Below are 1,153,433 nucleotides of genomic sequence, written 5' to 3'. Positions count from 1 at the left end.
AGCCACCACATCCAGGTCAGTGCTGGCAACTGCTGCAGGAGTCCTTGTCACGCTGTTGCTTACACAAATACCTGGTCCCAACTCAGGCCTGCAGCCCATCTGCTTAGCACTACAGACTTGCATTCTTGAAAGAAAGTCTTAAAGCTGTTTCTGTAGCTTGACATTAAACCTTACTCAGTTTTAATAAGGAGTATTAATTGGGATATATTTTCACCGATTCTAGGGTAATTTATTCTCATAAATGAGAGGATGATAGTTCACTAGTTAGCATGCAGAAAAACTCTTTTATTCATTTAGATTAATTAATATAATATGATAAAAGTGCAAGTCTGCCACTGTAAGAAATAATTTTATATGAATTTGGAAGAAGATTCTGGTTGTTCAGAGGAAGCAGACGCTTTAGCTGAAATGCTGAGATTCTGATCCCATGACACTTAAGAATAATTGCTAACTATACATGTAGCAGAAGCAGTAGCAATTTTGGTACATTTAAACCCCCATTTTACCTGCAAACTTACTGGTCTTTAAGCTGAGGCAGGTGGGATAATCAGGTGAATAGAAGCCCTTCAGATAGTGTATGTTGTTCAACACACACCTGTGTGTGCATTTGGAAAAGGAATTCTGTCTTGTTTTGCTGCTGAAGCAGCCACAAAATGTCAAGATAATCTTAATTTATCCATTAAAAATGTAGGCCCATATTTAAGAGTCATCAGCAATAAAGGAAAATATACTGAATCATTTCAAGTGCATGCTAATCATTTAATGTAATAAATGGAGCAACTCTAATTATCTCCCGAGGAAATGATTTCACACTAAAACAATGGAAATGAAGAGGTTACTTTGGGAGCATTATACACAGCTGAAAATTACTCATCTGAATCTAGAGGATATTTCAAATAAATAGAAAGGATTGCTTATGCCTTTTCAGTAGTCACTTAGTGCTATGAGAGAAAGAGTAAACGATGGCAGAGATATTTGGTAATTTGCACTCGGAGAGTGAGGCTTTCACAGGTACCGTTATACAACCAAGCACTGTTCCTTTTCACTGAGACACTGGTTAACATGAGAGCAGTGTCATAACTACAGGTTCAGAATGTAGTTGAAGGGTGAACAAGAAAAGTAGTATATTTGTCTTTTTGAATTGTTAAGTAGAGTCTGCATTAGAATTTGTAGATTTGCAATTGATAATATCCACGAGCCTTTCCCTTGGAGTCTCTGTGACTTTAATTTTAAAGGGATAAATAAAAATATTTATGATTTTTATCCCCAAACAAAATCCCATGAAAGCTTAATTTGGAAATTCAGCACATTTGTAGACAACAAAAGAAATAAAAAGCAAACTTTTAAATAAGATGTAAGAATTTCTCAGGGAGTGGGGTTAAAATTGAGTTTAATGATTCAGTCCATTCCCTCCAAGGGAACTGATTTCACTGCAAGCTAAAATGTTTTGTTAAATTATGTACTTCTGTTGCTTGGGTGTTATGTCTCTCTTGGAGAAGCACATGAAATGAGCACTATCCTCCTAGGCATTTTAAAAACACATCCACATTAAATAGAATATATATACAGTGGTTGAGCATACAGTCTTTTTAAACTAGATAACAAAATGAATTTGACTTGTTTTAAAATCTTTTTTCCTTAAATGGCTCTAAAGCTAAGACTAAAAGATAGATAATGTGGACTGAAAATTTTTCCCCTTGCTTTCAGTTTCGTGGAGAATAGCACATTATAGGTACTTCCCTTTGTGCAAGAATCACATCAAACGCCAGGAAAAATACATCTGTTTTGGCTACATATTTAACAGCCTGCTTTCCAAAACCATCAATTTGTCTTTATTAGTACATCAAGTACAGTTTGTTTAAAATGTTTGTCCATTCCACTCCTGTGCTACTACAGATATTATTACCTTATACTTGTTACTAAAATTGGATAAGGTAGAAGGGAATACAGCTCTCCTCCACAGTGAGGGATATGACCTAGTTCAAGACAAATTAGTGCACAGTGATTCTAGAAACATAAATAGGCTACTGCAACTTTTTGAAGGTCTGCATTTATTCTGAAGCTGACAAGAGTATTGCAGAAGAGACTAGACAATTGTTTTTTTATCGTAAGATTACTGTTCATCATGTACAAGAAAACAATTGTTATCAGGTATGAACTTAATTGGAATCAACTGTAGCAGTCTTTACAGGAATTTACCGAAATATCTGCCATTCAGAGCTGGCTTACCATAATATTCTCTATGGAATAGCTGACCACAGGATTCTCATTCACAAACAGCCAGGTTAAACAGTTAAATGCTAGCAAATCCTGCATAGCCCTGTGGGAAATTTCACTTTAATCCCGAACTTATAGGAGGACAATCAAAGCCCAAAGCCTGGGTAACAAATTTGATCCTCTGTTGCAATCTGCGTCCTCATGGGAAGGAGAGAGATGCTCCCTGTACAAGCCTGAGATGGATAAATACCTAAATGATGAGATAGATGGGGAATGCAGAAGAAGCGTCTGGCTTCAGCCATTCGCTTCCAATTTCACATTACATTGTGAAAGGCAATTCTTGTGCAGCTTGGGAACAGCCAGTCCTGATTACTATAAGTTGAAGTGTGGCTTAAGGAATGATTAATGACAGTGTCAGGAGAAAACAAAGCACAATGAGAGTTATCTCTAATCCACCTGCTTGCAGATGCTATAGTAAGGGAATGAAAATGGCCCCGGCGAGCCCTGATAATAAAAAAATCAAAATAGAAAGGTGCAAAGCTGTAGATATGTATTAATCTGATATATAAAAACTAGGTCTTAGCTTGAATAAAGCATTAGGCATGAATGGAGCCCCATAGGTGATAGATATTAGAGCATAGTGGACTTCACATTGTCTGTATTTTTTAAATCAAACAGAACTGTTCCCTTCAGTATTGCCTTTGACATTAATAGGTTGGTATTTGAAAAGTCACAGTTCACTAGATGAGCAGGCTTGTGAGTTCAAGCTCATTAAACAAAACCTCTTTTTGTTTCCTAAAAAAAAGTGACACCATACCACCACCTTGTGGCTCTGTGATGCAGAGTCCCACGGAGGGGAGAGCTGCATTCCCAGTTCCACACACGCTGCTGTCAGATGAAGCACAGCTAAAATACCTCCTTTCTTTTTGAAAGGCAAAAAGCTCACAAGCTCCTTTAGCAAGCACAATACCTCTGAAAGGCGGCCTGGCCATTTCAAAGGCTTCTCGGCCTGTTTTCCAGGTGAGTTTGCTCCGATTCAGGACTGGGGCTCCTGCAAAAGGAAGCGTAGTCACTTATCGCAGCTATGACTGAATATGCACATTGTGGTGTTTTCCTTCAGACTGATTGCAACTACTCAGCTTCTCTCCCTTCCTGACCTATCCATCTTCCTAAACTTCAGATCCGCTGGGAAATCTTGCAGAAGGTGCTAGGGAGCTGGGAGCCGGGAAGATTGCCATCACAGAGCGGTGAGACAGCGCTGCTCAGCAGGCAGGGCAGGGCAGGGCGCGTCCCTCCAGCTGCGCACCGCTGGCAGGAATTCCAGCGCTCACCTGTGAACTGCTCACTCGCTTTGCAGGCTTCATCTCCTGAAAAGTAGGGTCTGCATCATTCTAGGGAGAACACTACCGCGTCTTTTTTTGAGGTAGAATTGTTAAAATTCTAGGCACACCATAAGGTTTCCTAAAACGCTGAAGCTACCCAGGAATCTAAACATTTTTACTCTTGTTTGGGCACATGTTCTCCCTATGTCGCCAAGGATACTTTGAAAATTTTAACCATCATCATCTTAGTCAGGAATATAAACTGAAACAGAATACTTCCTGAGGCCTGCTTCTCTGCCAGATTTAAAGGTATTGCTTCTTGTCAACAGGGAGGGAATTATTTGGCCCCACTGAGTTCAGAAACAAAAGTCGCATTGATTTAACTGAGTCAGGATTTCAATCCCAATGGGTTTTGCCTCCTCTTTTTCCTTAATACGACCAGCAACAAGTTAAATGTTAATTTATATTTCATGGAAGTATTTTAATATTGAAAAATCTAATGAAGATTTAGCACTTGGCTTCTAATGAGGCTGACATAACTGTTGAAAGAAAGCAAATACATTATTTTAATTGATATTAATTCATAAGTGTTCCTGATTTATATATTAAGCAAAAAAGAAAGCATCTTGTCATACACTACAATTTATTGTGTATTCAACCATCATTTACTCAGAATCTTCTCTTATTTTTTTCCCTCATGTGAAGGGTATGATGGAAGCTGCCATGTAGAATGGTACAGCTGCTGCATATGCTATAAGTACTGTGATCACATCACCCTTATTTTCTGATGACGTGCCTCAAGTCAATTCTCTCCATGTGTCTTTGTCTCCACCTGACATCTCCTGCTATCATAATAATCATGCTGTATGGTTTGAAGCTTAAAGCTTTTGTATACTGTATTTTCTTAATAATGCCAGGGAGCCAGGCAGCTTCTGTTCTATAAAGATACATTGCTATAGGCAGCAAAGGGTCTCAGTTGAAAATTCTTGATCAAAAATTGACACCAACAAAAATCAGGGGTGTTCAGCTAAAGTTTTGATTACTCCATTTTATAATTGGGGGGGGGGGGGGGGGGAGCTGGGCAGGGAATAGATTTGGATGTAAGTTTGTGTCCTGATCTCCTTTTCAGGCATTGGGGTCTCAAGGTGTTTATTCAAGCTAAGGTTTGGAGTGGAACAAAGCAGAGGTTATGAATGAATTAGAAGTGGGTTTACCTGTATAACAGCACAGATCAGGGGAATAATTTAGCCAAGAGAAATTTGTGTTACAACTACAAGGCTTTATATAATTCTGAAAGATGTTTAGTAAAAATTTTAAAAGTAGACTGTCAGTGTCATTAGGCAGACTTCTTATGAAGATGTGATAGGTTGAAGCTAAACATAAAATCATTTAAGGGTTAATTTGTGTGCTCACATCCCAGTATTGAAAAAAATGAAGTTACCACTGTCAAATGCTTGTCTGAGATGCTTTTATACCAGTCTTAGTCTCTGTTTTCCTCTTCTTTGCAATCAAATGTTTCATTCCCTTCAACCTCATCCTCCCTTCCCATGACGTTAGTTTCTCTCTTGATCCTGAGAAGCCTTTGGGAACCTGAAAGGTTTCCTTTAAAAGATTGCACTGAGCTTTCAAATGTCTCCTCAGAAGCATTCTACCTTTGGATGAAATTCTGGTCTTGATGCATACTCTATTTTAGGTCTGTCTTCCTGCTTTCTTTACAATGTGTGCACCCAGGGATTTTCAAGCAGGATTCTGTTCTGAATGTAGAGTTCCTGAAAAACATTGAATCCTCGCATCACACCCTCTAAGATCTGAAAGCAGCCACAATCTCAGCAGAGATTTACAGACTATCACAAAATGTATTTTAACAGAAGCTGAGAATCCTGTTACATAGTGTTAAAGTCAAGGGGTGAGAAAAGGTAGAGGATTAGAAGATCAAACTCCTTAAAAGAGGGTTCAGATTGGTTTTGAACACCTGACAGAGATTTAAACTCGCTCTTTCCAAGCTGTTTTTGTGCAAACAGATTCATCTCTGAGTTGCTAGGAATGACATCTTCTTTTATTCAGAAAGCTCCCTAACCAGTTATTTCAAAAGATTTTACGGGAGTGTTCTTTCCTGGACAAAACTCATTCCACTCTCCAAAGTCAGAAACAAGCCAAAAGCAAGAATGAATAATTTACAAAGGGCAGCTGGTCTGGTCCTTGCAAAATCAAACTAGTCTTGGCTCCAACTCTCCTCTAGATCCAAAACTAAGCCCTGCTGGTCATAACTACTTCTACATGGGGTCTGCATATCTCCCTAAATTCCCCATCTTCTACTGTATGTGTACCTTGGGTAATATGTTCTTTTCCCCTCACATGTCCTATCCTTAAATTACATAGTGCTATTGATTCAGTTATAGTTATTTGTGATAATATGCTTGATGAGTGGGTGAATACTGAGTGTACCCTGCAGAGGAGACTCAAATTAGCACCCAGTGGGGAATTTAAAACTAAGTATCTTAAAATAGAGTGACACTCACATCTTGTAAAGCAAAGTAGCATCCAAATTACTTTCTTGTGTATAATTATGGAGAGTGCACACAGGTTCTGTAGTTTAGTACTAAGTCATGTGCTCATTGATGTCACCATCACAGGGAGCATTCTGAGGCAGGACATGATATGGTACCTCACCTTTGGTTAAACATCCTGGCAGCTGTTTTGAGGTAATGTCAAGATGTTTATTTAAATCACATGCTAGGATTGTTTTAAAAAAGGCTTGAATATATTTCCACTTTGTCACGTAGTGACTTTTAAGCCACCTCCTTTGACATATGCTAACCGGCAGCAAAATAAAGATTCCTTCTTAGAATTAGGCTGGACAATGTAATATCAAGTTCAGTTGTATTTACCTTAATTAACAATAATTTTAGTCATTTATGTGGACACTGATCCTGCTGTGATCACATAAAACAACAATAAGGGATCCATACAAACATTTGGAAACAGAACCACTCCTCTGTGATCAGTAGGTGTTGAAACTCATTATATTTCAATTCTAATTGGAGTCCTGATTCTTTGTAGTTCAAGGTTGCATGTGTGAGTGTTCTTGACAAAGTATATGTTACTGCAGTACAGCCTTTAGAATTCTTTTGCAAGAATCCCAACACCAACAGCTGGCCCATATGCAGTTGACAATAGACTGAATGTCTTGGCTAAATATGTGACTTTCTTTAGCAGTGCATCTACAACATGGACAGCAATCATCAACGAATTGTCAGTATAAGGGCTAGTATATTCCTCAAGAGAATCACCTACACCAGTGTAAACACATTTATGCTGATAACTTAGTCCATGTTGTAGCCTTTTGTTTGTTCAGAGCATTTAAAAGAAGCTATGTTTTTAAGGAATGAATTGAGGTGTGCAGTCTGGAAAAGAAAAGAAATAGAGCATAAAATGAGGGTAGCTCAGATGCATTTAGCATCTGCAAACAAAAATCAGTATTCACTCAGATAAATAGATTTCCATGTGATGTTCCTTCCTTCTCTCTTTGTTAATCATGAAGCTTTTTCCCTTCTTTTTTTTTTTTTTTTTTTCTAAAGCTAGTGGTAGATCTGCTCCTGGCAGTATGTTATGTTCAACCATTAGTTTATTTTTTAAGACTAAGAAGAGATATTTCTACATTATAAATTATTTATAAACATAAGAACAAAGGGAGGCTGTCAGGGCTGCTGGTACTTTGAGAAAACAGGGGAAAAAAAAGACGATGAATTTATGAAGAATACAATTTTACGAAGAAAGGAGGAGGGAGAAAGCAACTACTAATTATTAACATTCATCTGCAGACAAATCCTGAAAGAATAGGATTAGAGGGATACATTTACATCTGTCTGTCACAAAAAGAATTCTCATTAAAGGTTTACTAGACTGTCACAAAACTTCTTCTAATGTTAAACTTGAGGGTCTCATGGGGGAGAGAAATATCTCACTTTTGGCCCATCCAATGAAGTGATATTAAAACAAACAAACAAAAAAAAAAAAGAGTATAAAAACACTTGCATTTTTAGTAAGAGCTCCAGCTGAATCTGCTTAGGTGACACAAAAGTCGATATGCCATGGAAAAAGTTTTACATGTCAGAACAAGTTTCAGTAGTTTCTATTTACACAGCCATGTGTACTTTGAGACATGATATGACTGCCACAGCAATCACTTTGTGAATAGCATTCATCATCTGGACGCTTCTTTTCATCTATAAAAAGAAATCTGCAATAGGTTGCTTTGACAATTCAAGATGCTGAGCCACAGTTTCTTTGCTTTAAAGAAACAGACATTAAGGTTAAATACATTAAAAGTGCACAAAAATAAACACACTGTGTACGTACAATATGTTGACAATAGCAAACTTCAATCTACTGTAGTTTTTGATCAAAGAACTGAATCTGTGGAAAAGAAATCCTGAATCTAGCTAAAGCTGTCATTTTATTTTTCATAGCAAACTAATTTATATTGAGCACACATCAGTGAGGAAAAATCTAGAACAGTTTTCTACTACTTGAGCCACTGTATGTGGCTGTATTTGTAGCGTGTTCAGCTATTAATTAGTAGGGTATGCAGCTACTCTTGGGTTCGTACATACATATTTCACTGGAACAGTATTCTAGTTAATTTGATTGTGGTTTATGAGCTGGTTTAATTAACATATGCAATGGCTTACAAGGGAGAAAGTTTTCAAGTGAGCATTTTGTTAGAAATAATCAAAATTAGCAAAGAAAAACATTAAAAATTCCTCTAGATCTGTCTCTTACCATGAAAGCACTCTTCAGAGTATCAAACCAAAGCCAGGTTAGACCTTTGAGATACAGGCATTCCAGTTAGTAAGTATTTCTTTTCAGCTTTTGGGTCAAATTCAAAGGAAACTTAGAACTCTAGTCTCTGATATTCTACACATTTGTTTTTCTAAGTGCAGAGTGGAGAATATTCCCCAATATGTATTTTCAAACATGATTGGTGATTATTAGTGACAACTTTTTACAGGAAAGCATTGAGAGAGCATAAAAAGGCCTGATTTTCAGAGGCTAGTTCCCAAGGTCTGCTGAAGTTTCAGCTCTCTAGGTCTCTCAGCTTGGGCGCCCAAAACAGATGCATCCAAATGTAGGCCCATATGTTTGAGCATGTTGCACCACTATATATGCACTCCCTGGCACTGTTGAAAAGCATACATTCCCTGCAGCCCTCCTACGCTCCTCCCTCTGTTCTGCTCCATTTAGGTCTGTGCACACAATCTAGATTTCAGGTAACCCAAATGAAAAAGTTCTTTTTATTCCTGTAGCTGAAAAATTAGACGGTCAAGTCTGGAGACGACAGGGTAGCCAACCCTTCAGCACATGAATCCCCTGAGCATTCCATAGTTGCTCACCTGCAAAGGGTACTGGCAATGAAAGGAAATGCAAAAAACCTTGTAAAGCAGGAGTTGTAGAAGCAGTAATCATAAGATATTTTATTCTGAATTTATCTAGAAAAACTAATAACAAGATATTTTATGGTAAAATTACCTATTTCTAATTTTTCCTATACTCAAAGCTTTCTTCACTGACTGTGACAGTGTAATAAATCTGACCTGAAAAGGTAACAAATCAAAACTATCACTACAACTTTAGGAAATTCCTTTATACATTCTCAAATGACTTTTTAAAATAAACTGAAAAACATACAGTGGTGCCCAGCAGACAAACACTTAAGCTACAGAAAAAAAACCAAAAAACCCAGTAAAAATGTCCAAAAAATATGAAATTAGAAGTGTCAAAACCTATTTGATTTTATTCCCCTTTCCTACTCCCATATCTTCCAGTCTGCTCTTCTTTATGTTCTTTTTGGAGTTCTTGCTTGATATTTCAGGGAAAACTCTGGTTTGATTAAATATATAAACAAACAAACAAACAAACAAACATTAATATTTATTGAATATTTATAAATAAATAAATAAATAAATAAATAAATATTTAAGGAGCACTACTATTTTCTTTCTTGTCTTCCCTGTCATGAAGTCAATTATCACTAATCACATTCCAAAGAACAGAAAATATGTACAATTATTAACAGCAGACTAAATTTCCCATTTTTACAGTTGGATATCTCCTTTCCCTTATTCATAATTGCAATTGGAAAGCAATTAAATAAGTAAATGTTGACACCTACACTAAAGCAGCAGTTGAATATTTATTGTGCACGTGTTTTCTCAGATATATGCACACATACTAATGGCAAGTGGAAAATAAAATCCTTGGGGTTTTCATTTTAATTTTTGGCCTTAGAATTAAGTGGTTTTTATTTTTGTATCTGAAATAAACATCTCTGCAAATGATAACTATGTGTGACACCTTTAAAATTTCCTGACAGACCGGAGTTGGTGAAAAGCTGCCTATAACTGAGGATTTCTGTTAAATTCAAATTCTTCTAATTAATGTACATATAATTTTAAAAACACACTCTTGTACCTTGGTAATATTTGCTATTATACGTTGTTGCAAATAAAACTGTTGCAGTTCAAACATTTTTGTTGTGACTTAAAGATGTTTATTATTCAAGTGTTCTTAATTTTAGAAAATAGGAAAACGTGTATCATACACAGGTAAAAATATAATTGCTAAAACTCATCAAACACACAACTCTCAGAGGACAATTACTGAATCATATCAAAGTTTGGAATCTGACCCAAGAAAGATTTGTGTGCAAGTGCCTGTGCCTAATTCCTCCTCCGAAATGAGCTCTTCGCTATCTCAGTGCAAGGGTAGGATATGCACCTCTAGAATTTCCTTTCTGTTTGCCAACTCAAACTTGTGGGCACATCACACAGCCTTTCATGTTTAAGCCTGACTCCACAGCCGCTCTAACTGCAATTACATGGGGATCTGCTGCCTCCAGACAGTCCACTCTTCTCTGCTAGGAAGAATTCTGCACAGCTGCGATGCTTGGTCATCTTTTCTGTATCCTGGCACCAATTACTTCTAGTAAATTTTATTGCAATTTTCATAAACTGCAGGTTTGCTCTTCTTGTTCTATGATTTACATTATTTTTTGTGGATATGTGAATATATCGAAATGTTTTTCCTTAACAGTAGCTGTATAAATTTTGCCTGTTATATTTCATTGTATAGCGACAGACTTTATATTTCTGCTTAGTATGCTGTAAAGTGGGAGAAGATTTCTAAAATATTGTTGGAAAGTAATCCAAATTCCAGCAGATTTCCTGGGCTTTATACTGAAAGCCTTAGGTGCCCTCTTTTGGTATACTGCAGGAATTTCAGGCAGGCTTTTTAAAAAATAACCTTTTGGGGAAGCACAAATCTTCACTTACAGGACTCCTGTGTTGAATGTTATACAAATGGAACTCACTCACAAAAAAAAATAAAATTATTTCGTATGAGGTCCTATTGTATGGTTTCCTTCAGTATTCATATTGAATACTGAAAGCAACCATGCTTTGACATTAAATTCTCAAAACACTGGGCTTTGATTGTGATGCCTCAAGAAGTATTTATACTTAAAGACAATATACCTGGGATACATATGCACAGGGAAAGAAGAACTCCAGTTTCACAGAATATTTTCTGCTAACTGAACATTGTAGTTATATCATTCTGTCTCTATGGCTTTCAGTGGCACGGAGACTCACGTAACACTAGCTAAGTTCTAGTTCCATCTACAATGCAGTAAAAGGTCAAATTAATTTCTTTTATATGTTATATACAGTTACAAATGTGGAGATGGTACAAGTTTAGCTGATATGTCTGTGTTGGTCTATCTTGCTTTATGTAATATTCTATCCAGGTGACAGTCTAGACTAGTGATACTTTAATCTGTGCAAATTTCCTTTGTACTGGTTCTCTTTGGGTGCAGTTTGGGTCCTTAATCTGTTAAAATAATTCTTAAAACAAAAAGAATATATCTTCTCAACTCGTCTTCCTCCATAGCACTTCCTATTATGATAATTTGAAATAAATTCAGAGTAATTCCTAGTAGTTAACTCCAAATTTGTGCTGAGAGTGAATCTCAGACATAGTTAACTAAGTTAATTTCAGTTCTTATTAATGTTTAAGTAATGTTTTCTATCAAGTTCAATAAGAAAATCAGTACAAATTGTTGATTTAAATGACATCACTAGGGAAATTGTCTTTTCTTTAAATTCTACCTTTCAGCTAAAGGAACACTACCACTGCAGGAAAGAACAGTTGCACCAAAAACACATGCTCAACAAAAATAACTAGAAACATGAATTTTGTACTGGGCCTTAGACATTCTTCACAGATATTCTTATGTTCTTCTACAGAAGTCAACCTCTGTTTCTTTGACCACATCAGCACTGATGCAGAGATGGATAATTCAACCTTAGTAGATGATCCTATGGAGGAGCAGTTTCTGTTCCTGTGAGGGAATTCTATTAGGAAGTGAATATGGCTCACAACATCTGTTTGCAGCCCATCCTCATAAAATAAATTGTCTTTGTATCTGCTTATTGCTGTTGGTATTATCTCTAAAGCATGAGCTGCAATTTTACCTAAAACTAGCCGAACAGCAGTTGAATATGAATGGCTATAACTTTGCAGATGTACATCAGTACTAGCTTTATGTGCAGACTGAGGGCAATAGGCCACATTGTCACATCAATTTTTAATCAGGATTCTCCAATTAAATCAATGGACTGTACTGTTTAAAAGTCAATAATACAGTAAAACTTGATACTTGTCTCAAATCTACAGATTTAGAGGATAGCCAAATTCAGGATGACTGTAACACAAATAATGGAAGTTGCTTTCAAGTGCTCTCGATCATTTAGCTCATTCTAAAATGCAGAGTTACAAACTGCACATCTGATGATGCAGTTAGGCTCCATTTGTAAATACATTTCCTATAACATGGGATGTGATGTATTATTCATAATATAATGAAGAGCCAGGTAGTATGGACCAACAAAAAGGCAGAACATCATAAGCAGGTAGGAGACAGAGGAGTCACTTGTCATTTTTAGCTAAGCCAAAAGCACGATATTATATTCTGTATTCTCAACAGGGTTCAGCCTTTAAAGATTACAAAAACAGAAATATTTGCCTGCAAAACAAGAGCAGCACATTCCAACCACAAACCGGGAAGACAGAAAAAATGAAAAAAAAGTGGTCCTGAGTTTTAGTGTGACTAACATCAACTGAAAAATTATTAAGCATACATGCTTTTATTGTGAGTTTCATTTAATCAGCCAGGATTATAACCCCATTCTCATTATGTTTTTTCAAAGGACAAAGGACTCATTATGTTTTTTCCTGTGAGGAAGAGCATGAAGTTGTTCAGAAGAATCTGTATTTATCTTTAAATTGTTGCCCTGAAATGAGGAATAATCTAGAACTGACAACTTAAAGCTAGGTGGACTAGATATGTTTCCTTCTGTATTTCAGAAAATGCAAAATTCTTCACAGTTACCAATTCAGCCTCAGAGACCTGACTCATTTGATCACACAGATAGAAGTACATTGCAAATTTTCCTGCATGTCTGCAAAACAACAAGGATTTGGGGTCAAATCTTCTGATTTTGTGAAGACTAGCAAAACTTATATTCACGCTTTTGGAAGCAGTACTAGTTTTATCTACACTGGTTGATAGTCTCAAAAGACCAAGTCATGATTAGTTCAGAGTGTTTAGCTGCAACATCCTTACCATCCTTACCCTTTGTAATTAATTTAGCAGTGCTGACTACTCCAAAAATTCAAAAGTCTCAATGAGTCACTCATAAAATTGGGCATTACATTTACACTACATTTGGAGGGTTATTTATCTTCTTGTTCAAAGTTTTAAGACTTCATATTCTCAATCTATTTTGGCAACTGTGAAGCCTAAAAAAATTTTATTGGAGTGAATGAAAGCCAAACAGATCTTTTAAAAAACAATAAAATGAAATTTTGATTTTGGTTCAGTCCAGGAGGATTTTGACACTAATATCTCACTGTACAAGATCACCCATCAGATTTGTGAGGAATTTACAAAACTGGGAAAACTGACTGAAGATAAAAGTTTGGGGTTAAAGACAGGAATTAGTTGCTGTTCTCTGGCTTCTATGACTCAGTTGTCTGCATTGAAGCATGGGGTCCTTGGGATCCTATAATGTGTTCCTGTGAATTACTAATGAAGACCAAAATTCTCATCTGGTGTAAATTCTAAAGAGAGCAATAGTTTTACCTAAAAATGAGTGTGTTTTTGACAGTGAATATGTATTTGCTATATAGCATTAGGATGGAAAAATAATTTGCCTTGTACTGAAAAATTTGTAGGTAGGCAAGAGAATGATGCACTGAAATACCTGACTTCAGGGTCCATCCAAGGGGGACTACAGGTTTTACAGATCCTAACAAAGGATACTGCAGTTGTCTGCAACAGGGATTATAAAGAATATGATGACAAGAAGGAAGGGGGGACATTTAAGAGGAGACAGAAGGACTCAATACTCTGGGTTTGTTCTTTTTAATCTCATAATGATAAGACAGCAAGAGAAAGTTGTACTTTGTATTTTATGAAGTCAAGAAAGGGAGCAGTGCAATACAAGCTAAGAAGGAAAATGATGGAAGTGAGAAGGCCTCAGTCACATTTACATCCCACTGTCTCTATCAGTGTTGATGGTATTATAATGCAACAGCATTCCTTTGTGACTCTATCATGGATCAGAGCTTCAGAGATCCTCAGTATTTAGAAATACCGTCTCAATATTCCCAGTTTGGATTTTACATTTTCAACAGAAACCATGCATCCGAAGTTTTTCTGATGTCATAGTTCCCCTGCACCTTTACCAGCCTATCTTACATACTTTACATTATTTGATACATCCTATATCTTTCTTAGTCCCTGATCTTGCCACATTTGACTTCTAGTCTTTCCTGTCCATGGATTTCTGAGCCTCCAATTTGTCTCGTAGGCCTTCCCCATTCTTCCAACTCCAAATCTCTATCTATTCTAGCCGAAATTCATCTGCAATGAGATGCACGGTCATTCTGTGGAATCAGAATGTTTTTTGCAAGGGTTTCATGAAGACATGAGGTGTAAATAACAGATGTCCATCTCTAGAAAACTATATTGTGGCTAGGAATGAACAATTCCTAAAAAATACAGATGTGTGGAAGTTATAGATTAGAAATTATGGCTTTGTTACAAACCCTTCTCTTCAGCAAAGATTTAATAATTTTAATCCCTTCACATATCTTTATAGTAAATTAGTACAGTGATTAGAATACTCTTGCTCAATAATTAGTATTGCTTCACCATCAAACATCAATATCAATTCTGCTTCCCAGATCCCACAGCAGTGATGATTCATTCCCATCGCCATGATGCCATTTCAGATCAAAACCAGCAGAGTCATAGCCAGCCTCCTGGTGGTTTGGCTTTTGATAAGATGTGAGAAACCCACAGTCTTTGATTTGAATTAAGGGTAGAAGAGTTTTGAACTCTCATATAGTAGATTGGAGATTCCAACCACTGGGAAGGTTGTTAGAGGTTTCCTTGATATGAGGAAAATTTTTGAAATCTCAAACATTTTAACAGGCTGAGAAAATTGTTTTCCACTCAGTTCTAATTAGATCATAGGCTCAATGGAAATTGTAATAATTTCTGACTTTGAAAAATGTGATGTCTCATTGGCTTGAACAGTTAATCAATGATTGAATTCACTCAATAGAAGTTTACTTAAGAAACCAGAAAACAGATGTTATGTCTCATTCATTTTGCTATATGGGCTCAGAAAGGTAATTACTACCATGACTTGGAAATCCTGATCTTTGACAACTGAATTAAGTTCCTGTGAGTATATACTGTGTGTGATGAAAAGTCCAGGAGTTGTGAGTTACACATTCAGGAGCTGACCTAAGGGAGCATTTCAAGATTTTTGAGATTCCTACGGGGGTCAAAGTTTATTCACAGTTCTAGCCAATTAAGTACTTCCTGTGAAAATAAAATTTTAAATAAAGATAAAAAGATCTTTTGCATAGAATCAAAGTGGAGATGTTGCAAAAATTAAGAGAAAAACACCCATGTGGTGTTAAAATAAATTACCAATGATATTTCTGGATCTTTAACTGTGTTTACAATAACTTTCTGCTTGCATAGTCAGTAATTTTACTTTCAAAATATGAGATTGGAGTTCATAGTAGGCATTCATGTGTGAACACAAAAGAGTATAAAAATACTGAAACTAATTATTTCTATATAAGAACTCTTTTCCTCAGCACAACTTATGACAAACAGTGCAAATGCAATATAATTCAAGAAAGGTCTTCCAGGAAAAAGGAAAAGGAACTCTTGTTTCGAAGGGAATATCCTTTGTTACATATCCGAATTCAACAAAAAAAGTGACTAATTTGATGTCTTTAAAAAAAAAAATAAATCAATGTTTATGAATGTTGATGTGAAAGAAATCTTTTTTCAGTCTACAAACTGGTCTTTGCTTTATTTGCATCTTCAAAAGTTATTGAAAGGTTATTATTAGTAGGCGATTTTTTAATATACCAGTTAAATTCAGGTCCTGCTTGACAATTCCAGTGATGTATGAGACATGATAGCTGCTATGATTCTTTTCCTTTCCTGAGCACTTTTGAAAGAGGCTTGAAAAGAGGGGGAAACTGTATTTTTAGCACTCCAGTGAGTAGATCAATTGAGTAAGAAATTGCTTTTACACAGTTGGTTTTTAAGCCTAAATGTGATCTAAGCCATACTATTAGTTAAAGACTTTCATTTGTATTGGAAGGAATTCAGAATCTAGGTAATCCTCAGTAACTTAGAATGACTTCCTGATTAAGCACTAAGTTTTCATTAAGTCAGCTACCACTTAATCTTGTTTATAGAGACAGTTTTCTGATCCTTTTGGAATGTCAAGTAAAAGGACATTGTCCAGAGCCTTAAGTTATTCTGAGATGAGTAGACTCAAAGAATTACATCATGATATTTGGCAAATCCTTCTTAACTCTTTCATTGCTTTGGGAAATTTTATTTTCTTCCAGAAAAGTACATGTAGCTCACTCATTCAGTGAAATACCACTTCATTTACGAATATGGCACAGACAGAATTATAGCACGAGATAAGTAATCTTTGTCAGCCCTCCAAGGAAGAATTTGCCTTTAGAGAGGAAGTTGATGTAGACCTTATCATGTGGTAAAACATCTCTACGTGAGGATAGTATGCCAAGAAAGGCTGTCGTGCATCAAATGGTCTGAAACTGCTCTTCAGTTCCTCTGCTGGCACTTCATTGTTTTATTTTGTTCCCTTGATGAAGATACAAAGGATTAAATGCTTACAATATCTCGCTAAAAATATTCAGTCCAGAGTCTAGGCAAAAAGTTGTCCAAAATGTTAATGTTGGCTTATATCACCATTACATTGAAGTTGTGCAGTTAGAGAAAGTAAAAAGGAGATGTGTTTTTTGTCATGTGCCTGATATCTTATATGTCACTAAAACATACAGAGCTTTGCAACAGAATGGAACAAAAACTATATTATCTATCTGAGGAACAGTCTTTTTCCTTATTAGTGCATTGATCTTTACTATATAAGGTGACACCAAAATTTAGGTGATATCCAGTAATTTCACAGATTTTATCTTCAATTTCTTTAGTATCTCAACATTTGAATCACAGATTTCTGTAAATATACAGTGTTTTCTATCCATACCATTTTACTTAGGAGTTAGTGATCAAAGTGATACATAACAGGGTGGCTGTGCTCAAACACAAGTACTTGATTGAGGCTGTTCCAGTCGGGTCCTGCAAAGATGGTCTTGCAGATTCTTAAGAAAAATCTTGCAATTATGAGTTAATGGTACTGAGGTTGTAAGGGAAGTGTCTGCAAAGCAAATGCTATTTTTTAAAAAAGAATGCCTTTCTACTGCTAGAGAAACCACACTGCAGGGATGGTGATTTCTGCAGTGATCTATCTGTGCTACCTCTCTTCACAAAAGCTCAGATTTGGAATGTTAAAGAGGTTCAGGTGGTAATTTTTGTGTTTTGACCAAAAATTGTTTCAAATAAAGTGACTGGAGAAACCTGAGGGAGACAAAAAGATTTCCCACCTAATTCCTTCCAGCCCAGGGACCATTCAATACATTGAAACAATAAATCAATAAATATATAACAGGAACTGTTATCCTAGTGCTTTATAAAAACTTTTGTTAATGATTTGATACATTTGATACCTACCTCTGTGCCATACAATGCTGAAAGTTTTTGCACAACTGAGGTAATCTCATTCCCTTTGCCATCACAGTAAATGCACTCTTCCTGCAACCCACACGGTACAATCAATCTTTTCCAAGTGTCAGCAGAAGAGTGATAGTCTCTTCATTATTATCTCACATTGCATGTTGCCTGTCCCTCAGATCTCTCCATTAAATTACTCGTATGAGGATTCCCTCCTATGCCAAGATAGTTCCATTAGGTGACTTTTTCTAAGAGGAACAAAAGGTGCTCCAGCACAAGAGTGGCCATGGCAGATCTAAGGACAGGGATAACCAGGGGAGGGCTGTGATAATCAGTGGGAATAGCCACTTCTTTTTCTAGCAGAGAACGTTATACGCTTCTGTCATTCTCATAAAGTCTAGGCTACACAAGAAGTGTAACTGCTATCAATTCTACAACAAAAATCTGTCTCTTTAACATCAGGCACTTTCATTTAGCAATGCCTAGCTCAGGCACCACGTGTGAACCAAACATGAGTGCTGTGACACTTAGCTGTGCTGTCTGTGTAGCCACTAAATTTCAACTGGCATGAGCAGAAACCAAAACACTGAACTGTTATCCACTGCTGTCATCCATGGAGCGATTGGCAGAGCATGGACTTGGTTTTCTGCAGGCTTGCTACTCCTGCCATCCTCCTCAGCATACCTCAGATTTGCAGACAAAGTAGAAGAGGTTGACAACATAAATTTGAGGGGTTTGGACTAATATATAAAAATTAAGTGAGGGTCTTTAAGTTATCAGAATAACTAGGGTTTAGGTGATATTTTTTGCTTCAGTAATATTATTCAGTACTTTTCAATGCAATGACTCAAAGAGACACAGACCTGATGGACAAGGTATAACAAGGCAGTACCAAAGACAGAATAGTGACAGTCCAGTCACTAATTGATGGGCTCATAAGCATCTGCCAGGTATCACATTAGAAAGAGACAACCTGTATTTTGCAGCTGAGGAGGAGGAAGGAGGGAAACAAGATGACCATGAGGATTTGGGAGGTTTTTTAAGACTATGCAAAATTCAGGCAAGAAAGTTTAAGGGAAGAGGTCTAGGGAAAAACAAAGAGTAGAGTAGACCAAATGGATTATAAAAGGGGACTGCCACATGAAAAATCTTGCTGCTCTGTTAATCTATCCTTTAAAAAGTATTCATGACTTTTTGAACTATCTCTCTGCTTAGTAACACTGTGTCCTGTGAGTGTGTGTGCTGTAAGAGCTAGGTGGTGAAACAGTGGATTTGGTGACAGCAACTGGAGTCAGAGGAATCTCTGCTGCTGGCTGCTGCTGGCTGCCAGAGCCAGTGAAGTGCAAGTGTTCAAGAAAGGTTTGCACAGTGGTCTCAGGCACATGGGGTGATTCCTGAGGTGTTTTGTGCAGAACCTTGTGGGTCCCTTCCAGCTCAGGATATTCTGTGATTCTAACTTCTGAGATGGGAACTTTTTGCGTCCCAAGCACCAGCTACTGAAGGAAAAAGCATGAGTGAAGTGGCTTAGCACCTGGCCTGAAGAAGATATCTCATCTGCAGAAACTATAATCAAAAATTTGAGGCTTACAGATGGATAGTCTCAAGCATATCTATAGATATTCAGAAATTGACATGATTTCCTTGACTTTAAGATCAGAACACAGGACACAAGAAAACTAGAAATCCGCAAGAAAAAAAAATATTGTAATTTGCAATTGCCTCTACAAGATGGAAAACGGAGATTCTTGAAAGGATTCATCATTTAAGTGAAGTAGTATTTTTGTCACATAAAATATTTGTCACATTTAAAAAGTGACATTCTAAACTTAGTAATTTTAAAATTATTAGATTTTAATGCAGAAAAAAAAAACAACATTGCATACATATAGGTGCCATCTATATATATATATATAGGGAAAAAGCACCTTGCTTTCAGTTACATCTTTTCTGCAATAATTTAAATAAAAGTTTAGAGATTATGTTTTTAGAAACATAAATATTATTTAAATATTGTATCTCTATTTAATACTTCTAAATATTGACTAATGAAATATTAAACTCAGGAAAATGCAGCTGTTTATATCATCACTGTTCATTTGAATGAGATCACAATATATGTATCTAGAAGGGCATTAATTAGGCAGCATGTAATAGTTTACAAGACTTGCTAATATATGGGACTTCTGGGAGCTTTTTCAGACTGCAGCAATTGATTTTGTCACAGAGCCAAAAAGTGAAGAGGAGCTGTAATAATTTTTTCCTCTTCCCAAATTACACCTGATAAATCTAGTGGTGGGATTTCTTTTCTTACCCCCTGATCAAATCAAACCTTAATTGCTCTGGCATCAAGGTCAGGCAACTTGGCTAGCTCTGAAAAATATCAGCTGTTTTTCTCATCCTTGCTGAACCTCTTTTAGACAAATTTTGCATTGTTTTTTGTGTCAGTTTTATCGTGGAACATCGTGCTGCCATCTGGAAAGAAAAACACCATGATACAGGAGCAGCTGGTGAATGAGAATGGCCAAATAAACATTGGCACTCACTCTGCCATTAGGTGAGATAAGAGGATTGAGGCCATGCCAAAAGAGACAGCCCAAACTGCTGCCATTATCCTTCACTGTCCCTTTTCCCCTTATCTCTGTTTCAAAACACAGCTATCATTCATTTTAGAGAAGGAAACCAAACCTATCAGGTGCTGGAAATACCCTTTTGAAGCCTGAAAAACAGAGATATCCACGGTGAAAAGCATCTGAAACATCTTGCAAATTGGCTGAGTGACTGGATACTTTTATTCCCCTGGAAAAATAACAAGAACATTTCATATTTCTATAATGATTCCTGTCATAGGAGCTCAAAACTTTACTTTAGATGTAAATTAGTTCTGTAGGTACTTCGAGAATCGCTAAGGAGATATTAGCTTTATTTTCATAGGCAGGGAAGTTAAGGCACAAAGAAACAAATACTTGATTTTTTAGATATCAATTACGTATGGAGTTTGTGTTACTGCCAGGAATAAACTTTGATTTTAAACAGCCTTGCATTTTTACATAGCAACAGAGCAATTTACTTTCCAGAAACTCAAGGCTAGAGCAGAAATTCAGAGATACTATGGACATACCCAACCTTAACCTCCAGAAATGCAAAACATAATCACAGAATCGTAGAATACCACATTGGAAGGAACCTCAAGAATCATGTGGTCCAACCTTTCTTGGTAAAAGACCTGTCTAGGCAAGGTAGCCAAATGTCTTGTCTAGCCAAATCTTAAAATGTTGAGGAATCCACCCCTTTTCCTGGGAGATTATTCCAATGGCTTTCTGTTCTCATTGTGAAAAGTTTTTTTCTTGGGCCCACCAGAATCTGCTCAGGAGTAACTTGTACCCATTATTCCTTGTCTTTTCTGTGTGATTCCTTGTATGAAAGAGAGTCTCCATCTTCTACGTAGTCACCCTTCTTATACTGGAGCACAGTGATGACGTCTCCCCTAAAGTTTCTTTTCTCAAGTTTGAACAAACCTGGCTCTCTCAGTCATTCCTCATATGGCAGGCTTCCCAGTCCTTGGATCATCTTTGTGGCCCTTCTCTGAACCTTCTCAAGCCTGTCCACAGCATTTTTGCATAGTGGGGACCAAAGCAGCCTGCAACATTTCAGGTGTGGAGGAGAATGGGATAGTGGCTTCTTTTTCTCTGCTGGTGATGCCCTTATTGATGCAAGCCAGCATCCAGTTGTCTTTCTCTGCTGCAGCAGCACCCTGTTCACTCACAGTGATCTTGCTGCCCACTAGGACCTCCAGGTGCCTTTCCACAGAGCTGATCCCTAGCCCATTAGATCCCAGCCTGTACTAAACTCCTGTATCACATGTGCAAGAACTTACATTTGTCCTTGTTAAAGTTCTTAAGGTTCTTGCTAGCCCACTCTTTCAGCCTGCCCTGGTCTTCCCACAGAGTGACTCTGTCAGTTCCCCACCCACCACACAGAGCACTTGTCCCAAAACATAACACATCAGTTTCTCTAGAAGGAGGCTGTGAGAGACTGTACCAAAAGCCTTGGAGAAATCCAGGTAATCTGTGTCCAGTGCTCGCCACACATCAGCCAAGTAGGTTACTTTGTTGCAGAACACAATCAGGTTTGGCAGGCAGAATTTGCCCTTGAAGAACTCATTCTGGTTTTTCCTAATCTTATAGGACCCAGAAAGATTTGTTCCATAAACTTTCCCGAGAACTAAAGGGTGATAGGTATATGACTTCCTGGATCTGTCTTTAGTCTCTAATGTAGGGATGTATTCTTATTTACTTGCTGGAGGGCTGATTTAGCATTTCAGGATTCCCTTATTTTTGGAGGGTAGTGGACAGAGGAGCTATATTCAGATATTCATGACACAAACTTTCTGTAAGGTAGAAAAGATGATCCAAGTCTGATTATTAACTCGTAGACAATCAGTGTCAATAAGTTTCTCATTTGAAATCAGAGTATGTTAGCTCAAATTTGCAGCTTAGATCAGCTGAGAATCTATTTACATTTGGTACAGACTGGACACATACAGATTTGCAGTCATTAAGAGGGCCTAAAATTGCCTATAAGATAATAGTTCTAGGAAGTTTTACTTAAAATGCCACTTCTTTTTTAATAATTAACGTGATTGGTTGTGAGACAAAAGGCTGGACATTTGAAAGTGAGAAATTAAGGATGAATTATTCTTTATCATTATGTCTGTCTTGCTGTATCCAATAAAAATCCAGTTGTCCATGCAAATTTGACTGTCAATAATCTTTGATTACTCACTGATGGTTGTTTGGAGGAGAGTTGAGTAATCTCAATGCACTTCCCAGTGATAACAGCTGCCTTCCTCACAAAATCCCATATGGTGCTAACTGGCAAGCCTGTCAGTTCTAGTAAGGCTAACATCATGGTGTTAGCATTGCCTTTCCTTTGCAAAGAACACCATCGCCGAGGTACACTGGTGAAGCCTTCTAGAGCAAGTGAAAACAAAAACATTTGCTCTGACATAACATCTTTCACTAGTATAGAAGTATAAGCAAAGACTAGTCCAATCAAAAATCATGTTTTGCTTTCTTATGTCTTCTACACAACAGCAAAAGACCAAATAGACACAATTCATGAGCTTTTAACAGCAGGGAAAGCCCTCATCACCTCTGATCACCTCTGATCTCAGCAGAAGTACAGGCCACAAAACTTCACATAATTTGTATGGACTGGAAGCAAAACCAGTCAGTTATTCAGTCAGGGAAACAAAAGAAACCTTGCTTCCTTCCCAGTCTGTACCACTCATATGTAACCTGCCCCCTTCACAGCTCCTTCCAATTCCCATGGTATTTATTCATCCCCTGCCCTACTGAGCTCCTTCTGAGGGGTTCTACTGGCCATTAATGTTGTTTCAGAGCTCCCTGTAAGTGTGCATTGTTTAGCTGTTGATACACTCTTCAATGGGCTGGGTTTGCCTGCCTTTCTCTCAGCAGATGAACTGGTTTTGCTCTCTTTCTTCTACTACTCTTTTGAGATACATGACCTTGTGCCATTATGCCTTTACAAAGTTGTTGGAAGAAGAAAACCTTGCAGAAGGGTGCAGTGCGTTGTCACATTGGCCTCATTTTTTTAGAAAGCTCAACTACTTAGCAAACATCAACAGCTTTGGGGAAAGTCAGTGTCATGGAGAGGGCACACCCAGCCTCACAAGATATGAACATCAGGCAGTGTTTCTAAAGTGACCAACTGTCCTGTTGTACCATCCTTACCCCAAAGGACTTGTCCTACATTTGAATTAATCCCAGGACAGCTTCTGTACTCCATGGATGTTGCCAGCTCTTAGCTTTTCCACCAGAAGATTAAAAATAAAAATAAAGAAAATTGGCCAGTGAAAGATGCAAAATACAATGAAAGATGATTTCAGCTGATTTGTTCAAATTTTAAAAAATGCTTTAAATAACTTTACTCTCTCTTTAACATAATTTGTTAATGCAAATTAATATTATACGTGTTTTACAATTCTCCTACCAAAAACTTCAAATCCAACCTGAAAAACACTTAAAACCTTTACAAACAAACAAACATACAATTCAAAAACATGCTGGCAACTGAGGCAGTGCCATGTTCCAAGAGTAAACTCAGAATTATAGTGGGCTGATTTTTGGGGGAAATTACTCAGATAGTTGCTAGTTACTATAATATCTTAAAAACATGTTCATTGCCCACCACATAAACCACTTCAGTGGCATGCTTTGCCATATGGTATGCTCTAGCACCATAAATGATACAATTTCAGATCCTAAAAGTAATTTATCAGTTTAGTATTACACCTAGAGTAATTAGCCTTAATAATGTTAATAATAAGTGTAGTAACTTTGTAATTGATCTTGTCCTAATATAGTTAAATTCAGCCTATTTGGTATAACATTAACTTCAATCTCTTTAAGTAAATATTTTGGTTTTAGTCATACAGACAATGTGATGGAAACTAGCAGTGATCAAGAAAGATGATTTCTATTTTTAACCCTTAAAAGCTAGTTTATTTGAGGGTTAGTTTCCTTTTTTCCCCAGGTTTATTTTCCTTTTCTCCCCAGGTTTTCTACTACAGAGTTGGAAATCTGAAATTTCACTTTGCAGAAAGACTATGTAACTTACATGACTGAACAGGCCTTTGAAACTTCCACACTTTACTGTGTTAGCTTTCCCTTGATTTTAGTGTCTGATTGAACTTAGTAACTCAATGAAAACAGCTCCAAAAATGGTTACTCAGCAAAACTCACATAATGTTAATGAAAACATGAACATTTCAGAACACAACATATTTCTGTTGTGATGACAGATGTTGTATGGTGTGACAGCACCAGATCACAGAACAGAGGGAAGGTTATAAGGATGCAGAGCTCTTGGATAAATATGGCTCTAGACTTTCAGATTACTCAAGACAAAAACTTGATTAAGATGCTAGCAAATGACATTTATCATGTTCCCCAGCTACAACACCAGTCTTCTACTCAGAATCTTAGACCTGATGATTATTTGTGCTTGGCCTGCCAGAACTGACTAACAGTGAGATACACTGCAAATATGTAAATCACAGTTGCAATGGTTGCTTATTATCATGTGGGGGGCAAAGGAAGAATTGATATTTCACATGCAAGACATGGCATTGAACAGATATAAAAGAGCACTTGGAAAGCATGAGGAGCTGTGTAAGTTATTTATCTTTGACACTAATGTTCTGGATGGTTCTAGGCAAATTGTCATATGTCATACAGTTTGGTGCAGCTTATGATAGAATTGTTCTTACAATCATTCTCTGCTGAGTCTGCAATCTGTCTTTCCCACCAATTGTTTATCACGGCTCCAGCAATTAATCTTATGGGTAGGTTTTATTAAGAAAGCACTAAATTTAGCTTTAGGTATTTTTAATCAAAAGATGCAATAAGAAACAAAAATAAAGAGCCATCACTGGGTAACAGTCTCTCCCAGGCCATATCTTGTCAACCAGTCATCTAGAAAAAATAAAAATTTTAAAAATTCTTAGTCTTACTTCTGTCACTACAGAAGATTCAGAAGCTCCACTATCTCCACACAGTAGCTCAAGGCTGCCTTGCTAATCATGAGATCAGATAAGTCATTCCAGTGCAAAAAAAGCCCTTTAAAAATTATTCTTTAAAGTGAAGACCTGAGTATGCAGCCAGCGTGGTGACACTGGAATTTTCTTTGCACTGTTCCCTTTTATTTCCTGGAGATATCCTTCACAGAGAGGGAAGGAATGGATGCATCAGAGAAAAGAGATAATAATGATGGAGAAACAAACTAATTTCTGTAAGTAAAATGACTTATTTGTAAAGAACAATAGTAATCTACCCTTCCACAGGGGTTTGAACTGAAGTTTTTGCCTCATCTGGTCATTTCATATGAAGATGCCACAGCTGTGTTTTCTTGGATTCCTGCACATTTTATACGATATATTGCACCTACATACTGCCCCTGCTTCTGGAACCAACTTGTGAAATAGTGTCCAGCTTAGCTTACCCACATTACCTTGGGTACCAGCATCAGTGTAGCTGCAGCAGCACAGAAATCTTTGCAGACTGCAAAAGTCCCCAGACAAACCAGAAGATAGATATATACACACACAGAAGTTTTCCTTCAGAAGATGTGCGTGCTACATAGTTTTCTCAGTATCAAAACAGGTAGCTTGAGCTTATATATGCTCTCAAATACATGGTTTAAATGGCCATGTGTCCTGCCAGTAGGAGTTGATGTGTTATATTCTTTTTGTCCACGAGATGTCGATGTACCCTAAGAATTCTAGGGCACGTAGCTTTGTTTCTTCGTAACATAAAGCCTGCCTACGCCACGATCTCACTGCAGAATTAACAATAATAATAACAACTACGACGGACATCGTTCTGTCCAACAGAAAGAATAATTGGTAAAGGTGCATAACTTCATTAATTTATTGTGTCACACAATCTCCTTCTGGTTCTGGATAGACACCTGAGGGGGGTGGGCAAAATACATCAGGATGTGGTGGTGAGGAGAGCATACATGCCAGAAGGAGCAGCAAAGTCTGTTAACTCAGGCATTGTGCCTATTAGTTTCAGCTCCCAAATGGGAGCTGCTCAACATCTGACTTGCTCAGTGTGGGTGGAATGAGTCTATATGTATCAACAGCTGTATGTGTTTACTGATACATTAAAGAACTAAAAAGGATTAGAACTAAGTTTATGGAAATTTACATTATTGTCTGTCTTTACGAAAGCTTTAAATTTGCTGTAATTTACATGAGCATATGATTGGAATAACATGAATGCGTTGAAGTAAAATTAACTAGCTAAGGAACAGATACTGTTCCTCCTAATTATAAAGAAATACTGAGATCTTCAGATGATAGATATTTGACATATGCTAGTTTTTACTGTGTTTTACTGCCTTCCACTTTTCTAATATGTGCTGCAAACATAGCTGAAGAACAAAATATACCTGCCTGATACCTGAAGCCACAGATACAACCCACATGGGCTGATGTGGTCCTTACTTGCCCTGTTTGAGAGTTAGTTGGGGTGGCACAAAAGGCCTTCTTTAGAACAAATTTTGATGTATGTCAGCAAGACCTAAGAGTGGGGATTGATGTATCTGGAAAGGGAGACGCCAGGGTGGGTACTTCCCTGGCATTCCTCCAGGGAAGAAGCAGCCAGCATTTATGAATGGGTTTCAGTAATGCAACAACTGCTGCCAGTTTGTTAGAAGCCAGGTTTTGCCAAATGCCTGTTCATTTTTTCCATAGACCTTTAATATTTTCTTTCAAAAGAGTAGGATGGAAAATTAATTGACTGTCTTTTTTTTTTACAACAGAGAAGCTAAACTTGTTCTGTCTTGCATATTTTAGAAAAGGATATAGCTGTTTATGGTAAATTTTAGATAGTGCAAATTACAATTCATGCATAGTATTTTCTCACATTTTAAGAAGACTGATCCCTTCTACCTGCATAGATATTTTTTGAAATAAAAAATATTGAACCAACACAAAATAAGTTCATATCTGTTTTAAGTAATCTTTTTTGGTTTTTAGGAGTCTAATACATGATGTCTTGATTCTGCTTTCACTGGCATAAATCTGGGGCAAAATCCATTACTATTTAATTTTCTGTTAACCAGCAAAGAAAGATGGGGGACCTTTTTTTAGCCTGAGGTAAATTTAACCAAATGAACAGAGATACCAACAGAAGCTTAAATTTTTCTGTATTTTACTAAATCATTAAAAAGGAAGAGTTGATATCCTTTCCTACAAACATAAATAGGAGAACTACAGCTGGATGTGATATGTAGTAAAATGTACCTTTTTTTCCTAATTTTAAAACATCAGCATCTTCTAGGAATTCAGCAAAATGGATTCTCATGGGATCTGGCGTTAATGCCAGGCTCCCAACTGTTGGGCCTGAGACCCCTTCAGGTGTTTGAGTCAAACATTTAACTGTTCTCTACAAGCTTCAATCTGTGACAGTTAATCTAAATGTTACGAAGAACAAAAGCCCAGTTTTTACGAAGAATGGTAATATTATCTTCCAAACCTGCAAAGTGTTGCTAATGGTTTTTTGTTTTTTTCCTTTTACCTTTTACCTTTCCTTTTAACTTTACCCTTTTTTTTTTTTTTTGGCCCTTTTACCCATATGCATAATAGATACAGTGCTACCTATGAACTCATACCCAGCTGCACCTTCCTGGCACTTCGAGGTTGTGCCAGAGATTGAGCCAAAGATTGTGCCAAAGCCAAAAGGGCCTAAAAATCCAGATGAAGTTCTTTTCTTTTGAGCCGAACTGTTGAAGATCTGTCTAATAGAACACTTCAGGAAATGAGCTGAATAAGAATTAGAAACTATAAAATAGGATTCAAACTGATTTTCTTTTGACTGTTTCATAGCATTTAAATCAGCAGTATATTGGTCTCTCGTAAGTAGGCACACGTTCAGATTCAGCTCTGGCAGTCTGTACTTGGTCTCAGTCTCTCTTCCTCTTTCCCATTCTTGGTGTCCAGGAATATCTCAGAGCTGGGGTTCCAGGCTTTAAGCAAATTCAAGCATTTCTGCATCTCTAATATTCCCTTCACATTTTGATGATCTTCATCAAGGTCACAACTTTTGGATGATTATTTTCTTCTTTAAGTGAAAACTGAGTGTCTAAATAGCAGTTTCAAAAATGGCCTTTTTCCCATACCTCATAAAATTATTTTGTTCCTTGTTTCTCAGGTATGCCTTCCTCAGAACTTTGCAAATAAAAAGGGAGGTGAGGTAGTTTATGAGCTTCAAGTGGAAAAATTCTATGTTCAATGGGAAACACATCTGAGAAGTCACAAAGCAGCCCAATGAAATCCCCATTTCAAACAAAGTATAATACACCCAAAATGAGAAGCAAAGTAAAACCTACATTTGTACACCCACTAGCCTACATATGGCTGCCTCTCAGCAGGAGAAGGAAGTTTTAAAGATGTTGTTTTTATAGGACAGTGAAAGACATGGATATCTTCAACCTCTTTTTAGATTGCTCCATAGGGTAGAGGTATGCATGATTTCACTTCCTTCCTGCAATTAATCATTAAGACATTTTTTATTTAACAAAAAGACCTTCTGTATGCAACTTCTGAATTTGTGGCAATTATAATGGTTATTCATTTCCACCGGACTGGTAAGACAGATCAATAGACAACATTTTGACCTGAGGCTTGTGAGATGCAGACTTTGTGTCTGTAGTCTATAAGACCTCAAACAAATCACTTTGACATAGATATCTTCAAAAATATCTAGGCATACCTACTGACCATTGTTTATTTCAGAGGACTGACAACGTCAGTGGATCTTGCAATGGCAGTTTTTATGACCAGATTAGAGCATGAGAATATCTAAATAAATGTAGGGTTCTCTATCCCAATAATTGCCTGGATTTTCTATGCCAAATGAAGAGAAATGGGCACTGAAGAGTGTGATTCATCTGTTCTTCAAGCAGATGATTCATGCCCTAAAATTGTCTATTACTCTCCATTGACTAGTAAGGAACTTCAGTCGTCAGTATAGTCACCTGTACTTGGATAAGAGGCTGTGGGCAGCCGGTCTGAAAGTGTGGCTCCTGAAACACCTGGATAGTCACCTGAAAAATACACAGTGTGTCACCTAACTGCTTTAATTCTGTGGCTCCTTACAGTCAGCAGGGCTGTCAGCAGCTGCCTGAAGATTTATAGCTTTACAAGTTAGTTCTGAAGATGTGAGAAAAGGGTGATAGTCATGTTCATAGCCACGCTTGGGAGCATTCTTACAGAACATGCAGAGCATAACACTTCTGTATTTCATTAAAGCATTGAGAAGAAATACCCAAAAGATTGTGAGGAGCTTAGCTACTATAGTGTGGCAGGCCATATAAGGGCCAGCTGAGATAGATAGATAGATAGATAGATAGATAGATAGATAGATAGATAGATAGATAGATAGATAGATAGATAAAGCCTGCTGTTTGGAATTAATGTGGTTTTGTACATCATGATCTTCTCATAGTATTGCCTGCCAAGTGTACTACAAAAACATTTCAAGTACTAGGGCATTAAAAAAGTCACTCTGGAAGCAGCTAAATTGTTGTTGATCAGATATACATTCTGATAATCAAAATATTTTTTATATTTTGGGGGTTTCTCTTGTTTGTTTTTTTGTTGGTTTTTTTTCCAACAACCTCCCCAACATAGTCTTTTTTCACTAAAAATTTTTCAGATTAACAGAAAACTGTTCAGCATGTAAATAGTATCAAGAACCATTATTAAACATCTGTTAAATCGGGCAAGAGCCAGGAAAAACTTCAGCTGGATTACAATTGTTCTTGAGAGAGTTTGCAAGGGAGTGAGAAAGCACACAGAGCACAGAAGCTAGCCAGAGTCTGTTCACATTCGGTTTCCTTCTCCTCCCCCACCCCTGGAACAGTACTGATAGAAGGAAGCAAATGGCTGAGGCTCTCATATCCCAAAGGATGTAATGCCCTACGGGTTGGGTAAGACGACTAACTTGTGTTCCACCCCTCCCATACTTTGCTGCTTTGTGTAGTGCACAGATATGAAAAGTGTTATGGAGAACATAGTATATGATGCTTCTGCATGTTTTGACGAAGTGCCCCATTAACATATTTCCCACTCCAAAGTGGCAGCACTACATTGGCTGTCCACTGACCTAGAAACTGTTCTTATCTCTGTAGAAGGAAGCTATTGACATTCAGAATTTTGAGAAGCAAGTTCTGGCAAATTCTTCCTCTAAAATTAAAGATGTTTCTGCCTTCAGCTGTCCATCCCATTTCTCTGCCAGGAGTTACCACATGGTCAGCAGAGGGGAACATGTGTAGCACTTCTGCTGAAAATGCCCAGTGTCCTAGGATAAACCATTGTGGAAGATAGATGTCAGCTGGCACCATCTAGATGGAGTAGTTAGTTAAGATTTAGATATGTTATTTCTTCTAACTTTGATCCAGGAAATGTAACCTTTGTCTGGGGGTAGACAGATACCAGTAATATCTTAACTCTAATGCAGCACAACTATTAAAGGTCCAACCAACTTGAAATTTCAGTAATGGAAACTACCATGAAATCTCCATACACTCATGCACAGAGCCTTAAATGGTATTTGCTTTCATAATGGCACAGTGTCTATCCAAGTGTGAAATCTGAATGAAGCTATTGCAATATAAACTGGAAGTGCATAGCTGTTCATTCAGAGGAGCTGGGGCAGAATGCTATCAGTCTGGCTGAATCTGTTCACATGGAGTTGCCATCTGTTATCACAATGCCATGTTGCCCAATTAAAACAATATGACTGGATTACAGTATTTTGAGTAGTATTATTTGCTAGATTGTCTCCGATTCTAAAAAATCTATCATTCCATCTGACTGCCTCTGCACCTGCTAATTCAGACAGTGTAAAGAAATTGCAAGCTTCTCATTTATTAACTGCATGACTGTAAGCTACTTCTGAGCCTGAAAATATTTCTGCATCTTAAACTTTTTCTGACTTCGTCCAGTAGTCATTTCTCCATTTTTTGAGGAAGTGTGTATATTTGGTGTGGGAAAAATTATTGCAGAGCTTCTGTATACAAGTGGACAGTGGGTACTAAGGATGTAAGTTAATCAGGGTAGATGAAAATCTGTTTTTAAAAAATAATTATTTTTTCTTTTAAATAAGAGTTTTAGATGTAATGTTCTTCAGTTCTTTCCTGGTTTGGACTCCTAAACTGTAATTACAAATGTCTTTTCTTAATACCTCTAAGCGGTTATGGCAGAACTTCTGACTTTACAGAGTTCTGCGTATAAAATCTTTTCTGTAGCATGCAGACAAACATGCATTTTGGGATTAGTTGAGCTTCCATATTTATGTTTTATTCTGGTAAAGGCAAGTACTATCAAACACAAAACTGATACTATTAACTGAAATCCCTGCTTTTAGGAATAAAGACAACTATTAACAGGAGAATTCACATGATGAGTAAGAGAGTCAGGGAAGCTTATTAATCAAATAGGCTATAACTTTAGATCTCTGAAGCACATTTGTTTTATTAAAAAAAAATATTCAGTTTGATAACTTCAAAACTTAAGCCAGTGCTGGACAAAAAGCCTTTCAAAATGTGCTTTATGACTTTACATTTTTCTTACAAAACTTTTATTTCAAGGAAGTTAGAACACTTATCAAGTTGGATTTCTAAGTTGCTATCTATTCCTGAATGGCACCATGAACAACATAAACCAACTTGAATTCTTGCCCAGTTTAAGCACACTTGCTCATTGTAGTGTAGTCTATGTAGTCCCTAAAGTACTGCAATAGTGACTCTTGGGCCAAGCACAAGGATGGATTGCATACCCATAAAACAGCCTCTTCTGTGATTCTGAAGGTATATACCATATCAAACACAATGTGTCAATACTGCTGTTGTAATTAATGGAGTTAGCCATGGCATTCACCTTCACAAAGTATCACTGAATATCCTGAGTTGGAAGGGACCCTCAAGGATCATCGAGTTCAACTCCTAGCCCTGCACAGCATCACCCACAAGAGTCACACCATGTGTTCAAGATAAGTGTCCAAAAGCTTCTTGAACTCTCTCGAGCTTGGGGCTGTGACCACCTCCCTGGGGAACCTGTTCCAGTGACAAAACACCCTCTTGGGTGAAGAACGCTTTTCTAATACCTTAACAAAACCTCCCTTGACACAACTTCAGACCATTCCCTCAGTCCTGACACTGGTCACCACAGTGAAGAGACCACTGCCTGCCCCTCCTCTTCCCCTCGCAGGAAGTTGTAGATTGCAATGAGGTCTCCCTTCAGTCTCATCTTCTGCAGGCTGGCCTCAGCTTCTCCTCATACAGCTGCCCCTCAAGGCCCTTCACCATCTTTGTTGCTCTCCTCTGGGCACTGTCTAATAGTTTAATGTCTTTCTAATACTGTGGCACCCAAAACTGTCCCCAGCACTTGAGGTGAGGCCACCCCAGTGCAGAGTAGAGGGGACAATTCCCTCCCTTGCCTGGCTGTGCCTGATGCCTCCCAGGACACGCTTGGCCCTCCTGGCTGCCAGGGCATTGTTGGCTCAAATTCAGCTTTCTGTCAACCAGGACCCCCTGGTTCCTTTACATGTCACTGCTTCCCACCCTCTCATTGCCCAGTCTGTCCGTACATCCAAAGTAGCCCATTCCAAGTGCAGAATCCAGTGCCTTCCCTTGTTGAATTTCATACCATTGGTGATTTCTGAGTTGCCTAATTTTTTGAGGTCTTTCTGTATAGCATCCAGGCCTTTGAGGGAGTCAAAACAGTTCCTCTCAATTTTGTGTCATCCATGGATTTGCTTAGTATCACTTCAAGTCCTGCATCCAGGTCATTAATGAAGATGTTGAAGAGCACAGGGCCTAGGATAGAGCCCTGCAGAGCCCCACTAGTGACCTGTCACCTGTCTGATGTCACCCCATTCACTACAACCCTTTGCACCTGACCCATGAACCAGTTGCTCACACATCACATGATGTGTTTATCCAGCTGTGTGCTGGACATTTTATCCAATAGATGATAATGCTGTGAGAGACAGCATCAACAGCTTTACTGAAATCCAAAAAGATTACATCAACTGGTTTCCCTTGATCAGCTAGGTGGGTTACCTTGTCATAAAAGGAAATCAGATTTGATAAACAGGACTTTCTTCTCATGAAGCTGTACTGGCTGTGACTGATGACTCTCTTCAGGTGTTTTTCAATATCTCCCAGAATAACCTTCTTCATAACCTTTTCGGGCACTGAAGTGAGACTGACAAGTCTGTAGTTTCTGGGCTTCTCATTTTTGCCCTTCTTGAAAATCAGGATGTTTGCCAGCTTCCAGTTAGCTGGGACCTCTCTGGATTCCTAAGGCTGCTGAAAAATCATCAAGAAAGGTTTTGCAATGACATCAGCTATCTCTTTGAGGACTCTTGGATGAACCCCATTAGCCCCCATTGATTTGTAGGGATCTAGCTGGAGCAGCAGATCCCACACAATTTCAGGGTTGATTGGGAGCATATTCTTGCAGTCATGGTCTGCCAGCTCTGCCAGCCCCTTGGTCCATTGTTCAGGTTGAAGACAAAGGCAAAGAATGTATTAAACACCTCTGCCTTGTCCAAATCTTTGTTTGTGACCATCCTCATCCTGGAATGGACAATGGCATTAAAATACTTGAATAAAAACTCTTTTTATTGATCCTTCAACTTCAGTTGAGCTTTGCCCATATAAATTTTCTCCCCACAGTCACAAGCCATGAACCTACTCTGCACCCCGCTATACTTCTGCTTTCATTCTCTATGTCATCCAGAGATCCCCAGTGTTACTCATGTGGTTTTATTATTATAACACTGTGAGGAATGGAACCAAAGGTTGTTCATGCATTATTTCCCTTCCTCTGTCAATTAGCACTCCTTTAGAGCTGCCTCATATATTGGATATGTGAGTCTCAGATAAGTACTAAATGAGGAAGAAGACCTGGATAAAGTATTCCTCTGATTCCAGTGCCATGTATCACCCACTTTGCTCTGAAATCATCTCCAGATAGTTTTGACCTCCAACGAACTGCTAATATTCTCAGATTAGTAAGGTATGAGAAAGATTCCCATTCATAGTTTTTTTTCTAAACCCCACTGACCTTTTATTCAAAACATTTAGGATTAAAATACTCAGTGGCAACACAAACTTTGTATTCTGAAAGGATTCACATGGTGTCACCAACCACTAGTCTATGACAGTATTTTAGCTTTGTTTACCTATGCTTTATTTTTAGGATGCAACCTTTTTGTGGTTTCTTTCCACTAGTATTTTCTCCATATCCCAACAACACAGACCTGCAATTTGGTTTTGAGGATTCTAAACAAAAAAATAAGTAATGAGTCTCTGACAAGTCTGAAGTGAAACCTGAGTCCTGGACTTCATGCCCACTTACAGAGGCTTTAGCTAAGTTTTGCCTCAAGATTTTTTTAAATTTGTGTTTTGTATACTAGCTTACAACTAGGCCAGTGCATCCTAGTGAAAACAAAAGGCTCACAAGGGCTTTTAAACTTGTGTGGGAAATTATTTAATATTTGGTAATTACATTTCCCCTTTGCAGAAAAAGCACCTTGTATTTGCTCGACCTTTATAAAATCACTTCTAGTTCCAGGAAAGGTTTGACAAAAAGTTAATCTCTAGATTCAGAAACAAGTACAAAAAACAATAATGTGCTTCAGTATGCAGCTTTGTTTTAATTTTGGATCTTGATAGTGTTTCATTCAGCCAAAAGATATCAGGCATGAAAAGCAGGCCTGGCAACACATTTTCATGACCAACAGATCACTGCCATCCTGGACACTTCTTTTAAGCACACTGTCTCTAAGCAAAAATCCCTATTTAAGATAAAGCTTTTCATCTGGTATCTCGTCTGTGGGTCTTATTTCATTCACCGGTACTCCTAAATATTTTCTGAGACTCTCAGTCTTATTAACTTGAAGTGACATGGTTGATGATGTTGATTTTCACATTAATCTTTGAAACATACCAGTGTTTTTGAAGAGTCCATGGTGGGCCATCTAGACAAAATTATCACCTGACTTGTCAATAAACATGGATTCAGAAGGTATAGTCCTTTTTGTCAAAATGGTGAGGCTTTGTATATTTCTTAAGGGCAAATTCAAGTTTGATTTCAGAACATACTTTCCATAACATATGAATAGCTGCTCATAAAGCTGCTAATAAGGGTAATTTCTTTAAATAGTGAAAAAAAGTGCAGCTTTCAATGACTTTCAGTACAATAAACATGACATAGTAAGTCAGAGTTGAAGGACAGTAAACTTGGTCAGTTTTGGGTTCTGGTCAGACTCTCCTACCCACACATGAGGTAATTTGCCCTGTCACCTACATAAGCTTCCTGGACATCCTGGCATGCTGTGAAACACATAGTGATTCACTTCCAACCACTTCTGCTCCACACAGATCATTTACCTTTTATATATCCCATTTGCACTTTTTGAATTCTTATCTCAAATCTACTTTCTTCCATCTAAGCAAAAAATACTATGTACTTGAATTTTCTTCAGAAAATTACCTAAGTTCTCAGTCATTTTGTGTCCATCATTTTGCTTCTTCATTAAAAGAATATTTATATTAACTGAAAATTCAAAAACACTAAAGAAAACTAGCAGTTTTATGATGAAGTAAATGTGAACTGCTTCATATACTTCCAAATTGTCTACTTGACACCAGTTATGGTTTACAGCATTTTAGAGGTCTACCTTTTCTATTTTCATCATCAGAAATGAAAAATGTTTTAATTTCAGTGCTATACATACATCTGAAATGCATTTGACCTCTTTCCTTATTGTCCCCACTAACCATGAGGAGATAGAATTGCTTATAATCCATACATGGATATATCAAATGCCATCTCTCTTGTAGTAAGCCAAGACAGCACAAGCCGCAAAGAAATAGGTTTTCAATAACATACAAAAATGGCAAGAATTTGAAAAGTGATTAAAGACTTCAGTAGCTCACTTTCTATGAATTAGACGCTATTTTTAAAACTTGCAAATGATGTCACTGACTCATCACTTTACTGTAAAGTTACATAATATCTGGCAGTTATGCAAAATCCATACCTTCTGGATATAAATGTCATCAGTGAGAATCTCAGTTTCCTGTTGAAAATAAGGAGCTCTGAGCCTGCATGGCTACACAGAAAACTTTAAAACTAAATTACCATAGCAGCCAAATGACAAAACTCTATTTATTCATCTGCTTTGGAGTGCCATAATAATTAAGCTAATGTCAAGGTGTCTGTGAATTTCCATCTTGATTTTTCACTGATCTGTGACTTTTAAAGGTTCTTCTAGAGAAGGAATCTATATTTCTATGGTGGCAACAATGGACTTAATGTTCCTCCCTTACTCCCATGTTCACCAGTGACATGGGAATTAAACATACTCTTTAGGCCTATCAGCAAAATCCAAAATTTGGTGTTAGCAAATGATTGGAAAAAAACAGAAGTCATAAACTCCTATCTTAAACCCATAGATTACAATCAAATGTACTGCATATATAGGAAGAAAAAAAGGTTTTCTTCTTATTTCAATTTTCTTCAAAATTTATAATTCTCTCCCAATGTATGATGAGATTTTCTCAGTGAAAAACAATGTGGTTGGCTAAAAAATCTATCTTAAATCCTCTAAGAAAATTGATGCATTGCTACTGTAAATGGAAAACAATAATAACAGTTTTAAACTGTTTTAAACTACTCAAGTACCAAATTTTGAAAGTATACCAACAAGAGCATCATGTTCTTGAGAATTTTAGGGAAAATCATATACTTAAGAAAAAGAAATTAAAATTGGTTTTATTTAAGCAACTTTAAAGCTTCTGTGAAAAATGTTTAGCTTCTTGTTTTCTGTCAGGCAGTAGCACAACTTTTTTTCCCAGGGCAAAAGCAAGCAGCAGTAAAAAAGTTGTCTTGTCTCTGCTATTTTGAAGTCTAAGGTTAGGGCGAGAGCTGTATAAGGGTAACATACAATAAGGAACAACAACAAAATCTCTTTTTATTTTAAGAATAGCTTAATGACAGACACGGGCTTCTACAGTGGCTCTCTGGCAGAGCAGTCACTGCTGCCAGTCACTGAGCACAGTGTCAGCAGCACAGGATGACTCATTAGGGGGCTGGAGGAGTGGAGGGAATACACCTAGTGGTGCAGGTCCCTACAAGGATTTTGACTGACCCTTGTGAAAGAAGAGCTTTCTAGATGTGTTAATTCCATGTTGGGCAGTCTGGAGTAGGTTTGTGAGGGGGAAGGAGGAAGGGAAGCTATAACTGAAACACTAAGACAAATATAATTTAACAGTACTAGTAAACAGGGCACTCACAGCTCCTCTCATCATTCTTCCTCAGTGTAGGAGGGAAAAGTAATCCTTTTAGGTATTTATTTGTATCCCTCTGCAGACTGTCCTGAGTTGTCCTCTACCCTCCCTTACTGAAACAGCATCACAGGTCACTCCTAAACATAATTGCTCTATAATGGATGAAATTAAGACCCCAAGACTAAACTGTAATCCAGTTTTGGGAGAGATAGAGAAAAGCACAGACAAGGAGACACAGAAACCAAGACTAAAACTACACTTTCTCATGTAGGTACAGACTGACCTGAGCTTAGAGAAAATCATCAATGAGCTAGCTGCTTGTCTCATGAGAAAGTTTGCTCATTAATTAAAGCAGTATCTCCATCTGTGACTGGACAAAATCAAAACAGAGCTGTCCAGCTCAGCAGGTAGGGAGAACTGATCAGTATCAGCCTACTTCTGTACAGAATAAGGACAGAAGAGAAAGGAAGGATGTGCTAAGTTGCAAAATGGGACTGAAAATGCACTTTTGACCAACAGCACATTCTTCAAAATAGTAGTAACATCTTCTCAATATTGAAACTTTATCCACAACTGACCATTGCCACATTGTAGTCATTTTTCTCATGATAAATTAACAGCAACAGGAAGCACAGCTTCAGAATTTTTTTTTTAAAACTTTAAGCATCTGTGAAACTAGGTTGGCATTGAATTAGTCATGAATACAAAATTCAGCTGCCATTAGTAAAACCTTAAGGAAAGTCATTGTGTAAGTTTTGAGCAAGCCTGGCCCTGTTTGGAGAGTTTTATCAAAACCACATGAAACCATGTGATACTCAATGTCTTTCTTGGTATTTTGCTTGAATATTGAGTTCATTTAAACCCTGAGTTAAAAAGGGATCACAAGACTTGGAGTCTGCACAAAGTGACATTTACTGTAGTGGGCCTTGGAGTCAAAATGGGTGAGTCCCATGCTCAACCAAGTTCAGTAATTATGCTGATTCAGTTTGCACCCTATCAAAATCGCCCATGCTATTTCACTGTCAGGAATTGAAGACATATTCATGTGACATATGTGTTTTTCTAGGTACAGCCAGACTTCTGGCACAAGAAACTAGAAAGAAACTTGAAATACAAGGCATGAGCTAGCCCAACCTAGCTAGAGGCTGCTTGCCTCTGCCTGGTGCCCCACCTAAGCTGGCAAACCTTGACCAGACCCAGCTGGTTTGTACAAAATAAATGTGTCTACTACCCTCAGGCATTTCTTCATCTTTTCTTACCACATTTTCCCCTAGCAAAAGGAAATGAGCTTTTGTGTTTTCCTAGATACAAAGTCACAAAGTCACAAAGACTCTCTTGTCCTAAATTATCTCTATGGAATTAAAATAATTGTCTTTATCAAAGTGCTTTGAGATTTGTGAGTGAGCAGTGTTATATCACTGAAGTGCATCATTGATGATAAGATTATAAAATAAATCTGCAGTGCTGCTAATTGAAACATTGTGTATAATTAGAAGGGCTTTTAAAAATCTGTTTACTCTTCAAATGAATATACAGCTTCTGTAGGTTATGGATAGTTCATAGCTAATAAAAATTTTGCTGTTTTATGTCTTGATGATGCTCTAAATCTACACTTTGACAAAAACCAATACTCTCATAACTGCTCAGATTTTGCCCTTTACAGATTTTATTAACTGTTGTATGTAAGGTTTGTTGCTTTTCCTTTACGCTTTAAGTGTCTCACAGAAACTTTACAGCAATTGTAGCAGTTGCAGTTTCACTAAAACTCAGCACATAGCCATTTCCAGTGTCAGAAACTGACTCTGATGGAAGACTTTGGGCAAGGCTTTGGCCCAAAGTGCCCGCCCATCGGGTACCAGGACACTGCAATGTCCCTTCATAGAGCAATGCCACCATTTCACCTGAGGACAGCCTGCGGCCAGTGCTCCCCAGCTGGTCAGGACACAGCTCCCAGGGAAGGCCTTGCTTCCTCCCCTTCCTCCCTGTGGCCGCCCGGCCTGGCTGCCCAGCGCCAGGGCTGTGGAGGCCTCACAGTGCGGAGCCTCCGCTGCCCACGGAGCCTCGGCTGCGCAGGCCGGGCCTCAGGCCCTCCGCTCTGCACCACGGCACGTCAGCTCAGTGCTGAATGGCAGGAGCACCTTTGGCCTCGCTCTGTTATTCTCAGCAGAAAAAAACCCACAAACCAATGTTATTACTTTAGACTTGTCCTGCTTGCCCTTGGGCTAACACCAGTTATAGGGCCAGTGCATCACCGGTGTGAGTGCACACCAACATTGTGAGATGCCATTTCTGGCCCGGATCCGGGGAAACACTTGGGCACACGCGTCCCTTTGCCACTGGCTGTGTGCAAGGCCTGGATTATACGACTGCTGCCCCAGGAACACAGCAAGCGAAGCAGTAAAAGGAAAAATGTACATAAAAGTCAGGGCTCCGCAGTTCCCAGCACCGAGCTGTGGAGGCTGGGCTCTGTGGTTGCGTTTTTCAAAAGCTAAAAAGAATAAATCTTCCAGAACATAAAGGACTCGGCACAGTGTGAGCCCCTGGGGGCTCTGAGGCAGCAGTGGGCCTTCATGAGAGGAAATCCAGCTCACTAAGGGGACTGGCATGGATATCAGTGTGGGTCTAGGGAGAATACATTGAAATTCAGCACATCCCTCTGCAGCCCGGCTGGGTGACGCACTGGGGATATTTGGCAGATCCTCCCATGTTAGCCCCTTTCTCTTCCTGTTGTGGTCTGAATGAATAGCCATTCTGCTTAATTTAACCTATTTTTTCTTAAGTTCATACTCTGACTATTTACTCTAAAGCTAGATCTGAGTAGTATTTGTATAACTACGATTTTTCGGTATGTTCCAGCAATGTTGATTCATTTGTGAATTCTTGGCAAGACTTTTATTGAAGAAAAACCCCCAGTGTAATTATAGTTGTACAACATTAATGTGTTTTTTGCCATCATCATAACTTATTTTGCTCTGCCTGGCAATATGAATGTGAAAAGTTATGTTTTGCTGTTATAAATTATATCTGCACCAAGATGAATTATTGCAATAGCTTCATTCATATAGATACAGGCAAGTATTAAGGAGTAGACAAATCGCTAAAAGACTCCTAACATAATATAACCTCTTCTATATACAAAATCAGTCTAGTAAACAGTTTAGGCTAGCATATCAGCAGAAATCTGTTACTGAAAACCTGTATTGCATATTTTTCCAGCACAGTAACAGATCAGTTCCCAATTACCCATGCTTTACATTGCAATCCTAAACACAGTACATTCCATAATGAACAGCATAAGTGCAGTAGCTCAATGCCAGATTCCACTAGCAGGCGCCACCCTAAACAGAGTTAAAATACCACAAATTAAAAGAAACCTTGGAAGAATTTAGCAGTAAATACTATTCCAGTAAGTGCTTCTCTTTTCTGTCATGTAAATATGTTACTTTTACAGTCTTTTCTTTAATTGAAACACAGGAATGTGACAACATTCAGTATGACAAATGGCTTCAAGATATCACATATATAGGAAATTTTGTCAGCATTTCTTTTGAATTGCAGGCTTTTGAAACATAGTTTAATATTGTGTTTCTCAATACAGGTGTGTCTCAAGCTCCACATGTCATTTTATTGTCATCTAGTACTTTTGAACTCTGGTCAGGACAGTCTGAATAAAACAAAATTAATGCCTTTCCCTATCTAAATCTGAACCAGTTTTTCTGTGGATAAGCCTTATTTACTTAAGTGTTTCCATTTACACTAGATTTTCTGATTATGATCAAAACCAAAAGTGGAACTTCCTGAAGAAATACTATATTTCAGAGAAATGTCACTATCTCAAGGCACTTTATGAATTAAATAACTCTTATTAATTTTTTTAGATATCAAAGTATTACTATTCTTATAGTAGAACCTTAGATAGACCTTAGATGACAAGATTTCAAGAAAACTTTTGCTGCTTTTGAAGCCTGTGTAAATTCAGATACTCAACAGAAAATAAAGATCAATATATTATGTGCTAATTAAATAATATATTTGGAGAGATATTATGTATGTTTTTATTTTTGTATAAAAATTAATTGATGAAACATTGGATCATTGATATTGACAGAAAATATATTGCATTTATAATTATCAGTGTGGTCTAGTGTAATTTTTATTTTCTGATCTCCTAGACAACCTGGAACGCTATACTCCACATATGAAGAATACACCAAGATGCAGTTTTCTTTTCTAAAGCTAGCGGTAATTTCTCTGAAAAATGTGCTTGTTCTACACAGTCTTATGTCTAGCTGGTCAGTTCAAATATCTTCAAAACTTTATTTTCTTTGCTGTGAGGGAAAACTTTTATTGACATATTTATAAAATAAAATTAATATAAATACAATAAGCATTTCACTAGATTTCTTGCTGAACGATATTGGACTTCTTGCTGTAGCTGGTGAACTACAAAAGCTCACTGCTATCCCACCAGGAATCTGATGATGTAAAGTGAAAAATACTCTTGTTATGAATAAAAATATTAATAATTACTAGAGTTCTGTCTCCTTCATGAATGCAAAAATCTTCTTCCTAAGGAGTGATTTCATGAATTATTGTCACTATGTTGTCGCTATGTCACAATTGTTGCCCTATGCAGAGACATATTTTTCAGCATGAGGTGGTGTGGTGTTACTTTTATTGAGCATTTTATTGCCAGTTAGTGTCTCTTGAGCTGTTTTTTTAAGTAATATTTCTACTTTTAAAAAACTATAACAACCAGCCAAACCCACAAACAAACAAACAAAAATCCCGTCTGGGCTCCTTTTGGCTCTGATTGTCATTTCCTGCCAATACTACAGCAGTTTTAGAACTTCTCATGGCACCCTGTGCTCTCTCCGGGGTTATCTATGGAGGCAGCGGTAAGGTTTTGTCACTAGGTGGAGCTTGAAGCTTCAGTCCTCAAGTGCTCATCTGCCTCATTTCCTGCCTTCAGCAGGGAGTTCCTCAACCTTTCCAATCCCGTAGCTAGGCAACTTCAAAACCTTTGGAGGTAAATTTGGTTGTATAATCTGTTGTATGTTATAAGTATTCCTATTAGAAGCACTTTTTTTACATATTGAGTCATGTTTTCTGGGACTGAAGTTGGTTAATAATCAAAGGGAAAAGAATAAAGACTTTCCACATGTGGGCCTGCAGTGTAACTTCTGCAGCAAATTGTTCCGTGTTTGCCTTTTCTAATGCTCTACCAGAAAAAGCAGACTGATTGCAAAGTAAATATGACAGTGCTGCTAAAAGAATGCTATTTTATATTATTGTTGGGCTCTGGATGTTAATCACCAAAATCAGTACTTTCACATGCTGGTAGACTGATAGATAAAATAGCTGTGCGTCAACACCCAGCAGCCCACAGCTGGGGATTCATCAAATCAACACCAACAGTCCTTATGTCTTAATATATTTCATGTGCAGAAAAAAAATACTTCCCTCATGCTACAAGCTGTGCCAGTTCAGAAAGCTCTTGGAAATATGCAGCCTTACATATGGTGGAGTGACATTTACTCTTCTGGTACCACATGGAGTGGAGGAGGAGCTGCCTCATGCTAGCGGAGTGCTCTGGTGTGGGAATAACTTGACCTCACTAGGGAATCAGGAAATCTCCCCTGATTAGACCCTGAGATTATCTCCACTGGTTAGAACATGGTGTTAGTGGTGCCAAGGCCACAGGTTTGATCTGGGTATGGGACATTCACTTAAGAGCTGGACTCAATGATCCTCTGGGTCCCTTCCAACTCTGAATATTCTGTGATTACTGCTCTTAATTTGTGCTTCTTAGGGGTAAACTGATTTTTATGATATCTTAGTATTACTGGAAAGATAACAAAATCTTTCAAAAAGAACAAATTATATTTATGTCAGTGGTAAGATTAGGATTTTAACCAAGAATGTCCTGGCTGGACACTATTGCCAGGGAAGGCTTCTCCAGGCAGGCTCCAGAAGGAACACATTCAATGCAAAGGGCAGAAGGCTGATTGGAACAGAGCAGAAAGCATCCCATGAACACAGAGATGGTCAGAAAACATTCTCAGATAAAAGCATGAATGTTTAACTACTTGTGTCAAAGTTGATACTTTAGCCTAACAAATAGATTGAACTATTCAGAAAATCTTGACAATAAGTAGGTGTAGAGATAGAAGTGAGAAAAGCAGTGCCAGGAATTACACATGGTTTATGTAAGCATTTGGGGTCATATTTTTGTAAAACAAAAATATTGCAGCAGTCACGCTTGTAATGAAAAGGTTTTTATCTAATAAAAACTGACCTGAAAGGGAAGCAGCCCAAGTTACCAGGCAACAATTTGCAATGGATCAAGGCAAAACTAACTAGTGCCTATCTCTAGGGAGGAAGCTTCGCTGATCTGGCAACAGATAAATTTTTCTCAGTGCTCTTTTATAAACTTTGACCACTCCCTGTGTCCTGTCAACCATTATTTCACTTAAAGTAAGAAGTGCTTCTTGCAGTCAGAGTAAGGTGTATGTTCTCCAGAACTTTTAGTCTATTCTTGAAACATCAGCTTTCACATGCTCTTTTTTGCACATGCATTTTTGAAACTTTAGACAGGTTGTTGTGATTGCAGAGCAAAATTTCATCATGATAAACCTCTCTAATTTAGTTAAAATAATATAAGTTTTGCATAACAAATGAGGCCTGTACCAGATGAGTTTGTTCCTTTGGCATATGGTGTTGGTTTTCCTTTGACATCAAAGGCCCGTGGATGACAGCGCTCTCAAGATTGTGCTTATGATTTGGACTTTTATCTTTCCGTACTCCACTCTCAAATGATATCAATGACAGCCCTGGCCATAACAGGGCTGCTATTAATTGTGAAAAGGACAGCACATATAGAATCATTAAGCAGTTAATTAAGATGGTCTCAAATTTTAAGGAATAAATATCCTGTATTTTAGAAAACATTTTGATTGTAAAAATCCAAAGGCATTGGTATATTTGAGTGACTAGAACTCTTCCTCTTTGAGAAAGGACAATTACTTTTGAAGTTAGTTTGAAGACTATTAATGTAGTTGGTCCCTTAAGAAGTCAAGCATAGTACCTACAGCAAAATTCAGGCATATTAAATTATGTTTAGAGAGGGTGGATTTTCCTAAGGCTAGTTCTGACTTACAAATAAAGTCAAAATCTTTTCAGACATTTCTTTATTACTCCATGGGTTTATACACTTCCCATTTTTCCCATCTCCCTCAAAGATTAGATCATCTTTGTATTTGACCACAGAAGGTACGTACATGCGCTTAACATAAACTTAATACCTCCTCTTCCTTTATCACTTGACACTTGGCAGCTGAGGTTCTGCTGTTTCTTGAATCTGTTGAAAGAATCTTAATGCCATTTATTGGTCAGTGCCTGAATTGCTTGAATATGTAGTACACTGATTTGAACCAGGTATGAATATAGCTGTACCAGAATGCTGGTCACAAATTTGGGAACACAACTCTCAGCGCTTCACAGTTAAGTATGAAAGCATTTATTGTTCAGAGAGTAAATGGAAGTTGATACATTTTATTCATGCTGCTAATAAGGTCACTTATTAAATACATTGAAGATGTGTCTTAGCAAGTATGAAAATACCTCTTTGAGAGAGACAAAATTTGGTAACATAGCAGTGCATGTGTTTCCCAGATCCTGCTGGGTGTAGGCACCTCTTCCCTCTAGTCTTGGTCCTCAGATTTTGATTGAGTTGTTCTTGTATAAACTTTGTACACTTCATACAGAAACCAAGGTGAGACCTTCCTTTCTTTTGTCCTTTGTAGTCTTTTCCCTATTCTGAGACTTTCTGTCAACTAACACTTTACTGTGGAGTTTTAGGAGTGGCAAGTCTTTAAGATTAGGAAAGGAGTTTCAGTAGCTCGAGTCTGAATCCCTAAGATCTCTGCTTACTACCCAGACATCCTCTTATTTCATAGTTATTTCATCTTTGGTCATTTTCCTTTGGAAAGTCTGACTACTTCTCCAGTTTAATTAATTGACAAATCTACAAGTTTAGCTCTAGTTCTTACATTTCTACTTATTGTTTTAATTTTCTCCCTGTTGCCTTTACAACCCCTCACATAAAAAAAAGAGGACCAGAACAAAATGCAAAATTACCTCTCTATTTCTTTGGACTAGCTTCTCACCATAGTCTTTGTACATTTTCATCTTTTTCTCTTTTGTGAAGAAATGTAAGTCTGATACCTGATTGTCTTCTAGTTTCTCCATGTAGCCCACTGCATACATCCCATCTCCTTCCCATCCTATCTTATTTCTCCATTTCTCAGTCTCATTTAGTTCCTCATACACAATATAGTTATATGTATGTTTTCCATTAAAAAAATGTTTTATTTCTAGTTGCCTCTACAACTGCTTGCTGTCTTTCATCCCCTACTCCTAAGATCAACAAATATTCATGTACTGTATCTAAACAATTGAGGCCTTGTACTTTTTCTTCCACTTCTGTGCTAGATGTTTTCCAATTTCTCGCCATGTTCTGGTATAAGTGCCTGCTTGTGAACCAACAGCCTTTTAAGAGTTCCATTTCTTTTCTCACTTTGGATATTGACTAATGGCAGTCTGATGCATAAGCACAAATTCAGTTCATTTGTTTCACTGATGTTTCCTACTGATTATCTGCATTTAGTTTACTACAAATTTATTTCATATGCAAACTAAAATTTCTGTCTCTGTACTGGGTCAGCTCAAGCTCAACATGATCAAACCAGAGTTTATTAGTCCTTCCCCAAATCTTTCCTCACTTCATAATTCATCCTGAGCAATGTCACATCCTGCCTGTTCAAGCTGTTAGTCCAAGTATTTTTGGCAATTCTGACCTCTTATAAGTTTTCATATTAGTTCAGTGCTTAGGTTTTGTTCATTATTTCTGCATAATTAAAATAATTCTCTCCATTTACACAAAGAAGGAGGAAAGGCTCCTATTCCCATCTTGTTGTATTCTTTTTTTGGTATAAGCCAACGCCTCCTATGATGTTTTTTTTCAGATGAGCACCTACACAGAATGCTTCTGCAAAATTATTTCTCTAGTTCAGTACTCGTACGTGTCTAAGTTTCTGTACTAACTCAAATAATTTGCACAGTTTTCAAGCTCTTTATAAGTTCTCCCTCACTACCTGAGAATATGGAATCCCTTAACTGGTCCACATTAGCTTCCATTTGACTGAGAACCATTCATAACATTTTTGCATCTTTTACCTCCTGCTGTGTCTTATACTTGAGAGGAAGTCCCCATGGCCATCCAAATATGGTCATATATGCTAATATATCATCCTCTTTCAAAACTAGAAAATGTGGGATGTGTTTCAGGGGCTGAAACTACCATCTGTCTTGCTGAAGAATATTGTCTCCTTATTTCACTTATGTTATCTTTTTTTCATCTTTTCATTTTAAGCTGGAGAAAGATATTGTTTTGAATTTGTGTTTAAATGGCATCAAGCACAACTGTGATATTGAACCAGGATTCTTACAGATGACACCAATATAAATAAATAGTTGTGGTATTATATTTTTATGCCAGAAAGTAGTCTCAAGCCTAATTCCTTGTCCTTGTGGGGAACCATGTGCCATAAATAGACATGTGAAAACTGGAGAGTTTTAAAAAGAAATGTCTTAGGAAATAGATTTTGTCCTGAGAAATCAAAGGGAGAAGCATCGATTTTGGGGTTTTTTTTTTATATCTGCATTCTGCATATTTGAAATTGCAAGGCTGCAGAGGAAGTCTAGCTTCCTTTATATTTCCTGTTATGCTGATATCTCAAAGTGCATAGAGTAGCAGACCTGACCAAGCAAAATACAGTGAGACAAACCCCTTTCTGGTGATAAACATTACAAGCTTTATCCCTTCCAAGAGAAAAAAGAATACTTAGTTTGATGTATTGAATATTATTTATTGAATTTATTGATATGCTGAAGGTTTTTTGTATATATCATATAATTCATACTACTATTATTATTAAATCATACTGTTAAAAGTTATGTCATACACCAAATTTTGTATTTATATTGACAAATGTTAGTTACATAGATCTGATTCTAAAATGAATGAAAAACTTACTAGCTCATATATACTGACTCCCCTATAATCAGTAGAATCAATAATTATGAATAAATCATACTCAATGGCCTATGTACAAATTACAGATCACCACCTATTCATAAAAATCCACAGTAAAATTTCAACTGATGAACACTATCTAAAGTTTCAACTTATCTACAAACTAAGAAAATCTAAGACTGAATGTGTGCTTATCTGCATATGTTTTTATGGTTTACATAAATCCTTGCTAATGAGATTGTATTTATGAATAATAAGAATTACCTCAACACTACTCTCCAGGTGTATTTAAGCATGTCATCTTACGTATGTCATGTTAAAGACTTCTATTTTAATGGTTCTAAATATAGAAAATTAATATTTGATTCTTTTGTATGTATATATTTATCTGAGATTTTGTCTAAGTCTAAATTAATTTTATTTTTTCCAGAAAGGGGCAACAATACAAAGCGCTCATATCATTCCCTTGACAAGTTTCTGTGTCAGAGCTGCCCAAAATACATATCACATTCTCCATAATTTACATGGTTAGCATATTTACTTTGGGAAAACTTTACACTTATTAGACAAATCTTGCACCAACAAGACAACCCTGGGTAAAGACATTTCTTACAGATAGTGTGGAACTCTCAAGCATCATGACAGAGAGGCAGAGGTTATTATTGCTTTTGAATTGCTCCTCCATCTTCTTTACTCACTGTTTTCCCTAGAACTGAGTGGAGGAGTTAATGGGAAAGAATACTGTAGCTTCCTTTTTTCTGTGACTCAGAAGTGCTGCTAGTGTTTAGCTGTTGAATTTACCTCATATTCCCTGCTTTCTTATAAAATATTTTCAAATGGTAAATTTTGAAAATGCATAAACAAATGAAATCATGCCCAGAAATTACCAAGCTCCACAATTTTAAGCATAGAAACCTTTAATGACTCCTGGATAGACAACTTGGAAGTAAATAATAGCTGGTTTGGATGTTTCAGAAATAGAATGAGTTTGTAGGTCATTACTCAATCAAAAAAGTCCAAAGCAGGACAGGCGCTGTGAAAATAAAGGATACAATTATTTATCATTTTAATGTTTTTATTATGGTGAAAGAAGTTGGTGTTGTCATTTTTCCTGTATGAAAAGAGAGTTTAGTTAACATTTTAGTGGAAACCTTTTAAAACCACAAGAATTAATGTAAAGATTATGTGGGATATTTCTAACAAGATTTTCAGTAATTTAGGTGTGTTATAGCTAAAAAAAAGAAAAAAAAAATAATTGAACAATTGTGCATCTTTCTTCATATAGAAATCTGAAAAAAAATTTTCATCTTCCTACCACTTGGCATTCAAATTTATAAGATTCTTGAAAACGTGAACAAAGTTAAATTTTTCTTTTCTGTCAATGAAAAACAAAATGCTTACTCATTAATCAGTATAAGAAATTCTTCCAAGATTGTCTCAAGTGCTTATCAAAACACTAAGGTTTGACAATGTTAACTAATTCTCAAATGTTTTGTCTCAAGTCAGATAATTTCTAGAAAGCAGAATATATTTATCAGAATTTTTTTCAGTTCTCCCAATCAGCCAATTTCCACTACCATTGGCTAAAAGCACAAGAAGGTCACATGTCCTAGTGTACAAATGAATTGTTAACTTGGTTGTTGTTTCAACCAGAGAAGCTTCTGTCTGCTAGACCTTTGCTTTTACCAGGAGATCAGATGGTGCATATGGTGCATATACTGTCTATTCAACAAGGACACTACAGGAATCTTCCCATCTGAGGAGCAATTGTAAAAATAAATAGAGATTCTTTAGCCTAGATGCCATCTGAAAAACCATCTACATTTTTGGTTATCCCAGCAAATTAATTCAAGTTCCTTGTATACATTATGATGCCCTCCCTGTGATTTACAAGTATCCTAACAGGTTTGGAAAGAGATTAAAAAGGGATAAAAATGATAATAAATATTAGATTAAGTAAATAAAAATGAATCTTGTGGTGAAGTGAAATATGTCTGAAGTATAATAGAGTAGCTGCATTTGTTTTTGCCATTATATGAATTTATTGTATAAATACAGTGATGATGGCAGACGTGTACCATATTCCCCATACAGTGACATTAGACCAGCCTACGATTATACTTTTTACTACATTAGCCTTGTAATACTTTCATGTTATTTCCTGCAAATATATCAGTGGACTAGCCCCCTCTTTCAGTATTACAAGTACTCTAATCAAAGGGCAAACATAATAATACAGTATTTAAAGTATGACTGGCACACTTAACCTTCATTCAGTCTATAACCAGTACAGTTGTTAGAGGTGGAGGGGAGGGATTAGAATGAGGATCACTAATGTATGTGTCCTTGACACTAAGTATGGAAAATGGCTCCCTATTCAGGAGTGTTAGCAGGCACTAAGGATCTTGAATGAAAGTTAATCTTTTCTTAAGTCAAATTGAAAGCTTGTTTTAAGCAGGCAATGGAGGATAGAAAGACTTACTACCACATGATGAGAAGAGTCAAGGTGAAAGAGTTGGTTTCTTTTTCTGTTCAGTTCATCCTGCATAACTGTCTTCTGTTGGAGATTGATCATCTTGTCACTTATCTGACCACTGGTGGATTAATTTCTTCCAAGATGGTGATTATTTTATATATGTGCCCACCTTTACAGTGAAATTTAATAACTCTACTAGTGTCACCAGTAAGTGGTTCCTCTGCAGACTGCTTTAAACTAAAATGAAGAGTTTATCCAAGATTTTTCAGTCTCACTGGCACCTTCAATGTTTGACATATGTAAAAATTGCTTTTGATGGATGATCTAAAATAGTTCTGTTGGTAACAATTGAGAAGAAAAATATTTTACTGGAATCTGAAAGATTTTGCTTACTGTGTGTTCAGTGCTCGTGAAAGCAAGGACAAATTGACAAAGAAGGGTATCTCAGAGTCTATCAAGATATCAAAGTCTTATTGGTACAAAGATGGCTTTACAGTTTTCATATGTGTGACTGCATAAACTGGACCCTCCAAGCAAAAGAAGAGAAACAGATGGTCTATTCTGAAATGTGAAATTGCTACCACATTGTGAGAATATTTGGAACAAACACATAAGAAACAATATTTTATTCGACTACAAAATTTTATACATTAAGATGTCAGTAATGTTGAAAAAAAAAACCCACATACTTAAGCTAATTCAAGGCTAAAAGATATAGAGAGAAGATCTTACATCTCCATGTTTGACTTGAACAAGAAACATCACAGCATCTTTGAGAGTACAGATGTTTGTTCTATTTTATTTTGAGTACAAAGATCATGGGGCTAGAAAAATGCACAGAATATTTGTGGCATCTCTGTTAGAAAACCAGCTGTGTGTGGTAATAAAGATGCAGCAAAAAAAAGCTGAAAAAAGAACAAAGCAATGAGAGACAATATCTCTAGCTAGATTGCCTATATAGCAGAGTAAAGAATAAATGCCAAGTTAGGATAAGGACCACTAGCATAACCAGGCACAAACAGAGGCCTATTACGATTACAACCATCTATCACTGTAATTAATGTGTTCTAACCAGTTTTTGAGTAATGGTAGGCCTTCTTGACCAAGCTGATTGTTATCAGATGGTCTTCAAGATAGTGCTTTTAGTAGCATGTAATAGATTTGCCAAAAGATTGTCTGTGGTTCCTTTGTAAGTATGTTTTAATGCCACTCTTCAAAAGATTCAGTAGTTTACACAAGCTGTCAGCCAAACAACTGCTTTGCAACTCTTCTTTCTACCTTATACATTCTGAGTATATGGATATTCACAGGCAATCCAAAGAAAAGATCCAGACTGGAAACATGCACCATGCCATTGTCATGTTGCTACTCTTAAGCAAATTGTTTGACATACTGGTAGAAAAGGGTCTGGATATTAAAGATGAAAAAATAATGTGGATTTTTGCAGAGAAATTCACCCCATAAGGTATTTCTAACATTACACCAACCAACAGAGAACTGTTACCATATATTATAATGCAGCCCCCATAAAAATCTCTGACCATCACCATTTGCTCTTAAAATCAGGCATTAATGTACTCTTTCCATATGATGGTATTTTCATAATCCCTGCAAATTATGCTTACTGTGAACAATTCAAGGATTAAAATTAAGCAGGTTGTAAATTTGCATGTTTGAGGAGGAAAAAATTTCATTTTTATGACTTTTCACATGCATCAACCTCGTTAATATGGTGTGCAGCAGACCAAATTAAAGATGACAATGAGTAAGGCTAAAAGGTCTCACACATATTATTTACCTTTATGAAGCTGAATATTCCACAAATGTTCCAAAATATGTTCTACATATAATAACAGGAAGCTGTCTGGCACTCTTCTGTCCTCTCCTGAAAGGAATCAAACTCTTCTCTGCTTAGAGTAGTTACTAATTGAGCTAGGAATTGGCATCTGCACTTGGCATGAAGCTCATGCATTTATGTACATGTGTATGTACACTTAAGTACAAACTTATGTGCATACACACATGAAAAAATGGAAGAATGGGACAGGTATCATAAATTATAATAAGTCTGGAGTGAGTCTGTGGCAGTGCAGTACTTCTATGATTTGTCAAAAATCTCCATTTGACCCAAAAGGCCTTACTTCATTTGATAACAAAATCTTGATTTAATTTGTTGCCTTAACATTGTTCTGTATTAATAACTGGAACAGTGATCCTTAAAAGTACAAAATGCTTATCAAAATGGGGTAATTTGGACTATTTCTAAATGTATTTCAACAAACATTATTGCTTTAATAGCTATAGTCTTGTTCTATAGGGCTTTATTATGTTATGAATTTACCAGACCTGTTCTCAAGGGGTAATGAATAAGATTCAGGAGAGCATTTTCTCAGTATTAAATTGCTCTGGTTAATAACATCTATCCATTGCCAAAGGTAAAATGTAGTAAAAACATAGTAAGTTTAATATTAAAACATAGTAAGATAACTCTTTTCTTTCAAATCTGAAATCATAATACCATGTTTTCCAAAACCATGAAAATGTACAAGGTTGTTCTGATTTTTTGGAGTCTTTTTGCCACAGGCAGCTTTAGAATAATAACAGACTAGTCTGTAGCAATTTTTGGTTCTGGAAATGCAACATGGTGTCATCAGACTTCTAGCATTCTGGAGGGGGATCAAGATCTTTGGCTGACTGTAGCTGTTTCAATGAATGCTGAGAGATTATTTATCATTTAGATAGCTTTGGTCCAAGCTACTGCAAGTATATTTATAACAGAACAGAACTTATACCTTGTGTATTATATCTATTTGTGAACTGAAATACAAGGGCTCTCTTGAAGAACTGACTAATGTTTTTTTGTGCTGCCTAACAGGCTATCACTGTCTTTTTACTCTGACACAAGGTTTAAGTGCAAGTTAGAGTGATTCACAGTGTCTTTCTGCATCCTGAATTACCTCTATGTAAAATGGTGATGATACTTCATTTCACCCACACATTACTTGAACTCCAGACTGTTCTAGGCAGGACAGTACTATCACAGTTTTCAACGAAATTGCACCACTTCTATTTTCCAGTATAACTAATAGGTCATTCTTTTAAATAGATTAATTAAATAAATGAATGAAAGTAGAATGCATCGTATCTAATTTTAGAAATCTAAATTTAGGCATTTAGTCTAAGCAAGTCATCTTCTTCTCTGTCATAGGTGAAGAGAGGTATAGACTCCCAAAGGGTGATTCATCCTATCCTAAGACAAGTGTCTAGCATAGGTGGAATGAATTGCCATCTCTCCCTTTCCCTGTCCCATCAGCAGAGGCAGCTTGTTGACTACATTTGTACCTCTTCACAGTTTAATGTAGTTGAAAGAACTGCAATTTTTGAGTATAATCTTTTTTTAAATAGCATGATTAATCTTTTTAAGAGTCATTTGTAGTAAATATAAACCCAAAGAAGAGATTCACCAGCTTCAAGTTTCAGATAACACATGGTTAACATTTTTGTGTATCAAGTAGTGACATGAAAAACATGTACTGCTTTGTGGAAATGGGATTTGAGGGACAATGTTAACTATGATGGATATCTTAGTTTAGACCAACTTTATTTTCACTGGTGTTTTTGAAGAACAGAGTTCAATACAGTCAAGTACATTTTAGACTTTTATTTATTTTTAGATTCATTTAAAACTCATCCTAGTTGTAAAAAATGAAACTACTAGCATTACTGAAAATCTTCACTTACTATAACCACTGTGTTAGTCAATAAATTAAGGTTATAAAAATTAGTTGATGCATCCACCTGAGGTACAAAATTTGGAGCTGCATTTTCAAGATATTTGCTGGAAGGATTTAGTTGTAATAATTTTGGCTGAGTTGTTGCTCAGTGGTAATTTTGACATTAACAACAAGCATCATGCTAAAAATGTTTTGCATTATGAGAAATAAAGATCTAAAATTTTTTTACTGTTTAACTGCATCAAAAACTATAAATACATAATCCCATATTATCCCATCATAAAAGCATATTCAATACACTAGAGGACTAGTTTACAACAATTGGTATGCTAAGTGTATGAGATTCTCACCACTGGTGGGTTTTTGATCTACTGCTACATTCCTGAAGCAAATCTGATGTGGGGTCTTGCATCTCTTCTTCCAGTAAATATCAAACATAGCCCAAGTTTCATGGCTTTCTGTACCTTTAAACAGTACTCAACGCCAAGCAAATGCTTCATATTATCCAGATGTGTCATGAACACTCTTCCCTCTCTGATCCAGACTCATTCCATCAAGAACACAAAAAAGCATGGGAGACTTTTAATGAAGCTGCTCTATTCTTTCTCTATTTATGCTTGCTTTGGTTACTCTTTTTTATTAATTCATATATTTCTATATGACATATTAATTCATATATTTCTATAAACACAGAAGAACCTCTACCCTTTATTGGGTAGAGGATTGTCAGTGGATACCAGTAATTCCCTATTGTCAAAGTCTGAGCTTTGAAGAGCAGTTTTCATGTTTTCAAGTGAATTGCTGTCTGCTTTGAATATGCTGTTTCCTTTCTTCACGTGAGATTGTTTGGCCATCTGTTGCTTTTGATTTATCTTTTTTCAACTCTGTCTTTAATGCTGTGAGAACATATTTATGGAAAGCTTATTCATCAACATGTTTTTCAGTATATGTTTCAGTATGTGTTTCAGTATATGTTTCAGTATGTGTTTCCCTTGCACCATCAACACTAAGCACTCCTCCAAATTCAGATTTCAGCTTGCAGCAAATAATTTTAGTTCATAAATTTTATCTATTGAGTTTTATGGGGTACTTTACGTGCAGCTTGTTTTTCTAAGAGTTAAATTGATACCATCACAGATTATCAAAAAGGGTGATGGGTGGAAAAGGGAGGAGGGATGTTCTTCCTGCAAACAGTTAATGGTATACAGTACTGTCAGCCTGTTGAGAATATTCACTGTCTTCTCCCATGTTATTTTTGTTCTCTTCCTCTTGATGAACAAAACCATAATAAGGATCTAGCCATCAGCTTCTTTGGTGTGGTTTTTGTTCTTGTGCATTTCCACAGTTTACTATGCTTAACTATGTCCCCATGAGTCCATCTTCCCTTCCTCCCAGAAAAAAACATTTAATCTCAATTGCTGTTGAACTGGTTGGAGCCTTTCTTTGTCTGTGTCTAGCCTGAAGTATGCTCCAAAGCTTACCCAACAATTCTTATCCTGCAGCTATTCAAATCAAAGGCTGGAATGTGCTGAGGTCTCTAGCATATACACCTGTATTTCTTTCCTAAGGAAACCAAAGTATGGACAAAATGGAAAGAGGAAGGAAGGGTTACTGTTGTTGAACTCATATTTGTGAACCGAGTCATGAATTTTACATGTCTTTTGTGATCATGTATCTACTAACCACACCTTTGCAGTTCAGCTTAATAATCATGACACAAATTACATGTATTTTATGCTATTCAAAAAATAATGAGATTACCATTAAGAGAATGAATACTAGGAAATTTATATTATGGGATCAAGTTACCATTTTGCACTTTGGAAAACCTATATACAGGCTTTGCATATAAGAAGCCTTCCCTAAACTATGCTATTAACTCTATCACTTTCAATATTATTAATTGCATGACCAATTCCTGAACCATGTCAGATTTATAAATTCAGTGCTCTGGTGTATTTCCTCACATTTTACTCCATCCAAATCTCACTTTCCAATGGATGTTTGCTGATCAATGGAACAAAGGTAATGTTTCCTGTTATGACAAAAGTGAATAGGAGGGTATTTATCAATTTTGAGTCACCATTACATATTTCTAGAAATAATTAAATGGCATAAATTTGTCTTCTAAATTTAAGATTTGCATCCTTGTGAATTCTCCTTTACCAGCTATTCAATAAATATATATATTCTTAATCTGTGAGGAGCAGCACCTGTATAAAACTCCGGCATAAGCCATTGGGAATGGATTGTTATACTGTGCAGAGATTCAAATTATACAATGTATACTAGTAAAAACTGAATCAGTTAATAAAGCAAATATCCTTCAGTTCCTTGGTTCTTAGTAATTTCTGAATAGCATGTCGTAAAAAAATGTGTTCTGAATGCAAAAGTAGGCCAGTTAAAAGACCTAACATAACAAGGAATACAGATTTCTTGGGATGATGAAATGTAAGTAGTAAGTTGTGCCTAATCAAAGTCACCAAATGATCAACCTGGGAGTATTAGAATACAAAAATGTTCACTAGACATGACGAGTTAGTCGTAACAAAAATACTGCCTTGAAGCACTCAAAGAGGCAATAAGGTAATGCTAATGTACTGGTTTGTACAAAATTAAATTGTCCATTATTAACTTCAAATTCAGGCCATATAATCTTCCTTTCATCAAGTGGGGCCAGTACTTTATGCATGCAGGCATTCATAGTAATTAATTGTCAGTGTAGGTACAAAAGAAAACAATGACTTTGGCCTTAATCCCTGACAGTGGAAACTTTCTCTATTTATTATAACTATTCCTCTTTAATTTATAGAAGGAGGATGTATTTATAGAAGAATACTAACTCAACTACCAAACTGTAAACTGTGTCCAAAAAAGTACCCTTATTTTTAATAAAAACAAAAACAAAACAATCAAAAAAATAATCTGATTTTAAATAAGCCTGTAAGGTTTGATGAAGCATGGACTGTGACCACTGGAAAGGCTATTGAGAAAAGGTTTCTGTTGTCAGTAGTTAAGATTATTCATACCTGGTAGTTGTGCAGTATATTTCTATCCCCTTCAGACAGTTTAAAAATAATCTGAATACTGTGAGCTGTTCTTTAAATGTATCAGATTATGGTTTCTTGAAACAATCAAACAAAAAAATACCGAAATGCAGAAACTACATAAATCCAGATTCTGCCTGGACAGAAAATGGTATCTTGTTCACCATGACTATGGACACATATAAAACAAAAAAAATCTAATGATTTCTTGTGATCCCAAGGGCTGACCCTACGGGAGGATGCGTTATGTGTATTGGTTGGATGCTATAATTACAAACTGCAGCAGCATCCCAAGAGGCAATGACAGGCTTCCACATGACTGTTGCTTCAATGTAACATCTTTTAAGATCTTAAAACAGGAGACAGTGAAGGGAAGAAGCTCATAGTTGCTTAAGTAGTATTTTAAGCAAGCAGCCTCCAAACCAGGCTGCGATAGCTGTAGATCAGGACATCCTACTGTTAAAATTAATGTCCTTACCAACATCTTGAAAATTATTCTTGCATGTGTAGCACCCTTAAGATGTGTTCTGTATTGCAACCCTCTGTGTTATTGTAGATTTGACTATACAGGATATTTCTCATGGTGAGGGAAGGGAGGAGCAAAAGAGAATTGTTTACTGTAGCCACTTTATACCAGGTTTGCCAAAACATTCCTTCTAAAATCATTTCAAACATCCCACCTGTCTGCTAGGAAAGAGAGCAGAGATTCCTTTTTTTTCCCCTTCACAATGAATAAGCACAATGGGAATTTAAAAATAATAAATTATGATGTGATTTCTTGCTTTAGATTATGACTATTAAAAACAAATTTTCCTTTTTTCTTGGAAGCATCATAATTCCTTTGGAACAGACCAGCTATGCAACGAAACTATTTTAGCTGAAGGACACAATACATTCAGAGCTGTAATAACTTACTTAGACTCAGGCCTTATGATCATAGCTAATACTTGCGGTACTTCAAATTGTTCATTATGCCTCAAAGTATTTGAGAATTCTTGTCATTGTAAACAATATGACAACTTTCCTTGGTTAAAGTTCACAGCAGCTAAACTATTCAATCAAATTTTCCCTTAAGTTATTAAGCTGCAATTTTAAACATACATTGCAGCAAGAACTGCATTACATAATGTCTCTTTCAGTCTTACAAGTGTAATTATGAGACAACACCTATTCAAAACATGAAACAGGAAATTTTGAGGGTTTTTTCTCTGACAATATAGCAGACTGGAGAGGAGAGAGGTCTTAAAGCTTGTCTGTTTAAGGGTGTGATCTGCATCCCTAGTTACTACTTTAGCATCAAGCAAGATGATGGTTTAATTAGAAGCAGCACATTGCTTTGATAAATAGATGTTCCCTTTTTTTAACCACTCCCTGCAAAGTTAGCCCAAATAGATTTTTTCTTTCTTTTTTTTTTTGGTTTTTTTTTTTTTTTTTGTTTTTTTTTTTTTTTTGTCTTTGTTCCAGGATGTTAATTTCCAGCCCTTGGTCATTGTGTTACTATAATCAAAACGTTCCCAATTAATATATATTGTCGCAAATTTATTATTTCATCCCTATGTGTCTCTTTAAAGCACTGCAGCTAAGATGCTGAGCTTCTCTGTCAAAGCTGTATGAGTAACAGTCCAATAAAGCCACACCTAGTTGTCAGTGGACCAGGATTTGGGTAAATATGGGCCAACCCAGCACTCATGTGTCTGGTGACTTGGTAAACAATGAAGCATTCAGAATTTTAGGGTCCTACCTATGGAGTGAATATGACCCCACCTTGCTATTATTGCTGTAACAGCAAGGTAAACAAAAACTCAACACGCAATTCAAAAGAGCTGCCATTGGACCTACTTGAAAATAATTCTGTGCAATTGCTCGATAGGTTGCTAAGCAAATAAAGGCTCGGCTTTGTTCTACTTTTCTAGCCTCTAGGTAAATAGCAAGTGTGGAAAAGCCCCCACAAGTTAATAAGCAAATAAAGCTTTTAACTTTTCAAAAATTATCTCTGTTAGATACTGTAGCAGATGTTATCTTGAATGTGTTACTGATTGCACCACTTTATGAAGAATGCTTTGTTTCATTCTATCAGGTTATATTTTATCTTTATGTATCTTTGAGAGCTACAAATGTTTAACTTTGAACTTAAGTTGAAAGAATGACTAGATGTACTCTTAAAAATTTATATTTATCATTTCTTTATTTTTTCGTATCCATTCAACTGCTATCCACGTATAGCCACAATATTTATGTAGCTCCGGATGGTAATACTTCCTAGGAGTGGGTATGAACAAATGTCCTGAAACTGTAGTTGGTTGATCACTACCTCAGAGGATTTATTTCAACATACTTTTGCGATTGCTGTGTTCCAGATTTTCAAGGCTCAGCATCTAGCACAGCAGTTATGCTTGAATAAGCTCTCTTTTCAATTACAGCTTTAAGGCTTCACAAAACCTCATTGGAAATGCTGCCATCCCAGGTTCAATTCTTCATTCACATTCACTGACAATGCTGATATGTAGTGACCAGAAAGATTTCCTCTCAAGCACTCCGCCCACCCCTAACTAAGAGCATTCATTTTAAAAGTATTTCCTGAAGGTACATAATAGTATAGTTTTGGTTATTTTGTGCTCATGAACAGTTAAATATTTATGACCTGATCTTTTCAGCAGCTGAGCACCTCCTTCAAGGTGATGAATGCCACTGCTTTGATCAACATGCCACTTAAAGGTTGCAAAGATGAACTGCTCCTGTGGTCGTGCTTACCCTCATGAAAAACTTAGGCCATGCCAGGGAATATAAGAGGTTCTTACTTAGCCTTTATTTCCCTGAAAAAAATCACTGCTGGAGCCTATGAGTGAGCTGCTACAAACGAAGAGTTCTATCTATCCTACATCCTGTATTTATTTACACCAATGGGACTTCTCGTTTGCAGAAGGGCTGGTAACAGAAGCATTTCCAAAATTAAATTGTAAGATTTTCCATATGACTGCAAGGGTTTTTCTTTCATGAGTTCCCTTAACTAAAAGTATTAGAAAAGAAATCATACGGGCTGTAGGAACAACTGGGAGTCAAAAAAACTACTGGGAGTCTTAGAACTATATCACACACAATAGAATCAAGCAAATCACAGCCATATGGTAAGCAAACCAATGATCACAATAGTAATCTATTATAGTAATAATAATATAATAGTAATAGTAATCTAATAGTAACCTCTCCTACAGCAAACAAACTGCCCTTTCGTTATGTAAAATTGGATAGATAAGCAAATTAGGCCACAAGTAGTAACATACTTCCGTTGTAATAAATGATACAGTTCTTGCTTCACATTTGCTATGCAGCTCTAGTTTCTCTGAGAAGATTATACCAAAACCTTATTTTAAAGAAATGTTGATATTTTACATATATATATATATATATATATATAGAGATATAGATATATAGGTATTTTATACCTTTATATAAGCTTTGAATATAAGTAAAGTCTGTATGGAAGCAGGCAATTAAGGAAAAAACTTTCAATGTTGCTTTTCTGAACTTAATTAAGAAAACAGTGTAGAGAGCTCTCTATAAATAGGCTGATTCCCACTAGACAGTAGCCAAAGAAGGAGACTCTTCCTCTAGTTAGAAAAGATAATACAACATCCCATAACTTGCTGGCAGTTTACTCCTACAAGGAAGAGCTCCATCTATGGTCATTTTAAAATGGCCTTCTGTTTTAACAGACAGGGATTTTGGCCCAGAAAAAGACTGAAAAAGGTCAAGGGCTGAACTATCTACCTTTCCAACTAGTCCATACTAAAGAACTTGTTTAGCAAACAGATCAGTCCTGGGTGCATTGCAGTTCTACTGCTTTTTAGGGCTTAGGTGATTGTAAGGATTTACAGGTGGTGTGCAGCCACTGTATGATTTTTGTCTTTAACTTACCAGCATGCCTTGGTTCTGTCTTGGAAGGAAACCAACTTATAAAATGTTCAACCTATAATATGCCCATCTAGGCTGTATTTTAGCTTCACTTTATGCTTTTGGCTTCTTTGGCTTTCAGAGGCAGGAAAATATTGCTCGATAGGAAGGGTTATTTTTCGGTTGCCAGAATTCCTTTGCAGTTTTAATGGAAAGAAGCAGAACTTTTTTTGGGGGAGCCAACATCTCATTTCCATTCCGCTCTCATACAGCCACTGTTGTATCTGCAGGGCCTGCAGAATGTAACTGCTGCGGCAGGGCGAACAAAGGCGCCATTCAGCATGGAGAGCAGCTTCCCTTCCGCACCGCTCTCTGGCCGCGGCGAGCTTGGCTGGAGCACGCTATCTGACCGACACAGGATTCGCTGCCTGAACAAAACTCCCCAAGGACACCCGTTTGGCATCCTGAATTAGTCCAGTGGGATGAAGACTTCCTTTTTAGCACTGGCGTGAGTGCTGAAAGACAGCTGTGACTCGCTTTTGTTTCCCCACTCTTTACATACAGACGTATTCTTTGGGACCGCACTTCACGAAACTATTGCTCATTGGAGCTCAGGTGGCTGGTTCCCCTACCCCAACTGTGTTCTGGGATGGTGTGTTCCAAAGTTACAGAAGCTGTGAGAGGACATTGTTTCTGATCTGCCGCCTCTGGAATCCCATCGCAGGGGTCATTTCCTGACTTTTATGTCATTTCAATCCAGTCCCTTGAAAGTTCCCACCCCCTGTAACTTTGTAAACTAAGTAAGTGATGTATTTTCTCATATTCCTAGGTTATGCACACAAAAGAAATCAGTTTACCATTTTGTTTAAGAAAATTAATATAGAGGCAGTTGCTGAATTAAATAAACTAGGATTAAGTTATAAACTAAGTATCTAAAGAGAAAGAGAAAGAAACCCCTTATTCACAGTGCTGGTTCATTTTCAGACGTCAAGCTGATGAAAAGTACAAAAAAAATTGTTAAAACTCATAAAAAGCTTAACACTTTTTATCAAGAGTGCGTACCAATCTTCAGCACATCTGTTTTTTAAAGAGAAAAACCAGGTCACAGATTTCATTTTCAAACCTTAAATTACATAATACCCATACTAGATCTGCAAGGGAGGCTTTTCTTCATAGATAAACAACAGATATGGTTGAGAGAGGCTAAGCCACCATGACTCTAAGCACCATTTCAACACAGAGTCACCATTATGAACTGTGTCAGTGCAACATCAAAAACCAGTGATTAAATGGAAAGATAACCAAGCTAGGATTAGTTGATCAACTTTATTCCTAATGAAATATCATTGAAGCAATGGAAATTTATATCCTGGCTGAATAAGGCCCAGTATGTCTGCAGTTTACTTCTGCAGGTCATGAACAGATATGGCAGAAATCTTCTCTCAGATAAACCAGTTTATCTCCAGTGACTTCAGGGAGGTACCCTTTATTTAAATCACTATGGTCAGTAAAACTGAATGTACAGTAGAGTTCTAATTTGAGGGATAATGGAGGTAAACCTCTGATTTGTGTAGTATGTTGTGTTTCCTCCTTTCTTTCTCAAAATAAAACTATTTTGTTTATAGTCATCTCCACAAACTGTGGACTTCAGCAACAGATGAGACACAAAGAATTGGTGGTTCAGCTCAGATATACAACCAGTATATCCAGTTTCCAGCGTTTACCTGATCTTATCCAAACTTCTCAAGTTGGGAAATGAGATGGCAATTTCCTAAAAACAGTCTGTCTTGTGACTTTGGAGTGCTTCCTTATTTCATTCAGGTCAGCTGTAGTTCAAGAATAGTATTTTGGCATTTCCGATTTCAGTTCTGGCTGAAACAGAGAAGTTCCAAGACATAACTTTGCAATAGCTTACAAAAACTCTTTAAGATATTAGATAAAATCCCTCTAGGTCTGAATTCCATGTTAATTTTATTCTAGATAGGCTGATCTAGCCCTTTCCACACAAAAATGTCCCTAGTTTTTTTACCGACCAAATATATTTTGTCCAGCAGCATTTTTCAAAAACAAAATAATTTGAATTGAGTGTGAAAACTAATTGGCACATAATTGCACAGAAAGATTCCAGGACCATTGGCAAGTATTTTTCCCAGCACTTTTTAACCTAGCTCTAAGTTGTTGCATACTTATCCTTAAGCTAAGTGACATGGATAGATTTATTTAAAGTGCTGTTACTAAAGGAGTCATTTGCAGTGTAGCAAACAAGGCAGAATGCTGCTACATCTTATCTGGCAATACTCCCTTATATTAGGAAGTCTTATAGTTGTGTGAATAAGGATTTTTGGAACAATTGCATCAGGATTACAGTCAAAAATTGGAGATTAATCTTGAGCAGTGACATTGCCTAAAATTCTGACTTTTGATTTATTTTTACTATATTTCTTGTATTCACTATAGGGAAATAAATGGTCTTCATCTGCAATTGAAATGGGTTGGTCATTTGCATAAACTTATTTGACTAATCAGTTTTTAAACCTTAAGAACCAGCTTCCAGAAAAATGAAGAGTAATTGCAGAGAAAGCAGCTGAAGAAAACAACCAAAAATGTGTGATATATTTTGCATTATTTCATTGTAATACTCCCATTTCCTGTATTTTGACATAACACGTACACAAATGTATTTGGACTTTGATTCCTGAAATACAATTTTTGCCATCTGCACTTTTAAGTCACACACCTACACTGCTCTTAGGCAGCGGTCTCTCACAAAAGTGTCCAAACAAAATGCATATATAAAGCTTTCTGCTAAAAACACCCTGATTATATGGCAGCCTTACACTTGTAGGATGTCAGTGAATTCCAGTGGCATTTAATCAAGGCAGTGTTTTCCAGCTATACAAGCGCCTGCAAATTTTGTTGCCTGCAAAGCTGGCTGATTATTCTGACTTTTTTCCCTTCTTCCCTCATACATTTGAATGATGAGCACAATTTGGTTTAGGTGTTTGTACTGAAAAGGTCTAGGAAGGAGAATGGAGTTTGAATGAGAAAAAAAGAACTAAAATATAGATTAAATTTAAGAAACCAAATGATGCAACCAATATGATGCTATTGTAGCAAAGAATTCTTAAATGGCCTTAGCAGCTTCAAGTGGCAAGGAATTGTTCTTCCATATTACACCAAGAAAAAGAGCATAACCTAATGAAAAGCCCATCTAAAGTTTTATTCACTTCAGACCTTTCAGATTATCTATAAATACATTTCATGCCAGTGTTTTGCAATCTTTGGGAAAAAAAAATCTTTTGTTAGACATTTAATAAATGAAACAAAACAGCAATCATGGAAATGTAAGATTTTGCTTTGTTGTCCACTAATTACTTTAAAAAAATGACTCTAGGAACTTGTACCATTGAAAGGTCTCCAAGTTAGTGACTGATCATATAACATTTCTTTTAAAAGTGCTAATTTGTTTCAGCTTTTCTATTTTTTTATTTTATCAAAGTTCTTGGCCATCAAAAGAAAGTCATCTTGGTCACACTAAAGCAAAAAGCCATGAAATAAAACCAACCTTGCATCTTTGTTAGCGTAGTGAAAACATTTAAAGAGCTGTCAAGAAGCAACTTCTTTTGTGTTTTATTAATGATAGGCCTGGCCTGCAGAACTATCAGATACCTCAGAGCTAGCTGAAGACTTGATATAAAAATGTTTTGGGCATTTTTCTAACCTCATAGAAAACACAGTGTTGTCATATCCTTTTATTTTTCTCACAGGAGAAAAGCTTTTGTGTAGAATCCCTTCCCTTTCCCATTAGGAAAATCAAGAAAAATATTCTTTCCTGTTGACTGAATATGAAACCAAATATACTGATTTGCTGAGCTAATCTGAAATGTTTCATTTGAAGTCAGCACATACTGAAATCAATATCCCTCTGCATCTGTTTTGCTATATGTTTCATATGCATATTCCCTTTTGCAGGCTAGTGTTTCTTGGTCAAACTCTCTTTTCCAATGAGATGGACAATACTTCATCAAAGACACATGACCTGTTTATTAAGTGAAAGCCTTCTGCTTGGCCATATGAAAATATTTCATTGTAAAAATGCCAAAATTAAGTATTTCCTTATTTCTACACTGGAATTTTTCAAAATAACACAACACAATAAATAAGAATTTCAGCTCTTGTTTCACTCTGAGAAGAAAGGACATGTAGCTATACTATTAGTCTCAAACATATGACAGTCCAATTTTCATTCAGATCAAGCATGATTAGAAAGAATTTCCTGGCCCTACTAGTATAAACTAAATTATTTCATATACTTTGGCCCCAAGTTTACTCAAGAATCTCATAGGTTTCCATGAGGTTTCCAGAACCAGAAGAAGACAGAATTTTATGTGTTTTCTTGCATTTAGGCCTGAGTCTGGTCCCACTGAATGGAGTGCATGTTTTGTCACCAACTTCAATGAGAGAGGATCCTCTTAAATGAATATTTGTGAATATAAAAGCAAAGCTACTGGGCATGTGGTTATCTCTCAATAAGCCACATCCTGCTGTGATTTTTTGCTTATACAAGTTATAAATGGCCACTTTGTAATGGAATTGAATAATCCAGAGTCATAGCAAAAGTGCTTTTACTCACTTGCATTTGAAGTTGCTTGCTAACGTGGGATAGGGATGGGGAGAAGGAGTAGATCACTAAAAACCTGTCTTGTTTTAGGGTCTAGTCCATTTTCTGATCAGAGAAACAGCATCCACAAGGCTATTTAGCTATCTTGCATGAGGTGCTTAAATGCTTAAAAACAAAATATAGAATGTCCATCGATCACAAGCAGTATCTACATGAACTCTTGTTGAGTTGATTTTGGTTTTTTCATTCAAAATAGTTTCTTTGTAGAAACCCAGTAACATCCTTAGCTTTGAATATTTGGGACTTAGTACCTCTCACATACAGCTTTTCCCTTCCCTTCCCTTCCCTTCCCTTCCCTTCCCTTCCCTTCCCTTCCCTTCCCTTCCCTTCCCTTCCCTTCCCTTCCCTTCCCTTCCCTTCCCTTCCCTTCCCTTCCCTTCCCTTCCCTTCCCTTCCCTTCCCTTCCCTTCCCTTCCCTTCCCTTCCCTTCCCTTCCCTTCCCTTCCCTTCCCTTCCCTTCCCTTCCCTTCCCTTCCCTTCCCTTCCCTTCCCTTCCCTTCCCTTCCCTTCCCTTCCCTTCCCTTCCCTTCCCTTCCCTTCCCTTCCCTTCCCTTCCCTTCCCTTCCCTTCCCTTCCCTTCCCTTCCCTTCCCTTCCCTTCCCTTCCCTTCCCTTCCCTCTCCTTTCCATTCCTGAAAAGTTCTGCAATGATTATCAGAAAAATGGTCATGGATTTTGTGAAGACTATCAACATAAGTAGTACCAGCACTATGTTGCTAGTATTGAAAACTGCTCTGAGTGAACTTCAGGGTATAGGATTGAAATTATTTCACATGTGCCCCTACTTTCATGTATCAAAAGAAGATTTCTTTCAAAGCACTGCCAACTTCACTGAAAAGCACTTCATGTTTACCATTATTTGTTCTTGTCAGGTAATTTTCAAGTTCTCCTGAGGTAGAACTTATTCAAGAAGTGAGATTCCATTGTGCATATCATTACCATTCCTCAGAAGCAAAATGCCATCTTTTCATTCTTCTTTAAAACCAAAGAGCTGCATTTCTATAAAGCTGAATTCCCGTGGCCAGTGTTGTGATTGACTACACCAAGAACAGCAGCCTTATTTTATTCATGTTTGGCAGGATGCTTTTGCATAGTTTACATGGCTTAAAACAGATATTCTGTGATAAAGTGGTAACCATATATAAGAAGGGTACTCACCCACATTAAAAACGAGATCAATGCAATAATAACCTATATTCATTTTCTTGTAACATATTGTGGTAATTATGTCAGACCAAAACATCTCTTACCAAAGTCAGTTTAAATCCTCACACACACAGACACAAAACCCTTTGAATTTTCCTTTTAAAGGAGCAAGATATTCTAAATTTTGAGCCCTGGTTGACTTCAGCATTATGAGTGCCCCTTGAAAATTTTGGATAATTGGTAAAGAAAGCTACCTATCAGTTTGTGACTGGTGGAACCCCTTTGAAATCCTTTCTACACTATCCTTTTTTTTTTTATTACTCCAGCTTTTTTAGACTACATAACACTGCTTGATTTCATCTCCATGGAGCATCAAATAAAACCTGGACAATATTTTTACCAGTTCTCTTTCTTTTATACTTGTTCTCTGTCTCTTTTCCCCATAAGGAAAACAACCAAAACAACCAATAAGATAATTCCAAATCTGTTAAGTTGCTCATTTTGTGTTTTTTGGAGTCTGCAGAGATTTACACACACACATCTATGAGTATTTATTATGATGGGAGACATTTTTCTGGGTTTCAAAGTTACACATTTCAGTCGAAAACATCTTGTGCTAATTCATGAAAAGACAGAAATCCAAATTTAATGAAATCAATTTCATGTTACCTAAAGCTCCTCAGTACAAGCCTGCAGAGTCCCCAGTTTCAGGGCAGAAACTATGGTTCCACAGTTGGCAAAATCATTCCCACAGAAGCTGCAGTTGTTTCTAGCAGAAGCCAATCCTTGCACCACTAAAATAAAGACTTGAGGAGACAAAAGAATAAACATCACAGATGGTCATTTTGATTCTTGTTCCCACTTGATGAAGCAGAGCACAGCTGCACTCATCCAGTGACAATTTCAGCACAGACATGTTATGGTCCCACAGCATCAATGGGAGAGCACCTTCCCTGGTTGTGTCTGTTGGTTGGTACTCAGTATGTGCTGATAGAAACCTTGGCTGGTTGGAAAGGCTCATGGCAGACTGTGGCAAGCAAGGAGGCAACACACAAGCAGAAACCACAAAAGGAGAACTCAGCTGGAGCCCTGGTTTTCAGTTCTGCATTCTTAATACCACGTTGTTTGTCCTTAACTCTAAAGTTGCCATGTCGATTGCTTTTGTCTTCTGGTCTTTGTTGTTAGTAATTACTGCATTATACAGGCTGAATTATAGAAGCATCTGAAATCTAGTTAAAGATACACTTACTGAAGGGGAAAACGCTGGTGTGATCACAGATCCTGTAGAATACTGTTAAGAAGAATATCGTTAGCATTCATTTTGATAACAACAAGGGCTTCACTTGTCCAGTGCAAGTACCTATATTTATTCCTTGCTATAAAAATATCAAGTCAAAATTTCCTTTATCTTAGTGTTTTTCTACAGTTTCCAAATTGACTTAGACTGTGAAATTCAGACTTCACAAGGAATTTAAGTCTTATGCATTTCAGTAGCTGCTTTTGGCAGCCACGTTCAGAGTTTACCATAACCTCTGTGCAGAAAAAGTATTTAGCAGTTGTAGTGTCATGCAAAACTAAAATATCTGTGTCAGATACCCTAACACAGTCAGAATTACTAGAATCAACATTTAATTAAAGATCAAATTTATGAGGCTCTTTTAACTGGACAACTAATTTAATAAGTTACTGTCACAAGTTGAAGTAATTTACACTTCCTTTATTTGACAGGATTAGGCAGATTTTTTCAGAAAATACTTACTACCTGCTCAATTTCTTTTTTATTTTAAATATTTCCAGTTGTTGTAATTGTAATTTGCATATCTATGGTATGTAAAGTTCACAATTATTTTTTATGCTGGTGCATCAATGTAGCAGATGTTTTCTCATTTCATAAAACTTACATGTGTGGCTAGATTTAGTTCAGCAGTTCTTTAAAGCCAATTCCATTGAGTTCATTACTTATCTAAACGAAGCATGGTTTTAAAATAATCATAATCATGTGCTCTGTGGTATCTTAGTGAAAAAGATGGGCATTATTTTCACCTAATGGGGTTCAGAGTGTTTCTGTCACTTTTTTGACTAGCTTTGGCTTTTATCTTTTACCCATGAATGACAGCTTAGTTTGTAGAGTCTAATGACCAGTCAAGGAAATAATGCCTACAACATTTTCTCCCCATATTCTCTTTAGGGGCAGTTTTAAAAGACACCTGGAAAAAGAAATGTAACTTAACAGGTAACTTAAAGCAATGCAATATATTTATATGGCTGTGGCATTTGTAAAGTTGAGACTACATGGGGAATGCTGTATCTTCTATCTAACAAAGACAAAAAAGTATGGTTTTTTTCTGTCGGTTTAACATTAATTGCAGCGGCAAATGCTAGGCATGGACTTAGATTCATCTGGCAAGTGATCTTCAGGTCTCTCAGATTCCATAAGGAGCTTCAGGAAAAGGTGAAACTTGATGGTTTTGCTACGCAGAGATTTGTGAATATTTGTTTCTTGCCACATGCAGAAGAGCTAAAATGAACTACAAGTATCAGTGTTCAGACTGCCACATTCTCAGTGCTTTCCCATGACAATGTCTCTGGTTCTCCTCAAACTTCCAGAAACCTTGTCTCTCTTTAAAAAAAATATGCAGTGAGACTGTATGTTAAAATTCAGTCTCTGCCCATTAGTGCTCCAGAAACATGAGCCTTCTATAAAAGAGATTACCCCATACTTGTTCTTACACAGAAAACAGAAGTTGACTTGCTGTCAGCTGTGTTTGGGATAATGGTTAGTGACATTATTTAGGACATGGGAGACAGAGAGAACTAATGTCATTCTCAGCCTGAGGGTTTTTTAATCTACCTCTCTCCTCTTTGTGGCAATTCTGTAATCATCCACTGACAAAGCAGGGTGGGTGAGATGTGGTGATACTGAATTACCACAGAACAATCAGACAGAAAAAAAAGGTTACTCTACTCTGACTGTGTAAAACTCAACAAAGTTATTTTACAGCACTGAATTAGCTGAATGAATAAGTAAACAGAGACATAAATAAAATGCTGTGGCAGTGTAATAAAACCAGCTTACAATAATTACCTCTTCATATAATTCCCAGAAAATATTGATATTATTTAGACATTGTATTTTGAGCCTTCATCATGATAATATGACATGTTTAAACATGGTAATTTTTTATGTATTTTATTGCATTAAGACCTGTGTAGCATCTGTTTCCCATAAGACATGGTAGTTAGATAAAGAAAGTATTTTATAAAAACTTAAAATTTGTTGTCTCTTTATGCTTGTGAAATTAGAAAAGAATTGTTATCCTCAGCTGTAAATAGAAAAGCTTAACAAATTATTTTTTCAAGCAGTTTATCCAGCTACAGTTATGGCTATGGCTGTTTGAAGTTAGGCTCTCCTGACTGCAGCATCAGTGTGTCTTCCTTAGCAGCACAGAATGGTCCTGTAAGTTTTTTCATCTGCAGAGGGTTCTTGTATTCAAAATCTCAGCCATTATTTATTATTTCACATTCTAGAATATACTTCTGCCCAAGCACCTTTTTCAGTAATACCCTCTAGTTCTGCCTGTGCCATATGTGCAGGAGTATGAAAGGATGGCAATACTCCAAACTTTAATATCTGAAGTGTATTACAATTCCTGCCATAAATTGGAGTATACATAGTCAGTTAACTAAATTTTGTACTGTAGTAGCCTGTGAAATTTGATGCAGTGCCGCAAAGTTGTCTTATTCTTCTTGCACTCATGGAGCCCAGCAAATGGGGCACCCAAAGGACTTTTTATCTTTTAAAGTAGTTATACCGTCCTTAATTTTAGAGGATTACTAAATTTGTCTACTTTGGTCCGAGCAAGAAAGCAATGTGACTGCCTATGGAGTGCTCTGGATTTCATAATAAAGTGAAAATACGAGTGAAAAACTGTAACAGATACATGCATATAGACAACACTGGTCCCTTCCAACTCAGATTTGCAAACAAACTGGATATCAGCCACAGGCATTATGGTTTTACTGAGTTTTGGACAGCTTCTGTACACATCATCATAAGAAATGCCATCTTCATCTGTGCAAGATCCTGATTATATTCCACTCCCATGTCTTCGAAACTTACAAAGAGACAAGCACAATAATAAATAACTCAAAATCTCACAACCAAAGCAAGCCATCCAAAAAGTCACTGACAGCTATATTTTATCAACCTTATCTGAATCTTTGTGACACCTTCAGGCATCAGTTACAGATCCATGCTCCTTTCCCCTCAGTATTGCATACACATTAACTTAAGACTGTACAAAGTTTCTTCCTGTTTTTCTGATATTAATAATTTGAAGGGGATTTTTTCTTTTTGTTAGATTCATGTAAACAGATGATTCTGTGAAAGTGAGTGAATTTCTCTACAGTAAAAAGAATTAGATTAAAAGTTCAAGGCTTATAAGGGCATCACAACCAATCTGTGGCACAGAGCACTGCTGCTGTATACAGTAAAATTATTCTGCTTGAGACAGAGAAATCCTAAGAACTCTTTTCTTTCCTCTCTAGTTTCAGCTTCTGTCATCTGATCACACACGTATTAGGTTTGGGGGGATTTATGTTGGTTGCTTTCTTTTCCTTTGGGCTAATTATTGTGTCAGAAAAGCCTGCCCCAGGCAAGATTTAGTCCATGTCCTACCTGTTACATCCAGGTAATTACTTCGAGAACGAAACTTCAAATTCTACTTTTTTTCCAGGTAACAGGTAGGTCAATTTAATTGGTATTTAATTGCTTCTCTGTAGTTAAAAGCATTCCTGATGGAAACTGGCATTTAAAATAAACCTGGTCTCTGTAGTAGGCTGCATCCTAGTCAAGTTGTTATTGGGAGGGGGGAATGGAAGAATATCTAAAATCTCCAGGGCATTTAAATGAGGGAAAAAAAAATAATGGTAAGAAGTTCAATATTGTATTACACTTGTAGGCCAAAAATCAAGAGAATTTTCCTAAGTCTGAGAATTTAATTAAATCTGTTGTAGGCTTGAATAAGATAATAAGATTTCTTGACCCTTATTTTCCTATGGTGGGAAAAAAAAAGAGCAATATTGACTGATCTCACAGGTAAGCATTCAAGATGAATAAATACATGTTTATATTGTATTACATGTTTAGGCTTTGAATATGTAAATTGATTTATTAGAATGACAGTAAGCAAAAGCCATGCACAATGTGTAATTCTAGTAGTGTATGTGCACATACAGTTACTATTTGTTACATAAAGTATCAGAGTTATTGAAATCTCAGATCTTTGAAAAGAAAATTAGGATATTTCAAGCTGGAGTATGACTCAGAACCCTGTCCTTAAGATCCTTTGTGCTGTCTGAAAGATCCACAAAGCAACAGGGGGGACAGACTTTATATGAGAAGCAGCAAAAATGCTGTCAAAAGCTAACATAAACAAATATAAAATATAGAGAAAAATAAATGTGTTTTGCCATTCTGTATGACTCAGTGATGCATTATGTTTAGGAGTGTCAACCATATGTGTTTAAGGCAAAAATGTATTTCAGCTGATGCTTTTTCTTTGATTTTACAATGTACCTGAATCCTGCACAGCTCTGTATTATTCACTGAGACAAAGGATGACAGAAAATGAATTCAATACATCAATAAATTACAATTCAATAAAATTCTTTCAATATATTTACTGCTAAAGACAGTAAGAACAAGATCATCAAGGTCCCTTCTGCATTCCCTGTTTGTCTCTTTGGCCCTGTTCTAAACACTTCAGGTTTTTTTCTAACGGGGTTAAAGAAGAGCTAGCAGGCAGTGTAGTACCATTTTTACTGTATTTCTCTGAGTCACTAATGGTATCCAAATTCATCAGATTTGTTCCCCTCCTTGCATCTGACATAGTTTCAGTGTCAGAAACAGGAACAAAGATTTGTTTAAAACAAAAAGAAGCAAGCAGCAGGACTGAAAATTATATATGCATATTAAGAATGTGCACAGCTTGGGAAAATAGTCTCTTCTCCCCTACATATTCCAGTTCATCTATTTCTTAGAAAATCACAGCTATTCAAGTTTGCAGTGATCTCTTTATAAGTTTTACATTCAGAGATTTATGGAAAGATGACAAATTTGACAAATAGCATTTATAGCAAGATGAGACCAGCTACTTTTACAGATTTTGACTTACTAAAAAATAGTGCTCGCAGATGTTTCTCAGTATACAATCATCAAAATAACTAATATTATTAGGGCAGAAGTAATAAAAGAGGAATTATTATTTAATCCATTAGTGAATATTTTTGCTAGTACAATGGTTTCTGTATTGTTCCTCAGAGATGACTGTACTGAGGTGATAGAAATGTGATACATATGAAGTGTCTAAGGCCTTCCAAAAGAGGATATAAACATTATTGCAACAAATAAAAGAAATTCTACAGAATTAATGTCATTTAGAAAAGTGGCTTTCAAATATTTCTTTAGAAAATAGAATAAAAGCAAACTAATAAACAAACAAAAGAAGATGACTATAAGCAAGCAACAAATAGTCAATAGATTTCTTTTTCTTCAAAAGTAGAATATTGTGCCCTACAATGATTCTTACAAATTTTTTGTTTTCCTGGTATTCTTAAAACTTTCTGTGATAGTTGAAAAGTGAGTTCATATGCTATCACTTCCTACTGATTACAAAGTATATATATAAAAAAAAGGTATTTTCTGAAACATCTTTACAGAAGGTTGCATACAAGATAATTTATTTACTGATTTAAATTCTATAAAGGAAAGAATTCCAAATTTTATTATTTTATTCCAAATAAGGCATAGGGAGGTTTTATAATAAAGCCTGATGACATAGTCAAAATCCTAAAATGAATATACAGACAAAGAGGTCAAGGGGATAAAAATTAACTATAAAGGCTTCAAATCTGAACTTTGTGATTCAGTGTTTCTCATGCAGTAATTTGCTATAACTGAAATGAGGACACAGTGTCCTTACACAACTGATGGGTCTAAAACATAGGACATCCCTCATAATGAAGTATGGGTTTGGGTGTGTCAGATATGTGTGTGGCTTCATTTGGAATTAGCTCCACAGCTGAACATTGCAAGAAAAGAATATGCTGAAGTTTCTTGCCATACCATGGCAGAGAATGTCACAAATGAGTGACTCATTGCCTGAGCTATATTTTCAGCTTCTGTTGTGTTTGGTGATCTTTCTCCTGTGTGGGAAGATGGCATGTCTGGTCTCCTAAGCCCCACTTTATGTGCAGTAGCTGAGACATGGCCAGCTGCACAGATGAAACAATCGTAAAATATATCTCTTCCCCTTATTTTTCCAGTGGACTCCTGTCAGACAGCTGGAAAACCCACAGTGGCATTTCATTGACTGTGTGCTCTTTCACACATGGTCTGCAACACACAGAGTGGGTTCAACTCTACAATACTGTACCACTGTGCTTCCTCTGTGGCTCTCAAGGCCCCTAATGTGGCATTTTGGGGTATGGTTTAGTGGTGAACAAGGCAGTGCTGGTTACCAGTTGGACTTGACAATCTTAGAAGTCTTTTCCAACCTTAATTTATGATTCTAGAGGTTGTAATGAGGCAAAGGCCAGTCTGTTCTCCCAGATAACCAGCAACAGGACAAGAGGAAATGGAAGTTATGGAAGTTATCCCAGGGAAGGTTTAGATCAGTTATTAGCAAAAACTTCTGCACTGAAAATGTGGCCAAGCATTGGAACAGGCAGCCCAGGGGAGTGGTGGGAGCACCATCCCTGGAAGTGCTCAAAAGGCATGTAGATGTGGCACTGGGGATATGGTTTAATGCACTGTCAGGTTAAGTTGGACTTGATCTTAGAGGTCTTGTCCAACCCTAACAATTCTATGATTCTAAGGAGAAGACCTCCATTATTCATGCACATGAGTGACAATCAGTATTTCATCTGTTCTTTTTTGTTTTTGAAGATGGCCTATTTATGTAATTTCAAACAGAAGCATCCTTGATTTAATATAAATAATTATACTCTCACATACAGAGAGGACAGCTGGTGATGTTTCTGGGGGGAGAAAAAGAAAAGAAGATTAATATTTAGGACTTTTTCAGGACCCTTCACAGTAAATGGAAAACATCAAAATTGACGTGATTGCATTGTGAATTTTCCAGGATACATTCTCTCTAGTATTTACTTTCATCAGAGTACAAAAGTCACTGAATTGAATGGAATACAACCTGATGCAGAATTTCTGTCAGAATTTTAACAGACTTTATTTAGCCAGCTTCAGTTCCTGACCAGAGCCCTCACTGTACGGAAGCTACATATGGCTCTTGTATATCTGTGAGTCTTTCTTTTCTGATGCTTATGTTTTATTATTTCAATAGCAGCTCATCCAAGACAGTTTCAAGCAAGCCTGCCAAGCCAGAAGATGCAAAGGTTGTCATGTCAAAACGACACCACGGACTCTCGTGTAACTGCACTACCCACAGTGTAGTATGCCAGGCTGTGGAGGACAAGCTCATTTATGTAGATAGTACTTGTTGGTGATAAAATATTCCTCCTAAAATAAGAAAAAAAAAATAAGTGAACACACTGCAGCAATAGAAAGAAATCTGCAGATGATTTGCTACTAGATGATGGGCAGCTAGCTCACTCCTTTTATTCCTCCCTTTTTTCTCTTCAAGTTGTTGTACAAGTTGGCTGAGTGTTTGCCCATACTAAATTCTGATATTTATGCAAGTGGACTGAGTACCTGCTATACATCTTTGTGCACTAGAAGCCGAACTTCAATTCCCCTTTTGACTGCTGAAAAGCTATATCATGTGTATATATCAAGAAGGAATAATTATGGGTCTTCCTTGCTATTTATACTTTTTTACTCTTCCTTTTTTCAGTTTTATGCATCCAGTGATTGTTGTCACAATCATATTTCTTCTGTGTGATAAAAAATATAACAGCACAATGAGACATATTTCATATCTCCTTCAGCACCTCATCTTACAGCCTTACATCTCTCAAATACTTAAAACAAAGTACACAGTTCTCATATCCTGTCCTCCCCACTGAGATTTGGTTGATCTCGTATATACACCCATTTCCACTGGAATTCACAAACATCATGATAGAGAGGAGGACAATCTGGAATATGAAGATCTTTCTGGCTTATTCCATTACTTCCTTTTCATTGATGAACATTTTAAGAGAGATGCATTTCTTCCTCTGTGCTCACAAAACTCATAATTTCTTTGTACAGAGAAGTTGCCTTGTGTGCTCAATCACTTCCTCTCTATGAGAAATTCATTAGACATAAATACAGTCACTCATGGTATTTCTTAAATTCTGTTGAACATGTATTTCTGACAAATGCTACGTGTTCACTCCAAGGCATGATGCAGCGTTAGTCATCTTTATGTATTCATACTAAAAATAGTCAACCCCACAGCCAACTACCTCTGTGTTAGTGGAAGCCAGCTCTGTGACTGTGGAAGGGTGACTAACTCCTAGAGCAAACATTCTCCAGAATGCCTCCGCTTACTCAGTTTAGCTAGGACATTTCCTCCACTCTCTACATGATTAATGTTCTAACCATTGTCTTCAACATTAGCTTTGTATTGACAATGGTAATGAGAAACATTTAGTGTGAAACTTTGTTCCAATTTTAAAAGATGCTCTTTAGCAAGTTAAAGGGGATATCTTTATTGTTTTTACTGCCTCATGTTCCATTTTTTGCTAAAGCACATGAGATCAAAGTATGCCCTAAGGCATCTTACATCACTGCTACAGTTTAAAAACTGTGTGTTGGCCAATAACTAACAATAGTTGATTGCTGTCAGTTTTCACTAGGCACCACAGGAGGGGTCAAACTGATAGAAAATTTTAGTATCTCACAAGAGAATGTGAGAATCTTCCTGGTAGCAGAGAATAAAACTGTTAGACTTTTGTCCAGACTCTGTTCTGGACTAAGCCAGATCTTTGCAATGCCAAATAATGGTTACAGTTAGCAACAAAGTGTACATTGTCATGCTTCTTATGTATATGCATGTTGCATACAGCCACAGATATGTTTGTTTGTGTGTAAAATATTTCAGTGTCAATATATACATATTATTGATAAATAAAAGGATGTATGGACAAAAACTGACACATCATTTCCAGCTCTTATTTTGGCAGACTACATTCCAAGTTCTAGTTCTGAACTTAGCACTGTAGGTCACTCTTTGACTGAAACATATTTTCAGAAACCAGGCAAACATATGTCAAGCCAAACTACTAACACCAGTTAGAAAGAAAACACCAGTTTGAACTTTCATCTGGAACTTGCTATGTCCTTTTCTGGGCCTCTTGCTTCAAGAAAGACATTGAGGTGATGGAGCATGTCCAGAGAAAGTAATTAAGCTGGTGAAGGTTCTAGAGAATAAGTCCTGTGAGGAGCAATTGGGAGAGCTGAGATTGTTTAGCCTGGAGAAAAAAGAGGCTCAGGGGAGACCTTATTGCTCTCTACAACACCCTGAAATTAGGTGGTAGTGAAGTGGGAGTCAGCCTCCTCTGCCAGGCGACAAGTGACAGGACAAGATGACATAGTCTCAAACTATGCCAGGGGAGGTTCAGGATGGACATCAGGCAGGAAGAAATCCTTCATAAAAAGGGTTGTCACACATTGGAACAGACTCCCCAGGGAGGTGGTGGAGCCAACATCCCTGGAAGTGTTCAAGAAACAACTGGACATGGCACTTAGCACTGTGGTTTAGTTGACAAGCTGCTGGACTGGATGATCTTGGTCTTTTCCATCAAAAATAATTCTGTGATTCTGTCATACATAAAAATAATAAGTTCACAGGAAGCATATCACAAGTTATTGTACAAAGTTGTTTTGATGTGTATTAAAAAGTTTGAAGTGTGGTTAAAAAGATGAAAGGACTGAGATTTCAAACCTCATGTTTAAAGCTAAGTATTTGTTTTGCTATTATATTATTGTTTGATGAAAAGTTGGGCATGAGCCAACAGTGAGTGCTCACAGCCCAGAAGGCCAGCCACACCCCAAAAACAGGATATCCAGCTGTCCAGGGCAAGGGAGAGAATTCTGTACCTCTGCTCTGCCCTTGTGGGAGTGCAGAATGTCCTACTGGAGTGCTGCCTCCAGCTCTGGGGTCCTCAGCATAAGAGTGATGTGGACCTCTTGGAGACAGTCCAGATGAGGGCCACAAAGATGGCCAAGGGTCTGGAGCACCTCTCCAGGCTGAGGGAGTTGGGGTTGCTCAGCCTGGAGAAGAGAAGGCTTCAAGGAGACTTTACAGCACCTTTCAGTACCTAAATCAAGATTATAAAAAATGGAGAGACTTTTTATGTAGGTAAATAGTGACAGGACGAGGGTTTTAAACTGAAAGAGGGCAAACTTAGATTAAATGTTAGGAAGAAATTTTTTACTCAGAGGATGGTGAAGCACTGGAACTGGAACAGGTTTCCTTCAAGGGATTGTGGGTGCCCCATCCCTGGAAATATTTTGTGGCAGGTTGGATGGGGGTCTAAGTAACCAGATATAGTGGGTGACATCCCTGCCTATGGCAGGGGTCTTGGAAAGAGATGATCTTTAAGGGCTCTTCCAACCCAAAGCATTGTTTTGTTCAATGATTCTATGATTCTGTTTGAAGTGAAGGCTTGTCCGCTCCCTCAATCTTGGACATTTTCCTTCCAGAATTTAAACAGAGGTGACAAGAAACTGTGGTTAGTTAATTTTGTTTCAATGCTAGTCATTCTAAAAACAGCTATCTCCACAAGGACCTCAGGAGTTAACAATTAATGCTCTTGCTGAATGCTCAAAGCAATTATTTTTTATTGTTTCTAAATGTACTTTTTGTCAAGGACACACCACTCTTGACTAGTTTCCTGTCTGCACTTGACACAGGAGAGATCTAGAACTATATTAGCATGACAAACAGAAATAACATCAAGGGGCATTATATACAAAACAAATAACTTGCTTTTACCTCACTGACTTCCCAGACTGTCCTAATAAATAACACTCTGGCTCCCATTCAACTCCCTGCTTGCAGTCCTAAAAATTATGGCAGAGAATGTGTTCCAATATGTGTATTGAAAAAGAGAGATACATGCCTTAAAAAAACCAAAATAAACAAACAAACAACAAACAAGAGAAAAACAACAATAGCAACCAAAAACACCCCACCAAAAAGGATCAGTCTTTAGCTATCTAAACATAATAATAATAATTTCATTTCTAATCTGGCCTTGGAAAAGAGGTGCATAAATATCTCTCATCTGGTGTGTGCAACAGTTTTAAAGTAGTATACTCCAGAGGATCAAATTATTCAGGCAGCAGAATGAGAGGCAAAACAAGAGCCAAGGATTTTGAATAAATACTACAGCTGTGAGAAATGAGTTGCAGAAATAAAAGGAGGAGGGACCAGCTAGTTTTGAGGGTAATAAGCATATGAAATCTAAAGGAAACAGCAAAACTGAGTCTGATTTATACCCTAAATAACTTCATTGAGTTCATTAGAGTTCCATAGGATACTGAATACATCATCTCAGAAATGGGTTGGTATATGATGTCTGTGAATAAGAGAGAGGGAATTCTGCAGAAACACCAGTCCTTTTGTCTTAAGGTTTTTATATTTTACTATTTCAGAGAACTTGGAAAGTGACAGACTCAGTGGTAGCTAGCGCCAACAGTATTGCAAGCAGGTGTTACACAACTCCCCAGATCCCCCAGCTCCAGTGCTCTGCCTTCATCCACAATTCCTCTGCTGTTTGGATCCCTCTATGCTGCTAATTTTCTGATGAGCTGGGTAGTGCTTTTGTTACGCATACAGATGTGCAGCACTGACTAGAAACAGATCTTAAGATTGTTTCCATTCTAGGTATCTTGGCCTTTTGTCAGAGCTTTTCTGTTTTTCCATGCTTTTCAGTCCTTTGTGTTTGTAAGGTTAAAAAACTAAATGGGCTGAGCCACCCAAAAGTGATTCTCCACTAGGGACTGCTTCTGCTTCTGCAGTTCTGTTCTGTGCACCCTTCCTTCCTGTTGACTCTGCTGCTTTGGATCTCCCAAGCTAAATCTCTTCTTGCCAGGGAAAAGACTTTGTTGGTCTCCGTCAGCCTTTCCTCCCCACCATCCCCATACAACTTTGGGTATGACAGGAGGTGAGTATTGCTCCATACAGAATCTTGCCTCAGTCTGTCAGAAAAAGAATGCATTTCTGCCCTCAGCCAAAAGGCAGAGAAACAAATAGTATTCCTTATTCACAAGTAAACTGTGTCTTATTTAAGATACACTGTGTCTGAAAATATACGCGCAGCAGCAACTGTGAATTCCTGTGTCAGACCTGAGTTTCCCTATGCCTGAGCCATCGTCTGAAGAGACCCTTTAAAGTTTCACCCATTTTAATTATTTCCTATGACCTTCTACAATTTTTTGTTTGTCATAAAGGGTGGGAAAAAACATGAGGGAAGAAAACCAGTATTTGGTGGAGTATACTCCCAAAGCATATCATTACAGTTACCTATTCTCATGAAATCGAGATTAAACCCATTGGAACAACGAATATACAGAACCTTTATGTCCTTACATGCTTAAATGCAGAAATACAGTCTTGAAAACTTCATGGTTTTTTACTATGGTTAATTGAAAAAAATTGTGGATATACTTGGAAAGCCAACAGATGGCTCCAAGCCACTGGATTCTTCCACACATCCTGTGACCCTGACCATCTTTAACTACAGGTGTCTTTATAAAGCTTTCTATTGTGACTTTGGGAGAAGGCCAAATTATCAATTGTATCTTTTCTTCCTTCCAGGGGCTTCTGTCCTGAAGCTGGAGGTGGTCAGTATTTTGGCAGACATTATCAGTTCCTGCCTGGCAGGAAGGAAGGAGAAGCCTTTATCACATGTATGAAAGATAATTATAAAAGCTGTATTTTTTTTTATTTTATAACAATAAATGTAGGGCTTCTTTTGTTCTTTCTTATGTTGTCATTTCAAATATTTTCTACAGAATTATTCTTAGAGTACATACACATATATACACTGAGGAAGTTCACAGTCCACACATGAGAATTTGTTCATGGATCTCAAAAAAAAGGGGAAAATACTACTCTCACATCTGGCAGTCATTTGTTCATCACAGAACTGTGCATCTGAAAGCATTGCATAATAGATATGCAGGGCCAAAATCATTCTGGGTGTAACAGTACTGACGTCAATTCCCTTACACCACGAAAGAATTTTTTTGTGTAGAATGCAAACTGTTTTCATGAAAGACAGAGAAACACTTCAGTATGGATGCTTCTTTACTTTATTTTCTTTAAACAGCTGGCAGCTGGTAGATACTGGCTTGCTAGCCAATTGCAGTAAATGAGACAGACCATGAAAAGGCAAAGAGGAAAACGGGTCCGGAGACTAAAACAATTGGTATTGAGGATTGTATGTAAGGGATGCTATTTCAGACTGTCTCTAGAAGGGTCACTAGAATTGTGTACCTACTATAGCTAGAAAACACAGGGTATGCTCCTGAAATGCCTAGGATTTTTTCATAACTAGCATACTTGGATCTCTAGAAACATGAATCATTTCTTACTAACAAAGAGTAAAATTTTTAGGTGTACCTATGTGGCTTAAAAAGCAGAACAATTCTTTTGAAGAAATGAAGGAGCAATTTAAAATTTGCAATTCTTGTGCTGTCACATTTTAAATGTCCAAGTACATTTCCTTTCTTGTTTTCAAGGTGTCTGGTCCTTGGAGCACTCCCTAACTCTCAGTGTTAAAAACAGGCAGACTCCTTTGGCTGACACTTGAATTTACCTCCTGGTTTCATCTGTTGAACAGATTCTACCTTGCTGAGGAAGCATTCTACTAGCAGAGAAGCAGGAAGGGAAATTTATTGCAGAAAGGTCACAAAAACTGGGAAAATTAATATCTGAAAGCACTGACTGATGGCTGTCAAATTAATATATCTCTAAGTTTTGTGATGTTGAATTTTGGTTTTGAAATCCATAGGATTTTTTGGGTGATCCTTTGCATCCTAAGAAATGCACATGTTGTACACCTTCCTGAAAGCAGCAATGCAGATTATAAAAAATATTACCCTTGAACCATAAGACATTTAAAAGTTTAGGCTCTGCATATTAAGACATTATAAAGATTTAGAGTCTGTTTATTATATACAATAAACTTATATAAACATTTATTAATCACACATCTCTGTAAACCTTAGCCACAAAATTTCAGGGTAGCTTTGTGGCTTCAGTGCAATAAATAGAAACTTTGCTATAAACAGAACTTTACCCTTAGCCCAAAATCAATTGAAATTGTTTCACAGATCACCTATGCTTTTTGCAAGTAATGTCTGTGATTTACTAGCTGCATTTGTCTGTAATTTGCTAACTGTATTGTCCAGCACAGAGGAAACAGCATGACACAGCTTCCTCCCTTATTCCTCCGTGTCTTTGGGCTCCTGACCCTGCTCAAAAGGAACTCCTGAACTTCTCTGAACAAAGTCTGTATTTGCTGCTGATACTTACAGTAGGCACAAAACTAAGCAGAGATCATGCCAGTCACGGCTTAACCTAAAGTGCTAAATCGGGTCTTTTCAGCTAGGAATGCTACCACTTCAAAAGAGTTGTTTCTTTGGTTTTTTTTAAGTTGTACAGCTCTTTTTTAGAGAATTATAATATTAAAAGTACCTGCTGAATAACTTCTGTGTGGTTTTTTTTAAACTTCTGCTTCTTTACAGTGTTCTCTCTTTGATTCTATTTACAAGAACAGATCAGGATACAGGATCTGGACACATACACATTTAAACACACACAGACAAACATTTAAAAAATATATTATGGATATATCCCTTATAAATTTTATGTTGGAGTTGGGTGTGAATTTATATTTTTTATATTGTTTGGTGAGTTTACTTCAAGAGAAACTTAACTGAATTAAATTGAAGTACAGCAATATAAACTAGCTGCTAGAAAGCAAAAGGGAAAATCTGTGTGTGTGCATACGCACAGCTTTGAATTAAAACTAATATTATTTCTTTAATTCAGCAATTTCAGACTTAAAAAAATCAACTTTTTCCACTTCAAACACAAAACATAAAATAACATCCTTAGTCTAGTCACAGTTAACCACATAGTGACTAAATATAGCATCAGCTAGTCTTCAGGATGTGTCCACAATAACAGATTACTCAAAATGTTCTGCTGCTATTCCTTACTTAATATTATGTCTACAACAAAATGTGGAAGTTTAAAATACCTCTGTAATTATGGTAAACAGACAACAATCACTAAAATTGCAGAGTACTGTCCACTGTTCCTAACCTATAGGTTGTATAAAGAAAACTAAATTAAACAATTCTGCCTTACCACTAGTAGTCAAACACATATTGAATTCCAGGTGCTGGTGAAGCACAGGGAAATCATATTTGGAGTGAGATATAAATTCCAATCCTGATTTTTGTTAAGATTTTTACACTATTTATAATTCCGAACAATTAGTGTCTGTTTCCTTACTAACTGTGTTGAGAATTTTCCCAGACATTTTAAAATGTAGAAGTCATTAGAAAAATGACACTATTTCCTCTTTCTTCCTTACTTTGAAATGGGGAAATGGCTCAATGTCCAAAAACCTTCATTCAGGTTAACTCAATAACACAAGCCAAATTCCTCTTGGGACTGAATGCAAAAAGCAGCAGTTATCTTTAAGGTATCTTTAAGGTATCTTTAAGGTATCTTTAAGTGTCTCCCCACCCGTGTTTTGAGGAAAGCAGTCCTTATTTCCGGGCATGGCTCCCACCCCTCCCTGCTGGCGACCCCGCTGGTGCCCTTCTGCTTACGTACAGCAGCCTTTGAGTGAGAACAGGAAGAGGCAAATCAAAGAAGCAGCTGTTCTCTGAATCACAATCCTCTCTGGATTTCTCTATAAAAAAACTAATAGAAGGATAACACTGAGAAGAAGCTTAATATTCCTTGAAGCCACCTCTGCAGCTGCTACCAAGAAGCTCAGCAGCACGGTGATAAAGATGGATGCAAATGCACACAAAGTTTAATCTTTATAGATTGAGGGTTTCTTTTGGCTTGTACAATCTACAGGGTTGGATAGCTACAAATTCAGACTCCTTTGTACAAATAGTCTGTTAGAAGCTGCCTTAGTTTGGCTCCAGAAGCTTCCCTTCTATCACACCCTGAGTAAATGTTTCCCAAGCCCGCTTTTAATGTTTTCAAAGTTTGTATTTAAGAATCAGCTCTGTCTTTGCTATTCAAATATATATCAGTTTTCAGTCTACTTGCTTCCTAGCCTAAATGAGCATGTAGAGGCCAAAATTTAATATCAACAGCCTGAAAGCAGATTTCTATCAAGACACCTATGAAAAATGCATAGATTTGAATAATGGTTGTTTTGCAAATTCAAGAAAATCTTTCCCTTTTTCATTTTAGAAAGAACAACTTGTATTCTTCTGAATGTAGATTATCTGCTTCTCAATTACTTTAGATGCTTTTTCAATGAATAGAGCTGTAAGATGTCCCAAATTTCAAACTAAACTTTCTTTTGTCTTTCATATAACAGATGAGTCAGACAGTTTCTGTACAAGATACTCTCAAGATACTTGCAAAATAACCAAAAATCAGAGCCATTTGTTTTGAAATGCTTAGAAACATGACTGAAACCATAATCTATAAATATAGTTCAAGTTTCTTGGCCAGAGACCTGACCTTCTGTTCAGGTTTTACTTGGAATTCAATCAACAATTAGAGGTTACTAGCAAGAGTTAAGATCATAAAATCACAGAATATCCTAAGCTGGAAGTGACCCACAAGGGTCATTGAGTCCAACTCCTGGCACTGCACTGGACACCCCAAGAGTCACACCCTGTGCCTGAGAATGCTGTACAGACACTTCTTAAACTCTGTCAGGCTGCTGCTGTGTGCCCTGGGGAGCCTGTTCAGTGCCCAGCCACCCTCTGGGTAAGGAACTTTTTTCATGATATCCAACCTAAATCTCTCCTGACACACCTTCATGTCATCCCTTGGGTCCTGTCACTGGTCACCAGAGAGATGAAATCAGTGTCTGACCCCCCCACTTCTCCTCATGAGGAAGTTGTAGACAGCCACGAAGTCTCTCCAGAGCCTCTTTTTTTCCAGGCTGAACATGCCAAGTTGTTCAGATGTTCCACGTATGTCTTCCTCTCTCAACCCTTCAGCAGCTTCACAGCCCTCCTTTAGAAACTCTAATAGCTCTATATCCTTCTTATATTGTGGTGCCCAAAGATGCATACAGCAAAATGAATTTAAACATTCCTATGCTATTGGAGACATAAATGATTGTGCTTTTACCTCTTCCTCCATTAAACTGTACCCAAGACTGAGAAGTACATTCATTCACAACTGATCAATTTCCATGCCAATTCCTGAAAGCTTCTTAGACTTAATTCCTTCTCTCGCTGCTATTTCCCTTGTGCTATTTAGAGAAACAAACAAAAAAAAAGAAAGCCCAAAAAAAACCCATTAATGACTCTCCTTCCTGAGAACACTCATAGTTCCTTCCTTTCTTTCTGCCTTTACTGAGAAATTGTATTCTGTGTGATCATCTTGAAAAGACTCAGTCATTCCATAATTTATGTATCAAATCAGATGCAGACTTACTTAGATTAATAGATATTAATGTTCCCTAGACTGCCACTTGTTATGATCTTCCACAGTACAGCCACATTGTTCTGAAGTTTTACCTACACTCTTCCATTTTCCCATTCAAATCTAGATTTTTTTGCATAGTCTAATACCTTTTTGTTAAAGGAATCCACAAACTCCTTTCAGTGGGTCAGTATGGAAAGAATTTCTGGAAAGTATGTACTCAAACTACAGGAGCAAGCTAGTGAGCATTATACATTTAGTATAATAAACCCCTGCCACTTGATTTAGCAGCTCCTTTGGTAAAATTACATAACCCACCCCTGAAGGTGTACAAGGCCAGGTTGGATGCTGCTTTGAGCAACCTGGTCTAGTGAAAGGTGTTCCTGGTCAGGGCAGGGGGGTTGGAAGTGGATGCTCTTTAAGGTCCTTTTCAACCCAAACCATTTTATGATTTTATGATTGTGCCTCCTTGCAAAACCTTTACATTCTTTCAATGAAATAAAACATGCATATGACCATTGGAAGTGGCTACATCGCAGGATACTTGCAATTTTGAGGATGAAGAGGTTTTTATGTGTTGAGGACAAAGTTTGTCACTCACATTTTAGATTTCCAGTGTCTGACATGAAACCAGAAGAATGTGGCCACAACTTATTTGCAACATGTTTGAGAACAACATGAAAAATGCGCAGACCTCATTGGATACGGGAACTGCCACATTCCACCATGACTCAGTTAGAATGAAGGCATGATATGCAGAGAGTGCTGAAATTGGACCTTTGCTACCTAGTTGCTTTATAGTCATTAAAAGTCACCATGGACCTTCAGAAACGTTTTCTCCCATTCACTGTGTTTTTAAGCATAGATGTTAATAAATTCCATAATGTAGAAGACGGTGAAAAAAACAAGTCTCTCTGTTCTGACATTATTAAAAGTGTGTTTTAAATTCCCATTCTGGTAATTTCTGTAGACCTTTCCCCATATATTTTGCATGTGGTACTAATATAGGCAAAAAAAAGAACTTCCTAACAAGATGAGTTGGTGACCTTGGATGACACTTCACATTTCATAAAGTGTGAAAACAGACCTCAGTAATTACTTAAAAGATTTGTTTTCTTGATTCAACATTTCATGAATATATGACTTTAATTTTCATTGTACCTTGGGCTTCTGAATGGAAAAGTCACTATTGAAAAAGAGCTTAGATGCCTGACTTGGATATTTTTTGATCATCCTTTGTTAGCTTTAGCTTAAAAAAAAAAAAAAAAGAAGCACACATTCCTGTAATATTTCATCAAGTTCTGACTAACAGAGAATCAGAAATGTTCTAAAATGTACAATTACAAACAGGCATAAACTCGGAGACATTTTTGTGGTTTCAGAGAAAACTGACTTAAGTACATACGTCTGGAAAGTCCCACCAAGAAGCCACTTCTGTATTTTCAGGAAATTAAGCAAAAAGGCCCACTGCAATTTTTCTATTGTCGTTTGTTTATTTATTTTAAGCCACATAATAAGCAGAAATTTGTGATCATAGGTGCAGTATTTAGACCAAAAAGAAATTTTTGTAAGATAAAAGAATATAAACAACTGTTTTCAAAAATTTTGAGACCAATTCTAATGGTCTTATATTCTGTGAGACTGTGAATAGTGGGAGGTTCAAAGCTTTGCAGCTGTGGAACCAAGTCACGATCACAGTCATTCTCTTAAGTACTTTGTTTTTACTTCCTTTTTTCTGGAATGACCCACAGAGACTACTGGACAGATGAAAAGTAATAGCATATGCCAGAAGATGTCTCTGAAAAGCCTTGATATAAAGGGTGACTGGAAGAGTAGTGTCCTGAATGATATCCTGAATACTCTTGAGCATAAGAACAGCTGTACTAGATCTGAAGGAGCCCGTAGCCCCACATCCTGTCCCCAGCACGGCTCAAGAGCAGGGACCTGCAGAAGAGTATAAGAACAGGAAGACTATATTGTAAACATTCCCTGGTATTTGGAGGATCCTGATGACCAGCAGTTTGGAATTCAGAAATTTCTTTATATAAGTGTCTTGGGTTTGTCTAGCCCCAAAATATCCATAATTTAATGCATGAAAAAGTGGGTTAAACATACACTTTCCCACTCTCTTGATTCTTTCGGATTTGAAGACTTCCTAATCCTAATACCATTTGTGCAGTAATCCACCAACAGGTCTCTCTCCCATCTCATTCCCTGAAATGCTGCAAATTTCCAAAATCCACAATGTCATTTGGTAACAAGTTTCACAAGCCTCCTACCCCTTCTGCTTTGAATTTTACTGCCAGTAGCTTAATTTGATGGTCACCACTTGCAGTTGATAGCGACTGCAAGAAGTTGGTCCAGGTTAATGTTAGAAGGATCAAAATTACAGTCAGTGGGATTCTGATGTAGCTCAGATTCACATTTCCCCTTTTCAAAAAGCAAATGTCTTCATTCTCTGCATTGACAAAAAGGAAAGTATTTTTTCTTTTTTTAGGAAAGCTTACCAGATCAAAGGCTTTTCCAGTTCTCTGAGTTACTGGATTTCAGCAGTACTTTCTGTCTAAACCCCTGGCAATCCAGAACCCAGGCAGAAAGCACTTGAAAAGTTTCAAGCATGAGTAAAGAATTCTCTTCCAATCCTGAGAAAACAGATAAGGAAACCTGGAAACCAGACTTTTTGTAATAATACAGATATCAGACAATTAGGGACTCACAGCTGCCAAACTGAAGCCTGATTATTCAGGATACTTTGACTCTGTCTCAGATGACCTCTAGACAATATTACAAAGCTGTGAGACTCTGAGTGAGCCCTAAGCTGCACTATTAGTGATCGTGATGGGGGGATCACAAGTTGAAGCTTAAGTAGAAAGTGTCTGTTTCACATCATTTCTGTGCAGTCTTTGCACCTTTGTGCTGAGGTAAAAAGGTAAGTTGTGTAGGACTAACAGAAAATGGAAGGAAACAAGAACGTTTTTCATACTGGCATAGTAAGTACTGTAGTTCTGTCATATTTGTGCCACTGAAAGAGCAATGGGCTCACATAGCTCATGCACTCACAGCACACGCACATTGTGCAGTGTCCAGCAGCAGTTAAAGACACCGTTCCTTTGTTCAGCTGCCTCTTTGGTGTTGTGAAAGCATCTGTCTTCTGATAATGCAGGGTGCCTTTTCATATTACTACCTTACACTTTGTTTTTGTTTTCTATTTTTAGGACAAAGTCCCCAAATGTCTTACCTTACTAAAAGTAGAATGTCGTGTGGAGAAGGCATTTTTGTAAGGGTTTAGTTCTGAAAAATGTAAGCAGCGATGTGAATTTTCAGAAGAACCATCCTGTCATCCTGTATCCTGCTACTCCCACACACAGCACAGTGCTGTGTGCAGTGTCACGGCCTTACCTCGATAAGCCTCCCATCTGACAAGACATGACAGCTGAGCTTGCACACGCCACCATGCTTTAGTGAAATACTAGGGCTTCTTATGCATAGTGACATGCTGATAAACTCTTAATTAGCTGCTGTTTATGAGTGTCTGCTTCTACTGTAGATCCTGATTCATTTGCCTCTGCCTATACTATGTCTCTAAGTGCCAAATATGGATTATATTGCAACTGGTATCCTCTTGTGTGTGCCTATACAAAGGATGATTAGCTGTAAAGCCTTCTGTGAGATATTTTATATGGAAAACTACTTACAAAATATATCGGGTTGCAGCAGACAGCTGTCTAAATTCTGGAATGAGTATCTGCTAACCATTTACATGCCAAGATTGCCATTCAAAGTTACTTGTAACTGTATCCACTAAAGCAAAAGAATTATTTGGCAAGTAACATTTTTCTGACTCCCAGTTGCCCTGGTACTCAGAATTATACCAGCCCAGCACAAGGGGGCCATTATGCTTTTTCTCATGTTACCAATCTCTGTGGTCTACTGTGCTGTCACTTGAAATTTCAGATGTCTGTTTCTAATAGAATGCTTCCTGCTGTGATAATAAAGGTGATTCATATAGTGATATAATGTCCTAAATATTATATGAGTTTTTCCAGAACACACTAGACACTTTAGCTTTAATGCCACTCAGTACTATTCTTTAATTATACACGTTTTTCTTAAAAGGGGGTTAAAAAGGACAATGAGGACTGCAAATAATATGATCTCTAAAGAGATCTATGTGAAAAAGATATAAAGATATAAATGTAAACTTTTTTTCTTTGCATTGGAATTGGTGAAAGTATTTCTGACACAACTCCTTTTGTGAAAGTATACATATTCTACGGTGTCCTCCCTCTTTCAAAGATACATGGCATTTTTTTAGAACATGTTCTTCAGTAAAGATCCAGAATAAAATTAGGCTCTACTTAGAAGCAGATACCTGTTATGTGCTATCTTTGAGCAGCAATGAGCACAGCTGAAATCTGTGCTTCTGTTGGAGTCCCTTGTCACTCCCACAATATAAACAACATGACTGTGCTAAGTAGATGTGACCTTGACTTTTATTTATTATTATTATTATTATTATTATTATTATTATTATTATTTAGATTTCACTCTATTTTAAACTGCTCAGTCATAGGTCATAATTTATGTTTCCCCACCCTGTCTTTTCATTTGTATCCCAGTTATAGTAAATCTTGCAAAAAAGAGAACCTTGTAAAGTGAAATAGGGAGAAACAGTGCAGGCTGTTTCACCAGAACAAAAGACTTTTTTCCTCTTCAGATACCAAGAGGCTTTATCCGTGAACCTAAGGGTAAGGATGGGTAAATATAATATTCACCCCACCTTGCCACACACCTACATTGCCTTTTTTCACCTCTCTGAGCTTTTCCTTTTCTGATGCACATGGGATTGACAGCAGAACTTCCTTAGTTTGGCTGCCAACTCCTCTCTTCTTGTGGGAGTTGGGAGACCTGTTAGTAAAGGTATCTTCTGCATATTCAAACGTGAAGGTCATTGTCTGGCTTTGTGCTACTACTTATAAATAATATAAGTGTTTATATAATCTCAGTGCTGATAATAGAGGATCCCTTCTTTAAAGCTTTAACCCTAAAAAAGACATCATTTCCACTTGGCAGTAGTTTCTGATTCACATGTTCACTGAAGACAGGCTTCCTCTTTAGAGAACTGGAGGAAACTAGATTTGTCATTTGAAAGGTCAGCAGCTTTTACATAGCAAAAAAAGTAAAAAAAAAAAAAAACAAACAAAACCCCAAAAAGCCGGATGGGAAGTAAAGCCAGTGATTTGTATTTCTATCATAACACTGGCAAGACCTCTGAAAACAGGAACAAGAACAGGTCTTGGAATATTTTAAGTGTAGTGTCAAATTAGTTCCAACCTGTATCTATTCAAAAGTAGAAGTAAGCAGGAACATAAAACACTGTTGATTTATGTTCCTTAACCTCTTCCCAATGTCATATTATTCTCATTGTACAGTTGGCTTTACAAGCTCCAGCAAAGGACTGGCATCACCAAGAGGCATGGAAAGCCCTGTGTACACATGTACAGAAAAGGAATGTCTTCTCCTTAAATAGCAATATTACTTACTTCTTTCAGTGTGAGATTGGAAATGGTAACATACTCAGCATTGTCAAAATGCACTAAAAATGAAAAAAAAAAAATCCACACAGAACTGTCTTTTATAAACTATTTTACAAACAATGGGCATTTTTATCACATGGACAGAAAATCAGTTTTTGTCAGAATAAAGGTAACTACAAAATCTAAAGCAATATTTACATATTCAAAAGTACAACAATATAACAGCAATGCAAAGAGCCTCTGTGCAGGACAGTTTCTGATCTATTGTCCATTAAAAAGCGATCATCTGGCCTATTTTCAGAAAATCTACCTTGAATCAGGTCAGCAGTCTGGTGACTTCACCCATTACAATCACATTTTAGTGCATTCACCACAAGACTGAACACAAGACAGACAGACATGAAACTGAAGGATCAATAAAAATAAAATCTGTGCAAAATGTAGTCTGAGAGCATCAGTCAAAAACCCAAGGTGAATGAAATATTTGTAGGTACCAGAGTGCCACATTTTTGACACAAGATGACAGATGGGTAAAGGTATGATTCACAAGCATTTACTGAAGAGAGAATTAATCTCAATATTACAGGCAAATTTGTGCTGCAGAGGAAAGTCTGAGAGAGACCATATGGCTTTAAGTCAGGAAAATAACAGGTTTGCTGACTGTAAAAAAAAACAAAACTCTCTTACTGAGGTATGTGGTTTTGATGGCAGATTTAGCAAATGATTGGCACAATATAATAGAGTGTATTTTTAAGAACCACAGGATTATCCCACATTTGTGGTACCTACCTTTATTGTATGGTCTGAAGTCTCAGCCTGGCTCTAAATGTTTGTGTCTATCTCTTTTTTAATATTCATTATTAAGTTTTTTTTCACAAAAGATACTTTGCTTGAAGCAAAGTGTAATATATATTATTCAAGCTATCTACTGAACTTAGCTTTACTTATCTGGGGGAGAGACTCTAAAAGCAATTTATTTCCATTTGGAAATGTGAACAGTTAACAGGAAAATTCTGTTAGTTTTGCAATTAATTTCTTTTTATGGATGCATAAGTCAAATTTGAAAAAAAATCATGTTCGACAAATTTTGTCCCGTTTTGAAGATGAGATTACATTCCTCCACAACACTTAAAATAAAAAAGAAAAAAAAGGCTGAGGGAAATCACTTACGTGTTTATTCTAAATATGTTTGATGTATACAGAGGAAAAAATATCCTGTTAAGTATTCCTGGAAACTGGTGGTGACCTGTTACAAACAGGAAACACATGGCAGGGGACAGAACATGATGCAGCAGCTTCCCCAGGTCGCCGCTCAGCTGCAGAAATGAATTGATGCTGTGTTTTGACTAGAGAATTAGTAGACAGCAAGTGCACCTAGTCCTTTCCATGGAGAACATCCACATTGCTCCCTTCTCCAGTAAGGGTACCCAAAAGCCCATGGAGCCCAGTGGCAGAGGTGGTCCTGTGTCAGGGGCTACAAGAACAACCCCTTGGAGCAGTGTGAGGGGCAGAGGGGAGGAAGGATGCGGCCAGCGCGCAGAGCTCCCCTCCAGCAGCACTGCTGGCCCCGGGCTGCCATGCTCCCTGCCCAGCCAGGGGCTACCCCTCCCTCCCAACCAACCCTACTCTGGCAGCAGACCTGAGCAAATTGCATGTGTGAAGTCCACTTAATCACAGCCCTTGCAGCCACAGAGATATAACTTGTGATGCATCTGCTCAGTAACTCACCCGAAGGCAGACCAACCAGCTGAGGAAACGAACAACAGTAATTCCCCTCAGGACGTTTGCATCCTCTTCCCAGGTCTTCCTCATGTTCCTCATTGCCTCTTTTCTTTCTCAGTGTAGGACTTCAAATATATGCATGCATAATTCAATTCTGTATTACACAGCTTCTTCTGTGATTTTTCCTGTCCTGTTTCAGTTTTAGCATGATTCTTCCCATATTTCTCAAATGTGGGACCAGAAAACAATAGCAACAAAAAAAAAAAACAAATGTGAAGTGCTTCCTAGCAATTTTTGCATTTCCATGATGACCTTCAGTCTTCTGCGTAGCTGTAAAGAACTTCTATCTAGCTTCTCAAAATCTCTTTTGACCACTTCTATAAATCTAGTCAGGGTACCAACTCAAGCGCATAACAGCAGTCCTAAGTGCCCCTAAATTACCTTCAGAAAATACCTGAGATGCCTCTCTTCCATTTACATGCCTGATTAAGTGCTTATTTGCTATGCAGAGCAAAGCTCTTGCTTTGAAAGTTCTGTTTACTTAACAATTATCTTTTTGAACTAGAGCAATGCTAGAGGTTTCTACTCTGGTATTTCCAAATCCCTTCTTGGCATGGTTAATCAATCCAAAAGCCTTTTTCTTGTTTAAACAGAAGACTGGATTTATGAAGGCCACAAATCAAGTTTCTTTACTTGATGTTATAGTTTGAGTAGTCTCTGAATTTCTCATCTGTAATATGAAGACACTGACCTACAGGCCAGCTTAGCAGCTCTGCACTACTGCAGTGAGACAAAGCAGTTTTAACTGCTGATAGGCTTCATAGAAAGATAACTCTTTTCACTTTCCTTCTGCAGCTTCAGTGGCTACAGAATGTTTGGCTTTCCCTTTCCCAAAGACTTGGCATGAACAGCTCTCTGGGAGAAAGCGAGTGTGTTCCTGTCAGATTCATCTCTGCCTGAAATGTGGAGTTTAAACAGTGGTCCTTTAACTTCTCTGAATGAAAAGTTTTTAGTTTGCTCACTCTGTTCTTTTTCAGAATCAGCTCACTTAAAGGAGAACATGATCTGTCACCTTCTGGTGGGACTGGATGTTATTTTAGCCCCCAAATTCAGTAAACACAAAGAATTTTTTTAGCTATACTCACATCCCTCTTAAGATAGACTCTCTTCTTTGTGATTTCAAGCATGCTTCAGTATTAGCCAATATGTAAGGGAAAATATGTATATTTTCATTCTTCCAAGAATAGCCTAGTATTAAATAACCATAAATCAGCTGGAGACTGATCCCAGCTGAGATCACAACTCAAAATTCCAAAACTCAGAGCAGAGCCCAATGTTTGAATCTCTTCTATCCAAAATTATATAAATCCTTCATGAATGTGGCTAATGTACTACAACATAGACAGCTTCAATTGTTTTCTGTCTCTGCTTAGCTGTTTTCATGGCCTCAGTCTTGTCACTTTATGTCTTTCTCACAGTCAATTTCTCCAGCTATAAAATGGTGTTAAACTGTACTTCTTTGTAAAGTATTATAAGATAAGCTGGGGAAATGTTTCTGTAGACCTGGAGTTTTATTATAGCGACTGTGATCAGAACCCTAAACGTTGCACTGAATATAAGCAAAAGATTTCTGTGCCATTCATCACAGGCACAAAACCAAAACATTTTTCTGTATAGCAAAAGTGACTGGGCTGCAGCTGTTGCCCTCCAAGTAATTATCCATTTGTGAGTGACAGACATACTTACTAGGTGATGTATAGCACAGAGTATCTACCTGAGGACTTCCAGTACAATGGATACCTTTGTTCACCTTTAGTCTGTGATCTGGCATATAAATGGAAAGTCAGAGGATTTAAAAGGTTTCCACATTTGGTATGCATGCTGGTAATATTAAGGCTGGAATTTGTTAAGGAAAGCATTATTTAATCCACTTTTAAAAGACAACATGCATTTCTGGCAGTGATTCTCAATACAGGACAGCAATGAATCTTTTACAGCTTCGCACATGCAGGTCATTGCCAATTATGTAAATAGGGTAGATAAGAAACTAAAGAATCTTAGATTGAGCAGTGCTCTTTACTAGGATAAATAATTCAACAAATATAGAAGTAAACAACCTTGGGAACTCAGGTTTACTTAAAAAAAAAATATCAATTTTGCAGTAAACTCAGTTACCCAGTCCTTGCATCATCTTGCCTTACAAATTGGCCACATATTCGTGCTGACCTAAATTACTGGTTTGTAATTGGACACAACCTTTGAAAAGTTTCTCATTTGGGACTGAACTTTTTATGACCTGCATAGAAAACTGCTACTTGAGGGAAAAAAAAAACAAAAACCACCATAATTTGAGCTGAGCTGATGAGTTTTGCTCATAGGGAGACAACAACTGATTTGGGAATTTAATTTATATAGAGATCATTCCAAAAGGCAGTTTTGTACAAATACAACAACCATAGAACACTTTTTTGCAACTAAAGAGTTAAATCTGGCCCTTAAAAATCATTTATAGCAATTTCTGAATGTTTCCTTTGGGCTTTCCTGTCCTTTCATGCTTTCATGCATAAGACGTGAAACAAGTCCTTCACCTGGGATTTCTATGCAAAGATTAGGTCACCAGCCTAACTGCTGAAATTGGGTGGTTGTCCCAGTGCCAAATTAGTGATTTTCTAAATAAAGTCATTCTGTGCTGCAGATTTATTTGCCAGTGCTGGGCTTATGTATGTGGACAACCAATCTGAAAGTAAGGTTTTTGTTGTAGCTGAACAAATCTGAATTTGAACATGTCCCATTTATAAAACTGCCAGCTAGATCCTGACAAGCTGACTACAGATAACATGTAGTTTTTGCCTACAAAGCAGGGGTGCAATGGGTCAGAGTTACTTCACTTACAACTTTCCTTCAGAATGCTTTCTCAGGATGCTGTAGACAGTCGTTAAAATCAAAAATCTGCTCAGCAAAGTAAGTGTGACTCATATAAGCAACAGTTTGCTGAATCATGCATTTTTACAGTTGAAGGGCTTCACTCATTTTTCTTGCATAACAATTGCAAAAATGAAGCCTAAACTGGGTATAAAATGCTCCCAAATGTGGAGATGTTACTTTATACTCTCTGCACTCTGTTAGTTCCAGTACAAATATTACTCACCATAAAGAGCAATGGCAAACAAAACTTAAAGAGAATCCAGGGCACAAAATATTCTGGTTATATGGCATGCTCTATGGAATAAAACATACAAATTGACACACAAAAAAAAGGCTTATACTGTTGTTGATTTTGCAGATTTTTTTTTTTTTCATGTTGCTTTGGGTCAAATATTCTATTACTAGGGTTTAGAAATAATCTTATGTTAAAAAAAAAAAAAGAGAGAAGGTACTTATTTCAAACCAGTTACCAGTTCCTAGTGCTAACTTTGCTTTAGAAAGACACTCTTTTGAAAAAAAATTTTAACATGTTCACTTTATTAATTTTGTGTTAGTAGCATAATATCTATTTGTAAGTGATTCTGGTAGTCATTGCATAAGTCAGAACTTAGTTCCTTATTTTTAATTGACTTATAAAATAGGAAGAATTAAATCATGTTTTGCAGTATCAAAGGATCTTCATAAAAGTTTCATTATTGAAAGTAACTTCTGTCTCCACTATGTCTTTTGCATAAAACCTCCAAGGGATTTTACAAATATCCTAAGCTAAATCTTACAACCCTAGCATGAAATAATGATAATAATGTGGGCTCAGGGGTACAGAAAGAGCACTATAAGATATTAGGTTCACTGCTCATCATCACCATCAAAACAGTCAGGACTGAGAAGAAAATAATTTGAAAAGTACCTTGCATCTGAAAGTCAGCAAAAAAAAACACCAAGGCGGTGCTGAGACCATATTGGCTGGATTCAAACTTCCAGTCTTTCCAGAGTTGCAACTCTATTCATCTCTGGAACAATTTTCAGTGCTGGAAGTCTTTTGCCATAAATGCATAAATGTATGTTTTTACATTTGCTATTTAGTGATATATATATATATATTAGTGATGATGCAATAGTAGCAATAGTGGTATGTATTATGCAAAATACTGGTTTCTGAGCACCAAGGATACCCAAATGTCTGTGATCTGAGAACTGAAAAAAGTTGTGTTACTGGACAAAAACTAACCATGTACTGAGTTACAGCAGCATAGATATCCATAGGTTACTGTGATTAAAGCACTACCAAAACTTAACTTGGTTCTCTGTTTTTTGTTGGAGAAAATGACTGTTTCGACTTTTCATTAAGAACTAAGCCTGTTACTAGCAGCAGCTTCTGTAGGATGTATTTCTTGAATGCTTTAAAATAATGTTAAGAGAAGTGCTAACACATAAGCAACTCAATGCTGGTTTTTAGGAAAGAAGTATGACTACGGTGGAGACTGACACACATCAGAGTAAGAAAAAACTTTTCCTCTGCATGTCTTTTCTCGAGGTCCAATGTGATTGTAAAGCTCCATTTTAGAAATGCAGAACTGGTCAGGGACTAGTTCATAATATATTCATGTGAGTTATAAAATATGATCATTTGTATTACGAAACTATGAAATGCATTTTGGAGTTTTTTGGATATATTACCAGCCCAAAATTGTTTTCATTCATCAATGCAACTAGTTAATCAATTTTCCATCCTTTAACCAAAACCAAGCCCTTCCTGAAACCCTTACTAACTGTGTTACAGCACACATTAAACTCCTTTAATGAGCTTGCCCAAATCTGCCTTAAGGGGGCTTATTTGAACATTGCTATCCTCATTGTAAAAACCACAGTCACAGTCACCACAGCCTCCTCCATCATGGCAAAGCTGTAAAAAGATCCACCTATAGATACTTACAGTGACAGCTTTTGCCTCACACTTAAGGAAGGTAACATTCTCTTTGTATGCAGGTGCCATATCAAGTTACTCATTTACAAGTTACTTTACAACATTCTTCATCTTCTATGCTATATGTGCACATGTGTGTACAGAAAGACACACATAGCCTAGGATGAAAACTGGAAAGTGTACATAAATATCCAATCCACAAAGGGCTTTTTGAATTTGTAACTCTTCAGTCTTAGCAGTACAACCAATCTTACTGATCTTTGCTGGGAAGCCGAAGTGCCAGGATAATAATATTACACATAGGGTTGTTTCCTGCCTGCTGAATGAAATGTGATTTTAAAATTAAGGAAATATTTACTGTATATTTTAATATACTCAAATATATTTGAAATCTTTTATACAGCAAGATAATTGTTAATGAAATGATCGTGTTTCAGTTAATTTATATGTGTAATATTTGCATAAGGTGTTGTGTTATGTGTTTTGCTGACATTCTTATACTCTGCCAGAGAATATGCTGTGCAGAGTTAATGAAAGAAATTATATGATTTTGCTTGTAATGTTTATTTACTGTATTATCACCATACGATTTAATTATTCTGATCAGTTGAGACCTGATTGTCATTACACTCATGCAGAGATAGGGCAAACATTTGGAACTATAATGGTAGTACTTTAACCACTTTGCATGAAATTATAGGCAATATTTAAATTTCTCTCTAAACTTAGAATAATTTCTGGGAACATACTTTTTACTTCAAGTTTGGGGAGCTTGTTTATTTTCCTTGCTAATAGCCAGGCTTATTGCTAAGTCATTTGAGTTTCTTTAAAGATCAGGCTTCTGCATGCATATAGATTTGCTCTTGAATGTCTAATAAACAGTTTTGATTTGGAAATTAAAATTGGCAATTGATTAGACTGCTCTAGAGCACAGTATAGCTCCACACTGATAAGAGCTACTCGTATGGATTTTACTGAAGTAAGGCAGAGCAAATTGCAGCTTATATACAAGCACCTTTCTTAAATGACAGATACTTGTTCTTTCATTGACTTGAACTTATTTTCAACTAATAACACAGTTATTAGTTATAAAAATTATTAGTGATTAAAATCTGGGCAGTAAAAATGCATTTTCTTAAGATTTTAAATCCTTTGTTTGAGACACAATCTTTATCTTGTTAAATTTGCTGGTAAAATTCATGTAAATATCAATTGGAGATTGAATTCTTTTGCAGACTAAAATGTTCTTGCCCACAAGGGGAGGTGTTAGCTATTGGTCCACCTGAAAAAAACCCTGTGTAACAATCATATCAGCCTGAGTCTGAATCAGATGGCTCCTTCAATATTCATACTTGTGGTTCAGCAGAGGGGGAAGTTATCTTTCACAAGACACAGCAGCCAATTACTGCTTTAGACTTACTGAATAATTCACTAAAAATTGAATACTGGAAGAAGTGTACTTAATGCTTTACTCAGTTCTGAAATTTGGATCAAAATGTGGGACTGGATCAAGCAGAAGCTTGGCACAATATCTGATATGCCTTTTCTAAGGGGAAGAAGCTCAAAAGATCTGGAGTATTTTGATTGGTAAATTGGCAATTGTGATTGCCTGGGGGAGTGGACAGGGGTAGAAACTGTTTTATTGAATGGATGAGAATTCTGAACACAGCAGGAAACACAGTCTACAATGCTTTTCCAAAAATGCCGGCACTGATATTAAACATGTATGCCTCATCCCACTTGAGTAATAAGAGTACTGTGACTTCAATTTATTCCCCATGCAGGGAAAAAACCACATCCCACTGTGATAAAGCACTAGAATAACAATGAGACAACCTGGAGGACAAGCTCTGTGCTGTTCACTGTACACCTGTGCTGTAGTACCTGCCAGCCAGCTCCCATGGCCCCTCCATCCTATGTCCCGCAGTCCTGTGCCAAATTGAATCCCAACAAAAAGACCACTGCTAATGTTGCTGTGTTGCATGATTCCCAAGCTGAAGTTCTAGCTCATGAGAACTAAAGGCAATGGTATTAACTATTTAAGTACTGTTTGAATGCTAAAATATGAATTCTAGGTTGTTTTGTACTTTCTGCTCATTTTTCCTTCCCGATCCCAGAGGAAATGCAACAAAGGGTCTATCCCTGTCTTCTAATATCCTTACTTTATAATCCAAGAGAGTCTGGGATATAGAAAACACTTCTGCTCAGGGGGAAAATATCTCCTCTGCATAACTGCAAGGTCCACTTCCTAGAACTTGCCTGGCCCAGTTCCCTAAACACGGCAACTCCTACTGCTTTCCCTGGACAAGCTCAGCAGTCTCGTGCATGTGTCCCATCAGCAGGAAGCTTACCCTGATCCAAGGACACTTGCACCAACAATGTGGTTTTACTACTGACATTTTTTCAGGATCAAAAGGAAAATAATGTTGCTTAAAGCCTTCCCCTGGGTGCCACAGGCCACCAGCCAATCTTACTGCACAGTAAGAAACACCCCACACTTTCTTGTCCTTCTCTCTAGGGACTCTGTATCAAGCTGCATTTGGAGGTGATGGGAAGTACAGCCTCTACTTGAATAATAAGGAAATGCTGTTATGCAGTAGCCCTTGGCAATTTATTGTTCTTTAAAGAAAAATATGGGGGAAGAAGCCATCAAACAGCTCAGCTAGGACAACATACTTCAAGTTGCATCTCCCTGTGTTTAGCAGATGACAAAGACACTGAACATAAATAATGAAACCATATGGACTAAATTTTTTTACCCACTCCATTCCCAGATCTACTTTTTCTTGTGGCAAAGTCTGGTTTTGGCATTTGATCTCTTCTAGTTACCCCTCCAATTCCTTTGATTAAATTAGTTGCATATGTAGATCTGCGTTTGTGTGTTTTCTAATGTCAGATAGCATCTAATACTGCATCTCTTTCAAATGAGAGTAAGAAGAATACATTTTATCAGTGTGCTTCCCTACCATCTTCTCAAAGAATGTAACATTTTTCTCCTCAGACTTCTCTCTTTTTTACCTTATCTTTGTATATCTTGAAGATTTCTTTCTGTATTATTTTCTGGTAGCTCGTTCTCCTCTACTGAAAATACAAGTATTAAAAAAATAGAAATAAATAGATTAAAAAAAAAAAGTTTTTAAAAATCTGAAAAAAATCAAATACATTAAGAAAATAGCAACAGGCAAATGTGATCCCACACCATTTCCTAACTTGTGGTGTATGAGGAGGCAGTGATGGATTTCATGCTGTGACTGTTTTATAACTATACTGGAAAAATAGCATTTTATTGCAGGGTTGTTTCAGACCTCAAAAGCCTAATAATGGTCATGCCAAAATAGCACAACATGGAAGTGGCAAAACAAACCCCAAGCTTATGCCTTTTAGGAATATTTGGTGCTGTATGATTGCATGGTTACCAGGGAAGGCTTTCTCATTCAGATAGTCCCATGGATCATTAGAGAACCTGCCAGTCATAGTGGACATTTCTGTTGTCTGTGAAGATAAAATTCCTTTTCCTGATCCTTAAGACTTGTTTACTCATGTATTTTTACATTACAAAACCTGAGAGATTCATATACCATGCCAATTATACTAGATCACTAATGTATTGCAGAGGAAGTCTATTGAAATTAGAAAATAAAATTTTCAGTGATATCATTGTGAAAATCTTAATATTTTGTAGCTTTTCCAGGTGCATTACTGCAATTTTCACCAATTCTAGTTTCCATGTAAGGGTTACCAGACACATGCATTTGGGGAAAAAGGATGTGTAGTATTCATAGAAGAATGACTCACAGAAGAAAAGGGCAGAAAAAGAAGGGAGAGGAATATCTAAAACTGGGAAATGGAAGGCAAAAGAGAAGACTAAATCAGAAAAGTGTGAAGCCAAATCAGGGACAGTTTTAAAATCTAAAAATAAAGCTTTCAAATAGATACAAATAGGAGTAGAATTAGTCTGATCCTGTATAGGGCATCTCTCCTTAAAATATTATTTGTAGTCAGACTGAAATGGATTTTATTTAAATGCTGATCACATTTTGTGAGGTGTAGCCTGAGAACCATGATTTATGTAAAGAGACTCCTATTTAATATTAAAGATAAAGAGAATTATTTGAAGCTAGAGAAAATATATTCCAGCTCAGTTCTTCATCACATTGGCTGATTAATATTGACTTTCTAGCCTTTTGTGTATCACTTGATACCTGCTACTGGTTTTTCCAGCTGGTTATTATTCGCTCAACAGTAAGAGAAAGAACTGTTTCTTTTACCTGGGTGGTAGCTATGTGTTAGTAACAATCTTGCTTGGAAAGATCCAGTGATTCATCCAAAATGATGGAATGGGGTATCCTGATCCACCCGAAGGTGGCACAGAAAGGGCTTCTGAGTCTCTGTGGGTTTTGAGATGAAGTAGGATTTTTTCGTGATGTTGCAGCGAAATAAATGTTCTCAGAGCAGTTTCTAAGAATAGCAGGATGACTTCTATAGCAATCCTGTGAGTAATTTGAGAGCAGCATCTATTCTGTATTTCTGAATCCCATGAGAACATTTAAAACATAAATATATATAATTGTACAACAGTTTTTGGGGTTTTTTTGTTGCATCTGACTTTTTTTCATTTAAAATAGCTTGACTTGCATAATAAATTTTCTGTGATCTACAGTGTTTGAAGAATCTTTGTGTTATTTGGAATGCAAGAGCACATGCCAAATCTTGGGCTTCGTATTTCTTTACCTTATCTGTGAGCTAATGACAAAAGTCTAAGGAAATGTAAGTGGTAGATTTGAAAATGAAAGATCTGGGAGCTTCAGCAAGGCAGCTGAACCACAAGAGAATCATTCTCAGAAGATTCATTAAGATGCTGGAAAAGTTTCTTCCATGTGTCTCTTTTAATAGCAGTAACCACTACACAGTAGCTAGCATATATGATCAGTGAAATACACTCATGGCCAACACAGGAGATAGTAACAGTCTCACAGTTTGAGGTAATCCCAAAGCAAATGTCAGCCACTCACCAATCTTGAAAGCCATTGATTACAACTCTATTTCTAATGGAAAATCAAATAAAAGCATTGACACTGTTGAAGAAAGGAATATGTGATGTGGAAAGATTAAAGGACAGACACCCTGATCTAGCTGAACCCAGCTGAATGCAGCTGAAGTGTTCAGAAGATTAGTAGTGGCAAGAGGCAGCTTCTTTTCCATTCTCAGTCTTCAGGTTGTTGGTCCCAAGGTCAGACTGCTTCAGGGCTGCCTTGTACCTAAATCATGAGATCTAGAGAGTGTTTCTTAGCAAATTATTGCAAAACCACATATTCCCAGTAGCAGTGTCTTTCCTTTGGAGTCATCTCTTGCACTGCTGGGTTGGCAGATATCATAGGCCATTTCATGTAATCTAAAAGAAAATTATTTCTTTACATTTCATATATATTTATGGCTGTCATAAGCTTATGTTTCTCAATAATATGATTTTATACTCTCACACCAGGCAGAAATTTGATCCCAAACCTTCTATAAGCCATACAAAGCACAGCAGCATTTCTAAAAATGAAACTGAAAATGGATATGCGAACATATGCATATTTGGAAGTTTGTAATATTTGTTAGATCAGTAATACAGTGGAGCACAGAAAATTCCTAACTATAAGACTCATATGGCATAGAACTTGAAAATATATACAGGAACAATAGTCCATTAGCAAAGATTGCCTGAAAGTCCAAGTTAACTGCTACAGTCAATGTCATCTACATAAATGCTAAAGTAATAAAAGCCAGCAAAATCTTATTGCTATGTATTGTAATCAAGTTCCCCACCTCAAAATTCAGTGGCTGATTTTGAAAGTTAATAATTACTAAGAAGTTTAGCACCAGATCAAGAAAAATTACCTCCTTGATTCTTTTTATTATGTCTTTGTCCCATTTGGCCTGTACCTGCACTTTTAAAAACTTTTAAAAAAATTATTTATCCTATCAGATCATTAATCCTGTGAAGCAAAATTTTTCTAATGGTTTCAGGAGGTTGAGGAGAAAAAATAGACAAATGTGCTGAATGACTGTTTTGCTTGTCTCCTTCTCATTCCTGCAGATAAACTTTTTTTATCTGTTTTGAACAGTGGTTATGGAAGTGCTTCTCAGATGGTATTTTTATTTTAACAGAGGTAATTACTGTTGATTCAGGAAAGCATATTAGCAAAGAGATGATATCTCAAGACTTCATTGATGGTAATCTAAAAGACAAGAGTCCAAAGAACATGCTCAAAGTGTGTTTTTCACTGGATGGCCTCTTGCAATCTGTGTCCTGAGCACAGCACATTTCAAGTCAAATCACAGAAAAAAAGTTATTTGTTTTTACATTAACACTTTCTTCTGCACACTAGGTAGATTTCTGTATAAAATATATGTCAGTCAGCTGCTTTCTCCATTTACTTCCAAGAAAGTTTCATTCTTTGATGTCTCTTGAGGTTTAATTTTTTAATTTCCCAGAATGCTTTATCAATCCACTTTTAGCCTGCCCACTCTTACTGTTCTAAATTGATGCATAGCCAGTCAAGCTAAATAACAGTTCCCAGCAATCTCAGATACGCAGCATTTTCAGGTACACATTTCCTAGTAACAGCAGGAGAATAATGTGTGGTTAACATATTAGAGTGAAATCAAGGGATCTAGAATCAATTCGTGCTCTTAGCACAGGGACTCAGTACAACCTGAAATGGGCTACTCGTAGCAGAAAAACTATACAACACATGTCCTTGGGCCTCTGATGATCTAGGTGCCTCACTCACAGTCTAGTCTCCTGAGCCAATTCTAGGCAATGGACAGATAATAGTTGTAGGTGTCTCCCATTTCTGTCTGCAAACAGGATTGGACTTCCACTTTTCATTGGATTGTTTTCTGAGTGCTCATTAATGGCCAGTGCAATGAAGCTCAGATGCTGAGAACCGTAGACACACTGACACCAGCAGCATCAGAGCCTACCAAGCAGAAACAATGTCATGGAAGAAAAATAGCTGAAAATGTTTATTAATTTCAAAATGCTTAATTTTTCAAGAACAACTGAGATATAAATTTACAGAAACAATTGGAGCATCCTCGTCTGGGGATAGGCTGAGGAAACTCAGCCAGTTCAGCCTCAAGAAGAGACAACTGAGAAGGGACCTTGTCTGAAGGGAAGTGGTCAAGAGGATGGATCCAGGCTCTTCTTGGTGGTGCCAAGCAATAGGACAAGAGCCAATGGGCAGAACCTGATGCAATGGTGATTCCATTTGAATACGAGGAAGAACTTCATTACAGTGTGAGTGACAGAGCACTGGAACAGGAGTCTCTCTCACCAGAGATTTTCAATAACAGTCTGGACACAATCCTAAACCACGTGCTCCAGGATGACATGGAGGCTGGACCAGATGACCCTCTGTGGTCCCTTCCAACCTGACCCATTGTGATTCATGAACGAGAAAAGCTCATATATATGTATGTGCATGTATATATATGTATGTGTATTCATATACATGCATGTGTGTCTGTGAATGAGTGTGTGTATGTGTGTGTGTGTGTGTGTGTGTATGAAAGACATTTTAAAAAGAAGGGTACTTCACAAGCATTTAGAAGATTGATTTAGCAATGGAAGAATTCAACCAAAAACCCAGAGCACATTTCCAGCCATGTGTTCTTCATTGTACTTGTCTGCATTTCCATCTAGAATGAATAACTGGAAACACTCTGTCAGTACACCAGATCACAAGAGGAGCAGGATGCTTCTTAACTACCACACATTTTGTAAAGGAGAAAAGGCTGTTTGCTGTAGTGTAAGTCAGATCAGGCTGAAGAGAAGCAATTCTGTCTCTTCCTCCCACACACAGACAATTTACACCTGCACAATTCAGCTGTGCTGAAGCATTTTAATCAATCTCAGAAAATCAAGAATAGGGTTTAAAATTCCCTTCTCAGGGAAGATCAGAGATGTAGGAATGTTGTATCATATATGTTGCAGCTGGTGTGTACAATGGAAAGAATTAAAAATAGTTTCTAAAACCTTACTAATTTGTTTTTTCATATATTTGTGAATTGGATTTAGTCATTAAATTAACTGAACACTGTTCTTTGTACAGCAAATACATGTACTTTGTTATTTACAGTGGGAGATTTTTTTTTTTAATCCTTACAGAATGTGGAGGCTAAGAGGAAATATGTAAAGCATTACTATTATCCATGATTCATTGACAACAGGGCAGTTTTTGTCCATACTTCTTCAGAAATGGTGTTTCTTACAATAGTGCCAACTAAGAAAAAGAGCCTATTTTTCTAAGCACTATGGAAACAGAATAATCTTAAAACAAGCCCTACCTCAAACAGTTTACAACCTAAGGAATGAGAGAAAGCAGATAGGAGTTGTTACTCTTTATGTCTTCCCTTGTATAATGAAACTGTAAAGAATTATATAAATTGTTGCTAGTTCTGATGTAGCTTTGTGATTTGCAGATTAAAGTGAAACTAAGTATGGTTTCTGCCTTACTGTTCCAAGACACATTTGAATTTCTGGATCTGAATGAACCTGACGACCTTCTTCCTCACAAAGGCTTTTAGTCTTACTTCCACAGTTTTTTAATCAAACTTGGATGAAAGGGGAGACACACTGAAGGTTTTCTGATGCCTTCTAATCAGAATTCTAAGTCAGATGAGGCACCAAAATCAGATCATACTTAATCTGAATATTAATACTGTTTATTTGCCCTTAATTGTTTTGAAGCTGTTAAAATGCTCTCATGTAAACTAGTGAACTGCCTGCAAATGTTAGCAGACATTAGCAGGGGGAAAATTGATAGATAAAAATAGCTTTAAGGCCTTGAATGATAATTGTAATATCTTTGGGGGGGAAAAAAACCACAGTTATCCTGTCTCTTCTGTTTACAAAATGCCTCTTCAAATCTCATTGAAAAATGTATTCAGGAGCAGTGGTCTCCATGCCACCTTACAAAGTGCAGATGTTTCTCATCAATTGTTGAAAGGAAATCATCAAGCTGCAAAAAGGCAGCGAGTTCCTAAAGCACTGCTCTTGGATTAGTCCCATTTGCATCTGGATGGATGTAGATGTCACTGAAAACAGCTGTGGTTATGAGATGGGCTGACAAAGGAAAATAATGGCAACAAAGGGAGATAGTGCACCAGAAGAACCGGGTAACTTTGAGGACTGGAGTAGCAGAAATGAAATTCAAATGCTAAAATCAAGCATTTTGAAACTAAGAACAGAAGTTTTATTGTAAAATCCAAGCTTTTTAGCTAGAGGAGACCCAGGAGGAGAAGGACGTGAAAACATCAACTGGATACAAAACTATTTGAGCTACCAATCTGCTACAAACAAAGAAAAAAGAGAAATACCTTCACAGGCTATATCAGGGATAGGGATGGATTAATACCCTTAGCATAGACCCCTGGCAATAACTGACATGAACTGTTCTGCACAATTACTGTTTCATGTTCAAGAAAAATGGATTCAAGCTAACGTGGTTGCAGAGATAGGCTGTTCAACTGGTCTTGGGAATAGAGAGCCAGGCATATGAGAAAATGGAAGACTGTTTCACCTAGAGTATAGGGAACGATGACTGATGTCATCATGGACTAAATATATCAAGGAGGGGAATAAGCATTTAAGGTAGCAGACAGTGCTGTCATAGGAACACAGGGGTATAATCTGAGTAGATGGAACCAACAGATTTAGGCTGCACATTAAGAGGTTTTCTCTTAATTAAGGAATTAAGAGAGAGACCAGCTTCCTACTAAGTATGGAGGAGAAACACATTGAGTTGCTGTAACACAGAGTTTGTTCTAACACTAACAGGTCAGTACAACAGAGAAATTATCTAACATAGGTGCTCATATAAGAGGAGCCACGTAAGTTTACTTAATGGTTTCTTGCCCTTATTACTTTATAGAATTCTTGTAGCTATCTATGCAAAACTTCATTTTTTAATTGAAGTATAAGTGTAAAGCTGAACCCTTTAATCCTTTATCTATATACCCAACCCCACTGAAATAATCAAATAAAATACAAGGGTTAAAATACAGGAAGTCAACTATTTTTGCCCAAATGGTTTATGTGTGCCATGCTGTGTTGTGTAACATGAGGACTCAGCCATCCAAAAACAGTTGTGATATTATTTTAATTACAGTGTTTTCCAGGGGTTCCCAAAAGCCAACAGTTTAATTCCTTCCTACTTGGTATGTTTACCATCCATCATGTAAAATGTTACTATAAAAAGAACTTCGTTAATTTTATTGTTTAAACCCTGGAGATATAAAATATTCCTAGAGAGTTGGTGAGCAGGCATTTTACTGACATGCCCATGTAACACTGATATACACTGAAAAGAACTAATACATTTTTTGGCACATTTGTCCCTAAACTTGTGTGTCTGTGATCTGTCTACTAACAGGTACTGCTTTAACATCTGACAGACTACAGACAGCTTCAACATCTTTTCCATTTGTAGCTGACTGTGATGCCTCAAAAGAATTAATTTCACCACTGATAACTAAATTATTCTTGAAAAAGTAGAGAGAACAATGCAAAAGTATTTATTGAGTCCAGTCTTTTTTTTCAGAAGGATTAAGTGTGTCCTTTTTCTTTATAATTCAACTCTCTCTGAGATCCAAGACTACCTTTTTATGGTTCACAAGCTGTTGTTGTAATCAACTTGGCTGCAGGCCCAAAGCAAGCTGTGTGACTCAGTGACAGTTGCAATCAGTGCAACCAGGAAAAAGACAAAGAGCCAATACATTTGGAATACACAGCAATGGACGAAAATGTTTGGAGAGCTTTTCAAGAAGTCTATTGGTTGGAGAGTTTCAGATTAAACTGATGTTTAAAATATTAAATATCATTACCAACGAACATGTGTACAGCATCTAATGCTGCCATGTTGGTTTTTTTAAAGAGTATTATGTTTCAATTAGATACAGTTTTGTTAATGCCCCACAATAAAATATTACACTGTTGCTGCTGTTTCTGTGCACTACAAGACTATTGTTTGGGAAATGCTTAGACATGTTTTAGTACAGGCAGCAAGTTACACTATCCTATAGCTGCAAAGAGGTCAAGAATGAAATTAACTGTATGCATGGCCTTATCTCTTAGAAACATTTAAATGTAAGATTTAAATATGGCCTAGACAGAAAATGAGTTGATTTTATTATGACCATGTACTATCACAGAGCCCAATATATCTTCTTGAAAAATAACACATCTACTTGCAATTTGCAGTTTGCTTTGAAACCAAAAATGTTACTTCAATAGAATGTATCTAAAATTTTTCTTCTTATAAATAATAAAGTCCCTTGGTACAAATTTATTGTGTAAATTCTTTCACAAGCATTTTGGTAACATTTGTGTGAAGTGCTTGTGAGAGCAATCAGGAATCCATGCTAACACTGTAGGGAGGAGTTGAATCTAGGGTGAGATACAGACGATGTTAAATAGTTACACCTGTTCTGCACTTTCTGCAAGGAGAGGAAAAATGCACAAGCATATGAGAACGAGATAAAGATATCCTGAATAGCTCCAACTTATGTAATAGTACTCCCACTTTCTCTGCTAGCAATTCATTGCTTCTTCATGAACAGAAATGTACTTAAAAGTCACCCACAATCACACATATGAATACAGTCCCACTCGCACATTTGTACAGCGATTCCTATAATATTACCTCGTATCAAGCAGCCTAAAAATTAACTTTTAAGGAAGAACATACAATACACATTTTAAATAGCCCTGGGAACTCAGCAAATACATCAGTGAGAACTATGACATGTCCCCCTGTCACAGAGAGCCTTTGGTTACATAAAAATTGCCAGATTGGCTCAGATTAGTTGTCCATCGAGTCTTGAATCCTGTTTTTGAAGGTGACAAGTACCAGATGCTTCAGAGGCAGGTGCAAGAAACCCCCATACTGAACACTTATGTAATAGAGAGGGTTCTTCCTAAAATCAGGCAGTTGGTGGGTGGCTTGTGCTTCACAGCAGGAGAGTTTATAATGCCGTGAAATGTTTATCTTCATTATGTAACCGTCGATGTGATTACCCATCTATAGTCATCTTGGGCAAAAAGTGCCACAGGGCTTTTAATAAACACTGCTAATCAAGACCTTGTTTTATTTCTCAGCTGAGAGACATCAGAGCAATTGAGGATCTGAGTGACCCTAGAGTATTATACCAATTTGCCAGACTGATCATCCTTTACAATACTGAAAGTACTCTTAAGTAGGGTTTGTTTGGCCATCTGAAAGGTGAGTGTCTGGTTTGACCTAGTCACTAAACCAGAAATAAATCCCAGTGCTGGTAACTAGAAGCAGTGAATTTTTATGGTTACACATGATGAGCTTGAATTGGGGAAGTAAGCAACAAGACTTTTTCCTTCAAGTCCCTCTTGGGGAGAAAAAAAAAAAAAAAAAATCTCTTAGGCAAGTTCAATTAAAAATAGTCCAGATCTGAAGCAGACTACAATTCTAAAATAATATTCATAATCTTCACTACTCTAGATGAAATACAGAGGTTTTTTTCTAAAATAAAATGATTCATTTGCTCCATGGTAAAGAAATAAGAATGGAAACTTGAACTAATAAAGTAGGAATGGAGACATGCAGTATAAGCACAAAAAAACTCATCTATACTTGATTTTTAAATAAGTTTATATTGGTGTTTTAGATTTTTGTTATACTTCTCCAAGTTAAAGCTTTTCTCCAAGAGCAGCATGCATGTATAATGATTAAATTGAATTTGTTTGATGGTACAATCATGTCATTAGTTAATTTAGCACAACTCTGTAGGGCATATACAGAGTAGTCACCACATTGGTTCGCAACACAAGACCATTTGTAAGAAAATAAACAACTAAGTGCAGAAAGTCCCTGGGTTTAATATTCTTTTAAAACTTGATGAAATGGCAAAAATAAGCATGGTGGAAGAAGATATTGGAGTAACTGGGCACCTGAAGTGGTAAAAGGCAAGTTCTTTCTTTGCTATTCTGTTACTGTGCAGTCTGTTTTCTAAAGCAAAGACTATATGCAACATCCACTTGCACTTGAGTTAACACTCCATTCAGACCTTGCTTATCCATTCGTGATTTCCTTCTGCTTCCATCAGACCAGAAAAGCTTGACAGAATTATGTATCTGTTTGCATATCTGAAGGACCCTTCAAAATAGAGTGGCTATTTCCATTCTTATTTCTAGAAGTGAGAGAAATCAGGGTGGAATAAGAATTATCCTCCCATGGAAGTCAAGTGATGTAGGAAGTTACTTCCTCATGACTGAACATATTAAATGGTTGTGTAAATGCTCCTTGTTCATTTTACTGAAAAAGAAACAGGTCTGCTTGAACTCCCGCCAGTGGTAAGTTGAAACTTACCCAAGTGTGCCCTGAAATGAATTAAAAGTCTGCATAAAACTGACCACAGCATCTCAGCTGAAATCTCTTCAACTACATTGCAAGCTCTTGTTCCATCACACCATACCCTGGAAATATTTTAAGTGAATTCCCAAAGACTGCACAAAACAGGGTTGCAGGGCTGGGAGGAGAAGCAGGACTGCTGATGGGTCATTCTGTGCTCAGCACACTAGGCCACAGCTTCCCCTAGACAGTGCATTTCTGCATATGGTAGAGAAATGTGCCTCCTGTTCCCATTTCATATGGGCTGAAATGACTGCAATGAACCTGCCCTCGGTTGCTGGCCAGCAGGTACCATTGCAATTTCTGAATATATTTGGGGCTTTCCCTTTGGTGGATCCTAAGAACTGATTTTCTAGGTGACTAATGTTCATAACAAGTCAAAAAGTAAAAGAAGAAAATAAACTGAGATTGCAGCCTTTTTCAGTGTACTCAAATAGTCTGTTTTCTTCCTTGGATTTACCCAAATTTTGTACCAAGCCACACTTGGCTGGCACAACTCAACACTGCCTCCATAAAAAAGCAGTTTTGTACTGTCACCATCTTCTTGGTCACCACTCCATGTTATCCATTCTTGGGTGAGTGTGTGTTTATCTAGTCACATGGTTAGCTGGAAATACCGAAAGACTAATCAGGGTGCTTTTCCCACGCTAGTTTTAATCAAAGTGAACATTCCAGTGCAGTACATTGCCCAACACACAGATATTTGGGCCACCTAAGGTGCCAGATAGGGAAGGGAACAGAGTAGGAGGAAGGTGAGGCTGATTGTCTCAGTAGCAATGCTGTCCCAACTGGCCTTAGCTCCAAGCATGTAAGATATCACCAAAATCAAGCATATACTAATCCCAAGGTCCCCTGTGAGCATGGTCAAAAAGGATAGAATAAACTTCCTGAACAACTGATAGCACAGATCACCACTGCCACTACCGTGCACATCAACCACATCTGCCACATCAACATCACAAGATGTGTTCTCCATCCTCCCACCTGGGTCTACATCTTTCCAACACGTAGCAAGAATTTTTATCCAGATAATTCTAGGTTATTACAAATCATTATCTGGAATAATTTATGAAACTTTGATATTCTGAGTTAGATCCATCATAAATACATTAGAATTGATAAGGATTTCACCCTAACATTGTTTTGTATCCTGCTGGAAAACACTTTTTGAGTCAGCAGCATCAAGTAGAACAAACAATTTTTTATCCCATATGCAGTAATAGGATTTCTGCTTAGAACTTAACAAAATCTGACTTGCTGATATACTAATATAGATTTAATCAGCTTGGTTTAGCTAAATCCTTATTAAGATGTGTGTAGTGACCACTCTGTGTTTTAACTCACACTAGGATTGTGAATGAAAGCTACTGCAGAAGAGATTCCCAAATGACCTCTAATAATTTTCCACAAAATGACAGAATATCCATCTGACCTTCATTTTTCTTGAAAATGTATCATTAGCATCTGGATACAAACATAAGCATCAAAGTGTTTTGTAGAGTCAGAGTTCAAAACTTTCATATTTAGGACTTAGAACCATGAATTGGTCACTTAAGTTCTCCAATGACTGGCTAATCTGGATTGCATTACTTAACTTCCACTGATCCTATTATGGATTTTAAGATGTGAATGCCATGCAGATCAGAATTATGCAACCTAACCTCCATAATACATCTATATATAATTCTTCTGCCACAGACTCAGAGTCCTGAGTCTACACTCATGGCCACTCCTGACCACCTCTTTCATAAGAGGTGACCCAGACACATGTGGAACCGTTTCAAGGAATGGCAAATAAGAAGACTAGGCCAAATGTTTATGTTTTGTCCATGTTTCGTCCATGATGGTATTTGGTAAATGATCTCTCTGCTGGACCTTATCTGAATCTACAAACCTTTCATTATGTTTTTTCTCCCCAGTCCAGTTGCAGAGGGGAGTGACAGGGATGCTCTGGGGGGTGCCTGGTGTCCAGCCAGGGTCAGCCCACTAAACTTACTCAGATTTTTTCTTGTATGTTATATAGCTTCCTATATATAACATATATTACCTTCGTTTTGCTTTAGCAGTAACGGCTGCCTCCCCAGCTCTCATTTCAAAAGTTCCACAGCTACCAAAATGTTACAGCAGAGCAATGGATTGACATATAAATTAGCTTTTGTGCAGTGCAACTTAAGAGGCATTTGATATAGCAAAACATCAAATGCACTGTAGAAAGTAATGATTTTTAACCTTACTTGCCCTATTCCATACTGAGCATATATTGTCCTTAGCTAAGGAGTCACCTCTGTACCCACACCAAAAAGTGAGTACATTTCAGTAGCTCTAGTGAATAGAGTAACAGAAGCTTTCCTTTTTAGAGGCAACTTGTTGGCACAATCAGGTCTCACACATACTACCAAAATAAACCATTTGCATTGGAAACACTCTTCACTTAATTCTTAATTCACTTAATTCTGCTCAAAAGAATCAGACCTGGAAAGCCCTGATACCAACTGCTGCTCAGGAAATAACAGCAGTACTCCAGGACCTGCTGTTCTTCAACCTTTCTACCCTGGACAGAGGAACATGAACAAACAGGATTTCAGGATCAAGAAATCAGAGAAGATTTTCTGTCCTCTTTAGGATATTCAGATAAAGGGAGAGAAACTGCCTGTAAGACCTCTGATTCACATACTGCTTCATGAGACTACTTACAGAAGTCCAAGGGCCTACCACAGGTGAAGAAGCAGTGGGTCCTTCTCCCCTTACTACCTCTATTTTACTACAGAAAAATAGAAGCTCAGGATAAGTCTCACATTTTTCAGTTGACAACTTTCTTAATAAACTCATGAAAACCTTAAGGAGATGGAAATGATTTGAAATTATCTGTGGTACATTAAAAAACAGTTCATTTTATTGAATTGCCACTATGAAAGTATTTTTTACATTAAATATATTTAAGGAATTAGAATAAAAAACACACCTAGATTAATGACCTAGTCAGCAGTGTCTCATTCTTCAGATGCAGTGAATAGAGGTATATCACCATCTGACAAACTGAACTATCCTTGAGTATTCTTGTACAGAATCATGTTAACTGACTTAATCAAAACAACATCTTACAGAATGTTAAGTATTTCAACTTTAAAGCCAAAAGAAAATGGGAAATAAATTTGCAGGAAGTCACATTATCTTGCCAGTCACAAGACAGGAAGTTCTCTGAAAAGATTCTTACTGCTAAGTAGAATATTATATTGTGCCCACAGTTGAGTTTTAAACACTTTTCATGTGAATTTTAAAATCATATAAAGTTTGGTTTGTAATGTATTTTTAGTATCTGGATGAGGTTGTGCCATGAATAACTGTTTCATTTTTGAATGTACTCTTCTGAAAAAAAAAAAAAAAACAACACAAAGAATTGGGAATTTTTTCCCCAAAGCCTCCTAGATAAAGAAGCAAATTTTAATACTGCAGGTTTGAGATGTGTGCTTCTTGAAACACGTTAGTGCCTTTATCAGAGAAAGCATGATAGCAGTTTACCGTAATCGTACCATTAAGTTTATGGTAGAACCCTTTTATAGAAACATGGAATTTCAATCCATAGGAATAATGCAACATAAGCTATCTAGAAATAAAACATGCCTTTCCTTCCCTTCTAGGAAAGATAAAAATATGTTTTGTTTAAAATGTTCTAAGTAAACACTCCACAAAATAAAAATCTGACTAAAACTGTATATGCTTAGTGAGAAGGAACAATTTCCTTAACAAATATGCTTCACAAATGCCCTGCTTCTGGGCATTCAAACAAATGATGCAAGATGTGAGGCACTCCAGATTCCCTTGAAATGGTGAAAACTCCTTCTCCTGATTTCCCATGTTCCTGTCTCTCCCCTCCTTGGGAAAAAGTCAATCAACAGTAGTGTGGGAATCAGACACATTATTATTGCCAGGGGAGCTTGCCCATCTTTTTCAAACGGAAAGAAAATCTTACAGGAAAAAATGAAATGAGGTTACAATTGACAGAAAAGGTTCTTAGAGAGCAGCTGTGAAAAAGCGAGGAAGAACACAGGAAGCCTGGGATAATGGAATGTACATTGGGAAAGTGATGTCTTACAGCAGCACCACCACCACCGCTATGTTTTGGGTTCTCCATGAAGTTTGGACAATGAAATGTATCAGCTGGCAAGCGTGCATCCAAAGACTAAGAAGGAAGAAATAAAAATCCAACCGACAGACAAAACCACAGTATAATCTTTTATTATAACCTAATTTACTTGATGGTCTGACTCATGATTTTCGAGTCCTCCGGGTTTGCAGCTCTGCTCCACTTTTTCATCAGATCAAGCAGCACATTTACCATGCAAGTTCCTGAAAAGGGATTTGGCTGCTGCTGCTTCTCGATTTCACTGCTTTACCCAAATCAACTGCAAATGCTTCCATTTCAGCGTTCAGTTATAAAAAGGGACAACTCGAGCTTACCCAAGCCCTCCCGTGCCGTCACTCCCTTAGACCCGCAGTTAGTGAGCTAGGGAAATAACTACAAAACCGGCCCCGCTTTCCCACGTCTCCGGAGAGCACAGCCCCGCACGGTCCCGCCGCAAGCAGCGCAGCCCGGGCTGCCGGGCCGCTTTCCCCGGCTCGCCAGCGCAGCCGCTCCGCGGCCCAGCGGGACCCGGGGGCTGAGGGCGGGCGCTCCGGGAGGAGCCGCCCGGAGCAAGTATCGGGCTGGAGGTCCCGCTTCACCGGGCCCCCCGCGCTCCCCGGACAGAGCCGCACTTTCGCGGCCGCGCTCACTCCGGCTTAAAAAAGTAGCAAAAGAGTGGGAGCCCAGCCCGCAGGCGGAGACTCCGGGGCTCAGCCGCTTGGCCACCGGCGGCCCGTTTCCTCCCACCGCTCCCGGGACGCCCTCCCCTGCCCGCGGCTGCCCCGCTCGGAGCAGAGACCGCCCGCCGCGGCGGAGCCGGCGGGGCCCGGGAGCGGCGGCCCCGCGCCCTCGGAGCAGGAAGGAGCGCGGCAGCGGGCAGCCCGCGTATCCCTCCGCGGCGCCGTGCGTGCGTGTGCGGCGGCGGCTCCCCGGGAAGCGCATGAGGCAGCGCCAGGGGGAGGGAACTACTTTCAGGAAACTCGAGCGTCGGGCAGCGCCGGGCGCCGCGGGCAGGGCGGCGGCGCGAGCCCGTCCGGTGGCGGGCGTGGGTCAAGGGGATTACTTTTCCCCTCGCTCTTCCCTCCTCTCCCGCCTCCCTTTCCCCCGTGGTTATTTTGGATCAAGCTGTGGCGGCGGAAGGAGCCTGAAGTCAACGCTTCCGCCCAGTTTTCCTGTGAGGAGGAGGCGGGGGCGGCCGCGAGGAGCCGAGGCGGCGGCAGCGGCCGCTAATGGAGTTGCTGCCGGGGAGGAAGCGCCGCCGCTGAACTTCCCCGCGGGCTTTCTCCCTCCTCTCCCCCTCATCCTACAGCCGAGGGCTCCTCTCTCGCCCTGGCAGCTCCGCTCCCCCCTCCCTCCCTCCCCGCGCCTCTCCTCACACAAACAGCCGTGACGCATCCTCGCTCTCCGCCGTCCCCCCCCTTCCCACCCCCAGGCTGGTTTAAAACGCCTCCCTCCCCCCGTCGCCAGCCTTCTCCTTGGGGCCGGCGCGTCCTCCCTCCGCAGTGCTCGGCGTCGCTTTGGAGGGGGTGGGAGATCCTCGCCGAGCCTCTCTGCCCGCCTTTTCCCCTTCCCTCCCCGCCTGCCCCGGCCTGTGGCGGCTCCGGTGTCTGGAGGAATTTCTGCCGCCGCCTGCCCCGGCTGTGCGCGGGAGGCGGGCGGGCAGGGAGGGAGGCGGCCGAGCAACAGCAGCGGGAGGAGGAGAAGGAGGAGGAGGAGGAGGAGGAGGAGGAGGAGGGCAGCAGCGAAGGCGGCTGCAGCGGGAGATGAGCTGCAGCGGGAGGACGGTGCGGTGCAGCTTTTTGCGACGGGGAGCCCTCCCTTGTCTCCACAACTCTGTTCCCCTCTAACCGGGAGCAGCTCAGTAGCAGAAGATCCGTGGTTTTTGCTTCTGTTTGCACCACTACCTTCACCATCACCACCATCATCATCGTCTCCAAAGACAGGGGAAATACGCTGCACCGCCGGACAACAGGATTTCGGGTTTCCAGGATAAAGACCGCTCTCCTACTCCTTCCTCCCCCCCCTTCCCCCCCCCCTTACTCACCGCACGGCCCGAGCCCTGGCCGGGGGCGGCAGACCGGGGGGGGTAACAATGGTGAAGTTTCTGGTGAGTTCTGGCTGCGCCCTGGCTACGTCGGTGCTGCTCCGTGTGCCTGTCGGATCGTGGTGAGGAGAAAATGAGCGAAGAGACGGCGACTTCTAACGAGTAAGTGGCGGTGCTCCCCCTTCCCTCCGCCCCGGGATCGGAATGGGGATGGGGCTCGACGCGTCCCTTCGGCTCCGCGCCCCGCGGGGCCTTTGCCCGCGCACGTACGTGTGCTGTCCTCCCCCTGCGCGGAATGCGCATTTCTGCTCGCGTACATGGAAGCCCAGAAGCTCCCTCTTTGTGAAGGGAGCTTGCTTTGGAAGGGCTACGAGCTGCCGGCCAGAAAAGCTTGGTTTAGTTAAAGCCCGGTAGAAAACGGTGCAGGTAACGATGGTGTCTTGGAGGGGGAGAATGGGTCTGAAATGCCCAGAGAGGTGTCGGCACGTACTACCTCTGATAATATCCTATTACTTGTAGATATTTCACATGGAAACTAGTGTGTGGGAGCTTCATCCTGCAGGAAACTGCTCCTGAATTTTAATTGGATGAGTCAGTCAGTGTAAATACAGCTTAAACCTACCCTAAAGCCCTTTTTTCCCTTTCTTTCTTTTTTTTTCTTTTTTTTTTTTTTTTTTTCTTTTAATGAGCACTTGGGACTTTTTCCCCTTTCCCTTCCCCCTCCCCACCTCCCAGAGAGGAAAGGGATAGTTCAAAGATCTCTTAATATTTTTACTGTGACTGGTTTGGAGGAAATCCAGAGGAGATCGTGTGTGTTGTGCGGCTGTATTCCCCTGCATGTAATCAGTCTTTGAAATACATTTGGGTCGGAGGCGATAAATGCTTGTCAGAAAACATCCGAGTTCTTTATGGCGTTGAAACAGGAATATAAAGTATTTTGAAACTTTTGTTGTGATCGGGAAGTTTAAAGTTGATTGCTGCGGTCTCGGAGCCGTAGCGTTGCGATTTGCGATGTCGGTGTTTGCTCGGGCTGATTTTTATGAATGATGCGGTGACGGCCGCGGCCATGGCGGTGGGGAGGGAGCGCTGCGCCCATTGTATCTGTAGGTAGCGGTGAGCGGCCGGGGAGCAGCCGAGCTGACAGGCAGGGTGCGGATGGGGCTCCTCCGGCAGGAAAGATGGATTTCCCATTTCGCTGCCTTGTTCCGAGCAAAGCCTGCGCACCTTCCCGTGCGCTTCCCAAACGCGGCGTTCGGGTCCCCGGGGAGCGGTGCGGGCCGGGCCCCGTGGGACGCGGAGCCCAGCGGGGCTCGGGCGCTGCCGCCCGCGGCGCTGAGCGGGCCGGGGGGAGCCGAACCGGGGGGGGCCGGGCCGGGGGGAGCCGCCGCGGCGCCCGCGGGGCTGTGAGCCGGGGCCGCCGCCGCCATGTTTCCTTTTTTTGTGAATCGCTCTCATTTGCATACCACAATCTCCATTCATAAAAAAAAAAAAAAAAAAATTACGAAAGAAGAATTGCTGTCACCACCGCTGACCTGCGGCGGAACCTGCCCTGCGGAGCGCCCGAAGCGGCTGCTCCCGGGCCGAGGGCCGGCCTGCGGCCCGCGGCCGGCGGGGGAAGGTCTCCAGGACCTGCTGTATTAATATGTGCTGTTCGCTGCTTGTTGACACAGTTATGTGGGAAATATCAGCTCGGGGAGGTGCTGGGAGCACGTGATCCGCTCCATTCATAAAATACCTGGCTGTCCATTCACAGTGCAGTACAGTGTCTGCATTCAGCAGCCTCGCAGATCAGACCTGCATGGGAAGGGAGAGGCAGCCAGGCCGGCAGGTTTATCGGAGAGGACAGCAGAAAGAGGGCTTATGGCTGCGAGCATGGGAAGTCACTGTAAAGGGAGATCTGGAGGAACGAGAAAGGCTTATTTTTATGGTTTATGTTTATCTTTTTCCTATAAAGGAGTACTAATTCAGAAGTACCTTCTCGCTGTACTATCTTACATTTAAACTAGGAAGAGTTTTATTCAGAAAATGTTGAAATATTTTCCCCTTCAGGAATACGTCAAAATAAGTAAAAAATAGAATACTGAAAATCAAATTCATTATTATGAACGTGTTTTCAAGACAGTGTATTAATCCATTTGGAGTAATTTACATTTTATTGAACAGTGCAGTCTTACATCTGCAAGAGATTAACATGGTGCAGAAGGAAATCAGTTACATCTAATGAGGTATCTGAAAATGTTGCCTATTATAAAATACAGGTGACGGTAAAGACAACTAAATTGAAAGAAATCAACATTGTGATTCATTTTTTCATTTCAAAAGTCTGTTTACTTTGAGAATTTTACAGCAGATTAGCAATTGTAGCTTCTCCTTAACCTATGCCATGGCTAAAGAGACCTCTGAAATATCAGAATACCAGAAATATTTTTGATATGACATAAATTGTATAGAGGGCAATGTATTATCTTTGATTTTAAATTTATTAAAAATTTTAAAAACTCACAGTGAAATTTACAGACGAAGGATCCCCAGAGCAGACAATGTATTTGTTTGATGTAACTGTTTTGTGGTTGCCAGTGTTAAAATGGTGATGTTCATTGCTCATGAGTATGCTTTTCCATTTTCTTAACAAAACAAATTACACTGAGGTGATCCTTAGTTATACATTCATGGAGAAGAGGAGGCTTGTTGTTAGTACAGCCTAAGAGAATACCTGAAATATTGCTAATCTTTACTTAATACAAGAAAGGAAAGCTCATATACAGTATTTGCTTTGAGTTTATTCAGTGATGCTATGGAAATAAATGCATTTTTATATAAATACTGTTAAAAAGTACTATAAATTATGCTTTCTCTTAAAGAATAGATTGTCTTTTTTGTTGGCTTTTTTTCCTTCACTTATTAAAATATCAGAAGGAAAATAAGAAAAATGTTTCTCGGTTGCTTTGCTTTTTTTGACAGCATTTTTGGCGTGGCCAGAGTCATCATTTCTCTGTGGTTGCTTTTGCACATAGCACAAGCGTGTCACTTTAAATAGCTGGGAAATATGATTGAAATGCCAGATAAACTGTTTGTGAAAATAGGACAGATCTGCAAACTGAAATTCATCATATATTACAAGTTCACCGTGTTAAATTTTATCAATAGAATTGATGACATCAATGGCCTTGAGTTCATTAACAGTCTTTTCGGCATATAAGAGTGAATACGGGTACTTTGCAATGTATTTTGTGTCACTGTAGCTACCAAGAATATTCTGGTAATTGAGCGTTATTCTTTGTTTTTAAAACCTCATTTTACAAAGTCAGATATAAATATTTGTGGTGTCTAGAGTTTGACCTCAGTTGTTAATAAATTCTCAGTGGTGGTGGGAAAGATTAATTAAGAAGCTACATTAAAGACTAGTAGGTTTCTTCTTGATCATGAACATATGGAAGGCAGCCTTACAAAATTCAGATTACTACAGATAAGTCTTCATTGGTGATTTTTACATTGTTCCCGTGATGATGTTATTGTATTTGTCAGGTAGGTATTAGTTAAGTGAAAGTATTTCTATACCTCCAGATAATTTTATTCTTTTTCTTCCTCAGTGATGTTTTGCAGTCAGGGTGGTCAGCATCAACACAAAATACTCCCAAAAGCAATCAGGTTTTAAAGGAAAGAATTAGTAGAATTTTTGGACTCACGGGTCAATTTGCTGCTCATGCAATGTAACTTAATAATGTTAAAGGAGTCATGTCAGTGAGCTCTGTACGAAAGGCAGGTTTTAATTGCTGTGTGGAAATCTGACTGAATTTCAGTGTTAGGGAAAACAGAATAGTTGTTGCGCTGTGTAGCCCTCATTCAGTAGGGATGAATGATGACAGGCTTAAGATGGAGTCGTAGTTGCTGCAATCGAAAAGTAGGAGCACTGCTTTCCTGGCTTGTTTATTTTCCTCTGTATTGCAGGTGGCCGCTTTTTATTTCAGGGAATGCTACTCATATTCAGAATTGCTTTTACATACTGTATTTTCACAGATTCAAAATGTCACATGCTGATTGTTTTACCACATAAATATACTCATTTTCCAAGATAATTTAATTAAAGAGGTTGTAAATTAAGCACAGTATATTCTAATGCCTCAGGTTATGCTGCTATAAACATCAAGCGTTGATTTGGAAAAGTAAAGGTGAACTAAATTTTTAAATAAGGTATTTATTCATGTCTTCCTTCAATATATATGAAAATACTGTTTGTAGTTCATTTGTGCTACCGAATTGTATTGAATTTGTCTTACAAGCCCAGAAACTGAAAGATGAATGTGAAATTGTATCCCGGAAAGTAATGCCTATTACTTTGGGCTTATTAGTTCTGAGAGGATTTTAACACTTTTCAGCAGGCTAATTTTCTTTCTGCTGTTTAGGGCACATATAGACTGAAATTCTTCATCCCTTAATGAAAGGAATTTGTAAATAGAACTATTTTTTTTTTTTTTAAAAAAAAGGAAAACATCTTCTAACCCTTTTGATTATATTAAATCATTGCAATTTTGATATACTTTCATTTGAGGAAGGCTGCTTAGAGAGACCTTGGGAGGCTTTTCCTTATGAACTGATTCTTGCTGTCTGTTTGGCTTTATGTTGTATGACACTATTTTGAAGGTGAAACTGAATTTGCATGTTACATAATCTGAAAGTCAGTTGGGGGGGTGGTTATTTTTACTTTTTTCTTTTAAAAAAGGTTCACCTTAGCAACAGTTCTTGATTACTGTGATATTGCAGAAAAATGCTTTTGGATGCTTCAGCATAACTGGAGCCTGCAATAATATTTGAATTCAAGAATGCCGAGTGTTTCTCTTGTTTGTTCATTTAAAATGTAATGCTCTTGATGTGTTAAAGTGACTGTGTGGACATCACTGTGACTTTTAAAAGTAAAGATATTTCTTAAAAAGAATATATCCTGACATGATCAGGAGTCACAGAATTAAAGCTGAGGGCAATCCTGGTGCATTTGGGGGTAAATGCTGGCAGTTTTGTTTGTTATTTACCCATTCTTGTGTAGATCTGGAGAAATTGTGTCTATAGGTGATGACTTAACGGGATTATGACAAACACCAAAAATAATAAATACTCTTCAGAGTATTAACACAAATTTTAAAAGGAGATGAAGGAAATAATTTTGTCTTTTTTGTTGGGTTTTTTTTTCAAAAAAAGTGACTATGATACGACATAGAGTGTATGTTGTCTTAAATGCTGTTGTTCAAACGCTTAAATGTTTGCTCTCTCCCTTCTACAATGTTTCCTCAGAACATTCATAATCTACTTAAAGAAATTTGAAAGCTATCTGGAAGTTGCCATATTGTTCAGGATCCCAGTTTCTTTATGGCTGTTTTATGAAGGAAATAGCTCTCTTTCCTTTCTGTTCTATTGTGCAACAGTACTTTAGCAAGTAAATTTTAACTAGCAGAGTTTGCACGGTTATAGAATAGCTGGAATTGATTGCAAACAAAAATTTAATATTCCCTAAAAATACAAGATTTGGTGCTCCCTTATCCCTTGAAAATATTCATACCTCTTCTGAAAGCACTTTATGTTATTACATATCTATTTAATTATGGGCAACTAATGTGCTACAAAGTTTTGATATTAAAATTCAATAAGATGAAACACATTTGCAGCATTTTTTTATAGTTTCTAATACTTTGCTAGGTGTGTCTCACATCTTCAGCAATGCTTATTTTTTGGCAAAGAGAAGAGGACTGAATGCTCTTGTTAATTGTCATGTATAACTAGACTTAAGACAATAGCCATACATAATTCTGTTGTGCTTGGTTTTTTGTACTCCAAGTAAAGTTGTTTTTTTTGTTGGGGTTTTTTGTTTTCATGGTCTAGTAAAATGTGTTGGCTGTCACTATTCCCTGTGGTTTTTCTCATTCATAAAGTTATAATATTTTGCGTATGATAAATTATTTTATGGTATGTCATACTAGCATAAGCACAGTATCCCTCCTACCTGAAAGGTGTCATAGGAATCAATCTATAAGACTGCGGTGGTATTGAACAGCACTTGAACTTGTATAAAGTAAACAGACATTTTAAGTGCATGCATTTTCTAATCCTTTCAAGCTTATGTTTACAGTTATATTCATTCTTGTATCTGTGATATCAATTTGTTAAAAAATATATATTAGTTTATTAATTATATATTGCTTTATTTTAATTTTCTCCTACATATGAACAAGAAAAAGAAGAAAATCCAAGCAACATACAAGTCTTTACATATGTTAAGGGACAAAAAATTTGCATTTAAGTGCCGAGTGCTAGAATTTGTTTATAAGTGTGATTCTGATTAAGTAACAATTCACTTGCTACATACAGGCCCTAACTCCCAATGCTCCAATTAAGATGGGGAAAACAGATTATGATGAATGATACTATTATTGCTATTACTATTACTATTGTTATTACTATTATTAATTTTGTCCCAATATAATGACAGTAAATTAATCTCTCTGTGAAAGGAAATCACTCACAAGCATGTTTCTCTGTAAGAACTGACTGTCATATAACAGTAAATAATTCAAACAAGGAAAACAGACCATAGAAACTTCATCAGTTACTGTGTTTCATTCTGCACTGCTGTCTGATACCAAGCTTCCATTCAGAAGGAAGTATTTTTCATGTGTACACTATGCAAAAATTCACCAAATAAATATCATTGAAACATCTAAAAATTGGGTGGTATAGCCGCTGTTTCTTCTTCCCCCACCCCCCAGTGTATTCATTCCTGTGTCTTGACTGCTGCTGTTCATGATGTTTTCATTAGGTAAGGAAGTCTAATTCTCTTATAGCGAGTTTAACTAACATTCACCTATTCAGAATGCCAGAAGGAATTCTGTGGCCCAAATGTTTGGCTTGACTGGTTCTGTGAGCCAGTTTTTGACTGGAATGGTTTGTGAGAGCAGGTGTCATTAAAGTCTATGGAAGAGTTGGGTTTTTTTGAGTTTTTTTTTAAAAAAAACTCCAGAAAAACAGTTATAAATGAATAGGCCTTCCCCAAGGTGATCTGACAGCTGTTGACAAACACCCTTTTCCTGCTGCTTAGATGAGACACTAAACTGAAGTTTGTCAAAGCAAAAATGAAACTGGTTTATTTGTTTTAAGTCAAATGCTGTTAGCAAACAAGTGTACCAACAAGAAGCATCAAGAATTTCATTAATGAAACAAGTAATTACTGAAATAGAATGCCAGGTTTATTTAAAAAATGTTACTGAGACTGTCTTCCCTAAATAACCCCAGAACTGGTAAGCTGTCAGTGAGGATTCCTGCCAGGTGTTTTTATTCCTTCAGAAATTGTGCAGAACTGTTTTGGTGAAGTGGTATAAACCTTGAGGGCAGAAGTGATTTCTCTCTCCTTAGCCTTTTGAAAGGATTAAGTAGGGGTAGTGAAAGGTGGGAGTACAGCACCTGCTCTGATTTAAGAATTTTTATGCAGCTTCTTAGAAACTTTTTAGCCACTCAGATGTGGTAAAGTATTCTGAGCCCTGGGTATTCCTTTCTGTGCATGGTGTGCTTATTCTGGATCCCAATACAGCATGTTTTAATATGTGGCCTCTGATTGAGGCTGCTGTATGTTGAACCTTGAACAGGAATACATTTTTAAAAGGTGTAAAGAAGCTAATTCAGGATTTAGGGCTGAGATTTGTACATTTAAAACGGAAAATCCTGAGGGTTTTCTTAATCTGTATATGGAGCTGACCTTATGTAACAAAGCTATACGTTTGTAAGCGCTAGTCATTGTTGATAATTACTGGTTTTTGTTCGCTTTAGGACCAACAACAATTTGGAAGCTTCATAGTAGGATAGGCTTTGGATAGGTATGTTTGTGCCCTCTTCAGGGGATAGTTAACTATCTCATTACAAGTTCTGCTTGTGATTCAGATTACAGTGATCTGTGCTACTGATGTATGACTATGCTGCTGATGATGCAAAAAAAATTTTGGCATTGCTGTCTCTAATTTTGGAAGATTTTTAGGAAGAATTGGTTGCTGGTACCAGTTGGACATAATGAGCATGCCAAGGGAATGCAAAGTTATAAAATTCAATGCTTGAGAATTTTTGGGTTTGAGAACTGAGATTTTTTTGTGCAAATATAATCCATGTGGCCCAGGTGTATGAATTTTGATGATTTTGGTAGTAAGACAGATACAGGGTTGTAACCAGCTTTCCCGGGTTCTGCTCTCAAACCGTCAATATCAGGAAATGGCCAATTTTCATTTTTTTCAACTCCTTGCCTCATTTACTTCTCCTCCTGTGCCAGAGAGGAGGATTGTGTCTTCTGGTCATGCACAGGTGGTTCTATGTGATGGAAGACTGCATCTTGGTAAGCGTTAAAATTCCATAAATACTAATAATGAAAAGTAAAGCAATATTCTGACAGATTTGTTAGGGGATTTTTGTTTGATTTGTTTCTTGAATTTAGTCTGATTTTAGTCTTTAATCTTCAGATTTCAACGATGAGAGTATTTCAAATGTTGGTAATGTTGCTGTTATTGCATCCAGACTTGTAGCATGCTGTTTCTTATATCCTTTCTGCTAATGGGATTTTCTTAATCATTATCTGAAGTTGGGGGTTTGCTGTTGGTGGTTTTTCCCCCACCAGTTTGGAATCTCTCTCCAGTTTTTTGAGTTTATTTGAGGGAATAATATGTTTGCGATGTTGAACTTTATTTTGGTTTGGTTCTTTTAAGGCAGTAATGGCATCTGTTATGAGAAGTCGTGCACGCTAGACACATGCATCACAATGTGGCAAGTCACTGAGTGCCAGTGAGACTGTTAACAATGTATGTATGGGTTTATTTGTGGTGGAGACATGGCATGTAAGGGTTGCCATTAAGCCTGGGTTTTCTGTGGTGTCCCTCGTGTGTCCTGTAGGAATGGTGTCATAGTTCAGGCCTGTAAGTGCAAGGTATTTGCCGCTCTCATTGATATGAAAGTACCAGTTGCTTGTCATTTCTTCATGAGTAAATATGTTTTCTATCTAGATCTTTTTTCCCTTTTTTTTCCTTTTTGGGAAACCCTTTGCAGGGGTGGGGAAACTTGTAGGTATACTGTGTTCATAAAATCTTTTACTAAGTTGTGCTCTGTTGTTCCCAAAGAAGTTTGTGTAAATCAGGCCATTGTTAATTACACAGTTGTTTCAATGCATTAAGACCCATAAGTGTCTTGACAGAATTTTGCTTCACCTTCTACTTCTTTCAGCCTCCAGAAAACTTTTTAATGGATGTGTAACCACTGCTTGAGCAGTCTTGTGATGATCTCTAGCACAGTACTTTCATGCTTTCTGAATTTGTACTGAAAGGGGCTAGCTTAAAATATCTTGTATTGTCTTAGGTGTATTCAACTTGACGCATCCTCTAGAAGAGCCCCCATATGCACCTTAAAATGTACGTGCTTTGTTACTATGGTGATGCAGAAGAATCGTGCATGTTAACAAGCCATGTTAGGTAATGGAGGATTTGCAGAAGTCAGATAAGCATCTGCCTGGAGCACGGAAAACTGAGTCTCTGACCATACCTGCACCCCAGCCTCTTGGCTGCTAGAAGGCTGAGGGAATCTTGTCATGGGATTACATGCTTCCCTCTTCTCAGGTCATATGAGGGGCGAAGATGGCTTCTTGGTAATGGTTTCAGAAGGTGAAGTAGTCTTGCCTTATCATCTACTTTAAAGTATCTTCCATCATATATTTAGGGTGTTCTGCATAGTGTAAAGGAGATGCTTGGGCAAACATGTTTGTCACTGGCACAGACCTCATTCTTTGAACTACCTGGGCTGACAATACATAAATTCACAAGCTTTCATTTCTCAGTTACAGCTGCCTGAAAATCCTGCACAAGGAGAACATGTCCACATTCATTCCCTGAAGCAAGGTAGAAAACATGAGCTCTTCTTCAGCTGTTAGTTGAATTCCAGATGAAGAACAGGTCTATTCAAGGAAGCTATTCCAGAACAACACATGAATTTAGAGTTGCTATATAGTGTAATTTCCTGTTGAGGCCTTTTATTTTCCTTGTTTTGGAGTAAATTGTGGTTAACTAGGAGAAAACTGATAAGCTTAGCTCTCTAATTAGAGGAGCTTTTTCAGGTTCTCCCTTCTTCCCTTCTCTGCTTTACATTTTAAAACCAGTAGGTTTTTGCATTAATTATTTTGTTTTGTTTCTTTGTGGTTTTTGGTTTGTTTTTCATTTCATTGTTTTGCTACTGCTGAAAGTGACTTACCTTTTCCATGTTTTGAAGTGTGTGGGTTTCTAGCCATCCTCAGGTTTTGGTTTGTTTTTAGTATTTTTAGGAAGCATTTTTTCTGAGTGTTTCTCTATTAGTGTTCTCACACAGGTTATCCTGAAAAGCTTCTGTGAAAAGTGAGCCACTGGTTAGTGTCTCTTGGAGACATTTCACTGGCCAATTGAGCATCCTTACAGGTCCTAATACCAGGGTTTTACCCTTGAGCCATGCTAGCAAGAAGCTTATCTTTTACCACTTTGGAACACTAAAAATATAACCTAAATAAAAATACGTGTTTCCTTTGCTGTGGAAGGAGAGAATGCTTCTCACAGGCTACAAATTCATCCTCTTTTCTTCAGTGAAAGAAGAAGACATTACAGAAATGTTGAAAATCAATGTTGATTCACTTTTCTGATACAGAAAATTCAGATTTTTTGATACTTGCAAACAAATCTTTCTGAAGTAGAACTGCCGTTAAATGTATAGCTTCTTTTCAGAACAAAACCAAAATGTATGGATTAGACTTGAGGAATAACTGGCAATAAGTTTATCAAGTCTGTTATTTCAACTGTTTTTTTAGGCCTGAGTAGCTCTTGGCAGATACAGAATTGGCTTTTCTACTATTTGGCAAATCTTTGCTTCTTGAGTTTGAGCCCCACAACTGAAGCTCAGTGGATGAAGTAAGAGCTTTTAGCTCGTTTTAAGATCCTCATGCTCCTTTCAGTATGAGCTTGGATCAACTTACCATCCCAAATAAGACATGATGATCCAAATCTCTGCCGTGTACTTCAGTGAAAGATCGTTTCAGTAGAGAAGTTGCAAGGGAGATCCTAATTGTATTTTGCATGGCAAAGGAGGAAGGATCAAGTGACATTTCTCAAGGGCAAGAGTGATTTTGATCAGCTTTTCTGTGATTGCTTCATGGTTTGTTTTAAAGGCAATTGCAATCAGGTAGTGCAGAAATTGTAGTGTCCCTACAGTAGAAATTGTTTTCTACATTTCTTATTTCTTCACTTTTACCCCTATGTATTTTACAGTGATGAAAACATAACTCTCATTTCCCAGTTACAGCATTAATGTCCATGATCTGTGGTGTATTTGGTGACAGGCAGTTTTTTTCAGCGTTGTTAATACTTGGATTCCCCTATTTTGTCTAAAGAATAAAACAGTATATATCATTCCTGTGGAATTCAGTCTTAACAGTTGAAATGAAAGATGCCGTTCAATATGTTATCATTAACCAAAAACTAATTGGGTGTATCATGTTTTCAGTAGGATATAACTTCAGTTAGCTTTGTTTACACTCGGAAATGGTGTTCTCCAAAGGAGTGATCTTGCTTTCCTCTGCAATGAGTTCTTACTATAACTCAGCAAATAATTTTGTCAGGATGTGTTCCTGTTTGTCTTCGGAATTTGTTCTTTTTCAATAACAATGCTGGACAAAAAGTAGGAAAGTCTTTTGGTCTAACCCTTTCTTCATGCAGTATTCCAGTAGATCACAAGAAGCTCAGATAAATAGTTCTCAGACTTTAAATAGCCAGCTACTATTTGCATGCCTTGAACTTCCATGACAGTATGATCAGAATTTGTTCTAGCATCTTGCAGTACAAGTAGTGAGGTTTTTGTATTCCTTCTGTCTATCTTTTTTTTAAGGTTTGATTTTTCCTAATGATAAAATTAGGTTCATTAATCTTCAGTCTCTTGAGCTCCATTATGTACCATTTTCTTCACAAAGGAAAATGTTGTATGTGTGCTTTATTCATTCCAGTACTATCCTTGTGCTGCAGTTGCTCAGTCTTGGCTGCTACCAAGTCAGGTTCTAAGATCCACAGGAGTTAAGTTGAATTCAGTATTAATCCTATTCCTTGTGATTACACAAAATAATTTATCTGTGACTCTGAAGGGTCTCAAAGTTGTTGCTCGTTTGTGAAAGTACATAGAAAAGGGTACTCACAAGCAGATCTTCATAATTCTGTGGGTGTTTTTAAGAGATGTAAGTAAATGCCCCTGCCCCCAAGCAGTATGAAGATTTGTAATGATATGATACCTGATATGTCAGTGAGTTTGTTGTAAAGGTTTCTGATAGCCTACATAATTAGAAATACTTAACTCTTCAGGCTAGGTTTGAGGGTTTGGTTTGAGGTTTTTTTCAGACACTTTCTGTTAACCTGTGAAGTATTTCAGAATAAGCTACTGTTGTATAAGTACACAAGCCATTTAAACTCTAAATAAAAGAATTCCATTAATGCACAGTGTTTAATCAACACTGACAAATGCAGTTTCGTTAAATATAAGAGTACTGATGCTGTCATTTTGACACACAAAATAATTTTGTCTCTATATAGTTAATAGTCCCTTCTTAAAGCAACTGAAGCAGATTTACAGTTGAAATCAGTTAATGAGAGAGAGTGGGAGTAGATTTATTTAAAATCTACTGAACTTAAATGCTCACTTGTTTGCTTTTTAATGGTAAAACAGATCTGTGGTTTGAAATGGTTTGGGGAAGTTTTGACAAGACAGATGATGATTCAGAACTGTTGTAAGACTACAGAGGGGTCAGATAAGTTTCTCCTTTCTGGGAGACTGGAAATGCCCCTTTGAAAATGTCTGAGAAACTCAGTAGATGTTTAGAGATCTGCTTTTGGACAGTGTTCCAAGAGCATCACAAATGAATAATGATTTAGTGCTGTATTTTATTATTTTAACTTCTTAATGCTGCTGTTACCTGAAGATTATCATGCTTTACATATAAACATGAATTGCTATGAAGAATCTGGCAAAAATTTTTGTTGACATCCTTTCTCTGACTTTTCCACTTGCTATGGAACTTGGTTAAATTCCTTATGCATCTATTTCCTCATTAGTAGGTTTGAGCTGAAATATATTATTTCGTTCTGGATTCTTTGGTGGGGAACTATATCATGTGGTTGTTTGGTAGGGCTTCATTGACATTAGCAGAAAGTTAGGTTTGGGTGGTTTATCTGTTCTTCATTCAAGTGTTGTGTTTTCAGGCACTTTTTAAGTTCAAGTGAACTAAAATTGTTATGCCAGTTTATGCAGTTTTAATCTTTCGATGTAACTCGCTGTTCATGCTTGATGGTAGAACTTGAAATTAGTTTTATCTAAATGAAGTATTTCAGTATCTGTGTACTGCATGGGTATTTCTTTTCTTTATGAAACCATGTGTCTCATAAGAACCATATGAATAAGGTGATGAGGGAAAATGGTAAGCATGATGTTCTAGGGAAGAACTTAGCAATTCAATTTTGTTACGAAATGCATTGAATTCATGGTCATATCAGTGTCAACTGCTTTCTTTCTGATGTTAAGGTGGTGTTTTAGCAGATAAAGGCATTGGGGGTGCTGGTGCTCTTGGATTTTGGCCTTGAACAAAAACCCCATGAAGTAGGGGGAAGATTGCCTGTGTCTCTTTCCTTCAAACTCCGTTCAGTCAAAGGTCATTCATTCATACCTGGAAACTGGGTGGGTTTCTTGTTTGCTTGTTTTGAGTTTCTGCTGGTTTTTTTTGTGTGCTTTGTTGTATTTTTTTTAAGATGCTGCTTTACAGTAGATGCAATTGAGGCACTAACAAAGGATTTATTGATTAAAAGTTAGGTATTTCAAAATTTACCTGTGTGTTCCACTTAACTGTAGGTCTGTCATTTTTGTACAGAAAACAAATTATGCACAATGTAAATCAGTTGAGTTCAAGGAAATTCTAACTGGTTATTTGGGCCAAGGCAATACTTAATACAAATGTGAATTCATATGGGTTTGAGAGAGCTGCTGAGTGTTTTAAATTACATTTTTTGTGTTGTTGGACTAGAGTTAAATTATACCAGGGCTGGTTTTGTTGCATGCAACAATTCCTTAGCTGTAAGGTCTTTCTTCAAGGTGGTATTAGAGAGATGAAGGTATCAAATGCAAATAAGGGCAGGAGCGTGGAAGAGCAAAAGTAAAGCTGCTGTAAGGGCAGCAAAAGTTTTGTAATGTCTACCAAATATAGTAATTCTTTTCCCCTGATTAGAGCTGGACCTTCTGCCAAGACAGGTCTGCTGTTCCGGCTGGGGCTTGCAGTAGGTGATATATACCATTCTTTTAATTCTCAATGGCACTGATGGAACCTGAAGCTACTTTTCTTTCCTCCTGTCTATCCTTGTTAGAAGTTGAAATGAAAGGCAATAGAGACAGTAAGACAATGCTGAAAGAAAAAAAATTAAAAAGACTGACAAGGAGAGAAATCTGGGGCCTAGTTTTAGGTATGCATTTAAAAATCAATTAGGCAAACTGCTGGCATTATATTTCTAAAATTATTTCAGATGCTTGTCTTGCAATTTGAAAGCTCTTCTTGTAGCAGATTTTTAAGATTTTCCATTGAAGTATATAGTACAGTGAACATTAGAGTCCTTTATTAAGACTGCTTCTCATATTAAATTATTGCCCTGTTGCCCAGTGCATTGAGTTCTGGAAAAATACCTAGTAAACTCTACAGCCTAATTGATGTTCTGTTTGGCAGAGTTGGAAGCTATAGATAGTTTGTCTAAGAATTGCTTCCAGTCCTACCAGTGGTATCCATGGCACTAGTAAGAAAGCATTTTCAGGCAATTTTTATCGGCTTCACTTGTTAGCTTTCTTGCTACTTTAAAAGAATGCCCAAACACTATTCTGAAACTTTAAAGAAAATGCAAAGAGAAGTTTAAATGTCTCTGTGGGCTATACAGCTGCCACTCTTTATATGAAGAATGACAGGCTTCACCAGAATGTCTGGCTCTTAAAGCAGGAGACCATGATGCTGAAACACATTAGAGCAATGTTATTTATATTCTGCCAAAAGCAATTATCCTGCAAGACTTATAAATATGTGTTAGCTTTTATGTGTGTGATACAGACTTCCACAGAGATCTGTAGGTCTACTCAGAGTGATATATTTAAATTTTTGCAGGACTGAAGCCCAAGTGTTTGCATAAAAAGATGTTTCTAGTTGCAAGCATATGCTGATTATTCAGTAGCATGGCAGGAGTGTTTCTTTGGGATTGGTCTGTTATGATTAGGATTGTTAGTATGCCAAGCTAAAGAGTTTTATATTTAATAGTATTTGATAAGAGTTGTTTAAAGAAACCTGTCTGGATCCACCAGTATTTCTTTTCAGCACCAACTTCTAAGCTCCCAAGGGCACTTATCTCTCCAAGTACCCTACTTTTAATTTCTCTGTATCTTTTACTTTTTTTTTTCCCATGAAGATGTATTATTCCTTAAAAGTTCCTTCAGCTAGCTACTTCAGGCCCTAAAAGTGGCTTTGTTCTATGCTGTGTTTTTTTGTCACCCTGTGACAGAAAATGAGCTTCCACTGTTGGAGAGGAAAGGCCTGTACTTTGGGTCTTGGCTACCAAATAGAGCAGCTTTTCTGTTCACCCCACAGCTGTTGTTAATGTTTCATTCTGCAACTGCTAGAGGATGGGCAAGTAACCATCCTCATATGAGACAAAAATATAACTCCATTAGTCAGCTGGCGTGGGTTGTTGAAGCAAAAATGCAGGCAGTATTTTCTCCTGGTGGAGAAAAATCCATCACATCCTATTAAAGTTGCCATTAGCTGACTATGGGGCAATGTACATTTCCTGAATTCATGATTGCCTGTTCTCCTTACTTTGATGGCTGTCTACTTTAAAACTTGTAATTTAGTCAAACTATTATAAGATCATGTTACATCTCTGGGGTTAATTTTATTTGACATATAATCTGTCTGGGAAAAACCCTTTAGAAATAATGATGTTTGATGCTAACTGAACCTCAAATTTCTCAAATTATTGTTGTGTGAATTAGAGAACCTCATTCCTAAAGAGGTTCTATGAGGTTTCTCAAACCTATATTGCCCTATAGGACTTCTAAGTTTTAGTATTTAAACTCATTACTGTTAAACAGATTTTTAAGTTTCTATCAAAGGTGGCACTAGGGGGGTAGGAGAGGGTTGTGAGTTTTTTGTTTGGGTTGTTTGGGTATTTATTTTTTACAACTGTCTTATGAAGGTTGAAAATGTGATAGGCTAGTGGCATCTTTGGTATTCTCTTGCCAGTCAGTATTCATTATAATGTTTAAGTGAGGAAAAGTTATAACCCTTCCTTCAACTTTTTTACACTAACATTTGAGCCCTTAAGGTTTTTGGATGTTTAATCTTCATAACATGAAGTTATGACCTAAAGCAGAACCAAGAAAGTAAAAAGGTGCCATCTTTTCCTAGCTGCTTATCAATGAAAAGAAAGTTATTTTTCTTTGTTATTCTGGGAATGTGACTCTAACATCATATCTAGAGCAGTGTTTCAGCAGATGATGACATTTTCTCTCTAAGGGAAATACATATGTGGTCAGGCTTCTTTTTAGTTTAGTGCTTAGGGATTTTGTTAAAATCACTTACTTCTTTAATTGTTTATGTACTTTTTTTAGTGTAATGTGGACAGAGTGAAATGTAGTGTAAATATATCTCTCTTAAATTGAGAGGGATGATTATTTAACCTTGAGGATTGAATGGTTTGCAATAACACTTCCAGTATTAGTGTATCAAATGTCATGGATCATTGGTTGCAGGTTACAGGTGCATTAACACCTAAAAATTAAAGGCCGACTATAATGCAATTCTTATGCTATGCAACCTGTGTCTATTTCCATGTTGTATAGGGTGTTGATGAAGAAATGATACAATGGAAAACTGCGCTCTAGTTTTGGTCTTCATGGCAGTAATGTTTTAATACAGGCAGATCCTGGATGTATCTCCAGCTACTCGAGAGTTGTTTCTCTGGTGGTTTTCGTGTTTCTTTAGGGCAAGTAATAGCCAACGCCTTCTGCTGCTTCAGTTTTGCCCTCTATTCCCTCTAGTAAAGCCGATTCTTGTTGTTCTCAGTAAGTCGTCTAAGTAGTAGTAAGGGATTTAAGAACATAGCAGTGAGCAGAAAAGTTAAATAGGAAAATTAGATTACTGTATTGTTATGCAGATATAATGTCTCTACTAGTTGAATTAAACTAAAAAGTAAAAATTACATAGCTCCAGCTGAGGGAACTATTTTCTGTCAAGTCACTTCTTGCATGCTTATGTATGTTGTATACCCTAAAACCTAGTATAAAAATGATGACAAAATTTAGTACTGTTTTACACAAGAACTTACTTGCTGGGCTAAAAGCTGTTATAAAATGCAATTATTAATTTATTAGATTGAAAATAAAATCTCTAAAAATAATTTTTAACTTCCTAGAAAAGAACATGAGCTAGATCCTATTTCAATGTATTTAATCAGACAGCTCTGGTTTTACCAGAGTTAAACACAGGTTTCACGGATCTAAAGGCTGGGCTCTTTTGGGAATCTTATCAGCTCTTCATTGAGAGTGAGTAGTGGACTATCTCCTCAGGTGCTGTGTCTTGGAATGGTTTTCCTACTGGATTTTTGCAATTTGGTGTTCAATAAAACTAATGCTTTCCCATCATGAAAGGAAAATCCATCTTCACTGTTCCTGATCGGCCTGGTTTTGTCTGGCAGCTTCCAGGCAGCCATAGGGGTTTGTTTTCAGATTCTAACCTTTCTCTTTAGACTCATTCTCCAGCAGTGGGCTTATCCTCTGCATGCATTGCTCATCAAACAGGCCCTGTTATTTCTTCAGGGCAGAATTTTTCTTTATGTCAAAGCTTTCCTGCATGCTAAACAATACATCCAAGTCTTTGGTTTTTCTCCAGACCACGTGAAGTTGCATGTAGGCAGCTAGATAGAAGCTGGAGCAGGCTTCTGTGGGTACGGACAGGGCTGCTCTTACCCTTAAAGTACCATTTTTTGTACTTCCTACTTGTTACACAGGGCACAGATACAGTAACTGGTCTCTGTGAGCATAGGCATGTGGACACTGCTGTCTGTGGGCTCTTGCTCTTACCTGCTTCTCTTCAGATTGGCTTGGTAGGAAGCTTGTTTTGCCTCTTACAAATTGCGATAGATTGCCATATGGTCTGGTATAGTTCATGTACACAACTGTGATCTGGTAGAGGAAAGGCAAACTCCCAACCCCCCTACTTCTGTTTCAGAAAGGAACAGACAGGAGGAAGTAGGAGTGAGAACAGATTTCTGGATAGATTGGTAGGCAGTGGGGTGAATTCTTAGCACTTCCCACCAGAAGTCTATTCTAATAAGCGTCGTGTTTTAACTGTGTGTATGCTGCTCAGGAAGCTGGAATATGAGTATGAAGAGTAAATGCATAAATAGACTTAAAGGGATAGTTTCAATTTAAAATTATAAAAGTGTTTATTTCATATCTGAAACAATGCTGTGGTGCTCTCAGCCTCTAGCTATGTGAAGTTAATCATGGCCTGATTTTCTTTTTGTTTTTAACTTCCATTTTTTTCAAACTCTACATTTGACTGAATGTATGCGCTATTGGCTTTATCTGGAAAGCACTGCTGTGGCAGTATCCTGACTGAATGAGACTTTCCTAGGGTTCACACCTAGGAAGTAAGCGTATAAATAGATCTACAGTGACTGAAATATGCCAAATGCAACAGAATTTTTTTCTCTGTTTCTGGGTCCCTTAAAGCAAAGGGGTAATGTTATTGGATACCAGAATGTACATGAGGAACAAACTGATTGTTTTGTCAGACAAATGGCTAGGATACTGGTCATCAGTTTCAGTCTCTTTTAAATCTTTACTGCTTTACTGAATTAAAGTAATAGACAATGAAAAGGTGGCCTGTTTAGGATTAAAAGATTTGTGTAGACTATAGAGCAACTTCTATGTCTTTCCTGTGGATGAAAAAAAATATTTTATACATATATGTGTCCCCCAAAATGAATTTTTCAGATAAGTCTTTAAAAACCTATGTAAACCTGCATTTCTGATGGTGAAATATAGTTCTGAGCTGACAATGACCTACACAGCCTTGGCCCTAGACATTAAGGGGCGCATGACTGAAAGTAAGTTGGGACACTGATCTATCAGAACAATCTTTTTGGGAGGATGGGTTTTCTGCTTTGGTTGCACAACCAGTTCTTTTTACAGTTGTATACTGATTTAAGTTAACACAAAGGAGGTAGGAGAATGGTACCCCAAGACTGGAGAAGAAAGGGATAGGAATTCAGGCTGGATTTAGGTGTAGAGGTTTAGCTGCTTTCCCATTATCCCATAAAAGCAAATAATTTTTGCTGCAGACCTACAGGTGCTGAATCACAGATAGAGCTCTGTGGCTGCTCAGACATCTCCTATGAATAACATCTTGCAATTAATAAGGAATTCAAAAAATGAGAGCTCTACGTAGCATTTATGTGCTATGCATAGTACAGTGTACTCCTATCACATAACTGTTCAATGGAGCATCACCCTTTAATTTGTCTCCTGGAGATGCATCGTCTGTCTGTGTCAAAATGCTTACATAAGTACAATCTTTTTTCTTTTGAGTGCCAGTTTACTGGAACCCAATGTTTAAAGTTTGGAATACATGGATTTTGTATTTGTATTATTTCCTTGAATTCTCAACAAATGCTGAATAACTTCTTGTAAATAATGATCCTTACTAAAGGATGAATAGCAGCAAAACTTGTAGGGTTTTCATGTTTGGGGCTTTTTTTCCTTCTTCCTCTTTTGTAGAGAGGAGATCTGTATTTCCTCTCCCTTATGTGCTTGGCATAATAATGCAGGAGCACAAACTGGGGGAGAAAAAAAAAAAAGAGTGGTTACAAGCAACAGTCGTTCATGATGCCAGTAGTACTGTAGTTTGGAAAATGTGTTTTACCAATAAATTGACTAATATCAATTTAAAGCATCTCCTTTACAAGTAGTTAGTTAGCAGTATAATCACTTAATCAGTTATTGTTTTTCTTTGTTGTGAATAAGTGTTTTGTAGTAGAAAAGGTTCAGTTGCCGAGTGAATTTTTCTAGGTTGTTTTTAAAGGCTACCTTTCTATTTTAAAACCGCTTTTGAGTAATATTTCTTTGACTATTGATGACTATGCATCAATGAAGATGAGGTGATGAATCACTTCAGGCAAATCACATTTGTTTGGTATATATTAAACTTCTTCCAAACAGAGGCTGCTATAATTTCTTTCCAGTGAAAAGAATTCCTAACCCTTCCTGAAATTTAGAGTAGTTTGCATTCAGACTTATAAATTCATACAGTAGGACTACTATTTTTAGTGCTAATTTATTGTAAAATTATTGCTTCATTAGTATAAAAGTTTGGCCATATATGCTATATCAATGTTTTAATGTGCAGAACGGTAGTACTCATTTCTTTTATATCTGCACTGAAAATATTAGGTTTTGCATGTATCAGTGATGCACAGATTTAAAGCTACATGCAGGTCATATGTGCTTATAATTCTCTTCTTGTGATGTATTTTCAACTGTATTTCTTAAAAATTGTGGTTTCTCTCACTGCATTAAGGGATGAACTTTTTAGTGTTCAGAATATCTATTTTCTGTGCTACCAGAGTTAATGCATTTGCACCTTCTGGAATCAAGAGTGCTTTCCTTTTGTGTACTCAGTCATTACATAAACAAAATTGTTTCCTTTCTTAGCATGTAAACTGGGCTTTACTAATACAAGGAGGGCCAAAACCTCTCACAGTAAGAATTCAGAGAAAGAAAATACATGTTTCTTGGGAAGAAGTATATTTTTTTCCTTCTTTGCATGTTTGGTCCTCATAATTCCTCACATATGAAGCCAGAAAACTTCATCATTAGATTTTCTCTTCATGTTTATACTGCAGAAAAAGGTCAAATGTGCCAAACTTTGTTACTTGAATCCTGGGTGTTCATTTGTTAGTTTGTCCTAATATTAAAATACATATGTAATGTGGATAAACAGGCAATCTCCAGCTGGGCTGCAATTTACTGATCAAGGTTGGATAATTGTTCTGGATTGAAGTTGTTCTTTCTTCTGGATTATTCTTGATTCACATTAGCTTTCCCAGTGTTGACCACTGCAAAGCTACAGAAGCAGTGGAGAAAGTGCACGGTAGAAATGAATGATCAGGGCAAGAGAAGGATGGAGAGTGCTTCTGGCAACAGTGCCAGATCATATTAAAGTACTTATAACAATAATTGTAGTATAGGTATGCAAGTTCCCTTGGATTTATTAGCAGGAGATAGCGTAGAAGTTTACTTCTACTTTAAAACTACTGCCAGTAGATTTGTGTCCTCTCACAAGTCTGTTAAAGTACCTCCTGAGATCATGCTGCAGAGAGTAGTTTTAGAAAAGATTAAAAGAAATCTGATGGCTCTGCATTTTCAGCTGTCTCTGCTTACCCATTGGAAATGCTTCTTAAAACCATTCTTTCCTCTTCTTCATGATGCTTACCAGTTTTCCACCTGTTAAAACTATTAATATGGTATAGATTTTGATACAATAACTTGTATTTGCTGAATATTATTTAATCAATGTACAGTTAAAAATTAAAAATTTCTATCTTACTATTTTAATTGGAACCAATCTAACCAGTTTTTTCCTGACTTAAGTTTGGCTACAAGATACAGTCCTTTTGATCCAGAAAAAAATCAGTGTATTATAGAAAGCCATAGCATAACAATTGAATATTAAACAGTGATGTGTATTATGATTATGCTTATCATTGATAAAGGGCACCTAGTTTTTCTTCATGATTCTTGTTTGGGTAAAGGAGATACTCTTTCCTTTCTCTTTCCTACTTCTGCATCCATTATTTTCCTTTTCCTTCTCCTCTTTTCCTCCTTTTTTTTTTTTTTCTCTCCACTACTGCTATTTACTTGGCAGCAGACAATTTATACCAACAGTATTTCCCCCACTCCCCAGTCTTTGAAACAGCTGTTACTTTACTTTGGTGTCTTGAGTTCTAGCGTTTTTAGCTCCCTCTTCTTCCCCCTTAAATAACTCTTAGGCAATCTTTTTTTTTTTTTTTTTTTTTTTTTTTGTGCTTCCTAAAGAAACAACTATGTCAGCTGTTTTATTGTTTGGTATTTTTTATCATCTTTTAATGTAGAATAGGCAACATTAGGATTTTTCTCAGTCTACTGAAAATGCCTCATATATATGGTTGCATTGAGTATTGGACACACAACACTTCCCAGTCAACGCAGGGATGAAGAGAACAAGGATGACCTACAAGGATTTACCTACCTAATGGTATCTGAAATTTCAGTGACAGTTCTAAAATTCTACTCAAATAATCACTTCTCTCTATCAATATTATTATTTTTAAGAACTTACTGACTAAAAAATTTTTTATCCATTCCTCCCAGTATCATTGAGCTTACAGACAAATTAATCTGTCTAGGAGCTGCTGTACGACTAGAGAAGGTTCTTTCTTCTCTTCCAACTCAATTTACATTCTTGATATTTGAGCAACCAAATTTAAGAAGCAGAACCCTCAAAAACTTCTGGTTTACATCCCTTATGGAAAGCTTATTTATAATAAATGCATTCTCAATGTTGGGTTTTAAGCAAAATGTACAAAATTTTGTCAGATGAACCTGTGTGATGCAGCCAATACTTGAGGCTTAAATTCCTGAATAGTGAACATTTTAGCTCAAAATTCAGAGATTGTTAGCACCACTAAAGCAGTTACTTGTAATATGCTGTTGGTCTTTTGACTTTGCTTTTCAGCATGCATAGTAAAATAGTGATTGCTTTTCTTCAGCTAATGAAACAGTTAATGATTTCTCCTGGCTTATTTTAATTACTTAGACGGTATCCTTGCAGGTAAAAGTACTCTGAATTCATTGTTATTTATAATAAGGGTAAATTATTTGTAATCCTCACTGTTTTGATAGTGGATCCTGTCCTTGGAGTATAAATATTGAAGATCCTTCTGTTGCTGCAGAAAGCGCAAATGTCTGTAACTAACAAAAGAGCCAAATTGAAATCCTTGAGTTTGATCTTCTCCATCTATTTGTCTGTTCTACCAGTTTAATTTTTCCTTATGTTTATTGAACATATAATGTCTTCTGTATTTCTAAGCGGAGATATTTAATTTTCTGGTTGTATTTCTTCAATTATGCAATTATGATTAACTTCCAATACTGTTAAATACAAGAACACAAATATTTTTAGAATGGCTTAATGTAAATTTCATTAATTTAGTAAGATTTTTTAGTTTTGTACTTTAGCCTATATTTTATAAGCTAATACACTTTATTTTGTGTCATAAAAGGGGCAAATAGCCACTTAAAACATTTTTACAGTGGATAGCAATCAGCCTTGTCTAGTAAAGCTGTGCAACACTGATGTGAGAGCTGCACCAAAAAAAAAAAAAAAAATCTGCTTAGTTGTTCCTACGTGATATTTTTGTCTCATAGATTGACTGCAGCTGAAAGGCTGTTGTTTTACTCCTGGCTTGGATTCTACTGTCTAAAACATGTTTTGAGCTTGCATTGTGTAATGTTTCATTTGCTTTCTTGGTACTCTAATGTATTTTGTGCAGTTGGACTTGGCTGTTTCCATCACCATTTTCAGAATTTCCTCCTTAGGGTGAAATTGCACCCTAAGCCATAATTTATCATAGAATGATTTGCATTCAGAGGGACCCCAGGGGTCATCTAGTTCCAACCCCTTGCAATGGGCAGGGGCATCTTCCACTAGACCAGGTTGCTCAAAGCCCCATCCAAGACACCCTCACAATAAAAACTTCTCCCTACTATCTTAACCTATCCTTCATCAGTTTAAGGCTGTTACCCTTTTAATGGTATGAATGGTTTTAAAAGTCTAAAGAGGAAACAAGGAGATGTGATTATAATACTAAATTATCTCATTATTGTATCATCTCTGTTGTAACCCTTTGTTTAGGATTGTGTTGCTGCCAAAACAAAGAAAATGTATCTACTGGATACCTTTTAAGCTGCCGAATAGAGATTCAGTGATTATTGTAGGAGTTCTCATGAGTATCATTTATAAAGTGTGAATTTGTTCTTATTTTGGTTTATTACATATTTGGTAAGGAGGAGGAATGCATGTGTACTCCGTATTCTTTTTCTGTGCAGTTGCTTTCAAGTTTCTAAACTTTGCTCCTGGAAAAGCAGCAAATAATGGAACTTACATAATCTTCATTTTGAGCTCAGAGGCCTTGCAGTGCCTTATTATTGCTTGGCTCTGTTACGTTCATACATGACCTATGTATTCATTGCATGCAACTTTTTGTAGAAACTTGTGAAGAATAATGCTTTAGCAGTAGTTGGAATGGGGAATGTAGTAAACCAAGGCTTAGTTGCACTTTTTTTGGGATGTGCTGTTGTAATTCCTATGTTCTGACCTTAGTGCTCGTGAGTGACCTATTTCTATGCTTAGACTGCTGGTTAGACTGCTAATTATTACTGAGATTATCAAACATAATCATAAAATTATATAGTGTCTATGTAAGTTACATTATTCATGCTGATATATGGCAAATAAAAAGGGTATACCATTGAAACATTTTGTATAATCTTATTAATATTTTGTTTTTTCTGGTTTGATGGATTATTGTAATAGAAGTTTTTGCAAATTCAGACAGAGTAAATACAAAAAATCTATGATGATGTTTTCTGACCTGTTTGAGAAAGTATAACGGCTTTGTCCGTTTTTTTTGCTATGTAAGTTCTTAGGTGGAGGAAAATAATAGCTACCTGAGCATTTGTGGAGTACTATTCCTAAATAAAATGAGCAGTGGAATAATATGTACACAGGTACTTGTTTGAAAATAACATATTTAGAACAGTCTGTTGTACCTTAGGGTAGCTAAAATTGTTTATAGAAAGTGTGTTAGTTACCTTCATCTTATTTTAGCGGTCAGAAACTTTATTACACAGTGGCTTGTTGATGAATGTATTCGCATCTGTTAACAGGGTTTCCAGTCCTGCCATCCATAACCTCAGTGGCTAGATGACCAGCTTTGACAATGAGTGTGATCTAATTGCACTTGCATACTTCATACTTGGCCTTTGTGAGCATATAAGACTGGAGGAAAATGGCTGTGCAAGAAGAGAGAATTCTGCCCTTTTCAGATACGAATATTACCTAAAATCTTTCCATAAATTTTTGTCCTAAACTGCAGTAATCATTGTCATTCCCAGTAAAATGAAAAGCGCAACTGAATCTATGAACTTCATTTAAAAAAATAAAAATAAAAATCTAGACTGAATGGTGTTGTCTGAGAAAATTTACTGGAAGTGTCAAGTTGTCTTAGTTTCAGTGGAACCTGCCCTAGGCTGCAGACTTGTGTTTGTCCTAAGTTTGCTGAAGAGCTCAAGAAACTGAAAAGCTTGTGTTCCATCATTTCTTTAGATGTTTCTTTGTTTTTGCAAGGTTGGAAAGAACCTTGAAAAGTAACTTTTTCTCACTTAAAAAAACCCAAATGAAACCTCTTTCTCTTGTTTCATTTGTGGCTCTTCCATCTTTCTCTACACGTTTCCATCTTAAGCAAATCAGAATTAATACATGGTATCAGTGTCCAACAGCTTGGTCAGAAACAAGTAATTATTTCACAGACTTAAGAGGGTACAAACAGTTCTATGAATGGAATGGAGAGATTCCTTTGGATCTTCAGCTGTTCAGAGGTAAAGAAGAAGCAAAATCTTTAAGAATATATGCAGAGAAGGGAAGAGAGGCTAAAACAGAAGGTGAATATTTCTGGAGTTATGGCTGTCAGCTCTTAAAAATGAGGCAAATTTAGGGTTGTTGGAAGAAACCTGTTAAACTTGGAGGGTACATGAGTACTAGGATCTGACCACTTAATACCAAGTTTTACCCATCAGCCTTTACTGGATGGAATTTAGTCTGGAAGTCCTTGGTACCAGCACTTCTCTGTTGTGAACAGGCAGCTGTGGAAGTGGTCAAAAAGCATCTTCCATGTCCAGCCTATCTCATAAACTACTACAAAGTGGAATTACATCCAGTGTGCTATTTATTTAGTTCTGCTACATGTGACCAAAACCTGTAGAGCCAGTTTTAAATGTTACTTTGATTATTTTTAATTTTTGTGGGGAAGGATTGAAAGGAAAATAAGTTTGTTTGGATTTTTTATTTGATTGTGTATTTTATATTAGATGCCATATTCTAAATAATATGCCTTGACCAGATGGTGTTACAGAGCTCTTTCTATTATGAAAATTTAGGCCTTCAGAAGGCAGTTTCTTTAAAAGGAGTAGAATCCAAGTGTGTGTTGTGATCTCCTTTAGTGTGATAAAATATTACTTCATTTAACCAGCCCTCATGGATGACATACAGAAGTAATAGAAACTAGCTACAATTACCAAACAAAAGATGCTGGGGAACAGGGCTGAAGTGTTTTTTATACAAATGTCACTGCATACTTTGTGTAATTTTGATGGTTTTCAAATCTTAACAGCTTCTCCATTCTACATATGCTTTTGTGCTTTGCAAAGGAGCTTACAGCAGCAGCCATTCTTCCTTGCAGCACTGGTTACTTTACATGGGCATAAATCTTAAGTTGTCTGTATTCAAATAGGAACACTAGAAACCCATCCCTACTTTTTAATTTTTTTATAATTATTCTTACGTTGTGCCCAGGAGAACACTTCATGAGAGCAATACAGTATTTTGACTTTTGTTCCTTTGTGTCTCATTTTCCCTTTTGAATTGTAGGTGTGCTGTTAAACAACTTCTCAACTTCTTAGGTTTTATGAGCCTCTTCTACTAAATAATAATGGTAATCATGTATTTTTGGCTCTTTCAGGATACCAGTTATCCCTTCATTACATGATACTGTTTACCATGTAGCTTTTTCCTTTTGCCATTTTGTGTTCAAGCCATTTTGCTTGGTAGCTCAGGTTTCTATAAATAGATTTTCTTCTTATTGTTTTATTTTGTATTGTTGGTTTTTTGGTGTTCGTTATTAGAGCAGAAATGTTCCATTCAGGTTTTTTGACAAAATCCAAAGCTCTTGTTTAAATCAGTATGGTTACCAATATCCCAAATATATCAGCATTTGTCTGTAGTTCCTCCTGGAAATCCAGGTCTTTTCTTGCTAAACTCCTCACAGAAATAAACTTCCTAGGCATAGTACCTAGTTCCTAGGCCATGTACATTTGCTGTTTATTGTGAGGAATACCTCTTGACTCTTTTTAAAGGAAAAAATCTGACAAATCTTGCATTCTCCCAGTGTAAGAGTTTGGTGTATATTCTGATTCGTTGATATAAATTCGAGAGGAGACAGGTAGCAGTCATGTTAAGCAGAGCCTCATTTAGTAGCTGTTATTATGGCAATATCCTCTTCATTAAAAAATAGTAAGATATGCTGTCATACATTTTCTTGATGGAAATTATGTCTTCTTTAGCACTTGTGCTACATTTGCATTTCCTTCTGTTTTAGGTAAGTCATTAGTATTTTGTGCCAGTAGCACTCATTCTCTAAACCTTTACTAACAAAGGATTTATAATATCAGCAGTGTACCAATAAGGTCATGTGGTTGGTGACATTATTTTTCTTTCTACATTGAGTCAATACTCAAAAATGCTGTCTGCAAATAAAACAGACTTTAGCTTAGTGGTCTGACAGTACCTTTTGGTACGTGACATGTATGTACTCATGAGGACTTCTCTAGCAGGGAATCATAAAGTCTTCTGCTAAGCTGTTTGGATAATAAGAGCCTTTAAAAGCCAAGTGTGGTTCATGTATGCTCTTTTGGTAAGGCTACAAACACAAAAGTATATCGCACCAAAATTGGAGGGAGCAAAGTATGTGTGTAAAGTACCAGTCAAAGGTAAAGATCCTTGATCCATGACCATTTCACATTTGGAGACCAGCCTGGAGCTGTTACTTGGGTGCCAGCAAAGGTAGTTTAATTTCATGGCAGAGTGTGTCACGATTTTTCAGAACGCCTTTTTTTTCCCCTTAGCCTTGTCAGAAGTGTTTAAATAGCAGTTTTCACAGTGATAACTCTTGCTTCAAAGTATCATGAATTCTTACAAATTAACCCATGTATTTATGGATTATATTTACAAAGTTGTATTTCATTGAAATTGCTGTGCTTTGAAATATGCTATTAAGGAGAAGAAAGAGTAATTGAGATTGGAAGGCATTTCTGAATGTCATCTTCCCTGCTGCTCAAGGATGGATCACCTAAATCAGCTCACTGAGGACTGTGTCTAGATGGCTTTTGAAACTCTCCAAGGATGGAGACTCCACAACTTCTTTGGATAATCTGTGTCAGTACCCTCACAGTGAAAAAGTGGTTGCTGATGTTCAGTTGGAAGTTCCTGTGTTTCAGCTTGTGTCCGATGTCTCTGGTGCTCTCACTGGACACCACTGAAAAGAGCCTCTGTCTATCCTCTTTGCACCCTTGAGCTATTTGTATACACCAAGAAAACACCCATGAGTCTTTTCTTCTCCTGGCCAAGCAGTCCCAGATCCCTCAGCCTTCCCTCATATGATGAATGCTTCAATCTCTTAATGATTTTTCTTGCACTCTGCTGGACCCACTCCTGGAGCTCCGCGTCTCTTGTGTACTGGGAAGCCCAACACTGGACAAACTCTCCAGATGTGGCCTCAGTAGGGCTGAGTAGAGACAGAGGATCAGCTTTTGTGACCTGCTGGCAACGCTGTTAGCCTCCTTTGTCCCAAGGGCATGTTTGTGTCCATATGAAACTCGAGGTCCTGCAGATCCTCTTTGACAGAAGTTATAATTCTAAATATTTTTACCAAAGTTGAAAGAGTCAGTTTCTCCTATGGTTCAGTTTATAATTCCACTTGCAGATTCAGGTTTATTGATGGTAATCGTAGTAGCAGTATAGTATTCAAAAAACCAATTAGCAATTACAGTACAATTGTTTTAAGCAACATTCCTGAAATCACTTTTGTTTTTCAGTCCTATATTAAAATAGAAATGTGCAAAATGCAGTACAAGAATGGTAATGTTTAATGTGAAGTAGGAGAGGGAAAATTTGCATACTCTTGCAACTAGGTTAAAATACATGTATAGCAACAAGATAGCTGCCTCGCCTCTATCCCAAACGTCTCTTCCCCTTTTTCTGTGGGAAAAGTATTTTTGCAGAAAATTCCAAATATTTGTTCTCTTTTGCTTGGCTAATGTAATTAAAGGACAAATGTAAGAACATTTGTTATCTTTATTGTCTTGATATTAAATGTAAGAAACACCCCAAATTATCAAAGTAATTTATTTTTCATAAAAAAAAGGAAAATAATCATGGTGATGAAGTTGTGTTCCTTCCCCAGTGACCAGAAGCAGGCTTGTTCCTTAGTTTTCAAGCTGAAGGTCCCAGCCTGTCTTGGCCAGTGGCATGCTTCCTGAGCTTGCGTAACAGTTTGGTGATCCAGCTCATAAGTCAGCTTGGGCCCAAGAGCATTACAGTGATATAAACACACAGCTTTTGGAGGGAGGAGAGAGCCTTTAAAACTTCTTGTCAGATTTTAATGCTTCATACTCTTATAATGCCTGCTGCTGGCAGGCAGGGACTGTAGGTCATATCTTTCCAGTCCACTTATGGTTTATAACCCTGTCATTTTGCCCCAGATGCTTTCTTAGGCTGCTTAATGCACCCCACTTCAGATTTTGATTTTGGTGTAAGAATAATCTTCATTTGATTGTAATTTTAGAATTAAACTTCACATAGCATATTTATTATGCTATCTTAAAATGGTTTGGTTTCAGGTTTACTAGGTATATCACTCAGATACACGCTGTACTCCTCAGTAAGTCTTCACTGCTAGAGGGGAAAAAACAGTGTAGATAGCTTTTTTTTTTCTCTCATTCTCCTTTATTCCAATTTATAATTCCCTTTAATCACATAAGAATACCATATTCTTAGCTCCCACCTGAGGCACTCAGATGTTAGAGAGATCCGTTTCTTTAGTTGTTAAGAACTGATCTTGGATTCCAGTGTTCGTTGTCCCCAGTCTCACTGGTCCTCAGCAGTGACTTTAAGAAAGCAGCACGTTCCTTTGGCCAGAATACCATTTCCTTTAAACCTTGCTCTGCCTCAAGAGTTTCCAGTGGCCACAACCAAAACCAGGGAGTACAGCTACTCAGTACAGTAGCTTTGGACCTGTTGTTGCAATGCTGCTCTTCATGCTCCATTTCACATGCTTGTGGTAGCTCTGGGAAAAGGCTCTGTAAGAGCAATGCTCAGCTGATCACCCTGTTTGGTTGGTTTTTCTTTTGTTAAGGTATTCCAGATAGAGCTGCTAATCATGCAAGAGTAGGTAAAAGCCTTAGGTTGTGTAAGGAAGACACTTGGAGCCTTGTCTGCCTTTTTTCCTGCTGCTAAGGCACACCAGCAGTTTTAACAATTTGTTCTAAGGTTCCCAATAGAAAATGGGGCTATAATGCTTACAGATACAAGACTTCCAAGTGCTTTCATAGTGCCAGTGGTGTGACAGGCAGATCCTGTTTTGTTTATACAGGATTTTGGAAATGGGAACCATCCATAGGTCCTGCCACTGCATTTTGGTTAGTTGCAAACCAGCTTGTATTGCTAAAAATAGCTATTGTTACCAATTACGAGTCCCATTCAGATATTAAAAAAAATTTTTAAACAGCCACCAACAGAAACAAAAAACTGATAATCTCTTTGTAGACTTGGGCATTGTTACATTTACAGAATTTGTCTAGTTAATCTACAGGGTGGTTTTATGGAAAAACGGGCTTGTTTCAGTTTAAGAGATGGTCCATTAAATATTACCTTTTGAGGAATTTTATTTTGCACTAATATAGTGGATTTGATAATAGTTTCTAAAATATTTGAAAGGATAAATGTTTAAAACACTCATTTAGAATATATGGAAAGCAAATCACAAGATTGTTAACTAGACCAGAGTAGGCATCTCAGTATAGGATAGGGAAAAAAACCCCAACATTGACAGAGAATTCTATTGCATGGAAGAGCTTAAGCCTCTGTCTTTGTTTCTTCTTAGCAGTTCTTGGAAAGAAAATGGATGTGAAGTGTGAACTTTCATTTTCATAAAAAATTAGTGTTGTAGTTGGTTTCTCATGTAGCCGAAGGGAAGTTCTCTTTAACTGAACTCTTGCTGCAATCGATTGATATACGAATAAAAGCTCTAATGTTCAGATTTATGACCAGATTTATAGAGTGAATAACTTAAAAGCTTAATTTGTGGTTCACTTAAATCAAGAATAGCAAAGACAGTTTTTTAGGCTTAATCAGTTGTTGCATCTTATTTCTTACTGGTTTAGAGGAGAGTCCTAGTGTCCTTAGTTTCTGTCAGAAGAGGTTCTTCTGAAAGTAATGAGATGGAAGACTACTTGTGCATGAAGTGTACGACTGCAGTCTGACCTTAGCTCCGAGTGAAACACAGTGATGGAGACCACTGATCAGTAATATTATGAAGCATCAAGATGTAGCCAGTTTTATTTGCAGATATTAGAATTACAATAGATGTGTACAATGAAGGACTGGAATTTTCTTTATTGTATTTGTCTGCTGTGTTTGAGTACTTAACTAAAAAATGTTGGTAAAGAAACGGTGAGCAACACTGAACCATCATTTTAACTGTGAGATTTAGAGAGAGGAGGGGCCTTTGCTCAGAGGTAGCAAACAAAATTCAGTTACCTATAAGCTAAAAATTTATAGTCTTGTAGAATTTTCTATTTTACAAACTGTTATCTATTTGAGCTTTAGATGCTTGCAGCAAAATTCTTTATATATGTGTGTATCTATGTATATCTATATATATCTATATATATATATACACACACAAGTGAATCATATTTGTGAATCATACGTGTGTGTGAGAATGTAATATATTAATTACGCAAAAAAGCCTACCTTTCTTATTTTTGGGATTTTGGGGGGAGGGGTGTTGTAAGTAAAGAAGTGATTTTTTAAAAGTGCAACAGCTTGGTGAATAGTTTTATCTCAAATACATAAGGAACACTTTGATCTCTTCTAATATTTCCTCTTCAGCCCTTAAATTTGACATCACTGGTGCTAAGTGGCGTAAGTACGTAAACCCTCAATCAAGAATATGTTACAAAAAGATAACACCTTATTTTAAGGTGTTGAAATGTTCAATCGTCAACTGCTACATTCATCCAGTAAACTGTACTTCAAATGTAGCATCTTATAACATCTTGGCAATCACTGGGGTTTTCCAAGTGGTGTAGTGGCAAATTCATAACCAAAACTAGAAATTTTCATTTAATTTCGAAGAAAAAACTAAGCAGAGAGAGGGAAATGACGAAAACCTCTTTTTCCAATACTCTGGAATTTGGCTTTTAAGTAATGACATGATAATAATTTGTTTATTTTATAAAAGTACTAAATTATGGAGAAAGATGTTAGATTGTAAAATGCAAGTAGTACTACATGCAATGCAAATACAGGAGAGAAGAGGCAAGTAGACACTGCAATTACGGATTTTAAGTAGTTGTAACTGGTTCTGTTTTCAAGCCCCACAGTGTGTATCCTGACCTACCCTTGAGAAGGACGGGCTATGTGCATGGGGAGGAGGGATGGATGAAGGGAAGCAGGGTTTCTGGCTAGAAGCCTGTTCTTGTTTATATTTCAGTGACAGAAGGCCTGACCTCTTTCTGTTTTCTTGTTCTCTTTTCTGTGCAATTTCATGGTGGCTGACTAGCTTCACGATTAGTCTAAAATAAATCAGGAGTTGATTCTTACTCTCTTTCCAGCCCTCTAGCTAGATCATGGAGTGTAAAGATTTTAGAAGAATATGAATTTTGATTTGGCAACTGTATTATCTGATTAAGCCCCTTTACAAAAAATCACGAGCTCTGAGAAGGCCTAATGAAGGCATAAAAATACAGAGGAACATTTTTTAGAGGGTGGTCTTAAATTCTTTTCTTCTAGGTGATATTTGTGGAAAGACTGTTAATTATTGTGATCTTAGTTGTGGGTTTGTTGGTTTTGTTTTGTTTTTTACTAAAAACAAAAAGTTGTTTATGGAAAACTAATTTCTTCTTTTGCTTCTCTTTCAGTAATAGTTATGCACGAGTGCGAGCTGTGGTGATGACCCGGGATGACTCAAGTGGTGGATGGTTACCACTTGGAGGGGGTGGACTAAGCTGTGTCACAGTCTTCAAAGTCATTCCCCAGGAAGAGAATAGCTGTGCTGATTTTCTTATCCATGGAGAACGACTCAGGGATAAAACGGTAACAATTTGTATCTATTTAATGATAATATTAAAACTGTATGTGACATGCTTATGTAGACAAAGTAAATTTAAAGTCTCAGTCTAATGCTGTTGCTGAACTTTTCTGTATCAATGATTGTGGACCAGAAGAACCAGTTACTTGTTTGAAATGTAATACCCTGCTTTTATAGAATCAAGCACATGGATTTTTTAGAAACTCTATGCATTTTGGGAAAAATTTTGCTATTAATTTTTCTTCCAATGAAAGATTAGAGTTTCTATACCAGTGATAATGCATTTAGGAGTAGTGTTGGAAATGAGAACTTTATTAAGAACATGAAATCAGGTGGAATTCCTCAGTAGTGATTTGGTTAGCTGTGGAATATGGCTATGGCAAGAAGCAGCCATTTTCCATGAGAGCTACTTCATATTGAAAGACGGACTGAAGCTGACAGGTCCAAGAATTGACCTGGCTTGATGAACACATAACCACTATTCATTCATCAGCTACCTTACATAAAACGCTGGTAATAAACATCTCTTAAGAAGCATCATGAAAATCAGCCTCAGAAAAGGAATGGTGCAGGATCTCAGCCATTTCTACATGCAGACCTAAGGAAGACAGAATGGGCTTACTAAGGATTGCTTGGTTACTTGTGCGGCAAACAGATTTCTGGGTGGGTGTGTCTCACTGTGGAAAGAGAAGTGGAGGAGGCACAAAAGCTCCATCTTAATGACTTTTATTAAGAATATATTCTTTTCTGCAAATAAACTTTGACTCCTCTGTAAGCTTAAAAGATAGAATTTCTTCTTACACTGTACTGCTGACCCTTCTTCAAGCACAACAGTTTGTCCCCTGAGGCAGGACTGCGGAGTTCTCTGCCTTGACTGTGACTACTGTAGGAAGAAAGCATATAAATAGAAATTCTGCTGACTCAGTTGTTTCTGAGGGGCGTAGCGCTATTAGCAGAGAACCCTGTGTTCCCGCACAGCTACGTGCACCTGCAGTTCCTTCCTCACTTTGCAGTAGTTCCCTCTAGAACTTTTTTTAGCCTTGCTGAGGCTCTTTTTGAGAAGCTTAATTGCATTTAGAGATACTTGATATTTTTTTCTTAACTCTTAATACTTGGAATATTCACAGCTTGCCTTAAAAATAAGAAAATGCTCCAAACTAGAGACTGGTTTAATAGTGTGTCTGCATGCATATAAAGATGTCCAGCCATCAGTGTCCTGATCTGTTTGCAGTGTCCTCTCTCCCGTTTCCTCTAGGCAAGACTTGTTTTGGTTCCACTTCTGGTAGAAGGTTTTATATATATGTTTCTCCTCCTCTTCCTGTCTAAAATCAAGCTCATGTCAGCATGAATATGTTTTCCAAACCTTTATTGTCTTGAACAGTTTGTTTTATTTTAGGGTTTTTTTTGTGTGTGTCCCATCCTGTGTCCATCTGTCTTCCTTGTACTTGCCCTCAAAAGGTGACCTAACTAGTCTGTCAGTAATTGTAATGATTGTCTGATTGTAATCTTGATGAAGTTATGGGAAGTTGCTGTTAGAAGTCAGCCCCTCAAAAACACAGTATAAAAGGTGGAATAAGTGCAGCTAGGACAAACATCTCTCCTGTGTATATTAAATAAATCTCAGGGAACTAAGAAATATAGATTTAGGGTGTGGAGAAGAACACTGGAGAATCAGTAATTCTTTGATAACTGAATGAAAGATCACTGCGTATTCATATATTTCTACAGACTTCAGATAATGCAATTATAAGCAACAGCTAATGTGTAATGAATTAACAACCAAGTTGTATGATATGCAACAAGACCCCACTTGGCACAGAAGCAACAAAATCCTGCACCAAGATGTGCAATGACAAAATTAGGTCATAACACTTACTTAGAAGGGCAGAAGATAGCAGACACTGAAAGAGAAATCTGTTGGACACGTCACTGATTCTAAAACTGTTCTGATCATTATGCTTTCAGTATGGTTAATGGTTTTACATTCATTCTTAGGATATTCTTGTGGATTCACAGTTCAAGCACAAATTTTAACCCTTTTTTTTATGAAGCCAAACTTTTGGTGTTTTAGTCCAAATAGAAGTGACAGGTGACTATTATATTTCACAATAATTCGAATTTCATAATAATTATATATTTTATTTTTTATTAAAAAGTAAAGTAAAAGTGGAAGCCAATGTATTTGCTATTGAGTGGATACCAAATACTTTGATCATCTTCGGATTTTTCAGAAGTGTTATGCTGAATCTACTGTTTCTGTGCACCAACTTCCCTCTAGTCTCGTTTTAGAATGCCCTCAGTAAATCTCAATGCCTGAATAATCTTCGAAGTTAGTAGTATGCTGTTTAGTTGGCTGCTCTTCCATCGTATTTGAAAAGAGAGTGTAACAGAATTTTTTTAAAAAACTTCCCAAACAGTTTCTAACATTTCAGTTACTCAGACTTTGAGTACGTGTATCTTCAGAAATATTTAATTAATAATCTACTGTAATATCTAAAAGTCACTTGGACCACAGTTTCCAGTTTACTAACTTTTTTGCAAAGTACACACAGCTGTTTCTGAAAATACTTCTGTGGATTGAGAGAGAAAGTCATCTTTACAAATGAATTTCCCCACATTCTTTAAAGTCACATTACACATTGCTAAAATACCTTCCTAATCAAGATTATATCTCGATTTTCTCTGGCCAGTAAGTCTCTTCTTTTGTGAACTGGCTTAGCTTCCAGAAAATGTACCGAAATTCCATAATCCTGGAAACTTAAAGTGTGGAACTTGGAACGCTTTTCTGTGATGTGGGGAAGCATTGGTTTTGAAAAAGTTTAGAAAGTAAATGGAGTTCAGATCTATAGCTTTTCTGTAAGATAAATGGGAATCATAATCCAAATATAACTGGTTAACCAATGTGTCAGTAGAAAGGTGGAATTCTCTCCAAAGCAGCTGGAAATCCATAGGTGAGGTATTTGATGGAGGTATCTTCAGGTGCTTCTTAAATGGTTATACTGAAGAGGAATTAATCAGCTTTAATTGCTACTTCTGACACTACATGCAGTTCTATTCCAGTGTTCCAGATCTTTCCATGTATTTTATAGGCTATGGAGGCATTTAAATACAACTACAGACTTCAATCTGTAAGTCAGCTGTAGAAATAAATACTCCAGAAAGAAAATCAAAATACTGAAGATCCTTGTTGGAGAGGGCTTGTGTTGTTTTTACACCTGAGAGGCAGGTTGCTGTCAGCCCTTTTGTGAACCAGCTTCAGACTACACGTAGAACTTCCAAAATGTTTGTGTGGTGCAGAGGTGTTTAAAACATCCTTTGGCATTCACAAAAAGCATCCTAATTATCTGAGAAGAAAATCAAAGTGGTGGCACCATTGAATTAATTTGAGAGAGAATGCTCCCTGCTAATTTGCTCAGGTTATTTAGATTTGTCTTGGAATTTAAGGGTATTTCATGAAGACTTTTCACATAATTACACTTTTCCCCCTTTATTATAATCACCTTCCTAGATCAGGCTCCAGCTGGTCTGCTTGGAACAATTGTACTCCCGTGTAACCTGGTCAGGTCTGCTGTTCTCTCTGTGTTCACAGCAGCTGTCTTCTATCTTGATAGAGCTAGTGCTAAACACCTATTAGGCTCAAACTTACTGGTTTTAGGCTTTGGTGAATTTTACCTTCTTGAATGAAAAGTCTGATAGACTACTCTGGTTTATTTTCTTCTCCAGACTTTTGCCATGCAAGTTTTTATCAAAGGAGAAAAAAAAATATTACTAGTATCTTTTAGATACTAATTGTGTAACGGGAGAGACACAAAGCTAAAACTGAATATAAACACCATTCTCTTCTAAAAAATCTGCTGTTTACAAACTTAAATATTTATTTTTATAATTGTCTTTAAAGTTTGAGGAAAGATTGATTCTGATGGCCTATAGTACAGCCCTTACATCATCTTCTCTTTTGAACTGAATCAAAAGTGCGCATAAAATAATTATATCATATGGTTACTGTGGCACTGGTTTCATATACTCTGTAGCATGAATTTACTCAGGCTGTGCTGCCTGTTCCCAAGAGTAATGCAGAAAAGGCATTCTAAAACTATGTGCTTATTTATGTTTGTAGATTTGGGTTGGGAATGAGAAACAGTGAAGCTATCTATCCTACATGCGCTCTTGTATGTTTTGAAAGTACAGCTAGAAACCAGTAAAATAGTATCCAGTATCTCAAAATGTTCAATTATTAGGTCTGTTAAGATAGAATTTTATATCAAATGCAAAAGGTTGTTTTTTTTCTTTTTTTTCTGAAATAAGCTCTAAATAATGATGTAATGTCTTAAATGCTCATTTTATTTCTGCTTAAAAATATTAGGGTTTTAAGTGCTGAAGTAGAAAATTTCTGACTCTGAAGATTGAGCTTGTCTACATAAGCCAGATAGATTTTTATTGTTTTTAAAGCATTTAGTTTTTAAAGGTGAGAAAAGAAACATAAAGCAAACAAGTATTTTTGAGTAGCAATTAATTCATTAGTGTTATGCTCAATGACATCTAGATATTAAAAGGATTCTTTTCATTAAATAATAGGAGACATAAAGCCCTACTTATGCTCTGAGAATTTAAATTTTGGTCATGTGCATCTGGTTTTCTTCTGTCTTGAGCCTGATGATTCTGCAACATTTTCCATTATGTGCCAAGGTAGATGTTTCATACTTGCATGGAAGTCTTATATAAAGTCTCCAAATGAAGAAAACCTTCACAACAGTAACCTATGGGGTGTTTTTTGAAATGAAAGTTAAGCTATAGGCACTTTATTTACAATTTTTCAGATCTTTTCTGTGCATATCACTGGAGATCTTGGGGAAGGTCTACTTGAAAAGGTTTGTGAGTGCATATTTTGGGTAACCATGTGGGAGAGTATATGATCTTCACCTATGATATGGAGAGTTCTGAACCATAGCAAAGTGCACTAAAAAATAAATGGAATTTCAAAATATATCTGCATTGAAAAAGCTTGGTTTCCATTTCCAGGCCTTGGAGAATACGTGTATGAGGATACTTCCTCCCCAGCCCCCATGATAGTTCGCATGCTTGAGCATCAGGAAGCCTTTGGCACAATTAGGTTTTACAATTTAAAAATTCACTATTGCTGCAAAGCATAGAAGTGTTTCAGCGAGAGAAAAGAGAGAAAAATTCTTCTGGGGATGGTTGGTATGTTTTTTTATTTGATTTAGATTTTTTGTATTTCTGGATATAACAAATACTATTGAAGGGCTGGATGTTTATAAATTTCTGTTCCACTGCTAATTGAGATCTACAGCGTTTCAGTTTTCTCTCAGGTGGGGCAGACAAGTCTTTATAGCAAGTCTTGCTTGTACAGATTCTTATATCTGATAACATACACAGTTTTGATGCAACATACTTTTCCCTTTTCAATGCCCTTTCACTTATATCTTCTGTGTTGTGGTCTGTTTTCATACAGGTTTAGATGGCAAAAAATCAGTGTCACCCCCTCAAATGTTGTTTCCTTGAATCAAGTTGAAAACAATTAGTGTTGGATGGGATGTTTACCTGTTTTGTTAATCATAGCTTGTTATAAGAAATGTGAGGGTTGGAAGTGGGGGTAAGTGCTTCTTGGGCCGGAGGGAGTTGGTTTGTGGATTTTCTAGTTCGTTTTGTGTGTCTGAAAACCATAGCTTCTACTAAGAGAAGTTTTAATCCAGTTTTTATCTCTAGTGGTAAAATTGTTATTGGGTATGAATTTGCAGTATGAAGTAATCTGGATTAATCCCTTCAGCACCAGAAATTCATTGTGATGCTATAAAATCAAGCTTGCAGTCCTTTTTGTTGACGTTTTGGATGACACTGCACGCAAACTATACTGTGAAAATAGTTGGTGTTAATGTATTAGAGATCCCTCTAAAGAGCTTTCAGACCTAGAAAAGACAGTGGTGTGAGAAGCCTTCATTTTTAACTGGTCTTTGAAAGAGGAAGCAAGTTTAAAATCATCCAGAGGAACAATTATTTGATGCACCTTAGAACTGCAGAATAATCCTTTTTTTTCTGCCTCCAACAGCTTTTCCTAGAGACCTACAGAAACAGATTCCTTGTTACGTTTTCTTTTAGGCAGTTTTACCTATACATTTTTGACTATTAAGGGAGATCTGAGTGGAGAAACAGAAAATTATTTTAATGCTGAAGGAGTTTATATGTGCAGAAAGAATATTATCCTTCTAGAGACAGAGGTAAAAGGCAGTAACATTTGAGAGGAGATGATTACTGGTGGGTTGTAGGGGGAATAAATAATGAAGAGCAAGAGAGAAAAAACCTATTTGCCTATGTAATAGTTAGACAATGAAAGGAGAAGAGGAACACAAAGTATATGTAACAATAACCTAAGTACACATATAGATTATTTTTTTTTTGAGGGGTTTTCTCAGTTGTGTATACTTAAACTAATTTTACCATATCCTATGAGGAATTTTGTATTTGCTCTTTTAAAAAGCCACATATGTAACAAAACAAAAAATTAAAATTCTAAAAGTGCATCAGTGAAATGATAGCATATTATTGAAATGATAGTGAGATTCCTTCATCATCAAATACCAATACACAGAGACGTGTTGTCTTGCTGGCGGCTTTATTATACTGCTATGGGAGCAGATCAATGCGTCTCCCTCCATACTTTCTTGTTCACATTCGACTTTTTTTAATCAATAAACACTCAGTGCAACAATGTTGCTTAAAATGATTTTTGCCAGTAAAGTAAAAGTGCAAATATATTTTTAAAATCAGACTATTCAAAGGGGCAATAATAAGACTTTTCAGTATCTGAAGGGAGCCTGCAAAAAAATCTGGAGAGGGATTATTTAACAGAGATATATTGACAGGACAAGGCAGAATGGCTTCAAATTTAAGGAGGGTGGATTTAGATTAGATACTAAGAAAAAAAATCTTTATTTTGAGGGTTGTAAGGCACTGGCCCACAAAAGTGGTGAATGCTCCATTCCTGGAAGTGTTCCAGGCCATTTTGGATGGAACTGTGAGCAACCTGGTCTAGTGGAAGGTGTCCCTGCCCATGGCAATGGGATGGGCTTTGAGGTTTCTTTCAACCTTAACCCATTTATGATTCTGTGTGAAGACCGTGACTTTGCTTTATAACTGAATGTGCTTGTATACCTGTAATGATTTTGTAGCCAAATAATTCTGATAATCATACACAGTTACTGTTTTTTTAATAGTTGAACATGAGCCACAAATGTATTTTTGTTTAGGTGCAGGCAGTAGTACATTCATAAAGATTTTAGGTTTTATTAATTTATTTTTTTAAAAACAATTCTCTTGTATTACTTTTACTTGTCTAGTAGACTTTCTGGGAGAAATCTGAAAATCTGCCTGAAAGCAGCATGGAGTTAGTCTAGCACTAAAATATTTTGTAGATCCCAGTGCTACACTAAAATTTGGTATCAGCACACAAAATGCTTTTTGGGGACATGTGACCTGTTTCATTTGCTGAACATCTACCAAGTCTGTACTGGTTTTTGCAGGTATGAGATACTTCTGTGGATATGACATTTTTGAATAGGAAGATTAACTCAGTAAACAAATAGTGTCTTCAACCAATACTACTTATCAGCAATTGATAGTGAATAATTTGGCTGTAATGGAAATGAAGTTAAAATTACATCCTCATAGCAGGAAGAATTTTTAAAAAAGACCTCTATGATGTATGTTTTTAGGTAGTTCACAAAGACTACCTTTTGTTCTCAAATTTTATAGATTGGTCATTGTTATATTTTCCTTCTGTTTTCTTTCTGAAAGGTGGTCTTGGAATGCACATTAAAGAAAGACCTCGTTTACAACAAAGTTACTCCTACTTTTTACCACTGGAAGATTGATGACAAAAAGTTTGGCCTCACATTTCAGAGTCCTGCTGATGCAAGAGCATTTGATAGAGGTATTCGGAGAGCAGTGGAGGATATTTCCCAAGGTACATATTTCAGGTGAAAAACGTGGTGGGATGAAGGAATACTGAGTGTTAACTAAAAAAGATGTCAAAGCACTTTGTGTAACATTTACATTGACATTTAAGGATGCGGATTAAACCATAATATATTGGAATTTCAATAGTTTTTGAAATAGTACTTTTGGCATTTCTAAAGTGCCATTCATCCAAGTGTCTTAAATTGTTTCACAAAACTTAATAATGTAATTTCCTGAAACATCCCTCCCTACATAATAAAGCACTCCCTCTTTCTTTTAGACATGAAGAAATGGAGGAAGCTGGAGTGTTATATTCTCTCACTTGGATCTTAGAAGCATTTTGCAACTCCTGTGTTGTAGGATAAGCTGGGAAGTTGAATGATTTGTGACCTGTTGAGTTCTCTCATTATCTGCACATACTTTTAGTTGATAGTTTTATTTTTCACTAACAGATGACAATGTAGTTCTGAGGGCGGGGTTTTTTTAGGAACAGAAGAATTTACTTGGATAGCAATATGGCCAACTGGTTCCAGAGCTTTACTCAATTAGTGGAAACCAGTGGGCAAACTGAAGGATATCATCAAGCCTAGATTCTGAGCTGAAAATATATTAATGTGTGTATATATGTACGCACACACATATATATGCACACATATATGTACGTATATACACACACACATATATATACATGTATGTGTATATATATATGTTTTGCTGGATTGAGACAGGGAGGGAAGAGAATAGGTGTCTATTGAATTAAATGAATATCTCTTTCCAATTTGTAAAAAATAACTTTAGGGATTTTGTGTGTGTTATCCTACTAATGAAGGGAGGAGCATGTTCCTGAAGGAAAATGCTTTTTGACATACTCTAATGACTGCTTTGGAATTTTATTGGTATAATCAATATCCTTTCAAGACAAATAATTAGAGAACATGAGAGTAATTCTTTTCTTTTAGGGTCTCACAGTTTCAATTTCTGCTGATTTATAGCAAAATACAGCACAGTGTGCATTCATGCCAACTAAATGTGTATGCCTTTAATTTTCAAAATTCTACATTAAAAGGAATGTACTCCCTTGCTTCTGAATACTGATGACGCTTTGAAAATGCATTTATAAGGAAGGTGGGAGCAACAGAGAGGAGTGTGGCTAGGAATACTCAGTACAGAAAATGCAGAGTGTAAAAATGAATGATGCTTACTAAATCAACTTGAAATGCAGTGATCTATGGGTTAAAAAGGTAAACAAGAATATTTATATCATCATCACTGGATATTGAGAGATGGTATGGGTTACTGGAAGCAGTAAGTGGTAAATATGAAGAAAATAACCTTGTCTACTTTTTTTCTTTATATGAAGGTTATCCACCCTCCCAAAATGATGTTGAAGTGGCAGAAGACTGCTTTCAAGTAAGTAAATTTTTAAATTAATTGTGAATTTTTTCTTTTATAAATGTACTGAACAGGTTTTGCTGTCATTAGTGAGAATAAGCGAAATAAGAACAATACTAAAATTCAGTTGAATTAAATAAGTTCCAGAACAATTATCTAGAATACTCCTAAACAAAGTAGTTATTATTTAATCCATAGGATCATTAAGTATCCTGATTTTAATTTTTGGGTTCAAAGTATCTGTTCAAGTTTTATGTCCTCTTTGATCTTACTGAAATATGAAATATTCTTCTGGGAAACAGAAAATAGAGGGATGAAAAATCTTTTTACTTGTATGTCCTGTTTGTTTTCTTAAATTCCACTCTGACATCAAATGGTTAGAGTTGAGAAGATGCTGAGACAATGGTTGAGAATCTATACCAGACAAAGACAGGAGTTTAGACAGTTTTTAAAAACACACTGAAGATAAAGTAATCGCTTGTTGAGATTTAAGGTTTTATTGATCTTTTTTTGCACTGTTCTATTTCTGTAGGTCATAATCGCTTAAGAGATAAAAATTTATGTCCAACCATGCTTCAGAGTTCCAGTGTTTTACATGTATACCATATCATATACCATAAATACTGTAAAACTGATGCATAGCACTGCTTGATAATATCCAAGAATCTATGTAATTAAAAAGCCAGTATAAAAAAATATTATGGAGACAAATATATATACACACACGAGATAAATAACTATAATATATCTGAATAAATTCTATTTGTGTTTATGTATGCTTGTAATTTTTTCCTTCTTATTTATAATTTTAGGGAAAGCTGTGTCTTCATTCACACATATATTCAGTTTTCAGAGTGCAGAAATTTAAATTATTATGAAGATGCTAAAGAAACAAGTTGGCTCAGAGGTCTTAGTGACTATTCAGAAAACTGATACTGTTGCTAACTGATTTCTTCTGGGAAAAAGTGTTGTCACTTATGCAGTAATAAATCCTGTATCAGTGTAAGTAGAACCTCTAGAACACAAATTCAAGAAAACTAGCAGCTGACTTTGAAGACATTCAAAGAGACATTCAGCTGAGAGTCAGGTATTTAGAAAGGATACTGCAATGCAGTGGCAATTCAGAAGTCTCCTGATATCTTTTCATTTTATGGTAGAAGAAATGTATTTCTTTGTTTAAGTGTTGGCTATGTAACCACCTGTTGTTCTTTATGTGCAGTGCTTTTTTTTAAGGCACTTGAAAGTAAAATTGCTAAAATATTTGATATTTCAGATTTTAAAAAGAAATGAGATTTTGTCAGGGTGAAGGAAATGTGTGCCAAAGTTAATGCAGTCCTTAATCAGCTTTTAAAGGACTTGCTTAAATATGCTTTGTTGCAAGGATTAATAATTGAACAGTTTCTACAGGACTAATGAGATTAGAACCAATTACTTCTTGATTTTGCTGCCTAGTTATTACGTTTCCATATAGGGATGCCAAAATTGAGGAAAATACCTGAGATTCATTATAGTTACAAATTTGTTATTGGGAAAGTGGAGAAAAGTGTATTTGCTACATCTGCTCTATATATTTGAATATCAATATACCACCTATTTATATTTGTAAATACAGGTTTATGTTATGTTCTATTTTAAAAAATAAATGTATGCATTTTTTAAAATGTCTGTAAACCAAATTTTATATATAAAAACACACACTATATATATATATTACAGGTACAAATAATCTTGTGTGGTACAAACTGCTGGCAGAACTATCTTTTACATTCTAGACAGGAAAACATACTTAATGACTTCATCACAATAGACATTATTTAACTGTGGGTAGATATCCTGTTTTCTAAAAGCAAAAAAGCTAGCCAATATCTCTCACCATATCTCTGCACAATAAAGTAAAATAAATGATGGTAGCATTGCCCATCAGTAACAATACCAGAAGAGAGAAAAAAACCCAGAAATGCAGAGAAAACTAAATCCACCCTGGTTTAGCTATGCTTCATCTAAACCAGGTTTATGAATCAATAGTGAAGCTGTAATTGCAGGATTATGAACATGAGTGTAGAAAAGCTACACCATTTTAGTTATAGGCATCAGGTCTAGCCTCCAAAAATACCTTTGAAATGCCAAATAGTCCACATTCTCTTAAATTATTCCTTCCACTTCCAAGATTGATACTATGATAAGTGAAAATGGATACCCCAGGGTCTTTTGAACTTGATGCCATTGTTCTTAAAAGATAATGTGTTGAGTATTTGAAGAGTCCTGTTGACTTGTCCCCTACTTCTTGCCACCTCTGTGTAATTTAAAAGGCTTAGTGATTTTTTGTTTCCTTGTTTATTTTATAAGCTGTTTTCCAAAGTCTCTATCAGTTTTTTTGAGTATGTTTTGGAGTATGTTTATGCAAGGGCATTTTGGAGTGTGGATAGAATATTAAAGAGTAGTTTTTCCTATACTCTTCTAGTCATTTTACACAGCAGAGATCCTTTATTTAGTATACATTTGAAGTGTAAATATAGTATTTAGTTTGTACATAAATTTGATTAACAATGGCTTGTTTTTGTTGTTTGGTTTTTTAATGAAGATGACTAGATGATGAAGAAAGCTAAACATGCTTCATAACTTTTTTTACTGGCTGGTTAAATTTTGTGCTATAGAGAGCAAAAAAAATGATCCAAAGAAGATCAAAAATTATCATCTCAGTGTGAAATCTCATTGCTTCCTTGTAATAAGTATCACATTTTATAGAAGCAGTTAGCAGAAACAGTGATTATCCAAAAATTGTATGTGCATATCTTAAATGTAAATCCAAAAACTGAACTCTTGTCTTTTGCCTTCTAGGCTAGCAATTGGTTTGCTATGTTATACCTTGGTTCACTAAATTTTTTGGTTTTTAATTTACATTTTGTAAATAAAATCTCCCAGAGAAACTATTCTTTTTGCTGAAGATCAAATTTATCATTTTAAGAAGACATAGTTTCATTATAGTTTCTTTAGCCTCTCTGTTGTTTAGAAATAATGTTAAAATCCTAGCATTAAAATAATATGATCCCTTAAGGGTTTTCATGGTTGCTTAAATTATTGCAATTATTTTTAGTTGTTTAATTAACTTATTAGATGCAAATTGTTCATATCATCAAATAAGCCCTAGTCTTACCAGATTAATTTCAAGCAGAAGTACACAAATGAGTTAAGGCAGAGCTATCTGACTTCCTAAAATGTTGGTAAATGGAACCTGGAAAAGTATATGTACCTACATGGAAATACACATTGGGAATTTGTTTTGTTAGGAAGTTTAGATATTTTTGGTATAAAACCTTGCATTTTTAATGGAGTAAATAATCAGCTTGTGTAAGGCAGTTTCCTTGTTTGTTAACAGATTTGCTCAGGTTCTTTTCCTCTTCCAAATATAAACTTCTTGCTCTCAAACTTACCTAGCTTAACTGAAAAAAAAAAATAATTTTTTTTTTCCTTAAAAGTAAATCTAAATCTAGAGCTCATACTTCTAAAATTATTTTTGTGGAGGTTTTGGAGCCTGTAATGCATAAGTCTTGCTTTTGTGAACTGAAAAACAGAGTAGCTGAGCTTTAATTTCTTTCAGTTTTTGTTGATTCAGCCATACTGGTGTTATAGGCTACCATCACTTTTTAACTGTTTTGAGGTAATTAGATTTGGATCACTTATGCTTTTGAGTTTCTTACTGCTGGCAGAAGAAAACTATAGACTGATAAATTATAAGCAGAAAATAAAAAGTTTGTCTTGTTCTCTCAGAAGTTAGTACATTGGACTTCTTGTTAATAGGAATGGGAAAATGCCTGCAGCTTCCATGCATCTTCAGGTGTCTTGGTGCAGGCAGGGAAGACATTAATTCTTCATGTGCCATTCTGTAAATACACTATTTAGTGACCTCTTCATAAGGGCCTTTAATGACTACTCAATTTATTTTGTCTCTAATAGAATGTTTGCAGAAGTTCTATTTTACTAAAATAACATTATGACTTTTAAGAAAATGTGAAATAATTTACCCTTGACATACTCTATCGTTTTATGGATAAGACAATACTACATGGTAAAGCACTAAAGATTAGAAATATTTAGTGCAGTTAATAAATTGCTTAGGTCCAGTTCTTAGAACTAAAAGTAATACTAATTCATATTATCAGTTTCAAATAAATATATTCATACATTGTGCTAAATCATTTTGGTTTATTAAGCTCTTTTTGTTGGAGTTGTATGTAAAAAAGAGGATAAATAATATTTTTTTTCCTCACCAGTATTCCTAGCAGCCTCTTTACATATAGTGTTCTCTACATTTTCGGGTGGAAAAGCCTTTGAAAAAAGAGGCATGTCAAATGTCTTATTTTTTAGTTTAAACTGTATGAAATACTCAGAGTAATCTAGGTAATATTTCAGTCTATGTCAGAAACACATACCTGAAAATAATAGAGTTTCTTTGCCAAATATATTGCTCCATCAGTCTGAGAAATAGCCAAAGCAGAAGGAAGTAATTCAGATGTTTTTGAGACCTGTATCATTTATTCAGAATTGAAAAATTAAGGAAAAAGCATTTAAATGTTTCTTGTGTTGTTAGCATCAAACAGCAGATTTTGGAGCCTCATGGGAAGTAAATGCAAGAACTGGGATGCAGCGGAAATGTGGTCTCTCATCCATCCTTCTGTGTAATCATTAAACTTACTTAGAGGAGAACATTTTTAACAATGTTTGCAGAACAATGTTGAATTCTCTCCCAGACTTAACTCTGGCAAACTGGGAGAAGTAAGGAGAGAAAATTTGAAGAACAAGAGAAGCTCAGTCTGGTTTTCATTTTCTCTACAGCTGTCATCTGGCTTTGAATTCTGCTGGAGAGCTACAGCTGGAGTCATTTTATTGCTTTACCCAGCATCCTTTTGCTTGAGCGCACAGAAATGTTTTAGTAGTCTTGGAAAAAAATTCAGAGTATCTCTTAGCAACCATAGGACAGTAATTATTATACCAGCAGCTGGGAGCAAACCAGATTTCCGTTGTGCATTAAAAACTGGCGTAGGTTACTTTACAGATGATACTGAATAACCTATGCCAGTACTGTACTTTGCAGGCTGTGGTTAAAGAATATTGAATGTGGGCGGTGTAATTGCTTTGGACAGTAGAAAAGGAGAATGTGTGCATCTGTGCTAGTGTGTGATACTCTGTATATTTGTTCTGTACATGTTCTTGTGGAAAACTTTATATGTTTGCTTCTTACTTAAATGTATTTTCAACACAGTACCATTTTTGTTTCTAGGGCTTCCTACTTCAGATTGTCAGTATAATGGAAACATTATAAATGTGGGTTTTCAGGTGTTTATGACCTTGTAATAAAACATCACCTTGGAGCAAGAAGTGTTGTCCAAGGAAAAGGTTTTTGGATACTAATAAATGTGGTTTGAATTTATCTAACTACAGTTTAATTTAAAAGCAGAGTTCAGCGTGTTCATCTGGTATTTCTGTAATTTGGCATAATGAATATTTATGGGCTAAAGAACTGAAATGATTGCTTTTCATTTTAATACCAGAAGTTAGTCTGTGTCCACTTACCTGTAGTGTATAGGTTGGTAAGCTGAGCGTTGTGCTTTCAGAAATGCTGTCTGTCAAGTTCTTGCCTTACAAAAGGTCACGTTTTTCTCTGTCTGCTGCCACCCCGAAATTTGTCCTTGAAGTCAATTAGTTTGAATTGTGGTATCTGTGTTGGAATTTTCTAAAAGCATTCTTTGATAATTGCTGTGTATAGGGCACAAAGGTTTGCTTTAAGATTAAGGTTTGGGTTTCGTACATCATCTGGCACTGCTAGTTAGCACAGTAAGAGATGATCTGTGCCTGTGTCCTTCATTAGAGGGAGCCCTCCTTGACTGCCAAGGGGAGTACTTGTATCTGGCTGTGTGAGCATGTGTGTGTGTCCTTTTTTGCTCTGTAGTGCAGATAGTTTATTTTTAAAGAAGAAAGCTGTGAATCACCTGCAGGGACAGGAAATAATGCAGGCAGCTGCAAATCTCACCCAGGGATGAAGACTAGCTTGTGGGTAGTATGTGTTTTTACCCTGGGAAGGAAGGAGTAGAAGTTTTTGCAGCCTTCTCCCTAGACCACTCAGATTTATAATAGCCAGGGGAAGGGGAAAGGGGATGCTTATCACTGTGGTTTCTGTAAAATGGCTTCTAGCTGTTAGCTTAAATGCTTGTAGTCATTTTAAACATTGCTCAGACCAAAAATGGTTGTAGGCATTTCTTCCTCATTTTGAATACAGCTCTTCTGTGGTTTGAGCCACTGTTTTGGAAGCTTTTATGTCATTGGGCAATGTATCTGCCAGGAGTACCTCCTGCTATGAAGATGTCTGCTATTGCACTAATATTTGATGGGTTTTGCTCTTAAAATAAGTATACATGTATGAAGTCTAGTTGTTGTCAGTCATTCCAGTATTTCTTTTATATTTCTTTCCCAACAGTGTTTGACCAGAAAATTTAATTTTGACAATAACAGGATTAATTACTTTGTGTTGGTGTCATGCTCAAGGATCTACAAATAGTACTTCTTTTTGGCATTTTGCCTGTCTTCAAAGTTTTTCAGGGGAACTTTAACCTGCTTGAGTGAGCTTTTGTCTTTCTTGGGGTGTATGCTCTCTAGTATTAATTACGCTGATCATGAATTAATCACTAAATTTAATGTTTTCCCACATGATGTTTGTGAAACAATATATAAATTCTTAGTGATGTGATGATTTTCTTTCCCCTAAAAAATCAGCTACAGACCAGCTACTTCATATTATCTAGATGTCTTAAAACTTGATACATTAGGCTTTTATTTATGTGAGGTACTAATGTAATCCTGGAATAAATTCCTTAAGTATTTTGATAAGTGAAAACTAATGATTCCAAGTTAATACTTAATTTGCCAAAACTTTTAGGTTTGCCTCTGCCTCAGTTTTTTTCTGTAGTATTTTTATTCTTTTCCTCTAAATGTTTTCTTGTTACATACAAATCCCCATAATAAAGGTGAAACAACCTCATTGCTGTAAGCTGGATGATGCCTGAATTTTCTGAGTGCTATCCATGATGACAGCCAGTTAACTTTACAGCATCCCTCTATGCAAACATACAGTTCATTTTTGGCAACCCAATTGAATTTTTATCAAAATGCTCTGCTGTATCCTAAGTATCCCAGCCAATCAAGATTAAAGAATGAGACCTGTTTGTATTTCAATTCATTTCAGAAATTGGATCATCTTACAAGCCAGTATTCTACCCAAACATACTTCCTCTTCCTTCTACAGCTATCTCATCATATATTGCTTCATGGTCCCACTTTTGTATCAAATTGCCCAATACAACTGTAATTGCAAAAAGACAGTCATTACCTGTTTAATGCACACTTGCTGCAATTACATCTTTCAATTGAGCCAGTATAGGTTACATACTTTCTCTTCCTTTCTAGCTGATTTTGCTTTTAATTTATTAAAAGATCTGACTAGCTTTTGCCCTATTAGTCTCAGAATTTTTTTTCTCCAATTGTGTTTTTGTAAGTACTGGCAGCCTCGTGGGTAGTTAGAGAAAACATCCATCTCAGAGACAGGTTAATCTCTACTTCCATAAAGAAGTCTGATTTGGCAACTGTATTTCAAAGGCATGTATCTCTAGTGCCCAAGTTGTTTACTGTCTGCAGAAAAATTCTGTACTTACCAAGTCTGACTCAAAGTAAAGAAAATACTTGCCTACTTTGAAATGCTTTAAAAAATGTGCATTTAAGAATACTTGTGTTTTAGATACCTCTAATACATTATGTAGAGTATTAACACATTTATGTATGAACTTGTTTGGTTTGGTGGTGTTTTTATATAAATGCAAGAATCATTTCAAGGGAGTTCTTATGTGTTCTAGACTGCTCAAGAAAACACATCAGGTTCACTAATGAAAGATCACCTTTTTCAACATGAAACTGTAGTAACCAGTGAAACTTACAACAGTGCAAATTTAAGGCCTTCAACATTCGAGGATTTCAACACCAGGAGAGTCTGTTTCCCTAGCCAGCCGAACCAGGTAAGAATAACAATAAAAGAAGCAGTCCTTACTTTGCTTGCTGTATTAATGGCACAGTATGTAGTTTCTGACAAGAAATCACTGCATTCTAAGTCTGTGTGCTCTCAACTTCTTAAAATGTTCAATATGAACTTTGCAGCTGAAATATTCTAGCATTATTATGGCATAGGGAAGGCGTTTTGAAGGTATTTACCTATCTTTGTCATGCACCAGACTACATGAATAAATCTTTAATTTCTCTGAAGTCAGTTTTGTATTGCAGATTTCAGTATCTGCAGCCTTAAAAATCTGTTTAAAATTTTTCAGAAAATGTTAATTGGACATTAGCTCAATCTTGATTGCATATATACTAATACTGTTCTGCTTAGAAATATTGGAAAGTTTCTTTACAATTGATGTCTTGGATGCATTGTACAGTAGGGTACTGCTAAATATTTTTATTGAAACATTGTTTATGCTTTCTAAATGCCTGTTTAAACAAAAGTACTCTGTTTTGGTGCAGAAAGGAAAACATTTCTATTTATGTATATATATCAATTATGTATGACAAGTATTCAGCCATTGATACAGCTTTTCCTTTAGCACTATACATTTTTCTTCTTTTCTGCAGCTAAAAGAACTGACAGTTTTTGTGGACTGTAGAAGTAGTCTTAGTGAGTTGGATTTTAATTAATTTGATGGTCTTATGTCTAGAACCAAAGACATGGGAAGCTTTTAAGAATGTGCTGACTAACAGAAGTCAAAGCAGAATGCAAGTTCAACTAGTCCTGAAGAACCAAAAAAATATTGCTGCTGCTTGAAATAAAGCTTTTTAGTACCCTCAGTTATTTTTGCAGAGAAAAATAGGATTGTACTTAAGTCTCATATCAGCTACTCTTAAGCTGCTTTATTAGGCAAAAGAAGCAAGCAGTGTTACCTGGAGAACTAAGAAGCTTGAAATTACTAATTTTTGATCTTTAATCATTGATCTACTCCAGTTATCTCTTCGTATAAGTCACATCATATATTTGTTTCCGTTAAGGTACATATTTTTCCCTCTTCCCATTTACTTGCAAAGGGAATAGTAGATACTTTTTAGGCTAGAGTAGAATGGAAGGGAGATAATATTAACAGCTAATATTTAATGGCTTGATCTAAATCCTGTTAGTCTTCCTTGCATTGTAAAGAAAAATGCAATAGCTTGAAATACTTGTATGTTTTAAAAGCATGTATAAAATCAGCTACTGAGAAAGTGATAATTTACATTGTGTTAAAGTGATTAGCCTGTGTCTGATAGAAATTAAATAGAAATTTCTTTCAAATTACAGTGTTAGAATTCAGTTCTTGAAAAGGGAAGTTATGGGAGATTCCATGAAAATTTAAGTAGATATTCTTTAAAATATTCTTCTCATATTGTAGCACCATCTGCAAGCAACAGACACTCTGCTTTTTGCATGGTCTTGTGGTACACACATTTAGAACACAGGCAGGTCACCAAAACCTCACATTCTGTGTGTGTACACACTGCACTGGGTCTGCTAAACTCCATGCATGGGACCAGGTGGCACAGCAGATCTTGAGCTAGTTACTAGGTTTGTTTCAATTTGTGTAAATAAGTTTAAACACTCTTAAGTAAGAGTGTACTCATAAGTTGAATAGCTCAAGAAGTACATGCTCCAACTAAAGAAGTGATTAATGACAATTCAGATTTTACCTGTAATATTTTTACTGTTAGTAAAACAAAACACTCAAGTCCTTCAACATTCCAGCTTCTGATACACGGATGTTTGTTGAACTTAGTGCTTTGTGATGATGTAGGCAGCTGCTGGTGTCTTCATATTGAGAAGTTGCAAGGTGAGCAAAATTAGGAATATCTCTTAGAGGAGAAGCAGCAAAGGTTACAGTGCCAAGGAATTGACTGTGCCTTGTTTAAAGGTGCACTCCTTCAAGTGAGGTGTGATACTTGTGGGTTCAGTTGCTTCAGCAAAAATTTTCTGCCTAATTTCTGGTTGGCTAATCATGTTCAGAATCAGATTCTCTGTGGAATTTCAGTTTGCTGTAACATTCTACCTCCCTTCCTGCTTCAGCTTCACATAGATGACATTTGTACTGAGTTTTAATTTTGACTATTTAGAGGACTGGGTACATGATTTTCATTAAATTTTGCTGCTATTTGTACCTATCTCAATTTGGGTTGTAAATTTGGGTTGTGAATTGTTCATAAGTTTTCATGTACTTGATGCATTCATAGAGGTCCCAGTTAATACTCTAGGAGTAAGCTCTTTCCAGTGTTTCTCCAGTTTGCTTATTCTTCAGAATTTTCTGCTCAAAAAATACTTCTTCATATGAGTGACATAAAGAATGTAGTGATGTCTTATTTGTAACATGCTAGTTAAGCATTTTCAGGTGTTGGGCTCAGGACTTGAAAAGAATAAACGAGTTCAATGTATGTGGTGGGTTCTGTTCAAACAAATAAAAGGCCTTCAAAGGCTAAAGAGAGGTCAGATTCTACAGCTGTTAGTATTTGTAGTGACCTTTAATGGCTCATAGCTGTCTGGACAATGGGAGGTTGAGGGTGGGTTTCTTATACTGAGGTTTTAGGGATCTTTTTCTTTTAAACAATGGGTTTTATTTACTGTCTTAAGTGCATGCATAATATTCTGTGTGGACAGTGGGATAAGGATCCTTTATGCCTGTAACACAGGAAATTCTAATTTTGCAGCTATTTTCTTAAATAAATTTATACCATAAAATGTTCAAATAAGGCAATTAGCCATAGTTACTTATTTTTGCTAAACAATACATTCTTCCTCTTGTTTGAAAACAGAATAGGGCTGAGAAGCAGTCTGATTTTATATGCAAAGGGGAATCCTGGCTGTCTGCATAGGACCCCGGGAAAGTATGGAAGAGAAGCAATGTTAGCTGAATAGGATATAACCTTTCTTCTCCCTGTATCCTTGAAACCTTGTGGAAGTTCAACTATGTGGCTTGGAGCCAAGAAAAAAAAATTGTTCTTGTTAGTGTACTCCAGTTGAAAGTCCCAGGGCAAAGCATCTCTAATTACAGTTCTGTACTCATCACACAAGGACTGTTGAGCTGGGAAGTGGTGGTTAGAGCAGGCTACAGATATTCTTACATAATCAGAAGACAGCATATTTTAAGAAGCTCTTCCTTCCTCTTTTCCAGCTGCCTTCCCTTTCCCCTTCTCTGTCTCCTACCCCAAAACCAGGACATGCAGACTTCAGCACAGGAGGAGCATAGACACAAACAAAGTGACATAGAAATTTTTTAACCTAATCATCTTCAGTTTCACACACTGCAACAGATTAGGAACATGCAGTTCAGTTGTTGTACTTGACTATGGAATGGTGACACATTAATTCTCATTAATTTGAGTACTAATAACGTAAACCCTCTCAAAGCAACAGTACTGATGCCAAAGATTATTCCCAAGTAATTCATGATTCTGGAAGAATCTGTAAGACAAATAGGTTAGGGATTGCAAGGGTTTTTTGTCTTTTCTGAGAGATGGTTTACAGGCTGTGCACTTGACAGAGAAAATGCCAGAATTTGACTTGAAGCCCACTCATAATCTGGCTCTGATTATAATAGCCCTACAGTGTAGGAAAATAATTGCCTGCCTGTAAGGTAGAAATGCTGGGGCATACTGAGACCCTTGCTTTTTGGCTGCACTGTCTGCTGTTTTCAGGAGCTACTTTTATACACATGTGCTAAATTTTTATCCTGTCTTTATCTGCACATTTGCTTGCAAGTCATTTATAATGTGAGTTCAGTGACATTTAGTGGCAATCCACTATCTTACACTTAGATATCTAAAGCCTGAAGTATTTCAGTTTGGATGATTAACTGAATTTTGTCATCTTTGATAACTTTTTCATGCCTCCATCCCCTTTAATTATAAGGTGGAATGGACAACTATTAATGTCTCTTCTGGTTTTGTATGTGTTTAACACATTCCTTATTACATGCTGTTTTGAAGTAAAAGGTCTTAAATTATGGTCAGCTCATTATAAACTGAGAATTTAAGAAGTACTTGGGTCTTCACCTGCTGGTGTCCTAAACTAATCAATTTAAGCAGTGTATATTAGCTAAGGGGAAACACATTCAGAAGATGCTGTTACTGATGGATCATCATACTGAATCTTATTCTTCATACTGCAAAATCCTTATCTAGAACCCAGCTTTGATAATAACTTACCAGTATTCAATACTCTCGTTATAAATTGGAGAGAATTTGAAAAATTACAGCAGGAATTAAGGAAAGCCTCTCCTGGATAACACAATAGTGAATGTATCAGGGCGTTGGTCCTAAAGCAGCAGATCATCACATGTAATCAGCACATTAGGCAAAATTAATCTGTGGAATTAATTTTCACTTTAAGATATTAACACTCTAAACATAATTCACAGAGCAGCATCAAATTTTATGTAGACACCAAAATACCCAAAGCTCTTATGAGACACTAAAAAGTCAGGAAAGAATACTAAAGCTCACAGACCTAATACCCTGCAGAAGACTCTGTACTGTGGGGATGTTTGTAGCAGTGAGAAAATAATCTGAATTTTTTATCCTCAGGCAACAAGAGAAAAAAGACTTGGTTTTTTAGTTTTCTAATCTAAGTTTTACATTGTAGGTTGACATTAATTTGGGACTTCACCATAGTGAACTTCTCTTACTTTGCCATTTCAGGTCCCACTGAAGTCAATCAGACACGTTAGTTTTCAGGACGAAGATGAAATTGTCAGAATAAACCCTCGTGACATTTTGATACGTCGTTATGCAGACTACAGGCATCCTGACATGTGGAAGAATGACCTGGAGAGGGATGATGCAGACTCAAATATACCATTTTCTAAATCAGACAGTAAAAAATCTGACTATTTATACCCATGTGGGGATGGAACTAAGTTGAATTCCCTAAAAGACTCAAAGAGTTCTGTGGTATTTAAAACTCAGCCTTCCTCATCAAAATTTAAAAACTCAAAAAGAAGGAAAGAGGATGGTGAGCGTTCCCGCTGTATATACTGCCAGGAAAGGTTTAATCATGAAGATAATGGCAGAGGAAAATGTCAAGATGCGCCCGATCCTATTAAAAGATGTATCTACCAAGTTAGTTGCATGCTTTGCGCAGAGAGCATGCTGTATCACTGCATGTCAGACTCTGAAGGCGATTTCTCTGATCCTTGCTCGTGTGACACTAGTGATGACAAGTTCTGCTTACGCTGGTTAGCACTGGTGGCACTCTCGTTCATAGCTCCGTGTATGTGCTGCTACCTCCCCTTGAGAGCATGCCATCACTGTGGTGAGGTGTGTGGGTGCTGTGGAGGAAAGCATAAAGCTGCGGGATGAATCAGTCTTGTGCCAAACAGAGCTGAAAAATCTTTGTTTCCAGGAAGCATCTAACTTGGATTTGTGGAAGCTTTTTGGCAAGCTGAAGGGAATCTTCTTTCACGTAAGAGATGCTTGATGTGGAGGAAGCCACAAGACTTGTCAGACCTTGGCATTTTACAAGTGCTAGCCACGCCTAACTACTATTTCCTTTGAGTGCGTGGCATTTGTTGCGAGTTGTGAAGGAGATTTTGCAAAGGAAAGCCTGTTCTTATTATTGGCTATAAAATGAGTATATAAACTATGATTATACTAAAAGGGATTAACTTTTGCCACTTTGTACATTCATGGTTTAGGTGAGGGGGCTCTTTTAAAAGGATTAAAACTTATCTGAGGGGAAATTTTAACTAAAAGTGCACTAGTGACAGTTGATTTAAGATTAAGAAAAGTTAATACTCAGCAAATGAGAAATGAAACTGATTTTAAGTGCAACTAAATCACTTATTAATAGTTTTTTGGAAGCAACTTTATGTATAAATAACAAATGTTTATATTTAACTAAATGTGTAAGGTACGAATTATTACATGTTAAACTTTCCTTCCCTCTGATATAGTAGGTATGGACCATATCTACTGTCACATTCCATGGTAGTATTTTAAATAGTTAATTTAGTTGCATTTTTATTCCAGATGGACAAATTGATATTTTCAGTCCTGGTTCCCTTCAGCTACAGTTTGTGTTGAGTTGTATCCATGCATTCTGATAATCTAAAAACCTTTAAAATATTAATTATTCTAGTCTTGAGTGACCAATATTTTTTTGTTAAGCACAGATGTAATTGTCTAAAATGTTCTTGTTAGAACATAACATTTATTTTTATATATAAATTACTTTGATTTCAACATAATAGCAAAAAGGATGTTGTTTCTGTTGTTCAACCAGCAAGTTGTTTTCTTTTGGGGTGTCCTCCAAAAATACTTTCTTGCATATTCAAATGTTCATTAAGCAAAAGGTACATTAAGGCAGTTGTAACAAATTGTCATCAGTGTTCTTGTTTATCCTTCTGTTAAACTAGGATCCTGTTCAGCTGTTTATCAAGTACTATGATTAAAACAAAAGATTAATAACAAAAGTGAAATTGTTTTCATTATTTTGAACCACAACTTTTTCTAATTCGAACGGGCAAGAACAAAAGTACTGTGTATTTTGTTCAAAAAGAACAACAAAAGACTTAGCTTGAGAAATAAATTACAGCCCAGGCAAAACTGAGTGAACTTCTTAATTGGGGAAATTTGAAGGCGGGGCTGGGGAGGGAGGCTGGAGAGTGTGTGTGTGTGTGCATGTGTATGAGGTATACTGTGTATGGTAATTCTTATGGTTTTGTACTTGGCAAGCCTAACTTTCAGGTAAGAATTAATCAATTAACCCACAGAGAATTTTTAAAAGCATTACATGTTGTGCTGTGTTATGAAGAAAAAATCATATACTACTTGTTAAAAACATGTAAAACACTAAATCCAGTTATAATTCATTAGCAAAGGTGCCTGTTTGACATCTTGGCTGGAGTGGGACAGATTGTCTTTAGTATACCCTTGTTACTAAACACAGAACCAAATCGTTTTATTTAAAAAATGCATTACTTACTTTTCTCACTTACATGCATTACTTCAGTATATTTTGTGTAATTATTTTTCTGCATGTATCAAGCCCCTGAATTTTCCCATGTAGCCCAGAAGTGAGCAAATGTATATAACTGTCTGTAAAATACTTTTTAAAAGAAAACATTTATATTTATATTACAGCTTGAATTGACCGCCTTGTGTACATAGATCATCTCAAATTATTATTTCACATTGAAAAAGACAACAGATATCTTGATAACTACAGAAGTTATGGAAGAGCTTCTAGTTTTGTATTAAGAGTTGATTGGATGGCTGAAGTCCAAGAATATGACCTGGTAGCAGCAGTCTTGGTTTTTACTGTTTAATGTTTTTGAGTGCTGCTACTCTGGTTGGTTTTCATGCTTCACACATTTTCAGCTAAACTTGGTTGCCTAGAATAGACTGTTAACTTTAAAAACAACTTTCATTAAAAAATGGTGATGTTTTTCTAGTGAATGAGAAGAATTTAATATTTGTAAGTGCTAGGTTCCTAATTCAAGGTGGAGAGGTATGAACAACCTAAGAAAAGAACTTGCTGGCTGTATAAGAAAATGTGTATATATACTTCAGAAAGCAATTAGTTTTAGCAGTTTCCTCTGAGCACTATACAACATAGTGGAACTCCTGGTCCTGTACTGTATTTTATATGACACATATCCTTTAATATTTTTATTAAATGTGTGCATTAATATTTTCACCTTGCATTTAACCACTTTGCTGCTAAAATGTTTTCACCTTTTGCTCTTCTCTTTGAAGACTTGTATCATCTAAAAACGGTTACTGATGGGCCCGTGCTTGCTTGTTCCTGTTGTGCTGCAAGTGTCAGCCAGCTTGCCTGCTTTGAGAGACCAAAGGAGTGAGTGCGAGGATCCGAGGTTGCGTAAGGATTGGTTTTAGCAGCATGCACGTGTACTTTTCCTCTGGTGCTAGGGATCTTACCCACTGTTACATTTAGGAAATGAGCAGTGGAAGGTAGACATAGAGCATACCCATTCCAGAACAGCTTGTTGCATTCATGCATCTTCTGGTTCTGGCGGCACGTAACATTCATTCTGTCTCTTCTGAAATACTTTCTTGAGCACTTGGAAATGGAGAAATTTCTTCCTCGATCTGTAATCCTTGCCCTTAACATCGGTGCTGTAGTTTGTCAGAGCCGAGCCTTTGGAAGCCATCAGTGAATATGAAGTTCCCTCGCTCGTTGAAAGCCGCGGTTACGGTGCAGACTGTTTCCCGTGGCAGTGGGGAAGCTGGGGGACAGCGTTGCTCGGGCACCATCTGCTGGAGGAAGGCTCGGCGGCCTCGGGCCCAGCTCGGTGCCATCGCAGTGCCCGCCTGTCCGTGCACAGCTTGAGGCACACGGTTAGGTTATGCTTCAGCCGTGAATTTACACAACAGTCATTGCAATCTGGCCAGAATGCTTTAGCTCATCACGCCTCTTAAGATTTATTGTTAATATGGAAGTAAAAATCCTTTAACCATATATTTTGTTAGGTTTAAAATTGTTGTGATGGCCTGTCACAGGAGCATAAGGACAAAGAATGAAATGAAAATTCTTTTGATTGTGTCACTGGGCTTATAAGAAAGGGGTTTTATTATTTTTTTTATGACGACTATTTTGTTTATTTCCCCTCTCAAAGGTCTTCCCACAGCAAAGTGATGGAGTTTTGATGCTCATGCAGAGGGAATTTGGCCTTTCGGTTTGTGATACGAATCAAGTTGTGAGTATGCACAGGTGGATGTGTGCTCTCACACATAAAATTCAGTAGCTGTGAAGGATACACAGTACAGCTGTGTGCATGGTTAAAGCAATATCTAATAATAATTACAATTATTATGATAAACGTTTAGTAAAGAGCAAGATGTCATAAAACTCTTTGAGAGCTGATAGAAGAGATGTTTCTAACAGTCTTAACCAATGCAGTTTCCTCTAGAGAAACAAAGGTATTTTGAAGAATGCCTTAATTGTGCATGTTAGAATATAACATTCCCATTTTGGATGAGTTCTCTTCAGAATGATCTGTTTGTGTGTACCTGGAGGATACTGTCAAACACTTGTGTAAACAATGCCCAGGTTTAAATTAGACTTTAAATCTTTTCCAAGCTTACGGCACAATGTACAGCCAGTACAGCTATATATTCATATTAGTAAAATGAAGATCAGGATTACTGGCTGGCAACAAAAACAAGAACTTTAAAAAGATGCCTTATGGTACTATTAGTCCAGCAGCTGGCTGGATAAAACTTGTTAACTTTGGTGCATTTACAAATATAAACAGGGGTTGAGGGGGCTGTTGGGTTTTCATTTTGGGTTTGGTTTTTTTTTCTGAAAATTTCTCTTAATTGCAAAAGTTGTGGTTCGTTAAAGAAATCAAAGCATTTGGTGAAAAAGCAGCCTTCATGTTTAAAGCTGCAGTATAAGCTGTACATGGTTTTCCTTCTTTTGCTTGGTGCCATTTGCTTTTCACCCTAATGACCTCAAAGTGCCTCATGTGTATATTGTTTCCATTAAACCTCAACTGCTATTTGTGTCTACTAAATGATGTATAATTTAATTAATTCATCCCATAGGTGTTTGCTTAAAGAATATGAATATAGCTTGTTACTTTGAGTATATAATGTAAATATGTCTTTAAGTTTGTAACTGGTTTATTACATCATATCCTTGTAAGATGACATAGTAGATAACACCATAAAAACTGTTTCAATGTTTTACCTGTAATTGCCTAATTAAAACTATCTTGAAATGAAAAAAATAACATGTTTTTCCAATCTTTGTTGGGATCGCTCGGAACAGTGCACATGAAGTGAAAAGTTGCAGCTCAAGAACAGAATAAAAATAAGTAAATACAGGTATTACCTGCAAACTCCAGTATCTTTCATTGTAGGAACCATTTTTAAGAGTTGCTATAATGCTTTAAAGAAAAATGGGCTTATACCAGCTTGCTTTGTATGCACAGCAGTACTTGTCGTTGACATTATGCTGAGGAGGTCAAGATTCCTTTACATAAAATGTATATATCTGAGTTCCCACTTGACCCCACCACAAAAATGCGTATCTCTGAATATAATTCTAAGCTTTGTGTAATTTACAGAATAAGATCTAAATCAGAAAAGGAAGGAAAACTAATCAGTCCATGAAGAAAATGAACAAGTAGAAACCTGTGAAACTGTAATTTGAAAGTTCAGTGGTCAGGGTTTAGGTTTAGATGATTTTAAATTGAGTTGTATTTGCCTCTAGGTTTTATAAATGCTTTCTTATTGGTTACAGCCAATAAAGTAATTCTCCCCGTTCATTTGATCAGTTGCTAACTTAAAGAATTTTTATTGCCAGGTGTAAATGTTATATGGACTATTAAGTGTAGATACTTGAGCTTTTAATTGATGATGTGAGAATGCACCTCTACCAGAGAATTTAAACAGACAAATTAATTGAGTGATGAATAAGGAGAGGAGTTAGTAGAGAAGACTACAGAACTATGTGACAAACACATATGAGAAAGTAGTTCAGCATTAAGCATGCTTTCATACAATTTAGAAAACCTAGTGTTACATCTCAGACAAATCAACCTTAATGCCACGGTTAATGCACAAGCTTCGGGGTTTGAACAAGAAAAAAGAATAGGTAAGGGTTCTTGTTTCCTTTTTCTTGTTGATTTTTTTTTTCTTGTTCTTTTTTCTCATTCCTTTTTTTTCTTTTTTTTGGGGGGGGTGGGGAATTTGATGGTGGTGGTGGGTTTTGTGTGGGGGTTTTTGTTTCTTTCTCTTTTTTCTTTTTCTTTTTTTCTTTACAGCCGAGACAAACTCAGTTGCTGGAGTTCACAGAGTTGGTGGCCAGTTTCTAAAGAGAATTCACAAAAATATCCAAGTCATTTAGCAATTAATACTCAGCCTTTTGTATCACTGTTTCCTGAACCTTTTGGCTTATTGTCATGGATCACTATGGGATCCTGTGCCAGAAGAGAAAGACTTCAATCTGTAGGATTGTATCATCACTTCCATAATTTGAGAACACTGAGGTGTAATTTAACAGTCTGGAAACAGACATAACAACTAAATGTATGACAACAAAAAAGAATGCACATTTTATGCCTTTTATTTGAGATTGGACAGTGTGTGTACACACACAGTGGGATCTGACTTAATTGTGCTTTGACTAACGCATACTGCAAATCACTGGCAATTCATGGTTTTACCTAGAAGGAAAAGGAAAAAAGGAGATCTTCAAGAAACTTGTATCTCTAGATATCCATGCCCTGACTTGATGGGTTTGGGAATATTGGTGAAAATAATGTCTTTGACAGAATAAGCTTCTCAAATTAGTTGTGATTTCAGCTAAGTGGTAGTTTGGCAGACTCCAGGCACATCTCAGTAGCCACCAAATTATATCCAATGTTTTTAGCAATATGCAATTATCTATTTCAGTTCAAGGTAATGCACATGAACAATTATTTCATGTTTGGCATTTGCTGCTTTTTTATTTTTTAAACCACCAACAAAAACCTCTTCTGCATTCTGATTTTGAGTAATATGGATCAGGGTAAGTAAGCTGACCAAATAATAACTGTTTGGAAGAAGAGGAGACACTCTTCTAAATGTGGACCCAGAACTGATCAAATCTGTTTCCGTGGTCAGTGCTAAAAGTAGCTATAAGAAAGCCTGTTAAGATGATTAAACTTACTGTGGCATGTTAAACTGGCTTTGAGTTATGGGCTAATCTTCCTTACTCCAACATTGCAACCTGCCAAACCATTCCTGTATGAGCTCTCCTTCCAGTACTACATTTGTAGGATACAAATCTATTTACACCTGCCACCTCCTAGTCCTCTGTGTAAGTAACTTGCCGTTTTGTATCCCACGTAAACAGCAAGTGGTGTAGTGAACTACTTCTTTGAAACTGAAAATATGTGAATATTGTTTCTGGAGTAGAAAGGGGTTGTGCAAACATATTGCTGCTGTCAGCAGTTACCAGTGCCCTTTGCTGGAGCTGGCTGTCTCTGTACATGACAATGTGCTTGGGTACTTTTCTGTTGTTGCTTATATTGCCTATGAGGGAAGTGTTACAGTGACTTGATCTTCCATGTCTTTTCTCCATAACTTCTTTTCTTTCTGTGTGTTCTGAAGTCGTCTTCTGCTTTCTCTGCCATCTTATAGAGTTTTTATAGTCTGTGTGTGCATCTGATGATGATGGCTGCTGATTACTAAATGACCATCATAAATAGTATTTAAAAGTTGTATTGCAAGCCACAAAAGTTAGAAATACTGCATCACTCTTGAGTATGGTAATGCTGAGAAGCTGTCTCCATTAGGTGGGCATTCAGCCGCAGACTGACCAATCCAAAGAACTGTTTTCCAAGTCTCTTATGGTTTTACCTAAGTTTTCTTTTGTCTCTTGCCTATTTGCATTTAACTGTTTATAAGATGGATAATAGGCTGGATCCTGCAAAAAATTATTGGGTGACTCTTTTCAAGGGGAGCAGGAAAACTAAAACACTGAAGCTCTAAACAGCCCTTGTTTTGCTCTCTTGCCCTAGCAATCACATTGGTAATAGAGTTAAATAATTTTAGCAGTTGTTGGAACTATTTTGAAACCAACAAGGTGGAAAAAATTAGTTTGGAAAGGTTGTCACTGTTGGCCTTCAACAGTACTAGAGACACTTGAGTCACCAGCTGTGCAGGATCCACTGTTCTTGTTTTCCATGACTACAGCTAAGTGTTAAAAATGCTGCTTATGGGGGAGAGAACTCTTTCTTTCAGGGCTGCTTCTCATGAGAATGCTGAATGACTCTTCCTGCTTCCTTGGGCATAGTGGCCTTCTGTTTGTTCTTGGAAGCCTAGAAATTGGTGGAGATGTGAGAAGTGAGAATGGTGATCCCTGCAAGGCAAGGAGGTACACTGTGGGACAGAGGTTAAATTACCTCTGTGGAATCATGGGAATAGAGAGGAGTAGAAGAGGAAGAGAAGCATCATCTCAGTCCTGCTCACAAAATTAAACTCTTCAAGATATGTTGACAAGTGGTACAGCATTCACAAGGAATTTCAAACATTCTGAATACAGCTATGTAGTTTCTTCCTCAGTGCCTTTGAGCCTTTTTGTGTACCTGAATTAAAAAGTAAAGTCTGATACAGTCAAGGTCCTGGCTCTTCCATAATTGGCAGTGTCTCAGAAATCTGCCAAGTCATAGTACAGACCACTCTCCTTTGCCCATGGGGCATGTCTGGGATTTACACAGATGAATTGCTAATTGATTGGTATTGAAGATTGACTGCTGTCCAGACATTTGAATTAACAACACTGTTATAAAATAGTGGTGCTATCCAGACTTCTGATTAATTCTAGTTTGTGGCAGACTTGCACAGATTTCTGTGTTAGCTACGTTGCTGAAGTTGTATTTCTAAAGTCATAGTTCTGAAGGCTGTAGTGCATTTGGAGCTTATTGGCCGGAGAAGTGATGAGTCTCCATCCTCAGAGACATTCAGAACTCACTGAGGCAGGTCCCTGAGTAATCTGCTCAAGCTGGCCCTGCTTTGCACATTTGAGGTTGGGCTAGGTGATCTCCAGAATTCTCTTCCTGCATCAGCAATTCTGTGGTTTTTCAAGAAAATTACGGATTTTGAAGAAGCAAGATAGTTTCAGAATAACTGATGTGATTTTGTGCCTCATCTCTAATTTTGAGGCAAATCCTACTGTTAATGCTTGAATATTTCAAGTTACGATCGAAGGATTGTCATTTTAGTCATGTCATCATTATAACTCAATGTTTTTCACTGTCAGAATTATTAAAATATGAATGTATTTCATGAACAAAGGCTTTTCAATATAAGTAATAGGTATTAGCATGGTATTGAGGTGAGGGGGAAAGCTAAGTGTTAGCTCAAAAATATTCACAGGTGTTTGCATAAGTACTGAACAGCTGTTTTACATGCATTTTTGGCACAAAAATGTTTTCACAGAGTTGCTAACTTCAAGATAGTTTAGTTAAAAAAAAAATAAAAATTCAGGACCTCGAAACCTTTTCCAGATTACCAATCTATTTTAAAAGAACTTCTAAAACCTGGCTGTAATCTGGGGCCTGAGCCAAGCTAGGTAAAAATGTCTGGGCACAGTATATTTGGAAGGCACACACATCTGCTCAGGCTGAAGCATCAGCAGCAGGGTGAGACTGGATGTGGGTGAGTACAGGCAGAGCTGGCAGCTAGTCAGTGAATCTGGGACCCTGTACCTACTACAAAATTTAAACTGTTCTTAGTAGCCAGAGCCAGAGGATGGGTGGGGACTTAAGACTGAGTCATTCCCCTTCATGCCACTACTAAAAAATCAAAGTGATGTTACTGCACACAAATACTCATCCTGTTTTTAGACAGACATTTTTCTCAAGTGGTTGCTGGAATAGATTTTAACTATGTAATTGCCAGTTCACATTTCTTAGTCCTGTCTCTCTTATGAAGTTTAGGAAAATGAAATATTCTAAAAACTTTGACCCTTTTTGTGTTTCTGGAAAATTCAAAAGCACCTGAACTGCATCGTTTGCTTGTTGGGTGTCTTGCTGCCAGCAGATTCCTGCTAGTTTACCTCCAGCCAGCAGTGAGGTGGTAAATCTGGCTCTTCAGCTTACTCAAAAAACATGCTAATCATGACTCAAGTCCTTCTTGCAGTATCCTTGATGACTTCATGCTCTCTGTACCTTTTCTCTCCATTAATCCATCAGTGTCTCCAAAAAATGCTTAATTATTCCCTAAAGTTTCTCTTCCTTTTAGACCAGTCACATCTTTGCTTAACCCCTCTGTCCTCATTTGTTCAGCCTGATACCTCTGAACTGGCTAACATTCATGAATGTGGTGGCAGTTCTCACTACTGATAGTATTTTCCTCCAATGTTTATTAATCGTAAATATAATTTCTTGGTAAATGCTGCTGTGAGGTTTTACAGTAGTGCAAGGAAAGTAAGTAGAAGGATTTTGCCTCAAGATCAACCAAAAATCCCCTCCTCCTCCAATAAAGTGGGAAGTGAGCTAAGGGAGGGTGGGAGTGGTTATGTTGGTTGTATTTTCCATGCTGTTACTGCAGTAATCTACCTTTGGCACCAGGATTGTAAGGCACTGGAGCTGTAAGACTCACTTTGACTTCACACCCTGAATGTGTGGCCCAGATGTATCTACTGAAACTCCTTCACTGCAGCAGTTATCTCCATTCCCTCTGTCTTTCTTTAACGTGAACATTTACATGTAGAGGGAAAAGTAGGGTGACAATATTAGAAGATCTGTATTGTAACAGCTTGCTATTACTTGGAATAATTTAGAAAATGCTCAACCAGTTGTTTTTTTTATTTCTAGATGACATAGAATGGTTTCTTCCAAACTAACCTTTACAGTGAGCTTTGCCCAGTGCAGGTACTCCCAATTGTCTACCTATCTGCTGAAGAATGAGATGGAAGTTACCTTTAAATATACCCCTGGGGATAGGCTTCAGTTACATCTTGAGTGCAAAGCTGCCTGCACTGGGCAACAGCTTATTTCAAGTCCTTTCTCCCTTGATTTGTGTATTTTTTCACTCTTTTCCTAAATGCTTGCATTTGAGAATCTACTTTTAATCTTCTGAGGAAGATACAGAAGCCTTTCCCTTCATAAAGCAGGCAATCACAAGGTAATACAGTGGAGTCTACATGTAGACTTGGACAGAACACCACCTGGGCTTTCTCTTTAATTCCTAAGCAGCATGTATTAAATCAGTGATGGGTTGTGTTACTATGATTTATCCACAAATGACCTTTAAAAAATGTAGGCTTCCTTATCAGGTTGTTGGCTAAAGAACTGTCTTTTGCAAGACATCAAAGTGGTACAGACTTGTAAATGGACAAACTAGGTCCTGCTACATGTATGGACCTCTTCTGGGATTGTTTGCCTTCTAAAAATTTTGCATATGTGAAAGATCTCACCTTGTGTAATCAATGACTGTACTGTAGAAAAGATCTTCAAGCATGCCCAGTTTAAAACCATGTGTGTGGCAACTGGACGTAAGAATATTGAAATGGAACTGCTCCCACGTGTTGCAAAGGTCATTTAGGAAAGGCTGACATCATTAATGATTCATGTCTGCAAAAACACAGCAACTGACATAGTATCACAACATCGCTCGAGATGAAAGTCTTGGCTGCCAGAGCATTTGGTGAACACACTGCTGGGACTTGGTGAAACATTGGCATCTGTGATGTAGCCCAAGAAGAATTTCAGATCACATGTTTACATGGATGATTGGATGGCACCTCATCAGCTGCAGTTGCCTTGCAATGATCTTTTCTTCCTTATTTCCACTACATGGTGCAATAAATGCTTAACTATATCTCTGACTTTGAAGATCAACTGTACTTTCAGTAATCTCACCAGCTGCTGACATGCTTGGAGAGTCACTTACTAGACTTTAAACAATGCCTGAAATGTGGCTGGTAGCAACACACTGATAGAATTTTCAGTGAGTTCTTCCTGTTTTGGACAGTAAGTCACTAGTCAGTAACACATGCACAGCAAGAGTTTTAAAGATCTCGAAAGATTGTCAGTTCACTCTTCGATTTCTTACAGAAGTGGAGAATGCTAGTAAAGAGTAGGTATCAACAGGTGCTGCTTAGTGTCAGTAGGCATAGTCTAACCATGTTATTTATAGATATAGATATAGATACAGCTATGTTATGCAGAGTTATTCAAAAGCCTGACATGTCATCGTGTAGATCAGTACAATACCTGAAAACTTACCTTTGTCTTCTTTTGACAATCACAGCTGATAGTAATTTGGGATGTCAAATCAGGACTGAAGCAAAGACTTTTCCCAAATTTTTTTTTTTTCTTTTGTAGTATCCCCCAAGTCAATTATATGTTTGAATATAGGAACTTACAGTGGTCGTAGATCTCAGGCATTCAGAATGTAAAATTGCTTAAAATCTTAACTGGGCTCATACACAGTGTGGTGAATGCCAAGGATTGAAGACTTTTATGCCCATCCAGTATGTATGTCAGTGAGCAAGCAGCAGTTCATCAGTCAGCTAGATAACATGTAAAAAATGTCTTACAGTGGTTTATTGACAGTCTTTTTCAGGTCTCCAGATGAGTTATTGATGGCTGATGCTACACATAATCTGTATAAGTTCATTTCAATGTTTTCAAGCCATTAACTGACCAGAATGAGACGGCTGAGCTGGGTTTTACCTTGGCAGCTTGTTATACAGCCTTGCTCAACCCCTACATTAGTTCTGCTCATCTGTTTAACTCAAACACAGTCATTTCAACTCTTCTACCAACATAAATATTGCGTGCAGCACTCTGTAGAGGCATGGCATGAAAAGTTTCTTTTCAGCTGAGCAGAGCTCAGTGAACCACAGCATGTCCCGAGGAATGGCAAACACACCCAGCCCAATGTTGAAGCAAATTGTGGTATCTTAGGCAAAATCTCCATAGCCAGGTAAACAAATTGTGGTGTCTCAAGCAAAATCTCAACAGCCAGGAGATTCTGCTTCTCTCCCAGCACCAAGTACATCCTAGAAAAGGGGTTTGGGTTGTTTTGTGGTTTTTTCTCTCTTGTTCTCAGTCATTTGTTTTCTTACATGCATTGATCTCCGAGCAGCAAGTTTAGGCTTTTATGCTACTTGCCGCCTGTAGCTTTAGAAGATCATCAGCTTTGGAAGAAAGTGCCCCATCTGTATGCACACTGCTCTAGAGTTCTTTTGACATTTTCATGGACAGCTCTTTTAGGAGATCTGTCATAAGCCTGAATCAACAGCAAACAGCAGGCAAGAACGTGATCAGTATCACTTGTAGTCTTACAGGTTACTGTGCTGTGACTTGAAGCCTCCTGATGTTTTTGTGAATCTGGCAGTGATGGAGTTATACCTCATCTCATCACCATTCACCTCAATGATGAGATTGAAAATCTAATGCCACAGTGTACAAACCATGACAGTTTTCTTCCAGTCATCCTCTAGGAATAAACAGAAAAAAACTTGCCAAAAAAAACTACTCCTAAACAATATTTCAGGAAAGAAAAAGCATATAACAAGGTTTTTATCAATAATATCATACATAATATCTTCATTTGTCAAGTTAGAGGGCAATGTACCTTCAGTTTGAGGTCCTAGCAGAAAAATCGATCTGTTCCTCTGCAATGTGATTAGTTTGGCTTCCTGATCTTACATTCTTTTTACACCACCTTTTCTTCTTATCTCAGAGCATCCATTGTGACCCCACTCACCATTTAGTATTTTCATTATTAATTACATTAATAAGCACTACCTGCACAGCTTCAAATGCTGCAAGGCTAATCTAGCATTCTACCACTCCCCTTACACAGGGAACCCCATACCTGCTTCCTATGCCACCAAACATCCCCAACACCTAATCTTTTGAAGTTGGATTACAAACTGGAGAACAGCCCTGTAAATGTGCAACCCTCCTGTGCATTGGGTTCCAATGACCTTGTGCTCTGTTTTCAGCTCACTTTCAGGCTGTGGTTGTCCCAGTTCCACTTTCCCTCTTTGTTTGGTCTGGTACATCTATTCCAGCTGGTTACAGGCTTCTGAGTTTGTCACTGTTCAATGAATGAGTTACATTGATAATGTTTTTGTAAATTGCATGGAGAAACCCCGTTGTGCTTTTCCTCCCTTACTCCCTCTGCTGTAAGAACCTTGCATAAATTTTAGTGTCACTTAGTCACACATGAATAAGACTCTTTCAGTGCCATGGAAAAAAAAGTCATTGAAAGGACAGTCATAAAAAAACTTTGAATATCCCTTAAACCTAGTAGAAGCTGTATACATTAATTTTTAAACTAGATCAGCGCTTTTGCTAGTAGAACTTCTTATTTAGGTCCTGTTATTGTGCCTTACATTTTGAATAAAGCAAAACTGCATGGATTAAGATTTATGGAATGAGGAATATCAACAGAGAAACACACTGAATATTTCAAAAATTGCTTTAACCTGTAAGTGGTTAACGTTAACATTTGTTTAGTGCCAATGAAGTTAAATTTATGTGGCACGTAATTTAGGAAATTGAGTAGGCAGAGAGCTGGTGGATGCCTTTTTAGTTAAAAAAAATTGTTCATTTTCCGTTAAACGCTCACACATTTGTCATAGCAACCTTGAAGGTGGCCATAATGCTAAGCAAAATAAACAGTCCTAGCATAATGTTCACTGTAATAACATGTCTCATGAGCTAGTTCAGTACTCCTTTTTATTACCTTATTTTCATTGCTCATTCACTGTGTTGGAGTTCTGTTTTGTGGTTTAATCATTATTACATCATTTTCCTTTCTTAATTTAAAGGTGCTGCCCTTTTCCTGTCATTCCATGACACCTCTTTACTACATGCACGTATCCCTCTTAATTTGTCGTATTTCTTAACAGTGAGTTCTTTACTCTGTTAGTTCTCCATAAAGACTAATATTTGGATAATTTTTTTTTTACAAATCTAATTAGACTTTGCTTTGTCATTAGGAGAAATAATGCAACAAGAAGGGCAAAAGGGAAAGGGCAATACAGTTAACACAGTATGACAACACAAAACACATAGAAAGGTTCTTCAAAATCTATCACAGTGACATCTGTGTGAAACAAAAAATTCTAATGTTTATAGCTAATGCTCATCGAATTTCATGAATCATGGACAAAGCATCCAATATTTTGTACGAATTCTGAGTTTAAACTAGAAAAGCTGTTCTTTATTCCAGTAGTCTTTTTTTTCCTCCTCTTCCTTTTGGAGGTGAAGATACATAGATAAAATTGAGCAGAACCACATAATAGAGATTTGCAGCAAATGGACAATTGCTCTTCTACATGTCTTCCATGTCACTCATAATATACACAGGAAAATGCCCACTGACTCTCCCTGGCAATGGCCACCTGCCAGGTCAGGACTGAATAGGGACAAGGATTCAGGGCTGGCACCCAATTTTACCATTTTACCCTTTAACAGCTGACATAATGAAATAACTGTCTTATACATATATGTACTACATGAACAGAAAAAAAACCAAAACAAAAGAAAATACTGTGTTACCCTTTTCCCTAGGTAAAACATGCTAGTTCATCATACAGGTGGATGTGTTAAATTGGTAATCGTCCTTATCTGAGAGCTGAAATTTAGTTTATTTCAGAGAGCTCAGGTAGATAAAGAAGTACTTACTTTTCAAAAATCCTTTTGAGATTTACTCAATTCTAAGTTAATTTATGAAAAATAAGTCGTTTTTTAAAAAGTCTCACATTGTCCATCCTCTAATATTCTGTTCAGATCTGTGTATAAAGGTATGAAGAAATGGCCTTTGAGACTTCCAAAATACATCTTGTAATGTTTAGCCACAGTGCCATATTCATGGAAAAACTATCTAAAAATGATGTAGAGTCCTCCAGAAGTAATGAAGAGCAGAAGGAAACAACAAAATGACTAGAAATTAAATTTGCTGATACATTATGGGTATTTGCTTTACAAAACCCCAAAGAAAATGCCACAAATTCTTCTTCCAAACCAAAAATATAATCCAAAGAAAATGTACTTATTCCCAGGAGCTTTTCCCAGGTGCTACTGCTTCAGCAAGGTTCCTTTCACTTAACTGTCTGCCCTGAAGTTTGATATCATAATTATTGCAACAGTTTTATGGGTTTTTTTTTTCTCTTTTCTCTCTAATCCCCTTCTCTCTGTGCAGTGCTCAGGTACCAGAATATGGAGGAAATGCCATTAGACAAACCTTGTTTCCAAAGGTCCTTCTATGTAAGATCTGCTTGCAGGAGTGTAAATTTGGTCAATTTTGGCTAAAGCATGACAAATTATTTATGGAATTAGATTTAATTGAATATATAAGCCCTAACCTTTTCATGCAATGATATTCTGAAGAAAATAAGAGATTAAGCCCTTAGATTAAGGGCTAATGCTGTTTGTATTTGTTTTAGGATGTTAATTAGGTTTGCATGATTGTCTGCCATTTACCTCAGACCACAGGATTAACTAAATGTCTTCCTATTGACTCCCTCATCAGATTATTATCGCTGCTTTTTCCATGCAGTATTATTACATACAACATTTACTTTAATTTCCCCCAAATATTGAATAAAAAGTGTATTCATTATATAATGCATTTACTCTTAGAGTCATGAAGTCATGAACTCATTTTAAGGACTGAGGAAAAGAAGCAAATACAAAATTATTATGGGCAAGACATTCTGTCTGCCTCAGCAGTCAGTTTAATGTCTATCATGGAGAAATGTATTTTCAAGGCCAATTGTGGCACAAGTATTTTTAACTTGCCCTTGCTTACACTGGTTTAAATCTGGAATAACTCACTAAAGTTCGAGAGTAGAAGCCTGGATGAATTGCACAAAGTGAGAAATGAATTTGGCTGCTAGCATATAAAACTAAAGCTGTTAATCTTCCTTTTGATTCTCAAACTGGTCATTTTTTCATAAATGTTTACTACAGCCGTAGAATCTAGGAAGAAACTTACTTAACATTTTGGTTTGAAAATGTATTTTCTCCAGCTGAAATTTATATTTCAAGAGAGTGTCTTATTCTATCAAGTTAACCTGCCCTCCTTTCTGTACAGCTGTACTGCCTCTACACTTCTCACTGCTACCAAGTGGTTTCCTTTACAATACTTCCAGGAGGTGTTCCCTTTTCATGGACAGCCAACTGTGTCTCATAGGGATTGTGAGCTAAATTCAGAGCAATGTTTTTTTTTTCCTCAGGTGTTTCTGTAGGCACTTAGAGACACATTCAGTTGCCTTTATCTACTCCACACTAACAAGCACCTGCAATCACTCAGTGCCTACTATTTAATGTGTGAATTTATATTATATATTGGCTGGACATACAGGTGCATCAGGTTGTCATCATATCAAACAGCAAGTTGCTGGGCAGCTCCAGGGATCTGCCAGGATTCACAAAACAGACCTTCCTCATAGTTTATCTATGATTCTTGATTTACTAACTAAAATTTTCAAGTAAGAAGGGTGTATGAATTAGTCCCAATAGTTCAGCCTGTGTGAGTGACCCTTTGGGCTAAGAGTGCCAGGCTTGGATCCCACCAGTGCTGGTGTCAGTGCTCCTAAGTGCGATCATTCCATCTACCAGGCTCTCTGAAAAATGTCTTTAGTGCAGTGTGCTTTCTACAGAACACACATTTGCTGTGCCAAAAAGGCACATTTCCAAGGCATGCAGCTAGGTAGGGGCAGACTTAATTCTAGAAATTTCTCAGTGAAACCAATTTATTCATGACTGACAATCTTCAAGAAGGCTTGCCTGAGAAAGCCTCAGCCAGCAGCCTGATGGGATGGGGACAGGGACGTGATGGGGGCTGTGGCTGGGGACACGATGCAGGGAAAGCAGGTAGGGGGAGGTGACACATGATGGGCAGTGGGGGTGGCAGACGGGCCTGGGGCTGTTGGAGGGGTGTGACCAAAGGCTGCACAGTAGAGGTTCAAATCTGGATCTCCCACAATATAGAAAATGTAGAAATAGTGAGTTAACTATACAACATCCATCCCTCTTTTCTTATTGATTAAGAAACAGAATTTGACTGTTGCTTAGAACAACAACAACCCTTGGGCCCTTGCCTGTCCCTTGGTATTTCCCAGTGGATAACAAAGCTATCTCTTGCTCAGATCAATCTGTTTTATGATATTTTACCCTTCCACATCTAAGACTTTTCATGCTTTATGCAAAGTAGGGTGGTCTTTCATACCACGGCATTGCAGCTGGTAGCATGTAAAACCTAGGGGAAGACTTGGGCACCTGCATTAACTTGTCTTCAAGAAAACTGATGGAGCTGAAAACTGGCCTAGAAACTGCTCCAGCATGTTATCCCAACTCCTTCCTTCTGTCCACTGTATTTTTCTTCTTGAAACACAGCAGCATCTCAGTGGAATCACTAACTAAACCAACCTCTTCCATCTAAAAATACTTTTTCACAACCTTTATGTTCTAATAGAGAGCAAGGAGCACCAGTCCTGTGCTAAAAAGGAGTGGTGAAAAGATCCCCAGATGCCTACAAAGTGTAGTTAAATTGTTTTAAAGGAGCTTTTCCTTTGCCACAGCTGGGCCACTGACAACTTAGACGCATGTACTGTGATTTGTCCTGTCTTGCAAGATGTTGAGCTCTTCATTTAGTAAAAGAAATAGGAATGCCATACCTCAAAGTTTGGTCATGTCTCAGCTACTACTTACTTTTCATTCCTATTTATGATTGGAGATTTTCTAGGTAGCTTGGTGTCTGAATGGGTGCCTGTATTGTAAAAAAATAAGGATAAGCCAAAGCTCCTACAAGAAAAGTCCTAAATAATGTGTTAGAAGTGGCCCCTATTTTCATAACAAATAAGGAGAATTATAAATTGGGACAGTCAACATCAAGAGCTAACATTAAATGTATTAAAAGTAAGTTTATTGTTAAAATTGGGGTTTTAAAAGACTATTAAGGAATATTATTCTCAGATAAGTACCTAAATGGATCTAAATGCAACATGCAGCTCTGTGTATGGGGCTTACAATGAAATTCAGTTAAGCTGTGAAGCAAACTTATTTACTAGTTTGTTTTTACTTGCTACATGATATTCTGCTGCAGAAGCCAGATCTACTGAAGCAAAACCCCTCTATGAACATACCTGAACTCAAAGATGAGTTAAGAAAACAAGGGGCAAAATGTATATTTTCAAGTAAATGTAACTACAGTTGTGAATAGTTTGAATTTAATATATAGGTTTTTTTCACAGAAGTTCTTTCCATTGCACAAAGGGAAGGCTACATGACAATCACCATCTATAAAACCATTCTGTGCATTTACATTGTGTGTGTAGATAATATATAGAGCACCATCTACTGACATATAAAGAGCATGAAATACTCTTCTTTCCTAAATTATCTTCATTGCAGCTCATAACTGTTTTGAGATTTCAGTTTTGCTACAACCCACAACCTGTCTTTGATTTAGATATGTCTTCCAACTCTAATTCACACTATAAAATGCAAAAGGGTTATGAGGCAAGTAAAAATATGTTAGGAAGTAATCAGGCTAAGGACTGATTCCTGTGTCTCCAGCCAGAACACCCTGAATATGATGATTTCTGTGAATAATCCCATCATGTATATTGTAATCAAAAAAAATGAATTAAAAAAATAAACCTTGTATTGGCAGAGAATAAAAAATGCATTTGTGGAGACCATAATCTTTCACTGATTTTTCTCAGTCTGCATAATTTATATCAAATCCCAACTTGAATTAATTCATCTTTCATTACAGTAATCTTAATTTTGCTTGCTTGCAGGCAGAAAATGTAGTAAGTAATACATTACATGTAACACTTTATCTGCCTCTCCTGTTAAACCGAGTTTAAGGGGTTTAGTAGACTGAGAGCTATTGATTAGGTACCTCTGTCTTCACTTCCCTCAATAAGAGGAAGCAGTGTATTTTGTTTATTCTGGCTTTCACCAGACACAGTGAAGTTGGAATTTCAAGACTGCTTGTAGCAATTTGATTGCTGTCACCCTCCAGACATGAGCCACTGTGCCTGAAGTGGCTCAGATAGCAAAAGTTTGCAGATGTGAGATACTGCAGCTATGTGAGAGCATCAGAGAGTTCTGGGGCATAAGTGTTTCTGTCAGAGGGTCTTTTCCCCCCCAGTCTTACAGAATGGTGGAAATTCAGATCCACAGAAAGAATGTATGAATGACAAAGATGTCTTGGAAATAGGAAGTACAGTCTTCTGTTCTGTTCTGTAGTATAATTATTTTTTTTTATATATCAAATGAAAAACCCAAAACAATGAAGGGAGCAAGAAAACCAGACATTTTTCCCTATCTGTGTTGTTCAGCCATTACTTACTTGGTGTAGGAATTACCAATGCAAATAGTGAGAGGGAGAGGAGTATTTACAGAGTAGCTGGAGGATTTGTGGAAGCGGTCACGCACACACGATGACAGTGTCTTGGTTTCACCCACATTACTCCCTCTTCTCATTTACAGAGCCCCCAGCTTTCTGAGGAGCAGCCATATGGTTAGGGAGAAGGGAGCTGATGCTGCTCAGACAGGATTTGGGGCTGGTTTTTCTTCTGTGCTCTCAGACAGAGAACTCCTTCAGGACAAGCTGGGCTTAGGTGGTTGCATAATTTCACTGTATTTCCTAGGCAATTTTTTGCAAGATCCTTTTCAAAGGCTTGCACAGTTCTACTTTGCATAGTTTATTATCTTCTGGTTTCCATCCTAATACTCACGTGAAGGTAAGCTGAAACTTGCAAAAACTTGTCATTTAACAGAGACAGTCCTTCACACCAAAGCGAATATTTTAAATGATTATACTAATACTAAGAGGATACTACAAATCCCACCATATTCTTTCTGAAAGAATTGATAAATCTCTGAGCATCCTGAGCATTCCCCAAAGGCATTTAAAAATTAAAAAAATCATTTGTAGATGACCCTTCTTATTTCATCTCACCAACAGTATGTTGAGAGCATCTGAGACTTATGGAATGGAGGCATTTAGGAATAGGGAGAAGAGACTATTCTTCAAGAGCTTCAATGGTGCTAGCTATTACTGTCAGTACATGTTACCAGTAAGCTTAGAAAAAAGTTAGAAGCATCCTAATAGCATCAGCCATGATATAAGCATGTGAAATTGGACCCCCAGAAAGGAAAGCATAAGTAATGAATACACTGAAAGTCCAATGAAGAATTCAGCACTGTTAAAATGGAATGGGTCTAAACATTTTTTCTGATGGGGAAAAATAGCCATTAGAAAAATGATTGTTGCTATTTATGAACCTCAGGTTGCTAAGTGACATCATGTGATGTTCACCGCTTCATTGGCCACCCACAGTTCTCAAGGAACCCCCACATAGGGGCTGAAAGGGGTGAAAGAAAACCAAAAGGCTGAGTTACTATAAAAAAAAAAAAAAAGACTTACAGTTCAAGGGAAAGGAAAATAAGGTTTCAAGAAATACCTTAGTTCTCTCCCTAGGAGAATCCAATAGAATTATGCTAAGAACTTCCCTCAAAAGCAGTACTTAGGTGAATCATTTGAAAAAGAGAGACCAAGAACCAAAACCTCCCTTAACCTGAAATATAAGTTAAGGACCTGCTTTAATATATACATATGTATATGTATGGATGTGAGCACATATGTGAGTTTGTACTGAATTTTCCACGAGAGGAAGACTCCATTTGTTAAAGACCAGATCATACTTTTCTTATTTGGTTCTAATGCTGTCAGATTTCAGTATTTTGGGCTCAAATGCTTGACACTCCTTTAATTTATTATTTTTTTTATTAATTCAGCTATTTCACCTCAATTGCTTCACACAAATTAGACTAAGCAACCATTTCTTTGAACCTTTGTCACTTCCTGTGCTTTGCAGTCTCTTGAAGTTTATGAAGGGAACTGGAACAAAAAGATTGAGATGGAGAGGAGAAAAACTTTGGATCAAACACCCCACAAAAGCATGGGTGAGAAACTGGTGAGGATGGATGTAGAAATAGGGAAGATGGAGAAGAAACAACAAACTGCACAATTCATTTATTTCTGTTGTCGCATAAGAAAAACTCTTGACTGTATAGATTGGTGGTCAGCATCCAAATCCTCATCACTTCCTGTTTTGGATACTCCCATCACTCAGGACTTGAGAAGCAGATTGCATAACACAAGCATGTTCAGCCTTTCATGCTAGTGTATATTTTTAGCTGTTAATAGTCATGTTTTTCATCCCCCTTTTTTTTAATCACCTCTCCCATTATGACTTATTTTCAATGACTTTTTGACTGCTTTACTGTGGACTATAAACATTCATTTTAGCTTTACTGATGCTTTGCTTTAACCTTTAATATTAATATATAAAATGATTGAAAAATATAGACACACCCTAAATGCTTTGTTGTAGAGAGGGAATAGCAAGAATTTAATTCCATGCACACTTCTTTGATGACATTTTCATTTGTGCTGCTGAAAAAGAAAAACCCAGCAAAAAGACAAATATGCCCTCAGTTCATTTTCCCATGCTAACAGAGTAGCTTTTTTTCGCTGTGGCAAACACACCTTCCAGACAGGGAGTTGCTTTCGGACTTTAGCGGTTCACTCCCTTCCTGTTTGAGACCAATTATGTCTCATTTGCAATACCATTAGTCAAGGAAGTGGCTATCCTGAGGTCACTTCTCAGCCCACCCTTCCTAAATGGCACTGCTATGCCTTTCTTCCAAGCCACCAGGATGGGAGGCTGGGCCCTCTGTGTGGTGTAGGCTCCTCCAAATGTACAAGCAACGTCAATCTTTCAGGACTGGCCACAACTAGTGTGAGCTGAAATGCTCCAAACTAATTTGAAAGCTGTGGTTTGAAAAATGATGCTGGCTATTTATTAAAACAGCAAGCATGATCAGACCAAGCCAATTCGCTGGTTTAACAGATGGAAGCTTGTTAAAAAATCTTTATTCCAATATGTTAAGAATCCAGTTTTGCTATAAATTGTGAAGTATGACTTGTGAGTCAAGCCCCAGTGGAATGGATGCCTCATACTCTGAAAGTCTCAGCTTTACATTTAAGACTCAACATTTGCCACTTATGTTTTGATTCAGGGATTTTTTTTGGAACTAAACTATCCCCATCATTTAATAATATGCCATGTTTCCTGTCTTTTATTTTAACTAGGATAGATAGTCTGATACTTCACATTTTATCAATCAAGGACAGTATTATGATTAGTATTATTATTATTTATTCTATTTATTCAATTCTGGTCTACCATCTTTACTACCCAGATAACACTCTTATTTTACACCTGAAGTACAGAGTTTTAAGTGATTTCCCAAGGTCACACTGTGTATGTAACTAGCAGAGAAATAATTTTGTCTTACTATATGCAGAAGTTCTCCCTTTCTCTGTTCTACCAACAGGGGGTTAATAGAGGAAAAAAACACAGAAAATTCACTTAATTGTGGGAAATCCATGGAAAAAAATACAGGTAGTGATAAAAGAGAGTTAAGAGCTGAAAGAGGGAGCTGCTGCAAATCTACATACTTGGTTTCCCTATGGATGCAGCACAGTGTCTGTGCCCTTGTTCACAGGCTTTCCTGGACAGCCCTGCAGCCTTACAGTGCTACCGACACAGGCTTCCAGGACTCGGTAGCAGGTTTCTGTCCTCAAGGAATCCCTCTCAGGTAACTCACACTCCTGGTCACATACCTTCCTTGCAATTTAAATATTCAGCATTTCCTAATTAAATTTGTGTTTGCTATAACTATTGTAAGACTTTGTTGTACTTTCTTGCAATGAAAACAGGGTAAGTAGCAATCAGGCACCTATGACTACATCATACACAAGTATAAAAGCTTAAAATAAAAAGCTTGTGTACATTTAAGAGTGAATTAACTTTCAACCAGAAAACCTAAAAGCAGGAACACTGTGCTTGGGTTTCATTCCCATAACTCCAGTTTTGAGCTGAGATTAATGAAATTACCTTTCAGTGAAACAAGCAAAAGAGATGAGAATGGCTGTAATACACGAAGCTGCTCCCAGTGAAGCCCCACCACTTAACTTCTAAGAAATAATGTCAGTGTAAATCATGATGTGATGAATGCTTCACTGAAATGATTCATGCCATATGGTCTGAAGAGCAAAATGGGAACAGTTTATTTTTAAAAGAATAAGAAATATGAACTTGGAATATTCATTGCTTTGTCCTGCCAGGCTGAACATTTGCTGTAACAGGGGCCAGACTTACTGCAGGTCTGTCTTTTTTTTGCTCACTTAATATGTTGCACTAGTTTGTGGCTTCAATCTCATTCATAATGGAATAATGGCTACAAAATTACAACCAGCACTCTGCAGCCTCTTCTGGAAACAAATGTTCACTGGACACCTACCAGCTAAATCATCTTCTCACTTTCCCTTTAAAAAGCTAAAAAAAACAACAGAAATTTCAGATGTAATCAGTCCTCACAGTATAATTACTATCTTGGTAGCAAGAAGACAATTAAACTGAGTCCCCTGACAGAGGTGAAAGGTGCTGGCAATTCCATGTGTCACTCAGCTTTCCCTTTTGTAAAGCTGCTTATGTTCAATGCCTTTCTTTCAGTATTATTGTGTATTAATATATTCCCTGTGTGACTGCACTTAAGCAAAAGGAAATCTAGGTTCTTTAATAGTCATACTGCTTCTCTTGTAATGTACCACTAGCAAAAAAAGAGAAGCAATTATTCATATTTATTTTGTGATGCTGAAAGGTGTGAGCACATCTCACTGAAATATTTAGGCCCCACATCTACTGCATCAAAGGTAAATGACAAAACTCAGTAACTTCAACTATGTGCAATTAAGTCTATAACCTGTCAAAGCTAGAGTGCTTTATTCATTTTATTCCAACTCAAGGACAGTGAAAAGCCACCATCTTCTTAGGCAAGTACTGGGAAAAGGGTATTAGTGGGTATGTTGCAGACATTGTACAAGGTGTCAATGGCTGCCTGGTTCTGCCCTCTCCCACCCTTGTGCAGAAAGATGTGCCACAAGAAAGTCATTTGAGAGCAGTCCGTTTTCAAGGAACTGAACTTTGTATTCTGCTGAATTTATTACTGTGCATAGTTTCTTGAAAGAATTCATTCTGGACTGCAAGGTCTGATGTCACTGCTTCAGGTGGCTTGATTTGGTCTGGAAGATGTTAGAAGGGATTTCTAAATCAAATATTTATGAAGGGATGTCAAGTTCAATTTCAGCAAGATAGTAAATGGATGGGCAGGATTGTTGTAGCTAGTGGAAATTTGTTCGGGTTCGGTGACATTGATATCACATCATTCACATTGCAAATACTTCATTTGCGAGACTGATGTAATTAAAATATATAGATCAATGTCAACTTGCTGTCTGATTCCACAATGATGTAATGAGGTTCATACTGCCTGGGGTGGCTACTCCTAAATCATCCTTAAAGATAAGAACAAGCTTATGAAAGGATTAAAAGCAATTTAACATTAGCTTTTAAACAAGCAAGCTATACTTGTTTAAACGACAGCAAGTCCGATGAACAGAACCTATTTTTTTAAATAGGGTAAAAGAATCATAAGCACGTTTTTACAGAAGGAGGCTGAACAGACTTATTCTGGACTAAGTTAAACTGATTAAAAAATATCTGTGTAAAGAAGCTATTTCATTGTAACGAGTAAACCTGTTATTGATGTATTTTAAACATTATATAAGCTTCTTATATCAAGCTAAGTACGCACAGAGTGCTGTCTTTTCTCAGTCATTTTCAAACTGTGCACACACAGTACAACATTGCACGTAGGCGAGCTTGGATTAGAGGAAAGCATTTATCATGTAGTACGTTCAACTCCTTCTCCACTCCTATGATCCCCTCTAGTGGTCAATTAATTGTCTGCTAAATGTTTCTTGGTACTACAAATTACTTGTACCTCTCCTGCACCTGCACTAAAACGGTGTCTGTTTGAATTCAAGAGACCTCGTTTTTTTATTCCTGTGCTGCATATGAGAAGGACAAAGCAATGAATATTTTGAAATGTGCAGCTGGTGCATCTGTGGGCAATTTTATTTTCCCTTGTAGAAGCAGACAGATTGTGCCCACCACATAGAAGCCAAAGCTGTCTCTGTTGGCAGTGCAGAGCAGGAGGTGATGGCCCTGCTGCAGCAGTAAGCAGGACCCTTCCACCCCATTCTTGCCATTAGGCTGTCTGAGAATGCCCAGTGCAAGCCTGGCAGCAGGAACGCTTCTCGAGCGGTTTCGCACAGCGTAACAATCTGTGACTTGTCATATTCATACAAGTAAATGCTCGAGGTTTACCTACCTCAAGAGAAAACTGAGTCATGTAATTTGTTTTTAGTAAGATTACAGGCAACTTGTAATTGTAGATTTCATATTAATTGGCAGAAGACCTTTCCCCAAAATTCCCATCTTCACCTTGCTGTGCCAACAGACACAGCTGCCATTTTGTGTCAGTTCAAGCTGATTCAGGTCAGTACTGGTCCAGTGCTATCTTCATTTTCTAGCCTTAGCTGTGCACCTCTATTTCTCCCTTGTGCTAGCACCAAGAATTCTCTCACTGCTGAGGGAGATGGCTAACTGGCACTCCAGTGAAAGAGAAACTCTGACAAAAGCTGCAAAGCTCTAGGGCACTGGTGACCAGGCTAGAGTGACACAGACCTTCTGTTGGAAACTAATGGCAGTGGAGTGCTGGGACCTCTTCTTTTGGTGTTCTCACTTGTGTGCTTGTGGTTTTATGTTTGTGTTTGTATGTTGCAAAGGGCATGGGGCAAAGCCCACACCCATGGGCTTAGATGGTTACAAAACATGTTTTAGCCAGCGTTCTCATGATTCCTTTTCCCTTTCTCAGAGATGGGAAACTCAGGTTATGAACACGGAGAAAGCTGTGGACTGCATGGAGGGTAACACTATGAGATAAGCATAAGTATATAATCACAGCCAAAATCATCTTTCAATTGTGGGTATCAAGAGACAGTTTGGGAAACTCGAACTTGTTCTCCCTCATACACAGAACATCTCTAATGTACAGAAAAGTTAAAATTTTTCAAGAATGCCCTGTGGAATTAAAACAGGAACTGATACACACGCTTGGCTACGCTTGCTTATATATGTATATAAGAAATGCTATCAAAAAGCAGTGGGAGAAATTACTAATTTAGAAATTACTAATTTCCTGTAACATAAATTAGCAAAATACTTTTATTAGGAATATTTACAGAGAGACCCACTGCTGCCACCTACTTGTACCACACAGTATCTCTTAAACTGCCAAGTTTCTTTTTAGTTTTTACAATATTATGCTAGTTTCACTTCCAGTTGTTCCCAGTTCTTTGTCTTAGCCTGTATTGTTGACTGATATGAAAACTTCCCAGTTTTGGAGAACAGCTGTACAGTGATGAATCACTCTGGGTGGCATAGAGATACAGCTTTAAAAAATAAAAGAGAACTGGCTACTTCTGTCCAGTTCTGCATATCTTGTCTTGTCAAAGAGAACTTGAAGCCAGTTCTCTTTTGGCATCCAGATTCTACTACCTGGATGCCAATGTTTAAAAAGGAGCAAAAGTTTATGTTCTGAATCTTTGCTCTCAGAATTATGAATTTATGTTAGCCCATTTAAAACAAAAGTCTATTCAAAGTTCAGTCATGTGGTACATGAGTTGAGAGCTGTGAAAGAGATCACTGAGGTACTGGCACTGATGTACACATGTGGTCAACATAAGTGTGTCAGCCTTCAGGATGCTCTTCCTTCTCCTGACTGCCATAAACAATGTTTTTAATTTCTAGATTTCTGTCTGTGGGTGTGGGAGGATGTCATAGCTGTCCTGATTCCCACCTTTTAAAGCTTAGCACTCAATAAAGCCACGTCTTCTGTTAAATAGAAATAATTCAAAATAGTTGCCTCAAAAATTGTGGAAATTTCACACATTAAGGACACCTATGCTGTAATTACTTTCATCTGATTGTATGCCTTTCTGGTCTTCATCAGTCACTGGATTTTCTGAAGGTCCATATAAGAAAACACTGGTTTAAAAAGGTCCAAAGGGCTGTTGTGGTTTTACACCACCTGTCAGCTACACAACATGCAACCATTCACTTGCTCCCGCACCTGTGGCTGGGGAGAGAATCCAAAAAATGGTCTTACACACTTAGGTTAAGAAGTCAAGAGCAAAGGCTAGAAAACTTGTGGGTTGAGGTAAAAAACAGTTTAATACATAAAAGCAGAAGTCGTGCATGCAAGCAATGCAAAACAAAGAATTAATTCACTGCTTCCCATGAGCTGCCTGGGAGTGTTCAGCCATCCCCAGGACAAGAGTTACTTGGGAAGATAAATGCCATCACTCCAAGATGTTGCTCTCTGTGCCTCCTTACTCCTATTTCCCCCAACTTTATGTACTGATCATGATGCCACATGGCCTGGAATATCCCTTTGGTAGCTGGGCTCAGCTGTCCTGGCTGTGCCCCTTCCCGGCTTCCTTCAGAGGGTGGGGTACTATGAGAGTACGAGAATCAGAAAAAGCCTTGGCTCTGTGCAAGCACTGCTCAGCAGTAACAAAAACATCTCTGTATTATCAACTCTGCTTCCAGCACTACCCCAAAATACAGTCCCATACCAGTCACAATGAACAGAGTTCACCTCAGCCAAAATCAGCACAGCAGGGCTGAAGCACCCCACAGTGGAAAACCAGGACTACAGGTGCCCCGGAGGTACGGCCTGCACCATCTCAGGCAGTATTTCTCAATTTGAGAGGTCCCAGAAATAACGCAGAAGTACAGGCCTCAAAACCTGCTTTTTTGAACCACTTTTTTGAACCCAGAGGCGGCTTCCCTGGCACGAGCCCTGTCCGGAGCCCAGAAGGGAGGCTGTGGCCGCTCCTGATCCTGTATTTCTCCGGGCGGCGGGTACGAGGTGGAGCGGGGTACGCCACTGCAGCGGGCAGGGCTTTGGCCCAAAGCGGAGCACAGCCGCAGGGCCAGGCGACGAGCCTCGCCGGGGAGGGCTTGAGGGTGCCCGGGCGCTCCCCAGCACGGGCGGAAAGGCAGAGCCGGGATATATGGAAGAGTCATCCGCAGACACAGGCGTCCCGCGGTCCCTCGGATCGGGGACGGCCGCCGAGGGAGGGGCGGGGGCAGCCCGGGGCCTCCTCCCGGCCGGGGCTGCCGTGCGGCGGCAGCGGAACGCGGCGGCGGGCGCGGGTTGCCGAGGGCCGCTTTGAGGCGCGCACCGCGCGGCGCGGCGCCGGCATGAGGGAGCTGCCGCCGGGCCCGGGGATGGAGAGCGACATCTTGGACGCGCTGGAGGCCTTGGGGTAACCGGGGAGCAGCGGCGGCTCCCCCTGCGAGGGGCGAGGGGCCGCGGGCAGCCTCAGCCGCGGGCGAGAGGCCGGGCCGGAGGCGGGAGCGCAGGGGAGCGCGGGATCGGTGGAGGAGCGGGCCCCGCGTTGCGCCGGGGGCTCGGCGGGGCCGGGCCTCTGCCGGAGCGGGGGCCGGGGGGCTCGCCCCGGTTTAGTGAGGGAGGGCAGAGGAGCGGGGCGCTCCGGGGAGTGCAGCAGCCGTGGTCGGCACTGGGGCCGAATTACACGCCTCGGTGTGTGGTGCCTGCCCGCCTCCCGCGATGTGCTTCGGGTGGGACGGGACCGCAACTGTGCGGAATTCACTTTTCGGTTATGTTATTCCCACTAGTCCAGGGCAGTCAGTTGTTACTGTTAGGAGGAAATTTGACTAAACACTTGAGTTAATACTTGAGTTCTTTGCCAGGCGTATTCTGAGAGATCAAAGTGTGTTTTCACATACACATGTGAAAATGCAAGTCTGCTATTTTCTGACAAACCGTTTTGTTTATAAATGACCAATAATTTTTTGGTGTTTTTAAAAAAAAAAGGCTGAATTATTCCTTGACGAAAGGGATGTAGAAAGATTAATTCGTTTAAGTGTAGTTACTAAGCAGCTTAGAGTAAAATAATTTGAAAACATGTATATTATGTGTGTGTTAATAAAAATGCAATAAATAAATAATAATAAAATAGCTGTTAATAATATTTTTTATTACTAATGTTCATCTGTCTGTGCAGGTACACGGGTGCCCTGTTGGAGGAGGAGGCCCTGAAAAAAGCAGCAGAAAATGGGTTGTCTTCACCAGAATTTTTTGAGCTTTGCATTTGGTTAGGTTCCCAGATAAAATCACTTTGTAATATGGAAGAAAGCATCACTGCAACAGATGGTATATGAATGTTAATTTCTTATTTTCTCAGTGGATTTAGGCCCATATTGTTCAGCTAATAGTGAAATTACAGTGTTGAAGTTTGCAAGAAAGCTGAAAGGTAGCCAAACTCAGGCTGATATTTCTGTTTATGTGGCTCTTAGATTAAGGCCTTGTATTGTGAAGACTGTTTCAAGAGGGAGAAAGAAAGTGATTTGGGGTGGTTTTAGATACACATAAATGTTAAAAGTACATTCACACATGTGATGGTGTTTTGATGGCATAAATTGCAGTGATGGGTATTTCTGGCTGTTGGTCCAATGCAGTGTTCCAGTCAGCACCGTGTGTGGATACGCAAAGTGCTCGGTAGTGCTGCCTGATTATTTCTGTCAAGTGCTGCAGTTTGGATGAGATTTTATATTACTTATGTGTTCACCAAAAAGTAGTGGAACTAAAACCAGTCACTGAAAATAATGGGCTCATGACTCCTGTCACTTCTTCATCAGAAAATTAGTTACACTGACACACTGTTTAGTGACATAAACTGTTCACTTCCTTGTGATGTTCATTTGTGTTCGTGTCTTCATAGACTGCTGTAGCATTACCTCATTAAAAGCATGAGTACAAGATACTATTAGAAGGCATGTCTGCTTGTATGTAGGACTTTCCTAAGAAAAATGCTGGGGTAGTAGGTGGTTAATCTTTGGGCTGTTGAAATCTGCAATGTAAGTGTATGTTAAAAAAATTAGATTGCAGTTTGATGTTTCTGTAAAACCCATTAATTGTGTATTTTTTTCCGTAGGTGTGAAAGATATAGAGAGCTTCCAGCTTGAAATTAGTGGCTTTCTGAGAGAAATGTCTTGTCCATATTCGTCACTGGTGTCTGGAGACATCAAAGACAGATTAAAAGAGAAAGAAGATTGTCTTAAACTCCTGTGTGAGTAATGATAATTTTCCCATTTATAATACAGTATTTTATGTGCATGCTTTATCATAACTGTACAATTTACACAGAAGAGTTCTTTATGTTTTTCTAAGTTGATGTCTACAGTCATTACATACTAGCTCAGCATGCATCAACTCACTTGTGCAAAGTGAAAAAAAGAGCAACATTAGAAAGCTGTTTTAGCAGAAACTAAAATTTATTTTTATGTAAGTATGGTGCAATCTACTGAGGCCTCTTGATCTCTCTCTTGATACATTTGTTACAGCTCACTGGAACTGAGACCTTGCTTCTTGTCTTTGTGAGAGGTTTCAGGGCAGCTTGAACAGAAATGCTGTACAATTTGAGGGTGCTGAAAGCAGAATAGAGACAAACAAGGTCTAAGTTTAGGTTGGACTTGGACAAAGGAATGGCAGCAGGAACCACCATATGTGGTAATATGAAACTAGCCAAAGAACTTGAGGTCTGGTCACAGAAGGGAGTTGAACAGTTAAATGCAATGTGTAGACTGAAGATAGGAAGTCAGGTGAGAGGAAATTGAAGTAAAAAATAGGAAACATACTTACCTGTTCAGGAGAGAACTGAGAAAGTCTCCCTTCTATCATGATTATCTTATATAATGTATATATTGTAGCTGTACTGAGAATGTAGATGCATAAATACTTAAGTGTATCTAAATCTGCCATTATGATGTTTTTCTCTCTAGTATTTCTAAGTACAGAACTTCAGGCTTTAAAGATACTGCAGAGCAAGAAAATTAAAGGCTCTCGTTTGGAAAAGCACAGTGATGTTATTCAGGAAGTGCAAGCTATTTGTGATGCACTGGGTCTGCCAAACTCCTCATCTTCTGGTATTCCTCCCTTGTTAACCAGTGTGGAACAAAAGGTATGGCCTTTTGCATCTTCTCTCTATTGCTAAACTGTAAGCACTATCTCTGTAAGCATTCATAGTTGAGTTAAGGCCCCAGCAGTCTCACCCACAAAAGCCCTATCTGACAAGTGCAAAAGCATTTTAATTCTGAAAGTCAGCTTAGTGTTTTAAGTTGAACTGTTTTATGAGGTGAAGTATTTCATCATTTCCCTGAGGTTGCAATGTACCTGATCAGACATACTTTACCTTGCAAATTTAAGGTATAAGTTTTCCTCTTGCCCATTTAAAATGTACTGTAGCAAGCAGAAAACTTTGGGTAATAACTGATTGTGCATTTATATACCTGAAGTAATTTCTAAGATGTATTTGAAAGTAATATCTAAAACTTAAATTAGTTCTTTTTAGTTTATTAATTTCTTAATTGCAAGTGTGGATTTGTTGGTAGTATTGCCTTAGTTGCAGAAGAGGATGAAAATGCCTGAATTGCCAGTATTCTGTGAATAAGCCAACTTAAACCTTAAGGTAGTTCTTTCTGTTGTGTCCCTCAAGGTTCTGACTCATTTCACTGTGATCCTTAATCTGATTTCCTTACTGCAGAATGTAAATAGGTTTTTGAGGTGCAGTTTATCTTCTCTGTCACACACCTAAAAGTTTTGGTCTTCATCTGTCTCTGGTGTTAGGGGAGAGGGTGACTTGATCGCCCCTTAAGAGTAGAATAAAAACTCCTTCTGCTGCTGAGTCTTTGAATTTAATAATTTTACATGATTGTGCTTGGTTTTTTTTCTTTCTTCCTCATCAACCAGTGGGCAGTTGAACATTCAGAGATTTTGGGGAGAGGGCCTGTTACTTGCATGATTTTCTTACATCTGTCTTCAGTGTGACAAAACAAAACCTTTAATACATTAATTTATAAAAGACATCACCCAGGTGCAAATGGAACTGCCTGTTCCCGCACTATAACTGTGCTTGATCTATTTAGTTCTAAGGAAATCTTTACATTCAGTAAATATTTTTGAAGGCATGAAGAAACAATTCTAGCACTGTTCTGGGAAGGAAAATGTCAGAGCTGGTAACTAATGGCCTGATTCTGCTGATCTCCCTCTGTGAGTGTTAGCTGTGTTTACATCCATGAGTGTTTATAGGCTGCAGCCATGGCCCAGGGCCTCCCCTGTTCAATTCCTTGCTTCACTGCTCAGGTACAGATTTAGTTTCACCCCATTATAGCGAGGGGACTCCAGTTCTGCAGTTGTGGGACAGCAAGACCAGACCTGGAGCACATATCACATATAGGGATACTAGAACATTTTCTCTGAATTGTTAGATACCTTCTGCAAAGTCCAGCATTTCCTATCACACAGCATCACAAGCTTAAATTGTGCATAGTGTTGCCATCCCAATTTGTATAAACTGTCGCACTTTCAGAAATGCAAAAATGAGCAGGATCTTCAAAGCATTTTATCTTTGGTTTTGGTTAGGGTTTGGTTTTTTTAATAGTGCTGCATGGACTATTTTCCAATAGTTTTCAAGTCTGTCAGTTCCACAGTGGTTATACTACTTGTACTCACTTCAGTGTGTAGAAAGATGGCAAAACTACTTTGTTCATCTTCTGTGACTCCAGATTAACAGTGTAATTTGTTCTCTGTGTGTTTCATCCCTTATAAACAAAGGATTTTTTCTTACCTCGCAGGAGATTTTGTAGAATTTCTGTTATGTGTTTACTTGTCCTTCATCCATTACTTTAATATAGGACAAATTTGGAGTTATTTTGATAGATGACAGATTTAGAGACCTACACTTGTAGGTATAGCTGCTTTAGAAAGGTGGTGCCACCAATTAAAGTTCATTGTCTTTGTAAACGTTTTTTTTAAGAGCACCATTTTGTTACCTTTTTTTATATGCTCACAGAAATTCACTTGAAATGATCCATTTACTTTTCCAAATATTTTTTTTCTTTTGATTTAATTAGATTCTGCGTAAAATTGCACTGTTGATGTTTAGTATTATATCATTCATAATACAGACTTACATGCTGATCTAGTATTTTTACTTAGTGTATCTGTGAATATATCTGCACCATTTCAACATGTCTACTCTTTGTCTCTGTCTAGCATCTTCAGCATTGTCAGTAGCTGTGGGAGTAGTTCTGAGAATAGTTTGGCTGTGCAGCAGCAACCTACCAAAGGCCAGATCACACACTGTATTTTGGTATGGAATATTAGAACATTTATTGTTTCAAGTGATTTTCCAATTTATTTAAGAGACTAGTATAAAATCAGGATTGCTTTCTTCATTCAAAATGAGTTTTATAGTAGCTCAAACTTTGAATGTACAATCATAACAAGTATTTTTTGTATCTCCTGTAATTACCTAGGATAGTGGTTGTCAATATACCTAAGAAAATGAGAGAAAAATAGACAGTATTACAGCTTTCTACCACTAAATATATCTTACTATATACTACTGAAAAACTAATAGTAATTTTTCAGTTAAGATGCTGTTCCCTTGTATATTTACAAAGGGGGAATCTATAAGGCAATCTGAAACATAGTTCCAAAACCTCCATAAATTCTAAATGATCATTCTGAGAGATTCAGAAGAGTTCACACAGTGTTGTGCTTTGTAACTAGTTACATCTGGCTGTTTTCTAATCAAGACAGTGTGAATTTCACCCCTAATTAAAAAGTGCCATTCTAATGCTGTTTATTTGAAAAAAACTTTTAATGGTTTATTATTCAGAAAACTTCTGAACATTTTTTGCCCACATTATTAAAAGTTCTCCACTACTTTTCACACATCAGTTGAATGAATAGAAATTACAAAGGGCTTCTGAACAAACTAAGTCAAAATTAAGCTAACATAACACTTAAGCGAAATATGAGTAGAATTATTTTTTTTTAATTATTTGGGTATGTATACTAGAATTTATTAATATTTAAATTAATGTGTTTCATTTAACTGTTCATCTGTAGTAATTTTACAGATGTAATGGTGCCTGGACAGTAAGTAACTGCAGGGAACAAGACTGAAGAGTTGTCCTGTTCACCAGACATGAGGGCCAAACTGAAATGTATTTAAGGCTAGATAAACACTGAATTTATCTGCAGGTATATGAAAGAGAGGCTTACAAATATTTTGTGCTTAATATTTTAGGTGATTTCTCTGCGAATGTACAGTACACCTTATGACTAATTAAGGCAACATTCTTTCCTCAAAGTGTTGCTATTTTGAATTAATAATTGCTATTTTCAATTAATTGAATTAATAACCTTTCTGCAGGTCAGGTTTTTTCAAAATCCAGAAAAACCCTGGAGGTGCATACATATATATGATGTTTTTCTGTGCAAAAGGTGTCAAATGTAAAAATGACTGCTCTATTTTGACAGAAGATGAGGATATTTAATAAATACATTGAAGATGGTAAAGAAATGTGAGCTAATTTTTTTTTTCATTAGTACAAAATAACAAAACAAATGAGAAATATCGTGTTCAATAAAGATACACTTTATTTGGTAACAGAGTAGCTATTTATTTTTATGTTGCATATTTGAATTTGGTATTTCTGTCTCAAGCAGATCCAACAGCTTATTTAATTTTCATTTTCTATTTAGAGAGTGTGTGAGCTCCCAAAGCAATCCCATAAATTTTTAGTGTTACCAGGGTCATTGATTACACAGTATGTCAAATATACTTGTCCACATCTATTTTTAATTATTTGGTTTGCTTTTTACACCTGAATGTGTAAAAACGTTAGGATGATTTGGCTATTACAATTTGGTTTATGTTTCTTTGAGTATTTTTTCACTGCTCTTTTATCTGGGCACTGCATTTGGTTTTGTTCCCACTTACATGTGCAGACTTCTTTCTGGATAGTGGTGGGATTTTTAAACTTCTGCATACCCTTCTCAGTCCAGGGCAGCTATCATTTGTGGGAATATAGATTATAGCACAGATTCTCACATCAGTTGTGTTCTTGTCCTGTGGCGGACTATTGTGTATCAGAGCTCCTCTGCTCATACCTCTGTCATCAGTCATGGCTGGACAATGCATTCTGCAGCTGTAAGGCAGCTCAGTTTATTCCACCATTATAGCTGTAGGATTTCCCCATGAGCCCTGCTGATGGGAGTAAGTGGAGATTCACTAATCTGAATATGACTTTACAGTGTGTCAAAAACATAGACCAGTTCATCAGTGAAGAGATTCTATCTTAACTGTTACTGATTAGTAAAGCTGTGCTGGATAAAAATTACATAGGTATTCTCTTTAACTTGGAATGAAGACATTGCAGAAATTTGGGGGCAGTTTCTAAGTCAGTAAAGGATTGTTTCATTTAGCTGTTTTTGTTTTTTCTAGTTTGGATTTGCATTGATTGTCTTCCTTAATTGTTCTCTCTGAACTTCCTTTCACTTTTCAGTTCATGGAAATCTGGAGTATGCAGCAGTGACTGACTTGTGATGGCAGAATGTGTGGGTTGTATGTGGAGCTCAGTGTTGTGTTTACCTCTTAGTCGTCCTTGCAGCTGCAAACTTAAAATAATTCTAATCTCTAGGTAGTATCCAGCATCACTGGTTTTCAGATCTTCTTTCACGCTCTAACTGTAAATTACGTTGAGGACTTTTAATTTTATTGTATTGGTTTTTGTTTCAGCATCTGGTCTCATTTTGATAGACTCTCTTCCTTTCAACCTTTGAGGTACTATTTCTGACCTCAATTGTATGAGTAGACACCTCTTACCCAATAGCATTTTAATTCTTCTGCTGTTCATTCCTTCTTCTATACTAATTACTGATCTCTTCATCTCTTGCTGTCATACTGATCTTATTCTATTGCTGGTTATAAACTTTATATTCTGATTCTTCAAACATAGTTTGTGCTTAGGTACGTTTGCATTTTGGAGTGGAATATGGCACTGTGTAAAAGCTTCAGTAAAAAAACTGGCTACATTCAGAAGACAGACAGCCTTGGAGTGTTTTTTGTAAAGAAAAATATTATAGAGAAGGAAGAATTATCAGAGAAAGAGGAGTGTTGGGATCAATGTGGTACATGGAACTGAACTTTACCCTTTGCTCTAACCTCTTTTGATACAAATGGAATATAAGGAGTATGACAGTAATTAGATTGCCACTTTTCAGGTGCTACTGGGCTGTCTTTTCTGATAGAGTCAAAACAGTGTTTTTCCTTAATTTGTTTACTGTACAATATATTTACCTCAGACTTTTTCTGGGATAATACGTTATTAACCTGCCAGTGTGCTGTCCAGCAGTGATGTAAAAAGAAAGAACAAGATCCATACACCTTGGTTTTCACACAAAATTTGAAATCAGAACTTTTCTTCGTATATGCCAAAAAAAATTGAGATAATTTTAAAAATCCTGACATATGAGAGTTCATTTTCTAAGTATTTCTTATAACAGTTAACTAGGTTCTCTAGAATTTTATTTTTGACTTGTGGGATTTTTTTCATAGCAGTCAGTAGAGTTGATATTTCTGTAACATGTGAATCTCAAAACTGAGCCTTTATGACAAACGTAATGTAAATGCCTGTTGCCCACCTGAAGTCTTACAATACTTGCAAATGGATCTAATGGCTGTCTCCAGTTACAGGTTTTACTGTAGATCATGGACTAATTTAATCCTTCCTTTGATATATAAAAGAAAACTATCTCTAGTTTTACTCATTTTGCGTGATTCCCCATGGTTATTTACTAAACCAAATGAAGATGTAGTTCTCTCCATCAGACTGTACAAAACTTGGAGGAACATTAATATGCATGCTGTCAACTCCAGCTGAAAAATCAGTTGAATTGTGTTCAAGTTATGTACAAGAGTTGTGGGCATTCATGGTAGAGATTTTAGATGAGCTTTGCTAAAGGAAGTTCACTCAAGAAGAGGAGGTAGAGGTTTCTTGTAATGAGAAGGGAGAACACAGTGGTTTGGAAGGTAGAGCATATTTCTTTTCTAATTACTTAGAACTAGTGGAAGAAGGATAAGCAGATTTGATTTGGATTGAATGCAAAAGTTTTAAACATAATATTAGCTGGAACCAATTACAGGATTAGAATAAAACTCATGAGAATGAATGACTGCATACCTATCATATCTCCTACCTTTCTTAATAGCACCCATCACCAGATTTTTTGTAGCCCAGTGTAACATTTGGCAACAGAACTCCAAACTTCCAATTGTTGTAGTTACAACACTTAGTAGTTTCTGAAATGAGTAATTTAGCTAGTCCTACTTTCTGTATGCACTTGATAAATTTGCTATATAACTGTTGTTCTGTTAATGGGAGCAGAAGTGACCCTTTTTATAGAGGGTGGTCATCTTATAAAAGTATTCAGGAAATCTTTTTATAGTGGATCATAAGAAGATGTGTATGTGTTTTCATGGGTCTGCTAAAATGAATGTGCTGTGTTTGATCCTCTGAGTAGCAAAATGAGATTGTAACAATTTTTGCTGAAATAAATCTAAATATCATTTGTATTCTGAGATGTGGTTTTTTTTTTTCAGATAAAGGACATTCTCTCAAAAGTTAAAAATAACCATGTGGGGAAATCACTGCTAACAAAACCTCTGAACTCTGACCAAGTGGTAAAGAAAAGTTTCTCCATTTCTTTTCAGTTTTTAATAAGATGGTCAAAATAAGTGCATTTCATGGCTTCATTTAACTTTGCCTTTTTACTGACACTGTTCTATTGCTGAATATTACTTCTAAAATTCAATTGCTAAATACTAACAGTGATAATCAGATACTTCCAGAATTGACATTATAAAACAGACCTTGTGTTAATTCATCCATTGTTCACTTTCAAATCATTTTTACACACATCCTACTGTAGCATTACATAGATGCTATGTGGTTTATAGTGATCACCTTCGAATAGACATTGTAGTTGATGGATGGGGCTAACTTTCAATTGAGTTTTATAACTTTATGTATTTGACTGTTTGAATTTCTGATTGTAACACTGCAGGAAAGATTGGAAAAAATCAATGATGCTCTTTGCAGTGAGTACGAGTGTCGACGGCGGATGTTGATGAAGAGGCTTGATGTGACTGTGCAGTCTTTTGGCTGGTCTGATAGAGCAAAGGTAAACTTGATGTATTTTTTGCTTCCTGTAGGTGGGAGTCTGCTACTGTTCCTACAGAATATGCACACCATGTAAATACATAAATGTGCTTCCATCACTTATCTTTTTTCCAGCCTATTTCTCATGTCAGGTTGTAATCTCCAAATCCTAGACATTGAGGAAGGGGATGGAATTAACCAGGTGGCACAGTCCATCCTTTGTGACTGTTTATAGCTTCACAATTAGAAATTATAGCATCCTTTGTTGGGGTTTCTCACTTTAATTAAAATTCCCATATCCCTGTTTTCTTTTTTATATCTAACACCCTCCTGTGAAGTAAACTAGGAGGGAGCTCAGGACTTCTCATGCGGATGGAAAAGTAAGACAAACACTGGGCCTTAATATAGGTTGGGTGTAAAAAGTGACTGTTCATAAAGTCGGAGAGGTTACAGTGACTGCCCCCTATCTTGGATACTGTGCTACTAGATGAACAGCTTTTCAGTTGAACAGGTTGTTTCAATAGTATCTTGTGTGAAAAAAATCACACAATTGCTTGTAATCCTTCAGGTCACTAAAAATTCCAAAGCAATCCTCTGTATTTGTTCTGCTGGTGTTGCTTTAATTGTGATAATTTAATTTGTATTATTTCCTAGAACTCTGTATATTAAAAAATACTCATTATATTTCTGAGCTGCAAATATATCTTGTTTGTATCTAAAAGATACAAACTAAAAGCGTAGGGATACATAAAGTTTGTAATTTGATGAAGACACATGTGAGAAGCTGGAGGCAGATGTTTTTGTTCATGAGCAGCAAGATCAGCTTTCCTTCCAAAGGTTTCTGTAGAAAGCTCAAGCTTTTAAAATCTTAAAACTTGGAAAGCTTACCAAATGTATGGATTGTTACAAGTCTTTGTGACATCACGATTTGTCATTGACACATGTCAATGAGTCAGCTTCATGAAGTTCACTAAGTCTCACTGGAAGACATGAGTCTAGGTGCTGCTGTTCTGCACTGGAATAGCTCACTGTTTAATTTCTCAAGGGGTTGTGAATGCTTTTATGCCTCAGGAAAGGAAATGGGGGGCATTTAGCTCAGAGAAGCCAAGAGATGTCCTTACTTGTGTAACTTCCTTACAGCTGTACCAATACAATCATGTATCTTCAAATTTAAAGTATACTTGCACTTGATGTGACTGATGACTAACTTAAGCAGACTAAAACTTTGTCACTTGCTATTGTTCCATTCAAACAATGTGAAAAACAATGAATGCCCTTTTGAAATAGAACAATAGTTTAAAAAGATTTTTGATGATAAAGTAGTCAGATGATTCATTTTCCTGTCTTACAAAGACTGTTGATGTGAAATATATGCAGTTACAGAAATAACCAGGTTACATACTATTTCAAAATTATATACTGTTTTCAATCTTTTTTTCCCCCGTTTTTCTTGAAGGATGTTCATAACTTCTTTGAGAAGGTTTTAGGGATTGAAAATGTTCTGGCATTGATGTAATTTAGAGTTTTGGGGTTTTTTTAAACAAAGAGACAAATTGTTGTCTTTTTAAAATTTGTTAGCTTGCATTTTTCCTCACCATTAAATAGATATTGATACATTTCTTTACTTTTGATGGTTTGTCATTTTGGGGATTTTGTTTTTTTGTAACTTGTTCAGTCTCCAAGAGGGGTAAATTTGCAGACTGAAATGGGTTCACAAATTATAAAGTAATTACCTAGCAAAACAGTCTTGTAAAGGTTCAGCATGTATTGTCTGGTCTAGCCAATATCAAATGTTTTATTTCACTCTAAAAGTCATTCTAGATCTTCCCAGAAAGTGTATTTATTTTTCTTTTCTGCAAAATAAATGAAACATCAAAGCATGCTTGGAAAAAATCTAATGTTGTCCCCTTCTCAGTCTCACTTTTTCATGGCTTGCATAAGTGTTTTGCTGCATTGATAGGTTTCCAGGTTTTTTTCCACAAATTTATCTTACTTTGAAGCTGCTCTGTTTTTATCACATTTAGAAGTGATCTGTTGAATATGATTATGTAAAGCTCTTGAGACAGCAGAATGGACTCCTTAAGTTTTACTCTGTAGACATGTTGGAAGGCATTAAAGAATCTGTTTGATGCCAGTGGATAGAGGAGTTTCTTTTGTACTGGTGTGAAGCTTCAGCATCAATTAAACATAATCAACAGCACTTTCTGTGAAATAGCTCCACCAACAGGAAGAGAACTGGTGATAACTGGCACTATGTTTTGCAATATAGTTTGTATTTTCAGAAGCTACACCTTGTGTTCGAAGTGAAACTGACTGAGACCAGCACGTGGTTTATAGTAAGTCTGTTGGCATGTTTGATACCTGGCAAGTAAGTTGTGTTTGATGTTATCCTTTAGGTAAAAACAGATGAAATAGCACGGATCTATCAGCCTAAGCGCTATGCGTTGTCTCCAAAGTCGACCATTTCATTAGCTCACCTTCTTGCTGCTCGTGAGGATTTGTCCAAGATCATAAGAACAAGTAGTGGATCAACACGGGAGAAGACTGCCTGTGCTATCAACAAGGTATGCTTTTCTGGCACGTGATAAATGGACATGGGGGTTTACAGACCTGTCAAAAGGAATTCTAGAATTACTTTGGTTTTGCTTGGTAGTTTATTTTTTTCTATTTAAGAAAGGAAGGCTTGCAGTATTCCAGTAAACATTGCAGAAAGTCCTTTTTTTATCTTCCTAGGCAGTCAGTCGTGCAACAGGATGAAACACAGTCATGTAGATGAGGGTGATACGTGTGTGTGTGTGTGTGTGTGAGTTACACACACACACACACACACACAGACAGACCTCTTGAGTTCAGTGGAACTGCGTACCTCATTGCTAGGATATTATTGTTTGGTTTGTAAACCCACATCTCTAGTTCATCACTGTGTTATAAATCATGAAAGTTTCTGTAGAAATGTCATTTTGCTGCAAAATAAAATTTTGGCTGCAGTAATGAATCAACATTGTGCTGCTTTCTTGAGTGTGATAAAAGCTGAAGCTTGCAAGTAGTGACATGAGTTTTACCATTCAAATGGTGACTAAACCTACTTTTATTAATCCTGGATTTAAAGATTTTTCTAATGTTTTTGCCTCATTGAGATACCCTTTAATATGATTTGATTCTTAACACTGAAATTTCTTAATTATTGTAGGATCTCAGAGAAAGGTGAGGTTTTTGTCTTGAGAGGACTTTAGTTGGAGTACCTGGGACTGATCAGTAAATGTTAATATTGATCACACAAAGTTTAGGAAATATGAAAGCAGCAGCAAAAAGACCTACTTGGATACATCTTTGTTCTTCAAAGATGTTTGTTTTGTTTAACTTTGTCCAGTGCAGTTTCTCTTTTCATACACTGAGTGATACCTGCCATAGTCAAGATGCCTTTTTTGCCTTTTCTTGGAAGTGTTACTGCAGCCTGTTGTAGGTTTTGTTTGTTCTGGGTCTTAACTGAGTGTCAGTAGTTTCTAATGTTATGCAAACTGGTGTTCCTTTGAGAATTGCACATGAATTTGCCAGTTTGTTTTGTGCCAGCTGATTAGGTTTGAACTTGAACTTTGAAATTTAAGTAGAAGAGCCACATCATAAGGAGTCTTTTCTATATGAATATATATGTGTATATATACGTGTGTATATGTATGTGTATATATGAATATATGTGAATTTGTATATATTATATATGAAGTATGTATATTACTTATTGCAATACTAATACTTCAGGTGTGCAGCGTTCTTCATAAAAATTTCACAAGAGTGATGTGAGCCAGCTAGCTGCAGTTATTTCTGTTTTAGAGGTGAAAAATGAGAACACTTTCAGAGTTCTGCTGTGGTGTTACAAGGACATGAGGTAGTGATTCTGCTGTCAAGCACTGCACTGAGGAGCCAAATTTCCTGAAAACAGCAGGCAGCATTTCTGTGTCCACAGGAGAAAATCATATGTCTCTTCAAGTTATTACTACTATTTTTCAACTCTGAAAATGACCTATTTTTCCATACAGGTTCTGATGGGGAGAGTCCCTGACCGTGGAGGCAGACCAACAGAGATTGAACCACCTCCTCCCGAAATGCCTCCATGGCAGAAAAGACAAGAAGGTGGAGGAAGAGGTGGCTGGGGGGGTGGTGGTGGTGGTGGAAGGGGTAACTGGGGGGGTGGAGGGGGTAGAGGAGGAGGAGGTGGAGGTTTCAGAGGTGGTGGAAGAGGTGGGGGTGGCTTCCAGGGTGGGGGTGGCTTCCAGGGTGGGGGTGGCTTCCAAGGTGGCGGTGGCTTCCAAGGTGGAGGTGGCTTCCAAGGTGGCAGGGGAGGTTATGGTGGCAGGGGAGGCTATGGTGATCCATATGGTGGGAGAGGAGGGGGAGGATACCGAAGATACTAAAGTACTGTTAATCTTAACAGAGTAACTGGCAGAATATAGTGGTGGTGTTTACTGGTACTAGGAATTTAGGTATGTCGACTTGGGTTAGGTTAGAATTAAATATGACCATATGAGTAATTTCATTAGTCCAACTGATGTTTTCACTGAATTCTTTTAGTTAACAGAAGTTTTATACCAAAATCTGATTACTAAAGTCCTTGTTTTTCGTACTGCTTATATGGTGTTTTTTATTATGTTATTTTATTTAAAATAAGTCTCAGAAAACTGAATAAAACCCTTTCTAAACAAACAAAAATATATTAATGGTCAGACCTTCCTAATTATTGCATGTTGCATGTCTACTCTCCTGCTCCAAAATGTTGTCTAGAAAAAACAAAGTAGGCCTAAGAACTGGATGAAACCACTTTTAAAAGACTCAAGAATGCTGCTTTCAGGCTTGTTCTCTTCATCTCATTGTTCTTCATTCCCAGTTTTCATGTGGGACATGTAAACAAATTTTAATTTCAAATGTTAAAATCCTTAATGCTTTGGTCAGTTATTCAATTAGATTTGATTATTCTTGCAGAACTTCACATTATAGTAAAATTGTGAATTAATACTCTGCACTAATTAATTGAATCAGGGGGTTTTTCTGTTCATAATGTATCAGACACTCTTTAATGGTCAGAGCATGTACTGTAAACTCATAGTTTTGATAATGTCTTATTTTCCTTTTACTTGTTCATTGTTGGTGTTTCATAAAAAAAAATTATAAATCATATAGGGCAGAAAACCTGCAGCCATCATGTCTGGTATGAATTCATGTGTATATCCTTTTGGATCAGCTTTGAGACACAACATTTGAATAAGCTGAGCTTCGTAAGAATGTGACATTTCTTCTCACCTTTCTTTCTTTACCCTTGTTTAAGTTATCCTCTTCTCCCCTGCCTGCTCTCTGTTTGCAAGTCACCAACTGCCTGGCTAGTAAGTTAACAAGACACCTCATGCAGCAGTTGCCTTTTCTCAGTGATTTCTTTCTCTGCCAACCTAAAAGAAGCCCTGTCTTGACATGGTATGGGTGCCTTCTCCCTCATATACACTGTTAGTCTAGAAGGAGTTAGCTGTCATCCCATCATGGCTGTAAATATATGTAGACAGGAATTAAATTTAGAGCTGTCACCTAAAGAAGTCAGTTTCAGTTTTTGGCTCTCCCATGTTGTGAGGCCGCTCCTGAGAACAGAGGTGGAAAGGGGATGATGCCTGAGTATGTTCTCATGACAGCATTTATCAGGGTCAGGTCACCCCAGAGAATTCAGGAAGACATCTGATTAACCTGGTGTGTCCAATGATTAAATAGCACAGCAAATTCGAGCCCTTGTAATTGTAGGTGTAACTGCAGGTTGAACTTCAGGATTTGATTCTGGATTTATGTTTCTTAGTTACAAGTTCTTTCTGCACAAATGTCCTATTGGTGTCCATTGGTATGCTTTAAAGACGTTTTTTACCTTCATAAACATATGTATCATGTCTTGTTTGATTGACAACTTCATGCATGAATTTAAAGTTCTGTTCCAAATCAAATGATTATCTTTCGAAAGTTTTTCTCCTGTTATTTCTTCTCTCATCAGTTTGCTTGAGAATGCTGCTTCTAATGTGATAAATATGGCTTTAGCCAGGCTTTAGGGTCGCAGCAGGTGCCTGACAAAAAGAAGCAGAAGTTTTGCTTGCTAGAACATGTTAGCTGGGATGTGAAATTTGCAATAATGGCATCATGTCACCCAACTGCTAGCACTGTAGTTCCTTTGCCAAATTTTTTCTATGCTTCTTACTGACCTAAGCCTTGGCAGCTTCTGCAGTCTTTTTGGAGAGACCCCTGACGGGTCACATGGGAGCACAGGACTGGGTCTCTCGATTCTGAGCTTGGTTTTTGCCTAATGCTCTGGAATAGCTCCCAAATTGATGGCACAGCAAATGAGACTGCTGGCCTTGGAGTGAAGTGTTGGTCAGCAAAGGAATAGAGAGCAGTTTTTTAACAACCCAAGACTTGAGATTAAATTCTGTTTGCTCATCCCAGTGTTAGTTTTTGCTGCAAGTAATCAGCAGTTATCATGTGGCTTCATCAAGGAAATACACTCAGAAAAACAAAGAACATACCTATGCTTAAGGGTTTTATTAGTCTTAGGATGCAAGCTTGCAACAGTTTAGTTGGATTGTTGTAACTGCAGATGTGGATGTGCCTCGGCGTTTCTACACTCATCAGTCCATCCTGTTTGTAGTGGGCAGGAGAGTTTTGAATGAAGTAAATCATCAAGTGAAGCAGGTACATGCCCACTTCAATTCTAACAGTTAAATTATTTCAGTGTCATATTTCAGTTATATGTATGTAGACCATGTAAAATATGAAAATACAAATAGGCTGGAGATTTTCTTTTTTTAATCTGGCCATTTCTGTTTTTCTTAAGTAACTTCAAAATGTGAACCCAGTAGTAGAAAACTAAAGTAAATAGTTTTTAGTAAATAGTTAAAGTAAGCACCACCATATTTCATGGAGGTATCCTTTGCTGTCCTCTTGTCAGAATGTATGCTTTTAATTTCTCAAACAATGCAATAACACCATGGAAGTAATTGATTTAAACCTCAAGTTTTGTCTTGAAAAAAGTATTTTCAAAAATTCTGTTGTAAGCAAAAGATTTTCATCTATATGTTTGTGAACATTTTTGTGTTTATTCACACTTAATGAATACCTAAATTAATATTGTTTTGTTTGTTGAAGAACTGAAAAAAAAAGGCTGGGGATTTTTTTCAGGAATTGAGAGAGACACTTTTGTCAACAGCTGTAAACACTGAGGAATAAAGTACTGTATTTGAAATTATTTGCATCATCTGTGTGTATTGTGATTTGGATCCACTATCATATGTTCCTCCTTTGTTTGTAAGAAAGAATTCCTGCTGGTGATTTACAATAGTGATGAAACTTACTTTTTTATGGTAATGGAAATAACATGTATTTTGACCAAAAGGAGAAGGCATTAGATAACTTTATAGAAAAATTTCAACAGGCAAGGTGTGTCACAAGTCTGGGATTTTGTCCGGGATTACTAAGGAATCTCAGTTACATTTTATCTTACTGAAAGAAATTTTAAAGTGTAGTGATCTGTATGATCGTTGCTTTTGTCTTTATGTAAACTAAGGAAATACCCTCCAATTACTTCTCAAGTTTTATTTTACTACTTTCTATAATCATGAATAAAACCACAACTTGTTTTGTGTAAGACTGTAGAGCAGATTTGCCATACAAATAGGAGTTTCACCTCTTGTTGTCTTCCCTAACATGACTGAAGAATGTGATGTCCATTTCCCCATATAAAAACCAATGTAGGATGTGGTATTTGGAGATTTACTCCAAGGTAAATAGCAAGTCTTTAGGGTGCTACAGTTCTGCCTGTGCAATAAGCAGCATTAGCAGGCACAACAGAAGCCTTGCTTAAACTTGGCTATTGTGCTGTGAAATCATTTCAAAATTAGCACTCCTGACAAAAGTGAGAGACTACAATAATAAAGGCTGGTGCTTTGTAATACTTGAAATAGTGAGTAGCAACACAGTGCTACTAAAATACCAAACAAATAATCTGCAAATACCTAGCTTCCTGACTTTCCCCAGGCACCATTCCAAGGCTCAGAGAAGGTGAAGCTGGTCTAGAGACTGGTACTAGGTTAAGGCTGCAGACTGGTCTCAGATGACTGTCAAGGATGATGAATATAGGTTGTATAGATTTCTCTGAGATACAAAATCAGATGCATGAAATGCAATTTTAATTTTTTTTTCTATTATAAATATTAAACCAAAATCTTACAATTTATATAAAATCTTTACAATCTGTACACTTTTTCAATCTTCTCAGACAGCATGAAGCTTTTTCAAATTGCCATAGAGATCCATCACAACAAAATAACAGATGCTGCTAGAACAAAAACATATTTCCAAAACATACACAAGCTAACATTAAAGCAATTGTATTTAACCTGAATATGAAGAATAGCCCTGCCTTGTTAATTATATTATTCCATCTATTTACTTTTATCTTTTAAACAATCAGAATTCACGCTTAAAAAATAAACGGGATGGTGCTTGTTCATTCTGCCTTCTTGTAAGTACAGCTAGACCTAGAGAAGGAAGAGGTATTTCCATTTAACTTAGCCATGACAAGATAAATTCCAGTATCACTGTTTGATAACATGACTTCTAAACAGCACTTTTAATTGTGTCTTTTTTTCCTAACATAAGGCAGCTTAAAGATTAACACAGAGGCAAGTGGTTCTGGGTAGCATTGTCAGTTTTAACAGTTTCCTTGTTATGGTTACGCTGTTAAGTCTTTCATGCAGGAAAAAGAAAAATCCCAAAAGAAAAGAATGGACTAACAGCACTTTAGGGAAGGGAAGAAAAGAAAAAAATGGAGGGTGGAGAGGAAATAACTGTTTGGGGCTTTGGGCAAACAGAGAACCTGAAAGTACTTAGAGAGCTCTGAAGTTATCCAGGTATCAACTGACTTCTTTGAAGCAGGAAGTTTTCAGCACACTTGAAGCACTGCACACTTGTGCTGTAAGACACAGAGCCCTTCTAAATCTTTCAGACTGAACGACCAAACTTCACAGAAAAAATTAAGTTAGCACTTAGGACTGTACAATTCTGTGGTCATAACTCCCTTTGGGTATTAGTTACCTATTTATACAGTAGCCTTTGGGCCAGGCGCTGATGTTAGGGAATTTTCCTTTTAACTAAGAGGTTTTGTTCATGATCACACTCCATCATGGTATATGTATACACACAAATTCTATTCAATTCCAGAGTTTAGACCACCAGTGAGCAGTTACCTTGGCTGTACAAGATTTATCAGTCTTAGCTGCTCCTCTGGGGTATTTTTTGAATAAGTGAAAATATATTCAACTTTTATCTTGTTTAATAGCTGTAGAAACACTTTTATTTGCTAAATGCCTATTAGAGATACACCTTGCCGTAGTTCCCTGAATAGAGGACAGAATCAAGAAGCACACAGAAAATGGGTGAACCGAGTTTGCAGATATGACGAGACAGCCATTCTGATTGCTTCACTGATCAAAGTGCAATTCCATGTTACTTGTTAATAATTCAGGTTTAGTGTATGAGTTAAAAAAGCTGCACAGTCTTCAGAGCTGTTTTCCTACACATTTCAGTTATTTACAGTAATGTTACAGAAAATCTACTACTACTTCTACTGTTTCCCTCCATTTATTTTTACTTATATGTGAAGTTGCAAGCACAATCCAATTTCAAAACAAGAATTTTGACTCACTAAACTGGCAAATAGTTTTAAATTAACTTTATAAATAAAGCATTCGTATACTTGATAATGACTGTAAATTGTGGATGGAATGTATATTTATATACACTTTGAACACAAAGCACAAATGCTATTGTCATTGACTAAATTTCAGTCTACAATGGACCTAGTAACTTAGAAGTGTTGAGCATTAAGTGAACTTTGTTTCTGATGTTTGTATGTGTGATGAGAAATACCTGATAAACACAAGGAAGTTTTATACAACTCTAAGTGTACAGATTCTCTTGGAATGCAAATGCAATTTTCAAATTGGCTATTTTGACAAGTAGATTTATCAGTAACTTGAAAGACTTTTATTTTCTCCTAACAATATGTACACTTTGTATCTTTAAGTTACTTCTCTCACATCTTTTACTGTACAAAATTTACAGACATAGAAGCACACTCACCTTGACTCTTTATGTAAAGTGCATGTGAAATCTAGGAGAGAGAAAATGGAGAAATCTTGTGAGGAGCTCTGAAATTCAGTAGCTATTGCACAGGGATTGCTGTACAGTGTCCCTCATAACATGGCTCTGCTCAACAATGGCATCTACTTTGATGTGAGACAAATATAATCAACCTTGTCCCTTATCTACTGTATGGGGACAAAAAGTTACCCTTTAAGCCAAATAAGTGGAATTAAATGTTCCAAGTCATGGCATAGAACACAAAAATGGAAGCAGTATTCAATGTCAAGTCTCTATGTTACCTCTGTTACCTTGATAAAGGTATTGGAGCAGCAGAACTTCTAAAGCTCTGAAAGATGTTTAAAAAAATTGTCAGTTTATCTTAAAGTGTAAGGATCAATCAAATATTATTAGCTTAGCTACTTATTTTAACGTTCTTGTTAATTTTTTTAATTAAATGTGACCATTCACTTCATATTTTTAATTGGTTTCAGCTCCAAGAAGGATTTTTTTTTTTTCTTAATATAGTACTTCTACAGTTTTACTTACTCAGCTTTATCAAACATCTGTTTCTACAAAACTGAGTTTGGGCCAAATGTGAGGTGACACAGTCTTACGAATAGCTACTTTGTCAGAACATTTGTACAGGAAGGTGTGCTGCTGGCAGCCAAGTAAGTCACAGGGAAATCAATATGGTCTTCAACATGAACGGAGACTTCAGCCACGCTCTCACTCCTTTTAAAAGCAAACCCAGAAGATACTACTTTCATTGCACAGATAATGCTAAATTACCCTACAAGGTCAAAGGAATGATTTTATACATTTGGGAGTGCATGTTTAAAAGGGAAATGTGTTGAGTAAAGAGAGCATGTCTGCTTAACATCCTTCAGATTCTCTCTCCAGTTCACTTCAGATTCTTTCTCCAGTTGGTAAGCAGCTTTATCACAGCCCCTCTTTCAGTCTTATATTCTTCCATTCCATAGGAGATGTTCCAGTCATCTGCTAGGAGCAGTCTCTGTGTAGTAGACTGTCAACTACATGGTTTCTTTTCTGGATTGTGAGAGATTCAATTGTTTTATGTGCCTGTTCCAGCTGGATCTTTAAACCTTCGTTGTCTGCCTTTAGAATATTTCTTTCCTAAACAAACAAAAAAAAAAGAGAATGTTACAGTGCAACTGTTTGAGGACTGTCTGGTTGTATATTTAGGTTGACTGCTACAAACATAATAAGATGGTGTAGCTCTCATCAGAACCAGTAACTTATCTGAATATTTCCACAGTCCCTGCTCTATGCTTTGTGTATACTCTCAAAACTTTCCAGCAGCTGGCATCTGAGTCATGTCCACAACCTGCACTTATCTACCCTCCACTGTACCTCTCATAACAACAGTAGTCTGGGGAAACAACAATACAGGTCACACTTCACCACTCTACTGCTGCAGAAATTGATGCACCACAAGTGAAGCCATTAATTTATAACATCATCTGCTGTTTAGTAATTGAGGTCAGAATCTGATGTGGGAGCAAGGGCAAGTGTAAATTACGGCACCCACATGAACAGGACATTTTAAAGACTGCATTTTTACAAGTTACATTCATGCTTCACATCCTTGCTGTATTGGATACATATAATATACTGCCGACTGAAAGGGAGGTGGTTTGTACTGGAAGATTGTCTTAATAAACGGTTCATCTTTCATAAAACATGAGTTCACTTTATCAGCAGCAAGGGATAATTTGAAAGTTATAGTCATCATTCAAAGATTAGATTGTGGTCCTGTTGGACTGTTTCCATGTTGTTTCATCACAGAACAGTGATAAATACTGAGTAAAAAGTATGAAAATAAATCTTTGTTCCTCATAATTATAGCTGGATCCATCCATTAGTTGCACTGTTGGAATTGTGGTAGTCTCTTTAATCTATCTGGAAAGGTGTTTCTGCAAACCTGAATTTGGGCCATGCTTGAGGTGGCAGTCTTCTGAGCAGCTGTTTTGTCAGAACACTTCAGAGTAAGCTGAGACACAACTGGGCTGATGCAGGTGAAATCTACCAACAAGCATCACATCTCTTCTGATGTGAAGCATCATGTTTTGAAATCAAAATTTCTTGGTGGTGCTTACTTCTTGGTCAGTTGAATAAAAGCAGAGCTCCCTACCCTCTCAGCCCCATATATTCTGTCACTTAGGGGAGCAGAAGCCACCAATATCAGGAGAAGATTCAGAACTATATTCCTCATTTTATGGAGTAACATTCTGTCCTGAGTGATTGGATTATGTTCACATTCTAGAACTGGCAGGGATCAGTGTGATCATAACAACAGCTTCAAAGCCTAAAACTGATCATTTAAGTGAAGCATTGCTGGAAGTTAAAGTGGCTAAGACTTTATGATACCATTCATGGATTGTTTAATTGCAATTAAATTGGCAGTTAATTACACTGGATAAAGTGACACCTTCCCACCCAGCCACTGCCCCACACATCAACCACTTGACCCTACTGTTTTGTAAAACAGAATTTGTTCCATCACATATGTACCTGTTCAAGTTCCTGGTATGAAGGTTTACAGCTGTGATGCTCCTCCTTCATTTTCTGGCTGGAGTCCTTGTTTTCCCATTTAACAAATGCCTTTCTGCGGCCTAGAATTGGGCTTGGAAATGTGGGTGCTGGAGCTGCCTGGAGATAAGGATTTTCTGGCATCCTGTGTTCTTTCTTCTCTCTCCGCTTACGAGATACATCACCAGCCAGCAGTACAGGATCAGTCTGTGTACTTTTATGAATCACAGCTGGTTTCAGTCTCACTGAGATTTTCTGAGCTGAGGAACCCATGAGCATAATGGTTCGATCCTTGCTGTCTTCACTGTGCTCTACTACTTCTCCATTAGGAAAGGTGAATGACCCTTCTTCTTGTCCTTTAAAATACATACAGTAAATTGAGGCAAGATCTTCTCCCAGAAAAGGAGAAACATGAAGCATTGTAATTAAACATGGTTTTAATAAATAAAACATTTGTTCCTTACTAACTTTTACATTCATTGCTCTCCAAAACAGGCGTCATTAGAAGTTTCTCAATGTTGTGTCTCTTGAAACAACTCTTAGCCCTGACTCAGTAACACAAATATGGATCAGTAAGAAGAAAACAGGTGTGGCATCAAGGTCAGCTTAAGAAAATTTTGATATGTGTAAGAGGTAGTTATTGTGTAGTGCTGCAGGCATTTCAAACACAATCACAGAGATGCACATCAGGAGAAATGGGCTGCATTGAGCTCTACATATGTGCTCATAGGAAGCCTAAGAAGGAGTCCATCAGTATGAGTCTTAAATACAGCACAAAAGATTGACAAAGTGGCAGGAAGCAGATTTGAAAAACATTAAATACAGGCAAAGAGCAGGAAAGAAATTCAAAGAAAATGAATGTGCTGAGAGTTGGAACATCAAAATAAAAAAAAAAAACCATAAGTATCCCAGTGTTTTTTAAGGACAACATTCTTTTTTGGAAGCCTACACAGTAATACACAGGAAGAAAATTTTATACAGCTTGTTTGATATAAGGAGAAAAGAACAGAGAGGTGTAGATTTTTCATTTCCAATTCTGTAAAAGACAGATCTGTATTCCTACAGATTCAGCTACTGTAGTGGAAAAAATAGACAATTAGCTATTGGTTTTCCTAGCACAAAAATATGTAGGAAAACTGACTTTTTTAACTCCACACTAAAATTTGAGTCAGAATTGTAACAGTGCAGTAGTTAATGTTACAACTTGCTAAAAAGCAAGACTTGCTTGTCGAAGTGAGAGAGTTAAGGAAACCTGTCAGGTCTTCATGTCATGGCATCTAGTCCTCATGAGATTATGGAAGATGATTTACTTATTTTTTGCTGGCATTTGTGCACCATACATTGTGTAGTGTGACAAGAAATCTCACAAAAAGTATAATCTAGAGCAGAAATGGTGTTACTTGACATCTGGTTCTAGTTTCTATGTTGATAAAACAGTGCAGTTAACTAAAACCTAAAAGGATGATGCATAACTCAGATTTAAAAGAAAAGGGAGCAAAGGAAATTTTATCTACATATTTTCATCTTTTCAATGTGATCTTTTCTCACCATGGAATTGTTCTTTGACTCCTACTGGGCAGAGGCTTGAAGCAAGAGCAGATGTTGGGCTGCTGTCTGCAACTGAGGTTTTGGGTCTTCTCTTGCATTCTATCACAACCAGGTCTTTGCATTGCTTGTGACAGTTCATTCCACAGTCTGTAAACAAAACATTTACATGGTTCAGTGGCTCTGGTGTAGCATCTAAGCTAGCTCTCACACTACTGCCTTCCTGGGAAGCAAGAAACCTTCTTAGGTGTTCTCTACGTGCATTACCTGCAACAACACACATCTGTAAATTGACATCTCTTTGCTATATATGTCTAAAACTCCTTTTCATTATGCAAGTACAAAATGGCACCATTCAGTCACAACAGTGCTCCAACTGCAGGAGCTGCAGAGAAAGCTGATATCTGTATGAGGAGGAAAACTGCAAAACAGACTTTGGCAATGTCCTGCACAATGTTCACAGAGTGGTGATGTTTGCATCCAAGGGTCTATTTCCAAACCCTCTAAATTCAGTCATGTCTTGCAAAACATTAGAGCTGTCAGTTACAAGTTCTCCATCTCTGCATTTCTTCTCTGCTACACTATTCTTGAATCAGTATTGTCCTCCCTGGGAGGTCAGATTAAATGGAGCCATAGATATAGCCATGGATCTCAGGATGATCATCAGTTTTTGTCATTCACTATCAATTATGGATTAAAATTAATGAAGTATAAAGTACTTTACCTTTGCATCTGTATCCTTGTTTAATGACTCCCCATAGCTGAAATTCAAACAAACAGAAAGCCTACATATTAATATCTTTCTCTGCATGTTTGATACATCCAGATGAAAAATACAGTAAAAGCTCCACTCTTTTCTAAGATCTGAGCTCTTGCAGAATATCTTGTTTTCCTACACCTCTAATCATAAAGTCAAAATAGAACTATTTACCCCTTTAACATAAGGTAAATAGAATATTTTATGTGTGTCAATGACAAACAAAATATCTTGAGTTAGTCTAGTCTACTGAATACACCAGGAGATCTGGCAGTTCCTCAAGACCCTGTGGAGCTGGAGTAGATGGAGAATTCTGTCTCAGCACCCTTGTCTGATCTCAGCTGAACAGAAGATTGGTAGGACAGTCAGTTTTATTAAACCTCCTGTGCCACAGGCAGGGGCATAACATGTTTGTATCAGGACATGAGCTCTAGCAGCCCTGTGGAGTAGAAGTCTCTGCATTAGGAAGTCTTGCCTGAGAGTGTTTTTGGCGACACAACCAAACCCCACAAGGTATGAACCATGTTTAGACATACTGGCACTGCCAAGAGGGGAGTAAAGGGTACCTTAAACATCTACAGAGGCAGAAGTCTGGTGTTCTATATAACTTCACTGATGTTTTATATAGATCCATTTCTGTATATGACACAAGGCAATCATGAGATAAAAAAGGCATAATTCCAAAGAATGTAAACATAATTTATTAAAAAGTAAGCTTACAAATCCAGCGCAGTTGTCACAGAAAGTGGGCCTTAAGTAAGTGGTCTCTTGGAAGTTGTGAGCAAAGCCAAGTCCTAATTTGGAATAGATTGAGCTAGCCCTCATAAAGTAAGCAGTTATTTCATCCCTGCTAATCAGACCTTCCCTGGAAATAAATAAGGAAAGTTGTTTGTGAGACATACATCACTGCACAGGGAGAGTTAATCATCTTTTTCTTCACATTTTAAAATAGCAAGAGTTTAATGTGCAAAAAACTAAAGCAATCTCAATAATCTTGCCAATTGCTTCCAAAATATACAGAAGCTTATCTACACATTTAAACTGCAGACTGACAGGATAAATGAAATACCTGTCTATGTGATGCAACCTCAAAACTACTTCATAGTAAACCTATGAATAATCACTACTGTATTTTTCCATGCTGTAATATGTTAAGAAAAAAGTCCCTGATTTTATCAAAATGCATGTTTGCCAATTCTCTATTTTTAAGGGACAGCTTTATCATAGGAAAATTCTTTAGTAGTATATACTGAATATAATTTGAAATACTCTGGTTTTCCTTCTAAATCAGCTTGGATACCAATGCTGTAAACCCAATGAAGATGTCATTCACAACACATTTAGAAGATGCTTTTGTCAGTTATGCTTTCACTTCTGTCTGTGCCTGAAGAGGATGCTTTTAACACCCTAATGATAAAATACAATTTAAACACAAAACCCCCTAAATCTCTCCCAAAACAGATGCTACAAAGTTGATAGACAAGTACTCACCAGTCCTTAGCCATTACACAAAATGAGAATGGGAAACTGGCGGCAATCTTTTCAAATTCTTCCTGGGAAATGTATCCATCCTGATCATGGTCATAATTTTTGAAGACAGACTGTGCGAGGTAATAGCATAATAGTTTATAATGCAGATGGTCTGAATTATCACTTTAGAAAGCCTCCCATTATTATTTATGGATTTCCTCTTCCATCTTCTCCCAGAGTCTATTAAACAGTGCACCAGTCTAATTGCTTTTTTTTTTTTTTTTTGCTTGAGACTAAAAAAGCATTCTGATTTCTTGATTTGCACCAAAACATAGGTAAATCAACACAGGCTGGACTAAAAGGTTCACAGCACAATGACAGCTGTTTTTTACTTCTGCTTTAAGACCATTCTGTCCAGGCCCACATATACAACTGGTACTAATGCTCTCAATTAGTGCTCTCAATAGTGGTTTCTGTAGCCAAATCAGTGTAGCTGCCTAGCTTATTTTATCAGCTCAGTGTTATGAGGAAATCAGTTATACACCAGAATTGTCAGGCAGACACCTGTTTCCACTTGTGGAATGAATTACTGTTTGTCACTGGCTGCAAGGCAAGGAGCACACTTAGAACAAATTTAGAAATTTATTCCAAAACAGCATGTATCAAAGGATGCCTCACAATATTAGAAGTGTGTAGAAAGAAAAGCAATGAAGCAGGCAAGCAAAGACATCTCTACTTCCACCAGTTTTTGAATCAATCACCTTACTTAGTAGCTTCCCATAAAGCAGGGGACACAAAAGAAAGAGAAAAAGCAATTTCTGCTTGTAACAAAGCCTCTGAGAGGCCTCCTGTGAGACTCTATCAGAAACATGATGTTGGAGGCCCTGGTAGAAATGGACTCCCTGGCTCCCTGAAAGAGTGACTGAAAGTACACAAACCAGCATTCACACCTCCTGCTGGCTCTTTACCCACTGAAGGAGCTTCCATCCGTGCCTCACGGCCACTGCTGCTATTTACAGGTAGGCAAAAGTATCTGTTTGTGAGGTCAGAAGTCCCATCCCTGTATTTTCTCATACCTTGAGATTAAGACTACAAAGATTTACAATAATATGAAGTACACTGTAACCTTACTTACATCTACCATCCTCTGAACATGTTTGCTGATGGTTTTTGGGTCAGGTTTTGGGGCCACTCCTGAGGCCCAGTCTGCAACTACTGGTGGTTTGGAAGGTGTCATAGGCTGAAAAAAATTGGAAGGAACTTCATTAGTACCACATGGAAGGATTTTCAGTATTATGCTTCTTCCCTTTGTGACAGTGGACTGTGTGACACAGGACTGCAGAAATGACCTGTTGGACCCAACATCGTTCTTTTGATAATTACATGGTGCTTAAGCTCTTCCTTGAACTATTCAAAAGAGCAGTCATATCTTAAATTGTCACAGTTCACTGACAGACCTGTAAAATCACCATCTTTTCCATATTTATAAAACAGGAACAAAACTACCACATAACACTCATGGGTTTCATCATTTGAGTCATATAAGAATTCCCCATTTGAAAAAAACAGTATCAACTGCCAAGATTAAGACTGATGTCATGTCTGTACACAGCAACTTCATTTTTGACTTCGTGTTCATATTATAAAACCTGATATGGTGTCAACTCTGGCATATATTTATTCTATCTTAGGTTTCATCATCAGCCTAACAATTTGTGCTTTAATAGATGTCACTCAGTCTAGAAAGCTAAAATGTTTTCAATTTAGCATATAATAAAATAAAATAATAAACTGAATGCAAGAGATAAAATTTTCTTTTAAAAAAAAAAACTGTTTTCAAATTAAAATCACTCAAAAAAGCCCTCCTTTTGTTAAGAATCTGTAAAGGCCCTTACAGCAGCTCGGTGACTCCGTGGCTCTCGTGCGTACGAAAGTTCATAAATTTCATCTTCTGTGTAGTAAAGATCAAGGGACAGCTGAAAGCAAACACATTAGTTTAATCCCATAACAGTCACTTCTCCTTTATTAACTTGCTGCTAGAGTGCATTCCTATTTTTGGTGCCTAATTTAGATACACCTAGAAACAAATGAACTTGAGCTGCACAGGTGTTCACTCTGATTTGAAATGTGTCCAATTCTACATTCCAGACTGTTATTGCCATTATCTGGAAATCTGTAACATGGGTTGTTGAGAGTTCAGAAGTTCCTGCATTGAAATTAAGTATTCCTTCACATTATATGCCATATATTCCTTCACATATATGTCCTGTCATATATATCTGCATGAAATTATGACCAAAGTTCTACATATTTGTAATAGCCACTTCTGTAAAACATTATTTAGAAGAAAAAAATACTTAGAATAATTTCAAACAGCAGTAGGGACAAGTAAGAAGTTCACCACTTCACATAGCTGTATTTCAGGTCCTGGACATGTGCTTAATTTCACAAAAGAGTGCTCCCAGAGAGAACAAATAACCTCAGCATTTTTAATACATAAGCATTTTTATCTATTAGCTTTTTCCTGAAACAGGACTTGTAACCAGAAAGTGGAAGCAGACTATCTAGTTTTTCCAAGACAAGATAGTTGTTAAGGCCAAACAAAACTGAGAAACAAGAAAGGAAGATTTACTATTTTAATAGAAGGTAGTATTTCAGCTTACTAGGAGAAATCCAAACTATTGTTTTAACAATGTCCTAGGTAGTATCAGTTTTTTAGTAGCATGACACAGACCAGATATGACTGGGAGTGAAATATATCAACAATATTTGACTAATGTTTATGTCAGACAGTTTCTTAAGCACCAGAAGAAACTTGGCTAGAAATGCGGTGTCTTGAGAGACTGAACTTTCGTGTGATTTTGTTTTCAACACAAGGAACCTTCCCTATTGAAAATACAGAGAGTGCATACTACTATAGTGAAGCAGAAATCAGCATTTCCTTCCCTTATAGAAATAATTGGAAGCATACAGCTGAACTGGCACCTCCACCTTGCTGCCAAATAAATCAGTATCACCATTTTTTTCTCTTCTATTCCTGTACATTTACACTTCAGGGGGGAAAAAAAAAATCTTACAATCTTATGTGTTCATGATTATTAATTAATTAATTAATCATTAATTGATTCATTAATTAATGGCATTCTCTATTTATCTGTTTGATAGGTATATGACATTTTTAGCTGGATGTATTTATCTTTTCTAAGGAACTTACTGTAAGCAAGTGAACAAGGTCCATATTAGCCTCCAGGGGGAGTGGCATTTCCTGGAGTTGTATCAGCTCATCTATGTGGTTATACAGAGAATATAGTTTGTATACATTAATTTTTTTGTCCTCCAAGTAGTCTGGCATGCCCTCATACAGGGATATCAAGTCTTTCAGGTGGACCCCAAGGATTGGGATCTTAAAGTTACTGCACTCGTTATAGGCACGTCGGTAACTATCATAATTTCTGTAAGACGAAAGCAATTCTGTCATTTCATTAAACACCTAAAAATAAAAACAAAACCAAAAAATCAGCACTGGTTATTGTTTCTGTTTTTGTCACACAGCACAAGAACTTCCCATGCTACTGTTAAGGAATTTACTCACAATGACTCTTGGAAAATTTTAAAACTTAAAAAGGTATTCTAGATTTCCTATACCAATAAATTAGGTGCTAACATGTAATTATAGATAGTTCATATATAGCCTAGTCTGTAATGCTGGTGTCCTTACCCTCCCCATTTAGTCAAATGAAAAGAAATACAATTCTCTTGAATCAGGGGGATCTACATGCAGTCAATGTATAAGCACAGCACAAGCTCTCTGACATTCATAAAAGCAGCCATCTTCACATTAAAATGTGGAATGCAATCTCTGGTTTTCAGGTCACCAGCTGGAACTGCTGGAGAGGTCCTGGCAGAGAAGCCCTATGCTGTGCCATGATCCCATCATGGTGTGATGAGAAGTTATACTATGGTTCAAGGTGACATGATTCTTTGTCTTTCTAAGAAAACTTTTTCTGTGGAAATTAATTAGAAACAGTATCTTGGGGTTTTTTATAAAGGGCAAATTAATCTTCAGCCTAGCAGTATAAATATTTCCTTTGTTTAAAATTATACAGGTACAAAGTTGACTCACTAAAACAATAAAATCACTGGACCAATGTTTTTTCCAGGAAGCTCTCAATTTGTAACATTTACAAATTGTTTGACGTAGTTAAACCTCAAAGTGTGTTTTCAAGTCATTTTTATCTGCTTTCTATTACCACCTGTATACAATTTCTTGATACAAAAAAGTTACTCAAATGATGTGCACACATGCAGTCCTTAAAATGACAAAATTTGAAAAATATGTTTCTAAAATAAGCTTCCTAACTGATTTCATAGATTCTGTAACCATTTCCTGTGGGGAGGTCACACTTCAGGTCTTCATTCCAGGTATGCGCTGTTCATTTAGGTTAATCACAATGTCATCAAAACAGGCTCATTAGATACCTTTATGGACACTTTCAGACCTCCAAAAGAATAAAGTATCTTATTCTCTTAAGAAGTCTCTTAGGAAGCTACATGAAGGCTTCTTAAAAAGCATTGCTAAAAAATACATCTTCCTTCCCTTTTTAATAGCTTTCATCGGTATTTCACAAGACTTAAACTGGAAATTAAAATAGATTCCTAACATTCCAGCATACTATGTGTGCAAATTTGTTCAAGTCTAAATTAAATAAAACCTGCCAAATGGAAAGATCAGATGAACCAGTCCTTTCACTCAACATCCAGAGCTCTGTGCTAGCATTTGATGGACTAAGGATGGTCAGTGTTACTACAGAAGACAATAGATTGGTTTTCAAATGTTCTAGGATCCAATTCTCTGTTTTCATGTTTGAATGTTATTCTCTACTACTGCATGTAAATGAAAGTGCAGTTCATCACATCTGAGATTAAAGGAGAAACATTAGAGAATCTGTACAAGTCTTGAAGAAAGGTGGGGTCGCAAGAAGTGTGGGAGTAACTGATGATGTAGAGATGAAATACTATTAAAAACTCTTCAAAACCGAAGAAATTATTGTTCTGTCTTTCCATCTTATCCAATGAAGTAAGGTTGCTTTTAGTGTGTGCAGTGACAAAAATGTTAAGGGTTCTCTTATTTGTAAAAACTTTGAGAGGCAATACTAACCTTAATTACATCATGAGGAACACATGAGCTTGTTTCCTTGAGCCTGGAAATGGAGCTGTGACAGAGACCTCCTATCACGGCCATTAATGTATTGAAATTCTGCAGCTGGTGGAGCTTCTGTGTTGACATAAAAAAATCAGTATAATTTAAAGGCTCAGGTTATTCAATGTGCACACCCAAATCTTCATTTCCTCTGTTGTCATGCTCTGTAGTCTTATAAGTGTGTGCCATTTGACTTCATGTAAGTCATTACTTTTGGTAATGAGTTGTGATTTTACTGGATGTAACATGAACTTATTCTGTTATTAAATCAAATGTTAAATTTTCAAATACAGTAAGTCTTCAAAGTTCCTCCTCAGTACCTCCCCCTCTTCCCACAGTCTAGCACAACTAGGAAACACTGCCTATTATCTTGCTTATGACTGCAGTTGAATTAGTATGCAAAGAACAGGAATAGGACCATAGCTCTCCTTTTACCCAGAAAGGTGTTTCTGGTGGAATGCTCCTAATTACAGCCAAAGCCATGCTTTGGAAAGCTTCACAGCCACAGCTGGGAATATCACACTCTGATTCAAAAGCAAGTCTAGTTTTACAGTGAAAATAATTTCTTCAGAATGAACATGAGAAAGTCCTGGTGCCATGACACCGTAGTGTCTGAGCACCTGGTAAGAGCACACAAACACACACGGGTGTGTATGAACCAGGAGAGCAGTGCCAACACTCCCAGCTCGCCCTACAGCAGTAGCATGGGAAGAGCAGAAAAAAGGGCTGTATCAGACAAAGACAAAATAAACACCATACATGCCAGATTTTAACTGACCTGTGCAACATGAATAAACTTGATGAACACTTCAGCCCGAAGCTGCGGTGTTGGTCTGCTGAGAACCATTAGCTGCACCCACTGAGAGATACCATTGCAAAGAGAAATTGATCTTTCCATTGTTGGATTCTCTTTCACACAACTATTCACAATGTAGTTCTGATAATCTGAGAACTTAAACAAAAGAAGTGTAGATGAAAATTTATGTAGTTACATACGCCTCATGACCTGTGTGTGGACAGAGGTCTGCTTATTAAATGGAATATGAAAGTATTCATATTTTACATTTAAATATCCATAAAACTGAAATCTTTCCTTTGTAAAAGCTTTGTTAAATTCAAAGCAGGGGCTCTGACTAATTGAATTAACTGAAAATATCTTTTTGCCCTATCTCAGGAGCCTTGGCTCTTATAAACCCCAAGATGAGTAGAACTGGGGCTTTCCTCCCAGTCTCAGTGGCTTCAGAGATTCATTGAGTCCAGACTTCTATAGGGAAGGTTAAACTGAATTTAAATTGCAATCTAATAACTCAGAAATAGTTTAAGGGAGTTCAGTGTTCAGTTTATGTATTCTGTAGCTGGGGCACACTTCTGAATTAACTACATGAATAGAAAAAGCAAGTTCACTGGGATTAATATGAAACAAAGATAAGACCATTAAGAATGAGGGCACAGATTCCTTAATACTTTTAATACAGCTTGTGAAATTCTCTTACTTAATCAAGGAAATCTGAAATTATTCAGTAGATAATAGCTGTTACACACTTCTTTTTTTAAAAGCCATTCTTACATTAAGATTAAATAAAAGAAATTGTTTGCTTTTGTTGATGCAATTTTTATCCACTCTGTTCATTTATCCATTAACAAAAATACACATGAATTTGAACCATCAGAAAATGTGACGTGGGATTTTTACACCCATTCTTTACTATGACCACTAATAAAATCATACCAAAAACACTCGTAGCTGTAAGAGAGATACATTTCTTTCCACAGGAATATGTGGAATAGCATTGATCTTCAAGCTAACGTCATAAATTATCAGGCTGTTTTTTGTTTCTTACTGTCCCTCTCTCACCTTCTCACAGCTTTATAATTTTTTTCCATTGTTTAGTAAGAATTATTAGCACTTTAAAAGCAGATATGACAGCAGGCACCTCTAGATTTGTCCTTGGTAAATTAAAAATGGAAGAAATATTAGTAATTAGCAGAGCTGTCTCTGAGATTACATTGTACTTACATTACAATTACTCTTTGAATTTTGAACCCCAGACAGGTTTGGCTGGATCTTGGAATTTAAGAAAGTATTCTGTATGGATAGGTAATTTTTCAATATCTGACTACATAATTATGGACTTGATAGCAGTTTCAGTAAAACTACAAATCAGTTTATATTTTTTTCTCAGCAGTCATCCCCTTTGGAATTTTCTTTTTGAATGCTGAAGAAATTAATCTCTAAAATGCAACTTGAAAGTCTTTGACTAATTGTGGTGCACACATTTATTAATGAGGTCAGCTATAACAAGCTTGTTAGTGGCAGATACAGTAAAGAAGTTTTGGTACTTAAATATTGCAAGAGTCTGTTCTTGTGATGGCTAACTTAAGAGCCTCAATAGGAAGCCAGAATCCAGATTCTTACAAAGGACTGTGGCCACCCTGTACTTGATGACTATAGATTAAAATACTTCCCAAGCACCAGCATGCCTCCAGTCATTACTCTGTGGACACCATTCCTTGCATTTTAATTTGCTGCAAGATGGATAGTATCTCATGGAAGATTTTTCTGTATGCTGTGTATGTGATCAAATATTCCCTTCTGACTTTCAAATGCCCAAACCTTTAAATAGTTATTTCAGTGACTAGTAACACAGCTGTTCATTTTCAGTCTTTCTCCCAGTATTTGATGCCATATTAAAATAATGAAAGGATTTTTTGGCTTAGGGCATCATGAACATAGTCTTCAAATATTTAATTAATATAGTTAATTATAAATCACATATTATTTTCTTGACTGAAGTCTTGGTAAGCTCAGTTTATACAAAGACATATGCAGGTACCCTGCATATAAAATGTATTCATGTGTGTAACTGTTGGAACCCCATGACACATCTGACACTGACTAAAACCATACTTGTTACACTCATTAATTACCTTACCTCTGCACAGAGGTTTTGAAAATGGTAAGTTATATAAGCTTTGCATATTATTACTGCCTACAGGCAGCAATCTGTGCATGACTTCGGTTCTACAGCTTTTTGAGTTTAACACAAATCACAGTCACGTACTGTCAGCTTAAAATAAAGTACATTAAAACATGACTGAAATCTTCCACCATCTAGTGAGAGCCCCTTTTCTTGCACAGGTTCAGCTTCATATTGTAGTGTTACAAAAATCACACCAAAAACATCTAAATAACAGCAACAGCAGAAAAAAAACACTGAAAAAAACACTTTGCTTTCAGTCTTATTATCACACAGACTCTGCAAGCCTCCTAGATGTTGGGGAGATCTCTAACATTCACTTTTCCATGTGTAAACGGTATCAGGTCTGAAAAGAGGCAATGTTGTAGCATACAATGATGCAAATGAAGCCAAGGTGCATAGGGAAGTTTGCATCTTACCAGCTACAAACATTACTGAGAAAACAAAATAAATGAAAGAAAAAATTAATTCGATAAATCCCTGAGAATTGTTTGTGGATATGAAAGCTTGTATAATAAAATATGCTTATCCCCCCCTTACATTAAAAATGGCATTTTCTAAAGTGCTTTCTTATCTCTAGTTTTTATTTTATTATGCACAACCAAAAAAGGTGAGCAGAGTCCAGTGGCCATCTTCAATGCAGCCCAGTAAACACTTCACAGTCTTGCTGCACTGCTCACTACAGCCACAGAGGGTTAGCATTCTAGGAGAATATTCCAAGCTTCTTCCTTCATCCCACTCCAGCCCAATTACTGATTTGAGTCAAAGGACCATGACATCCCTTGTTCTAACAAAACTAGCTTCTTTGGAAGATGATCTTGGATTTGGAAGAAGGTTTACTCCTCTTCCTTCCAACTGATCTTGCCCCAACTCTTCCACAGCTGAGGTTCATTCTCATTCTCATTCTCATATGGTTGTAGCAGAAGGGTATTGACTCAGAATCTACGTTCCACTTAGATTCTCTTAGATTCTCTGCCATATTTTCTATGTCTTTCTCATATTTGCTTAATAGAAATAAATAGATAAATAGATGAAAATAACTTACTGATATTCTCCTGAAGGACTTAAACTCGAGATAGGTAAGGTGGTCTGACAGCTCCTCTGGCTCAAGATGATCAAAAAGAAGTGAGACTTTCCGTTTCTTACTGGTGTTGGCCTTTACACGCTGTGTCAGCTTCCTAGACCAATCCCTAGAATTTCTTTTAAAACACAATTACTCCAAGTTATTTATTGAAGAGCAGAATTTTCCTCTTTCCCTAAGTCAGAGGTAACATTGTTCTCATGCCTTACTGCAGTAAAAAGTGAACCATTGAATTTCTAAACAGCAAACTCCTTTCAAACATTACAGACTATATGACAAAATATTATTGTTAGTCATTATTGTATTGCTGTAGCATCTTCAGTACAATACTACTGTCTTACTCCCAGCATGAGAGTCTATATAAATTTCTGCAACCAGTTCTACATTTTCAGAATAACTGTCTGTAACTTTGTCTTCACTGACCACATCCAGCACTCCTCCATCTAATAATTCTTAGACTTCCTTGAGAAATCTCTGAGTATGAACTGTCCCCCCCTTTGCTACTGACCCATGGAGTAATAAAATTTATTTCAGTTTGAAAAGGTAAATATCCTCTTTCATAACCAGACACAAAATGTATGCCAAATTCCTCTCTGCTTTAGCCTGTGCATTTCCAAAGCACAAACTGACACTTGTTTAGTCAGTTGTACTGTTCCACAGAACTATCCCACTCTCATGTAACCGTGAAAGATGTCTTCCCAAGAAAGAACTATGTGATGTACAGCTATAGGATTTATTCTTGTCATGACAAGTATTTTATAACCAAAATTATCTAAACGATATCAAGAGTCTGACAATGTAATAAACTATATTCTCACTTACCTTGTTGCTAAAATATAAACACACTTTTTTTACTTCATCTGTAACCCAATCAAATTGTATTCTCCTTTTTCATTGATTTCAAGTGATCTTGCAAAACCATTAAGCATCTACAAATTTTCTAAGTTCCCTGAACAGGGTAAAAACCTAGCTGTCATAGAGAATCAGCATAAAGTCTACGCTGCAGATAAATTTAACCTAAGCCATTCCTGAAAGGCATTCTGTTCCTCTATATAATGTATATTTCATCTGCAAAGAAGTACAAATTCTTCTAGGGATAGCTAACATACGTCTTATGAGAGACATGATATTCCAGTAAAGGAAATTGAGAGCAGAAGTTTGTTTTCTGAATATATTGAGACGTAGACACTCACATTTGAGATGTGTCAATTAGACGACAATGTAACTCCTCACCATTAGCTCGAACCACCTCTTGAAATTCCTCCATAGCTGTGGATAGTTTAGAGTCCATTTTGAACATAATCCAGAATTCTGTAATCCAATACCTATCAAAATTAAAGCACATACAAAAAAAAAAAAAAAAAAAAGTTTTGATCAAGTTAGGCTGAAATTTAGTATGACCCTGCTTGGCTTGGAACGTTGCTTTGGTCAGTTCAGGTCAGCTGTTCCAGCCTCGAGCTCACGCCCATCCCACACTCCGGCAGGGGCAGAGTGTGAAGCAGAAGGCATCGATACTGTGCAATCACTGCTCAGCAACAGGTAAAATAATGCTGACTTTTACTCACAGATTCAACACACAGCATTAGAGAGGCTGCTGTGAAGAAAGTGAACTCCATCCCAGACAGACACAGTACCCAACACTGTACATGTAAAAACCTGTGCTTGCTGGAAAAATGGAAATGCACATTCTTATGGATACACGAATTTGCCTGGAAGCAAAAATGTTACCAGATCTCACACAATACTAAAGCATTCTGACATAACCAGTAATAATCTGCTCTGAGATAATAAAATCATCACAATTTAAAACAAATTCTACTTTCCTGTTTCTAATAATTTTCCCCTTTGTGTAAAAAAGAGGCATAATCAATCTATTAGAGCTGAGTATTTTCCCTCTCATCTGTTTTCTCTAAACTGAGATATCAAACTTTATTACACTTAACAGGTAAAAATAAAAGTGTTCCAGAACTATTTCAAGTGATGAAGTAGAATTACTAAGATGAATTACCTACCAAATGCAATTGAGCTTTGCTTAGTATAAAAATATCTCCAATATCCCACTTAATTATTAATAGACCTATATAATACTAGATGCACTTCTATCATTTCCTGAGCACTGTCAGTTTTCACAGATGTTTAAGATACAGATTCATATAGACTCAGTTGAAAATTGATGACATGACATGACAACTCATGCACTGACTTAAACAGATCTGCTAAAAGCCAATTGGACCTTTTTGTCTAAAGCTGCTAAAGTGAACATTGAAAAGCTGAAGCAGAATACCTGTTTCTCATTTTAATGTCAACTTCAGATATGCAAAAATGTATCTATATTTCTCACATGGATGACTGCAGACTAACAACTAACAGCTACCAACCGAGGATATACTTACCTCACAAAATAGCATATCTTCACACACAGCATGGAAGAGTTATTTTCTAAAGCATTAAGATAGGTAGAAAACTGTTAAGGAAAACCACGTTAATTCACATATGACATAAAGTGTAACATGCTTGATACTTCCCAACCTGTAAGCAGTAAGAACCATCCTGCTGATGGCAAATATTATATCACATTAGGGTTTTACCTAAGTGTATACAAAGTATATCCCAAGGTTGTTACTGAAGTTTATTGCAGCTATGACTACCGTGAGTAATATTGATGCAGTTGGCAGAGTACTGAGTAGTGTTAACCAGTGAAGGCATTCTGTTTCCTACATTTTTCTTTGCAACATGCCTCATAATCTCTCATAAAACTTGTGCTTTAATGACACGAGTCATTAAAATTTAAAATATTCATACCAAATTTATCAATCTATGTATTTATGAAGCAATCCTTTTCAGCTAATTCATTGGAGATTAAAAAAAGTTAAAATTTAAAAAGCTATTTTCTTTTAAACATAACCAGTTGTAGACAATGGTAGGGCAAAATGTAACATGCCTCTCCATAGTAACCTCACCTTTCTAGCTACACAACAGTTTTCATTTGACTTGCTCTGGCAACTGAAAGAAACAACAATATTTTTAGTCTATTAGCTCTTTAAAACATGTTTTGATATTGTAGCCAATGCCTGTTGAAGTCATGGAAAATCCATTTTCAAAATGTATTATGCATGTTTTGATTCTTCTGGTGGAGATGACACACATATTTTCAGGGTCTGAAAAACATAATTTAATGACAAATACCTTGTGGATGCTCTCACAATCTGATTGCAATTAACTGCAGCCTAAATCTACCACATCTGAGGGCACAGCCATCTGCCCTTTAAGTGTGTTTACATTAGCCTGACTATAGAACTGCTGAAGTCTGAGTAAGTTCCCAAATATTTTTAAGGGCTCCTCTCTGAATGTCTGAAATTAGATGACGTACAAAGAACTTGTAACCACCTAAAATCACTCCCATAATTTAGGGGGTGGGAAATCATGGAGCTGGAACACTTGCAAAGTTTTGCAAAATCCAGGGTCCCAGACTACCTGATCCATTCAAAACTGCCTTTAACTTTCAATATCTTTACAGGGAGCTATATACAGAGTTACAAACCAAGCTTGCAAAATATGCTAGTCTAATAAAAGCTCAAATTGCTTTTCTGGTTGTAGAAAATGTTCCATCTCAGAAAGAAGATGCAAGCACTGACTTTCTTCCATGTTCCAAGAGCCCATGAGCCTAAGTGGAATGCAGCACCACACCACGCTAAACTGTAGCTTTGCACTGACCCAACTGATCCAATTGATCCAACACCTGGGATTAGAGAAGCAGCAGGATGTTCCTGCTACAGACAGACAGTTAATGCTTCATTAAAGCTCTGCTGCTTGTAAATGCCTGGAAGACACAGAGTTTAAGGAAAGAAAGGATTTTTCAATTGAATTGTATCAAAATTGGATGGAGATTCTTAGCATGACAGGTCTCTGTCCTGCACTGTGCTCATCTAATTAGAAGTAAACATTTGGTAAAGCTAAGAAGACAGGTAGCATATTCCACAATTAAAAATTCCAAAGAAAGGCCAGTATTGTGAATATGATCTAGTAGCTACATTGTGAAAAACCTAATGAGCCAGAAACGCACATATATGAGTCCAGGCTGTCAACTCAAAATGGGAACAAATAGAAAGGAAAATCTTATGATTTATTTCAGCATTTTTGAGTGTGTGTGAGACAAATAATTTTTGTTGAAAATCTTCATATCCCGATTATACAGTTTTGTTCTTTGCTCTTTGACTTGATAGTGGACAGAGAGAGAAACAGATCTGAAACTTAGGCCCAGGTTCACAGTACCTGACTGAGGTGCCTGTATCCATCTAACACCTGCTAGATATTCCCTCCACAGCCAACAGAGGGTGATTTATCCTACTTAAAACCTGGCTTGGAGTTTCATCTTTTCCTCTGTGCATAACAAGTTAAACCAGACAAACATCAACCCTAAACCAAACAAAAGCACACCATACTACCAAAAACCGTAAAGAACAAGTATGCAATTTAATTAGTGGAATACTAATACACCCATAGATTAAATATCCTCTACTTACCCATTTCAAACTTGTCAGGCTATCAGGTTACCTTAAAAGCAGGTGGAGATTACAAAGGATATAGATCAACGAGTTTCTGAAGCATGTCTGCAGAGGAGATGAAAAACTGATGCATAGCCAGAATTATTTTTAGCAGCTGGTTGTTTTGACATGCATTTCCTTCTAAATCTAAAACACAAAAAGGATTATTCATATTGAAATCTTCCTTAACCTTCATAAACAATTCACAACAGAATTTTCCTTTTCCAGAATCCTAATTCTTATCAGATCTATTCATGTATGCTGTTTCGAAGATAGCAGTAACTTACTAACTTAGGGAGTGCATCATTTTTCTGGTGAGAGCCATATAGCAACTATTATATTTCACTACTGTGTTTGGAAGATGCTTAAATAAATAAGAAAAGAAAAAAGACAAGCAAAAAAGCAGCTGTGTCTCAAAAGCAGTCAGAATACCCAGATAATAATGCATAATTATCTAAGCCCAGCACAGCAATGCACTTAAATGCTTAGCTTTAGGCATATGAATATAAACTTGGAAACAAATCATTGAACTGATAGAGCAAAATAGTTCAGTTACTGATCCAGATCAGCCAGTCATTGGTATGACTACGCTTACCAAACAGAACAGCAACACTTCCAACTGTTTGTGAGGCTTTTTGTACACATAACACCAAAGTGCACACAAGGGATTGGATCACAGATGTGCACAGATGCACATGGAATGAGATACAGCATATGCTAGAAACCCAGAGGTTAAACTGTGCATACTCCCTGTGGTGGACCTGAAAGTACTGCACATCAACTTGAGCTTATGCACTACAAGGATTACAGTGAAAGAGGAGGTTTAGACTAAATCTGCCTACTGGGTCTTGTGGGTTGTTGTTTTTTTTTTTTTCCCCATATTCCAAAAAGATCAAGGACATGAAATGTAGCAGAACACTTTAAAAAGTTTCCATTTCTGCAACAAACAGTAGGGAGAGTGTGTGTAAATATTAACTGACAATGTTTTCCCACAGCCAGTTGTAAGAGAACCTAAGTAGCTTGAACTGGAATTCGACACCCTTTCAAATACAAAACAAAATGTATATTTTTGAATAATTTAAAATAGATTAACCTCTATGGGAACAAATGTAGCTATCTCTTTAAAAAGCAGTAGCAGGAACAAGATAGAGAAGCAAAGCACAATACAGCAAAATGGAACAGGGATGTGAAACAGCAGATTTCCAGTAAATGGAATGACATCTATTGCTAGGGAAGGCAGGGAGAAGGCACTGGAACTTGCACATCACCAAAATGGAACATTAAACTTAGCCCATTTGCAAAACAATATAATCCACATTAGTTACTGGGGGAGAATTTCCATGCCCTTCTACCAGGAAGGTACCAAATGTATCCACCTTCAGTGACAGGGGCAAGGGGAAAGTCTGCCTGTCCTACAGCCCCAGGAATGAGAGCAGTATAGACCCCCAGTAACAGGAAGTTCTTCAGTCTTACAGCATGAATCAAAGTTTATGTGCTCCTTGTTTGTGTGCACACATAATTTCATTCCTTACTGAAACAATCCTTCTGAGATACAAACTACCTAGGTATTACAGCATGAGCACTGAGGGCAAACCAGCAAGTTATTCTGCTAGAGAAGTGGGAAATTTGCAGAGGAAGGCTGGGGCATCAAGAATAAATACTTATTCAGGCCTTCAGTATTTGACATTTTGTACTCTGAGTGTCTTTACAAAGAGTAACATTATTTTATGCCTCACACACAGGGCCCCTATCAGTTTTCATCCTTTGACAAAACTTGGTGTTCTGCCAGAAGCTTCATTCACTAGCTCCTGTTTAATCAGGAAAACAGTTCAATATATGCTTAACTTGGAAGCCAAATAAATATGTGCACACATACTATTAAGAATATACAGCTTCTCATAAATGCTCAATATAGATCATTTCCAGACAACAAAGACAAAAAATAACACTCTCTCCCTTAGCACTTTCATTGTGTGCATTCCTAAATCCTCTGCTATGACATAGCACAGGTATCACTTGTCCACAGGCTCCCATTTGAATTTCTGTTTTCTAGATGGATTCTCTTCCATGTAGCTTTTTCATGTCACAAAGGTGCAGAGAAAAACAGTATGTTCTGCCTACTATTAGCAATTAGGTCAACATATTTATGGTGTTCTCCTGCATAACAAACGTGTATTTATGCTTCACCGCATCTAGACCTGATTACCTTGTAACAGAGATACACTTCATTACAATGACATGCAATTATTTTGCACACATTAAAGCAATGCTAGGTTTGGGGCTATCTGTTCTCTCATCCAACTAAAAGACTCACCTTCACAAAAAAAAAAAATAAAATGAAACAACATTGTGTTTGTGATGGCTTAAAAACAAAATAATCACTCTGAAAAAACAAATGTAAGTGTTCCCAGTACAACACCGAAGAGCAAGCCTGCATGGAGCTGTAGCAGCACACAATTTACAATGGCAAAGCATCTTTGTGCAAACACTGGAGCCAGTAGGAGTTGTGTCCTGACTGTGCTGCAAGCGTGCCTGAGTGCCTCTCATGCAGCATTCTCCTGAGCCCCCAGCAGCTTGTTTTAAAACTCCTTTCCATTTCCGTTTGTATACCTGCTTCTAACCACACAGCCTACTGAGCAAAACCACTGGGTGAGTACTAACTCAAGTGCGATGGGTGTGTTTCAGTTAGTCAATTTACATTAAAGAAAGCTGCAAATTACTGTGTAAGCCTTGGCTTAGTCTCACCGCAGCAAAATACAAATAACCAACTGGTTGCATGTTTTTCTCCCGTAAATTTCCTTACTGTACTATGATTTTTAATAAACATACTCTGAAACAAAAAAAGAAAGCAGAAGTTGAATCTACTTTTCCAGCATTTAACTCCATGAGGGAAAGCACAATGACAGTGATAAGTATTTTATGACCTTTGTAGTAGCACAAGGCCACTAAAAACTACAGTTACAGAATTCCCATTTCTGATGTGAGACTCAGAACACACAAGGGTAAGAACATTCTAATCCAGGCCCATCAGCCACTCTATTGCATGATCTAGTGAGTGACTCCTCAAAATCTGAGATTTGGAAATAGCTTAAGTACCGCTTGTTCCTTGAATGCTTTAGAGAAACAAATTAGTTAGAAGTCAGTAAATAAGGCTTTAAGAGCAAACTACCTGCTTTCCACCAGGTCCTGATGGCCACGAGCCTGTGGTAAATACACTTGAGAGAAAGCATGTGTTCAGTAGAGAACATCGCTGTACTGAGACCTTCCCTCTGATGCATGAATCCAATGATAAGGCAGTAATGAGAATGCCAAGGAGGTCTTAACCAAACTGAATTTTGCAGGAAAGAGAAGTTAGCTTTTCTAGGTCTAAGAGGCCTTTATTTCATAAGCACCATCTTTATTTCATAAGCAGGTTCCAACTGTATCACCTAGAGTACAATTTGAAATGAATCAGAAGTGAATCACAGAGCGCTGACATCACATGATAAGTGACTAAGCTGCTAAGAACACGAATATCTTCTTGTAAACTCCCTTAAGTCTTCCAGTGGTTATCAAAATGTAGCACCAAAAACAATGCAGTTGCCAGAAGTTAAGTGCAAAGCTGAGAGCCCTGGGTTGCTGTTCTGATGTGCTACATGCAATTCTTCAAGACTTCTGCAAAATTTTTTTTCTAGTAGTTTAAAGAAGATGGTGTGGGGATGGTGCTATAAATGACTGCAGAGATTATTAAATCAACATGTGATCTGAAAACTGAGGGAACTCATGTTCTTAAGATCTCAAGGTTTCAAAGACCTTGATGAAACACACGGACAGGTATGAAATATGCAGATATGTGTAGGAGTACCTGGTAGGGTTTAGTGACTGAAATGAAACAGCCAAAAGTCAGTGCATCTGCCCCACATGTGAGGTGCACTACTGCAAGATAACTTTAAAATGGCTAGAAGCAACCAAAACTAAATAAAATGTTTCAAGAGTACTTTACAGATTCTCCCTGGAAATTCCCTTTACAAACAGGAAACAGTCTGTTCCCCTTCAGCTTAAAACTTATGCAATCCATAGTAACCTTCTTACTCCAGACTTACTTCTTCTGTGCTGGGATTCGATACCCTGTAACAGAACTAGTCATTTAACTCTCTTCATTAAACTGAATACATTTGGTCAGAATCAGATTCATAAGAAGCCACCATTCTCCTTATCAGTTGTGACACCATTATTGAGAGTCAGCATCAGATTTAACTTACACTGGTTTTAATCATAGCCAAACGCTTACTTGATGGCAGATACCAGGACTATATTCTATTCTGCTGCTCCACTATAGGAACAGCTTTCTCAAAATAATGCTTCAGTTTAATTTGTTCTTAAAATTCTACAGTGATGAGGACTTCACAGCTTTTGTAGGTGACGTATTCCAGTGCTTGAGTTTCTATATTATTTAAGAGTTCTCCTTTCTGTCTAATCAAACATTTCAGGCAACTTGAGCTGCTTAAGCCCAGACTCAAACAGACAGAAATAAATTGTCTTTACCTTATCAATATATTTTCTCTGTTTAAGGGTTGCATCCCTCACCTATTTTCTGAGCTAAAGAACACCAAATCTGTCATTTTTTTTTACTCCTCAGACTCAAGGTTTTCTAATCCTCTGGTCAACTTGGACGTTGTTTTCTGAACCCTTTGTAGCCCATACCATTATGAAGAAAACCTGAAAACCTAGTACTATACAGAGGAGATCTTAGCACCAGAGCTAGAATATTATTCTTAATATCCTTTACATAATACTTTTGTATACACCTACATTTTAGTGTAAGTAAATGTGCATGTATAATGTATATGCAGAAGATATGACAGTACACACATCCCTCTATGCACACAGAGTTTCTGCAGGGATACAATATCATTAATTGTAATTAATACCATATTCAGTTTTAATCTCCCTCTTCACAATGAGATCCTTTTCTGCAGAAATGTTGTATATGAAGAACTTTACCATACTGTTTTTACAACTGATTGCTCTAAGAAGAAATTTGTGATTTTTGTGAATTGGTAAATGATCCTTAGTGAATTTTTCTTTATTTCAAATCATTATCTTAAGTGGTTGATATCTTTCAGAAATAATATAACTTAATAAGAATGTCTTTACAAAGATGACACAGGAATTAGGTAATAGAATGTGTTTTTTAGTTTTAGCTGCAGCAGAAAACGGGTGAAACATTGAGCTCTCCAGCTCTCATTTAATTCTGTACAGGATGATGGTATTCCCCATCTTGCCGAAAGAATGACATGATGTTCAGCAGATGGCACCAAAAAACTCAGGGAATTGCACCAAAGTTTTGGGTTTGTTTCTTTGTATCATTTTAAATTGGTTTATTGTCCATACATGCTTGCAACTATTGAGCTTTACATAAATTTATTTACATAAGTAATTGAACTTAGGAAGAAAAACTCCAAAACTAAACTTAGAAGAAATCAGTATTTTCCTGAGAGGAAAGAACTGCACCACTTTGTGATCCATCCTGCACCAACAGCTCTCTAAGCAAGCCAAGTAAACACACATGTTAGAAGAAACCCCATAACCTTGGTGTTTCTTCAAGTCTACTCCCTTTAAACTCCCTACAGAATAGAGGAGGGGGAACCCACTCCTGTTCCTCCAAACACTCATAAACAATGCAGATATATCCAAGACAAAAGTGAGGATAATATGCATCCAAAAAGAATAAGACTGTTTTGTGTGAGGGTAGGGAACATTAGGGGAGAAAAAATCTCTAGGGAAAATCATCACCCTCAGAAAGCTACATCTTGCAGAAAGAGCTCTAGGTGGATAATTCTTTGAAATGAAAACAAGGAGATAAAAGCTCTTGTCAAAGGGAAATGGGATAATTTTCAGAAATTAAAATGTACTTTGAGAGAAACCAAATGCAATGTGGGTGTAAAGCATTCCATTAGTCTTGGAAATTCAGATGAGGTACATAGAAGAAGACAAAAAGTTTGCACACATGGACACACACCACACATCATTCTACAGTATGTTTAAAATATTGATTTTAGCAAATTTAGATGCGAACATTTTAATCAAATAGTCTTTTTCTCCAAAGCCTACAAAACATAATTCAAGCATTCAAGACTTTTTCCCAAAGCTTTAACTCATGATACTGGAGCCCTGTGAATTTTTTGAGCTGCCGGCAACTCTTGAATAATTCAAATGCAATCCTTGGCAACAGAGCTGTGCTAGCATAGACACTGATGGGTAGGAAAAAACAGACTACCAGAACAGAACCAGAAACTTCTGAGGCCAGTGTCACTGTCTGACCACTGAACCCAGATGTGTGCTTAACCCTTACACTGCAGTGTTTTACTACAAGTTTCCCTCTAACTGCATGATTGATCCTGGGGCACCTAGTCATCACATCCAAGGAAGCATGAAGCCTGTCCCACCCAAAGGTTCAAACTGTAAGAGCCTAGAAGACTCCAAGCTGCTTGCCTCCCAAGGGCTTGAAGAAGTTGCAGATGGCTTGGGTGCCACTTCCTGACCTCGATTTCCATTACTGCTGCATGCTCCAGCTCTTATCCCGCTCTAGCATTCCTCACTTCCCCTTTCACTTCCTAGTCTTTGCTTTAGCCTTTAGGTATGCATCTGGAACTGGTGTTTACCTGGCAAACCAGCTTGTAACCCAGCAGCTGGGGATGCCTTCTCACAGTGCCCCAGCAGCGAGGAGCCTGGCAGGACACAGCCAGAACAGCTGACCCCAGCTGACCACTGGGATATTTCAGGTCATATCATGTAATGCTCAGCATTTAAAAACAGGCTGCAAGTTTGACAGGGCTGCTGCTGCTTGGGAACTGTCTGGGTATCAGCTGGCTGGTGATGGGCAATTAGAATATTCCGCATTGCTAAATAAAAGTTATCCTGATTTTTCCTGAAGTTACATTTAGAGGCATGAAGAAAAAATTTGCAGTCATATCCCTATAGCAAATAGAATAAGAGACTGCTTTATAAAGAAAAAAATCTAAGTTTTCTTCATTTTGTTTTATTACTTACTTACTGGCTTTGGAAAATTATATTGCAAAAAAGTGAAGTCAAATTTGCAAAATAGAACTTTATAAGATATATATAAAGATATCTAAAGTTCCTTTTCTTTGGGAAATTTTTTTCACAGATATCAGGTTAAAAAAAAAATCATTTTCATTTTGGTACAACCACGATTAACAGTTAGCTAAACAGCACTTAGAATTCTCCAGAGCAGTAACTACTTTTCTGTTCCCACAATGACATGCATTCTACAGAGCAATAATGACTCTACTGCTCCCACAATGTCATTAATTGATCATTAACATAGTTTATGTTGCCAAGCAATACTAAGGTTTCTGCACTGTGTTTGACCAAATAGCACTCAGATTACTTAACACACAATGATCAACAGCATTTTCACACAGAACAGCATCATGAACAAAATTTAACTACCTGGGAAGGGGTGAGGAGGGTGGATTGGAGACCTCAACATTCAGCCCAGGCTTCAAGGACAAGGAATAGAACACTGCAAGTTTGTGCAGCATGAGACAAAAACAAATGATTGTTCAAGCAAACATGAGAGATAAAAAACAAATAGCCATAGTTGCATTCTGTGGGTGTGCATATGCCTTGAAAGAATTTATGGCCTTTGAATCAGAATTCTATATCAGAATTTGTTCTATAGTAAATTTGATAAAAGAATAATCTCATAATTGAACTGTGATTGTTTTAGTAGGTAATTGAGTGTTTGAAAAGACTGAAGGAAGTATGTTAAAAGTAGAGCGGGTTTTTCCAGATAACTGATATGGGAGAAACTGGATAGCTTTCATTTTTTTCTGTATTTTAGAGGAGAAAATACCTACAGCTCTAAAGAATTAACTCTAAATTGCCTGGTTTTTTGTTTGTAAGATGGATGCAATACATACCTGACTCTCTTCCTAAGTCTCAATATGTTTTTGCATGATATTGGTATGAGCAATATAAAAATATTATCTGTTCACGTAACTACACAGCTCAATAATGTAGGTTTTTTTTTGATTCCCAAAAATGTCAACTATGATTAACTTCTCCCATTTTAGGTAGCTTACCTTTGTGAGATTTTTGATTTCTATCAAAAGAATTCTGTGGCATCTTTCATCCAGACTAGTCTGGATGTGGTTCCCAGTGTTATTAAGGTTTACAAACATGTCACTTTACCACACATTGAGGCAACAAGCTAGTTTAGCACAGATCAAACATTGCAGAACAACTTATCACAACCTACTCCTAGACCTAGCTGTCTATGACTATTATGACCATTAGAAGTTGAAATTTGCGTTCGTTTCACACAAATTCTATTAAGAACATTGTTAATCTTTCAAGTTGTAATTTTTCACTTCCTTTAAGTCCTCCAAGGGTTAAAAGTGACATATATATGTAGCTCCACTGCAAACAGTTTATCATGTATGAGATTTCACATGGAATTAAGCTATATGGTCTCAGAAACATTTTTGTTGCTTTCCTTAAGCCCTTAACTTACATCTCTTTAAAGAAACCAAACACAGGGACTCTGTACTGTGATGTACATTTGGAGATGATACTTCTTGATTTCTTTTTAACTGAAGTGTCTGAATTGTAGGATAAGCATGGGCTATCCCTATGCTACAATGAACATACTTCCAGCACTCAAATGTAAGAGGCAACGAGTAAGATCTTGTACTCAGAGGTTAAGGACAAAAAACACCTTCATAACAATGAACATGTTCCATAAGAACATGAGTTCTTATGGAATTCTCAGCTTTTAAATGATCCTCCGATTTTTTAGGAAAATGTAAGTGTTTGAATAAATGATGGTTTTCAAGTGCACTCTTGGAATTGTTTGTCAGGTAATTCTAGGTAGCATTTCAGGACATTACTACAGACAAAACAAGCAGATATCAAACTGGCACTATGCTGAAGACACACGTTGCCCTGACTGCAATGGAATCTTTAAATGCTTGTAAAAACAATTTAAACAAACATTTTGTGTGGGCAAGGAAAAGGCCCTCTGACCCTACATGGTTTATAAGCTTGAAGGCATGCTAAAATAGCTCATTGAATCTTTGAAAGGTATGTTTGTTAAAAAAATAAGCACTCTTAAACTTTAGATAAAAAAGTAGATTTATAAGATAAAAATAGATACAGTTGAAGGAAAGAAACAGAGACCTCTTACCATGCGCTAACATATCGTGAAGTTACAAAAAAAAAAAAAAGAAAATTTCCTAGATTAGAAATTGACTTCACAACACTTATTGAGAACTTCAAGTTCACAGTAGCGTGAGGATACCCTCAGGTCATAAATGTCATGAACATTTAGCAGGTAAGTTAAATAAAGTTAATAAAGTTGGTTTAAAGTTAATAAATTAGGTATCCAGTGAAGTGAACACTGCTAATACATTTTTCATCGCTGATCTGTAACACTTTCTGAACTAAATATATGTTATGCATTTACATAGTCTCACAAAGATTACTATAAGAACTGTGACATAAACACACATAAAATGTGCTATTAAGTATATGCTTCCTGTGTTCTACTGACCTGCCAGCAAACTAGACCCTACTGTGCTGGTTCCAACAACAAAGCTGACAGGTTAAGTGCCTTTACAACTAGCAACAAAACAGGAGACAAAGCCATATTGACTTTCAGAGAACTCTCTGCTAGTCAAAAGTACATTTTATGTACTACATAATGAAAAGAAAAAATGGATGCAGGGGGTTAAAGTTACTGTTCTATGTAAAATTCCACTCCAGAACCACAGTCACTAATGACAATTTCCTCCAGAATAAATTATCTCCCTCCTGAGGCTGTCATATCCCAGACCAAGACTTATTAACTACTTCTTTGCTTCCCTGAGCTTACAACTTCAGTCATTTTGTTGCCAATGAAAAATCTACTTTCAATTATGTCTTTATGAGCTTTTTGTTCAGGATTAACATCTCTGATGTAGAGGTTGCACTGAATCTAACCTTTCTTTAGCTACTGCCTTTTCTAGTTTTTTTAATCATTTTACCCCACCTTCTGCTCTTCCTCTCTATGCACTCTCCTCCCTTCTTCCTTTCTCTTTTCCTCCCCTTCTTTTCTAAGGCAAATACATGTGATGCATTTATTTGTGCTCTACAATTCTTCTTGTCAATCCAGATCACAGCAGTAACACCATCCTGTAGCTACTTATAATGTTGGGAGGTTTTCTGAGACACGTCTTGGAATGTGTTTTGAATCACTCTCCTGTGTAACCTGCATAATCCTGTAGAACCAAATCTCTTCTCTTAAAACTGGTGAGAGTGGTTTCAAGTCTCTACAGATCTCCTAAGAAAGGAACAATATTCCTTTCTAAGACACTTCCTACCTTCAATCTCTCATCATGCTATTTTTTCCCCAAACTCTTGCCTTCACTTACATCCTTGCCTTTACTTTTGGCAACTCATTTGCAGGATGATTCATCTTCGTCATCCTGATTCAAACTTCCATGGGACTTGAAGAAACCTCTACTTTTAGCATCTCCTCATGATGCTATTGAACAAACACTGGTATGATGCTACTCTTCAGGTGTAGTGACCACCTACATGACTTCAAACTACCTCTTAAGACCTTCACTGTTTTTCTGTCTCTAAGGCACATGCCTGTCATTCGTTGGTCCAAGCAAAAGAAGAGCAAGTTTGAGAGGTGAAAGAGTACACACACTAATCACCCCAAAGCAGGAATTTAAGTTAACTGCACTGAATAAGGTTTTGGATTAACTTGGTTCTCTGGACAAAGTCGACAAAACGTCATTTACAATACTGCAGCAAAGTTTAGTCATTACACTTTTTAATTTCAATTTAGCATGTCCCCTTCCTCCTTTCTTCTCCTAATCCATGTTGTAAGATAAACTACTTATGCTTGTGTTCTTCACACCTGTGTGTGTTGATTCTTAATACCTTCTTGGCTAGACCTTCTTGTGATATTCTCTGCATATTCAGCAAAAGGCTGCCAGCTTCTTCCTTACATACCATTGTGCACAGCAGCCTCTCTTACACACTGCTTGCTTTTTCCAAAGTCATATCATTGAGCCAAGGAATATAAACTCAGCTGCATCCATTACAGAGGAACTGTACTTGTACATGTAACATCAGCAGGTGCTAATTGTACTGTGAAGTACTATGCTAAGGAGATGCAGTATATATTCTGAAATGTGACACATCACCATCTCCATCTACTGCCTCTCATTCTCCTTAAGACTAGACAGCAAATGAATCAATGGATTTTTCCAGAAAGTAAACTTCAAATGTACAGTTTCTTAGGGGGTTCTGTACTTTAAACATTTAAATAAAACTTGCTCAAATCACAATAATGACTTCATAGAATAATATACAAAAATATTATAGGTCAGCATATCCAAGACTGAAGATATAATCTCAGCCTAAACAGAAATATTAGCATAGAGGTTAAAATATTTCAGTACTACGCATGAGAAGAAACTTGCTCAATCCTTCAGATTTCTGTAATCATTCTGCAGCTATGCTTTTTTCCCACCATTTTGCTCCCTCCCCCCAACCCTTTTCAAAATCTCAGATTAAAGTGTTTTCATCTCCTCCTTCATTGGCATAATAATGTGAATGAATTTTGCACTGGTTTTGGTGATAGATATAAGAGCCTTCTTTAATGCACTTCATTGTTCTGGTTATCTAGTGTTGTAACAGTTGTATTTTTATTTAAATACCTTAAAGGGAAGTTCCAACAAAGCATAAGAACATGTATAATTTCATAGAAGATGTATAAATACAGACACTACTATTGTCCAACTAAGGGTCTAAACCTCTGCAGCACACAAAATGATTTTAGCAGTCCTTAGTGAGTTATAATGATGTTTGCTGATGCACTACAATTCACCTTGCTCAACTCATGTACAGCTTGTCCAGGGACAAGGAAACCCTCTCTAGTGGACTACAGCAATTTCCTAGCTGAAGTGGGAAACCCTTAAGAAAGACTCACGTGTGTGTGTAGCTGAACTGCATGGGTACGCTTGCTTTTCTTCATTACCTTAGTCCTTTTAACATACTGACTCTCAGGAATAGGAGAACACCTAAGCATATCTATATTGCTATACAGAGTATTAGCCCCAAATAATCTCCTACTCAGGGTTTCACCTGCAGTACTTTAAATTAATCACTTTAATAATGATACTAAACTGTCATAATGCTACATTTATATTACTGTTTTTTCATAAAAATGTGGAGACATTAATATTGGTCAAGTAGTTGCAATATTACAACCACCTCAAGGTCTTATGTTTTAGATATTTTATCCCACTCCTACTGAACTGAAACTTACAAAAATATCAATCAACATTTGTTGAAGAATTAGGGCTTTAGAGCAGTTCAGTGTCTTCACAATAATGAATTGGGGGAGAAAAGAAGAAAAAAGAAACAAGACATTACTGACAAATACATGTTTTACCAGCTTTTCTCAGACATGCATTTCTCTGTTCAAGCTGATTAGAAGGCTTTAAAGTTAAAAAAAAACCAAACCCGTTTTAAACAAATGCAAAAGATTAGTCATTGTTTACACAGTATTTATGCACTGTACCAGTTGATCAGCACGATGTGTTACTATTTAACTATATAGATAATTATTTTAGAGCTGAGTGGGTGTTCAAGTACATTTATCTTCTAAGGACTACTTCTGAAGGCTTTGCCACATATGCTCTGGGAGTAGCTGAAAACACTGAAAGACTCAGCATTAACAAACAGATGTGCTGCTTATAAGCAAATTATTCAGAATCACTTCAAGTGTCTTCAGTAATAACATATTTTAATAATATTGAATATAAACACATTTACTAATGAAAAAGTTGGAAGCTAGGGATACAAAGCTTAGGCAATGGTTCCATTTATCCATATTTCAATTCTTATTGTAAAAGGATAAATAGATAACTGATAAGTTAAAAAAATAAGTTATCATTTCTGTTTGGATTCTTTCCCTTTTCTAATGAAATATCTTTAAATCTATACTGATAACACAGTAAGTGTTATGTCACCTAACTTAAAAATAGTCCTTGTTTAAAAATGTTTAATACGAACATGTTGCTTACACACATTGTGAGAACATTACTGCAATATGCAAAAATATAACGATTACTTGCCAAAGTTTACAAAATTGGTCCATGAAGGAACAATGAAACTACTCTTAGAAGTGCAGATGATTGGAATTTTTCCAGTTCCCTCAAGAAGAAGCAGTAGTTAATCTAATTTCTCAGCATACGTTACACACATCTGCATAAACACATCCATCAACCAAAACTACAATCACCTGTAGCACAGACAATTCTCAGTTAACACCTTTCTATTCCACCAATGAATCATTTTAATTCCCTTCTAAGGGATTTAAACATAGCCAGGACAGAAACAAATTAATGACTCTAAAACACTCCAGGCACTCACCAAAAGACTGAATGCAGGTTTCAAGAAGGTCTTCCAAAGTGGCCCCTTTGGCTAGGGGTCCCAGCGGCACCATCATGACCTGAGTGTGATTTGAGAGGCTGGGACAGTGCTGCTGCAGCTCCAGCGCTGACTCAGGGGCACTGCTGCATGCTTGGGCAGGTTGCCTAGAAGAAAGCACAATAGTGAGGTAAATACAAGACAGAGTGGCAGATTTTACGCTGTATGGGAAAGGAGAGATGTAAAGGACAATTAACTCCTTCTGGTTAGGGTGCTGAAAGACATAACCCTCCCACTTAATGTGTACACCAAAGGGACTGCTCAATAAGTGACTTCTTTTCTGCTAAATGTCAGCTGCAGAGCACATCGTTATAGAGCTCTCTGAATGAGCTGTCAGGATTATCAGAGGTCTTGTCTCTTTGCTGGAGAGTACGCAATAACCTACTGCCAGATGTTTGTATGCCCACCAAATGTAAAGGAGAAATAAATAAATAAATATTATGCATATTGGAAAACACCAGACTAGCTTTATTAATTTCATTTGAAAAGTCACTGTTAAGTAAACAAAATATAAGCAAAACTTAAGAGTGGAGTATTTCACAATCGAAACAAATATATTAATTTGCATTATTCTATACTATTATTTCCTTTTGTTTTTAAATAGTATACATGAACAAATAAATTTATTTAATAACAATCGTAAATGAAACAAAAATAAAACACGTATCTAATTTTAGTCTTGTGTTTTGACTATATAATACCTCTACTTCAAGAATTTGTATATTTATGGATAATATTAAAGGCTATTTGTTGCTTGCATACATGTTCATATTTCTGTATAAAATAGTAAATTGGAACAATATTGTATTGATGAAAAGTGATGAAATAGATTCACCTGCAAATATCGGGAACCACTGCAAAATCTGACTTGAGAGTATAGCCATACAGTTCACAAAAGAACAAGCACCGCCATTTCAATAAAACTTGGGTTTATTTCAGGGACTCCTGAAATTTCAGGGATTCTTTGGGTTTATTTCAGATACTCCACAGCCTTCCTAAACAAGTGACTCCAGCATCTTTAAGCTGCTATCTTAAGCTTTCATGTAACTTTTCTTGCAAGACTCTTTTAACCAGCTGACAGTCCCAGGAAGAAAAGGCATAGAAATTTCTCCAGTGTGCATATTCAATAGAGACAGTATAAGTAAATTCACAGTCATTGCCGAATAGGCACTCCTGCACGGAGTTAAAAATACGCATTCCTTAAGAAGACATGCATATGGACCCTTCCTCATCCCCGTGAAAGTCCAGCCTTATCCTTACCTTTCCATCTCATTAGAATGCTGGGAAAGCCAGGAAACTGACCACGGTGTCATTTACAACCCAACACTGATCCCAGGCCTCCATAGTTTCAAATTCAGGACAATACACGCCTGACCCTTCAGAGGCAGTAACCATCACTGAGCTCCTCCGTAGTTAGGCTGACAGTAGCTGACATGCAAATGCTCTCTTCCCTTCCCCCTTTTTCTCAATTTCCCTCTTAGCTTTGTGATCTGACTTCCTGTTCTCATATAAAAAGAACAAGGGCCTGGTCTGCTTTCAGCGTTTTCTTTTTACAAGCCCCTTTCCTAGCTTTATTCCAGTGCCTCTTCAACACAGGGCAGAGGATCCCAGCAAGCAATAACAAAGCAGGAGTTAAGGCAGAAGATATTTCAGGCTTTGGCAACACCCGGGAAAAAAACCTGAAGTTTCCACACCTGAAAAAGTTTACAGTAATACTGTGGCCGACTTGGCCCCGCTGGACAGGCAAAGCTCAGCCGGCGGCACCTCTGGTTATTCCTTAGAGCAGCTCCTCTCGCAGCAGTGAGGACTGAGGGGCAGCGGGGGTGCCCGCCCTGCATTTCCACTGTACGCCCTTGGCGGTGGGGAGGATATCACAAGTAAGTGACAGTCCTCTGGGGACTGACCCCGGAGCAGGTGTCGCCTCCCCGGCGGGGCGGTGACAGCGGCGCTGCCGGAGCCTCTCCCGGCGGCCCCGGCCGTGCGGCAGGAGCCGAGCCCGGGCGGGCGCCGCGCCTCCTCCCGCTCCGCTGTAACGTGAGGCTGCTCCAGCCCGCTGACCCTCCTGCCCGGCGAGAACTGCCATCCCAAGGGCCAAACGAAATCCTACCCCGCTCACCCCCTCCCGCTCTCCTCCCCCCTCCCTGTCCCGCTCGGGAGGCCCGGCAGTACCGCCGTGCCCCACAGAAACCCCGCGGGCACCGCTCGCTCTCAGGCTCGGCGGCGACACCGACCCCGGCACCCCCGCCGCGGGCAGAAAGCAGCACGGCAAACTCACTGGTTTTCTCTCCTCTTGCCCAAGGTCCCCATGGCGCTTCCAGCCGCAGCTCCGCCGCCGGCCGGCCGTGCCAGCAGCAGCGCAGGGCGCGGGGCTGCGCGGGGCGGAGGAGGCCGGGCGGAGCGGCGCGGCCCCGCGCATCGCCTCCTCGCTCCCGCGCCCGTCTCGCCTCGGGACGAGGCTGAAACCGACTCAAGTAGGGCAGCGACAGCGGCGGAGATCTTATCGGCAGGAGGAAGTACTGAGCTGGGGCTCCTCTTCTCTGAAGCCGCCGGCTTTACCAGGTACCCGCAGGCGCTCCCGGCTCTCGCCGCCCGGCTCTGAAGCCGCCTCAACTTTTTTCCAGAGCACCACCTCGGCTCGGTAGGGCAGGGCAAGGCAGGGCAGGACCTGCCCTCCCCTCCTCTGCCCTCCCCTCCCCTCCCCTCCTCTCTGAGCAAGCTGCTTCCGAGCCGCCGGGGCTCGCTCACGCGTGGCTGAGCCGCGCCCGCGGAGCTCGCCCGGCGGGGGCCGGGGCTGGGGGCGAGCGGCCGGAGCGGGGGGCGAGCGGCCGGAGCGGGGGGCGAGCGGCCAGCAGGGCCCCCCCACCCAGCCCCAGAGGGTGGGCGGCGGGCCTGGCCGGGGTGCCCGGGTCGTGCCTCTGTGCCATGCTGAGCTGGAGGCACAAAACTGAGGTGCCCGCCTTGATGATTGCCATCTTAAAGGTTTATCCGGCACCTTACGCTGTCCCTCCAGTTTAACTGCACAGCAAGAAAAGGGGGACCGGTGCTTTTCATGGTTCTTGTATCACGGTTAGGAGTTTCTGAGAGCTCTTCCGACTCAACGTTGTCAACTTTTCCACTTCTGAGAATAGGGAAGAAATCTGAAAGGGCAAAGTCACCCTCTATCTTCTAACAGAAATTTGCCCAAATAGTTGGATTTTTTTTTTGAGAAATACACTCAACAGAGCAGTGCAAAATACAGGGTCCTGGAGATGCTGCATTATCAAGATCTTGTTTTAGAGCTCATGTTATGTTTTTAAACATTACTTAGTCATCATAATGCCAACATGCCTCACACCAAGATCCAGACAGATTTCATAAACTAATTCTTTAATTTTAAGACTGACTGACAAGGTTCAAACATTCAAAATAATCTTCTGCCAGCAATCAGGGCACATTCAGGTTTCCAAAATGGTCGATTTTGCTCCCTGGCTTTTCTCAGACGCAGTGATAAATACCATTATCACAGCAGAGACTGGGGCAACCTGACTTTTGCTTTGCTGAAGAATTCCAGGTAAAAGGAAAAACCTTACATATTCCTGGAAATCACATTCAGCAGGTGACATTCTTTTTAGTAAGTTGTAAGGTCATTCCTAGCATAGAGCTAGTGGTTTAAGAAACGCAATTAATATATATCCAAGTCACATATCATGTGCTCTGTGGCAGTTGTGTTGTTAAGCCAATCTCCTGGCTGAATTGTACTTCAGAGAAGTACAGCCCAGCCATCTTTGCTTTTTCTTTAGCACATTTTCCTTGGGAAGTTCACGTGCATGCATACATACACAAAGAGATGTAAGTTTGACAGAAAGAATGCTTTCTGGCTTTGTGGCCTGGAGGTAATCCATAAGTAAATTTTACAGTAGACAAACCTCATACAAACATTCAGTTTTAATTTATATGCCCAGACAGCAGTCTGACATACTGATCCTTGAATGTGACATTCTTCAGATGAAATGGTCTCCTAGTGCAAAGGAGATTCATGCTTGGTTTGTGTTCTCAGAGGATCAGAAATATGCTCTATGGAAAAGCAAAATATTTCTCCCATTCTCAGAGCTCCAATCAGTAGTTAATTGCTTTAAAGTATAACTTATGATACAAAGTTACCACACTAAAAGAGTTGCAAGATGCTAATGGCTAGGATGAGCCATATTGCTCCCAAGGGAACATAACCAGCTAGGTATTTTTGTACTCATGTGCTCAGATTCCTGGAAGATTTTGCAGCAATAGTAACTTATAAATTGGATTTTACCATCAGAACCAAGGTAAAGAACCGTCTTACTGCCACAGCTCAAGCTGGATCTTTGGAGTTCAGTTGTTCTTCAAGATACACCTTTTTACCTCCAAATTACTGCAAGTCCACAAGCATAGCTTGGCCTTGAATCAGAGTAAAAGTAATTTTCTGGAAGCTGTGCTTTCAGATCTATTTTAAGCTTATTCAGTTTGCTATTTTTCCTGGGTCTGTACCTGCCCTTTACAGTGGGCCAGCTAGTAGAGCAGGTACTACCATACATGGGACTGAACACAAAAACTAATCCAGGCAAGAAAATAAACTCAGACAACCTAAATAAAAATTATACATGTTCTGCCATACAGAACTAATAATTTAATTCATTTCACCACCCACTCATATTAGTGCAAAGCCTCCACCTCCTTTCCAGCAGTGCTGCTTCCCTGCTTGCTGGTACCCAGCCTGTGTTGGTGCAAGGGTCTCTTCCTTCCTTGGTGCAGAACTGTACATTTGTCCTTGGTCAGTCCATCCCTCCTCCAGCCTGTCTACATCTCTCTGGATGGTAGCCCTGGCCTCATGTACTGAATCATCATCCCAATCCTTGATGCTGCCTGCATCAGCTTGAGGCAAGAGCACTGCACCAGCTCCCCCAGCACTGCGCACTGCTGGACTCCAGTTACAGTAAAACACCTACTCCTTGAACCTGGCCATTCAAAAAGCTTTTGAAATGCTTTTTGATAGATAGATAGATAGATAGATAGATAGATAGATAGATACACACATACTAGGTGTGTATCTAGCTGCCCATCCATCCAGACTTCCCAAATTGAATGCAGTAGCCTTATATGAAATCATGTTGGAAGCTAAAATTTACCAGACTTACAAAACAGCAACATCTGGAAATCTGTGTACTTTTATCTATATGATACTTTCTGCTCCAATAAAAGACATTATCTACACCTAAAAATCTTGTCTTGACTGTGTCATTACGCCATTGCAGTTGACAGTGTAATCATGTAGAGAGGCCCCTTGAAGACTCAAAAGACAAGAACTTCAAAATTCATGTCTCATGTGTATGGGTGTTGATACTGCCTTTAACTATGAAACAAGGTGTAATTTCTCTCATAGCACCTCTGCTTCAATTTAAATCATAGAATGGATATGTAGTAGGGGCAAATAAAGAGTCATACTGGTGGGAATTGCCATTTTCAGCTGCTTTGATTCCAGAAGTTAGATGGCTTGTAGTCGCTAGGGAATGAGGATTGGAGAAATAAAATTATTGTTTGATGACTGAGATAAGTGTAAGCTACTTGTGCATCTTCTATGAGCTCTATAGAGCTCCTTGTCCATTAAGCAATGATGCCAAAAAGAGCTTTCTACACATTTGTTTACTCTATTCCTTAGGTGCTGTCTGGTCATTATTTTACCTGCAGAAATTGCAGAACTCTGAGCATTCAGTAGTGGAAATTAATTAAAAAACATCTTCTTCTGTCATGCAAAGGACCAAGTAATGCTAATTAGTTTCTTAAAAAAAAAAAAAAGTCCTCATAGTCCCATTTTGAATACTACAACTTCTGTGGCCCTTCCTTTGTGTGTCTGCTCCCCCCTTTTAAACAGGAAAAAAAACTCTCACTGTCCTTCACAACAACGAGCAATAAAGTCCTTTTTTATATGCAGTTGGTTTGGTAAATATTTATCCAATTGCTTAGTAATATACTCTGAAAAGAATTGTGTATGTGATTGTGAAATTGTTCATATATTCCAGGGATGCACATGAGCACATGGTTTTGCAACTCAAATTAGAGGTTTTCTCATTCAGTCCAGGAAATCTGAGACTGATCGATGAATAAATGCATCAGGCAGTGCATACAGAACTCCAGTTTCATCAGTACTCTGATTTGGACTCTGGGCAAAGACAAATCCCCCCAAAACAGCCAAATTTCTCTTCCCTTTTTCTTCTGTTCAGATAAATCTTAAAATATGGTGTTAGCCAGCACAGTAAAATTTAGATATTTCTGATTTTTAATAACTTGGCTCCCTCACAGATTCATCAAGGTAAGTAAAGGCAAAAGTCATCAGGGCATCTAAAATTTACTTTAAGATCTATGCCTAAGTTTATCACTAGGGATATGTACAGATAATTTGCAAGCCAATGACTGACAGCAGTCTTGCACTATCAGCTATGTATAACTGAAACTTAGATTTTGTTGTTGCTTTTAATCAAGAAAATTTTAAACTGCAGTGGACTAAAATTAATTCTTCTAGTAAAATTTAGAAAAAGCAATGAACATATATCTTGATAAAATCGTCAAGAGGTCAGGTGAGTTAGGAGATGTTACTAGCTGGTAGCATACTTCTGAGTCGATTCACTGATTTGTGTGGCTTTTAGGCTCAGTTCCCCAGCCTTTCTATTGATTCAGGATTTTGATATTTTGCTATTTAGGAGAAATACTGAAATACAGTAAATAATGATCATCTGCCTATAAGGGTCGTCTGTCTACCTTGCATGAATTTCAGAAGCAGCACACAGTGGGACAATATGCAGTGAAAAGTCATGATTTTGCAAACTGAAATCTGTATCCTGTATCAATAAAATCACATTTAATTCTGGCATCAGAGAAAGACAAAAGTTTTTATTTACTATAACTGAGTCCAACAACATTCTTATCATAACTTTTATCTCCTTCCAGTAGTCCACAGCAAAGTAACTTTCTTTCCTTTTTGATCTGTCAGAATAAACATATTTGGTCAGTCTTGATTTGGTTGCTTACCCATACATAAAATTTACCTACTGATTTTGATAAGAATAGCACAAAACACTTTATTAAAACACATGTATACAAAGTATGGATGGATAAGGTAGAAAACAGCTGGTACCCTTGAAATAACTGTCCAGAAACTCGAGATACAGAAAGGAAAAGCATAACAATACTACTAAGAATGCTTCTTTTTGGTTTACCATCTGATTTAAGAGAACAAAATAACTACTTCAACAGGATGTAGATAACATCATCCCAAACTCCCTTTGTAAACATTTTCCAAGGAGACAGTGATTAGCTACTTCCTTTACAGGATATCTCTCGGTCAGCAGTAAGAGGCCAGACATCACTCTCTAGAAATATACTACGTGTATTGTTTAAACATTTTAAAAGTGGTTTCACAGTTAAATTGCTGTGGATATAACAGTCCCTTTGAAAGTATAACAGGATGAAAGTTGGGCTCACAGAAGTGTTGGGGTTTGGTTTTTTTAATGTAATGTTTACTTAATTTTTTTCTGAAATTACACTGGTCCTTCAAATTGGAAAGAAATGTAGACATGGTTTCCATGTACTTTGTTTCTGGCAGAGCTGCTTCAAAATTTCCAAACTGAGTGGACAAAATTTTATTTTTCTGCTGCAGTGGTCAAGGTCAGTGATAATAATTTTGCCCTTGTTATTTGCAGTGACAAAGTCAGTGGCAGGGATTGTGTGAACAAGTAGGAGTGACAGCTCCTGGTGACTGTGAGGTGACAAGAAATGAGTAGTCATAGGGGTTTCACAGGACGTGGGTGTGGTAAGTGGTGTTTCTCTGCCCTTTCTGATTCCATCTGCAGGGCAGGAACCTTTTCCAAGGGGAGTTCACCCTGAAATGTGAGGTTGTGCTAATTTGAACTGAGCACTGAATTGAATGCTGAAAATATAAGTGGACATGATGTGCCACATAGACAAGCCCCATTCTTCCCTCCTGAGGGACTCTCCTGTTCCATCACTTTAAACAGAAGGTTCTCTGCTCTGCTCACCACATTTTGCTTGCCCCTCTCTCTGTTTCTCTGGTATTGTCATTATGTGAGTCAAATGGAGAAGAAGGGGAGAGGATAGGGAAGGAAGAGCATCTTCCCTCAAACCCATTTCAGCAATCCTGGAGGATCAGAAGGAAGCAGAACCAGGCTAAGAACATGTGGTTAACAGGTAACAGTGGCTGCCAAAGGTGGCTCTCTCCTGCTGTTATTGGTACAAGAACTAACATTGAGTTGACTGTTATTTAAAAGGAAAAATAATCTTAGTGTGGGCTGCAAATGGTAAATTTACCAGCCATGTGTGTGCATGAAAGGGAAGCTCTCTAAGCTCTCTAAGCTCTCTAAGCTCTCTAAGACTCCATTTTTTGCCCATGTGTTCTCTTGTTCTCAGTTAGCCTGTATACTTATGGCTAGACCTGGAGGCTCTTTGCTCCACCGGCCCAGAAGGAAGGGTGGTAGACTGTGTAATTTAATTGATGCTGTTTAAGTTGAAGAGAGCTGATATTTCATAATATATTTGGAGCTATTTAGAAAAAAATCCTGTGTTTTTTTCAAAACTGTTTACAAAACTTGTTACCCATCACAGTACTTTGTTGAACTCCTCTGTTGTCCCTGAAGAATATCATCAGGATAAGGCAACACCCTGGTCAGGCTCTACAGGTCTTACATTTATGGTGAAAATACCTGGAAGAGGAGGAGGAGCAAAACTGTTCTCAGACCCTTTACAGGAAAATACTTAAAAACACTCTTTTGTTGACACCATCAAACTTATAGTTACAGGAAGAGAATATAAAACCTGCTCCTGAGTTTTCTAGATTTAATAGACGCTTTGAAATAAATGCTGTTTGGAACAGGATCAGGAAAATTAATGCAATTAAGAAGATTTTAAGTCAGCAGAGAGAAAATGGATACTGGTGGTCCACTGGTGAAATGAATAGAGGGTAATGTCAATTACTTAGACCTAAAATTATGTAAATTTTCCTGAACTTCTCAGATCCTTTCCTTTTCCCACTTTTATACCTCATTACCTTTTCAACTTTAAATTGATGTGCATTGTTTCCTGTTTTAAAAGACTGCTCAGAATAGCAATATTGTTAAGTATTACTGTCACTTTTCTGGATTAGAAACCCTATCTATTGTTGGCCTCAGTTTTAATCAGGGAGAGTAGCTGTAGTGAACAAAATGAAATGGTGAATAAATACCATTATCAGTGTTCAGTAGCATATAAATAATTGAATCATTTGAAGGTATTCAATCATCTGATTGAATCATATCATTTGAAGACAGCAATTCAGCAAACTCAGTGTATTCACATTTAAATGCACTCTTATTACAAAATGCCAAACAGGGAGCTGAAAATTCATATGCTGGAAACTAATCTTGTTTAAAATACATCCTTATTTATTAAGAGCTCCTCTAGGGACAATATTAAAGGGTCCTTGTAAAGCCCTAGCCCAAGTATAATTAGGTTCCAGAGCTTAGTCTCTAATTATAGGTGTCTCTGAGTATCTAACTTAGAAAACAATGCACAATTGTCAAGATATGACCAAAACTTTTGCTGCTAATATTTCTGCTTGTCAGTCTACAAGAGGGTTAGGCAAAGTATTCAAAGCTTTTCATAGCCTCAGGTAGAAGGTCTTTCAAAATGGCTTTTTATTTTGCTTCTTCAATCATCTGTGATAAAGGTGACAGTACCTTTCTCTATCCCAGCTGAAACCAGGACAAACACTTCTGAAAGCTTCTTAAATCCTGTGGTATAAACAAGACCAGTGAAGTCTTATAACAACCTGAAAATAATACAGTAGTGGAAGTTAGAGTTTCTGTTTCTGTCTGAAGAGTGATTGTACGTGTGTGTTCTCTCTACCTATCTACCTGTTCTATTTTATCACTTCTTTGGAATTTTGAAAGGAAGATCTGTTAATGTTTGCTCAGGATGACTCACAGGTTAAAAAAAGTGTGCTATTTCTTTGTCAAATACAAGCACATTTTAAAATTTGTATTTAAACTTAGCATTATCTTTAAAAGTTCAGAAAACAAAGAGGAGGGAAAAACATTGTCAGTAAACTGTGTGACTAATGAGCCAGAGTAACTGAACTAGGGTTTGTAATGCAGATGTAGACGAAAAAGAATTTAATTTGTAGTTCCCTAGTAGAACAATGACAATAAAGAAATTGTGCTTAGATGGACGTGTCAGACTCTATCAATATTCAAATCACTGTTTTAAATGGTGCAAAATATTTGTGTTCAGGTTGGAAAGTTGTTTAAGTGCTTTTGTCTCAGTCTGTGGTTGTGACAATGAAAAAATAGTGGAAACTTTTAAACAGAATATGTCTGTATACCTACCATGGGAAGCATGCATGTGCCATACTGACTTCCCAACATTGTTCATCACCACTAGAAGTCAGGCAGCTATGTAGCTGTGCTACACCATCTCATTTTCATGCAAATTTTCAAGATTGTGCTACACTAATCATTGTGGTGATGTTCAGAGAAGCAGACATAGTTTTAATATTTGACATGCTTCTATAGGAAGTCGTTCCTTTGGAGCAGAACATGCTTAGGTATACCATGAAGAGTCATTTAATTTATTATTTTCTTTTGTTTTTATGTTTTATTTGAATTGCCTGTATTTATTTAAATACAATATGAATGACTTTGCAGCCACCTTTGCAGGCATTGTTTGTATGTCTCAACTACTTTCTTCATTTACCTTATTTTCCGGTTCCTTGGACTCTAATCTCAGTGGTTTTGGAAACATTAGGGATAAAAGGAAATTCAGGAAGTCAAGCTATTTAACAAGCTTATCTCAATCATCAGCCTTTTCTTTCTCATTTTTGTGCCATTTATCTATAAATCCAAATGTGTTGTTTTGAGTTTTTTTAAAAAATTTTGTTTATCTGTTGTGCAAATACCTCCTTTTCCTTTTTTTATTTCTTTGTATCTAATCTGCCTCTGGCTCTCACAAGACAAATTATTTTAAAAAGCAATAACTTAAAGCTCTTTACAGTCAGTTTATGGAATATGTTTTGAAAAACAGCTAAACATTCACAGTATACAGAGTCCTTGTGCTACCTTTTGAGTGATCAAACACTATGATTTTTGCAAGCTTAATTCTTTCAATATTTTTCATACTTTGACAATTTGCTTAAAGGAACCTTGAACTTGAAGCTATTTAACTTTTCAAAATCTTTATCAGTTTATTTTATTATCCATGGCCACGTGGTGGTAATTTCTGATATTCTGACAATTTTAGTGTAGTTAATCACACAGAACCTGGGGTAATTAAGGAACTACCAACATGGTGATTTTACAAACAAACAAGTGTTCAGCATGATTGATATCTTATTTCACGGAGTATTTTGTCTTTCACAATCTTTAGGTCTGAGTTAAAATTCTTAATATCCTGACATAGCTGCTTTCTCAGTCAGGTGGCATCTAAGCTCTGTTTCTGGTCAGGCTAGTAAGCCCCCAGCAATCAAAATCCATTGGCTATTTGTTCCTCTGGATATGTGGCTTGAATCTCCCCTTCCCAAGGAAGTATTCTGGTAGTTGGCAGTGTTCATGTTTCTTGTGTGCATTTCCTGTGCACACACACAGCTTTTTAGTTACTGAATAGGAGAATGAGGGTGTCCTACCCAATAGCCCGGCATTTCAGATATTAATATAAGATTTGAATTTTTACAAACAGTGGAAGGAATTGAACTTAGGTGTCTCATAGAATGACATAATGAGTGTCAGAACATTCTCTATGAGTGAGAGCATCTCTATTAGGGCTCCCAATATCTGAGCCCTTGAATTTAAATAAATTACAAAACCAAACTGTTAACTTCCTTTCCCTTTGAAGGGAATCTGTCTTCAGAACAAATTCCATAACCTCAAATTAAAGGAAATGTCTCCTTCCAACAAAGACTTCTTCTGCACCTCAAATGATGTTTTGGGATATAATCTATCACAAAGAATGACCATGAACTGTGTTCATTTGCTCCCAGCTCAGAGTGCAGTCTGTGGTCAATCTGAGTAACTTTAGGTTCTGGATTCTGTTCCATGGCTAAGCACCTAAAGTGGCTTGTTACTGCTCATAACTGTTAGTCAGCTCTGTTTCATGGTCAAGGTCACAAAAGAAAGCTGTGGAAGAGCAAAATGCTGATTTTAATGTAAGAAGCTGATGCAAGTATCTTAACTAAGCCAGACTTCCTCTTTAAAATATCTCATCATAATCCAATAAACATGTCTTAAGCATTTTGTTGACTTATGCTTCCATCTTTCCTTGGTTACATCACTTTTTCACATTGCAGTTGTATTGGTACTGTTTGAAAGTACCACCCTTTTAAAACGTGTAATCACAGTGATTGCACAATTAGCTGCATTCATTACTATAGCAACAAGAATAAAAACGTTCCCTAGCCCATCCCATGTAGAAAGGTCTCTCACTGCATTTTATTCTTATGCTGAATGAATGTGTGTGACACAATGGAAATTGTGTGCTTTGGGTTGGTTGAAAGCTGCTCACAGTGAAGCAGGTGCAACTGAATTATACTGGAACTCTTGTTTTAAAAGGGGAAATAAAATTTCTGACCTGCTCCAGAGAACTCAAAGGAAGCAAATGAAATGAAATCAAATGTACCTGCTCTCCAGCTTCCATCCTACCCTCCTGGCAGGGTATCTCACCAGCAGGACAGGGAGCAGTGCTTGTAAAGAAGCAAGTTCCAGCATGAGACACGTGCTCAAACCAAATATTCTGATGTTAGAACTTGAACTGTTGCCTTCCTTGAGCCACAGTGAGGCCTTGTACGTGCTGATATTTTTGATTAGATCTTGCCTCATTATGGCAAGATCACTAACATAAATATTCTCCATCATGAACATAGCTTCATCCCCATTTTCATGTTTCCTCCTTTTTCCTTTAAGCACAGCAGTGAAGCTTTCTGCTGCCACCAGTTCTACCCTCTGAAGGAAAATCTGGAAACCTGGTACCATCCATCCATGAACATCTAGTCCATAATTTTATTATGGATAACACTGGATCTGGCTTTCTTCCTTTAAGCCTCAGTTAATAATATTGCATTGTTTTATGAGGTTTCATTTTGCTGTTGGGTTTTTAATTAGTGAATTTTTTAATACAGAGGAAACCTCTAAAACATAACTGAAGAAAGTGCATGGCTCCATTAATATCAAAACTAAAGCAGTATGATTTCTGTCATGTGAATTTTCATGCTATCCAGCTGCGGCCTGGAACCTACAGCTGTCCCCCTATTTTCACAACCTTTGTATAACTCTACCTTTGAGACCAAGATTTTTGAATTACGTTACTGTGAGACCAATACTTTGTGTTTAGTTTGCTACAGTTTGCCAACAGGTTCAGAAGTTACTACCAGGACATGTGTGCAGCCACCCATACACACCCACCGTGGTTGCACAAGTTTCATTTCCTTAGGAAACCAGACTGAAAACAAGACACAAAACCAGAGAATTCAGAACTGTTTATCCTAGTCCAGTGTAATATCCACATTCTAGCAAGTGAAAAAAATGGAGTATTTTGTTTTCCCTGCAAGCCATACATGTAAAAAGCAGCTTTGTTCCCTGCTTATCAGGCTTAAATGCAGGAAATCCTTTGTTTGCTATTAGTCAGTTGTGTAACTTTGGTCAAATTCTCATCTTATTCTCCCTCATCTTATTTCCCTTTTTGCCTGTTTAGAAACAGTATGGCCAAGGAGGAACAAGCACTTTGTCCATGTCTTTACAGTGCTTAGCACACCAATGTCCATGAAAGACTCCAAAAATTAATTCATGGAGAAGTATTACTTTTGTTCATTACTGTATAATTAACCTAAACAGAAACAACATTCAGTCACCAAAACAGAAAAAAATAAAGCTGTTCAGAAATAACTTTTTGAAATATTCCTGCCGATTAGAGGGGATTTGTTTATTGACTGGCTAAATTTAAGCTGGTAAAACTTTTTCTGGATAATTTAAAAGAAAAAGCAATCAAATTAGCTTTTCCTTTTAAAGAATTAATCTAAATTACTACTTTCTTCTGCTCTTAAGCACCCTTCTTAAGGATTCTTTTCTTAAACAATTATTTATTCGACTATTTAGAAAATGCCAGGATCCTAGGAAAGAATTACTGTTTTGGTTTGGTTTTTTTTCTCTAAATTGAGATTAAAAACTACATTGAGAAGTTCTGTCTAGTTTTGATGTTACTGGTGGTGCAAGTGCTGATAACTGAAGTAAAATTTTTTGAGTTCAAAAGAACTACACAAGCCCAGCTTACTCAGTACCTTACTTAAACAGGTAAAGGAATGGGTTCTGTGATAAAGCAGTAAGGGCACACTGCACCCTACACCCAGTTATATCAGAAAAGGCACAGATTTTCATTCACTCTGCTTCTCTAAGGTGCTGTTTACCTCTGCTTTTCTTTCAGCTCAGACTAAAGCTATGGATTTGTGCCTTAGGCTTAACATCTGTAAGTAAGGGCTCTGAACTGTGAAAAAGCTGTTCTTGGTTTCACCATAAGTGTTGTAGTTTCATTTTACATGAGAAAGTGCACTGTGCTTTGGACTAATACAGCAGTGATCCCACAAAGCCTGTGCAAGTTATGAGGGACAGTCAGTGAAACTTTAGCTTACTTTGGATTAGATGTCCATCATTCTCAGCTTGTGTTAAATCAGCAACAAGTTTTATATTGACAGAGTCATCTTCTTCCTCCAATTACTTTAAGGTCCTTTTCTTCCATACAGTGTTTGCAAAGGCCTATTTCTCTTTCATACAGTATTTTTAGGAATTTTCAATGTTCGAAAACTTCTGATAATTTTTCCTATCTGACTGATAACTAATCAAAATTTGCTCCTGATTCATAGTTGGAATTAAAGAAAAGAGCTTTGACAATGAGATACAACTAGCATACACAACATCAATTAACAGCCAGTTAATAAACACTTCTTCTAAGCTGGCATTAACTGATGCTGCATGCCAATTAGCACGGAATAGAGGAGCAATGAGTACTGTTAAACTGAGGAGTAAGGCCTGGAATAATGAAAAGCAAATATGTTGTCTGTGCTAGGAATGTGAGAACTGTCATTCCAGAGTGCATCAATGCACTTTCCTTTCAACCTTGAATCTTTCATTTTCATCATGAGTACTTGTAGACTTTATTATAGGCTATTTTGTATTTAGGCTGCTACTTAGGCAAGATTCCCAAGGAGCTGGAGTCCAAGCTTGTGATGAATGCAACAGTACAACCATGAAACAGGACCTCTTCAGATCCCCTAAACGGAAAAAAAATCACTTTGGGTATCAATTCTATTTCCTTTTTTTTTTTTTCTTTTCAGTTGTCATGTGATCTTTGAAGCAGCACATTGTGCAAGTTTTGTGCACTAACTATAGAACAGTATGTTCTTAGAAAATGGGTAATGCCTCACCAAGAGCTGAAGTATGAGGAAACTGAGTATGAGGAAAGGCATATAAAATAGACAGATGTTTTCTGTCAGTTAGATGCATGACACTGGTACCCACAAATCTGTACATGAAGCAGAGAAGACTCTTTTTCAGGTCTTGGGCAGGATAAGAGAGATATGATGTATGTTTTCAGGAAAAAGTTCTTACACCTGAGATAAGCAAAGCTGATGTGTAAAAATCTTCAGAAGATAAATATGGGAAATAACCTGAAAACAGAGAAAATATTATTTAACATTCTTATGGGGGGAAAAAAAGGCATAGATATTTATTCTTTTGTATTTTTATAGTACATTTATGTATCTTTTAGTATATTTATGAAAAAATGTAATTTAATAAGATTTGCACATTTATAAAATCTAGCTCACGTCTTACTGATTCTGCCATTAGACATTCATCATTTCACTAACTTCGTATCTAAAAATGACTCATGCAATTGTATGTAGAATTTCAATAACATCCTGGTTGCTAGGCTACATGTGATCACTCTGACATATAAAGCATCTCTTAGAAATGGATTTTTAAAGTATATAATGATCAAATTTGTAGAATTTGTTTATTCAAGAAGTATTTCTGCCAGTAATTACGCAAAACAGCATGACATTTTCTGCCTTTAAATAAATACTTAGTTGTATTGCACACAATGCTTTATCTCAAGGTGACTGTTAAGGGTTGAAACTGAAATGATGCTGAGATACACTTTGTTGTGCAAAGGACAGAACTAGGCTGAATTAGTGGAATTTGGTTGCTGCTCTGATCAGTCACTGTAATTTTCTGCCTGAGCCTCAGTTAGAGGATGAGCCCCCACGGGCTCTATTTCCACTCTGCAGGGCTTCAGTGCCAGTCTAAGGCACTGTTGTCTTTGCCATGCCTGGACATCCATTACTCCAGTGCTGGATTCCACATGCCCTGCCTCACAGCTGCCTGCGGGACTGCGCTGTGAACGCCGTCAGATCACTGATACGCCTTGTTTGTTCTCTTCCTTTGTGACATCCATCATTCAGATCACTTCCAGTTCACAGAATGACTCACACTGATGCTCTGGGTGAACCTAAAGTTGGGACATGCACCACCACAGGAGTCCAGGAACAATCAACTTGAATAATTCCTCATAGAACAATGACTCAAAGAGCATGTCTGTGTTGGACACTAGATGTCTGACCACTACTTGGGGAGACAAAAGAGATTAACTGTGAAGTGCAGTTTGGTAAAAGTGGCTGTAATCATTACAAAATTACCAGATGAAACAAGTTTTAATCAGGGTAAGAAAATCTACACTATCACCTTGGAGAATGTAACAATGTCTGACAAGATTGACAATAGGCTGATCCTATTACTTAATCTTTTCAGTCTACACAGGTCTAGAACGTACACCACATGATGTATTTTTGCTCAATTTTACTCTCAGAGATGGTTCTGTCTTGGTAACTGAAATTTACAGAAATATCCAGCTAGTAGCAAACAGTAGCATGAAGAATTTTGGCCCAAATATTTGTAGTTTGCTAAGTAAAAGCCAGAAAAAAATTATTTCTTATTATGGAAAATCATAAGGATTAGAACACTTACAAAATTCTAACCCTATCAGCACTGTACTTAGTGTCCTATTAAAGAAAAAAAAGAAAAGGCAGGAATATTGGTTTTATACTGTGGTTTTACTTTGCCCTTACATGCTCTGCTTTGATTTTAACACTGCGTGGATAAGCGCTTCTAAAGGCTGTGATCCAGTAGGTGCTTTTAAAATGGCTTCTGAGAAATCTTTGTGTCTGACAGGCAGTGATTTTGTCAAATCTAACAAAATGAGAGCATTAACCTCATCACCAGATGCCAATTTCTTCTTCAGCTTTCTTTCTCAGTCATGTGCAAGTAGTTTCTGTTTAGTCAGAATTCCTGAACTTTTCTCACACTAAGGTGCTGCAGGCTGCATTTGAGTTTTTCCCTCAGATGTTCATTGAAGTCTTGGATTTGAGACAGAATTCACATGTTCATGCACTTCTTGTTACATTACCAAACTCACCTGCCTTATGCTTTAACCAAAAGGGTCATTTTAAAATACCATTCCTTTCAAAGGGAAGGTAAAAATTGGTCATTTTAGCAGATGAATTAATTAGAGTAAAAGCATATCTTTTTTTTTGACATGCTTCTTTTAGGTATGAAAGGCAAGTGAAAATTTATGTTTCTTCAATAGATAGACTCTACCTTTCTGTTTGTATGGCATGTAACACCTCACAAATCAGAGTAGGTATCTTTAAAATAAAGCCTACAACTGGGAGTTATATTTGACTCATGGAACAAATTAATTGAGGGGGAGAAAGGAGTAAATTTCTGTGCAGAGAAGACAATACTGCATGTTATTGAAAAAGCTGCCAGGATTTGTTTACCTAATGCAAAATTTATCCTATTAGATATATTGCTTTGGTTTCACTTCTTTCTCTTCCATTCTCTCACTCTCAGAGTAGTAATTAATTTGTTGTATTGTAAGAATTTAACTCTGTACCTTGTAATCTCCATGATTCACTGATTACTTTAACTTAGCCACCTAAGAACACAAGTAACCCTTATAATTCTAAAATTCAGTTAAAAAATCTGCCTTAAATTCTAGCCTATTGTCAAGAGTAATCACCTGCATTCTGATTACCACACCTCTGTATACACAAGCATTCAGATGAAATTGAATATATATACATGTAACAGGAAAAAAGCCCTTTTAGTGAGAGCTTAAGTTGCCCTGCATTCAATATTTAATTGAATCTCCACTATACTTGGAAGAAGTAATTTTCAGAGATTACTACAGATAAGTACATAAAATTTCAGATGTTATAGGCAGTGTTTCTGAAATCTATAATTCTTGATTAAAGAAGAAGCTATGTCACTCAGCATTGACCCAAAGAAAAATATATATCCTTAGGCTCTTAGGAGATCTTAAATAGATGTTCCCTTTACAGCCTGAGTATGTGTTGGAACTAAAATGAAAAGAGAGAAAAAGAACAAGAAGTTCTGTAAAGAAACATTAAAAGCCATTAGAGAGAGAGCTTTTAAAAAGAAGACAGTAGCATATGGAAGATAATCAGGCACTGCTATATGGAGAATAATAATTTTGAAAGAAATAGAACACTCAAAAATGGGTAAAACTTGTCAGTGAGGTGCCTTCTCCTTAGTTAAAATCTATTTTAAAAGGTTTACCAAAGGAAAACCTCTCTAAATATTATTTTCAATGGAAAATAACATTTATTATTAATACATTGCACATATAGTTGATGTCTGGTTGTTGTTGGCTGAAAAAAAATATAGAGAGATAAAAATAGTTCAGTGGGTCAACCATTTTAATACATTTGAATAAAACTACCAGAAACTCTGTGTGGCTTTGAAAATAAGAGAACATTTTAATTAAATGGAAACATCGGTTGGCAAAAGAATGGCACTTAGTTGTGTCTCTTTAATGAATTATTTTTACATTTAATAACTTAGACTATTTACCACTGAGATTGATGATTTTTAAGTTGTTGTTAAACAGTGTTTTTCTCCATTTATCCTTGTTAAATCTTTAAATAGATACTCTGGTATTTCTCCTTGATGCTAAAAACGGCTTCCCTGACAACATAGCATTTAGTTAATTTTTAAGTATTGAAAGTTTAAAGTAGTCTGAAATGCACTGTGTCATTCTGAACCTAAATCCTGTTACAAAGGTAACACAGCTGTTACAAATTGTAATTCTGTCTGAAATCTGGACTCATTTTATGATGCACATCTTTCCTTTTAGGAATGCCCTCCCTGGTAAGTGATCAGGAGCACAGCTTCATCCAGTCAGCCAGCACTGCAGTGTAGCATAAGGATGCTGCAAAGCACAAACAGCAGGGCACATTTGAAATTAAAGGGCCCATTAGGCTCTTCCTTCTTGTAGGCTCTTTGGAAAAGTCATTTAAAAGGGATATCGAATCAGGCATACAGTACTTTATATATAGCATACCACTGTTTGTTTGGTTTGGTCTAGTTCCTAATCTCCTATACCATCAGCTTTATGTGTAACAAGTAGGCTAATGTATAGCTATAATTAATTTCATCAGTCATTGAGAAATAAATTAAAACACTAAGCTTGGGAAGTGTGTAACCCAGAGTTAGTATGATTGTAAATCTGGGCATTATAAATTCAAATGTTAATAGATAAATTATATTCCATTGTTGTCTTATAATATAATTTTATTTTATATATATATAAAATTATAATTATATTATCAATTATAACTCAAATGTTAATAGATAAATAATCAATTAACTGCTAGAATAAAAAATGTTTTTAAATTGAGGCAGTTTTTTGAAAGCATTTCCAGACATTACCACATTTTAATTTTGTACCTTTCTTTCATTATGAACATTTGAGAATATTTTAATCTGTAAAAAAAATATTAATAAAATATGCCAAAGCATGCAGAGATACAAATATAAGAGTAATTTATTTTTCTCAGTTCTGATTTTTATTTTGAACTGCTGTTTTTAAGGCTGCTCAGAATATTTGCCAGGGGATCAACAACTCTTATTTTACTGAAAGAAGCAAGTTATTTACAAAAATAACTAGAAAGCAGGTCATACTGGAGACCATATGCACCTCATTGGATTGATTAGAATCGATATTTTACAAGTACCCGGCCTGCACAAAGGAAAGAATCTCATTTGTTTTTTTAAAAATTGGCATGTTTTTTGTCCAGGTGACATGTGACTGGTGAAATGAAAGACTGCTTTGTTCCTCACAAGGCTTGTCCAAGTCACTGAATAGAATTAATATCATGTCCTTTTGGATCATGTCTACATCTCATCTTCACCTTGATGAGAAAGCATGGAACAAATTTGGACAAATGATATGGGAACCAGAAGCCACAACTGCGCTGGCCATAGAGCAAACCCAGCAAAATCTTGTTTGATTGGAAGCAAACACTAGAAATTAGGGAGCAACCAGTGGCCACAAGATCAGAAGGCCGTATCAGTTAGGAATGAGTTGAACTCCACCCAGGACTCAGAGACATTTGGTGCTTTTTGTTGGTTGCTTTTTTCTCTCTGAAAACAGGTTTGGGGGGAAACCAACTGTGTGGATTCTGAACAGTTTTCCTTTATATTTCACAATAAATTTCTGTTTATATTGTCTTATGCCAAGTTTATGGTACATCTCCCTGGAACAATATGCCAGCACTATGTTTTCAGAACCTGGCTAATTGAAAACTTCCCAAGCTCTTGCACAGGACTGACACACACACAGCAGAAGGATCCCTTGACTAGAACAGGGATTGAACTGTGTTGCCACAAATTGATTCGCTTCTCAAAACACAGGTACGTTTTCATCTTGGCTAAGAGTCTGCAGAATGAGAACTCTCAAATTGTAAACTTCTCAGATGTTGCCTGAAATTATTACATTTCTGAGAGTGGGCTCTTTTACTTTGACAACACTGAGTGGCATTGTACAATATGGGACATTATAAAGTAATAGAATATGAACACAGAATTTTACAAGTTTGTCATCTGCTGCTCTTCCAGCCCTCAGGTTGTAAAAATACTGTGAGGAACTCACAGCTAGCTTAGGTACACACACTTATGCAACAGTTTTGAGCGCACAGACGGACCTGATGACTTTATGTTTCCTCTCAAAGGAAATGTTCATGTCTTGGTATATAATTAGCTCCACTATGAAGAAGACTTTAGAACAGAAGGACTTGGTTCTCTTGTTAGACTTGTGGTTCACGGGGGGGATGGGGCTGGTAGTGAGGTAGAAGAGAGGATTTTGCACTTAGTCATAAGCAGTGCTAGAAGCAGCTAAAACCATTAGTATAGACTGGCTCTGTGTGGGATTCCATTACCAGCAGAGATATTCACAAACGGAGAGTGGTTTCAGAGAAATGTCACAGGGTGGAAATTTTATTCCTTTCCAAGCTCTGAACCTAGGAGCTCATTTTCCATTAGGGAACAAGAAAGAAGAAGAATAAATTTCCATGCAGAGAAACACCCCCTGTGCATCAAATAACACAATTAGACAAAGATGTGAATTACATTCCTGATGATGAGTGAAATTTGTTTTCCTGACAGTTATGTGATATTTTATAATATCTATCAAGAACTTCGGAATTAAATTCTACCGAAGAGTCACGTAGGCAAGTTCAGTAAAAACACCTATATTTGAGGAAATTAATTGCTTTTTAAGGAAATAAATTGAGTTATTATCTAGATAATCTGAAAAACAAGCTCAAACTAAAACCAGGTATCTCATTTCCCTGTCTTTTATTGTTATCTCTGTGGTTTTACCTCATGTAATTTTAATGCTTGTTTCTCTTGTTGTATAAAGTACAGCATAATCAGAAGGACCCACTTGACTGAAGTGTATCTGACAAGTCTTGATATATCTGATTTTTCAGAAAATTATACACAGCAAAACAAAGAAAACCAATGTCTTTTCATTGAAAACCAATTTTCAGTGGTAGTTAGCTAAAAATAGACACAAGCAGCTATTCAAGCTGCAAGCTGCTCTAATAGGATGCTATTTCTTAGGACACTACAAAGCCAGAATGATTTTAATGGGGTTGCTGATGATTTACAAATTAATTAGGCTCATAATCAGTAAAAATAAGGAAATAGAGAGTCATGATAATAATGGATGAGAAACATTTTGATATCCAGAGAGGAGTTTTGAAAATCTTTAAATGAGTGAAATCAGAGCATTTAAAACCTTAAATCTACAACTGGACTTTGTTAAAAGTAGCAGTCACTGTGGTAATTGCAATTTTGCCCTCACTTGATTGGAAAATCCAGGCCTTTGGGGTGCTTATTAGTGGCTACACCAGTTATTCTTGATTCTGACTATTGCTGTGCTTCAAGTCCCACATATTTTGAGACTACCAGTCAAAATGGCATTTAAATTCAAACAGCTCCTAAAACACTATGGCCCTTCTTTTAAATATTAAATACTATTCCAGCCAACTTTATGGAATCCATTTCACTTAAGGGCACAGGTCTCAGTAGCAGAAGTTAAACTGCAACAGTCTGACTGTGCTGACACATGAGCCTGCAAGCAATGTGTCCCTGTGGCCATGAAGGCCAATGGGATCCTGGGCTGCCCTAGGAGGAGCATTGGCAGCAGGTCAAGGGAGGGGATCCTGCCCCTCTGCTCAGCCCTGGTGAGGCCTGACCTGGAGTGCTGTGTCCAGTTCTGGGCTCCTCAGGACAAGAGAGACAGGAGCTGCTGGAGCTGGTCCAATGGAGAGCAACAAACATGATGAGGGGATTGGAACTGGCCACTTACGAGGAAAGGCTGAGGGAGCTGGGGCTGCTTATCCTGGAGAAGACTGAGAGGGGATGTTATCAATATATACTGAAGAGTGAATGTCAAGAGGATGGAGCCAGGCTCCTCTGGATGTTGCCAATAGGACAAGAGGCACTGGAAGTTCTACCTGATCATGTACAGGTGACGGAGCACTGGAACAGTGCCAAGGAGATATTCAACACCTACCTGGATACAAGCCTGAATAACATGCTCTAAGGGACCCTGCTTGAGCAGGGAGGTTGGAATAGATTATCTCCAGTGGTCCCTTCCAGCCTCAGCTATTCTGTGATTATATGATTCTGCGAGAGCTGCCAGTGGGACCATTTCCAGCCCTTAAGCCCTGTAACTCCTGTTCTTCTCTCCTGTGTGCACCTTGTCCTTGTACCCTGTCCCTCAGCTGGCCGTGTAAAGCCAACAGAGTTACCCTTTCCCATGCAGAAGCCATGTCCCTCCAGCATGGGACTGTATTTCACAGGTGCAGAAAGTACAGACGTGTGCAAAGTCAGGACCAGCAGTCCATGGAGATAATTCTGCTTGGCTTCCCGTGCTCAAACCTTTCACACACAGACAGGTTTCAAGCACATGGTGACGAGGAGAGGGAGGCAACTTGGCAACACGGCTGCCTTATGGCCCTGGCATGATGCAAAATTCCTGGGCATTGGATTTGGAGTCCTTTTGTGTGGACAGTTAGAAGATCTGGGTTCAAGGACATCCTATCATCCTATCGTATGTCACACAGGCCTAGAAGCACTGAACACAGTATTGCCTACATAATTTTAGAAACTAACATAAAGTCATTTTCTGAGTGTGTATTTTAAAGGTTTTAAAGTCTAAAATACTTTCATTAATTAATTTTAATTATGGAAAATTTGAGTTTAAATTGGACATTAAATACACTGAAAATATATCTTGGAAAAATTAGTAGAAAACTAGGAGTCACCATCAATGGAAAATTAAAAAAAAATCAAACAATTAAGCTATTTTTAGTTTAAGAAAAACCCAAACCACATGAACCAATCTGTTAAGGACCACAAGTTACCTGTTGCTTTCTTCATGTTGTTCTTTTCCAAATCAGTCATGTAACAGACATTAGCCTGGCATCATGGGTTTGAATCTCAGTAACTGACTTGAAGTGAGTGGGAAGGATTTTATTTTTTCAAAAAACAGCAGGTGGAAAGTGACTTGGTAAAGATGACAGCTGAAAAAAAAATAAAAATAAAAAGGAGCTGCCTACTCTTTACCCAAATGCCTGCTCTTTGGAGCAGCTGAAACTGAACAGTTTGGCTGTAAAGGATGCAGCTTGTTTGCCTTCATGCTCTATCATCTCACCCAGCAGTATTAGCAACATCCATCAACCAGACTGTCTTCAACAAAGAACATGCTAAACATTTACAAGTTGTTCTGCACCAGATACACTGTAATGCACTAACTGCTGAAAGTCGAGGACCTCTCCAAACGTGCCTTTTGTTTTGCAATTAGCTTATGGTTTCTCAAGCAGGAAGTCAGCTTCAGGGGTGGTGGTTTTTCTGCAGCAAAGATAATCAACATAGGAATTGTCTGATCTTTGTAGGTTCTACATGAAAAATTCTCATAAAGCTATAAATAAATGAATGTAGAAACTACTAACAATAATTTCTTCACATTCCAACATTGATGAGTTTTTTTCAATCTGTATGTTTTAATTTTGTCTTGAGTATTTGTATATTTATGAATGAAACCAAACAGAAGAAATAGTATGCTTATGCAGTAATATGCTAACAACTTTTCTGTCTCTTGTCCTGATTTCAACTGGGGCAGAGCTCATTTTCTTCTCAGTAGCTGATGCATTGCTGTGTTTCAGATTCAGCAGAAGAATAATGTGAATAAAACACTGGTATTTTTGTTGTTGCTAAGTCATACTTACCCTAAGTCAAGGACTTCCCACTCTGCTCTGCACTGGTGCAGCCTCACCTTGAGTCCTATCTGCAGATTTGGCCACCGCAATATAAGAAAGACATTAAGCTATTAGAGGGCATCCAGGAGACTTCAACAAAGATGGTGCAGGACCTTGAGGGACAACCATATGGCTCAGGTCACTTGGCTTGTTTAGTCTGGAGAGGATCCCTGAGAGGGGACCTCATCAAAGTCTGCAACTTCCTCATGAGGGGAAGAGGAGGGGCAGGCACTGATCTCTGCTCTGTGGTGACAGTGACAGAACTGAGGGAATGCCCTGAAGTTGTGTCAGGGGAGGTTTAGGCTGGATATTAGGGAAAGGTTCTTCACCCAGAGGGTGGCTGGGCAGTGGAATAGGCTCCCCAGGGAAGTGGTCACAGCACTGAGCCTGACAGAGTTTAAGAAACTTTTGGACAATACTGTCCAGGCACACAGTGTGACTCTTGAGGATGCTACTGTGCAGGGACAGGAGTTGGACTTGATGTTCCCTGTGGGTCTCTTCCAATTCAGCTTGTCTATATCCATATCTCATATCCAACTCAGTGATTCTGGACTTTTCCGTGTCTCATCCTCTGCCACTGAGGAGGCACTCAGTGGAAAGGAGCTGGGAAGGAACTGGGAGGAAGCATAGCTAGCATAGCTGACCAAACCAAAGATATACTCCATAACATAAAAAGCTGTGCCAAATATATAAACTGGAGGGAGCTACCTGGAAGGGGGCCAGTTGTGGTTCAGGAATGGGCTGGGCATTGGTCAACATGTGGTGAGAGATTTGTATTGTCAGGACTTGTCTTTCTTGTGTTTTATCTCACTCTCTCCCTTTAATTATTATTATTATTATTATTATTATTTCAATTAACTGTTGAAACAGTTTAACTGTTCTTATCTCAACCCATGAGTTCTATTACCTTTTCTTTTCTGATTCTTCTCCCCATCCCATCAGTGAGGGGAAGGGGAAGTGAGCGAGTGGCTGTGTGGTACTTGGTTGCCAAATGGGGCTAAACCATGAACATGAACAGGGGAAGTTATAATTGTTTGAGGATTACACAATGTTGGTTATCTAAATAAGTATCTGACTGGTTAAAGAAAAATTCCTACAGCTGTCCTGCAGCTGTGACACTGGAGCTGGTGAATGCCAGTCTTCCATTCCTGGCAAAATTTCTTCCAAGAGCATCTGCAATTTGTAGCCTGTTTCTGTTGGAAATGTCTCACTCTCCTTTTCTCTACTTCCTTCTCCCAAAAACAAATACCACAATCTGAAAAGTATGGCTTTTCATTATTTTGTTGTATTCCTTTTTTTTATTTCTTATTTATTTTTGAAGGAAATATGGTTTATAAGCATTTAGTTGATAGAATACAGGACTCACAAGATAGTCTGGCAACTTAAGAGTAAATTAAAATTGGATGGAGCGTGGGAAGCTAGGATGACACGTAGTGTTTTCACCTTGACAGCCTCTCACTGGAGGTGGCACAGCGAAAGATCTTGACACATCTTGACATCAGCATGAATGCCTTCAAGTGGAAGGCAGGTAATTGTTTTCAACGCAGTAAGAACCTAAACTGAACAGTAGTCATGAGACAAAAAAAAACAACAAAAGAAAAGTATCTGTATTTCCTAGATGAGTGCTGATCTTACGTGTATTTTTAGAGGGAAAGTAAGTAGCTAAAAATAAAATAAATTTTAAAATAACATATATAAAAATAGCCATATATGTATATAATTAGAACTGTTTTTCCTAGTAAAGATGTGGAAAAAGTCCAGCATGTTAATTTGAAAATCTAAAATATTTGGAAAAGTCATAATAAAAACAGTGCAATATTCCAGAGATCACAAAGAATGGAAGAAATTTAAGTATACAGCAGTAGGTTCTATTTGCATGTTTCATTAGCTGTCTCATGAAGCTTTTCTGTTCTTTTTTCTTCTGAGTTGTTGCCTTCTGATTCTTAATGTATTTAGCCTTTTTCAGTTTTCCACAATAATTGAAACTAACAGATGAGCAGACAAGTCTAATATTTTAAAAGAAACAGTTTTCATACATGAAACTTCAAGTTTATTTTGGGGAGATTGCTGACAATGTTACATTAAACCATTCAATTATCAAAGAGAGAGATAACACAGTTAAAATAAACATAATGTAATATTTAGGTAATAAAGCTAGAGGAATAGATGATGGATGTAATAAAGAAAAGATTAACTACTGAACACCACTTAGCTGGGAAGTGCAGACAGTTTCCAAAACTGGCAGGTTCCCACAGCGAAGCCACATCCATGTGTGTCAGCATGGGAGGCTGCAGAGCCATTGCAAAATGATCCAGTGATCATTCTACCGAGCGATACATTACATTTGTAATTTGTTAAAATTCTGAGGCTATTGTGACAGTACTTTGATACTGCTGATGTGTAGTGATGAACAATACTCCTGTAACATTTAAATCCTTTAGCACCCTTCAAACATTCAAAAAACCAAAGGACATTAATTGTGTAGGCATTGCTTTAAGCTTAAAAACCTTTTTATGCAAGAAATTAAGTCTTCATCGAGAAAATAACTGTTGAAATCTTAATACCTCTCAATGACAGCCACATTTGAAGAGCAATTTTATAGCATAATGATCCTTGTTGCATAATTTGGACAGACTTTTGTTCTCATTTTAATTTCCCATACACTGCTTGCTTTACCATCTTTCCTTCCCACACTGATTAAAAGGGAGAGATCAAAAGTCAGAAGAGAGAAAACATGAAGTTTGGGCCTGGAGTGAAACTTCTAAAGGCTTCAGCTCCTACTTCAGACATGCTATGGTGTATCTGGCTAAAGCATTGGGTGCTTCATAGAAGACCTGGGCAGCTGCGTTCCACCTGAGATCCCACTGCAGACACAAGTCCAAAAGAGCAACTTTAAACCCCCACTCACCTTCCACCCAGGACTAGAATATCTAAACTTACTGTTCATTGATTTTTATGTTCTTGAGGCACCTAAAATATGAACCTAGCCAAATGATATGCCAGAAGGAGAGGCGTTTTTCTATTTTACCTTATATCAAAGGTTGTCTGAAATCAGAAAAGAAACTAGAAAGACTAGAAATTAATTCCTTATTCTAAACCTTGCTCCAGTAATGATCTGACAAGTTTCCTCAAAGTAAGTCTATAGGATTGGATAGACTATCAAATGGAGTGTCAGATTCTTGCTTTATTATCAGCTGGAGGAGAGGTTTAAATCCATCTTTTATACAATTTTGTAACAGTTACAGACTTTTCCAAGGAATGCAATGTTCACTTTTTTGTGATTTGAAAGAATCAAACACACATACTTCTCCCATTAGAAAAAATGTCTAACAATCAGTTGTTATGCTTAGTAAATAAATTGCTCGATCGTGATATGCAACAGGGTCACACTAGAGAGTGTAAGTTATTTATTTAAACTCTTTGGCAATCTGTGAAAATTTACATGTTGCCATCAAAATAAATAAATAAGGCATCATATCCTTCTGGAAAACTTGTGACAAGTTTGTGACACAAGACATGTTTAATGTCCCATCTAACTTTTGCTTTGGTGTCTGCCCAAGTCAATGCCTTTGTACTTGCAACTGACAGGATTTCAGTAGGTGAGCTTAGCCCTATATATAGTTTTTGAAGCACTTCTGATCTCAAGTATTCTATAAATGTGGAGTAATATAAGAATAATTTTAATTTCCTTTCTACATGCAGAATTATACCAGTCTGAAGCTTTTATTTCCTCCCAAGGAAGTTTTATTAACCATTAAACTCTAGAACCAAAGTTGTAAGGGGTAAAGGGGTGTTGTAAAAGGGTACTTTGGAGTAAGTACTTTGGAATCTGTTTTTCATACTCCTCGTGTTACCCTGTTCCTTGGAGTAGCTTGGTTTTGCTTCCTCTGTCTGATTTTCTGGTTGATTTGACCACTAACTGTTCTGAGTGGTTACTGAAATGAGATTATTAGTATGCATTTGACTTCTCTTTATAAGCTGTCATTACTGTAGTAGCTTCCAAAATTCACAAAATACCATGTTAAATGTAGGTGCTCATGTTTTGTTTTTTTCTTCCAAAATGTAAACATATACCTATATATAAATAATGGAAAAAGTGTCTGTGTGTGGACGCAAACACTTTTGTATAGCAAGCAAAAAGGAGTGTAAGCCTGGCCCACTCAGGACGTGATCTCACCCATAGCTGCATAAAATTAGAACTATTTAAAATTCCAGGAGCTTGGCATGTCAATTGTAAGACAATATGGGGCAGGGGGAGGCCGAGGGGAAGATACCTGTCCTGGTTTAGGGCAAATATTTGGGAGGAAACTGCTGAAGTGGTCTCCTCTAGAAAGCAAATTCAAGTGGCCCCTTCCCCAACTGGTTCTAGAAAGATTTCCTTGGGGAAAAGTGGAAAAAACTGATCATTCAACAAGCAAAGTACTCACAAACATGAAACATGAATAATATTAATTAAATGGACAACAGAATTGACTCGTTGTTCAAAGATAGCAAATTCAGAAAGCCCTTGTCATGGGGTGTAGCTCAGCTCGCTCAGTTTCTTATCAGTCCCTCCTGTGCTGGAAAATGCTGCATGAGCTCCCGGTGTTTTTCTAGGGTTTCAGTCCAGGTTTGAACAGTTTCAGGAAAGAAGATGCAGTCTTAGGAAAACTTTCCTTGCTGTAACTAATGAGGAAAACCAGCGAAAAACCAGAGGAAACCTCCCTGTTTCTCTCTCACTGTCTGTGCTGCACACAGCACAGTGTATGAGAAAGAGCTGAAGCTCTTTGTTTCTGAATACAGCTGCTTTGGACATTCCACCTCTTCTCCTTCTCCCCACCTTTGCTCTCAGATCTAGTTTTAAAAGCACACAACTGAATATCCAGCATAAGCAGAACTGAAAACCAGGGATACAAGCATCATAAAGTTACCCCACGACAATGCCAAATAGCTGTTTATTTTTCCTAACTCAATTTCAAATGGGTGTAATAGATTTGAGTTGAGATGCTACAACTGGTTGCAAAACTATAGTTCTTATTTGCAAAGTAATTATTTCTGCACCTGTCTCTACCTGCAAATAAAACTGAAACATGCTAAAATAGTCACTAAAGAATATTAAAATATTTGACAAATGGTGCGGACAAAATTTGGATAATACTGTCACTTTAAATATCTCCTGCAAAAGGTAAAAAAATTACCCATACCACGTTTCTTTAGGGGAAAAAAAGTACATACTATCATAACGTGTTTCTTCTTAACTGAATACTGAACAGAAGATACTCAATATAAAAAGTTCTGATATATTTATCCAGTCACAGCTCCCTCTTGTGAAATTCGTCATTACTACAAAAAACTAAGTCGGAATAGAGGTTGCTTAAATTAAATTTTATGGTAGCTATTTACTTGATTCCTTTATTTTTATTTTTCTCATATTTAGAGAAAATTAGTGATATTTTAGGATTGAAATTTTGTATTTTCATGCCATTTCAGTGCTAGAACAGATGATAATTCTTACAGTAAGCTTACACTAAAACCACACTTAGAGGAATATTACTTTTGTACAATGACATGGTTTTGACATCCATTATCAAATCATGGGGGTTTATTTCAGAAAATTTGTATCTAATCTGTTTTTTATTACTCCTGCTAAATCTTTCTTCTATATAATTTGTTAGAGGGTTTTTTTCCATTTACATTTTGCTGACATTCGGAAAAATTCTAGGAATTCTCTTTTTGTTCTCCAGCTTTTGTGTCCCTAAGAGTTCGGGGCACTGGGATAAGCTTGTTATCACTCTGTGTCTAAGCTTTGTAGGAATCTTAGTCTTTCTCTCAGTGAAGACTTCCTTTAGAACTAGTTATATATAGTTATTATAGTTCCTTTAGAACTGTAACAGAATAGTTTTAAAGAAAAAGCTAGAAGGCTTTTCGGAATAGGAAAAAAAACCCCAACAAACAAACAAACCCAAAAAACCACAAACAAACAAACAAACAAAAACCACCACGGAGAAAAGGAAGCTGTTCTTCCTATAATGACAGAGTGCAAAGCCCACTGCAGGAGGTGTCTGAGTTCACTGTATGGAACACAAATTTAGAAAGCTCAAGCCAAAAGTGCTAATGGTTCAAATGCCACTTAAATTGCGGAGTGTGGCTTTGTGAGCAGAACATGATGGAAATAATGGATCACCACCTGCCCAGTGCCCAGGTAAGGCAGGGGAAAGCAACCGCAATGGGAAAACCTCGACCTTTTTTCTATGCTGATACCCGACATTCTCTGGCCATCAGGTACGGTGGAAGAGTCCAGTTTTCCCACAGAACAGCGGTGGACAGCTGTTTGAAACTTAATTTCGGAGAAAGAGACACTTGTTTCCAACTGACCACCCAACTGAGCCATCCCCAAACTCGGCACCGCTGGCCCAACACTTGTGGGAGCGAGGGGCGGGCACGTGTTTGGGATGAGGAGATATGGGATGGAGGGATGAGGGAGATATGAGGACTGAAGGATGAAGGAGACGTGAGGATGGAAGGAAACGTGCGGACTGAAGGACGGAGGAAGATCCACGGACTGAGGGATGAGGCCGCTCCCACGGTCGCACCCCTCCTGGTCCTTTGGCACCTCTCGCGATCGCCCGCGGGGGCCTCGGCTGGGAAGGCCCCGAGGCGGCGCACGGAGCAGGCGCGGCGGGGCAGCCCCGCGTGGCCGTTGGGCGGCCGGGGCCTGATTTCGAACGGCGAACGGCCCAATCAGAGGCGCGGGCGGGGCCGCGCGCTGGGTTTGAGCCGCGCGGTGAGCGGGGCCGCTATGGCTTCCGGCAGGGTCTGAGGGGCGGCGGGGCCGGGCTGGGCCTGGGGAGAGAGGGTGGGGGGTGATGGCGGAGCAGAGGCGGAGGTTGATACGGCTGGCGGTGCTAGAGGAGCTCCGGGCTTCGTACGGGATCAAGGTGAAAAGCGGGAGCTGCCTGACGGCTGCCAAGGCACCGGGAGCAGCAGCGGCGACGGAGGTGAGTGGGGCGGGGGGGGCTCAGAGGGCTCCGCTTCATGGGCCGGGCAGAGCTAAAGCTCACGCGGGTCCAGGGGCTGGTTCTGTCGTCGGGATCCTGGTTCCGGCAGCAGTGCCGTTCCCGTAATGCAGCGGCTCCTACCAGCCCCTAACAGGGCATCACCTCCTGTAATGGGGAAAAGGGCTTTTCCCCCTTCCCTTCAGCGTGCAGGCACTCCGGGGCCGTTGCACATCTATGTGATTGGAAGGAATGATTCAGGAAGGTAATGGCTCGGTGGCGCTGGGTGCCCCCGCCCCCGGCAGTTTGGGACTCGAATGTTGCCGGGCAGGCCAGATGGCGAAGGAGATGTGTTCCTCTTTGTTCGTGGGCTTGCTGGCCACTGAAACACGCACGTTCGCCTCTGATCTGTGCTAGAGCCTTTTATGCTGCACTGTGATTGATGTCATTCACCACGGAATTAAAATTTTAGAAATTGTTTTATTTTTTGGAATATAGCTACAGTGTTGTTTCTAAAAACTGTGTCTTTTACTTGATTTTTTAGATTTCTGATTTTTTTTGAAGGGCTTTATTTGCATGGTTTCTTAGTATAAAGCATGACTTAACCTAAGTACAAGTGTTTCGGCACAGACAGTTATTGCCTTGATTTGCCAGTGGTCCAGGAATGAAATCTGTCCCATTACCTTAAATACCTATTTTGAATTTGATGATACCTGATCAGAGCATTGATCTTCTGGTAGACTCTTGAATTTATAAAGTGTGGACCACAGTCAAGTCATAAATAAGATTTCTGTGCAACTGGTGTGGCACAGAGCTGAACATCCCCAGACTGAGCTTTCTGTTAGGCTGAGAAGACATCACACAATGCTGCACTAATCTTTGGTCAGTATAAACTAAGGAACTTGAGAAGATGTGCTTGAGTTGGGTTGTTTGGAAAGGGAGAAAGCAAGAGTAAAGTTAGAATTTGTTTTCTTCCCTTTGTCAATATCAAACATCTGGTTCTAGACTTTTCCATTTGAAAGGAAGTTTATAAGAACTGTGAACAATATATGTATGTCTTGATAAAAGATGTCTCCGTTTCTGTCTGTAGTGCTTACGTTGTATGCAAGGAAGAAAATGTGTTCTTAGCTACTGAGCAGGGTAGATAAAGCTACCGAGTGACATTTGTTTTGCCAAGGGATGTCTTATTTCTGCTATGAGGGAACAGACATAATTTTATTAGCTTTATTATTTTAATTAAAAAATTAAATCACGATTTCTGATACTTCAAAACCTAGTGAAGTGAGCATATCAGCTAGTAATTTTAAATGTTCAATTCCAAACCACTGGAATTTTCTACTATGTGACCATGTACACAGAAAAAAAGTTTTTCTCTTTCTTAAGAGTTAATTTTCTGTTTGTAGTTTTAGTAGCAACCTGGAACACAATGACAGATGTGTTTCTTCTCTTTCCCGACTCTGTTGTATTTGTTTTCTGTAGGACAGATTAGATTTGGTCTCATAGAGTAGTTACTGATTAACAGTTTTCCTAACGTGGACAGCACATTGAATTCCAGCTACGAATGACTAAGAGTTTGCATTCAGCTCTAAGCACGAGTTGGGCACGATTCTAGTCCTCTTCTGCTTGGGAGAGGGACTGGCTTGCATGTTCTGTAAACATGAATATAAAAAATAAAGTAGAAGTTGTTGATGCCGTAGATGATCATCAGTAGTAATGACTGATGAGATTTACTTATTTTCTAATCTGTAACATATTCTAATGTCTTGCTCAGATCAGTTTAAGAACAAATGCTAAATATGAAGTTGAAAACAGCTGTCTAGATTATTCTATTGACTTTAATACTTCCCAAAACAGCAATCTTGAGTATCTGAGATGAAGAAAAATTTATTAAAAAAAAATTGTTTCAAATATCTTGTGCTGATTTTTAAGAAAAATAGGATATAATCAATTTGAAAAACTAAGGTGAGATTCCAAAACAATCTGGTTAATATCCTTACTGATTCGTGAGTCCTATAAGAAAACTAACTTCTTGTAAAATAAGAAATGTAAAACTTACTGCCGAAAAGCTTTCTACTCTTTCACAATCATCTAGGGTGTTACCTGTAACTAGAATCAGCTGAGTTTTAGATCTCTGGTGATGACAGCGTGATTCCAGACAATACCTCTTATCTGTCTTATCTGAAAGACTTTTTTTTTTGTCTTAACTACCCTATGTCTACTTGTGGAATGTGTGCTTCTTTGTAACATGTAGTTAATTTTATCAACTTTTGAATGACATGATTTGAATTTTGTATTTCAGGGTAAAATCTTTGGAATATCTTTTCATGCATTGCCACAATCACTTGTGCCAGAATATGGTTATATTCCAAGGTAAAGTAACAATATATTTTTAGATTTTGTGCTTTGCTTTCTTTATGGTGTTGAACCCTTGTCAGCAGAAGGAATGTGATATTTGTTCCACACCTGCTAGAGCTTCTGGGAGATACAAGTATAGTTCCAGGTAGAAAAGGAGGGATGCAGAAGTTAGAGAATTCAGAGCTCTTACTCAGTTGTATTTCTTTATACTCTTGTCATTGGGGAAAATTATTCTATAGATTAGGTTTTACAAAAAAAATGGTGAAATAGTTTTTGTGGAAAAAACCCAAGCCTTATTCTGAGCATCAGAACTATGTTACTGTTCTTTTCTCAGCTTTCTTGTTGATTCATGTGAATATTTGGAAGAACATGTTCATACTGAAGGACTCTTCAGAAAGTCTGGATCTCTTGTTCGCTTAAAAGCTTTAAAGGTATTCTCTAAAGCCGCTCCTGCTTTTTTCTTAATAAGCTGCTTTTCACTTGAGCATGTTTTAATTTTTGGACTCTACACGATCATATTTGAGTTTTAATACTAGAAGTAGATTCATAGATGCCTGCTTTAGAAATAATAGATCTAGTGCAGAAGCTGATAGGCTTCCACCTTTTTTTGTTTTCTTTTAAATATTTTGCCTTCTGGATGATGAGAATAGTTTGGGACTGAACAAATTCATTACCAGTTGTGCACACAGGATGCTATCAGGATACTTGTTTAGCAATATTCTCCTGGTGGAAAGGAGATGGGGAACCTCTAAATTAAAACACATGGCCTGCCAACCTTGTGTCTCATTGTAGATAATGTAGCTGGGTAAAACAGGACAAGGCTGAAACTAACAATGTGGAAAATATGACTGTTGTGACATGGGCTAGAGCATTACTGCCAAAATTTAGAAATCTGACGATATGTTGAAGACTTTAAATTGTGCTTCTTATGAAAAATTTCAGAGTAAACTGGATCAAGGTGAAAACTGCCTCTCAGCTGCACTGCCATGTGATGTTGCAGGGCTTCTCAAACAGTTCTTTAGAGAGCTGCCAGAACCCATCCTTCCACCTCACCTGCAGGAAGGCCTATTCAAAGCTCAGCAGCTTGGAAATGAGACGAAAACTGCCACTGTGTTGCTGTCATGTTTGATGGCTGACAGAACAATTGCAGCCTTGAGATACTTTTTCAACTTTCTGAGAACTGTGTCCTTAAGGTCAGTGTAAAGGATGTGCTTGTGAACAGCTTTGAATTCCCTTAACCACTTCTCTGTCCAGGCAAGTGCTGTAACCTTTCTGTGAGTGGTTTGCCATTTTGAACTTTCATATCTGCAGATATTCACTTGTTTCAGTCATAGTCTTCTATTTCATAAATCCAAGGGTTTTTTTATAAAAACTTAATTAACCAGAGCCTTGACTTTGTTCAAGCTTTGTTCAGCAGAATTGCCATAATTTGATACCTTTTGTACCCTAAAACTGAGGGAGATCTATAACTTCTTGATTTCAGTAACATAGTTGCTCAATTATCTGGTCTAAATCCATACATCTGTACATCAATCTTATTATGTAAGCACTCTGGGGAACGAGTCCATTTTTTTTAACTGCATTTGTCTTTCTTAGTCTTTTCTTTCTTGACTGCTTATATTCTGATAATTTGAATTTAAAAAGCCTTCTCTTGTTTAGATCCAATGAAAACAGAATGGATAGCAGTAATCTGGCAGTGATTTTTGCTCCCAACCTCTTGCACTCGAATGAAAATGAAAAGATATCCACTAGTACAGAAAAAAAACTTCGCTTGCAAGCTGCTGTTGTGGAAACACTTATTGACCATGCGGCAGAAATCGGTAAGATAAATGCTTATGAACATGTCTCCATTCACCAACCCATGTACAGCTTTTCTTTTCAACTTTTAAGAATAATTTAAAAAAAATACTTCTTGATTATTCCAGGACAAGTACCAGAATTTATCTTGGAAAAAATTCCTTCAATGTTTGGTGTTGATATCTTTCAATCTACTCCCTCACTGTGGGGCCACGAAGACAGTGAAAATGAATCTCCCAGTGAATGTAAGAGGAGGAGGCACCGAAGTGTTGGGGGTAGGTATGTTTTGTGAAACTTTCAAAACCAAAAACAGAATTGAGACTTCAGGTAGTCTGATCCTAAGCACTTGCTGCTTCCAGAGGCAGAGCAGATGTCTTCAAAACTGGTTTGGTGTGATTTGCAGAATTGATATAAGATTTCAGTAATCACATTATTGTGCATTTACTCAGAGTTTTCTAGTCTGTTGTCTACTAAAGAAGCTATTTTGAATTTGTGTAGCCAAATTAATATTGTGGCTTTTTGTTGAGTCAGCTTCAGATCCTGTTGCAGAAGGCTAAAGGGTTTGTTTGTTTTTGTTGCTAATTTTGAAATGGTGCTTTAATATATACTATGAGAAAGCAGGGATGGCAAGTGTGTTTTGAATTAGAGTAGCTATTTTGTGTTTTGAAGTGTAAATTATTGGGTACTGTGTGCTCTGGTATCATGGATCTGAGATTTTGGGTGAGGTTTTTTCAGTTTTCAACAGGGTTGAGTTGGGTTTTTTATGCCAGATATGGACAATCAAATGGTACATTCTCAGTTCTGCACTCTCTTAAAGGAAATACTATGGAACATGTATGCTTGACTTCATTCATATTCCCTGCAAAGGGATCTTTTATGTATTGCCATGAAAACATAGGTGTTTATTTAGCTCATGTACTTAGAGTATTAAACCTGACAGTAGTTGAAATTAAGGCTGTATGATTGTATGTTTTGCCATGGCATGATTTTTTTGTGTATTGTACTTATCTGCTCTGTTTGTTGGGGTTTTTGGGGTTTTTTTTAAAACAATTTTTATTTTAAGGAAAACAGATTTTGCAGCTGCTGTGAAAGCCATAAAAACTATTTTGGTGGGAAGATCTGGGTTATGATATTCTGTACATAAAACCATTTAAACTGGTTTGCTTTCTTTCTCCGTGAAAAAAAAATGCAAGTTAAACTTGAATTAAAAACAGAGCAAGACAAGCTTCACATTTAACTTTGATTGCTCGGTGTGTCTTGCATTTCAGATATTGTTAGTGGAGCATTGAATAAATTTAAATCTAACAGAACACCCTCCACTACACCTCAACAAGACAGAAGCGGTAGGTATTGGGATATTTGTATTGAGTAAAGCCCATGCAGTATCTTCTGGATTTGTTAACTATATTCAACAATTTTTTTTAACTAAAGAATTAGAACTTGGTTGAAGGTAAGTGATTAAATTTAAATTGTTTAAAATTAAATATAGATACATATTTATTGAGGATACTGCATTTACTGTAATCCTTGGAGCAGCTACAATCACTGCAATAGTGGGCTGTGTTGTTTAGCTCTGTGGGATTGCCCAACCAAACTTGTGCTTTTTAGCTAATGAACCACTAAGGCTTCAGTGCAGTAGTGCAGCATTTTATCATCTTTGGAATGAATCTGCGAGGACTAAAATTCTTTCAAACTTACCATCTCTAAAACTTACAGAAGATGATTGTACATTTACTTTCTCCTAATACCTATATTGTTTTATTTATGTGTGGGTTTGGATTTTCCTTTCTGGTACTCTAAACTTGCAAAAAACCCAGCAAAATAATAAACCAAACCCTAAGCTATACTGATTGCTTTGCCTGTTCAAAATGCATGCACTTTGGATAAGCTTTTGCAGCAAGTTTTTTTCAGAGTTAAAATAAAAATCCAAACCAAACATTTACTTTACTAAACTATCCAGTTTTTAATCTATTACTGCAAATTTGATTTTCTTAATTGCAGTCCTTTCATCAGTGACACCAGTGGTTCTTACTCCGAGTACCAAGCGGAAACTTCCAGCTGATTGCTCTCAGGGCTTGTCCAGCAAGAAGAGACGATCTTTTAAGCACAGTTTTGCCTTTGAGTTTTTACCAAGTAGCATTTTTAACAGCAGCTCAACACCAGCATCAGGTACAGTGCCATCACTTTTTCCTTGCTGCTTGAAGTGGTTGTTGGTGGCTTTAAATTTGAGAGTGGAGCTGTTTGTTCTTGTTAGTGAGTCATTGATACTTGTTGCTGAAGTGTTCCTCACACTACTTCCCCATCTTGGTAAATAGTGTATGTTTATGTTCATTGGTGACTCATGTTACATAGAATTTGGCTTTCACTCAATCTTTCTTGTTTTTTTTTTTCCTTTAATCTCTCATGCTTGCAGTCCTGACATCATTTTACCTTTTTTACTCCATATGTATCACTCAAGTTATGTTCCTGTTTCTTTCTTGGCACGCAAATCCATGAAGACTGCCTATGCTTTCAACCTTTTGAAAGTTGTAGCCTTCTGTCTCCTAAATGCTTAGATAGCTGATCTTAGCTCTGTGTGAAATGTAATTGTTGCTTTTATAAAGCTTCTTTCTTGTTTCCTGTCACCTCTTGATGCTCTTGCTTTTCCTCTAGATGCTACATCTCAAAACTCTAGAGCAAATTTTACTTTTGTTTGACAATGTTTTAGTACCACTTCACTAGAGTGCTTCCAACCATCAGGCTCCTATGAAAATCCTGTTTTATTTTTTAGTTCTTTAATGTGCTGCCAACAGAAGTTAGAGTGGACAGATATTTCTAGATTGGCTGTTTTGCTTGATTTTTTTTTTATTTTTCCCCCATCAAATGAGTGTTCTAAAACTTAATGCTTTTCTTAAATCATTTCATGTTCTCCATGAAATTCTTGCTTCTATGGATAAGCAAACCAAAGCAATGATATTTTATAAAGACAGCAGTGATGCATGTGTTTCATAAAATGTCCAGTTTTAAAAAAAGTAACTCTTTTCTGCATTGTTGCTTTAGATGTTCTGGCTAGGTATGTAAAAAAAGCACACTGCAAATAAAAATGAGACTCTAATTTTTCTTCTTGAGCTCTTAAATTTGAGAAACTGATCTGATGATAATAGTGTGGAAACTTATTTGAGGTCGTGATACCTGTAGCATGTAATTAATTGCATTCCAGACACTTCTATGGATGCTACAAGCAACAGCTTTGTTTCATTTTAAAGTGGAAGTCAAAGTAATTTCATGCCAGCACTCTACAAAATCAGCAAAAAAAATTCTGCTGTTTTAAAAATCTGTTCTTTGTATTAACTCGCAAGTCTTTATCTGAAAAAAATGTGACTATTTTAAGTTCATATAAATGTAATTTTGTCTCTGTAGTTCATTTTGAAGCAAGTCCTTGTGTGTGTCTTGAGTCATCACAAACCTCACTATCTCCTTCAACCGTGGGTGAAAATCATGTGTCCAGTACAGGGAATAGAAGAAGTAAAAGACTGGCAGGCAAAAAACTATACAGGTAATTAACTCTCAAAACCTAAAGATAAATTGGAAAGATGTGTCTAGACCCCTTGAATAATGACTCAATCTGTCTCTAAAATTATTTGGCTTGGTAGATTTTTACAGTGGTCTTTAAAACCACCAGATCTTCAGATGCTGCAGAATTGAGCTCAAACAAAATAAGATCTGGTATAGTAGCTTTCTTTGCCTATTAAAAATGGAGGGCAATAAGGCAATAAAATAAGTAAAACTGGAGGAAATAACTCTAAATAAATGTCAGGATGTTTTCATTGCTGTCCTAAAGAGTTTGTCCTTTTTTCCGTTGTGTCCTTCCAGGGCTGAATCAGGGAAGACAGGTTGTTTTTCTCCAAAGATAAGCCGGAAAGAAATGGTTCGTAGGTCTTTACGCTTGAAATTTGGTTTGGGGAAAAGCAACAGAGACATGGTAAGTACCCAGTCCTCTTGCTAGACTGCATATTTTAATCCAAAGTTTGGGACACTGCTTTTCAGAAGTAGGAAGGATGTATTTTGCAGTGGAGGGATCCCAGTGTTAATTGAACCTGCTTGCTGTCAAGTACGAGAAGTTTGAGGTTTATTTGCATAGCAGTAACTGATCAGCTTGTACTGTGTTAGGCTGGCATGGGGCAAGACTCTGAGGGAGGGAGCAGCTGACCTGAATTGACCAGGGAGTAATTCCATTCCATGTAATGTTAGGCTCACCAGTAAAACTGGGATGGGGATAATTTATGGGAAGTAGCCACTGCTCAGAGGCTTGCTGAGAATTGACCTGATTGTTCTAAGTGATGACCTTTGCATCATGGGTGGATTTGGGTTTTTCTGTCTGTGGTGTGCATGTGTCCCTTTTCCTTTTCTTCTTTCCAATTCTCTCCCTCATCCTGTTGGGGAATGGGAAAAGCAAGCATGTGGCTGGATGGGAGTTTGCCTGCTTGTTGGGATCACCATGCTTGCGATCAGTGGGTCTCGCAGTTCCTGACCTGGTAAAGCCTGGGCACAGTCACTTTGTTCACAGTGTGATTAAGTCTGCCTGACTGCAGGGAGGCTGTTTCCCACCTAGGTCTGCAGAGAGTCAAGGCAAGAGGAAGTATGCCCAAGAAAAAGCTGCTGTGGCTGATTTGTATAGAGTTTTCCTGAAGCTTCCTCTGCAAATGAGATTCCAAATTACAAGTTTATATAAAAACAATCAATGTTTTTTCTTTGTTCAAGAATATTGTATCAGGATGTGCAGCTGGCAATAGATCAGAAAATATTGGAAGGCGTCTTGCAAGTCAGCAAGGTTTGGAAAGCAGAACTGAATGTGCAAAAAGGGATGTACTCTTCAGCCCATATGTCAATGAAAAATTCCCTAAGAAAGGTAATTGCCTAACCAAATATATTAGATGGGAAAACTTTTTTTTTTCTTTTACTTTACAAAAGCAACTTTATGCATAAAAGTATAAAAGCAATTGGATTAACTTGTAGCTAGGTCAAAAGCCACTTGTATGTTAATAGCTTCTTGGGAAAAAGAATAGGTTTTTAGAGCAAGCTTATTGTGTTTCTAGTGTATTTTAGTAGCTCTCTTAGTTAAACGAGAGGAGATGCATGATTTCACTTGTATTTTAACCTTACATTTCTGAAATTTAAGGGCATAATGGCATCTTAAAATTCAGTGTTGCTTTGATAATTACTTTTAGTAAGATTTTTTATCTATAGTTATTAAATTCACAAATTATTCTTAAACACTGTGGTATTTATTTTAAGGTTCAAGGAATGTAAGCAAGTCAGAAGAAAACTTGCTAACTCCAAAATGTCACAATAAAGACGTTCATCGGATGTCATGGAATACTCCTGCTGTTATGGAGTCTCAGGTGATCAACAAGAATGAGCAAATTCTGACTGGACACTCTGAAATGGGAGTCAGCTCTTCAGAATCTGTTTTGATATTTGAAAAGCCACCAGTTATTCCAAATGAATTCAAATGTGCAACTGTAAGCAAACAGGACAACAATGTGGAACTTGTGCTTTGTGAAGATGAAAATAATTCAACTACAGAAACATTACTGAAAGTTAAGCAAGCCTTCTCTGCATCTGGTAATATTCTTCACAATTTGATAGGTGATAAAAAGTCATCCCTCTCAGTTGTAGCAAGTGAAATATTAAATGAAACTCCATGTTCCTCAGGGCTCAGTTCAGCAAAAGAAGTGTTAGTGGAAGAAGTTTGTGAAAATCTAGTAAATGTAAAATCCAGAGGGCTGTTGCACCAATTTGATCAATCTTCTGCTGCTGATGAACAGCAATCAAAAAAAGAAGAAACTGACATTTTGGAGAAGAGAAACTTCAAAACTTCTATTGAGATTGAACTTCAGGTCCCAAAACCAGATATAAAAAAAGTAAAAGAACTTCCTATGCCTCAAGTACTAGCCAAGGAAGATAAGTGTACTGTTGAGAACAGTTCAGCAAAAGATAACTTAGACAAACCAGATTTCTCTGGAAGAAGAGAGGCAGTAGAATTAATACACTCACAAACCGCTGAAAACTCTACGGTGAAGTGCTGTAACTTGGAAGAGAGTACTGCTAAACCTTCTTTGGCAGGACAACTGCCTACTTCGCAGTTGCCTAAATCACAAAATGAAAATGGCAACCAGTACTTGAAAGCTGAAAATTCAGATAAAGTTTTAGTTAAAACATCAACTGTTTCTGACCATGGGAAGGTTTCTGACCACATACAGTGGTTCAACCAGCTTTCATTAAATGATTCAAATTCCACAAGCATAACTAAACCACCTCTGAAGTTTCAGCGTACTCCAGTTAGACAGTCTGTAAGGAGAATGAATTCCCTTTTGGAGGCTAACAGACAATCTGTAAGCTCTCAGACGGTTAAATCGAGTGGTGTTGGTTCACCACTTGTTAAATCTTTGAGCTATGATTCTGCCCTATTCCCCTGCACAGAAAAACCCTCAAAGAATTCCATGCTTTTGCCACGCAGGAGTGAAAGCACCCGTGACCAAGTTTCTGTAGCTCATAAGCAGCTAGACTTAACATCCAAATCATGTTGCAGACCATTAAATCCGTCAGACAGGCCTGATGTTTCTGTCAGAGCTGTTGGAATCCATGAACAAAAAACAACTGTTCGTCCATCAAAGTCTGTTCTAGAAGATCTAACCAATCATGAAATGGTTAAATCCAGTTTGAAAGTTAATGCAAATATAAATATTCCAGGTGCTGCCCAAGAAAAATCTATAATCACAAGAAGTGCTTCAGGAAAAGAAAGAGTTCGTTACAGAGGCTCTCCAAAGAATCCAATATCTGAAGTAAAACTGCTACCAACTGCAAAGCCTGTAGATTTATAAGAACAAATGTAATGGCTAAATGGGTTCTTTGTAACTTGGTTAACTTTTGGAAAAATTTAAATTTGTATGATATTTTTCTAGCTCTTTATAGTTGTAATTTTTCATTTGTTTTAAATGAATGAGTTGTGAAGATGTACAAATAGCAGTTTGTTTCATGCTGAGGTTTTCTTCATTTACTGAAACTTCTGTAAATGCTAGTCAGTTCAAGTAAATGAACTTGACTTATAAAACAATCTGTTAATCTGTAAATAATCTAACACAAATGTTTGTGTTAGATCTCAAGTTTTGATCATCTCGGCTTCTAAACGTGCTGCATCTCCCAAAACTGTTCTTGCAGTATTTAGATTAAGTTCAGAAACAATTTCTCAAATATTTAAAACAAATATAACAAACATGTGAAGGGAAGTGTTTTGATGCTGAGCATTTAGCAGTTAAATTAATTTACTTTTTAGTTTTAAGTGTACTGTAGCACCCCTTGATACTACTAAGTTGGACCTCATATGAGCTCTGTTTCTTTTGAGACGATGTTTTTTATTTTTGTTGGAGTAAATTGGGAGCATATTTTACTAGTTGAGTAGGTAAATGTCAAAACATAATCCATGTGTGCACACACTGGAGAATTATTAGAACAAAATGTGCAGTTTATTCAAGAACTGAAAAGTCTTAAAACTTCATCCAGTGTTGTGTACTACAGTAGGTACCAAGTATTTTCAGTTATGAGTAAGAAAATATTTTATCTTAATATGAGAGGGGAGTTTTAACTTATTTTTAGAGCTGTAGAATTATGTCAACTGTGGTGCGGAAGCTGGGTATAGATGCTGAAAGTGTTGCAAGAGACGAATGTGAGAAGCCATAGGATGTTAAAGGTTGATTTGCACAAGCAAATGTTTACGTCTTTTGGAATGAAAACTGTTTGTCTGTCATCAGTTGTAAAATTATTTAAGAGTAAACACTTGAAACCGTTCATTAGCTTTTTATGTGTGTGAATTGCTTATTGGCAAAATGTTAGAGCTGAAGCACTGGGTACTTTTGGTTTTAATAAAACCATTGTTTTATCCCTTTTCTGAGCTTTGTTCTTATAATGACTTGGAAAGTTAGATTATGCTGTTATATGCAGACTGTAGACACCAAAATTAGTAAGTCTGAAAATACTGAAGCCAGAAGTAAATCTGTTCTGGCTGTCCTTTTTCTTCATCTTAGCTACATGTTTGTAATTCTCACAACTAGCAAAAGGCATGATGCAGTATAGTTTATCACCAGTAGTCTTCTGAATCTCTTAAAAGGGTATGTTAATCAAGAATAAAGAATAGTTATTTTCTGTTCCCTATCTCCTTCCCCGTCTATCCACCAATTTGCAAGCTGAATTGGTTCAGCTACTTGATCTGTGGAAACCTCCTGCCTCACTCTTGCTACATTTCTGTAATACCTAATACCTGTGAGCCAGCCATGAGGGGATCTTAACCAGATTGCTTGGTGCTAGGGTTAAGAATGGGAAGCTTCAGCTTCATGAAGTTAAGGAGTGAATATTGCAGTTCACCACCAGCCAAAGAGGAAGCTGCTTCTCTTGGCAACGTGTTCCTACTCCCTGCCTTAAACTGGTGCTGGCAGATCCCTCAGTAAGGCTGAGCAGGCACCAGAGCACCATGTTTTGGATCATCTCAGGTAAGGATCAGCAAAACATCTCCCAGCTGTGATCGCTGATGTAAGGAGGTAGGACCTGGAAACAGGACAGGAGGAAATAAAGGCAGGGTCAGGAAGAAAAATGAGGTCTGACTCCTGTAATAGTGAGGTGTCACACTGATTCTTGTTTAGAAGATTAAGACTTGAGATTGTCAAAGCTGCATTAGCATGCAAAATATTTGGTATATATTAACAGTGTGTGGAGCAGTAAGCTACTTTTGATCATCCATTCAAGCTAGTCTTGAACTATCTAAATTTAGATTCTTAGGGGGAATTTGGTAGGGCCCTGACAAAGAAACCTGTATCAGAAAAAAAATGGTTTAAGGAAGTTCTGGTTTTAGAAGTTTTGCAGAACAGTTTGGACAAACATCCCTTTATGTAAAGTTGATTATGTTTTGCTGAAAGAAACACTAGATACCAAGTGGAAGTCCCTTCTGCTTAATCCTGCAAGTTACAACTTCCATAATGTACCAGAGACCAGTACAAAGAGAATAATCCACATGTACAAGTGCAGTTCATGGGACTGTTGTGGTTTATGGGGCATAATCTTAATTTTTTTTGTGGACAGCTGTACCAAACTGCGATGTGATGCATTCCCATCAGTAGCAGTGAAGGTGTGACACATAAAATAACCTTTAGAAGCTACTGTTTTGCCACATGTGTTAGGTGAGCAACTCCATTAACAGGACTTTTGTAGTTATCTTTTTGGTAACATTCACACTGCATGATGTGTCTAGATTTGCTTAATTGAAGCCATTTACCTTCAAGGCCTTGGAGATGGTTGCCGTGTTGCTGCCCTGTAAACCTGCAGTTAGGTAACACTAAACCATGGATCGTAGTATTGTAGAGACAGAAATCACAGCAGCGAGATGGATACTCTCCCAGGAGTATGTAATTATTTCTGTCACCGTTAAGGCATCAAAACCCTTCCGTTTTATTTTCAGACTGTTAAGTTAAGAAGGGAGGTTTTTACATCCCCCGAGCTGTGTGTGCGCGGGCCAAAGCCCGCAGGAGCTCCCTGTCCGTGCGGGCAGCCCCCGGCCCGGCTGCGCACGGAGGATGCGCGGCCGCGGAGCCGCCGCCCCGCAGAGCCGCGCTGGAGCGGAGGTGAGCGGGGCGCTCGGGCCCGGCGGCTCCGGGCTGCTGCCGAGGGGAAGGGAGGGGATGGCGGCCCGCTGGCGGCAGGAAGGCTCTGTGGAAAGCAGATGTTTGCCCTCGGGCGGGGGCTGCAGAGGCCGATGGAGCGGGAGGGCTGCGGGAGGAGCGCGGTGCGCTGGCGGAGCCGCGCACAGGCCGAGCGGGGAACATCCCCAGCTTCGAGGGTTTCAGCCATTTTTGCCTCAAAGGCGTTTTCAGGTGCCTTGAGCCGGAGGCTGGAGCATTGGAGCATCTTTGGACATCTGGCGAGAAGAAATCAGGTAGCTGCGCTTGTGTTAAGGAAGACAAGGGGAACTCGAGGGGGTTTTGTTTATCCGGGAGACTGGAAGTGATGCATTTCAATTAGTGTCTGATATGAGGGGGAGAGGAGCTTTAAGAAGACAAGCATTCTGCTTAAAATTCAGCCTAACAGAGGACAGTAAGTGGTACTTACTTGTGTTTTTTTTTTGTTGTTGGCGGCTTTGGGGTTTTTTTCCCCCAATTAAACCACACCGTGCAGCCATTTAATGAAACGGATTCAAGGGAAGAAACAAAATCGGGTTGCTTCAGGTGGGAAACACGGTGCACAGTGAGTTGGAAGCCTTTTGTCTTACGGTGCAAACAAAACACATCCAGGTTGTTCGGCAGGCTCTTATTGTTGATTTTTTAGGCAACGAAATAATAGAGCCTGGAAAACACGGGTCCTGGATGAAGAGTTCTTGGCTTTTAGACCAGAGCTTTATAAATAGCATAATAAACATGGAGGGGGTGGATGGTGTAGTGGATGACGTATTCTCATCAAATGAAAAAGTGGATTAATTTTGTTTGCGGCGACTGTTAATTAATGTTACAGAAAAATGCAGATCAGCAAATTGATTTCTGCAGTTTGCTGCTTAATATTTCTTTAAGAAGAGAAGAACGTATTCACCCTATTCCCTCCCTGGCTCCCCCCACCCAGTCTGCAGCTGGCTAGACTTCCAGCTGCCCCTAGAAGCTGTGGTAGTAAACTGTATGAAGTCCAATGGTAGGATCAGATGTTGTTTCCACCATGTGTGTAGGACTTCTTTCCCCCCAGTGTAATTTATAATCAAATTCCTTTCATTTTGACAGGATGAGAGTGGCTGCCACTATGATAACTACCTTGCTTTGCAACATGATATTTCTGCTGGCATTTGGATTGGCTTCAGCTTTTAGCCACAGCCCGAGGACACCTGACAGGGTTACTGAAGCAGATATTCAGAGGCTCCTCCATGGGGTTATGGAGCAATTGGGCATTGCCAGACCCCGGGTGGAATATCCAGCACATCAGGCTACGAATCTTGTTGGTCCACAGAGCATTGAAGGTAGCTAATTTCTATTTTGAGTTATGATTAACTTATTAGTATACTTTGGTAACAGTGTTTTGTTTTTAAATGCAGAAAGAATATCTTGAGCATAAAGTCATAGACTGCTTCACCATGTTGTTGTTTGATTTTTGTTTTAAAATCACCATCCACCTTCCACCTTCCTTAATGTAATGGCTTTGTCAGAAGTATTGGGCTTTTTTAAGGTACAGGCTTTGCAGAAAAAGTTATGTTGTCTTGGCATTGTCTAATCTCTAGTGCCTCAAAACAATGGGTTTGCTAAATTTTTCCTGAATACTATGTATAAATATATTGCACATGTATTTCACATGAAACAAATGTTATCTGTAGAGCCCAAATTCTATGGATATTTAGAAACATTTGCAAACCAGAAGAGGTCAATTGGTTGTGGTGCCATGTGAAATAAAGGGATAAACCTTACACTGGGGGTGCTTCTCTCCCTGTGTCCACAAGTAGCACTTCAAAACCATGTTGCAGGGGTGAATGCTCTGGGCTCAACTTCATTGTTTTTTTGGCCAGTACCTCTGATCTCACACTGTGTAACTTTTCCTTGGAGTCAGTCTTCTATAGTTATGTAAATAATTTTAAATATCTGGCTCAAATGTTAGGATATTTGGATAATGTTTCAGAGTGTTGCTATTTTAACTGAACAAACCAGCTTTTATTTTGTCATGACAGCTAAAGGTTGAAGGTATGAAACTCCAAATATTACTGTTTATGTGTGAACATCAAAACAGGGCAGAATCCCTCAACCTCCCTCTCAGAATTAAGTCAGTCTGACACAGTGCAGTAAGGCCTCCCAGTTCATAAGTCTATGTTTTCTGTTTTATCAACATTCTGATTTGCAGACTGTCCTACCCAAACAGATACAATTGCTTTAATTGAGACCAAGGAGAGGACTAAAGCTGAATAGGCATTTTTTCCAGATAAATGCAGACCTAAGTTTATATATTTTCCAAAGAAACTTTGATGGACACACATTTTTCTGCAAACTTAAATAACAGATACTAGTTTAAAGAGCATTATTTGGTGTGTACCCTTTTCTCCTTTAAGAATGTTCATGCATAGAGAAATTGGGATAGATGGTAGAAGTGAGTGATTTTACTCTCTTTTCCTAGACATTTTTTTTTTAAAAAAAGGGAAACCTTAGAAAATATAAGCAAATATAAATCTATGTAAAATATTTAATCTTGGCTGTTTGATATTAGTTTCTAATTACGGTGTTAGCAAAACCGGTCTGTGCATCTCTTCATATAAGGATCAAAAGTTTTCTAGTGTTTGTGAGGTTGAAGTAATTGCTAGTTTTCCAGTCATCCCTACAGTCTTCCACAAGCAGCAGGTTGGACAAACATTTTTTTGTTTATCCTTTTATTTTTTTTTTCAAATTAAAAAAAATCCATCTATGTATGTAACAGAGTAAAACTGAAATCCAGTTGATCTATCATATTTAACTCTCCGTCTTGCTTAGATGAGGATGACTCTCTTTCTGGATTTTTGGGGTTTTTTTTCAAGCCCACAATGGATATTTAACAGTCTATTGAGAAATTTCTGCAAAAGTAATATGGTCTTGTGGGGTGAATGTTGTCATTCAGAAATAGGCAAGCAAAACAGAATGATTTTGAATGAAATGTTGCTTTTTATTGAGTATTCTGTGGTGAGTTTTTCAGATAGTAACTACTTACTCTTCCTTTGGTTTCTTGGGTGATGTGTGTTTGTCTCTAGGTATGTATGTCTAAAAGCATCTGATTAGAAACTTCAACCTAAGAAAGTGTTGTTTCCAGTTTCAAGGTTAATGTGGTCTTACATCATTGAACAAAATATTTTCTCATACTGCTGTTTTAAACAAGTACATATAATTCAGTGAATTTCCACCGTGAGTCTATTTTTAAATATAGACCATGAATTATAGGATAGCTAATCCATCAAAACTTGCATTTCATTCTGGAAAAAATAAGTCCATATGTTTTTAGATAATATCAGTACAAGGTTTCACATTCTGAAGAATTCACCTATGGACTTTCCATAATATAGTCACACTGTTTTCACTGGCTAATAATTTCATATGCAAGTGCTTTAAAAATTCTACATGATAATAGAAAGGAAATCTAAGGGGGAAGGAAAGAAAGGGGGTTCTAAGTTATTAGAATATATGTTAGCAAAACAGGGTTTTCATCATAAATACCATCATGGCAAAGTGGTAATTCACCAACTACTCTTCTGAACTACTCTTCTGTCTTCATTGGGATTTACTGAAAGTAAAAGTTGGACAGTTAAGTTTGGTATAAAATGCTTATTATTTATCAGAAATTCTGAGCTGCCAGAAGCGTTGACTTCCAACCACTTTTCAGACTGCAGGTTCCAGTGACCAATGTAAAAATTTTAAAACTGGGTTCATTCCATGCCTGCATTCTCATCGTTAAGGCCCTGACTTCTCTGGAGTGCATTTGTTTCTCATTTTGACTAGATATTGCATCTCAGCATAAAAACAACCCCCTATCAATTAGACCTGAATACATTTAGTAAGTTCCTGCAGAAGATGGTTTTACTTAAAAGGTTTTTGTCAGAAATAGCCCCAGCAGCACAGACCTGCAGCACTGTTGACAGCTGTCACTGCCATCAGCTTCAGCTGAGCCACAGTTCCAGAGGTCCCACTCACTTTGAGAAGGCCAAGAATTCACCCACTGTATGTGTAGACTTGCAAGCAGCATACTGTCAGGAATTTGGGAGCAAATTTAGGCTGCTGTAATATAAACAGGTTTACTCTAGCAACCTGGTTATAATGAAATGTTTTTTAATTTGAATTATTGTTATAATAACATTTCCCATGTTATTATTATTTCCATGAATACACAACAGAAATATTATTGCTGTTAGTTCACAAGAAGATTTCCTGATCATGCTTATTTTCTATCTCAGTTTTTTTTCTGGTGATAATCATTGTATTTTGACTTTAAAATGCTAAAAAACAGAGGGTGGATGTGTTGTAAGAAACTGTACATGATCATTCCCTCCTTATCTTCACACCCACCCTATCCCTTCCCCCCTCCAAAAGAAGTTTAGTGCTGACTTGGCTGTAGAAAGTTCAGTCAAAAACATATTTAATACCGAAGAAAACTAAAAAAGAACACTTTTCAGAAAATACATTTAGTAGCATATGCTCTCTTTTTGAAGTGACCAGATAGTTTTCTTGTTGATGGGTAAAAAAAACCCCAGCTCGTTAATTGAAAGAAATTTCTGCCTTTTCTTGTGCTGAAATCTTTAAACACATGACTTTTTTTTTTTATTATTTTTTAATCTTCTCCTTTGTGTTTGTCAATTTACTGTTACTTCAGGTCAGGCTGCTAAAATAGGAGTAGTGTCTAGAAAATGCCTGATAGAAAGTTTAATGTACCAGGAAATTCCTGTGAAGTTCAGGGAGGTGCAGAGGCAGTGTGAGCTCTCTTCCTTTGCTAGGGCTCTTCTAGTTAAATATAAATAGGACAAATATATCCCAGAAGTGGGAATTTTCTGGCTGATTCCCTGTGCTGGTGTACTGCAGCCAGCACAGGGTGCATGGCATAGCAGCATGGCAGGAGCCAAACAGAGCCTGCCTGATGAGTGTCAAGTGAAAGCATTTTAGTGGCTGAAAGGGGTGTCTTGGGAGCAGGTGTTGTTTTGTTGGCCACTTAATAGATTTCTCTTTCTGTACATCCCCTAATTCCAAAAAGTAATAAACTTGTATTATCTAGTCTAATTTCTCTAATAATATTCACTCTCCTCCTTAATTCATCTTATCAGAAAGCTATATTGGAGTCCCTTAGCAGCATCTATAAAAAGACTGGAAAACATAGAAAAGCAAATTAGGAATTTTTAATGAGTAGCTGTGTTTCTGTGCTTACTGCACAGCTTATCACTAAAATACTATGCAAGCCTTACTGGGATATAATCAAGCTTTCTGCAAATATGAGGGGGTCTGCATCTATGTTAAAAGAGGAAAAAAAAGAGTAAAATAAAGAAATGCATTCAACATTTCAAAAAACATAACGTTATTTTTTCTGTCTGGCAGTGCATTTATGAAGTAACAGACAACATTTCTTTTTCTTTCCTTGCATGCTTACAATTTTGTGCCAATATTTAAGGGTGGGGTTTTTTTGTTTGTTTGTTATTGTTTGGTTTTCAGTTGTTTTCCTTTTTCTGAGGAGTGGAAGAGAATAAGCATATAATGTAAATTTCAGGCCTTTTATACCCTGCATAGGACAACAGTAAAAATCTCACTAAAACGCACGGGGGCACCAGTAGCTCGTCTTGAACAGTTTATAGCACCTCATAATTGGAAATGTGAAGTCCCATTTTCCTTCTGCAAATATTGCCTACCATAAATTCAGTACAACAGGAAGCCTCTTGTGTGGTTTGTTTGTTTGTGTTTGATTCAGTTTGATTTTTATTTCTTAAAACCACTTCAAACAAAAGGATTGCTGCTAAAGGTATTGGCATGACAGCTCAGAGTCTGAAGTCTTCAGTCTGCAGAAGAGGAATAATGCTGTCAACCTCAGTGACAGCTTTAAATGATGTCTCTAAAATTGTGATTGTTTGTAGGTATAAGGAAATTTTAAAAATACAGTGTCTCTTAGGGAGGCTTTTTATTCTCCTGCAGAGACTCCTCGTAGCTACTGGGAACAGGCTGGGGTTTATTTGATTATTTTGAAAGGAAATAAGTATGTTTATTGCTTTAGAAAAATTGTAGTTACTGTTTCTCAGATTGAGATGATAAAATTCAAGAAAGTCTGGAACATTATGCAAATATGTCTACTAACAACTAGTAATTAATGACTTGTCAGCACAGTGACTCTGTAACACTCTACATCACACCTACTGTCCATAAAATTATGTAGATTCTTATGCATGGTAATAGTGTCTATTTTGTTTGCATTTTACTAATAGGAAAAGTCAGGGTTTTCTTATTAGTAAATAACTGTATTACTTTGCTGTCTGTCCTGTTTCATACCTGCAAGCAGATACTTGTTTCCTACAAGAACAGTAAAATGTTTGTGTTAGAAAGTTGCAGAAACTTTTGCTGATGAATTCCCTCAGTGTGACCAGTGCAAAAATGACCTTTGCACTCATTCCCTTTCGGGCTTAGGCGTGCTGTGCTTATACCCCAATAGATTTGGACTTCCTTGGCTGACTACAGGCAATAATGTACAATATCTGGGGGTCAGCAAACAGAGCAGTGTGATGGCTGCAGCCTCTCTGCTCCAGTTTGGGTGCTCTGTGCCAGAGCCTGTGCCAGCATCTGGGGGGAGCCGTGTCGGAGTGCGGGGCTGGCTGCACGGGGCTCAGCTGGGGCACACCTCCCACAGCCAGGGAGGCTGATTTGTTTCTTGCTGTGGTTCTTGGTTTTGGTTTGTTGTTTGATTTTTTTTTTATTCAAGTTATCTTAATAGCCCAGAAAATGTCATTTCAAAATTTGGTATCTCAATTTTTTAAGATAAAATGGAAGTGGCAAACCTACAGTTTTTTTATACAATATGTAACTATCTAGATTTGTATAGATGTGACTAAAAATACCTATTTTCTTTGCATTTTATTCAACAAATTGTAGTGTTAAGTATAAGCAGTATGAGGCAGTGATGCATGTCATAAGAGAGGTGCCTTAGAATGCTAATTTCTGAATTTAAATCTAGTACAAAATGACAGCAGCAGCATGCAGTGGATTTTCTTTATCTGAGTGATATGGCACAAGTCTGTGCACATAAAATGTTTATACTTCTAACACCACAAACAGGAAAATGATGAGGTGGCGTGACTTTATTTTTATGAAGGTAAAATCTTTGAAACTTTGGCCTGTAATATCCTTGATTCCATATGAATTGAGAAGCCATGACCAGCAGTGAATTATAAGAAAGCCAAGCCAAAATCTAGTGTGCTTGTCAGAGAAGTCAGTGCATGGAGAACATGAGAAGAAAAGAGTATTAATCCCTGTTTCTCTCTAGATCTCAATTATTTGCAGGTGGATCTGACTGAAGAACCTTTTCAGATCTGAGGCTTTGAAACCTTTTCTTGAAACATCCTCCTCTTGTGATTGCAGGAGGGTGTGCAGGCATCACATATCTCTGGAACCAAGGAGATAAAGTGACTCCAGCTCTTAAAAGCTCCTACTAACCACACTGTTATGTGGTACAGACTACTGCTGCTATTCATAAAGTCATCTTTAAAAGATGCCACCAAAGGAGAAAAAGTCACATCTCAAGCAGCTTTTAGGAAAGAGAGATAGCAGGTCTGCAGGGATTTAGAATTAAGTAAATTGTTGTGTACCTAAAGATAATTAATCAATTAGAATGGGATTTGTAGCCTCAGTTATTTTTTTGTACGTGTTAGTAGAGGGAAAAATCCAGTAGGAGAGGTAAGAAACCTGGAGAGGGAATATGATAGCTTCTGTATTGTCTGATGCTTTATAGTAACTGTATTTTCTAATATTAGCAGATGGTATCGAGAAATTTGATATGAATCTCTGAAATTCCATCTACCATGGGAATATGGTCCCAAAGTATTTTAAAAAATCTATCAGTGAAGACAGTTGAATTATGATGATCTCTTGTTTTCAAAGATTTTTTTTTCCTTTCTTGTCTGTCGTGAGAAGACTGAGGGGAGACTTCATTGGAGTTACAAATTCCTCAGGAGAGGAAGAGGATGGACAGGTACTGATTTTTCCTCTGTGCTGAGCAGTGACCGGGCCCAAGGGAATTTCCTGTGGTTGTCAATAGGTTGGATATTAGGGAAAAGTTCTTCACTCAGAGAGTGTTTGGGCACTGGAACAGTCTCTCCAGGGCAGTGGTCACAGCACCAGCCTGACACAGTCCAAGAAGCTTCTAGACAATGCCCTCAGGCACATGGTGTGACTTGGGGATGGTGCTGTGCAGAGCAAGGGGTTGGACTTGTTGATCCCTGTGTGTACCTTCCAGCAATGCATATTCTGTGGTTCTCTGAGCATGCTAGGATTTATGCCTTGCTGCATTTCCCACCTGAATTTTAAAATAACTTGCAGTAAGAGAGTACTTTTAATTTTACTTGGTTCTTTGAAGAGATATTTCAGAAGTCTAGAGAAAGAAGAGACTCTTACTGTTCTTGATTTTGGTGCTGTGCCAGGAGATAGGATCTCTGGCACTCTCCAGAGGTTTCCAGAGCTTTTCTCCTTGTGCTTGCCATGGTGCGTGCGCTCAGCCATGCTCTCAGCTGCTGGGATGAATGAGAAGAATAATGTTGTCAGCTGAAGAAGCTGTTCCTCCCCTTGGGGTGCTTTAGCACATCAGGTTAGCTGATCTGAGTTCCTTTTGCAGCACCGGAGAGCAACACTGGGCCTGGTTGTACCCACCAGGGCTCTTCATCTCCCCACTCCCTTGTGTCTGCATTGTGTGCCAGTGCTTTTATCCGGATGCAAAAGAAGCCTCTTCTTGACTGGGGTGGTTTTGCATGGCAAAGCCTCTGCTTTTGGAGTTCTGAGGTAATTCCGGCTCACCAGGGCAGGGGCTGGAGCCCTCTAGCTCCGCACTGGGAATGCTCACCAGGGGGCTGTTTGGGTGGGAAATCTGCCTTGTAGCAGCCGTCAGACATGGGAAGGTTTTAAACCTGCTGGAGAACCAGCTGGGACTTTGAGCCACCTGCATGGAAAATGGAATTGAATTAATATCAGTGGGGAAATGAACATGAAAATTTTCTGAAGTTCGGTGGAGCAGTAGAGACAAAACATGTACGTTCTGAATGTTCTTGGTGCATCCAGGTTTCACAGTACAGGAGTGAAAGAAGAATTTTCTTCTGAATGTGTTGACACTGATGGAGCATTTGGACTTCTCATGCAGCTGGTGTCAAGTGAATAAAGTGTTCCAGTCTTCCCTTGGCACATTTACATTTATAGGATTGAAATAGTGTCCCATCCCTCATGGGATGAAGGAGGTCAGTTTTCCTTTTGTTGCCCTGTATCGCAGAACCGTGTGCTGCACACGTGGTCAGTAGTGAGGCTGTGCTGGGGCAGTGACAGGAGGGTGCAATTTGCTGCCTGTGTTGGATTTTGTTCTCTGCTGCTTTGTGGTGGCTGCAAGGCAGAGGGGCCCGTGGCTGTGTATTGCACAATGCACTGAGTGGGTAAAAAGGGTCAGCTTATCCACATGGTCAAGTGCAAAAGCCACTGTTCAGCTGAAGAACAAGTTAATACAGTCCATTAGAGAACTGTTCAACCAAGGCAGGCATAGGAGTTTGATTTTTTTTGCTTTGTCAGCAAGTGGGCTGCTGGATTTTTTTTATTGTGTATACAATTTGAATAATAATGACATATAAGCTACTGTTATAGATTTATTGTGAGAGGCGTGGGCATTACTTTGGTCCTAACCATTTCACAATAAGAGCCTTTAATATCTTAAATATTTTTACTGTTTGTAATTAAAATATTGGATAAAACAGAATTATTTGCTGAAAGCAAGGTCAGTAATTGTGAGATGTGTGTGCTTAAGGCTTTAGAAGAAATTGCCCCTCTGCAGAGAAATAGAAAATTAGTCTTTATAGTTTTAAGAAACTTTGTGTCATTAAGAAGACAAGCTGACTCTGGAATCTGGGATGCCTGAGCATGTATAGCTGTAGTGTTTTTGTGTTTCTCGAGGCATGCTCTTGAATGGTTAAGGAAGTTGGCTAGGTTTGCATTTTTCCATTCTTTGTTCTCCTGTGCCTTTTCTTCTTCCCTATTCTCTTACTTAGCAGCTTCTGTGGAATAGACAAAATGTGATCATTTATATATTTTTTCAGTTCTTCTTACTTCCTGCGCTTAATCGATTTGAGCAAACAGGATAGGACTCTCTAAGATGAAGTTAGCAGAATAATAATTACAGCATTGGGGAAGTAAAGCCTTTAGAAGTGTTAGATAGGGTAAGGAAAATGTAAATTCATTTCCTGCATTCAGGATTTTTTGAGAGTTCACATGATGTGTGGTCCTGCAGATAACAGAAGAAAAAGTAAGTTAGTCGATTTTAACATATAAGAGCACTGGGAAACATTCTGTCAAACCTGCCTTTGGGGAGATGTTCCTTTTGAATGTGACAATAACACAACAAATGTAGATACAGCAAGATGACTGGGGATGAAAGTGCAGGGTAATATGGAAAGCTGACAGTGTAAAACGAAAAAGATGTATCTCTGATTTGTTGAGGAGACACTGTAAACAATCTTGAAGATTTTTCCCAGTGATAAGAGCAAATAGTCCAGATTAACAAAAGATTTTGCAAAGTAGGAAGTATGGTATTACATCTCATTAATCTATGTTTGCTCCCTTGGGAACCTTGGGCGAATGGGATAAGCTATAACAGGCTTCCCTTGCAGCTCTTGTTTGTGTGGAGTTTGTACAGGTCAAGAGAAGAGATGTGATTTCTGCTCAGGGAAAAGATTCCCCTGTGAATCTGTGAAGGGCTTGGACACTCTGAGGTACCTGGTATGACTCACTAAGTAAAGGGATTTAATTTGGGATTTGGGATTTATTTACTCACAACACATATTCATGATCCATCCTATTTTGTTTCTCCCTGCTAAGATTGGCCAAACTACCTCTGTTCTGAATTTTTAATTGGGGTAACACTATCTTCACTCTGACATGTGAAATGGTTTAAATGAGACTGAAAGGCAAATTTGTCCTCTTGTTTCTCTTTAAATGTTCTGCAATAATTTTTCACTCTTGAAAATCCATTCTCATTGACTTTCTTAAACTGACTCTTTTGGGGGACAGAGCACTGCCAGTTTGTATTTGACATGGAAGATTGCTCTCCAGAGATTTGTTCCCACTGTGCTTTGCACTACTAATAGATGGGTAGCAGCAGCTAAAACTTCAGTGGACTAACAGCATTTCAATTGGATGTGTATGATCAGGGAAATATTCATTACCTGCAAGAAAGTAGTTGCTCTTTTTTTTTTTGTCCCTCAAGAATGGAGTGGATGTGTTGCCTGCATGGGTGGGAAACCCATAAAGACAGCATTGCTCTCACGAAGAAATGAGCTGAAATGTCTACACTTTAAACTTAATCATTCCAAGGATCTCTAACTAAAATCACCTGATAAAATACTTTTCCAGAATTATAATGGTGAGTGGCATTGTTCTTTTTTTGTTTTCCACCCTGCAACAATTCAAGACTAGTGCTAGAAGACTACATATATGCATATATTTTAAATTAAATTCAAAACTTAGGACAATGGAGATCCTAGCCCCAGAGAACTAAACCTCTATCCTGTAGGAATGTGAAATACCTAATAATAAATGCTCACAGAAATCCTGCATGTGAAAGAGAGCTGATTGTTTTGAAGTGTTTTCTTTGCTAGTAGGTGGCACAGAAAAGCCTGTTCATATAAGTAAGGAGACATGAAAAAAACATAGTTTTATCTAACTTTCTCAGTACAAGGGTGTTGTCTGTACTTCTCTGGATTTTTGGTAGTCCAAGTTCAAATACTTTAATGATGTCTCTCGTGATTCCTTTGGATAGGAAACTGAAAAGTTTCTTGGTATTTAGTTGCCTTGTCTTTTTCTTTTCTTGAGGCTCTGCCTCAAAGTTCAAGAAACTGATCTTCTGCTATTTTTGTAGCTGACTGTATATGTTTGTATTCCAATATTTTGATTTGGTAGCTGCAGTGTATTTAATCCTAATATGTTTCTTTAAATCAGTAATGTTATAATACCAAAACTAATGCAACTTATGAGAGTTACTGTACATAATACCCCTACTTTGTATATTCATAGCACTTCATTTTTATTATTGTAGTCTTTGCTGAGTGCACTATTTATCAGAGTTTATAAGGAATGAGCTTTGCTGATGCTATTAAATCACTCAAGCGTGCTAAATTATGGCACCAGAGCAGGTGCTATTGTCTGCAGTTCTTTTGGAAAGAAAGGAGAAACCCTCAAATGATCCTGGACATTTATACCTAAAGGAAACAATCCTTTATATTAATATAAAAAGATTGGTTTGTACTCAGTCAAGGGAATTCTTGGCAGTCGGTTTAAACTTACATGTATATATAGCACACTGGAGCCTGCTAAGTACCTCTGTTTTCTTTATGGATGGAGCTTTGGTGCCAAGAGGTCTGCACCACATGCAAGCACAGATAGGCTTCTATCTGATGGATTGTCCCATAGTGAACCACATTGTATACAGGATGTTCAAACACGTATTGATTATGTGGTTCTGTAGTTTACAGCAGAATCATAACCTGATGCTTTTAAGTTCATATATGTAATCAATCTTCATGTGAAGGAACTCGGGACAAAAGAAGTATTTGATGCTATATATTAGACATTATATTAAATTACTTTAGATTAAATGTGTGTTGTATTTCTTTTTAACCTCATCACCATAACATTATTGTGTTATGAGTGTCATCTTTGTGTGGACTATGGACTAAAAGTATAATAAAGTTCAGAGTAGGTATAATGCTATTCTGGTTTTAGTACCAGGTCTTGTGGTCAGCTATAAGCAAAACCCTCAGAAAACAGAGATGTAATTTTTTTACAGGAGGTAGTTTTACATTTGTTATGTATCTGCAAAACTTTTCTGCAACACTGCATTAAAGAATAAGAGACTTGTACTTGAGGGGGAAAATTACCACATTGATTGGATTTTAGTCCATTGTGCAAATAAAATGGAAATACATGTGCTTATAGACTGACTTGCTTCTAGTACCATAATGCCAACATCCAATGATCATTTGCAAAATTAATTTGCAAAATTTGCCTCAACTGCAACTTCTAAATGTAGAAATGAATACAAAATTTACATTTGGTATTTGAGTGCCTTCTGTTAGCAATTTTTGCAAGTGATTATGTTAGCTTACAATGTTTGGCTGTATAAAAGATGATTTAGGCTGGTAATGTTTATTTGTAATTTGGGACAGGAGTACTTGAATGATTCTTTTGGAGCAACTTTCATGTTCAGAGGCTTTATTCACGTCTTGTGGATCTATGAAAAATATATAAATTTAAAATAAGACTATTTAATGATAATATGGTGATTTTGCTATTTACCCAAGCAGTTGTGTCTGCGTTCACTCTTTAACTCATATTTTCCAATTGTTCAAATTCCTTTTCCTCTCAATTCATTGTTAGTAGAATTTATATGTTGACTGTATGTTGTTATCCCTCATTATATAGAGTTTAAAAAAAATATTGCTTTGCTGTCACTCAACCATCTCCATTGCTGCAGTGTGTGTGGTGGCTTCTTTCTCAGAGAAAAAGAACGTGCTTGAAACTAACATTTTATTTGTCTGAAATTCAAAAGAATAGTGTACAATAGTATTTAAAAAACTCCACAAGCAGCTGGGGTTTAGCCTGTGGATGCATTTGGCCAGTAAGGCATGCAGAGAAGATCTGGGACAGATAATTATTTGTAGAGAGGCATACAGAGAGAGAGTGGCCTGAGCTTGGTTCCCAGATCTTTAGTGGAAGACCCTTCTTGTGAAAGGCAAGCTGAGGTGGGTGGGAGGTGGCCACAGCACACCAGTTTTGGGTGCAGTTGCCCGAGCACAGCAGGCCCATCGTTGTGTCCTCTGCCACTGGGTTACACAGCCTGCTTCAGACTGCTGCTGTAACCCTGCAGTGATGGTGCTCTGGGGCCCACGGGAAAAGGTAGTCTCATATGGAAAGGTGTGAAGTCACTGGCTGGGATGCTTGGTTGACTACTGTGGAGGTGGTATATGTAAACAAGAATTCCCATCAACAGCAGGGACTCTTCACCACTTTCCATCATTACAACAGGAAGTGCAAATTTACATTTAAGAACTAGTTTCATTTAAAAATAATTTTTCTAGGTGTACACAAGCTAATTTGCTGGAATACCCTGGGTCCCCAAGGACATTAATATCTTAAGCCCCCTTGGGACTTAACTTATTAATGTATTTCTGGGCTGTGCAGGTAGCATTTATTTTTAAAGTATCATTAACATTGTGTTCCTGCCATGATGCTTGCCATATCTTCTGTTGTTAGTTGCTATAATGAACAGTAATAGTATCAGTGACTGAAGATGATTGTGCTTTTAAAGGTATCAGGTTTCATTTTTTCTTTTTCTTCGCATTTACTTGCCTAAAACTTTCACAGTTAAGGAAAAAACAGCCATAAGACTAACAATATGTGGCCAATTTTGTTTCCTAGTTTCATTTTTAATATCTAAGTTACTGGATTTAGGTCACATGATTATGTTTCTAAAAGAAATGCTTGCAATCTAAACTTGGATTTGCCTCTAAAACAATTATACATATATATATAGAGAGATTGTATTTTAAATTGAAGTCTAGATTACTTGCACCAGCTTAAGTGCTTACACTTTTAATCTTGTAAAAAGACTGAGCATAAATTGTCTTTGCTAGGTGGTGCACATGAGGGTCTCCAGCACTTGGGTCCTTATGGCAATATCCCAAACATCGTGGCTGAGCTGACAGGAGATAACGTACCAAAGGATTTCAGTGAAGATCAAGGATATCCTGACCCTCCAAATCCCTGCCCTATTGGAAAAACAGGTAATTCAGCTGTAGCCTTTGTACCTCTGTCTTCACTGTACATTTTCCTGTCTTTCAGCACTGTACAGCCCATGATCAGAAATGAGGGATTTTTCATTCTCTACCCTTGGAGAGGAACTGTTGAGAAACTGGGTGTTTCAATGTTTCAACTGAGCTTTTTGAATTTTTTTTTAATTAATATGTGCACCTCCTCTATTGTTGTATGATGCTGGAGAAAGTCATGTGGAAGAAATCATCTTGACCTCAGAGGAGAAGATAGCGAGATTTATGAGAGCATCACGTTCCCGAGGGAGTTCATTTTTAAGATGGCCCCTGAAAAAAGTTATTCTGTACAGATGAGATTTACCCTTATTTTAGAGACTTTCACTGTGCCAAGAGGAATGAAACTGTCTGCCCTGATCTCCAACCCAGACCATGAGTCAATATTTAAGATACCTTGGCTCCAATCCATGTGTCTTTATAGCTCGCTGAGGGCACATCTGTGCCAAGAAGCAGAGAGCTCTGTGGATGTGCCCCGAGGCACTGTGTGCAGGCTGGCCCTGGCAGAGGGGCAGCATGGCCAGGGGTGCCAGGGACACAGAGAGTGTCCCCAGGCTGCAGCCACACAGAGCCCAGCCCTGCGGGGCCGCGGCTCAGGGTCGCTAACGCAGCCCTGCGTGCGCGCGATAGACACGCAGCCTGAGAGAACGGATCTCCTTCCTGCTCTTTGAGCCAAGGAATGACTTCCAGTACTGAGAGCAGTAGTAAAACACCCATTGGCTGCCTTGGGAGCTGGACTCTATTTTTCTCTCATTTTTTATTTGTGAGCTAAGAGATCCTTTCAAAATGTTTTCTGTTTAGTCTTCTTTTATGTTATTTGGATAATGCAGAACAGTTGTCTGTATTCTTATTTAAAAATATTCTGACTACCTTAGAATTAATCAAAAAATAATATTTGTTATAAAAAGGTTTGTGGAGTCTTTTTGCATTTCATTCAAAAATTTGACAAAATTTCAGGTAGTCCTCCCTTACTGTTTTCTATTGCAGCCCATTTGGTGATGATGCTTTCATCTTTTCTGAAATAATACCTCATCTTCCAATTTGCTCACTATAGCTGTTGTCTGATAAGCTGCAAATGATGGGTTTAGATTTTCTCACAAACACAAGCACACACACAGATTTTCTATCTTCCTTGCTTGCACATTAGACTTCTGGTCATGATCAGATAAATAAATTGAAAACATGGCATCCAGGGAAATGCCTTTGAAAATCCCTTCAATTTTTCTTTCTTAGGTGAAATAAAAGTTGTTAGCTAGGCTAATACAGTCAGATCTGAACATGGGAAATTTGCAGGGAAGTTCTGCCTGCTCAGATAAATGGCTCTGTCAGAGGTATGCTGTGAGTGAAGATAGTATCAGCTAGGATTAGGGTAAAATGTTTTTCGGAGCCTTAAATGGAAATTCAAGTGGTGACTGTATTATGCATACAAATTACCAGAGGCCTTCCTCAATCAGGTCTGTGGATTTGCTTAATGGAAAACAATTTTTCCAGTCACTGTCTACATATGCACATTCCACAGCAGGAATACATAAGCCTGGAGCACTTGAGCTGAAGACTTCTGGATTAGCAGTCATAGAGGACACCCATGTGTCCAGCTGCCCTTTGTGTTTTCTACCAAAAGACACAAATGCTCTGAGGTCTACCACACTTCTGTTGTCACCTGTTTCTCTCTTGATACAACCTTGTCCCTGCTGAGACTGAAATGATTTCTAAATGTTTTAATAGTTTCTGAGTTACTTAGATATGAAGAGTTTTCCCGTTTTCTATTGGCATTTTTATTTTTTCCCGGTCCCAATGAGAAGAGAGAAAGCTGGTTCTGTTGAACTCAGAATAACCTCCTCAGGTCATTGAATCAACTCAGTTTTAAGTTTTTACTGTTTCCCACATCTGAGGGAAGAAGATAATCCATCTGCAAATCTTTTTACATGATGACACACAAGGACAGAGGGGAAGTCTACAGGTGTGTGCTCTGGAGTGCCTGTGCTCTGGCAGATGCAGCTGTTTGAGTGCCCAGCATCATGCCCTGGCTGGTAGGATCTCCTCGGGTATGTCTGCAAGGAACTTGGACTGCAAGCTCCCCATGCTGGCAAAGCAGTGGGAGCTCCAGGAGCAGACTCTATCCAAAAAGCTACTCTGACCTCAAGTTGCTGAAACTTCGTTTAAGCTAAAGATGACTTATTTTGGTAAAAAGACTTTTAAGTTGATTTTAAAAAGGATATCTTGATGTCACACTGTCTACAAAACCATCCCTTGTGGTTAAAGGAGGTTTCTGGACCAATTGGATTAGTTACCAACCTACAGAAATGCTTTCATCATAGAACTTCTGCTACATAGCATTTTTGAGATCTTATGATGCAGAAATGGTTTTCAGCCATTTTGAATAAAGTGCAAACCAGAAGTGGAGCTCCAGGAGGAGCTACTCAGTGAAAGAAATTCTGTCTTTGCTCACAGCACTGCTAAACCATGACCTCCAAAAGTACTGCCTTGACCATTTCTAAAACTACTTGTGAGCATTTAAAAAAGAAAATAATATCCCTTTTGAATCAGAACAGGATTCAGTTCTAGGTAAAATCAAGTGCAATAATTTAAAGAAAAACATAAAGGAGGGAAAGAGCATGGAAAAGAAATTCCTTCAGTTGTCATTAAGTTGTGAGGATTTGGGGTTTTTTAAAAATAAATACATTCTGAAAAATTTGTTTCAAGAGAAAAAAGAACCTGGTATTTTCTAGTCTTCGAGATCTTTATGTTTTTTTAAATTGCATTTAAGAAGTTTGCTGATTAATGTGGCATATACTGTGTGTTTCAAAGCTACTAAGCACTCAGTGCTTTCTTTTGCAGTTGATGATGGGTGTCTAGAAAACACCCCAGACACAGCAGAGTTCAGCAGGGAATACCAACTGCACCAGCACCTTTTTGATCCAGAGCATGACTATCCCAACAGGGGCAAGTGGGTGAGTACATGCTTCTTGCTTATTTTTGTTGCATGTGGAACTGGATATTGTCTGCTGTGTGGGGCACTATGAAACCATGAGGACAGTATTGTTCCTAATGCTGGAAAAACTATCACCCTAAGGGAGACTTGTCGAAAAAGGTGGACTTGCCCTGTAAAACAGAAATAGTGCTTGTGATTGATGGACACCTGAGAAAAACAGAAAGTAGAAATCCTTGTTCTGTTACCTGTCCCAAAACATGTCAGCTTGATAAATGCAAAAAAAACCACATTTCAAACTACAGTGAGCATGTAGCCAGAATTAGTGCAGATATTAATATCTCAAAACATAAGATGTCCCTGATTGTGAAAGAATTTCCAGGTTCAGTGACTATTCGCTGTTCAGCTACATATATAAAAAATAGGAAGAAAATACAGATAAACAGAGTTCAGCAGCTCAAATCACCTTAAAAAATCTAGGCTCAGACCCCTTGCTTTAAGGAATCCTCCCCACCTTAAGGATTTTGGAGGACTTGGTGCTGCTTCTTCCTCTAGTCAGGTTATGAGCTGCATTATATTGAAAAACCTATTTGACACATCACATATAATGAACACAGTGAGCTACACTAAGGGCAAAAATCTTGCTCTGAGCATACAAGGACTTTAATAACTGCAGCTAGGCTATTTCTGCAGGCTAGAGTCTCCAAAGAAAGCTCTGCCACTTAATCTTGGATTACATCAGTTAAAATGTCCAATCCCAAATCCATTTTCAGGCGCCAGGAAAACAATAACAATGATCATAATTTATGCTTGTAGAGCAAATAATGAAATCTCATTTTACATTGTTATAACACTTCACTTAAGATTGCACTAAACCAGTGCTCTGCAAGCATATATCGATAAATGGACATGCTTGGCAGTCTCTTCTCCTGACGTAATTTTGAGACAATGATTTGTCTTCGTAATCAAACCAGTGTAAGATTTATAGTCTTAATTACTTATGCAAGTGCTAAATTTCTGGAGAGAATCATGCCAAAAATCCAGATTCTGGAAACTTGTTGAATTCTAAGTAATTACCATCAAAAATTTTCATTTAAAAAACACCAGATGGTGAACTTTCTTTTTTATGCCAGATAAGGCTGTTAGTTTTCTTACTATTCATGAGTACTTCGCTTTCATAATACCATTCTGAATACTACAAAAGCACTTCTGTAAATCTTTGGCCTATAGCAATATTTCAGAATAAAACAATACGTACTGTGTTGTCATCAGCAACATGTATCCTTAATAAATGATAGTAAATCATTAGTGAATCCTGAGCCTTTTTGTAGCTCCATCCATCACTGCTAACTCAGGAGAAAAAGCTGCTCATGTATGGATTAAAACACTCTCCAGTACTAAACAGTAATCAGATCTAGTTGCTAGATCTTAGCCAACTCCAGGTCCTTTTAATTAGAGATGAAACAGCTGGTCATGTGCATGAGCAAATGTTCTGCCCAGATCCAGGAGAATAGCCCTGATCATCTCCTACTTGCATATTACTACATGATAAAAAGATAAATACAGTGGTATCTTTTAGTGGCTGGGTTGGTTACTTTTAATTCTCAGGGAAAATCAGGTAAGTTCTCTGAAAAATAGCTGTTTGAGACCTTATGAAGCAGAGCTGAAGGAGATCAGATCTTTTAGGGCATTCACTGTTGTCTGCATTAAGTTGTAAATGACCAACACAGATGGCTGTGGGCTGCCCATGGGTAACTGTGTGCATCCTCATCCTCCAGCTGTCCCCAGCATCTAAAATTCCCCAGCCTTTTCTCACCACTGTGTGGGTGAGGAAGCGTTACAGATCCCAGTGACTTGTCCGTTCCAGGAGCCAACATGCATTCCTCAGTGTAACCACAGAAAAACCCAAATTACATTAGCAGGTCAGAAAAAAAAAGGACCTGCTCATCCTGCTGGGACAGAAACAGGTTGGTTGGCTTGTTTTGGTGACAGACATCATCACAGCAAAGCTGTGGGGCCTCTGCAGTATCCTGTGAATAAGAGACACGTTTTGTAAGGGTCAAGCAAGTCTAGAAGCTGGCTCATGCAGCAAAGTGTAGAGTTATGTAGATGCTAAATATTAAGTGTAAATGTTGCTAATACATCTGCAGGTACAAACATATAAATCATAATAAAGATATACTGGGTTAGGAGTGGGAAGAAGGGTGAAGAATTTTTCTGTCTTTGGGACAACTTCCCATATATCAATATGCTGACCAGTCAGAAGTCTCAGGAACAGACTCTGTTTATAAAGTGAAGTCCACAGCTTATGCTCTCCTCCCCTCTCATGTGTGGAAAACATAGAGGGGACAGTGGAAACAGTAGGATGAGTGACTTTTGGAGTTTTCTATCCCTGTGTACAGCTATAGTTTCTAAGATGTCAGAGTTTTTTCCCCGGTTCAGACTTTTTCCTTATAGGACACAGACACTTTCTGAGTGTGCCTTTCTTGCATCTTGCAGATTGGCTCTTTAGATGGCTTGAAGAAGTGTTGGCATCCAGAAACACTTGCACTAAAATAATTTACAGTGTACAATTTACAATCAAATCTAAAATCCACTTACATATTTTCTTGGTTGAAAGCACTTTAACTTCTGATTTTTTTCCTCCCAGATTCCAACCTGTAGTAGTCTAATCCAAGTGGCCAAGAGGATGCAAAGGAAACTCCAGGAGGGAGGGAAAAGTAGAAAATCACATGCAGAAATGTCTCTACATGAGGTGTACCTTTAACTGAGGAGACTCTGTGCCTTCATTCCTAAGAACCTCTCAGTGAAGGATGAACACTTCCCGGGCAGATTTTGGTGGCTAATGAGGTCAGGCCATTACGCAGTGGAACATACTTTCAGGATTGCTATTATCATACAAATATGTGGAGCTCATGCTCCACAACCATATTTGCTTTGTACTCCACATAATGCTACAGTAGTACTTAGGGCCTTAAAACATTCTCAGACAGACTAAACAAAATATGGTTTCCTTGAGAAGGAACAGTTCAATTGTAAGGAAGTTTTCAGAATGACAGAAATGCTAGCTCCAGTAGTCCATGAAATTCTTTTTATTTCAGGAACACCCTTTCTCCTCTCGTGGAAGTATAAGGTCAAATGCTTTACAAAGAGAAGCTTTGATGGTACTTTGTTTCCTAAGGAGAATAATTCATGCATACTTGAGTTTCTTTAAGATGTTAAATTTAAGTTTTCCTGAAGTGAGTTCACATAAATGACTAGCAAAGAATGTCCCTCTTGGCCAGCTTCATCTCTGTTCCCTTTTGGAGCAGCTCAGACAAAATAACTGGGGTTGGACGAGAGATAGGCCTTGTGAATTCGAGGTTTAATGAACACAAGAAGTACAAAACAGACAATTTTGGCAGATTTCATTGTAACACTTGAAAATGTTTGTTTTTTCTCATATCAAGGCTGCAGAGAGAGCTAGAAGTGTTTGGTGAATTTGTCTCGTGCTAGAGTTACACTTTCTATTTATATAATCAATGTTAGGTCAGTTGTTTATAGCAGAATTAATGGGCTTGTTTATACAGTCTTCTGCTTTTATACATGTGATTCTTCTCTCCTTCCATTTTCAGGTTAGGGCTTGGTTTTGATTTTCTTCATAACACAGGATTGAAACAAAATGTGTTGAACATGTGTGTGTTATTCCAGACTTTATTAGAATTCACTACTTATAAGAAATACAACAATATGTGGATGCACTTATGTAAACTATGGTCAGAGGGGGTTTTTTGTGTTGGTTTGTTTTTCTTTTTTCTTTTGTCATCATCATAACTTTCTCTTCTGCCAAGATGTTTCTGGCAGTTTTTAAAAGGTTTGCCATTAAAAATGTTATAGACCAAATGGTTTTTAGAAACTTCATTGAGGGCACTACTTAAACAAAGGAAGAGTTGGCGCTGAACTCCTTTCAGCAGAGCTTTGCACTGGGAAGTGTTGATATCTGGAAGGGAATAAGCAAAGACAACAAAACAGTAGGAATGATGCCTATTTCTGTTTTTAAAAGGAATTAGAAAATCCCTTGTAAAGCAAGTATTTTTTGCTCCTGTTCTTGTGTCACCTCAAATGTATAAAAGACACACCCGAGGCAGCACTCCTGCTTCCTCTCTCTCACATTCTTATTTTAATTTTTGCTTCTGCTTTTCCTTAAAAAATCAAAAAGTATATATCTATTTATACCACGTATCACATGATGGGGAACATCCAGACTATACAGCACGTACTTGAAGCACTTATTTCCTGAACACGGGGGATAAAATAGTGGAAAAATACTGGCTTTAAAATTGTTGATAAGGCTGTGACTGCTCCTGAAGAACTGCAAATATTAGTAGGAATACACAAATACTTACTTGTGGCTTATTTCTCCCATAAAACTACACACTCCTCTAGACTTGATAATATTTGATTGCAGAAATAGTATTTTAAAAGAAGAGTGTAATGGATTTGATGGCTGTGTTGTTTTTTTTTTTCCCCTTCCAGAGCAAGAGTTTACTCTTTGAGAAAATCAATGGTGGTCCAAAAAGAAGAAAGAGGGTAACTATCGGAATATTTCATAGTCCCTATATAATCTAGAGACCTAATGAAAATTAAAACCATGTTGTTGAAATTAGGAGATAGTCTAATGCATTTGTATTATACTTCAGATTATGTATAAAGTCAGGTACTCTCTGTGATAAACTACTATAGCCAGCTTCAGGACTGAGTACTGGGTACAAGATTTATTTCTCAAAATAGCCTCTTTCAGAAGATACACTTAAGTGTAGAACATTATCAAACTTACATTATCTGTCTTTTAAAATTGATTTTATTTGCTTACAACCATTTAAAATTATTTAAATATCTCTAAAACAGAATTTGAAAATTCCTACTAAAAATATTAGTAAATTTAATTACCACTACCCACCCATGTGTGTGAATATGTTTTTGTGTGTAAGTAACACTAAAAGTTTACCTCAGATGAAACTCCTATCCCTGTGTCCCACTTGTTTAAAAGACAAAGATGAAAGGGTTCTTAATATTCTTCTCCTGTAATAAGAAAGGCAACACACAGAGAGATTCTGCACAGTCTGCCTCATTACTCTCTCTTTTTTGGTAGTGTCAGCCTTTCTTTTATTAAAATTAAAAAAAAATCACTTTCAGGAAGAGTCAACATCTTTAGCTGTGCTGATGATGTATTATTTTTACAAAAAGGAAAAGTCTAACTCTCTGCCAGAAAGTAGCTTTTCAAAATATGATAGCACAGTTGATATTGTAAATGAAGTAAATATAATTTAAAATAACAAGCATAAATGAAGATGATTTATTTATTAACTCTCAAACTTTAAGTCTTTGCTAGAAAGGGAGAAGATGAGTTGATTTCTTCCCGATTCAGACATCAATGGCAATTGACACTTCAACCATAAGTTGAAGATCTGACCTGAGCTTAGTATCTGCTTCATGCTTACATTTGATTTTTGAGTTTCTTAGTTGAAAAGTAAAAACGGGTAGGCACCCCTTTTTTTTAAGGTAGTTTTTAAGTAAGTAGAATTTACTCTGGAAATAGTTTAGCAGAATATTTACTAATAGCTAGAACAGCATGTTAAAGTGGAATTCATGCAACATATACATGAGGGGACAAAAGAAAAAAAGGACATTTTCTTTCTGTGAGCTGACTGACATAACTGGATACAAAAGAAGTACTGGCTGGAGACACTTGACAGTCCTGTGGCCAGGGGTAGCCCAGAATTTTGAAGGTGAATTGCTTTACAGCAGACTTATTTTCCTAGCATCAACATGCCACTTAATGCTAAATTCATTGGAATTTAAATTATTTTAGGGTAATACTGTAATGATTACTAATGCTTTAATGAACAACAAAAATTTCTACTTTATCAGCAGAAGAGTAAACTAGAACTCTGTCAGTGGCAGAGTGTGTTTTCCTAGAAATCAAAAAAGCCCACTGCATTCCCCTCCTGCCTTTTGTGCTCCCTGCCACTTCTCCATGCCTTTCTGCCCAGACACAGTTTTGGGATCTGGCAACGGATTGATTTTTTTACATCTTTGCATCCCCATCTGAGGTAAAACAAGTGCTGTGTAACAGTGTAGGTGGTAACCCTGCTGTGTCTGTCCAGGGACACAGTGACCCAGTCACAGAGGTGCTGCTGGTGTCTAGAAAAGTGCATGTGAGCAAGTGTGCATATTCGTGTGTCTGTATCGCATTTGTGTCTCTGTGTGTGCCTCTGGAAGCACACCTGAGCGTGCACACACAGCCAGCGTGCAGAGCAGAGGGCTGTGCCCACCACCTGCTGCTGTGCTGCCTCCTCTGCAGCACTTGCACTGCAAGGAGGTGTACAGTGACATCTCATTTTAATTCTCCCCTTTTTTACAATTCTGTGCTTGCAGGCAGCCCTGTCCAGAAGTGTCAGGACCACTTCTGTGATCACTAAGTTGCCACGGGCTCAGAGCTGTGTGCAGAGGTGCTTGGGAACTTGCATTACTTTGAATTCTGCACAGCTGCATGGGATTGAACATATTTTAGTCAAATCAGCTAAAGTATTTTGCATTATATTTTGTGTTTTCTGTTGTCGGTTAAGATGGATTCAAAATTTTATGTAGTCTCATTCTCTTCTACTTTATTTCAAAAAGTAGCAAGCAAGTAGCATTCCAAAAAAGGACCAATTAATCTTCCCAGGAATCTTCAAATAATTCCTGGAATTTTATGCAACAGTTGAATTTCACTAAATTAACATTAAACAGAACTTCTTTAAACAAACACAAACAAGCAATTTACATACATCTTATTTCTAACAATTTAAACCATTGGAGTTAGTTTATTTTCAAAGATTTTTCCACATTCATTTCTGGTTCTTAATATTTCTATGTTTTCACTTGCAGCAGGCAAAACACCCAAAACCCAACAGAAGGAAGCAAAAGGGCTGCTCTGTGCTATGACTAAGTATTAATGATAGCTTCCACAAATCTGGAGAAACCCAAGGGCTTAAACTTGAAGATAGATAAACCCCAAATGTTTTCCAGAGATTTGACAAATGCTTGGGATAGCTGAAAATAAATATTTCATGCCCATTTTGAATGCCTTTTTTTTTCTTCTTTTTTTTTTTTTTTTTTTACTCTGAAGTTTTGGTGAAAGAAGCACAGAAATATTTCAAGAAAAGTAATTTCTGTGACACAGTCAGCCTGACAAGAATCAGGAGATACTGGAAAATTTGCATTCCTCTGAAGTTTGTCCTTAGGCAAAGAGTTTTTATTAGCATCAAAAACCTTCATGCTAGAATTTTTGATTTTAGCTGTGTGAAGGAGACAATATACACTTGAATTTTGCTTACACTGACACTGTGATAGGCCAGAAAGCAGGTGTAAATGATACTTAATACTGAATGCTTGCCACTTGCAAATACGTTTTATTCCATTGGTACAGATAAAATTCAAGCCCAGGCTGTCTACATTACTCCATCTATGTTCTCCAAGCAGTTTTGAGACAGGATCTGTTCATCTTCAGCCTCACATTGTGCTGCTTGCATGGTGCAAAGTGAAGTTAAACCCTCTCCAGGAATCTTCTTTCCAGCATTCCCTTTTTCTGGCAGTGCTGTGAGAGCCATTTTCTATGCCAAACCCTTGTTTGGCTCTGCTTCTTTGCCAGCAGATTTTTATCTCAGCATCAAGAGAGGAAGCAAGGAGGGGTTTCCTGGAGAGGAGACAGGCTGAACAAGAGGCTTTGGTCAAAATGGTATTGTGGTCTCTAGTTTGTACCCCAGCACAATGTCCATCAGGGGATAGTGATTTGAGCCAAAGCTTGCCTGTACTTCTCTAACAAGTTCTGTCCTGCCTCAAGAATTAGGGAGATAGCCCAGCAGAGAAGCAGCAGCAATTCTGAAGAAAGGAGGAGTGGAGCAAAAAGACAGTGTTTAATTCAGATCGTTCTATATTCCTGATAGTCCTCCTTCACATGTGTTTGTTTCAGTGGATTGAATTAAATTCTTGCACAAAAAATAATTATTAGATACAAAACACTGATTGACTTTTAGATTTAATCCCTGGAAGCAGTTTTTTCCCAAGGCTGTAAATATCTGACAGATAAGAAATACATAAACGTGTTTACTAATCCTAGTTATCTTTTATCTGTTTCCCTGTTTCTAATAAGTTTAAATAATTTTAAACTTTTTCAGAGTGTGAACCCGTATCTGCAAGGACAGCGACTGGATAATGTTGTAGCAAAGAAGTCTGTTCCACAATTTTCAGATGAAGACAAAGGTCCTAAATAAGTACAATAAAAATGAAAGATAAAAACTCATGCCATCCTCTTCGAGACCATGATATTGCTTATATATAATCATCTATTAAAATCCTTGTGAATGGCAGCATGCTTGTTATTTATATAATTGTAGATGAAAACCAGCTGTATTTATAACAGCATGTTCTCCTAGATGATAAAAGTATGGTTCTGCTTTTTGTTAAGTTATGGTAAAAGGACATTTCTGTTGTTTTCATTTTAGTCATGGAGCAAACTTTAAAAATGTTAGTCATTTTGATAGCTAATGTGAAGTAAATGGTCTTAATGAGAAGCTTGTAAATAGGAAGATGAAAAAAAAATGCCAAGTCTGACTCCAACATTTAATCTTAAATGTTACTATGTTTGACACATGAAAATTACAGTTTTATGTTTTGTTCGCAAATATTGTTACTTAGCAAAGACAAAGTATTTATTTTACACAGAGAATTTTGGCTTTTGGTCCATTTTAATAAACATTTAAGCAATCTACAAGATTTGCAAAGTGACATTTTCCAAAATATTTCAGAGGCTCATTTGTCTCTGTTATTGCTGTGCAAATGTAAAAATTAAAGAACTGCTTTTTGACTGTATTCACTGGAATATTTTTTCTGTTAGTTTTAATCATTCCATGCCCAGAGCTTTCCTGAACACTTGTGAACATCTTCCCTTGTCAATGGAACTGTTATGTGAAAATTAATCAGTCCTGCTGTTCTTTGTCTCAGTAACTGCAGCATTTGTGCATTATAGTGTTGTTAAATTAAAAGTAAAGATGGAGACATTTGTCTGTGTTAATAAGGTTGTGTCAGCAACCTCCAAATCTAAATCCAGGATATGAAGGTTATTACAGTTGATCTTCTGAAAAAATATGTTCCTCTAATAACACTGGTAGCTGTCATTGCTCTTGAAGTTTTTCTGGGAAGCTTAAATTGCCTTCTTGCCCCTAGGATATCAAAGGACTTTATATTCCAGGCTTCTCCCTTTCTTAAAGATGAGAATACACCTGAATATTTCAAGCCATGTGAATGGACCACTGGAATTATGGAAAACAGCATTAGCTTATAGCTAATATTACAAATCTGTAGGGGAAAAAAAAAGTAGTTTCCCATCCTGTAGAAAGACACAATAAAATAATGATGGTCTCTTAGAAAAAAAGTAAAAAACAGATAAGAAATTAAGGTTCCTAGCTACATAAAATTGAATTTAACAGGATGGCACAGATGTGACTGTTAATGGCATTTGCTTTTTCAGTCTCACCACTTAGTAATTTGTAGTAAATTATTTATGTAGAGAACTGGCTCTCTCATGCCATTTATGAGTGGATTGCAAAATTCTAATATTTTGGAATGGACTATCATGTCCTTCATCATATTTCCCTTTCCAAAAAAAATCTTGAAGAGAAAACTGAATAGTATGTTATGAAGTGGGATTTATACTCACACATGACACAAAAATGAGGAATTTCTATGAATCACAGAGTGCCCTTGGCTTCCAGAGGCTGGAACAGGATGGGAGCAGTCTAGCTGTTCATGTGACAGAACTTGCATTCTCTGTGTCTTGAGCTAACTCTTTTTATCTGCACTCCTGCTTAGTCTTCACACAGGTGTTGACAACTGCAAAGCTACAAAGATTGCTCTAAAACCGACAAAGAGTCTTTATATATCGTGGCATAAATCTGGCATTAAAACCTGCTGATGCCCAGTGGCCCAGAGTGTGAGCAATGGTCATTCCTCCCATCTAACCCTGCTGCCAGCCACTGCTCTAGCTACAAGGCTTCCAGGCAGCTGGAGGCTAGACTGCCATTCCTAAGAGACTGGTGATTCTTTAGATCCTTGACTGTTCCACCAATACTTCTAGAGTAATCTGAGATACATTCTGTCCTTATAGCTCCAGTAAAATCCATTTGAATCACAAAAATGAAACAACCATGCTGGCGATTTATTTCATTTTTTAAGCCCTTACTAAGGACAAGTGCTTAGTTAAAGGGGTGTACAGTAAATAGTGGGCTTGGGATGGAAAAAGAGACATTGCTTGCCTAATAGTATCAGTAATCCCACATGTAATTTTGTGAAGCTCTCCAGGTCACTCCAGCCTGTGTGGGGATGTGAAATCCAACACTGCAAACTGGCCAGAACAGGGATACCTGTCAGACTGCATGCGGCCAGGGAAGCTGCCCTCCTGTGTATGATAGATCTGCACAGTGCAGGCAAAGGAAAAATAGCACAGTTCAGACCTGCTTTTTTCCTTAAATGCAAGCAAATTTTTTTTTTTTTTTTAAAATCTTTACACTGCACAAAACAATGATGTGTCTTACAGGAACTGTCTGCTGGAACAAGTCAAGTGTGTGGTGGTGAGCAGCTGTCTGCTGAGTTCATCAGGCAGCTTGAGTGTTTCACCAGGAAGACTCAGCAGTACTATTGTGAAATGTTAATAAAATATAGCTATTGCACCATGATAATGAGATTCATTATTCTAATTTCTGTTTCATGGTAGAGCTGTCTTTCATACTGGGATTAGCTAGACCGTATTGATTAAAATAAAAAAAAAGTAAAAGCAAGGAAAAATCCTTGTCCCTCCTACTGTACCAACAACAGTCCAAACATGTACACATAGTTTTTTAAACAGAATAATCACAGTGCTGGTCTCAAAATCAATGAACAAAGGTACCAACTATCCCTCCTCACTCAGAGTTCACCAAACCAATATTTACAAGAATGTAGAAATTCAAGAAACTATATAGTAGCTGCACAGGCATAATTGTCCTTTTACCTTTATGATGCATGTGAATTAAGGAGCATGTATATCGATAGTGTTGTTTAGAATTTCCATCAAATTAAAACCTTTTAGAGTATTTTAAAATTTGCAAGTGTGTTAATTATCTCTAACACATTAGAGACACAATGTGCTTGAAGGAAGCTATACAAAATAAAGTGTATTGCCCTGAAACATTGGTTTTGTCTGGTAAAGAAATATTTATGACTCTAGTTTAAAAAAAGCAATGTGTAACTGAGGGGAGTATCTGATTTGTGACACAAAACTTACTCTGGGGGTGCATGTGCATACACACACACTAATACACTTTTTAAAACACAGTACAGTCTAATAATAAACTCATTAGTAAAGACTATAAAGATGTTAACCCACAGAATAAAATAATATACAAATTATTGTTGAATTGCTAAGGAGGGGAAATAGTGATATGCTTCTAATTGCTGTCACATTTGCATTCACCAAATGCAATAAAACCATGCAGCTATCTATGCAGCAACTCAGGAGCCACCCGGAGAAGCTGGGTGCCAGTTCACAGTTCCCAGAGTCCCGAGAGTCACTTAGAGGATTGCAAGTAAAGTTGACCTGAAGCTTATTTTATCAAAATGTGACAAAGCCTATCTTATCTGTTAGACAGGGGAAGGGCACAGGCAGAAAGATGACAACCAAGTCAATTGGGTTTTTGGCTTTGTTGCCAGCAAAGTAACACTCAAGCTCCTTTGTTTCCAAATGTCAGTACTTGGGGAAGAAGACAAGTAGCTTTTTCACCATTAAGAGGAGACTTCAAATCAGGCCTCTAAACAGTAGCTCTATGGAAGTGTTGAAAAGGCTTTGTTTTAATTTTCATGGTGTTCAAGAAACCAATTTTTGAACATTTAAATTTTTTTTGAAAAAGCCCATAACAACATCAACCCAAAACAAACTTGGAATCTTCTGGCCTGTTTGGTGGTAAGCTCACTAAACCAGTTCTCACCTCACCTCATCTGTAATGCTCTGTCACTTGTAATATGATAGAATTTTTATGCAATTACTTTTTTTTTTTTATGCAAATAGACAATGCCTGGATCTGTAGGACGAAGACATTAAAGACAACTTTTCAGTTTTTTGAAGTCAGACACTCAGATTTATGGAAGGAGAAGGGCAAGGTGGGGAGATTCAGAGAATGCTACCACTATCCCATGAACATTTAAGATGTCCAAGGAAAGGACAAAGGACAAATGATCCACAAAGGAGATGAATATGTTCACTATTTTATTAGCCAAGTGTCACTATCTGTAGGATTTAACATAGCTCTCCATCCAGGCCAGAAGCTATCAAGGCTGTCAGGGAGAGGACATTATCTGCAATTTTGAGACACCTGAATCCAGCATTTCAGGCTAATGGAACTGACAGTAAGATAGAATTCTATTTCTGTCATGTTTGATGCAAATAGGATGGCAATGTGACATGCTCTAAAGAAAAGACAGCCACAACAAAAACCCAACAGAACATGTTGACTCCAGTGCCATATGGATACATACACTTAAAAATTCAGTTTTGTTTGAAGGCATTCAATTACCTTCAATACTCTTTAAAAAGAATCATATTCAGGAATAATTTCAAAGAATAAGTACACTTTTTAAATAAAGAATTACTGTGTCCCTTAAAAGGTCTGCCAGTTTGTCATACCTAGGGTCAACAGCACATTCCAACCATGAGCAAAGAACAAGTTCCCTTGAAGGGCTCAACCACTGACAGTGACCTGCTTAAGTGCAAACTAAATAAAAACTAAAAACAATTGTAAGCAAAGGATGTGGAATTGTCATCATGAAGGTTCCTATCACTCATGAATGTGGCTGACTACCACAGGATTGAGAACTAAGCCAATACAAGAATACAAGAGAATGAAAAGGCCAAATAAACCATTTTCCAAGTCACGGTCTAGGTCTACCCTGCTCAAGCCTTTTGCTGTTAGGTGAAGAATGGCATTGAGCTCCAGTTCATCATCCCAGTTTACTATGAGAAGGAAATACGTAGTTTCAGTTGTCATGTTTGCTTTATTTATGATGATGACTGCTTTGCTGTGATTACATGAATCCTGATGGTTGGGAGAGCTGCTAAGCATGTGTTCAACACATGGGAGCATAACAAACATTAAAGACGAGTGTCATGGCAGTAGAATTATCAACTGGAACTAAAAGAGCTTTCAAAAGTCCCATTTTATTAATGAGATCTGTATTTGTATGTGGAGCAGAGGTAGAGATGGTGATAATTGAGAATGATTTCGGACTTTAAAGAATAGGTAGACCTGAATCACCTCTTTTTAATTTTGTTCCAAAGCACACGGAATGCAGTTCCAAATGTAATGCATGGCTGTCTTTCACAATTAATCACCATTTCTTCATCCTACTGTTTTCTCCAAGAAGAAGAGTGGTGGGAGTCAGTGGCTAAATTTCATGGTAAACTGAGTGAGGCAAAGGAGGAAGCACAGAAAAAAATAATACGCTACTTGTTACTAGTCTCAAACTTTCCCTCCTTCCCTAACCAGTGTTGTTTAGCTTAAACAACAGTGTTCAGCTTTTAGTGTTTAGCTTTTTGTACATTAAATGTATGAAAACTGACTCCTTTTACTCCAGATCTTTGCTCTGAACCTGAACCACCATACAACAATGTTACTTTCCTGGGAACCACTAAAGATCTCCATTACAGATGACAGGGATTTTTGGGTCTGGGAATATTTGCTGGATGAGAGAAGGTGCCTATGGCTTTGATGCTGAATTCAGACATCTTTTAACTAATTCTTTATTTTGAGAAACAAAACAAAACAAAACAAAAAAACAAAAACCAAAACCCAAACCCTAGAAGTTCTTTCAGTGCAATATCCATATTCTAATGCCCCAAAGTTCTCTAAAAGTGTCTGAAATTCAAGTGGGATAGCCTGTATAGGGAAATGAGGTTCTGATTCCTCAGCTCAACAGAGAACACCTTTCTACACTGGAAATATAAAATATCACACTGTGACATTTTATATTTCTAAATGGACAAAACAGACTGATGAAAGAGCAGGTTAGATCATCCAGAGAAGCACTCATAATTCACCATTGGTTATTTTTTCCCTTTCTTAAACAATGCTGCAAACAGTGACTAAGAGAATTGCAAAATTTTGATTCCAACGAGTAGTGCAATGGCTGTAAGATTTATGGGCCTGAAAGCTGTTACAGCAATCAAAGAAACCAATTTTAATGCTGCATAAACCATTGACTAAATTAAGAAAAAAAAAAAAAAAAAAGTAAATTCTTTAGAAGTCATTGATAAAACAGATAAGCATGGCTGTCACAGCTCATGTGTAGACCCTGGCTATTGGTTGAGTTCCCAAACCCTAAGACTGAGCTGCCACAGGACCCTGTGCAGCCATGGGTAATGTAGGTGTGCACAGTTAAAAAAAGCAGAAAAGTATGTCCTGCTTCTGATTCTTCATAGCTTCATCCTGCTAATCCCACAGTGTCTCCAGCTTTGCTGCAGCCTCTATGGTGGTTACTGCTCTGAAGTTATGGTGTCCTGGAAGATTTCTTTTCAGGGACTCTCCTGAGTGCAAAGTTATCCAGCAGGCAAGCAATATGTGCCATAATGACATACATTTCTTTCAGTTAAAAATACAACAATTAGTAGTTGAGGCTATTTTCTGCTGTGTTTTTACATTCTCAGCAGCAAACTATAATCCTTTAAAAGAACAAGAACTATCCAGAAAGCTGAAAATAAGGCCTTCATTAACCTATCCTAAATTATCAGCTGCTTGTAAAAACCACTTTGTGTCTATTTTGTTGTGCATCTGGAGATTCTTGATCTGGAGGTTTAAAAAACTGTGAATAATTTCCAATTAAAAGATAGGTTAACAGTTGCAAAGAAGTTAAGTGGTGACTCCAGCAAAGGCCTAAGTACCCACAGTTGGATTTTTGGACATAATTGGACCCACACTGTGTCCGATGCAAATACCAAAGCCCAAGCACATGCTCCTCAAACCTTGCCTCTCTTTCCTGATTCCTCAGGCAGCTAAAGGCTATACACAGCTATGTTTTCCTGTAATCAGGTACCTCAGGTGCCTGGACTCCTACTTCTGTACATGCCTAGGACTGTTTGAGACTCGGTGAATCTGCACAGTTCTACATCTATCTCAGTCCTAAACCCAGCCTGAATCCACAAACTTGGCAATTCTTCCCCTATATTCCCTGAGGGAGCAAGCCTGGCAGCTGCTCATCTCACACATGTCTACAGGACCAGGCATTGCACGAAATACCACAGCAGACATAGACAACTTAATTAAAAAACCAAAAAATGTCCGTAAGAGTTGGCAAAAGAATCAAAGCTCTTCCAGAAAAGGCAATCATGAATGAACACAAATTTGTCACCTAGTGGTTCTCATGGCAGGCTGAACACATGGAAGGGCAGAGTAAGTGGGCTCTAACTAGTCCTCAAGGAGTGTTTGGGCAGCTAGGCAGACACCTGATAAAAATACTTGAGTAGTCTGAGAGAGGGTGAAACCAAGCCAACCACCTGCCCCATCCTCCTGAGTAGATGGCTGATTTTGGCTCCTTGTCTTGATTTAATTGTTTTCTGAATTGTTGAACAGCTTCAGCAGGGGAGGTGCAGGTCTCACACAAACAGGCTGCAGCCTCATGGCTAAGAGGCTGCACCTCTGGAGGTGCTGGTTTGAATGCCTCCAGGGAGTAGACAGACCATCACCTTTTCTTTTCTGATTCCTGAAACACCACCAGCCTCCTTTCACTCACTTTTTATGTATTGGGGTTTTTTTCAGGAAAGTTAGATGTATTTAGCTGCTACCCGAATTCTTGGAAGAGTGTTATATTTAGCAAGACTTGGAAACTAGCAAGAGTTCATTTGCTGGCCTGTGCATTCTTTATTCTAGTAACTTTAAAAATATCTTTAGATCATTTTGCATCTGTTGAAAAGGAAACATTTAAAAACTCTGCTTTCTTACTCACTACTAGCATTCCAGTGACAAATTTAATCTTGCAGTCATTGTAATGTATGGGATTAGCTGACCAAGAGCTCCAGTGAGTCTGCAGGACCCTGTTAGTGTTGCTAACGTGACATCTCTTTTAGCAGGGCATGTCACCTCATAAGCATTTTCAGCAATGAAGTTAAGGCACAATATTTTTATCCACACCAGCATGAACAATTCTCTCCAAGGTGGTTTCAGGTGGAATTTGCCCTATTAAAACATGCACATCCAAGTACTGAAGGGGTTTTCAGAGCTTTTACATAAGCTGGTGGCAGTGTACTCAAAGCAAGAGGGATCTGGAATCCAGATCGAACAAATAATTTGATTGGAAAGACTAAACTGTAAAAGTACTTGGTTTTACAAAGTACTGCTCTAAATTAGAAACAAACAAATCAAAAAAGGTGATTTTTTTTTTTGACACCTGATTACAGCAGTCACCTCCCTTCCTAATGCACAGAGGTTTTCTAAACAAGCTGTCCTATATCTCCCTACAGGATAAAAAAATGCTTTCTGCCTCCAGATAGCCTGTGCCCTCATCTGGATTTATCTCAATTACTAATTGCATCAAGATAAAAACCACAGTACTTTGTCTCTTGTATGTTTTTACATCATAGCCTTCTTAATGTAAAAACTTCAACCTATAAGAAAGGCACATCCAAAAGAACCCATAAACTCTGAATCCAAGAATTTACTATATTAAAAAGGGGGGTTTCTTCTTTGCCTTGTAGCACAGGAGAATATCCTGTTCATTTATGTTCTCTCTTTTGTCAGATCAGAAGAATAAGAAATGGTTAAGATGATTTTTTTTTAGTGTGTCTGATAAGTTTTGGTGGCATCAGCTCCCAAGGAGCCTTTCCTTTAAGTGTTCTAGTATATTTAAAAAAAAAAAAAGAAGTCATTCTTTTACTATGAATTCCTGTGTTCATTTTGAAACTCTGACAAGAAATAATAATACCTCCTTCACAAGTAGTCTAGTTCCATCTGGTTGAGAACCAAAAAGCCTTGCCACAGTCTGATCTGAAGTGTAATTGATTTGATCACTGGCAATTTAACTTCTTCGCTTACGTCTTTAGTGCATTAAGACTTCCTGAGGAGGGGAAAGAGAACTGTTTACATTTTTAGACTTTTTACAAGTGCATCCAAAAGCTCCAAGTGTTTGGAGCCTGATTAATTACAAACACCTAGAGGACTGTTCCCAGTCCTATTTACAGAATCTCTCCTAACATCAAGTGACTTAACACTTTTTCAGGACTTTGAATCACATGTTATTTGTGAGGAGGGAAAAAAATCATTCAATCAAACTGCCAATGAAAGCAGCTAGTGGAGAATGGCTGGGCAGTGTGGTTAGTCCCAAAATGTAAGATGACAGCTCTTTCTTTCATGGTTCTGAACAGCTCTACAGAAACGGAGGAGTGCTGTCTGTTGTAGCTAAGTTTGGAGAGTAAAGCAATAGGACCTGAAAAACTCTAATTAGTATTCAAGATAATGGAAGAAAGGAGACATCAATGAATAAATACCCAACTGCCCTTAGCCAAAGAAGCTAAATAGGATCCTTTTGACAAGGAAACAGAAGAAGCAAAACAGAACAGTTGTTGGAAATATCAAGAAAAAAGATTTGGCCCTAGGCTCGTGTGTGCAGTTTCCCAGAAGTGGGGTTTTTGTTGCTTTTTTTTTTTTGGCAATTTTTGAAAGAGTAAATTTTTGGGAACCATACAGATTTAAAAAATAGACTATTTTTGTATTTTATTATTATTGTATTTCTAATCCTGAAGTCCATAAAGTTTAGCGTTTTAAAATGCACACTAACTAGAAAGTCCTTCAGCAGGGTAAAGAGGTATATGTAAATTATTTCTGGGTCTTTTAGCAAGGCTCACCTGACCCAAGCCTCTTGGATTATTGTGTGTGCTTCACATAATACACTCTGGATAGTTCCACTGGAAACAAAGTCAAGTATCTGGCAAGCCCCTGCAGGATTCAGGTCTGAATCGAAGTTCAGCAAAAAAATTAAGTACATGCACAAATCCATCTTTCTTACCAAAGCACTTAACTATCAGTTTGCATTTATGTATATAGCAAAAGTATTATTTAAGTCAACCAGCAGTTCTTTTAGGAAAAGACAACTGGTTAAACAGTTATTCATCTGCCTTTGAAGTTTTTATTTTTGTCCACGACAGTTTAAACTTGGCTTATTCACTGGAAATATCCTCTTTTGTTTTTTATTGGGGAGAATTACAGAAGTTAAAAGGCCTTTTTCCCTATTAGAAGAATTTAGAAATTTCAAAATGGATGCACATGGACACAAAGTACATGAAAGTTAAAAAAGGTACATTTTATCTTTCCAGATTAATCTGAACTCTCAGCTCCTCTTATAACTTTCCACAAGAAGTTTGGTACCCAGTCAGTCTTAAGGATTTAGGCCAAAATTATTCCTTTGAAAACTCAGTTCCCTACTGCAGCTTTATAGGGGGGGAAATGGAGTCAAGAAAAAATTGGTGTAATTGAAACAAAGTAAAGGGTGATGGTGGCAGAGGGGTGTGAACTTGTCCCTCTTATGCCTCTTCTTCTTGACAGAGAGACCATCTACATAAAAATGGCACTAAGGAAGAGTTTTGTTTCTTCCCACCTCCACTAGTATTCTCTCTGAGAAGTGGAGCAACTGATGCTGCAGCAATACAGCTGTTTAACAGAGTTCTTTCCTCCCTGTAATATAGCAGCCACTTTTTGTGACACTGGATTTCAAATATAAAATGCAGAAATTCTGAGTTTTTGTCTCAGACAAAAAAAAAAAGAGCTTCAGCTCTTTCATTCCTGCAAAGCTGCATTTTTTTTATCTGGTATTCTGTTTTTACATGGCTATTGCCAGGAAAAGCAAAAATAACAGATAAGATTTCAATTTTGAAAGGAGAGCAATGGAATAAAAAACCCAAACCAACCCAGAACAAAACAAACCAAAATAAATGCCTTGAAAATCTCCTTACATAATAGAATAGCTCTCCTGCTTCTCTTACTCTTTTTTTGTTTGTTTGTTTCACTACAGACATAAGTGGCAGAGCTAGGAAAAAAGCCCAGATAGATCTCTTGACTTCCCACGACCTACCTTACCTGCCAGACTGGCACAGTGTGCTCCACAGGTGTAGCACAGATTTCCCCACAGGTAACACCCTGAAACACAGGTGCTCACACAACAAGCTGCCTTTCATCACAGCAAGGGAAAAGTAAAAGGGACTATTTTACCAGGACTGTGCATGAGATACCTGTTCATGTCTTAAAAGTGTATGAAATCTGTATGAGAAGCTGGGATGCAGTAAGGTTTGGGAAGGGAGCTTTTCAGTTTTGCGGCATAAATGGAAATTATATTTCATAGCTGTCATATAGTGAAATATGCATGTAAATAACACGTTGAGCTCCTTAGATGCCCCTTTTCATAATTCCCAGTTACAGCTTCTTACTGTAAGGGCTTCTGTTGTTCACACAAACTCAGTTTGCTTAGCTGAGTCACTTCTCGTATCACGTTGCTCCAGAAGTGCCCTGAAAGCAAAGCATGTCAGCAAACACCTCCTACAGCTTCAGGAGACAAAAGAAAAAGAAAAGCAAATGCACGAGGGCAGAGGAATTTTACGACTTTCATTTTCTTGGCAAATTCTTTTACTGTCATCAAATACATAAGATGCATCCAAAAATTGTGAAAAAGAGTTTTAAAAGTTTAGCTTGACAAATGGTATTTCTTTATTTGGCATGAAAGTTTATATTTATTCGGCAATCAAACTTCATCCTAATAAAATAAGCGTTTCTAAAGAGCTTTTGAAAAATAGTCACATATGGATTGCATTATGTATGTAGGTGTTTTGAGGCCAGAAAACATATTTTTTGTTCTCTGTCTGCAGCACACAGCTGAGTGGAATGCTGGTGAGTGACCATGGCTCCTAGGTGTGGACATCATTACAAGCCCACAGCCTGACTCTACATGCAGTATACACTGAAAAAGAAAGCTTTTCAAGCATACCAGGACCCCATTCTTTTCAGAGCAGAACCCAAGTTTTTAAAATTATTTAGACACTTAAGTTTTTCTCTTGAACTCATTTATTCTTTTGATTTTTAATGTCTGATTTCTGAGGATTTTCAAATTATTCCTAGATCAAGCAAGCAATATTTTCAAAGTAAAACAACTTAAAAATACTTTATTAAAACAAACAAACAAACAAACAAACAAACAAAAAACATAAAACCTGGCCCCAAAATAAGCACTTTTCCCTAATTTTCTCTCATTCAGATGATGGAAATCTATATGTTAAAAAGCTGATGTTCTGTCAACATAAATCTGAAATACTGCTTTTTCAATAAGTACAATATTTTCCAACCTCCATCATGTAAACATTAATTCCAAGACTCAAATAAGAGAAAGATTAAAATTCCTTATTTAAACAAAATTTTGCCAATGTGAAGCACACTCACTTAATTTTCTAGTACATTTTAAGAGAAATTAATTCAGAATAACCTCAGCTTTTTCTGGTACTACTTTATAAGGCTTGATATGAAGCACTATGCTACTTAAATTAGAAGTAGCATTATATATATAAAAATTATATTTTTCATATATCATCAGCATTTTCCTTGCTGGTTGATGATGAATTTTATCCATTACTTTTGGGTATATCTAAAATGCAGAGGAAACTGGATTCTTTGAGTATCAGTTCTTTTCTATGACAAAACAAGATGTTCTTCCCAGGTAAACAAAGAAGCTCACATGCCTCAGCAGGGATGTAACGATGGCCCACACCACACACACTGCCTAGTGTCTTGCTTTGGCCCCAGGTCATGAATCACTTCTGAGACACTGCTGATCTTACCCATCAAGTCAAGAAGACAGCAGTGTACACCACCAGAAACTCAGCAGTAGTTGAGTCAGTGCTTGGTTCTAGATTTCTTAGAGCTCAGCTAGAAAAGTTGCTGCTGGGTTGGTGAAGCTCCTTTCTCTCCTTTACAGGAGAGTTCATAACAGCAGGCAAAGCAGTTCAGATGTGCCCTGTCTCTGTTGGACAGCTTGCCTTCTGACCTGGAGGAACATGTCCAGGAGTGAGAGTTACTGGCCTTCTAGGTGTATTAGGACCAGGTTCTCAGCTGTCATAGATCACTTGCATCTCCCTGAGTCATTAAAAACTATTCCAATTTACTCAAGAAGAGGCTTTGGCCCCTGTGAGTTTTGGTTTCCCTGCAAAAGCTTTTAACAAGCTGTCAACTGTCCTGGCAGTGAGGATACTTTGAGTAGTACCCAAAGTTAGCAGTAATAGACAGGAGCTAAGCCAAATAACATCTTTCTCTGCAAGAATAAGTACAGCATTTCTCTTAGGCTTACACAATTCTTACTGTTCCATTAAAACAAAGAACAACTCACACAGTGAATACCAGCAAGAAATGAGAGAGAGAAAAAAAAATAAAAAAGGCAAAACAACAGCAAGCAGGGAGTTGCAATCAGTCAGGTTCACAGTACACACCACTACCATGCAATGACATTAAAGCTCTTCGTCTTAAACCTATACTTGTACCACAAAAACATGCAGATTTCCATAGGTCTCTCTAATACTAAATAATTAAATAACATTTCCCCATGAGTATTCCAGCTCCAATTAGAAGTCCCGATGAGAATCGACAGAATTTCAAGTCTGGGTACAGTAGGAGGAAGAAGTATTTCCCTTTCAGCACTGGGTGCTTTTTTAACAGTCTTTGGTTGGGATCTAACCAGCACAGCTGAAACTTTGGAGCAAACCCAGGGAATGTTTTGTTAAAGATTCCAGCAGAAATAAAGGGATCTTCCAAGCTGGAAATTATTCTAGATACCTGAAAGAATGATGAGGGGAAAAGACATCTTTTCTCCTGCCTCCCTCAATCTCAAACAAATAAAAAGAGACATAGCATTTTTTAATGTCCTTTTAAAATTATTTTTTTAAAAAAATTCTACTTTTATTCAGTCCAGATGCAGCTGCAATTATTTATCTTGTTGGTACCCAAATTCATTTGTGTATTTTTGTGAATGAGCAAGCAAATACTTGCAGGAATAATTCTACTTTCCAGCTGTCAAAGAAATCTGAACACTTGTCTTGCTTGACCCAAGGTGCATACTTGGAACGCTGTGGATTAAGCTAAGAACAAGAAACCAGATGAGGAGATATGGTATGAGATATTCTGCTGCAAGGAAAGGAAGATGGATCTTGAGGAGGGAACACAACTTCTATACCAGGAGTTGTTTCCTGCAGTGTTTCCTAGTGTGCTTTGAGGCAGTGTGAGAGCTACTCCAGGTCACCAGCTCTGGCTAGATGCCTGAATGCAGTAAGGCATTATTAGGTGGACATACCTGCTCTGCAATTGTTGCCCAGAAATATCATCTAGGAAAGGCAATGCCAGAGTGTAAATGACATCCCAGGAAGATACAGCGGAGGCAGCTTGCCGGCAGCAGTGCCTGGAAGCGCCTGCAGGGCAGTGCCATCGTGGGCACCAAGAGGAGCTGGGCTCAGCCGCAGAAACACTTCCTCCAGCACCGCTCGAGTGCTTGGAATGTGCCCTGGGGAGCGGGCAGCACAGCACCCCAGTCTCTCTGGGGCTGGAAATCAGAGTGAGGGACAGAGAGCAGAAGAAACCTGAATAGACCCTTTCAATTCAGTACAGCTCCTTCAGAGAAGAAAATGGGAAAGAGCACAGTCTGTCAGTATACTGAGAGGTGGGAATTGTGATGTTTTATTTGGAATCACGAAGGAAGGACATCAATAAGTTAAAAATAAATAAAATAAAATAAAAATAATAGCATTTTTATGAATAAAAAAAAAAAAATCCTACAAATTCCCTAGGCCTCTCCTTCTATTAATCTAGATGTCATTTGCTGTAATTCTTTGCCAGTTATCCTTCCCCCATTAATTGTGTTTGAATTTCAGTGGCTCCCGCACACCAACTCATTTTGTCTCTCAGGCTGCCACCTACCACTGCACTACGGCCACTTACCCTTTGACTGAAGGGATTGGTTTTTTTAACAAGTTGTCGCTAAATGTATGTGAATTATTGTAAGGAGGCCTAATTTACGACCTTGCTAAGCACTCGAGCACTAAGGGAAGGCAAGCATCGGTCTTAGCAAAGAGCTAGCTACCGCTAAGTACTGCGAAGGGCAGAAACTTGGCATTTTGCCTAGCTCCGACATCCCTAATGTAGCAAATCCTTTCACTTCAATTCGCCTTCCCCACCTGTAAATAAAGCTATCTCTCAGCGAGATGAGATCCGGGCCTGTCTGAGGTCCCAGGTGGGTGCTGACTGCTGGTGACCGAGGAGCAGGGCTGGTTTGATGCACTTGTGCCCGGCAGGAAGGAGGGCACGGACCTACGCGCACCGCCTGCAGCGCTCGTGTCGCTGGCAAGGCTTTCCTCGCCTTTGCTGTCTGCTGCGTGATGCCCGCAGCTGGAAGCGGCAGCTGACAAACTTTTAATGAGCCAGCCCAAAAGTCAGCCCTCGGGTCAGAGGCCGCTCCTGCCCTCAGCTCCTGCTCTCGGCTCCGTGTGCCGCCCCGGGCCGCAAGGGAAGGGCGCCGGCACCGGAGCGCTCGGAGGACGGGCCCGGCCCGGGAAGTGCGGGCTGCTCTGCCGAGCTCTGGGGTCCCTGCAGGGCTCTGCCCCTCCATGCCCCCACCCCGACGCTCTCTGCACATTCGGGCAGCCGCAGCGCAGAGAGATGTTCCCGGCTACCGCTGGGTCCACCAAACGCTCGGTCCCTGCCGGTTTCTGCCTCTGCTTTCGAGCTGCCCTGGGACTCCGAGGGGGCTGGCTTGGAGCGGTCCCGCTCCGCTCCGCGCTGCCCCCGACGGTCGGGCGGCTCGGGCCGGCTCAGCCCCGGCGGGACGCGCCGCTCCTCCGCCGGCCCTGCCCCTTGCGGCCGGCTTGAGGAGCCCCCGGCCCCCCGAGAGACACAGGGACGGGTCACCCGAGGGGTCTCACCTCTTGCTGGACAAAAAAAGAAAAAAAGACAACCTCCCCCAGAACAAACCCTCAGTGAGACAGAGCCGTGAGCGCGGGGCTGCAGACCGGGAGCCGCGGTTTAACACCCTCTGCATACAGACATTACCACAGGGGTTTTTTGTTTCTTTTTGCCCTCCAATGCTGCGAAGTTCCCGGCATTCTGCCGAACCTCAGAAAGCCAGTTTCCGAGCGGGAGGGCCGCAAAGGTGGCTGTCTCCCTCAGGCTCGTGGGCAGAGGAGCGCCCGGCGTGCGCGGAAGGGCGGCGGAGGCGGTGGGAGGGGGGTAGGATTTAATTCTTCTTAACTGTCATACTTTAATGGGGATGGAAAATGTGAATTTTCTGTGCATTCCAGGAACAATTCCTTGGGGTGGTGACCTTTAGCACCGATTCTCTGAAGACAGGAAAGTAGTCGAGTGTTTATCTGGATGACTGAAAGCTTTCCCTGGTGGAAGTTTATGGAAGTGTTAAAAGGGGCGGATAACACGGGCTTTGGAGGCGCTTGTCCAATGATCTGGAGGGGCTTGGAGAGCAGATCTCAGCTGGCAGACATTTAAATGGGAGACAGCTCGGCGCTGCTGCAATTTGTAGGCAGGATCCGACACACTCTCTCTCTATGGACTCCCGGGCAGCTCCGGGCTCCCACGCCACCCGCTCCGCCGAGTGACCCACCGGGAAGAGCCCCGCAGAGCCCCGGGCCGCGCCGAGGAGCCGCCGAGCCGAGCCGAGCCGAGCCGAGCCGAGCCGAGCCGAGCCGAGCCGAGCCGAGCCGAGCCGAGGAGCCGCCTCCGCGCAGGTGAGCCGGGACGCGCGCGGTTACGGCTCCGGCAGCTGCGGAGCTCAACCAGTCTCTGTGGGAGGCAAAGTTTTAAGCTCTCTGTCCTACCTTCAGAGAGGGGCAAGGGAAGGAGCCGTTCATCGGTGTCTAGCAAAATTCCAGGGAGTCTCGGTTTTGCAGGGGGCGACGCCCGTCCCTCCCGTCAGCGGGAGTGAGGCGCGCCGACCTTTCAGCCTCAGTGCTGGGGATTAGGGCGCCGTTACATCGCTTTCCCCTCGAAAGCACGGGGACTGCAAAAGCCCCGTTAGCTCTGCCTCTCATCTCCGCCTACAGCATCACTCCCGACAAATTGGATTCGGCGCCCACCCGAGACACGGAAAAATCCCGGCCCGGCCTCTGCACGGAGCGGGGCGGGGGCAGATCCCCAGGTGCCAGCCCCATCCCATCTCGTCCCGTCCCGCAGAGCTGCCCTCTCCGTGGCCGCTCAGCCCCCGTCTCTGTCCTGGCCCGTCTTTGCAAACCTCCGCTCCTCGGAGGAGCGTGTTCCTCGTACCTCAGGAGCTCCCGGGGCGGGCTGCGTGCCGCCGGGGAGACTCGCTGTGTGCCAGGGGTCGGGTTCCCCGGAGCGGGGGCTCCGCACCGGCAGAGCGCCCGTGGCCGGGACCGGGCCGGCCGGGACCGGGCCGCTGCTCTTGGCGACCTCCGCCGCCTCTCCGCCCAGCCCTCCCACCTGGCCCGGAGCCGCGGGAGTTTTGTAGAGCCCACGGCTCCGTGCGTCCGTCGGCCACCGCTGCCCGCAGCGCTGCCAGCCCCCGGCCCGCCCGCGGGGACCTGCCCGCAGCGCTCCGGCCGTGCGCTCCCGGCCGGCGGCGCAGCCTCCCGCAGGGCTTTTCCCTCCTGGAGGACGCCTGCTTGCTTGCCCCGTCCGTTTCAATACGATCCCCCGGGGGCTCGGCAGTCCCTTCAGGGAGTTCGTCCTTCTTTGGGTTAACCTAGACGGCGGCCGTGCCTCGTGGGAAGAGCCGGTCCGTGTCGCCAGCCGCCGCCGGGAGCGTCCAAGCCCTCGGGGAGCCGGACCGAGTCTCTCCCGGCCACGCCGAGCCAAACCAAACCTGCGGTCTCTCCGCTCTGGCGAGCCCCGCGGAGCTGCGCCCAGCGATGAGCCCGCCTTACCTGGGCGGCTTAGGCGGGACCCTCCTGCCCGGGGCCGGGCGGGGCTGGCAAGGTGCGCGGTCCCTGCCCCCTGCGCCGAGCCGCTCTCCATCAGCTGCGGCCTCGCTCCTGGTGTCCCACTCGTGGCTCCTCTGGGCGAAAGAACGGCAAGCGAAGCCCGTTTCGGTCACCAGGGCTGAGACACAGCGCTGGGGAAACCTCCTTGTGCAGAGGCGGGGGCTCTGAGGCACCAGCGCGCCTTCGGCTCGCCCTGCCGCTGACAGGGCGCCGGGTTCAGTCAGGCGCTCGGTGAGCGGAGACTTTTGGCTGCAGTGCCAATGTTCCCCCCGCCAACCTCAGCTGCCTCTGAGCCCGGCCCGGCGACCCGAGAGCTGCAGAAGCGCTCTGCTCCTGCCCCGCTCCTCTCTGAGCCCAGCCAGCCCGAGAATAACCAAGCAGCGTGAGCTGGGTCTGCGCCTAAGTGGTAAAAAACACCGATGACCGTAGCTCTGCTCTTCTTGAGCATTCAATGCCGAGCTGTGCTAAAGCATATTTTCTTTTTCTCTCGGCAATGCTACCCAGAAATGCGGAGCTTCTGCTGAAGACTCCCCTTTTCAGCACGCACGGCAGTGCAGAGAGAGGAGCAAAGCTATCCCGGTTTTTAGGGCTCCATGGGGAAATGTGTCTGAAGGGAGTCTGGCGCTAGGAAGCTGGGAGCTGTCAGGCTGCGTGGGCGTCTTCAGGCAAGGCAAACTCGGGTTTGGTACCAGCCATGCCCACCAAGATGTTCGGCTTCCCTGGAGTCCCATCGGATGTCCTGTGGAAAAATCGTTCCTTAAATGGGGAATTCTCAAGGTTTCAAGGGTTGGTTGGTTTGTTTGTTTTAAAGTTGCTGCCTACACTCCGTACATGTCTCAAAACCCCCTCATCTCTATGACTCTCAAGAAGAAATTTTCTGAAATGTAAATGTATCCAAATTCTATGAAACACAGATGTTAGCTTTACTGTCTTGATTTCAGGAAAAAACCTACAGTTCTCTGGGAACTGCCATTACCATGTTTTTTTTATATTTAAAAATACAGATCTATGAACTATGAAAACATTACATAAGAGTGTTTCTGTAATTCAGATGTAATGTGTGAGGCATAAAATTATTCTGATCCTTTGGGACATAAACCGCTTCTATTTTTGCAGTAGTCAAAGGGATTGTGTTTTGTGTCTTTGGCTTGTATTTGGAGTCCACCAAATAATTTGTTTTGGGCTTTTTTAGTTCTTCATCAGATTATTTTTCACGTTTTCTGTAAAGCCCAGGAGTCCATGGCTCATCATAATACTTTCCTAGCAAAAGGGGTTTGCAGATGAAGTTACAGACCTGCTAATATCTGTGACAATTTTCCTGTATATTTCAACCAGGTTTCCATCCAGATCTTTTAAACAAGCTGTGTTGAGCTAAAAATGGCAGTAGTAACTTTCTGACTCTGCCTATGAGTTCATAGGGAAATTCTGTCTATGAACTGACATGTGGAGATCCTTAATTCACAGCAGAAAATGTATAAATGAAAAAAATTACAGCTTAATTGTATGAAATAGTAAGCCTGAAAGCATTTACATTTCTCTATCAATAGTTGCTAGTATTAATCCACACATTTCTTAATTTGTTTTAGATGATGAGCTCTCAGGCTCTAGATAAACCACATATGAAGTGATATGAATGTTAGGGCCCAATTCTGCTCCTGTTTGAAGTCAGCAATAAAACTTCTTTTGGCTTTAGGACTAAGAGCTTACAGATGATGAAAAGTGGAACTCCGCAGTGAAATATGGAAAGAATAGAGTTTTGGACTATTGTGTTACTTTTAAAAAATAAATTCTGTCATATCTCTCTGGATCTGAATGAAATGAGGGAATTGATTATTTTGGTTATGGTCATCTGTTTGTTCAAAGGATTCTCAAATGAATTCTCAAAATGATTTCTGGTTATGCCAGTGAAACAGCCAGTTAGTACCAAGTAATGAAATTTTTGCAGAAACGTGGAATATAAGCTTTTACGGCCTGATTCTCACAGCTGCAGAGCTATTGCTTCTGCAGAATTATGACTGTAATGAGGAGAAAAAGCATTTATTTCAGGAGAGATTTCTCTTCACTAAAACTTTGGATATGATAACACTGATTTCAGTTATTTCTACTGTCCTCTTCTGCTTCTTTCAGTAATAAAAAATCCTGTTAAGGAAATATTCACAACTGCTAACCCATAGATAGATGAACCACTTCACTTCCTAATGTAAGCAAAGGTGACATCTTCTCTCATAAGAAAAAGCATTGATTGCCCTGGGACCAGAGGCAATACTGCATTTTGGCTGCTTTCCTTCCTGAGGCATACCACCTCATTTTCCTTTGTGTTTTGCATTTTAAAACTTAAAATGTTAATTTTAAATTTTTTTTTAAATCAGTTGTTAAAAAAAGATCTTGCTTAGCTGTTGTGGGGAATCTTGAAGTTCACACAGCCCCTTCTGTATTTAACCTGTATTTATCCCTAAATTCCTGGATTACTTTTAGATGTGTGTTTTGGAAGTGACCATAACAAATGTGTCTGCTGAGTGGCTAATTTTCATTTGAGTTACAATTTCTTTTATGAATATGTAATGGAGCTTCCACCTTTAAGGCTGGAAACCAACTCAGTGAAAAATTACCTTCCTCCCAGTTTAGGATTACATTGAAACACATGCTTGCATTTCCTTAGGGATAAGCATGTGCTTAATAAAGTTGCATGAATCTGGGACACAGACCTTACAATAGTATATATTACTATGAAATTTCCCCCAAATTCCCATCCCAGAGCACACCTCATTTTTGTAGGACTTCTAGTCCATTACATCTCTATGGGGGAAAAAAAGAATGAGAACAATGTGGAGGTAATCAGTTTTGAAAACAAAAGTAGTCCAGGAATATGCATGTTGGTGGAACCTCATCCAAGGTGTGGGACACTAAATAAAATAAACACCTGAAATTTTCTGGCACTGCTTACAACCTAGACATTTATTTTCAACTTCATGTAATAATTTTTTTTTCTTTTCTTTTAAGACTCTGGCACCATGTCGAGTAAATAAAGTGCATATTAAAATACTAGTGACTAGACAGTCACCAGAGAAATAAAAATAGTTTTGGAAGAAATCATTCTGATCTCTTCAGGGAATAAGCAATAGTTGATAATTCTTTGAAAACATATTTTTAAGACAAAATTAAAAGGATACTTGTTAAATAACATTCCGGTTTTCATAGAGATGAGGGAAAAACAGCAAATGTGAAGTCCAGGCTGACACTTGAAATCATGCTGCATTATTCCTTAACTGGAATTCCCAACTTATTTTTGTCTCCCTCAAAGCCTTAAGGTTATTAAAATTGTGTGTTCCATGCCATGTTTCATTTAGATACTAACAGCAGCCCTTCCAAATTGCCTGCTGGAGTCAGCAATTGTGTCATTCTTACACGCCTTCCTTGACGCATGAAGCTTCTGCCAAAAGTAGTACATGCTGGTACTTAGATTACTGAAATGAATGCATACATCTATGATTTATCTAGGTGCTCTAGAGTTCTGCTAGAGTTGATCTGATGACAAACACTAAAAATGAGACCCACAAGCATTCCTTGAATGTAGTGGAACCCCCTATGACGTTTTTCTGCTTCAGGAATTCCTCTCCCAATCCATCTGATGAGAAAGGCTGAACACCGTAGCATTTATTTTCTCCATGTGACTGGGAAGACCTAGTAACTGAGAAATTAGCAGTTATCTTTTACAGCAAATAGTACTTACCCTGAGCCTCTGCTGGGTCTCTAGGTGGCCCTCACAGCACTGGCATTTGGCTGCTTTCCTGCCGAGTTGTGTGGTCTCTGGCAGAGCGGATGAAGCTGTCCAGCCCAGCGCCATGGTTTCACGTGTTTCTCGGGTAGGAACAGGACTCTTCAATTCAAATGCTGTTTTTTTCCATACTGATAAAGCTACTCAAATAAGGGATACAACTGCAGCACCCCAAGCAGGTAGAAAACAATGACTTCCTCAGCATTTTTTTTCACAGTCCTTTCCCTTTTTAATGCCTGTGCCTCTTCACAATTTTAGTGTTTTACAGCATTTTTTTGCAATTAGTTGCTCATTTCTGGTGCCTTCTTCCATGCTCCTATGGGGAGGGTCCCTCAGAGACTTATTCCCTCGTCTGTTTGTCTTGCTACCACATAGCTCCTTTCAGAAAAACTTTGAGGCCATGGTGTTTCTGGAAGGGGGAAGCTGATGGGTTTCTTCCCTGCTGGTTGGTGTTTTCAGCTGACTGAAGAACTCAGAGATTTGGGAAGCAGCAGAAATGGTGAAATAAGTGAGGAAAGAAAGACTGTTCCTACTCAATAATTAGGTTTGGAGCAGCCATACAGTTTTGAAAGACCTGATCATGTCCTCTTAACTGCACTTCCTGAAGTGGTCTTTTGTTGTGTGCACAAACTCTATGATATTTAATGTAATTTACAAAATTCTGCTGTCCTCCAACAACATCATTCTGTGTAAAATGAAAAAAAATTCAGGGATCTGAAAAATTCTTAGCACCGTGATTGCATCTGTATTACTTCTAACAAGGATTCAGAGTAATGTGCGAGAAGACGTAGTTTGGAATGGTAAGACACATCTCTATTTAACCTGTACCCAAATATGGTTTTATGTTAGTTGCCTGACTTGCACATCTCTCAGCTTAAGCATCATCACACTCAGATATGTTGGACCTCTTTAGAGGTGCAGTGTGACAGAGGTTGGGAAGCTGTAAAACTACAGGTGTATACAGCATATGCATTATACACTGGATGTACATTATACAAGGAGCTGTATAAAGTTTCTGAGTCTGATTAAGGGACACGAATCTAGACTACGTCTGCTGAGACAAGGACTTTAGCCCTCTGGTATTGTGTATAGGTGTGTCATGTAAATGAATCCTTGTGTAATGTAAAATTAATTCTTCCACTGTTGTAAGGCAGGAGCAATCTTCCTATATGTCAGTAAGGTATAAAAAGGGAAGGAGAACTAGGGTGATGCACATGGAGAAAAGAGCTGGAAAAAGATGGAGGACACACAAAAAAAATTCAGTTTGGGCTTATTTTGATCACTCTATTTGAAAGCTTTTTTCTCTTGGTAGTTTGGGAACAGCTTTCTAGCTGTTCAGGGTACAGGCTTGAATGCTTATAAGTGTGTGTGCACTCATTTCTTTCATGGAACTGAAAATTTACTGCACGTCTGGCTTCTGTTGATATCTGAAATCCACAGCTGTGCTTTATTTCCTCAACTTCCTTCATGCAGGATGGTCCGCACACTGTATGCCATCGGTGCCTTGCTTCTTCTGATGGGATTTCTGCTACCAGCAGCCGAAGGGAGAAAGAGGAACCGTGGATCTCAAGGTGCTATCCCTCCTCCTGTCAAGGATCAGCCCAATGATTCAGAGCAAATGCAGACACAGCAGCAGTCAGGCTCCAGGCACCGGGAGCGAGGGAAAGGCACCTCGATGCCTGCTGAGGAGGTGCTGGAGTCTAGTCAGGAGGCATTGCACATCACTGAGCGCAAGTACCTAAAGCGGGACTGGTGTAAAACCCAACCCCTCAAACAAACCATCCACGAAGAAGGCTGCAACAGTCGTACCATTATCAACAGGTTCTGCTACGGCCAGTGCAATTCTTTCTATATCCCCAGGCATGTCCGCAAAGAAGAAGGCTCCTTCCAGTCTTGTTCCTTCTGCAAGCCCAAGAAATTCACCACCATGACTGTTACACTCAATTGTCCCGAGCTTCAGCCCCCAAGAAAGAAGAAAAGAATCACCCGAGTTAAGGAGTGCCGGTGTATATCTATTGACTTGGACTAAACCGAGAAAAAGTAGCAATTGCACTCTTGACTGTACGCAATCACTGCCAGCATGAGAGTGAGTGGCAAGATCTAGCCCACCTTCAAGGCTGGGCACAACTGAAAGGGACCTAATGAATTACCTAAAACCAGCAAAACCCCCCAAAAAGAGAGAAAAAATTCACGTAAGGAAAGGGCATGCATGTGTGTGTGTGTGTATGTGTAAGGGAAAAAATGGATATGGATGAGCAAATGCATGAATGTTTGCGACAAAAAAAAAAAAAGGAACAGGGGTATGAGACGTTAAAAAAAACCCTTAATTACCCATAGTCATGAATTAGGTTTCCTAATTCATGTGTATATTCACATTTTTGCCGCTTGCTGGGGAAGTGGAGCCGTGGCTTTTGCGAATGTTCACCTTTGTGCTATTTGCTTTTACTGTATTACGTGAAACATCAAAGTGAGAGGACAATATATTTCAAAGCATGACTCTGTTCTTATATAAGAAATAGACAAAGAGCAATAACAAAGTGTAGCACAGCCATCACTGAAAACAGAAGCTCTGTCAAGAGTTTGTAACACACTTCTTCAAAAAAAAATCACTGTAATCCAAAAGCCATGTCTGGAGAACAATGGGGGGATGTGGGAGTGCTGAAAAGTCAGTATAGGTGGATGGGAAACATCTACAGCAACTTAGAAAGCAAAAGGCCAAAGCAAGTTGACAGGGAGAGTACAAAAGGGAGTAGGGAAAGGGAAGATACATAAATAGGAAAACATAGAGGAAGAGATATTGTCTTCTGTTTACGTTTTGCTTTAATTTATATACCTAGTCATATATTACATAAATTAAAAAGAAACTATATACAAGGCTATAAATATACTTCTGAATTCTGATGGCTCTCTAAACCAAACAAAACCCATTCATACGCCACTAGATCCATTTGATGTCTTGTGTTTCTGATATCAGTTATTCTTCATATCTACATATTTATGTATATGCAGTATCTTTTAGGCAGTGGTATCTGTACACACATGCAATGAGTGTGCCTACTTCATTGTGTGTGTCCAAACTCCTCTTTTTCACACACATACATAACCACAGCACAAAAATCTTGCTAACCAAGATCAAGTACAGAATGGCAGTAATTTAGTACATAAAGAGCAGAGCAAAAATTAAAACAAGCATCATGTGACTGCAAATGCAATAACCACACAAGAGACAAAAGACATGACATTCATGACTAGTAAACATCGCATTGTTATTGTTATTTTAGCTTTGCCACAGGCATGCAGTTTGTTGAAACGGAGATGCAGAACTTTGCCAGCAATGATCCTCTTTTTATATCTTTTACCACAGACTTGCATTTAAACTGGATTTGGAGCAAGTAAAGAGAATTTCCTGAAAACTTAGGGCTGACTGCCCCTCTCATTTGGGGGGAAAAAACATAGAAGGGGACACACTTCTTCCCACAGCTTGATGGCTCTCACCTGTGAGGTTATCATGTCTTTTCTTTCCTTCAGGCTTAGGAGTTCAAAAGTGATCAGGGCTGTAAAGTTTGGCAAAAGCAAAGAAGGTCCTACAAGAAAGTTTAATGAGGTGTGTCCTGGGGATTGGAGCAGAGAGGCAGCCCATCCATGCACGTTGCCCTGGCTATCCTGAGCACTCAATGGTCCACACTTACTGCATGATGAGCCTTTGAGAGGCCAGGACCCAGTTTCCCTGCTCAGCAGCAATATTCTCTAGCATCCACTATCAGTATAACTGTTCTCTCTCACACCAGGTGCCTCTCTCAGCCACAAGGTGATTATTTTGATATCATTTCTTGCCATAGAATGTTAAGGAAGACAATCGTGCCCTTAGTAACATGCCCAAAGCAACAGTGTATCATGAGTGGCATGTCACAGATGTGTCCTATGTGGCCCCATTTTATCAGCTGTCCCACCTGTCATATAGTGCATCACACATTTATTGGTGATATCCTGTATCTCTCCAACTCATACATTTTTGCTCTAAAATCCACTGCTGTGAGGTTTCTGTTTGCAAAATTAAGTGATTACAACTCATTTATTGGTATTATTAAAATGCATTTCATTCGGTGTACTCTCACTCAGCAGTCTGACACATGTCTTCATGGATTTTAAAATCCAGTTTTAAAATCTGGAATTATAGGAGGTAGGTTTCCACTGTGTGGAATGTGAATAGTTAAACAGAAAGATATGGATATTTAATGTTATTTTAAATACAAATTCTCTTTCACTGATAATAGGCAGGGAATGTTCTCCTTTAAATAACTTTTTTGATTTTTTTTCCCAGGGGAAAGGGCCAACCTCAGCCATTGCTGGAAATTTTGTACTAGCTTGGGTTTCTGTTCAAGAAACCTTATGTTTTTTCTTTAATGGGAACACCTTATGAATTATATTTTTCTTCATGTAAAGTTGACAGCAAAATTCACATTTTCTTTGACAGAGACTGCTATGTCCCTAACCCCTCAGCTGTTAAGCAAAACTTCAAACAGTAGTGACTCCTTTAAGTTTTGTTTAGAATTCTCAAGGAAAATTGATAGAAGTATTCCAAATCTTTACGTTCTAAAACTGCCTGTGCATAGATCACAATGGAACTCTCCTTGAGGCAGATCCCCCTCACCCATGTAAATCTTTTACAAAGAACTTCAATGAATTGCTAGTTATTGCCTGAGAGTAAGAAAGTTCTGCTAACTTACAGTTATATGAGATATTTAATATCAACCACAATATGTATTTAAATGTCTGCTTTTTTCTAAAAACAATGGACTATATAACCTAAGGCTGCAGTATTTTCATGCTCAGTCTCACAAAGCAAAACTTGGTTTAAAATGAAGTTTTAATTATTTTGTAACTGAATAGAATTGGAGTTTTTTCTTCCCAGAATTTTGTACGTCATTTTAACTACTAGTAACAAATAAATAAAATATCTTCTCCAGCCTGTGTCTATTGTTGCTTGTTTTTTGGTTTTTTCTGAGTTTTTTGGTTTGGTTTTTTTTCCCCCTTCATTAAGTTTCCAGCTCTTTCTGAATCTGTTGTACTTTATCCTGACTTCTGTGGTTTCTTCTAATTATAAAAGGCTTTACATTATGACAATAAGCCATAGAGACAAGCAATGGCACCATCATTCAACACACTACTTCAATAAGGTTTTTAAATGAGATCTGTCACTTCCCCCCCACCCTTCCAATTTATAGAAGGAAAATCTCAGTCTTTGCTCACACTTTTCCCCTTGTAAACCATATAGTGACAGTTCAAAATATAAATCAGCCTTGAACTGTAGAGCTGAAGTTGGAGTTGGCCCGACTGCCTTACGCCTTATCTCAGTTTAATGTCTGGCTAGCAGTTTAGTCCCACTTCAAGGAAAACAGAGTAAGGAACACCTTTACAATACAGCATATTAAAAGCTGCAAATAGGGACCGAGGAGACGAAAAATAATTATTAAAAAAGAACTGGAAGATTTGTCACTGCTGACAGCACATGTGCAAGGACAGGGTTGGGGAAGGACTGCACCAGAGAGAACAGATTTCTTCAAACTTTCCACCCCTTTTGGTTTAGTCTTCCTTCATGTCTAGCTTGGTCATGCTTCTAGAACTTACTGAAAAGACAATAAAGTTAGCTAAGAATCATTATTTTTGGAAGGTAATTGACTATTTCTGGTCTGAGATATGGGCACAGTTGAGCAGAATAAGTTTCCTTGAGGAGTTGTGCATATGTATCTTTATTTGAATATTTAAACCAGAGAGGAACCTCCTGGGTTTAGCTTTCTAGTGTCCCATGGTACCACGGTCTAACTATTTACATAGTAACATATAATTTCATTATAATTTATATTTGTCCTACACACCAGCTTTGAATTGAAGATACCTCCCATGTGCTTTATAGTTACACTGATCAAAAGAAGGTAAGAGAGAGAATTCACACACCTTGATCTGCTGTCAGGGATGCAGATAGAAATAAGAGCATCCTTTTCCTTGTCCCCAGCGAGACAGGCTGGATCTCTGCATGTGCTCTGCTGTCCATGTGCTGTGCTGATAATTCACACCCGCCTTGTGAGACTGAGGCACCAAGAGACGCTGGGTTTGCGGAGCGTGCGCTCCCATCTGAGCAGCAGATGTGCACAGTAGGGACAGTTGGGTCAGCCGGACAGACAGCACCATGGCTCTGCTCCAGCTGCCTGGCACCAGCAATGCCTGGCTGGGAACAGGGATCTTGCCTTTGCAAAAATGATGGGGTAACTCCACCTTGTAATTTACCTTCTCCTGAGTGAAAAAAAACCAACAAGCCAAACAAAAAAACCCAAACCCAAAATCAACAAAAAACCCACCACCAAAGCAAAACAAAAAACACCACCCAAACAAAAAAAACAGAAAGGAGAATTAGAACTGTACCCTGGGAGTTGATGTTCATTTTCCACTGTAGATGTAAACCTACAGGTTTTAGTTCCAATAGGTTTCCTGAAGGAGAGCAACCAAGTGAAAAAAAACTAGATCTTATTGGCTCCAAATCACTCAAACATGCCTTAGAAACCACTTCACTAGTTACTGAAATACAACAGTCAATTTTGGCAGAAGAACATCCAGAATTTTTTTTGAGTTATCCTGCTTACCTGGATGCTTGCAATGCACTAACCAAAGGGGAGAGCTGCATAATTTAAATTTTAAGGGAGTGAATATATCTGTAGTTAGCCAAAACAATGGAACTATCACTAATGCTCCAACAATAGAGGTGGTTCATCTTTTTAATAACCATCATATTTATTTTTTTTAATCAGCTGAGACTGAAACCAGAAATTCCCAGCAAGGCACAAGTATCACAAAGAATCCCAGTGCAGATTTTTGATGCTACCTTGTAATGCATCTACATAAAAACGTCTGAAGCCTCTCTGCACTGCCTGCCTGGGAATGTAGCTGGTGACTTTAAGGTGCTTTTTCCCAATGTGTGGCTTCTGGCTCCTGAATTCTTCCTCTGGTTTCATGGGTCTGGGTGGAGGAGTACAGCTTTAACTGAGAAGACTGTTTTAACTGTCACTTGCTCTCTGTACTATTAATTTCTAAAAGTTTTGAAAATAAAATTCAGAATCAATTTTTGTTTTTTTTAATAATCAAGGAGCAAGATATGAGTAAGTCTATACTGATGTAAAAAAAGATTATTTGGGATTGCATTAAAACCCCCCAAACTTCTAGGGTGTGATAAGCAATAACTCCTCTTTGCTGTGGTACAGATGTAGATCACATAGCTTGGGGACGGATCAAATGGAAAAATTACACTGACTCACAATAAAAGTTCTGCAAAGAAAATCTGAACATGCTACATTTGCATTTCTTTTTTTAAAGAATGCCTCGTGGAAAAAAGTAATATTCCAGTTCATATTACAAGAGCAAAAAAGAATAAAGGTTAAGAAAATCTCTTTCTCTCTCCAGAATATTTGAGAGCTATGTCTTACCTTTCTGCCTAGTAATATCAGTAAGGTTTCTGGCAATAAAGCAATTGGAAATAATTAATTAACAGCTCATATAGGATAGAGTACTCAAATTTATTAATCATAATTTTATTGTATGGCATCACTGCTGAGCACTGTTGAGATTTTTGATTCATATAATGATGAATTTGCAAACAATATTGTTTTTCTTTTAATTCAATTTTTGTAATTCATTTTTTGAGGGGAAAGGACACATTATATTCTTTATTTAAGAGACATACTCTCAATCTTAGTTTTGTATTAGTGCACTGTCCTATACTGAGAATTAAAAAATCATGCTATACAGATGTAACATGAATGTATTTATCTCTCTGAACAAAGGTGTAAAAGACAAGGTGTGCATTAGATATATTTAACAGTCTGAAAAATGTGTATTGGATAAGGTTATACATAAAACCATGGGTCACTGTGCCAAGCTTCTTAATAATGCACATTAGGAGTGATTGGTATGGAATAAAGTCAGCAATGACTCTAGTTACAAGAGTAGTCACAAAGGATTTCTTTTCTAAGGATGAGGATAGGGTTTCGTGTATTTAGTTAAGTTTATTTCTAGACAATTACACTTAATGGATGAAGCCTTGCTGAACTTCTCTCTTTAGGATGTGGAGGACCTTGAATGTTCCTTTGAAAACAGATGTTCATGAGGAACATGATTTCCATTTTTGTTGTTAATTTGTTTCAACTTCAAATGAATGAAGAGGCTAGAATTTGGGTGTTAAGCTAGATTTAGCAAATAAAAAGGAGAAAGAAAACTACGTGGACAATGGAAAGAACTTATTGAATGGATCTAAATCCTATGGTAGGTAATTTGATCTAATTTTTGCAGAAAGGCAAATGCCAGATGTTTGCTCCACTTTGATCTTAATAACACTTTAGGCTGCAGACAATAAGATTGGTTTAAAATTTATTGTCTCTTTGATTTCTCCATTCTAATGCTTTTTAAATTCTTTACACAAGACAGATCTATATATAGGCAACTGGGGTGGCATCAGAAGCATTGTGTACTTAAGACATTCTTGAAAACCTCAGTATGGAACAGTGTTTGCTTTTTTATGCATCAAAACAAAGCCAGATTTTATACAAGCAACATTCAATTTTCATTTTATTATAATGTCTCTTTTTATTTTGCGTATGAAGTTCTGACTGTCGCATCTGTGGCACAGCTCCTTATATGCTTTTATCTTTCAATAACCTTATTGAAAGTTAAGACAATATATTAAATCAACATTAAGCAGCAGGAGTTGAAAGTTAAGCTAATCCATTCCTTTGCATTGGGAATGTAATCTATGTAGATCTCTAATTTCACCACTGAGTTGCTTTTAGTGTTCTTTTTGTACAGAATATGCTTTCTAAAAGGAGAGCTGCTGCTGCTGAATGAACACCAGTGAAAGCTTCTGAGGAACCATAATGTCCAAGAGGTGTCCAACTTGCCTTCTGTCCAGATCTCCAAGAACATTGCTCTGTGAATGTGAGTTGAACTCATCTTAGAGCTGCTTTTAAGTGGTCTTAGGTTTCTCACAGGATATCTTGCATATTCACTATGCTGAGAAATGGTAAAAAGCAAGTGAAACTCAGAACAAACAGTACAGCAAGAACAATGGTTAAAAGGAAGTAGAAAAAAAGGACAGGCTGAATGTCTTATCGTGATTCTCTGGCATAGTTCGTAGCCATCTGTCCCTTAGATCCATGCATGATGTCCCAACAATTGGTTTCACTCTGCTCAGCTCAGTAGTCCGAAAGTTCAAAAAGTCAGTCAGTTTTTCTCTCAAAGAAATTCTGAACTTTGGTGATGAAAATGCCATCGCTCAGCCAGCTGAGAGAGCAGCTACCCTGGCAGGTTTTCTTAAGCTGTCAGCCTTGATGGACTATCAGAAGTCAGCAGGCTCCCTACTCCTGTACAACTAAGTTTAGTTCTTGCAACGAACTCCTTTGTAAGCCAAAAGAAAAATTCCTTCCTTCAAAACCAAATATTTTAGTTCATTACCAAGGAAAAAACATGATACACAAAAAAAAAGTTCATCTCCTTCTATCACATAAGCATAAGTGAGAAGACTTGCAATTAACTCACCTCAAGAGAGAAGCTGGGCAAAACAAAAGACACTTCCAATGAAAATTGTTCAAATGCATCTTTACACCTTTTCTTCCTTACCATTGCTATAAATACAGAGGAGAAAACTTCTTTTTTTTTCACTATTACATTGAAGTACTGTTTGCATAATTTCAAGGCACATTTTGCCAGTCCTCTCCACGACATGATATACAACCTGTGCCGTTTGAAAAGGCGCCATTTGAAATAACTGGACAACTGAGTCACAAAACACAGGGAGGTTTTAATGGTATTTGATTTCAATGCAGAAGCACTGATTCCCTAAAAGGAGACTGGTTTTCTATAAAGGCATGATGTTTTGAGGCTCTGAAAATCTTTTGCAACACTGGCTTTTGTGAATCATATCTGAAAAGTGTAAAAATTTTCCACAGTGAAATTTAATGGAAGACACACAAGGGAAGATTTTAGCCTCAACATTTATCTTTACCAACACATGGAACCACCTTGATCTGTTTTACTGTTGATGAAAAACGAAGGTAGTGTCTATTTCACAGGAGAGGATAGGAAGTAAGAGTCAGTGTGATGGATGGTGAAAAGAAACAGAGGGCAAGAGTGAAGAAATATGAGCGTCAGGTACTGATCTCAAAGATGAGGTCTAGTTTGCTGTCAGAATGTGTCTAAATAGCTTATTAATAACAGGAGAGATGTATTGGCATTAGTGTGAAAGGAGAAGTGTACTCAGTTTGTACTGTGTTGTCAGAAGTGAGCCATCTGCATAGAGTACAGTTTATATTTGTTAACTATAAGTAGACTATGCAAGTACAAATCAAGCACAGATCAATTCCTGTGAAAATATTCACTTACTTCAAGGCATTTAGTCAGCAGATAACACAGGAGCAATCTCTACCATCTCTACTGAATCTGTCAAATTCACACACAGGGGGGCATAGCCGTACTATAAAAATAAAATAGAAAAAAACCCATAAAAATCCCAGAGAAGTTTAAACTTCATGAACTTGTTACAAGTAATAATTTAATTGCAAAAACTTGGAATTTATTCTTTGATCAGTATTAGTCAATGGGTGAAACAAACCCCACTTTCTCCCACAGGGAAAATGAGGGTTACCAGGGAAATCTTTTAATCTTCTGTAACGATTGTAAGTGCACCAATTTAGGATGATGCCATTTTGTCTCACCAGTTCTCTTCCCATTTAGCCTGTCAATCCCAACAGCAGCTCGATTTCTGAGGCTGACATGCTGGGAAAGGAAGACCAAAATAGTGAGGTGTCACTGAAGAGTTTATGCTAAGGGGAGCCCCTGGAAAGTGGGGTACTTACATCTTATTCTTGCTGGCAAGGGACTGAATTAAAGGAGGTCTGAAGTATCAGAAATACATCTCCACGGCACCCTTGACAAGTTCAACAGCTTGCTGCTGAAATCTCTCCCAATCAACATCAGCACAACCAGCATCTCCTGGGAAGTAACCTGATTTATTATTACATGCCAGCTATTTTAATGATATTTAGGGAATGTTTCATTCAGTGTTCGAAGTCTTGCTTTATTTAGGCATTTACATTTCATCTCCAGTAAGTTGCAATAAATAAGTTTTTCTTTGATTTATTATTTATTTTCCAAATAATTCAGTAATTCAATTTGCTGATGAACAGCATACCACCTGATCGCTATGGAAATAGGTTCTCCCATAACCTCTGGATTGTGCCTCTAGGAATAAACTAATCATAAGGAGGGTCTATTCAAGTGAAATGCCACAAAGGAGTTACAGACTGTAACCTTCCCTCAGGGCTCATTTTTGGTGCAATGATGCAAAGTGTGTACCTACAGTATTCATTCAGGTCTAAACAGCCTGGAAACTGGGTTGGCAGCTTTAAATTTTCCAGCTTCAGCCTTAGTCTATTTGTCTTTGCATAAAACCCTAACCTTACAGCACAACCTCAGACAGGACTGGTTTCATGCAGAGGACACAAGTGCCAAAGCCTATAAGTAGGGCTTAAGTTAAGTTTGACTTCCATCAGGTAAGGGCTGGAGTGCACATTACCCTCTGTGCTGAGATCGGATGTTACAGCCTGAGGCACAGGTCAGCCTGTCCGTCATGCACAGATGAGATCGTCTGCACCTTTCGCATGGAGAGGGATGTTATTTTCTTAAGGAGCAGGATGTTATTCCTAGAGGTCTGCCCCTTGGTAGGGTCAAGAGTAATATTTTATGGTTAATGTTTATGATTAATTTTGGCTGTGGCCTTTCCTTTCAGAATTTGTATGGTGTCAGTTCAGGTTGGTAAGGGGAAAGCTTGACAAGGTTAAGGCGTGAACCATATACTCACTTTTCCTTCCAAAGTAAACACTACAACAACAATGCACATGGGAACCAAGCAGCACATTCCTAAATCAAACCAGAAGATTCACACAGGGAACTAAAACAGTAGGGTCCAAGAGAGTGGGTTTTGCCTTTTTGTTTTTTTTAGTCCAAAGGATACATTTTCAGAAAGATGCCTTGGGAATCAGCTCAAAACAATCCCAGGAGCAAAAAGGGTAGTTTGGCATCAGATTTCTTGTGCTTACATTACTTAAAAATGAATATTGTCTTCACGCCCATTCTCTCAAAAACTCTGCTGAAGTAAGGAGACCGATTCTCAGCCGTTTAATGAAGTTTCAAGGAAAGAACACGCACCTCAATGTGACCCAAGTTTACACAGATTCTTACTTTTGGAAAATATCCCAATCAACTTCCCAACTTTGAACAGGATCTTTAGATTCATATGCAACTTGTTATCTTTTTAAGTATGTGAACTCGGAAACTGCTTTCCCTTCTTCTTTTTTATTAATGTAATAGTTTCTCAACGGGCCTGCAAGTTGACTTGGTTTGATATTTTAGAAGACACTTAGGACCAGATGAGATAGGAAACTTTTAAAATCTCAAGGTGTTTTTGTTGCAGGAACATAGCATATGGTCCCATACATAGCTTGCTTTCTCTGGCAGAGTCAGCAAACAGAGAGCAGTGAGGAAAAATAAGTACTCTTGGGATATTGTGAAAACCTCCAGAAAGATACTACTGTATCAGTAATAAAGACAACTTTGGATGTGTGTGTGTGTGTGTGTGAAGCAGTCTCAAAAACCCATCTTGGATCTGCATCACCATTTTGGAGTGTTGGAATGTATCATCCAGGCAGTGTGGTAGGGAAGACCATTATATGAGAGTTTCTGATGATGACTTTAAATCTGGAAGAGAGGACAAAATTCTGGCCTTGGCCTTGCCTCTTATTCTTAGGAAGTAATTTTTGTAATCAGAGAATACATCTCACATTTTTGCTTTCCTTTAAAATTCCGAGCAATTTAAATTTTTTTCAAATCTTTAGTATCACTGAACTTCAGAGCCTAAGGGTAGCAATGTGATCTATAATTAAAACCCTCTCATGAATGCATAGCCATTTCAGATCATTTGCATTGCACCACTGCACTTCTCAGACAGGATTGCTATGGCTGCTGTGAATCACGTATAAAATGAGCACTGTCAGCTTTCATAAACACTTCAGTGGAAATCAAAGATTCTCAAAGTAAAAAAAAAAGGAGGCATAAGACACTTGCCTGATTCACAGTCAATCAACAGCCAAAAATACTGCTACAGATGCTGCAAGGGAGACTGGCATAGAAAACTTCAAAAAATGTTTCCATTTTTGAGGTTAATAAGAGAAGCAAAAGATAAAAAATATTAACCTCAGAATTTAAAAACACTTCCCTTGACTCACACACATGCTCCTTTGGAGCTCAATTGTGTATGGCCACTTGTGGGTTAAGCTTTTTGTAACAAGCTGATTTCAAGTTTACTGCTCAGCTACTTATATACTTGTAGAATTCTCAATGGTTCATTTACACTATGTTGATTAGTTATGAATCATACAGTGAAGTTTTGTGCCTGACTGACTAATTGAATCTGAAATGAAAACTTGTAAGTACTAACATAAATACTTAAAAGTATGACCAAAAATATGGTTGAGAAATTTAGAGATCAGTTATTGGAGCAATTTCAAATGGCTTAATCATTTCAGTCTTGGAATTTGCAGTTATGAATAAATCTTAGTAATGAACAAATATTGGAGCTGGATAAATGCACATGGATCTAGCAATGGTTTCTTAGGGAGGGAGAAAGGGGAAGAAAAATTTACAAAGAGGAAACAATGCAAAAGGGAAAAAAGAAAGAAGTCTTAGAAGTCTTATAACACACTGTGACTGAAAATATTATTCCTCCCTCACATTCTTTTAAGAAGCTGCAGAGGGTTTTCATGAAGGCCCAGCATGCCTAAACAAGTTTCACTCAGAAAGAATAAGTTGTAAAAGTTAAATCACCACTCATTTCTTTTGAGGCTGTCTTCAGCTGTGATCTGTGGGGCTTTAGTTTCTCTTTTCAAGGGTAGATAAAACAGTACTGTAAGACCAAACTGTAAAACCCCTAACTTTTCCCAAGTGTCTGGGAATTTCCTATATAAGAACAGCATTTCTTCAAGCACCAGTCTGTACAGTAAATGACCTATATGCAACCCAGGAACTGAAGCCCATACACCTGCTCATCCACTGTCTTACAGGAAAGATTTGGCACATCAAAGATTGTCCCTAAGAAGCAAAATGCCCTAGAGCAAATAGACACAATGAAATGTAACAATTATATAGAAAGCAGAACCAAGACTTGCAAACTGTTTTCAACACTTTTTTTGATCCTTACCAAAAACCTAGAATGCCTTTAAAGCCAGGTCTTCCATTTGGCTGGCTTTGAGGCTTGCTCTTTTTTTGCATCTGGAACCCCTTGGTTTGTTGGTTTACAGTAGTGGCACTCTCAAGAGCAAGGACGGCTTTGTTTGACCTACCATATTCATCAATATTTGCATTGCTAATTTCATTATTTTGTAAAGGACCTTGGGATTAGTCTCATGAAAGAGGTTACACATAGAAATCCCCAGTCTGCTTTGATTAAGGCTTTCTTATCAACACATCTCAAATGCTCATTTACTTTTAAATTATTCCAGTAACTACAGTTATCCAGCTTTAACAGTTAATTTTGTACTAGCTGTCCTTTCTTGAACAATGCATGTATGAAAATTTTGCTTATAGATTCCTGAAACACAGATATTAGATCTACAACTGGATCAATTTCTTCTGCCATATCAATAGCATAGCTTCCCTTGTATATGTACACATATTTTTAAAAAATATACATATGCATATGTATGTGTCTGTGTATTTATTTATTCCCAGCTTTTATTTACAGATTTAACCCTTGGATAAATGGCTGTGATATTTACAGACATGAAACAATGCATGTCTGAAATAATTTAACTGCATAGATCCAATTTGCCTTTTAATTAGAGGCAGAAATTTGCTTTATAGTATTTTAAATCAATGTATCACAAAGTAATTCTGTATTTATGAAGTAACATTTTCAGTAGCCTCAGAGCTGAAATACATTAAAAATAATAAATAATTCTGCATCACAGAAAATAAGATGTCTGATGAGAGCTTTGTGTGTTCAGAAGAGTAGCATTTATTTTAGACCTCCAGGATTGGTCTTGCAAATCTTGACTTCTGTTCAACATGTATGTTATTATTCTTGGAAATAAATTCACTTTATCTGATATATTTTCTTCCCTGTATGTGGTATATTTCTCTCAGAATAACATAGGCACAACTCTATGACAAATACTGCTCTCATACACACATGTTGTGTGATGCTAAAAACATCCTGCATTCAAAGAAGCATAATTAAAGTTCAAGAACTTCAGGCTCAACCACTTCTTTTGGACCCAAGGATCAGGTTCAGGTTCTTAATGAACTAAATTGTTAATGTGACTAAACCATCTGTCATCTGACATCCTGCATATCAGGATTCCAAGCGAAAAAGCCCATCTTTTCAGCAACACACCATTTTTTCATCTTAGAGGATCATGAAACTAGTCAGTAAATAATATGAGAAGGAACAGAGAGTCTATAAGCTGGGTTGCTTTGCTCAGCTACTTTTAATTAAGATGATGTAACTAATTAAATACTTGCTTAACTGTTCAGTGCTTATCCCAGTATTTCTAACATGCTCCTTGTGGCATCTAGTATGTCTTTATGGAGTCACAGAATGGTTTGGGTTGGAAGGGACCTTAAAGATGATCTCACTCCAGCCCCCCCGCCATGGGCAGGGACACCTAGACCAGGTTGGTTGCAATTCCCACCTGTCCCCTTCTACAGAAAATTGATTGCAAACAGTTCTTTGTATTTGGATAATGTCTACACCTTGGTGATTGGGTGTTTTTGGCAATATATCTTCAGCTCATCTATGTAGCTGAAATCCTTGTGCTTAGATTCTTGTCTTCTCCAGTCTTTTCCATGATTGGAAATGCAGCTTTTCAACCCAAAATCATGCTGCTGTCCATTTGCTGAGTTTCTCCATTCCCTCTTTTAACCTGTTGTGATTTTCAAGGTCCTTCACAGAATATATTTACTCTTAATCTCTCTTGACATGATCACTTCCAACCTCTGCATGGTTAAGGATTTTCAAACAAATACACTAATAATGTTTCCAGAAACATCTAAAACCGAATCACAGTCTTCTGATTTTAAGTTTATGTGATGTGTGATGCTAAAATCCCGCTCAAAACTGCCTAAAATATATCTGTCTTTGGAGAGCTGCTGAGCAACCTGCTGAAGATGCTTCCAGTTTCTGTACTCCCCAAATGGTCAGTTGCTGAATGAAATTACAGCACAATTTTCTACTGAAACTGTAATAATTTTCTATTATGGCTATAGGAAAACTGGAAAAAATAAACACTTATGATAGCAAGGTTTCCTACACTATCAATATAGTTACATAAGTAACAGTAAAATCTAGACAAAATTATCATTCAATTCATAGTTTTTTTCTTCCTCTAGAAAACAGAATACAAATATTAATGCCTGCAGACATGGATGATAGAAACTGTTGAGATACTATTTTATTATGATTTTGTGGGTAGTCTGGCCTGAGTTACTGAAAAAATTTTCAATATTATGTATCTGGAAATGTGACAAGTTGCCAAAAGTGGGATGAGAACTGAAGGAAACCATCTTCAGACATGTCCAAATTGTTTCAGATGCACCCCACCCCCCCAAAAATACCTTCAAGAAACTGACATCAGTAAGGTAGATACTCAAATTCCTTCAGATCTGAGAAATACTGTCTTTTTTAACAAGCACACTGAACCTGGGATATTAACAGTATCAGTAAAGCAGCGTAAATAAAAAGTTATTTAGACAGAATTTTTCACACAGAGAAACCTATAGTATCCCAATAACATATTTTGCACAAAAAAAAGACAATTGAAAAAATTATCAAAAATACTGAGGAGGAAAATATAGTCTTTTATTTATAGTCAATGTTTCCTTAAGAATTTAGTTTAAAAATAAATACTCCATCCCACTACAATAACTTTTACAAAGTCAATCATAGCACATCTTGGTTTTTGAGAAAATTATACTTTCAGATACACAGTAGAAATACACACACACACACACTCACACACATACATAATTACAACGTGGATGGGGGAAAAAGCACCTGAATCTATTTAATTTATTCTTTTAAGACATTTATAATATATTTAATCAAGAACTATTCAAACAATTTTAATTCTGAAAACCAAAAGAAGCTAAACCATATTAATATTCCATTATTTTTGCTTTACATATTGTAGGATGATAAATGCAAAGTTGATTTCAATTCAAAGGACAGCAAATATATAATTGCTGAGTGTATTTGAAACATTCAAGCAAAGCTATGATTTTATTAAAGCTGATCCAATTAGAGACCTAAATGCTGTTATGTCTGTGAAACTTGCTAGGTACACATAGAACATTAATAGCATTGCAAGAGAATTTACCATTTTGCTACATCTTCAAAGAGAAGTTAAGCAGCCAAACATCTCTTTTGATGATTTTGCTTCATATGAAGAAAAGAGAGGGAAGTGTCCCAACAATAATAATGTTCAACGTTGTAAATATTTAACTCAAAATGATTGGAAAGGGAAAAAAAAACCCCAAAATAGCTAAATGAAGGTTGAAAATCCTACTATAATCCTACTAAAAACACTTTCCAGTTGTCAGGTCTTGATTTTTCATGTAATATTATTTCTCCATTTTTGCTTCCTTTAACTTCCAAGTGTGGCAAAGCTTTTAGTACAGAGAGCAATAGCTAAGTACAATGGCAGGGGCAGCTTTTGTTCTTGAGGCTGATATAACCCCCACCAAAAATAGTGTCATTATACATATATATTTCTTAAAATATATAGTTCTGTTATTCCTGGGGAACATCCAGTCAGTCACCATCTGGGCATTCACAGCTTTGCTGAAAGCACCTACAAGAAACTGCTTTTATCAACTCTCTGCAAAGTCCTTATCCAGTCCCATCTGACACAGAACATGAGTCTTCCCTTTCAACAGGTAACACTGGTTTCAAAACTGATGCAATATGACAAGGACATTTAATTTGACATAGCTTTTCTGAACTTGACTCCTAAAAATCTGTTAAATTTCCCCCTCAAGTAGTTTCCTTTTCTGAGCTATATGGAGATGAAAGTGTGTTGTTCAGGCTACATGCCTGATGAGCGTACACAGATTATTTCACTTGACTACCGTAGCACTCAGGCTCCCTCAGAAACTTGTCCAAGAAAAGCTAGCTTGATTGTGTGATAAAATAAAATCTTTTAATTACATGAAACCCAAACAAACCCAACAAAACACTTGACTTCAAAAGAAAATCCACAAGGAAGATATACTGATGTTCATATAGTTGTTTCAATGGCATTGCAACATTTTCATTCTTTACAGACTTTACAGTTCTTCTAAAGCACACTGGACTGTAACACAAAGTTCATTTTTGTAAAAAAATTAATAGAATGAGAAAAAAGTATTATTTTTATGTGGAATGAAATCACTTTTATTTATTCATCTTCCTGTCAGGTATGAAAGAAATCTAGAACAGAACTGTGAGCTTGTTCTGTTTCAATTAATTACAAAATGGTATCCTCCCAAGTAAAATCTAGAAGATACCCACCATAAAAAATAATCCTAATAGATAGAAAAAAAGAATTCTAGGAAGAAGAATATGGCTTTTATCCAGTTTTTAGTGATTAGCTGCTAATGGCAATACATCTCTACAACTACTTTACAACTAAGAAGTATCAGGTGCTATACAGTATCTATGTTAATATGCTGACTATTGATGCTCCGAGCTGTAGGAAATAGTGCTATAATCTTAGATTTCTACCCAGTTTCTGCAGTTCCTATAACATACATTTGTGGATAATTGCTCAGGGTGAGCATTTGTTCAACGACAATGGAATGTATTTACAGCATGCCAAATGAGACAGTAAAAGTACTGAACTACAAGCTTGGCTCCTGTGGGAGAAGTCAGAGAGAAAATGTACTATTTAAAGTACTCAAATGCATAGTTCAGAGATTGAAAAATCATCTTGTGGAAGATTAAAAAAAAATAAAAGAAACATTATCAACCAGTGAACAGATATAACAGGTCCTCTTTCTACAGTCACTTGAACTTCTATAAGGATGCCATTTGTCAGTACCAATATAGTACATAAATCTCAGCCTGTCAGTACTCTTCAGGTCTTTGAGCTTACCAAATACACTACAGTTCAATGTCTATCACAAATACATTCTCAGTATTATTTTGTGCCACAGTTAACTTCTCATTGCAGTGAAGACTATAGTTACCAGTGATGACAGAATTTGGCCCCATCATTTGGTCCTATGATACAATTACAAGTTATGATTAAGAGAGGCTGAGAAAGCAGATGTCATGGCAGCTAATCTCATCTTATCTCTAGAAAACATGAATGTTCCTGCCAGGACAACACTGGGAAACCTGAAACACAGCTGTCGGTCAGGATTCTGATCGCTCTTTCAACAGTTTTAGTAGCCAGTATTCTACTGGTCAGAGCACAATAAAAAAGTAAGATAAGTGATTCTGTTCATACCATAATCAGAAACAGGCACAGAATGATGTTCATATACATGAATGCAGCATTTCTGAAATCTATAGAACCTAATGAGTGGATACATACAACTCTACAAATCTTTTGCTATTTTGGAAGAGTCTTCTAGCTTTTACCTTAATCTGGAAATATAGATATGATCTCTTTTCCTTCTGAAAATCAACCACTGACATTATTTTCCAGGTTCCTTTCCAGGAGTTCCCGGGGCATTCTATGCTCAGGGAATTCTGAAGTGTAACTCCTGAGAAACATACTGTTAGAAACTGAAGGCTAAAGCAAAGATGCCATGCTGACAGCTTTCTCCATCTTCCAAGAGCTCCCAGGACTCCAAAACCTTTGCAGGCAGATCCTACTACAGAAAAGAAATCATGTCCCTCGTTGGGACAGTTCAGAACAGTTTTCCTAACAGGATTCTAAAAGATTTATCCAGTCCCATGACCCCATAGTGTTCTCTATGGATATTTTTTACTGTGTAGGCCAGAGGAATACATACGTAAGTAAAACTGCATGCATATACAAGCACTATCAGCCTGTATAAAAAGGCTTCTTATTAACTCAACATCAGCTTACTGAAGGTAAAATTGAAGTGAAAAAGTATGAAATGAAATTCACCAGAAATAGCTAATGAAAACAAAAGTGCAACCCTTAATTTAGTCTGAGATGACACCTGGCTGAAGGAAATCACAAGAAATGCAATGCTGATGCATGTCAGGGAAAAGCTTATGTCACTTGATAATGTCCTCCCAGGAAGGTGGAACACTCTGTCTTTAAGCTGTCTTTAATCAGTTCAACATTTTTACTTCATTGCATCTTAAAATATATACTCTTATATCCAGTGCTTAAATTTTACTAACAGATCCTAATTTAAAGCTTGAATTCCATGAGGTATCAAATCAAAATTTAAATCCAGTTGAATCTTGCAAAATTTCCAAAGATAATACCGTTCAGGTGTACCACATTTTCAACAAGTGGAAAAAAATCAGTTTTAGTAATGTTGTTAGGAATATTTTTAAACTGAGAGAATTGTTTTTTAAAACACACAAGGAAAGGTCTCGCAGGCATTTTGAAAAAAGTACTTGCAAAAAATATTTTTCAAGACTTTTACCAATTTTGCTCATGCAACTTCTGAACTTTAGATCTCTAAAATGGTTGCATAAAATTCTAATGGTTTAAACCCTATTGAGCAGTGGAAATGTTTGGTAATGATATTAGCAGGCCGTATTTTAATTCAGTAAAAGAAGGGAGAGTTGTTTAAATCTGGCACCATGCTAACTGTACCCAAGGTAAAGTAATCTCTTGCATATGCTCAAACCCTTGACTACTAAGGAACAAGGGTTTCTATGATTCTGGGATTTCTTACTGTGCAATCCAAAATGCCAGTTTTCTCAGACCTAGCTTGGGAATCTTCAAAACAGTGTTGTATTTCAGAGCACATAAATTTGCTACCTTAATACTGTAAGGTGCATCCAACAAATGTTAATTACTAATCATTTGAAATACAAATATTTATAATTTGACAGTGGTTTCCTGCATTATGTTGTTCTACACCACACTGTTTGCAGTATTTTAATTTCAAAATCGCAACAAAGAGCTCTTCCATCTTAGGTAGGAATACTTCATTACTGATAAGAAAAATATTTTATTAAGTCTTTTACATATTTATGATTATATTTATCTGTCTAGAGGAACTATTGGAACAGGTAAATCAGTGGATAGGGGATGCCACTTAGCTATATTTGAACTGAGCCAAATAAGCTCTATTCAACTACATAGATGTTTCAGAAAAATGTTTCATCCTTATTTGGAAACACCAGAAAATGGAGAAACCACAACTGTCTTTGCTAACTTCTTCCAGTGGTTATCAGCCTCATTATTAATAAATAGTTCATTGCTAATTTTATCTGATTTTTATACTGTTTTGTTGTATTTTCCTTGGTGGTGCAAGGAAACACACAGCTCCTGGTATTTTTCTCTCTTTGAAGCAACTTACTGATTTTATAATCAAGTTACATACATAGGCTTACCTTCAAATGAAGAATGCCAAAGAGAACTCTCCAGACTGGAATTCTGAAATTCTCTAACTGGCTTTAATAAATTCCAAAAGTGTTAAAAAAAAAAAAGAAAAAAAAAAGAAAAAAAAAAAAGAAAAAAGTGAGGTCCATAACAATACTGAACTAACAAGACTGAGGCAAGGCCAAGAATGGGCAAAAACTAGGTGAACATGATTTTCTGAAATTGCACGCTCAGATGGGTGCCTAAACAGATGTTAAGGGAATTAATATTTATACATTGTATAATGCTTCTGAAATTCCATAAGATACTGACTTGAAACAAGGAAGAAATAGTATTACTAAGTAAGTATTACAAAGTCTTCCACTGCCCCATGTTCAGCAGGGAAAAATGTTTAGATCTGAGAGAGGAATTGTTATCAATTTAGTGGAAATAAGGGCAATAAGAACTCTCTACACCACATGGAAAACAAAATATTTTATTCATGTTTCATGCAGAGGAAAAATAGATGGCTCTGAGATACCTTGGCTGTTTATATCTTGTTGGAGGAGATGTCCTCAGCAATTCAGAAACATTGAAATCTTACCAAAAAATGCATCCTTCCTACAAGTGTTTAATACTCAATTATTTTTTCTCTCTGTTCACTGAATATTTCACCCATTGTACTTTAATTTTCTATGTATACAGAAACTGAAGAGCATAGTTTCTGTTTTGATGCAAAAAATTCTAAGTTAAATATAAAAGTCCAATATTCAATCTATACATTTTCAACCCTATGATAAAACACAAGGCAAAACAATTGCATGGGTTAGTGATGGCAAAACATCTGGGTAGTTTTCAGTTTAGTAAAACATAATGAAAAAATAATTTATATTGTCAGATCTCGAAGACAATAAAAGGTCTTCCATTTTAAAATCAACAAGTGGTAATGTTGTAAATAATGTAAAGAGCACTTGACAGATTATTATCTACTCATCTACACTGAATTCTTCCTAATAATTAAATTTATAAATCAGTACTGTATATTATCATCATGGGTAATAAGCACCTAATGAGCAGCGTGGGTTTTAACAGTGCTTTGCTTTACAGTCTTTGAGAAGCTTGGCAGTAACAGAAGAAATGAAAACAAAACACAATGGAGAATTCCTCCTCTTAAGCCACATCTACTTCACAGTCAGAAGTGACTTCTGTGAAGTGTTGAGGTATTTTAAGCTAAATAGACCAGAAAATTGTAACTGTCTAGCTATTGCTGCTTGGCTTAATTGAGGCCACTCTTTTACTTCCTTGACAGCAATGTAGACGTGTACCAGAGACTTCTGCTTCATTCCATCCTCATAGTTTCTTTCTTTTCTCCTTCTGTCTTTTATTCTCCCCAAACTGGGAAGCTCAAGGTAAAGTGAGGCATCAAACTAAAGCTTAAAGCTTAAAACCTAATGTTTGGTGACACTTGGTGACCCCAAAGATGAATGCTGGTTGATGCATATTTGTTATGCCTGAAGTGTCCAAGTATTTCATAAACAGCTTATGTAGACATATCTGTAAATATCTCCTCTCCAGTACACAATTTTAGTTAAAGCCAGCAGGTGTACTGTTGTGGCTTCAATCACTGTCTGAAGACACTTGTGGGTATCATGAGGGGGGCAAAGTGTGATATTTAGCTGATGAATTCTATCCAGGAGTCTTAAAGTATTGATTAAGAGAATGAATCAAATAATCTAGGTGAATCCTTCTTTTCACTTAAAAATAGTTTAATTACTAGTAGAGGATTTAAGTCATGGGTGAAGCTGGAATCAGAAACTCTGACATGAGAGGAAAATAAATACAACTGAAAATTAGAAAGAAACAAGGTCCCTGTGCTATATAAGTTTTTGAATCTTCTAAAAAGTAGCCTTAATTCTCAAAACCTTGGCAAATTGCTAATCTGATAAAAGAATTATAAATCTGATCAAGGAATGCTTTAAATGAATAATTTTAATCCCTTTTTATATACATTTTTCAACATTTCAGAATGAAGTCAATTTGAACTGAAAAATGAAAATTCACATTTAGAAATTTTGAAACAGGATATTTCAATAAGTTAAAACCTTTTTTCCACAATATACTTCTAATGGGAATTTTCAAGAACATTCCTTTTTTCAAGCAGTGCTGCTCTTGTTGAATAGTACTTCAAGTAATGCATTTCATTGAAAAATTCTCAATCAGGTCAAATGGCAATATATACTATTTTCATGATACATAGAAAACAATATAAAAAATAAACACTGTTTGCTTAAACACTCATCAAAATTACCTTACTTGCTATTGTTCTTTGGCTTTTATAGGCACTATTACTCCTCTTATTTATCACTAATAGTATTGGAAAGAAATGTACTTCACCTAATTAGTGGAAGACAGGAAACTTCAATCTTTGGAATTTTTTTCTCTGCAATGGGACTAGTCAAACTACAAATCAATTATTTTTGCTGGCATATTGTTGACTGCTTTCATAAGATTTATGCTAACAGATCTTGAGTATATCTGTAGCAGGTAGAACCTCCCAAAACACAAGAGACTCTTGAATCCTTTGTTTTTATTTATGCAGGAATGAGAGAGAAACTAATTTAAGAAACCTGCACTTAACTTAATCCTAAATTAATTTCTGAATGGGTCTCCACAACTGCTATTGTCCTTAATATAAATGTACACTGCTAGCGATGATTTTGCCTCTCTATAAAATTTGCTGTACGATAACTGATGTCTGTCTCATCAGTTAAACTGTTTCCAGTTTAAAAGCAAAGGACTAATACTTTTCCCCTACTAGCTTTTTGCAACTTTTTGCTTCACCTAATTTCTCTTTGCAACCAACTTCATTCCCCATTATCATAAAGTCAGTTTCTCTCTTGTGGACAGCAAGCAGAATCACTTTTCTGTTTTACCTTAAATTAACTTCTGCTTCAAGATTTCCCCTCCTAAGACTCCAAAACCTTAAAATGCAGAAAAAATCTTCAAGAAAGAGTGGATTCCATAGGGTTACTTCCAGGCTCTGCCATTTTACGGCAATGGTTATAATGTTACAGGAGGACAGCAAGACCCTGTATTTCTTTCTGAAGTTTTACTTATTACATTATGTATATATATATATATATAAAAATATATATATTTAAGTATATATATATATATATACACATATATAAAAAAATATATGGGTATGCTGGACACATTCTTCATACAAAATATAGGGGGACAAGAGCTGGCTACATAATTTATTTTAGAGTGAGATATTTGCTGTTAAAAAGAAAGCTTTCAATGGAATTAAAAGTCAAATATTTAATGGTAAATGGGTAACTTCATAGAGAGATATTGTATTTTAATGAATAATGACCTATAAACTCATCACTTTCTGGAACTGGTATTTGCAATATATACTGAAATAAAAATATACATTTTATAATTTTTGTTTTGCAGTTCAAAATTTAGGAAATGTTAGATTAAAACCATAAAAATAATAAATCAGTTATGCCATCAATCATAAAACTAAATAATTTCAATATTCCTTTTTATGTGCAAAATATTACTCCCATTTCAATGAATAGCATAAGCTGAAGCTTCTATAAAAATATTTATAGCAAAATACAGCATGAATTTATAATTACATTTAATCAGTTTTAGAAAGATGCATCCAATGCTTAGACACTGTAAAATTATTTAGAATTAGTCAATTTTACCTCAGTTACTGCTGAAGTAATGAAAAGCATGATGCAATAGACCTTTGTGACCTGAATGGCATATTTGCTCTCATCTACATAAAGCCCTGTAAATAACCTACAGGTTGTTAGTCATTACTTAACTCAGCATCCAAAATGCTCATTTAGCTCTTCCATATTAATACAATATGCACAGAATACTTGAATTAACCATTAACAACAAGATGCATTTTAAGCTATGTAAGGAAGAATTACAGAAAAAAATTTTGACTTCCCATGTAAGAACCTTCTTAGAATTCCCTCCACGGAACATACAAACCCCTCTGAAGGAACTCAAAAGTCTTTAATGGATTGTCTTGGGACAGATCAGCAAAGCAGAATTCAGTATCTAACATAAGGTGCTTCCTGGGCCATTGATGTAGTAAAGCATGAGGCAAGATATGAAATTACTCCATTGTTATCATTCATCTTCTTTCAGTTGGCAGTCACACTGGCTTCCTTCTGACGTAGTCTTTCTTTCTGTTAAAGAAAAAAAGAGTTTTATTATAATTATTGTCTATAATTTTCCATCTCCTCTCACGTTCCCATGATCATTTGGTCTAGAAGACAGAGAAATAAGTCACAGCTCCAGTTTTTTTAATTAAAAAATGCTTGGAATGCTCAAAGAAGGTTTAAAACTTCAAAACACATTACTTACTGTAGAAAAGCCAAGTTTGTTTTCATTACACACTTGTCAAATACTGTGTACCTTTAAAAACACACATCTGTGAAGACCAGTGCAGCTAGAGAAAACCAGATACATTTCAAACCCACGCATCTCTAATACCTTCTCATGTCTGGAATGGTTTCTGCTGACATAAAGGCTCTAATTTAGCATTAGCTAGATGATTTTCCTTAATTACCTCTTCTCAGGTGAGGGTAGTCATTATCTCTACTGCCTGATCCACAACTGATATGCTCTGCTGGGAATGGAAATAATACCCTGATTCCTTCATGTACATTTCCTTCCCTTGGTCTCTTACCTTCTAGAGTTTGAGAAATGCTTGTCTAACCTATGTGTCTTGCACACAGACAAAGAAAGGATTTATATACAATGCAAATTATTAGATTTCTTACTCTGTTGTATTGAAAACACTGGTGTACAACAAGGAATAAAATGGGGATTTAATCACTTTTACCAGTATTCCACAGAGAAAACAAGATTTTTAAGGTTTTGAGAAAACCAGATACTCCAACCATTGGACAAATATATGCAGTGAAGCATGGAAAAAAATACAAGAGACTACAGTGGAAGGGAAGAAAAAACCACAAAAGCAGCTCTTTTTGTTATCTAAAATAGCAGAGCCATGCCTAGGTACAATTGAACTAAATGTTAAACATAACTGTTGACTACCGCAGGACATAAGCTTTAACATTTCTCCTTGGGAAGAAAATCACTCGCTGCATTCAAATTAAAAATACTACACTCTCCAACAACAGTAGAAACCAGTCATCATTCTGAATGACAAGAATGGTGTCATAAAGCCCCTTTGGAATGCCATACTGAAAACCAGATCTTACCAGGCTAGCTGTAGGATTGATTTTCTTCGTTTCAACTTTCTTCTCTGCAGTTAACTTGCTCACTGATTGCTGAGCCACTTTAATTCTGAAACACAGAAAAGGCGTCATTAGATTCGATGAAATGAAAGAGTTCTAGCTCTGCTTGGTATATACTTTGTAAGAAGCCTCAACAGTAACTTTTGTTTTAGGCACATTAGCCTGAAAAATCTGCTTACTATTCAAAGGCACTTAATAAACTACCAAAAGTAGATCAAAGTACATTTTCAAATAGAGAAAATCAAAAGCAAAAGGACAGCTTGTCTGTATTGCTCCCTGAAAATGTCATCAGGAAAATAATTTCTCTGTTCTTGCAGAGTCTGGATTTTATGGAGTATCTTTCCTACCAAAAAAGCTGTGCTATCAAGGCAAAAAGATCCTTCTCTTAAAAAAAGAACTCTATCTGGCTTAATTTGTCATACACATAGGATATGCTATTTTAGCAGGCCATTTGCCAAGCTACACATTATATTTCCTCTGAAAACCTTGAAATGAAAGCATCTGCCAGTTTTATATTGATGTTTTCTGTGTTGCTTTAGATGGAAATTGACTAACCAGCCTCACTGATGTGACAATAGGAGGTACAAGAACTTCTTGTCTCAGGGCAGTTAAAGCTGTCTTATGTACAGCTACAGACTAGGCTGCCAAAAGTACTGTAGAGACAAGGGGAAAGAAGAACACATCTGATTCCTCTGCTTTTTGCCTTCTGCTCTCAGGGTCTTGCATACAGAACCCTTCCTTTTGTGGGGATTTAACAGGAAAAACTCAATGAGGAGTTTAATCAGGAGGAAAAGAAGAAACAGAGAATTAAAGGAACAGGGACTTGACTCTTGTATGGACAGGAAAGTGCATAGGAAATTACATGCTGAACAGTGATAAAAAGGAAAGACAATTCTAGGTTCCTAATAGAGGATCTGCTAAGTGCCTCTGTAATACTGACGGTACCTACAGCTACTTTATAATTCCATATGCAAAATGCAAAAGGAAGGAGGTTGGGAGTGAATTTTTGCAAGCAAGGAGAAATCAGCAAATCAATTTTCAGTAATGTACACCAAGTCAGTCCTTTACTAGAAGCAACACATTTCTTGGCACTCTTGAACTGAAAAATTCTACTTTCTTCTCCTATTTAACTTCTTCCACTGGCAGAAATGATTGCTATGGCCAGTGAAAGAGTATTTAAAATACCATGTCCAGTTCAAACCACTTTTGACACACTCAATTTTTGAGGAATTTTGGAAGAAAAGCAAAAAGGAAAGTGGATTATAGCTGCAATTACTGATGTGTACTTCCTTGCTGTAACAATAGCAGCAAGCTGGATTCTTTCTAAAATACCGAACACATTCCTAAGTTCATTACTGTCTTTATCTATGTTGGAAATGTTATCAGTGTTGGAAACAAAAAATTTCTTCTCTACATATTTTAGAAGCATCTACTGGATAATTCATGGTGTTTTCTTACTTTCCAGTGCTGAAGAATAGGAGGAAACAGTTACACTACTTTCAACTAAACTTATTTTCAGCACTGTTTAGCTTCAGCATTGATTCAAGCTGTAACTACACCCTCAAATACACAGTATGAGATTATTATTCTGTACATTTTTTAAATACAACTGGTGTATTTTTAGACCTTAATTAGTGTTCCCTGTTTCCACATGTAAACAACTACGTGACTACACACCATTCCATCTTTTTATTTTTGTTAATCTGCACAGTTTACTTCTTAATGCTGGATGACTGCACCCACTGGACAGCAGGCTGTTCCTCACAGCTACAGTGTTTATGCAAAGATGATGATGGATTTCAAGACAGTCTTCAGGCTCAGCAGAATCACACCAAGTGATCAGCTCTTCCTTATTTTAAGCACACTTTCTATTTGATCATATTCTCTTTGGTCCTAGAAGTGTTCTCAAATGTCTGGGGTCCACACTTTCATCCAAAGGGAGAATTACAGGGATTACAAACTTTTAGACTTAAAAAGAAAATTATGCCTGTCACTATTATAGGCTTAGTTCTGTGTATTTTATGGCATATTTTCACTACTTCTAGGAAACCTGAATTTTTAAAAATAGAATGAAAGATGGGGACAAATTTTAAGCAGGGCCTATTACATATTCCTATGTAAAAGGAAAAAGGGTAATGGTTTTAAATTTAAAGGTCAATTTAGATTAGTTATAAGGAAGAAGGTTTTTACAATGAGGGTGTTGAAACAGAATCAAGCCCTGAAATGGAGGGCCACAATCTACAGTTCACAGTGACAAGGACAGTTTTGGACAGAGAGGACTGGAAACCAGAAGGGATGACAGAGTAACTGAACCACAACACAAGAGACAGGGGTGACTGCACACTTGAGCAGCTTGTCCAGAGAGGCTGTGGAGTCTCTCTCACTGGAAATATCCATGGACTGTCTGGACACAATCCTGTGCCATGTGCTCCTGGATGACCCTGCTTGAGCAGGGAGGTTGGACCAGGTGAGCCACTGTGCTCCCTTCCAACCTGACCCATGGGATAACTTAGCAAGCAATCATGAAGCCAAAACATTATGGAATGCAGGGCATTTAAGCCTTCAAATCTGATGAGCTGCAACATGGATGTGTTCAAGAGAAAGTTGTTCTCCTTCAACTGTGATCAGAAGTCAGTACACCTTAATGAATGAACATTAACACACAATATGGAAAAACACTGGATTAAATTAACAAACCTATGTATTTTTAAATATGAGAACCACGACTCCAATACTGCATATGTATCCTTACTATAATCAATGGGAATGTAATTGGCTTTTTCCTGCCTCTATGTGACAGGTGGTGTCTTCCTCTTTAAATTGGAAAAACCCAAGCCTCTTAAATTATAAGTAATTAGTGAAAAATAGAGACATTATTTTTATTAAAAATTATTTTTATTTTGTACCTAGGGATACAGAAACCTAATCTAAATATAAGCCTGTGTTTATTATAAAAAAGTTTCCTTTGTAAGCTCAGGAAAATAAATTTTTCCCTTACAGGAAAAGATATTACCAAACCAAGGACTAACTAGATAAACTGAGTATCATTTTCACCTCTGCTTTCCACTCAAGTCAGACAGAAGGCAGTATGAACTGGCACACTCCACCCTCTGAAGTTCCCCAGTTTAGAAAACCAAAATTGTAAACGAATCAATTACTATTCACATACTTATGTTCTGGCCCTGTTATTGTGCAACAACAGAGACCAAATTATCTGGTTCTCAATAATCTGGAAAATCCATTCCTTTCGCTTCTACAGCTCTTTTCATGCAGCTGGTGGGTTATGTGGATAGCTGTGGGTTAGGAAATAGCTTGGCATGACAAGTTCTGTGCCACCTGAGCTTCCCATGACTAGAACTTTAAACTTCTCCCACAAGTCTGTTTTGGCATAAGGAAATGTTGTGCAAACAAAATTTCAGATATGGATGGAAATGAATAAGTGGAGGTAGCTAGAGTCAACATCAACTGTTCAGTCTAGAGCCAAGCTGCATACCCAGTCCAGATTCTTAACACAGCTGAACAGTGACTTCCCTCGGGACTAAATCTGGGAAAAATCCCCAGAGCTCAAATTCCTTTCATGCGTTAAATACCTTTCTACTCTCAGCCCTATTTCTCTATGCAGCTTATGGATGCTAACTGTGAAACAGGGAGCAAGGTGCCTGTAGAAATTGCAGGCCACATAGCTTTCTCGGTCTTGCCTGAGAAAGTGGCCTGGAAAATCTTAAGGAGGAATTAAAACAATCTTCAGAGATAGAAAACAGCCTTGCAGGTGCTGTTTGTCTGTTCCGTGTTTTCTTGCAAGAGAAGGTCGAGGGGTGATATACCCCACTGACCAATGATGGTGATGTGTTAGTTTGCTAACCAATAAGAGTTTCTTTTCTGTACTTTTCATGTATTGGTCTATAAAAATTACCTGAAGCAATATACTGAGAGAAAATTCTCCTGATGGACTCCCTAGAGAGTCTGTGTCGTTCTTCTCACCGTTCCTAATAGAGCGAGAGCAGCTCATAAACTAAACCTCAAGTCACAGCTCGATTTCCTGAAAACTGTTAGCCCATGAAATAGAACAGGTAAGATTTCAGTATCAAAATTTTCAGAAGATAGATGTTTGTCTATTACCTGACCTGGCAGATGATTTTACAGAGTACTTGGCTAGCTTGAAAATTAGGAGCCTTATACAAGACTGTGAAGTTTGAATGTTGCCACTTCCATGTGTTGTACAATACAATTGTCTATCAAGCCTTCAGGCCTAAATCTTCTGAAAATAACTTGGTTATTACTGATCAAATATTTAGATTTAATTTAGAATAAATTTCTCTAACTAAATCACTAAAATACATTAAAATGTATGTTGTCAGTGGATTTTGTAATCAAACCACAAATTGCCAATATGTTTAATATGTTTCTTTTTATTCTGGAGGTATTAGACAGTGGTTTATCTACAGAGATATCTACAAAGCAAGTGATATATTTTATCTCTGTAGTCACAAGGAATAAAAATTGTTCATTTTTGATTTTAGGAAAGTTGGTGCATAAGAAGAACCAATTAGAAGAGAAGGGCTACAGAACAAAAATATATTTCAGTCCATCTGAGATGGCCACTGGCAGATATTTAGGAGAATATAAAGACAGCCAAAGCCAGAATGCTTTTGCAGCTAGAAACTCTCTTCATGTGTAAGCCCTTGTTAGATTTTTCTAATATAATATTGCACTGTCACCATTTAGAAGCAATGCAAGCTTTTGCTGCCCGTGATATCTTCAGACAAAGTGTTTTCCGTTTTCAAGATGAAATATATAATTCTGTTCATTAAATAATGATCATGTCTTCTCCAGTTATTGAGACAAATTTTGGTTCTGTTTCTGATTTCTGAATTCTAACCTCTTTGTATGCATATTCGATCTGAAAGAGATTACTTTGTCCAGTACTGTAACAATTATAGCAATCTTATCTTTGCAAGAGTCAGCAGTGAGTTAAATTAAGAGCAATGATTTCTTTCCCATTTTAATTATTTCATATTTAAAGGGACACAGGCATAAGCACATTTTTATTAAAATATAATTTAACACATCTTGACTTGATTTATGGATGGGCATTCATACATATATGTATAATTGATGAAGTTGTTATAAATACATACTTGTTTTGGTTCTGAATTCATAGACATGCAAATAAAATTAGTAGTTAGAAAAGGAAGTGACAGTGGAAATATATGCAATCTACCTTGCTGTAAATGCTTTACTGCCAAAAACACCAACTTTTTAGTCTTAAATTCAGTTACCATCTCAAAATTTCGAAAACAGAAAAAAACATAAAAGCAGTTGATGTACCTGAATGCATACACATTGCAAATTATAAAACAAAAAAAACTGGATTTTGTTCCAAAACAGTGCCAAAAAAAGTTTACAACAGTTTTGTCACCAATTATGTGATTGTCAATGCAAATTTTATTCCACTGCACTTAAATTCTGGGATTGAAGGGAAAGTAAACTGTCATCATATGGTTTGGAAAATTGTTTTCATTTTATGCCTATAGTCATTTATATATTGTGTTGTATCATATCATATATCATATAAATCATATCATATCATAGCTTCTTATTTATCTGTAAGTCTGTCTTGCATTCCTAAATAATGTGCAAATTTGGTCCAGGAAAGAGACAATGACTCAACTATATTTTGCAGGCAGCTAATCTATTTTCATGGTTAAGTTAAATACAGGGCAGCTCAGTTGAAGTGTTTCCTTCACCTTAAGGAAAAATCTCATTGAAATCTCATTAGATTTCTACAGTTGTGTTACATTTGGGAGCCAAGTAGCTTTAAATGAAACAGCCTCTTTGCAGCTGAGACTGTCATTTAGTTAAAGACAGAACTCTTTTTTCCTAAAATTCAGAGACTTTAAAGTTGTCTGTTATACAAGGCAGTGTAGTTAGTTTGGGATATAAAATTTTATTTTTGGAATCATAGATATTTTGATCTATATTTACTACTATTAAATTTAATCTAATAAATTTTTAAAGATTCATTTTATTAATGTTAATTCTGTATATTGTAACTAAATTTTTAATTTTATGTGTCATATTCTTGAGAGACAAATTACAATCCACTATTAAAATTTCTATATAAATGTAAATAATTAGCTAATTTCTACACATTTTACAGTGGGTTTCTTTAGCTCCTGAAATTTGAAATGTATTCCAATTTGAAACATGTTCACATAATGATATCAATGTCCCAGCTTCAGAACCTAAGTTTGCAATTACTGACTTACATTGGTGCTTTTTCCTCTTTAAAACTTCCTTCAAAACAAAATAAGGGTTCACAATAAAAAAAGTCCTTTTTCCTTTTTTTTCTAAATTAAATTGCAATCTTTAAAAATGCACAACAAATACTGCATCCAATTAATTAGCCAGTTAAGGAAAACAGCTGTCCATTCCTGTCATTCTAAGGTTTTTAGTTACCAATGTGCACAATGACTCTTAACTTGCTTTCAAACTTTTTTGGACAGCAGCTCATCAACTGTTAGTTTCATACTTTGTTTCACAGGACCATTAAACGATCAAGACTTTACAAGATATTTTCAGGTAACGAAAAAAGCTTTTCCACCATTCTAATCTATTGATTTCATTAGTTCTTCTTTCCAGTAGCATAATACAGAACAATTTAGAATGATGAAAACATCTCTTCTGTCATTCTAATTTACTGTTTACTCAAGGCTCCTCATTTTAACAGCTCATCATCTTGATGAATCACCCGAATTTTGAATGTAAAGGACAATGAGCTGTCCTTTGAGACTAAGAAACTTTGTAAAAATAATTTGAAGTGAGCTCTGAAAAACAGTCTATATGACCCAGAAAGTCCCAGCACTTGGATGTGTTACAGTAACTGCTGCTCTGCATTTTACTGGTATTGCTTTACATTGAACAAAAATAAAGGCATCTGTTAGAAGAAGTGATGATGTATTTTTCTGTGTTTTTATCTGTGGATTTGACTGATACAGCTATTAAACTGCAAGAAATTCTCACCTCACCTGAACATGAAAGCACAGAATATAGCAGTCTATTTACAAAGATTTCTGAGTTATTGTATTTACATAGTTAAGAAGCTATGTACTGTTAAGGCATTTCAAATCGATTTACTTGAAGGGATCATTGTGTACCATTAGGAAGGTGCTAATTACATAAAAAGGAAAGGATGTATAATCTGGGTGTTATTTTGTCCTTGGGTAGTTAATTTCTATTCCTCCTAACTGCTTTTGGAATAAAAATAAGTCATGATCCAGCAGAAAATATATCCCTGGGACGATCTCTATCATGACCACAGCAATGTGCCTGGGACTTTTTATTTTATACGGTTTTTACCATGTAAACCAAATTTGTGTATTGATTTAGATAAGGGAGGAAATAAAAGATTCTTCGCAAATGTTTGCAGTTGTCAGCTTACAAAATCAATCAATAAATGACACAAAAATCTACAACTTTCAAGTGTTTTAAAACTCTGAGATCTATAAAACAATGAGGGTAAGGCTGATAATTAAGAATTTGTAACTTCTACATCTAGTCCTTCAAAAAAATCTACTTTATATGAATCTATGAGTGTACTACTTTTGCTTGTTCTTTTAAAGACATTTTAATCTAACTCTGTTAGCTTGGAATAAACACCTGGATTTAAATTTCATGCTGAAAATAAGTGCTCCATTCTTTTCCAAAGAATGACTACATTACCACTCCAGGTCTTTTCAAATTAATTGTAATATACTGAGCATGATGAGCTTGTAGTAGAATTGCTGCTTTTGGGTAAAAGTTTCTTTAAGAAAATCAAGAAAATAATTGAAGGTTTTAGGTTTTTTGGTTCTTTTACTCTAACTAATAAAATCAGGAGACTGTTGTGAGATCTAGCGGCAAGTAGTTTGATGTCCTCAGCAGGACACCAAAAGTCAGAAGTAGTGCTGTAAATTCAGTGTGGGGCTTCGACACTATGCTAAGTGTGGCCTGAATCTCTGGGGCTTCCCTTTGATGCAAGTGCAGTATATTAACTGGAAAAGCATTCACTTTTATTTGTCTGTACTGTCTGCGACAGCAATATCGCCTCATTTAGGCTAGTTCAACATGAAAATGCACAGAGAAGCAATCTGTTATAAATTAGCACAGCTCTCCTTTCATTTTACTAGCTAGTAATTGGAAGGGGTTACAAAAGTGTAATTTATCAGATTATATGTGTTTATCTTTTTGTGGGGACAGCATGCCTTTGGTGAATTTTCCTACGCACCCTGAGGGAATAATCTTTCCTTGATGTCCATTAGATCTGAAAGAAAACAATGACGCCTGTGAAATATAGGAGTATAATTTGTTGGGTTTGAGAAGCAGCAGTTTCCCAGACATCTAAAATGGTATTAATGACTTTATTAGAACCTTACCGTTCCTTGGAAATGCTTTTGCTCTCTCGTTTCCAAATTGTCTTGAAGTCACTGCAGAATTCGTACCACACCGTGAAAACGTAGTTTGGTGTGATCTCCTTCTCGCCGGGCTTTGGCTTTATCCCAAAGTATCCCACTGTTTCTTCAAAGCTGCAATGGAGGGGAGAAGAAAAAAAACCAGTCAACACACAAGCCCACTGGGGAAACAGTTTCTCTAATTCAGTAGTCGAAGCTGGTAATTACCGTAATTTCTCCTTAGACTTGTAAGTTACAGCAGCAATTCGTGCTAAGTATAACTAACCTTCCAACACCCACCTCTTTTCCAGGAGGATAACTTACAGATGCAGGAGCCATCACAGAGACCTGTCATGCTGGCAAATCATGGGCATTCAATTATAACAAGAAAAACTTAACTTCTGGAATTACAGGAAATACTGCAATATAGTTATTTATTTCATTCTGCTGCACTCCCATAAAGATCTTATTCTACCATTTATCTTTACTGAAGGACTATGGAAGAATAAGGAAAAAATCTCTAGGTCTGGTTGAAAGTAATCTTCTAGTATTTAGGGAGAATTGGGAGTAGCAACAACCACGTCATAGACAGTGCCAATAGTAATTTTGCTAAACTTCTACCGAAAATAATCTCCTCCCACATGTGCCAATAAACAATTAATTTTACAAAAATACACTGCCAGTATTTTAATGCTTTTAAAAAGATTTTATAATGTGTCTGTTACTGAACTGCTATACAGCTGGATATTTCCAAAGTATTCTTTTATTCCAGACAATACTTCCAAGAGCATTTTAACTGATTGTGCATTTTTAACCTTTATGACTTTGTATAGATAAAATGGAACAAGCCACATGACGGTACAGGTACTTATAAAAACAAAAGTGTGTTCACTTTGTTAAAGTTGAATCACTTTTCTCTGCAAAGCAGATGCAACAATTCTGAAACATTTGGTGATATTTATTAAAAATAATCCTATAATTTAAAAGCAAAAGTAACAACATATTTAAAAATAAGTAGTATTTCTTTCTTCTTTAGAGTTGTGAATAGGTTCTAAATCTAAACACAGGAGATGTAAATCTTGAAAATAAAATAAATAATCTTGAAGACCTATAAGGACTTCTTCCAACCATTCTACACTTGTTACGTGAGCCATGGATGCAGCTTCAGCATCTTTCTTCATTTATATTTGCATTTGCATAGTCCACATTACATGTTTTCATATGGAAATACCAAGGTTAGGCTCAAGGTTTCTTGACTTAGTTTGGAATTAAAGCTCTTTAGCTAGGCTTGAAGAATATAAAGCATCCTTTGAAAACTAAAGAAGCTATCCCTCCAAAATAAAGCCATATATATTCCAGCTACTTCATAAAGAAGCTTGGATTTTAGCTACATGAGCCAATATGCTCTGGGTTTTTCTTTTTCATACTTTAAGGAAACCATGCTGTACAATATCCCATATTGCTCAATGCAAGCTATTATAATAAAAGTTTTTTTTAATCCTCATATATGATAACCGTAACCTTTTACATTTCTTATTAAGTTTTGGATGAAACATTAAACTAAATTTCAACCTAACTGATGTTCCATATTTAAAGAATCAGAATGAAATACGTGTGTATAAGTCCATAACACCCAGAGTTAATGCGTAATTATAGTGACACTATGAAGAGAAAAATAAATAAATAAATAAATCTAAATAAATAAATGCAATATAGCTTTAAATATCCATGTAAAACATTTTGGTTTTCAAACTCTAAAAATATAAAACACCTTAGACATTATTACATGGTTAAAACCATTTATGTCTAGTGGGCAATGTAATTTGCATTACATTCACTTAGGCCAAACACTCCTCAGCTGTTCATAGCACTTTGACTGGGATAGCTGAGCCAAGAGCAGCAAGAACAGAGACTCTTCTCATGTTTGCTTCGTGTAACAGCAGCTCCAGGAACGTTGTGCACTCTTTTACCTAACAGAACCCTTCACCATCCCAGCTGCAGTGTACAGAGGTGGGATCCTGAAATCCTGCACAGTCTGTCTCTGCCTTCATTCCGACACTTCACATTTTCTCTTCCTTTCTTCATCAGCCTGTCTGCCACTAGTACTGCTTTGCTTTCACCCACCTTAGTTCAGCATCCTGAGTTACTTTCTACCTTTTAAAAGTTGCAATTTAAAATACTGAATATTTAGTTAGCAACTAAAAAAACCAAACTCTGTGTCGGACAGCTAATTCCCTAAGTCAACCGCAAATTGGATGCAGCTTAATACCCTGGAGAGTCTATTCTACTCTTGAAAGGCGGCAAAGCAGGTAGAATATGAAGGAGCCTTATGCCAAGGAAGTTAGGTTTGTAGCTAAGTAGAGTCAGTCAGACACTTGAAATGACGAGGTAAAGTCCCAACTGACATCAGCCAGTTGTTCAGTCAATATTTAGGCATCTTCTGCAAGGAGACGGGAACAGTTCACCTAAACTTGAACTGCATTTGGGAAGTGCCCCTTATCTGCCTCTTCCTGACTGCCTAGGAAAACTAACTGAGGTGTCTCAAGAGTGAGTATGGTCTGAAAAAAGTACAATAAAAATCCAAATTACCACAGATCTGCCTGCAGTGACCAGGAAGAAAAAATGTTAATAGGAAATTAAAAATAACTTTACCCCTGTTCATTTATAGCAAGTCCATAGCTAAGATGGATGTTTTACTCTCAAAAAACTATAAATTGGCAAACAAAATGTATTAGTGTTGTGAGGTGCCTCAGGCAGGCAAAGATTTAGTTTCAGATAAGCATTGTTAACGTGAGAGGCACGGTTGTAAGCAAAGCTAGTATGAATTTTGACCTCCTGCTTTGGAGGATGAGCAGTGTGAACCCTGGATGAAGTTATCCCACACCAGATCTCTTGGGAGGAGTGGCCCAGGAGTTCTGATTGCATTTGAGTCCCTGGGGGTTTCTCCCTTGTGTTTCTAGTGGTCCCTCACCTTAAAGTCCACCCTCAAAGGTGGAGACCCTCAAGGGTTCTGTCCCTCAAAACCCCTCACCCTGACTTTTCTCAGAGCTTTCTGTCTCTGGATCTGAGTTTCTTCCCAAGCTGAATAAATGGTTTCATGAACAGGGGCCCGTCTCGTTGGTATTACATGCCGGCTCCCAGAAACTCTAGCTTCCTTGTACGTGATCCTGCAGTTGTGGACTGCAACATATTAGTAATATTAACTTACTGAATATTTTACTATCCATCTATAAATCAATTAATCTCACTATTTCCATACTTTGACTCCTCTGGCCTAAGTGAGGCACACAAATTCAGGCATTAAAAACATTGGGATTTCAATGGCTTCTTACTGCTGTATACTAAGTGCTGAAAATGTTCAGTGATGATGAAATACATTTTTACATCATAAAGTAGTTAACCAGTTATTTATATAGTCTGTAAAACCCCCATTCAGTTCAATGCTGACAATAATTAAAACCTCAAAAAACCAGTACACTGTTTGGATAAAAACACAAATGAAGTTTTTCCTGGAAGATTACATTAGGGTTTTTCAGAAAAATATATTACTTCTTTGAAATATAGATACTTTTTGCCATTTAATGTAATTCCTAAGTAAAATAATACCCTTGGTCAAAATAAACTGTTAAAAAACACTAGCAAAACCTTACCATTTTTGAGCATTTTCCAAACTGTTCTCCTCTTTTTTCCGTTCTTCTTTAGCTGGCAATGAGAAACATTTTAAAGGTATAAATTACTGTCTTACTGTTTTAGAGATCCCACAGATTAAACATCTCTTATTTTCAAAACTGCAAAGTTTTTATACTAAGTGTAATAAAAGTGATAAACACTTGCTAATTTTGCATTTTTATTTTATTTACAATGTATAGTGTTAAGAATTAATTGAATAAAATGTAAATAATTAAACTGTGCTTTCAGATTTCTTAAAAAGAAAGTAATTTGTGTTTGTTTCTTTATTGTTGCAGGTCAGAACTTACAAATTTAAACATGTCTCTGTAGCATAAATGATTGGAAGTTCAAGTGGAATTGAACAGGTACCAAAGACAGCTAACATCAACTGTTCTATAGAGCTATCACGTTTTGTTCTGGAAGCCAGAAAGTGAAAACACGTGTAGTAGGTTTTAAATGTATGGCATGTACATGGCTTTTTGGGTTTTTTTTGAAAAATAAGCCAAGAGTTTGAAATATGCTTAGTGAATCTGAGCCCTCCTATTACAGAATGCTCACATGAACTCCTTAAAAGGATTTGATTTGCAGAAGGCAGGCACTCTCTGCTATTGAGAATGTTACCTGGATACTCAAAGCAAAACCACTAGTTTTTTGTTGATCAAGTCTTCTTAATACAGAGGAGCAACTTCAGCTCCAGCAGATTACCACATATATAAAATAATACTATAGTGGAAAAGTTATTCCTGCTCCACATTAAAATACTCCTGTATGTGGTAATGTTAATATAAACAGAATTCAGATACTTTTTTAATACAAAGATAAAGAACATCTTTTTGCATCTCAGTCTACATGAGTGCCTTGTTTAAATACAGTTACAAACTTGAGTTCACAGACAAGGCCATTGAGAAACTGGTCCTGAATGACTCCATTTCCTTGTAAGGCTACTGACAAAGAGGTTTGAACTATGACAGTTTAAAATGAAAATAAAAATTGATTGCTTCAGCACGTTTGCTGTTAACAAAACCAGTTAATTTCAACTTTTACGTTTCCCTGCATTGGGTAAATGTGTTGGAGATATTTATTCCTATTATTTCAATATGGCAAATAGCCAGAAACAATCCTGTGTGCTCTTTGCAAGGAAAGCAATTAATTCTACATGATTAGGTTCTCCACCTCAAATCTTAGTGGCAAGACAGCTGCAAGTGAAATATATAGGGCAGCTCTGATTTTCTTTCTCTGCATTCATTTCAAGGTCCCAAAAACTTGCATACAGTTAACCCAATATACTTATTTTCATTTTATACCATTAAAAGTAGAAAACATAGGTTGAAATGCTAATGATTCATAATGATAGAAAATTACCTACATAAGCTAGACTGTGTAAAAATTGTACAATTCACTATTATATCAATAATCTATTCCTAGTTTTCAAGGAGATGGAAAATTAAGCAAGGCAAATTTCCCAACATAGCTACATTTCCAGGTACAACAGAAACAGTATCTTCAGGTTCCTACACGTGAAACACAATAACTAACAAGGACAACATGCTTATACATTTATAGTTAGGTGGCAAGAACTGATTTACTGTTTTTAATCTTGTGAGTACAGGGTAAGGAAAGGCAGTGGAAAGAAATTTTAACTTTTTTATACAAAGAAAAAAGGTGTGACTTTTAGGAAGAAACACACAGGAATTTAATTAATATATCAGTGTTTGTATTTGTATACCAATAAAAGGGAAAACAGAAAGGAAGAAAATAGCTGTATTATATGGCAAACAGTATTTTCTGTATTTTTAACTGGAAACATGTCTACCCAGGAATTGTTTAAAAGCATTTATCTGAAATTCAGATGTTGAGACTTGTTAAGAAAATAAATTAACAACTCCACATAACAAATCCTATAATGTGTAAGACAAGAAACCAGAGCAATTATCTTCCATAAATTTTCTAATTTTCCATTCAAAATTTGCAATATCCCGCTCTTTTTCTCCCCTTCTACAATCTGCAATGACTTGTATAATCAATGTTGTCAGTATAGGTTTCCATGAAACAATGTATTTTCCTCCGCAGTCTTCAAAGCCCCATAGTCAAGATATGAATCCTTATTTTAATTTGTGGAGTTACTGAAGGCAATTCAAATGAAGTACAAAAAAACTTATTTATTTTTATTTCTCTAGCAACCCCATATCTGCGTGCAGAGGATTTGCTTTTTGCAGAAGTGGAATGATATAGTCCTCTCACCCTTAGACCACACATTTAAGTACCATCAAGTTGGGAATACATTAACAGCCATATGAGACTGGCACAGGGATTCATCCAGCCTAATATCCTGCCCCTGGCAGGCACTGAAACAGATGCTCAGTTAGAATTATGAACCAGGACAAACATACTTCCCCCAAGTGTACTCTCTGCCTCTGAGATTCTGTAGCTCATGCGAATGTTTCCTGCGTTTAATGTCATTGTAATGTAATTCTCAGTGGACTCTCCTTCAAGAACTTTCTCATTCTTTGCTCAAGCTTTTATAAGCTTTTCATCTTCTATAACCTGCTGTGGCAAGTGTTCTATAGCCCAACTATATGCAGCACATTTTGTTTTGAAATGGACACCTGGTATCACTCTTGTATCAGAGAAAACCTGACAGCAGTGAGCATTGAAATATGGTGTCTGTTGGCATAAGCTTTTTGATTAGGATGCTCTTGAAGCAAACTTGCCCACTGTCCCCATTTACTGATCATTGATTTGTTTTACAGGTAGGGTTTGGTTGTGAATCGATCTCCATTAGGAGGAAATAAACCAGGAAACTCCATAGCAAATGCACTCCAATATCTAATAAAGACAAAAGGACCAAAGTAACATTTGGGCCTTCAGATATCTATAAACACATGAGGTAGATGATCTTACGAATTTGCCTTATGAATTAGATATTTGTTTTGACTTCCTTTTACTGAAATGCAGAAGTCAGCAGGAAGATTAACATTAGATTAAGATTAGATTATGACAGTTTAAAAAGTGAAGTAGTATTAGAGTGAAATGGTAAAAAAATCCTCTGATTTATTCTTTGTACATATTCTACTTGTTGAGGATGAGAGAGTACATGAAAGACTATACTGAGAATGAGAAATTACCAGAAAATATTTATTTTTAACAGGTCTAATAGCTTCCAGTTACAACAGAACCAATACCTCTTCATGCATCAGGCTAGTATGAAATAGATCTCTAAAGAACAAAGGAAAGAAAATGCAGGATACCAGCACAGAGTGAAAATTGAGAAGGTCAGTAAGTAACAAAGACAAGCACAGAATGATGATGCACTAAGAAAAGTGCAGAGAAATGCAAAGAAAAACAAAGAAAGAAAAATAGGTAGCTACAACAACACAAAAATGTCTCTGTTACTTCTGCCCCTCTAGTGAAAATTTTAACACTCATTGAGTCTGACTGGACAAATTTTCTGGTATTTCTCTCTGACCTTAAATATATGAACACACATAAGGAGGATAATTCACTGAAGTGTATTGATTTAGTCGGACACATTACAGATTTTCTTTTATTTTTCAGTATTTTACTACTTTCAGAATTGAAAGATCTGATGCATAAAGTTTGTACAAATTTTCTAAGCACTTTGGAACAGTGGCAATCTCCAAAATTACAAGGAAACTGTAACAACTGGCCATTAGGATGGAGATATCAGAACTATTAATTTTATATTCTAAGGCTGAGTTCCTGTGATTCAAAAATATATGCTTCAAGAACTTTAAGAGACTGCTTTTTAGATTATAGTGTTTTCTGTATAGGAAAAACACTACCCTAAAACAAGGTATTTGCTTTTTCTTTTTTTTGGCCTTGAGGAGGGAGTTATGTCTTTTCTGACTCATGCCTTCCAGTCAGTAACAGTTAAGATTAAGACAGAATCTATGATAAGACATAGACAAAAAAAAACCCCAACCAAAAGTCAACCTTTAAAGCAAACAAAACCAACCAACCAACCAAAACAAAAGCCCTACTACCATTCCTCTTGGAACTTTATAAAGCCTGGACAGAGACTGTTAGAACAGTGACAAAAGGTTATTATGACATTTCTAGTCTCACAGGAACCCACCTTCCTCATTAGTCAAAACTAAAACCTCTTAGGCAGGCATGTTGAAATGTAGCCAAAACATGAACCCCATTCTAGAAACGTACTAACCCATGATTTAATGGCTGAGGAAGAAAAGTATACCCCCCAAGAGGTTCAGCTGGGTTATCTTTTCCCAAAGTGAGAAAAGTCACATTCTATGACATTATCAAATTAGGAGAACAAGAGACAATTGACCTTATTTTCTTGGTCTTTGTAAAGCATGAACCATGCTTTGAGCACATGATCAACATTTGAAAACAGAGATCTAAATCTCTTAGATATTATCACTGCTGACATACTTGGGTATCAGAAGTTGAACCCAGAAGGCTCCCAGGCCAGAAGTGCAGTAGATCTATTTCCACCCTCAAGCACAATTGACATACAAGAGAAATTGTTTAACAACCCTGTTTAATCAGGGACTTCGGAGAGTGGAAGAAAACCTCAAAGGTGTCATAGGTGGGCAAAATGACTACAGAGGATCATCAAAAGCTCTACAGTTACACACTTTTTCTGTTTCTGAACAAAATTCTTGACATGTTCAAACTACTAGCATACTACACTATAGTAGTACAATGACCACCAGGATTACAGTGGGATGAAATAAGCCTTCTTTGGTTTTGATTTCTATAGATCTGTTAATACTGAAAGTTTTTGAAGAGATTTAATTTTTAGGAAATCCTTGACTCAAGCCGTATTGGCCTAAAAATAGTGGCATGGAAAACAAAATTTTCATAGGGATGCACCTGCTAGCACATGGCATTTCTTTGAGCCGCAAAGAATTACCATGAGCAATCTAAACCCCTTCCCAAGGGCTGCCATTTTAGAATCATTCTGGGTTAACTGTGGGCAGTAGCCATGCACCCCACAAACACTCACTCACTTTCCCCCCTTCCCCCTCAGTCAGACAGAAGAGAAAACGGGAAGAGCAAAAGTGAGAAAAACTTACGGGTCAAGATAAACACAGCTCAATGCATGAAGAAAAGAGGAAGAAATAACTGAAGTGATGCAAGGGCAGAGTGATGCCCAGCCATTTTTGGAGCAACACTACCTCTCCCAAAATCCTTTCCTCTCCTTTTTCAGTGCTGAGCATGACGTTACATGCATGGAATGCTGAGCTTGGGTCAGCTATCCAGGTTGTGCCCCTTCCAATTCTTGCCCAGCCTGGCCTATCACTGAGGGGACAGAGTGAGACAAAGAGAAAGCCCTGACAATGTGCAAGCGCTGCTCAACAACAGCCAAAACACTCCTGCACTATCAACACTGTTTTAGCCACAAATCCAAACCACATCCCATAGAAGCTGATATGAAGAATATTAACTCCATCCCAGCTGGACCCAGTACCACAGCACACAGCCACACAGAGAAATCATACAGCCATAGAGATGAATCCTAAGATTTAGACAAATTGGATAATTTGGCTGTTTACATACATAATAATCAAGACTACAGCTATTTCTTTTTATTAAAGTAAAGGTGTCCAACTGCTTGATCCAGCATGTCATACAATCTGTAGTTTTCTAGGCAGTATGAAGCTTTATTATTTTTGCTGATGATAGCAAAGCCAACAGCATGTAACTAACAATTCTTACAAGTGTTCCTAAGTATCATCAACACCCATTTAATCTTTCTGTTCTTAGTGTAATCTCACTGTCTAGGAAAACACTGGGCTCTATATAAAAGGCCATGAATAGAATACATTACAGATGTTATAAAATAATTTATATAACATGTGAAATTGTGTTTCAATACCTGACACTGCCAGAGTCTGCTTTCTGGAAATGTCAATTTTAAAGGAATGGAAATAAAATTAATAGCATCTTTTAAACAAATCAAAAATGTCAAGTGCAAATAAACAAGTATTAATAAAAATCCACATATGAATGAAAAATAATATAGAGTCAGAAAATGGATTGTCTTAATTTTCTTTATTTTTTTCATCATCACACTGGAATATATTGTTTTTTAAAAACACAGTTTGACTAACAAGAGTGAGTCTGGTGCTCAGTATGAAAATTGGGTCCCTGAAATTATTAAAGACACAGAAAATAATTTTCTAATTTAGTGTCATATGCTACTCGGATGAAGCTTTTAATTTCATACAGACTGAATCTAATTTCAGAACTGTTTTACTTTTTGAAAACATACTGCATAATAAAGAATTTAGAAGCAGAGAATATGAAAGAACTCAGAAATTAGGTACTCACAGTAGAAATGAATTTTGCAGTTTTAGGTATTTATACTTTTAATTCTAATTATTGAGAAAGTTTTCTCAACAATATTAAATGTTTCACAAATTAGGATGTTTCAAAAATTCTAGAAGAGTTGCGTATCCCAATCTAAGAAGTGATTCTCATGAAACATCTGTCTAGAGCTACACATAAAATCTGAATTATCTCCTACTTCTACATTACTATACTGATTTACTTCTAATATAAGCCTGTATTTTGAGAAATAGTATTACTTTTAATTTAGTTCTAACTAAAAATTCTTATTACTTAATTAATTTCATATATAAACATAGCAAACATGAGAGAACATATTCAGTGTAAAACATTTTCTGTATTTTTTTTGCTGTTGTGCTGTATTAAATTTTAAATTTGAATATGAGTGCAAATTATTTCACATGGCTATCATCCATCATCATTTTCATGCTGGAGTTTTTTTGTCATATAAAAATATTGAATTTCAGAAATAGTTAAAAAAACTTGTATGTTCTTTACACAATGTCCTAGCAAATGATTTTCTAATATGTATTACTTGATAAACTGTCTTTAGCCAGTTACTAACTTCTAATTGGTAGGCTTTATGAGCCCAGGGAATTCAACAGACAGATGGAAATTCTATGTAAGTATTTGATTGTACAACTAATACAGTTTTCTATTACAATGCAAGAAATCCCCAGATAAAACAGTCCCATGCCCATGAAGAGATTTTTCTTCTATGCTGTCAGTTAAACAAGAAGGTCTGGAAGAATGGAATCAATGAAATTTGGGTCTACTGTGGGTCTGTACTTAGTTCCCAGATGGATTCATTAATGTTTAATTAAGGGGTGAGTTCATGATACAGCCTTGCTCTCCCTGGAAGGCTAATAGGGTCACTCTTGTCTATTTAGCCACGTATTTTTATTGAGATTTTAAGAGCTTAATATCTCAGGATCTCTAACCTTGTCACATTTGGTCAAAATTGGACAAAGCATTAAAAATTATTGGCAGGGGAATAACCAACAAGCAGTGTGATCACATGAGCCCTTTTTCTTTTATCTTTTCTTTAAATTAAAATATATCACATTTTTAGAATTTGGCTATGCCTTTTTTTTTTTTTTTTAGACAGTTTAAATACTGGTATAGACATCTTAAATCCTTTCAAAACAATCTTCAGAACACTTGTTGCCATGAGGTCTTAATCACCCGTCCCTGAAACACTTCTCACAAGTTTATTTTCCTCTGCAGTGTTACGAAAGTTTTTTTAAACTAAGAAACCCAAATCCCATGATGTGAATGTATAGAAGTTCCTACAGCACAAAGAGTCTCTGTGCAGCCTTGGAAAGCTTCTTAACAAACAAGTATCCTGCGCTGGAACATAAGTTGTCAACCTGTATCTCAGGTATGTGTCAAGAAGTAATTAATGTTTACCATATAGAAATTGTTAAATATTAGATTCAATATTTTTAATGTTATCAAAACATAACAAATTACAGACATGTGCACACACAGAAACACACAATAGCAGTAGAACATGCTCAAGCAACACATTCAAGAAAATGTTTATTATCATAAGTAATAAAATACCTAGGAAATTATGTTTTCTTTTAAAAGTGATAATGCTGTCTATAAATGTGCCAGAACAAAGTGATGAAGGTCATTTTACCAGAACACTTAATCATGAAGAAAAAAAGCTATATTCAATTTTATAAATTCTTTTATTTTTTTAAAATGTATGTTTCTTAGTACGATGCTTCTACTGTATTTAGTGAAATAAGATTTTTAAACTAAAAGAAAATTAGCTTCCATACAAAAGAGTAGTTTTTTAATTAAAACTAGAACTAACATTGGTCTTATTTTCCTGTGTTCTGGAGTCATTAATTAAAAAGCAAGAGTTAGCATTAAAATTTTCAATTTTATTTATTCAATTAAATTATTTGAAACTCCATTCTGTTAAAATGTAACCAAAACATTATTCTCACATTCTTCCACACTTGGTGCTCGAGATAATAACTATTTTTTAAAGTACTATTTTTAGCACTTAAACACTAGAGAGATACATATTCTAATTCTACTTTCCTTCTAATAAACTCCTATAATGTTGTGTTTTAATTTCAAGATTAATCTCTGACTAAATGTATCTAAACAGTTTACAGAACTGAAAAATTTGTTCTAATTCTTTCAAACAGAATAAGGTTAAATCCAATCTGTTCAGTGTCTGGGAAAACTAACTATCCATATTACCTAAACTACAATCTCTTTTTGTAAGCACAAGTAAAAAGTCTGAAGACTGGCCCATTCTTATACCAAGGACAATATCTTCAAATAGTTGAATGATTATTGAAAGTCAATAAGAAGGAGGTCGTCTCAAAAAAAAAAAGAGTATTACTGAAGAGAAAATTAATTTGATGGTGAACCAACTGCTAATCTCTTGGGTAAAGAATGAATAATTATACAAATGTAATTAAACTAATTTCAGAAAAGCTTTGTGAAATTTGCAGCCTGAAAAGTTTGATGAGAGAAAACCCACAGTAATACATCCTCCTGTGGAATGATAACAATGATTTATGAAGCTCAAGTTATTTCTGCTGATTGAGCTCAGTCAAGATTGGTTTCACATGATCAGCTAAAGTACAGAAATCCATGATGTGTAGTGGCCCCACATGTTTGAACACACTGGGACACGCTCTTCTAGGTGATCCAAACGTTGGGGGTGGGGGGTTAAAAGCCACTGCTTTGTTTTCTCTGCATTTTCCCCTCATTAGGATACACTCCTCCTGCAAAGTTAGCCACTTCTGGTGGTCAGGAGCAAAGTCTCATTGTAAATGCACAGCAGGATAGTGGCAAAGCTGAGATTAATTCTCCATAGATTTATATAGACCTTTCTCACTGTTGATTGCTTGTACTGTTTCAAAGGTGCGTGTGTTGCCTTTTTTTATTGCTGGTTACTGACTTTATTCCAGCATATGGTGGTTGGCGCCATGACACAAAGTGAACATTTTATACTAGAATTAAAGTGGATATTTGACAGTTTCTGTCAGAAAGTCCAGAGCAAAGAATTTGTGAGACAAGATTTATTGCATATTTTATATGGGACACATCTGTTTCTTTGCTATGTTTCTCTTTAAACAGAAAAATAGCAATGAGGTTTCTTTAAGAAACAAAGGCTGTCAATAAAAAGCATGAACAGAAAAACTACATTATTGAGAATGAATTTAATCATTCTGACCTTCTAAAAATGTGTTGCTTGGAAGTATGACAATCACTTTTCCCTTTTTTTTCAGCCTGTATAGATTTTCAAATACACAGCTACCCATATTCAAGGGTAAATAAAATAAAAATGAAAGTCAGATTAAGTATTGATATTGGATATTCACATTAAAAAGAAAGGTGAAATATTAAGGTAGATTTTGCCTACTTTTTTAGCATCTGTAACTACATTTTAATGATGCAAAATGTGTCAAATAAACACCCTTTTTTCTGAAAATGTCTTATGAAACTATAGATCAATTATAAGAAGATATACAGCAAACTTCCCCACATTTATCTATTACTATCACTAAATCTGATATAGTTTGGCCTCTGAAGTTCAATTTAGTCTTCTTAACTAAATCAAAACTGATTTTGAAGAACACCTAGCAGGATCTTGTTTAAGAAAAAAAATTGTATGCATTAAACAAGAAAGTAAAAATCATTCAATAAAATTCTAAATTTTTAACCAACAGTAGTACTGCTTATAAAGATTCGTATTTAGTGTAAAATCCTAAGATTGAGAAACATGAAGTTTAAATAGGTAGAATCAAACAAGAACAAAAATAAAGAAAATATATTGCTCAAAAATCACATATGCTTTTATGAAAAGGTGTGGGTGTCTTATTACATCTAATTAAAGACAAGAACAATAGAAAAATACCTTCTGTTGAAATACACAAAATCTAAACAAATACTTATGACAAATAGCTGAAAATACTTATAGGCTCAATACTTCGTCAAACAAAAATATTGCAATCTCCTCTATAAAACAACAAGTACTTGTCAAATTATTTCATACTTCCAATACATTAGTTCTTGTTTTTAACTCAAAGATTTTCTAGAAATTCTATTTATATAGGAAAATTTATCTAGCTGCTAGTTTGAAAAGCCCATAATTTGAAATAAATTCTAAAAAAATGAGACAAACTTTGACCTGGAGTATTTCTCCTCCTTACTGCAAATAAAATACAGGATACTAACATTAAAAAGTATTTTGTTAGGATTCTTTTTAATGACGTTTCTAAGAAACACCCAACTGCATTTAAATACAAGGCACTGATATTTTCCTGAGCTTGTCATCTTTGTGATAAACACAAAGAAGAATACATTTGAAAACAGGATTTCTCAATTTCTAAATAAAAACCTGCAAACCTACTATTATTCTCCTTATGGGGAGATCTTGGGAAAAGTAAAGCATGTGTGACATATTAGTCAGGATATTTAATTCATTCCTTGAAAGCACTCAGATACAATCATGATGGGAAAAAAAAAAAATCTCATGTTAGCCTAATTTAAGACTAGAAATAAAAAAATAAGAAGAGTTATTACTGTATCTACCTGATGTATTTGGTGTTTTACAACTTATTTTCTGTTGAACTCTATCTATGGGAGCATCTGGAATTTTTTCCCTGCAGTGTATGTAAACATTTTTAAATGTTTATCCTCATATAAAAGGAAAGAAGAGGATATAAGTATTAGGTAACAAACCAGGGAATGTGAGTGCACCAGCTCAGCACACCGCTGCAGACTTTCTGCTTGCTGTATCTCTAGGCCTTTGTTACCTTCATGTTTAGGAGATACTTCCTATCTCTTGCTTTTACTCAATAACAGTAGATCTGTGCAAAAGACAATCCCAACTTTCCCATTAGTAGAAGAGTTAAATGTAATTGTGGTCACAGTTAAAGTTTTATTTGACTACCGTTTTGATTTCATATTGTCTATTGAACCACACAAAAACTATTTCTGAAGAAGATAATTAACACAAATAATTTGCATCTAAATTCACTATACTGTGATAAAACAGTCATGATGAGCTTAATTCCTCTTAGTTTTTTTTTTCTCTATTAGAACAAGAAAGTCTTGAATCTTAGCTTAAAAAACTAAAAAGAAAAAAGTTCATAAATCATACGCAGGTGAAAGTAATAGCACACTTTGGAATTCGGTTCATCTCCATCTATGACCACAGAATATTCTTTATATCAAATATTCAAAAGGACAGCTTACTTAAAAAAGAACCCAACAGAAATATCTTGCCAATAAATATATTGCCAATAAATAAATATTTAAATTTGGAAAGAAATTTTAAATCCTGAGAAAATTCTCTTCATTCACCACAAAACCAAACCAGTATCAAATTACATTACAATGAAGAATGTCTGGAATTTAAAAGGAAGAAGAGTCAAGGAAGAACAGTCAAACTTCCCCTACCATTATTTCAGATAGACATCATAGAATTAGCTCTCCTAATTAAAACCTGGGGATTCTCTGTTCTAGGAACTGCCCAATTACACATAAGGAAAGAATTCCTGATGCATAAAGTTTAATAATCTTTAACATATGCCCTATCCAATTCCACTTCCAGTCAATGGTGGGTCAAGCCCTTGTGCAAAATTGAAGCTAAGGAAACACACTCCAAACATTTACTGATAAACTGTACTGATAACTCCATAGATAATCAAACCAAATGTATTTTCTAGAGCAGTTTTTCCTTTTAGCATTATACTCTTTAATGTTTGAAGATTTCTGCTTGGCCAGAGAAGATACACTGTTGTGTCTAGTCAGGTATCCCTGCCTGTCCTAGGGCACCAGGAACCTCTGTAATATCTTATTCTGTTCCAGAATTGGCGACACTTTGTGGAGGGAACTTTCAGGCTGAGACATTCCCAAGATGAAAGAATTCGCACACATGCTTTGTACAAACAGTAATATCCTGAAGTCAGTGCAGAAGCTGAAGTCCTTAAAAAATATTTTTTGACACTTTCAAAATGGTTGACTTGGGACAACATTTAGATAGCTGAAAAAATTCTGATGCTAATAAGTTTGAATTTATTTACCTGTCATGAAAGAAGTACTGTTCCAATAAATTTCATACATACATCTCTTAAAAGAAATAAAACTTCTAATTTTTCCACCTCACTCAAAGTGTTCAAAAGCATGGTAAAGGCTCTGGACAAGGGTATATTTCTAAATATTTTGCCCTGGAATCTGAAGTATTTAGGCACAAAAATATCAGGGAAGCTAAAGGAAAGGCCGAATGATGACCTGAAATCAGACTCTTTTTTTACATTTTGGAGAAGTCTGTCTTTAATCACAGCTGTAATCTCACAATACTGTATTATCCATATGGTTTTACTCTGTCGTTCCTCAGTTCTGAGAGCTTAGTAGCAACCTGGTGCTTTGTCCTTTAACTAGCTTGATATTTCTGGTAACTGCACTATGAACATTGTGATTATTATTTTCGTTCTCAAAACAACAGTCCATCCTGTCCAACAAGACTGTAGGTTTTACCTGTTCTTATAGCTTAAAAAGGAAATCAGAGTTCACACTGTAAAAGAATCTAATCCAGAGAGCTTCAATTTCTTGAAAATTTTCAGCATGTAGTATTTTTATCAATCATGCCCAAAAACATTAAAACAGGATATTCGCGTGTTTGTACACGTCCAAAGAATAATTGAGAAAAAGTATTAACATACCAAAATTACAAAAGTCTACAGAGAAATTCCACATAACTGCATACCAGGTTAAGCATGTTATTGCCATAATCAGTTTGTATTATATGGTGCACTGAAGAGTATTTTCAGGCTTAATGGTGTAAAATTACAGTGCACAGGGGACAAACACAAGGTGAGAGTGACCAGGGTGAGGTTAGGTACTGAGGTCTCTTGAGACCAAGTGTGTTTGGGCCCTTCATTATTTAAGTGCATGAATCTCTTCTATCCAATCCTTTCCAATTCTTGACTCTGCTCTTTCCTTGCAGTAGTATCTTCCATATATGTAAACAACTGCTCATAGGTTATATAATCTAAAGTAATGAATAAGTGAGCACCTTTACTTCCTGCAATGAAGCTTTGACACAGATTTTAATCCTATTAGTTCACTGGAATATCAGAACATGAAGACACAAAAAGAAAAAAAAGATAAATAGGAGATCATGCAGGAAATTCTTAAGAGCATAGTGCAAAAAAGCAGCTGGACTGAAAGGAAAGCCTAATAGGATCCCTGTGAAAAGCCAACACATACAACCTACAGTTCTATTTACCTCTAAGTCTATGATAAAGAAAATGGAAGAGATCTAGTGGAATTTAACAGAAAGTAGACATTACAATGAGAATTTAAAGAGGATGTTGAACTCCAGATAGCTTGTAGTGGTTATAGTAAAGGCATCAGTAATTCTAGGAATAGATTTTATAACTATCATATACATCACAATTTTGTACTAAATCAAGGGTATTAACACTAACATTCCTTATGTCACTTAGCTGCTATTAATTAGGAAATCCTTCTCTATATCATGACATGCCAGTGACTTTGTAATAGCCATGTTAATTCAGTATACCACAATGAGAAGGAAGTTGGAACTGTTTTCTATAGGAGAACTTGTTTTCTAAGAGGAGATGACAATGCATTTTCAATTACCACTTCCTCTAAATTACATTCACAATACGCATTATAATAGAGTGTAACCTTCCAATTTCTATAGTAAGTCATGATATAGTGAAACTGGTTTTAGTAATTTGATGTAATCTGTTTCAAAAATAATAAATTGTGAGTTTCCTGAAAAGTCATAGCTGTTATTAACACGAATTTTCAGGACTTTGATGTTGATAATTCTTCTGGTAGTGTGGGAGAAAATACTCTTTTCAGAGCAAATTCTTGTTCTTTGAATCAGTTCACTGTCAATATTGCATTACTTAGGAGGCATATGGATGCAATCGCATTCCAAGACAACTTATTTGGTGTCTTATGGACTGAGGCTATTGTCTAACTATACAATCTCAGAGTACCACAGCAATAAGGTTGTGTGCTTTGCAGACTCGTGCCAATTTATGTAAATCACTCTTTCATCTGTTTAAATATGATGATCTTTTGAGTGATGAAAACAATTATGTCTGTCACAAAGTTTGAAAGATTAAAGTAATTCTGCTCCTGGCATATAAAACAGTGTTCCAAATCTAAACACAAACTTTGCCTGGTCTGTAATGTCATTGCTGGGAAGCATAAAAAGTTTTAAGCAAACATTATCACTGCAAGGAAGTATGACATATTTTTCATGTTTGACACTGGACATAAATATCCTCCCACACTGTTTAATGTGAGAACTGCATATGTGTGGCAGAGATAATAAAACATCTCAGTGAAAACAAATGAAATGAAAAAGAAGTTATGGTAAGTAGAACAGAAATAAAGCTTTGAAGTTGAAAGTCATATCTGAACATTCTATTCACAAGAGGAAGAATCAGTATTTGATATGCAGAGTGGGTAGTCACACAATCCGGAAGCATTTCATGCTTTGTAGGAATGGTTATCTGTTCAGAGATATATTTTTTAGCTGATAGAAGCAACTCCATAAAATGCAGGTAAGAAAAATCTGGCCAATTGTAAGATCCTCTTAAGTGCTGTTGCTCTTCTGCTGTTACTTATATGGTATTTTAATGGACAGCTAAAATTTTACAGTGCTCTTAAAAATTATTCTTGATTTTCTTACTTCACTTGTTCAGCATTAAAATATTCAAGAGCTTTACAAATAAAATGCAACACAAGTACCATAATCTGATATGTGTTTTAAAGCAGAGGAATACAACACAAGTGGGAAGACAAGTACGTGACTTAACTTCATATACAATTTTAGAGTATTTCTCTTTCTTACTGTTAATGTTCTACTTCAGGAAAAAAGGTGTAATTTTATTGCAGAAAGCAAGGATTTTAAATAGTTCCCAGAGGTTTCTGATATTTTGGGATGTCATTACAGACAAGCTCTACCAGGTAATTGCTTTGAGTAACAAAATATAATCTCTTTGTCTTAAAAAAAAAACATAATATTGTCACACTATGAAAGGAAATTAGTTCCAATGTAATTTTCTTCCTAATCTTTGATTGTATTAAGATGTATAAAGGTATGTCCTGTTGACAGTAAGAGAGAAGAAAGTATTATTGTATCTTGAAAAAATGGTGCCTTGCGTGTTCTTGACTTCCGATTCACTAGTACTCAATGGCACTAACATCTTCCTTTATACTTCATAGACTGCTATGAGAGAAAAGCAGCAATTTTGAGTGGAAATACTTTTTTATGTAATATAACAAACTATGCAATCATCCTCCTACACTCAAAATATGTATGGGGCTCTAAACTAATAAAAGGTTGCTTTTCCAGGGTTAATGCTACTAGATGAGAAGCATAAATCACCGTGTATGAGCACGGATAGCACAAGAAAAACATCTTGGAGAGAATATTTACATACTGAGGAGCAAGTAGGAAATGATGAACAAGAAATTCAAAGCTGGCCAGCTGCGAGCTTTTATCATAGAATCACAGAATGGTTTGGGTTGGATGGGACACTAAAGATCATCTGACCCTGCTGACATGGGCTGGTTCGAACAAGTAAACCAATTGGTTCAGAGCCTCATCCAACCTGGTCTTGAACACTTCCAGGGATGGGGCAAACCAGTTTCTCTAGGCAAATTGCTCCTGTGCCTCACCAACCTTATTGTAAAGGATTTGTTGTTACTATCTAATCTAAACCAACATTTTCTCAATTTAAAGCCATACCCCCATGTCCTATCACTACATATCCTCATTAGAAGTCCCTCTCCAGGTCTTAGTAGCCTTCTTTAGATACTGGACAGCTGCTGTAAGGTCTACCCAGAGTTTTCTCCAGAGTGAACAGCCCCAACCTTCCTGGCCTTCCTAATATAATTTATTTCTTATTCTCTTTCCTAATGGACTACCTCAACAATCCTCTGTGGTGCACTTCAACAGGCAGATGAGGAAATGCAGATCAAAACTTCTGTTCTATACCAGAGATCCATTCGAAAGTGCACTGGACTAAGCCCAGGTACCTACTGCAGCCTGGCTAAAATTATTAACAAGAAATCACTCAGCAGTTAGAATCGGATTTGCGGACTGTTTCCCAGTTAAAAGCGGGTTTGTGGACTGTTTCCATATGGTTGCTAAGCTTGTCAGAAATATTCACTAACTCCTGACATAATGCTGTGGTGACTAGCTTGGTCTATGACTCTGTTTTCCTATTGCATAGTTCCATAGATATCACAGTGTTGACCTTTTATTTAGTTTACAACACACAACAGTTCTAGCAAAGCAATTAATCTAACCAATGTTTCCCAAATGTTAGGCTAGAATTCTAAGCATACGACTATTTCTCTTTTTTTGGGATTAATCTCAATAGATCACTCTGTTTGACAAATCCCTCCATCTCCACCTTGTTTGTTACCTTGGTCACTTTCAGTGTCTTGTACATTTTTCCCAAATAACTTTGCTTTCCACTACTAATGAATTTCAAAAACTGCTCTGTCTTAACATCTGACTACTCGCTTCCCAGACTCTGTTCTAAATTAAATGAATTATTGTAATAGCAGAGTCTTCATCACCAAGATGCTTTATTTTTAGAGAAATTAAGAGAAGCAGCCATCTTCCTAAGCTTTTCCTATGCTAACTGCTATGACGTGTAAGACCTCTTCATTTTCACATTCCTGTTCATGAGGTAGGAACCCAAGTGCAGATTAAAGTTTTTACATGCTTTCTGACCTGGATCCAATGAAAAAGAGTTTGGAAACAGATTTTCCAAGATCCTTCATGAATCTGCTATTTGTTTTTGCATTTACTAAAATGGATAAACAATAGGAAATAGTCAGGTGGCAAAATAAGATATAAATTTAATTAACATTAGTCATCTACTCCTGTGTGTCATTTATTTTCTGGTTTGTATTACTCTTCAGGGAATGCACAAGGAGACTAAGAAACACTATGAAAAACACCAATGTTTATGGGTCCTTCTAGTGAGCTGTGCAGTTGCAGTAACCAAAATATTTTTTTTCATTTTCAAAATAGAGTATTTTGCATCTTCCTCATAGTCATCTAACTATTCTGATTTTTTTTGTGGGCGGTAGTTTCATATCAAAAGAGTAGTTTTCTTCTAAGAAATTCTGAGCAAGAACTTAATGAATTAAAGAGCATTCCAGACCACATATTAATTTCATATTTTCAAAGGCCTTCTTGCAGATAATGGCAATTTAAATGGAAAAAAAATTATGAACATATTTTTAACAACCCCATGCAGTAATTTCAATGGAAAAACAGTAAGTGAATACCAATTTATAATAATTAGTAGGTCTCCATACTATACAACAACTAATATAATTTGTTGCACATGATATAATTAGATTTACTAAAGATTATTTCAACTTTGATAATAATCTAAGCCTTTTCCAAAAAGCAAAGGCATATCAAATACAACTAGTGAAGCATTAAGACAGTTTACACAAGGTGTCTTTCATGTGGGGTTCATGATGTACTTGACAAAAATTATCTTTCACTACAAAACCAAGCAAGAATCATTATTTAACACTCTGTACCAGAAAAGAGGGGCACTCTCTGAGAAGGATATTAACCAACTGCTAGCACCACATATAAAGTAGCCAAACTGGGAATAGAACCCAAAGCTTCTGGCACCTAATTCCCTGCTGAAGGCACTGGGCTACATTACATCCAGTTATACAAACCAGCACTGACATCAGCAGAAGTACAGTTTATCCCCTCCAGCATTTTAGAATGTCAGTCGCCATAACACTCTCAGTGTTTTTTATTTCAACACAGCCAAGTATTAGATTTAATTGGTATTAATTATAATTAGGAAATGTAAACACTTCAGTATAAGCAAATGAGGATTTTTTTTCTAACAGTACTTCCAACTTCACATTGACTAGAAATTATGGGAATTGTGTGTGTGGGAAAAACCTCCATATCTATGAGTTCCAGCCTATTTTCAAGCCAGAAGTTTCAGAAAAGCATCTGAGTTTTGGATACTTGCTGTGAGCTGGCAGAAATATAACAATTTTTTCTTACATTTGCTTAAACCAGCCACAAGTCTTTTTTAAACAAACAAAACTGAAAACAGATGCTTATTGGATGCTCAGTATTATCAGCAAGCTCCTAATTTCAGAGAAGCTGCTGAGTTTGCAGACACCTCTGACCTTGACATTTGTCCAACGCCTATTCTAGTGCCATAAATCAAGATGTGTTTGTCTGTTATTTTTCCCTATATTCAGTGTGGAATTTTTTAGGACTTCCATTCTAGTGCCACAGAAAGTACCATCCACCATTATAAGGATTCAAATCATTCAGGTGATTAACAGAAAAATAGAGTCAATCATTATAGAATCTGACAACCTACTGAAAAATCACCTCAGAATAAGGTAGAATAAGATGTCAAAAGATGAGAAATTAAATTACCCAAAATTAAGTGTGTCTGATTAGCTACCATAAAGCATAACATTATAAAGCAAAAGAAGAACAAGGGAACATAAAAAGTAGACAAGTGAGTAATCCAGGTGGTTTTGCTCTTTCTAGTATACAAAAGACCTCACTAAAAAGCGTCCAATAAATATAATATATAGTACTTACTGTCCCAGGACAGCATGCAGGAATGTATCCTCTCTCTCTCTTTTTTTAAAAAATATATACATTATTCAAACATGTAAGGATAAAATTTTCTGTCACACTGACAAAGATAAATATACCTCAATTTTCACATCAAAAGGCATAAACAGGGAAAATATTTAGAAGAATATGTTTTTCTCTTTGAAATGGTAATGCACAATCAAATTGGAATTTTATCTAAAGCAGAACTAGTCTTCTTCCAAGATCAACTGGGTATTTTTATAATATTCCACATATAAGAAAGTGGAGTACAATAGAAAGGGTAGCTCAGCATTGCAGGAGAAACCAGTTACTGGGTTGTCTTCATTTTTTAAGACTGTGTTGATATTATTTGTTATTCCTTCTGCTAGTTTTAGCTGGGGTGGAGCTAACTTTCTTCATGCACTCCTGTGGTGCAGTAGGTTGGATTTGTGATGAAAACAGGGTTGATAACACATCCATGTTTTAGCTATTGCTGAACAGTCCTGCACAGTATTCAGGCCTTCTCTATTTCTAACAGTGATGTTTAGAAAGTAGGTTGAGAATAAACAAGAAGCTGGGAGGGGCCAAGCCGAATCAATCAAAGAGATAACTCATACCACATGACAACATGCTCAGAAATAAATCTAGAAAAAGAAGGAGGAAGCAGGGGAGAAGTTCAGAGTTTTGATGCTTGTCTTCCCAAATAGTGGTTATGCATGATGAAATCCTGCTTTCCTGGTAATATGCAATCTAGAAATGTCAGCTCTAAATGGAGCTTAGAAATACTGTGGCCCACAGGACTAGGGAAGTGACAAAACCGGCTGTACCTGGCACTGGCAAGGCCACACCTTGAATCCCGTGTTCAGTTTTAGGCCCCTCACACATGAAAGCATTGAGGTGATAGAGCATGTCCAAAGAAGGGCAATGGAGTTGGGGAAGGCTCTGTAGCACAAGTCCAACAAGCAGTGTCTGAGGGAGCTGGGGGTGTTTAGCCTGGGGAAAGGGAGGCTCAGGAGAGGCTTTATCACTCTCTACAGCTCCCAGAGAGCACAGTGACATGGGGGTCAGTCTCTTCTCTCAGGTAGCAAGTGATAGGACAAATGTGTCAGAGGAGGTGCAGATTTGATGTTAGGAAAAATTTCTTCACTGAAAGGGTTATCAGGTATTGAAACAGGCTACCCAGGAAAGTAGTGGGATAACTATCACTGGAAGAGTTTAAAAAGAGTGTAGGTGCTGTGCTTAGAGACATAGTTTAGTGATAGAACTGGCAATGTCAGGTTAATGGCTGGACTTAGTAATTTTTAAGAAGTCTTTTCCAGCCTTAAGGATTCTAAGAAATGGCTGAACACCTGCTCACTGATGTGAGGAGTTGATCAAATTCCATATTTTGCATTGCTTATTCACACAGCTTTTGCTTTCCCTATTAAATTGCCTGTATTTTGATTCATTAGTTTTCTTTCATTCACCCTTCTACCCCCTCTTAGCCTCCCCATGGAGAGGCAGCTAGCAAACAGCTCTGTGGTGCTAAGCTACCAGAACAGCCCTCAAGAGATTCAGAGTGCAGTAAGAATTACAGTCTGTGGTACGATTGTGGAAGACACCATTTGGTTAGGGTCCTGGAAAGACCTGGGCAAAATTGAATTATTACAATCCTTTGGCAAGCGAGATCAAGAAACATGCTGGAGATCATAATGGTTGTGTAGAAATACAAATATATATTTATATATAAATTATATATATGCATATATATATATGTAGTACTAATTCAGTCTCGATATTATTGTTAAACTGTAAGTGAAAATTTCCAATTAAATACATTAGAAAGACAATGGAACCATTCTGCAGTGACATCAAGATTTCCATTACATTTCTTTGTTTTAAAAGTTAGTTCTGTGGCAAGGAATTTGCTGCTTAAATACTGTCCAAATACACTTGCACCTAAAAAAATGTTATCAAATATGTATAACCATTGAACTCCATGGCCTGGGAGAAGGGTAAAGGAGAATATCAGCTTACTTATCAGTACAGTTTAACGGCTACTTTTGAAATAGCCTGTTTTCATTTTTTAAAGTATTTACACAAGATGGCCTCATGAAACAGAGTTATTAAAAAGACATTAGGACAATCTTTATAAAAAGGATTAGGCTAGTTAAAAAAATAATTACAATAATCTGAATGATCACTAATATTCTGTCTGGATGAGCAGATTCAGATAGTTCAACTGACTTCTCAAATAGTAAATTGTTAAACTGTTCACCATTTCTATGAGAAATACAATTAAATTCTTAACAATTCTAGTACCTCTGTCAAAAATACAGAATTTGTTTATCCAAAAAGACTGTACCCCTAACAAGGAGAGGAGGGAAAGTCTCCCCCTGCATATATTCCCACAGCTCCAGAAGCAATAGTGCTGGCAGAAGCAGGTGATGGGGAGCACAGTATGGGAAACAGGAAGAAGCAGGACTGTTCTTTTCAACAGCAACCTGCAATTACATTGTCTTCTGTTAATTACCAAACTGTACCCTGGTTTTCACCCACTGTCTCCAGACTCTAACTTGGTAAATCACTTTTTTGATGCTTATTACTGTCTCACACAAGACAAAAATCTTTAAATATGGAAAAGACAGTTTACAAGCTCACACTAGGGGGAAAAGATGACATGTGGACTTTTTTTAAAAAAGTGTCTTTCACTTGTCTTTTTTGTCTTTGAAGGTTTATATTCCCTCTGATAAAGTTGGTCTGTGATGAATATATTTTTCATTTTGCCTACAAATAATAATAAAGAACAAAGCACAAAATAACCAATGGGAAATGGGTGAGGTCAAGGGAGTGATTATTTTTGACAAGTGATGTCTAAGATCTGTATAACATATATCAACATATATGAACATATATTAGGACCATTAGGAACATAATCCCCAGGAATTTTCAGAGGAAACAGATACTTAATGCAGCTTACATTATACATAACTTTTTGGCAGTAAGTTTTTTTTTTTTTCAGATGTGGTTACCTTTCTTGAAGAATTCCTCTAATTTCTCCTTGAAAGGCTGGAGATGTTCTTCGGAAGACTCTTTGCAAACTAACTTCATCTGCTTTTCAGAGGCTATAAAAAGATGAGACACATTTATGACAGAAGTAATGTACCAGAAATAGATTTCAGCACCATAGGAGCCTACATCTAAATTAGTCACCTGAATTTACTTTAGTGGTAATAAACAAGCACTAAGGAATCCAGCAATTACATTAAAATAAAAAATACAACTAGTCTAGCTAGTATTACTAGCTATATATATATATACTAGTATGATAAAAAAAATAAAATAATTCTGCATGTGTTTAGAGTGGAATTTGTCTTCAGTAAGGAATTTGTTCCAAAACTCCTGCAGAGTGCTAAGGCTTGCAACTAACACAGCCTGCCTCACACACTAATTCTGGACGATATACATAAAGCTTTAAAGTCTGTTTCTGTGGTGAGTGAAGGACGCCTCATATCTGGATTGATTTTAATCAACCAGTGCCAGGCATCTCATACTCAACCATTTTTCCTGAAACAGATGCAGAAATTCAGCATTACTTAAGTATTCCATCCCCAGACCATGACATGAAACAGTTGAAGTATGTAAGAAAGTTAACTTACATATAAGCGCAATTTTTTTACTATTTAATCTATCTGCTATTTTAAGAACCAATGCCATGCCAATTTCTGAAAATCTTCGGGGTTTTTTTGCCAATTTTAACAGGCCTAGAACTTCTAGTAAACTTAGTGCATTCCAGTGTTCCACATTAAAGATGACAGGAGGCAGAAATCAAAATGAAATTACTTTCCAACTGAAAGCATCTTTTTAGCAACTGAGTTTATGAACCACTACAAGATTTTTCTTCCACAACTTTTCACTCCCAAGAAGCAAAACTTAGATGGAAATTTATTCTAGAGTTAAACCTAAGACTTACAGTTTGGCTGCATGAACTGTATTCACACCATATTGCTACCATGATTAAATAAAAAAGAATGTAAAATTGTGGAAATAGAAGTTGAGCCTGTGTAATTAAAATGTCACATTATTTAAATTTGCAATGCAGTGTAAAAAGTCAACAGAAGGTTGAAAATAGATGCATACATTTTGCTGTTCAAGTAGTATTGTGCTTATAATACCCTTGGACCATCAGGACATACTGAAAAGAACCAGTTTTTCAATTAATTGATAACAGAAACAAATTTGGACAATTCTTATAGAAAAATACTGAAAAATGCCCATTCCCACCTAAGAGCTTATTTTAATTTTGCAACCCTCCACACAGGTTGTGTAAAATGGCCTGGGCTAGAGTCTAAGTTTATCTTTAATATACAGTCTTGTCACTGGTAGCATATGAAAAACCTTTCAAATTATTCAGAGTAAACTTAATGGATATTTGTTTGAATACCAAATAGTAGGCAGAATGGAGTGGTGCCTTAAACATACTAGACTGGGAAAGAAAGTCCTTTATTAGCTGCTCAGTTATGTGTCTTTAATATTTTAAAATAAGCAAAAAAAAAAAAATCCTCAAATCAGGGAAGTTTAGATGACATCTTAAGATTTATTTTCTTATGATACATGCTGTTTACCATTAACAATTTGAACTTTCTCTGACTGTCACAATACATTTATTGAAACGTGTGTATGCTTACTATTTATGTTTGCAGAATTAGAGATTTCAATTGAGCAAATTCTAACACTGCTTTGGAAGACAGCAGATACTAGAAATTTATCAGTGGAAAAGATCTAGCAAAATAACTGAGACTGTATTGTAAGTTTCTGACTGGAAGCTTGAACAGTTAACACACAGGTTTGTGTTCTTTTTTTCATTTAGACAAATATACAGAAAAACAAGGCAATATTTAGAAATTATTTTGGATAAACATGAAATGATGAAACCGTACAAGTAATATAGTCCACACAGTATGTTCAGACATTTGAAATACAGTAAATGGCCATGATTCTCACAGTCATGTGAGGTTGCAACAACTGCAAAGCAGTGTTTCTTTTATAATACTCTCACATAAATTTATATAAATCTATACAGAATTAAATTTCTATGAATATATTAGACTAATAAGCTTGTAGCTATGGTAGTATCTGAACACACTCTAATATACTCTAGAAAGGGATTTTCCCAAACATATGCTATTGTTAATGCATCATCTGAAGCACTGAAAGCTTCCTGGATGCTTCCTACAAGCTTAAATGACACAAGACTTTGAAAGGTTACTCAGGTAGATCCCATGCATTCAAGTGACCAAGACTAGGATGAGCTCTTCCTAAAGTAAAAAGAAAGCACATAGAAACCACCCTCAGTAATTTATTTTTTTTTAAATTGAGAATACTAACATTAACCTTAATCAGATGACAAAAACTCCAGGAAAATCTGGATAAGAAGTACAAATACACAGAGCATATGGAAAAAAAACCTGATTAGGATAGTGAATTCTTAAGAAGAATCCTAACACTCCTAACAAGGAGATCAATATTTGGAATGAAGGTAGAGGAACAGTAAGAAGAAAGTCACAGAAATGAAGAAAAATGGGACCGGTGACACAGAGTAACTGAATAAGGATGCTGATTAAAACCCTAAAAATTTGATATAAAGTGAAAAGAGATACCAGTTTCAAATGCTTAAAATTATCTTGAAATAATGAAATTGAAAGAGGCAGAAGTCAAGTAAATGCTAGTAAATTCTAAAAATTTACACTATTGTGAAGCCTGAAAAAGAGATCTTTTAGGCTGAAAAAACCTTAGAACATGACCAAGTTTGCTTGGGGATAGACATGGCAAGGAATAATGGAAGTGTGTTCAAAGGAATCACAAATCAGATACATGTAAAAACATAATTTGAAGAGGAAAAAGCATTTAATGATACAATTAATGTGAAGGTTTTGATTAAAATGGCAGTTGCAATGATACATATTGAAGTCAGGTGGTCTTTGTCAAGGTGCTTTTGTAATGGCAGAAGTCTACCATACAACTGTATAACCTACCTTAGCTCAACACAACATAATAAAAAGGTTTCTCGTAACTAGTATTCACTGAGTCTCCTGTTATACAAGGTTTTTTGTCCAGTTGGGTTTTTATTTACTTGAAACATAACGTTAAAAATGTCATGCCCAACATTACATAAAAAACCCCTAAAACTGCAAAGTCTAGTTCCATAAGTTGCTTTGCTTTACCTTGCTAAAAATACTCTAACATGAGGAATCTTACATCTATACTTTATACTTTGTTCGTGTATTCACTACAGTACAAAACTTTTCATCTTTGAAAGAAAATTACTTCAGCAAGTTTTTATTAGAATGATTTCGAGGTAAAAATCCTTCATTTAAATATACACTGAAAAGCTACTTTCTGAAAAAATGTCTTTCCAAAATTCTGATGAATCTGAGGGAATTCTGAGGAAGCTGACAGCTGTCACACCATACATACATGTCTCCTCTCACTGTCTTATTCCAAAATAATAATTTTGGAAAATAAAAAACCTGCTTCAGCATTAGTGAGTTCAAACAGATCTAAATTCTCCACTAATGTAATAAACTTTTGGTTCTTTTCCTTGGTATGAGCTGTATGTTAGTGAAATTGAATGTAGTATGCCATTTTGAAAATTGTTTATTTCTAAATGAGCTATTGCAAAAAAAAAAAAAAGGAAAATACAAGTGTGCAAAAGTATTTGAAAGCCATTACAAATTGTTGGATGTACATCATGCTTCACCCACTACAAATCTTGGCCACAGAAATGGAAAGCATTAGCAAAACATTAAAACAAAGCTGGAAACTGCTGATTATCAGTTTGCCACTGTCTTCAGATTTAATGCAGTACTTGGCTCAAAAAGTTCCTTAAAAATCCCCAATATAAGTGAAAATATTTACAAAATAGAATGTCTCTCGCTTAATGCCTATTGGGCAATAGTCTTAAAACTCCACAGACACTTGTAAATCTGTCAAAAGAATCATGGACCATAAACAAACTTTCATGTAAAAAGCATTTTTGTGTCAATCAGACACAATTTGGAATTTTTTAAGCACCATTTTTAAAGTAAATGCAAAACAAGAAATAGTTTGAAGTTGATAACAGTAAATTACTAACTATTTACTCACCAGAACCCACCAATAGCGTTTACAGGAATCAGCCTGACAGCAAAACCAAGTATCAACACCATGAATTCCTATAAACCTGTCACTGACACTATCCCCCGTGAGTTATGCCTTTGGGAAAGCTGCTAAAGCTCCCCCGCTCCTGTCTGTTCAGAGTATGGCAGGTTATACTGCCAGGCTTACTCTTTTATTTTGTTACAATGGAGGCATACCTTTGACAGAGGGATTACTGTTTGATAATTCTTTCTTAGAGCTCTTACCTTTTATGTTTCAAAGAGAATTTGAAATCATACCACAAATGAATTCAGTATAACGCCAAATAACCCCATATTTCTGTATGAGAGAACCCATGATTTTTTACAGTGCAGAAACCTGTTATGCTACTTGGATCTATATGCCCAAATAAAAACTTGATAAACCTGTGATAAAATTAGTAAATTTATATTATTCAACAAGCGCGCTACATAATTTTCTCCTGATTTAGTTCCTTTGGTTTTGCTTTATTAATTTTCTTGCTTGGAAACAACTTTGCAAGCTAAATAAATCATTACTGGTATGTTTACCCATTGCACACTGCAGCAGGATCTGGTTATGGTCTCCTGTTACTACGTGCACTTAGGTACCTACTTACTCGAACCGTTCACATGATATTCATTCAATGCATTTTATGTATAAACTTGCACGTAAATTTTCTTTTCAGATAGAATTTTAAATAATGTACAGAAGGGAAGAGATTCATCTTGATTCTGTGGGAGCATGGTAAGAATATTAACAACTTCCAAATGCAAGAGGCTATGCTGCTACTGACTCAGGAAAGGTTCAGGAACAGTATTTTATTTGCCCTTTTGGACACACATTGATAATCAGTACACGTCAAAAATAGAACGCACAAATGTTCAAGCACTATCACCGAAGCCAGAGTGGGGCTAACTAATACAGAAGCCTTTGAACAAAGCAGAGATGGAAATGCTGTGAAGTGGGGTGGAAGTTTTCTGAGACAAAGCTATCTGAGAAAAATGTAAAAGGGCATCAGACTTTGGTAGCACGGTTCTCAAGCTCGGTTTTTATTGCCTTAAATAAAGGTCAACAATTTCATGCAAAAACGTGTTAACACACATAAAATCAAATACATCATTCTAACCTATTAATTGGTTGTATAACTACTGTGCTGTGAAGATATTTTCAGCTAATTTAAAAGAAGAAATGTGCTTTTATATAGTTATTTTCTTCACATATAGTAATTCCTTCTTAAAAAAAATATTTCAGAGGATAAATAAAAAGTCTAGTCTTTTTTGTAAAACACATTTTCTCGTGACACACAAAAACAAATACCTGTTCAGGTGCTCTAGCTGTCATGTATAAATGAGATAGAAAAAAACATGTCAGTGGTACGTCCTAAGATGAGGAAAGTGAAATAACTGAATTAATGGCACACAAAACACTGTGTAAAACTGACCTTTTTCTGAAGGAGTCAGACATCTTGACAATTCTCACACGTTTGATCAGGTATTCTACCTTTGCCTTTTGAGGGGGTTTTGTTTGTTTATTATAAGTTCAACAACATTTTTTAACTTTTAGTTAGTGATGGCATAGAGAGGAACTTTCAGGCCTATATTAGTTTCAACTAACCAAAACCATAATCTTTTAGCTCCTTGTTTAGTGAAAGGACATCAACATTTTATACAAATCATTTAAAAACCTTTCTGCTAAAATTGTTTTCCAAGAATACATTTAGCAAAATGAACGAAGACTGCTAGAAAAACTAAATATTTTTCACACCATAGCAACATATCTGAGTCTCTGCTTAATATTCTCCTTCTGAAATGGTAGTTTATATCCAGGGCACCCTTCAGCAGAGAAGCACACTGCAAGGGACTGAACACTACATATAAATGATTATAATGACTAAAGCCTCATAATTTTCCAGTCAAGTCTTTGAAAGATTCCTTTAAGTGATTCCAACACACATTATTAGTAGAAAATTTTTGTTAAGTGTCAAGATCCAGATATACAGAACTCCACACATCATTAAGATCTGTCAAGAGTGTAGAACTGTGCGCTAGCAGAATCTGCTGGGAAACTGGAACATTTCCCTTTGCTTTGAACAGTACAAAAAAAAGAGTATTTTGAAACTAAAGAGTCTTGTCTGGGTAATTGAGAGGGAGACAACGTTTTTAAGAAGCAAGAATAATATTTTCATCAGATGAGCTAAGATTTTTACTGTGCTAAGAACAAAAAGGACCTTCCAAACATTCAAACATTTTATCACTTATTGTACTGAATAAGGGATCAGACATAACAGAATTGGGCAATGGCTGAAACTTTAAGAAACCAGAGAAGCGATCTCTTCCTTTCCTCTCTTTTGCTGGATCTCAGATTTTTTGTGCAAGACAGATCATAAAGTTGGAACTAATTAATTCTTCTACCAAGCTGGTAGAAGTTTGATTCAGCTGGAGCATTCAGCTTAGATTTAAATCATGTAAAATCATAAACAACCTATAATATTAGCAGGAACACTTCCCAAAGTGCTAATTATCTCCACTATTACTAATTTGTACCCCATGGTCTTAACTAATGCACTTTCAATCTTTGATACATGACTGTCTCAATTCTAGCAGAGATCTGTCCTGTCTTTTACTGCATATTTCCACCAGAGGAAAAGCTGATGAGGTCCATAAATATGAAGTCATCATTCCTCACAACACCAGTATTTAACACTCTTCGAACTACATAATTGATTATCCATCACACATTGATAGGGACAGTATTCCTCTTGTTCCCAGATGTACACTACCTGCTCCCAGATGTATCCTTCATAGCTACATAACTAATGCTTAACATACACACATGTATTTATTTATTTAAAAGGGCCCACAAAAAAGTGCACAGAAAATCCTAAGTGCGGCATTTCCCAAATTAATTTTAGAATCTTAACATTTGCAGAATGATTTTTAACAAGAAATTTCTGAGAATTCTTTAGCCAAAGGAAAAAATACATAAAAAAAATTAACAGCATGCCATTGTTTAACCAACTGAAAGCTTTCTCTCTGTGCCTTTGTGCACGCATGCAGACATCTGCTTTCAGGGAATAAACTCTTCAAAAACATGATTGCTTTTCTCTTCTATTATATATCTGAATATTTAAACCATTCCATACTATCCTTTTTTTATCAAAACCTAAAAAATATAATGAAATTTTAAGAAATGATCCACTTAGAAAAATCTATACCAAATGTATTCACACATGAACACTACCAGTGGAAAAATGCAAAAAAGTTAGTTTTATTGTAAAATAAAATCCAATGCACATACAGAAAATGCATTTTAAATGCCTGTCCTGGATCTTTCTAAATCAAAACAAACTGAAACATCTCATCCTACTGAGGCAAGAGATTATTCAAAAAGTGGTCAGAAAACTCACAGAATGAAAAAAGTTGCCAAGTCTTGCAAAAAAAACCCCTTTTCCTGTACAAAGCCATCTTTTGCTCTTTTCCTTACATCATTTTGCATTGCCTCAAAATAGATTTGGCTCCTCACATTCCACCACCCAGTTTGAATTTCTACTTGCTTGCACCTCCAAAATTTTAAAGAACATATAACTAACATAAAGAAAATTGAAGTGTCCTCTAAATTATCATGCAACTTCTCTGCTCCTGCTGGGAAGATTTTTTGACATGTGTATTAGTCAAACTTTTAAGCCCCTCTTTTAAATTGACTTAAAACCTTTAGTTTAAATTAAACTACAGCTTCAGTTGGCTGAAAATATTTTAGAAGAGCGTGTTTGATACTTTTTGGAATACTATTCTCCTGTAATGAATAAGCAATCATCTTCTATCAAGACATATCTATTGACCCTACAAATTATTTAGAAAGCTAATACTCAAAACAGATATAATAATTAGAATTTTCTTGATGTGAGCCAGTAAGCTTACTGTCTATCAAGCAAATCAAACATCAGTCAAAACTTCTCAACACTGTAATCCTCACACTATTGATTATTACTGTATCATGATTATATTAAAACTCCAGTCTACAGAACAGCCTTTACCAAAGCAATGTATGAACTAAATATATAATTCCACCTGAATAAATGATAACCCATCAAATTAATTTCTCCATCTATGCATATATAGAAATCCAACAAATGTGGAAATTACATCCATCTATTAATTGAAATCATCAATTCATCTCTACAACAAAACCAGGCTATAGTTAATTAGGGGACATTTTGTTGCAAAACTCTTTCACTCAGTTTGAGGATTCTGATGGGAAAAGACATTTAGGAATTTTAAATTAACTTTTTGGAGTAATACCAATTAAACTTTTCTGCTTTTGTAAGTTTACCTATTGATAAATATATTCCCTTCTATTCCTTGATAAAGCCAGATGTTTTTCAGTACTTTAAATTTGGAAAATCAGAGTTTTAGTCTGCATGAACTGACTATTTTTTCTTTTTGCAGTTTTCTCCTGAGTCTATTTAGAGTAACAGTTGCTGAAAGCATAGAGAATGAGTGACCCTTTTCAACTTCCATCCATTTCTTACTTCTAAATTCTCTTTTGTGCTTTGCAATAGAATGTGGCACATAGCTACCTGAAGTAGCACTGAATGAGAGCCGTGTAGATGCAACGGTTTAGTCTGGTCTAATCACCCATGCTGAGAGACAGCATTAAGAGAGTGACATGACTGGCATGGTGTTTGCTAGTCACATCCACTGGACCTGTTTCTATGAACAAGAACATATTTTATTATATATGAATATCTATAATATATATATATATATATTCATATCTGAAGAAAACTGTATCATCATGTATGGTGGTTTTTAGCACTAGCTAAAAATCACCAGTGCACTTACTCATTTCTTGCTATGAGATATGGATTAGGAGAAGGGCAAAGCAGGCTTAAAACTTAAAAGGAATACAGAAAGTTTATTAACAGAACTACAAGAATAATAAACCAAAATAAAACTTCCAGAAACAGTTTCTCTCTCCCCCACCCAAACCTTTTTCCTTTCCCAATTGACAACATAGAGACAAACCTGGGATGTTAAAGCAGTACCAACTATACAATAGTATTTTCATCAGTCTCTGTGGGAAAGGAGTTTTCTCTTGTCATTCTATGGAGAGCTCTCCACAAGAAAATAGTTTTCTTGTGGCTTTTCCTTTCCATGACTGACAGCCACCTGGAAAAAAAATCTGCTATCATGCTCTCCTCCCATTTTCACACCACTCAGAGGTGTGTTCATGGGCCATGAACTCAAGGGGTATTATTTTAAGGATGAGTTATTCAAAGGCAAAGGTTCTCTTAATCTGCTTCTATGATCATCTCTGGGAACAGAGGTTTTCTTCTTTTTCTCCCTTGGGGCAAAGGGTTTTCATCAACTCTCACTTCTCTCTCTCTGTTCCAGCATCTCATGGGATCACTGCTACTCTACCATCTGCTTAGCTTCATCAATGGATACCTTTGCTCAGATTTACATTTTGAATAGTTCATTTCCCCCAATACTCTTTCATTAATTAAAGGAGTTTTTCAGAACATTATTGTCCATCTCCATGGCTCTACTAAAAGAATATTTCAGCTTATGAAAGCATCTCCTCATTCTCCTTCCATCTGAGGCTTGACTCTTCTCTCTTACTGACCTTGATGTTTAATGTTGTCTCTTTACATGTTGACCACACTCACTTTCCTTCTGGAGAGGGGATTAAGTCTGCAGGTCTCATCTGGGTAGTGAAAGGATTAAAATCTGGCCCAAGTTGAGTCCAGGTATTCATGGTGTTGGATTTCAGCTCAGCAGCTGCTGGAAGGCAGCGGACAGTTTTGAGCCTGGAGCCATCTGTACGAGCCACAGGGGCAACATGTCAGCAGCCATGGCCTGCCCCAGCCCAGGGCCGGGAGCCACGGCAGAGCCCAGCCTGGGCTGGGGCTGGGGAAAGCCCCTCAGGCTCCATTCCCCACCCAGGAGCTGCTGGAGTCCAGCTCAGCCCCCTCCTCCCACCCCAGGCTGCACAGGTTGGGCAGGGGAACGGGCCAGTCACACCACAGCTCAAATACCTTTCAAAGCTGGAAACAAAGAGATGAGCAATTCCCGGGTTTGGGTTTAAAACATGGTATTCACAAAGGTGATCATAATTTTCAGTGGTCCAAAATGCTGTCAAGTCTCAAAACTGGCTAGCTATTGGTCTGATCTCAAGCAGAGAAAAAACTCCCAGCAGCCTCTCAGAGGAGTCACTTCCATGGATATTTCTCACTTTTTTCCTAACCACCAAACTACTACATCATGACATTTGAGAATGAAAATTAAATGAAGCATCTGAAGAAGATGTTCCTGCATGCCAGAAGAAGCCAGGTATGTTCAGTTCCATTTAGAGAAAGTGGGCTGGGGAATCTAAATTTTCATGTCAACTGTCTAATGAATAACTAGAGAGAAGACAGAACCAGACTTTTTCAGGATGCACATCTAAAGAAAATGGAGCAATAGTCACAAAGTTGCAGCACAGGAAATTCTCACATAGGATAAATAAAAATATTCAAGACAGCAATTAAGCACTGGAACAGGTACCCATAGAGGTGTTGGGATTTCCATCCTCATATTCAAAACTATGCCAATGGCCCTGCTCAACATGATTGAAATATGAAGTTACTCTTGCTCAAAGGCTCTGGATCACAGCACCTCCAGATGTACATTCCACCTACCAAATTGCACTTCTCTATCATTTTAAATATTTGTAACACTTCTTTATAAAAAGCAGTGTGGAAATAGCCATCACAACACTGTAATTTCTCAATGTCTTATGCATCAATTTACTTACTTCCCTTTTCATCTTTTCATAAGGATTATGCAACTTTACAAAATGGAGTTCACATAAACATAAGTTTTGGTGAAGTTCTCCTATTCAAATGGGGAAAAATTGGGGGTTACATACTTATGCAAGATACAAGATCTGTCAATAAATAGGTTAAGAGGTGCCCAGTGTGAAACAATGCTTTCTGTCTCCAGCAATTATATAGCAGATCCCTAAAGTCTTCTTTTTATTTCAGATGATTTCTTTTCTGTCATGCATGTGTTTGCAAACACCCACATATATACTCACACACACACAGTTAAGTTCATAAAAATTTGAAATTTATATACAGTACTGAAAAAATATTGGTATGAAATTTGTAACCAATATTTCTACAGATGGCCATGAAAGGAGAAGAAAGTAAAGGGTATGTGGATTTTCAGTGGAATCAGAATGTTACAATCTCTCTCAGAGTAAAATTAATTAATTATGAGAAATAGAAGTGACTCTTGAAAATACTTAGAATGGACCTACCCTGGTTTCCCTTTTTAACAATTAAATAAACACCTTTCTTCTTTCATTTGTTAAGGTCAAGAATATAAAAAAGTTGTAATGAGCATCACATATTACATGAGGCATTTAATATTGCTTTCTTTTGAGGAACAGAGCAGCACAAAATTTAATATTTTATGCACTATATTGCAAAGAAGAGGAATGAGTATGACACATGAAAACAATCTTCGGGGATTAATTAAATTTTAACTAATTTAATTAAAATTGTTCAACTTTGGACATAGATAATAAAAGGATTCATGGTAAAACTCATTCTAGTCTATCAAACTTCAGTAATGTGGCTTTCTTTCTGAAAATTTTATGATTACATATTTAAAACATTCTGTGCTTATTCCAGAAGAATACTAATTCTAATACCAAGTGGCATTGTCCAAATTAGAAGGTAAATCATGTTTGGTCATAGGGAAAGAAAAACGTGGGAATCATTCACTGCCCTAGACAAGGATGTCTTACAATCTTAAACAAAGCAAGATCTTTTATTTCCATAACTCTACAGATTAACTGGAAAGCTAGCAGGTGTTCAGTGAATAAATGTATCTGCTTATGATACTGTGTGATATATGAAAACCCTGGAAATACACCAACAGGTCTGGAGTGAAAACCTGAGTTTACAGAAAATTCTTTGTAGTTGGCTGTTAGAGTGGAACCAGATTTCACACTAAAATTTTCATCTTACCATCTAAAATTCACTTCTTTCCCCTTAAAAGCCTATATTAAATGCATATTTTTGTTTCTCATTCTTCCTAACCTAAAACACTCACAATTAAAAAGTTTGTTTTGGAATACATTTTAAAAATCCATTGGATTAAGGTTCACCAAAAACCTTTTTCAATTCCTGAGTCTAACTTCAGTCTAATCCCTTCAGAGTAAATTTAGCCTGTACATTTAAAGTCTAATCTGAAAGATTTAAACACAGCAAATTGTATGGAACTCAATATGTTTATCTGAAAAGGATGAAAGGGCTTGTACTCCATCTTGATTTGAACTTTTGGTTCCACAGTGTCTAGGTATTTCAAACCAGAAGTTTATACCATGAGGTTTATAAGACATGACACTAATGATAGCTCCATCTTTCCTATGTTAATATGCATGTTAGAAATATAAATTAATGCTTTGATAAACTAGTTAAATATGGGATGTTAAAGCAGTCATTAGTCAAACATTTTTAAATACTAAATGACAACTAATACGAAAATAACTATAAAAATTGCCATTTCAGTTGCAAGAAGTGATATGCCTCTTTTTTTTAATTATTCCTTACAATTCTCAGAAAAAAAGGGAAGTCACTAACAGGAACATTAGTTCATTCCCTAATGACACAATGAAAACATCTCTTCCATTTATTACCTTTGTCTCATCCCACTTCCAAGGTAATCTGCTCAAGACTACCTAAGCCAACAAATTGTGAAACAAATCCAATGTACCCTATAACACAGGCAGCCCCAGTTAATATTGTTCAAATTATTCACATCTGAAGGGCCGCGCCTGTCTGGATAGCTGGGCCCGACGCTTCTCTGGACTTGGTTTCTGCTACTCACATCTGTTTCAGCTTTAGACTTTCACTGGTATTCTGCCAGCAGCCACAACTTTTTAATGGCTACAATAAACTACAGAGACTCATCAAATCTTTGTTGTACGTGTTAAAATTATAACCTCTTCAATTAAAATTCTGATTTAAAAATTAACTTAGAGCATTAACTGAAGAAAAATTTTGAAAGGGAAACTTTGAAAAAAGAGAAGTTCTTATATAAGAGAACTTTTTTTGTTTAAATATAAGAGAAATAATCACAGGAATGCTTGTTAGAATCTGTTGTATATTTCTAAGTGATAAAATACTGACATCTGAAAACATTTCCACCTTTTTTGTTTCACATCTTTGTTATCATTAACTTTGTATGTTAATTGCTTTGTCTGGCTTTAACATACACCTTTACAAAGAACTGCGAAAACAACCTCAAGATAACAATTATTCTAGATTTGCTATAAATACCTACAAAAATCTGGTTTAGTAAACAGAAATCAGTGATTACAAGAAATCTGAAGTTTTTATTTTAAAAGAGTTTAGCTTTTCCTACTCGCTGTTTGTGCCTTTACAATGTAGAACAAATATGATGTGCATGTCCCAGCCTCAATGCAGATCCTGTGCGACTAAGATGTATGACAGCAGGACTACATGCTGAAAAAAGTACAAGATCAAACACAGATCATGTTTCTGCAAAAACTAGCCCAAAAGAGGGCAGGCCAAGGGGCTTACAGGGCCAGGCGATGAGAGGAGATAGAGCACTCCCTTATGCCCGGGTCGAACAAACAACAACTGATACTTTCCTACCACTATTAACCTTTGAAATTATCCTAAGGATGGCAGTGACCTAATCTAGCAATTCCTAGCTGTAAGGATTAACTATTTTGTAACGGTTTTCAGCGCCTTACACTGAAAAAAGTTGAAAAAAATTATCTTGTTCAACTCTTCCATTCTGGTGTAAACATGTAAATCTAATTTTTTTTTAAAATCTAATAAAGTTTTTACATATTTTTATGCAGATTCTCTTCCTAAACTCCACCTTCTACATATAACTCCCTTGGTAAAGTACAAACTTTTCTATAACAAGAAAAAGGCTTAAAATATTCAGTCATCATTTGCTGAACTTATTTTAGAAAATTGCATGTAGCACAAAATAAAAAAGAAACTGCTTGGAATACTTAAGAGAACAACCCTTCCTACTTTATTTCCACTCAGTACCTTGATTGATAGATGAGTTGGGTTTCTGAGCCCCTCTTTATAATAAACATTTTAAAATGTTTATTTTATGTCCCAGGGTGAAAATATTTTGAACTGGAGCTTTCAATTTCCCTTTGCTCTGCCTTGGCAAGCTGTGTTTTATTTCTACATTAATAGTATTCAACTCTTTTTTGTAGCTTTTAAATTGTTGTTGTACAAGTACTGAAGAAAGTATTTATGTTATGGAGCTAACAGATATCTACAGTTAAACACATAGTTCTGGAGAAGCCAGAGAAAAATTCACACATAACTGAAGAAATATTCAGAAAGATTTCTTTAGGGGCCTTTTGACTGTAAAAGGGAAAATTACTTTTCAGGATCTCTACTTTCATTTTTATTAAGTCATGAGTTAAATTTTTTTCCTTTCTAATTTATGTGAGTAATTTGTGCCACAGTGTAAAAACTCTAAATGAATCAACACTATAAACCTAATTAGCAATAAGAAAACCTCATAAAGATCACATTTTAAATGGCACTTTGTTGTTAGCAGAACAAATGTGAAAGTTCCCAGTTACCTTCTAGATCTCTCTTCAGTTTCCTTAAATCTTTTATTAGGTCTTCAAATTTAACTTGGGAGGCCTGGAAAAAATCCTGTGGTTCTGGTAAAGGAAAAATGCTCTTGTCTGTTCCCGCTTCCTAAACAAACAAACAAACAAACGGGCCACTATGAAAATTGAATGCATTTCCAGTAAAATAAAGAGTTTTTTTAAAAAAATTCTCATCTATGAAACAGTGTTAAAATTACAAAAATAGCATATTTTAAATCATTCTTGCTAAAACAACATCTCATTCAAGATTAAATACTGTCCATTCTGAGTATTGAAACTTCCTTCTAGATGTTGTAAAGCAAACTGTGCTCAATTTAAACTTTGAAACAACATTAAACACACAACATTTCAGATAATTTTATGTCAATAAAGGTTTAGATAAGGGATTAGAAGTTTCTTAAGAAAGATAACAGGAATGCCTGTTTTAATGCAAGAAGGGATCTTACGCCAGAAGTTTGTGGTTTCACTCTCTCACAATTCATTAAAAACACACACGCTTTATAAGCATAAATTGAAAACCCTATTCATACATTTCCTGAAGCAGTTTACACAGATAAAAATACACAGTTGAATGTTCAAGTGACTTAATAAATAACAGGGATTAAAGTCTGCATGGAACCCCTAAGTATATACCTTATTTTTAGCACAGTAAGAAAAAAGAATCAGAAGTAAAACAAATAAACAAACAAAACCAACAGAAATCCCCCACAAACAGAACGAAACAAACCAAAAAAATAAACCCTGGCAACCAAACAAGAAAAAACTTTTACGCAGTTCAAAGCAATACCTCCAGTGGAATTTTAAGAAGTAAAGTATGTATAAATGGTATTAATATGACATTGCTGTGTATAAGCATATATTACTGAGTTTAAAATATGCATATACATGCATGGATTTCAGTCTGCAATAAAGGAGAACTAATTGTTTGGTTAGGGGGAAGAATAATTTTATTATTATGAATGATATGAACATTCTTGTGGAGAAAATGCAATGGATGATAATTTCACTGTGTTTATTTCCTCCCAAGGAAGATATAATGTTTTGTTTCACAAAATTCCCTGAAGTAAAATTGCAGTAGACTAGGAAGTTTATAGAAATACTTAAATAAATTAGTTAATTATTTTAATAAATTAATTAGAAAGCATAAAAATCCAAATCTCCTCAAAACCCCCAAATCAACAAAACCACCAACAACAGAAAACATAAGAAAAAAGAAAGAGAAACAAACCAACTCAAAAACCTTAAAGAAAGAATACTGATACAGATCTACACATCTCAGGACTACTAATGCATCAATTCAACAACCTTAGGTAAGAATTTAAAAAAAAAAAAAAAAAAAGCAGAAAAGAAAATCAATTAAAATTGTGGAAAGTCATTGTTAAAATCAATTTATAGAAACAATTTCATTTAAAATACAGTAGTTCAAATTTTCCACTTGGTAAGTTTGGCTATTGCCAATACCAAATATATACATATTTAATATATGAATGTATATAATATATATAAATGCATATACAGGGGAGTATCACACACAATAGAACGTAATTCAGCAGCATTTCAACCCCTAACTTCATCCCATCTTGACTCACCTATCTTAAAATGCCAACATGTCCTTGCATTTTTTGTCCTAAGAGAGAAATCATCATTCTGCCTTCCAATATCATGACATCAGAAGAAATTTTACAATGTTACAGCCACAATGTAATAAGGCAGGGGTGGAGTGACCACCTGTCCAGTTTGCAACAGTCACAGCTAACTGCCTACAGTGGTTCCCTCAACAACCAAAGCAAAATTTTCAATCTTGAAAGTTATAGCAAATTTCATGCCTATTGAGTACACAACTATTATAAGAAAGCAAAAGAAATAGAATTTATTTTCCCACCAGAGATACTATGTTCAGATTTCTATAAAGCTGTAACAAACTCTTTTATCATCTCTTAAAGAAACACAGTTTTGGAGAGGTTGATGGAGAAAATCCTTTACCTTATCACAGTGGCGTAGGTAATATATGACGACATAATCCACAAGATTAATACCATTATCCTAGGAAAAATTAAAGAAGTGTGATTAACATTGATTCAATGTGTGAAAATGTACCACATTCAAAATTAAATGAATTCTTTTTTTATACTGCTGTGAGAAATAGGACTCACAGTATTTTTTAGTCTTAGCATTACTGAACAAAAAAAAATTCATTTTTTACAAAATTGATTTCATCATACCACTACCAGATCCAGGGTTTATTTTGGTTTTAAATACCAGGCAAAAATACATGCAGAGAAGAATACATGGGAGAAGCTGTCCCCACATTTTATGTAATAATAGAAGGCATTACAGAATAATAATATTAACTCAAATAACATTATTATTCAATAATATTATTCTTAAACAGAATATCAACTAAATATTACAGTCACCTCAGATACATTAATGTGAACAAAAATTCTTGATTACTATAGTCTCAATCATCTGTAAGGAAAATCAAAAAAAGGCATAGATACCTTTACATATTTTATTCTAAATATGAAATCAGATGGCATTCAACTAAGAAGTATATTTCATACCCTGTTACCATATAAATATGTATTTTAATTGTAACTTTATGGAATCACCATTTCCATGTTCCTGCACGCAACTGTAAACAGTATTTTATTTTGTTACATGTCATTGGGTCAGCATGGGCCAGATGAACTAAGGAAAAGTTATACATTACATTCAGCAATATAAAAGAACCATGATATAGGGAATTATATCTGGAATGCCTTTGAAGTTTTTTGTATGTGTTTTCATATTTTATATTGACAGGTATCAGAACAAACATTTGTATGTGAACGATGTCTGACTTCCTGTACAGAGCTGCCTCGTCTATATGAGAGTCTGCAGCACATTATATTTTATTAGTATCATACAGCAGCAAAATTCTTAACTAAGTAAGTCACTGCTGTCATGCAGAAAAAGCCACCCTGCATGTTTAAGAGGTTTAGAAGCCATTACTGGCAGGTCAAAAAATCTCTATAAAAAGTAACTTTCTAAGCTCATATGACAATAAATGAGTTTTATGTGAAATAAGTATTTAGCATTGGCTCTTTACCTTAGCTCATGGAATTCAGCTCAGTTAAGATGTATTTGCTGACAGTTCACAAAAAAGGAGTAATAGGACAAAGGAAGAATAACTTAATGTTCAAATGGACAAGACCCTGCATTCTTCTCCTTTGCAAATACAGACTACAATTATCTCCAAGGTTTAATGTCTGCCTGTAGCAACTGGACCCTTTGAGCTTTTATACATTTTGAAGACTAATCTAAACTAACAACACATTTATTCTGGCTACCAGGAAACCGTAAATAATGTAATTTTTTAGCTTGTTTTGTTAAGGAAATATAGTAATATTCTATATATATATATTATTTATAAAGAAATAACAGTTATATTTCATATCAATTACTCCTTTTCATAATGCATAGTGTTGGAACATGCTTGCTAAATTAAGCCACATTGGAAAGTCCCAGAGATTATAAAATTCTATAAAGTTTATAGGTAGATAAAAGAGTGACACTAAACCTAGTAGTCCTACTCAGAAAAGTCAGGCAAAGCTGAACTTTACATTTTTCTTCAAGGCAGCTAGCCAGCCAACAAACGCCTGAGTAATGGGAAACTTGGCCTGGTTCTAGTTAAGCTGCTGTTTGTACTGTGTCTTGTCCATGCTGTAGGACTGGGAAAAAGTGGTTATATGGAACAGCTGAACCATCACAGTGAAGACAAAAGAATTAGAATTACAGAATCATTTCAGTTGGAAAATACCTTTAAGATCATTGAGTCCAACTGAAAATCCAGCACTGCCAAGTCCATCACTAAACTATATTTCTAAGTGCCACCTCCAGGATTCCACCACCTCTCTGGGGAGTCTGTTCCAATGCTTTTATAATCCTTTCAGTTAAGAAGATTTTCCTAATATCCAAGCTAAACCTCCCTTGAAAGAACTTGAGGCTGCTTCCTCTCACCCGATTGTTTGTTACTTGGGAGAACACACCAATCCCCTCCCTGGTCCTTTCAGGGAGTTGTACAGAGTGATTAGGTTTCACCTGAGCCTCCTTTTCTCTGTGCTAAACTACCCCAGCTTCCTCAGCTGCTCCTTTTAAGACTCATACTCCAGATTCTTTACCAGTTTTGTTGATCTTTGGACATACTCCAGCACCTCAATGTCTTTAGGAGACAAAGTACTCAAATACTTTGGAAAAAGCTTTCATTTAAACAGTTGCTCACTGAACACTTCATTAAATGTGTTTCTACATTTTGTTAATGATGATACACACAAGTAAAACAAAATGCTCCATAGATACACTGTTTTGCTGACATTGCCTGTCTCACAAATGCATTCCTGTGTATATGAAGCATAATGGGGAACAAAAGCTTAAAATCTACATCTCTTGTAGTCAAGAAAGCACCTCACATAAGAAACATAGAAGAGCATGAAAGATTTTTTTTTTTCCTCACACTCCAAGTCTATACCAACATCAGCAGAAAATTATCTCCTATTCTTTGCCTCTTCCTATATCCATGTGGTGTCTAGGTATGTTTTGGCAAAGAATGACTTTGAGCAGTGTTTCCACTGCTTACATTACCTAACACCTCCTCCTCTGCCTTACTGAAATAAGAAACAAAGTAATCTCATCTCAAAAGGTGTCTAGCCTTTGAGCCTGACTTTGATCCTAGCATGACTAATCAAAAACCAGCTAGTGCTTCTCAATTTTTGACAAAATAATTTACTGCCATTTATGAGCATTTTCTTGTGCACGCCACTCAAACTTCATGTCTTCCATCCATTTAACTGACAACTAAAAAAAGAGACAAAGTATCTTGTTGGGTGTGACATCTCTTTGATCCCTTACACATAATTTGTTAGTGTATATACTACAATGAACAATTACTCATATTTTGTTTTTAAACCTGATTTTTAAAGAGTTTTTAATCACAGAGTGCCCTTCATTTAAGAGCATGAAAAAATAATGGGCACATTTACTGGAGAAGACATGAACACTCTGTGCTCTCACTTCTCTCTGCCCTACTGTTATTAAATCCCTCCTAATAAAACAGACACACAGAAGCTCTCACATAAGGCAATTATCCTAGTAGTACAGAACAGGAGAAATTATATATTAAAGAAACATACACATGCAGGAGAAGGAGGTGAAAAACTAGGAGAAAAAAAGAATGAAAACTGAACAAAACACCTTGCTTTTTCAAGCAAGATAAGTAAGATATAAAAGATTAACTTCTGACAGATGAAGGAACAATAAAAAAAAAAATCACTTCAGAAAAATTATCTTTAACCAAACATTATTAAAGTACTTACTCTGCTTTTGACATCCTTTAGTTTGGGGAGTATTTCCAAACCAAACCCATCAGCTTGACCTCGGGTCCTATTCCCTCCGTTCATGTGATTTCCAAAAGCCAGAATCAAACCCAAAATTTCCTTTACACTTTTCATGCTCAGCAAAGCCTGGAAAATGGATACTGGTCTGTAAATTTGGTTGGCACAACAATTCTAATTGCTAATATAAAATATTATTTTATTTTTACTAAAGTTTTTTTCTTGTCTGTTTTTACATTTGTAGTTAAGGGAAGCTGAAGCTGGAACAATAATCAACTTTAAGGGAAACTTTTATTAGATTGTATCTCCCTAGGATAATATGTTTAATGTAATCCATACAAAGCAAATTATATGGCATCAAATGCTATGTCAATGACAAAAAGATTAATGGAAGATTTCTAAAAATTCTCAAAGGACTTCAAAAATCTTACAGACAAGGAGGTGGTTTATCATGAGTTTGCATAATGCACAATCAAATGGAGATGTGCTATTTTCGCTGCCACCAGGATAGACTCAGCCTGTCACTTGGTCTGCTTCTCATGGGTCTGAAAATTCACATTCCTGGATCCATACTTACTCCAGATAAAAGAGGGCTAATGACTAATTACATGTCTCAGGACAGAAAACAGTTCTAGAAACTGAGTGTAGAACTAGTGAACTACTTTCCGTTACATATAAAGACATCTGACAGTTGACAATCTGAGGCCACAGGCATAATTCTCCAGTATGTAGCCTTACAGACTGGATAAATCAGTTTCAGTGTCAACTCCTCATAGGTGAACTGAAGGCAGTACAGTTTTCCCTATCTCATACAATACTGACTCTTCATTTATGCCTCCTTTGGAAAGGAAAAACAAGTAACTATTTTTATTGCAAAGAAATCCAAAGGGGTGGAGCATCAATACCCTGTGAAAGCAAAGCTAATCAAAAACTAACCTTCAAATTAGAAAAAAAAAATAAAATTAACTATTTTTCTGGTTAAGACTTTAAGACCTTTAGGCCACATTTAATTTCTCTCCTAATTTTCACGTTGTTCTACTTTTCATAATTTATTTGTTGTACCTTAAAAACCTTGTCCTTAGTCTTTCATGGTATTGAAATATTAGGTAGAGCTTTGTCCCATACTAAAAATTTTGCTGTATCAGGATAACCAGAAATTTACAAATGCCAGGGGAAAGTAATAAAAGCTAATGACGATGACAAGCATCTATTGGCATCAACAGTGGTATGCAAATAAAAGGCAGTTTCTAAGGCCCTGTACTAAGCTTACCTTATATATAATTTCTGGTTTATAGAGATTATCTATTACACTACTTAGTATGCAAAATAATAAAAATCTACCATTTAAATACAAATAAATTTCTATGTACTCCGTGGGCATCACACGCAATTCACTTTCCCACTTCCCTCTTCCTTTTCTTCTCTTAAGCAGCTATGAATTTACTACAGTTTTATTTCCTAAAAAGCCAGTAAGTAGGATTAAGGTTCCTCAGTTATGGTAAAAAAGAAGCATCAATACTCTAAATATATGTAAGTTTTAGTTTAGCTTTCATTAGGACTTACCTTGGAAGCACGAGTCACGATATCTACTTTCCGGTGAACTGATGTTATCCCTTCAGAGAAAACCGACTGGAAGATAATACACTGAGCTCGTTCTGCAAAGTTGGGGATTTGAGATAGCTCATAGAGAAATCTGTGGGGAAAAAATGACTCTTAATGAATCTTTATAATTCTTCTCAGTGGGATACATAATGGATCAAAGCCTGCAGTATCATGAAATATACATGTACTCTTTCCTATTTATCTGACATTATCTATGTCAGAATCTAATCTGACAGAATTTATAATTGTTGTATTCTTCATGCTAAGAATGCATTAAGAAATCCTATTAATGTCAAGAAAAAAACAAGACATAAATCATTATCATATCAGTCCATTAACTATCATAGCTGCACAGTAATAAACAGAAGATTTTCAAACTTAAATCATTAACTGGAAAAAAAAAATCTGCAAAGCACTACCTATGTACTAATTTACACAGATCTGTTTCCCCTAAAAATGTGCTCAGAAAAACAGAACTCAATATATTCCTACAAATTTATTTCATAGCATAAAATGTCTGCTGACAGCTTTCTTCTGATTCTCAGAATCAATTTTCTTTTTCTAATTTGTACCACACTTTCAATCATTTCAAACATTCAGCACGTTTTATGGGAATACACCTAGCTGTGTATTTAGCTCTAAAATACTGCCTTCAGCCACTGTTCAGCAAAATTAGGAAGTCTTCATCTGCTCTATATCTGTCCTTACAGGTAGATATTCCTCATGACACTATTGTAGCTTTTTATCTTCTAACTAACTCTATGGTAAATAAAAATAGAAGCATATTCAACCACTGTAGTTCAGACCTCACAAAATGAAAGCATCCCAAAGGCATGAGTAATTTCTCCCTTTTCATTAGTTTAAAATATAAGAGCTTGGCTAGTAATACAAGAAGCTTTAACATTTCTTATAATAACAATAATTTGCTCTTCGGTTTTGAATCCAAAACTGCAGATATATACAAGCTTTCTTGAAGTCCAGCACCAAGCTTGTCTTCTGCTCCAGTATCACTTAAGTATCATTCTTCACATCTCCTGTCTACAGATGTCCTTAGATTCCGCTTAACGCAATGCCATAAAGATTCTTTCCACCTCTCTGAATTGTGGGAAATTCAGTATTCAATTTATTCATTTGAGTTCTTCTTAACTTTACTGTAATTAATTAAGCCAATGCACCAATTTTTTCCAAATTATTTCTTTTTTATAATAAATAGTATCAGTATGTTTAAATCTGCTTTATACATTTCTCATGCATGCCAGGTTTTGCTGAGTACATAGTGACTGTTTAAAAAATCATCAGAATTCACCTGTGGCTGGTGTGAAATGTTACGTTTTAACTGGAATACCATTTTTTTGTTTCTTTTTCTTTCTTTTCTTTCTCGCCTGGTGAAAAAACCTATTGTGAGAGAAGGATCAGGGAGGCCCAGCTTGGCTCTTAGACTTAAGAAGTGGGGAAAAAAGAAATGCCAAGCTGGTAATAATAAAAATGCTTCCTATTGGGAATGAATGGTATTGCCAGGAAAAAAAAAAGAGGGTATTTTGCACTTTGTGTGAGAGAAACAAAGGAAAGAAAAACCAAAGTGCTTAATTAAAGTTCTAACATACATACAATTAAAAAGTTTAAATTTAAAAAGTCAACTGACACATATTCTTGCCTTCCTGTGAAAATAGAACTATTTCCCACACGGCTGACTATCGAATACAATGTTATTGTGCTGAGAGTTAAAAGGGCATCAGCATAAAAAGAAGATGCTGCCAGATTCTGGATTTTAGAATACTCAAAGTAAATATCCAGACAGAACACTTTTAACTGAAATCTGTCACAAAAAGGAATCTTAGTGACTACAAACATAGCTACTAAACAAAAAGTCATAGCATGAAACTTCGACTGTCACAGATATACCACCAATTTAGATGGACAAAATTTTAGAAGAGAAAGACACATTCTTATTTCAATTTTATGATTTTGACATAAAATAATGATGACATGGCTGTGACATAGCTTTTGGATGGGTTTCTCATTACTACAATTCCGACAGCCTAAAATAAGCATAGAAAATATGCTGTTCATCTCCATGAGGTACACTGTACTCCTCCCCTTCAGAAACCGTAAATAAAAAATGCATTTACTTGAAAACTCCTTTAGCCTACCAGATCCTTGCAGTTAAGGACTTGAGAAAACTTTCAAGTCAGGCATATTCTTATGGTGTTAGTGTCAGAGAGTGTTCTTGGAAGAAGACGGAAAAGGAAGGCTGACTCTAAGAAGATAAACCAATTTTCCAATCACATTTATCTGCATGTTAAGAATATAAAATTTAGAAACATTTTTTTGGGAAAAAGCTGTATCTAACCCTGCAAGCTTCTAAGTATGATGGCAGGATTTAAACTGAAGTCCAAGCAGAGCTGTCTTCAAAGAGAAGCCAAGTGGCATTACTGGGACAGAGATTATAAATCGTGCCCTACTTCCTGAATTGAACTACATTCAAACCAGTACCATATTTTGTTATTATTTCCTTTATTGGTACTTATTTCACAGTGGAGAAGCCTACACAGACAATATACTACAACTTAATGGGGTCTCTTGGAAACTAGCTATAGCATCTGTACCCTGCCAGCAAAGCCCCAAACTGTGGCAAATTTTGCATATAAATCTTTATCATGGAAATTAATCTTAGCATTTTAACAGCTATTATCATGAAGCATAATTTAGGAGGGTATTGTTATGTTGCTGTCATGCTTACAGTTTGTGCCAAATTTAACATACATGCAATACAAATAAAAATCACATGTGCAGAAGAACATCAGTGATACCACTGAAGTTTTTTATTTGTCTGGTAATCCAAGCACATAAGGGTTTCCTTCAGACTTCAGTGAACTCAAGTCTAAGGTTTCACTACATGAATGACTACTATTAGTGCAACCATTTGACACATTATTTCATTTACACTTTTGTTCTGATCCTCATTAAAAACAATACATGAGGCTTATGCCCCACAGTAAATATTTTTAATTACACATACAAATTTAGCACTTTTCTGTCTTTAACCTTTTATGGAGCTAATAAGTAAAGCAAAGCTCCAACAAATCTCCAGTTCTGAAGCTGGATTGGCTTAAGAGGCTGACTGAGACAACAAAGCCAGGGGCACATGATCTACTGAGTTTTCAGAAATCACATTATTTTGAAGGTCCAACAAAATTTACAGAAGTGCATAAAGCAAATTGTTTTCCCCTTAAGCTACCTTTTAAAAAGCTAGTTTTCTTAACCTATGTAGTTTAATTATAGGGTAAAAATGGGTTACTTATGACTTGCAGAAAGAACACTGAGTAATAATTGATACAAAAATAGCTTTTGTCTTTGATACTACTATTTAACTCTGTACCACCAGGCATAGCTACTTTATTTACAGTTCTTAATTATGGAACAATGATACTATAAATCCAACCTTGTATTTAATTAAGATTAACCTCTCTCCACTATAAGCTACAAAAGAGATAACCTCCTATAACCCTAGAGCTCTACAAGATTCATATTCTCCAGAAGACAAAATACATTTATATTTATTTAACTTGGACATACAGCAAACAGACTGCCAAAGATTCAAGCTCTGGAAAACATCAGCTAGCCACACAATGTATCCTTCTGCCCCAAGCCAAGGCAATGAAAGCCATGGATATGGGATGCAAAAGAAAGATAGTATATGAACTTCACAGATATTTGTCTTCTTGAGACTTCCTAAAAAACAACAGCCTCTCTTCATCAAGAGTAAGATAATAGACTTATCTCCTAATATTAGCCTATTCCTTAGCATGCCGTCACAAATTAGTATTTAGCTGCCTCATGTAAGGAGAAGAAGAAAAAATAATCCGTTCTTCAGCACTAATATTTTAATGAGAAAAAAGGTACCAAAATGCAGTAATTCTGACATTAACCAATCATATACTATCTTTATTTAAGTTCTTCCTCCCCCTACCCTTTCTTACCCCAGAGAGAGCAGAAAAGACAAGAACAGAGCAGATGGAAAAGGAAAGAAGATAACAGAGAGACCTCTGGGAAGGAAGAATTGAAGAGGGTAAGAGTACAAAAGAAAAAAGCAGTGAAACAGCAGAAGACAAAAAACACTGGTAGGCCAACATTTGAAATCAAATGTATACACAAAAATAAAATTCAGGATTACCATTCATAAATTCTTGATGATTCCTTCACATTGGTCTAAGGTGTATTACAACATAAGGAGCAACATTTAAGTTTTCTGTCCTAACAGGTGTCACTGGCAACAACACTTGCAGGACAGAAACTGTGGCACCCATCTTTTAGGTCTTCAGTGAACTTGACCATAGTGTACAAAGTGTCTTTGGCCATAGGATCAACCCATACCCTCTGTTTATGCAGCTCTTTCAAATAATTAACAACCAAAATCAGTCTGGCCCTGCTTTATGTAATATGAATTTTGCCATAAATGCTCTAAGGGAAAGATAAACCTTTTACAAATGTGAGAATAGGAACAAAAATTCTTATTGATTCAAGGCTATGTATTTTATCAGTTCTGGTGATCAAAGTTCATGTAGTAAGCTCTGGTAAGTCTGAAAAAAGTTTTGTGATAAGAGCAAATTTTTCACCATGACTTGAAATACACGAAGTTTGTAAGTTTATAAAAGCTTGTAATTACCAAGAATTATGTATCAAAACTGTTTTCAACATATAATCAAAGGACTACATTATATAATGACAAACTATTAAAAAAAAATAAAATCTTACTGTTCTGGTTTATCCAGAAGCTTCAGTTCCTCCTCTTTTGAAGTCTGATAATATTGCTTGATTTTCTCCAGTTCATCCTTTTGTGCTCTCTGAGTGAATTATATAAACTAATTAGTTACTAATTAGAAAAAAATTAATAAATTACTAATTTACTTGTTTGCCTGCAAGCAGCAATTATGTTTTTCTCACTGAGAAACATTTAGACTACGCAAAAGAGCGATGCTTAAAGATCTGTGATAAATTCCTTCAGTGCCATTCACTACACAGGACCATCCCTAAGAGTCACACCATGTGCCCAACAGTATTGTCCAAACACTTCTTGAATTGTCAGGCTGATTCTGTGACCACTTCTCCAGGATGCCTGTTCCAGTCTTCCCCTTGTGAAGAAGCTGCAGCTATGAGGTCTTCCCTCAGTCTCCTCCTGGATGAACAGACCAAGTGACCTCAGCCATTCCCCATCAGGATGTCCCTCCAGATCTTTCCCCATCTTTGTTGCCCTCCTTTGGATGCTCTCTAACACTTTATATCTTTGCTGTCCTGTGGCTCTCAGAACTGTCCCCAGCACTGGAGGTGAGGCTGTCCCAGCTCAGAGCAGAGGGGACAATCCCCTCCCTTGCCTGGCTGGTGATGCTGGGCCTGATGCCCCCCAGGACAGGGCTGGCCCTCCTGGCTGCCAGGGCACTGCTGGCTCATGTTCAACTTGCCACTGACCAGGAACCCCAGGTCCCTTTCTACAGAGCTTCTCTCCAGAGTTTCACTCCCCAGAGTCTCCCTGTCCCAGGTGCAGAATCTGTCACTTGTCTTTTTTAAACTTCATGTGGTTAGTAATTGCACAACCCTCTAATTTGTCAAGGCCTTTCTGCCTTCAAGGAAGTCAATGGCTCCTCCCAATTTAGGATCATCATCAAACTTACCTAATACACATTCCAGTCCTGTGTCTCAGTTGGTAATGAAGATGTTGAAGAGCACAGGGCCTAGGATAGAACCCCACTAGTGACAGGTCACCAGTCTGATGTCACCCCATTCACTACAACCCTTTGCACCTGACCCATGAACCAGTTGCTCACACATCACATGATGTGTTTATCCAGCTGTGTGCTGGACATTTTGTCCACTGGGATACTGTGAGAGACAGCATCAACAGCTTTACTGAAATCCAAAAAGATTACAAGAACTGGCTTCCTTTGGTCACAGAATTAACAAATATGTTGAGTTGAAAGGGACCCATCAGGATCGTTGAGTACAGCTCCTGGCCCTGCACAGGATGCCCCAAGAATCACACCATGTGCCTTGAGAGCATTGCCCAAACACTTCCAGTTGACTGGGACCTCTCCAGATTCCTAAGAGCATTCAAAAATCATCAGGGCCTCATAATGACATCACCTAGCTCTTTGAATATTCTTAGATGAATTCCATCTTGCCCCATAGACATATAGAGATGCAGCTGGAATAGCACATCCCACTCAGTTCAGAATTGACTGGGAGCTGATTTATCTCACAGGAATGGTCATCCAGCTCAGGGCACTGGGAGCCCTTCAGGCCACCATCAGTGCTGAAGACAGAGGCAAAGAAATCATTACACATCTCTGTCTATGTCCCTGTTTGTGAAGTGGCCATCTTCATCCTGTAACCAGGATGTTATTTTTATACTGCCTTTTTCCATTAGCATATTTAGAAAACTTCTTTTTATTGTCCCCCACCGTTCTATCCAGCTTCAACTCACACTGAGCTTTGGCTGCACAAATTTTCTCCCTAGAGTGGCACGCAGCATCTCTCTATTCCTGCCACATCACCTGATCTTGCTTCCACTGGGCATACACGTTTTTTTGCCCTGGCTCCAAAAGAAGATCCCAGCTCATCCAAGCCAACCTTCTGCTTTATCTGCTTGAATTTTTACAGGTAGGAATTGCCTGCTCCTGTGCCCTTCATGAGGTGGTTTTGAAAAATAATCTGCACTAATGGATGCCAGAACCATCATAACCATTTTCTCAGGGGACCTTACTCACTAGTTACCTAAGCAGCTTAATGTCTGTATCCAAAATACTTTGGTGATGAACCACATTTTTACGCCCACCTTTACTTACATTTTCATATAGGGCTTCCAGTGTCTCCAAATCTACTACGGAGTCATCAACACACAATATAGCTGTATAGAACACAAACACAAATTAGACACTGGAAAACATAAATTAAGACTTCAATTCTTTTTCCTGTGAAATGTACCAAAGGGTTCTAACCTAGATGTAGGACATATATGTATCCAGTTAATATTTTTTATTTTCAGCATTTAATTTTTGTTCTGATGTCAAATCACAGCGTTCCTGCACAAATGTTCTATAAACTCTGTCACTCTGGTGAATAGAGTTCTACTTCTTCTCTCCAATATAATCAGCAGTCAAAGATGTGGCCAGTCAGGAAGCCAGTTGCTTGTGTAGCTGGCCAGGCAGGAGAACATGAGAACAACTGATACCAGACAATGAAGAGCCCAGATTTCATGTTAGCTTGGAAAGTTCCATAGGAAGGAATTGAAAGTGAGGGTATTTAAGTGTCCCTGTGTGAATGGGAAGTCAGTGAGATATGCTTGTCTAGGAGCTAGTAATCTTGGTAAGTAGACAAGTAAACAAACTTTCAAAGTTTGCAAGTTATAAATTTGCAAGCAGAAAAGACTGTGCTACAGTTTTTAATTTATCATCAACAAGTTCACATTTAAGTTAGCTTTATCTAGTAGAAAACTATCCACATGACAATTTACAGATACTTTTCAATACCACACAGCCCCACATAAAGTATACTTTTCACTGATTAATTATGCCTCATTTCTAAAAATGAGATGTCTCAAAATGTTTCCTATCTTAGTTCCAAATACTACGATGTTTGGAATATATTCCATAGGTGCTTCCAACATTTGAAAATCCCATTACAATTGAGGCAATGTTCTGGAACTCTTCTGAAAACTAAATGGGATTGCTTCATGGTGCTTTTAAATACACTCTAATACTAAACTGCAGTAAGCTGAGAGATGCACCATAGAATGGAAGTAACAGGATATTTACATTTTCTGAAACCAGCTTTTCCTCAAGGAAAAACAAGTGGACTAGGCACAATTTTTGAACTTATGCTTATATATTACTCAGAACATTAATTCCAAAAGAATCAAGCACATAACCAGTGAGATGTCATTAGCTACTATCAGGTAATTTTTAATTCAACTGTATTATATTTCCTCAAATGATCCTTGACTGCTTATGAATTTAGAGGATTTGAAAAGTTCTTGCTGCATTTGCAATCCATGTTTGAAAGGGGCAAGGCAAACATCTTTAAATAATTATTTAAAAGTAATAAGCTTTCGCCTGCTCTACCACCTACCCCATGATTTTACATTGTGAAATTAACCAGCAGGCTAGTAAATTTTCTCTGTGGCAGGCTAATTAATTTTATTAAAAGGTCCAGTGACATTTAGAATCCTTTAAAATTCTGCCTGTCATTTATGATTCCATCTGTTGACATTACACCTAGGTTAGAAGTAAAGAATTACACTGAAGACAGTATCAATGAAAAAGCAGTATTTCCAACCATTTTTGTCTTACTGGAAAGATTCAAAACCCTCAACACTGTAACCAAATGTAAAGACTGAACCACTGAGATTAACAAAAAAATTTGTTTAAAGAAAAATCATTAGGGTTTGAATTTATGAGATTATTTCTTATCTCCTGCAAGAGTTGCACCATTTTCTGTATCATCCAATAATATTTCCACATGACAATTTACAGATTGATGGATGAGATGGAAAATCTCTTGGAAAATCATTTTCACAGTCCAATATACTTAATTGTTAAGATTAACAATATGCAGATTGAGTTCAGAAACCTCCCCTTGTGGTTTAACTTTTATCCTGTTTTAGCATGTTCTGAAATCTGCTTACAAGGAAAAATTTACTTTTCCAGAGCTATCTAGAAAAAGCATTATTAATGGAGGCAATTTAAACTTGTACTAGAAATACAAGACAATTGATAGTCAAATTTTTATGTACAGATATATTATGATGACAGGAAGCAGTTTGATAAAAACCCACCTTAATAAGAATATCAAGAGTTACATACTAAATATTTTAGCCAGATACTTGTCATCAAAATAGCCCCAGAATCACAAAGTGGTTTTAATGCTCCATTATGTTATCCATTATTTCTGTACTCAACATCAGCTAACAAATCAGCATTGTTTGGAAGTGACATGATAAAACCAGAAGTGTTTGTGATAAAACTAATGAAATACAATCTGTTAAACCACATTTTTAATAGAATTAATAATAATCATTAAGAGATATTGACATGAGTTATTTTCTCTCTTGGAGAGAGTGTGTGATTGTATAAAAGTCAGAAAATATTTTCTGATTTGCTTGCTAAATGAACTGTACTGGTATTATTGGCAGTGTATAGACAGACAACTGCAGCTAAAAATCAAGCCATACAGCTGGACATCTTAGGATGTTAATGTATGTAGAGACACATCCCCAGTTAAGTCAGAAGTACTGCCAAAATCCACATGACCTCCTTCATTTAATTTTTATACATTTTAATGTCTTAGCCTCTTTTTTTTTTTTCATTTGAACTGATTGAACTGAATGACATGCACATTTGGAGCAGATGAAAAAAAAAACAAATTTATGAAGATTGGCCCATTTATTTGAAAAAAAAGCATTAATTCTGAAAAGCTGGAAGAAATCCCCAAATTCACAGGTGTCTTCATAGTCTCCTTATTCTTAATATATGGCATGCAGAATACATTCACAGTATTTTGTGTAGATTAGCTTGAATTGAGGGAGCTAAAAAAACCCCATTGCAATAGATCAAAGAAAGCAATTATTTCATTTATAGTAACAAAAGCTTTTTAATTTTTCTGTGAAAAACAAAATCCACTTTTAATCACATGTACATTAACTTCATCAAAATTAATACAAACTTGGTATGTTTTTCAAAATGCTCTTCCTGATACAGTGAATTTAATCATGATACTTTACTGCATTAAATCTCATTATATCCAGCTTATGTAAGTAATATAGACGAAGTATCATAAATCTACAAAAGAGGCTCCAAAACAATTAATAGCTATTACAATATCAATCATCATTGGTGGTTTTTACTTTCATCTTGCTTTCTAGTTAGCTGTCTTCCTTACACTGTCAGTTCAGTTAGAATATTTCACCTACACCTCACAATATGTCAAAAGGAAGTAGACTCATGCTGTGAAAAGCTGGTAATTTTATTGGGTTCCTCTACCTTTAAAAAATCTGTTACTTGGCCAAGTCTGGTTTCTGAGATCCTTTTTTGCAGGGAAATTGAGGCAAACATTTTTATGTTGCCTATGGTGTCTGCTCACAAGAAGAAGAATTTATATATACAAGGATCATTAGTGCAGGGTTGCACCCATTAGGATATAATAACCGTCAGCTAGGACAAAAAACAGAGCAGCATCACGCATTCAAACTAACAGGCACACATAAAAATACTTGCCAGCTACATTTCACACACGAAGATCATTGCTTCAAGTACAAACTTACAACCAAAGGTTTTTAACTTCTAAAAAATGATTCTAACACCCTACTGCACAGATTTTTCATATATTCTGATCAATTAAAAATGTAAATTCTTAATTTAAATTAAAAAATAATTTAAAGCATACCATGTACAGTCTACATACAACTTTAGAACTTAGAGGTTTAATATGAAAAATATACTTACCTCCTCTAAATCAGCTTAAATACCAACAGTCTTAAGGCTGAATCTGACATATAGCCTCACTCCTACTAAACATATTTTGGTTAAATCAGGATTTAAGTCCTGCTGACAGAGCTTACATATCCTCACCAATATCAAACATTTAATGTCACAATTAGACTATGAAATATGAAGAAATTAACTGCTCCCAAATGATAAAACAAGTAAAAGGAGCTTTCCAAAGCTACATTTATTTGACCTGGAAGTACTTGGTTGTTTTATGTACTGCGTTCTGTTGAGTAAGGCTTGATTTCATGGGAACATGCAAGCCTGTCAATGGGAAATTTAAATAAAATTGTGACTGACCTAGTCAATTAGACAGTAACTGTTAAATACTTGGCAAAACTGCCTGTAATATTCAAATCCCTCTGGTCTACTACTGAAAAATTGGTATCTTATCAACTTACTGAAATGTTTTCTCTAGTATTAACTACGATGCAACAAAACAAGATTTATGTAATAAAGAAGCACCATGGGCACAAATGGAGGTTTAGAAGACTAAGAAAGCTCAAATCCTGCAAGAAGTCATGAACAAAAGATTCTGGCACTAATGTTAACCTACCCACACACAATGGATGTCCAAAACAGATTCATAAAAATGTATGTTGTGAATTTTCCCAAAAAATAGAAAAACATTTAATTTTAAATAAAATTGTTCCCAACTTCTGAGATGGCTATTCATGCATAGTATACAGAATATATAGAATATATACATGTTATATTTTGGGTAGGTGGGAAAGTCACACAACTTTGGAACAACAGTTTAGATGTGCCATAAGGCATAGCTTGTACTAAGACAATGCAGACCTTTTTATATACCTTCTACAGGCTCCTATTAAAGCAATCACAGGATGATTAGAAATATAATACTTAATTAGAATGGTTATTAGACTGATCATCAGTCTGATTGGGTTAATATACAGTTCACATTCTTCCAATTTTTTACTGCTGTATGCTGACAATGAAGGGAAAATCATGAAGGTGAAGGAACCCAGTCAGGCACTTCACTTTTAGCCTTACAAATGATCTCTATTCCAAGATGAATGTTAAGTTCTCCCGTTTTTTAATACAGGCTATATTCTGTCAGCATTGTAGTGCTACAGCACAGCTACTATGGCTTTGGTAAATGGAGCAGCGTCTGCAGCTGTTCTGCAGGGAGTCATACTGCACTTTACTGCCACAAAGAATACAGTAAGCTATTAACTATGCATCTGATGTGATCTACCATATCTGAAAGATTCAGTCCTGTGGAAAAGATACGCATACCAGCATGTATACCAGCAGACCTTTTAGTTAATGTGCTCTGACAGTAGTCAGGGACATTTGACAATTAAATACTTCCCCAATGGACAGAAGCAGACCTTCTGGTACCCTACAGTTTTAGTGGTAAAATGCAGGTACTATGAAGGTAGGGAAGGATTTGGGAGAATCACTCTTTTGAACATAAACATCTACACTTTATCTACATCCTGTTTTTCGTACCTAAAGGTTTTTCATCTGGGCTGCCCCACAATTGTACCAGTTAACTCTTGAACAAGGATCTCAGCAGCTCATGGAAAGCCAGCATAGATGACATACACTGCAGAAAGGAGTATTATTATGTGTTTTCCAGTGCACTGCTATTGCCAGCTACTATTTTGGAGCCGTCTCAGTGAGTGGAATTGCCCTGTAAAAAGTTGGGACAAGGACCCATACTATTTTCACATACAGCTATAATCAGCATCTCCTATTACAAACAAAACTGAAAGACATCACTGTGGAGCAAGTTGTAGTATTTCAACATCAAAGCCACACAAATAGTGTTGATCCACATGTTTGTCTTTGAAGTTGTTGTATTTCAGCTGAACAATGATAGGAAAAGACAGAAATGGATTGATATGAAATGAAGATTACTTCTCTAAGTGTGGACACTTAAAGCTTACCTAACAAGTGATCACTGCTAGTCCTCACCTCTTTTTATAAAGGTTTTTAAAAAATGTAGAGAAGCAGCCTTAAAATTAATCTCTAATCTATGCACAATTTGATTATTGCTATTTGTCTTTTCAGTATACAGATCCTATATAGCATACAGAGTTGGACAGATTTTCTGCCTGCTTCTTCTGCTCAGGAAATGAGTAATATTAATAGTGGTCTAACAAAGTATTTTACTGCCCTCATCAGTACCACATTCACCAGTGTTCTCAGAACACTGAGGTACCTAAGATTTGTTCTCTCCCACTGAACAAAAAGCTGAGTATTAGGACAGGTGCAGCATGACAATGTCAACTTTCCCTATGCATCATATACCACCAACGCTACCCAAAATAATGATTTAGTTTTATACTGTCTTCTCCTTAGACTGTACTCAGAAGCAATATGGATATAAACTTATCTGCAAAGGATGAACTTAATTCTCTGAAACAAACATGTGTGGGAGATCACCCTCCTGAAGTGTGGTGGCTGGCGCATTATCAAATGCAAACTCAAACATCTGGATGCCAGATATGGTGTTTTGCTTGTTTTGCACTGCTGAGTTATCTACAGAATATGCTGTGAAGCTATGTACTTTGATTTGAGAGGATAATCCTATGGATGCAGTAATCTCACACTATTTTAAAGGAGGATGTAATTTTTCTTGTGGTTACTCTAGTTTTGTCTTCTCTACAATTTTACAATACAAAATCTGTATGCACAGGGCAGCTCATTTGAGAATTTTTCTACCTGTATTCTGTAACTGCTACCTAAGGTAGACTAACCAGGACATGACTTTACAACAAACATGGTCATAAAAACTTGAAATAAAAATTTGATTTTTTTTCACTTTTGACTATATTTTGCTTCAGGTTTCTACATTCTCTGTTCCAAGTGATCAAAGGCTTTTAATTTTTCCCTATTTTTCATGTACTGAATTATGCTATGGAAATTGACCTGAAAAAATAAATCAGTGCTTAATTTGTATGTTCTTAGAGGTAGCTCTTAGCAACTTTGCCTTTTTTAAAAAAAAAAAAAAAGTTGACATTCATGACCCAATGATTACATGCTTTTTTTCGTTAGGTGTTGTCATGTGCCATTTAGCCTATTATGAATTTTTTCATCCAGTGCATTGATTACAGCAGTCTCCAAATAATTTGTCTGCCAACAGGCAGGACTGCCCACAGGTTTAAATTACACAAAATACTATGAAATAAACAGACATTAAAAGAGAAACAAGCATAACTCTACTGCTGTCTTCAGAGTAATATACATTTCTAAAGATCCTCTCTACAGAACTGTTTTCCCTGAGTCTTGTGAACTGGTTTTTCACCCTAGATAGTCTCTGAGCACAGATTTTGATTAGAATCAGACAGACTGCTTAGTTAGTATGTTTTTTAAAAAGTTCCACTAATGTTATTTCCAAATCCCGATGGTAGCTGCTAGCTGTTTCCATAAGCAAGAGGCAGCATATCCTATTGCTGCCTTGAGCAACACATGTGGTGACAGGCCAGTCATTTGCTACCTCAGACAAGAAAGGGCGATGAGTTCTAAACTTTTCTACAGTGACAGTACTTGTTTTGGTGTCTTTCTTCTACCAACACTCTCATTTTCATTACACTTGTAAGACTACATTAGCTATGTCTACAACTGCAAGTACTCTAGACTTTAGAAATGGATTTGTAGACAGCAACAGTTCAGTTCACACTATACATGTTTTAGGGAGTTTTAGCTATCTCTGATCTGATCCTGGGGAATTTAGAGACTGCTATACATTGGAGACTGATGGCATGATCCTAAAGAGTATCTTCTCATTTTATTTGATTCTGAAGGATGTTTGTGCACTCCGAGACTGCTCTGCATTGCTCTGCAATGCAACACAGCAAAGGGGACAACTGGTACATGGGATTCAAAAGTGTACTGCTGACTCAAGCTAAAAATACTTTTGTATATATACCCAAATATTTGGGTCATTATATTCTCTTAGATTGGGTATAAATTGGCCAGAAGATTTCAGAAGCTGCATAAGTACAGCGAACAACTGAGAGAGATAGAGATGCTCTAGCAGAACAGCATGGCATGGAAAATAAAAAGAAAACCCATCTCTGGAGATCCTTAAGAATATTACCCAGTTTTTATAATAAATCTTCTATCCAATCCCTAGGCTGCTGACACTTCTGCCAGCAAATTATTCAAACCTTTAGTAATAGCAGTTTTTTTCCATCTCATTCTGATACCTTTCACACAATACTGGCAAAACAAAGTTATTCCTTCTTTTCCTTATTCCTCTGTATCCCAAGAGACATCTGTAAGCCCTTGTGCTTTTAAAGTGCAAGATGCTCAAAGGCTCTTTTGAAATTAATAATAATCAATGCCAGCAGCATCTCAACACCCTGCCCAGTATTTGCATGTGATGGAAGGAAAACAATAGCAAAAAAGGAGACATCAACTTGAGTTGTTCCAGCAGTTGTTTTAAATGGTGAATATTTTCCTTTTCTTAATGTGAAAAAGAAATAAACAATATCCTTAAACAATATCTTTTTAAATCCAGAACATAAGCAGACTCTCAATTACCCCAGTGTTCTGAAAAATCTGTATTTCTCTACAGTTGTATTGGCAAACTGAAACAATTTCTACCAGTAATGGAATTTACAACTGACTAGCCCCTTTCTTTGAAAAATGCCATCCAGTAATTCTCTTTCTGATTCTTATGTGGTAACATTGGTTTGGATGTACTTCTTATACGGTTAATGAAGCAAAATGTAAATATTAAAAAATACCGACTGCATGTTTGAAGCACAAAAGAGTTATATGCAAGCCCTCTATTTAATTCCTGTTGGTGGAAGACTTCCTCTAGAAAAAGCAGGGAACTGCAGGGGAGGAATATGGAAATTCATAACCTAAATTCAATTCTAGTTTTTAGGTGAAACTTTTACATATATTGGAATATACTGGAAGAATGAGTCTTCTGGTAGTTTAGGAGACTATTCTGCACTGTCAGAAATTATCTGAGGGCTATGATAAAATATCCATGCAAGTACAATGCAAGTACTACATTGAGCATAGGAAATACCTACCTTGTTGAATATCTTTCATCTCCAAGTGCAGACTCGATATTAAAATTCCTACAGTTTGAGACCGTTTTCCATCCAGCAGTTTGATAATCTGCAAAGACAATGCAAAATGATCTGAGATCAAGAGAACACTGTACAAAGGATTCAGTAACTTCTATAATAGAAAAAAGATTGTGAACTGAATCCAGTATTTCTCCGAACATAAAACCCTTTCACTAACTACATGTAGTAGTAAGACCACCATCTTATCTTTGTGCTCTGCACCTTAACAAATGAATATTAAGCCTGAATTCTCCTCAGGTCTACTAAAGAACACCACCTCTTACTTGCAGTATGCTATTACACAGGAAAAGAAAAAGGCACATCAGATATTTATTCTGGAATATGGTTCCCCCCCTTTTTTCTTTAAATGATATTTAAGAACTATTAAAGACACTGAGTACATTAGAAGTTCCTTAGTGTGTGTGCTAGTTTACATTTCAGTGTCAACAGGCTTATGTCTATTTTTCAGCAAAGAATCAATTCCTGACCAAGAAGAATTGAAGAATTTTCTTTTTATGTCCTCTCAACACTACTTACACTGGACACTACTCTAAGTATTTCTTTTTCTTATGTCTGAATGTGCTTATTCCACACTGTTGACACTCCACAGGGATTTCAGGATTTTTTTCACATTTGGGTACAGGTATTTGATATAATATACTGACATTCAGACTGTAATACTTTCTGATGTCAGTTTAGGGGGAGAAGAAGAAAGAGGAGGAAGGGAAACCTGAATGTTATTTTGACGGATTGAAGTTAGTTATAAAGAAGGGGATCAGTGTAGTTCAGATGTTAGAAATGTAAAAACAAATTTCCAACTGTGTCTGGGCTACTGGTATTTGTGATTTTGATTTATTTCATTAGGAACCATGAGCACATCACAAAATGCAATACAGACACAAGTTCTTCAAAAATACAAAATCTTCAGATCCAAGCAGATGGCTTACTTCATAGTGTTGATGTACAAAAAGATTATTATTTAGTATTAAAAATAGTAACTTCTATGCAAAATTAAAACTGATAGCTATGTTTTCCCATAATTTATACTCTTAGTATTTGAACAAGATTTGATTCCTCCAAAATTAATGTTAATATTTAAATTAAAAGTGGCACTTATATTTGGATATTTAATAATAGTAAAAATTTAAAGCAATTGTTATCCCTTATTGCTGGAATACTTTTATTGATGCTAACATTAGAGGCAGTTAACTGACAAAATTTGTACTAACTAATAGAAATGTTTCCTGTGTTTTATGTGATTTACAAATATTTAACTATGAAAATAGTTAGGTGCTCATCTATACAAGATTAAATTTTTTGATGAATAGAGAAAAAAGAGAAATGATACTGATATTGAGGTATCATTGTGAAGTAAAAATGCAAAGTTAGTTCTTACTTAGAGTACTAAGTTAGTTCTTAGTTAGAGTACTAATTGGTAGATACAAGCACAAGTTGAAACACATGCTCTCTTCAACAAAGATCTGACAGATATTTTAGGTCCCTCTTGTAGGAGTCAATAATAAACTTATGTTAAAGTAGATACTGCATACTTTCTGCCAAAATTTGAAAAAAATCTATCCTGAGAGTTTTTTCTGCCTATATGTACAGCACATATGATGGATATTAAAAAATTAATACTGTGGAAAGTGTTTTGTTCAAATGACAAATTCAGGCTCTTTATCTCCTGAATATATAAGCAGACAAGATGGTTTTGCTCTGATTTACCTTAAATGAATGCTGTGGAAGCACCGCATCCTGCTGACTGATTGCTCTGAGCAAATGTAAGTAACTGCTCCGTTCAATGGTCATTTCTGAAGCTTTACATGAATTTGCTGAACTCCGTAGCACATTAACTTCTTACAGGGATAATTACAGGTTTGAACAGCACGCAATTTGTATAGCATTCACTGACCTCCAAGTTGACCTTGTTCAGGGCAAATTCAGAGGTTGTCATAAACCCCATTAGACATGCCTAGTTTGAGGCAAAACCCTTCCAGACTATAGCTGTTGTAGACAATATGACATTTGAAATCATTCCACTGAAGTCTTTGTAAGTGCTAATATATTCTCCAGGTATGATCAAACTAACTCACATCACTAAGCAAGACCTCCTCCTTAAACGATTTATGAAAAAACCCCTTAAAGATACTCCTATATAGAAGTTAAACCAGAGATTAATGATTTAAAACGGCAACTGACTGTATGTTCACATGCATTTTAGACAAATGTACACATGGTCACAATTACCAGGCATCAAACTAGATGCAGACTACCTGAAACAGCTTCAACCAAGTCACTGAAGGCTAAGACTTTAGTAATTAGAGAGCAAAAATGGAGGACCATGACAACAGAGTATTTTAAATTGAGCATAAAACTGCTTCAAACCCATAGTTATAATGCAAAGTACTATACAGGAATTTTTAGAATCAATGTGAAACTTGAAAGACTTTGCAGTTAAAATATATAATCAGTAGTAAACCAGAGAATTAATTTTCAAATACAGTAATTTTGTCCCAAATGATGGTTTTTCTGGCAGTCACTAAGGGGAAATTACATACGTGTGTGAGTTCCAAATAGAAAGGAGATACAAAAAAATTCAGCACTTTTTCAGTTCAGTAAAAACATAAGGCAAATAAAACAAAAGTTTTTAAAGACTGTGTTGAACTATTTAGTCTATGCTTTTAAAAGACAAATCACTGATCACCTCTCAGCATGTTGGGACTTGCTTATAGCTGGCAGTGACAGGTATGCAGCTTCAACCCAGCTGACACCAGCTGATGCTGCTATGCCAGCTGGTGGGGTTTGCCAGCTGCCTGTTGCTTCTCCAGACTATGAATGTATTGGTGTAATGAATACAGTATCTTCTAGCTTAGTGACAAAATTGTAACTGCTGATAATAATTCCTTTACTTCACTCATCCGTAGCATTTACTGCTTTTTGTGGTTTTTTCCCCTGTTTTTTAATGTTAAGTTGGCTGATGTGCTGTACACAAGTGTCTCATCTAAATCTTTCAAACCTTTTTACCAAAGCTTGAATACACTAATAAATTATTCTGTCATTCCCATTAGAAGGTGTTTCTCTAAGGTAGCCAGAAATGTATTTAATTAATTACTATACCACAGACTTTACTGTTTTGTCTAACTGCAATGTCTACATTCTGTCCAGGACACACACTGGTGCTGAAATCTGAAGAGATTCAGTTTACTTTAGTGATTAAAAGCTAAATCCTTCCTCCTGGTGGTGCATGGACTCCTTCCACAATATTTAAATTTACTGAGAAAAGCCATAAGCTAAAAAGCTCTCCTGCAGATTACAGCATTTCTTTCCATTCCCACTCACCAACTTTTCCAGCAAATCAACAGTCTGGACCCACGAGTAGGTTCCCGAAACCCTGTTCAAACACAGGAAGAATATCCTGCACAAGAAGCCAAAGCCTCAAGCCATTCTGCATATACACTCCCCAAGAGTTGCCAATGCAATTTCAGAAGCTTAAGACTAGACACTATCTCATATTCCTACTCAAGGGAGAACCAAATTTGACTGTTTTCCTTAACATGGATGAGCCATAGATTTATATTTTCTTAAGTCTATTTACAATTTTATTAGCTTGAAAACACCACTACTTTTAACCTTTTTCTAAAGTATACACAAATAGCAATTTATCAGGTTCAAATAGGAGGCATGAAATGAGCTATTACTTATCCCAGTGCCTATCATAACTGCAAAAATAAGACAAACCACAAAATAGATAGTCACCCTGTGGATAATTTTTATAGTCTACATGATTTCACAGCTTTGTGATAAACAAGGAATGCTGGTTATTTTTCTCAGCGCAGCATAAAATATAAAAAGTGAGAGTGCCTCAGAAGAGCACGCACTAGCATTTTACTACTTCTGCTTAAGCTTGAACACTGTTTATTATCTTATGCAGACAGCTGAAGACAGTCATTGTGTTTCAACCCTGCAAAGCTTCCAACATTTTCTGCAATATCTGCCCTTCTTGCAGAAACACAAAATTTATTAATTGCAATTCCTCATTTAGCTAGATGGACAAAAAACTTGCTGACAGGCATATCCCTTTCAGTTAAAAAAAATGCAATTCACTCAAAATATTGACACTCTTGGTAAATGAGAACACATGTTAATAATTATGTGAAGTCTGTTAGAGATAATAGACAACAGAAAAGCCATTATCTTTAATGTCCTCCTGCGTCTTTGAAATTATAATCATTGCACTAACGGGCCAAAAATGATTGATGGACTTTCATTTGGAGCATACACCTGACACAAATTACTTGACATTTACTCTTTTTTTTTGGTAAGATGAAGACAGAGTGGCATCACAAATATCCAACTATCCTGGTTTCTTGAAAAAGTATAGAAAATACTTGAGTTATTGAGAATAAATTACTAACAAGTGCTCAAATATATTGGAAAAACGAATACAACTTCAAAATAAGCATTAAATCTAGGAATGGAGCTACAAAATGCACATGGAAAAAATTGCAGCTAAGGAATCTTGTTTTTTAAATATCTCTTTTTTAAAATTACAGAGTATCATAGCTTAATACAGAACAAATAATGTCTTTTATTTATTTTATTCATAGTCAGATGCTAAGGGACTTTTGTTTTCTTCCAGTAATTTGAACTTTTCCTGCTGCAAATTCAACCATTTCAGAACTATAAAATAACTATAAATTAATCCCACTTCTTCTATATATATTAATCCACCTAGAGTCTCTGGGAAAGTCAGCAATCATCTCCATTTCATGGACATCAACTCCAAACCTTTACTGCATTACATATACTTCATATATATTACTTAATAATATAAATAAATATATAAATACATTTATTTATATTAATATAAATAAGTACATTACTTCATTAGAATTCATATAGAATTCTAATGCATCTAGTCTTAATTTAAAAACATTTTTATGAGAGAAGAATTATATTTTTAATACTTAAATGTGTTGCATAGTATTTTGCTGTAATATTGGGACATGCATAATATATTCATCTAGCCAGTAAATTCTCTCAACCAGAAAAAACAAATTCTATTCTCAAGACATAATACCAAAATCTCAGAATACCAATTTTTATTATTATCTAAATAATACAGCAGAACTTTAAATAAAAGACTGCACACATGCAGAGAAGACAAATGCACAAGAGCAAGAGTTTCCTGAATTATTTCAGAGGTGTACAGTTGGAAAAAAATTTCAAGTTCTTCCAAAGGTGCTACATTTTCCAAAGAGCTGCATGATCAAAGAAGCATGAGCACCCAGAGTTTGCAGAGCTTCTAAACCCAGATAAGTATTACCATAACAAACTTCAAGTCTTCAAGTATATATATATATATATATATACACACATATACATATATATATGTGTGTGTGTGTGTGTACTAGGAAAGTACACCTGACCTTTGTTTAACCTATATAATTTTTACATTGTATCACTATCAAATAGTTATTATAAATAAGTTTATGATGTTGAAGTTACTACAAAATAAGTTATAATATTTCTAAAAATAATTAATATCACCTTCTATGCAGTCCTTTAAGTATTACCATTGCTGCTTAGATTCTGAATTTCCCTCCCTTTCTCCCCCGACATACTTACCAGAAGTCTCTAGAAATCAGTGTAACCCAATAAGCTATTTCTGTCTGGCACAAATGCAACAAATTTGGGAATCATGAAAGTGTTTCCATTCTTGAAAATGTATAGACAGCTGTTTCAATCCATAGGACAATGGACAGAAAGTGGACTTTGTGTCTTTTATTGACAGTGTCAAGATGTAGAAAAGGCACTAAAAATGTCATTCACAGCATTTCTGTACTTCAAGACCATTATCAGTTATATGTGTACCATTCTAAACAAACTTTCCTAAATATCTCCAAATACAGAAACACAATTTCCCTAGCCAAAATTTTTCTGCATTCCTTTGGTATCCTTGCTCTTAGAAAGCTTTTCATAATTTTGCTTTGCAGCAGCTGCATGCACTTGATTACACTTATACTGTGTGTCCCAATCAACCTTCTCCTTTCTAGACTAAACAATCATAATAATTTGATTCTTTCCTTAGAGACTACTTCACTTTTCATCATTCTCCCTCTTCTTGACTCTTTACAGTTAGCAAATTTTTAATGAAGGGTTGTAGTGCCTAAATCTAGATGCAGCTCTTGACTGAGACATGGCTGAGAAGTCTGTCTTGCAAGCAATATTTCTTGATCTATCAGAGTTTTGCTTTTCATTTTTAGCAGTACCATCATTTGACAATTCATGGTCCTCCTGTGAGCTACTATAATGCCAAGACTCTTTCTGCTGAATTACCAGTCAGTTAGCCAGCTGTACCCCATCTTATTTTTTAGGCAGCTAAATATCCTTAATCATATTAACCTTGTGGTTAATTGCATTAGCTTTGTGCTTATCTCTGTCTGTCAGACCAGATCTCAGATATATGAAAGCCTTCTGAAGGACCTATTTCTGTACACTGGAAGCCTCTCGCAAATAGGTGGTGGCTGCAGAGTTAGTATTCTGCTATCCAAGAAATAAGTGAAAATACCAAGGTGACTACAACCAGCAGAAAGGTCCACAGAGTCCTTAGTGTACTCTCCTATTTTGACAGTGAGTGTACAGTTATATGTATGCAGAGAAATATTATTGATTATATATTGAAATATTATTGATATACTATAAATATTCATTTTATAAAATACATATTATATTGTAATTATATATATATATATAAAAAATTATGAATACATACTCGAAAGTTTCCTGAGTGTAACTTCCCAAATGGTACTGGGAAATAGACCAGACATTCTATTTATCTTAGTCACAAAATCAATTGGGTTGAAAAAGATTTCTGACACCAAGTTCAGCCTGTGACTGAACGCAACCATGTCAACCAGACCCTGGCACTGAGTGCCACAGCCAGTCTTTCCTTAAACACCTCTAGGGACAGTGACTGCCACCTCCATGGAGAGTCCATTCCAATGGCTAATCATGCTTTCTGTGAAGAAATTATTCCTAACTCCCCACCTAAACTTCCCCTGGTGCAGCTCATGCAGGACATTTAGACATTTCTGGCTGAAATTGGTGTCTATCAGCTGCAAGTGAAAAAAAAAAAAAAAAAAAAAAGCACAGTATAGCAATAAATTTTTAATCTGTGTTGTCATACAGTGTCTACTATCTGGAAAAATGCATAAGAACAGAACAAACTGAAATTCCTACAGGCCTTCCACAAAAGCATTCATTTCACAGCCTAAGCATACAGATTATTCCAACTGGTTTCACAAAACTAATAATTCTGAGAATAAACTGAGTAATATTGTTTTATTTGGAACTGCAAGGAGTTAAATGATAAACAATTACCCTCTAATTCAAAAGATAAAATCTTACATCCAACTGAAAAAGGAATTTGACTGTGAGGCACTGATTAACTCTCATTCAAGGAGTAAAGTACTGAATAATCATGCTTTAATAAGCAGACCTGCACCATCTATTGGTCTGTCATTTCCCCAAATACCAAAGAGACTGAACTTAGTTTGTATAAGATGCTATGAAATAAGGCGTGGTTTGTGCAGAGAAGAGGTTTAATGCAGTGAGTGGGTCAGCCTTACTGGTATCATTAAATAAAACAGCTTAACTCTTTCAAACACGAATTACAACTTCATCACTGTACCTATATCTTGCTCTGAAAGGTTCCTTTAGAGAACATGAAAAAGGAATTTATAAATAAGTATATAATAACACAGCATCAGCTATATCTGTACTATATGATGAGCCTTACAAGATTTGTGATTTTTAATGTCTGTGGAAGCATCTTTAACCAGACTGTACAATCCCCTATAATGTGACACTGGTACCATTTTACCATTTTTAAGACCAGACAAACATAAATTTATGTACCAAAGCCAAGAAAAAGATTCTTGCTAAAACCGTAGTAGGTAGTTATAATTGTTAAAAAAAAGGCAAGGAACTTTGGGAGCCAAAAAAAGCATGAAAATCCAGAAATGGAACCAGCCAAACGGACAGCTTTATACTGATCTAGAGGAGATCTCTGTTGTTATCTACTAATAAACCCTCCTGTAAGTAAATAAAATGCCTCTCTACTACTGTATCATTTGCAGCCCACCAAGACTGATCCACTGGAGGCAGCCTGCAGGTATCTGGGCTTTCAGAGAGATAAAGAAAAACAAAGGACCATCTAAGAGGGTCAACTGTCTGTAAAAACATTCAGTTGCTTCTATGAGTCATTTAAGTGAGCAAGGTGAAAAGACAGGATATACTAAAATGAAGTAGTTCTGTACTCAATTAAAATTTTCTTTGAATTCTGCAAGTGGATTTATTTTTCATTTTTAAATTAACCAAATGATGGAATATTTCACACTACTGACCACAAGTTTTGTAAATTCTCAAATTCCCTACAGTTCCCATGGTTTGTAATGCCATGATCACAATCCCATTGGTTTTCCAAACTAAAGTCATGGCAATAGATAAAATTCTGAATTTATTTGTTAGGGAATTTATTTTTGTATTTTCCCACAGTACTTTAAAGGAATTTCTTTTATTTCATTAATTTCAGTAAAATATCCATTGTCTTTAAATAATAAGTTTACCTTTAATAACAAAGCAGAATAATTAAAACATTGATAGAAATAAAAAAAGATGTCTTTATATGAAAATACACTGGTTGCTTACAAGAAATAATGCATGTTCTTATACCAATATGTTCTGTAAGTATTATCCAATTCAATTTTGGGTAAGCCAGGAGAGATCACTGAAAAATCATGCTGCTCAAACAAATAAGTTAGTTTACAAATCAGCAAGGAAAAAGAAAAACATAATTTCATCTTTCAGTATACAGACCTAATTCTGTACATGGTTTGCTGTCTCCCCCTTGGAGAAGTAGGTATACTCCCTTAATTACTGAGATTTTGAAATGAAAAGGCAGCTATTTGTGCAATTTCCCATTAAAGTTACAGTGATTAAATTCTTCAAAGTTCTTTAGAAATCTGTATTTCCTATTAAATAATTCTTTCTGAAAAAGGTAAATTAGTGAAAAGTAACAATAAATATTACAAAGAAGGCATAAGATATCTGAACTAATGGAATTTATAGATACAGCTGCTGCTACATATCACATTCACTTCAAGCATTTGTCAAGTACAATATCTCAAAATATTTTTCACAGAGATGTTCATGCCCAACTTCAGACTAATATTTGAAGGACTGTACCAATCATTTATTTGGTGCATATTTAAAAATACCAGCATGTCCCCATCCAGGCCCCATTTTTAATTATTTACTTTTTGCATCGCATGAATTTGAGTTCTATAAATTCTGCAGCCTTATTGATACTTCACATTAGCTGCTGCATTAAGACACAATACAGGGAATTTATGATCAAAGATGTTCTGAAAGATCTGAGAGAACCAACCTGTATACATGTTTCACATTGTGTGTGTTATAAAACTAAAGGTAGCAAACACAGCTCACATGCGAAGTGCCCTCTTGTGGTTCCAAGCAGGTAAATTCAAAAAGATTTAGAAATGTTTCAGTAGTTTCTGATGTGTAATCACACTGTTTTAGGAGAGCAGTATTGATTATTTTTCAGTCTAGAATTTTTCTGGCAGCAAATACTGCTAATAGCATTTCCTTTTCCTGTCTGCACATCCCAATTGGTAAGTGCCAGCTGTCTCTGTAATGGATCATGTCTGAAGCGGACAATATTTGTGCGATGGCAATAACACAGCTACTGCATGTAGCTTTGGCCATTAAACACATGACTGTCCTGTCCCCTCCTGACACAACTTCTTAGCTATACTGGGGGGAAAAAATAGGTATTCCTTATTCAAAATGTTCCTTTAAATTTTAGTTTTCCAATGAAATTAATCTCAGTGGAAGACAGGTTTGCTGGAGTAGCTAATGACTAATTTTAATTATAAATCAGCTCAAGGGTAAATAATGGCCTGAAATACTGGCACTTTCAGGTATGAATTACAACTTTAATTCTGCTTTTATATACAATATTTTTATCTATCACACTGGGAAGTGGAACTTTCATTATCAAAGGCAAAAAATCTTTCAAGGTAAACAATAGCCCAGCATTCTCAAGCAAGAGAATAGAGATTGAAACAGCACTCCATAGTTTTCTTTCTTGCTCATTCACAAAAAATCCAAAAATTAAAAGGGAGTTTTCTCAAAATGAAATAAACAGTAACACACAAACAAAATATAAACAAATAAACAATAAATAAATACCTTTTTGGCCTTGGTTTTTTTTTCATATGTCTCTGATAATGGTTTTCTTTTTTCCTGAGTGGTGTCTTTGGAGAATAAATATTCAAACTCAGTAGTGTCAAGTATATCAGGTTCTTCCAGTGATTCCCATAACGTTGGCATAGCAGTTTTCCTATAAAGGGCAAGGTAATAATAAAATTTCTAAACATTATGATAAACTGTAATAGATCTAACCATAATAGATGAAAATCCATGATAGATTTAAACTCAAAGCAACACAAAGAGCATTTCTTTCCAATACCTTGTTCTTGTAAGGAGTCAGAAAGCTTTTCTATTCATATTAATTATTAGTTTCAGCTATTCAGTGCACGCCTGCCAGACTACTGGAATGCATCATTTATACTGTACTGTTCTTTATGCAACAACAGCAGCTTGTGCAAATACATGTCAAGAGATTTCTGCCACTTCAACCAGGATTAGAAGTACTTCAATGTCAGCTTTTTTGAGAAACTCCCAGTAATCTATTTAGACCTATAAAAATAAACAATATAAACAAATAGCAGACAAACTCTATTCAAGCATATTTTAAGAGCATTTGGTGAAATTTGTATAGGAGTTGATTTACTTCATGTTATCCTCAGATGTTGTATGCTCATATTTATCCTAGCTGCAGTTCTGAGAAACTAGAGTAATTATGTGGATTATATTTTGGGAGACTAGCCAGTATTCTTCTCCATTCAACCAACTGCAAATTTTAAATGTGGATTATCTTTCCTTCTTTTTTTGCCTTCCAAGACCAGATTTAGTTTTGGATCAGTTAGGAGCTTGTTTACACAATTCTCTAGTTTTATCTGGATTAGAGGAAAATAATATGGACTGCTACAAACGTTGTGCATCAATTCTGAAAGGGCTCTGCTTCAAAATTTAAATGCTTCAGGAAAATGTGTAGGACAAAACTTCTGAGTGCTCTTGTCTCTTTATCAGTAGAAGGTGGGACCACTTCTTCCAGCAGATGTCACTAAAAGGCTGTGAAATTATTTGCAATTAAAAACAAGAGCTGAAAACTACTGTAAAATACAAATGGATGATGTCACTAAACATAGATGTAATATGCAATGAAATGGACTACCTACCAATTCAAAAGGAACCAATTTGTTTTTTTCAAATTGTTTCAAAACAAATAAAATTTTTTTTCAAAAGAAAAAAATAATTTCTACTTAAAACTCTACTGTCTACTATCACAAATGTTTAAGGGACTTTTCATTTTTTTCTATTGGCATCTGCTGATGCAGTATATTCTGTGTCACAGGACATGCTTAGAGCTCCACAGCTTCACTCTTCCTGATAACAATTGTTGGGTTAGCAATACTGAAGAATGAAGGATTCTTTCTAGCTCTGCAAGAAGTAGTTCTGGACAGCTTCTGATCTGAGCAGCATACCCTTGAAGAAATCTTCAGTTCTAATATACACCATGAAAATGCTGGACCATTACATCTGGTGACCAGTAGTTCATCAGAATGCTATGGATTATATCTTACCTTGCAAAAGCTTGCTGAACCAGCACTATTTTAGAAAGAAAACTTTTATTTCGTTGATTCAACAGGAAGAATTACAGTAGTTTATTTATGGACCAACTATTTATTCACTATGAAGCAATTATACCGAATAAATACTGGGAAAGTAGAGCCAAAATGTTCAAACCTCCTGCTCCAAAATATTTCAATTCTGAAAAATTTTAATTTTCAGAAAATTTTAATTATTTTTAATTCTAAAAAAATAAGGATATACAACTGAGATTTCACTAGTTTCTTTGCTCCTGTCAAATATTTTACATAAAATACTAACACCTGACAATGTTTTATTATACCAGAATAGAGGTACTTTCTCATCAAAATAAATTCAGAGAATCAAAGTAAAATAAAACTCATATTTAAATCCACTTAACTGAAGATATTTACTTCAAAAATGTTTAAATAAAATACAGAAATCTGAAAATAAAATATTGTTATAATATTAAATAATTTAAATAAATACATAATTTATAAAAAATCATTATTACAGGATAAATAAACTACAATAAATAATTTCTAAAATATCAAAGTATATTATAATATGTAATAGAATCAGACTATATAATACCATATGTAATATACATATATATTACATATTCTAATATACTACATACACATACAGTGTGCACATAATATACTGCATGTATATATTGTATAGCAAATATAATATTATGATAAGTTATGACTAAGCCATATATAGTAATATAATTTAACTTACTAAAATGTTTAAATTTAGCATCTTGGTAACTGCTGCTAGCCTAACATCATTTTGAACACAGATAATAATGAATTGAACTTTAAGATCCAAATAATAATGTAATTTCATCACTTGCATTAATGCAGTACATGAATTAATGAACAACTCTTCATTAAAATAAAATAAAATAGACTGTGTCAGTTAAGAATCCTTTTTGATCCATCCCTTCTAATGAGCTCTATATTACAGCAATAAACACAAGAAGGAAAGTCAGAACGGACAAATCCAAAAGAACAGCCGAATAGCTGTGGCAGTAAGGTATTAATGCAGGTTCAGAAAGTGGAATTGGGAGAACTGCTTTTCTCCTGTCAGCTAAATAATCTGGTACCATAAACAAAGATTGTAGGATCATTTCAAAAAACCTGGCCAAAAATTATTTATTTATGCCTGTTCACCAAATGACCACTTACAAACTAATCAGTAAAACAGTAGATCTCGTAGTAACTCTGGATTTGGTACAACAGAATACACTACTACAATACTGTTACAGAACCACAGAATGACCTGGGTTGAAAGAACCTTGAAGATCACCTCATTCCAACTGCTTGCCATGGGCAGGGACAACCTCCACTAGACCAGGCTGCACAGGACCCCATGAAATCTGGCCTTGAACACTTCCAGGAAAGAGGCATCTGCAGCTCCTCTTGGAAACCTTTCAGTGCCTCACCACTCTCACAGTGAAGAATTTCTCCTTACACTCCATCTAAATCTACCTCCTCTATTGCACAGATCCTACTGATATTGGGAGCTGCACCAACTCAGATGAGGACCTTGCACTTGGCCTTGTTTGCAGTCCCTCTGCTTAAGCATATCAAGGTCCCTCTGGATGGGATTCCTCTCTCAAGCACATCTAGGATTCTATCCCTGCACTAACTCACAGTAAGGTGGGTACTTTTTAAAAATTTTGTATCTATTTTTTTTAAAGCTGTAGAGGTCTCCATCAGTACTGAGACTTGTCCATAGTGGGCACTTCATGCTACAGGTTGCTGAGCTGCACATGTTTATACATAAGCTTTACTCTTCCTGCTCTGACAGAATTATATGGAAATTTAATTGTTTCCAATTTCTAGAACTGGAATCATAGAGGATGACACAACATATTTCCCTGGAGACAGGATCACATTAAGTGACTGGAAAGCAAAAATGAAACTAAACCTGACCAAACTTTAACATTTCAATTCTAATTCTAACACAGACTTAATTTTAAGAAAAAAAAATCTTTCTAATCTCTTGCCTATCTTTTCACCTTTTAGTGCTGAATCTAGGAAGCACCCTGTCACTATGGTTGTCCATGCAGTGCTTGAATTATTGGGAAAAAAGCCCAAATAAAACCTTTTTTTTTTTTTCATGATGCAGAAAGTTCTCATTTATAATACATATAAATTTAATTTAAATATATTTTAAAACAACTTATTTTATCAGACTTCTAGAACTGATTCAGATTTTATTTCAAGAATTATGTAAATTCCATGTCTCTACATTGACTTGTTAATAGCAAATCTAAGTCCAAGTAAATATGTTTTACCTGTTATCTTGCAATTGTATTCGTGTCCAGTACAAAGGCTTCATAGGACGGCCAGGTTCAATGGCAGGTTTCCGAGGACCTTGGTTTGAAGATAAAGTGCTATTAAAAAAGAACCCAGGCCCAGGAGGTGGAGGGGGTGGAGGTAACCCAGATCCAGGCAGTGGAGGAGGAACAGGAGGTCCCAGCCCTGGAAGTGGTGGTGGTGGCGGTGGTGGTGGTGCTTGAAAATTCCTACAGCCTTGAGAAAGTGGAGGCGGCAGTAGTGGATCAGATCCAAACTGAGATGTCAGTGAAGTTGGACCCATTGGCAAAGGTGGTGGTGGAGGAACTACAGTGGACAGTGAAGAATCAGGAAGGGGAGGAGGTGGTGGTGGCAGTGGAGCAGGCAGCATTTGTTTTGGCTGACAAGACAAGACACCTTCTGATGACTGTACATTGTAATTGTCCTTATTTTCACTTTGGGCAGATATACTATGTGTCAAAGAAGAAATATTAAGCTTTTTGGGTACTATTTGGTTATTCTTCACAGCTCTGTTTTCTTCTTCAGTAGGCTTTATGAAAGTTTCTCTATCAGTCTGTATACATACATTTCGGTATGCCTTTGGTGGGTTATCATCTTCAGTAGAAACACCAATATCCTTTGCTTTTTCATTTCTTCTGTTTAATTTATTATCAAGTTCATTCTTCAGATGTGCAATGGTTTCCTCAAGCTGAGCAGTTGAGACAGCATGTTCTCCACGAATACGAAATACCCTGAGTTCAAACTGAGACTGCAGAGCAACAAGAAAAAAAACCCCTTAGTGCAAGTATTTTTCTGAAGTGTTTATTCTGTAGTGGATTAAAAATGTTCACATTTAAACTACGTTCTTACATTAAGTAATGTGGGAAACACTTCCCTTTCCCAGTTCTAAATGATTCTATTGCAAGTTATTACATAATTGGACAATTACTATTTTTTAAAGAAATGTAAGTGGGTTGTGTTTCAACAAAATGTATTTTGTAAGTAAAAATCCAGAACATCAATTTGGGCAAATTCTAATGCTGGACATTATCTTTAAGCAGACTTACCGGTTTTTAATTGAATGTAGTAATTAATGGTATATTATGGGAAAAAAGGTACCTTTTTCAAATGTTATTCTATTTAACATGAGTTTATTGCTTATTTCATTTCATAAATATGCCACATATACATATATAGAGAGAGATAGCATGTTAGGAAGTGAAAAATAGATTAAACACAACAGAGGTTGAAATTCATTCAAGATAAAACATTATATAAAGTAATACCTCAATCTATTATGTGCTATCATCAATAAAATTCATAGACATACTCATAAATTCTTCCAGTTTATCGCTACTATTAGATTAAAAATTTATTTCTTCCAGATATATTTTAATCTGCTAAGGAAAATAAACTTTAGAACCAAGAGAATAAAGAGGATTTCACTGGAAAAGTAAGTAAGGAAAAAACCTCGCTTTTCTTACCATATGTCAGAAAGATACAAAACATTCGGAACAGAAATATCTCCTTTAAAAAATCCAATACAGTCCTGCTATTCCAGGTTACTAGGTCCCTACAAGTTATTTTCTGTTACACCAATATAGTATCAGGAAGCTGGCTGATCTTACCATGATTCTTTGCATGGCAATGACTCCTAAAAGAGAGTTTTTCATGGTTCTTTCAGGGTTCCTCTAAAAAAGGGAAGCCAGCCTTTTAAGAGAAACAGCTAATGAGCTGTGATTTTCCAAAATTTATACAGGCACAGGAATTTACACTTAAAATTCCCACACAGTGCTTGTCAGAACAGAAGTGGCAACACAGCACTCCCTACTTACCATTTCAATTTGAGTATTAGGTCAGAACTACTACTTTACAGCACTAATTAATATGCATCCAAGTCATACATGTGTAGCTCAGCGTGGCAAATACAATGTAATAGCTGTGATTTTATACTGTAAAATGAAGCTTGACTAGATATGCAAACAAGATACTCATACTTACAGGAGTATAATCAGCTTGAATTCTAATCAATTTCATAAGATAAAATCCAAAGTAAACAATCTGAAAACACTGGGTACAAAATGCTCTTTTACACTGGCAAGTGTAAAGGTGGGAAATCAAGTTTAAAGTCTTACAGAGAGAATCAAATAGATCTGCATTGGAAACAACCAAATTTCTATTAGTTTTATGGTTAACTCAGAAAAATACGTATAACAGAGTACATTTACTTAGTTTTTTTCCCCTTTCCTACTATTATTCTATTGGCACTCATCTTTATTATTAGCTTAATTCAACTATCACAAGATTTTCTGCCATTTGAATTGCTCCAAAGAAATTGTCTTTCTTTTTAAACTTGGCATACTGATCCATAAATGAGGTAATGAAGTAAGTTTGCCTTAAGGAATTCAACTGTTTTTTTTTTTAACATAGTACTTTGCTCCTATTGGACATCAAAAACTCCCTCACAGAACAATTTACTTTTGAACATTAAAGATTTTGCCAGCAGTAAATTTGAAGCCACCTTAAAAACACACTGTAAAACAAGCACAGTATCTAGCAAAACTATTTATTACATTTAAATGGGCATAAAAGAAACTCTGTTAGTATTATAAGCTTTTCCAAATACAGATCTTCAGTTTTAATTTACAATATAAATTTGGTAAATTTTAGTTTAAAGTCAAAATTATATTTGAGGTGAAAGGATGAAAAGCAAGAAAAAGTATAAAACTTATAATGCTCTAAAGTCATATGATGACTCAAAGGGAGAGCCAACATCATCAAAATGTAAGTGGTCTTACCTTATTTTAGGTAAGATGAAATGGAAAAATATTTCAGCAGGAAACAAGATATTAGATGGAGGGAAGGTATAAGAAGAAGGCTGGAGGAGCAGAAGATATTGGAAGATACTAGAAGATATTATTCTAAGCTTTCTAACTGAAGCTTAGAAATCTACCCTATGCATGAATTAACATGATTTATTTCTGAAGAAGGACAGAAAATTTTGAAACCTATCAAAGAAAATTCCTGTAAAAATTGCTGTATAAAATGAAAGCAAGACATTAGAAAGAACAATGTGGAAGATGTTTATCAGCAAGCTTTTGATATAAAGGATACCAGTATTTTTTTCCTTTGAAAACTGCATTTGCCACTTTGCTGACTGGTATAGAAGCCTAGTTGCTTTCTTCCCAGCAGCACTCATTTAAGGAATCTGTATTGTATAGCTACATTCAATACCAAATAAACTTTTGCAAGGCACATATTTCTATTCCCCTGATAATTTCATTTTCTTGCAGCAATAATCTGCTTTTTCAGAGTATAAAATTAAGCCCTCAAGCCTTGGTCTGTTGAGGTTCTCTGGCTTTTCATTGTATCAGTGACTTTTGCCAATCAGCCACTGACATATTATTCCCTCTCCTGTACACACATACACAAAATTGATACAGCTGCCTAAATTTCCATGAGTAGAGATACATTTTTCCCAGGTCACTACTACAAATAACATATTTGAGGCATGAATGTTTCAATAGAGCCTTATTATAATTTTCTCTTCATACTGCTAAGCTTAAAAGAAAAAAACCCTAATGTGCTGAAACCAGATTTCACTCAATTTGAAAATACCTCATGAGTATCTGAAGCCTAATCCATACAGCAACGTGCTACTGAAAAAAGTTGCCTTACTTTGGTGCAATCTTTCTTGCATTAGTTGTCAATATTAAATAGGCGAACAAAACTATGCTATTAGGGGTAAGTACACTGTTAAAATTCAGAATTCACGGTAATTTTATCAGATAAGGAAACGGTGTAACATGCTACAATTCAAGAAAGAGTGTTGCAGTGCACACAGCCACAGAAGGGATTGATCAGTAGTATGGCAATTCTACAGGAAAAGGATCTGTGAGGGACAGCACATGACAGACTGAGTCAGCCCTGTATTAGGATAAAAAGAATTGTCATATGCAAAAAAGTAATCTTCATGCTTTATTCAGTACTAAAAGCTGTGTGTTTTTTCAGTTTAAGAGAAATTCTATCCCTGTGTTCATGATCACTGCTATTGAAATTCAGGGCAGCTCATTTGGTCTTAATTTTCTAGGTTCAATCAACAATGCCTTTTGTCTCCACCTCACCCTTACTGGATAATGCTCCCCTTGTTTCTTTCTGTTTCCATTGCTGAAAAATACTTTCAGTGAACCCTTAAATTTCCTTTGCAAGATGTGACTCAGTTTGAGTGTTGTCAAATGCCCTTTTCTATTCTGAATTCTAAAACTAGCCTTTCTGGCTAATGTAGTTACCTCTTCCAATACCTATTTTGAAGAGGTTGAATAAACAGATAGTTCTGTCTATGCTTCTGGATAAAATGTATTTTGCTTCCAAATCTGCTCCTGCTTGGAATGCAGGCTTTTTTGTACCTCTGATTCTGACTAAAGAAGGTTCTTGCCTATTTTGCTTTTCAAGCCTCACTGGTGCAGTTGTACTTACAAATCAGTTTCTTTAATTTGTCGAGATTTGTCTGGTATCTGCCATTGAACTGGACATGATCCATTTTGTAAAATCAATTCAACAAGCAAGTGAAACCAGCTGACTCTCAGATCCCTTGAACACAGACATTTATATTTAAGCTTAGAAGGCCTGTGCTACCCTCTTCCTAAACAAATTACTTCTGTTTATGGGCAAAATAAAAGCCACCCCTAAAAGAAACCAAAGACCCCTCTTTACTAAAATACATAATAAAAGAAGATTATGCAAGTATCCTGTATACACTGTAATACACTGTAACCTGGAGTTGTTTTGGATTGGCTTTCCAGCATCTTCCTGCTTCCCCTTCTTACATTCATCCCCCTTGTATATGTCTCCAGTGACCTCCTTTTCGAACCTGCTGAGTGACTTGATACAATGCAGAAAAAAGGCAAAATATATTTTCTGACAATGTCAAAAACTCAGCCTTGGTCCCATAGGACCCAGGAAATGATGAAACATACGCTCAAGGAAGAAAAATTCCAAATATTGAATCAATGTACAATACTGCAATTAACCAATACAGTATGAGATGATAAATCATAAATTCATCACAAAAGCAAAAACTTAAATCCTCTCATTTATGTAACCAGGTTGTCTAAATGATAATGTGGATTGACATAGACAAATCTCAATACCAATGTGACAGTTTTCCTCTGTGCTCTGATATGTGAAAGATTACAGTCTCATTCAATATAGCCAATATAGTCAATAAGAGTCAATTAAATGCAATGAAGTATATTTGTTGTTGTTTCACTGCTTTATACAGTGTGCTTTTATGTGAACAAAAACTTTTTAACCATGACACAGAACTGCTCCTATAGGATAAGCTGTAAAAAATTTGTATGTATGAATATAAGGAAAGTATAAATTTCTACAGCAATCTACATTCAAAAATAGTTGCTAACTTATTAGTCAAGACTTATTTGCACCGTAAATGTTTAAAAAGCCTGAGAATTTTAACAGTAAAACATAAAAAAAAAAGCTCTCTAAAACACTGTTCAGAGTAAGCAATATGCAGAACTTTTGCTTTGAAACTAGTAAGTTCATGCTGCACTGTCAATGCTTAATACTTTTTCACTAGCGTTTACAGTGTAATTCTACCCTGAAAAGTGACTGTGTAAAAATGACACATATTTAATGAACAAAGCTGCTCTAGGTATATCAGAGACAGACCTCTTCTTTAACTGAGAAACACACACTTTTACAAGTTTTTACTCTAATTAGAGTGGAAAAATAACATATTAGGGAGAAAGTGAGCTCAATTTTATTCCCTTCTCTGACTTTTATACTGTGATTGTTACCTCTAATTAGTTACTTATGCCAAACCATGAAAATAATAAAAAGTGGGAACAAAGAAGACACAAAGTATGCAGGGATATAGTTAGTAGATGTGGATAAGATGTGGATATGTTCCAGCAAAGAGGATACTAAAAAAAAAAAAAAAAAAAAAAAAAAAAAAAAAAAAAAAAAAAAATTACTGAGTTGCCAACGAAAAGATTTTTTTATGTATTTTACAGCTTTTTTTCTTAATAGTATTTTGGCCATCAAAGTAGTGTGCACAGAAAAGAGAGAAAAAACAAATTTTTCAGAGAGCGCCTCTAACTTGGTTTTGTTCATTCTAAGTAATTTAATCTTCAGTTTTTGGAAGAGCTCACACTTTTTTATTCTTCTATTATGTTGACAAAAGAAAAGAAGCTCTTTTTTGTTGAATCCCTGTCCTTGAGAAAACATACATTTGTTTTAAATTTTAACAACAATCAGAGATGTAGCAAAGGATTTCTCCACAGGGGAAAAAAAGTTAAACCCACGCCAGTTTACATAAAAATCAAAATTCCTCTCTAACAAATACCTCAACAAACACAACAGTTATATACGGTCTATCACTGCTGAAGGCACATAGTAAGGATTGTCCCTAGACCTCACAGTAAAAAAGTAATGACTGACCATTCTCAAACATTCCCAGATCTCTAAACATTCATGTAGCCAATGCATACAGAGTCCAATTCCCTTTCCAATTTAAAAATAAATAAATAGATTTATAGAGGAAATGTAGCAAAAGTAGTTGGGACAAAAGACAAACAAACAAAACCCCCGGCTATTTCCTCTTTATTGTCCTTATAGATCCACTAGATTCAATATGTACAAATAAACTGGCCAAAGGCTGACAGTAGAACACAGTGGGAACAGAAATTGAATCAGGCACATGGAGTGTCCTTGGGTGTCCTATCAGGCACCTTGGGTGTCCTACACAGGGCCAGGAGTTGGATTTGATGACACTCATGGGTGTCTTAGGTTGCAATGCAAGATGTAACCAAAATTATGTATTCTATTATCATCTGTTAAAACCAGATGGGGTAGTGTTCTTCATCTATACCAGGACCTACCCTCCCTCCAGGAGGATATCTTCTGTTAATGGGCCATTGAGTCTCACTGCATGCCTGATAAAATTACATCATACCACTGTGAGACGCTCCACCCAGGGGGAGGAGCCAAGCATTACTTCCTGGATATAGTCAGAGACTTAAAACACCCCAGTCAGCCTTTTTCCACCAGATTCCTAGAGAAAGACCAGACCATTCTACATCACCACTAAACCTTCAAAAGAAAACTACACCCTTCTACAAAGTCACTGCTTCAGCAGAACGTCTGTCACTCCAAGAGGACTGCAGCCATCACTTAATCACACTGTTAAAACACCCTGACCAACAGGGTGTCAGGTTGTATTCTGACTCTGCCAGTGCTTTTCGTACCACTGCATTTTATTTTAATTTTCCTGTTAAGTTGTAGTTTGCTTTTTTTTATACTTACTAGAAAAAAACTGTTATTCCTACTCCCATATCTTCGCCTGAAAACCCCTTAATTTCAGTATTATAATAATTTCAAAAAGGGAGTTTAAATTTTCCATTTCAAGAAAAGCTCCTGCCTTCCGTAACAAATACCTGTCTTTTCAAACCAAGACAATGGGTCCCTACAACTCAGAATATTCTATGACTCTGGGATTCTGATTCTTTCTCATTAGTGACAAGCTTCCAGTGACCTCCTAAGTATAAGATAACAAACACACTTCCATTTTTATCACTATCAGAAGAGTACAAACAGCCATGCAAAACAGATCTATGAGACAAGGACACTAGATGTTTTCTGACCAGCACCATGTATTTTAAAAGACTATTCTGTGCAAGATACAAACTTCTCCTTGCATCATGGGCTGCACACAGTCCTATATTCTTTTAAGCTCCAGCATCTTCTCTTGCTGCTCTTTATGGACCTTCCATTATCTCTTAATGTTCTAGGTTTTTTTCCATGCTCTTCAGAGTGATCTCCAAGTTGCCTTAAGTTCGCTTTCCTCGTCCTGCCTGCCTTTTGTCTGCTCTGTAAATATTTCTGTCAAATAACACGAATCTAGGTATTGTTTCCTGCACATATAAACATCATTCCTTCAGTCCTTTCACAGTTAAGAACTACCATCCAATTATTTTAGATTACACAAATTAACTCACTTGGAGAACTTTGTTATACAATACATTGGTCGCAACATCTCATCTCTAGTTCATTTTCTACAGCCGTCCTACCTACATGTCACTTCAAGCAGATCAATCCACTTAAAAATCCACTTCTTCATAACTTCTAATGAAATAATCAGATAGAATCCTTGATGTGCCCTTGAAATTTCCTAGCAATCTTGCAAGATCCTGCAAGCATTATGAATCCAAATATATGAAAAAATATCTCTAATAATGTCCATTATACTCCACAACACACTCCACATTTATGGATCCTATTATGTCCACTTCATCACCAGTAAGTGATGTACTCTACTGTGGAATCTCTGTGCCCAGAAATCCCACTGGAATCTAAATTCTTCTTGTATCTGATTTATATCAAACAGAAAATTATTAATGCCTTGGATTCACTAACTTCTTGCCACAGGCATGTTTGCTAAACAATGTCATTCCTTGAGACAAATGATAAAAAAAACTCTAGACTAGATAATCTAGACTACATAATACTAAATGAAGCCAATTGTTAACAAGATGTGCTTAAAAGGGTAAATTTCATATTATTAATAAATAAACATTAACAATAGATAATTTAACATTTTATGTAGATTTTAAATGTTTGGTAGGTAACTTATTCCCACTATTTATTCCCACTATAAATACTAAAGTTTCTCATATGAATGAATGTTTTTAAAAATAATAAACCCATGAAAATATTCACCTAACAAAAAACAGTTTAAGCCTGCATGTATCTCAGGCAGCACAAAATTCCCAGAAAATGCAATACCACACCCACTAGAATTTGCCAAAAAGCAGTGTACAGCAGCTACCTGTCATGCAATGCAAAAGGGAACAATCCTTGTAGAAAGTGACATATGCTGCAAGATAGCTTATGATGTAAGATAATGTAAGATAGCGTATGCTAGGAAAAATAAATCCTACATAGTATGTAAAAAATGGGTATCCAGCTAAATTAAAACCAACCTATAAATTTCTAGGAAAATGTAATTTTGTGGACAATTTCATTGGCAAAATCTCTAAATACTGTTAAACTTTACTAAACATTTAAATTCTGCAGAATGAAATGAGGTGACTCAGCATGCAACACACCAATGAATGTAAATAACATATTGCACGTAATTTCTCTGACGCTAAGCTAATGAAAGAATGAAATTACATCATAAGCTAAAAATCGATTTCAAATTTCTGTTGAACTAGGACCATGAACAGTTAACGTGCAAAATGCAAACTTTCCTTTAACAAACTTTGTAATTACTATCTTACTCTGTTTCTCACTACCTCAGGACAGCCTCAGTTAAGATATGTGTATAGATACAAAAATAATACCTACTCTCTGTGGCATTCAGGAGATTATATGCAAGGAGGAAAACACTCCTGAATAATGCCAATAAAATACTTTAAAATACATTATGTAGAAATATAGACTTATAATTAAAATTCTATATGAACAATTTTTTTAGATTATATACTTGAAATAAGTTACAGTATTTCTCAATTGCCAGGGAAATTACATGAATCATTATGTACCATGTTTTACATTTGGCATGTAAAATGTGAAAACAATGCAACAAAATGGCTGAAAACAAGTTGAAGATGAAGTTTCAGTGACAAAAACTAGAAAGGCAGTATGGATCCAATAAGAAAACTCATTGTAGTAGAGAGCAAGTTGTCTCTGATCTTGGGAGAATGTTTTTGGACACCTAACAGCTTTTTTATTACTGTGGCTGATTAAAATGAAAAGCCCTACTACTAAAATGTTCTTTTTGATGAGGTTTCTTGCCATGAACTATAGACCTTGCAGTCCAGTGGGATACAAATCCTTTGATCCCGTGCAGTCACATAAATTCAAAGTCGTAAACCAACATTGAATTTGATTTTATTAGTGTGGCTGATGTTGCCAGAATTGTAATGCAACCTTGTTTTTCTTCTCTTTTCTTCCTTTTCTTTCATGGAGGGTATGGAAAGGAGAGTTTACTGTCAACATTGCTTCACCATATAAAGAACTAATTTCTTTGGCAACCAGGCTACAAGATCAGGCATTATAACAAAGCTTTGTTACTATATAGGTAAGCAATGATATATGTTGCTAAGTTGAAACAAATTATTTGGATTAAGTAAAGGCTGAAGCAAAAAGCATTATTAGAAAAGCACATAGAAAACAGTAACCAAAGATAAAGTTACATATCTACAGAAGGATAATGAGCAGCAATGCATATTTCTCAACAGGAATTATTCAGCCAAATAGTGCCATGACAATAAAAAAAAGTAACCCTACACGTTTAGAAACTGACAATTTTTATTCTTCATAATGAACACAATTTTTGCCTAAAAATTCAAAGACTTTATAGGGATGATTACTCTCTCCACCAAAATAGTGTTCTCATGTGCAATCAAAACAATAAAAAGAGATTCTGCACGGATAAACAGAAGTATAACATCAATTATGGAAATGGCTCTGTATTTATGTAAAAGATACACCTACTTTAAACTAACATATACTATACTCTAATTATGCATCACCACACTACTCTAGACATTCCCATTAAAGAATTTGAAAAATATGCTGCACATGAAAATATCTTAGAAAAACCAGCCTCAATGAACTACTCAAAAGGGAGCAATCAGGACAATCATAATTTTATCCCTTTCCATCAAACCTTCCGTGTAGTGCAGCTATGCAGAAACTTTCTGTTCTACAGAACTAGTTATTGCATTCAGTGAACATGATGGGAGATATTCCTGACAAAAGTTAAAAACTGAATAATGAAAAAGCATCAAGCTTTTAAGACTTCTGCATTATGTGTGCTGAAGTTGAAAGATACGGAAGAACAAAGCATGGACCCTCACAGAGACACAACATCACTACAGAGGCATGATAATGCTGATCTAGAAAAACAGATTCTATACTTGCTCAAGCGACAAAATTCCTGCAAGAGGAGTCACAAGACATTTTAGTCAGTTTCCCTCAAGTAGTCACCAATGATACACCTTCTTTTACAAAAAATGATCTAGATATTCTGGGATCCAATGCATAGTTATAAAGTAAGTTAAAAATGAACTGTGATTGAACATATAGGCAAATGTAAGCATCCCAATAAGTCCATTATACCTCAAGTCTGTGTATAACAAGATTACATGCCTATCCTAATACATATTGTAAAGTCCAGTTTATACTTAAAACATCCTGACAAATTAAAACTTACAACAGTAGCAAAAAACGTAATGAAACTACTTATATTCAGATCAAATCTTGATTAATAAAGCAAGGGAGGGCATCACTCAGTGACCAACCAAAATAAAATCAAATACTGAATGGACTGTATTCATTCCAGGATACATATTCTGGAGAAAATTGCCCACATAGAAGTAAAAGTTGTATTGTGATGCCCAGACCCAAGTCTTTGCAATCTATCTCCCACCGTTTTCTGTCCTAATTTCCAGACTACCTCTTTTGCCTTTCATCTTGCCAGTGTAGTGTCTCAAGACTGTATGCCACAAGGACTGCCAGTCCTAGTATCTCTAGTCACTATTTTTTACCTGAAATTGTACCTTTCTCCATACATACATCCAGCTCTTGATGTCTGCTTTGCTTTACAGTGGGTTTTCTTTCACATTGTCTAATCATCAATAAGGGAGGGGGTCAGGAGACGTTCGTTCTGAAAGCATTCTCTGAAGGGTGATCCCCACCTAATCAGGAGTAACTTGTGTCAACCATTAATCAGTGAAACTTAGTTTTGACCCAGTATTACTTTATAACAACTTTGGTGGCTTTATGGAAATGGCAGTTAAAAGTTTGTTCAACACCAGAAGATGTAATCAATGATCACTAGATTTGTAAAGTCAAAAGCTGCTAAAATCTGATCTTTACTGAACCTGAGGAAAATAGTTTTATTCCAATTTCAGTCCAATTTCAGACAGGTTTTCCCTTTATCAGCAAAATGTTCATCATTGACAAATTTGTCCCTGCTCTAAAACCAGGAATATTAGAGCCAGAATTTTCAAACACAATATTATGCATTTAATTCAGAAAAAATGCCTTACAACTACTAGATTTAAACAAATATCTGGTGTAGTAAATATCGAAGTGCAGATAATTTTGGCAAGAAAGTGTATTTTCAAAATCAAAATGGTAACTTTGATACTATGTATTTTTTAATGGCTCTTATAATTCCATGATGACACTTCAATTAATTTGTCTTGTATACAATTGTTTCCTGTGTTACAGAGGTCTCCAGTATCTGTAAAACTAAAGTTTCATCTTGTTCAGAGTATGCACCCTATAATCCTGACTGCATAACACATTAACCTGAGGCAAGGTGATGGGATAAATTAACTTTCATAAACTATGTTAAATGCAGCAGGTTATAATGAATTTTAAGTGTTTTGTTTTAGCCCTAATTAAGCAGAATGTTTTGTAATGTGTCTAAATTTGAGCAGGAATTCAGTCTTGCTGAAGTTTTAATGCGATAAATTGCTCTGCTCTATGCACATTTTAACTATGTACTACCATGAACATGTGCTGAAATAGAGTTAAAGAGATTTTCACTGTTTTCAGTGTAGGGAATATGGTCTGTGGTAACTTCTTAAATAAACAGGAGAATCCTTGGATCAACATGTGGAATTAACAGCATTCTGCAGCTGACATGAAGTTTAAACAATCCAGGTCTCACAGCAAAATTGCATTGAAAAGAATGGAATGGCAATATGGCAAGCAGCCATATTGAAAAAAACCCACAACACAATGAAAGAAGACTTCTGGGATATTCACACTATCTGATAAGAAACTATTAACCATGTAAACATATTGTTAAAGGAAAATAAGGATGAAAAGCATAAACTGCATCAAAAATAAGATAAATAGGAAGTCAATGGAGGAGACAAAGGGGGAGGATTTTGCTTATTGTAAATATCAGAACACAGCAGCGATGCTTAAAACGTCATCAAGAATTTGATTACAGAGTAGGATTTGAATATAGAAATTGTAATGTGCAAATTTTTAAAACTACCAATTTTTTATTAACTAAGCACTGAACTGAGGAATATCTTCACACAACACGAAGAATCATTCCAAAGTTCCTTTCTGAATGAACATGAAATTGTCAAGTGGTTCCAAAGATATAAAATGCTGCTTGCTGTAGAAAGTTACTGTTTTACTGCTCCTGTCCTTTGTTGCCTAGTCTGCTACTTTACCTTCTCTAGCACTGGCTACGCAAATTTTTCAGTAAAGGAAGATCTTTCTTTCCTGCTGAGATTTTACTATTTTGGGAAACGCAAACTTTAAAGATAACGTTGCTGCCATTTTCTGGGAGCCTTAAGAGTTCTAAAATCAGTATTTTAATACAATTTCATAGGAGTTCAGTCTCTTTTTTCTCATAACTTTTATGGTTTTTTTCAGTCTCTACATTTTTTTCCTCTCTTGCACTGCAGAGAGACTCTGCAGTGAACATGGAGAATTCCTTCAACAGGACAAAGTAACCAAGAAGAAGATTCATAAAGGCATAAAGTACACACACCGTGGTGTAACCATACATTTAGCAGCTGAAAGACTGAAACATTTCAAGTTAGGCAAGATTAGTATCAATAATTAACCACAAGCTGGGAGACCTTCATCAGTTCACCACATGGAAATGCTGAAAAGCCTGAACAGCTCATTAGGAAGAACTGACTAATAAACCTTTGCTGACCTTGGCGCTCCTTTGAGCTGCAACTCCACCAGAGAGAGAAGCATACATGATACAGATTTTCTTCTATATGTGCATGCCAGAATACAAAAATACAACAGAGAACACTCAAACCAGCCAGCCACCTTATGGATGCATTTCATCTTGTAAAAGTTAAAACAATCATTTCAGCCTCCCGAAGCAAAATCTTATTACCAAAAGTCAGCATATATCCACATATATTCAAAAGTTTGGGGTTTTATAACTACTGTGGCATATCAAAGCTTTCAACACTGTTCATCATTGGACCCCATATCTTAACAGTAGATTTCAAAACACAGTGACTTCTGACAATCATGACGTCCCTATCCCATGCAAGAATTCCCATATGCACACACAAAACTAAGGGGAAAAAAATTAAATCTTTTTCTCTAGAAAGGAATAATAAAAATCCTCGTGAGCATCCAGGTCAGATGTCTTTCAATTTAATCTGCTCAAAAAGATTCCAGTTTGTTGTAAGTCTACCTATAAAAAAAAGATGATTTATGCAAATTAAATACTGCAAGATGTTTTGATTTGGTGTTAAAACATCCAATTTGTGATGTATGCTCTGAAGCTGAAATGAAATTTCACTTCTAACTTACTTTATCTAAGACATTTTAAACTGCCAAAATAAAACTGAAATCACCCACTTCTATAAAGAAGTATTTTGATATTCTGGAGTACAAAAGCTTTCAACACTATTCACCATTGCCTGCCACAGTTGAATTAAAAATTCCAAAATGTTGCAAAGCGAAGCAGCACCTTTTGCTATGCCCATGTTATAATTAAAGAACAATAGAAGCATTCATAAATGGAAGCATACTGACCATGGGGGAAAACAAGTGGGAAGGTGAAAAGACAAAGAAACAAGTAAGGACATAGGAAGTATGAGACATGAAAAAACAGCTTTGTAAAATAATGAAATGGTCATCATAGAGCTAGGGCTTTACTACTTAATAAAACCTTAAGTGTTTTTATGCCTTTGTGGTCTCAGTACAAAATAAAAATTAATGATCTTTAAATTATCAGATAATGTTAACTGGTGCTCTGACTTTTCCTTTCACATTCCTTTTTCCTTCCACGTGTTTCTTCAATGTTTTCTGGGCACTTTGAGGCATTGGTCTTTAATCTCAATTTATGATATGAAATAGTTTTCAAAGTTAAGGAAGTTCTTCTGTGAAAAGGAAATTACTTTCTAGCCACTTCTACATTTCAGCTCTTGGAACCTTCACAAAAAAGCAAAAATGCAAACATTACCAAGGAGGGCAAAAAGGTCACTATGAACACCTCGTGATACATTCTTCTCTAAATGAGGCCAGCTTGCTCTTTCGTAATGTCACTGACAGCTTTATACCAAATGCATTACAATTCACTATTTCTTAAGTTTCAATAATATATTTATAACTGTGATAGATGCAACTGCACAGGTAGTTCTTTCTAAAATTTGCCATGAGATATTTTAAGAGATATAAAACCAGGATTTTATTATATAATGTTTACTGAATAACTTATAAGCTAGCATTAATTTTTATCAAATAGTTATTAGTATTTCTCACACTATATTATATGACATGCATTATGTAATACTATTATGTAATATAAAAACCGGAATATACTAATATTCTCAGTTTGGAAATATATAAAAGACCTAGTGAGGTGGAGGAAGCCTAATAACCTGTACCCATGCATAGGGTAGAACAGCTAAGGACTTTCCTTCCATATTGAAAAAGCAGTATTAAACTCACACATAACTAAAGATGATGGGATATTTGGTACCTTTGTTCTAAAGGGAACAAGTAGATATTAAGGAAAAACTTAAGTTTTTACTCATTTTATCAATGTAACTTGCAGGAAAAAAAAGTATGGTGCACCCTTGTGCAGCTATGTATCGGGTTAAAAATTAAGCACTGCAGACAAAATACTGACTTCAAGTAAATTCCTTTCTTTCAGAAGTCAGGAGTCCATTTACATTATTTTGATTTATGTTGTTGTCATCTACTTAGTTGGTTATTAGATACTCAAGATTTGGTTCTGCTGGGCAAACACTAGGGGAAGGTGTTGACAGCTACGACTTATTGATTGAGCAACTTCAATTCCAGTTTCACAACGTGCAAGATAATTTCTGACCTAAAACTAAAACAGAAACACAAAGAGTGGGTGGGATGTCACTATACTCAGTTTAGAAGGAAGTATGAAACATGAACACGTTTTTGGGAACTTTTTCTGAGACTCATCTGACATCTAGTGGCAAGAGCAGGGAAAGCAATACACTTAACTACAGAACAGTTCCATGTCTTTAAAACATATTATTCAGTATTTTGCAAATATTAAATGAAAAATTCAAGAAATTCTTTGAATGAAGCAACAGCATTACCCTTTTTAGACATTAATTTCATGTGGATGATTCAGTTTAATTATATACATTAATTAACCCTTCAAGAGTTATGTATTATGCAGATTGTTATGCAATAAGAGAAGGTACAGATTCATCAATAATTGACTTGGTGTAATACATGTTGCAATCTTAGTAAGTATACATACTGCATGACAAAAACCAATTTCAAGTAACATCAAAAAAAGGAACAAAGCTTCAAGTTTTGGTGACAGCAAAGATGACAAAGTAAAATATAGTGCCCTTCCTACCCAGTGATTTTTGTGCATCTTTCAAGACTGCTGCATTCACTTCAACTTCAGTCTCACCGATTTAGCACCAACCCTTTCAAACTAGTGGTATAGGTAAAACCCTGGCGGCACTCTGGGTATTCTGTATGAAGTTTATAGGGAATTAACACAGTGATAACTAATATTGAAGAATTAAAACCAATCTGGAATTCCTGTTCACACACTCAAGAAATCAAAAACCCTACAAAAATAAGGAGTACAAAAGTATAGGGCACTTTGTAATGCTAAAAATAAACATACTACTCATCTATAAGCCACTATATACAGGTTTCAAGGGACAGAGTCTAGATTATGTTGCTTATTTTCACCTTCTGCAGACAGTTTAATAGTATTTTGAGAACAATATTTTGAGAACTTTCCCATACATATACCTTCCAGAACTTCTTAACATTTTTTCTAGGCCTTTTAGGAATAACAAAGATGAAGGGTTTCACTCCTAACCTTTTGCAGAGAAACTATGATAGTCAAACCCTCTTCAAAGACACCAGATACCAGGATTTGGATCACCCTGCAAAAGAGCAGGGTCAAAGAAATTCCTGTCTGTACGTTCCTTCAGTGCATACCACAAAATCAGATTTAACTCAAAAATTTCCAATAGTTGGGATATCTACCATAATATTTTCCTGTATTCCCTTACTAAATAAAATGCAACATATTATTACATGAAACCATGACACAATTTTACTCCACCATTATATGTTCCCACTGAAATTTTTTAATGTAAATTTCAATGCTTCGCATTACACAATGTGATCTGCCTAATGCAGATACAGTTAATGTATCAATGTACTGGATTACCAGAATTCCTGTGTTAGTAAATCTGTTTATTTTCCATTATACTTGCCTTAATGATGACAAAGGAAATACTGAATGTTTTGTAATTGATGACCTGTATACTAATGATTTAGCATATGAATCTGCCTTAGAACACAGTGCATTTTAAGAACATATCACAACTGGTGAGAAAAGCAAGATGCTGTTAATTTTAACTAAGGATGATTACCAAATTCAGATTTACTGACATTTAAGTTCCTGCTTTTATGACAAAAACACTTCCTTGTAATATTCCACTTTATTTACCACAGCAAAGGGAAAGTGAATTCTAATATTAAACTGTGTTATTTCTGATTTTGATAACTAGTTAGCCAAGTTTACACTCCAAGAGGAGACCAATATAGAGTGCTCAGTACTAAACTTCAGAAAGTCTCACACATGCTTATTTTCCTATTAAAATTACAGAAAACTGCTTCTACAGAAGTATGTTCCACTGAGAAAGAGTACATAGTGCCAATGCAAAAATACTGCACTGCTGTGTTAGTGGGAAGAATTTAATAGAACAACAATAAGGAGAACTACAAAGAGGAAACAAATAAAACTAATTTTGGACATCATTTATGAGTGCAGGTATAGATCTTAACCAAATTAACTTTAGCTGAGCTGGCAGTCAACTGAAAACAGCTTCTAGAAATAAAGAATTAAATTCTTAATATTTGATAGAAAGTGTATGTTTACACCACTCAAATCTGTAAAATGCACTAGTCAGGGAAAGAAAGTAAATAATTACAAAAGTATACCTTTAATGTTTCAATTTCTTCTTTGTGTTCCCTCTTTAAGTGCAGAATAGCAGCTTGGTACTCTGTAGAAATAAAAAAAGTACATTCCCTTAGAGTCAGAAAACAATGTGCCATCTTCAGCATAGAAAATTTCACACAACACCACTGGGTCCAGAATGCAGGTGTAGGGTCACAAATAAATGAGTATTTACAGTGGTGATGGAAAAGAAAATCTGAACACAGTAATTAGCATTTTTTTCTAACACCACATGATCTGATTTTCCATGGTGTTTCTGAGAGAAGAGGATAAAGCACAAGTCTTCCATGCTGAGAAGGGAAAATACGGGAAAAGATACGACAGTCTGAAATAACAAAAGGAAACCATTTTTGCTTAATTTTGCAGATACATGTGGAACTGATAGGATATTATATGGCATGCACATGGCATGCACAAACACCCCCTCACCTGAATTCTAAAACAACATGCATCAAATATAGTGATATAAAGAGAACTTCAAACATACAATCACTGCACACAGTCTAATTGGTTAAAATAGCAACCACAAATACAAATTAAGATCTCAGAAAGTACCAAACAGCAAGATAGAAAGAATTCTCTCTCTTCATTCTATCATACAAAGATTAATTACAGAGTTTAAGTACAGAATACTGTGAATGAGATACAGGATAGCTCTGCCAATTAATGAGAATGTAACAAAATCCAAAGGCTGAGAGCATGAAACTGAAAGCCAGAGAAATTTAAATTGGCAGTGAAAAAAATGAGGTCAGGCATTGATCACACAGGTGTAGTGATGGCATAGATTTACCAAACACAACTCTAGGACCACTAATGCTATGATTCCCTTCAATCTGTACCACGACTGTACTTGGCCAGATGAAGAAAGAGAAACACCTTCAAAACACTCATGTAAGGCTTTAAGAGACCTTAAGAGGTCTATTGTTAGGCTGAAGTTACAGCCCTCCTAAACAAGTGACTGGAGCTTGTTCTTAGATGATCAAAGTCCCACTTCTATCTGCTTTCAAATCAAAATTCATCCAAAAGTGTGTTTCCAGTTTCCTGGTTTGGCTTCTGCCTCCTCAATTAAATCCTAATTTAAACAAGCTTTGAAAATAGCCTGAAGAATTTAAATTTTACTGTCAATGGTCTCTAAGACTAAGGAGTTTGTATGATCCATTCAACAGAAGAACTAACAAAATAGTGTCAAAGTATCAAGGAATGGACCAAAGTTCCAGATCAGTAAAATACTCCAGTGCTTAGCTGCTCTTTTTAAATTTGTTTTTCTCTTCAGAGTGCATGACAGAAAGAGGAAGGACAAGGTAACTTGATCAGCACCATGAAATCCACATGGCATGGAAGCTTTTAATATAAAGCTGTTTTTCTCAAACACAGGTGAAGTTCTATTCAATTGGCTGAATTGACATATAAAATCAAAAGGAAAAGGGATCAGTATTTTACAAAGCATAAAATATAAACCTTGGTGATTCCAGTTAGTTATAGTATCTATCTAAACTTCTTGCCCTCTACTTAGAGCTTTCTGGCATGGGAAAATTGCCTGACTTCTCTGCTGGAATCACAGCTGGTTAGGTCTACAAACTTTTAGATTTTCTGCTGTTAATTCCTTTGACTGGACTCGTTGATATTCCATCTAGATACAGATTTTGCATATCCATTCACTGAAATAGGACTTAAAACAGTTGCCTCAGGTCCCCAGAAAAAGCTGTGACCCTTCTTGCAACTCAGCCCCTTAAGCAGTCAGCTTGCAGGGCATGAACCTTATGAACATCCCGACTTAAAGGTTAGCTCTTTAAGTCACATGATAGCTGAAGCAAATAACAGGCTTTGAAAATGCTCCTAACAATCAGTTCTTAGTTTGGCTAACAGAAGGATACAAATCTATCTTAACAAAAGATCTACTTTCTATGTGGGATTACCCAATGATTAAAATTCTTTCAGATTTGGGTGAGAGACATAATTCACCTATGCTGACATAGACCTGCACTAGCACCGGAAGCAGATTTTTCACTGTGTCTACCCCTTCCCAGCCCTCTGCTGCTTATTTTTTGATCTTGGCACAAATGTTTGTGCAATTAGAGAATGATGGAAGAATCCCCATTAATGAAATCTAACACAGAATATGAATCTTAAAAAAATTTTAACAATTAAATATATGTCATTGTTGGCACATGTTTTGCATTGCTTCTAGCTGAAAGCTCTGAAACAAGTACTAGAGATTGTTTTTAGCTTTGTCCTAAAGCAGAAGTAAGATAGAGGGTAGCAATTATTTTGCTGTTTACTTATACCTTAAAAATATGCTTAGAAAGTACTAAGTTATAAGAATTAATAATCAAAATTTCTTAAAACACTGGTACTGCATAAAAGCAAGTGCATCATAAACTGATATGTTGTAACAGATTTAATAGATTGTCTATGATGACATAAACTGTCATTCAACAGAATAAGATTCTTTTGGTTTTTTTCTACCATTATATTTTTTTTAACTAGAAGAAACTATCTATTGGCTAGAAGCTGACATCCAGAAAAGTACTTAAATTCTCAAGCAGATGTTTATTCTTTCTGGCCAAGATGATATAATGAAAATCACATCACAATTATATTGTCTTGCATGATATAAAGTAACTCATGTCCATTCCTTTTCTGTTCTGTGAGGTCACCTTAATTTAGTATAATTGTACACAGATAGTTAACATTTTAAGAAAATAACCCCTATACAGAGATGGCAATCAGAATCATTAAAATGCTGAAGAATTTGACTAGAAAAAGTAATTGCACTCATGTAATTCCAAAAATCAGTTCCTTAACATATTGGCAACAGAATAATGAAGTTTAATTATGCAGTGGTGTTGGGAAGGTGCTTAGAACGGTAAAAATCAAACTAGCAAAGTAAATAATACGAATAATGACATTTAATAATATATATATATTTAATAATGACATTTTAACAGAAGGAACTATACCGGGAACAAAATATAACTTGGGCTTCATAAACTACTGAATTCTTCAATTCCATTTAACTCCAAAAAAAAAAATTCACTTAGACTACACATAAAATCCAGAAATACCAACATATGACTGACTGATGACTGACTGATTTGTCTAGGTTAAAAATTAACAATGCCAGAGTTTAAGAAATCTGAAACGGCTCTGTGTAGCTAGCCTGATTCCCACATCACTGTAATCACTGTAACTCATTCAGCCTTGTTAGCTAAGACAGAGGAACACCTGAGGGCAGCTCTCAGACCCAGCCCAGACTCAAAGCTGCAGATGAACTGCAGGACCCCCACTCCCTGGTGCTGCCATACCTTAAGCACCTTCCAGACTAACACGGAAAAAAGCTTCTAATCACAAACCACAGAATGGCTGAGGCTGGAAGGGACCTCTGGAGGCCATCTGCTGCATACTCTCACCTCTCCCAGAGCTGGTTGCCCAGGACCATGACCATGTCCAAAGGGCTTTCAAATTCTTCCAGGAATTTCCATCCTCCTCATCCTCTCTGGGCAACCTGTGCAAGTTTCTCAGTCACCTTCACAGTGAGAAATCCTTTCCTGATGTTTAGCCAAGCCTTTCTGTGTTTCAGTGTGTGCTCACATTGATCCTGATACCATGTACCACCTGGCTCCCTAATTTTTACACCCTACATTAGAGGTCCAAGCTGATCCTTGTGTCATAAGGTGACTCTACCTAGTTTGTGCAATGTCACGGGGGTTGCATTTTCATAAAATCAAGAATCATTAAGTTTGGAAAAGATCTCCAAGATCAAGTCCAATCTTTAACCAAGTATCTCCATGACCATTAAGCCATATCAAGAAGTGCCACATCTACTTATTTTTTGATTACTTCCATGGATGGTGAGCCGCTTCAATGCTTAATCACTCTTTCTTAATACCCAAATTGAACCTCCCCTAGTGCAACTTGAGGCCATTTTACATCATCCTATCACTAGCTTACTGGACAAGAAACCAATCCCCAGCCACTACCTTCTTTCAGGTAATGAGCAATAAGATCACTCCTGAGCCTTCTTTTCCCCCAGACTAAACAACCCCAGCTTCATTGGCTGCTTCTCATAGGATTTACATTCCAGATCCTTCATCAGCCTGGTTGCCCTGGACACGCTCAAACAACTCAATGTTAATTTTCTGAAGCTTTATATTCTTTTATTAAGATGGCTAACAGAAGGCCGATTGTACAAATATCCTGTTAAACTTGTCTGGTCTCCAATCTGCCTGCAAGAAGACAGTGGCTGTAGGGCATAAATTCAGCTTCCCCTTAAGCAGATATTACTGTTAAGGACTTTTGAGACAAATTAGATAAAACTCAGATTGCTAGTGCTAAGTGCTCCTATCCTGAAAAATGACCACATGCAAATTAGGACTTTGTCGCTGAGAAAATAATTTAAAATGTCACTCCTTTACAAAGGGCATTTAAGCAAAAAAGTAAACAACCACATTGCACAGATTCCACTCCAAACAGCTTGGAGTCTGAGTTTTCATTTTATTACTTCTAATTTACTACTTTTTCCTTTGTTTGGAGAGTATGCCATCCCAAGAAAAAATTAATAGATCATGTAAGGTGTTGTCCACTTGGGGATATTCTTTACTTTTGCAACCTGATGCTACCTGCAATGAATAATCATAACCCACTGAAGCTAAAGCAAGCTTTCATGAAAGTGAGTATTTTTTCTAAGATAGTGAGATAAAGCAGAAATACATTAAGAAGCCTTAAACAAGTATTTGTTACATTTGTTGGTAGTTCGCAACACAATACCATGTCATTGCAAAATGTTTCACTAAAACATTTTTTGAAAGTAATCTGAAAGTTGGCAAACTACACAGGAAGATGTATAGAGGCCTCGGTGAAGACTAAAGATACACAGTGGCATGACAACACAGAATTTCCTTTTTCTATGCTGTTGTTCGAAAAATAAATCAAATATTCAATGTTAAAAAAAAAATCTACTTACTGTGACACTTAAATTTTCATTTACTGTCATGTTTTGCCATAGCCAGCAGATAATATTCTGATGAGAGAATGCTAACTTGCATTCAGGTCTTCCCCACTTTATACTAACTTTGTATCAGCTGCAAATTCTCAAGTCTTACTTTTCCAGTTCATTGCTATTGTTTTATTCTATGTATGAATATTGTTATCTTATTAGTTTCTATGGATGCTAGCTTTGGAACAAGCTGCAAGGAGCTGCAGAAACTGCAGGCCCATGGCCTCTCTGCCTGAGAAGCTAGCCTGAGAACTTCATAGGAGGATTTCAAAACAATCCTCAGAGACAGAAAACAACTGCCAGGTGCTGTTTGTCTGTCCTCTTGTTCTCCTTGCAGGAGAGAGTCAGGGGGGTGTTGTGCCCCTGACCAATGATGGTGATGTAGCACTTTGCTAACCAGTAAGAGTTTCTTTTCTGTACTTTCCACGTATCTGTCTATAAGACAAGCCTAGAGCAATAAACTAGAGATTCTCTTGTTGTGACTCCCTTGAGAGTCCGTGTGGTTCTTTATCGCCGTTCCCAATCGGAACAACATGTTTCTAATGTAAATTTTTATTTTAATACAGTTTTTTGTCTTAACTTTTTCCTAATGAATAGCTGCTGAATGTTTTTTGATAGTAACATATATATTTCACATCTCCTTGTTTCTTATAAGGTGCTTGGGAAAAAACAAAACAATTTTGGAAGTGATGAGCTACTTAATTGTTATGATCCTGTTTTGCCACCCATTGATACAGTCAATATTAGAAAGCATCATAATTTTTAGTCATGCTATACTTGGGTCTGCCTTCATGCAACTGCAGGAAAAAATAATTCTAATTAGTACTTTATTGGATTTTTAAAAATTACTTTATCATGAACATTGCAAAGACAGAACTAGTGCAAACAGGATAACCTTCTTTCCCTAACTGTCATGTTTGGTATCAGTCTGCTTCATGATTTTAAAGTATGTTGTCAGTATGGATCATATAAAGGTAACATTGACTAAAACAATAGCAGTCCATCAGGAAAATATATTATTTTCTTTATCATTAGGTACTACAACATTTGAAATACTCCAGTAAAAGAAGCCTGGAATGAATATCTACCCAAGTAATGGGCTGCAAGAAGGAAATAAAACTGTTTTAACTAACTACCAAATGCAAGGAGGAAGTAACTCTGTGTCCTGTAATTTCATCAAACATAGTATGCAAACAGATAAAAGAATTATTGTTGAAGCACAATGGAAAAGCTGAAGCAGCAACCCCAAACAATTAAAAATGGGTGAATAAGGAAGATGGACACGATGTGAACAAAGAGCTTAAAATGCTGTATGGCATCAGACATGGAATTTATTATAGAATTACAAACATCTACTGTGTGAAACAACAGAGTATCACACATCATGAAACAGTGGACAAATGTCTGCAACCTTTTGGACATCAACATCTGCTAGAGCAAAAACTGCATAAACACATAGGGAACACTAGGGGTATATAGGTATGACATCAGAAAGTTTTATTCCTTTTCTCTTGAATAGCAATTTTTATACTAAAAAGTACCTGAAACTGAGAAAGTTGACAGATACAAAAACTTACATATGGGTAAAAAAGTAATGCAGTGCAGAAAAGCTCCTTATCCTGATTAGGTTATACAAAACGTACAATCTTCTCAATAGTCACTGTACTTCAGGAGTTTTAAATTTAAACACAAAATAAATTGAAAAAAGGAAGAGATATTCAATATATCGGGCTAATTTTTAAAGCAGTGTGTTTTCTAAAATTTTGGACCTGAAAGCAAATCTTACAAAAAATGTACAACACAGGACTGCTTGAACATAGCTTTAATAATCATAAAAACCAAATATCTAAAACAGCAGAATATTCCAGTATTCATAGGCTTTTGTTATCTGAATATGAACAAATCCATCAATATTTACTGCCACGACTGCTCAGCTTTATTATTTTTCCTAACCTTTTAGGACAAACATGGTCTCCAGGCAGCACAATCATAATTTCTGTGAACACATTTGGGACTATGGTTTCTACAGAGAAAGCTGAGTTGCAATACTGAAGTGCTAAGTGTATTGAATGGGTGCTTTAGTTTCAGCTGGTTTCTTTAAACCACACTGAATTCCCATACAAGTACACCTCTAATCCTTTTAGTTACAAATCCAGATGATCTTCAATATCTGAACCACCTATCTGTATGATCAGTATTGTTAACTGTGTTCATGAAGTTGCATAGGAAGAGATGAGTGGTAGGATTTCCTTTTCTCTTCCATGAACAAGTCTACGATGTTGTTTACCTGTTTGTTTCATTAGGATGAAGGGAAAAAACATGAGATTTTTATGAGACAGGCAAATAAAATTTTCCAACTTGCCTGGCTTCCCAGCAGGCAGGAAATAACACGAGCGACCTCTAACTGTAAGTACCTACACATTTCTAAAAACTCTGCACCTCCACCTGAGTCCTGTGAGGAAGAGCTCACTTTGAGTGAGATTTAGGAATGGTATTCCCCAGTTTGGTACCCCTCACCAAGACTCTCCCAAATGACACATTGCTGTCTTGTTCCTCCTTTCCCTCTCACTTCCCGCTGATGGAGTTGAGAATCTCAGACGTCAAAAATGAAGACAACAGGTTGAGATATGAACAGTTTACTGGAAACAGCAATGAGATAAGAAAATGAACAGAAATGGCAACAATATTAATAACAAAAGTATACAAGACAGAGGGTGATTCACATGCAAAAATGTTCACCCTGGACGCTGTGATGATGACCTCTCCTGCCATGCTTTTTTGACTGGAAGCCAGAGCCCCTTTCTCTCCACCCCTAACAATGATGTAAGGTGGTACCAAATAACATTAGGGTCCTGGATGAAACTAGGACATGAGGGAAATAGGAAAGGCTTGCAATTGAATTGTGAGGGAAAAAGGTATCTCAGATCAGACTGCCCAGAAGTCCACTTAATGGCAGTCGATACAGACAATGTAACTTTCCTAATCTCAAATCACTAATGGCATGTGCAGGGAAATTCTAACAAGCTCCGATACAAACTGCTTAAATTAATGCAAAATTGTCTTAACACCATCTTATTTCCTAAGAAGTATCCATGCAACTGTGACAAACATGACTGGACTGTCATAAAACTTCAAAGGGAACAGGATTTTGTACTTTGTCAAAGTCAAAGTACTTTGGATTTATTTCTTTTAATATGATGTCTACTCACATCATCATCTAAATGGTGTTTTGTGGTAAAATTAAGGAGTAGTTATTCAGTGACATAATATAAGAAGAGTTTATCCTGGTCATAAGTCTTGATTTTAAATCTTATCACACTGAATCCTCACGAATGTCTAGTATTCCTAACTTAATTACAAAAAAGGATCAAGGAAAAAAAAATCTTAATCCTTACAAAGTTTTAAGTCTGCAGTTTTCTACTCCTTAATTCTATGAAAGCATGACAACAGATTACCTAATGAATAAACATACACAGAAAAATATAAATGCTTTGAAACATGCCTTAGTTTTGTCAGTTACTTCAGCAAACAACTGCAGAAGTGAAAAATTATTGTAGAAAAAAGAGGAATACTATCAGTATTAACTGAGTTCAAATTCTGCTTCATTTAATTATTACACATTTTGACAATAACTGCCCACCCTTGGCAGTGTTCAAGGCCAGACTGAATGAGACATCGAGCTACCTGGTCAAGTGGGAAGCCCTTGGCCCTGACAGAGAAGCTGGGACTAGATGATCTTTTAAGGTCTCTTCCAACCCAAACTATTCTATGATTCTAGAATTTGCTAATTTAAAAGAACTGCTTTAAAGGAGCTCCTGAGTCATGAGCATTTTTTCAAAACATCTATTTTAAGCTTTACTGAAAATCCAAAAACGGCCAACACTCTGCATGTCCTGCTCTTGGTGGGTACAAAACTGATCAAGAAAACAGACAGACACAGCAGGGGCTATAAGTGAAATAAACTTCAAAAAATCAGGTTAACATAGTTAATTCCTTTTCTTAAAGGACAATTAAACCTCCTTTTCCTTCAAAAGACATCTCTACTGACTCATTACTGGGAGGCATCCCTGCCCATGGCAGGGATGTTGGTACTAGATGATCTTTAAGGTCCATTCCAATCCCTTAATATTCTATGATTCTATGGTTACCAATGACATTATCAGTTAGTATTTAATTAACCCTCATATAGTTGTTAATGGGGTTTTACGGAATTTCTTTGTCAGCCTTACATGTGCTCTTGTTTTGAATAAGGATCAGTGTGTCCAGATAGTTTTCCATAATTCTAGTGTTAAGAACTATCATCACTTTAATTTTCACTATTGTCTTTGCTCCAAAGACTTTAGAAAAAAAACCTACTGCCAGATTATAACATGACTAATGTGAGACTAAGAAGAAATTCTCCTAAATTCCACTAATTTCCTCATTTAGTGGGATGGCAGCCATTGAAACTGAAGTACTGTAAGCTAGAATTCTGAAAACAGTTCCAGATCTATCATAGAACTTCTGTAGTCTTACCAAATTTTTAGTTCTAAACAGTGGTTGATGGAGCAGACTCAGCCTTTACCCCTACTATTCCATCAAGGAAAGATAAATACTACCTTTATGGTAACAAGAGAGACCAAAGACTAGACACAGACAGACAACATTACAATGTTCCACCCACCTGGTGGCCCCTCCTTGTAAAGCTTTAGGTGAGCTAGAGACAAAAGCATAAGTGAGATCGTATTTAAGCTTCACTCAGGGAATTTGCATTTTACACTCATTAGCTACATATTCTAGCAGGGATTCTTGCACATCCCCTGCTTTTCATTCATTACTAAAAATATGTAACTCAGTATTTTCAGCTCACCCTTATATTTTTCTGTCCTGCAAAAAATTATCAACTGCTTGTGAACTGCCTAATTTCTGAAGTGTTGCTAAACACTAGCACTGCCTATCAAATCAGACGGCAAGTACTTAAATAAATTTCTATCATGTAAAAATATCCCTTGGATGTTCCTTGGATTACCATGGGCCACATGCACTAACACTATGAAAACAAAGCTACCTCTGTAGTAACGTCCACTACCAAAAACAGGCCATGCAAACCCAATACACTTGGAAGTACTTGTATAAAGCTCTCTCTGCTTGATACATACACAGAATATCATATGCTTATATTATTCATTCCTCAAGACTTGCAACTGGAAATAACAATCATTCTCACTCATTACTGTATTTTCATATTGTGTGGTAAGGAAAAGGGACCAAAGCAGATCAGAAAGCTTAGACTTTTCTGAGAGATTAATTCCATACAATCTGATTTGAAATCAGAAGTTTGAGGTGGGAACACTTTCAAGAATTCCTCATTTTGCTTTTCATTTCCAAAACATGCATTTAAAAAAGAAAGTTTTAGACTGTGCAATAGCAGTGACTGATACTGCTGACATATGTGACAGACAAAATATGCCACCAGGTGGCAGAAATAAAACATCAAACCAAAAAAATATTCCTGATGATTAGTAAAGTATAAAGCATCCTTTACTATTTTCCAAAGAAAATACACAGTAACGCATGCATGCTTTTCCCAATGCATAAAAAACTGAACATGAAATAAAATCTGGTTATTTTGGACAACCTACATAACCGAAATGTCTAATTTATGGTCAGTTTTATCATCACACAGGACTTGTCTGAACACAAAGCAACAACAATGTTTACAAATATACTCAATAAATACATGCTCATGAAAATCTTATAATACTGAGCATGCTGCACTCCTCAAGATTTCTAAAAGAAAAGATGCAAGCAGTCACTGGTCAATCTGGTGACCTGAAAATTCAACCCAGAAAAACTAGATAGGGTAGGTCATGGTATTTCAAAGGGAAAATTTCATTCTTCAAAACTGTTACAAAAAGCAATTATACACATTCAAATATTATTCAGTATTATTCTATTGTGTTCACAACTGTGCTATGCGAGAATTACCTTTTCTTCTTTCGTAATAAAACAACTTACCTACTTAAATAACTTTAAATAAAATGTTACATGAAAACTTTTCCCACGGAAATCTCCATAACTCACATTTCAAGTGGATGGGTTACTCCTCAAACTTTACACATCAACCTAGGAAACTTCTCTGCCATAATCTCAAAACTTCATGTAGAAAGCAGAAGCTTTGAAGTTAAATGACCTATATAGCCACTTCTGGTCAGTACACTCATTTTTGTAAAAAGCCATACATATTAAACTTGGTGTGTGGAAACATGCAAAATAATGTTAACACAATTTAAAAGTAATTAGAGAAGAAAAGCTGGAAAACTTGAGTGCAATCTACCTTTCTTGAGATGTACCACACCCTGTAGTATAAAGAAAATCATTAACTTATAATTATGCTGATTCATTAAATTTCAGAATAGTGAGGGTTTCTTAATGTTTTCTCCCTGCATGGTAACCCTTGGTCTCATTTTCAATATTCCTCTTTATTACAGCATTTGTTTCCTTCATTTCCTCATGCAGTTCTCATCTTTAACCACCGGGTGTCAGAAGGGAACCTATTCACCAAAGCTACACCTTTATAATTACTTTTTATTTATTTTTCCAGATGTACTGATGCAACCATAAAACAGCAGCAAATTCATACTTTTCTTTCAACAAATATACACACAAGCAACTTTCAAAATTTAATTTGTACAGTCTTGGATTGTTTTTTATAAAGCATAACTGCATTTGAGCATCCTTTTATAACTAGGAAATTACATTTTTTTTTTGCTCAAAGAAATTCACAAAATCACCTAATTTTTAGGGATAGAGGACTGGATAAAATAACACTGCATGTTTTTTTAAAACACGATTCTCATCCTCCTTCCGTCAACCCCCATCCATCTATTCCTATCTGTCCTCTCTTCTTTACTTCCCACTGAACTTGAATTCTTTTACAGACCCGTAATTCATTACATATAAGGATGCTGAATCCACAGACTGGGAAACGAGTGGACATCCTTCACTTTCAGCTTAATTTTTTTTTTGTTTATTTTGTTTTGTTTTTTTTCATTTTTAAGACAAGGAAGAGCCTTCCAAACCTAAATTTTCAAACATTCTAAGAACCTTAAAGATTCTGGTACAGTGAAAATATGACAGATGTGAGAAAAGGAGACAAATGAAGAGGGACTTGTGGAAAATAAACAGCCCAAAACAAGCCAATAGTCCAGTATCCTAATACTGTCCAGGTATTGAAATACAGAGGACACCAGGTACAGGACATGAAGTATCTTCACAATAGCCACTGAATTCCCCAAGAATAGTAGAACTGTATCCACAAAAAATCAGCTTCTTATGGAAAAATGAGCACCCCCTTGATGGTCTTTTATGGAAATGAGGAAAATAGTTACTCCTCTTTCTGATTGCAAAGCAGTATAAAGCACTATTCAAAAGCAGTAACCTGAGTAACTTATCTGCCTGACCATTCCTCAGCTGTGAGGGGTTACAGTTACAGTTCATTTACCTGATAGCAGAAATGAATAGTTTCACTTGTCATTTCACCCTCCCACAAAGGCAACAGCAGAGGTACTGCTGCTGGGGACATTCAACACTAATTCTTTTTCAATAAATGTCTGACTTTGTATTTACAAAACCAATCTATTACAGGATCACGTTCACCATGCAATATGGTAAACAAGTAACTCTTTAACAGCAAACACGTGAAACAGATTTATTACAGAGTACATGTCTGTGCCATAGCAGAGGGAGCAAACTTGGAAGGGCTGATACTTAATTTAGTCTAAAAAGAAATCCAAAAAACATCTCTTAATGCAGGTGCAAATTTTAAGAAAGCATTATACCAAGTCATCAGTGAGACTGAAGAACAGGAAAGGGAATTCAGTAAAACTCAGAGGCATTTCTGCTACACAAAGGGGCTTCATATATTTTGAAATAGAACCATGGAAATAAAATACAAAGTCATTCTTCTTGTGTACACAACTGCTCTTTCACTGTGTTTCAATTTTATAACAAGAATCATCTCCTAAAACCCTGTGACTGTTTTGGGTCTTTGCAAAATTGGATTGCTCAGGTCCATAGTGCAGAATGTATTTCAAAATTTAAACTACAGTAAAGGAAACAATTCACCCAATTTGCCTTCATTATATTCAGGCAATAGATTAATCTTCTCACTAGGAAAATATTATCCTTAAAAATCAGCTTTCTAGTTTGAGTGGACTAAAACTGCTCTGTATGTGAATCCTAAGGATGCAGGTATCCATGGCTACACGTATGTGTGTATCCAGACATGGCTTTGGATACTATAAATCCTGTCCTTGTCAGGCAACTGCTGCAAAACATGCACCCAGACTCAACAACAACAGGTCTCCTAAAATTACTAGATTTCGACAGATAAAATAAATATAAAGCAATGTTTTTTATTGAAAAACTGGAGCTATAAATTATTAGGTAAGTATAATGAATACTTACCTAATAATTCATCCTCTTATTATTGTTTTTATATACATTCCTATTTGTAAAATCATAATCCTCCATGTATGGGAAGGCATGGACATTTCACCCCATGGCCTTAGGTACAGTTATCATTCCGTAACTGCAGGGTTGGGCTGGGTTTTGTGTTTAAAGATTTAAGTTTAAAAAGTCAACATTCTTCCCTATTTTGCATCTCTAGCGCTAAGAGCCTGTAAACAGAAAGGGAATTTAATTTGACTTGAAAAATAGGTCAGAATTCTTATCCTAATTTTACGGATGGATAAACTGAAACTTGGAAAGGTTCCCAGAACTTTCCTGAAGCCATTCCAGAAAGTAGCAAAAGGACTGAAAATGGAACACAAACATCTTAACAACAAATACTAATCATCCACAGGTACCTATCTTTTTGTTCCTGTCTCAAGAGGCACAGTATGAATGACAGTGACAGCTGAGGTGGGGAGGGAAAAGCAAAGATATTTTTGTTGCTTGATTGTTTTTGAGCAAGGTTTTTGTTAATAATTTCAAAGTAATCTTACACATAGTGCTACAAGGTATCTGGAAAAGTGACTCCTGTAGTGATCAGTACATACACAACCCTTCTGTGGCTGTAGAGATTTCTGAGCAGCACTATACCCAATACCTTCTAAATCCATAAAATCACAGCTCTAGCTATCATAAGTAAGGGGAAAAAATGAAAAAATGTCATTGTTAATCTAGAATATAGGATGGCTACCAAAATCTGGCTTGTAATAAAACCCTCAGCTTGTCAAAAACACACTAGTGTATCTGTCTGGTTATGAAATACTGAATTACATGCACTTGTGTCATGCTATACAACAAATGCAGTAAAATGTAGTAAAATAATTTACAAAAACTTTATGCACTCCGAGGTCACATCAAATTGATCAGTGATTCAATCACAAAAGCACTACCTTGAAGCAATGCAAAATATCCTGTTTGCTATACTGGTGCTTGATCTAATTCACTACAGTAAAATTTATACCAGAATCCCAGAACTAAACCCCAAACACCACAATGAAATGAACGAAACCTAAAATTGATTTTTATTTTTTTTTAAATTTATTTTTTCCCTTCTTAGGATTAAACCAACTGTTGGTAGCCACTGTTATAAAAACTTTCTTCAGGACACTTAACATCAAGCACTGTCTTTCTTTTAAAGACAAACATAAACTGTTCAAGGCCACAAAGGAAGCTTATGTTAAAGAAAGATAAGAAATCAAGCTCTTATCTCTCATCCTTTTGTTCCAACCATTATGCTTCTCTTTCTCTCACATAAACTGGTTATTCTCTGCATTTACATCATGGCCATAAAGTGATTTTCTTGCTGGGAACTAAGAGTATAGGGGATCAAGGATTTGACATATTTGAGACTCAGCAATAAACCATTGCCACTATTCTCTATTTCATTCACCATTTATCCAGATATCTCTTGTCTAATAAGACCTTTATCAGACACCTCCTGATTTTCCTATTTACCCTGAGAATCGTGCTTACATCATCACAGACCTTTATAGAAATTGTGGCATCATAGGGACAGTATTACCTCACTGCAGATTTAAAGATGATGAACAGACAGACTGTGAGAAAATTAGGTTTTTAAATGTTAAATACAGACATTTGAATTAAAAAGAAAACACTGAATGAATAAATGAAAAAACCTCACTAAATGAATTAATTTTGCAAGTGGCTTTTTTTAATATTTTCTCCCACAGGAATGCCAAACACTGCTTTCTCTCATTACTTTTTACATTTCTGTTTTGCTAAGCAAAAGACTAAACTCTTTCTGCTGTATGTAAGAGAACTAGTTTGATCCTGAAGACTAAAATGGTCTTGTTAACAGGAATTAACAGAACCTATATATCTCTACCACCTTAATGTGGAGACTGTTCTTCATCCATAAGTAGCTTTATGAACTGCAGAACCCACGTCTAAACTCCTTTTCCTGGAGATCTGGCTGCAAGTGCTGACCTAGTCATACACAGTAGTTGGGATATTCATTATATACGGATTAAATGCGATGTAGTATCACAGATTAATTTCTTCAGTATAGACATGAATTTGTCTCCTCTATCTGGCTATGCATTTCCATCACACATAACAGCTGGCACATCTACCCTTCTGTCAGAGTTAATGCTTAAAATCGCAAGAAGTCTCTCCAAGAATTATGGAGGAAAAAAAAAAAACAAAAAAAAAAACCTTAAAATGAAAGAAGAGGAACAGAGATTTAGGACCAAAAATATATGCACAGAAATGTCTTTGATTCCATGGAAATTATTTCCATGGAATAACTATAAATTAAAGTACCCTTTTTCTAGTCTTCCAGGACATAAATGTATTACAGGCTTTCTGGACTTCAGCTATTTTAGACACACTTCAAAGAAGTTCCAGTTTCTCTAGAGAATCATGCAAGCAGCTTGTGCTAATTACAGAAAGCCAGTTGACAACACAGTCACTTGCTCTATGGAAACATGCATTAAAGAATTGAGAAAACAGAAGTAAAACCAAAATACTGCAACATCATCCATTCAATTAAAAACTAAAACCTCAAGATTCAGATACTGCAGGAGACAATATTATGACTGCACAAGCAGTTATCAAAAGCATGAAAAAAACCCGGGGCTCAGTTGTATCCCTAACTTCTTTCACTACTAATATTTCTAACAGACCTAGTCAGCCTCACACACGTGTTCCTTGTTATGTCCATTTGCTTTTCAGCTGGTTTCCCACCCATCAAGCCAGACTGTGAGCCTCAGGAGGGAGTTAGCTACTCCTCCAAGCTGCTATGAGTCATTGTAATGTCTGCTGCGTAGGCCAAATTAAGCCTGAATTTCTTGCTTCCACTAGGCAACAAGTACAATGAGGAAAAACATGACAAGGTGGTGAGAAAAGATCAAAAACACAGGAATACTCTCTCTCAACATCCCTACCTTCCTGTCATAGTTGTCATAATGCATGGTGACAAAGAAAATAAATCAGTGTAGAAGACAGTGTAGAATTGCAAAAAAGATTACTGTATTCCAACTTTCAAGTTTTCAGTCTTACTTAAATCCTGTTTTATCATGACAAATGAAAAAAAAAACCATGCTACCTCCTAGAATACATACATATCTGTGTACCCTGTTAGAAGTACAAAGATGAGTATTGGCAAATTTATCCTTGGATGTGAACATATATTTTGTCTAAGCCTAAAATAAAGCTGTGCTAAATGAATACTTACCTAATAATTCATCCTCTTATTTTTTTATATAAATTCCTATTGTTTTGGTACATGAAACCCATAATCACAGAAACTAAAACACTAACATAAATTATTGACTGGAAGTTAATAAAACAAACCACTTTAGCATTTTTTATGATACAGATATTTATCTTTTCAGGAACATCAGTGGAGGAAGACTGCAATCGTAAACATCCTTGTCACACACAATTTTTGAACTCTGAGACCAAGAATTTTTCGTTTGATCTTAGTATTCAGGACAAGACATTGAGGTAAGAAACAGGGTTTTTGGTTTAGACCAGTCAATTCAAATAATGCAGATGATAAACCTGCATTATAGCTTATTTTTAAGAAGCCAGCTTTTTAAAAGGCAGTCAACAAGCTTCTAAAGTATTACTGACTTGAAGGGAATTTTGGATGTAAAGGGGCACGTGGGGAAATGCCAGTAATACACACGCACTTTGAAGGTCCTACTGTCAGAGAGAAGACTGTGAATTTAGAAGTTTTGCTGTATTGCCACGTCCATATTCATAAAAAAACCCACAAACCGCAGCAGTAAGACCAACACTGAATACAAACCCTGTTCTTTTAACTGTATCATCACAGCTCATGAACAGTACCTTGCTTCACTTATAGCACTCTATAAATTCATTCCCACACATAATGATTTAAAATAGTCACAGAAGTCCTCAGAACAGCCAGTGTAAGCAACCCATCATGGGCAATTTCCAACTGCTTCCTGGGCATCTCTGAGTAGCTGAAACAAACCTGCCAATCTCTGAGGCACACCTATAACTTCACTGCAGTTGCAAATTTCCTTTGCCTATTTCCTTTAAAAGCACTGCTTACATCTCATCCCAGCTGAATCACCAGTGGTTTGTTTTCATTCAAATCCCTCTGCCAGACGCTGGAGCAACTAATGAACTACAGAATCTCGTCTATAAAAATTTGATTTAGCAAACAAACAATCAACATGTTGATGACACTGCCACCCAAAATATCACAGTAACAAGAGTAACAATTTACACAGGCTCTAAGCCAGTCTGTCTTTCCTATTCAAATTTCAAGAAAGCATGACCTAATTTCTCTACGAGTAGTAGAATCTGGAGCTTTTCTTAATTCAGTTTTCTTTCTTTATTGAAGCATATATTTTGCCACAGATTACAGTCATTAGAAAGAAAAATATTTGTTTGGGTAAAATTAAATATAGCAAGCATATAGCCTATAATAAAAATCTAAGAGTAACATCAACTTGCCAACAGCTGAATATCTGTCCTGATCATCTAAGTGATAGATTCCCAAATTCAGAGCAATCAGATGCATCATAAATTCAATTCTATATATTAAGTTCAGTTCTATATATTAGAACCATTTGTTTCTGTCAAAACCAAGTTTTCTCAATCTTCCAGAAACTTTTACACTTCCACTATTATTCCAACTTTACAAAAAAAAAAGACAGATTAAAGAGAAAACAGAAAAAAGAGGGAGAAAGACTAAACAACAAAAAACAGTAGACAGAACAAATAGGAGTACTATTTCTCAAATACAAGGTCAGATGGATATGCACTGGAATTGAAAGAACCACACAGCATCACCCTGAACAATTTCTCACAGCAAAGTAGTATAAAAGCTTTTTTTTTGTTCCACTTCATACCTTCTAGGTGGTATTTTCTATAATCTCCAGGTATCAGTAGAAAAGATGGCCTACTGTCTTTCACTTTAATATTTCAGACTATTCCTCAGTTTAAGGCTAACTTTGGAATATCAGTGACTTCTTGTTTTACATTCAAGAATATAAATTTGAACTAGAGTTGTGGTGGCTAAAATAATCACTTTCTCCCTTACAGATATGTTATGGAAATATCTAAATAACAAAAAATCACAATAAATATTTTTTTTCTGTGGAAAGCTTAACTGATACTTAGCATTTGGACATACCCTTTAGAGCACTTGCACAGGACAATATATGTGGCTAGCTATAGAAGTGGCCTGACTGGATACCAGCATTCCTCTCTTCATACACATGTTGCAATACTGCTGCTGTTTTCATTCTGAACAGTGCCTGAAGAAAATCTGCAGCCAGACCAGAGTTCAGCAGAGAGCTGCCCCCAGCACCAAGGCATCATAAAAGGCAGTCACACTGCCTTGTATTCACCAATCTGTCACTCATTTGAACAAAATCCCACTGGAAATGGATAACCTAATTTATCAAAAAAACCCACTTCTTTCCTCATGAATTTGTACAGGCAAGTTTGTAGATTTTAACACATATTTGGCCATTTACATTTAAAAATAAGATGCATGATTAACAAGTAGCAGTAAACCACAGATTCAAAACATAAAGTCTGTTAATCTAGATTAGAAAATACTGTGACTTATCACCATCTCTGTATTAAACAAGATTAAAAATGTCAGAAACTAATTTCTGCAAATGCTTCACCTCTTTGTTTTACCTGCTTCTGTGTACTTTAATCCTACTTTTACTTCTTCATGATTTGCTTTTGGTGGTGGCCAGACAGTCTGGAGTCTCCCTGGAGTCTTGTCATCTTGCTCTGAGGGACTCAGGTCAGGCTGTTGAAATTACGCAAGAAAAAAATTAAAGTCTGCAGTATCAATTCATTCCAAACAGCAGCTGCCATGCTCAGCTCTACACATGTGCTCCAGAAAGATTATCTGTCTCATTCTACTGATTAAAACAGAATTCAGTGGGTTGGAAGGGACACAAATAAATCAGAGTAGAAAAATATTTTTGAGGAGGAAAGTAGCATAATGCATGTGACATGCAGTGATTTGTTGAAACTTCACATCACTGTGGAGAGCTGTCTATCCTTTGGTGAGACACAGAGGTGGTCATCAATGCCAGGGTTTTTTCCTGTATCTTTCTTCCAGAGTGAAATATTCCAGTGTGTTCCTCTTAGAAGTAAACATTAGAGCAATTCACCTAAGACATCATTTGACAATGTAATTTTCTGGAAGCAGAGCTAGTTTATGAAATTCCTGCCCCACCCCCAGCAGATTGCTCAGTTCACATACCAGGTAATACTGCCACATCAAAGTAATGCTGCAGCTGTTAATGGGACTGCATTGTCAACTGGAATGCTAAAATAACTCTTTATATGGGGAAGGGGTGGAGGGGGAATAACCCACTAAACAAGCATTCTTTTAGAGGGATTTTTTGTGTGCTTTTTTATATCTCCAATATAAAGCTGTAATCTGTACATCTGATTTACAACATGTCACTACAAGCAATTGATTAGACACAACTAAAACAGTGAAACCCTGTAAGAAAATGGCCCCATAAATGGCCCATAGAAGCAAGGGAAAGGAAAAGGCTAGAGCCTTGAACTCTGGCTTCGCCCTGAGAAAATACAGATTTGCACTAGACCGGACATTAAGCAGACATTTATAAGAGCCACTCCTGCTGACTCCTGTGCCTCCTCCCTCACTGTGTGTGATGACAGCTTCCCAAATAGGTTCGCTGTGAGCCACACGAACGCTGACGCCAGCACAGTGACTGGTGGAAGCAGGAAGGAGCAAGCCAGGAATGGGAAGGGCACACACAGACTGCACTTGCTGTACATTCCACAGCCAATGAATACCTGTTTTCTCCTCCCCATAGGTAATTTACTACAAACTGGTATTATCAGTCTACCCAAGTGTTGACCAGGATTATTTTTTTTTAAATATTATTTAAGAATAAAAATTTTATAGAGAGTACAACCAACACAGAACGTTAACTTAAGTAGCTTCAGGTTTAAGGTCCAATCCTGCAAATGGAATCCTTCAGGTAATTCCCCCTTCAGCCAACTATAGTCTCTCGGGCTGATTACATCTGCCAAAGATGTGGTTGTAAGAATTTTGGGTTGGGGGAATGCCAACCCAAAGATTACTAATTTAATTAAGGAGTAACTATTACATTCAAAGTCGCTTATGACTCTGCACTGATAATTTTTTTTTAATATACTGACTACATCTCCATATGCCTAAGAGTATTAACCTTGCAAACACTTATACTAATCAAAAACTTGAGTTGTCTAATTGAAATCACTAAGTTACACCTGGATAAGGTTAAATGCTTATCAATATTTAAAAAGCCAGATATATCCATGTAAACAAGAAAAAAAAAATACTTCCTGTTCTGTCTTGAACAAACTGAGCTGAAAATCACACAAAATTTTTTTGTATCAACTCTTACCATAAAATTATTCCTACAGGTAAAATGAAATATTATTGTTAAAAACAAAATAATCAGTGAAAGAAAGCAGAGTGAGATTGAGAAACTATTACATAATATTACAGTAAATATCTGCAGCATCAAACTGATTTAAAGCCATAATTAACATATGGAGAACTGTTATGTAGAGCTCTTTTAAAATCAGAAACCGATTTTTAAGTTCTCACTTCTAATTGAGAGGCTTTTACTGCTGGTTGTGGCTGAATTCTGCTTCAACTGCAGACGATCAAAACTTAGCAGATGACAAATTAGCCCCAAGATTTCCTCAGCTGGCAATCCAAAATTTGAGATGGCCAAAAGAAGAGCAGTCCTGACATTCTGATCTTAAGCCCCCACCAATAATATTTAAACAAGAAAATATTTTTTTTTCATCCTTCTACTTCCAGATCCTAGGAAGAAAAAATAATTCAACCTACAGATTTGTCTGATGGTCCATCCCCAGGTTTTGATTTTGACCTTTCAAATACAGCTTTCAAGGACTCTTTTTCATTTCTCATTTTGCGTTTTAGGGCTTCCAGCTCTGAAGTATCTGCAGTTGTTTCCTTCTTGGGAGGTCGTGTGAATAAGGCTTTAAAGGCATCTAGTGCAGATTCAGCAGGGCTTGATTTTATCTCCTCAGAGGGAAATCGTGGTTCTCTTTTGCTGGAGGCTTTGTTCTCTTGAGCTTCATCACTGTCCTCGGTCTCCCCAGATCCCTCAGCAGAGTTCTCAGTTCTATCTTCATTCTTGGAGACATCTATGTTTAACAAGTGAGAGAGTTGTTCTAGGAAAGTGGGATTTGCTTTAGGTTCAGATGATTTTTTTTTTATGGTCAAACCTGATGTAATACTGGATTTCTTAACCGGTTGTCGTAATTTAAGCAGAGCTAAATCATTCTCCCTTGGTTTAATTTCTGTAACAGTTTCCCCATCTTCTGTGGTCAGTCCCTTTTTCCTCACACGTAGTCCACTGAAGAAAGCAGGCAGCTGGAAAGTCTTTTCAGCCAGTGCTGTTTTTTGGAGTGATATATTATCAACGGAAGGTCTTTGTTCTTCATCTGAAATTTCTTGAGGGCATTCCCCTGCAGCAAGCAAATGAGTGAATTGCTCCTCCATTAACATTTTGTCTTTTCCATTGGAGTCATACTGTAGAATACCATCCAGCTCTTTTGGGAATTGCTTAGAGAATGGTGGGTGTAACTCAATGTCATCTGTATCCACAGTGTCATCGCTGTTGCCGTACCCTTCTGACTCTGACTCTTCTTTATTTTGATTGCTGTTGTCCAAGGCCTCAGCAGACAAAGCATCATTTTTTAGCCCATATTTGCTTGCATTGTTCTCATCGGTGTCTAGGTCCTTATTCTCTGCGTCCGATTCTGTGTCACTTGTTGTATGAACCAAAGTACCTTGGACAAGAATAGAATCCTTGTCCTCATTGTCCGATTCAGACAAAGAAGTCTGAACAAACCTCAGATGCTGAAGAAGTAATTCATTTTGGTCAGCTAACTCCAGCTCCAGGCCTGCTTGCGTGCGAGACATCGGGTCAGCTCGGCCACTGGTACTGTGCGGGCTGTGCTGCTCTTCTGAGTCCTCATTACATCCATTATCATTCCTCTCATGCCAGGTGTTAGCGTGAGTATTTATATTGCCGTGCAAAGGCTGAAATGCTTTAAGCACTGTTTCTTCTTCGGGAGCTGTAGATTCGAACTTAGTTGCAAATCCAAACAGCGTTTTCACAGAAAATGTAGTGAGTGGGTCAGGGTCGCTTTCTGCTGTGTTCTTCAGATCTAAAAGCTCACTACAGTCAGGCATCCCATTATGTTCTTCCATGTTGCGTGAGGCAGAGAAGAGGTTCGCTTCCAGCAGTGCTGCTGACTGCTCAGCAAACACTGCGCGCATTCAGGGGCAACGAGCGGCCCGGCCCGGCCCGGCCCGGCCCGGCTCGGCTCGGCCCGCGCAGGCCGCCGGCCTCCCGCGCTCCCGGCCGGGCCGCCCCTTCCGCCCCGGCCGTCGGGGCTCCCCGCTCCACCAAGGGAGCCGCGAAACGAACCGCCGTCAAAAGTTCTCGGCAGCGTCTGGAACTTGCTCCCTCGCACAAGAGGGGTTTGTCACAGCACTAACCTCAGCTGAAGCCTCGGCCAGCGGTCCCCCCGGGGCTCCGCACCCCGACGGGCTGCGCGGCCCCAGCTCCCGGCAGTTCCAGCAGCCACAGCAGCTACAGCAGCCGCCCCGCCGGGCCGAGCGCGCCGCGGCTGCTCCCTACTTCCTTGTCCCGGTGCGCCAGCGCTGGGTGGTTTTCAGCAGAAAATTCCTGACGGATTCCTTTGCATAGTCTTTCCACTTGGATAAAGAACTTCTTTTGTAAATCCATAATCACCAAAAAATGTCAAATGGAAACCCGAGCTAACGACTCCGAAGCTTCCTGTGCCCCCTCCTGAAGCCCCTGCAGAGCCCCCAGTGCCCGGCCGGGCAAAGCCAACTCGGGTGAGCGTCCTTGAAGCAGAGGAAAGTAGGAAAAAAAGAGACTCTCTTCCGATTTGCTGGAGGTTTCATCTGGAATGCAGATTTCAGCCTCCAGGGCCATGAACACAAACCAACGAGACTGGTTTCATATTACCACTGTCCTTGCCGTGCACAGCTCCTGCTGAGGTGCACGCAGGTACTTATCAGAGACTGCGGCCGCGCCCAGGGACCGGGAGCGCCGGGTGGCGGGAGAGCGGCCAGCGCCCAGGAGGGCCAAATTAACTGTTTAGAAATCGGACAGCCTTGTCCATCGGCACGGCACCAGCCTTGGAGGGTTCCGAACCAGAACAATCTCTGCTGACATACTCTGTGATGATTTCCACAGACTGTACTACTATGGGTGAAGTTTGTTTAGCTGAAACGAGCAAGAACACTTGAAATCTACAAAACAGTCGAACTCAACAGAAACTACCAGGGATATTATATACATATAATCAATACAGATGGAGAAAGTACAAAATAATCTTAAGCAATATTGGTATTCAGAAAGTCAGTAACATTTGGGGCAGGTTTCTATCACAAGTCTCCACTTTTGCTACTTTTTAAAATTATACCCAAGTTAAAGGGTCATTCTACAGTCAGCCATTTAGCTGTGATGAGTAATCTTAAGCAAGCACCATGGGGAAAGCTGTCCTTCACAGGGAAATCAGCTGCAGATCACACTGCTGTATGCGATTACAGAAAAAACATTTACCAAAGAGCTGAGTAAGCAACAACAAAGTATCCCAACACATTTAGCTTTTGGTTTAATGTTTAAAAATGCAGACTACAAAAACCATTTGCTTGTCAACAGCAAAAGCCATTGGTATCTCCTGCAGGAACAAAGTTTCCTGAAAATCAGATTGTAATACTAAGGGTTTAGATGAAGCTTACAGACACCTTTTCAATTACAGGGTAGCGTGCATACCTATAGACAAAGGGCATTGGAATCATTCCCATCTTTATCTGTGATTTAACATAGAGCAATGTCTTCTGCCCTGCTGCCTGGCTTTTCCTTAGCAAGCTCTGGACTTGCTTCTCCGCTATGCTTAATCATCAGGTGCCATGGTCAGAAACAAGTGACAGATCATGGCTCTCCAGGTTTCCAGGCTTAGTATCGATTAATATCACAAAAGGAAGCTCTACATAAAGAAAGAGACACAGAGTCCTTATCACTCTCTTATGTCAACCTATTCTTAAAATACCAAGACTTATACCAACAGGTATAAAATACCAACAGGTGGAAGGAAGCTACCACAGTACCAGTGACTTCCCCCAAGACAAAATTTCTTGAAGACAAATCTAAAGCATTTCTAAATTCCATTTTATGGCAAAATAAATGGGGTGAAGTGACAATACCGAACTGAAGTTTTCAACATTTAAATGCACATCTGTTTTCATGTTCAATTACATGATTAATTGTTCATTGTTCTGATAAACTGTATCATTATGTCTTCCTTATTTATTTATGTGCCTATTTATTTGGGGTTTGATTAACTTCTGTTGGATAAACATTAAATCATATTTTCAAGAATAGTTTTGTTAGTCACTAAAAAAAATATACCTCTGTGAACAACTGAATGATATCTTTTAAACTAAACATACTGATTCAGATTATGCCAAAATCTTTATTCATCTGTGTATAATAACAATAACAATAACAATAACAATAACCCACACTTAGAGTAAAACTTCCCTGTAAAAAAATAGGGTCACCAATCTGTAACAATCCTACTAATAGAAGCTTAGTGATTACAGCCAATATTTAACTATTTAAGATTTTAAAGGAATTATGAATACTTTAGTATAGAAGTGGACTTAAAACAGGAATCTCATACTGTATGTCTAAACAACATCCCAACAAAATATAGGAGACCGGGATCAAATTAGAAGTGAAAAGGATGGTGCTTTTAGTGTAAAGCTAAAGTTATACAATATATCGAGGTGGTAGAAATCCCAGAGTTGAACAGTGAATAATTAAAACTACAGAAGCAGAAATTTAACCTATAAAACTAGAGGTAATCTCACAAGCCTGCAGAAAATACTGCTTTATAGGTATCTCTTTTTGTAGTAAACTCTAGGAAGTGTGGAGAAACTTTCAAGTTTTTTGAGCTCTAGGATGAACAAGGAAACTCATCTCTACATATATGCCTGGAGAAATGATCAAAAACTGAAAGTCATTGTCATGAATGAGTCAGCCATTGCCTGAAATTCACCACACAGTCCATAAACTCCCAGCCTAAAATATGGCTTCTGTAGAGACCTGCTTCCCACATTCTGATGATCAGCCCAGTGGAGAGTCCTTTGAGGGACTGAATAGCTGATAATTAAGTACATATTGGTTACTACTCAGTAGAGTGTTTCTGGGTAAAATACATACATCAGTATGTGCCCTTAATATTTTGATATAAAAGAGAGGTCATCATTGTGATGTAAAATGAGATGGAGTCAATTTGTTGGCAGAAGTGTTTTAGTGCTGGGTGGATCTATCTTATAAAGAAAGTCTCTGAACTGTCTGTAACACTGCATCTAAAGGAACAACTTAAAAATCTTTAGAAAAAGATCAGTTATGATTATGTTACAAGCCTGTTTACTTAATAAAGCTGACAACTCTCTGGTGCCTCAGAAAAGCCCTTAAAACCTGTCACAGCAACTTTCAAGGCAGTCAATGCACTAATTATACAAAAGGACAACCATTCCTTACAGTTTAAAGCACATTTAACAATCCACACCCTTTTTGACCTACATTTCATCACAGACAGAGGTCACACCCACAACTCCCTCTAGTTCTGTTCTTGAAGTGTCTAAAGGCTCACCTGAAGTAGGTTTTAAAACTGGCTTTGAAGAAAACACACATGAAGCCAGAATAAGGTCATCTAATTTCTACCACTATCAAATGGCAGGGCTGAATGCTTCCTGACCCCCTATCTGTTCAGTTTGCCTTTTCAGATTACTGTACTAACAATGATGAACAATGTAATGAACAGGACAAAAAGACATTCTACAAAACAGTGAGGTTGCTAAACTTAAAACAAATATTTACTGTTTTTTCAAAATAAAGAACTCCAAATCTAGAAAATTTGCATAACTTCTTGAAAATAATCATGGAATCAAATATGTACCAATTGTGTCAGGCTTCAGAAGAGCCAGGAGAAGCAGCAGGCTCTGTTTGTAGCTCAGGTGACTTGAACTGGTTTGAAGTTCAGCTGACACAGTCTGCCCTCTGACCTATCCTCAGCCTAACCTTTACTTCGTGGATTGATAATGGTTCTAACATTCTCCTGCTCTCCTGTTTGTCTCTTCTGCTGATTACCTCTTTTTGAACTTAGTATTTTAACCCATTAAATGCTCTGAAATAGGAGAGGCACAGAAGATAAAAGAAAACCTGTAAGGCCTTGTTTTTCATCATTGCCAGCTGTGTTACCTCTCTTAGACGATTATGTGAGCAGTTTTTCTGAGTTTTGAGCGAATTTGGTATCACCAACATAACTGCTTTAAATTTAAGTAATTAATTTTAGATTTAGCAACAGAAACATAGACATCATAATTCTTATGAGAATTCGGCAATACATGATGTTAAGAGAGTGTGAGCACCAGACACATTTGGTATAGGGGTCTGTAAAAATCCATGTAAATGCAGTGTTTTTTAACATTTTCACCTAAATTCTGATTGACATTGAGATATGGACTACTTTAGAGAATTTGAAAAAGCACTGTAATAGCTACACAGTTACAAAATGAGAACATTAAGAAACTCAGTTTACTATTTAGCAGGAGTGCATACTGTATACTGTATCAAAAAATGTATGGAATATTAACCTGTTTAACCTCTCATATGAAAAAGCAATGGTAGATCTGAGACAGAAATTCTAGAAAGATGTATTTATTGACTGATCTGGTTAATATGAGCAGACATACAAGTAACAAAGACAGGGAACAGAAGATCACTATAAACAGTGTAAGTAAGCTAAGTAAGATCTTTGTACATGAAGGCACAAAGGCTGGCACTTAATGTTACAAAGAATGGAGATGAATTTTTAATCCTTTTCCTTTTCTAGGTTACTCTCTTTTCATCATCTTTTCATTTCAACAAGCTTTTTGCTCCCCATCTACAATATTATATAGTCTAAAGCTTAAACAAAAAGCTTTATAAGATAAAATCCACATAGCTACATTCATTTACCAGAATTTCTTAAGTAATTACTTACTATTAACTGAAATTTTAGTTGCATTTTCACATCTCACTTATGTGCTTTTTTTATCTGAGATTAAATGCTGTATTAAAAAATAGGGTGGAGCTTCATTTCTATTTTGTTTCATGACCTTCCATATCTGTATCTTCTCCCTGCCTGAGGTTTAAGATTTAATGCAGGATGTTTTTTCATGCTTCTGGTGTAGATTGTGCATTTAAAAGTCCTGTCAGAGTAGAAATCATTCACTCTCTCTCTCATCTATGTTATCTACCATCTTCCAACTAATAGAAACGTCTTTCAGTAACATAATGGACAAGCTGGAGAAGTGGCCAATGGGGATATTATGAGGTTAAATAGGACCAAGTGCTGGTGCTGCATCTGGTTCAGGGCAACCTGCAGTACCAACACAGGCTGGGGGATGAACAGATCAGAGCAGCCCTGCCCAGCAGGACTTTGGGGTGCTGCTGGGTGAGAGGATGGACATGACCCAGCCATGGGCACTGCCAGCCCAGAGAGCCAAACGTGTCCTGGGCTGCATCCAGAGCAGCGTGGGCAGCAGGGCAGGGAGGGGATTCTGCCCCTCTGCTCTGCTCTGCTGAGACCCCACCTGCAGCGCCGCATCCAGCACAGGAAGGACTTGCTGGAGTGAGTCCAGATGAGAGCATGAAGATGATTGAAGAGGGCTGGATCACCTCTCCTGTGAAGACAGGCTGAGAGAGTTGGAGTTGCTCGGCCTGGAAAAGATAATGGTCTGGGGAGACCTTACAGCACCTTTCAGTACTTGAAGAGAGCTACAAGAAAGCTGGAGAGAGACTTTTACAAGGACCTGTATTGCTAGGACAAGGGATGATGGCTTCAACCTGAGAGAGTGTAGGTTTAGATTAGACATCAGGGAGAAATTCTTTGCTTGTATAGTGGTGAGGCACTGGAACAGGCTGCACAGAGAAGATCTGGATGCCACATCCCTGGAAGTGTTCAAGGTCAAGTTGGATGGGGCCCTGCTTAACCTGCTCTAGTGACAGGTGTCTCTGCCCATGGCAGGGGAGTTGTAATTAGATGATTTATAATGTCCGTTCCAACCCAAACCATTCTATTCCATAAGCAAACACTAGTGTATCTATATATGCACATACACAACTATACTTTACATTAATGTTAGGGTGCTCCTAATCCAGAGCTAGCAGAGGTTTTCAATAAATAGCATTTTCACATTGTTATTATTATGAACCTAAGTGCATTTTAAAACAATAGTGCCAAACTTTTGATCAGTCAGGCTAAAGGTTTTCTTCTAAAAGCAGAAAAGGCCCATAGATAACATGACTGGGTGTAGTGCAACTGTGAATAAATAAATTGCTCTATTTTAGATGCTATTTCCTGGGAACAAGATATTAGCTTCAGAATTGCTCTCCAGACACTGGCTCCTTTTTTACCACAATCGTCTTGCTGTCCAGTCTGATGACTGCACAGGGAAGACAATATCAGGGTGCAACACCCCTCCCTGAAGAGGAAGGGAACACCCATGGGTTGTTGTCACCAGAGCAACTCATGCAGCCTGGTTTTGGCCACTATCTTTCTTACAGGCTACTTCTAGCCAGACTGCAGTCCAAACAGATTGTGATGGCAGCAACTGCTGCAGCAGCCTTCTCACTACTGTTCTTTTGGCAACTCCTCCTTCAATGCCATGGACTCATCTTGAAGAAGAAAAATAGTCTTGGAGATACAAGGGTTCTGTAATTCAACCCAGAATTTTGTCCTGAGAGTCATAGGGAGTGATCTGCAGGATAAAGTGTCTTGGTGGGTTCCCTAACAGTCCATCAGCTCATGCTGAGCACCCTTTTTTTTAATAGAAATTAAGACTTTTGTTCTGAGGATTTTAAAAATAATGGAATAAATATTTTTCCTTTTTAACTACAAGAAACTAAAATGACTCAATTTTCTAATGCAATTAGAGTTTTAGACATCCAGTATTTCTTTAAAAAAATAGTAAGAAAGATGGAAAAAACCCCTGTTTACTAATCTCAGATACTTCTTATTTTACTCAAAATGTTGTTCTTAAATGGCCTTCATTTATAACTCCTCCTGCTCTATACAATGACTTTTAAATTCAGACCAAGAATCCTCATGGACCATATACTTCCTGTTGTGGCATATATTTCTAGCAGTGATAACAGCTATGTCACAGTTCCTCTCAGTTCTGTTATTTGTTTTCATCTCAACAATTTATTACAAGGATAAACCCATACCTTCATGAAGGTACAAGACTATTTTAAATAATTATTTTAAGAAAAGAAAGTTAGGGCAAGAAATCAATTTCACAACAACGTCAAGACAGTAACAACGGTGATTGTAAGCATTAAAAAGCATTTTAAATGTACTTCTAAGTCAATTCTTGTATTTCCACCAATAGATGTCACACTTACACAAATTTGTCTTACTTTTCTTTGCACAAACTGTATTATGCAATCTAATCTTTAAAGCAATTTCTTTCAACCATTCAATCCTACCCACGTTTCTTTCATCTTCTTCTACATTCTGTTTCCTTTCCTTCCAATTTGAAAACTACTGCCAAAACATGTCTCTGTAGGCAGCTTACTGCTCACCCTGGGAGCATGTAAGTATTTCCAGCTACATGAAGCTGGCCTGACATTATGATGAACTCAGGTTGCCCTCTGAAGCATCATTGTTTCATACCCCATGAAGTTTAGAAACTTTTCCCATCAAAATCATGGCCAGTCTGACTCCACTGCCAGTTCAGCTTCTCCAAAAGTCTGAGAAGCAGCAGCATGGCTGGGCTGTGAGCGCACACACACACGTGCACAGATGCACACAAACAGCTTGCTCCTGCGATGCATTTCCAGGAAGCAGCTAATTTAAACTAAACACCCGTCAAGATTTTTAGAAATGGCACATCATGTGTCTTAATCCATTTATATAATTTCAAAAATTTTCCATCTGTGTTGCTCTCAGCTGCACAAAGACATATGGGCTCACACACCATCTGGAAAAATGTATCCCATCCAAAACTTCACAGTTTGTCAGATATTTTGGAACATGTTTTTAGAGTGACCTGAAATAAATGCATACCAAAAATGTAATTGTATATAATAAATGCTTGTTGAAATCCAATATGGGGTGAATACAGTCCTACTCACATTCAGTTCCAGGCTCAGATGCAGCACATTTCTGCTGATTTTCTCTTTCTCACTTGAATAAGGAAATGAGTTTGGATGCCCCAGTCTGCAATCCAGAACCCACGTATCTTCATCTCTGTTTGCCACATCCAAACTAGTCAGCCGTTCAGTGAAGTCATCCTTTAAAGCAGACTCTGCTGGGAGGCCCAAATGAAATGAAATTAAATTAAATAATTCTATGCATCTGCACATAATCCCTGCATACAGAAAGTTCTGTATCTTTTTGAAACTCTGGTACACACTACCAACATGTGCACTTTCAGTTCTCCTGTTTGTTTAAATAATAACAGAATGGTATAAAGGGGATAGAAACTTTGTTTTGACTCAGAAAAAAAATATTTTTGTCCTTAAATTTTGGGTCAGATCTAGCATTAAAAAAAAAAAAAAAAAAAAGAAAAGGGCTGCTTGTCTTTCCCCCATATACAGACACATACTGTGTGTAAAATTTTTGAGTTTTCACCTCTGCCAAGGCACTCTTACTGGTCATCCTAAATGTGCTCATTACACACACATATTTCAGAGGTGGGTATGAAGTATAAAACTACACTAAGGAAGCTCCATGAACTGGTTTAACAAACTTTTTGACATTGGCTAAACACAGCCTTAGTGGGGACTGTGCCAATCCACCTTAGTCTCTTATACCCAGTCCATGAAAAGCGGAGTCTTTCAATCAGAAATGATACTTAAGATTTTACCTTTCTCCAGTAACCTTAAAATATAGTATCAGCCTGGTTTTGGAATGGTTTAGGTACAAACAGCCATGGATTTAATGGGAGAGGTAAGAACAAAACGTGTCAGCCACTGGTGTGCTCCTGTATGTCATGTATTGCAACCACTCAGCGATCTTCCTTCTGGTCACAGCATTGCTGGTTTATTAGACCCACCAAAAACGTTGGTTTCTGCACGATAGCCTCCACTTTAGCAATGAGAAAACCAATTAATTTCATGAAGGTAGTGTGTTCTCTGAGGTGTAATGTCTGATGTAAGATACATAACAGCTCCTTTTATATTCTATGGGATATATACATATATCCTCTTTCATATACAGAGACACATCCATTTTGGAACATTTTACTGGAAGCTTCAGATATTATCACAATTCCTAGCTGCTGCTATAATATGCAGCACTATAAAAGCAATCCTGGAAGAGTTTAAGACCAGACTTGGTAAAGCTCTGAGAACCTGGTCTAGTGAAAGATATCCCTGTCCATGTTATGGGGGTTTGAACTAGATGATCTTTATGGTCCTGTTCAATCCAGGTCCTTCTCTGATTCTATTAATGGCACATATAATTTTGTCATTTTTAAAAGTTTTTTTCTTCTCTTTTTCCCTAACTTTAAAAGATACTAAAAAAAGAGGCACTATGATCAGAGTCTGTAAGAATGTTTGCTTAAATATAGGCTGATTTAAAAACTTTCTGATAGCTTACAGTTCCAAATAATTTAGGTGCTGGACTGTATCAATAAGCATGGTAAAGTATAATACTTGATAAAACAGCCAATAATCCAAAGTACATGTCAGTCATTATTGTGTGAATAAATTCATCTTTCATCTTATTCAGATAAAATCTGAGTGAGATCCTATCAAAATACAGCATTTCTGCAAAAGAGTATTACACATACCTTTACACATTTTGAAATTATTCACTGCATATAATATTAAACTGTATCAAGATACTCAAACACAAGACAGCACATTTTAAGACATACTCAAGTCCAGATTTCCTATCTTTTAGGTCAGGGATCTAAAGAGAGAACTGCCTTCTGACTTCCTGAGTCATTTGGTTTCTGTGTATTTTTACACACTTGATACAATATTTCTTTTGTTGGCCCTTATGCCATTATGTAAGTGGTGTGGTTTGACCACAGCCAGCAACTAAATACCATGCAGCAGCCACATATCAAAAACCCTGTACCAGCCACTGTGAAGAAAATTAAGCCTACCCCAGTTAAAACCTACTCATTAAGTCATTTTGATATTTAGAAAGCATTAAGATCAGAAATACAAACATCATGTTTTTAATATTGAATACAAATATTCCACCTATAATAAACTGAATAAAATGTATTGGTGGAATTTTGACCTTGTTTTTGTTGTACCATACAATTAGCCCAGTTACCTCTAGCCACCCCCCTTTACGTGATTATGATCATGGGAAATACATAGGAAATTCCAGGTGAGTGGAGAGGAAAAAGTAAAAATCACCATTTTTAAGGTAATTGGACATTATTTGTATCATGCTAACAAACCTATGACAGGTTTTGGTGATTCTCCTGATTTCTGTCACAGATCAGTGCTACAGTTTTTGTGGGTATCTACTGATTTTTCGTCATGAAAAAAATTGGAATCCTGTTCATATAACTTACAAAAACCATATATGCTTTCATAAAAAAATGTAAACAGCATTAAAATGCAAATATACATAGTAAAGCCCAGTAAATACTATCATTTTTAATTCAATTCTCTTTGGGAATTCATTTTATCCTTGTAATTACCAATTCATTGGCTGCCCACCCTTCTCAGCATTACCTCTAATACTTCAAAGTTTGCAGTCATTTTGGATCAATTATTTTTAGCTGTGTTGATCAAGGTGTCTGTTCTATGTCAGCTACTGCTAAAGAGCAAATTCCTTTTCAGCAGTGATTTTTACCCGTAATATGCTTACTCTGATCATTTCCATTGATTCATTAAGTGATACAGAGCTGTAGCAAGAGGCCACAATCAGAATTCCTCCTTGCAGCAGCTGGTATTTCCCATAATTAACTGTAGCTCAGCTAAGAATAGTCATCCTGCCAAATGCTTTTTGGTCCTCTAAAAAATGAATACCTCCATCAGCTGCAGAGATTCAGTTTTTGTCCAAATTTAATTTTATGCACCATTATATTAATTTATGGTATTTTTTGCTGCTGGCAGACTCCTCCCAAGTCTGTTACGAAGCCTGTATTCTCCACCCTCTATGTAATTACTACTTAATGTTCTGTTATCTGTGCATTTATCCCAGTAGCTGATGATGATTGCATTGTTCCCTGAACCAGCACACACCTGCACACACCATTAGCATACAGCCTATGGTAAGGGACCCATCCAACCCATCAGGCAGTGGAATATGAAAGGAGAGCTTTAACCACCTCTCTAAGTATTCTATTTTAAGCAAATTCTTAAATGTTTGGCCATATTTTTTCCCTAAGTTCTCCATTCTGTCAGCTCTGACAGATTTTACTGCTACTTTTACTTATCCAGGAAACATTTTTTTTTTTAACTGGCAACCAACTGTATTCTGATTGTGCATTTAAAGAAAAGGTCATATATATTTTATGCATGCATATGCAAACACATGTATATATCACTGAATCATAAGCTAAATTTAGGAAGTTTTAAAATGCTTATGTTTATATCCTTTAGCCAACTTAAATGAATCAAGGTCATTTTTTTTTTACTGCTGAAAAAATGAAGGCTTTCAAGGAAGTTCAATTGCTATTCAAACTGTCTTCCAGGTTTTACAGTTAATACCACTCAGGAGTGCCTCCTGTGTGCACTGTGTGTACAAAGAAGACTGCCCAAATACAGATCTGCTGCCATCTATTGTCCCAAGGGAAAGGAAGACAGAGCCATGTAAATAAGGGAAGACCGAATACTTAATGCTTCTTTGGCAATTTTTACCTTGCAGACTTTGCGAGTGAAAGAAAACAACTTTTTAATGTTGTCACAGGTAAGACAGATGAAGCACTCAAACCTCAGGGGTACAGACAGGGTCCCATCATCAGACCATGACAATAAATATCCAGGATTTCCTAAACCCTCTAGTCCTATGCTGAACGTATGTAATTATACGGTAATTGCATCTGACGTTTTTTGTACAAATTGCCATTCTTGTCATACAAAGTCTTTTAAACAGAAATTCTTAAATTAGCAAACAGGAGTGTTAGATACCATGTAATACATTTCTGTTAAGTTCCCTTTGTGGAATACACAATTCTATGGAACAGTTTCTATGGGCAGTCTTTCTCGCTAGAAAAAGACTTTCTCTGTCTTTTTCTCTAGAAAAAGACAGCTTTCTCAGCTGTCTAGGAAAAAGAACTTGGGGGAAAAAAATCAGCTTCTTAAACATTTTTTTTCCCCCCCAATGTCAAGGAATTAGGATGTCATGATATCCATTTCCTTCAGTACATGGTTTGCTTAACCACAACTCACTAAACTCTGAGGCCAATGTTTAAACTGAATGGTTTTAGCTATGTTTCCTGACCACTATATATTAATATTTCAATCACGCTCCATTCTTTGCTTTGCTATACCACATAGGATAAAAATATAATGCTTACTCCTTTAGTACATTGATTCCTGTGTAATGTAATTCTGCTGCTTAGTTGACTAAATGGATTTTATACGCATTAATAAAGGAAACCTTGTGCTAATTAAATACTTGTATTCACTGCTTGCTTCTTGGAAGAGGTGCAAAGAACTTTGCATTTGGTAATGACTCTCAGAATGCCAGGTTTTGTGGAACTTTAAAATTTTGGGGGTCTTAAATTTTTTAGGGAAAAAAACCACTAAGAAACAAAATGAATAACCAAGTAGGTTTTTCAGCAAGTGAGCCACAAAACTGAAACAGTCTAACTCAGAAGTTGCCTATTTAAAGGCACCATTTTGACAGTAGAAATGAACACTCAGAACTACATTTAGAGGATTTACAGCATTACTGACTTAAGAGAATGCTATTACTGTAGGGATTTAGCTCTTGCAAGATCTTAAGTCAGCAAATCACAGCATGTTACAGAGTCTTTGGAACACTTCCTTGTTCAAATAGATGAGGCTTGATCATTGTTATTGAAAGCATTGGTGGAAGATGAAGATAAACTGAGTCAACATATTCTTTTAAAATTATGGAAATCCAAAATATGCATATCCTATCAAATTTTTTTGTTTTGCAGTAGGAACCTCAAATTTCATGATCCATCCCTCTGGTCTGACCTTCTCCTTTCTAAGCAGCGAAAGCTTTCTCATTTTTCCTCCTTAAAATGCCTCTCTTGTTTTTGTTATTACGGATACCAATGTATTAAATCTCAAAAGTATTGGAAATAGTCTCAGCAGTTCCAGATTCTGTGGTTAGATGATATTGCATAGTTCCATCCACATGCCATCTGTGGTATCTCATATCTGTTAGTATATAAAGACATTAATTGTGCATAAACATATAAGTTATGCACTCAGTGTTCTGTGTATGTAGCTGAAACAGAGGACAATAGAGTTTGATTTTCTAAAGTCTACTGTGAAGTTGAAGAAATATGAATAAGTAGGGAGAAAGACAAGAGAAGTAGAAAGGGGATTTAAAAACCTAGAGGAAGCCATTCTCCCTCCCTTTTAATTTTACGTATTTCCTTAATGGGAAAGAAGCAAATATAAAAAACTGTTTGCTCTGGTAGAGACTCAAGAGAAGACTGAAATCTCATCATCAAGACAGTTCTTTCTGTTTTATTGGATAGAATGTAAGAAGTATGTAGTTGCCTGTGCAGAAAAGTAAACATTGTGCACTAGGTAGATGATTAAATCCTTTTCACATGAAGAAAAGTCACAGTGCAAGGCTAGAGAAACTGGAAAATTATACTAAATGCTGTCTTTGGGATTGAAGACGTATGTCATCTTCCCCCCTAATTCATATAGTTTTATTAAATCTGTATTGTAGCATGGGCAATTCATAGTATAAGCAGTTTAGCAAAATCCTTGCTGAAGATTGCCTGTTTCCACAGTACATTTAGAAATTCCTTTTGCATGATGACAAATTGTCATCATGGATTTTAAAAAGCAAATTTTAAGCCTGCTACTTGCTATATTGCTCTAACAAAGAAGCCTGAATGGCACTGTCCTTAAATCAAATCTCTCAAAGTGGTGAGAGTGGGAACAAAGCCCTGGAGCAGCAGCACCCTGCAGTGGCAGTTAATGTCCTGTAACGCTCAGAAAGCTAGAAACTCCCAAAGTACCAACATCCAAAACAATCAACCATTTATTGTGTTTTGTCTGTTCCTCTTTCTCCTTGCAAAGAGTAAATACAACTTAGTACAGCTAATAATTGAGAAAAAAATGTGTAAGTGGCTTCAAATACATCCAATTACTAACAGAAAAATCTTTTGCAAATTAAAATTAACACCTCCCTCTCTTGCTAGCAAATAAAAATCAGTAAGTTATTCTGAAGTATGAACCTGAAGAAGGATATCTTCCTGCAGGTTGTGAAAAACTGTACATAGCTTGACATGAATGCCTATCATTAAAAGAAAAGAACAGTAAAAAAGGGTGAAAATAAAGCTCTCTGGCCTAGAAAGTTTGACTGAGCAACAATCAAATATATTGATATGAAGGAAATGCAAAATATTTATTTTCTTGTAAAAAACCTTTGTGCAACTTCTCAATGCAGATTATATCAACTGCAACAGCATGTGATACAACTCAAAGCTTTTAAAAATACTTCAGTATCATTATAAACTTAATAAAAAATTAGCAACTTCTATCAAATCCTAAGAATTGCTGATATAAATTTAAATGGTTTGTATTAAAGTAACTTTTCATTTGGTCTGACACTGAATGTGATTTATATTTTTTTTTTATTTGTTAAGGTTTTACATTTACAGTAATTCATATACTTTATACTTACACTTTATTTTTCTTCACCTCAATCTATTCTATATTCTAGAATACAGAAAAATCTCAAATCTGTAAGAGAGCAAACCTTAATAGAAAAAATAAGAATATTTATCACTAACTTAGTGTAAAAGAACTAGTACAATTTAGATTAGGGAAAAAACCTAACCCAAACAAAACCAAAACAAAATAAAGAAAAAGGCAAGCTCATTAGCAGAAATAAATGAGAACCATATTCAAGATTCAATGCTGTATCATCTGCATGTGCTGGAGAAACCTGAGGAACAGGAACTCTAGTAACAAGTACAGAATGTATTTTCTGAATTAGGATACAGACCTGAAAGGTACTGAGCCAGTTTGGCCCCATCCAAGCCTACTGCTTTAGCACATACTCAAATTTAACGAGTTTAGTTACACTGAGAAAATAACAAGGAAGACCTGCCTTGTCATTTGCCAGCCCACTCTTGCTTTCAGATGCAAGCAAGATGCCCTCCAAGTGTTCACTATAAACAAAGAGTCAAAAACGCTGAAACTCCAAGAGGATATAACACAGGAAGCAATTGGCACCTCAGTGCAAATTCTTCATCTTTTACTATTCCCAAAGAAACTTCGCATGTCCATGCTCAAATGCCACAATCAATGTTCAGGCCAAGGTTCTGAGCTGCAATGCCAGGAACTTTTAGTGAAAAGCACATTTTTAATGCCAAAGAACTTCAGAGTTCACAGTAATTTCCAGATGGAGGTAAAATCCAACGTAATCCAGTTAAATTTCCAATCAGCATGTATTAATTATACAATATTTCCCAAGTGAGCCTTTTATGGACATACAAAAATTAAATACTACAGAAAACTTTAAATTACCTGAAAATTCACGTATGCTTTTCTTAGTAAGCATATGCTAAGTGTCTTGTGGAGCTATAAAATAGATAATAATTTTCCAAAACCAGTTTACAACTGTTTATAACTTCATTATACCTGAAGTAATTTCTATGCAAACAGAGCACATACCATATTTGTTATAGGTTACACTCAAAGCAACTACCAAAAATGGAAGCATTCCTAATCCTGTAATTGCTATTATGGTAAGTGTTTCACTGTGACTTTTTACAACTAGTTCTCTCATTTGTGGTGTTAGCCAGTTAGCTAAAAGAATGTGGAGGAGGAGACTGATGTTTAAATTTTTTATTTCTTATTTTGTTTAGCAAGATTTGACCTTGCAAGCAACAGTTTTTAAAAATATTAGAACTCTGTAGCTAGTGCAATAAGGAAAATTAAGAACTATGTGGAAAAACATTACTTTTCTTATGTGCTTTTTATAATATTTCTCCGTATATACTGGTTCTCACTCTTAACCATGAGAAAGGTAAAGTCACCACCAAAAGGATTTGGCTTGGGCATTAGGTAAGTAAAAAATGAGTAACAGTAGGATTGATTTTAAATAATCTATGTCTTTTACCCTACATTTCAAAATTATAGAAGTTGCCTAAAATATGCTTTAACATTAATGCATCTATTTGTAGAGGTCACTTAGGCCAGCCACCTCTACGTTGCATTCATGTCATTACATAAATATTTTAATGCCAATGTTAAGATTTGATATAATAAAATATGGATAGAAATATGCAAAAGTACCAGAAGCAACAATCAAAGAACAGCTTGTATAGATAACCAGGGACATTACTGACAGCAACAAAATTAATTAACACTGACCATGTTATTTATAACTAGACCATGATTCATCAGTGAAAGACTGCACTGCAATAATAGGAGAACGCACATGGCCTGCATGGCTGTCTCAGAACAACACTGCATTGCATGTGACAGTCTTCTGCCTTTTATCCAACAGACACACAACAGCCCAAAATATACTGAAAATCAGGAAACCAGGAAAATGGGCAGCAACCTTGCTTAACTCATGAAAGACAAAATACACAAGATTTTGCAGCAAAAACAGGATCACCTGTTTTATGACCAATCTAGCAGAACCTCAGGGATGGAGTCAGGATTTGACAGCTAGCGTCTCCTTTTCTCTCTAACCCCATTCCCAATGCTGTCCAGACTGCTTTAACATGTGCATTATCTTGAGTGAGAATGGTAACATCTGTAAATGTGCAGAATCAACCATGACTTTACTAAAGCCTTTGGCACTGTATCCTACAGCAATCTTCTGGAAAAACTGGCAGCCCATGGCTTGGCTGGGTGCCCTCATCACTGGGTAAGTAGCAGGCTGTATGACCAGGCCCAGAGCAGTCATAAAGGAAGCTAAATCCAGCTGGTGGCCAGTGATGAGTGGTATTCTCCAGGGCTCAGTGTTGGGGCCAGTCTTGTTAAATGCATTTATCAACACCCTGCATGAGGGGATCAAGTGCACTCTCAGGCAGATTATAGGTAACACCAAGTTGGGCAGGAGTGTTGATCAGTTGAAGGGTCACAGGGCCCTGCAGAGGGATCTGGACAGGCTGGATCACTGGGCTGAGACCAGTGGTATGAGGTTCAACAGGGCCAAGTGCCAGGTCCTGCACTTGGGTCACAGCAACCCCAGGCAGTGCCACAGGCTGGGGGAAGAGTGCCTGGAAAGCTGCCCAGCAGAAAAGGGTTTTGGCCTACTGGTTGTACTAGCAGCCAGCTGAACATGAGCCAGTGCGTGCCCAGACAGCCAAGAAGGCCAATGGTCTGTGCCAGCAATGGTGTGGCCACCAGGACCAGGGCAGTGGCTGTCCCCCTGTACTGCACATATTTGATGCCACACCTCAAGTCCTGTGCTCAGTGTTGGGCCCGAAGAAGGACATTGAGGTCCTGGAGGGAGTCCAGAGAAGGGCAAAAGAGCTGGTGAAGGGTCTGGGGTAGAAGTCCTGTCAGGAGCAGCTGAGATAATCTGGGTTGTTTAGCCTGCAAAAAAAAGGAGTTTCAGGGGAGACTTTATTGCTCTCTATAGCTCCCTGAAAGGTGGTACTAGCAGGGTGGAGCTTGTTCTCTTTTCACAAGTAACAAGCAGTAGGACAAGAGGAAATGACTACAAGCTGCACCAGGGAAGATTTAGATTGGTTATTAGGGAAAAGTTCTTCACTGAAAGAATTTCTTAAGCATCGGAACAGGCTGTCCAAGAAAGTGGTTGAGTCGTCATCCCTGGAGGTATAAAAAAATGTGTAGATGTGGCACTTACAGACATGGTTTAGTGGTGGACTTGGCAGCGCTGGGATAATGGCTGGACTCAATGACCTCAGTGGTTTTTTTCAGCCTAACTCATTCTGTGATTCTAAATTAATAAGTGAAAAATTTCATCCAGGACAAATAAAATGCATTTCTGCAACTGTAGGATCCCTCAGTTCTGAGTCATTAAGGAATTTCCATTATCTTCTGAAAAAGCAGCCACATTAATACATGCATCCAATCATAAAAGATATAAACAAGTCTGTCTGACACTCAAGATTATTTGATAATTCATGTCCGAAAGATCTACAGCTATGTTCTTTCACGTGTGCTGTAGCAACTGATACCGAAGTCTTTACTAAGACAGGAACAGAAAACAAGCAGTGATGACCTTTCTGCAATGGTCAGACTCTGAGTGGTAATATCTCAGCATGAGGGCAGTAGCAAACAGAAGATTACCTTAGTTCACACTCTCATTAGGTCTGGTATCAGTACACTCCATGTCACTATTGACAGGGTCCTGTTGAACCTAAGTTGGTCAACATCACATAAATTTCCAAAAGATTCAGCTGACTTTTTTCTAATGCAAGTATCTCTGAATGCCTTTTAGTGCATCATGAGCTTACAGAAACTCCAAAGCCCTTCTAGGCTTCTGTTAATGAAACATTTGAAGCACTATCAAGTAATCTTATAGGTATAAACAGACCTATACTGACTTTTACAGTCTTAGGAAAACTGGATGACTGAGCAAAGGGAATTGATCACCAATCCAGCAAATTTTCTGAGTTTTCACGAATATTTAGCTCCTGTTGCCAAGGAAAAGTATTCTGGATAGGATACAATTTTTGTATATGCTCACAGTGAACTCTCAGTTAAATAGGTTTTATCTTTATTGTAGCATACTGTGACTCACAAATGGGCTTCAATTCATCCAAAACCTCAGAAAACCAGTATAACCATATTCATGGAGCCCTGAGATGTGCTCTTCACATTTCCAGTCAGCACTTGTATAAGAATTTGAGACGAGTCACTGACATTGCCTTGTATTCTTTTTACCTCTAAACTTAAATAGTAATACAGAATAGCCTATTTTACTTCTATTTTTTTAATATATATTATCCACTCTTTTATTTATGGTAGTCCAAAGCTTCACTTGCCTCAGCTAATCACAAGCTCACTGTACTAGACATTGGAAAAGAAATCAGTTAAAAATCCATCAGCTTTTTAATTAGTTAAAAAAAATTTCTTTATTCCTTTTTCTTGGTACTTAGGAAATCTTAAGTCAGATTTAGTCCACAACCACTAGACAATTTTTCCCATTTTCAATGCTGTTGAATATTCCTTACTTTCACAGATTTCACGAGAAGTGAGAGGCGAACAGTACTTCTGAAAATAAATTATGCCACCTATATTGATACTGTTACTTGTGAAAACACGAAGGTGTGGAAGTGCTAATGGATTGCTTAAACCATTTTAAACTTTCTTTGAATAAATTAAAGGTTCGAGCTATTTATCTTTTACATTTATGCTTTTCCTGGCATCTTGATTTTTTTGTAAACAAGTATTGAGATGTACTCTACATGAATAGTATATGAATTCAAGATTAAATTACAGTGGCACCCATGAATGACTTCTCTTCAACTGTTGCCAACTGAAAATTCTGCATTCAAAGAAGATGGTGTACATTTACCATATTCATTCCACCATCAACATTTTGGTGCACTTCTGTTGGTATACAGGAAAGAGAGAGAGAAAAATCCAGCCCTATCCAATCTCTTTATCCACTCAGTTTTACAATCTCTATCATACATTTTGTCAGTTATCTTTAGGGTTTTTCTCCCAGGCTAAAGACAATTTTTTGTACTAAAAAATAGCCTGTTGTCCTTTCCTGAATATGACGCAGTTTTACCATATACTTTTTGAGACAGATATTTGAACTGTGAGAGCACTAGGTCTCATAAAGTGGAATAATGTTTTTGGGGGTTACTTCTTCTCTAAAAATTCCCAATTTGCTTCTTCTGAAATTTATTGAGTTTTCAACAAACATTTACATTGGAACTATCTGTTCAGATTCAAAGCTCTCATTGGTGGGAGGAAATGGCCAGCTTAATTTTATGTATGAAGTGAAATTTTAGTTGTTTTTTTTTCATGGCTTCCTATTTACTTCCTTTAAGTTCACCTGCTTTTCTACTTCGTAAATGTTTCCTACAGTTCTTCACACCACTTCTCCCCAATATCATGATATGATATTCATTGGCTAGAGCAATATTCCTGACCCTCAGAGAGGCCAGGCTGGATATTAGGATATGCATCCCCAGGCACAGGAACATTGATATTAAGCTAGTGATGAAGATTGACTAGGACTTGGTTAACTGTAGGGATAAAGAGGAGAATGAAAGGAGAACCACACAACGGAGGAGGTTTCAGAAGTCAGGAGGATATGTGCTACTTCAGAACAACCACCTCTCAACATTGCTTATTTCCTTTATTTTACACTGTGATTCAGTACAGGACTGGCTAATTATAGCAATCTTAAAATTGCAGAGGAAAAATGATGCAAAGAAAAAAAAAAAGCTAGCACTTTACTAGTCACCACCTACATTTCCTTTTAATACAGTCTGTATTTATTCATACTTTAACAAGTATCTGCCAAAATGACAAGCAACATTTCACAGTCTCAACTCTGACACATCTACATGTTAAAACCAGTCAAATTAGGAGACAGCTTTTTATTTTCTTTAAAGTACTTTTTTGGGGAAGACATTTTTTCAGTGTATGGCTGTTTGCATAGTGTCTTCAAGATAGTACATGTATGTTCAATAGCACTTGTGTGTCAAAATAACTGTACAAACAACCAGAAGAAGCCACAAGCATCTCAGCTTTATCAAGGCTTTCTTGAACTCAAAGTGTTCTATTACAAAACAAAAGAAAACACTCTTCATTATGTAACCTAGCCCTTTTTATTGGCCTCTATTTGGTCTGGCAAAACAAAGCCTTAGATGTCTAAGTACCTAACAAGTGGTCTGCTTAATCCACTATAACATATTTCTGTCATTCAATTCACTTTGGCAAGTGTTTTATGCAGTTATATTACACTACTGAGGAAAACAATAAGCTATATTCTTTTGGAAGTTCAGACCCTAATTAAAAGGTGGCTCATTAGCCAAATGGATTTTTGTCACATTAAATTTTTCACTAGCTTGCTAATGAGCCAGCTATAAATACCAGTCACTACGCAATCCTGCAACCTCAAGGTTGCCAGTATTATTACGTTTACTTTAAATATGAAATGACAACTTCGCAAGTGTTGGCCATCTAGCATATAATTTTGTTTTGGAAAACATTCCTATTTAAATCAATCATAAGCATATGCTCTATGTCTTGCTTTGAGTTAAGCCTGCATTCAGTGTTGTTCTTGAAAAGGGTGGCTCTTTCTTTCAAGGTACACTGATAACATACGCCATTCTGAAGCACACCACTACAGGAATGTGACAGCAAAATGCCATTGCTCATATTTCTGATTCATACGGAAGATATATTTCCCATTTTAAAATTCTTTCATCTTCAACATGTAGATGCCAAAGGAACCAAATGAAAAGCATAACTTCCTTTTATTTCTGTGCTTGTAGTTCTGTTGTAACAGTAAACCTGTTATGCAAATTCTGCACACTGGCCGAAGACCTCTAAGGTTTGTCCTCCTGAACCCTATACTTTTGGTGTCACCAAAAAGTACAATTAGTTTCTCTTCATCAATTTTCCTGCTAGGATTAAAAAAAAAGGGGGATGCTGCAACTGTGGACTGAGGACCATAAAATCATTTTCCAGAAAATCCCAACATAGTCTGTAAAGTTTTATGGTTAAAAATCAAATGAAGTGCCTTACTGCATTGACACAGAGTATGACACAGAGACAATGACTGGATTATACTTAAGTAGAAATGTAATACAGAAATACAGGTAGTTCCCAGGAGAAAGAATACGGAGTTAAATAGAGTTCAATTTTTAGAACAATGAACAAAGACTATAAAGCACCAAAATGTATGATGAGAGTCTAGACCCAAATTCAAATGCATTTAATTTTTTTTTTTTCTCTGAAGGAATAAATCCATTTTTTAATAGTTTGGCTAGATGAAGTTAACAACATTGCTGCAATAAAAAGCTGAAACATCATTTACAATATGATTATTTGGACTCAGTTGCCTAAATGAGTGTTAGATGCCAGAATTAATTTACTCCAGTCCACAGAGGTGTGGATCATTCCAGGTCAGATTTGCCAGCTCTGTGTCTGTGCCTCAGACACCCCCTAGGGCACCTAAAAACTGTGCTTCTTCCATTCTGCACAATTTTGCATCCATACCAGAGATCTTGTGCAATAAGAAGGTAACATTCAGCATTCCTTCCTTTCATTTGTGAAATTATCATACAGGTAATTTCCCAGCATACTGAAAGGGGTGGCAGAGATCATTTTGTGTGAACAAGTAAAGTATGAGCTTGTTTCAAAAGGTGCAGATAGGAGAGTGCAAGTCAGACGATGGAGAAAAGTAATGGAAATGAAGGAGACATGATGAAGGGGTTGTGGGAGTGTTTTAAGGATGACTGCTGAGCCAGAAAGCAAAGCAGCATGCTACTATACAAGAGGATGGGTGGAAATATTTCCATGACTATTCAAAGTAATGACTATTTAAATATTAGTATCATTAGATGTTGTTTTTAGCAGCCAAAGCTGCTAAAGCAGACCTGAATTCCAAGAAACCTTTCATTTGTTCCGCTGGAACACCCAGCTGTCATCTCCATTTGCACATTTAACATCAATTTCAATGAATTACACATAAGAGAATTCAACCCTCTGATGACAGAGCTGCAACTTACTTTACAAAGTTAATTGAACCTCCTTTTATGCTCTCACTGACCATCCACATTATTAATGCCTCTAGCCCAGGCTATGTCACAACCTTGCTTGTAGCCTGGAATCCCCTTTGAGCCTACAGTCACACCTAACCCACTTGAGTAAAGCTTCAGGTCCTTGCTCTGCACCACAAGAGTGGAGTGACTGCAACTCACTGCTTTGAGAGAAGCTGTGTAACACCAGCCATGCCATAGGGTTCCTGACAGATGTGTGTAGTCTGTGCAGACATATCTGAACAACTGCAACTCCGCAAGAATTGCTTGGGCTCAGGCTCCTCTTTGAACCACCTGAGCACCCATCCAGTGAGTCCCTTGGACCAAACTGGGAGAGCAGTGGGTGGCTGGCGTGGACCAGACATGCCATGCAAACACACCCTTATGTGACTCCTCTCATAAAAAGCATCTACATTATTATAAGTGAAATACAATTACACAGAGGGGGAAAAAATAGGACTAGAGAGTCAATTCGTATGGTTAGAAATAGGATGGAAGATGGGGGGAAAAATTTTCACTTACTTAATTTACTTAAAAAACCCCAGACTTCTGCCTGTTTTCGATAAAAAACATTTCACTTTGGAGGAGTTATAAGTCTTCTCACTGTACTTAGCTATCTCAAAGGTATCTCTTTAATAAAAGAGAGATCTTTTGCAAAGTGTCACCCTAGAAATCTGAAATAGTTTCTAAATACAGCTCATTTTCTGCTAGTCTTCAAATAAAGCCTTTAAATTCAAAGTTCTTACAGGAAACCAAAATCTGAATAGAAACAAACTTTTTGTTTTGGTTGCAAGGTGAAATAGTTTAAATGTTATCCGACCACTTTGATGGAAAGGACTTGACAAATATTCAATGCCTGATGAGACGAAAAATAGGGCTCTTTGGACTAATTAGGTACGGCCTCTTTTACTAATCCACAGATTGGAGAAAAACTCTCCATGTGGATTAATACTAACAAACTAAGCAACAAAATTAGGATTTTTTTTTCTCATGATATAAGAAGAACATTCAAATGGAACACTGCTATTCATACTAAACATAAGATGACAGGATAGAAACCTGAAGGCTAAAATTTTTTTAAAAAAAGTGAAAACCTAAAAAAGTATGTCCTAACATTTTTCTTCTCATCTTTGGATGACAAAGATCTTTCATTTTTGCCTAACAAAGTATAACTTGCATAAGTAAGTATAAAAGTGGAACGCAAATTTATCACAAGAAAAAAATCATGTAAACAACTCCTGGGAATTTATATAGTGCTATTTATCTTACTTATACTTAAAACTATAGTTTCACTACGTGTCAGATTTAAAGAATGATCTGTTGTAATAAAGTAGTACAAAAATTACTAGGTCCATATCCCATGAAAGAAGAATATGAAAGGAAATTAGGGTACAAAAGAATGATAAGTACTCAGATTTTGTACAAGACTTTTCTTTTTGCCTATGCAAAAAGATGTATTGCCATCTTCTGTTCTTGGTATATTAGCTGGAGTTTATTATTCACCTGGAAAACAATTTTTAGAAGGCAGCTACTTCTGGAAAAAAAAAAATTTGTTTGGGGTTTTCTTTTTTTAAAATTTTATTTCTATGAAAGCAGGCATTTTCCAAAAAGAAGAAAAAATCTGGCTGGCCTGACTTTGCAAAACTATTAAATACATGCTCAAGTTTAAACTGTAATGTCTATTGGAAAATGTACACGTAACTATATCTAAATTATATTACCTTATGTATAACTGGTTATATTTTAATAATTATTTAACTTAACTAATTTAAAACATATAATGTCCAAAACTGGGTCATTTTTATTTTAATAACTTTTTCAATATATTTTTCATACTTGAATAGTTTAATTTCTTAAGACAGAACAAATTTTACTTTGAAAAATAGGAAATTAGTGAACATGTGCTCAAGTTTATAATAAGTTGGTAACTACATTACTGACAAAAATACATACTCTAGAAGAAACTTAAAGAAGATAAACTCTAAATTTTAGTTACTGTGAGATGAAATGGCTCAATGCCAGCTGCTTTACAGGTCATGTGTTTTAAATAAAATTAACACAGAAAAAACCACCCCAAAATTTTACTTTCTCCAACCAGCTTAACAAAGATTTAGATTTTACTTCTTTACTTTACTTTACATATTAACAAAAGGTGAGTTGAGGGATTACAAAACCACTGACTTCAGTGCTGCATAAAATAAGTAATTTTTTGAGTAATTGCTCCAAAGATCTTGGAATCACTACTGCTGACTAATTCTCCTAATTTACCATGATATGCTTAAGAAAATTCTGCAGCTTTTAAATATGCCTGCCTTAGCAGCTGCAGTGTTTGGTTTCTCTGGGCATGGAAATCAAGCTATTTCTTCTAAGTACACTGACAATATGAATCAGATCCCATACACAAATTATGTATATGAGGTAAGCATGATTAGCATCTCAGGTCACGGAGAGCACCTGGTATTTTGCAAATAGTAACAATTAAAGCTGCTGGGAGCAGGTTGGGAACTGAGGGTGTGCCCTCCAGCTGGCAGGACCTCCCAGGGCTACTAGCCTAGCTGCTGAAAAATGTGAAGTGTTAGGGGGTAAAAGGATGGGTACAACCAGTTTTAGGTTTTCTACAATGTATGACTCAAATAAGTCATGCACTCATAAAAGTAGTAATTTTTTGTTTGATTGCACTACAGTTTTGTTAGTTTTACTTATGTTTCTGTAATAGAAACACTGAAGCTTAGAGAACAAGAATCAATTTACTTAATTTTGTACACATAATAAGAATTATTTTATATTCAAGTATTTGGTGATTTTGGTGACTTAATAGGTCCAGATTTGCAGGGGTAACAATCAATGAACAGTTCTACTCATGAGATAGGCAAACAAATACTGAAATGACTGTAACTGTTATAGGGTAGAAACTCAGTATACCACTTCCCCTCCTTATTTAAGTCAGATTTCTCTAGAACACATTTTCCCCTCTTAATTTTCCAACAAATTCAATCAAAGTGAAAGCAAACAGATTAACTAAACCATTCATCAGTTATACACTTAATCTCAGTTTTGAACTATCCAAGTCAAAAATCATTAAATTGTGTATTGACAGGAAAGAAATGCTAAGTGGCTGCTTAGGACAATTTCAGAGAGGCTCATTGTATCCAGAATGCAAAAATGTCCCATATGCCTCTTCATTGTAAAAGCAAACCTTATGAGAAAAAAACCTAGCACTTTCCATTTTAACACTTCCAAAATGTAAATGTGAAAAAAAAAAAAATGTAGAAAATCACAAAGCATTGAAATCTTTATCACACAGGACATTACAAGGGCAAGTGTATAGAGACTGTCAATCAGGTGAGGGACTGTGAATTATTTCTATTTCCTTCTTTCCTCACCTTTTCTTCTGGTAGAGATGAATTTCCCATAGCCTTTAAAATTCCTCATGTAAAGTACATCCAACAGTTCTCAACATCTCACCTCTATTTTCTCTGTCCTATTTTTACCTCACTGATCCCAGCAACAAAACAGACAAGTCTGAAGAAATCTTTGAATATGGTCTAGAAAATCATAAACACTTAGTGCAATTGAGAAGTCACCATAATCTAAATGCAAGGGTACTCATAATCTAAGCCTGAAGAAAATGACTCTGACACACAATTAAATAAATCACTAAACCACTACGTGCACTATTTTAATGCTATGACTCATAAATAATATTCACTACTTAAAGGTATTATTTAAATGTATTATTATAGACTTACATCACAACTAAATAATGAAATTGTATTCAAGATTATTTACTGGTATAGGACACCACAAACACATAAATTGCATCTTTATTAATTTTCAGTATTTTAAAGTTTCTTTTTAGCAGGGAGTATGCAGAATTTTTCACCACTTTTACAAGTTGGATTTGGTGCTATGTCACTTTTTCACAGAAAACATACTGAAGAGTAGCTATTAGAGATTTCAAAAATTCCTAAATACATTATTAAATAATACTTACAGAGATAAATACCTGAATCTGATCTCAGTTTATATATCATCCTGATCCATCAAGAAAATTTCAGCTGAACCATTTCTATCAGCTTGTTTAAAGTGGCCAGCAGAATACATTCAGATTTAAGAAATTACAAGTACCACATTATCCCAGTATTTTACTTCAAGAAATTCTTTTTATACTGATGAGAAAAGAAGTCCATTTCATTACAGTAAGTTTCTCAAACTGAGTGCACAAACTGTAAAACAGAAGGAATGTTTTAGCCTTTTCTCCCCCCATGAAACAGAAAATTGTTAATCTATGACCTGCATAAAACATTAAGCTGTCTCTGGTTTTCTATTCCAATTTAATTCACTTGGTTTCCCCTCACTGATTGCCTTTGACTGTAGAGTCACATGTTACAAAGAGAGAAGAAAATATAACTGTTGCTTAAGTGTGTCATGCTGAGAAGTCATTCAACTAAAACAGGAGCTATTTGTTCACAGAATCTATCAAGGCCAGTCTTCAGAGGGTCTTTTTAACTCAGAGACCATGTCTTGAACTTACAGTCCTGCCTACATTCATTTCAAACTGCCATAAGTCTACCTTGCAGTGCAGCATTGCCTTATTTTGTTTATACTGGTATGAAAATATTTTGACTTCACTGGGATGAAACATTAAGGATCTTTTATCATTACCATTAATAATAAGACTCAATAGAGAGTACAGGATGATAGAGAGTCAAAGGCAGTCACAATACAGTGTACAATGAGTAACTGCACTGAATATACCAGGAAAACAAAGATCATTCAACAGCTGTGTGGTGACTGTAATATTAGTTGGACATACAACTAGAAAATTTTGCAAGATTACGTATCTAGAAAGAACATGAAAACTTAACAGGAAAAAATTTTAGATACAGCTTGTGACAGTATCCAGAAGGAGCAAGAGAAATCCTTATCAAAGAGGGTGACAGGATAGTGGTGTTACTCACTACGATTCTATGAAAGCCAATAGTTGGAAAGATGCTCAGAAATAGTTAACTCTGTTTTAGCCACACTGAGTCTGCAGGTAACACAATTCCCATAGGATATTAGAGACATGCTGGGCTAAAAGAAACAAGTTTAGAGTAGAAGTTAATGGTATTTATAACACTGAGAAATAAAGAGAAAATGATAAATTGAAAATTTACATAATTCCACCTGAACAAAAGAAAACACTCCTTTACTGTGAGAGTGACCGAACACTAACACAGGTTGCATAGACAGGTTGTTCAGTCATCATTCTTGAAGAAATTAAAAAACCTGCACACAGGCCCAGGCAATTTGCTCTAGGTGACCCTGCCTGAGCAGAGGTTTGGACTAGATGATCTCAAGTGGTCCTTTCAGCCTAAATTATTCTGAGATTCTATGATTAATTCTCACTTCTTTTTTATTTTAATTCTTTTCTTACACCAGTCTCTTAATTCTTAACTCCTTTATAGCATCTTCAAAGAACATTTATTCTGAACAAGATGGGTTTTGTGAAGCAACACACTCGTGTATATTACTTTCATGTGAATTACCTGTGAGAAACTATGCATCATCTTTCCATGTGATCCATATGTAAACCTACTTCATGGAGTGCATACTTACTGTGGACAGAATGCTATAGTGCTTTTAAAATGCTAATTAGCAATTCTCTGAACCACTTCAATTAGAGAAGATATTTATAAACCTTTCCCTTCCCTATAAAAGGAACATCAAAAACACTATAATATAATCTGTCTCCTGTTGTAAGAGCCTTCAAAGAGAGTTTTGTTTATGTGAAACTTCATTTTCCAAAACCATGGTTCAGGAACACATCATAAGGTCTTGTTATTATTTCTCTTAAGTGACTCTATTTGTCCCTTTTCAGCTTACAGTGTTAGTTAAGTTAGGAAAATACAAAATAATATTCAAATAGTACCTTGATGTTAATTTTTTTTTGCTACCTTCACTACATATCTGGGATGAAATGTTGCCTGTATGTCATTTTTCAATTACAATTCTTCTGGCACTGGCACTGCAATAGATTCATTATCTCATAGTTAATGGTAATATATCCAACCAAAGCCAAAACTAAAGCTTCTCACATCCTGCTACTTTAATGCTGGAAATTTAAATGGTTGTGTAGAACTACAGACCATGTAACTGCTGTATTTGTAGAATCACAGTGTTCCTCACATGGAAGTAAGCCGTTTACACTGCAAACAGAAATGAATGAAGGAAAACTGGGATAACCCGGTTTTAGCAGGCAGTGGAAGACCTAAGGAGTAGGGCAGCTCTTAGAGCACAGATATGAACACTGTTTCTCCAGCCATCAAGGAGTGAACTATCAAACTGAAAGTATAATTTTGTGGGTTTTACTCCCTTCAAGATCTTTGAGGATTAAAGTACAATCTTACACCAATTCAATAATAATACTTCTTCAAATATTTATCTATATTGTAAACAGTTCTTTATAGGTTAAAGTTCTTTTATATTTTAAGACTGAAAAATTGATCTGCCAGAGATAGCCATTAGCAATTGGCACGTTTCCAAATGGCAGTGCATCATTTTTGACAACCATATAAAACTGCCAGGATGTTTGTTTTCAATTCTTTTTAATGGAAAGTGAACTGCTGCCATAAAATTCTCATTGGCAGAAAGAAGCAAACACAACATTCTCCATCTAGTAATCAGCAGGGACAGGGATAGATGCATCTACAATTACATCCAAAATATATTGCAAAGAACTCTTGGGTAAACATCTTTAATTAGTCAATTAAAGAAAATAATTTGAGAAATAATCTTAAAAGCTTATATTCACCAATGTTTTCAGGTAGTTAAGATGCCTTCCCTATAACACAATAAGTGTTAAAATTTTGACAACTTTAAAACCAGAACTCTACCTCACTTTCCTTTTTCATCTTCTCTTCTCTTCTCTTCTCTTCTCTTCTCTTCTCTTCTCTTCTCTTCTCTTCTCTTCTCTTCTCTTCTCTTCTCTTCTCTTCTCTTCTCTTCTCTTCTCTTCTCTTCTCTTCTCTTCTCTTCTCTTCTCTTCTCTTCTCTTCTCTTCCCTCCATCTCCAAAATTACGTGATTCTGCACATTGACTTCATGAATCATCAGCAAGCCAGATAGATTTATACCCATAATGTACATTCTAATGGTTACAGTTCCTTCTGCAGACTTTCCCAACGAAACAAAAATAAAAATTATCTCATCTCTAATCAGCTGTGTTCTACCTGTTTTGATACTCCATAAATACTCTCTATCATAGCCAAGGTAGCTCTCTACTCAGTCTTGGAGTTTCCCTTTCTCACTTGTTCTCCATCTTGTTCTTCTTGCTTCAGTACTCAGCACTCAAAATATCATAGTCTCTCCATATCTTCATCCAACTTGATTCATCTCATTTCCCACTCCTAACAATTTCTGTTTTAGCCAGTTCCAGCCAGCCTTCTGGCTTCCAGGTTTTGGATGCAACTGAGATTTTTGGGGATCAAATGATTCCCTGCAGATGGGGTGATCTTGCTTACTTGTCCTTTTTGCCACATTTGGACCTCATCCTAGCTGTGGTTTTCCTCAGCCCACTGTAAACTGTTCAGCTCACTAAACCAGCCAAAGCTATTCACCTCTCTCCTTGCTGGCTCAGTTTTCATCTTGCTTAGTGATTTGACTCATATTACCAAAAAGCCAGAAAAACACCAAAGTTGTTACAGAGAAGGGGAGGAAAAAGTGAAGAGAGGAGGCCTTCACTGGAAGAAGGAAGAGAGTAAGAAGAAAATGGGCCTGTCTTTTCAGTCCCGTAAGTCTCGGTCATTTACCTGACATAAACCTTAACCATTCAGTTCTAGTCCAAGTTTGGTTTAGTTTCTCTACAGTCCTATTAACTTTGAATTTCTGTGTTTTCTGGGTATCTTCTTCCTTCACAACTACTAGATAACAAAAAAGGAGCATTATTCATTGGCTGGGGATAGGATGACATCATCCTGCTCATTTGTTCCTTTTCTTGCTTTCACCATTCCCATTTGGTAGACTTTTATTCTTTTTTCCACATTAGGAGTAAAAGATGTAACAGAAAGTGAAGTAAATCACCCTTGTCAAGCTCATCCTGACTTAAAGCACAGTCACCAGCCACTGTCCTGGAAAATATGTCATAACCAGTGATTTTTATTTTTAAGTTTCCTGCTCTGAATCAAACTCACTTCAATAACTGCTAAAAATATCCCTAATCTTCTTCCTCTTACAGGCAATACTTTGTAAAATAGCATATTGTTGTCATTCAGTACTAAATTGATAAAATAGCTCAAAATTTTCTCCCTAGTTTTTCTACTGTTGTGAATAACTTGAGAGAGAAGCAGTGACAAGAATTAAAAGGTCTCAGAAAATCTTTCCCTGAGACAATGTATCTGATATTCAGATACATTGAAGATATTTTCAAAGGCTTCTCCAAGACTACGAAAGCATGATGTACTTCATATTAGAGTAGAAAGAATTTCATACAGAAATGCAGGAAATATATTTCTGAGGATTTAATAAATGTCATTTATTTTTATTTTTGTGTTTGTACTTCTGCTTTTGCTGCTTGTAACTGAGCAGTTTATCATGTGAAAATCTTAAGTTATTCTAAAGTTTTTTCTTAGGATTTTGATAATTCAAATAGAACTATTGCATGCTAATACTGGAATTTTGATTCCCAGTCCCACCTACAGAGAAAATTGCCAAATAATTATAGTTGAACTATAAATTATTCCCAGTTAACTATTAACTTACTAAGATGAAAGCTGTGGCCTATTCCCATGGCCAATAGTTGGACTTCAACAAGAAGATCCAGTAAACTGTACTTTCAAATTAACTACTAATTGAACTTTGTGCAATGAAACTATGATATATGTGCCAAATATGTATCTATATATCTATAAAGAAACTGAATTTGAGAAAAAGTGGAAGCACAGACGTAAGGCACTCTGCCTTAGTTGTTTCAGTTTTGACTGAAGGAATATTATGCAATTATTGAGAAAGACTGTTAAGAATCATGATTACAAACAATAAGAAAAGAGAACTAAAATTATGTGTAGAGCCATATGATGAGTCCAATTCATAATTTAAACTAATAAATAAGAACAGTTAACTAATAATGAAATTTTCCAAATACAAAGTTACACGGGTAACAAAAGGCTCCAAAACTTTTTCAGGAAGAAGTGGGGCATACTGTGACAGCAACAGAACATTGAAAAGATATTCAAAAGGTCATAATTTTTCCCATGAAGCATATCCTTCAATCAACCTGACTGATAAAAAGTTGAGCATAATTCTCCGTAGTTCTTAGAGCCATTGTAGATACTTAAAAAATTTAATAACAGACTGGAATTAAAACATTTCAAAATAACACCCCATTGAAGATAAATCTGAAAAATAGTCTTGAACTCTGCTCTTCACACATGGCAGGAATCTGATAAGAATCAAACCAGGAATGTCAGTTTATAACTGTAAATCTTAATATCATTTACATTAACTAAAATTGAAGAGACATCATTTGTCTCACTGAACTATAGTCAGTTATTATTCATGTATGTTTACAAAAGAGTGGGATTCCAAATGCTCTGTCAATATGAATGATTCCCCCCCAAAGTTCAGATGGAAATGGAAACTCATATTATCCCAGATCCAAAGACATATCTACAGTATTATATATGCCAGCAAAATAGGGAATTTTTCTTTAAAGTCAGGGGTTTTCTGACACTCCAGTAATAATGCTGGCATGCAATCATACTTGAAAATGAAAAAAAAAAAACCCAAACCAAAAAACTTGTGATATTTTCTATCTGTACTAATGTTGCCAGGTAACTGTAAACAAGAACTAAAATTGGGCTTGTCTGCTTTTATTCTCTTCACAAAGATGTTTCTGCTCAACAGACAGGAGTTCCAGCCAACAGATGCCATTAGTATGTATGTGTGTTGTTTTGTTTCTTGTGAAACCCTTGTGGGTTAACCACACACAGACTCATTCCCTCCCTCCTCCCTTCCCCCAAGTGGCATGGAGCAAGAGGCGTGGAAAAACCCCAACAACTGGGGGTCAAGATAAGAAACAAAAAATTTGTTTAATGAGTGAAAAGTAAGTGGAAAGAGAGGGAAGAAAAAAGGAAACAAGTGATGCTACAGCAATCACTCACCGCCTCCCATGGGTAGACCGATGCCCTGCCAGGTCCCAAGCAAAAGATGGCTAAACCCTCTAAAGCCCCCTCTTTCCGCTTTTATTCCTGAGCATGACGTTATGTGGCAGGGAATTTCTCTTTAGTTATTCTGGGTCATCTGTCTGGTTGTGTCCCCTCCCAGCCTATTGTGCAGCCCCATGTCTATTCACTGGGGGGATGCAGAGTGAGAAACAGAGAAGGGATTGATGCTGTGCAAACACCGCTCAGCACAAGCTAGAACATCCCTGTGTTACCGAGACAGTTTTCATCACAAATCCAAAACACTGCCCCATACAAGCCACTGTAAAGAAAATTAACCCTATCCCAAGCAAAGGCAGTACAAGAGTAGAGTACAGACCAAATACAGTTCCACAACAATTCCAAATGATACATTAATATAAAAAGTACTAATGTAAAACAGAGAAAAAAAGATTAGCTACTTTACTCTTATAAAGGGGTGAAATTCCTGTTTTTGTTAGCTAAACCAGCTCACTGAAAGGTATGATGAGTACAAGATGTAATGACAGAGGTAGGACAGCACAGCACAACAGAACCAAGAAAGGAATGAAAGAAGAGCATAGCACCTATCTTTTCAGCCTTGTCAACTCACTAAACAACACCTTAAATCTGATGTAGTCTTGAGTGGAACTAACACAACTTGTAGAAGTAGCAGGCATAAATGCAAACTTCAGGCAGTATTCAGCACCCTCTGGCTAAGGTAATGATTTCACATCCCTACACACCTCCCCTTTTGGAATCCCCCTTTCATGTCACTTTGCACTTCCAGCCCCCGCTCTAAGACAGAGGTACCAGTCTGAGCCACACCTAGACCACTGAAGAACTAGGTCCTCCGGTCTTCCTCTTTCTTAAGTTAAAAATTAAGGGTATAGCTGTGGATGTTCTAGCTAACAAAAACAGCTATTGAAGATGTCATACAATTATGCATTTTTACACAGTAAATCTTTATAAATAATCCCATGCACTGTATTCAAATACATTGTAACATGACTCCTGCATGCAATCATTTTAAAAACAAGCCTTTTCTTACAGAATTTACATCAGCCTCTTATAGCTAAATGGGCAAAGCACCAGTCCTATACTTAAGGCACTGTAAATCAGCTTGTTCAGAAAATATTCTATCAGTTAAGCCAAACAAGCAAAAAGAACATTTTGGAGAATAAATGTTACCATAACATTTTAAATTACTAGAACACAGCCTAGGAAAAGCAGGAAAATAAGTGTGCAAGCTTTTTTCATTTTATACAGAAAGATTTCTCCTTAACTTTGGCTAAGAGGTAATTCAGTAACAACAGGACTGAAAATAAGCTGACATAAAAATGTATCTTGAAACCTTTTATAGCTGTAACTTTTGTTTAAAAACTTCAACAACTTTTCATCTAATCCATAAGCAGTGAAAAATACTTTTTTTTATTTAACATAATATTTATTATTAATACCTAGTACTAAAAAACCCCAAACCAAACCAACCCAGAAAATACTCCAAGACATTCATGCTTGGTTGATTCTATTAGTTTAAAAATACATGAAATAGGACTGACCTGGACAGAAATTCTGCTGTGTCTGAATAGTCAATTTTTCTTGCACAGCACACTTTTCAGAATGTCCTGCAGTTGCATTCTGACGTAGGCCCCGTTGTCTGCTGGCAAATCCCAATTCTCCAGGATCAGAAAACTTTCGGTAAAACTGTGGCTCCAAATCACTGAAAGAGAAGTTTATAGCACCGTGTCTTCCATGGCCATAGTCACCAAACTTGGATTCGTCCTCGGTGTTCTGTGTTGGTAACGGCAGGATCCGGTGATGCAGCTGTGGGCTAGGCAGTCTCGAAGATAACGGAGAAGGAATAGGTGACATTTGTTTGTGTGTATTAGATAGCGGATATGAATTACTAAAAACATTACTCACTGCTGCTAATGGGGGTGAATGCAGCCTTTTCTCTTCCAGTTTAAGATTATTATTTGTCTGAGGAATCTCAGGACTTTCATTTACGGGCAGGTTCAAAAATAAATGCTTGCCGTTTCCCCGGGATACCGTGGTCCTTTTCTCATATAGTGAGCCTGGCAGGTTTCTGTCTACTCTTGTAATTTGTTGCAGTCTCTTCCATTCTGCAGCTTCATCTAAACTGTCGCTCCGGATAACTTTCAGAAGAGCTTTATTAACTGCTCCCACAAGGTTGCATGACTCATCAGTAATGTGCACTCTCTCTGCTTTGTACTGTAAACCAGAGCTATCTTCCTCCTTTTCCTGCAGCACACTGTTATTAGAGTCTCCAGCAGCCTCATCCACAGAGTATACATCAGTTCTTGATAAAAACTCATTATGTGCTGTTGTGAGAACAGGAGAAATGGTTTCATTATCTCTGTGAGAATCAGGTAAAGACTCTGCAGGGGGCTTGGTAACTTTTTTAATACAAGTGTCTAAATCCTGGACTTCAGCAACAACTGTGATTCCTGGTTTCTCCTTGCATACTGGCTCAGCATACTTGCTACTTTTCAAGATTTTAACAGCTGCAGATTTACTCAATGCCTCGAGTTTGTTAGACAGACTGTACTGAGATGAATTCACCAAACTGGTCCTCTCTTGTACCTTGGTAACTTCAGGAGTGCATTCTCCAATATCCACTGGTTCAACAGCAACATCACTGATGTCTTTTGAGCTGGAACTTGGTAAGTCAGCATCCAATTTCACAGCTTTGTTGCTCTTAAGAAAATACCCCTCTTCTGTCCACTTTTCTGGTTGTATTGTATTATCTACTGGTAAATTATCCTTACCTTTTACTGTTAGCCAGCTGGAGGGAGAAAAGGAGCTGGGATAATTCCTGGTAGGAAGTCTTGTGGAGACCATCTTCTTATTTTTCTGTTGCATGTCTTGTGTACTCAGTAAAAAGAGATGTTCATGTATCTTTTTTCCCTCTTTCCGATGTCTGATCTCCTCAAAGCTCTCTTTCCTTCTGTATTTCCTCATTTTTTTGTGATTCAAATTGTCTCTCTTTGTAGAATCCAGCAATAACTCCGGCTGATGTGTAAGACTGGATGTGTAAACTGTGTAATTATCACCTTTAAGTTTCAGGACTCCGGAAACATCTTGTCGCTTTTCCTCCTGATGTCCTGCCTTAAGGTCCGGAATATGATGAGATCTCAAAACACTGGCTAACAGTTTTTCCTTTTCAGCAGCTAGTTTATACAGCTCATTGAGAAGGTCTTTTGTGGTAGTTTGCTTGAAAATAATATCTCCAAAGTTTTCATATGGCTGTTTTCTCAGGTCCATGTCTAACCTCTCACTTACTTGGTAACAGCTACAGAAACGCTTACTGATTCTATCCAGAGTTACAGAGCCCTTGTACGTAAATCCTCTGACTTTCCCCACTGGATGATAGAAGCTGATGTAACAAAGCTCCATAATGGGTTTGTGCAGTTCAAGGATGGTATGTGTGCCTTCCATTATGCTTGCCAAATTAGTCATTCATTTAAATTATGTTCTAAGTGTTCCAAAGCTTGCATGACATAGCATGTGAGGCAGGGAATGGACGGAAGGCATCTGACTAATCTTCAACAATAATATTGTCTGCTGGAAAAAATAAAGAGAAGCCTGTCAAACTTGATTATGGCAAATTTAATATGACAAATAACAAGCCTGCAGAAGCACAATCTTCTCTCAGTATTTTCTGATACAAATCTTTTACCTTGAAAATCTGACACAAAAATAATGGCATTGCTAACACTCATAGTTGGAGTCATAGTCTTTCTCTGTCATACATCATCTGTCTCCAGGGTTCTCAGTCAATGCTGTTCCATCAGGTCACATGTTAGTCACTAAAACACCCATTTCAAAGAGACTTTGCTTTTGAATGGTGGAATCTCTTTCCCTCTCTCTTAAAAGTTAACATGCTGTTGAACATTTAGGTAGAAGAACCATTCAAGCATGCCTATTGTCTTTTTCCTCAGCACAACCACCAGCATAACACCATCACAATGTAATTAGGTCTCACTGCTATATTTACCAAGAAAACATTTAGAAAATAAGAAAGGTGGAATATTTTCTTCTTGTACTATTTTATGGAACTGCCAAGACATCAAGAAAACTTGGAATAACAAAAAAATACAGGTTTTGTTTACTTGGCTAACATACAGGTACTCTACAGATCTATTTTGAATCAACATGCAGTAGTGTAATTGTACATTTATAGTCAGATTTTTTGAATTTTTATTTCCTATTCTTTCATCACATATTTTCTTCCTACAGATTGGATATCTTTACATTATTTGGATACATAATGGAAGGTTTTTTTCTCCTTTCGAGAACTAAATTGTTTTTTATCCAGGTGGAACTCTGCTACCGCAATTAAAGTGGAGAAGTCTGAAGTCACTAGGAAATGCATAAGCATCAGGGAAGATCTAAAGCACAGAAGCACAAAAAAGAGCACCTGCTCCTACATTGAAAAATGCAGGAATTTCCATTTTCAACTGAAAAAGAATAAATACAATGGAACTTTTCATAATTTTAAAAGAGAAAAACTTAGGCAACAATATTTCAAAGGAATTTTATTTATATAATATACATTTATATAATTTTATTTATATAGTCATATTACTAAGTAACATATTTCATAGTATCACAGAACAAGCTGATTTGGAAGGGACCCATCAAGATCATCAAATGCAACTTCTGGCCCTGCCAGGGCATTCCAAGAGTCACACCATGTGCTTGAGAGCATTGTCCAAATGCTTCTTGAGCTCTGTCAGGCTGGTGCTGTCACCACTTCCCTGGGGAGTCTGTTCCAGTGTCCAAATACCCTCTGGATGAAGAACCTTTTTCTGATATACAACCTCGATCTCCCCTTACTCAGATTCATGCCATTTCTTCAAGTTTTGACCCTGTTCATGAGAGTGAAGAAATCAGTACCTGCCCTTCTGCTTCCCCTTATGAGGATGTTGAAGGCTGTAATGTGTCTCCTACAAGTGGAACAAAGTGAGTGACCTCTGCTGTTCCTCTTAAGGATTCCCCTCCAGAGCCTTCACCATCCTCATGGCCATCCTTTGGATGCTCTCTAACACTTTATATCTTTGCTATCCTGTGGCTCTCAGAACTGTCCCCAGCACTGGAGGTGAGGCTGTCCCAGCTCAGAGCAGAGGGGACAATCCCCTCCCTTGCCTGGCTGGTGATGCTGGGCCTGATGCCCCCCAGGACAGGGCTGGTCCTCCTGGCTGCCAGGGCACTGCTGCCTCATGTTCAACTTGCCACTGACCAGGAACCCCAGGTCCCTTCTCCACAGCACTATGCTCAAGCCTCTCATTCCTGTCTGTCCATACATCCAGGGTTGCCCATCCCAGGTGCAAAATCCTGCATTGTCCCTTGTTGAACTTCATACAGTTGGTGATTGCCAAGTCCTCTAATTTGTTGAGGTATACCTGCAGGGCCTCGCTGTGTTTGAGGGAGTCAACAGGTTCTCCCAATTTAGCGACATCAGCAAGCTTACCAAGAATTCCTTCAAGTCCTGTATCCAGGTTGTTAATTAAGATGCCGAAGAGCACAGAGCCGAGGATGGAGCTCTGTGAAACTCCACAGGTCACCAGTCTGATGTCACCCCATTCACTACAACCCTTTGCACCTGACCCATGAACCAGTTGTTCACACATCACATGATGTGTTTATCCAGCTGTGTGCTGGACATTTTATCCAGAAGGATATTGCGAGATACATTATTGAAAGCCTTGCTGAGGTCCAAAATAATACAAGTTTTGTATCAGTTTTTATTATGCAGAGTTAGATACCATTTTATAATGATACCCTTAACTTATTATAAGTAATTAGTGAAGCCCAACTGTAAGAATCAAGCAGCATTTACCCAAAACATCTTATCAACAAGCAGTCATTTATTGCAGTGATTTAATTGCATCTGTTTGTAATGTTCTTTAAACAGTTTCAGTCTTTCCATTTACTTTGAGTAGTATCATTCTTCATGCCAGCAAAATTCTTAAAATGTACACACAATCCTTAAAGAGAGAGGAGACATCTTAAGGAGAGAGACTACAGTAAGAAAAGTGTTTCATTAGAGCCATATGAGCTTCTGAATTCACCAACAGTTAAGAGCTGAGTAGCACGATTCAGGACACTGTTCAAGTATAGGAAGTGATAGGAAAGGTGCAAAACCTTTAGTCACTACTTTTTTGAAGACTGGTTTGTTGTTTCATAGATCTGTAAGAGCTTCTGAGAAAAATATGCCATTCTGTTTCCTCTTTTATTCTTGTTTTAACTCATTGTATGAGTCTGGAGTTTGAGCTACAGGCAAGGCTGAGGACTACCTAGAAGAGCAGCCTCACCTCTTGCCTCACCAGTCTTCCTTGTCTCCAGCTATGCGTGCCTGCTGCTCTTCTAGCATAAGGTGATCGTGCAGACACAGGGGGTGTGTGCCACGGGCAGATGCAGTCAAGAGTGGTTCTGCATACAGAAATGTTAGGAGCTGTTGTAACCCTACTCATTCTTCAATCAACTAGTGAACACCCCTTAGGAAACAGCATCATGGAAACTATAGACCCAGTAGCTGGAGATCCAGACATAATGATCAAATTCAGTGTTCTCAAATGACATCTATGATATCACCAGGTTCAAGGCAGCCCTGTTCTACAGAGCACATTACTTTTGGTAACATGCATGGTTTTGGTTTGGGTTTTTTTGTGACATAAGACTATATGTGTAAATAAGAGAACTAGCTAGCCCTTGTCTCAGCTGCATATGCCCCTCCCAAAAATCAAGCAGCTCCCACAATCTAATCTGAGTTCTGAATTATTACATTACTGAAGCAAGACCTACAGCTCTCCTTATATCACATTGTAAAAATAATTAAAATTAAAAGGTCTTTTTCACGTAGAGATATACAAATCTATTGACCTTTTTCTCTTTTTTTTTTTTTTAAGAATTATTAACTTTGAATAACAAACTCGTACCAGTTAGAACCTAGTACAAAGGCTACATCCCATCTGTTTTCTTCTTAGTTACACCAAATAAAACAATGGGTTTGGTACACACACACTGACACATTAAAATGTAGAATCACTGTGAGTAGAACATAACACCTTGTAATGAAAAAAATTACACAGATTTTGAAATTAACTATTAAAAGTCAGTTATTAGAAAAAAAAAACAGTAATAGTAACAAAAGCAATAACAGAAAGGACACTTTGTAAGTATTAGGCCAATGACATATTCTGTATCAAAACATTCATTTAAAAGACAATGTGATTCCATGCACAGCACTGCTTATTGGTATTTTGAAGCTTATTTCTACTACTAGATACATTTATGACCAAGAAAATATTTTAACTTCATTGCCTTCAGCATTTTTTATAATCTTCCATTGGAAAACAAAAAAAGAAGTGAACTCCCTGTTCTACAAGCAGAAGCATTATAAGAAACTATCAGGAGAATTATGTCAAGGAAAGAAACTGGTAAAGGACTTTCAAATATTATTACAACACTCATCCCCAATGTTTTTGTTAACTTTGCAATCTGCTTATAAAACTACTTCCATTGCAAACCTTACTACAGGGAATGAAATACTGTAAAATAAAGTCACATTCAGGCAAAGCATACAAGTTAAATAGAAAACCCATTATTCCAAGAAAACTTAAATTTTAAGTATAGAACATTAAACATGGAGCAATGAAAACCACCTTCAACATCATTGTTAAGTTTCTCTTACACAATTTTCCAAAGAATAGCAGCAGAACAGTGGGATTCAGGTTGTGAGAAGTACTGCTTCAAGGAAAAAAAATCTACTTAGAGAAAGCTAATAACTAGAAAGAACAGCTGAAATTGTTAAATAGGCAGCTGAGAAGTAAGTCTGCTCTGCTGATGAATTTTCTTTCAGTTTAACAACAAAAGAATGACATAGTCGTCTTCAAATTCTAATGCCAACACATCCATTTAATTATGCTGTTCAAAACATGCTCTTAGAAACCCAGATCTCCATTCCTACAGTTCCTTTTCTCTAGCAGGACACATCATTCATTTCTCAGCATGACAGATGGTCTTCCTCCTTTCTCTTATACTCAAGTAAGCCAGAATTGAAATTCCCTACTTTCCCAGCTCTCCCTAATATCTGATTGTTACTAGGGGACAAACTTTTTCTGAGCACACTATGACTTTCTGAGCTATGTAGCTAATTAACACATCACAACAGAAAAAACATGGTAGAGGAAAGGTAGTAAAAATATGAACAGACCAAGGCTTTACATCACAAGCTCGAAGACAATGAAATGAAATTACCATAATATTTGTTTACTGAGCACAACTGGTTTGATAGAGACAAATAGAGACAAACACCGTTTCCTTCTCTTGCCTAAAAGCTCAAGTTTCTCTGAGGTTCTTTCAAATTTTCATTTGACTTACAAACATTGTCATTAGAAAGATAAAGGTTATAATATCTTCATAAAGACAAAATATTACAGCTCCTTCCAGCAGTCTTGACATAAATAAAGGAATTACATAAAGAACTTTCCAATTCTAAGTCTTCATTATGTTTATTGAATTGTGCCAAAACCAACAAAAAAAAACCCAAACCAAAAAACACACACACAAATACCAACCAAATTATTTGTATAATAGCTTGAACGATACTGTATATTGTTAGCAATAGTAGTTTAAAATACTGCTCTTCACAAGTACTAAATTATACCAGGAAATAGAGCATTAAGGAATACAAGGCAGAGCCTATGCAGACAGAAAGCTGCTTTATTAAATTTCAGATCTCATCCAATGTCACAGGGAAAGTATTAAAGCATATTAGAGTCTTGCCAACAAATTCAGATGAAACAGAGAAACAGCCCAAAACACAGGGTGTAAAGTCATTAAGTTAATCCACAATGCAGAGGCTTGTGTAGCAAAACCAATTTTTAACCATAAATGAAACCTTTGGCTGTGTCATTGTGTTCTATCTAATCCAACACCAGGAACCAGGAAATCCATGACAGAGTCCATGAAACAAAAAATCTGAAACCCACATTTCTGAATACATCATCCTTGTGATCTGAAGATGAGGAAATTGAAACTTCTTGAAAACAAAAACCATAATTTAACAAAAAGATAATTTACACAAGGCGTGCAAAGTTAAATAAAATGGGGTTTAAAAGTTTCTGGCGGGATTGAATAAGATGATGCCTCACTAGGAACAAATACATTCTTAGTAGCCAGTGTCCCATACTTGGTCTGGTGCTTTGTAGATCACTGTCACATTTGACATAGCTGCAAATATGCATATTATCATCTTAGTGTAAAGAAGATGGAAAAAAGCAACTATGATACTTTGGGGTTAAGAACTAATACTCAACATTTACCCCAAAAAATGTATATTATGTTTGACTAGTCAAATATAAAATAATACATGTATTATTTGCACCACCAGGTCTCAAAAAAAAGTTCCCAAAAGGAGTCTGACATAAAAGTTCTCATCCATTGTAGCCTACTTCAGTTTTGCAAAGTAGTATGTATCTGTTTCAGACACAACTGCATCAGCAAGTTTAAAAAAATAGAAGTTGTCACACAAGTCCTCATGAAACTGTTGTTAAGAGTCAACCATACCACAAAAATGTCAAAATCTGTTTATCAAAGGTGACTAATTTACAAGAATTAGTTACCAAATGAGATTTTCATCACAAACTCACCCATCTGACTATTTAGGAGGTTGCTAATAAAGAAGTCTGCAATGGATATTACAAATATGAAAACTCTTTAAAGTAGCAAGTACATTAAGTAGCAAACCAGCAGACATTAAAGCAGAGAATGAGCAAAGGCAATCTGAACATATATCCCAAAGAAATAACACAGTAACAGCCTGTTTGAAACAGACTATTTCAAAAAGTACAGCATTTAAACAAACAGACAAATTCCTTCTGTACTTCAGTCAGGTTTTTACACTCTCCACCTTGCTCTTAGGCATTTGGCACAGAAAGAAGCAGGAGAGCAGATGAGTCAATCATCTTGCTTATAGTTTTTTTTTTTTACTAGAACAGAGTTTTCTTGACTGCTAAGAGGCAAACTGAAAGGTAAGTACCACTAAAAACATTCCACATACTCACACCATATGTATCAGAATCCCAAACTTATGATTCAAAGGGATTCAAAAGATGCTTATAAACAAGAAAACAAACATTACCCCAAACTCTCTTTGATGCTAAGAAAACCTGTAATTAGCTCAGTTGGTTAGAGCATGGTGCTAATAATGATGAAGTTGTGGGTTCTATCCCTGTATGTGCCATTCGCTTAAGACTTGGACTCAATGATCATTGTGGGTCTCTTATAGTTCAGAAAAGTCTGTGAAAAGTGTATTTTGCCAAATCCAGAAATTAAAATAAATGTTACAATTATTTTATCTATTTTAAAATAAAGACAGGGTTCTTTCCTCAACAACAATCACATGGTTTTCAATCACAATACTGTGCTTTACTAATTTTACATCAATGTAATAATATATATATACCTAATTCACACAACTCTCCCCTACAACATCCCTACACACCTAACACCTCCCCTATATCCCTTGTACCTAAGATGAAGACTCACAATGAAATTTTATAACTTAAAATAGAAAAATACTTCTTGATACGTGTACAGGGGATAGTGGCTAATATTCAGCTGAACTCATATAGTGATGTAAAAAGTAATTAGAGGCAAGAGGAAAATATCCTTTGCCTCAGGTTACAGATGTCTTAATGAAAAGCTGCACTTATTAATAGTCAGCTGATTTTCAAGCAACAAAGAAACAAACAAAAAGCCATACAAGACCAGAACAGCTACTGAGACGAACTATTCACATTATCTAAAACATAATCTTGACATATTTCAGCATAAAAATACTGTATTATCAGGAAAAGATAAAAAAATACACATTTACAGTGAACAAAAAGATGTAGACTTGCAATATCATATTTGAACATAATGACCTCAGTCATAAACGAGCACATGACTTTTTCCAGTTTTAACCCAGATAGATAATACCCCTTACAATAAAACATTTTTTCTCAATATTTTATCAATGGCTAAGTTTTACAGGATACACAGTAACTTGTTTCCACTTCTGGCAGCAAGTATAGGGTATTTCTACAGGAAAACAATGTGAATTAAATAAGTATTTTCTAAATTAAAGGATCATCTTCTTCTTAATCTTCATCCAAAAGCTTTAATTTTGCTTGTTCAAAGAGCCAACTCTTCAGCAAGAGCTGCATCTTGTTCTGTACCATATTAATAACATCTTTCATTTCCCCAAACCAAGAAAGAACATATTTATTTATTTCATTATTGAATGCCCATGCTTGTTAGTGTCATGATGATATTTAAATGAGGCATTTAGTATACAGTCATTTAGATCAGAGGTCTTTCACCAAACATCACTTTCAGAGATATATCTGGCCATATATTCTGAACTTTAAACTCAACACAGTATTTAGGGAAAGCAAAGAAAGAAACTAAAAGGCTACATTGCAGCAAATGTTTGAGCTATTTCAAGAGCAAGGGAAGAAAATACAGCTGCAAAAACTTTGGACTAATCATAAAAGGAGGTGCAAATCATAAGGAAACTTCAGTGGTAAAAACAAGAGAGAAATTGAATTTAAAGAATAATAACAGCAATTAAACCCCCTCCCATAACATTTTATAACTATAGAAGGACTCCTTCACAAAATACAGCAGGTTTGGAATATATCTTTCTGTAATTAAAGGTCAAACACTCTGTCTCACATTAAGTTCTTAAGAATCAAGAACAATTTTGTAAAGCAATATATTTGACAAGTTAACAAACCTATTTTTAATTTTGCATGTTTTTTCAAAAATTATGCAATGGTTTAGAATAAGCTCAATAATACTTTTAATTTTTCTCCCTTCAAAAATTTTAGTGGTCTTGAAATTACTTTACCCTTAAGGAATATTGGGTTGTTTCAAAAATTCTAACAATAATTCAAGTTTTGAAAACCTTGGCTGTACTAGATAAAATGGGATGTAATGACTTGTGATGATAATATGAACACCTCAAAGAAGAAAATATTACATCAGAGAACTGTGGTTGCCTTGTTCTTCTTCATTCCAACTTTTTTCTAGTAGTATTTCATGGTTTCAACATATGACTACAACCAACAAAAAAAATATAAACCAAATTTCTAGGAGAAATCATAGGTTTACAAAAGGCCTGTTAAAGTAAGCACTGGGTTTTAGATATACATTTAATCTGTTTTATCAGTCCCAAGTGCATATCATTAACATTTTTAAAAGTCTTGAAAATGGTTAATTGCTTATATGTCATTATCATTTTTTTGGTCTGCTCCCTATCATGGAACATTTAATACAGAATTTTTATTAAATTCAGCAAGTCTGTCAACAGCAAATGCACTTTTAGCAATAAAAATATTTTAAAATAATGATAAACTCAAATTAGTTCAAGTTTAAACAGGTTACATAAATCCCCCATGAAGTTCTGACTTCAGCAACAATACAATCCTCATTGAGAAAAGCAACAATAAGATTAAAACATGAAGAACACAGTATTTCAATACAATAAGCTTAAAATACTACAGGATCAAGATAATGAGAAAAATACCAACTTAAATTTTGATGTAAGAATTGCTCATTTTACTTCAAGATTTCAGTAGTGCCATTTAAATGAATCTATAAGACTTGATGGCTCTTTAAATGGAGGATAGACGCAATTCAATATTAAGAATTTAAAGATCTATTGCAATTTTCTAAGGGCCCAACTCAACAAAATGTATATGGTCTTGTGGACATAATCAGACCTCATTATTGCCCCGTAGAACTGGATTTGAAGTCAAGCTGAATGTCCAAAGTAATGACTGGAGGTTCAATCTTCCATGGAAAGAGAAGAAATGCTAGTACCTGCCTGACTAGGAGACAGTGACTTACTTTCTTTCCATCTTCTCAGCCGGAATATACATACCGCATATCTAGCTATACATACTGTATCTCTAGACTGGCAACACTTAGAGGCAAGAAAAATCACAAATATTACTCTGGAAACATGCAATGAAATTGCATAAGACGAAATGATCATGGCAAAAAGAACACTTTCCTTGGGTTTCTCATTACAGGCAGATCTAAGTTCTATAGGCTCCACTGTCTCAGGGGAGGTTTGAACTATCTCTGGCCATTAGACATAAAACTGCATTTACAAAAAAAAAAATAAAAAAATCAAGAACCAACTTGAGCTTTGTCATTAAAATATTATTGCAGTCTTTGCTCCTACTGTCTCCATGTATGGAGAAATAAACATTAATGGTCACAACTAGAAATTATAGCCATGACATGATTATTTACTAAAAAAAGAAAGGTTTTCATCAAGGAATAATTCATAAATACATAAAATATGCTGAAACAGTAGAAACAATTTACACTTGGTTAAGGTTTGGATTACACTGAGTCAATTTGATTATTCCATGCTGGCCAGTTTCCTGCATCTTGGTACTCCTCCTGATACCTAAAACCTAATGGAATATACATTCAGATTATATATACTTGTAAGTCATATGAGATCTAAGCTAAAAGAGGAACTTATTTCATGCCAAAATAGCTAAAGAAAAATTAAAACCTGACCGACTTAGATCCCAGGAAGACTGGGTGGAGAAAGGGATGCAAACTAATTTTTGTAAACAGCAACTCAAAGGCATATAGTAAAGCTGGTTTTTTCTAAGAACAGAACTCATTCAGTTCTTAAATACTATACTATAGGAGCAAAAAGCCATCCAACCCTCGAGCCCTAATGAATGAAGACCTCTGTGATCTTGCTTTTTCTTTCCTACTCTTGACCACTGTCTGGAAAGTATTATTTGGATTTATTTGCAAAGGCTGCTTTTGACTTTTGGCTCCATTTTCAAATATTTTATGAGTGCTAGTTAAAGCAGGATCAAAGCTGCACAAAGGATGACCTTGTTAAATGACAGTGTGAAGGCCCTAGGTCTTTTCTCAGGTAAACATAAACAAACAAAACACAACAACAACAACTCCAAAACCCCCACTGAAATACCAAAACCACAAACCCCCTCCCAAGTAGTTCTTCATATCCCAGGCAGAATGGTTTCTTCACCACCTTTTTATATCCTGACAAATGTCAGTATAAAGGTGACATTCATCACCTTGGAATTTATTTTGAAACACAGCCATTTCCCAATTTTCTACTTGGTATTTGCCTTTAGCTTTCACTTTACAGATATGAAAATCTGAAACCAGAAATTGAAAGGGCAAGTTCCAATTTCCTGGAAATACCTGTCTATGTAAGAAAATTTCTACAGAGATAATAATCTTTTTACCCATGCCTCTACTTCAATCCTATATTCTTAAGATGAAAAATATTAGAGAAACATCCCATTGTTTATTACTTACTACATGATTAAGTCACCTATGCCCATGTAGCTGTACCCCTTACACATACATCCATTAAAAAACCATGCAGGAACATGCATGTCCATGCTACTTGACTTTTAGTGAGATAGGTTCAACTCAGGTGAAAAATTATTTCTATTGCTCACATGTTTGATTTCATACCAAACCGCAACTTTTTATCTACAGTCCTTCAAATTAAGTTAATGATGTTATGCGTGGACAGTTTCTTTTTTTATTGTAACACCAAAAAGCAGTTCTTTCTTTCACTCTCCATTTAACCCAGAGTTGCTGAACTGCTTCTGCTGAAATGTACCAGAACAAGCCAATTCACCTGCTGGCACAGTCCAAGCTACCTGAAATATAAAAGTTTCACAACATTATGTGGAAGTGATTTACCTAAACTTCACAGGAATACTACTGATATAATTGTAAAGATATCTTAAAATGTATACATAATAGCTTAATGATAACACCTGCACAAGATATTTCTACAAGTGAAATGATCATGAAGCCATCGTGAGTGATTCAAAGGATGGGTGTAAAAAAAACAACTAAAATTAGGAACTTATTCAAAATTCTTTCCTCTGTAATTTCTCAGCAATTTTTTAAAATTGGTTGATTTTCTGTGAAGCTACAAGAAAAGAACTCATTATGATTCCTGCTACACACTTGAGAAAACAAGTATCACAAGACAAGATTGTGGGACAGCCGGAAGGACTAAATATATACATTTCTCAGACCAACTCTCTGTCTGTTGTATGATGATGTGGCTTAACATCGCAGCTCAAGAAAGGACGCTGTGCAAAGCAGCAAGAGAAGGGTTTCTCCAGAATGGCAGTATTTTCCTTTTTCCTACGTGTAAAAGACATTAGCAAATGTCAGCATACAAATGCATTCTAACTCAGGGTAACAGCTCATCAGCCTCATCTGCAATGGTGACCCCTCTAAGCTTCACAACACAGAGTAACAGATTGTCCGAACGCTGTAAATATTAATCACGTGCTTCCCACTCATCTGCCCTCCTGCGTGCCCGACGGTATTTGCACACATCAAACGCTAAGGAACTATAACAATCTGCATTCCCGCTTCACTATCCCGCACACTAGACTAGAAGAAATCGAGGATAGTTTCAAGAGTCATTTTGGGGCGGAGGGGAAGTAATCTAGTTAAATTTACTTTAATAGCGCTGTCATGAAAGGGGGAGGGAGGAAATCTCCGGACTTTCTTCGGACCGCAAGAGAAACTAAGAGATCCCAGCTCTCGTGATCCCACAGAAGCTATTTATAAATAAGCAGCCAGAGAGAAGACGAGATGCTAATGACAACCAAACAGATCCAATCCCTGCAGTCTTGAGTTAGTGGTTTTATTTTGTAATCCACTCGACTGCGACAGAGCCACTGCGGGAACCGAGCAGATGGGCAGAGCGCTGGGGGCAAGCGAACGAAAGAATATTACCTTGCGAGAAGCAGCGCGCGAGGTGGCGACGCTCCTGCTGCAGTTCCAGATGCCGGCGAGGACACGGGATGCCGGGGGCTGCGGGGCTGCGGCCACCCCGCGCTATTCCCGGCGCCCCGCGCTATTCCCGGCCGCCCCCGCCTCCTCCCCCGGCGGCCGCCGCTGCCGTTGCCGCCTCACGGATCGCTCCCGTTGCGGGGCGCGCGCCGCACCGCTCCCTCCCGCAGGGCGGGACTGACGGCCCGGCCGGCCAATGGGTGGGCTGCGCGGCTGAGCACTGACCAATGGGTGGGCTGCGCGGCTGAGCACTGACCAATGGGCGGGCTGCGCGGCTGGCGCGCGCCGGCTCCGCGCGCGATCCGGCGGCGGCCGTGGCCCGTCTCCGCGCGGGAGCGCAGCGGGAGCGCCGCTCCCGGGGCCGGGATTCCTGCCCCTCGAGGTGTCAGAAACAGACCCTCCGGCAAAGCGTGGGGCTGAGGGAGCCTAAGGCAGCACGGCGGCAGCAGCCTGCTTATTTTCGTCAACTGCCGTTGCATAATCCATCAAATCTGTTCTCCTCCTGGATGAGCATCGCTGCCAATCATGTCGTACCGCTCACCACCGTAATTGCAGTACAGCCCTCGAGCAAGCCAGACATAACTCTGAACGGCGACATTAGAGGACAAGAAATCCTCTCCAGTACTCCTAACCCTGCTAGAAGAGGAAAATCAGAATACAAGCTGCAGTCCTAAACCACCTCGTAAAATACCTTGCTATTTCAAGGGACACAATTTTAGGAGCAAGGACCTAGTTCATTGGTCTGAACCTCACTTTACTGCAAGTAATCTTCCTGCCACTCTTCCCTGAAAGTTCTCCGTTCAGAAAGGCACCATAAGCGAAGAAAAAAGCTTTTGTAATAACTGACTCAGGTAAAAACCATAGCGACAATTCTGAATGAACAGAGTTCGGGTTAAAATATTTCTAGTAACAGGACACAACTTGTAATCTCCAAAGGCATGTAAGACCCTTGTCTGTGTATTCAAATATTGCAACAAAATACCTTTTCTCACTGTAACTTGTAGCCTCCCAAAAATGTCCCATTTCATTCTGCTTCATGAATTAGTTTATTAAACTTTTTACTATCTCAACATGTAGATCTTTCATAAATAATTATGATCTTACTGAACTCAAACAGAAAACTTCCATCTCTGTTTGAAATACTAGAGACTACCAGATTCTTAACACTTTAGATTACTCACATGTTCCTTTCCTTTTGAAAACTTAACAAAATGAGTTTTTTGAGTTTTTACCTAAAATTTTTGACCATCAGCTGGTCACCTATACAAGTACTAGCTCATACTCTGCATACTGAGACACGTCTGCAGACAAGGGAATGGAAAAAACCCTGGCTGAAAATCTTGCTCTTCTGATGTTTAGTACTTTCAGACAAAGATTAACAATTACTTTCTTAGTAACTTCATTTTGCAAGCACATGATTTATGTGGAAACAAGAGTTCACAGAAAGCAACCAACATGAAATGATTATGTCAGGCTGGGCTGCAATGTAGGGCACAGTGAGAGCAAAACCTAATCTCTGAGAGGTTTCCACTTCATCTGCACTCATCTGCGTAATCAGCTTTTCATCTTGTCATAGGATAAATGCAACCTGCCTTCTGCTTCATTTACCCCATATAGAACACTAGTATAGATTTGTATGAAGCAACCTGCAAGAGCTTCTGTAGAAATGTATTCGGAAAGGAACTTGAAACCATTCAATTTTTAAAGGAAATTAAAGGTTGGAAGTCATCTATTTGCTAAGTTAATACATTAATTAGAACTGAAAGCTATTCACTACATCTAGTATGCAAACTGACCCTGCTCCCTGCTTTGAATGAAACAACCTTTGCTTTCAGCTACTGTTTCATTTCTTAATCTGTGACTTTGTGTATGGTAATAAACAATAGCTTTTGTTTAAACCTTTCACGAGCTTTCATAAACTGCTGGATTTTAGTGAATAACCCAAGCTGTTGAGTGGAACTAGTGTTAATATCACTTATTTTAGTCTCAATTCATCTGAGTGGGGAAGGCTCATACCAGTGAAGACCTTCATGGAGCAAAGCAATGAGTAACAGCCTCCTGTTCAGGCTGCTCCTTTACTTGGAAAGGCTGGAAAATCACCAGAAATCATAGCTAACAATCAATGAAACACTTTACCAACAATGTTCTCAGAAGTAATGTCTGATTGGCTTTGACGTCTGACAACCTAACTCTAAGTTCTAGGGACTAACAATGAGGATACAGGCTGGCCAAATACATATCTGTATTTCTTTCTGCTCTTCTCTCAAAGGATGAATATTTTTCTGCAGTATTGTCAGAAACATGTTCATGAAGATGTATGGGTAACCTACAGGTACATGAGGAGAACATGAACTGTATAATGCAAAAAGTGAGTAGGAAATACATCACAGCTTGCTGCTGAAGCAATTGTTACCAGTACATTTGCACTTGAAAAACTAAAAAGCAAAGAGTTATCATGCATAAGACAACTTTATTTTCCCTTTATTTCCCCCACACCTGCAGAAAAATTCTCATCCCTGAACAGGTATTTCAGTCTTTTAATAAGTTTATTTTCTTGTCTTAAAATTGCACATCAGAGCTGACACTACCATATAACAGGGATATAAGATTTAATATTTTTGTCTTAAAATTATTGCTTTGCATTAATTTTTGCATTAATTTGAAATAAATGCAGTTCCGTAGTGCAACAATTTACTTAAATTTACATGCCCACTTTTGCACCAAAAAGATTTAAATCTATTCCTGACTTGTTTAGAAACATGCATTGAGTATATTTATGGCATAACAAATATATCCAGAGTTCTTTATGCTTCAGTTCCTCCTCCTGCACCCTCTCTAATCTCCTAGTGTCATCATCCCGTATTCTTCAATCCATAACATCCCATGCCTTGGAACAGCAGCATGAGCCATCATTCCAGGAATACCATGTACTAACTAGTACTTCAGATTCTAATCCCTTCTGTCCTGGCTGCCTGCTTTATTCTGATATCTAAAACTCAGTAGAGACTCTGCCCAATAACAATGAGAACAAATAGTGAAATTTTATTGAATTCTTAACAGGACAACTTACAATTCAAGTATTATTGTCTGACATAATGGATGGCGAAAGAAAAAAAAAACAAACACAAAACCTCCCATCTACTTAAGTGTAAGAAACCATTTGTTTTCTTAAAAATTATTAGAATAAGTAGAATTGGAATTCTAGGACCTTGTTTAATTTGTATCTTCATACAGAAAAAAACCAATAATGTGGTTTATATGAACAACATAAGTGCAAATATATTGAAATGCATGTTCAATATGGATTGGATGGACGGGTTTTGAGCAGTGCTCTTTTTATGCCTCTGCAACATATACTGCATTGTGTTAATTTGGTTTATTCATAAATTCTTGACCTCTGTCTGTCTAATACAGAAATATTATAGTGTACATTATTAATTCATTACATACATCAATATCAAAGATTTTATCCTAATGAGAAATACAGATTTTGCCTGTTTCAAGTTATACCAAATCACTGAAATGATTAAGTAACTTTGGCCAAAATGGCTTTTTCTCTGATTAATAAAATGGAACTTCAAAAGACAGGAGTGGAGAATCCTTGTAATTTTCAAAATCCTGGATGTATGACTTTGAAGTGCTGCCAACTCTTGTTATTAAATGACCTGATTTTAGACAAGGATGAAGACAATCTTACAACAAATACAAGTATGTGTATGTGAAATTCTTAGAGCAGGGTGAAAAATTACTTTTTTTTTTTTTTTAATAGGAAAAGAACATAATCAGGATTGTTACAGAAAGCAGACAGAATGTTTCAGAAAATGATGTGGAAGTTCTCTCTGGAAATGAGTATGCATTTAAGTGGCTAAAACAGTGCTAAAGGATCAATTTCATCAGTACGGTGAAACTGAGCCATTGTCTGACAGGCTTAAGTACAAGAAAAAATTTAAGGGAACTGGTGACAATTAAAATATCAAAATAAAATTATACCAAGAAAAAGCTCTCCTTATATGCATACTGTATTCTGTAAACAAATACATGGAAATGTCAAACATTCTCTAATGATTATGAATGCCAACTACTCGTCTGTTATTTGAAAAAGGAGGAGTTTACTATTTGGCATATATTACATACCAACAGATTTACATGAAACTATTACACCATGAAATCCTTATAAAAACAATAATATTGGCATGACTTCTCATGCAAACTAAACACTAAGATTATGAAAAAAGTGTATGTGTGTGTGTGTGTGTGTGTGTGTGTATAGCATTAAATACCTTCTGGGAAAGATTAACAGCAATGGTAGATACAGCCATTTATTTAGGTTAGTAGTGAAATTCTGTGTAAAAAAAAAAAAATTGTAAAAGAAAAAAAAGGTAATTTATAATGACCAGATATATGCATCAGTTGTACTGGTTGGAAGATTGTGGAGACAAACTGCCCTTAGAAATGGTCTTAAGGATAAAGGCTCTTGGGATAGCAGAAAATCATTATCACTCCTCTCTCTTTCCCCCTCTCTCTCTTTCTCTGGTACATCTCCTATTTTCCAGTCACTAGTGAATCTAGAATCAAATGTAATAACACAGGTACATTTCCTCAAGCAGAATGGATTCCATTTGTGTAGAGATGTTAAAAGCTGTAACTAAGAGCCCAGTTTCAGTAGGTTGAAAGGTTACATTCAAAATACAGGATTCATGGAAAACTGTGCAGAGCATGAGTGGAGAACCTCTTGGTTCCTGTGTCAGTCTCAGCACACTAATCTATATACTAATAAAAGCAATTCAGACGTCTGTCTCTAGTATTCATTTTTTTATGCTTGATGTATATGCTACCTTTTAATATTTAGAAAGTCAGGAGAGAAAATAAAGAGACCAAAATACTAAAAAAAGCTTACTTAACAGATACAGCATATCTTAAAAATGCCTACTTAAGGAAAAAACACACTAACATTCAATGATCCAATGTTTTTAATACAAAACGTCTCGCAGTTCTGCACAATAAATAGAAACGTAGGAAAACAATCAATGTTTTTCTACCTGTATCAGAGGTTTTATACATATTTAAAACAGATGCAGTCAAGCAACAGTAGAATTAATTAGATGCAAAATTGTAATTCCTCAGGCCTAGCAGTCTGAAGGGAAAGGTGGAGGAGAAGAAGAAAAGCAATCTATGTACAGAAAAGAGTCGCACCTTTTCTAAAACATGAATGTTCAGCATCATTGTGTGAAAATATTTGCAAAATAAGTTCAGAAATATACAATGGTTCTTGCAACTTCTCTGAAGGTAACTGAACTTACTTCAACTGATTTTTGAAATGTGAAAGTGCTTTGCAAAATTTAATTAAACTATTACCTTGGGAGAATCCCAGTTTCACATTTTGATGAGTCAAAGAACATTCCAAGGGAAAGTTGCATGTATAAGATCACCACAAATAAGGAACTGAGATGAAAAACACCATTCTCCACATATTTTGCAAAGATGGACTACTACTTCTTCCTATATAATGCAGAAAAATATCTGTTATTCCAAACAGTGACAGGAGTAGACCATGATGAACTACTGTCAGAGCACAATTAGCTACTAAGCTTAGATACAGACTTTATGAAAAAAACCTGTATTTCAAACAATTTTCTCTTTATATCTGTGGGGTTTTTTTCTCAATTTATTCAGAATAAAAGAGAAAGAATCACACATCCAGCTGCTGTGTCACTTCATAAATCGATCATGTGAGTTTCACATTCTCATAAGAATATTTAGCTTAGGAGAGAAGTAGCTTTTCTTGCTGAACATTACTAAGAAATATTTTATTTACAGCCATCATTTACATAATCTCACCAAAATAAGTCCCGAAGTTCAAATGCTTCAGACATTTAATGACTGCATTTCTTGAAATTATGTCTCTAATTTGAACTTTTTGTAGCTGTCTAATGCTGACCAGACTTGGCATGCACACTGTCTACAAAAAATCAGAGCATGCCAAGTCTAAGGCAGCAGAGAGCAACGCAATTTATACTCCACATTATTCCAGGAAGAGGACTCACATGTAGCAGTGGTGCTGGTCTTCCAAATATTACTTAATTTACCTTCAGATTCTAAGCAGCTGGAAGCTTTGCAATCCTAACAGATTTGAACACAGCAGTTACAATGCTAAATAGGATAATCAGCTGACAGTCATCAGTCTGACTGTGTTAACAATTTTAGTTTAGCTTTTAGCACAATATTTCCATGGCCTTGAATGCCATGGAATTCCTCATTCCCTCAGCTCTACACTTGGATAAATTCTGTATCTTTCTGAAGTAATATTGATCTTTGGATGTAGAAGGCATGAAAATGTATAGTTCCGGTGATTTAAGTAAAATTCTTATTTTAAAAAAAGCTTCTGCATTTTTTACATTTAAAATATAGGCTTGTAAGCAATATGACATTTATTTATTTCAACATACAATATAAAAAAGATACTGATATATCTTGAAATAGGCTCAGTGACAACATAAAAAAAAATAAATGAAAAAGCTGAAAAGTTTATTTACATAGTATTTGCATGGGGGGGAAAAAAAGCAAACTAAGAAACCTTGCTTTGATGATTGGGGAAAGACAGTAAGTGTAGAATTCAGCGTCTGCAGCAGGATTTAATCATTGAGCTTTGAAATAAGCTAAATCTGTGTATGGCTGGTACATAGTCTATGAGCAGGTAAAATGAAAGAATAAACTGGAATTACCTGAAATTAATTGTCATAGGTAAATGGTCTCTCATTCAGAAACACTCTTGATAGCTGCTCTTTTTTAAGGATTTGGATATATCACAATGGATCATATTGATAAAAGGCACACTCTGAAAGGGAAAAAAATAATCTATTCTACTCGTACAAGCCAGTTATTTCCTCAAAGTTCATGGTGTAATATTTACGTACTCAAAAGAAGATGACAGTGAGGGACTGACCATTAGGTATATCTACTCAGCAGAAGTTTAATAATGTAAAAATATTAGAATAGCAAAAATTTGGGCAAAGACATTCAACTTAATGGTCCTAATATCCAATTTGGCCCCTGAACATAGGATTTAAAACCAGTATGTGTAATAACAGCAATCTAACTTCTTATCCAGAGTCACTTTCCAGCATAAAGCACAACACGTCAAAACTGTATATGTCATAAAATTAGTGGAAGACAGTAGTAGTTACAAAGATACAAAACTCATATTTTATTAAAAACTGCCACATAGTAGGTTGTTTTCTCTAAAGTCTACTTGACAGGAAATGCAAGGGTTAGATCTATGTGCAAGATTCCCAGATTAATAAACAAATTGAAATGTGCCCCCTGACCCTAAAAGTGCAAGAAGCTTTAGAAGAATACAATAAGCTATTGAAGTTTTGAACGTATTTTTCTTCTTTTGCATGAACAAAAAGCTTCTTCATGCATTTTTCAAAATATTTTCATATATTGATTTCATAGTTGCAGTTTGAAACTCTTAGAAAATTTTGCAAGTTTGCCTCTGGGACAAAATATTCAAATACTCATAGCAGAAGCAGGATACCAAAAGTGGTTATTTCTGTAAGCACATTATACAGACGTAAGACACCACAGTATTTGAAAGAAAGATCTCTTTTACAAGGAAGTTCTGCATGGAATTAGACTGTCTGGATAAATAAGACCCTTACATCTTACTGTGAGAATGGCACATGGCAGAGGAGCAGGCAAGAAAGATTGCTGAAATGCCATTCACTGCTTTTATGTTCTAGGGAGAGTTAGACTTCTCCTGAAAGATAGTCAGGCATCAGCCAAAGAAAGCAGTTACCAAGGTAGCTGTGAAGTATTTTAAAACTAATTACACCTTGCAGACTCAGATCAGTGCAGTAAACCAACCACCTAGGAAGTGAGCTACTGCTTGGAGTAGACAAATGACCTTCAAGAAATTCTGTCTAGCTGCTTAAAGACAGTGTCAGGAGAAGCAGCACAACCAATTTTAAATTTGTGGTGCTCAGTTGCTCTAATTACTATTGAAAACCCTTTCAGTTGAAGTACAATTACAAATAATGACCTCCAAAAAAAACCCCTCCAAATTTAAACATACACTGAAATAGAGACAGCAGCTTGATAAAACTAAGAAGTGCGAAAATGCGGTTTCCCCACACACTTTCAGGAGACAGTAAAGTAATTCAAGTTTGGGTTATATACTTGATCAGAAGAACAGCTAAGACAATGTAATAAGTAAAGGAATTCAAAATTAAAGTTTTCAATGTCACAGAACTAGTTCTCAGGAATTGTATTACCTTCAGATTTACTGTGGAAGACCTGCAATAGAACTACTCAAACAAGAATACACCTGCTTCAAAGAGATGTATGCAAAACTGATACATATTTGTGACTAAAAAAATCTGGAGCAAAAGATGAGCTTGAACATGTGAAGCTGAATTGGGGCTTAAGGAAGCACATTTGAAGGTTGAATTGACACATGGTTCTGGAAATGATGCTAAGCACTGGTATTTAGATTCAGGAAAGAAAAAAGAAAAATACACTTTATAGCTGCTTTGTGACATGATGTTTTCATAGTTATGAAGCTTCAGATCAAGTTATTTTGTAGTTTCACTGAACTACAAATTATTGTTAGATTTTAACTTCATAAATTACCAAGCCACTTTCAAACCACAAAGAATGTATTTACACTTTTCCACATCAGATGTTACGCTGACCCTATTTCTGACAGTGTTTTAATTTCATATTCATCATAATTCAGTATGTTCATTAATATTAATATGAAATTTAATATCATTTTCAAAATTTATTATAAATGTTAAATAAATGTGCATTTTTTATGTTTTCCCATTAGAAACCACTTCCAGCCTGCTTGATATTTTACCAAAACTTTTAAAAGAAAACTGCTGAAAGATCTATAATGTCAGTATAAAATTAATTACCCAGTGTCAGATTTCTGGGAGTTGTGGTAAAGGGAAAATAATGTTTTTAATGTGACATTTTGACAGAAAAATATTGTCAAGATAATTTAAATGCAGTTTTGATAGTACCTATATGTATTAAGAAAGAGAAATAGGTCCAGGAAAAAAAGGAAAAAACCGAAACCAAACATGCTTATTTGATGACAAACCAGGTTAAAGCCATCAGTCAAATTATTTATAGAAGAAATGTAAATTAAATCAAATTAAGATAATGTAAGATATCAAAAAAAGTTATTTAAATGGCTGTAATAGTAACTTCTATGTAATTTAAGATTTGCATATGCTTATTCAAATTCAAGTGTAATTGCTTTATTTTGTTAATTTGAAATGAGAAGTATAACTTCATCTGCAATGTCTTTTAATAATTTTTAATGCAGAAGTATATTCTAATCTGTGTTTTTTACCTTTTTTATACTTCTCCTATAATTAAAAAGAGAAGTTGTACCAGTAAATTATGCAAAGTGAAAGAACCTTCCAATAGGCATCTAATATATCAAATATTATGGATATAATTCTAGTAGCACCAAGCAAGAGGTGACCACAAATACCTAGGACTTAGTAATTTAGGATTTATGGATTAAAACTAACTGCATAAGCTCAACCATAGCCCAAGCAGGAAACAAGTGCAGATGGTATGCTGCTCAGCCCATAAACCTGTTAGAAAGATGGTATTCTACCAGTGTCTCTTACTCAAGTGATCTATTGGACAGGGTATGTGACACAACTAAAGCTAGAGAGATGTAAATATTATTGAATTCCTTCATTCATTGTCAGAAAGGTTTGTTAATAAATTTTCTACTGTTGGTAGAAATTAGGTATATTATTCTTTTAAATATTCTAATGATTCATGACCTTGGAAGAACTTAGACATGTGACAAAAGCAGTACTAGGCAGGTGGTGTTATCTCTGTCTGGACAGAATAATAGCAGGCAGTCTCTGACTTTGTCTTCTGCAATGTCTAGAAGCTAAAGAGAAGCAATTCTGCTTGAATAATGCTCTGTCAACTACTGCTACATATCAGCATTCTGAGCTCAAAGTTGACAACTTCCATAAATTAAGGTGGGTAAGGAATTTGAGAGAAAGCAAAACAGAGAAACACAACCATATATAGAGTCAGATATGGTGACACACAACTAGCTACATTTCCCCAATTTGTTAGGGTAAAATGGAATTTCTTAACAGGTAGGATAAAGTTATGTTAAAGTAATAATACTCGTCTTTTGAAAAACTTACTCAGCATGTCTCTAAGCTATGAAAATTTCAGTGCAACTGGCCACAGAGCTACAAATCCTACAAATAGATATGTACTTGTATTTTTAACACAATTCTAAAAGACAGAATGGTAACCAAGAAAGTATTTTTAAAAAACACTTGTTCATATATCTTTTGGAAAAAACTAGGATGTCAACCTAAGAATGATAAAATAACTGATAATATATTTAAAATATTTTAGTCAAAAAAAGTAATTTAATGGTGATACAGCAGATTTTTTTGAGTTGTTTTTAGATTCAGAGGAAGGATATTTCTGCTATAAAAAGGGCAAAAACTTTAATCTTCTATAAAAATAAGTTTGAAATTCTCATAAAATATAAATATTGATCTAGAAATGGGGAAATGAAAGAGAAATTAATCTTTGCCCCTTGACTAAAAAAACGTGATCATGCTAAGACTGAAATAGGTATAAATCTAGCATCGGGTCAATCAAAAATGCCAGCAAATACTAACTATTAAAAAAAAAAGACAAAATGTCACAGGGATCTTAATGCTCAAATTCACAGGGTCAGATATACATGACCTCACACGTTTAACTATAAGAATGTGCCAAAAATTCCATGATGTTTGTAAATGTAAAGATATATGTACATTCAGGTCAAGAAGCAATGAAATAGTGTCCACATTTGTGTGAATACAACTCTTTTGAACATACACTTTTGAAAATGGAAAAATTAAAAACATTAGGAACGATACTGTGTGGCACTTTCTTTGACAGCAAGCTGAAGTAAATCCAACATGATTTGTAATTTTAAATTACAGTATTTAGCCATGAGTTTCATTAACTCAAGAACAATTACTGTGTAACATCTATGCAAAGCATTATCCTTATTTATTGTTAGTTTCATTTTTGCTCATGAAGAAAACTGTTGATTCTCCTTTCTCTACTCTTACTGTCCTTTCACAGCAAGTTTTTAAACACTGATCATACTTTAAATGGTGACCCAAAATAATTATTTTGTTTTTTAAGACTTTGCTAGGACAGCTGGACACAATAGGGGTTGATCTTTTTTTGAAAAGGCACTAATAACATTAATCAAAGGTTTTGTGAATTTCACTGTAGCTCCCTTCCTTTGTGAAGTCATATTTAGTTTACACTTGGGATTCTTTTTTTAAAAAATTATTTTTATCTGAAGTATTTGTTGGAAACACTCTCTAGGGCAAAAAAGATACTTATTTTAACATTCTTCCAAAACTATACAGCATAACGACTCACACATAATTAAAGAAAACCACCAAATTAACTCCATAATGGTTTTCAGAACTACATGAAACTTCAGTACCTGCTAGCTAAATACTGAGGAGCTGTAAAGGTAAGCACAAAGCTATAAAATTAGTTCCTCGATCCAAGTCACTCAGTTACACTCCTACTGCATGAAAATATGGTAAGGCTTACTATAATTTGAGTTGAGTGGTGAGAAGATGATTTTATATTTTGATTGAGCTTTCTTTGCATATTTTAGAGCTGTTTGGACATATCTCCTTCAAACTTAATAACTTTCCATTGGCATACCCAGTGTGCTAAAAGAAAAGAATACATACAATTAATTGCTGAGGGGAGAAAAAGGCAAGTCCTGCACCCGTAGTATGTGGTCAGCTTTACCTTTGCAGTATCTTGCCGTTGTTGCAAATTGCAGCAGCTGCCTTTATTTCATCCGCAAAAGCCATAACTTTGGCTGCAGAGTTGATTCATTAGAGACTAGGTAAAATTTTGTGCCATTTTGAAGGTTAAATCTTATTTTCCACCAATTTCTTATTTCAGTATGCCGTGTTTTCAAACCTGTCTGTGCAGGGCTCAGGAGACAGAAGCAAATTTGAGGTGTGTGGCAGTACAGTATCAGCTACTCCACATTTGCTTCCCTCTGTTCCCTGAGGCAACAAGTGGGGCAGGTGGCATTTAACTATGCTTACAAAAGTAAAGTAACAAGGAACTGGTTGTTTTTTTGGGTTATTTCAGTTATTAGACAATTGTAGATGGCAGGTCAGGCTCCCTCCTGTGAAGCCGCGGTGCACGGCACCCAGAGCGCTGCTGCTGAGCCTCCGACTTCTCCCTGCCTCTAGGACTGGCCATGCCGGGAGCAGCGCTGTAACAGCACGGACACGTGGCGAAGCTAGGCACATCTATGTAGGCATATTCTTCTCAAGCACTTTTCTGGGGACCCATCTGCACCTGTCCCTGGCAGTGTTGGCCTTCCGAGCGCTCCTGGGCCGACCCCTGCCGGTGGCGGCGGAGCCCGGAGGGAGCGGCCCTCGTCCCAGACACTGCGGGCCCTCGTCCCAGCCGCTGCGGGCCCTGATCCCAGACACTGCGGGCCCTCACCCCAGCCGCTGCGGGCCCTCATCCCAGACACTGCGGGCCCTCACCCCAGACACTGCGGGCCCTCACCCCAGCCACTGCGAGCCCTCACCCCAGCCGCTGCGGGCCCTCATCCCAGACACTGCGGGCCCTCGTCCCAGACACTGCGGGCCCTCGTCCCAGACACTGCGGGCCCTCACCCCAGACACTGCGAGCCCTCACCCCAGCCGCTGCGGGCCCTCATCCCAGCCGCTGCGGGCCCTCATCCCAGACACTGCGGGCCCTCGTCCCAGACACTACGGGCCCTCATACAAGACACTGCGGACCCTCATCCTCCCCCGGGAGAGGGCTGCGCTCATGCTCCGAGTCCGGCCGTGGAACCTGACTGCTTGGGGGAGCAGAAGTGACCGCCACATGCTCGATCTAGAAGCTGAGATGATTTCCTGGGAGGAAGACAGGACTACCCAAGTCTCGCTGCTTTTCAGTCAGCAGGACTACCAGCGTCCCGTCCGCATGAACTCTGCAAAACCAGTTGGGATGTCCAGTCACTCAGCACAGCATGCACCGACGGGGAGAGGACCATTAAAAACACATCCTGTGGTCAAGTTGAGGTACTCTGAACCTAAGCAATTTACTGGACTTGGCAGAATAGTGCACTAGTTGAAATAGCATTGAACAACATGCCCTTGCCCTATTTTTAAATTTTAATTCTTTATTAAACCACTTAACGCAATTTTTGAATGGTTTTCTTTGTTAAAGCTGGTTAGACCATCTAATAGTCTGAGTGATCACAATCTTCTCTATCTCTATCTGGGCTAATACCTGCTCTTAATCGAGCTTGGGCTTCTAGGGCTGCTTTATCTAGAGAGGAATATCTCTTTGTAATTGATTAAAGTAAATATATTCCTTTTCTCATATCCAGTAGATGAATGCAAATAATTAAACTGCACATTTCTAGAAGAGCTCTTGAACTTAAATTAATCAAAAGTAGATGATGAAAGCAGATTTTTTAAATTGCATTTTTATTGATTTTTTTTTTCTGATTTAGACTCCTTTATCTTGGGAATATTTGGAAGACTTAGTCCCATAATTGGTTTCTACATTTTCTCAAGAGATCATGTCTAATATTTTCGGAATCTTGTTACAAAAGTTAATTAAAGCATCTCCAGCACATTTTCATTCGCTGCAACACAAGTAAGATTAATACATGCACAGTGTCTATGCTCCAGTTGAGAAAAAGCATTTGATTAGCAACTTGTGACAAAAGTCTTACATTTGGATATTAAATTGCCTATTTAAAACTGTATAAAATTGACAACAAAACTTGAAAGTAAAACAAGTAAACAAAGAGGTGAATAAATAGGAATATGCATAAAAGTAGAAGTGAGAATGGCTACTTCCTCTAAAGCACACAGCAATACATATCTAAATTTGTATTACACCAAGGAGCATTCAATACAGCACAGGTCATTTTATGACAGAAAATTTTAGGCTTCTTGGTTTTCAGTCATTGAGAAGTGAGGAAAAAGATTTGTTTTTTAAAAAACATTGTCTTAAAAAGTAGAAGTTGGAATTCTTTATTGAATGAAATTCTGTTCACTTTTTTACTTTTTTTCCATCTTTATCTTATTAGTTATCCAAATTAATTTTTATAAAATGCTGTTTTCTACAACTGATTTGTAGTTACTACATTCAACTGTTCAAATACAATGGGATTTCAAAATCCCATATTTGTAGTTTTGCAGAAAGTGAAAGATTTTTGAGACTATTACAGCAGATTTTCTCTGTTCTATTACTTTCTTTTTCTGAATTATTCACAAATGGGCAATGTCAGGAATGGGCTGAAATGCTTTATTTTGACTTAGCAGTCCTTATATAACTTTCTAATTATATTTGAAAATCTAATGTAAATGCTCATATAAATTTTGAATTAATATGGCTGTTCAATTTAACTTAGACCTAACTTGAACTGATAAGATGAAGATCCTTATGGCTTGAATAGGTATGGTTGTGTACTTGGTATCCCTAGAAATGGCACCTGTTTATATGATACACAGTCTAATTACCACATGTGTAATAAGCTAGAGTAATTTTATGGACATTTATACTCTGTAAGACTTAATATCAGCCTGATATATAGGGCAATTTTAATTGTGAGTAATATTCAGAAATTCAATATTTTCAATAAATGGCCATAAGTAATTTTCTCTAAGGCAGAGTGTGTATTGATATGCTTGTAATTCTCATTAGAAGAGGAATGATTATTGTAATAGTCCGTGGAGTTTAAAAATGTGGATTATACTTATATAACAAGTTAATATAAAGTAATTAAATATTTATGTACAAGAGTTCTGAGAAAAGAAAGGTAAATCATAAGCCAAAGTAAATTTAATGAAAAGTGCTTGAACAATTTTCTCAGAGGCAGTCCAAATACACTGTTGGGAGACTTATTTTACCAATCACAACTGAACAACATAGCTGAATACAAAACACTGTAAATATGCAATCTGTTAATATTCAGCTGTTTGGATTAGAAAAGCTATAGTAATTTTATTGACAATTACAATAGTCCTGAAGGAAGTTAGCATTTAAAAAGCTTTGAGATTTTTTACAGAAATTAAGACTATTTTTATAGTTGCAGCTCTGTAATTAGCTGAAATGGTCACGGCATTTTCTGGTGGTAATTCTTGAGTTACATAGTAGATGCAAGAAAAACACTAGCTACATAATAAGTCTTAATTCTGTCATGTTATAGTTTGAGAATTTATCACTTGGCTTATGTCAGTACTCTGTATCACTTTAGGGGAGGCAGCAACTTGGCATTGCTAGTGCAGAATTTTTTCCATCTCAGTCCTTTGAAAATGGTTGGTCATGCTTTTATTGAATTCAGACTGAATTAGTGCAATTCTCTGTTGGTAGATTGGCTGAGATTTTCTTTGCACAAACTCCAGGTTCTTCATAATGTATTGCCATAAGCACGTCTCTAAAATTATGATTTTGTTTCAGTGAACTTTGTTCCAAATCTTGAAAATCACTCATTAAAATTTCCTAATTGGTCATAAAAACAATCTATGCTCATATGCAGATAGAAAATTATGCTGAAATGGTCATGCTTCATCTGTGAGAGACAGATAAGATTTGGGAATATATTACATATGTCAAGAATAAAGCAAGTTTAAAAATTCAAGTTTGTCCATTTCATATATAATAGTATGGAGCAGAAACATAAAATTTGGTATTGGTGTTGTTTTGAGACCGGGAATGATTTTGGTTTCCTAGAGGTAATCTCCCTATATCATGCAACTGTTATAGGACAAAAAGCCTGAGTTTCTAAATACTCTAATTAGTTCAGTTCTTACTCTGCTTAACCAAAATGCTTAACCTCACTCAAAATGAGGAAGTGGATGAGGCCTGCTGCAGTCAGCCAGAAGCAGTCTCAAAGTCACAACCACTGATACTTTTAGGGGCTTTAACTAGTCTTGTATATGCTGGAGAAGCAACACCATGAAGCACAGTCCAGGAGGTTCGTGAGAAGCACTGATGACAACTTCCTGTCCCAGGTTGGGGAGGATCCCACAAGGAATGGTGTGCTGCTTGACCTTATGCTAACAACCAGAGAAGGCCTCATTGGAGATGGGAAGGTGGAGGACAGTCTTGGCTGAAGTGGCCATGAGACTGGGGAGTTCAGTATTGGGTGAGGATGAAGCAGGGCAACAGGTAAGGTTGCAACCATGGATTTTAGGAGAGCTGACTTTAATGCCTCTTCAGGGACCTTGCTGGGAGGATCCTGTGAGAACAGGTGATGCAGGGAAGAGGGGTCCAAGAGAGCTGATTGATATTTGAGGATCACTTCTTCCAAGCTCAAGAATGATGCACCCTAATGGGCAAGAAACTGGGTAAAGGGAGCAAAAGACCTGCAAGGATAAATAAAGAATGAAGTAATGACATTACTCAAGTGTAAGCAAGAAATACATAGAAGAGGGAAGCAGGGTCAGGCTGCTTGGAATGAATGCAGATAGGTTGTCAGAGCAAGCAAAAATGACAAAATAAAGAAAAAGGACCATCTGGAATTAAATCTGGTCAAGGATATCAAGGACAACAAGAAGAAACTTCAGTAACTTCAGAAGAAAAACTAAGGGTAATGTGGAGAATGCTGGTAACAGAACACAGAGAGTTACTGAACACCTTCTTTGTGTTGGGCTTTACTAACAAGACCAACCCTCAGAAATCTCCAACCCAGGAGAGCAGAGTAAAGGAATGCTGGAAGGAAGACACCCTTGGTCAAGAAAGATTGGATTAGAGAACACTTAGACATAATTGACGTCCACAAATCCTGATGGGATGTATCCACAAGTGCTGAGAGAGCTGGCAGATGCAGTAGCTAGGCTGCTCATGATCATCTTTGAAAGGCTGTATTGATTAGTAGAAGTTCCTGAGGATTGTAAGAAAGCAAATTTCACCCCTGCTTTCAGAAAGGTGAGAAGGAGGACCCAGGGAATTATTGGACAGTCAGCCTCACATTGCACCCTGGAAGACGATGGAGCACCTGATCCTGGAGGCCATCTCTATCCACATGCATGACAAATAAATAGTCAGAACTATTCAGCATGGATTCACTGAAGGTTCATACTTGACCAGCCTGACTGCCTTCTATGATGAAACAACTGTCTGGATGGATGAGGAAGAGCAGTGGATGGTGTCTACCTTGACTTCAGCAAGGCTTTTGAGACTGTCCCTCACAGCATCCTCATAGGCAAACTCAGGAAGCATGGACTGGATACACAGTGAAGTGGATTGAGTATTGAGAACTAGCTAAACAGGAGGTCCCAGAGGGTTATAATCAGTGGCACAGGGTGTATTTGTGAGCTTGTTACTAGTGGCATTCCCCAAGGTTCACAATTTATCTTAATTCACATTCTTGGATGAAGGGGAGATGCCTCCTCAGCAAGTTCACTGGGGACACAAAGCTGGGAGGAGTGACTGACACCCCAGAGGGCTGTGCAGCCCCACAGAAGGACCTCAGCAGGCTGGAGAGATGGGCAGAGAAGAACTGTCTGAAATCAACAGCAGCAAGTGCAGGGTCCTGCCCCTGGCAGGAATAACCCCAGGCACCAGCACAGGCTGGGGCTGAGCTGCTGGGAAGCAGCTCTGTGGAGAAGGACCTGGGGGTGCTGGTGGACACCAAACTGTCCCTGAGCCAGCAGTGCCCTGGTGGCCAAGAAGGCCAATGGGATCCTGGGCTGCCTTAGGAAGAGCATGGCCAGCAAGTCAAGGGAGGGGATCCTGCCCCGCTGCTCAGCCCTGGTGAGGCCTGACCTGGAGTGCTGTGTCCAGTTCTGGGCTCCTCAGGACAAGAGAGACAGGGAGCTGCTGGAGCTGATCCAGTGGAGGATTCTGAAGGGATGAAGGGACTGGAGCATCTCTCTTAGGAGGAAAGGCTGAGGGAGTTGGGACTGTTCAGCCTCCAGAAGAGATGGCTGCGAGGGGACCTCATCAAGGTCTGTCAGTATCTGAAGGGAGGGTGTCAGAGGATGGATCCAGACTCTTCTTGGTGGTGCCAAGCAATAGGACAAGAGGCAATGGGAAGAAACTGATGCACAGGCAGTTCCACCAGAGCATGAGGAAGAACTTCTTTATTGTGCGGGTGATTGAGCACTGGAACTGATTGTTCAGAGAGGCTGTGGAGTCTCCCTCACTGGAGATATTCAAGAGCTGTCTGGGCACAATCCTGTACCATGTTCTCTAGGGTGAGCTCGCTTGACCAGGGAGATTTTTCCACTGTGGAAAAATGTACTGCATAATCTAATGTAAAATTTGATATAAGACTCCCAATACCTTAGGCTGAAATAGTATTAACGGTTATGCTTACCCAGTCACAGAACCGTTTTTAAACTTTACCACCAGATGGCAATCTAACATAAAGGTTTGATCATTGGTGAATTAAGTTTTGAGGTACTGTTCTTTCCTTGTTTTGCTTTAAGTAGTGCTGAATTTGCTTAGAAAGCCACTGAATTAGGCCTTACAAGTGATATTGATACTGTTATGAATTCTAAAACACTATAATATACTTTATGCTTTCATATAGAAGTGGCATCAAAGGTTTTATTTTGTTTTTAAAAATTGAGGAAATCTGTGACCAAGATCTTACATTTTCCACATGAAAATTTAAATCTAAATTTAAATCTAAACTAAGTTAAAAAGAACCACCTCCACACACACACAAAAAAAAACAAAACCAGAAAAAATCCAAGTAACAAGACGAAATGACAACATAAAAAACCCTAGAAGCAAACGAAGAACATTTTTATTGGATAGTCACAGAAGTAATTTTTATTTGGTGAACTAAATGTTCACTTGTTTAAGTGACTAACATTAGTGAACAAGGAGCTGGCTGCTGAAGGTAGTCAACATAATGAATTTGAATGCTTTTGTAAAGTTTTTGTAAAGAAAACAATTTTTTTCTTTTAATGGCATTTCAAAACCTGTATTTGTACATACTTTCTGTACTTAAGAGGCAAATAAAGAATGCAGAGATATGACAGTCTTTTAAGTAATTATCAGTGGAGAATATAATTTTAATTCCTCACCCAACTGACTCTTTGGTAACTGGTGTTACCTGTACTTTTTAAAATGTCAGCATGCATGTATAACCATTGCAGATTTTGTAAATATCTTCTACTTGGTATTTGATTCATCTTTGATTTGACATGTTAAGTCAATCTTCATCAAGGTAAAATACACACAACAAAAGTTATTTACAGATTATTCAGATATTCAATTTTTACAGAGTGATGATTGTTTATTTTGTTTTGTAATATCCATCTTACTATTTTATTGTCAGGCTACTGCTATTATAAATATTCTATTCTACAATCAAGGACAAGTGAAGAGTCAATCAGTCTGAATCCCTTGGTGAGAAGGGAGACCTTATGTTGAAGGATAACCTAGCTTCATGTTTATAATAAAAACTGAAAGGAAGATTTCCTTAAATTTGGTTGGTGGACAGGTCCTTCTGATAGCTTTAAAGCACCATGAACTCTGTCCAGAGTGTGTAGCAAAAATTTAGCAAAAGTGCTAAATTACAGATTAGAGATTGATTGGTTATGAATAGAGTATCATAAAATACACAAGTGGTCATTTTTCAGATTATTTGACCTGTGTGGCTTTCACAGTGGAATGCTGCACTTTACAATCGTATCCAGTAAAGCAGAGCAACTGTGTATGTGTGTGTATGTATATATATATATATATACATATATATGCACACACATCTACACATAGATAGATATACATATATACACTGTGTGCGATATGTGACCATCACAGCCAAATCTTAGTCTTGTCTCAGTGGGGAACTCCTAGATAGAAAACTTGAGGAGATGTGGATCTCATTATGCTGTAGTAGGTGAATAATTTTCTCCTTAAACATATAGCAGAAATAAAATCTAGGGAGTAGAAGTGCTATGCAATGGTTTTGCATGACAGTTGACAATTTTAAAAAGAGGAAATCTAACAAAAATATTTTTTTTATTATGGCAGGATATTGTTTCCCAAAACAATGGATGAGATAGTTGATAAAGGTGAGTATCAAACAATAGAGGAACTTACAAACAAAACCCAAAACCTACTGGTTTGACATGAATCAGAATTTTACCTATCTGTTATAATGCTGAAGGTATTCCCAGTATTCATTTTTTTCATATTCTTCGTCTGTTGTTTAAAAAAAAATCAAAGAAATATCCTAGCAGATTGATGTCTGCTTAAAAGAAAAAAATTGGTATCCTCTCTATCTGCCGTACTAGGAGTTGAAGATATAGATATCTATAGTTACTTATGCAAACTGATATCAATATATTATTTTACTCCAAATTTTCTCCATTTCATAGGAAGCATTTTAATGGAATACTCAAACATATGAGGAAAGCACTTGAGAAGATATATATTTTCCCCCCTTTTCATTCACTTCAGGTGGATTAATCTCAGCTTTGCATGTTCAGAACTTACTATCTGGAAATCTAATTGCATAACTGAAATAAAATTTGGCCAGCACATATGCTAAATGACATCAATTTCTATTTCTGAAGGAAATTCAATTGTGCTTATTTTCTTGGGTTTTTAGTTATTTCTTGCTTATAATCTTTCAAAGTAAAGCAGTACACTTGGAAGGTTGTTTCATTTAAGATGTTACAGAAAAGCTGTTCTTTTATGTGTAGGTTTTGTCATGCAATATCTGTATCAAATCCATTGTGGATATAATGGAATCATTGAGTGGTTTGGGTTGGAAGGGTCCTTAGAAATCATCTAGTTCCAACACCCCTGTCTTCACCTACTCTGGTCAAGGAAACCTCCTACTAGAATGCAAAATAGAAAAGAATATAAATGTATGGATAAGCATGTGTCATAGTAGGCCTCACTTCCTGCTCTTTTTAGTAAAATCACTGAGTGGCACACTTTGTTTTTGGGCAAATTTTTCCCACTTCTCAGATTTATTTTTTTTTTCTGGAATAACAGTACTCCAGATCTGGAAGATAAGGAAGATCTGTTATGGTATGGTCTTTTTGTTGAGGAGGAATGAGGTAAAACATTGATTCAAAGATGGCTGGAGTTACAACAAACACCACAAAAAAGCCCCAAACACAAAAATGGGTGTTCAGATACCAACCATATCAGTTTTTTGGCGCTTCAGAGAAGCATTTTTCTGCCACATTGCCTTTGCCTCACACAAAGCTCTTTTTCTTCCTCACAGCAACCAGCAAAAACTGTGGTGTGAGGAAAAGGGAGTGGATGGACAGGCAGGGAGAACCTGTATGACTATATCAATTAAAGGCTTCTGAGTTGCTTTTGACCTGAAATTGCCTGTTGCTGGGTAATGTGAATGTCATTATTTTTTGGATGGATTTTCTCAGGGTAATAAGAAAGAGTAAAATAAAACATCTTTCAAAGAGTTCTTCCCATCAAGGAGAAAAAAATCTTGGGAATCTCATTTTCTGGCTTGTGACTATGCTTATTTGAATTAGTGCAAAATCAGAATACTATTTATTTTGTGGGGTGGAAGGACAGTGTGCATTGGGTGCCACATCCAGAGGACAGTTGTCCATAAATTATTAGCTTGTGGGCACAGAGAATGTAGTTTCAGTTTTCAGTGTGCTTCACTCGTCCTTGTGACCCCAGAAAAGATATTGTTCTCTTATTGTACCTATGTACTCCTTTGTAAACTATAAATATGTTTTTATTGAGAAAAGGACTGTATGCATATGGTGGTCTGTGAGGGAATGAATCAAGTTTAATGGGGACTGCAAAAAGTTTGGGTAATTCTTCACAGGGGTTGATTGTAGGGGTAAGCTGTGGTTGCAATCTTGTCACAAGATTCAAGATCACACAGTGAATTGGCTGGGTAGAGCCTCCTCAGTGTTTTCTGCTGTTTCCTTGTGTCCTTTTTGTTTTCCTTCCTTCACTTAATTAAATTTTGTTCTAGTGTTGATCTATTTTTTCCCTTCATTATATGCTCATATTGAAGTAGTGAATAGTAATTTTCATGAATTACAAATTTCTTCATTATTGAACTAGAATTTAATGTTATTTTAAGTTTTATTTTAACATAACTGTGTTTTATGGATTCTGAGGTAATATGTGCCATCTTTGAGAAATATTCATTTGTAGTTCTGAAAAGGTACAGGTAAAGCCCTTGAAGTCCTTAGGATATAGGTATAAATACCATGTAAAGGGATAGCACAAATAACTACACATAGTTGGTTCACATCATGAAGTCATCTTGGAAATCAGATTTGCAGCTGCTTATGCAGGGAATCAAGAAATGGAAATTATTGTAAGCAAGCTGAAAATACCTGCTGTCAAAATCAGCTTGTCCTGTGATCATCGGGATTACATCCTTCTGCTGCATAATCAGTAGGTTCAGAATTGCTGAATTTGACACATTTCAGTGCAAAATTGGCTATCCTGATCTGTGAAAATGGAAGCTCAAGCTCTGCTTTTATTAACACTTCACCATTATTGTTCTTCCCAGACAGTATCTGGAGGGAAAAAAATCAACACCTAGTGATGCATAGAATGCTTCCTGCAACACCTTAACAGTAGGGGGGTTTGCCTCCAGGGTAGAGAGAAAAGGGAGCGAATTGCTTGCTCTGAGCTGGAAAAGCAGCGCAGTTGGCTCTGGCAGTGAGGGGGTTGACTGACAGTCTGCAGTGCAGTGGAGTTAGCTGAGCTCCCTATATGGCTGTGGATTAGCTATATGCTAATACTGATAGGAGAGGAGCGCTACAGAGCGCAGGGAGCTGACGGTGGAGGCGATCAGCCTCAGCAGAGCTGACTCCTCAAGAGCCATGGCTGAAGGGGGTGAAGGAGGGGAAGATGAAATACAGTTCCTACGAACTGTAAGTATCTGCTTTTTATAGGTCATGTAGTACATGATTTTGTGCCTCATGTCTATTTCTTTTCTGTTGTATCGAAAATAAAGTGTTATTTCTGTGCTGAGCTTTGCCAAATGGCAGAATTGATTTAGTCAGTGGATAAAATAAAGCAAGAATAAAAGCTTTAATAGCATCATGCAGTCTCAGGGTGTTCTTCCCTGAATCTGCTCAATAGCCAGTTTGGTATAAGGAGACCTATTTCCGCTGTAATCCCCTGTGTTTGAAGCGTCCTCGTCAACTTTGTACTTGGGTTTCTAAATGTAGCATGCCAAATATGTGACCTCTGAAACTTCTGTCTGGGTTAGATTTCACTGACATTAACAGAAGCTTTGCAAATAGGAGTGCCTTAAAATGATGAATAAACCAAGCAAGCCCCCGATGACCTCTTCTGATAAACATGCACACAGAAGCACACTTGTGTGTAGAGAATACCAACAGATGTTGAAGTCAGGGCTCTGCAAACGTTTGGGGTCTTTTCTCTACTTAAAGGAAGCTTATCTTTAAAGGACACAAGCATTTCTTTGCGAAGGGGTGTTAATTAGTGAAATATCCTCCACTTGGTGTAATTTTCTATAAAGAGCCCTCACACCATTCTTTCCTAAAGCTTTACACAAATCTAGTATGGCAACTAATTTGGACTTTTAAGCAAGTAGTGTACATGCATCAAATTTTGGGAATAAGATAACATCTTTTTCATGTCTCATCTTGTGTCTCCTTATTTTTACCCTGCATGACTAAGAGTGTGTTGTTGTGTAACTAGGATGGAAAAACTGCTATTAAATGTGTGTATTCCCTCCTCTTTCCATGCTATCTTTACTTTGAATTTATCACAAATAATGTTCCAGAAACAGGTTCCTCTAGAATTGATTCAACTTTAAAAGGATAAGTCACTAAAATAAAACATGCTAAGTTCCCAAAGTAAGAAATTACAAGATTGATTTGTGAGGGGCTGGGGTAAGTTATTTTAAGGAAATAAAGGTTGGAGTGAGGTGATGGCTGCTGCTGTAAGTTGTTAAGGTGTGATGAAGTGTCATTAGCACTTTTAAGCCTCAGAGAATTTCATGGAGTGGGGGATGAATAATGACAATGAAGAATCTTTTCCAACATTCCTCCCATCCACTACACTTTTTAGAGGTACATATTTTAGCAGATTACTCCAGCCTTTAATCTGAGACTGGAGTTTTAAATGTGTCCCTCATCCTTTCACTTTCTAGGATGTTGCCTTGGCTGAACGGCCATCCTCAGTGATGGAGTGAGAAGCTTTGCCCTTTCATAGGTAGCCTGTGTGTGCTACATGAGATGGCAATTTCTGCTGCTGTGATACATTCTCACGCTAGAGTAACTCTATTGGACTTCTTTCCAATGGTTGAAATAAAGTGCTAAATAGAGGTGTGGGCCAAAAATGGAAATAGCAAAAGGGACGCTATGCTGAAGTGTTCCACGTAGTGCAAGGAAATCTTCTACAGGGGAGAGAATGGACTAGATTTCTGTCTTGGAAGTCCTAGCTACTTCTTGCTCTAAACAATCATATCAGTTACTGCTGCCTCCTCTCCGTTATAAAACTTCTTTCACCTTTGTGGGGAAGGGATAAATTGTTTCTTAATATACTGAGAAAAATACATTAGATACTCAGTGCTACAGTGAGATACACCTTCAGTACTGATTTCTTACAGCTTTTATTGCTGCCTAAACAGTTGTCTGTGCTTACAAACATAAAGGACAGTAGTCCTTAAGAATTCTTCCAATGAAATTGTTAATCAATTAGGATCTTCTCCAAATCAAAATATTTTCTGGGAATTTGGATTGCTACTGAATGTTTCCCAGGCTTATGCAGCTGAATCTTCCTTTGAAAATGCTGATATCCCTATTTTAATTTTTGAATCTATAGAGAGAAATTATCTAGGCTATTTTAGGGTGTTTGGGATAGCTCTTTCTTGATTAGGTATAAAATAAGATTAAATATCTTTTGATTCAAAGATACCCTACAGCATTTTTTGAAAAAGCGAGAGAATTGACTCTTAAAAATCTGCTTAAATTATTGTTTGACATCTTAAAGACAAATGTCCTTTTGTCCTCAATTTTTTGTTGGTCATGACATTTTTGTCTTCCAAATCTAAGTTGTTGTTTAGTTTTGTGCCTCACTTTTATGTTCTCTCCTCATATAAAAGGTCAAGAAGCTTGTTAATGCATGAAAATAAAATCTGTATTTCTATGGAGCAGCAACTTGTGGGCACGTTTATAAGATTTGATGGAAAGCTTTTTACTGTCACTTTCTGTTCCAAAACATTCCTTATATTTGATTAGTTTGGCAGCAATGGGAAGGAGAAATACCTAAAGAACAAATTCCAGAGAGGATAACAATATTATCATTGTTCTAGTAGTAGTATGTCTTCAGTACTCATTTCAAGTATGTCCCAATGCTTGTGTAAAGCCATTACATGCAATGACAGCATCTCAAGGAAGGTGTTATTTATACTGCGTAATTTCTGTTCTGAATTTTTCCTAGACTTGTAAGTTCAGCATGAACATAAATAAATATATAAGCACACATATTTTTTTCCTACACTGCTACCCTGTTGTTGTGTCTTTGTTATGAAATCTTTGGTGTTTTCTTTCTTGTTATAATGCTTGGAATTGTTTATCTATTTTTCTAGCTGGTGGCTTCCTTCTGGTTTTGAGTCTGGATACTCAGTGTGTCATGTATGGAAGGGAGAAGCAAAGCACTTGTTGCATGTGTGTAAAATGCAGTACTGATGTGTTTTAGTTTCCCATTTGTTTAGATGATTTTCCCATATTGTTTATTTGTTACCCCCTCCTAAGGTGTGAATACATGAGAAATCAATGTCACTGGCATCATGCAACATTAGGTGAGAATACATACAATAACCTGTGCTGTTTTGAGATAACATACTGAGGGATATATAAAGAACCTTGTTGCCCTTTATGTGAATGAGTGAGTGTAAAGTGTTCTCATTTTAGCCTTTCCTAGCTACTGGGAATTTACTGCTATAATAAATTGAAAAAGTTCTCTACTCTCTGGAAATTATTCACAAGTTCCCACTGCTGTTGAATTAGTCAAATATGAGGTGGTCTCTGTCTTGGAGCAAAGAGCTTTTGCCTTCTTCCATTAGAAGTACCTGGATAATAGCTTGCTAACAGTAACTGAGAACATGGTTGAGGATGGAGGGGAAGTCCCACCCCTGCCCAAAGCACTTTAAATGCAATGAAGCATATCAAAGTCATTGGACATCTTAGAGTCCAAACTGTGGTGGTAACACACTAGGTAATAGGTCTGTTGCTTTGCTATTTTTCCTGAAATTCATGCTATTAATGGAAAGAGTTCTCCTTATTTTAATAGAAATAATTTTTTTTTCAGATGGTTCATTAGTCAACAAATTTTTTGTAAATATAAACAGATTTTTTGCTGGTGTGTCTGTGCCTAAGTGTACATATGCCTTTGTGCATGTGTCTGCGTACGTGTGATTCTTCCCCAGCTGGTTACTAGTTCTTCATTTCTGTGAGTGACAAAGGCCTTACCAATTGATTCTTCTTTAACTTATGTTCTTTTAACAGCTTCTTTCAAAGTGTTCTGTTAAACCTCTCCAATCACTGTCTAAAAGTTTACAACAGGAATGGGAAACAGTTTTCTTCCCTAGACCTAGTGTAGTTATCTGATATACTTAAATAGCAAAATACTGTTGTTACAAAGACCCAGAAAAGAATATTTGGAATTTTTTATCAAGTCCATGTAAGTAAATTTACACAATGAGTTTACAGATAGTTTTAGGATCATTTGTGCATTGAATTGCTGCTCAGAATTAAGACAATTGAGTGACTCATTCATATATTTATTTGTGGATGCACATTCCTATCAGTAATTCTTGAAAATGAGGTCTTCTACTGTTCAGATTTACAATGTTACAATTTACAAAGAGATGGGAAGTAGTCTCAGTTTTACAATTTGAACTCTCAGGTAGAGTGTGAATTAGATTTCCTTTTTCCTCCATCATTTACACTGCTGCCAAATATAAATAGAAAAAGTGATTATATCATACTTCTTAAAAACTCTTTTAAGAGTTGTACTAAATCATTTCAGTTTATCAGGGATTAGTGTGGCATAAAACTAGATATGCTACTACATGTTGTTTCATCAAATCTGTGTTCCCAGTGGTGTATCTCTGGTGACATAACAAAGAGCATATGAAGTGGAGATATGAAAATAAGTTTTCCTTAATAGACCAACTTTATATCTAATAGTTATGCTACTGACTGCATGCTGATAATCTGTAGCACAGATCTCTGTGGCTTGATTCACTAATGTTCACATACCTCCTATAAAATACCCACCAGACCAATACTTGTTAACAAATACGTTGGACAAATGTTCAAATACCAAGCAATAATGGAAGATATTTTCTAGGCAGAAGTCTTTAGCAGTGCTTAATTAAAAACTGGGAAAATATGGAAACTGATTATAGTGAGTTGTGCATGAATTTATAGAAAAATACAGAAAGGATAAGAAATGACTTGAGATCAAATCAGTGGATTCTTCCTGATGCCCTTTTTAAGGGAGCTGGCACAAATTCTGTGTGCTTTTTGAACATCTGTGTGTATTCCACTGTATTGTTTTCAAATTAATTAGAACATTTTGTCTATTGTCACTGAAATGTGCTGCAATTCACGACACAGCAGGTCATTAGTCAGTCAAAAAACCCCTTTCAAAAAAGTGGTAAAAATAAAGAGTGTTATGTAAAACTTGAATTGCTTCTGAGAGCTGCTGTGTGCTAGAAGTTAAGTTATTTTTGAGTTAAATATTTCTTTATCTATTTATCTATTTATCTCTGTGCATTAAATCTCCCCCTTCTGATCCTATTGCTGTAGTTTTACAGTTGTGTAGCAATCCATACTTCTAAAGCTTTTAAGTAGTACAACAAAAATTATGCGACAAAACAAAGAATACATCATGTTTCTTCCTCTCTTTTTAAAGAGTCTTTCAAATAGACTTGTTTTTTGCTTCTTAAAGTTCAGGCTATGAGCAATACAACTATTTACAATCACTTTTATTTGCTTAATTTTCTACCATGGATATAATATTTAATATTGTAAATTTATCCTCAGTTATGTTTCTAAGAACTTGTAGTGTCCTTCATTGTAAATAATGTTGCTCAGTTTATTTTCACTTATTCAACTGCCTCTTTTACTTCCTGCATGTGTTCTCAACTTTATGAATATTTTTGCCCAGTTTGTCACTATAGGCAAAACTACTCATGGTCATTCTGTGCTTAGAACTATTTCCCTGCTGAAAGTAGGATCATATCAAGGACAGATTTAGAACATGACAAAATTTCCAGTGCATCATGTGCTGTGATATGCTGTGTTTATTTTTTATAAAATAAAGACTAAATCTTATGCAATTTATTGCAACTTCTTTTCAAGGCAGAATTTTAAGTGAATGTTCTACCATAGTTTAAAGACAACAGTCGTTGCTTCAGACTGTAGTGTGTGTCTTTTGTTTTTTAACCTCCAAACATGTTGGAGCAGTTGTTTGATATCTATATCAGCCTTTCAATTAATTTCTAGTAATTTCTCTTTTGAAGCAAAATAAATGTAAATGTGTATTTTAGGCTCCTGGCATTAAATAGTTCTTTGCACCATGTTTAGATGGAAAGGGAAACACTTCAGTAATTTGGTATATTTAGTTTAATGAAAGTTGTTTGAAGTTTATAAAAACCCCAGCTGAAATAAATAATCTGGGAAAAATGCATTTTTTGGGTGATGGTGTATTGAAAGACTGCATCAGGTAAAGGGGAGCAGAAAGAGTAAAAGACAAGTAGAGTTTTTGCAGATAAAATGGTGAACAATGAAGACTGGCGCCATGATTAATCAGAGGTGAAGGAGGATTTCTTTCTATCAAATTGAAGGTAGTTGAGGTAGGAATACACTTCCAAAAGGTCCTGGCATTACTCTTGAGATGGTACATTTGTTGGTTGGTTTCCTTGAGACATTTCTTTTGTTTTATTTAGCATATTTTATTTTATTCTATAGAATAGGCAGAAATTCTGCTTTTTTTCTACAAGCATGTAGATCAGCAAAGTTCAGATTTGTAAAACAACATATGATCATAGTACATGTATGTATGATATATGTATGGATGTATCATATAGCATATCATATCAATGGGTATGTGTAATTATATGTAACAACTTGCACTTTAACAAGTTGCTTCATATTAGACCAGTCTACATCAGTTAAAGCAACATTATACTACATGAACTCAGAATCATGCTTTTCCACTGCTTCTTTCTACAGCATAAATTTTAAAGACGCTATTTCAAAAAGAAATCTGTGTATATACTGCAATGTTACAAATCCAGTGTATTGTTAGAATACTTGTGACATTGAATATATTTGTGATTGATTTAACTTCTAGGATAGATCTAACTAACTCCTTGTTAGTTTATTTTCCTTTTTTTTTCCCCCCCTGTTGTATTTCTGCAGGTATTTGATGTTGATGCAGTTCTGTGGAAATAACATCAAATTTGTTACAGTCAAGCAAAACTCTTCAGTATTGCCTTAGAATATCAGTGAGTGAAAAGCCTTTTGATAAGATTTGTGACCATGCAATAATCCTAAATTAATACCCGAGCATATATTTCCCTATTTCCTCCTAGCCACACTGGTGGGTGTTGCAGGGATTTGTTTTCTGCTCATGCTCTGCTTTTTGCTGTCTAAATAGGAATTAATATCTTCAGCAATAAATAGTGAATTTGTTAGTGATGTTATGCATTTTGATAGCATACAACAGTAAGGTTTTCTGATCTCTAGCCCCATGCCGTACTAACTGGGTATGATTCATATTGAAACCCAGCAGTGAATATTGCCTCTTCTCAGTTCCCATGGCAGTGCTGTGACCACACAGCCAAATGCTGCCAGGTGCATTAGCTACGCATTCCAAAAATTAAAACAGAGTTGCAGACATGGAGGAGATGAAAAATAAATCTGGCATGCAGTTATTTTGAAGATATTGAATTCAATGAGGACACTAGCTAAAAGTTCTGTCTCTTGATTTCATACACAAAATACACATTTTCCTAAAGGACATATAATAACAGTGCAGCTATATAATAAGCACACACATCTATGGATAGTAAAATTAAGGTCTCAATTAAAAAAAAAAAAGGTAACATAAATACACTTTAAAAGATTCAGAAGGAAAACATGAGGTATTAGTGTATGCCTTAATGAGTGTTTTGGTTTATTTTCTCAGTATAGAAGTTTTAAATTTATATTCTGTCTTTAATGACAGGACAACGTCACCAGACCATTTCCTCTTTCTATAACTTAGTAGGATATAGTGGTTTTGGTGCTGGAAGATCTAAAATTGAGTATCAGATATTACTTTAAGAGAATGTATGTTCTAATTTCAGCAGATATTTTCTACCTAAATACTTCATGTGCTTGGGTAACTTTTGGAAACGTGTTTTCTGAAAATTACAGTGGTGTTCTGAAGTGCAAATGGCAAGTATGTGACACCTCAGGGTGTGTGTAAAGTAGTTCAAGATTGGATATGCATTGGAATTACAGAAGCCTATAGGGAAATTGAGACCCGCTCGATCTGCTTTTGGTAGTGTCTGAGTATGAGGCTCAGGGAGCTGTTGGTTGTCAGTCACTGCACACCCGCTGTCAGTCAGCTCTCAGTCTCCGCAGACGGGGCTCAGCTCTAAGTAGGAGCTGATGACCAATCTGCAACCACCCTTTCCCAGTTCCCTCTTCTGGCACATCGCATCTCTGGGGAGGAGCGTCAGCCACAGTCAGCAGAAGTAACAGTAGCGACATCAGCAACATAAGGTGAAAGATTCAGTAGTAACATCAAGTTTGTTCCTTCTACTGGGCTTTTATCCAAATAAGCAAGTGCTGGTTCCTCTGTGAGCTGAGTAGTCAGCTCCCGCCTGAGCTGTTTTTAGTCCACAGCAAACATCCCTGTCAGTCTTGAGTATTTCAGCTACTTCAGCACTCAACCATGTTCTCTAATACCTTGTGCCAGAAAAACAACTTCTCTTGACACAATTGCAACAATTTGAAATCTCTTTCAAAGTAACAAAGTAAGAAAGTAATACAGAAAAAATACAACTTAAATAAAATGTTTTAAATTTACCCGTACAAAAATAGAATTTCAGCTTCCAAATTGAAACACCTTTTGAACAGAAGATGTGGAATTAATTTCTAGCACTGGAAGTTTAACATGCTTTTGAACTACATCAGCAGTACCACATACAAATGGGAGTACAGGGATCATCAAGCTTAGAATATATACTAGTGTTAATGGCACAGATGATTCACTAGAATGCTTAAGGCCAAATGACTCCCATTTCCCAAGACTCCATCTGATGTTCCTTGACTTCACTGCCTCATCTTTTCTGAATATGGAAAATTCTCAGAGGACTTATACACCTGATACATATTAAAGATGATTAATGTCAGGAGTTTGTATAATTCAGAAGCTGATGAAGAATGTACAGAAATATTGATACAGTTAATTAACATTTTGACTAAAACAAAATTAACCCCACCTGTCAGTATTAAGCTCCAAGTTACCAGCCTAACTGCCTCCTCAAATGCATATCCATTTCTGTTGCACATTTCAAGAGATCAAAATCAATAGACATTATAGTTTCTATGTGGCCAAAGCTGGAAAAAGTGGAGTTTAGAATTTGGAAGACCTCATTCTGATTTTATGCATGTTGCATTTGTAATTACAAGGCAACATTTTTGTGAAGAACATTCAGGGGACAAAAGATTCTTGGCTGCTCTCATATTGACTATTACAGGACTAAAGGGATTGATAAGATCTGATTTACTGATTTATCTGTGGAAAGTTAATGATTACTGCATGCCAAACCTTTGTTAAAAATCTTTGCATTTTTTCTTTATTTCATTAACTACTTTGATACACTAGAATTAATAAAGAGTGAGATTTTTTTAAAAATGCATAGGAATACATTAACATTTTTAATTTTCAGACACTAAACCTTCTCTCTAAGAGTTGTGTGTTGCTCATTACTTGCTTTCCTAGTAAAGTTTTGCAGATGTGTTGGAAATCTTTATTTATTTTAATTACTTTTTTACCATGTCTGGAAGTAGTTGCAGGTAATCTGGTGTAGATGAAGTTACAGGTGGCTGAGGGCAACTAACACTTTTGTTGGCTGAATCACCCATGTGTCAACTGGGATGATAGATTATTTAAGAAGTTTTTAAGTTTTTTTGTTTGTTTTCAATTTTTGTTTTACACAGTGTAACAAAAAAAAAAATCAATTTCTAGCTCAAATATTTCAAAAACGTCTCCAAAAAAATTTCTCTGTGTACTACACTGAATCCTTGGTGACTGCCTTAGATAACGTCAGACTGGCCCCATCTTTAATGTAGTTCTGTTGTGTGAGTGAATAAAAGAGCTGAGTGCTTGAATACTGAGCCAGTACCTCAATAACTCTTCAAGCAGCTCTTGATTATAAAGGATAGGTATTCTCACTGGATCACTAATTGTTGATTATTATTTCAAAAGTTTCAATTAAGCCTTATTAAATCTATCAGTTTTAGTTAACTTTCTGCTGTTACAACTCTTTAAAGTAATTCTGTCAATCAACACCTCTTCCTTCAGTCATTGTGAATGCTGATTATCCATATTTGCTTTAGGTATTTGCTTTTTTTCAAGATTTATTTACTGTGTTTATTGTAGTTTTGCTCAAGATATCCCTAAATTTTTAAGAATTTCTTCCGTGAAATGGAATGAGGTAAAATTCTGGATCTTGTACAGGTCCAGAATATTTCCACCTGTACAATTAGGTACTATTGCATCTCCTATTGTGCCAGGTAATATAAGTGTAGAATATTTGGATTCTATTATTATCTTTGATTTTGTTTCTAATTAGACTCATAATATTTTCTTGTCATGTTTCTCTTAATAAAGATGTTGATATATCTTTTTGTAAAACAATCATGACGTGTTTCTTGCATAGTTTGAAGCTTTTTTCTAATATTTTGATTTCTATAAAGATGGAAAAAAGTTGTTTTGTACATATATGGTAAAAACAACTACAATAGCATTTTTTAAAAAAAGCTTCAATAGTAGTATGTAAATATAATTTTTTTAAAATAAATTTTTGTTTCATAAGAAAAGAAAAAATCAGCAACTGTTATGACTTTTTCAAGACTAATGTTTTTTTAATAGTGATTTTAAGCTGCTCTGCAAAAAACAATTTTACTGGACAAAGTTTCACAGAAAGGAATACAACAGTGTTATTCGATAGTACATGGAATTATATCCTTCACCAGTGATGGGAACATTTTTCCATTGTTGCTTCAGTTTCATGTATGAAATAGTAAAAGCTTAGTATATCAAAGCTAGCCTGGAGGAGAATCACTTTGCTTTACTCACACAAATCAGCCTGAGTTTCAGAATTCTTTAATTTACAGATTTTGCATCAGATCTCCTTTAGGCATGAAATGAACAGTGCTGTGTGGTATGCTTGTATCACTTTGAAAGTTAAGAACTACTAAATCAGTTAGGCTTTAATAAATGGTAAGGTCCAAAAGAATGTGCTACAATATATGTCATACCTTGTAAATATTGTTTAAACAGCAAGATTGCTCTTCCAGTAGAGAAGATGCACTAATTGCTAAGTTAGATAGTAAAGAGTTTCCCCAAAGAGGAAAGAAAGGATATCACATGCATTTAAAATACACTGACATGAATAAATGAGAATATATTGATAATATTCAAAAAAGATCTTTATTAAGGAAGAGGACTTTATCAGAATGGAGAATGTTTTTCTTACTGACGTTTTTGTTTATTTTTTGATTTGAAAAGCCACAATTTGATGACTCATTGTGCATGGCATAGCTAACCTAACTTCAGATAAGTTACAGAAGCTTTTGTTAATAGCCTTTTACTGCTTACCAGCATATAGTTCCTATTTCTTGTCATAGTTGATATTTACTTGTCACAAGCAATAAGCTATAATGGTGTATGCACTGGTGCATTGCTACTGAAAACCACCAACTTTGAGTTGGAAGTACAGACTTTCTGTGATTTATTTGAAATTCAGGAAGCTTGGTGGTATGTGGAAGGTTCTAGATTCATTCAGAGCATGTTAATTGAATTTCATGACGGCAGTTTATTTTTGTTAGAAACACACATTTTTTTCTCCCAGGGATCTTCACAAGCCAGCTTCCCTCAAGGTTGACCTTAGGCTTAAATAACATCACTGACGAAATAAGGGCCTGTTTGTGAAGCTTAACTTGCCAATTAGAATGGTAATATGACCTTTCTTACCTTTGCCAATATGAAGACCATTTAGAATCATAAATCACAACATTCTAAAGGGTGAAATGTCTTCACCACAATGTAAAAAAAGGAGGGGAAGGGGGACAAGAAATCTTCAAGACAAAAAAAAAAAAGATGAAGAATGGTGATATTCTGCTACAGACAGTCCATGACATCTGTAGAATATTTCTAGTGCTATTTAGAAAGTTAATCACATATTATATAGTTCTATCATGTATTCATGAAATTTATGCATCCTGATTACTACTTTTATATTTTCACATCTGTGTCTCTTTTCCTTGTTTTTCTAAAACAAACTAGACAGGGAGCCAATGATAACATGGGAGTCGATGGAAGATCATCCTCACCTCAGGCTACTTCCAGGCAACTGCATGCAGTTGTTACAACAGGAGTCACAGAGCTATTGCTCTTAAATGCAGTTGCAGAGGACATAGGCAAAGACACAGGTATTTTCTGGAAACTAGGAATAAGACATTAGGAAGAAGTTCTTCACATAGAGGGTGTTTAGGCATGAGAAAGGGCTGCCTGGGGAGGTGGTGGAGTCACCATCCCTGGAGGTGTTTAAGGATAAAGACTGGATGTGTACTTGGTGCCAGGGTCTACTTGACAAGGTGGTGTTTGGTCATAGGCTGGACACGATGATCTCAACCTAGTTAATTCTGTAATCCTGTAATATTGTACAAACCTGGCAAAAGTAGTGAGCTTTTAGCAGTGCCGACTTAGTTCCCATCTGACCAAGTCACCACACAAGTGCAGTTTTCTTTGATTGAGATGGCATCCCAAAAATAACTTCTGTTCAAGAAGAGGTTTACGTAGTCAGGATTCTCAGTACGCATGACAATTGTTTGAGGTTTTTAAGGATGGTGGTTTGATTATAGGATAATTGCACTTTGATTTTTAAGCATTTGGGGGATGGGATGGGGATATGCAAGGTGAAGAGCTACAATATTTGCAGAAATGCTGTCTTAGACAATGTTGGGCAATGTGCTTCTGTCCTAAAATAGAGGTCTGAACACCTGTTTCTTCCCAAGTATTTCTTCTCCTGTTACAATATTCTATATGCATATTCACTCTGGTTACTTTCTGTCTAGTACATATATAGTTTTCATGGCTCTTGTGACTATTAGCTGTGCTTGAATCATTGGCTGCAGGTCCTCAGCTATTTACAAGTTAGTGTAATGCTCATATGCAGAACTTGATAAAATGTTACAGGTTAGTGTAAGAGTCAGTCATTGGTAGTTATATATGTTGAGAGTGTACTGCTCTTAAATAGTAATTAGAAAGTATGTTCTAAATGTTCTAAATGTGAGAACCTGTAGATGCAGAAAGGGAGACCTTCTGCATCTGTAGCTCAATTGAAAAAAACCAATTGGATATTTAATTTCTATGCCTTTTATATTAAGATTTGACTTAGCATTAAAGAAGTAGAACAACCACTCCTTATGTTGCAATAAGTAGTAATTTCAGTCCAGTTATTGAATGATGGCTAAATTTGAAAGAATTATCTTAAACCATCTCAAGTGAACCATGATTAAAACCCATGTTTTAGCCTAATTAATACGCTTTAAAGGACTCTCTTAATGTTTGCAGCTGTTATGCAAACTGTGGTTTTAATCTAAATAAACACAGTAGTATCTGTGTTATAACACAAATGTTAAGGCTATCAGGGCAATAAACTGTTTTGCTTCTTTTTGGATATTTGACCAGGTTTGATTTTTATTCTGTTGCACCCAGAAAAAGGCTAGGATCTACCTGTGTACAAATGCAGGAAAACAGTGCATTCCCTGACACAAAGTGGATGTGAGGGTGGACAGGCTGCAGACGAGTGCACAAGGAATGGTCAGTATGAAGAGGGATCATTGCACATTTTAAATATTACACTGCAAAATGAAGGTGTCAAGTAAAAGTTAAATGAAGCAGGTGAAACCACAAGAGCAAACAAACAGTCAAACAACTCAGAAAATGCTAGTGGGTTACCTCTGCAGGGAATTACCATCTGTGGGAGATTATAGATGATTCCCCAACCAAAAATCTAAAACTAAATCCTAACCTGAATGTTTTGTAAATGGGCATTTGTGATTAGTACCACAAACTTAACAGAAATGGAATTTGCTTGATTGAAGGGATGGCATCTAAAGAAAGTGTTGCAAAATGTGGAGTATCCCCTTAAGAAGGGATGTTCTTTGATGTTTGATCTTTGTGTGCTTTCAAGCCTGATAAACAAGGAAGGAGATTTAATCCATGAAACAGAGCAGCTAACATGCAAGCTCCAAGTGATATCCATGAGCTAGAAACACAAATTACTTGTTGGTAGAATTGCCTTGTTAAGGTACAGAGCTGGACATGCTTCAGCAATCTCAGACCTAGGGGGAGGTTAACATGGCTTGGGAAGTAGGATGCCCACTGAAAGTGGACACAAAGAATGCAGAATTTATGGACCACCTGGCAGAGCTCCCAAGGAAGAAACCAATAAACCCAACCCAGCAAGTGTGCTGAAATTGGCTCCAACTGCCTAAAAGGTAATTCCAGTAGGGGGAGATTGGGACCACTGGAACAATACACCCACCAACCCCAAAAAAAGAGAAAGCCTGAGCATGTGGAGTAATCATTGTGGGAAATGAGAGAACCATTAACCAATAGAAAATAGAATACAAATAAATAAGAGACTTATGCAACTTATAGCCAATGAATGCTAATTCCTTAGTTTGGTAAAATGTACAAATAGTAAAAATTTTTGATAGATGCTGTGCTTGTTTTGTGGAATACCACCAGACACCCAGGCTTGCACAGTTCTGAAATAAATAATCAATGTCTCTCTAAATGTGTAAATATTGGCTTGTTGCATATCATAAAATGAATCCCATTTTTGTGGACAACAGAAGGATGAGTTGTAAAACATATAATTATTTAATGGGATAAGAAGGAAAACACTAAGGTAAAATTATCTCACAGAGATTTTTTTTTTTCTTTGACAAGAAGGTTAGCAATATCACAGTGATGAAAAAATGGAAGTATGGGGATAGAGTTGACTAGAGCGACCAATAATTTTTATATTCAGTCACTGTGAATACACATTGGTAGTGAAAATTCTCAAGGAGAGACTGACACACCAGTTCATACCCACTTCCCCTTTAGCTCTACCCGAGGGTGTAAAAAACAGAGTGACAACTGTCCTTCTCTCTCTTGTTGTTTGGCATCATAAGAAATATCAAGGAATTATAGGAAATTGCAGGCTTTTTATTAATTTTGATATGCATGACTTGTCAAAATTGTGGGTCTTACCAGGAGTTTGCTTGCTCTTAGTGGAAAATTACAAATAGTTTGGTACTTTCCTTTTTCAGCTTCAAAGTGGAATCTAATTTAGTTATAAGCATGGCCACATTTTCTTAAATATGGAATAAATACAGCAAACAATAAAGATACTTAGCTGATAATGCTGAAATTTCTCTGTCATTACTCCTCAAAGACCATCTTCACAGGCTCTTCTTCAGACTTGTTAAGTCACTGAGACTTTCCAGTCTTTTTGTTTGCCTCATTTTTACCACATAGCATCCATCTGAATTATCATTTCTCAGATTAGTCTTGCATTTGCTTTACGTTAATGTGGAAACATTTACTTACGCATCACAAGAACAGAGGACTGGGAAGAACATTTTGAGTAATTGAATCCATTTTGAACTGAAATTCAGTTTTATAGCTAATTTTAACTTTTCTCCTGCTGCTTTTATCAAGGTACCAACCCAGTAATCTAGTAAACTTCCTTCATTTTAAAATTCTAAATATTTTAATATATTTATAGATCTTTTTTATGTGTAAATTTTTCAACTGTAATTTATCAATATATTTATAAAGAAAAAATATATTCCCTCTCAAATTTTCTTCTTTTCTGGAAGAAGTAAACTGAGTTTGTTTATCTTACTTTTATGTGACTGGATGTTTGGTTTCCTTAAAATTTTGTTTTCTCTTGTTTATACTCCTGCTGTCTCACTCCCCTTTAAACATTGGTGGCAACCACTACTTGGACAGTGACACAGTAAATTCCTGTTTTTTGGCCAGAACTTGCTCACCTTTCACAGCAAGGCCATATTGACATATATTAAAGAATATAAATTCAACCTAGACACCAACCTAAAAAAAGCAGACAGGTTATGTACCTAAACCTCCTCTAAAGGCTATAAAATCGCTAACTATGTTAATAAATGAAATAGCCACAGTTAATTCTCTAGCCTTGAGATAAAGTGGAGGTATACACCCTACATGCATACAGCTAAACAAATTGCCAGGATACTAGCTGTACTGCCTATTGGGAACAGTCCCTGGCCTGCCAGGGTATTTCTGGCAAGATTCTGGTAGGTACAGGGCAGTAAATTTCCTAGATTCATGTTGGGTGTGGTCAGCACAATCTTTCTGTATTGTCTAAGAGAAACTGTTGAAATGTCAAGTGCTCAGGTCTTTATTTACATTGGCATCAGTCAGATAAGATTGTAATACTGCTTTTGATGCTATTAAGAGTGTTTTCTTTCAAGTATCACATTTCAATTTTGAAGAAAATTTAACTTTAATTCAGAAAGAAGTAGTTCCAGAAATATGATTTCTCCTTACAGCACCATAGGAAAGAATCATAGAATCATGAAGGCTGGGAAAGACCCTTGAGTCTGGATGTTAAGCTAGAAAAGCTGTGTTCATCACTAAACCATGTTCCATCTATGAATCTTGTAAATACATCCAGTTATGTTGTCACAACCACTTCTATGGACAGCATCTTTCAATACTTGACAAACATTACAGTGAAGAAATTCTTCCTAATATCCAATCTAAACCTGTACTTGTGCATCTTGCTGCTTGGGAAAAGAGACTGATTCCCACCTCAGCCTCTTTCAAGGAGCTGCAGAAGGTAATAAGTTCTCCCCTGAAACTCCTTTTCTCCAGGCTAAACAATCCCAGTTTCCTCAGCCACACCTCTAGTCCTTTCACCACCCTTTTGCCCTTCTCTGGACATGCTCCAGCACCTCAGTGTCTGTCTTGTAGTGAGAGGCTCAAAAGTGAACACAGGATTCAAGGTGCAGCCTCACCAGTGCCAAGTACAGGGGGATGATCCTGCTGGCCACATTACTTCTCATACAAGTCAGGATACCATTGACCGTCTTGGCTCTCTGAGCACACTCTTGGATCATGTTCAGGCAGCTGTTGACCAACTCCCCCAGGTCCTTTTTCACAGGCAGCTTTCCAGACACTCTTCCCCAAGCAGTTTGTTAACAGATTATGTGTTCCCACTGAATGACTTTGTTCTTCTAACAGTATTTACTCACCCAGCTTAATATTTTATAAGGCACAGGACTTTATCAGAAGTGTGCCCTCTGAGACAGAATCAGCCAGAGAAAGAGTCCTTTGTGCTGAGTCAGAAGGAAAAATTTAGGAATAGCACTGTAGCTGTCTATAAGCCAAAACTCTCTAGAGCAGGCTTACAGTCATAGCTGGATTTCTGTTCACTGAGAGAACTATCCTCAAGGAATAGGAATGACATTCCTGATCACTGAGTTTATGAAGAAAAAATGTGATAGCCCTAACGTTACTTGAATTGTGCTCAGGAAGCCCATGGTGAAAACATGGTGTATCTGAGAACATGCAATCAGTGTGCATTAGAGTAGAACTAGAACTAACTGTTGCACTTCAACAGATAATAGAAATAGTTTATTTTAAAAATTCCTTAAAATCTTGACTATGTCATTGTTACCATGGCTTTAGAGTTGGAAAGTACTCTTTTCTTGTAGTATGCATTAATTAGGTCTGAGACAAAACACAAACATATTCACAAAAGTCAGTGTCATGCCCAGCTACTGAGAAGGTATAAAAATAGCTACTACTTTAAATTTTTTATACTACTGGTATAAAAATTACCAGTAATCTTCTCAGACATGGGATGCTTTTTACATAATCAAATTCTGGAGTAGAGATGAAGTTCCTACAAAGAAGGGGAAAGACTGAAGTCAGCATTCTTTTGTATTTTTTATTGTTTGGCTGTTGTGTATTTTTTTACATTCACAATTAAACCAAACCCCTCAGTTCATCTGGAGCCATTGTCGATAATAAGGAAGTGCGTTAATATGGTGAAGTCTTCCATTGCCCAAGAAACTTACCTCACCAAAGATTTCTAAATTAGAAAGGCTATAGCTGAAATAGTCAGTAAAAGCCTATAAAAATCCTTCCCTTCAGCTTCCACTTGCAGGTAGAATTTAGGTGACCTAATAAAGCCTGAAAGTGATGCAGTGTCATTTATTTGTCTGCCTGTGTGCTTCCAACAAATGTTTCAAAATGCTGTAAATTTTTTCTGTGGGAGTCTTAGCTCCATGGTAACCATATTCAGTTTAACTCTTTAGGAATCCTGTCATTCTAGAGAAATCTTCTTATTTAATGTTAAATTTATTCCAGTCTTCTTTTAACTGTCTGCCTTTCCTTCCTAACTTCCTCCAAGCAAGGTTTTGTTAAGTGTGGATGCAGCTGCTCCTCTCATGTAGGGTGACATCACTTCATGTTTTCTTCATGAAGAAGAGAAATACAGGGTTAGGACAAAGTAATACTAAGATGATGAGTCAGACTGTAGTCTCACAATTTGCAGGAACAGTGCCATTGCCACATTTGAAGTTCAGGACGTGGGAAACAAAGTATTATGAGTATGGAAATATTCTTGCATGAATTGATGATGAAATAATTGTGACCTTTAGAAAAGGAACAGTGCTGTGACAGAGATACTCTGTAAGTTACATAGGAATGCCTGTTCTTTCTTAGCATAAGATAAATTTTTGAAGAGAAAAGGTGACAAATTCTTATGAATCATATTGAATAAAAGTCTCACATTCAGAAAGAATAAAATACACTAGAGAATATATGTTTTCTAATGAGAAATGTGCAAGGGTTTTGCAAGGTGGTCTGCACTCCAACCTAGTGCAAGAGGAATAAAATAACCTCTGTACATTTGAAGGTGATGAGGAAATTTCCAGAACAGTTTTAAGATAACTGACTTAGATTTGTATGGTAATTTGTGGAGTGTACAAGGAGGAATATTGTTTGTGAATACTTACCACTTTCCTCAAAGTAATGGTGATCATTTTAAACCACAGTGACATATCAGAAACTATAACACTGATTTGACTGATTCTGAAATAATTTTATCCAAAACCTGACAATATATATTTCTGTAGATTTCAGTAATTTGCAGTCAGCTGTCTGTGTATAACCAGGGAGAGAAAGTTCTATCTCATGTTGAAGTCTAATGTCTGGTGCATACTGAATGTAGATTTTATTGTTTTTGTTTCTATATATATCTGTTCTCTCTTAAGCAGAAATCTAGTGTTGGCAGTCTAAGAGGACATAAAATTAATCTCATATTAGTCCTTCTGGTTACACTTCCACTTTGACTTTCATTGTATTATTACTTAGTCATTATAATGAAGCCATACTGAAATCCTGGCAATTTTCCTGAGACCTTCATATCCTTCTGTGTTGAAATAAACTGTATGCTGCTATTCTGATAGGAGTCACAATAGATGGTATATTATTTTTTGTTGAACTTGTTATTCAGGATTAATTATTTCTTGTTAGTCAAAGACATAGCTATAAAAACCAGCACTGTTTGAAAACTGCACACATTTTATTGTAGCTGAAATTGTTTTGTTGCTTGCTTGCATCTCCAGTCTTTAATGGTACTACATATAGTACTCTGGATACCGTGTCTTTAAAATATGTCCCACTTCTGTTTACCTGGGTATTACTGAACACACAAAAAATTATTTCTTACAATTATTCATTGTCTTTGCCTCATGTTGCTTAGAAAATACTCAGAGAGCATGAATTGCCCTTCTAGCTGAAGCTCTAGGTTAGGAAAACATAAGATTCGATGCCCCCTAGAAATGTGTCACCCCTAGAAATGTGGCACCAACCATTTCCTAGTGAAGGGAAATTGATTACAAGTCCTACCAGACAAGCTGCACAAACTGATGGGCAGAATAGGAGTCTCCACTCTCTTCTGTTTGGCAGAAATAGCACATTTGAGGGAAGTTGCAGTCGCAGGACCAGGACCAAGGATATATATATATATATATATATATTTATATAATATGTATATTTATATAAAAGAAAAAATATATTAACATGTAAATAAAGTGTATATTATACTCTCTGTGGCCATCACTGACCAAAAAAGTGCAAGTTAATTTCACAGGATCAAGCCATGCTTCTGTTTTTTTCAGGATCTTGCTTTGCTAAATTAACTGAAATATTTTTATGCTAAATACTCAGAGAAGGCTTTCCTTTCTGAAATGATGATATACACATTTGAATTTGATTTTTAAATTTACTTTTATATTTTTAGTATAAAAAAATATTTTTGCTAAGCAGATCTTGTTGGCTAAAAAATTAACATAATCAGAAATTGCTTCTTCTCCATTGTGTTTAATCTTTATCCAGGCTTTTAACAGTATGAGAAGTTCATATGTGTGAAAACAAGTAACTTTTACTCTTCAGTGGGGCAAAATATATTTTGTAAATATTTTCAGGCATACAGGGAGGAAATTTGTACCAGCAGTTTTGTAACTCAATTTTTTGCAGTACTATCAAGTTGACTTGTTCTTTGTATCCTCAAATTTGATATTGCTTACACTGGCATATTAGAATTAATGATAATCGAACATGTGATTTATTGCAGTATTTTTAAATTACGCTGAGCAAAGAATTTTATTTAAATTTGAGGTTATTGGAACCTCAAGGAAGAAGAGGGAAGAAAAGTAGAATATGAAGTCTTCTGTGTATAATTCTGGAATTGTCTTTAAAAAACCCAAAACATCTTTAAGAGATTCTGCCTAAGTAAGATAATTTTGATTTTTTTTAACATAATTGAAGCACAAAGTTTATATTCAATTTAGCTACATTTCTATTTCTCCTATCTCAGATAACACATAATCTGCAATAGATTTGCCACTCATATCACTTCCTGTCTCCAATTCACTGACTTCCTAATTTAGAACAGAAAATTCAGTACACTTATCCATATGTATTTTGTCAGCTGCTTTTTTTTTGTCGGCAGTGATGGTGTTTGGATTTTGTTTTTATTTGTAATTACATCAGAGAGTTACAACCTCAGAACATTTGTTTATATTTGGTGTGCTTGAATCTCAGACTACAGACAGTCTTAATTCGAAAACTCAGTCTTTCACATCTGTCTGGTAAATAGCTCTTGTGGCATTAATCAAACTTTATATGATAAAATTTAATATAATGCAAATACCATCATTATCTTGCTTATTAAATTCACTGTCTGGAATATTTATCATCAGTTTATTTATTTATTTATTTATTTGTCTGGGTTTTTTTCCAAAATTATCTGTGAAAGCCAAGAGGAGAGTGATGTCTGAAATACATTACCTGGAAGATAGGAAGCAGAAAAGAGAATATTAGCATGCTTGACCAATTCCAATACAGAAAAGAGATTTAGTAATGAAAAACATTGACTAAATGTTTACATTTACACAGACAAAAGCACTGTCACTAAAACATGAGATTAGCCCTTAAACTCTGGAGACATATCAAGTTATGTATTTTTGATATAAAAAGCAGAAAAATGCCAATCAAGCTGCTGAATTTGTGCTCTTAGGCAAATAAATCTAAGTAAGATGTATTGTGAAATCTCTGCAAGGGAGACAGAGAAACAGAGAAGAGGAGAAACAGGAAATTTATAGGAACAAGAGAGGCAGGAATCTCTTCAAATGCAAAGCAGTACAGACCTCTACTATTGCCAAGTTGCTTCATCATATTGAGAACAGCCGGTTCAGTTCTATGATGCTAAGGTTGAAATGTTCAATAAAAACTCTTAGGGAAGCACTTTTTTCAGAAGATGGGATTTACTTTAAGTTCTCAGTGTGTGTTATCCATTGCAGAGTGAAATCTAGATTGAGACAAAGTGTATTATACATTTATTTTTGAATGATATTAGCAAGAAGGCTATCCCATGAAGGCTGCTGAAGTCACAAATGACTGCTTGCTCTGAATGTGTTAAGGTTTGTGGAATATGTTTTCTCCCAGATGTGAGGTTTAGAATAAGCTTATGTGAAAAAATTATCTGTGAATGTTTATCGTAAAAATCATATAATGTTCAGACAGGTAGAATAATGGAATTGTAGTTTATACTTTTACTAATGGTGTAGTCTCTCTAAAGGATGCTTCACTAAAAATATAGTAAGGTATTTTAAGTACCTTCAGGCTTAGAAACCTAAATGCCAACTTTTCATGATGTCCTAATGGTTTCTAGTTAATGTAATACATTTAAAAATAAGCACTATTTTAGAAATTTGAGTCAGTTAATTCTATAATTGACAAATAATCACTATGGGATTATAGTGCTAGCTGTAGGAGATGACTCTGTAGTTACTTAAATATTTTACCTTTTGTTATTGAAGAGTGTTATTCCTTCAATATAAAATTAGTTTTGTTTGGAGTTGTTAAATAATTCTCAAATTATTATATTCAGAAAATTTTCTCTTGCAATTCCTCTAGCATGCACTAGAATCATCAAAGACTTTTTTTATACTTGATTTCAAACCAGTGACAAAACAGTCATATGAAAAGAAATCTGATGTCCCAGCTACTGTGAGACAGGATTGGAAAGTAAGGGTGTCTCTGTTAGCAAGTTATACCAGGCTTGCATTACAAGATTAGTTCATATCTTTCCAACATTCACAGCTCCACTTTGTTTATGTTGATTTTACATATAAATGTCCAATCTTCCTAGAACTTACAGAAATATTCATTGTCTCTGTGACTATGCAAACCTTTTTGAATTTTTCTGTATATAAAACACAGCTTCTCTCATTCACTCAGTAAAAGCTGCAAAGCTTTGGCAACAATTTTATGATAACGCTCATTTTCTGCAGGAAAAAACCTCTTTTTTTCATGTTTTATCATATAAATTACTGTATAATTTGGAGCCTTATACACAAAACTACTGCTTTCTCAGCTTTATTCTGATTTCTCATATAAAAACTGTTGCTAATGAAATTCATTTCATATGAGAATAATGTAACTGTGTATTGGCTAGTGGATATACCAGGTACTCTTGCAGTACAACCAGAAATGCTTAGAGGTTTTTGCATATATATGCTGCATAGAGTTTCACTACAGTCAGGGAAAAGGCTCAGTTTTGCACCACATGATAATCATCAAGCTTGTGATTGGTTTCACTATGAGTCAGCAAAACCTGTCCTTCATCATATGATGAAGATATTTGATGTCATGTCATCACACACCATGGTGCTTCATAGTGTCTCAACTCAGTTGTTGAGAAAATATTAAGAACTAGGAAGTTATAACAGCCTCTTAGAAGTATTCCTAATTACTTTTTGTATCTGCAAATCAACTCTGTTTTTTTGAGAGCTGTATTTATAATTTATTTGATATAATGTTTTTATTCCAGTGCAGGCTATTTGTTCACTTGTGTATAATCTAAAGTATTATAATACTATGTATAGCAAACTCCCTCAATTTTCATTTAAATTAATTTTTAAATGAGCCTACTCATAAGAATCAAAAACCACTAATACCTTACCAGACATTTAGAGAATCTCAGAATATTCTGGTTAGAAGGGACCCACAAGGATCACCAAAGTCCAGCTCCTGGCCATGCATGGAACACTCCAAGAATCACACCATGCTCCTGAGAGTATTGATGAATAATTTCTTGAATTCTGTCAGGCAGGTGCTGTGACCACTTCCCTGGGGAACCTGTTTCAGTGCCCAAACACCCTCTGGGTGAAGAATATGTTCTTAATATCCAACCTAAACTTCCCCTGACACAACTTCAGGCCACTGCCTTGGGTCCTGTCACTCTCACCACAGAGAAGAGACCAGTGCGTGCCCCTCCTCTTCCCTCATGAGGAAGTTGCAGACTGCAATGAGGTCTCCTGTCAGTCTTCTCCTCTCCAGGCTGAACAGACCAAGTGACCTCAGCCATTCCCCATATAGATGTTCCTCCAGAGCCTTCACCATCCTCATGGCCATCCTTTGGATGCTCTCTAACACTTTATACCTTTGCTATACTGTGGCTCTCAGAGCTGTCCCCAGCACTGGAGGTGAGGCTGCCCCAGCTCAGAGCAGAGGGGACAATCCCCTCCCTTGCCTGGCTGGTGATGCTGGGCCTGAAGCCCCCAGGACAGGGCTGGTCCTCCTGGCTGCCAGGGCACTGCTGGCACATGTTCAACTTGCCACTGACCAGGAACCCCAGCTCTCTTTATGGGGTACTACTCTTCAACATCTCATCCCCCAGTCTACATACATAACCAGGGGTGCCCTGTTCCAGCTCAGAATCCAGCACCTGCTCTTGTGAAGCTTCATACACTTGCCTGTTTTTCAGCCCTGTATGTAAGCTCCTCCCTTCATTCTCCAATGGCATTTGAGGGTTTTATTTGGGTTTTTAATTCAGATTATTCAATAAGTTCATCTGATGCTTTTCGAAACAGAATTTTGATACTACCCCTATGTAGCCCTGAAAACTCCGCTTTTTGATCTTGTTGACAGAACAACACTGTTCCTAGGACAGTGACTGTAAACGTAGATATGTATACATTCTTTCTGATACACATCTTTTGATGGACATCTCACACAACCTGTGTGATTGGAAAGGTGGTAACCTATCAACTCTGGTCAATGCTGAGAATCTATAAATACCAAAGTTGTAAGAATAAAACCAGTTTTTTCCCTGTTATACGGGAGCCATGTCTGTGTGAGTCATTGTGTGTCCTACAGTGACACCCCTGTAACAGTTTTCTTTCATATGTCAATAGCTAATTCAGTTAGCAAAATACTGCACATAGCACTTTGGAAGAATTTTATACTCAGTGGACAAGATATTAGGAAGGGATAGTGCTTATCTTACTTCTGTAATTAATGTGCAGTATCTCAAAAATAGTTAGAAGCTTTCTCAAACTTCAGATTTCACATATTAAGAAAATAAAGCAGCCTATGTGGCTTCTTGTCTAGGTGCTGTGAGCGCTTACTTTTTCCTGAAGTACTTAGACTTAATTATTTCTGTGCTGGAAATGCATGGAGTGAAAGAGTTTGGTGATAGAAGTCCTTAAAATTTAATTGAACTCATGGCTTGTGCTATATACTTACTGAAATAATTGCTTATGAACTTTTTTTTCTGTCTCATTCTGCTTGTTTTGTCTTGTTCTGCCTGTCAGGTTTTGTTACTTGATTTTCTGCTTCTATTTTATTTCTGATAAATTGAAATAGAATTTCACATTTTTCTTCAATTTTCTTTAGATAGGAAAAAAATTAGAATCACAGAATTGAGTCAGAATCCTCAATCTGAAGGTCTTGGTAAAGAAGGAGAGAGAGGATAGAAAGTTCCAGTGTGGCAAATGTCTTGATGAAGGAGATAGATATGTAGCTTTTGAGATTTAAAAAAAAAATGTTGCTCTTTTGAAAATGCATCATATTTACCCATTTGTGTTTCCCATGCAAAATAAGAGATAAAAGAGATGAGTTGAAAACAAAGACCCTTTTAAGAATTAAGGGGCTATAATAAGGTAAAAGAAGGCACAGTGGCAGAGAAGTAGAGAAATCTGGAACATTTTTTCCCTTTTGACATTTGGGCTGGGGAAGGAGGCGGAGAAGAGGTGGTAAAATTCATCATTCCTGACATTCTTTGTGACTGGTGACCATGGCACAGGCTGTTTTGGCTTGGATAAGTTTGTATGCCATGGAGGACTTCTACTGGTGTCTGTCTCTTAGACTCCTGTAGACAAGCTGATACCAGCTTGTGGGAGACAAGTCTCTAGCTTGCTACATTTCTACATTTTGCTGATCCTGACAACCCATGATCAAACCAGTATCATTAACGTATGTGAAATGAGTTCTGAATGGAATACATGTGATGGCATACCTTGAAGAACAGACCTAATGTAAGGGTAAAGGGATCTTTGTCTTACATTTTGATTACAAACAAAGAACAGATTATTTGAACTGATGGAGCCCTGTTAGCACCTACCTGGTACAAAATATAGTTATATTTTTTTAATGGAGACTCAGTTTAGTAACAGACCAACATTTCGTCAAGCTTAAAAAAAGTGTTTATAGCTCTATTGTATATTAAATCTTGCACATTTGTTTATATGCAGCACTGGGTCTGGCAGGGATATTTTACAACTATCAAACCACAAAACTGACACTGATTTAAAGTTTAGATTGGCTTTTTTCATTGCATTCTTTTTTAAAAAAATGTTTACAGTTGTGTGTTTTTAGCTGGGTATAAAATTTTCACGCGAGATGTGTTTCCATAAAGAAAGAGAGTTTACATCTTAAAAACAGTATCTGGGCATTTGGCATGCCCATACATATCAGAAGTAGCCAGAAGTCTCCTTCAATTGAAATAGACACACTAGGTGTGGAATGGAGAAGGCAGATAGAATATACAAGCAGAGAGAAATGGTTATAAGATTGATGTGCTAAATGAAGAGTGAAGAAAATCAATATATGACAAAGACTGCAGTGAGAAATGATGCAAGGAATGGATGTGAGAGATGTGAAAAATTGAAAAAGAGGAACTGATAGCTGGTCAAGGTCGGTTCAACTTTTTGAAAGTGTTCTTTTAGGAATTTCATGTCTAAGTAAAACTGGGAAAAACACATTTTATTCATTAAGATTTTGCTGATTTTATATAGGAATTCTGTCAGGCAGGTTCCAGTGAATCTTCAGGGACACCTTTTGAATTCCCATTAAAAATTTCCATTAAAATTACTGTTATAGGGTTAATGTTGATGTTCTGTGAACTTTGCAAGTAGTGATGCAATCTTTTGAAAGAGATAAAAATGACTGATGCAGAAGTGCATCTTTCAGTAGTGAATCACTTAGTAGTGATGCAGAAAACTTCATCTAGAAATAGAAGGATCCTTCAGGAGTGTTACTGTTCACATAAGAATACTTTCCTTTAGTGGACATGGGTCAAAATACAAAAAGAAAATGGTTATGTAGGTGCTTCAGATGTCTTTGAGCCCTGTACTAATGAATGCAGATTAGATACAGAAGGTACAGAAGGAAGATTGTAGAATTGAGGCTCTTTCTAACTTTGGGTGTAGAAGGCTGTAAATTTCCTGTTATTCTAGCCAGTTTTAGTTTGAACTAAGATACCTGCTCTGTTAAAGATGGAGGAGAGAATGTGAGACACTTGAATGTGGCAGAGAGCCCTATTAAACTCTAACAGTATAAAACACTTGGTAGTTAACATCATTATTCTCATACCTGCCTTTCACCAAGTATATAACTCTTCTCAAACCTCAGCATATAACCTTTTTAGGAGACTTAAACAATTGAGATGCAAAGAGGTCTGAAATATTTGAAATAGCTTTTTCTCTCCTGTTGCAATTAAAATAATGTCAGCATTCTTATGTGAACATTTTAAAAAAGGAAAATGAATGGTGCCTTGGCAGTTCAATTGCCCTTTCTGCAGTATAAGAGTATGTAATTCGTTTGCAGTACATGTAAAAATAATATATTATCTGACTGCATTAGTAAACCATAGATGCCCATGAAGTATGAAATCTGCCTCACTGTAAAATGTGGTTCTGTAGGTAACAATATTTAAAAATAATTAAAAAGTATTTAATAATGATTATCAATAAAGTTTTAAGACCTCTTTTTTGAGTTCCCCTATAGAGTACAGAGAAGTAATCATTAAGGATGATCAGTATTTTCACAATCTTTTTTGATTGCACAAAAGTGCGCAAATACGTTTCTAATAGGTTTCATTCACTTAATTGTCAGAAGTGTCTGTATTCTAATTAGGGGTTTCATGATTTTAACATTCAGCCTGATATAGTTATTATGCATTTGTCTGCTGTGTTTATGATTTAATTATTTGGCTCTTATCTCTGTGAAGGAAATGTTATTCCTAGCAATTAACTCAGGCTTATCCTTAGGGTTTTATGACAACAACCACTCTCGAAAGATGTCATGCTGCTGAAGGTTACTAAAGATACTATGTAGCCTACTTTCAGTTTAATTGGTAGCTTTTTCTCATTTGAAATGTACCAGATGATAGCATGAACAGTCAGCATTTAGTAAAAAAACTGAAAAGTGAAAAGGCTCTTTGTTTTTGTATGTCAAAACATAGTTAAGCACTCTACACTTTCTTAGGCAACCTGAGGAAAGGTGTGTACGTGAGGGCTAAACTGCCCTAAGCACACCTGTAATTTTCTTAGTGCGTTTAATTATCTTGGTGTTATCATTTAAAGAGCACATGTCCTTGCATGCTCTTTTAGTAAGCAGTCTCAAGCAAGGGTGGAAGTTTTTCTGTGTTAGATATTCTACTGATCTCTGTTTCTGCCTAAAAATCTTGTCTGGGGAGAAGGAGATGTTCCAAAAGATCTCCAATAGGCAGCCAGTTTTTATCACCATGTATACAGATATACATGTAAAATTTTATTAGAATTTACATGATGACAAAGAAGTTCAATTCTGTCCTTTTATTGTGGCTCTGTGAGAGTTTCTTGCAGATGTTGAAAAGTATTTTGTAAGGCAGAGTGCATTATTGACTACAGAGAATGAAGGATAATGTAAGGGTAATGGGGCTTGCTGACATATCAAATAATTTTTATCTGATTAATACCACAGTAATAACTTCTGTGACTCTGGACAGAATATGCGGTTGCATAATTTTGGAGTGTGTATGAGGTTTGGGTTTTCTGTGCTTTTGGTTTTCTTTTTTAGCATTTTTATACACATTCATTGTTGTGTCACAGTTTTAATTTTGGCTGCCGATAATGAATACTTTGTGTTCATGTTAGATTGACATATCAAAGTTAACCAGCTAACATGACATTCTGAATCTGGTTCAAGATCATTTCAGAGCCCCCTGGGTCCCAAAATAATTTGAAGCAAAATAGTCAACCAATCTCATCCTCAGATTAAAAAGTACTTTACAGATTTCACTATGTGAACAGGACTTTACACAAAACTATGTTTTCTGTCCAGAAGATTTCCCACCCATTCCCCAAATAAAAGGAGTAGACAGTAGCATGGCTCCCATTTTTCCCACAAATAGGTTAGAGACAGGAAATTAAGACCCAGGTTCAGATTTTCAGGAGCTTTATGTAAGGGATCCAAGTTCAGTGGACCTAAACAAGAGTGTTCAGGCAAAAATCTGTCTTTGCTTCCTAATATTTGTGTCTGATACACAGTGTTTACATTCAAGTCTTTATTTTTGACACTTGAATAAATGAAATCAAGCTCAGTAAACAGTTTGTTTATGTAATATCTGAATTTTCAAAAAATGGATATGACAGTTTAATGAGTGATACTTTTCTGAAAGCTTCTCTGACTTCCAGATCAAACCTCTTGTAATTTTTAGAGAAAAGTCACCAAGATGACAGTGTTAGAGAATGTGTCAGTAGTAACTGCAGGAGCTTCTCATTATTATCTTACTTAAGAACTCAAATTTCTGTGCCTTACCACCAAATAAAAAGAAGTAGTAAACTAATTTGATTTTGAGATCATGTGGTATTTGAAATCAATAATTAAATTGGCCTATATTGTTTATTAAATCTTTAATGAGCATCTAAAAACCTCAAAAAACTCCGTGAGTGCAAAAATTTGGTGGTGATAAAGTCTAGGTTAGGACGGGAATGGTAGAAATGATAGCAGAATTTGGGTGTACAGAACTTACTAGAAAAAAAAAAAAAAGGAACAAATCTGATAAACTAACTTTAAAGATCTATGCTTTGGACTTCATCCTAATGGTTACTGAACTTTTACAGAAATTACAGGTGTCCTTTTCTACTGTATTCTGTGATACAGTTTATAGTAATCTTCAATGTCCTGGCTTTTTTATGGATCCAAGGTGATAATTAGAGATGGTGTTTATATGGAGACAATAAGAAGTTTGTAGCAGAGAAAGAATATTTATAAATCCAGGATAAACTACAAAGGAAGCAAGTACAGGAGGTGGTGGCAGGTGCATTAGTTTGAAGAGATTTTTCTGCATGCTTATGTTTCATAACTGTGTCTTCATTATTTAAGACCTGCACTAATTGCTAATTTCCAAGTTTTTGGTCTTGTCTGGGCACAGCTATGCAAAATCTCATCCGTTCTCTTGCTTCAGACACATGATTTGTCACTCAATTAATTTTTAATCTGGTCTCTTAAAATTATTCTCTTAAAATCTGAACATTTAATTATCTTTCCATATTTTGTTTTAAAGTCTTTTTTTTCTTGTGTAACTCATGATGAAGAGAAGGTCTAGCAGATGCACTCTAAATCTCTGCCTATCTCACTGATACTTCTATTTGAAGTATGAGTGGAATTGATGTAACTTAGATCATTTATCTATCCAGTGGTAATAAAAATAGAATGAGAGGTTTTGCTGCTTATACTTTGCAGGCTTAGATTAACAGAAAATTAGAAGTTTTGTGTGAAGAAAAATGTGATTCTTGATTTGGAAAAAAAAAGAAAAAACAGAGTCACAGAATACTTGACTCTTCGTATCTCTAGTAATTTTCTTTCCCCAGATGAGTTTTGTAGACATGAACATTTTGAAATAATGGATGTCAGGCAGTAATTTCTGTGGCAGAAACTCACAGTGGGAATATAACAGTTTCCCTGTAAGACACTTTGAAGTGGTGATAGATTTTGTAACTTTGTAATTTCCTTTTCTTCATATGTCAAGAGAGAAATGAATCCAGCTTAGCATATGTGCAAGCATAAAATCGGCCTCAGTGTTCATGATAAGAAAATCTAATTTAGCTCTTAGGAATAACTAAGGTTTCATGGAAGCAGGCAGTATGATCATGAATTTTGAAAGTTCAGGCGCACAGTAACTTGTAAACTTGAGGAAGAAAATTTGTTAATCTGCAAGAGTGTCTGCATTTGAAGTAGGATATCAGAAATAAGTATTTCTTCTGTTTCCTAGCTTACATCTGTGTGCTGGATTTGCATTGGCATTCAATTGAACTACGTGTTTATGGTGGTGTAGCATTAAAAAACCCACGAGTGTTCTACACATCTTGGGACATATGCCAACCTAATATACTATGGAGCCTTTACCTTCTTCTGCTGTATAAAGTGCTCAACAAGCAGTGCACTTGTTACTGGTTTTAAAGTTACAAAGTTCAAGAATTTTATAGGTTCTTCTCCCCAATAATTTCCTTGAACAAGCAGCACTAAAATATTTGCTGAATGTTTTTTCTTTTATTCTTAAAACAAGGTGTAGTGGAGAAGGATGAAGTGGAGTGCATTGCTAGATAAACAAAACCACACAGAGATACAAATATAGTAGACACAGGAAAATGGAGACAATGGCAAAGACCAGGAGTCTTCAGCTGTTTATTGATGGCCCATTAAGAACACACAGGCAGCATTTAGAGAGAACCCATCTGGACTTTGTAACTGATAAGGCAGCAAATATAAAGGTTTTTAAAATATTTGAAGGTAATCTGTAAGACTGCAAAATTTAGGAAGAGCTGTTTAGTGGAAGGGGAGTGGGGAAGATGAAGGTGACGCTAGTGGGTTGACAGGTGGAGCTATAGAAAGGGCTGGTTTTGCATAAACAGTGCCCAGTGAGTGTGCTTGCCTGATCACAGCAGTTTATCTTCATATTTAATGCTCCCTATTCTCCCTGTGCATGGGCGCTGTAAGGAGTGATGCTAAGAACTGGGGAAACCAGAAGTGAATTTGGAGCCCACTACAGGAATCAGACCTCAGGTGAAGCAGTCCCCGTGTATGTGGTGCCAGCAAATGGAGCAAGTAAGAGCATTTTCATCAGTGGCTCTGGGCTCCATGGATCTTAGAAGGATTGACAGCTACCGAGTGAACTGGGGTGAGTGAATTTGAGGCAGGAACTGGAATCAGACTTTGGGTAAGGGCCACACATTTTCTGTACCAGCATCCAGAGCAAGCAAGAGTTTCAGCATCAACTGCTGCTGAAGGACCATGGGTCATCGGTCCTAGGTACAAGCTGTAGTGTGTACAGTGAAATGAAGTGAGGGTCTTAGTCTGAGTAGCTGGAGTGGGAACTACAGTTCATAGGGACCACAGGCCTAAGCACCAGCTGCTGGGGGTGACACTGGAGTTTGCATCGTCCCATAACCTGGAGTGTGAGGGCCATGTGTATGTAATTTGCAAAACAAACCTCAAGTTGGCAAGTAGGAGGACAAAGTATTAGGCAGAGGGCCTGGGCTGATAATTGAGGGAACTGCAAATTTTTGAGTCCAGAGAGTTTCACTGACAAACTTCAGTCCTGGTCCTGAAAATAAATTATTTTTTTCCTATTTTGGGGATATCAAACAGGTAGTCCAGAAAGGCTGAGAAGTCTCTGTCTCAGGAACTGTTTAAAACTAGATATTGTTCTGAGCACCTCATTGATGTTTACTCTAATTTGGGCATAGGGGTAGAACTAGACAGTCTCTAAAGATCACTTTCAGCTCAAGATAGAAACAGAATTTTTGAGGTTGGAAGAAAGCTCTAAGATCACTGAGTTCAACTGTTAACCTAGTACCACATTGTTCACCACTAAATCATGTCCCGAAGTGCCACATTGAATCCAGAGATGGTGATTCCACCACTTCCCTGGGTAGCATATTCCAATGCCTGACTACCCTTTCAGTGAAGATTTTCCTAAGATCCAACCTAAACCTCTGTTGCAGTTCAGACCATTTCCTCTCATCCTGTCCCTTGTTATCTGTGAGAAGATGCTGACACCCACCAGGCTTTAATCTCCTTTCAGATAGTTGTAGAAAGTGATGAAGTCCCTGATAAGTCCCCTGGGCTTATCTCTAGCAAGCCTGGTTTTATCCCTTTCCCCCTTCAAATCTAATTTTAAGCTCTTTCAGTGAGCCGTGCTAAAGATGTAAAGATCTTTTTTTCTGCTTTGGGACAGGTGTGCCCCAACTGTTGTCAGCAGGCTTGGTGTTTTGTAAACTGATCTGTGATGAAAAACCACAAAATCCTGCTGGTAACGCCAGGCTCAGAGCAGTTATTCATCTGTGTAATTTTCCTACTCCCACCTTCCCCTGCAACTGCCAGAATAGAGAGCACTACTTGTGCTCCAGATCTCTCAACAAGTTATCCCAAAGTGGTGAGGTCCCTCTTGATATTCCTCAGGCTTCTTGGGACTTCATTGCTGCCCACTTGAAAAACCAGTAATGGATTATAATCAGAGGGCTGTACCAGACTGGAGAGTTTCTTGGTTACGTCCCTAACCTGTACCCCAAGGAGGCAGAAAACTTCTCTATGGTTTGGGTCTGGTCAGCATATTGATCCCTCTGTGTCTCTCAGAAGGGAGCCATGGATGGCTTTTTTTCATAACTGAGGCAGGCATGGTGTGTCAGCTAGACTAATTCACCCTGGACAATTCCCCAACCTGTGAACTTTAGTCCATGTTGCTGCTTGCCTGATCCTCACTTCCAGAGCCTCTTTCCTGTTGTACAAGGGCACTTGGGAAAGTGAGGTAGGCTGGGAGGGGATTCACCTCTTGCCTTGAGCAGAGACCTAGCTCCATTCCCCTCATCTCTTAGGTCTTTAGTTGGGTATCCTTTGCTTCTTGTGATGTGGCTGGCTGGTGAACATAATTTGATGTGAACTTGTAAAGTGCAATGTATGTAAATGATTATTAAACATTTAAATTTTATGAACTTGTCTGCTGAAAACATATCAAGGTTTGCCTCTAATTTGCAGTGAATGTGTTGGCTGATTTTTGGTAGAGCAGGTGTTACAGATTCTTAAGTGAGCCTTATGAAGTCATTTGCAAGTTAAGCAAGCACTACTAACATCTTATCCGGGACAGGAGCAGTGGGGAATAGTGATACTGAATCTTCTATAAAAATCATCTTAATTGCAAAATTAAGTGCACTTTCCTTTGGCACCATCTAATTTATGAAAACACACAAAGCAAACTAGTATGTCTTCATTATGCTTGTAACATCAATTAGTAGACACTGAGAAATAGCTTTCCTAATTTTATAGAACTCATTCTATTTCCAGTAATTGTGCTTGCCCTCAATTATAGGTCCAGTGTAAAGACATCAGTGACTGAACATGTAGTTAGCTCACATATTCCCACTCAGTTTGCTAGAGGATAGTGACTCATATGTCACTTTTTAAGGACATTTCTACTGCTTGCAGATTAATAGGTATCTCCTACTAGAGCAGCAGTAATTTTAAGACTTAAACCACTATGCAGGGAAAACTGCCATGCAGCTGCTTGTTGGTGGTTTGCATATTTTATTTTGGAGGGTATAGTTGATGGATATGATTCATTTATGCTCTTTCAATATCCTGTCCCTACCAGTTCTTGTCTAAACCTTGAGTATTTCACTTTCTATAGCCCAGCTTTTTTAATATGTGTGAATGCTTGACATAGAATGGATGGTAGTTGAATGTACTTAAATTTTCAGATTTTATTTCTGTGATAGCTCTTCTACTTTATTTAGTAGTTTTTGGGGTTTTTTAATGTATTTTGTATAAAGGCTGTTAAAGGAGCTGCTGTGTTTTTCAAATCCTGTCTGAAAGATTTCTGTTGTAATTTTCCCTGCATCTGATGCCTTTTCTCTTTTCAACTGTAACAGATGTGGATGATCACCAAGTATTAGTGAGGTTTTTGTTAAAAAGAATTTCCAAAAATATCAGAGTTCACTTCTGAAATAAATTTCAAAAGTCATAATTCAGGATTGTAATGGATAGTTAAGGTCAAATACACATGACAGTAATTTAGTTTTCAAAATTTTTGGTTGTAATAGGAATGTATTTCATGTTAGCAGACTTCTTTAAAAAGTTGTACTGATAGAAAAACCACAACAAATGAATAGGTGTGTGCATATACATAGTGCAGTATCAGCATAATGGAGTATGGTTTAAGAAATGGAAGCTGGATTTCAAAGGCATTATATCTTCATATTAAGCGTATTTTAAAATGATTTGTAAGCACTATAGCTCTATAAACTATAAAGTTTCTTTAATTATGTGGTTTAACATTGGGGAAGTAATTGTGGTTGATGTTGACTTGAGTGTGTATATATATATATGTGTGTGTGTGTGTGTGTGTGTGTGTGTGTGTGTGTGTGTCCACAGAATGGAATTTGCCATTGAAATGTATCAATTTTCTAGTAAATTTTAAAAACAATACCCAGAATTCTTTTTGTCTAGGTAATATATACCACCACATATGTGATGGCACACTGTTCTGACACTCTGTCAATAAGGAAGGTCAATCAGAGAAGTTTAATTAATTGTTTGAGGAAGAGCACTGCGTGTAAAAGCTCCTCAATGTCCTCTACAGCCTGTGGGAACTGACAGTGGTCAAATAAGAGATTTTTAGGCTTCAGGCACTAGCCTGAGCCTGTGGGAAAGTCAAGTACACAACTTCCTCACTCTGGCCTGAGAAATCATGAGGAGGAATCCAAACAGTCCTTAGAGATGGAAAACAACCTTTGCAGGTGTTGTTTGGATCCTTGTTGTTTACTTGTAAGAAACAGTCAAGGGGTGTTCCTAACTGTCCAATGATGGTGATGTGTTGGTTTGATGACCAATGAGAAGTTTATCTTTTCCTTCTTGGAACTGTCTATAAAAGAAGATCTGGAACAATAAAAAGTGCTCTCTTTTGCACTAAGGCTAGAGAGTCTCTGTCGTCACTTTCACCTTTCCTAATACAGTGCTACAACAGCCCAATATGTTTGCATATTGACTGAATGCTAAAATATACATTGTTATATCTGTATATTTGCTAGTACAGGTTAACTATAGGTACTGCACTTCCTTTAGAATTCTTTCTCTATATAATTTGTGATCACCCATCTATGCACATAAATTTGAACCAGTTGCATAGCTGTCCCATTCTTACAAATCCATGTTTGCCTGACAGCTCCTCAGCTATATGTTCAAAGCCATATTTATGTCTTGTCTATATAAGGTTTGTGGAAGAAGCCCCAGATTTAATCTAAACCATTGCTTTCTTGACAAAATCTCTTTAAAATCTCTCATTGTCTTCCCCAAGACATAAAATAGTTACAAAGAGGCATTTAACAGTTCTAGACCCTGCGGTACCTTGCAATTCTGCTTCAGACCTATCATCTCATAACTGATGTCATATTATCTTTGGGTCATTGGAAAAAAGTTATCTATACTGCAACATTCCAGCTCTCACATATTTTTATTTTTTTCCCTCCTCCTAAAATCTGGATAAGCACGGAAATATTTATTATCTATTCAAAAGCTCGCTCTGGTTCTGAGACCTGGTGTAAAGTCCTGGATCTTGCAAACTCTCTGTCTGTGTTTAAATGCCACTGTCTGTTTATCAGTGGTTTTGCTGCCTACACCTGACAAAGATAAGACTTTAATTCAGGTCACTGTGACTTTGTAAAATCTCCTCTGAGAATACTATTTTTTTAAAAAGGTACCTTAACAGGTTCCTTCTATCTTCATGTAGGAAATAGCTAGCCTACAGCTTCATGTAGTAACTGAGCAAATCCTGCTTTGTTTAATCTTTTTTTAGGACCTTTTCCAATTTGTTTTGAGTTCCTAAAATTTAAGGTAGATAATTTTTTGTCTCATTGTATGTCCCTAATTTTCAAAGCTGTATGCTAAGTATCCTTTTTGTCAACAGTTGATATAGACCATGTATAAATCCTGAATGGTATTGGGTTCTGTAAAAAAAAATCCATACAATTTTTGCCTTAAAGTCAGCATTTAGGTTTCCTAGGAAAAACTGTTAGTTCAAAAGGGAAATCTTAGATTTTAATAAGGTGTGGTGTTAAATAAATACCTGAAATATTTATGGTTGAGAGATTAGTTGTATACAGAATACATGATTTAAAGAATATGCTAAATGTAGTGCACACTCATTCTCATTTTGAAATAGATATGATCTAAATGTTTGTTGCTGTTGGTATCTTTACTAATCTGGTAGTGGTCATGCACTAAGATTCCAAAAGGCTGACAGCTTCTATTTGGATTCCTTCTTGCTGTCAGGTGTCAAGTTTTTTAAATTGGTTCATCTGTAATTGAGACAAGACACTGGCTATTCCATTAATATTTATGGTCATCTTTCAAACAGAAAAAATTTCTAAACTAAACCCTGCAGGTTGAGTTTATTACACCAAAATCTCTTACATTTATGAACTTCAGTTACCAGTTAACTTCTGAAATGAAAAGAAATTTGTCCTAATGGGTGTCCTGTATTATATCTTCGTGTTGCTAACTGGTTAGCCTGCTTCACTTGCACCAAATATGAAAGAAATGGGTAAAACAAACAAAATCTATACAACTATCTGTACACACAATAATGTATCTTACATTCATTTCTCTCTCCAAAAGGATGTTCCAATAAACTGAACTATAGCACTGTCCTTTCCTAATAGATATAGTATATTTCTTCATTTGCTTATATAACCTTTGCCAGAGGTTATGAATGTGAGAGTTGCAAAGCATGCCAGTACTGACACAACTCATAGAATCATAGAACGGTTTGGGTCAGAAGGGAACTTTAAAGATCATCTAGTCCAGCCTCTGCCGTGGGCAGGGACATTTTTCACTGGATCAGGTTGCTCAGAGACCTGTTCCAATGATGGGATATCCACAGCTTTTCTGGACAACGTGTTCTGGTGTCTTATCACTCTCATTCTAAAATAGTTCTTTCTTGAGTCCAGTCTGAATCTACACTCCTTTAGTTTAAAACTGTTGTCCCTTATTCTGTCCTTACAAGCCCTGGTGAAAAGTGTCTCTTCATCTTATAAATCTCCTTAAGTATTGAAAGGCTTCATTGAGATCTCCCTGAAGCCTGCTCTTCTCCAGGATGAACAACCCCAGATCTCTCACCCTTCTTGATGAGACAATTGTTCCCACCCTTTCAGCCTTTCTTGATGAGGGAGCTGCTTCAAACCTCTGATTATTTCACAGCCCTCCTTGGGACCTGCTCTACGATGTCCATCCAGTAGGTAATGATAAGGTATTTAGGCAGGGTACACCTTTCTCAGATAATTCCACTTCCTTGGTCAGTGTGGCACTTATCTTGTCAATCTGCTATTCTGTTAATTAACGTATATACCTAATGTCACTTCCTTTCTGTCATGGTTTAACCTCAGCCAGCAGCCAAGCCCCATGCAGCCTCTCACTCCCCCACCAGTGTTATCAGGGAGAGAATCAGAAAGAATACCTCTGAATTGAGATAAAGAGAGTTTAATAAGGAAAGCAAAAGCTGTGCAGACCAGCAAAGCAAAACAGGGAATGAATTCAGTGCTTCCCATGGGCAGGCAGGTGTTCAGCCATCCCCAGGAGAGCAGGGCCCCATCACCTGTAATGGTGAATGGGGAGACAAACACCTTCACTGCAAATGCTCCCCCTTCTTCCTTTTTCCCCCCCACTGTATATACTGAGCATGATGTCACATGGTCTGGAATGTCCCTTTGGTCAGCTGGGGTCACCTGCCCTGGCTGTGTCACCTCCCAGCCTCCCATTCACCCTCAGCTTCCTCTCCAGTGTGGCTGTAGGAAAACCAGGAAAGGCCTTGGCTTTGTGCAAGCCCTGCTCAGCAATAACAAAAACATCTCTGTGTTTTTAACCCTGTGTTCAGCACAAATCCAAAACACAGTCCTGTACCAGCTACTGTGAAGAGATTAACTCTACCCCTGCTGAAACCAGAACATTTCCTTAAAGACAGGGCTCTGACTGATAGAAGAGGACATATTTAATTTGCCTAAGGTGCACCAACCTGGTCTGCACAGCTAGTTTACCTCAGCTCTATAAATAAGTCTTCTTTTTCTCATGCATTACAGTTTGAAATCAAAGGAGTGATTTTTAAAGAATATTTAGTACTCAGATTTAATGATAGATGATAGATAAATATTTTGGATGTTATTCTTGGTCTTGGTATTTGGATATCCCTTTGTGGTCACTCTCTAATGCTATCTCATTTCCACAAAGAACTGCATAAAGGGAGAGGTGAAGAAAGCTGTGATACAAAGGACAGCAAACTATCTAAATGCTTCAATGGCAACTATACCACCTGGATTTGGATTGAAAAAAAAAATCGAAATGGTCAACATCACACTACTTGACCTTCTGAAGCAATATTTTATTAAAATATTTTTTTTTGGTGACTGTTATTTTGGGTTTTTTGTTTGTTTTTGTTTAGTTTTGCATTTTTTTGTGGTTTATTGCTGTATATTTGCTTATTCTGCCTTGCTGATGGCTTGATATGAGATATGGGTGTATGATCCAGAGTTATGATTAGGCTTTGGTCCAACCACTGTTGAAGGAGTAGACTGACAACGGAAACCCCAACTCTATTTTTAAAATCTTCTGAGAACTGTCAGAGGGTGCTGTATGAATTTCCATCAAAGAACTCTGCTGTCATCATAAGGATCCATTTGCAGTGAACAGGCTGTGGTTACTGGGAGAAATTTGTATTCTTGCTGGGGGAAGACAGGCCCCAGACAGGCCCCCGCCTTGGTATGTTACTACAAAGAAATAAAAGACTTTAATTTATAAAAATATGTTAAAAACAACCAATAACAAGTCCTGGAAGTAAAGCTAAATCTCCTGAGAATGCACCTCCCCATGAGCATCTCTGGGATAAGATCTGCTCTGGATATTGGTTTTTCTTCACTTTTTGTGGGTTTAATGGTGAATTGTAATATGAGGTGTCTAAGCACACCTTTGTTTCAGATGTTAACACATAGTGCTTACCAGAAGATTTATTTATAGACAATTGAAGTAAAGGGAAGCCTAAGATGATATACTCGTGACCTCTTCCTGATTCAATTACATGACTGTGATATCTGTATTTTGGGACCAAAATATTCATGCAGTGTGCACTTCTGTGTGGAGGTCCTAATGAATTTTATCATATTGCAGCAGATATATATAAGCTTTTCTAATTACAGAAATGAAAAATATAACTTGAATATTTTATGAACCTTTTTTGGGTCATAAGCTCTGATATTAAACCTTGCTTTAGGTTTTACTTGGGTACATCCTCTAGTAAACAGTATTTCTAGTATTAATTTATGGAGCGAGTATGTTAGTATTTACTGAAAAAGTTTATCTTCACTGTTATAAGTGGATAGTGTGGGAAAGAGAAGTGGTCTCAAGAGATATACAGAAGATTCATATCTCTTTGGCAGAATGGCAGAATGTAACTGCTCTGAGACAAAACTGGTAGTTCTGTAAACAGGAAACCTTTGTTTTGCTGGCATGTATGTAAGAAAAAAACCAATAAAAATGGTTTAATGACTGGAAATGTCATTTGAGTATTTTTTAAAAAAAAGTAATAATTAAGTTTTCTTGATAAATTACCTTTCTTAGCAGTTTACAGTTTTCTTAAATTTTTTTCCTAGTATTATAATTGTGATGTATTTTTTGATGAGCAGGCACAGTTTTTTTTTATTCTACTGCCTGACAATATGATAGAAACTCTTAAACATGGAAATACTGAATAGAATATGGCAATGTGAGTACCTGTTACACAGCCTTTTAAGTTGAACAGAAGTATAAAGTTACTATAAGAGCATTTGAATTAGGACAAATATTATGTCCAAACATAAGTTTGAAAATAATTATTTAAATTCCAGAACTTTCTAAATGTTCACACAGCTTCAACATGGATTATATGCATTGTGTATTGCCTCTTTGTTCTGTTTGTTACTAATTATATGAAGAAGCACAGGATTAAAGTTCATATTACTCACATTCACTTAAAAAGAGGGATTTGAGTTGTTGAAGAGCTGGGTGAATTGTCATTGTTTTGATCTGAAGAGGAAAAGAGAATAAAAGAATACACAACAAAACTTTCCTGGAGGACAAAATACACTTTCTTTCCCTATGTACATTCTTAGTTTATGTCCAAAGAGGAGGTCCACAAGCTGTCCTCCCTTTCAAAGTTCAGAGACCGAGGCTGATTGTGCCTGCTCCTTCACATCAGCATGTCTGTAGTGTATCTTTCCCCATGTGCTTGGTAAGGCAAAGCTGCTTCTGACAGCTACCCACTATGCACTGAGTCTCGGGATTCCACAGACGCCTGTAGAAATGTTTGGGGGCTGCTGATGGATGTGGAGTCATCAGTAAAGTCCTGCTAGGTTGCATACGGGTGTTTTGTTTCTTTGTTTCTACGTGGTTTGGGTCTGGGTCTTTTTGGGACTTAAAAGTGTTTTTTGAGGTTTTACTTGGTTTCCTGTTTCTTTTTTCTCATGACTAGTCAAAGAAAGAAAGAAGTTGCTTTTTATCTTGACAAAGAGTAGGCAAAATGAAAAGTCCATGCCATACACTAGTTTTGTAACTGTAATAAAAATGATTTTTCAAGTGAGAATATCTTCCAACAAAAAAACAAAATCCAAAATATTCAAAACTTCAATTAGTCAAATCTATACTGCCTACTATACATGAGTGTCAGTCATCATGCAACAATGAATAATTATTTTCTTTATTAAGAATGGAATTCCCTTAGCAAGTAAATTAAGATTAATACAGTGGATCTCTTGGAAATTTACCCCAATGAATTCTTTTGTTGAGGGTTATACCTCAGTTACTTGGCAGAAGAAAAGTGATATGATCATGAAGCAAGACTTCTGATGTAGTTATGTACTTTGCTCTGATTCTGATGTCTGCATGGACATGTGATACACAACTGTTCTTAATTGCAAGAAAATTACTCTATTTTTGCAGTACAGGAACCTAAGAAAACTGAATTGTTCTAGCTAGATGGCAAATGAATACATTAAGTTATTTTTCTGGATCATAGCCTCAAACCCAAAACAACCCAAGTAAGATTTAATCAAAGAAGCTTTTAATTTTTATGAACTTAATTAGGAAGTCTAAATAGTTAAGACTGTGTTGCCTTGGTAAATAATAAATTCATCAGCCAGAATTTTTCCACATCCTTCATCTGAAGTAGCAGAGCAGTAGCAGAAATAATAAGCCATACCAGAACCAGAACCATACCAGTTTTCTGTGTCAGTTTTATGAAATTAATTTTTCACAATGTGAAAGGGAGAAAAAATACAAATTTGCCAAATGTTGCAGTAACAATAACTGAAGCAATAAATCCCAATAATAGAGTATGAGTTTATAGGTTTGAAAAGTTCTTCCACATTTGAAATGTGGAAGTAGTGGAATCCTTGAAAAGGGTGTTTTATCAAGCTTCTGCTTTAGAATTAGTGTTATAATTGACTATATCTACTAAGAAGTAGGAAACTAGGTAAATTATGTTTTTATGTTTTTACTTGTTTTTAATGGATCATTTAAATGGATTTATACAACAGAAACACATAGTTAACTCGCTTTATTTTTATACTAGTATTTAGGAACTCTTGGTACGCTTCATCAGCTTGCTAATTTGAGTCAGCTTTCTTCAATTACCTTCTTTAATGCAGGAAACCAAGGAATGGGTGTGAAAAATGTTTCGTATACATCATCAGCCTTATACCATGTGTACAACTTGACTACTGCACAGAGATTTATCACTCTACCAAAAAACCCCCAACAAATAGATCAAGTGAAAAAGCACTTTGACTACTTAGTTAATTCTATATTTTCACTGTTGTCTGGTGATTTAGACTTGCTTCCCACAAAACATTGTCTCAAAATTCAATGGCCTAACCTACAGCTTTGATTAAAGCTGCTGTATTACCCATGATGTAGGTGGATATTGACTATGTGATCTTCATTTTTTTGTAAAAGCTGGGTATAAACTGGCTGTGAAAACTTTTCCGTGGTTTTACAGAAGAATGTACTTTTAAACAATTCTGTATCACTTTTTTCTGTATCAAAAATTTCAGATGAGAAAAAATTGCATTTTAAACACTTACTGAATCAAAACCATTTAAATTTGTTGAATTCAGGGTTCACAAACTAGGTTCTGAAAACAAGGTGCTGCTGAGACATTTTCTGCACTTTCATGATAGCATAGCAGCTCCATAAAACTCATTTCCATTAGCATCTTCAAGCCAGAAAAGCAATTACAGACCTCAGCCAGAATGATGTTTTTCAGTGAGAATACATTAATACTGAATCATCTTAACAGGGAATAATTGTCTCATTTGCAGATTGTATAGAATTTGCTAATTCTTTATGCTCAGTCATGAATGAGTACTTTTTAAAACTTTGCTGCAAAACATTCTGAAATACCATATAATATAATATTCTTGCCACTTTTAAAAAGCTATTTTTTTATCCTACATAGCAAATACCCAGCTTGTTAAGTGTTGTAGCACAAAGGCTATTTAGGGGACTCACAAAACATCAGTGTTGAATGCTGCATACATCTCTTAAGACATTCTGTGCTTGTATTTTGGGGTTACTGCACTTAATGATTGATAAATTTTTCTGATGCCAGTGTAAATTCTAAGTGCTTATTTTTCCTAATTCTAGAATATTAAAATATTAATTTCACTATATTAGGAACTCTTGCCCTTTTATGTATGTGGATTTAAAAAGAAAATAGTTCATGTATTTGATTAATTCTCATTTTAAGGAAGTTTTGTGTATGTTCATAGAATCATACAGCAGTTTGGGTTGGAAGAGATGTTTAACATCATCCAGTTCCACTTCAGTGCCATGGGTGGGGAGACCTCCCACTAGTCCAGATTAATCAGAGCCCCATCCAACCTGGCCTTGAGGACATCCAGGGTTGGGGCATCCACAATTTCTCTGGGCAACCTGTGCCAGTGTATATCTAATGTAAACCTACATTCTTTCATTTTAAAGCTGTTACCCCTTGTCCTATAAAAGATAGGACATGCCCTTGTGAAAAGTCTGAAGGCATATTTTTATGAATTATAGTAGAGGCTATATATATATATATATATATATATATATACACACACCTTTGTGGAATGATGAATACTTCAATGAAGTAGGGAAAATAAATGCAATTTGAGTTATTTAGAAGTAATTCAGTGTAATGATAAGTGCATGCTAAATTTCAAATCTCAAATTTTATTCTAAATTCTGGCATTTATAAATTAATGTTTTAGTATTTTACTACTTTTAGCTCTAAAATATGTATGTTCAAATATTGATACAGGAACCAGATGATGAAAAACGTTTTAAACATCTTTATTTTTTTTCTTACATATGTTCTAATTTTTCCCCACCAAATAGATATGATTCTGATGTAAATTTTTAAAAATTCATTAAGAGAGGCATATAGTGGGTACTTAATTGTATTGGTAATATTTTGTAACTTATTACACTAAAGATTAAAAAGAAAAAAAAATAATTATTAATTAACTTGAAAGCTAAAAATTTCAGAGAGCATTTTATAGAAATGGAAGCAAAAGCAACAGGAGGACAGATTTTTTTAGCATTAATTAATTGTGTCTAACTGCTACATTTTAGAATTGTTTGCAAAAATGTCTTGAATTATTCTTCTGTAGTGTTGAACCACTATTGACTGTCATGCAAAGCTAGATAAAAAAATACTTTGTACAGCTGCTGATTAGTCTGAAATGTAATAGTTGCCCATGTCAGTAAGCAATACTAAAGGGTCGCCTAAAGAAGTGCTGTAATTGCACACACCTGTGAAATCACCCAAGTGGAAAACATGCTTCTGATTTCCCTCTTTAAAGGGCGTGCCACTTAATTCCTTTGGTGAAAATGACTTTGCCTCTCCCAGCTTTTATTTCAAGTGTCCAAAGCCGTGGTAGTGTCATAGTATTGCAGTTGCATAAGGGGAGTGTAAATAGCAGTGCTGCTTTTAGAATATAATTGTTCAAGTGATCTCAGAGCTCAGCACAGGCGGCTGTTGTGTATCTGCTTTGATAATAATAATTGACACCAGTATAACTTCGTAGCTGGAGGGGACAGTGACATATCATATCACTCCTGTTTTATCAGCTTCCGCCCCCTTAAAAACTTGTCAGCCAGTGTCTTTTCGTGAACTGTTACATGCCTGTATAAAAATAAGTGCTTCTACATGCTACTCTTTCCACTGGTGTTTTTGTTAGTGGACAAGTTTTGGAAAATGAAATTATTTTTAATTCTGTATATAGCTTTGACATGGCTCAAACATTAAAAATAATCTCTTTTGGCTCACTTATATCAGCATTAGTGTCACATATTAAGAGGTGAAAAAGGGCTTGGCACCTTATATGCTTGGCAATATATTATGCAACAATTTGTGAAAGTGCTTTTCCCGAGTGTTCTTATTATTGGGATATGTCTTTTGAGGATCAAGTTCTTATGACTTATTTGAACTTTCTCTTGAAAAAGGCCTCTTCGATCTTTGGTTGTACACAGAGGTTTCTATATTACACGAAAACTTAAAAGTTAGGATTCTGCATTCTGAGAAATAGTGTTAATCATTTACTGTGCTACCATGTAGCTCTGCTCTTCGCAAAATCAGAGTGAAGGTTTCTTACTGTGAGCATTATAACACTGTGCTTATAGTTGGTTTCATATCACTAAAGAAACAAAAGGACACAACACTTGTAAAAGCCTTGGAGACAGTGTGCAGTCTGTCACTTTGGAAAAGTCTTCAATGTAAATCTATATGGAAATATTTATATGTTTATCACTCTATTATAGGTATACATCAAAAGGATCTTTGCATATGCACATTATGTGATTTAGAGTATAGATTTAGAGTATAATGCTTTAATTTTCAACAGATGTTACAGGATTTCCTAACATTATAGTGTGCATATGAATTCCAAGTAATTTTTTTTCTTGTTCTTTGTACTGTGACAGGATGATGAAGTAGTACTTCAGTGTGTTGCCAGTATTCACAAAGAACAAAGGAAGTTTTGCTTGGCAGCTGAGGGACTTGGGAATCGCCTGTGCTTTTTGGAGCCAACATCAGAAGCTAAAGTAAGACGATGATACTCTCAAATGGTGTAACTGATCAGTGAATGTTAACCTACTTATTCACTAGCACATTGAATAATGGTTTCTTAAATGTGATGCTAGAGGGACCTTATATATGCTTTTCTTCCTGACTGCATCTTAGAATTGTTTGCAAAAATTTTCTAGAGACTCCAAATAAATTTTGAGATATACCTGTGGACAGTCAAAAGCTGCTATTCTTTAACTGAAAAAATTCCTGTAATTGAAATACTTCCTATTTTCAAGATAAAGTCTCCAGACTGCTATTATGATTTAAGTTCACTAAGTCCCTGTCTTTATATTAGTGCTGTAGGTTCAAATATATTGATACACTGGACTGATAATTTTAGAAGAATTGTTCACCTGTTAGTTACTGGTGTTAAGTGTTGCTCCTGACTTCATTAGCAATCTGGAAACCAAATGTATAGGAACAAGAATGATTAAGTGAAAGAGAATTTTAAAAGTTTAAAAATGGCAAATTGAAAAAATAAGCTATAGATTTGTGAAGAAAAAAAACCCCAAAAAACCCTGGGTAATAAGAAGAGTTTGAAAGGACAAAGGAGAGATGAAACTAAGCCTCTAATAGAGCAGAATGTTAAACCAAGCAAAAAAGGACCTCCTCTCTCTCTTTTTTTCTCTCTGCATCTTTTTCCTAAATTGTTTTTATTTCTTCAGTTTTCACCACCTTAAAAAGCATCATCCAGAATTTCATTTTTTCTTGTTGCTCTGATTTTAAAAAAAAACAAGTGCATATCCACTGTAAAGCTTATCCACATCCATGATCTTTGTCATGAATCACAGAATGTGGAGTTGTTAAGTTTGGGAAGAATCTGTGAAGGTCATCCAGTCCAAACTCTCTACTTAGAATACTTCAGACAGAACAGATTGCTCTGGACACTGGGATCAGGGTTTGAGTATCTCCAAGGGTGGACACCTCTCTGGGCTACCTGTTCTACTGTTTACCATGCTCACAGTAAAACTAGGGGGGATTTGTCATGTTTAAACAGTATTTCCTGTATTTCACTTTGTATCAATTTCCCTTGTCCTTTCTCTGGGTTCTACTGTGTAGTCTCTGGAACTGCCTTTGTGCTTTTCTGCCATGTATTTATGTACATTGATAGTTTTCCTTGAGACTTTTTTCTCTTGGACATATATTTCTTTGGACATATCAGTCCCAAGAAATTGGAAAAAAATAAAAGTCTGCTGTGAAGTTTCATATTTCAAAAGTAGCAGATATATTGATTCAAAAATTAAGGTTTCCTAAAAGAGTTCATATTATTATGTCATAAGATTCTGAATCTTAGCTATTTAGTTACTATATTAAATGTCTTCTATCAACCTCATACATGATATAAGATCATATACCTTCTCTTCTGTTTTGTCAGCGACATTATAGAACAAATACAATATCCACAGTGTCATTCTAAAAGACAGGTAAGCAATAATATGTAGGGGAAATTTTTTGCATTTGGACCTGAAGAAGTTTCATTTGACTGTGAGGAATACAGCTCAAGGAAAGTAAAATTGCTGTATTGTCAATTTAGGAAGAATGGATTTATATTGTTTTCATGCAGGAGAATAGCATGTACCTCAAAAACAAATGAGTATACATTAAGTAGAGATTCAAAAATTACAATAAACGTATTCAAACACACTTTTCATCCCTTTTAATCTGTTCTTCTGATCTGTTCTTACACTGTTTAATTTGTTTTTACAGTATGTCCCTCCAGACCTTTGCGTCTGTAATTTTGTCCTTGAACAGTCACTATCTGTCAGAGCCCTTCAAGAAATGCTGGCCAGCACAGGGGATAATGCTAGTGAAGGGGTAAGTAAATTGACCTCAGAAAACATGAAATCAGAATATAGATTGTCCTCAGTTATTTAATTGTTCAGGATTTTCTAGAAGGCTTCTTATGTCATAGTGTTCTTGGGACATTATTGCTCCCCTTCTGTAACCACACTAATTTATCTTTGGCAGTGAGGAGCTGGTACAACTGTCTTTTGAATATTTGTGAGCCACAAATCCAGAAACATTATCAATTTGATGCTTTGACCCTAATTCTCCAATTTCAGCTGAATCAAGCTGAATCGAACTTTTATTCTCTTACAAACAGAGCATGATAAAACTCTAGGGCTTTACTTATTTTACCACCTAATGGCTTATTCTGCACTTCCGATCTTTAATTGGCACATATTACTGCACAGATGGGAAAGATGGAGTTCTATCACCCCCGATCTTGCACTTCAACCTTTGCATACATGGTTTTCAGACTTCATTAATACTGATCTTTTGTTTTCCACTGCAGAAAAAAGGGTGATTTTTTTTAAAATTTTTGCAATTACATTGCCTTGTATAAAACAAATCTTGATGAAAATAAAAGCATAGGCTTAGGAAATCAAAAGATTGATTAAAACATTTATAGGATTACTAAGAAATTACATAATTTTTAATATTTCCAAAATATTCACTGCAAACTGCAGCTGAAAGATTTAATCTGAGATTAATAGTGATATATGAATATTTTATTTGTGGTTGGAAGTAGAGGACATATAATCTCTTCGGTAAAAAAGATCACACTCTTGCCTAAGGAGAAGTAGGCAAAGAAAGAGAATGTAATCTGTTGTGTTTGACCTGCATTTATTTTCATGTTAGGTACAATCCATTGGGGAAACTGAAATAGAAACACAGCAGTTCATACTAATAGCAAAGCTGAAATAAAAAAAAAATAAATATTTGCTTTTCATATTAAATTTAGTTTGGAACAGAGTTCTGCTGCTAGTTTCAGATTTTTACTAGGGGAAGACTGTAGCTTACTCAGTTTGGAGGTTTTGTTGTTTTGATTTGGTTGTGTTTTCTTCTTTTGTTTTTTGTTTTTTGTTTTTTTTAATTAGCCTCAAACTTACAAGTGTTTAAAAAGTACAAGTACATTAAAAAGTACATTTAAAAATTACAAGTACATTAAAAAACTTTCAGTAATAAAATGGCAGGAAGTTTTTCATTGCTTGTTCTCAGTATTCATTTATTTGTTGAAAACTGAATAAGTGTAATTTTCTTTTGACAACCTGTTTATAATTACATTTGAATTTGCTGTTAAGGTTTTCCTTTGAAAAAAATAAAAAACAATAATATATAAAAGAGGTATTATATTCATCTCTACATAGTTTTGCAGTTTTCTTCACCAAGAAGTGACAAGTTCCTGCAGGATTAAAACCATTTTTTATGAATGATGTATTTTGAAGAATCTTGGTGGTAGTTTAACTTATGTATTGTTCACAGTGTGTAAAACCATTTGCCTACACATGTATAACCATTATTTGAGCTCTTAGAATATCCTTTAATTATCTTTGTCCCTTCCAAATGAATCCAAGGATGAGAACTGACCTTAAATGCCATCCAAAAGGAACTTGAACGATGCATGTTAAATCCTCTAAAGGAAGAAAATGGAAAATCCAGTTTTGCCTCTCCCTGATCTTGTCATAGTTTTACATATTCAAAATTAGTAACTTAGTTAGCTAGCTAGTTAGTTAGTTAGTTAGTTACTTGGTTGAAGCTATGGATGCAGTTACTTTAATGAATCTGAAACATGCTAAAGATTATTATTAGCAAGTAGATATTCTTAGTATATGCTAAAACTACTCTGGGCAGTAGGTATGTTATCTTCTCTTTCAGATTTCAGTTTCTGTATGTATATATGTATTTATGTTGTTCTTATTTTTTTAATGCCTGCATGAAGTTTATAAGAAAGGTAAGTAGTATCTTAGTTTAAAACATGCTTTTGCAAGTGCCATGTTTTACTAAATCATAATAAAAATTAGGTAATAATAAAAGTCTTTGTCAAAGAACAACGTTTTTTCCTTTGGCAGATATTTGGCTATTGCTGTAGCTACTTCATTATTATGATTTTTCCACCCCAGTGTGTACATTTCATAATTTGTTGGAATATTTGCACTTATTCCTTGAACTGCCATAGCTCTTCGTGTTGTTGCATAGTTCTGACCACAGTGCACTCAGGGCAGTGGAGTTCTGACCTTCTCCATCCTGTTCTGCAGGCAGCCCAAGGGGGTGGCCACCGGACCCTGCTGTACGGCCATGCCATACTACTTCGACATTCGTTCAGTGAAATGGTAAGAGAGGGAGCACCTGCACAGAATGAGTACCACTGAATCATAAACATCTTTTTAACAAAATAAAAAAAAAAACCATAAATTTTGGAATAATGTTCTTTCCAAGCTATCTTCTGCGCTAGATGAAAAAGAAGTTAATAACTTGCAGTGTCTCTATACAATAGAATTGTTTAAATTCAGATTCTTTATCTAACTCAGAATTGTAGCAGAAAAGCTCCTTTGGCCATGGATAATTTCTGTGTCCTTAAGGAATCCATTTTAATGATACTTCTAATAGCAATTATTTCTTACAGAAAATTAATTTGTTGTGATATATGTTATTTTCTTCCCTATCATATTTTATGGGGTAAGGTGTTCCATTTGACATCCCATAGTTCCCAGGGATTATGCCCACAAAGATGCTGTCTTCAGGGTGCCTTGTATAAATTCCATCATACTGTATTGTACAACTGAAAATTTCAGCTATTTTGAATCTTTGACCAACTAGGGCTCATGTAAATACACCTAATACATGGCTGAAAAAATGAGAAGTCAGGAAAACACTTTATTCCCTTTTTCCTGTACTAGGAAACACTACATTAATCTTCAAACTATGTTGCTTTTGTTTATGAACCTTGAAAACTGTAGTTGCCTTGATATACCAGAGTTGCAAGTATTATTACTGCCTTTTGGTATGTGTTTTAATGTTTTCATGAATCAAAGTTATTACGATAGGGCTGTAGCTAGATGTTTGCCTGTTCCTATCTGATGAGCTGTATAAAACTTCAGAAGGTAGATGCTAAATTGCACAGCTGAAGTGGAAATGTGCTGCAGTGGAAAAGGATTTTAATATTTGGAATTCAGGAAGAGCTTCTGTATGAATAACAACATCATCTTTAACTCATTTTAAAAAAATTAAGTATGATAGTTAGACGAGGTAATGTGAAGGTATTCATCTGGCATGTGTGTTAATGGATACTGTTGGGGTTTTGTTTTCAATAACTTCACTATTTTCCAGTATTTGACATGTTTAACATCATCAAGATCCCAGACAGATAAACTTGCATTTGATGTGGGACTACGAGAAAATGCAGCAGGTATGGCAAGTTATTTTTGAAGGAGAATGAGTCACCCATTTCTGGTTTTAGAAGAGGCATTGAGTTTAATGTAACTGTAAGCTTAGGAATGGGATCCTTGTATGTTCTTCAGAAATAAGATGACTGAAACAAATGACTGTTAGTACTAATGACTTTCAGCACATGAAATGACTTTGGTTAAGAATGTGAAAGCCTTACAATTAAACTGACTTAACACAACTGCACTAAAATACATGATAACAGAATAAAAAATTTGTGTTGAATAAAATACATTTGATGCTTTTGTTTCTTTTTGTTTGTTTTTTTGGTTTTTTTCTGGTTTGACATTTAAAGTACAGAAAAGCCATATACTGGTGCATTCACAATATATATTGTAACCAAGTAACAAAAGAAGTTTGCAACTTGTAGTGCAGGAAACCAGAAGAAAATATGTGGAGAACACATTGCTAAAAGATCTGGATAGAAATATACATATAATATGGATGAACCAATAATGGGACAGAGTGGAAGAGATACAACACAAACATGACATTAGGAGAAATATTTAAAATCTAGTTAATGTATCTGTGGGAGTACTGCCATTACCATTACTGCTGACAGAAGTACAGTAAAAAAAAATTTTGCTTCCATGAAAACATATATAAATTATGAGTTGCCATTGGGAGCTATACTAAATAAATTTAAAGGTGACTTAACCAAAAAGAGCCACAGACAGAAACACAAACATGTTCCTGTTTACATACTGGTCATGGTTTCTGAAAGTGATGAGTACTCCTCAGAAAGTAGCAGGCGACTGTAATAATCAGCCCCAGACATGTATCTTGAAGGGAAAATCCAAGTATCTGTATACACACTTCATTAATGTCAAGCTCAAATAAAGAAATACCGATTATGTTAATATAAACCTGTGCTTTCTATTGTTTTTTTCATTATTTTGAAAATAAATTAAAATTAAATAGACTAATTGATGATGGAGATGCACTGGCAGTGTAGGTGTTAAAATCTTTGTAAATCATAATCTTTGAATCTATTCAGGTGACCCTACAAAATTTTGTCTTTTGAATGAAGTTTGTCCTTCATTTGTTTATAGCTATACAGAAGATGGCTTTAGACAGATATTACAGCTTGCTACTAGGCTTTGATTGTTGCCTTAGATGGAGAACGCCTTCTTTAGGCATGTTGAGAAAAGGAATGTATGTAATAAAAGGAATATGTGTGTTTAATCTCTACTAAAATAGTTTCAGTGAAATCTGTTTTTTACAATTTTATAGCCTTTTTATAGAACTATTGTACACATATCTGCTTCTCTCTATGAGGTTCTGTAATATGAGGTTCTGTCTGTAGTTGTTTAATTGGTATTTGCTTAACTGTACATACACAAGAAAACCTTTGTACACATAGGTAGAATTCAGAAAAGCTTAGTTATGTTTCTGCACAGAGAACTTTGGTAACTACAGCATGCCTGGAAAGCTCATAAACTGAGTGCCATAATATCACTTCCCCTTCCCTACTCCCTCACCTATGAAACTGTGCTAATGAATCACTTTCTCCTGCAGGAAATATTCTTCATGTAGCAGAGGGAAAAATCACTGGCTATTAAAAATTATTCCCTTGGAAAGTTTAGCATTTTACACTTGTATGGATGTAGCTTCTATTTATTGTCTTCACTATAACTAGTTTCATAACCTTCATATTTTGTTTTAAGGAGGTTTTAGATGAAATATCTTAATCAAACAAATTTTTGTACTTTGATTCTACCAAATTTATAAGTTTTATTCAACTAGTTTCTTCAAGGTCTTTTCTTTCACACTCTGAAGAGTGTGAAATTGTGAGATTAATTAATCCCAGAATGTCTGTGTGTGAGTGGTTCTGTGTGTGTGTGTGTGTGTGTGTGTGTGTGTGTGTGTGCAGAGTAACCTGGAATCTTATGTTTAATGTGTAGGAAATGTTCTATGGTTGTCACCCTTAGGATTGGTGATTTTGTAATTATATGGTCTGTAGTGCTATTGGAACTGCTTCCGAGTTTGTTAGGCTATGTGATACAGAAGATTATGAATTAAACATGACCATTAAATAAAAGAAGAGACAAAAGGTGATAAATAAGATCAAGGCAGCTGTCAGCAATTTCCTGGCAAGGAGAGCCTCCAAGGGAGAGCAGTTCTGAGCAGTGTTTTGTAAACACTCCCTTTAAAAGTACTTGAAAAGGGAAATATCAAATAAAAAGATAATTTGACAAAAAGTTTCAAGCAAAAAGAAAATCACCAAAAATGATTGAAAAGAGTGCAGGTTTTTAAGGTGAATGGCTTATAAGACAAATTTTTCTAATGCTATTTCAATGCTGTATAAAGATATCCTTAAGCTTTTTGGGAGTTGTCTGTTTTGTAGAACCTTGATAGAACTTTGTAGAACAGTGCTTCTGTTCTTTAGGTGAGGCGTGCTGGTGGACAATACACCCTGCTTCTAAGCAAAGGTCAGAAGGAGAAAAAGTTCGAATAGGTGATGACCTTATCCTGGTCAGCGTGTCCTCTGAAAGATACCTGGTAAGTTGGTTTCTTTAGATAATGGTCAAGTGGTGGGAAAATACAAAGTTCTGCAGGGATATTGGGAGATTGGTTGAGATTCATATGAATTATTTTTTTCTAATCTAGATTGCAATGTCTGGTTGTAATGCACTTTTATATTTAAGCACTGATGGGGTGTTGTGTGTGTGTGAGTCCCTCCTCCAGAACAAGACTGCTTCCTAACTTTTTGCCAAATTTTAGAAGAATACTAATTTTAGAGGAAATTAGTGTATTTACTTTATGATACATTCTCTTTTGTTGATAAATTAATATAATAAATATTTTAAGTGCATAATTTTCATTGTTTCCTATTACCATTGTCTTATTTCAGCATCTCTCCGTGTCAAATGGAAATATTCAGGTGGATGCCTCCTTTATGCAGACACTATGGAATGTACATCCTATATGCTCAGGAAGCAATATTACAGAAGGTTTGCCATTTTTCTTATTTAGATATGAATATAAATTAGGTTAATTAGTATGCTTTTGATAAAGAGGAAAATTAAAAAAAAAAATCCCCTCAGAATATAAACCAAAAATGTAATGAAAATATAGAAAAGGAGCTTAGGAGAGAAGAATACTTGAAGGAAAAACATGGAAATACAGATACATCAGCTGGATTTACTGAAGAAAAGCTAAATGAGTGTTGTAACTTTAGAATAACAAAAAATAATAAAATAAAATAAAATAAAATAAAATAAAATAAAATAAAATAAAATAAAATAAAATAAAATAAAATAAAATAAGCTTCATGAGAAATAAAATCTTAGTTAATTTGGGAAGTAGGAGCTGAAGAATAACTAAAGCCAGAAAACTTAGCTTTTTAATCGCAATTTTTCTAAGTAGTATTCTCCCACTACAGATAAAACAGAAGAGAGATAAAGGTACAGGCAAAATGGAAAGCAGTTTTCCCAAAGTTTCTATTTCTGTCTTTTAGTTCTGCTTTTTACGGACATTTCCTCAACATCCATTCTGGATGTTACAGCCATGCATCCTTATCGTCTTCTCTTACTCAGCCTAAATCCTAAAACACAGGGTGAGGATTTCTTCCTGGAAATTTTATGGCACTTCATGGTCGTGTTTGAGAAGCATCACCTTATTCTGAGAAATGTTGTGTTCTGTACTGAAAGTCTGATCCAGTCAGTATCTCTCCTGATTGCATTGCCATAGTCTGTCATTAACACTGTTGTAGCAAGCATTGTACTTAACCTTTACTCTATTCAAAGTATCAGCACTCGACATTCACAAAGGACTTAAATGTCTTTAAGTTAGGATAATTTTGTATGGCTTGTCTGTAAAACTTATTATTTACGATATGCTAATATCCAGTAACATAGAACAAACTGGAGCTTTAAAGGGAACTGAGAGAGATATAGCACTTCCCTGGGGTCAGCTATAGTAAGTCTTGATGTAAGATGACTACCCTAGTGTTAGACTTAATTTAGTAGTCTTATTTGAACAATGGTTGAGTTTTTCTAACCTCAAGTGGTTTAAATCAGCATCCCACAGTGTTTGTGAGCCCATAAGAAACCTGTCTCAGAGTGTTAGGTTTTCATTTTAAAATCATATGGGATATGGATTTTGTTTGTAATACTTTTTGATTGCTTTGGCATGCTGGAGCTGGATATTTAAAAATGTCTGTCTGGGGGCCTGCCTGCCTTTATGGTCATAAATAGAATCAGGATCAACCCTGGAAAAGTCTGTGTTTTTTCAGGCTTCACAGGTGAAACAAAAAGAAGCAAAGAAACCATCCTACAGCAAAGTTTAAAACTTGTAACAGATGAAAACCATAATAAGCTACGCAGAGAGATCATGGAAGACCAGTGATATATTTTAGATTTCTGTACCTGAAGAGATATGGCAGCTAAACTTCCTAAGAGCTTACACAATCAGAGTCATTGAGGTTGGAAAGGATCTGGTCCAATTCAGTGTCCAAGCCAACCCACCTAGAACATGTTGTCTAGGAATAGACAGTTTTAGACTCTCTCCAGGGAGGGAAACTCTACAACCTGCCTGGGCAACCTGTGCCAGTGCTCGGGAACATTCCCTGATGCTCAAACAGACCCTGCCATGTTTCAGTGCGGGCCTGTTGCCTCTGGTTCCATCAATAGGCACAACTGAAGTGACTTTGATCCCATAGTCCCCTCAGAGCCTCTCCCTCTCCCTCTCCCTCTCCCTCTTTGTCTCAGCCTTTTCTCATGTGTGACATGAACCAATTTCTTAATCTTAGTGGTCCTTTGCTGTATTTGGAACCCTTATACTATGTGGCCCAGAATTATTTGCATAATCCAAAATACTGCAATTAAAAACAAAGAAAAAGTTAGGGTGGAGTAAGAAGAGATTTTCTGTGTGTCAGTCAACTTTTTCTCAGCTAGTTAGGCTTTGGTTTTATATACATTCTCAGAATGGTTTATGTGAGAGATGATCGGATGTCAAAAGACAGTCTAGTTTAAGTGGAATGAAGAGAGAGAGAGTGGGATTTCCTGAGTATAGAACTGGATTAGGAATTAGACAATGCTGTTTTTATGTTATTTGTAAAACCATCAAGAAAGCCTAAATAATAGAAAAGTAGATTTTTTTCCATGAGTTCGTTGTTTTGACTTTTATATTTATTGGCAAGACAGTAATTGTCAGTTGAAGTTTTCCTCATTTACAAATTTATGTGAAATCAGCTGGACAGTATGAAAGTTTCCTTCTACACTTCTTCCTTTATGTGTTCTTTTAAAAGGCAGTAACTTCACTCACAAGGTCAGAATGGTTTGGACAAGGATCTGATGAGTCATTCTCCTACATCTTGTCTTTTCTTTTTTTATGTGAGGCAGAGTGCCTGGTTTTGACCTGTACTCTTTGTGTTAAATGGGTTGGAAAGTTAGCTTCCATTAAACTTAATCTTCAGAAGTGCAAAGTGTTCTTCCGTCCTCTGTCTCCTGCTGCTGCTGTGCACCTTTGATTTTGGCACAAATGACAAATGTCAGAAGAAACCTATGAGATCATGAAACTATTTTGTATTTAGATCATTTAAACTGTATTAAGGGGGAGGAAACTATGGTATCATCTATTTGATTTGGCTTTTACCTAAAGCATTCAATTTTCAGAACAATAATTGTTTTTGTTGTTTTAAAGAAGTTTTTCATTTCCTTCTCTGTCTCAGAATCCTAATTTGAGTTTTAAATGTTAGAAGTTAGCTTTTGTTTTATCTTCTTTTCCAGAAGAAATATTTTTAAAAAATAAAGGTACTAAAAATAGTATATTGACACTTTAAATTTGTTCCTGTTTAATTTCAGTTATGAGTGAAAATTTGGAAAATAGATTTTATCTGGGTCTTGAATTTATTAAACTTTTATGAGGGTTTTATTTTCAGTCAATGTTTTAGCTAATGAGTAAATGAGCTTCTTTTTCAGGCTATCTTCTTGGTGGGCATGTAGTACGTTTTTTCCATGGCCATGATGAGTGCTTGACAATTCCATCTACAGATCAGAATGATTCACAGCACAAGTAAGTGATGGTATATTTTTTTGTATTTCCTTCTTTCAAAAAGGAAACAGGATGTCAGTTGAACGTGAAGTTAGGTAGATTAAACACTCTTTACAGCAGTGCTTACTTAGGTAGTGACATTGTACAAGAGGTTGAGGCCTCTAAGCAGAAAATCAATCATGAGTTCTTTCATTGTTGAAATTCAAGTTGTTGATTTTCACTGAGATTTCATCCTGTTATGTTGCTTGTCTCTAGTTCATACTACTATAAGTGGAGGTAAGAAAGTGTTAGTATGTGAAAAAAAATCTCTAAAAAATCTCTGGAAGTCTGGCCTCTACAATGACTTTCTTATTTTATATATTTTGCTTTTTTTTTTTTGCAAATTTTTAGCTTTCTCAAATATGATTAACATATTAAGAAAATTGCATCATATTAGCTACACTAAACCACTTATGTATTAAATTTTTATCTACAGTTGTCATCTATTATGTTGATTTATTATTTGAATTTTTCTGTATTTTTAAAATTTCTTGTTAATCAGAAGCAAAGCAAGCTAATAATTTTGCTACACAAACCTGCTAGCTTTAAAAATCATATTCAACAAAAAAGACCTTTCTACCTATTGTGGCAAATAAGTTATGCTTTGAGTAATTTGATACCACAAGTATCAAATTCAATTCAATTATGTCAGGTAAATTTGTCAGCTCTAAATTTCCCATGTTTACATTTCTGTGGACTAAAAATACCTCCAAGTCCTAAAGAGAAGTGAAAACCAGCAAAATTCACAAAGTGAATTGAACATTTTCAAATAGTGTGTGGTAGTGACAGATGATTTGAAGTTATCCTGTCCTTTGGATCTATGAGCTGAGTGACAGTCGTAAGGCCAAGTTTGTACTATGTCATAGTTGTAGGAGTCATGTTTCCATTACCAAAACAAAATGAAAATACAAAAACCCCAATAGTAATAAGAATAGGAGAGAGAGATGTAGAAAATGGTTGTGTTTGTTTCCACCTCTTTATTTAATCAGTTCTATGCATTTCATTAGAAATGTTAAATAAGTTGTTAGACGAGAGTGAAGATTTCTCTTTCCGTAAAACAAAAATCTCATCTTTGGACATTTCTGTAAAGAATGTTCTTTAACAATTCACAAAGAGATTATTCTCTGACAAGAATCCTAAGGTCTTTTTTTACAGGCCAAATGGAAGTACTTAGGGTGGATATATTGAACGTCATCTAGCTTGGCAAGAAAAAAAAGATGGATAGATGGAATCAAGTAGGTGAAAAAAATGTTATGTGGATCCTGGTGTGAAAGAGCAGCAATTCTTCTTTACATGCAGCTTTGTTACTGAAAGAGCAGGTCACTAATTCTAGTCCAGCACAGCATATAGAAAAAGCTGGAAAAATATCTGAAATTTTTAAAAGTATAGGAGGTGAACAGAGACTATGACTATATCAGGTGGACTGAGCTATGTCTGTGATACTGAACTATACCTACGATAGTCCTTTAGAGATAGAATGGTTGAGTTGGACCAAGGAGAAATGAAGGAGGTCAGAGAGAATGGAAATGAATACTTAGTTTTGAACTTAGCTAGGATTTAGAGTCTGCCAAAAGTAAAATCATTAAGGCCAGCAGAACCAGAGACATTGGATGAAAATGGAGAGCTCCAGATAGTTATTGTGCATTCAGTACATTCAGGGAATCATGTAACAGCCCAGGTTGGAAATGACCTTGAAAGATCAAATTCACAGTCTGGTAATGAGGATGAGTTGAAAGCTAGGGATTTTTTTTGGTTTATTTTCATTCTAGAGTACCTATACATTTTCATGCAGGATAAAATGTGTAGGAATATTTCTACCTTTACTATAAGGAATATTTATTCTTCTGGTGAACTAGCATTCTGAAATATTTGATATCACGTGTGCCCTTAAATGTGACTCCTAAGTAAAGCAGAGGTGTAAGTACAAGTCCATTATCTTATGAATCTGCTGGGTGCAAATGATTAGCCATGCTCCAGTATCTGATTCTTTATGACTCTTCCAGGATTTTACTGGTGTTGCTCAAGGAAGAAACCTTTAAGTATTCTCAGTAGAAGAAAAGGTGTAGAAATACTTGCTCAGATATGAAAAACAAAACTTTTATTTTAAAAGTTGATTTTCAGGCCCCATAGCTGCATAACATTACTAAACAGCTTTTTAAATTTTTGTCTATTAGCTGTCAAAAATAGGAAAAGAATTTGACAATTTGGAAAGCCAGTTAAAATTCTGCATTTCAAACTGCTACTTTAATTCAGCTATATAACAGATAGATTGTGACATCTTTATGCATGCATTTGCTGTATTCAGTCAAGTTTGCCAGAGTAGGAAGGCAGATTTAAAATTCCCTTGCTGCACATTTTTTTCAGACACTTAAGTACAATAGAAGGTCCAGCTTCTGTGCATGCTAGGGTGGATTAATCCTTCTCAGAGGAATTACATGTAAGAAAGTATTTCATTTTTTGGTAGGTATTCAGACCTTTCCTATTACCCACTGTATTTCCTATACTCATTATAAATGAGAAAGTTTATACAAATTCTGGTGATTAGGTGACAAGACATCAATGATAATTAAGACATTAAAAACTTCCTGTGAACAGGGCTAATCCACCATAATTTTTCTTTGTTTTTGATTATTGAATAGAGTATTAGTTTCTACACTAGAACACATTACTAACCCTCAGCCAGTAGCTAAAGAAAACTATATTACAGTAAAGGCTTAATCCTTTCCCTTGCTGCTTTTTTTTTCTCTGAATGCGTTATCAGTTTTGTGAGGATTATAGTACAGAATTTTTGTTATCACCACATTTTTTTGCCTTTTAATAAGAATCATAGAAATAATTTAAGGAATGAAGTCTCTGATGTTATGTTCTTGTTGTTTTCATGTGAAAATGTATATCTTTATTTTAAAATATGCTATGTATTTAAAACTATTGGTAATGTAGATCAATATCTTGGGAACTGTCAGAATTACATATTTTTATGTCTGACCAAATTACACGACATTCCCAGCCACTTTCAAAGCTAAGCATTTTATCAGCTCCTGAGAGAGTCTACCTTAATGGAAATAATCTCATTTACCTGAGACATTTGGATTTTTTATCATAGTCTCACTGATGGGTAGGAATTTTCTGTCTATTCAATGACATTTGTTTACTGGGAGAAAAGTAGTGAGTACAGTTTCCAGAGAAGAAAGTTATAAATACTATGTAAGCACAAATAAACACAAGATGGTCTTCCTATTCTTTTCTGTAGGAAAGTATTTTATGAAACTGGAGGAGCTGGCATTCGAGCAAGGTCACTGTGGAGAGTAGAACCCCTTCGAATAAGGTACTGATCTTTTAAAAAGTCTTTTGGTTAGCAACTTCTGTTATATTAATAGATATTTGATTGTTAAAGACCCTTAAGGCAGAATATTTATTTGCCATGCTTTATGATACTTGTTAGTAGGCTCTTTGTCAATAATAAAAAGCAATGTACTGTGATAGAATAGATTTCTTTCTGTCTCCCATATCAAAAGCAGCTTTGCCTATGAGATATGTGTACTTAAAGCATTGCTTCTTTACAAAAGTAAAACGAATTCCTAATTTTTCTTGGAGTATTATAAGCTTTAGTAGATATAAGAGCAGTTATACCTCTTCTGTGTTTCTTTGTATTTTGGGTTTTTTAAAATTATCTCCTTCCTATATGATTATCTGTCTGTTATTTCCATGCAAGTGAAATTTCAATATACATCATAAGACTATATATGGCCTTTGGTGGCCATCTGAACTGCGTTTGTTTTACCCTTGGTGTGTTTGTGATTGTAAGTGAAATGCCCTCATAACTAACACAGATGTAGGATAGTTCTGTGGGATGCTGAGGCCCCACTTAGGCTTAATTTGTTTGTTTAGTCAGTCAACCAAAATATAGTAGTTAATTTACACATTTAGGATTATTTTTTATGGACACCGTATGTAACACCCTGATAAGACAGAGAGAGGGTATAGAAACAAGAAGCCATCCTCCTTTCCAGGGTTTCCTCTGCAAATGAATTAAGAGTTTTCATCTGATTTAATGCAAGTATTGAAATCAGAACCAAAAAAGGAATATATATATATATATATATCATATTCTATTTCTGAACATCCTTTAAAACCTAAAGAAAAAATTCTAGTTTTACTTACTTAAACTATTTTTTGATGTTTCATGTTTAGCTGGAGTGGAAGTAACATCAGATGGGGGCAGCCTTTTCGTCTTCGACATATTACAACAGGAAAGTACTTGGCTCTGAATGAGGATGAAGGAGTAGTAATATTAGACAGAGAAAAGTCAGACACAGCATCTACAGCCTTTTGTTTTAGAGCATCAAAGGTAAATAAAAAACTATGTAAATATGTTCCGAATGTGAAGTACTAAAATCTAATCTGAATTGTTTCAACAACTGTAAAAATTGCTTGTAATTTCTAAATTGAAGCTAAGGCTAGGCACTGTGCACTTAAATTCAAATGTAAACAACCTGTGTCAAGAATAACAAAGGTTTCATGGAGGAAAAATAAGAGAAATTAATAAACTTTAGAATAAATGAAACTGTTACCAGTTTTAAAAAACAAGATTAAAAGCAAATACAGTGCAAGATATGGTGGTTTAATATGAATACTTTATTAATCATAGACTTATTTTAGTTGGACAGAATCTCATTAGAGTGTTACACATTCCAGCTCTATCTGTCATAATTGAATTCAACTGAACTCAGTTCAGTTGCTATTCTTTGTGCAGTGTACTGATAAGAACAGAACTCAATCAAATTTTTCCTAAATGTAAGGCAAATGTAGTCAGTGATTTCTAAACCATATGTTTTCAAATTATGCTCTTTAGTGAGCTGCTAATTGCATGTTATTAGCTTTTTCATTGTTTCCAGCTGAGAAAAACATTACAAGGGAGAGACAATGAAGAATGATTATGGAGGTAGGCAAAACTAGTAACTTTTTTCCCTCAGGAACTGAAAGGTTTTATAATCAAAGGTTTTTACATTCTTTCATGATTTTACTTATAAATAGTTGCTATAGGTGTTAAAGTGGAGTTTTTTATTAACCAAGAAAAGCTAGATTTTCCAAATAATTCTTAGTGCTATATGATCATTAAGAAAAAAGAAATCTCAAAGTGAAAAAGAATTTTTAAAATCAGCTATATACTAGATAAAATCTAACAATAAGAGTCTTGAAAAATGTTACTTTTGTTAGTATAATAAATCAAATACTTCTTTTTAGGATGTTGAAAATAAAAATGTATATTAGTATGACTGCATATGATATTTCATTAATTTTTTTATTTTAGCCAAACAAAATAATTGAAAAACCATCAGGAAATTTTCTTAGATTGCTAAGATTTACTTACCCCATAGTTTTCCATCCTTTATTCAGTGCAAAGGCAATGTACTATAGATTGTACATGTTGTGCTGGGGCATTTATTACAGCTGAAATTTTTTCCCATTATTGGCAAATCATTGGTAAGAATGGTGAGTATCCCAGGAGTGCTACAGTTACTGGTTAAACATTGAATTAAAATTCCTTTGATGTACTCACTGCCTAATTTGACACCAGGAGTAATTTTTCCTGCTGTTTTTCAATATTTTAATCTGTGCATATAGATGTATTAATTTTGAGTATATTAATTTAGGGGTTATGTATGCACATACCACATTAAATAATGAGTAAAAATTATTTATTATCCTACTCTTTTTGTTCTGGTGTGCCTTTCAGGCACACTAGTGAAATATAGTGCTGTGCTCAAAATGACTAAGCTGAGGTACAGTAGTAATTAATTATGCAAAAATCATTCATGCCTGTATAAACTGTGTTTATACATAATATGGTTGTTAATGTTACATTTTTATATTAAATCCAAGCTCAGTGTCTCGTCATCCATTCCCATTAGTGCTGTCCTATAAAGAACAGAATGTTTTTACCTCATGATAGGTTATGAATTTGGTGCCAAGAATAAGGATTGTTATTTATTGTTTGGGCTGCACTGTCCTCTGTGTGAAGACATTAGTGTTTCCATGCAATGATGACTTTTCCTGAAGAAAGAAAGTTGATGTTTGGGAAGGGAATAAATCTCAAAGATCTATCTGGACTGTAAGAAGAAAAAGGTTCTTAAAGCCAAGTGCTGCTTGCACACAGATTGAAGGGGAAAAGCACTGTAGGTGTAATAGACAGACTAGATAGATGCAGGTATTTTAATCTTAATTTCTGCATACATGTACTTATAAAAATTTTATTGATCATTTTCTCAATGAAGAAACCTTTTCATTTTCATATACCTTAACATGGCATGAATTCAGAGAAATTTCAAGACAGCTGTCTTCATGTCCAGCTGTGCACAGATTCTTAAAAATAGGGTGCTGGATACCTGTCTGTTTACAGCACTCTCATCCCTTAGACTAATAGAATAATTCTGATTGAGAAGGAGGCTGGGAAGTCATCTAGTCCAGCCTTTTGCTCTAGGTAGGGTCAATACCAGTTCACACCATGTTGTTTACAATAAGCATTGCTGCTGGGTAACCAAAAAGAAACAAAACATTTCTTCATTGTGGTATTCTTTCCAGTTTGCAAAAGGGTCTTATAGAAAAACCCAGAAAAAGGGTTTTATAGAAAAAAGATATTATCTTTGCCAGAAAGCAGAGCTATGTGGCTATGAAAATCCTCAAGGCTATCCAGCACCCTGTAACAGATGACTTAAATAAAGTCCTATTTTCCAGCAGTTGTTATAGAGACCTTCTTGTTGAAAAAGCACCTTCATCCTCAATATTGTTATATTCCACTTCAGCTATCTTGTGTGTTTCTTGCTTGTCAAAACCTATTATGGCTTTTTTAAAAAGAATATTTACTTTCAATGGCGTTTTCCTTTTGATGGATAACACTGGAAATTAAAACACTATTTTTAAATTATAAAACTCAAATTACATGCCTATTCTGCTTCCTAGTTGCTGCAAACTAATCTTACAAGTCTCAGAAATTGACGGACCACCTCCCCCTACAAATTACATCTTTTATTGGTTTCAATATACTTTTGACCAAGTTTTAAAATTTCAGCCTTTATATTTAAGGCAACAGATCTGTAATGCCTTGTGACAACAGAGACAGCAGTTTCTCTACACCAGATGGAATCCTGTTTTGAAATGGGATGTTCTCATTCCAGCACAGTACTTGGCTCAGTATATACTGCTGAGGAGAACCTTGGGTCTGCTTACAAATTTTCTTGAGACTAAATCAGGGGAAACAGGTGCATATTTTAAAAATTGTTTATTTTAATTTGTGTAGCCCAGAATGAATATTTCAGATTTCATATTTTATTTTTGTGGTGGTATGTACAATTGACAATGAAGAAGTTATTGGTATAGTCTTGGTAAGTAACATTCTGACACACTCAAAAGTCACAGATGACTCATGCAGAAGGATTTGATATCATTTTAATATTACTGCCAACATGTAGCTGTCTTAGGGACTCAACATGTCATTAGGATGTCGTAATAGTATGGTAGTAATCATAAAGCTTAATTTGGTTTTATAATAAGATGATAGATATTGCAAAGACCCTTACCTACGTTTATCTCTAGAAGCTCAAATATTTTTTTTTAAGAAAATATTTTATAATTATAATTTCCCAGTAAGCACTGCATTTCAAATGCAGTATTAAACCATTTTTTCTACTTATTTTTATGGGAAGAGAAAATAGAACATGAAGTGAAAGTAACATTTTTTTCTTGTCTACTGGAGTGTACAAATGTACAAAGCAAAATATACAGAGTACAATAATACCAGTAGCAAGCTCTAATATCTGTAGACTTTTTATCTTTTTCTTTTGTTGAATTGGAGTATCTATGGCAGTACTTTTAATGCAATAACAGTGTGCAAATCAAATGATAAAATTCTAATCAGCTCATGAAAGTTAGATTTAGTAGGAGCCCAGCAGACAGCCATTCTTAGGACTGTCTAAACAAGCCCTTAAGCTGGCAAAAATGTTGCCCCTACTGTGTTTTTACTACTGTAAAATATTTGTAAAGAAAGTTGAGTTTGTTCTGTTCACATTGCCATTCCTCATATTCCTTCTATCGTGTAGGAATCTACAATTCTTTTGCACTTTCTAAGTCTTGCCCTTCCTCTAGAATATTAAACATCTTTTGAAAATATCATCTTTGACAGCTTTGGCCTTTGTTCGTTGCATCTTTTTTTGTTTGGTTGGTTTTGGGTATTTTATTTTTGTTGTTGTTGCTATTATTTTTCCTTTGCCACCTTCCAGGCCCATGATGCAATTCTTTTTCTTTGATTTAATTCGTGGCCTGAGGGAGTTAAACTGAGACTAGGCTGTGAAGAGAGGGTTTTAAAAGCCAAAGTGTTTGGATATTTTACTGTTATGTACAAATATCTAGATAAGAGAATGTTTTCTTCCCCTTCTCCCCCAGTAATCTTTATCTGACTAGACTTTCAGCTGTTATAAAATACACCATGTCTTTGCACACTGCGATCAAATTACTTGGCTGAAATCCTAGAGAAGCTGGACAGAGCGCAAAGAGCAAAACATGATGAAAAGGAATTTGTGCTGTATTTCTCAAAGTGAAAACAGCCTTCAGGCCCCTGAAATAATTCTAAAAATTTATTTCTGAAATGAAAAAAGTTGGGTTTTTTCACTATATTTAGTGTTGTCAAAAGGAATCAGTACCATTCAATTTTTTCAAATAAATAACTTAATTAGGATCGCTTCTTCCCACATGATTTCTTTCTCTGAAATTTTTATTAATGCTTGATTATTGATGCAGACACAATACTTGAAGAAAAAGGTTTTAATCTTCAGGTTACTATGTAAAGACAAATAATTAATTGCTGACAGTTAGTGAATTTATTCTATTTCATTGTATTTTTCACTGAATGTCTTCACTGCAAATGGGTATTGAAATAGTTCATCTTTTTCTGTAGGTGACAGCCCAGTCCACACAAATCTGATGTGACACGTGTTCCCCATAGTCTTGAAACTGAAATGTATCTGCAAGGAATGTCTTGTAATTTCATTCAGCTTCATCTTGGCATTATAGTGTTACCTGTTTCAACTGAAATTATTGTTGAAATGTGACAAATTACATATAAATGAAAGCAGATTAGCATAGATATAATACAACTCCTGCTTACTGCACAGATGCTGAACATCATATAATAAAAAAAACTTGTTACACATATAAAACCAGCACAATCACAGATATCCATAACTTGCTATTACAAAGCCTTCAGAGTAATTCTGTTCTTATTACTGAATAAATTTTTTAAAGGACAACTACTTTATTTTAAAGTTCTCAAGCCTTAAAATCACCCAGTTTTAAATGAAGCATAACGGGATTAAAAAATAAATTTGGCTTAAAAAATGGGTGTTCCAACCAACCATTGAGCAATGTCTTTAAAAGAGGTTTAAAAGAATCCGAATCTTCTTACAAAGTGGATAAATAAAAAACATTTTTTATTTATTTAAATAAATAAATGTAAAAAAAAGAGAAATGCAAAAGTAAAGTAAATATGAAAGCAAATTTGTACTTTTAAAATAATGAATATTTTCTTTTTGGGTGTTTTTTCAATACAGAGGCATTATTCTAAGCAAAGGGTGTACCTTTATATGCAAATTATAAATAAAAATTTATTCAGCATAAAAATATTTTAACTACATTGCAAAACAGGTTTATTTTTATTTTTCATGTGTAAGCTAAAATTCAAATATTTTGGTTACATTGAGTTCTACAGACTGTTAGACTGAAACCTTACTTACATCCGTAACACCATTATTGAACAGCTTAAGATAAACATCTAAAGGTTTTTTTGTATGAATCCACTGTAATAGATTTGACTTGATTTTTCTTGCTTCAGTGAAAATGATGTTTCAGATTTGATGATATTTTTAATCACAGTCTGAAAGATTAGAAGCTGAAGAAGAATAGAAGGATAGAAGCTGAAGTTATGTGAATTGAAATTTAGCTGCATCTTAACAGCATAAGTAGCATAAATATTGTTCAGTATTGTAATATGTATCAGGGTGGAATTCAGTGCTTTATCCTATTCCAATACAGAGATTAAATACCAATTTTGATTTATCTCCTTAGGAGCTGAAAGAAAAGCAGGAATCTAGTCTCAAACGTGACATTGATGGAATGGGAGTCCCAGAAATAAAGTATGGAGATTCAATCTGTTTTATCCAACATGTGGCCACTGCCTTATGGCTGACTTACAAAGCACAGGATGCTAAATCAGCACGTTTAGGTCCCTTGAAAAGAAAGGTAATGTTTTGGGTTTTTTTTTTAATTACTTGTGAAATCAGTTTGTGGTTTTGTTTTGTGATCTTATTGAAAATGTGAATATTTCACTCTGAAAATGAAAACAGTGATAGATATTAATGTAACCACCATGTAATTGAAGAAAAACTTTGTCATTAAGAAATGTATTTAATTACTTTTTTTCTTAGAAGAAATTATTAGTTTGTGCTCAATTTTTATTTTTTACACTAGTAAAAGACACAAATTCCTCATTTGGATAAGTATTTAAAAATCTAAATTTAACTGTTGTAACTGGTGTAAACTAATAAGTCATTTGTTTCAGATTTTATTAATTAAAGGTATTATGTGAAATAGCAATTAAATTTGTCACTTAAGAAATGGCCTTAGAAAATAATCAAGTTTCTTAAGCGATATCAGAAAATAACATCTTCCCAAAATGTTAGTTGTAATTGTGATGTGATGTCAAGAAGGTCTTTCTGTCTTTTGATTTTAGGGCACAATTATATACTTAATTAGTGGCATATGACCTGTTATGTCTTCAAATTTTAGGTTTATATTTCATCCAGTGTTAGGGGGTTTAGCACTAGCTTCTTGTAGCTTGGTCATTACCAAAAGATTCCTTTATTCTCTGTTTGTAGATTTTTACAACTTGAACCCATCACTAGAACATGAAAAATAAAAAATAAAAAAGTTCATTACTGAAAAGCAGTTGGAATTCTTCTTTAGTTACATGTACATTCATAAGGGAATACCCAGACACAAGCACTGCAGAATGAAACAATGAAGTTCTCCTCCCATTCCCTAGGCACAATCACATTTATTCATATGCAGCACACATGGTCATCACCAATGGGCAGTGAGTGCCCGGCCCCTTCACTTCTCAGCAACCTGGCTGATCAGAGAAATTCTTTAAATGCCAGTCATTCAGTATTTTCTTGGTTAAAATTTAAACCACACAATGATGGCCTCTTCATTTCCCATGCCACAGGTGGCTGTGTCATATTGTTTCCTCAGAGGGTCCAATTTTACTTCTTAAAAAGGCAGTGTGTAGATTCTTCCTGTGTTTTCAATGAAGAATTTTACAATAGCTTCCTCTGGCATTTAGTATTTTGTTACTCCAGTTTTCTGCTCAGCAGCAAGAGACTAAAGGACCTCCATAATTGCCTGCCTCTTTTATTCTCCTTTGAAATTGTTTCCTTCATGTTCAAAGACTTCAAATCTTTTGTTGCTCTCTCACCTGGAGAATTCTCTCTCGTTATGTGCCTTCAAACAGAAGAAAATCCAAACCTTCTAGCTTCATGCAATTGATATTCCTATGGAGGCACGAAACAGTTTTTCATACCCTTCAATATATGATACTACGCTATAGTCTTGTAAGCAATTTGAGATAAGTATCCCTTTAAATTTCATATAAAATTAATTTTTCTGCATTAGAACTGAAGTCATTGATCGGTATTCACCCTCTGCCATCATTGTGTTAGGCAATTTTCACATTCACTCACTGTATTCCTTCTGAATCTGGCCTGCACTTTTTGTAACATGACTCATTAGCCCTAGGAGGATTGAGAAATACCTTGTTTTTGCAAGAGGCAAACGATGCTTTTCTGATATGGCCTGGCTATTATCACTGTCAGCTTCTGTAAAGCTATAGAGAGGAGAAAACAATGAGATTAGTTCTGTTATAGAATACTAAAAACTCCACGTAAAAATTTCTGTTTAGCTTTGGTGTAATCTAATTATCATACTAACCAATGTGAAAGAAATTCTGGCATAGTTTATGAGGCTTTTATTGCATGATTTCTGACAGAAATTTTATTTGATGTCTCTCTCTGAGATTGTGGTAACCAAGTGTTCAAGATTTTGCCATGTAATGATGATGTTTACATCAGTATTCTTGTCAACATCCCTCTACCATCCAGTGAGTGACAGATGTCTGTCTTTTCAGTTTGAGAGCTTGCTTTTGTGCAAGCCGTGAACTCCTGCAGAGCTTTGGAATTCTAGAGTTCAGGGAACAGAAAAACCTATGCTACGTGGTTTGGATCCACGCTCTGGAGGCCATTGCTTACAGTGTGGCTCAATACCTTGCTGTACTTCAACAAGCAAGGCACTGCCAAATGCCCCTTTTATATGCAGAGAAGTGTTTTATCTGAGGAACTGATGTGGTCAGCACTGGATGCTCCTGCCTGTGATGTACTTACTGGAATTCTAAATAGCACTTTCCTGTCATTGTGATGTTTCTGGATGATTTAGTTGAGGTTTGGGTTGTTTGTTGGTTTTCTAGTTTGGTGGGCTTTTGGTTGGGGTTTTTTTTTTTTTGTCCTAATTTAGGAAAGATTAGGTCCTTTTACTTTTCCCTCATCCACTTCATACTTATGGAGAAGAGCGCACGTCTGCTCTACAATAATAAAGATGCAATTATTTTGCAAGGCATGACAGCTTTAATACCCTATCTGTCAAATGTTTTCATTCCTGTAGCTCCAAAATCTGGAGCTGTGTACAATGGCCTGAGGAAACATTTGGTTGTCAAATGTTTTCTTACTGTTTTGTTATGGGAAGAGCAGATCTTCACTTACTCCTTAGTTTAGAGACCTCAGGACCTTCTCTATGGAAACAGTGGTATTTAAGCTAGTAAAGTCACCCACAGTGTGATTCTATAAAAAGAAGTATCTGAAAAATGAGGAAAGATGACCAAATTTTAAACCAGTCTTAAGAAAATATTATTAATGTAATAATTCAAAAATATCTTCCCCATGTTCTCTATCATATTTCCATGGATTCTGCTGTCCAGATATACTCAGCAGGTGATGTTTGTCTCTTTTAAAAGCTGTTCCTCAGCATGTTTGAAGGAACACAGCACATGTGTAGATTCTGCCAAGCATAGAAAAAGCACTTTCCAGTGCTTTGATACAGCTCTAAGCTAGTATGTAGAAAAGCTGATGGTAAATAATTTCCCCATTTGTCCAGGAACCACTTGTATAACATTACTTGTTTCTTAACTATTCATACCCTCAGAATTACTCTGCTAACTGGGAATGTGGGTTGCAAATTTTTATTAACTCAAAGCTAAAAAGATACATTTTTTTGGTGGAGAATTCAGTAGATTGCTTCTTGGACAAAGAAGCAGGATAACTCACATTTCCTTCATATAAAATTCCTGAAGGATTTTAATGACTCAAAATGATCAAGATTTGTTTTTGTGACACCTAAAAGTAATGCTAGTTTTCTGTGACTGTGTGGTTTTTTTCAAAGTGAGAGATTAAAATCCCACAAAAGGATCTCTGTTATTGCTTGAAGTTCATATGATGTTCCTATCTGGTTCAGATAAGAACATATACAACATATTGTGTAGACATAGTTAAATAAATCAGAAGTTGCTCATAAACCCTATTGCTCCTTTAGCAACACTGTAATATTTGTCACTCCAGATTGATTTTCCTTGTCAATAGTCTTCAAGCATAAATCCTTTCATAAATGATGCTTAAGAAAGTGAAGTTCCTCTTTTCCTGAGAGCTAGAATATAGGAAAAAATGACATTTTTGGTTACAATTTAAAAATATTTTTTAAGAGTATCTTTTTTAATGAATTGTGGAAGAATAAAAATACATTATATTGTCTTCTCTTAATAACTTAGGTGAGACTGAAAAACTTGTACTTATTTAATGGGTGTCTAGATAAAGTGATTAACAAATCTGCATTGTATATATGCAAATTACGTTTTTCAGTGCAGTATTGAAATAAGTAAAAAAAATATTTTAAAGCAAAAAATGTTTTTAAGTAATTATTGTGATAATTACTGACTCTCAACAGGTTATATTACACCAAGAAGGTCATATGGATGATGGTCTCACATTACAAAGATGCCAGCGTGAGGAATCCCAGGCTGCTCGAATCATTCGCAATACTACAAGCTTATTCAGCCACTTCATAAGGTAGCTGTTACCTTGTTTCTAAAGTATTCTGAAATTATAAGAATTTGTCTACGAAAATCCTTATGTCCTGCTTTCAAGTATTTGAATTTAGAAGCTATTAGAAATATATTTTTTATTGATTGAAATTTGAAATTTTGATTAGTAATGCCATTAAATAGACAGAACAGTTTGTGTGAGATTATTAGCATGAAATCTAATATCTTGAAGCCAGAAGCAAGGTGGATTAAAATCTAGGTTGACGAAAATGTGCCAACTGATTTTAGTTTGTTAGTGAGTGTTCAATGGTACCTAGAACTTTGTGTAATTAAATCTGTAAGAATGTACTTTGTACTAAAGAAACAATATTTTTGTAGTGCTTGGCAGAAGTTTTAATTATGATGATGAAGTATTCACCCTTGTAATATTGATATAATATTTGATGAAAAAAAATAAAGAAAAAGGAGTTTGTCATTAATTATTTGCCTACCATATGAGCCTGTTTTTAAAACATCATTACTTCAATATCTCAAGAACCTGCACCACTCCTTTGTATTTGTTGGGCTGAGGATCTAAAACAGAGGCACCTTTGCCAACAGCCAGTGCCTGCTAGATGATACTATTTATAGTAGTCAGGCTGTGGAGCACTGGGTTATCACACAAGACTGACAAAATACTTGGACAGAAAAAGACATGATTTTACTGACAGCAAAGATTCCCTGAAAAGCTATATAGTTTTAAATCCCACCCTTTCTTATTTACTGTATGGAATAGACACAGAAGATCTAATTAATGGCTAGGATTACCTGCTACTTTTGTGCTCTTTTTCCAGAAGATTGTGGGTGTATAACTTCAATAACTGTTACTGCTCATTACACCTGTAACTTTAATGGGATTTAAAGCATCTAAACAAAATCAATTTCTGTAAAAAAAGAACTTTCATCTCTCTTCTTTTTGCAGAATCATATTGTTCTAATTTTTTCATTTTTAAAAAACATTCTCTATGTTTTTATCAATGCACAAAGGGAAATATGATTCCACTTCAGGAAGCTCTGAGTGCTGGGCACCCAAATAACAGATGTTTGAATGATGTTCAGTTCATCCACTGCTTATATTCACATCATATGAGTAACAAGACTTGATTTATATACCAAAAAGGATAGGCTGCTACATTAGTAAATTACAGTGGGAAGATGATTAATGCTGTCAGTCTTCTTGTTTTTCACAGCGGAAACAACAGAGCATTTTCACCCACTGCCCTGCCTGTTGAGGAGATGGCTCAGACTCTGCAAGACCTCATCACTTATTTCCAGCTTCCCGAAGAAGACCTTCAACATGAAGATAAGCAAAACAAACTTCGCTCACTCAAAAACAGACAAAATCTATTCAAAGAAGAGGTATGGAGAAAGGGATTTTTGCATTACTTTAAATGTATTGTCTCACAAAGATCAAGAAAAATCTGGATGTATGCATATTATCTAGTTATATTTTTATGATCTATGATGTAATGCTCCTAGCTGAAATAAATATATATATAAGTATATTGAACTTGTTACAAGCCACACACTGTCATAAAATTTGATCTTAATACTTCTGAGCATCTTTAAACTGATCTTATTTTATAAGAAATTTCTTTTTTTCTCTGTGAAGTTATAGAGCCTTGATACTGCAAATGAATGATAAAACCTGGGTCAATAATGGATGTTATTTCTGATGTCTCTTTCGCCCTGTGAATTTTTTACCTCTAGAAACTCTAAGAATGCCAGTTTTAGAGAATGATATTATGGTGGTTTCACCTTGATCGACATTTGAGGAAGAAAGGAAGGAAACACCCACGGGGGTGATTTCTTTGAGAGAAGCTGCAGGGAGCTTCCTCTGTTCCTGGGAAAGGCCAGTAGCTGGCTAGTTCTGAGAACTGATGACATTTTGCACCATTTAGAAATTAGATCCGCTTCTGTGAGATCCACATTTTAAAACCCACAAACCCAGGCTCTCTCTTGGCTTCTGGCCTCAGAAGGTAACATAGCTCTGATGAGACCGGCCCCACTCCCCCATGGCCTGTGCGGCCTGGGGGAGGCCGGGCCGGGCCCCTGAGGCTCCCAAGTTGGGGATGGAGCCTGAGGGGACCTGGTCCCAGGCTGGGTTGGGCCATGGCTGCTGACACTCACATGCACTAAGGCCATTCCCAGTGCAGCCTGAAATCCATCACCGTGATGGATTTGCCACGGTCACTGGGCAAAATATTAACCCTTTCACTACACAGATGAGACCTGCAGACCTTGTTCCTCCCTCCAGGGAGAGAAAAGGAGCGATGACATGTAGAGAGACAACATGAAGACACCAAGGCCATCTGAGTCAAGCCTCAGATGGTAAGGAGAATGAGGAGATGCCAAATGGGGCTGAAATGTTCTTTTGGTAGTACCATGGAGATGGACAGTTATACACTGAAATATCTCCTTTAATTCATGAGAGAGTATGCAGGGATGAAGTATTTAAACTGTAGATGTGAGCAGAGGCATCCGTTAATGAAGCCAAGCAGATGTTGGAGTAGCTGTGATCCCATGAGAAGCTTGAACAGAGAGAGATATGAGAGTTGTTGAAGACCCTTTGCCCTCAGGAAGAGAAGAGGAAAATCTCTGTTCCCAGAGATGATCACAGAGACAGATGAAGAGAACCTTTGCCTTTGAATAACTCATCCTTAAAATAATACCCCTTGAGTTCATGGTCCATGGACACACTTCTAGTAGGGCTGTGAAAATGAGAATTTCACAATGCAGAACTTTTTGCCCAGGCAGCTGCTATTCATAGAAATGAAAAGCCACAAGAAAACTGTTTCTTGTGGAGAAGTCTCCATGGCATGCCAAGAGAAAACCCCTCTCTCTAAAAGAGCTGATGAAAGGCTATTGCATAGTTGGTACTGCTTTACCATCCCAGGTTTTGTCTCTACATGGTCAGTTGGGAAAGGAAAAAGTTGGGCAGGGGGAGGAAAGGTGTTCTGATGCTTCTTATTCTTGTAGTCCTGTTAATAAAGTTTCTTCATACCTTTTAAGTTTTAAGCCTGTTTTGCCCTTCTCCTAATCCATATCTCACAGCAAGAAATGAGTAAGTGCACTGGTGATTTTAGCCATTGCTGAAACCCTCATTATTTGGTGTGTTGGCTGGGAAACTCAAATTGGCAAATCTAAACCACCATAGATATGTATTACATAACTGTTGGATTACATTAATTACATTCTGAAAATTGAATAAATACATTTTTGTAGAAATACTAAACATATTTTGTGATGCTCTTAGACATGTTTGAATTGCTTGCAGGTTTTCAATACCACTTGAGTGTGCAATCAATGTGAAGTTACAAGTATCTTGTAGTATTTAAAATTCTTTGGTTTACAGATATTTTACTGGATAGTAAAATTTCCACCTTTTTTAATCAATAAAAATTGTTTTTGATCTAAATTTAAAGGGTTTTTTCTTATGCAAGGAAGATTTTATATATAAAAGAATGTCCTTAAAAATTGTAAAGCCTTATTTTCAGATTTTTATTCTTTATTTTGCATAATACCTAGTTGTGTAAGGAACAGCATGGAATCATTCTCTAAACTTAATTATTTTGGTATAGAAAAATATATATTCAAATCTTTTAAGCACGATTGGTTTGTTGTTTGGGATTTTCTTAATTTAAAATAATACAACCTTCCAATCTATACAGGAAAAAGTCTTTAAAAAAACAATGACTGATGGTTTTTCATGTACAGTTCACTTTCCTCTCTGTCATATGTGTTTTAGGGAATGCTGGCACTAGTTCTAAATTGCATTGATCGCTTAAACGACTACAACAGCGCAGCTCATTTTGCAGGAATTGCAAGAGAAGAACATGGTGGTACATCATGGAAAGAAATTTTGAATCTCCTTTATAAATTATTAGGTAAGTTATTAAAAAACCTACTAATATAAAAAAAAATACCCCAGAATATGTACACGTGGTATCCTATTTGCTGCTTCACCACCAAAGAATACTTTGAGTGTTATTCAGTTTATTATGTAAATTACAGAATTTCTTCCATATAGTTACTGCTATTTATTACAGACAACAGAAATTATTGAGCAATTACACATCAGAAAATTAGATCTCAGCTAGGAAAACGTTGTGTGAAGCATGCCAATACCTTTTTCTTTATTTGAATGTACCTGTTATATGAAAATTATTTTAAAATTTAGAAAAACTGGAAAACTGTATTTTTATATGAAACTGAAGAAAAGTCTAAAAACAGTAGTCAGGTCTGCTCAATCCATGTTTGACACTTGATGCTTAATATTAATTTTAATGTTATTAAAAATAATTACATAAAAAAGAAATATTTTTTCAATATCAGTGCCAGATTTTCTAAAACACTGTTATTCAAGAGCAAACTGCTTCTGTGTTGTAGAATGACCAAAATTTTAAAGCAAAAAAAATATGTATGTGTGTATTCTTTAAACTTCTTTTTTGATACCTAGTTTGCATTATTCCTCATTTAGGAGAACCTTGTCTTCTGATGGAGATTAAAGACATTCTATTTTCATTAGAAAGGAAGGTAGTCCTGACCCATAGTGAAATAAAGAAGTTGAGAGTCAGGATAAGAATACAAGAAACCAGGGGAAGTGCTTTGAAGCATGACCTTATATATATATTCTATATATAGAACAGATATGCAGGTGCTTCTGATGAAATCCCATTGCCTTGGAAACTAAAAAGTTACTACTGGATGCATTTTACTACAGTTTTATGAGTTTAAAGAAAAATAGGATGAAAAGAAGCTCTCTTTAGTACTATGTGAATTTTTTCAGATTTTATCTTGATTTTCATCTGCAGGTGGATTTTGAACACTGTTGTTCTAATGTAATATTTATTGTGCTTCATAATAAAAATCATTGACAATTGTATAAAAATGGTGTTTTTTTGTTAGGTTTTTTTTTCCCTATGATCTGTGACTTCTAGAAGGAAGAAAACCAATGGTATTGCTTGAAAGAGTTGGATATTGATGAACTTTCAAAATTCAGTGTGAATTACTGAAAGACTAAAAACTATGCATTCCAAAACATTGTAATCTGAAATTAGAACTAAACACCAATATGCCTAATCTGCACTTGATCTCAGGCTTCTGCATATGATCTTCCCACACTTGGTAGGAAGAAATAGAAAAAGAAATATTGCAGCCCCTTGATCATGACAGTGCCTGACATTAAGCAAGAGTGCTGGATAACTACTATTTAAATTTAGCAACAAAATAAAACATAAACAAAACATTTTTTCTGTTGAGATTCTTGCTTATCCCCTTTAACTTCAAAAAACTATGTGCTCCTTTGAAATGATATCAGTTACTGATATTCAAATAATGAAAATCTCAATTCTTTATTACGGTAACATGTGAGAATTTGTCTGTTCATTGCTTTATGGAGTTACTCTAAAAATTGTGTTAAAATACATACAGAAAATATTGTTGATTTATAACTAAAATCTCCTGTTATAAAATTATACTTTGTGTTTTTTTACAGCTGCTCTCATTCGTGGCAACAGAAACAACTGCGCTCAATTTTCCTGTAATCTTGATTGGCTAATCAGTAAACTGGACAGATTAGAATCTTCCTCAGGTGAGACTCACTTTTACAATGTAAATTAACTATCAGTCAGTCAATGCCTGTTTCACATTATTGACAGAGCAGTTTTCCTTGAAGCCAACACATATTAGAAAACAAATACACTCTTGGGATTTGTTTTTTGGGGTTTTTTTGTGGGGGGAAGGATTTTTATTTTTTTTTTTAATTGACAAGAGTAATATATTTAAAGAGACATTCATATGACAATTTTTTTTGCTTCAATACATTTTTTATGTGCATTACATTCAGTCAATGTTGAACACAATTCTGATGAGCTAAGAGATTAGATCAAACAGTATCAAGAATGGTGTACTATGAAATAACCCATGTGGCATGCATATAAAACCCATATAGATGTAGCTTGTAGGGGTTTTTGTACAATGGAGTATCCAACAAAGTATTGGTATACTATACAGTACTCCCTATTGAAACCTTTATTTCTTCCACTGAAAAGAAGGAACTAAACTTGCAATTTTCTCAAGTGGTTTAAAAGTTGTAGTTATATTCAAAAGAAAAGATCAAATAACATTTTATTATGCATTTATTCCTAGTGTACCATATTAATATCATTACTCCTTAGAAGTGGTTTAATTTTTTTTTTTTAGGCCAGAGAAAACACAGCATCTTGCAAGAAATTCTTGCTGAGCTTTCAGGCTGTGTTCAGTGGTGCAGGTGATTTAATGACAACATTGTTTCTGTGGCCTTCATATAGGTATTTTGGAAGTGTTGCACTGCATCCTGATTGAAAGCCCAGAAGCTCTAAATCTAATATCTGAGGAACACATCAAATCTATTATCTCACTGTTGGATAAACATGGGCGCAAATACAAGGTATGTTTGGAAAAACTAAGGAGTAATGTTAATATTGCAATAATTTGTGGGGGGAAAGATAAGAAACACATGGAAATATTTTATTCTAGTACCTTTAAAGGAATACAATAACCTTAATGTACATCTGCAAAATTTATTTATTGAGGTTAAAATAATGTTTAATGTATAATTGCTTTTTAGCAATTTTCAAATACCAAAAAATTGTATGAGAAGTAAACAGTTAAGAACTGTTGGTAAGGAGTCAGAACATTGGATTTGGTGAGAAAATGAAGTATTCTGGTGGCTTTAAGAAAGTGGGAAGAGTAGCTTGTTTTGTGATTCAGGGCTCTGGAGAAGTAGTGGACTACCATTGCATCTACAGATATAGAGAACTATATCCTGCAAAGTCATTCCTAACTTGAGTAATAATAATAGTACCAGAAAAGAAAAAAATAAATTGAGAAATCAGAAAAATAATCCAAATATCTGAAAACACAGGTGTTCTGAAGAAAGAAAAAAACCCTGAGTTTCCAGAAGATATACTGGATGAAATTAATTTAGACATCAATATGCAATTTATTATGATAGAAGAAGGTGAACAGTTTCTGGCTGCAACCAGGATGACATCACAACACAGATGAAGATATAGGTTTTTGTGTGATTTTCTGATGTGAGTTTCCTTCCTCAATTAAAATTTTATTTGAAAGACTGATAACCTCGAGGAAGAACAGAGAAAGTTTTAGTGAGCTGAAATTACCTTCTCATGTAAATCACTAATACAGAGAACCTAACCAACTACAGATACAGTAAAGGAGAAAAGAATTTTTAAGCATGGTTAAGGAATATGAACTGATATAAGTAGGCATAATAAAAAAAATTGAAATTACAGCAGGAAGTTTAGCTTACTATTTTTCTCTCTTAGCAAGATTACTGTGTTATGCCAGTCAGCTAGAAAAAACCTTTTGTTTGAAACATCTCAGTGTAGATCTTAGAGAAAGAACTTAGAGCAGGAATAGAAAATGTACACAGGAGAAGAATTATACTGGGGAATGGATTTGTTCATTTCCATTTGAGGTGTCTTTGACTATACCTCAGCAAGTAATGAAGAGTGGGAAGAAAGTAATTTATCTGTTATTCCACAAACAATGTATCTTGTTCTCCTGAAAGATTAGAAATTCTGTTGAGATTTAGGAAATAAAAAAATAATGAGCAAAATAGTCCTGCAAATAATTGAGTTTAAAGATCTTTTAAATTAAAAAGCCTTCTGTCAGAAATAGAGCCAGCAAATTCACAGAGATTATTTAAACAGTTTACATGTAAAGTGTGAGTTGCTGGTAATCATTAAAGTTACTAAGATGCTTTATAGCTGAGTACCGGTCAGAGCTTATGTGGTTCTCTAAATAATTACCTCTATCCTTCTGCTAGATGGTTTCTGCCTAATAGCAGTGGTGGTAGAAAGGAAAATGCATGGGCTGGGACATAGAAAATTGTTTAAGTAAATATATTAGGTTGAAGAGTGTAAGCTGTTAATGGTGGATTTGTGTTAAATTCACTAGTCACAACAGGAGTAGCTAAAATGAACTTTATATTCTGCTGTTTCTGGAGTTGTACAATATTAATAACATAATCAATGGTGTGAAGATGTCTTTTTTAGTGGAGGTGATATGTAGCACTTTAGACCACTTGGGCTCGTTGCTCAAAGACTGTCAGAGGTCACGTGAAGCTTCTCTGTTTTTTGTGAAAGTGCGCAGCTCTGTTCCTCAGCAGTAAGCAACATTATGTTGCTGTGTTCTCTCTTCCAAAACTTCCTGCTCTAGTACTCTGGAAGAATGATATCAATCTCTTTCAATTTTCAGACTCAAGAAAAAAAAAAAAATCTGAAGTTTTAGAATAAGGTCTTCCTGAAATTCTGTCTTGCTTTATAGTGAACTTATAAAGCATTTTTCATTTTATAAATAAATGAATAATTTCTCAAATTGAAAACATTTTTTCCAGAAGAGACTCATAAGCAGTCAGATCATTGCCATTCAGTATGATCCACCAATTTTGCACACAAAGTTTTTTGGGCTGCAGAAAATTTGTCAAGGAATTTCATTTTATATTCAAATTTTTTATGAGATTTAATTAAGAAGTCTTAAAGAGTTGACATACAGCTCTTTTAACTTTGTTTTTTCTGATCAAAATGAGAATAAGGAATCTTAAAGGAAGGCTTTTGATGCATTCTCAAACCCTGTGCTCTGATTTTATGTTCCGCAAATGCTTCATATTGTCTATCGGTAGTACAGACTACACTTGGTCCAAATATGTGAAAAGTTTATAGAAAACAGTAATGTATATTATATCACTTCCTTTAGTCCTATGCTGAATATAAGTTAAGCTGACAACTGAATAATAGTGTATGCTCCTATCTGCCTTTACCTTACTTCTTCTGATTTTTCTTTTAAGGTTCTCGATGTGCTTTGCTCTCTCTGTGTCTGTAATGGAGTTGCAGTCCGTGCCAATCAGAATTTGATCTGTGACAATTTACTGCCTAGAAGAGACTTACTTTTGCAAACACGTTTGATTAATGATGTGACAAGGTATAGTGACATGTTTTACTGTCATTTGTCATTAGACAAAATTGAATTTCCATATATTCAATAATTAATTGAATAAAAGACTGTAACCTGAGAAATGTCCCAAAGCTTTCAATATTAAGAAACACACCTTAGAAAGTGATAAGGTATTATGTATTAACTACTGGAAAAAAAATTTTACTGACAATATGCATTTGTATGGAACCTGGGATCAAATAGAAATTGCTTGTTCACAATCAGACCTGTTACAAAATGAAAACATGAAAGTTGCTTGTTTCTGAGTCAAAACAGGGCACATTAAACATACTCTGAAGTATGTGTGTTTTAAGAGGGACTTGATTTCCTGGAAAACCTCACTCCTGGTTTTTTTTATTTTAGGAAATGATCTTGTCATTTCTCTTTTGACTGTAACTTTTTCAAAACATGGAATCTGTACCTTAGAAGATGATTCAACAGCAGCTTTATTAATTTATACAAAATGGTTCACTTTTTAAAATATTATAAGGAAATTGTTGATATCTACGCTTGTATCATACTTGTAAAGTGAATTTGACAATTATACAGCAGTATAATTCCTATGTCACATTTTATGTTTATACTAACTGGCTTACATTTTCTTTCTTAGCATAAGACCAAACATATTTTTGGGTGTTGCTGAGGGCTCTGCACAATACAAGAAGTGGTACTTTGAGTTAATAATTGATCAGGTTGATCCATTCTTGACGGCAGAACCCACCCACTTACGAGTTGGATGGGCCTCTACTTCAGGTTATGCCCCCTATCCTGGAGGTGGAGAAGGATGGGGAGGCAATGGTGTTGGTGATGACCTCTATTCTTTTGGGTTTGATGGCCTTCATCTGTGGTCTGGTGAGTACTTTGTGAGCAACCACTTATTTTTACATTTAACGTTTGCCTTCTATTACTTTGTATATATATCATGTTACTTTATAGTGAGCTACACTTAGAACTCCAGTTTACCATGAAGTTATTTAGAGGTTCAGATCAGCCTTCTTGTCTGAGATGTTAGCCAATATTATACCAATATGATACCAATTAGGCTTTTTAGGAGATTGCTTCTGTTTTCATGATTTTGATCACAAAATGGCATTTTCCAGATCTAGATCATTACTAAGTTCTTTCTGTCCAAAATGAATGGGTGCATTGATCTTAGAGAAATTAATTTTACTCAAATCGACATTTGCATTATTATTTTACTTTGAATCTACAGTTGAAGGAAAGTGGCAGTTATTTTTAAATCTATTGATAGATCTGAAAAATTGAATTAAAATTTTGAGAAATAGTTTCATAAAAGTTTTGTCAATAAAAAATAATAATTGCTATGCTACAGCCAACTTCATTGTTTTAGTCCTTGTGTATAAGGTAGAGTCTTTAATTATGAAGTAGCACATTATTTTTTCTTCCCTATGTCTCTTCCATGCACAGTAAATGATCACAGTGAATGATGCACAGTTACTTTTTATCTCATTCAATTTGTGGCTTATGTTTTAATATGCAATTTTCAAGGCATGTAGACAAAATCCTTAGTTTCTCATATTTATCTATGCCTTTAAATGCCATACACATCTAGGTATTCTTTAGTTGCTCTGAAATAATAGAGTAGGGCCATGCAATTGAAAGGTGTGTTTTAATGAGAGTGTATATGAATACACTGAAATAAATTTTATTACATTAATTCTAATAATTCATAATCTGAAAGTGTTTCCTTTATCAATTATATTAACATTGTTCTAGCATTGGGTTTTGTATATAAAATATGTACACACACATAATTCAGTGTTTTGTTTCAACACTACTGAAAAATTCTCCAGTGTCAGAAGTTATCTTTTTTTTTGAGAAGACTAGGAGGCATCTGTAACATACTCCATTAGAAATGACTGAATAAATAATTTTTAAAATTAAGCTGGCCTAAATCTTCTGATTCCTAAATACTTTTATCCTAGGTCGGGTACCCAGAGCTGTAGCATCTGTCAATCAGCATTTATTAGCATCTGATGATGTGGTTAGCTGCTGCTTGGATTTAGGTGTACCCAGCATTTCTTTCCGCATTAATGGACAGCCAGTACAGGGAATGTTTGAGAACTTCAGTACAGAAGGGTTTTTCTTCCCTGTTGTAAGCTTATCAGCAGGTGTAAAGTAAGTACAACTTAACTTTAATTGTTTTCATTGCTGTCTTGTCACACAAAATATTGTCCAAATTCTAGTACGGTTTATTCTGTTTTATTGCTTCAGTGCAATTCACTGCCCAAATAGCAGCTGGAAGGAAGGCAGGGAAGTAATCATTTGTTCAGTGATGATTTCACTTAAAAATGAAATGTGAGCCTGTAAACTATTTGACCAAGTCACAATGTCTGGACAGTATTATTTTATGAGTATTTGGTGACCTAGGGGAAATTAATTTTGTTTCATTCCAATTATCAGTGAAAAAAGCATGTTAGAAACACAGCACCATATTTGACACTAATTAAGATTCTTGCTGTCTTTCTCAGCAGGGAGTAAAAAACCTAAATCGTCATGAAAACTGATACTGTGTTCACAGTAGGAAACAGAACTGATGAGAAGCAGTTTTGGAATCTCTTTGCTAATATTGCCCATTTCTTACCTCTTCTATAGATAAAATACTGATATTCAAACTTACTGTATTCTATTGATATTGCTTATGGTTCAATGAGTTCAGAAAATCTCCTGTAGAATCAAACAGAATAAAGGAAGGTTGGGAAAGGTTTAGTAAATCAATTTCATTTATCCCCCAGGAGTGATCCTACTATGTAGCTGTACTAATAAAAAACTTTTGAAAATGTTCTTTACTTTTTACTATAAGAAATCTGCCGAAAGCAGTGTAATTATTTTCTTTTTTTCTTCATTCTTATTTGATGATTCTCTTATATTTTGTGAGAGCATTTTCCTTTGTAGTTCATAGTAGCTCGTGTTAACAGCAGATGTGTGTTGTCATCTCTGGCTATCACTACCAAAGAAAATATTTTTACATGGGAATCCTGAGTTCATGAGTGGAGAGTGTTTTGGTGTCTTAATTTTTCTCCTCTTTTGAAAAATGTAAACAAAACATGTTGATCTGTTCTAATATTCCTATAGGCTTCTGGTCACCCCATTACAACAAATGTCAGGGCTAATTCCTAGAGATAACAAGCTTTCTTTTATTTTTTAAAACATTTCTGTGTTTGTTTGCCTCTAGAGTTTTCCCATTTGAGGACCAAAGTACACAGCTGGGTAGATTTTGTCCTTGTTTTTTCTGGTATACTCTTAAATGTATACGAAAAATGTATATTCGAGGAGAAAAAGAATGTATTAGGGGTTTACAAGGAATCTTAGTTATTTTTCTGTAACTCATTCCCAGTTGTAATATTTGGTATATTTTTTGCTTTCTTAATGTATTATGCTTTTAGTGTTTTGTTTATTTTTATTTCTCTCATGTGCTAAACTGTCAGTATGTGTTCACTGGGAAGTAACTTCAAAACTTTCAAGTTATGTATCAATAATCCCAATAGTATTTTTAGAGTAATAGTCCAATTCAAATTAGATTTGAATCCTTTAAATCCATTAAAAAAAATTCACAACTTACAACCATTTGATTTTGAGTGAGAAATATTTAAATATGCTACTACATTAAATAATTGGTTTTGCTTTGGCCAAAACAAATTTTCAAAAGATAGTGGGTAGGTGATGGTTTTACTGGCAGTATCTGTTAGTATGAATGTTTGGTAACCCTTTGGTCTTTACCAAAATGTGAAGCACACATGCATTTTTGTAAATGGTAGTAAAATAAATGCTTAGACTTCTACATTGTTTATTCATAATGATAGTATATGCTGACTATTTAAGAGTCTAATTGCTTCACTGAAAATCGCAGAGTTCGTTTCTTGTTGGGTGGACGTCATGGAGAGTTTAAATTTCTGCCTCCTGCTGGCTATGCTCCCTGTTACGAAGCATTGCTTCCAAAAGAGAAGATGAAACTGGAACCAGTCAAAGAATATAAAAGAGATTGTGAAGGAGTGAGGGATTTGTTGGGTACAACACAATTTCTCTCGCAAGCTTCTTTCATCCCTTGTCCAATAGACACCAGTCAGGTATGTGAAGTTTGCAATAATGGGATCCAAGAGATATGTCTGTTCAAAATTTAAATTCACAATATGAAATCTTCCCTTTTTCTTAGCAGTTCTTCAATTGACTGTTGTGATGTACTAACTAAACTAGATGATCTTGGATATATAAGCTGTGGTAACTGGAACCTCTTCTTACTTCTGGAATTGTTATGCTCTTTCCTTAGATTGCTCTTCCTTTTCATCTTGAAAAGATCAGGGACAAACTAGCTGAAAATATCCATGAACTATGGGGAATGAATAAAATAGAACTGGGCTGGACGTATGGCAAGGTATGTTTTGAATGACCTGTCTGGGTATAGTCACCTAGTATTAGGTTAAGTCTCTTTAACCTGGACTTGGAATTTGAACAGGGTATGCAGTGGTGGTCTATACATTACCAGCAACAGGTGACCATATAAGTTGGAAGGAGACAGTGGTATTAACTTTTTGGTGACTTTTTTAAACATTCAAATTCCTCAAATTCCCTTGTTTTGTTATTTCATTAGTTATGGAGGAGTATTTATAGTGTGTATTATAAATCATGGGAATCATGGGAAAAGAAGATTTATATGAGTAGCTGTTATTGAACAAAGATAAATGATACAGCTTATATTAACTTCATTACTGCAAAGAATTTGCTGCGTTTTTACTTTGATTCTTGATACTATCAGGAAGGAACTTTTTTCTGTTACTCTTTTGCAGTTACGAGATGACAATAAAAGGCATCACCCATGTCTTGTGGAATTCTCAAAACTGCCTGAGACAGAGAAGAATTATAATCTACAAATGTCAACTGAAACCCTCAAGTGAGATTTAAATAGAAAAAAAAATAGTCTTAAAATTTTATTTTTTTTCAAGTGCATCATACTGTTTAAAGATACAAAAGCCATTTAAATATCTCCTTCAAAGATATTCTGCTAATTTTACTGGAAGTGCCAGGAACCCAATCAGACTGATGTAGAAAAGCTTTGTCTCAACACAGAGACAAAGAAAAAAACTACCACCAAATCCTCTTGGTTTTAGTAAAGTGGTAGAAATCTCATAGGTTTGTGCCTTTTTAGCCTTTGAAGGACGTATTTATTATGCCTGATAAATTAAAATATTTGGATTTTTAAATACCATTATTTTGGATTACTTCCATGATTTTTAAATCTTATTTCTTCTTATTTATGCAATGCATGAGAACTATAATGTGTTTCACTAATGCCATTTTTATACCAGAACCCTTTTGGCCCTTGGATGTCACATTGTTCATGCTCATCCAGCAGCTGAGGAAGATCTTAAAAAAGTCAAACTTCCTAAAAAGTATGTACCTTATGGTAATGGTTACATATTATTATATTTATTATAAATATAAAACCTTTAAGTTCCTTTAAAGAGTAGTAGATGTGAACCCCATACCTGACAAAGTCTTACAGATCTCGGGTTAGGCCATTACCTTGCCTGGGATGATGTTGGAATGTGAATACTGCCATGCTACATCACCTCCTGAAGTTGTTCAGAAACATGCTTAAACCACAGGCAATTGAGGCGGTGTTACATCACCATAGACCAGAGACTCTGAAGTTAAATACAACTTCGCAGTGCTTTTCTGTCTCATAGTAAAGAACAGTCTATTCATTTGGTGGTACCTGTATTTACTTGAAAGAGGATTTGCCACTGTATCATAGGAGACAGAAACAGCAAGTTGGACATTTGCCATTTAACATCAGTTTATCAACCCACCATATGTCTTTTTTTCCTGAAAGAAATTTATCCATAAGAAACAAAGTTAGTTGCTTAAAGTGAGCAGTAAAATACACAGTTTTATGATATAAGAGATGGTAATCTTGATCCAGTTCATAGCACTAATTTAAAAAAGTAAAAAAAGATCTATTCTCAAGGTTCATACTGTGGGCAGTCTATCATAATACTGGTTTGCTATTATTCTCTTGTTAAAATACCTATTGCCTATATGAAACATCCTAATTAATGGAAACAACCTGATTTGAGCTAAAGAGAATCTGAATATGTCTAAAAAGGGCAGGTAGTCCTTATACAATATAGAAGGGTTGGAGAAGATAATAGCTACTGCTGAAAAATTATTAAACTTTTTATTCAGTGAAAAAGTTTTAAGAACAATAGTTAAAATTTTTTTCTTCTGTTGGAAAAAATGATAATGCAGTCCTTACAGAATAGTTAATTAAAATACTTAATAATACATAAAAGAGTTTCATAAGAAATTATAATACAGATCTTTAAAATAGAAATTACTTGAAATGTTTAAATGACAAATATATAAAAAAATATAGAAAAAGTAGTCATTCAATAATAATTTTATTGCTTTATAGCAACCATTTAGGCATGTAAATATGAATCTGAGTTACATTTAATTAGCTATTGTGCAAGTAGGTGGAAAATGAGATGGTCTGCTGGAATCCAGTTTATATTCTGATCAATGATGAAATGCAATGTAAGATTTTTGTTAAGAAAGGGAGAGTAGGAGATTAAAAACTGGAGAGAGACCTGTGAATGCCTCATAGAAAGACTTAAATACTATAACTGGGATATCTTGACTCTCTGTTTTGCTTTGTTGACTTGCAGTTATATGATGTCAAATGGATATAAACCTGCCCCTCTTGATCTTTCTGAAGTGAAATTGTTACCTTCTCAAGAATTTCTAGTTGACAAACTAGCAGAAAATGCACATAATGTCTGGGCAAAAGACAGAATAAAACAAGGATGGACCTATGGCATTCAGCAGGTAGGAACTTCTTTACGTGCATTTGGAATAAATAAAGAATGTGAGGTTTTTTTATTCTAGAACATCATTTGGAGCGTTAGTTAAGATGATAAGTTCTGACTGTCTTGTAATAATTGGAAGAGCCAGAGTGGGTTGGGAGCAAGAAAAGAAGCCCTACCTATAATAGTCTGGATTGTCAGACCTGTATGGTTGCAGCTGCTGCATGTATGAGAATGTATTTCCATCCTTCTCTTTCATTCTTATATTTAGGGTTTTGGTGTTATTAACAGATAATTAATTGAGCTTGCATTCATAGAACTCTTCTTCATTAATGCTGCTTCTCTTCTGTAATAATCACATGATGCCAAAGTACATGTTGTCTCATTATTCAAAGTCTTTGTGATGTCTAAATAAGACTTTTCCCCTTGTTGTTTTTTACCATCCCTTTCAGGATCTTAAGAACAAACGTAATCCTCGGCTAGTGCCATATGCATTATTAGATGAACGTACTAAAAAATCAAACAGAGATAGCCTCCGTGAAGCTGTTAGAACATTTGCAGGCTATGGTTACAGTATTGAGCCACCTGACCAAGAGATAGGTACGTATTTTCGATAAGAATCATGGCCTCTTTTAGTGACGTTTATAATTTTATTTTATTATTAAAAGAGGGTTTTTTCCCTCTGTTTATTTTTTACAGCTGACCAAACAGTGGAAAAAGTCAGCATTGACAAGATACGATTTTTCAGAGTAGAACAATCCTATGCAGTGAAGTCTGGAAAGTGGTACTTTGAGTTTGAAGCTGTGACAGGTGGAGATATGCGTGTTGGCTGGGCCAGGCCAGGCTGTCGACCTGATGTAGAGTTGGGAGCTGATGACCAAGCATTTGTATTTGAAGGAAGCAAAGTCAGTACACCTTTACCTCTTTTGATCTACGAACAGGCTAGACAGAGAACTACAGGATAGACTTCCTCTCTGTATTCATCAACTACTGGAATATTTTTGATTCATATAAAGATACCTCTGAGCCCTGTTTCATACTGGGTAGTACCTCCAATTTGGTTCTGGTCATGAGATTATGCTAACAAAGAAGAGTTGCTTTATGCATATCTTCCTAGGCTATACCAAACTAAATACAGAAGTCTGTCATAATTATAAGCAAGATACACCATTCACTCACATTTTTTTATAAGTAGTGTTTTACAAAAATCAAAAAAAGGTTCTTCATTAACTGAGAGAGCCACAGTCTCTGTTCTTTTTTCTGTCTTTTCTGCATTCTGTGTGTACTTTCTTCCCAAGCTTGACTCCTAGGGGACCAATATGAGAATAATGACCCTGTGTGTAAGAAGTTGAATCCAGTGAACAGTAGCTGTCAGATTCCAAACTGCTGAAGTTAAAGGTGCCTTAGTTGCTCTATGTCTCTGTTACCTCTAAGGCAAAAGTCATAATCAGTACTGTTTGTAAATAACTTTGCAATCCTGGAAAATAAAATATCTGGATTTCTTTATTCATTTTGTATTTAATTTTTAATTTTAGCACTGTATCTATTTACTTGGTTTTCATTTAGGGCCAGTGTTGGCATCAAGGCAGCGGATTCTTTGGACGAAGCTGGCAACCAGGAGATGTGGTTGGTTGTATGATAAACTTGGATGACAAGTCAATCATCTTTACTCTGAATGGAGAGTTACTTATAACCAGTAAAGGTTCAGAACTTGCGTTTGCTGACTTTGCAATAGAAAATGGTAACTTCCGCTTTATAGTCATGTGGTTATTAGAAGACAAAACAATACAACAAATAGGAAAACTAGCCTGTTATAATGACTCAGTGAGCTGAGAAGTCATATTTCACTGGTGTGAGCCTTCAGACTGTGCTATACACTAACTTCATAAAAATTTATTTTGAGAGTGCTTGTGTGGCACAAACTGAATTTCTTTTCTCTTTTAACTACATTAATGGGGTTTCAGCAGTCAGAGTGGATAAATTTTCTCACTGTTGCTAGGCTTTCTTGCAGGACTTCAGTGCTAAGAAATGGTAATAATAAGCATCCTGGAAAATTTCCAAAACCTGAAAATGCAGTCCCTGATAATCTCACTGGAGCATAAATACACTATGTTCAAAAGAAAGACCTTTGCAACATAACTTCAGTATAATTCTTTTTTCTCTGTCCTATTCATAACTTATCCAAATTTCCCATTTTCCTTGGTAAATTTTTGTCATCTTCCTTCTTCCTCCTCCTCTGGGATTCACCCAGCTAGCCCCAGTCCACTGGGGAGGAGGAGGGGGGGAAGGCCCAACAAGGACAATGGTAAAAGACAAGGAGGCTCCTTCTCCATGAGATGCTGCCCCATAGTTTATTCCTGGAACAAATTCCAGAAGGAAGAGAGAGAGAACAATAGATGGTGCGTGATTTTAAACTGGGGGGAAAGGGGAGGAGGAGAACAGAACCACAACCAATGGGATACAAGCAAAGGGGTGGGGTGAGGGGAAGGAGCCAACACCACTAACCTGGGGAAGCGTACAGGGAAAACCATTCAGTGCAAATATAAAAACCAACTTAGTGCAACACAACAAATTTTCCTCTTCTGCTTTTGCCTTTGGTTTTTCAAAAAGTAGTATCTACATGACTGTAGTAAAAGAATTGGAGAATATTTTCAAACTGTTTTGCTTTACGTTTGCATTGACATTTTCCTTGCAAATGTTATCTCCTCCAACCAATAATAGCTTCATACCTCTTAGTAATTACCAGAAAACTTAGCAGTTGCTCACTGCTGTTCTTTGATCTTAACGTTAATAGAGTTTTTATAAAGGTAGGGAATGAGGGACTGCCTTAACAAGGCTGTTCTGAAGTCTTAAAGTTCAGGAGAGAAAAATCTCTCCTTTATAGGTTGAACTGTTGGGTTTTCCCTAATCTTGCTTCAAATTCTGTTTCTTGGGGATATGGTGAAATAAGTCAACAGCCTTTCATCCCTTTCTAAGAGCATGTGGAGATCAAAAATTCAAGTCATAGAAAATGTTAGCATTAAAGGAGTGTGTATATGTCCATTGTGAATGATGGAGGAATGAAGACTAGCAAAAAAAATTATTTTACCTAATGATGATAAAGTAAATTTTAAATAAATATCTTGAAATAATGGAACATCTCAAAAAGCTTTTGAGAATTTGGTGCCCTCAGAGACCATACGTAACTTTTGTTAATAATTTTGATCTAGCCAAGACTGGCTTCCAGTGTCCAGCTTGTTGTATAAAGCCATGCTTATAAGTCTAAAAATCAGAAAGATAACAAATTAAATGGAATAGTGCTGAAGTTCATATTGAACTTAGACATTAGTATTTAAGGTGGCTTTAAATCCTTGCTACTGTCATCATTTCATGTGCATTACTTGCAGGAGCTAAAGTTTAGTTCATATTAGATGGGTCAAAAATAATGTCTGGTTTTAAACTAAATTATTTCAAACTAAGTTACTGTTAAGTTTTATTTGTTTGGTTTTTTTTTTCTTTAGGTTTTGTTCCAATTTGTGCACTGGGGCTATCTCAGATTGGTCGCATGAACCTTGGAATGGATGCCAGTACATTCAAGTATTACACAATGTGTGGCCTCCAAGAAGGTTTTGAACCTTTTGCTGTTAACATGAACCGAGATGTTGCTATGTGGTTTAGTAAACGTTTACCAACGTTTGTCAATGTGCCAAAAAATCATCCTCACATTAAGGTAACATTACATGTCAGGGAGACACCTGTTCAACAACTGTTTGTTTAGCAAGCTGAGACATTAAACCCTTACTAATACTTACTGTCATCAGATAGTTTGTCATATAACTCTATTAAGTCTCTCTTAGATAATTCCAGATGATCTTGTCTATCTTCTGTTTCATATATGGTAGTATGCATTCCTATGGATACACCTATCTGGTTTTTTATATGACTTACTAATTTATCTTGTGGTTAGCTATTGGAAGCATGTCAGTTATGGGGTTATTTTATATTCTATCTTACATGTGCTTTCACTTTTTAAACCTTCTCTACTATAATCTGAATTTTTTTTAGCTGAAGTCTGAAGAAATTTAAGTGTACCTGTGGTGTCACAGATTCTTTCATTATGATGCACCAGTGATAGGAATTCCAAAACTCCCTAACTAATCTGTCCTAGAGCAGAATAATATATCCTTTCTTTTATATAAATTGCTCCATATTAATATATTCCAAAATGAAAAGTTTGAATTCCTGAGATTTTTCTACTATAATCTCTTTAGGCCATTTACTTTAATTTAGCTGTAGCCACTTATCCTAAACTGCTTGTCTCTGAATATTTCCATCTTAAGCAAAATACATTTCACTGAATTCCAACTAAATGATTTCAGCATTTTTCATTTTGTCAGGATTATTTCATCACTTTTTCTGTCCTTAAAATTTTTTGAAATGTTCCTATCACTGAGTTTGAAAACTCACTTTTTCAGCACAAAGGAAAGTAATACCAGACCCAAAGTCCATAATGACCCTCTGAACAATTCTAATTGATATTTCTTCTCATTGTGGTAGAAAATTACTGATTCTTATGATGCAGTTTTTCAATGACTTGTGTACTAAAAGTGAATTGGTTCAATAAAGTATGTACTTATTTTTTTACTCCTGAATGGAACATCTTGAAAATATTTAACATAGTTAGGATATACTGAATCTGTTGCTTCCCTTGTTCTTCAGGTTATATTCAGTGCCAGAAAACAAAGATGTATATCTTTGAAGATAATTAATTGTGAAAAATTTGTCTCTTTCAATTTTCTCATCCTCTTAGTTGCTTAATGGAAGTTTTCAGCATTTTTTGGAGAGTTTTATTTAAAAATATTTCTGTTATTTTTAGATATGGAGAATTAATGGAACCATTGAGAGTCCACCTCGGTTAAAAGTTACTCACAAGACATTTGGTACACAGAACAGCAATTCAGACATGATATATTGTCGATTGAGTATGCCCATTGAGTTCCACTCGTCATTTAACTTTGGCATGGGTGTGGAAAATGCCTCATCTGATGTTTTCCAAAAACGGTTAGACTTGGCTTTGGTTATCCTATTTCGTGTTTTCAGTGTAAACGTATTACGTTATATTATTATTTATTATTGTATGCTCCAAATTTTATACTTATTCTTTCAATGAGCACAGATTACCATAAAATGCATGTTACTCAGATTGCTTTATTCTTGATGGTTTTATAAGACACCTTTGCTGCAGAATGCTGTGTCCAGACAAGAGAGAGCCTTTTCTAAAGTACATCACAAGGTCTATAGATCTTTGCCTAAGCAGCTCCATTTTTTCTGACTTATTATGATTTTCAAAAACTAGGCTGGAAAATCAGCTCAGAGTCTTTTTCCCACTGGATTATTGCTCATCAACATCATTGTTCAATAGCCTATTGTTACCAGAAAAGTGATAAATTCATTCAAAGAAAAAAAGACTGTGGGACAGGTTTTTAAATATACCAGGTATTAATGGGAATTTATCTGCACCTTTCAGAGTTACCTCTAACTTTATTTAACTGCAGTAAATCTGCCTCTTCTCCCACTGTCTGCCTTAACTGCAATCAATTATTTTACTTGTATATTTGTGCCCTGCACAATATTTGCAAATGCATACTCAGTTCCAAGCAAACTAGTTAGCTAATTAACTTACATTACTTAGTTTTTAAGTATACTTAGCCTAATATATATACTTAGACTAATTATTTTTTAATTTAATTTCATTTTAATTATTTTTTTATTTATTTTTAATTTTGCTTTTTTTAAATTATTTACTGATTTTCCTTTATCTGTAGAAAGCACAGCCAAGAAATTGCTCCTCCTTCTACTACAGTAAGTAAATATGCTTAGTTCTTCCAATGTGTTGAAGCAGATTTATTTGTGGCAGCATGTCTGTTAGAAATTGATCTGTTGAAGCCTTTTAATAATTTTCTATGATATAACACTGTTTATAAATAATGATGTCCAGAGTTGCATGGCTTGCAACTTGTGTAAACACAAACCTCAACAACTTAAAACACTAGTCCATATTTTAATTTAAGAGTATTTTAAATGACTTATTAGAGGAATGTGAATTACTATTATTAAAGTTTGATATATAGGAGAGGGTTTTTTAAAATCACTATTTGAGTATTCCTTGATAAAATACTTTATATTTCTATTACTAATATGCTCTTTTCCTCCTTTCAGTATTTTTACTCTCTAAGGATATTTGCTGGCCAAGACCCATCCTCTGTCTGGGTTGGATGGGTAACACCAGACTATCATTTTTACAGTGAGAATTTTGACCTGAATAAAAATTGTACAGTGACAGTTACTTTAGGTGATGAGAGAGGCAGAGTTCATGAAAGGTATGGAATTATTTACAGCTTATTGAAGTTTTTATTTTAATAATGTTGTTTAATACTGTTGGTTAAAAGACATATTCACAAGCTTGATGTTATTTTTAATATTAATTTAAACTAATAAGAAAATTGATTATGGAGTATGAGTTTTCTATGCTTATTTATATATGAATATTTTACATAGACACGTTTAAGTGAATTTATCATCAATGTCCTGTTGGAAAGAAAACTTCTTTTGGAAAGAATTTTAAATTAAGAAAGATGCTTCTTTAATTTACTATCTATGTTTACTTCCTGTGGATAAACTTGTTTATGTGCACTGTAACAGGTGCACACAGAAGCCTGTGAATTTTTTTCATAACTATAAAAAAGAAAAGAAGTGGATTTAGTCTGACCCTTTGCCCATGATGATGCTGATACATTACAAAAAAAAAAAAAAAAGGTTTGTTAATGAGTGAACAAACTAAGAGCATAACAAGCACCTTTGAGGATCTCTAAGTATTCCTCCACTGAAAAGTTTATCTCCATCAAGTTCAGTGTGACCTAAGCTTTGTTCTTGTTGTTCTTTCAGTGTGAAGCGCAGCAACTGCTACATGGTTTGGGGAGGAGATGTAATTGCTAATTCCCAGAGATCAGGTCGCAGTAATGTTGATATAGAAATCGGATGCTTTGTTGATCTGGCTACTGGAATGGTGTCATTCACAGCCAATGGAAGAGAGCTTGGCACTTGTTATCAGGTATTATCAGATTTTCAGGAAGATATCTAATCTAATCTATCTAGTAAGCTTCTTTTTTTGATGCTACTTCTCTTTTTCAGAAATCTAACTGGACACCATTTGTGTGATGCTAACATGTTTTCCTTTATCATTCTGGTTTATCCCTCTTTTTCTCACTCTTTTGTAAGGCTATGATTTTTGAGTTTTGTTTCAATATGTTCAGGTAAATATTTTTTTTTTACATGTCAGTTTGTGTCGTTCAGAATCTTGATTAATAAAGTTAATTCTTTAAATTATTCTTTCAACTGAATGTGTTATACAATGAAGGGGAATTAAATATTTGAACTAGTAGAAGGTCAAAATTAGACTTTACATATAGTAATTTTTTGACATGAATTAAGAAGAAAATTTTAGTTAATTATTACTAGGGTTTGTGTCTTTTGCAGATAGCTGTGATTTGGTAAGATTCAAAATCTGAAATTCAAATATGCATTAATGCAGAAAGCCAAAATAAGTGGTGTGGGCCCTAAATGCTATTAAAATCCTCAAAACATGGTGTCATTTTGCAAATGTATCAGTGGTTGACAGGAGTTTTCAGCACCAGATTGCTGACATTTCCTCTTAGTAAGATCAGTTGTCTGTGGTAAAGCACTCACTCTGGAAGAGGTTGACCAGTGTTAACAACAATTCATTGCTTTCTTCTATGTCAGCCCTTCAAATCTGTAATACCGACAAAACTGAAATGTTATTTAACTAAATTTAACATAACTTTTATACTGTGCATTGAAAATGAAATGTAGAAATGACATCCATTGAAAATTAATGTGGCAGGGTTGCACACAGCCTGTAAATGAAGGTGGGAAGTTACCTAGTAATTGCAATTTTGGGATATTTTGTAATAGTGGTCAGTAACTTGAGTGCCGTGCTGGGAGAATATTGAATATAACACAGTGTGAAAAGAAAGCAGGTGATTAAAGTGCTTAAGTCCTGCTATGTTATTTTTCTAACCAGATACAAATCAATACAGAAGCTTCTGAGCAAACCCATGAAACTTTGGTTTGTTTCTTTGTAGTGGGTGTTTGTGGGGTTTTTTTAATGGACAGCCTTTAGCTGTTCTTTTTATCTTGCTAGGAGATGTATGAAAAGACAGATGTGGAAGACGTACATTATTTAATTTAGTGTAAATAATAGTTTCTGGATTTTTCCTTATATGACTTGCAATTAATATAACCATGTTCTCTGTACTAAATTTAAAACTATCTCAGAAAATACAACTTTTTCTCCTCTGTTTTCTGTCTTTTTCATGGAAAAATACCTGAAGTTCTTTTAGGAAATATTTTTTTCAATAAACCTGTTATACCTGGTCTGCTGAAAAACTCAAATATCCAGCATTTTCTATAAATATAAGATAGTATAATCCAACAAGATTGTTACAACTAAGGGTGAAATATTTTTTAATTTTTGCTTATTTTGAATAATTTAAATATTTTCTCTTTTTTTGAAAGCAATGAAAATAATATTATGTAGTTTTCATTTCCATGTCTTGAATATTTTTACAGTCAAGACCTTTAAAATATTTTAATAAATCAAATCTCTCACACCAATTGCCACAAATAATTGATATTTGTCTGGTCTAGGTAATTATTCTAGTCTTATAATAATCTGCATGCACTTTTCAGTTTTCTTAACTGAAATAGATGGACATTTTGTATGCTGTTTTCATTTTAAAAGGCGTATAGGTCAACATATTTAAGAGAGGAAATGAATTTTTCTGTAGTCCTTGATCTATTAAATGTCATTGTGATATTCAGAAAAAAACCCCAATACACCAAGCAGAAGAGAATGTCTTTTATTTTCTTGATTTGGGGTTGTGGTTTTCTTAACTTACCAAAAAGTTTGGAATGTTAATACCTAGCCCTATATTATTTTGATTATGCCAATTGTCATAGTTCTGAGAAAACAGTTTTTGATAGATTGTTGTCCTCAAAGGTAGAAGCTGTACTTCTTCACAGCACAAATATTGTAGTTGTGCTTAGTATGTACAATGTCTCTACATGATGCACAAAATTCACCATGATATGTTTAATACATTTAGTTGAACTTCTGAAACTTTGACTTCATTGTACAGATGTACTTTTTTCAGCCACCCAGCAGCACTAATTTTTTAAAAATAATATAGCGTTCTGTAATTATATTTTTAATCCTTTATTTCATGGCAGTGGTTGTGGGTAATCTTGTTCAGTGTCCTTCAGACTAAACTGGTCTTCTTACACCGACATGCACTTTTCCCCCCTATAATGAGGAAAAAAGTTAATGTAGCTGTCGTAAAATCCCAAACACAGCTAGAAACTTTAAAATTACTGTGATTCCCCATGATTATGTAAAACTGGAGACCAATGCTAGGCCTGAAAATAAAGAGCTCTTTAAAAAAAATTGCACTATTCTACTTTTATATTATGAATTAGAAAATCACTAATCTTAATAGGAAACAAAAATTTGCACTATCCTGATCTCATGATGTGCTCTCAATCTCTAGAACGAGTTGTTGAATTTGGATGTCTTTGAGAAGAAATTCCACTATTTACCAAAGTTTCTCCTGTAGGTGTTGAGGGCACATAAGGCTACAAAACACTTGTCTCAAAATCAGGTGGTTCCTATTAAGATAACTGCAAATACCTTACTATATTATAGGTAGACACTGTTCAGCACTTCATTTAGTAGAGTATCTAAATTATTTAATAATGAAGAGTAAGGTATGCAGTATTTATATCATATGCAGGGAGATTATTTTTTTCCCATTTTTAATTTTTGAAAATTTTTAACCTCATTTCACTTCTAGGTTGAACCAAACACGAAGCTTTTTCCAGCAACGTTTTTACAGCCTACAAGCACTAACTTGATTCAGTTTGAACTTGGTAAATTAAAGGTAAGAAGTATTTTTGTATTCTCTAGAAAGACAGTTTTTCTGTAAATATGCTCTTTTAAATCTGTTTATTTCCATGCAAATTGCTGCATGTTAAATTTGATTAGGAACATTGAATCAAAGGCGTGACTTGTAATTTGACTTCTACATTTGCTTCTGTAAATATTGTTATTATATGCAGTTAATTGATTATCTGTATTTGTCAAAATAAATTAATATTATTTGAGGATAACACTATTAATGTTGGGGGGTTTTAATGGATTATGTTTGCTGTAATAACTTCTACCTTTCTATGATTTCCTCACTTTTTAAAAGTTATACTTCCTTGTAGTGTTATGGGTTTATTCAGAATTACTTGTTTCAAAAATAATTAATACATATATTTGTTTCAGAATACCATGCCTTTATCGGCAGCAATTTTTAAAAGTGAAGAAAGAAATCCTATTCCTCAGTGCCCCCCTCGCCTTGATGTACAAACAATTACACCTGTTTTATGGAGCCGCATGCCAAACAGCTTTCTAAGAGTAGAAACTGAGCGTGTCAGTGAACGTCATGGCTGGGTAGTACAGTGTTTGGAACCTCTGCAGATGATGGCACTTCATATCCCAGAAGAAAACAGGTACCTTGATAATGAGATAAAATTACCTGATGTGGACAAAACACACTGAAAACAGCTACTGATTAAACCTGCCTTACACAATACTTACCCTATAGTTGTTGAGAGTTTCTGATCTTACCTGATACCATATCAGATATTATTGTATTCGTGAAACTTAAATAAATATAAGAGACTGAACTTTAATTCCATGTACTAAGTTTTACATGTATAAAACAAAGTGTGACTATTTGATTCTATTTAAGTTTAAGTTTAAATAGCATCTCTTATATCTGTGGGTCTTTAAACCTAGAGATTTTTCTCAGCTTGAGAAAAACAAGCATAAAGAACATGCAAGTACTATTATGATGATTTTTTCCTTAAAAGAAACCTGTAATCTCTTCCTGTTTCATCTGCCCTAAATTTACATTAAGTTCTTATGTTCTTACTGACAAGATCATGCCTTTCTTTGATTTTCAATAGGTTTTATCTTCAGAGTGAGGATAATAAACATCTATCCAAACATCAAATGTCATAACCAGTGAAAAATCAAACTATCAGCAAAAGCATAGAGGAAAGCTCATTTAACAGCTGTACTTTTATTAATAATTTTACAATTTCTTTTAATGATTCAAACCTCAATTTTATTTATTTTTAATAAAACTGAATTCAAGAAAAGAGTGAAAAACACTGGTCTTGTGGAAAAAATGAATAAATAATCCTGAGTAAACTGGAAAGGCACTGTTTTGTAATGTATTAATGCAGATTTTCAGCATGCCTAATACACCTACTTTAAAAACAATTTCTAATTTACAAGAGATTCCAAAGAATCTTCATCTTAAATTTTGGGGTTTTTTTACTATGGAGTACTAATTTTAAAGATTCTCAACAAATTATTTTCACCATTTACTGTGTTCTAATGATGCACATACTACAAAGATTTAGTATCAACTTTTATATTTGTGAAGAGAAGCTGATGAAATGTTTAGAGATTATAAAGCTTTCCTTTTTCAAAGTCTTTGTTCATGGAATTGACTGGTGTTCTCTTTCTTTATTTCATAACAGATGTGTTGATATTTTGGAACTGTGTGAACAAGAAGATTTGATGATGTTTCACTACCACACTTTAAAACTCTATAGCTCAGTTAGTGCTCTAGGTAACACTAGGGTTGCTTATGCACTTTGTAGCCATGTGGACATATCTCAGCTGTTTTTTACAATAGATAACCAATATTTACCTGGACTTCTACGTTCTGGATTCTATGACTTGCTCATTAGTATTCACTTGGAGCATGCCAAGCAAGCCAAGCTCATGATGAGCAATGAATTTATCATTCCAGTTACAGACGAAACTCGAAATATTAAATTATATCCCGATGAAACAAAGAAGCATGGTTTACCTGGAGTAGGGCTTAGCACTTGTCTCAAACCAGACTTCAATTTTTCTACTCCATGCTTTATTGCGACCGGTGAAGATCATCAGACGTCCATCCCAGAGATACCCCTGGAGATACTCAAATCCAAGGCCATAAGTATGTTAACAGAGGCAGTACAGTGTAGTGGGAGTCACATACGAGACCCTGTTGGAGGACAGGTTGCATTCCAGTTTGTTCCTGTTCTTAAACTGATAGCAACATTGCTTATAATGGGTGTTTTTGATGATGATGATGTGAAGCAAGTGTTACTCCTCATTGATCCCACTGTGTTTGGAGATCACAAGGAAGAAACAGAAGAGAGGACAGAGAAGGAAGAAGTGACACAAATTGAAGAAAAAGCAGTAGAAGCTGGGGAGAAAGCAATCAAACAAGCAAAAGCTCCTGCAAAGGGCTTGTTGCAGACAAGATTACCAGAATCTGTTAAGCTTCAGGTGACCATTTATTATAAATATGTTACTTATATTCTACTCTTGATGAAAAAACAGAGATTGTGCTTTTCGTCTGTTCTCTACTTAATAAGATTTGAAATTCTGGAGGTCTTTAATTCCACTTTGCCTTAAAATCTCAAATACATTAAAAAAAATTGATGATGATTCAGTTCTTTTTATGTGTATCTACACTCAAAATAGATATATGAATTCGTATTTATTGCATAAAAATGGAAGGGTTAGACCAGGTGATCTTTAAAGGACCCTTCCAAGCCAAACTAGTGTGTGATTTCTAGATATTTTGAGTGCATGGAGTGAAAGATTGTGTGTGTAATGTAATATTATCAATCAGGTAATGAAACTACCACTTTGTCACATTTACAGTGTTAAAGCAAAAATATGGGAAAAATGTGCCTCATTTTTACAGTCTGATGCAGTGTATGGAATGTACTCAAGTTCTTCCCCAGTGTTTGTAAAGCTGTTGAGATTGTCTGTTTTCTCTACCCTAGATGTGTCATTTACTCAATTACTTTTGTGACTGTGAACTGCAACACAGAGTGGAAGCAATTGTATCATTTGCAGACCGTTATGTATCAAAATTGCAGTATAACCAGAAATACAGGTACAATGAACTCATGCAAGCCTTGAACATGTCTGCTGCACTGACTGCCAAGAAGACTAAAGAATTTCGGTCTCCTCCTCAAGAGCAGGTAATATTAAAAAAAATAGATTGAATTAGAGATTAAAAAAACTCCTTATGAGGACAAATTAAAGTCCTGACTTGCTGGAGAACCAAAATGAATTTGAAAATAAATTTATTTTGTGCTGCAAAATAGTGAATATCAGAGTGCTGAAACTTGTGTTCTAGAACTTAAGCTATAAACCAAAGTTATAAACAGGTAAAGTATGGCTATATAGTTGAATATGTCTTAGGCTATTTCAGTGTTTGAACTATGTTTTCCCTTAAAGATTAATATGTTGCTGAATTTTCAACTGGGAGAGGATTGTCCCTGTCCAGAAGAGATTCGTGAGGAACTATATGAATTTCACGATGACCTTCTAATTCACTGTGGTGAGTGGCAAGTTGTTGATATGAGTTTTGTTTGTCTTTTTGGCACTTGACAGAGCAGTAGAAAAATATACTAGCAGGAGAGGTTTTTTTTATTAGATGTATTACTGCCTACAAACTGACTTTGCTGACAAACTTTGGTGTATATTGAAAAAAATATGGGAAGTCTGCATGATTTTAATTTTCACTGTTAAATCTCTATTAAACATTATCTGATATTATTCTGTTTATATGCAAGTTTTAGACTTATTGGGAGAAAAAAATAACCCAAACAAGAAGGTTGGCTTATCTTAAAATATTTATATAAGTACATGTATGAGTACAAGCAGATAAAGGTACTGAGGGAACACAATTGCTGCAAAGGTGAGCCTCAGAAATTTGATAAAAACCAGCAGATGTGGAGTTCTCTGCCTGCTTTAGCTTAGTATATAGTATGCATAAGTGTGAGATTCAGTCATTATAAAACACTCTTGCACTGAATATTGCAGCTTGAATTGCCCTCACTCATTTAATTTGGATTTCCTGTGCAATTTTATGTGGGTTTTTTGATGTCTGTTTTTTTATTAGTTTATTGAGATCTTAGTCTAATTCAGACAATCATGGAGTTATTTACATATGTAGTCTGAGTCATCTAATTATTACTATTCATTCCCAGCAATTATGCAGTTAAAACTGAAATAAACAAGCTTTTTCAATTTGCCTACTTGGTAGATATATTCAGGGTTACTCTTCTAGTGTGTTGCTTAGTCCTATGGATATTGGTATCCATCTTGTCCAAAAAGAAGGGGCCAACATCATTACAATGAATTGGCAGCATCTCAGTCTCTTCCCCAGGAAAAGGATGATGGCCACCCTTCTGCTTGAGGTCATTATAAAATGTTTACCAATACAGTCTGATAAATCTTTCCTTGCTGGTTATCCCTAAAACCAGTGTTACCTGGTTCATGGAATTGTATTGTTTTAATGACCTGTAATTAAGTTTCTGTTTTCTCTTTGGAGGCATGGCGCCTCCTGTACCATTCTGTGCTTGTATTGTTAGGACCTCCGGTATTATTTTGCACTGTTATATCCTCTTAGAATCTCCAGCAACCAGCAAGCTCTGATTCCATGATAAGCCAATTATAATTTTTCAACTGCCTCAGCCTTAGCCTCAGCCAAAGATGAGTAGGTCTGAAGATATCTGAGTTGTGCTCCATCAATTTACTTCTGAGAGTATTATACAAAACAGTATTAGAAGTCCTTAAAATCAAGATTTGTGTCTGAAAGGCAAAAATTTAATTGGTTTAACGTTGTTTGGTTTTCACAGTCCTCTGTTGTTACTCATCCTTGCTTCTAAGTGGTTACCAAAACTTGTTTCTTTCATTCCATCATTTTTCTTCTAAGTGTTAAAGTGAATAATTAGTATCCTCCTATTTACTCCTCTCTCTCTCTATTACACCCATCATAATAAAATACTACAGCTACCTCCACTGTTCAGTCACTTAGCCCTTGATCTGACCTCTGGTTTCCAAAGGTAATGACCATTTGACAGCACAGAGTACTCTAAGACTCTAAGACTCCAGAAGGAGATTATGAAGACCTACAACTTACTTGGAAATGTCTTAACTCCACAATAAATTAATTTTAGCTTAAAATATTGTGGTTGTTATGATTATTGAGTTAGTTATCTCCTGATCACTCTTCATATTACATGAGGTGAAACACTAGTTATTGTATGCATTGAGATTTCTCTTTTTAGGGATGTACTTTTATATTTGCTTACTACATTACAAACGTGTTTTGAATGAGAGTTCAAGATAAAGAAAGCACTGTCTCATGATTAAAATAGTTCACAGATCCTCTGGATTCCAAGAAAAACCAAATTCATTACTTTGTACAGATTTATCAGAGGTGGTCGCAATAGATAAGTGCTCCTCATTATCTGTGTCCTGACTTGGTCCTGAAAATCATTACTAAGCAATCACAGCTGCAGATTAAATGAATAGGAGTTCCACTTGGAATGTTTAATCAGCTTTTTAGTACTAAGTATACTTTGCCATCTAAGTGGAAAACTATGTATGCAATCAAGTAATTAAAGGCTTCTTCATAATGAATATAAGCAAATAGTTACTCAGGCAGTCTTAATCCTAGCATGTCCTAGCTGAGTGGTTAATTTTGCTGGCAAAATAATGGTCCTCTATCATATTTTTTATGTGCAATTTCTTGGTTACAAAAAAAACCCAAACAAATTTACAGCATATTTTGTAGCATGATATGTCAAACTGACAGTTACCTGGGTTGAAACCTTCTGTACCGGTGCACAGACCTCTGCCACTTGAAGGAGGCAATTCCCCAGTAACAACCAGAGACAGCTTCTGAATGGTTTGCAACTATAAGAGGATGCAGAAAGAACAGTTAATGATATGGAACAGTAAATGAGACCACATCTGGAGGAGTCACAGACCTCATCCACCCCAGTCCAACTCTGTCTTAACTCATGATCCCAGTGAATTTCTTATTGTCTGTCCATTTCAGCTTCTTAAGAGTTCTTCTCCCAGTGTCTTTCTCTTGTGTCCAGGGCCTAGGTTTTCATTCAATGCCAGATAGTTTCTTCCTTTAATATCCTTATCTGTTTTCTCTTTCCTTTCATTACTGGCGGCATTTCCTGCTCTTACTTTTTTTCAGACTGACTGTATCCTTTCTTTTTTAACTTTTCATTTTCCCAAGCCAGTTTCACTTGTCCCATTTCTTAAATTCCTTATTTACTGTCCAATTTCAATTTTGACTTCTTTTGATTCCTCCCAGTGCCTTTGAATTTTATCACTTAGTCACTCCTAGTCATAATTTCAACTCCCCCTTTGTAGCTGCTAGCAGGAAAGTTTCTCCAACTTTATACCTCATATGTTCTATTTTCTTTCTTAGTTAATTGTTTCGTACCAGTTTTAGCCACTGCAGTTTATTCATGTTCCCTCTGCTTCAGGTTCTGCCTCTAGGATCCTGTCTGAAAAGCTTTTCCTTTTCTCAATTGCTCTTTGACAAGCAAGCTGCAAAAAGCTTACATTTCAGCTTGGCACAATTATCTCTGATCTGAAGAAAGCCTGCTTAGTTGTTTGCTTCTGCATATAACACGTGTTGTCTGATGATCACTAAGAGGTGTGAGAGACTTTGAATGGTTGTGAAGCAGTGTAGTGAACTGAACTGTATTAAATTACCTGATAAAATTATATCCCTTCTCATTGTATACATTTTCATGAAAAGCATATATTACCCACATAATCTCTCAATGTCTGCCTTCATACAGCTTTAAATTCAGTTAATATATTTGTTTATCACTGCTAAATATCTCAGCTGAAAAACTGTACTGTATTGTAAGATACAGCCATACATTTCTTTCTTTAGCCTACATTCAGAAATGTGAAACAAAGGATCACATATATAATCAAATATGACCGTGAGTAATATTTAATTGCCATAGTAGACTCTTAAAAAAGTACCACCTCTTTGATCATAATAGTGAAAAATGAACACTATAAATCTGGATGTAAGAAGTATGTGTACTTAAATGAACATAATTTGAGGGGTGCTTTCTGGTCCTATGTGTTAAAACTGCTGGCCTTACTTCTTCCTCTTTTATCCAGTATGGAATTTGCTGGTTAAAAAATATTCCTATAGCTATTTTTATATTGTTTAAATATTAAGGGAGTTAAACCTTGAAGATTAAGTTTTGTTTCTAATCAGTTTTATTTCATGCTAAGGTATTCCACTAGAAGAAGAGGAAGAGGAAGAGGAAGATTCCTCCTTGACTGGCAAACTCCGCTCATTAATGTACAAAATCAAAGGTCCACCAAAAGCAGAAAAATCGGAGCCTAAGGAAGAAGAAGAGAAAGCTCCTAGTAAGTATTCTTTCCATATAAATTCTTTCATGATGCAAGTGTTAAAATTTTACACAGTCAACAGGAGTGTATTTTCTAATAAAATTTTATAAGGGGCTGAAGAAACAGACTACTTGTTTAAGTTTCTTCTAACTCTTAGAACTGTTTTTCTGCATACTGAGCACCTCAGATGCATTTTTAAACAAAATTAAACAAATTAAAATGAGTGGAAGATTTTGGATCCAGATCATTAGCTATAGTGTTGAAAATTTACATATTCTTTATAAAGAATTGTGAAAGGCTAATTATAACACAATAACCTAGACTCAAGAATTCTAAACTTGGGAAGATCTCATTTTTATGATTTGTTTTTTTAATGTGAAAATTCTTCTTTAGAGCTTATCTCCATTTTCCTTCTATTACCTGTTCATAGGCTACATAAACACACAAATACTGACAAGCACATAAACCCCCCAAAACAGTTGTGATCACAAACTTCTTATTCTGAGCAGTATTTCTGTACATATCCATTCCCATACCCTCTTCTATAACATGCCAGGGGTGGTCTATACAGGCGAGATTGGTTCCATGCTTGCAGTTCCTTTTTGTTGAGCCTCCTTGAACAATTCACCTGATTCTCACTGCCACTGTGCTCACATGCCACATGAGAATTCACCCCACTGAGGGTGATGTGTGGTATGAATCTCACAAACTTTGTCTTTGCTGTGATATGTTTATGAGTTTTCAGTCCTTAGTAGTGACTAGGGATAGTGAGGACTAAGCAAGGCAAAAGGCCAAATTCCTCCAAGTCTTCCTTTAGACATGTTTTTGCTGAGGTTTCTTATTACCTTTCTGAATCAAGATAGGGTTTCTAGCTCTAAATTTCTGTAACGCTATCCAGATATCATGTGCAGGGTTCTCAAGTGACTTGAGGTTGGTCAACCAATGATGGTTACTCCTCTTTTTTTTCCAAGTTGCTTAGTTTGGCAGTAGGACCATGTACAGATGTGGAATGGTTAATTTATTTCTCAATAATTTCATCAAGAGTTGTGTTGAGATTAGGCAGCTAAGTTATTTTATAACTCATGACAACTCTTCCATGAACTGCTTGCTCTGGAAAGCACCTTAGAGTGTTTGTCCTGGTCTGAAAGCATATTTTGGTCTGTTAAGTTTGTTACTGTGTTGTAAATACATTAAACCTTATAACAATATGTTTTGCTGCATGAAACAGGGCTTCATTCTCCAGTGACTCATCTGTTAGCATCTGCTTTCTCTTTGATGGTAGCAGGACCTACTCAGTATCTGGAAGTATCATTTCTTCTCCAGGTTTCATGTGGATTCTATTGTCATGAATTTGGAAGTATTCACTCCTAAAACCTCAGGGCACATGGTGTTTGGTCCTTGGAACAGAGCAGTTCACTTATTTAATGTACCAGAGCTTTGGGTGACAAGAAATATAGGTTGGAAAAATGATCCTACAGTGTCTATTTTTCTAGAAACTTCAGATGATTTCTTCAAGCTTGGGCTTCTTGGAGTGATGCATAGTGCAAATATGCACATGGATTAAGCCATTCAAAGCATGATGAAAAATAATATAAATATATTATACACTTGACTGTAGCTGGAGACTCTGAGGTTTCAATCCATGTGTGCACTTTCCCTTTATGCAACAGGGAATTTGGAATTCAGAGATTTAAGGAAACGGGGTTTGGAGGTACTCCCAGACCTCTTATGTCCATGAAGAGGTGTGGTGATGTGCACAATGTGTACCTATTTCCAAGGATAAAACTTCTGGCCTTGAGTGTCTTGGCTTTACTCATACATACTCAGAGTGTGAATATTCATCAGAAGGAACTGTTTACTACAAATAAATCTTCCTTTCCTCTAAGCATACATTCATTTTTTATGACAAATTAACTTTTACCCAAGGGAGGAATGCCAGCAATTTCAACCTAGTATTAATGATGAATCAGTAAATTTTGTATTTAAAAACAAGTTAGAATTCTGAAAATAAACACATAGAGGCAACGAATTAGTGTTAATAATGATTATAGGACTTCTGTAACCATCAAGTCAAAGCTGAGATAAGGCATGGCATGCCTCTAAGACTAGAACTATCTGTGAAGTACAGAATTTGTTCCCACAGATAGAAAATCTAATTATTGAACCGAACTTCAAAATTAATGATGGCTTTGTGTAAATACAATAAGTAAACTAGGAAAGAAGTGTTAGCGAGTGCAAGGATTGTTTAGACACAAACCCCAATGGATCTACACTATCTATAAACACTTTAGTGATGGAAAGTGGGAGGGAGCTGTTCTTGCCATTTGTTCTTTGGGAAAGTCAAGGCATATGTTTATTGGTAATACAAGAAGGAAACTTGCGTTGTTTTGAGATGTAAGATGGTTTTCTTGTTTTACTTGATATCAAACACAAACATTTGTTGGAACAAAGAATTTCAGGTAAATTCCTTAAACTTTGGCCTCAGCAAAATTGTTTATAGCATCACTGAATTTGCATTGTCTACAGTACAAGTGCTTCAAGCAATATTTATTCTGTAGTTCCAAACAATACAGTGTTTTTAGAAAGTGCATTCCCAAGTGACAGTGACTTGATGTAGAAATGAGAGATAAATTAAAAGTCTAAATGCAACATTTAATTTACAAGGATGATTCTCAGAGTCAATGGTCAACTTCAAGGTTTTCATTGTCAACAGTGCTGGTATGGACTTGAACCTTAAGTAGACGTTTATTGTTTTCTATCTCTCAAGAAAATTACACTTATCTCAAAAGATCCGAAAGTTGCTTTTCCAATTAAAAAATCCTGTTCAGTCTGCTTGTGGTTTTTTACAACTGCTTTGTTGACTACTTTTACATATTTTACTATAATACGTGTTTTTGATGTTTTCGGTTGGAAGAGCTACTAACATGTAATGTATTTTGCTTTTAGCTACACTGAAAGAACTCATATCGCAGACAATGGTGCGCTGGTCCCAGGAAGATCAGATCCAAGATCCTGAATTAGTTCGGATTATGTACAGCCTCCTTCGTAGGCAATATGACAGCATTGGTGAGCTACTGCAAGCCCTGAGGAAAGCATACACTATCAGTGCTGCCTCTGTGAAGGATACCATTAATCTGCTTGCAGCACTGGGCCAGATTCGCTCACTTCTCAGTGTGAGGATGGGAAAAGAGGAGGAATTGCTGATGATTAATGGATTAGGGTATGGAATTAACAGATTTATTTTTTTTAAGTTGGTGTGAAGCTTTTTGTTATATTAGTAAAACCTATAATTTTTCTTCCTAAATGAAAATTAATGCTGTGCTGAAGTGTAAATATGCACCAGAGATTTACATTTTCACATATATTTCCAAGGTGACTCCAACTGATCTTCCTAACAGTATCAAAAGGGTAAAAGCTTCTGTGATCTAAGGTATTATCTAATGAAAATGGACTCCTTTTACTACAGTTAAGCCTGATGCTTAAACCCTGATGTTTAAACATGTATATGTTTTAGCAATTCTGGAGAAAAAGATCACTAAGATTTTTGCTGGTGTATATATATACTGCATTTTTCCCAAACTTAAAGCCATATTATATTTCATGTATGAGTGAATAAACTTGGTGGTGTCTTTTCAATTGGAAATTCAGAAGAAATTTCCTTTATATAGCACCAGATGATGTGAAAATATTTTCAGCATCTTTGCTATAAATTTACCTCTGTTAAGCAGTGCAGGTATTATGGTGCATTCCTGCATATTTGTTATTCCTCTTGTGTGAGTAAATGCTGGCTGGGCCATTTAATGTTGGAAGGAAAAAAAAAAATCACAGAAAGTACATTACTTCAATTAAAATGGTGCATTTAAAAAGAGAGAAAATTATAGTATTTTTACCTGAGAACTATATTTGTCTTCCTTCAGGAATATTAAAAAATTCTCTCCTTTACAATTCTAAGGAAGTTCCATTATTCCTACTATTTCAATGTAAAATTTGTAGTGTTTTTGTAAAAATTGTAAAGACTAATTGCTTCATTTGAATTAATTGAGCCATGGCAGTAACTCATTAGGCAGTGTGTGACAGTATTACTCAATTTGTCCCTGATGCGGAGTTTGTGAATTTGCTGAGAATTATATGAGGGATAAAGGATAAATTTTGCCTAAACACAGTATGTATATAAACACCTTCCAAGCAGTGCTGTATTGAGACTCATTCATTCTCAGTTTTCTGTATTTCTTTAAAATAGGCGTGATTCCTGTTATTTGCCATGTGTTTTTAAACAGGTTGTCCTAAGATGTTAGAAATCCCTGGATTCAATTGAAACCTAGTCCCTGGATTATTTTGAAACAAATAAATTGTCTTCTGGATTATGAAAACAATACAGCAGATTCTAGAAAATGTTGAGAGAGTGGTGGACAGAGTGAAAAAAATTAAAGTAGTCATTCATAATGGATCTGTATGCCTCTTCTGACAGAATTTGGAAATACTGATGAAATACATACAATAGATATCCTTAAATACTAAGTCTATTTATTGTCTTACTTATTGAACTGAGGAAATTAAGAGATTACTGCAGAAATATAATTTATTAGATTTTATTTTCTTGATCTCTGTTCTCAATTTTAAACCTAACAAAACATATTCTTTTCCACTTAGATCATCACAGAATTTATTTTTTTTTATTTAAACAGAACAGATGGTAGGAGCAATTTAGAGATGAAGAATTGCCATCTTGAAATAATTTGGAGGTTAATATTCTTATTATGAAGAATCTAGGAGAATTAGAGGGATGATATCATATTGAAATGTGAAATATTTTGTTCTCAGGTGTTTTTGTATTATGCTGAATTCAAAGAATTTAAAATTATGTTAATACAATAAATGCATACTTCTGAAATCTCAATGCATTAACTTTAATTTGGGGTTTCTCAAAAACAAATTGTCTTTTCTTCCATTTTAGGGATATAATGAACAACAAGGTGTTTTATCAGCATCCTAACCTAATGAGAGTCTTGGGCATGCATGAGACTGTTATGGATGTGATGGTCAATGTGCTGGGAGGAGATAAATCTCAGGTAATTTCACCACAATTTGTTATATGTTTTGCATTTTGAACCTCCCCAAAAATATACTAGGATGTTCAAAAGGTGAGTAAAAATACATCCCATGTAAGCTTTTGCTTGTTCAAATTAAAGTATTCATTAATGAAAAGGTAGAATACTTTTTATTTTACTAAAGACAGAAGACCAGTAGCCTTGCCTTGATTTTTAAAACCTGAGTTGTTATAGGTGTTTCATTTTTATTTTAATAGGATTGTAAATGTTTTGTTCTTAAATTAAATATATACTTTAACTGCATTTATTGGAGGTGTAGCTCTGGTAGGAAAATTTACCTCTTCAGCTCAAATGAAGTGTTACTACCAATAAATTAGAAGAGACTAAACCCAGTCTAAATTTTAATGCTCAAATTCATGTACTTGAATTGAGCAAAAATTTTCTTGCAGTGTTGTGTTCTCTCTTTTTTCTGTGTTATAGTTGAATATATATACTTGTTATTTTAAAGGCAGAGTGGCATAAATTTTGAGAAGCCTAACAGAAAATTTTCACTCCTGAAGAAAGTGAGAAGTGAAACACGCATATTTTCTTTCTTGTCTTTGCTCATGCCTGATTTTTTTTATCCTGTTGCTTCCACCTCAAAAAGAGGGGTTTCCTCTGATCCCAGTTTTCCTAATCTAATATCCTTTTGCTTGGCTGTTCATTTTTCTTATGTATTTGGAACAATTTTCAACCCAATATTCGACCTTTTGGTTATCTTTTCTCTGTCTTTCAATTTTTCATAACTTGATTGTCTTCTGTGTGCAGCTGCACCCCTCTTTCTTTGCCTCTTTGGTCATATTGCTCATATAATTCTCTTAAATGCTTATACATTTCATCTGCCTATACCATTGCAGTTTTACAAAGTATTCACATAGCAGTTTTAGTATTTCTGTTGGATTTCAAGGCAAGTTACAATTACTTACAAAATTATTATTACTTTGCTAATTTATGGGTATAACAACACCCTAGTTTTGCTACAACTTGTACATAGAGCTAAAGGTGATAAAAAGAGTAGAACCCCTAAACAATGACAACCCCCAATGCCTTCTAATTTTATTTAAAAAATGTTTTCCTAGAAAATTTAAATAACACAGATCTATGAAAATGCCTTACAGAAATTACCATTACAGGCTTCAAAGGAAATGCAGACTTAGACAACTGTTTAGTAACCTGATGTTGTGCCATTAAATGTGCTTGGCAACCCCAAATAACCTATTTTATGTCTCTGTCTTTATGAATTGTACGTAGACAGTACAATTTGAACATTTCTGTTCAGTGTTGTAGCTTCAAAAGATGGAATGATCAGTCATGAAATGTAGTCTGTGGTTTAGGGACTGAGCATTTTCCTAGGTTGTGGCAGCAGATTATTTAAGCTAGATGTCCAGCTTCTTGGAATGGATGGTTAATCATGAGGCTGTATTGAGACATGTATTGTCTCTGAAGGAATGGTGGGAAGATAAAAACTTGCCAGTTCAAACTGATGTCACCTACAGTTCCCTGAAAAATGTTTTTTCAACACTTTAATGTCCTAATGAACGTGAAAGTTAAAAGGAAATGTGGGTCCTTTCTTAACTTAGAACCAAAGCAACTGTCAGTTGCTTATCACCTTGGTAACTTCACTATACTTTCCTTGTTAGGAGTGCAGGAAGAAGAACTGGAACAGATTGGTAATTAACATATTTCACTGCTTTGTCAACTTTCCTCTTCAGCAGATCGCTTTTCCTAAGATGGTGGCAAGCTGTTGTCGGTTCCTGTGCTACTTCTGTCGCATTAGTCGTCAAAACCAAAAGGCCATGTTTGAGCATCTCAGTTACTTACTGGAAAACAGCAGTGTTGGACTGGGTATGCCATGTAGCTGCAACACCTAAAAGCAAGAGTAGGAGCAACTGTGATATCACAAGACTGGTGTCTAATTTGTATGGCAGGCTGAAATACGCTTAAACCACCTTGTGGTTTCACCTTTAATTCCTTTTTTTTTTTTTTCACTTTTGTTTCATGCTTATGTGTCTATGAATTGTATTAGAAACAGAATAGTCTGTTTAACACCTTGAAAATATCAGTACTAAATGTGTGGTTTAACATTTTTCCGTTCAAAATAGCTGTGGCTTGAAATCTAAGATTAAATTGACTCCTTATGGTGCTTGCCTGTTTCATCTGGTTTAATTTTCTTTGCCTTTATAATTTAGACTACTGAAGTAAATTTCATATTTTTCTTTTAAACATTGAATGTATGTTTTTTTAATGCATGTGCATTAGATCTTGTAACACAAGGAAAATTTTGTTGGCTAGATAGATGGCTATAATAATAAGATATGTCAAGGCAATATAGCATATGATTTCACAATAATTTAGCTGCTCATGTGTGCATTTGACCATAATAAATACAGAAAACTAGAAAAGATTAAAGAAAGAAAACAGGTAAGTGAAGCTTGAAAGGTTCTTTTTGCTAAACATAGGCATGTTTTAAAATCTTGGCTTGATAAGGCTGTGCAGAATTATGGAGTTAACATGTTGGTCTCCTAAGGAAAAAGTATTCCTCTGATTTGCTATATTGTTGATACTGATTTTTTCCATATGTATTTAAAATCACTGTGGTTGAGTGTGCTTACAGATATGGATGTGAAGTCAGAAAAAAAATTCAGCATTTTCACATTATTAAAAACAGTTGACTGTCTTCTTGGATGAAGAACTGTCCTAAAATGTACTATGAATATACTTATGTTCTAGATTCCAGCGTGATTGCTGCCCTCTGCTGCCTGAATGCGATCACTGCAAACTCCATCTAATTACTATGTGTTGATTTTTTCTGCAGCGTTTCCTTCAATGAGGGGCTCGACACCACTCGATGTGGCAGCAGCCTCTGTGATGGACAACAATGAACTTGCACTCGCTTTGGAGGAGCCGGACCTTGATAAGGTGGCCACTCTGATTTATTTACTCATTTTTTAAATTGTGTACTTGTGCTAAAAGGGTTTAAAAGGATAGGTTTGGTCATACTAATTTTTGAATATGTTGTCCTCAGAAATACCGACTCTAGGTATGTATTGTTTCAAGGTAAGGTTGACTGAACAGTATTTTCCCTGATTTTACTTTATGCTTATTGGGAATCAGAGCAAAATAGATTTATTTCTATCTTCTGCATCCTTTCACTACTGTTATCAGGTAGAAAGGTTGACTAGAAAAAAGACAAGAAACAGGAATATCAAGAAGTGGTTTTTGGGGATGAAAATGTTGAAAATTAAAGGAATAATGTTAAATAAAGTACATAGGTCTTTTTGCTTAAAACATAGATATTTGTGGGGATGGAGGTTAAAGCTAAGAAAATGGAAGGGCAGGTATTTCAAGATGAAAGGTGAAACAGGATTTAAAGGATATGGTCAATGGGAAACTGAGCCCAGTACTCAAGTCATTGGCAATGGGTAGGAATAAAGGGGATTGTGATGAGCTGGAAAATGTGGTAAAATGTGAAAAATGGAATGAAAGCTATTTACATATCACAGGAGTAAAATCGGTTTAGAGATGGCAGTGCACAGTCAGAAGAGGAGGAAAGCAGGTAAAGGAAGTTAGAAATGCAAGCTGAGCATTGGGGTACAGAAAACAGAACAGGGTTTAATGTAAATACAAGGAGTAGTTAAACCTCTAAATGATAGCTTAGCACAGAGAAAGTCTCTATGCAGTATGAGAGGATTCTGTGATGACAGTGGAACTCGTGGGACTGTTTGTGATCAGTATATGGTGTGGGAGAGGAAAAGTTGTGAAATTGAAATAAATGGGCATATTACAGCAATAGCTTTAGGAAGATAGGCAAGAATATGAATGGAAAGAGTGTGAGACAGCACAGCAATATACTTATTTGGTAATAAGCTGTTGAGAAGAATCAGCAATTCTCTATCACCTTCAAAACTGCAGAGTTCATTAATAAAAAAATTGAATGTCATTAATAAAAAATTGAATGGTATTGATATCTATCCTTGTGATACAATACTTGGTATGGTATAATGACTGGAACACTGGCAGTGACTGTCTTATATTTTCATGGAAATTACTGTAGAGGAAATCACTTAAACTACATTTCACTGTTGACTATATTTCTCATTTGCTGATTGCTTACCTTGAAATACTTGGCACTTTGCTTACTGAAATACTTGGCACTGTACAAATACTGAATGTTCAGACAGTAACAGATATAGGCTGTAATTTAAGCAGTATATTATGTTGAAAAAATCAGGCTGTATGTGCCTCAAACTGGGCTTCTCAAATTTGTTACTCATTTTAGCTGTAAGAATCATATTGTATTGGCTACAATGTATTATCTTTGGTGAGACAATAACTTTATCTAGTGCAGTATGTGGAGGTTATTCAATAAACAATTCTATGTACTAAATAACTACAAAAAAACTAATACTGTCTGGATATGAGCTGATGGATGTGACAGACACCCTACTCACAGAATGATACAGCATTTCTATGTGACTGAAGTTTATACCATAAAAATTGTGTGCAAAGCAAATAAATTGCACATAGACAACTTTTGAACTTTTGCCATAGCAAATTTCAACTCTGTTACATATAGGTAATGCCTTATAAAATAAGGGCCTTGTTACCCTTGTAAAATCATGGCTCAGGCCTGCTACTTTGGCTAAGCAGAAAAGGACTATGGGAAAGTGACTCAGCTGAATTGGAGGCAGAAAAACAAGCTATATAAACATTGCTCACATAGTGGTATATGGTGGTTGGTTGGATTATATTTGTTATGATTTAAAACTATGTAATGGAAAAAGGTCTGACTTCTTACAATGGCCTGGTTTTTGTAATAAAGTGGCTCTCCTTTGCACCTGCCTGGGACTCTGCATTGTTTTGCTTCCTACAAAACTCTTTACTGCAAATTTGTGACTGTGTGGACAGCAGAGGATTGTACAAGAAATGTATCCCAAGGCTTGATGACACACTGTAGTAAACTGAATAGATTAAAACCATATGGCTTGGTGGTAACATCGTAAAATCTTAGAAAAAAGAGATTTATTCTACTGGTCTTCTCACATTTTTTTATGAGCTGCATTTCTAGACCCCTTCAAGTATGCATTCACTTGTATCTTCTAAATAAGTGCTTGAAAACTATCAAGTCCTGTTAGAAATTACATACTTTTTCCTCAGAGTACTCTGTAGTAAACATTGTAGTAAACATATTTTCCACATCAGCCCATTTCTCCACTGTTGCAGCCCTTTGGAGGTAATTTGTATAATGTATCAGCAGACATGTAATTCTTCTTTCTAAATTCATAATTTGTTGTTTCTTAAGACACTGAATAAGTATAATCTCATCATATATCTCCCTTTTGCCTTCCATTTTCTCTGCCTACCATTTTAAGAACTTATAATTTGTATATTTTTTTACAAGTTCATGGAAGGTTCTTCATGGTCATTACTTACTTTACATGCTATAACCATGCTCATGTATTGTCATTTGCACAAACATATGATTTTTATTTGAAATGCACAGTTATCTGCAAATTTCCTTTTAGATGAATGAGGAAATTTTTCTGTATATATTTCTGAAATTCAGTTTAATATAATTAAAGGAATTTGTCATAATTTCTCAGATATTTCCCTTATTTAAAGATACTCCTCTTGATAAGAAACGTGCTAGAAATTTTTGTATTACTAAAATTTTTTAGTCTTTCTGGGTTCAGACTCTTAAAACTGTTCATTGTTATTTATCATTCTTCTGAATAATTGTAATGGTTTTCATATCCATTAAAATTAGAATTACTCTGTATAAACTAAAATATATACAAATGTTTATTCTTCTGTTGTAGCAAATAAACCATACATTATTATTGATCTGATTTTAAAGCTGTTCAGTATTTTAGTTGTTGTGTATGTACTGTCAAAAAGATCTTATGTATTTGTCATGGGGTAAAAACCACGACAGTATTATACAAGATAAATGAAAAAAGTAGATTTTTAGTCCACTTTTCACATTTCACATTTGTTCTTGTTGTTGTAATTTTGTGTCATCATATAATTAGGTAACTTCAGAAACAAAGAGTCCTTGCCTTTTTTCATTATAAAAAACCCTATGACTGATAAAATAATGAGCTCTGTTGTTATTCTTAGGTTAAATGCCCAGAATATAAAAAAAATCTTGTGATTAAAAAAAATAAAAAAATGCTGTGCTCATTCTGGTTTATAGCTATTTTTAGAAATGTTAGAAATTCTAAGCATATGAATAAATGATTAATTCTGTATTGCAGGTTGTTACCTACCTGGCAGGTTGTGGCCTGCAGAGTTGTCCAGTATTGCTGGCTAAAGGATATCCAGACATTGGATGGAACCCAATAGAGGGTGAACGTTACCTGTCATTCTTACGATTTGCCGTTTTTGCCAATAGTAAGTAATTTCTTGGCATCCAGATTCCATCAAAAGGTTTCCTTTAAATTAATTTCCTAACCATAAAAATACGTTAAATCTGAAGAGAGGTTAATGCATACTCTTCTCATTACAAACACAAGACTATTACTGTATGCTTACTATTGCAAATTTTTTTTTTAATCTTCATAGTGGTATTTTTTTTCTTCATTTTTTTGCAAATCACATCATTGAGAAGATTAACCTGTAGCCATGGTAGCAAATCATGTTAGGAATTCCTTGGCACAGGAAGACCAGGAGTGGGGGTTACATCAATATATTCCTGCCACTCCTCCCGGAGAAGAGTCTTTCCCATGCACTAGCATGCAGTCCCTCCCATAGGAGACACTTCTCCACAACCTTGTCCAATGTGACTCCATACCACAGGCAAATATTCTTCACAAACTGCTGCAATGTGGGGCACTTTTCTATGGGGTGCAGTCCTTCCAGGACAGGCTGCTCCAGTGTGAGTTCCCCACAAGTCCTACCAGGAAACCTGCTCCAGTGTGGGCTCCACTCTCCACAGGTCTGCAGGTGACTCTGCCAGGAGCCTACTCCAGCACAGGCCTCCCACAGGTTCACAGCCTCCTCAGGCATTCCCCTGCTGCAGTGTGGGTCTTCTCCACAGGCTGCAGGTGGATCTCTGCTGCACCATGAACCTCCATGGGCTGCAGGTGGATCTCTGTATCCCTGTGGACCTCCATGGGCCACAGGGGCACAGCTGCTTCACCCATGGTCTTCACCATGGGCTGCAGGGGAATCTCAAACCAGCGCCTTAGGATGAAGACTTGTTTTGTATTTTGTAACAGAAAACTAGGAGAAAACAAAGTTTTCTTCTACTTAAGAATATCTTTCAGGAGAAAATATGTGTGTTTTTGGTCCACAGGTGAAAGTGTTGAGGAAAATGCAAGTGTTGTTGTCAAGCTCCTTATTCGACGGCCAGAGTGCTTCGGGCCAGACCTTAGGGGAGAAGGAGGAAATGGTTTGCTGGCTGCTATGCAGGAAGCTATCAGGATCTCCGAGAATCCTAGTCGTGACCTTCCTTCCCAGGCATATAAAAGAGAAGGGTAAGTAAATGCGAATGCTTGTTTGGCAAATGGGGATTTAATAGCTGGTTCAATCATGCTTGCAGTATGTGGATAATAGACCCTGTTGTGTAAGGCATTATACAAACAGAGAGAATTAGAGATTCACATCCACAAGCAGTTGTCATATGGTATTCATAAAGCATTAGCTAGATAAAAGTGGAATAAGAGTTACAGAGAGAAAAAGCCTGAAGGACAAAATAAATGAGAAGACTCTGTGGAATGAACCTAAAGTTAAGCTAAAGTAAAAGAGGAAAGTAGAAGGCCTGTGTAAAGCCAGCTATTAGAGTTAGACTGCATGCTTACCCTAGAGACAAAAAGCCTTTAGCCTGGAGCCAAAGGGATGAGTATGTCTGGTGAATAGTCTCTGGATTATGTCTCTAGCTCCAGAGAAGGGCTATGAAACTTAGATTAGCAAAAACACTCACTGTTATTTTTAACTTTCTAGTGATGAGGAGGAGGAGGAAGAGGAGACTGTGCACATGGGAAATGCAATCATGTCATTTTACTCAGCTCTCATAGATTTACTTGGACGCTGTGCACCAGAAATGCATGTAAGTGTTTTCCATGTGAATACATGGAAAAATATGTAAAATAGCTGTTTCAACCGTAATGCCTGTAACAGCCACGTGCAAGACTTGGTTTTAATTAGACTGACTCTTGCTTGTTGGTGCTCAAAATTCTTCAGTAGCTTTAAATCTTCTGTGTATCTCAATACAATAAGAGTAAGAAATTTAGCTTGCAACCTCCCTGCTTACTCTTACAAAACCTCTTAATTTTATTAGCTGTATATAGTGGCTCTCTATTGCCAGACAGTTTCATGTTAAAAAAAATATTGGTAGAGATTTTCAGACACAGGTTATGAATACCTGATTTCTGCTAGAAGTTGAAAGGAATTACTCACCTCATTGTTGTAAATGCCTTTTGAAGGTTTTACAGAATAGAAATTATAGAAAAATGCATGGACACATCACACAGATCTGCATCCATTTGTTGTGTAAAAAAGGAAGCTCAAAACTTGTCACCATGGGTTCTCTAGATAACATGGACTTTTCATAAGTTTTGGTTTCATCACCATATCTGTTTGGTTTAGGAATCTTACCAATGTAGAGTTTTTTGCATTATTTGGAATTTATAATATTGTGAAATCATTGATATAAAAATAAGAACAGATAATAAAGTAGGAACAACTGAATTTGACAACTTCATTAATTCTTGGATAAATTGAATTTCTGTTCGATTTCTTCCAGTGTTTGGAAAAGAATCATATTAATAGAAATATTTAGTGGAAAATTTTCTTATGTCCCTCAGTACTGAATTTCTTTATTGATAAATTTTTCTGACAGCTCATTCAAAGTGGAAAAGGGGAAGCTATTCGAATCAGGTCAATTCTTCGATCCCTAGTGCCAACTGAAGATTTGGTGGGGATTATAAGTATACCACTAAAGTTGTCCACAGTTAACAAAGGTAACTTCAATACAAAAGTATTAGACAATTTAAATATTAGACCATTTATCTTTTATGAAATTCTTTTGCCACATTAGCTTTCCGATTAAAAAAGAGCAGTATTGTTAGAGTTGAATGCAAGCAGAGAACTGTTCTTCAAGTTTTAATTAGATCTGCATCAATTTGAGCTGCTCCAGTGGCAGAGATATTTGCTCCTGTTTAGCAGAGAATGTAAGAACATAAATACTTTAAAGCATCACTCCAATGGGTCAATACTTTGTCTCCAGCAGTGGCTCTAGAGTTGTTACCTCTTTAGTTAAAATATTCAAGCTTGGGCTCAGTCCCTTTGTATTTCCACATTATCCAGTGATTTGGTAGAATATTTTACCATGCATTTCTAAATTTTCATTGAAGAGTGAAAGATAATTAAATTACAAAATAATAGGGTTTTTTAAATAATAAAAACCTGCTATTCTAAATTATTCTTTTTCAGCATAGAACAAAACTGAACAGGAATGTAATTTTCTTTGAGTATGTGATTGTACACATTAAATGTAATTATGTCTTTCATTGCTTTGGTGTTTCTTGTTTTATCAGTTACCCACTATTAAAAATTGCATTGTGTATTTGTGTAGATGGCACAGTAAATGAGCCAGACATGTCTGCCAGTTTCTGTCCTGATCATAAAGCACCCATGGTACTCTTCTTGGACCGTGTCTATGGTATTAAGGACCAAAGCTTCCTTCTTCACCTACTGGAAGTTGGATTTTTGCCAGATTTAAGAGCTTCTGCCTCTTTGGATACAGTACGTATTTCACTGTTGAGTTTAGGTGGAGTGGCTGGATATAGTGGCTCTGTAAGTGTAAAAAACTGGAATTTCAAGTCAAAACAGCTTTTAAACAATGCTATTATAGGCTCACTCTAAAATAAAATCATTATTAGTTCACTTACTCTGAATTTATAGTGCATAAGTCTGACTATAAGCATTCAGTAGCACTTTATGAGGTGTGAAAGTAGTTTAAGATCTTTTGATACAGGCTTGTACAGTAATCCAATAAGTACATTGAGTATACTGCAGTAGGCCTAATGATTGTTTTTATTTCATGTTTATTTCCAATAATTACCCTGAAAATCCAGGTGCATGAAGAAATTGAGATGACAAGTTTTATTTAATGCTTAGTGGGGTTTCTAACCTATTTCAGCAAGATAGAACCTACATATTCTTTTCTGCTGCTATTGATTCAGAATGCAGGGGCACAAGAGATGGGACATAAATGGATGGCTTAAATTTACTGCAGGTGAAAAAGAAATGTCTTTAGTCTTCACGTATATACCGAGAATATGATGTTTGGACCCAGCCACTTAAGTGATTTAAGGACTATTACATTGTTATGTTTTATAGCCTTCATATTTAGTGACCTTTATGCAGTGTGATACTAACAATCATTTACTACTTCATACAGGTTTCTCTAAGTACCACAGAGGCAGCTCTCGCACTAAATAGATATATTTGCTCAGCTGTGTTTCCGTTACTCAAAAGATGTGCTCCCCTCTTTTCTGGAACAGAGCATCATGCCTCTCTGGTTGACTCCACGCTTCACACAATATATAGGTTATCCAAGGGACGGTCCCTCACGAAAGCTCAGAGAGATGCTATTGAGGAATGCCTGCTTGCTATTTGCCAGTACGTACGATAGTTGAGTACAAATTAACTTCTTTTGTACAGGATAGGTATTTTAACAACTTCTTTCTTTACTTGTAGTGTAGACCTAAGACTATTTTATTCTTGAATGAAATAAATGACCTGTGTTACCCCAGGAACTAAAATGTAGATTTGTCTGTTTGCTTAAGAGGGTTCTGAAGTAGCACAATGTTCTGTGCTATTTCCTTCTATAGGTAGTTAGTGAAATTTCTTAAGCACATAGCACTGTTTATTCAAAATACTTTTAATGAGTGTTTTGTCTCCCAGTATGTAACTTGACTTCAATTTTTTTTCATTTACAATGAACTCTATGAATTTTGCTAATAACATCTATTTTTTAAAATTACAGCCATTTGCGTCCCTCTATGCTACAACAGCTGTTGAGAAGGCTGGTTTTTGATGTGCCCCTGCTCAATGAATACTGTAAAATGCCTCTCAAGGTAAATACTTTCTTTTCTGTACATGCATCCAGCATAAAGCTTCAAAACAAACTGTTGTTGTCTTGTTTTTAAAAATAGAATGGGAAGGGTAAAGCAATGTAAAATTACTTCTGAATTGAAAATAATGTTATTGTTTTGTAGTCTTTCAAATTAAATGTAATGTCTACAAAATTTTTGAAATCATGCCTAATGCAAACAGTAAGGTGATTATGATAGTTTGTATAGTGAACTGTTGACTTTCCGGTTGATTCAGCTAGAGAGTATTTGAATGTATCAATTTAAATGTCAGTGTTATCTTGAGATTTCTTCTTCTGCTGTATGAACTGTAATAACTTTTGGTGGAATGCATGGTCAGGAGTGAATTTTAAAATCCAAGGAATCTTAGACAAGATGCAGGGAAGAAAATTCACCTTCTATTTTTGAGTTACTGAAATTTTATCTATCCTCTTGTTCTGTAAAAACAAAATTACAATTGTTAGATTATAAGAAATCTTCTTTAGAACTATTCTATCAGGTTTGGTTTTTTGGGTTGTTTTGTTTTTTGGTTTTTTTTGGTTGGGTTAAAACAGCCTGATCTTAGGTCTGTGTCTTTTTGTGAAAGAATTGAAATTTTACAATGTCGTAAAGCAGAGCTGCCATATTCACAAACTTACTCTGGAACATCATTAATTTTTGACTAAAAGTGTGGTGTAGAGGGAGTGGTTGGTCTGGTTTTTAATTATTATTTTCTCTTCTTACACAGAATTGCAGTAAAAATTAAAATGTCAATATTCTAGTCTGATAGTAAAAGAATTTTTTTTAATTTCCATGGGATTGGAATTTTTAGTACTACAGAAGAAACAGGTAGAAATTTGAAATTTTGTGGAAAGCGCACCAGTAATCATATATACTAGTTCTTTAACTTCACAGATTTCCTGTCTGATAGTTCTTTCTGTAAATTTTTCCAGAGCTGAGCAGTCACAGTCAAGAGAGTGTACTGCAGGTGTCTTTTGCAGTGTTTTGAATAACACTAAAGACATCATCTACAAATGACAGGAGTTAAATCAATTTGAATTTGTAAAACTTTTCATCAGAATCTATCATGTCCTGCCTTATACCCATTTTGTTGTCTCTATTTTTATCCTGTGAGCTAGTCTGTGCTCAAATGGTGACAATTCTGAAATTTTGCTACTCCCTGTAATCATTGAGAATCCCACAGCAGGAACTGGAGATAATACAGGCTTTATACTTTTACAATATGGGCTCTGCTGCTCTTCCTAAAAGAAAAAGAAGTAAAAAAGACCATTATTCTGAGCCATTGGAAATGAAGAGACAGACACAAATAATACTACTCCTGTAACTGTGTAACATTGTTAAATAGCAATGTTTCACATGCATTTTTATTTCTTGAAAATCTAGCTTCTGACAAATCATTATGAGCAGTGCTGGAAATATTACTGTCTACCTTCAGGAATGGGAAACTATGGAATTGCAGCAGAGGAAGAATTACATTTAACTGAAAAACTTTTCTGGGGAATATTTGATTCCTTGTCTCATAAGGTAATGGCTGCAATTCGTATTACATTATAGGGTGGGCATAAAAGCATTACAGCAATAATTTGCTGTGCCAAGATCAGAAATTTCCTATTTTAAGGGTTGTTTCGTCTAATATGGGAGGCAATGAGTGCTTTTAATGAAGTGAAAAATTGAATGCTGAATTTTGAAGGATTCTCTCCAAGCCAATGAAATGTCACATCTTTGCTTGATATACTCATAAGCTTTGTATTTCTAATAAGGAGATATGTGTATGTATATTCACATATATACACAGATTAGTTTTCGCTGCACTAACATGTCAGTATTGTCTGCTCTCCTATCTTGATTCTGCTAAACATTTTAAATTACTTTTTACTGACATAAATTAATTTTGATAAATATATGTATGTGCTTATCAAAGTGTTGGTATATGCAGAATAAATTTACATTGTCATTCTTCAAATATATATATTTGTATTTAGTTTTACACCTATTGACCAGCTGAAGAGATATGCTGCAATGTACTATGAAATAAACACTTTTCCATTTTTGTTTACCAAGTGTGATATTGGGAATTTTTAACTTACTCAGTTTTTCTCTCAGTAAGAAAAAGTTGGGTTTCTGATATGAAAAATATCTTACTGAATAAACACTTTTTGTGCTTGCTTGGGATCAAAATTTAGCCCAATCAAAAATCAGTTTTGGCTTTAGAACAATAAAAAATCATATTCATTATGTCTCAATTTATGTTTTCTTTCTAAGCAATAGATTTACATGATTGTTCCTATAGCCATTCAGATTTATAATATGGAAATAAAAGCTTTATTTGTATTTGATTTTAATAGCATTTATCTATCTCTTACTGCTTTCACAAGTGTGAAATCTTTCCAATTATTGCATCTTTGATTTTAACAGATAAATTAACATGACATGTTTCTGCCAATACTGGTGGCTTTCTATAACAACATTTTTATTTTTCTGTAAATGGTTGTTAGCCCAGTGAAAGAAAAGTTTTGTAAATCTGATCTGCTGACCTACAGTATTCTCCACCATTCTTTTTTGTTTAAGATATCTGTAGCTTTGATGTCATTAAAAATGATGAAATTATTTTGCTACAGGAAATCACAATTTCCTTTAATGAGCATATTTTAAAATTAAATAGTGCAGGGTAAAAGAAAGGCAAAATGACAATGGCTTCTGCTAATTCTGCAGGAATTGATAGTTTTAGAGCTAAGTCAGTGTTTTAGAGATGATCATGCTTTAACTAGGCAAACAAGTCTTGATCCTCCTTGAACAGGCCTTCATGGCCCAAAGAAAGCTCGAGTTGAACTCGTACTGCATATACATACACAGTGTCAGCACGCTCATGCCAATCTGAGTAGTCCTAAGAATATATCATATTAATATAATGGCAAATAGATGTCATGCAATAATAATTTTGCTCTGTGTTTGAGTTTTAAATATGATTTACTGTTTGTTTGCATTTTCTAATATTTGTACACTGTTATGGCTGCTTGGATTTTACTAACATTTTGCATGTTTTTCTATTGGATTTTCCAACCAGTTCCTATCTCTCCTGCAGAAGTATGATCCAGAGCTCTTTCGAATGGCTTTGCCTTGTCTAAGTGCTATAGCTGGTGCCTTGCCCCCTGATTATTTAGATACACGAATTACATCAACTTTGGAAAAGCAGACTTCAGTCGATCCAGAAGGAAATTTTGATCCCAAACCTGTCAGCACATCAAAGTGAGTCATGTAATTCATAGTGGTTTCCTTCCCTTAAATATTTTTATTCTATTCCTTATTAACATTTTTTTATCTTCTGTAGGGAGGGAGAGTTGGCTGGTGACTGACATGTTAGTGGTATTAGGACTTTCAGTAGTACAGAGATTTTTGCTTCTCCTGCCAAATACTTCACTGCAACATATCCTGTTATGTCAGACATAAAACATATTCTTCTCCACCCTGAACAGCTGTTAAATATTTCCATCTTATGTCTGCAGAGAAAATAGTAAATTCTATATTCATTATATCCTCTATTGCCTAATAGTTCAAATGTTTGGGATAGATAAATTAGAAACCATCATTATTTTGCATGTGCTTATGACAATTTGTACAAGATCACAAAAATATGGTGATTCAATTGGTCTGTAGCCCAACTTTTATAAAACCTTCATTTTATTTTGAGAACTAATTTTGAGAATTGATCTGTAGAAACATGATATGACAAAATAAACAGATCATGTAGGATGATTAAATAGAGATTTGGCCTTCCTAGTAATCTTGTGCTTTTAAAATGCGGACTTTTTATTCAAGAACCGAGGATCGCTAGCTCACTCTTGTTATTAAAGTCTTATCCTTCCATCATTATGCATTGTGAAACCTCCATATTAATATTGTTCTATATTAAGAATTAGCAACAAAATTACCTGCAGATTATGGTGAAGCAGGTTTTGGTTTCTTTGTGATTTCAGTTGCTAAAAAGTGTGACTGTTACATACTTAAAGTTTCTCTGGAAATGCCATTATAGGTATGCAGTTTTTATGGCATTTATTTTAAAGAATAAGGAATTCCCATGCCAAATGCCTTGCCTTCATTTGGAGGTGAAGCATTTTGATTAGTGCTATATTATGCTGACATTTTTTTCATAAATCCGACTGCAGTAACTTACGATTGAGTGACCATTACCCTCTTCACTTACAGCCTTGTACTTCCTGAGAAGTTGGAGTATATTGTAAGCAAGTATGCTGAACATTCCCATGATAAATGGGCCTTTGAAAAGGTAGGAGTTATTTTAAGACTGGCAATGGTCCAGGACTAGTAAATAATTCTGAGGGTGAATACTGAAATTGAAACTGGGCAGTTTAACTGATAGGCCCTTGCTCAGTGTGTATGGATGTCTGCATCTTTATTTTGGGATATGTGGAAGAAACCCCTTGCTTAAGAAAATGCTTTGCAACTCATTACTTTTTCAAAGAATTTATTAGGAGAGACTTGAGGGGACTGAAAAGAGGGAGCCTGATTTGGGTGTTTGTTTGTTTGTTTGTTTGTGGTTTTGGTGGGGTTTTGTTGTTCTTTGGAGGTTTTATTCTCTTTTTTTTTTTTTATTTTTTTATTTTTTAAGTAAGACTATATAGCTCTTTAGGCATCTCTTTGCCTGGTAATGGTGCCTTTTGACTGGGAGTCAGAGGTTCAATTTTACTGCAGCAGCTCCATGATCTAAGAAAGTACAGCCTAATGTAATTTTTTATTTCAGATAAGTAGTTGTAGCTTTTTTTTCTTCTTAGCTTTAAAAAGCTTGTTATGGACTGAATTGCTCTGCAATTTTCCAAATGCTCTGTCACTATGTCATGTTACTGTTTCATTATTTCTACAGAGGTACAAGAAAAGACAGTGAATTCTTAAATAATTTATTGCAACAATTAATAACAAATGAATAGCAATTTTATAGAAGAGTTGTATGAGATAATTCTTTTGTTTGGGGGGGCCTATGTATACAAATTTGTAGAGGAAAGTATTGGCAATTGAGAGATCAGTTATCAGTTCCATTGTACTCCCTGCTTTATTCCCCATTGAATGTACACATACATATGTTAATATACACAGAATAATTTCAAACCATAAATTTCAGTTATTATTTAAGGTAAAGGATTCATTACTTACATTCTTCAGTTCTTGATTGGTCAATGTTGCATGTCCTTCTCTGTGTTTCTGACTTTAGCCTCACAGAGAACTGGGACAATCTTTTGTGCTGTCTCAATGCATGAGCCCACTTGGAAGGGGTCCAATGTAAGTTAGGCTCAGGACTGGTATCAGGAGATTCACTGCTCACAGGTGGCATCCATTCTGTCTCAGGCATGTTTTGTTCCTGCGTGTCCACAGAGGGATGTGCGCTCCTCTCCTGTGGCGCTGAGCAGCTCTTGGAGTGGGCTAGCAGTTTGTTGTGACAAAGGAAACTGGCTAATTTGCTCTCACTCATCAATGTTGTTCTCATCTTATTTCAGTGGGGGTTTTGGCTGTTTTTTTCTTTTTCAGACTAATAGTGGATGGAAATATGGTGTTTCACTGGATGAAAATATGAAGACTCACCCATTAATAAGGCCTTTCAAAACTTTAGCTGAAAAGGTAATAGAGGAAATTTCAGCTGCATCAATATGAAGTAGACTGATTCATGTGCTTTTAAAAATCCATTTCAAATATATTCTGTTAAATGTCAGGCAGAGGCACAAACAAGAATTCTTACAGTTAATAGGTACAACTTTATGCTGAAGTGATTTTGCAGTTAATCTTACACTGAGTCTTTTATAATTTGCTTCCATTAGTCATAATGTTCATTGTTTCTTCATAGGCCTGGGAAAATTTGAATTAAAAAATATCAGTAGCACATTTTATTCAGGCTTCCATGGATGAGAAATGACTGGCAGAAACTCCTGGAGCTTAATAAAAGCATAATTTAACATATCTGAAGACAATTTTGTCTTCCATAAAGTTGGTAGAAAAATGTAAAAAATGCGTAGGAGATGATTCAACTGAAAATGCAGAAAAACATTTAAAGTATTTTGAATTTTTTGACTAGGCAAAATGTCTCCAAGTTTTCAGAATAGTGAAATGAATTTTCATTCTGTTACTTATTTTTGTAATGATTCACTGGGAGACACAAGTCAATTACATATGTCCCTCTTCCTATTCAGAAAACAGACATGACAAGATTCAAGGGGGATTAAAGAGGTTGTTTCCTAAGGTTTGTAAATTGCTTTGGAATCTTTGGGGAGGAGCCAAAGCATTGTTGGTTGTTATTTAACCAGTTCAAAGAGAATTTTCTGAATTGTCTGAAATCAGAATTTTGAACATAAGTCAGATCTATCCCTAAAAACTCATTTTGAACAACTGGGTTATGGTGCAACCTGAAAATCTTTTATTTAATTGATTTGATAAGCCTTAATATGACATACTCAGAATTTTGCCACAAATTTTCCAAATTTTTCTAACTCTTTTACTTTACAAAGGAGTGCTGCAATATGGGCTGTTGCTTATATTTTATTGGTAACTGTGTTTATATGAAGAGGTGTATAGTTTAGTAACCTTCTGTATCTGTGAATGGATATAAATATAGGAAGACTAAAAAAAGTCTTGAGTGCTTGATGCATTTGAAGATACATACTTGTTAAACTGATTTATAGCACTCACAGAACCATCATTTTTTTGTTGTTTTGTGCTAGTAGAACTAATGAATAAGTTTCCAGGTCAAATCTACGTTTTTGCTCCAGGGCTCATTGCAGTGCTGTTGGCTTCTGACACATACCCAGCAATAAATGCCACTAAGAATTTTTTTTTTAATTGCAAGTATTTCAAATATGAACTATATTTTGTGTTCTTGTATAATATACAAATTTTCTATACTTTTCTGGTACATGGCACTTTATAGAGAAGGACAGAATATTTGTATTATGATTTTGCTACTTACTAAATACAGAAAAAAATTGGTATTCTTTTCTTCAAAGGAAAAGGAAATTTATCGTTGGCCTGCCAGAGAATCACTGAAAACCATGTTGGCCTTGGGATGGAGCCTAGAAAGAACCAAGGAGGGAGGAGAAGCAATAATGCATCAGCGTGAAAATGAAAAGCTTCGTAGCATATCTCAGTCTAGTCAGGTAAGGTAGAATGCCTTAAGTTTAGAAAACAAACGCCCTTTTCAATAATTTACTAATAAATTATAAACAATTATGTCGATTTTATATTCTTTTAGTGAAAAGAAACTTTCAATGGTAGAGTTCTAAAACTGGAAATCATGTCACTATAATAAACACTGTGCAACACTAAAGAGGGAATTCCACGAAGTTTTTAAGACAATGAGGCCGTAAGACAGCATATATATGAATTTTCTTAATTCCCACATGGTTCTGTCATGTTTTGAAGGCACATCTTGTATGTCTAATGACTGGTCTCCTCCCAGGCTAAAAGCTTAGTTCTTTGCAGCTTGCCACCTATTGTGAATAGAGAGATCAAAGTATCTGCAGCAACATGCATGCTTCCACACTAGCAAACCTATTCTCTTAATCATCCAGTGCCTGCAGAACATTGCAAAATAGGTGAACTGTTTCTTCAAGAAAGTATAAAACTAGGAATGGTATTACTCTAATCAGGTCAATGACAGAGACATTGTAATTGAATATTTGGTTCTTTTATCTGAAATTATTTTGTCTGAGAATAATTTTCTTTTCCACTGCAGGGAAATGGGTATAGCCCAACACCACTTGATCTCTCTAATGTTGCACTTTCTAGGGAGCTTCAGGTTCGTATTTGTGTTTTGCATATATTATGCTGAAGGGATATATATCCGTATACATATGGGTGTACTTGGTTTCATTATTATTAGCAAGTTGAATTTTGTTAGGCTTAATGAGTGTATTTGTGGTTGTAGTAATGATAAGCTGTTGTAGAAAGAGTGCATGCTATTTACATACTGAAAGATGAAATTTCTTCTGTTCATTCCACTGGTGCTTCCTGAATTCCCAGAGAAAATGAAGCACAAAGCTAGGGAAGGGGCTGTCAACAGCATGTTATGAGTATCCTGTGCTTGTGCTGACTTCAAGGAATAGCTGAATATAGAAATTCCACTTAACCATGATGTTTCTTCATGACAAGAGAGTAGACTTTACTCAAGACTGTAAAGTTATGTAGCATTACAGAATTTTTAATTGTCACCTGATCTTGCCTCTTGTTTTTTTCTGATGTAGGGAATGGTTGAGGTAATGGCAGAAAACTACCATAATATATGGGCCAAAAAGAAGAAAATGGAGTTGGAAAGCAAAGGTAAGCCACAATCCTGCAAACCACACCAAAAAAGACAAGGAGAATGAGGGAGAAGAAACAATCTGAAAGATAACAGTGTAAGGCAATCAAAAGAGACTAGTTCCTTTTGTACATGAAGCAGAATAAATCTTACAGTAGAAAAACTTACAGTTCTTTCAACTTACTAAAGGTGGAGGTAGTCACCCTTTACTGGTGCCTTATGACACATTGACAGCCAAGGAGAAATCACGGGACCGTGAAAAGGCACAAGAACTGTTTAAATTCCTTCAAGTCAATGGTATAATCATATCTCGGTAAGTTGCACATTTTTTTAGTTGCTTGCTTGCATTCAATGCACAAACCAGCATGTTAAACTTATCTCACTGCAGACTGGCAGTTATTAACATAATTACTGTTCAGCATATCTTCTATGAATCAGAGTTATTTTCATGTTCAGAAAGACTCTTCTAAAACATCATATTCAGGCAACATTTTTAATAAGTATGTGAGCATAGTAAATACAAAATGCAACAATAGATAAGAGGATAACAAAATGTCTAAGTTAGCAGCCAGCAGTATCAATGGAAAAAATTAAGCTGAGTTCTGATACTGAAATATATATATTTAAAACTGCTTTTTAATCCAGTTTTTGAAAAAAATATTGCTCTGAGTTCTGTAGTAATAAGACAAAGTGGGTCCTTTGTGGGCATGAACTTCTACTCTAGCAGAAGCATAGACTTCCTTTGCTGTAACTTGAATTGCTGTGTCTCAAAGTAAGCTGCCCTGTGGGGACTTCTTACTGTAGTATATGGTTTTATAAGATGGAATTGTGAATTACTCTACTATAAATCTCCTCCTTTATTGTATGTGAAACAACACATAGGAAACCTCAATTTTCTGGCATCAAGCATTTTTGTGAACTCAGTTGTATTAATGAACAATGTTTTCTGTACACACATAGAATCAGATGTTACCTTTTTTCATTTATCTCTACTTTTCAAGTCTGTGTCTCTATTGAAAGTATACTCAGAAATTTATTAAAATCAATTTTTAACATTTGCAAAATGTAACTTTGCTTCAAAAATTAATAATATTTATAAGAGACGAGAAAACAGTTTGAAGTATGCATTTCTATATTATTACAGAGAAAAATTCCCTCCTGCCACATATGTAGGCTCTCAGCCTTAACCCAAAGTGTAGGTATGCAATCAGATATTTTTATAACTTCCATAGTTGCTTCAGAGCCATTGAAAAAGAAAAACTGGTCTACTTAATGCAAATGAATGATCTTCTGAAACACCAGTGGAATTGGTCAAATTTTTCAGCTGCATGTGTTTGGGTCAGGAAATCACTTTTTTCAGTGTTACATGTTACATCATGGGACAAATCAACTTGAAAAAACAGTTTCAAACTCTTCATTGATAGGGGCAAAGAGTTTGCAGTAACTGTGTATAAGGATGAATCAAGATTATCCTCTTTTCAATGTTTTCTTCAGATGAATATATGCATATATGTATATATATATAATCTTTTGAAGTACTCATTGCAATTATCACATTTCAAGATGTCATTCTTGAAAATGTTGGACTAATCATTAAAACATAGGAATTGTTTATAATTGGAAATGTATAGGCGGAGCAGCATGTGTACTTACATATACCATCTGCTTCTGTTTTTGGGTTTTTTGCTCTTTGCTGAGAAAATTTTTGACACACTTTTTGTGTTTATGACATACAGATAAATCTCTCAGGCCTTACTCAAGTACATGTTAGAAACATCATGGTATTTTGTTAAGTATCTTTAAATCTCTGCAAGGTCTTTGGATATTGTTTTTTATATTTGCAGACCTATCCACGTCTTTCAGTATTTCGGAAAATATGTGTAATCTCTTAGGAACCATGACTTCTTATAAACTCAAAAGGAAGATATCTACAGTGACCTCACTGAAAATACAGCTAAATACTTAGTCTCCTTTAGGAGAGTGAGGCAGCAGAAGATGCCTCTTAAGCATACATAGCTGTTAATTCATAGTAAATAATTTGCACAGGTGATAAATAAATAGGGAGTCATCAAAGTATACAAACTAGAACTCTTAAAATAGAATTATTATTAATTTTTTTCATAAATTAAACTAAGATGGGAGGTTAGAGTCTTACTAAGTTTGTGTTTAAAATGGGATTGAAATGTCTTTCTTGGTTCTCTGGCTGTGGTCCCCCAGACTAAAACCATTTCTTTCCTCTTAATTGTGTTCTGATATGGTCAAGAACATATGTTTTATTGTTAGATTTTTTAGTTGTTAAAATTTCTTCTGCATCAACTTCCTCCCAGAATTACTTTTTTTGCTTGGTTTTGTCTCACAGCTGTATTAAATTGCTAGTCTAATATTCTATTTTACTTCCTCAATTTATTCCCATACCAGTGGTAAGGACTCTTGGTATGAATGATTATTTTCTTATACCACAGCAGGGAGTGCAGCAGCTTCCCTTTTTTCTTGCTCCTAGCTTGCTTTTTCCTCAGTGTCTTCCTTCTTCCCTACTTCTGACACACCATTCAGCTCCTCTGTAGCCTCTGGCCCTTTGGCCAGGTTATTATCTCTTAACTGATAAGGGCTGAGTCTTCTTATCTGCTACTATTTGAAGAAGCTGTATAGAAGCAGATGAAATAGCTATTTATGATTAACCAGAGGTTTTCTTTAATGTCACTCTGTTACTTCCTCACTTGATAAAGCAGTTAGATGTGCCAGGTATAACCCACCATCTACCAATAGAAAATCTTAATCAGAGTTTAGTTCTTTTGATATTGGAATAAAGAGACTATGAAGAAGTTGCAAACTAAACAAAATTACAAGAGAATCTCAAGGAAATGAAGATGAAAGAATTAATGACTTGTGAAAGCAAGTAAGAATAAATTTAAAAATGTATAGAATAAAGTGACTTCAAAAGGGAAATGAAAAAAAAAATCCCTGTTCTTGTCCTTGATGCCAAAACAGAAACCATTGTTTGAAGATTTGTTGTTGTATGAACACTTAGCAATGAATTGGACAGTTTGGTTACCCTTCAGAGGAGCTTTGCTAGTCTGGAGAAATGGGCTGACAGAAATCTTCTGAGGTTGAACAAAGGTAAATGCAAAATCCTATACCTGGGATGGAATAATCCCAGGAATAGGGGAGCTGAGCCTGAGAGCACATATGCCGAAAAGCTCTTAGAATTGTGCGAGTTGAACATGAATCAGGAATGTGTCCTTGTGATGATGAAAGCTGTGTACTAGGCCTTATCAACAAGTGTGTTATGCAGGTTGATTCTATCAAGAGTATGTTATCCCATTTTTGGTTCTCCAGTGCTAAGGAAGACATTGAGAACAAATTCGCTCAAGTGGGAGGCCACTGAGATGCTCTGTGGATGGATGCCAATGTTATGCCAGGAGAGGCTCTGAGGAGTGGTTGGATTTTTTTCAGTTTTAAAACAGAAGGCTACAATAGGATTTATGTCTCTCTTCAGCCACTTCATGCAATGTTATAGAGAAAATGAGGTTATACACTAACTCCTCAAAAGTAATAAGTGGTTACAAGGAAAATTCCAGTTAGATATAAGAAAATATTTCACTGTTATTTTTTCATAGTGAGGGTGGCCAAATATTAGAGGGTCTCCAGGGTCATTATAAGATTTCTATTCTTGAACCTACTCAGTACATTATCATACAAGGTTCTGAGTGACCTTGTCTTGGGGCTTTGCTTTGAGATGGGACTTCGATAAGGTGATTTTCAGAGGTTCCTTCCAACGTTATTTTGAGTGTGATCCTACAGAATTTTAGAATTTCAGTCATGCAGGTTTCATTTATACTTCAAATCTAATAAAATATTTTAAATCTAGACCCAGACAACTGTTGCCCTGAAACCTAAAGCCTTCTGATAATGTTTTCATAGTTTTAGTTACTTTCCCGTGAAAGTTCTATAAACATAAGTTGTTTATCACATTCCTTCTAAGAAACATCTTTTGATGGACTTCTCGCATGACCAGTGTGCTTGGAAAGGTGGTAACTTAATTATCCAATCCCTGGTCATTATTGAGAATCTATAAATACTGGAGTTAGAGAATAAAGTGGCCTTTTTCCTGTTCTAATACTGAGAGACATTCGTGTGAATCATTTCATGTCCTTTAGCGACAGACTACCGCATGTATTCTTATTCCTCTTTAATATCTAGTATGATCAGTCATGATTTAGGTAATGAATTTATCTTAAAGAATAAGTAATACATGCCTCTTTAGAAATTATTGTATTCTGTTGAATTTTTTCAAATACTTTAATAAGATAATAGTTTGTTACTTGCATTTAACTTTTCAGTTAGTACCTGAAGTAATTTTGGCTTCATTCCTTCATAAAATTAAAGGACAAAATCAAGATTAATCAAATGAGGGGTAGTACGGAGGCTGATTTTGTAAAGATACAACTGCTGACTTCCCAAACACTTGGAATGTAAATGTGCCAGCAGTAGCAATTGAGTGACCAAAGCATTATCTTGTTAGATTCAGATACATAATGGCTTTGTTTGTGCAGTAAGGTAGCACTCTAAAGTTCTTATCCTAAAATACATGTACTTTGGAAACTTTAATCATAAGCTATTAAATCTCTTATTAAAGTCAGTTCATTTTTCTCTATTTCTTCCTAGATAGTTGATAATTAAGAACTATCATAGTAATTTTCTCCTTCTCTTGAAAATTTGCTGTTGAGATGAAGAACAAGGGATGGGACCACCTTGCTTTGAAATGATTTATCGCTCAAGTAGCCAGATAAGAGATCAGTCTCAAGGCATGAGGTTTAGAGGAGCAACAAGTCAGCCATAGCTCAAGGAAGTCATGAGCTGCATCTTTGCACAGCAATATATAACATTTTAGCCCAATAGGCAGTTGACAGGAAGCTTGTTTTCATTTATTAACCTATCACCTTTGCTTAATTTTGCTGCACTGAATCTCTCTCTTAGCTACAAAGCTGACAGGTCACGTACTCATACACACCTCTATTATAGTATCTAGATCTCTAACCTACTCTATAAGTCACACTATTACAAGTTAAACCTCAAACTGTTTTACTTAATATCTTACCTACTTAACACATATTCTTAGTTATAACTGTAGGAACACGTGTTTATAATTTCTCTACTCCATGTCTGTGTACCTTCATCAATACATTAAACTAAGCTCTTTCCAAGGATGCAGATCAAACCCTTCAGCATCTGTAGAAGTTTCTATTTTTTGGTTTCCAACAATTTACCATAATAAAAAATTAAGGCATGAAATGCTTCATAGTACTGTCATCATTTGTACAACTGCCATCATCAATGCTACTTCTCTTAATCCTTTTCAAAACAGGGGCCTGAATGACATGGAATTGGATGCTTCATCCATGGAAAAGAGATTTGCCTTTAAGTTTCTGAAGAAAATTTTAAAATATGTTGATTCTGCTCAAGAGTTTATTGCACATTTGGGTAAGTTGCAGATTTTATTTTTAAAATCATTTGACTTGTTGAAATTTAAATATTTGATTTATAGGTTTACATTTTTAGTGATCACTATTTTTATTGCATTTAAGAAATTTAAATAATGTATTTTAATTTTCAGATTAAATTATTGAAAAATTTTAATTAGCTAAACAGTTTCTGCTCTTTTATTTTTATTTGAATAAAACTAATATTTCAAGTCTATCTGAAAGATCTATTGTGTTATTTACTATTAGACAGCTTCTTATTTGTGTCTGCCCTGATTGTATCCTTGCAGAAGCCATTGTAACCAGTGGAAAAACTGAAAAATCTCCACACGACCAAGAAATAAAATTCTTTGCTAAAGTGAGTGATTATTTTGTATTCATATGTGTACCACTGTACAGAATATGTCAATTTGCAATGTTAGATTGCTTTTCACATAATGGAAATATAAATTTTCCATTATTTAATTGTAAATAATCCAACTGTTATCAAATATTCTGAAATGTCTTCAAAAATATCTCAGTATACTTTCTGGATTCGTTTCTCAGTATAATTGCTGGAAATATTTCAAAATACTTCATTATATCTGTTTCCATATGAGAAGGAACATAAAAATTAAAAGGCAGATTATTCATTACATGATATTAAATTCTCTTACTGAATATATAAATTTAATCTGATTTTTTTATCACAAGATATCACTGAAGTGCACATCATCTAATTAGCAGAAAGAAATACTCCTACGCAGTATTAGATCCAAAACAGCTATCTCTATAAAGTCTGTTTATTATTTATGTAATTTTGAATAAAATTGTAAGACTTTGGATTTTAATTTGCACAAGTTTTGTCTGAAATAAAAAATACAGTTGTTACAGAATTAAAATTATTTTTATGAACTTTGATCAATCAGAGCATTGCTGCTAATTTTACCATTGTGCTCTGTAAAAAATATATTTTGTGTCTATATTTCTTAGGTTCTTCTACCATTAGTTGATCAGTACTTTACAAATCACTGCCTCTACTTCCTGTCTTCTCCATCAAAAACCCTCAGTAGCAGTGGATATGCATCAAATAAGGAAAAGGAAATGGTAGCAAGGTAAGTAAAAGATTAAGATATCCACAGTAGGGCGTTATTCAGAGAACTAAAGGTCTCTTATTAGATTATAGAGAAAAACAGATAATTCAAAAACTTACTTTCCTCACCTGGAAGGGAATATTTTATTCTGTATGAGAATGGCAGTGAGTGAATAAAATTCCTTATCTTGTCATTCTTTATTTCATATATATATATATATATATATATATATACACACACACAATTAGAGTTAAGTATATATCATAACTATTTTGCAATATGTAATTGTAGTTGCTAACTAAAATATTAATTTTACTAATTTACAAAATACTAATAAACTATTCTGTGAGCAGTGGATTACTTAGTTTCTGATGGGGTTCTCTTTCATTGTTGGTGGCAGTTTCTGATTGAAACTCTTCCCACTGTTGGTTCATTTAAATGGTCACACATTTACTTGAATTTTCAGCTACCAAAAAAATGTTTAAAATACCATGAAGCAGCTTTATAGGGGGAAATATGGATTCTATACAAAACTACTTCTACCCCTGCACAAGTGTTACTGGAAATTAATCATTTTTGTGTGTCTTTACTGCTGGGATGGAATCAGCCATTTGACTCAAAGTTATTCTAGAAAATTATTTTAAAAATAATTACCTTTTAATTTAGAATGTGCTGCCTATATGAAAATATGAATTTCTCTTTTCTTCAATTAAAATTTAAAATAATATTAAATAATATTCAATTGTGTTTTAACTATGACTGTAATTTAATAATTTGCCAAATTTTTTCTTCCCCTTGAGGTGTGCTGCTGGTAACTTCCTTTCGGAAATTTTGTGTCACAGTATTTCAACTGTTTTACTCTCACTTTCTTACTTTAGCTGTCAATTGCTCAGATTTCTTTTACTTTCCTTCACTGCATTGACCAGTTAACTTCTTTTTCCAGGAGAAAGTAGATAATAAATTTTGAAAGTAAAGGTTAGTTACGGCCTTTTATATAAGATCAGGCCTAGGACTCAGCTTCCTAGATTCCATTATTCAGTTATTCTCTCAACACATTTTTGCATTTCTCTGAATTATTATTACCTTTTGTTTCTATATTCTTTGTGGGTGGCAGTCCATACAGAGCAGTTGTAAGAGTGTTAAGTCCCCAAGATTCTGCTTTACTCGACTCTCAGACACTTGCAAAACTGCAAGATAGTCCTGCTGGAGCTGGGAAAGATAGCTCAGGCTCAGGAGGATGGAAGTGTCACTTAATTTCATTTCAATTTCATGCTTCCTCTCTGAATTCTCCTGTTACTTCCCTAAAGTCGGTCAGGTCTTAATGAAGGTAGAAGGATGCGTTCAAGGGCTATGACAGTGGCTTTACAAAGGCACATGAAGAAGTTAAATGTCTAGCACATGTACCTGCTAGTATAACTTCAGAAATACCATATAATTCTTTGTGCATCCTTCACTGAGAGAAGTGACTATCTGCCATTTTCATCTTATAGGAAGTATAGTATCTCCTTACCATTGTGAAGATAACAATAAAAATATGTGGTTAGTATGAGACCATACCAAGTCCTAAGGTATATGCTTCATTTTCTTATGTCCTTATTCCATTTGTAAAGTATGGCCCAAAGAATATGCAAGTCTCTCTAGCTGTCTTTGTTAAAGTGGCCCCTTTAATCTTTAGGGAGTTAGTGCTATATTCTCTTAATTATCCTACTATTTTGACAGGTAGGATAGATATTCAAGTATCTGATAGACTTGCTAGAAGTTCTTCCAGTGTGTATATATTTAGGATTCATGTTATCATCATTAGAGGGTAAACATAGATTTTTTTTTTTTATTATTTACAAAAGACATCCTTGAAAGTTATTTTAAATAGTATGAAGATTTTAAAGTTTAATTTCCTGCAGAATGCCAAATAAAATACTAAAATGTTTCTCATTTTTTCTTGTTCTTACAAAAAAAAATCATATTCAGAAATAATAACCATAAAGAATGACTCAGCCATATAGTATGCAATTGTTGAAAACCACTGTCAAAAGAAAGTTTAAGATTTCAAGACACCTCTGAAGTGGTGAAGTATAGAAAATAAGAGATTTCAGGAGCTTCAAAATGTTGCCCTGCTTAATGCAGTGGACTGTTATCATCATTTATCACTCAAAGTACACTTTCCAGGAACTATGTTGTGTTTTCTTTTTCATATTCCTACTAGTCTTTACCTCGTATTCTAAATAAATCCTTCATCTTTGTCTTATCTTGTTTTGCTTTCTCTGTTCTTCTCTGCTTCAGCCTGTTCTGCAAACTAGCTGCTCTTGTTAGACATAGGATCTCACTTTTTGGTAAGTTGTTAAGAGCTTGATAAAAATGTAAAGAATACATAACCACTGTTTATATCTTACCTGAAGATTTTCACAACTATAGGCAAAATTCTACTAAATGCTTCATAAGATTCTAGTGAAATTAGTAAGGGCATTGAACATGGTTCTGAAGCTAACACTTAAAAAAATACAGAAAGCATCAAAGCAGGAAGAAATAGCACATTGTCATATATTCAGACTCCATGAAAAAAAATCAGTGTTTTGCAGCTACTTTTAGCTTTTCAAAAGTAATCTTACGCTAATTGATTTCTGTCATCCAACTATTGAATCTAAACTGTTGACTAATTTCTCAATAGATTAAAGGGGATGTAAGGAAAGATAACACACCTCCCAAAAGATATTGGTAAAAAAATGTAAAAGAAATATAAGTACTACAAAATACAGTCTTCAGAATGTTGCAAGGTTAAGTGGTGAAAATGTGCTCCAAGCAGACATTAGTTATTCTGTTTAGCTCTTATATGGAAAATTACTTAAAAAATTAAAAATTAGTTCTACAACCAGACTTAACTCCCTCTCCAGTGACCTAAGGTGGGAGGCTTAGGTAATGTCTTGCTTAAACTGTGCATCTCCAGTAAGGACATTTTGGATCACTAGATGATTGTTTCCTGTGCTATTGTGCTCTCATAGTATCATATATCTCCTAGTATCATAATATTTCATAGTATCTCTTTCTAACCAGGTAGTGATTCTGCTACAATGGTGAACTGCCTGCACATCTTAGCTCAGTCTCTTGACACACGGTAAGTTTGTGACTTTTGCACCAACTGCAAAATAGGAAGGTTTCAGAGCTTCTCAGAAGCCATTGGATTGTTTCTGTGTATTTTATTCTTTATTTGCAATCAGTGATCTTAACAGCATCAACAAATCAAGTATTACCCTCCATATTAGCAGATTTTGCCTAAAGTGGTTCCTCTACATTTTTCTGCTCAATGTCTGTCATTCAAACACTGAAAACACTTGTCAACTTTTCCAAGCTCATTTGAGGACATATTTATAAATGACTTGATCATTGGAACTGAAAGTAGTGATACCTGCAGATATTAAGTTTAGTGCATTGTGTAAAATTTGTCATTAGAAGTATGCAACATGTATTAAAATATGGGCATCGTTACACTTGCTAACTTTTACTGCTTATCATTGAATTGATTATGTAGATTAAAACTGAGGCCAGAATAGTTTTTGAATAGTTTTTTGAATTTGAGCTGCTTTCTGGCCTGGATAAAGTTGCACAGCAACCTGATATTGTGAACTTGTTGCAAACAACACTGGAATCTTCACTTAGGTATCAGAGGATTGTACAAAAAGTCAAGGAATGGGGACTGTGATTCTGGTATTGCAGTTACACTTTCTAAATTTAGGTTGTATCACCCTGAAACTAGAGCCTTCTGGTTGTTTAGAACATTGGTTATTTTCTTTGTTATTTTCCTTTTGATTGTTTAGAATATTGTTCATTTTCTCTGTTAATTTTCTTTTTCTTTTTTTCTTTTTTAAAGAAGAAAGGGTGAGATGTCACCCTGAAAAATAAGCTTTATTTGTTTTCATAGTTTTTAGACGCTTTCCCCGGAAAGTAACTGTAAACAGATGTTTATACATTCCTTCTAAGAAATGTCTTTTGATGGATGTTTCACATGACCAGTGTGATTGGGAAGGTGGTAACTGAATTATCCAATCCCTGGTCATTGTCAAGAATCTCTAAATACTGGAGTCAGAAAAGAAAAGCTCTCTTTTTTCTATCACACCACTGAGATGTGTTTGTGTGAATCATTCTGTGTCCTCTAGTGACAAGGGTGCTTTGAAGTGTCCTGACTTACACACCTGGGGCTTACTGGGGCTCCCATAAAACTACAGGAATTAAAAGCTGGGGGATTTTGGACATATTTTGAGGAGTTTTCTCAAGTTTTAGTTTTCTCAAGTTTAAGTTTTCTTTTGACATTTTACTGAGAAGGCATTATCTTATTCAAAAGCAAATCACAAAAAACTAGAAGGGCAAGACTGTGGAATCGAGGTCTTTTTATTGTTTTGTATTAAATACACAATTGAAATTGCTGCTTATACTGCTGTGCTGATGTAAGTGTCCTTTTCTGTTCGTAATATGGAGTTCTCTGATACATGTGGGTATCTTCAAAGGCTGACAGACTGTAACTAACATGTACATGTATCTCTATACGACTACTAAATATCAAGACAAAGATGATATTTTTTCCCTTATTTTTCAGAACTGTTATGAAATCAGGATCTGAGCTTGTTAAAGCAGGATTGCGTGCCTTTTTTGAAAATGCAGCTGAAGACTTGGAAAAAACTTCAGAAAATCTTAAACTGGGAAAATTTACTCATTCACGAACGCAAATCAAAGGTGTTTCACAGAATATCAATTACACTACTGTGGCATTATTACCAATCTTAACATCAATTTTTGAACATATTTCACAATATCACTTTGGAATAGATTTACTTTGTAAGTATTTTATTTTATTTTTTAATTTTATTGTCTTATAATACAAATGCTTTTTAGTAATGACTGCATGGATTCAGAGGATGAAATTCTGTTTTCAGTAACATGCACATTTCCAGAAATAATTCTGAAATTAGCATCATAATACTTTATTTTGAGTACACGTTCAAAAACAATGCTCACTAAGCTTCAAGTTAATTATAGACAATATTTCTCCAAACATTGAGAGGGAAATTAAAATATCCCTTTAAGTGCTCTCTTAACAAATGTGTGGAAGAGACTAGTTTTCTATACAAAATTTGCGTTTCATTATATTAAAGGAGACAACTTACTGTAAGTTCCCTGTGGATTTTCTCTTCTCTGGGAAAACCACTGTAGGTCTTCAAATTTGAATTTTCCCTATTTTTAGCATGTTCGTTTAAAAGTACTTAAATGATTCCTTGAGATTCAGCAATATGCTGAATGGTCTGATTATGTTCTAATGTTTCTAATGTTCGTAATTATGTTCCAAAATTTTGTATATATTTAGGTCATAATTAAAAGATGGATAACCATGAAAATAATTTCTTTAAAAATATGGTGAACCTTTAGATTATCTACCTAAAGGTCAGACACACAAAATGATGTCATTTAACTTAAAATTTTATTCTGCAAGTGTGATAACCTAGAATATTTTATTAGTGAATATCTGCTGTCCTCTTGGAATGTCTGATGATTTGGTAGGCTTTGGAATGGATGTGGACCAGGATTTAGAGACATTGAAGGTAAATACCATGTGGAGTATGGACAGTCAGAATGTTCAGTGTGCTAAAAGTTTTAGATACTGTTTAACAGATTGATTGAAACAGAGGTTTTGTATTTGGAAAGTAAATCTTAGCTGAATAAATATTGATAATGTATTTTTATTTTCCTCTAGTGGGTGATGTACAAGTTTCATGTTACAGAATTCTTTGTAGCCTCTATTCTCTTGGGACTGGAAAGAACATCTATGTTGAAAGGTATTAAGTGTAAAACTCAGCATGCAAAATTTTCTCTTCTTTAGGAGTCTGTTGCTTAGGTAATAAAGCAGTTTGGATGAAAGATGAATTTGAAAGAGTGAGAGATGTTTAAAATACACTTTCCCTTGAAAATAGCTTCCTATAGTTTAGCATTCAATTCCACAGGGAAAAAGCCCTCAATAGAAGTAAATAACTTATCCTGCATCTGGCAGAGTATCTGCACAGAGTCTATTTTTCCCATAGGAAAAGCTAAATTTTTCTTTGGGTTGCCATTAGATTCTCTAAGTTTTTCTACCACATATTGCTGTGATAAGTAGGCTGAGTACTAAGTAGGAAGCATCTGTTTCACACACAAGTCTATAAAGGGCTCTCAAAAGAGTTGTCCTGAGCATAAAATCCTGAGGATATGTAGAGTATTCTGACAACCATTAACTCCACAAAGGAAACAACCAGTTACTTGTATTTAAAAAAGAATAAGGTCTACAATACCTTTAAGCATCTAGTTGCTATGCTGTGTTTCAAGCCCTTTCTTCCAATAGGAGGGGATCAAATCTGTATCTCTTAGCTCAGAAAAGAGAATCCTAATTTTTTGTCTGTGTGTCACGAGACAGGAACCAAGATAAGGATAACCCATCCTTACCCATAACCCATACTTATGAAAGTTTTATGTTAGGCAATTTTTGCTGCCTTTCTTATGATGAAAAGTTTAAGATCCATAGGGAGAGAGAAACTAAACTGGAAGAAATTCAAGTCTGGTTAGGAGAGGCTATGCCTAGTGTGAGGAATGTTGGTCTCCAATTCCTTCCTTCCTGAGTTTATTCAGAATTCTTTCTGAATTTGCATTTTCATACAAAATGCAAGAGGTGTCTGGTGGACAGATCTTTCCTCCCACTCTGCATGAATGCACACGTGTGCACAAGCTGTATGTTCTCATTCAGACATTTATGCACAAAGCTATACTCTTTTTCTTCTCTTTCTGGGCTTCAAAATCTTAAATACTCCTTTACATAGATCTGATAGGAAAAATAGGAAGTGCCTTACTCCATATCTAACCAGAAGTCAGGGTCTCCTCAGAGGAAATGAAACATGATTGTGTTTGAGCTGCCTTTCAATAAGAAAAGCTCTCAGCCCAGGCCTCCACTTGATTGGTAAAATCTTAAACAAATCAGTTCTAGCAGTATCACCTTTGCCTGCAGCAACTGTCTTAGAATGGGAAAGTGATCAGATGAGATATATCTAAGGAAACTAATTATTCTCCTAGGCTGTGTGAGAAGTTCTCAACTATGGATTTAATAGAGTTTGTTTTTCACTCGTCTCAGGCTCCTAAATTACAGCTGTAGGCAGACATCAGTGTCTAGGTGGGAAGTAGGATTTCAAACACAATGCTCAATGTTTCAGCAAAACTTAGAAGTGAGTGATTGAGCTGACTTTAACAGTTATTCAAATTAAGCAATGTTCAGTTTCAGGATCAAATTGCAAGTTTTTCTCCTGGTTAATATTGGCAGGGACATTAAGAAGTTTTACTTTCATTGCAGAATGAGTCATAGTTCACTTTTCATAGATAAATATCTCTTTTTATGGCTGAAATAGCTCTGCTGGTTGCAGGGGCTCAAGACTGATTCTTAATGCAATTGCTGCTACTGCCCTGTTAAGACAAACTTCCATTGTCAAATATTTTATTCTTTGTATGAAGACCATTTAGCTTTAGGATGTTGGAGAGACATTTCTGATTTTTCTGTGAACATTTTTTCTCTAAAAGTCTCCATGGTACATAAATGTTAAGAATTGGATGCCAAATGCTGTTGATCTTGATTACTTTGAGCCCTAATGCTCTACTGAGTATCTTTCTTCATGATGTTCCACTTGTCTTGGTGCACTAGTAGATGATCCTTGGAAAGACACCTTTCCCTCACACTTGCCAGGAGTTGCCTCCAGAGGCTGAGTTTCTGCCCTTTTCCCAATCCCTTTTGCAATGCCCACATCCCAGGACAGGGATCCCAGATGCTTGGCTTCACTACCATCTGATTTCATATTCTGGGCCACAACATCCCAGCACTGGAGCCGTCAGGTCACGAGGGGCTCACCTGACTGGTGAATGAAATCTATTCACACATCTCACAGCTCACCCAGGGACAGGGATCAGGTGATTATCCCTCACCCTGAGTGTTCCTTCTTGTGAGGGCCCTACTTCCTCTTCCTCCCTCACTAGGCAAACTGATTCTCTTTGTCTTGTATTTTTTCTGCTGTGTAGGGATTACTGCTACTGGCACAGGTTGTTCCTCTGGTTCAGCTGCAGTTTGAGTGGCCACAATGCATTGCTTTCCTCCTCCCCCTGAAGGTGCTGTTTAGTATCAAGATGTGTCCAAAAATAGTAGCTAGAGCCCGGCATGTTGCATAACTTCTCACCACCCTGAAACTGCCACAGAAATTTTCCTTCAAATATTCTGCCACTTTATCAAGCACTTTAGTTGCTCTGGGGGTGAACATTGAAACTGTTGGAGCAGAATCATCCTTCAAAAGTCAGCCGATTTTCTTGCACCTTCCATACCACTAGTGACTATCCACCCTTGGGGCAGATCTCTGAAATACTCTCCTAAAAATCTCTTTTGAAACTCCATGGTGTGGACCAAAGCGAGGGGACCCAGCACACCAAGCAATAAGAGCATGCTTTTCTTAACATCCAAGGGAAGTTCAAAATCCTCAAAAGCAGTTGTAACAGGCCTGAAGGAGGATAAGGGAATGAAAAGATGGGGGAAATTATCTACCTTCTTCTTCCCACAGTCTGGGTACAATTATTACTGGACTCCCTGAGGTAGTGCCCAAGGTAAAGGCAGAAGAGCAACACTGAATACACATCCCAAATGACCTTCATTGTCCTTGTTATCATGTCATAAACTGATATTACACAGTGCAGCAACAAAGCAATCCTGATCCCTCTCTCTGCTCTGTAAAATATCACCATGAGTAGCACATATTGCATATATGGGAATATATACAGGGTTAGGTACCACAACCACATGAACCAACCAAGCAACATTGTGACCTAATATAACAAATGCTTAGATCATATTTGCTTCCTACCTGCTGTGGCCAGATCTATTGTTATCTCACCCTTTTCTGCCCTGTGTTGAGTGCCAAATGAGGATGTTGGTTTCAAAATGGTATTCCCTCAGTATTTCCCACAGAAACACTCCAAACCATGTGCCACTTGCTCAGTCCCTCCTCCCCTGTCCCTGTGGTGGAGGGAAAGAACTGGAGGCACTAAAGGTTGAGATAAGAGCAATTTACTGGAAACAGCAGCAAAATAAGGCAATGAACAGTAAGAGCAATAAATTGTGATGGTGTACAAGAAAGAGGCAAACAATTCACATGCAATTGCTCACCATCACACAGGACCCCTGCGCATGTCTGACCCCTAAGGAACCCTGTCCCTGGAAATGACATGAGGTGACATAGAATAACCTCTGGGTCTTGTCCATGCCAAAAATTAACCCTGTCCTGATCAGAACCAGAACATTGGTGGAAGTGGGTTTTTTTTAAACTGTTTTTCTTACACCACTGTGATCTTTTGTAGCTATTTCCATGTGAGAAATTAACTTTTTCTAAGTTGACAGATAGTTCCTAATGTTTAAAAAATATTTTAAAAATCAGCTATAAATACTAATACTTCTTTTTGTCATGTATGCTAGGCACTGAAAGCCTGGTGATACCCTTTTCCTCTCAGATGACTTTTAGTGTCTCTCCTATACAGGCAGCGTCCTGCACTTGGTGAGTGTTTAGCATCTCTTGCGGCAGCCATTCCAGTAGCATTCCTTGAACCTTCCCTCAACCATTACAATCCGCTGTCTGTCTTCAACACAAAAAGTGCAAGAGAAAGAGCAAGTAAGTACTGTTCCTCACCAAAAAAAACCCCCGAAAACTGGACTATTCACGCCAACTAAATAATAGCACTTGTATAATGGAAAAGCCCTGATTATATGCTTCAGCAGAGAACTCCTGCTACTGATGTTTCATTGCTTGCCATTTTATCTTTGCTCTACTTTGTTGAGACTGTGCCAACAATGTTCTCTTTCTCCAAATATTTTTTTATATTTTTCTGAACATGATATTTGAATACTGTTATAAAGGTGCATACTGTAATCTTTAAAGCTTAGTTTAAGATCTATGTATCTATATTAAAAATTTTTTTGGCAAAATAGAGTCATGTTCATGTAGCAAAATGCGAGAGGTATAATATCTGATTTAAGTGAACAGGAAAATAATTTCTATGGTTTTGTTGTCTAATCAGTGATCCAAAGCAGTTTGGTATAGGGAACTCCCAGCAGAATATGATTAATTCCATGAAACCTTGACAAAAAAGGGACCTTGAAAAGTTGGAGAGACTGGCAGAAAAGAACTGCCTGAAGTGCAGCAAAGGCAAATGTAGGGTCCTGCCCCTGGCAGGAATAACCCCAGGCTGGGGCTGAGCTGCTGGGAAGCAGCTCTGTGGAGAAGGACCTGGGAGTGCTGGTGGACACCAAACTGTCCCTGAGCCAGCAGTGCCCTGGTGGCCAAGAAGGCCAACGGGATCCTGGGCTGCCTTAGGAAGAGCATTGGCAGCAGGTCAAGGGAGGGGATCCTGCCCCTCTGCTCAGCCCTGGTGAGGCCTGACCTGGAGTGCTGTGTCCAGTTCTGGGCTCCTCAGGACAAGAGAGACAGGGAGCTGCTGGAGCTGGTCCAGTGGAGGACTCTGAAGATGATGAAGGGACTGGAGCATCTCTCTTAGGAGGAAAGGCTGAGGGAGCTGGGCCTGTTCAGCCTCAAGAAAATAGGACCCAGAGGGGACCTCATCAGTGTATACAAAATATCTCATGGGAGGATGTTAAGAGGATGGAGCCAGGTTCTCCTCAGTGGTGCCTACCAATAAGAAAACAGGCAACAGGCAGAAATTGATGCACAAGAAGTTTCACCTAGCATGAGGATGAACTTTCCTGTGTGGGTGACTCTGCACTGGAACTGATTGCTCAGAGGGGTTGTGAGTCTCTCTCACAGTAAACTCTCAAGAACTGTCTGGGCACAAACCTGTGCCATGAGCTCTAGGAATATCCCTGCTTGAGCAGGACCAGACCATAGAATCATAGAATAACCTGAGCTGGAAGGGACTCACAAGGATCACTGAGTCCAACTCATGGCCCTGCACAGGACTCCCCAGAAATCACACCACATGCCTAACAGCATTGTCCAAATGCTTCTTGAAACTCAGGCTGGTGCTGCAACCAGTTCCCAATTGACTAGACTAAGATCCTCATAAGGCTTCCCCTTCAGAACCTTCCTTATCCTTGTGGTCCCCCTTTAGGTGCCCACTAAAAGCTGAATGCCTTTTTAAAATTCTGATGCCCAAAACTGCACACAATAGGTAAGGCCACACCTCAAGGTGAGGCTGCCCCAGCTCAGAGCAGACTGGGACAATCCTCTCCCTTGCCCGGCTGGCTGTGCCGGGCCTGATGAACTCCTCAACAGGGTTGGCCCTCATGGCTGCCAGGGAACTGCTGGCTCATAATAAACTTGCTGCCAAACAAGGTCCTCAGGTTCTGTTCCATGACACTGCTTTCCAGCATCTCATTCCTTAGTCTATACACACAACCCCACAATGGGCCTTACCCATTCTCTGATTCTGTTGAAAGGAACATGAGTTCTTCTACACTGAATTTCTTTGCTTGCTTTTCTCCCAACTTACTCCTGATGGACTCATATCTTAAAATATTTCGGCATTTTCCTCACTGATCCATGAAAGAGTCATTACCTGCCAATATCATTCTACCTTTAAACAAACAAGAAAAAAAAAATACAGGTCTATTTATTTCATATGCTTCATAATGTTTTTTCATATAAAAGCAGTTTGGAAAAGCTTCTGCTAGCCCTTCCACTCTGTCAGGTCTGCTTTATAGGAACAGCACTATATCCATTACCATATCCAGAAATAGTGGAAGAATTTTGCTTGAGTGGCATTAGATTGTGGTGGTTGTTAACTGCTCAATAAGCATCCTTCATTTTCTAATACAAGCATATGATAACTGGAATTCTTTCCTGGCATTTTTGTTGGGAGATAGTTCATGAGCCAAGTACAGTTTCATTTTAACCCCACACTTAATTTTAAATTGTTTATTTCCCTTCCCCTGAGGTGGACTTAATCTTTGGTAAATCAGCATAAAAATTATGATTATGAATACAATGTCCAGAGTATAATTGTTAGCATTCAGGAACACATGATCATGAAATGATTATATGAAGGTGCTTTATTAAGAGCTCTGGGTGTCAGGGGTACACATACCCAAATCTGACCCCCCTTGGTTCTGAGTTGAACATGTTTATATACTTGATTGTTATATAACTTACATATTAATTATTAAACTTACATTGTTCCATTGTATGCATTGATTTTACCCAAATATGGATTTCTCCAAAATCCCCCCAAACCCCTAACCTAGTTTCTCATGAGTCTTTAAACAATAATTATATCTAATCACATCTAATAATTATATCATTTATCATATAGTAACTACACAGGTTCAGTTTCACATGATCTTAGCAAGCACAAGGCCTAACATTTCCCAGAGCCTACTTTTAACACTTTTCCCAGGGCTTGCCAAGCCTATCTTTCTTTCTAACTCCTCGAATTTTCTATGATTTTAAAATCTTTTACTATTATAACCAATATTATTATTAGCTCTGTTCTGCACTTTTACATAGCTCACCAGGTAATTGCAGGACATCTTAGGGCAAAGCCATAGCTTCATGGCAGCTGTTGCTCACATTATTGCTATGCACATCATCTGTAAGACACAATTTAGGAAACTAGATACCTGTGTGTACCCAAAAGTGTTACTCTAGTTCTGCCTATCCAAGATGGTGAAGGAAAAAAAATCTGAGCCATTTGTATTTAGGGTTTGAACATAGATGTTCTCTTTCATTTTGCTAATTAATATTTTGGTTTTCTACCCTTACTTGCAGTTTTAGGTATGCCTGATACAGTTGAAGAAATGTGCCCAGAGATCCCTCAGTTGGAAAGACTAATAAAGGAAATAAATGATTTAGCAGAGTCTGGAGCAAGGTATACTGAAATGCCTCATGTAATTGAGGTGATCTTACCCATGCTATGCAACTATTTATCTTACTGGTGGGAAAGAGGGTCTGAGAGTGTTCCTCAAAGTGCTGGGCCTTGCTGTACAATGATAACATCTGAGCATCTGAGCATCGTTCTAGGAAACATTCTAAAAATCATCAACAACAATCTGGGAATAGATGAAGCATCTTGGATGAAAAGAATTGCAGGTACTGAAAATATTTTTTGAACAGTAATTGTACTAATAATATTTGATTGCTTTGCTATGCTTTATCTTATTGCTCAGTGATATAATAACAAAAAATTATAACTAGAACCATCATGAAAGAAAGATAAATAAAAGATAAGTAACAATAAGAGAAATATGTTTATATTTTATTATGTTATATGTATGTATTGTAGCATCCCTGTAAGTAGAGAGCTTTCTATTCACCCTAAAAAGATTTTGAAAATCTCCTCTATGCACTGTATAAGAGCGTTAGCATTTAATTTGGAGTTGTGAACTCCACTGATTTTCAAGACAGCTGAGTTTTACAGTTGAGGGTATAAGAGCTGTGAATTCTGTTCATGAAATATCAGGACAAAATGGAAAGAAAGTGTAAATGGTGAAATAATCTCAGGAGTAACCCAGGTTCAAAATTAGTTGGTTTTCCTGAATAAATGTACTAGAGCTATTAAATAAGCTGATTTTTTTTTCAAAATATCAAATTTTATCAAAATATATAGTAATATATAATAACTATCCTGCTAAAGAAATATCCACATTTTATCATTCATATTATACAGTGTAAGAATATAATGTGAAGTAACATTAGTTCAAGAAAATCTACCTAAAGGTAATAATCTCCTGCTAAATATGCTAATATTTCCTGCTAAGTATGCTTTGAATAAGCAGTACCATTAGTACTGTGTTTTTGGTATTATTTGAAATGCTGGAACGTCTTTAATAATAAAAAGGATTTGATTAAAATTTAGTAAGATGTTTGCTGCTTATTTGTAGAGTGTTTCCTGCAGTTTTGTACTGATTTTTCATCTACATAAGGTGATAATATACTCATGTTGTTGCAAGGATTTTTGACTTGGGTAGTTTGCATTTTATTGCTAGTACTTGTACAAAAATGATCTATTAACTTGAATTATTCAGTCATTCTCTGCATTTTAACTTGCCCAAGGCAAAATAGGTAAATCATTTCTTCCATAATTCTATTTTTCTGGTGGCTTTCTGACATTGGATACAAAAAACCCATCCCAGACACAAAAAAAGCCAAACAAAACAAAAATCATTTTTTTGAGAATTTTGTCTCAATCCTTATTTTCTTAGATTCTTAGAGACATGGGACTTGCCAAAACCATGAGAGTTTAATTGATATAAATCTGAAATACTTATAATCCAAATCCACAGTTATTTAGTCTCCCAATATGCAGTTTTTATGAAGCTACATTCATAGTCTTATTAATAATTTTATGGTGCAGAAATTTATGAAGTCCAAGCCCCATAACCTTTACTGTTTCTAGAACTTCAGTGTTCATGTTAATACAATGAAAAACACCAGTTATGCATTAATCACAGAATTATCTGTATTTTCACATCCAGTTTATGCTCAACCCATCATCAGCAAAGCCAGACCTGATCTTCTCAGATCTCACTTTATTCCAACACTGGATAAATTGAAGAAAAAAGCTATGAAGATAGTGATGGAAGAGGAGCAACTGAAAGCAGACAATAAAAATGACACCCAAGAAGCAGAGCTACTCATTCTTGATGAGTTTGCTGTTCTTTGTAGGGACCTTTATGCCTTCTATCCAATGTTGATACGTTATGTAGACAACAACAGGTAAAAAAACCTAATAATTAAACTCATATTTATTACTCAATATACTGGAATCTATGATAAATCAGGAGGAACAGAGTTCACTTAAAGTTAGGGTGAGAATCCAGTCCTGTGTGTTTCAAGATTCCTAAATCTTAATCCTGAATAATTTTAAACTCTTTAAAAATGCTGTACCTTGAATTCACACCTTTTGCTCAGATGCGAATTCCTAGATTAACTAGAAAAATGTTACCTGATCTATTAGAGGTTATTATGTTAAACTGTCTTCTTTTAAGTATCTTATTTGAAATTTCTCTTATTTCTGTAATTAGGGCTAATTGGCTAAAGAAACCAGATGCAGATTCTGATGAACTCTTTCGAATGGTTGCTGAAGTTTTTATCCTGTGGTGTAAATCACATGTAAGATAAAATGTACACTTTTCCTTTCATTTCTTTAAATAGAAGTGTGGTCCATGAAGATGAGTTAAACTTCTGGTGATCTTTTTTCTTTATTTTAGAATTTTAAAAGAGAAGAACAAAATTTTGTGATTCAGAATGAAATCAACAATTTGGCATTTTTAACAGGAGACACCAAAAGCAAGATGTCTAAAGTAAGTTAATAAAAAATCGTGGATCAGGTAAATCTACACTATGTGTTTAATATGTTGAAAGAAGGCTCTGAAAATACATTCAGATTCTAGGTGCTCTGCTGTTAGAAGAGAAGAAAAATAGTTTTGTTTTTTGATGACAGATGTGACAACTAATATGCAAAATGTAGTCTATGTACCTTAGAGTTACTTACAAAATGTCTGCTAATACACAGAGACACAAGATTAAAATAAAAGTCTTGATTTGAAAAAGTTGCAAATATAAGAAAATATGGGCTGTATTATAAAATATGGGTTATTGAACATTCAGGAAAGAAAAAGTAGACTATTTTATAAAAGCAAGTGAAAAAACACTGCCTCATCATTTTCATGTGAACGTCAGTCTGCATTGTTCTGTCAGCTCTGATGGAGCACTGCTGTCTTTGTATATACATCTTTAGTTATACATATAGTGTACTAGTACTACATGTGCACCATTTTTCTTGTTTCTTATCAAGTAACACATTCATTTCTTTTTTGGCTAATTTTCAATATGACAAGATGCTGATAAGATGGCTTCAAAGTATATCTTCTTATCTGTATAATAGAGAAATTGTCAAGGTAGTTGTCAAAGGCTGCTTTGACCTTAGCTGAGGAAATTGCCTTACTCAGCTAAAGCCAGATGAAGTCTAATTTCAAATTAGTATTGGTAAATATAGTGAAGAAACCCTTTATTTTATTCATATTTATTTTGAGTTTGGAGTAACCCTCTTCTGAAGGTGTAGCACAGAGGGAGTGTTTAAAGATTTTTATTTCACTATGATTTTGGTTACCTGTAACCTAGCTACTGCAAGTCCAATTTCAAACAATAGAGAAGATGATAAAAGGTGCCATTAGTTTCTTAATTATCTTTAAAAATGTGTTTTCAAATGTGTTTAAAACCCATTTTTTAAATTTTTTTTTTTCTATGAATTTTTTAACTTTCGAAACCTGACTAAGCCAAACCCTGATAATGGAATTTTACAAGCAAAAATAGCATGTTATCTTCTCATCATTAGTTCATGACCTGCACTGAAAAACAAGTCCAACTTTATAAAGAATTTTGTGTTAAGAGATAAGGAAATTTTTAACCTGTTTTCTTGTTGTCAAGATGCAGCTTATCAAAATTGTTTGATAGAATTGGAATGTTTATATCATCCCTACTAACAAAATAAATAGCAGGCACATCCAGGCTGTTTGAGGAGCAATTGCATACTGTAACAGAATATAATATGTAGCTCTCTACTTTTATCACGTGGCAATCATTGCACACACATTTATTATGTGTATTTTAACATTTATACATTATAGCTGGCCTGAGGAGACAAAAAAAGAGGTTTACTTTCTTTTTTTAAATATCACGGATTAGAAACAGTATATTTAATGTAAATTGTGTCCCACTGCAGTTCTGATAACAGCATAACATGAGGTAAAGGGTTAGAGTCTGTCATATTTTTGTCAGTCTGGCATGGAATAAAAGACAAGTCTTTACAAAATAAGGAAGAGGTAGGTCTCATACTGTTCTGATTTTGATAAAACCACAGGAATTTAACATCGAGAAGCTCTACTAGCTAAATCTGATTTTGAGATTAAATTTTCAAATGCCTGTTCTGTATATTTAAGCATACAGATATACTATGTATGAATAGTTGTATGAATATATTTGTAACAGACATGTAGATGCATATGTAAACACACTTTTATTCTGATGGCTATACAGTACAGAGAGTTTTTAGTGTTTTTTGTATGCATATAATTTTTTGTAAGCATATTAATGTCAACTTATGGTGTTCCAGGACACTGTGCATGGTTATTGCTAATAAAGGAAGAAAGAAAATATTATATTGTTCATGACTGAATATTTTATTAATATGGTACTGTAACAGCAGGTATAATTGCAGAACAGCTGATAATTTAGATATTTGTTTCATGATGACTTAAATACCATGATGAAATATATGAAGTGGCTTTTAAAAGTGTTGTATTGGTTTTCTGTATATGGTTTCTAAGCAGGAAATTGCTAATATTTCATAATATAAAATGTAAGTGGTCTAAACCCAGCACATTCAATAAAGGATAAATTTACAGCTGATTTTTTTTTAAAGTCTGCATAGGTTGAAAGAAACAAGAAATTTTCTAATTAACCGAATTTCAGATTTTCTTGTAGGTTTGATATTTATTTCTATCCTTACATACTGATACAATTTCTTGCTTTAGTAATAACATCTCAAAAAGTAGCATGTTAACAGAATAATTAGCCCTTTCCTCTCTATCACTTATTCCTCTCTATTCACATTATTTCTACTGAAAGCAATCTTATCCAATATTTATCAAGCATGAGAAGTATAGAAAACTGAATATGAACATTAGCTATTGCCCAAGGCAGAATATTTTGGGCTCTCCTAAAGGAGTAAGGCCCCAGGCTGATCTCAGACTGCCTTAGGTAACAGAGGCAAAGACTTCGTGTTTTTCCTGATATGCAATACTGGAATGCCATCAGAGTGTAAGGTGTACTATATCATGTACAGAAGGTTGTATACCCTTACATGCCATTTGGAAGAAAAAACAAGAAAGCAGAGGAGGAAGGAGTAGCATTCTGTTATTTATTGGTAGCTAATAGCTGTGGTAACAAATGATTCATCATTGCAATCAAGAAACTCATTAACTACCCATTGTATTTTAATTATTCCATATTAACTTTGTTAATAGTTTTTCAAATAAATGTATTAACAGCTGAGCATTTAATTTTTCTTTTCTAAAAATATGGCAGCAGAATGCTCGGAGGGGAATGGTAAGTTAGAGAAGTTTCAGTCTGAGAGAGACTGGTAACTTAGATCACATTGAAATACCAGATTTGTGATAAGTGTTGAAATGGAGAATTTAAACACATTCAACTCCACTAGTCTATTATTTTTGAACTCTTCCTAGGCCTCATGATAAAATAGCCTTTTATGTAAGAGGAAATGATGTCTTATTGTGTTTTTCGGTTAATTGGAATTGAAGACTAAATGTATACATTTACATGTACATAATAATTGTATAATATGTATGTGGGCAATTTGTCTGTGCCAGTTTTGGAATCTAAATGAATGTGTGGCTGGATATACACCCTCAGTTGCTAAACATTTGCATATCCTACTGAAGTTTTATTTTACTTTCCTTCATTAATTTTTTAATCTATTTTAAAGAATGTTTCAGTAGACCTATTATAGAAGTTAGAAGCAGTCATAAAATGCAAGTTCATAATACAAAATGACTTGGTTGTTTGTGCCCATCTGTATTATGTAGTACATATTGTTTGTAAATTTACAGTAGTTAAAGGATTTCATGCAGTAATTTTAGATCTCTTCTTTGAGAGTATTTCAATTGCATAGAATAAATTTCCTTTGGATAGACTGAGGTAAATCAGGAGTGGATTATTTTTATAATCAGCTACAATAAATTAAATATAATTAACATCATGTCTTTTCTTGCTTTAGTGTATACATACACCTGTATATACCTGCTGAACCATTTCCATGACATATCTACCTATTTCACTTCACTGAAATGTTAAATTAGAATTTGCTATTTGTCTAAGGTATTAAAGATTCTAAGATGCTAAGATTCTAACGCTAAATTTGAATATTAGCCTTTCACTTTTCTTGACTTGTACCTGTTTTTATTGCTATGTAAAATGCATTGAGTAGGCTATAAAAAGATGTTAATAATAGCTTGACATCAACATTTTGAAACTTATCCAGGTTTTCATAAGAAAATTAAGTTACTGTTAGGGCAGAATGACAGAAGTGAGGGCTTGTGTGTGTTTTTTTTCCTGCTTGTTTTTAATCAACAGTTTTTTATAGAATTTTCCTATGCCTGGTTGAGAATTCTTCTCAATAACTGTTTATTTTATTTTATTTTACCATAAATAAATGATTTTGTTATTTTCTTAAGATTTCCTGACACAATTATAGTGAATGTTAACTATGGAATACATATTTAGTTAAGTGTCTTTATGGTATTAATATAATAAATGGGAAAGAAACCTCTGTATGTAGGAGAGTTACAGCTGAGTTTATAACATTGTTCTCAAAATGGGTACTGCTGAGAGATGCAAGCTGAAGTTTTCTCTCAGGCTGTCTTCAAAAGAGTAATAAGCTATACAGTGAGAAATGGATCTATAAGTTAAGTGTTATCACCTTGCCAGTGATAGTTTGATTTCTAAACACAGTTTTTTCTCAAACACATTTTGGTGGGGAAAAGATGTAGAAAGAGCTATTTTTGTGAAAATGTGACTATTTTTCATTACTGGACTGTCCAGAGTTCCAGACGCCTTTCTTCTTTCAACAAAATCAGGAAAAGATGCAGTAATCAGTGTATTGATAGGTTAACTTACTGGGTGTCCTTATATGTGCAAGGAACAAATGTAAGTGTGTAGTAGAACAGCAACAGAAATTCAGAAGTTCAATCATTCAATAAAGATAAGTTGATTTCACTAAGATCTCATTTGGTTATGCATTTACAGTCTATTGTTTTAGCTCTGATCTTATATTTTTACTCTCCTCATAAAGCTGAGTAAGTTTATAAGTAACTTGTAAAATTATCATCCTTTCATCTCTTTTACTTATGTTTGTTTTTTTCCCTTTATTTTTCTTTCATACAGGCCATGCAAGTAAAGGTACAGGTCAAAGTGCATGATGTGTCTTTGTTTTAGATTTAGACATGATCAGGCTCCAAGCACTCTTTCCATTGATCATAGCAGTGGCGTCACAAAGTGAAGCACCAGGTTCCGCCTACTATAAATTGTGTACAAGCTAAAGTGGCAGCCTTTGACCAGAGCAGATGAAATTCCTTTTGGCACTCTTAAAAATTGCTTAATGTGAAAATGTACTAAAGCCACACTTTGTAACTATTTTAGATGTACATTCTGCCTCTGCTGTCCTTCTGCATTCTATTTTTTTGCTAAAATGGTGAAGTAGACATTGTAAAAGAAATGTCTAAGTAGAGTCTTTAGAAAGATGTATTTGGCTTATGATATTCAAGAAGACTATTTGGGAGAAATGTGATATAAGCTCTACCCCATCTGTAGATGAATAGAAAATTGTTTTAAATCAAATAAGTTTAAATAAAATACCTAGTTCAAACCCTACCTTTTTCCAAAAGTAAAATGATCTTTGCTAAATGTGTGAGGTATGACAAAGCTTTTGAATAATCCTTATTTCTTTTATGTATTTAATATATTTGAAGATTTCTTTTCCTCCAGTGAACAATAAGTCACTTCCCCTTGCATCACTCATTTTTTATTTTTTTTAATATGAATTTCTAAAATAGATGAGTGCTTTCTGACCTATGGTGCATTCTTCACTGGTGAAGCAGAATAAGCAGAAAAATGGAGCATAAACCCTTTCATCTTTTCCTTCACCCTGTATGCTGAGAAGCACATATGATGAAGAGCTTTTAATCAATTAAACTGGAGACATGAGCTAAAAAGGGAGAAGCTCTGTTAAACTAATAATCTGATTTCATGCTTTGCTACTGCCAAACTTCTCCAGGTATACAGAGTAGGATTTAATGGCTGCTCTCATAGTAATCTCAAAGAACTGAAGCTCAAAGAGGGATGGAAAGACAAAAAATATTAATTCCATAATCTTAACCAGTATTAGCCAAGTTTTTAGTGTAAATAAATTATTTCTTCCTTTTCATTGTGTATTTAGTTACTATTAATCTACTAAAGAATCTGTAACTGTTTTTTTTCAGAAATACCCATTTTTAAATCCTCAGACAAGTAAGATCATTACATGCTTTTAGGCAACAAAATTATATAATTCCTCCTGTTGAGGTCCTTTTAGCATAGTTATTAAGGCAAAATATATCAGATTTAATGCTCCTATGTATGTAATGGAAGTATTGCATGTGCATAGGTGCACATTAGAACTGAAAGAGACAAAATTCCATTGTCATTTAGGTTTCAGTCTGACTCCATACATTTACTAGCAGGAGAAGTGAATTTAGAGACAGCAGAATTTATGGCAAAGGCAGAATGGATCTTTTAATATTTTGAAAATTCTTCAGTTTTAAGCTTCACCAATCTTATTAATCTTACACAGACATAAAGAAAATTTGACATGCAAAATGCCCATGCAGGGTAAAACATGCAGAAACCAGTATCTCTCCTTTTTCTTCATTTAAAAATATATTACATATTTTGTTATTCCTTATTTAAGATGCATAGTGACGCCACTGGAATACAGTGATACATTGTGGGATTTGTTTGTCTTCTGTCAACATAGAGTACAAATAATGTCATTATTAAAGCCATTGCATCACTATTTCTAAGGCACTTTGAAATGCAAAGCTTTGAGGCAAAGTACTCTCTTGCAATTGTTAGTTCCTTAAGAAAGGAAGCCACATCCATTGCGTGTTCCCTCACACTTGCAAAATACTTAACATGAGCTGTATCCATAGAGATTCACCATCTAGAAGACAGAATTTGCCAAAATTTTTCACCAAATAGAATAAGTGCAGCTGCCTTTTTCTTCCAGTGATTACTGTGTTAATAGTGAGGCATTCATTGGGAAATAATGAATTGCAATGGATTCTGCTGTATCCTTATGTGGAACTACACAATATGTTATAAGAACAGTAGTTTGTAAATCCTAATTGACAGAAGGAAAAGGATGTGGAGGGTTAAATGAAAGCATTTGTTGTTTTGTAGTGTTGTACAAGTCTGGAGGCCTAGTCCTGAAATCTTATCTTAAGCAAAACTCCCCTTGAGTATAGTAGGAGTTTAATCTGGGTACAGAATTCAGAACTGGGCTGTTTGATGTTGTTGCTGTTTACTGTGTGTTCATTAAATATATGGGTCTGTTTGAAAGACTTTGGTTCTCTGTCTCAAAGAAAAAGTTGGGCGTGAAATATGTTGTACAGTGTCTGTCATAAGAAGATAAGGCAGATGTTATTCTGTTGTGCTGTTTACTTCTGTCTCTTTTGTTTTCCTTTTTCTAGTACCCGTGATATCCAAAGATACAAAATTCTAAATATTTTGTCCCAAATTTACTAATCTTATCCAAAGCCAAAGGGCAATACTTTCCCAGAGGCACTAATTCATTGGCATATTACATTGATAATTACATTAACATTACATATTATTTTAAATAATACAGTTTTTCAGATGAGACAAGTCAGGCAATATTCATTCATTCAGACCCTCTGAATAAATTTCTTACAAAAATATAAACATGCTGAATCTTTCTCTATAACATTAGACAGATAATAGTGTCTCCTGAGAATGATTCAGCTTTTAATTTCAGGGTTGTTTCTGATTTGAAAGGTAAGATCCAGAAAGTATTGTCAGAATCATATGTATGAATGCACACTTCTGTGTGCAACTCCCATTACAACCTTACTGTTACTGCCTTTTCTGCACTGGTGCACACCAAAAGTATCCCTTTACGTTTCCTGTCCAAGACTGTACACCCTTCCTCTAGTGTAGCATTTTTAATTATTTGTACTACATCAGGAACATAATTTCCTTGGACCATTAGGGGAAAAGCATATTGGAGAAGTGTGTGATCAGAGAATTCAAGTAATTTTTCTTTTTTTCTTTTCTTTTCCCTTTTTTTTAAAACTTGTAGTCTGGAGGACAAGATCAAGAGAGGAAGAAATCAAAACGTAGAGGGGACTTGTACTCCATACAGACATCCTTGATTGTGGCTGCACTTAAAAAGATGCTTCCTATTGGATTGAATATGTGCACTCCTGGAGACCAAGAGCTCATCTCTTTGGCTAAGACTAGATACAGCCATGTAAGAGTGTGCTTTTAACAGTTTTTAATGCAAAATAAGCAGAACTTTCTAAACTGAATTTTGATCCATAGATATCTAAGTAGTCAATACTATTAAATACCTGTGTGTACTGTAAGCAATTATGGCTGATAATTATTGTGCTTTTTCTTTAAAAATATGTATATAGAGCTGCCATACTTTCCCTGTTATTTTCCATTTGTATACCATGTGCAGTTTTATATATTCATCTTCTTTTGCACCAAATACTGAACTACAATTAGGTAGCTTAAATTCAAAGTTTAACCCTTGTTTTATGATTAAAGAAAGCCTTTGCCCCTTCTGGTCTCTTACATATTTGAAAGCAAAAGAGATTAAATTTCAATATTGAAATATAAGCTGTTCTATGTTGTAAAAGTTCTTATGAAATAAATCATAATTTGAATTGAAAAAGATTTCTACCTTTCTACAGAGGGACACAGATGAGGAAGTCAAGGAACACTTACGCAACAACTTACATTTGCAGGAAAAGGTAATATAAAATATCTGTCTTATAGATGCCGATGTGCACTTTTAAAACACAGAAGGTGCAACCATTTTTTTTTTGTTGTGATACATTAAAAAAGATAATCCAAAAAGCTATTAGAAAGGTTTCCATCTTAACATAATTCTTCATGATTTTTCATTGCAATAAATGTCTTCTTTGTAACTTTGTTTGGTATATTTAAGTTTCCAGAAGACCTATAGACAGGGACAAGTGTGAAGAATAGAGATACTGGTAGTCTTAAAACTCTAATTACAAACAATTTGATCCAAGAAGAAAATAAAACTGAAACTCGACTACTTCAGCCTTTCTTCTTGAATTTAGCTTTCACTAATGATTAAATTAGGTATTTGTAAAAATATATACATTTTAAAGTGACTGTAATAAAAAATGAAAAGTTAGTGTCATCTTAGCACTTGTGGGTTTTTCAAGTACATTTATGTTCCTACAATTCATATGCCAAATGCGCTGTCAAAGGTAATACAGTATGGGATCCTCATCATTCTGTAAATTAAAAGTAATTTAGATCATTGCCTACAATGTTTGAACATGGTAAGAGTAACTTAGTTATCTGTCATGGAAGCTGACTGTGTATTTGTTATAGATTTTTGCTTGCATACGCTTAAATGGAGACAAGAAGTAATTTAATGTGGTTTTCCTATTTCTCTCTTGCAAAAAAAACCCAAAAAACCCCCACCAAATACCAAAAGCTTTGGATGTAAATCTTCACCTACTGAAATTCCAGCTGTCTTTTCCAGACTCCAAAAAACAGCTTTACACACTCAGGACAAAGGCTCTGAAAACTAAACTCAATCCCAGTACTAAATCTGCTTCATTATTTTTAATGGGGTTGAGTGGATGAAATAAGTTGCAAGGTACTTTATTTGGTTTAATGAAATAAAAATACAGAACCTTGCTTAAGAATTAAGTTCACTTGCCTAATAATAGATTGAATCAATGCCATTGTTTTGAGCAGCTAGCAAATGTTAATTTGGTCTGAAAGGGGACAGAAATTGGGAGCATTTATAACATTCTTTATTACACTCTTTATGGGAGTAGTAGTGGTGTTGATCAAATTCAGTGCCTTCATTCAACAGCTTACAAATGAAATATGTTGGGTTTCAGTCTGATGATCCAGCTGTGAAATGGCAGCTAAATCTGTACAAAGACATTTTAAAGAGTGAAGGACCTACTGACCCTGAGAAAAATGTGGAACGTGTGCAGAGGATATCAGCTGCTCTGTATCATCTGGAGCAGGTAAAAAGCCAAATGTCTATACTGTATTCATTTTAAAAATCCAAGATTTTTCCTTGCAGAGATTATTTCAGGTACAGTGACTGTCATCATTAAAGTGTCCAGATAAAACTTAGGGTTTTGTACATGTGTGCGTGCAAGTACTCATGCAAATACAGATGTGCATGTATGCAAAGTTTTGAGTGTAGTCTGTTGAAGTGCCTCCATTTAGCTGCAGGGAAAACTCAGGATATATTTCTGCAAAACTGCATGAACAGTCACAAGAATAGCACACAAATCATCTCTGTGCAGTAGCTGAAAACCATGTGATTTTAGGAAGAGGTGTTTGCTGCTGCACTTACTTTTAATATACTGAGTTTAGGCTGTCTCCTATTTCTGCATCATAGGATGCTGTAGAAACTGTTGAGTTGCTTGCCTGTTCATCCAAATGATGGAATTCAAATACAGAATGGCATTTGTACTCTTCCTACATAAAGTTAATCCATTCCATTCACAAATGATATAGCACAGAAATACATTCACATAAACTGAATATGCATTGTTAGAAACAGACAAAATAACATTTTCTGAAATTTACCAAGAAGTCCCGCACATGATATATTCTATCATTTTGAGCTTGTCTGAATAAACGGAGAGATTTCTATATAGAAGGTCTCCAATATTTTTCCTTATTAATAAAAAAAAATATAGCCCCAAAAGATAATTTTTCTCAGATGATGCAGAGCATTGGTAACATTTTCTACTTTGCTAACTAGCTAACCACTAGCTGAATAGAAAATTTTGGATGAAAGTTGAAAAGTTTTCATTGCATATACTAGATGCTCTTTTCCCATAGGTTGAACAACCACTGAGATCAAAAAAAGCTGTTTGGCACAAACTCCTGTCCAAACAACGCAAAAGGGCTGTTGTTGCATGTTTCAGAATGGCACCATTATACAACCTGCCAAGGTAAGTGGCTGGAAGGTTTATTTCTTCATAACTTTTGTTTGCATTGTGTACTGAGTGTAAATACTGCTTGCGTGTTTACCTACATGTTTGTTGGTTGTTAGGTGTATGTATTTTTAAGAGACAAGAATTTATTAGTCATCAGCTAATTTCTCATAGTAGCAAAATAGTCATCTCATGACAAATAATCTGAGTGGGAAAACACCGTAAGGATAACATGCTTCATTTTTGTCTGTTATTCTATATAGTTCCACAACTTACCTGTGAAAATCGTTCAGATGTTGCTGTTTCTGTCCATTTTTTGTCTCTGATTGGTTGCTCTTTTTACTCTATTCTCGTGTGGTTTTTTTATTTTCTTCTCTCTCTTTTTTTTTTCTTGTCTTTTTTTAATTTTGTATGGCTCGTCCTCTCCTTTTGCATGAACACTTCATGCTCTGTAGCTTGCCTGGGCCAATCTTAAGCTACTACATCAGAATGTTATATGAATTAAAGCGACTATTGGGGCAGAGCAGTGCAGAGAGCACTGCAGAATGTTATTTTACTCTTCTATGTTGCTCTGCTTCATATTCCAGTTGAATGTAGATAACACAAAGTCCAAGGTAAAATGCATCCTGTACCTGGATCCATCTACTTGCTTTAAGTAGAATATTAAGATCATATGGCACTGGAGTAACTTCCTTTACTCTTTTCTTAAAAATCTGAATTTTATTTAGATAGAGGTTAAGGACATCTTTAATTAAGTTTGCTTCTCACTTTCTGCAATTTTTCACTTTTTGTGTTTAATATTATTATTCAAAGATTTTTGGTGAAGTATTTAACTGAAGAGTTGAGTTGGATTTTTAAATGCTTTTATTAAAGCAAATTTACACACTTGGTGTAAAGGTCTTTAGCCAAAGCTCTCTAGCTGTGCCACTAACACACTGGAGGAACATTAGTTTTGCACAGGACAAATAAAAAGCCAGTTTATATCTTAAAAAGCACACAACCTTCCTTTACAAAAATGAGTAGTTCTAGATTATACTAACTTCTCCAAGTTCTCATGCTACCATCAGGCCTTCTTTAAACAGTATCAACTCTTCCATTTTCAAGAGCTGTGTTTGGCAAAGCAGGAGGAAGTGGTATGAAGAAATATCATTTCAGTACAACCTTTTTGTGAGCAAGTTTTTTTTTTTACAATCATATTCTGCCCTTGTAAGTTCTTAAAATGTTTAGAATAAATGCATGAGCACCCAAACGTTAAAAGGGCTCATCCTTTTTTTGTCTTACAAAACACCCACTTTTATTTTTTGTATTTGAGGTTGATGCAACATTTGACAAGAGGCAAAGTAGGTTATGAATCTTTAAATTATTTTTTTTTGTTTTCAATAAAATATGGAATATACCGTATTGAAATGTAATCTGTAAATACTTTTAAAATATTTTTGTGTTAAAAACTTTTCTTGAACTTTTTCTTCTCAAACTTTATGGTAGACTTTGTGGAGCAGTTTAATCCTAATTTGAATATGAATATGAGGTGAATCTACCCAGCTATTTCATTTTGTAGTTGCTAAAAATGAACTCTCATAAAACTGTTTTTGACAATTAATTGTGCTCTCTGCTCTTCACAACAGGCAAGAGTTAAAAAACAGATAGAACTTGAAATCCTAAAGTCATGAAACAGTTTGGGTTGGAATGGACCTTTAAATATCATCTGTTCCAACCCTGCTGCCATCAGCAAGCTTCTAGGTATATTGCTCAACTGATAGGTACAAACCAAAGTTTTAAAGTTCACTAGCTTATAGTCAGGGTTTTTTTTTTCCCCCCTAGATAAATCACAGGATTCTGACAGGAAAATAAGGCTATCACACTATTATAACAATCTCCATCATCTAAATTGACAGCATTGCTCAGACATGTCTGAACCCTAGGGAGATTATTTCAAGTGGGGTATGATTTATTCTAGGAACTATTTAAATCTCTTTGATCCAGAGTTTAAAATACAGCTCTCTATCTTGTCTATTTCCTCATCTTAGTAGCAACTTTGTGTTGGGAGTGTTAGTTCTAACTTTGATGCTAGAATTAATTAATTTAAAGGGCAGTAAACAAATATTATGTTAGGAACCTTTCATTTATCCTAGAAAAGATAAATCTTCATTAAATATTAAGCTTACTATTTTGAAAATTTTCCAGATATTTTGATGGCTTTCAGTATAGTTTAATTTTAAACTCAGACCTTAAGGTAATTCTCTGCAAAACTCTTTCTAATGTCTATCAGCTTTTAGGAATTTCAGTAAGATATTTCAGAAATGGACATATTCATTGATATGAAGGTGTTCGTTAAATCACAAAAAAATTACTTGAATTTCTATCATAAAAAGTCCAAGAACTCCCTTTGATGAAAAATGCCTGAGATACAAAACAAATAGCTATATTTTTTTAAAAATTGCATTTTTCAAAGAATCAAACATCAGTTACATTAGGAAGTACTAATACTTCATCTTCTGTGTTTATTGAATGTTCATGGCTTTGAAAAAGTGTCTTATGTGATAAGTGTTTTCTCTGAGATGTGTCTATTTATGTTTGATGTTTTAAGGAAATTAATTTGAAAAAACTTTGTCTTATTGTCTGTCATCTGTGTATGCACATAGATACAGCAAAGTTGTACATGGCAATTTTTCAAACACGGTTTACGAATACATTCTTTCTGACTACTTTATTGAATTTAACCTGTGCCTTTCTTCAATGAAAACCTATATGCTTTTCTTCAGACACAAAATTAGCAATTTCTTCCTGAGCACCTTTCAACGTGTTTGGCTGGAAAAAGTACATGAAAAAACTCAGTATGACAGGCTTATACTCAAGTTAACGGTAATGTAACTTGTGGAGAGCCTCTTGCTTATGCGCCCACTTCTTCCTTCCCAGCCATGATTTGATATTATCATAAAAACATGGATTTGTACAATTTTCAGAGGGGATTCTGATTGGTCAGTTTTTGAAATTTGATAATAAAACAGCACCAGTGTCAGCAAGTGAGACTAAAGTGTTGACTCAATAGCTATTTCATTATAAAATACTGATTTGTGTAAACAGTGTATCTAAAAGGTATTTAATGGTGTATATGCAGCACATTTTTATTGCTTTTTTGGATAAAAAGTAAATGAAAGTAATTTCAAAAGGATAAAAGTAAATGAAAAGGCTGCATGAACAGCCTTTCTAACCTCATGTAGTGTAGCTCAGAAAAAGATTTTCCCCCAAAATAATGTAAAGATGGAATTATTTTGCCATCATTATGTGTAGTCTTATTGCCATGACTTTTATTTTCTGTGGAAAGTTAAATTAATGAATATTATACAGTAGCAATTAATATGACTTAGTGTTTTCTAAAACTGGTCATTATGTTATAGAACAGGTTTTGTATATTTCTAGTGCAAGTTCTTTGAGGACATGCTAATACTGCCCCAATTTGGAACTGGGACACAAGAAGCTGAGGCTAGGCTTCTTTCTGTGGAAGAAGGCAATGACTGTCTGTAGATATTATGCTAGAAAGCACTTGATAATTACTTTAGTGTTGATGGCCAGTGTCTGCTGTCTTGATGTCCTAAATCTAGCAATTTTGATTCACGCCTTGTGGATGTAAACCCCACTCGCTCATTCTCAGTCTGTTCAAGTGTGTGTTTTTCTCATGCTTCCATTAAGGTATCAGTCCTGCAGTTTCGTGTATAATGTATTTGAGGCCTTTTTTAGTCTTCAAAATAAAAAAATAATGTATAAATATGTGTATAAAACCAGTAAGAATGTTCAAAAGTACCTGCAGATTTGTCACTGAATGTTAGTTATGTTTTGCATTTAGCTTTCACTGACCAATCAGAGGATCAGAATTGTACAAATATGTATCCTTACTAACCATTAACCATCTGAGCTGTTATACTCTGTTCCGTTACCCCTCTTGATCTCACTTTCACAACCCCCCCCAGGCACCGTTCTATTAACCTCTTCCTCAATGGCTATCAGAACTTTTGGATAGAAACAGAGGAATATTCATTTGAGGAGAAACTAGTTCAGGATTTGGCTGTAAGTACTGACATAACTGGGCATATATTTCAATGCCCACTTCAGTGTGTATTCTATGTATCTATTATAAACTATATTTAATTTTTGTGTACTGTATGCATAAAGTTATAAAATATTAATCCTTATGCTTCAGAGCATAAGGTCATTTTCTGCTGTAGTCAAAAAGACATTTATCCTGTGATGCGCACTGAAGTGCATTAAGGGGATTTAAGCCTTCAGATGAGCTATGCAATACTCATTCTTGGGAAGACAAATGAATCAGATGAACAGTCAGACTATTTTTGTCATTATGGTAATTTCTGTTTGTATATATCATTTACTGGGTTTTTTTTTAAGCTTTACACTGTTGATCCTTTTCCCTTTTAATTTTTTTTATGCATAATTAATTTTAACATTTTCAGCTTTGATACAAATTAATTTTGCTGTTTTCCTTTTTGATGCACCATAAGGAGAAGTAAATATATGCAGCCATATTCAGCAAAAATGTAGTTTACCTGTGTACTTGACAAAAGTGATTGGTAAACTTCAGGATTTTGGTAGTGAACATTGATTCAGAATGCCTACTGCTCTTTCTCTTCCCTCTATGTGGTTAGCTTGTCAAATATCCTCCAAGGAATTTATCTCCACAGTCTCCAAACACCATGAAAGTTAATATGCAGCTTTATGGACCACATGCAGATGCATCTGCAAGTGCCTCAGTGCTAACAAAAGCAGCCATGTTGTGCTTGTTAAAGACTCATTATATCTGATACCATAGAGATGTGGGGTTGGAAGAGACTGTAGAGATCATCTAGTTCCAACCCCCCTGCCATGGGCAGGGACATTCTTCACGTGCTCTGGACAATTACGTGGTCAGTCTTTGTTTGAATTTGTTGTTTCTTGTAAAAGTAAAGAATGAGGCCATTAAGCAAAGCAGTATCTGCAATTCTTTCAGATTTCCTACAGAAGTAAATTAAACTTCTGTAATTACAATTATTACTGTAATTGCAATAAACCTACAATAACCAGAACCACTGCAAAGGTGTTTCTGCAAAGCACAAGCAAGGTAAGGGTAATATACTAATCTTTGGCCAGTTCTGACTATATTATATTTTTAACTGCCAAAAAATGTTTGAAGTTTACAATAATGAACATTAATTGAAACTAAGGTTACTTAGAAATGATATATGAAAATATTGTATCAAACACTAGTCTGAATACTATGTGTATAATGATGTTATTAAAAATTATTACAGTATTATACTATGAAATAATTGAGCTAGAATTTCCTTTCAATTCAGGCCAACTGGAGATGCATGATTTCTCTTGAATAAGGCTTCCCCAAAATTTCCCAGTCTTGTTCTCAATACCTTGCAAATGAGAATTTTTTAAGTTACAAAAACATGAATAAAAATCATGTACTCTTATCTCTTTAGAGTCATACAGGCATATAATGTTGCAGGTTATGCTGTAAACCCCTGAATAAGATTAACACAGGCAGTTAATACAAATTGGATAGAATAAAATTACTGAAATCCTTTCCTAAGCTTAATTACTGAATTTTTTTCTTACTTATGAAACTTAACTTTTATATTCTAAATCTTGAGACAGACATCTCCAAAAAAAGATGAAGAGGAAGAAGAAGAGACTGAGAAAAACCATCCTGATCCACTCCATCAGATTATCCTCTATTTTAGTCGCAGTGCTCTTACAGAGAGAAGGTAAAAGAGCTGTGTGGAAAAGCACATTGAGTAAAAGCACACAGTAACTGAATTTTAGTAACATTAACAAAGTGATTTAACACAAGTGTAGTTCATTATTGTACGTGGTGAATACCTTTTTCTCTCTCAGTTTCATTAGTGTTTGTATTTAAACTCAGTATAACCTTTACACTGAGATAAGTATTGACTATTTTTGACATTTTAAAAGCTTGGTAAATACCCAATGCAGAAATGATTGAGCATGACTTCTCATAGAAACACTAATTCTACAGGAATTGCAGGTTTTATCAGAGTACCTTGCCCTGGTCTCTCCTGGTAATAGATATGTGGTTTTGATTTTGGTATTCATCACATTTTACTCTAAGTCAGAAAAGGTTTTGTTGATGTTTACAAATATCATTGCCAGTTTCTGTTTTGACTTTAGGTTGTTGATTAAAATGATTAGAATTAGATTTTTATGAGTACTCCAGAGTTTCATATACAGAAAAACTGTATGACTAATAAAATCTTACCATCTGACAGTTATAATTATTTTGATTTATAGCTCCATATTGCTTTCCTGCACCTTCAAAAGCCAATGATGACCCAACATGACTAAATTGAATGCACAAACATAGCTTTCAATTGTTTTAGTAAAACCTTGGAGACTTGGATTTAGATAAGAGAAGTCATTCATGACACAATTTTCAAGTGTAATAGCTTTCCAAGTAGACTACTTTAATAAAATACCCTTAATAAAAAAGGGCGTATGACATCTTCATATTACTGTATCTTAAAATAATTTAACATATTTTTTACTCTTCACAGCAATCTAGAACATGATCCTCTATATATTGCCTATTCTGCCATGATGGCAAAAGTAAGTATTTAATTTCAAGCTCCATCCCTCACTGCATTTAGGTACTTCCCATTAACTTTAGATGCTTCTTAAATCTTTTCTTTCTGTTTCTTACATGGAGTGCTTGATCCTAGTATCTGTATTTTTAATGAAGCAAATGCTGTTCAGAGTTTTATATATATGCATGAGAAATTTCCTATGTTAAAACAATTTTATAAAATTCCAGTAGGTGCAGTCCTGTTCCTTTCACTTGGCACTTTTTTTGCATATGATTAACTCATGAGCAGTTTAAACCCTTTAGTTATCTTTATTCTTTGGGTAATTATTTTTGAGTTAATACTTGAAGTCTGTCACAGTCAGTTTTTGCAACACATTGATTACAGCTGACTCATGATGAGAGCTTGACTGTGAAGAGAAATATGGAAATAGAGATATGGCACAAGACTATATAGCCGCAATTACAGGGTGTGTATGTAGTTGGATGAATACCCTGAAATACTCATACGTTAGGGAATATCAGCTTCTTAGTGTGGATGAACACAAACATTTACAATTACAGGTTTTTAAAAGCTTCTTACTACCTTTTGTAATTGCTTTTAAAAAATTATTTGGCCATTTTTGTAGAAATACTATAGCAAAAATAGTCATTATGTTTCATAATAAGCAAGATCTTCTGGTTTCTGTTTTTAACGTAAAAAGAGCTGTCAGGAAGAAGAAGAGGGTGATGAAGAAAAAGAAAAGACATTTGAGGTGAGAGTTTAAACAACATTTTTTTTTCTCATAATCTAATGTGGAAGTATTTTAAATATGTCCGCTAGAATAAATGCAAAAATAGCATAACACATTTTGTGTTGAACACAGTGAGCTGATTTACTAGGTTATTCATATGAAAGAAAGATGGGGTATTTTGAAGCTTTGGAATCAAACAACCCATGGATTTTGGAGACAGATGGTCTTCAACAACTTCAGATTTCTCATCTTCCTATTTTTCCTGGATCCATTCCAATCTGTAGTCTGTTCTCATTTTTGTTCCCAAACCCAGGAGAAAGAAATGGAAAAACAGAGAACTCTCTATCAGCAAGCTCGCTTACATGATCGTGGAGCTGCTGAGATGGTCCTTCAGATGATTAGTGCAAGCAAAGGTAATGCTCTGTGATATCTTTAAAATTTACATGGGTGTGTTATACCATGAAACTTATCATGTACATATCATATACAGCTTCTGAATGACAGTTAATGAGGCAAAACAAATGTCAGTGAAAACTGCACTAACTAAAAGTTCCGGACTGCATTTCTGATTGAAGAGTTCATAACTGCAAGTTTTAAGAAGTGTGTCCTTGTTTTGACAGGTCATACAGGACCCATGGTTGTTGAAACACTGAAACTTGGTATTGCTATTCTAAATGGTGGAAACACCATAGTTCAACAGGTAAGGCTTTTCTAACTACTGTGAGTCTTGCTTGCATAAATGAGGCAAGTAATTTTGTGAATTTTAGTGTCCTGTTGTTTAAATTAGTGCACTTAATTTTAAGCCAAACAGTGAAGAAACATCAGTGTATTTTTGGTGCAAGAGCAATTGTATTATTTTTTGCCAGTGAGTTGCATTTCACAGAACTAATTCAAAAACTTTAATTAATATAATTTTAATGTCATGAATTATAAGGGTACTTACTTATTTTACTATTTTATTTTGGTTTATAAATATTAATTAATAATTATAATATATTGTTAACATTGTATTTTTTCCCTTCAAAAATATACAACGTTTAGAAAATGCTAGACTACCTAAAGGAGAAAAAGGATGCTGGATTTTTTCAAAGCCTCTCTGGCTTGATGCAGTCCTGCAGGTAAAACCATAAATTGCATTATTACAAGTTCCATTTTATTCATGTTGGTGGCTTATTCCTCAGTGCAGATGGATGTGTGAGGTTTGAATTACAGGAGTCACAGGTTGTAGAACTCTTGTGGGAAAGTTTTGTGAATCACAGGAATAGCCTGTTAATCTTTTTGAGTATTCTTCCAAAGGAGAAAGTAAAGCAAAAGACTGCACATGCCTTTGAAGGTTTAGTTTGAAGAGGCAGAAAAGTAAAAGATAATGGCTCTTTTACTGATCCTAGATTCCTCAAGGTTTTTGTCTGGTGGGTTCTGAGGATGGAGGAAAGCCGCCACTAAGGGAGAGACAGGCCACTGGAGCTTTACTAAGCTGTCAGTTTCTGCACATTTCTGGCAAGTTGCATAATCTCTGTCTCTTCTGAATCCTCTGCATAGGTATCAGGTTTGTTAGAGCTGGCATGTGACCAGTGAGACAGTAGTAGTCCATTCCCTTGAAAAAACAGCTCAAATCAGTTTAGGTAAAGGACTCCCATACAGAAGATGGAAACTTGCTGGTGTTTTTGATTACTCTTACAGTAGACAATCTTTTTCTCTGAACCAGAAGGGTTCTGAAAGAGGAGACTGGAAATTAGAAGTATAGCAGCTGTATGAATAGAGGATGAAATGTGGAAGGAATGCATTGCAGAAATTATTGTTGAATAGTTGCAGCCTAATTAAATAATATCTGCCTTGGATTTTTTTCATTTATGTAAAACACTTTAGCAGAGATTTGCTCAGACAGGCCCTGCTGTGATATTGTTACCAATTGTGTATATGTATTATTCAGGACTTCATTAAAAGAGATATTGATAAAACTTGAACATGGTAAGAGAATGAAAATTATTCTTTAAGAAATGCTTTCAGTTTTAATGCTGTCACTAGATTGAGTAAGTGACTGCACTGCTATTTAACTGAACTAAAATTAGATAATGATAGAATTATATTGGATGGCTTGAACTAAAGTATTCCAACTGCATAGTGAGAAGAATCATGATTTGCTATTCCATGTGCTGAGCTATGCCAAGTTAACAAAATAAAATTCAGATGTCAGTGTTTTTTGACCCTGGAAAATATGGAACCTCTGATTACATTTCTGTTTTCTGCATAAAGATTCAGGAATTCCATACATCTTCTGAATAACATAACCATGAATAATATATGCAAAAAACAATATAATAAAAGTAATAGTGACAACTTAGTGGAAAACAGTCTGAGAAAGAAACAGCAGCAGATTGTCCTTTTGGTGGTACTATCTTTTTGGTGTTCTTTTAAACATAAAAAGTAGTATTTCAGGCTCCTTTCCCACTCCTCATTTGTACATGAAACTGTGAATTACATTATCAGGAGTGAAGTTAGGTAAGTGGTGAGGCTTGACCTGAGACTCATTTCTTCTCAGAGTTGGACACCGGACCCTTAGTTTCATCCAAAACTCATTAACTTAATACGAATATTAAATAAAATATGAGGCAATGCATGTTGTAGTGGGTCAAGAACAGTTGTTGAAGGCCTCTAAAAATTATGTAGAAGAAAATTATTTTCCATTGGTTACTATAGTAATTTTTCATGTTTCTGTTATTTTTCTTTTTGTTTAAATTTAAGTGTTCTTGACTTGAATGCCTTTGAGAGACAGAATAAAGCAGAAGGCCTGGGAATGGTTACTGAAGAAGGAACTCGTAAGTAGAATGAAATTGATTCCACCAGTGCTTCAAACATTATTTGTGCTCCCTTCTTTAACTAGAACTGTTATTTACTGTGGCTTGAGGTTTCTATTGTTAAATTTGTTATAAGTAATTCTAGGCTCTGGGTTCTGAATATGCTCTTTTTTTTTTTACAATATCTTTAACAATAACTTTTAAGAAAAATATTGTAACTTCCAATATTCTTATCTTGTATTCTTGTTATTTTTCTTTGATCCACAGTCATCGTTCGTGAGCGTGGTATGTTTGGGTTTACAGTTTTTGATACTATTGTTGCAAAAGTGTGTTGCAAATACACAGAGAAATCTCTCATTGCATCTTCTCAGATATCTTTAGGTTTAGCTTTATGGTCTGCAGCAGGTTGTGTGTTTAGCTTAAATAAAGAGTTTGATGCTTATAACAGAAGTGTCACTCATATTTAAGGCATGATTTTAGTTATGACTAACAATTTACTTATTAGATATATATCCCGTTGCCTTTTTTTTTTCAAATTAGTGTTGTTTTTTTAACCATGGATGCATTGGAGTGCTAAATACTTGGCTCTGCTTTTTCTGTCTCAGTTTTTCTTTTCATTATTATCAGTCCGTTTCTTTTAAATTGCTTTAACGCTTTCAAATACTGGTTCTTTTATTAAAATTCCAGTTTAAAAGGTTACTGTAAGATTATATGTTCTGCATAACTAATCATAACAATTGTCACATAATCATTGTATTTATATATTTTAAAGGTGAAAAAGTCTTGCAGCATGATGAATTTACTCGAGATCTATTTAGATTTTTGCAACTTCTCTGTGAAGGGCATAACAATGGTAAGAGAACTTAATTAATTTTGTAGAAAATTAGTGGTGAATCTGTTCCTAAACAGAGTGCAACGATTTGGTGTTTAGTATATTACTAGTAGAGCCTGGTCTAAGTTACCTAGAAAACAATTCCTCAGTTATATATTTACATTGAGATTTAAAGTTCAATTTCTACCACATAAGCATCTGTATCCAACAAGACATTAAAAAGAAGGCATTCCCCACAAAAATAGAAAAATAATGTTGTATTTTTTCCCCTTTATATATTAACCAAGCACAAATCACTTCTTATTTCAGATTTTCAAAATTACTTACGTACTCAGATGGGCAACACCACAACAGTGAATATTATCATTAGTACTGTTGACTATCTCTTGCGTCTTCAGGTGAGTAAAAAACAAACAAAAATGGAGTAAAACATATTTGCCTTTCCTTCACTTCTGTGGATTCACATTTTATTGGAATCAAATGTAAAAATTCTCTCTAAAAGGATACCTAAAATTAAGAATTTTTATTTATTTCTTTTTTTCCTTTGAAAACAGATGATATTTCAGAATTCTGTGTGAAATTAGATGTTTGATAATGGATTTCATTGCTCACTTCTGAAGAGAGTGAAAAATGAGAAATATTCCATATATGCAAAATTTCATTTGAATTGCTCATTCAAGTTTTTGTGATACAAATGCAGGCAGTAAATACTGGATAGAGAATTCAAAACTAGAAAATGTAACACTGTTTTTTTCTTAGGAATCCATCAGTGACTTCTATTGGTACTATTCAGGAAAGGATGTAATTGATGAATCAGGACAACGTAACTTTTCTAAGGCTTTGGCTGTCACCAAACAAATATTCAATTCTCTTACAGAATATATCCAGGTAAACAGAATGTATTTCTCAAGGTACTAACAGAGAAGTTCTATGCTCACACAGCATGATCATATTCTTTCAAAAATTTCTAAATGCTTTGCACTTTTTTTTTTTTTTTTTTTTTGATTTTGATAAAGTTACATGGAATCACTGGACCAGTGTAAAGTGAAAACTAAAACACACAAACAGCGATGTATTTAACAGGATACAATTTGGTATTTATGCACTAGATAGCCAGAGGTCTTGGAAAACCTTCTCATGTAGCTTCATGGCTGCCTGAAACTTCTTTTTGATTTATTTGTTTTGGTTTATTTGACATAAATTTGTTTTTCTTATTGTTTTAAGGGCCCTTGCATAGGTAATCAACAGAGTCTGGCTCATAGCAGGCTGTGGGATGCAGTTGTTGGCTTTCTTCATGTGTTTGCCAATATGCAAATGAAACTTTCACAGGTATTTTCAATGTCAATTGTCACTGTGCACTCACCTTTACTAAAACCAAACTTGACATTTACAGCTCAGTTATACCTTTCTGATAATGACGGTGGCAGTTTTCCCCCTTCCTCCCTGTTGCCAAAACCGGAGGATCTGTCAGAGCAGAAGCACCATTAAAAGCATGGCTCCCATGCTGAAGACAAGCAGGCCAAGAGAAAAGATGAGAAACATCCAAACAGGGAGGGAGTGTGACATTTGGTCAACTTATCCAGTTAATTAATCAAAGACACTGAGCATGGTGGCACAGGCAGTGTTCATGTCTCTGTACAAAGCACAGTGGAGTCTCACTCCACAGTGCCAGGATTCTGTGTTCTTCTGTGACTTCTGCTTAACGTATCCATGCAGCCAAGCTCTGCACTGAATTTACTCTGTAACAGTAAATTCCTTTCTTATTCAGTGTCTCTGATATCCTCTGACTTACAAGATTTCTTCCCACCCTATAGAAATAAATCAGAATTTTGAGAATGGTATTTATGGCCTTAATGTCAAACACAGATCTATGTTAGACTTATCATGTTCTGTAATGAAACCAAACAGTTCCAGTCCTCTTTGAGTGGTAATGCATTATGCTATTAAATATTGCCAGTGAAATGAAAAAGGATGGATTCTTTCTGAGACAGATACTTTCAGATCTGTGTAGCAACCAAGTTTTTTTTGTTTCTGCTGTCCCTTACCCGCACTTTGGTACTCCTTAATGCTTTGGGTTAACTTTATAGTGTCAATACCTCTACTGTAGTAAGTTGCACGTTGTATTAGACTTCTGATAGCAATCATAATAAAATGACAATCAAATATTGCTGAATAATGTGAATGAAATTTAGCTGATCATCTTTAATACCATTTTTCTATAAATTTATTTAATTTTCCATATAAATAAAAATTAAAAACAATCCTACAGTCTTTTTTTTTTTTTTTTTTTTTTTTTTAGGACTCTGCTCAGATTGAATTGCTTAAGGAGCTTCTAGATCTACTAAAGGATATGGTAGTGATGCTCCTGTCACTGCTTGAAGGTTGGACCTGCTTTTCTTTATGGTCAAATATTATTATCTCACCTTCCTAGTGTAAAGCGCAATTATTTCGTTCATCTTTCTAAACTGCTTTTTAATTGCTATTATGTAATTTTGTGGGGAAAATACATTCTTCTTATTTATTTAAGAATTATTCTGGAATATACATAGTCATGAAATAGAGGACTGCTAGAGAAGAGCATGTTGTAAGAAAAAAAGGCTAATATTTAAGAACATTTTTGTTCTGTTTTCAGCACAAATATGAAATGTCATTATTTAAAATGTAGCTGTCAAATAACTTTCTGTTATAACACACTACTTAGGTAATGTTGTAAATGGAACTATTGGAAAACAAATGGTGGACACGCTTGTAGAATCATCTAGCAATGTTGAAATGATTTTGAAGTTCTTTGACATGTTCCTGAAGTTAAAAGATCTGACCAATTCAGATGCCTTCAAAGAGTATGATCCAGATGGTAAAGGAATCATTTCCAAGAAAGAATTTCAGAAATCAATGGAGGCTCAAAAACAATACATACAGTCAGAGATTGAATTCCTGCTGTCCTGTACAGAAGCTGATGAAAACGACATGTTTAATTATGTTGACTTCGTGGAAAGATTCCACGAACCAGCCAAAGACATTGGATTTAATGTAGTAGTATTGCTAACAAACCTTTCAGAACACATGCCTAATGATCCACGCCTTCAGAGCTTACTTGAGCCTGCAGAAAGTGTTCTTAATTACTTTGAACCATACCTCGGGCGTATTGAAATAATGGGTGGGGCCAAGAAAATAGAAAGAGTTTACTTTGAAATCAGTGAATCCAGTAGAATGCAGTGGGAGAAGCCACAGGTGAAAGAATCTAAAAGACAGTTCATATTTGATGTTGTAAATGAAGGTGGAGAGCAAGAAAAAATGGAACTCTTTGTGAATTTTTGTGAGGACACAATTTTTGAAATGCAGTTAGCATCCCAGATCTCTGAAACAGATTCATCTGAGAGGCCCGAGGAGGAGGAAGAGGCAGAGCCTGCTTATGTAGTGGATATTGGAGATGATGAGGAAGAAGCAAAGTCCCTGGAACCTGCTTCAGCTTTTGCAGTGGCCTGTGTTGCAGTAAAGAAGAATGTTGCCAACTTTTTTAAAATGGTCACTGTGAAGAACCTTAGGAAACAATACAGGAAAGTTAAAAAGATGACAGTAAAAGAGATGGTGAAAGTATTTTTCTCCTTTTTCTGGATATTATTTGTAGGGACATTCCAAATGTTCTTTTCTATAGTGTGGGGAGTATTCCAGATTCTTTGGAGCACTGTATTTGGGGGTGGCCTGGTTGAAGGAGCCAAAAACATAAAAGTTACAAAAATACTAGGGGATATGCCTGATCCAACACAGTTTGGAATCCACGATGATGTTATGGAAGCAGAAAAAGCTGAAGGTGTTGAGCATGGCATAAGAGCTGAACTTGGGGAATTTGTGAAGAGTGAAAAGGGAGAAGCTGACATAATTGCAGACATTTTTGGCATTCCTACAAAGAAAGAAGGATCAAAACATGGTCATGATGCTGGACTTGGAGATATTTCAGAAATCCTTGGTACTGAGATCCAGACGCCATTGGAAAATACAGTTCATAAGAAAAAAAGATTACAGGTAAATTGAAGAGATTTTCAATTTCTTTTAAGATGATATTAATAATGATAATTACAATACCTACTAATAAACTACTGAATGCTAATAACAGATAATTTTATATTTAACTGATTAATATATATTATCAGTAAGAACCTACTTGATAATCTCTACACATTCAAAAACCAACAGGAAATTTTGTCACAGAAAAATTCAGCCCAGTGTTTAGATTTCAGTGCAGTAAATTGTTATTGTTCATTTGGACTTTATTTAAAACATAAACTGCAAGTGAATTTCTGGTCACAGTTTTTGCTTTAAATGATTTATGGCTTGTTTATTCTGCATGCCCTATATTTTCACAGTATACCTCAAGTAGTTTTGCAACATATTATGTCCATAAAAATGCCTTATCATTAACATTTTTTTTCTATATGCTTTGCATGCAATACAGTATCCTTTATTTCCTAATATTTGAAATATATTTGCCTGAATTTATTGTTAGTTTAATTTTTATCATGTAATTATTCTTTACTGTTTTTCCAGTTTATAAACAATATATTTTGTCCCACTCAGCTAGACTAAAGAGAATATTTTTATGTATAAAATGTAGGTGGAACTAAATGTCAAAACCAAAATTTATTTATCATATTTGGAAGGCATTATGTTTCACTTTACTCCTCAGGTCTAATTTTCTACTTATTATTCAAAAATATCTTTTCTTCCATCGTTGACTCACCTCAGGATACTCTTTCCAGATATTTTCAAGATAAATCTAAACTGTGCAAGTTCTTAGTGCATTATTTTCTCTTAATTTGTATGTTTTTCTCCAGATTTTGGTTCTTGCTTAAACTGAACTAAATCTTTTGCATTTGTTTTTCTTGTTTGTTTATTAAATAATTTTTATGTGTGGACTTAAAAATTACAGTATACTAAAATCCTGTCTCATTTAGCATAAATACAGTGTGGTATTTAAAAATAACTATTTTAATGCAAGAATCTTGGGAGATATAAGTAAACACTTTAGAATTTTCTTCCATAGTTAAAGTAAATATTTTCATTCAAATCCGAATAAACACTTTGATTTATTCTTCGCTTTACTTTGATTTATACAATTCTCACAGATGTGTTTGATATTAATGAAAATGCTCCATAATTTTTGCAGATAGTTTGAGTCTCTAATGTGAAGTCAGTTATGTAACCTATCCAGCTTTTACCTTTAATATGTTATCTAGTGAAACTTAACAAAGCAAAGTTTGCACTAATTCTGTATTACAGGAATTGCTGTTCATTTGACACTGTGTATATAAATGCCTTGCATAATCTAGTTAGAGGACTGGATAAAAGAAGAAGTGGAGCTCAAGGCAGAAACAGCAGTGTACGAATCAAAAAATCCCTTCAGGACATCACTGAGTATTTCTTAGGCATCTGCAATGATAAAACTCACACAATTGGGTAGAAATAGAAAATCAGGTCTATATACTGGAAAAGTGTACTGATAAGGTCAGTGATATTTACATATAGCCAGGGAAACTGCAAAGCAACCTGTAGAATCATATATGATGAAGCCTTTTAGAACTTTGCTTTTACTGCACGGTTCTACAGGAATTTGTGCTGAGAGTTGTGTGGGTTCACAAATTAGAAAAGAAAAGTAGTAGTGACATAACAGTTTGCTGATCAATCTAATTAGTGGTAGCAATAAAATCAAGAGCTAACTCTGAAGTTGCCTTAAAATAGCAGATAAAAATCAGTGAATTGATGAATACAGGAGGAAAAGTTATAATTTTACCTGTAAAACGCTTCATTTCCATCTCATTGTTACTGTTCAAGTATGAAATCTTGGGAATATAATTGAGTTGTACAACAATATCAGTTCAATGACAATGTCAATCAGGCAAACTGAAATTTTGAATTGTTGAGAAAGGAAGAGAGAAAACTCCCATATTATTATGCTCCATGAACCTTAATTTACCTGTGTCTTAAAGACCAGGCTCCCTCATTTCAAAAAGAGTGTGATAAAACTGGAAAAGATTCAGTGAAGATCAATGAGCTGTTAAAACCTGATATGGAACAAATCTTGTCTACGGAATTAAGGCTCTTCAGTCTGGAAAAGTGAAAATTGAGAGAGCAAATATGGATAAGATGGATAGGGATTTATTCATTCTTCTACCACCCTACCCCGCAGAAGAACCAGGCACCATCAATATGGTCTCTCAATTACCCTCCACCAGCTTGCGATCCTAGGGGAGACTGTGAAAGAGTTAAACCTGCATCAATTGCTGGGCAGGGTTCCACAGATAATATGTGAGATACACAAGGCAAGATCAACTTAATAAATTCTTTCCTATATCCTTTTCCTATGTACTTATGAGAAAAAGGCATCTAGATGAGTGGTGGCAGAAACTTTAGATAACTATATATATGTATTAACCAGAAATGCAGGACCGCTAGATGACTTCTGTCTAAGCATTTCAAGAGAATGCAGAAGAGGATTAAGAATTAAGAGGTTTTTTGGGAATGGAAACAAATTTAAGCAATTTAGATTTCTTTGTGAGTCTAGGACATCAGGGCCTGTACCTCTTGGACTTTGACTGAAGCTTAGATATTCAAACTGCATTTGAAATGAGTTGACTTTGATCTTATAACATCAAGCCTAAAGGTGTTTGATATCCAGGCCCCAGGTTCTTTGCTGCAGTTAGCCAACTGTAAAATTGTGTATTGGTTTTTCCTTATCTCAAGGGAAAGCTGTAAACACATACTAAAGAGGGTTGTGTGGTGTGCCAGTAAAGGTTTAATGAACCATCAGCCCAGCTAAGATAAATATCTTGAAGAAAACATTGTGTAAGTTGAAGTTGTCTTAAGTATTTTGTCTGTTTTCAGTTGCTTTACTTGATCATGGCCAAGTAATTGGGTTTTGTAATACCTTGTAGTTACATAGATATTTTTCAGATTTTTGATGATGACGTTCGTATATTGTTTCTTCTTTCAATCAGTAACTCCACTGAGTTTTTGTGGGTGACTTCAGTATCAGGACATGATTTGGATGTAGCTACCTTCATTCTCAGCTGGTCACATAATTTGCCTGATCACTGTGTATAATTCAGTTGTTCAGTCAACTGGACTAGTTAGAGTATTGATAATACTACACTGAAAAAGACTATCAGAAAAATTTCTGCCTTTTTCACTGTTAAAATATAGCCTGAGGTCCCTATCTTTAAAAATCAAACACTTTAAAAGAGCAAAGGGTTAAAAAAATATTATTAATAATTTTATTTGTTTCTTAGAAGATGGTAACTAAAGTTACCAGAATTTTATTTGAATGGATCAATTTTGACGGTTAAAATAATTTTTGCAGATATCTGAAATTGCAAAAGAAGCTGGAACACAAAGGAAAACAGAAGCTGAGAAAGCTGAGTAAGTTAATTTTACAAGATTCCTGCTTAACTCTTTGGTAGTTCCTAATGCTAAATAATTTGGCCAGGTATAATGCAAGAAATGCTCAGGATTCAAAGAGCTTTATGTACACTTTGTCTCATCACTATTTTGAAAATACACTAAGGGGTGCATACTAAGTATTTTGTGAATATATAAGATGACAGGCCATTTCACTAAGCAACAAAATGGCAATCTGATTTTTGTGACCCTTAACAATTATGCATATATAGACCTGTGGCCATTGTCTTTTTGAAAATTCACATAAAAATATGCATAATTTCCCTCAAAAATGAGCACCAGTCTTCAAAGACCTCTGCAACTTATCATTACTGCTTTCTGCTTTCCCTACTACTCACTACAATTTTCATGCTAACAATATTGAATCATTAAAACCCAAGATTTAAGTAACCCAACCATTTTTACTTATAACTGTATTATCAGTTCTTGAGTTGTGAGGCAGCAGATACATTCCTTTGTCTGGTCATCCTATATGTAACTGCCTAAACAGCACTTAAAATACTTACTGTGCCTTAGCAGCATCCTACTATTAAGGAGCATCCTCTCTGCCTGGACCTGCAGCCACATTGTAGTAACAGATTAAAATATTTGTAGACAGACAAAACGTGTCCCAGGGATTTTTACAGACTCAAAAGGTATACAAAATTTTCTTTCTCTTATTTTTTTTTTCCTATTTTGTTTTATGTTTAAAATATTTACTTCAGAGTAATTTATCTTTCTCCTATTATCTTCCAAAGTTAATTTTTTAATTGTGCCATCAGGGTCAATACTTTAGGACCATCATATTGATGCCTCAACATTATGTTACACATATGGAAATGCAGCTTTTTTTTCTTTTCTTTTTTGTTAGTTACTAAATTCCTCTTTTGCTACATATAGTATAAAAACTGAATTTCAAAGGTAAACTTTATGAATTCAAATTCATTCAAAATGAATGCATTTACATTTGGCTAGATATTTTTGTTTAGTTAACTTTTCTTCTAGCATGGAAGATGGTGAGAAACAAGATAAAGCAAAGGAAGTACAATCTGAGCAGCTAGAAGAGGGAAAAATGAAGAAAAAGAAGAGAAGGCATGGACAAAAAATTGAGAAACCAGAGGCTGTTATGGCTAATTTCTTCAAGGCTTTGGAAATTTATCAAACAAAGATGCTTGTAAGTTTGTCTTGAATTCTTTAGTCATTGAATTATAGAGAACAGAACAGAACAGAACAGAACAGAACAGAACAGAACAGAATAGAATAGAATAGAATAGAATAGAATAGAATAGAATAGAATAGAATAGAATAGAATAGAATAGAATAGAATAGAATAGAATAGAATAGAATAGAATGTTTTTTTAATATTTAAGGGAGAAATGTAATCGTAAGGGGAAATTTGGCATGAGTGTTCAGATGATTGGCTGTAGTCAATCTCCTGTGATTTTATAATACTTCGTAGAGTTATATAACTAAGTGTTTCTGTGTGTAATTTCTAACTGGAGAGATTAGCTTCTTGAGCTCCTTTTTAGGAGCTCCCTATTTTCCATAATCTAATTTCTAGAATCTTTGCTTTTTATTTTTATTTGTTCTTAAAACCATGAAATGGTTGAAATCTCTGAAAACTTTCAAGTAATTTTTTTCCAGTATTCTAACATATCTTCCCACACTTTTTTCTGTTTCAGTCTTCTCTGACTTAAAATTTTAAGGCCATTATTTTTAATTCCATTTATCATAAAAAGGGGAAATAGGCTACTGAGAAATGCCCTTGGTTATTATAACTGGTGTATAAAGGCAACACAATCATGTATTTACTGTTTTAAAAATCTTGCTATCTATTTTTTCTTATATTGATATTACTCACAGGTTTTAATTACTTTGTTTTTTTTACTTTCAGCACTACTTGGCAAGAAATTTTTACAACTTAAGGTTTCTTGCTCTATTTGTTGCATTTGCCATCAATTTTATTCTTCTGTTTTACAAGGTAAGGTTATGCGTTTTTCTTTAAATATTTTTGTTAGTACCAGATGATACAATAATTTAATGTTTGTAACTATTCTGTTTTTATTTTACTCAAGCTGAATGAAAAGAGATTTATTTAATTTCTCCTTTATTGTTGAGTTTCTAGGCACTTTTTAATTTAATCACATAAGTCTTTTATTGTTTGGACTGTTAATCTTGTTCTGGGAAAATTGAAATCTACTAAAATAACGCAAATATCAAAGCTTTTGAATGATTTTTCTTTCATTTATTCTCAAGATATTAAGAGATTTTATTTAATCTGGTTATTCTCAGTTACTTCTTTTTTTTATAGTAGGCTACAGTTCTTGTTTAGCTCACTGATGAAGAAGGCTATACATTCACACTTTAAACCTAATAATCTTAGAGGTTCACCTCTGCTGGATAAATCCTTTTCTCCCCATTCTCTTCTGCTTTTCTTTGAGTCTGGTGGGTGACAACCCATTCTGTTGCAGAGCAAGACAAAAGTTTGTGTCTATCAGTGCAGGTCCATCTGTCATACATAGCAAAGGGTCAGTGGGAGTCAGACAGGACTGAACAGGAGTTCAGCTGTCAGATAAAGCTGTCAAAGAAGTGCCCCTGGGGATTTTATTTTAAAGGGCAGATTTTTAAAGTCACTGGAAGAATTTAGGGCAGTATGTCAGCTGATGAAATACTATATATAATTTGTAAGTTCTAAGTTGAGTCATGAAATAAAAAGTTATGAACAGTGTACAAGTCAGTTACAGGAAAATTTTACTTCTCTTTAAACTCAAGTAATCAGGAACTATGTAGATTGCAAAAAAACCCTAATTCAGTCATAATACATAACCCTGTCATTCCTCTCTTCTTCCAAGAAATTGTTCTTGAATGTTTTCATTAGTTTTGCCACAGCATTCTTAGGGAGATTTGTAAACTGCCTGTATTTGCTTTTTCCAGATTTTCTTTTCAGTGACATGACATGATGTGGAGACTTCTGCTGTGCAAATGAAGAATGTTTAAAGCTAATGATCTATCATCTTCCTTTGAGCAAGCTTTGCAAATATCATGTATTTATCATTAGAGTAAAGGGAAAGGTTTTAAATTTATTTTATTTTCAATGTGCTTAAATTTTTCTCAGGTGACAGAAGAGCCACTTGATGAAGTAGAGGAAGACTCTAATCTCTGGAACTCCTTTGCTGAAGAGGAAGAGGAGGAGGGCATGGTGTTTTTTGTTTTAGAAGAAAGTACTGGCTACATGGCGCCTGCTCTCAGAGCACTGGCAGTTATTCATACTGTCATCTCCTTTGTCTGTGTGATTGGATACTACTGCTTAAAGGCCAGTTCTTAGTCTTACTGCTAATCTGTCTGTTAAACATTGGCTGTGTCCCCAGGTGGTTGATGGTGCTAACACTGGAATACCTATTTGTACCTAGCTGTTGACAAATTCTCACTGCTCAATAGATTGGTGTTTTCCTCCTGTATTCTGACCAGCAGAAATGGAGTTACCTTTCTTCCTAGCAGTGTGTGTGTGTTTTGGATTTGTGGTTTAAACAGTGCAGGTAACACAGTTACATTTGGATATTGCTGGACAATGTTTGCATAGCGTGAGGGCTCTCTCTTTGCTTTCCCCACTCTCATCCCTCAGCAGGTATGTTGGGAGGGCAGGACAGCTGGGCCAACCAACTGGAGTGATATTCCATGACATGTAGCATCACACTCAGCAATAAAAGTGGTGTGTGGAGGAGGATTGGGACCTGACTGCCAAGCTGGCCATTGCTCCGAGGCTGCCTAGGCATTGATCTGCCTGTGGGAGGTTCTACTGTGATGTTTGGTCTTACATTTTTAGTGTTATAAAGAAGCAAGCATACAAAAACCATGACAAAGGTGCCACTGTCATTTTCACAGGTGCCTCTGGTTGTATTCAAGAGGGAAAAGGAGGTAGCTAGAAAGCTGGAATTTGATGGACTATACATAACTGAACAACCAACTGAGGATGATATTAAAGGACAATGGGATCGCCTCGTTATAAATACTCCGTAAGTAAAATTAAATTACTATATGCTTATAAATATTATAGCCCATTAAGCCACTGATCTAGAACCTTTTCTGTCCACCTGCCAATTCATTAATCTAAAAGAAAGGCATTTAACACCTTATATTAGATGTTAACAGTACTAGAGTCTAACGTGAAATCCTGTATTATCTGTTTACTTAATGAATACTATGATAACACATACATTCCACCTCTTTTTCATTTTCTAGTGTTTGCAAGGATTATGTATTTTACCTCACAATGTCTCTCCATGACATTTCATATATTAGTCTCCATGAAGAAAGTTTTAAAAACTTCCATCCTTTCCAGTGACTCTATTTCACTTGTACAGTGATATTCTCCTCCCTTTCTTTCCCATTCCTTGTTTAAGAAATTCGTATGCAACAAGAAGAGTACATCTAGTGAAAAACAACATTCCTAGAATTTGAGAAGGTCTGACAGTAATTTCTGTCAAGTTGTAGGCATTAGCAAATAGTGTAGTAGTTGCACACGGATTCTAAGAGTCTCAATAAGCTGCAGCAGTTTGTAGGAGTGACAAACAAAGCCCATAGCAGGGGGTGTTGGAACTAGCTGATCTTTAATGTCCCTTCCACCTATGCTTCCATGATTAGAATTTCTAAAATACTGGAAAATCTTAAATGCTTTTTTTCCCGACACCTAAGTTTTAAGAATTTTTCTTAATTTTATTCAGCACTATGGACTAACACAAATTATTAAAGTTACAACAAAAGGTAACTGAGAAACTAGAGAGCTTGCTTATTTTCCAAGCAGTTTCTTTCACTATTGATAGCAACCCATTTAGATACCCATTAAGTTTATCTTCAGCAGAAAGAAGCATGAAAAAATGAAATATATTGTCAGCTTATCCATAATGACATACTGTACAGTCTGTTCTCAGCATGTTGCACTGTTTGCTGAAGTTAAACTAAAGATTTCAGCTAATTTAAGCAGGCTAATCCTTCCCTCTGATGTTAACTGTGTCTCGAGGTTTAATGCAAGTACTGTAGAATCAGAATTACCACTGCTGAAGGGTACCCAGTGTTCCGTATAAACTGAAATGTGCTTTCTATAACTGGAAAAAAGTAATTAAAAGTGCGACGTACCCTGACATATTATTGGATGTTTTTGGTAAAAGAGATAGACACAAGCTGGCTACACTATAACATACATTGCTTAAAAGACTGAGAAATAAAGCAGAAAATTAATATGGAACATTGGACTAGAATATACTATCTATTTGAGTCACTAGAAACACTTGCCTTTATCTGGATTAATTTAATTCATAATTCCAAATCAGAAAGGTAAAAATCAGAGCACAGTCATCGAGAAGTTTGCCTCACATCCCAGCAGAACATTGTTCTGGAATCTCATTTTTCTTGCTTGCTAGCACTGACTTTATTTTACCAATATTGTCCTTTGGTTTAAGTAGTTATTTTTCTTTTACATTCCTGCATGTTTTCTCAACTCTGTATTATTTCCAGGATATAAGGACAGAAAAATCTTCAATTTTGTAGTGTTTCCTGCTATCCTCAAAATGGATATAATATACAGTAATATCATTCGAATGAGCAGTTACTGGATACTGGTGTATATATAAATATTTGTTATATATTGGCAAATGATCTTGAATTTTCTTTGCAAGTTTAATATTTTTAAATTTTCTGTTGGCAAATAGTTGACTGATTCTCAAGTGTTCAGCCTCTATTTGAAATTTAATCTGGTGAACTTAAAAATGATTTATGCTTTAAGATTCTCTTATTTTTCTCTGAAAATCATTGTCTGGTTTGAGTTTTATGGCTAGGGGTGATAAAGTATTTATTTAGGAGATGAATGATATTGCAGTGACTAACCTGCCATTATGGAATTGTTAAGCTTATTAGGTGATATTATGTACCTGCTGTCCTTTGTAGCCAGTCATATCTGTGGATGGGAAAAAGAAAGGGGGTATGGAGGGAGAAGATGATATTGCAGCAAATTATGATTAATAGCAGCTGTTGTCCACATGAAAAGAAATCCTTCTCCTGATTTGAAGTGCAGTGAGTGAATAAAATTTGCAATGATCAGGAACATGGTATTTTGTCTTTTTCTCACTGTTTTCTTCCTTTGCCCTAACAAGTTAAATAACTAGAAGTATTTTTGCCTTATCTATGTAGGTCCTTCCCTAACAATTATTGGGACAAATTTGTGAAACGGAAGGTAGGCTTTTTATATTTCTATTATGTTTTTCAGAGCAATAATCTACTATTTGGTTAATTTGGATATCTGTATAATATGCTTCTGTACACATAAATACAGAAATAACTGGGAACTGGAATTTGTTTTATGAAAGTCATTGTTGTGTTAAATGTCTCAGTGAACAGGCAGCTGTGGCGTAGGTGGGAGGAGGGAGGAAGACAGAAGGCTGTGGTTTCCTTCCTAGACTCAGACACTTGAAATAACTTCATGCTGTCAATCAGCCAGCAGGTCTAATTTACAATTATTGTCATCTTTAGGATACAAAGCCCCCTCAATGCCCTAAAAAAAAAAAAAAAAAAAAAAAAAAGCAAGCTTAAATGACAGCAAATTATACATAAGCTTTCAGATAATAGCCTTTAATGCTTCTATTTTTCTTTTTTATGCTCCTCTGGTTTCCTGGGAGTTCTTACTGTTCTAGTAGTGTTAATTGTGAAGGACTTCTTTTTTAATTCCTGGGAACTACTTGTCTAAAGTATGTGAATGTCACTGAGCAGCTTCTGTGAGCAAAAGCTTCTCTTCTTCCCTTTCTAGGTTATTAACAAGTATGGAGACTTATACGGAGCAGAACGCATTGCAGAACTTTTGGGCTTGGACAAAAGTGCCCTTGATTTTAGTCCAGTGGAAGAGAGCAAACCAGAAGAGGCATCTCTTGTGTCATGGTATGACTTCTGAACTTCACTGGCAAATTATGTGTTGGTATAACCTCACCATCAAAGATAAAAAAAGATTTCATTTTGAAACTGTTGTGATGTTTTCCTCAACATGGGAAATTCAAACGGATAAGTCTTCCTAGGGTGAAAGTAAAATAAAATAGCTTTTTGTTTGTTCTAAAACACAGCTGTGTTATAAAAGTAAGAAAAAAAAAAATCAGGAAATTTATGCTGACTGGTATAGTTGGCCATGCTTTCATTTTAAACAATAATTAATGCAGCATTTAAAAGGTCTTATGACAGAGTTTATAAAGCAAAGGACAGTAAAAGTATTGATAATAATTAGCTAGACAAGAGATGTCTAGTGCAGATTCAGAGATGTTTTCCTGACTTAGTCAGTCAAGATAAGAGCTTGAAAGTGTCCCAGTCCCAAGTGATTTATGCTCCTACGAGAGTTGGTTTGCTCAATATGCAAGATGCACAAGAAAGACTTCTCTTTGCATGCTATCCAATGGCTAATAAATGTTTTAGAATATTGCAGAAGGCATTACATTTTCTCTTGGTTATTCTGGCAGTATTTCACACTAGACAGAACACTTACCCCTTGAATTTAAGCAATCTGTGTTCCACATTTCACTACTTTTGGCACAGATTTTTATTTCTTAAGTCTGGAATATGGCAGTGTCATTCTTCATGAAATTTACACCAGTTTTGTTGGTTTAAAAACTCTTAATGGTGCTCATAATTAATGAATAGTCTGTGAAAAATGAAGCACCCAGATCATTCAAAAAACTAGTAATTAATTTATATTGCCACCTTCAAGAAAAAATTGTTAAGTGCCAAAACTAGTTTGCTGTTTGTAAATACAGAATTCAATACTTACTTTTGACATTTATGCATTTCAAAAAATTTTTATTTCTTAGGCTAAGCTCCATTGATACAAAATACCACATTTGGAAGCTTGGAGTTGTTTTTACTGATAATGTAAGTATGTTAGTGTAGAAGAATACACTTTGATTTTCTCTAAACATGGTTGTATGTCTTGCACCATCTGCTTTTATTTTAAACAAACATGCACAAATAATATTGCATTACAGAGCCATTTAAAAATATTTTTTTCTGTCTTGTGATTAGAGTAAGGGATGTTTTAATCAGAATTACATACTGCACAATATAGATGGTTATAACTGCTAATGTAGTACATTCTTTATTAAATTAATGGTTTAGAAGGTGGCTTAACAGTTATTGTTAGTTGCCCATATCAGTGACAGTGGGCAAACCTCTTTGGTTTAGCCTCAAGGAGTAACCCTGGGGAGCATTCCCACTCCGGTAAAGAATCTACACACACCCCTGGGAGTGCCAGAAATCCCTTCCATTAAAAAGTGGGACTGAGCTTTCACAACATAAAGTGATTGACTGGAATTCACATGTACCCAGGCTAGTTATGCTAGCTCAGCAGAGCACCATTCATCTTGAAGTAAGTTATTAGTACTACCAATCATTGCTTGCTCTATCAGGAAACACCTGCCTTCCATCCCTGCCAGTGAGAGTAGCTGTCAGGATATACAGGTTTTTCACATCCTTGTGATGGCTGTTTTGGGGATTCTTGAGTGAGGCTGGTCACAGCATTTTCTAACAGCAAAAGCAGTGTGATGTCCCCCTCCATCACTGGTAATTTTCAGAAGATGGGTGAAGTTTGAGCTGTTTAATCCCTACACAGGCAAAGTGTCCTACTACAACAACTTGAGTGACTTCAAAATGCTATGTTCTGTATCCAACAATCCACATCAGCACCTGCTAACCCTCTGCCACTTTTCACTTTCTCTGCAGTCATTTTTATACTTAGCTTGGTACACAACTATGTCTATCCTTGGGCACTACAATAACTTCTTCTTTGCTGCTCATCTGCTGGATATTGCTATGGGTTTTAAGACATTGCGAACTATATTGTCTTCAGTCACTCACAATGGCAAACAGGTTAGTGCTACATGAAAAGTTTTGAAAAAATATCTTTGTAAAAGTACCAGGAAAAAAATCTCTTGTACTGGAAATACCAGAATGCAAGTAATTTTTATAATAATTGGATTATTTTATCTACTACAGCACACTTAATACATGTTAAATCCTATGAAATTGTAACAATCTATACCCATAAAGTGATGACAGATAAAGTGTTTCTAAAATGATGTGAAAACACATCATTTTAGAAAAATACAAGAATATGGATTATTACCTAACCAGCTCTTTCTATATTCTCAGTGATGAACTGATTGGTGATAAATATTAAGAATACACAATCTCTCCTTAGCTACAGCAGTAATAATGATCTGGGCACTGAGATTTCAATACCTGGCTAATAAAAATGGGCTTAAAGGTGTGGGCATTCTGCACTGTGAAATATGCTTCTATGGCACTTTGTCATGCAAAAATCAGATTAATAAAGTATACTTCTAAAGCTAATTGTTCAGATTTCTGCAGGCAATCATGATCTGATCTCCAAAGAATACATGTGCCTAGCTATCATTACAACAAAAAACAAGCTTTATAGTTTGTTTTAATCTCACATTTAAGAAATCTAAATTCCCCAAAATATAATTTCAAACATACACATTCCATTCCTTCTCAAATGAAGTAACATATATTCTAAGCCCACTCCCATGCCTTGCTAGATTTGTCAAAACATTTTAAACCACATGATGTTTTGGAAGAGGCATAAAAATATACCCACACAAGGTGATGATGTGTTATCATCACACAAACAAATGAAATCTCTGGTTTTATGCTATTTATTTTACTTCAGATGACCAATTTGGTATTAGTTTTAATGATTGTAATGATTTATGTATTTTCCTTACAATTTTTTTAAAATGTAATAGTCAAAACTGAGCATAATTGACATAACTGTTTTAACTCAAGACCATGGCTTTTACATTCTTAACAAGCAATGAATATTTTTTCTAATTCTGTTGTTTTTCTGGCTAGTAAATATGAGCACTGAAAGACAGCTGCAGATTTCTGAATTGAAATGTTCACTTTGGAAGCATGCTGACAGATTTGCAGATAGTGATAATTGATCAGCTTGTCCTTCAGTACTCTTTATGTTTCTTTTAAAAGAGTAAATTCTGGTTGTTACATTTTCAAAAACATGTAGCTTTCAGTAAACTGCTCTCCAGAGCTGTATCTTCTAACACCAGCTCTTACAGACAATATAATCTAGTCTCATTAACTGTTAAACTTTTTCACCTAATGATTTTATTTCCTTACAGGCAGGACCTAGAAATTACTTACTCTTATCAAAATTATTTTCTCTCCACTTTAGCAATGGCTTTGCTAAACAGCTTTGAAAGAGAAAATAGACTATGATAAATCTTTTTAAATCCTAATAAGTCCCAGTTGAAATTCTCAAATTATCTAAAGGGTTTTATTTTTATTATTTAATATTTATTGTATATCCAGTGTTTCAAGTTACTATACTTAAACTTTTAAACTAAAGAGTGTAAAAGACTGCTTTTGTGATACAGACATAACTGCTGTCTATAGTTTCCTTATTGGGAACGGTACAATATGACCAATTTTCAATATTTAAGGCAAGGCACCAAGCAGTCATGTCTCTTCTGACAAATGGTACTGAAACCTATTTTCCTGTCATGTCTCCACACACAGCTTGTGCTTACTGTGGGACTCCTCGCTGTAGTTGTGTACCTTTACACCGTGGTGGCCTTCAACTTCTTCCGCAAATTCTACAACAAAAGTGAAGATGAAGATGAACCAGACATGAAGTGTGATGACATGATGACGGTAACTAAAGCATCACCTGCATGCCTCAAATATCATCCTGAATTTTCAAATGGATACTTTAGATAGAATGATAAGTAAGGAGCAATGTGTTCGTTGCTAATTCCATTGGGCTCTTCTTCTTGATACACATAATTTTGGAAATACGAATAGTCTTGAAATCCCCTCTGCATTCTCCAGTGGTCTAAACTCAACAGCAAATAGATGACACGTAGGAAGGTATTCTGAATTTTTCTCCTAAATACTGTGGTTTATGATGTGCCACAATGCTTTTACAGCTGAGGATGGCAAACCCTCAAAGTAAAAGAGGAATTTCTTTACCAATTGGTCAGAGCTTCAAAAAGAAGCCGCGTTGTCACAACAAAGAAACCCCACTTGTTCCCAATGTTTGCAAGTGTACAAGCTCTTCCTGTCCTTATTTAGGTTATATGAATTATGTGATGTTATTAGCACTAGTTATAAAAGCGTGCTCCAAAATTACAATTAGTAATTTAGTCATGAAGAAAGAAGTCAAGGGTGAGAAAGCAGAAATTACAGCTTACTAGGGGTAATAACCTTATTACACCAATTTACAATCTGATTTCTGCCCATCGCCACTGAATGTTATTTCTGTCAAAATAACACATACTCTACAGATATATATTAATGTATGAAGAGAATTTGATTTTCTTACTGGATACAGAAAACACAAATTCAGGTATTAGAAATGTGATATTCTGAGTTTGGGGCCAGCTGATATCTCCCACAGAACAGAAATTCTTTGCCCTGCATTTTACACCAAAGACAGCATAAAACACCTCAGAACAGAAGTATATCATGGACTTCACAGAATGATCCTCCCTATTCTTGAACTTTCTTTTCAACACTTAGTGCAGTTAGACATGCAAATTACAGAAATTATGAAACCTGCCCAAACTTTGTGAACTGAATACTCTGGTCATAAAATAGATGTAGGAATAATCAGAATAATAAAACTATACAACATTTTAAACCACTGTATCAAGTGAGGCAAATAAAGTCTAAGCTACATTAAGTACTATTAAATTAGTACCAGCATCTTATGACATCAGTAAAATTGCATTATAAAAATGGATGTATAGCTCTGTTTAGTGTTTGCTAATGCCAGGTTTTATACTCATTATTTAACACCCACTGCTGTCTAATGTACGTAGTCCAGAATACTGGCTGTGCTTAGAGATCGATATTGTTTTAACTCACACTGTGTGGCTGAAGGCAGTTTACAAGATTCTGTAACAAATCATACAGGAACATCAGTAGTTTATCATTCCTTCCATTCCGAAATACTTACAGACCTTAAATATACAGATTATTAAAGATTTTTTTTTATTAAGATTTGCATCTGCAAAAAATAGGACAATATTTTTTTAAGTGATTTCTTCTGGATTGAACTGAACAGAGATTGTTTCACAGATCACAACTAATTCACAATATAATAAATCAGACATCCAGTATTGCAAAATTAATTTATCGAGAAATCACCTATAAACAGGTAGATCTGCTTGTTTTGAATATCCCACTATTTATTTCATGGCAATATTTTCCACATTTCTAAAATTCACTGCAAGACTTTAAGAGATGTCTCTTTACTCAGAGCAAGATAGAATCTTAGTAATTATCATAAGGAGTAGAATATAGTTAATTCAGTAACAGTAAATACAAGAAAAATACCCCCAAAATAGTCTCAGTCTGAAAGACCCTGGGAGTAAGGAGCAGGTAACAGCTGATATTGACTCCCCCTCTTAGTAAGTGTACTTAAAGGTGGACTCACATTAGTTTAGACAGTAACAGATTTTTGGTGCAGTGTGTTTGATACATGAGAAATGATATTATGTATTCTTGTTACTATAAATAGTCAAGAGAATGAGCAGAGCAGAATAATTAAAACAAACAAACAAACAAAAACCAAAAACCAAACCAAAACAAAACCCCAAAAGAATAATTACTGATATATATATTTGTAATTTTCCTCTCTCTTTTTTAGTGTTACCTGTTCCACATGTATGTGGGTGTAAGAGCTGGTGGTGGCATTGGAGATGAAATTGAGGATCCTGCTGGAGACCCTTATGAAATGTACCGAATTGTCTTTGACATCACGTTTTTCTTCTTTGTTATTGTTATCCTACTTGCCATTATTCAAGGTACCATCACTTACTTTAGTAGACATTGTTCAGAATCAATTCATCATTGAAAACCATACTTATACTCGAAGCAAATTTAGCAGTATTGCTGTAGAGACTTATTTCTGAGTTTATAAAATCATTACTTCTAAAAGTAATAATGTTATACTAATTCATACATAATACGCCTTTTCCCAAGTACTACACAAAGTCAAAGCACAAGGAATGTAATTTATGTGGGTTGCAGTGTTTATGAACATTTTTATAACAATCCAGCAATTATGAACCTTGTGCAGGATCACTGTTTGACACTGTTGGACACAAAACGATTCACACAGACACAGCTCAGGGGTGGTGAAGGAAAAGAGAGAACTTTATTTTTTCCTCCCAGAATTTATAGGTTTCTGACCACAGCCAGGGTTTGGATGGTCAGGATAACATCTTCCCAACCACACTGGCTGTGAGAGATGTCCATCACAAGACGTGTATCAGAAAGAATGTACACATATCTATGTTTACAGTTACTGTCTTGGGAAAGTATTTAGAAACCATGTCAACAAGATTGAAAAACTGTGTTTTCAGGGCGACAACTATTCTCCTGTACTAAGCATTTAAACTTGGGAGAGCCTTGCTGAAATCTCTTCCCACTTTTAGCCTGGAATCACCACAGCCCACTGGGGCATGGAGACCTTCCAATTAGAAAGGGTAAATGACATGGAGAAAGTCACCATGGCCAAATAGCAATTTCCTCCTTTCTTTAAAGGCTTATTTGCAGTTTTAATTGATTTGCAGTTGTGGTTTACAGCAAACAAGAATCCTCCTTGGTGATGGGCAGCATTCAACACTCATTGCATAAACTGTTCTAAGGCTGTTAGGTAAAAAACTGGGCTGCACCTGGTGGCAAAGAAAAAATGTAACACATCTATACTGAGAAAAAGTTACAAATGTTACAGTCCCCAGAATGATCCAATTCTTTTCTTAAAATGTTGAAAGTGGAGGAGTAATGCTTCAAATGTGAAGCAGAGTCACAAACCGTCCAAGGTGGGCTGAGGGAGTTGTCTTTCTTCAACAGGACCTAGGACATAAGAGTTTTATGCAAAGGAGAGTGAAAATTAATTTCATTCATGGGAACAAAAGAGATGAACTTGTGTAAGGTTAATTGGACTATAATAAAGCACAAAAATCTTTCCTCTCTTGAGACTGTGCCTGTATGTATAAGTACACTAAATTCTAGACACTAGAGGAATGACATTAATTGCAATATGAATATTGCTATGTACTGAAGTGTTGCTACTTTTCCATTTGAAATAGGTCTGATTATTGATGCTTTTGGTGAATTAAGAGACCAGCAAGAACAAGTGAGGGAAGACATGGAGGTAGGAAGCATGTTATATTTTTCATTGCTCTTGTTCACCCAGATTGTCACCAGCTAGTGTCTTTGAGTTAAAATTCTTCTGTAACCACAACTTTTGTTTTCAGACCAAATGCTTTATCTGTGGAATCGGCAATGACTACTTTGACACAACCCCGCATGGCTTTGAAACACATACTTTGCAAGAACATAACTTGGCAAACTATCTGTAAGTACATTTTACAATTGGAATTGTGATATAGACCTTTCAGATGTAGTGTAATTTAGGTGCACACATTGCTGAAAATCCCATGGCAGAATTCTGTAAAACTGAGGAATATTTCCTCTCCTTTCTGGTCTCCCCTCCTCTATTCTGCACTGCTGGTTATCTTTAAATTGCTCACCTTATACATGAGGTACCTTAGTAGTATGAAACCTGAATGCACATCAGCTCCTTATTCTGATGGGAGAAAAGTCAGATATGGGGAAGGATAGGTGACAGTTTAAAAAGTTGCTTAAGTTTGAAAGTTCTGATTGTGACTTCTGGGGGCTTGGTAATGCTGATAAGACCATAGAAAATTTGCTTCAATTTGACAAAAAAGAAAACCCAAACCAAAACAAATCAAATAAAGGCACTTGTAGAAAGTTCTTCAAAGATGAGCTCCAAAAAATAATTAACTCTGTTCCTACAGTTCTTTAGTGCTAGTGGAGCTTTTTGAAACCTTGAAGCACTCAGGAGCTGTACATGTTTAGATTATAGCAAACTCCCAAGAGAGGAGTCTTCCACTTTCTTTAATAAATATAGAGGACACCTATGAGGATATTAAAAAAATTATTCTTGTTGCATTATACATTACTTATATATAATATTTATTATATTTTATTGCATTATATGTTACTCATACAACAAAGGTAATAAATAACACAAGCATTGCACCAGCAGAATGAAAGGAGAAGCCAGTGAAATCTTATAGCAGTCTGGCTTTGGAATACTGCATCTGAACTTTTTTAAACTAAAATTTGTTAACGTTATGCCAATTTCTATCAATATCCATAGTTTTACCTATGGATACAACATCCAAGCTTTTCTTATTATATTGATTTGCTTAGTTGTTACATGGGAACCTCTAATTCACCATAAATTATAAATAGCCATTTTCTTCATAACAGAATATATAGTGAACAATCTTTTTATCCATGTTACCCTTTAATTAGAAAACTATTAAAATCAGTGTACTTTCCTTCCTTCACAATGAAAGCACATACTAAGCCTAATTCCAACTTCACTGCATCAAAACTGTCCCACTGTGAGTAGTATTACCTCTAAACAGACCACTGTTGGTTCTCTACAGTCTTTCTAATTAGTTGAAGCTCTCAACATTTGACTGAGCACAGGTGTTGGGGAAGGATAGGCTCAGCCCATGAACTGTATAGCAGAAGTGTTCAGAAATCCTGGTGCAGCTCAGTATTTACCACACTTCTCATGCAGTAGCCATAGTAACTTCTTCCAAGGTGAGATGCTGGAGCATATGTGCTCAGAATTCGGCATATGCCTAATTCAGGTATTGCTCCTCACACTGAAATGAAGGAAATGCTAAACTGCATTTTTCTACTTCTACAGATTTTTTTATGTTAGCACTTTCACACAAGACATGCTTCAGACAGAATTTTCTCTCTTAAAAGAAGCATTTTAGATGCCTAGTAGTGTCATTGCTTTGCTGGTTGGCATACTCTTCCTCACATACCCCAAACTAGAAAAAGTCAGGCAGAGATACGATGTTTCCTGCACTAATACCCACTTCATGTACTTGTTTCAGGTTCTTCTTGATGTATCTAATTAACAAGGATGAAACTGAGCATACTGGCCAGGTGAGTAGAAAATAAAACTTAAGAAAAACCATTAAGTTTTTCTTTCAACATTTTTATCTTCTCAAGCCTTGTAGCTGTGTACCACCAGGTGGAACTGATGTACCACTGAGCAGTGTGGATGATGCCACTCTCCCCAAGAGTCTACTGCCGGTGAAAATAAAGGGTTAAAACAAAAGGAAGCTGGGGGGATCCTGCACTGTGCTAGTTTACCCAGCTTCTGTCAGAAGTCAGTTACTAGTAATCTTACTGTCATCTTATCCCCGAAAAGAAAATCTCAAATGCACCAGGTGTAGTTTTTTCCCAAAAGGCTTAAGTAGTTAAGCTACTATATTTAAAGTATATATATATATATATCTAGATAGGTATTTGGATAACTGTATATTTAGCATTGTTCGGCCTTAAAGGTAAATAAGTAAGAAAATAACTAGAACTTTATTATATCTTATCTCTAATAAGAAGCTCTTAGGCAAACACTACAGAAGTTTCCATTTCCAGAATGTTTTCCATTCAAAGCAAACCACATTTGCTTATATACCAATTTATCAACAGGTTTGCTCTGATATAAATAGATTGATTAATTTATACATAGATATTTTTCTAATAGAGTTTAAATTTCAGTGGTAGTGAATTAAGAGAAATATAAAACTTTTATAAACATTATTGATTTACAATCATTTGAGTTCCAGTGTCTTTACAGTTCTACTCCATGGTAGCAGGCACAGTGTGTGGTTATTGTTAAAAGTTTATCTATAGCACAAACTGCACAATGTGACTGGTAAAATAAATACTCTTTCTCATTTTCAGGAATCATTTGTGTGGAAGATGTACCAAGAAAGATGTTGGGATTTTTTCCCAGCAGGCGACTGCTTCCGAAAACAGTATGAGGATCAACTTGGCTAATATCACAAAAGAAATGATTTATTCATGAACTGCTAAGATCCAGTATACAAAAAAAAAAAAGAAAAAAAGAAAAAAAAAAAGAAAAAAACCTGTTCTTTTCATGGCGTAATTTCACAGCTTGTATTTGCTTTAAATGTCTCCAAACTTCAAGACACATACAATTTGACACTATTTCAGAGGCTTTTTGTACCTACCATATATGAAACACGTGTTTTGTTGGAATTTTAACTAGCAAAAACTATACCAGATTAATTTAAGCCTTCCAGTTCAAACATGGCCTAAAATTATAACAACTTTTTAACCACATCATTAATCTGGTGTTTGGCAGTACAGTTGAAAGGGCTAAAAGGCATCTAAATTGCACATCTGACATTGAAGAACTTGAACATCAGAGACTGTACCTCAGAAAAAATAATTCAACTAACTGCTACCCTGTTTTTCCCCACAGTATTTGCTAGTGAATGTATTACGATACAGTTTGAAAAGCTTTAAGCAGTTAAAAATAAATCATTTTCAAACACTCCGTCAACCTTGAAACATTAAAGTGCCTTAAAACCTCTGTAGACATAGCTATGCAAACTTTTTGTTAGTGTTCTAGATGAACAGACCCATTAACTGTATTGCTTTTCTGTCTTTCTGTATCAAATTGCACTTGAAGTTTGTTTATATACTACCTTCAATAACAGCTTATCAGACGCTGCTGTTAAAAGACATACACTGTATCAAAATGAACACAATTTAAAACTTAGGCCAAAATAAAACAATGCTCTACAGTCACTTGCAAGTAGAAGTTGTTAGGATTATGCTTTTTTTTTTTCCTTCTAATAAAAACTGCCCACTGCAATAAAGTATTACAAATCAAATATAACTGTTGCTGTCATCTTTCCCATTTTTCTACAATATGGAGTTTTGTGACAATGGTAACTAAAAACACATATATTCATTGTTCATCCACAGCTTTATTTTAGGAACTACATCGAGCAAGTATAAGCTGAAATAAATGTTTTCTTTCTGCACAGTAGCTGGCTTCTTTAGCAAAGAAAACACTAAATACATCACAAACTTTAAACCTTTCTAATAATATCATTTGTCCTCAACAGTTTTCAATTTTATCAAAATTAATTTTGCTTGCACAAACTTTTAAGTGCCAGCAAAGAAAAACAGGCATTTGGCATACAGAGAAAGGAAATAACAAGGAGATAAAGAAAGATTCAAGTTTCTACATAATGTTTGCTATATTCAATTATTCATATGAGGAAATCTGAGCTTCAGGCAATCATGCTGTCCAGCCAATCTTCAAGCTCTTCTTCAGTAACATCTTTAGATGCACTTTGCTGCTGCTGTGATGATGTGCACTTCTCTTCAGGCATATCTACTTTTAAAGGCTCTAGAGAAGTGAAAACAAGAGTGAAAATCTGGAAAAAATTTCATACTACCTCTGTCCTGCATAGTTTTGCTTTTTATGCACAACTGACTGTGTTTAAACACAACCTTTCCTTCTTGAAGAAGAGCAAGTAATATTCCAAAAAGAGTTTCCATGCCAAACTTCATTTTGTAAAATAATGCTAGTAGTTTGAAAGTAGCATTTAGGAGAAGCCATCAGAAATATCTATCAATTCTTCTGTACACTGGTAGTACAGTGAACTAAAGGCTGATGAAGTTACATGAATACTTTATCTCCCCTGCAATAAAATTCCCTAACAGTACACTTTTAAAAAAAAAATAAATCTTCACTAAGTTGTAAGCCCCATGCTGTTTTGCAGAAGAATTTCACTTAATGCTTAAAGTGAACTGACAATGGTGAAACTTCAGGTTACTGAAGAGTTAAAACTGAAAATGAGCAAATGGGTCGGAACACCAGATAAATGAAACTCAGTGTGACAGAGATGATGATAGCAGCACAGTTGACTGGCTAATCAAAAATTCAAAAACATCACCAAAACAGAGAGCAATGGAAATTAAATAAGGTCATGCTTGGGATAAAACTTACCATTTTCCTTACAATCCATTTTCAAATCCTTCTCAGTTGATATGCTGCAGGATAATGTACCTGACACAGGTCTATCTTCTGTATTAATGGGAGCCTCTAGATTCAGGAGAAGATCTAGTTCTTCATCCAAATGGTCAGTGTCTTGATTTGATAGTGGATGGTTTCTTTGAAATGATTCTCTTGCATTTGCCATAGAACCATTTTTATTCACAGGTTCTGATGGAGCAACAGAATTACCAACAGGATGGGAGACCAACCCGGTTTCACTTTGAGCCAGAGACTGTTGAAACAGCTTCTCTCTCTTCTTCCCTTCTTCAAAGATTTTAGATTTCATCTGTGGGATCTCTAGAGGTGTTGATGCCTGGGAGTACAAGAAAGGACTTGAGCCCTTATAATGATCTATCTATTATTACTATTCTGTCTAATTTGGATTATAATTCATACTTCCTATATTTGATCACTTAAGAAGGTACATTTGAGCAGAATCAAATTCAGAAGTAAAAGTAAACTAAAGTTATCTTGATACTTTTACAAAAACAAATGCAAAATATGAGCTCCTTTTATCCCTTATTACAGAATATGAGATTGTATATTAACACTGCTGCTGAGAGAATCATAGAATGGGTTGGTTTGGAAGAGACCTTAAAGATTACCTATTCTAAACTGCCTGCCACAGGCAGAGAACTTTCCACTAATCTAGATTGTTCAAAGCCTCATCCAGCCTGGCACTGAACACTTCCAGCAATAGGGAGTCCATACTCTCTCTAGGAAAGCTGTTTCAGTGCCTCACCACTCCTACAGTCATGAACTTCTTGAAATCAAATCTAAACCAACCCTCCTTCAGTTTAAAGCTATTTCCTTTGTCCTATCTATACATGCCCTTGTGAAGGCCCCTCTCCAGCTCTGCTCTGTGGGCCTGCTTAAGGTACTGGAAGGTGCTGTAAGGTCTCCCCCTGTGCCTTCTGTTCTCCAGCCTGTCTCAACAAGAGTCCCAGCTCAGCTTGTCTTCAAAGGAGAGGTGCTGCAGCTCTCTGATCAACTTTGTGGCCTTTCTCTGCACTCATTCCAATAGGTCCATGTATTTCTTATGCTGGGGACTCCAGAGCTGGATGCAGCTCTCCAGGGCATCTCACAAGGGCAGAGCAGACAGCAAGGGTCACCTCCCTCAACCTGATGGTCAGGTTTACTTTGAAACATGGCCCACATTGCTGAGTCATGTTGAGCTTTTCATTCACAAACACCCACAAAGTTCTTCTCCCTAGGGTCAGTCTTAATTCTTCAGTAAGGGCCATAATTCTCCTTGCTTGGAGAAATGGTACCTGATACCTGATTTCAAATCTAATATGCTGTACATCCAGACATTTTGTTTAAGGCCAAATAAGTACACAAAATGTTTCAATAGTGGGGTATCCTGCATTACATGCCACTTGACACACCAGTCTAAATGAATGCATTTACTTATATAATACATTCTACTTCTGTTTGAAGACTAATCATTCTTGCACACATTATTTCTCCTAAAATATTTGCATTTTCTTGTGAAATTTCACAGCATTACCTGCACAAGGTCAGCAGCTACATTCAGCCTCAGATGTAGAGGCAATTCCTGAAGGGCCTGGACCAAAGACTGGCAGTCAACAGAAAGTGCAGAGAACTGAAACACAATTCAACACATAGTACACTTGTGAAAAAAAACAAAACAACCCACCAAACACAAAAACATCCACCAATAAAAACCATCATAATTTTAATCTATTACATTCACCTGTCACATACATTCAAGAAATCTAATGAAATACACAAATTAATAGTTTAAAATACACTATTATTAAGCAGCTTGGCTAAATAACAACACATAAAAACCTAGAATGCAAATAATCACTTAATGTTAAAAAACAAGGTATAAACAGAATGCTCCTTAGACAATAGCTTGAAATTCCAAAGTAGAAAATATTTCAGGAAGTTGACAATGGCATAAGAAGCTTTTCCAGCTGAAACATCTTTTGAACTGTGAAGCTTTCATGCAGAGTGAAATGCGATTCTTTAGTGAGTTGCTACTATTTCCTAAGCAATCATCCTGAGTAGCTCCTGTGTAGCTAAATTTAATGCAACAGAGGCCTTTTTATACTTGCCCATCTTTTTAAATGTTTTGATACTTCCAAAAGCAACAAAGTATATAGTTATAAACACTTCTAAAATGACACTGGAGAAAGGTATGCTACTGCTGCTAAATGAGAACTTATTACTGTGACAGGTATTGAAGTGGCCTTTTCTCTTGACCCTTTTTTAAAAACAAAATTACACAAAATGGACCAGGAATATTTGTGGTTTCTAGAGGACAGACCAGATTTCAGTAGCTTTAAAGGAAGATTTCAAGCTCAGAGTACAGCAGAACATTCTGAGCACGTTTACCATGGGTAAACTGGCAAAGATAAATCTGATATCCATCACATATTTTAAAATCTGACAACTAAATGCTTAAGTTCAGCCTATTCTCTCAGTCTATATTTTCATGGAAGTAGGGAAGTTGTTTCCAAATCTCACTTGGAGGGACAAAAATGTGTCCCTCTCAATATGATGTAGACTGGCACAGACATTTAGAATAAATACTCATAAATTAGGAGAGTTTTGTGACATATCATAAGAGATTTGTCAAAGAAATTAATACTGCTTCCAAAAGCCAGTCAACACCTTTTAACAGGCTTTTAACAGGCTTTTAACAGGCTTTTAGCACCTGCACATGAAACAAGAATGAACATCACAGACATAGTGTGTTCTGACAATGTATTTACAAAACTAAAGTAAATTAAAAAAGGAAACAATGCAGTTGATTTAACAGTTTCTTGTATCCAAATTCAAGTTCTAGTATCCAGTAATGAGAATAAAAGGACTAAAAAAAAATCTGATGTAAGAATTGTTATTCTGTACTAAGAATTTCACATTTTAATTATTTTACAATGAATTAGTGATCACCATCAAAGATGATTCAGTGGTGCAAGTAACCTCACAAAGTCTCCAGCAAATAATTCTTGTTGCCCAGCAATGAACTAGATGTTCAGAAAATTCAGTTATTTTGACAGATAATAATGTTCAAATGTAGCTTCTGCACAGTTCCAAAGAACAAGGAAATTGTATGAATCTGGTAACAGAAAAAATTCTAAAAAGTATAGTTGAATAACAAATATTGAAGTGCATTTTAGAAGACATGTGTATACTTGCAAAAATATTAACGTGAATGAACATTGCAAATGAAGGTAAAAAAGTGGCATTAGGGAAGAGGAGAAAATATTGAGGATAAAAGAAAAGAGGAATTTTGAGAAATAACATAATAGAAGAATAAATTTGATATCTAAGTACAAACTTCTATAAAAGTGGCATTCTAATAAAAAGCAAAGGGATCAAAGCAGTATTTAAGAAATTATGAACAATTCATGGCACACAGCATTATTTGCTCAAAAAAATAGTAGAGGCATACTTTGTTGCTGGAATTGCCATTTTTTACTGAAAATTCCAAATGAGTAATAACTTTGCTTTTTCAATTGCAGACCATGATATGAAACATTTTTATTGCATTTTATCAAAATGCAATGGAGCGAATGCAGATTAACTTTTTGTGAAAATGGAAGACAACATTCTTAATAAACTGAAATTTAGTTATTGTTGATATTGAAACTGTGACATTTCCATTCCACATTTGAAACTGATGCTTTGCTACTGTTTTCTACAAAAGACAGAGAACGAGAAACATCTAATAATTCTATAATTAATTTTATATATTTTCTGCTTTATTCTGTTTCCTCAGAACCAATTTACTTTCATTTAAAATTCTCTAATCCTGTACATAATGTGTCGACAGGCAAAGAACTAGAAACAGGTGAGTTAAGTGGCAAAGGCCAGGACTTTGGAAAATGGTATCTAGGATGAAAATTAGACTTGGATCTGGCTTTCAGTGAAAAGAAAGATGGGTCCAAGATGGGAAACAAAAAGTAGATATCGGCTAAAGATCAAAGACAATTTGAAAAATTAGATAATGCTATAAAACCATCTGGGACAGGATTCTGGATTAAAATAAGAAATCAAAGGAAGGGTAATGGTGACAAGCTGCTTCAGCCTGCACACAATGGCTTTAGCCATTTAGGAATTAATTATTGTGTTCTAATCACATAAATGCTATAATGAAAATACTCTGAGCAAATTATGAAGAAATTAATATTTGGGATACTGACACCACCCTGCACACTAGGAATGGAAGAACTGATAAGAAAAAATAGAAAGCCTGTGTTCCACTGAAGAGACAGGTGGTGGTTTAGACAAATGCTGCATTTGGATTTATTTCCTCACTTTAATTTGACTTTGCAACTCTAAAGTACCTTTAAATACCACTTCCCAGGGAATAATTATTGTAATATTTTAGAAAATAAATAGCAAATATTTAAAAATTGAATACATTTGGATGTTAAAAGAAACACTCAAGCAGAGCTCCACAGCAATTTTAAGAAAAGCCTGGAAGAAAAAAGCATATATTTTGCAAAAATGTAGGCAACTTGGATGAGAAAGACAGCTCCAGAGATTGAGACACTTTAAGGTATCCTGATAGAGAAAACAGGAGACTTCTATTGCTGCCCTCCTTTTTATTCAAGCATGAAGACTTCATATACAAAAAATCTAGTTGGTGCCCTAATTATTTAGAGCATGAAGTTTCAACCAGAGGATATGAACTGTTAATTTGAAGGAAGTAGAATGCTTCCCAGCCCAATATATGAATATACTCCTACAGGTTTTGTTATAGTAATTCTATTAAACACTTTTCTCTTGAATACAGTTGAAAAAGGAAGGCTGAATTCCTATGTCAGTGAAACAAAGAGACAGTCTCTTATTTTTCCTTCACTGGAGGGCTTTCTTGTTCTTTCCTCCCAGCATTACTTAAAAACTGAGCCTGAGGCTTTGATTAGTCTTTAGCAGAAAAAAAAGGACAAGGCGCAAGGACAAGAGCCCCCAGCATTAGAGAGAAGTTGATAAAAATATACAGAATAAAGAGTGCTATTATTCTATTAACAATTTGTTGCTGAAGGCACAACTGCCTAAATATTCTGTCCCAGATGATTATCTATAGAAAATCATTTGAATGATAATTCTGTTACCTGCTTATGGCATAGATTTTCTTTATCCCATTCCTTCTCGTCAGCAAATCGAAACTGTGTAAGGGAATCTCCTAAGGAAAAGAAATAAAAAATATATTTATTTTAAAAAAGAATAAAAAATTTTCTTTGAAGTTCCAAACCCTAAAGAAGTAAATTCAAGAAATAAATCTCACCTCTTCAATTAATTTTCAATTAATATTAATGCTGCTTGTATTCAAAATAATAAACTTATTTATGCCAAACTTCTATAATACTTTAACTGCTTATTGCAAAACAGCATTAAAAAGGGGCAATGAAAAACAAAACTGAATGACGAGTTGTCAGGTGCCATGCCAACATGCAAGATTTTCATTCAAAATTCCATTTTGGACAACATATTAGGAATACACACAATATTCACAGAGTGAATTTCTTATGAACAGCTTTGGAAGTTCTGTAAATAGAATTTTTTCTTACCAACATGCAAATATTTCTAAAAATGAATTATAAATATTCTTTTAAACCACTTTGTGTAAGCCAAATAAAGACTTTCTGTTGTCTGCTAGCTATATTCTTGCTCTTCCTCCTCCAGCACATCATAAAAAAAAAGGTACTGAACCCTAAATTCCAGTTCATATGCAAAAAGGACTGAATTAAAAGAAACCCTTAAATAGGACTAATTAAGTTAAATACATAATTGCAGTATCTTTTAACCTACCACATTCCTTCAAGCCAGTAGAAACTTTTTCATTCTATAAGGGATACTGGATTATCATTTTGCTTGAAATGCAGTAATTTTATTGCAGCATCATTCTGTGTTACAAAATACAGACCTATAAGTTTATTTACTGAAAAACACATACAAGAAATCCTGTAACACAAAAAAAAAAAAAATTGGTAAGGTCTGACAGAGAAAACATGAAAGATTAGGGCTGCAAGATGATGAGAGGAAGAGAAGGCTAAGATGTTTCTCCTTAGACTGCAATTTGAGGATAAATAACTTTTTCAGGAGTTCTAGTATGGAAAAAAAAATAAAAAAATAAAAGCCATGCATAATTGTTACATGAAGGAGATGAAATTTGATCCTGAGGACTAGAGTGTTTCTAGGTTGATCAAGGGTCTGGAAAGTCTCTCTTTTGACAAAAGGCTGAGGGATCTGGGCTTGTTCAGCCTCAAGAAGAGATGACTGAAAGGGGACCTCATCACTGTCTGTCGGTATCTGAAGGGAGGGTGTCAAGAGGCTCTCCTTGGTGATGCCAAGCAATAGGACAAGAGGCAATGGGCAGAAACTGATGCACAGGAAGTTACACAAAAACATGAAGAACTTCTTTCCTGTGAGCACTGGAGCAGGTCATTCAGAGAGGCTGTGGAGTTTCCCTCACTGGAGATATTCAAGAACCATGTGGACACAACCCTCTGCCATGTGCTCTAGAGTGGCCCTGCTTGAGCAGGAAGGTTGGGCCAGATGACCCACTGTGGTCACTTCCAACCTGACCCGCTATGTGATCACCTGCAAGTCACCGTGATTTATTTCAGCAGTTGGTTGAGAAGCAACAGCTCTCTCTAAAAGAGAATGAATGCCCAAGAGGAAGTTTTTGATGGCTCTACCAACAATTTATCATCTAGCTTTCATTTCGCTCTCGACACCCTAATTGCCATTCATACCTTTGATGATTCCTGAATCATGCCTTTAATCCTTCAGACAAAATCTGAATACATAATTTGGCTTCCCCAAAATGGCTTCTTTTACATTGTCTGCCTGTGCCAAAATGTAGGAGAGTGAAACCTTTCAGCAGTTTTACTCAACAGCGCAAGCATCATCTGGCTTCTGTTTTGCAAACAAAATGAATAAGCAGCAAAATGGCATAGCAATTGGCATATTTCTTTGCCAAATAATGAGAAACGAGAGATCTAATCATCCTTCAGGTGGAATTTAAAATGTATTGGCCATGAATTTTAAAAATTTTTAGTCTCTAAAGTGAATTTCTAGTTCATTGCATTTCATGGAGTCATTGGGTATGCAAATATAGCAACAATGAGTACCTGGTATGTCCATCATTGTCATTTTCAGAACCACTACAGCAAGAAAGTGACCTTCTCAGCTGAATATCTGTATAGTTACTTAAGGACATTATTATGTCCAGCTTGAATATGCATTTCTCTGTTTTCAATTGCTTTATCCAACATGGCTCAGCACTACTGTGCTGATATACAACTTTGCCTGATCAGCTATGTTTTGGTTTATATTCACTGTCTTCAGAGATTACTCTTTAGAAAACAGCCATTATCAAACAGTACAAGTGCCAATAATTAAAAATAAGCACTGAAATTGGCAATTAGATATCTAATAAGGTGGCAAATTTTACAAATGTGCAATTCATACAATACAAACACCAGGTTCCATGCTTTTTCTAGGGATGTTCAGCAGTGTGGAAAAATGAGACCCTATATTTTTATGCATCTATCTGCAGATGCAAACACTTAACTTAAGCACTCACAGTTGTCTTACTACTGACAAAGGCACCTCCCCCTTCATTGCACAAGAGGAACTAAGTGCCCCTGTTTCAAAATATAGAGATTACTGCTAATACATAAGTAATTCTGAAAACCAAAGAAATAAAAATATTAGTTTCCTCATTTTAAAATGGGTATGAAAATGTGAAAATTAATGTTTTAACAGCTCATATTTTAAAGGGTCTGTTAAGTTACATTTGCAAATAAGTCCTACCAAAACCAAAATGATGCTCAAAGTTATCTTACTACTAGAACAAAGGCATAGGTACTTTCTTGGTACCGCAAGACTGCTCTAGTTGTTGCTCACACTGCATCAAGGAGGAAATAGGTTTCTCTATGCTTATAAAAGAGTAAAATTAAACTAAAGGATTAGTTAAATGCTTTCAGTATCTGATATTGATCAGGTAAGCTAGCTAAATCAACCTACTTCATTTGGAAAATCCACTGGGATCAAGAACTGGTTTGTGATTGTCCACACTCACAACATTGGTAATCAGAGATCCTCAGTTTGATATTGTATTGCTGAATTAAAGAGTATGACTTAAACTGTAGTTTAATTAGGCTCTTTTAGTAAGTTAACAAAGCATGCCTTTCAAATGGAAAAGCATAACAAAAATTCACAGTAGCATATTTAATGCAAATTAGGTCAATGAGAATGTTAGTCTAACCAATTATCTTTTCACAAGTTCCTTTACCTTGAAAATAACCTCCTTTTATGCCATGAATAGTAATCAAACCCTTTGCAGTAACTCTTGAGTTTCTTTCAACATAAAAACTGATTTTTCTTCTTGAGGACATTTTTTATATTACCTACAAGTATCATTTGGCTTTCAAATACAAAGTAGCTTAAAACAATGCATTCAAGTAAAGCTTACACATAGTCTTTGGTAACACTTATGGTAAGCCAATATTAAACAATATTGTTTATTGTTTAAAATGTTAAATTATTATGAAAATGGCAGAACTAAACCACCATGCTTTCCTACCACTCAAATATATAATAAAGCTAAATCAACTTATTAAAATAAAAGGTATCTTTCCTTTTTTTCATTATCCCAATTATCTTTTCCTATAAGTATTCATTGAATAGCAGAATCAAAACACATTCTACCTGTAATCTGTATTTTCTCATTTGTGAAATTTAACATCTAAAAATAGAAAAAAATGGAAGAAAACAGTTTTCACCAGGAAAAATTCTATCAGTGGAATGATTTTGTTAACACTCTCAGTCACGTAAAACGTTACTAAAGGCAGAGGAAAAATACTCTGTAGTCTCAGAGATGAAACTGGAGGATGAGAATAGCAAGGAATTAACATGATCCTTTTAACATTGCCATGACTGTAAAGAAGTGCTGCAAGTGCAAATATAATACTCTAAACCCACTTTTTGATCATAATCTCTCTTTTAGCCCCCTTTGAGTACTGAAAAGTTCTATAAGGTTTCCCCAGAGTCTTCTCTTCCTCACGCTGAAATCCCCCAAATCTTTCAGCTAGTCTCCATAGGATACTGGTAGCAAGGATATTTGTAGCTTGCCCTGCAAACTATAAAGGATATTTGTAATCAGATTCAAAAAGAACAATATTCTAAATTATTTCCCTGGCACAACTATACAGCACTATCAGTCACATATAAAAATAAAAACATCTGACCAAAGAGGAGGATTATTTGACCAAGGCTAAATGATGTTTTCAAAATTTAAAATGTGTAACAGAGAAAGGAGTGAGAAGGAAGGATCTTTGGATTCCAGTGCTGGTTCTGGAACAAAGAGTGTCTGTTCAGGAAGAACAGAACTAATTTAACACATAAAGAAACTGCAGCCTGTGGAAATCAAAGACAGATACCAATTTTTTTCTTAAATGAGAAGCAGGGTGAAGCCAACAAATGCCAAAATACACAATGGTTCAAAAAGAAAACAAACAAAAACCACACACAAAAAAATCCCCCTCAAAACAAATCATCTTATTAAAAACTAAAACAGAGGAAAACAAGAGTCAGGAAAAGCAAACAAATAAGATTATACTGAAAGAGGTTTACAAAAAAACCTAGTACTACACTTGCTTCTTTATGAATACCAGGTGACTAAGAAATAAGACAGAAGGAACAGGAATGCCTTTAAGCTTTTAAAGCTTGAAAGAGCTAAATGACAGCTCAGGGATATTGGGAACAGTGAAAGAGAAACTGGGGAAGACAATGCTCAATGTGTTTGATGGACAAAGTAGAAACTATCAGAAATTATTGGCAAGTGAAGTTCTGCTGCGTGACCTAAGACAACTTCTTAAAAGAAGCAAAATATCATGCACGTAAGCAGGATCTAGTATAATTTACATGCACTTCCAAGAGCTCTCACTGACATCCCACTCCCTTTCCCGCCCAAGACTTCAGAGCAGCAAAAAGAGGAGGCTTTGTATGAATAAATAATTACCTTCAAGTAGGAAGAAAAGAGTAAATTTTCAATTTTCACATTAAAAGAAACAACCGTGCAATTCTCTGGGGTTCTGTTTAATCTCTTCCCTCAATTAAAACAGAAAAGAGGAGAAAATGAAGTAATAAAATTTGCTGATGATACCATGTGTTAGTGCAGTTGAAGGTAGGCTGTGAAGAATGACATAAGAACTCCATAAGATGAAGAAAGTAGATTTTAAAATGGCAAATGAAGCTCAAAACTGAAAATGCAAAACAGAGCAGTTCTCAAAGAAAGCTTAGAATTAACCAACACCATTCCAAATCAAAATCAGTGCTATACAGTGTGCAAAGCAGCAAACTGTGGAATTCTTAAAAAGGCAGAAGAGAACAACACACAGAACATCACTACACCACTATCAAGTATTGCCTCAAACTGTGCAGAGTCTTGGTCCCAAGCACAGTCTCAAAAAATGTAACAACATTAGAAAAGGCACAGAACAAATTTTGGATCAGAAGCAATTTAGTGCCTGAAGTGAAAGGAGGGGAACCAAGGGAACACGAAAGAGATCTAAAAAGAGAAAGGGCCTAAAAGGGGCAGATGAGGACTAACTGCTCATTGTCTCTTCTCACCTGGAGGCAGCAAATTAATCCAGCAGGTAACAGACTCAAATAAAATGTGGCAAATCTTCATAACTTGAAGCTGAGTTGTGGGACTCCATGCCACCAGATGGTGCAGACAGCAAAACATGCAAGGAGGGATATAGGGTAACTATTTCTAAACACAAATATTGCACATCTGGTTCAGCAAGTACCTCAGACATAAACTATCACAGGTCAAGAAAGTATGTGAGAAAGTAGCTTACAGCACATTCAGGTACTTTAGCTCAGGTGTCTCCAGATGGACCTTGGGTCTGCTTCAGTAGAATCAACCCTAAATTAAAGCAAATAGCTAGGGATTTTTACATTTAGAGGTCTACCCTCCTGTAAATGTGCTTTCTGCAGGAAAAATATGGAGGAAAAGTAGGCAATCCACAAACTTATTTTTAGACTGTAGCTAAGAGTACTTTCAAGTCAATGCATATTAATGTTTTCTATTTTTTTCCACATTTTCTTAAATTTATCACTATTTTTCATATGTAATTTTTTATTCATTACTTCATTACTATAGCTTTTGGAATGCTGCAAAAATGCAAAATATTAAACTAAAATGCATTGAACAAAAAGCATATTCAAAACTTCTCTCAACTACAGTAGCCTGGTTATTTGTAAGTACCAATCCCATCTGCTCCAGTATTCACTTTTTTTACTGAATAAACAATAAAGTTATATTTAAGGTTAAAGTTACTGATTTCCCCATAGGTAAGCTTAAATTTTCATTAAGTTTAAGCTAGTCACCTTAAATATTTACATTTTTCCTGATGCTTTATGACATTTTCTAGTGTCATTTTTTTCAGGCCACTAATTTATAACATACTTAGTGATTTTTAAATGTCACTGCAGCCAGCTTGCAATATTACACAAAGTATATAAATCCACAGAGCATACTGTTTTTTGAGCAGTATCGTTCAAGTAGGCTGGAAAAAAAAAAAAAAAGGAAAAGATTGCTGCATAACTTAATAAAAATGAAGTTTAATTACTGCATAAACACACAAGATCAATTAAATTTGTGATTCTTCTTATGGGTAGGGAAAGAAACTCCTTTGGGTAAAAGGGAGAGAACTCACATATTTTGATAAACCTGGATCCAGCAGAGTAAAATGTAGCTTAACAGAAATTTCTGATCTTCATAGACTGACAATTTAAGGGAACTAACGATCTGGCCCTTTGTGAAGACTGTTTTCTCCAACACCATATAAGCAACTAATGTCAGCCCAGCCCATGTCCATATCAGGAGGCAAAGCTGAAATTCAACAGTGGAAGAAAAGAAGAAATGGCAAAGTTCCCACCTACAAAGAAAGATTTGCATAATGTCAAACTGCAGAACTCAAAAGAGGAATCTATTTGCATTTGCTGGCTCAAGGTGCTCTTATATTCTGGCTTGTGAGGAGAGACATCATGAAAGAAAAAGAATCCAAGAGGAACAACATTCAATCAGAATGAAAGAGAGTCATCCCAAAAGATCCCTGGTTTGCCCTGCCTATTTACAGGAACCACTGTGTGGCACCACAGAGAACGGCCACTGCAGGATGAGGAAGAGAGGAGAGGAATGCACTCCTATGCAGTCTAGTAAGCAAAATTATTGCCTTGAGACCTTGGGGCAGACAGTACCTCTAAGCTCACACAACCACTTTAAAGCAAAATGACAGCTTGGATAAACAGTTTAGTTTTATACTGAAGTGAGGTTAAAGCTGAAACAGCACCCTTCATTGATGCTTTAGGCTGTACAGCTTGCAAATAATTCATCATCCTACCCTGCTAAGGTTTGATATTTTGAGTAGCTAAAAATATGTATCCCATAACAGACAACATAAACTTCTGCTGTTCATTAGGGAGGTTTTAATTTTTTCTAAAGTACACACAAAGATCGATTTCTACAGTGTTTCCAAATCCAAAGTAAAATATGTGTTTCACAAACACAATAAAACTACTACTGTTCTTTAGATACCTCATGCCATGCTAGCTGCAAGAAAGAATAACAGAAACTGCATGTTAATAGCTTTTGCTGAGTTGCAGAATGTTACTTCACTGGCCTAGGTTCTTTACCTTGTCCTATTTAAGAAAAGTTCCTCACAATTTTTCTTTATTAGGATATTGTTCATTATACCTCCTGTGTGTACAGTGCACAAAAACATGCTGTATGGTATCCAGAAGTGAGAACATCATTGGACCATTGGACCATTTATTCTTGCACTAATAGAACTAATAGAACTTCCTATCTAACTGCCACGCAGTTAGATACAAACTGCTTTTAGGTAGCCAAGATTAATTGCATTGCATAAATTTATGCTAGGATTACTACTGTTTTCTGTAAGCAGGATGCCAGAACATTTGTGTTCTGAAAGCTTCAGAATTCATTGCACAGCCTACTTGTCCAGAAAATACAGGAATATATAAAATAAGTCCACTTTATTCCACACTGTACCTCCATTCACAAAAAATCTATTTTTAGGAAAAGAATGCCCAAACTCCCATGATGGTAATCTTTGAGGAAACAAATGAACAAACTTAATAAATACTTTGTTTTAACCAGCTTGATAGTTTTTTATTACAATAATAACTACTAATTGACACTATTAGAGAAAAAAAAAATCTCAGATCTGCAATCCTTATGTGCCACACTAACACTGGAAAACTTCTCTTTATCCCTCTTATCTCCAATTTTATAGCAGACAAATTATAGACGTTTATAATAGATTTGACACTTGAACATTCAAACTTCCATTTTAAGCATTTAAAACCAGTCTTAATTTTGAATGGTAAGTACACATGTTATTTGACAACTCTCACATTATTAGAATTTCAAAGCAGAAAAAAAAATCTAGCTTTTTCTTAGTGCTACAGTTTGATTCCTTATTCTTTGACAGAACATTTACAACAAAGAATATAATTATATGATTAATAAATATTCTTTACGATGCTGTTCTGACTATTTTTAATATCATCACATCCAAATTAGTACTATCCTTCCCTAAAGCATAATTCACTATTCATGTAGGTGGTACATTATGCTATGTCTATGGGACTATCTTTCAAAAGTATTCATAAATTATACACAAATGTGCAGGCCTAAAAATATTCAAGCAGTTTGATACAGGGAATATGAGGCTTGGCTTTCTTGCATTTATGAGGTGTTCTGCAATATATGAGAAATCATAGTAGTAACATGAGCTTGAAGATTTTGTTTTAATGAAACAAGAAAAGCAACGTCAGAAAACAAGACAGAAGGATTTTCTTCTGAAATGTTAATAAAATTACAAGGATTACAATTAGCAAATAGTAAATCTTGTAAAGCTCCAATTCTATAAGCATGCAAGAGCCTGGAAAGCATTTCTTTGTGTGTGCAAGTTACTCATACCCCTCCAAAGATAGTAGTGAATTGATTTACCACAGAATTCTGAACATCAAATTAAAATTAACAGCAGATTAGTAAATATTTACTTGTGAAAAATACAAGCAAACAGCATACTGCATTTGCCTTATCAGAGGCTTAGAAAGCCACTACATTGTTGGTCCAAATCTACAAAAGCGTGCTTTTTAAAAAGCTTTGATTACCTACAGTGGAGTTTTCCCATTGCTACAGAGCAACGGTCAATGCAAAGTTTTAAAAGAAATTAAGAGTTCTTCTGCAAAGTGGAAAAGAAGAAAAATAATTACTTACTATCTACAATTCTTTGTGCCATGTTAAAAGGAAATTGTAGCCACATACAAGCTTCTCTCATCTTTTGTATTAGGTACCTTGAGGAATTTTCTAACAAATTTATCTTAAGTAAATAAAGATTTGATTAGCTCAACTGAAAACACCAGTACTCCTCATGCTAACCTCTGCTCTTGTGCCTTTGTCTTGAACATTCTACATTCTATAGCTTACAATGCCCCTTAGCAACAAATCCTGAAGTCTTCTTATGCAAGCTCTCCTTGTATGGAAGTGACAAGACCTTCAGCTCTCCCACAAATTAAGAAACAAGAATTGTTGGTGCAGAATGGAGAATTACAGTTTTCTGGATGACAAATACCATCTGGGCTATGTATTTACCACTGACACACAGTGCTTCGCCGGTCTCAAAAATGCAAAAGTATTGATTTTTATTTAATGATCTTCTCTATTCAAAGAGCAGAAAATTTAAATGTGCATTTTAATGTTGATTTTGAAATATTAATTTGAAGATGCTATTGTCCATTACACTATTGACATATTATTAAATAGCATCATAGCAATATCAAAATTCAAGTTTTAAGATCTTGAACACTGTGACAAATCTGGTAATGTTGACTAAATCGAAAAATCATCTGTATCCCAGCTATTCACTAGACATACTTGCTTTCTGTTGTTTTCATTTGTAGTGTTTTTTCTATGATCTAGCTCTACAGAGTTAAAGAAAACAGCTCGCACAACTTTGGCCCCCAAGGACATTACATCATGATTTATTTTAATGTCATGCTAAGACCTCCCCCGCCTATTCATTCATCCACCACTCTGTTCTGTTCTAGCCCAGTTTACGGCGTTTATCTTTTAACCTTGTTTAAATCTATTCTTCCAGATTTCTGATCATGACTGTGGTATTTTAAGTCCCTCTAGTCTACTTGAAACATAATGAGCAGGCGCTAATCAATGGATTTTTTACTTTAGCAGGAATTGATCTGTGAATCATTCAGAAAGTATTCTTTATTCTCTGCTCTGCCTTTTCAAATTGCATTGCTATTTCAATGTGCACAGAAATATGCATGACATTTATCACGTATTATTCTCAGTGTTTGATTTCATTCTGAATATGTATTTCAAAACAAAAGGTTACATTTTTCTTTTGTTTTCAGGAGTTTCAAAAGGCTTCAGTTTTTTATTGTTTTCTTTTTCTCTTTCCCTTTTCCTCCTCCTTTTTCAAATGCTTACAGTCACCGTTGCCTTATTGGGCGCATTAATTTTTCTCAGTAAGCAATCAGAGAGCAAGGATTAGAAGGCAATGAAAAGTTCTTAGAATAGGTAAAAGATATTCAGCAGCTACAAATCTTAATGAAATAGATGCAAAAAGGAAAAATAATACTGTTCATAGAATAACAAAAAGCATCCAACAAGATACTGCTCCTGTCAGTGTGTTCTCCCACAGATGAAAAAAAAAAAGACCTTTTCTCTAAGCATACATTCAGGATTATAATACCACTTCTGCTTTTGGTCAGCACTTTTAAAATTAACATTTGTAAAATACCTTTGTTGATTTTGCTTTTAAGCTTTGGACCCTAGAAAAGAATCAATCAAATTTTTAGGATGACAACAAGGTCCACTTAGGCCTCTACTTATAGTCTAACACATATGCCTTCAACTCCCTTTATAGTCGGGAGGAAGTTTTTCCACAGGCTTCAGCTAGTACTTCTGAAGGCCAGCCCAAAAATGGGAACAATCTTCTCAGCTGTGAAGGACTATACTGGGACAGGATGGAAAGAAAAAACCTCTCTCCTTTGTAACCAAGAAAACTACATAAGGTACTACAGTGCCAGTTCTCATATTTGTCAAATACAGCCTGTTTACAGGCTTAAACAGTTCTTCCTAAAGCACCTTAGCATCTTAACATCTAAGATCATACAAGTGCTAAGATCTAACACCAGTATTTGTTGCCAGTCCTACTACCACATGTTCCTGCTGAAGTCTGATACTTCAGTTGTCATTTCAAAATCAGTTAAAGATTTTGGCAGCTGCAGAAGAAAAGAAAAAAGGTTTGAACGAACATCAGTCTAGTTAATTAACCACTCAGATTTTAAAAAATCAGCCAATGGAGCGCAACTTCAAAACATCTCTGCTTTACAACAATCCACAGCTCTCAAATGGAGGAACTAATTTTTGCTTGGCTTTTTCACATCACACATCTTGCCTTTGCTAAGTGCAAATACAAAATACAGGTGTTCTTCTAATGGCTCTAAATTTTTCAAAACTGAGTTTCAACAGCAAAGCTAGGCTTTTAATTATTTCAGAAGTGAATTAAGATAATGATCACCATATCTTCAAATAAACTTCAAACGACAAAGTCTTCTGGAGTATTGCATTCCCACTGAATACCTTTCAATTTTCAAGGGACAGGATTCAAATTATTCAGAGATATGAATGTCCAGTAATACCATGAAGATATTTATAGGAGAACCAGATCCCCGATATCTATTTTACTTCCACAATACAATTTAGGAGTATTTTCAAAGATGCAGAAGTGACAGTGAAATGAGTATTTGCTATACAAACTTCTACAGATTTTTCAGTTTGAGAATACAACAGGAAACTGCAGCAAGGTATCTGAGCCCTCTCAGGGCTTTGTCACACTGACTAGAAAATATTCAGAATATAGCAGAAGTTAAATTCATTAACAAAAAGAGACAATAGGAAGACTAGAATAATATATCAATCAAACTATACATATAAAAAGTGAGACTTAAGTTTAAGAAAACAAAAATGAAATTTCAAGGCTGAGTTTCAATTCAGCTAAACACAGTTTTATCCATTCCTAATTACTTTACTCTGAGAACTCCACAGTCATGATTTTCAGCCATAGGTTCGATGGACTACCTCACTGGGATCCTGAAAAAGGTGATGAAAGCAACATGAGACTGTGATAGTGTCCCACTGGATTCCACACCACACTGGGAAAAAAAATCAACTAAAGATCTGCAAGTGAAAAAACAAACATCCATTCAGGTCAATTTAACTACTGCAATTAATTAAATTTTCTATTACATATGGGGATATTGAGGCTTCTCTGAAAATCCAGTTAAATACTTGAATTGTCAAAGCTCAGTTGCATTTTATTCATTTTTGGTTTTGAGAGGTGAGCTGCTCTAACCTGCTGGCTGCAGTTTCCTTACCTTACATTGAATCCATGATGAGTCACTAAAGAAACTAGACATACTGCAAGGCTGGTTTTGATGGATGACTCAGAACTAAGAATTAGCAACCATTGGAAGGGTAAGAGAAAAAACAGAATTTGGAAAGGTCATATATTTCTAGACACATTTGAAACTAAAACTTAACTCTTCCTATGCCCTCAAAGGTCATGGTGGGGGAATATTCTGCAGTAATGTGAGGAGGAAGTATAGTACAATGGGTTATCATAATATTGTACTTAGTTATCAATAGATTGTTGTGCTTTTATAAATATTTTTTATTACACTGTATAGTAGTGCAACATCCACACTTAGTAATTTATCAGTACTGCAGCTAAAAAAAAAAAATGGTAATGAAAAGTAAACATACCAAAAAACACCCTTAACTACTGAAAAGCCATGCATCTCTCTGGTTCTATAAAAATAAAGACAATACAGGCTGAAAATTACTCTCATTTAAAATATACTTTTGAAAAATATCATCATCACTTGAATGGATTAAGTTCAAAAAAATACAAAACTGGCAATTGATCATCTTGGAAACAAGCTCTCTTTCTATGACTGTCAAAATGCACACTAGGAAACTTTGGAAAATGCCACCTACTGAATTTATGAGCAATCTTTGTGTTTATCATGTCTGCATTTCACTGTGAGATTTTTCTAAGCATGATAATAAAAATAAGATAGAAATCACCAGACTGGTGTAAAGCCAGACGTGCCCTCGCTATTGGTTGAACCTGCAAATGGGAAGGTACAGCCAGCCATTCATTGGCCTGAGCTGGAGAGAGCCCAGGGTCTCTGGGCTGAGCAGAAGGAATCTCCAGGAGTCATTAGAGGTGGTTGTCACAAGAGGACACGAAATGTTGAGGGCTCTTCAGATAATCCGACACACACACAGCTGCTTCATGAGGTAAAACCCTTTATTTTCAGGGTCTTGTCAACTCTTATATAGTTTTTCTAACCAGGTTACCCTGACTGGCGGAACAACACCCTCTTTGATCCCACTGGTGGGACCAGAGAAAACACATCAAGGACATCTGCTCTGTATTACTTTGAGAATTATTATCTCTTTACAATAACACAATTCTGGAGAGAAAACTGTTCCCAGGAACTGTTCCCTGGGAACAGATGAGCTCCGGACAGGCCTAAATTTCTCTCAGGCTCAGAAATCCTGTCCACAGTGGTGATTGCTAAGAACACTCCAAAACAAAAAATCAAGGAACTTGCTTTGAATTTTTTGTTCTGAATAAAAATGGCAAACCTATTTTTAATTATCACAGAATATATGGAAGAAAACTAAAGTATGGTTCAACAGGTCAGTTAGCACCAGTAATTTAATTCAGTAACACCAAGTTCAGTAACTGTGCATTTAAGAAAGACTTTTTTGCTTCAGTGATCTAAGGGAAGTTATCTTTGTTGAAAAGATGTAGAAGTCAACGTGGTTACCAGATGAATGAGATGTCTTTAGGAAAGCACCAGTTTCATGACTTGACTCTCATCACTTTGGCATAACGAGAAATGCTATATCCTCTGTACCATATTGCTGTAAATGAACATGAAAATGTGAATGCCACCTGGAGAGAACTATATATACATGCTAGTTACTCTCATGCTTGTTCACTGACTACATAGAGAAAGCATAATCCAATGTATTTGATAATGTTAAGTACAAAGAGAAATATGATCTTGATTACATTATTATTTAAATTTTTTCATCTGACTGTGTCTTCTTGTATGATTTTTCTACAATTAGAGAAGCTGAATTTAATAGGTGTAATAAAATGTTTCTCATTCAGATTGAGTAAGATTTTATTGGTTATTATATATCAAATTGCTTCCTTGAGTTTCTGTCATCAGGTATGTCCTGAGAATCAAACATATAGATGGTACATGTTTCAAATAACTAGCAAAGACAAAATTGCTAGGCCAACATCAAGTTATAAGTAATCTTAGTTTGCAGTAATAGCTCAAGGTAGAAAAGCAAGGTAGAAAACCAGATTTGATCATAAAAACGTGACCCCGTACTAAGCTTATCATCCATAATTCTGGAAAGTGTTGCTCTCTCAAAAAAGGCCTCTATGCAGTTTCTCTACAGTGCACTTATCTTGACTGTAGATTCATTTTGCTTCTTCCATGTCTATAAATAAATAATGAAAAAAGCTATTGCATGAGGTGCTACATGTCTGTAAGAGGTCACATGCCCTTAAAAGGTGGCCAAGTTCATACTGGAAACTGCAAACTTGATTTCACAGGGCAGTCTGGCACCCATTAACAGTGCATTTATTCATGCTTCTGTGAGCCAAGATTCTACAGGGCAGACATAGTCAAAAGCTCTTTGTAAAAAAAAAAAAGGAAGTCTTCTTTATCTATGTAGTATTTTCAGGCTTCCTTTGCTACCTTTGAGATTCTCGTACCAGACTAATGACTGCATTCAGCTGTCTGTGAATTTGCTCACAGGAAGTGTCTTTCAGAAGCTAGATATCTTCATATATGAACAACTGCACAGCCTGCAAGAACACACATGGGCCACTACAGTGTTTTCCTGAATGTTCTCACAGTTACTGAAAGGTCAAAGCAGCACCCTGTACACCTGCTTAATATATTGTAACATAGTCCAAGCGAGGATCTCAAAAGCTTTTTGTTGGCTAGATGAGTATTTACAAAAGTAGGTACCTCTGCTATTGCTTTTAATCTGATAATGGAAGAAAAAACAGTAACTAGTGTGAATACACCACAGCAAATTGAATAGTTCAATTCCCTCAATTGAATTCACCTCCTTGCTCTGAAAGCAGGAAGTAGCAGTCTCCTCATCTGAGATAAGACGACACAAATCCCATGCCTACTGCAGTGATAAGGGCTAATTCTCTCTTTGAATAACTTTTCAATAAGACACATTCATGAGAATAGAGAAAGAACAGCTGGAAATAGTATGTGCATTTTGTAGCTTGTTTACTCCTTTGATCTTCATTGGAGTTCTCTATGAGTAATAGAGCCCACTTATGAGTAAAGGATTATGAAGAGCTGCTACAGCCATAATCAAACATACAGTCTAAAAGTGTGCTACTTGGGGAACACTGTGTCAGCTGATCTTCCTAGGATTCTTTGTAGGTTTAAAAAGCACAGACATTGCAGCCCCAAAAATCTGATAATGAATATCCCTGTAGTAAAGGCTCAGATAATTGTATCAGGTAATCACATACTGATAAATTTCTAAATTGTTTCTCTAGACAGGTAGTTTTATGCTTTGTAGTTACAGGAGAGCAAGAAATACCACTGTTTTGTGCAACAAAATCAATGATTAAGACTTAAATAAAAGTAGCTAGTGCTTTGTTCTATTATCAGCCCAAATAAGACTACTACATGTATAGATGTTTTACATTCCCAGAAATAGAAAGAACAGTGGGTTATGTAAAAACTCTCAATTATTTTTCATTCTATCAGTCAGAGAATGCAGTATTAGTGCCTAGTGTTTTACTGAAAAAGGCAATAGTAGTAACTTTGTTTTACTGGAAAAAAATACTTCTCATTGTTAAAGAGAACCCATTGAAATCTAAAGTTTTAACAGCATCTATTTCTCTTCCCAAAGCATATGACATCTAAGTATAAGCTATAATTTTCATTTAAAATCTAGGCATAACAGAGAGCTAGTGTATCTGTTAAAATGGGAGTTTTGATCTCAGGGTACTATGTCCTTGGAGAGGAACATGAAAAATGGATGAGGGATCAGAGAATTTAGTTCACATACTTTTGTCACTGAAGTGACAGTTAAAGAGAAATTAATTTTGAGAACAGAAATCTGAACTTAACGGTCTGAGACTATGACAACCAACCTTGTTGATGACACTTGATTTCTTCTCCCTGTGGGCCATTAGAGTTTAGTTCCTAAGGTCAGATCCTCTAAGCAGCTATAAAGATCTTTTTTATGTATGGAAAACTTTACAGGATATTCTAGCTATTTCTTATACAATATTGAAAATCATCTAAGACAGAAAGTAAATACAATTCTTTTTTCAAGCCTGAAGAAAAAAAAATTGCTGTTATCTGCACTTTTTCATTTTAAAATACTTTGTACATAAATCTGACATCATTAAGGGCTCATTACTCTACTTGGCAAGATGTTTCTTCTACGCATTTTTCTGCAGTAACTTACAATACTCATTGGCAGACATTAAAAAACAAAAATTAATATATAATTAATACAAAAGATCTATGAAGTACTGACAAAGCAAAAAGTGACAAACTAAGGACAGGAGTAAAACTACCAATTACTTATTAGAACTCTGTAATTTGTTCCATCTATTTTTGCAAGTCCACATTTTTTAATACTTGATTCAAGTTAATATAAAAATGAAAACTGTTACTAATAATTTTTTTGGTCTCTTTTGAAACATCTTCTTAGCTGCAGTAATATAATGGAAGTTTCAATAAAGGTTAAAAACCAACTAGTACCTGACAGCCAAACATACATAAAACAGAGATACAGAGGAAAATCTGGAATTAGAAGAATAACATTCCAAATAAACTCACTAGTTGAAAGTGAGAATAGAGAAATTTAACAAATTGCACTTAAGAAACAATATCAAAAGATTTTTTTTAAAAATCTTATTTTAAAATGAATAAGATATTTCTCCAAGACAGCTGCATTTGGAAGAGCACAAAAATGTACAAAGATCTACTTCAACTACAGCTTTGTAGTTGAACCATTGTTGACTCAGTCCAGAAGTCTCACTTCCACAAGTAAGCAAATTCCCAAATATTTGTTCTCTGGCCAATCTCTATTCGTTAGCTCTATTACCTTTAGATAGCATTCTTAGGCAGATAAAAAGAGAAAAAACATTTTGTTTAGCAAAACATGAAGGAAGCTATCAGACAGTACAAAATATTTAGGAAATTTTTACTTATGGCTACCAGCAAAAAATCAGACCACTTCATTTTAGGAAGTACGTGGTTATATCCATGATCCTATGCTTCTAAAAAATACTGGTTAACTTCCCATCTAATTACTATTTACTGTGTGAAGCTTATGGCAAAAGGCTTTTTATACGAATCTGTGCTGTGATCATTAATACCTAGCATATGTGAATAAATGGAAGTGCTCAGCACAGCAGTGGCCACCATACAGGTAGTACTTGTAAGCACCAAGCTTCTAGCACAGAACCCACTGCTCAGTTATGTCAGAAGGATGTGTGTCCCACTCCTCCCTCCTTCCCCCTCCACATCACAGCTCTGTAACTAACCATCCACCTTCTCCCTCGGGCTGCCTCTGGGGGCTCTCCCACTCACGCCTCCCCTTGCTCAGGTCCTACATGTAGAGCTGCAAATCCTCCTTCATGCTGAATCCTTACTGAGCTGACTCATTTTGTTAACATCAGAAAAGCACTGCTTTTTTGTTTGTTAATTAAACTTTCTGTCATTTTAGCAAGCAGATTCCAAGAAGCATGAGAGCTGGCACAGCAGGAAAAAAAATGGATAAATGCTGTCAGAAGCAGTGAAGAGAAATGATAAACTAGGATGAAGCAGAACACTAGCTCTATTCAAGAGCAGACTCTTACACAAAGTCCTACAATTGAGTGTCTAAAACTGAAGAAACAAAATTGCAATAAGCTCAATTACTTAGAAATGAAAAGAGTATTAATTGCTAATATTTAAGAACCCATTTGCTTTGAAACCAAGAATATTATTCAGATGTCAATTTTTTCCTAAGAAAGCGCATAGAATATTTAGAGTTGAAGATGTAACATCAAAGCACAAGTAAAAAATTGGCTTGCATGTCTCCTGCATGTGATGAGGTCAGCACAACACAACAGCAGATCTACTGCCAATCACTTCTCTCTTTCTAAAACTTTTTCCTCAGCATGAGAGAAAAGCATTAACTCATGAATCGTCAGTGAGATAGATATAAATATTTCAGAATATATTTTTATGAAAAAATTGGGTCAGAGTAGCCACGGACTGAAATTTGAAAATCTTGATCTATGTTCAAGGATGAATGTGAGGAAAAAGGAAATAAAAAACATTGCAAGGAGAGCACTGTTACAAAAAGCTTTAACAAAAGCTACTGATCTTAAAAAAAATCTACCATTTACATTAGCAAAGCATTATGTAAACCATTTTTACTACATTCAAATTATAAATAATGATTTTTTTTTCTTATGAAATCTAAACAAAAATATCAGCTGGGAGGCCACATTGATTTTAAACATACTAAATACAATTAAAAGAAAAATACAGCTCAGTAATTTTGACCAAAGCAACTCATCTGGCTCTAGTTACAGAAATGTTGTGATGTGAATTCTGCAGATGACCTACGTTTTGTTTAAAGGACACACATGCCTTTTAGAATGAAAATGTAGCATGTCTTTACCAACTCTTGGGAAATGTCCTCCTGGGTAGAGCTATTGAATTTCTTTGCAAACTGGGATTGTGTAGTCATTGTTCTTAAAAAGACATAGAAACATAGCTGTGGTATCAGTCTGGTATGAGAGAGATCTATTCTGTAGAAAGACAAAATACCCACACCTCCCTCTTGGTCTCACTAAGGCTAATCTTCAATTTAAAGAAAGAATCTTTTTCATCCATGAAAAAAATTGTTTGAATGTAAGTGCTTTTATGGAAAATGTCAGATAAATGCAAATAAACTTTCATTTTCAGCATATACACACATAACACAGAAATGAAGCTAATGTCTGGAAGCTAATGTCTATAATTTGTTTTGCTTGTTAATTCTCCATTCTGCAAAAACCGTTTTTCCCTTTTCAATTAAGCTTGTTTCTCAACAACTTTCTTGCCCCACAGCTAACTTGAGAAACTCTATGGCCCAACCAAAACAACTAATTAAAAAGCAACTATCTAATTATTTTTCTGAAACAGCTTAGAATACACTAACATTACTATTATCCTCCTATCAAAAATCAACATTGTTGCAGCATTCCCTAGCTTTTCACTTCAAAATACAGTAAAGGTCATATCAAAATGACTGGATCTTGCACAGAAATTATTTTTAAAATGATGCATCTGAAGAAGCTAGATTTCCTGTCTAAGAGAGCAACTGAATAACAAAAGTTGCATACTTACAGATATGTCACATACAAAATTAAAACACAGCATGAATTTTCTGAGATATGTAAACGAATACACAAACCTGTTATAAATCAGTACATCCTGAAACCTAAAAGAAAGTACATCAATTTTAGGAACAGCATGCCTACACCACCTTTTCTCACAAATAGCTTCTATCTGTTAAACTAAACACACTGGAAAGAAAAACTTAGTACCTTTTAAAACAACTTAATTACGTTTTCATCAAAAGTTAACAGTGAAAAGTTCTCGATGAATAGGGGAATACTTCCAAAACAGAGTCTGCATAACCAAATGACCCTAGTATGAATCAAATCATATTAATTTGGAATGACTGTGAGGTTCTCCTCAATACTTCATTTCTGTACCCAAACTAAAACACCAACAAAGATGCATCCAGAGCATGAAAATCAGACAACTCAGAGACATTTTTCTATACATATTTGCAGTATGCATTGTGTGATCATACAAACCTGCTCCACAGAACGAAAAAGCAGCTTTATCCTGTAAACTGAAACTACATAGGTAAAACTCATGACCAAACTATCATTTAAGTTGGCTTTTGTTAAGTAATTTTTATTTCCTCTGATTTAAGCATTAGATTAAAATAAGAAACAAAGATTCAATATCTATAGTCAACAGCAAGGTGAAGCAGTGCACTGACAAAAAGATAACAACAAAGCAGTAACACTTAGACTCAGCATGGGGCTCCTGATATCACGTGGCTTATGGAGTGCAACTGGCTCACACTTGGACCTCTTGGAATATGTCCATGTGCAACAACACATGCCCAGGTGTAACCATCTCTAACACTTGCCTTTTGTTCATTTTGCTTTATTGAGATCTCTACAGTTTACGTTTCCCGATTTGTATAAATAAGGAAGTACAGTGCACTAGTACTTCACAGGAAGCATTGCTTGTGAAGTTGCAAGACTTAGACTTATGAAAGTATTCACCATTATTTTTCTGAACACTTTACAGAAAAAATAATTTTATTTTCAAATTTTATGGGTTAAATTTAAGATTTAAATTGTTATCTAGAAATAATATGAAAGCTTAGATACTTTGAGAAATACAAGATGAATAATTTTTGTATCAAGACAAACCATGGCACTTCACATAATTTAGTGAAGTACAGTATCTTCTTAGTCCATTAAATTACAGCAGCCTTTTAATAATTGAACATTTTTCTAAATAGCATGAAGCGGAATGATTAAAAAAAGGTCTTTCATTTTAATAAGAAATTAATCTATTTGTTTTAATGAGGGTTAACCATGCTGGTACTTTAGTGCCAAGGAGGCTAATGGAAGAAGGCAATTATTAAACAGCTCTAACTATCTATATTTAGGTTGGCACAAACACTTACTCTAAAACAATGACATATTCTTAAAACGCTTTACTCTGAAGTATTCAATTTCCATAGTACAAATACTCCACATCTGGAAAATCCTTATTAAAAACCTGTGTTTTTTAGTAGCTAAGTTAAACTGCATAATAGCATCTATGTTGCTGCATAGATAAAGCTATTTATAACTCAAAAGTCTTGTTAAGTGGTTGTGCTGTTACACAGCAGTCTTTCTCTAATATTTTAAAAGCCTCCCTAACAAAGTCTATGTTACAAGGCCTACTAATTCTTCTAATACTCTTCTAAATACCAGAAGCTTTATAAAATATTTGCTAAGGACAGCAATCTTTCTGTATTGTATCCTTTATTCAGTGTGTTTCATGTCTAAAGGTCCACTGCCCTCACTGACCACAATCAGGACTTCAAGGACATAATTCAATAACTGAACAGGTGTTCACTGACTGACATCCGAAACAAAACCTCCAGAGAGATAGAGTCTCTCTCTTCAAAGGAATCAATTACAACTGGCTACACAGAACTAGTTTAATTTTAAATTCTAATTCATACAAAACAAAGAGTAGAGGTGAGCAATCATCTCTGAGGTCAGATTTGTCCAAAAAATTAGCAAAACGAGGATGTAAAGCTCATTTCCTCCAATAAGGGACAGATATTAAAAACTTGTTTCATTACTAAAGAAGAGTGAAATATATGCTGCCCACTTTTAAGTAAAACCTTATATTTCAGCTTTTCAGATTTTTCTCTCTTCATAAATCCTAGTCAGCACATTTCATTTTTGCTACAGTCACATGAATTTCTTGAATAACTCCCTTGATGCCCCCTCTTCTACTAACTGCATTCTCAAACACCAATTATCAAGACTGTACTCTGCCTGGAATAACTCTCTTCAGTTTCAACCATAATTCTGTCATTTCCTCTGCACTGACATTGGTGCATTCCTTTGTCTCTCAAAGAAATGTAACTTACACTCACCAAGACTCAATATATGACATCAATATATGTATAAATACATCAACATTGAAAGAAAAAAAATCCACATTTACCTATATCTGAACTGAAAAGCCTTGATATTGATAATCAGAACTTGAGATGGACAACCACTAGCAAAAGGAAGTAAGTGTTTCTGTTTCCCTGGATGATGTAATGGCTAAATCAGGATAGCTACCCATCAAATTATAACTGATCACACAGTTGTATGACTGTAAATGTAAAAAAAGTGGAACAATAAGCCTACAGAAAATACATTTAAAAAACATTTTGAGACACATTACTTACAAGACTAATTCTTAACGAAATATGATTTATGAGACACACCATTTGTGTATCTAACCATAATTTTTGATCTATGCAACAAATTCTAATGTAACGTAACAACAAGTGAAGCTTTTGAACATACAAAGCTCCACATTTTGTGACCATAACACACCAGGTAAAGATGAGCTGTTGAATATGCTTCTCAAAGAAATTAAATTTAAAACTCATCCTCTTACTCATTCAAAAAAAACGCAACAACCAGCAGAACAATTAGCAAATCTATAAGTTTAAACCAGTAATAACATAAAGTGACAGCTGTCCAGATCATAAACACCAGGAACAGAGAAGTGTATATATAAACAAACTGTAAAGTAAATGAACTTAGTATTCTCCTTGTCCATGGGAAATACTATTTTTGAGAAGAACTTTCAGAAAACTTTTGTTTGTTTTTAGAGTATTATGCCAGAGAATTATTAAAAAATTTCGTTGTCACTGTCAAATCTAGGGTTGACTATACAGTCTTACCCTGATTCATGTTAATAAATTTAGAATTTGAAATCATTAAGATATGAAAGACAGAAGGTTATACAGTTGTCACCAAATTTTAATTTAAATCACAAGAGAAGCAATAAAACCTAAATTCCCATTTACTTTCTACTTTAGTTTTCATACACTGTGTTTCCTAGTTACAAGCTGAGGTTGGTAGGAAATATAGCATATCACAGTTTTGAATGCCTGGTTTATAAGGTCTTCAGAAAAAGGAATTCACCTTCCAATGAATCCTACTCTGAAGAATACAGATGTTTTCATAAAATAAATAATGAATAAAATACAGTGAGGAGAGCTAGAAAATGTGTTATTAGTGCCCTACCTGACTGATCTACAGTTCATACCTGACTGGCTAATAACTCTCTTTTACGTGTTTCAGATACTTTTGCTATCAAGGCTTTTTGACATACATAATCTATTCCTCCACATCTAAATGAACAGAGTACCAGGGGAAAAGATAGAGAATGGAAACAAGCTGAAAGGCAACACCAGAAAAACTCACACTTTCATTAATTATACAAAAGTACTTAGATGAGAGAGTAGAAAACAGTACAATGAATTTAAAACTATACAAGAAAATCAAGAAAAACAAATGGCTCTACTTCAGTAGAATTTTACCCATACACTGGTCTTACAAAAACCGAAGAAATGCTTGAAAAACAGGGCAGAACTTAATATGAATGAAGGTGGCAGAATCAAACCTTTAATCTATAATGATATTTAAAGGATTATTTGTACTACTGCCTCTAGTAAACTAGTTTGTAAAATGTATTACATAAACAAATTAGAGACATGGACTTTTTTCTTCAACTTGTCAAAGGGATGGCAGAAATAGCACTGATTCCTTCTACTATTACCATCCTTAACATTGAAGCTATTGACTGGAGAAAGGACTGTTTAAGCTTAAATCTTTCTACCTTAGTCTTTAAAATGGGCCTCTGATATATAGACTATGCTAGCAGTTAAAAACTTAATCTTATCAGGTAATTTCACTGATACTCAGTTAGACACATAAAAAATACCAAGTTTGGGTAATACAAATTCACCAGGAAACATTCTAAAAGTAACATATTAGCACAGAAAAGGTTTGTTCTATCTGTATCTTTAGGATACAGTCATTCATAAACATGATCAGCCATGCAAATGTGTTCAAAAACCTCAAGATAAAGCTAGCATTAAAAATTGATATCAAAACTAAAACATGAACTTCCTATTTCTCCAGTTCCATTAAGATAAAAATTTCAGTCAAGTGTTTACCTGAACACAAATGAGAATACTGAAACTAAACTAAGAAGGAAAGTAAGACTTCTTTATGTGCACATCAACCTCTCCCCTGCCTTCAGGCCAACTGCTCTTCACTCTGCTAACTTAGCATTTTTTAAAGCCACATTCTGCCTTTCACTGTTGAAAGCCACTGAAGACAGCATTTTGAGACCTCTAAGAACTGCACAGTAAGGAACTAAATAAAAGCTGAATTCATCTCAAGCCACTATTTCTGAGGTTTTTTTAATCTTATTGATTTTATTTCATCTCAAGCTACTATTTCTGAGGGGTTTTTTATCTTACTGCTTTTATTAAATAGGGTAAACTTTGTTCCTTTAGAAAATCTGTACCCATTTTCTTAAGCAAAACCCCCCCAAAATTTAATATGATAATAACAGTATATTGATATAGGATTAGTAGTAAGCAATAATTTTGCTTGGAATTAAATAAGCAACAGCAATTAAAGAATAGCAGATGTCAATACTTGCATAGATAGCCATAAAGCTCCAAATCAATACATGCTTCCAGTTCCATTAATGAAGACACACTCTCATTCCCTAATGGCTACCTATGTGATACAAGAGAAACTACTTGCAATTTTTGTAGAAAGTTTACACTATTTGATTTTTTAGTACCTAACTAGTTTATGAATGAAAAGGATTCAAAGAATAATGAAAATTATTCAAGTTTTGAGATTAAAAGTTACATAGGCTTTTAGGCATATTTTTTAACATAGTTCATGCTCCTGGGGTAGGAGATGGTTCCCTGTTGCTTCTTCTCACATTGGGATGACAAACAATGGAAGCCCAGTTTTACTACTGGTGTCACCTAAAGAATGTAGAGTTTAAACCAGATTTACTGAAGCAGAGAGAGTGCTTAAAAAGTGAAAATTTATATTTGTGTAGTTCAGGTGTAAGAGGGTTTTCCTCTTTAGTAAGAGAGTTAATTGTAATATGCCAAAAATTATAATGATGGCAGGTAGCTCCTAAAGAAGTTATCAGATTCAGACACAGTTCAAGGTATTATACACATAATCTTCCAGAAAGGAAGAGAAGGGACTTTAGTAAAGCAACTACCTCAGAAAGAAGTATTTTAAACTTTAATGTATACATTAATCTACATTAGAGTTTTCAGTGCTAACATCATGCTGACATTGTCTTTTTTTGTACCTTAAAAACTTAAATATGCCATCTTACCTGCAAACATTTTCCATTTATGAATGTTTGAGAAAATGTAACTATGGCACTATTCTTCCAATATCTGATACCCAAAGACATACTTGCCTCAGAAATTACCGTAAAATGGCACATTTGTAACAAGTATCAGTTAACATTATTGAAATTATAAAACGGCTACCAATATCAAGATGTACAGAAAAGATATTTTAAGAAAATTCAATGCAGTGCATTGAAGACTCATTTAAAAACTCTGGACTGCTCAAGTTAGAATTATTCTATTAACATACCTTCAACTGACATTAAAGAATTTTCTCAACTTGTTTCCACTTTTGCCTGTTTGACTCAGGTACACAATTTATAAATCAAGTATTAATCCTTTCTATTTGATGGGAAGAGACAATATAGAGAGAATATGACTACTCTTGCACTCATCTATTTAGTGACAATCTCTTAATTCAGTTTCCTGTTTCCATGACTATTCACGGGGAAATTTTAAAATCAGTCATTTAAACAAATATAACATATATTAACCTGCATTCTTTACTGCTTCATTCTACTTGTTGAAAGCTACCAGGTACCATGGCGACAGACACAATAGAAATACTTAAGATACTGTGTGTCATTCTGTAGCGATCCTGACACTAACATTATACTGTGGATAAGTTAGAGGGGAAATGGCAAAGACTACCATCATTGGCAAAGGTCATGATGACAGTTTACGGTAAGCCATTCGGCTGTTTCATAGCAACTAGTAAAGAATTTTATTTTCAAAAAAAAAGGAAATAAAAACTAAAACAAAAAAATCAAAACTACCCTGAAAGACTCATGCATATATAGTGGAACAGCCTATTCTTCCGTATGAAATTAATAAATTATGCATAACCACTTCTAAATCTTCTAGGATGTTAAGTCATTTAACCCTTAATAGCTAGAGGCAGAGAAATAAAATAATGAATTTTGATCATGTATTTCACTAAAGCTGAAAGAGTGAAGACAGAAGAATGAGCTAATACCTTGCACGTATGTGTGGCAAAGTACTGGTAACCAAGCAACAGGCAGGAAACATGTCAGAAAGGAAAAGCATATTTACAGTCCTAACAGTCTCTCATTTATACACAATTATAGATACCAGTTACAAGAGGAGAGGATCAGACTGCACAAAGCAGTCACTGCTTTTTTCTTTTTTAGTCACTATTCTTTTTTATTTTTCCATTTTGCTCTACTAAAGATATTGCCCAGGTTTTAATCAGACTCATCCCACATGACAATATCTGCCTTAATTCCTTTAATTCACAACAGAATAAGTAACTTGCCTGAATTCTGCATGAATAGATGCACAAATAGAGAATGCACCCTGAACTTGCTTCCTACTTGTTTGGGCTTGTATTTTAATAGGATTCTGTGTTAGTACTTCATGTGAATTTTTCACTTTTTCTGCATGATCAGCAGAACACTCAGGAAAAGGAAAATAGATATCATTAGACAAACACAAATATATTGTGTATATATATATATGTTCGGCATGATTATTAATGCAAAGACAGTTTTTCACATACACACGCCTGCTTGGAGAGTTTCATCTTTAACCTTGAAGTTCTTAAGACTTAGTCCAAAGTGCACAATTTTTTTAAATTCCCAAATGGAGAAATTCCATTTTTTGTTAATTCATTTGTCCTTTTTTAAACATGCAAATGACCAATAGGAAGGCTGTCATACACTGTCACACTACATTAGGAATGGCGAGAATCACAACATGACTCTCTCAGCTGCATTGTCTGAGAGAGTGAAGTTTATTATTCTTTATCTTCTTTTATACACATGTTGGAGAAGGTCCAAGAGGTAAAACTCTCATTGGTCATTAAAGCAACACATCACATCATTGGTTAAGAGGAACACCACCCCTTGATTAAACAACACCTGCAAAGATTGTTGTCCTTTACCAAGGACTGTTTGGATTCCTTCTTATGCTTTCCCAGGGCAGAGTGAGAAGCCTGTGTGACTCAGTATCACACAGACTCTGTTCCTGCTTGCTTTTTGCATTTAGAATCCACAATACATAGTCATATTTGAGTACTTCTGGGAACACAAATATAGCAGAAACAATGTCTGTCAATGTTTCTTCAAACTAAAGCATTCTAAAAACTCAAGGGAGTAGAGTACGTAATGAAGCATTAAATACATTTTTAGTCTTACATTCCCTTTTTAGTTAGCATTTATTGAAACACAACCATTAATGCATGTATTTCAAGCAAGCTGTGGAAGCAGTAGTGACCCTGGTCCTCACTACACCTGAAAGATACTTGCCAAATGGACCAGAACATATATACACAAAAAGACACAAATCTGTGAATTTGAATTTTGGTTGGAGCAATGAGGAGGAAATCTTTCCAGGGTAGGTTTCTACTTCTTCAGAGGCAAACTCCATGAATTTTCATTCTATTTTTGATATAAATATTGTATTACTAAATCTAAAGTCAATCACTTATATGGACACACCTGACAAGAGGCATTGCTCCTAATTTCTAATAAAAAATTCAATAAATTATATCTATAGCTTTATAACAGAAATTTAAAAATATGGTAATCACACAGTCATCGAGAAGCCCAGTATACAAATTGATTTTATTTGATCACCATGATACTTGTATTCTATATAACAATCAGGAGTACAATTTAAATCATGCTCACTGCATTACAGGTTATTAGCTCAAAGAAGATTTAATAAAATGACAATATAACTCAGATTGGTTAATCTGAGTCTGAAATAAGTCTTTAAAAAGTAGCCCGTGAAGATAGTGAAGAAATGTAAGTGGTCATTTCTAGGACTGCCAGATGCCTCAGACATTTCTTTCAACTTTCAGTGATACATCAACACATTATATGCCACAAGAAAAGAACACTGTTTTGAGAACAATATAACAATAAACAAATAAAAAATGGAAACAGTATCATTAAGTGTGAGAAGTATAAAAGGATATTGCTAAGTGAGCCTTGCTTGAGAGCTGAACTTTAATAATTCAGATTGAAATGGAATACAGAACAGAAATTGTGACACATGCTCAAATATTTTCCTCTGTTCTCATTTTTACAGCTTTCGGTATGTAGGGCTATGTTCATTCATATAAACATAATTATTTCATACAATGTTAATTCAAGCAGTTAATAATATTTAGAAGAAAAATGTTGGGCCGTTTTGTTCCTGTTCAGACTACTGTGAAATCACAGAACTTGAACAAGCCTCACAATGAACATCTAGATGGGTTTTTTTCCCAAGCAGGCTCACCTACTCCTATGTCACTCCTGGAAGATGTTTTCCTAGCTTGTTGTAGAAGACAGTCAGTGACTGAGACTCTCCAGTGTCTTTAGTGAGTTTACTCAAAATATTTGGCTGTTCTATGTAAGTATTATTTTTTCCATGTTTAATCTAAACCCTATCTAACTGCAATGTACATATGTCACTTTTCATCTCCACCATGAAGATGTATCCAGACTGCAACAGGGGCCTGGCCAGGCAGCAAGCTGCTTGGGAGACAGCAGTGCTTCCTCAGAGGTGCTCAGATCACATCTGGAATATTGCACTGGTTTGGGCCCCCAGAACAGACATCAGTAAATGGCAGTGAGTTCAGCAGAGCCACTAGGATGACTGGGGGCTGGAGCTCTTGCCTGTGAGTAAAGGCTGAGGGAATAAGACTTGTTCAGCCTGCACAGGAGATAGCTTTGGGGGAGACCTAACAGCAGCCTACCAGCACCTATGGGGAGGTTATCAAAATTACTGAGCCAGGGTACTCAGTGTGCGTGGAAGGAAGGACAAGAAACAACCAAAATAAATTGAAATTAGAGGCTCAGACTGGATATAAGGAAAAACATTTTCATTATGGGTCAGGCAGTGGAGCAGGTTCTGCCAACGCCAACCTTTGAGATTCCTACTGGATAAAGCCCTGCACAACATTGTCTGAGCACAGCTGACCTTGATTTGCTCAAAAGGCTGGGCTAGAGACCTTCTTTAGACTGACAACCTGAATTATCATGTGAACCTATAACATCCATACAGCTTCACAGAATCACAGAATCATTCAGGTTGTAAAAGACCTCCAAGGTTATCAAGTCCAGCTTTTGACTTAATCACCATCTTGTCAACTAGAGAATAGCATTAAGTGCCATGCCCAGTCATTTCTTGAACACCACCTCCCTGGGCAGTCTGTTCCAATGCTTAACAACCCTTTTCATAAAGAAATTATTCCTGGTATCTAAACATCAAACATATAGAGATAGTCAAACATACCAAGGCTAGACTCCCTATTTAATATTTTTTCTTCAGAACTTAAGAATGGTTGTACTTCTTCAGACTGATGGTCGATCACACAGTATCTCACCTCCATGACTTGTGACAAGTAGTTGCCTAAGGCAAAGTGAAACAACAGAGGAAGGATATTCTCTCCTCTCCAATATTACTTCAACTAAGTGGAAATTTGAAACTGGTAACACTTACAGATTTCTCTAATAACCCTCTTCCAAATGCTGTCAAAAATACGTTAGCTATCCAGTTAGAGAGGATCTAGTTAGTGTGAATTTATCCAAAAAAGGAAAGATATTCAAAGCTTTCATTCTCCTGCTTTTTCCTGATAGCAACTTTCCTCCCTGCTCAGCAGCAGGGCAATTCCTTTACCCAGTTTTATTCAAATACCTACAACAACACTAGTAGCAGAAATAATTAGACAAGAATGTAATTTTCAATTACTCTTACGCTAGATCCTTAGTGTGGTTCCGCTCTGCTTTTTTTTTACCACAGCAGACTCTTATTCTGTTCCTTCATGACACCAGAAACATCTAATTTCTTCAAGTCTTATCGGAAGTATCAAACACATATGTGCAATGTTAACAAACTGCTGGGTAATCTCTTTCCCAGGCCAAAATCAGATTTTCTGTAGTTGGTTTTGTTTTTTTTTTCAGTTTGAAGTGTCCATTTTCTTTCCCTATTTTTCTCCAATCTCAACTCTCTCAGATTATTTTCCTGGGTTTTCCACCAAAATTACACTTATGTATCAGTAAAACAAATACAGGAAGATCAGAATAGTTACGTTCAAACCCCTCTGTCATCTGATTTTTGACCTGGATAAGGGTCTACCTAGACAATAAAGAAATCCATCCAATATTTAATGACACAACCCCAGTGAAATAATATTTTACAATTTAATACATGCATTCTACGACAGCTCACTTTTCTGTGTCGAGTGCCAGAGCTTCTGAGAGATTTATTTAATCATAAACGTTGAAAAATTTCCACACCAAACTCACCAAAGAAAGTATAAATACATATTATATCTAGTCACACTTCGTTAGAACAGTGTGTTCCAATAAGGGCTCCAGTAAAACAAAATTATACAACTTGCAGTATCATTTACAGCATTTATAATTTCTAGTGCACAGAAGTTGCCAAGAAACTCTGAAAAGCAGATGGGCATTACTGCTGTTAAAATGCAATCACCAGAAGAGAATTGTGCCTTTCATACTTACAGAAGAAATATTACAGTTTCCTCTAATTTAATTTCTTATTTTTACTAACAAATAGTATAAATGAACTGATTTTTTAAAATCTGGTTTCCTTAGTAGATTCCACTAGTGGCATCACTACTTCTATCTAAGAACATAATCAAAAAATAAATAAATCATTATCTAGGCAACATTTCATTCAAAGAATTCCCAGCAGCAAGCCACCTGAAACTCTGCCACTAAAGTTTTCCTTACTGATTGCCATAAATAAAGCTTCATTAAAATTCTGATTTGTTTAAAAAATAGAAAAATCCAGTGGCTTCGAGACAAGGACTAATTCTACATTTACTTTTAACTTTCAATACATTTTTTCTTTATATTCTATTATTTTCATAAAATACCATCCATTATAATCATATCCATTACTATCAATAAATGTCATCATTCATCATTATTCACTAGAGAACCAGCCCTCACATCCACTACAAGGTTATAGTATTATAGAAGTATAAACTATAAAATTTAACTGAAATATTATTTCAAAGTCACTGTAAGTAATAAAAAAATAAGGCTTACCTGAGACTAATCTTCTATGTTTGATTACTCCAATGTCATTTTTCTGAACATTGTCTTACCAAAGAAGGCACTTGCTTACTTCAAGAACATCAAATAAAGGACTTCCAAATGGGTATATATAATTTCCAGTCTTTAACTGAGATATAATTTAACATTTTTGAGTGTATATCCTGTGGATTACATCAAAATGCTCAATAAATTTTGAAGTTGTGCTATCAGCATGGTCTGCATAGAATGCTAAAGCGATTTGGAACACACACAGAATAAAACATCTAAATCAACATGCTCAACCTACTTCTATAATGAGACTCATTACAATTAAAATATTATTTTCTGTTATACCAACAGAATATTCATCTTCTCTTTTACTTTCAGAGGTAGATCACCTGATCAAAGAAACCATGTTTTATAACAGAGGGTGCATTTTGTACTTAGCATTTGGATTGGTTTCAAAGTCAAGATTGTTAACCAAGGTGTTTCTACAGATAGCAGCACCTCCTTGGCTGTTGGAAGTAAATGTCATCTTTAATTCATTAAACAAACAGCACTTCTTTTCTCCTAGGCAGAAAATGCTGTCAGCTGTAATATTTTCAAGATATTTTTAATACATTTAAGATGTTTTTTGCAGGAGTTTTTACTGAGATAACAGGAAAGTGGATGATGAAAAAGGAAGTCTCTGAAGCATATATATCTATCCATATACCCAATGAATGATATTAAAAAACCCACAAAACAAATTTTTAAAAAAAGCACTGAACTGTTAACTGTCCCAACTAATACACAAAATAGTCTCAAATATGTCTAGAATCTCAATGATTTATGAAACGCGTGAAATTGCTCTCATTGCTAATTGTTCCTAAAGCTACTGAAAAGCATGCAGCTGTTTCACAGATCCCATTTGCTTCTAGAAGGTGAATTTTACATATCCTGGACCAGTCAAATGGGAGCTAACAGCTAACTTCTACATTCTAAGATTTAATTTCTTATTTTTATGTCTCTCTGTTAAACATGATACTGCAACAGTGTTGCAAAATGTGGACTATGTAAAAATATTTTAAAGAAAGGATGTTCTTTGATGTTTGATCTTTGTGTGCTTTCAAGCCTGATAAACAAGAAAGGAGATTTAATCCATGAAACAGAGCAGCTAACATGCAAGCTCCAAGTGATGTCCATGAGCTAGAAACACAAATTACTTGTTGGTAGAATTGCCTTGTTAAGGTACAGAGCTGGACATGCTTCAGCAATCTCAGACCTAGGGGGAGGTTAACATGGCTTGGGAAGTAGGATGCCCACTGAAAGTGGACACAAAGAATGCAGAATTTATGGACCACCTGGCACAGCTACCAAGATAAGGAAGAAACCAATAAACCCAACCCAGCAAGTGTGCTGAAATTGGCTCCAACTGCCTAAAAGGTAATTCCAGCAGGGGGAGATTGGGACCACTGGAACAATACACCCACCAACCCAAAAAAAAGAGAAAGCCTGAGCATGTGGAGTAATCATTGTGGGAAATGAGAGAACCATTAACCAATAGAAAATAGAATACAAATAAATAAGAGACTTACACAACTTGTAGCCAATGAATGCTAATTCCTTCATTTTATAAAATGTACAAATAATAAAAATTTTTGATAGTTGATTATTGGCTTGCTGCACATAGGTAACAAATATGATTTTTGTAGGCAATCCCCTTCCCACTCCTCACTCCCTGCAGGGGAAAGGGAGACAAATGGTCTTTGATGGCTACCCCAAAAAAATGAATTCAAATTACGGAAAACAGGTGACTGTTTCAAGAGGCAGGTCAAACAAATCTCCTAGAAAGACAAAGGATAGAACAACAAAATTTCCCTCTGCATACACAGCCTATTTCATTTGAGTGTAGATTTCATGGAACACTGCTCCATTCAAATACCCAGCAGGAAGCAAAGCCTGACATTTCTGAAGATAGTCAAAGTCCCTAGATGAACAGAACCACAACTTAACTTCCTGTTTCTTCCCATCACACAAGTGGCTGTGTCTTCGTAAGGGATATTTTAACTGCAGAGATGCATTCTTTTGAAAGCACTAAATTCCAATGTTCATCACTTTTTTAAAGTGGCAATCAACAAGACAAGCTTTCCCAAAAAGCAGTTCTCTGAAGTAGATTAGAATCACCTGTAGAAGTTGTGTGCATTAAGCACAACAATGGGAATGGGTAATCCTATTCACTGATGATGCAGACATGTATCTGTATCTGCTCATGTGAGACATGTCCCTGTCCTGCAGGTACCACAACTTCAAGATAGGGCCTGAGGCTTCCTCTGTGCTTCTGCACAGCCCTGTTGGCTCTCACCCAGCTCCTGATGGCCAGGCCTCTTCAGTCTGCAAATCTTTCCTCTTGTACTTTACACGTACAGACAGAAGGGTACTGAGATAGGAGTCTTTTGCTGCCATTATGCAGGATGCCTGCAGTGAAGCAGGAGACCATGTGATGAATCACAGAAGCATGAGTCTTGTGCTCCCCTCTGAGACCTGACGTCTGTGTGATTGGAAGAAAAGACAGAGATTCTTTAAAAATAAGGCTGAGATAAGGCATAAAGCACGATACTCATAATCCAGCTGACAAATGCATTCATACATTGAGTCACTCAAAAAAGCACATAATGAAAAAACAAAGTATATTTTTTCATAATCCCCAGCTGAATGATGAAATGGAAAACAATTGCATTAAAGTACTATTTAAATAATGAGATAACTATTAGAACTTATTGGGTCTTTCCTACTGTACATTCCTACTCCAGATGTAGGAAGAAGCATTGGACACTAAGGTGTAAGGGTACACTTTTTGACCTGTATTTTCAGTGACAAAACCAGAATTGCATGCCCAAATAGGTGTCTGAAGATGCTATCTGCTTACCCCAGCACTACTCAGCAAGAGGCTAATTCTCTCAGGACGTCTTTACTTGACAAACTTTTAAAAATGCTATTTAAAAAATTGTAACTAAGCATAATTAAAACACTCAGCATGCAAACAGATAAGTATTGCATTACACGTAGTTTATCCTGCAAATATAGCATTCTTGAAATAGTAAAAAAAATGAGGTATCAAAATACAGTCTTGCTAAAAATTCTAAAATAATTTTAAAATGAAAGAGAGTTAATTGGAATCTGTCACAAATAATTATAAAGATACCCTTCTGAGGTTTTTCTCCAGTTCCCAATGCTGCAGCAGTAAATCCTCAGGAGGGAAAGAAACCCACAACCAAACATCCTCCTTCTGAGACACAATCCCAGTCCCTGCTCCACAAATGGGCAGAGATAAACTCCTGCTTCCAGGATTCTTTAATTAAATAAGGAAGTGTTGACTAAAATGCACTAGTATGAATCTCAAGAAAGACTATCCCTGCATCTATGTAAAACAGCAAGATAATGTACTCATGATGCAGAGACATTTGTAACTTTCTCATCTTTCCTGATTTTTTGGCCTTCCAGTGTGCATGCTCAGTAGTACCTCATTCATTAATATTCCCCTTCCAAATGAGAGCTGGATTCCTTTCTCCTTTAGACTTCCTTATCTATTGTTAGAACTAGCTTTTAAATAGCCTGCAAAAGTGAATTCATTACTTCATTAATTCTTAGTTCCAACAAAGGCTCCAGTAGACGATTTTAAACTGGAAAAATTACAGGCTTAAAACACATAAACCATAGAAGGCTACTTAATAGATTGCACAGTAACATGCAGAATTTGGATGAATGAACTGAAATTCCAGCACCTTTAATATTATGAATTCATTACTTAATGGACTAGATTTTAAACTGTACCACTACAGTAGTCCTTAATTATGTCCTAATTATTAGGCAAGTTCAAATTATATTTTTTGTGTACGGATTTCACTTCAAAATTTCCAAGCTTACAAAATGAGTCTTTAGAAAAAACCTGTATACAATCTGAAAGCAGGAAGAAAGGACTTCCTTTTCCTGAATAATACACAGATAAAAGCAGAGACACAGCAGAAATATTACTGAGGTTTTTGAACAAGACCTGTTTTTCTACCTCTCCTGGAAGACTTCAGAGATCATTCCTCACTTACTGGGAAACTACCAAGCTTTGTGTTTTGTGGGATGGCTCTGCCCTTCTGCAGAATACAAACATCAAGCTCATGTCACATCACAAGACAGAGAATGAACCACACATCACTATGAAACCACCTGAATTACAGGCATGTGTTTTTCAGACACATGATTATCTGCTGGGTGACATATACACACACGGCTCGCAAACAACATTTGTTAACCTAGGAAAAAACTACAGGAAGCTATTAACCTTTCAGATAAGTCTGAAACTTAAAATTTGAAGCTTAGCTCAACTGAAGGCTGAACAATAGAATTTCAGTGAAATTAATGTTTATCTATTGGAAAGAAAGGACACAAAATTTTATATTAGTGTCCAATGTCCAAAAAGCTTTTTTCAATTTCAGTAATTTTGCAACCATGTAATATTTTTTAAGGAAACTGTTTTCAAAATTATGTAAGACATGAAGAAGAAAGGGGACCTATTGCTGATTGTTTCTGGAAACAAGCTGTACCTAGGCAATTATAGATAATAGCTTATACAGTTTGAAAACCATAGGCTTTAAAAAAACACAAATCCTGATTCGTACTTCTATTTAAATCTTCTGTTCATAAATAATACTTCCCCAACCTAATCTCTAATATATTGAAGATCAACATAGCCCATCTTTAAAAAAAGAAAAGCTTTTGCAACAACTTATCCCAACAACCCAGACTATATTAATACTACTAGTTTTATACTGCTGTTCTGAGGTGCGACTGACATCAAAACTTATCTTTTACTCCAATCATCATTGATAGACGGAGATCTTTCTAAGGATTTCTAGCAAAACCTTTGAACTATGGTAGGTTCAACAGCTCCAGAGAACTGCCTTACAGATTGCAAAGTAAACATAGACAGACTACAGTTTATCCCAAAGCCTGCAACATTGAACAACTCCTTTCCATGATTCCTCTCATCTGAAGTGCATTATTGAAAAACAGCACCAAGCTAAGATTCTGTTCAGCTATTTATTCCCATGAAGACAGTTGCAGACTTCTCACACCTATGAAGTCCGCAAAGGATGCAAAATTTTCCATTAATTCTTATTTATCACAGAAATGACAACATCTTTTACAATAAGAATCACAGCAGAACACAGAAGCTAGAAAGCCACTAAGCTTTCATGCTTAAATTTAAAATTAATCCTCCAGATCTAAGAACCTTCAGAAAATCAAAGCTCCATGAATTCAAAGAAGTAAAAGGAGAAACTAACAAAATACTATAGAAGTATAAATACAGACTTCTATAAAACCTAGAAAAACAAACTCCATTTGCAAATACCATAATAATGTAGCACTTTCAAAATAATTTCTTTATGGAGAAGTTAAGTGGGTTTTCTTGCAACATTTATAGGGTTTTGGCTGTTCAGTCTTATACTCAGTTGGGAGAAAATGCTCAAAAACAATTTTCTGAATATGATTTCAAAGTCATGCTATAGAAAACAGCTAACAATTAAATCAATTCTGGCAGGGAAATGGAAAACACATTAAGAGTGAAGCAATAAAAGAGCAATGAAGTGTTTGGACATAGGATATCCAGGCTGAATATTTCACCTGTCTAGAGTCAAACTGGAAGTCTGTGCTGAAGGCATCAATGAGCTTTAAAAAAGCTATTTATATTTATTATATAGTTGAGGAGTACCTATAATCTTTCTTCAGAATAAGATATACTTAAACAAATACTTTCTAACTAGGATGATTAAATTAGATATATTTTCCTTTAAAAGTAAAAAACAAATAAATTTGACTTTGAAATGAACAGCTGTGATTACTACAGACTATTAAAATCAAATTATTCTTTCTTTTAAAGTTACACCTTGTTGCTGAAGTTTTAAAAACATCTACCAAGGTGATACAAATGTCTAAATAGCTGCCACTATATTTTATTACACTGAAGTAGAACCATAGATTAATTAAGAAAAAAGAATATGTTTCGAATTTCAGTAATTTTATGTAAACAAAGACTTCAAAGTAAAATAAGAACAATTTGGGATTAAAAATAATATGAAAGTTTTGAGGCTTTTTTATTACATACTGCTATACTGTTTCCTACAGCAAAACCACACAATTCTGTATTAGGGGAAAGCGCCTTGCAATACACTTGGCAATAAGATAGGTAAAAAACAAAGCACACAAAAATCCCATGAATCCTCAGAAGTATATAGTTCATAATTATTCAGGGCAGCCAGTTTGTGCTGTGCCTTGTAAATTTGCCTGAAATAAATCTTGTTGGAAACTGAAAAATAGAAACTTCTACAGATGCTGAAGGGTTTGATCTGCAGCCTTGGAAAGAGCTTAGGTTAATGTATTGATGAAGGTACACAGGCATGGAGTAGAGAAATTATAAACTTCTATCTCTATAGTTATAAGTAAGAATATGCCTAGAGTAGGTAAGAAATTATATTAAGTAAAATAGTTTGAGGTTTAAGCTGTAATAGTGTGACTTATAGAGTAGGTTAGAGATCTAGATACTATAATAGAGGTGTGTATGAGTACGTGACCTGTCAGCTTTGTAGCTAAGAGAGAGATTCAGTGCAGCAAAATTAAGCAAAGGTGATAGGTTAATAAATGAAAACAAGTTTCGTGTCAACTGCCTATTGGGCTAAAATGTTATATATTGCTGTGCAAAGAAGCAGCTCATGACTTCCTTGAGCTATGGCTGACTTGTTGCTCCTCTAAACCTCATGCCTTGAGACTGATCTCTTATCTGGCTACTTGAGCGATAAATCATTTCAAAGCAAGGTGGTCCCATCCCTCATTCTTCATCTCAACAAAATGTGTTTAAATAAAAACCCCAATATCTATTTGGGTGAAATAAAGTCTTCAAGCAATCCCTTTATCACAGGCTTAGAGGTATCGCCCAAGGAGTTACAGAACACCTTCAGCAAATTATGTAACTGCTTTGACACATTTCCCAGGTTAAACGATTTCCATATTTCAGAAAGTTGCATTGTAGTTAGACACAATTCCTTGCCAGAACTCTGTAAGAGGAACTGCATGAATAACTGACTTTTTTCAATACTAGAAACAGATTCTCCCTCTATGTCTTGCCTTTCAAAAATCATCCACCATTAAACATTGCTAGTCTTTATTTAACATAAAAATAATTATAAAAGTATTGAAGATGTCAAACACTTATTTCTTAATGAGATAGGAAATTTTGTTATTAAAAAGGTTATATTTTTTCTGCTTCCCAGAAAAGTGCCACGTTCACACTAACCTTTTAACTAACAGGAACAGATGGGTCTAGCTGATGATGGGGCATTGTGGTAGAGCAAAAGAACATGTTGATTCTCATACCTCTGGCAGATGGGAACCAGTCAAAATTAATTTTAGACTAAAAATGTTTTGCTGCTTCTTAGTAAAAAAAGAAAATTAAAAAAACCCACTTGGAACAATATGCTATTTTATACATGCCATCCAAGATCAGACAACAGCAGCTTTCAAAAAGTTGGTACCATACATTAAAACCAATTACATAGACTTACTGTATGCCATTTTTAAGCCTGTGAATAAATTAGAAATTCCTAAAAACAGTAGCTTATAATGGAAGTGCTGACACAACCTTAACTACAGCAGTAAATGTGCTGCTATTATGAAGTTGTTATGGCAACTAGAAAGATCAAATTTCTAGTGAGAGAGAAAGGAAGGATATGCATAAGCAAAACTTTAAAATCTTTGACACGACCTCCCACAAAGTCTTCCAAAATTTGTGGTCACAGTGCTATTGCTCCTTACCTTTACAAAAACAAAACAAAACCAAAAAACCCCCACCAAAATAAGCCACCAAAAACAACCCAAGTAAACCAGCAAAACTTGCCTTTAACACAGATGAGGGGTAGGGCTGACAAAACAGTTTAAAATCCAAAACACTTCCAAGGTACTAATCCATTTTGTTCATGAACAGTTTAAAAAAGAGAGTCAATCGAAAGATATCTGACCAGTATCTGGTGAGCACATATTCATCAGATATCACAAGTTAACAAATAGCAATTATACAAGACTGTTCAGTCTTCAAAACAGTTCCATAATTTGTTACCAATTTGAATAGTTTAGTAACAGCAACCTGCTGTAATTTGGCTGAATCAGACAGCACATTCACAAACACTGATCCATTAATTAAAATGTGATTAAAAATATAATTGAAGCTCATATATTTGTGAAACAATCATGACTTACCCTTCCTAATACTGTGTTAAACAAAAGCAGAAATCTTTGGCTGCTTCTAATATTGAAATAACAGGCGAAAAAAACATACCAAGACAGTAAAATTTTAATACACAAAAATGTTCAATTAATTTATTCTAAAAAAAAATTCATTAGAATCTGTTTCAGCACACTAGTTACCATTCTCAAAAAAAAAAAAAAAGTTTAATTGCAAGTGTCAATCTTGCAAAATTTCACTGAATAAAATTTCCAACAAAATGTTAGTAGCAACCAATGGCACTAGAAATAATGTTAAATTATCATTATTAGGAGTAGTGGAATACATTTTTATTACAGCATTCTGTCCAAATTCATCTACTAGCAACACTTTGACTAGAAAAGTAGAAAACAAACTATTTGTCTGTCTTTCCAAAGAATTTCATATTAAAGCCACTTTGTATCAAGTCTAGCTTTACTGCTATAACTAAAATCTAGGAAACACAAAAGCCCTCAGATGTCTGACATGATAACAGTTGTGCTAAGTACTTTTACTCACTCATTTCCTAGGTAACAAAAACGCCTTTTCTCCTAAGCTCATTCCATTTCTCTTTTGAGCTTGTTGATCTATACCATTTTCCAGACTACAGGAAACACCCATTTAATAAGAAGAAAATAAATTTTAAGAAATGCCTAAGTATTACTACCACTGAGAGCTAGGATATATTGCTTTTAAATTCTAAATAAAGAATCAGGTTGACATGTTCTTAAGTCAAAAATTATTCAGTGTTAATTATCCAATTGATTTCAAAATTTTAAAAGTTTTAAGACTATTTTTATTTTCAGACACAACATATTCACCTCCCCTCCCTGCAAAAAAAAAGGGATAAAAGAAAGCAAAAGAGTATTTTTTTCACAAAGGCATGAAATACTTTTCGCAACAAAAGCAGAAATAATAATGACATTTCCTTCAGAACATTAGTTCTTCAGCAATTTAAAAATTCTGAGAAATACACCACTTTTGTCTAAAAAGCAACTACTAGTTATCAACTTGCTTGAAACCGGTAATCTTACAGCTCTCTAAAAGCTGAATGACAATATTCACAAAAAAGGTAAAAATAGGATTTCCATGTGTATAGCTGTTCATTAGATAAATGGTAAATATTTGAATGCTAATGTAAGCATTGCATTTTATAACTTGTAGAAAAGATTCATTGAGATACAACTTTATGGTCACTCAGTCTTATCAGAAAAATGTTTTTTCCAATATATTTGATGAATTACTTTCATACAGTGGGGGTAAGACTTGGCCTTTAGGACTTCAAGAATCCATAATTATTAATTGGGAATGGACTAAGACAATACATGGCTTATTACTATTTGCAAAGGTACAAGCTTTGATACTGTAAATATTAAATATCACTGTGAGATTGCAATATAATTTCAGTGAGCTTTCAAATCAAATGCTCACAGACTTAAAATGCAAAGTGTTTTTACGCAAAGTGCGTTCTGATTACTTCTTATGCAACTTTTTAAAAGCACTCTTCTTAAAGCAGGTAAGTACATTATTCACCCTAGATCAAATTTTCAGGTGCAGAGTTTCAACCCATTGTTAACTAAAGCTACATAGTAGTCTTTTTGTGCATAAGACCACTCAAAAAAGTAGGAACTGAAACAGAAGTCTGTCCAAGTACGGGATTTTTGCCTCACTACAAAGTCAACTTTTCTGCTGTCACAAAATTACGCAGAAGACAACATGCCTGTGATCAAATGAAATGAAGTAGAGGGACGTAGACAGTCCCCTGTGATACTTTACTGCTGGCTCAGAGGTGTGAGAACTTCATGTCAGCTGGTGTTATGTACAGACATGGAATCCCTCATCAGGCCACCCTGTGATTCCACGGTACCCAAACTCTGTAAGGATATAAGTCCCCTAGTGCAGCACTGACTGTCACACAGGAGATACCCAGTCACAAGATGGACTATAGGCCCTTTGGAGTGCTCAGTGATGCGTGCTTGAAGCTTTTGCTACTTCAGTCATACCAGCAACATTTTCCACCACAGATGTTATACCCGCTTTAGTCATGCAGCTTATATATAACTTATTGCTGTTGCAGATTGGCCAAACAGAAAAGATTTTCAGTGCACCATGGTAAAAATACGATTCCTTGTGCTGTATTCAAGGTCGAAAATTTTAACCACCTTCATCTTCAGTGTTTGAATTCTTAACATCAATCATGTCTTATCCTGGACTAAAGTTGGCAAGATGTCAGAATTATTATCATCCCCTAAATTATATCATGCTGCTTTATCCGAATTATCCTTATCTCCAAGTTTGACACAGCAGGATACTTTAGATACTAACACACACAAAGCTCAGTTTACCTTGTCCTGAAGAGGGGAAAAAAGTGGGATATTTATACATTTTGTATATATGTATATATGTGTGTGTGTATATATATATATATATATATATATATATATATATATATATATATATATATATATATATAAAATACTATTTTGTGCTTCAGGACTTCTCCAGGGGATAATCACAGAGTTGATATTTGAGTCTGTTTTGGGATTTTCAAGGGGGAAGGCAGACCAGGTAGTGTTTGCCTCCCAAAAGATTATCTGAATACAAAGGTAGTGCCTTGTCAGATTCCAATTACTTGGAAGGTTTTCATAAGAATCAACACTACCATGAAATGATAGTTTCATTCCAGTTCAGCTTGGGCAGCAACTCCAGGCATAGACTGTATATGTGAAGACAGAAATCATGAGAGAGAAAGTGTTAATATTATTTCAGAAAGTGTGCCTCATTCCCGTACTTTCAGCATGGACTTTATATCATGTACCCATTGTATCCTTGGCAACTCTACTTGTTATCTAAAGAGACAAAATAGACAACTTTGATTTAAAGTTACAGCCGTCATATACTTCTAGGCTTGGATTTGGTCTGGAGCTAGATAGAATTCAAGCTAGAGACCAAAAATATTCCAAAAGTTATTTGATGTGATATGAGGGCATAACTGTGCTCATGATTTTTGACTAGATAAACTAGAAAAAGCTTTTTCCAGATGCTCTCCAACATAACAAGGAAGATGAAGATAAGTTTTCTTCTTCAATGATGAGAGAGGTTCCTCATACTTAGAGCAAACAAGTACAGACCAGAAGTAGCCCTTTCTCCCATCACCTTTTTGGTGAGGTTTATATTTTACCCTGGTTTTAAAGTAGTCATCATCTTATCACTTCTTCACCTTCAAGGTACAGAAGGCAAAAAAAGAAATAAATTGATTGTAAGTATATTTTTGTCAATAGATCTAAAAAGAAAAGTTACACTAAAGAAGATTCAGAGAGGAAAAAAAACCTATTTTAAGAAAAATTTCAAAACATCACATTATTTTCCCCACAATCTTTCATATGTTGCCCTTAACAACATTGATATTATGAATGAAGATTTTATCCATCATACTTTATATTTATGAAAGCTTATGCTACACTAAAGTGAGTTCTTCAAAATATCTTCTGTATTTTTTCTATATTAACCTTGAGAGAGCAGTTCCTCAACATTAAGTCAGGCAATTTATATTTCTAAATTAATTAGAAATAGATTTGTGAGTGTCTATGATATGAAGTGTGTAATGAGTTTGAACACAATCTTCATACAGAGAGCCCTTTGAAAAACATTTTTTTAAAACATTAAGATTTCCTTTTGCAGGGGAAAAAAAAATGAAATGTGTGGATTTAATCTATAAATTAAGTTATAAATGAAAACGTACAAGACAACAGCCAGACTCCCCAAATGAAAGGCTATATGAAGCAAAACACAAACTGTGATTTTAAAAGCAGATCCATTAGAACATCTTTTTTATAAAAAGCTAGTTTTGAATAGACCTTAACCTGACTGGAGTTTTTAACCCTATGAATGACATCTACCCTGTCAAAACAACTCTGGTCTGTTTTACCTGATCATATCCCAAAACAGCAGTTTTTTTCCTGGTGTGTTTCTTAATGACAAGCTGTTAAAACACAGAGAACCTATCAAACCTAGTATTATCATCTGCTGCTTTTTTCATCTAGTACACACTGCTGTCCATCAGAAGAAATAATTACTGGTTCTATTATGTATGGAAGCGTCATCCTGTCAGTTCAGCGACTGGTTTGAATAGCTCCTATCTGCCACTCTTTGATGCCATGCGTGCTCACTGTCCTGAGAGATGACAAAATACTACACCCTTCAGGATTTTTTTTTCTCCTCTCTCTAAAGCAGCATTTCACATCTGTGTCTGACAGAAGCATGAGGAGCTGAGAGAGGCAGACCTTCATCATCCTTCACAGAATAATGTTGCATGGATTAAAAGTTAAGATCTGATGTCTACTGATCATATATATTTCCTACAAAAATCTAAACTGGGGAGGCTACCAAAACGTGTAGGGAAATAACTTTTCAGTGTTGGAATAGCACCAGAAAACACATGGAATGTACTGGATATAAAATATTTAAAGATTTTTTTGAATGAGTGCTGAATACTTGAGTTAACTGGGGTCAGTGCATTTGCCCTTTTTTTATATTTTTTTCTGGTGGGGAGGGAAAGATGCAAAGTTCACAGATCCTTTCTGTTACCTGATCAGGGCAGAATTAACAAAAATCCTGAATGTGGAAGAACTCGGATACTGAAGATACCTGGAAATAAACTGGAAACAACCAATACCACAAGAGCAAAGCAGCAGTGAACAAGGAAACGCTGTGGAAAAGAAATCACAAGACGAGAGTGCACAATGCATTTCAAATAGAAAAAAGCTTCCTATCTGCTGAGTGAGTCTCAGCATATTCTGACAGAGCACAGACAAAGCTTCAATCAAGTATCTCCTAGGTAAGTTTTTATTTCATATACTGCTTTGATTGTTTATCACATCAACATATACTTTAATGTATTAAAAATTATTCAATTAATTTAAAATTCTTTATACTAACCCTGAAGTTTAAATTCTTCAATGACAGATATTTAATGTTCTTAGATTTCCTACACTGTAAAAATAACATCTCTCTTTTGATATTAAGGTTATTCAAAGGAAAAACTCCTACATGATCTCTTGACTTAAACCAGAGTGAAATATTTCTAAGATTTAAATCCTTCAAAATATTTTAATACATATTTCCATGCATGGCTGTTTAAGAAAGAAATTTTTAAAAGCCATGCTTCTGTTAATAGTACCACAAAACATTTACTGCACTTCATTATCTATTTAATCTTGCAAAGCAAACAACATTTTGCACCACAGCAGATGTAAGAGGATATATTTTATTACAGAATAATAAATCTCTGTTTATATAAAAGAATATTAAATAAAGCTAGAAGTGTTGATCAGTTATTTATGAAAGGTAAACTACAGCACAGTAAGGAAACAGCACCATGTTAATGCACCCCAAGGTACTGTGTCAGAGTGTCAATAAGAAGACTGGACATCCATTCCCCAGTTAAATTACAAAAAAGAAGGTGCAGCTCATCTCATTTTTTCACTCCTTTACAGCATTCACATGAGTCACATAGACATGAATTCTACACAAAAATAGCATTCAAAACATTTCAGAATGAGATTCTACCATCTATTAGGACTTGAAAAATAAACACTATACCTTTTAATCAAAAAATTGCACTTAGAAGTCACAGAGAAACATACATTTGCTCAGATACAAAAACCTCACAAAATCCTTGAAATTAAAAATGCCTTAGCAATTTTATATCCTTTAACACACCATTTATATTATCACACTGGTCAATTTTCTAATCAATAGCAGCTTTGAAAAACTACATCTTTGCTGCTATTGTTTTTTATTGTTTTCGCACAATTTTTTCTGTTAAGATGCAATAATTCTTCTTCTAGCATTGTTTTAAGTATCTCCTCTACTTCTCTCTGTCTCACTTCCCTTGTTTGTATTTAGCTCATCTGATTATATGATATTCTTATTTAATATAACCTTCACTTTGTTCAGTTTTGGTTTTTTTTATATTTTGCTAACTTACTAAAGCAATATCTCTTTTGCCTGATGCTTGCTAAAGACAGACTAATTTGCCATTCACAAATACCCGTTATGAACCCTTCACTTATGCACAAAGCATTTAAGAATTCTTGCAAGTGCTAGAAAATTGAACTTACTTGCCAAGGACTGGTAGAATAGTATGAGACTAAAAAACTCAAGTCGATATGAGACAAAGCTCATCATAGTATAAGGAGTCAACAACATACTCCCAAAATAATGGCAGGATATGTGAAACAACTTCTGCAAGAAAGGGGTCATCTCATGCATATTACTGGGGAATACTTTATATATCTGAAACTTATTCTACTAGTCATACTTTTCACTGCCATGGCAGGGGGGAAAACCCATTTCCCTAAAACACTTAAGTCTTCTGCTTAATACAGGCAAACATTTGTATTATTTTAATATTTTTCCATTTGCTGTATTTAATGAGAACTTGATGGAATTTTTCCTAGTGCAACCATAACTCAGCCATTTTGTTGTTGACAGGTTCCCGCACTCTCTATATTTCCCCAGTTTCTGTCCTTTTCTCTCTCAATCATTTTTTCCCATGTCTCACTTCACATATCACCCTGATCCAGTAAGAATTCTTCCTGACTCTTCACAGCTCCTATACAACATGCACTGATACTTTGTCTCACATCCAACACACTAGGAGAAAATCATAAGTGAGGAAGTATGTTCTGTACAATATAAACTAAAATACAATATAAAATAAAATAATGTGGCTGTACGTTGCAATAGAACCAGTTCACAATTTCCATAACTTGAACCATCAAAGCCTACTACAACCCAGTATTATTTGCAATGAGTAGCAAATGCCATACAGCTTTTGCCAGCTGATTTCAGAAGACAGCTTTGTATCTGCTAGATGTGGTTCAGAGTTGGATATTAAAAAAGAGAGAAAAATAAGAACTGGAATTCAACCTTTGTTTCTCTAAGTACTGTTCTCACACTAGAAGTTTCATTAACTTGAATGTTTTCTGAGTTTTTTGCTTTCTCTTTTGTAAAAGATACTGCTTATCATGGCTTAATAACAAAACAAAACAAAACAAACCTCCCCCGCAAAAAAACACCACTCCAAACACTAAACATGTCAGCTAGCCAACATCCTTATTTTAACAAAAATCAGTTGATGATTCAAAGATCTCAAAAGGCTTACTCAAAACCTTGTGTTTTAGAAATTTCTGAACTGAGAATTGCAGTTATGGCTTTTTAAACTCTGTTGAAAATATGAGAAGGCTAAGAACAAGTTGAAAGCTTACTTGTAGGAAGAAGAACTGGGTTCAACTAACATTTTTTCAATATGTAATATTTTTAAAAGGTGGATGTTTCGGACATATTCATTAATAGTTTTAAGTCATTAAGATAAATGCCATTTTTATTTTAAGTGCATTATTTCTCTGAATTATCCTCAAAGAATTCAGATGTATTAACTAAATTAACAGCTTGTTATTAGTTCCAAAACCTAACCTTCCATGAAACTAGAAATAAACATCATTGAGTCCAGCTACCTGCCCTGTACAGGACCATCCCCGAGAATCACACTGGGTGCCCAAGAGTCATAAAATGTTTTCCAAAATGTGTAATTATGTAAAAACATATCACCTGAAAGCAATAAGTTAATATTTATTTTTCCACCTTTATCATAATCAGTTGTTTAAGGATCACTAGGCATCTGACAAGGATATCTTTTCATTTCCACTCTGTATCGAGTTGTTTGCATATGTGAAATGAATAAACCACATCACAAAATAAAAACAGGCAATTGCTCAAAGAGACCACATCTGCTTAGCAAAACAGCACACGTGGTCCATATATAAAGGACCTCCTTCCCAACTAATTCAGCAAGTAGCAAATATTAAAGTGATAAGATACAGTTTAATAAGTCTTTTCTGGGCAGTTTTCAGCTAAAAGAAATCCACAAATAAGAGCACAGACTTGGAGGTATACATATTGCTGAGCTGCTGGCCTATCCTCTGCATTCACTTTCACATCTATCAAGACTACTATGTCACAGGTAAAACATTACAGGTAAAACTTCCATCCTTCTATTGAAAGAACTTATATAAGCTAATAGAAAGTAAGGAGTGAAATCCCGAACTTATGCTCCAATAATTAAATCACTGATGCAAAAAGTCTATTTCACCTTGAGTTACAAATGAACACAAAATCCACCATGGCCATTTACATCTCTCTCAAGCCCTTCATTAAATAATCCCCTGCCTCCAAAAATTACTGTAATGAGAAAAAGGGCACAAAACACTTCAAACCATTTGCCCTATAAATACATGAGGGTACTATTATGCAGTACTTCCAACCAGGTGGAAAGATCTATCTTTCAAAAAGCCAAACTGAGTGATATTGGATATATTACTTTTTTTTTTTTAATCTATGTTCATATATATTTTTTTCATACATATTCATATAGAGAGAGTTGGTGTTTTGTGGCATTTTTTGGGGGGTTTTTTGGGGGTTTTGTTTGTTTGTTAGTTTTGGGGTTTTTTTGTTTGTTTTTGTTTTGGGGGAATTCTGTGTTTGTTTCATTTTGTTTTTTGTTTGTTGGGTTTTTTTTGAATAAACAAGCAGAGCCAGTTCACACAAAACGAGTTTATGGCTACAGGTGACAATGCATAGGGCAGACATTCAGGTCTCAATCAGTACAAACTCTGACTTAAAACAGAACCACAAGGGCTTACATACATTTATGGCTGATACAAAGTGCTTTGGGAAGGGTATGACATTGCAAAGCAGTATTTGCATAGAAGGGAGATTTGTTACAGCAGATGCAACTGTGTGTTCCTGGCAATGCAAAACCTGCTGCCCAACAGCCTTGATATACACCTGCTCGGCTCCTTCCACTCTTTCTTTGTGATACCTGGTCCTTGACCAGATTTTAGGTCCTGCAAGGGCTACCTCCACACTTTAAATCTTAATTAACCAAATCCTGTATCAGCTTTTCCATTCTTTTTTTTCCCAGAACAGATATCAAATCCACAAATCTACAGTTCCATTTGATAGCAATTCTTCACTTGCAGGAAGACATTCCCTAATTGTCTTCAGTATTCCTGAAGCTATGAGACATTAAAAATACCCATTTGTATAGTCTGCCTCAATGAGCAGAATCGATGCTTTACAAGGAATTCAACTTGCTATTCCTCTGCTATATACTTTTAATATCAACCAGTGCTGAAGACTGCAAGCATGCTAAAGAGCTTTAAATTACAGAAAAGTGAATTTTTCACAGGACCTCAATATCTTCCAACAGTTTTGAATTGATACCATCTCAAACTCCAAATATTAATTCAGTGATTCTGCAGCTGAGAAACAGAGAAGAAAGAACACATCACTTGGGAAAGATCACATCACATCCATCAGAAGCTCCACACAGACCCAAATTCTGCACAACAATAACCAAAAGTGTAAGTCTAGGGACAACTGAAAACAGGGTACATGCACAGGCATATTTCCTCAGAATTATTCTGCCTGCCTCTAGCTATTTGCAGTTCAGGGATTTTTTTGAGCCTCAGGTAATTCCTTATTTCTAAGATAACCCTCAAAGTATTTTGCCATCAAAAAATACCTTTGCTTTGAATTTGCTACCAGATCGTTTCATTCAATACTTCCTACTTCTTCCACTAGCAGAGACAATAATAATTTCTTATTTTTCGTATTAATCCTTCTGTGATTTCACAGAGGGCTATGGCATACTGTTCTGTCTTTGCAGTTGAAAACCTCAACTCATACTATCCTTAGCTATGCTTTATATGCAAATTCTTCCATACTGTTGGTTGTCCTGCTGGACTTTGCAGTACTGTTTCAATACTACTCTTTCCTTGTGGAGTTTCTGGGATCCAAAGTGCAAAAAACTATACATTGTGCCTGTGTCACTGATTTATATGGTGACACCATGATGTATTTTCTGTTTTCTTCTCTATTCTTTTCCCAGTTTCTGTAGTTCACTTGCTTTCAACTAGGGAGGAATAAGAATCATCTCAGATGACTTTAAATGTATAGTGACTGTTTACACACACACACTGTACTTCACTTAATCTTCATCTGCAGAGAATTTAATCTGTCATTTTTGTGGTTTTATTCTGCAACTCTCTGCAGTCCTCAGGCTATAAGGAATTACAGAAGAAATAACATACACACTTTTAAAAGTTAAGATAATAACACATCAGATAAATCCAAGAGCTCTATGTGATTTTCCACCACTGAAATTCACAGAATCAGAGAATGGTGGGGGTTGGAAAGGATCTCTAGATATCACCCAGTGCCACTCCCTGCTAAACAAAATTCATCTAAAATGGGTTGTACAAGAACAGGGCATGTTTTGAGTGTCTCTAGAGAGGGAGATTCCACAATCTCTCTAGGCAACTGTTTCAGTTTTCCGGCACCCGGAAAATAGTTTGGTCTCATATTCAGATGAAACTTCCCATGTTTCAGTTAATGCCTGTTGCCCCTTGTCCTGTCACTGGACAGCACTTGAAAAGAGTCTGGCCCCATCCTCTTGTCACCTGCCCTTCAGATATTTATATGCACTGATGAAGTCCCCAGTCATCTCTTTTGCAGGTTAAACAAGCCCAACTCCCTCAGCCTTTTCTCATAAGAGATGCTGCCTTGTTGCGCCTTCACTGGATCAGCTCCAGCAGCTCCCTGTCTCTCTTGTGCTGAGGAGCCCAGAACTGGACACTGCACTCCAAGTGAGCCTCACAGGGCTGAGCAGAGGGGCAGGATCCCCTCCCTTGACCTGCTGCCAGTGCTCTTCCTAATGCAGCCCAGGATCCCATCGGCCTTCTTGGCCACCAGGGCACTGCTGGCTCAGGGACAGTTTGGTGTCCACCAGCACCCCCAGGTCCTTCTCCACAGAGCTGCTTCCCAGCAGCTCAGCCCCAGCCTGTGCTGGTGCCTGGGGTTATTCTTCCCCTGCTGCAGGAATCTACACTTACATTTGTTGAATTTCATTAGGTCCCTCTCTGCCCAACTCTCAAGCCCGTCTAGGTCACAACGGATGGCAGCACAGCACTCTGGGGTATTGGTCACTCCTCACAGTTTGTTATTCTGTCCCTCCATGCAGGTCAATGATCACCAAATTCAAAAAACCCAGTACTGAGCCCTGAGACGCAATGCCAGCTACAGCCCTCTAACTAGACCTGTGGCACTGATCACAACCCTCCAAGCTCTGCCATCCTGCGAGTTCTCAATCCACCTCTCCAGCATGCATTTCCTGAGCTTAACTCTGAGGATATTACGGGACACATGTCAAAAGCCATGTTGAAGTCAATGCAGACATGTTTAAATCAAGACTGACAAGAGCTTTTGACAGTAGCTGTACTAAGAGATGTGCCTAACGTCAAACACTAACTAGTTCACAACTTGCTTTGATGACTGCTCATGTTATTCAGAAAAGTTCACCCAATCACAAAGGGTTTCCTTGGCATTGTAATTGATAAATTTTACTGGCTATGCTAGGGTTAGCTTTTCATGTACATTTAGAGAGAACCCTGCCCACTGTATTTCACATGAGTAAGGAATTTGAGCTAGGGAAAGAAAACAGCAAGTTTCCCTTCCTCAAATTTGTCCCAAACTTTACTGAAACTGATATTTTATTTTTTTTTCATCATTATGCTTGCTATTTCACATGTTTTGCAAGTTAAACAATGAAGGAACTATACTTTATGTTTCTTGGTAGTATTTTATATCTAACATCTAAAAGCAAATAATGGGAAATACTATTTCATTTAACAGTTAAATTATATATGCTTTAAAAGCATCTTACAAAGAGGAGGAGGAAATAGAATAGTTTCTTAGTTCAGCTGTGCCCAGATGTCAGAACTCAGATACAAACTCAAGAAAAATACCTAAGGTGTCTTAAACACCTATACATACTCTATTAGACTATTCAAGAACTCCTTTATCTATTGTAATATAAATTAGATAAATTATTTCTAATGTCATTATGCAGACATCATCTCTTCTGACTCATATCATAGGTATATACTATCACTTGTCACCAAATTACATCTTGTCCATGTTATATTGTCCTTGGATTAATCTATTGTGCTTTTCTTCCATGATTAAATGAATTCTAGTCATGTGAGGTTACATTGTCAGTGTGGTTGCTCAATGCTTCAGTTTTCAAAAATGCATTACAGCAGATTTTTATCATATAGTATAGCTTGCTCAGTGAGTTATTTCCATAACAGAACAAACTATTTAAATAGTCCTTCTGAATGAAAGAATTTCAATTTACAACCAGTCTGGGAGAGCAACAGACTTCAGGAATAGTGCTCATATTATTTTATTCTAGATACTTAGAAAAAAACATTGCCTATAGCCTCTGTCACCACCATAAATCATATACAATTGCAAGGTAAAATTATTACATCCCTCTGTAGTACTTTTTTAAATAAAAAAATGTCTTCCTAGTTTGTTTTTTTAATTCGTGCTAAAATTTAGACCATAAATAGTCTTTTCCTCTACTGAGCAAGTTTATAAAAACAGGTCTTTAATTCATATTCCCAATTTTGCTTCCCAAATGGGTTCTATGGTTCACTTCCTCAGGTTTGTATAGTCACTGCAGCAGTAGAAAATGGTACTATATTAAAACACTTTGATGTATAAAACATTGCAAATAGAAACCCCCCAAAAAACAAAAGACTCTTCTATTAATAAATTAACAGACAAGAGAAGGTTCCTATGCACTGATACAGATAAACTATTCTGAAGTACAGGCGCTAAATACAAATAATCACCAGGTTTTTTTTGTTGTTGGGTTTTTTTTAAACAAAAAGATAACATGACCAAATCAAACACTTTAGGCACTTTAAAATGCTTTGTCTCTAGCTAAATGTTACTTTACACAGAGATATTTATAAAGACCAATTTTCTTTGACAGGCTAAAATGTGCTTGTAAGGTAAAGGTATGAGATCTGATGCTTTCAGATTACATTTCTACAAGTTAATTTAGTCATCTCATATTTGTAGGCAATTTTCCTCTAAGAGGCTAGATTATTCTTCCTGGGGATTTCTATTCCTCCTTCTTACTCTTCCTCCTCCTCCTTCTTTTTTCATAATCAAATACAACTCAGAGAAATAAAGTTGTCTGTGGGACAGAAAGAGGGTATATAAAACCAAGAGTAAATGAACATTTAATGAGGCATTATGAAATGAATAACAGAAGAAACATAAAAGGGTCAGACAGAGCCATGAGGAGTTACACAAAATAAAACTTATAGCAAGAGAGGCTGTAGACTCTTATTTACATTAGAAAATTTACTTGTTGTCAATATTCTAACTGAAAATGTACTTTAAGATTAATCAGAAGTAGGCATCTGGATTTAATCCAGCTTAACCCAATACACATGCATGTTACCACCCTTACTATTATCAATAGCAATTTTAGTATTTTACTGATTGTGCAAGATCTTTCCTTTCTCACCAGCTGTTCCACGTCATGTTCCTGCCAACTCTTTTGCACCATTCATGTAGTCAAATCAGGCAATGAGATCCATATCTGGTGACGGGCCAAATCCATAATAACACTGAAGTGTCTTTCAAACTTTTTTCTTGAGAAGAGAGGAAGTGACCTTAATTTATTATCAAGGGCAGAATCAAAATATAAAGAAATTTCAAATTCTGTCATGCCAAATTCTATCTTATAACGACTTTCAAAACATTAAGCACACCTAGAAGGAAAAAAATCAAACAACCAACACTAACATGGCTCCATTGTAAGGAAGTCAGGGAAAAAGTGTTGTTTCAATTAGAACCACTTTGGTATATTTCCTTGAGCATTGGAAAGATTACAGTGAATACTGCAAAGAAAGTATCTCTTCCTGGACAGTACAAATTGTGTAGACTTGTTGTCTGGAACTGTTACTCTTACACCCCTGCCATTTTATTTATTCAAAAAAATCTAACTCAGATTACCTCCTATTACCATTGAACTGTCAATTTATAACACTTGGCTTTCCAAAACTTCAATTCTGCCAGCATTTTCCCAGCAGAAGGTTGTCTTGAATGAAAATTTCACTGCTATAAATAACTGCAATTATGGCCCCAAGCATTTATTACACAAAAATCAATAGAATTATATCATGATTTTAAATCATTCCCATCTTGAAATAGTTCTTTTACCTTGCCCCCCTTTTATTTTGTAGCAAGCTGATACACAATTTTCAGGGAGCATTTTCTGTATGTTGCAGCACATGCATATACTCAGTGAAATAAACCCATTTTATCTTCCAGTCAACAGTATAAAAGAAGCAGAGAGTATGATCACTTTCACAATCCAAATTATCTGCAACATATTCAGAAATACCACGCTTTATAAACGCAGACAATGAAGGTATACTGTCAAAGGAAGGTCATCTGATTCACATTCCAGTAAAGGTTGAAAATTAGTCAGAATCAAAGAAAATATGCTTCTTCCCCACTTGCACCCTATTCTGACCCTCAAACACAACTGTTACTAAAAGAGTTTTTAGTTCACCATTTTACACACACAAGGGCTTGGTTTGCAAGTAAGGACAACAATGGGATACCAAGAATGTCCTTGAGGCTAGAATAGACAGTAAATACAACACTTGTTGTATTAACAACAAGCTTTGGCAAGACTCAGTATGCCTTTGACATTCTTCAGGAATATTACTCAAATCTAGATGAAAAATAAGCTGCTTCAGAAAAGAAAATATCTTTAAGTGCTCAGAAAAGCCATCTTCCTATACAACATCCAGAAATGCCAAAGATGCCACTTCCCTGATGAGCTGAGAGTGAACAATAGGCATGAAAACAGAGAATAGATGAGGAACCAAAAAGTGATTTGGACAGGTACAAAAATATGAGGCAAGGGAAAGGTCAAGGGAAAGCCTAGGCTAGAAGTTGGATGTAGGAACCAGGAATTCTTGAACAACAGGATGAGACCAAGGAAAGAAAAACCTCAAATTACCAGGTGAGGCTAAAGCAACTAAACCCAAAAAGCATTAAAAGAAGAGCAGGACAAGGAGAGCCTGAGCTATCAAGACCAGATTTGAGGAGAAATTTCAGGATCACAGATGGAAGAAGAAAGGAGGAGCTGTAAATGAAATTAAGGAACAAACAGGCACTTCATAGCTTTTAGAGCACTGTCTACTGCACAGCCCTTTTTCACCCCAAAACTGATGCTTAGGAACAGCACTGTTCCTTGCAAATGAATTTTTGAGACAATTGCTCGAATAGGTTTTGCTGTCTCTTCTGATGGTGGTTCACATACAAGCTGATCAGAACATTTCTTTGGAACACATCAATTAACAAGGAAACATTCCTATCACAGTTATTTTTGTTTGTTAACAGATATTAGGAATAAATGAATACTTATGAGAAAAGGAACAGCAAATGCAGTCTGCTTTCTACACTTAAATCAATCTGGGACATCTGATAGTTTGATCACCTTTACCATAAACAAAAACTTATAGTTTTACAAAACTTTGCAGAATTTCTATTTTGTTTCTTTCTCTAATGTAAGCTGCTGAGAGATAGAACAAAAATATTACAATTAAAACAAACACTGCTTCTCCAAATCAATCAACATCTTTTAGTATTACCATAGAAATGACCTCTATTAATGTCATTATTAGAAAAGAAACAGTATTTTATCAATATGCAAAAGAATGTCTGCTCTGAAAAGTTTACAGGTGATTTAACAGTGGTCAGAATTTAACAGAATCAAAAGTGTAAAAAGGAAAACGAAAGAAAAAAATCAAATCAATCAAAAGTAATATGGAACAATTAGGAAAATCAGAAAGTTTTTTAAAAAATCAAAGTAGGGAATGGCACAAAATAAATAAAGAGCAGTAAAAGTAGGAGAAAGTGAACAAGAATGTCATGGCAATAACACACTGAACTTTGAAAATGAATACTGGAATAAGAAATGTACCATCTGAGTAAAAGAGAGTAATTCAGTTTTGGTTAGGGGATTCCAGTGGCAGAAATGGTATAGGTCATGTGCCAGAAAAACAGATGACCAAGATGAAGCCTAGTCAGGCAGAACACTTTTAGGGACATTATAAAAACAAAGGACATTATTAAACTAAAGGAACCATGAATCAGGTAAATAGACATTTTTATCTAGGTTTCAAGACTACAAATTCAAGTCATGGGCATGACAACAGCAAGACTGGACAAATTTCTCCACATTTAAACTAACTGATTTGTGATTTCATAACCAAAACATACTTCAATACAATTCAGCAGAATTACCACCAATATAAAGTAGCAGCAGAAGATTAAGGAGCCAGTGTTAGAGAAGGGTATTGGTAGGAAAACATTTTAAATCCAGAAATCTGTAACTCCACAAATAAATGACTGCACTCAAGAAGTGAAAAATTAAAAGTGTGGGAAAAAGCTTGCCACACTGATTTTAATAGGAACAAAATTTGACCCCTTTAGTCTGTGAATCTCACTTTATTCAATTCTGAATCATAAAGCATATAAATTTCTCCTAAATACTGAAACTGTTCAGATTTTTTTAATTACTTACCAGTGATTATACAGAACCACCACTGATACTTAAAGCCACACAGTTCTAAGATATCAGAATGTTAAATACATTTATATTCAAATCATGGATTCACATTATACTTCCATACTTCAATCACAGTTTTGATTATACTTTAGGTAATACTTAGGAGGGAAAAGGGCATAGATATGAAAGCATATATAATGGTCACAGACTACCTATTACAGGAAAACACATTTATCAAGAAAATGTAATTAATACTTAAAATCTGGCACTTCTTATTTTTAGTTCAGGAAAAGAAAAAGAAAAAGACAGCTTGGCTTGTCTGATTAGAAAAAAAAAAGAAAAAAAAAAAAAAAAGATGAATTTCTGTAATGTTAGGAACAGTTTAGGAAGAAACACTGAGCAGATGGAGAACCAGCTTCCACTGATGCCAAGTCCTGTGATTTCAATGCAAATCTTTATTGTGGAAGTTGTTTGGTTTTTTTCTGTTTGTTTGGGAGAAGAAAAGGAGTTTGGGAGAGACTGCATTTTTGTTGATTTCAGATACCTACAGGTACATAAGCCAGAAATACCTCTTAGGTCTAGTAACAAGTTCAAAGCTGCAGACTGCCCTGTTGCAAATAAAACATGTTCAAATGGAAGTGAGACCACTTGGATACAAAGCCTCTACAGATGGGAAATGTTATCTACCAGAGGACCATCAAAAATGAAATGAAAGTTCTGACGTGCTGAAATGGGGCTAGAAGGAGAAGCAGGATAGGAGAGTGTGCCATGGAAACTCAGACCTAAAACTAAATGTTTTAGGGAATGAGGCAGTGAAAAACAGAGAACACGAAGAAAGATGCAAGTAAAGCGTATGTTCATACCTATTTATGGAGGGCATAAACTTGCAATATTTAAGTGATCTGTTACTAATCCTTAGTGCAACAGTGTAATCACCTTTCAGGATCTACTGATACCTGGCACCTGTATCTTAAAGCTATGGTAAGTGATAAGAAGTAACCAATACTGCTATGTTCTACACAGAGCTCATGTCACTTGGAGAACAGCAAGAACATGGAAGTCTTGCATCAGTTGAATTTATCGGCCAATTTCTGGCCAAGAAGTAGATCAGTTGTCAAGCAAGTACTACTGAAAAATGGGGCCCTCATATATAAGATAATCCAAATCACCCGTGAGTTAGGCATTTCTGTAAAGAAAACTGATTTTCAGGTATTCTGTATAATTTTAAAACTCAAAGGATTCATTTTTAGTACTTGAACTATGCCCTACTATTGCTGTTCTTTTTGCTTGAGCAGAATTACCACTAAAAAAAGAAAACTGATTTACTCCTCACTCAACCTTGAAAAATTGGAAAAGTCTCTACTTGAGACAGAAAAGTTGAAGGAAAACCCACTTTTAATGCAAGCTTTGTTCCACAAGTTTATCTGTTCAGGTTTTCCAAGATGGCCAAGGGCGTTTTGTGTACTTCTAATTGTCAAGCATGTACTGACCATGCAAATGACAAAAATGCAATATATTGCAATAGACACACCAAAATTAAACAGAGACCCAAATGAAAGAGGTTAAAAAAACAGACCAGTTATTTAGGGAAGGGAATGTAGCTGTTACCTCATAATTCTTATACCTACTGTTCATTACTATTATATTCCTGTGACTGTCCTTTTGATTTTTATTCTACATTTTTTTTGTATTCAGCTGCTAGTTACCTACAGAAACTGCATGCGTTATTATTATAAATTATATGTATTCGTATAATACCAAAACCATTCTCCCAGTTTTATTTGAACTGCACAGCATTTCTCCATCTTAACTTCTAATGCACCAGAATTATTCAGCCATGGCCTAAAAACCAAATGGGAAAAATTCATGTCCAAGATGGTATTTTTTCATCTTGATAATCATCATCTTGCAATCCGAGTATTGTTATTGAGGTGTGTGTGTTGACAATTTTTGGCTGGTGTACTGCTAATGCCTACCACATTTAAAGAAAAGTAATCAACACTTGGAAAACCCTGAATACATTTTGATCAGCTCTATAATGATATTTTAAATATATATTTTTAAAGAATATATTCACAGCCAAAAAATCTGATGAACAACTTAAATTTACTGTAGTTCACTTAACCCTCTTCTGTCAAAAAATGAGTGCAGGTCTTCAAACATTGCAAGATTCTGCTTGCAAAGTAAGGTATCCTATCACTTCCACTTCTCTTGCTCTTTACGCTTCAACAGCATTTTTCCTAAATTGTTCAAGACCCATTCCCTGAAGGCTTCACAATGGACTTGTATTTTATATCAGCTAGAAAAAAGCAACATGGAAAAGTTTGCTACATTCAAGATAATTCATAATAAATAAAATACAAAATAATGAAAAAAAGAAACAAAAAGTTAAGCTGAACCCAGGACACCTATTTTACACAGAAATATGATAAGCCCTAACAAAGAAGCTTCGTCAGGCCAGTGACATCAGCTGTTATCAAAGCCAGCTGGCAGTTCTAAAGACTATTTTCAGCTGCCTTTTTAACTATTCAGTATGAAATTTTCATGGCCTATTGTCTGCTTCAGGTGGCTTTGCCTTATCCTCCCCTTACCACCACCTTATAAAGGAACCCAGAGAATGACTTGAACATTTTTCTTGAAAGCACTTGAGAAACTGTAACCACTTTCCTGCCCTGAATCAGTAACTTGAAGTCAGACTGCACAATGATTTTGTATGAAAGAGGTACACTTGGCTCATTTTGTGAAAAATCTGACCTGATTTAGCCAAGCTACAAGCTTCTAGAAATCAAAGTTTGAAGCTAACTTTTAGAAGATCTGCTGAAGCTTAACAACCAATTACTGCATATACCTCCGCAGTGGTCTTCTGTATGTAATCTCAATGTGCCAGGCAACTGAATTAAGTTTCCTCTTACTTTCAGTTTTGAGTGAGAGTCAGATTTTCCACTGTAGAAGTCTGTATTTAACAGGCTTTAGGTAGGACACTGAGCACAAAGTGTTGCACTGCATATTTCTGCAGCCTCACCTATGCTGATATCCCTAACAGTTGAAAACAACAGTCTGTCACTTCATACTGTTGGGTAACCTGAGTAGGATTTAGGGTATACAGAGAATATGGAGAAGATGGAAAAAGCAGCTTATAGTGGAGACCAGAACTGGAAGACTGAAAGAATAAACTGGGATTGACTAGACAAGGAAAGAAACTAAAAGGAACATAACAATATGTGGTAGTGAATTAAACCGAATGAGCAATGCCAAGCAGAATAACTAAGACTTGGGGATCACCTGGACTGGAAAGAATGAGGGACAGATATTCTGCCTCTGAAAGAATTGGATTTTAATAAACATATACAGAAGGGAGCTGGCTCACAACAAAAGACTGAAAAAAGATCTAACAATAGGAATCAGAAACACAGACAAGAAGAAAAAACAACAGAAGGAAGGAAGAGTGAGAAGAATTAGTAGGCAGGCAAGGGCTGACAGCAGAGAAACAACGTGCAGTCAAGAGACAGTCTGGGACTAGTTAAGCCTAAATATTAGATTGAAAAGACAGAATCAGTGCCGCACTAGAGATTGGCATGAGGCAGAGAAAGCTGGAATTGTAAGCAAAAAGCTAAAAACCCAGTGTTTGTCTTCTATTGAAGCTATTGAAAGACTAGGAGTCTCTGCAAGTATCTGCAAACTCCTTTCTTCTCCTCAGACTTCCACTTTCCACCTTCCTCTGCTAACGATAAAAATGTAGTGTAATAATGCATAACTTTGGTCCTTTCTTAATTCAAGCAACAGTAATATTTATGTATTAGATTTAAAAGTTCTCATCCTAATTATCAACATGACAGCCATATCACACAGTATCTCATTTTGCTATTTTTAGGTTGATTTTAAGTAAAAAATTACACATAGATGCACTTTTACATGATATTAGACAAATATGTACCAAGGATTTTTATTTCCTTGGATATCAGCAATTCCTCCATTTAACTTTGTCTACTAGCATTAATTCTATCTTTATTACATTATCCCAAATTATTTTTTCTATGCTATCTCATTCAATTAACAGCATATCTTCTGGGATAAGCCAAGTTTTATCTTGAAGGATGACATACTCTTTAAGACCCTGCATGCAATATTACGGAGCCTAACCACTACATAGGAGATCAGGATTTTAATCTGAGCTTTTGCCGAATTGTTAACTTGCTGTATTAATTACATAGTTGCGTATTAGTAGTAAATCACAAGATTTTAAGACTTTTTAAAGGTTTTGCATTAGTGAAAAATTGGAAATGTAACTTCATTCTCTGGGTTCCCTCTCCTGTACTTCCTAACTGGTTGTTGCAATTAAACTGGAATCATTTTGCATCTTCAGAATGTTGAACAGCAATATACTAACAACAGCAATTATCAAATAAAGCAGATGTGTGAACTTCTTCTCAGACCACCACAAATAAATATGACTGTATTATCAGTTTCCACACATCAGCCAAAAAAACTAAAGAACAAAGAACACTGCTCACACAAACTGCTTTTTTGTGTGACTCCAAGAAATCTGCATTACTGTTTAGAAGGTTCTTTTTTCTTCCTCCAAAAGAAAGTACTTTATTCCACTGCAGTTTCTTATCAATTTATTTCACCTTAGAGAACAGTAAAAATATATCCTAAAATAAAACATTCTCTAAATCAAAGATTTAGAATTAATGAATAGGATGAATATATGAATATTACCTTCTAATATTATCATTTGAGACATTAAGAGAATCTAAAGAGTAAAATAAATGGGGAGGTAATAATTGGGTTGAAGTATAACTCATGAAAAATACAAATTAGCAGAGCTAAATACTATTTTGTTATATCCTCAGTTCAAAAGCACTGTTCTTCAGAACATTTTAAAGACATCTGAAAGCTAACTACAGAGTTACAGAAGTTGTTGAAAAGTTGAACCATGGAGACATGGCTCCTCAGGACAGGTCTTCTGATTAAATAAGTTTTGAATTACTATATCTACTTTGCTCCCCAGACTCTGTAACATACACGTTTCTGAGGTCCATACTATGTGTCTTCACTCCAGCATTGTTTGCCATGCAACCCAAGATTCAGAGAAGTCAATCCACAATTCATGATATTGTGATTAAAATCTGACAGCTTAGGCCCAGCTTTGCAACATTCATATGAAACAGAACTTCAGAAATTGATTCTTGCACAAAGAAAGGAAACTCTCTTCTTTGTTTCTTTGCTGTAGCTAACTTCTAACTTACCTTACTTACCAAGCTGTGACTGAAAAATCCAATTATTTAGATTTGAGAGATTTCAGAATTTCCAAAGTACTACAAAAACTGCCATAATACATTGTTTGCAGCTTTTTACTGAATGGTATTCCAACACAATGGCGCATCAAGAGTTTCTAAAATAATTTTAGGTAACTATTTTTAGTGAAAGAACCCTATACTATTCATGTATGGTTGGAAAAACCCCAGGATCTAGTACAGACTGTCCTTCCTCATTTATCATCTCCTCTAAACAGAGGAAAACAACCGGTCATTATTTTGAAGGAGGGTAAGACTTAATATTTATGTACACATCTCTACAGTGCTGATCACAAATCACAAATCTCTGTTGAAACAAACAAGAGCAAGCAGCTGCCTGTTTGTTTTGTTTAGTTATATCAGCAACATTTTTCTTTCCTGGAAAGCAACCCAATAACCAAGATCAACAAGAATAAGCTCAGTGTTACTGGATGCTGCACACACTCAGACCCATCTTTTCACAGTAAGGCTATAAATGCATTAGCCAGCAGCCCTCTCTTACTCCCCATCTGTCACAGCTCAGTGCAGCCTGTGTGCTATGAGGCTGCACCCATGGAGACTTTCAACACTCTTCAGTACATAAATGGCAGACTTACAGAGGCAGATAAGAATGGTATTCTAGGGTGGAGTTTCATCATCAAGGACAACAATTAGAAAAGTAGTCATGTCTCAAAATGCAAAACTAAAAACCCTACAGATTGGAAAATGCTTACCTGCCGAGCTAAGCAAAACACTGAAGTCTGTTCCTCTCTGTGACTCCCCAGCTTCACTCTGTCCCTCTTTCTCTGTATCCTCATAGCGGCTCCAGTTAGAAAATACCTTTCTTCTTGAATAGCATTTCACATCTTGCTTCTCTTCTTCATGTCGTGATTCGGTATCATCATCCTCCTCTACCTGTGACATTTAAATGCAGAGTTAAGCCATTGCAACTTAATAGCATTTTGTTCTGTATTTAAAGAATCATTCATACAAACAATTCCAACCACAGAAGTAAAACCCAGAAAGACAAATCCATCTGGATCCCCACATACATTTTAGGTAGTACTATCTTTGTGAATTGTATGTAATTTCTCAAGAGTCTAACTAAAAGCATCCAGTAAAGCTTCAGCTCTTACAGGGGGTCAAGCAGTGACACTGATACAAGTTCCATTGCTTTCCTTCTTTTTCTGAACATTCATAATGAATAGCCTTCTTCTAAGACTCAGAGATAGGGAATGGAATTAAGAATTGAAACCAAGTGTTTCTGTCCAAGTGTTGCAGTGATACAGATGATAATTGAAAAAAAAACAATGTTTGTAAAGTGGAATAGAAGATACATTCTGCAGAAAAACATTTTGAAAATGGTGATTTATATAAGACTTTCCATTATAACCAACAATTGTCTTAAATCAAGTGACATAGAATAATTAATCAAATTTATTTTCCTTCATGAAAGCCATTTTATGGAAGCAGGCATGAAAAAATTAAATACACTGCTAGCAGTCAATCTACTAATCTTAACGTCGTAAAAAGTCCTACAGTCAAAAGCAGAATTCATTGCAGAATCAACTTAAGATACCAGCAAAATAGGCATTTGCTACAAGTACTCAACAGCTGTGGAAAACTCTCCCCTGTTTTGAATTCTCTACATATGCAGCTCTCCCAGAGCTTGGGGTTTAGTTGAAATGACTGCTGCTTCACAAAAAGAGAGATTTGCTTCCTGGAGGGAGGAGCACTCAACAGGCAAGCGATTAAATCTGTCACAATTACACAAACACACTCCCAGGTGTCAAACAGATGACAAAAAGGAAAATATTCTGTGCATTCTCACTGGTTCTGTGCAATTTTTAGGTAAATTCTCTTTTCTTTGTATTCATCAGATAAATACACTAAAACGGTTGTTGTAGGTAAACAGTTGGTTATGTGAGCAAGTAGATGAAGTGACAACTGCATTACTGGAAACTGAGGCAGAGCTGTAATTTCCACACAACAAAGGCCAAATCCACTTACATCAAAACAAAAATCAAGTTACTTCTTCTCTATTCTTCTCCTATGAAATAAGTGATTTGCTATAATCCAGAAAATCTACTGTAATTCAGTGCCCAAAATAACTTGGAGTTGATACGATTCACTAGTCAAAGCAAGAACAGTGCTACAGATAAAGATCAGTTTTGTACTTTGTTTTTAAGAAAAGATCAGAGTCATCTTAAGCAACTATGACACTATAGATGATTCCTTATTATAGAGCTGTTTGAAGAATTCACTCCTTTCAGCTGTAAACATAAAAAACCCAGGAGTATCACTTCCACAGTTCAACAAGCTTCCAGTAAATTAGTATGGATACAAATGTTTTCTCTCAAACCAGACTAAATTATTTTTTACATTCTGTTATTAGCTATGCTATATTGTGCACCTCAAGGAAATTTCACTTCTTAGAAATAGTTAACTTCAGGAAGTAAACCACAAATTCTCAGGAGCCTTAACAGCACCTTTGCAACCTGATTCCCCAAGTACTATTCTGAGTCTTACTGTTAAAATAAGTAAACTTCAAATTAAAACCTGCTTCTGTTTCCAATAAATATTTAATAGAAAATCTTACATGATGCACCACCAAGCTACAAAACAAAACCACAAATAATCACAATTGAATAGGCAACTTTTAATCAATTTAAAGATGTGTTAAAATTTTCAAATACATAAAAAACTTATCAGTGAAACTTCAGAAAAGAGTTTGTCCATCTCACATGAGACAGCTACCAAGTAACAACCAGAGAAACTCAGAAACATACACCTTAATCACCTTTCTCTTAGCTGCCTATTCAGCTACACCATATGCTACTAACATTGTCACCCCACCTTACTGAAAATGTCCTAATCAGTACAGGGCAAACATCTGTCCTATGTCTAATGAAATAACTACCCTCTTGCCACATAATCAAATAAAAAAAGATGCAAGCTGAAACAAATTCTAGAAGCCAACTCAGACATAACCTTTAAAAAATTATTACTCACATTAGGAGAAAAACTTGGGCCTTTAAATAGTATTAAACTATCTCCATGTTATTGCTCAGTGTTCTAACACATCATGATACCAGAGGAAGTATAGCATCTATCTGCTGTGCCTCAGTTCCAGATAGTAATGCAACACCATTTGCACATTTCATTGAAATTTTCAAAGTGGGGAAAGTATGCAAAAACCCCACCAAACACAATCAGGAAACCTTCACACTATTTTGCATATCAGAAGAACAAAAGAAACATGTGCAACATTCTGTCTAAACACTAAAGCACTCAAACAACAGTGAAAGGGCCAAGCTCCTCTGCAAAGGAACTTGCACAATTTGTGGTCTTCTGCCAAGCGATGCGTTTTTATTCTTTATGAGAGCCTGTGACTGCACTTTTCTTCTAAAGGAAAGCAAAGTGCATAGCACAAATGACCACAATCTGCAGTCTAACAGAGCAAAAAAATACATTAGTACACTAATTTTACATACAGGGTTAGGGACAGTATGGTATAGAGAAAATACAGGAAAGTGGGCTTTTTGTTCAACTTTTCTTACAGATGAGAACACATTGATGCACGTGGCTCAGGAATGAAGGTGTTTAAATGAAGTAAAGATTGTTCTGAGCAAGTAATTCCCCCTGGGGTCATCCTTCTGCATTTCCCTGGAACCCAGAGTGGTTTGGGTCAAACCCAGGCTGAAGAACACAATGGAAAAAGTGCAACAGTGACCTCTTCTATCCCACTTCAATTACTCAACCACTCTTCACTGTAAGTGCAATCAGTCCTACCATGTTAAGCACACATGTCCAAGCACTCAACAGAATTGTTGAGCTTACAGCCCTTTAACAAAACAAAACTCAAAGTGCATTAAAAGTCAGGGCTTCCATTAAGACTTTCTAACACTGTACTTATTACCCTTAAGAAACCACAGGAGCTAGAGCTTATAGCCTTCTTCCTGTTCAATTCTGGTAACACTGTAGGAAAAATTTAAAATTCTTCATCTTTGTCAGTACTTAGAATAGCCTACAGTAACAGAAACATCAGATGTTCAGCTTACCACTCTTTGGGCCAACTGCTGTTCCCTACCATGTAGGTATCATGTATATTAGATTTCCATTCTTATTTATTTTGTAGCATACTTCCCAATGCTCTACCCAATATGTCACTTTATAGTATGTAAACACAATTTGAGCTTTTTTGTTAATCTCTTAGAAAGAGCACAGCTGTTTGTCTTCTTCACTTCCTTCTCAAAATACCTTTAGAAACTCTTCAAAATTATGTTGATCAAGTGCTACTTTTCCCCTTTGTTACTGAATCTCTATATTACTGTTTTGACTATTACACCTACAACTTATTCACATTTCCTTAATCTTTTCCATTCTTTATTGGGGACACTCACCTACAATACACCAGACATCATATATATCGACTAAGAGTCACAATGAACAGTCACTCCCATATGGGGATACCTGCATGTCCGTGGACACTCATAACCACTGTCTACTCCCTACATTTGCTACTCTCACAACAAGTAACAGCACACACCAATTCCTTGAATAAACTTTTGTCTTGATACCTTCTTCCCTTCATGAAAATTGCTCTACAGCTGTGGTCAAGTGCAAGGAAATTCAAGCTTATCTAGATGTCTCAATCTCATTTTCTCTTCTCATTGGGGTAAAAGGCTAGCAAGAAAAATGAAAACATCCTCTGGGTTGAATCTGATCCAGACTATCAGCTGCATCATGAGTAAGCACATATCTTTTTTTCTCACTTATATTTAAAATACTAAGGTGCATGTGCAGAGATAATTTCTTTTGCTCCTTATCCTAACTTTGGCAGGATCTGTTAAGGCCAAATTTTCACAGAAGGAACTTCTAAGTCAAAGGGTCAAAAACCCCATATATAATTAAGCAACAAAGCCATTCACAATCTCTACACCTTAAACTGTTTCACAGAATAGAAGTCTGTATATGGAAGCTTATATGCATGTAAATTAGTAAGGCAGCTTGGCTGATACTGACTTCTTAGAGGTTCCTCTGGACAGACATAAGACTTAAGACCTATTTTCACATAAGTGGAGATGTTAAAGTCTGTTACTCTTTAATGTTAGAGACACTCTTCGATGACTTAAACTGCTCTTGGAAAGACATACTTGCTTTTAATTTCAAGTTATTGGCAGTGTAACCAAACAGGAGCAATGGGATTCCACCAGGAATAATCTTAGCACATTACAGATACAACACAATCTCAAAAAGATTTCCGTTTTTAGCAACAGTGCTCATTAAATACACTTTATTTACATTTAAATCCAAAAAGGTACAGGAGAATCCCCTGACAGCTTAATTTATGTATTACTATGATTGATAGACTAATACCTCGTGATAGTTATATATAGCGTAAAAATCATCAAAAGTTTTATTTTAAACATTTAATTAATTACAACACCTAAAAATATATGGTCCTCTTCTTGTAAGTAATTACTTGACAAAGGAATGCATCATCTGGGGTCTTTTTGGTGGAAATTTAATGGACTCTCTAAACAATAAACTGTATGGTATATTAAAAAAAAACAGACTATATTCAGAACTATAGCAAATGGAAGCAGAACTTGCTGTTAAACTGGATCAAGCCCCACCTCCTAAAATATTCTCTGCAGTCTTTAAAGTTTTAACATGATCAAGCATCAGAACTACAATGTGTACTCCACCTTCCTCACAAATCATTGTTAACATTTCCACAAGCTATAGCCACATTCTGTACAAATCTTATGCCTCACTGAATTGGAATGAGAACTTCTTTTAGGGGCTAAATCTCTTCCTTCGATTCACTGAGATAGGGAAAAAAAATAAAAGCCCCACAGGCAAACAGCTGATTTAAATGGCAGACCACCTTCTTTTTCCTAGAAAAGAATCTATAAATCTTGATGCTCTCTCAGAAATACCTCCGTGACCTGCTAGTACATCATTAGCTGCATGGTTCTTCAAATGAGAGCCATACAAGGGTAAAATGAACCAATCTAATACACACTGCTCAAGTTTTGCACTGCAGCTTTCAGAGTCCCAGTTTGAAAACTGTTGACTTGTAGATAAATTAAACTGAATAACCATGCACTGTCAGTTGGCAAGACTTTGTTCCTGGTAAAGCCTGCCAAGTAATTATTCATTTGAGAAAGTGCTTGTTTGAGGGTGCTGCTCATTAGATACAGGATTTTCCAAACTACAAAGCCACTAGCTAAAATTTCACTCTGCTGATTTAGATTAAAACTCCAAATTGAAAGATACTTGATGGGGTATGTTGTGAGAACAGTATTATTATAAATTCAGTGCTCATTCTGCACTAACTGGAAAATTTGGTAGAGTATCAACAAGTTGCATTAACTGCAGAAGCAGCCCTTTGCCTCTCTTCCCATGCTGTGAAAAGAGTCTTTAAGAAGTTTGTCCAGCTGCTGTCTATAGATAATGAGACTTTTGATTTTCTAAACTTGCCAAGCTAGTACATTTCCACCAACAGAAAATCAACCGTGTATTTTTTCTTTAATTCAATGGAAATGATTTTATGAAAGTTACTGGAAACTATATAAACTATATAAATATATAAACAAGCAATTTATATGAAATTGTCACATGGACTTGCACAAAACCTGGCAGGTCTTCTACCTTCAAATTGTCAGTAACTTCAAAAGCTGATTTTTTTTTGTCTTACAAACATCTGCCAAAAATATGAGTGCAAACATAAAATAGGACCCTCTGTCTTGACAGAAATAACAGGTTTCAAGAAAACCTTACAAAGTAAGTATATTGCCACAAAGGTTACAACATTTTCAGTAAGATTACTGATTGTTCCTATGTATAGGCTGTACTTGGCAAAACCCAGACGGTTTATATATTGCATACATATGGATCCACATATGTGAAGCTTGCATGTCTTATGCCAAAACCAAGTTGCACTTAGTATTCTGGATCGGTTAAGGAAATCTTCTGCAGAAAAATAATTGTTTTTATCAAGTCTGCTGTTCCTAAAAAGAAGTTTCCTAAACTGCATTAGAGACTGACAATATCCTGAAACTGTTTCAATTCTTATGTGTTAATGTCACAGTATTATAGTGTAATCCAAACTGAAAGGTATTGAAAGAGGTCATCTTGTCCAACTGCCTACTCAAAAGAAGGTCAAAACTGAAATCAGACCATGTAGGTTGGGGCTTTATCTACTCATAGCTTGAAAACCTCCAACAGTCTACTTAATCCTTAGTATTTAATTTTGCTATTTTATTCCAGCACTTCTAAAATTGCAAAAGCAGTTTTATTAACAGCTTTAACAATAACTTGTAAAGAAGACACATAAGGAGTTCTGTAACATCAAGAAAGCAAAATCTATTAGGGGAAATATTCACCTTAACAATTAAATATGAGATGTTTTAAAGGATATTGCTATTTTATTAGTATTCATAAGTCAATGGGTAAGACAGCCTCTCTCATAAACGTATCTGTTATAAACTTCTACATATTGAAAAGCTTTGTACTTCTGCAACTGTATCAGTGATGAAGTAAAAGCACAACAAATTATGTCAAAAAGCTCAGTCAAAGCATCCATCTGCAGAACAGAGAAAAATTTGATTCTAATTCACAGAGTTTATTTTATAAACTTGGAACGAAGTCTGCTCAAAAGAGCAAGGTTTAGAGAAGACCTCAGTTATATTGACAAGTCTAATGTTTATTTAACAAGCCCTACATGCACACAGCTTTAGAACAAAGCCAAGAGAAATCCAGCAACTGTACCAAGATAAAAAATAACCAGAAGAAGCTTCAGGGTTTTCTCACACAAGAAGTACGCAACACAGTTTCTCAAGAGATCTATTTTTTGCCACAATGAAAATTGGAAAAAAATAAACAACCACCCCATAAAACCTCTCAAAAGATTTCTGCTCTGCTATATTACACATGAAAGGAAACCTCCAAAGTTTGCATTTTAATACCAACAAAACTATCACCTACCTTTAAATTCAAAAATATTTGATAAGAAATAGTAACAAGTTACATATTTAGGGCTTTTTAAAATGTATCTGTTTTGTAAGAAAGAAAGTATATAGAAGTAAGACATTCTTTTTCTATGTATTTCAAAACATGGAAATAGCTTAGTGATATTCACCCACAATGTTCTATTTTCAATTGTCACAGCATTAAAGAAGAAAAAATTTTGAAAGACACCATATAGTACAGGATTGTTTGAAATGGTATCCTTAAGCTGATGGAAACTTCATCAATAGTTTTCTTTTCTCTTCTACTTTTAATCTTCTGCCAGCTTCAGTTCCTTTGTCAGTTCACAGCAGAATCAGACAAGCACAAATAATAATGGTTAGATAGGCTGGAAGCATGCCATGAAATATGGGAACTGAGAAGCAGGTCCTTCCTTCCTATCTGGCAGCAGTTATCTGCTAGATTGGCTAAGTGTACTCATAAGCCAAATCCTTGGTTTTAATTTCCTGCAATGTTAAACTCCTTTTTCTAAAGTAAATTTTGTTTTCTCTTTCCATTAAAGACTTACAGATTCTCCACTACTAGTCCTTCTCACATAATACATGTGCACACAGAGGTATCCTTTGTAAAAGTCATATAGTTTTTTAAAAAATCCTTTGCTACAAATATTTATGTTGATTAATAAAATTTTTAACATAAACTTCAGGACATTTTCCATTAGTGACTGCTGTTAGACCCTTTTTCAGTTAAGGTTTTAAAGTAGTCATTAAGATGTGTAAGGCATTGTTTTAGAGGTTCTATATACAAGTATTGGTGTTTGATTCACAGTAAGAAATTCTCTCCTGATTTTAAACTAGAACCACCACCATCTAACCATCAGAACCGTCTCTTTTTCAGATCAACCATCACACAATAATAGCATATTCCAAACACATATTCACGTAATGAAAATTAAAGCTGCAGAAGGAGACACTCTGCCAACTTGAAACCATATAAAGGTCCTGAATAAGAAATTCCAGATGATAGCATTTTGTTTTCCTCACCCCTTTCATTCTACCTGCAACGTTGTCAGTAGCATAGCAGCTACATTTTTCATCTTTCATTCCTAATGCATTGCCATTTCATAAATATAATTTCATATGCTACCAAAAAACCTCACATCTCTATTACCTCTCTATGAACAAACTAGCAGACCCAGCCATTATGCATTTTGTAAATGGAATTGCATTATTACATTTATGGCACGGTATGTTGAAGCACTAAAACTTGAGTTACAAATAGCCTGAATTGACAATATTTCCAGAAAGGGGAGTAAAAAAGGGATACTTTTTAGGACCAACAGAGTCACATAGTAAAATCAATGAACAGTAAGTTATTAATGATAGGTTAGCTGATCCATTTTCTTAGGTATCTGCAAACCAGCCAACTCAGTGATACAAGGAAAGGAGAAATGAGTGAAATAGTAATTCATCAAGGATATGAATTTAAGAGATTGCAATTCCTGTCAAGCAGGATCAAGTCAAGGCAGGATCTCCCTGACAGAATACTCAAGTGGTAAAAAGAGAGAAGCTACTTACACCCTCCATTATCAACTTTTCTCATACAAGCCAGTAGCACCTTTCCTAGAACAAACTCAGCTGAAAAAGAACATCATCTGGAGTTCACTCAGGCACTGTGCAAGGTGTTGTCCCATAATGCAGCAAATTATGGCCAAATGTCTGATTTGTGGTGGGTTTGTCTTTGAAAGTGATAGACTTGTGTTGAATCCACATGCCATGTAATTTAAAAAACAGCTGTATGATGCACAATGCATCTCTATGGTGGGGAAGGCAACCACACACTCCATTTTCAAGCTCTTTCAGTAGGACAGCTCAAAGACGGTAAAGGCATAGTATGCCAGAGCATGTTCTCCAACTCCTATACTACAGTCTGAAAATTAATGAGTGTGTTTAGGGACTCTGCCTATACATCACAATGATAAAAGGTGTAGAGACATCACACTGTCTTGACTCAGGTAAGTCAGAAGCAGAGTTATTTATCATCAATGTATGACATGCATTTGGCCTCAAGGCAGTGCATTTTGGACAGAAACAACATTTTCTCCAGCAAAAATAGTTCTGCTTGTCCTGCAATGAACAGAGAATAGATGGGGACTGTGGTAAAAGAGAGGGGAGTGCCAAAACAAAACACCTCAGAGAGATGTGTAAATAAATACAATCCATGTTTCTTCAGCTATTGCACAACAGCATTTTATCCAGAAAGTGGAAATAAATTCAACTGCCTTTTTTGCACAAATGCATTCCAAGTTGCATCTCCCACTTCCCATGAGAATACAGTGTCTTTACACACTCTGGAGTGGGAGACCTAGCCTTTTTTTCTCAGCCAGATCTACTCTACTTTGTACAGCACCTGGCCACTCCCAGTATGAGAACTCGAGAAGCTGCTGGGCTATGTGTCCTGCAGGTGCACAATCACCACACACACACACACACACACACAAAAAGAATGTAACACTGTAAGTCAGTCTTTCATTCCTACTCTCTTAATGACAATATCATGTTTGTACAAAAAGTACAAAGGGACAAAAAAAAGGAATTGAGGGAAATTCAGATAAAAAATTATTTCAAGTTCATTGGCAGGTCACTTATCTAAGAAGTAAAAAAAATCTTCACTGCACTTTGTATTTGAAACTGGGAAGAAAACAGATCACAGCTTGAACTTTTTCCACATCCTCAAATCCTTCGCTTCAGTAGTTATTGCAGACTGAAACTTTTTCATTGTGTACTCTATGTATCCAACACAGGCTCTGTATCCCCTGCCTGCCTTTTTACCACAGAGCATCAGTGATAATGGCTCTGTAACATTACCCACAAGCTGTTTCTAATGTAAACTGGCACACACGATGACTTTGCTACGTATTTTTAGAGAGTTGAAAATAATGCATTACCTTATTAAGAGAGGGTTTTTTTTCTGCATCATAACCAGTATTTTTTGGGGCTAACGAAGAATACAATAAGGCAAGAAAATAAACAAACACTGATAAGGTCATCAGTCTGTTTTCCTGTCTCACTGAATATAATTAAACCACATTTCATTATACTTCCTCCTTCAGGGTTTCATATAATTTAAATAAGATTTTTTCTCCTTTCAATTATTAAACAGAAAACAATCATTTGTAACAGTCATTTAATTGCAATTCTTGGCAGCCAGCTTAAACAAGTCAGTATAGATATTCGCAAAACCTTTTCCTTTTTTATGCCCTATGTTTTCCAGACTACACCTGATGAAATGCAAAGACAAAACAAAAATCTTGATATTGAATATTTTATAGTATAGTATATATATATATATGTATTGCACTTTCTGATTTGCCAATGGTATTAATAAGATTAAATCGTATTATTAAACATTCAATCTATTCCATCATTACAGTGACACACACCAGAGTAAGCTAAAAATTATTTCTACAAAAGTATTAATGGTTATGAGGTGACACATATGTTTGTCATACAAAATGTCTTGATGTTTGTCAAGACGTTCACAGTCTTTTCCTATTGACATAGTGACCTATTGATGAATTTGTAATGAGCCTTCAGCAATTTTTCAGTGTTGCCTCTCAGAAACAATTTACTTTCTTACTGTTCACCTGGGTATCAGAGATCTTCCAGTACAGATAAGTTTCTACTATAAACATTCTTTTTAACTTGAGGGAAAAAGCTAAAGCTTTTTTATATTTTTTTTCTCCCTTTAGACTAAGGAAGGAAGAGCCTTGACTCAAAGGTTCTTTCATGAAAAGAAAAAAAATATCTCTACAAAGAGTAATCCTCTTCACTAGTTTGCTCTATTAGTGACCTTTAGAGAGATCTACCAAAGCTGAAGAGAAGCTTAATTAGCAGAAAGGGCAGCTGAGAGAACAGGTAGCATGAAGAAAAAGGCTTCTAGTCTTTATTGTACGGGATGAGAATTTTTGAAAGAGGAATGAAATACTAAGACAGGTTCATAAATGTTGGATACTGGAACTCAGCACTCTGAGTTAGCTAAAGAGAGAATTAGCTAAGAGAGATGTCCTATTCTGAAACCAATGTTTCACCTAACAGGAATGATGCTCCAGTTAAAGGCCAAAACATCAAGTACTCAAGAAAGAGACTTGTTCTTGAAGATTCTACATAAAACTTTCACTGCTTCAACAGTCACAAAGTATGGTTCTAGAAACTGTCTTAATAACTTCAATAGCAAAAAATTGTCTGTCTCCTTGATTTTTAAAATCTGTTATGGTAATTCAAACAGATTAGTCATTTGACTGTGACCTGGTATGAACTATCACTCTCTACCGTATGTAACTTGTAGATAAAGAGTATAAACAAAGGTTCCTTTCTGAAAAGCATCACTTAAGTTGCAGAATATCAATATGAAATACCAGAAGAAAAAAAGTCTAGATCCTGAAAACCTCTTATGTTCAAACCTATTTACAGCTGAAGAAAAAAGCATGACTCATCTAGATATAACATCAGTAAAAAGCCTAACATTAAACAAGGCTCAAACAATTGTACACAAACAGAACAAAATCAAGTGTTCATGGAAAACTCCACTTTTGTGTATTGCATCTCCATGTTTATTCTGTCACTAGCAGCCTCTTGAGATGCTCAGTGTTGCAATGTTGTTTCATATTTGAACCATCATTATGAAACTGTTTCATAACTATACCAGAGTGGGATAATACCATGGATGTTTTCAAATATCTGTGTCTGCTTTCACTCAAAAAAACACTCTTTATTATTTTTATATCAAACTTGAATGCAACTTACTGCAGACATTTTAGAAACCACCACTCAAACCTCTGACATCCCCTCCTCATACACCTCCAACCTTTTTTGGAAGAGGGTGGAAGGAGAAATCCTGTGAAAGATATTTTTCTAAATAGCCTTAAAGAATAAATCCACATGCAGCTTGAGATAAAGTAGTGAAGAATCATCATCCAAGGTCCTCAATGCCACAACACCACATTTAAAACCCCAAGATGTTAAAATCTAATTCTATTTTGTCACTGGTCTAGAGTATAATTCTGAAAAATGAGAGTTACCACATAATGATGCTCCTAGACCCTGAAGTTAACACTGTTGTGAAGAAGCTTTAAAAGTCATTTAGAACTTTCTGGGAGTGCAAACATATTCAGATTACCAATAAGGACTGGGATGCACTACAATCCCATGATTTTATCCCATCATATCCTTACATGCTATAATTTGCACTGATGAGCCAACTTAGGTACACAGAGAGCAGTAACTACAGAAGAGCTTTGCATCCAGTTTGCAGTGGTGAGATACAGATCATGGTCAGCTCTCTGGACAACTGGTGGACAGCTTCAACTGTGACTCCTTCAGGAGTGAAATCACATTGAGTTCACTAATATTACACCCAAGTATAACCCACAAAGCAAATATGCATCACAACCCTGCCAATGACAGCAATTCAAACTAAGAGCTACACCAAAAACACTGAAGGAACTACTTTTTCTGATTAGCACACTTCTTAAATTTTGTCTCTACAAAAACATTTAATCTGAGACAATAATCCTTCAATATTCTTGCTAACAATTTGGTAGAAGTGGAAAAAAAATAAGTGCTGAGGATGGGATCATTTGCACTTCTGTTGCTTCCATGGGCATGTCACCTTTGGTTACAAATTAACAGGAACATAATACACCAATGAAGTCAGAAAAGTAGTATAATGTGAATAATGCAGTCTGGAACAGGATGCTGAAGGAAAAAAAAGAAAAGTCAAGATAAAAAAAAAGAAAAACAAACCAACAACCAAAGCAAATCCAAAAAAAACAACCAAGCCAGCAAAAACCCCTAGTTTGTCAGGCAATCACAAAAAAACTCAAGGCCTCACAATATGTCAGTGAAAGAGCCCAGGAAGAACTGTAGCCCAGCATCACCACTCTGTTCCTACAAGACAAAGACCTTGGCTACTTCAGGGTTAAGGAGAGAGACTGTACAGTCTCTAAAGTAGAATTATCCTCTGGGAAAAGAGAAACAGGAATAGTAACAGAACCTTAAGGCTAGGTTCTTACACACTCCAGCAGATTTATGGTTTTACAGCAGTGTATTATGGTGTCTACCTGTAGAAAAGTTAAAGTCTTATTTTCAAAAATAAAACAAACAGAAAACACAACACTCCCCCCAGCCCCCTACATACACATAATACAGAGGAATTGCATATATGAAAGAGAACAGTGGGAAATAAATGGACCCCTCTCTATGCCTAACCATAGAACACTGAATCACACAGGCTTGAAATCCTGTGATTTTGAAAACCTGTGAGACTTTAAGTCTCTAAATCACCACTGAATCAATTATCTGCATTTGTTTGATTTTTTTTTTTTTAATACATTGAAATTTTCTGACTGCTACAAAAGACTATGCAGCACTATTAGACTGGCTGGAAACTCAAAACAGGGTTCCTGAAACTACCCAGTTACTTTTGTATGGAAAAACAGCAGCAGCACTGCATGGCATAATTTTTTAAACAAATTCATTACTTCTACAAATTTATTGATATTTCAGCAGAAATACTTACTGTCTCTCACTTGATGTACCCAAACAAACTCCTGTATTGTGTTGTGGGACCAAACATCCCAGTAGCACAAGATTTTTAGCTCAGAACTACAAAGTGTACCCTTCCTACAAATAACTTTACTTCACAGCTGTGTTTCGAAGACCCAGGGGCAAGTCCTAATCACTCACGTACATGTGACTTTCACACGTTGTGCTGTACCTTCAGAAAACAGCACCCTGAGATGAGAAGAACATTCCAACCCCATGATGTTCACACATCCTGACTCCGAAGCACGTTAATTCCTCCCAGCAAGGGAGCCGCCAGCGCCAAGGGCCGGGCTGCCTGCACCACCTACCGGTACCTTAGAGCACTGGATCATCGGCCGGACGGATGCATGCATGGATGCACGCATTCCTAACCTGCCAAGGTTTCTGCCCGAAATTCTAAAGTCTTCCCTTAAATATGACGGGAAATTCTTCTCCAGTATTCAAATGATTACCATTTTATACTTCCTCTGAATAAAATCCACACCACTTTACTCGATAATTAAATCTAAGTAAGATTGTGATTGAAAGCTGTGTTTCACACAATTAACCAAATATGCAGCCAGGAAAGTAATTTCTTTAAGCCAGAAAATATTTGGGACCTGTTACCAAAAAGCTACCAAATTACTACCCCAGAAACTCGAGAGTAAAAAAGAGGAACAAAAGCGTTTAAGTAGGTGAGGACAGAAATGCAGAAGCCCTCAAGCTCTTTCCAAGGAAGTTATAAGAAAAGAGTCAGACATAAAGTTGCTCTGCAGCAATGATATTCACCTCTGTAAGGGGATGCTTTCAATACAAATCTGTCAAGCTTATCAGCCAGAAAAAATGGTAAAACATGCTGAATTAATAAAAACAAGTATCACAAAACCATTCCACACTAAACAATTAGGGACTATTACGAAACTCTGAAGTCCCCAGCACTGTAAAAATACCGGTTCCTCTATTGTCTAAAAACAAAAAATAATAAATTAACTTTGGATGTATAAAAACCATTTTTGTTTTTCCATTGCACAGACAGCCTTGAAAAAATAAGAGAAAAATAAGTCAGGCTGTGACAAGTAGTTACACAGCAGGTCTATTGAGTAGGCTCAGTAACCTTCACCATACGTATTTTTTTGTCCTGATTCCCATGTACTTCCTACACAAAGTATCTAATGTTTCTGTCACAAATGTTATTCTCAAAGCCCCAATTAAACCTCTTCCTTCTTAATAATATTTTTCTTCTTGTCCTGTCTAAAATGGATCTCTTTGCAGCAACCTGTCTAATTTATGGAACATTGCTAACCAGGCCTGTCCAAAGCATCCTCTTTGTCAGACTGAAAAAAAAATAAATAAAAATTGAAATAAATACATAAATAAACTAAAAAGAGAAAGAACCAGAAAATTCAGAAAGAACAGAAAATTTCAATGTTCTTCAGCCTCTCATCCTCGGTCATATCCTCTTTGTATCTTTCTTCATTCCTTCCCTCTGAACTTTCCCTAGATAGTCCCAATCTTGCAAAAATAGAACTAGTTCAACGTAATGGCATCACTAATTGATACCTTCTCATCCATTAAGCAGACAGTCCTCTTCTAAAATTGCACCTTAATCAGTCACACACTCTACAGATTTTTCCTATGTAGATGTGCCTGTATTATATATTATCTTGAATCACACCAAATGCAGTCTGTTTCTTCCATTTGTTGAGACTCTGTTCTATGCTCCACCCTCATGCCGGTTTAGCACTGTCTGCAAAGTTTAACACTCTATATTTTAATCCTTCCCTGGAATTATTAACAGAAAACTGAACACGAGCAGATACAGAATGAAGCCTTGCAGAATCCCATTTAACTAACCCCAGTTTGACACTGAACCATCACAGTAGAGAAACTCCTGAGAAGCTCTTCACACCTCATTAGTAATTAAGTACAGCTTACAAACTCATGTACATTAATCTAAATAAGTTTTTTCTAGTTGCTTTTGAGAACACGAACACAAAATGTCAAAAGACTGTCCCCAAGATCCAGAAATCTTTTCTTCTATCTGCACAAGTTCTGTTATAGTGTTGTAAAGGAAATCAAATATATCTGTATTTGTTACTTTTGTTACTGTGCCTCTCAACTGCTTTTTGCAGTTGCTTAGATTGTAAAGGGTTAGCTCACACTAGTTAGGAAAATTTATCCGATGCTGACAGCATTAGATGCTCCCTTAGATCACTTATACATGTGCATGGACCACAAGAATGATATAATGTAGCTATAATAAATACTAAATAAATGTGATGCCATCTTAAAACTAAACAACACAAGAGAAAGACTGCACTGAAATTCATCTGTTAAACTCCTTTTTGTAACAATGAAATGTTTACTGCAACATGCCCAAAGACAGGAAAGGAACACTGAAACAGACATGCCAATTCCAACTGCACTGAAGTAGTAGCATGCATCACATGCATACTTGGTCTATCACTGAACAGAAAGCTAAAAGAATACTTTGTAAATTGCAAATATAATAAAGTTAAAGGACGAAAGAAAATCTCCTTAAACCACTCCCAACCCCCCAAAAAAATGTGGTCAAGGACCATCAAAATAACACCCAGCATCATGTCTACAATTTCAGAAAGCTGATTCTATTTTAATATGCCATATCTCTTAGAGAAATTTTAAAATTCTGATAGTACATAAAATATGGATTCTGAGTTAGACTAAAAGTGGGAGATAATATTGGACCAATGTCAATCGGACCTTTTACTTTAGCATTATAATGCCATATTTTACTAAAAATGAGTAATTTCAAAAGTGTTTTATTTATTTAATATAGCATATATGAGCTAAAGCAGACTGAAACAATGTAAAATTATTCAAGATGACAGATCTACAAAGAAATCTGCCATTTGGTAAACCAGCTGGTCTTAATTAGGAATTCATTTTTGAAGAGAGGACACAAAATCTTCAGTAATCAAGCCAGTTAAATCAACATGCACACTAGTTACAAAAAGACATAACAAGTGGAAGATCCTTTTCCTTCTTCACACGGACTAAGAACACTTTATCTCACAGTTTCTAAATCAATTTCATGTTTGAGAGAGGCAGCATCCTGTTTCAAAAGTGGAGCTGGGAATTTACTCAGAGAGACACCTTCTCACAAGCTGACAGAAATCACGAAGCTTTCTTCTCTAGGATTCTGAGCCACAACTGGATCTACCATGCAGAGCATGAATACAAACCTGATCTCTTTCTCCTTTAGCATGCTGCTGAAGAGGGGAGAACTGACATTTCTGGGTCTTCCCTGGCTTTGCAAATAACACAGCTGATCACCCATGACTAAAACAAAAGAATTACAGGACTGTAAGCAGCAGCATAAAGCACACAATGTCCAGTCTCCATGTGCCCCATTAAACTGCAAACTGAATGTACCACCACGACACTTTCTTCTTCCTCTTGTATGGCTCAGAAACAATATCCTCCTGCAGCTTCAAATGCAAGCTTAGGAACCATTAAATTAAAACACCTAAAATACAACATTTTAAGACAATGCTTTTACATGAATGCAATTGACTAAGAAATATTGCTGCCAAAACATTATGCAATTTAATGCCAATTTGTACTTCACTGGAAATAAAAAGAAAAAAAGTTATTTTTCTGAGAAGACTCCAGCATCTCAGCACACAGTAAGGAAAGGCAATGTGGTAAAACCATCACACTCCCTGCCTTATTACCTGACTTTCCAGGTTTGCAATTCACACATCACCACTTCAGATTATTTTACCCCTGTTGCTGAAAGACAGCGGGTTCTTGGCTCACACAAAATGTTTACTCTGGGCCAAGCATCCTACCACTGAGGTAGTACACTTGTATTAAAAGTCACTCTGCTGAACACAGAGAACACTAGGGAGCTGGGATTAAAAGGGGGCAACTCCCTGTCAGATGAGAATTTGCCACACTGACCGAGGAAGAGGCCGTCCCTACTCCAGAAGTGGTGAATTATGAGATTGGCTCAGAGGTAACACTAAAATTCAGCAGCTGCAGGCTGTCACAGCTGCTGATGCTGCAGCTGGACTGCTGGAAGCCAGTCCCATCCATGCTGCTAAACATCAAATTTGTGGCAGGTGTGCTATGAGATAGTACAGTGTTTAATGTCAAAACCCTCCAGTGCAGGAAGAGCATTACACTTGAACAATCTGTAGCAGAGTTCTCAGTAAATCTTAACTATTGATTCACTTTTAAAGTCCCAAATCATAATAGCCTTGGCCAAATATAAAGCCATTGTGCTAGGCTAAGAGGAAGAGCATATCCAAGTCAATAACAAAGTGATCAGTGGCAAAACATATTGTAATGTGTCTCAAAAGAAAAAAAAAATTAATTGCAGGGTTGAATGACTTGTGAAAAAAAAATCAGTCCAGGTTAGAAATTTCCCCAGCTAATACACAGAGGTGCTGAATTTCCCCTGCATGGCTCTGCCGCTTATGAGGGAACACTGTTGTTTCACATCCAGGATCCAAACCTGTCCACAAGCAATTTATATTGCTTACATATGAAAGCATTGACCAGCATTCTAAGTAACAGTACCAATCAAGCTGCAATTTTATCTCCCAAAACATGAGCACTATGTATCTAAATACAATAACAAAATTAATATTTTGTATTTTTTAAATCCACCAGCAGCCACTGGAGTTCTAATACAGATAAAACACTGTCTGGGTTCAATTGAAGCCATGGCTTCATAAAAGTCAAAGTGAATCTAATCAACATGATACTGGAATTGGGGTAGCGGCTGGTCCATCTACATTAGGACTCCCAGTGCCGCCAACACCAATCAGTATCAGGTCACCATTTCAATCTCTTTGCCAATCCAGGGACAGCCATGGTTTCTATGTTGCAATAATGCTAACAGAAGCAAAACAACATGAATGAAGTAGTCAAAGCATGTTTAACAGAAACTCTTTTTAAAGGCACGGTGTTGATCTCATACCATGGTGAGTTAGAGAATGCATTTTAATACCTCCAGAGGAAACTGCATACGTAGCTGCGGTACACAATGGTATGTCTATGATACTTTTAATCTGCTAAAACGTTTTATAATGGGTCAAAGCACAACTATCAACTTGTATTAATGACAAATTACACCCAGTGAATCACAGATATCCATTATGTACGGCATGAGCTGTTACCCTGACTTCACTGCGAGAACCACAGGCTTGACAAGACACATGCTCATTTCAACTTCTGATCACACAATCGTTAAGGCTGGAAAGGATCTCTCTAAGATCGTTCGAGTCCAACCATTAAAACAACTGTGCCAAAAATGCTCAACAATTCTTCATCTCTATTTGCAAACTGAGGATGCATTTTTTTTCAGATACACTTTTCAAACAAGACTTTTGTTTTTTCAGCGCAAAATTATATAAGTATTTCGGCTAGAAAAGCCCTGTGTATGCTACACCGAGTGTGCGGGCTGAGGTGTCCCAGAGCAGGCAGAGGGCACCGAGAGGCTGCAGCGGCCGAGCTGTCCCGGGCGGTACCGCCGGCACTCGCAGCCCACCCCACAGTCTGGGGCACAGCTGCCAGGCTGGCTCCACCTCGGGAAGGGGAGGAGCAGGATAGGGGAGAGGAGGAGCTGGGGAGGGGAGGGTCGTGGCCCCAGCCCAAAGGAGTCCTGAACGCTCAGCTCCGCCTCCCCCGGCTGCCTCGGGGGGCGGGCTCTCCTCCCGCTTACCCGCCGGTGCTGCTGGGCGCTGGGCGGCGGCGCTGCCCCGCGACCTCGAGGCTCTCGCCTGCCCCGTCCCCCGCCTCCTCGGTGCCCGTAAGCGCCGCCTCTTCCCCGGCCCCCGCCTCCTCCGCGCCCGTGGCCGTCCCCGCCGCCTCCTTCCGTCGCCGCGTCGGGTGCGCCGCCGGGCCGCCGCCGGCCGTGCCGGGCCCCCTCCCTGCGGGGCCGGCTGCAGCCCCGCTCCGCCTGCATGGCCGGGCTCGCCTGCCGCGGGCCGCCGGGGCCGCGCCCGTCCCGCCCACTGCCGGAAAGGGCCGCTCGCCGCGGCCCCGGGAAATGGCGGCGGCGCGGCCTCGGCAGCGCCCCCTGCGGGCGGCGGGCGCGAGCGGCGGGCCGGGCCCGGACCTCCTGCAGGTACCAGCGAGCAGGGAGGGCAAAACCGCGTCCGCGTGTATGAATAAAAACACAAACCCCAGCCATTTAGTGTTTACAAAATAGAGCTCTTCGCTAAAGCCAGATGAATTATGGAATTGTTTAGGTTGGAAAAGACCTTGGATATCACTCAGTCCAGTTGTTAACCCCCGCACTCCCACTTCCATCATTAAACCATGCTCATAAGCCCCACAGCTTTTAAATACTTCCAGGGAAGGTGATTCTATTGCTTCCCTGGACAGCCTGTTCCAATGCCTAACCACCCTTTTGGTGAAGAAATTTACCTAATACCCAATGTCAACTTCCTCTGCTGCAGCTTGAGGCTGTTTTGTCACCCGCTACCAGGGAGAAGAGAACAAACCTCACTACAGCTTCCTTGAGGCTGTTGCAGGGAGCGATAAGGTCTCCCCTGAGCCACCTTTTCTCCAGACTAACCAAATGTATGTCCCTCAGCTGCTTCTCACAGCACTTGTGCCCCAGAACCCTCCCCAGCCCTGCTGCCCTTCTCTGGACCCGCTCCAGCGCCTCGGTGTCCGTGTAGGGCAGGGCTGGACACGGGACTCAGGTGTGGTGTGGCCTCACCAGTGCTGGGTTCAGGGCAGGCAGTGATGACTGCCACACAGTTTCTGATACAGACCAGGATGCCATTGGCCTTCTTGGCCACCTGTGCACTCACTGGCTCATGTTCAGCTGCTGTCAGCCAGCACCTCCGCCCCTTTCCATTAGGCAGCTTTCCAGCCACTCTTGCCCCAGCCTGTAGAGCTGCATGGGATTGTTGTGACCCAAGTGCAGGAGCTTTGCTTTCTGTAGCAAATGAGGGAAAAAGCAACTGACACCAGGCTGACAAGGTGTTACACAGATGCCTGTGCTACATGAACCCCGTGAGTTGACTCTGCAGCCTCTTGAGAAGCATCCTCCTCTTAGGATACAGAGCAGAGACACAGGAGCAGCTTTGTGCCGTAGTGCTAGGCTGGCTTGTCCTGCTCTTCTTAAACTAAACAGCCACCCATGCTGTTCTTGGGAAAGTTCACCAGTTTCCTAACAACAGCTAGCCCGATCCCTCCTGAACACACAGGCTGTCATTTGACAACACATTAAAACATCAGTCTGGTTTTGAAGGGTTTTAAATTCAGGTGTCACTCCAGCAAAATGTAACCAAAACTCCCATTTTTTAAAATCATGGGCTGTACTGTAGCTGCACAACTACCTGTGTTGTGGGCTGCTGAGTTCTGGGGCATAGTGGGCAGCAAATCTGTACATTAGCTTAGCACACAAGCAAATAAATAAAGTAACAGAGAGCAGCATTGGCAAGCACATTGCAAAGACATCCAAACAATCAATACTCATGCAGCCATCACAGGTCTGACAGACCCAGAATGAAATAGAGCTAATAAAACCTGGTGAACCCAAGCTGTGCCTGCATCTGTGGTGCAATTAATCTGTGACATGAACAATCTGCCTGCAGATAAGTGTAAACTGAATTTAGGTACAAATTTAACAACTCACATTAATTAATTCTTACAGATAGATTGAAAAAATATCATTGCTTCCTGGCAGCACATAAGTACCATTACAACTCACAAGAGTGAACATCATGCAGTAATAATTATGAGACATAGCAAAGTCATGATACTGTACATGCATTTTGATTCTATAATTCAGTTTTGATCTCCCTATTATCATCTCTTATGATAGACAATTAACATAAATTATGTTACCATAGCATACAGAAGTCCCACTCACAGGCTTTAGAAACGTATTAAGAAATTATATAGTTTCCATAACATATTATCAGTATTCCTCCAACCCATGGCAGTTTAAACCAAGAACATCTGTGTCACAACAACAACAACAACAACGATTTCTGCTTCTCCTGTTGCTCTGAAGTCTGCAATCCACATGGTGTAGTTTGAGCAGTCTTTCTTCCTAATTGCTAATGTTAGGGAATCTAAGTGACCTGAGGGAGGGGACACTTGCTGTCTATGGCAAAGACAAAGCATTACAGGCCACACAGCATCTATGCAATTTCCAGCCTTCTCTCTTCTGAGGCAAGTGCCACCTTCTGGCAAAAAAAGGCAGAAAGTTGAAACAATCTGTAATTGTTCTACTTTTTAAAAAACCCTGAGTGAGAGGCTAATGTAGTTTGTAAAGGTTTATTCATGTGCCTGACATTCATAGCTGTGTCTTTTTAAGACCATCAGCCTTAGCTGATATCTTGCAAAAGCCTAAGGCCAGCTACTCTGCTGGTAAGGCCTGTTGAAGAAAGCTAAAAATGAGGGCCTCCCTCTCCTTTTCCTTGGGAACTGCATTTAGCTGAGGTTGTACCACTGGCCCTCACCTATTCTACATCACAGCCAGGCAGCTGCTATATCTACACCTGGCCTTCTATCTCCTCAATCCTGGCTCAGATTCTGACTCAGATCTGCTGCCTGGACTTCCTGGCTTGGTCTGAGACCTGCCTCATCACTACAGACCTGCTGTGCAAGCACTGGACTATCACTGTCTCTGGCCTTCACATGAACCAAACGTGCTTATCCACATGCTGCTACTTCTTGGTCAGGACTCAGCTCCCACCTGCCTTGGCATCCTTCCATCCCAGGGGTTCAATCCTCACCTTCCCTCGCAGAGCGAACAGCCCTCATTGTCCTGACATTGCCACACTAAATCCACTACCACACTGCATCCACTACCACACTGCCATGCTTGAAAATTTAGTCACACAGAGCTTTTAATGTGCAGAACAACATTGCTGACTGTCAACAGAAAAAGCAGCATAAACCATGTGAGGTAGCATAAACACAGATTCCTCTCACAGCTTAGTTACCTACCACAGTCATTCAGCTGGTCCACACACCTTTGTTTCACATGAAATGAATTCCTACCCTTCAAGTTTTTGTAAAGATTTGTAAAGCCAGTGCACCAGCCATCAAGACAGCACTGACTTCGGGGAAGGCTTTACCAGAATGCAGAACCAGGATGAAATGTCTTTCTTTGCATAGGACTAATTAGAACTGCTGTGACATTTCAGCTATTCTTGACTGCTAGACTGGCTCTGGAGGTTGGAAAGAGGGATTGTTGCTAGTCTGCAAGGTCTATACATGATCTAGAATCCTGTTGAATTAGGCTTGGTATTTGCTGTGTATAAGCAGAATACAGATGCACCAACATTTAAATATAAAATGGGAGATGACAGATGCACACAGATGGAGGAGAACCATTTTGAGAAGAATGATAGCCAGAAGTCTCAGTACATCAGGAAATTTACCGTTATCCAGTTTCATCGCAATAAGAGATCACCATTAAAGCAGGGTTTGACGCAGAAACATGAAACTTTTGTGGATACTTAGGAGACCTGGGGAAGAAAGTGAAGGAAACAGTAAAAGCAATGAGAGTTGTAGAATCATCAATGTTGGAAGAGACCTGTAAAATCAAGTCCAGAACCCAGAACTACCACTGTAACCCCCAAACCAATAAATCAGTTCCAAGTCCAGATACCTCTTAAAAACCTCCAAGGTTGGTGACCTCCCTGGACAAAGAGGACAATGAAAGAAAATTACATGATTTTCTGAAAGTTCAGCTAGGGGCTATAAAAAAAATCTATTCAGCTGGTGAGAGACAGGACACAACTACTTGGTACAAAAGACAGATGTGAGAAAGAGGCTGTAAAAGCTTGCAGTTAATAAAAGACACTTGCAAAGACCAAAGAAAACAGTGTTCTGAGAGTTAGGATGAAAGATGAACACACAGAGAAGTGATGTGGATGGATAGGGAGGACCATAGAATAGAAATCTGATGTAGAGAGAATCTTAAAGACTTGGAAATGGACTTTAATAGGTGATTCGTGATAATTTTAGCTGAACCTATGTCTGCTTTGAAAAAAGAGATCATACCTGTTTTACACTGGCTAAGAGCCCAGTAGAAATATCTGTTAATAATTTATCTTTCATTTCTGACTTTAAAAACTGAATACTACTGGACTATTTCAAAATTACACCGTTTAGTGAGACTAAGTGTTTAATAAGTAATTAGCATCATCTGATGTGATGGAATTACTCAAAACCCAGAAGGTATCTTTGGAAGAAATTTTGCCTAATACAGGTTCACTGGCACAAGAAATGGCAGTGAGGAATGTAGAAAGCAATGGATGTCAGTGGCATGCATGCATTAATAGAGTAGTCCTGTTTTCACCTTTTACTGCTTATGCAAGTATTAAATTGGTATTTGAAATTGGTTATTAAATTTGCATTTTTTACCACTGTGCTTGTCTTCTGTTTCTTCCTCTTCAGTTTAGTCCTCTGTATCCTCAGTCCTACCATTCACTCATCCAAACTACCCAGACTGTACTTCCACACTTAACCCTATCAGTCTCCTCTGTCCTAAGATCTCTTGATAAGAGTTTTTTCTACAAACATCTTCTTGGGTTCGCCTGCTTTATTTGCTCAAAAATTGCCCTCCATTGCCTTAAGTACTTCTAACACTTGTTTGTTTCTTGCTGTTGCCATGCCAGTGTGGTTCCCAATTCATGCATCCCCAGTACTCACTTATTCTCTTTTTGCTGTTGGTGACTTTTACAGAATTTCTGAAACCTTGGCAAGCATTTTAAATGCTGTTGGAAACAGCACTGTCTTATTGGACTGCAAAACTTTAAATGTCTGTCTTTGAGAATATGTAGAGCATTCCTAAGGTATTAAAAAGTTAAGATCTGGGGTGGTTGACTGTATTATGAAATAATAGTTAGACTGTATTTTGAAATGTCATAAAATGCCAGAGCACATTGACCTAGCATACACATTTATGTGTTTTAGTTATGTTCACAACTGTAGAAATAACAATCTAAATGCTAAAAAGAGAACACAAATAATGATAGGTTGTATCATTATTTCATGGTAACTAATGGAAGTCTGTGCTTTAATGAGCTACTTAAAATTTCCACTTTTTTTCCTTTGATCTTTATAGCTATCTCCAAAAGGATGCTTCTGAGTACAGAAAGGAGTTTGCAATAGTGCTAAGGTCCTGATGACAATACACCAAGGACAAGAATGGAAGTCAATTTATTCAGCAATTCTACTGTTGTAAACAGTTCATCCATCAACCATAAGCAGTTAGAAGGGCATAGCCTCTGGGAAGTCATTACTATTGCCACTGTAACTGCAATTGTAAGCTTAATAACCATAGTGGGAAATATTCTTGTAATGATATCCTTTAAGGTTAACAGTCAGCTCAAAACTGTCAACAATTATTACTTGCTCAGCCTTGCCTGTGCAGATCTCATCATTGGAATATTTTCTATGAACCTTTATACATCCTATATACTCATAGGCCATTGGACTCTTGGAAGCCTTGCCTGTGACCTTTGGCTAGCACTGGACTATGTAGCTAGCAATGCCTCAGTAATGAACCTCCTAGTCATAAGTTTTGACAGATATTTTTCCATCACAAGGCCTTTAACTTACAGGGCCAAACGCACACCCAAAAGAGCTGGCATCATGATTGGTATGGCTTGGCTAATTTCCTTCATGTTGTGGGCACCCGTAATCTTATGCTGGCAGTACTTTGTGGGTGAACGAACAGTACCACCTGAAGAGTGCCAGATACAGTTTCTGTATGAACCCATTATTACCTTTGGTACTGCAATTGCTGCTTTTTACATTCCAGTGTCTGTGATGACCATTCTGTACTGCCGCATTTATAAAGAGACAGAGAAACGCACCAAGGACCTCGCTGAACTGCAGGGCTCAGAGTCTGTGGCAGAGTTTGAGACAGTAAAGCCTCAGAAAACTCTTCTGAAATCTTGCTTCAGTTGCAAACAACAAAACTTAGTAAAAAGAGAGAGATGTCAGGCTTCTTGGTCTTCATCTAGTCGAAGTACATCAGCTACAGCGAAGGCTTCCCAGGCAGCGAGTACTTGCATGGACTGGGCTAAGGCTGACCAGTTAACCACCTGCAGCAGCTACGCATCGTCAGAAGATGAGGATAAACTTGCCACTGACTCAGTTTTCCAAGTAACTTACAAAAGTCCATCTAAGAGTAAGGCAGAAGAGTACAATGAGACTACAGATGTTGTTGTCAAAGACCAACCTGAAGAAAGCGATTTTGAGAACCAGAAATACTTTTTGTCTCCTACCAAAGAACACGTACAAAAAAGTAAAAAATGTGTGGCCTATAAATTCCGTTTGGTGGTTAAGGCTGATGGCACCCAGGAAGCCAACAATGGTTGCCGAAAAGTAAAAATAACTCCGTGTTCTGCTGCTCTGTCAAAGGACCCTTCCATCAAAAGCATGGATCCAAATATAAATAACCAAATCACCAAAAGGAAACGGATGGTTCTTATAAAGGAACGCAAAGCAGCACAGACTTTAAGTGCCATTCTTTTGGCTTTTATCATCACATGGACTCCCTATAATATCATGGTTTTGATCTCCACATTTTGCTCTGACTGCATTCCCCTGACACTGTGGCACCTTGGATATTGGCTATGCTATGTAAACAGCACTGTTAACCCCATGTGTTATGCCCTCTGTAATAAAACTTTCAGGAAGACTTTTAAGATGCTTCTTTTCTGCCAGTGGAAAAAGAAAAAAGTGGAAGAGAAACTATACTGGCAGGGAAATACCAGGCTGCCATAATTGTTCTTGTATAAGAAATAAGGGAAAATACAGATATTGATGTAACCTAGCAAATTCTGTCTTTTCAAAGCCATTGCTGTTGTGTTTAGTGGTTAAAAAAATCTGCTGAAAAGTTAAATTTTGCATGGAAGTAGTGTGCTTGGGATAAAAAAGTCAGTGACTGCTATGAGCAACACGGGTTGTTTTTGACTATGCAGTAGAATTGCATTGCAATTATTGTATTTGGTGTCTTATGTCCTTTCTTTCAGCCTGAGAACAGGTGGAGTAAACTATAAACTACTAGAAATTAGACTGGGATGATCATCCAGTCATCAGGTTAGGCCATTAAGTCTGTGTCCCTGTAGAGTAGAACTGTTTCTTCCTATAGTTCTTTGCTAGTGCACTGTTTATTTAGTTTTCAATATACTAAGCAATGCAGTCTGTTCTACTTCTGTTTTGAGGCTTTACCATCAGCTGAGATGAGACAAGGACTATCTAAAGGGCAAATGCTGTCAACCCCAATGCTAAATGGTTAGGGACATTTATAATACTCCAAATGAGCACACACATTATAGGAGAATATAATACTGAGAAAATTTCCACTTTAACAATAACTGCTGTGGAGACTTAAGAAGGCTTTTAGTGGAAGGGCTTATAGTGGAAGAAATAGATAACGTTTTTTGTACATGAAGAAGCCAGTCCCAATATCCAGTTCCATCATGGAAGTCACTGTCATTTGTAAAAGTGGTGATGGTTAGAAGACACCTCTGAATTTCTCCAGTTCTCAGTACCTCTGAAGGAAATTTTAAAATTTTATTCAAATGGTATTCAATGGTGACAATGGTACAAATCAGAACTGACTGTAAAGCATAATGGATGCAGTCTATCTAAACATAAAGAAAGTCTATTTTGCAATCTCCTTTGTTGGGCTACACCTCGCTCCAAAAGTTTCCTTAACATTTACCTATATATAAGCAGTGAGAGAACTGGCATCCTTTAAAGAGGAAAGATTTTTTTTAAGCAACTAGAAAACTATTAAAAACACTTTGTATTCTTTGTCTTTAAATAGCTTTACAAGTATTAGTCAACATCAGGTGCTTGGACACGAGTTATCTTCAGGCACTCTCTTTTGGTTCAGCAAAACTACATCTGCTACAGATGTGGCTGGATTCAACCCCTCTGGTGGCTGTGGCTTCTGAGACTGGGTTGTATTGGCCTAGTTACGAGCTGAGACTGACCGCTAGCTGAGATTTGAGAGGGGTTTTGGTGCCAGAGCTGAACTGCTGGTGCCTGCTTGATGTCTGTGTTAGCCCCGCAGCACTGACGAGTGAGTGGGTAAGCAAGGGGCTGCCTTCAGCAGAATGCCTTTGGAATGGAGCTGGTGACCTGGCTCCTTGTGGTGGGAACAAACAAGAAGCTTCAGAAAAGGTCCTGAGAAAACAAAGTTAATCGCAACAGGAGTCATGAGGTGTGGAAATCCTAAATAAAAACGTTTCTGAAGAAATGAGCAAGATCTTCATGTACATGAAGTTCAAATTCAGTTCTAGCCTTTCTATCAAAATTCTGAGCGAGATACTTTGGAATATTAGTTTGAGAAAATTTTCATAATATACCTACTATACACTTTAGTGGGACATTGCAGTGGTGGCATTACCCAGCTGCACATTTCAGGGATTATATAAGTCATCATGAATGTACCGTTGCTCTCAGTGAAATTGTTTGTATAATGTATTAAATTATTGTACCATCAGAATGTTTTCCTACAGATAGATAAATCCTCCATGTCAAAAATCACAGTGGAAATTATTAACATTTTTTTATCCCCAGAGTCCAGAGGGGTAAATTTTGTCAGTGAAAGATTAGCAGTGTACTGATGTAAAAATATGTTCTCTAACTTCACATGATTGATTTTGTAACACACCATACTGGGCCTATTCTTTTTTGTGCATTAGCATATGATTACTTATGAAAGGAAAGCAGATCTTTATAAAAACTCTTTCATCAGCTTTGTTCTGTCACTATCCAGAGCTTTTCCTATGTACAGTAACAATGTACAAATTGGTTATTAGAGTGAATTTATTTTATATTACATCAGACCAGTCATTCAGTAAACTATGTTTGATTTTTAGCAAATGAATGTGTCTCTCTGAGGGCACAAGCTGTATTTAAAGGCAAAATTTACGAGGTAGTAACCATTCCTGCTAGCTGCACTGTTACTGCTGAAATGAGGCATTGGCTCTTACTGAAATTGAATGGAGTAATTTTTGTTGTTTTTGATGTCTGTTGATCAAGAATGTTTTGTAAATGTTTATGGACTCTCTGCTCAGTAACTATTAGAATACACAGTGATGGATGCAACAATGTTGGTTCAATGTAATTGTGAAAAATGTGCACAAATTATGCTGCTAGCACCTAACCATGTGGGAAATTACATGGCCACACATGAGTACAGTGTAAATATCAAGAATTATATAAAGAGATGTGTGTTACTTTGTTGTTATGTAGGATGCTTATTCTTATAAAAAATCAAAACCACAAAAAGACAAATGTGGTCCTCATTAGAGTATCAGTTAGTACTTGATTGTGTTTTGTACCTTTAAAAAGTGTTGTGGGACTTTTGCAGTGTAGGACAATCTTGTTATCTGTCCTTTCAATGACCTTTTTACTGTAATTTATTATTGTCATGGACTAATGAAATGTTTTTGGTAAAACTACATTTTGGTTGTACATAATTTCATACATATATTATCAATATAGATGCAGAAATACACATCCCTAAGCTTTTCAAAAACCCAGCACCTTTTATATTTTCAAGTCTTGAATTTTCCCACAAACTGGGGGTATGATTTTTGTCTCTGCCTTTTCATATATGCTGGCATCCCTATATATTCCAGATCCCCATAATTTATCAACTAACATTCACTTTTTGCATATATAATTTATGTTTGTAGATATACACTTGGAAGAGTTCCCAGAATTTTTAAACAGATGTAGGACACCTGGATACAGTTTTAGGCGCTTCCTGTGTCTACTTGGATGAGGAGCTTTGCAAAGGGCAGCTCCCCTAATGCTCCTGCAGCTGCTGGGTAGTCAGTGGCTTCGCTGGTTTGAAACACAGCCTAAACCTTAACTCTAGAAAAGGATACTGTGTCTTTTCACTTTTGTGCTTGGCTTTACTCCTAGCAAGTCAGTAAGAGGCTGCTGTTGCTTATGTGGTCTCCCCCAAATCTCCATTGCCGCATTTTGAACTCCCTAAGTTCTTCCACATGCATTTGACAGCTGAGTGTCATAAAACCTCAAGCTTTAATAAGCTTCTTGTTTATGATTTTATGAATTGTTACCCTGTAAGTAGTCAAAACAATTAAAAATTGATATCATGTTGTAAATCAAGAGATAATCTATAACTATTAGTTGTTTCAGAAAGGGATGGTGTTACAATTGTTTTTTACATCTTGGTAAATGTATTTTTTCAGTTTTAAGGAACTTCAGTCTTTGTTACACTCACTAAAAGCACTGCCTTTTACTCAGTATTTTTGCCATTGGTCACTAAATGTCACTAGTTTCTTAATGTATCTGCTGCAATACCAAAGTCAATCCTCCTCAAATAAACCAAACATTTCAAATCATTCAGAAGTTTTCTTCTCAACAGCTCCTCCTCCAGACCATGGTTGCTGATGGCTTCTGTTTCAGTAGACCTCTTAAGCTGGGGGGTTTTTACTGAATTCCTGCATTATAATGTCGTAATAGAAGCTGAAATATTTTTTAATCCTTACATGCAGAAGCAGCCTAGACGTAGTGGAGGTCAGATCGTTGTTTTTGGTGTATGCTGTCCATAAGGCCTCCTTTAGTGTGCAATTCATCAGGTAGCAATAGGAAGAAGAATGGAAGAGGGTACAGTGGAGGATTCCATCTATAGAATGCATCTGGATTCAGCTCCATAGCTCCCACTCTGACTGTGGCCTGATGACTTCAAAATGCAAAAGACATGAGTGTAACTAAACAACTCTTTGTTAATTCTAGTAGGAGAAAATGAGGCCATGCAGCTAATGTTGTTAATTTTTCGATGCAGTATATTGCATCAGTAAATTAATGACATTAGTCAGCTAGCTCTTGAAACCACTTTGTCATACTTTTTAATCTATGGTTAATACATAAAAAATTAGGTTACCTGGAAGTCTGGGAAATCAGAAACAAAAGCAAGCACTTTCTCATATGAAAATTGAATTATTTTTAAAGACAAATAATAAATAAATTCTGAGTTGATTCATATGGTATTGTATGTGAGAGTGTGCTTACATTTCCTGCAGTTGACAGCATAAGGAGAAATGCAAAGCAGCAGAGGTAAAGAAAACTATTTCACTGCTATTGTTGGGAGGTTGCATGGCTGAAGTGGAACATGCCTCCCATTCATAGGTGCTTAGAGTTGGAACCTTTTGCTCTAGACCTTGTCATACTCACTCATTTTGGAAAGATATTTATTTGACCAAATAAATTTGTTTCAGCAGCTACTCCTGGGATGACCCTCCTTGCTTCCTATACTGTGGGAGTCAGTAAAACCAGGAAAGGCAAAGAGACAGGGCACAGGAGAAATGTGATTGGCAAAAGAACTTAGGAGTGGATAGAATAGAAATCCCCATATTTCAGTCTGTGATTTCATTGATTCAGTAAAGAAGGCCAGATGCCTTCAACACTGTTCTGGGTATCAGATATATGGGTTCAGCAACGGAAGGAAAAAAATCTCTTCAGTTAAGATAGTCTTTTGCTAAGGAATTACGAAGTTTAGTCTACTTCTAAGGGTTCCATGCTGGTGGATGTTCTAGAATATTCTTACTTGTTTTCATCCAGTACTTAGTTCCTAACCCAGCCCCAATATTTCCATCCATACTTTAGAGATGTGGAATGTAGTTCAGTCCCTGAGTTTGATTAAATGTGTCAGGTTTTTTGAAAGTAGGCTTATTTTTATGATTTTTTATTACATTTTAAATCTAATTTTTGTACTGGAATTCAGTGCATAGGTTTGTAGGGCTCCAGTTAATACAAGAGTCCCTCCAGTGCTGCGCAGCTGGATTTGGTCTGCTGGTGCCCAAGTTATTCATAAAGCTTATTTGCAGAGTCCTGACCTCCAAAATGCTCCAAAATAAGCTAAGGGTGTGCTGCAGGGCAGGTTACTTGCCTTTGATAATCAGATGCAGCCTGTGGACTTTCCCTTCTGTGCTTCATGTCAAGGTCATTAAGAAGATGTTTTTGGAAGGTGTGTGAGCATCTGGCTATATGGCCAGGAATTCTAACAAAAGCTATGTGAAACTGGCAGCACTCAGGTGATTTCCTTGTATCCTCATCACAACTTTGGAGGCATCCTGATAGAATTCTGCAGAACCCACATTAAATTGACTCAATGCTATAAACTCAATTCAGGTACTAACCATTTCTTCCCTTATCACACTTCTGTCTTTGAACACAAATTCAGGGGGAAAGAAATCAGATGCTGCAAAATTGGCATCTGGGCTATGCTGGCCTCAGCCACATCACATAGTTGTATCTCTTTCTGAAAATGCTGCATGGCATCAAAAAGAATAAAAATTGCTTTCTTGGCTTTTCTGCTTTCAAGATAGTTTCTCATCTTAAGTAATCATGACAGTTTTGGTCCTCTCAAAACACAAAAGAATTTATATTCTGAAGCAATTTTCATGAAAATTATGAATAGTATTTTAAATTAAAAAGCAGGAATTTGACAGTATTTTTGGTGGAGTTTCTTTAACTGAAACATGTAAGAAAACAAACATTATAATCTAATTATTATTCTGACATTTTGTAAATGCAAAAATAAAAACTCTTCAGTTGTCAATCAGTTTTTCCGATGATATAGAACTGTGTGAAGCAACTCAAATAGTGGTAAAAGAAAACAAGGTCTTCAAGATTATAAAAATTGAAATCCTTTTGTTTATTGTCTTAAAACAGAATAATTTATAATTAAATTTTATTTTATAATTAGAAAAAATGCACTGTTTAATTGATGTCAAAGTTGAGAACTAAAACAATTGAAACTATTAAATGTGAAATAAAGGCAAAATTCTCTTTTTTTCTCCCAGTCGTATTGAAAAAAGAAAAAGCTGATGCACAGCATGGAGCAGGAAGTAGTAGCAGTCAAATAATGGTAAATAAAATGGAGTAATCTTCAGGGGGATAATGGAGGAATAAATAAACAACTGCAATATCAATTTGATCTTTTAAAAATGTATTCACTGTGTTTCTTGGGGCAAAAATTCAGAGGGGTTGTAAGCTTTGGATCAGTGGATTTAAATGGGAAAGCTGGGAATCCTATTAGTGCTTTAAAATGAAAGCAGAAAAGAAAGGCCTGTGCTGAATACTTCACTGTATATGGGATCATTAAAAAGTAGAGATAAAAGAAGAGTCAATGAAGGGGGAAGGAAGACATGGGAGATGAGGTTAATTCAAATTTTAAATATTAATAGTATTCACTAAAGTTGGAAAGAAAAGGCCTGTTGGAGCCCTATGGTACACAATACTCTTCAATATGCATTTTGCACATGTAGGTATTTAACTGGAAAATTCCTCCCTGCATGATATATGAAGATGTGCAATTATAGATGTGTAATCAATAATGACATTGACACCAGAGCAAAACTTTCTGAAATTAATTTTTATTCATGCATATATTGTACAAGACATCATATCCTGGATTTCATACCAGACTTGTTTTATAGCTAAAATAGTATAAAATGAATTATTTAAGTCTTCTGGTTATTTAAATTTTCTGCTAAAGGCCTCAGTTTCTGACAGTTTCTCACTTGTGTGGTTGGCAAATTTCTGTGACATGTTCCAGTACTGGACAACATGTCATCATAAAGCCCTTGCAGAGGCCCAATTTAAATTTTCAGTCATGGTTACTTAGGGTTATTACTCAGTCAGTGAGATCATTTCAGTCACTTGAGCAAGAGTCCATGTTCCTGTCAAATACACACGGCTTGTCTACAGCTCAACTTTCTGACAGGGGCAGGCCTTGGTAGGGTATGACTGGTGGTGCTTGATGGGTTTGATCATCATCCATGCAAACTTGCACGGGCGTTGCTTGTTGCAGTCTTTTTGCCAGTATATCACATTCCTGCGGTTTAGATTTGCTCCAGCACATGCATCATACCACCAGCCTCCCCCAGGTATACCATTGAGTTCCAGCTTAGCACAATTCATAAAGTAATTGTCATTGTCTCTGTCCTTGGTGGTGAACTTCTGGTTGTCATGGAGATAAGCTTCCGTGTCCAGGGTCAGCGCATCAGTGGCGTTGCCTTTGTAAAGACCAACCCTGATTCGGTATTGAGACTCTTCCCCCTCAATCAGGAATGGCTCATACTGTCCCCATTTGACTTCAGCATTTAGATTTACAAGTTTAACTCCAAGTATATATTGCACTGAGCTGCCAGTTAACTGATGCATGTATTCATTTCCTAACCAGTGGTTCTCATGAACAGAGCCAAATCCATATTTGTAGTCCTGCCAGGTTCTGTCAAAGTCAACAGTACTGTTGGCTGTAATGTGCTGGATCACCGTCCAGCCACCGTCCTGCATGTTACAAAAAACAACAATTGGTTCCTCTTTTGGTTGGATGATGTACAGGCCATCTCTGGAATTTCCTTTGGAGTGCTGTAAAATCTCAAAACAATCCCTTGGATAGTCTGAGAAAAAAACAAAAAGACACACACACACACACAAAAAAAAAAAATTAAAGTACATTTTGTTCAAATCATAAATTTCAGAAATTGAACTCTGTCCTTTAGAGTGTCTGAATGACTCTTCTGACTGGAAGCTGACTGACTTCATTGCAGCTGATGGTATTTATTCAGCTAAAGAGGGAGGATTTCTGGGAGGAACATGCAGGAAATATTCAGAAATTCAAAAAATAGTTTGTTATTCTGTCATACAACAGAAGTATAATTTTGCATTTATGATAGAAATATGGTTGAAAAGCCAAAACCTATTTACAGATCATTCCTTTTCCACCAGTGTTCTTCTAGTTTGAGTACTCAGCAAGTTTGCAATTCCCTGTGCCATCTGTAGATCAACTGAGTTTAATAACCAGACCTAGTCTTTTTCTCAATGAACAAATTAATTTATCTTGAACCAATTTATACTTCAGGCACCTCTAACATTCTTGTGTTAAATTCTGAAATGTATGCCATGTGTTCATTGACAGAAGGGAGATATTAAAGGATGAGTTCTTTTCACTCAAACTCCAGGCTAAATTTTATCACGGATTTGCATGTAGAACTACATTTCTGTTCAGTGCTGAACACCAGTATCAGGAAAATAGGTGAAAGCGCTCTTCCATTTTATTGCTCTACCAGAAGACACAGAAGGTAATAAAAATGGCATATAAGGCTTGGGTTGACCCTCTCTATTGGGCTAAAATATTTTCTGGGGTTTTAAAATGTAACAGGCTTATAAGCTAACTTCTTGCTCTAGTATAGTATCAAGCATCTCTGAGACTACAGCACAATGCTCTGAATTTTACAATTGAATCTGAAGTTTCTTAAGAGTCAGAACATAATTTATTTAAATATACATTTACATATGTATCCACTTATAGAAGGAGAATTCCTTTTGTAGAGAAGAATGATATTCATTGTTCTGTTGCTCAGAAATATGTTTATGAATTGAAATCACTCACTTCTCCATAGAGTTGAAAGGCATGGTCTTATGTCTTTAAACTGTGGAATATTTTTAATTTGTATTTAATAAAAATTTGACAATTTTGTTATCTCTGTGAGAGAAATTCAGTACAAATTACATTTCCCTGGTAGACATAGCTCACCTGACTTTAAACCTGATGCTATGATTTTATAGAAGGATTATTTAAATAATTTATATGGTGATGTCCAAACCAGTGATATACAGTGACCCTCACAGCTGCCCTTCTCAGTAAGCATTACAGAACAACTTCTACAGACAGGTTCAGGATTTTGTGGCAGGGCATGCTCATATTGCAAATCATTCTTCCAGGGCTAGCTTTCATATATGTTGGTTGAAAATGTTACAGCAAAGCAATAAAGTAAAACACAGAATGCTTCCAAATCACTCCTTGTCCTCATGAGTACCTTTTTCATTGGCGTTTCCCAGTCTCTCATAGTCTCTTTGGGGGAGAAGGTGGGCATTAGCCAGGACCACTGGCTCTTTGGTGCCCAGAGACACGGTGCATTGAGAGAGCAAGAACAGCATGAATCCTGCTGAGCCCCTCAATAGCATCTTCCTTCTGCGTCAGTCCTCCTGCAGCAATACAGAACTGTAACACAGGTTGGAGCTGAAAATGACAATATTTGTGACTTCTAGTACAAAAGTCCTGAAGGAAAAAGGTTTTGAAATACCTAGTTTTAATACAGTAAGCCTCTGTCAAAGTTGGCTTCTCCCATCTCTGAAGGACCTCTTCTGTCCTGATGTCTCAGACCTCATTTTTGACAAGTCATTTCTCTGACACAGAGTGCTGTGCTGAGACCCTTAGAACATCTCTCATCTGTCACCTTGTGCCATGCTGGGCAATGAAACATAATGTAATTTTGAGTGTGGCAAAAAGCCATCAAGAGTAATATAAGGACAAAAGAAAAAGCACAACTCTTAATTATCAGAGTTGAATTTTTCTTAATCCCTGAATCCAAACTGCAGTGAAATAGAGACACCAATTGTCAGAGGGACAGCAACAGTAATATTAGTTCTGCTGACTGTAGCTCAAACAGTACTCAGAGGCATGGCTTTCCTATTGCTGGAAAAGTTTCCATGCACTGGAGAGCTCAACCTGAACTGTTTTTTTGTGAATTTCTGTCTACAGATTGTAGTAACATGTCACAGGTTTCAATCAGATTTTTTAAAAAAATTACAGTAAACAAAGCAAAAGAACTTTTCTTTAGCCTCTTCAAAACCAACAAGGGTTCAATATACTGAACTGAAACAGCTTTGAGCCTCATTTTATCCACCTTTTGGCCTACATATCTATTAATACTTCATTCAGTACAGAAGAAGGCTTAGGCTATTACTGGACCTAATCCTGGGGTCCTCACTTAGGCAAATCCCAGATTCCCTGAAGAGGAGTTTCTGTCAATAACAGCTTCGGATGAATCAGGTAAACAAATGTTTCCTGTACTCTCAAAGGATATATTTACTTAAATTCTAACCAAACTCTTTCAATACTTGTTTAAATTTTTTTTTTTTTTAAGGACTGGGCTCCCCACAGTGGCTTTGCTGAAGACAGAAAATAGATCCAGCAAAAAAGCTCTTCGGTCAGGGCTGATTTCCTGCCAGAGTCAGCACAGATTCTGCAGAGGCCAGTACCCTTCTCCACAGTGGTTTATGTTGCAACAAAGCCACATTCCATATAAATCTAATGACTTAGCAGCAGACTCAGCAAACAATTTTCCAGAGTGAAAAAAAACCAACACATTTTTAAAAAAATGTCCAAGATAAATCATTGTAATGAAGTTCAGGTTTGAGAGTTAATTTTTCTACCTACCATACACAAAACCAGCAAAACAGAATTTTCTATTCTACCTAATATTATTCAGTATATCACAATCAGCTATGATTTACTATTAAAATATAATTTTCCATTTCATGCAAAGTTGGTCATTTGACATTGGGATCATAATAAACTGGAAAATTACCTTCCCTAAAATTTGGCACAGTGCTTCCTTTTAAGCATTTAAATTCTACTGTACTTTTATTTTCTACTGTCATGCATCACTTTCCCTGAAAGGTTTGATTATTTTTTCTGTTATGGAATATTAAATTATAAATTTATTTAAATCAAACCCTAATCCACAAGCACAAATCCCGATTTTCATTAAAATTGAACTTGGATCTGGAGTTATTTTTTGAACTGTTTTGTTTATCTTTTAGTATTTTTGAAGGAGTCAACATTTTTTTTTCACTTATATTTATGCATTAACATCGAAAATTGATTTACAGATCAATTTCATTCCAGAATAGAAATTGGTATTAAAATTATTAGGAAAGCACCCAAGGAACACAGCACTGGGCAGGCACCTTACCTCTTTCAAGAACATGAATGATCTCAGTCTCTACAGTTGTACTTTGCCTGCTAATTAAGTCCAGGTGAATAAATCAGATCCAATGTACTATCTCAAATGCAGCAAAATTGCATATTCCTTATTTCACACTGTGCTTTATCTGCTGGACTTTGCTCTGACATATTACACTTGCAAGTATGTATGAATAACAAAGTACAAAGTTCTTCCATAATTATTTAAATTACATAGTAATTAAATTAAATTTCCTTTATTAACCATGAAGAAATTTTAGTTCAGTCAGTTATGTTGCTTAAATAGACACCGGCAGATGCTAAAATTTATTATGTCATTTCGCATAGATTAATTAACTCAAAGCTCTACTGAAATATAGACACATTTAAATTGCACAGAAATTACTTGATTTTTAAGTATTAGAAACAATCCAACTATAAACCATGTAGTTACTTCATGTCTTAATGTGAATGAATCAGAAACAGTGTCTGAGAGCTCTAAAAATACAGCAAACAAATGCAGAACAGGCTGCTCAACGGGTTTCTATTTTAATTTATGTGGATTAACAAGAGTCAGTTAATATTAACTCAGATCAAAACTGTCATGAACTTAATTAATTAATTATTTCTATGTAGCTATGTGTCTGAAAGTTCTAATGTCTGTCTGCATGACCTTTAGGTGATGTCTAATTTACATTTACTCTTTCAAAGATTAGACAGCACTTAAGTTTTTGAGCTCCCTGATCCACCCTGCAACCTGTTTTGATCAGATTCTGTCCTTGAAACAAATCACGATTAAAACTTATGGAACATTTAAGACCTGTGCAAGCTCTGTTTCAGGATTCATGTCAAGTCATAATTTCTGTTCTTCAATAATTTATCTTCAGTGAGGATTTGTATTTCATGTACAATTAAATCAATACCCACAGCCAATGTTCTAGGAAATATTTCCTTGTAACATTTAAAACTCCATGATCTTTCTCTTGCTTTTTAAAGCAGAAACAATCTATTACACAGGAGAAAGTCCACAGGGAGTCAGAACAGTATCTTCTCCATGACTCTGATCAGTAGTAGAGCTACAGGGAAAAGTTTAAGAATGCATATTCTCTGCTTTCAGCATTATGAAGCTCAGGGAATTTCTGATATTTGTGTGTTTGCCAATATCTAATTTATGGCTGGTACCAAGTATTACAAGCCTTGTCTAAGGCATGAAAATACTGTATAATAGTAGTAGCTTATGAAATATAAAATTGCTTTGAACAGATACAGATCTTGCTGAAAGAGTATGCTAAGAAAAGGTATGGGAATGCACCTTTCCACTCTGTCCATATAGATACAATCTAAAAAACACCATTGATCCTAGTGGTACTTATTGATGGGCCTCTATTCACCCTGATATAAACTGTGCATCTTTGGTGCCTTTGATTCCCATATATTTCATCACTGTTTATCTCCTCTCCTGTCTTTCCATTTTTCTTTACTTTCTTGCTGTTTATTTCTTTGTTGATTTCCAAACTTTCATCTGAGCTGGCAGACCAGAAGTGAAGTGGGAAGTGTTTAATTAGAAGAGAGAAGGGCATCAGCATTCATTCTATCATGCTCAAAAAGGCATCTATTTTTGTAGACAAAAACTTTGAAAAACAATTAAAATCTTTGCATCTCCCTCTCTGCTCTTGATTCTGAGAATAATTTCTCAGAAATTATATCATGATCTTAAGTTCAGAGTACTTTACATAGATATGATTTGATAATATACAGATTTCAAAATAGAACGTTGCTACAATGACTTGTTGTTAGCCATATTAATTAAGATACTTCATTGCCTAGCCCAGTGACCACATATTCCTCCCCTACAGTATGCTGAAGTTTTAATTATCCTTCTAATTGACAAGCATTCATTTAAATTTTTCCAATTCAGGTTCTCCTGTGTGGAAATACTCTTTACACATTCTTTATATCCATATGGCCATCAATCCAGCCTGTTCAAATCCCTCTGCAGAGCCTTCCTGCTATCCAGCAGACTTCCACCCAACCTGTTGTCTGTAAACTGACTGAGGGTGCATATCCAAATCATTGATAAAGACATTAAACAGGACTGGCTCCAAAACTGAGCCCTGGGGAACACCACAGTCACCAGCTGGATGTACCATCACTCACCCCCACTCTCTGGGCCATGTTTCGAGCCACTTTCTTACCTGGAGAGGAATGCACCTGTCCAAGCCACAGCAATCCAGTCTCTCCAGGAGAATGCTGTGGGAAATATTAAAGGCTTGACTAAGGTCCAGCCTTTAATGTTGTCATGACAACATCCATAGGCTTTCCCTCATCCACTTGAGTGGGTCACCTTGTCATAAGAGGGAGACCCTGTTGACCAGGCAAAACCTGCCTTTCACAAACCCATGCTGTGTGGGCGTGGTCCCCTGGTTGTCCTGTATGTGCTGTGTGATGGCCTTTGGGATGGTCTCCTCTATGAGCATCCCCAGCACCAAGGTCAAGATGACAGGCCTGTAGTTCCCAGATCTTCTTTCCAGACTTGTAGATGGGTGTTGCATTTCCCCTAACCCTCCTGGTTAGCCAGGACTGCTGATAAATGGTGGAAAGTGGCTCAGTGAGCAGTTCCGCCAGCTTCCACCTGGCCCCACAGACCTGAGTGTGTCTAAGTGGCATAGCAGGGCACTGAGCATTTCCCCTTGGATTATGGTGACTTCATTCTGCTCTCCAATCCTGTCTTCCAACTCACAGGGCTGAGTAGGTTGAGAACAACTGGTCTTGCTGTAAACCACTTTAAGCACCTCAGCCTTTTTCTTGTCCTTTGTCACTGTTCACCTCTGCATCCAATAAAGAATCGAGATTGTCCTTAGCCCACCTTTTGCTGTGTTTGTAGAAATATTCTTATTCTCTGTCAGGGCAGATTAAATTCTGGTTGTGCTTTGACCCTTCTAATTGTATTCCCTATAAGATCACATGATCTCTGTAGTTCTGAGTTTCCTGCCCCTTCTTCCAAAGGTCATACAATCTTTTCTCTCTGAGTGCCTGTCCAGCTAGGCCACTCCACCATCTTTTGCCACACAGGACAGCTTGCTCTTGCATCTAAGATTTCCCTCTTGGAGAATGTTCTGCATTTCCAGACTCCTTTGCCATTCAGGATGTGGGCCAAGCTCTCTGGAAGTCCAAGGCGGTTCTGCTGGCCCACCTCCTTACTTCTCCAAGAACTTAAAACTCATTCATTTCATGATCACTGTACCCAAGATGGGCTCTGTCATTATGGGAAAGGCTTTGACACAGGCTGGCAACTTGCATACCCAGCACCTTCAAAAGGCTTGACATGAGTGATTTTATGGATTTGTATGGATTTCGTTTGCCAGAAGCATGCAAAATGCTAACTTACATGCAAGAAAGTTGTTCAGTATACTGAGGAACACAAGAGACAAAGTTCTAACATGACAAAAGACATAAAATACATAACAAAGGGCTCCTTGAGTATCTTTCCTGAAAGAAGTTTCATGGGCACACAGCACAAGTGATTGCTTTGGGAATACAAACAAATCCCCATCAAACAACAAAATCAGACCATAGAAATACTTCTGCAGCTTTGAGTGATTTTGAATTGCTTTGCAGCCTTGGCTAAAGGCACTTTGGTATCTTTGCATAGGATCAGTAACAAAAAAGTGTTCATAACAGCTTTCACTTTGCCTTGAACTTATGAGCTGGCATTGGCATATGAAGTGTGTGTTTTGTCTGAGAAATGCAGAAAGCAGTTATTAACTGTTGAAACACATTGCACATAATGCCATCCTCAATACAAATTTTAAATCTCTTTTTACACATTCAGTATCTGTAAGATGAACCATTATTTGGGGAATGAACCAAAGTACATTTTTTGACTGAATGTGAAACAGAACAAATGTTATATTCTTAGAAACATTTGACTTTTCAAATGTTCAGCAAATTTATTGAGATTTCTTACAAAAATATTTTAAGAACTGAAGTAAATACTAAAAACATATTCTTTGTATCTTTTGGCTGAACCCAAGACTAAATTCTAAGGATGTAAAAACTTAACAGAATTGAAGAGGGTTTTCTTTCAGCAAAATCGCTGACCTAACTTGAAAAATACAATCAAAACCATCATCATGGAAGATGCTGGAAAATACCTGTTTGGTTAGCTGACAGTTAGGACTGGTGATAATGAAAAGCTTAAGTTACTCAGCTTGCTTTGAGAAACAGTAGGATAGAAAACATGCAGTAACTGATTTTTTTTTTTTATTCTAAAGGTGGCAAAAATTGCCAAACACTGCAGGTGAAAACTGGTGGACAATGCTTATGTGGAATGTCAGTTAGGTGATACCTATCTTAGGATAGTAGAATTCGTGATTCTGAGGAAAAGTATGTGCAGCACTGTAAGGAAAATATATTTAAAATAAAAAAAGCAGACCAATAAACTTAGGCAACTATCTTCTATCCTCTCTTGCTAAGAGTCTGAGAGAGACAAGCTCTTTGAGCAGGCTGGTAATTAATAAAAGGTACTATAGTGAAGATGGAATGGCAAATTATTTCTCACAAAGAAAGACAGGAACTATAGTAAGAGTGCAAAAGGTGTGGCTAAAAGGTTCTTTAAAAATCTGAAAGTCAGAATGAAGTTGTGTAAAGCAAGAGGAGTTGAAGGAGAAATGTGGATACTAAATGCAAGCTGCAAGCAGGGAGCACAGTGTCCGTGGGAAAGCAAATCACATAACTTTTTCAGACTAGCCTGAGAGAGTTGCCTGGGAAATCATAAGGAGGAATCAAGATAATTCTTAGAGACAGAAGACAGCCTTGCAGGAATTGTTTGTTTCTTGTTTTCTTGCAAGAGAAGGTCGAGGGTTGGTGTACCCCACTGACCAATGATGGTGATGTGGTAGTTCAATGACCAATAAGAGTTTTACACTTCCGGACTTTCTCATACTTGTCTATAAAAGAAGATCTGGGGTAATAAACCTTGCTCTCATGTTCAACTCACAAGGGAGTCCGTGTCGTTACTACCTCGCTGTTCCCAACAGAGAAATCTTAAGAGTGACTATATAGGGATAACAAAATAACAGATAATGATAAAATTAGAGGTTAAGATTAAAAAGGTTACCGCTATCAATCGACATAAAAACCCACCAAATATTCTGTAAATGAATTGGACATAAAAAGAAGTTAAACCCATGAGGGAGAAGGGCAAATGGCACAGATTTATTTGTTGCAGTAAACAGTGATCATATACTTAATTAAATGAATTTTAATAAAGGAGTAGGACTGGACACCAGATTAAGTGAAAAACATCTCAAAAAACTGAAGTAATTTAGTATTTTCAAAGTGGCAAGGACAGATAAAATTCTGTATGTACCTTACAGTCTAGCAGAAGTCCTCTCTGAACCATTTACCATTACATTTTAGAAGTAATGGAGGATTTCACTGAGTCTATCTTTTAAAAAGGGGAAAAAGATAAGCAAAATAAAAAAGAGTAAGATACCTTTCAAAACACAGAAAAGAAGAGAACTAAAAAAAAATAAAAACGGGATGGTAAGGTGGTGAAAAGCAGACAGCAAAGACTGGTCAAGAAAGAAATCAAACCAGGTTTGTTCTTCCTTGCTACATGGATCCCTCCTTTTCTGACCTTTGGTCCTTTCACTAAACATTTAATAGAAAGTTCTATATGCTCCCAGAGTCCCATTAAAAGTATTCCATACTAACCTTTAAACAATTGCAAAGTGCCCTTTCCCCTGCATCCCATAGCAAATCCCCTGTAGGCAGTACTTCACTGTGCCAGGAGCTCTGGGAGTTTTTATTTGGGTTTCACAATGGTCTCATAATTTTCCTTTGATAGCCTTAGAAGCTGAGAAGTCTGTACCCTCCAGTTTTCACTGATTATGCTAACTAGGGCTCCTTTGCACTATTCACCCAAATGTCACCAGGCTTTCAGCATGATTAATCCCATAGTCTGACAACACAGTCCAATGGCCACAATCTGTGACTTGGAGATTCAAACTGGACACTTGGGAACGCTTATTCACGAGGAGTAGTGGATCAGGGGAAGAGGTTTCCCAGATGGGTTGGGGAACCTCCGTACTTGGAGATTTTTAATACTGGCTAGACACAATGACTGAGCCGATGTTGGTGATAATCCTGCTCAAAGTGAGGTTGACTAGAGACCACCAAAACAACCAACAGTTCATCAACTGTCTGGACTTCAGAGAAAATAAACTTTAAAAGTATCTAGTATTTCACATCTGATCCAGATTTGACATACTGCAAAGTATGAGTCAAATTCAGAGTCATATTTTAAACACTACCTATCTAAGTAGCAGTCAGCTTTCAGGATAATTTCTACTACAAAAACATGTCTAGTAAAATCAGCAAGTTGAAAATAATTTCCATCTGAATGCACCAGTTTTACCTCAAGTACTTGAACAAATAGAAAAAAATATTTGAGAATAACCTGCACAAATATTTGAGTTGAGAATTTCAGATGATTATCAGCCCAAAGATATTTAAAAAGCAATGTGTTGATCCTAATTTTAAATCAGTTAGCTATATGATTTAGTTTTAATTATTATATCTTAACCTTGTAATATAGGAGTCTAAAAATTATTTTCTCAACTGGGACAAGAAGCAGCTGGAAGCATTGCCATGGCAACCATCTCATTTCCAAAGAGCGATTCTGTGACTTCTGTTGCTCCTCAGCAACCTCACAGCTCAGTAGCATTGCTAAAAAATAAAAAAAATAAAAAAAGGGAGGGGTGCTTGGAAGAATCATGAAAAGAATGCTTTAAAACATAAGGCAGGCTTTAAGTAAAGAAAGTAAATTCTCAGCCTGATGATGAGCCCAAGGGAAAGAGTCAAACCAAAAAAATCAAACCAAAACACATAGAACCCACCACTCTAACATGTGTCTTTGCAAGTGACTGTAGAATCAATTTCTCCTGGAAATTATGTTTGTCACAGATTTCACTGTCTCACACTAAGTACATGACTTAGTTTCTTGAGCCCACTGTTTAAGGAAAATTGATAGCAACATGAATAATACACAGGGGGTGGATAGGGTGGGAGCAAAAAAAATTCTGTCAAAACACATTTTACTGCCCACAGCTCTCCCCAGGAAAGAGGCTGAGATCATATAATAAGAATTAGTCAGACTGCTCAATGACTACTGAAGGATTTTAAGAACTATGGTTTTATGAACCTATATTTCATAGTCTAAAAACTTGTACAGACTAGAAAACCTGCAATACCTCTTTAACACATCGGGTCTGAAAAAAAAATAGAATTTAGAAATTAAAGGAAGTTGATGTACAGATATTAGGGCTATGGTTTAAATTCTTATTTACCCCTGCTTCAGTCTGGTTATGCCCTTTCTTGGCTACTGGAGTATTGCAAGGTTATAGCACACTTGGGATGCAGATGATGGTCACCCAGACCATCTGGAAATGTCTGGAAATGCTACAGCAGCACAAGGTCATACACAAGCTAAAAGTACATTCCTACAGTGTAGGCTGGAAGTTTTTCATCATCTGTATCTGCAGTCATGCTGTCTGTGCTCCACTGCTGAGACCAATACCTCTTACACTGGCTGGAGAGGGAATACTGAAGTTCCCTTCAGAAGGGTAAGCATCTTGAGCATGTAGTTTCCCACAGGTATGAATGGAACCTAGCTGCACAGGTAACTTTGGTCTAGATTTTTTTCGTAAAGGAGCTAAGAGAAGCAAGTAAGAACTGCTAAAAATAATAAACATGATAGAGCCTAACTCCTGGTTCAGACTTCTGTTGATAAACCACATCATATTCTTATTGCAGAAACAATTCCTTATTCAAATTCCTTACTTGGAACGTATAGGAATTGTTAGAATGTAAAAGCATATAATCATTATATATATCAAGTACTAAAAACACATAAGGGAAGAATAGATGATAAAACACCATTAAAAAAAACAAAACCACCAATAAGTAGTGCTTAAATCAAGTTAGAAATTTCAATCCTTTTAGATGCAATCATGTTTTGCAAAGAAGCAAATTTAGAAAGTGGAAGTTTATTTAGTTTAAAAAAAACTATCAAATTTGAACCTTGTTCAAAAAGATTAAACAAGGCTAACAAGGGACTGCAAAGCTGTAAAGGCACTTGAGCTTCAGAGGGCAAGTGTATTCTGTCATAAAAAAGACACATAAAGAAGTGTCATGAATGTATGAACAAGAACATGCAGATTTTTTTGTAATAACAGATTTGATTGAGAGGCAGAATTCTACAAATGTGTTTCTTTACTATGTGAAAAGTGGGTTGAAAGCAACAGGTGACTTTTGGTGTTAGTTGATGGGATTTAAGATGACTTTCTTCATGAAGAGCTATCCAGACCCTTTGGACATTTTATTCAATCATCTTTTTTCCCAATGAAATAGCTGTGAACAGTGCACTATGCTAAACTCTTGTATTTGTACTCAACTGAGTTGGATTATATAAAATCCTTCTAATACTCTCCTCAGTGTACACTTCCTTTTGGGGGAAAAAAAACCCAAAACCTAACAATAAAATAAGTCTGAAACATATTACAAAGAAAGTACATTTGATCAGGTCCTTCCAGGACAAATGACCTCTCCACCATTAGTCAGCTACCTGGTGATAGAAATAATTGGTTGCTACCAGTGAAACACTTGAAAGAACAAGTGATGTATACAATTATTTCTGCCAGCACCAGCTCAATTGAGCTTGCTACTGCAATTTCAACAAGACTCTTGTAGTCTTCATAAAAACAAAGGGCAAAAAGAAGTGAAAAAATTCTGTGCAAATGCCATGTGAATAGAAGTAGCAGAAAAACAAACCAAAAGAAAAGAGGGAGTGTCAAGACTACAATTCAAAACCAAAAAAGAGAGGATTTCAGGAAAAGGTTCCTCTAGGAATCTCTACTGATTGTCTGTAGATGCTCATATCTAATGTGGGGGACCCTTACAAAGCTACAGGTTGGGGTATTATTTTTATGAAGCAAATATTTAATCATAAACCTGGTAATAACACCATAGTTCAATTCTCATCTTCTCATCACTTCTGGTAAATATGTTGATGGATGCTGTACATCTTCTTCTGCTCTTTCTTTCAGTAACTTCTAATAACTGCTCCACCTCTCATCTGAGCTCCTCCTCTTTCTAAGAGAATGTTTAGCATGGCAAAAATACAGGCTCATTAGGAGGTTTGACCTCAAATTTCTTTGGACACTCTTTACTAATTCATCTTATGCATTTCTCACTTGCCAAGCTGAAGCATTCTGAACCATATCCATGAGTGAATGAGAACACAAACTTGTGGAAAAATAAACACTCCTCCCTACTGCCAGAAATTCGTTTCAAGTCTTATTCTGCTCTGATCCCATGAATGGAAAATCTCTGTTGCCCTGAGAACTATGCCCTCTGACCTTGTTTTCATAGTTTTAGTTACTTTCCCAGGAAAGTAACTATAAACATGAGTTGTTTACACATTCCTTCTAAGAAACATCTTTTGATGGACACTTCACATGACCAGTGTGATTGGGAAGGTGGTAATTTAGTTATCCAATCTCTGGTCGTAGTCGAGATCTGTAAGTACTGGAGTCAGAAAATAAAGTTACTTCTTTTTCCTGTCATACCACTGAGATGTGTTCAAGTGAATCATTCCGTGTCCTTCAGCGACATTACTCCCAAGTATTTTAACTGGATTCTTCATGTATCTGCATGGCAAAAAACAGCAGTCCCATGCCTTGCACACCAGACCATGAACTTGAGTGTCCTATTCTCAATTCTGAAACACAGTGGAAAACCCACACCCATGTGCACCCGACTGCAAGAATACCCTTAAAGAATCCAGAGAACTTCTGGGGAGAATATTCTAATATTTCATACAGAAAAATATGCTCCTTTAAAAAACCTTTTTTCCTTTTCATACTTCTTGTGTTTGCAAATGAGTTTCACCACCTGTTAAATTACTTTTTTAATGTTTGTATTTCAATTAGAAGAATCAGACAAAAATTCAATTTTGTTTGAAAAATGCCACAAAAGATTTTCTTTCTGTTGCATATTTATGACCTTTGCCCTTGACTGAATGAGTCTTTAATTAATATTTATTCCTACCAGCCATGCAGAACCAAACACATAATACAAATGATCCTAACTGTGATGTTTTGGGCATCATCAATAAATGAGCTAACCAGATAAAATTCCACTCATTTTTCCACAGAAAATCATTCTGTCATTAAATCTTTATAGCCTTATTAGAAACAAGGAATTACATAAAGGTTACTGACAGCATAATTGAAGGAATAATCTTGTCATTTCAAAAGTGAAAAAATTTTCCTAAAAAATCAATATTTATTATGAAAGAGGATGAATAATCCTTTATGGCTTTTGAAACACAGAAACAATAATAAATTAAAATGCCTCAGCCTGTTTATGACCTCAAGAAGCTTTCACTAGCTCCATCTGAAAATAGGTTAAAACTCAATATTATTCCTACATACAATTTTCTGACTAAAAGCATGGTGTACTATAAGGCCTGAATCACCTGATTATAATCACACAGTATAATGTCCAAAATAGTCATTAAGATATAAGGTCCTGTCTTTAAAGCCACTGAAGTGACAAAAGAAGATTCTTTAAAATTCTATTTTATTTTCACTATCAATACTGATTGCTTTTTGGAACTCAAAGTGTAATAATGTATTTATTAGAAGATTATTACATAGAATGAACCCTGCACTGAGTGGGGGAAATCTGGCTAGATTGTACCACTTCAGGAAGAGTCTTAAATGGGTGCCCAGTTTTTATGTAGTGATGGAGGGAAAGACTGATGAACTTCTTCATCTCTTGAATGGTATAGCAATCTTTCCCAAATGGAAAGAAACATGAGATAACTGATTTTTTCTTCACTCATGAGTAACAGGCAAATACCATTTGGCAAATACCAGAGGAAGTCAGTGTTCTCCTAAAGGCTGAGACTACAGTTCATTTGCTCACTTGTCACTTGCCAACACTACCTTCTCCTAGAAAACAATGTCTGTAGAACGTCATGGAAACATCTTCCAGCTAGTTATTTGCAAACTTTAATATTTGAGTTAAATGAGTTGCCATGACAGCAATACTTAAATTTTCTTCTACGTTTGGGGGCTTTCTCCAAATTTTTCTCCTTACAATTAATTATAGCTTCAAGTACCTTACTACATGAAACACTGTCAGAGAACTTCCGTGGGAAGTTGGCAGTGTTGATTCCCAACACATGGGAATCTGCTGATGCGTAATACTAAGCTTGTGCAATAGCTGTCAATACATTTTTGGAATATGCCTAATAACAACATTGTCCCTCCCCTTCCAGTAATTCCTGGATATGGTAACAAAGTTAGGAGGGCAATAAATGACTCCTGAGCCACAGAGTCTCCGAGCTCTGTTTTGGAAAGCACAGCATGCACAGGGGTTCTTCCTGCCAAGCTGGCCTCTGTGCCAGTTCCTGGCTGGGAACAAGCCTTTGGAGATATAGACCATGATTAAGCCTATTAAGTGGGACCTTCCAAATGTCCTGTGCACCACAGGTGCCTCTTGTGCTTCTCCTGCCTAAGGATGTGCAAGATATATCTATGTAATCTTTTCAACCTTCCAGCATTACTCAGTAAATCTGCTTTTCAACTGATTTGAAGTTTAAAATTTTAAGTTTTTTTCTATATTCCTTAGCCCAAGAACAGTAGATGTAAACATTTCCGTTTTCCTCCAGTTTGTTAAATTAGTACAATATATAGCCATATAAATCCATATTTTATTCTGACACATCAGAATGAAAACAACAAAGCGTTTGTTACTATTTATTTTATATTGGTTATTTTCCTAAAAGAAGTAAGTCTCAAATGAAACATAAAATTGTAGGAATAAAAATTCACTATCTACTAACTACCAATAGCAACAAAATTAAGGTCAGAGATGTCTTAAACATGAAAATCAAATCCCTTTAGCACTATAAGGTCCTTCTATCAGGCTGTAAAACAAACTTTGCCCTCTTTGAACTAATCACACATGACCTTTATGCAATTAAGAGTACATTAACACCCAAGTGGAGATATTTAAATGGATATGGATCTTAGTGATTTAATACACTTTTCACTGTTGGAAAATGTTATGTACTTAAATTGCCCAGATTGTGTTCAAAATCTTGACATGCAGTTACTTAGATAGGGCTGCTTTAACAGATACATATAAAGACCTACACAATAATGCTTAACAAACATACTCTTTAACAAGATTACATACTGGATTTTTTTTCAGTAAGCTCATTGCCACACTTATCTGAGTGTCAAATTTCCCTCGCTCCCAACCCCGAGAATTCTTCCAGCTAGCTGCAGTCCACCCGGGGTGGAGGGGGAAAATCGGCAAGGACAGAGATAAAAGACAAAGGAAGCTCTCTCTTCCCGGGACAGTTTTAATCCGAACGAGTCCAGGGCAGAAAGAGACGGAGAATTGCTCGCGCCGAACTTTTGAACAGAGGGAAAGCGGGCGGGGGAAGGCAGGTTACTGACAATGGGGAGAGACTGAAGGGCAGGAGTGATGGGGGAAGGAACTAACACATCACCGATCCAGAGGGCGGACAACAGGGATAAACCATTTCTCGTAATATAATGCAACACAACATTTGAGTACTCAATATTCATTACTAAACTTATCTTCACAATTAGTTTTATGTGACAAGCTTCTCGTAACTCATACACAAGAAATTGAAACAGAAATAATAGATGTTTTGTACAGTGTGACAGTTGCATCTGAACTCAAGGCACTTGATAGTAAAGTTCCCTTCGCAAATGCAAGTCTTAGTCACAAGCCAGCCTGTCTCTCTGAAGCAATACACACCCCATTTGCACAGCCATTTTCATCTCCACTGGATCAAAAAGACAAAGAGCACCAACAAGTATTTTTTAGTTTAAAACAAAAGGGAGATAGCTGTACATTAGATTTCTTCCTTATATGTGTAGAATGTGAGCATCTTTGATGATGCAATTGGTAAAATTATTTCAAACTGTTCCAGACATCTTCCAGACCATCTTAAATGACTAATAGCTAAAACAGACTTCAGCAAAATATGTCTCCTCTCCTTTCTACATGGCTTGTCATAAACTCAGCTGCCCACTCATTCAGAACGGGCCTAAATGAGCTCTTCAGCCACAAATCCTCAAGATGCAATGAGCTTATTGTATTACTCACACTCACTGCCAGGAACAGAGAATTCCTACCTCTGACTGAATGTTTCTGGTGCTTACTTTCAGCTGGCTCTGGGATTTCTTTGATCCTTCTTTGAGCTGATAAAATATAAAAGAATTCCAGCAGACTGATGAACCAATTTTGCTTGCTAAATCAATGCATGACAAAGCCTGAGAAGTACCCGAACTTGTAATCAGAAGGCAGCAGGATTATCCAGTCCAAGCTGAGGGAGCATGTCTTCCTCCTTTTGGCAATAAGGAAATCAGCTTGTCTATAGACCAAGTAAACCTTTAATTTCTGTTCTGAGGAATCAGTTGTTTTAATTCACAGTCTGCCTTATGTTATCTCAAGAAACCTCACTAAAAGGCAGTTCTTGTTTATTTTTGAAAATGGAGATGCCAGACTTAACACAGAAGACTTCCAAAAATCTTTAAGTAAGGAAATAAAACGGAACTACAGCAAACATTTATTTTCTGCAGAAATTGAACCTTGCATTATAACTGCTACAGGATCAAGTAAGTTTTGCCTAGCAGCATTTATGATAGCCCAAGGTCACATTACACCTTTAATTGACTGTGCTGGTTGTGACTGTGGTAGTTACAGCTTTCACAGTGGCCGGTGTGGGGCCATGCTAAGGACTTGTGCTGGAAACAGTGTTCATAACCCAGAGACATTTTCATTACTGATGCAGTGTTCCCACCGAGCCAAGGCCTTTTCTGCTCCTCAACCCACCCCACCAGCAAGGGGCCTGGGGGTGCACAAAGAGTTGGGATATGACACAGCCATGTCAGCTGACCCCAAATGAGTAAAGGGATATTCCAGATCATATGGCATCATGGTAAGCATACAAAGTGGGAGGAAGAAGAGTGGAATATTTGGAGTAATGGCTTTGTCTTCCCAAGCACGCATTAGGTGCACTGGAGCCCTGTTGTCCTGAGGATGTCTGAACTCCTGCCAAACAACATGGAAAGTTGTGAATTCTTTGTTTTGCTTTCTGTCTGCAGATTCTGCTTTCCCTATTAAACTGCCTTTGTCTCAACTTACAAATGTCCTTTTACCCTTCTGACTCGCTTCCCCACCCCACCTGGGGAAGAGATTGAGAAGCTATGTGGGGCTGGGCTATTGCCTGAGGTTAAACTGCAATGACCAACTGACCATAAGTGACCAAGGCACTCTGGCTAGAACTTTGCTCACTTGACACACAGGTTCCACTCTAAAATGAAAAAAATTTGTAACTTCCAGTAGTTCAGCAGCAGACTAACACACTTCCACAAATTGCTTTTATCACACAGGTGTCTGAAAAGGAGTTGGAATAACGTACAAGATTTTTGGGCTTGGATTTTTCTGAAAGCAGGACACTGCATCTGATCCTGATGCACAAAGGAACTGCCTCAATCTTCATATATAAAGTCCTAAGAAAAAGAGAAGTGTTGAATATTCTATATGTTCATTCCAAAGTTTTACTATGAACTTTATAATTCCTGTGAACTTTTTCACTCTGAGCTTTTAACAAAGACTTTCACCTTTTCATGGCCTGAATTCTCCATTCTCACTAGAAGACAAATCAAGAACGTGAACAGACACCATGAAAGAAGGCAGAAATACTAGTTCCTACCTTTGGAATTTTTTATTAGTTCCTACCTTTGGAATTTTACAATGTTCCTAACATGGAAAAATGCATCAGTATGATAAGCTAATGCAATTCAATTGTTATTTCAATTACTGTTAAAAAAAAGTAACTCCTGGCTTGTACTTTCCAGGATAGCCCAGTAACAGTGCTAATTGCTCCATCTTCAAAGAATTCCTTTCTGTTTTTCACATATTTTTTTCATAAGATACTTCTGAAAGAGGTTTTTTTTTAAGTTTGTTTTTTTTTCTCCACCAATGCAACTTGACATTTATTTCAGTAGATCCTTCCAGCAAGAGTATCAAAATATTTTCTTGTCTCCACTAAAAATATTTTCCTTGCTGTGTGGAACAAAAAGACCATTCAAACAAAACAAAAAGAGAGCAAAAACATGCAGCTTACTTTGCAGAGTGAAATCTTTCATTGTCCACAGAAAATATTGGGTTATTTCTTCTTCAACACCTTAAAAATAGACTTAATCTTATGAATGAATATTTAGTCTCTTGCAACTTTTATGTACCCCAGCATAACTTCTAAGTATGTATTATAAGAAAATTTATAGCCCTCTTCTGCTACAAATACATGCATTAGAATTGATTTTGCTTCAGATGTACTGTAAGTGGATGTTAAATACCATTTTTGGAAGCAGATACACATTATCTATGCTGCATAACACTGTTACCTAAGAAATTACCAACTGTAAAGATGAAGAACAGCATTTATGACAAAAATAAAATAAAATTATGGACTGTTGCTAATAGTGTTTGGCAGGTCTGCTGTCATTTTAATTTGCAAATGTTCAACTAGTGAAAAACAACCAGTTTTTTCAACTTTTCTCTGGTAGCTTGAATAAATCCTGTATAAGAGATAAACAGGCATGCTCAGCAAAGTTCTGCCAGTGACTTAGCATTCCTTGAAAGCCATATACTTTGGAACATAATTTATAAGATGAAAATAATTTAGCTTCCTACTACACCTTAAGTTCTTTTCTTTCATTTTAAAATTAGTTAATTTGAACTTAATTTAAAATTCAGTATGTGGCCTCAAATAATTCCACTGGTAAGCTGAAAGCACGAACGCATAAGAACCCTCAGTGTCACAGAAGTGATACATGTAATTTAGAAAAGAAAGATTCAAGATCTTGGCAGTTTAAATGATTTCCTCATGCAAGATACTTGGCTTTCTTTCCTCCTGAAGAGTTTTTAGCCAAAAGTAGATCAGAGTAAAACTGGGCAATATATAGTGGAAAAATCTTTGAACTAAAGATTGCCCAGAGAGGTTGTGGAGACTCCCTTACTGAAGATATCCAAGAACCATCTGGATGCAATCCCGTGCTGTGTGCTCTGGGATGACCCTGATTGGGAGATCGGACCAGAAGACCCATTGGTCCCTTCCAACCTTACCCGCTCTGTGATTCTGTAAATTGTACAGACAGCAAACAGCATAAAATAAAATGATTTTATATGTAACATGTGACAAGATGATACAGCAAATTACTTACCCAGTAAACTCACAACTCCATTTTGAAAGGATGATTTGTTCATTTTGGAACTCAACAAGTGCAAAACATTAAAGACATCTTAAAACTGAACTCCACTTCTATTATCTTTGAAATTTTTTTATACATTGTCTTGAGATATTTATTACTGTGAAGCACATTGTATAATTTATTTTAATTCTCTACAGAACAATATAGTTAATTCAGTGTCATCAATAACTTTATACAGATACAGTATTGAAGCCATGTCATCTTTTGCTTACTGTCAAGTACAAAACAGCTTACACAGTCTAAAAAAAGCTACAAACCACACTTGTAGCATAACATATGTTGTGCCTGGTTAAAGTTTACAGTAGTGGCTTTTTGATCTTCCAAGACAAATAAACATGACACCACATGGCAACAAACAGCTATGCAAATTCAGACTTAGGAGGAAAACTTAACTACCTCCTTTTTCCAGAACTACTTTTCCCTGCTTTACTGCTGCTACCACCAGACTTGCTGGAAGATTTTGAAGAGAAAAGTCTTGTCATGAATTCAGACACATCTGGCAGCTCATGGTTGGAATTCAGCATGTTCATTGACTGCTCCATTTCCTGCATGCAAAGATCAGATAATCTTAATAGCTTGTAACAATTCTGGCTGTATCTAAGGCATCAGTTGAAAGACTGTATGAGAGAGATACCAAATTTTCCCAAATATTGTTTTACTTTTTGTAGTCCTCCAGGATATAGCTACATAGTTTTATGCAACCACAGCCCAACATCCAGCTACATACACAAAGAAACATAAAACCCCAAAACTAAAAGCTGCAGTGTATGGAAAATGGTAACCATGTCTTAAACAGTCTTGCAGGGCAACCATCTGATAAAAAAAAAAATAAATCTAAAAGATAAAAATTATTTCTTTTCAGCACTACTTTTCTCCATATTAAAATTTAGGCTATTGTTTAGATATTCAGATCCGTGTTCTCATAGATGTCATACTTTTTGTTTTGTTTTTCAAATTAGTATTATTTATAGCAAATGAACAAATTTTTGATGCTGTTTGAAGGGATTAGATATTTTTATTGCCCTACTTTCTGACACCAAGCTACTAGAGTACTGCAGCTGAGTTTTCATTCCTTCAGGGAAAAAAGGCTTTTAATATAAGACCATATATCCAGGTAAGCTTAATGTAACTTTAGGGTTTAGCACAGTGGTTCTATAAGATGAATTAACACATTTTGAAATAAACCAATTTTGAAGTACTTTTAATGCATACAACAGCTGAACTGCACATCCACAAAGGGATAATACTTATAGCAATAGTGAGTTTCACGTGGGATTGTCACCTTGTTCTTCTCCCATTCAGAATATTAGATCTTTAAGTGCTTACAAGGCATTTTAGTAGCCTTTGTTGCTACTACATCTACACTACACCTCTACAACAAGCACAGTTACTAAATCATTAAACTTTCTATATAAACTAGTACTGTGCTGATTCCAGAAAGAAATAACAAGTTAATTTGAAAAACATCATACAACCTCCATAAGTTAACTATTTAATACATGGTCACTCAGAGAATGCCATTATAATTTAGTTCTTATAGACAACTTTTTCCTAATTTTTAAAGATAAATTATAAGCAAAATTCTTCCAACTTAAAAAAATTTCTCCTTAAGAAGTCATATCAGTTATCTGATAAGAACTAAATTATCAGAAGCTTTTATGGTTTTACCATCAGAACAGCCTATCAGCAGTGTCAGATCAGTGAAAAAAGTAAGGAATAAGTGATTATCTTTTTTTAAAATCCTACTTCCAGAGTTCAGCTTGGTTTGAAGAACGTGCCATGAATACCTAGCATATCTTTGTATCTGTTTTTAAATTAAAATTATAGCCAAAAGAGCATTATACAGCTCTGATATGCTTTTTAAAGGTTCTTACTTATTAAAAAAATACTCAGACACCTATAAAGTACTACTGAAGACATTGGTCATTTACAGAAAAAGGAGTTTTTAGTTAACCAAGCCTTCAAAAAGCAGCCACCTATGACAGGCAAATAATACTTGTTAAAGTATTTAAAAGATATAAAAATTTAGCAAACACCTTGAATCTTCATTTTGTCCTAGCCTTCTGCTATTCAGTATGTTTCATGATGAAAGGACAATAAATCAGATCATTTAATGATGACATTAAGACTCCATATGCATATATACTAGTGTGACATCTGGATTTCACAGTGTAGAAAACTGTGGTTTAGGCTGAAGTGCAAATAAACCCCACATCACACTCTCCTCAACACACTTGATACTTATTAAATGACTCATTGCTAAAACAGCAACACTGTTATTAGCTGAATAAATGATGCCCATTAAGTCTTCCTTTAAAGTACAGTTTTGTTTTAATTAGATTTGTGTGCCCTGAAATCTCATTATCTTTGGTCTCTCCATGCGCAACAATTGAATGCACTTACCCGCCTCATATCAGGATCACTGGTGTTGACAACTTTAGGCAAAAGCACAAATATCAGTAATGGAAGAACCATCATCATCACCTACAGAGAAAACAGGGAACAACCTCTTCAGCTTAGTTGTTGCTCTAAACACTTTTAGACCTACTAAAATAAAATGAAGCTCTACTAAACAGCCAAACTCTAGAACTACTGCATTCTGAATCAGTAAGACAGCAACACTTGTCAGGAATGAAACCTGCTAAGGGAGTATTGTGCTTCAAACAAGTTTTCAAAGTTGGACTGATAAGGCAAATGGTTATTCTCTCTTATACCTGTTGTAATGACAATTTTGCAATATGTTGATCTCTGTACTACTAGAACAGCATCACATTGTCAAAGAAGAGACTACAGTCTATTTTCAGAGGACATACATTAACAGTGGTATACAGGGGAGGAGATGTCAAAGAAAAACTTCCCATTTGTAAGCAAGTAAAATCCAGGAAAGCAATCCTCTCAGAAGAACGAAGGAAAAATGCACGTTTTTCCTCAATTGTTTTATTCTTGGCATTCTGACAAACAGCTGTATTTGGATCCTTAGCATAATTGTAATAATTGCCTGTACATACCATAGGGTTCATGAGAAAATCTGTCCATCCCCAAGATTCTCTCTTTATAAAGTATGAAGGTGGTCCAGAAGATTTCATCTGGAGTGGGTATGGCAGCCTGACAACTTCAGAGGGTTTGATGTAATTCACATATCTTGCTCTATGAAGCAAAATGTAAATAATTGAGGATATAAACATAGAATCTTTTAAAAAATCCAAACAAATTTCAATAAAAGACTACAAATAAAACCATTTGATATGCAGTGTCTGCTAGGCTTCACTTTTGAAAAGCTAATTTCTCTCAGCAGCATATTTTATGGAATCAAAAGCAAACCATTTTTTGTCACCTTGTAAACAAGCAAGAAAAACTATGCTGTTTAGGGGCCAGCTTTGAACAGTGTAGTGTAGTTTAACCAGTTTTCTCAGGACATCACCTACTTGAGAAGTTAATACATTTTCCATAAGTGCATTAGTCTGCATTTATCAATACTTAATCTCAGTCTTTATTACATCATAAGTTTTTTCCACAGTTCATCACTAGTATTCTTCATTTGGGCCTAAGATCTAGACAATTACTCAGTACCAACATCTTTGTCAGTCTTGACCCATTTTTCATGATGAATATTTATCCACTTTGTGCAACTCCAGGGATGACTTCTCTCCAAAAATAATTTATTCCTTGTGATTTTTTTCACCAAATACTCATCTATAGAATGTCCTTCCCTCCTACCTTATGACTATGTGTTTTCTTCAAAACTTGGTATTTTCAAGTAGATCTTATCAAATACATCTATTATCCACATGCTGTTTCCTCTTTCTAGTTATTACCATAATTTTTTAATGCAGCACATCCCTTAGAAAAGCCCTGTCGACATTTTCCCCAAGTATTGTTTTTCATGCATCTCTGACTCCTCACCTGCATTCCTCATTATAGTTTCTATCTGCTGGACTGGTAGAGATGCCAAGCCTCCTGCTACATTCCTCTGCACATGTATCCCAGCAATTTACTCAACATCAAATTTGTTACCTTACTAGTCCCTTAGATACACAAACAGTGCTAAGCGTGAGGCTATGCCAAATATTTAGCCTATATCTCTGTATTTGTTACATATTAATTATTGCCAGTAAGATACTAACAAACTATAAAAAAATAATTCCATAGAGTTTGGAAAACCCTAAGCTCAAATAAACTGTCTGATCTTATGATAAGCTCAAACATTATTATAATATGACTGCAATTACATATTATAATAATATTATAATATAATTATATTAATTATTATTATTATAAACAGACTGTTTGCACTGTTTTCAGTGAGATTTCAATTTTTTAACCTCCCCTAAATATACTGCAGGAGTATTTACACTGATGACTGTATTCCTAGAAGTAAAGATGCAATGTGTGGGCTTGAATAAGGAAAAATTAACTAAGAGCATTTTCATTTAAATGAAAATCGCCTTGATAGATTTTTCTGTATTACTGAATAGTCTGCAGTTACAATCAAGAGTGGTTTGGCCACAACATGAAAACAAGCCAACAATTCTACAGAAATAATGCAAACTGGCAAGTGCTAGTACTAATTAACCAGTAACTGTAACAAGTGTCCTATGGAGGTGCAACAGAAATATTTAAAAATTTTGTTGTGACAAGTACTGATAGTACATTTATTAAAGAAAAGGAAAAGAGAAGAAGGGGGGAAAAAAAGTGTTGACAAATAATAAAGCAGTGAACTAGTTTATTCCTAGATTTTATTTCAGGATAGCTGCATAAAAAATAATAAAAGCAAACAAATAGATGAACTTTTAAAGTGTCTAGATTTTATTTCAGGATAGCTGCATAAAAAATAATAAAAGCAAACAAATAGATGAACTTTTAAAGTGTCTTTTCTCTTATTTTGGGTCATAAATCTGAAAGGAAGAAAGATATCAGACTTTGTAATCTGAGAAATGTGCTTCTAGAAGCGATGCTAAAAGCTGACACAGTCTGAGACAGAACATCAGACCTGCAGAACAGCTTCTGTGAGTTCTTACACTGTGCTGTCACATAATTCATCAATACAGTGGTAAATCAGAAAAGACTCACCTCATTTTGCCTTTTGAAGTTATGTCAACTCGCACAGGATCAAATTTATGAGCAGGGGATATAACTTCCACTACGTAAGATCCTGAAGGTACATCATGAACCACAAAACTTCCATCTGTCCTGAAAAAAACAGTAAGTTCTGTGACATTTCAGTATGCTCCAGAATATGACATGGTGTTCTGTTGGTACTTTTTTTAAAAAGAACCTGTATCATTTTATATTACAAATCTTAATATAACCACAATGACACAAAAGGAAAATTTAAATCAGTCAATATTCACAATATCAAGCCCCTTAAGTTCATCAACACAAGCTGCAATAGAAGTGAAAATTCCCTGTTAGGTTAAAGATTTTGCTGTGTCCTCAAGGTGTTGTCCTGCTGGAGGAATAATTTAAGCCCAAATAAGATCTGAAATAAGTTATATTTCATGTATTCAAGTGATGACAGAAGCAATTTATACCTTCCTTCCTCCTTCTGAAATGCATAGTAACGTTTACCTTGCTTCAGTGCTTCTGCTGAAAGCAAACCCTCCAGACTGACATTCTACACAGTGGGAGTGGGTATAAGGGACAGTTTGCAATGCACAAAAATAGCAATTTGTGCCTTTGTTGTGAAATAGCGGTTTTTACTTCTAATTGCTCCCTTTAGGACCAGCCCACACTGGAAAGCTCAATCACAGCAAAAAGGAAACTAAGAGCTCTGAACATATACATGGAAAGGATTTTTACACAAGTGGCTTTTATTTTAAAATATGAAACTTGAATATTTGATGAAAATGTTAGTAAAAGGTTGCTTGAAAGCTTCAGCATTAGTTGCCTTAAAGGTACGGAACTTTTCCACCTATGGGTTTCCAGAAATCTCGAGTAATAAAAACCTAGTGCTATTTACCCTGTTAAGAGCAACATCAAAAATCTTTTTCCTAAAAACAGGATTCAAAGCTAATAGAAAAATTTGTTCAAAGGGCAAAAAGTGTAATAAAACCTAACAAATTAGTAATATGCACCAGAAAGACAAATAAATGAGCCCTTTAAAAGTGAATTCCTAAAGAATTTCTCATTACATACTTCACACCACATCTTTAACTTAAGGACCTACCCACCTGAAATTGCTGTAACAATGTTTCCCTGAAAATTTCCTTTTTATTTTTCATTCCTTAAAGTACTGGAGAAATCCAGAGTTTCAATTAAGTATTTAGAAATTTGCCAACCAGATAGCAGATATTAAATCAGCTCCTAAACTTAATGTCAGGCTCTCATAACTTGTTTGTAGTGGCTTAGCAGGTGCTACACTGTCAAGATTCTACAAGATCTGCAGAGTAGAATCTGTTCTGCTACTCTATTGACGGAACCCAAAGTCAAAGTTAACTACTACTGCACAGGGATTAATTAAAAATTATGAGTATTTATAAGGGTATATATTAATTCCACATCATTTTTATACATATTTTAAAAGCAATGCTTTGTACTGTATTCAAAATCACAAAGGAGAATTTAGAATTTTGTCTACGCTTGAAATTATGATATCAGGTCTTAATTCTGAAGATATTTTCTATGTCTTAGATTCTCTAGATCTTTAGCGTATCTTAATATATCCAGTACCACCCAAGTCTGAGTAAGATTATGATTCTTTACAGCTTTCAGCTACATTTGCATGATGCTGTGCGACGGAATAAAGCGAAGTCCCCTAAATTAGCTTTCACCAGTACAGTTATGAGTTTTTCACGGGTACTCAACACAGAGCTGCAACTCTAACTTCTGCCATGAACGAACATATCTCCACACTGAGTAAATTCTTAGCCAAGGTAAGGTTCTTAAATAAGAAACGGCAGAATTTACAAATGAAGCTGAGAATAAACACGGTTCTCCAGACAGTGCAAACGCGTTTGGGGCTTCTCTTTTGGCTGTTGGTTTGTTTGTTGTTTTTTCTTAAACTAGAACTCCGTTCTGAAGTTTTTCTTCTGCAACCGGAGTCATCAGTTTGGATACGTCTGCTGGAGGCTGAGGCCAAAACCTAAGGCAATGCACGGCAGGCCGTGCCCAGCGCATTACAAGGCAGGGGCCCAGTGTTCACAGTACCGACAGCAGCTCAGCTCGGGATTCTGTCACGCCCCGGAGCCGCAGCCGTGAGCGGCTGACCGAGACACGGCCGAGCCCTGCAGAAGCCGCCCCCGACGCCCGCCATCTCAGGGCCGGGCCGGGCCGGCGAGCGGGCCCTACGGCCCCGGGAGATGCCGGCTCCCGCCCGGGTAGGGCCGCCCGCCGCCCCGCGGGGCCCGAGCCCCCGCCCCGCCCCGCTCCGCCCGCCGCTCACTTCAGGAAGCCGACGTGCTCCTCCCCGTCCACCAGCACCCGGGCCCCCGCGATCCAGTCCTGCGGCTTCACCCCGGGCACCACGGCCCGGCCCTCGATCTTAAACCGCTCCCCGGGGCCCGCGCCGCCCGACGGCTCCGCCGGCCCGACGGGCTCCGACCCGCGGGCGCCGCGGGGCAGCTGCGCCGCCGAGAGCCAGAGCAGCAGCAGCCACAGACTCCCGGCCCGCGCCGCCATCGCCGCGCGCCGCAGCCCCGCGCCTGCGCCGCCGCGCGCGCGATGGCCCCGCCCCCGGAACAGCCCGTCCACCTTGTACAGCTCTGGGCCCGTGTGGGAGCGGCGGGGAGTGCTCACTCGTGTTCCGGTTTGTGAGTAAAAACAAAGGAGAAGATGCCACTTAAAACGGGGAATGACAGAAATGTGAATCTGAATAAAATAGATGTGTAAGAAGTACATGTATCTTCCTTGGTAATGGATATATTTAAGGCATTGTAGTTTGAAATCTTAATAGTTATCTTGAAAAGACTAATAAAACTTTCTAAGGGGGGAAAAGTAACAAAAAAAATCTTAAAAATATTAAAATTGGCCTAAAGCGTCATCTTTTAAAATGATTTATAATCCTGCAGTTTGTATGATTAGTTAGAATGAAAATGCGTTACTTAGCAGGTAGACACAGACTTACAGGAGAAACCACGAAGGCTGTAATATCTTCCCTGCCCCCTAATTTCCCTTTACAAAGCACGTCCTGTTATGTCATATGTATTCATTGTCACATTGTGGTCACACTTGCTTCCTTCTACTTATTTATGTCAGGGTTAATCACTGAACGTGTGGAAAAGACTATCATTAAACAAGATTAACCTGGTCATCAGCTGATAATAAAAAAATACTACATTATATCAGGCATGATTTAAAAAGCATGTGTCATGAGCTGTCTCTGCTTTGGAGAAAACCAGGAAGACGTATGATCTATGAGGTTCTTGTGTCACATAAGCTCACAAACATCTAAAACTCCAGCAATTTTGGGGTGGAAACCCAAGAATGCCAGAACTGTGTTAGAAATACTTACCAATAAAACCACTAAGAAGAATTTATGTTAAAGCTACTGATAACACTCTTTCCAGTACAACACCACAGACAGACATCATCTTCATAGTGACGTATCATGCAGTTAATATAAAAATGCTCACTTTTTTTAAAAAAATATCCTCAAGAAACTGTATTAGGATACTGTTAGACCACAGTATGAATGATCATGCCCTCCAGTTTGAGGGATTTCCTTATCCTAATAATGTGTTTTTATAACCTACATAATACAGTTTCTTGGTTTAAATCCTTGGAAAACCCAAAGAAAAAGACATCCCCCCCCCTATTTTTCTTTCATAATCTAATCCAAGAAGCTTTTCTCTCTCTCTCTCTCTCTGTATATATATATATATATATCATTCTGTTAACAAATTGAGAAGTTAATTAAAAAGCATCTTGCCTTATCCAATAGTTGCACTGATATGCACCCTTTTCAGTGTTAGGTTAGTAGTCTCTTGTCCTCTCACCATGTAACTTCTTTACATATTAAAAGTTCTTTCTCATACAGAAAGATATATTCAGCTACCGTATTTTTAAGTGTACACAACTGAGTAAAAAATTAATTTGGTTGCCTACTGCCTTTTTCTGGTTAAGACTAGCTACGACAGCAGCTTGAATGGATTGCACAATGCTATTTTGTAAGTTTTGATATTGTGCTGTGAGTGTTTGTCTTCTAGATGAAAAGAACAAATCCCAGAATTACAGTAGTACAAATGGAAACAAAGACATAAAAACATCCAGATATATATTTATCAAAATAATTAGTATATCAGCTGGGAGATGCTACCTGTTTGTATTCTGGAAGGAATTTTACTATTAGTAAAGTTGTTTCTGCAGCTTGATTGCAAGTGAATCTCTCATCAAAAGACAGATAAAACTGCCAAGTAACCATTTCAGTTCAATGGAAACAACCAAACAATTCTATGAACTTGAAAATGCAGTCAAGAATGACCTCCATGTTTTGTAGTTGTCTTTTCATTGATGGATCCACTCCTTGAGTGGCAGCTACATAGAAAATAGCAAGTTTCTTAAAAGTTCTACCCTCCTTAGAAGCAAATTTTTGGTTTTGTCTGAGTTGCTTCAAGCAGCTGTCACTAACGCTACAGAACTGCCAGCCAGATGGGCGAGAGCTGATAGCCCCTAATGGATTGACAAAGAGAAGGCCTAGATTAATGTAATGCCATCATACTGTTAACACTGAAATCTCCGTCTCCAGATTCTTGTCACTTTTGGTTTCACAGACAAACTGAAAAAGCAGAGGAAACCTATTAAATCCCTCTGAATGCTTCATCAGAATCCAACATCATCACTGCTGTTTACAGAGAATTAAGTGGTTTGGAGTACTGTTGGATACTTCTAAGTAGTACGAGAGTTTTTTAATCTCCTAAGGATAAAAGAAGTTTGCAAAAAAATGTAGAACTTATTTTGATGGATCCTTTTCATAGTAAGAATGCTAGCAAAACTTGCTACATGTCTTTTGCTTACAGGTCACCATTAATAAAGCATTTAATTCACCTTTGAATGTTTCATTGTAATTGCTCTGAAAACTTCTCTTTCCATAAAAGAGAAGTAGTATTGTAGGCTAGTATTTAAGTATTTGCTTTGGAAAATGAAGGTGATTTGTCATTGATATTGGTTTACTGTAATATACCAGACAGATGCCAGACCACAAACAGCAGCAGTCCAAAATCTGTTTTGTGGCTGAATATACAGAGGTGTTGACTTTGACCAGACAAGCAGGGAGCACCTTCAGCCATCTGCCTCTAATCTTCCCATAATCTTTGAGTCAGTCTCCCGATATAGATACACAGATAACAACACTCAACACACCAGATGAGTAATGCTGGTTCGCAAATGTTTGGTAGAAGCAAAAATACAATTCTCGCTGACACAAAGAATAAATAAGAACTACACGTGCATTGGAGGCCTCATAAATACATCCTACTTGTTTTTTTGATAATCTAATTAGAGGTGAGAAGAAATCAAAATGCCCAGCCAAGTGAGCTGGGAGAATTATGAAGCTGGGAGAAGTGAGCAAGTGAGATTTATGAGAATACACAAACTGAAGATAGATGGAAGAGTTCAGCATAAAGGTACTGTGAAAGGCCACAGCCAGGTAACTCATTTACTGTGCTCTCTCCTACCCAAGGAGCTTTATTATGATTAAATACAAAATTAACAAAAATTGTGCTGCATATTTCTTTCAGCAACATTTGGAAAAAAAAATAAATTATTGTGGTGTGCCATCTACTGGCAATCTACTGTGCTACACGGATAGAAAAGTCAGGATTGCAGCCTGAGTTCAGCAACAGAACAGTCTTCTTGTTCTCTTGCATATAAGATGCCCTGAGAAGATCTCTGACATGGGGCAGAAAATGCACAGGCCATCTTCAGTTGCTCCAGATCCCAGTCTGCTCCAAACAGATTGCCATTCAAAGAATGGCAATGAAGCTGCAGAAAGGTCTGGATCATAAGTCTCCTAAGAAGCAGCTGGGGCAGCTGGGTTTTTTTAGCCTGGAGGAAAGGAGGCGCAGGGGGGAACCTTACTGTTCTCTAAAACTACCTGAAAAGAAGTTCCAGCAATGTGGGGATCAGCCTCTTCAACCGAGTAACAAGTGACAGGAGGAAATGGCCTCAAATTGCACCAGGGGAGATTTAGGTAAGACATTAGGAAAAAAATCTTAATCAAAAGCGTTGTCAAGCATGGGAACAGGCTGCTCAGGGAAGTGCTGAAGTCCCCATTCCTGGAAGTATTTAAATGACACAGAGATGTGATGCTTAAGGATACAGTTTAGTGGTGGACTTGGCAGTGTCAGGTTACTGGTTGGACTTGATGACCTAAAATGTCTTTGGCAATGTAAATGATTGGGGCAGAAAATCTCTTAATCCACTGCAAACTCTGCAGTTGTCAGAATAATTACTGCATCTCAAACACATCCACCGCCACGGCATGGAGTCAGCATGTAGGATTGAGGACTTTCCTGTCTCAGAGAGATAACATTCCCCTACTCCCTTGCTTGCTTTCACCTCAAGCTGACATGACAAACTTCTTCAGGACTATTTTTGTTTTTCAGGAATGAATTGTTTTCACCCTGTATTTCTCCAAAACCATGAACAGGATACTCTACTTTGGCACACTTATCCTAAGAGATAGCAAATGCTGACATTGAGATTGTAAGATGATAGCCAGTTTTGTCTGGTTGCAGCTGAACTTTTATTTACTAATTTAAAATCCATTCTTTGGTGGAGGAAATTTAATAGATTAAGTGCAGGGAAAAGGAGCATAACTTTTCTGCTGTAAAAATTTACAGACTTCCTCACACAAGCCGAATAAATATGTAACATGATAGTAACCTGGAAGTCAGTTTTACAATACTTTGACTGCACTCCTTATCTGCTCCTGTTCTCTGTAAAAATTTGTCCCTAAATGTCTGTTAAGCACCAATTGTGCATTAACCATGCAAGTAGTAGGTTTAATAATTGAAGCCTCCATCAAGCTGACTAGGTAAGAAGCTATGACCCACAGAATGGTGCTACACACATCCTCAGATTCCTGTGTTGTTACCCGTATGGACAGCACCTGTAATCATTCACATGAGGCTAGAATGACACACCAGTGTGATGTTTGTGTTCTAAAAATATAAGCAGTTTAGAATCCTTATTTCTTGGTATGCAGTCTAAATGCTGTTGTTTCTTTACATCTGGGTTTGACTTCCATAATGCCACAAGGTGGCCTCCACATAATACAGCATTATCATCACATCCTTCACAGAATGACATCTGAAGGCATGCTTTTGCTTTACTGCAGTGTTAGTAACCATCCACCACAAAATGACACTCTTTTCTTTGTATTTCAGGCTCAAGAAGCTTACATGCTGTGTAGAGGAGGTCAGAGCAACACAAAGCAGCTGCAAGCACTTTCGTAGGATTTTCTGACAGAGAGGAGCTTGTTCAGGAACCAAGTGTGTGACCCGCTCACAGAACAGGTCTACAAGTTGTCTGCCCTGCAGAGAGTCTGGGAAATCCTGACATGTGAAGGGCTGCAGTAATTCAGACAGCTTTAAGCAGTTCCTTCAATTATGCTACAGTTACTTCTGTGCTAGGAAGATCTGAAGAAATAAAGGCCAAAAGCAGCAGAGATGCTCTTTCTGGCTGGAAGTTAAACCATTTCTATCAGAAAGGTGATGCTGGCTTTCAAGGAGGTGAAAAGCCCACTAAAGCTTGATTGGCACTATTTCAAAAATTGCTGTTCCTTAATTTATATTTTGGGAGACGTGGAGGTAGTTCTATTTTACACAATTTATAGTGGAACTTACACAATTTATAGTGGAACTTAGAAGTACAACAATGCAAGTAGAATTGGAGTAGCAATTTCTAGATGATAAACATTTTCTTGGGTGTATTAAAAACGTTACAAAAGCTATTACAGTGTGTACTATCAGCAAATCTAGATTCAAATTAAATATGAAAAGTAGTAAAACCTGTGAGCTTGCAATATTTGACAAAGCAAAAGGAACAAAACTGGGTCTTAAGTTCCTTTTCTCATTTACAGAGAAAATTACAGTGGCTCTGAATTGAACAGAAGTAGCTGTAGAAACCTTTTTTTTTAAACACTGTTCATTTTTGAGAAGCTGAGAACTGTAATTCCTTGGTTTTAAGTTCACCTGTACACACCTTTCATGTACAAGGCTGGTATTTGTGATACATAACTTTACATGCGCACAGCTGATACCTAAACAAGTTTACCAAGTTGCTACTTCTTTGAAATTCAACACTTAAAGAATAACTGTTGGTAACTTTTTCCTACTGTTTTATTTCAATGTATTCACCTGTAATTCTCCTGTAATTATTTTCAAGCTATTGTTGAAATAAGAAACTTTTGTTCTTCTGTCCTTCAATCTTTGCCTAGTCTATCTGAATGAAGTAATTTAGAGGTACATTACACCTCCATTTCACTTTAGGTCAGCTAAATATGAATCTTGTTTTTATTTTTAAAGTGCATTCCTAGTTTTGTGGGTTTTTATGCCAAATCTGACTGTGCAAGTAAAGACATGCCTTAATGAGCCTGAGTTAGTACATGACAGAGAATTTCTCAAATGACCCACTGTGAGGAACTGCAACATTATCTATCATTAATCAATGGCAAACAAGCTAATTTTCTATGCGTTGTTACATTGCTATTCAGTGTGTTAAACAGTTTCATTAAAGCAACATGTTGAACAGCTTTGCAATAAGTAGTAGTTCCTGTTTGACTCAAATGTATCTATGTCAGCCTTAGACTAGAGCTAAGTAAGAGTCCTATGGGAATACAGTGATTCTGTTTACATTATATTAATACCTATTTTTTTAACTTTAACAATTTAGCCTGATGAAGGGTTTGCCAATTCTCAAATAAGCACTGTGGGGTTAAATGAAATAATTTTTAGATTTATAATGCTAGCATTAACATATAAAGTCTTTCCAATTGCAGCATGAAGGTTTGTACTTGGCATATGATTCATGGGTTTGGAAGCCTATGTTTCCTTCTTCAGTTTTTTGAGCTAAATTAAAATGGCTCATTTTTCTATTTCTCATACATTTTTGGAAGAAAATAATATCATAAATGACCTTGAAATGCCTTTTCTTCCCTCTAGCTACTTGCTTTCATTATTTGTAAATGTACTGTAAATACACTTGACAGCAGGCTCTTCTGGGAAGCTCTGTATAACGGCTGGTAAAATACAGGGCTCAGTGGAAGTAGTAGCTTTGCCACAGATAGAAAAAGTCCCAAATTTAACTTTGTGCTTTGCTTTTAGATTCTTATTTTAAGCAAATAAATTAACTATGATGTACTGAAAGAGTGTTGCAGGATTTAATTTACAACTTTTACTGTCTCCTGCAAGCCTGAAGAATTCAGCAAAGCATCTTAAAACTGATGTTCATTCCAGGTGACAGAGACTCTGCTGTCTAATTAAGAATTACTTCTTGCAAATGTAAAGGTATGTTTTCAGATGTTGACATGTCAAAATATTAGGAGGAAGAAACAAAATCAAATAATTGCCAGGACTGCTTTGTTTTCATGCAGAAGTTGTGGGAACAGATGGGTGGGACAGAGAGGTGAAGAAACAGCACATAAACTCTTAACAAAAATATGTATTGCACTGAGGTCCCAGGTAATACCTGTCTAGAAAAGAAACAAACAACCTAAATCAAACCCACCACTCTGATCAACTCTGAAAGTGATAATGCTATTCTATGTGCTATCCCTTTTTTTGTAAAATAGTGTGATGCTCAATGAAAAAGCCACTGGACCTCTTAAAGGCTGCAGTGTAGCTACCTGGAAGAGGAGCATTCTTCAGCAAGGCCACAGAGAGCTTGAGCTCAGGTGAACCACCAGCAAGTCCCACCGCAGGCTTTTACACAGCCCAGTATCTGGCTGGACAGTCTCTGTGGCAGACAAAACAGATTAGGGAGATTAGAAAGTCTGAGCTTGTGCATTTAAAATTAGAAGCTTCTCCTTGCATACAAAGCACACAGTCACATCTTTACCTAGAAGAGGCATATACAGGAAAGAAAAACAGGTTCTTTTATAACTGAATTGTTGACACAATTTTAGATGAAAGTTTGGGACATCTTCGAATGTTCCAAGCGTTTGAATGTTCCAGCTAGGAAAGGATCCCACAAAGGGTTCACAAAAGATTCTCTTAGCAGAGGTGATGCTGTGTCTGAAGCTCACAAAACCCATCAGGGAGCAGTGCTGCAGCTGCTCCACACATGCCACAGCTCTGCACAGCTGGCAGTGCCATGAGGAGGAGCAGTCATATATATGAGACAGTAGCTGTGATTTAGGCTGTGTTCAACCCATCCTTAAATCAGTAAGTGCTGCTTATCTTCCTTTTATTTCACCACTAGACATAGGTTTGCTGGAGCCATCTGACTCAAATTAGTTTTTCCTCTCACTTGAGTCTCTCATTGTTGAGACCATAAAATTCAATTATATTGCTGCAAAGCCAGCACAAATGATACTTTCATCAAAAACTGTACTCCTAAACACCAGTGAAGTTATTATTTTGGACTACTAAAATCAGTTCAAGTTCTGACTGCATTTCCTAGCCAAAAGACAACCTCATATAAATGCCTGAAAAATGAGACAATTATGCTAAACCAGGAACACATGGACAGCAGTATCTTGGAGACATACCTTAGGGCTAATGGATAGAAACTGCTCTGTAAGCTAGGAAAAATATCATAAGGTGAGTAAATACCACAAAGGAACCACAGGCAAATCAATTTTGTCAGGAAAAAAGTATGAATGAGGATACTAAGATCTGTTGATTTATAATTTCTCAGTATAGAAGCCTATTACAGTCAAGATTTAGATTAGGTGAGTTTACAAAGGAAGAGAAGTCTTACAGCTCCTTTCATATTAGCAGAATCCTTGACATCAGGACTGTTTCAACCAAACTAAACTTAAAGGAATCACCAGAGGCTAAATACTCGTTTTCCAGAGCTCAGAGAGTGCTATCAAGTAAAAAAGCAGCATCAGAAGTACGTTTGCCAAATCTCGCAAACAGAAATGCTGAAATAAGCCTCACTAGTCCCTAAGGGTAAAAGCTGAAGTCAGCAAGCTGCCAGTTGTGAAGAGAAGCTCCAAGGGCGTTCTCCTCTTATTTACAGCCCTTACAGAGTAAGGTGGCTGAGGTCACAAACCAAATATTCACTTAGAAAGTAAACTAAATCACAGTGCACTAACCCTAAAAAATCTCAAACAATTTGTAATGTCAGAGACTCCTTGATCAGAAAGGCATTCTTATGTCCTCTTTTTAAAGAACAATGGAGAGCAACATTTGTTGTCATTTGGCTGCAACATTACTTCATGCTAGAGACAAGTGAATTCTAGTTTTTTGGTTTAGGTTGAACTTTGAATTGCTTTTTGTGGTTTAGTGGTTTTTGTTGGGTCATGTCATGTCCGTGTGTCTCTCCCTCCCCCTGCCTTCTGGTTTCTATGTGCATCTGGAAAGCAACTAATATGCTTTTTCAATCAAGAACTGTGAGGTGGAAAGAACCCCTTTAGAGATGTTAAGGGACATGCCAGCACTAGAAATGTATTGGAGTGTAGAGGAAATGGCAAAAATGATCCTTCTCCACAGAAATGAATGCAAATGTGCTTATCCAGCATTTTGTGGACATAACACATCCTTACTCTACACAACATCCTGATTGTCTTGTGTTGTCAGAAAACCATGAAAGACATAAGCTTGTAAAAATGAAAATTCAAATTGGCAACAACAAATTTAAAGAACTGCACTCAGAGGGGCAGGCAAGTTGGGTGAATAGGAAAAAATCCCCAACCCAAACCAACAAACCACTCGCCCCTAAGCAGCAGGATTTCTCCCTAACTAGTCACCAGCCTGCCATTTGCAAAGGTTCAGAACTAGTAGTAGGCATTTCTAATTAATAGCCAGTAGAATACTGGTAAGGCATTCATGTTTAAAAAACGTTTATACACGTATAAACCCTCTTAATACAACAGTTTCATCTTAAATATCATACTGGCCTCCAGTTTCTCTGTGTAGAGCATAAGCCTAAACCTCTGAGCTTTCACAGTTCAATGGCACTAAGTTGTTTTGTTGTGAGAACCTGGAAGACCTGAGGGACAAGACATCACCTGGGAAACTAGGTGTGCCAAATATGAAGGCATTTTATTCTCACTTGGGTGAGTGACAAGGATGTGGAGCTGGAAATTCAGCCATGGAGATGTGCCCCAGCATGTCAGAGGAGTGGAAAAACAGCAAGTGTGAGGAAAGATGAATGCTCTGTGAGCATCAGGTCTCCAGCCTTCCCTTGTGAAGTGCCTCACTGCTGCTGATTAGGTGCACAGAACTGGAAAGACTTTCAGTTATCATCATACCCCAATCTCCCAACAATTACAGGCACACTTTTCAGGTTTTGAACTGTATCTTAAACACACCTCCATCCCCAGTTTTATGCAATTCCCTACACTGACATGCAGATTGGCCACAATCCTATTTAGAATGTGCCTGTGTTCAAGCCATCAACCTCCTGTAATGATTACTGATGCCACCACTCAGACGACGGTATTTTTAGAGGTACCTCTTGGAGCACTACCCCACCATCCAATTAACAGATTTAGAAAATTCCCTGTCTGCTCTCTTTATCCAAAAACACCTTAATTGTAACATCTAAAAAAAAAAAAAAAGGCAAAAAGCTCTAAGAAAATTAAGAAAATTTATATTAAGAAACTTCACAACTCTGCTTATTCTTATGCTAATGTTGGCAGCTGGCACAGAATTACTCCAGAACACTCCCATCGATCACCACTCATTTTGGCTGATTAAAAAGTCAAGCTTTTTAAACTTACCAAAACACAAGGTTGAAAACAAAACTTGCCACCAATTTCTTTAGTCCTGCTTTGCTTTGCTGCTTCACTAGTAACAGCCTAAACCTTACAATATTGAAAATCAAGTTTTATGACTACTTGTACCATGGTAGTTAATTATACTTTTGTAATTTACTGTTTCCTGCAGCTGGAACACAACATAGCAGTCATCCAGAAATTAACTAATGCAGCAAAGTTGTGTTTTTTTCCAGTTCAGTCAGAAACTTGTTATTTTAGTAACTAGAATTTTAAGCAAACACACAAATGCTTATGTCTTTAAGCTTCAAGACAAAGTACTATTAGCAGACATAGAAAGTATTAAGAGATATCTGCTCTCCAAACCAAACACACAACAAATAACTCCTTTCTGCATTCATTGTAGCAATTTCATCAGAATGGAAAGAGCAGTTTTAGTTTCTTATAGCCAAGAGTTGTTAAGACTTCAGCTCCCCAATAATCCGTCATTCCACTTTTATCTAGACTAAGTAGATAATGGGACAGCTGATTAATATGAGAAAAGACAATTCAATAGTAATGAAATATGCACTGTCCTAACAGCTGCCTGTATTTGTGCAATTTCCCCATTTAGAACCAAACATGCCCTAAGTTTCCTGTATGTGGCAACCCTCCTCTGAAATCCTCCTAAAAATTATTTAACTCTTGCAGAAATTTGTCTCATGCAGAAGAGATATAACGAAAGCCTGTTATCACAAAAGACAAAAAGATAAGCTATTTTTTTGAAGGTGGAATACTTATTGCATTAAGTCTTTAAATCATTAGAATATCTGGAATGAGTAGAAGTGGCAACAGTAAGATCCTAACAATTTGGGTTTTTTGAAAGTGAAGGTCAGTAGATTCAACTTGACAGACATCATAAATTAAAAGAACTATTTCAAACTGTCACTTTAAAGTATGATAATAGGATGCATATGTATTTCAACACTTACACCAGTAAGAGCAGGCAGCTTTGGAATGTAACTTTATCTTGATATTTAATTTTGGGTTAATTGTTTCACAATATACACAGTGCTTATGTAAAAAAGAAAGTATCAAGAATATGATTACAGTATCAGTGAAGTCCAGTAAAAGTAGTAAGTAAATGTTCTGTTTATTTCGAGCCTATACATACAGAAAACAGCCTCCTTCCTAAATCCACAGAAAACTGTTATTCACAGAACTGTATTAAAAGAAGTCAGAAGCATATTTGTAAAAACATTTTATCATATTTTCACTTTCCAAAGGGGATTCAAATAGTTCTAAGAACTTAAATAAAAGAACAAGGGAAGAATAAAAAGGAGAGAAAGATAAATGTGTCCTTGTGTTTTGTTACAGCAAAGAACAGGTGTTTGAGACCCCAACACTTAGTTGCTCATCTACACTACAGCTCTCAAAGTAGTGACTGCCTGAATTGAAGCAGTGATCTGTATGAATCACAACCACTATGAAACACATTTAAGCTGAAAGTAGATCTCATTTTACAGCAATGATCAACAGCCACAATCTACATAAAGAGATGTACTACAAAACTCTCGCCAGTACAGAAACAAAAATACTTTAGGTCTGCAATAGTTGAAGACCATTTTATCCCTTTAAGGGACAGCGCTACACCTCCTGCCTCCTTTATGGCAGGTTAGTATCCGAGTCCAGCTTAGTACTCAATGCAAAAAACAAGAACAAGAAACAATACTGCAGCTATGGTTATTTAGAATGAAAGCACTTTATTTTTTTCCAACCAAATTCAAAGTCAAACTTAGAGCTGTGAGTGCACACTTTGTATCATAGGTATTAACAAAACTTGCATGAAAAGTTTTATAGACGGAAATTTTTCACAGTTGTTTCAAACTGAATCATGTTAAATACCTAGCCCTGTGTTTTGTCTAGAATTCTCACCTTCCCCTCCTCACTTCTAACAAGACACACTCTTAGTATATTTAAAGTAGATGAGCAATAAATAATATGATTAAGTGCTAAAGAATATATGTGCAAAGGGGGAGAAAAATAGTTGCATTTAGTCTCATTTGGAGACATAAAAACAGCTATTTAACTTGTGGAATAAGCATAAATTGTTTAAAGAAGGATAACATAAGCACTAATAACACAAGCATGCTCAATCTATTTTCTCTGTGAATCTTTATCTGTAGCCTACAATGATTACTGTGTGTAGGATGGTAGACTGAAGGCAAAAATTAGACTACACTGTCTGGCTTTTACCAAGGCTATTAAAACGGCTTCATTTTTTTCCTTCACTAATGCAACATCAGCTCAATAGAAAGTTCCTCTCAAAAGAATCAACTGCTTTCATAAACTTCAGCATTTGCATTGTGCAAAGCTGGAATAACTTCACACCAGTACCATAATTTGCATGGTTTTGTATTCTGAATCGTTAACTATGAATTGTTCACTTTGCACCAGAAAACCAGGCACAAAAAATAGCTGCAAATCTCCACACGAAGACAGACATTCAATCTTCTGTAGAACTGGAAGATCTGGCAAGATAAACTGGCAAAAGCAACCACTTGCTAGTCTAAAATGTAAGCTTCACATAAGATACTTTCAAGTTTCCACACACAAGAATGTCCACTCTTTAAAGAAAAAAACCCCAAAAAATCACAAATTAACACTGTAGGATCCATCTTCAAAATCTTTTTCTCTTCAATGCAAAATGCATAAAGACATTTAGCTCCAAACTTGCCTACTTAAGACGCCAGAAAATGAAAATACAGTCTGCTTTATAATGCAGTGGGGTTGATGTCACTCAGAATAAGCCATGTGTACTCTGTGCTTTCCTAGTCTCCCATCCCTCCTGCAAACTCAAGTGTTAAAACTGCAGCCTTTAATAAAGCAACCTACAGGGGGGAAAAAATAATTTTATTTGAATCTCACTGCAGAGGGTAACTCTTGGGGGGCTTAATACCAGCAACAATCTGTAAGCATTATTAAGGGGTGTGGAACTGCAGTACCTGTGTGATACAAGAGTAGAGTACTCTTTCCTGAGAAATAAGCATAGCTCCATCAAAACAGAGACATACATAATCATTAAGACATGGTAACTTCTTCATACCCTGCTAAATAATGGCATAGTTTTTTCCACCTTCACTCTTCAGCAAGCTATCAGCAATACCTCAACTTGGCCACTTACATTTACAAAATATTGGATTTTTTTTTTTTTTTTCAGCCCTGCAGAAAGAGACAGTTTGCCAGAAGGATTACTTAATTTCAGTTTAGGAGATGGGCAAATCCTGGGTCAGACTTAAAAGTACTCTTTCAGCAAAACAGCCTCAAGTGCTTTCAGGGAACACTGAGGTAAAGCATACTGTTTTTCAAAGACATCAGTTTCATATCAAGTGGTATAACATAAACAGCTTTGTGGAGGCATCCTTCATCCTCAAGTACATATGTGCTTCTGCATCACAAGAACATACAGGAAAAGCATTAACTCTGCCAGGATATTCTGGCACATCCTAGAAACAGCATTTTTTGAAAGCATCATAAAGATCAGCATTTATGCATGGGATAGCTCATAAACTTAATTCTTCGATTCACTTAAACAACTATATGAATTTAGTGGAGTTACACAGCTGTTAAGACACTTAACTCATGCCAACTTTGACCAGGTATTATACAAGTACATTCTATAACACCAAAACTGATTCCTAGCCATTTGAGAACTAAAGAGAATACAAGAAGCTGAGCCCGAATATTACTGCCAATAGTTTAAATGACTTAAGAACATAATGGAAAAAATAATTTCATAACACAGACACCTGAATCCTGTTCTCACAGTCTAATAGCTGCCTGAAAACAGTAAAAAAATTCATTTAAAATAAGGCACAGATATGAATGACAATGCTTAATACTGTATTATTGATGCTGTCAAAATATAACTTTTGGCAGTTAAAAAGAATGCATTACTTTAGTAGATATTCCTCAGTAATGATCCTCAAGTCAATCTTACCTTGTCTCTAAAACAAAAGCACTGTCCAGACATCGGATTTGGTAACTATGGCCATACAGAATTCATTATAAGCTCATGTATCTAAATCTACATAGAAGCTAGATTTTTAAATACTAGAGCATCCCTTTAATCAATTACAACTATGCTTTCTTACATTATCAGAAATAAATGGCCATGAGTTACTTTATTCTATTAGAAAAAAAAATAAAAGAAAAAATATCTGAGTTTCCATAAACAGTATTCTCCTTGAGGAATAACCTAAGCAATCGCCACCCAAATGATAAAACTTGACTTTGCTACTTTTCATTTAAGTGTTCAACAGAACAGTAAATACAAGAATGCTGTCATAGTTCCTTTAGATCTGTAATTGATAGTAAGAACATCTGAAAAGTTCTATCTCAAAACTTTGAGTGTGAAATATCTCTAATGATACATAACAATTCTAGCAAAAAGACTGGCTATGTGAATGTCTCCAGATTGTCCCACGAAGTCTGTGGTTTTGGGATGCCCCAGAAACTCTTTGTAACTGACTACTCTAGGAAATGCAAAACCTTTGGTGGTTTACAGAACTGTCAAGTAACCAAAAGCACCAAGTTCTGATGACAGATTTCTAGTTGGCCTTCAGAAGTCAGCAACAGTGATACATAAACTAAATTATAAATCTAATCAACAGGAGGCCTGAAGTTATTGACCACTACAGGAGTATAAAATTCATTTATTTAATCTGTAAAGCAAAAACCACTTGGGGCTATCAAAAGACTTTTCTCCTGCATGTCAGTAAAAGTGCACATGCTTAATGCTCGGTATGAAAACAACCTTTGCAAGTACTTATTTTTAAGGAAGTAGTCTATTTGGTCATACATGCTGTGCATGTATATTTTTAAGTGAAGAGCTGGCACTTCATAAGTTTTACCTGAAAAAGCATGCTTCCTAATCACAAAATTAAAAAAGGCAACAGCAAGCCTAAGATTTAAGACTCCCTCAGAGCTATTAAGATATAGCTTTTAAATTAAAATAGAACAGTATACCAATATGACAGTAAAAGTTTATAGCTGTATTCTTGATGCTGTTGTTGGTATGAATTTGCCAACATCGATCAGGTTAGAAACTGATCAATTTTGCAAAAGCTCTTTCTCAGTTTCTTAAAGGAGGTAGTATAAAAAGGGTGTGATTTGAATAACATGGCCTCATCTGGCTGTAAACATTTCAAACAAGAGACATAAATATCTACAATAAAAAGTATTGTGGAAGAGATTATTTTATAAATTGATTTTTTTTAACTTGAAAAGAAAAAACAGTAGATATATTTAATATATTTACTTATTTGCACGTAGCTTGAATGATACAGAACAAGATTACTGTGTTAGAAATCCACATACAGTATAAAAACATTTGTTAGACATAAATTCACCATTCTGCTGACATTTGCAATAACTGTTTATCCAAGCTTAACTTCAGGTATTTACAATATTTTTCATACATGAATCTTTGTATATGTGCAATGTTTCATTAACTACACAATGTGAAACCCTGATTTTTGTAGTTTTTCATCACAATCTGAACATAATAGCTATTTGCATTTAACACATTGGCTTTTTGAAACACTAGTAATTAAGGCATCTTTGCTGTATAGTTTCTCAATAGTGCAAACAAAAACTGTCTTTAATAATGTGATTAAAACATAGAAGTAACTGAATATCCCAAAGTTTTTTGTATTTTTTACTGTAATTGGAAGATAGCTGTGCATTTTGGAGTTCTCTAGTGAGAGACATTTAAAAGCTCTTAATGCTGATTGTTTTTTGTTGGTTCCTCATAACTGGTTCTGCTGTCTTCTCTTCATGACAGTATAATTCATCTTCTTTTATTCCATGATGTAAAATACAGTAGCATTTAAAGGAATACCTAGTAACTGAGTGAATCCCAAATGCAGCAAAGGCATACAGTTTTCATAGTGCACTTTCACCTCACTGAAGTAAAAGTTGCTCCTACTAGACATTTTTCCACTTCAATGTGAAGTAGATTGTTAGGGTTATGTTAGTGGTTTCATTATAGAGCTTGACAGTTCAGTTCTCTTCTGCCAGTATTTCTCAAAAGGCTTTCAGTACATATTTCAGGGATACTTTAGGGGATTGTTTCACCACATAAACACACTGTTTCCCCATCATGTCAGTGTAGCTGCAATAAATAAGCATTTACATCCTAGAAGGAAAAAAAGGAGAAAGTTTGTCACATTACTTATAGCTCTAACATGAACTCTGTGTCTGAAACAGGGTAACCAAACAGGACCATAACACAAGAATAATTGTATTTGCCCAAATTTTAGAACAAGTTATCTTCACAACTACTTTCAATTAATGTTTTCAATGACATTTCTTTATGTACTAAAGAGCCTGCAAGAACAGTAGAATTAGTTTTCAAAGCCATCAGTTTAGCCTGGTATTCCTCTGCTCCCTGCTGAGCATAAAGATCATCATCATATGATCATGTAGTTAAAACATGTTATGTATGATAATCCTTCACCCAGCCACTCCAACATTCCTGTACTACTTTTGCTCTGAGTTGCTCAGGTGACCTTGGTCACAGTTTACCCTGACATACATTAAGATGCCAGAAAATGAGCATAAAGGGATCCTGAACCCTAGAGAAACAAACTGACACTACCTATAGCTGTTGTTCTGATCTAGCAGAAGAACTAGGCAGTCTATGTTACATGCTTTCATAGCTCTACCAAGTTGGGAGTCAAAACTCAGTTCTTCCGCATCCCTGCTGACTGAAACTCTGGAAGAAGTTTGCAATTATCCCTGTAGGGACATCAAAACTGAGGTCACAGGTGCACAGCAGTCCCAGAAAAAAAGTAAATAATTTACTTGTTTGATACATCAAAGTGATCAATTCTGTTGTCACAGAATGATAGATTCCCCAAAACTCCTTAAGATGTAGGTAAAATAAGCAATTTTTAAGTTCTTTTCAAGTTCACTCAAATCCTACACACAACCAAGTGTCTTCTGCAACTCCTTTCTCACTGTCAGGTCTCTCCATCTGGAGGGGTTTCTATCTAGTGTAACTTTTGGTGCCCAACTGCAGAAAGCCACGTTTATAGAAATAAGCACAAACAGCAAAACATGCATCTACCAGACACCCTCTTTATGCTACTGCTATAACAACCTACTGAGAAATGCAAGTAGGTATTTGTCTTAGGCTCTTCTGCTCTCTACAAACTCATAATTTTCTAAGCATTCAGCACTAAGCTTTAGAACTTAGTATACTGTCACTTGCCCTCATCACCAGATGTGCAGATGCCAATGACATTCCTGGGCTAAGATTCTCCATTCTGCATTACACTTAAAACAGGTACAACAGATCTAAGAGAAAACATCAGTCCCTTCCACAGTCTACCTACTCAGCTCAGCCCTTTTTAACATCTATTTTAAGGCTCTTAGTAGTCAAAGACTATTAGCTACTTTGTTATTAGGGAGATGATTCCTCTGTAAAGTAAGAAAAAAATATGAAAATTATTATCATGCTATATCACACAACTATCATAGGGAATCAACTCCAGATTTCTGTAAAAACCACGCAATACACTTTAGCATTAGCAGAAACTGAAGTAGAAGCCTTCCTGTCCAGCCACAGTTTAGCATAAGCAAAATAAGAGGAATACTGTAAGTGATATAACCATGTTTATTACTGAACACAACTGGAAGTGGATTACCTTAGCTATATTACCAGTATATCCTGGAACCAGAGTAAGGTGATTCTCCTCTTCCCACAAAACACTTAGCTGTTGTTTTAAAATATGAATGTTTCTGAAAGAGAATGATCACTTTATAACATAGTACATTTCAGTAGTCTCTTTTACTAAAATTAGTGATTACTACTACATACAGACTTAGCCTATACAACACATACTGCCACAAGATCTGAAAAATTTTGATTCAACTTCTACAGCATTTGTATAATCCCTGATATGAGTATGTCCTACATGTATTAAAACTAGCAAAAAGAGAACAACAAAACCAGTAACTTTACTGTCCTGAAAGGACTTTAAAGCTTTAACTATAAAATTATAATTTTGCCTTTTATAGACAAGTTGTGCTCCTACTGATCAAAATTAAAACAGATTGAGATGAAACAGGCTACAGAAAAACATTTAAATATTTTCCAACACTATACTCACCCATCTTCTGCCTTTTCTGTATGTGCAGACAGTTCTGACCACCATCTTTTAATGACTGCCTGAAGCCAGTTTAGACCAACTATCACATATCTGTAATAACACATTTTACACATTATGCATTTCCCCCTCTGTGTGCATTATCTACAGGCCAGATAAAGTGTTGAGATAAATTTGTAAGCAATTTAGAAAGCAATACATTTTCTATTCGGGAAGCAGAAAAAACTAGCCAAATTGCTAAGTTCCAATACTTGCTTATGCTTGCAATTTCTAAGTGGTAAACTGAAGTTCTTGTTGAAAAAGCAAAAGAAAACTCTGCCTTGATTTCATGTTATAAGTGCTATGTTTCAGTGTTTCATGTTTTTTCATGTTTCAGTGCTATGCTTTTTAACTATTCAGGATAAATAAATCTGCATAAGGGCAAAGCCAGTCCTCTTCCTCAAGTTCCTAACATTGCATTTTTGCACGACTGTTTTGTTAAAAGATAAAGGTTCAGAGGAAAGCTTCAATTCCGGAACTGTCTCATTTCCTGACAAAGGCAGAGCTGGGAGAAGGGGCAGGGGGAACAAGAGTCAGGATTAAAAACCATTGATTTCCAGGGCTCTGCACAGCCAGGAAGTAATAATGTTTTAAAAACATCCCAAGCTGATACTTACTCTTCGTATTTGCTTTTAAGCAGAGATTTCACTAAAGGCAAAAGATCTACACAGCAGCCAACTGAAACATACGGTTTTTCTTCCTGTAAACTTAAAAAACAAGATGATTCAGAAGTGCTTGAACTTCAGTGTGGTTATAAGCAGATTTTAATCCCCCCCCCCCCCCTTTTTTCTGTTTGTACCTGTTCGTAAGCACAGGAAGGCAGTCTACTACTACTCCAAGATCCTGTATCCTAAAACATTAAGAATAAAATCATAAGTGTTACTAGTACATCCCACTACTAGTAGTAGAAGTATACGCTTCCACTATGGTTTAAAAAGTGTAACTAAGTCACAACATTTATGGAACTGCTAAAAATACTGTGGTGTATTTGAGATTGCTATAATTTTAAGGATATAGAAGAACAGATTTATTTTACCTCACCAAGTAGGCTACCAGTTCACTTATACTTCTCCTTCTCCAAAAGGTTAAAGCCACGTTCAGTCTCAGATTCCTGCTGAAAAGAACTTGAGCCATAGTTTCATGGTCCTGAGAAACCTGCATGTTTTTAAAAATATAAAAAGTTGCCACAAGTTAAGTAGCCAGCAATGAAACAGTAAGATACTCTAATATAATCTGGTATACAATAATACACTTTTCTACCTGTATGTTGATGCGTTGCTTTTAAAAATTTATGTAAGAATAGACTTAAACCCATAAATTTCCCTTAGAAGGGGGCACAAAAATATTAGACCTACTTCACATGAAAGCTGCAAGAATAAGATTTGTACCTGTTTACCACGTAAGACAGGTATCTAATAAATAAAATGAACCTTCATGCTCATCAACCTATAATGCTCACCAACTCAGAACTTTTTATTTAGATGATTATTAATTTTGACACAATTTAGGCACAAGTAATTACATGTATTATTCTGAATTCAGAGAGAAAAGGTTCATTTCTGAAAAAGCTTATTCTCTGAATGAAGTTCAGGCATTTTAATTAATTAGACCTTGGATTGGAATGAACACTGCAGAGCCACACACATCTCTCAAAGCAGTTAAGCGGTCATTTGTGGCCAGTGATCTGGTCCTTAGATTCCCAGAAAATTAATCTTCCCCTGTCTTCATCTCTTTACCCATCTTTCTGCAACCTCTTTTTTGTAGCTATTCTGCTACAAGAAAAGTCTTGAAACCATCAAACTGAACAGTGCAGAAGTGCCGCAGACTTGCACCTTCAGCCCAGTGGCTTCTCAGGGCTCTCCTCATAGCAGCCCACATTTACAGCACCGTGAAAAGTGTGATTATCTGATCTTACCTTTCCTGCCATGCCTCACCTTAAATACATGCAAGCCTCAATGAGCAACAAAAACCTACAGTGCCAGAAATGTAAACTTCAACATTAAAGGCCTTAAATGGCCTTCACTGTCACAAAACCCATTCAGTTTAAACATCTGATCTTTTAGCCAGTTTCAGAAGCCCTGCAAGCATCCACTAGGTTTCCTCAACCAATCCTAACAAGAAATAAAGCTCACAAAAACACTTAAGTTAGTTTCACACGAAGTTGATACTGCTATGGTAAACTGTCCTAATCCACCTCACCAGTTTATTCTTATTGATACAGTAACATTTTTTACACTTCAATAAACACATATATGGACATGTGTCCTGCCAGTTCATGAAACCTGAGCAGGTTTAAACAACATTCTCCTTTGGTGCTGGTACAATTTAAACCCAGTCAAGTCTGGCAGATCTGAGCTTCTGAACTGACACAAATATGAAGAAAAGTGGCAGGACTATTACTGTTGACAACTGTATCACCATAAACTGACAGACTGTAAATCACAAGACCTGATGTCTGCAGAATTAAAGGAAATTAATCTAAAGAAAGAAAACTTCCACAGCTAATTACTAGGAACAATTCTTCTTTAAACTGGAGTTTTTTCAAACTCTACCTACCTCTGAAAAAAATGCGCTGTATTTGGATGAGGGGCCTTCTGTTTGAGATGAGCCAGAGTCACTAGAATTCAGCAAGTGTGTACGACTGTTGTGAAGTTTTGCTGGCAGATTCCCTGCACAAGCCAGTTCATTTTCTTTATTTGCCATGTCACGGCCCCTAGATTTAGGGCACAGTTTCTTTCTGTAACAAGGCTTTGGAGTATAACAATGAACTTTCCTTTTACAGTATACCACTTTGAAAAGAGAGAGGGGACTGGTCACCGTCTTTCCAACTGTTACTCTGCAATAATAAAGCACTATTTTAGTGAAGGTTGATCCAAACCAAATCATTTGCATTATTATGTTTTTATATAATTATATAATATATATATTGGAAACATTTTTCTCCCAGTACATATATTAATGGCATTTGCTTATCACAAGTCATGCCACCAATGTTCTTCTCTGTTTTTATTAATGCAGAGACTCATTATTGCACAGCCCTCCTACCTGCTTGTGTATGAAGCCAGCTGTTTTGGAAATTTCTTACCCTGGGAGAAAGGCAATAGAGAAAAAAAAAGCCGTATTACCAGAAAGGGTCATTACTTAGCATTAATGGTAACATTTACATTGTGTGCATCAGCAAGACAATGTTATGATTTTTTTTTTTGTTAACACTGTTCATAAAATGTTAGTTTTAAAACAAAATTTCAATAAACAGAGGATATTGACATCTTTGCTGCTGTTTGAAGAGGTCTTACAGTAAGTTTGCCTCTCTAGTTTCCTCTGTACTCCACTGTCTTACTCTTCAGCCAGTAACATGGGTATGAGGTCATAAAAACTACTTTTGAGTAGCAAGAATCTAGTGAAAATCTACATGCTACCAACATGATGAAGTAGATGAAGTTGTACGATTATATGACAGCTCCATTTCAATGAAAGGGTTTCTTTCACCTACTCCACCTCTCATTTGTGCCATGTAGTCCACAAGAAAGAACTTCATCATGACAAAATTCCTGTATTGAAACATTTTTGGCTAGATTGCAGAAAAACAGGCATGATTAAGACTGCATCAGTACCTACTGCTCATATGGACAATATGATGTACTGATCTGTGCAGCCGCTGCCTGTGTCTAACACAAGTTTTAATAAATGTTATAACATGTTTTCATAATATAACTGCTGTTCAACTTAATGTTCTATTGCACATGTAAACATCAAATGTTTTCTAGTGCTGTGCTTCTAGATTTAGACTCCTCAGAACTATAAACTTGTTTAAATCTTCACTTTTCTCAGAGGACATAAAACAACACAACAAACAACACAAACAGCTTACCTCCTTCATGATCTTTTTAGTGGAAGAAGAGATTCTTTTCCTGGGGAGATCAATGGGATGACCTTCAATATGCAATACTTTCTGTTTTTTAACATTGTGAGCTTCAGATGCCATAATCTCTCAAATCCCTGTTCTCAAGGGAAAGATATTTAGTTGTATTTTCTAAAACATTCTGTCAGCTTTCTTCAAATGCAGCTAGCAACACTAGAATTCAGCTATTTTCAAGATCTTCTGTCCTATATATAACCCAAGACATCATCCTTTAGTGAGTATTAGCTGGAGGCCTTATTAACATGTTGAGCATTTCAAAATCCCTATTTAGCTTTCAAAAAAGATGAAACCAAAATCACCCTAAGAAACAGAGGCAAAGATTCTGTTTTCACGCCAGTTTCTAAACCTGCACTGAAGGGTGCCACACAAACAAGATTCATTTCAAGTAAACAATTCAAACCAAACAATTAAAGTAAAGAATATGGCAAAATGAGACTCTTTCCTTCCACTATGAATTTGATCTGCCACCTAGAGAAAAATAATTGGCTTCACACCTGTTTCCAAGTGTGAAAGACAGATAAAAAACTGATTCTTGATTCTTGTTTTTCAGGAAGAAAGCAAACTTCATCAAAATAAAAAAGGTTGCAAAAAAAAAATTAAAAAGGAAAAAAAAAGAAAGAAAAAAAGTCAAAGATCTTCCCCTTAGATTACTGGCAAATATACATCCCCTTCCCCTCCCCCCCATTTTTGTCAAAGCAGTACTTTGGCTATTTTTCATACTAAACCCCACAACTTTATTTTATGTCTGAAGTCCTTTGTCTTGAAGTATGCAAGTATTTCCATAAGAATCAACACCAAAATTGAGACAGTTGCACATATGATTTTGCATCTTTTGTAACTGATCAGAAGATTCATTACTTGAGACTAGGTTCAACTACTATATCAGCATAGAGGAAACTACTCTTGAAGTGTTTCAGCAAGACATCCTATGTTACTTATAAAAGACAACCAATTGCTCCAATATTACTGGTTTTTTTCCCCTGAATGGTGAAACTCTGGTCTCAACATGAGTGCTCCAATCTCTCCCCTTTGTCTTTAGCAGCAGCCCTATCCCTTTTACTCTGTGTAGCAGATTTTCCCCTCATTAAGAACTTCAGCATTTAAAAGACTAAGACACTGAGCAATAAATAAGCCAGATGGGAAACAGTGTATTAGCCATGAAGATCTATGCAGCAGCTAAAGGCCATCAAATAAAGCAGGTGGCAGGCCCAAAACAAGACAGATGCAGTATTCAGGTACATTAAAATCCCTGCTGTAGGGTACAGTGGAATTAAAAAAAAAAATTCTTCAAATGTCCTGGTATTTTTCGGAATTGTATCACTACCAAAGAACTTCACTTGAGATCTCTCTCTCAAAAAACAGAGTATTTACTGACAGAATCCCTTACCCTGCAAGATGGGAACATAGAGCCCTCAGACTACAGCAAGAACTGAAAATGGCACCATTATTTAAGGCAATATTTTTTCAGATGTAAGTCTGGCTTAAGACTGGTTCGTTAATTTTTTCACACTATGAAACAGTGATGAAGAGTTCTCACTTTGCTAGCTCTCCACATTTCCTAGTTCTTCCACACAGGCTTGTAAATAAACTTTTCCCAGAAGTTTAGAAAAAACCTCACAAAAACAAACACCTTTTCTTCTGCTTATCAGACTGGTTAAAACCATTACTTGCACTCAAAACGGGCTATGTATTAAAATTTGAACTTGGAGCAACACAAAAACATATGCTGAAGAACTGGACTGTGGAAGATATTAGAAGGCTAGAAAGAAATGTCTTACCAAGGAAATTCAATTAGTGTATCAGTTCTTAATACAGGGCTCTAAAGAGTATCAAGTATCTCAAAATACCTGAACTGGAGCTATCTGAACTGGAGAGAGAGGACTCTGGATGGAAGTTCCTTACAAAAGGTGGCATGTGTCCAGGAGAAAAAATAAAGAGAATTTTACACTCTGAGAAATCTAACATAAGAGTATATTGTTCCCCAGCCTCCCAACTGAAACAGAATGAAACAACCAATTATCTCCTTAAAGACTGGTAAAATAAATTCAAAAGGTCTAAAGATGATCAGATATAAAGGAACATCTGATGAAGCAAAGTAAAATCCTATTGATTTCACAGTCCAACAGTTTAGAGAGGTTTCCATAGTTTAACCTGTTGAGTGTCTCAGATTATGCAGAAGCAGCAGTGAACATTTAAGCAGTAATGAAACAGCTGTATTTTTAGCCAAGGTGCAGAATCTCTCCCTTGGAGCTGACGAAGCACATAAAGAAAACACAATCAGTATTTAAAGAGCCTCCAGGAAGATCCAGACTGACATCTCTGTTTCGCTAATTAGTAAACAATGCAATCGTGTGACTTAGTGGACACAAACAAATAATATAATGGGAAAGATTCAGCCTGGCTGTCACCAAGGCAACACAGCTTGGAAAAGAGAAGGCTCCAGGGTGACCTCGCTGCAGCCTTCCAGTACCTGAAGGGGCTACAAGAGAGCTGGAGAGGGACTTTTTACCAGAGCATTTGTAATAGACCAAAGGGCAATAGGTTCAAATTGAAAGAAAGCAGGTTTAGATTGCATATTAGGACAAAATTCTTTACTGAGAGGGTGGTAAGGCACTGGAACACATTTCCTAGAGAAGTGGTCAATGCCTTGTCCCTGGAAGTGTTCAAGGCCAAGTTAGATAGGGCTTTGAGCAGTTTGGTCTAGTGGAAGGTGTCCCCTCCTTCCCATGGCAGGGAAATTTTAACTAGAAGATCTTTAAAGTCCGTTCTAACCCATATCATTCTATGATTCTATGAAGTCCTGCTCTGCAAAATTAATGGAATTTATTAAGAGTATGGGGTAGTACAACATGGATAAAGGGCAACTAAATGCCCTTTAAATAGACTATTTGAGTTTCCAAGTCCCTCACTTAAATCTGAGGAAACTAAGCAACCAAACAAAAAAGAGAAAGCTTTTGCGCATAGAAGTATCTCAGGAACAGCCATAGACTGTCTAGGAGGTTCCCAGATTTCAGAAAATCGCCTCCAGAATCCTGGGGAAAATCTTTGGAAAGCATTGGTTTATGCTGTTCAATATATCCATAAATTACCTTGCAGAAGGGTAGATGAAGACTGTTAACAATACGAAGTCACACCAGTGAAGAAAAGGCCTAACTGAAGAAGGATTGTGATGTACAATAAGCAGAAGCAATGCTTATGGATCAATATAAAGCAAAGCTTATGTATCTCCAGGTAGGAAAAAATTCTGGGTTCCTATTGGGATCACAGTCTCTATAGTAACTGCCACCCACAACAGTATCTGCATATAGGACAGCTTCCTTTAGATCAGTTGGACTGTTTAGTGCTCCATATGGATCAATAAACAGAAAAATAAACAGAACACTATTGTTACAGTGTACAGACCTAACTTGTGCCTGTATTTCAAATATTGAGAGCAGGGTTAGTTAACTTTCTTTAAAAAAACCAACCCTAGAAGTAAAAAAAGCTTCTAAATAAAGTAAAAAACACCTCAGACAAAGGCAAGTTTAAAAGATATGGAATACCTTTCATATAATCAACAACTGATTATACCAGCCTCTTCAGTCTGAAGAAGAGACTACTTATAGCCAACAGGGGAAATAAGACAAAGGCCTACAAAATGAATGGCTTGGTAAAGTTGCATATAGGTTGTGCCCTCTCTTGCCCTTATTTTTACCCTTAAAAATAAAGGGTCGAAAGACAATAGCTGAAGATCGGATAAAAGCTAACAAGGGTAAGCTGTGTGCAAATTATAATCGCCCTGAACTTGCCACAGAATGTTGTGGACCCAAATGTTTTATATGGCTTCTAGGACAGAATGTGCAAAAAAATTTTAAAAAAACAAACTAAAAACATAGACTGAAAGTGATTAAATTCAGACATGCAACCCACATAGTCCAGACAGAGCAGAACACAAGCAGAAGAATCTGGTATATACAAACCTAACAGTATTATAATAAACTTAGTCAATATCTTAAGAAACCACCTTTGAAAGGCTTAGTAACACCTAGGAAAATTCTGGCTGGCCAACATTTAAAAAGATGAATGCTACAGGATGAAAGGCACTTTACATGGCTCTTCACAACTTTGATTTCCTATTTGCAATCAGGTATCATCTAGGGATAGCTAATTAGACACTACAGTCCCCTGTAATTCTGGGATATATAAAGAGGGTTCTTTAACTGGCATTAGATACTAATTTGTACAGAGTCAAACAATCTATACCTTAATGCCTTTAATTTCTGACTTTTCCCTTGTGATGAGCACAGCTAGTTGTATTTGATCAAGACAATCTGCTATACAATCTCATTAAGGCCAGTGCATTTCCCTCACTTTACAAAGCTTTTAGAATTAAACTAAGGATAGAATGCATGTCCCTTCAGCTCTGCCTTGGTCCACTCTACAATCCTAAACTGTTTTAAAACTGAGCAAGGTAGACTGCAAATCTGAACAGAGATGTATGATTTCATTAGAATGACAGAATCAAATTCCACCAACTTCCCCAAAACCATGGGTGATTTCTCACAGCAGATGACAATCTTCCCTTCTCCCCCTTTTATTCTCTCCAATCTTCAGTAAGCAGAATGACTAAAGTAATAGCAGCCATGTCTCCTGAAAAGAAGCTGGTTTGCCCCACAGTCAACAGACAGTACCTGTGCAAAGTTTTCTTGATGGTTCTACTGATATTTTCTATCTCTGATCCCTCCCAGATGCAATAAAACTCTTTAGGTCACACCAGAATTGGGCAAAGGAAGTCCGCACTAACAGGCTTTCAAGTGCATATCTATTGAAGGCAAGTATTAACAACTCTGCCACTCCCTCCCATCGCCCTAAGTTCTGGGCAAGGCCTCCAGAGAGAGACAAACTCTTCTTGGCAAGTTATGTAATCTACATGCATATTAACATAATGTTATTTTCTTACAGAACGTAGGCTGGACTACTTTGTATGGCAGCAAAACATAAAATAGTTAAATATCTTAAGCCATCAGCAATGCCTTTAAAAACACACATACTTCCATCTCATTTCTTGTCCAAATTTTTAACAGCTACTTTTTCCTGCAGCATTCCATGTGCACCAGCCATGGCGAATGTTCCTGTGATTGTCTTCCACCCCACAGTAACCCAACTGCAAGTTCAAGGATGACAATATTAAACTCAGATGAGAGAGATAATTAATTGTTACTCCCAAGGAGGAGAACATGTGCTTTGAAAGCATTCCAAATAGGTATCCATCAGGGAAGCAGCAATGCTCAACTCATTTCACTGGCCTACAGATCTACAATGGTCACAGGAAACTTCCAAGAATGGTTATTTCAAATTTACTTCCAAAAGGGTAATAATTTGCTTACAAAAATAAATTAGCACTATCTTATGATCTTGAAGTGATTTTGTAAGTTTGTCATAACTTCCTTTCATTTTAGCTCTGATAAATGCTACAAACTCCACCTGTCTTTTAGAAGGCTTCCACATCCTTTGCATATGAACAGGTTGTTTTTTTTCAAAATCCTCTTTTAGTAATTGATGTACTGATGGCTGAACTGATGTTCACCAGCTGTTAAACATTGAATTTTCTTTAAAAAGGAAGTGGAGTTCAAGGTTCTAAGGAGTATGTTCATGCAAAATTTTTCTGCAACATTATACAGAGTGTTATACGCCAGTAGAACAGAGTTTTTCATGTGCTACACCTGTCAGGCCATTTGTTCCACTTTAAAGTTTTCTATGTTGATAAAAACTACAGGAACTACACTAAATTTGCAGTAAATAAAAATACTGTTTGAACAACTAGTTATAGTAAATTAGCTTATACCTAAGATTTAAGCTCATCTTCCTCTTACATATGGAATTCATAAGTGGCCCACAGTCAGTCATAATGAACCTCCAAAAATGACCACAAGTCACAGTTCATCCAAGTTTAGTGAGGATGAAGCCAGGTGTGCATTTGTTCTCCTTGTGGAGATAGCCCAGGAGTCTAGTAACTGAACTTTATTAACATTTTCTACAAAAAAAAAAAAAAAAAAAGTCAAACAATAACTCAGTTTTCTGCATCTGGAGGTATTTACAGATATACTGAGCTGCCATAAAGTAACAGCAGTGGTTAAGTCCTTTCTGAAGACATCTTTCACTAATGGAAAGATAGTTCTACCTGTTGATTTTCACTCTGGGGACAATAAGTTTGGAGACTGAGAGGTGTTATAAAAGAAATAAATTTCCACAATGCTGAAGCTCCCACATTAATGTTTTAAAGAGCTCTTTAAGAAACTACCCATGAAATTAAACACGGCAATTTCTTTTATCATTTATTGTTCAATCCAAGGAGTTTAAAAAAAACTGCAACAAGAATTTTGAACTCAAACCCAGAGACAGACATACTAGCAAATCCCTCAAACTCCAAATTTGGTGGAGGCTAAGGAAGTACTCACTACATGCCCACCTGGCTGACCAGTCTGTGATTACAGATCACATGGCTTTTTATGCTACCCTCAAATACACTTCTCTTACTGATTGTTGTCTGTTTGCAGTGCTTCTAAAACCTTCTTCATCTATAGTCGAGCTTCTTACCCTAGGACCAATATACAGTTTTGGTTTTTTTTAAATAATTGATTTAAATTATTATGAGAAAATATATATGAAATATATATATCATAATCATTATATATATATATGTAACATATAACTTACATTATGAAACAAAATGAAAATAAATTTAAAGAAGAAGTTTTGAAAGTGGGCAATTGAATATATATACACGCAACTATAAGAATAGATGCATATCAGCATAATAATATATGCTTTTTAATATACATAAATAAAATACCTCAATAATATTATTTTTAAAGTATTATAATGAAATCCTGAGTTTTAAGTTTAGGAATTCAAATAAATGGTAATTTGAGGTCAATGGAATAACATTAGAGAAATTTAAAATAAAACTACAAGGTCTGTTAATAGAAAATTAAAGTGACATCTTTAGACAAGAACATGTTCTTCCCAACCGGGGAGGCCAAAGAAGCACAAACCTCCCTTCTGTTATCATTTAATTCTAATAAACACAGGTAACTACATACTTATAATAATTTCCCCGATTACAGCCAAAGAATAAGAGGAAGAAAAAAACAGGAGAACAGGAAAAGCAAAAATGATGTTCCAAGAAGAGATGGACGAAAGCTGCTTTTAAGAAAACGTACTTTACTTTGCTCCAAAGCAGAGCATGTTATAAAAACAGAAACAAAAGATTTCTAAGATCACGACCTAATCTTTCTCCTTAAAAGATTTCCCTATTCAAAATGTCGTTATTTTAAATCTGCATGCCAAATAATCCAGCACAACACTGAATAAATAATTTGAAGGCTTTTGAACGGAGTAATTAATGCAGGATCTGATCTTCAAGCACTTAAGGTTCTCCCCCTCTCCTTCCCCCTGGAATCTGTCACACCCAAGAAATTAAATCCGTCAGCAGGCCTCACACCCAGCTTGTTGTCCTCCCTTTCGGCAGCACCAGAGCCTTCCCTACTCTCCTGGCACGTATCCGCCACTGCACACGCTTGCTTCGAGCTACGGCTGCTGGCACCATTTCAGAAAGGGACCGAAGGGCCAGAAGCCGCTCTCCGGAGGCGGCGGGCACCGCACACAGCTGTGCGGGGCGCCGGGCGAGGCCGCCGGGGAGCGGACGGACCGATCCGCGCCCCCTCACTGCCCGCGGCCGCCGCCGCCGCCCGCCCGCCAGGCGCGACGCCGCGGACCCGAGCCCTGTCCCGGCGGGGCAGAGCGCGGCCCCGCTGCACCACCCCCTTTCCGCCGGCGGCGGCCCGGACACCCCCGCACCACTCACCCGCTGCTCATGTTCGGGGCCGGCCCGGGCGAGAGGAGCGGCGCGATCGCTACCGCCGGGGCCCGGCGCCCGGAGCCTGCGCCATTCAAATGCCACCGCGGTGCACGCCGGGCCGCGCGCGCCCCGCCACGCCCCGCCGCGCGCGCCCCCTGCCGGCCGTGGACTCGAGCCCCGCCCCACCCCGCCCCGCCCCGCCGCGCGCCGCCCGCGCGGCCTCGGAGGCGGAGCTGCGCAGCCGGGAGAGAACGCGGGAATGGGCGCCCGCTCATGGACCTCAGTGCCTCAGAGGTGAGGGTTAGGGATAGGGTTAGGGTTAGGGATAGGGATAGGGATAGGGATGGGGATGGGGATGGGGATGGGGATGGGGATGGGGATGGGGATGGGGATGGGGATGGGGATAGGGATAGGGATAGGGATAGGGTTAGGGATAGGGATAGGGTTAGGGATAGGGATAGGGTTAGGGATAGGGATAGGGATAGGGATAGGGATAGGGTTAGGGATAGGGATAGGGATAGGGATAGGGTTAGGGATAGGGATAGGGTTAGGGATAGGGATAGGGGTTCGAGTTTGTGTTAGGGGTTCGGGTTTGTGTTAGTGTTAGGTTTAGGGTTACTGTTTGGATTAGGGTTGGAATTAGGTTCAGGGTTTATGGGTTACTATTAGGGTTAGAGTTCAGGCTAGGGTTAGGGTTAGCATTATGGTTAGGATAAGGTTTAAGGTAAGTATCAGGGTTTGGGGTGCGGGGTAGTGTAAGGGTTTGAGTTAGGGTTAGGGTCAGGGTTTGGGTTAGGATCAGGGTTAGGGGTTGGGTTAGGCGCAGTGTTATCGGTTAGGGTTCAGGTTTGGGTTGGGGTTAGGGTTTGGGTTAGGGTTAGGGTTAAGAGTAACCCTTACTCTTAGGGTTAGGTTTGGCATTAGTGTTGGGGTTTGGTTTGGGGTTAGAGGTTAGGGTTAGGTTTTGGGTTAGGGTATGTTTTAGGGGTAAATGTCAGAGTTTCCTTTAGGGTAGGTATTAGATTTAGGTTTAGGTGTTAAGGTTTCTGTTTAGGGTTAGGTTTTATATGCATTGTTCAGATTACTGTTGAGGCTTAGGGTTTTTTTAAGGTTAGGAATTAGATTTAGGGGTTAGGTTTTTTGTTTGGTTCAGGGTTTAGGGATTTGATTTAGTGTTTGGGTTATGCATTATGGTTTTGGTTAGTGTTAGGCGATGGGACTAGTGTTTTGATTTGGTGAAGTATTAGAGTTTGGTTGAGGGTTAGCCGTTAGGGTTAGGGATTAGGATTGGAGTTTTGTGTTAGGGGTTAGAGACTGTGTTTAGTTTAGAGTTAGGCTTAGGTTTAGGGTTAGGTTTAGGTTAGGGGTTAGGGTTAGTTCTACGTTTGAACAGTCCAATCTTTATGATGTGTAAAGTGGTCTAATTATATATTCTGGTATTTTTGATAATTCTAATGGGACAGGATTCTTTAAAATCTTGACATGTAGTCTGTTTAGTTTTCTGCAGGATTAAAATTATGTAGATATTTCCATGTCTACCATAGAAATGTACACATATTTACGTTTAGAAATATCCTACTAGCCTCTTCCTCTTGTGTTCTCGTATTTTCAGAATTTATGCAGGTCCTTAACAGATGTGTGTACATTACATAACTTAAATCATGATTATTCTGTCTGGTTATAGAGAAGCTCAGAAATTTTCTGTGTTGTTTCCCTTGCAGTTATCTTGAATTCCAAATTATGTGTATTGTGTCATCTTCACAAATGTAAAAGTAGCTTCTCTGGCAATTTATATTGTTAAACAGGAATTTTGATAGTGATTTTGGATGCAATAGAGAAATCTGTTGTGTTGTCCTGGTTTAGGGCAAATTTGGGAGAGAACATCCAAAAGGGGGTCCCCTCAGAGAAGCAAATGCAAGCAACCCCTCCCTCAGCTGGTTCAGGCACTTTTCTCCTTGGAGAAAAGTGGAAAAAACTGTTTATTTAACAGAAATTTAATAATATTAAAGAATAAAACTTCTCACTGTTCGATGAGATGGCAAATCCAGAAAAAGTCCTTTTCATGTGGGATTTCTCAGCTCACTCAGGTTCTTCTCAGTCCCTTTGGCGCTGGAAAGTGTCGAAGCCCAGGCCCTGGTAGGCCACAGGCATGAGCTCCTGGGGTTTGGTTGTGTTTTTTCAGTCCAGAGCAGGTTTGAACAGATCCAAGAAAAAAGAAAAAAAACAGTCTGGGGAACTTCTCTGCCTCAGCTAGCTAAAACTAACTAAAAGCAAAGAGAAACTCTGTCCCGCTGTCTGTCCGTGCTGCAGACAGCACAGTCCAGGAGCAGGATGCAGGGGAGTGAGTGTTTTTCCTCAACACAAACTATGTGCTACTTCTTCCCCCCCACTTTGCTATCAGAGCAAATCACCCCAGGATGAGTACAAATTAATAGCTTGAATGTGCAGCATAGCTAAGTACATGTGCAGAGGGTAAAGAAAATGGGGATGATAGGACGTATTAATTTCTAAAACTGATTCTTCTGTTCTGAGCTGATTAAGGTGTTCTGACAATGTAGTGTTAATACCAATAATGTGATTATTTTCTTGAAACCTGTAAAAGGGAATTGCACAATAATATTTTCTTTCTATGATGCCTACTTCATTTATTTCCAGATTGTATTTCTCACGAACAGCTTACGTGGATTTTCTACTTTTCCTGATATTTTTTCTGCAATAAAGTTTTCTTTCCAGATGTTGCATAAGTAGCACTATCCGAATTGATGCTGTAATTTTACCAGCCTGGCTTCTTTATCATTCCTCCTTAGGTAGCATTTAAAGTCAATAAAATGTACTGCCATTTATGGATCTTCTCCAGATCTGTGCAGTAGATGCCTGGGATGTGCACTGGACGGGATATTTGAGGGGGCAGTATTTACTCCAAAACTATTAACTATTTAATTTTAGCCTGCAGATTGGAGACAGGATGGTTCAGGCAATTGTTAATGGGATAAAGGTTTTCACCTCTCAATTGCCAATTCTGGGCCAGATTAGTAGGACAGGCTATTTCCACCATCTGGTGTCTGGTCAGTGACCCATATGAGGGAAATCAGTAGCCATCCCTGCTCCTGGTGAACAGCTTTACAACTATCACCCCCTCACCCCCCAGCACATACTGTGTGAGAACGATTGCAACACGAACAGCTCCAAATGAGCTCGAGGACTAAAAATCACACCAGAAATTTGATGATCAGGACTCAGCACACTGAAGGGAGTGCGGAAAAATTTGCCAGCATGAGCTGTCAGGGGATGCTGTTTCACTGGGAATGTTTACTTTAGAGAAAGCTGGTTTGTTTTTTAGACAGCAAGCAACTTTGATGATTTGTATCGTTCTGGAGCTGCAGGATCATGTCCAGGGAGGCTACTGGTTACTGGTGACAGACATGGGACTCAACGAGACGGGTTTCTGCTTGGTTAATCTCAGGAAACCATTTATTCAACACAGGAATACTCAGTTGAAATCCAGAGACAGCCCAGAACAGAGGCAGGGTGGTGGCTTTTATGGGACAGAACCAGGGTGGACTTTAAGGTCAGGGTCTAATAGGGACAGGGCAAGGGAGAAACCCCAGAGGCACAAACCAATCGGAGCACCTGGGCTGCCACCCCAGGAGGGATTGGGGTGATACTCTTCCCGGGCTCATAGGGCACGTCCCCCGAGGCAGAGGGTGCAATTTACTCTTCCTGGGCTTTAAAGCCACGCCTCTCACTTTAACAATGCTTATCCGAAACGAAATCTTTGCCTCCCTGGGCTCAGGTGCCTCACAATGATTGTTGGCTAAAAATAATAACGACTTGTAAGAAAAGTAACTTGGTTTTTCTGTTCAGCAGAAAAGCTGAACTTCAAAAGGCAAATATCCACCAATAATATTTCTTGTTGCCATATGATGCCAGTACTCAAATAGGGTGAAAAGGATGCTCTATTCAAATGTGTAAAGTCTTTGTAATCTGAGATAAGTTAGCAGATTCAATGAATAGAGAATTATGAATCAGTGTGCCATATTTGAATTATTTGTTACATAGCACTTCTGGATGCTATGTCCATTTCCTATTTTAGAAATAAGGCCAGGTGTAATTTATAGGATCTGTGAACTGGGCTAGTGTCTGAATTTCTGTGGTTTTCTGAAGCAGTATTCTATCTGAATCAAGAAATGCAAGTTAAATAGTACTTGAGAGAGAAAAAAAGCCCTCATCCTGTAATATTAAAAACAGTGTCTATTTTGAAAATTGTTGTTTATTACTACGATATTTTATTTAAATATGGAAATAATAAAGCAATGCTAACCAGTTTAGGGCTTTGCCTAATGTTTCTGAAGCAGAACTCGGCTCCTAGGGTGATCACTTTGGAAGAAAACGCCTAGGCCTTAATAAAGAGATTTAAGGAAATATACAAAGAATTTAGGGTCTGAATTTCTGGGTTGCTAACACTATTTGGTGTTGTTTGAAGTCAGCGGCTCGCTGACAGTTTCTGTGGTTTCAGACCTGGTGTGCGGCACGGTGACCACATCCAGCCCTGCGCAGAGCATTGCGGTAGCACGGTGAGCCTGGGCCAGCAGGAATCACGGAGTGACTTCACCGTGCCGCTGGCTGCTGCGTTCCTGCCTTGGCCCAGCCTGGACCCCGAGAGCTGTCATTTTGCAAACCTATTTTGAATGCTGTTTTTCAACCCATATTCTCTTTGCATGGCTTTGCTGAAAGTGCCATTATCTTGCATTTGTGAAGAGGCTTTCATAAAACACCCCAACCTTTTTATGTCTGCTGTTATGGTTATCTTGTCAGTTTATTAATCATGAGCTATGGGTTGCTTGGGCATGATAACTCTTGAATAATTTTTTTCATCTGCAATATTCGAGAAACAGACCCTGAAATAATTCTCACTATTAACAGCTTGCAAGGGCAGTAGGGTTTTAAAATAAACAGGCTTAGCTTTGTAAAATAGTGTAACTCAGGGTAGCATAAGGTAAAGAATGGAATTCTTTTTGCATGTGTATGGCATGAATTTTCAGATTTCAATAACAGGCTGTAGAGTCTGGGATCTCACCTATGGTTTGTACTTTGGGATTTCACTTTCATAAAAGCAATGCAATACATTCTGGGATACAAAGAATTTGGCTGAGACATCTCACCCCAAATATGTGCTTTTTCTGTTAGGTCTTCAATCTCAGAAACATACAGCTATTTTGGAAAGAACCTTTATCTTTGCAGACTCAGTTAACGACTAGCAACAGCAAAATCATGTTGCATTAAATGACATCTGTTTTATTTAACAATTCTTGTTTCAAAAATTAGTGACTGTAATATCACTTTTTGAGCTTCTGTCTATACCTTCATTCTCTTTAATTTTATTTATTTATTTCTCCCTTTAATCCCTTCATGTCCTTAAATCCTTTGGTTCAGCCTAATCCTTCAAATCCTATAATTACTCAAACAAAGCATTTTAACCTTGTGGCCTTCCCGGACTATTGCCTATTGCTTATGACATGTAGGTCTTGCTTGACTAATGATGTTTACTGCTGCATTTTCTTTCCTAGGATACTCATGGAAAATTTCATGCCACATAGCTCTGGTTTATAGCTGTGCTCAGTGTCACAATATTACTGTGAGCATTGTAAAGTATGAGTAGTGGCTGCCTTCCACTCTTAGAACAATTGCTTCTTTTAGTTAGAATTTATGCTTGACCTTGGTGTAATCTCAAATAATTAATCCCAGTAATGCCTAGATTTTGATCATTTTGATTTCAAGTAACTATTCCCAAATTCTTTGTGTCTCTTCAAAAGTATTTTTTTGCAAACTGTGAGGTGTATAACCAGTTTAATTCAGGCATCTAAGAATTACGGCAATTGTTGACACTATGTTGATTTGCCTGAATATTTGTCTAAGCACTTAATAAACACATTATATTAATTTCTCTTAGAAGATTCTGAATATTAGGATGAACATGCTTGTTTATGGTATTTATCATTTTTCCTGTAAGGTATTCTGTAAAGAAGCAGTCATACCTTTACTTAGTTTATTTATTTTATTTTTTGAAAGAATAATGAGTGGACCAGGCTGTGATTAAAATCAACAAGTGATTTTAACAGGAATGATATGTAAAAAGATAATGAAGAATATAATATAATATTATATAATGTTTATATAATATTATTAAGGAGAAAAGGAAATAAAGGTATGAGAGGAAATTTAGAAAAAGACTGGAAATTTTAATGACCTACAGTATTGAAAGAAAATGCCATGTTGACAGTGGTGACAGCAAATGATAATGTCATAGAGGACTGGGTTTCAGTGAGGTCCAAAAGTGGAGAAAAGAATATATAAAGGCAGAAAGAGACCGAAAAATACCAGAGGGGTATCAAGGAGTATCAAATCAAACAAATACCTGGAAATGTGAGTAACAGAAACAAATTAGCCTGAAGGAATAAAGAAACTTACATATGTGTATCTGTGAATTTTGTATGTATTTTAAATTACTATTAAACATTATGATTCTAGCTGAAAAAAACCCCACAATCCTGTTTTCAACATTAAGCACCTGTGTTAGCAAAAAGTTCTAAACTGTTGTGAATGTTTCATACAGTAAGACAATTACATTTCTTTGGAGACAATGACAAACAGATGAGTCATGAAATCTGCAATTTTACTCTGTGTTCGGCTGTTCCAAAGCTGTTGTGGGAGGTACACATGCTTATAGGGGGATGTATATTGACAGCTTGAATTCTGCAAGCTCAAGTAGGGGGAGACTCTTCTTGTTATTGTTTTTATGACCTGTGAGAAAAATTCTCTAACCAATGTTTGAGCCACGGCTTCTGGCCCTCACCTCTGTGCCTTTTATGTACAGTTAATATCTCACATATTTAGCAGATGTACATTGAGTGATTTATTTTAAGGTACACACAGTATTCTTAACTGCCTAAACAATACATGGAAGCATTTATGAAAATATACTGGGATGACTTTTAGGCACCGGAGACTTGCATATCTGGGCCTGACACAGATTTATGGTATCGCCTTTTCCAGCATGTTTTTGAAAGGGGTTCTGCTTAAGAAAATATTAATTCTCCTTGTAAGGCACACTAAGCTCAGCTGAAAGCAACAGAATTCTCAGGACTACTTTCTCAATATAAATTCTTGGGAGAATATTTTTTTTTCTGAGATTGAGTAACTGAGACTATTGAAAATAAAATTGGTTCATAAACAATTTTAATTTTTTTATTTTTATTTAGAATAACTAAACTCCTAAACTCACTTTCCCATCCCACACCAAAAAGGACAATTATGTAATTGTAGGTACAAGAAGGGGGAACAAACATGGTAAGATACAGAATGTGGGAGAAAACTGATTTCTGGAGAAGAGACATTAAAAAACTTGTATGGTAAAATTTGTGGAGGAGACACTCAAGTTCGGATTTCTCCCCAGTGGAGTCAGTGAGAGCAGAGCTATTTCATTGCAAAGCTTACTAATTAATGAGGAGCATTGAGAAAGGCACAATACCCAGCATGCATTTCTTCTATTCCTCCATACAATTAGCTGATTAAAGACACTATAAAGCAGCACTTAAAATGCAGCTGCTGTGTCAAAATGTGTAGGTAGAGATATAAAAGTTTTTGGTTTTTTTTTACCAATCTAACACTGTTGGGAAAATAGGGATGTTGTGGGACATGCACAGTTTTTGTGCATGTGGACCAAGTAAACAAATGTCTGTATCAGCTCAGATTAACTGTGCAGTTGAGTTCACCTGTACTGAGACAAAGAACACAATATGATGTGATACAAAACAGTTAAAAGGTTAAAAGAGAAAGTAAAAATGTTGCAAATAGTAAAAATTTAAGGGAAAATATTTTAATTGGTAGGAATGTGACAAAAGTGGCACCATTTTAATACTGCTGCCAGACCCCTTATTTTCCTTTTTAGCATTTGGCACTGCTGATAAAAATGCTGTATATCTACTGAGAATAGCCCGGACACTACATTGCTCAGCTCTGAAAGAGAATTCATGGTGACTGCAATAACTTTGAGCTTTTCTGTTGTTTTCATAAAAATATTACTGTGCTGTGAAGAAAAGATATAAGTGAAATAAATCTATTTAAGGACCAGTCATGCCTGGTCAATAATCAGTATTGAATCCTTGCAGCCTTTTAGTAATAATCATAATAATCATTATGCACAATGAGCACCAGTAGTTGACAATTATTAAAGCAACAAAGCATCAGCCTGGTTTCTTCATTTTAGAGCTGCTTCTTGATGTTAATCAGGAGCAATACCTTCAGCAAACAAGTTCTGTGATATTCTCCTCTTTTCACTAAATATAGGCTACAGTACCTTAACATGCAGAATCATCTGTGTCTTTTCTGCAGCTTAATCTTGCATGATCTTCATAGCTTAATCTTGCCCTGTCTTCACAGCTCTTTCATGTTGGTTAGATACCATCTTCTTATTATCTTTGTTGAAGCCTGTCAAGACAAAAAACACATGTAATTCTTCAGGAAGTTTGGATTTGATGAGTTTTTAAACCTTTACTTTTTTCCTGTAAGTTTAGGCTATGACATGAACATTTTGCCACTTTACTAAATGGTTAAGAGGTAATAGGTTCTATTTTTAAAATTTAAAATCTGGCTGTATTCTTATCCTTTCTGTGTCTGTTTATTCTTCTGCAGCTTCATTTTTCAGTATTTTCCTTTTTGGCTACAGGTTTTTCATTTTAGGTTTAAAAAAGTTGCATATATATATAACATGTAGGCTGAGATTTTTTTCTTTGAGTAAGAGAAAAAAGTCTTTCAGAAATCTGATTTAATACTTTCACATTATAGGCTACATATTCTGCTCTTTATATGAAATACAGATTTAGAGATCTGTAAAACAAATTATTCTTCTTCCTGTCTCTTTTATTGTATTTTAAAATTTTATTATGTATGTTTTATTCTGTACCTGATCCTGTGCGTTCGTCATCCTGATTGTCCCTGCAAATAGGAGTGGGAGAGCTGCTAAGCTTCTAAGGGACTGTGTGGGAACCTCCAGGTATTGTCTGCATCTTGGAGCATCCATTTATTTTGGTCTGTTGCTGTGAGATTCTTTGCAACTTTCTGCACTTAACACGAAGAGTTCCCTGCTCCTCATTCACATTTTAATATTACGTTTTAAAGTGTGCTTAATGGCAATGGAATTAATGAATTGTCACATTATGGGATCTCAAATGATAGCTCAGTTCTTATTTATAATCATATTTTGCAAAGTTTTCATTCTTTTGAAAATAATGTTGTAGCTACTTATTGAAGAAAAGCTTTGTGGAGACTTCTAGAATTATTTCTTGTTTTTGCTGGTTAATTAAAAAACTTAAAGATTCAAAGCAGATAATTTCTGTCAATCTTTGTTAAAGAGGTGAGGCATGCTTCCCTTCAGGGTTATCTACTTGATGCTCTGGAATTCATAGGAGACAATTTTTCATAACTTAAGTAAAATAGCTATTCTCAAAATCAGATTCAAATAATTACATAAGCTGTTATAAAACTGAAGTTGAATTAAAATATGAACTACAACCTAAAATGCTGTGGTTGAGAAGGTACACAGCCAACAGAGACCAAAACAGTGTGCAGCTATTGGGCTACAAATGTGTATCCATGCAAAGAAAGGATAAAGCAAGGATATGTTATTTTAACTGCAATACTGCAGTACCATACCCAAACAATCTCATAACTCTCTTGTCTCCTGTGCCTGTACTGTTTAGTTGTTTCTCACTTCCTTCAGAAAATTTATTTCTGGGACAAAGTGACCTCAGACATGTCAAAAAAAGCCCACTATAACTCCAGTTTTGATTGTACTTTACTTCTAAGCCTGTTATTCTGCATCACTCCACAGGGTGGCTTCATGGACCGTAAATCTTTAAAAATAATTCAGAAGCCAGTTCCCTTCTCTCCTGTGCATATGTATATTAACACACAGCTCATGTCTGACCCATTTGTGATTTGACAAAATTTAAAGCTGTTTACTTTGAAGACTTGATTTTGTTTTCTGCAGTGAAGGTGACCTAGTAAATGAATAATTATAAGTTGCTTTAGGGAACTAAGTGTGTTAGAATAACATGGTTTTGTTTTTGAAGGCTTTGAAGTGGTTCTCCTTTACTTTCTAAATGTACACATTAAGAAGCAGTGTTGTTCAATATGTTACTGTAGGTCAGATTTCCAAGTAAGAGAGTGAGATATTGAAAAAGCATATGAAGAAATCCCTGAGAAGAAAATCAGAAGAATGGAGTTTGTTCAGCCTGGAGAGAAGAAGGTTTTGGGTGATGCAGTTTCAGTCTTCCAGTACTTGAATGTGCAGCAGTGGTGTAAAGGGAGGTGCCTCCTTCTCAAGCATGCACAAGGACAGGACAAGAGGCGATAGGCACAACTTCTTCAGAAAACAATCCCTCTGGATGCAGGAAAGATTTTCTTCACTATGAGAACAACTAAACTCTGGTATAGGTTGCTCAGAAAAATGGTGGAATGTTCCTCACAGGTATTATTAAGAGCTTGGCTTGACAGAGCCCTGGGTAACCTAATCTAGATACCTGCTTTCCAGAGTTTGGACCAGATCATCTTAACAGCCACCTTTCAGCTTGGACTATTCTGTGTTTGCATGGTTGTTCTTGTTACCTAATTTGTAAAGCTGAATACTGGAAATAATTTGTCTTTAAGAAGAAAATTCTAATGTTACTTTTACTGTGCAAAGGAATTGTTGTGATGAGGACCCAAAGCATAGTGATATATAATATATATAAAGACAGAGACATAGGAAAATACATGCAGAAAGAAATAAGACGTACAAAAATAGTATGATCTATAAAAAGTCATCCAACCTTGCAAAGTCTTTCACAGGTTCCTTCTCCCATTTTGTGACAGCATCAGTTGCAGTGAATGGCTTAGTTACTGAGACTGTGTTAGAATAGGAAATAAGCTTTTAAGACACTTCCCAGCCTTTAGAAAGCCAGAGTAGTCACTGTTCTCACTGTTACTGGAGAGTGTCAGTCTGCATGGGCCATCTCTTCTGCTGAGAAAATTATTCCATCTAATCTTGGAATTCAAATATTTGATGCTTACAAAGTAGTGAGGAACTTGGTTTTGCTTTATCAAGACAAAATTATTGTCCTATGTATGAACTGCCTGGAGACCTGGGCCAGCTGTGACACAAGTGGACTTTTAAAAAGTAGGTAGTTAAAAGCATGACAGCTAATTCATTCAATTCTTGGTGTACCTTGAAATTAGAAAACCAGGATAAGAAAGCCTGGAAGTCCTCAGAAGAGTATAAATGCAGCATTTTAAAAGATCAAGGTGAATGTACATGACATTTTTTACTGAATTACTAGTCATTAATAGTGATAAAAAGAAATGCCTACACTGCCTTTTTTGGAATAGAGAAGACATTGCAGAGAATGAAGCATAAGGAATAACACTATAAGTAAAAGGGGAAAGGATATATTTTTAACAAATTTCATCACAGCAAATTGCCAAGGACAGTTTGGAAACCTCAAAAAGCAGGTGTCACTATGTCTTTTATGTAGCTGCTTGCTGGTGTTACAGATCCAGAACTCTGTGTTACATACCTTGGCTCCTTCTCACCCTCTGAGTTTTATATTCCTTCCTGTGTGGAATCACCACAGCTCCAGCAGGAAGGGAGGACATACCAGTGTCTAATGGAGGAGGCAGAGCTCAAAGCTTGTAAATATTCTTATTAAGGTTGTAAATAGTTTCATTGTAATAAATCATAAATTAACTTGCATGCAAGACAGTGATTTTTAAGGAGGTAGAGTTTTCTCTCCATGTCTTTGTTGGAATATAAAACTAGCTGCTGCTGCTTAGAATGAACATGTTCCAATTTCTTTAGAGAAAGAAACCCACAGTGATGCAAAATTCTTTCCAATGCTTCCTCCTTTTCAGGTATTTGTGGGATAAACTCAGAGAAAATTAGTAATTTTGATCATCAAAGTCCTGCTGGGAGCTGGAATAAAGGACTGTTCACAGTGAAATAAGTGACAGTGTTATTATTCAATAGTAGGTTAGGATTTCATGCTTGGCATCTTTCATATTATGTTTTTGTAATCTGGTCATCAGCTGGTCCAAGAATCTATATATAAACATTTTTCGTTCCTTTTGTTAAATGAATTTATATATTCCATGTAAGGTAAAGCAATTTTAAAATCTTAATTGATAATTTTTTCTTCTCTTACCATATTTTAGTCATATGAGCAGACTTCCAATTGCTTCAAGTACAATTCTCAAGGATCTATGAGATGACTTAAATGTTAGATTTGGGTCTGAAGCTCCATTTTTTTTCCCGTATTGAGAATTTCCAGGCCAACCTTGGTAATACAGAAATAATGTGCAAAGGGTATGAACTATTCATAGGTGCTACTGGTTCACAGCCATTATATCAAAGTTTGCAGATGCTCAGAGAACCACCATTCCATGACCTCAGTCTCTGAAACAAGTTTAAAGCACCACTTTAACAATATCAGAAAGAATGTGAATCGTAAATTCTGTTAAACTAATAAGTATATGAGTAAGTATTACGAGTATATGAATAAGTAAATTAGTGATTACTGGAAGTTTATTTACTATAGTAATTTGCATTTTAGTAAATTGCTAAGGTGGTTTTTAAGAGAATTTTTACAGAAAACATGTTTTCTGAAGCATTTATTTTGTGAAGCATAGTTTAAAACAGTGCCCATTTTGGTAAAGGCCTTGATAAAAATCCACAATAATTCTCATTATCTGACAATAAAACTGTCCAGCATCACGTATATTTTTCAGTATTCAAACTCTGCTTTTCAGAGAAAACGATTAATCCCCTCATCCACCTTTTTATTCCATCTATAAATCTAGTATCTCACAAGTGTACAGATATTACTTGTTTTCACCACAACTCTGCAAAAGGAATGATTATTACCTTGCTTAGCAAAGGGAAGACACAGATTTAAAGGACTGCATGTGGTCTGAATTCAAGATAATAAGAAGAGGTGTAAGTCAATCACTCTTCGGACTCTGGCTGCCAGTTTTGCCAGAAAAAGGAAGCCAAGACTGAATTCTATGAACTACTGTGAGTTGTGGCATGATTTAGTCACTTCACTGAACTTGGCAGTAAACATTTCATATGTTTAATAAGGTAGTAAGCCTGTCATCTAGAACATGCTCTACTGGTAGTCTGTAAAACACTCAATTTAATTGATTTGTCAGCATTGCACAGGAGTTCAGAAGTGTGATACAGGACAAGAATGAGCTTGAAGAAAACACTATGTAGTTAAAGGCTGTATGTTAATGCAGTCAAAAATTATGAAAATTCAAGCAGTTTCTAATTGTTAAGTGCTACACACAAATTATACTTTCTTAAGTTTTTTTTTAATGGATTTCTTAGCTTAAAAAAGAGAACTCAAAGCCCTAGTGCCATATCACAGTAAAGCAGAAGTCACTTTTCCTGTATTTCTCCAAGTAACATTTGAACTCACTGATTAATTTAAAGGTTTCCAATAGGTGTAGAAGTCTTAAGAATATCAGATGTTTTTCAAGTATGGTGAAAATCTGTAGCAGAACAGAGAAGTAAGATCCCACTATACAGTACTAGTATAGAGTGATATGGCAGAGCAGAGACTTTCTTGGCTTGGGTTGTGTTCTACATGTGTATCAGAATGACGTAAACCTGCCAGAATTATAAAAATAAATAATAAAAAAAAGGAGTTAATATAATAATTTGTTATTTTATACATTTTTTTAATCTATACAGTCACATTTGCTAATCCAATTTGTACCTTTATTGATCAAATCTTGTATATAGTAATTCCATCTTAACTAACCCAATCGTCTCCATTTTTTTTTTTGCTTACACCAGCATTTCTGCACTCATGACTTAAAAAAAAATAATTGCTATTGATAGGAATGATGAGCTTGTCTTTACAAACAAGCTGTGGGTCAGTTGATAAGATGTAGCTATCAGTGAGAGACAACAGAAACAATGGGATGGATTCCAGTAGAAGATCAAAGAGGCACTGAAAGAACACTATGAATTCCATAAAAGTTAAGAAGGGATTATGCATTGGGGGTGGGGGGAAGGTATCTCAGGTGTCAGGCGTTCTGGGAAGCCTGTACCTCTCAAGTACCTCAGCCTATGGGGAAAGGGAGAAGGGACAAGCGGCCGGGAATTAGGATAAAAAGGAGGCTGTGCCCTCCAAAAATTTGAGAGACCCCAGGGGAATGCCCCATGGCCTCTCCCTTTATTTGAATAAAGAAAAAGGACTCCTCTGTCTCCTTTTTGGACATAAACCTCTGGTGTTTGTGGATTAATTTTCCTGACACTATTTATATTTTCTCCATAATCATTTATCTGGGTGTCTGTGAATAACATACTTAGAATGCCAGCATAAATCCATGACTAAAAGGGAGATGGGAATTCTTATGTTCAGTGGCTTATGCAACAGCAATAGAAACATACAGAATCATAGAATACTTTGGGTTGGAAGGGACCTTTGGAGGCCATCTAATCCAACACTCCTGCAATGGGTAATCTTCAGTGGGTAATCTTGCTCAGAACCCCATCCAACCTGACCTGGAATGGTTCCAGGGATAGGGCATCTACCATCTCCTCAGGCAATCTGTTCCAATGTGTCACCACCCTCTTCGTAAAAAATTTCTTCCTTATATCTAGTCTACTCTCTCTTAATATAAAACCATTACCCCTTGTCCTGTCTCAACAGGCCCAGCTAAAATATCTGACCCCATCTTTTTTCTTTTAGGTGTCCTTTACATATCAGAAGGTTGCAATAAGGTCCTCCCAGAGCCTTCTCTAGACTGAACAACCCTGATTCTCTCAGTCAGTCTCCACAGGAGAAGTGTTTAAGCCCTCTGATCATTGTGGCCCTCTGGACTTGCTCTAGCAGGTCCGTGTCTTTCCTGTGCTGGGGTCTCACCAGAGAGGAGCAGAGCAGAAAGAACCGTCTGCCTTGTCATGCTGGCCACGTGTCTTTTGGTGCAGCCCATTAGTCCCCTGTGAGCCAGCTTTCTGACAGCTTTAGGTAAGCAGAAAATCCTGGGAAAAATACTTCTTTTGAGTGATAGGAAGAATAAGCACTCCTAAGAATTATGAGGTGAAAGATTCAATTGTTCAAACAATGTAAAGCACCACAAGAAAACAGCCTCTTAAGTCCACTGCTTTTTCCCCTTTTTGTTTTGATTCATAGGCTGGAAAATTCCTGGGACTCCTGAAATGCTTGTGGTCAAGTTTGATATTTCCCTATAAATTGTGTTTTATAAGATTACCTGTCCAACCTATGTAACAGGTATCTCCCCCATGTAACACTGTATGGCAGAAAGTCAGTTGGGACTTAAAAAATATAAGGGCTATTACATTAACTTACAATGTGCAAGTAAACTCATCTTTTCTTCCAAATTCCTTTATATACAACTGAATACAAAACTGTTTGTACGAGACCTAACCTCATAAGCTCTGGAAAAATGTAAGGACCATAGTGAAACTTTTCAGATAGTGGTCAGGGAAGTAATATTTATACAGCCTTCCTGCTTCCTTCTTAAAATTCTGTGCCTTTTCTTCCCCAATTCCCAATACATATACACGTTCTCAAGAAAGAGTATGGTTTGCAGAATAGAGAGATTAATTATTTTTTTTTATGTAAGGTTTCTATATTTTTGATGTTGTAAAATCAACAATCAACTTTCTAAGAGAATAATTTAGTATTTAAGGATTTCCAGCTCTTTCCTGTCTCTCTTCTGTCTCCTTTTCTTCTCTTCAGACGTTCCTTTAGTGCTGACTTATTCTAACTTGTCTTTGAAATTAACAGCTCTTTCAAGGTGGGTTATTGGGATGTTTACCAAAGTGGTTACATTTTATCCACACCCTCCTCTCATAAGATGTTTCTTCAAATTAGAATGCATATCTATGATACAGTGATGTGCACACCACATTTTAATTTTTTGTTCTCATACTTAATCTGCAAAATCCTAAGGAAATTTTCTGTGTGGAACAGAAATCAAAGCAATGATAAAGTTTTTTGTGACATTTACTTCAGAAATGAAGTAAACTTGGCTGGTTTTACACATTAATTCACATGGGATTTCATTTGGATTCCATGTAATCAAAACAGATGTGTTTTAGTAGCAGTGAAAGTTGATTATAATTTGTTTTCTTGAACAAGCAGCTTTCATTGATGTTTTATAGTTCAAATAAACTCTAGTGACTTGCCTCAGAATGTTTGAACACCACATTTGAGACTAAAATTGTAGAAACCCCTCTGAAATAATTTTTTATGTGATTTTCCAAGCAGTGACAGGTCAAAGTGACTAAGGGGACTTTGTATGGAGAAGTTAACGAGTCTTTTCCCATTCTGCTTTCATTTACAGTCTGCCTGAAATTCTAGGAATCTTACCTGTCCAGCTTCTGCTTTTTCTGTAAGACAGCCCCCATTGCTACAATCAGCATGGGCTTTATAAATCCCTTTCATAATGAGATGTGTTGTGAAGTAGCAGAAATTTCTATTGTGAACTTAATGAACTTCACTGCCAAATCCGTGGAGAAAAGACAGCAAACACAGGGAAAGAGCCAACACTTCTGACCCCATTCAATTACTTAAAATTCATATTCTACACAAGTTTTATGGGAATATTAGTATTTCTACTCATGAAATAAATCTTAGTGAAAATAGGAGGCTCTGATAACTGTCCATTCATTCTACTAAAATTTTCATTTCCCTAATTTGTACCTGCATGTAGGTCCAGATACAGTGAGAAAAAAATGTGCAATTTTACAACTCCTGTGTACATTGAATTTTGATATTCACAAAGGTAACAACTGTTTTCCTCTTTTGTGTACTTAATTATTATGTAAAACAGCAAAAAAAGAGCATCTTTAACATCATCAGCAGGGTTGCACACAGATCTGAGTATTTTTATTCATACCAAGTGGCTTTCACAATAGGCCTGATATAGTTGTTTAGGTAATTCTTCATATATATGGAACTTTTTGGGTCAATAGAGAAACGACTGGCAAACTTGCTGTGAATGCTTTTGTCTCTGTGCTTTCTAGAGTGTTTTGATATTTGATTTTGATGTGACAGGATATTGTTCTTTAAAAGTCCTTGTTGCTCTGCCCCTTTTGTGACCTTCAAAGAAAGTCAAAAGCCCTCTTCTGTGTTGGTGCTCTACCACAAAACACAAATACTCTTTCCTGGAATATTTGCAAAAGTACACAGGATTTACCTTTCTAGTAGCTTGTTTCATGGAGAATACTTACAGGAAGGAACATGTCTCCTTTCTGTTTGATTTTCCATTCCTGAAGCAAAGATTTTAGCCTCTTCATCTACTTCACTGAATTTTCAGACAAGTATGGTTCATTCTTTGCCTAGAACCCCTTGACCTCATTTTTTTCAACTAAAGTCAGCTTATGTTTCAACACTGAATCTGAAGAATAAACTAAATCCTTCATGGATCTTTTGTAATATAGAGTGAAGTTTGTGTTTATGTATTGTATGCATTATTCTCCAACTGATTTGATAACTTACTGAACTATATGGTAGTTTTCAAAGGTAAGAGAAAAGCAAATTTTTTTTATTAAACTGAGAAAAGATGTAGTATTTATATAGACATGATAATATTTACCAAAATGTAACGAGCAGAATTACACTTAAGAACTAATTTCTGAGTTATATTCAAGCACAAAGTGCTTGTCTTATTCTATTGCCTTTGAATCATCACTGTCACACTCTTGGTTAGTACAGGAAACTTTTAAAAATTGTATCATTACAGCTTATGTTTTAATATAGGAGCCTTTCATAAAATCTCTATTTATCATGTGTCCAAGGAGAAATTAATGACAAAAAGAATTTTTAATGTTTTCTAAAATGCTACATATAATTTTTATATGTATTTTTATATGTAATTTTTATAACCCTAGAAAGTGTTCTATTTCAGAAATTCCTGAGGGACAAATATTGCAATGATCTTAATTCAGTTTTATAACACCTGCCCTTTGAGAAGTTGTAAATAAAAATAGATATTGTCCTCTAGGCTAGCAGCATGAAACAGAACTCCAAGAAATTGTATATATTTTCATTCTTGCTGGCATTATGACTTACAAATTTATATTCAAAGAAATTGCATATATCATTCTGACATTGTAATTTACTGAAACTTTTCCAATAGTACCAAAACATTTTTTTGTGAGCACATAGTTTTCTTTTTGTACAGAACGATGACTCATTTTAGCCTACTGCAATTGTAAACAAGAAGAAATTGTTCTAGGAGCACACATGCCTTCCTGCTACTGTTCATTTTAACATTTAGGACAGAGTGGAGCAGCCACAGAATCTTCACTGTCAAATGTTTTTAATTACTGGACTTCTATCTTATTTTACAAGTTTTTTAAAAAAATGTACACCTGTGAGATTAAATAACATTGACAAAACAGTTATCTAAACATTTTTTGTTACAAATATTTTGCTCATCTTGTGTCTTCCTTTTATTTAAAGAAACCAAGACTCACCTTAGAAAGAGAAGTATGTCTTAGTCTGCTCTAGTTCATTTAAGAGTAATAATACATACAGCTTTATTTCTATGCTGGAAATACCTTGATAATTTGTTGGTTTTATTTGGTAATAAAAAGGAAAATAAATTAGAGGCTATATTCAATAAAGTCTGACATCATAAAATTTAATTTTTTATGAACTTTCCCTCTGGATTGCTCTACAGAACCCAGTTTTTATTGCTACACAACTTCAAGAGTGGGTTTGAACTGAAAGATTTATAAAGTTCTATTGCTAAGAAGGAATCTCAGCCAATATCTAATCTGAGGTGAGGGGAAATTTCAAATCAGACTATTTCCTCCAGTCTACAGGGATGGATCCTCTTACACAGGATCTGTAGCACTAAGTTCCCTCCTGGAGTTAGTTGCTCATGTAATTTTTCCTTAAAATACAAGGTAGGCTCATCCTTCCTTTTGTGATCAGAATGTGGTAGCTGAAGCATATATATATTCTGAATTTAATCCTCAGCTGTTCTTGAAGGTACTCACACCAACATCCAACAGGATTTCCTGATCAGTACATGAGAGATTTCTGTCTGGGCACTTGCTACCTTTCCTGAAGAAGCCATGCAGAAAGTAGTGAGAGGTTAGTCAGGGCCACCCAGCTTCAAAGCTGGGTGTTTGCTGAATTCCTGATCCAAAGCATGCTTTCACTTATAGCTTAAAAGAGAACACAGAAGCAGGCAAGACTGAGATTATCAGTACTTATGTCATGTAATTTACTCCTATTTGGATGCTCAGCACTGATCACAAAACACTTTGAAGGAAAACAAGTACCACCACTTTTTTTTCTATGAAAATTCAGAATAAAGTTATGAGGCAGAGTTCCTCCAGAAATTTAGCACAACAACAATCTTTGTGTATACTTGACTGGTGTTTTAAGACTTTTTGTGATACAGATACCATTCTGGCAGAAGAGGCAGAGTCATAATAAGCCAAATACATATCGAGTATGAAAGAGTATTTTTTTCTCCCCTCTAAAAAATCTTCCAAAAATATATCATGATTCAAAATCATATTGCCTTTCTCAGAAAACTTCATTCTCAGAACTACTGAAGATGAATTGTCCAAGAAAAAGTCTTGCAGCAAAGTCAGTGCTTGCTATCAGGAGCCACAGCTATTGAGATGGTTGACAATGAGATATTGAGATCAGTCTCTGATCAGATGCAGTGCAATGCAGGGGACAATCTCCTTTGGATGATCTATAGGTGTTTCTTGCTAGAGTCTCCTCCTGGAAATTACATAGGTGAGGATCTATGCCTCTTTCCTGGCTTCAGGGCAGGTTGGATTTTCACAGCTATTATTATAAACAAATTTTGTGCTTTTGACTGTAGCTGTAGTTACTTTGGTGAATAAGGTCAAGGGTTTTAGTGAGAATAACAATACAATGTTAGCCATGACTTCAGTTTGTGATTAACAACTGAGGATTTTTTCATACTTTAGGTAAATCAAGTTCAGAACTTAGTCATTCTCCACTTGAAGTCAAGAGCAGGATGCCCATTGCCTTCATATATGCAGAGTCGAGCCTTGGGGGAAGTAATGGTTGGCTCCAGGAATTCCAGCATAATATATAAGGAGCTCAGGATAGTGGATGGCAAATAATAAATAATTTAATAAATATCTTTCTTATTGCAAGCCCAGTTTTCACTACAACTGATTTAGTCAGGACCAATCACACTAACATGTACTCCAGTATCTGCCGATCCCAAAGTTCAGACAAGTGACCAGTTATTTCAGGAGCAACTGTTTTTCCAGTACAGTTATTTTTCACTCTGTGTTCTTAACCTTGGCATATTTATTTCCTTCTCATTTGTTTAAGAACAAAGGACAATTTATGTAACTGTCTGCTTTTTCATTGCTTCCTATATGCTTCTGGAATAAATCTTAGATTACTTAATTTACAGATGAAATCACAAAGTTTTTATATTTAAATGACCCTGTCAGTCAGTGTGAGGAAGCTGTTTCATTTCTTCAAAATGCTATTGGTTTTGGCATTTCTCACTGTGATAATGAAATGTGCAAACTTAGAAGTACTTTTCTGTGAGTTGTGTACTATTCAGAGAGCACATTTTGTGTTTGATTAACACCACTAATATATTAAGAACTTGATAGACTGGGGGTTTTTTTCCCCTCAAGAAATATCAGCTCTTTGAATAGTCATAAATTTATTAAAGATTGCTTACCTGAACATGGAAGAAAACTATTTATAAGCCAAAGCTTAAATGGAAAAGTGTCATTGTGATGTTGTTGTCAGAGCGGACACAATACAAAGCAGATCCTTAAGAAACTTCACCCAAGTTTTTATTGTGGCCGTACCTAGCATCTTTATACTCTTTTAACTCCACAGTGCACTTCATCCTATTAGCTATCATCACAGTGAAAGTACTGTTTTGATAAAGCATCCCCAAAAATACAAAATACAGATAAATTGTCAGAGCAGTAGCGAGTCAGCACCCATCTCAGGCCTGCTACAGCACCCAGCACACTTAGTCCTCCTCACAGCGTGGCCAACAGATTCCAGCTGGCTCTCCACCACCTAAGGGCAAGGCAGTTCCCACTCTTTAGTAATTAACACAGCTGCAATTATTAGGGGCAAGACTACCTTCAACACTATCTCTATCCTCCTCCTCCCACGCGAAAGTCTAATAGTATTTATTTTTTAATTACTGTTTTTATTACTTCTGGTCTATAACCAGCACTACTAAACAACATGACATTTGGAACGTGACATTTTTTACTGTATCAGTTGAATTGGAAAAGATTTCAAGAGGCCATCTAGTCCAATCTCCTGTTCAAAGCCTCTCTTACTGCTTGTGATAAATGCTGGATATTCTGGTGAGCCACAGTTAAGATATCACTGGCTTGGTAATAAGAGCAGCATATTTGTTCTTTTATTAGTCTTGGTTTCCCTACTTTGCATGGTCCCTTGAAATTCTGGTGAGTAACCTGATGCATACCTGTGATCTTGACCAAAATCATACAGAAAATAAACAATTGAGCTACATATAAAATTCAGAAAGCTGACTCTCAATCCTTTGTTCGAGCCCTATTCTCTCTGGACCGATTTGAAATTATTTGGGAAAATCCTTATGGAATTTTGTCTGAGATTTGTGCTGAGGCATCAAACAGGAAAACCGCTGCCTATCATGGAAAAAATTTCTGCATGACAGCTCTGCACCCAATGCAGCAACGTGTTCAGCTCTGTACTTAGGACTCCTAAAACATGGAGAACAGATATTTTCTATTGGCATCCTACCATTTTTGGTGATCTGGAAAAAATATGTCAAATTAGAAATAGATGATCACATTTAGATACTGTTTTTTGACTTTGTTCCCAACACAGGTCCCACAGTATTATTAAATGTTAATCTGAGCAAAGTTTTACATTGGCTGATGGTCAAAATGCAGGATTAATGCTGCTTGCTCAACAGGTCTTAGGGAGAATTTATTTTATTGTGTGGTAATTGCATAAAACATAATTTTCTAATAGACTGAGGAAAGTTTAATTTTAGCAATTTTATTGTAAATAAAAAATAATTCCCTAAATGCTGCACTTAATCATTTGCTAGTTACAGTATGTTCAGCAATTCTATTGCTGGTTACAATATTCAGTTAAAAAACATGTCCTAATGTAAAGACATTCAAAAGGTTTTTTTTTTTCCTATTGACTTTGCGAAATGTGAGAGATGAGGTGTGGGTAAAAATTAAGAGAGCAGCTGCTTTCTGCAAAGACTTTTGATGGGGTCATGGAAGTTGCGTCTTACAGGGTTCTGTTCCAGCTCCTGGAGGGTATTGGAAGAGTAGGAGCTATTTACTCCTCAGGAATACCATCACACTGCAGGGTACTGTATTTCAAGTGCTGTCCTTATTGACTGGTGAGAGGGGTTGTTTTATGTCAAGATACTTGGTAGCAAAAAAAGCACTAAGATTCTAATGTGCTAACCCTATTTTTATGAATAAACAATATTTTTATTTTATTTTTTTTATTTTTAACCTCAGTTGAAGAACTGAACAAAAACATTCACTACCTGGATTATTTGAAAAATAGATTTAGACATCTGATACCAAATGTGTTTTTTTAAACTACTCTGTTTCTTTGAGGAGGTTCTCAAGTGAGATACTGCAGTGAAGAAAATTGTGAGAGTTCTACTTGATTACAGAGAGTGTACTGAGTTCTTCATGTTTCCACACTTCATATATTTAGAGTCTTTCATCTTTAGCCAAAGTCTGAAAGTTCTACTCACATCTCTCTTAAAAATCCTGGGAGGAGAGGTGGGCATAATTCCAGCATCCCTTCTAATCATACCTCAATGTAATCTCTTGTAACATCAAAGCAGTTGGAGGATGATGACTGGGGAAAAAAAAAATTAAAAAAGAGTCAGCTAAAGTTCAGTCTCTGAATAGGCTGTGTTTGCCTTTATATTTGTGTGTGAGGAGGAGGGAGGTTATGGTGTCAAACTAATCACATTGAAAACTTGGCTTTTCCTGAAATAGGTTCATATATGCCTGTTTAATAAAATTTTCAACAACTATGTGCCTTCATTAATGTGAGGGGAAACAGTTCATGTAGGAATTCAAACTAGTGATTTTTAGCCTTTAAATACCAGACACCTGAATTTCATTTCTAGATGCAATGTCCGATGTGCTATGTGGCACTTTTAGACAAATTTGCAGCTAATAAATGACTTGTATTGCATCTCTGGGAGCCAAGTATGGGCTACAGATATTAAATTGATTTGCAGAACTAGAAAGAAACTAATGCCAGATAGTTCACTTGTTCTAACACTGAAAATCAGTCACAAACCATTTGCTTGTCCAGTTAGGGCAGGTAGGAAAGGACATTATTGCTTGCATAAAAGCAGTAAGCATTAATTAAAGTCCCTCTTAAGAAACAGTCAATGAATGCTGAGACCATAAGAACATAGACTTCTTCCTACATCTTTTCTGTGCACTGTAGGGTGAATTATTTATTTAATTCTGCTTGTTTTTGCAGAAGACTTGTAACAAAGTCATCACTTCTAATACTTCAACTCCTGCAAAATATTTTCTGCTGATCATGGCTTGGGTTTTGCTGCTTTCTTGAAAGGAACATACCATTAGAACATCATAAATATTTTCTTAATGATCATATCCCAAGAAAGTGCTTTCTAGCTTGGACTCTTGTCTATATGATTCTCACTTTGTCAGACGGTCTTTCACTTGGGTATCCTGATCAGTACCACAGCTAGTGTTCCTGAATATCTGGTTACTTGTACATTCTTTATGCAGGGAAAGGACTTGGGTTAAAATAGCTATGATATCTATTCCTATGAAAACTTTTTACCCTTTTCTATTTACAAATCTCAGGCAGTGGAAAATGTCAGGAATACTGGAGTAAGAATCCAGTAGCACTGGAAGCACTAAGGATGATATATTTTACACTGTATATTACTCTAACAATTCACAGAAAGATAGTTTTCCATTACAGCAGTTTAACTGAAATTTATTTAAAAATTTGGGCATGAACACCTTCACCAGCTTTTGTTTCTCTCTTAGAATGTAGCATCTGTGACTGAAAATAAGATATAAATTTCCTGTTTATTATCTGCAGAATCATTTGCGTGGACCTGAAATGAGGTCCATATATGCCTGGATAATTACATTTTCAATAACTATTTGCCTTCATTAATGTGAGGGGAAATAGTTCATGTAGGAACTTGAGAAGTCTGGTGTAGTTGAAGATATCCTTGCTCATTTCAGAAGGGTTGGACTAGATGGCCTTTAAATGTCCCTTCCATTCCAAACTATTCTGTGATTCTATGGTTTTCTGCGGAAGTTCTTCATATGGAGCAATAATAAAGTACAAAATTACATTTCTGGGTGAAGTGTTGACAAGAAAACTCTTTTCTTTATTGGGTTTGTATGGCTATAAAAGCCTTCATAGATAATATGAAACAGAGTAATGACAATTTACACTTCAGCAAAAAGAATGGGTAATTTTTTTTTTTAATTCTAACTTACCTAGATTGCTACAGAATCAAGGGTCTTGTTTAATTTAAAAAAAAAGTCTTTTGATCCCATCTTTTCTGGGTATTATTACATAAGAAATGGAATTAACATCAACTTCGACATTAAACCCAGCAAGAGGACTGAAACCAAGAATGTACCTAACAAAATGTGTATATGTAGTAGATTTTCACATCCTTCACCCAGTTAAAAACGGGAGACGTAGGAAAAGATTTGTGAGGAAAAACATCAATAAATCTTGTTCACTCTGACTAGACATATACATTTGAGATCCTTTTGAAGATTTGACACAATTTTTGAATGTGCACTCACTTGCATGTCCCAAAGTTGCTTTTTCCAGATGGAAATTGTTATTAAGTAAGCCTTTCACAACTTCTATATACATTTTAGGTTCACCTGTGCTCAAAAGACCTAGGAGTTTGGATACCTGTATGCCATTGCTGGTCTTTCCAGTTCAGCAAAAGAAAGTGAAAAATTAGGTTATGTTGATGCTTTAGGCAATTGTGATGGTGAGTAGAAAAACACTCTTTTTAAGTATCACAGGTGCAAGCTCACAATCCAAGTTTCTGGATTTTAGGTTGTAAACTGACTAGAAGATTGAGGAATAGAAGAAACATTTTACTACTCTATATTTATCATTGTGGGAATATGATTTTTATACTGTGAGTTTATTTCCTGTGATAATTAAATGCTGTAAATAAGCCTGATATTCCAGCACTGTTAGACTTCAAAACTAAATAGTGTCATTTTTTGTTGTTAAAACTGTAAACGGTCCTTTCCCAAACAAAGCAGCACTTGCTAATTTCTATTTCGGTACTTTTTAGCAATGATCCACTGAATCTAAAAGTCCTTTTCTCACACAAGGGGATGGTGTGAAAGTTCATAAATTTCTTATTACAGTTCACAGACCTAGTTTAAAAATGTAAAATATCTTTTTCCTATTAGCTCTATTTAAATCAATGAGAAAAAAAGTTTAACTCCTGGGAAGATGAACTTATGTGTCATCAGATATAATCCATTCACTATGATTTCATTTTTTCTTTCCTCCTTCATATACGATGAGATGATCATACCAAAGTGTTCCAGTGTTTATATGAACTTGTGTATCTGGACTTTCTAGGAAATAGAGCGGTGTTATTCTTCCTCATGGGTAAACACGTAATGCGTGATAAGGAAGCACGCTTCCAGATATGGATTTATGAGGGAAATTTCTTTTTCATGTAAGACAGCTGAAGCAATACAAACTCAGACCAAATCTGAACAGTTTTCAAGCCCAGCCAACACAGCTGCATAGTATCCTTGCAATCAGTATGAAGAAAAGTGGCTCGGTGACTTGGACAACATCAAATTTCAATGCTGTGAGGGGGCTTTGACTGTGAAAGTGAGTCTATATGCTTATCTGGGCATGTGTCCAGCCATTTAATTCATGAAGTGGCCTTCTCTACTTCAGGTGAGGTGCTCTAATGACTTGGTTGGCACAGGATGTATGCAGTTGCAACCAAAATGTTCCAGTTGTCTGAGACTTGATTTTTTGCCTTTGAATAGCAATTGAAACACATCTCCTTTTAAATAACCTTCTGTACATTCCTCTCACCGCAGTGCTGTGTTATTGAACAAACTAAACCCATGACATCACTTGATGAGTTAAAGGTACTCAGCACCAAACCATTCAGGAAATACTCAGACTATTGCAGAATCAGGCCCCTAATTACAAACGTATGTGCAGTGTTCTGGTTCATTTCTGTTACTGATCTCCCATTTCAGTGGCAAACTTTTTTTTTTCTCAGTAATCCACCTCTGTGACTCTAAATATTCTCCAAGGACAAAGATGGCTGCTGCAGAATGGGAGCCAAGGTTCCATAGTTGAATAATAGTATAAGGTTGTGACAGAAGTAGTGTCTGTCTTGCAAAATGTTATTATTGTCTCTGTCTATTAGGAAAAATAGATCAAAACCTCATTTTTATGCTACTCTGCAGCATAATGAGCCTGACACTTTAGAGATCAACAAGCATCTTTTGGGCTGCTTTCTTGCACAGAAAACAAGTTTTTTGATGGTTGGGCACAATAATCTTTTTTAAACTAAAATTCTGGATAAAATAATTACCAAATTATTGGTACTTTTACAGGACAGTTTCTAAAGAAGCATAAGAGATAGACACAAGTTGATTTGCAATCTCTACAATGCCTAACCCAGAATCTAGAAATGCTATATAACTGAATAATGTGAATTTTAAAATAGGTAACTAATGCACTATAGTTTTTATGTAGGAAGATAGAGCTATTACTGATCATCTTCAGGTTTTCTCTGGGACCAACCAGCGATAGGACTGTGACTTTTCTTTTGGCTCCCTTCAGGACTGCACCAGCCCTATCTCTTGCAGACTATAATTTCTGGTGTAAATCTGCTAGTCTATGCGCCGAAGAGAACAACCAAAGACTCTCTACATTCCTCATACAATCATGGTCCCATTTAATGACTGCACAGGATTCTGTCTAAAAGTAGGTGATATGGCTAGAGATACAGAGAACTGTGGCCTGTTAAGGTGTCTGTAGAAAAGAAGAAGAAAGAAGCTTGTTATGGAATTCCCTATCTAAAAGGGTTTCCCTCACTGCTCCCTTTCATTAAAATTGCTTATCTCCATGGACATTGAACAGTCTGTTTTCCTGCATGATAGTTGTGTTTTGCTGGTGAACCAACAGTCTGTATCACTTTATATCTCAGCTTTAGAGTTTTTGCAAATGAGCCATAAAAAAACTTGTAAGAGGAATATGGGACAAGATCACACTTACACACATGTGAAGCCAAGCTTCAAAGAGCCACCTTTCCGCCCTAGCAAATATCCCACCTATCTAATACATGACACTCCTGCTGTTACCCAGCTGCTTGCAAGCTACATTTAAAAATTCCCCCTTTTTTAGTGTTATAGAAGCCTAGCATTTAAATCCCAGTAAAAACCTAATCTGTTGAGGATATGGGCGACAGGTTTATTTACCTTCATATTAAGCCCATAGGTCTTCTAACTAAACTTTCAGTTGAAAACACTGAACACGTGTTTTTGTCTGCTAGGCCATTTTTAGATATAATTATATTACTACACTATGACTCTAATAACATTGGGCCTTGTAGTTACCTATCTCTACTTGCTCCTCTGAGCACACAAAAAATAAAACTAGTATTAGTATTTCTCTGTTTTAAAGGACTAGAGAAAAACTAGACTGGAAATTTTATTTAGCATATTTGGGTCTTTTTACACATAGATTGGCAAGTTAAAGAAGATTTTTAAGTCACATGTTAGTTCAAACCAAAGAGGGAGAAAATGGTATTGTCAAATTTAAATGTCATCCAAGTCCTGGTAGTCTTTTGGCTTATTAAGTAAGTAGGTAGGGGTTTGTATTTCTGCAGTGTCTTTCATCCCAGAGAGCTTAGAAAACTGGATTAATACACACAACAAGCCCTTGAATTTAGCTGCTGCTACTGAGCGCTTTGATAGCAGAGTGTGATTGCAGTTAAAATAGAAGGATTAACTCTTGCACCAAATAGAGCATCCCTTTACAAACTGAATGCACAAAGATCCTGACTCATAAAGTATAATTAAAAATGCTGAAAGTCATAAGGTTAGAGGACTAAATTTGCTGAGTATCCTTTGATGTGACAGCCCAGGTTTTATGTATTTCTTCCCGGATTGTATCTAGTGTCAAAGTGCGCTTACATGGAACAGTATATCTTATAACTGAGCTAAAACGCTTGGTGTCTAAAATACAAACTAACAATATGTAATTTTGGGAAAAAAAGATAGTGAGACCAAGAAAGGATGTTTGAAAAAGGAACAAACTGAAACACAGGAATAAACAGATGTAGCAAAACCAATGCATATGTCAACATTCCCCTGAAGTGATCATACCCCTTGAGCAGATAGTATGAACTTTGTGTGTGCATATACATGGTCCAGACTCACCTAAATGCAGATCTGGAATGAATTTTTCCATTATGGGTTTCCCTGCATGTGAAAATAGGCAGATCCTAACTGTGTGCAAGTCTCTCTAGGAGGTTCCTGGGACACTAGAGCATAAATAATACTTTTATCTGAAAATGATCCAAGTTCAGACAGCTGTGTGTAAAGGCTCCCAGTCTATTCCTAAGAGAGGAATAAAAGTAAGAGTAGTTGCTTGTGATTTATTAGTGATACTGTTGGTAAATTCCAGGTTGCAGCAATAAGAGATGGTATATATTTTAGAAGTTATAGACTGGGGCACATAAATAAGAAAACTGTTCAGAATGAAACAGTAAACAGCTTTATTACATCTATGAATCTCACTCAATGATAGTTGATGTATGGCCACAGAAGTTGTTTTTAAGAGGCAGAGTGCTGGACACAAGCTAGGAATGATCCTCAGCTATTTTCAAGAAATTCCATGGCTGTTTGATTTCCATGTAAACAACTCATTAAAGATGAATTTCAAGACTGTAGCTTTTACAATACCTCCAGACTGACAAAATTCAGAGTCTTTGATATCTACAGCACAGTTCTGCTGGGACTAATAATGGCAGAAAATTGAAATTGTGGTATAGAATTAGACAAGGTAATATGCCTTAGCTTTACTATGATAAAGCTTTTCCTTTAGCCCCTGCAGAAGACAGTGTCTTTTTATTGTCTACTGTTACCATTGCCCAACAGTGCAGAATATCTAGCTTAGCACTGCAGAACAATCCAAAATGGTGCAAGTCTTCATTTTTTGAGCTTTAGGAATGAGTCCATGCACTTTAATTTTCAAACAAAAAATGTGCCAATACATCTACAACAATAAGCACTTTAGATGAGACTACGAGTCCCTTTACCTTCTAAGTCTGGTAGGGGTGTCACGCATGTATGGATAGCCCATTTCCCATATTGCCTGGCTACCACATCTGTAAAGGGCCTTGGAAACAGGACCTTTGAATGTATTTTAGCATTCCTTGTTCTCTCTGCAGAGGCTGCCAGCCAGTCTACAAGTAATGCCAGCTGAGGATGCTGCATTTTGGATAGTTTTTGCTTGTCTCCACAAACAAAAGTAATTGTACATTGATTTGTTTATGGTTTGCTATGTCAAGCTTGTAACAAGTCATGCCATTGTAATGGAGTGGAGACATCACCTTAGTTTCTCACCTGTAAGAAGGTGCTGCCTCAGATAAATGAGGCTTTCTGTTCCCTCTGTTTTGACTTAGATGGTCTTCAGCTGGAAGGTTGAAATACAGGATGAAACCACAGAACCCTTGTTTTCAGCTGAAAACACTTCCATGAATACATGAGAATCATATCCTCAAGGTCACTATTTTGGCAACTAATATCATGTAAGAAATATGTGAGAAACTATGCTTATTCTAAAAGAAATAACAGAAAATGTATAGTTTTATTATATTTCTTAAATACTGACATAATCTTTGAAAAAAAGACATTTTAAGAATATTCTGGACTGGAAGAAAACTTAACTATAGTTTGGATGAAACAAAAGCAAATAGATTTGAACCACTAAAGTAGAAATACACAAAAGAAGGCAAAACTAAAAACAGCTCTGGCAGCACTCCATGTGTGGATTTTGTGGGACATAAGGCCTTCTGAACACACCTTTTGGAAGGCAGCTGAAGCTTCTGTCACTTTTCAAAATTTGTCCTTTAGCTCAGAGATACTTCAGACCAGTAAAGTATTTCCTTCAAGACAGTTGCTGAGCCAATTTGACCTCTTTGTCTGGTGCTGAAAATGTTCTATCTAGTCTGTACTGCCTGGTTTGGTATTACATTTTTGACTTCTGAACTAGATTTTTCAGTCTGCAGTCTGATCACTTTAGCAGAGCTTATTTTGTGAAACTGGCATTTTTATGCCTCTATTGGGCAGCAGAATTTTTCACTTCCTAGACTCCGAACTGCCCTTAAAGCTTCCTTTAAATGCTCCAGGCAGTGAAAGCATGAGGGTCAATTTATGATTTTTTGACAAATAATCAACTTTATAGAAAAGACTTCAAATAAGCGTCAATATTTCTCTCTGAAAACCTTTATGAGAAAATATTTATATTATTTTCCTAATCTTTGTGGCCACATGGTCACCTAATGTCAGGGACTAGCCATTTGTGATTTTTTTTCTATATGTGTGTGCTTGTGTGCATGAAAAATATGTATTTTTGTCTTTGTGTAAGTAATAGAAACATATTTGCTATCTCTCCTTATAGTGAATCTCAAAGTGCATTACAAGATTTAAGTCCTCTCTTGCTGAATCTGCAGCCTCACTTTTTAAGACTTTGAACGATGGCTGTACAAGCAGAATAAGAACACTTAGTTCCGAGATTACAAGATTATTATACTTAGGACAGTCACATAACACTTATCTTTTATATAACACATGAATGCTTGTGCACTTTGCATCTTATTGCAGTATAAAAAAAACCATTGGCCTCATCTGCGAAGCAGATATATCCTTGGAAGTTTTTTGAGATTCTTTCCTTTGGGACAACATAACTTGTGATCTGAGGTTAATTTACATTTACTTCATAGATTCTGCATTTTAGTTCCTTTACAGATCGTTCTTAATGCTTCTGTCAGCCGCTGAGATAAATTCTGTGCATGCTGGGGAAGCAAGACATTGGAACTGCAACCTGCTGTTGTATGTGAAAGGAGAATTTTATCTCAACTGAAGAGCTTGTCAGTGCCAGTGAAAAACACGTTTGTGAAATAGTATCAGTTGCACCTATATCTATTCTTTAATAGTTGGAATGTAATTTAAGCTGAAAGTAATGTCAAAATTATCAGAAGCTTTTATCCATCAGCCAGGGAGAGACTCATTCCCTATAGATAGCTTTCTCAGTTTGTACAGGTATGCATGAAAGCAGTATTCTTTAATCTTTTCCAAGTTGCATCTTCCAGGCTGATTTATTAAATATATAATATAATATATATTTATTAAATATAAATTTTATATTATAAAGGGATAATTTTTCTCTATGTAAATTCACTTGTGCTAAGGCAGTGCATCCACAAAATCAGTGGAATTATCATTATTAGAAATGCTTCTCTACTATGTTTACCTGAAATAGAGGAAAGTCAATTCTGGGTTTTCCTTAGATAAAGCTTAATGCTAGCCCAGTTGCCCGTGTATATCTTCACTGAGTGAAAATAAGCTTTTTAATTTTGGTCAAAATGCAAGAGAAATTCTTTTATACTAGATGTAATAGTTTTTTTTGAAGTGACAGGCTAAAAATAATGAAGGTTTTTATTCTAACTAAAAGTATTAAAAAATATTTTTTATGTATAACATTTAAAAATTAAGATTCTTGGTCATACTAGATAGTTTAGTTAGGTCTACTAAGGTTCAGTCATACCAGGTAAATAGATTTATCCATGTGCACTTGTGCAAACTCATGTATATACTAAGACTTCTCACAACACTCCTTTCTGATAAGCCATGCACCACCATTTCAAGACCATTTCTTGACAACAGTAGATAGGCATTCAGCCTTTCTTCTTCCTGTAAGTTTATTGCATGCTTATTATTGGCCAGACTTGGCTCCCTAAGTGATTCTGCTCTTCCTAGGTGAATCTCTAAGTAAAAATCTATCTCTACTGTGGCACTTGAGCTATGTAATAAAAAACACTCACTGGGAACTTTCATATTTTCCTAATGCATCCTTTGGAATTTACCATTATTTTGAAACTATCTGAGAAATCATGGTAATGGAAATGTTAACAGAAACCAGACAGTAGTGTTTAGAGAGCTATTATGAACTTCAGCTTCTGTTCACACAGTTCTCAGAAAAAACAAAAGTTTCAGTTGCTGAAACTGCAGTCTGAAGGGGGTGAATGTTTACCAGATTCTTTGTTACCAGCCAAAGAATCCACAGAAAGCATATTCCATCATATGTTTACATAGCAAATCACATCCACGTACAAATGCTTTCATCAGTTGAACTCCACTGGAGATGCCCAGCTGAAAAGGCTTATACTAAAGGGTACTGGAGTCAGTGGAAATTTTCACATGAACTGCAGCAGGCTTTCTTTCAAATAATGTTCTAACCCCACCTTTAGCAGCTAAGTTAAAGAAGTAACTGTGTAATTCATAAGCTCACAGCACACTGATTTGTGCCAGACCCAGCCTTGTGACATGATTATTCATTATTATGCTGCAGTAAAATAATGGGAAATATTGCACACTTTCCATGGATAAAATGTAATGAAATTTCCATTCCCTGTAGAATAAGCCTATGCATACCTAAATTACTTCGTAGACGTGAAAATTCCTCTTTATATGCAGTAATTCTGCTGAGAAGGGATGGTCTGAGTTTGCATCAAAGGATATACAGATTATTAACTAGGCCTGTAACAATTTTATAAAGATATTTTTGAAGTCTATTGTACAGGGAGAAAACAGTGTAAATGGTTAGGGTAGGGTATGGTCTGCAGTTCAGCTCTCCTATATTTCAGTTGAGTCTGGTTTGGTATGGCAATTTGAACAAGGAAATTGTTTCATCTGATAGTGAAAAGCAGCCTCTGTACAGTTCTGTGATGAGTATTTCTTGCATTTCTCTGTAGGGAACTTGAAAGTTTTGGGGTTTTTCCAATTCAACTCATGAGTATTTTGCTACATGAAGGTGACAAAAGTCAGGTTTTGAGGAGTGAGTACATTACTATTAGATGGGATTGCTAAGGACTGACATTGTAAGTCAACAAATAGAATCATAAAAAGGTTTGGATTGGCAGAGATATTTAAAGATAGTTTAGGTCATCCGACTTTCCATGGCCAGGGACATCTTCCACTAGGCCATGTTACTCATAGCCCCATCCAACCTGGCCTTGAACACTTTCAGGGACAGGGCATCAACAGCTTCTCAGGGCAATGTGTTCCAATGTATGTAATACATATCCTTCTCTCTGATGACTGAATGTGTAAACACAGATTGCTTGGCTGTGAAGATCAATGCATTTATAGCTGTTCAGACAAGGGGAAGTTAACAGAGAGTATTGAGAGCTGCTGGCTGACCCAGACCCAGACCCAGTGATATTACTGGGCTACCATCTATTCACTGAGCCTGTTATTCAGTCTTTCTCACTGTGTCTCTGGAAATCCACATCTTAATGACCTGTCAGGTCAATGCATAAAGAAATATAGGTTCATATACAAAAGATCAGGGAAGACAGAAGAGGGCAATGAAAAATGCTTTTCTTTTTTGAAATATTTGTGAGATTTTAAAAGATTTTTTTCACCTTTAAAGATTAGCAAAAATTGTAGGAACTTCTGAGAATAAAAGATTCTATGTTTTTTGCAGCTGGCTCAAATCAAATTGTATGTTTCATTTAAACACTTATCTTCTGAATATATGAGAAATTCAAATTCAGACTAAGTAGGTCATAGTCACAAGGTGTTTCTGTGTGTAAAGTTGTTGTAAATTCTTCTAAGGTATAAGAGACAGACATAGAACATGACTTTAGACAAACAGTCTGCTAATGGGCTTCTTGGAGCTGAACTTTGCTCGCAGCATGCTCTAGGGAACATGATGACACACAGTGACCTTAGTCACAGAGAAACATAGAATACATTTTCTCAAAACAAGAAGTAGTGGTAGCTCTGCTGTCAGTTTCTATAAATCTGGGAACAGAAGCTGTGAACCAACCTTCTGTCAAAACAATATCCTAATAAGCCACCAAGTGCATACTTTTTGTTATTCTGTTTTAAACATTCACGTAACTTTTTACGAAAGTGGACACTGTACTTGGACTTTCTGTAGGCCTCCATTTTCTGTTCCATATAATTTTTCTTCAAAGCATGAACTCTAAATTATAAAAATAAATTTTTCCTCACAGCTTAGGTGAAATTAAGGATAGAATTGTATCCAAAACCTGGGATCAAACTCCCATGAAACTGAAATACTAAATTAAAACCAGATCAAATTTTGTAAGATGGCTTTCTTTTTTGTTAAAATTAGCTTGTTTGGATATCTGATTTTTATTTTAGTATTTTGATTTAAGTCAGGTTAGGTGCTAGATTTAAAAACTCTTAGTCCAAATATGAGTTTTGTCACTGACCTACCACAGGGTGGAATGTCAGTTCAGATATTTCAATCAGGTTCAGAGTTGTCTTAAAAATCTCTAATTCATGTCTTTTGCACTCAGAGAGAAGTTTAGATAGGAGATCACTTCCTATAAAGGTTGTTGGGGAAACAAAACACATTGTATAACAGGATTAGGATCACTTTGTAAGTTTGAACTGCTAATGGTTATTTAAAAATAACCTTGTGGACTTGTAACTGAAAATTCCAATTGTATTTTTAACAGTAGGTGTTGCTGTAGGAAAAGAGAACAAAGCACTCAAAGCAAACTGCATTCACAGGAATGGCACATTAGTGAAGAAAAAGGGCAGCCAAACTGCTTTGCTTAGAGCTACTTAGAAAAACCCTGTTGGCACTTTATGTGATTTTAAATTTGAAGTTATCACATTGTCTCAGTCAGTTCTGATGAACTGCCTGTTAAAAATAGTTAGATAGTTTAGCGTTTTGAATATTTTGTCTGATCATAAAATTACCACTCAAAATTTAACCTTCTCCTTCTCACTGAAATTTATATTAATATTTTGTCTGCATGAAAACTGAATCATAGACACAGATACACTTCTAAATACCACTACCTGGCTAGTATTTCAACCTGAAGATGTGGACAGGTCAGAACAAAAGGTAGGGTTTATATTAAGTAAATATGGTGTACAGCTTACTCTTGTGTCTAGATAGCAGATACCACTGGCAAAGCTCAGAAAGTCACTGTAGGTACCCATTTGGCAGAAATAGATATGACTGGGTGGTGCTATTACTTTCCAATATGCTGATGCAATTCATTTGTGTTGCTGTGGTTCTAGACCCTGATCAGAGAGAACTCTGTGTACACATAGTGTACACACACAAGACACCCTGTTTTTGCCCTGGTCTACACTTGACCCTGAGGTACTGAGACAAACACTGCCTGAGAGCAGAAGCCCTTGGGAGAAAAATAAACATGTTTATTAAATTTTTGATCTGGAAGTGATTAGAGGCATTGCTAGGAGATTGTGGTGGAAGTGTGCTTGGCTGAAAAAGGAGGGAAAAAGTCACAGCCATGCTTGTGCCAAGTGTTACCTGGTGAAAGCATGCTCTGCTCCAGCCAGTGGGAGGACAGGCCCTCTTTTAACCTGGGCTTTTTCTTTTCAAGTTTCTCCCTCACTTATATTACAGTTCAGAACTTCAGGATAAAAAATCTGTTACCTTCTAGTGTTCAGCAGGTTTGGGTTAAGGATATGTGTTGTAAAACAGGTTTGTGGAGGAGCACTGTGTGAGTGAGCTCAAGCTGACAATTTGCTGAAAGCCCAGGGGCTCAGCTTTCCTTGTGCATTGTGCTCAGCCTATACTGTCAGTACTATTCCAGCTACCTGCTTGTGGGGAAGAACAGAAGGATTCTTCAGTTCTCACTACATGGAGGCACATAGAAGTTGAGATCTCAGATGTTACTTCTTACCTAATAACATTGTGATACTATCAGCAATGAGAGTTCTTGGTTTGATGGCATAAATAATTCACTGAAATATGAAAGCTTTATAGAAAAAGCAATAACTGGAAGTGAACCAAAATGCCTTATAAGGATGCAATTGTAAACACCAGAGCTTCAACCTGCTCCCAGATCAGACAACTAAATCCAGCTAATTCTGCCAAACTGGAGCAATGACTGAGTAAACTTAGACGTTCCAAGTATTTCATAAAGTTAATAAAAAAATAGGACTATAGCAGAAAGATGCTGTCTTTGATATATCTAATTGGAGATATAAGTAGTGATGTCTGTTGAGGAATAGTCAGAGATGATGAAGTGTAAATTGCAGCATATTCAGAAGTCATTTGAAGGTCTCTTTTTATGGCATGAGAGATTTACTGTGCTGTGAAGTTGCTGATGTAAGGTCATTTTGTACCAATCCTAACATGCAAAAGGGTTTGAGCTATGCTTAAAACTGTATGAAGTTTATATATGTGATGATCGTGATCCAAAATAAGTGACTCAATGAATCAGTTGATTGTATAGGAATACTTTCTGGTCTCTCTAATTCATACTATTCAAATTTAGAGAAGTGAGAGGGTTTAATGGTTTAATTACTGGCTTCTTTTTTCATGGTTTGGGTGCTATTAAGGTATGAGAAATTGTCCTTGGAAGAAATGACAAAGAATATTTTTTAAAGTGTAATTTATTGGAAAGTGGAAGAGAGACAAGTCCCCACCCAGGGAGCAAACTGTAATAGCACTGGCAATTTAACAATGAAAGATCTCATCAGTTAAATTTGTAATAATATTGATAGCAGAAAGGATCAACAAGTGTTGAATACTAACAAATATTTTGCCCAAAGGGCAAAAGATGTGACGAGGGTTTGTGAAGGGTTTGTCTTATCCTAACATTCCTTGGGTCTTTCAAGGGTATCTTGGCAAACACATGGTAGGGGGAAAGAGATCTTTTCTCCTTTAGAGTATGCAACTGGTACCTACCTTGTGCTCCTCACAGCACCACAGATTGCCACTGATGGCAGCAGCATCTTCCCGTCATGCACTCTGCTGCAGGGAGGCCAAGGTGCAGAGCAAAGCTGCCTCTTGCTCCTTTGAGTTTTTGTTCAGGCAGCACTAGGAGACATGAGGAAGTAGAAACATAGAAAAGAGGAGAAAGCTAGCACCACAGGTCAATTGTTAGCATTCGCACCTCAAAGATTTGATTTAATTTTGCATACTTTTAGATATTACTTCTGCATCATCTGATCTGAGGTTATACTCCACAATATCTGTAACCATAAAAGTCATGAAGATAGAATAAGATAGAATTTAACCTTTGAGTTAAAATACACAAAAATTGTTTCAAATGAAGGAAAAGGATTTTGTTTCCTCTTTACTGAATACACATGGTCCTCATTTAATTCTAAATTTTGGCTAAAGTGCAGAAGAATGGAGGATTACATAACCTCTGACAGAGCCGACTGATAATGACTGCAAGCCTATAGTAAAGATCCTTGTTCCAGTGATTTTCTCCTGGTATGTTTTAAATATTGCACATGGAAACCAATGTTTTGTGCTTATTAACAGCTCTGTTACACGACAGCCTTTGCTTGCAGCTTAGTTTTTTCAACAATGTAGTTGGGCTGTCGCTCTATTGAAAAGTTCAAACTTCAGGACATTCTCAAGCTCAGCTGAATCATTTATATCACATTTGCCTTGGAGTAAAATTAGGAATTATTTCTAGATGCTGCAGTATGAGGTGCCTTCTCCATCACTGGCTCTCCCAAGCCAGGTTCTTCTGCAATAAATTTGGAATACAGCCATAAGCCATGACATTTGGTCACAGGTAATTTACCACAACAGTCACGGAATCCCTTGCTTCTTGCTCTTTACTTCTGGATTTTGTATATTTTTGGTTTGCTATGCCTCTGAAAACAGACCATGCCTGGAAGGGAACAAAAGACAGAAATACCTATCAGAAAGACCTAATTTTGCATAATGTAGATAAATTAGAACACATTCCTACTCTATGCTTGATTTTAGAAGCAGAATGTGGGCACCAATGCTGTCGGTTGAAAGATATATGTAAAAAACCTTTGCTCAAAGTTCCACTCCTGTGTTTCCTCTGATTTTCTGATTAAATCCTGTAGTTAGTTTTCATGTAAAATCACACACAAGTATACACAAATGACATTTTGCTGACTGTCTTGAAAGATGGAACTCCCTGTGAGGAACAGAGAATTGGACTTGATAATCTTTATGGGTCCCTTCCAACTTGAGATATCCTGTGATTCTATGATTATTATATTCTGGAGTCCAAAGGAGCTGTGTTTGAAAACAGTTTTGTTTGGGAGTTCTTATTGCTGGTGCTGTCTATATATGTCTTGTTAAAGACAAAATTAGCAGTGGAAGTCAAAATGGGAGTGAGAAAAGAGGAAGAGCAAAAGCATGTGCCAAGATTGCCACAACAGACAAAAGGCAAAGCAGAGAATATCCTATTTTTTCCAAGACTGTATATACTGTTGGCTCACAAATCCTCTCAGATTCTCCAAGCAGTAGTAGAACATACAAAGTGAAACTGCTGAGAGATTGAAAGTTTACCTCTGAAACAATGCTCAGGCCCCATTATGCAAAATACTATATAAGAACATCAAAAGCCTAAACCTTTTCCTCTCATTGATAATACCAATTCATGAACTTGAAAGAACTGATTTTTGTTACTTACTTGATCCTTTTCCCAGCAAGAAAATACATAAGTATTTAAAGTTCTTCCATATAAGGACTGGATTCCTTTGAAATTAAATGACATAAAAATATGAAAATAGTCTGCAGTTGAATCATACTTATTTTTTTTAATATAGGTTTATTCAGCAAATTGGCTACCAGTTAAGAGCAATGGTTTCCATACTACGATTTGTGGTGTATTCAAAACAGATGGAAGCATCTCAAAGCCTGCTTTGTCCAAAGCCAAGAACATTTTTCGGCAAGAAGTCTGAACTTGTTGCCACATAAACAAAACGAGTGATTTAACTTAGTGTCTACATATTTTGGATTGGCAAAAATTGCTGTAAAAAAGTAAAGCCAGAGAGCAGACTCTACAAAAATAGGAAAAGACAGAGCAAGAAAAAGAGATACACACACATATGCACGCACCACACACAAACACACCCATTCTGGCAGCTGTTAGACTGAAGTGTTTGTGTTGTGAGATTCTAAACAAGTAACAGGGCGCTTTGGTCCATCTGGAAAATTTCTTACACTTTTTTCTCTATGAATTTAGGCACCCATGTCAATATTAAAGAAAGCATATTTGTATGCCTTCTATTGGCTGTCCCTAAAAACAAAATTAAGGCTTACATTTTCTTTAGGTTTGTTTATGATGTAGATATTCAGTAACATGTTTTCCAAGAAACCGAATGTATCCTAAAATTGTGAAATGTGGAAAGGTAAAGTGAGTAGATAATAATCTTGACAGCTGTATATGTGTACACTTGTGTCGAAGGGGTCCAAGATTTAATTTTGGACTAACACTCGTGTACTGAATTGTTTGGCCCTGAACTTCACCTACATGATTCTGTTGTAGAGGCTATCATTGGGCATTTCCAAATCTACAATTTATGTAGATATTAAAGTTCTGTCCTTAAAGTGCTCATGGAAGAGGACTGAGTATGGGAGTAGATAGAGAAAGCTGTGCATAAGTCTGCCTCTATCATTGATGTCTTTTAGTGGTTTTGGTGCTGCTGAACTATGTAGGTGTAACTCTCCAATTTTGTTCCCTTTTCTAGGGCAGTGTGTCTACTTAAAGTGTACATCAGACTGTTTGCTAAAATGTCTTCTAACCTTGCTTGGTTTTTCCTACAGCAGAAGTGATGCTGGTGACATGAAATAAGAAATTATTATGAAAAATGTCAGACATGGCATCAGATATAAATGCATTTATGTGACATTTCAAAGTCTGTAGGTGAACAGTACAAGATTCAAGAACAGATTGGCCAGGAAAGTGAGTTCCAAATCTCACTGACAAAAATCATAATAGATTTCTGATCAAAAAAATCTAGGACAGTTCAGGACTACTGTTTTTTGATTGTACTATATTTTTAATTACGGAATTATTTTTTTAATATATATCTCACAATTTGAGGACAATGGAGCACACAATGAAGCTGCTGGTACATTTGTGAACAAGCAAAAATGTTGGTTTTTTTCAGATAATGAATAAATAGATTAAGTCATCTATAAATAATTTGGAAAAAGAACTATTCTAGATGCAGAAAAAATGAAGACTTACTAATTTCTGTTAACAGACATTAAACTGCAAAAATTCTAGTCATGTCAGGAAAGGTGAAGTCTATTTTGGGCATCTTAATCAGACATGAAATAGCATTTATCTGCAGTGAGAATATGGTGAAAGATTATTCAGAACTAGTTCAATCATGGTGAATTTGACTTAATAGCCAAGACTGCCTACTAGGGAGAAAGCTCAATGCTTGTTTTTGATAAGAAATAGGGCAACTAATGGCACCATGAGTGGTAATTGAATTTGTATTGTGACAAGATTTTAGGGGATTGTGACAAAAGGTCTCCAGAACAGGATTTGACAGGATCTGTCTGACCTCTGCAAGAGACATCTGTGAGAGACAGCAGCTACAGAGGCACTAAGAAAGAAGTCCAGGACTTCCTGCCACACATTAAGATGGTGATGGACACATGTCCAAGCAGCATTTTGATTCTGTGTTGCAATCAGATGCAATGGCACATCCTGCTATTCACATGGATTACATTCAGAATTAAATCTAGATGTGCAACAGAGAAAAGCTTCATTTCAGTCTTGACAGGCACTTGATTTGGACAGATGGGGAAGTGATATGCCGAGATGCACGGCAGTGTGCCATTGCTCTGCATTTTAGCTAGCCTATGAGAGGCAGAAATTGGAAGAAATAAAACAGTTATGTGGGCAATGAAATCTTCTAAGAAAACCTGAGAAAAAAGTAAATGGAGCATATATCTGGCACACCACCAATCACATATTTAAATCTTTTTTTGTCACAATTTTCAACACTTCGGGACCATTTTTGATTGTTATACATAGCAAATTCTGAGCCATCTTCATGGTTTTCTCTATGAATGAGATGCATTTTCTGTGGAATGGGGGTGTTGAAATGTAGTCATGACTGTCCCACAGGTCTTTCACTATTTCATACTTGTTGGCCAAGTAGATCAGGAAAACACTGTAGAGGACAAATTCAGACTGTGGGGCACAGTTTGAATCAGTGATTTTTTTACTTCATATGACTCCTTTTATCTGCTAGCTTTTTATTAGCAAAAAGAGGCCATTTTTTTTTCTTTTGTGTAGCTCTGTTAAAGTCAGTGATCTCAGAAATACGGATTTGTGTGACTATGCACTTTATTGAAATGTCCCCAGATGATTAGAAAGCAGTCTTTGAATGTCATGGAATGAAAAGAACCTATCAAAATTCCTGGATTTTTCATTTGGTTTGCCAAAAAACATTCATGAAACATGCATTTGTAGAAAACATAGTGTCTTTCTCAATAATCTATTTTCTTCTAGAATATAATGTAATGAGACATATGCCAATAGATTATCAAGCAATGGCAATTCAATGTGATTTAGTGATTTAGTGACTTTGTGTGCATAACAAACAGTTGAGGAAGCACCACAGGAGCCCTAAACTCATATTTAAAAACTAAAGTGAAGGGAGTTGTATACTTTAATTCTGGATCAGTCACAATACAAGATATATAAAGTATCTTTAGAAGTATGGCAATTTCATTTTACTGAGATCCATTACTTCATTAGAAATTAGCTCAAAACTTTACTAAAATTTGCAGTTCATTTAATGGATATGAAAGTTCAGGATTCTTCAGGATACACCAAAGTTTTGAAGAGTTATGCCAGTACTTTCTACAAGAAGAGGTGAGAAGGAATAAAGATATATAACTTTTCTTCTCATCCTTGTATTTTTTACATTCAAATTTATACTTTTAAAGTAGCTGCATATGAAGCCTGCATATGAAGACTTGTGATTTTAAGCTGCATTCCATTTATATTAGGTGCTCTGTTTGTAGATTTCTGACATATCTAATTTTAAAAGTGTTTTACTAATACTATATTTAAAATCAAAACCAAAAACAGGAGCCTTTTAAGGATTCTTTTACTTTGTGCTCCTTGTTGGATTTTTGTGGTTAGAGAACCACATTTTTGTTTCAAATCCAACAGCTCTGTTATGAGAACAAAACCTAATGATGGGGGGAAATCTTGCTGAGAGATGATTCCTATGTATATCAAATGGAAGAACCATTGCTTATAGTGAAAAATGGCTTGACTGATTCCAGGCTTTAGCTTTATATGCTAAATTAAATTGAGAATTTTCAATCCAGAGGAAGCTAAACTGTATTAACAGTAAGGATTTTAACACTGCATAATCAGAGGAGTACTTAATGTCAAATGGTTTAACCCTGTCTAGGTGGTCCATGTTCACAAATTTTTTTGTTTAATTTTGACACAGATCTCAAAGATGTGTCAGAGGTCCCTGAAGAGCAGTAAAGCTGGAGTCTAAGATTTCAACCATAGTGAAAGGTGGAGACAGTGAATCAGCTTATTAGCTACTAAGCCTTGGCACCTTGTGGTTTTCCTTACATTGGTACCTTTAGGATTAAAAATATAGGCCCTTTGTAATAGTAATGATTTTGAAAATAACCACTTACTGGTCATTAAAAATTGTGATTCCCAAACAGAACTGGCCCAGTGCTTCTCGGCAATGTATAAGAACATGAATTTTGCTGTCTCAGGGGAGGGTCTTGCATGGGGACAGATGTCCAGGAAGTCTATTATAGGGAAAGACAATGGGATTGGTGCTCCCACTGCCACAGAAAGGATGTTCAGACAGCTGCTGTTTGTGCGGACCACTCCACACCACAGAATAAGTTTTTGCCAAACCAGCACTGGTTTGGAAGCTGCCAGACTGGTTTTCCACACCTTAGGTGGGGGTAAAGGAAGCAACCAGGCCAAGGTTACTGATAACAACCCAGAGTTTGTGGTCTTAGAATGACATTTGCTCTTCCTGAGCCTGCAAAGTCTCTATTGATCTTTTGCCTTTGAATTCTGTATGTATTGTTTGAAAAGAATCTATAGTTGATTATGTTTGCCTTGATGGTTCATAGTATAATTTTGTAGACACAAAGTTTGCACCATCTCAGAAAATGGGTCCTTTTTGTTTACCAAGTTCCTAAACATCAGGGCTCAGAAGAGAACCCCAGGACAAAAGGAGGCACCCTATGTTCAAGGAGAGATGATATCATTTGGAAGCCATTTGCTCAGGGAAGAAATTAGGAGGGAGAAAACATCTGTTGACTGTTGGGAGGCTTGCCAAGCAAAACAGGAGTTGCGGTTGATAGGACATGCTAACAAAACCAAGGAAAGTAATAATTGTGTATAGAAGCATAGAAGATACATACTACACATAGTTTTCAAAAGATGACTTTCAAACTAACACAGCTGGAATTTTTCTGAAGGATGGTTGTCTGTCTTTGCTTTGCATGAAGAGAGTAAATGGAAACAAAACCATTTTTTCTTAAATATTTTATACAGGAAAGAAAACTCACTTTGTCATCTGTTTCTCAGCCTTCCAGATAGTTTGAAAAACATACATGCAGTGGAACTAAGGGAGAAAAACCTGTGAGACAGAAAAAAATGTACACTTCTATTTCAGATACTGCATAATCACAGAGTTGTCAGGTTCGGAAGGGACCTCTGAAGATCAAGTCCAATCCCCCTGCCAAGGCAGGGTCACCAAGGGCAGGTGACACAGGATCATGTCCAGGTGGGTTTTGTATGGACATGGATTCTCCCTGCATGTCTCCAGACAGGGAGAATCCATGACCTCCCTCAGCTGGCTGTTCCAGTGCTCTACTACCCTCAATATAAAGAAGAGCTAGTTTTAATATTTGAGTAGATCCTTTGGTCAAAGAAGGCTGGGTGACCCATTCCTTCACCCTAATGTTCCACTATCTTATGGGCAATTATCACAGAAGATACAATGTGGCTACAATTACTCTTAGCTGATAGTTAAACAAAGTTAATTTAAAATACAGTACCTAATGTCCAAAAGGTTAAAGAAACAGGAATATTGATGATACAATATAGTGAAACAATATAGAACTTGCTTCTATATTATTTATATTTCAATTTTTTTTTCCTTTTTTCCTGAGAGTATTCTAATGATTCTTTTCTCCTTAAAAAATCCTCAGATCACAATATACTGGGGGAGGAAATAATTAGCATGAAACGTATGTACTAAAACTAATTAAACAGATACAATGAACTTCCACTTTGCTGGGTAATATAACAATGGAATCTCATATCTAGGACATGGGTAGCTGCTCATCTCTAGTCATGTCTGTCTGGACATCTCATCAGGAGAAAACTCTTTATTTCAACAATCTACCTCTGGCCTCTGATGGTATCAGTAAATGCTGAAGCACAACCAAAATTAAAGCACTAAAAAGACTAACATGTAAATTTAAGGATTTATGATAGACTCTTATGGTCTCCAAAGTCAGGACAAGTCTCCCATAACTTTCCTTGGTATGGTAAAAAAAGCCCCATAGTGAGCAAAAGGAAATTAAATATAATTTAATTATTTTAAATACTGTTAGGATTTAATACTTTAATATGCTTAGAATTTATTACAAATCATCAAGAGCTGAGAAGTATGGCTTTAGTTCCTTGATGATATTCCTTCATTCCTGTATCTTCTAGAGCTCTCTAGTATTGGTAATGCTGAAGTTTGTATAAGAATAAAACTGCCTAACTAACTGGAAAGAAGTTTGATGAGTTAAGTCTTCCTACTTTCACTTCCGAGGTCTTCTGAAGGTCTTCACTTCTTTATATAGAAGACATAAACATGCTTTTAATGGACTCACTGCTACTTAATGTTTTGTGAAAGTTGTGGCCAAATTTAGAAAATTTAGGCAAAGTCCACATTTTCTAAAACCCCAGAGACCACGACTATTTTGTTTCAGAATTACTCTTCCATCCTGGTAAATGGGTATGTAGATCTTCTACATATCAGAGTTCGTGGAGTACCTAATTATGTCCTCAGCTTACTCAAGGCGATTGCCAAAAACAGGTGTTATGAAAGAATACTGCCCACAGAAATACTTGGACAGAGTGGGAATTGCCTCCAAGAGGCTTTAAGTATGAGATCAACAGGACAATGTGGGGATTCAGGCCAGTAAGCATTACAGGGATGAAGGTGGATCTAATTTTTCTCTCTTGCAGAAGAGAAGTGAGCATCCTGAAAACAAGGAGCCAAGAAAAAATTAATCCCAGGTTGGACAGAGACCTGATTATATGATTCTCTGTATTTTGAGGAATGACTGTGAACTCTTTTTTACCCCTGAGAAAGGTGGGAACTTTAATCACCCCAAGAACTTTCAGCAGCCTCTCTTTTCCATTCAGTAGCAATTCAAAGGGTTTTTTCTCTGAGGAAAAACCTCATCACTTAAATTGTATATCTCTTTAAACATATGTGATTTTATATAACTGCTGAGTTTTACTATTGTTATTTTCATTTCTTCAGGATGAAACTCTTACCAAATGGTTTGCTTGCAAAACTTGTCATTAAGCATAGCAGAATAAATAGCTATGGATAAGCGACCTTTGTGGTGTTTTCGGTTTGCAGATCGTCTAGAATTTTATTTCATAATTCTTTGAACTGATGAAATATGCCAAGTCACACCCCACACCTCCCCCCCACCCCAGTTTAATTTTCTTGCTCTGCCAGTGTATTTGTAACTGGGTGGAATCATGTGTTATTTAAATAATGATTCCTGTCTGAAAGTAATTTCTGCCCTGTTTGTGGAAGAACTGTTCATGCAAAAACAAAACCTGTGGTAGCTTAGGATTTCTATTTGAAATCCTGAATGGAATAAAATGACTGGAAATAAAGCCTCAAAATATTGTGTGTTGTAATTCGTTGTTCTGTTCTAAACATAGAACTCTGAGTTTTTAAAGGGTCCAAGTTCTGGCACAAATAGTTTTCTCCTTCCGTTTAATAATTGCCTGTGTTAACCGGACACAGTGACAACAAACTTTGATCCTTACAGTGGTATTCATAAATCTTCAAGCTGCATTCAGTCAAACAGTTTCAGGACTGGTGAAAGTAAGTTGGTGCTTGCTAGATATACATTTATCTATTATAATAATACAAAAACCGAATGCATTTTGTGTTGTCTCTTGTGAAGGAGATTTGGAGTGCTAAGCCCTGGAAGATTAATGTTGTGGTTGCCTTCTTATCAACAGTACATTAGAATGCACCAATTCTTTTTCAATAGTGAGAACAGAATTTGTCAAATAGTATGAAATCCCTGGTGCCAACACACTTAATATAAATATTTGCAGCAAACTATTTCCTAATAATAGATTGTATATTATATACATATATAAATATAAACATGCATATATCAGAATGCTGGAAAAAGTCATGTTTATATAGGCTTCTCTAATTTTCCCTGTGACCTTTTTTTCTTCCTTCCCATCCAGGTTTAAAACTATCTCTGAAGTATCATCAAAGTAATAAAGGAAATGGCTAAAATTCCACTAAAGTAAGGTAAATATTGTTTTTAAACATTGGATTAGAGTAAATCTAATCCGGCCTGCACAGTTAGGGATTCAGTGCTCTCCACAGCACTACCTCAATTCCCAGAAAGAATGATTGTAAGCTGAAATATAATATTCTGCCAGGAAATCACTAGTTCCGAGTTATTAGATTCCAACCCTGGTTGAGACTGAGGTAAGGAGACAGCACAGGAAGCACTCAGAGTTCTTTGTAAGTGTGGCTCAACATTTTTAAAATAGTCTGCTTTCAAAGGTAATGAAGATGATGGACTGCAGCAACTGAACTGCAGGTGCAAAGAGACCCTCCTGCAAACTGTGATTGTTTCTCCTTTTCCTGTTGAAAGTGTAAGCAAAAGTTCTTATTTTTATTCTCTAATCTAAATTGAAGATTTATATTTCCTGCAGTTTGAAGTAACCGTATCTATTTTTGCATGAATCCCTGTGTGTGGGATGCATAATGTTATACTCTCTTTAAGCAGAGCCCACAAAATTTCAACTAAACAACTTCAACCTAAATCAGAAACATGGAACAAAAAGCCTCTAAGGTTAATGAAGTTGCTCTTTGATGCTATACTCTCGATATTAAGGAGTTTTACAGTACTGGTTAAGAGGATCATATTGTCTACATGTGTGAAGTAGATGATTCAAACCCTAAAACAAGTAGTCTGTAGTGTATCAGTTATGATTTATTTCCTTTTAAATCAAGGGAATACTGGTATTTTTCTTTTAATTAAATAACATCTTTTGGAGAAAGCATCTGTTTAGTGAAGGCCAAGAAAAACATTCTTTAATGTTGCTCTTTTATCACGTGGGACCTGCCGTTCAGGTATTTCCTGTTCTTACTTTTTCTCAGTTATGTTTCCCAGAAGATGACATCTATCCCATTTATTTTTCAACATAAATCCTTATTGATTATTCTTGGGACAATTCTGCCAGTTACTTTGGACTCCTCTCACAGATCAAATGCTGTACTGGTAGAATATGACATATGACTGAAGGCATGTTTACATGGAATTATAATATTATTTCTGTTAAGTGAGAAGTGGACAACTACTATAAAACCCCATAACACATTTTCTGTTGTAGCAAACATTTGCATTGCTGGCTTTAGTAGGGATAAAGGACTGCATGCACGATGAAGAAATAATCAGATTCCTCTATTCTTTGACTACATGGGAAAGAAAAACAATTTTTTTTTTCTCCCCATCTGTAACAATCAAGTTATTGATGGAACCACACTCTGTGTTTAGGTAACTCCAGGTAATGCTGTCAGGGAACAAGTAGGGTCCTCTTAGTGCTCACTCCTTCTTTTTTAATAACTATCCCTGAAACTGCTCTAATGATCATTACATGTACACAAATCAGAAGAATCTTAAGTAGTATTTACTCTGGCAAGTGTCCTGCATTTCAGGCTTCCCAAGAGATACGCTATCCTTGATGGCAACCTCCAGGCAAGTCTGTGACACTGTTCAGCAGATTGGTATTTTAAAAAGGGTCATTCAGAGATTTGGACTATATTTGCATTTCAGTCCTTCTGGTAGACTGAAATGTACGTAAAGATACTTGGAGTGTAAAGAACAAGTGTGTATTCACACAGTAAATTCAGAAGGAAGATATTTTCAAAACCCCAAATGAATCAGAAACACACATCTCTGTAACTGCCCTTCCTTTTTGTCATCAGTATTCTGTTCATGGGGGTCTAATAACATTTCACATTACAATAACCATCAATAGAGAAAATGGTAAAATAGTGACACAGATATAGTTCTATAGAAGAAGATTATATTTTTCACTCGTATCTACATTTTTTAGCTAGAATCTTCTTCAGATTTAGTGAAGGAAAAATACTTTGCAGAAATTCTAATTTCTGTGAATGCTCATTTCAGAAAAACACTGGGAAAAAAAACATAGCTACAATTCTCTTGTTGATCTACTGAGTTTTTAATAAGAAAAGCTGGATAAACTTTTTAAAGTTAATATTATGCTATTAGAGGTATGAGATGCATCTCTGACGTAATCTTCATTAAATAATCATGTTGTTTTCCTCAATAATAAAATTCATGCTAAAATATTTGGGCTTGCCAGTCAAAGCAACAGAAAATAAAATAAGGAGCCTACAGAAAAACACAGGACTGTTTCATTTTTCTTGGATCTTGTGGAAGGATATTACTTTTAAAATTGTAGCTCTGCTACCTCATCTGTCAGGTTAATTTCACCAATGTTTTCCATTTCCTTCTGTTGAAAACCATTTAAATGACGGTGTTTAACACGAAGCCTCATTTTAGTGTACTGTTTATTTAAGACAATTGATGCAATGAAAGAATTTGGTTCTCTTTTTCAAAAGTTTCAGGATTTTTACTACCCAGATATAGCCTTCGTAAATGACCTGTTAGTTAACATAAATATTCTTTAGGTTGATAAATGTCATAGTCTTGTAAATATTCTTGTTCTTAAAACTGGAATGAAGGTTGTAGGCTGCTTATTTTCATTCTATACTCATTGAATAGAGGATACTGTCCACCTACTATCTCCACCTCACTGAAGTAGTCAGTCATAAGCAAAAATTTATTTACCATAAACATTCTGCTTGTTTGGTCCCTTTACCAAGATTAAGAAAACACGAAAAAATCAAAACAAATGACTGCCCGGACTCGAGTGCTGGCAGTTGCCCCGGATGACTTGCCGGACCAAGGGCAGAGAGAAAGCCAGCGTCTCTCTGGCAGTCAGGGACGTACAGGAGCTACACTGCCAACCCGGGTTTGCTTTGGCCCGGTTAAGGCGAAATGCGGTATCTTCTATTCCCTCAGGCTGCTTTCTGATAGGGGAGAAGCAGAAGACCTAGAAGACATGATTGCTTGAACGTTTTTACTGCTTGAATGTCACGTTTTGAGGCTGATGCACCCACCTACAAGGTAAGAGCAGAGAGGGCCGCGCCGCTGTCCGGCGGGGCCGCGCCCGCTGCAGCTGCGGGGCCGAGGGGCCTCCCTGGCGGTACCGCTGAACGGGCAGAAGCATGTCCGTGCGCAGAGGTGCGCCCATACATTTTTTAACATTGCAGTGGCATTCTCACCCTTTACTTATAATAGCTGTGCCCTTTAATTTGAAGAGAAAAATATATACTTTTAGGTCCTGGTAGTCTTTGCCAACTCCCGATTGCCCCGACGGCCCGGCTCCTGGCTGGCCCGTGCCGTGCCCTCCCACCCGTGTTCCGAGTCTCGTTGCCCCGGGCCTTCCGTGGAGCCGGAGCTCCGGACCCGCCTCCGCGGGACAGCAGAGGGCGCCCGCGCACCGCCCGCCACGGGGCCTGAGGGGCCGCGTCGTGCACCGCGGGACCCCCACAGCCCATACAGCTTTGGAATCCCCGGTACCCTAAAGCCCATACAGCCCCTGCAATCCCCGCTGCCCCCGCGTTCCGGAACCCTCACGGCTCACATAGCCCCTGCAATCCCCGCTGCCCCCGCGTTCCGGAACCCCCACAGCTCACATAGCCCCTGCAATCCCCGCTGCCCCACAGCCTCCGCCCCGGGTGCGGGAGCAGCGCCGGCCCAGGGGCTGTTCGGCCAGCGGGTACCGCTTGCACGGCGGGCTCAGCTTGTTCAAACATTGCTCCGGTGGACCACCCCCCCAGGGGTGTCTCTTGGCGCAGGTAACACGGAGATGGTTGTGCAAGGCAGCTCCGATCACCTTTCCTCCGGCTGCCTGGCCAGGTATCAAGTGGGAAACAGCTGAGGGGAAGCCACCTTTTCAGGTCTTCCCCCTTGACATAATAGTTTTAAAATACTTCAAGTGTAAATTTCAAAAGGTAGGAGGGGGAAAAAATTGCACAGGAGGATCCAGGAAGAGATACGGTTCTGCATTAATACATTTATTTAAGAGCATACCTAGACTTTAAAAAATGGCACCCGTATCAGCCTATACATATATTGGTGTCGAGAAGTTTTCCTGTGTATTTACTAGTGCTAGTATATTATTTTATTTAGAGGTCTGTTAATTTATAGTGTAGAACAAGACATGTCATATATGGCACCTTCAAGATCTTGTATCTGAAGTGAAAGAATTTCAAGGGCAGTAGCAAATACTCTGTCAAATGCAAGAATTTGACTTTCCAGTACTATATTTTTCTTTTTAAAATCCATTTTCTCTAGTAATGGGCTAGATAACACAGTTGTGGGAGACTTTGAAGGAAAAAGTCATGTTTTTTAAGCTTTAAAAACATTTGTTTGCTTCTGGGCAGGGTTTGGTCTGACTGGGAATAATGTCTTCCGTTTTGGAAATAGAGATATGAATGGTCTGTTATTGAGACGTTAGAGGGAGAGAGGGAGATCTTGTGGTCTGAAACAACTTCCAGGGCTCTAATTCCACATCCTCTGCAATATTTACAAGGCAAATAATTTATATGTAATCTGGCTTTACTCAGTGGCGCTCCTCCTGATCTATACACTGCAGTAGAAATCATAAACAGATATTCCACATCTGTTTCTGGTTTTCCACATGGGAAAAAAAGGAAGCGAAACCTAACATCTAAGCCTCAGTCCATACGTTTTAATATTCTAAATGAGACATATCTCCAGTAGGATGACTTGTCTCCTGTGGAGTGGATATGGGTTAATTAATTAGCATCCTTTGCAGACACTTTTTAAAGTGTACAGCAAAAGAAGTACAGAGCTACCAGTTACTTCAAAGTACCTCCAGTTAGCATTGCTTTTCTGACTTTCCTCAGTTTCAAAACCCATGTGTTTTTTGTGGTTCTATCTCAGATGCTGTAAAGCTGCAGCACTGGCCTTGAGACATACCATAGCAGGGTTTGTGGCCTTTTCCAATGACTAGGTTATATCATGGTTATAGTTCTAGATGTTAATATATAGAATAAATGATAGGTCCTGAGGTAAAGCCCTGTAAACACTGAGCATTAAGCGAATGATGACATCATAATTAACCAGAAGGGCTAAGTTCCAGAGCTTGCTGTTGTCACCAGGACCTTCTGTAATTGCAGCTTTGTCCATAGTATCTTCCTGTTTCACTTTTTTATCTTTATAATTCAGAGAACCAGTTAAAATTTTTTTGTAGAAAATGAATTTCTGGTAGAGGAATATAATCTGACAGCTAAAAATTGTAACTATCAACATTGGTATTTTACAGAGCCTAAATTGTTATCTGCATCAAATGTACTTGACTGAGTATGACAGTTCTGTCAACAGGGGATTAATGCCTAGCAGAGTTTTTTTGTGTCAGTCCTACTTATTCTTACATAGAAGCCAAGGGTGGCAGAGAAGGTAATTCAGGGCATTTTAGCTGTCTCAGAAGCTGAACAACTCTCTTTGCAAAGAGGTGATGACTGTATTTGGAAAGTATTTCAGATGTAGTATGCTCCCTGTCTCAAGCACAGTAAGAACTGGGTTCATTTACTGCATAAAATGGAAAACAGAGATGGGACATATCTAGACTGGTGGATTTGCTGAGTTGAAAGAGTAATTTTGGCACTTTAGGCCTCTCAGAGCAGTTCTGTTGCTGGATGTTGGCTCCCTGCATCTGGCCATTATGAAGCCCATCTAAACAACTGCACTTGTGATGAAGACACTTTCAGAGGTAATAAATAATTACCTCTGAAATAAGGGGTAAGTAATGAGGTCAGATCATGTCATATCCATATCATATATTATGCATATGTATGTATTTAACTTCAAGATAAGATTTGTATTTTAATTCAGACAGAAGGAATCACAGAATACAATCACAGAATGTCCTGATTTGGAAGAGATCCACAATGATCACTGAGTTCAGCTTCTGTCCCTGTACAGAAGAATCCCAAGAATCACACCATGTGCCTGACAGCATTCTCCAAATGCTTCTTGAACTCTGTCAGGCTGGTGCTGTGACACTTTCCTCAAGGCCTGTTCCAGTCTTATATCCAATCTAAATGTCCCCTAACACAGCTTCATGACATTCCCTTAATTCCTATGAATTTTATTACTTTCATGGCTTTGTATTTTATTTTTATTCTTTATGACTTCTAGCTGTTATGTCTCTTTCTGTAATTCAGTTATTTGTTCTGTGCTTCTAAATTAAGTTGCTAATTTTAGAGAGAACTTTGTAGAAAATTAATATTTTTTAAACTTTTGACCTTTCCCTATCCTTTCAAACTACAAGAAACACATTGAATGCTCTGTAGTGGTATATTAAATTTATTACTTGTTTTGAAAAACTTTTAGCAATAAAATCTGTTGGCAAGTGTGTCACTGAATCTTCTCAGAAGGCTTGTGCTTAGTACCTATGAATGTCAAAATAGAGTGAAGACTCAGGTTTTGTATCCAGCGGTTCTTGAACTGGAGTTGTGTGGAGCATCTCTAAAAGTAATTATGTACTTTTGGAATTATTGCTGATTCCAGTGCTATATTCCTCTTATAAATCCAAGGCACCTTACCATAGTTAGTAATCTTAGCAATAGTGACAAGAGCTTTTGAAGCAGACATACTCTTAGAGTTGTTTTACTGCAACAAATTAAAATTGCTTTCCTCCTCCATCTACATCCACATTACATGGCACAAAAGAACCTTTCAAATGACAAATACATATAAAAGGAAAAAAAAAATCCAAGACTTAGCAAGCAGACTTTTTTTATTAACTCTGCTTTATTTGTTCACGTGCAGGCACAGTTTGCTGTGTACTGTAAACATTGATTCAAGCCATCATCCCTTGTCTGATTCAATTATCTCAGTCATTGAGATATAGACCCTGAATGTGGTGTCTGTTTTTCTTCTGTCTTCAAAATTTATGCCAATTTAGTTTTTGTTACAGGAAAATACATATTCCAACTGTCTTGTCTGAACACCAAGCACTGTGCCAAAACCAGGACCATCCTAAGAAACTCCCTTTCTCCTCAGGCATTAGTGGTTTGTATTAAATGAAATCTGGATTCACAGCTATTCCATTGAGGTTTTTCAAAGTCTTTCTTAAAATCATCTTTTGCCATTTTTGCTTTTGTTGACCTGATGCTCTAAAATTATAGTTTGCCATGGCTCTTAGTACTTAAATTAGTGTCTAAATTATCACAGTGTCTTGCCTTTCTAAAGTATAGTGCTGTAATTACAGTGCAAAATTAAATTAATCCATGATTTATGATTAACAAATAGTAAATACTGTATCACTTCATGATGTAGGTGTAACTGCATTTCTCTGTTCTGCAAAACTTGTCATGAACTTCGTTCATTCATTTAATCCACTCACTGTAATTTGAGGCAGCAGTCCCAATCTAAAAAAAAACCAACCTGATGTTGCAAAAAGTTTTTTTAATGTTAAGTTTCATTCCCATGTAGTTGATTGTATGTGAAAAAAAATAAATGTAGTAGCATAACTGGGCAACACATGATATTTTATTTTTTTTCAACACCTACTGCTGATTTACACCATCCTAGTTTTGTGGGTTTGGCATGATAAAGGCAGTACTGAATTTGTGCAAACTGCTTTGAGAAGTAAGCCACAAGCTCTTGTGGCAATAGCCTTATTTCTTTCTGCAGACATTGAGGCAGAGGGCTGAATGTGACCAGAAGAGGATTTCAAGGAAATCTTCAAAATGCAAATGAATCACCAATATAAACTCCTGTTTCATTTAATCCTGTTGTGTAAATGTAAAGATGTGAATTGCTACTGTATGGAACTCTCAAAACACTGAATCACCTTCCTCTGTCTGATATTTTTCAATATCTCATTATCAGGCTACAGATTTGGTGAAATGTGGGTTCTTTCTTTGCTTATTAGTAGTGACAGCTGGAGAGGAAGTAGTCCTACTTGTGCAGAAGTCCTACTGGATGGCAGCATAATCCTCCAAATCCAAGCAGGGCTGGGTCTCCCCTATGTTACCTCTACTTATTTTTACAGGATCAAGCCTTACAAGTGTTGTTGGGTTTGGTTTTTTTTTAAGAAAAGGCCTTCATTTTAGAAACAAAAGTATTTTGTTTCTTCGGTGAATCAAAGAGATGTTTTAACCTACAAAAATGAGTACAGGACATTCCAATTAATCATCTCCAAAATTATTACAGAATAAAAGTTTTTTCATTTGTTATACTATTGTCTCTGGCTATCACCATAATATCATGACTACTCTTTTTTCTTCATTTTACACATTGATAAAGAAAATATTTCTTATGATTTTGCAAAAAATCAAGCAATTACTTATATGATTCATCTTTAAAATCCATACCTTTAGACCAGTCTGTTAAAATGATAGTACTTTACACTTAGAGTTTCATATTATCTGTCCTGGGAAAATGAGAGTAGATCTTTATAACCAGACAGATGAAATCTGTGAAGTGATTCCATGTGAAGTGATTCCCCAAGTTTGCCTGGAACTTAATTGGACAGCAGTCTTTATCCAGTAGGGATTATGATACTTAAAATGCTGAGTGCTCCAAGGCTGATATTCACTAGACCACAGATTATCCTCTCTATTGAAGAGGTTTGCACAGAATCCTCACATTTTTCTGATTGAAAGAAAGACTTCTAGTCCAATCTAAAGGTGTCAGTGTTAAATTAACTAAATTTGTTTGGTATAAAATAATGATTAAATCGGGGACTGGGATGTTTTTCTACTGATCAGGAAATACTTTTTTTACCCCTCCTCCAACTAAATAAATATATAAATGCATTTCTTCGGGGAGAATAATTTCAATGGAAGAAAAAAAATACATTAAATGGTATAGAAAAGAACCCCTTCTAGTGCAATTGTTCAAATCAGACTTCTGGGGACTAGGAAAATGGCAGGGTATATGTGTTTTCTTTATTCTGAGTAAGTGCTTTCAACTGCACAGTAAGTAAAAGAGATTTTTTGCCAATTTCTTATTTCATAACTTTGTGTCTCGCTTTTTTTTACTACTATTTGGAAATGCAACATTTAGGAACAGTTGAGCCGGTTTGTTTTCCTAGTCCTCAATTTTTTTTTCACCTTAAATTTTTTTTTGCACTTTCATTTCAGATCAACCCAAATTTGGATTGTTATTTACAGCTTCACAGTTACTCTTAACATTTTTTCCTGGAGGCTCTTGGGCTTAAAACTTTGTTGCTGTGTTCAAGCTTATATTAGCAAGCTTTTTAGTGGCTTTGTGTGTTATATTACAGCTGTGCCACTCGAGGTAATAGTATTTAATGCTGAAATTTACTTTTTACTTTTTTTATAAAACTAGAAAAATGACAATTTTTTTTGTTAATAAGCCTTCATATTAAATAACATGATGTTCTATTTCTGCCTCAAGATGCATCATAACTCATTCTTTTCAAGTGAAGGTACATATTCATTTCATCTCACAGAGCATTTGTAAGCTTATTAATAAGGCCAAGTCTTAACATCAGAAACCAACCTGCAATTTAGAGGGGCTTGTCTTGTTTCCTGCTCAAGAGGCAGACTTTTACTTCTGTAAGAGCACCTTTGCCCTTTTAAAATTAGACTATGGCTTTGCACATTAGAGAGTAATATCAGTTAGGAATTCTGGCAAGTGTTTTCTGAAAATCCAGGTGCACAGTATCCCCAGCATTCCCCATGTTTGTATTGGCAGCCACAGGCTCAAACAATTCCAGCAACTAAGTGAGGCATGAATGCCCTTCCCTTCCTGAGACCATGTTGGCTATCCTTGATTCAAGATGTGGTTTACTGACTGTTCTTCCATTTGCTCTTTTCCAAGGCTTTTCCCACAACTGGTGCAAAGCTGCAGGAATAAGTCTATAGTTTCCTGATCAATAGGTCCTAAAAATGGCCTGACTTTGGTGACTTTACACTTTCAATTCTTTTCAGCCTGTGGTCCTTTAGTTTCTTTCCTTTGAGTTGCAAAAGCTGGAATTGCATATCAAACTTTCTTTAGGGCTAACATTTGTGAGGATTTGCTACCTGTAGCTGATAAATCTTGAAAACTTCAATAGAATCATCTGGTCCAAAGGAATGGTGAACGGAACACAGGTTAAACAAGAGGTTTTGTCATTGGACAATGCAGCAATTAAACCTGGTAGAATGACACAAATTCCTAGATCTTCTAATAAAGATTGGTGCTTCTTCAGAAGTCTGCCTGTCTCAGATCATAAAATCTGCCAATTTCTTGCTGTGTTGAAATCTGTGGTCTTTCATAATTGAATAATATTTGTACCTGAAAAGAAGATTTTTAGATAAAACACCATTCAGAACAGAGGCAGAAATAACATCTTTGACTCATCCCTCTCTCATATTTGTTCATCATAAAAAATCATAAACCTTGTAAAGCTCCTTTGACTAAACTAAAAATTGAAATTATTAATCTGCAGAAATAAATGTGGTGAAAAAGAAGGTAGAGGTTAGCTAAGAAATTAATGTAGAAAGTTGTTCATCATGTAATTTTCTTCTCCAGTAATTTATCAAATAATTCTCTTTTTTAACCTTTTACAAACTTCTTTTACTAGGAAAAGCCCAAACAAAGAAGAAAAGATTGCGTATTATAAATTTTTATTTGCTCTTTGGTGGACACTAGAGTATTTTCTTTAAAATGTGCTTTTAACTCTCTGTATCAAACCTTAGTAGTAACTTTTTTCCTTAACTGCTGTTTCTTTAAGTGTATTTAGTGTATGATGAACTTCAAGGAAAAGAATAAAATTATGTACTCTTTCTGCAAAATTGCTAAAAGACTTTGGGAACATTCTGAGCATTTTGCTGTTAATTCTATGTTGCTTGAATGATATTTTGAAATAGAAAAATAATTGCTAGTGTTTAATATGCAATATTCACTAAATTTTAAAAAAAATTGACAACAATAACAAAACCCCCAAGAAAACAGATGGGAAAAATAGTTTAAAATTTGTCAAAGTATAAGATCTTTCTTTTCATAATTTTTGTTATAAATTGAATTAAAACTCACAGTTGCTTTGCATATTATTCACACAAGGCCTTTTTTGGCCATGTGGTGTTGCCAAGTGCTAGAGATCCACATTTCACTTTTTAGCACTGGCCTGCCAAGTTATATAAAGGAAATGTTTGCCCTCGGTGTTGTTTTTTCTAAATTATTTGGAGTGCTGTGTTTCAGTCTCCTTTGGGTCTATTCATTTTACAGAGGTTCTGTATTCTCTCCCTTCTGTTCATCTTCCAATAACAGCAAATGTCTTTCATCCAGAAATCTTCAGTTGAAGCAGCTAGATCCCTCAATTCCTTGATTCCCACTGCCCTTCACACAACCTATGCCTGCATTTTTCTGCCAGGAAATTTTATTTTTTTTAAATTTTTTGGGGGGAATCTGTTTTTCCCATGCTGTTTACCTTCATCCTTGATTGGTTTTCCTTCCCCGACTCACGTTTTCTCTGTCCCTACTCTGTAACAGTGATATAATATTTATGTGCACAACAAAAATGGGTATCAGAACTTAAAGTGAACCAGATGGCTTAAGAAAGGACTCTGAACTGGAGGATTTAAAAATGCCCTTTGACTGTCAAGATAAAGCTGGTAACTTTCCATGGAGCCTTTTAGAAGTGAGTAAAATGTTACGATATGTTGTAGTTAGTGGACTGGGGTTGTGAAATGTTATCTGTCTTTAAATGAAGAAGCAGAGATCAGCTGGCCTGACAAGCCCTTGTTTTCAGTAGTGAAATGCAATGTAAATCAGTTATGGAAATGTGAGGTTTAATATACCTTGTCCAAATTAGATCTTTCCTACACACACTTAACTAAATATTTTGCTGTGTCTAAGTGGCTGCGAATATATACTGAATGGTAGAGATCACAGTATTAAGTTACATGCCATCATGGTGACATGAGGGATGTTACTAATTTCTGTTTTCTGAGAAAAATGAGTGATGCCAGAGTAAATATTCCTGAGCTACAGTTACTGACTGAGAAAATAATTTGGCTATTGTGCTTAAAGGGCTTATATCATGGCATTTTTCACTTAGTGATCCCAGTTTCTAGAAGAAACCCATGCAGCTCTGGGACTTCAGGACATATGGAATCTGCATCTTTGTTGCTGACTCCCACTTCTGTTTTAAAAGGCAGCAAGATAAACAGGTATGTGACAGCGGGTTGACTTATATCATGCCACAAATATTCCAGGCTTAAGGTACAGTTGTGTTTGTGTCAATCTAAGCATCACAACAATGTAAACAATGGTATGTGTGACTAACAGTGGAGCTTTGTTGAAAATATTTGTACCAGTTATATTATGAATGATGGAATTTCAGGCACGTGTTTGGATTACCTATCCATTTCAGTCGTTTCCTGTTGTTGATTCTTTCTAGCAGTAATTTTTTCCAATTACAGGAATCGTTAGGGTTTTTTTTCCTAGAGACACTGGGCCTTTAGTATAGGTAGGAAAAGAGTCTGAATGGTTTACATAGTCATATCCTCAAAGGGGCTGCTGCATAGGGTATCTTTCAAAGCTTAGCAGAGTGCATACCACAGCTAGAGGATGTAGAACATCTCAAGGGTCCCTGTGGCTGTTTAACTCTTTGAAATAAATGGTTCCCTCCAGCATGAGAAGGAAAAAATCCACATTGGTTTGCCAAAGTTATGCAAACACATTCATCCAAAAAACGCTGATCAATTATGTAAAAAAATGGGACATTTTAGGAGCAACGTGCAGATGAAGGGAAAGAGGCACAATTTATTTATTTAGTGATGATTTTTGCTTAGATGAACACTACACTAGGAAAAATCAGCTGCTAAAAGAGATACTCTGCTGATGCAAATGAAGTTGGCTTTTTCTTTATTGTTTAGAGAACCAGAAGGTGCAAAGAACAGGCCTATTTCCAGGAGCACACATTTTTTCTTTCCATTGGGAGAAGATAGATATACAATTTTTCTTAGAAATGTTAATTTCTCTGTTTGCGGAGCAAGATACCCTTTTGCTAACACTGCCAAAGACACAATATTTACTCTAAACATGAACGAAATTTCAGGTATCAGTGGAAATTCTCAGGAGGGTGACCAGTGACAGGTCCCAAGGGAATGACCTGAAGTTGTGTCAGGGTACATTTAGGTTGGATGTTAGGAAAAGGTTCTTCACACAGGGGATGTTTGGGTACTGGAACAGGCTCCCCAGAGAAATGGTCACAGAACCAGCCTGACAAAGTTCAGGAAACATTTGGGCTGTCAGGCACATGATGTAATTCTTGGACCTGTCCTGTGCAGGGTCAAAGGGTAGACTTCAATGATCCTTGTAGGTCCTTTCCAGCTTAGGATATTCTACAATTCCTTAAGTAATTAAGGGTTTTGGGGTCAGAGAAATGCAGTCCAGTGCTGTTTCTATCTGCTTTCCATTTTCCAGTAACTTGATTGAAAAGTGTTACAGAATTGGCCTGTGGAAGGTGGTAAATGAATTATAAGAATATAATGCAGGGCATTGTCTAAGTGGAATGAAAGAATTTGAACTCTAAGACTGCCTTTTCAACTAAATGATAGTTAGCTTAGAATTGCAGTGTGGAATTCTATTGCTTAGGAAATATGGAATTTCCATTTGCTCCACCCTGTTTTCAGTTATATGAGGCAGTATGATTTAAAAGCAATAGGGCTTTCTGAAGATCTGTAAGCGTATTGAAAATTAGTTTAATATCTCTATTTGACCATGTAATGGTTAAGTACTGAACAAAGGCAGCTCTAGGAAAAGGATTTTGTGGTTCCCTGGTGAGGAAAAAAAAATTAATTGACTGGTAGTTTCATGTTATGTAAACCTATTGGTTTGCACCCTCACCTAAACTTTTAAAAATGATGGGTACTTGCTTGCTTAGCATTCCAGTCAGCAGCAACTACCCAGCTTTTCCTACACTTAAAGTTGCATTTTTAGTGGTGTTTTGACTTTTATTATCTGCAATTTTCCTCTAGGAAGGAATATGAGGGGTTTTTAACTTATGAACTAATATTGTTCACCCCCACGTTTTATAGTTTGAAACAAAAGCAGAAAATGAAGTTTTCAGAGCACAAAGATTAGATGAAACAGAAAAATATTACAAATGTTTGCAGATCTAATGAGTTAATTTAAGTATTTTTAACTGAGACTCCTCAATGTACATGAAGATAATCCATCCATCACTCCTTATGGGTGTCTGTGACTGAGATATAATTCTGTCACTGAAATCCTAAGGAAATCTATTTTTTCAGATTATAAAGTTCATTTGCACTTTTTGGACAACTGGCTTCTTTCCCTATTGAGTGGGAAAAATCTGATTTTTCTAACCTGAATTTTCCCTTAGAAAGCTTTTCTTTAATTTTCTGCTATGTGAATCTCTCTCCACGTGCCTGTCTGTGCAGTTTTTGCAGAAGTGACTCTTTGGACTGTTAACTGAGTACCACAGCATGTGATGCTATTGTTCCTTAGATGACTGAAAATACAAAGAGTATGCCATGCATGTGGGAAACACAGTATGAGAAATTATTTACTACATAAATTTTGCGAGAGTGTGGGGCTTCCCAAATCTTTATAACAAGTTTTTGAAGGGTTCTTAGCCACTCAATGGCTTATAGTCATAGTATGAATTCATCTGAAAGATTATATTTCCTTTTAAAAACTGACAAAAAGTAGAGGCATGCTATTTAAAAGAAAGCTATGTTATCTGAACCAATTAAAGCAGCATGGAGACCTGTCATGTGGATGCTGCTTTTATAACTGCATGGAAGACGTCATTGTCTAGGACTTTGTCTGGACAGGAGAAAAATAATTTGAAATGTTGGATGGATATAATCTCCTACATGAATACTTTTATTAGAGAAGAAGCATTTTCTTACTTCAACTTAGAGCTCTTCCCATGTGATGCAAACAAGCTTCAAAAAGTTTTGTGGTACTGAAAGCAAAACATCTGCATTTAAGGTCATAACTGCATTATTTTAAATGTACAATAAAACTGTACCAAAACAAATGTCTTGTGATGACAAGGCTGAGTTCCGCAACCTCATGTGCATGGTCAGCAAGAAGGAGTGATTGAAAAAGCTTTCTGTGCTCCACCAAATGAGTAGTTGGGAATGATGGATTTGAAAGAGAGTAACCCATGGGTAAGAGAGAAAATCACTACCTAGTGGGCACGAGTAAAAAAGGTGTAAAGTATGACTGTTTGCAACAGAAGAAATCCTCTAATTATATCTTATATGTTTATCTCCATGGAAAAAAAGGAAGATCCATTTAATGTTACACAGAAATTGTTTTCATAGAACACAGATTGATGATGAGAAATTAAGTGAAATAAATAGCAAACTGAAATTTCAATATTGCACGTTGTGAAAGAAAAATACAAAAATATTTTAAAAATTTCTTTCTCCTGTCTCAGGATCCAGCTGTTTTCTTCTTAACAGTGTATATTTTACCTATCTGCATGTTAATGAGCATATTTAATGCATACTGTAATTGCTTGTATAGGTTTATAAACAAGCTAAAATAGAAAACTCCAGAAATATTGCCATCAGGAATACTTTTCACCTCTCTGATACCTGATATTTTTCTAAAATTGGGGTGGGTGGGATACCTTCTAGCAAAGAGCCAGGAAAAGCTGTATTCTGTCTTGGTGCCAGTGTCAGCTTGGAGCCATGACAGATGCATTTCTGATCCCCTGTCAGCTATGGCCACAAAGGCAGCTCCTTTGGAACCTCACCAACTGCTATAAATTAGAGCAGCCTTCAGGATGTTAAAATTTGTACAGAAAAGTTGGCCAGGCACAGGTGTGGCCTCAGGCAATGAAGCAGAGAGGTGGCTTGATGCCTCCCTCTAGGTCTTTTGTTTAGGCTGGTATAAGAGCACTGATCTTAAGACTTGTACATGACAAACACATAAGCAAAATTATTTGTGATGGATAAAATCATTTAGCTGGTTTTCATTTTTAGTCACAAAGTTCAGAAGGTTTTTGTGGGATGTTTTTTTGTATTGGCTTTGTTGCCATGACAGTTTCTAAATATGTAATTCATAAATATGTATATATTTTCCCCAAAGATGTATAAGGATTGATCCTATATGGAAGTGGTCTTTGATAGCAATAGGTTTTACATGGCTGCATTCCTGTTATTTATGAATTAAAGGAGCTATATATTTTCTTCCTCATACCTTGGTGTATTGTGTTATTTTACTTCTAGCCAGCATTTTATAAAATCACTAAATATGCCTGTCTGACACAAAATTGAAGTGATTACTGGAGTCCTAAAGGAGAGATCTAGTGATAATACACATCCTGAATTTTCAATCTGATGAGCAGACAAAAGACAGCTCCTTCATGCCCCTAAGGTGAAGAGTTTTGTATTGTTAGGTTATTTTCTAGCTATTTTATGGGATTTTTTTTAGTTTTGTTGTTAAATCTAAATATCAGGTTTGTGGAGAAAATGCTTAAGAGAACTGACAGGTTTTATTGAGGAATAGCAACACACATAGGGACATACTTTAGGGACTCCTAGAATATGAAGCCATCTCATGCAATATTTAAATTTCACATTAAATATTATGTTTTTCTTTTAACTGAGCAATTAAGTCAGCTTGGTCCAAAATGTGACTGTATTCACTCCTGAGCAGTCATATGGTTTATAGAGTTTACAAATGAGCCATTTTCTTCTACAGACATAACCCTTTCTACTTGGAAGATTAAGCTGAAATTTGTCTTCATTAACATTTTTTCTTTACATGTGATGCCTCCTTACAGTCCTTCTCCTCTCAGAGGTGCCCTTAGTTCAGTACAGGGCACCAGCCAGATGCCACTGATCAGCAGCACCACAGGATGCTATTTAAACATTTAAATAACAGTGACTGTCACACTGTAGCTAACTGCTGGTTTGTTTTCTTCTCAGATTTCAGAATTTTTAGTCATACAAAGGAATGGAAATGCCTTGTTTAAAAATAGAGCTGTGTGATGTTTTCATGTTAAAATGGACTTAGGACCCTGAGGACTGCTTGCATGCAAATGACCTCTCAAGCTAAAACAAATACAACTGGGGATTTGCAAAATCTAGTGTCCCTCTTATTGTCTAATTACCCAGAATGAGTATCAGGTCTTGTGAGATTATTTCAAATCAATTCTGCATGACAATTAATTTATACACTTGCACAAAAATGTACAAGAAGTTTTACTTTATTTCTTGTCTGTTTTTCTGTATCAAAACTCTGAGTTCTGAAATGTTTTTTCAGTAGCCAAGCTTTTGACTTTGCCTTATATGCCCAAGCAACTGACTTCAAAGCTTCCCTGTGATGTCTTGTGTAACATCTACAAGTTATAAGACAAAAGAAAATTTTATAAGAAAACACAAAGATCTTCAAGACCCAAATTTGAAGAAGCATAGGGATTCATCACTGCTGAATGTCAACCATTATTTATTCTCTAGGAAGAGTGTGCAAATATTTATAGTGAACTTGGAGTTGTGTAGACTAGGATTTTATTTAGTTGTTTGTTTGCTTGGATGTTAATGTGAGCCTTCATATATCTATACTTTGCTAATACAATTTTTCTAATTTTTCTTCTCAGCTTTTTTAAATCATGGTGAACAGCATCAATGTATTATAAAAAAGAAATTCTAAAAGGATGAACCCTCCAGAAATAATGTGTAAATGAAATTTTAAAATTTTTAGTTTATACATATGCCCTTGCATAGTAGTTTTTAAAATAGAAGAGGGAAAAAGGGGAAAAAAAGATGAAAAGATGGGAAAGAAAAGGGAAACTGAAAAAAAGAAAGGAAAGGGGAAACAAGGAGTTTGCAACACTTGAAACAGAAAATTTATTCAACATGAGAAGAGAGAATATTTTATATGGAAACACATGGAAGTAATTCCTGGTGTATATTAATTGATCTGGTTTTAGTGCATGAAAATAATATTGGAAAGCCAGATAGTAAAGGTAAGTCTTCCAACCAGGCGTCTACCAAAAATCACATATTTGGACTTTACTTATTTAGATGTTTTGGTTTTTTTTTTTTTTCTATATAGATATGATTTTTTTTTTATTTATGGCAAAAGCATTCTCTAAAATTAATAGAAGGGTTTGTTTTGTTGTTTTGTTGGTTTTTTGTGTTTGTATAAATGTCGAGAGATAAAACTTCTTTTTCTACTGAAACCAACAGGTTTCTAGAATATATCTAGGACTGAATGTCTGTAGTAAATTATAGAATGCTTTCTTAAAACTATTTTATAGAAAGTCACATGCTCCATCCCTGCAGAACAGGACCACAGGTTGGACTGGACACTGCCACAGTAGACCTTTCCTCTTATACAGTTCTAGCATCCTCTGAAATTGAGGAAGGTGCATGAGAACTCACTCAAGAGATATTCCTTCCTTTGGAATAATGTGTTCTTTTGCTTGAAATATGTCTTTGAGATGCAGAAGTTTTTTTTAACTGAAATGCACTTGTATTTCTCTGGTCAACAAAACAAGTGCTTGTTGATATCTTTGCTGAGCTGGCAGGCTGGCAGTCTTATATAGTATCACGAAAAGGAAAACACCACTTGTAATAACAGATTTAGTATGATCACCCTTACTTTAAAGTGAAAAGAAGGAATCATACTTCATCTTAAAAGAACCATCCATGTAATTATCATTCCAACTGTAAATAAATATATCCCCACAGTGGTTAGCAGAGGGTGTCTCATTGTACAGCCTTTATGTCCTCAAATCAAAATAGACAGAAGTCGTTCTTCATGTTGGCCGTCTCGTCCCCAGAGAACCAGCGAAGCAGCAGACAGAAGTTGCCCTTAAATCTCAGCAATACGCTGTGCCTTTGCTGCAAAGTTACTCTCTTAATGGCTTCCAGAACTTTTGTTCTGGTTACACATCAGATAGGCAACCCAAAGCATTAAAGGTGTAGAATTGAAATGATAATCATTTGGGATTTATTTACCTCTTTAGAAATATTTTGAAAAGCTGCCATGGGATTTCATGATTGGAAGTTGGCTCACATTCCTTAGGGAAATGGTGTCCAGGTCACTGCCTGTCATTTAAATGGGAAGGTTTTTATCAGTATAGTGGTACCAGTGGATATTACATTGTAATGCTAAAGGGATCAAACACAAGATTTTATGCAAACAAGTACTGATTTCATTTAAAATGCAAACAAAATCAAAATAACTGGGCCCCAAAAATGTAAGGTTTTCTTGTGGTGGGTTTTTTTTTGTTGTTTGTTTGTTTGGTTGGTTTTTTTTGGTGAAAGTGTTTAAAAACCTTCATTCAAATTATATAATGACTGACCCAAATCTTTAAAGCACACCATTACCAAAATGCTTAATTTAAAATTCTCAGAAACTGGACTTACAAATCCTCATCTAAATTTGGACGCAGTAGCTCAACTCTGATTCTAGAAGTAAGTGAGTGATATCATAGTTGTCTAACTTATATTTCAAATTAAAATTTTGTGCTCCCTTTCCATTGAAATTTCTTCTACTTGAAATAATCAAGTAATCTTGATATTTCAAGTAGCAGAATTTACCAGTAATTTTGCAACTAAAGTAAATTTAAAGGGAATCTTCACTAATTTGAAATTATGACTATTTAATACACTTAATATGAATCTTGCATTCATTCACCCAAAGATTCCAGTGATCTACACACCCAGTGGTCTTCAAGGAATACAGACTGAATTTAATAATGATTGGCTGTTATTCCCTAGGGCTGGCTCAGAATCAACCCACATTTTCATGATTATTATATAAGAAATAATTTTGTGAATAATTTGAAACTATTATTTGAAACTGTAATAATGCCAGCAGGAATAAAGCTGTCAAATATTTAACTTTTTCTTAACTTTTATCTGTGCAACAACATTTATGCAGTGGTGATTTTTCCAGATGGCAAAACTTATACCTATAAAAAAGATGTTAGAAAGCTGCCATCAGAGAAAGACCAGGAGAGAATGCTCTTCTTCTCAGCTCTTCAGAGAGCCTGGAGTGTGAAGGCCAAAAATGAACATTTTTTTAAATTTTTTTTTTTTTTTTTTTTTTTTTTTTTTTAGTTATTTGGGTATTGAACTTTCGAAAAGAAATTAGTATTTGTGCTCAGTCCTCAAGCTCCCCCAGTAAACAAGTTATAGTTGTGAGGTGGATACTATTTGACTCAGCATCCTCTGTTTTGTGGCTGATCTGACTTCCCTTCTGAGTCCACTTGTATACATTTTACACTGAAAAACTGATATTGGCACTATGGAGAAACTGATTCAACTGACCAACATTTTCTATTCACTCTACCTTAAGCTAATTTAAAGTAATTAGCTTAAGTAATTTTGAAGGCTAGTATTGTTCTCTGAAAGGAGCTGCTTGGGAAATGTTCTGTGTAATTGTAGCTACTGAATTTTTCAAATCTTTCTACTATTTATGATGCAATATTTGCAGTTGCCCTTTTGTTTGGACTTTTATATATTTTGAGAGAAGGAAATCCAGTGAAGGAGTGTACGTACTCCAAGGAGTGACATGTCTTAATTGGAACAGTCAGTAAGTCAACAGACAATACTAGGAAGTGGAAAATAGAAGTGGAATCCTTGTTTGCCTGATTTGATGCAAGGACAGAACACTTTAGCATCATATGAATGTTGCAGTTACAGAACAATTGGATTTTCTTGTGTGAGGGGTGTCTGATTTACATCCTGCATCTAAGATAAAAACATTTCCATTTGCTCAAGAACAGGCCCACATTTAGCTTGGGAATGCTTCTCACAGGTCATGATAAAAAAGTTATTAAAAGAAAGTTGCTGTAAGGGCAGAAAACCCATGCACCACTTTTAAATTACACTGTTTTTCATCATGTGGATAAATTGTAGGGAATTCTAGACAGGCTATAACTGCCCTGAGAGTTTCTTTTAGGAAGCTACCATACATAGTCAGTGTCTGTCTGTGACCTATATCCCTTTTCTGAGCCAGCTATAATATTTATCACTGAAATCTGTCTCTACTGGAAAGTAGTAATTCTTTTCAGGACACAAATTTTTGTTTCAAAGCTGAGCTTTGTAAGTGTCTGTGAGATAATGCACAGTTGCATAGTGCCTTGATACATGCACATAGACTGGTATGAGGCCATATCCCCATAATAAGCACAGTTGCCACAAATGTTGTGTAGCTACACTAGTACTCTGGGTTTAGCCAAATGCCTGGTGATTATCTAAATACAAGAACTTTTTTCCTACCTTTCCCTTTGACTGATATTGTAGCACAGGTATGAAAAATTCCAAAACCAATGTATTGCTGAGAGTGGGGCTTCCAAAGAAACACGCTGTATATCATAAAAACACACTGAAATTATGATGCTAATTTGTCAACAAAGAACTATGTAACCTAAGCTGACTACTTTGACAATACCAAGAGTGTCTGAAATCTAATATTCCATATTTTGATATACCTTCTATCTCGGGGTTGCTTCAATGAGCACGCACCCTGTTGATATACTACTCAAAGGGCAGATGGGTCCTCAAGCAGAGAGGCTTTGAGTTTACTGTTCTGGCTTCTGCACTTGTCTCAGCTCTAGAAATATTTGTCCAAATTAAATATCCTGGGAATGTGTCAGATCTCTCATTTGCATGTCAGTGATTGAAGTCAGGTTGATAGACTCTGCATATGAAACTTGATTAATCTTTCTTAATGAAAATATAGTGCAGACACATTTACTGAATTTATAATTTAAAATGTGATTGCTCTTTGAGATGACATGTGAGGTTATGGAAGAAACCTGTGGTGTTTTTAATAATATTTAAAAAATAACATGAGAGTTCAAGAGTTGGACTTGATGATTGTTGTGGGTCCCTTCCAACTCAGAATATTCCATGATTCTACAGTTTTCAAGTGTCGAGTCTATGAAAACACATACTTTGTGTATTTGCTTTTTAAATTTTGGTAGCTGATTTGAATTCTATAAGTTACTTTTTTCCAATGTTTTTATTTTTATATGTTTTTTTTAAAGTGTATTGGCAAAGGAATATTTTCTAATTTTGCTTGTTTACAATAGAACACATGTGGTCAAAATTTTGATGCTTTCCTAAACAAGGGATGTAGAATACACAAGAAATGGAAAATTATGGCCAGACTATCTGTACTGTATGGTGATGAAGTCTAACAGCTCCAGTCACAAATCAGGTACTCAGCAAATAAAGAGGAAAAGTTAACACATGCCAGTGTAAGGAATGAATCAGAGGAAAGAACAACTTTGGTAAATAAACAAATATTAGAAAATGCATTTTCCTCTGGGAATGTTGTCAAAGAATGGGAGTTTCAATGCTTTCCTCAAACGCATCTTTAAACTGCCAGATGTCAGATGCGAAATATCAGATAAAATAGACTGTTAGAATATGGTTTTCTTCTAAAATTCACTTTTATCTCCAGTCTCTTTAGAGGCTTTAAAGAAAAGAAGTATTTTAAGATCTGTTATACATGAAATCCATATCCATACATGCTCTTTTAATAGGAGGAAAGGCAATGGAGACATGAAAGGAAGCGAAATTTAAAAGCAAGCACACGAATAAAGAAGAGCAAATTAATATAACTTTTAATACAGAAGTAAAAAGTAAATCCGTTATTTTGGGTCCGTCAAACAAAAAGAGCAAGAGGAAGTGACAAGTCTGAAAAGCAGCTCTTCTTTTACCTCTTCTTTCCCTTTAATAGTTTTTCTTTCAGTGGAAAGTGTTGGCTTCTTTTTCCACCTTGTTTATTTTTTCCCTTTTCTTTTGGTGAAAACATGTTTCCTTCCAGAAATCCACTCTGCCTGCATCCTGGCAGAAACTTCCAACTGTCCTTAATATCCCCTCACACTTAGAGTCAGAGCCCAGGTTTTACCTCAAATGAGAAGTTCATTCTTTACCTCTTGTTTTTCTAAGATGTCCATATGCTTCTTATAGGTTACCCAAATGTCTGCCAAAGACCACTCTATCCAAGTCCACAAAGATCTGATGCAATTATCTGCCTAAATGTCTAGTCTTTAAAGGAAACTTATTTTGGATGATTCAGAGTGACTGCTTATTTTGCTACTTCTTCAGTAATAAACACATTATTTTAATGGCTCTTAGAAACAAATCCTGCAATCCTCACTGAGCAAAACTCCTGTTGACTTCAGTAAGTTTTCCTGGGCAAGTTTAGAAAAATGGTTTCAGTATTTGGCTGAAAATGTTACCCGAGATGTGTGTGTTTTTTAAAACATTAATAAAATGTGCTGATTTTTTTTTTACTTTTAAAATTACATCTTTCAATATCTTCGCATGATTTGCCTTCCAAAACCAAGAAAAAACTTCACCATTGCTGGAACTAAGTGTCCTTCAGGCATTTGATTTTTCCCAAGAATGCCAGGGCCAAAATTCCTTTCTCAAGTGTCTGTGAACTGGAAAAAATGCGTATTCTGGTGTCTGGCATATGCATAAGCATGAGTTGGCTACTATTCTTTTGCATACTTTAATGGTCATAATAGTTTTCCATTACTTGTTAACTCCTGTTAATAGTGCAGCATCAAAGGATCACAATAAAAGTAGGGCTGATAAAATTCTGACTCACATGTAGCAAATGGGAAGTTTGGCTTAGCCCAAAGAAGGGCTCCACTTGATGTGTCAAGACATTACTGTAATAAACACAGTCAGTAGCAGTGTGTGGCACTTTTCCTGCAATGAATGTGTACCCAAAGGGAAGATAAAATCTGGCACTTAGATTCTGCTTCAGTTCTGGATGCACCTGTCTCTTGTGAATGGCAGAAGGAAATATGACAGCTCCTTATCTACTCATTTAGAGCTAGAGATGGTTTGGCTCAACTGGAGAAGCTGAAGTGCTGCAGAAAAGCAGAGAAAGAGATGGGCTAAATTTAGGGATAAGATTTTTTTTTCCAAATCTGATACTAAACTTATTGCCTAGTATTAAACAAAAGTGATTTTTTGGTGACTCCTTAGCATTGCAACAGCACACAAATAAGCAGTATTTCTGTCACACCCCACATACTGTGAAGGAGTAAGGTGTAGCTAGAACAGCTCATGCACTTGAAGTTGAAAGATTCTGGCTGCCTGTATCATGGGTTTTTCATCAGTGCAGATGCCTGATAAAGAGGAGGTTTTCATCAGTGCAGATGCCTGATACAGCGTTGTTTATTCACAACTGAAATTTTTGCTCCTTCTGTATGGAAAACAAAATATGTTAAAAATATGTGCAATGATAGCTCTTGTCGTTAGGTTGCAGAAAAACTTCAGAAGTTTTGGTTGGCGCTGGCTAAACATAACATCTCAGCAATCTAGCTCAGAAAGCGGCTCTTAACACACTTTGATCTCTGGATCCTGCAAGAACTCTCCAGCAGGACAGATGAATACAGCAGGCCTTTTTTTGAAACACTTTTATTTCAGTCTGTCCTACATACCACTGTTTCTGCTGAACTTATTGCTCCTGTTTTCCCGAGCACGTGAGCACGTAGCCTGTCTCTCAGCTCAGAGGAAATTAATCTATCACCATTGCACCTTTCTATTCCCCTCCTCCTTTTAAAAACATTGCTCTTTTCCTGACTTTTTTCTTGTAAATGAGATACAATTTTGCACTGAAATAGCCATATTTCTTTAAACTGTCCAAGTTCCAGTTTCCATAAAGGATTGACATATGCAAATGCTACTTTTATGTTTTTTCCTCAAATAGTTAGATATGAGAAGCTGTGGCAAGAGGAAACAATTATTTAGATGACAATTTCTTGCTGATGCTGGAAATACCAAAATGAATTCCTTCACTTTAAATCTAGCATAGACACAGATGTTCTCTGGTGGGGAGAAATAGTCTTCAATCCTCAGTGATTTCTCCTCTGGAGATAAAACTGAACTCTAGGCAAGTTACAATGCTAAGGTCAATGAATTGAGAACCCTGGGGGATTTCAATGTACTTCGAAACTTTCTTATTAAGTCAATATTACTTGACAGATACATTCTAAGTCTATTGCTCTTTCTGTTAGATGGCTTCTGTAATACATCTAAGTTACTTATACTTCTTTAAATTTTTATAAAAAGCATTCTACAAACCAGATATTGTTGCACAATCATGTATCAAGAAATGAAAATAAATGAATGAATAAATAAATGTTTTCCAAAATAATTCTGCAAATATTCTGAGCAAGTGACATAACTCGCTGGAACATTTGGTTTGTCCACTGTAATAAGTATCTTAAGTTTATACCCTCACCCTTAGAATTTGCTATTGAATTTACAGTTGTTTACTTTCAAGAGTAGATACAGTAATATATTTTAAAAACAAAATGGATAATAGAAAGACAGGATCCATGATTATGCCCATGGCAGGGGGGTTGGCTAGATGATCTGTAAATGTCCTTTAAATCAAAACCATTCACTGATTCTGTTATTCAAAGATAAGAATGTACTGTGCTTTCAAATTCAATTACATTTTTTACTGAATTAGCTCAAAACTAGATCATGTCTGCTGAAACATTAATGGGATCTAGGGAGGCACTGGAGAAGAAGATTCTCTTTGCAATAGACAAGAGAACAAGGCAGTCTCAGTATACTTGGCTTTAACAAAAATCTTAGGTCACAGCCATCCAGAGCTATTCTTGATGTATATGCAACAAGACATGATTACCAAGTAATTGTACTTTTCCTTCCATGTAATGCAGCCACTATGGAAGGATTCTCCTCTGCTGTATGATCAGGCAAGCCATGTCTTCTCAGCATGATCAGGACGATGATTCTTGACAGAGCTAAAATTTTCCAAGGAAGATATTAATTAACTTTCATTAGAGGTAAGAATGCCAATATCACGTTTTTTTCAATAAGCAGCAAAGACCCACAGACACATTTTGGACATGTGGTAAACACCTGCAAAGTAGGCTGAGAGCCTGACTCCTTCCTCCACTCAGGTCTCCAGTTCTTTCTCAGCTCTTCATAGATAAAGTGTTGGTTCTGTTAGAGTCAACAGGAGATAGGCCTTTAATTTGAGCAAGTCCAGGATTTTACATCATAAACCTGAAACTCATTTTATAGTCTCTTCCAGACAGCACCATGGAAAGAAGGAAGTATTGTTTTGCTTCCACAGTGATTGATCTGAGGTTTTCCTCATATTTGACGTGAAATATGGAGCCGTATGTCTGAGAACATGTGCAAGAGACCAAACATTCATCCTCATAATACTACTAAGAACCTATTTGCCTTCTTTTTCTTTTTTTGGTATAAATATATGGAATACATTTTAATCAAGACTGGCCAATTGGATTGATGTGTCTTGAATATTCAGCAAAATTTGCAAGTATTTGGCAGTTTGTTCTTTTACTTTCATAATGAATTTAGCTATGCTATCTTCTGTTTCTGTCCAGAAGCAGAGGGACTAATACTTTACATGAAATATGGCTCCTAGATAGTCCTTAGCCTCCGTAGAAGAAATTTCAAAAAAGATATCTAGAACTTAGATATTTAGAGAGCACATTTGCAGATTACTTCAGCATCTCAGCTTTTGGATACCGATTATCAGAAACAAATCCCTGTATCTGAAGGCTTGCCTACCACCTACTTGGTTGAACTATGATGCTTACCAGGGACTTTGTAAGGGCTTAAATTTTAGTCTGGACTGAAAGTTCTTGTTGTGTCTTTGGAACTATGTCTCAGCAAAACAAAACATAAGAAAACAATAATCTAAAATGGCTTTCATTGAAATTGAATTAGAATTAGGTATTGTGGGTCACCATCTGTCAGATGTCCTGTGCTTGAGGTCATTGGATTAGACCTTGACAACACTGATAAGATTAATTTGTCATTCCTGGTGTTGAGTTGCAGATTTATGGATTTGGCTTCTACTGGGAGTAGCTCCAAGGATAGGAGGAAAAACAGCTTATAAATTCTTCAGAGCTCTTTGGAGCCAAGAGTTACTTTTTGCCTGGCTTTGTAAGTGATATTATTTAAAGGGTATTTGGAGACATAAGAATAATTGAAGAGTAAAATAAAGAGTGAAAAATAAAGGAAAGTTATTTCTCTTATAGAGTAACTGATAAAAACTGCATTCATGATTATCTCCAGAAATGTTTCTCATCACAAGTAAACATTCTGTCTTTGCTTTAAGAGTAAGCATTCTTCAGGCAGATCACTCATTGACTCAGCTACATTTACTACTCTGTTATCACTCATTTCCTTGGAACATATTTGTGAGAAATAGACAATTGTATTTTACTAAGATTTATTGGACTTTGATTATTGGACTTTGGCCAATAAATTCCATTGACTAATTATCTTTTAAAATGTCCAAACCAAAGCTGGATGAGAAAGACAGACAAAGAATGACAGGTTTTTGTTCACAAGAAAAGAAAATATGTCAGCAAGTCAAATAATGTAGGTTTTATTTGGGAGCATGGAGTAAGTACTTCTTGTCACTTAGTGAATTGAAACAGTTACTGAGATTTTGCAGAACCATCATGGAAGAGTCTTTCAGACCTTGTTTCACTTCTAGCTGATAAAGATCTAATGAAAGTAGTGGGGTTCTGAGAAAATGCTCCACAGGCTATGGAGACATTCAGATTTTAATATTTTTGGTTCATCATCCATCTGAAAGAATCCAATAGAATCCCAAGTCAGGAATTCTGTCTGTTGAGATCATGAAACTCAGTATGACAGAAAACTTCTTGTTTTAACTTTGGTAGACTTCATAGGTTACTAGTGCTAGATGGAGCTGTGGGGAGCAGGTGTCAGGAAATGCAGTAGTAATGAAGCCAGGTCTTGGCTGTAGCTGAGTAGTTCACAGCAGAGCCAAGAGCCATGAGATTTCAAATTTAGCTATAGTCACTCTTTTCCCTACGTGAGACTAACTAGGGAAAAACAAAAATGATACTATGATACTATCTTGCTATGCTTTCATTGTAGCTACAACAGAATTGCAATGATGTAATTGTGACAAAATATTAGTCTCATTAATTTGATATTTATAGGTGGGAATTCTGATCTAGACCTTGAAAAATCTGCACCATGTCCTGTTGAAAAGAATTCAGTGTTCATGCTTACCTACTAATTAAGGGTGTTAGCAAATCTGAAACAGGTTGTTGTCCCTTTCTTTGAAACTTGTTAGTATTTCTCCTGGAAGCAGCAGTAAATTTAGTCCTTCAGCTCGTGCAGACCAAAAGATTTATCAGTAGACCTTTCTGTAGAAAGAACTTTAAAATATTTGAGGTTTTTAATTCTTTTTTTTTTTTAACTGAAAGGTGAGTATTATGTAAGTGCATAAGCATATTGTTCTATATATTCTTTGTTTTTCTTAATGACTTCCTTTATTTTCTGCTACAGAACTTTGAAAGAGACAGAACTTAGATAGACTTTTCATCTTACACAAAATGGCTAGTTAATGATTTATCTTCATTAGATTAATGCCCTTATCTTCCCAAGTGCTTCCTTTTGTGAGCAGTAGTTAGGGAGTTGGGCTGGAATGATGACACATGCTATCCATCTTGTCTTCCACCTGTTTCAGAATACTCTGGGATGACAAATTGAGTTCTGACTTTCAGGCCCCTTGTTTCAATAGTCATCAGATGCCTTTTGAATGGGAAAGTTTGGCTCTTGCCACCCAATTCCTTTTTGGCAATGTTTCAAAAAAAAAAAAAAAGTTGAAAGCTTGAATCTTACTATGAAAACTAAATTAGTCTCTGCAGACTGCTCTGTCACCTGTGCTTTAGGTTCCCAAAGTAAGTATTTCTAAAAATTTGCACAGTATTTAAGATTTGTCAGTGTAATAAATTAAAAAGGTTTTTGTGTCCCATGTGTTTATTATTTTTTACTTTTTTTAATCAGTGTTGCCTAGAGACTGAGAACAAATGTTGCTTACTGTTGGAGTCAGAGGCAGAGTGTGTGCCCTTATCTCTGATACCTGGCTCTGACATCCAAGAAAGCATTGAATTTCATATAACACTGTAAAAACAACTGTTAAATAGAAAAACCAGGAGTGTGAGTGTGTAAGTTAGAGAGTTTTCTTAAGTCACTAGGTGAAAAAGTTACAGTTTAAGGTTTAAGCTAGTTAGAAAACAAAAAACAAGATGGAGGATTTAGGGTGTTGTGTCTTTTTCCTTCTTTTTTATTCATCTTCTAGGGGTTTTTGGGTAGTAATAAGTGATTGGATCAAAAGTGCCGCAGTACAGCACACAGGTGTTGGCTCATTGGGTCACTAAGAAAAATAATTTATTTGACATTTGTTAATTGGATAAATAGACATATAAAAGACCTTGAAGAAGTTCTTTGTTAGCCGTTTTGCACTTTTCTATCTTAGTGCATGTAGCTCTTTGTACCATGTATATATGCAATATAGATAAAAGAAGAATAAACAACCAAGTCTGAATGAGAGAAAACTGTTTCTCTCTCATCAATCAATCTCATCGATTTCCAAGGGGGAAAAAGAATCCAGCCGCAGCTGTCCCATCAGGACAGCTTACTTGTCTGTGAATACATATATATATACAGGATTTAAAAGAAATGGTAAAAAATAAGCAAAGTTTTTTGTGTTGTGGAGCCAGAAGATAGAGATCTTTGGCTCAAAAGGCTTCAATTTCATCTTCCATTTAGCATTTTTGAGTTTTTCTGAGAAGCTCTAATTGGAGGCTGCTGTTCTAAACACAGGAACAGCCAGTGACATTGGGGTTCTCATCCCCTTTGTGAACCAGCAGTACTTGCTTCCGTCCTTAAAAACATTACATCACCATAGCTGGATTTAGAGCTGTTGTGGGAGCTGAGAGGGAGTCAATACTGAAATAGTCATGATTTTACATAAATGGAAGACTCACTAGAACTTTGGGTCTGCAAGAAACTGAAATGGCTATGAGAACCATTTTCTCAAAAGAATTAGGCTAAAGATGTTTAAAGGGTTTTTCATGTGTTATGACAGTTTTTCTCCATAAAAAAATGTATTTTTCTTAAAAATATTTAGATGCATTTACAGATAAGTAATGGATTAGATTCCCCTTGGAATGTGTGTTTGTGTGATTTGAGATTGAGGTTATTCAAGAAAAAATAGACCAGAGGATAATTTATTAGCAACTTGCTAATAGAGGGCAATAAGAATACCATAATAAAACCAGTGGCAGACATATTAGACAAAGCAATTTGAACACCATTTCCGGATAAAGAATACCAAATGCGTATGCACAAAATATTAGGACACTGACTTCCCAGGTCCTTGTTCAGACCATTGATATTATATTAAACGGAGTTATAGTTAATATTGCTGGTTGGCTACTATCAAATTAGTGAATGATTGCAGGCTAATTTATTTTCAAGTCGATGCTCATTTGAACTAATTTGGTGGTTCTGCAGCAATGCAAAAGATGACGAATTCTGAAATAATGTAATTGGTGCAAAACTTGATTAAAACAGAGGATATCTAGACAAGAAACAGAAAATCTTATCTCCCTAATATTTCAAATAAACCAGGTCTTGGTGGATTTTTTTTTTATTTACATATTTTTGTTTACATTTTATTGCCTACCATAGTTGTGTTCCCCATAGGACCTACTTGCAGTTCCTCCGGGGTATCTAGATTTTCTAAGAAAATGGGCTTAATTAAGGTGTTAATTTCCTTTTGGTGAAGGGAGGAATAATTGAGTATGATGACAGGAGTCATGACACATCCTGAGTTTGAGCAGATATCACTGAAAGCCTAGAATGAGTGGAAAAGTAACTCCATGCACTAAGAAGAAGCAAAAGAAAGAAAATACATTTTATAAACTGAGAACTGTGTAGACATTTACCATATATAGAAACCATGAATGTCCTAAGGGAATGGAAATAGGGGTTGCTTATCTCAGCTGCTGTTGTGCTCAGTGAATGTGATTGCATATACTGTTCTGGTTCATTAACAGATGGCTTGGTAAATGTTGTGTTTGAATAAAGCTTGAATTCAGAGAATTCTTGAACACTGTTTCCAAAACCCAAATTTTAAACCCACTGAGCTTCACTTCTGCAGTTGCTTTGCCATTTGTAAGTAGTTAACCTACATTACAATGCACTGGAGAAGTCACTATAGACTCCTAGAATGTAATGCCAGTAACAAAATTAAGCTTCTGGTATAAATTGCCTTGGATTTGGGGTGGCTTTTTTGTGGAATATCCAATTTCACTGTGTGTGGCACAGTTTTTTTACTTTAGCTTCATCATGTGCATCATGAAGTGACTGTTAGTGGTTATCATATGGGATCCATTCTCATCATCACGAAGATCTCTTTCTCAGACTCTTTGATGTACATGTAATTTCTCTAAGTCACTGTGTTTTCTGCTGCCAGAAATATGTTTTATATGCTGCTTGTATATGCAACTGACACTGTTTTTGCCTAAACTTACATCAAAGGAACCTATGCCACTGATGACTTGTGGGGTTCTTCTATATGCATGGAAATAAGAAACTGGCCTATTTCCTTCCTCTAGAGTGCTGTTTTCTGACCATAAATTTCACCAAAAAAGCACACTGTTGCCAAGTTGGCTTTAAAAATGCCTAACTCCTACTAAAGCAACTTACAGGATGTCCTATATTAATCTTTGTGATTGAGATCTTTCCATCTGTCCCTTTCGATGACAATACTGAATGTTCTGTACTAAACATGCAAGTATTCAACAACCATTTCTCTCCCACCACTATAGTTTGTACTTTTTTGGTTTTTTATGCATGAACAAACCCTAGAGTATCTTACTCTAAATGGACCTTCCATAACTTACAGTTTCAAAGAGAAAAAAATCCACTTCCCTTTTTTATCTTTTAGGATACTGGAATCTGGGGTATTAAAAAATTTTAACAAATATTTTTTACTTTTTCCAAATATTTTTATTTCTATGCTACTGCTGGAAATCTGACTGGTTGCAACTTTTTAACCTAATTATTTGTGACTAGAAAGCTAATAAAATACGGAATTTTCTTGAATAATTCAGAATGGCTGATTTTCAAGATAAAGAAGCAAGCTTCTCCCTTGTGAGGTGTCCAGAGAGAAGAACTGTCCTCTGCTTGATGGATCATGATCCACAAGTCTCCCCTTTAGGGTGCTTTGAAATTAAACTGTTCTGTTCTTTGCATGAATGAGGCTTGCAGGGAGAGAGAGAGGTTGCTCTGTTGTGAAAATGGAGTCAGATGAGTCTAACACTGCGACTTAATTTTTTACCTTTACAAATTTTTGTTATCATAATAAAAAATAGCTACTTATTTTTGGGTGTGAAACTTGTCTGTGTCAGTCTAAGCCAGAACTGCCTCAGCCATGTGTTTGTATTTTGGTCTGACTTGCTCAAGAATCCTCAGCACACCGCACAAAGCTCCTCTGTCTCTAGGCTGAGTAACAGCTATATGATACTCCCAGACATACCTTTCCTAGCCACATGACATATTGCCATTCCAAGTACTGAAAGTCTGTATATTTCTCTTTCCTGTTATTATAAATTCCATGTAAAAACTAAACTTCAGAAATACAGTGAAATATTTGCTAGACTTGAATCTGAGAGTGAGTGCTTTTCTGGGATCTCTTCTGTTAATTTAGATTTCTCCACACACCCTGGTGACCCTTGGGGGATGTGTGGAGACCTACACTCAAAATGGGGGTGCAAGAAAGAGAAATGTTTTTATAGGCATAAGAGGTAGTGACCTGAGGTGGCCCCTGAAAATCAACAAAAATGTGCTAAAGGTTTTGGTTGCATGAGCAGAGGGAGAGTTTCAATCACTTAAAAAATAAAGGGAAAAAGGAAAATGTTGGATGGAAGCCATCAGGGACAACAGGAAAGTAGGAGAAGAAAAGCTCAAAATGGAAGCTGAGTGCGACAAGCTCCAAGAATGAGAGATGTGTGGAGTGAAGGAAAAGAGGTGTGTGTACAATTCAGAATCACAGAATGACACAGTCACATAATGTTTCAGGGTGGAAGGGACCTCTGGAGAACATCCAGTCCAACCCTCCTGCTAAGGTAGGCTCATCCAGAGCAGCTTGCACAGGATCACATATGTAGGTGTTGCATAACTCCAGAGAAGGAGTCTCCACAACCTCTCCAGGCAGCCTATTCCAGTTCTTTGTCACCCTTGAAGAAGAGAAATTTTCCTCATATTCAGATGGAACTTACTGTGTTTAAATTTGTGTCTGTTGCCCCTTGTCCAACTCCTGGACTATTTATAAATGCATGTCTAAAAGGCAAATTTTGTTATTGTTTATGCTTTAGTTCAGTATTTATGTTTTGATTAAACAATATTTGTGGTGAGCAATTCTCTTCTTTGACCTGATTCCCCTTACAGAGAATTCTCCATTTGGTTGACCTGAAGAAAGGAAAATTAAGTTCAAGGGTACAATGGTCACTGTTCTTTCAAACTTGCTTTATTTGTATTCATCTATATCTGAAGAAAAAGAAACTAGAAGTTATAGGAAAGAGGATAAAAGATGAGACCACAGTATGTAAAGGCCTTCATGCTGTTTTGTCTATCTGCAGTCCACTTGCTGCAAGGGACACAAGTTGCTTTGTGGAAGAACAAGACCTAATTACACCAAAAACTGCATAATACTGAGTCATCAAAACTTGCAGTTGGATATTCATCTATAGAAGAAATAAGAATTTGAAATATCTCAAAGTCCAATGAATATTCCAGTTTAGCCTGTGTCTACAGGCATAGTTTGTCAAAGTGTCTACTGTGCATAGTTTGTGTGCATAGTTGTAACTCATCTTGAAATTTCAGAGTCCTCTACCATCATGATTGTTATGGAGACATTCTTAGTAAGCCTCTTTCTGCACACAGCAGCCCACCATTACAGTGCTATAATGGCATGGGATCCTACATACAGACACTTCTTATTGAGAAATGGGGATGGCAAGTTAGCTTTCTCTAGCTGCTTATTCCATGCAAAAACAATCTGGTCTTTGATGAAGAAATGTCCCAGAGAGAAGCAAATGAATTGTAAAAATGATCAGCGTCATCAATGTGCAACTGCACATATTGCTCTCTCCCATGCCTCAAGCAAGAAAACCAAAAAATATTATTTTTTTCTGTCATTATTAACTTCTATCTGAATCTTAATAAAGTATATTCAATGAAGTCTGTAAGAATACACCTTTTCAAGATGACAGGTTCTACTGTCAGAGATGGCTCTGAGCCTGGACCTGACTATTCCAAGCTCTAGAGGAAAGGAAGTGGGTGGAGATAATGATCTAAAACTAGATGTATGGCCACATTTTTTAAATAATCTGTCTGTTAGAAAATAAAAACTGAATGCCTCTAAATTTTGAAATGTTGGTGCTGGAAATCTAGATCTCTCTTCTGCTTATATGGGTTGGGTTTTTTCCTTTTTGTCGTGGTTTTAAAGCAGTAACTAAAAAAACTACTTATTTCTTGCTGTGAGATATGGATTAGAACAAGAGCAAAACAGGCTTAAAACTTAAAAGGAATAAAGTTTATTAACAAAACTACAAGAATAAAAACACCAGAATAAACTTCCAGAATACGCTTTTATCTCTCACTACCTGACCATTCCTTTGTATACGTAACAACACAGAGACAAAAAACTTTAGAACTTTGGTGGTTAAAACAGTCTCAATTTCTGCTACAGTATTTTCATCAGTCTTTGTAGAGAAACAGAAGTCTTCTTCTGCTATCTATGGAGTTCCTCAAGAGAAAACTATTTCTGTTATAGTTTTCTATTTCCCTGATGCCAGCTGCCTGGAAATCTGTCATCAGAGTTCACTCCTCCCATTTCACATCACTCTGAGGTGTATATGGGCCATGAGTCTAGGGATGGCATTTTAAGGATGAGTTATTCAAAGGCAAAAGTTCTCTTCATCTGTCTCTGTGAGCTTTGCCAGAAAACAGTTTTCTCATTGCCCTCAAGGCCTCAAATCTTCGCTTCATTCTGTTCCAGCACCTCACTGTATCACAATTACTCTACTTTTTACTCAAAATCCACACTTTGAACACTCTATTCCTTCCAATATACTCTGTCATGAATTAAGGGAGTCTTTTTAAACCACTATTGTCCATCTCCATAGCTTTAACAGAAAGATAATTAAGCTTATAAAGCATCTCCTTATTCTCTCTTCCTCATTTAAAACTTAACTCTTTTCTTCACTGTTTTTGGTGGTTTTATGATGTCTTTTTCATGGTGATTGTCTCTCTCTTTGCCTCTCTGGGAAAAAAGAGTAATCTGTACGTTTTACCAGGTAGTAAAAGAATTAAAGCCTTAGAAAAGCTGCAAGAGTTCATGGTGTAAGGTTTCAGTCCAGCAGCAGAAACTGAAAACTAAACCAGGCTGGCCGGCTCTGCTTTCCCCCCCGCCCTCTGTGGCCTTGTCTGGCCTGGAGCGGGGGAGGAGGCCAAGACAGAGCCTCGTTACCTTGACAGAGGCCAGAAACACAAAGAGAACAAGAGAGCTCTGACTGTACATCTTAAGGGGGTGTTCACAAGTTGATTTCACTTTTTAATGGTCAAAACTGCTGCCAATTTTTAGAAATGACCGGTAATTGGTCAGGAGGAAAGACTGCCATCAGCCACCAGCAGCTTCAACTTCCCTAGCTCCCAAAACCACCTTAAAGGTAAAGCCACCCCATGACACTTTTACTTGTCAGTCCTGACTCTTTTGCACCATCTTTGAAATGTAAAAGTGTTCAGTTTATGTTACTTAGTTTCAACATTGCTAATAATGGCTCATCCTTTGGGATAGGTTGTCACAGGAGCAAACCTGACAAATTTCTTGTTCAAAAAGATAAGGTACAGCACATGCCATAACCAGTCACAACTGCCTTTAGTTCTAGGAAACAGAATGCAGTTACAGGACTTGAATTGCTATAAATTGGGATAGTTCCATAAATTTAAGTGATGCTGATTTGATTTACAGCAACAGGGATCTGGTCCTCATGCATGAGAAGAATAACATAACTTCTGCATAGACTGTGTTTTTCTAGTATGTAACATTTTTGATTACCCTATGTTCGATATTACTGAAAAGGGGTGGTAATAGAAAATCACAACTTCTAAGGAGGCTTGAGGCAATTTTGCCAAGAACAACATCATATACCAGCTTTTACTTCAGGATGAAGGCTGTTAAGTATCTAGCAGATTTGTTTTTCATCAAAATAGAGTTAATATATTATATGTGGTCCTTTAAAAGCTACATGATTTCTGAAAAAGGCTCTTTTGGGATCAAATTGCATTCATTGCTGAACTTGATATGGAGATGATGAAACTCATTAAAAAGCTTCATGGCAGGTAGTCAATGCCACTGCTACCACAAATCTACAAATTTTTTCCAAATTACGATTCCGGGCATACTCTGGTTTCTTCTAAGCAAAACCAAGTGACTCTGTAGAAAACTATAGGCTAAGAAAAGAAGAAAATTGGATGTGTGTTTCCATTTGATTAAGCCCTACTTATTTGCAATAATATATTCAGTATCACTGTAAAAATCATTGAAATGCCAGTCCAAAACACAGAGGATAATATTAGGCATAGGCCCTCCAGTTTCAAAAAAGGGTTTAGATTCCAGTGACCTAACTCCACAGCTAATTTTGTTGTTTTGACAACTAATTTTGACCAAGTTCTGCTTCAAGAACAGTCAAGTCTTCCTACTTTTGATTTCCCTTACAATACTTTATTGTGATTAATCTTGCATTCTTAGTGTTGTATTTAATCACAGTACATTTTAGTTAATACGAAAACTTAGGCACTGGGATTGGAGTTTAAGAAGAATTTAAGAAATAAATTTAAGAAAATGATTTCCAGGTCTTCACTTAGTCACTGCTTATGTAGTTCTTAAGCTACCCATGTAATTTCCAAGAACCCCAGGTCAAAAAAGAAATGCTGCTGGACATGGGCAAATAATTTAAATTTTGGTTTGTCTGAGCATTTCAGCATCTATCAGAAACAGAGAGACTAGTAATCCATACTTAAATTACTCTAATGAGTAATTTAAGTTGCCAGAAAGGACTCCAGCTGTGAACTGAAGGCTATAAAAATTACAAGCCCACACTTTTGGTAGCCTCACCTGCATTTTTAGGGCTTCCTAAATGTTTTGGAAGAAGTTGTCTATATAGGTAGCCATAAAATAAGATATGGAGGAGCAACACAGATGAGACTTAACTAACTTTGCAAATACCTTACCATTTAGAATATTAGATTTTTTTAATCTTTATGTTTAGATAGAATTGTAGAATTGTTTTTCTTTAGTTTTACTCCAGACTGAATGACTTCAGAGAAAGTCCTTGTATCTCTTCTTGAAGAGTTATATGATCTTCTCTACACTAGAGAAATGCCAGGGATTCCCTGTTCTTAGATCTCTTATATCAGATGCTGAGAAATAAAAGGCTGGTTTGGTCAGCACCCATACCCAAAGATTAAGTATTGGCCTTGACAAACAACATAAGACATTGATGGCTTTTGCAATGCCATGGGACATGGCCCAAAGAGACTCTTCAGCAAATGTACATGCAGCCTAGAAATCCTCTGCACACCTGCAGAGTATGTTTGCTGTGCACATATAGTAGCTCTGATCCATCCATATTAGACCTTCCTCCCCTACCCTGACATAGCTTCATGCCAATCATCTGTCACAAGAGAAAGGAGATCAGTGCCTGCCCCCCTGCTTCCCCTCATGAGGAAGCTGGAGACAGCCGTAAGGTCTTCCCTCAGTCTCTTCCTGGATGAACAGACCAAGTGACCTCAGCCATTCCCCATCAGGATGTCCCTCCAGATCTTTCCCCATCTTTGTTGCCCTCCTTTGGATGCTCTCTAACACTTTATATCTTTGCTGTACTGTGGCTCTCAGAACTGTCCCCAGCACTGGAGGTGAGGCTGCCCCAGCTCAGAGCAGAGGGGACAATCCCCTCCCTTGCCTGGCTGGTGATGCTGGGCCTGGTGCTCCCCAGGACAGGGCTGGCCCTCCTGGCTGCCAGGGTACTGCTGGCTCATGTTCAACTTGCCATTGACCAGGAACCCCAGGTCCCTCTCTGTGGCACTGCTTTCCAGCCTCTCATTCCCCCGTTTGTCCATACATCCAGGATTGCCCATCCCAGATGGAGAATCCGTAACTTTCCCTTGTTAAATTTTATGTGGTTGTTGATTTCAAAGCCCTCTAACTTGTCAAGGTTTTTCTGCAGGTCCCCCCTGTCTTTGAGGGAGTCATCAGCTCCTCCCAATTTAGTATCATCATCAAGTTTAACTAATACACCTTCAAGTTTCCAAGCATCCAAGTAATTTGTGAAGACATTGACAAGCACAGAGATGAGGATGGAGCCCTGGGAACCCCACTAGTGACCAGTCATCAGACTGATGTGACCCCATTCACTACAACCCTTTGTGCCCAACCTGTGAGGCAATTGCTCACATATCATAGGATGGGATGGATATTGTGGGCTGGACATTTTATCCAGAAGGATACTGTGAGATACACTATCAAAAAATAATAATCACTATAACCCGAGTTAAAACATATTTTTGGCTTCACCTTACAAATCTCAGGTACAAAAGATTCCATGACACATTGAAACAGGTCATTAAATCATATGCTTACAAATTCAAGCTGGAATGTAAAGGTGAAGACATGGGTATTTCTTACTACTGCTTAGAATAAGTAATTCGTGGAAAGATTAATCACCTTACTATATGCATTGATTTATTTTTCTAAGATCAAGGAATATATCTACATAGGTTAGACCCTGAATATGCTGTCATCCAGAAATGAAAGAGTCTCCAGTGTGCTAAAAGACATAGCACAGTTACTATGTTACTGGAAAATGAAGTTTTCTTTCTTGGAATTTGATAATGTAAAATTCTTATGTTGAGCATCCAGGACTGGACGAGCATTTGTCAGGGAAAAGCATATGGCTTCTCACACAGGGCTGCACAGTAGCCTATTATGGCCATTAGACCACTGACTAAATGTAGTGAATGTAAAATCTGAAATGTGGTTACAAGGCTACAGCTGAATAGCCAATTTGGGAATTGAAAATTTGGGCCTAAATTGTTTTTTACCTGAGCACCATATTCTCCTGTCACTGGAAATGAATAACCAACACTGACTTTTGAAAAAGTACTTGTCTCTATTGTGGGAAAACAAGGCCTTTGGGTATACATTGGTTACCAAAATCACAGACATGCTCTGTTCTTTGTTTTGTCAAGATTGCTATCTCCTTCTTTAACCATCTACACATTCTGATTTTTATTTTATTAATGCTGGATATTCATAGACAGAAAATGCTCTGCAAAATGATGAATTTTGCAAGCAAAATATTCTTTGCATGTCCAACTTTATAAGAAAACAAACCTGTAACGATCTCCAGACAGAAGGAGAAGCCATTGAGTTTACTGCATGGTAAATACTAAATATACTTAAGCATACACAAATACCATTCACATTGCATTTTTTCACTTTATTTTTTGTTCACTTTATTGTCTTCTAAATCAATAAATTACAATGGGGGGAAAAATTGTTTTAAAAATCTAAGATAAACATAGTACTAATCTAGGAGACAAAAATAGAAAGGTGTTTAAATAGATGCCAAGGAGAGAATAAAGAAGGTGGATATTTTCAGTGTCCAAATATATGAGACAAATTTTTCATTAGGAAAGAAAAAAATAATGACACAAAGACTGTAAGAATGTAAGAAGCAGAAGTTAAGTGATAATTGAGGCATTCTGTTATAGACAGTCTGTGAAGGCTCCTACTCTTAATATATGCTGAACTAAGGATCAAATTGCAGGGTCTTTTGCAATAGGAATAAAAGACTCTCAGATTCCACACAGACAGATTATATGAGCAAAGTAGCTAAATTAATGAACTGAGGAAAAGCAGGTTGATTAATCTGTAGCTATTATGACTGTGGTGAGGGTTTGATAACAAGCCAAGAAAAGCAACCATAATAGGGAGCTACTATTGAGCTTTCTAGCTGAGAAACGATGTTGAGGTGTAATTTTAATTAGGATTCTGAGTTAAAGACAGCAGAAAGTAGCTTTGACATTTAAGAACTGATGAGTATGAAATATCCATATTTCTCATTAAAGTTTATTTATTTTAGTTTTGTGGTTGAAATATTTTTTCATACTGTGAACATATTTTTGTATATTCATGAGACTATTATTTTAAACCTTCTTACTCAAGAAAAGAGTAATGTCTGAAAAACTACTGAGTAGGAAGGACTCTTTTTTTAATGACCAGAGAAATTGAGCTTATCCAAGTTTAAAGTTTGGAAGACTGCTCCTAGAGGAGGTGCCTTAATTACATAAATAATTAGGTCCTATATGTTAATCACTTAGATTTGGCTGCATTAATTTAACTTCACTGACCTAAGTAGCCCTAATACAAATATTTTCAATAGCTTGCTTGCCTTTAGCTGCTGGGAGATTCTGCAAAACCTTATCACTGCTGTCTTTGTACTCTTATGCTTAGGAAAACTTCAGCAACTTTGACATTAAGTAGCTTGGAAAACATCTGCATGTACATTACATTTACTTCTTCAGCTTCAGTTCAGTTAATGAACTGTCTGCTTCCATGTAAATCAAGAAAAACAGTTAATGCTTTCATCAGGTGAACAGTGCTCAGGAGTTTCTTTGAAGGTGGGGTCATATTCACTACAGCGGCTGAATGCTGCCCATATAAACACCCCATCTCAAAGATGTTGTTCTGTTTTTCAGACAGGCTTACAGTTCTTAAGAGGAAGCATGCCAGTGTGCCAGGTACCAGAAGCCAGACCAATTTACTTTGAATCTGTGGAATGGAGAGAAAAAAGAAAACACCCAACAAAAATCCCATGAGTGGTTTTTGAGACTAACAAAATAGAAAGCATGAAAAGCTGTGATTGCATCTGGGATTTATCACCATGCTTTGATAAACCTTTGGGTGTAGCCAACACTCTGTCCTGTGCTGAGGATTCGGTGAAATTATACCACACATACTCTCAACAGAGTTTGTCAGATCAACTTTACACATGAGTGTTTTTGACTGATTAGTTACTGGCATAGACAAGTGACGAGTTCAGAGAAAGGTGACCTTTTCTTCTTAGGAAACTTAAGCATGAGAAATATTACTAGGGAGTGTGACCCTAATTAGAAGAATGGGAATAGTTAATTTGTTTCCATGCAAATTTGAAGATAAATCTGAATCTTCTTAAAGAGTAGTAGATCCATTTTGCTTAATATGAAATTGATGTGTTGATGTATTGCCAGTAAAGGAGAGGTCTGTAAAATAGATGCTTTTAAGGTTACTTAGTCTTAGATGAGTTGTCCATAGCCTTTTACAGTGCATGAGCTCAGAAGTTTCAAAGCGTGGAAATCCATCTCAATTATCCACTTGGAAAAGTCGAGAAGGGTACTAGTTAATAAACTTTAGAGTAATCCTTCTATTACTGCATATTTGATTATTTATGCAAAAATAGGACAGCTTTGACTTGAGAGATGCTATTAGCTGTATCCCTGGAATGTTCTGTATTCTGTCAGGCCCTGCTTAGATGTCTAATGTACTCGACTGTCTTTCTCCATGGTCACGCTATCTAAAATGACCATTTCAGTGTATGTTCCAAGTCACTGGGCCAGTCCCTGTTCTGTGAGGCTGTTCCTTCTTTAATGTTGCTGTGTATTTCCATTTTGCTGTGTTTTAGAAAATGCGGGTCCCATAAAGTAAGCTGACAAAACCATGAAGATTATTTCCTGTGAGTAGTCTCTTATCTTTGCACTTAGCAATTATTTAGTCTTTGTATCGCTATTTCTTGAACTTTCCAGGACATCATTTTGTCTTTTGTTCAGATAATTCATGGAAGAGATTTACCAGTGTTTTACAAGGATCTATAACCACTCAGAATCTTACCTGAAGTATCTAGAGCATGCACTTGTATGTTCTGTTTAAAGCAGAGTTAGAGTAATGGCATTAACAGTGCTATTATCTTTGACACTTTTTACCTCTATGGCTCCTATCATATATTAAAATGCACTTTTAAGAATGTCACATGTATCATCCATACATCTCTTTCAAGGGCTTCAGTTTGTATGCAGCTTTTTCTAAAACTGTGTTTTACTGCTTGCTTAGATAAGAATAGCTGAATGAAAAAAAAAATAAAAAAAATGTAGCCAACATGGTGATACAGCCAGTTAAATTGCAGCTTTGGTGACAAGTGTATGATACCCTCTAAATTTACCTATGGTCTTGTTAGTAATGCACATGCCACTAAATGCTATTTTTCTTTAGCAAATAAAAAAAATTAAAAAATTAATAAATCAGAAAGGTGCCAATCAACCATGCATTCAGAAAGAAGTGAAAAATAGTGTATGTAAACATAAGGTCTTTGTGACTCCAGATATGTAATATCACTGCCTGGTGTGTTTCTGGCAAGCCAAGGGCAAGTGACAAAGTATAATGAAATGTCAAATTAACCTGTAAGGTGTTTCTAAGGACAGAGAATGCATTTTATTTGAAGAAAGTAATATTGTACCTCATGCCAAGCTGAAGTAATTTCCTTCCGCTTTCTATACTTCCTAGGTTTCCAGATTTATATTCTTTAACAGCATTTGCCAGAGCTCACCTGAAGAAAACATTACTCAAAGTCTAAAGGAAATATTTTTATTCAGAATCCAGACCCATAAAGAATAACTACTGTATGCTAAAAGAAAAAAACAACTGTAATTTTACTACTAATTATGCACATAAGCTGAATAAATAGCCCACTGTTGCTGTGTTGAATAGAAAATTCACACATTGCTGCTTACAGCAACGCACAGGGATTGCTTTCTCTATCACTAACCTAATTAAGGGATTTCTTAGCATGTAGTTTGTCTTTTCTTGGAAGCCAAAGTAGATTGTGTGAAAAAAAATGTACGCATGGTCCCATTGCCTGGGAGAACTATTAGTTTAAGTGTCCAGTCAGTTATTCAAGAACTTGGCTATTTCTTGTTAGGTATAAAGGAGCTTTAGTTTAATTGAATTTATTATAATGTATAATTCACTAGTTCCAGAAAGATTGGGTTGGCAACACTGATATTAATAAATTATTTGAAGGCCAAAAGGCTGAAAATTTAACCATCAGGAGCTGGGCTCACAAGGACATGTGTGGGCATTAATTGAGCAGTAAGGTACTTCCTTTTAATCATAAAGCTATCAAGCAGCTGCTGGTTAGAATTATAGGAGCATAAACTTCCCCAGCAGTTAATATTCCACCAATACAGCATTTCCAGTGGCTACATCTGCTGCAGAGCCCTGTTGGTTCGGTCAGTGGCGGAATGCATTCTGGGTGCATGGGTCAGGGACTTCAGTCCCTTTGCAGAGGGACTGGTTATCTCACAAGGATCCCTTCCCAGCACAATGGCCTCCCCCATGCTGGAGGCACCCATTTCTTCCACAGCTCCCTGCAGAGATTCAGTTTGTGGATATGGATTTTGCCAAGTAGTAAGACAACTGCTGGTGAGTGAATTGAGTCCTTTGTTTCCTTTGTGGTGACCTTTTTGCAGTGCAGTGCAATGAAAATTGAAGAAGTCAAGAAATAAGGCTGAGACTTTATGAAGTCATCCATCCCTCTTCATGAAAAATTCAGAACATGAATGGGGTCTTATATTCTTGAGAATGTGTGAGGGTAACACAACCTCTGTAAGACAATAGCCACAGAATTGCTTTTCCCTAATACCAGCCAATTATTTATTTATTAACTTATTTTTTAACCAAGGAAAGAACCATGACCTCTGTCTTTCCTTCTCTTTCAACTTGGATTTGCTAGCCAAAACATTCCTCAACTATGTCCTGGTTTCCTGATTCATATTTCCAGAGAAGTACACGTGCTGCCATCTATCATTTCTTTTCTGAGTATGTGATTTTATCCAAGAATATTTCACAGCAAATTAGAAATCCAGATGAGATTTCAACAGGGACTCATATCTGCCTATTTTATGTGTAAGAACATTTTGTACAGATATTGTATTTAGTTTCATTAATTCTTGAGCTGCGGGTTCCTCTTGTTCATCATGTTGACGACTGAGCAGGTGGAGTGCCTACTGCCTTTGGCTGGGGCTGTGAGGGGCGTGTCAGTGATGCTGTGGTCACAGGCAAATCAAATCACTCAGACCCAGTTAATGATGCTTGTGCCTGACCTCCCGATATTTTGAGTGCTCTAGGGTAGTATATATTGAATATATTCCATAGGAAATGTCTAAATTAATATTTTTGTTATGACATTGAGTATTGAGTATCGTGGTTCTGTTTTGGGAAAAGTGTTGCCTTCCAATCACTGAAGATAAATCACTGAATCACAGAATATGCTGAGTTGGAAGGTGCCCATAAGGACCGTTTTGAGTCCAACTCACAAGATAGCCCAAGAGTCACTCCGTGTGTCTAAGCATTGTCCAAACACTTCTTGAACTCTGTCAGGCTGGTGATGTGACCACTTCCCTGGGGAGCCTGTTCCAGTGCCCAACAACCATCTGGGTGAAGAGTCTTTCCCTAATATCCCACCTAAACCACACCATCAAAACTTTAGGCCACCCCCTTAGGCCCTGTCAATGGTTACCACAGCAAAGGGGTTGGTGCCTGCTCCTCCTCTTCCTCTCATGAGGAAGTTGTAGATTGTGATGAGGCCTCCTCTCAATCTCCTCCAGGCTGAACAGGCCAAGTGACCCCAACTACTCCTCACACAACTTCTCCTCAAGGCCATTTACCATCTTTGTGTCCCTTCTTTGGATGCTCTGTGATAGTTTAATATATTTCTTTTATTATTGTGACCAAAACTGCAGACAATATTCAAGGTGAGGCCACATGCTTCAGGTATTTGAGGCTGGCATCTCTCAGTTCTGCATCCTTAATTAAGATATTCTGAGACAATGAAATTTGCCCTGAAATTCTTGTTTTTTGGTCTTTTTTTGTTCTAGTCACCTCATTCATGTACAGATGATCTGCATAAATATTAAAATTAAGATTAGCTGAACAGAAATTACACTTTAATTCTAGAATCCTCCTAGCAATTTACACTACTTTCTCTTTTGCATTCAAAAATATTCACCATTTTCAAAAGGATAGCCTGATCACCAGAGAAACTTTACAAGGTATGTTCCATGATGAAATAGAGAAATGTATTCATTTGTTTAATTAGATGATAATTTCTGTAAATGAGCCCTGTACCTTTGTTAACAAGTAACCAAATTGTTGCTGTCACCATGAGTCTCTATTGATAAAAAATAATCTAGATCTGTACAGAGAAGTCACTGACTTTGTTAAACTGGCTGATATAGGAAAAAATTTACTTTGGACATTTTACCAGCCATGACAGTTTCTTTTTAACAACATGCATCATTTTATCTTACAAATTCTAATAAGGTAGATACAGCACGTAGCAAAGCCACAGATGGATGGTCCAAAATAATTTAAAATATAAATGAAAAAAATATTATTTTATTAAGTGATTTCTTCAAATAGTGAGGAATTTTACCTGTACACTGTCCTGATATTGTCTCTGTATTGTCTCTCTAGCAGAGCAGAGAATATCTGTGGATTTTAGTACTGGACTGGTTAAGAGAGAGACCATAGCAATTTTCCTAGCTACTTCAAAATACCAGCTAACCATGATGCCAAATTTACTTGCCTGGAAATCCAGTCTTGCTGAAAGGATATACCTCTTTCCAGCTAATAAGTGATCCTGCCATTTGCATCATTGCTAAATCTCTGCTTACTCTTGGGTGATTTTATGTATCATACATCAATGGTAACATATATTTTGGACTTTACTATCAGACAACTGAGGCTGATGGGCTGCACAAACATGGTTTAAACTGCTGAGGTAACTGCTTTCTTATATAAAACTTGTTTTATAAAACTTTATATATGCACATCTGCTTTGCTTCAGTAATTCTGCTACAGCTGATAAAAGTGATGCTTTTGGAAAATTAAAATTGTTAGAATTTATAATGATTATATAAAGTTATAAATTATATTAATTGCTTAAATCTCTAATTAGAGAATCCTGTGAAATCTGCTTGCTCTCATGAGATAGTCTCACTGAAATCAGAGGAATGTGCAGCACAGAAATGGCATCTATGAACAATCCTTTATCGGCCTTGCAATAAATTTGCAACCCTTAGGTTGCGCAGGATATCCATGTCCTGGGTTTGTGATTTATGTAGTAGATTTTCTAGATTTTAAGGTTACCCTATGAATTCGGAGGTTGTTAGAGTGCAAAGGGTCATTGCTTCATGCTTCTTAGGAGAATGTAGAGCCTCCACCTTCACTAGCAAAGCTGAAAGTTAACATAGTATGAAGATAATAAAAGTTTTTAATGACACATGAGCTATATCAAGTTCCCCTGTCACTTCAGATACCAGCAATGCAGAGGGATAATACCTTGCTGGAACTGATTTGCATCCTATTTCTTGTTTCCGGGGAGATCTGAGACTGGTAGTCAAAGGCAGGCCAAATCTGAAGGTCTTGTGCAGTCTAAAGGTGCTGTTTGACTTCCATATTTGGGGAGGTGGTATCCGCAGACAGAAAATATCTAGTTTGAAATTGTCCGTTGTTGATGCTGCTCAGATAGACGGACAGGAAAAGAATGAAAGGTTTCAGAGAACCACCTTTTAGTTTCTGCAAAATTCCCTTGCTAAATCTTCTCCAGCTTTTGCCTCTGCTTCAATGATACTGGTTCAGCTTCAAGGAACCCTGATAAAAGGGAGTTTTGTAATGAGGATATTTAGATTGTATTTAAAATATATTGACTTTGAAAATTAATTACTTTAAATCTATAAAACAACCTTATTCTGCCATCACTGAAACTGCTTCCTAGAGGGTAGGAGCTTCCATTACAGTGGCAAAATTCCCATTGATTTTAGAGCTTTGGAATAAGACTTCTAATCCTTATCCTGTTTATTGTGATACCAAAATCTTTCTTTATAGAGCATTTATATAATTTCTATATTTATTTCAAGAACCTCAAGACAAGACTGGAAAAAAAAAGATAATTGGAGCACCTGTATGAGTCCAGAGTCCATTCCCATATTATGAACAGGCTTAAGTTATCCTCATTCTATATATTTGTATTACAGGTAATGGATTATTTTTCAGGGTGAAATGCAATTAGCGCTAGCATGAAGCAAAATTATTAAGTTTATTATAATTCAGAAACATTGACTGTGGGCAGTGACAATTTTAATCTTCTATTTCACTTCGGTTTTGCTGATAAAAAGGCACTAAATAATTGTGAGATATTTATATTAAAAACATAATAGAAAAAAAATATGTTCAACAATGTTGATGCAGCTCAAAAAGTAAGATACTAAGTTGCTTCTTGCCTTGAAAAAAGTTGGGAGAAAAAATGTCTGACTACCTGTGTATTAATATGAAAGTATTGTGCATATGCTCAAAAATGACCATAAATTCTTAAATTATTGCAGGAACTTCAAAGTTTGAACAAATGATAAACAACTTAGGAAGTTGTTCTGGAGACTTTGGTTAATAGGGAATTTCGATAAAGGGAAGATGGGGGTTTCTAAATACACAGGCTGTAAACACAAATACATCCTCAAATGTATGACATTGCAGGGGAAGTGATGAGATACTGAAAACTTCTCCCTTTCCATTCCAGCAATTTTTCTTTCTTTCTAAGAGACATGTTTGCACATCTGGTTGGAGGGGAAAGTTTAGGCTGAAAGGACACCTCTTTAACCATGACTGAGGAACTAAGAGCAATATTTTTCAAAACATACTGAATAGATTAGCCATGTTTTCAGTGCATTTTATTTGTTTTTACAGACAGAGAACAAACAACTTCTTCTACAGGTGAATATTCAGCTCCAGGATTTAAAGACTCTAAGTGCAGAAATATCAAGAAATGGCAAAATAGAGTAGATTGGGGAATTTACTTGTCTTCCTTTCCACAGTGGCTGTTATTCAAGATATCAAACACAGTCCCTGTTACATTTGGCACTGTATGCAAGCATAGAGAATGCTATTGTGGCATTGTAACTCCAGCTTAATTTGTTATTGTCTTTAATGTACTTGCCTTAAATAGTGTTTTTGAATGTCTTTGTGATGAAGAATAAAAAAAGAATTTGATTCCTTTTTATTTACTCATTCTGTCAAGCAAAAATATTTTGTTAATCTATGGTCAAAATATGAATATAACTAATAACTTTGTTTTGCACAAAATCATAGAAAAGAGGGTGGGGAACAAAGAGCAGCAAAAATGGGCAGAATGCTATGGAAATGTGATTATTAGGATTTTAAGAGAAGCCGAGGACCATTGTGAGCAGTGAAAGGATGTTTTATACCCTGAGTATATTATGCTCCACCTCACTTCCTTCCTTCATGATTCCTTGCATTTGGACTCATTGCAACTTACAGGCAGATTTACTGTAAATTGTTTGGGATATGGAATGTATCTTCTTGTGTGCTCCCTCAACTAAAGTATTTAGCAAAAATAAGTAAGTTATGCATACAGAAAAAGGCATATGCCTGTATAGAAAGGGCAAACAGTGAAGCTATCCCTGTTCAAATTCTGGGCAGGTTCTGTTTCAGATCTGGATTAAAACTCCTTGGTTCATGGCTTGATAGAAAGACAGCTGGTGGAAGAAAATATGGCATAATTGTAGTGAGAGAATGCTCCTAGAAAAACCAGTAAAGCAGTCCTGCTGCTGCACCTTCCCACCCTGTTATTGGAAGGAGTTGGTAATGTAGATGCAGCCTTCCTCATTGCCATAGGAGTTGAAGGCACATTATCCATCATTTCCAGGTCTGTCATGATATTTCAGGTTTACTGTTTTGGCTTAAGAACACCAAGTGATGGTGTTTGGTTTTGGAAAAGTCAGCATAGTTTTCAATGAATGTCAGAAATTCTTGCTTACCTCTTGGAAGCTAAATCCTACCCAGGATAATGTGGTCTCCTGTGAGTTAAAGGTTTTAAAAGAACCACATAGTGGTTAGGGTGGTGCTAAAACTGCAGCCTGAATTTAGTCTTTGGTTTTAATTTGTGTCCCTGAACTATGAAGACATTGTTTTCTGTAAATGTCAAGAAAGAAAAAAACACAAGTTCATTGCTGCAATTTTACTATTAGCTTTAGATGTTGCATCCAAGGCATTGTGAGGCGCTGCGCCATTGAATGCATTGGAATTATTCTAAGAACTGTAAATGGACTTTAACCATTGTAGGTAGGCATCTATTTGGGGAAAAAATATTTAGCATTATGGTATTTCAACTGTTTAGCAGCCCATTAAACTGCAAGGTAATTATCACCTATTTCCTAATGGACACAGATATTATTATTATTATTATTAGTAGTAGTAGTAGTATTAGAAGCATTTATTATGTTTAATAGTTACTGGCAGTCTCAGAAGAGGCCTCAGATGAAATGATCAATATATAACTAAGACCACTACACCTCTTTGAAGTCTGGAGTAATAGGGTTTTTTTTTTCCAAACTGTTTACTGTCATGAATTAAATAACTTGTAGATGTACTTTAATATTAACCATTTTTATATTGTCACTGAACAGTTTGCAATTCTCATGAAGTGACTAATCAAATATGATTTTGGAATAATAATCAGCTTTAGCTTGGTTTCTAGTAGTCCATTATTTATGTCTGATATTTAAAACTTAGACTCTTTGGATTGCATATTCATGAAGTTAGGCCTATTTTGGTTCCCTCTCACAGATGCTAACAAAATTGTCCTGATATGATCTCTTAACCACCTAACTCCTGAAGAAAAATGGGGTAAGCAGTCCCTTAGAGACATTTCACCTCCAGAAAAGGAAGACTTATAGAATCCTCTCGATTTTTTTTTTTTCACAGAAATTTTATCTTTCATCCATCTTGACTGGTAATTTCTGTCCTGTACCAGAATTAATTCAGATACATTTCATTTATCTTCAAAAATTGTGAGCTTGTTACTGAAAAGGTTTATGTAGTTTTAAAATTTCTTCTATGAAGTAAATCTGTGAAATGACCACTTAACCACTGTATGTTGCCAAAAGCCTCACAATCCAGCACTCAATACAGAATTCTTGTGTGCTCCGTTGGTGATAGTGCCTGAGGAGGTACATTAGGGCATACAGAAGGCTCCTTTCCTCATTGCTAACGTCTTTGGCTACAGACACTGCAAGGTAAGGTGCCTTAAAATGGCGTGAGACACAGTATAGCAGTTGTGTGTTTTTATGTATGAGTGTTTATTTTTAAAGCCTGAAGGAAAGGAGATATAGGTTTCCTGTATTCCATAAATACAGCTAGGTCCCTGGATAGTATAAGCTTGTGGTTGTCCAAGAGGAAATTCCATGTAACTTTATGTGATTATTATACTCTGTCTTTCAGCTTGTTTTCATCATCTCCTGAAAGCCTGTTAGGAAAAATGTGAGAGGTTAAAGAGAAGTTAGGGATCGGTCTCAGTGTGTAGTGAATGCTCCGCATATCCTCCGCTTCCTCCAGAGGAGTTAATGGAAAGTAAAGCTCAGCTTTTCACAGCAGCTGCTTTGCACCTATGAAGGTCAGTTGTGTCTGTATCAGCAACATTTCACTCTGCTCCCTGGGTCTTCATGAAATGGTGAAAAGATGTTAAAAGAGCTCTAATGGATCCTAATCCATGGGAATATAGGTGAAAGACGTCCATTGAACAGTATGTTGCTAAGGGAAATTTTGGGTGATTCAGCATGCAGAACTCTTTCCTCTAAATAAATATAAAACAATATTCCAGCAGACCACATCAGGAAAAGAATCTACAAGCAGGTTTGCACTTATAAAGAGGTAACAGTGACTATCTTTATCAGTGGGAACAAATAAAGATCTGGTGGTTAGTTTTTGAAAATGAATGTGTCTTAACCACCATATATTGCCAAAAAGCTAATTAGAAAAAACAATTCTGTGTTCATAAACTTCCCCTCCAGGTTTATTTGAAAAAGACACAATATTCTTCATGCCTCATTCTGCCTGTGGTTTGGGGTTGCAGCTTTTAGCATTCTAGTTTTATTTTGGAGCAGTTATCAAGTAAACCTGTAGATTATATATATATAGAGATAGGGAGAAATTCTTATCCCACTGAAAGTCCTGCCATAAAATTGGTTCTGAGTTTGTGTTCTGACCATCTTAACATAGGTGCATAGTGAATGACAGTAATTAGCTCTATGTGGCGCATTTACTCTATTTCAATAGAATGACGTGGATGAATATGCAAAAAAAAATTATAGCTACTCTGCATTCAAATAATTGACACTCAATTTGTTGTATTTGTCAAATATTTCAGTGTGTATCTAAAACAAATTTTTAGCATTTTTAGCATGATGGGTTTTTTTCAAAATAGTAAGTAAATTGAATTTTTCCTTCCAATGCAATGTGCAGATTATAGTTTAGATATAGATTATATCATGCAGCAATTGCTCAAACTTTTCAAAGACCCTAACTCATTAGGATGAGAGTAAGTCTTCACTTTACAAGTGAATAACTTGGCATATTCAAAATAATAATATATACCAGAGCCCCGAAACCCCCTAAACAATTAATTATACTAGTGAAATGTTATACCACATGTTTTAAAAAACAAGACCATTGATTCAGGGCCGATCTGGATTTCTCTGAGGAATTTGACTCCTATGTGCTGTTTAAACACATGAAAATGTGTCTTACTTGTCTGTTACATTTTGCAGCATTAGCCAAATAATTTAAAAATCAAACAAAAAGTAGGATTTTACAACAGGAAGGAAGACAATGCCTCTGTTTGCAAGGTAAAAATAGTATTTATTGAAAATACATTTAGATTACATACTAAAAGCAGCTTGTAGCTGGAATTTCACTTCAAAACTTATCTGCACAGAGCACATTATATTTAAACAAGTGACTTGAAATAAGTATACTATGGCTACCATTAAACATTCCCATTTGCCAACAGTTACCACATGAAACATCTGAGATCACGACTGTTTCCCCTGCAATTAGAACAGCACATATACTTGTGATAATTTTGTGGTAACCATAAGAATGTTCTTTGTTTATGATTTCCACAGTACTCAGACACACATTTCAAAGAAACAAAACAAAATCAGGAGCATTGCTTGAAATTTGATTGGAATTAAAAATAATCCCAAAAATTTTAACTTGTACCTTTAGCAGATAGCTAGCAAAAATACTGAGGAGAAGACATTTTTTCATCTTTAATTTTTCACTTCAGTTTCTGTTTTGCAAAATAGAAATGGATATATGCAAGCAACTCCAAAATTTGAAGGCAAATTTTGAAGAACATTGGTGGAAAAATCACACACACTGTAATCCGAAGAGATACTTCCACGAGTCATATACACTGTGATAAACCCCTTCCCCAATAAATGTGTGTCAAGTAGGTCTAGCAAAGGAATACTCAATATCTGCCGAGTGTGCTACCCCTACTTCACCACCAGGGAGTGACTGTCCCATTGCACTTAATCACGATTTTAGAGTGCTTTTCGCAAAGATTTGTGTCCTTAGTGGCTGCATTTATCATGAGAAACAGCTTTTTTCTCTGAATTAATTTCTTTGACTCAAAATATTGCTTTAGGCAATGAGCTGCTCTTTCCAGGTTACGCTTTCATAAGGAAATGAAAAACAGCTCATGTTGTAATGAAAAGAGGTTTCTGATGTTTTCATCTTCTGGTGTACCAGAAATAGGTACAGATGAAAAAACAGGAAAAAAATGTTTAGTCCAAGGGGTGAGTAAAGCTTCTTTCATTCTCAACCAATTCAACAGCTCCTCACTCTTCTTATCTTGCATGATTTCCAGTGGTTTCAGATTCTAAGTTTTGTTTCTCACCAGTACAAGTTTAAAAGATACAGTGTACCAAATTTTAAGTGCAAGTCATACCAATTACAAGAAATTGTTTTCATTCACGATATTGCTTTGAAATGTACCAAAAAATCAAGTAAAAATGAGTAAAAACCAAAATATATAATTACATGATAAACAATTATGACATCACATGGTAATATTGATGGGGCAAAATGACCCTTCAGAAAAAGATATGTATAGATATAGCTTCCACTTTTGGTCTAAAGGACTTGAGCACCACTGAATTCAGCATTACAGTACTGAATCTACTACACAGATCCTGTATACTCTGTTGGATGCTATGCTTCAGTTGAGGGAGTAACACAATTAAAATAATAAAGTTATGCTTGTCACACTAGATTCTCCTGTTATTACTGAGAGATGTGCTCTGAAGAGCCTGAGGCATAACAAGGTGGGGAGCTGAAGCTGTACCAAGGATGTACGTACACCCTACCAACACTGTGCTCTGCTTGGGAATACTGTCCTTTACTGAACTCTTCTGTCAGATGTATTTAGATCTCACCCAAAGAATTTTAAAAATATGTGCCACTCCAGAAACCTTTATGGCTGTAATAACTTTGAAAGAAGTCCAACAATTAGTTACTAGCTAATATTGTGAAGTGTTGGCTCTTTCTAAAAGTTCAGTCACTTGGTAAGTGTATAAGAACAGATGAACAAAGTACACAGAGGAAGGATTAATACCCAGCTATGTTTGTCTCTGATTGCAATCTCCTGAGGATGTACGCTAGAGTCTCTGTCTTGAGGTGGTTGCAGTTCATTATAGAAACATAAATAAAAATAGTAAACCATAGGTGTTAAGTTTCAGCTTAAGATTGGTGTTACTTGGCAGAACTCCACTGGATGTAGTTCCAGTGCCACTCCAGGCAGCTTTTGTTCAAACCAATAATGAACTACAAGTGCTTTAAAACATCAGATTTATTTTCACCAGTAGATTTATTATTCTTGCATGCTGTAGTTTTTTATTATCTCCCAGCAGGATAAAATACATAGGAATGAAGTAACCACTCCTTTAACTCTAGTGCCAAGGAATGTAATCTGTACACTCAAGAAAGGGGCACCCTGCATCTCTACAGGTTTGCTGAATTATTTTACAGTGCTTATTGCTTTTCCTGAAGATTAGTCACATAGGTGTCATTAGTTTCAAACAGATTTCAATTTAGCATGGATGTCTCACCCATGTATACTGCTATTCAGAATTTATATTCCTTTTAGGAAACTCAACAAAGGGGAAGTGTTTTGTTTTAAAGTCTTGTTTTAACCTTAAAAATTAGATTTGTAAAAACAACATAGAATGATCTGGTTCCATGTTTCAATATCTTGAATACAGTATTTTTCAGCATATATGTAAGAATCATCATCCCTGAGGCAAATTGGGTATGGCTAGACTTTTCTTTGGTAATTGTTTGCAGACCATGCCCCAGAGAAGATTCCTTGCACACATTTCATCAGACCAAATATATTTACCTGTGTCTTTGAATACATTGGAAATAGTATGAAATTATCCTCTTTGCTACTGCTGCTGTAAGGCATCATAACAATATAATGTATGAAGACACAAAGCAGACTTTGCATGAATCTCTCTCCATCTGTAAAATCCACAGCAAAACACATTTGTTCCATTTGACATGTCTCCTCAGCCTTTTCTTCTGAAAATTTTAAACCAGGTACAAGAAACATTTTAAAGAAGATGGCCGCACTATAATGAACATAAATAAATAAAAATGTGTCTGCTCTCTGAATAACCTGTGGAACAGCTGAGATTTAGTTTTCTAGTGTAGCAGCTATGAGCCCTGTCAAGTCAACATAACAAAAATATGAAAGAATTCAGTTGTCCCATTCATTTTTCATCCTAATATTGCACTGTATTTATTCCTTTCTATGGACTTGACTTATAAATATAACCAAAACAAAATTAACCTACCAAAAAAACTCCCCTGCATGATTTCAATTACATAGATGGATTTTGTTTAATAAATATGACTGGGAAATACATGCTTCCTAGTAAAATGGCGTGGAGACATCAGTAGAATATAAAAACATATTGAATTTTTATAAAGTTTGAACCAGCTTGATAAGAGCAAATCTAGTTACGACATTACTGCAGCACTGGAGAACAAGATGGTAATTACAGAACTATCAAAGGATCTTTGAAATTATCATTATTTTCTCTATTATTTTAAATAATTTCAGAGTATTTCTTGAATGTGAAGGGACAAAATTTGGTCCTTAGCCCAGAAAAGTGGACTGCAGAGCAAAAAGTACTTCAAGTCCTTCATAGTGGCTGTCTGCAATGAGAAGATTCTCTCTCTCTCTGAGCAGCCCTGTGCATTGGAGACCCATGCTGTGGAGAGAAACGAATATGCCAGCTATTTCTGCAGTCCTTGCTGCAAAAGAAACTAAAGTTCAAAGTTTCTGCTGCAGTAGCTCTAAAACAAAAGAATGTGCTTTTTGGCTGGACATTTCAGATATCTGCTCTCCAGCAAAGTCCTGACTAGAATTGTGTTGGACCATGATAGTCATCTAACAGGTTGTGTTCCATAGTCTCTGCATTTTGTGGATGCCTAACACAGTTGCTTTGCCAGCTAATCATCTTCCCTATCTTCCCTAAAAAGTTTCAATTAATTTTTATAAAGCCTTTATAAAAAAATGTACCTTCCAAAAGTAAAAGCGTTGCAATCAAAACTTTGAGCAAATTGTTTTATTATCTTTTTCCTTTAAAACTTATTTAAAACTTTACTACCAGTGTTTGGTCAAAAAAAATATCTAACTGTAAAACTATCTTTTCATTTTCAAGGAAGTCTGGTTTTAAATTAAAATGATAAACATACATCTGGGCGTTCACTTAGGAGCAATTTCATGTAACCAGAATGACTGTTGCCTTGAAAGGCAGTCTGAGAAAGACATTTTGTCAAAACTTGTGGTTTGTCTCATGAAGAATACATTACCTTCTTGTTTAAATTGAAACACACATTTTGAGTCTTTTTCTGTGCACATATTCTGCCTGACTTCCTGAATGTTTCCTTACACACCTTAAATCAGTATTGTTCACTCAGTGTGAAACTAAACTGCATTCCACTTCCAGTGGACCCTGCAATACAAGTAGATACAACCTGACAAATGTAGTTGCAGCTATGCCCCACTTTTTGCTGTTCAAAGAAAACTTATAGATTCAGTCATCCTCTCTTTGCCTTCCTGCACCTAATTATGAGCCCTGGAAGAGACCTCTTCTGAGTCCTAAGTGGTGAGTCCACACAGATGGAGCACAAAAGAAAGATGCTTTCTTTTGGCATCTCTGGGACCTTTCCTGGAGAGCCAGTGGTCATGGTGAGATGTCTTGTTTGAATTCATGGTCAAGGAATGCTGGTTGATCCAAGCCTGCAGACAAAAGTAAGTTTTTTCACTAGATTAACTATATTATAACTATTATAAAGCAAACAGGCTTTCAAATATATAAAATTTTCTTCAGACTAGAGAGACACAAGTTTGTCCATATTTTTTAGCTATCTGTCAAAATGTATTATGTCTATCTGCAAATTTTATGTGATCTGAATGTGGAACAATTATAAAGATTTCACAGTCACCACTCTTGGAATACCTTGTTTTACCATTTGCCTTAAACTCCAGTCAAGTAAAATGTAAATAAAAGCATTCATTCATAATATCCAAAATTAGCAATGTAATTGTCAATTTTTAGAAGAGGTGAAAAAAGCAAGCCATCAGTCAGCCTCTAGAATTGATACTGGTCATACATTATTGGTGATTGAATCCTGACAATATTATTTTCAGAACATTAAGGTAAAAGCATCAGACAACGCAGTTACCCTGTGTTGCCAAGTCATAATCTTTGGGCCAATATATTTCCTGCAACATCCTGACTGGCTGACTGCTTTGGTCCAGATTGCAGGCCTAACATGAAAGCCAACAATAAGGAGCTTTCATAATGCGGACAAGGAAGAAAAAAACAAAATCAAAATCCCCCCAAAAACAAACATAAATGAAAACAGAATATACAATCCTTTCTCAACCTTTGCTCAACTTATATTTTGGCCCTCTACTCATAGTACCAATAAATGTTAAATAAAATACGTTATCTCATAGCAATGTCTGATCTGTCTTACCATGGTCACTGTTTTATTCTCATACTCTTGTTCTCACATATGCCAGTCTGTGCAGCCCAGAGCAGATTAGCAAGGGCATGTGCAGTAAACTAGTGCATAGTTTTCAAGAATTCAACTACTACCAGTGCATTATGTAATGCTGAAAGCATATATAATTCAATACATCTATTAGATTAATAAAAATATTTTTATATAGTGCATATGGCATGGAAATATTTTCTGTGTATTGCAGCTGTGAGATATTTGCTCTCTAGACATAATGGTTCAGTAGAAGGTAAGCAGTTAATTTAAGAATAACTCCCTGCTCCAATACAGAGAGCTGGAAAGCAGCTCTGTGGAGAAGGACCTAGGGGTGCTGGTGGACAGCAAGTAAACCTTCAGTTAGAGACTAATAAATTATTGCCTTATATAGAACATTTTTAAGTACTTGTATATATTTATGTAATAGAGGTTTTTAGGGAGCCCTATGCATGTTATGGCAGGCACTGTTGTAGGTAGATACGGTAGAATTAAAAAGTAATTAAACAGCATGTCGTTTTTTCAAAGGACAATAACAGCTTCAGATTTCAGGAGTATGGACTTCATGCTGAGAAATGTTAAGGATCATGTGAATGTTAGCCAAAACTTTTGCTAAAATGTATGGCTAATCACGACTTACCAGCTTGAAGCCAATTGCAAGTTGAAATTGTTCCTGCAGTTTTTGCTTTGCTCAAGTAAAAAGCAAAGAACAATTGCAGTTTCTTGATTGATTTTTAGCTTAGGATTTCTATTTCTCACCTCCCATCTGCATCCTTTACAGTACAGTGAGGCACAAAATCTTACAGTGGGTTGTACAGGCCACCATGGCACTCCTGGGTATCCATAGATGTTCTTTGCTCTGTATCTTAGTTAAAAAGAGGAAGGATGTGATTTCATTGTGGCTGAACAGGAACTCTCTGTGCTAAAACTCCTTTATTTAATCCAGCCACAAAAGGACTCAAAGGAAATATGTTCTTTATAACTCAAAGTCCTTTAACAGTGTGGAATATAAATTGATAAAACCACTCCTAAGTATGTGTTTTTCTTTCTTGTTCTTACTAATTGTGTCTTTAAAATTATAGTGGTGGGATTCAGAAATGTGCTTCTTCATCCTTGTGAATCTATGGCACTTTGACTGAGATTTTTATAAATAATTGCCATTCAAAAATCACTTGAAATGTTAGGTTACTGCAAAAGACTTCATCTTAACAAGTTTTAAAGCAAGAATATCACCTCATAGCAATAATTCATCTTATAAAATGCAAGACATTTCAAGTCATTGAGCACACAAAATTATAATCTCTAACTATTTTAACTAGTCATTCCTTCCTGCCTTCTTTTCTTCCTTTCTCATATTTTGGAAACCAACTAGCATTCTTCCTAAAAAAATTACCTAAAAAACTGTTCTTGGCTAGCCATTATGTGTGCCGAGGTTTTGATACTGAGAGCATGTTAATGGCCAAATTATAAGCCCTTGAGAACTAGAATTCAGAAGACAAACATTAACAGACTCTTAACTGCAGTAGCACAAACCAAGATGCTATAAATTACAGGGTGGTAGTGTTAAAAGCATTGGCTTCCTGGTGTCTGGCACCCAAAACCTTTTCATTTGTGTGTATATCAGGCTGTGGAGAGGTTGCCACTTGCCATTTGGCCAGTATTCAGCTGGCAGAGATATTTGTTTAAAGTTCAGGCCAATCGATGGCTCAGGCCTGCAACTAAATATTTTGTTGTTATGCCATCAGAAATATTTACCCTTCTCTGTTCTTTCTCTTTCCTTGTTCACTCTTCTACCTTTCTATGTGACATAGTACTTGCCAGTTTTTGCAGTTATATGTATTAACAATTCTGGCCCAGTATCTTAATGAGCTAATTTCCATCTTTACAAGTGAACTTACAGTCAGGATAACTTCATGGATTTCTCACGGATCATGGGCAATGCTTGTGGCATACCTTCCTTTGCTTGGGTACATGCTGTGTTTGATGCCAAAGTCAAAGAGAAATTTGAACACAGGTATCTCAAAATTTTGTAGTTATTGTCTTCATTAAGGTGAAATAGCCAGGAATTTGTATGTCCTCTGTTGACCAATAGTTACAGTAGCTCCAATAGCCACACAATTCTCAGACCGTGCCTTCTACAGCTGTGACACAGTACAGGAAGTTTAACATCTCTATTTCCACATGCTGCTGCTGACTGTGGGAGCATCAAAGCTTTTGGATACAGTCAGCCAATCCAGGTATGAGATCTTTAGCATATTCTTTCCCAGGGGCCTTCCCTCTATGCTTAGGTCTGCCTTAGGTGAACTTTCATTTATGTGAATGGTTGTCTGCATGCCGAACTGAAATTTATCACACTTAGCACAGTTGTTTCCTGGTCTGATATAATTTTGTTGCTTATCACTAAGGGACACGCTCATCAAATTCATTGAACTAGCCAGACAAAAAGTATTAAAGGAAATGCTAGAATGAGTCATAAACTGCTCCAGCATTGCTCTTGTACCTACTTATTCTTTCAATTGTATCTCAAGGTTAAGAAACCGTTGTGATACATATTAACTCTTTCTAGTGTAGAACAACTGCCCAACTCTTCTCATTTCTAGAGTGATGAAGCCTTTTCCCTCAAGAAATGTCTCATGTCCACTGATCTGACATTGGCAGGTGCCATTCACCCTCCTGAGAGATGGATGAAAACATTCCACCAGACAGAAATTGTCTAAGTTATGATTCTTGTTCACAAAGGATTTAGGAGTGATGCATTAATAGTTCATTTAAATCCCCAGGACCAAAAGTTAAACAAATGATGCTGCAATGTGTCAGCAGCTCCTTCCTTGTCCCTGTTTTATTGTTTTGTTTTTATCCTCCAGTTATATGTCTGACTCTGAAACCATTATTAGTAACAACTGAGTAAGGCTGCTGCAAAATGAAGTGTCTCTTGAAAATTTCCAAAGAGATAAAAGGACAATCACCTTTTCACTCTGCATGTAATCATAGACCTGGACCCACTCTGTTTTGTTTTCAAGTATGCTGGGAAAAATAAACTGGACAAGGGGAGAAAAATACCTTTTTTTTTTTTTAAAAGAAAATTTTTTTTGAACAGGTTCTTCTCTGGTATAGGCTTATTTTTAAGACTTCTAAGAACCTGAACTGAGTCAAAAGTAGTTTGGGGGTAAAGCTGTAATGTTATGAATTTAGGTGAAAATTTGCCATACTCAAATAAAACCTAATTTGACAGTATACTTCAATTTTGCTAAAAGTCAAGCCAGAGGGATAAAAATATATATGGTCCAAAACTAGAACATGCACAAAAAGTGTTGAAAAGCCAACATATTGAATTTGTACAGATGTATCCAATACTTGTAAAAGACCAGTACTACAGTTCCTTTGTACCAGTAATTAAAGATACAGCGGTAAAAAAATATTTAGAGAGCTGAAAGAATGCAAAACTCAAGCAGAGTTCATAAAAAGCCCTGGCATCTTGATTATTACAACATTTTCATTCATCTGTGGGATTTTTTTTGTTTTGTTTTGTTTTTGTTTTGTTTTTATTTGCTTGTTTGTCGTTTTGTTTTTTGTCTGTTTTTGGTTGGTTGGTTGGTTTTGGTTGTTGTTGTTTGGGTTTATTCTATGTTTGTTTGTTTTATTATAACAGTGACCAAAAAAATAAAACAGATTGTAACTGTCACTGGCTAAAATTTAGAACTTCAGAAGTGTCAGAAAGGATTTTTTCCATCAAATTTCCACATAACATTTTAGAAAACAGAAACTGTCCCCATGCTTTACTGTTGTTGCAGGATTACAGATCCTTCTGGAAACTTGAAAAGTAAGCTAAAATTATGACTTCTTCTAAAGGTTTACAGTCTAATTTAGCTATTAACCAAAGAAAAGTCAACATAAAAATAAGGCTAGGGATAGGCAAAGAGGAAACATGAGAAAAATCTGTTAGTCTTCTTTCTTGTGACAGATTTGCTGGATGTTTTCTTTTTAAATCCACAGGCATTACACAGCCATAGTTATATCGGTGGACACTTTTTTTCATAATTGTATAGTTAAAGCTGTAAAAATGACCAGAAAAAATCAGTAGAATTTTTTTGCTTTTCTTTTAAAAATGCAGAAGGTATTTCCCCCTATAGTTGCAAATAATCCCTGTGTTATAGTTTAAGTTGATTTTTTTTTCAGATTTTTCTCAAGGCTACCATTTTCTGGGAACAAAATATTTTTTAAAATTATTAACTATTCTCCAAAATTCTTTTGAACTTTTCTGCTTTAATACTGAACCTCTGACATGTCTATCATCATGTTCTGGTAACAATATCTGCAAAAGGGCATAGGTTCATTTAAAGTTACAAAAGACTTTGTGTTTCCATTTCTTCTTCCTTTTCATCAAGGTATATAAAATTAAAGTAAGCCATGATTAATACACTTTTCTATAAAGATGGAGCATTTTTCTATGATCAAGAAAACCATTTTAGTATGACACAGACATATGAAAGGAGTGACAGTAGGGAAAAAGAAAAAAATTGTTATAAGAATTCTATTGTGGTCCTCATTTTAAATTTACTTGGAAATATTGAGCACCATCTCAAAATAGAAGTGTTAACATGCATGTTGTTTATAGTTCTTGAGTAACAGAGAGACTGGAAGGTCAGGAAATCTCAAGTTATGACACTGATTCCTTTCTGATCCATTCTATTTCTGCCGCTCACAATTTAATCATCTATTTAAAATCTATTAAAAATAAAGATGAGTGAAACAAATTGAAAAAATAACTTTAGCTCTGAGCAGAAGGCAGGGACATACACAATTATGAAGAGAACACTCAAAAAGCTAAACAGAACACTATTGGTATAAGATTGAAAACAAATGCTTTCAGCAACTTGTCCTGGGCAGGGCCAAATATTCTGCACATATTTCTTTAATTTCCCTTTTGCTATTGAGCTTCTTTTTGCTGTCCAATATCTTACCTAATAATGAGAAAACAAATAGTAGCCCTTAAGTAAACATGATCACATGAACCCTCATGGCTGTATATGAATTTACGAAACCAAACTCAGTCTTTCTCATGCATGCAAATAAATAATTGATTTCCTGACATCAGTTAGTCTAGGAAACTGTGGTCAGCTCCACCTCTTTTACTGCAGGCAGGGCAGAGTCCTAGTTATGCCAGCTGGTCTCTCTGTAACAGCAACAGTTATTGAAGTAGAAATTAGCTGGACTTTCAATATCTGATCCTAGAGTTAAAATACTAATAATATGAATATTACTACTATCATTTATTATTCATTATTAGTAATGAATATTACTAGTACTACTATTAAAAGTCACTACTTGTGATATGGAAAAGAACAATAAAAGACTGAGACCAGTATGTAGCTTTTCTACTTAAATATTACAAATTGTCTGTTGATGTGTGTGGCTAGCACCAGTGGTGCACAATTCTCCTTTGGTTTTGGGTTGTGAAGTTTCTGTTATGGGATTATAGGAGACCAAGAAAATGTGCATTGAACAGCATGGCAGTAAAACTGTACTTCAAACAGCAAAGGGAACATTTTTGTTGCATGTGGTTTGTCATCTCCCTTTCAGATCTCAGCAGGAATATTTCAAGAAAAGCATTGTTAATGTTAAATGTATTCTTTCAGTTTCAGCCAGGATCAGATCTAATAGGAGCCTAATATGTCACAAAAACCAAAAATGTCTGAACCACGGAGAAAAATAATCAGCATTCAGAATATATGAGGGTAGATGCTATTGAGGAAGTTTTCAGAGACTATTTATCAAAACTTGAAGCACACACATGCCCAGTTCTGATGCCTACTGAACATGTTCTGATAGAATATTTATCAAAATTGGCACTATGATTGTTTGTAAGTATGAAAGTCCCACTTTTTAGAGAGCTAAAAATGTTTTAATTATCTCATAGATTTATGTAGGAAAAAGGTCCTCTGTCACAAACTATTTACAATTCCAAGAGGAACCAATGCAATTTAGTTTATTTTATACCAGCTGGATTGATCATTCTGAGATGTTGCTCAGAAAGCAAAGCATTTTTCTTTAATAATGGGATATAAGCACCTGGCCAACTCTAAACCTCACAAATAGTCATGTCTTTAAGTATTCTGCTGAATACTAGCACTTGAATGCTTTACTGAAGTACACCTTCAGAATAAACTGAATCTGAATTATTTCTGTTGATATCCCATGCATAAAAAAAGAGTTAAAGAATCTGATTTTGAAAAAAAATATGGTTTAGACACTGGATTTTTAAATGAAAATTAATGTACTTTGACAGCCTTGGGGAGTTCTCTGAAATTTAGGTTTTAAAGCAAGATATTTGCATTTAAAAATAGTCTTTATTTAAATATTTAAAATAAATCCCCCAAGAGCTGAGTCTGCATATAGAAATTTTGTTTGAAATTCATAGATATTTGTATGTATGATTGCCATTTGAAAGAAAAGCAGGCATTAGGAATAACATTCTCTTACTGCCAAAAGCTAAGTCTGTTAGAGCCATCATTTGGTCCACCAGAAATGCCCTGCTGAAAACAGGGCTACTTTGTGTTTGTGAAATAGGAAATGGCCGTACTGAAAAAATCAGCAACTACCCAACAGCATTTTCTCTGTACACTGCTGCCTAAATAAGGAGAATACCCACCATCATTTACAACAAATAGGCTTTGGAGGAATGTAACAAAGGCTAGTCCAAAGTCAGGAAAAAAAGGGACACTTGAAAGACAATTTCTAATATGATACTTATAAATTATAAATTATACATCATTTATAATAATTAATATTTCTATAAATTATACATATTATTAGTTTATAATAATGCATTATTATTAGGTGAAAGATGAAATAATTACTTTACAATTGCAAGTGTCTTACTTGAACTTTGGTCAGTTAAATATTAATGAAAATAGCAAGCAGATTAAGTATTTGTTCAGTGAGTGGACAATATATGGAGAATGACGACTTCATATTTCGTAGCCAGACATTCCTCCAGACAGGTCCAGTTCCTGTTCTGCTTTAATACAAAATGAAAAGAAGAGTTTACACACAAGAAGAAAGGCTAGGAAAAATAAGCAGTCATTATGTATGGTAGTCAGTATTGTGGAACCATCTCTAAAATTTCCTTTAGGATATACATTGTAATTAAAATTATTCTGTGAAATGTAGGATGGAAACATTGCTATTCCAAGGGTTGGCTCTAGGGGACTGCCTGTATGAAGACATGACCTTGCTATCTGATCAAATCCTAGTCAAGGAATTCTTGAACATGTTTTTGGCTGAATGCAGCTAAAAAGTTTCTGAACTATAACTGTTTAGAGGTACTAAACATCCATTTGCTGAGTAAAAGGAGCAAAAATGGAGGGAATTAAGTGTTTTGATCCCTTCTGAGGTGGTCTGTGCATCCTTTAAAACAGTGAGTTGGCACCAGGAAAGGACTTTTCAAACCTTGCTTTTTCAGACATATTTGTCATGCCAATATTAAACACAGTATAGAAGTTGGAGAGATGTGGAAAAAAAGCCTTATGATATAGTTGCTGTATTATAACATTGAATTTCTAAAACACAACATGTTTTCTTTCTGTGGTGGAGCTAGCCAAGCTTCTCACTGCCAGGTTTCCATGATCTCCTAGGGTAAAATGGCAGTAATTTAAGAGTGAGTCCTCGATTCTGTAACTAATAAGGACCCAGAGAACGCAGAGGGAGGGTAGATCTACAAAATTCACCTGTGGAGGAAAATGGGACAACTTTTGCACACTCCAGAAGAACATTTGCTTATAGAGCAAATGTTCTAAACTGGCTCTTTGTTTGGTTTTGACATAGTGCCTACTGGCATAGTAGTGCAGCCTGAAAGAATGTTTTTGCTATCACATGCATAAAAGCATCCAACCAAAAATATAATGAATGCATGCAATTTATACATAATACACACATTTGTATATATATATGAGGGTATATCCTATTTTTGTGACCAATTCACAGTCATGAATGCATACATGTGTGCAAGCATATGTGCAATTTTGATTTTCTGTTTCTGAAAAGCCACTGTAGGAGAATTTTATTAACAGATACTAACATGTGGGCCTCTCAGATGTTTCATACAAGTGTTTCACTTTATTTGTGCTCAATGGGACATTCAGAATATAGGAATCCAACATAGCTCTCTTTATAAATATGTAGATGCATTGAGCTTTCTAGGACAATATTCTTTCTTTTTTTTTTTTTTTTAATTTGAAAATTTCATTCTGCCTACTTATTTTCTTATTTTTTTCAGTTTAGTGTCACAAAACTGTGTGATGATGATCAGGAATTCTGAGTGTTAGGCTGTCTTCATGAAACACTTTTTTCCTTCCATTTTCCCTAACTGAAAATCTTAGTTGTTTAACTGTGAAAGTGGAAGGAGAAATGGTAGCACACAGATGAAAAATAAGTTCTAAACAATTTTCTCCATGATTCAGATGAATGGTATGAGGATTAATCAAGAGCCAGTAACAGCAGAAGAAATAGGAACCTTTACTGGGCATTAAAATGTACAATATGTCTGCAAAAAGACTGATATTGTTGCACTCTTTCTGTTAATTACATTTGGGTTCCCACATTTTTCCTTGAGACTTTTCCTGCTCATTGATTTTATAGAAGGAGGAAAAACTTTAAATGGCATCAAAAACTAACTGAGAACTACATGAAGAGTTTGGGTATAACAAAGTTACACAGACAATAAACATATTCACTCATATATAAATCACTGCAACTGGTGAGCTACTTTGAACACTACAGATCAAAAATCCTAGGAAAAGGGAGTGAGCGCTGCTATTAAAATCATCATTTACAATCAAGCAATGCAAGAAAGAAGAGAGTATCACACTTTGCAGTATAGCTTAATGGAAGAAGGCGTTTGACCACACCAATTGATGGGCGGCTCCTCCTTTTTACCAGTTTTCCATTTCTACACAATCCATATAACTGGACCAATGTCTTATGATGCAAATTTTTACATGTTTATATTTTCAGTTACAAAATATGGAATTCTATATATTATTATATTGCTGTAAGAGCTTTTTTAGAAATTTTAGTATTCTGACCTAAGAATCTTTGACTTTTCTTAACTTAAAAACTTAGTGAAATATGAGAGAGGTTTTAGTCATGATGCATTGCCCAAAATCAGGAAACATTTTTCCACTTTGAATAAGTGAAGTAAAAAGTAATCTTTCTTCCCTAGTAAATCAGTCTATTTATGAGGGGCTGAAGGGCTGATTGCAGATGAGAAATCCTTGTATTTCAAACAGAGTGAATATATGGCAGGGAACTGATGATAAGTCTGAAAGTGTGAGGTATAATCCCAGAGTGGATCATTGACAATGATGGAGAAGAGACAGCCAGAAAAACATAGGTGCCAAAGGAAGAAATGCTGGCAAATAACTGAGAACCAAACTACTGTCATTTGTGGTTCGGTTTTTGGTTCCTTGCTGTCATGGAAGCAACAAGTCCCCTTGTAGACATGACCCAGTAAAACAGAGAAGATGGAAAACTCACGATCTGTCCCTTGTGGCTTCAAAAGAATCCAAGGAATGTTTGGTAGCAGCACAGTGTTTAATCTTTGTTTGCCTTCAAAATTCCAGTTCTGGTCATTGCATTTAGCCCAACTAAATTACTTACATGTTTTCAATTGGCAAAAGTTATTCTTCACTTCCTTTTAATTTAATTACAGAATTTCTCTGTTGTGGAAAACCTATTTGGGAGGGTCTTTTTGTGCCAAAAGTGGCAGTATTTCAGGTGAAACTGAATTTCATCACTTCAAAATATTTCTGAATCTTTGTGAATTACAGCCCCACACAGACATAGCAATAAAAGAAAAATAAACCAATTTAAAATTAATGTTGACTGCAATTTGAGTGCTCAAAAAAAGGCACAGTTACAGCTGTCTTTTTATTATCTAGCAATTTCTGAGGAACCTATTACATATTTGATTCCAATATTCAGTTGTTTTTTTCATTAAGTTCATTGTTGTTAATGACTTTGGATCATATACCTCAGAATTTTGTTGTGGTTTTGTTTCCTTCCATTGGCCATTCATTTTCAGAGTCACATATCCAGCTATTACTATGGTGGCCACATCTCAGGTATTAATACTAAACTTCTCCATATGACTTTGGCAGATTGTCATTTTTAAATTGATGTCAGCAATCTGGAAAATGTATGCACTGCTGAAGTCCATTACCAGCACAGACAAAGGACTTGTTTGAATCGTAAGGTGGGCTTATTGTACTCAGGATGAGCAGATGGTTTTGAAGGACTTTTTGTCACTTTTTGTGTGGTTTTTGTAGATTGTCTCCTACCCTGCTACACTAATACCAGGCATTTGAAAGGGGACACTGAAACTGCCAGGAACTTTTTGTGTGGTATCATCCTGAGACCACCTAATTGCAGTGAGGATGGTGGATTTAGATTCACTATGTAGAACTCCACAACTCAAATAATGAGTACCTGATGGAAGTACTAGGATATCACCACTTTTGTTCAGTAGCAGTCGAAGCATGAATTCTACAGGCATTTATTTAGAGTAAAAACATCTTCAGGTTCAGCAATTTTTTATTTCTTTTAATTTTTTGCAAAGAAACATGAATTGACTGAGCCAAACCTCTTATGTCCTGCCTGTCCAGCAGGTTGTGTCGCAGGCCCGTTTCTGTCTCCAGCTTACTGTCCCTCTTGCCCATTTTTGTTACTCTGACTCAGCAATTTTCCTCATGCTTATCCTTCTCACTTCGTCCTTCACAGTTTCCATGTGTCTTTTCCACATAAAGTCTCTCCTCCCTGGTCAGCTCACACCTGTTCCAGCCATAGCCTGGGTGTACAGGTGAGGCTGCCCTTAATTGTCACTGTTTGCCAGCCCTGAGGACACCAGCAGGCCCTGCTGTCCCTGCTCCCAGCCCAGGGCCCCGTGTCAGACCATCCATCACTCAGACCCTGCCCCAACAATGCCAGGGCCTGTCTCCAGCTCCCCACGGTGCTGTTCTGCCTGGCCAGGGGCCCTGAGCTGTGCCCATGCACAGCCCCAGATCCTGGCATGGCCCCAGGGAGGTGCCTGCTGCTAGGGCTGAGACCACCCTGGACCCAGCCCTGCCTTGGGCCGTGCCTTGGGGAGTCCCTTCATCCCCAGCTACCGCCCCTGTGGAGCTGCTGTACCCCACTCCATCCCAGCAGCACTGATTTCCCCATAGGAGTGTCATGGGAACCCCATTTAAAAGGCTAACATTTTTTCAGCCCACAGCTGCTGCACATTCAGTGTAGGCAGAACTTTTAGGAAACATTTTCCAACTGGCAAATATCTGTTTCAGTTTAATGTACTAATTGTGCCTTCTGAAATTTTTGTCATTTGGACAAGCTATGCATTTTGAACAGAGTTAGGAATAGGACATCCTGCATCAAAGCAAGGCAACACTTCAGCATCTTAAATAGCAAAGGAATTTATCACTTTGGACATGAAAAGCTTTTGCAATTTTCTCCCCTCACTTGCCCTCAGAAATTGCTGAGCTGTTTTGACTGAAAATTCCCCAAATAGCTCAAATAGCAGATAACTGCATGGAAGGCTTGTAACTATAATTAGAAAAAAAAGCAAAACAACAAAACCTGAACTGGAAGTTAGAATTTGGCAAAGTTGTAACAAAGTACAACCAACTGGAAAGGGTCAAAGCAACTGGAAGAATATAGGTGGTGCTCCTTGCCACACCTATAATACATGCAGCTTATTTTTCTTAAGCTAAATTCATCCATTGACAAATTTATGAGCTGCTGAGTGTTGTGTCTGGGCTTCAGAACACTTTGAATTAATACAGGAAAGCCTCTTTTACACTGAGCATGAGACTTGTTTGAAATTCTGGCTATAACACATTTTCCAAAAATTGTTTAAAACAATATAGCCCTATAAACACTGGCTAACCATACTTGGACTTGCCTTTCTCCCTTTTATGAAAAGTGTCTCAAATAGTTTGTAACCTTACAGTACATATGATGTTCAGAGGTAAAAAAAAAAAATAGATTATATTCTTTGAAAATTAGATAAATTTTTTTTCTTCATTGGAAAAAACTTCTGGGACTTGAAGCCTGAAACTTTAGATTTTCTCAGAGTTACTTTTGCTCTGATGATTCACTGCAGTCACAGAACCAGAAGTATGGAAATTAATTCTTCCAATCTCGCTCATTTTTCTCTTATCCCTGGGTATCATGACTGTACTTCCCTTTCTTCTCCAACCCATGGATCCTTGTCTCCTGAACTACCTCTGATACAGCTCCCTTTTTTTGTGTATTAGAATAGCTTGAATGTTGGTAGACTGATCATTCCATGAAGAAGGGAGAAAATTCTTGGTTTTCAATCAATTGGTACAAATGAATAGTGCCCACTCTTGCTGAAGGGAAGTATGTGTGTACAGCTGGTCACAGCTGTGTTTCAGAACTCTTTAGGCAGAAGGGCACATATCTGTTTAAAACTGACACAGACTCATCTTATTCTAAATCTACCTGTCTCACACTCCTTCAAAACCTGAGCATAGACCAAACAGCTTGTTGTCTGTTGCAGTCTGGCACAGGGCCACAAATGTAAAGAGATATTCTGTTGTACCATGAACTAATTTAGCCAGAAAAATGTGCACATAGTGGTGATTTTAGGCATAGGTGGTAGACCAGCACTTTTCTAGGTTTGTTTTTTTGGGAAATCTTGTCTGCGAACAATGTACCCAAACTGTGCATTTTCCCAGCTGACTATGTTAACTATGTTTTCAAAAGCACTCTTACTCCACTAATGGTGTCCAGAATCTGTCTGATTGTGTCTACAGGACTGAGAGCTGTAAACAGAGAAAGGGAAAGGTAGGAGACTGCTAAAGTTAAAGGCTAATGAAAGCAATGTGAGAGGGTGTTATGGCCTTCCACAAACACTGAGCAACTGAAGAGGCAATGGAAGGGATTAGTTGTGCAGCAGAGCAGTTTCGCCTGAGGTATGCCAGATGTCTGAACTGCAGTGGAGGACAAAGAACAACATTCAGAACTCACTGAGAGAATATGGTTATTGAGAATATCCTTCAGACTTTGCTGCCTCCCACACTACTTTGTGGAGAGAGGAGTAAATAGGATGGTTTATTCACTTAATGTCATCCTCAGCATAACCCCGAACCAAAGTGTATTATTATTGTTATTATTATCCAAGATTAAAATCCTTCCTCTAGGAAACATTGAAATTTTGGGTTTTTTTCTTACAGGGAATGCAGTTAATTACTGTGGTAGAAGCATTCTGCTTTGGTGCATTGATTTAGGTATGAAAATATTAATATCCCCCAAAGTCTTGACTTTGGTGGTCTCAGTCTTTTTTCTGTCCTTGTCGAATGTGGCAAATTATATTTTGATAGCATTTGTTAGAAGTATGTTACACAGGAATAATACTGTACCAGAGATACAAGCAAGATCTTCTGAAAACTTGCTTGAATAGCATGGCTGATGTAAGTGAGCAAAAAACTGGAACTACTGACTAGTGGAAACAGCAGTATTTTCACAGATGAAATGGATTTAGCTGACAATCACTGCTTTAGACTTTTTCCCTTTTTTTGGTTAACAGACATAAACTTGCTATTGTATTTTGTTAGTAGTAGGTTACTTTACAAAACAAATGCCAAAAAGCAAGTACAGAAACAGAAAATGGGCTTGGACTTTTAGTTTTCATTCAAGGTCTTAAAAATGGGCTGCTCCTGTTGCACTACAGGAAAAGGTTCTAATGTGCTTTTATGACATAAAGCAGAAAAACGCAGGTGCAGCTTTTATCTGTCCATAAAAGGCCAAGACTATCTCTGCGTTCAATGGGAAGCATTCATAATGAATTGAATGACGTGCAGAAGAATTTTTATTTGTATCTTAGGAATGCATAACTAGAAATATTATGAGCAATTCCTTGACAGTTCCTATTCTGCTTAGAAAATATGCTAAGAATTTGTACAGTCTCTTTGTAATATCTTCCTGGATGCTTCAAACAGAAATACACGCAGGTCCAAATATTTTTTCTGTTGTATTGCTCCTGCAGGCTGTTTTACTATCACAATATTATTAATGACTTTTATGTTACTGAATTCTATTTTAAGCACAAATTTTTTTAAACATTTGCTTAGAGGTTTAAAAAAGATTAAGAGTTTGCAAGAGAGTAGCAGGGTATATTCCCAGCGTGGAAATGGTTTCCTTTAAGAATTTTTTTCTCTACTATCTCTAACTATTATGGATCCATTGAGCACAAAGTTAAAATCAACAAATTAGCCTGCTCTGCATATTCATTAACAAGGAACATGCAGTTATTAATGTGTGTAAACTTTGAAGGATTCCAAACTTTCTCTTAAAAATCTCTTTCCCTTACTTACAGAAGAACTCATATCATTCCCCCATCAGAAGAACAAGACTGAGTGAACACTGATTTAATTGGGAGCTGATGTTCATTAACATCAGTAAAAGTTTCTTCTGATATTTCTTCTTATAATGAAGAGCATTCCTTGGTAGTGCTATAGCTGGTCTGATTTTTGGTCAGTTTCAGTAATCAATAGAGAAGGACATTTTATTCTATTTGTTCAAATAAATCATACTCACAGTTAGTAGTTAACACTGTTAAGTTCTGTCCTTAAAAGTACGAATTGTGCTTCACTATGGTGTGACCTTCCTCGATTCTTTAAGGATTGGTTAGAAAAGAGCTATGGTCTCTTTCCTCTGTGGGAAGGTAATTAATACCCTTTCACTGTACTGTGTTTTCTAGGGACCTTTGTTGCTATGATTCCTACTGTATTTAAACCATTTTTTTTGAATGATTATTGAAGATATTTCTAGATTTCTTGCCCAAGGGTGTGTTAAAGAAATGTTTTTGTTTGGTTGGTTTTTTTAAAATTTCTTCTTCTTAAATAATAGACTCTAGAATATAATAGAAAACATGCTATGTTAATTTTCCTTCTGAAATCCATTCCTGACTGTTTCAAGCTTCAAGAGACAGTTCAACCGTCTCTTCATGTCAGTAAAAATCAAAAAAGACAATGTGACAGATTGACCCTGGCTAGGTGCCACGTGCCCACCAAAGCCTATCACTCCCCTCATCAGGCACAAGGGAGGGAAAATACAACAAAAGCCTCATGGGTTGAGATAAGGACATTGAGAGATTGCTCACCAGTTATTGTCACAGGCAAGACTGGTTCAGCTAGGGGAAGATTAATTTATTGCCAATCAAACAAGAGTTGATTAATGAGTAATGAGATAATAAAAGCCAACATTTAAACACTTTCCTTCCACACCTTACCTCCACCCCTTCCTTCTTCCTGGGCTCATCTTCAATCATAATTTCTATAACTCCTCCCCTGCAGTGGCACAGATGGACAGAGAATGGGGGTTGAGGTCAGTTCATCATCACTGTCTTCCTCCTCACTCTGCTCCAGTGTGGGGTCCCTCCTGTGGAAGACAATCTTCCAGGAACTACTTAGCATGTCTGCTCCCATGATGCTTAACATTAGGCTGTAGTTCCTGATGAACTGCTCCAGTGTGAGTCCCTCCCATGTGGTGCAGTCCTTCAGGAACAGACTGCTCCAACATGGATCTCCCACAGGGGTCATGAGTCCTGCTAGAAATTCTGTTGCGGCACAAGCTTCTCTCCTAACAGATCCACAGTTTCCTCCAGACACCTGTTCCAGCAGGCTCTCTTTCTTAAATATATTTTCCTTGAGCCACTAGTACCATTTCTGATGGGCTCAGCAGCAGGTCCAACTTGGAGCTGGTTGGTATTTGTTCTATGTGTCATAGGGGCAGTTTCTAGCAGTTTCTCACAGAAGCCACCCCTGCAGACCTCCCACTACCTAATATAGGCAATTGAAGTAAGCACGAAATGCACCCATCTCTCCTCCTCATAATAGCCCACACTGAAAGGAAGTGAAATGACTCCACAGAAAGCTGCCTAGAAAGAAGCAGGTATGACTGTAAGAGTAGTTCCACCAATCATTCTTTTTTGACATAGTCTAGTTCAAGGATATTACAGTTTAGGGTCAGTCATTTAATAACTTTGGCTGCTGTACACCTCTGCTGTATGAAGAAAAAGATCATTGGAAAAATCTTAATAGACAACTGCTTTGACAGATTAACTTTGGGATGATGTAATGACTGAAGAAGCGAGGAACAGAACCTTAATTTTGGATGAAAAAGTCTGAAACAACATAAGAACCATGCATTGGTCCATGTCTGTAAAATTCTAGGAGAATATGTGTGTGTATATGTCTTGGAATATAAGGTAACTTGGACATGGGAAGATTAAAATGGCAGGAGGAAAGAAACTTTAGATGTAAAATCAAGGAAGGTAAATGAAAGCATGTAAATTCTGAATAGAAGAGGCATAATTAAAAATACAGGGGGCAGAGTAAGTGTAGGCATAGAGCCTGGATTAGTGGGAAAACTGATGTAGAGAAAAGGACATGGGTATGTACATCTCTTAGTTAGTCTTCTCTCTCAATTTCTTTTCAGATTCCTGTGAAGAGTCTTTCTCTGTCTATTTGTCTCTATGTTTTTACATCCTTGAAGAGTTAAAATCCAAGGGGAAGTGGTGTGTGTGTGGAGGTCTAAGAGAAAGTGCATTTCCTGTTTTTTACACAATCTATGAGCAGGACGGAACCTTGGCCCTTACAAATAGGGAATCCATGTTTCAGTCTGGAACTACCCAGAAACTCTCTAGCTGAATGAGAAATAGATGGTTTTTTAGGATTGTGAGACAGTCTGAAGTCATGGATGCCATTTCCCACTGAAAACCCAGGATATTTCTGGGAAACGGCATGTGTCCAGTAAACTTTCTCCGAAGGGCTTGAAAACTGGAGCTGTTCTCCAAGTGTATATTCAGAGGCCCCTGCCAAAATCCTGTATCTGGAAGTTGTTCAAACTTTGCAGGCTCTAATGATCCTCTGAGTCAGTAAAGTAGATTCCAACACAGGAGACTGAGTAATGTCTCTTTCTACCATGAACTTTCTCCTGTGGATGTCTGTGTAGATCCGTAACCAACCCAGTTATTAAGTGACATATTTGCACTTGAATGGAATAATCACTTGCTGTTTCTTACTGATATTGCCTGATGTCCACTTTCTTATATGATGTCTTTTTCTAGAGGCAACTAATTTCCTAATTTTTTGCCTAACCACATCATGCATGGTGGTTTTTATTCATGTAGTAGGGAAAGATTTCCCTATTCATGTGTTAGGGAAATCTCTTGCTTTCCTTTATCATTGGGAGTTTCCCTCTAAGTGCACTCTGAGAAAAGTGTTACTACTTAGAAACAAGCTTGTTGGAAAAACACAGGATGATTTAAGCTTGTGTTAGAATAAATCAGGCCTAACTTTTTTGAAAACTTCTTAGGCTTACTCTCACCCATTATGCTGTTAAACATTGTCAAAAAGCCCATTCGTTGGAAATGCAAGATGATTAACAGGAAAAGGAGAAACGAGCACTTTTTACAGTTCCATAGCAGCCACAGCAGTGCCCAAATTTATTTACATGCTTTATTTAAGTATTCAGTCAAGAATTTGTGTTTGGTTTGTATCAATCCTGCCTGAGAATGGACAGAGTGTAATCACAATATGTCATCCAGGCCTCAAGTTATGTTTTTCTATGAAGCTGTTGTGACTGGGCAGGTACAAGTCAATATGCCTGATATTATTCCCTTACTAGGTTGCCTATTAGTTGTCCTTCTAAAAAAGTTGGAACATATTAAGGAAAAAATTTACAGATACACTGGAAGAGTTGCTCAGAACAGAAGACTTTTGATATCAAATCACTACCAATTATTCATAATGATTGTAATTTTTCATGAATAGCTTTGATTCTGAAATCTTCTTACATGTTAAGTGAGTTTGCATTTGGTGGAATTACTCATAAAATGCACTGAGAAAGATTATGATCGGACCCAGAATCACATCACTCTTTCTTCTCACTCGAACTTTGTAAAATTTCTCTTTAGTCAGTAATGTAAGAGCAAGCCTTAATTATTTGCATTTCAGAAATTTAAAAGAGAATGATATGATACAGTTTCAAAGTTCCTTAGATAAGACTTGTATTATCTCTTTTGCCCAAGTGTCAGTGAAACCAATGTTTTCTTGTATAACTGTATAATTTGGTCTTCTGTGCTCCTTGTCCAAACAGGGTTTAAGTGGCCTAGTGAAATAACTTACAGGACTTCTTGTACTGTATTTGCTTTGAGCTAGAAGGCACTAATTTTGTGGTATTCCAGAACTAAATTCACAAGTAGCTCAGTCAAGTTTACAATAATTGACAATTGTCTGTATGATGGCCAGTTTCACTACTGACTTACAAAGAACCAAGGCAACCTGGGACTGGGTACTTGCTGGTAAAGCATGCACATATACAAATGAAGGGAGAATTTGGGTTATGTTCAATAACAGTACTTCATGAACTAGTGAAACAAAATGGAAATTAAAAATAGCCTTACCAAAAATATATATTTTTTCCAAACAAAAGTATATACAACCTTTCCCCTGGGACAAATGAAGAGAAACCTAGCAGTCCCATCCTTTCAAAATACTGGTTTTCCAGATCTAGCCTAGATCTGACTCAGTTGGCTGAGCCAGATAGAGGTGAGCTGGAATTCATGCAGTGCAGCGCACAGTGCATGAGAGGTCAGCTTTAGGCCTCTATACCTCTAAGAAAATCTGATATATATAAGAATACATCTACTGTTTAATGCTCTAGAACATAAAATGGTCCTCAGACAGAGTCATGCAGAAAACCAGCTCTCATTACCACTTTCCATGCAGACATGCACAGTAAAAGGCTTTGTATAATACCATGAATGATCTGGCAGGACTTGCAGATATGACTCCAACTGTAATGCATCCTGGTCGGTTGAATTGAGCCAGACTCAGCTTCATCTCTCTCAGCCTCCAGTAAAATTTCAGTAAATGGTAATTTGCAATAGTTACTGAGACTTTGCCAACTGTTCTGATGCAGATTGCCTCACATCACATGTAAAAGGCACATTGGTTGGACTCTGGATTTCTATGGCATGGAATTGTTCAACTCATTGCTGCATCTGACTGTAACTATTTGTCTGGTCATACAGAGGAATGTGCAATCCTCTCCTACAAACAAGAATTACATTTTACAGTTTTTGTCTCTAGAGTAGAAGGCTTTCTTGAGAACAGATTTAAAGGATGGAGAACTAGACTGTAAGAATGGAAAGAAATAGATTAAAAAATTATAAGTTTTTGGAACTTCTGAGGTTTTTTCATTAGAAGGGCATATATTTGAGGATAACAAATATAATTTTAAAAATGTAATTGTGGGGCTTTATTATTTGGGTTAAATAATAATGAATAAGCAACATCATAATCTGTTATTAGTCATATCTCTCTCATCCAAAGCACAGGGTAGGGTAGAAGTTTGAGCAGTCTTTGCTTTTGAACAGAGGCCCTATCTGTCTATGTGTTAGCCAGAACATACCAGTAATACTGATTGTAGTATGTCAGGGGTATTCCACTACAGCTGACAAAGACAGAAGGCCTATCAGTGCTCAAAATGAAGTGATACTTTTTCTAAATTCAATGTTTTTCCTGTAATCAGCTGAACTACTGTTCAAGTATCTGATCAAATAAATTTGCTTTTTTATCCAGGTGCTACACTACACTTTTATCATCCAAAGGGTATTTTTTTTCCCCTCTTTCTCTTCTATTGATATATAATTGTTGTTTAGGATCAACTGAACAAAACATGATCTCGACTTTGGAAAGTTCTGGGAAATACTGGACATTTCTCAGACATGGTTGGAAGTGATCAAAAATGGTTGGTTTTGACAGGAAACTTATTTTTTGTGTGTTCAATCTGATATATAATAATCTAAAGAAGGATTAAATAATCTCTTTCTAAATGTATAATATGGTAGTATTTCTTTTGTCTTAGAGACACATTTATAATACAGTTGCTATTAAGCAGAAGTAATTTTTCTACAAAGTTATTTTGAAAAGCTGTGCCATATTAGCTATCACTACTTCAGAAATACCTGAAATCTAAGTATTGCAGGATATTTTTGTCACTAAAATATGCTGAACATGTAGGAAAATAAGGTTCCCAGATTAATTTTTGCATTCTTATTAAAAAATACACATTTTTGTAATCAAAGTTTGGAATGTCATGCGTAATGCTAAACATAGATCACTCTTCAGTCTACATCCTGCTCTGTAAGTCTTCTGTTACTGGCAGTTTATATAAATGTAGGAACTTCATAAGGACAGACATAACGTTACTGCTTCTCTGTCTTCAGATTTGCTGTAGCCAATTACAAGAAGAAACTGCACTTTTTCCCTGATGAAGACTTTGCCTTTTTGTTGGTGCTTTCCACAGCTGAATGTTATACAGTCACTTAAGTCTCATAGGTTATGGTTAAGTCTTCATTTTTGTAGACACATATTTATAGAACAAGTAGGGTAACATACCACATCAGGAGAACAAACCATACGCCTTTCTTGCTGCTGTCACAAATGCCACAATATGGTGTAACACCTAGTTTTAAAAACAAATCTCTTAATGACAGGAAGAATAACTTCATTTAGGATCTAGCAAAGAAACTGCATGATCTTTGGCCTTTTAGTGGTATGTCAAAATTATAGACTATGTTGCCAAGGAAGCTCCATCGTGGCTTTCAAGCTTCCAAATTATTCATCGTGTTTCTGACCTTAAAACATAATTCTGCTCATGCTTCAAATAAAGATGATCCTATTTAGGACATTAAAAATACACGGAGTTGAGCTAGAACTTTGTATGTGCATTGTTTCGTGTAAATTTATCCAGCTTTAATCCATATCATATATAGATGAAACGAGCAAATAAATTGCATTGTAATCTGATCTAAATCATCCGTGTAGCTGAGGGGAAAAAAATGAAGTCTGTTAAGTAATCTTAATGTTAATACTGTTGGATACAGCTTTGTCTGACACAGCTGGGAAATGTTCACAAAGTGTTATTTTTGCCAAGGGCTGAGTATTCCTTTAGTGATAAATTGAACATGAGTTCTTGTTTTTTCAGTTCTTTGTTAAGTCTATTAGGCTGGTCTGCCTCTAAATGTTTGATCATACAAGGAAAATATTGTGAAGGCATTCAAGTAACAATAGGAATAAGATGCTTGCTTTCTCAGGAGGAAAAAGAGACAATGCAATGTGCAAACAGCCACACCAGAACTTAAGTGCCATGTTGGTAGGTGTCATATCAAACCCATCTAATTAGGATACAACAATATAATAAACAAAAGTCACTCATGTAAATCTGATCCTAAATCAGTAGCAATTCTAGAAATCCCTTCTGTGGTGACAGTCATACACTGCAGTGAACTGTAGTTTATATTCCATGTCTTGCTTTCACACATAAGCCTGCTGAAAAAGTGGAGAGAACCTGGGGGTCTTATGGCGTCTTTTTGAGACAGTTTCTCAACTGATGGAGGTAAAGAAGTGTAAAGCCAAACTGCCCTTATTCTGTTAGGTAATTCTTTCTCTTGGCATGTCCATACTTGGGAGAAAGGCAATTGAGCTTCTTCAGGCAAAAGGTTAGAATGTGACACTCCTTGCTGGTCAAAAATAAAAAGTAAAAATAAAAGAGCAAAAATAAGATTTATTATGTTTTGAATCTGCTACTGGGTGTATTATTGCTGTGTTGTTTTTCCTTTCCAATCAAAGTCCAACAGATTTTTATTTTTGTGTGGCTTACCACAAAAAGTAATACTTTTTTTATTTTCTTTACTGAAAGGGAATGCAAAAATGAATCATTTTTAGAAACTTTTTGGTTAAAAATAGATATGTCCCAACCCTTTTTCTCTTCACGGTATGTGAAATCTGGTCAAAGCGTAATATTTTTGCCTACTGTTACCTAGATTAAATTTCCCAGGGCAGACAGAATGTTGGAAGCCAGAAAAGGAGTATCCTCCTGCCGCTTCATAAACAATGTCACACCTAGCTGGGAAAGACAGAACTTTATAGGAATCCTGCTTTTAGTGGTGTGTCCTTATTTCCCCTGTTTTTGCTTTCAGTACTGCTATTGGAAAGTTGCATGGACTATTATAGTGACTATGGTATAACACGTATGTTTGAAGTGTGTACATATCATGATATGGTTAAACAAAACACCGTGAGGAGAGAGGAACAATCAAGATGAGGGAAAAAAACAAAAAGGGGGAAGGCTATCTTCAGAAAAAATCAAGCCGCTATCCCTGAAAACAACATTGCCTCGATTCAGGAAAAAAATCCAGTGTAGGTTTATGTCTCTAACCCCTCTTTTTCATTGTACTAACTAAAGCTGCAGTTTCTGATTTTTAGATCAGTTGCATGACTGTTTTGACTAGGTCAGAAGGTAGCTTGAAAAGAGGAGTTGGGATTCATTCCATCATTTGTGTTGGTGCCCAAAGAATTTTTCTAACCCCAAAAATACCTTACAGGGAAACAGCTTGTCACCCAAAACAGACATTTCTTTTGTGCACAGTGACACCAAAGATGTGGTAGGAAACTATCTTCACATCTGTCCCATGTTGACTTGTTCCTGAATGAAAACATCTAGTGCACATTGCTAACACCACTGTATTAACAGCTGGAATTTCCTTGTGTCTAAGAAGAATTTTCTTGGTATTCTCTGAATAACAGCTACCATATTCAGTGCTTAATATAGTCAAACTATCAACTACACAAAGATGTGATAAAATTAAGAACTGAGATTAATTTCTGAAAGAAATGCTTTATTAATTTTCTGAACATGTGTTATTAATGCCCTTGCCATATCTAACTGATGAACAGATGAAAAAACTAGGAGGACTCTTGTGAATAAAATTTTCCAGTGAAAAAAAATTTAAAATTTCTATCATAACAAATCCTAATTTGAGTTGAAGCCTTTAGTTTAGAAACAAGATAACAAACAAATTTAGAGTAAAAGTAAATCTGCTAGAACCTGAGGTAATCCACTAAGTATTTCTCCTCATTACTTAATAAGAATCTGAGTTTTAATATATATATATATTTTTTAGCTCTATGTCAAGTAACTGATAAATTTTGCATATTTATTGAATCTATTTATACCTAAAGAACCTCCAGTCACAATTTTATTGAAATACAGATAATTGCACTCTGTGTCCAAAAACCTCTTTGAGCACAGTCATTGCTCTCAGTCTTCCTTCATATTTCTCTGGAATTTCTTTATATTTTTCCTGTCTTTTAATTCTTTTATAACTTTTTTTTTTTTCTTTTTTTTTCTTTTTTTAATGGATGGGAGGGAGGTAGAAGAAAGGGGGGACCAAAACTTATTAATTTATCTAGGTTCATGCCAATACATATCCCAGAAATCCATGGAGCCTGATTCTAGGTATTTGAATTTTTAAATACACAAATGTAAACCTGAAGACTCTGCAGATCCTTCTCAAACAGCCAGCATAACAAACTGTGTAAAATCCAGGAATAGGAGATGTTTAGGGTCATAATGTCATATTTTTAGAGCCTTCCTGTCCCTAAGGCTCGTGAAAGAATCCAGGGCTTGCAAGGCAGTAAGGCAGCATGCAATCATTCTCAGCTCTTTCTCTGCTTCAGACAGGTTCATCATACGGTACAGTGGTTATAACCAAAGAGCTCACCTGTTTATCCCGGTTAAAACATGCACATGGACAAAGGAGAAATTAGTTCAAGGACTTAATTCAGGTCATGCAAAGAAAGGATCAACCATGCATTTCTAAATCCCAGATGAAAGTGTAAACTCTGACCTATTTACCTGTGTGAGAGCAATGAGGGTATTGCTGCATTAAATAAAAGCTTTAATAAATAAAAGCTTTAATTAATAAAAGTTTTAATATCTTGGACTGGGGTTTTAGCCATGGTGCTTATCTGTTAAATTATTGCATGCAGACTATAAATTAAATCATAAAACATCTTATTTATGGTCTGTAAAACTTTAATACCAGTGATGAACATCACTGGTAAGGAGAAATTTCAGAATTTCACATAAACTTTATTTATTTATTTTGTTTGGATGCTGATAGGACCTGGAAAAGAATCAGAATAAATGATGATGGCACCTTTTTCAACAGATCTCTAGAAGCAAAATGCTTAAAGCAAAGCAATTTTTAACTGATTCAGACCTTGCCTTCACAAGACTGCTCTAATGAAAAATTAATCACGTGCTAGTATGACCACTTAACGGCACAGAAGCTGATTTGTGAAATTCAAGCAATGGCAGTCTCCTCATGCTTTAGCTGAATTCTTTTTTCCCCTGTGAAGACAGAAGTTCTGTCTTTTTCTGGGGAGGAGTACATTAGGTAGCTCTATGTCTTATCATTCAAACAATCCTGAGATACGTTCTACTAAGCATAAAGTTGCATGTGTCTGGGATTCAGTCCAAGGCTTCTGCTAGTGTTTAATTTAACCATGCCTGTTCTGTTCCTCTGTACTTTGCACCTTGCAAGCAGAAGCACATCTTCATGGCTTAAGAAAACTCACACTGGCTTATTTCTCAGTTACTACAGCTGGGCAGACTCATCCTCACTGCAATAGGGTCTTTTGAATGCATGGGAATGAGATACAAGTTTCTTCTTGACTCACTAACAAGTTACCAAAATGTCATCATTTTAAGGTACATTCTGCAGGTTCCTGCTATCCCCAAAACTCTATTCGACTGAATAAACTCTTTTTGCTAGTACTCTGTAACAGATGTTGTTTAATGCAATTGCAGAAGAGCACAGCTGTTCTACATTTGACAAAAAACTTTTTCCAGAAAGTTACAGAAAGTTTTGTACTGAGCTAAATTCCAGTCTTAATAAACAAGTTAAATAAAATCTCCAAGAAGCTCCTTCATATCTTGATGCATTCTCCGTTGTCTCCAAATATTTCCCTTGTCACACTCCTTTCAATGCAAAACAGTAACAAACTTATGTTCTTGTTTATTACAGCTGCCAGCACTTAGAATTGTTCAGCAGCCACTGAACGCACACTAGCTATGAAATCTGGGGTACCAGCACCTGGGGAAAAAAAAAAAAAAGATTGTTTCTGTGTAGTTATTACTTGTTGAGAAATTTGACATAAAAAAATTCAGTGGTGGAAAACATAGCTGTGGCTCAGCTGTTCTGCTTGTTTGCACAGTCTTATTCTGCAATAAACGAAAAAGATCTTAGTAGAAGAGAAGTAAATAACCGCATGTTTATGATTCAGTGTCATGTGGAGGAATGGTGTGGGGATTGCTGCCATGCTTTATCTGCTCCAGGGTGGCTTATTTGTGTTTCAAAACACTGAGATAACAAGTCTTCCAATATTCAGGCCAATAATCTTTTATTTTTCACAGAATAATTGCACAACAAAATTTTTGGCACTTGGACTTCATTGATTTATGTAAACTGACTTAAAATATTTCCTTCTTTCATAAACCAAGTTGCCGCTAAGTATCTCTGTATCAGAGATGATAGCCACAATAACCTCTCCTTAGTTGAATGAGATACTTCCTTGAAAAAGAAATACTTGTCTTCTAGACTTGATACAAATTTGAATGTCCACTCAGTAGGAAATGTCAACATTTCATTGTTTTATTTCATTTCTTATCAAATCAAGTAAGTCAAATACATTTTTTTCCTTTTGTTTGCAATGAAGCATTTCAAAATAGATATGCAAAAATAACTACAGCTTGTCATGTTTTTTGGGGTTTTTTTAATTGAAATTATATACCCCAATACTGACAAAGGAAAATGTTTTGATTTGGTTTGTTGAACTAACTAGAAATATCTCTTTTCATTTTCACTATGAAATGTGATTTTTTTGAGCTGTAAATTATTTCCTGGGTGTACAAATTACTTCTCAAGAATGGAAGCATTACCATTCTACACTCTGAGGTGGCTTCCTAGACCTAGAAATTTTCCATGATGCATTAAAGCACTTAACTGAATAACTGCATTGTATTATGTAGGACTTGGTCAGAGCCATGTTTCATGTGTGTGAATTAGATATGTGAGCTGTATTCTCAGGAAGTATTGTGTGCTGCAAGTTAGCCTTATATTTTTAAGCTCCTCTTATTTTGATCCTTTTTCTGCGCTTATTTAGTATTTTCTTTTCTGTAAATTCAAAACTATTTCCAAAGTGTCTCCCTCCTTCTTCCTCTCACCCTCACCTTTTCCTTTCTTTCTTCCCTCCTTCCCTCCTTCATTCTTTCCCTCTTTCACTTTCCTCTTTATCTCTTTGTTCTGTCCTTCCTTCACCACGTGTAACTTCAGTATTGATGAGTAATGGAACTATTTGGCTGCCTTTCTTGCTAAATGCATGGGTTGTTGAAGCTCTCACTGACTGTGGTGTTCTGTAATAATATATCATGACAATTGTTTCAATATTTACTGGTACCATGATTTTGTCTGCTATGACCTGTTTTTGGGGTTTAACCCCAGCCAGCAACCAAGTACCACACAGCCACTCAGTCACCAGTGGGATCAGGGAGACAATCAGAAAGCTGGAAGGTGAAAAGCCCATGGGTTGAAAGTTTAATAGGAAAAGCAAAAGCTATGTACACAGGCAAAGCAAAACAAGGAATTCATTCACCACTTCCCGTGGGCATGCAGATGTTCAGCCATCCTCAGGAGACTATGTCCCCGTCATCTCTAATGGTGAATGGGAAGACAAACACCATCACTCCAAATATTCCCCTATTCCTTCTTTTTCCCCTCACTGTATATACTGAGCATGATGTCACATGGCCTGGAATGTCCCTTTGGTCAGCTGGAGTCACCTGCCCCGGCTGTTTCACCTCCCATGCATCCCCCAACTTCCTCACCAGTGTGGCCATACGAAACGCAGAAAAGGCCTTGGCTCTGTGTAATCCCTGCTCAGCAATAACAACTCCATAATCAACTCTGTGTTCATCAGAAATCCAAAACCTAGCCCTGTACCAGCCACTGTCTACCCCAGCCAAAGCAGTACACCTGTCCAGATATTCTGTTTGCTCAATATCCCAGCATACTTCGTTACAACTAGTCTCAATGCTGCCTATTAACTTGGGAGGGGAAGATGGAAGAAATAGAACAGAGTCTTTCCCCAGATCTTGAGCCAACCTTCTATACCAGTCTGTAGTTCTCTGACTATGGGGTCTCAAGACCCCATAGTCTTGGGCCCAGATTTCTCAGTACCCTCTAGTTAACTTACTGATCTCTTACACTATATTTCTTCCTGGAATCGTGATGGTTGTCTATAATGTGATACTTAGAATTAATAAAATGTTGCCTGTTGCCTAGACTTACAGTCACAATATTAATAGGCAAAACTGCAATAACCATTAGATTTATTAGATTCTGCCATGCACATTTGTAATATGGAAACAAACATTTGGAATATAAAAACCATTCAGATGCAGAAAATTTTATGACATCTATTTGAGTCAGTTTAGAATTACTGCTAAAATATTCCAACATGTGGAAAAGGACAGATTGTCTAATTTCAAACAACACTTATGAATAAGTCATAAAAACTTGGTTATATGGACTGAAGGAAATCTTAGCCATGGTCTCCCAAGGGCTAGTCACAACAGAAACGTGATTAAATCTGACCAGGAGCTTCTGTGTGACTGTATTAGAAAACTAAGCAGCCAAGGTCCATAGTATTAAGAATAAGTTCTGTGACAAAATCATGTTTTTTAAAGACTGTCAGCTGTGTAGCATGTCAAAGAAGCATTATTGTTTTACAGTAAAAGAATCCAGTGGATAGATTACTATACTATGCTGAAGCACACAGCCATAGACCTGATGGTCCAAGAATTAAACATTTTTTTTACCATTAATTCTTGGGTAAGTAATGCCACATTAGGCTGCTTCCTCTGTTTCTTTGGTTAAAAAGATTTTTCTTGCTGATGAAAAGTATTTTAATTAATTAGTAAACCTGTCATCTCATGTGTATGCTACTGAAAGAAAGAATATAGTGATGAGTGTAGAAGCTGCCTAGTAAACAAGTTTTAAAACACAAAGCATTATCCAGCTTTTGAAGCCAAAGGAGAACTTAAGCAAAAGTCAGAGCTCAATTCAGCGTTCAGTGAAGGAAATGCTCTTTCAGACTGCTGGTTTAAAAATCAAAAGGAGAATTTATCTGAGCTTTGTTTTTCTTATAAGTCAAGATCCTAAAAATATCAGGGAACTGTCACAAATAGAGCTGGGCAGTCTATTTTTAAGGAAAATTTATTTAACAAAACCTTTGTGCTTTGTGACTGACCCTTTAAGTTCAGTGTCCACTCTGCTGCCTTTGGCAGGATCTCAGGAAGGGAGGGAAGCAGATGATCGAACATGTCTGGATCTCTCAGAAGTACTCTTTCAGATCTAATGATTGGTAAAAGAGAAAGAAATGAGCAGGGCTATTTTAAGAGTCTGCTTGGGGCAATCTGGAAGCAAAAACTGATGGAAAAAGCAGTGGAAAGAAAACTCTCAGATGGAGAGATGTGTTACACAGGGAAGACACTGGAGAAAACTTGCTAAAAGTTTGACAAGTAGGTGAAATCTGAGGAATAAAAACTATGATAGCCAATGTTTTCAATGGCTGACATGAAAAATGGGAAACTGGAATGAAAACACAAATGGATGGTAGGCTGCAAGAGCCTAAAAAGCATTTTCCTAGCAAGGGCTCCACAGGTCCTCAGTGTGGCTTTGTGTACATGTAACTGTGTACAGACAAGGGTAGTGTTCACACAGGACTGTCACATCATGTTTTTCTGGGTGATCTGTGCCTCACAGCCAGCCTTCTGTCAGGAGGTACACTCAGCTCGTAGCAGCTAAGCAGGACGAGGATCCTGTTTGGGGGCTGCCTTTGGGGTTGTGATTGCTGCCTGACCGGACAGCTGGACACACACTCTGCCTGGCCCGAGGCAGAGCACTAAGATGTGCCCTCTTAGCAGCCATCCTCACACAGCTTCAGCAGCACATCTGCTGCTGGGGCTGAGTCCTGGCTGTGCTGGAGCTGCTCTGAAGGAGCAGGGCAGCTCCAGATGGGGCCCCAGCATCGTGGTCTTTGCACGATGTCTCTGCAGGCTGAATGCAAGTTGGGCCTTTGTGTCTGCTGTGTAATGTTAAAAATATATTTGAGTGGCCCAGGAGGGTCTTGCTGATGGTTTGCCATCACCTCAGAGGCTGCTATTTGTTACTCTGTGTGTTGGAACTGGACTGGCACAGACTCCTGTATCTGCTCCTTGGCTTGGGAATGACAGGTAGGCTGCACTTAGATGCTGAGTGGTTCTTGTGAATATATGTGAAAAACATTCCTTTCTGTGAACTGCCTTCTGGAAAAACCCTAGCTCATCTGACTATATAGATAATATATGTCATAGCATTTCACCGAGTTATTTTCAGAGAAGAAAAAAAGGCTTATGTGCTTCACAAAGATATAACGAGAAGTATTTTTTAAATAACTCTGAGTTGGTGATTTTCTTGAAATACATATTGGCATTTTATGTCACATTTTGTACTACACTTTCAGATGGGATTAAAAAAAATCCAAATTCTGTGAGAATTTGGGGCATGAAGCTTGATTAATGAGTCATTTAAACACTAAGATCATATTTTAAGGAAAAAAAATCAAAAACAACAACAACAACAAAAAAACAACCAAAAACCCAAAAAAAACCAAAGAAAGGGCACCAAAAAGAAAACAAACAAAGAAGAACAACTCTAGAAGACTGTCAGTGGGAAGTATGTGTATTTCATTTCAGTAGTACTCGTTTTCATGTACACAGAAAACTGTATTTATTTTGCTCAAAAGAGAGAGGGAGGCAAAAACCAAGGTCATCATGAAATTTAAAAGGAAAGGCTGCTCCAGCAAAAATATTAGTTCTGAAGAATATTATAGTTGTCATAACACTGACACATTCTTAATAAATTTTAATGTGATGATGTTTAGACTATAAAGAGATTGGTCTGCAAATTGCTGGGCCCTGTATTTGAATGTCCTCTGGAATGAAGGGCAGAAGAGGTAAAAGAGCAGTGTTGGCCTCTGCCTGCTGTCTATGTTCTATGAGCTTTCTACATTTATAAAGAAGAAGATAAGGAATGCTTGCCAGTCCTGCTCTGCTGAGAGTTTATAACCTCTGTCAGGAAAACCTAATAGGCAGGTAAAACAAGAAACATAGGAGAAACTATCAGGCATAGTCTGATATCCAGCTGCGTCCTATCAACCCTTTAGAATGCTACGCACTGTTTCCACATCATCTGGTAATCTTTTCACATACCTAAATTCTCTGACTTTGTCCCTTTTTCTAATGGAGACAGTCTATGGTTTGTGAGAGGTTCCCACAGATTCCTCAAAATCTGACATCTCAGTAGATTCCAAATCCTATTTTGTTTGGGAACTTCTGTTCATAAAACGAACAAGGCAATCTATAATTTGTATTGTTGAGATAGCCCATTGTTATAATATTGTTAATAGCCCATTGTTAAAATAATAATAAGAAACCACTCAATCCAGAAAGTTCCATAGAACAGGGAGGAAAATATTTAATTTTAAATTTTAAGTTTTCTATCACACCAAGAGAATTGTTGTCCTGTTCCCATTCCTTCAGAAAAACCTTGGAAATATGTGGGGTATGTATGGCAGTTAATCAGCCAGGGCCCCATGGCCCAACGTCATGAATGTGATGCTGACCTCTTCCCCTCCTCTCAACGAGGGGCTGACCTTTTATCACAGCCTTATCTATTGGGTAACCTTATATTACTCTTTAACATCATGGACCCATGACCCTGCAAGCCTAGGAGTAATGTTCCAGTCATGGATTTAGAAATCCCAGTGTTTTTTTATTATTACCTTTGCCATCTTCCAGGGTCTTCACTTTCAGTCTGAAAGTAACTGCCCTTGTGCTCAGTGCCAACATCTAGGACCTCCAAACTCCTCATCTTTTACAGTGTACCTATGCAAAACATACTGAACATGTACTTTCTGTGTAAGAACACTATTTCAGATGACTGTCTGGCAAAGAAAATGTTTCTGGATTGGAAAAAACAGACTAGCTTGCAAATGTTGCCAGAAGTACTGAATCTTTCTTTAGGGCAGACACTTTGGATACTTCAGCTGGCAGAAAATCACTGAGGCATAGTTTTCAAAATATAAAGTTCTGTCCCTTTGAAAAATGCTCATTTCTTTAGAAGAATGTAAAGTGTATTCACACAATACTGGAACTCAGCCACCTGACACTGCTAAAGCAGGAACAGTTCTTTCAAATCAAAATTTAAATTTGTCTTTTAGTGCTACTAATAAAATGGGCTGAAGGAAACCCTTGAAATTGAGTAAGAGTTTATTTTTAGGTAACCTACTAGCTGAAAATAGAATTTCCTATACATAGGAACCACATTTTGCCTCTTGTGTGTGTGTTTATGTCTGGGCAAGCTTGGACGTGACCACTGGAGATGGATGAATTATCAGTTCTGCACTCATGGCAAGCCACCTCATATTGCACTGGAAGTGTAATGATGAGCTGCTGAAATGCTGAACCCAGAGTTTTAGACATAGACCCAGAAAAAATAGATATTGACAGATATATGTGTTGTGGGCACCAATTCTGTAGTCATTCTCTAAATTGATTTTGGAATGTGGCATTATTGCTGGCTGCTCTCTTTGGACTTTTAGAAATGTTTTTCAATGAATTATGTAAAAGTCTGCCCTTTCTCCCCTGTGCTCCATATTTTTGTTCATGCATTTCCTTTCATTGCACACCTCTCTGAAGAAAATTCAAATAGTCTGGAGAGAGGAGAAGTAATATAGGCTGTTGTATTTGTGGACAGGAACTGTAAGGATCACGTTGAGTACTGTCTGCCTGGTTCTGTCAAGCTGACCTATAAATTATCATTACACAACTTCGTAACATGAGCTATAAAAAAAAGTATTGAGAAATGAATAGGTCAGAGAATGAGAGTGAGTTCATTCTGTTGTGATTTCAAAACCACAATAGTTTCCCCCTTTCCTCTTCTCCCCACAGAAGCAGAAATGAAATTATGTCATTTTACCTAGGTTTGTCTGTCAGATTTTCCATAATTAATTTGTAGATTCAAGAGTTCAAGCAGTTCAAGAGTAGCTTAACCTTTTTATTCTTAACTGGTTCTGGTTTTTTTCTTTTTCTAATTTTTTCTTAATATTTTTTCTTAATATTTTTTCTCAATTGGATTTTTCAAAATGGATTTTTTTTGGTAGATGCCTTTGAAACAGCCTATGTTGAGAACTTTCCAGACAGAAACTACACAGAATATACAGTATATACATATCAATATCAGAGCTGCAGTTTTGCACAGTCAGTATGGAGTCACTACTCAGAAAGCGGTTTTGTTTTTGGAACTCACCCTTAACTTTTTAGCAACAAAAGGTGCTAAATGCTATTAATGAAAAAAGTATCTGGTACATTTATGGTGCTTAAAATATGAAAACAAGAAAAGATTACTGATCTAATAAATGGAAATCCAAAGATTCTTAAATGCTTAAGTCCATAGGACTGTGGAATAGTGTCTTCTAGAAACCAAAACAAGTGAATTAAGTCCCTCAGACACATTCAAAGCACTGAAAATATATCATACACAAGTCACTGCAGCTTTTGAAGATGAATAATTTGGCAACATAAAACATTCTTCCATGACATTCCAGATGCAGAGAAAGCAGGACAGTGCAGTAAGAGTGGACGTTAAGCTGCCATCCACATGGAATGGCACAGCTCAGGGAGTACAGCCCTTGGAGCAGCACAACTGGGTAACACTTGACCTATGGGGATGTAGCCGTAGTGATTCTGCTTTTCAAGCCCCCTCATATGGCAGTAGTTGAGAAATCAAAGTGCATAACTGAAGATGGGAGATTGAAGGTGAGGAGATGGGAGATTGAAGCCCTTATTTTGAAATATTTAGAAGTGCAGGAGGCAAACTAGGAGGAGAGGAGGGAATATCACTGCCCAGAAAAGTAATTCTGAATCAGAAAGAATCTAGACTATTAAAATCACAGTTTAAAGCATTCTGATAACTCTGATATTTAAGTGTTTATTCAATTTATTTTTTTTTTTTGCAAAAACTGGTGACTACCTGCAAATATAAATGTCAGTACCAAAGAAAGGGCCAGCCCAGTGCATCCCCAGGTAACTCCTAGGACAGTTGAGTTACAGCAAGTCATCATCTAGTCTTGAAATGCTTGCTTCTATGCTTGGGGACTGTTTTATAAAACCATATTCATATCAGAAATTTGCTCCAGCAGAAATTCAGTATTTTCCTGTTACCACTGAGTGCCATAAAACCTAAGATAGAAAACTTTCTCTGGTTTAGTCTCTACATCTCCATGATTCCAGCCTGCACAGTGTGGGCACCAGGCTTGAATAGGACTGAAACAAATGTTCCAGGTGAGGCACACTTGTATCAGTCATGGAGATGTAACTGAGGTCCAGGCTGGTGTTGCAAGGTGGTTCTGTGTGCAGAGACAGCTGGCCCTTCCCAGTTCACATCAGCCTCAGCCAGCAGAGAGGCCACCTGAGTGATCAGGGCAGCAGGAGAGCAAATGGGAGATCCTGTGGCTGATGTGACGATGTCCTCAGCTGGCTGAGCTTCCACATGAAACATGGAGGGATTGGATAACCTGGAACTGAGCTGCTACAAAGGAACTCAGTGATTCTTCTTAGGCACTTTTTCTGTAGTCAGAGATGGGCTCCTTCAGAGTGCAATTACAGGAATAACTTTCCAATGCTTCTGCTCTGACTCATTCTTAAAAGTAGTCTATCAGTCTCCATTGATTGTTTTGGGAGCCTGGTAATACATATACCCCAAAAAAATCTCTTTGCTGAATGACTAAGGAGAAAGGTCCCTAACTGGCACTGTGAATCATCTTGCTGTGGCCAAGCATATTTTAGCTGTTGAAACACAAAAGGTATGTCTTAAGCCAGTCTCTGATAAAGTCAGTAATAAAACCAAAGAATCCTAGTTGATAGATTTTTTTTTTCCCCTGTAACTATTGGAAAACATACTGTACTTTTCTAGGTCTAGGTAATTTCCATGATTTCGACTTTCTTCTGAAGATCCGACACAAATCTGCTTGCAGTATATTACTTTCAGATATACAAAGACGTTCTGATATAATTATGGAATCAAAAAGGGTTTGTAATCTTCTATTTATTTATTTATTTAACTGAGCACATTTGCAATAACTGAAGATCTGGGTTCAGTGAAAAACTGTTTTCCATAAATGATACTCAGACACCTTAAATCATACCAGAGGGAGCACATGTGCTATTCTGGGAGCTGTGCCAAGGACTCTGTCTTCAGCTTGTCCTTTGAAGAATCCCTTCAAAGGGGAGGGACTCTTGAATGTTTGGAAATGGAGGACACTTGAATGTTTAGAATAATTTTACACGATACAGCATCCTCTGATTTCCTTTGTCATTTCTGAAGATTTATCTCTTTGTGTTCAGACTTTCTAGGTGACTAGTGTGTGCAGTCCCTTCCTGGTCTTCACTAAATTGAGGAATGGCAGTTGGATCAGGAAATAATTAGCTCTCCAGAGAAGAAATAGAGGAACAATTCTTCGGAATGCTTGTATTTTTAATCTACTTCCTTTTCCCAGGCCTTATCTTCCTTTGACAAGGCTTGTGATTCCAGCCTAGAGAGCTTCTGGATTGTTGCCTGTCATTTTCTTACAGGAGTAGTTGTTGTGAACCTCCTGCTTTATCTCTCAGTGCCTGGATGTCTCCTCAGCTGTTTCCAGTAAAACATGCCAGTTCTTAACCTTAGTGAAAAGGAAGATGAAATGATCCAAGTACCACATGTAGTAGATTGAGGCCCATTTTTTCCTTGTGGAATACCACACTCATTGTTTCTGGCAGATAATGCTCGAGTTTTCTGTACTGGGCTTCCCATCCCTGGCAGTGTTTATGCATGCCCTTTATATCTCTGGATATTTGTCAGTTCAACAACCACCAGCTGTTGTAATTGGTGTCACTCAACATGAAACTGAGTATTATTTTTTCAATAGGTATAAGTCTTATAAATATTACTGGTCGTGTGCTATAATAAGGTCAAGATGAGAAAGGATTGCTATTTGCTATTGCTACTCCAGTCAGAGAAAAGGATTGAAGATGCATCTGTTGTGCAGATGCTTTTGTATGCTGATACATTTACTCATTATGAAGTTTGTTCTGTTTCCAGCCCTTATGGTACACATATTGCAAGCTTGTGGATAATTTAACCTCCCTAATAAACTTATGGTTTCCTCAGATTTTAAAATTGTTTTCTATTTTCTCATGAATTCCGAAGGCCTACTTGCCTGTGTAGTTATATGCTTTTTTCTCATAGGAGACGCAGATGGTTTGATCTTTGCAAAGTCTCACCACATACTCTTATCCCTTCTGTGAGTCTGAGAGGCTCACTCCAAAAAGAAATGGCCTTCAAAGGAAGGAGTGGTAGAACATGTTCTAGAAGAGCAAAAATAGGTGCTATATGTAATTAAATAAAAAAAAAGAAAAAAAGAAAAAAAAGAAAAGTTTTAGCATAATATTTTGGAAAACAGGGTTGATTCCTTCACATATTTTCCAATGACACTATGTAATTCTTTCTTGAGCAAACACACAGGACATTAGACAAGGCCATAGTTAAATAACTAGAAAGAAAATGGTCAACTATCTGAAAAAAATCCTAGATAGGATCTAGACTAGTAAGTAATACCTAGAGGACACAGACTTAATAAATAAATATCTAAATAATAAGAAATATCTAAGATACTTTTTTAGTAAGGGTAAAAGATACTTCAGATACCATGTTATGACACATCTCCTCATTTAACCTTTTGATTGCATATCATTTGTCTAGCATGAATTTCAGTGTGATAGAAGGACATGTATTGAGAATTTTAGTCCCAGTCAGCCATGTGTAACAGGGAACCTTGCATGTGAAAGGACTTTGTCATAAATGTGCTTCAACTAGATTAAAATAAACACCTAAACTGTAGAGCTGAATTTTGCAGTCTCTGATATATATGTGGTATTACATATGTATCGGTACTAGCAACTTAAAAAGTTGCTAAGGAAAGTTCTGCAACTGGAAATTAATTAAAACACTAGCAACAAATATATGGTTATTCCAAAAATATGGGGAATAGAACTGTAGCACTGATTCTTAGAGGAGTTAGAAACTGGTTTTTTCTCAGAATCTGAGTATGCAAGATCTGTTCTTGGGTACATGCTCAGCTCTGTTTTAAAAGTTTTAAAACAAGTTCTTGACTTAAAGCATGTGAATGCCTTGCTGAAATTGGGAAGATTATGGCTGAGAGAAATTTAGAAGAGATTTAAGTTCTTTATCAGAGTGGTACTTTGAGGTAGGCTATTCTAATAATAACCTGGAGCTCCATAATATGCAAATTCAAAGCTTTTCCACTTTCAATTTGCTAAGATTTCTACCATAAATGCAGAACTTTAGATGCTGAAAACTGCCTAAATAGCATAAGCACTTTTGAAAATGTACCCAAAATTTCCAAGAGGAAAATAAATCATAATTGTGAGAAAAAAATTAAGCTCAGAAGTCTTGAGGTTACAGCCAAATAAGAAAGGTTGACCGCTTCAGTGGTTGCAAATATTTTATCTAAAACTGAGTTCAAATACATGTTTGCTCTTGATAGGATTTGTAAAAATGCTTTTATTTTGTATATGCAAGATATCTTCAGTTCTTGTTTTCTGTCACTAAAGTTTAAAAAAACATTTTGTTGGAAAAGGTATATAATCTTCAACAACTGTCTGGGTAATCAATTGTTACTAATTTACATTTAATAACATCCTGTTGTTCCCAGAAGCACGTTTCCTGTTACAAAAGGGCACCTCTCTTTGGGTTTATATGCACCAATTTGACACAACCTTCCTATGTTGTGAATAGATATTACAGAAAATCACACTCTCAGGTGTGTTTGTATGCTGTGAGTTTGGAACAGTCATCCCCATAGATTTTGGTTTGGGTTTTTTAGTCATTACAGTAGGCAGAACCATTTCTAAATCAAGATCCTGTATATCAGTTTTCTTCCTAAAAGCTTTCTTTTGGAGATTGCTTTCACAGCTTCTCCTATTGACATGGGTATTTTTGGATTCAAATTGCAAATGTGTCTGATCTTTTGTGTATCGATCACCTCTTGCTCCATCACTCCCATCCCTTTTATTAATAAGACAAAATAACAACTTGAGAGTCATTTTCCATCTCTCTCATCATTGGATTCATGAGCAAAAATGTAAGAGATGCCTGGGGAAAAAAAGAAGCTTTTCCTTAGTTAATTAAGGATTAATCAATTATAATTTTTATAATTAATAAAAATTATAATTTAAACAACTTTTAGAAAAGGAAACAAGGAAAATTTCTTGGCCATGAATATCAGAGTTCTGCCAATGCACTTAAGGAGGTCAAATGACCTGACAACATGCCTGAACCCTCATATGGTAAAATAATAAAAAGGAGCAAGAATTCCTGTATAGCGTTCCAATTTAACCGTGCTGAGAGATTTCTCAAGGAGAATTATGGTATGAGGGAGGAAGTAAAAATGTAAGAAGACAACAATTAAATTAAATTATTTGTGTCTTCCAAAATGAACAGCTGTAATATGTTACTGCATATTTTCATCTGTTATATTCTTTCTTGACACAGATAAGTTTCTGACTAATTGAAAGCTAATTAAAAAGATTTTCCATTGTCTGCTTTTCCTTGCTAAAATTTCTTATGGACACGGATATTCTGTGAAGCTATGGCATATTGTAAAACCCACTGATTAAAAAAAAAAGGCATCTCCATTTTGTTTTGAAAATATCCTGCATAAAGATATGTTTAGCATTTTTCAGACCTTCACAACAGGCCTCATCTGGTGAAGTCAGTGCAAGTCTTTCCACTGACATCAATGGGCAGTGAATCAGGGCTCATTTATGTCCTACTTCTAGCTGTGTTTTCTCCATTCTTTTATTCTACAGTGTTCATGCAGAGATTTATTGAAGCTAATACAGGTAACTCTTGCATTTCTTTGTAATTCTACAAAGTGTGTTTATAAGCATCTTTTAATCCAGTGAGTTTTTCCAGTTATTAAACAATCCCATAGAGTGAACAAAAAGAAGGTACTGTATTTGTAATGAGAGGATATAGATCAACAGGATAGCTGTGTAGGAACAGTTTTGGCTGAAGACCTCCAAACCCCAGAAACTTCTAATATAAATGCTGCCATGGAACTTCAAGGTTTCACTTTCAACTTCTGCAACACTTGCAGAAAGCTGCTGCTGTACTTTCAGGGCACACCCCATCCACCAAATTGGACTTCATATTAATCCTAACAGGCACTGTTCTATTTGACCTTCGCCAAACTTTAAGAAAAAGTAGTTTTCCTAGAGATACAGAGTAAAGCGCACTTAGCTCAGTGTGAGTGCTCTGCCCTCTTGATAAACAATGTGGCCTGTAGCTGGCCAAAGCTACTCATCCTAATTACCTGTTCTGGAGTAATTTTGGATTTAAGGAAGGAAGAGCCTGCTGACTGTCAGTTTCTGCAGCGGAGGATGCTCATGTTTTTGCTTTGGAGGGTAACTCTGGAGGAGAGGGAAAGGAAGCATGAAGAGCTAAAGCAAGATACAAGAGACCTGCAGTATCTGGGGCAGATTGCCTAACACCTCTCTCAGTTTTGCAAAAATCATGATAATTCAGTTATCAGAAAAGCCTCAGGAATGACAGAAAGAGGAACTGAGACAGACTTGCTGCTTCTCTCACATCAGTGATGGGAGAGTGGGAAAACAAAGGCCAATATGGATCTCCAAATCTTCCTGTAAAAAACAGTATCTTTTTTCACACTTAAGTGTTCCTGTGCATCACATTTTGATTTCCTCTAAAAAAAGAACAAAATGCCTTCCTCCATCAATTCCCCATCCGAATACAGTAATGAAATGCCCAGCTGCAGATACAGCAAATTTCATTCCAGTTCTGCTCAGTTATTGTCTGTCTCATCTTTAGCAGATGGCTGGACGATGATGTCTGCAGTAATAAAAATATTAAAAACAAAAACTGCCAGCTGAATTGGAAAACGGACTAATTTCTATTTTTATAGTGTGGTACATGAAGCCATTACTTCTTAAGCCAGTAATGGCCATATTCAACAACAGCCATGTGAGAACATTTAGTGGAGAGAAGAAGCAGTACTGGATTTCTCCATCCCCTGACTTCTGGGAAGAAATGGCACCTCACATTGCACATGAAGTATATGAGCATGCAAGTATATACACACAGCTTCCATATGTTATTAAGGAGAAATGTCAGCTGTAACATACTGGTAGCAGTGAGGCAGATTGTCCCCTGGTGAGACAGAATATCTCTGAGGTTTGCTTCCGAGCTGCTTACACAATGCCACATATATTGTGTGGCACTGCATGTCACCTTGGAGCCATCAGCAACATGGAGATGCTTCTGAAAGAGTATGGCTTTCATTTGCATTCCAGGTTCTCCCCTTGCTCCCCAGAATGTACTGGCTTTTTTAGCTGTAGGAATAAATATAATATCATAAATACTATAATATAACATAATATGATATAAAGCAAAATTTCTCAGGTAGACTTCTTTCCTCATACAGGTTCTATGTTCTGAATGATACAAAAATAGAGGATAAACTAGTCTCATGCTGAGACGTGACAGAAAATGATGAGAAAATGATGCTGTCAGAATATTTGCTGGATAATGGTCTTAATTCTCTTAGTATTGGATAGATCTCTAAATGACAGAAGATCATATGGCAGTAATTCATTCACTCATGTGAGCAATATTTCACTCTTGGAGACTGAGATTTTATCATTCTATCACTGGGGATGCATTGTTGTATTCGGAACTTCTGTGAATTTTTAATCTACTCAGAACAGGCTTTTGAAAGGAGAGGTGATTTTCAGAGCTCTGATTTAATAGCCCATTGTTTGAAATACAGTAGAGGGTTCTGACTTCCAAGAATTACTGCACATCCTTCTTAAACCCAGACTCCACAGTGATATCTTGATTATCTGAGATAATCCTGCAGTCAATATCCTCAATTTAGAACGTCTAAACCATTTAGCAGTTGTTACATGTTCTAGCAGTAATATTCTCAGTTAAATGTCTATCCTAAGATTATTTTGAGATTCAGGTGTTTTCTTTTTTGACTAGAGAAATTCACTGACCTACAAAAACCACAGTTTTGTTTTCTTTGTGGAAAGCACATAAAGAATCCTACATCTGGGATCTCAAATCTTATTTTTAATTAGCATAACATACATTATTAAAGAGAGCAGCCTCTTCATTTGTTTCATCTTTCAATTTCAAATTGTGTTCAAAAAGTATGTATGAAGTAATGGAGTATGAAGAAATGTGAAAAATTGTCTTGTTGTATTGTATTTACAACTGTAAATAGTATTTGCTCTTTAAATTTGTAGTGCATTAATTAATGCTAGGTTATTTCAGCTTCTATGACCAGGAAATTAGTGCATTTTTTGGATGACAGAAGGTGCACAGATCAATTTTTACACATCTTGTTACTTACATTTGGAATAAAAAAAACAACAAAAAAACCCTTTCCTGAGTGTTTAGGATAAAACAGATTTTTTATTTGTTCTTTTTTTAGCTAGGACTGTGCCCACCTTCTTTATTGGTTTATGTTCAGACCTACCTACTGAATCAGGCTTGTTCTCCTGTTGCCATCCACTGTAACCTGACTACAAATCATGGTTTAGGAATCTCCAATTTGGCATTCCCACTGAAACTACACACCTCTCACTCACTTCCCCTTCCCCCTGCCAGTGGCTGGAGAGAACTGGAGGCACAAAAGTTAAAGAGCACAGGTTGAGATAAAAACAATTTACTGGAAATGACATTGAGATAAGAAAATGCACAGTAACAACAATACCAATGACAGCAGACTCCAACATCCTGACTCAGAAGTGAGCTCTTCCTTATTCCTGGAAAATGATGTGAGGTGGTATAGAGTAACCTCTGGGTCCTGGCCATACCTTTCCTGGCTGCTGGAAAAAATTTAACCCTGTCCTGGCCAGAACCCAGACACCACTATAGTGACAGGTTTACCTTTCAGTGGAAGAGAGGGATGGACCAAAGCTCTGAAAACCAGAATGTTGCAGTAATTATTTTTCTTATTCACTTATTTTAAAAACAAATGCAGAATACTACTGGTGAAGCTTATAACAGTGTGAGAAAAAAATGTGTGTGTGCAAAAGTGTTTCAGAATTACCAATGCAAGGACTGACAGAAGATAAATTACTCTTAATCTTGGTTTTCTGTGTTCCAAGTGATGCTTGCCATTTCATAATCTCTAAGAGACTATAAAATACCTTTCTGTTTTCTTCTGTTAAGGATTATGTTTAAATCTGAAATTCCTTTAGAGATCAAAAATGTACTTGGACTTGTCCTTTATCCACAGTATAATGAACTTTTAAAATAAGATACTCCCTGCCTCCTGCACTTTGTCACTAAAGGTTTTGCTGAGCTAGACATGAAATCTACAAATTTAACAGCCACTAAGTTCTCCAGTCTCCTGTTTATCTCACTTAAGTTTTACACAGTAGATGGGCAGTTCCACACCTTAGTGATGTATTCAGGCAAGGCATTATTGCCACTGCTTGCTTTAGATTTGCCATCCATTAGGTTTCATTCATGGTCTACACTTCCTATATTTGGAGAGGTGATGACCAGTCAGTCCACATCCACTTGTATTTTTTTTTTTTTTTGCTACTCATGATTTTATAAAGCTTTGTCATATTTTTGCCCAGGTGAGCCCTTTCCAGGCACAAGAGCCCCAGGTACTCAACTGCTCCGTGTATGGCAGCTGCTGCACATCCTGTTGGTACTGCTGCCCCTCTCTGTACCTCTCCCACTGCACTGTATCCATTTTGGAGACAAGGGACTCACCTGCACGTAGGATTCACCATGCAGCGCAGCTCTATACTGGGGCAAAGCTCTGTTCTTTTCTTTCTCTGTCATTTTTCCTTACCTAATAATTCCTATAATTGTATTTGTTACTTCAAGTGCTTCTGATCAGTAAGTTGATGTTTTCCTAGTTTTTACACCAGTTATAGCTTCCAGACTTTTCCTGTGGTGATGGTGGTCATCTGAGAAAAGTCTGACTTGGATTTTTTCCCCTCATTTGCGAAGAACCACTTACTTCTGGCTATTTTTGAATCTGCCACATGCTAGTTTCATTTGATATTCTCCATTTCTTGTACTGGAGAAATCTGAAGAATGAGTAGACCTCAAAAAATATGTTCAGTGTATTAAATTATTCTTTTATTCTATTATCTTGTTTAATAAACAAGTCAAGCTAATGCATTCCACAATGATTTGATGGTCAAGCTGTGAGTAATTTTTTAGAAATCTTTTAGGATTCTTTTTAAAAAGCCAGTTTAATGACATTTTTATGCAACTCATAAAAGTGGCAGGACTTAATATTGGAAGGCGTCATATTCATATTTCTTAACAGAATCTCTCAAAGAAGTGTAAGACAGAATTCATGCTGATGTGTTATCTTAAATTTTGAGGATTTCTTTGAGGCAAGAAAATTTGCCTGTAAGCTTTAAAGCACACTATTAGACACTATGAGGGACACTACTTAGAAAGCATTCTCAAAAACACAACTGAGCCTGGCACAGAGTCGCTCTAAACATCTGTTTGGACAAACATTCTCATCTCTAGCTTGCAAAATTAATAGAAATATTTTTTTCATTATTTTGCCTTCATTTTAGTTTTGTGACACTGAAATAATGAAAAATAGTCAGGTAAGCTTCTCTTTTGCATGCTTCTACTGCAGCCTAAAGGACCACTGTATTTTGTAAAATGAATCTTGATACTACATTTTCATTTTTAATTTCTTACATACACTTCCATCATTAATTGTAACATATTGTATTCATTAGCTATAGTCATTTCCCACAAAAGAAAGTAACTAAACTGGCAAACTCTATCAATCACATTGTAGGATAGACTTTGCAATGCATGTTTGCAAAAACTCACATATAATGCACAACCTCTTTCCTCCTGACACTGAGTAGCAAGGAGACCAAGCAGACTGGCGTACGCTTCCTATACCACCTCTGAGGGGAGCCATTATCCAACAGTTGTCATCAATGCCGGGAAACCATATATCTCTGCAATCCTTGCAGGATTACATTGGCCTGATTCTTCTCCTGCTTAACTGATATGAATCAAAAATAGGCTGCAGCCACATAGCCTTCACGGCATGTTGCAATAGAACAGACACAAAATAGGACCAAAGACTCCTGCAGTCCAATCTGGTGTCTTCAGTATAGTACAAAAATGAGGAAAAGTCAAATGAAGCTGCATAGAAAAAATAACTCTCAGTTTTTCTTCATGTTGATATCTGGTTTCATGTGATTTGGAAAAGCTCATTCAAGATAAAAGATATTCTTAACTACTCCAGAATTTGAGCAAATATAACTAAACAGATGCAGAACATTACTCTTAACTCCAAAACTTATTTTAATGGTACTTTACACATTTGTCTGAAGTTGAAACCATATTCTGAAGTTTGAAATTTCATTTTCAGTTGAAACCCTGAATGATAAACATAATTTTTTAGTGCAAAATTTCATTTGGAAACGTGGAGGAGAGATATAGAGGAAGGCAGAGAAGAGAGATGAAACAATTCAACTAACAAATGGGGAATGGTATGTAATCATTATTGCTATTTTATTAGTGGTGTTTACAAAGAAGATACCCCATGTCTTCATGCACTTTGAATTACTTTTTAGACTTGTGGAGTTTGGTCTAAAAATATTTTTATGTGCTGAATTGTCATGATGTACTCTAAGAAATATAACTTGTTTACTGAGGAGGTCAACAGCAATATTACTGAAAAAAGTACCTTCTTAATTACAGCCCTCTAAGAAATACTTTCTGGAAAACTCTACCAGGAATGGGCAAATTATATAGTTAAAGATGGCACTGTATGTGAGAGATTAGTAATTTTTTTTCCTTTACTTTGAACTATTCTTTTTACTATTAAAACTATTTCATGGGATATTTATTTACTTTAAATGCAGACAAAATGTGTTTCATTGGTTGCAGTGAAGCCTAGAGTGATAGACATAAAAAAAAATCTTTCCTTAAAAGTTGAAAACTTCATATATTTTAAACACAACAGTGGTTTTCATTATAATTTCTTCTTAACCTCTGTATTTGTTAATACATTTTATTTTATACTTCCTAGAAGGCAAATGACTGAAAAGTCAACTTTCAAGAAACCTTAGGGCGCATGCTTTTCAAATGACTCTAAAAGAAGTCATAGCAAGCTGTTTCATCTTCACTATGTAGATCCTGCTGACTGCTCAACAGCAGTGTGACAGTGCTAAGAAGTGCTTACTGAGATCTATAGGATAAGGACAAACACCTTAACAGAGTAGTTGGTGTGGTTAATAGTTATTTTCTTATTTTTCTCAGAGATTTTTTTTCCTAATGAGGGATTGTCAACAGTTCAAAGGTAATGATGTCATTTCATGTCCCCAGTCTCCTCATTTCAGATGTGTGCAGCAGACCTGGAGCAGACTAGGGGTTGTGTGTTTTTTCTTCTATTTAGAGACTCTTAACAATGTTGCAAATTGTGGGGTTTTGCGAGGAACGGAGGCACTTATGTTTTGGAATTTGGACTCAGACCACTACTAGATCATTTCACACAGACTTCCAAAAGACTAGAAACCCCAAAACCCAATCATATGATAACTTCTGGCTGAACTCCTGCCCAACTTGAACTAATGTCAAATATTGCTTTAGCTAAACTAAATCTCTCTTGGTCCTGGCTTTCAAATAAAAGAGTTGTTATTTTTGTTTTGTTTTTTTTCCCTGTTAAATGAACAAATCTGCTTGGGATGTCCTTAAACGTCCGTGCTCTGATTCACCCCAAAGTAACAGTAGATGACTAAGACAAATGATCTGAGTTACTGATTTCATGGCTGGAGAGAGTGAGTAAGAAGTGCACTCTGTCCCTTGGCTGTCATACCCTGCTTTACCATATCTCCATTAAAACCCCAGTGAATGTGTTGATTACTGCTCTGGAATCTCTCTTTAATAGACTTTATGAAACTCTCAGTGGAAAAACAAATTATTTGTTTGGCTTATCTGTTTTCATCTTGGCACAATAATGTATTTTTCCTAATCAGCTGATTTGAAGTGAAATAAGGGGACAACTTTCATTTGAAGTGCACTGAAGTACATCCTGCCTACAACTATACAGCTCTTTGCTGACAGCTCCTGCACTCAAAATTTGGGCAAGTTTTGCATGGCCCAGTACCAAAATAACATATTACAGTAGTTTTTTTGAGTGCTTGAAAGGCATGGTGATGACCTAAGATTAGCATTTCGTCCAAACCTAAAGATCTGTTCCAGTATATTCCAGTCAATCCTTACCTTGGGATTTAGGACTAAAGGCAGGGATTCAAAGTTTGCATTTATTTATGAACAGTGTGTGGGAGACCTGCAGAGTTTACAGCAGAATAACTTTCAAGTCTATAGGGATAAACATGCCATGTGCTTCTGGAAGAATCCTGATGGTTTTCTCAGATGACTGTTTCCTATACTCACAAATCTGTACATTTCTTCAAAGCCACTTTACCATGAGACATAACAGGGGGAGAAGCTAAATATTAAAAGACCTAAAAATGTAACTTGTGGTAAAATAGATGTAGGTCAGCATTAAATTAAAGTTATAACATATCAGCATTTACCAGATTTGTAGAGGAAGACACTGAACTTCAGATTGCAAAGAATTTTTGGAGCAATGATGAAGATTTTACTGTAACTCCAAGTCACATGCCTGTAAATTGCCTAACAAAGGTCTTATTATTCCCCCTCTGGTTTGTTTTCTTCATGGCATGAAAATTGAGGTTTAGATGCTTTATTACTACTTACATGTTGAGATAGAATAACAGAATGATTTGGCCTCCAATTCAGACAGACAGGTGGTATGGATTTATTTGGTTCCTATTGAAGAGTGCTTCCAGCAGCTGCTGAAATGGAAAGCAAACACATGGATCTTGAGATGGAGGAACAGCTTAAGCCCAGACTTGTAAACATAACATTTTTGTTTCTTTTCCTTTCTAACTCAAAGATTATTCTTGCCATTTTTTCCAAAGTGTTATACATATACGTGAAACAAAAGTATCTGCTGATTCAGGTGATAAATTGCAAACACCCAACACATGAAACAAAAGGAGGCAGTAATTTTTTACGGTGTTGTCTAACAAGGCACTATTCCATTTTTAAGAGAGAAAATGGATAGGGTCAAAATCTATAACCAGCTAAACAAGCTGAGCAAGCCAAATATTTTCTATCCAATTGAGCTTCGCCTACTGGAACATTCATTACCTTAAGACGGGTAAACAAAGACATCTCTATTAAACTAACTTACTAAAAATGTTACAGTTTTGTAGGTATTGTTTCCTCCTCCCTCTCATTCTTTCTGCTCTTTTACCGTCATTCTCTTCTCTTTGGTCATTAAAAACAAAGGGCAGAAAATAAAAAGAGTAAAAAAAAAAAACTGGTCAAAGGAAGAAAGGTAAGAAGGAGAAAATGCAATAATTGTAAAATCAAAACCTGAAAAGTATTTGATTAAAAAATGCAGAGTAAACATTAAGTTTTTTGATTTTTTTTCTTGAAACATACTTGCCATTTTTCACCCAGTCCTGCTGCCAACTTTCTGACTGTGTAGTACAAACAGCTTTTCAGCTACTCCTACAATGGTGCATTCAGAAAAAGATGCATGTGCTAATGGCACCTGCACAGCCACTCATTTATGGCAGTCAAGGAACAAGTGAACATGCCAATCAGATAATATATGCAGGTTGGATAACTATATATCTATCTGCCTGTGTGTGGTACCACAGCTAAAGTCAAGGCAGTAGGGTGACGTGGAGGCTGATGTGTTCTCCAGGGTACATCCATTTTCTCCACAGCAGGAAATTGGTTGTGCAATATTAACATGTAACTGACACTGCTGGTATAGTATAAAATAAATTGCTAACCTTCTTAGCTTTAGTTTCAGATTCAAAAGAAGAAAAATTTATCTGAAGCAATAGGCTTCTCAACATCATATCCATTTAATTCTTTTTCTTGTACTATAAATATATGCAAATATATTAATATATATAGTTATGTGCTTGCATTAAAGTGATAATATATATGTGTATATATGTATATATATTTATGTGTGTATGGTGAGTATATTTTTTCAATGCAAGCAGATAACTACAACAAGAATGTTAATCTCTGAAACTGAAAATATTAAGGCCTAGGGGATATTGACTAGACATTCTATTAGAGCTGTGAAATAACTCTTGCCACCAGTACTTCTAATGAGGACCATCTGCAAATAGCTTTTTTTTTGTTCCAAAAAAGCATTCAAATTGTTTTTAATCCAGCTGAACTTTTCAGGGATTAGCTATTATGTTCTCATTACTGCTTTCACTGACAAATAACTTTCAGGAGCAATTCCATCATCAAACCAGTTCACCAAGCAGAATATTTTGTTTCATAAATGGGAAAAACAAAACCAAAGATGAAACTCACACACCAAAACCACCAAAGAAATCACAAAACCAAAAAAAACAAAGGCAATCTTCAACCTCTCTATAAATTGAGCTTAAAATTGTTTTATTTTATGTGGTGTGCAGTTCTAACTAATAATAATAATTTTCACAGGGTAGGATATCCAGAATATTCTGGATATAATATTTTACCACTTTTTTTAATATTAGGCTGAAAAAACTGGGAGAGTCAAAAACATATTTGTGTTGTTTCTGATTGATTAATTTTTGTCTTTTAGGAATTTACTTAATTGTTTTAATTTTCTGCAGAGGAAATGTAAGCAAAATTAGCAAACGTGTGTATGATGCATGTGGAAAAAAGAACAGAAAATCTGTAGGCATTTCCATTCTGATCTTAAGGAAATTTAGCTTACTCTTTGACTAAAGGGTTTTCTGGATTCTTCATAACTGTATTCTTTAAAGAAGATTATATCCTTTTATTGATTCACAGGAAGCAGAGGAAAGGTGGCATTCCAGTAGAATGCATTTGAAAGGCAAGATGGTACATTTCTATTTTTGCCATGCAACTAACCTCCCATGTTTTCAGCTCTGTGTCACTGTTAGAGGAAATACAGAAATATATACCCAGTGGTACAATGCTCCTTCATTCTGTCTGTGTCCATTCTCAGGCAGGAGGTCTGTCTAAATGGTAATTATATCCCCTTTTGTATTAAGATCTAGAAATTTTAACTACCAGACCTAAAATATTATTTATAGTCTTCCAGTGGGTTTCTAATTAATTCAGCATTAAAAAACACAAAACAACAAAACAAAACAAAACAAAAAAGAAAATTAAATAAAACAACTCTCTGCCCCCTTAGTATTTCTATATGTAGGGAAGAGTTGTCATCTAATGGAAAAATGCAATACTTCACTGAAGTTAAAATGAAGTTACGATGATGTACTTGAGATGATGCACTTCTACAAGACTGAACATCAAAATCAGTACTTCTGTTATGCATTACTACAATCTTCTGGTGAAGTATTTCTAACAATTATCCCAGTAAGATCCATAGAGAATTGAGAAACACCCTGTTTTAATTTACCTCGCAGATCCATAAGCCATCTCTGCAGTTATTCAGGGTTGTCTATGCTGCATTCCTCCTGGCGTGCCTTTGGGCAGTATCTCCTCTGCACTTCTCTCCTGTTCTTCCCCCTCCCATTCTCGCAGCAAGAGATTTCTAGTAGCAGCCCTGCCTGACTTGACTGTGTCATTCTTGCCTTGCCACTCTCTCCCTGGATGCTGCTAGGAACTTGGTCCAGAATCCTGGAGATCAGCAATGTGGTATGGCACAGCTGAGCCTGTTGGAAATCTGGGAGGAGAAACCCTGTAGTATGCATGCTTGTGTGAGAATGTGGGAGCTGAGATCCTCCACAGTGCACTGTGCTGGAAGGCAAAAATGCAAGTCAAAACCAGACACCTACTCTTTGTAAAAATCACACAAAAAAATGCTGTGACAGGTGAAGTATGTGCTTTACTCTTCTCATTTGTGTGCAAAAAGCAAACCTCTTAGTGTCAGTCCCTGCAGACCAACATTTGCAGGGCCATGGCTACCTAGAAGCCTCCCATCACATCATATCAAGGAAATGCTCAACAGTCCTGGAATATTTGTCAACAGAAACTGAACCATGCTTTTCCACAACAGCTGGGCTATGTGTGTTTGAACTGCTTCCCCTGGTTTTCTTAGCCATTTCCTGGCCTGGTAGAGAGACATATCTGTGAGTTTTTGGTGGGGAGCTATTTGCCATGGGGCTCCCCTACCATATCACAGTACTGTGGGTGGGTGGCACAGGGAGAGACTGGGCTCCATGGGCACATGGGGCCATGGAGCACTGGGAACCTAGCAGGGACTGGCTCTTACCACAGCAGCAAGTGGTAGCAGCTGGTCCAAGCCCTCTGCTGTATTTCACTGTGCTGTGCACAGGCTGGATCATGGTGGCTGTGTAGAATAACTGCTGACAAAATAGCATCGGGTGAAGCTGTGTGGTGCCAGCCTTCAATGCAACAGGGTGGTTGGTGCCTGCTGTTCTGGGTCTTGCAGGTGACTCTTTGCTAGGTAGATTAGGTCATCTGACAACATAGAACTTGGTATTTCATTGGCAGTGGTGGAGCAGAGTCTTCTCTAAGGGAGAGAATTCAGTGAAAAGCAGGAAGTGAGGAGGAATGTATCACCTTTTTTAACATAAAGGGCAGGCCTGCTGCTGCTCTGGAGCTTCCCCCTTTTTTTATGGGTTACAGGAAGCTCCACTTCCTTCAGGGCTTTACTCAGATGAAGGACTAGTGTGGGAGCTCATGCTATATCAGGAAGAACACAGGTTGTTCCCACCATAGATGAGGTGTGCATGTGCCAAGGCATATTTGAACATTTTTGAGAGTACCGAAAATTTTTGCATACAGTGGTGCAGGATCTGTCTCCTGTCTTATTGGATATTCACTGGCAGACCAGGAAAATTCCTAGGGATCATCCACACTAGTGAGCATACAGAAAAAGAGGTTTCCTCCCTGGGATTTCAGCTAGGGCACGATACTGTGTGCAGAAAGAACCGGACACTATGTGCATTGTCAGAGAATTTGGCCTCGGGGGAGCTAACAGGGATGCTGTGACAGGATACTGCAGACACAATGACTTATATTTCCAATCAGGATTAATAATTGTTCAGGCCATCAAACATAAATAGGTGGTGTTTAGACAAATGAATTTTATATCAAGCTTTTGGTCATATGTATTCAAGCACTGCCACATCAATTGAAAGCAGGATGAGAGCCATCAAAGCAGCAATAGGTTATGGGCAATCTGACCTGATGGGTCCTGGGAAAAGTGTAGGTTTCAGTGCTGAGTACACAAATCAGCCATGCTAAGCCTGCATGGGAAAAGGACAGCTAGAACATATTGCTCATCAGTATGGCATGAGACGAGTCAGTCTGAAGTTTATGCACGCACACAGTGGGCACATGCATACTCTCCTGGCTTTGGGGGTTGATTTGTTTACTGGTGTTCTTATGGCTGTGTTAACAACGCAATGCCTCAAAGTGTCTGAATCTGTTGTCACAGAAATGATAACCAGGTACTGAACTTTGTTTCTCTGGAGGAGATGGATGCAATAGGGAGAGAAATCACAGTTCTACAATCCATTGAATAAGGCAGAGGAGAATTCACTGGTTCTGACAGCTCTCCTCTCTGGCAAGCTGACTACTCAGTCCAGAGGTCTGCTGCTTATTTTCCTTTTCCTGCTTCTGAGTCATACTTATTCTTTCCCACTGTGATTAGGTGGGAAGCACACTGCCTGGACTGACCTGACACTTATATAGGTGGCACCTCCTCATGTTGTTCATACTCATATTGGCTTTGGAACAACTTTTGACAAAAGCCATCAACTATGTGCTTTAAAAGAGAATTTGGTGTGAAATGCAGTTATGACATAAGCTAAAATGTATACAGTAAATGAAAGAAGTCTCTAACACAGAAGGATAACTCACAGGTACAAAGCTACGTATGCTTGTGAAGTCATTGGAGTAGCAGTACAATACAAGTTGAATGTGAAAATTTAGCTTGCGCATATCTCATCTGCAGTTTTTAGCATTCTATGAATTAAACTCTAAAACATTTCAGTACTTCCATAAATAAACAAAACTTAGAATTTTGGTTTGTCACAATTCTAAACAGATTACAGATTATGCTGATGAGATTTTTCAAACTCCTGATTCTTAGAGTAAAAAAACTATGAGCAACACAAAAAGTTAATTTTCCCCTCTATTTGCTATCTCATTCAGTAAAAAAGCTTTCCAGAGCTCAGACAGGCTGCCAAGATTGCAAAGGCTAAGCAATTCACAAACATGGGCACACCACCTGTGCCTCTGTAGTCCAGGCTGGGCATTGGCATCCAATTTGGAGGGAAAACAAGAGGAAACCATTTCTGTCTCACTGAGACAGGTGGAGAAACAAAGTAGTGGCTTTGGCTTAATCATGGAATTGACTAGAGGAAAATTTTTATTGCCAAAGGATACACTCTATTTGTGATCAGCTCCACTGCTCTTGGCTAAAAAATTAATATTTCTCCTTGATGTTCCATTGACTTATCAGTACATGAGTGAAGCCTTCTTCTGGTGTTGGCTAAGACAGACATCTTTCTAGGCCTGATCCAAAAGCTGCTGCAGTCAACCAGGTAGGAAAAAGTTAGTCACCAAAGAGCCACTGTACCAAAGTACTGAGAGATTTGTTATAGATCTGAGTTACGACTCAGACTAATGGCTAACAGAAAGATCCCTACATTTCCCTTTTGCTCTTTAATTATTAGTTTTTATGAGAAACTTTAAAAATATCCCTTTTTCAACCTCTTAATTAGAAAGCTTTTGTTTCCTTCAAGATGGAATTTTTTACAAAAGTAAAATATTTGAAATATTAGCAAATTTAAATACAAAATTAGTAAAGAAAGATCAGCATGGTAATAAGATATAATGAAATTATTGAAATGAAATGTTCCATCTGCACTCAGCTCACACATTTTTTGGATTTTCACCTTGTGAAAATTATTGAGATTTTTGACTTTCATCCTTACCCTAGAGGAAAAAATGCAAACAGCTCAGAACTATCTGCAGTAGGAGAAGGGAGTTTCCTATCCTGTTCCAGTCCCATTTGGTTGCTCTCTGTTGTGAAGTTATTTGTGATGGGTGTCTTATTGCTGTAATTTATAAAGGCCTTCTAATAGAAGAGATGAGATGAGGCAATGGAAGATGGTAGGGACTTCCTGAGTATGAAGACCAAAGTAGCTCATAACTTGTGTTCCCCCCTTCCCTTCTGCTCTATTCATTCCCTAAACTGGCATTATTCCTTGTACTTTTACGGGGCAGAGACAAGCTAAGCTTCTCCTGGTACATGAGTCTCAGCCACACTCAGAGACCTTAATGAAGGTTAAACTTCCTGCAGACTAGGTTTCAAAACATAAGTATATTTTTGAATGCAATTAAAAATCTTAATAGGTTTCCCAAAGTCAGTCCAGAATAAAGAACATTCCTCTTTGGCAACTTGCAAATAATGGAGAAAATTCTAACCACAATGTCTCTGAAGCTATCCCTAGAGTCAAACTGGAATTTTTATTGCTGCACTGCCTTTTTAGTCATGCCACTTTTTAGCACTGTTAGTTTTAGAAGTGAAGGATAAGTCTATGAGCAAAAGTTTCTGATGCCTTTAGAAGAAGCTTATTCAGCCTGTGTTGTTTATGAACTACAGGTCATTCCATTTCTTTCAAACTTCTGCATTGCTAAGGTTTCCAGGAAGCTGTCAGTACTATGGCACCTTTTAAGAAGTAATGTTATACACATCACTAAGGATGGCTATCATTTCATGCTGGTGGAACTTATCCATGTTCATGTCTGGTGGGTTGACCTTGGCTCGACACCAGTTCCCTACCAAGTCATTCTATCACTCTGGTCCTCAACAGGACAAGGAGAGGGAGAAAATAAGACAGAAAAAACCCTCATGGATCGAGAAAAAGGCAGTTCAATAAAGCAAAAGCAAAAGTTGCCCACACACAAGCAAAGATGAAAACCAAAATATTTTATTCTCTGCTTTCTATCAAAGAGTGATATCCAGTCATTTCCCAGGAAGTAGTGGTTACAAGGAAAGACAAATATCGTATATAATGAATGGTCATGCTTACTCCTTTCTTTTATAGCTGAGCAGATGTCATCTAGTATGGAATATCCCTTTGGTCAGTTTGGGTCAGCTGTTCTGGTTATCCACTCCCAGCCTACTGGGAGTGGATCTTGCCCAAACCCAGCCTACTGGTGTGGGTGCAGATTGTTGGAGAGAGAGTGCTGATGCTGTGCCAGTTGCAGGTATCCTTGCAACCAGCTCAGCACCTTTTTACTTCTATGCCATATAACTACTGAGACCAGTTATAACTCCTTATATGTATATAGCAACATTTCAACTGCTACATCTTGAATTTGAACTTTTCTTCATTATTGAATACACAAAACTGTGGTCAGGCATTTGTAAGACTTTCAAGACTCAGAACGTTGTAGTATGATAAGTCTTCTTAAAGTCTATGTGCTTATGAGCTGAAAACGATTTAAAATGTAGCTATCTCTTTTTGAGCACAGATACAGAAATATTAGGGGAAAAAAAATTCTTTGGTTGATTAGCACAATTAAATCTGCAAGCACCCTCATTTCTGGCTAGGAATGGGAGTAAAAACCACAACCCTCTCTTTCCTGGTCCTCATAAACCTGAATCCTATGTTCTGCAAGTGAACAAGTTATAAATAAAAGGGACATAAATTTATGAGTTCTCTACACAGAATGTTTTGTTCCCACATGAGAATCAGTAATAGCCATCAAAGCACAAATAACATGATTTCACCCTTATGCTAAGCAATGCCCTTTCAAATTATCAGATGCTAAACATAGTAGTTAAGATCTATCCGTGTAAAGGAAGTCAAAGGGAAAAAAACAGTGAGTTCTGCTTTAGGATCTGCTGATCTGTAAAAACAGTTTTAATTATACCTAGAAGAGATTCTTCCATGTGCAACTCATAGATATGTAATTTCTCGAAGTTTACATGGACAAGCACTCCCCAATAGATACCGAAAGTCAAAGTACTTGTAAGAAAGTCTTAAACGACTAAACTCCAAAATCACATATGCTCACTATTATCCCCTGAGTCCAGGTGGTAAAATATTAAGAGGCAAAACCAATCTACACCCTCTCTGACCAAGACTATCACTTTGATGTGGTTTTGGAGGATTTTTCCTGTGCATATGCACATTTTAAATGCTATGTCTTCATGTGTACATATATATTTTCATATGTGACATATATGCACATGCTGATATGTATGTATAAAAAGTGTATCTGCTACATATATTTGAAGTATCTATTTTGCATACAGTTTGTGGTTGGGTTTTTTTGTTTGTTTAAACCCCTTATCAAGTTTTGACATTCTAGAGTTTTTTTTTTCAGGAGTCCAAGGGCAAGTACTGAAAAATGCATACAGAGTAATAAAAAGGCATTTCTGGGAGAAAGAAAAGAAGAAAAACAACATTACAGAAGCAAACTGCTTCCATGACTTGTCCCTCTGTCTCCCACCAAGAGTTCCTGGCAAGCACAATGCACACATTCATTGTAAGGCTATGTCAGGCATATCACAGTCTTCAGATTAGGACCTGTGCATACACATAGCCATGCACACAGTCAGTGTCAGTAGATACTGTGATTACAATTATGACAAGAGCTGACTTGGATGCATGCCGTGTGAGAAGTTTAATGGGCCAGGCTGTGGCTTGGAGAGCTGTGTTTTGTTATGGAGAGTGCGTTATTGCAGGGCTTTCCGATGTGAAGGGGTGACTTTGCTTTGTGAGTGGCTCAGGGGAGCAGTTAGGAAAGAGCTCCTCTCTCCCTCCCTTTCCCTCTTTGCAGATACTGAAGGAAGTTATTCTACATACCCTGCCATATAAAAGGCTGTAGATGAGGACAGTCTGAAAAAGCAAGATAGAAACCAGGACGTTCCCTTTGGTTTTTTTAAACTATGGGTATATACCTTGCATTGTAATTTGTTTCCTCAATGAGATTTCTATTAGACATTTATGTCTCATTTATTTTTGTTCTGAAAGTATTAATCTAAACTTCTTAAATTTTCATTAATTTCCTTTGACCTTACAACTATCCATTGTATTGATTTTGTTGTATTCTTTCTTTGAGGCTTACTAACTAGCAAATTCCCAGGCTGATTTCATATGGAACACTCCCCACCTTTCTCACCAAGCACTAATATGTGTAGGGCTTTTCTTGTATTCCTGACCTCTATGAAGCAAACCCATGGCCAGTTTGCAGAAGCAGTCACTATGTTGCCTAGTTTCATTTTGCTGTTTAGGGGGATAAATTTGGTGTCCTGGCAGTAGGGTAAAGTATGGTTTGGCAAATATATTTAGGCTTTGATGCTATGAGTTGTCCTTTCCAAACAAAAGTTTCTGGGTGTTATTTTGAAGTTACACAGCCTGCTGCTGTTTTTCTGGAGATGATAACACTGCAACACGCCTGTTAGAGGCCATGCTGTATGAATACTGCACATTTAATGATCTCTTCTTATGACCTTTTTTTTCCCAGAAGTGGAAATGACAACAAATGAGCTCACACTTCAAGGACTTGTGTACCTCAAGGTACCTTGGAGTGCAGCCAGAGTCTAGAGAGGAGCAAACTGGGACCACAATGGGAGCTGCCAGAGGGGAATATCACACCCTTGGCCTCTCTCACAGATGACCCTTGGCCTTCCAGCTGGTTGGCTGGTGAGAACCTGAAAATGCTACTTCCACTCTTTTGGCTCAGGGCTTAGGTGTGAAACTGCATAACTCCCTGCTTGCTTCGAGAACTTTCCTGCATTTCTGGCAGGGGCCATTGAGGGGACATTGGCTCCCTCAGCCCAGTGCTCCCAGCACACGCCACCCACAGTTCTGTGGCTGATCACTGCCGCCCAAGGGATTTGGTCCAGCTCAGCACATCATAGGCACCTGCCTGCTGGAAGAAGTGAAGGGGGAATGCAAGGAGACCCAGGGCTGTCCCTTCCCCTGGGGCACCACCACAGCAACCTACCAGGGCCTTCCCCAGAGCTCCTGTTGTCTCTGGGCCTCCTGGACTTTTGGCATCCCTGCCAACAACCCTCGCAGGCACAAGGCCCTTTATGTGGTCAACAAGGAGCAGGATCTGGGAACCCAAAATTCAAACGTTCCCATTGACTGGTTCCATGTTGAAATGTGCCGAAATGGAGAGATGGTGAAAATGTCACCTTCTTGGCAGTGCCTCGCTCGGACTCACTGTGCTTGCCCTTTAAGCTTTGGGAAACCCTTCTCCTCACCTTTCCAATTATGCTTCCACTTGCAGTACAAAAATCTTGCTCACCTAGTCCTCAGGTATTGAAACAACTTGGCCTTTTTTCCTTAAGTGTTACCTGATTTAATTTTGTATTCTGTATTCCAGACAGAGGTGAGACAACATCACTCTCAAAGTCCTAACGTATTTTTGTCTATCTAATGTCTGTCAACAAAAGATTGCATATAGTCCTTCACAGAGGTGAGGCAGTGGTATCTCACACAGAGGAAGCTGAGGTTACAGCATGGTATGATGGCTTGATACAGGGACTCGCACTAAAGCAGTTAAGAATAGCAGAATTTTTTTCTTCAGAAATGGACATTGAAAGTGCTTTGTACAGCAGCTGCAGCCATGACTTTCAAAGGCAGAGAGAGGGAAGATAAGTTTTTACATAAAAAAAATCCCAAGACTCAATATAATGGCATTTCCAAATGTAAAAAAAAAGAAAAATAAAATGAAAAATAGAAAGAAAAAAAATTAATCTGTCTTTTTCAACCCAAATCTTGAAGTTTAGCTTTAAAAGCACTTCATCAAAGAAATTCAGAATTTTACTGCAAGACAAGATTTTGAACAGAAATCTTTGATAAAAAAACCCAACAAACAGTTTAGAAATGTGCACATTAGGAAACCTCCATCTTCTAGTCAGTTAAAATATTCAAAATAGTCAGTTCAGGGATGAAATAATGCAGGACAATTTTAAAGTTTTAGCCTATGAATTGTGAGATGTGTCTTCACACAGTAGCATATTGATGATCTGCATTTTCAAAGCCTCAATGCTCTCTCTTTTGGACAAAGTCTGAGCCAACATCTTGGGCAATGCTGTCTTGTGAGTTTAATTTTCATACTGTATTCTTAAATGTACATATATTTCTGTGTGGAGAAACAGAGAAAACAATAAATTTCAATGCAAAATTTAGCACAGTTCCAGCATAAAATACCTAATCATGCCAAGATCCAGAAACTATATTCAAGTAACTCTGGGGAAGTAATTTTCCTCATTTCTGCTGCTGGTGCTCATGAGCAGATCTACAAAGTTCATACCTTACTATGCCAAAAGACTGCTGGCAAACAGTCTTTTTATATGAAACAGACATTCTGTAATTAAACACTTGTAGATGGCTGAACTCAGTGAGTTATGAATGCTCTGGGACATATAAAGAATCCCTACAGCAAGAATTGATTCCACGATTTGAGTCAACAAAGCAAATGAGTTCTAAGCACAATTTAATGAAGTCTGCAAGACAACAGTTATACTTCTCTTTCATTTAAATGTTCTTATGAGAACACTGCACTTACACAATGTCTTTTAAAAGGTGGGGAAATGAACAAGAAAGGAGCATTCTTCATGTTTTAGTCAAAACATAACTAGTTAATGTTCCTAAAAGAATAGCTCAGACTAAAGGACGTGTGAAGCATGTAGAAAATACCTTAAATTCTTCTGTAGACAAGATCTAAATATTACTGCTTTCCCCCCATCTGAATAATACCATCCCTCATTTCCATAGATCCTGAGAGGCTTTTAATTCCTACTCTTTGGTCTGCAAGTGCTGGTGCAGCTTAAATTACTGGGTCTATTGTAAGGTTGACCAGCTGCTGACTTTTTGATTGTGATTTTGTCTTGTGAGCCCTAGATGCTTTGCAGCAACAGATGAAAGTCACAGGAAATTTTTAGACTGGTTGAGAAGAAGTCAAGAATCTGTGGGTATACATCCTGGGCAGTTCTTTGCATATTTAGCACAGGTTCAAGTCTCCCATCTGGATTCTAGTTTTTGAGCAGCTTTCCATTACTTCAAAATCTGATTAAATATTTAATGTATAGGTATAAATATGCATATAATGCCCTTGACACTCCCTAGGAAGACAACATGACTCCAGTTCATGTGTGAGCAAACTTAAAAGAGTTTGGGAAACATTGAATATTTGGGTTTGATTTAAAAAAAAATGTTTTGACATTTCTGAACTGATTTTTTTCCTAAACATATTGGTCTCTGAAAATGCCAATTTGGGATGAAAATAGTTTGGAAAATATCAGCCTTTTTCCCTAGGAAGGAAATTTCATCTGTCAACTCACTGTATCATCCAAAACAAGTCAAGGGCAGAAATAAGCAGAAAACACATGTCCTAAATAGGTACCTTTCTGTCTATTGCTGAGCCCAAGGAGTTTAGCTCAAATGGGAACCATTTGGCATGGGCTGCTTGCCTTTTTTTTAATGGCCTAATTTTGCAGCAGTAGCCATGACTATCATAACAATGAAAACAAAGAAAAACATGGAATTGGACTGCGACTTAACACATTCTGTCTGCCCGTTAGGGGAAAGTCCAACCAAAACCTTCACTCCCAAACACACGCTAAATTTTCAGGAGGTTTGCCTAGGGATTCATAGCTTCTAGCTCAATTTCAGCTCTGCTACCAGTAATTGTATCAGATCTGTTTATGAAAAACAAACTGCAGGCTTCCTTATTTTTCTAGCAGATTTATATTCTACATTACCTTGGAGTTATTCAGTTACAAAGGAAGAGAAAGAAAGTGTCTTTAAGCCAAATTCTTTGTCCTCATAATTTTGGCAGCAGCAGGGGCTTCTAAATTAGCTTTTGTAGTTAATCCCAGCAGGTCATGCTGCTCTGGTTTCTGACTTCCTTTCACTTTGTGTGATCACTGACAGTTGTTCAGTCAGGAGGAAACCTGCTTTATCCTTTCAACCTACTGGAAGCAGGCTCTGCTGAGTGCTTCCCTCCTATTCCTAATGCCAGGGCCTGCATAGTGCCCTGCATCAGTTTTGCTGTCAGTAGCTCTCATCAGTAGCTGCAGCAGAAAACTTCTTCCTCAGACCTATACAGATACTTACAGTTCTTGTTTATTAATGCACTAAATAGAAGTCAGAGGAATAAAAATGTATGACTCACCATCCTGCCTGATCCTTCCTTAAGGAAATGCTTTTTCTGCCCATCAATTAAAAAGATAGATTAGGAAAGAACACACAAAACAGGGTAGGCATGGTACAACCATTTATGGGTCTCTGAGAGTATGTTAATATTAGATTGCCTGCTTAATAAAGGCTCAGGCTTTGATCTTGGACACACAGCCTCACAATTTCCCACTATTGCAGTTGATGGTGAAAGGCAACAGACCCTTTCCTTGGAAAGGTGTCTGGTCTCTCTCCTTTCTTCCACTTCTCCAAGGTCTTTTGCAAAGATGGTTTTGTAGTTACCTCTATAGCTGTTGGAAAAATCTTTTCAATTCCATATATTGGGCCTCTTTGTCTTCTTATCCCACTTGAAATAATAAGTATTTTTGAATATGTCTTTCTTGTCTTACAGTAGGGATAGCATTTGAATGGAGAAATACTTTAGACAGAAAATTCTTGCTAACAATCCTTATTTTCTTTAAAATAAAAAAAAAAAAAAAAAAAAAGAGGCACTCTCTTGGCAGTAATATCTGTGAGAAATGGGATCCTTGCAAATATTTGGGAAAAATCTCTACTGCCAGCTCCACACATCACATTATTTTTCCCTCTGTAGTGTGTTGTCTTTAAAACTAATAACTAAATATGAAGATGTAGAAACCAAAAGATTGAACTTACTCATGTTCTCACCATGCTGGAAGTGAGTGCCACAACATTGCCAAAGTACCAGAAAGCTTGAGGCACGTGTGCCTCGCTGAGATCCCCAGCATTGACCCTACTGCTGGCCAGGTAGCATAGATGTATGTAATAGCCTGGCACTGCTGGGTTATTCCTCTCTGCAGAAACCTGAAGTGCTTTTGTTACACATGGGAAGAGTGATGCTGTAGATGATACATTTCAGACAGATTTGAGACTGTTCATAATTCAGAGTCATATCAAGGGTAATATACAACATAGGGTTGAATGTACTGACTTCTTTAAAGAAAGTTTCTGGACAACCTGCTTGATTTTTGTTTCTTGCACTCTGTGCATGAAGTATTTACTTTTTGAACCTTGAAACTGGTGAACGCTGCTTGAGGAAAAGGGATGATGGACATAGGCACAACATATCCTTTTCCCTCTCAGCTCTCTTCCTTCCAGCATTAAAAGAATACAAAAAACCCTAAAAGGAACTGTAAGTACTTGCAGTGCCAGGAATGAAAAGATTTTCCTTTTAGTTAATTTTCTATGCAGAATTTGAAGAAAAAAAATGGAAATAATTTTTTTGGAGGAAAGGCGAGCTCTTTTCATCTCCTCTGAGAACTAAAGAAAAATTGAGCTTTAACTTCTAGCTTGGAAATATCTCTTCTGTGAGCAATCTGATAAAATTTTAAGGAACAAATTTGAGCTGTGATGGATGACTTGTGGTTGTGACTTTTCAGCAGAGAGGAGGAAAGGACATTTATCATTTCAGACTCATGGAAAAACCTCATAAAATAAGGACTAGAATGGTAAACATGAACATGAAATGACTCAGGTTATTTAAAATGCAATGCAAAGCCTAAAAATGTGACCAGTGACAACCAGTCAGAAAAACTATAAATATAAGAAGTCATGAGAAGTTGGCCTATTATAAATGGCTTTAGGAATCCGTGGGGGAAAAGTGCATTAGAATTTTGAACCCAAGTCCTAAATAAATGCTTGATACACTCACTGGGCTACATATTTCTGTTACTATTTTTATAAATTTCCCTCTCAGAAGAGTCTGTTCTGGAAAGGATGTCTGACCTCCTGCATAACTCAGGCTCAGTTTCACTCATTTCTGCATTAAGCCCCAAACCCTGCAGTTGAATCAGAACTTATTTTTCACAAGGGCAAAACCTCTTACACAGAAGACTCCACCTGATGGTTAGAACTGTGGCCAGTTGTGTTTGCTATTAAGAACTTCTGTCTGGTTTCCAAGTGGAACCTCACTTCTGTTGGCCTTGGAATACAAAATTTAAGAGCTCTTAAATCTCAGTTCTTAAGGATGACTGGTACTTCACATTCCATCAGCTGAATGTAAATGCCAGTGAGGATAGATTATGGCATGAGAAACATCCTTTCTTCGCACAGTTGCCCACTGTTTGGCACTCTGCAGTATCTGGTTCAACAGACAAAGTAATCTACAGAAGATGAAGGTTTGAGGAATGGAACTGTGGTATATACAAATATTTTCTCTACTTTTATGTGACCCTCATGATATTCAGAGATGTTTCTGGAGCAAGAAAATCGTTTCTATATACTTTGTATGAAACATAGATCTTATTTAAAATAAATAATTGTAATTATTTAGAATCAATAAAGGCATAAGGTAAGATATGTCAAGGTCTAAACACCTTGTGCTCAGACTTGTTTGAAAATTTAGTGGCTATTTTGCACGAATTTGGAGTCAAACTTATTTTGCACAACTCCTAAGTTACCCTGTGATTTGCCAAACTGAGGAACAGACTGATTAAAGATTGCAGTCAGATCTATTTGAATTTTTCTCTTTTTTTTTGCACTAGCTTCCTTTTTTTACCTTTCCAAAACTGAAAATAAATAATTTCGTATGATCTAAGATTTCTTTTAAAAATTAAATTCACGTCAGTCTTGGGATTAAATCTTCTTTAAAAATACAATTCTAGTTTTGGCTACACGTCTCGAGGTTTTGCTACTACATATTTTTCCCTCCAAAAAGAACTATAGTTGTCCTGTCTGTATTGCAGCTCTTGCAAATGAAGTGTGCCTATTTCTTTTCTCCAAAATCCTATTAGAAATACAGGTCACATCCAACAGGAGTATTTTTATCTTGCTCTGTAAAAATATCTGTTATAAATATGAATTAATATATCATGGGCTTATTAGTGTGCCTGCCTCAGGCACTCCAGACACTGCAGCCTGGAAAGATGCCTAATGATATGCAGCCATGTTTCCTAACAAATTTTTACACAGCCACAAACCAATGCAAAAAAAAAAATATAGGAATAAATTCCTGCTGATGGACAGAGGTAAAAATTAAAAACAGAATCTCAAGAACAGGCACTCTCAGGTGTGTATGAGATTTTTTTGGTCATTGTTAGCTAGCCTTGTGTGGATACATGAATCAGGTTCTGTGAAACCATTCCCACTATTTAAAAAACTTTGAAGTTTCTTCTCATCATGCAAGAGGATTTCCGCTCTATGGATTTCATTATTCAAAGGTACCTCCTGCAGGAACTTTTCATTGTTCACTGCTCAGTACCCCCTGCAAGACCTTCCATCAGCATGTTACCTATTGTCAGCTTTCCCATCGAATGCAATGGGGGATGGGGCAAAAGCCATTTGCTGCCAAAGGTAATCTGCCCTAGTTTTGCACCAGTAACACCCTGCTGAACTGTGGGCAAATTGTTTATATGGAGCATATGGGATAACAGAATGAAATCAGATTGATATGGTGTAAAACATTTCACATCAGTTTTTTAGTTGTTTAAAGTCTGTTTGTTGTCATCTTCCTCATCTTCCTGTTTTACTGTTTTAAGAACAGTTTCAAGTTTTCAGATGGCTGGAGACCCTGGAACTATAAGGTCATGAATTTTTCGTCCTTAATATTTTGATAGAGTTGCTACAGAAAAAACATACAGAAAAAGCACAGTAACCACTTTTGCATGCCACCTTTACTGATCCTTTATTGATTATGCTCACAAAGAGAGATGAAGTATTACAATGTTTGTTTATTATGTTAACTCTGCTTGTCTGAGAGTCACCGATTCTGTCTGCTACCTATGTCATCCATCTGACACTGTGAAATTCTCTGAAACATTTTGTGGAATATTCACAGGAATGCACATCAAGCAAACATGCCAGGAGTGTATGGAAAATCAAAATGTGTTAAAGATTCAAAGAAACTCCTCTGGCTGAACCAGAAAATATTCACAGGAAATATATGTGTTAGCTAAACAGCAGTTGAGAAACATCCATGACATAGTAATAGATTACAAACAGCACAGCAGTTATACCGGGTAATGGAATGAGAGAAAGCAACGATGGCATTTTTCCTCAGGCCAAAGTTGTCACAAAAAGTTATTGATGTTGGGGGTTAGATCTGATGAAGTAGGACATTTTGATGAAATTTTATTTAATTAAGAGTACTTGAAAATGCTTAAATAGCAAGTATAGTTTCTGGCTTCAGAGAACATTTTCAATTTTAATGTAACCTGAGATATAATAATGAAAAATACAATTACCAGGACGTTAGCTGGTTTGGAATAATTCCTAACATCTTCTGATAGGGAAGCTTCAAGTTTTTAGAACAATATGTAGTTCAAAAGCAATTGTTGGATGTTCTGCTGGGTTTCACTTAATCCCTGGTTAGGCTTGTTCATCTCCATGTAATAGAAATACATAGAGACCAAAAAAAAGCAAGGGATGTCCTATAATTACTATGTTAATCCAAGGGTTTTAGTTTAATCCTGTTTTCACTCTCTTTCTTAGATATCCACATCACCTTACCTTAGATAAGTGAGCACTTCAGTGAAAAGGCCGTTTCCTTTTCAGTAGCTTGGTATATCTTTTGTTTTACACATTTATGCTGGACATTATAGAGATTAATATATAGGTTTACCTAGATAAAAGAAAATAAAATATAACAAAAGTAAACAGTATTTAATTTTCCTCTGCCTATTCAAAATACTAATTGTACTGCTGGTCTTCTTAGGGCTCCTGATCCTAGCCATTGGCCCACTATGCTAATACTAATAAATATATATTAAGAAGAAAATCACTGCCTCAGAATTTAGAGCTGGGAAAAGTTCAGAAAAAGACAAAAAAGTGGGATTTATTGTGTAATACAAAATAGACAAATTAATCTATTGTCACATCCCTGTGTATGTAACTTTTTCAGATTTTAAATTTAAATTACTGTTCTTAAATACTTTGTGATGGAACAAAAAGCTAACTATTTTAAAGTCATATTTTATCAAAGACTTTTAGATTATTTCTGGGTATTATTTTAACTGTGAAACTTGTATCTATTTTCATAGCATCTTTTACATATACATTTTTTTGCTATCTTTCTGTTTTACTTCTCATCAAAACTATGACTCTATGACCCATAAGGAGCACAGAGAAATAAATAGGTCATGTTAAAGATACACTTTTATGGGTAATTTAAAAAAATTTGTATGCTATGAAAACTTTTTGATTCACTTCTAGCTAACATGTAAATGCAGCTGGATGCTTCTGCATATACACAATGGCTTGAAGCAAAGTGTGCCAGGATATGCTTTTGAGAAAAATTAGTATTTGTAGCATGTCTTCCAATTTGACAAGGCTTGGTCCATGCTGGAATGCTTTATTTTCTTTACTTGACATTTTGAACGGAATCTCCTACAGCAACAAACCATTCCAGTAATATTCAGTATTATTCCATACTTAGAGTCCACATTATTTGCCCCTGCCTGTTGCACTTACGCAACATAATTCAAGAGGTCCCACAGATCTCATAAAAATGTAAAAGAGGAGTAGCAATTTAAACAGATACTCTAGTTTGAATGCAAATACTAGCTGTTATTGAAAAAAATCTTAAGAAATAGTTAACTCCCTGGAAGAAGACCAAGGAAACAGTAGTGACCTTCAGCACAAATACTGTCAGTGCAAAGTAGGGAAAGAGCATAAATAACAAGGGAAGTCTTATACACAAACAAAACATGACTGGAAACAACACTGGGTCTGAGATAGCAAAAGGTGAAAGAGGGGCAGGAGGAACATATTTTATTAATTGAGTCCTTCCTTATTCAAAGTAACATGAATGGACTTTCAGAGCAGGCAGAACTTTTGGGAAGGAATGAAAGAAATGGGTAGTCAGTACTTGTTGAAGAAAAGGGTGTCAACACATTTATAACTGGCTGCCAAAAATTCCCTGTTGATAAAGAGCTTTTCATGCATGTTTGATACTTCTGACCTGCAAAGAAAATTTACCAGTGACTCTGAATGGGAATGTTCATTTTTCTAAGCCAAAAGAAGTCATAAATATACTTTATGACTATTCAGGAATTTAGTGAAAACTGTAGAATTCCACATATATGTGAGATGAAGGTGTAAAATCAATGCTTATTTTATTTTTCTTATTCCATTTAAATCAAACTTGCAAAGGTAAAGCATTTTGAAGAATGTATAAATGGTTAAACACAAGTGATAAATTTAGACAGTTTCTGAGAAAAAATAAACTTTACTGTAGATCCAGAATATTTCTGTCAAATGCTTAGAAAAAATAATAAAATGTTCAAAATTTTGGAATAAGTTCTACCTTATTCAAAGAAATTCCACTCTATTTAATTAAAAAAAAAAACAAACCAAAAACAGAATGAAACAAAACAAATGTAAAAATAGCCACAGGAAAAATTCATCTACCCTGCCTTGGTGATGTAGGAACCAAAACTGGATTCATGTGATGGCCTTATTGGGAATCTATGACACGAGACCTCAGCATGTTCCAGTCCTGGTTAGTGTGTGGGGGCGAGGAACACCCTGTTCACATATGAGCGTTGTCCATATATGTCTGGAAATTCCAGTGTGTGCTGACACAAGCCGGCTTCTGTGTGGGTGCAGCTCAGTACAGAACTGGGATGGACACAGCCGCCAAAGCTTGGCCAGGAACCTCCCTCGAGGAATGTCAGGAATGCCCTCAGCATTTATTCAGCAGGAAGCTATTGGCTAAAGCCACACGTCAGCAATTGCATAAGTTTCTTGAACAAAGCAATCTGGGTCTCTTAGAACAGAGATGGGCTTTTTATTTATGTGGGTAGATGATGATTTGTTTCAATTATAGTAAATCCTCTAAAAAAGAGATCAGCTTTTGCACATCTATTTCTGTTTGCTTTTTGTATATTACTAGTATTGTCTTTTGGCCCCACTGTAGCTGATGTATTGCTGAAATAATTTTGTTATATTTGAATCTAGCAATAGTAACAATTTCTTCTTAGAGTTATCTTGGTGGAATGGCAAATCAGAATGATAAGAAGTGAGAGATTCAAAGAGCAAAATTTTACTATCTTGCTGCTAAAAACAGTCAAGGTAATAAATGATGCATGTAAATGCCCAGTGACAGTCAGTCAGTAATGAAGAAGGACTAGAAATTTGCTTCTGAGACCCAGTTACAATCCATTCAGAATGTGAATATGGTTTGACAGTGAGAAAAGAAACATACACCTTGGATTTTGGAGTTTGTTTGGGGTTTTTTAAAATAAATATCTGTATTGGTAAATGGGTAGAATAAGTTAACAAGAGATGTAAAATTTTGAGGCTGCCTGTAAGTGGCTACATTAGGAAAGTGGTCAAAGACAAATAAATTTTCAGTGTCTTACAAAAGTGCCTTCCTCTGGCTTACTCAGGGCTTGTTACTGTAAATGCTGTGCACTTGAGCCAAAAGACACTAGTGTATTAACTTCGATGTGTTAATCATGTGTGTAAATCTAAATAATCTACAAAATTCTTTGAAAATTTGACACCTTGCAAGTTCAAGCATTTGGAGCAGCTGCTGTACAGCCTGGGACTCAGAAAGAAATATCGGCAAAACCAAGTTTTTCTGTCCTTTTCAGCAATGGTGTGATGCACAGGGACATTTTATGAAGTGAGACCATACTCAAAGGCAGTGGTTAGTGAGGTACATACACATTGCTCCTTTCTCATTTTATGGGCTATGGACTTCTAGCATATTGTTCCTTACTATGATGGGAGGTTTGTATTCAGTCTTCATGGTTTATGTTGTCTAGTAAGTAGATTCCTAAACCTGAAAAGACAAGATTCTCCTTTAAAAAAACACAGTACTCCATCATCATCTCTGCATGAATACATCTTTAATTATAAATTTGACAATTGGTGTATATGCAAAGGATAGCAAAGCAGAGCCATATCACTGAAGTGGGTTCCCACCACAGCTCCCTGTTGAAGAGCAGGATGATTTTAATTCTTGCAACTTCTAAGTTTGCGTCAAGTTCAGGTGTTTCCTCCATTGCCTTTGAATCACACACACACACGCGGCCACGTGGAAAAAAAACAAAAAAAACCCCCAAAAAAAACCCCAATCACAAAAGAGAACACATTTGCCTAGCGAAGTTTCAAACATAGAAAATCTTGTTACGGTTGAGCAGTAATGATTTAGTTGGGATAGCAGTTTTCTTCAAATGCTAAAAAAAGGTATTACCCAGGGAAGAAACTGGCAGTACAGATGTACTCATGGAAATCCTACACACCTTTACATACATTTATTTCCTATGTTTATACATAGATGTGTTTCTGACTATATGCATGTGTGTTTTGCTTTTCTGTGTAGACAGTATAGCTGAAAGGAGATTTTTGACATTTTAGATGCTTTTACTTTGCCACTGAAACACTACATAATACTCTCTGCTTATACAAACTACGACCCAATTACTGACCTAGGGTTAAAACTTCAGTGGATGTTTAGATATGTAGATTTTAGCTTTATTTTATCTGGTCTGGTACACTGTCAGTTCCTCAAAATTTGACTGGAAGCCAGACATTTTCCATGTTACACAAAGGGTGTCTATGTGTCCAAACACAAATGAAAAAAATCCATTTGACTTTGGGTCAGCAGCATTGTATTAAAATTACATTAAATTAAATTAATTAAATTACATGTGCGTGTACTGATTGTAGAGATTATAGTTCCAATGTCTGCTTGGTCCGTATTTTGAGGAAAATTATTCTTACTCCTGAGATGAAAGTATGTATTTCACACTTATCTTCACCAGGCTGGATTTTTATACACAATTTCTAATTACACAGGGCTTCCTCTAAGAAAGTAGGACAGCAGGTCATGAGCGGTCTAAGTTTCAGTAACCGGACAACTGAAGCAACCAAATACACCTTTATTGTTAAATTCTTTTTAGACTGACAGACCAAAAAGAGGCATTAGAGAGATTATGTTTTTTTATTTACTTAATTATGAGAATAGAAGCCAGATTAGATCATCTCTGCTGTCTCTCTTTTCATTGGTAGAAATTCATGTAGCTTATCATTTCTTAATAGAATGGTGAAGAGTTAGCACATACTCCTTTATAAAATAATTGTGTCATGTATTTTCAATTTTCTGATTTAGCAACTAACAGAAATATTACCACTAGCATGTAATTAAAAAGACTGATATGTCTTTGGAGTGCAGCCTCTGCCATGATCTTTTGCCAAATAATAGTAAAAATCTTGATTAACCACTTTTCATTAGTTTTCTTTTCATAGTCTCCACTTTTAGAGTAGGAGAAAAAAATGCAAGGTAATAATTTGAAAATGTAGAATAGCATATGCTGTTTTGCAGAAGCTGCATGGTAACTCTAATGGAACATCCTTACTCTTCAGGAAACCAAAGTAACTGAGTAACACACTTCGTCGTCACTCTCTTTCAGAGACCTCATCAGACATTATTTATATTGAATAAAGTAAAATCAACATGAGAAGTGCTGCTTCATTTTGCATTTTCTTGTGAGAGTAAGATTGTTTCATATTCTTAGTGTAATTAAAACAGCAAATAAATGACATTACAGGAACTATAGAACTACAGAAATAATTCCAGGTTTGAAAGTAGTTCCAAAGGGTTTCTTAAGGTAGCACTATACACACCATAAGCTCTCATGCATGAGATGAACATAGAGACACAGAACATAGAGACAGAACTATATAGTCTGGAAAGGATATCTGGAATTCTTCTAGCCAGTTGTACTCAGAGCAGGCCCATCCTACAGTAGTTTTTGGCAGAATCAGCAAGGCATCTTTAAAGAGCACTTACAAGTCAGACCAGTTCTGTTAAGAGTATTAAAGAGTAAATTATTTTCCAATAGTCAGCTAATCCAGAGAACACAAGAACATTACTGAAGTATTAAAATACCAATAAGGAGTAAAACAACTGAGAAATTGCTAGTGCTGTCATGTTGCTTCTGAGCTACAGTATAGAAAATAGGTAAAAAAAAACAAACAAAAATTTAGCTTGTGCCCAGGAGTAGTATCCAAGCCAACAGTGAAAAACATAGATTCTCTTACTTTTTGTTAAAACATCAGGCAAACCCTGCAACATTAGCATTCTCATGTACCGGATGAGGTATGTTTTGACTTGTTCAAAAGAACATGCATTAAAATAGCTATCCATTCTACACTATAGAAGCTGAGATCTTCTGAGATACTTCTATTCATTCTCCAGCTGAGACAACTAACATAATCTATTCTGATTTGAGGTAGGATAATAACCTTTTTCATTGTTTTGGAATTTTTGAGATACACTATTAATGGGAGAGATCCAGATGATCTTAGACAATGGCATGGAATAGTTGTTTGTTATAGGCCTTTTATAGATTTGGCTGCTTCTCTTCATGTCATAAAAGACAAAACCAAAAATGTCTGGAACACACATCAGTAAAATGGCTATTGCTTTTAACTTGTCATTGGGTCAACTACAAGAAGATAATAAAATACGATAAAAAATCTGCTCTTATGGATTGTACTCCAGAAATTGCCAGAGTTGACTAGAGTTGAAGGTTAGTAAAACTTTTTACTTCTACTTGCTCAAAAGCTAAAATGAATAGAATTGCAAGGATAAAGGTAACCCAAGAAACTTTTTTCTTGAATTTTCTATACATTTGTCCTTTATTTCTTGGAAATATAAGTGATCTTGCTATAAATATATTGTAACCAGCATCTAATAAAAAAATCTATGTACGTACATCTGAGTTCAAGATTAAAGTGTCATTTACATAACCTCCAGTGCATTATTCAATGGAGGAGAACAATGATATGGAAATAAAGACAATAAAAATGGTAGTTTTGAGATATAATAAACAAATACATCTTCTTAAAAAAATTGCTCCGCTATTCTGTGTAGATTTTAAGGAGCAGCTGGTCATATTCACTGCTAAAATTTGCTTCATACTGAAATACATATACTCATAGAAACATTTGGGTCAGAAGGGATCTTAAAGACCATCTAGTTCCCAGCCCCCTTCCTCTAGACCGTGCTGCTCAACCGCCTGTCCAACCTGGCCTCACACTTCCAGGGATGGGACATCCACAATGTCTCTGGGTAAGCCATGCCCGTGTCTTACCACCCTTACAATAAGGAATTTCTGTCTAGTGTCCAATATAAACCCACCCTCCTTCAGTTTAAAACCATTCCCCCTTGTCCTATGCGTATATGCCAATGTAAAAAGTCCCACTCCAGATTTCTTGAATAATTTTTCAGATATTGGAAGACAGCAGTAAGGTGTCCCCTCAACCTTCCCTTCTCCAGGCTGGATACACCCAATTCTCTCAGCCTGTGTTTACGTGAGAGGTCTTTCAGTACTCGCCATCTTCATTATTTTCTCTGGACATGCTTCAGAAAATCCGTGTTGTCCTTACATTGAGAGCCGTAGAGTGGGACCCACTACTCCAGGTGGGGTCTCATGAGAGAAGCTGAATGGGAAAATCATCTCCCTTGACCTGCTGGTTACACTTCTTTTGATGCAGCCCAGGATGTGGTTGGCTCTTTGGGTTGCAAATGGGAACTTCCAGGTCACACTGAACTTCTTGTCACTCAATATCCCCAAGTCCTTATCCTCAGGGCTGCTTTCAATCCATTCTCCACCCAGCCTGTACCCATGTTTGGGAATGCCCTGACCCAGGTGCAGGATCTTGCACTTGGCCTTGTTGAACTTCATGAGGTACACACAGTCCCACCTCTTCGGCCAGTCAAGATCCCTTTTGATGGCATCCCTTCCCTCCATGTGGTCAAATGCACCACACAGCTCAGTGTCACCAGCAAACTGACTGAGGGTGCTTTCAGTCCCACTGTCCATGTCACCAACAAAGATGTTAAAGATTGCCAGTCCCAGCACTGACCCCTCATGAATATCCACTCCTCACTGGTCTCCACTTGTATTTAGAGCCACCGACTCTTTGAGTGTGACCATCCAGATTTTTTCCCCCACTGGTTGATCCATCCGTCAAAGGAATGTCTCTCCAGTTTGGAGACAAGGATGTCATGTGGGGCAGCTTAAAATACTTAATGCTTTGAGAAAGTCCAAGCAGATGAAGATATAGATACATTCTATATCCACCAACACTGTCTCACCTGTAAAAAGCCACAAAATTTGGCAGGCAAGATTTTCTCTTAATGAAGCCATTTTGGCTGCCACCAATCACCTCCTTATTTTCCATGTGCCTTAGCATAGCTTCCAGGAGGATGTTGGTTCTGTACTTTGTTCGCCTTAGGTAAGAAGCAATGTTTCCCAAATTTGATGTTATATGAAAATGCAAGAAGCTCAAGGTTTTTAGTTTAGTCTGTCTTGATTTGTATTATTTTAATTATGAGAAAGTATGCAAAGCAAAGATATCTTTTTTTCTAGTGACTGCAGGTTACATTGAGGTGGAATGTTGTCTCCCAATCTTATCTGTCTTTCTTCCCCTATGTTTTGTCAGGGAATTATGTACTGTTTTAATGCTGCTTATCTAACTTATTTTTGCAGTACCTTTGTTCTACTGGAATGTTAGAGATGGAGAAGGAAATACTTGCTCCCAAGAAGCAGAAACTGAACTCTTTCAAAAGTTTGTAATGTAAGATATTGTCTCGCTTTTACAGTGGTTGGTTGAAGCTTGTTTTTTTTCATGTTTTAATAAACTGTGGCATTTAACATTGTCTTCAGTAACCTAACTAAAAGTTTTCTTCTTTAGATGCCAATGATTAATTTTTTGTGTATTCAAAGAATTTGTTTTTTTCACTACCACAACTACAGCTTCACACAAAAACAATTCCAAGTTAAACTCTCCTTTTACTCTGGCATTTATCCAATGAGCAGTTGTCTATTGTCTCACAAGCAACAAAGTGAGCCTGTTCATCAACAAATGGATATATTTAGATAGCTTTCTTTAAAATTTCATCCCCTTTGTTTGGTTATTTAGGAGAAAAAGGTCTCTTAAATACAGTCTCTTAAAAGCAGTTTCTTTGATGATGTGTTGCTTATTTTTTAAAATAGTTTGGCAAAGTGAGACAGATATGTCAGGATACTGTAGTTACATCAGTCAAGACCATTCTGTCCTTATTGTCCTTATTTTTCCTGTAGAGAGAAGTATTCCTCTGGGTTCATTCAAGGTAGGAATAGCTCTTATGGACATTTCCAGGCCACACATATCAGATGTTTGTGCCTAAAAGATCAAGCTTTGCCACTTGTGCATGTCTGATAATTAAGCTTGGTGTAATTTTTCATGCTAAGCAGGTGGTAAGTTCTGGGGAAAAAAACCATCATGCTTCTTCAGTGCATCCTGGCTTTTTCAGCCACCCTTTCTTTGGAGGGTCTGACACAGACTAACAGTGTCTACCCCATTTGACATGACAACATCAGTGCCTCTTTCAGAAAGAGTTTCGTCACAGTAGATATGTTTCTGTTCCAGTAAATCTGGTAATACCAGAAATTAATATTTTCCAATCTGGTTTCCTAGATGCATGACTGTGGAGGGAGGAATTTAAACAGAAACCAGAGCTACTGACTATTCATCAAGGAAATATTTTATATACACAGTTAGGATTCCTTTACCAAGCTCGTACATTAGTATATGCAATTTACTTTATGTAGAGCTTGCTTCCCAAATATTGTTCAGTCCAGTGTCTGGACAAGGACTTCCCCTGCCTTTGTTTTTCATCAAGCAATAGAGTAAAAATTTATCATCTCTCATATTACCTAACTATATGGTAGAGCTGCAAAACTTACTCATCACCCTTTATTTCCTACAAGTTACAAGAAATTTTCTTTATATTAAAATTAGATGACTTGAAGAACTAGGAAAACATATAGCTTACTAACAGTGTTTGAAAGGATTTTTCAGTCTGTAAAAAAGAATAGGGTCCTCATACATGCTCTGTGGCAACTCATAAAAAGAACATGCAAAATGCAGTGAGAGCAAAGCCTGGTCATGGTCCTGACATGTTGGGTACTATGTCCTTAGCCAGAGAAAACTTTCACTGGCTTTCATGCACTAGAGAGAACATGTATCATGCCAGTTTATAATCTCAGCTGCACCAGTTCACAGTCCTGAAAATGCACTTCTTTCAGCTGCTACTAGAATTAGAACTGATTTCAAGTAACAAGGATGTGTATTACAAGCTCGTGATTCAAAATATTTCAGTAACACTACTTTAAAGCAAGGAGATTTTTATCCAAAAGATGTAGAAAGCAAAAGAATTAATATATCATTTTCATCAAGCTCAATGACAAGTAAAATCTGAGCTCAGCTGTCAAGCAGACAGCTCAGCTCTGTAATGATGGAAGATGGAACCTGTTCATTTCCTTGCATTCCTCGTTATGGCCAACAGTTCATTTTCTAAAAATATGACTGTGGAAAAAGTTAGAAATGTTTCAATTGAGTTCTCATTTATAAGTCAGGAATTTACTCCACTGCTATAAACAAAGTCTCAGCATTATGCAATCACGTAAATCAGGCTATAACTGGTACTCTACATTTATGTTGTTCTGAATAGTCTTACATTACTTTAAATGTATAAATTCATCAGTACTCAGATTTCACACTGCTTAGCAGGACTTTTTATCTAAAAACTACAGCAAGGAATTTATCGGGGGAGAAGAAGTCAATATTGAAATTCAAATCATTAAAACTGAAAGGATCTTCTGCAGCTTCAGTTAGTTTCTGTGACTTACATGCTAAAACTAAAAAAAGAGTAGCTGCAAATATGTTACAACAAAGCCTAATTACTTTGCCTCTCATATAATATCAGTTTTGTTGTTTTGCTTGGAGTCTCAGTACATGAAATTTTATCTATAAATCAAAGTCTTGGAAATAAACTTGCTGAAATCACAATCAGAGTCAAATATTTATGTGATGATTTTTGTGAGAAGTTAAGTAAATATGTTGTCATCAGTTAGAGTCTCAAGAAAACATCTCAGGTTTTTTTCTCTTCAGTTTGGAAAAATATGATTCAGTCATGGACAGGAAAATTATGCTTGAAAAAACAGCTTCTTAGCAGGTCTGCACAGGAGCACCTTCACTGTGCTGCCTAGTCTTTAAAAATTTCATAGTGTGCTCATATTTCTTTGACACATCCCACAGTTGATTTCTTGACAGTCTTTTAAAGACTCCCTCTGTTGTCTTTCCCCCTACTGCTCCCATTTTTTTCTCTTCATCTGTCTCTCCTCCCTGTTTCTCTGTATTTTGTGAAATTAAAGCTTGATTGTTTCTTATTTTTTATCTTAATCATGATGTCTTCTCCCAGCTGCAAACATTTAGATCCCATTTCCCTACCCTTTTTTATTATCTGCTTCTCACATGATTTCACACTTCTCTTTTCACATCCTGCCTTGTTCACCATTCCTGTTCTCATTTCCATACTGTCTTGCCACCTTTCCTAATTTGCAGCTACCTTGTCTGGCCTTGGAATGCTTCTACACTCATGTCCTTTGCCATGGATCACATCTTGCTTGTTAGGTACTGGTACTTTGTGCCAACAGACATTGTCCTGATACTGGCTGATGGATCCCCTTCAGTTCTCCAGTAGTTTCTATGCAGCAGCCTCTCTTTTCCTACCCCTTGACTTCTGAGGTGTTTGGGTCCTTGTTTTCTACTTCCATACATTGGCTAGCAATTGACCAGTGTTCCCAGGGACTACAGCAGCATAGGTAATCACATGGCTAAATAAAAAAAACATAAATAGCATATATAATATTTCATTATGAGTCTAAAACAAGCTGCTATGTTTCAAAACTTTTCTTTAAAGTCTCAAATGCCTATGAGTTAGATATAAATCAGAATTTAGAATACATTGGAAATCTGAGAGATTAAAAAGTTTTGTATTGAGTATTATAGATGAAAAGGGAACCTTGGTCTGCACTAGAATCCTTGCAGTTCTTGTGGCTTAACCAAATATCAAGACAAACAAGAATTGATTTTGTATCATCTATAAACAAGGAGTGAAAAGGAAGGGGAAAAAGTATAATTACCATGAAAATCGTAAGTCTGCAAGTTGGTGCAGTAACATTCAAAGCTTTAACTGCATGGTCAGAGATAACCTCTGCTCACATTCAGCTGCTAACAAAAAATGAAATAAGGTGTCAGACTTCATAAGGAATAAATCAGGAATTAATGGTGAAAAATAGACAACTATGTGTTCTAAAGTAATGGTACAACTTCACCTCACGTATTTTGACTAAATCTTCATATTCCATCTCAAAAAAAAGGGGATTATAGAATTATAGCAAGTCTAATAAAGAATAAAAGAGTATGCAAACTGGTTTTTAAAGTTTATAGACTGCACACACTCAGGGTGGTTTTTATCTTCATGAGTACAGAAACCAGGATCTTCATGAGAACCTTTCCTAAGTATGAGTGTAGTTCAGCTTGGACAGTTAGGTTTTCACACAGGCTATTAATTTGGTACGGTCTAAAGAGATTTTAAAGATCCTTTGAAATAAAGGGTGCTGTGTAAATCTAGCTTAATACATTTTTCCTGCAGGTAATATTTATGTTAATTTTGCCATTTTTCAGCTTTCCAGTGAAGGAAAAGCTACTGGCTTAGTGTTTAACTCTGCATATTTACATAGAGCTTTTCCATGTTACTCCTCATTCCGAAGAAATAAAGCATGCTTGTTTAAAAAATTCTCAGGCACATTCCTGTAAATTTTCATTTTTAACCTTTTCCTTGCTTTCTATTTATATTACACAAATACAAAGTTTAAAAGCTCAGTAAATCTATGTAACTGAAGTAAAAGCAACTGCACCATATTTTTTCTACTTCTGTTTTCATTGGTTGTTTCAGAAACTCACTTTGAGAGTGAGAAAATTTTAAACTCCAGTCTAAATTCATGCTTTATTCTTACCATGTTGTATGTCTCTTTCCTCCTCAGAGATGATTATTCTGGCTGTGTTTCAAGAAAAGAACTGTCCATCTTCTCTACTTCTATTTATCTAAATTTGATAAACTCTGCAATTTTGTTACATTTACCTAAGTTTCCACAAACATGGGAGAGCACAACTGTACACATTTTTTCATTTTGGATATGTAATCCAGGCTGTGTGGAAAAAAAATTTAATACATTCCCTTGAAAGTGCCTCTCTTAATACATTCTACATTTGCCTAGATGTTTAACTCTTTTTCCTGGAGATTTAGCTGTTGTGTTTAACCAGCGTGATCTACTCCTACAATGGGACAACTGGATAGATGAGAGCAGTGAATGTTGTCTATCTGGACTTCAGCAAATCTTTTGGCACTCTCCCATCATATCCTCACAGGCAAGCTCAGGATCTGTGGGCTGGATGTGGACAGTGATGTGTTTTGAGAACTAGCTGAATGACAGAGCTCAGAGGGTTGTGATCAGTGGCACAGGGTCAAGTTAGAGGCTTGTCATGGGTGGTATCTCCCAAGGTTCAGTATTGGGCCCAGTATTGTTTAACTTATTATATGATTTCTTGGGTGAAAGGGAGATGCCTCCTCAGCAAGTTCACTGGGGACACAAAGCTGGGAGGAGTGACTGACACCCCAGAGGGCTGTGCAGCCCCGCAGAAGGACCTCAGCAGGCTGGAGAGATGGGCAGAGAAGAACTGTCTGAAATCAACAGCAGCAAGTGCAGGGTCCTGCCCCTGGCAGGAATAACCCCAGGCACCAGCACAGGCTGGGGCTGAGCTGCTGGGAAGCAGCTCTGTGGAGAAGGACCTGGGGGTGCTGGTGGACACCAAACTGTCCCTGAGCCAGCAGTGCCCTGGTGGCCAAGAAGGCCAATGGGATCCTGGGCTGCCTTAGGAAGAGCATTGGCAGCAGGTCAAGGGAGGGGATCCTGCCCCTCTGCTCAGCCCTGTGAAGCTCACTTGGAGTGCTGTGTCCAGTTCTGGGCTCCTCAGGACAAGAGAGACAGGGACCGGCTCCTGGAGACAGTCCAATGGAGGGCTATGGAGATGATTAGGGCACTGGAGCATCTCATATATGGAAAATGTCAGTCCTCCTTCTTCACTTTTCTTGAAAATTGTGAGAACACTCAAAAATCCTTGATAGAGGCTTTGTGATGACATCAGCCAGCTCCTCAAGGATTCTCAGATCAGGCATCATAGATTTGTAGGGATCCAGCTGGAGCAGTAGATACCGCACAAGTTCAGGGTCAGCTTTCTAAAACACTCTCTCAAAAAATTGTAGGAACTAATGTGTCAATAATCCCTGGAATTTTATGGATTTTTAACATATAAAAGAGAAACCAGCTGCACCTGTCTGAAAGCCTAAAGGAATGACTTAAGATTTGAAATAGACAAAATAGCCTTAGTCTGTGGTCTTTCCCATAAAGAATGAAAAGTAGTTTGCAACATTCCATATAACTCTCCAGTCCTGTGATTTAGAATGCTATTCCACTCAAAGTCTTCATAGACATAAATTATATAATAATAATAATAATAATAATAATAATAATAATAATAATAAAAAGCACAAAAGAAATTCCAGTACACATCTGTTGTGTTTCAGACTTGAAGTCAGAACAACAAAGACATCAGCACAGCTGTAAAAGGTCACTTGCATAGCAGGCCCTTGGATTTCTTTCTGGCTGAGTCAATAAACAGGCATATTTAATCATAGGTTAGAAGTTGTGAGTGACAAACAGGACAAGTTGTAAAAGGAAAAAAAATCCCACATTAGAGGAGGTGGTATAAAAGTACATTCTGAGAATTTTCTGATTCCCCTGTGAAAGGGTCACTAAACTTTCTATCAGGGAAGGTTGAGTCATGCTGTTCTAAGTGAACTAAAGTTTGTTTTGGAGAAATTTGTCCATGGTATTGTTTGTCTTTTAATTTCTCATATCATGGTTTTCCATTTGGGCTGATGATAGAGCTGACAATCTGGAGACAGTTAGAGAATAAACTTATAGCACTTGCAATTTGAGCAAAGAAAATAAAAATAATCACTTTCTTTATGCCAGGTTTCTGATCTTGCTATGGCAACAGGAAAGTTCAAAGGCTGGTTAGTTAAGATCCGAGTGACACAGAGTACTACTGGAAGGTAAGCCGTATTAGGTTCACGCCTAAAACCAAAAATTCTATGAAATAGAACTTTTTTTTTTTTTTTAAGAATTCTTCAGATTTAGAATTCGTTTATATTTCGTTGTTCATGAAACTAAAATAACCATATGCAAGATACTCAGGTACTATGAACAAAGACAGTGGTATGATAGCAATTGAGAAAAAGGTCTAATGCAGCCTCTTAGCAGATGTTAAGAAATTGAACTTCAGTTTCCAGCTTCAGAAGCTCACACATATTCCAGTAATTACCATTAAAAACATTTACTGCTCACTAACCAATGTTGTCTATGACATGCCCTAGAATAACCGTTTAGATCAGTATTGATAAAAAATCTTTGCACAATAAAAATTGGTCTTATCCTAAAATGTTAACTTGAGTTTGGCCTTAAAAAAGCTCCACTACTATATGAGTAGAGCACAGGACATGGATGAAACCCATGGCAGAGAAAGACAGCTGAAAAAAGGAACAAAGAGGAAATACGGATTCCCTCCCAGCATTTAGGCATACCCTCATAGTTACTGTAGTATATCAGTAGAGTGTATTGAGGGATGTTGTTCAGCTAGGGCCAAATATAATCCCTTGACCTCATACTGGTAGGGGGCAATATTTCAGTTATTGCCTTGTGCTCTTCTTGCTAGAGGCAAAATAGATTTATGAGGTTTCTCTGGTCTCTCTTTTCACTTGGACCACACTGACTTTAAAACAAATAAAAATAAACAAATAAACCAGAAAGTTTGTTTTGCACTAAGAAAAGCAGAATCTATTTTAAATTTTATAATTAAACTATGCTGAAAATTTTCTAAGCATTATTGCCACTTTTTTTACAGGGCATTTTTTTACTTGTAGAAGAGTCCCTGATGTTTTGGTTCCAAATGCTACAGCCTTAGAAGATGACAAAATCACAAACAGATGTTGGAAATGCCCAGGACATCCAACCCTAGCATAGCTTTTTCAAAAATAATTTCCAATCTAATTTGGTTTGTTGGTCTTGTTTCTTTTTTATGCCTTATCATTAAACCCACATCAAACTTCTTGGCTTGACACAGAACAGGAAGTTTGTAAGTTTAAGTGTTCAAGGCCAGGTTGGATGGAGCTTCAAGCAAGAGCCCTGTCCATGCCCGTGACAGAAAGATGGGATTAGATGATTTTCAAATCTCCTTTCCAACCAATCCGTTCTATGAAGTCTAGAGGAGGACAAAAAGAAGTACATACCTTTCTGCCTTTCACTTTTGGAATCAAATACTTTGGGACCTGATCCATGGAATTGCCATAGTAGAATTCAATATGGAAGGAAAAGAAACCTTATTCAGGTAAGGTTTATTATTCTGTTTCTTTGCATCATATATATAGTTGAAGCAAGCATTTCAAAGATTTAGAAAGGAAAGACTCTCCAAAGTGGATAACGTGGAAAAAGCAAGCAGGCAACTAAACAAATGGAATTAGTCTTGTTTCTCACCAAGTCAGACTTTAAAGCTTATGCTACCTAGCAACCTACATCTGAAATATAAGATATCAATGTCATCTACCACAGTAGGCTGGGGAAGCAAATCCTCTGATGTCAAAGATACAGCATGTTTTATAACTGAAGTAAATAAAATTAATTTTAAGGCCAAAAAATATTTAGCAGTTGTGCAAAAGTCATAGTACTAATTATTGTTTCAGCAGAGTGGTTGGGGGGTCCAAGCAATGCTTTGGCAAAGCCTTTGCATGGAGGGCTGACTGCCAAGAGCAGCTGTGCAGTGACAAGTCTGGAATGTCCTCTGAGTAAGGCTGGCTGCAGATCTCTAAGGACTTTGAGAGGGGGAGGTTCTTGAATATCTTGAGAAATATGAAAGCCCCATTCAATAATTTTAAAAAAAATCATTAGTCATATAAGAAGGAAACATGAAAATAACTTTGTAACCACGTTGCTGTTTATTCACCCTAGATAAATATATTTCACGTGTGTTCAGTACACTTCCTCTAAGGTTTGCTTTTCCTGACAATTAGCTTTATGAGGTTAGGGTTCACATTGCAGACCAAAGTTTAGTTACTTTAACATTCAAGATTCCAAGATTTCTATAGTGAAATATAGCTTCATATTCCTACACACTCTAATACAGTATTTCAACTTCCTTGTTGGCTGGAATTAGAGTTTTCCATATATTTCAGAAGCGTTACTGTGCTATGTGAACACCTAATTCTGCTCTCTAGGCTCAATACAAGAGGTCACTGACTGAGTAATGAGGTTAATTACTGTAACATCTGTCAGTCTAGTTCTCAGATATATAAAAACAACTTTTGTACTAATGTCTTGCTTTGCTGTTTTGAAATCTAGTAATAGAATATTCCTAAAGTTGTCTTCATATAAAATCTTTAGAAGAAAAATCACACAAAATTAAGGATAATATATTTACCTGTGTCTTCCATAAACTCTTATCTTTAACTGTATCATTTAAGTAACAAAACATAATTCCTGTTAGTGAACTGGAACTACTTCAAGAAGCAGTAGTGCTTCAAATGCAAACCAGATATATTCAGGAACAAAGGCCCCATTTAAAAACTGAAGCTCAGCTGTCTAAGTTTGAAACTTCAAGTATTTAGTGCAGAGTGATCTTCCTTCTATAGGTTTCAATGAACTCTTCCACAAAATAAATAAATAAATAACATTTTAAGGCATTTATAGTACATTTGATAGAGTGATTTTAATAAAATTCTTCTACATGATTATGTCCTACAAGACTCCATGCATCAATTTAAGGCATTTGCGGTTGGCATCAGCTGATGTGCAATCTGTTGAAAACACCCTGTTCATAACCAGCTTAAGAACAAACCCCTCCATCACCAGACAGTGGTCACCCACCAAAGCTATCAGCTCCAGCTCTTGTCTCCAAAGTTCAGACTGACAGCCACTAAAAAACTGAGATGTGGCTTAGGTGTAGATTAAACATTAGGAAAAACTTTTTTACTTACTTGAGGAGCTGGCACGGGTTACACAGAGAAGTTGGGGATGCCCTGTCCCTGGAGATGTTTAACGTGGAGGTTGGATGGAGTTCTGAGCAGCCTGGTCTAGAGGAAGGTGTGTCTGTTGTGGGGTTGGAGCTGAATGGTTTTAATGTCCCTTTCAACTCAAACCATTCTATAAATTCTCTTTCAAAACTGCAATACGGTTTGTTTGCAGATTTTTTTTAGCTCAGATGTATTTGCATATACAAAGTTACAGAAGTCTGAAGTTCATTATTTCATTGGAGAGAATTGCAATCTTTCTTCTTGCCTCCCGCTGAGATTATTCATGTTTGCACTAATGCCAGATCTTAAAACCTTAAATGCAAGAAAATTCCAAGTTACAATATTAAATATCATCTAATATCTAGTGTCATCCTTGTTTATTCTTTCTAGCATCAGGGAGCTCTACAGAACCTTAACATCTAATAGGTAATGAAAAAGACTATATTAAAAATGTTGATCTCAAATTATGTTGAACACAACTTCACCAGAATTTCCAGGCTTCCAGAACTGACATTTTCATGCAGATGCTACAAGTGGGAAGTATGTGGTCATAGTTTCAGCTTTGCAGAAAGAACTAATTGACTTTCATGCAGGATTTTGATTATTGCAAAATCTGAGTTTGTTCCACTTGGTAACAAAAGCCAAACATTTCATAATTGTCTGTGAAAGGCAGTGAAGCTTCAGTATGGGAGCAGGTGAGCCCCTGGGATTCCACAAAGGAGTGTGAGTACTGTCTTCTTTTGACAGGTTAAGAAAGGGATTGCTCCTGATGGATCTGTTCCAGAGCTGCCCCCTTCAGCTGCTGGAGCCCCAGACCCATGGCAGCTCCCCAGCTTCCAGGCTTCTGAGAGAACCAGGGGAAAATACCAATGTCCCAGAAACAGATTTCAATCTGCCTGAGCAGCAAATTCCTAACAGAAAATGTTTTGTCAAAACTTTTCTAGTCTCTTCTATTTGTAATTAAAGGCTTATGTTTTACTATAAAAGAGATTATTGTGCTGTGTGTAGCACGTTTCTGGGTACCAGTGCTGTTGTTTGGGTACTAGGGGTGGTAGGATGGTGTTGGTGCTGATCCTCTCCATCCCAACTTTGAACCATAAAATACCAAAGAAATTTCCCCTTGCTTTAGAATTCCTTCCCATAGCTGAAATGAAGGTCAAAATTACTTATAACACCTTCGACACTGGCACAGGATTTTGAGAAGGAATCACATCAGAAAAGGTATAAGTCTGTTGCAGGAGCAGTAATGGCCTGGACCAGGCCAGGCAGGTAGCACCTGAAACTTGGTCATGCAGAGGACTTTGTGTAATAAATGGCAAGAATTTCTCTCTTGTAGTGGTGAAGGAGAACTGCTCCAAAAATAATTAAATACATCTTTTGTGAAACCAATTCTCATACCTTTTCAAACTCCTTATGCCACTTTATTGTTACATGAGTGATAGTTATGAAAATCTGAATATGCTTTTCCTCCTCACAACTAGAAAATTGGCATGGCCCAATAAGATGGAGATGTAAAACATACAAGCCAGACTTGGCCTTTAGACCATACAGTTCCTTCCATGTTCTTTTAACCTGTGCATTGAACAGAGAAACAATAGAGTGTAAAGTACATGTATCTTTGAGATACCCAGCAAAATTTCTTATGGACTGCCTAATGGAATCCTTTACTTTTGTTTTCTGTTAAAAAATTAAAAATAATAAGATAAAAGTTTTAAAAATAGGAGATTACATTTTTTATCAAATAAATGTGGCTGTGAAAAGCATCTCCTACTCCTGAATTTTTTGTCTTTTTTCAGGAATACATTATTCATTTTTAGTTTGTGGACTTTTTTTTTTTTTTTCTGAATGGGAAGTCACATTTTTTTATAGAAACAAATTTTTAGTTCTTAGCTGTAATCCAGCTCATGTATGGTACTTGTAATATACGGTGTCTATAAGATGTATATTGGGAGCAAAACTGCAAGTCTCAAAAGAGGGAACACTAGAAGAAAGTACTTTGAAGGCACAATACATCTCAGTGCAGGATGCTGCAGGAGCTGCTCTCCCAAAATGCACATTGCATTAACTTTTTTGTCTATAGTTTACATACCATCCCTTGCTGAGCTGGCCAGTGGATGCAAGTTCACAATGGAAACACGTTTTAGCTTGTACTATAGATTTCTTAGTGTGGGACACTGATCAGAGTCTCAAGAGACTAAAACAGACTAAGAAAAATAGGGCCCCATTAACTTGCTTTAACATTACTACCCTGCTACTTGCTAAATTGCTAACATATGTAATTTGTTCGACCATGGTCGGAACTCAGCACTCCTCACAAGCACTTGGACCACATTTGTCACTTTCTAAGTATTAAGGAAGGGAGGTGTGAAGAGGCAACAGCAAGCAGCCAGGTGGTATTCTTCAGTTAAGGACCTAGATTTGATAGGGATGAAACTGTAGCGAAGACAAAGGTTTACTAGTTTAGATATTTCCCCTCGAGATACCCACATAGCAGCAGATTTATTTTCGTTTGTGAGCGTACTGTGTAATGTCTCCTATTCTTTCACAGTGAATAACAGTGTGCCCTATCCTAAACAGGTAACACTTAACTAGGTTCTTTTACCAAAGAATGTGCATTCACTCCCCTGTAGGACTGGGATTTAGCCTGTCAACCTGCCATGGAGATGTGTTCAAGATATTAAGAGAAAAGAAGTTGCACAATGTCGGGGAAAGGTGTGAACACTTTTCACAGAGTTCAGGCACTCATGTCCTAAGTAAACCCTTACTAGATGCCTAAGATGGATAAAAATAATATGGCTAACAACAATCCAGTGCCTCTTCTACGTCATGTCTAACCCTGCAAAGCACTAAGGTCTCCCTAGAGGTGGTGGAGGTGGTGGTGGGTTGCGGTTGGGCTTTGGGGGAAAGGTAGTAAATCCACCATTCACCCAAACTGGTAGCTTCACTACTTTATTACATCTTTCATGGCCAGGACTTCTTTTCAATGTGATAGTTATGCTGTTTTTCATGAACTTTCCTTTCCTCTGCTTGAGGTGAGCTGTAACCTCAAGAGTGACAGTCACCACAGGACTGGTGGTTGTGTCTAAAGCAGGATCATTACTGGACTACACTGCACTGTAGAAGTTCATGGTAAAGACCTACTGAGGAGGCATTTTGTGAAAGGCATTTTGCATCTCAGTGCAATCTTGATGAAGCTAATAGGAAAGAGCAGTTCCTGCCCTTAAAGTAAATTAGACTGGAGCAACCGCTGGTTGCTGAAAATGAGACTTCAGGCTAGCGTGGGCCTCCAGACCAGCTTGCACAATGGAGTTTGGGGACGACAGCAGTGAGTGAAAGCAGTCCTGCTTACTAGAGAAAAGAAATTTAGCTGTGAATCGCATTACCTAGATGAGACATTTTCTTCCACAGAAGTTAATAAACGTGTAATTTTTTTGCCTCTGTGCCGGGATCACCTAAGCTGAAATGTGATGGGTATAAATCCTAACTGGAGCTAGCTGAAAAAAACTGATACCCATGAAGTGCTTGATCTACTCTATAGCTTTGTCAGATGAGGAATGGGGTCAAAGGGAAAATACAGTAGAAAGTGTGCTAAGCATGCTGTCAGAGTGCTGCTGAAATGACAAGACACAGGTAGGCTCCTTTGGCCTGTCCTGCTTAGTGTCAGTGACAAGAAAGATGTAATAAAGATGATGTCAGGCTAACATGAGAGCAAGTTTGTACACAGAACTGTGATACCATACACAGGGAATCCAGATCAACAGTGAGTCACTCTGTTGAAAGAAAGCAACACTGACAGAATTGGACAAAAGGAAGGTTTCTATACAATTTCTTAGCAATGGGGAGTGGGAGGAAAAAGCCACTCCACAGGATGAACCAATGAAGACTTTAAAATGAAGAAGTAATGTTTATTTGCTAAAATCTGCCAATTTGTATTTGAGCTTGGCATGTCACTCCCCTCCAGATCCCCGACACACAGAAAAGCACTTATTCTGTGATACACAGCTGGGGTGGGGAAAATACTGAAAAGCATGAAACAGAGACATAAAATGCCATATACTTACACTATTTTGGATCTGTTCCAAGAAAAAGCCTTTTGCTGTCATGCTGTGAGGTGTAAATAGAACAACAAAATGCTCCCCATTCTGCAACAAATATAATTTGACAACAGGGATATGAACTTACGTAGCTTTAAAACAGTTGCACTTCCACTGAATCAAGATCTTGCTACTTAGCCTATAGTATTTTTCAGGTTGTCAAGAAAATTATTATTTAGAAGAATATTTGTGAATAATGCCAACAAACAGGCAGACACACACATAAGCACTTATAGCCTTCTTTTCCAGGACTGCTGCTAACTGTGCAGATCTAGTTATTTATCACACTGTACAATCTTATTTTCTTGTGCACTCTTCTTTACCTACCTGGAATCCTCTTTCTTATTTTATTCTAAAATTAAAATTCTACTGAGACCAGAAATAGCATCTTCTTCAAGGGTACAGGGTCCAAGGGAGGGAGTGTGCTTTCCACAAAGGATTACAGCTTGTACACATGATAAAAACATCAGCAAGCAGACCATGAGTTAACAAAAAAGCACACATGTTCTAATGAGATTTCTTCAACTTTTAATCACTATTTTTTTTAAAAAAGTCAACAAAATGCTACTCTTCCAATAACATAAATAACCATAATTTTCTTAAGGGGAGAGACACGATTTTAAGAAATGTGTTATATCTTTTGCATACTTACTAGACATTCTTCACACTTCGAGGGATAAATCTTACCCACCTAGAATGGATGTGTCTCTTTGTCAGATACAAAACATATGATGAAACTATGAATATAGAAATACAGGGAATATAATGAAACTGCTTTTGACTTTATATTAGACTATGTCTTTATAAAGTTTATATGTTATTTTCTGCAGGCCAATTGTTTATAGCTTCTGGATTTTAAAATTAGATAAGGAAAATCAGAGTGTTTTCCAAAATGCTGGAAACAAGGGCTTTGTTGTTTATACCACCTCTTTGGTATATTTTACATGGCTTTCTCATTCAGATTTTTTTCCTAATGGGTGTATGCACTGTTACATCACCTAACAGCATGGATTTCATGACAGGATATTACAGCAGTGATGGACAACTTTGATAGTAGATTTCTACTAATGTGATAGAAATCACAGTGTTGCGTTCAGTACTTTGAACACATTAGTACTTCAAGAGAAAATGCAGCCAGCCTTAGAATTTATTATGTGAGATGCTAATCTACAGGTAAAAAAAAAAACTCAGCCAAAATAAAGATATCCAGCTGGAATCCAAGCCTCTAATTCCTTCCTATTTTTAAAACTGCTGCTTCATAAATACTTGTTGAATGTGTAGATCCCAAATCAAAGCGTAAACCTCTTGTGTTCTTCCTTTAAATCAGTAAGTGTTCCTCTCTATCTAGAAAATAAAAGTAACTGTAGCCTGGACAATTTACTGAGTTTCAGAGATGAAGAGAATCCAAGACAATATCAGCAGGGCAAAGACAACTGTTTCTCCAAGCTGGAAATCAAGCGCCTGCAGCTTAACACAAAGATATTCTGATAGGATCTTTTAATTTACTTGTCTTGTGGGCTGTGATCAATCTAAAAATGCCTGAATAGCAACTTTGTTTGTCTTCTAGCAATCCTTTCGTGCTTTTGAAGGGTGGCATTATAGCGGTCATGAATGAATAGGCTAACGAACACTTTTATAAAAATTGTGTTTTTTCAAGTTTGAAAATCTCAGTCATGACAGTACTCGTGCTCCTTTCTCCTGCAGGACAAATTTTTTCTGCTTTTTTTTTATCTTTTGAGGTTAAATTCCTTCTCTCTTCTTCACCAAGCCATGAATGTTTCAGAAAGCTGAAATAGTGATTTTCTTTCTCTTTTTTAAATCTAGATCCTCACATGAAAAAAGCCTAATGCACTTAGCAAAAAGATTAGGTTGAGCAAAGCCAAGTCGAGTATCAAGTATTGTAACATTCACATCCAAATTAAGTCTCACTCCTCATCTTGCTTTTTACATGTGTTGAAATATGGTTTCTGTTATGGTTTTGGAAGATTTCCATTTACTGTAAGTTTCAGTATTGATGAGGTCACTGTTTACTTTGAATAGCTCTTTGATAGGAAAAAAGCAAGCACAATGGAACATTCAGGAAGCATGGCATATAATACATTATTAAATTAATCCTATGAGAGTTGTATTGAGACATAACCTCTCTTAAGCCCTATGGCATAGCCTTAGGGGACAGCAGTCCCACAACTCCAGTGACAGCAGGTTCTCATGTAATTGCAACAAGTGATGCTGACTATTGATAGATAACAGCCATGTGAATTCTGCCTGCTCAAGCCACTGTGTACAGCTGTATAAACCAGAGAAGCAGGCTGGAGAACAATGGACTGAGGTGTGCTACCCACACACATGCCTTTTCAGAGCATATTTCTGCAGCTAATACTCTAGTAGCAAAAGACACACTCCCCGTATTAACTGGAAATGTCTTCGCATGCTTTCCTGATAGGCTTCTGAGAACAGACTTGGATTATAGTCAAAAGCCTTATCTAGGTGTTAGTCATGCTCAGATATTCAAGTTGAGGCTTTGGAATCAGTTTGTGGTTATGTGCTGACATTGGAGAGGCCACCGTGCTTTTTCCAGTGTGGAAATAGTGCCGTTTCCATGTGCCCAGCATCATCTTTCACACTCCTCACTGGGAGCCCTCCAGCAGCTAGACTGCTGTGGTGGGGCAGAAGGATAAGCTCAATGACTTTTCTAAAAACTTACCTCTTTTTCTTTTTTTCAGTTTAAGCTTAGTGTATGTGATTTGTTCCTTTATTTTTAATGACAAACATACTTGAGAACATGAGCTGAATGCAAGCAGAGACCTGTGATGTCACCTGGTAATGATATGGAAAAAGTGTGAAGTACGGCTGTACTTCATTGTTCTGTTGAAGTCTAGAAAAAAAAGGATTTTCATGCATGCTGCAAGCATATTTCATACAACTTCTGCCTAATTCACACACTGAGTGTGATACAGTAAAGATCCCTTATTTTCAGAGGCTCATAACTTCTTTGTTTGAAAAATCATCTTTTAACTTTAGAGATAACCTGGGAGACAGCTGATAAAGTGGCCAGGCTTGACAATCCAATCATAACAAAACCCCTTTTTTCCATGAGAATATAAATTTGGCTGAAGTGAGTTAGTGAGAATCTTAAAATACTTTTATTCAAATGGCCTTTGAATTATGTGTAAATGACCATGTTGTGGGGAAGAAAAAGGAGGAATTAAATCTACTTTCTCTGTATAGTATATTCTTGCTATATATTAAAGCAGTTCCAGGAACATGGTTTTGGTTTTTAAAAGATATTTTAGGAACAATTACTGTTTAACTTGTTACTTTTGCTTGACTGAATGTTTCATGTTTAACATGAACCACAGTTGTTAAATGCCCTAAATTAAATATGTCTCCAACACTTCTTTCAAAATGCTGCTTAAAATATCCTGTTATCCTTTGTCTTTCAAGAACTGAAGTATTTCTGTCAATATGTAAAGCTTACATAAGTATTTACACCGCAGAATTCTTTCTAGTGATGCTTCATGCCTGTTTGGGATAGCCTATGAAGTGCTGTGTTTGGCAATCCTTCATAAAAATATAATTCTATTTCTTCATAACAATAGTGAATTCTGGTGTTGTCTGTGAAAAATTACAAACTGCTCAGTGCTTCTGAAGAATTTAATTTAGATCCCTACAAGGTGAAAACCAAGTATACATTCTTCAAATAAGAAAATTAATTTTTGTATTTAACATAAATCATCAGTAATGTACATAGAGAAACACACTCTTAAAATTAAGCCAAGAAAAGTATATTTAGAGGCAAATATTGAAGAAGAAGCATAAATAAGACAAGGATGTTTAACACAAAGCAAGGCCATGGAGAAGCTCCATGTGCACCTTTTCTGGAAGACCACAGATCCCTAGGGATGTGCAGATTCTTGAAGTGGTTTGAAAGGAAGGCTGATGGATCAGTTGGCATATACACAAGCACAGCTGCACGGTAGAGAGTTTTAGAGGAAGTAGGGTTATTTTTATAACTTGAAACTTCAAGATATGAATTTAAATGATAGGGAATTTCCAAGAAAAAAAAAAGCCATATTTCCTCCAAATAATATTATTACATCCTGAATATGTACTGTGTTCGTATTCCTATAAAGTCAGAAGCATACACAGTTGTGCATACCAAAATGTAAAAGGAAACAGGACCTTATCCATGAAAAAATATCACAAAAAGTTTTTAGAATCGTGATGAGAAAAATTGTAAAAGACAATGTATTTCACATGACACAAATTTAGTTTGAAATTATTTGAAAGTGATCGATACCTTTAGCAGAAGTAAAAGGGCATATAGCTTAAAAATCTGCTAGTTTTGACACTTCAATTTATTTTTAAAAATGCTTGAAATCTGGCTGATTCTTGCTACTAAGTTTTTCTGCTCTACTCAGAGGAGAGGAAGAAAACTGGCGTGCTTAAACATAAATTTGGCTGCATTAGTAGGAAACCTACTGTAGTCATAAATGGAAAGTATTCAAGCTAAAATGTCAGTAGTAGAAGATGACAGGAGTCAGTGTTAGAGGTCCAGATTTTAAATATTTACGCAAATATAACGTAACAGCGATGTGGAAAGCAAAGACATCCAAGTTTGCAGATAGCACTTAATTAGCAAGCACTGCAAATAATGAAGGAATGTACAGTCAGGAATCAGTGACTGAAGGGAGAAAAAGTTTGAGCTGTCAGGTGAGAGTAGCTGTAATAAAGATGGAGTTTTGAAAAGGCAACATGCAGAATATTTTTAATGTTAAAATTTTGTGATAAACTTAACCTTTAAAAATTTTGGTAATAAGTAAATATGTATAAGTTGCTGTTTATTGTTTTAGTGTACTTATTTTTCTTAGGGACTAGAGACTTCTAGCTCTAAGGAGTTACAGAGTTTCTGTAAAAGAGTACAAGATCTCTTGCAGGGTCTTTGGCCCAGGTAGACCAAAACACTTAGGCGTTTACAGGAATTTTGCCAATACAGCCACCGGGCATCTCTTCCCCAAAAAAAGAACCTAACCCTGTGTGGTGGTTTTAAAGCAGTAACTAAAAAAATTACTTATTTCTTGCTGTGAGATATGGATTAGAACAAGAGCAGAACAGGCTTAAAACTTAAAAGGAATAAAGAAAGTTTATTAACAAAACTACAAGAATAAAAACACCAGAATAAACTTCCAGAATACTCTTTTATTTCTCACTGCTTGACCATTCCTTTGTACACGTGACAACATAGAGACAAAAAAAACTTTAGAACTTTGGTGGTTAAAACAGTCTCAATTCCTGCTACAGTCTTTTCATCAGTCTTTGTAGAGAAACAGAAGTCTTCTTCTGCTATCTATGGAGTTTCTCACGAGAAAACTATTTCTGTTATAGTTTTCTATTTCCCTGATGCCAGTTGCCTGGAAATCTGCCCTCAGAGTTCACTCCTCCCATTTCACATCACTCTGAGGTGTGTATAGGCCATGAGTCTAGGGATGGCATTTTAAGGATGAGTTATTCAAAGGCAAAAGTTCTCTTCATCTGTCTCTGTGAGCTTCCCTGGAAACAGTTTTCTCATTGCCCTCAAGGCCTCAAATCTTCGCTTCACTCTGTTCCAGCACCTCACTGTATCACAATTACTCTCTCTTTTGCTCAAAATCCACACTTTGAACACTCCATTCCTCCCAATATACTCTGTCATGAATTAAAGGAGTCTTTAAACCACTATTGTCCATCTCCATAGCTTTAACAGAAAAATATTTTCAGCTTATAAAGCATTTCCTTATTCTCTCCCCATCTAAAACTTAACTCTTTTCTTCACTGTTTTTGGTGGTTTTATGATGTCTTTTTCATGTTGATTGTCTCTCTCTTTGCCTCTCTGGGAAAAAGGAGTAATCTGTACGTTTTACCAGGTAGTAAAAGAATTAAAGCCTTAGAAAAGCTGCAAGAGTTCATGGTGTAAGGTTTCAGTCCAGCAGCAGAAACTGAAAACTAAACCAGGCTGGCCGGCTCTGCTTTCCCCCCCGCCCTCTGCGGCCTTGTCTGGCCTGGAGCGGGGGAGGAGGCCAAGACAGAGCCTCGTTACCTTGACAGAGGCCAGAAACACAAAGAGAACAAGAGAGCTCTGACTGTACATCTTAAGGGGGTGTTCACAAGTTGATTTCACTTTTTAATGGTCAAAACTGCCGTCAATTTTTAGAAATGACTGATAATTGGTCATGAGGAAAGACTGCCATCAGCCACTAGCAGCTTCAACTTCCAAAACCACCTTAAAGGTAAAGCCACCCCATGACACCCTGTTCCCCATGTTGCCCTACAGTCTGTTCCTTTGCACACTCAGCATGGTCTCTGCCTGGGCAGTGAGCCAGTAGGGAGCTGCTGTCTAGGTCTCACACAGCAAGATGATTGAACTTGGTTCTCAGTCGGAACCAAGGAGGCAGAAGCATATTCCCATCCCCTCTTCAACATCAAAATCCCCTGCTTAGGTAAATTCAAGTCTCAACAAATATAAGAAGAGAAATGGATTCTTTATACTTGTCCGATGACGTTTCTAAAATTACAGAAATTTTGTCTACTCCAACTTCTTCACAGCCCTAGCTCAGGTTGGCTGTTGGTTTCATTTTAGTCAAATCTTGAAAATCTCCAGGGAGATTGCCTCTCTTCTCTGGGTACCTGTTCCAGGGCTATGATACCTGATTTTAAAAGTTAGTCCCTCCATTTGGTCTGAGCCTCTTGGGCTGCAGTTCGTGCTGGTTTTCTCTTCTTACACTGACTGCTACTATCTAGAAGAGTTTGACTGTTCCTAATTCCTCTTCAGCTGCTGCAGGCTGCATTTAGATCCTTCACTGACAGGCTAAGAATCCCTTGCTTAACCAAACAAATCTTCTGCTTGGTCTTCATCTTCCTGTGCAACAGGATAATTTGTTGGATATTGGATAATGTTTGGATTGTCCTGGGCTAAGGAAAACAGTGATTCACACAAATTTGAGGATGCAGTCTGTCCTCCAGAACCAGGCTGGCTGCTCATACAAACTCAGAATCAGAATCATAAAATCATAGAATATACTGAGTTGAAAGGGACACATAGGGATCATCAAGTCCAACTCCTGGCCTGGCACTGGATGCCCCAAGGACCACACCATGTGCCTGAGAGCATTGTGCAATTGCTTCTTGTACACAGAGAGGCTTGGTGCTGTGACCACTGTCTTGGGGAACCTGTTCCAGCACCCAGTCACCCTCTGGGTGAAAAACCTTGTCCCGATATCTTAGCTAAACTTCCCCTGACTCAGCTTCATGCCATTTCCTCAAGTCCTGCCACTGCTCACAAGAGTGAAGAAATCAGTACTTCCCCCTGACTCTTCCCCTTGTGAGGATGCTGAGGACCACAATGAGGTCTCCCCTCGGTCTCTAATTTAATTTAATGGATGTATCTCAGGTGGCTGGAGTTAAATGACATTAATCCCAACACAGCAGCCTGATATCCACAGTTCAAAGCATCCACTGCAAACACAACCCCACTTTGTAAACTGTTGAGTCTTTGCAGCAGAATAAGGTGCATGCAGAAGATTATTATTATTATTACTATTATTATTATTAATATTAATTATTATTATTACTATTATTATTAAATTCCATCATTATTTAAAAATAAAGCATATTGAAAATATGGGCCACAGAGATTTATTTGTCTGACAAATAGGAAAGTAGCTGGGGAAATTTCAAGCATAAACTTCCATGTTTATGTTTGCTTTCAAGCATATTGTACTAGCATTTTTTTTAAAAACTATGGTTAGCACAAAGGTAACAGAGTCTGAAACTATCCCATCATTTTTGCTATGGGGTCAGCTGATAAGTCATAGCAGGAGTTTGTTTTTAAGCATTGCTAACAGTTAAATGTTTTTGAAGGCTTGTATACTATGGTATTTATATTACACTATTTGATGCTCACATACTGCTTCAAACATTATTTTTAAACATGAATCAGAAGCAAATAGTAGTGAAGGATTTTTAAATTGCACAGTGGCATCTCCATATATAGAGCATTTGGATGACATGATCAGTGTCTCAGAGACAGAGCCTGTGTCTGTTACAAAACTTCTCCTCAGATGTTATTTTATCATACCTTAGAAACAGATTCTTCTGTTTATATTTATATTTGAGCAACTGCACAAAGGACAGCATGGGTCAACAACTGCTGCTCAACCCAGCAGCTCTTTCTGGCTCTATTGCTCTTTTTGCCATCCTGACAATCTGACAGGGTCAAACATTTAACCTTGCAGGTCACAGATCAGCTAAGACTTGCCCTCATTTGACCTATGTGAACAATAATAAGGCCCCTTTTCCAATAGTCTTTGTCCTAACCAATCCAGCTATAATGTCAATTAACTTGGCAAGGCTTAAAGCCACTTTGAAAATCATTCAGTGTCTAAGGAATGTTAATAGTAGAACAGCTGTTTTCAAGAATCTCACACTTCGTTTCTATTAATTCTATTAAGAATTTTACTAATCCTTCCCTCATTGTTTTCTCTCATATGACATAAGACATAAACTGATCTGCTGACCTCAAAAATGTGTTTTTCTTGCAAAGGGAGTAATTTCTTATAAGAAAAACAGTATTTAGTGAAAATGTCTAAAAAGGTTTTGTTTTGTTTTCTGAATAAGGACCTAATTTGGTTTCTTGCATTTCTACTAACACATGCTTCTAGCAGGGTTTTGGACCAGATAACCTCCAATGTCCATCCTAAATTAACTTTTTCCATAAATGTTGCTGAACTAAAAGTTGGTTTAGACTCTTTTCTGTTCCTTGCAGCCCAGGCCATGAAGGAACCAATTTCAGCAGCTGAATGGAACTAGCCCTGATTTTTCCATCCAGTTCTAACCTGCTTCCCACAGGAGAGGTTTATAAATCATGTATATCAGCACTTTTAATTTCTTGCACCCAATAGGAGCCCTTTCCATACTAATGAACTGCTTCTTTCACCAGAGCAAACACTACTCTAGCCTGGATAAACACCTTTCAATTTAAATTTTAAAATAATTGATTTATTTGGCTTTTATCTTTGGAAACAATATTAACCTGGAATTTCAGCCCAGGATAGCACTTTCTGTCATGAGTGAGATGAAGTCTGATGTATTTCCACTCAAATGGGTTATGATGTGAACATTATATAAATCAGAGGAAAGCCTATCAGTCTTCCAGTGAGGTATAAAATTCAGTTTTTCAAATCTAGAAGGCCATGCGAGCCTAACACTAGAAACTATGGAGTTCATTTACATTGCACAATAAAATACAGTATTAAAAATATAATACCCCTTCCAATAATAAGCTTACACATATTAGTGAATGTCAAAACTGTACTTGTAATGCAGCACGGTTGAATATGGACATTACTACAATATTTAGTTATAGGACTGCATAGTACTATTTTCACAGGACTCCTGTTTCAAGTTCCCTTCATGGTCCTTTGGCATTCAACATCTAGTCTAAAAATTTAGCCCTGCATAGGACTCATCAGTCAAACAACTGGGTCATCTCACAGCCCTATTCTCCTGTATCCCAGTTCCCATGATCTCTATTTCCATCCTTACTGACAGATGCTTCAAGTCTCAATCTGGTCCACCAAGCTGTCGTAACACACTCCTCCTGCAAACACCTCTGGCCACCCATGTACTGAAAACAGAGAGCTTTGTCCCTTGCACAGCTTGAGCAAGGATGCCTGGAAATGACAGTGCTGAGCTCTCATCACATGCACTCCTGGTACCAGTCCCTGACTTGATCTACTCCAAAGAAAAGCCCAGCATGCTCCAAGCTGAAATCTCCATCAGTACATGTAGCAGCCTTTTAGAGCTGTGACTTCAGAAATCTTACAAGCCTCTAGCCAGTGTTTGCAGATTGAGGTATTTTCTTTCTGGTTCTTTTTTTCATCTTTGACATTCTTTTTTTTAAAAAAAAAAAGTCTTAAGTTGTTCAGGATGCAGTTCCACGTCAACAACAAAGAGCACAGGCTGGACACTTCAGTCACCCCTTCCAAATTTTATGTTTCTCTTTCAGATCATTACAATTTCACACAAAAGAGGTAACCAGAACATTTTGATATGGACAGAATTATGTGTTTTCTCCTAATTTAGTTCTTGGAAATAGTAATTTTGACTGAAATTTTCCAGAAAGATTCAGCCTGAAGAAGATTACCCAGTATGCAAAATTTCAGGCCAAATACTTAAAGTTTGGCAAAATTATGAGCTACAGAAAATGATTTTGTAATGGAATTTCTGGGCAATTTTAGTAGATGGTGCCACCAGTCCAATCTACCACACATACAAAAAGTACTTAAAATTTTATGATTTTTCTGGAAATCACTAACATTTTTTTTCACCCTAGGAAGAGCTTGGTAGAAATTTTCTGATGAATACTTCAAATGAATGCTGAGCATAACTAAATACATCATTTAAAGTTTGAGTTTCAAAGAAGTAATACAAGGATGTCTTACAGCAAAGAGCAGTTGAGGGACTGTGCACATGCAAATGCATATATTCACAAGCACTTCCATGTCCTTTACCTTGTGACAAAGAAATCCATAAAAGAAGAAATTACTTTTGCTGCAATTCCAAAAACAACAGAAGTTTTAATGCTACTTTCAGAGGCAACTGGACTAGAGATAGCACTGAGCATTGTTTGCACTCATACAAAGATGCCAGTGACAACTTTCATGCTACTTCAAGACATATTTGCATAAATACCATTCCAATATTAGCAGCATTAGTTTTGAAATTAAAATCCTCGTTCATACATACATGCACCCACTAAACAGAGCTTTTATGCTCATATGTGAAGGAGCATCTCTGTGTGGCAGATTTGAGAATACTATTTTTAAAATATCACTCAGCTTCTCAAACAGAAGAGTTTATTCAGGCCTAAGATTATACCTTTACTTTATGATGTCCTTAAAATGGAATTTTCTTGATAAACTCAGTACATTAGTGCTTAATTTAATATGATCCATAGTCCTTGTATGGATCCTAATATCCTTAGTCCTAATATTCTGTATTTTCAGCACTTGACAGCAAACTAATGTTTTTAGTTTTGGAGAATTCCAGGCATCTTTAAATTATTCAATATAAAGTCAGTGTAGTGAAAATAACATGAATAATTTTGAATTCCTTGAAAATTAAATCTATGGTTTAAGACCAAAGCCAATGCATACTTATTCCAGTTGTGAACCTTGAGCAAGCTGTACTGCTTAGGTTGCTTTCTCACCCTGCCCAGAAATGTCTTTTCTTCTCTTCCATGACATCAGATCAACTGGTGCCACATTCCCCTACCACACAGCAACTGAATCAAGAAACTTGGTTTGGTTTGTAAAGGTCAGGTGGCCCTGAGGCAAAGCAAGCTTCCACTTACTGAGCACGTGCAACGACACTGACCCAATTAATTATGTTCACTAGTGGTTCATGAAGCCAGCCAGTAACAAATAAAATGTTATTTTATGCATTATTTTCTACACTTAAAATAGGAAAAGCTTTAAAGTAGCTAAAGTTTATTGGAATCTACACAAAAGGAGTTTTGGTGTTTCAAAAGGTCAGTTGTTAAACAAGATGGAATAGGCAGCAGGAGCCAAAATGGGCATAATTTTGTGCTGCATCCTGTGAACAACTAAACCACCTCAGTTTCCATTCCCACATCTTCTTTTCCATTGTAGAACCACTTTAACCCCTTCTTTGCTAATGCCTCCCATCAGAAATTGTTCTCACAGTCTCGAGAGACAGAGCTATACTAGAAGAATGCCAAGCAGCAATGTGTCTACACACACACGCTGGCAGCACCAGACCCAGATGCCACTGCCAAGGCCTGAGTCAATGCTGTACCATTTAAAAAAGAAACAGATCTTTAACCTGGCAGTGTCTCTGAGAATCAGCTTGTGTTTGTTAAAAATGGTAGGAGTGTTGTCATTTGCTCCACAGAAACAACATGCCATAAACATTTTAAGCTGAAGGAAAATGCTGAGGTATCCATCAAAAAGGATCAGAAAAACTACAACATGCTTTGAAGTTAAACTGGCTGTCATGGACAAATAAGTGAGGAGTGGTCACAGGAACCTCACCCAGGAACATTTTGTCCTCTACTGTTTCAGGTGATAAAAAAATGGGGTCCAGACAAGAGACCAGAAACTGATGTAGATGAAGAAGGATTAGCAGTGCATGATCTTACTTAGCCATATTTAAAAGACGGGGTTTGCAAGCATAAATACACAAGCAAGCACGGATGGCACTGAGGGATGATTGAGAGGTTCCAGTGGGTCTTTTAGGTCAAATACATGCACAAAAACCTTCCAGCAGAGAGCAGTGTATACACTGAAAGAGTAGTGAGACAGCTACAGCTGGGTACAGCTCCCATTCTGCTTTATAAATCAACAGCTTGAGTCCTGCAGAGGGAAAAAACTAGTCCATCAAAAGAACTGCAGCACTAAGCATTTCCTGCTCTTTCCAAGATGATGAACCTTCAGAATAACAATTTTGTAATCTGAGATAATTTGATATATTAAGATTCACTTATATAATTTATATGCCTAATAATTATTGAAATTATTGAATAGGGGATTACGGTACATCTGCATTACATAAAGCAGTGTCATATTTGAGACATCCGTATTATCACCATCCACCATGCACAGTGCGTTGCTATCTTGCCCTCAAAACACAGCAGCTTTCTGATCATGCTGACTGTGATCCTTGGTCTAGCAAATTCTATCTAGTCCAGGGAATCTCAGAGTAGTACCAAATCTACTTTTCTGTGTCCCTATCTGTTCCTCACCAATGATTTATTGATGAATGAGTTTTCAAAATTTACATTAGAAAAGTAGTATAACAGATTTTGACAGGGTGCTGTGGAAATTATATAAACAAAAGAAAACACTGCAAGGCAATATTAGTCAGAAAAGGTAATATCAGACAGGAAAGGGATCAAGGGCTAAAAGAGTGAGCTTTAAAGGCTTCTCCAGCCAAGACAATTACTGTCATCTTGAAAGAACATGTCTTGGCTTGGAGTAATTAGAATTCTATCTCCAAAAAAGTAGTAGTTGCATCTGTGACCTGAAAGCCTGGTTATTTTGGGAGATTAATATTTTTTGAAGTTCTCATTTTTTTGTCAATAGCTTTGCAACTGCTGCTAACTGCTAAAAGCACAACTTTCAAACAAAATTCCCACTGACTGGCATTCTTGTTGGCACTTTTAGTGAAGCAACTCAGTATTGAAATCCACTTCTAAGGCTTGTGAGAGTTGCTAGTTATAATCTTTTTTGTGCAGATCTCAAAAGTCAATCTACATCCAGTGATATATCAAAGCAATCAGAGGCTGCCTACTGTAGTTATTAGGGGCACCTAGAAATAGAAGCAGAAAAAAAAAGGCAGTTTCCAAAGACTAGAATTAAAGAGAAGTATTCCTCTTCTCTGAGAAGTAGCTCCTGTGTAGCAAGATGGGATGTGAGTCCTCATTAGAAGAGAGAAAACTGCCTTCTGCCTTGTCTTTTAAAGACATTATTCCTCAATGATTTTTTTATTTTAAGTATCTAAAGTTAGCATCCATCTTATTTAATGTTGATAGTCTTTTTGGAAACAAGGAAAGCATATTTTTGTTATTGGTGTGCTTTCTGAAGAATTAATTTCATTGTCACCACCAGTGAGAGCCTAGTGAAAGGGCTGTTTGTGTTGGAACTAACTTTTAATCTCCGCAGAAGTCTGTAAAAGCAAAGACCTTGAACCACCATGAACTCTTGGCAGTTATACACTCCTTTAAAACTGCTCATTGTGACCAACTTAGCTTCATGATTCAGTCTGTTAATATTTCCATAAGAAATGAAAAATTAATCTATATCTAAACATAGTGAGTGCCTTTCTGAGAAACTGAGAGGGAGAATATACAGGGAGAAAAAAACTTGAGGCTGAGTTTTTTGCTTTGAATTGATACAATGGAAAATGTTATTCCCCAGTCACCTTCTTGACTCCTATTTATTACACAATATCCTCTTGCATTCCAGTTCAGCTCATGCAGGCTTTCATGTTTTTGCTGAACAATTTCTATGATACCGTAGGCCAAAAAGTTAGATCTCCTTTTTTTACCATCTAGCCAAGTTCAGGCCAGACCCTCAGCTGGAAAAAAACACAAATTCTCAGAAGGTTCAGTATCACAGAAATTGCACTTCCTGTCTGCCTACTGATTAGAAAAGTGCCACATCTTTAGCCATATTCATATATTTTCTTTATTTTCTAAAAATGAAACATGAGAAATCCATATCCTCAGGTTTTGTTCTTGAATATTAGAAGTCACATGAACCCTGAGTTTCTGATGTTTGTTTGACACAATCTTTTCTTGAGCTGCATTATTCCTGGACAAAACTGAATCACTTTTTCCAGGGCACTTGGCACTCAATAATTCTGAGGACAATTCAGTAGGAGTCACAGGAAAAAGGATTCCATGATCTGGCTGAACTCTACAGAAGGCTGTATGTTACTTAAACATTTCAGATTATGATCTGATAGACATGTTTCTTTTCTGAGATTTCAAAAAGACCTGAAAGTTTTGATTGGAAGGCTTAGCCAAACTGATTTTTTTTTTTCTTAATCCAGTTCTTTTTTATAATATATTTTCTATGCATTAAAGAGAGAAAAGGTAGAGTTTCTTGAGACAATGGAGATTAAAGAAAAGTTAAAAGAAATTGACATCCTCCCTGAAGGAAGGCTGCCTGAAGGTTACCATACTTGCTTTAAAGTCTAAGATACCAGCACTAGCATTAATCAGAAATTATGCATGACACCAACAGAAAGAGGATATTCATTCCTAAAGAGACTCAAGAAGAGCCATAGCTTGAGTTTGTGACTCGTGTGTGTACGTGTGTGAATGAGAAGACATATAATATTCAATATGTTTATTATTAAAATAAAACTGGGGAGGATCTATGAATATATAGATTTTGGACAGGAGGAATCATGTGCTTATAGTAACAATAAACAACACTACTTGTTTCTCTTCTTGTGATGTTGACCTGGGGATTTTGAAAAGGCTGACATGGTCTAATTTTCCTCAGGTAGCAAGAGAATCATCCAGCTCCTTCTCCAGCAGCAACACTACCATATTACTGAAAAATTAGCCAGCATACAGGCATTCCCGTACTGTGGTATAGTCACATTCAGAAACCCTTCCAACAACCTATGAAACCTGACATAAAATTTTCTGACCAGAATAGAATTAAAATGTATTGAATTTTATTAAAAGCGCTGAATCAAAACATTGGCAATTGCACAGGTGTTCTTCATTCACTCCAGGAAGGGAGACAGCTAGGCACAAATAGGTCTAAGAACTGATAGTGAATTACTGGCTGCTCAGAAGTTGATGGGAAAATCCTACTAAACTTCAGAAGGAGCAGGATTTCTTCCCAGCGTTGTGAGGGTTCATTAGGTGAACAGCCTTATTACTGTATTTCTTCAGAGACTAACCTGCACTTTTTGTTCTAGTGTGTGTAGAACTCAGAAGCAGTTTTCCTGCTGACTCAGACTGTTGGATGTTGAGGTTGTCTAAGGTAAAATCACTTCTAATTTCAGGTAATGTAATTTCATTTTTGCAGTTCAGATTGCTGTCAAAGCATAGGGCAATCTTTCTTTTATGCAAATGTTTTTCATGTTTGAGAATGAAGTATTAAAGGGGCTCAGCTAAAAAGGGGTTGGGTTTGATTCTTTGTTTCTGCATTAGCTGGCACAATGGGGTTAAGAAGTACTATAATTCAAGTCAGAAAAGCTAATGAGAAGACAGTAATGCAGTTGGCAAGATGTTTGCTGCTTTTGTAGGAAAGAAATGTAATAAAACCCCCACAATTTGCAGTCTGCAGCTCCTTCACCTTAATGAAACACCTTCTGTATGGATGGACAATTTTCCTTTTAGGAAAAATACTTCATGGTGACTTTGTTGTCAGCTACAGTAAACATAGATAATTGGCTCTATAAACACTGTCCTCTGCAGAGGTAAAGATTTCCTCTACCGCAGGATTCCTGAGAGCCAAGATTTAATTTGAAGGGATGGGCCTGATCTTGCATTCTGAAGTTTCTTTCTTTGCTGTTCTGAAAAGGAACAGCATCTTCCCTTATCTAACAGACATATTTACAAAAAAGACATCTCCCAGTTCCAAGATATATGTGCCCTGTCAGCCACAGTGAGATGATTTCAATCAGTGAGAATGATTTCAGTCTATCTGGTTTGCTGTCCATCCACTCTGCATTCTGCACCAAATCAGAGCCACAAAGGCTATGCTATCTAAGACTTTTTACTGAAAACATTTTCCACAGAAATAAAGGCTTTATTTCTGCCAACTTTAGGTAGAAGAGAAAAAAAAAGTTTGGAAAACAGACCTTTAACTTTGTTTCTTTTCCCATTCCTTAGGAAATGCTTCTAGTAGTTCAAATTTCTAAGGGCCTATGAGAGAAAGATCACTTTTAACTGAAGGAGGAAGAAAAAAGATGCTTGTGACTTGTATTTTTTTCCATAAAGACAAACAGTAATGCATGCTGAATTACTGTCTAATGAAATCTGGTGCACCTCCATTATATAATATTTGATTGATAGCTTGTCAGAAAAGAAAAAATTCTAAAAATTAAAAAAAATAAAGAGAGGAAGAAAAAGGATCTTTTCAGTTTAAAGTTGAAACCATGACAATATTCCATTTCAGCATGACTAGCACAAGTTCTGCAGGACTTATTGTCCTATATGGTACAAAGGTTTTTCTACTTTTAGTTTTGCCATATTTGAAAATGACTAGGAATAGATGTTTGTATACAAAATAAATGTATATTTTACAGTTGATATTAAACAGTGCTTTAAATTTCACCTGCTAATTATCCTAAAGCATGCAGTTGTCTGTGAAGACTCTAAGTCTATGCAAGCAGCCATGTTTTAGGAAACTTCCACATAAATTAGCTTTTTATTGATCTCAGTGTGCCTAAAGAATAGCAGAAAGGAGGAAGCACAGTAAATAACTCTGTTCTGATCAAATAATTGGTCATTTAATATTAAACAATGTTGAAACCATGATTCTTGACAGAGAGGATGCTGTTTCAGGCAACAGAAGACAATCCTTTTCACAGTTGTTGTAGGGGAGAAGTTTGAGGGCAGGATTTGCCTAACACTTTCTGATGATACCCTAAAAGGAACAGAATTACTAGAAAGACTCAAGGGTATGCTAGCAGAACCCACCTGTATTCCATCAGCAGCTCATCTCTATTGCTCATGAGGAGAAGAAATTTTACATGCACATGTGAAATGCATCTACAGAAGAACACCACAGGCCATTACTGAGCTGACTGATAGCTGGGCTATGGCATAGCCCCTGCCTTTGCAAGTCTTTCTTTTCTTAAGTTTAATCGCTCCAAATTACTGGAAAAGTAGTTGACTGAGCAGGCAGTAGGACACAACACGGAGCACTCTGTCCCTCTGTCCTTAGCATAAACAGTTATATCTTTCTGATTGCACAGGATATTTGAGGGAGAGCCAGGTCTCCTCATCTCTTATGAATGAGCTTTTCCTTAAGGCTGATAAAAATGTTGAAGCCACATGAAAGAAGATAAAGCCCTTAACTTAAGAAACAAACACTTCTGTCTTTCACCATTAGCAAACCTATGAGAATATTGGCCTATGAGCTCATGAAAGAAGAACTCTGAAAACAGGAGGTGGACTCAGTGTTTGTTGTTTCCTGCCTCTGAACTCTTCTGTTGTAGCTAACTATTGCTTCTTGATGATTTCCTGACCTGCCCTAACCTAACTCCCCTGCTCACTCTCCCTGTCAGAACTCCTCCCCCTCAATTCTTTGTCAAACTGAGCTGTCTTAAAACTTCCTCGATTTCTCCTATTGCTCCCAGGGTTTAGTGAAGCCATGAATTTTAGGCTGAACAACCACTAACTTGACCCAAATCAGTTAATATATTTGTCACCCTGAAAACTCAGCTTCTGAGCCTACTGACTTAGTTTTCTAAGACTTTCCCAGGACAGTAACTGTAAACATAGCGATAAGTATACGTTCCTTCTGATACACATCTTGTGATGGACATCTCTCATGGCCAGTGCACTGAGGAAGTGTTATCCTGACCATCCAATCCCTGGCCATGGTCAGAAACCTATAAATCCTGGGAGGAAAAATAAACTCTCTCTTCCTTTCACCACACCTTGACCTGTGTCTGTGTGATCTATTCAGCACCAGTGGCAGCATATATTGTCTTGGCAAATTAATGATAAGCGTAATATTCACCATCCCTTTACCTGTTTGTTTTTTTTTTTCTTTTTAAAGGCTGCCAAGTGTCTGTTTCTCAGTAATGGCAGAGATGTTGATTTCTTCATCAACTGTGTCTTAACCTTTAGTTTAGTTAAGAAAAACAGTAGGATTATAAAATTTTTATGAGTTGTCATCAAAATGCTCCCAGTCAATGGAAGACAATTTCAGTCATGCAATGGCAATTTGTTGTCTACTGTAAAAAGATTGTGTGACAAAATCTCATTTCTAAATAAAAACACATCCCACACAACTCACCAAAATGTTGCTGTACAGGTAGTATATATCATGTGTTCCCTAGGTTGGTTTAGTTTATCAAGGAAGTATGTGAGCATTATGACTAAGTCTCTGTTCGGTGTTGTCTGTGTTTTGAAGCAGAACTTCTGGTTTCTGGCTACTACTGCAATGTTTTTGAATTCCTTCATATTCATTGTCTCTATGGGTCATTCTGTAGCTTTCTCCTCAAGGTCCCTTGACTTAGGTCCTTCATATGGAACAGTCCTCAACTTTGTCAGTTTTCATTTTTCCAGAACCTCACCCTGGAGAACAAGTTCATGGTTATATGGGCAAGTGGAGAAAAAGAAGTGGGGAGTTTCTGTCTGTGAGACAGGGAGTTTGTCTCTAATTTTCCAAAGTTGTCTCGTTAATACAAATTTAGTTAAGCTTGTATTTCACTTTGACATCTGCTACTTCTGTTTAGATCCAATGTGTGGTTTGTGTGTCTAATATTTCAGTTTCAGTTTCTCTAATAAGAGGTACTTTCACTACTTAAAAATCTGGTTTTGCTTAAGGCCTTGGACTATAATAGCTACACCAATAGTACCTTTAAATACAATAACCTGTCGGAAATTACTGTTGCATCGTCTCCATATATCAAAACAAAAATTTAAAAAACCATGTTGTTATGGTGAAAAAATAGCTCATGAATTCACACAATCATATGTTGAACCTCCACTTAAAATGAAAATTGCAAAGTGACCTACCAGCTTCATTCCAGAAAGAGAATTGCATGGGTGAGTGAGTCATGCCCAAAAATGCAACACCACAACACTGACAAAAATAGGTGCATGAAAATCCCATATCTGCACTGCGACATACATAATTTTCTGGTAATTCATTGCCAGCCATTAGAACAAATCTACTGCTTTAAGTGAATCTTGTCTATGAGACATAACTGTATATAAAAAGCAGCTTCTCAGTCATCAGAATTGTTCACTGTCTGCATTCAGCTGCTTCATTCCCAGACAAAAATGGTATCTGACTACGCTTAGCTTCATTTAGCACTGCAGCATTAATACAGAGATGAGGGCTCCATTCTTGTTGCATTGTTTTTGGTATATGTAAAGTGGTGATTTAGCAGGGCTTTGCAGTCTCCCATAGCTCCCTTTTAGAGATGTATGGTTCAGATGAGTAAACTACCACCAGACATCATGGATGGCAATCTGAACAGGAGCCAGCAGCAAATCAACACCATCCTGGATTTATCAGCAAGAATGTGCAACACTCAGTAAAAGGGATTATTCCCCTTTATTTGACACATCTGAAATTGTGTTTGGAGCCCTATATCCAGTTGTGATCTTCCTTGTACCTGTTGAAGTAAGTCTGTTGTAAGACCACCAAGATTATCAGAAGATCTGGGAAGTACAGAGAAAATCAGAGACAACTTTTCCTCAGCCTGAAGATCAAAGGGGAACTCTAATTGTATTCTGCTTGCAGGGGAATGGAATGATTATCGAGAAGATGGAGCCAAATTTTTCTCAGAGGTGTATACAGTGGTCAGAGAGATGCAATGAACACAAATTTCAGCACAGGAGATTCTCTATACAAACGAGGGGAAAAAAGTCTTCTCAGTGAATGTGATAAACTGCAGAAACAGGTTGCTCAGATAGGTTGTGGGATCTTCACCCTTATACACCTTAAAAGTTCAACTGCATATGACATTGGACAATCTGCCCTAACAAGTTTTGAGTTGCTTTGAGAAACAATCTCAGAGAGAGATTCCAATGTAAATTACTAAATGATTCAACAAGTTAAGATACCTTCTTCTCTTCTGCATCTCCTATTGACTATTATAAATTACTTCTACTTATGCTGCTGACTCCTGTGGCTCCCATTTGGAGGAAGTGATACAGATTTTACAGAGCAATGCAGACATCTATGTTTTATAATATTGGACCTCTTGAAAATAGATCTCTAAGTTTCATAATATTCAAGGTTTCTGAGAAACTATATAAAATGTGTGATAACCCCTGGTATCCTAAACTAAAGTAATTAAGTCAATTCTACTATATTGTAGCCTAAGTACATGGATTCACAACACAAGGGTTGTAGAATCACAACCAGTAGCATAATTTAATTATCAGCATCAATGCTGAGACTAATTTGTATTTTTCTGGCCATATACCCTATGGTAACCAGAACTTGGAGATTTAAAGCAGCCACAATGGTGGAAATGGGAAGAAAGAGAACACCTTTTAGCTTAAAAACACAACTTGAGGGTGTTTTCTGTTAATTAAGAAATTGTTCTGGTTTTATCTGTGGTTTATCTTCTGTTTTCTTGGTTACAAAATTTACTTGCTACAAAGTTTTGGCAACTAAAATCAAGCCTGCAGTTATCTTTAAAATGTTAAATATAACACATGAAACCAGATTCTGGAAGTATTAGTTGTTCTGAGTGGAGTCTAGATAGAGCAATTAGAATTGAAGGCATGCCTCAACGAGGAAGGTACAGTTCAGTTTGAGCCACAGGGGAAAAATGAAGCTCAAAAAGACCTACTAAGTGAAAAAAGTAAAATCTTGGCTAATCAGCTTTACACTATATAGCAGCTCATACTTTGGGGAGCATATGTAGTTTGTGTTTTGGTTCAGGACTGCTACCTTTCACCAAAATAGCTACATTTTAAGTCAGCTTCCCTTCCCACCCTTTTCTGCATCTTTTGATTGCAGGGAGTACCTAAAGAAAAACATTACCTATCAAGATGTTACAAAATTCATAAAAAAAACAATCTTGGATTTTTAAAAATTATTTTGTGCTTTTTTTCTCAATTAATTGATGAAATATATGTATTTAGATTTAACATACAAACCAGAACACTCTAGCAAGTTAATTTTAAAAAGAGGGATATTTTGTCAGCACATTTTAAACACTAAACTGAGTAGACTTCTGGCTGGGTGCCATTCAGACATGTAAAGGCAATGAGACTGAAATAAATAACCTTAATAATTTTATCAGGCATTTTATGTTGCAGCATGTTTGAAAATACTGAAGGAAAGTAGATTACTGACTCTTTTCATCTATCTGCTTATAAAATAATTGCCACGTCAACAAAGTTAAATGAAGGTTACATCTTAGAAATCTGTGTTAAGCCCACCATTTATCCACTGCTATTCTTAATAAGATCAACAGTGATTCACAGCTATTTTCCTCCTCAGAATTAGAAGGGTAATCCATGTACAGCACTTGTACACAACTGGAGATCTCAGGGTCAGTTTTTAATTCTTGGTTAGATTCCTCTGTGTTGCTCACACCAATAAGAATATATCATTTGAATCCATACTAAGCAAACTTTAAAAGAATATCAGACCAGTTCTGGCAATTAAATGTGAAGGTGACTATGAATCAAATGGGCATCTTCTTCTACAACTTCTCCATCACATATTAATACCACAAGACTGGAGATTTTCTCACAAGAATATTGAACCCTGACTGATGTTTAAACTGCTGCATCTGCATTGCTTTGTAAACTGTGCCAAGGGACCAAAGATTGCAATAAATTTCTCTGTATGATGTTTACCTGACTCAAGGTAGACCATGCTTATATTCCAGAGAGAAGGTAGGAAAGCCACAAATTAAATTGCAGCCCTGCCAAAACACAGGTGTAAGAGCTATCCTATCAGTTTTTGCAACAGTAAGCTCAAGCAGAGGTGCTAACGATGGTTATGCCCCACAGAATACTTGAAGTTCATTCTAAACTTGGGTATTGCTTAAATTTTACAATCTAAGCTGAAGCTAAATGCAGACTGTTGTCCCAGACACCAGGCTACAAGAGTACCAACCATCCTAAAATTCATACTGCAGCTATAGTATAGACGAAACTTCTGATGTTTGAATATGGGCCAAAAAAGAGAGGAGTAAACCATTTATTTGCCCAGAATTTATTGAAACATCACAGAACAAAATAAAGACAACTTGGACCTTCATTTTTCATGTTTTCTGCTCTCCTCATTCTTGCACCTATGAGGCTTTTTAATGCTTTTCCTTCAGTTGACAATATAATTTTGTTTAAGCTCATACATTTATTTACTTTGTGTAATAAATTATAAGTAACTTAATGGACTGATTCTACTTTCATTTAGTTTGACTTGACATTAGTGACTCAGTAAGTACAGAGCAGAGAAAGCTAAGTAAAGATGATGCCTAGACATTTGCTATTGCTTAAATTACACAGTGGATCTGGATTTTCACCCAGACAAAATAAACTTCCATTTTCTTTTGGTAGCTTGCTATATCCTCTTTCACTGATGCAAATGACTCTATGGGATGACAGCATGTTGGACCCACTCAGGCTGGGAATGACAAAAGACAGTTCTCTTGGGCAGTCTCCTGCTCAAAGCAAATCAACATTGGATTCAAATCAGGCTCTTCAGTTCCTCAATCTCTCTAGTTTACCATTTCCAATGATAAGTTATCCCAAGGGAGACAATATTTCCTTGTATCTAGTTGGAATCTTCCCTATTTCAATTTGTTGCCATTGTTGCTTGTTCTTCCCCTGTGCAGCTCAGCCTTGTTCTGTCTGCACAGTAACTTCCTTGTAGGTTAAAAGCCAGCTGTGCAGGCTGAACCAGCCCAGAGCCCTCAGCCTTGGTGAGCTGAGCTTGCTGCCATTTATGTCTTTCCTGTATTGGAGGCCTGCAAAGGGATGCACTTTCCACACTATTCCAGAGGTGAGGTAATGAGTATTGACTAAAGGATTCCTGTGGCTCTGCTCCTATTCATAAAGCCCAGTACATGGTAAGTTTTCACCTGACAAACAGGACAAGCCTCTAACTCACAAAGGCTAAATCTACATAAGGTATTTGTGTGCACAGCTCCATCATGTGAAATCATTCACATGCATATACCTGTTCTTAACCAGAAGGAATTGAAACTTTCAACATGATACCTTTTTTCCATTTGATAAGAGTAAATTAAAACCTTTTCAAACTTATAGTTCTAAGAAGCAGCACTAATGTACTGCAATTGGCTCTGTTTTATAGAGTTTTCTAATTTTTTGCTAATTAAAGTCATAGTTTTCCAGACCTGCTACAATATAAGTCATTAATGCAGGGGAGACATGGACTTTGTTTGGCAAGTCTCAGAGTGTAAAACTCTTTAACTGTATTTTACACCTACAGTTTTCAAGCCTTGGCAAACAGCTTAAAATTGAGAGATCTGAAAGCAGGTAAAATTTCTGGCATTAGACTAGAGTGCAGTGTTTAAAGCTTAGATCCACCAGCAAGCTGAAACATGGTTTAAGGAGGTTAACTTTGTTGTTTTTTCTTACAATGTCCTATAGAGCACATGCCAATGCATATAGAGTCTGATTCTGCTGTCAGCTATACTAAAGTAAATTCAGAAGTACTTCAATGCAGTTCACTGAATTGAGCTATATTCTTATTTATGTTCAGAAGAAAAATGCTCCTTTATTTCTAAAACAAGCTTGTCAAAAAGTGTTATGAACACACAGCCATTCAAAGCCTAGAGGTTTATCAAAAGGTAGGTCCTGCAGAGTGCTACAAGAGTTCCTTGGTCAGGGCCTAGACGTTAGATTTTCCAGTTGCCATCTGTGAGTTAGGGCAAAACAATTATCCCTGTTCAGAAATTCAGACAGCTTTGGCTGTAGAATGATGTACCACAGTTTGAGCCCTTCTCATATAGGATCTGACATGTGAGGAGCTGGCTGGGAGCATTCACAGAGGCAGACACCAGCAGCTACAGACCCGACATCAGCAGGTCAAACTTCTTATGTTATAGAGACTTTATTGTGCCTCTGATTCCTGAATTTTCTCCTCTGGAGATAAATTGTCTCAATTGTGCTGTATTTCTGTCTCTGTATCTCCCATAAGAAGGTCTGTAACTACAGTGCTTTGTAGCTTGTGTAGCTGTAGCTGTACTAACTGTAAAAGGGTGAAGTAGAAGGGATGCAGTTAAACTGAACACCCAGAGACAAAAATACCCCATGTTTTAGGAAGAAAGAAGGGCCTTTGATGCAGCTGACTGTAGCTGCTTTGCCTGTATGTATTTGGTCTGTTGCCTGCTCAGATCTGGTCCAGCAGCACTCAGTAAAGTTCTCTGCTGTCTCACACCCAACCACTCATGAGCCCCTGTGTGATTCATTAACACTCCTAGACAAGCTGGGGGCTCCTTGCTGTCTTGGCCTATCACTTTCTGTTTCTTCCTACCCATGAGAACGTTGTGCCACACTAGTCCTCCCCACCCTGAGATGTCCCACTATTCTTATCCCAATACTGAGCATCATATACACAGCACATAGAGAGATGAGGCCAGTCACAAAGAGGTGTCTCTTTTGAACCTGTTTTAGGCAATGCACTGTCATGATTATTGTTACAAAAGTTTCAGCCCGGGAGAAAAGGACAGCTTGGAAATCACAAACAGATGATAAAAGAGAAGACAGGGATGCCAGGATGAAGATTGATGCACAATCTTTGTCAGAGGTACTCTGCACTGAATCCACTTTGTCCCAAATACTGTTCACTGTCTTGCAACAATCCAGGTGGCAAACACTGGAATCTTTTGCCCAAGGGCACACAAGCCTATGCTGCCTGAATAGTGCATTCATCCTCAGACTGCAGGCTGAGCTGGGCTGGGCCAGGAAATGTGAAGACTCTCCAAATACACTAATGAACTTAGGCTTTTAGACAGCCGAGAGTGAAGGATTCACTCCGAGAGGAGAGCCCAGCCACTGAGAAGGGTGGAGAGTTTGGTGTACAAGCCTCTGTGCCTAAGATTTCTACCCACAGCTGATCCTCAGTATCCATCTGCATCAGTAGACCAGCAGGAAGGAAGCAGATCTCAGGGCACTCTCTTGGATGAGTAGCCAAACCACTAGGCTAAGAAGTACACTCCTTTTAATGCTTCCTTTCTCTCTGTTTACACTGTTCACTGCACAACAGAAATGAGGCAACAAATAGGGCAGAGCTCACTTTTGGAGTGATTCACTACCCTATCCAGGCAACATTCTCACAGATCTTTCCATTTTGATAGTCAAAAAAATGCATCCAATATAATATACTACTTACAGCTATATCACATTGAGTTGCACATCATATTGATAGATTTGTCAGTAATAGCAAGAATTATTTATTTTGTTTTTAAATAGACTGTTACAGGAGGGGCTGTTTTTGATAGCTTCTCATTTAAGCCAAGGTGTTAAACTGGCCTGAAGGCTTTAACAAGAAGCAGCATTAGTGAACCTGCCTTACTTTTAAGAACAGGCAGAAGCTGCACACGTGGCTGCCTGCATTAAAGGGCATATGGCTCTGAACTCTGGTCCAAGACAAGTCCAGCTCAGACAATTGCCATTAATTAACCTCCGCCTGCTGTTACACAGCTGAGCTCATCTAAAACTTTTGTGCAATCAAAACACCTTCAGAGGTGGTTCAGCTTCTTCATCTCCCTTCATCAGGTAAGGACCTGTTTGTAGGTGCAGTGTCCTGACCTACTCTTTGTGCCAGGTCTGACTTACTGTTGAGTCAGTTCAGCTAATAAAACCAATGAAAAAAATTTCATTATTTTGCTGGATGACTTTTATGTCCCTTCAGAAGCTGAAATAACTTTTCACTGGGGATCCAGTGAAAGACAGAGCTGACACAAGTGAGAAATTATGCATGTGGCTGCACATGGAGGAAGGAGTAGTGCAGAAAATGGAATAAGTTGGTGCTTTGGAATAACCTCAGCTTCAATAAAAGGCTGCATGCAATTGGGTGCTTAACTTGAGAGCTTTTAAATAAATAAAGTAGTGCATTGCAATCTTTCTGAATGAAAGGTGTATAATCAATCATCACCAAAAACATCAGGCCAGAAAAAGCAACAAAGATGTTACGGCAAGATCTAATGCAACAAATTCAGTGATGTAGGGATTCACGTAAAAGAGAGACCTAAGGGAGTTTGTACACATCCCATGCCTCTGGACTTCTTTCATTTTACCTTGGTAGGAGATACTATAGAGAAAACCCCAATCTTTTCAAGATGAAATTAAATAACTGCTTAACAACTACACAGTTACTTGCAGTTTTGTTGGCTGGCTGGAAGTAACCCTATGAATTAGATAAAGGCACATTTACACTGTAAAAGCCTCTATTCAGTGCAAAAGAATGCAATAGTGAGCTTCTGTCTGAGGCCAAAAAGGTAATGTGTATAGCTTTTTGAATCTGGAGAGTCCTCTGTTACAAATAGGATCTGCAAAATGCATGAGACAAGTGTCCTAAATTCTTGAGGTATCCAAAAGGTCAGTCTACACAGCAGTGGTGTTACAGCATCAGTAAGAGCCTGTGCTGTACTGGAAAACCATCAGGTTGACTCAGCACCCATGCCATTCTATCTTAGATGTGCTATCTTCTGGAGAAGAGAAAACCTTTTAAGGTAAATCAACTGTGGCTTGTCTCAAATAACCTTTTTTTTTTTTTTTTTTTGCCTCCTTGTTATGTCTGGGAGAAACCTGAGCTGAGTGTGTAACTGAAGCTACAAAAGGTCTTGCAGAACAGCACAGAGGTGAAGGATTACACTTTAGGCATGGCTGCCATGTAAAACCCTGCTGAAGGTAGTTACACAACTATAACTGTTTTAAAAAATTGTTGCAAAAGGATAGGGCTGCAAATGTCAATGCAGTTCATCTTTAGGAATTTGTCACTGAGTGCACTGTTAGGGAATTTGCCAAGCAGCTTTTGGCATACTTCCTCATCCTCTCATTCCCAGAAGGGAATGCTGCCAGCCCGCCTGCATCTGCTGGAGCTGTAGGCAGCATTTTTGATCCAGATCCAGTCAGGACCCTCTCTCCAGTCAGCATCTTAAAAAGCCCCCAAAATACCTTGAAAAGAAAAAACTGCACAACATCTCAATCAGGTTCTAATTTTCTGTCTGGAAAGTATCTTTTTTTTTTTTTTTTTTTCCTTTGTAAATGTGGTCTTTTTCTTCATTTAGACTCTTCTGGATGCTCCTACACAAAGAACCTCCCTAATCTGTGCTTTTGGTCATATTACACTTCTTGGATTTCACAAGTCATTAAGTACCATGTCCCACCCACCATCTCTCATTCAGTATTGAAAAGAGGGGATCAGCTCCTTCTGTCAGCCATTCCAGATGATTATTTATATTATAGTCTAGAATTTAAAGCAAACACCCTCTTTTCTCAAATTCTGCTGTGAGAATTGTCTTGTGCTAACCTGTAAAGCTGTGTTTGTACCTAGCTAGTGTGAAAACTTAACGAGAGTTAATGTGCCAGCACTAGGGGCTGCACATCAATAGGACTGACAGCCTGAGATTTGCTTACCCAAACATTGGCATTTTAGGCATTGTTCACTTTCTCTTACTGCTGCATAGGGATGTCAGAGTAGTAAAACATATCCTAAGTGACACTGGACCCTTTCACTTAGGAAACTGAATCCCTCTTATATTTTCTTGTTTCCTTATTTCATACATATCCTAATCATATAATTATCAAATGGATTTTTATACAGGGTTGGGTTGGAAGGGACCTCAAAGATCATGTACTTCCAACCTTCCCATCATGGGTAGGAGTACCTTTCACTAAATCAGGTTGTCCACACACTCAAGACATTTGGGAAGACAGGTTGTCATTGAAGACTGAAGCAAAAAAATTAGAGTATCTCAGTCCTTCTCCTCATCTTTTGTTACCAGCTTTCCAGCATTGTATATCAGGTGGGTAAACTTTCTTTGACTTTCCTTTTCTGGTTAACATACCTACAGAAGCCCTTCCTGTTATTTGTTGCATCCCTTGCAAGGTTCAGTTCGAGCTTCACCCTGGCCTTTTTCACCCCATCCCTTCATAACCAAGCTCCATCTTTTTCCTCTTCCAGGGTTACCTGTCCTAGTTTCCACTGCCTGTGCCCTTGCTTCTTGCACTTTAGTCTGACCATCAGATCCCTACTTGGCTATGCTGGTTTCTTGCCTTCCTTGTCTGAACTCTAAGTTACGCATTCCAGGAGCTTCCAGAATTGCCTAAAGCCCACTGTGCTTCTTTCCCAGCAGATGTCTAGGAGGTTGAAGTTCCTCAGCAGGATGGGAAACTGTGAGCAAAATGCCTCCTGTAGCTGGAACAAGAAGGCTTGGTCAGTAGGCTCCCCTTGATCAGGCATGAGCATTTTTGCACAATATTTTAACTGTTTTATTGACAAGGAAAAAAAGTGGTGTAAGAGTATTTGAACAAGTGTTTACAGAAAATAACCTCTAAATGTAAATACATGGATTTGGAATTAAAACCTAAATTTGGAATTAAGAGTGAAAATAATTTAACCATACTTTAGCAAGAAGATATACAAGCTTTGCTTTCCCAAGCAAAGAAATTGAAAATGCACGCTAATAGCAGTGCACTGAAATTTACAGTTTTTCACCTACTTTGTAATCAAACACTCTTTGAAGCCTAATTGTACCATGTTTGATGTAGACATTGATTTTGTTGAAACTGTATGTACAGCCAGTGCAAACAGTCCAATAATCCTGAGCCTTTATTTGGCTCCATAACCATTTTAATGGCTTTTTCCACATTTATTGCTGGCAACAGCATACCTTCACAGAAGCTGAGTTGTGCTTTTTGTTTTGGTTTTGTTCTTGATTTACAGGCAAGCTCTTTAATTGAACTCTTAAGAACACACTGTGCATTCAGAACCTTTGCATACAGAAGATGCATTTAAGAAGTTGTTAATAGAGTCTGGATGGTGAAGCATGGGTGATCATTCTCTGGTATGTAGAACATTCAATTAAAATAACAAAAATAATCAGGATATTTGCAACTCTCTGTGATATGTTCAGATAATTTAAGCATCATGACATAGAGAATGTCTTGCAGTCTTAGAACAATCCCCTTTGATTTCCTTTCTCTTTAAGCAGGAGTTTGCCTCACTACTGCTTCATTTATGTCACAGATATATTTCATCTTTCCCTACCAGAACATACTAATGTTGTTTTCCTGAAAGTGAGCCAAAGACAGACTCTGACACAGATTTCCAGTATACTGCAGGAAAATGAGAAGGGGACATGTGTGAAAACAGTACAATGTCCTTCTTGTATTTTCCGAGTTGCAGCACAAACTAGATGATAAGCAGAATGTTTGTTTTAACGGGTTTTTAATGGAAAAGATAACACATTATAAAGAAAAATAAATTCTGGGTAATAAAAATATTTTAAAGGAATATAAATAGCATCAAAGGGATGTCATAAAAAAAAAGATCAAACCCAGAACTAAAACTACTGAGTTCACAACGAACATTTTTCTGAAAATAGTTACCTTATTGCATATAGATCTAAACTGCACATTGGTAGGTGCATGCAATCATATCTTTCCACGATAGCATTTTGCCATTTTGCACTATCAACACCAGATAAGCCTCCCCAGAGAAGGAGTGGTTTGTAGAATTAAGGATGTAGTCCTCTGCAATAAAATGCTGAAGGAAATTTTGGGTCACTAGTATTTTTATATAGTTGAGGTTGTTTCTTGGCTGTGATGGTTCTTTTGCTCATTCTTACAGCACAAGTGCAATTCTACACATAAATGGACACAAGTATTTGGATTCAATATGAAGTATACAGTAAGGTTTGTATCAGCATTTTGGGGCTTCTCACCAAATCTTAGCCTTTTTGCACACATTACATAGATTAAGATACTTAAGATTAGTTTGCAACTTAATTCAAGTTGTAAACCTATCCTTTAAAAAAAGTAAAATTAAAATTTAAAATCTGATTGTAAAATTTTAATTTGATCCCATTTATTAGGATTCAGACTTTGCTTACAAGATCACATCATTTCCCCCTTCTCCATACCTATTACCTTTATAAGAATCCTGCTTTCTTTTTGCAGGGGATGGAGGAAGGAAGTGAATTAGAGTGTCACAAGTGAAGCACCTCATATGCAGAGCCCCCTGCATAATTTGTCATCAAGAAGAAGAAGCACTGGGAAAGGAGCCAGAAATGTTGAGATTAACAAAATAGGGTCCTTTGACTAAGAGAGTTACACATTTCCCCAGAGAATAGGTTTCCATCCCTGCCACTGCCAAAAGGTTGCTGAGTAACGTTTATGCACAAGCAATAAGGCTCAGATGAGACTTAGACATTCCTGCTGACACTAAAAAGGCTATAAATTAGGCATTTGGCTCAGGAAAGAAAATGTAAGTTAGATCCCCATCTTTACTCCAACATCTGTAAAATGGGGAGCCTGAGGCAGCTGGGAGCAGGTGTCACAATACCAGACATGCAAAATGACACATCTCCCTTGTGACTCAAATCTGACTTTTATTTGTTCTGTCCTCTTTTTCTCCAACTTCTTCCCATTGAAATCACAAGATTTCATTCCCTTTCCTGAAAGCAAAGTCTTCCTTGTGATTTCAGTGAGAATCAATTGGCAAGCTTCTGTCCATTTCCTGGAACTTCATGTCATCCTGTTCATTCTTACTGTTTTCCCTTCCCTTCCTTTCCTTTCTTTTTTTATCATTTCATGCCTTCAATTTCTTCTCCTGTCTCTTTGTTTGCCTTCCTTCCCTGACTGACCTTACTCCCAGGTGTGTTTGCCCAGTCAGTTCTAGGTTCCAGGACCAACATCATTCCATTCTTACATTTCATCCAGTAATTCATAGGTCCAGACTTCTTGGCCAGCTACTACCCAGGCATCAATTTGCTGCTAAAAATTTTCTGGCCTCTGCTTGCTTCAGCTTCTGCAACATGCATTTCTTTCTCTATGTTGTCTGTACCTAACTTAGAAGAGACATGAGGAGGAAAAAAGGATATCCTCTGAGTTCTCATGGACAAATATTTCCATATAAGTATTTGGAAATACTGGGAACGTTTTTGGTAGTATTTTAGACTGTTTTATTTTCAGCAGTCTGAAATTCCCATCTCCATGGCTTTAAATATTTTTTCAATTTCTTCAGGAATATGTTGGATTTGGGGGATTTGGGAGGAGAAGGATGTGTTTGTGTCTTCCCAGAACAAGGAATTTGTTCACTGTGAGCATACAAGTGAATGGGAACCAGAAAGAAATAGAAAACAAAGACTACAACTCATGCTGCATTTTTCCTAAAATAACCATATCATGGTGAAAAAATTCCATGTGTTCTCACCCACTAAATGTGTGTTTCTTTGCCAATGATTTTCATTCTTGGTTATTGTCAAGCAACCATAGAGTCAATGTCTACATGAGGCACATAGCGACAGAGTTCAGCAAAATGCGTACCTGAGAAAATTTATGTAGTTAGACATCAGTAAATCCAAAGCATCACTGCAGCTACAGTGACTGATGTTGTCTACTTCACTAACATGAGTACAGAACAAGATAATGCATGTAGAACAAGATATGTGATTATCATGGACGGTAATTTCCAAAATGATCATGTCAGATGTTGTGTTGTCATGTTTTCGCAGCTCAGTGCTCATGGCAAAGAAATCACCCTTCCACAAAGTGGCTGAGCTCAGGAGAGAGTTGGAAAGGACAGTATATTCCTGTCAGAGTAGCAAACCACACTGCAGTAATTATAAGGAACAAAACAGGCAATCCCCTGCTGTCTCACTTGTCTCAGTTGCTTCTAAGTTAGGTTGAGGGAAAAAAAGCTACAAGACGGGACCTGCCCAGTATTGAACATTACTTCTAGGAGCATGTTTTCCTTGTTCTTTCATCCTTAGTTGACCTGAAAACATATTGCAATGAAGTTTTGCTTCTGGGTGTTCAGCTCAAAGTGAGCTTCTAGCATTACTTTATACATTGCAAATTAGATTACAGGAAATGTAAATTATTTCTGCAGCCTAATCTTTTAAGTGTTCTCAAAAAATAAATAGTTCAATGTATATTAGTTCAACATCTGGTATGTTTGATCTTTCTGAGAAATCATTGTGTAAAGCAATATGCTACAGAACCTTGCTATTTCTTATCTTTCACTATCTGCTGCAGGGAACTATTGGAAACACCATTGCAAAAGGGATCAAATGATATTTCATATGTATGGAATTGGATAATTAAGTTAATGTAATTCTATTCTTCATGTGTGAAAACTGGATTGCCCTGAAATTCATAGACTGAAATAGAATGGTGAAGAAATCTCAGTTAACTGAGATGTAGTAAATTTACAGTACAAAGCTGGCATGAAAACCATTTTGTCTTCAATGGCACCATATGATACCTTTCTAAAAACCAATTGCAGTATCCATTTAAGGATTCATTTACAGAGTACATTCATTAAATGAACCACGTTTCCTACTGTACCATGAAGTAATTAGTTCTGGAAAACTCAATTGTGCCAGCCCTGAATTACATTTATAAATTGCACTCAAAATGCAGGTACCCATCTAAACAAAAGAAAATTAATTGTTCAGTTGTCTAAATAATTCAGGAAAGAGATTTCTAATACATGTTCAGACTGATGGACTTTTCAAGGGAGACATTATGCAATGGCACTGTGCCAAATAAATTTTAGATGTATAATATGAAAATTATTATTTTTATGCAATATATTTCAAAGAAAAAAGTTTAACCTGGGTCCCTGAAAAAGTATGGTTTTTTCTTTTATAGCCATTTACCTGCTCCAGAAAAGCAGACAGATTTCAAGCTGTACACAAGAACACAAATTATTAACCTTATATTTGTGATTACTCTAAGTTCTGATATTTTTACTACAGGGCTTAGAAAGCACAGTCATATATCTCTTCTATTCTGTGTCTGGTTATACATGAGAACAGTGCAAAATCCATCAACTTTTTAGATCGTCTGAGGGCTGTGGTAGCAAGAATGACATCAATTAACATTCCAGGGAGATTATCAGTTTTGAAATCTAAACAGTAATAATAAATACATAAACATATATATCTATACACATAAAATCTTGAGGTACAGCTTGATCTTAAGGTGTGAAATTAGATTTACAGACAGATGTGCAAACTCCATAGCACTGTCTGTTCTCTGCTTAAGCAATGCAAAGTCTTACACAAAATTTTGTTCCTAATCACTGTTCATGTGCCTCATGTTGCACTCTATCTCTGAAAAAGAAAAGAGAAATAAATTAAAAAGTGTGCACATCCACTCAAGGAACAGGCACTCTGTGTGTTCCTTAGTCATACTGGTAATTTCAATAAGCTGCATCTGGAAAAAGACATCAACCATTCTTTAAGCAGTCTTTTAAGTCTGCAAGTCATATGGTTTTAGCATAATTTTAGAGGCATTTAAAAAAGATAAAAATAACAACTCAGCTATTTCTGCTAATATTATTAGAAAAAAATATTTTTGTGTTGTCATCCTAGTAAGGAATCTCTGTTATAGTGCTTGAACTTTATTTTACCATGTGGCACATCAGTGCCTGTAGAATGATGGCCAAAGAGTCCAGCAGCATTCATTTATTTAGTGGGCTGTCCCCATCCAGCGCTTAATCTCTCAGTGGATGCTTCTTGAACAATGGCTCCTGATGATATTAAAACTTTTGATTGGAAAGTGGCAATTCTACCTGACACAAAAAAAAATCCTCCCTCCTGACAGAATCAGTGAGATCTGTGTTTAGTGACAGCTTGTCTTATCTGGCAGTTTCTCCTTGAATATCTTGCTGGCCCCTCCTAGAAAACATAGAAATATTTTGGCAGAGGCATGGGACTGAAGAGAGGGTTCTTTGTTCTCTGAGATTTTGTATGGCTTGACAAGAAAGATTTAAAGATGTC

General features: G+C 36.5%; 13 protein-coding genes and 5 long non-coding RNA genes across 45 annotated transcripts; 11 read left to right on the top strand and 7 right to left on the bottom strand.

Annotated features, from left to right (window-relative positions):
- Window positions 1–115,795: 115,795 nt before the first annotated feature.
- Window positions 115,796–174,383, top strand: SPRED1 (sprouty related EVH1 domain containing 1). Of its 2 annotated transcripts, none has more exons than XM_086892113.1 (6): window positions 115,796–117,189; window positions 150,196–150,370; window positions 158,175–158,343; window positions 159,697–159,746; window positions 167,630–167,788; window positions 172,479–174,383. In XM_086892113.1, exons 1-6 carry the CDS (start codon window positions 117,161–117,163, stop codon window positions 173,136–173,138), a joined length of 1,242 nt encoding a protein of 413 aa, XP_086748239.1. In that variant the 5' UTR covers window positions 115,796–117,160; the 3' UTR covers window positions 173,139–174,383. The 2 variants fall into 2 exon arrangements, with proteins under 2 accessions (XP_086748239.1, XP_023784119.1); XM_023928351.2 differs by lacking the exon at window positions 115,796–117,189 and adding an exon at window positions 147,142–147,386.
- Window positions 174,384–201,416: 27,033 nt separating this feature from the next.
- On the top strand, window positions 201,417–218,614 carry TSLIG3B (tRNA splicing ligase complex subunit 3B). The gene is made up of 8 exons (XM_086895004.1): window positions 201,417–201,584; window positions 202,347–202,495; window positions 203,277–203,411; window positions 204,124–204,302; window positions 210,795–210,875; window positions 211,259–211,375; window positions 213,750–213,917; window positions 215,388–218,614. Exons 1-8 carry the CDS (start codon window positions 201,520–201,522, stop codon window positions 215,760–215,762), a joined length of 1,269 nt encoding a protein of 422 aa, XP_086751130.1. The 5' UTR covers window positions 201,417–201,519; the 3' UTR covers window positions 215,763–218,614.
- A 918-nt stretch (window positions 218,615–219,532) lies between these two features.
- RASGRP1 (RAS guanyl releasing protein 1) lies at window positions 219,533–257,770 on the bottom strand. Of its 2 annotated transcripts, none has more exons than XM_086895003.1 (17): window positions 257,409–257,770; window positions 255,077–255,240; window positions 241,678–241,783; window positions 239,486–239,548; window positions 238,286–238,417; window positions 237,057–237,210; window positions 233,812–233,985; window positions 232,992–233,108; window positions 231,048–231,323; window positions 229,729–229,809; window positions 228,969–229,073; window positions 227,855–227,964; window positions 227,084–227,228; window positions 226,331–226,367; window positions 225,610–225,756; window positions 224,044–224,417; window positions 219,533–222,645 (listed from the first exon to the last, which is right to left on the bottom strand). In XM_086895003.1, exons 1-17 carry the CDS (start codon window positions 257,438–257,440, stop codon window positions 222,511–222,513), a joined length of 2,352 nt encoding a protein of 783 aa, XP_086751129.1. In that variant the 5' UTR covers window positions 257,441–257,770; the 3' UTR covers window positions 219,533–222,510. The 2 variants fall into 2 exon arrangements, with proteins under 2 accessions (XP_086751129.1, XP_023784117.2); XM_023928349.2 differs by lacking the exon at window positions 257,409–257,770 and adding an exon at window positions 256,394–256,942.
- Window positions 257,771–286,463: 28,693 nt separating this feature from the next.
- Window positions 286,464–298,905, top strand: ARHGAP11A (Rho GTPase activating protein 11A). 2 transcript variants are annotated; one of them, XM_023928347.2, is made up of 12 exons: window positions 286,464–286,831; window positions 289,128–289,198; window positions 289,518–289,614; window positions 290,126–290,376; window positions 290,843–291,003; window positions 291,109–291,255; window positions 292,249–292,323; window positions 292,982–293,149; window positions 294,380–294,515; window positions 294,833–294,941; window positions 295,721–295,868; window positions 296,255–298,905. In XM_023928347.2, the coding sequence occupies exons 1-12, from the start codon at window positions 286,700–286,702 to the stop codon at window positions 297,841–297,843; spliced, it is 3,084 nt and encodes a 1,027-aa protein (XP_023784115.2). In that variant the 5' UTR covers window positions 286,464–286,699; the 3' UTR covers window positions 297,844–298,905. The 2 variants fall into 2 exon arrangements, with proteins under 2 accessions (XP_023784115.2, XP_023784116.2); XM_023928348.2 differs by lacking the exon at window positions 292,249–292,323.
- Window positions 298,906–300,467: 1,562 nt separating this feature from the next.
- SCG5 (secretogranin V) lies at window positions 300,468–329,071 on the top strand. 5 transcript variants are annotated; one of them, XM_086894999.1, is made up of 7 exons: window positions 300,468–300,630; window positions 300,870–300,941; window positions 301,771–302,003; window positions 315,387–315,536; window positions 318,414–318,526; window positions 323,020–323,073; window positions 326,703–329,071. In XM_086894999.1, the coding sequence occupies exons 3-7, from the start codon at window positions 301,772–301,774 to the stop codon at window positions 326,796–326,798; spliced, it is 645 nt and encodes a 214-aa protein (XP_086751125.1). In that variant the 5' UTR covers window positions 300,468–300,630; window positions 300,870–300,941; window position 301,771; the 3' UTR covers window positions 326,799–329,071. The 5 variants fall into 5 exon arrangements, with proteins under 5 accessions (XP_086751125.1, XP_086751127.1, XP_086751126.1 ...); XM_086895000.1 differs by having other exon boundaries at window positions 300,553–300,630; window positions 300,870–301,099; XM_086895001.1 differs by lacking the exon at window positions 300,870–300,941 and having other exon boundaries at window positions 300,533–300,630.
- A 13,953-nt stretch (window positions 329,072–343,024) lies between these two features.
- Window positions 343,025–353,308, top strand: GREM1 (gremlin 1, DAN family BMP antagonist). The gene is made up of 2 exons (XM_086893877.1): window positions 343,025–343,357; window positions 349,818–353,308. The coding sequence occupies exons 1-2, from the start codon at window positions 343,119–343,121 to the stop codon at window positions 350,371–350,373; spliced, it is 795 nt and encodes a 264-aa protein (XP_086750003.1). The 5' UTR covers window positions 343,025–343,118; the 3' UTR covers window positions 350,374–353,308.
- A 20,651-nt stretch (window positions 353,309–373,959) lies between these two features.
- Window positions 373,960–550,513, bottom strand: FMN1 (formin 1). Of its 5 annotated transcripts, none has more exons than XM_023928341.2 (19): window positions 550,279–550,513; window positions 535,986–538,011; window positions 509,548–509,720; window positions 497,942–498,059; window positions 478,788–478,849; window positions 460,793–461,562; window positions 456,961–457,111; window positions 446,647–446,734; window positions 437,930–437,991; window positions 435,846–435,934; window positions 431,052–431,181; window positions 429,471–429,617; window positions 426,100–426,159; window positions 424,084–424,204; window positions 409,323–409,415; window positions 387,311–387,362; window positions 383,646–383,795; window positions 375,196–375,280; window positions 373,960–374,154 (listed from the first exon to the last, which is right to left on the bottom strand). In XM_023928341.2, exons 2-19 carry the CDS (start codon window positions 537,904–537,906, stop codon window positions 374,110–374,112), a joined length of 4,317 nt encoding a protein of 1,438 aa, XP_023784109.2. In that variant the 5' UTR covers window positions 537,907–538,011; window positions 550,279–550,513; the 3' UTR covers window positions 373,960–374,109. The 5 variants fall into 5 exon arrangements, with proteins under 5 accessions (XP_023784109.2, XP_086748838.1, XP_023784108.2 ...); XM_086892712.1 differs by having other exon boundaries at window positions 535,986–538,008; window positions 550,279–550,479; XM_023928340.2 differs by having other exon boundaries at window positions 509,548–509,723; window positions 535,986–538,008; window positions 550,279–550,472.
- On the top strand, window positions 550,469–554,334 carry LOC111930322 (uncharacterized). The gene is made up of 3 exons (XR_002865115.2): window positions 550,469–551,186; window positions 552,605–552,703; window positions 554,105–554,334. It is a non-coding gene; the product is annotated as an uncharacterized LOC111930322 (long non-coding RNA).
- Window positions 553,352–569,105, bottom strand: LOC111930324 (uncharacterized). 3 transcript variants are annotated; one of them, XR_015287918.1, is made up of 5 exons: window positions 562,938–569,105; window positions 562,168–562,892; window positions 561,848–562,085; window positions 557,058–557,170; window positions 553,352–555,834 (listed from the first exon to the last, which is right to left on the bottom strand). It is a non-coding gene; the product is annotated as an uncharacterized LOC111930324 (long non-coding RNA). The 3 variants fall into 3 exon arrangements; XR_015287920.1 differs by having other exon boundaries at window positions 553,697–555,834; window positions 561,961–562,085; XR_015287919.1 differs by lacking the exon at window positions 561,848–562,085.
- Window positions 569,106–573,138: 4,033 nt separating this feature from the next.
- RYR3 (ryanodine receptor 3) lies at window positions 573,139–770,284 on the top strand. 2 transcript variants are annotated; one of them, XM_086892711.1, is made up of 104 exons: window positions 573,139–573,251; window positions 618,340–618,459; window positions 620,192–620,299; window positions 622,525–622,599; window positions 623,597–623,675; window positions 626,103–626,215; window positions 626,568–626,667; window positions 629,638–629,731; window positions 633,000–633,074; window positions 633,941–634,097; window positions 639,866–640,039; window positions 643,844–643,965; window positions 645,170–645,338; window positions 647,728–647,866; window positions 649,477–649,572; window positions 650,291–650,409; window positions 652,834–652,967; window positions 653,590–653,831; window positions 654,926–655,118; window positions 656,851–657,067; window positions 657,268–657,372; window positions 657,785–657,888; window positions 658,304–658,387; window positions 659,666–659,825; window positions 660,256–660,403; window positions 660,503–660,708; window positions 661,370–661,544; window positions 663,304–663,512; window positions 664,659–664,843; window positions 665,608–665,644; window positions 666,002–666,162; window positions 666,728–666,893; window positions 669,712–669,798; window positions 670,188–670,414; window positions 671,456–672,257; window positions 672,764–672,964; window positions 673,224–673,326; window positions 677,058–677,195; window positions 680,124–680,397; window positions 682,132–682,246; window positions 683,980–684,109; window positions 685,080–685,183; window positions 688,522–688,657; window positions 689,562–689,742; window positions 690,209–690,314; window positions 691,107–691,227; window positions 691,842–692,011; window positions 692,670–692,890; window positions 693,258–693,348; window positions 694,747–694,887; window positions 696,446–696,609; window positions 697,567–697,645; window positions 698,899–698,988; window positions 700,365–700,514; window positions 701,093–701,155; window positions 701,601–701,676; window positions 701,846–701,969; window positions 707,022–707,137; window positions 707,427–707,494; window positions 708,109–708,230; window positions 710,490–710,539; window positions 711,258–711,318; window positions 712,795–713,033; window positions 713,947–714,028; window positions 717,780–717,910; window positions 721,019–721,339; window positions 722,725–722,965; window positions 723,274–723,361; window positions 723,460–723,552; window positions 728,213–728,227; window positions 731,184–731,354; window positions 731,803–731,862; window positions 733,000–733,131; window positions 733,964–734,076; window positions 738,027–738,123; window positions 739,714–739,823; window positions 740,631–740,682; window positions 741,361–741,411; window positions 741,704–741,803; window positions 742,011–742,090; window positions 742,432–742,508; window positions 744,133–744,206; window positions 744,453–744,470; window positions 744,958–745,038; window positions 745,327–745,415; window positions 745,777–745,905; window positions 746,242–746,346; window positions 747,317–747,398; window positions 747,719–749,040; window positions 752,372–752,430; window positions 753,454–753,622; window positions 754,343–754,429; window positions 755,564–755,761; window positions 756,331–756,461; window positions 758,632–758,674; window positions 759,245–759,372; window positions 760,287–760,347; window positions 761,194–761,340; window positions 763,027–763,161; window positions 765,161–765,317; window positions 766,608–766,672; window positions 766,776–766,876; window positions 768,465–768,516; window positions 769,321–770,284. In XM_086892711.1, the coding sequence occupies exons 1-104, from the start codon at window positions 573,201–573,203 to the stop codon at window positions 769,414–769,416; spliced, it is 14,610 nt and encodes a 4,869-aa protein (XP_086748837.1). In that variant the 5' UTR covers window positions 573,139–573,200; the 3' UTR covers window positions 769,417–770,284. The 2 variants fall into 2 exon arrangements, with proteins under 2 accessions (XP_086748837.1, XP_086748836.1); XM_086892710.1 differs by having other exon boundaries at window positions 683,977–684,109.
- A 71-nt stretch (window positions 770,285–770,355) lies between these two features.
- On the bottom strand, window positions 770,356–858,329 carry AVEN (apoptosis and caspase activation inhibitor). The gene is made up of 6 exons (XM_023927932.2): window positions 858,051–858,329; window positions 838,511–838,691; window positions 776,548–776,618; window positions 772,965–773,060; window positions 771,407–771,767; window positions 770,356–770,803 (listed from the first exon to the last, which is right to left on the bottom strand). The coding sequence occupies exons 1-6, from the start codon at window positions 858,291–858,293 to the stop codon at window positions 770,685–770,687; spliced, it is 1,071 nt and encodes a 356-aa protein (XP_023783700.2). The 5' UTR covers window positions 858,294–858,329; the 3' UTR covers window positions 770,356–770,684.
- A 5,103-nt stretch (window positions 858,330–863,432) lies between these two features.
- On the top strand, window positions 863,433–867,794 carry CHRM5 (cholinergic receptor muscarinic 5). Its single transcript, XM_023928337.2, has one exon. It carries the CDS (start codon window positions 863,513–863,515, stop codon window positions 865,097–865,099), a length of 1,587 nt encoding a protein of 528 aa, XP_023784105.1. The 5' UTR covers window positions 863,433–863,512; the 3' UTR covers window positions 865,100–867,794.
- Window positions 867,795–871,724: 3,930 nt separating this feature from the next.
- LOC111930317 (fibrinogen-like protein 1-like protein) lies at window positions 871,725–876,213 on the bottom strand. Of its 2 annotated transcripts, none has more exons than XM_023928333.2 (3): window positions 876,130–876,213; window positions 874,189–874,391; window positions 871,725–872,769 (listed from the first exon to the last, which is right to left on the bottom strand). In XM_023928333.2, exons 2-3 carry the CDS (start codon window positions 874,334–874,336, stop codon window positions 872,069–872,071), a joined length of 849 nt encoding a protein of 282 aa, XP_023784101.1. In that variant the 5' UTR covers window positions 874,337–874,391; window positions 876,130–876,213; the 3' UTR covers window positions 871,725–872,068. The 2 variants fall into 2 exon arrangements, with proteins under 2 accessions (XP_023784101.1, XP_023784102.1); XM_023928334.2 differs by having other exon boundaries at window positions 874,189–874,373.
- A 2,101-nt stretch (window positions 876,214–878,314) lies between these two features.
- Window positions 878,315–900,147, bottom strand: EMC7 (ER membrane protein complex subunit 7). Of its 4 annotated transcripts, none has more exons than XM_086892715.1 (6): window positions 899,892–900,147; window positions 897,581–897,700; window positions 895,519–895,657; window positions 894,914–894,994; window positions 892,907–893,055; window positions 878,315–878,947 (listed from the first exon to the last, which is right to left on the bottom strand). In XM_086892715.1, exons 1-6 carry the CDS (start codon window positions 900,125–900,127, stop codon window positions 878,935–878,937), a joined length of 738 nt encoding a protein of 245 aa, XP_086748841.1. In that variant the 5' UTR covers window positions 900,128–900,147; the 3' UTR covers window positions 878,315–878,934. The 4 variants fall into 4 exon arrangements, 3 of the variants coding, with proteins under 3 accessions (XP_086748841.1, XP_086748840.1, XP_086748842.1); XR_015287915.1 differs by lacking the exon at window positions 878,315–878,947 and adding an exon at window positions 887,937–890,746 and having other exon boundaries at window positions 891,364–893,055; XM_086892714.1 differs by lacking the exon at window positions 878,315–878,947 and adding an exon at window positions 887,937–890,746.
- Window positions 900,148–900,177: 30 nt separating this feature from the next.
- LOC147652607 (uncharacterized) lies at window positions 900,178–906,207 on the top strand. Of its 2 annotated transcripts, none has more exons than XR_015287921.1 (4): window positions 900,178–900,333; window positions 902,946–903,092; window positions 903,184–903,635; window positions 904,834–906,207. It is a non-coding gene; the product is annotated as an uncharacterized LOC147652607 (long non-coding RNA). The 2 variants fall into 2 exon arrangements; XR_015287922.1 differs by having other exon boundaries at window positions 900,205–900,333; window positions 902,946–903,069.
- On the bottom strand, window positions 904,176–930,451 carry KATNBL1 (katanin regulatory subunit B1 like 1). Of its 8 annotated transcripts, none has more exons than XR_015287916.1 (11): window positions 930,292–930,451; window positions 922,395–922,522; window positions 921,569–921,609; window positions 921,080–921,359; window positions 919,560–919,678; window positions 919,323–919,373; window positions 919,141–919,230; window positions 918,488–918,577; window positions 918,023–918,116; window positions 913,633–916,509; window positions 912,054–913,594 (listed from the first exon to the last, which is right to left on the bottom strand). XR_015287916.1 is itself a non-coding variant. In XM_086892717.1 (10 exons), the coding sequence occupies exons 2-10, from the start codon at window positions 922,506–922,508 to the stop codon at window positions 907,337–907,339; spliced, it is 945 nt and encodes a 314-aa protein (XP_086748843.1). In that variant the 5' UTR covers window positions 922,509–922,522; window positions 930,292–930,449; the 3' UTR covers window positions 904,176–907,336. The 8 variants fall into 8 exon arrangements, 6 of the variants coding, with proteins under 6 accessions (XP_086748843.1, XP_086748845.1, XP_086748846.1 ...); XR_015287917.1 differs by having other exon boundaries at window positions 922,395–922,527; window positions 930,292–930,425; XM_086892717.1 differs by lacking the exons at window positions 912,054–913,594; window positions 913,633–916,509 and adding an exon at window positions 904,176–907,402 and having other exon boundaries at window positions 930,292–930,449.
- An 8,807-nt stretch (window positions 930,452–939,258) lies between these two features.
- Window positions 939,259–944,607, top strand: LOC147652606 (uncharacterized). Its single transcript, XR_015287914.1, has 2 exons — window positions 939,259–939,337; window positions 940,489–944,607. It is a non-coding gene; the product is annotated as an uncharacterized LOC147652606 (long non-coding RNA).
- A 35,097-nt stretch (window positions 944,608–979,704) lies between these two features.
- Window positions 979,705–1,151,590, top strand: LOC111943405 (uncharacterized). Of its 2 annotated transcripts, XR_015287912.1 has the most exons (12): window positions 980,314–980,674; window positions 985,997–986,153; window positions 988,353–988,500; window positions 988,921–989,032; window positions 1,002,529–1,002,654; window positions 1,112,036–1,112,115; window positions 1,112,964–1,113,446; window positions 1,134,714–1,134,800; window positions 1,147,779–1,147,858; window positions 1,148,369–1,148,489; window positions 1,149,275–1,149,339; window positions 1,149,604–1,151,590. It is a non-coding gene; the product is annotated as an uncharacterized LOC111943405 (long non-coding RNA). The 2 variants fall into 2 exon arrangements; XR_015287913.1 differs by lacking the exons at window positions 980,314–980,674; window positions 985,997–986,153; window positions 988,353–988,500 and adding an exon at window positions 979,705–979,940.
- The last annotated feature ends 1,843 nt before the right edge of the window (window positions 1,151,591–1,153,433 follow it).

This window comes from Cyanistes caeruleus, chromosome 6 (assembly GCF_971803275.1).
Source record: "Cyanistes caeruleus chromosome 6, bCyaCae1.hap1.1, whole genome shotgun sequence".
Lineage (NCBI taxonomy): Eukaryota > Metazoa > Chordata > Aves > Passeriformes > Paridae > Cyanistes > Cyanistes caeruleus.
The sequence above is the reverse complement of the archived record's forward strand: the minus strand, read 5'-3'. Positions and strand labels throughout refer to the sequence as shown.

Bases quoted from the DNA above. Each gene is read 5' to 3' on its own strand.
- SPRED1 (XM_086892113.1), top strand. From the start codon at position 117,161: ATGAGCGAAGAGACGGCGACTTCTAACGA. The intron at 158,344-159,696 runs GTACATATTTCA...CTTTATATGAAG, and splicing joins AGTGGAGGATATTTCCCAAG to GTTATCCACCCTCCCAAAAT. The intron at 159,747-167,629 runs GTAAGTAAATTT...TATGTGTTCTAG, and splicing joins TGGCAGAAGACTGCTTTCAA to ACTGCTCAAGAAAACACATC.
- TSLIG3B (XM_086895004.1), top strand. From the start codon at position 201,520: ATGAGGGAGCTGCCGCCGGGCCCGGGGATGGAGAGCGACATCTTGGAC. The intron at 201,585-202,346 runs GTAACCGGGGAG...CTGTCTGTGCAG, and splicing joins GACGCGCTGGAGGCCTTGGG to GTACACGGGTGCCCTGTTGG. The intron at 211,376-213,749 runs GTAAACTTGATG...GTTATCCTTTAG, and splicing joins GCTGGTCTGATAGAGCAAAG to GTAAAAACAGATGAAATAGC.
- RASGRP1 (XM_023928349.2), bottom strand. From the start codon at position 256,446: ATGACACCGTGGTCAGTTTCCTGGCTTTCCCAGCATTCTAATGAGATG. The intron at 227,229-227,854 runs GTGAGTACTTGT...ATTTATTTCCAG, and splicing joins TGTGTAATGGCTAAGGACTG to GGAAGGTCTGATTAGCAGGG. The intron at 226,368-227,083 runs GTAAGCTTACTT...TTTGAATTTCAG, and splicing joins GTGACAACTGCGCTGGATTT to CTATGGGGAGTCATTAAACA.
- ARHGAP11A (XM_023928347.2), top strand. From the start codon at position 286,700: ATGGCGGAGCAGAGGCGGAGGTTGATACGGCTGGCGGTGCTAGAGGAG. The intron at 289,615-290,125 runs GTATTCTCTAAA...GAAAAATTTCAG, and splicing joins TTCGCTTAAAAGCTTTAAAG to AGTAAACTGGATCAAGGTGA. The intron at 292,324-292,981 runs GTAGGTATTGGG...TCTTAATTGCAG, and splicing joins ACCTCAACAAGACAGAAGCG to TCCTTTCATCAGTGACACCA.
- SCG5 (XM_086895002.1), top strand. From the start codon at position 301,036: ATGAGGGGGAGAGGAGCTTTAAGAAGACAAGCATTCTGCTTAAAATTC. The intron at 318,527-323,019 runs GTGAGTACATGC...TTCCCCTTCCAG, and splicing joins ATCCCAACAGGGGCAAGTGG to AGCAAGAGTTTACTCTTTGA. The intron at 323,074-326,702 runs GTAACTATCGGA...AAACTTTTTCAG, and splicing joins GTCCAAAAAGAAGAAAGAGG to AGTGTGAACCCGTATCTGCA.
- GREM1 (XM_086893877.1), top strand. From the start codon at position 343,119: ATGGGAGACAGCTCGGCGCTGCTGCAATTTGTAGGCAGGATCCGACAC. The intron at 343,358-349,817 runs GTGAGCCGGGAC...TCCTTCATGCAG, and splicing joins GAGGAGCCGCCTCCGCGCAG to GATGGTCCGCACACTGTATG.
- FMN1 (XM_023928340.2), bottom strand. From the start codon at position 537,906: ATGACTAATTTGGCAAGCATAATGGAAGGCACACATACCATCCTTGAA. The intron at 498,060-509,547 runs GTGAGTAGGACT...TAATTTCAACAG, and splicing joins ATCTGAGCCTGGAACTGAAT to CCTGACCTGAGTCCCTCAGA. The intron at 375,281-383,645 runs GTAAGGTTCTAA...TCTGTGTTTCAG, and splicing joins AAAAGCATTTCCAAGGAACG to AATTAAAGTGGCTCAGCAAT.
- RYR3 (XM_086892710.1), top strand. From the start codon at position 573,201: ATGGCTGAAGGGGGTGAAGGAGGGGAAGATGAAATACAGTTCCTACGA. The intron at 629,732-632,999 runs GTAAGTGATGGT...TCTTTTCTGTAG, and splicing joins CAGAATGATTCACAGCACAA to GAAAGTATTTTATGAAACTG. The intron at 673,327-677,057 runs GTGAGTGGCAAG...TTTCATGCTAAG, and splicing joins TGACCTTCTAATTCACTGTG to GTATTCCACTAGAAGAAGAG.
- AVEN (XM_023927932.2), bottom strand. From the start codon at position 858,293: ATGCAGGCGGAGCGGGGCTGCAGCCGGCCCCGCAGGGAGGGGGCCCGG. The intron at 771,768-772,964 runs GTAATGCTGTGA...TTGTACTCCCAG, and splicing joins TAGCTGCTGACCTTGTGCAG to GCATCAACACCTCTAGAGAT. The intron at 770,804-771,406 runs GTAAGTTTTATC...TCACTTCTCTAG, and splicing joins AATGGATTGTAAGGAAAATG to AGCCTTTAAAAGTAGATATG.
- CHRM5 (XM_023928337.2), top strand. From the start codon at position 863,513: ATGGAAGTCAATTTATTCAGCAATTCTACTGTTGTAAACAGTTCATCC.
- LOC111930317 (XM_023928333.2), bottom strand. From the start codon at position 874,336: ATGCTATTGAGGGGCTCAGCAGGATTCATGCTGTTCTTGCTCTCTCAA. The intron at 872,770-874,188 runs GTACTCATGAGG...TTTTTTTCTCAG, and splicing joins GGGAAACGCCAATGAAAAAG to ACTATCCAAGGGATTGTTTT.
- EMC7 (XM_086892714.1), bottom strand. From the start codon at position 900,127: ATGGCGGCGCGGGCCGGGAGTCTGTGGCTGCTGCTGCTCTGGCTCTCG. The intron at 895,658-897,580 runs GTGAGTCTTTTC...TTTGCTTCATAG, and splicing joins ACTTCAAAAGGCAAAATGAG to AGCAAGATATGTGAATTACA. The intron at 893,056-894,913 runs GTAAGTGCATTC...CTTTGCATGCAG, and splicing joins GTGATCCTGATATGAGGCGG to GAAATGGAGCAGTCAATGAA.
- KATNBL1 (XM_086892717.1), bottom strand. From the start codon at position 922,508: ATGGCATCTGAAGCTCACAATGTTAAAAAACAGAAAGTATTGCATATT. The intron at 919,679-921,079 runs GTAGGTAGAGTT...AAAAACATGCAG, and splicing joins ACAGCGCATTTTTTTCAGAG to GTTTCTCAGGACCATGAAAC. The intron at 919,231-919,322 runs GTACAAACAGAA...TTGTTTTTTAAG, and splicing joins CTTCCTGTGCTTACGAACAG to TTTACAGGAAGAAAAACCGT.